Source organism: Callithrix jacchus, chromosome 6, assembly GCF_049354715.1.
Source record: "Callithrix jacchus isolate 240 chromosome 6, calJac240_pri, whole genome shotgun sequence".
NCBI classification, from domain to species: domain Eukaryota; kingdom Metazoa; phylum Chordata; class Mammalia; order Primates; family Cebidae; genus Callithrix; species Callithrix jacchus.
This window is the reverse complement of record NC_133507.1, coordinates 108,706,946-109,700,083: the sequence shown is the minus strand read 5'-3', so window position 1 is coordinate 109,700,083 and position 993,138 is coordinate 108,706,946. Positions and strand designations below refer to the sequence as shown.

Sequence of the window (993,138 nt, the reverse complement as noted above, 5' to 3'; positions counted from 1 at the left end):
ACATATTTTGTTATATTTACATCTAAGTATTTCACTTTTTTTTAACTTTGATGCTTTATTTGGGAGGTAAAATCTCAGCTGTGAGGGAGAAGGAAAATGGAAGCAAGGCAAGGGAAGATGGGCAGTTTTGTGAAGGGGCAGATTACCATGCTGACTACTGCTTCACAAGTAGTCAGAAAGAGACCCAGCAGTTCTCTTGGTCAGAGCATTCACTCCCTCAGTGTGAAGGACTTTTCTGAATGGGGGATATAGAAAACTATGTCTCAAAGTCCTCCACCGGCAGAAAGAAGATCAGGGGATTCATCTGCCCAGAGCTACTTGTTCTTGTTGGTTAAAATTTGTCTCACAGGAAATAATCCCATATATCCCAGTGTCAGCATCTAGTCCCTTTAATAGCAGTTCAGAGTGCCAAGTCCCATGCTCTGCAGTATAGAGTTCCAATCCATTCCAGAAGTATCAGGAGGAACCAGACACTCCTGGTATGTGGTTGGTTGGCTCAGCTCTGGGTGGTGGCCAAGAAGGAAGGCTTGGCACTCTCAGGGCAAATGACTCATCAGAGCCTCACAGTGACAGTTAAGGTCAGTGACATATTTGAGCCAAGGGAGTCTGAGGCACACAACACTTGGGTCTGATACATGTGACATTATTCTCAGCAAACTGACATAAGAACAGAAAATCAAACACCACATGTTCTCACTCATAGGTGGGTGTTGAACCATGAGAACACATGGACACAGGGAGGGGAGCGTCACACACTGGGGTTTGTGGGGGGGGAAATATGGGAGGGACAGTGGGGGATGGGGAGTTGGAGAGGGTTAACATGGGGAGAAATGCCACATATAGGTGATGGGGAGGAAGGCAGCAAACCACACTGCCATGTGTGCACCTATGCAACAGTCTTAAATGTTCTTCACATGTACCCCAAAACCTAAAATGCAATAAAATGTATATTAAAAATAATCACATTTACAAATCCTCTAATGCTAAATCTTCTTTGAATTCCTGGAGAAAACCCAACTTGGTCACTGTGGCAGCTATGAAAATGTGGGCTCACATCACCTGTTGCAGGGAGTGTGGGTGATAGCAGCCCCAGGTGCTGCTCTCTGGATCTGTCACCACCTTTGTGCCATGGCCATGAGTGATCTTAACTGATGCTGTACTGATTATTTCTTCTCTCTGTGATTGAGCACAGTGGCAATCCTCTAATGGGACTCCTCTAATGGATGACTTTGGTGTAAGAGTTCCGCAGTGATCTGACAAAGCTTTCTCAGAACTGCTGCAGCCTGTTCCTTTCACGCCATTGCCGCCCTTCCCTTCCCCTTTAACATCACGGTTGGAAAGTTCTCCTGACTTCTGTTATCCCCCTTTATCCTTCACAGGAATTTTCCTCACTAATATCCCTGGAACATCATGTCCCGTCTTGGTGTCTGCTTCTTGGAGGACATGATTAGCCCTGTCATAATACATTATCTGTTTTAACATTATTAGATTTGGTTTACATTTTGTCCAAGTTTTTATATCGTTTTTCTCAAGTAAAATAGATTATCTTCAGTCCTCATACAGTCTTTGCCTGGGTTTAAATAATATTGTCCTTGAAATTTGGTAGAATTTATCTGGAAAACCATCTGGGCCTGTTCGAGCTCTCCCTCTCTCTCCCTCTGTGTGTGTGTGAAGATTTTAAACAGCTATCCAATTTCTTCAGTAATTACAGGATTCTTAAAGATTTCACTTTTGAGGGTTCTAATACAAATGTTGTTATTTTTTACATTTCAAATTTCAATTGTTTATTGTTGTTCATATAAAATTTTCTTCCCTGAAATTCTGCTATAATCACTTACTAATTCCAAGAGTGTTATCGTCATGTTTTTTACACACTTACATCAACGTTCTCAATGAAAGTTTCTTAATGTCACATAACCTGCCCCTAATTAACTTTTTATATATATTTTTTTCTTGTACTTTAGGTTTTGGGGTGCATATGCAGATCATGCAGGATTGTTGCATAAATACATACAGGGCAATGTGGTTTGCTGTTATTTACATGGACAATAGTGCCACATACAAAGATAATATTATTTATTCCTTTACAGTCTATGTAATTTTTATTTCCATTCCTTATATTATCCCTTTAGCTAGAAATTCCAGTACAATGGTGAAAAAGAGTGAGAAGACAGGACACTACTACTTTTTTTCTGATCTTAGCAGGAAAATTTCTAGTTGCTTACTATTAAGTATTTTGTTAGCTGTAGGTTTTCTGCAGCTATTCTTTTTTACTTTAAAAATGTAATTAATATCTTGAATTTTATATATATATTCAAGGTGTACAGTGTGATGATTTGATAGATGTGTATATTGTATAATCATTATCACAGTCAAATTAATTCCTCTATCACTATTTTTGCTATACATTAGATTCCCAGAAATCATTATAATTGAATGTTCGTATTCTTCGACCAACAACTCCTTATTTTCTCCACATCCCCATCCCTGGAAACCACAATTCTATTCCCTTTCTATGAGTTCAACTTTTTTTAATTCCACATACAAATGAGATCATACAGTATTTGTCTTTCTGTGTCTGGCTTATTTTCTGTAGCGTACTGTTTTCCAAGTTAATTCATTGTAGATGTTCTTAATCACCTTGAGGAAGTTCGTCTCTATTCCTAGTTTGGTGAGAGTTTTTGTTGTTGTTGTTACTAGAAATAGGTGTTTAATATTGTCAAATACTGGTTCTGCTTGTATTGCTGTGATTTTTCTTCTTTGACCAATATAGATTACATTAATTAACTTTTCAATATAAATTGGCCTTACATACCTGTATTAAATCTCATTGAATATAGTGTATGATTCTTTTTGTATATTATCGGATTCAATGTGCTAATACTTTGTTGAGATTATTTTTCTTCTGTAGACCAACATGAAACATTGGTCTATAGGTTTCTTTTTCTTAAATTCTTTGGTCTGGCCTTTTGGGATGAGGGTAATTCTGGGCTCATAGACTTCCTTAAGCATCATATACATCTTGTCTATACTTTGGAAGAGTTTGATAAGTACAGTTCTAATTCTTTTTAAATGTTTAATAGAATTCAGTCGTGAAACAATCTGACTTGAGCTTTTCTCCTTAGGAAATTTTGATTGCTATTTCAAACTATTTATTTATTATAGGTCTGCTGAGATTCTCTACTTCATCTTGAAGAGTTTGGGCAATTTTTGTGTTATGAGCAATGTTTCCATTTCATCTAGATTACCTAATTTGGTGTGGTATAATTGTTTATAATATTATCTTATTATTTTTATTTCTGTAAGGTCAGTGATAACATCCTCACTTTCTTTTCTAATTCAGTTGTGTCATTTGTGTCTTCTCTCTGTTTCTCTGTGTCAGTCTACATAAAGGTTTTGCCAATTGTTATCTTTTCAAAGACTAAATTCTTGTTAATTTTATTTTTCTATTTTCTATGTTGTTTATGTCTGCTGTAAATCCTTATTATTTTCTTTCTTCTTCTACCATTTGGTTTAGTTTCCTCTTGTTTTTCTATTTTCTCAATGTGTAAAGTTGGGCTAATGATTTAAGATTCCTCTCTTTTTTAATGTGTTTACAGCTATACATTTCCCTTTTAGTTTTCCTCCATTGCATGCCATAATTTTGGAATATTTTCTTTTTGTCATCAGTTATATCTATATATCTTTAACGTCCCTTGTCACTTCTTCTCTGAATCTTCTGTTACCTGAGTATGTTTTACTGACTTTTAACATACTTATGAGTTTTCTTTTGGTTTTTCTTCTATGATGAATTTCTAGCTTCATTCTATTGTGGTTGGAAAAGATGGTTTGTGCAATTTCCGTCTTTTCAAAATTGGAAATTGGTTTTGTGGCCTAAGATAGTCTATCCTGGGGAGTGTTCCATGTTGCTTGAGAAGATTTTGTGTTCTGCCGTTATTGGGTGGAGTGTGCTGCAGGTGTCTCTTATGGCTAGGTGGTTTTGGTTTTTGAATATTTTTATAGTGTTGAAGTTTTTAATGTTCTTATTAATCATCTCCATAGATGGCATTGATGTAATAGTAATGAATTATTTTGAATATGAATGTGAAGTAATATTTACTTCTTTCTCTTTGATTTTGTCTTATTATAATAGGAGTGTTTAGGCTCTTGGATGCTAAAGTTCTCTTCCTTTTTAGTGTCTTTTTTTTTTTTCTTTGCCATCTGTTATGATTTTCTTTTCTTCCTTCTTACTCATATGAAGAAGATTTCATTTCTTCTTACTATGGCAGTTTTGTTCTGACTCTATTTACTCTGAGACATTCAGGGGGAATTCTTCTAGACTTTCTCACTCTCTCTCTTCTTATTTCAGGCTTGTCTGTTTTCCATTGAAAAACAGTTGAGGTCACATTCTGTTTGATGCACTGTTGCAACTGAAGAAAGAGAAGGCACATTCAGATGTAACCATGTTCAGAAGTTGTTGGAACAACCAGGCTTTGTCCTTCATGTATTTTACTGGTAAGAAGGGTGTCCTATTTCATTGAAAAGATACTCACAGGATACTATAATATTTTATAGTTAGTTTAGAACTCTAGCTTCTAAGAGAGAAGAAAAAATTGTTCCTAAGTCTCTATGGATCTATTTTTCCTCTTGAACCCATTCCCACTCCTGTCAAAGAGGGCAAACATCCCTTCTTCAACTCTCTCTGAGAACAGAAATTGAGTGAGAATTCTGGGAATTTTGAACTTGCCAGTATCTTTCCTATAGTTAACTGGGGCTGGGAAAAATCTTCTTCAGCCAAACTGTACCTTGAAGTTATGTCAGTTTTACCTTTTCACTCTCTCAGGACATAAGAAACTTGTGAATTAACACATACATCTAGTAAAACTCATGTTTCACGTAAAACATTTGACCAGACCCACAAACCCATTCCTTTGTCTCTTGGGCTATGTTTCCTGACCATAACATTTGCTTTCTCATATCTATGAATAAATGCTTCATTAACGTTTGGCTGCAGATGCATTCGAGCTCTGTCAGGTGTAGCATGTAATTCAGTATGGTTAGAAAACAGAGAATGTGGGAGGGTGTAGAAAGAAATTAGAAAATAAAGGACATGCTGATTAAAATACTCAGATTTTATTCTGAGGACAATGGGTAGACACTAAGGGAAGTGTTTACAACTAAGGAGTGACATAGCCATATTAGAGTCTCAGAATTCTCATTGGTGAAAATGTGGAAGCTGCATTTAATGCAAAAAAATTAGCTGGATGTGGTAACTCTATACTGAAATCCCAGAACTTAGGAAGCCAAAAAATATGTGTGTGTGTGTGTGTGTTTGTGAAAAATTGGAGACAAAGAAACTGGCTAGAAGATTATTATTGGCTCTACTCAAGAGATGATGTGGATTTTATTGTGCTCCAGCCACAAGAGCAGGAGAAGATACTGCAGGAAGTAGAAACGGGGTCTAGCATCAACAATCACAAAAAACCAGTATTCACATCGTAGAAAAAGCAGTAAGCTCAAGTCTATCCATCAGAACCTCAGGTCTGAGGGTTAAACAGTGCTCCTAACCTCTCAAGTATACTGAAGAAAAGTAGGAGACTTATCAGATTCTAATAGGATTTATTTGACATTATTTATGTTTCTGATCATGTTCATGATTCTGTAGCAACCTCCTTCTTTCCTACAGGCTTGTAGTGCCATGTGGAAAAAGGAAGTGACAATTATAATGTGTAAGGTGATTGGTGTTTTTATGAGATACAGAAATTAAAATGGAAGCAAATTAGGGGAGGAGGGAGAAAGGCAAAAGAAAAGAGAGCTCATATAAATGAGAAATCAAAACTAATAAAAGTGCCAAAATGGCAGCGTGCTTCTGGTTAGTGTACTAAATCTAACCAACTATCAGATAACCATGGCCTTGAAGCAGCTGAACACTTCAAACCATTCGTAGATTTTGAGAGATTTCAAAAACTAGAATGACACCAATTTGTATTTAAAGTTTATATTTTAATTCCACACCAATTTTTATTTAAAGTTTGCATTTTAATGGATATTTTAATTCACAAGGATTTGTAGTTAATCTCCACAATGTTGGCCCTTAAGTGGAATCTCAATGCCTTCCCTTCCCCTTCCTCTCCAGGAAGTGCCAGTTTTTAAATTGGACTCTCTTTCTTCTTACCTCAATATTTTCAAATAACATGCTATTACTATTACTTCTTGATTTTCACTTTTAAGCACTGGTTATGAACCTTCCACAATAAAAAGTCACCTGTCTTTAATCTTAATACAGATTTAGATTTACCCGCCTCCTCCCCATCTCCACACCCTTACACCCCTCACAACTTTCTCTCCCACCTCTCCTTACCTTTCCAGTAACATAGAATGATAATCTGGGTTAATTTAATCATCAGTTTTTACATATTTTGGCAATGAGTGCTATTTTGATATGAACCATGTAATAAACTGATTCATTTTAATTTCCACGACAACTTTTCATATTTTCTGAAATAAGTAATTATTATTTTATTGATTCTTAGTACTATTTGTTAGTTTCTTTATAGGCTTATTACTCATTTCACTCCAGACTCTCTTAGCACACTAACATATCAGGTCTTGTATCAATGGCAGCTTCTCAAAAAAATCTGTCCTGAAAACCGCTGGCTATTTTCAGAATACTGAATCCCTCGGATTCTGATACAAACCTGTCATGTGACTTCTTCCATCACCAGCACGATGGTGACTTTTTTGGGATCCCCTGATTACCAGACCCTTCTTCTCATTTCTATTAGAATATTCTCTCTTTTTGTTGGGTCACATACTCCCATAGTTTCTTGACAAAAACAGAGCATAGTAGGTACATTTTTGGAGATGCTATATCTTTTAAAGATCTTTCAAATACCTTGCCATTTGTTGTACAATTTAGCTTGCAACAGAATTTTAGATTAATATTGTGTTTTTTTTCTTAAAATATATAAATCTTGGTTGGTGGTGGTGGTGGTGTCAGCAAAGTCTCAAGCCATTCTGGTGGACTCCTAATATTTTTTAAATGCAGTTTCTGTATTTTCTGTTCGTCCTTCTATGCTTTTGTTTTATTTTGTTCTAGGCATTCAGATACTTTTTAATGATACATTTTGTCATTGGTCTCTTTTCACTCAATCAACCAAGTACCAGTACATTGAGCTCTTATGCTCCGGACACTAAGGCCCTGCATGGAAAGGGATATTTTTTCAATGTTTTTTTTTTTTTTGGCATTTTCTCTATTATTATGCCATATATCTTAGGCATGCATTATAATTATTGAACTATTTCTCTAGCTTTTGTGTCTTTATTGCTACCCATATCATTTTTGGAGCTTTATTTTCTGGAAGATTTCTGCATTTACTTGTCATCCAATTATAGTATTCTTTACATGCATAATTTTTGAATGTTCTATTGTCTTATGAATATTTATTTTCCTTCTAAATTCTTTTTCTTGCTTCATAATTGCAAAGTTTTTTCATATTCCTCTAAAGACATTTATTAATAATTATTTATTTGAAGTCTTGCTCTTCTTGATGAAGCAGTTGTTTGTTGGACCTGATCTCAGTCTCTCATGCTAGAGGATTTTTGCAGACACTAAATAATCTCAGGTTGTCAATTCATAATTACGTATAGGATACTGTAATATCTATCTGTAAACTCTGAGAGTGTGTACTGTATTCTTGCTTGGTGGAATGTGACTGATCTGTTTGGTAAGGCTGCTTAGAGTTTCCAGATAAATCCTTAGCTGTCAGCAGAGGAACGGCTGAAGGCCTGACTGCCAGGATTCTGGAGACTGAGTAGAGGGCAGGCTTCTCTGGATGCAGTAGGCACACAGTCATGCAGTGGCTGTGACATCGGTAGAGTACCACTGGCCTCTATATTTGGTCTTCCCTTATTTAGAGACTTTTTTCCCCTCCTTGAAGAATAACTTCATATACTCTCCTGAGATCAGGGAGGGATTTAGCCAAGGGATGCTGAATGGAGAGGGATCAGGACAGCCAATTCTTAATGACTTCTAACCACTCATCCTTGATTTTACTCACCGGCCCACCCTACTACGTCTATTTCAAGGAATACATTTTGCATCAGCCACTGAGACTCTTAGAGATGATGCTATGCAAATCATGTTATTTTCCATTTCACACCCCTTCCTCCCACCCTCTTGCCCATGGGCTTTTATTAAGTGAGTGAATCCTCACTTTCATTGTTTTCTATTTCCAAAATAATGTTGCTGTGTCTCTCCACTATGCTGCCACTCTTTTTATGTTTATAACCAACAAGTAAACAAAAAAGAGTCTTATATCAACTGTTTCATGGGATTTTAAGAGAAAGTAAAATGAAATGTGTGTGTTCAATCAGCCTTATATACCAATCAGCCCCACACTAGTTTTCATTTGATAAGATGTATACATGCACACACACACACACAGAGAGAGAGAATTATTTTAAGCCGTTGCAGAGACAGACAAGCTCAAAAGCGAAGGCTAGAAAGCAGCTGGAAACGAGGGAAAAGGCAGTGTGGCAGTTTAAGTCTCAAGGCCATCTACTGGCAGAATTTTCTCTTGTGGTGGGGACAGGTTAAGTCAGTCTTTGCTTTATTAAGTCCATCAACTAATTACATGAGGCCCACCCACATATGAAGAGTAATCTGTTTGGCTCAAAATCCACCAATTTCAATGTTAATCTGATCCAAAAAACACCCTTTCAGAAATGTGCATTTGTGTGAGCAAATATCTGGGTATTGTGGCCCAGCCAAGTTGACCCATAAAATTAATTCTCTTTCCATCCCTTTCTCTCAATCTCTCTCTCTCTCTGTCTCAATCTCTCTCTCTCCTTCTCTCTCTTTCACACACATGCAAACACATATACGCACACAATTATTTTTATTTTTAGAAATGGGTGTCTCCATGAAACATAATGGCTAAGGACTCAGGTCTTAAGGCTCAGGTAGGCCAAGATTTAGCTTGTATTTCACCTTGGAAGGTGAAACATTTTCTTTGTCCCCACTGCTTTTATATTCTTTATTTTCTTATAGTGAGAAGAATCACAATATCCTTCAGGCATAAGAATAGTAAGTGTCTTACATAGTGCGAAGAGTGAATTGATTGCACACATAAAACAGACTGCCTATGTGGATCACAGAAAAGGCTCAAAAAATATGTCAGATCACTTTGGTTACCCTTACAGTCTTTGCCTAGATGCACATTTATCAGAGAGGCGTTTCCTGCTCATTTTATCTAACATAGTACCCGCTCCACACATTCACCTCCTTCCCTGACTCATCTGCTTCCTATTGCCCTAGGACGGCAGAGCTTCTTTTGTTTTGTTCACCGTTGTATTCTTGCAAAGAACCTGAAAAACACATGGAACTAAACTGAGAAAAGAATAGAATAAATGGATTATCAATATAACAGAGAATAGATTTCTGCTGAAACCATTTTAACTCTTTATGTTCACCTCAGACTTGGTATCAACAGGGCTTAATGTCATTTTCAAAACTAAACACAATATGAACTCAGACCAGATAGGAGTAAATGAATAAATAAATAAGTACAATATAAGCATCTACTCATAATTAAAAAGCAGAATTGTGGAAAAAATAAAAATTGAACTTTGACAAAATAAAACATCCATTCATTAACAAGCCACAGGGAGTGAAAATATTATATTAAAATGTTATACACACACACACACACACACACACAGTGCTGGCAAAGGACTGGTATTCAGGATTTATGAAAAACCTACATTTCAATAATAAAAAGACAACCAATAGAGTAAAATATGAATAAAACATTTTCACAGATACCTCTTAAAAGAAGTTATAAAAATGGCCAATAGCATCACACACTGGATTTGTTGGGGAGAGATAGGGGAGGGACAGTGGGGGGTAGGGAGTTGGGGAGGGATAACGTGGGGAGAAATGCCAGATATAGGTGATGGGGATGGAGGCAGCAAACCACATTGCCATGTGTGTACCTATAAAACAATCCTGCATGTTCTTCACATGTACCCCAGAACCTAAAGTGCAGTAAAATATATTAAGAAATTAAAAAAAGAACCTGAAACGTAAGCATTATTAGACAACAGAGAAACATTCATGAGAACTACAGTGAGATACATTTACGCCCCACTACAATGGGCAGAATTACAGATTGATAACAAATGCTAGTAGGTGTGAGGAGCAGTAAATCTGTTACAGTGTTGGTAAGAATATAAGATGGTACCAAGCACACACCTCAGCAATTCTGAACTATGCAGGTACCCAAGAGAGATGAAGATATATATCCACAAAGAACTTACGTATACACTCGTAGAAGGTATGTGCATTTTAGCCAAAATATAGAGACACTCTGGTGTCCATCGATAGAACAATGCATAAATAATGATGTAATCGTTCAAAAAATATTATTCAGCAATAAAAAAGAAATAACTATATGTGTATATATATATATCAAGGATATATCTTTAAAAAGTTATTATGCCAAATAAAAGAAACCCAATAAAGGAAACCTAACATGAAAAATCCCACAGTACAGGATTCTATTCATATTAATTTTTTAAATACACAAATCTGGTCTGTGGTAGAAAAAAAAAATCAGTAGCAATTTCCCAAGATGGTGGTGGTAGCAAGAAACAAATTGGAGAGTCTGGGCACAGTGGCTCACTCCTGTAATCCAAGCACTTTGGAGGCCAAGGCAGGTGGATCACCTGAGGTCGGGAGTTCAAGACCAGCCTGACCAACATGGTGAAACCCCATCTTTAAAAATAAAAATAAATAAATAAACAAATGGGAGAGATCAAGAGAAAACTTCCTGAGGTGGGAGTAAAGTTTAGTTATTAACAGGGGTTTGGTTACTCAAGTGTGTGCATTTGTGAACACTTAGCACAATAAAATAAGATTTATGCAGCTCATCTTTTGTAAATGTTACCTCAAAGGGCATAAAACATTGTTAACAAATCTTGAACTGTTGTTAATGATATGCAAGCTGGAGTATTTATCATGCACATCTATTTAATCTACTGTGAAATGAGTCAAAAGGTAAGATGGATTCTTAGGTGGAGATTCTGATGAAAAGGAGGATGACATCTGATGAAGCAAGTAGAGTAACATTTTAATTGTAGACTCTAGAGAAAGCTCGTCCAACTTCTAGTCCATAGGCTGCATGCTATAGCCCAACATACATTCGTAAGATTTCTTTAAACATTATAAGATTTTTTTTTTAGCTCATCAGGTATTGTTAGTGTATTTTATGTGTGGCCCAAGACAGTTTTTCTTCTAATGTTGCCCAGGGAAGCCAAACATTGGACATCCCTGCTCCTAGAGGATGTTCGCTGTAAAATTAATCTAATTTTGCTGTGTGTTTGAAATTTTTCATAGTAGTGTTGAAACAAAATCAAAATTTAAACAAAAGTTTCAAAGATATTGCAGGTTTTCAGAAAGCTCATGTGTGCTTGTTGCTCTAGTAGTACTTCTAAACTTTGAGTTTTCAAGATGTCAAGGTAAAAGGACAAATGCACTGGGTTATATAGATAATTTCTGCTCCTGCAACAGTCTGAGCGTGATTCTACATAAGCCTACCTTATTCTCCAAAATCACTTTGTCTCAGAGATTATTTGACAAAAAAACAGACAAATTATTCATTCCATTGGCTTTAAAATATACAAAGAAGTATATTCTTCCAAGAAAGTTCCATTTAAATGTCAAAGATATAAAGGACATTCCAAAACCGTACAGCACACATTGATGGCCTCCAGTGGGGCTGGCCCAGTTCCTGCCTTGTGAAGTTTTACAGCAGCAATCATCCTCCTTGTTGTTAAACAAATATCTTAAAGTCAATATGTGAAGTTGTGGTGTTTTGTTACCACCAAGCATTTCTATGCATGCTGTTTCACAGAAAGTACTTCAAACACTTCTGGAGAGGACTTGGGAAGAAAATTACAGCTATAAATCACAAAAATACTCAATGATGTAAAGATTGTAAGGCAAAAAGTATGGATTCCATAGTGGCTATGTTTTACTTCTCAATATAGACAGCATTTTCCACCTTAAGTCTTCCTCATTTTGCAAAAGAGATGTAGATGTTTCAGGCCTATGTAGCATTTGCCCTTAGCACTTGTTTGCATTATAACATCTATCAACCCAGGTTAAAAGGACTTGCCTAGGAAAACTTTTACTGGACTCTGAGCTCTTGAAGCCAGCCCAATAAATGTTTCAGCTCTATCTTTCAGCTAGGTGCTAGATTTTTGTTTGCAAGGTAGAATTTAAATTATTTGATAATTAGTGATGAATGAAAGAATGAATATTGCTGGTTAATTTGATTGTGTACAGACTTTGACTGTGTATTTTCTGATGCCATATCCTAAGATCATCTATCACTTAGATATCTCATAGTTGCAAATAAACAACAACAAATCCGAATTGGTTGAAACAAACAGACTCACATAATGAAAATTCCAGTGATAAGATTAGTTTTAAATGTACATGTGCATGTTTGGACTAATGTGAATCAATTTTCTCTACATCTCTCAGCTATCGTCTACCTTGCTAATCTCCATATTTTTAATCACTGTCACCCGCCCCTGAGGTCTCAGTTGTGACTGCAACCCCATGTAAAACCCTTCCAGGTTCTGAACAAGTGGAGAAAAAAGTGAATCCTTTTCTCTGTATTCACATCAATAGTCCTGACAGTTACGGTGCTTTCTGTAACTTGGTTGTTTCCCTTATCTGAAAGTCAAAGTTTTTGCTTCATGTAAGCTATCAATTTTCACTTAATACACAATGAATAAATTCAAAATCCACAATCTACAAATAACCTCCCTCCCTTATTTGAATGACGTATATAATATTTTTCTGAAGTATTCCTTATATGCAATACTAGAGCAAGTATTTTTATTCCTTTTTCCTCCAAGTGATCTTTCAGCCAGATGACATGTTATATTGAAAATCACTTTCTAATGCTTTTCTCCATCTTGCCATCAAAGCTTAACTTGCTCATGTGGCCAGAGCCATTTCCTTCACTTCTTTATGGCTTATCTGAATCCCACCTAGTCATTGTTTCAAGGGTGAGTTCAAACACTGTCGTTCCACTAAATATTTTCTAACTACCTCAAAGTGAAGGCTGCGTTTCCCCATCTCTGAATTGAGATGCTATTTAGTGTTCTTGCCAATCATTGTGCATCACCTGTAACACACATGTTGTCACTGTATGTGGACCTTAGTTTGGTACAGCGGCTACAAGCAGTCTATAAAATTAATTTGTGATGACAAATTGCACCTTTTGCTTAGATCCAGAAAGAGTAGAAAATTTGCACATCATAAATATAGCCAGGAATAAAAAGCTATCATAAGCAATGTGTTTAGAACTGTTCGGCATACAATAATATTCCAGAAGTTGTAGCTGCAATTGTCATTGCTTTATTATTCTCATTGGTAATTTTTAAGTATAAATTGTGGCTTCATAAAATTGTAAACTCTTTGAAGACAAATACTTTATATCAAAGTTTTTTGTATCAAAGTTTTTTTGTATCCTTAGGATACACCACAACACCTTGAAGATAGAAGACAGTCAATAAATTTTGATCTAATATCCCCAGTTGCTATTATCTGCTATGAGAGATTTGTGCAGTGGAAATTTTCAAACATAAAATACTATATGCTAGTAGAGAGGTATCTTTTTAGTAAAATATGTATCACTTTTTTGATGGATTACTGGTCTTTTCTGAAATTGTTTTGTCCCCAATACATTTTTCAAGGGTCCTTGTTCCCAGAAGCCTATCCATGCAGTATGTATAACACTGAGATATTTCACTTCCTTTTTTTAATCTTATTGGGATAAAATTTGGACAGTAAAATGACATAGAAGAAAAAAACGCTCATAATAGTGATTATTTCAGGGTGGGCAGTTTCTCTTTCTTAAGAACATTCTTTGAAAAGGATTTTCAACAAAATTATTTGCCTTCACTGTACGTATATCTGGTGGAACTTCTGGGCTTAATTTTTTAGATATTTCCAAAATGATAGCTTAAGTAGACATATGGTTTGTTTTGACATGTGATTATAATTTGCTGTTATGGTCGTTTTCAAATATGTTTGCAAATTACCTGACACTTGACCATCAAAAGGCAAGGTCTACATTCCCTTCCCCTGGGACTTTGGCATTTCCTTGGCAAATAGAAAGTGACAAAAATGGCATGACTTCAATAGCTACTTTGAAAAGGCATGCATAGCTTTTGCTTATTTCTCAAGGGACACTGATTCCAGCAGTCATGATGTGATATGTAAGATGTCTCATTAGCTTGAGATGACTATATGGAAAGACCAAGTGGAGAGACCTTATAGAAACAGAGACGCCCAGGGAGCCCCAGTTCTACCAGCCCTACTGTTTGAATCTCCCAGCCCACGAGGCAGGCATGTGAGGAAAGGTGCCTTCCAGGTGGTGTCAACCTCAGCCACCATTTGAGGGCAATGGCATGACAGACCCCAAGTCAGAGCTGCCTAACTGAACCTAGTTATTGCTCGCATTGGTGAGCAAACTAAATTATTGCCAATGTTATAAGCTACTGCTTTGGGGTAGTTTATTATACAGAAAAAGATAACCAGAACAGTCCTACAGCCATTCACAAAGACAATATTCTTCACAATTGAAGTTCTAATACCAAGGTATTGAGAGCAACCAATCATGATATATTCCTTTTAACATCGATATCTGTGGTTTTGCTAGATATGAAAGAAACTGGTAAGGAAGGGAAGATTATTTCTCACTTGTTCTGAATAGAGGAAAACAAGTAGCAAATCTGATTACTCCCTCCCCCCAATTTTTCATTAATATGTTTCACCTTTTGTTAATATATTAGGCATGTAATATATTCTAAGAATTTATTGTATTAGTCTGTTATTGCGTTGCTATAAATAAATACTTGAGCCTGGGTAATTTATTTAAAAAGAGGTTTCATTGGCTCATGGTTTATAGACTGTACAGGATACCTGGTAGAATCAGCTGCCAGGAGGTTCTTAGGGAGTTTACACTCATGGTGGAAGGCAAAGGAGAGCAAGGTGTCTCACATGGCTGGAACAGGAGGAAGAGAGAGAGGAAAAAGGTGCTACACACTTTTAAAACATCAGATCTCATGATAATCCACTCACTATCACCAAGGCAATTGTGCTAAACTATTTATAAGAAATTGCCCCCATGAGCCAATCATCTCCCACCATGTCCCACCTCCAACATTGGGGATTACAACTGAACATGAAATTTGGGTGGAGACGCAGATCCAAACCATCACTGATAGGCTTGCTAATTCATTTATGTAATATGGATAGCTTATTGTCTCTATCTCTGGACTCTACCAGGTATCAGCTTGATAAGAGCAGCAGATGTCTTTCATGTTTTTTTTTTTTTTTTTGAGATGGAGTCGTGCTCTGTCACCAGGCTGGAGTGCAGTGGCACAATCTCGGCTCACTGCAACCTCTGCCGCCTGGGTTCAAGTGATTCTCCTGCCTCAACCTCCCAAGTAGCTGGGACCACAGGTGTGTGCCACTATGCCCGGCTAATTTTTGTATTTCTAGTAGAGATGGGGTTTCACCATGTTGGCCAGGATGTTCTCGATCTCTTGACCTCGTGATCCTCCCTCCTCAGCCTCCCAAAGTGCTGGGATTACAGGCATGAGCCACCACGCCGGCCATCAGATGTCTTTCTTTAATGTGTTCTCTGAAGTATCCCAGAAGCTGGGAACAGTGCCAAGCACAGAACCGGCACTCAAGGCAATTACTTAATAGTAATTAGGAAGAAAAGTAAATGGAAACACCAAGATTCTGTGCCATACTCATCAAGCTGTTGGTGTCTAAAAGACCAGAAATTCCAAGAGTTGGCAGAGATGCAGAGAAGTGGGCACTTAACAAGTATTGAAAATATGTGAATAAATTAATGTCATAATTTTGGAGATTTCCACTATTAGAGGAATAGATAAGATGTGAAATGTACAATAGAATGTTTATACCATAGCTTTCATTAATAAAATGTAAACAAATAATTAAAATTTGAAAACTTAATGGTGAGTATAAATAAACAAGCAGTAAAAGGATATCAGCATTATGATATCATTTGCTTTAATTTTAAAAACTTTAAAAGTTGACAATGTGTATAAATATTATTAGTCTAACATGTAGATGTTTATATAAATTAATGTGTAACTATATGTAATACGTTTTGATGGGCATAAAATTAATAGCAAATGTATAAAACATTGTTCAGAAGAATCCTGGTTACCTCTATCAATGGATGGAAGAAATAGTAATAAAAAGTGACCTTCAATGGCACGTATATAGCCTATGTCCTTAGCAATAACATTATTATTAAAATGTTAATACTAATTTAAACACCTGAGCCAAAAATGGCAAACGTCTCTAATTGTTAAATAGGATTCCTGGGTGCATTAGAATTGATTATTTTTCTGTACTTATATCTATATTCGAAATGTTTCCCATGAAAGAACCCAATTATATAGTCTCACTGTGTATTTAAACTATTTCATCAAAAAAAAAAAAAGCTAATCACTGTTGAGGAGTACGTGTGGGGCTGAGGTTGAGATGGAACAATATTCCAGAGCAGTGACAAGAAAGGTTGCGTAAAGGAGATAAAACTAGTGCTAGTCTGTAATGCCTTGTATTGCATACCTTAACCAAAGTTGTGCATTGAGAAAGGAGATCTCAGATACACATTGTAAGACCAGAGGAATGGAGGTGAGGGGAGTTGCCATTGGAAGACCATGAGTAGAAGAAGCTGCAGGTGGGAAGTTTGGCAGGATGGAGGGCAAGGCTGGTCCCCAAAGTGGACAGAAGGCAGGGTCCCCTCATGAGCTCCTCTGGTGTGGATGTCTCCAGTTCCGCATGCTAAGTCAGGGACCATGCTATAGTTTCCTCGAGGGCACAGCTAGCTTACTTTATTTACATCATAGCAAGTCATTTTTTAGAAAACAATGGTCATCTTTAGTAGGACATAATTATTTGCAATATTAATTTAATTAGATTAATAATACCAATGGCAAAAAGGGAAATATAGACAGTGAAATTTTTCTTTTAATTAACTCTGTCTATATAATTATGCCAATAAGTAATAAAAATAATAAATAAAACCTAAAATAAAGTAAGTCATACAGTGTTAAATAAGCAAAACAATCCCAGAAATAACTTCCTATTTTAAAGATGTGCATGTATGAATAACATTTCATGCATGAATTAATTTTTGTACTGAGGAAACAAAAATGCTATACCTCACAGTTTCCACTTTTAAAAATATTTAAATAAGAATTCCAATCAGTCACATTGAATACCAGATTCAAGTAACTGAAATTTTATTTCTTCTTTTTTTTTTTTTTTTTTCTTTTAAGATGGAGTTTTGCTCTTGTGGCTCAGGCTGGAGTGCAATGGTGCAATCTTGGCTCACTGCAACCTCTGCCTCCCGGGTTCAAGTGATTCTCCTGCTTCAGCCTACCAAGTAGCATTTCTGCTGTTTTCTTAACTGTGTGACAATGTTTTGTCCATAGGCATTTGTGGGGTACCAAGGGGACTGAATACAAAATTGCCTGAACAATTCCATCCCAGGACTGACTTACTCTTCAAATGAGTATGTGTGGTGAGTCCTGTAACACAGCTCACTCTCTTACCTCCTGCCTTCTCACAGTGAATCTTGAGCCAGGATCCTGTGAGTGCTTGGGAGCTGGAGGTATCTGGCCAAGGAAAAAAGCACCTCCCGCAACCCCTCACTGTAAGCCACCCTCTAGTGGCTCACAAAGTGCTGGGATTACAGGCGAGAGCCACTGCGTTCCGCACTTTGCCTTTTCTTATAAAGATATCAGTCCTAGATTGGGACCCTATTTTATGGCCTCATTTTACCTTAATTACCTTCCCGAAGGCCTTAGCTTCAAATATGATCACAATTTGAAGAGAGACAGGCTTTCAACATATATGTATTGGGGACAAAATTTAGTACGTAAAGTAACCTTGGTAGAGAAAAGACCAGCGGGGAAGCACTTATGTGAGCTGCATTTATTCAATAGCATATGACAGCTGTGTGTCAGCTGATGAGCAGAGAGGCAGTATAGTTAACAGGTCTTTGGGACCAGGAAGAGAAAAGGAGGAGGCCCTCTTCACTGTTGTCTGATCTTTATTTCTCATGAGGAGCATTTCCCCACACCTGCAGGAGAAATGTATGTTTAAAGAGAGCAGCCTGTCTGAGAGCATCTTAAAAAGATATTAACATGTGAATTTGAGCAAAACTGTTAGATTTGCTCAAACTCAATGTAATTTAGTTAATTTTGTCAGGGATGAAAGAAGGCAGAAAACAAAGAAGAAAAAAGAACAGGATGTTATAATAAAGAAGCATTAAGATAATAAAGTGAAACTATGATTGTATAAATTCAAAGTTCAAAATCGGAAATGATAAAGATTGGTGCAAAAGTATTCATGGTTTCAAACCATGAATTTAAAGTCATTACAACTAGGCTCAAACACGTCTGTATTAATCAAAATAAGAAACATCATAAGCAAGGCATTTTTGCCAATTAGAAATGTTTGTTTATTCCTGTAGCGTATAAGTCTGTGCTTCAGAATTCAACGAACTCTTGGAAAAACATTTTCTGCACCCTGATGGTGGTGGAAATGTTTACTCTGCACAAAGTTGTCGAGATGCTTGAAGAAGTGATTGTTGATTGGGGATTATGGTGGATGAGGCAAAACTTCGTAGCCTAGGTTGTTCAATTTTGAAGTGTTGTTTGTGCAACCTGCGGTTGAGTGTTGTGGAGAATTGGGTCCTTTCTGCTGATCAATAGTGGCTGCAGGCGTTGCAATTTTTGGTGCATTTCATCAATTTGCTGAGTTTATTTCTCAGACATAACAGTTTCAACAGGATTCAGAAAGTTGCAGTGGATCAGGCTGGCAGCAGACCACCAAACAGTGACCATGACCTTTATTTGGTGCAAGTTTGCTTTGGGAAAATGCTTTGGAGCTTCTCAGCCCCACCCCTGATCTGCTTATCGCCAGTTATATATAAAATCTACCTTTTGTTGCATGTCACAATCTGATCAAGAAATGGTGTATTGTTGTGTAGAATTAGAGAAGACAACATTTCAAAATGACGGTTTTTAAAAATTTTCTTTCAGCTTGTGAGGCACCCACTTATCTCCCCTTTCCACTTGTCCAATTTGCCTCACATGTCAAACGACTGTAGAATAGTAGACATTGAGTTCTTTAGCAACTCCCTGTGTAGTTGTAAGAGGATCAACTTTGATGATTGCTCTCAGTTGGTCATTGTCAACTTCCAATGGCCGGCCACTCTGCTCCTCATCTTTAAGGCTCTCTTCTCCTTTGCAGAACTTCTTGAATCACTACTGCTGCACTTTGTTAGCAGTTCCTGGGCCAAATGCATTGCTGATGTTGTGAGTTGTCTCTGCTGCTTTATGACCCATTTTGAAGTTGAATAGGAAAATTGCTCAAATTTGCTTTTTGTCTAACATTATTTCAATGGTCCAAAATAAATATAAAATTTATAGCAAGTAATGTTATTAGCAAAAAAAAAAAGAGCAAGAAATGTGCATTAAAATGTTGTACAACATAACCACATTTATTTAAGAATGTATTTCAATATCAAATTGAAATTTTCAATAATGCATACACCACAGTTATTTTTGCACCGACCCAATATTAAAGAGAATACTTAGGGAGTAAAATGATGGAAAAATAGACAGTGAGAGCAAAAGCAAGGAACAAAATTATAAAATCAGACTCAGATGTTCAAAATGATTTTCTTCCCAAAGACAGAGAACTCAGAAAGGAGGGATTTATCGCAGAAATGTTTGAGATTGTCCAGGCTGCATCTTGGAGCAGCTTGTTGTTTGCAGAGCACAGGAATGGAAAATCAGTCACACCAAGTGACAGCATCATGAAATTTCAGAACAAAATCCAAAGGAAGATCCTAAAAGGTGGGAGAAAGGGTAAATCAGCAGTCATCCTATTATGAATGAGGAGTTGATGTAAGGTTCCATAGTTGCTATCTTAGAAATGAAACTTCAATGGAAACAATGCTTCTGAAATTCTAAGGAAAACAATTTTCAAGCTAAAAATTTTATACCTTTCCCAGCTACTAATCAAGTATGAGAAAATCATTCAGACTTTTTAGATAAGCAATACCTAACATTTTTTGGTTTTGTCCTATATATTTTTTTCAAGATAAACTCTCCCAAAAGGAGGGAAAGAGGCAAGGAGTAGGAAATCCTGGTATTCAGGCAAAGGGAATGCGATGCCTAATAAAGCACAGTGTGATTCCTGGATGACAGGGGAAGGGAACACCCAGGAGAAAGCAGAGCCACAGACTTGGGAACAAGATCTTCACTGGAGCAGTGAAATCAAAGGCTTCAGCATGCAAGGATGAAATGAACCCGCACTTCTGATGTGTTTGGGCTCATTGAAAGGAGAATCCCATCTCTAGTAGTTTAAGGATACACTTGTGATAGACCAATAGCCCATTAAACACACGAAAACTTAGGAAAAATAGAGATTCATTAGAGAATCAATGTAATTATAATACAGTAATTAACTTAGGTCTACTACTATTATGTAGCCACAATGACATCAATACTGAACACTGATGGGATACCAAAATAGTACCTTAATTATTCTGGATGGGGGGTGAAGGGTGTGCAAGCAAGTGAAATCCTGATTCTCCACAGTAAGAAAACCACACTGATAGATGAAAACTGAAAAGTCAAAAGCCATTAGCATAAACATTTTATTTAGAAAAATAGAGGATGGTACCACAAGAAATACCTGAAATAGTTTACAGTACTTTTTAGGGATGAGTTAAAATCAGGGGGACAGATGGGTAGTACGTCTGATAAAGCATTTACATTTTTAAATAAGTATACTTTATATGTTGGTTAGGTAATTTAAAAAATTTAATTATTCAATTAAAATTTGAGTGTGTAATACCTACTGTGACCTAGGAATTGAAAACTGGCACTGTGGAAGATGGAAGATGTACAGGAGAAATTTCAGTATATGCTCTACAAAGAACCTGGAAAAGTTGAAATTCAAAGTCTTGTACATAAATAAACTACTCAAAGATTGATAATTAAATGGTAACTTTTCTAGTGTAGGTTGTAGTAACAGAGACCCAAAGAAGGCAGTCCCGTGTGGACTAAGCAGTCAAAGGCAGCTCCATCGAGGAGGTGAGACACAGCAACACTTGGAAGAAGATGTTTCTGTAAACTGATACTTGGCAACATTTCCTTAATGCTTCTTCTGTGCCAGGTGTTCTTATGAGTGATGTCTTCTCATTCCTTGATTTAATTCTTGATTAAACTCCATGTGGGTTCTATGGTGATGATCTCTCCTTTTCAGATGAAACCCTGCAGGAGCTACAGAAGCTGAATGTCTTGACTGCACACACAAGAATTTTAAATAGCAAGTTGGGGTTGAATGAGAAACTTACATAATGGTTCAATTTTCTCATCTGAAAAAAAAGCATATTAGGCTAAGTGAACTCCCAAATCTTTTCCATGGCCATTCTTTGGTCTTATAATCTCAAAACTGTGACTTCCCTTGGATTTTGGCTAGGGGTGAAGTGGTGGATGAGCCTATACCCAGTGTGTTCATGTCTTACATTTTTATAATTTAAATCTTAGTACGCCTTGCCTCCAGCTTAAAATAATAATAATAATAATAAAAGAAAAGGGGATAGTGGTTAGGATTCCAATATTAAAAAATTCAATAACACACCAGCTAGTTAGCTCTTGTGACTGTAGTTTCTCCTCATCACCATTGAAAGGTGACTAGAGCTCGGCTTCTAAGGTCAGTGAATTTAAGGTTTGGAAAACAGCCCAGTTTACAAGTTTAAGCATCTTTAACTTGCATTCTAATTTAGCTGGGTATTTTGTTGGGTTTCTTGACCCAGAGCAAAGCATTTGATCTCTTCATAAATTCCAGCCTCACGTATATACACCTCATACACACTAAGGAGGCTTGAATCCACATGGGTTCACTCAGCTTTAAGAGCTAAACCTGATAATACCAAGTTTCAATCCAGGCTTTCTTACTGCATTTTCCTACTGGCTGACACAGGGAAGTAGTACATAGTGGGTGAGATCACAAGATTGGGATTCAAGAGCTGTGCATAAGCCCTTGCTCTACTCTTGCTGTATGACCTTGATGCTACTTAAACACTCGAGACTCTACTTTCTTACGTGAAAAATAAAGAAAGAAAACAAAGTAGTGCCTAATAAACAAGGCTATTGTATTAAAGGAAATAATAAATATAAAACTTTTAGCATAATACTTAAAGTTTTATGTTTCAACAAATGTCAAGTGTGTTTTGTTGTTTTCTGGTTTGGCATTTATTTGCCTATCTATCTATCTATCTATCTATCTATCTATCTATCTATGTATCATCTATTTTAGTCCTTAGAACTGAAGGCGACTTGGAAGGACTTCACCTAGATATGGACCTTCTGCCATTCTCCTTTCTTCCTCTCCCCATTATCTACCAAGTGGATCACAGAAACTAGAATTTCTCTCCTGAAAAACAAGCCATAAATCTCAAGGTCTCTGACCTCCTCCCTTTCTCTTGAAGGTCCTCAGGTGACAAGCATTCTTTCCTATTCCCCAGGTGATAGAAAGAAGAAATTTCCATAGAAAACAAGCTGAGCAAATAGGCTTTGCTGGGTTCACCCCTCATTTTATTACCTAGATCATAAACTATTTGTCCAGCTGTGTTTTTCTAAAATCATTCTCTCATCAGACTTAGAAGTACACAATTTTCACTGGGTCATGTAAAACTGTAATTAAATAAAATGGTTAAGCCTCTCTCTTGTTATTCTGTCTTCTCTTTTCTTTCTTTCTTTCTTTCTTTTTTTTTTTTTGAGACAGAGTCTTGCTCTGTTGTCCAGGCTAGAGTGCAGTGGCTCAATCTCGGCTCACTGCAACCTCTGCCTCCTAAGTTTAAGCAATTCTCTTGCTTCAGACTCCCAAGTAGCTGGAACTACAGGCACCTGCCACCATGCCTGGCTAGTTTTTGTATTTTTAGTAGAGATGGGATTTTACTATGTTGGTCAGCTTGGTCTTGAACTCCTGATCTGCCTGCCTCAGCCTCCCAAAGTGCTGGGATTAGAGGTGTGAGCTACCACAACTGGCAGTAATTCTGTCTTATTGTAGTGTTAGTTGTGACCCCTGCAATGAATGAGGAGAAGGTAGTAATTTTTCTCTTCTTCATGGTAGTAGTTATGCTGAAAAATAAGATATTCAGAATCAAATTGCTCCATATCCTATGTGTTCCTCTTCCAACAATGACTAGCAGAGATGTAACTGAGATAGTTATATGATCTTCTGCAGACTAAACTCCCTCATCAGCAAATGGGAATGTTGACACATGCTTTGCCCTTACAAAGTAAGAATGTGATTGTAAGACTGGCATGGTGAGAATGAGAGATAATGCACACATACAGTGCAGAGAACAAAAGATCAATCAAATGTGTTGGCATCATTGTTATTACCTGCCCTGGCTAGAAAAAAAATAATCATTATTCTCAGTTCAGAATTCATTATGATAAACTCTAAAAATTTTTTATGTATTTTTATGGAAAAGCGAATAAACTTTTGTCTTTTCATTTTCCCTCAAAACTTTTGAACATGTTTCTTGAACTCTTAGTGGATTTTAATTTTTTCTCAGAATAGAATCATAAACTGATAAATTGAGGGGAGAGGACCCCAGTATACATCTTATCTACTCCCGTACTTTGAAGGGAAAGACATTGACGTTCCAAGTGGCAAAAATCTGCCTCAACCCTCCCGGCTCCTCAGGAGAAGAATTCTGCCCAGTTAGAGGAGTCTCACCTCTTTACAGAGGAGCATTCTGTGTCTGTTCTCTGCTAAGGATTCCTACATTCTTTGACAGCCTCTTCAGCACTTGAGATTATTAAAGCATTTCAAACGAACACTGACAATTAAATCACAACACTGTTGTCCAACTTGCCCCTCATTTCACTTCCAAACTTCAACACAGAATTTGGGCTCTCTTTTCTTCACAGTAATGTACCCTCATCTTTCAGCTACCATCTTTAAACTGTTTTAAAACATCAACAGTGGTGGTATCAGGCAGCTTGTTCGTTTCCACAGAGCTATTCAGAAAAGTGTTCCTTAAAACTGACAGTTTAGCTCTCATCAGATGGACAGTTTCATGTTCAAATTTATGAAACTAGGAGACAGCACTATATTTAATTATCCCTTCTTCCTTTTCATCTGAATAATACTGATTCTTCTAATCTCCTTTCAGATCTACTTTGCTGGTTGATTATTTCTTGTCTTCACTCTTTTCTCTTCTACAGAGTGAGGTTCCCCAGGTATGAGAGCCTTTGTATTTATTTTAATGGACTCAGTGGGGATATTCTCCCTGACAAAAAGACAGGAGCACAGGCTAGGTGTTTAGTGTACGTTTGTGAGGGTGGGAAGAGACAGATATTCAAGATGGGAGGCTAATGCCATGGCTCTGTGTCCCAGAGCCCTCCTGATGTTTGTACCCAAGACCACTTTTGCCTCAAGTTGTGCCCAAGAAGAAAGGTAGGGCTTGAAAGCTCAGTAACAGGCTTGAGTTCAGCTTCAGGTGTGGCTCTTGTATTTTCTCACCTCTTCTGACTTGCCTGGGGTCAAATTATAACCTTTTAACAGTGTGACCTTAGCTATTTGACTTCATCTTGCTAATCCTCTCTGCATGGTATAAAATGAAGATGAGAATGGTTTGCACTCATTCTGGAAGAATCTGAGCTGACAGTGCTGAAGTAAGTACCTGCCAAGCAGTTGCTCAACACACAGTAAAGAAGACACTGCTGTGCCGGGCGCGGTGGCTCACGCCTGTAATCCCAGCACTTTTGGAGGCTGAGGCGGGTGGATCACGAGGTCAAGAGATCGAGACCATCCTGTCAACATGGTGAAACCCCGTCTCTACTAAAAATACAAAAAATTAGCTGGGCACGGTGGCGTGTGCCTGTGATCCCAGCTACTCAGGAGGCTGAGGCAGGAGAATTGCCTGAACCCAGGAGGCGGAGGTTGCGGTGAGCCGAGATCGCACCATTGCACTCCAGCCTGGGTAACAAGAGCGAAACTCCGTTTCAAAAAAAAAAAAAAAAAAAAAAAGACACTGCTGCTGCTGCTGCTGAGGAGCCAGAGGACACAGACCAGCATTCGTCCCAAATATTAGGGAGAATGATATTTTCTTAACCCTTCAGGCTATTCATTTTAGTAAAACAAACAAAAATCATTTGCTTTGCCAAAGAACCGAAATCTATGGAATTAACTGCTTAGACAAGTTTTAAGAACCAAATAAAATTATGGGTTGGAGGATAGTCTGATCCACAGATAAAAGATTCCTAGTTATTAATAGTGATGGGGTAATACATGGGATTTGTAGGAGGTATTTTTACCTTGTGGATAATGTCATGGTAGTTATCTAAACTGTTTTGCACAAAGTATTTTTTTGGTGTCTTCTGCCAAAAGTTTAGCATCCTTCCTTGCAAGAACTAAGCAGGCCCAACACTGCTTAGCTTCTGAGATTGGACAAGATCAGCGTGGTATGGCCATACAGGAACAGGTACCATCCTGAGCTTGAAGGACCATTTTGGGCATGATTGTTAAATTCTTAACATTTTTTACCTGTGCTATTATCTTTTTAAAGAAGTGGTGATTTGATCAGTCTTGGTCCCATCGTACATGAGTGTTGTTATTTTGTGTTCTTTTGTTTGACCTAGCCTCATGGAAAGCGGTATTGAAGAAGTAACTTCTTGCCTAGTCCTTTCCTTGTATCATCAAGCTTGAGAGCTGTAAAGCCTCTGCAGCTCCCCTGAATCAGCTCTCACGTTGCACATTAGAAGAAATTGCATTGTGGAGAGTGGAAATGTCTAGTTCAAGGTCACACCATGTGTCAGGAATAGATTTGAGGCTAGGATCCAACCAGGCTTCTGAATATCAGACCACTGTAATGTCCACTTTCATAGAATAAAAATAAATTAATGGGGTCTGAGAGAAAATGTCACATGCTGAGAAATACTGGTATAAGTGATATAAAGTCAAATCTCTTTACTGCAGAGGTTCATTCAGTTGGTTCATATACATTAAAGTGTCAGATTTAGAAAATATACTTTATTTCTCAACCATTACTTACTCATGTGATGCTTTTTATTTGGACATTATTTTAGTTTTTCATAGGAAACCCATGTAGAGCTTTTAGGACTTTTTTGCATACCACAGTTTCAATTGTGCTGTGTTAACTACCCCAATATTAACTCAAACCAAATCACACATCAAATCACAGGACCAGCAGCAGCTATTTCTATATTTTGAGACCACTGGACACCTGGCCCATAGTGGGAGCTATGTTCTTTTTGTACTACCTATTTTTACAATTATAATAATAAAATTAGGCCAGTGAGGAGTTAGCTCAATAACTGAACCTAAAAGGAAATCATTTCCATTTAGCCCACCACGCCACTGTTGAGATGCATTTTGATAAATTGGCTAGAATGTTATTAGAAAGACTTTATTTCTAAAGGTCCTTCAGTTAGAAAATTAATAACCAGGCTTCTGAAAGACTTGCCTTAATGTAAGGTTAACATTTAAAGAATATATAGAAAACCCAACAAGGAATTCAATAAATATTCAACAATAAGAAATTTTAGTTATCGAGGATATACAAGTTATTTACTTTCCTTCAAGGTTTTCAGGAAGGTGTGCAACACTTTGTTTTTGTCTTTATCAAATTCAAAACATTCTATGGGATAGAATTTCAAATACTGTATTTTCTGACCTCTCATCACAATCCTTTCCTTTTCACACTTCTCATAGTCATCATGCTATGTCAGTCTGATACTTAAATATTGACCCATTCAACAACATGAACAGAGAGACCCCAAAAGCCTTCTTTGTGCTCAGCAGTGTATATGGAGAGGTGTGTACGGGCCACATCCCCAGGAAGCTCAGGAACTGACGGGTTATTGTAGAAGCAGATAATTGGCAAACAGTATCCTAGTAACAGAGGCGTAAATTGTAAGAGGAGGAAAGCCGAGGGGCATACGTCTGTATCACATGGAATGAGCACACAATGGGGAAAGTCCTTCCTTTGAACTTTATTCATACTAAAGTTGTGCTCTTATTTGACTCACTTAATTTTTTTCTTCACAAATCTTCCCTTTCTGAATTTAGATGTATTTACTCTCTTCCTTCAGGTTCATCAAATTTCATCATCCTTTTTTGAGTAGTAACCTTTGACCAGCATATCATACCATCTTAAAATATATTCATTTCTTTTACATGAACAGGTTTTCCTAGTGAGGTTTATCTGTGTATTTGATAAGAATATTATCAATCTTATAAGTGGAGTTACTGTAGATTTGCAATATAACATACTCTAGGACTAATTACTATGAAATAATAAGTATGGCCTTAGTTGAGATTGAGCTATAGAAAGTTACTCTAAATGTCAGTATTCTTCCACCAAAGTGTTATATTCAAGTATGCATTGTTCGTGATTATGGAGAAGAACATCTTTTGAGGTAGAAATTATCAAAGCCTTTCAAAAAAGAGATAGATGGTGGTTATTATTTCTATCTCATTTCTACATGCCTGTACATTTTCACTGAAACAAACTAAATTGGTATCGAAAGACTTGTTCTTTTTGAAGTCTTGTGTTCTAATGTCATAACATCTCATGGTTTTTAAAAACATGATTACCCCAGATGGGTTATATGATGGTTCCCTATACCTTTCTTGTTTTCTGACTGGCCTAAAACTTTTCAGAATGTCTCCTTTCCCCTCTTAAGGACAAGTATCTAGAATCCATGCCAGGGATTATGGCCAAACCCATTGAAAGCCTGGAAGGCATGGCATTCAACTCCTCTGATTTGGACTTGACACTGCTCCAGGGATTTTCTTTATCTTGCAGCATTTAGATTTGACCTTGTCACAAAGCTGACAGTTATTCAACTCAAAAATTCACATCCAGCTTTTTTAAAAGTGAGAAATGAGGAAGCCATACAAACTTTTAGGATTTTTATGGCTTTCTATAAAGGGCTCTTCTTCCCAGCAGAGCAAAACTTTTGGCCAATTATTGAATGTAAATTGACATCATTTATTTTCTCTTTTTTGCTTAGAAGTGCCTTCCAGATGAAGGCTTCTTTGTTTTGATCTTAAACAGACTTTTTTACTTCTTTATGCTTTTTGCTTGACTGCCTTGTTCATATTATTTATCCCAACTCAAAAATGCAGATATGAGGCTATGGAATTTGATCCACCATCCCTGACAGGCTCATTCTAATCAGACCATTTTCTCAGAACCTGGGGACAAGATCACCAGTTGGATTGTTCCAGAAACCCTAAACTCTACCATTCTTCACAAAGGCTTTAGGTGATCAATATCTCACAACACACCTCTTAGCCATGTAAAGCACACATTTGGAAGCTTAGAATTATTCTACAGACATTTCAATACAGTAGCATCATCTATGTTAGCAAACAAAACTGTGTCTCCACAATATTTTTTTTTTCTTTAAAGTGGCCCACTTAGCCTGATCAACCTGTTGTATAATTAAATGCATAATCCAGTCATGTTCCTGAGACTTCTGCAAAAGTTTTAAACTTCCTCTGCATTCCCCAAACCAGACAAGCAAGACTTCAACAAGTAAGAGAGTTTATTTTATCATAGGTCAAATGTATAAGTGTTTTATGACTAGGAAGTATTTTCATATTCACAACCTCTTCTTTTTTTAAAAAAAATTCCATGGAAACTCTGAAATAGGCAAGAAACTGAGATTATCTGGCTCATCTCTGTCAATGCTGTGACCCAACCACCCAACAGGCCCCTTTGCTTTAAATCCTTCCCTATTCAGCTCAAGAGTAGTCTTAAACTCCTTTGAATTCTACACCTTTAGAAAGCTAGCTCTCCGTATTTTCAGCCTCATTTTCTAAGTGCATGTACACATTTAAACGGCGTCCATTTCCAAAAGGTAAAGAGCAGTTATTTCATATCTCTACTTATCATACTAAGAAAGGCTAGATTTTTAATTTAATTAATATTTGTCTAATTCAGGAGTGAGGAAAAACACGACCTGCAAGTAAAAGCAGGCCAACCATCTGTTTTTGTACAGGCCATGAGCTGAAAAAAATTGATAAAAAGAATAGTTCATAACACACCAATACTATATGAAATTTACATTTCAGTTTTCCTACATAAAGTTCTATGGAAAACAGCCAAGCTCACTCATCTATGAAATGCCCATGACTGCTGTCACACTACCATGGCAGAGTGAGGTAGTTGCAAAGGAGACTGACGTTTGAAGCCTAAAGTATTTACTATCTGTTCATTTACAAAAAATATTTCTCAATCGCTACTGTAACTGATGGATATTTTCTCCTCCTCCTGGCTTGCAGATATAATACCAATAACTGATAACTAATATCTTCAGCTAATATTGCTCTGTATTATTTACAAATATAGTTCCACTTTGTTCATTTTATTAATTACTCATAATAACTCAGTAAGTGGAATATTTTTATATACATATTAAAAATTAGACACCCAAAGCTCAAGATAGTGATTCCTCTTTCACTAGGAAGAAGATGAAATGAAGTCTTCCAATACCAAATCTCATCTAATACTTGCTTGGCCATGATGTGCCCTAAATGTAATTCTGTTTCACTTTAACATGTACCTTATTTGTCCACTTTGTTTCCTCAGCCCATAAGTGGAAACTTTGATGTAAAAGGTCATTCTCACACCTCTGCCGTGACGTCTGTCATTTTCAAATAACAACTTTTTAACCTTATTCTAACCTATATGGAGCCATGTACAATTTCCTGAAATGTCTTCTTTCAATTGCTACTTCATTTCTCTTGAGTACTATTTTCCACCTAAATTCTAATCATCCTCTAGGCCTGTGAGACACAGCTGGAACAACAGCTCCCTCAGCCAGGTGTCCACTCATGTGCTAATCAGAACACTGGATTAGTCTCTACAGCACCTGCTACACAGGCTTATGGCTCACCTGCTGACCTTTGCAACATCACCACGGCCCCTTGCAAGCAGGAGCCGTACCTTTTTATGTGATTATTTCCATTATCTTACACAAAATCTACATCAAAAGGGCTGGCCCACATTTGTTTAAAGAGTCAATAAATTAGGGAGGAAATGAATAGTTTCTCAGAGAAAATAGACAATAAAAGTAGTATTACAAATTATCATGTTAACACAAAAAGTCATCTCACAGGCCAGGTGCAGTGGCTCATGCCTGTAATCCTAGCACTTTGGGAGGCAGAGAAGGCTGGATCACCTGAGCTCAGGGGTTCGAGACAAGCCTGACCAACACGGTGAAACCTCGTCTCTATTAAAAATAGAAAAATTAGCAAAATTTGCTGGGCATGGTGATACATGCCTGTAATCCCAACTACTCAGGAGGCTGAGGCAGGAGAATTGTTTGAGCCCAGGAGGTGGAGGTTGCAGTGAGCTTAGATTGCACCACTGCACTCCAGCCTGGGCAAAAGAATGAGACTCCATCTTAAAAAAAAAACAAAAAGTTATCTCACAAATCCTAAGGAATAATCAAATAAAAAGATGTTTCATGTCAAATAAAATCCTACAGAATGTATATGCAGACAAACACTAAGTTGATCTCTATTTGTCTTCTAGTAGTTTGATGTGTAAGTTTACCCACTTCTTAAAATTTATTTGTTTAATTATTTCTGTGTTTATTTTTTAGAGAGAGGTTCTCGCTATATTGCCCAGGCTGGAGGGCAGTGGCTATTTCACAGGTGCCATCACAGATCGTTTCAGCTTTGAACTCCTGGCTTCAGTGATTCTCCCATCTCAGCCTCCCTAGTAGCTGTGACGGCTGCTTCTTGGAATTAAATGGGATGTTTAGCATCTAACGCATTGCAGGCTCTCAATTAACATTGCATCACAGAGTTTGCTCAATAAGCTTACCAGCTCCTTCACAGACATCCAAAGGGAAGGCCCGCAGGATTGGAGTGAACTCTTACATGAATGTACTACCGAGATCCCAAGATGGGTGGCTTGTATGCTGAATAAGCTCTCTCTCTTTATTGTGGGGAGCATTCAATTTCTACTTGGTCATAAGTCTATGTGCTAACAGATGTTTCCTATCAGCCCTAGCTTCAGGTAAATATTATTTCTCCAAAGAATATTTCACCACCTTAGACATCCGCACAAAAATGCCCGCTGCACTCCTCACCCTCCAAGGATTGGTCCTGAGAATAGGCACATCAGGAAGCAATGCTGGTGGGCATGGAATGACTCCAGCAGTGCTGTGTCCCACTCTCTTGCTGCCTCTGTTTCAATGTTAGTTCTATGTAGCTGGCCTGAGAAAGCCTCATTCTCATATTAATGGGCTTTAACAACTCTCTTTAGCACCTGTTTCTCTTTTTGGAAGGCGATGTTTTTTGTTGTTGGTTTTTGTTTTTTTGTTCATTTGTTGCTTGTAGTTTTATTAAGCAGGAGAAGTCTGAGGCAGATCAGTTGCACTAGAGCCAAAATGCGTCACTTGAATTAGTTGTGGAGCAGCCTGACTGAGTGAAGTGTGTTAGATATTTCCTAGCTCCACTAACCAGCAGTATGATTCTGGAAAATAGAAATATTTTGTTTCCTGAAAATAGAAATATTCTAGTTTTCTAGGTAAGAAATTGCATAACAGGGTAAAAGTTTTGCCCAAAGCCACATTGATAATAATGAACAAAATGGATGTTGAATTCAAGTGTTTGTGACATCAGACTATGTCTTAATTTTAACAAGTTAATTTTCTTAGGCTAGATATTCTTATCTACAATATGACAAAAATATTACCCCTCATGATTTTATTATGACAGTAAGAGGTAACATATAAAAAGAACTGTACACACAATAGGTCCACAAAAATGCTAATATTCTATTATTTTATTTATTACTATTGTGCATTCATGAAGATATTTGACTTATTCTAATTATCTTCATAAGCCAGCATTTATTTTTCCCCATTTTTTAAAAATTGTGGTAAAGTACACATAATAAAAAGTACTATCTCTGCCATTTGTTTGTGTATAGTTCAGTTTCTTTTTTAAGAATTATTTTAATCCTTGCTAGCAGGAAGTCGAGTTCAGTGATATTATGTACATGTACGTTATTATGCAACCATTACCACCATCCATCTTCAGAATTATTTGCATCTTTCCAAATTGCTTGGAAAGATGAAATTGAACCTCTGTGCTCGTCAAATAGTAACTCTTCATTTCCCTTTTGTTACTCCCCTCTGCACCTCTCATCATCTCTGGCAATCATTATTCTACTTTCTGTCTCTATGAGGTTGACTATTCTAAGTATTTCATAGAAGTAAAGTCTATATTTCTTAAATAAGAGCTTCACACACAACAAAGAGTCCTGGGAGACAGGGACGAGATGTCACAGCCTCCAAACCAAAGTGTCAGGAAAGTGAGAGCTGCCACGTCTGCCGTTACACAGAGAGCATTCTTGTGTACTTTCAGCTGATGGCATTTCTCCTCCACACAGTTGAAAGATGGCTCTAAGACAAGTTTGAATTCTCTAAGGTCCTTTCCAACAGTTAGAGTGCCTCAGAGGACATGGCTGAACTGGATTTACCTTATCAGTCAGCGCTGTCATTAGAGCTCCTGTTTCCTCCCCATGGAAGGATTTCACATTCATAGACTTGGCTTTCAACAACCCCTGTGTGTTGGTGACAGACTGAACTCAGCCATAGCTCTCATGTACTCAAAATGCTTTTCAGCTTGGTCTCTGGCTCAAAGAAGCAGACACTGTGAGATTATTTACCCGATAAGAGTTAGACCCAGGAAAACTTTCTTTTTGAATCACCGTGAAAATTAAAATAAATTCATATTGACTTTGCAGTGGGATGAATGTTTGCATTCCCCACAAAATTTGTATGTTGAAAGCCCAACCTGTAAAGTGAGAGTATTAGAAGGTGAGGCCTTTGAGGATGGAGCCTTCATGAACGGATTAGTACTCTCGTAAAACAGACTGAACAGAGCTCCCTCTTCCTTGCTGGTACCCTGATCTTGCACTTCCAGCCTCCAGAAATGTGAACAATGAATTTCTCTTGTTTATAAACTACCCAGTTTATGGCATTTTGTTATAGCAGCTTGAATGGCCTAAGATATCATTCCCAAATTTGAGTATTTAAAAATAGCATTAGTTTTTTCCCCCACACACTGTAGGTGTGCTTGGACTAAGAGACATCTTTTTCTCCTCCTTTAATTCACTGGCCTAAATCAAACACAGGGATGAAAAACAGACCTCAAACTAACACTGTCCCCCATGAACTTTCTGTTTTACTCGGATTCTGCTATGCGACTAGAATCCAGCTCACAAAAAAAGAAGGGAGGGAAATTAGCATTTTCTGAGGACATGGATAGTGCTTAAACATCTTTTGACAACCTAAAAACACTCATATATGCATCAGACTGGTCTAAGCCCTTTACAAAATTAAATTAATTGTATCCCTATATAACAGCCTTATGAGGAAGGTGCTGTCATTCCTATGTGGTATCATGCACAGGTTGATCATGAGGCCACTAAGGAATATGACTGTATTAGTTTATGACCGCTGTATAACAAATTAACACAAATTTAGTGGCTTAAAACAAAATATAAAATCTTTTGAGTATGAGGATTTGAAGCACAGAGGTGAGATGAGAAGCCATTTATGCACTTGCTGTCCCTCAGCTACCAATTAAAAGAGTTAACATTTTGGCCAGGCATGGTGGTTCACGTCTCTAATCCCAGTGCTTTGAGAAGCCTACATGGGCAGATCACTTGAGGTCAGGAGTTCGAGACCTGCCTGGCCAACATGGTCAAACTCTGTCTGCACTAAAAATACAAAAATTAGCTGGACATGGTGGTGCGCTCCTGTAATCCCAGCTACTTGGGAGGCTGAGGCAGGAGAATTGCTTGAATCCGGCATGCAGAGGTTGCATTGAGCTGAGATCATGCCACTTCACTCCAGCCTGGAGGACAGAATTAGACTCTGTCTCAATAAAAACACCAACAACAAAATTTAAGTCATGACTGTCTATCCAAAAGCCCGAAAGTCCAATTTATTTGATATCACAAATTATCACAACATTTCTTTAAAGATAATTGATTCATGTCATTATTTAGATTCGTGACTTACCTTTTAAGGAAACATTTTAAAGGCTCTCTGCATATGATTTATTAAAGGTCACACACCTAATTTATGGCAGAGCCAGAACTAGACTTATTTCTAGCCCTATTTGCTTACAAATCACAACAAGCCCTCATGCTGAACTAAGCATGATTGCCTTTTCTATGCCTCACTTTATTTAATTCTGTGTGATATGTGTGTGCATTACTTACTGTAGATTAGGTTATGATAAAAAAATTTACTAAAACACAGCATTGCAAAGAGCCCCTGACCATGAACTCTTCTCCTAGGTTGGTGTGTGTGCATGATTTCATTCAGTCCTCAGGATCTGTGAAGTTGTTTTGCTTGTTTCATTTTGTTTCCCAGTCTTTATCTGGAAAACATAAGAGTTACATTGGTTAATTTATTTCAGATCACAAAATTAAGGAAAGGGGTTTTAAGTTATTTGAGACCCAGTCTGACTAACTCTGATGTTCACTTGTTTCTACTGCTCACATGCCCTGAGCCTGGTTCCATGCTGCCCCCATGCTTTGCCAACTTTTCAGCTGACTTTAATCATATGTTCTCCCCACTTCTTCATTACATGGCTCTAGAAAGGGTCATCGGTGCCTTAACCTTGCCGGGCCTGTGATTTTATTTATTCTCACCTGCCTTAGTTTCTCAGTAGTATCTAATAACTCTCTGCTTCCTCCTGATGAAGCACTTTATACTCAGGGCTCCAACTGACTCACCTGGTTTTCCTTATTCTTCAGTGCACATTTGCAGGTTTCCTTGTGTAGCTTATCCTCCCAGAACATCCACTGCTCCTAGATCTATTTCCTAGTTATCCTCCTGACCTAGACGATGCCAACCTGTGTGTGTGTGTGTGTGTGTGTGTGTGTGCGTGCACAGGCCTGTGTGTGGATATACCTATTCATACGTAGAAATGTACGCATATACACCTCTCAAGTATCTGCAGACCAGCCCTCACTGCTGAACTACAAACATGCACCCAGCCACTGAACTTCCGTTGATACTTGCTGCCCAGTTGAAACCTCAAACTTAACGAAATCCCAAATTACATTTGTCTACCCTTCTCATTTCACAGCCATGATTTTCCAAAACAAAATAAAACAAAAACTGTGCTCCAATCTACTCAGTTGCTTAAGCCCCAAATCCAAGCTTTCTTGATTGCTTGCTCCACCCACACTCTTCCCAATCCACCAAGCCCTGTCTTTGCTGTCTATACCCAGCTACAGCTAGAATCTTTGCTACTCCAGCACTGGTCCAAGCCACCACCACCCTCCCTCAGGCTTTTGAAATGGCCCCTAACTTCACTCTCCTCCTCCTCTTCTATCCTGCTATGGTTCCTTCTCCATTGAGAAGTTAGATAGGTTTTTCTTAAGGGTAAATCTGATAGTGTCTCTCTTCTGTTCAAAGCCCCGTCAGTTTTAAATTTCTGTGTGTGTGCTGACTACCTCATATATAGAAGTCTTAATAAACACCACATGAAGTGGGTTCCATTTCACAGCAGTCTTTGTTCTGTCTCTTAAACACATAGGGTTAAGGTCCTTTGTAAGAAAAAGATGTAGGCTAGGAGACAGAATAACTGCGGTTCCTGTGAGTGGGTGCTGATGAGGGTGGAAGAGAGTCTGAAGTTTCATGTGGGTAGCTGCAACCAGGGTGGTTCCAGAACACTGAGGTTGACATTGACTGAATCAATGAGCTTGCTCTTATATACATTTGAGCCAGGCATGTTGCCCAGGATAACTCAGCTCAGCGATGAGTGAGCCCAAGACAGTACTTTTAGCCATGCTGAAATCAATAAACCCAGCCAGTGGGAGTTTCGTGTTTCTCCAGCAACCCCACAGGTCATGTTGTCTGGGAGTTAATGGTCTAAGGAATGAGAATGGGAGCTATGGGATTAATTGTTTGACTCTTCATTAACTCAAGAAAACACAGCAAGGCACATCTGTCTTCCACACAAAATCATACAAAATGATCTCTTTATTAAATATACATTATTTACAGTTTGTCTTTCTTCTGTACAACAATAACCATAGAAAACAAAGAAGTCTAAGGCTAACTTTTATTTTTTCCCCATACAGTGTATTCAGACACGTTACATGGTCTACAAAGCTGACTTGGAATGAGGCAACATCACTTGGGATTTTGTTTTAAGAACAAAATCAGAAGATAAAAAGGAAAATGTAGACTCCAGCAGCCCCACAAATAGATGACCTGTTTTATGCTTTTACCATAAGAAAGAGTCTGACATATGTGTATTTTTGTGGGGAGGTTATTCTGCAATTTATTATTTATCTCCTTACTCTTTCTCATTCCCTGAATGTGAGGGCCCGAACATGCCATAGGAAGACTTACTTCCCATCCGAAACAGACACTGTAATGCTCTATCTTAGGAATCAGCAAACCACAACCTATGGACTATATCAGTTTTTGTAAAGAAAGTTATATTGGAACATGGCCATGGGTATTCATTTATACATGGCTGCCTTTCTGCCATAGGCTAGTGACTAAGGAAAACGTTAGCCCAAGGCAACATGGGATATCAGGAAGCCTGTCAACTGCCAGACTCTGTAAGAGAAATTTCTTAGTCTCGGTGCTCACTAAATGCAGTTTCTCTTATATAACGATGCTGGTTTAAAGTTTGGTATTGTTTTCAACAGTGTTTGAGGCAGGACAAGTTTACACAGGTTGATACTGCCTTTCAAACAGAATAGACTAGGTGAATATTTCATGTAAAACATTTGGGATAGAGGCCGACTTTAATGGGAATGTATGCCCAGGCTGATGCCCATTAATATTTTCCCTTCAAGTTTTCTTGAAAGAGAAAACCTTTCAAAGAATCTGTAGGGGAATGCATTATTCCTGGTGCATATCCAGCACGTTATTCATATTCTCTGAAGATATTTCTGGCACCCGAAGCGTGTAAGACTATGACACTAATGAAAATAAGACCAGGCTTTAATCATGAACGCAATTATCTTCACTTTTGGTCTTGGCTTGGGACTAATCTCCTAATTTTGTCCTATTTTATAAAGGGTTTCCCTGTGTCACCTGAAGGACTGAGAAAAACAGTGTTCCCAGATGGTCTTAGATCCTAGGTCCCTGGTGGTACTCATTGTCAGGGCTGCAGAGTAATCATTCCTTCTTACAGTTATGGTATATTTATTCATTTCAGGACCAATGGAAGGAAAAGAAAGACACTGGCTGTATTCCAGAATCTGAGGACTTCCACTCGCAGGGGCTCTGATTGAGGATAATAGATGTAGGGCAGTTTCCTGACAGTTTTGTTTCCTGAAAGTTGTATCTGGGTGCTTAGCCTGGGCAGGTTAGATAATTATAGTAATAGCTCTAAAGCACTCTGAGAAAATCCTGAAAATTTTTTTTAAGAATTGAAAAAAATTTGTGACTGAAGAAGTGTTGGAAGGTAAAAAAATATCATGCAAAGGTGAGTAAAGAATTATTCATGCAAAGCCCATGACATTGCCTCTTTCCCTAATGAGTAAGACAATGATTCAAATGCACTAAAGAGACTCCTGAGTTAGGAGCCAGGAAAGTGTAATGGCTGCCACCACTGATTCCTGGTGGAAACAGTGACCTTCCTCCCCTCAGACAGCCACCAATTCCTGCCACCGGCCCCTCTTCCTCCTTGAGAAGTTCCCAGCGGGTGGGGTTGAAACCAAAAGCAACTTTTGCATTAACCGCTGTTCATGTTTGCTCAGCCACTTCGTAGACTATGAACATTACAAAAGACAGACAACTAGCTTACAAAGTACAATATTTCACTAGAAAATGTGCTTTTCTGTTCTTCCTCGGAGTACCTTAGTGCAAAATAAAATAATCACTCAAAAATAGCAAACCGATTAATTATTAAAACCTTATATGAAGGATTCAAATAATTGTCAACATAAAAGAGGAATGCTTCTCTCCCTACCGAACAGATACGTATGTAGAATGTTCTAGAGAAAAGTTGAATAACAGCCCTATTTTTACAAAGTGTGCACATGTGTGTGCATGTGTGTGTGTTGCACTTTTTCCCCTTTAGGTGGTTCAACTATTTGGAATTTCTGAAGGCAGATCTGAGAATTAGAGACAACCAAAATCTGCAAATTAGATGGTTCCACAAACAAGAGTATGGAAGAGGGGATAAAAGAAGAGGCCAAGGAAGGCCCAAGAACAGTATAGAGAAGTAATTTAATTCCATTATATGCATTTTAAGAAAACATGTTCAAACTGCATGAGAGACACGAAATAGCACTCAGTTATCCTCCAAGATTACTGAAAGTTTTGAGTTTTCCTGCATCTTCTTCCGTTAATAACCTGTGCCATCTTCAGGAACAACAGTCTGTTTATTTATTTAGTCGATACATGACTTGTAGGACAATTGAGGACTAAGTATCTCCAAGCCTTTTGGTTAAGGAAGAATGAGTGGCAGAACCATACAAGTATCCCAAAGGCCTTTTGGCAGGCTGCTGCTGCAGTGAGGTTTTGATAGATGGTAGCTCAAAGGAAGCTAGGGCAGTTGGTGAACAATCTGTTAAGACCTTTCTTTTCCTGAGAAAGGATTCAACAGGCCTGATCCTCGTCTCCCTGGATATCTTGAACTGGATAAGTTGGCTGTGTTTGCACCCTCCCAGTGCAGCTTCTGTAACTGAATTAACTTCCTGCAGAGAGGGAGCAGCTATGACCTTAAGACAGCAAACATTCGCTCAGGCTGAAAAGTGAGACCTCACATAAATGGACAACATTTTTTAGTCGCTTATGGACTGAAGGGTAGACTTCAGTTAATTTCAGAAATTTGCCTATGTAGAGTCAAAATGGTTCATCAGGACAAAGGAGGATTTGAGAAACAGCTGGACTGCCGTAACACCACTTTCAGCAACATCTGGAAGAACAATGGCATGCAATAGGCCACAAACACATGGCAGTAAAAGAACTGAGAAAAGGGAAGGACAAGGGCCAAACTGGAGACACTTCGGTCCAACTCATGGGAAGGAAGCCTTATGGAATCACCTAACCTGACCTCAAACAAGAATGTAGAGAATTCGGCCTCCCCAAATGTATGGCAGACGCAGAGACCATTTATTGTTACTGTCCCTAAAAATCAATCTTCTCCTTTCAACAGAAATCTACATGCTTAATAGATATTTACTTTGAGGAGGAGAAACAAAACAGCTTATGGAAGGGGGAAGCAGTAATTAAAAAAAAAAAGACAAATATTTCTCAGAAATTTAGCTGTTTCTTTCTAGAAAATTCTTTACAAAAATAATTGTGCAGGACCGTGTGTTGCATTCTTGGGCACTTTATGCATACCCCTGTTGTAACAATACAGGCCTTGCCTGCTAGACTTTGAGCTCCCCAAAGACAAGGAAAAGTTGTGATTTATATATGTTCATCCAATGCCTAGCATAGCACTCATTGGCATTCAATAAATACTTCATGAATGAAGAAAGAAGAGAACAATCTCTTTATTTTGTTCTATCCTGCTCTTGCTACGTTTAGGTGTAGATGGGTCTGACAAGACGTAGAAGTCAAATTAGTACCATCTCTGTTATTGCTAAAGAGAAAAAAAATTGTTTTAAAATATTACCCCTAGGATCCTTAAATAAATCTTCTACAAACAGCTGAGGGTGAATAGAAGGGGCAAAGCTATCCATAAAAATGTATCTAGAGAAATGACAAATGTCTATTTCTCCAGACAAATTTTCACAAAGATGGCAGTTGAGCCTATATACACAATAAATGATGCAGTAGGTTAAATATATTTTAGGGTAAGCAAATACACTGTTGCTTACATAAATAGATTTGTTTGGTGGAAAAAAAATCAGTGAAACAGCCCCATGAAAATATGAAATTTCACAAGTACTTTTGGTTTTACTGTAAAGTGACACATATGCTATAAAATCTTTTTGTAAACAGCAGTTATCGAAGGCTGAAGGTTTAAGTGGAAGAGATCATTGTGGCACAGATGGCCAGAGCATATAGTTGGGAAACCTGAATGGGGTAGGTTAACAAAAAAAAAAAAAAACAAAAAAAGTGGTTAAGCAAGATTAAGATGCTTTCAAAGTCTCCTTCAAGTTAATAATTACTCAAGGATTGAAACATTCACACAATTGAACAATTACATAAAACTGCATGGATCTTGGTAAGACTGAGGAAAGACAGTCAGAGTTAGCACAATATCTAACTGTAAATTGAATTCTACTTTGGAGGGTACGGCTCACTTGTATTTCACATACATCTAGCGAAAGTTAGTGTTTTCTGGGGTTTTGAAATAATTCAACCCTGTAAAAATAATTCTGCTTAGGCCCTGAGACTACTTAGAAGAGTAGAGTGCAGACTGCACTGTCCTGGCATCTATATTTAGTCTGTGGTATGTAGTGTGCGTGGAGTCTACACACAGGAGGAAGATCCCAGTTGATTTTGTAGTGCAATTGTGGTCAGGATAGAGCTTCACAGATTCTTCATTCTGCAGGACAATCTACAAGCATATATACTTAGATGAGAAAATCAAATACTCTGAGTTAGCCTTTGCTAGTCTCCATTTCTTCTATTAGCACTATGACAGCAAAATATAGTCCTCACTGCTCAGAGATTGAATAATGAAGGGGTCCAGCTTTATTACTCACACCTTCCTTTCCCTTTCTATTTCATTATTGGAGCTGCTTCAGGCTAAACCCACTACACTTCATGGTGACTTATATTTCAGGGGACAAAGAAATATATAGCCAAGCAAAAGGCCAATTTATCCAGCATTTTTATGAAAATAGCAAATTCAAAAGTGAAAATTGAAGAAAGGGAGGAAAGAGCAGGGGAAAACAGTATTTAAAGATCCTTTGTCTTACTCAAGAATCATTCATCTTATTAAAACTAAAAGGAGGCTGGGCGTGGGGGCTCTTGCCTGCAATCCCAGCACTTTGGGAGGTCAAGGCGGGTGGATCATGAGGTCAGGAGTTCGAGACCAGCCTGGCTAATGTGGTGAAACCCTGTCACTACTAAAATACAAAAATTAGCTGGGCGTGGTGGTGGGCACGTGTAATCCCAGCTACTCGGGAGGCTGAGGCAGGAGAATCGCTTGAACCTGGGAGGTGGAGGTTGCAGTGAACCAAGATCATGCCACTGCACTTCAGCCTGGGCAACACGGTAAAAGCACATCTCAATTAGAAATGCAAAACTTAGGCCGGGTGCGGTGGCTCACGCCTGTAATCCCAGCACTTTGGGAGGCCGAGATGGGTGGATCACGAGGTCAAAGATCGAGACCATCCTGGTCAACATGGTGAAACCCCGTCTCTATTAAAAATACAAAAAAATAGCTGGGCATGATGGCACGTGCCTGTAATCCTAGCTACTAGGGAGGCTGAGGCAGGAGAATTGCCTGAACCCAGGAGGCGAAGGTAGCAGTGAGCTGAGATCACGCCATTGCACTCCAGTTTGGGTAGCAAGAGCAAAACTCCATCTCAAAAAAAAAAAAAAAAGAAATGCAAAAATTAGCTGGGTGTGGTGGTAGGTGCCTGTAATCTCAGCTACTCAGGAGGCTGAGGCAGGAGAACTGCTTGAACCCTGGAGGCAGAGGTTGCCATGAGCCGAGATCACGCCATTGCACTGCAGCCTGGGCAACAGAGTGAAACTCTGTCTAAAAAAACAAACAACAGATAAACAAAAACTAAAATGAGAGAAATGTTATCATTGTTAAAATCACGTTAAAATATATTTACTAGTCAAAAGATGTAATGTAGATGACAAAGTGATTAAGCTCAGATTCACAGACAATTTTAAGGAAAGAATATCTTAAAATAGAGAAACATAATTGCAAACTAAATCCTTATCTCATAAGCGCTGAAACTGAAAGAAAAGCTGTTCTCGAAATGGCATGAAGCAACTAAGTTCCTCATTGTGAGAGGCGAGAGACAGTGTACACTAAGCACAAGACGGAATGTCTGCTAACTGTCAAGGCTGGCGAACAGAGCTGTGGTCATTGTTTTCCAAACTGAATCTGCCTCCTAAAGAGAATCAGCAAGTGTTTTCCACATCTGAGAATCATTGTATGAGCATTTCCGGCATCTTGGAGCATTTATATTGTTTTCTCCTTACCTTTTTCTCCAAGATGGCCCGGGAAAAAGAATGATGTATATTGCCACAGAAAAATCATTAAGATCTTTGCCACAACCCTATGGATGAGCTCAAGGTGCTTCTTGCAGGAATGACTGTGTTTTCAATGCTTTGTTACCAAAAGGGGCCAAGACCCTGAAATTTGTCACCACCTCTACTGCGAGTTTAATTCAACAAAATGGTGTGTGGAAGGGTCTTTATGTATATAGGGCATAGCAGATTTGAAAATATGATAGCTAAGGAGGAGCCCTGTTAGTTAGCAACGTTAGCTAGAGGTGACCATGCCACTTATGTTAATGTTAATGCATCTTATGTTATGCATCTTATGCTAATGCATCCTAAACCTCTTGGAAAATAGCTTGATGTTCAAAAATGTGAAACTTGCAAATTTAAATTAATTGTCCTCACCAGGTCTTTAGTAAGTGAATGGAAGGGAAGAATTCTGTTTGGTATTTCTCTTCTTTCATGCAGTTTTTTTTTTTTTTTTTCATTTTTTTTTCCTGATTTCATTTTTGTTTTAAAGCTGAGTTAAGATGGTTTAGGCTCTTTCATTGAACCAGGTGCTATTTTAAACTTTTATTTCAATTTCTTTATGCTGCAGCAACGTATATGTGTGCATATATATTTTATCTCAGTATAATAATCCCAGGATACCTAGCTAGCATTCTTACAAAATTGGAGGAGGCATTTTTGAAGATACGGAATATCTACTTCCTAGAAGCTTCCTTGTTACGTCCTAGTTTCAAGCTACTATTTCCATGCATCCCCTAGCCTTATGCTATGGTGTACTGTCCCAAAGTGTTGGCCCCAGGAGAAAGTAGTGAGAAAGGAACAAAGTGATTTTGCTCACTACTATCAGCAATCATACATTTGAAAATACTCAGGGGCTAAGTAAGAGTCATAGTGAAAAACTTGATGAGTAAAGGCAAGGGATTGCCTATGGTAAAGAAAGTACATAATCACAAAACAAACCTCTCTTAGTCCTTTTACAATGCCACCAAGGCAAACCAGGCCTCTAGGTTCTTCTCTCCTTGCCCTGGGTTCCCTGGTAAGAAAGGACTTGAGATGGGAAGGATATCAGGAATGTCCGTCATGTGCCTAAGCCACAGAGCTTAGGTTCAAAGCAAGCCTGAACCACCAAATGGCTGCAAAACTGAACAGTGCATTTTAGAAACTTAAGTACAGAACCGAACATGCAGAAGTGCACACATGTGTCTCTTCCTTGTCTTGAATAGTGAAGTCAGTCTCTTGAGTAGTCGTTTTTACCCGATAGGTTCATCAGAGAGGAAGGCAGTGGGGCCTGGTCTCCTGGGCTGGGTCAAGAGAATTGATGCTGTGGTGGATGCAGTATGTCCCAAAAAAGAAATGGCAAGCAGAAAATAAAGAGAATGAACAAATTAAAAGACAGGAGAGAAGAGGGGGAGGAGATAATTGAGCAACAAGAAAAAAGAGTAGTTGGAACCCTGCAGTTTTTCAGATGAAATATTCCCGTTTACACTCGCTCACTGTGTTTTGCAAGTCAATCTCATTTCTGAAGGAACTGTCCAAATTTTCTGGATATTCCTTCTCCTTCATCTGGTTTGTACGATGTGACTGCTTGTGCTGGTAGAGGAACCGGGTCATGATGCCGATGATACAGAAGATGATGAATATCACCACTGCTATCACCCCTGGAGATAAAGGGGAAGGAAAGAGAGAAGGATATTGTCACGAATCATCTGATCAGGAGAGTAGATTCTGGCCAGATGATGGAAACACGTAGGAGAGAAAAGAAAACAAAACAAATCACACAAACACAAGTCTGCCACCTGCCCAGAAATAAAAACCTGCTGAAATGCCCTGTCTTCAATTACTATAAAATCTCCTTCTTTCAGACTGGCTGGGGAGAAAGACAGTTGAAATCATAAAAGGTTTTGTTTAAAGAACTTTGAATGTCATCTTATACATATGGAATTGGACTAGCAAGGGTTTCTAGGTAAATTTTTCAAATCTGGTATAAAGAATGTGTCAGATGTAATTAGCCCATTGTTTTGTAATCTCACAACTATTTCAGAGTTACTTTAGTGTCCTAGAAAATGGTATTTAAATATCTCACATCTCAACACATGTTCTCCTCATATAAATTTGTTTTATGTTATATGCTTGTTTTGCTAAAACATTTTCATTAATAATGAAATGATTACTATATTTTTAGAGGATTTTTACACTGTTCTGCACTCTGTGACACTAAGGTTTGTTCAGTGACAAGACACCTCTGTTCTCGAGAAATTCAGAGTCAACTGAGATGGCAAACTTCTGCCCAGGCCCATCAGATTCCCCCTTATTCTGACTGTGTGTGATTTAACTGGATTATGTTGCAAGCTGTCCTTGCTGACCCTAAGGTCTCACTTCTACCTTTGCCAGGAAAACTCTTGGAACATGAAAGGCAGTATCAGCCAAGGAATGGTTCAAATGAGGAAGTGACAGATGTGTCTCCACTTGAATGTAGATATTTCAGCATGAAAATATTTGAAAACGTGTATGATAAGCAAAGAATTTACTTGTAATAAATTGTATATTCTGCTGTTTCATTTTTCTAAGGTGAGGAGATATAGAGGAAAAATGTCTATTTTAGAAAGTTATTTTTTGATATCTTGCATTATGACTTTCAGAAGCATGGATATTTGAAAGTTTCATATGTCAATGGCATGTCTTCCGTCAGTTTTTTTGTAGAACTGGGGCCATTATTAACACTTATTTTTATACATATATATTCCTAAATCATTTTGTGGCATTTCCTCCAAATATTTTAGAACAAGTAAGAGTAAAATCACCTAAGTTAGCAAGTCTATAAATAAACTGGGTGAGGGTGAGTGACTTTCACTAGCGGGCCGCTGTAAGTTGCTCCTACGAGTGGGTTTCATTAAGAGATGAAATAAGGAACTGGTTTCTACACCTTCAATATGTAGGATAGTCAGAGTCAGCAGCTGTGTAAACCACCAGAAAATTTCCTACAGGGTCAGGTGACTTTCCTGCCCTTAAAGAGACTCACAGAGCCTATAAATTCCCAGAAGAGAGTCAGCAGTCACAAATGTCTTTTTTCCACTTGTCAAATGGGGAATTATTGAAAGAGAAATAGGCACAAAATTCTTTCCCACATTTCTGAATGCCAAACAAAAATTAAGGTAGACCAGCTTCTCTGAAGCAGAAATTCAGGTCAGAGATTTTAGAAACTTCCTTAAGGAAAGGCGTGGTTTTCCTTTCTTCATGTTATCAGGAGTGCACCTTTGTGCTCCCAGGTTACCTCTCCCGACAGAACAGTCTTCACTGGTTGTCTTGTCTGTTTACCCATCTCCTCCCTGTCTCCTTCATCCCCGTATTCCTCTACTTAGCACAGAGCCTGACCCATAGCAGGGCTCATTAAATATAAGTTAAATGGAAGGATACTGCAGGCTTCTAAAAGGAGAACTGCATCTGCCGAGGATCCGTTCATCTAGGCTTCCAGAAGGCAGGGATGGCGGCACCTGCTAAGGTTATGTTTGACAGAAACGAGTTTGGTCTTTCACAGGCATCTTACATTAAGCAAAGCTTGGGAATCATTCTGTGTTGAAAGACCCAGATGGAAAAATCAAGCCACAGTAGGCGGAAGCCAAGCTGAAGCAGAATAAAAAAGTGGGGAGGCCAAGAGGCAGTGAGAAAATGGAAAAGCAGGAGAGCTGAGCTCACAGCAGAGCAGACAAGGTCTGCATCTGTAACCATATGTGCAGTGAGAGTTGAAACTATAGTCCTGTGGGCTTCACCCTGCTCATTAGACCTAACGCAAATCACTTGGTGGGGAACACTCGACAGGACTGCAGTTTCACCCGTTGTCTTCCCCAACGTGGCTTCTTCCCCGTATTTAGTTTTATCGTTCTGCTTTGTTTGCATTTTAGGAAGAGTGACAACTATATGAAATGAATAGAATGTGAGCTGCTGTCTGTAAGTAAATGCTCCAGCTGTTGACTCAGTGCTCAGCTGCCTCATGAATCAGAGGCAGGATAAATCCACAGAGCTGCTGGTATCGGCAGAGGGTGCCTTTGATCATTCAGCACACATGTCTGCTCATGAAAAGCGGCTCACAGACTTGGAGATAATGTGGGGCTCTGCATATTGTATGACCTTAATTAAGGAAGGCTTCAGATAACTGTATCCAAAATACAGAATGATTTATATCTTTTTGCATTCAACAACAATGAACTCTTTACCTCCAATGACTGCCGAATCACTTCGAACTGCATTAGTGAGTGGTTCACGCTCATCTGTCTTCCCAAAGGGATCTGAAAGGAGTAAAAGACATGGGACTTCACTTCTCACTCAAGGCACTGGCAGGAAGTCTACAGTGTGGCACACCTGTAATGACACACCTGTGCATTGCACCAGGTGCCCTCATGTAGCCATGAGTTGACATGTTGCAAGGAACTCAAAAAACATGCACAAGCAGAAGGCATTGGAAGCGCACCATTCACACCCTAGAGTTCAATGGCCCTGTTCATTTATATGCAAGTTGTAAGATTAGAGGTTGAGACAGACGATGGTGGTATCCTGCCCACATGCCCTCACCCTGCCCCAGAGGTCCCTTGTTGCCTTGCTGGACAGTTTCTATGCATGGCATGCTGCTCTGCTTTAGAGTTTTTTCCAGATGCAAGAGAATTCTGAGTTCATTGTCAGTGAAGAACGAAAGTGCTAGAGAATTAACAGCCTTAGGAGCAGCCCTCACTGATGAGAGGAATTGTACCATATGTACATTACTGTATATGATATAAGAAAAAAAACATGAATTTTAAGGCACACAGACCTTAGTCTGAATCTTTGCTCTGTTGTTTGTTTGTTTGGTAATATTGAGCAAGACCTCTTTTTAAGTATCAATTTGCGTATGTATTAAAGGGGAGTAGTGACACTTCTATGTGTGCCTATAACGCATGTTAAATTTTCAGCACCACGTGGCTGCTACATACTTATGAACAGCCACTATTATTATCATTTTTCATTTAAACATTGGGAAGTGACTACAACATGAGTATTATTGTTCCCCTTTGGCAAAGAAGTAAACTAGATTGGAACAATCAAACTTTCACGTCCAAAGTCCTGCAGATCATTCACGGAAGAGGCATAATTCACACCAAAGCTATCCAATTTCCGCACTCAGGATCTTTCTATTACTCCTCTCTGCTGCTGGAAAAATACCAAGATTGGGGATGTGCAGGCAGCAGCAGAATTCCAGCCTCCATGTGATACATTAGTCCTGTCATGTGTCATTTAAACTTTCTTATCTGTCAGATGGTAAAAAGAATAGTCTTCACCTTAAAATATTTTGTAAGAATTACACAAGTTATTATAAATGTTTTTAGAATGGTGCCTGGGACAATGTGCTAAGTCTTCTTTCTTATTATACTTTTGCTTACTATTAATTACATACACATTAGCATGTGTATAAACATGTCCATCCTTGTCTCACTAGTGGAACATGAAGCCTCCTAATGAAAAAGCCAAGACACACACACTTCTTCATACTGCAGTCCTCACCACACGGCCATAGACACGCATGAAAGATGTTGAATAAGTACTTATTGTGTCTTTGAGTGAACAGAGTGTGGTAGTTTATGCTGTTTGTGGTGTACAGAGTTGGTCTTTTCCTAGGACTCTTGAAATTGGAACAGAAACTAACCAACATGAGAGAAAGGCTGATAGGATTAAATGGTAAAGGTATTGTAGTTAAAGAAGGGGTTGGCCATGGGGCAGGTATTCTGAACTGGTGGCATTGATAAGGTAGATCTGGTGGGAAAAACTTCGTTGGAACTTGATGTTATTATTAATAATCTCTGCACACCTGGACAGCCTTTATACATGCATTCATACAGGCAGAAAAACGTATATATATATATATATATATATACACACGTGTATGTATATATATATATATACATACACGTGTGTATATATATATATATATATATATATATATATACATAATGTCACCAATTGATAACGAGGTGATGATGATGATAGTGGGTGTTACAGACAGAGAGAGAGCAGGCAGGCAAAGAGAAGATGGAAAATGAGAAATCAAATGAGGCAATGAAAGGGAGAGAGGGGGAAGAGGTCTGGTGAAAGATAGAAGGCAGGAGGAAAGAAAGAAAAGAGAAAGGGAGGGAGAAAGGAAGAGAGAAAAATGAAAATATTTGGTTATTAGATCTTCTGTATCACACCATCCACTGTGCTCTTATTCTTGCATATCCCTGAGCTAGTCTACCTACCTAAAATGCCTCCTGCTTCTTTGTAAAGAGTCATGTGTGGCTTAATGATGGGAATCTATTCTGAGAAATGTGTCATTAGCCAATTTTGTCATTGTGTGGAAATCATAGAGAATGCTCACACAATCCTAGATGGTGCAGCCTATGACACAGTTAGGCTGTATATATGGTATAGACTGTTACGCCCAAGCTACAGACCTGTATAGAATGTTGCTGTATGAATACTGTAAGCAACTATAACACATGTGTAAGTATATGTGTACCTAAGCATATGTAAACATAGAAAGGACAGAGTAAAAATATGAGATTTAAAGAAAGGGTGCACCTGCATACGGCACTTACCATGAACGGAGCCTGCAGGACTGGAAGTTGCTCTGGACGAGTCAGTGGTGAAGATCTAGGACATTGCTCTACACTTCTACAGACTTTATAAACACACTATGCTTAAGCTACACTAAATTTATTAACATTTTTTTCTTTCTTCAATAATAAATTAACCTTAGCTTACTGTAACATTTTTGCTATATAAACTTTTTATTTTTTTAAAAATTTTTGATTTATTTGTAATAACAGTTAAAAGACAAATATCATACAACTATACAAAAACACTTTCTTTATATCCTTTCATTCCCAAATGCCCATCAGTGATAGACTGGATGAAGAAAACATGGCACCTATACACTATGGAATACTATGCAGTCATAAAAAAGGATATGGATGAATCTGGAAACCATCATTCTCAGCAAACTGATGCAAAAACAGAAACCAAACACTGCATGTTCTCACTCATAGGCGGGGTTTGAACAATGAGAACACATGGACACAGGGAGGGGAGCATCACACACTGGGGTCTGTTGGGGGTGGAGGCAGCAAACTACCAGGGCAAGTGTATACCTATGTAATAATCCTGCAAGATCTGCACATGTACCCAGGAAATTAAAGTATAATAAAATACTAATATCTATCTATATATAAAGATTATTTTCTATTTTTAAATTTATTTATTTACTTTTTAAACTTGTCTTTTTAAACAAAGACACAAACATACACACTAGGCTAGGCTTACATGGGTTCAGGATAGTAACATCGCTGTCTCCCACCTCCTCATGTGGTCCCACTGAAAGGTTTTCTTTCTTTCTTTCTTTTTTTTTTTGAGATGGAGTTTTGCTCTTGTTACCCAGGCTGGAGTGCAATGGTGCGATCTCAGCTCACTGCAACCTCTGCCTCTTGGGTTCAGACAATTCTCCTGCCTCAGCCTCCTGAGTGGCTGGGATTACAGGCATGTGCCACCATGCCCAGCTCATTTTTTGTGTTTTTAGTAGAGACGGGGTTTCACCATGTGACCAGGATGGTCTTGATCTCTTGACCTCGTGATCCACCCGCCTTGGCCTCCCAAAGTGCTGGGATTACAGGCGTGAGCCACCGCGCCCAGCCCAAGGTTTTCAAAGCCAACAGCATGCAAGAGCTACTATCTTCTATCTTAACAATGCCTGCTTCTGAATTACTTCCTGAAGAAAATACCCAAGGCTTTTATTGAGGAGTAAGCTTATACCAGAGTCACCACAAACATGTGCATAAGGTGTTGTACTAGGATCTTATGATTGCTACAATGATCTTATTTCTACCACCTTTCTCAGCTCTATTATAATTTTATAGGACACAGTCTATGGAGACTATGCAGACCATTATCTGCATACTGGTACATGACTGTGACTGTCTTCAAATGTGAGTCATCCATTGTGGTTTATTAGATCATCTAGATCATGGCCTTTTTTTTTTAGACTTAGTCTGGCTCTGTCACTTAGGCTGGAGTGCAGTGGCGCAATCTCAGCTCACTGCAATCTCCGCCTCCTGTGTCCCAGCAATTCTCTTGCCTCGGCCTCCTGAGTAGCTGGGATTACAGGCATGCACCACCATGCCCAGCTAATTTTTATAATTTTAGTAGAGATGGGGTTTCACCATGTTGGTCAGGCTGGTCTCAAGCTCCAGACCTCATGATCTGACCGCCTCAGCCTCTCAAAGTGCAGAGACTACAGGCGTGAGCCACCGCCTCTGGCTTCATGGCCTTTTTTCTTACTCCAACTTACAACGGTTCCTCCCTTACTGAATTTATGTACTACTTTTAATATTATTAACCAAAGTAATAACCTTGGTTATTACATATCATTGATTTTACATCAGATTTCCACATTTCTAGCAAACTTTGCTAATAATATATTAATACACATTAACCCAGCTAGCTACTTCTAACTCTCTAATATTTATTAAAGCTACAAACAAAATACTTCAAATCTAGTAAGATGACAGCTTCACTAGCAAGACTACAAAAATTAAAAATACCACCCCTATAACTGTGCTTAACGGCCACCTTCTACAAAGTAATCCTTGGGGTAGTTACTCATTTATTTCAACAGTACTTCTCTCTTCACAGTGTGTCTAAATTGTCTTTAACAATTTTAGAGATATCTTTTAGTTTTAATTCCCCTCTCAAAAAAGAATGACTCAGCTTAAATGCGTCTACCTATTTATATCATATATATATATACACACATCTCAATCTATATTTATAAGAATAGATTATAAGAATAGATTTATAAGAATAGATTATAAGAATAGATTTATATAGAATAGACATTTATGCCATATAAATATACATCTCAATCTATTCTTACAGCATAGAATTAATTATATATTATTCTATATAAATCTATTCTTATAGCATAAAATTTATTATATATTATAATTATATACATAGACATTGAGCAATTACCTATATCTATCTCTATGGAATATCTATCTATATAGAGAGATAGAGGGAGAGGGAGCTAACATTCCATAAGAACCTCCGTAAGAACTTCTACACTTATACCTAATGATTTCCCCATGAGGGGTTTTCACTGATTACTAGATATGCTACACTTTACCAGAAATTTGCACTTTAACGTAAGTATTTCCTTTTGTAATTGTCTTTTGTCTTCTGAACACTGCAAACCCTTCTCCCTAAACAATTGCCATGACCAGACTATTTATACATCGATTATTAGTTCATCTAAAAATATATTTGCTGCTTTTTCTAGATTCCACACCCCCCACAAACCCTGCTCCTATCTTTGCGCTAGCATTGCTCACACCGTATTATGACATAGTGCCAGGCAGCCAATGCCACACCCTCATTCCCTGAACCATCCCTTCTATCATCTTTACAGATTTCAAAAATTAGGAACTTTGAAAGTTTCTTATTTGTTGTTATCTCCGCTAACTATGGAAGTCAACACTGAGTAGCTGCTTAAAAGATGTGTGACGAATGAGGCAAGAAGAGAATCACAACAATCTCATCAAAGACAACTAAAATGGTATTTGAAAAATAAAATGGTGATACCTAAAGCAGTAAAGGAGTGGGCAATACATTGCTAGAAGAGTTGACAGAAATATTTAAATTCCTACTCACATTACAAATTTGTTAAAAAATTATTTCTCAAGTTTTGTTGTTGTTGTTGTTGTTTGAGACAGTGTCTCCCTCTGTTACCAGGTGCCAGGCTGGAGTGCAGTGGCGCAATCTCTGCTCACTGCAACCTCCACTTCCCAGGTTCAAGCAATTCTCCTGCCTCAGCCTCCCAAGTAGCTGGGACTCAGGCACACACCACCACACCCAGCCAATTTTTGTATTTTTAAGGAAGATGGGGTTTCACCATGTTGGCCAGGATGGTCTCGATCTCTTGACCTTTGTAATCTGCCCTCCTCAGCCTCCCAAAGTGCTGGGATTACAGGCGTGAGCCACCATGCCCGGCTCTCAAGTTTTACAAAATATTGGACTGAGCACTAAGGATCTCAGGCTAAAGGTCTTGGCTAAGAGTCTTGCCATATAAAACAGAATGTTTCTCAATGTATTACCCAAGATATTAAAAATCCCTTTGACTTGTTAAATGATATAAGATGTCCCAACTTTTATCTTCCTACGAAAACGTCCTGACCTATCACAGATCATTTCTGGAGGAATTGTGCCTGTAAGAGAAAATTATCATGGCCCAAAGTGTTTTATAACAATGGCCCTTCACCACCTACCACTATTGTTCTTAGTGTGAGCTGGGAGGCAAGGGAACGGTAAGACAATACCATGGTAAACTAGGAGCTTTACCAAACATCTCAGACCTAGCCTGTTCATCGCCACTACTTACAAAATTTGTATTTATTATCAATATTAGCAGTAAAATCTGAATCAAATAAATATCCTGTGGATTTAGAAAAAGCATCCTGGAAAAATCTGACAATACCCCCTCATCCATATACAAACTATTTTAAAGCATAATCAAAACGATGACACTATTATTACTGATTCTATCTATATTATATTGGCCTGTTGATATATGTTGATGTCTTGGTTTTATCCCAATGTATGAATCATTTTTTAAATCAGTGCTTATGATACTTTAACATCTTGAGGACCTTGCTGGCCAGGGAGACACTGCCCCTCTCAGGGCTAGCTAATTCCTAGAGATAGCAAACAACATGCCTACAACCATGCCTTTTATATACAAACCAATCAATCCAGAGCCCCAATTCCCCAGTAACTCACGTACTTAACTTACACTCACCAACCCAATATTTTTCTTGCCTTAAATCACTCAAAGCCAAGTATTAGACAACTAGAGATCACCCCTGTAGCACACAGATCCTGCCCAAGTTATTTAAACTATGCAATTTGAACTGGCTCAAGCTTGCCTACCTCCTTTCCCCTTTCTCTTTCTGCTTCCTGACCAAACCTGTCACTTCTCCATGTGGCTCTCAGTGGTATAATATATCTCCTTTTCTGGAGAACTATAAGAAAAAAACCTTTTCTTTTAAAGGCAGTCATCTCATGCCTGCCACCTTATCATACCTGATTAAAACAAAATCCCAGATACATTTTAAGACACCCAAAATCACAGTGACTAAGAAAACATAGAAACGGCACTTAGAGAGTGGTGAAGCAGAGGATGTATGGATGATGGTGCTATGGGGATTTCCTATTTTTAAGAAAGGCTGATTTAATTTATTTTGGTTAAATATTCAGAAATAGGATTCGAGTTTTAATATTTTGAGACACATCCCTACTCTTTTCCATAATGGCTGTACCAATTTGGATTCCCATCAGGAGTGTACAAGGGTTCCGTTTTCTGCACATTCTCTCCAACATTTGCTATTTTTGTCTTTTTGATACTAGCCATCCTATTATCAGCTGTGAGGTGACATCTCATTGTGGTTTTGATTTGCATTTCCCTGTGGATCAGTAATGTTAAACACCTTTTCATGTACCTGTTAGATGTTTGCATGTCTTTTGTAGAAAAAAAAAAGCCTATTCACATCCTTTGCCTATTTTTTAAGTGTTTTTCTTTTTTCTTTTCTTTTTTTGCTATTGAGATATATTAATCATTTTTATCCTTTGGATACTAACCCCTCATCAGATACATGGTTTAAAAACTTTTTTTTTCCATTCTGTAGGTTGACTTTTCATTTTGCGAATTGTGTCCTTTGCTGTACAGAATTTTTTAGTTTTATGCAGTCCCATTTGTTTATTTTTGCTCTTCTTGATCTTACTTTTGGTGTTGTGTAAAAATATATATATTTTCGAGACCAATGTTAAGGAGCTTTTTCCTTATGTTCCCTTCCTGGAGTTTACAAAATCTCAGGTCTTACATTTAAGGTTTTAATCCATTTCAAGTTAATTTTTATGTGGTGAAAGACAAAGGTCCAATTTTGTTCTTTTACATGTGGATATTCAATTTTCCCAGCACAATGTATTGAATAAGCAACATTTTCCCCATTATGTGTCTTTGGAAATTATGCCAAAAATTAATTGATTATATAAACCTGGGTCTATTTCTGGCCTCTGCATTCTGTTCCATTGGTCTATGTGTCTGTTTTATGCCAGTATTATGCTTTTCTGATTACCATGGCTTTACAATATAGTTTGAAATCAGGGAGTATGATACCTCCAGCTTTCTGCACTCGTGTGTTCATTGCAGTGTTATTCACAATAGCCAAGATAAGGAAACATCCTGCCTGTTAATGCTTGAATGAATTAATATATTGTTTCATATACACACACAATTAGAAATTATTCAGCACTTAAAAAGGTCATGCCATTTGCGACAATATGGAATAAGCTAGAGGACAGTACACCAAGTGAAATAAGCAAGACAGAAAGACAAATACTATATATGATATGACTTACATGTGGAATCTAAAAAAGTAAAACTCATAGAAACAGAATGGTGGTTTTGCAGGGGCTGGTGTGTGGAGGAAATGGGGAGTTGTTGGTTAAAGAGTACAAACTTTCAGTCAAAAGATGATAAATTTTGGTGATTTTTTTTTTTTTTTAGACAAGAGTCTTACTCTGTCCCCCAGGCTGGAGAGTAGTGGCATGATATCAGCTCACTGCAACCTCTGCCTCCCGGGTTCAAGCAATTCTCATGCCTCAGCCTCCAGAGTAACCGGAGTTACAGGTAAGGTACCTGCCACCATGCCCAGCTAATTTTTGTATTTTTAATAGACATGAGGTTTCACCATGTTGGCCAGACTGGTCTTGAACTCCTGACCTCAGGTGATCTACCCACCTTGGCCTCCCAAAATCTTGCAATTACAGGCATGAGCCACCACACCCGGCCCAAATTTTGGTGACCTAATGCACAGCATGATTACTATAATTATTCATACTGTATTATTTACTCGATATTTGCTAAAATTGTAAATTTTAAGTGTCCTCATCAGATATGCACACGTATACACACACACACAAAGGGTAACTATGTATGGTGATAAGTGTTTTGATTAATTTAATTGTGACAATAATTGCACAATGCACATATTTATCATATTATTACATCTTACACTTTGAAAATATATAATTTGTTTTTGCCAATTATTTCTTAATAAAGCTTAAAAATGTTTATTTAATCACATGAATTATATTAGTACAGGAACCAGCTCGCTGCCTCCCTGTTCTCTAAACACCTCAATTCTCAGAGTAGTATCCACTTCAACAATAGTGACTATGTACACACACATAAACACACACACACCACATTATATATGAGTATAATAAGCAAAGTACACAACCATGCATTTAGTTCTAATTACTCATTCTCTCAAAATAGTAAAAATTGAACTACATCAAATATATATGAAAATCACCCATGAAATATCATAATCATAATTTTCAACCACCTGTAATTATGCAAGGTAAAAATTGAGTCATATTAGCCAATGCTTTAATCTGGAAGCTTCTTGAAGACACCAAAAGTAGTGCTAGTGACAAAAACTCCCTTGTGCATTCTCTTGAGTGTACCTGATGAAGAATGCACCGTGGTCACCGCGTTCACATCTGAGTCCACCATGAAGCCACAGCTGGATTCTGTCAAGGTCCCATGGACAGTCACCGGCGCAACAGTGGCATGGCGCAGGGCAGCCTTCAGTGGTGCTATGTGGTTGTACTGGACGGAAGTCATGCATCCAACAAAACCCAGGGCATTTGCTTTAGCAACCTCAGTGTCCAAACCAAGATTCTCTGCAATGTAAAAGACAATCAGAAGCCCTTTATTTTTTTAATTCTTCACATGTTGCTGGGTCCTCTTCAAGTAATGTCTAAAATTATAGAAATTACCTCATTATTCTTTGAGTAAAGAAAACCCTCCCCTATCTCTTTGTATCTCCTTTCCCCAACTCCACTCCCAATGCAAGCATCAATATATCAACCACATTTCACTGAAAACTGTCAGGGCCATCTCTGCTTTGAGATAAAAATGTTCCAAACTTCAAAATTTTCATTCATGTATTTTATGAACTGTAACAAAGACAATAAATCTGTTCTATACTCTAGGAGTTTTATAGAATTTGTGTCATTATCCCCATCACCATTTATCTTTGCATGCTGGTGATTAGTGCAAGCACACTATGATGTTCATTATGAACTTCTCTCAAAAACGTAGCTAGAGGAAAAAAAAAATAAAGGGGTAGAGAGATTAGAAGTCAACACTGTCCTTCCAAAGATTTATCGTGTAAATTACTTTAAGCCACCTGTGTAGACTGACCTTCATTCAAGATTTCCACCTGCTTGCTTCTGTCCATGGAACTGATTGGTGTGCATGGGGTTTTATGGTAGCATTCAACTTCCTAAAGTATTTTTGAGACTTTATAAAAGATGAACATGCAATAATTTGGGATTCATAGCAAGATCAAATGTCTCATTTTCTTTAAGATTTGTGGTAAGATTACTCAGTTTTCCACTTATTTTTCTTAAAAGGGTCATTTGAACAAACTGCTATGATGCAATTATATAAAACTGCAATGCATAATGAGCCATTTTTTTTCCTAAGAAGTAATAGTCTTAATATACCAAGATGGTTTAAATGGTTATTTATTAAGATAATTTGTTTGTTTTCTGAAAGACGGTAGGAACTCTCTCATCCACCAAGTGTAGATTATGATTTTATTTTCTTTCATAAATGGTCAAACAGTCTCCATTGATCTGTAAGCATGCATGATGTTAGCAACATTAAGGAAGAAACGTGATGAGGATATGGAAGATGAGAGATTAACCTCCCTTAATACTGCCTTTTCTAAGTTTTGCTTTAATTTTACTCTCCTCCTTCAATATCCATGTCAATGTAACCAATTTATCATCTCTGTCTTCTTACATAAAAAAAATAAAATTGTGTATTCATGTTATGTGGCTGCTTTGACAAATTGCCCCAAACTTCAATGACTGAAGACAGCTTACAGCACAAGTGTGTTATCTTGCAGTTCTGTGGATTTGAAGTCTGCTATAGCTTTCACTGGGCTAAAAATCAAGGTGTCAGTAAGGCTGCATTTATTCTAGGGGCTCTGGGGGAATACTACATTTCCTTGCCTTCTCTAGCTTCTGGAAGCCACCCACATTTCATGACTTCTATAGACTCCTTCTCTATTTCAAGGAAAGCAATGTTACATTTCTCTGTGTCTTTCTTCCAAAGTTACTTCAGCCTATAATTCTCTTGTCTATCTCCTTCTTTTACTTTTAAAGACCCTTTAGATTATACTAGATTCATCCTGATAATACAGGATTATCTTCCTATTCCAAATACAGCTGATGAGCAACATTAATTATATTTGTGACCTTACTTCCTCTTTGACACATAGCTTAATATATTCTTTGGTTCTGAGGTTTAGGATGCAGACATAGTTGTGGGCCATAATTCTATCTACAACTTCAGGTCTGAGATTTTGTGAGAACTTTCCCAATAATGATAATGAAAATCCAATAATAATGTGAAGTGTCACTTCTTCAAATATAAACGAACACTGAGATGTATGAGGAAATGTCTGTCTTCCAAATATTCAAATAAATCTCATACAGAGTTGACATATATTTTTACTTATTTATGAAAGAATCACATATGTTTGTTTGTTATGAGCTTTAAAAGACTGTGTCCCACATGAAGCATCTCACAAAAAACTTTAATGGACTGGATGCTTTTTGGCACCAGAACTCAGTGTACCCAGATACAATTCACAATATGGATTAGGCACAGCTTGGTAGTTAGCAAGAGGTAGAGTTAAAGATCAGAAATATTTAAAGAAAGAGGCAGAAGACAAGAGAAGAGGAGCATAAACTGTCATGAAGTTTTTGCATTGCAGGATTTCAGAATTGTGGAAAGTGGTAAGTCACTGTACTTCCACCTGAAGGGTCTAAGTCAATATTGCCAGCTCGTATTCCCAAAACTCAGTGGGAAAGAAGCTTACATAGTGTCAAGGTCCTTGGGGGACATCACTATAGTGACTGTCATGGATACATACCCCAGGTATAAGAATATGTGCCCAGATAAGTTGGGGAAAATGCCAGCAAATGGACATTCTCGCCTTGAATGAAGAACTGTTTTAAATAAAGCCCTATCTCTAGGGAAGTGTGTTTCTTCTAGATGGATTATCAGGACAGAGACCTGGAGGTATTTCTGAAAATGAATGAAAAGAAAAAGAATCGCTGATAGGATAAAATGTTCTTGGCATGAAGCTCGAAATTATAATTTCTCAGATTCTTACACAGATGGAGAGGATAAAAACAAAAATAAAACAAAAGTTAGGAAGGTTCTAAATGGTTTTAGTTTCTCATAATAGTGTTCAAAAATAAATATAGTAATATTACTAATAGTAATAATACTATTATGTAGTAGTATGTTATAATAATTTTCCAAAATCAATGATTTTAAAGCTGCAAAATACTCAACATTCACCACTTACTGAATAGCTACGTACAGCTGTAATAATTGTTGTCAAAGAATTATTTCTGTTACCCCCAAAATTCTTCCAGGTGTGTGTTCTCAACCTTCCAAATTTACAGATGAGGTAACTGGGACTCAGAGAAGTTCAACGATGTACTGAAGATCAGATAGCGGGGTTGAGATTTAAACCCAAGTCTACATGATTTTAAATGCCCAATTCTAAGCATTGCAGCCTAAAAAAGTCCAAGATATTTCCTGTATGCTATATGGAGTAAAATAATTTTACATAAATTATCTAAAAATGGGTTGTGAAAAGTACAGAAAGCACAAGTTCTTTTGGTTAAAAGCCTCATAGAATTTACTATGTATTATATTAAAGACAAATGTATTTCCTAATTTGTTTTTCTGTTTTTAGGTTAAAATTACATTAGATTCATACACAGTTAGATGAAGGGACTGTTTTATATGCTCTGCTAGAGAATGGATGTTGAAGACAAACTTAATAGTGAATGTGGCTCTTCAAAAGCTGATAAAATGGGAATGCAAGCAAAGTCCACATCATTGAAAAATACCAGTATTCTCTTTGTTGTGTTTACCAAGATTTTACACTAACTTAATCTTATCCCAAAAGGAGAATTACAATGTTCAAAAGTCGTCCTATTATTGCCTTAAGAAACCAAAGGTATCTTGTAAAGGAAAAGCAACAGCATATCCAAATTTCTAATTTGAAATTGACTTAGATTCTCTCACTCAATACATTTCAAATATCATCAAATACAGTTCTTGATTCTCTTTTGATTTTAGTCCTATGCCCTCCAATGATGATGGAAAAACAGCATGGGCTTCTGACAGGTACAAGTTGGAAATTAGCCAGACTTAATTTGATGAATCATGAACTTGCACATGTGATGTCTGTTTCCACATTTCTTCAATTTTATCCACTATAAAATAGAAATAACAGTACCTGTCACATGAATTGTATCAGAAAGAAATAAAATAAAAGTCAAATTTATAGCTCAATAACCATTATTGCATCTTTGGTGTTTTTATGTATTTGTTTAGTTTTTGTATATATTTACGTTGTTCAACATGATGTTTTGTAATATGTATGCATTGTAGAATGGCTAAGTCAAGCTATTTAACATAACATGGGGAATTACCTCACATACAATTTTTGAGTGTTATAAAAAAACTTAAAATCTACTCTTGACAATTTTCAAATATATAATATATTTTATTAACTACAGTCACCATGATGTATGATAGTTTCCCTGAACTTATTCTCCAGAACTTATTATCCATTCTAACTGAATGTTCATCCTTTGACTAACATCTCACCGTAATAAATGCATATTGTTAGGAGGAGGAAGAGGAGTGGTAGTTAGGAGTAGAGGTAGAATCTTTGACTCCTCCTATTATTCATCAGTTCCAAACTCTGTTGACTGGCTTCAGTGGCCCTCAGCATTCCCAAGTATTATTGCATTTAGAACTAAGATGTAGATGCTAATATGCTTGCTGTGAAAATCTATAAAATTACCATTTACTACTGATTCAAAATTGAACAAATGTAGCACTCAAATTTTGAGTGACTTGGTTAATTTATTCTAAACTAACCTTTTTTGGGCATCTAAAATTTCACTTTCTACATTATTTCGTAAACACCTTTATTTCTTGTAAGTAAAGCGATGCTCCTCTACTAAATCTAGTAGATCTGTGATGCCAGAGAAAGTAGCATAGAGCCAGTTTTAGCCTCAGAATGCACAACACTTTACACAGTCACAATTGTTTGACAAGAAGAGAGTGATAGAAGAAATCCAGGCTAATTTTGTGCAAGCAGGTTTGTGTGTGCATATGTGTGGATTTTTACATGAAAGAAAGAAGAAAAGATCAGCAATTTGCTAAAAACAGACATTGCTCTCAGCTGTGACATGACATTTTCTATATGTGAAAAGTTACTTACGACACTTGAATCCTAAAGTATCACAATACAAAGCCATACAGACCCATTCAACAGGGGCTTATAAGAGTAAAATGTTGTATCGAGATAAAATCTAAATAAGCAGAATCAATGTTAATGAAAGGCATGAGCGGTGGACACAAATAAAAATTGTTCCCTCTGGAGTTCATTGTACCTTTTAGGTAAGGAACAAACAGTCCAAAAACTTAACTACAAAAAATGCCAAAAGTCCAGGAAAGAAAGAAATAAATCTTTCAATCCTGAAAGAGGATTGTCAAATTTGGTTAAACACACACACACACACACACACACACACACACACACACTTGGCATTTTCTTACTGCCGTTATACTTATCATGTTATGCTCATTTGTATGTCCTATATAAATATTTCATCCTTGTAAAGTGAGAAAGTGAGATAATTATACATAATTTCCAGTTAGGAAAGACAAGATACGTAAGGTCAAGTTATTGTTTAAAGCAAATTAGCCAGTCCATGGCCAAGTCAGGCCTGGAACCTAGCTTTCATGGCCATAACCTCTTTTTTTTTTCTGGTATGCTACACTTGACACGTTTCTGTAGGTATACGACATGGAACTATTGATAAGCTAAACAGGAGTGTATTTATTTAGCCTGACTTAACAGCCACTCACTGACTAACACCCAGTCTCCCACCTACACATCCAACCTCTCTGCTGTGCATGATCTGAGCTAATTTGCTCTTCCCTAAAGAGGCAAACATGATTTCCTCTGCCTGGAAGAATGTTCTGTTCCATTATAACCTGGATAACTTCTGTACCTGCTCTGCAAAACATACATTTAATTAATGGCCACCTAGATAGCCAAAGCTCCATGTTTGATAGTGGACTTACGATGGCTAGCAAACATATTTCTCCTATCTCTGTGAGCTTTAAATCATTTTGGAGGATTAATTTTGTAGACCAGCAACAATTTCAGGCAATACATCTTATAGTAGAGGGAGATCCTTATGTCTATGGGAATGTGAAAAAGATCCTTGACAAATCTAGGGTAGCAGTGATCAAATTCAGAATGCAAAATAACTTCCAGGAAAATGTGCATTTATGGATCTCTACTCATTCAGAGGGTGTGGTTGAGGATGGTTTGCAAGAATCCACATTTTTTTTTTTAAGACGAAGTTTTGCTCTTGTTACCCAGGCTGCAGTGCAATGGCACGATCTCGGCTCACTGCAACCTCCACCTCCTGGGTTCAAGCAATTCTCCTGCCTCAGCCTCCCGAGTAGCTGGGACTACAGGCATACACCACCATACCCAGCTAATTTTTGTATTTTTAGTAGAGACAGGGTTTCACCATGTTGACCAGGATGGTCTCGATCTCTTGACCTCATGATCCACCCGCCTCGGCCTACCAAAGTGCTGGGATTACAGGCGTCAGCCACCGCACCCAGCCCAAAAATCCACATATTAAAGAAAATATTCTCAGGTAATTATGATATAGATGGTTCATAGACCACTTTGCTTTGAGAAACATTGATTTTAAAAAGATTCCTTGGAATAAATAAATGTAAATAAAGGCTTAAATGATGAATAGAAAGTAATTACATGTTTCAGACACAAAACCTTCTCAAAGCAAAGAGGGAGTTAGTGTGTCACATTTCGTTGTTTAAGACAACGAAAAACGAAGTTAACTCTTTTTTAAAAGATGATGTTGAAGAGATAGGTAGGAGTTACAGTGAGTTAAGAACTTCCGTATTCCTGGCCAGGCACGGTGGCTCACATCTGCAATCCCATCACTCTGGGAGGCTGAGGCAGGCAGACCACCTGAAGTCAGGAGTTTGAGACCAGCCTGGGCAACATGGTGAAACCCTGTCTCTACTAAAACTACAAAAATCAGCCAGGCGTGGTGGCACACCCTGTAATCCAAGTTACTCAGGAGGCTGAGGGAAGAGACTCATTTGAACTTGGAGGCAGAGGTTACAGTGAACTGAGATCAGGCCACAGCACTCCAGCCTTGGCGACAAGAACAAAACTCTGGGGGAAAAGAAAGAACTCCTTATTCCTGAGGCATTTTGCTTAGTTCTATTAGGCTGCCTTCACATTGCCATTATGTCTGTCATCCTCTTCCTGCTTTAGGAAAGGCTGTCCTCTTCAGGACTTCATTCACATCAACCAGAACACAGTGCCTAATACACAGCGTCAAGCCAATATTAGTAAAAGAAATTAGTGAGTGAAAAAATAAATATCTCTTACCATCATCAATAATGGCAACTAATCAGTGATATGCGTGTGTATATATGTATGCATTTCAAACTTCTTCATTCTTGACCTTGATAAACAGTTTCTTTACTTTTACATTTACATCCATAGCATGTTATCTAGAACTCTCTTCGATGAAGCAAGCCAAGTTCTGATTAGAACTTCATTAATATTTCTTTCAACTCTGCCAGAAGTGCACAGGGGATATTTCTCTCCATTTCTCTCAGCATTTTAATACCTAAAACTGAAATAAACTGTTGATATGGAACGTGACTGGCAATACAAGCCTGGTTGCCACACATCACGATGTCTGTTCTGTTTATAGTGACCCCACAAGCCTTACAAGGCAGGGTCTGTGCACTGACTCTTCACACTGCCCACTGGCCTTCCTCCAAGCATTGCATGGCAGGGTCCCTTCCTTCAGGCGCCAGACTGAAAGACCTTTCCTCACAGAGGACTTCAGTGGACACCTTCCTAAGAAGCACTCCTCTCTTCTTCCACGGTCTGATTTGTTACCATTAAAACCAGTTGGTTTCCCTTCTGATTCTTTTTACTAACTTCATAATTGTATGTGGGTCCATGTGTGTGGTTATTGAGTCTTCCTTTATGTACCACTCTAGATCATAAATTTCATGAAGAAAGGGTGCCTGTTTTGCTTATAACTAACCACCTATTTCTCTATTTTGTTGGGACAGGGTCTTGCTGTCACCCAGGCTGGAGTGAAATGGCTAGATCATGGTTCACTGCAGCCTCAACCTCCCAGGTTCAAGCAATGCTCCCACCTCAGCCTCCCCAGTGGCAGGAACTACAGGCACATGCCACCATACCTGGCTACTTTTAAAATTTTTTTGTGGAAAAGGGGTCTCACTATGTTGCCCAAGTGGTCTCAAAATCCTGAGCTCAAGCAGTCCTCCCATCTGAGCCTTCTGAAGTGCTAAGATTACAGATGTGAGCTATCATACCTGGCCTTACTTCTTAGCAAAGTACCTTGGACACAGAAATTGGAAAATAAATGCTTTCGAATGATCAAATGGGTCCACATTGCCTAAGGCCTGGCACTTCACAGGTCTTCCATGAGCCTTCTTATATAAAAATGCATACATACTGATAGATGAAAGGATGAAGAAATAGATAGATAGATAGATGGATATTAGTAATACAAGAAGTCAAAAAAATAACAAAATGAATTTCGTAAACAAACCTTCTAACATTTGAAAATTCATTATTTCAACCGAACAACTATCTGGCTTAATTAATTTTTCATTTTTTAATTGGGTTGCTTGGTTACATACATTATATAAAGGCCCATGGATGGATATAAGACAGTGAGTGCTGAATCAGTAAAACCTTAGCTACATATCCAAATTAAAAACTTCTAGGTCTTATACTCCTAATGACAATTCTGCTTATTTTTATGTAAAAATCACTTTGTTGGCATAAAGATTGGGACTTGAAGGCCAGTTGCCGTGACTCACTTCTATAATCCGAGCACTGTAGGAAGCTAAGGCAGGACGATTGCTTAATCCCAGGAGTTCAAGACCAGCCCTGGCAAAATGGCAAGTCTCATCTCTGTAAAAAGTGTAAAAACTAGCACGGTGTGGTGCTGTGTTTCTGTAGTCCCAACTACTCCATTGGTTGAGGCAGGAGGATCACTTGAACCTCGGAGGTTGAGACTATAGCCATAGTCAGGCCACTGCATTCCCACCTGGGTGACCGAGCAAGATTCTGTCTCAAGAGAAAAAAAAAAGGAATTTGCAAGTTGATAAGAAATCCCATTTCTTTGGGCATGAAAGAAACAAAAATAACTCCTCCTAGGCTGTCATTATTTATTGATGTGGAGTCAAAACAAGTGACTCACCTGTACTGGTTTACACCTGTGCTATTTACTTTGTTAAAGAGCAAAGTGAGGGTACTGCATATTCCAAGAGAGATTTTTAAAAATATTTTTTATTGCACTTTAGGTTCTAGGGTACATGTGCAGAACATGTAGGATTGTTACATAGGTACACGGTACATACAGGACAATGTGGTTTGCTGCCTCTATGCCTGTCACCTACATCTGGCATTTCTCCCCATGTTATGCCTCCCCAACTCCCTGCTCTCTGTTGTCACTCCCCTAGACCCCCCCAACGAACCCCAGTGTGTGACATTCACCTCCTTGTGTTCATGTGTTCTCATTGTACCACACCCGTCTATGAGTGAGAACATGTGGTGTTTAATTTTCTGGTTTTGTGTCAGTTTGCTGAGAATGATGGTTTCCAGATTCATCTATGTCCCTGCAAAGGATTGGAACTCATCATTTGTTATGGCTGCATAGTATTCCATGGTGTATATGTGCCACATTTTCCTTGTCCAGTCTATCATCGATGGGCATTTGGGTTGTTTCCAAGTCTCTGCTATTGTAAACAGTGCTGCAATGAACATATATGGGCATGTGTCTTTATAACAGAATGATTTATAATCCTTTGAATATATACCCAGGAATGGGATTGATTGCTGGGTCAAATGGAATTTCTATTTCTAGATCCTTGAGGAATCGCCACACTATCTTCCACAATGGTTGAACTAATTTACACTCTCATCAACAGTGTAAAAGTGTTTCTATTTCTCTACATCCTCTCCAGCATCTGTTTTCTCCAGATTTTTAAATGATCACCATTCTAACTGGTGTGAGATGGTATCTAAATGTGGTTTTGATTTGCATTTCTCTAATGACCAGTGATGATGAGCATATTTTCATATGTTTGTCAGCCTCATATATCTCTTCTTTTGAAAAGTGTCTGTTCATATTCTTTGCCCTACTTTTTATTGGGTTTGTTTGTTTTTTTTCTTGTAAATCTGTTTTAGTTCTTTGTAGATTCTATATAGCAACCCTTTGTCAGACGGGTAGATTGCAAAATTTTTTCCCATTCTGTTGTTTGCCAGTGCTTTCTAATGATTGTTTCTTTTGCTGTCCAGAAGCTCTAGAGTTTAATTGGATCCCATTTGTCTATTTTAGCTTTTGTTGCCAACGCTTTTGGTGTTTTAGTCATGAAGTCCTTGCCTATGCCTATGTCCTGAATGGCTTTGCCTAGGTTTTCTTCTAGGGTTTTGATGGTGTTAGGTCTTATGTTTAAGTCTTTATTCCATCTGGAGTTAATTTTAATGTAAGGTGTCAGGAAGGGGACCAGTTTCTCCTTTCTGCACATGGCTAGCCAGTTTTTCCAACACCATTTATTAAACAGGGAATCCTTTCCCCATTGCTTGTTTTTATCAGGTTTGTCAAAGATCGGATGGTTGTAGATGTGTGGCATTGCCTCTGAGGCCTCAGTTCTGTTCCATTGGTCTATATGTCTGTTTTGGTACCAGTACCATGCTGTTTTGATTACTGTAGGCTTGTAGTGTAGTTTGAAGTCAGATAGCATGATGCCTCCAACTTTGCCCTTTTTGCTTAGAATTGACTTGGCTATGAGGGCTCTCTTTTGGTTCGATATGAAGTTTAAGGTGTTTTTTTTTTTTTTTTCATTTCTGTGAAGAGGGTCATCTGTACCTTGATGGGGATAAGGTTGAATCTATAAATGACTTTGGGCAGTATGCCATTTTTACAACATTGATTCTTCCTAATCATGAGCATGGAATATTTCTCCATCTGTTTGTGTCCTCTCTTATTTCTCTGACAGTGGTTTGTATTTCTCTTTGAAGAGGTACTTTACATCCTTTGTTGGTTGTATTCCTAGGTATTTTATTCTCTTTGTAGCAATTGTGAATGGTAGTTCGTTCTTGATTTGGCTCTCTTGAAGTCTCTTATTGGTGTAAAGGAATGCTTGTGATTTCTGCACATTGATTTTGTATCCTGAGACTTTGCTGATGTTGCTGATCAGTTTCAGGAGCTTTTGGGCTGAGATGATGGGGTCTTGTAAATATACAATTGTCATCTGCAGATAGAGACAATTTGACTTCCTCCTTTCCTAATTGAATACCCTTCATTCTTTTTCTTGCCTGATTGCTCTGGCTAGAACTTCCAATACTATATTGAATAGAAGTGGTGAGAGAGGGCATCCTTGTCTGATGGCAGTTTTTAAAAGGAATGCTTTTAAATTTTTCCCATTCAGTATGCTATTGGTTGTGGGTCTGTCATAAATAGCTTTTATTATTTTGAGATATGCTCTGTCAATATCTAGTTTTTTGAGAGTTTTTAGCATAAAGGGCTATTGAATTTTGTCGAAGGTCTTCTCTGCATCTATAGAGATAATAATGTGGTTTTTGTCTTTGGCTCTGTTTATATGGTGAATTACATTTATAGACTTGAATATGTTGAACTATCCTGGCATCCCCAGGATGAAGCCTACTTGATTGTGATGGGTAAGCTTTTTGATGTGCTTTTGCAATCGGTTTGCCAGTATTTTATTGAAGATTTTTGCATCTATGTTCATCATGGATATTGGCCTGAAGTTTTCTTTTCTTGTTGAGTCTCTGCCATGTTTTGGTATCAGGATGATGGTGGTCTCATAAAATGATTTGAGAAAGATTCCCTCTCTTTGTATTTTTTGGAATAGTTTCAGAAGGAGTAGTACCAGTTCCTCTTTGTATGTCTGGTAGAATTCAGCTGTGAACCCATCTGGACTGGGCTTTTTTTGGTTGGTAGCCTGTTAATTGCTGCCTCAACTTCAGCCCCTGTTATTGGTCTATTCAGGGTTTCAACTTCTTCCTAGTTTAGGCTTGGGAGGGTGCAAGTGTCCAGGATTTTAACCATTTCTTCCAGGTTTACTGGTTTATGTGCATGGAGTTCTTGGTAGTAATCTCCGATGGTAGTTTGTATTTCTGTGTAATTGGTGGTGATATCACCTTTATCTTTTTTTATTGAATCTATTTGATTCTTCTCTCTTTTTTCTTTTATTAATCTGGCTAGTGGTCTATTTTGTTGATTTTTTCAAAAAACCACGTCCTGGATTTATTGATTTTTTGAAGGGTTTTTTTCTGTCTATCTCCTTCATTTCTGCTCTGATCTTAGTTATTTCTTGTCTTCTGCTAGCTTTGGTTTTTTTTTGTTTTTTTTTTTTTAATCATGCTCCTCTAGCTCTTTCCATTTAAATTGATACGGTGCTGATTTTAGATCTTTCCTTGCTTCTCATGTGGTCATTTATTGGTATAAATTTTCCTCTAGACACTGCTTTAAATTGATCCCAGAGATTCTTGTACATCGTGCCTTCGTTCTTATTGGTTTTGAACAACATCTTTATTTCTGCCTTCATTTCATTGTTTATCCTGTCAACATTCAAGATCTAGTTCTTCAGTTTTTATGAATTTGTGAGGTTCTGAGTTAGTTTCTTAATTCTGAGTTCTAATTTGATTACACTGTGGTCTGACAGACTGTGTGTCATGATATCTGTTCTTTTGCATTTGCTAAGGAGTAATTTATTTCCAATTATGTGGTCAGTTTTAGAGTATGTGTGATGTGGTGCTGTGAAGAATGTATATTTTGTGGATTTTGGGTGGAAAGGTCTGTAAATGTCTATAAAAATATGTAACGCTTCACGAATTTGCATGTCATCCTTGCACAGGGGCCATGGTAATCTCTGTATCATTCCAATTTTAGTATGTGTACTGTCGAGTGAGCACCAAAGAGAGGTTGGTTTTTTTCTTTAGCCAAGCTTAAATTTAATTTATACCAACATATTCTACTCTTATGAGGAATTATAAGCTGTGAAGTTAAGAACACCAAAAAATGTAAAAGCCATACTTGGCATCTTCAGTGATTTAATATGATTTGTTTTTTTAATTACAGATGTAAGCATATTACAAATTTTATTTGTTGAATGGCTTTCTAAAATAAGTAACAGAAAATCCAACCTATAGGAATCTATCTAAATAATACTGGGGTCACTTATGTCACATAACAAGGTATCAAGAGGCAAGTAGAGCTCTGGGCACAGAACATCAGGTTTCCTCCTCTGTGTGGCTCTTTCGTTTCATTCTCAGGCTGGAATGTGGTGAGCTTGCAATTCCAGGCATTACATCCACATGTAACAATGCCCGGAAGCTAAAATAAACAAACAAAAAAGCCAAGTGTGTCTGCCTCATTCTGTGTCTCTATTTAAAATGGAATGTACATACTCAGAATCTGAAACACTCAGTCACTTTGCAGGATTTCTCTAATTGCCAAGATTGTGTCACATTTTATGACTTAACCAATCACTGGCAAAGGAAATGAACCAGAGTTATTTGCTCAGACCAGCAGTGTTCAAACTTTTTTGTTCTCAAGATTCCTTCCCACTTTAAAAATCCTGAAGAGATTGTGGATATCTGTATTTTATTATCTATCAGTGTCTGCTTTGTCTTGAATCAAAAATGAGAAAATATTAAAACAATAGTCCACAGCAAACATTCCATTAGCTATCCCAGGGATGTCATCATCAGGTATAGCGTAGCCTCTGAAAAACTCCTCTTTGTGAATGTAAGAGAATGAGAACAAAAACAGCAAATAATGTTTATTATAAAAATAAATACAATTTAAATCCAATGGATTCCTTAAGAGAATCTCAAAATCATGACCCCTGGACAAAACTTTGAGAATCACTAGATCACACTGTAAGAAGAAATACTCAGGGATTTCAGATAGAACAACCTTCTCAGTAGCATATAACTTCATGGAAGAGCATTAATACTTGCAGAAAATATTGGAATTCTGTTGGTAAAGGAAAGGGAAGTAAAATGGATGTTGGGTAGGTAACCAATAGTCAGTTACACACATGCAAGCCAATCTTTGAAAACCCAGTGACATTTTTAACATACAAATGATAAAACATATATGATAAATGTGTTTAATATGTGGCCATTTTATTAGTTATATCTAGCCCCTATACATATTCTAATGTCCAGTACATATGTGCAATTTTATCATATATATTTTAATGAAATATACTTTTTATAATTTTAAAGTCAGTTATTTCTGATGAGTCATATACTGGCTTTTATAAAGATTCAGAGAGTCTAAGTTGAATAACTTAATTTTGGCCATTGTCAATTTGTAAACATGGAACTATTCACTGGAGACTGGAGTCCAGCCCCCACAAAAAAATGGTCCCACAAGTGACCATTTTATACAGTATATAGTACTGCTTGCCTTTTTGTGTTTTATAGTGCCAAGTCTCCTGTATTCTGGTACTAACTATCTCATAGTACCAGACAATATTACATCCACTCAGAATGCCCTTTGTAGTTATTGCTCCATAATAATACTAGGAGACCCTAATTATGGGTCTTCTACCAGGTTAAGTGAACCATCTTGCAGAGAAATGGCACACAGTAGCTTTACGAGTTGGAAAAACAACACACCGCTTTGATCACAAATTTTAAAGGTCATGGAACTACCATAGTTTTATTAAGATTGCTCTACCAAGATGGCTGAATATGAACAACTCTGGAGTACAGTTCTCAGCTAAAACACAGAGGGTGAGTGATCATCACATTTTCAAACAAAGTTTTACTGCCCACAGATCAGGAGATTCCTGGGTGAAAAAGCACCATGAGTGTCCAGCATGGCTGATTCAGCCAGCACAGTGGGTCTCCGCACAAAAACTCACACAAATCCAGGCATTGTATCAATTGGTGACTGGAACACGTGGGTGATAGAGTCACTCGTTCAATTGATAAAAAGGGGCTGAAACAGGGAGCCAGGTGATTGGGTTCAGCCAGTCCGACCCCCACAAAGACCAGCAATCTGAAACTCTCTAGATTGAGAGTTTAACAACAAGCACAGCTGGACCCGGGATGGTCCAGCTCTATGGGGGGAAGGGTGTCCACCATTACTGAGACAATCCACCATTACCGAGGCAGTCCATCATTACTGAGGCAGTACACCATTACCAAGGCAGGCCGCCATTACCAAGGCAGTCTGCCATTACCAAGGCAGTCTGCCATTACTGAGAGAGTCCGCCATTACTGAGGCAGTTCTAACTATACCTCTATAAACAAAACTGCAAGGAAGTTCACACAGCAGCTGGGCAGAGCCCATGGAAGCTCAGCAACACCTCTGCTGGCAGACTGTACTAGACTACCTTCTCACTGAGTAGGGCATCTCTGAAAAAAGGCAGAAGCATTGCAGGAACTTATAAGTAAAGCCCCAACTTCCCAGGACAGAGCACCTGGGAAAAAAAGGTGGTTATGAGTTCTGCTGCAGCAGACATAAATGTATCTTCCCAGCAGCTCTGAACAGAACAATGGAGCTCACAGCTCAGCAATTGAGCTCCTATAAGGGACAGACTATCTCCTCAAGCAGCTCCCCGACCCCCATATACCCAGAGACACCTTATAAAGGAGAGCTCAGGCTGATATCTGGCAGGTATACTTCTGGAACAAAGATAACAGAAGAAGAAATCGGCAGCAACTCTTACTGTTCTGTAGCCACTACAGGTGATCCCCAAGCAAGCAGGTTCTGGAGTGGACCTCCAGCAGTCCTATAGCAGAGAGGCCTGACCATTAGAAGGAAAACTTAGAAACAAAGAAATAACTTGGTCAGCAACAAAAAGGATGTCCAGAGACCCCATCTGAAAGCCAACAACTACAAAGACCACAGGTAGGTAAATCCACAAACACGGGAAGTAACCAGCGCAAAGAGGATGAAAACACCCAAAACCAGAATGTCTATCATACTCCAAGAGATCACAACTCCTCATCAGCAAGGGAACAAGGGTGGATGAAGAACGATTCTGATGAATTGACAGAAACAGGCTTCAGAAGGTGGGTAATAACAAACTTCTCTGAGCTAAAAGAACATGTTCTAACACAATGCAAACAAACTAAGGACCTTGAAAAAATATTTGATGAAACGCTTACTAGAATAAACAGCTTAGAGAGAAATATAAATGAATTGATGGAGATGAAAAACACAACATGAGAACTTTGCAAAGCATACACAAGTTTCAATAGCCAAATTGACCAAGCAGATGAAAGGATATCAGAGATTGAAGATCAACTCAATGAAATAAAATAAGAAGGCAAGATTAGAGAAAAAAGAGTGAAAAGAAATGAACACAGCCTCCAAGAAATATGGGATTGTATGAAAGGACCTAATATACATCTAATATGTGTACCTGAATGTGACAGAGAGAATGATTCCAAGCTGGAAAACACTCTTCAGGACATTATTCAGGAGAACTTCACTAACCTAACAAGGCAGGTCAATATTAATGTCCAGGAAATACAGAGAACACCACAAACATATTCCTCAAGAAGAGCAAACCCAAGGCACATAATCATCAGATTCACCAGGGTTGAAATGAAGGAAAAAATGCTAAGTGCAGCCAGAGAGAAAGGTTAGGTTACCCACAAAGGGAGGCCCATCAGACTCACAGCAGATCTCTTGGCAGAACTCCTACAGGCCAGAAGAGAGTGAGGGAAAATATTCAACACCCTTAAAGAAAATAACTTTTAACCTAGAATTTCATATACAGCCAAACTAAGCTTCATAAGGGAAGGAGAAATAAAATCCTTTACAAATAAGGAATTGCTCACAGATTTCATCACCACCACATCTGCTTTACAAGAGCTCCTGAAAGAAGCACTAAACATAGAAAGTAGCAACCAGTATCAGCCACTCCAAAATGTACCAACTGGTAAAGAACACCAACACAATGAAGAAACTGCATTAACTAATGGGCAAAACTACCAGCTAGCATCAAAATGACAGGATCAAATTCAAACATAACAAAATTAACCTTAAATGTAAATGAGGTAAATGCCCCAGACAAATGACACAGACTGGCAAATTGGTTAAAAAGTTAAAACCCATCGGTGTGCTGTATTCAGGAAACCCATCTCACATGCAAGGATACACATAGGCTCAAAACAAAGGGATGGAGGAAGATTTACCACACAAATGGAGAGCAGAAAAAAATAAAAAAAAGCAGGAGTTGTAATCCTAGTCTCTGATAAAATAGATTTTAAACCAACAAAGATAAAAAGAGACAAAAAGAAGGCTATTACATAATGGCAAAAGGATCAATGCAACAAGAAGAGCTAATGTTCCTAAACATATACACAACCAATACAGGAGCACCCAGAAACATAAAGCTAGTTCTTAATGACCTACAAAGAGACTTAGACTCCCACTTAATAATAGTGGGAGACTTTAACACTCCACTGTCAATATTAGACAGATCAATGAGACAGAAAATTGATAAGCATATCCAGTACTTGAACTTAGACCTGGACCAAGCAAACCCAATAGACATTTACAGAACTCTCTACACCAAATCCATAGGAAATACATTCTTCTCAGCACCACATCACACCTACACTAAAATTGATCACATAATTGGAAGTAAATCACTCCTCAGTAAATGCAAAAGAACAGAAATCATAACAGTCTCTCAGACCACAGTGCAATCAACTTAGAACTCAGAATTCAGAAACTAACTCAGAACCTCACAACTACATGGAAACTGAACAACTGGCTCTGGAATGTTGACTTGATAAACAATGAAATGAAGGCAGACATAAAGATGTTCTTCAAAACCAATGAGAATAAAGATATAATGGGCCAGAATCTCAGGGACATATTTAAAGCAGTGTCTAAAGGAAAATATATAGCAATAAATGACCACATAAGAAGCAAAGAAAGATCTAAAATTGACACCCTATCAATTTAAATTGAAAGAGCTAGAGGAGCAAGATAAAAAATAAAAAATAAAAAAAAGCTAGCAGAAGACAAGAAATAACTAAGATCAGAGCAGAAATGAAGGAGATAAAGACAGAAAAAAAAACCTTCAAAAAACTTAATAAATCCAGGAGCTGTTTTTTTGAGAATATCAACAAAATAGACAGAACACTAGCCAGATTAATAAAAAAGAAAAAAGAGAAGAATCAAATAGATACAATTAAAAAAACGATAAAGGGGATATGACCACAGATTCCACAGAAATACAAAACACCATCAGAGATTACTACCAAGAACTCTATGCACATAAAGCAGTAAGCCTGGAAGAAATGGTTAAAATCCTGGACACTTGCACCCTCCCAAGCCTAAACTAGGAAGAAGTTGAAACCCTGAATAGACCAATAACAGGGGCTGAAGTTGAGGCAGCAAGTAATAGCCTACCAACCAAAAAAAGCCCAGATCCAGATGGGTTCACAGCTGAATTCTACCAGACATACAAAGAGGAACTGGTACTACTCCTTCTGAAACTATTCCAAAAAATACAAAGAGAGGGAATCTTTCTCAAATCATTTTATGAGACCAACATCATCCTGATACCAAAACCTGGCAGAGACTCAACAGGAAAAGAAAACTTCAGGCCAATATCCATGATGAACATAGATGCAGAAATCTTTAATAAAATACTGGCAAACTGATTGCAAAAGCACATCAAAAAGCTTACCCATCACAATCAAGTAGGCTTCATCCCGGGGATGCCAGGATAGTTCAACATATTCAAGTCTATAAATGTAATTCACCATATAAACAGAGCCAAAGACAAAAACCATATTATTATCTCTATAGATGCAGAGAAGACCTTCGACAAAATTCAATAGCCCTTTATGCTAAAAACTCTCAAAAAACTAGATATTGACAGAGCATATCTCAAAATAATAAAAGCTATTTATGACAGACCCACAACCAATAGCATACTGAATGGGAAAAATTTAAAAGCATTTCTTTTAAAAACTACCATCAGACAAGGATGCCCTCTCTCACCACTCCTATTCAATATAGTATTGGAAGTTCTAGCCAGAGCAATCAGGCAAGTAAAATAAATAAAGCGTATTCAATTAGGAAAGGAGGAAGTCAAATTGTCTTTATTTGTAGATGACATAATTGTATATTCAGAAGACCCCATCATCTCAGCCCAAAAGCTCCTGAAACTGATCAGCAACATCAGCAAAGTCTCAGGATATAAAATCAATGAACAAAAATCACAAGCATTTTTTTACACCAATAAGAGACTTCAAGAGAGCCAAATCAAGAACGAACTGCTATTCACAATTGCTACAAAGATAATAAAATACCTAGGAATACAACTAACAAAGGATGTAAAGTACCTCTTCAAGGAGAACTACAAACCACTTCTTAATCAAATAAGAGAGGACACAAACAGATGGAGAAACATTCCATGCTCATGGTTAGGAAGAATCAGTATCACGAAAATGGCCATACTGCCCAAAGTAATTTTTAGATTCAACCCTATCCCCATCAAGCTACCAATGACCTTCTTCACAGAGCTGGAAAAAGTCCCCTTATACTTCATATGGAACCAAAAGAGAGCCCTCATAGCCAATTCAATTCTCAGCAAAAAGAACAAAGCAGAAGGCATCACAATTCCTGACTTCAAACTATGCTACAAGGCTGCAATAATCAAAACAGCATGATACTCATACCAAAACAGAGATATAGACCAATGGAAAAGAACAGAGGCCTCGGAGGCAACACCACATATCTACAACCATCTGATCTTTGACAAACCTGACAAAAACAAGCAGTGGGGAAAGGATTCTCTGTTTAATAAATGGTGTTGGGAAAACTGGCTAACAGTGTGCAGAAAGCAGAAACTAGACCTCTTTCTGACACCTTACACTAAAATTAACTCCAGATGGATTGAGAACTTAAAGATGAGACCTAAACCCTAGAAGAAAACCTAGGCAAAACCATTCAGGACATAGGCATAGGTAAGGACTGCAAGACTAAAACACTAAAAGCATTGGCAGCAAAAGCCAAAATAGACAAATTGTATCTCATTAAACTCCAGAGCTTCTGTACAGCAAAAGAAATGATCATTAGAGTGACTTGGCAGCCAACAGAATGGGAAAAAAATTTTGTAATCTACCCATCTGACAAAGAGTTAATATACAGAATCTACAAAGAACTAAAGAAGATTTAAAAAAAAAAAAAACAATCGAAAGTGGGCAGAAGATATGAACAGATATTTTTCAAAAGAAGAGATATATGAGGACAACAAACATGAAAAAATGCTCATCATCAGTGATCATTAGAGAAAAGCAAATCAAAACCACATTGAGATACCATCTCATGCCAGTTAGAATAGCAATCAGCAAAAAATCTAGAGACAACAGATGCTGGAGAGGATGTGGAGAAATAGGAACATTTTTCCATTGTTGGTGGGAGTTTAAATCAGTTCAACCACTGTGGAAGACTGTGATGATTCCTCAAGGACCTAAAAATAGAAATTCCATTTGACCCAGCAATCCCATTACTGGGTATATATCCAAAGGATTATAAATGATTCTATTATAAAGACGTACACACATGTATGTTGATTGCAGCACTGTTTACAATAATAAAGACTTGGAACCAGCCCAAATGCCCATCACTGATAGACTTGACAGCGAAAATGTGGCACATATACACCATGGAATGCTATGCAGCCATAAAAAACAATAAGTTCAGGTCCTTTGTAGAGACATGGATGAACCTGGAAACCATTATCCTCAGCAAATTGACACAAGTGCAGAAAATCAAACACTGCATATTCTCACTCATAAGTATGTGTTGAACAATGAGAACATATGGACACAGAGAGGGGAGCATCACACACTGAGGTCTGTTGTAGGGGGGACTAGGAGAGGAACAATGGAGGGTAGGGCGTTGGGGAGAGATAACATGGGGAGTAATGCCATATATAGGTGATGGGGATGGAGGCAGCAAATCACATTGCCATATATGTACCTATGCAACAATTCTGTATGTTCTTCACATGTACCCTAGAACCTAAAGCACAATTATACACACACACACACACACACACACACACGTAAAAAAAAAGATTGCTCTACCCAGTTTCAGCTTGTGTGATCAGTTTTACCATCCTGCTATACTGAGTAAAATGAAGACTGCCTGCGTAATATTTCTCACAAATGGTTCACTTAATGTGCACTAAATTCTGCTTTAAGGGCTGGATGACACTGGACCATCTTCATGTCACTCTACCCATTTTAAAAACAAGGAAATGGAAACAAAAGAAGTTAAATAAGCTTCCCAAAGTAGCAGCCAGCAAGTGGCAGAGATGAGATTTATACCGAGCCCCTGTGAACCTAGTCCCAGCCTGTAGGATGGTACACTGGCTTCCTTTTGTAATTGTTGATGCTCCCGGTGAGTGAATCGTTCAATTCTACTCTCTATACTTTTCTCATAATTTAGTAATCATTTCCTCCTGAACTTATTAACCTTCTGTTAATAAGTTAATACAACTTTTGCTGTTAATAACCTTATTAACAGCAAAGTTTACCCATCCCAGAGAGTCAAACACCCTTCTTCCTAATGAAACAAGTTGTTAGCTGACTGGCAACCTAAAGAGGTAATAATGTGTGATGATTGCTTACTACGCTCTTCTTCAGGACAGCATATTTGTATTTTAAAAGTCTTCAATGCCTCCATGAAAAGAAAAAGCATTTTTCTAGGATTTCAGTATAAGAGACATTTTGGAACTAGTATATTTAGCAGCCTGCTTCAAATCACACCAAAAATTCAATTCAGTAAATACTAATTGAGGTCGAACTGAGCATAAAACATTGAGTATTTTGTCTGCATAAAGACTGCCTGCTTAACTCTTCAAGTAAGCATGCCGCAATTACAGTATAGCACTCATCAGTAGGGCTTGGCCCGGTTCAGAGCCTCCTCCTATAGGAGACTTCCCTCCAAGCTCAGTTTAAAGTGAACAATCCCTTCTCTGCATCCTACAGAATTCTTTATCTAGAGCTCTTGACTCAGAACTCACATTATGCTTTCTTGTTTTGTCTCTTGAATGTTTTTCTTTGCTACGTGATAAGGTGGCTGCCAGTATAATAAAGCTCAAACTGGTTTTCAGTGACCCAGATGTGAGCAAACACAAATCCACTGAGTTTTCTGTAGGGCAAGGAACCCCTAAGGGATTGTCCAGCCCACAGAGTCCTCAGTTCTTGGAAATTTATATAATTGTCCTTCTATTACAGCTGTTGATTTTGCTGTAATGGTAGCATTTCCTTCCCAGATTCGCCATCTGATTCCAGAATGTACAAAAACATAAATCATTCTCATAAGTTAAATTTACATTTCACTGTATATATCAAGAAAAAAAAAAAAACAGTGGCTCCAATCAAGTCAGAGTTCATTTTATTTGCGGTTAATGAGAAGTTTGATATTAGGCAGTCCAAGGTTGGTATCTTGCTTCTAGATCATCAGAGGCCTACAAGTCTTTCTAGACTTATACATCCCTCTCCATAGACTGTAGCCTTAGAAAGCTTCATAACTTTAGAAGTTCCAGGCAGAAGAATGCAGGGAGGGTGAAGGGCAGAAGGGCATATTTGCTAAGTTGGGCCATTTGAAAAACTCTAGTGATTTCTGCTTATAGCACATTGTCCAGGACAATGTCACATGGCCATTCTTAACTCAATGGAGGCTAGGAAATGTACTATTTCTAATTGGAAACATTAATCCTGCAAAAACAAAACAACAAATCACAAACACCACTGCATTTAATTAAGAAAAAGAGAGTGAATATTGAATGTTGGATAGGCTGTTAACAGTCCCTGGCTCAACTACCTTCTAACAAATAAACTTTCTTCTTTTCTACACCTGTCTTCAATTAAATATACACACAGTTTCCCCCTTAGAACAGGTTTTGATCACCAAAGAATCAGACTTCTGGGGTTTAACATTCATCTTGTGTCTTTGGACAGATCACATGGTATCTTTTGGGCTCAGTTTCCTTAGCTATCAAATGGGGATGAATACAGTGAATATAGTGCCTGCTTCTAGTAGATCAAAAAGGACAGTAATTGCCATCATGCCCTCCACCAAGAGATGGGATTTATTTCTGTTCTTGAGTCTGAGATGATTTGTGACTGCTTTCTCCACTAGAACACATTTAAAATGATTCCATGCCAGTTCTGTGACTACCTTTCAAGAGGGCTGGTATTTTCTGCCTACTAGAGAGACTGAGTGTAGAGGACCTAAGACTAAATGGAGAAAGAAAGGCCAGCTGAGCTCAGCCTTCCAGATATCCCCATTAAGGCACCCAGCATGTAAGCAAATTCATTTAGATACTCCAGATCATTCCAGCCACAAGCCAAATATCACCAAGTGACTATGACTCAGTCAATATCACAAGTAGCTGAAAAACTCCAGTGGGCTCTGCCCAACTTTCTAACTCACAATATTGTGAGATATTGTAAAATGGATACTGGTCTAATCTGCTAAATTATGAGGTGGTTTAATACACTGCAATAGGTACTCAGAATTCTACCACATGTTTTTTTGTGATCATTAAATGTAACAATGAAGGTAAAGGTCTTTTTTATTTCATTGTCTGGCACATGGTAAATATACAGCTCTGTTTAGTTTATATATTATCTTCTAAGATCTACCATGTCTGTCTGTGGAAAGAGACTCCCCACCCATGTAGGTCTCTATACACTTACCAGTTCATAAATAAGGCTGTTCTAATTAGTCTTTCCACTAACATTTTACTTTAATTCTGTTATTTTTATTACTCCTTCAACCTTCATGCACTAACATATTGTCTATCTAAGATTGAAAGCTCTATGAAATGGGGTTTATGCCTTATATGCCTTTTATTAAAGGCTACATTGCATAGTGGAATACGTATATTGTTGGCATCAAGCAAATCTGGCTTTGCATACCAGGTCAGCCAATTGACAAATGAATGGTGACTGTTAGAGTTTAAATTTGCTCCAAAGCAGATAACAAGTCAGGCATTAGAGGCAAGGAGTTTATTTGAGAAGTGAAGAAAGCACTAACAGGATGGTGGCAAAGATAAAGAGGGGAAGGAAACACTGGGAACGAGAGTTTAATCTCACTAGGAAAACTAGGAGGCAATGGAGAACACAATCAGACTGATGCCTACTGATGGTGACGGACCTAGGATATTAATGCATCCGCTCACATAATTGGCTGAAGATTATTCCCAGCAGGAAGCAAAACATGGGCATTTCTGCCTTGCCCTATAGATAGGGAAAACAAGATTCTGTGACCAAAGAAAGATTTTAGCAAAATTTCAGGTGTGGAGGTTGTAACTGAGCTGGCATTCAGGGGGTAAAGGCAGGGACTATGATAGAGCACCAAAAGCGTGTACTAGAGAAAGTTTGAACAAGGTACCAAACATTGATTTTCTCATCTCTTAAATCAGGATAAGAATAATAAATCTAAAGAGCTATTCTGCTGAAATCTATGTATATTATTTCTAATATTCCCCAAATCCTACCTTTAGAGAATTCACAGATATAAGTCAATAGAGTTGGAGAAATAGCTGGGGTGAAATAAATGCCAGTTGACTAAAACTCAGTAATTCTTCTAAAAAAAATGACAGTATATGACTATCTTTGAAATATTTATTTCCAGCATCCTAGCACATATAACAGTGGTGATAATACTGTCTTGGTTTAAATCATTCAAATGCTTTAATAAAAACAAAAAGTTACTTATCCAGAGGACAAACATTATGTGAAATAATAATAAAACCCAAAAGCGCTTGCTACTATTTTTAACATAGCAATTATTGGCATTAGCACTAACAGAAAAGAAGTATATTGGCATTCCAGTTTAATCAATAAACACCAGGTATATCATAAAGGAGCACTTGAGTGAATGCCTACAAAAATACTTCACACTAAAATCAAAAGCATAAAATTTAGAAAAGAGCTTGGAAAAGAGCTCTCTAGGAAAAGACGAGGAAAATGCTATATTTAAGAATCCTCTCTAACTCCATATTCAATATATAGCACTGGGATAGCTGGCTATCCATATGTAGAAGAATATACTGGACCCCTACCTTTCATGATCTACAAATATTAACTCAAGGTGGATTAAATATTAAAGGTAAGGCTGGGTGTGGTGGCTCACAGCTGTCATTACAGCACTTTGGGAGGTTGGGGCGTGTGGATCACTTGAGGTCAGGAGTTTGAGACCAACATGGTGAAACTCTCTCTACTACAAATATAAAAATTAGCCAGGCATGATGGTGCACACCTGTAGTCCCAGCTACTCAGGAGGTTGAGGCAGGAGAACTGTTTGAACCTGGGAGGCAGAGGTTGCAGTGAGCTGAGATTGTGCCACTGCACTCCAGCCTGGGTGAAAGAGTGAGATTTTATCACACAGATACATGCACAAAAATAATAATGTAAAACCTCAAACTATAAGAATCCCAGAAGGAAAGCTAGGAACACCATTTCATACATCAGACTTGAGAAATAATTTGTGACCGTGTCCTCAAAAGCAATTGTGGCAAAAAAAAAAAAAAAAAAATTGACAAATGACATCAACAGGATAAACAGACAACCTACACAATGGGAGAAAATATGTGCAAACTGTACGTCTGACAAAGGTCTAATATTTAGAATTTATACCAAACTTAAACAAATTGACAAGCTAAAAACAGCTAACCCTATTTAAAAAGGAAAAAGAATATGATCAGACAATTCTCAAAAGAAGACATACAAGTGACAAACATAAAAAAATGCTCAACATCATTAATTGTTAGAGAGATGCAAATCAAAACCAAAATGAGATACCATCTCATAGGAATCATAAAAGCTACTTTTAAAAAGTTAAAAAAACAACGGACGTTGATGAGGCTTGAAGAAAAGGGGAAGCGTATTCACTGTTGACAGAAATCCAAATTAGTTCAGCCTCTGTGGGAAGTAGTTTAGAGATTCCTCAAAGAAATTAAAACAGAACTACCATTCAACACAGCAATCCCATTACTAGGTATATCTACAAAAGAAAATAAATTGTTTTACCAAAAAGACACATGTACTCATATGTTCATTACAGCACTATTCACAATAGCAAAGATATGGAATCAACCTACATGCCCATCAGTGGTGGACTGGAAAAGGAAAATGTGGTACATATACACTATTGAATACTATGCAGTCATAAAAAAGAATTAAATCAAGTCCTATGAAGCAACATGGATACAGCTGGAAGTCATTATCTTAAATTGATTAACACGCAGAAAACTAAACACTGCATGTTCCCGTTTATAAGTGGAAGCTAAACATTAGGATGGACAAAAAGATGGAAACAATAGATACTGGGGAGTATCAAAAGGGGGAAGGAGTAGAAAAACTCACTGTTGAATACTATACTCAATACTAGATAATGGGATCCATCATATCCAAAACGTGAGCATCATATGAGATACCCAAGTAACAAATCTGCACATGTATCAACCAGAGTTGTTTTGGTGACTAAATAACTGTGTATGTATGTTCTATATGCTTTTACACACACTTCTTAGTGTACAGTGACTGATGAATATTTAGATGCCATATAGAGGCAATTATAGTTGGGGAATCCGAAAATGAAAGAACGAACTGCTGTGAAATTCAGTCCCAGAAAGAAAACTTGGCAGAATAGAAACTTCATGCCTCCTATTCTCTCTGTATTACCATGTCTTAATGCCCGGCATGGGGAGACCCTGGGTGCAGACTGGTCTTGCATAGCCAGGCCCTATAAAGGCAGACAGTGGAGGTGGAATGGGATAGACAGGTAAGTCCAAGACCTGAAAACCCAGGATTGTTTTTTGTTTTATTTTATCTAAAATGCACTGAGAAGGCATGAATGATTTGTTAAAACTAGAATGGGTTTCTTTTTCTTTTTAAATAATTTTAACTTTTATAGTATTTTAGATACAGATCCTCCAAAAAAAAAAAATCAGATGGGATGAAGACCTGAGCAATTTTCAGGCATAGCTCTTAGCAAAGAATACAAGGGGTAATGAGAAGTTCTGACTTGGGATCCTGAGTCCCATCCATTACACAACTCAGCTCTTTGGATTTCCCTCTTCTCTCTTTTAAAACCTTTGGCAAGGCCAACACTTTGAGTTCCCAGATTCCTTCAACCTGCCCCTCTTAAATTGGAAGTAAGAGCTTACATAGCTTCAGTCACCACAGTACTATAAATTAGGAATTGTTGTCAAAAAGGTTTCGTGATTCACATAACAATCATACTTCAGAGTATAGAACACAATGGAAGTTGGTGGCATAAGACTCTAAATTCCCTATTTCTTTCACTATTCCAAGAAAAAGAAAAAAGATGAGAAGTATCCAGGATGGCTGCACACAAAATAATGATATATTCAAATGAGAATGAGAGCTCATTAATAGCCAAAGTTACTGGGCATGTGTTAGCAGCCAGCAGTCAATGAAAGGAGCACTTCCATGGGAAGCCCAGTCAGTATATGTGTTCAGTGTGTACACAGGTGGTAAGGAACCATGCCACCCAGTTCAGTAAGCAGGGGGAATTTGGAATTCCACAGTATAAAAATATAAAATATCATAAAATACCCACACTTGTATTTACATGTGATTATTAAATGCAAGTCAATATTTTAACTGTAAATATCATCAAGTTCAACTTTTTTTTTAATCACCTACTAAAAAGTATGTTTGCTTGCAGCCCAAAAATACATTAATTTTGGTCAGCAAATTAGATTTCAATTATTTTACTCCCCTTTTAAAAAGTAGCATTAAATATGACTTTGGGGTCAGGTTTGGCATCAGAATTTTCAAAGCCATAGTGCATAACATTTTCACAAATCACAAAATCATATAATGTTCAAAGCTAGAATAAATTCCAAAGATCATCTGGCAGTCTCTGACATTTCAAATAGGATAGATTTGCAACCAAGAGATGGAAGGCAGCTGCTCACTGTCACAGGGCTCTAGCAGTGCAGAGACACTCCTGCCTCCAATCCTGCTACTTGCCCCAAGTCTAGTTGCTAACAAAATCCTTGCACCATCTATTAGAGAAGAACCTTGGGATGTTACTCCGTGATTGTCCTTATACTCATTATCTTATATCTGAGAATTGATAGGGCAAAGTGTGGCAGTATGGTTGTCTGCTCTGGGTTACACAAAGGTAGAAGAATTTAAAAAATAAATGCAACCAGAATCATCTTCAAATATCTCTTTGTATTGACAAGGAGAATGGAGAGAGTATGGGGAGCACACAAGCTGTAATATATAATTTCCTCAATTGATTCCACTGGGCTAGCCCTTGGGTATTAATGGTTTTCCAAAGGCAATAATCCCCTCCCAGAGATATGCCCAAGAGAATTAAAAACAGGTATTTAAATAAATACATATATACACATATTCCAAGTAGCCCTATTTACAATAGCCAAAATGTGGAAACAATTTAAGTGTTCATCAAAGAGCGAATAGGTTTTTTAAAAAATGCCCTGATATATGCATACAATATATTATTCAACCATACAAAGGAATGTAGCACTGTTACATGCTGCAATATTATAAATATAAAAACTATGCTAAGTGAAAGAAGTGAGATACAAAAGCTCACAAATTGTATGGTTCCATTTATAGGAAATACCTCAAATAGGTAAATCAATACAGACAGAAACAGCTTAGTGGTTTCCAGAAGCTAAGATGAGGGGTGGGGATGAGAAGTGACTGTTTAATAGGCATAGAGTTTTTTGTTTTGTTTTGTGGGTGATGAAAATGTTTTGGAGCTAGATAGAAATAATGGTTGAAAAATATTGTGGATATACTAAATGCCTCTGAATGGTGTATTTTAACTTGGTTAATTTTATGTTGTGTGCATTTCTCTTCAATAGCAGATAAAGAGAAGATAGTATAATGGTCTAAGGATGCGTCAAATTGAGTCGACTATAGTCCCTACTACTTATTCAATCAAATCCTCATCCAAGTACTGCTGTAGAGGTACTTTGTAAACATGAATGAAGTCCATAATCAGTTGACTTTAAGTAAGGAAAACAATCCTAGATAACCTGTGTGGATCTGATTCAATCAGTCACAAGGCCTTATGAGCAGAATGGCTTTTAAGACTTAAAGAAGAAGAATTCTACCTACGGGCAGCAACTTCCACTCATGCCTGAGAGTTCCAGCTGCACTTCCTGATGTCCTACCCAGTGGATTTCAGACATCATACCTGGCCTCCATAACCACATGAACCAATTCTGTGCAATAAATCTCAATATATTATCTCCTACTAGTCATGTTCCACTGGTTGAACCCTGACTGATAAAAGTGTGTTCTACATTTAGAAGACTTGGCATCTAAAAGCCTTTTGTTCTTCCTCAGTCAACTTTACAGCAATTCTCTTACAAGTAAAGCGATTTTAGAAAAAGATAAAATAGTTCCAAAAACTGCCCTTTATACTCCTAAGTACTGATACTGCTTGGAAAATGAATAAAGTGCTATGAGACTGGGAGGTTATGACAGGTGGGGGGGTGGTAATGTTGACAGCTGAGGCAAGGGTGCTCACCAAAAAATGAGACATAAAGGAACTTTTACCCAGTAGACACTGACATCCACCAGCTCTCATCTGACCACGACTTTCAGAACCTCTTTCTCTCTAAGCAAGAGATTGAAAAGTCTTTTATAGGAAATGTGCCTATCCCAAGATAAGTGGGCTACAGATAAATACATCTGAGTTATCTAACTAAAGGCCCAGCCCTATTCTTCAGAATACCTCCAAGGCAATGCATTCCAGACACTTCCTTATAAAACATGATCACAGTCCAGGATCATCAGAAGCATGAGTAAAGTCTCTAGCAAGAATGAGAGATCACATGACATAACAGAGAAAAAGCAAATTGGGAAAAAGATTATGTAGAAAATAAGCAAAACACATGGACATGCATGTACAGATATGAATACATACATACTCACACAAAGGAACATGCACATGCACATATAAACAAATGTGCACACATAGACATGCATGTATAGGTATTCCCATACACTCAAACACACACAGAGAAACATGAAAACGCACATACATATGCATGCAAAACACCAACGTATGCTTGCACATGGCCACACATGTGCATACACACAGACATACATGCACCGATGTTTAAACACACATAAACACACAGAGAAAATGCACATGCATGTACACACATGTGCAGACACAGACACACATGCATAGATATGTACATGCACTTATACACAAAGCAGAACATGCATGCACACATCCATACACAGGTGCACTGCATGGACATGCATGTACATGTACTCACAGACATGATACCGAAAGAAACATATAGGTGCATGTACATATGCATTTGAAAGCATGGACATACATTTACACAAACATACACGTGTGCATTTATACACAAATACACAGAAACATAGATACCAGATATACACATATACAATACAGTTACGACACAGTTGCCCACGCATGTTTACGCACATGGACATACATGCACCCACCTGGATACATGGACACATGCAAGCACGCACCCATACACATATACATGCATATGCAAACCCACACACATGAATATACATGTACATGAACCAATATGTGTGCACAAACAAATGCAAACATACCCACATGTGTACACATACATACCTGTACCGGGATGTACATCATCACACATGGACATACACATACATGTACACACAGAAAAACTATTGATATACCCAGGGTTATAAGAAAAGATAATTTAACCTAGAAACTATATATTAAACTCCAAAAGCTTAGCTTGGTGTCTCTGTGTATGAATGTTTCCCTCATGTTTTGGAAGCACTCTGCCCCCAAACATGACCAAAGCCACTGTCTACCACCTCCAGGCAAAGTAACCTCTGCAACTCCCAATATAAAGTAAGCTCTTGTTAGAATGTATGATACAGGCTGTGTGCAGCTGCTCATGCCTGTAATCCCAGCACTTTGGGAGGCTGAGACAGTTGGATTGCTTGAACCCATGAGTTTGACACCAGTCTGGGCAACATAGCAAAATCCCTTCCCTATACAAAACACAAGAATTAGCAGGGCATCGTGTTGTGCACCTGTAGTTTCAGCTACTTGAGAGGCTGAGGTGGAAGATTGCTTAATCCTGGGAGGCACAGGTTACAGTGAGCTGAAATCAAGCCACTGCATTCCAGTCTGGGCAACAGAGTGAGACTGTCTCAAAAAAAAAAAAAAAAAAGAAGAAGAAAAATAAAAAGAATGGTTGATATATATTGATATGGTTTGGCTGTGTCCCCACACAAATCTCATATTAAATTGTAGTTCCCATAGTTCCCGTGTGTTGTAGGAGGGACGATGTGGACAGAGTTGAATCATGGGGTTGGTTTATTTCATCCTGTTCTTGTGATAGTGATTTAGCTCACATGAGATCTGATAGTTTTATAAGGGGCTATTCCCCCTTTTGCACTGCATGCTTGCCTTCATGTAAGACATGCCTTTGTTCCTCCTTCACCTTTTGCCATGATTCTGAGGACTCCACAGCCATGTGGAACTGTGAGTCTCCTCAACCTTTATAAATCACCCAATCTAAGATATGTCATTATTAGCAATGTGAGAACAGACATACATATATGGAACTTCCTGTTCACAGACCTAAAGCAGCTGATGTGATCTGCATCTGAATCATGTGTATTGGCAGGATGTCTGTCGGATGAAGACACCATCTCTGCATAAGCTAGACGGAGTGTGCCACCCTTCATAGAGAAGGTTCTGGCCTTCCATCCAAAATCAGTGGGAAAATGGAATCTTGGTTACATATAATTTTACTTTTGATTTCTCCTTTCTCTAGTCTTTTAATAATGCCCTTAGAATATATGTTCCATGCTTTAAATATCAATTGTTCTGTAATTACTGCTTGCACACAATTTTGGGTTTCCACCCAGAGCACTGAATATTTAAGGGCATAAACAATCCCACACCCTTCCCAACCTCACCTATTCAAACCATAGCGTATCCTCAGGGATGTTGGCCCCTGAACTCAGCTGTGGTTGGGCAAAGCATGAAACTCAGTTGTTAATCTGGCATTCAAAGCCCTGAGTTCAGTTCCATTAAATTATTCAAAACTTCTGAACTGAGTGTGGCTTAGGTGATGAACTGTGCTGGCTTTCCTAAGACTGCTTTACTTTCAGGACCTATAATCCCACATCCTGGGGAATCCCTCAGTCTTGAGTAGACCAGAATGATTGGTCACACTAGTAGGGATGCTAAAATCAGTAATAGGAGTGCAAGTGTTTCCTCCCTTAACGGAAAACAGGTCTAACACCTGTGATGCATTACTAATCAGAAGTGTATTATAAAACACAGAAGCATAGACAGAGCACAAAGGCCCATGTTTCAAAGTGAGAGTGATAAGAATATGGACGACAAAATGTCCCTGCCTTCAAGGACCATGCTTTTTCCCAGGAAGCAGCTACATAGATAAGAAATAGGAGTCAGGGAATTGTAACAAATTCAAAGTGGGGAGAGATCTGTTCCATGCAGCTGTGGGCTACTGTGGACATCGCCACAGTGAAGGCCCCCAATTGGACTCTCCCCATAGCAATTTGATCCACTTTTCTTCCCCCTGTCCTTGATGACAGGAATTTCTCAAATCCAGAAGCAACTTAGTAGGACTGGAGAGCTGGCTCGAAGGAGGAAAGTAAGGTATCAGCTTTATAATCCATTGTAACTTGTACCCCAAGTTAGTAAACACAGGCTCAGGCCAGACCAGAAGTATTTTATTTCCCTCTGCAATGACTGGAAAAAGCTGCTCTAATTTCTTTTCCTCTTGTCCTCTCCATTCCTGCCCTGCGTACCCTGCCACCCACCCACCCAGTGAATTACCCAAGTATTCCAATTCTTACTTTACAAACTGCACCTGCACCTGTTCCCCAGTTCCAATGCTATTTGTTTTATATCTGAAGGAGAGGCATTAGCACAACCTCCATGCCAGCCTCCCCTTCCTCCAACCTACTTGTTACTAACAAGGGAGGCTGATAACAACAGCTCTGACCATGAGAGCCCCCTTCCATGCCCTCCTTTCTCTGCACAATAAAGTCTGAATGCCTTTGCAGAGCACTGGATATCCTCTGTAATATTCTCCCAATGGACCTTTCTTGGTTCCCTTGCCTCCCTCGGCTACACTTATGAAAACCTCCTCAGATGGTCTATTTACTGTTTCTAGCCCACTATCTTTGTCTTCCTACAGTCTTATCTGGTTCACACCATTCCTCCTTTCTGGAATGCTCTCCATCTATTGAAGTCAAACCTGTGCTTCCAGACTAAGGCCAAGGTGATTTTCCACACAACATTCTGGCTCATCTCAGCTAGAAATGGTCTCTCCTTCTTATGAATATTAAGCACACTCAATCTGTAAAGCACTTATCAAAACTATTCATAACAAAATTAAATAAATGTCTTATCCTTACAGATACAGGTTTTATCATTTTGAGAACAAAGATCCATAGGCTATACCATTTAAAATTTTTCATATTTTCTCTTATCACATCATCTTGTATATAATAGGCACTCAATAATGCATTCAATGAATTATCTACAAATAAAGCTAGGGAGCAATTTTCCTAATTCCAAATATTTATATAGGGTTTATCATTTATGGAAGGCATGCCCTATGCAAGGCTTATAGTCTACGGAATCATTTGGGAAAAAAAGTAAGAAAATTAATGAGAAAGATAAGCCACATATTCAAGTCTTACATATGATTGATTAGAGCAGGCAGCTGATTTTAAGGGCATTAGCTAAAACTAGAAATTTCTTAGGTGGAATGATTTACTTATTTCTCCCACTGGAAAGTAGGCTATGTGACTCTTATATCAAGCAAAAGGTAGAGAACTTTAGAATATTAGCCACAAGACCTTAGCTCTGACACTGATCACTGGCGATAATAACTGTGGAAGTGTAAAGAAAAAAAATCCACAGATTCAGGTCAAATCTCTCTTAGAAATGGATGAATGACATACATAATCATTCCTAAGTGACAATGAGGTTTAAGTTATATTAATTTGTTTTAAGACTCAATTTTTTACTATTAAGGACATCCCGCAAAAATAAAATCTTGGTAGACTAAATGAGTAACCAGTGGCCACACAACCCTCCATGAGCCTCAATTCCCTCTCCTCCTGCATGGGAAGGCATCTAGAATTCTAATCTGTGTTTGTTCCACTTGTTCCTTTCAGCTTCTAGCCAATACAGTGCTTCCAATCTCACCAAGCTTCGGAGAGGTCTCTACAAGGCTGCTGCAGGGAGTTCATTAGTCTTAGCTCGCATCCTTTTTACTTCATTACCTTGTCAACATTGACATTTATAAAACTGGCCCAGATTCCCCAGGCAAAGGGCAAACAAATCAATAGCAGTGCCATTGGCAAGGAAGAGGGATATCAGGCAAAGAAAATCAATAGGCAGCAGGGTTGTATGATCTTATTAAAAATAGCTGCTGTTTTCAAATACCACTAGGTGCCAGACACCTCACAGGCATTATCTCATAGCTTCAAAACAAATCAATAAAGCCAGTATTACTACTCCTACTTTACAGATGAGGAAACCAAGTCTCAGGGAGGTGATGTTAGTCATGACAGAGCTAGGAAGAGATCTTTCTATGGTTTGAGCTCAGCACTGTCTGACTCCCAACCCATTCATTTCCCATCTCACTGCCACACATCCTCGTGAGGAAAATCACTGTAAGAGGAAGCAGGAGACACTCACCCAAGCCTTGAAGGCAGCTAGCTACATGACATTGGGCCCAGTCATGTGTAGTATGATAACTTTTCAGGTAACCACAGCTCTAATATTTATACATTTACATACATGACTGTTGTGCATGTGCCTGTGTGTTTTCCTTCAACAAACATTGTGGAACATATAATATGTGCCTGCTATTACAGTAGCAGGAAAGATAAAACCATAAATGAGACTGGGGACCCGTCTTTGGAACCTCATGGCTATCGCATGCTGAGAAGGGCAGAGGGACAGAGGGGATATCCAGAGTCTTTGAGGATCAGACTAGGTTTCATGATTTTAAGCTTGACTGACTCACAAAGTATCACATGGTTATAACTCATTAGGCAGCTCCACCCCTGAGAAAGTAAATTTAAATAATTTCAGGTAGGCTTTGGCCTAGTTAACTCTTTTTAGATGATTTTATCAAAAGTTAATATTGTCAGCCAGGTGCGATGGCTCATGCCTGTAATCCCAGCACTTTGGGTGGCCTAGGTGGGTGGATCACTGGAGGTCAGGAGTTTGAGATTGCCTGGTCAATATGGTAAAAACCCATCTTAATTAAAAACACAAAAATTAGCCAGGCATGGTGGCATGAGCCTGTAGTCTCAGCTACTTGGGAGGCTGGGATAGGAGAATCACTTGAACTCAGGAGGCAGAAGTTGCAGTGAGCTGAGCTTGCACCTTGGCAACAGAGCAGGACTCCAACTCCAAAAAAAAAAATGTAAATAATGTCCATGTCACCACCTCCGCTGTTTACCAATCATCAATTAAAGTCAAGTTGACACCTTGCCTTATCCATTCATTCCCCTAGAATGGGAGAGAGGAATAAAATTTAAGCTTTGTTAGGTAAAGAATAGAATACCTTTAGCTGAAAGACAATTAGAGTCCAAATGGAAAAATGCTTGGTTGGATGAAGTGGCTTCTTATGTTATTATTATGACTGGTGTTACAAACCCTACTGAGCTTGTATTAAATGTCAGGCATCATGCTAGTCACATCATCTGCATTACCACCAGACTTCCCTTCTATAATTGTCGTAATAACATGTACATGTATTCTAACTGAGAAAACTGAAGTTTGGAGAATTTAGTAATTTGTTCAGGTCACATTAGTAAATAGTGAAGTCATGATTTGAACCCAGAGCCGATTCCAAAGCCTGACTTATAAGAAAAATGCTATTCTTTCTCCATGATTAAAGCCTTCCTCATTCTACTTCTGCTTTTAAGCCCACCAACTCTGAAAAGACAACTTTTTGACACAAAGCTTCTCATCAGAAAAAGGAACAATGCATTGTGTGAAATACTTTATGCTAGTCTTTAAAAACCAAAATGTGGCAGGATTTGTTGGAAGTCTGGAATCCAGACACTTACTGGTTACATGATATTGGGAAAGTCACTGAACCTCTGTGATTCAATTTTATCATCTATAAAAGTAGAAATAATAATGGCGCTTATCTCCCTGGGTAATGATCAGGAAAAAAATGAATTAATGTAAGGAAAGAGTCTGGACTTAGCATACAGAAAGATATTATCAAATAATAATAATAACAGGAATTACTAGTTTTTATGATTCTATTAGTTTTAGTATGCCATAAACATTATACAATTTTTAGTATTATTTGGTTACAGTGAAGAAAACCTACCATTTAGCATAGCCTACACCGGATATTGCAAAACCTTGGAAAACTTGAATACTACCAACAGATCCCACCCAAACAACTTTTCTTTGAAAGGATTTTTAAGGTATGCAGAATCTTTAGAACAAGGACAGTTTTTTGTTGTGGTGGGTTTTTGTGTTTTTTGTTTCACACATTGTGTGGCCATAGTAATGCTCAATATAGTTTTTTGCTTGAGAAGAACTAATTTGAAGTTTCTATCAATAAGAGTCATATCATGTGACTTCTGGGCCACCACACAAAACATCTTTTGCTATCACAGTCAGGCAAAGATATGGAAAGTGTGGCATTTCTTTGAAGGCCACCCCTTTTTGAAGGAGATTACTAACAGCTCCTCCCAGCCAAAGAGAGTCTGCATTTGAAAACCACTTATCATTGATATATATTTTTTGCTTCATTTATCTTTTAACACACTAGTATAGACAGAACAGGCAAGTGATGATACAAAATGAGTAACTCAAGGGCATTCTGTTTAAAGAGTGGTTTCATTCTTAGAAAAAATTAACAACTTTTACAGAACAGCACAGATCATGGAGCAGGCTGGCAGAGCTATCACGAAGTGATTCATTTAACACACAGAAATAAAATTGCATCTTAAATCAGTAGATAACACACATTCCTGCTGCATGAGGAGAAACTAAATCATCTATTAAATTTCTCCATGGGGAAAAAATATAGCTTGTTATTGCAAAAGGCAAAAATAACAAAAATCCCATATAACCCAGTTGCAATTCAATGCTGGTTATCTACAAAGTAGAAAATAGAAGACCTGCATGTTTGGGAAGTTGGGATGATTATTGAAACCTGATATTTCAAGATATTCTAAAACACACCATTTATTTCATGATGCAGCACGTCAGATTAGATTAATGAATCTAAAATACTTTGTTACCCAAAGAGACAGTATCATTAAAAGTTATCTAGACAGAACGTAAGACAATTACACACAATGTTAGAATTTGAGTCTGGAAGACGCTGTGGTTTGGAGATTTAGTATTTACTGAAGAATGACATAAGACCATAAACAAAATGAAAGAGAATTTGAGAAGCCTATGCATTTAAAATGAAATAATTTTTTAGAGGAGTCACTTTGGAAGCTATAAACTTGTTCTAAAGAAGATAACATGCATTTGTTTATTAAAAGAGCATACCTCAACTATTATTTTTCCTACTGCAACATATTTGTACTGCTTATACACACTGGCACAATCCTTTCCCTAAATCAGCCATAATTCCTAGCCCACGGCTATAACTACACCTTCTTCTCTCCTCTTAAAAGAGGGAGAGCAAAATGCAAAGGGCAAAAAGCGGTGGTATTACAAGATCATTGTTTATTTTTCTCTGTCTCTGGTAAGAACTGCTCAACTTGCTTCTGAGAAGTAGCCTTCACCTGTTCTCAACCTACGCGATTAACATTGAACTCACCCCTTCGTGCTCCTCACAGCCATAGCTGGGTGAATAATTTGGCCATGGCCATGTAGTAGATCCTAATCACCGGAACACTGTCATGGTCTGGGATTGGTCCTTGAAAACTCAATCCCAGGACTTAAGGAAAGTTTTCTGGAACTTTTAAAAATGGAAGGTTTTCGTTCCACGTGGGATGTTGAACTGCTACTACTTAACTCTGGAGTGGATGATGTCACCTTCATTACCACTGAAATCTTGGCTGCAAATGAAGCCCCTTCAAGAGGTATGCAGTCAAATATGGGGTAAGAAATAGATAGATTTGAAAAAACTGAATCATAGTATTTGAGATTCTGAAGCCAGATGTACCTGAACAGATCTTACACGTTAAAACTTCTATTTTCACCAACTATTATTTTCTTCTCTTGTCATTGTTTAAGCTGATACGAGTTTGATATACCATTGAACAGCACTAATGGTTAATGAGTCACACTGGATTCTGTAGGACTCACCGTGGTTCAGAGTTGCTTTTCTGGAGCACAGTTGAGCACCTTTTGGGAAGTCACACTTACAGTTACCTCGACAGACACATTAACAAAAAAGAAAAAAGAAAAAAAAAACCCTAACAGTTCTTTTTTATGTTTCTACAACCTTGAAAATAATAAAAAGCAATCATTGGAGTATATGCTACATACCAAATATTTTGCATATAATGTGTTGTGAAACCTTTACACAGCTTTGTAAATTAATTGAATGAATTAAGTATTACTACCCTCATTCTACCGATAAGGAACCACAAACAGGTTAGATAACTTCACCGAGGTTACACAACGGTTAACTACCTGAGAGTTGCAAACAGGGGTCAATTTGTCTCCAAAAAGCTGAGCATCTTCCACTCTAGAATTTTGCTTTCTAGTTTAGCATTGACTGCCAGATTTGAATAATAAGAAGGACCTGTGTCCAAAATCAAAAAGAAATTAGAGTACAGTCTTCCAAAGTGAGCATTTTGAAGTACACACCTTTCATTTATACGCATAAATTCTTCTGTGCTTTCTGTAAATGGCAGCCATAACTCACCCTCTGCAAGATGCTTGTAAAGTGATTTTATGTGAAATCATTCAGGGTATTCGTTCAATGATACTGTAATGCTGCAGAAGACACAGTAGGCTCAAAGTTTAAACCTGAGGGATTGGAGAGAATTAAAGAACCCTCTTCTATAGATGCAATCAGAACTCATTTTAACAGGTCAAAAGCATGTGTGAATGCTCATAGATAGCTCTGCAATTTACAGATTAGCTGTAAATTTCATGCACCTTGAGAACAAATTCTTTCAAGTTTTGTATTTTTTGTCAGAGGCAAGTAAATATTTAAAGCTAGATGGGCAAACAGCCATTGGAGCAGAAGAATAATGCTTCTGGCAGGTGTGAGCTTTGGCCTATCACACTGTCAAGCTGCATTTGCTATCAGCTAATCAGCATGCCATGAGTGCGAATTCCATTTTAATGTCTCTTCGGAATTTGGTAGCAACAGTTTAAAGGCAGTACTATAATTCTTTTCCACCTAAACTTTAACCTGTTTCCATATTTTTAAAAGTACCTACTTCTTAATTCTGCAGACTGGTAAGAAGTCTTCTCTCATTAAAATAATAATAATTCTTAATTTTAACAAACAACAGTAGTTTTTGCTTTGAATTCAAATTTTGATATATGTTGGAAGAGTAAAAAAGGAGACATCAGGACCAGGAAAAAGTAAGTTAAAAGCAAAAAAGGCAGAGTTTCCTTTAGAAGTTTCAAGGTTTTTCAATTCGTAAGTCTGTATGGCTGTCTATGATCTTGTGATATGGCCAAGTTAGGCAGAGACTTAGAAGTAACAGTGATAAAGTACATGGTGTTTGAATCTGAGGCATACACATCTATACTTTCAAATAAAATAAGTAATTTTCCAGAAACATTATTGCTTCCAAATGGGTTACTTCCCTCAATATGTGCTTTTTCCCTCTTTAACGTTATTTATCTTAAATTCACTGACGCAATAGGCCACAACCACGTAATCTCTCTTGAAAGTTAAGAAATGACAGTAAGCCGAAGAACTAACTTTGCAATATCCCATGACTTAACAGATTTGAGCATCAACATTACGATAGAAGCAACAGTGAAGTTTTAATGTAGATAATTATATCTGCTATTTTTCACGGGCCAGTATCTACATCATGCAAACCTTCAGGAAACAAACAAACAAACAAAAACTGCTTTCTTCATCACAGTATCTGTAGCACCATGGGTGGTATAGAGGGTACACTGAACCACTGTCCTCTTCAATAAGCAGTTTGTCCTTTTTTGCACAAAAGGAAAATGAGCAAACTTGCTTTTGCTTTGCAATGAAACGGTATTAGCGGTACTGAGGAAAACTGACACACTAGCTTTACTACATATTTTTTCTTTTCATATCTACCATGAAAAATGCTTCCTAGTCTTTGATTCACAGTTAAAATAGCCAAAGCATTTTTTTCTAAAATTGTAAAGTTCAGATGCATGTATCATTAATTCCATGTATCCATTTTATTTTATTTTATTTATTTATTCATTTATTTTTTGAGGCGGAGTTTCGCTCTTGTTACCCAGGCTGGAGTGCAATGGCGCAATCTCAGCTCACAGCAACCTCCGCCTCCTGGGTTCGAGCAATTATCCTGCCTCAGCCTCCTGAATAGCTGGGACTACAGGCGTGCGCCACCATGCCCAGCTAATTTTTGTATTTTTAGTAGAGACGGGGTTTCACCTTGTTGACCAGGATGGTTTCAGTCTCTTGACCTCGTGATCCACCCGCCTTGGCCTCCCAAAGTGCTGGGATTATAGGTGTGAGCCACTGCGCCCGGCCCCCATGCATCCATTTTAATACCATCTCTTCCTGTTTTCTCTATCCCTACTCTACTCTCTTTCTGATGAATGAGGTTTGTTTTCCTTGTTCCAAAGGTCCCCTAGGATTAGTGTCCTTTCTTAATAATAAGCCTGGATGTTCATATTGTCTCCCTTTACCTTCTGCTAGGACCTTTCATAGACCATAGGGTTGAAGTTCAGTGTTGGTCCAAATCCTCCCATCTGTTCAACAGCAGTTGAAATGGGAAGAAAGCCCAGTAGGCAGATGTCGCCCATCCTTAGAACAATGAAGATATTTTAGTGGCTCTTTGATATGGTTTGTATCTGTGTCCTTACTCAAATCGCATGTTTAATTGTCATCTTTAATGTCGTAGGTAGGACCTGGTGGTTGGTGATTGGCTCATGATGGAGGATTTCTCGTGAATGGTTTAGTACCATCCACTTGCTGATGTCTTTGCCATAATGAGTGAGTTGGTGCGATAAAATTGTTTAAAAGTGTGTGGCATCTTCCCCCTCTGTCTTCATCCTGCTCTGATCATGTGGCATGCCTGCTCCTCCTTCGCCTTCTACCATGACTGTAAGATTCCTGATACTTCCCAGAAGCTGAGCAGATGCCAGCATCAGGCTTCTTGTACTCTTTGTAGAACGGTAAGTGAATTGAACCTCTTTTCTTTATAAATTACCCAGTCTCAAGTATTTATGGCAATGCAAAAATGGACTGATACAGTATTATTCCTCGATCTTAATATAGTTCTTTTTTACCTGATAATTACAAAGCACCAGAAATAAAATATCAGGTTGTCTTAAGTACCTTGCTTTAACATTTTGATTCCCCATTATTATTGTTGGCTTAGATAAAAGAATGAAGGGTCATATGAATGCTACACACAGTGGTAAGATTTAACAAAGAATTTTTTTTTTTTTTTTAACAAGAGGATGTTATTGGAGCTTCCATTACACAAAGTAAGTGCCCTGAAAAAGGTCTTGGCTTTGTGGTCAGTAAGCCCAAATTTTCCCTCTTTCCAAGGGTGTTATAATTCGGTTAATGATTTAATAGTATCAACATTTCTGCTAAGACTCCAACCAGAAGACTGATCTCATTCAGGTATGGAGCTCAAATTTATATCTCTTCTCTGTTCAGTAAAAAGGTGAGAAATTAAAATTATCCTAAATTGGTAGTACCTCCTTGCACCTGGTGAAGTAAAAAAAAAAAAAAAAAAAAAAAAAAAAATATATATATATATATATATATATACACCTTATTTTGAGGAAAGTGTCTTGATTTTTAATTCTTAGAGTTGTCGCAAATGAATTACAATCAATATGAACACACACACATGCACACACACACACACAGCATAAGGAAACAAGCTACTGCAGGAAAAAGTTAGAAAACAGCAAGTTATAGACTGGGACCCTTACATTCTTCAGATGTTGGAATTATCATAAACTGTTTAATAACTATTAACGAAGTGCCTGAAGACAAAAAAAGATGGAAACAAACAAAAGAGCAGAGACAACATATTATCTTTAATAATAGGCATGCTTTAAAAATAACAAAATATTATTTTTCAAAATAAAATATAAAATCAATAAGAAACAATTCATTGCATATGATTAGACATAAAGAGAGAACTAGAGAATGTGATGATAAAGCCAAATGAACTGCCCAGAATGCAACATGTTATATCAAAGAATACAAATTATAAAAAGAGGATAAGAAATATGATGATGGAATTAGCAAGTCTAAGTTTATATAATTCAAATCTAACTGAATTGAGTAGATAGAATAGGAGGAAGTAAGATTTGATATGTTGAGAGTTTTTAAGAACTGATAACAGATACATATGAATAAGAAATATGAATTGGATACATACATACATATGAACTAATGAACAGGAAACATAAAAATATCAAGTAAGAGAATTTTTAAAGAAATCTACAAGCAGACACCTGATGACAAAACTGCAAAACACCAAAGAAAAAGAGATGACTTTAAACCAACTTGTAGGTGGCAGGCATGGGGGGTGGTCAGAGCACCTTTAAAACAAGACAGATGGACAGCAGACTTCTCAAGAGCCACCAGGGAAGCCAGAAAACAAGAGGACACTGATGTGCCAGTGAGTCTTTGAAACTGGCTCTTCAGGAGGAAGAGGTAGGAAACGTCTTGGCTTTTAGCATTTCTGATATCCACAGTGTAAACCCTCCTAATACAGCTGATTTCAAGCTGGCATCCTGCCTCCATGGAAGGTTGCAGAGTTGGGGAGAGACATATATACCTGGCCCTTATGGGCAGGTGCCATTGGCTCCATCACACCTCTGACCGATTTCTCAACATCTGATGGAAAATATTCTTCAACATTTAGTTGAAGATTTAGCAAAGTTATCTTCCAAGATTAAAGGTAAAATAAAAACCTTCTGTTCAGAAAAAAAATTATATATATATATATGAATTACAATCAATATAATGAAGATATATATATATACATATATATACGTATATACATTTTATATATATACGTATATATATAAAATGAAGGTACCCTTAAACAGAAATGAATTCAAAAGAATTTACTTCCAAAGAAGAAAATAAAATCTGGCAGAAAATAGAAAAGTCTGAGAAAAAGGAGGAAATGAGGAATATATAAACTGTGTCTGTGTTAATAAATAAAAAATAAACAGTATGTAAAAATATAACGATGATTATTATTAGGAGGCAGAATGGAATCAGAAATAAATAACTCAATCTAGGATCAGTGTTGATCAGTGTTCTTCCAACTGCCATTTGAGAAACTAAAATGGACATTACTTTGACCCTCCTGCAGCTAGGTTTCTGGATCCACACTACATCTGGAAATTATAAATCCTTTATGAAGCTGGAAGTCCGTAGCAGGAGTCATTTTTCTGCCTTTTCAGCTCTTTCTACTGACAAGCAAAAGCAGGAGACCATGATGCCTCTCTACAGCCACTTTTCAGAGACCTCCTTCTTCTCCTTATGAATTTGCATGCAGTAGGGGGCACAGGGAAGTCATTCCAAAAGATCCCAAGAAGAACCTACACTGTAAGTGCTATGACAATTTTGTAAGCAACTAACCTACTGTGTTAAATGTGTTTCTACTTAAAATGCCTAGAGTTATTCATGTTTTCTGCACTGTACTGTGATAGAGAGAGTTAGAAAGCAAATGGTAGAATCACAGGAAAAGTTGGATACCTAAAAAATAGGGGAGCAGAAACAAGTCCGAGTACAAGTAGCCCCACAATGTAAAAGGGCCTACATTTGCCTCTATGAAAAAACATGGATGGACAGATTGGGTATGTAAAATAAATTTAGCAGTATGTCCTTCACAAGATCATCTGTAAAGCTTAAAGAAAAAGAACATTGAAAGAAAAAAGAATGGGAAAAGAGGTCAGGCAAACACCCAGTTAAGTGAGGCTGTAATCGGCATATTAATAATAGGCAAAATAAATTTAAGCATAAAAAGACATTACTAAAGTTTAAAAAGATCACTAAGTGTGATAAAACGTTCACTTCCTCAAGTAGCTATAAAAATTTCAATCTTGCATGCATGTTTGAAAAAAAAAAGCCTTGGTTTCAGATCTCAGATATTACGGGATGAAAAGGCTACAGATAGGAATCCTTAAACACCCGAATGAAAATTATGTATTCATTTATTTTAATAAAGCCCACTGGAAAGGTATGAACTAGAACATACCTGTGACTTTGCCTAGGGTGAGTGACCTTATAACCTTGAACTCCACTTCTGGAGAGAAGTTATAACTGAGTCGAAGCTGCTGGTCCATCTGCAAGAAATCAGAAAACAAAGTCACATTAGCAGAGGACTGCAGATAAGAAGAATAAAATGATCCCATCTGGAAATAGCTTGAAAAAACTCACACAGACAGCAGACCACCCCCACCCCGCCCTGCCCTGCCCGAGGTTTTCTCTCAGGAGAGATGAGTCAGGTCTCCCTGATTCTCCCACAATGCACATAAAATACCCTTCTCTTTCTTTGTGAAATAAGGGCTTTCACACAAGTCTTCTCCCTGGGAAACTGTATACAGCTTCTTACAGGTATTTATCTCCCCATGGAGATTTTCTCACCAAATTCTTTGCTGCAAACCAGCAAATCAATGAAACCTGCTCAGGAACTTGCTGTGCAAAATTGACATTAATAGGAAGCAGGAACTCATTTTTTATTTTTCCCTCTTGCTTTCAGCTTATTGTTAGGGCCATCATTGCCCCTACTGTTTCATAATTCTGACCTGATCTCATTTAGCTGTGGGCAGAGAAATTATCCTGGGCAAGGCTTGCAATTTGACAAAACATGTGGTCCTGGGGAGGAGAGGGTAGTTGAACAGTTGCATCCAACATGGACGGTTGATAATCCCATCTTGCAGGGGTGAGCAAAAGCCACCGCTGGAAAACTTTAATAAGACCTTATTTCTATGTCCATGCTTTAATGATCTCCTTGCTTCACCCACTGCTAATTTCAGCTCCAACTGTTCTGTCCCCTCCAGATTCCTAGGCAGGCCTCTCCATCCATCCCCACTTACTCAAGCTAGACAAATCCTATTGGTTTCTTCCAGACTCTGCTCTGACTATGCATAGGATGCTATTCCTGGAAAGAATCTTCATTATTTTACCATTCACCTGTAAGAAGAGGAGACTAAGATCCCACTGGCCATTTGCCTGACTTTGCACAGCTTCAGTGCAACCCAGCAGGGACTCATACCTAACCTCCCATCTGCCCTGCCATGACTTTCCTTTGGCACCTCTGGTCTGCTCAGAATGACTGTCCACTGTTGCCTTACATTCTCACTGAATGTGAGAGGAGGGAGATAGGAAAACATTCCAGAGGAGGGAGATAGGAAAGAAAATGTGTTAAGTAAATACATTATGTTGGAAGTTAGGTGCTGAGAGGAAAAAAAAAAAAACAGGCAAGGAAAACGGGGAGTGTCGGGTTGAAGTCAAGGAAATAGATTGCTGTATTAAATAAGCTAATCAGAGATGGCCTCAATGAGAATGACTTTTTGAGTTATTTGAGTCCATAAGCAAGTACAAGAATTGGACATACATGTATATAAGGAATAGCATTCTAGGCAAAGTAGTGAGTCCAAGGGCTCTGCAAATAACAAGGAGACCAAAGCGGTACAACTAAGTTCAGAGGGCATGTGATAGATGAGGTTAGAGAAGCAACCAGGAAAGGAGCAGCGGTGTCAGATTATGGAGATCCTTATAAGCCACTGGAAGGCCTCTGACTTTTTCTCTGCACAAGAAAGGAAACCATTGAGAGGGTGTGGACAGAAGGATGCCAAGATCTGACTATTCCTTCACCAGGATGACTCTGACTGTTGAGGATAGGCACCTGGGGAACATAAAGAGGAACAAGGAGATGTCAATCAAAAGGTAACTGTAAACAGATAATCCAAGCAAAGGACAAGGATGGCTTAGGGAAAGGTAGATGCTACTGATCCATGGGTGCTGCACAGAAGAGAACGAAAAATAAAAAGAGAATACCACAATTTCCAGACTGAGTACTTGAAAAATGAAGCTGCCACTAACTTGGATGTGCTTATGGGGGACTAGGTCATTGTTTCAGGGGGGACTTCCTAATGGGTCACTTTTAACTATTTATTTAAGTGTTCCGACATCTGACAGACATTCATATAGATATGCCCTGTAGGTAGTTGGTATAAGGTCTGGAATCCAGGAACAAGATTAGTGTTAGATATGCATTAGGGATTGATTCATCAGCATAAACATGAAATTTAAAGCTGTGAGATGGAACAAGATGAGTATGGAGTGAGTGTAGATCAAAAGCAGAAGTGGGAGGAGTCCTGGAGTGTTCTAATGGGTAGAGTTTTGAAAGATGATGGGAAACCAGCAAAGACAAGAGTGAGCAACTCTAACACAAGCAGAAGGATCAAAGGCGAGAGTTGTATTCTGCAAGCAGTAAAGACTTAAGTTGCAAGAGCGGGAAGGAATCCCTATGTCAGTTGCCGATGAGAGGGCAAGAAAAGGTAACACTGAGATACGACCACTGGATTTTGCAAGGTAAGAACACTGATGCTTTGAGAAGTACGATTTTGCTGCAGCACAGAGACAAAACTCTTTCAGTAGAGGTATACGAAAAAGGTAGGAAAAATTTGAAGAACAGCTGTATAAACAACAGTTCCAAAAATTTGGTCAAGAAAATGACAAAGAGAATGGAACAGTATAAGAAGTCAGATAAGAGAAAGGTTTCCTCTCTTTACCCAGAGATAGGCTGGCTTGTTTGCTTGTTTCGCTGGTGTTATCATTGTATATTAGTTCTTAATGCATGTAATAATTATTTGTTTTATGCTTCGGGGAGCCATCCAGTAGAGCTGGAAAAAATGATGAAAGAGAGGGAGAAGGGAGCATGCCAGAGTGATTTTCTTCAGTAGGATATCAGATCTGGCCCACAGGTAGTAAAGTCAGGCCTTAGCTAGAACCATGAACTATCCAGGAGGGAAAGAGAGTGCAAACAAAGGTGTGGCAGGTAGGTAATGTGCTTTTAAAAATGTGAGGGTATTCTCTTCTGAAGGTTACATTTTTTACAAGAAATGTGAAAGCAAAGTCATCCTCTGAGAGTGAAGACAAACTGGCAATTGTTAGCAGGGTAAGTAAAGAGGAGAAAGTATAAAATGGTCCGCTAGGAGAACAGAAAAAATTAAAAAACATGGAGTGATTACTGGGCAGATGCAGGGGCTTGCTGGTGGTGATGGTTCTAAAGGGGATGATCTGGACTCTGCCTATTTTGATTGGGATCTGCCATCATCTGCTGCTGGCCCTTTATATGGAGCCCACTGTGATCTCATGCAGTGCCTCCCGCACAAATGCTTTCAGATAGCTTTAGCCTGCACTCACATGGACCCTCGTCTTCAGTGCTCTCCTCTTTCATGTGGCCAACTCCTATTCATCTTCAAGACTCAGCTTACTCCTAACCTCCTCCAGGAAGTAAGTACTGATGCCAGGGTGTGATCAATACCCTCTTCAGTATCATCTGTGGGTGATTCTGCCACAGCCCTTCCCACAGCCTATTGTGATTTCCTCTTTTCTTGTGTGTCTTCCTCACTTTAATGCAGCCCAGGGATTGGCAAACCGGAGCAGACATTAGTATCACCTGCTGCTTTCCCCTTTTCTATAGACTCTGATTTAGTAGATGTGGTGTGGAAACCACAAATCTCCATTTCTTTTCTTTTCTTCTTTTTTTGAGATGGAGTTGCTCTGTCTCCCAGGCTGGAGTACAGTGGTACTATCTCTGCAATTCTCTTACCTCAGCCTCCTGAGTAATTGGGATTACAGGCACACACCACCACACCCGGCTATGTTGTAGTTTTAATAGAGATGGGGTCTTGCCATGTTGGCCAGGCTGGTCTTCAACTCCTGATATCAGGTGATCTGCCCACCTCAGCCTTCCAAAGTGCTGGGATTTGAGGCATGAGCCACCACACCAGGCCAAGAATCTGCATTTCTATTTTTTTTTCTTGAGATGGAGTCTCACTCTGTCACCCAGGCTGGAGTACAATGGCATGATCTTGGCCCACTGCAACCCTCCTGCTTTCAAGCAATTCTTCTGCATCAGCCTCCTGAGTAGATGGGACTACAGGTGAGCACCACCATACCTGGCTAATTTTTGTATTTTTAGTAGAGACGGGCTTTCACTATGTTGGTCTGACTGGTCTTGAACTCCAGATCTCGTGATCCACTTGCCTCAGCCTCTCAAAGTGCTGGGATTACAGGTGTGAGCCACTGAGCGTGGACCAAGAATATGCATTTCTAATAGGGTCCCAAGTGATGCTGATGCTGGTGGGACATGGGAAGCACAGCTTGAGAACCATTATCTAGTTCTTCCAAGTCTGTGGACAACTGTGATTTGTAACTATCTTTCCAACACTAGGTACTACACTGGCACAGGGAGAAGCTTAGAAAAGTTTGATAGAGTAGCCAAGGCACATTGGCTGAGGGGGAGAAAGTAAGGATGGTACCTGAATGGTAAGCTCTCTTCCCTCTCGGTTAATCTTCAAGTGGTGCATCCTCCTGTTGGCAAAGTTCTCCGCATCAATGGTGAATATATGGGATTCTTCCTTGCTCAACTGATAGCGAACCTGTAAGCTTCCTTGAAAGAAAAATATTAGAAATTAGAATGTATAGCAGTACCTATAAAATGCAAAGATATAATCAGGTTGTCTTTTAATTGATTATGAGGCCTCCAAGTCTTAATCCTTCCATTAGTCAAATTTTAAAAATATATTACATATGTTTATCAGGGTCCATACAGATAATTCTGAAGACAGCTGCAAAATTAAAGAGAGAGAGAGAGAGAGAGAGAGAGAGAGAGAGAGAAAGAGAGTGTGTGTGTGTGTGTTTGTATGTGTTCGTGTGTGCGTGTGTGACAGAGAGACAGAGAGAGAGAGAGAGAGGGAATGAGAGAGAGAGAATATTAGTTCACAATGCAAAATGGCCACTTCGGAGAGATTTGTTAAAGAAAACAAAATTACAGCTAGATGGGAGGAATAAATTCTAGTGTTCGATAGCACTGTGATGTTTTGATTCAAATAGCTAGGAAGGAGAATACTGAATGTTCCTCAAACAAAGAAATGATAAATGTGTGAGATGATGGATGTGCTAATTATCCTCATCTGATCACCATACATGTATGTATTAAAATATCACTATGTATCTTATATATATATATATATATATATATATACATATATATATATATGACTATTATGTCAATTAAAAGTAAAAGTTTAAAAATGTTTGAAAGACACTCCATATTTAAAAATTGCCATAGAGGCAACAAGTGGTTAAGCGGCCACTTTATCTCAAACACTATGACAGGCACTTTTCCTCATCTGATCCTCTCCCCAGAGTCACTGGCTGTGAGAGTTGAGCCGAGTAGCCCAAGGGCACTCTGCTTGCCATCCTTTTCTGTCGGTAGAGTTCATCTGGTCTGAAGTCATTAGAGTCCAGCACGCAAAATGACAGGAGCTCTTCCCTTGGATGTGTGTGGGAACGGAAAATAATAGGAATTGATGAGTGATGTCATAAGCTGATGACAACAGGGGAGAAAGAAATATCTGCTCAAATTTGAGCTGAGAACAACTAAAGTAACTCTTTCTCATCCCCTCAAAGTTTCTTATATTCCCTCCCCGCACAAAAAACTCCCTAAACTTTCTCAGCCCTCCCATCTTTCCCAAGCTGCCAATCCCAGTAAGACCAGAGGCTTGCGAGTAACCACCATGTCCCTGACTGATGCTCTGTCCTCATCCAAGTATTTAAACACTTTTCTGGGGAAAGGGCAGGGACTATTTCAAATATAAGTTTCTACTCGTAGAATTTCAGAATACATGCATGTGGAATAAGATTGTGAAATAATGTAAGGAAGAATAAAAAAACATATTCTGTGGCTGTGAGGCCATTGCCTAACATGGTCAGCCAGAAGGAGAACCTCTCTATATCTGATCCTGGTTTTCCTGGTTCATTCTCTCTTTCTGGTTCTGACCATTGCAGATTTTCAGATATTATTACTTTTGTTATTTTACTACTTGAAAAGTAATGGCTGCTTCCAACAGCAGCATATTTTGTGCAGAAAGGAGCTGGTCGGGATGGGTCACTGGGCAGATTGCGGGCAAGGTGCCCCTCCCGCCCATGTCAGGGAAAGGCCTATCTCGTGCACTGGTGGGCTGCAGGGCATCATGCTCTTTCACACCCTTCTGATTCTAAGAATCGGTGTGTCTTAACATTTAATTCAACCTCATAGAGTCAACAAGTGTGTGGTAATTATGTGCCAGGCATAGTGATCCACCCCACTCTCCTTAAGGCTGTTGAACTCTCTTAAGATTTCACTGCTCTGGTAATTCATACTCACACACATATTCTTTACATACTTCTCCATTCTTGATGACACTCATTTTCTACATGTTTACTGGCATCCCTCTAGCATCGGTTCCTCTCAGGAACTGGTAATCTCAGCAGAGATCCTATCTGCTAAAGTATTCTGAAGCTTTATATCCCTAATATCTGTTTGTGATTTTAAAAAATCACAACTAGTTTTTCCAAAATTTTTCTCGCCTTCTTAGGTGTTCTGATGCAGTCAATGCCTCTTAAAGTATCCATCCACCTGTTAATGTGATGTGCGGAAACCTCTCACTGACTCATTTTCACATGACTCTTGGGGGAGCAAACTTACCCCATGACTTTTCAAAGTAACTTTGACACCATGAAAGGCTGACTTCCAGAAAAGCTGGATGTCAGAGCTGGGGGCTCATTAATCACCTCCCCTAGTATCTTCTTCAGTGACTTGGTTAGAGAACTAAGAGGCATTTCCACCCCTCCAGCTGTGCACTCCAGTGGTTCAGATCACCATCAGCTGCTTGCCTGGCAGTGATTGCCATGCCTGTTTGTCACTGCAGAAACCTGGGCCCAGGATTATTCCTGCTGTCCTCAGGCCTTCCTCTATCCCCTCTGCTTGATTCATCTGCAAGTTTCCATTTCCTCCATGGAGTTTTCTGTCCCAATTCCCTTTCATTAGGTTGACAGCAATGATAAACATGGCAGGTTTATAATTCCAGAGACAGTGAATAGAGAGAGGGACGGTGCTATCCCTAAGTCTAATAAAGCAAAGAGTGAACTGAATCTTCCAGCCGGGAGTGTGATGCAATTTCTCTGACATACTGTAATGCATTTACTTTCTACTTGGTATCATTTTTTTCTGTTTATATATTAACGGTGCTACACTGAAAAGGACACATATCATTTTTCATGTGTATAAACAGAAATAAGATGTTCACGATGTGGAATTTAAAAATAAAACAGATTTGAGCTTTGCTTAAAATAAGACTTAGTTTAAAAATAAAACTGGGCTGGGCACAGTGGTTCACACCTGTAATGCCAGCACTTTGGGAGGCTGAGACAGTGGATCACCTTAAGTCAGGAGTTCAAGATCAGCTTGGACAACATGGTGAAACCTTGTCTTTATGAAAAATACAAAAATTAGCTGGTATGGTGGTGCATGCCTATAATTCTAGCTACTAGGGAGACTGAGGTAGGAGAATCACTTGAAGCTGGGAGGCAGAGCTTGCAATGAGTGTAGAGTGTGTCACTGCACTCCAGCTTGGGTGACAGAGTGAGCTTCTGTCTCAAAAAATAATAAAAATAAAATAAAAAATAAAACATAATTTGAACCTTAGTTCCTTCTGTAATAAGCATATGTATAAGAGAATAAACTTTTGTCAGCAGCAACTATCCTATAAAACTTTTAAAGGGTCCTGTCAATGTTGAAGCATTCAAGTTATATCTAGCTGCTGCTGCTTCTTCTTCTCCTTCTCCTTCTTCTCCTCCTCCTCTTCTTCCTCTTCCTGCTCCTCCTCTTTGCTCTTCTTAGTCCTCATTTTCAGGCAAAATCAGCATTGTTATTTTTATACTTATTTATTTGTGTATGTATTTTTGAGATGGAGTCTCACTCTGTCATCCTGGCTGGAGTGCAGTGGCACAATCCTAACTCACTGCAACCTCCGTCTCCTGGGTTCAAGTGATTCTCCTGCATTAGTGACTCAAGTAGCTGGGAGTACAGGCTTGTGGCTCCATGCCTGGCTAATATTTTTAGATTTTTAGTAAAGAGAGGTTTCACCATCTTTGTCAGGCTGGTCTTGAACTCCTGACCTCAGCTGAGCCACCCACTCAGCTTCCCAAAGTCCTGGGATCACAGGAAAGCATAAGCCACTACACCTGGCCAGCATCATTATTTTTAGAATTAAACAACAGATATTATAAATGCTGTTTTTCTGAAAAATTAAAAAATCTATATTTAAAAAACGTAAACACAATGTACTTAAACACCATGATAAGGAATCCTCTTGCAAGAGCCGATAGTTTCTCACTTGTAACTTGCTAGACATAGTTACACTCCTTGGCTTAACACAGGTATTCTGTTGTGATTGAGCACCTGCTTAACACTCCACTTCCATCTAGAATGCTTTTTCTCCTTAATTTTCTTCATTTTACAGGTGAAAAAACAGAGCTGCTAAGAAGTAAATAACTTTCCCTTGTTCTCAGTAAATGATGAGGTCAGATTTAGAAACTAAATCCTGCTGGTTCCCAGAAACACAACAGCTCATGGTGATCACCCTTGCCCAGAATGCCCTTCTTTTTAGGTCAACTCTCCCATCTTTCAGAATTCAGTATAAGTTTCCCTCTCCTAAGAAGCCCTCCCTGACCGTTGTAAGCCGCCCATAACTGATCCAATTGGTCCTACCATCCACTTTATTCTAACATGTACTGTGTTGTGTTGTCTACTCACTTGCCTAAGTCACATAAATCAATAAACTCCTTGGGTTCCCAGTGCCTGCCCCATAGTAAGTACCCAGCAAGTTTTGAAAGAGCTCAAGGAAATAGGAGAGGACACAAACAGATGGAAAAATAGTCCATGCTCATAGTTAGAAAGAACCATTATTGTGAAAATGGCCATACCGTCCAAAGTAATTTATAGATTTAGTGCAATCCCCATCAAGCTACCATTGACCTTCTCCACAGAACTGGAAAAAAAGCACCTTAGACTTCATATAGAACTGAAAAAGAGCTCACATAGCCAAGACAATCCTAAGCCAAAAACAAAAACAAAAACAAAACAAAACAAAACAAAAAAAACAAAGCTGGAGGCATCATGCTACCTGACTTCAAACTATACTACAAGGCTACAGTAATCAAAACAGCATGGTTCTGGTACCAAAACAGAGATATAAACGAATGGAACAGAATAGAGGCCTCGGAAGTAATGCCACACATCTACAACCATCTGATCTTAGACAAACCTGACAAAAACAAGCAATGGGGAAAGGATTCCCTATTTACTAAATGGTGTTGGAAAAACTGGCTAGCCATGTACAGAAAGCTGAAACTGGACTCCTTCCTGACACCTTATACAAAAATTAACTCCACATGGATTAAATATTTAAGCATAAGACTGATCACCATAAAAACCCTAGAAGAAAACCTAGGCAAAACATTTCAGGACATAGACATGGGCAAGGACTTCATGACTAAAACACCAAAAGCAATAGCAACAAAAGCCAAAATAGACAAATGGGATCTAATTAAACTTCAGAGCTTCTGCACAGCAAAAGGAACTATCATTAGAGTGAACCAGCAACCACAGAATGCGAAAATTTTTTTGCGACCAACCCATCTGACTAATGGCTAATATCCAGAATCTACAAAGAACTTAAACAAATTTACAAGGAAAAAGAAAACATCAAAAAGTGAGTGAAGAATATGAACAGTCAATTCTCAAGACATTTATGCAGCTAACAAACATATGAAAAAAGCTCATTATCACTGGTCATTAGAAAAATGCAAATCAAAACCACATTGAGAAAGCATATCATGCTAGTTAGAATGATGATCATTAAAAAATCTGGACACAACAGATGCTGTAGAGGATGTGGAGAAATAGGAATGCTTTTACACTGTTGGTGGGAGTGTAAATAAGTTCAACCATTGTGGAAGACAGTGTGGCAATTCCTCAAGGACCTAGAAATAGAAATTCCATTTGACCCAGCAATCCCATTACTGGATATATACCCAAAGGATTATAAATTGTTCTATTATAAAGACACATGCACACATATGTTCATTGCAACACTGTTTACAATAGCAAAGACTTGGAACCAACCCAAATGCCCATCAATGATAGACTGGATAAAGAAAATATGTCCATCCTTCATAAATGAAGGATAAATAAAATCCTTTAAGAACAAGCAAGTACTCAGAGATTTCATCACCACCAGGCCTGCTTTACAAGAGTTCCTGAAAGAGGCACTAAACATAGAAAGGAACAACCAGTACCAGCCACTCCAAAAACATACAAATGGTAAAGAACATTGACACAATCAAGAAACTGCATCAACTAATGGGCAAAACAGCCAGCTAGCATCAAAATGACAGAATCAAATTTACACATAACAATATTAACCTTAAATGTAAATGGGCTAAATGCCCCAATCAAAAGACACAGACTGGCAAATTGCATAAAAAGCCAAAACCCATCGGTGTACTGTATCTAGGAAACCCATCTCACATGCAAGGATACACAAAGGCTCAAAATAAAGGCACAGAGACATATTTACCAAGCAAATGTCAAGCAAAAAAAAGCAGGAGTTTCAATTCTCATCTCTGATAAAATAGACTTTAAACCAACAAAGATCAAAAGAGACAAAGAAGGACATTACATAATGGTAAAAAGATCAATGCAACAAGAAGAGCTAACGATTCTAAATATATACACACCCAATACAGGAGCACCCAGATACATAAGGCAAGTTCTTAATGACCTACAAAGAGACTTAGACTCCCACACAATAATAGTGGAAGACTTTAAAACCCCATTGTCAATATTAGACAGATCAACGAGACAGAAAATTAACAAGGATATCCAAGACTTGAACTCAGACCTGGACCAAGAAAACCTAATAGACATTTACAGAACTCTCCACCCAAAATCCACAGAATATACATTCTTCACAGCACCACATCACACCTACACTAAAACTGACCATATAATTGGAAGTAAATCACTCCTCAGCAAATGTAAAGGAACCGAAATCATAACAAACAGTCTCTCAGACCACAGTGCAATCAAGTTAGAACTCAGAATTCAGAAACTAACTCAGAACCGCACAGCTTCATGGAAACTGAACAACTGGCTCTTGAATGTTGACTTAGATATATAATGAAATGAAGGCAGAAATAAAGATGTTCTTCGAAACCAACGAGAACAAAGACACAACATACCAGAATCTCTGGGACACATTGAAAGCAGTTTCTAGAGGAAAATATACAGTAATAAATGCCCACATGAGAAACAAGGAAAGATCTAAAATCGACACCCTATCATCAAAATTGAAAGAGCTAGAGGAACACAATCAAAAAAACTCAAAACCTAGCAGAAGACAAGAAATAACTAAGATCAGAGCAGAACTGAAGGAGACAGAGACACAAAAAACCCTTCAAAAAAATCAATAAATCCAGGAGCTGGTTTTTCGAAAAGATCAACAAAATAGATAGACCACTAGCCAGATTAATAAAAAACAAAAGAGAGAATAATCAAATAGAGGCAATAAAAAACAATAAAAGGGATTTCACCACAGATTCCACAGAAATGCAAACCACCATCAGAGATTACTACATAAACCAGTAAACCTGGAAGAAATGGATAAATTCCCAAACACTTGCATCCTCCCAAGACTAAACCAGGAAGAAGTTGAAACCCTGAATAGGCCAATAACAAGGGCTGAAGTTGAGGCAGCAATTAATTGCCTACCAACCAAAAAAAGCCCAGGTCCAGATGGGTTCACAGCCGAATTGTACCAGACATACAAAGAGGAACTGGTATCATTCCTTCTGAAACTATTCCAAACAATCCAAAATGAGGGAATCCTTCCCAAATCATTTTATGAGACCAACATCATCCTGATACCAAAATCCAGCAGAGACTCAACAAGAAAAGAAAACTTCAGGCCAATATCCCTGATGAACAAGCAATTCTCCTAACTCAGCCTCCTGAGTAGCTGGATCACAGGAGCTCACCACCATGCCTGGCTTTCTTTTTTTTTTTTTTTTTTTGTATTTCTAGTTAAGACAGGGTTTTATCATGTTGGTCAGGCTGGTCTTAGAATCCTGACCTCAGGTGATCCACTCGTCTTGGCCTCCCTAAGTGCTGGGATTATAGGGATGAGCCACTGTGCTTGGCCTGAGTTGGGTGTATATATATCTGGAGAATCCCCTGGGTGACATGCCAAAGGAACTTGTTAGAAGCTGGTGGTCCTGTTGAAGTTGTGCAGTCTCTGCACTGGTATAGCCTCCCTTCCCACCTGCATCTGAGGCTGTAACATCTCCGAAAATTTACTCAGGTTTGGACTCCCTCCAATTGCCTGGAACCTGCTGCCTGCTGCCTGTGTTTAGAGTTCCATCTCTTCTCCATGAGTCTGAGTCTGCCTTATGTGCTGAGTCCAGTACTTTTCAAATTTGTTTCTAATTGGAACACTTTATTGAAATGATACAGGCAGTAAAAGCTAGTGTAGAAAAGAGAAAAATGTAGAGCTGCACAAGTTGAAGTGGGAGGGGTGTTTAGGGAGAGCCTCACTGTCTCTCCCCCATCTCCCCTTCTCCACCCCACAACTTGATTTGGCCAACACAGTGCCTTGGTCTCCAAGGAGTACAGTGGAAACCACTTGCCCCTTCAGAGAGAACTCAGCCTACTGAGGTTTGGTCACAGATCCCAAGGACAGCTGTTTGTAACATTCCTGTGAGCCCTATCAGCCACAGCCCAGAGAGAACAGCCCCGCCGTGCTGGTCTGACCCCTAGAAGCTCATCCTCTAAGTATCCAGAGGCCAGATCTGACAAGCTTGCCATGGATATTTGGCCATGCTTTAAGCTGATTAAGATTAAATTCCATATATATCAACTAGACATAACTGACTTCAGGAAAGAACCTCACATGGAAAAGATACTACACTCCTCCTGAAGTAGAATATGTTGGACCTACCTCAAAGCAGCTCTAATACTCATCCAAGGATCACCCAGCACCTTGCTGCAAGACATTTTATTATTATTTATGTCCTATTTGAAATTCGGCTACATATGAGTGGGTAAATGATGGACCAAGAACTCAGGGTTTAAAAGTCCAAATAAAATGCTCAATATCAGTGATGATCAGGGAAATTCAAATCAAAACCACAGTGCCATACTACTTTACTGATGCAAGAATGCCCATCATCAAAAAATCAAAAAATAATAGACGTTGGTGTGGATGCAGTGAAAAAGGAAAACTTCGACACTGCTGCTGAGAATGTAAACTAGCACAACCACCGCAGAAAACGTGTGGAGATTCCTTAAAGAATTAAAAGTAGAACTACCATTTGATCCAGCAATTCCACTACTGGGTATCTACAGAGGAAAAAGTCATTACAGGGAAAAGGTACTTGCACATGCATGTTTATAGCAGTGCAATTTGCAATTGCAAAAATATGGAACCAGCCCAAATGCCCATCAGTAAACTAGTAGACAGAGAAACTGTGATGTGTGTATGTATGTGTGTGTATGTATGTATGTGTGTATATATGTGTGTGTATGTACATATATATTCTTTATAAACTAGTAAAGAAATTGTGGTGTATATATATATATACACACACACACACATATACATACACACCACAATTTCTTTATGATTTATACATATGTGTATATATATATACACACATACACACACACACACACACACACCATGGAATACTACTCAGCCATAAGATGGAACAAATTAGTGGCATTCACAGCAACCTGGAGGGAACTGGAGACTCTTATTCTAAGTGAAGTAACTAAAGAATGGAAAACCAAATACTGTATGTGCTCACTCATAAGTGGGAGCTAAGCTATGAGAATGCAAAGGCACAAGAAAAATACGGTGGACTTTGGGGATGCAAGGGTGAGTGTGGGAGTGGGGTGAGGGAGGAAAAACTACGTATTGGGTTTAGTGTATACTGCTTGGGTGATTGGTGCAACAAAATCTCAGAAATCACAGCTAAAGAACTTATTCACGTAACCAAATGTCACCTGTTCCCCAGAGCCTATGTAAATAAACAATTAGAAAAATAAAAAATAAAATTAATTAAATTAAAAAGTCCAAATACTATCTAGTTCAGTATCTTGAGCTGGGACTTAGGGAAAAGACTCTCATACCTTGGTTGTGTAAGAACATCATTTTTCTGTTCTACCTTTCCTCACCAGTCTACTTTTTACTCTAATCCTTTTTTCACTCTTTTATTAATATGAACATTATAACACACATTTGGCCATGTGGCTCTAGTGCCTAAAATATCCCAAGGATGCTGGGTGTGGTGGCTAACGCCTGTAATCCCAGCACTTTGGGAGGCCGAGGCGGGCCGATCACTTGAGGTCAGGAGTTCAAGACCAGCCTGACAAACATGGTGAAACCCCCGTCTCTACTGAAAATATAAAAATTATCCAAGCATGGTAGCACATGCCTGTAATCTCAGCTACTAAGGAGGCTGATACAGCAGAATTGATTGAACCTGGGAGGTGGAGGTTGCAGCAAGCCAAGATCATGTCATTGCACTCCAGCCTGAGTGACAAGAGCAAAATTCTGTCTTAAAAAAAGTCCCAAGGCGTCCTAATTTTATATAAGAAATTCTAACTTCTTAACATGACATTCAAGGTTCTTTGCTTACCTTTCTGACTTTATTTAATGTATGTATTGTTCATATCTTAGTCACACACCTGAACACTCAGCATCCTTCCAAATGCGTTTCCTTACCTCTTCACATTGTATTTTTGTTTTATTTTGTTTCTGTTTTGTCCTTAGCTGAAAATATCCACCTGCCTCCTAATATGCCTGGCAAGTTCCCCCTCATTACTTAAGACCCAGTCCATGTGACCCAGGTCCCTACTTGCCCCAAAGACTAATAAAATCTTTCTTTTCACTGTATTGACACTCTGGTCACGTTGAATACAAATCTCGATTTATCAGGACTCTTTGTCTTTCTCATCCTCTTGAATCTAAGCTCCCCTAGGAGGAATTGTTGCTTATTCATCTTTGTGTCCACAGAGAATAACATGAGATCTGCTTTCTTAAATCTCCAGAAGACATTTGTTGAATAAAATAGCCACTATGGAGAATGTTATCACCACTTCACCCAAATTATACACTAACATATATTCAATGCCTGCTGGTGTAAGACACTAGAGAAACAAATGGCTATAATGCTACAGTTCTATCTTCAAAAACCTTGTAATCTAGTTGAAGGAGACAAAAGCAACAATAATACTGGCTGATCTGATGTGCTTACACTGTATTAGGCACCTAGCTTGGGCAGAATATTTTTTTCATCAAATACTCAGATTAAAGAATGGAATTTTACAGAGGTGTAAAAACTTCACAAGTAAAACTGTAATAAGAACATTCATAGTGAAATGGGATTTAAACCCAGGAGTACAGATGTATATAAAGTGTGTGCTCTTTCCACTATGTCATGCTACCTCCAAGGAGATGTGTAGCAGCATGGAAGGATGAGTGGATGGATAGAGGAATGGATGGATAAGCAGAGGGTAAGGGAGAAGCTTTGATGGATGCTATAGCATACATATTTTGTGAACTCAAAATCAATAAGCAGTTTTAAAGGTTGAGGTTCATGCACAGAAAATTTTATTGCAGCACTATTCACAATAGCAAAGATGGAATCATCCTAAATGCCCATCAATGACAGTTTGGGTAAAGAAAATATGGTACGTAGACACCATGAAATAGTATGCAGCCATAAAAAGAATGAGATCATGTCTTTTGTGGGAACAGGATGAAGCTAGAAGCCACTATTCTTAGCAAACTAATTCAGGAACAGAAAACCAAATGTGTCATGTTCTCACTTATAAGTAGGAGCTAAAGGATGAGAACTCATGGACACAAAGAGGAGAACAGAAGACACCAGGGCCTCTATGAGAAGGGTAGGAGCAGGAGGAGTATTAACAAAACAACGATTGGATACTAGGCTTAGTACCTGGGTGACAAAATAATCTGTACAACAAACCTCTCTGACATGAGTTTATGTAACAAACCTGAACATGTACCCTTGAACTTAAAATAAAAGTTAAACAAAAAAAAGTGTCTATACTGGTTTCTGCCTTTTCTAGTGAAAACAAAATAAAAGAAATAAAAGAAAAGTGTGGGGGTAATAAGAATTTTTTTTTCCGAGAAGGTTTATAGAAGCAAGATAGAATTTAGTTGGAAAAACTGTGATACCCTATTAGCTATGATGTAAACAAAGTGAGGTAGCTGGATCTCACTGCACCTGAAGCTGTAGAACTGTAGGTGAGTGGAGCTAATGAGAACCTTAGCAGCCATTTGCACAATGAACCACCTCATTGTGAAAAGTAGGGAAACTGTAACTCCCCAAAAGGAATAGGAACTTGGAATGACGTGGTAAAGAAAGAGACCACACTGGCAAGGAATGCCAATGAAATTTTACTTGTTTCTGCAAAGAGGAATTCCATAAGCAGCTGCAAACACATGTGTGACACAAAGTGATATTTAAGAATGTTAGTCTGGGTGCCATAATGTACATGTGAGATCTAAAGGGAAAGACACAGAGCACTATGGCCCTCTCATCACCAAAGAGAGAATGATCCAGACTCTGGACCACCACTGAGGGACAAAAGTTAGCTCACATTCTCTACTAGCAATGCTTTTACCATTTCAAAGTGAAATGCTAGGGTCTTGCTTTACTATTTCACTTTGAAAGAGCAGGCTCTTCTCCATGTCAATTCCTTTCCATTCCACATCAGTTCATGCCAATCACAGACTTAGACAGCTCCTTATGCATCTTTCAGTTTTTACTAAGCAGATTATCCTCACCAAACAGCTTCTATTTTAGCTTTTACCACCTCATATAATGGCACCACTGTGTGCTGGCTGCTCAAGTTAAAATTCTAGAAGCCACCCTTGTTACTTTTGTTTCATTTTCCTAACCAGAATCCCTTATACACATGTCCCATGCCAAGTCATCAGCAGCCCTCTGGTCTCTACCAAACATAGCTTGCATCTTTGTACGTCTCTCCAGGTCTGCCACCACGCAGCAAGGTGGTCCATCACCATCTCTCACTTGGACGACTACAACACATCTGAACTTGTCTCCCAGATTCCAGTGTCACCTCCCCATTCTCCCACACCCATCCATGCCCTACACAGCAGTCAAAATAAGCATTTACACTATACACCAGATGCTGCTACTTAAAACGTTTAGTGGCTCTCCCGTGCACTTAGGGTAAAATCCAAATTCTTTGACATGGACTGAAAGAAGCTATATCATACTCCCCTGTAACTCTTTGATCTCATTTCATTCCTCACTTGCCCTCACCCACTAAGCTTTAACTACTACTGGCCTATTTTGTGTTCCCCTAATCTGTCCACTCACTCCTGCTTTGGAGACTTTATTCCTGCTGTCCTCTGCACCTGAAATATTCCTGTTACACATGTGTGCCAGAAGACCCCTCCTTATTCACATCTCAGGTCCATGTGATCCACAGAGTGATGTCTCTATACCCATGCACACCCATTCCATCTTCTCCATTTAACTGTTTGTCAAACTGTCAGTGCATCATGGAATCAGTATCAGGCTTCAGTATTTGTTAGTACTAATAATTGCAGCCCTTCCATGATTCCAACTATGTGAATTTCATTTTCTGACTACATCTCTTCCCTCTCTAATTCCCTTTCTCTAATGGCTGGACTCCTCCAACACTTAGTATAAGGGTTCATCTCACCACCTGCTCAGAGCTCTTACTCCTTTGTGTCCTCTGCTCTGTCCTTTCCCACCTCATATTGTCTGGTCTATCACCATCCGCTCATTAACAGTCTCAAGTCCCTCGGCCCATTCTTGTTTCTTGAATGTGCATATTTGCTTGGCAGAACTATGAATGCTTACTTTACTCTTAAATGGTTTGTCTGGTGGAAGAAAACACAAACCAAGCCACTTTAAATCCATGACTGCCAACTTCAAGCAGGCCTTTCCCCTGCCCTCTCAATCTCAGCTTCTTTCCCCTATCTATTCACCTATTAGCTAAGGCGACCATATGCCTTCTCTTCATTTCTGCCTTCTCCTTCCTCATTCTCAGCTAACAACCTTCTTCTCTAAGAAAACAGAAGCAATTATAAAAGAACCACAAAGTGCTGCCCCCAGATTTACTGACCTCTCAATAACAAAACCCTTATATCTTAACTTTCCTTTTATTAATTTAGATGAACTATCTTTTTTTTTTATCTGATGCCAACATATTCCTTCCTTCCCATCCTTTTCATCTTTTAAAGACATCACTTAGGCAACACCCCATTTTTTTACAAGTCTCTTTAAAATTTGATTCTGTGTACTATATCATTCTCATCAGCATTTTTGTATCTGACAGGAAACTTCTGCAACTTTCTTAACATTAGCTAATGTCACATTTCTCTGTTCCCTGCTGGTTTAAAGTAAAACTTTTAAGGCATTATCTACACTTTCTTTCTCTAATTCCTCTTTCTTATTTCTCTTAAAACTTACTCCAGTTAGATTTTACCCATAAGCTTCCATCAAAACTTTCATTTTATTATTACTCCACCAATGAACTATATGTTGATACATCTAATTTTCTTTTTATAATCACCATCTTACATGTATTAGTATTCAACATAGTCACTTTCTTTTCTTTCTAAAATGCTTCAATTTCAAAATATTTTTCTCTCCTAGTTTTCCTCCTACTTTACTGGTTATTCCTTCTCTCTCTCAATTGCTGATTTCTCTATTTCACCTTGCTTTCTTAATGTTAAAGTCCCCAGACTCAGTCTAGGAACTTCTCTATCAACATTCACTGTCTTCACAATCTCATCCAGTGATGTGGTTGCATTTACCATCTGTTTTGTTTCCTAGGCTACTATAGTAATACAGATTTGGAGGCTGGAAGTTTGAAATTGAAGGTCCACTCTTTCTCTAATGGTGCAAGGGGAGAATCCTTTCTTGTCTGTTTTTAGCTTCTGGTAGCTCCTGACAATCCTAAGTGTTCCTTGGTGTGCATCGCTCCAATCTCTGCCTCTATCATCATGTCACAGAATCCTCTTCCCTCTGTGTGTCCCTATTTGTCTCTTGTCTCTGTATCTATATCTCAATTTCCTTAAAAAGACACCAGTCATTGTATTCAGAACCCTTTTATCCAGTATGACTTCATTTTAACTTAATTTATTACATCTGTTAAGACATTATTTCCAAATAAGTAAAATTCTTACTTTCAAGTGGGCATAAATTTGGGGAAAACAAAATTAATCACCTATTTAATGATATTGTTATTACAAATCTCACCACCTGCTCAGAGCACTTACTCCTTTGTGTCCTCTGCTCTGTCCTTTCCCACCTCATATTGTCTGGTCTGTCACCATCCTCTCATTAACAGTCTCAAGTCCCTTGTTCCATTCTTTACAAATATCATTAAAATATCATTGGTTGCCCATTTTGTTCTAGGGACTGTCTCAAATGTGTTTCAGACATTTTATCCTTTAATCTCTGAAAAATATGGCATACACATAATTAACTTTATGCTAATTTTACATATGGGAAAAATTTAGATCTGTTTAATTGGGTTGGACAATTAAATATAAGCCATTTCACAGAGAAAGAAGGAACCCTTACTAAATCAGTCTATGAAGCCAGTAGCACCCTAATACCAAAACCAAGGAAGGACATAACAAAAAAAAAAACTACAGACTAATATTCCTGACGAACATAGATGCAAAAATCTTTAACAAAATACTAGCCATTCAAATTCAAGAACATACTCAAAAAGATAATCCAGCATGACAAATGGGTTTCATACCAGGAATGCAGGGATGGTTTAACATACATAAGTCCATGAATGTGGTACAAGACATAAACAGAATTAAAAAAAAAATCATATAATCATCTCAATAGATGCAGAAGAAGTATTTGAAAAAATACAGCATCCTTTTATGATTAAAACTCTCAGCAAAATTGGCATACAAGGGAAATACCTTAATGTAATAAAAGCCACCTAAGACAAAGCCACAGCAAGTATTATACTGAATAAGGAAAAATTGAAAGCATTCCTCCTGAGAACTAGAATAAGACAAGGATGCCCATTTTCACCACTTCTATTTAATATAGTAACATAAGTCCTAGCCAGAGCAATAGGACAAGAAAAAGAAATAAAGATCATCCAAATCGGTAAAAGGAAATCAAACTGTCACTCTTACTGTTTGCTGATGATATGGTCGTAACCTAGACAACTCTAAAGACTCATCCATAAAGCTCCTAGAGCTGGTAAATGAATTCAGCAAAGTTTCTGGGTACAAACTTAATGTACACAAATCAGTAGCTCTGCTGTGCTCCAGCTGTAGCTCGGCAGATTTTCAACAGAGATCAAGTTGAAAATCAAATAAAAAGCTCAATCCATTTCACAATAGAGGGAAAAAATTAGGGCTACATTTAACCAAGTTTGTAAAAAAAACCTCTATAAGGAAAGCTACAAAACACTACTGAAAGAAGTCATAGACAACATAAACGAATGGAAACACATCCCATGCTCATAGATGAGTAGAATCAATATTGCAAAAATAACCATATTGCCAAAAGCAATCTGCAAATTCAACACAATTCCCATGAAAATATTTCCATCATGGTCGGGCATGATGGCTCACACTTGTAATCCCAGCACTTTGGGAGGTTGAGTCAGGCAGATCACAAGGTCAAGAGATTGAGACCATCCTGGCCAACATGGGGAAACCCAATCTCTAGTAAAATACAAAAATTAGCTGGGTATGGTGGTGTGCAGCTGTAGTCCCAGCTACTGGGAAGTCTGAGGCAGGAGAATTATTTGAATCCAGAAGGCAGAGGTTGCAGTGAGCCAATGTTGTGCCGCTGCACTCCATCCTGATGACAGAGCGAGACTCCATCTCAAAAAAAGAAAAAAAAGCAAAGAAACCACCGTCATTCTTCACAGAATTAGAAAAACAATCCTAAAATTCATATGGAACAAAAAAAGAGCCTGCATAGCCAAAGCAAGACTAGCAAAAAGAACTAATCTGAAGGCATTGCATTACCTGACTTCAAACTATACTGTAAGACCAGTCATCAAAGCAGCTTGGTACTAGTATAAAAATGGGCACATAGAACAATGGAACTGAATAGAGAACCCAGAAATAAAGCCAAATATTTCAACTGATCTTCAACAAAGCAAACAATAACATAAAATGGAGAAAGGCCACCCTATTCAATAAATGGTGTTGGGATAATTGGCTAGATACATGTAAAAGAAGGAAACTGGATCCTCATATCTCATCTTATCCAAAATATCAACTCAAGATTGATCAAAGACTTAAATCAAAGACCTAAAATCATAAAGATTCTAGAAGATAACAAAAAAACTCTTCTAGACATTGGCTTAAGAAAAGACTTCATGACCAAGAATCCTGAAGCAAATGCAAAAAAAAAAAAAAAAAAAAAGATAAACAAGTTAATTAAACTAAAATGCTTCTGCACAGCAAAAGAAATAATCAACAGAGTTAACAGAAAACCCACAGAGTGGGAGAAAATCTTCACAACCTATACATCTGACAAAGGACTAATATCCAGAATCTAAAATGAACTCAAACAAATTGGCAAGGAAAAAACAATTGCATCGAAAAGTGGGCTAAGGACATGAATAGATAAAATAAAATATACAAATGGCCAAGAAGCATATGGAAAAATGGTCAACATAACTAATTATAAATGAAATGCAAATCAAAACCACAATGAGATACCACCTCCCTTCTACAAAAATAGCCATAATCAAAAAATCCAAAAATAATAGATGTTGGCATAGATGCAGTGAACAGAGAACACTTCTACACTTCTGGTGGGAATTTAAACTAGTACAACCACTATAGAAAACAGTGTGGAGATTTGTTAAAGAACTAAAAGTAGATCTACAGTTTGATTCAGCAATCCCAGTGCTAAGTATCTACCCAGAGGAAGAAAAGTCAGCATATGAAAAATAAACTTGCACGCAAATATTTACAGCAGCACAATTTGCAATTTCAAAAATGTGGAACCAGCCCAAATGTTCATCTATCAATGAGTGGATAAGAAAACACACACACACACACACACACACACACAGTATATAATACACACACACACACACACCCCACTGAATACTACTTAGCCATAAAAAAGGAACAAATTAATGGCATTTACAGCAACCTAAGTATCAGGAAGTAATTAGAGACTATTATTGTAAGTAAAGTAACTCAGGAATGGAAAACCAAACATTGTATGTTCTTAGTCATAAGTGGGAGCTAAGCTATGAGGATGCAAAGGTGTAAGAATGATACAACGGACTTTGGGAACTCAAGAAAGGATGGTGAGGAATAAAATGCTACATATTGGGTATTGTGTATGCTGCTTGTGTGATGTGTGCACAAAAATCTAGAAATCACCACTAAATAATTTATTCATGTAGCCAAACACCACCTGTTCCCCAAAAACCTATTGAAATAAAAAAAATAAAAAGAGAGACAACATTCTTAGCTATTTGAGAATTTCTCATGAGTCAGTAACTGCAGTGCACTGAGCATTTTCAGATCCACTCAACTACAATCATTTTCTAGAGCTCAATACATTTCTTATTCAAAAACAACCTTGAAAACTCTCAGAGGACGTAGTAAACAGGTACCAAATCTTCCAAACTATTTAGTGATGGGTTCTGGTTTACTTGATTCAGCTCTATTCTAAGCACTTTAATAAGCAACAATTATCTTCTTCTATTTCACTGGTTCTGTTTACGTTTGCACAAAGTATTCTACAACCTATCTTATCTTTAACTCAAAATGCATTTGCATAGGAAAAAAGTCCCATTACTTGGAATGACCGACTGCAACTCTTCCATGGGACTCTGTTCTGACACTTTCCCTATTGTATGCTTTGCTGAATGGCAGCCCTTTTTCATGGAAATAAAAATACATTGAATTATGAAATTAAGTGTTTCTTTAACTTATATTTTTCAGTTAACATGTATGTACAAGCAAAACAAAACAGGTTCCTTGGTTCAGGCCTGCCCTTTGAATTCAGTCTCTATAGAGTGTATAAAAGGTACACACCGCAAAACTCCATGGGAGAAACGGGCCGATGTTTTATGAGCTTAGAGATTTCACTGAGCTACTAAAGATCTGTTTTCCTTTCTTCTGAGACCCAATTAGAGTCACCTACATTTACATACTCTCTTTTCTTATTTATATATAATTTACAGGGTTTGAAGGCAATAGTCATTAGAACTCAACAGAGTAATTAGTCTTTAAAGTATTCTGGATGAGGCAGCTGTATAAATTTTATGTTCACTTTTTATGATCCAATTGCTTTTAAATATAGATACTTTGGAGTATGTCACTTAACAATTTTTAATATTCGGAACTAATGTTAGCCATTCTGTGTTTCTGAAGAGTTTTTTTCCAAGTTTTGGTGACCACAGATACTGATAGTATAAAGACCTGCCGTTTTACAGAAATATTGGGTCACAATTTGTGGTTTGTTACCTGGTTGGCTGAAATGCCACTGAGAGTGACCACTTCTCTCTAAAAAGGAGCTCATGCTCACATTTCTAACATCACTATGATCTCAGTGCAGGGCTCAGCTGGGAAGCAAACCTTCCAACCACATACAACAGGCAGACAGTCAACACCTGTCATGTACCAGGGGCAGTGGTGAGGACACTGGCTACAGAAGAAGACGCAGGCTTTCTCCCATGACCCTTAAATCTAATGAGCGATTCATAACAATAAGCAGACTATAATACCATGAAGAGGAAAGCTGCAAGGGAACACGCACAGGCAGGAGAGCTGGGGCATCAGAGAGGGCTTGGAGGAAGAGATAAACCCTGAACTCGGGTCTTCAAGACCACGTAAAAATTAGCCATGAGAACAAGAAGAAAACAGACAGTCTTACTAAAGGAAAGAGTATGACCAAAGCAGGCGGCTTCAAAAAAAGGATGGAGTGCATGTCTATGGTTGGGTGGAATGTGGGTGTGTACGCTTGGAAGAAGTAGAAGAAGGGACTTGCTGAGCAATTTGACAGGTGAAGCAAAACTGCTATCCTGAGGGAGGCATTACCTCTTTTGAGCTATGACATTTTTTAACCAACCCATCATTTGCTTTTTTCCAATGTTATTTTTGAAGGCAATTTCAACAGAAACACAACTGTGAATGGTGGCTTAGATACATTCTTCAATGATGTTATTCCAGAGAGTGGGGTGGGTGTGACTTGACCCACAGCACAGACGCATCACATAACAGGCAGCTGAGCCGCACTGCATTTAGTAACCAGCTCAACAACTCATCCTCAGCATCTCATCTTGTGTGCCCCACTTAATATGCACTCAAAAAATGTATGTTGAGTTCAGAATGATAATTTTTAAAGTTTGAAGTTGTCAACGGTGTAAGTTGGTCAGAATGGTCTGCACATTGTTTGATCCTCACGTTTTCCTGTCGTCTGTCAGCCCCATGTAGCCTGCCAAGTGCAGAGAAGACAGACTAGTTAGTGCTGGCTCCAGGCACTTTCATAAATGAAAGTATAAATGATGGTCAATTAGAGATGATTTCCTAAACCATTTTCTAAAATCATTAACAAATCGTGTAACTAGCTCATGAATAACTTCGGGCTGTTTTCACAACGTGAAGTCGTCAAGAAATAACTATAGGATCCTGTTTATTGGCATGAAGACAATCAGGTGAAAAGCTTTTCTGCGTTGGGAGGGGCAGGGCTCCATGTTCTGCCTCTGGAGTCCACCTGTTCTGTGATGTGATAAGGTTGTTAGCTGCAGCCAGCCAGCCTGTCTTACTCAATGCCTACCACCCACTTTTTGTTTGCTGGACCCTGAGAGTACAGAGCCAAGGCCTCTGCTCTCATGGAGCTCACGCGTGCAAACAAAACAAATGCCATGACCCAAAGAAAGTACTCCAGGCTCTGTGGGAATATGCAATGGGGAGAGACAGAGCTAGCTTTTTCGAGCGGCTCTCCCTTGTATTCTCTAATGCCTGAGACTTCCCACTGGCCATCCTTTCTCTACAATCCTCCCCTCTATCAGCAACACAGTTTTCTTCCGCCACCATCCTTGATAGTGTCACTTCACTATGAAGAAACGTCCTTATTTATCAATATAGTAAAGTCCAATACATGCCTGTACTCTCCACTAAATAAAGGCACAGAGTGATTCAGAAAACCTACGCATAGAAGGAAAACTATGTCACTTTTTCACTTTGTCACATGTATTTGTTCACTTATGGCAGGGTTGAAAAAGAGACAAGTGTGTTTTCATTGAAAGAAAAATAAAATGTTACTGAGTTTGAGTTCCCTAACGTTTAGCAAAGATCTCCAGAGCTCTCCAAGCAGCCCTTCACAATTGGCAATACATTCTAGTTCAGACTAAAAGGTTGATGTGGGAAGTTTTCTGATGGGAAGCTCAGTGTCCCACGTACAGCTGGGGTGGGTCAGATGCTAAAGGGCTTTTCACTCTGTCCCACTATTTTTGGGTTTATAAGGCAGAAGTTTCAGGAGTCAGTCAAGGTCCTTATGAACACCATATTCTAAAATATATTTTATAAAAATTAAAAGAAAAAAACCTCAGACCTCAATGAACGAATGTCCCAGGGTGAAGAGGGATTGGAGGAGGAAAATCATCTAAAAGGCTGTAGACAGGGTTCAGCCAAGATTGGATTAAAAAAGAGAAATCTAGCTCTGAGGCCATAGGAGAGTAAAGAGAGAGGGAGCAAGGGAGGGAGGAAGGGATATATGTGTGTGTGTGTGTGTGTGTGTGTGTGTGTGTGTGTGTGTGTGTATGGGGGGAGAGAGAGAGGATCATTTTTAACAGGATTTGGTAGCAGACTGTGTGCATTAAGGCAAAGAGAGGAGCTATGAACCGAGGGTTCCACGTCCAGAGGTAATCAGGACCCCACCTGCTCACCAGCCCCTCTCACATCACTTTCCTTTATACTCTGTATAAAATATACTCCCTTTATACTGTATATCATCCAGACCTTCCTCTAGTTCTTCCATACCCCATCTTCCCCCATAGAAGAACCTCTGCACAAACCACACCCTCTACTAGAACCAGCTCTACCCATCTCAGCCAACCCAGTCCACTCTCAGAGCTCAGCCCACCAGGGAAGCCTTCTTTGGTCCCCACTGTTCCTCATATTGATATGAGCTTCCACAGTAACCTAAATTTTGTCACGTGAAACAGTTCATGGTTATATTTCTGATAGTATTGATATTTTATTAACCGGTGACTCTTTTTTTTTTTTTTTGAGGCGGAGTTTCACTCTTGTTACCCAGGCTGCAGTGCAATGGCACGATCTCGGCTCACTGCAACCTCCGCCTCCTGGGTTCAGGCAATTCTCCTGCCTCAACCTCCTGAGTAGCTGGGATTACAGGCACACGCCACCATGCCCAGCTAATTTTTTGTATTTTTAGTAGAGACGGGGTTTCACCATGTTGACCAGGATGGTCTCGATCTCTTGACCTCGTGATCCACCCGCCTCTTCTAATCAAACGTGAGCTCTGGGAAGAGAAGAGATGCCATTTGATTCATCTCTGCATCTTCAGTACCTATCAAAGAAAGGTATATGGCAGATGGTAGTTAATAAATATTAATCTCATCAAGGAAATAAAGAATGTACCAAGTGTTTTAAGTAAGAATATAGGAAGAAAAATGCAAGTTTCAGAGCAGGGGAAGAATCAGTTTAACTACTAAATTTTTTGTGAAATGTTATTTGTTAAAGATGGCAAACCAACAGCAATGAATGTGGAATGAGCACTTTGAAGAGAAGTGAAGAGTGGAAAGGAAGATCTAAGAGTTGTGAATAGGCAGGTTGTGTAGACCGTGACTCTGCTTGATTCACAGTCAGCTGCATGAGGTAAGACATTGCTTTATAGTAAGTTAGGAATGTTGCCTTTAGATTAGTTTTTTTCCTGCTTACCAGCTGAAGGACTAGTCAAAATGCATAATAATAAAAATTAGGTTTTTTCATAATACACCCCATGCCCCTTTCAAAGACAAAATCCTGGTAGAGTTCCACGACATGGTGGCCCCATTCAAATCTTAAGCCTGTGTGATCAGCATGTTTTCTGATTTGGCTAGGGTCAAATCTCAAGGCCTCTAGACATCACCTTGAAAGCCTGGAAAAAATCTCGTAAACTTCTAGTGCTTCACATCCCTCATGTGCAAAATGTTTATAATCATAATATCTACTTCTACTTCATTCAAGTGGGAAGGTTGAAGCTGAATTAAGTACTTTAAGAGAATCTGGCATATGACGTTCATAAATGTTAACACTATTGAGATTATTATTTTGATTATTATTATGTAACCTCTCGGAAGCTACGTTTGCGGAAATTCCACAAAGAATCAGAATAAAGAATCATCATCATCATCACTAGTTAGCTCAGGTTTGACCCTCTGTGTCATTATTTCTGACATTGTTAAAAGGATTCTGAAAAGAGCTCTATGAATGCAGCACCACATTTAAGAGCTGCATTTGCACAACAGAGAATTAAAAGGAAGTAAGTGTGGTTTCGAACACTGAAAACAGTGGCCTGGAGTGCTAGTCTCATTACCAATTGATGTCAATTTAATGTGTACAATTTGCTATGTAGAGAGCAGCGTAAGTATTCTGAAAGGCCTAATCCTCATCTCAAGTTCAAATTTCTGCCTAGTCAAGGGGAAATTTTGAAACTGATGAATTCATAGAAGCATGTTTATATAGAAAGGAACAAGTGGTTCTTATTTATTTACTGTTTTGTAAACAACTGTGCCTAGAATGTCACTTTTGCTAGATGCTAATTTAATTGCTGTTGAGTACTGTGCTCAAGCAAAAAATAACCCCTTTTCCTGGATGAGGGAGGAACTAAAAACAGAGTGAATTGTGAAACAAATAGGGCCACCTGATCTACATACATTTCATTTACATAACTCTCTTTGGGAGGAAAACAAATATGTTATTTTAGCCAATGTTGGAATTTAGTCACTAAGGTGCTTCAAAGTCAATAATTAATAGAGAATTACAGTTGTAGTCCATGTTATGAACATTCCCTCCCCTGCATCTTTTTGGTGATTAATGAGGATTTCACATAGTCAAGGATTAGTACAAAGCCACATTTTTCCTTCTAAGGGGCACTTAATGTTACCTGCCTCACCTGCTCTGTATTGTTTTAACTTTGGAAATTTTCCTGAGCGTTCTGAGATAAGCAATGCTTTTTTTTTTTTTTTTTCTCTCTCTCTCTTTTTTTTTCTTAGGTGGTTTTATTTCATTTGCATTTAACCTTCTTTTTATAATGGTCATACCTAGAAAATCCTATCTTTTTTCTAGTGTCTGTTTTTTCTCCCTTCTACTTTCCCTGTCTTTCCACCTTCCTGTCCCTCACATAATTAATTCCACTCTGGTAAAATCAGGCCTGTGAAGAGTCCACAATCTCCTTACTGACTCTTGCCCTTGGGTTGTAAGGGCTATGCTCCTAGTAGAATGCTGAGAGAGGCATAAACTTAAGACCTTAGGGATAGGGGTCTTAGAAATCAAAGGCATTATTTATTATTTGCAATTCATATTTGCGAAGTGCTTCAAGCTCCCTGGGGGAAGCTGCAATACAAACACGAGGTATGTGTATAATTAATAACTCTTCAGTGGGGATTACGGCCTCTCTGGGTAAGAGCATATTTACATATTGACACTCACAGAAGATAGCTAAATAATCTTAAAGCAACCCAGGGCATATTACCTATGGAGGTAGTGAGAATTCATTTGTAGAACACTCAAGAACACAGATGGAACCTATTACAGATACAACACTTTGCAAGCCACTTGTACCCCTAGACCATGGTGCACGTTCACGTAGAGCTGGGAGATTACTATGCTTTCTTGAGGACAGACAGAAAGGAGCATGATAGCCCTTATTAGTAAGTGTCCCGGGAATCCTCTCCTAGATAATCATAAAGAAAAAAAGAAAACCAAATCACCATTCCCATTTCAGCCCTCTATAAACAGTCTACGAAGCTGACATGGGTATTTGGCAATGAAAGCCTATAACAGGACAAGCTGTCTGAGGCAGAAACAATTTTGTTTTAGAGACAACTTTTATTTTTAGATGGCATTATGATTTCAATATCTGTCCTGACATATTATCTTCTGACTAATACTACTAATAATATACAACTGTATTTGTGTGGAGTTTTACAAAGCATTTTGCTAACCTTTCATTCACTTCAGAATCTTTCATGAGCATTCCAAGGTGAATAACTTCCTAAGATCTGTGTTTCGCCATTTTTTTTCCTGTAATAATCCCCGGAAAATCCTATCTTTTCTCCAGTGTCTGGTCTTTCTCCCTTCTACATTCCTTGCCTTTTAAATCCTTCTGTCATTTACCATTGGCCACAGAATAAAGATGCAGTTTCTTACCATGGGCTATTAATAGCATTTCCAACTCCTTTTTTTCATCTCTCTTTGATATATATCAATAATCTAACTGAAAGCCTAGAACAGGCAATGTGGTTGCTGGGGTATTGCTGGCCTTCTTCTTGGTGACAGTATGTGTAATCTTGGGCAAGAGATATAGCTGCTCTGTGAATCTTTTCGTATTGTTTTTGGTAAGTCGGAAGAGAGAGAGTGAAGTGGTCATTCTTTAACTGCATGACTTTTGACAAGTCATCTAACATCTCTGCTCCCTGGCTGCAAAATAAGGATATTAATGCCCACAGATGTTTTGTTCCATTTCGAAAAAAAGAATGTCATTTTCCAGCCTTGCACACCCTATAACAGATATTCCACACATAGTAATTGTCTAGAAGTCTGACATCTAGCACCATGCCTGGGGACAGGGTAATGTCAAATGCCATTCCAGGGTTGGATTTTATGCTTCAGACGTCATTAATACCACATCAAACTCTCTGGCATAGACCTGGATGTCCCACCCTGGAGGGTGCTAACTTCCAAGTAAGTGTCTCTGCATACTTCGGTCTTGGCCAGAGGCTGTCACAAAGGACCTTTGCCAAGCTCTGCAGCAATCCTGGCAATTCAAAATGGATATCTAAGATCTTAAAAGGATTTTTTGCACATTTGGATCTAGTCATTCCAGGCCCAGGAATTTACCCAGGGCAATAATTGAGACCCTGAAGACTGAGCAGTAACCAATAATGGTAACATTTAGGGAAAAAGGAAGCTGCAGAATTTCAAATTAACCTAAGTATCCAACAATGAGAAAAATAAAACAAACTATATAATTTAATACAATTTGTTTGCCAATATGAAACAATGCAGAAATATCATTACAGGATATAATATTATATTGGGATTACAGGTGCACACCATCACGCCAGGTTAATTATTTTGTATATTTATTAGAGACAGGATTTCACCATGTTGACCAAACTGATCTCTAACTCTTGACCTCAAACAATCTACCCACCTTGGCCTCCCAAAGTGCTGGAATTACAGGTGTGAGCCATCGCGCCTGGCCTATTTCTTCTTTTTCATGCACTTGTTTTTAACCTTCTTTCAATAAGTGTGTATACATTGTGAGATATTTTAAAGGTATCTTTAAAGCAAGTACACTAGAAGAAGGTGTTGAGGATGCAGCTGCAGACAGGTAAGCAGCACCCTCAGTGCCACAGTGCACTTGACCCTAAAGCTCCCTTAGAATCATTTAAAGGAGCCCATGTCCTGTTACGTACAGTTCACACCACACCAGCTCCTGTTTCCATTGCTGTACAAGAAGAAATATTTTCTGGCAGCTTGCAGAGGCCTTCTGCTGCAATACCCCCCATCACAGCCTGGCTATTTAAACATGAACTACTTCTCTCTGTGTTGAACAGCTGGCTAGGAAACCTGTGCCTTAATTAGTTGTTTCTCTCAGGGGATTTGTGCTCAGTAAATTCACTTTTCAGAGAAAGTACAGCTGGTGAGATGAAATAACAGAATCAATTTTCTAAAGTTTCATTTTTAGGGAAAACATCGTTTGTGATATGTAAGGCGGGGGCAAAGAGAGTTTTTTATTATTAAAGATACTAGACATGAGCCACTCAAATTTAAAGTTTATGAATTAGTGGTCAAGAAAACAAATTTTAGAGCAGAGTAGCTGGTGCAAATCTTGGTTCTACCAATTTCCTAATTTCCAGCCATTTATCTAAAACTGCTCTTCCTCACTTTCATGATGTAGAATAATACTATCATAAAGGATTATATAGGGGTCCTGGAATGTAGTAGAGTGCTTACATTTGTTCCTTTATTATTATATTTTGTTTTTCATGTGAGACAAAGTAGCCAACATAAGAAGCAGGGTTCACTCATTTCTGCATGCCAGCGTAATTTCACAAAGCCCCTAGTTCTGTGCTGATGTGCAGCTCTTCAGAAAGATGCTTTGAAAATAAAACAGGATAGGGCACATGACCCCACCACATCTCTCACCTGAGTCACTATATTCCTTAAAATATGAATGACCCTAACTCTTGCCTTTTCCTACACATAAGATAATATCTGATGAGGTTAATAATTGTGCCTCTTTAATCTAAAACTAGATCTACACTTGCATTGAAACCTTAATGTGATTCTGCTTTGATGTAACTTCTGAGCAATTTTGATGTGCTTCTGCACGTACTGAAGTACTGAACCCTCATCACCTGTATGTAAGCAGTGGGTTGAAACACTGTGCCAGGGCTGTCTGATAACCTCTCTGAAGGACTGCTCCTGGGTGAGGTCCTCATTCTATCGTCTTCGGTCTTCAGTAAGACTTCCAAATAAGACTAACTTTAATTTTCTAAAAAGCTTAATTCTTTTTTATTTAGTTAAAAATCACGGTGTCCCAGAAGAAACTCATGGTATACAGACAAGGACCATTTGGAACAATGTGGGGACCCATTGCCTTGGTACCAGCATAACCCCTTAGAGCCCTTATATCTCCTCCACCTTTGCAGATGACTAGGTGGATCTCTCCTGAGTTTCAGATCGCATACTTGGTTGACAATGCTGAATTTTATTCAGCTAGTTATTTACGATTCTTGACAAAGGGATAAGTTCTTCCATGAAACTTTTTTGTTTCTTAGGAAGGGGAACTTTTGTCTGGGTTCAGTGGCTCGTGCCTGCAATCCCAACACTTTGGGAGGTCAAGGAGGGCAGAAATCTTGGGAGTTTGAGACCAGCCTGGGAAATATGGCAAAACTTTGTCTCTACAAAAAATTCAAAAATTAGCCAGGAGTAGTGACATGCACCTGTAGTCCTAGCTACTTGAGAGGCTGAGGTGGGAAGATGGTGTGATCCTGAGGTGGGAAGATGGTGTGATCCACCTGGAAGGTGGATATTGCAGTGAACTGAGATTGTGCTATCCTGCAGCCTGGGGGACAGAATCAGATCTTGCCTAAAAAAAAAAAAAAGAGGGTAATTCTCCTATTTGAAAGATACTAGAAAGAAATGGCTTCAGCCAGGCACAGTGGCTCATGCACTTTGGGAGGCTGAAGTGGGTGGCTCATGAGGTTAGGAGATCGAGACCATCCTGGCCAACATGGTGAAACCCCGTCTCTACTAAAAACACAAAAATTAGCTGGATATGGTGGCTCGAGCCTGTAATCCAAGCTATTCAGGAGGCTGATACAGAAGAATCACTTGAACCTGGGAATCAGAGATTGCGGTGAGCTGAGATTGTGCCACTGGACTCCAGCCTGGCCACAGAGTGAGACTGTCTCAAAAAAAAAAAAAAAAAGAAAGAAATGGTTTCATGTATAACACACATGTGGCTTATACTTGCAAGTGACTATACCTCCCTAGATGAAAGGGATTTACTAAAGGAAATTTAACTTGGCATGGCCAAAATTAGGATTCTCAAATATTAAGGTATATCAGGTTTATGGGACTTACGCTGACTACATATTATGGCTTATTTTTATATAAACTTTTAAACTGATGAGAAGATTATATCAAAGAAAACTCAGAACTCAAATGATCATGATCCAGAAAGCTCAGAACTATAAAGTTAACATGTGGAGAATTTATGAAAGGTAAGTATTATGTGATCAAATTGGCGATAATAGAAATAACATTATTGATTATGGTCTTTCTAAAGATTGAGCTTTGATATTAAAATATATTAGAAAAACTGAAAATTTGGTCACTTACATTTGAAAAATAAGGCTATCTAAAAATGCTGATTTGTTCTTAATGCAATTGCAAGAGGTTTTGATTTTTAAATCTGAAATCAGTTTCTTTTTGAAATTTCTCAGATTTATGTCTCAGAATTTTATCCTTTGCTATATTTTACTGCACATGATTTGTAAATTATGCATCATTGCCTTCAGTTACTTTTCCCCTTGAAAAGAGATTGCTTTTTGCTTAGCTGAGATGATAACGCTCTCTTTCAACTTTTTCACCAGTTCTTATAACTTCTTTTCTCCAATTCTAACACTGCTGTTGTAACCTGAGGCTTCAATGTTTATATTGAAGGTCCACAAAAGCAATTTTTTTTCTCCAGTGTAACCTGATTCTGTACCTTGGCTTTTCTTGATATGTCTGAATTGTTCCATGTAACCAGGAAACTTCCTATATTGTTATAAAGAACCGTATATCCCCCTGCTCAGGGTAGTAATTTTGTGTTTACACTCTTCTAACATATAGCATACATTCATGATTCTGGACCCATTCTTCTTATGTCTGATTAAATGCAAGGACTCTTTTCATCAGATTTGACCATTATCTAAATGGACTTCCCATAAGAAAAGGGAATCATACTATGGGAGGTTTTTCTTTATGTTTTTAGTAGCTTCCCTACACAATACAGATTTTACACTCTATTTAGATAATTTCTATGTTGTTTTTATTCAGTTTTTGATTAATTAGGGAAACTGAGCTTAAAGCATTAAGTATTTTACATCCATGTAACATTCAATATTGTTTTTAAGTACTTTTGATTATGATTCTAGCTAAATGAATAACTATTATTTTACAATGACCTGGGATTCTATTTTGATCAAGCATTTTAAACCTTCTAATATCTTTTGGAGATTTCCCAAGGATCAAAATTCTAAACTGAGTCTTTTGGATTAAAATATTAGACTTGTTAGGTAGATTGCATAGAAAATATTATCAAATGATAAATAATACTAGATCCTCTTTCCATTATATTTATTGATATGTTTTGCTACAAATGTCATAAAAATATATAAATTTATAAAAATCTAATATGCTATCAGTTATTTTTTACTACGTTAAATCTTTTCTAAAACTGTATTGGTATAAATACGTTATTTATATGAGTGTTCTAAAGACTATATAGACTTTATAAAAGTTTGATGGTTCTGACACGGCACTGTCAGTCATGATTCTGTTATCTCAGAATGCTGCATATAATAGAAATAACTAGATGCTCTCGTCAACTGGGATCGTTCATCATATTTTAATCATAGCTATTCAAAGTTTTCATCATCCACAGTATTATTTTGAATTATTCTCTAAAAACATTTATAATAAGCTCTAGTTCAAATTTTTTTATAAGTAATAATAAATATGGATACAAAAAAAGGAAAATCACAGTACAATTAATGAAAGAATATGGAAGTACATGTTCTAGTTTTGTTGCATCATTATCAATGGTTTTATTTTTAAAAGTTTCTAATTTGTAACTGATATTGATGCTATTATGTATATACCACTAGGTATAATCTGTAGTATCCTTGTATAGTCCTGTTGAAGTGTTATGTTAGGTGCAGGAAAATGTCAGGAAAGAAAAACAGATTTTGCTAGTTAAAAAATAGAAGCAATTCAAAATGCGCTTTCCACTGAATAGGACAGTATTCATGCTGCCCAATTCCTTATAACTACAACCGAAGAGCACTGACCGTGGTAAGGAAAGAGGCTTTTTAGCTATGGGAAACAATCAGTATTGGTTTTGTAAATGCAACCAGACAGTTGATTTATGATCAAAGGGGAATCTTGTGAGACAAAGTGGCAAAGAGAGGAAGCCCTGTTTGCTCTTTATCAGCTTGCCAGCATAATTTCACAAGCCCTTGACACTGGGATGATGTGCAGCTCTTCGGAAAGATACTCTGAAGACAAAACAGGATAGGTCACATAGCCTCCCACATTTCTTGCCTGAGTCACTACTATATTCCTTAAAATATGAATGACCCTAGCCCCCTTGCCTTTCCCTACACTTAAGATGACATCTGATGGGGTTAATGATTGCGCCTTTGTAATCTATGGCCAGATGTACTCTTAAACAAAAACCTTGGTGTGATTCTGCTTTGATGTAACTTGTGAGCAAATTTGATGTGATTTTGCATATACTGAACCCCCACCACCTGTATGTAAGCTGTGAGCTGAAACACTGTGCCAGTCTGACAACCTCTCTGAAGGAACGCTCTGGGGTTGTAGTCCTCATTCTATAGTCTTTTCAAAAGTAAGACTATAGTACTCATTCTATAGTCTGTTCAAAAGTAAGACTTTTGAACAAAATTTACTTTAATTACTTAAACGATTGACTTTTATTTTTTGGTCAACACTGTCATTGGTGTGCAAGGCACATAGTAGTTCCCTGATAAACATTTGTTAAGCAAATACATACATTTTACTTGTAGAGAAGCCATATCTCAGGCAAATTCAACTATTCAAACACAGCTTAGAAAAGACTAAGAAGAGAGGAGAATTCAAATATTTTGAATACTTACAATATGGCAAAGTATGGTTTTAGGTATTCTGTGCATTCATCCTTAATATCATAATTAAAAAAAAAATGAGAAGTAGATATTATCAAAATTTACAACCTTTTTTTTTTTTTTTGAGACAGAGTTCCGCTCTTGTTACACAGGCTGGAGTGCAATGGTGTAACCTCTGCTCATCGCAACCTCCACCTCCTGGGTTCAGGTAATTCTCCTGCCTCAGCCTCCTGAGTAGCTGGGATTACAGGCACTCACCACCGTGCCCAGCTAATTTTTTGTATTTTTAGTAGAGACGGGGTTTTACCATGTTGACCAGGATGGTCTCAATCTCTTGACCTCGTGATCCACCCGCCTCGGCCTCCCAAAGTGCTGGGATTACAGGCTTGAGCCACCGTGCCTGGCCCTACAACCTTCTAAAAACATTCGAGAGATTAAATAGTTCTTGCAAGGTTACAGCAATGGTGGATTCAGGAGTCAAACTACAACATTTTTCCTGTCACCCAAGGTGACATCCCTGTCCATGGCAAACCAGGTGCAACTGGGTGCAACTCAGAGAAAGAGCAGCTGGGGGATGATTTGGAAACTGTTTATCAGTTTACCCAGAAAAGGAAAAATCAGAGGCAGCAAGTTGAATAGTTTCCAGGACACTAAAAGCCTTGGGTCTCGGTCTAAGGCAATAGACAACAAGCAAAGTACGGGAAGAAAACACAGAAACTACAGAACACAGACAAGATAACTCACCGGCCTTAAGGATTACTCTATTACAGCATACAATAAACATTATTGTTTATGAGCATGACACTGAACTACTTATGAACAGCTACATCATGTTTAGTTGGTAATTACAATAAAAAGGAAAACGTATTATACAAAACAAACACTGAACTAGTGGTATTTTATAATAGTGGGTTATGGGCATCCTCACTTCCTTCCTCTAACCTCATATACTGTGACACCAGGGTTCAAGATGAAGATTCTGCTGTCTGTTATGTGGTTTAAGTCTCATCAGGGAACATGACAGAAGAAGGATGTCTCAGTTCACGTAGGTTATGCTGGAGGACAAAATGTCACATATCCAAAATCTCATGACTTTTCTTATCATCATATCTGCAGAGACACTGCAGTGCACTGACTTGGCTGCTTAGAGGACCAGCACAGGAACTTTAACTGTCCCAGGCCCACCTGGTCAGTGAGATTTGAGGGGAATACCTGATGAAAACCTCTGTAACTCATCAGCAAACAGTATGCACAGTATGTGGTGGGGAATTTTGCTTGGTAATGCCAAAGTTTTCTAGCCATAAGAATCTTTGTAGGCCAGATGTAGGCTCACACCTATAATCTCAGCACTTTGGAAGGCTGAGACAAGACAATCACTTGAGCCCAGGAGTTTGAAACCAGCCTGAGCAACACAGGGAGATTATATTTCTACGAAAGTAATAAAAAAAATAGTAAGTGGCGTTGGTGGTGCATGCCTGCAGCCCCAGCTACTCAAGAAGCTGAAGTGTAAGGCTTACTTGGGCATAGAAGGTCAGAGTTGCAGTGAGCTGTAAAATTGCAGTGAGCTGTCATTGCACTGCTGTTCTCCAGCCTGGGTCACAGAACAAGACCGGGAAGGAAGGAAGGAAGGAAAGAAGGAAGGAAGGAAGGAAGGAAGGAAGGAAGGAAGGAAGGAAGGAAGGAAGGAAGGAGAGAGAAAAAAGAGAGAAAGAGAAAAGAGGGAGGGAGGGAGGGGAAAGGGAAGGGAAGGGAAGGGAAGGGAAGGGAAGGGAAGGGAAGGGAAGGGAAGGGAAGGGCAGGGCAGGGCAGGGCAGGGCAGGGCAGGGAAGGGAAGGGAAGGGAAGGGAAGGGAAGAAAGAAATATTTGTAGATACTTATTGACAATCAACCTTTCTGGGGCTCAACACAGACCCAATGAATCAGGATCTTCAGGAAGAGGGCTGGGAAGGGCAAACTATCTCAGGGGTGTTTCAGAAATAGCCTCTGGCTATCACAGCAGATTTTCAAATAGGAGGATCACCTAGAGGGTTTGCTAAAATACTGAAAGGTGGATCCTATCCCAGAGCTTCCAATTTTGCATATGTGAGAGTGTAGGGGTTGGAGAGGACAATCGGAATTTGCATTTCTAAGAAGTCCACAAGTGAAGCTCTTTCTGTTGGTCCAGAGACCACACTTTGCAAACTCTGTCTAGCCCTCACAGCAAAAGACGGGGGAGAAGCGGAAAACATGGGCTTCAACACAGAATCATGTGGTCAGGGGCCAGGGAAGGTCTGGGAATTTGGACTGGAAGCTCCACACCCCATCTAATCTCCCATCTTCTCCCTTTACCTCCCAGAGTTTTGTTACCATCCCACTCTCCCAACACTAAGCCTACTCAATCAAAATTTGAACCTCTATGGGCCCAATATGACACTCAGAACTTCTGTGCAACTCACCCAAGACGTTTACCTTCACAAGAAACCCAGGAAATAAGAATTAAAACAGCAAGATAAATACTTGGAAAGGTTTCGAATATGGTTATAAAGTTTCTTAAACTAAGGTACTTATTCTGATATTTAATATTTAATGTACTCATAACTCTGAGTAATATCTCAAGATCCAAATGATTCAATTTTGTTTAAATATCACCTGAGGCTAATATAGTAACTTCGTTAATATACAAGTATTTTGGTTATATGAAAAAATAGAGTATAGTAAAATACAAGCATACCCAGAACAAACATTTAAGACCCTAAATTCACTTCGATTCAGTAAGCCAAAATGAGTTACAATAACTCCGGAACCTTCTTAATTTTCAACAGTTACAGGCACTTTCAAGTTTCTAATACAAGCTATGGGTCCTATCCATAGAAAATTCCAATAGACACAAAGCACAGGATGTAATTCAGGGATTCCTGGATGTCCTGGATGTCCTGGATGGGATCATAATCATTCCCCTATTCCAAGAGTGCCTGGCGTAGTACAGCAGGAGGTCTTGTACAAAAAGTAAAGAACATATTTTCTGCCTCCTCCCCAGATTCCAGAATAAAAAGCGACGTTTTGATCAGGAGCCCCTTCCAGGCCCTAAAGCATAACTCCCCTCAAGTGTTTCCCATTTCAAAAGCTGTTCTGATTAAGAATGGGTTCCTATCCAAGCAAGACAGAGCCATTAGGATGCATTCATTTCTCACCCTGAAGTTTCTGCTTCTGGCCTCGCCTCATGAGGACTTACTCTCACTCCACCCCACAGTGCAAGGGCTGTTCTACAGGCAAGGTCAACTGTCTATGGTGGCTGCTCATAGATTTGTCTTGTTATCTTAAGGGCTCTTCTTAAGGGAGAGTCAGTTTAAATGGGACTTTAAGATAAACAATTATGTAGAAATCTCCCCTGTGCTAACATACTAATCCCTGGATACAAGCAAGTATTCATTGGAGATGAGAAAAATCCGGAAAGTAAATACTACTGGAAACAGATAAACTACTGTTTTTCAATTATTGTAAGAAAGCAAATTTGTTATCCTCATTAAAGGTAAGATGCATATATATTCTATGCCTTGGGTACAAGAAAATAGAGTGTAGACAGTCCATAGCAGAGTGCAGTATATTTACCAAGCACTCTCAGTATATATAGTTAAAATAATAATCTTAATTTATCTAATATTTATCCGATTTTTCTATTGTCCTCTTCATTGGCCATTCTCTTATTTTTACAATAGTTAAGAATATGTAAGTAGCTGAAATATTTGTAATATGAATAGAAGTTCTTCGGAGGAATAAAAGGGTGGATTGGGAAGAACATGAATGTTAACTAATCTTTGTTTCATTTCTGAAAGCTTGTAAAAGTGTGCTAAATCCAGCAGAACAAGACTGATTGGAACATGTGTAAATTAATAAATAAGGCATAAAATCTTTGCTTGTGTGACAGTCCTGTAGGAATTAGTCCTGCAATTATTTCAGGGATTAAGACTGGTAGGACGTTAAGAGGAGCCTTCTGTTCCTTGTTCTACCGACTCCGGGCAGACACTACTGATCGTGCTCTGCTTCCAGCTGGGACCAAAGTGGCTTCAGTATTACTCCCAGAGCAGTCAAAACCAATCAATGGGTTTGTCATGAGCATCATCATGCTTGGATATGATATTACCTAAGTGATTGACAAACCATGGATTTTCCCACGCTAACCTTCACCAGATGCCATTACTGAATGAAGCCTCCCCTGATCTCTCAGCCTTGGGCATCCTTCAGTATGAGCTTCTGGCTAATGAACCCTTTCCACGGCATATGATGGATAAAACATCCTAGCAAACTGTTTCATCACAAATTTTTGTTTATGTCTCTTAGTCAAACAGCCAGAACCTGCCAGCAAGTATGTTACTTCCTGTTTGAAAGTACAGCAGGGAATAAGCAGCAAACTGGTTCTGGCAAGTTAGTATGAAAATTGAAAATAACATGCAAAGCTGGTGAAAAGAAATGATGACTCCTAGATGGCTTTGGGAAAGTCTGTGGTCACTTGTCTAAAAGAACATTAGGGCCAGATGCAGTGGCTTATGCCTGTAATCCCACACTTGGATGCTGAGTTGGGCAGATCACCTGAGGTCAGGAGTTTGAGACAAGAATGGCCAACATGGCAAAACCCCGTCTCTACTAAAAATACAAAATTAGCTGGGTGTGGTGGTATGTGTCTGTAATCCCAACTATTTGGGAGGCTGAGAAAGGAGAATTGCTTGAACAAGGAAGTGGAGGTTACAGTGAGCCAAGATTATGTCACTGCACTCCAGCCTCAGCAACGAGAAGGAAACTCCATCTCAAAAACAAAACCTAAATCATCAGAACTGTCACTCATGGCCAGCCTTGTGTTGCAGTTAGCAAATGCATCAGTAAGAATAATGACAGCAACTCATCACCATGTACTGGATACTTACTTGGCCGCAGATAATTGCTTGGCATTTCACATATACTGTACTCAGTCTATGCAATGCCCTCCATGGTTCTGTGGCTATTACAAATGGGCATCCTGTGGTTCACTGGTGTTCAGGGGCTTGTTTAAGGTCACCTAACTAGTTAAATGTCAGAGTAGTGACTCTTTCTTAGGTCTACCTATACAACTTTTTAGTCTGATAAGAACACCAAAGAACCATGTGAGCAAGGACACTGATGATATCCTTCTCCTGTCTGGAGAAGTTTACTGGTTAGCAGAATGTGTTATGGCTAGTCTGCAATAAAGTCAAAGTTAAACACAGATGCATGTCAACCTGGGTCTGTAACTCCTTCTGTATTTAACCAGTAAGGCATGCAGTTGGTATGGTGAAGGTCTTTGAAAAGGTGAAACGTGTAAATGGTAAGAAAAGGAGACTAAGCATTTGATAATGGCTTGGCTTTAGAAAGAGATCTCAACATCCAACACAAGAGTTTGTAAATATATAGTGAATGGCTCTAAAGATAACGGGATAATGAAGGATTTTAGCTCCATAAGCACTCGATCAGGTGTCTCAGGCAGCTTCCCCAGAATCATCCTCCAAGAAGAGGTTGGTTCTAAGCCTACTTCATTTCTGCACTTATCAACTGTAACTAGAGTGACCATATAAATGGTGTGCCAGGAACAGCTGCAAAGTATTCCCTGTTTTGTGGGTAAAAATAGTTAGCATCCCTGTGCCCTCAGAATTTCCCTGCTTTGGTGATAAATTATTGGTTGCACAAATCACAGCATTTATGATAAAATATTGCATTTCTTTCTCTGCGTTGTCTGTATTTTGGAAAACTATAAGCTCTTTGAGGACAAGAAATATGCTTTATGCACCTCTATATGGTCAAATTTCAATGACAAAGGGCAGACATCGTAGAGTTGGGGTTTGGGAAATATTCACAGGTTCCTAAAGGTCTTCTTCCTGGCATTTTCACCTCAAATGCCTCTATGTTAATTTCCCCTGAGGTCCAGATTTTATTTAAAATTTCTCTCAGCCAGCAAAACATGCACTGTCTAAAAAAGCATCCCATGAAAGTTTTTCATGCAAGCCAAGACCTTCAGGAAATGCTCTCAGTGAGTAAACCTAACATCTACATTTGCCGTAGAAACACCCCAGATTTGAAGTGAAATGACTCGGAGTTTGCCTAGAAATCATTTGAGATGTCAATCTGTTTCCCTCATTTCATTGTCTGCAGCCTTGTTTTTTTAACTTTATTTAAAGAAAAGACTAAATGACTTCTGAATGTAGAAATGCTTTTAAAAAATATCAGTAGTACATCTCGTTGGAAGGGGACTGGTAATTACATCATGTTTTCTCATGAACAACTCTTTCAAAGGCAATCAGCTCATTAGATGGTTTGTGTTTCATAAATACACTATGGTATGACTCTAATTATTTGTTTAATACACTGGTTAAAATTATCCATAAAGCTAGTCTCAAAGATTGAGAGGAAGAGTTAAGTAAGACAAGGTTGTAATGAAGGAAGGTGAAGGATCTTAATGGAAAAATACAAATCATGTGAAATAGAGGCTCTCACACCAACTCTGTCTAACCATCCCCACCCCCATCTCCTTTCTGAGAGGGCTGATAAGCTACACCTGGACTAAGGCTCTAATATTAGCCAGGGAAATGAGCAGGAAGATAAGTCCTGAGGCTACCGAGCACAGAACCAAGGATCATTCAGGGGGAAAATCATAATTGAAAGTCAAGCAGATAGTCAGTTGTTATAAATGGACCAAATGGCTGGGTGATGTGACAGAGACCAAGTGCTCTGCAAGAAGAAACCCCACGGGCCGGGCGCAGTGGCTCACGCCTGTAATCCCAGCACTTTGGGAGGCCGAGGTGGGTGGATCACGAGGTCAAGAGATTGAGACCATCCTGGTCAACATGGTTAAACCCCGTCTCTACTAAAAATACAAAAAATTAGCTAGGCACGGTGGTGCGTGCCTGTAATCCCAGCTACTCAGGAGGCTGAGGCAGGAGAATTGCCTGAACCCAGGAGGCAGAGGTTGCGGTGAGCCGAGATCACGCCATTGCACTCCAGCCTGGGTAACAAGAGCGAAACTCCGTCTCAAAAAAAAAAAAGAAGAAATCCCACAACATGAAGACCAGTCAGTAAATGTAGAGGAGTGGGACCTGAGAGCTTTCATTTCTAGCAAGCAGCAGGCACGCAGCAAACAAAGACCTCACCATGGTATTGCAGTCTAGCCACAGGGATGTCTGTAGGACCAAACCACAATTTCTCAAAATTGAGTGTACATAAGAATCATCTGGAAGACTGTGTAAAACCCAGAGGGCTTGGCTCCATCCCCAGAAATTGGGAGTCAGTGGTTCTGGAGCAGAGCCAATGATGTGCATTTCCAACAAGTTTCCAGCCAATGCTGGTACTGTGGGCCCAGGGACCACACTTGGAGAGCTACTACTATGTGGCCACCGTAGCGTCTCCTAAGATCCAGAGTGAAGCTGTTAAAGTTATAAACAAATTCATCTTCCTCACTGTTTACTTATTCTACAAAAAGCCTTTAAAAAAGGCTAATTCAGGGCCAGCGCGGTGGCTCAAGCCTGTAATCCCAGCACTTTGGGAGGCCGAGGCAGGTGGATAATGAGGTCAACAGATCGAGACCATCCTGGTCAACATGGTAAAACACTGTCTCTACTAAAAATACAAAAAATTAGCTGGGCACGGTGGCGCGTGCCTGTAATCCCAGCTACTCAGGAGGCTGAGGCAGGAGAACTGCTTGAACCCAGGAGGCAGAGGTTGCGGTGAGCCGAGATTGTGCCATTGCACTCCAGTCTGGGTAATAAGAGCAAAACTCTGTCCCCGCCCCCAACAAAAAGAAGGCTAATTCAAATAGTTGTACATTGCACTTTACTCTGGAGATGAATCTCAAAACAGTGGTTTTCTAAGTGTGGTTCCAGGATCAACAAACTCCACGTTAGCTGGGAACTCGTTTAAAAAGAAAACTTTTTTAAAAGCCCCATGCCAGACATAACAAATCAGTAATTCTGAAAGTGGGTCCAGTCATCTGCATTTTAAGGAGTCTTTTAGGTAATTGTGCTTCCTGCTGCAGTTTGAGCAGTGCTACCTTAGTGTAAAAGAAAATGCAGGTGGGGAGGAAGAGCAGGTGAATGGAAAGGCCAGACTGATGATCTGGATGTTAGACAACCTGAGATCTAGGTCAGGCTCTTTTTCTCCTTAGTTTTCTGTCCCTCTGTTTTCTTGTCCATATGTAGAGTGGGCCCACAAGCCTTATTAACTTACTCTGGTATTAAGGTAGCTTGTATTACTGTTCCCAAATGCATATTTGCTTTTTTGTAAAATGTAATTACACATCCTGGCTTATGGCCATGAGACCCGCCAGGACTTGTGGTAACTGCATGGTTCTCTGCCTGGCGATGTTGGGAATAATGTTCCAGCTTCCTTTATCAGAGGGCCTGTGAGCACAAACTGTGAGAACCACTGCATATTTCCACAGGTTTGTTCACCCTATTCTTCTATCTTGAGAATAAAAAGTCCTAAATAGAGTTATGGCTTCAGCCTAGGGCTTTGAATGAAACCCTGCATGGAACAAAATCACAGAAGCTAACCCACAGCCAGTGGGATATAATGTGAAGGTAAGTGCCATATCATGCTATTACAAGCTACTGAGATTTGGGATTTGTCAACTATGACAGCAAATCAAATTAATACAGGCATGGTATACAGATCCAAAGAGATAGTACACGTGACAACTTGTTGAATAAATATGAGGGACTCTCATATTTAAGAAAGGATTACAAAGATTTGAAACTAGGAGTCCATCAACTCAAGAACTCCACTGATAGGATTTTTTGGATTGTACCTATCTAATGTTTGCTTCTCTTTTGCATTCTTTCTCCCTCCCCTTTCCTCTGTGCCATTTCCTTCTTCTATTTCTCCTAAATTCACTGCATTTTTACTGTATTTTTTCTCCCCTTCCTTCCCACATCATCTGAGAAGTGGGATTAGAAAGTAACTGGAGAGAGAGAGAGCAGGTCCCTCCTTCTTGGCCACTGATCAAATTGTGGTTTAGATATCATTATGGAGTGGAAAACCATCATTCTCCCAATGTGTGATAAAATGGGCCAGGAGAACTGGGACATTTACTGTAAATGGATTCAATCCCCAATTATTATAACGATAAAACCTCTTAATATTCTGAGACTTTCAAAATGCCTCAAATGTTTGAAATCATATCTACCTTCTTGTGAAACAAATGGACTAAAGGCTTAATATAAGTTACAATCGATAACAGCTTGACTCTGGGTATGTAGTAAGACTAGAGTAAGGAAAGAAGGAACATGCACACTAATGGAAGTTCTATTTTCTGTCCAGATCTGGCCCGTTCTACAGGGGAGAGAATCTTCTCCCTTACAGGTTGTTCTGCAGATCAGATAGCTGTGTGGCTCTAGGCCTTTAAGTTGATATGCAATTGCACCAACCAGGCTAAAATGCCTAGACAGGAAGTAAGGCAGAGCCTATATGGGGAAAGCATGGGAACCAAGAGAAGAAACTTCAAGAAAGAGACACATGGTAACTCGGCAGCTGAGAGGAAAGACTGAGGGACATGTGGCATGAAGGCCTGGATACTGTCTCTGCTCTTATTCTTTTGTCTTAGGCTCTCGATTTCTCAATGTCTATTTTTATCTTAAAGTTTAGTTGTTCTGGCTTCATTGACCTTCTTTCCCTTCTGCTCTTGTTTCTTTCCTTTAACTTTGAAGGGTCTAATCTGGCTCTTAATTTCAGCCCTGAAGCTAGAGGATGAAATCATTCAAACACATCTCAGTGTTTGAGTGGTTTCAACACAGCCCAGCAGGCTACACTGACCAAATATTATTTGAGGATAATGTTAATTTCACAATGGCCTGAATGTTGCTTTCATGTAGGTGCTCCATTAACAGCATCACCAGTTATTTACTCATTTTTTAATAAGAAAACTTTGATAAAATTCTAGTGACAGATGGTAAAATTCCCAACAAACTTCAGGTCATGGGGTCAAACCAACCCATACTGCCATGTTATTTGTTGGAAAAATTTTACTAAACAGAAATAGGAGCCCTATGTGGTAGTGAATACTCAGTATGACTAATGTAAAAGCTAAATCAGACTTTCAGTCATTCGGTCAACTGAATGACTTAGTGAGTATCTACCCTGTGCTAAACTCCATCCTTGCTATAAGAACATCTGTGCCCTTCTAAGCTTACATTAAGGTTTGGATGACCGACAACAAACAAATAATTGAAGAATATAATTCCAGATAACAGGCTGATGAAGAAACACCAAGCAGAATAGAAGGCAGAGAGTGAAGTTTGGGGCTGACTGGGAGATGGCATGGTCTCTATAAGCCCCACCCTTTGGGTTCCTCACATGACATCCAGTGGTCAGCAAAAGACTCTCAGACAAGGTGACATTTACAAGGGCCTACATGTAACTGAGCAAAATTGGTTTGCAGATAAAGTTAGTGGCCAAAACAGTGGCCTGCTGGGCACATTCTAGAAATGATGAGAAGGTTGATGAGCCAGGTCTATGACAGCAAGTGCAAAAAATCTGGGATCAAGTTCAGGGGCCAGGTTGTCTACTGCCTACTAGATTCAGGAAGAAGCCTGAATTTCCTTCAATGCAGTTTTGAGAAGAGGAGAAATGCAGTTGGTCTCATGTTGTGTGAAAGGATAGCGCTGGGTGCTGCTCTATGGAGAAGAGACCATTGCAGTTCAGAGGAGAGGGCAGGAGACCTGAGAGTAGGCTTGTGGCTGCTGGAGGGGATGGAGTAGAAAGTGGAGGAGGAGATGGGAGATAGCAGGAGCGTGGAGCCTGCAGAGGTGAGGTGGTCAGCCAGTGCTTGAATTCAGAATTTGTCCTGAAGCTCTACGTGTGAAGGGATAAACAAGAGATACTAAATTGGAGAGGTATTTATTTTTTTCAGAGACAGGGTCTCATACTGTTGCCCAGAATGAAGTGCAGAGGTGCAATTATAGCTCACTACAGTCATACACTCAACTCTTGGGCTCAAGTGACCTTCTCACTTCAGCCTCCAAAGAGGCTGTAACTACCTACAGGCACATGCCACCATGCCAAGCTTATTTTATTTTTATCTTTGTAAAGGGGTCGGGGGGGTGGGTGTCTCTCTTTGTTGCCCAGGCTGGTCTTGAACACGTGGCCTCAAGCAAGCTTCTCTGGGAGCTAGATACCTAATACTTCCAGGGATCATGATTGCTCAGTGGGGTTTGGAGAAGGAACCTGAGGGACAAGTCAGGGTAAAATATAGTCTGTTTCTGAATATCCAGACCTTGCTTTGAAGAGGGTCTTGGTGTGAATGGCAGTGTTAGATGGGTGCGCACACATGCCTCAGCTTCTACGTCACATTTCCCAGCATAGAGTGTCACACCTTAGCTATTTCTGCAGCCAGTGCTTTATATGATTCCAAGCATGATTGCCAAGTGAATCCATGGGGCAGTGGTGAAACTGTCCACTGCAGTGTGTGAGAATGCCTTGGTGGCTAACATTGCCTAGAAATTTAGGTACATGGCGGTAACACAAGAAAGACCCATTTGAATTCTGTTTTACTATTGTTTTAAAATTATCCAGAATGTACTTCCTTTTTGCCTACCCCCAGGCCAGATTCCCCGTCCACTGCCTGCTCTTCACCCTGGCCATACCATAGGTGCCTTGTCTGAAGAAGTTGCCAAGTTAATGGTCTAGAGACATTTATTGAGCTGAATGAGACCTCAAGAAAACAAAAGTTCATGGGGTTTAGGTAACTTCCCCATCACACTATTTGTAGATGGAAGGGTGTGTACATGAATAATTTTCTCCTCCAGTAAGAACTCCACTTCTGTCAAGACTGATTCTGAGCTCTTCAGAATCATCCAATGAGTTTTAGAGACTCTCAAGACTTTATACAACTCTAGCTATAATGTTAGAATAGACTTAAACATCATCAAGGCCACCCTCATGGTATAGATTAGAAAACAGAGCAAGAGAAATTAAGCATCTAGTCTAAGTTCATTCAGGGCTTTTGTTTTGTGTTGTGTTGTATTGTTTTACTTTTTACTGAAGTATAAGGAGTCATTGTTCTTATGTCTGGAAAAGTGCACATAAATATAACCCTCCATGCTCCACACACTTTTACAAATGGAATGCATCTAGTTCAGGAGACAGAACATTCTAGCACCATATAAATCTCCTCACATTCCCTTATCATCCCTATACCCAGAGTTAACATTCTTCTAATAGCACAGATTAACTTAGCATGCTTTAAAAATTTATGTAAAATAAATTTATAGAGAATGCACCTTTCTTAGGTCTGTTTTTTTCAACATTAACTTTGTGATATTTATCAATTTTTTTTAGTGCAAATATAAGTCATTCATTCTTGCCACTTAGAGTGAATATATGAGTATCTAGTTTTCAATGACCAAGAAGGACTCTTTATGTGGGAGAAGGACCCTAGGGTGGCCCTCATGTTTACACCCTGCATAAAACCCCAACTTCTGAGTGTAGTTGAGACTTGTGACTTGCTTTAAACAAATAGAATATAGCAACAATGATGTGATGCGATTATGTTACATTACATTGCAAAGGTGATAGAATATCCTCCCTGTAATTTCATTAAACAATCCATCCATACATATGTATATTTGCTTTCTTTTGCTGGCTTAAAAAAGTAAGCTGCAGCCAGGTGCAGTGGCTCACGCCTGTAATTGTAGCAATTTGGGAGGCTGCCTCGGGTGGATTGCATGAAGTCAGGAGTTCGAGACCAGCCTTATCAACATGGTGAAACCTTTTCTCTACTAAAAATACAAAAAACAGCCAGGTGTGGTGGCAGGCTCCTGTAAGTCCAGCTACTTGGGAGCCTGAGGCAGGAGAATCTCTTAAATCCAGGAGCCAGAGGTTGCAGTGAGCCAAGATTGCCCCATTGCACTCCAGTCTGGGCAAGTTTCTGTCTCAAAAACATAGAAAAAGTAAGCTTCAAGGCTGAAAGGGAGTGTCGCAATGAACTTTGGTGGCCCCCAGGAGATGGGAGCAAGCCTGGATGACAGCCAGAAAGAAAATACAAGGAACTACCAAAACTACAAGGAACTGAGTCCTTCCAACAATCTAGCAGAGCTTGGAAGCAGAACATTTCCCAGGGAGCCTCCGATGAGACCAGATCCCAGCTGATACCTTGATTGTAGCCTGTGAGCCCCTGAACAGAGGACACAGACAAATGGTGCTTGGACTCCTGACCCAAGGAGACTGTGAGATAAAAAATGCTTGCTCTTCTAATCCAGTACATTTGTAGAAGTATTACCCAACAATAGAAAATTAATATAAGAACCCAGGTCCCTGCCTTCCTAGTATAGTGATTTTTATTCATTTATATTGCTAACAGTAAAAAAAACACCCCTATGGGCCAGGCGCGGTGGCTCATGCCTGTAATCCCAGCACTTTGGGAGGCCGAGGCGGGTGGATCACAAGGTCAAGAGATCGAGACCATCCTGGTCAACATGGTGAAACCCGGTCTCTACTAAAAATACAAAAAATTAGCTGGGCATGGTGGCACATGCCTGTAATCCCAGCGACTCAGGAGGCTGAGGCAGGAGAATTGCCTGAACCCAGGAGGCGGAGGTTGCGGTGAGACGAGATCGAGCCATTTCACTGCAGCCTGGGTAACAAGAGCGAAACTCCGTCTCAAAAACAAAAACAAAAACAAAAAAACACCCCTACAAACATTTACAAATTATTTCTCCATGATCCATTCTCATTAATGACCAACTTGGCAAACACAGATCTTGAAAAACATTAGTCCTGATTTCATCATTTTAAGTTGATAGTGGCCCCTTACCTGTAAAACGTCATTTATTAATTGGTCAGACATAAATAAGGAAATTAGTGGAAGAAGCTGAAGTTGAGTATGTCAGGACAATTTCCTGGAGAGAATGACCTTAGAGGAGGAAAAGAAAAGAAAACTGGAGTTGTATATTTTCATGACGCTATTTTCAGCATGTATTTCCCATAGATGCATCTTAAGCACTTTGGAGCAATGCCAACCAGGGTGCAATGTAGTTGTAAGTCAATATCATTACAACATAGGCACTTAACAGGAAGACATGACTGATGCAATACACCTGCTAGCATGAGAAGAAAGCTCGCCCGCTCTGGGGAAATGCTTCCGATAGCCCATTTCTATTCCTTTTCACTTTGTCCTTGATTTATTGCCTCTGTCGGGCTTCAGCATGACAAAGGCTTCAGCTTTCAGCACAAAATGATATTCCAGACTCCACTAAATATATTTGTAAGACAAGGGCAGCCAACAAAATTAAACTGCCGGCACAAAGACCAGCTGTTATTTAAAGCTGGAGAGAGATTACCGAGGATTATTACTTTATCAAAAAATATTTCAGCTACAAAACCAGTGCTTTTTCCTCCAGCACCTTTGGCTGTGTGCTAATTTATCTCCCACCTTGCACGGATTTAGTCTTTCATTGCCAGTTTATTGAAAAGCCTGACAAATGTCAATGGCCTGTGTTGCTGGACACCCAGGCTTACTTAGTTTCTGCTACGGAGAGCTGGAAATCAGGACCTTCAGAGGGGAATCACGTGTGTTGCTGCTTTGATTTTCATTGTTGTGCTTTCATTTCAACTATCAGGCACTTCATCTCTAGTCTCATTTGTCTTTTTAGAGGCCCCATCTAAGGCGGGCAATTCAAACACCTAAAAATCAACAGTATCAGCATTATGGGGCTGATGACTTGGTCACGTTTTTTTCCCTAACTTTTTTTTAAATCCAATATTTTACCTGTTTTAAATTGCCTCCCTTTTAAGATATTTTTTCCTCAGACCCATATTATACTTTGAGAAGAAAAATATCTACCAAAACTAGGAATAAGTGGAGGAGCATATCCATTTTTGTTATCTGCAACTTTGTGAAGTTTTATTCTCATTTTATTTCTGTGCTTTTAAGCAAGGTGGTTAGTGAATTTAATTTCCTCTTTTTCTTTCTTCAGTGTCCTTTAGTGCACAACAAAGATATGACAGTGAACACTTTTAAAGATGAATCCTTAGTATATGCTTGTAAAAAGAATCTTTTACTTGAAAAGAAATGCCCTCTTTTTAAAAGAAGCTGTTAAGCAATTTCTCTAAGAAAAGTTGCCCACAAAGATGGAATATTTATCACCTGTAGACCCAGGGTCCGATATTGTGCTAGTCCAGGAGTGCTGAGTCCTGGAATTCAGACCATAGCAGTGGATGCGCGTGAACAGTGATTTTGACAATTTCTGTAATAAACTGAGGCAGAAAGCTCATTTGAAGGGCACTTAATGCAGTATTTGGGAGGGGACCAGGAAAGCTTCCCAGAGAAAGTGACATTGAATCAAAACTTGGAGAAATTAGAACTTCCCAGCAAAGAGGGAATGAAGGCAGGAAAAAAAGAGGATTCAAGCAAAGGTAAGAAAATGTGCAAAGACCTACAGAAAGGACAGAACATGAGGAATTCAATCGTTTGAGCATATTTTAATATAGATACAGAGTATAGTTGGGTGTGAGAATCCAAAAGAAAGGAAACTTCAGAGGATAGCAAGAGCCTGGGATTGAGGAGAGTTTAGAGATGAGCCTGTAGGCAGTGGGAAGCTGTCGAAAAATAAGTGACATGAATATATTTGCATTTTTAAAAGATCACCCTGGTCAGAATGGAGAATGAATTAAAGGGTACAGGCCTAGAGGTGGGAAGAAGTATTTGAACTCTGTGGCCATAATCTAATTCCAAGATTAGGGTGGCCAGAACACCGATAGCCGAAATGGGAGTATAAAGAATTAAATATATTTAAAGAGACGGTGAAAGCAGCTATGCTATATGCAATGTAAGTATATTCAGTAAAGTGTGGTGATTCAAGGACTCCAGAGGGGTGAGAAAGAGGAAAAGAAGAGTGATACCTGTTTCTGACATGCAGGCTTCTCTGAAAATGGAAAACTTCAAGCAGAAGCAGGAGTTGAAGTGGTGGGGAGGTGTTGAGGTAGAGCTTGAGTTCATTTTGGGATGTGCTGAGTTTCAAAAGGCCTAAGAGACAGCCGTGCAAAATTGCACCTGTAGGTAACTGGCACAATTATTTTAAGGCCAAATAGATCTACCCAACCTAGGCATATAGATTTGGGTTTATCAGCATACAGTAACAGGATGAAGTCATGGGAATGGGACTAGATGACATAGCTCAGTAAGGTACACCTTTACTTCAAAATAAACAAACAACAACAACAACAAGAAAAAGAGCTAACACACAGAAAAAGTCAACATTTAAAGGGTAGGTTGAGGACAAGGTGTTCATATTCATCCAGAAGACGGAGAGGTGGCCAACAGCACTCCAACACTCTTGTTAGGGCATCTGTCAACGAAAAGTCAAACCCTGTAAAATACTTGAAGAGATTTATTCTGAGTGGAATATGAGTAACCATGCTCATGACACAGCCCTCAGGAGATCCTGAGAACGTGCGCCCATGGTGATTGGGGTGCAACTTGGTTTTATACATTATGAGACATCAATCCCATACATTTAAGGTAACCATTGATTTGGTCCAGAAAGGCAAGACACCTCGAAGCTGGGGCTTCCAAGCTATAGGTAGATCTAAGATTTTTCTGATTGGTTGAAAGAGTTAATATTAATAGAACGGAATGTCTGAATTATGATAAGAGGTTGTAGAAACCGAAGTTTTATCATGCAGATAAAGCCTCCAGGTAGATCGCTTCAGAGAGAATAGATTGTAATTATTTCTTATAAGATTTAAGATCGATGTCAAATGCTAGTTGGCTTTCTTGAATTCCAAAGTGGGGAGTGTATAATGAGGTATGTTCAACACCCCCCTTTCTTATCATGGACTAGACCAGTCTTTGAAGTTAACTTTGGAGTTCCCTGCCCTAGAGGAGGGATTCCATTCAGAGGGTTTATGTGATATAACTGGACTTCAAATTTTATTTTTGGTTTACATATGTGTGTTCTAGGTAGCTTGTGAAGATTAAGGCCTGAAGTAGATCTGGCAATGAGGGGTTTCTTATTAGACTTAGCATGAACTATTTAAATAAAATGTGCTTAACCATTAAAAGAAATGTAGAATCATTATATATATATATATATATATATATATATATATATATATTTTTTTTTTTTTTAATTTTTCCAGATGGAGTTTTGCACTTGTTGCCCAGGCTGGAGTGCAATGGCTTGGCTCACTGTACCCTCTGCCTCCTGGGTTCAAGCAATTCTCATGCCTCAGCCTCCTGAGTAGCTGGGATTACGGGCATCCACCACCATGCCAAGCTAATTTTTTTTGTATTTAGTATAGACAGGGTTTCACCACATTGGCCAGGTTGGTCTCAAACTCCTGACCTCAGGTGATCCACCCGCTCTGGCTTCCCAAAATGATGGGATTACAGGCGTGAGCCACTGCACCTGGCCTGTTTTCAATTAAATTATTTCATCATGCATTCTTCCATTCATTCCTTCATTCACTTGTTGAAGAACTACAGTAACCGAAAACATCAAAAGTGGGCGTGTGTCCACAATAGTCATCCCATGTGTCTTCGGCCAATATCCTTTAGTTATTTATGCATATTTATTGGAAGGGAAAAAAACTAATTTTCTTTTAATGAAAATGTAAACCACTTTCTTTATGCTCTAACAACAGATTTACTTCAAACACTTAATTATTTTTATAAAAGTAATACATTTAAAATTCAAATAGTACAGAAAAACTCAACATAAGAGAGCAACTATTGCCCCACCCTCTGGCCTTCCTCCTCACATGCAGTTACTTTTAATTCTATTACTCTTCTTGCTATTTTTCACTTGAGTTTACTAAATGTGTTGTTATTTCTTGATTTATCTATTTTAGATATAATCTTTTGCTTTCCTACATTGGTAAATGAGGAGCTGCCTTTCTGAGACCCAGTCACATGGGAGTCTCTCTCGTGCTTTCCGTATAGGTCTGTCACCATTTTGGTTAGGTTGGTTTTCAGAGTCTTTATTGTTTGTCTGATCTATGTATGCAGGTGATAAAGCTGGTATTTGTCACTTGCATACTTTTTCCAGGATCCTCCTTCCAAATGCTCTTTCTTCTTGAGTCTCATTCTAGACCTAAAGACTTAGTTTCCTCAACTTTAAAATTCTTGGGTTTTTTTTTTTTTTTTTTTTTGAGACATAGTCTCACACTGTCACCTGGGCTGGAATGCAATGGTGTGATCTTGGCTCACTGTAAACTCTGCCTCCCGGGTCCACAAGATTCTCCTGCCTCAGCCTCCCAAGTAGCTGGGATTACAGGTGCACACCACCACACTCAGCTAATTTTTTGTATTTTTAGTAGAGATGGGGTGTCACTATGTTGATCAGACTGGTCTCAAACTCCTGACCTTGTGATTTGCCTGCCTTGGCCTCCAAAAGTGCTGGGATTACAGCCTTGAGCCACCCCACCTGGCCAACTTTAGATTTCTGAACATTCTGGGCCAAATAGTTATTTGTCATGGGAGCTACCCTGGTTTTACAGATGTTTTGCAGCCTCCCTGGCTCCCACTCACTGCATACCCATAACAGTCTCATCTTGGCTATAAAAAATATCTCTGTATATTGCTAAATGTCCCCTGGGAGGGCAAAAATCATGCCCAGCTGAGAACCATTGACCTAGGCTGGCTGTTCTCTATGATTTCTGCATAGCTACCCCGAAATCCCTGGCCTGTTCTGTTGTGACTTCTCTGTTTCCTGGGCCTCGTATCTTTCTTTTTTATAAATTCTTTAATTGGGTGAAGCATGTTGTGACAGGCACCTTCACAATGGCATCCAATAACCCCTGTCTCCTGGTATTCACACCCTTGTGTATTACTCTCCCAGGATGGACTATGTGCCTTTTTCAAGTTTAGGTTCTAAAAGACTTTGATTCTGTTTTAACTGTCCTCTTGTGTCCCCCCTCTACACCCTTGCCCCCTGTCCTCTACTGTCTCTGGGGAAGCCAGAAGACATGCTGTTCAAGCAGCTCTATTGAAAAACCAGCATGTCAAGAACCCGAAATCTCCTGTCAACAGCCACATGAGGGAGCTTGGAAGCAGATTATCAAGCTCTTTGCCCAGGACAGCAGTTTGACCTGGAAGACATCAAGAGCTGGAATCATCATGCTGAGATTCCTGACCTCTCCCAGAACTATGTAAGGTCTAAATGTGTGTTGTGTTAAGGTGCTAAATTTGATGGTAGTTTTTATGCAATATCAGATAAGGAATGCATTCATATCAAGTAGAGTCCCAGGAAAGATATTTAGGAAGTCTTCAATAATAACATTGCACATGACTGATAATTTGACTAAACATAGAATTCTGGTTTGTCAGCCGTTTCCCCTTTAGAATTGTGATGTTTTCCTAATATCTGCACATGTCCAGTGTTTTTATTGAGCAGTTCTATGCTTATCTGACTCCTGATTCATCTATCTTTAGGAGACTTAGGATTTTGCCTTTGCCTTGGGTATGCCATTTTCTATGCACTGTGCTGGGTAAGAGAACAAGCTTTTACATCAGTTTTATTCTATAAAATATTTTCAATTGTATCTTTGCTAAAACCTCCTCCACATGTATTCTTTCTTTCTGTAAATACCATTGGGTATTGGATATTATATTCCGACCCTCTGATTTTCTTCTTTGTTTTTGATTGCCCACATTTTGCATTTTTATTCAACTTGCTGGGAGGTTTCTCAAGTTGTATTTTCCACCTTTCTAGATTTTTTTTTTAACAAATCTGTCACATTTCCAAGAGTTCTTTCTATTGTTTGCCTGTTTTATTTTAAAGATCATGTACCCAGCCAGGCACAGTTGCTTGCACATATTTCCCAAATACGCACAAGACTGAGGCAGGAGGATCCCTTGAGTCCCGGAGTTTGAGGCTGCAGTGAGCTATGATGGCACCATTGCACTATGGCCTGGGTGAGAGAGAGTTACTCCGTTTCTTAAAAAAATAAATAATGAAATAAACAAATAAATAAATAAATGAAGACCATATTCTTGTTTCACAGATTTATGTATTATCTTACCTAGCTGAAGATACTATGTTAATGATATCTAACATTAGATATTAATGTTAATCACATTAATGTTTCTTGTGTCTCTTGCATCACCCCCGTTTTCTCCATTGCCTTTGTTTATTTGTTTATTTTTTTTGTCATCCTTTGTCTTGGAGGACTGGTGAAAGTACTGAACAGTCTTGGTTATTCGTTCACACTTACGGCTGAGGTACTACAAATTGGACTGAAGGTCCCAAGTGCAGGAGCTACGCAGGTCAGTATTTGGTGTTTACTGTCTGATGATCCTATGGGTAAACCATTTTTTTTTTTTTTCAGTGAGGGACATTTCTACAATTCTAGTTATCACATATATTTTTCATGGGGCTGTTCAGTTCTTCCATGGTCAAGGACTCTTATCTCCTGAATAGAGAAAAAAGAAGCCTCACCATAAGAGCTCTGGGAACAGAGCAAAAAATAAGTCTGCGGACAATCAAAAACAATGAGTTTGTGTTCTTTGTGGGGACATGAATGAATCTGGAGAACGTCATTCTCAGCAAACTGACACAAGAACAGAAAATGAAATGCCACATATTCTCACTCATAGGTGGGTGATGAAAAATGAGAACACACGGACACAGGGAGAGGAGCATCACACACTAGGGTCTATTGGAGGCAATAGGGGAGGGACAGCGGAGCAGGGGAGCTGGGGAGGGAAAGCATGGGGAGAAATGCCAGATGTGGGTGAAGGGGAGGAAGGCAGCAAATCACACTGCCAGGTGTGTACTTATGCAACTATCTTGCATGTTCTGCACATGTACCCCAAAACCTAAAATGCAACAAAAAAAAATAATGTCTGCGGATCCCATAGCCCAGTGTGCAGACAGTCCTTCATTTCCATATTTAGCCCAGTATCTTCAGCTTGCCCTCAGCTTTGGACAGTCTTTGGCTCAACTTCTATATGCTAAAGAATAAGCCTGGGATGAAAGTGAAAAGGAACTTATTTGCCTGAACTAGAAAACTGTTCAGCAAACACCGGGACAGAGGCAGCCTTTCTCCTTCATCTGCTCTCCAATTTCCCACCCTGTACTCCTATTTTTCACCATACTAAACTCTCTTCTGTTTTCTTTGTCTTTCTAAATTCCTACCTTTAAAAATTATTTACTTTTTTTTTGCCTTTTTTTTTTTTTTTTGAGACCGAGTCTTACTCTGTCATCCAGGCTGGAGTGCAATGGTGCAGTCTTGGCTCACTGCAATCTCCACCTCCCAGATTCAAGCAATTCTCCTGCCTCAGCCTCCTGAGTAGCTGGAACAACAGGTGTGTGCCACCATGCCTAGCTAATTCTTGTATTTTTAGTAGAGACAGGGCTTCACCATGTTAGCCAGGCTGATCTCGAACTCCTGACCTCAGCCCCCCAAAATGCCGAGATTACAAGCATAAGCCACCATGCCCAGCCTGCTTTATGTAATTTTGAAGGAATTTAAGAAGGGAGAGATAATACATTTGCACAGTCATTCTTCATGTTTAAATGAGAACATACACTTATTACAGGTAATTTTTCTGACCAAAAATAAAAAAACCTGTGGAGCCCTATTAATATTTTAAAATCACCTGTTCTGAGAAAGTAGCACTCCCCCATGTGCTATTCCAATACAGCATTTCAGTTGACAGTGGCTGTGGAATTTGGCTGGTGAGTCTCAGAGCTGGGGGTTCTCGCTGCGTCCTGAAACATGCATTACAGAAATCAACACCAATAAACGCATCGTGTTTTTTCTTGACTTGTTAGTCCTGTGTGCTTCCTTGTGCATCGAAGTACAGTTTGCTAAATATCAGGAGATATCTGGCAAGTTTCTTCACTGGTTTTGTGTTTCTAAATCTCCCAGTGAGGTTTGGGCACTCCTGATATATTACCCCATTATTTCTGCCTTCTGCCTGGCCCCTCTCTTGAATGAAGATCTACAAGCAAGACATCGTGGTCGTGGGGTGCCAAGAAGTGAAGGTGGCATTCCCGGACAGAGAATACAACCTACATAGGTGCTCGAGCAAGCACCCAGAAACAAACGGCAGGCTCCTTGAGGGAAGTACACACAGTACCATGAAAAGTTAGAGAACAGAGCAGAAGAGTTTACAAGTGAAAAGTAAAAGTAATGGGCTCTGATTCCTTGCTGTGACTTCTTGGATAAGTCATTTAACCTTTCTCTGCCAAAATTTCTTTGTCTATAAAACACGGAAATACTAGTGCTAACTCCATAGTCACTGTGTGAGAATGAGATGGATTAATGTATACAACTACGAAAAGCACGTCTTGGTGCATACTCGGCATTTGATAGGTATTAGCTGCTAGGAACCGTTTTCTAGCTGGAAGATCAAAAAGACAGTGGCATGTGGCTGGTGGCAGGAATTTAACTGGATTCTTAGGCTGGAAACTACCGTCCCACCCATCTCTCCACTGCAGCTTTAGAACAGGGCATCCGACTGCCAGAGCCCTCATTTCTTAACATCGAGAGGTCAAGCTACTTATTAAAGTGGAGACATATCTTCAATAACTTTGAATTAGGAGAAATGATAATTCAAGGCCTCCTTGCTGGACAAAAGGTAATTAACTGCACAGAGAACTGAATAAACCCTGAGCTCGGGCCTTTCACTGAATTTGTTTCACATCTCAAGATGTAAGTATTTACAGGTCAAGTGCTCTAAGAAGAATAAAAACAAGTCTTTTCTCGGAGAAAAGCTTTCTTCACACTGACTCCAACTATTTTCTTAATCCTTAAACCTCTAATTAGAGTTCCAGTCTAAAAGCTAAACACTCAATCCCCCATTTTCTCTAACCCTGGTTTAAAAAAAATTCTGAAATAAAGGTAGTTCAGTAACCAGCGTGTTCTTTGGTCTTTTTGTAATAATCCTTCTTGTATTTACGCCACATCTTTCAAGTGAGTTTCTCCAAGCCCTTTACAGACAGGATCTCATTATCCCCCACCACACTGCTGCGAGACCCTTGACCACACAATTATCCCACATTTACAGATGAAGAACCGAGGCACCTTATGCACTCCTGTTTTCTTTCTACAAACAATGAAGCATCGTAAGGGCAAGAAATAATTATCCTGATTCTCACAGTACAGCTGTAAGAAACCAGCCTTGCTGAAAAACAGAGTTTCTCAATTCTTGGAAAATTTCTGAAGAGTTGTTTAAACTGGAAAAGTACAAAGTGAGACGACCCAGAGGCCCTGACAGCATAGAGCCACAGAATTCCAGCTCCACAGAGACCCACTCCCCAAACAACCCTGCCTCCCACACGCACCTTACAGATGTCAGGACAGAATCTCAAAAAGAATACGGTTAAGAACTCAATTAATGAAATGCATATTCCTGCCTTTATACTAGAAGACTTTTGAAATGTACCCAGAAGAGCTGCCCCCTCTCCCCAATATGACCCCAAAGTGATCCTACAACATCTTCCCATGGATTCTATAGGGCATTTCCCCTCTCACTGTATATGTAACTTCTCCTCCTACTAGATTCAAACTACATGAATTAAATCCAAGAATACTCAGAGGTGAACTATGTGTTGAAGTACTCTGCCTCACACTGACATTTCAAAGACAAATTGTGTATTAATCTTACCCCCAAGAATCTTTCTGAAGCCAACTACACCATATTCATTTTTCTACTATGAGTACATAGAACAGGATCTGGCACATGGTAGGTGTCATAAATATTGGTGTCGCCACAAGTTTCATATGTTGAAGACTAACTCCAGTGTGGCTGTATTTGAAAAGGAGGCCTCTAAGGAAGTGATTCAGGGCAAATGAGGTCATAAGGGTGGGGCTATGATCCTATAGGATTAATGTCCTTATAAGAAGAGATACCAGCAAAGCCCCTCCCTCTCTCTCTTTTCCTTTCTCCTCATGCACAAGGAAAGGCCATGTGAGAACACAGGAAAAGGTGGCCAACACAGGAAAAAAGGTGGCCAACACAGGGCAGGGTCCTGACCACAGGCCAACCCTGTCGGTACCTTGAACTTGGACTTCCAGTCTCCAGAACTATTAGAAAATAAATTTTTTATTTTTTATGTCAATCGGTCTGTGGTACTGTTTTGGCATCTCTGGCAAACTGAGACAGTAGGTATTAAACAGATGTTTGTAGAGTTGATTATATTTTGACATTTTTATTGGCTTTATTTCCATACTAGCTCTTGGCTGAGGGAGTTAAAGGACTGACTAGAAGCTGCTATTGTCTGTATTTTGATTTTCTTTGAGGTTGGTACATGCTGTCCAGCTAGCTCCACAGCCAGAGTGGTTGGAGTTAAGGTGGGGAGTTTCCTTGTGTTTGACTATGTTGCCCCAAATATCTTGTGCCAGGACTGGCCCCACAGTGAGCAGACGTCTTTGTTAGCTTGTCCTACACATAACTCTGTTCTCTAGTTATTATAGCTCTCTACATACACACACACACAGACACACAGACACACAGACACACAAACACACACACACACCCCTCTCTCTCTCTATTTTAGAAACATCAGAGATGTTCCCTGAAGGTCAGTGTCAGGAAGCATTTGAGAAAGTCATTCTTAAAAGGTTTAATTTTCATGCTTCTGCATGTTGAAATCTGTTTCCTGTGCCTAGATACAGCTGGTACCCTGTACCTTCTCCTTCTCCTTCTTCAGGTTAATGGCCCATCCACACCCAAGTGTTCTGCCTCTAGGCACTGCACATTTTAATTTCCTCTTTGTATTAAATGTTAACCCCAAATGCCCTAAATCCTAGCTTTCACATTCATGCTCTGATAACCACAGGATGCAGATCATTTGTGTTTTTACTTTTACCAATAATGAAATAAAATGTGTTTTACACTCTACAGTCTACACAGCATAGTTACCAAGCATCATCTCATTCAACCTTTGTCCGCTCAGTTGGCTGTAACAAAATGTCATAGACTGAGTGAGTGTCTCAGACAACATAATTTATTTTCTCAAAATTCTGGAGGCTGGGAAATACAAACATGAGTGCTGGCTGACTTGGCTCCTGTTGAGGCTCTTGTCCTGGCTTGTGGATGGCTGCCTTCTTGGTGTCCTTACATGGCATTCAAAGAGAGAGTGGGAGATGGGGTTCTCTAGCCTTTTCTGCTTTAAGGACGCTAATCCTGTTGGATTACGGCTCTGATCTTATGATTCCATTTAACCTAATCACCCTCTTATTCCAAATACAGCCACATTGAGGCTCAGAGCTTCAATACATGAATTTTGGGAAGGGAGGGCTTTATAACTCAGTTCATAGCAATCTTCTTGGGATTTAGGAGCATACCACAAAATAAAGTATAAACCACAACAAAGAGAAGAGAAACAAGAAAGATTACCCAGATCCAGTGCTGCTTGGCATGCCACTGTTTCTCCAGTCGGATCCACCGTTAGCACCCTCGTCTAACCCTGTGACAATGGAAGTGCCCTCAGTCCTGCCCTTATCATCCATTGCCCTACCACAGGAGAGAATAAGGCGGAGGACTCTTTGTCGCCCTCTGGAGGTCATAGGGTGTCATAACCACATTACTGTGAAATGGATGAGGAACATACAAGAGATTGTTGGAAAGCCCAGAAATGCAGACAATGAAACAACTAAAACAAAGTCTGGGAGATAGAAAAGGACTATTGGGAATTTTAAATTCAAAACCAGCAAAGTGTTGCTTGACACAAGCCCAGAGACTGAAGTTATCAGGGCTTAGTAAGGCTGTCAAAATAATCCTTCCAAGGCTTGCTTTTCTCCTTCTGTTTATCAGGAGTCTTACTGCTCTGAGGAACTCCAGCAGATGCTGGTGTCAGGGAGGGGCTGTGTGGAGGCAGCATTACACTTTGAAGGGATTCCGTAAGATAGCAGTAATGGCAGGGGTGTTCTAAGGTCAGCCCAGCTCTGGGTAGCCACTCCAGAGTTTTGTGCTTTGAAAATGCTCCCTCCCTGGCTTCCTTCTTCTTGCCTCCTTTGAGTTAGTGTGTTCAAAATATTAAGTCTCACAGTTCATCATTATTCCCTCCAAGGTGTGTGCAATCACAAATGCAGACAGTGCATCTTATGAATGCATATGAAGATTGATAAAAAGGAAATCCTAAAGCAAAGTCAGACAAACCATTTGGTGCTGGAGGGCAGCTGCACAGGCACCCCAGAAGGTGACCTGGGAACCGTATTTGGATTTTGTACCTAAAGGATTTCACCATAGATGGATGGCCCTAGAGTTAGCTCATATTCTAAATTAATTTGTCTTTATGTTTCTATCAACAAAGAAGATGATGGAAGAATAGAAACAAATTTGTCATGACACACATACACACATATACACACACACACACATTTCAACTGCAATGTGAATAAAGTGGAGAAAATGAGGAACGATCAAATAAATACCTTATTTTTATGAAAAAAATATAATGTCTTGTGGAAAACACTAACTTATCTTTGATGACCAACTCAAGCGTCACCCTCTCTAGGAAGCCATTTCTCACCTTGTCTCCCAGAGAGAACTGGTCATCTCTAACTCACTCTACCTAGAACAGACTTCTACCTAGCATCTATGACATTTGATTGTTTTTATTTATGTTTCTATCCTGTAACTAGATTTCTTAAAGATGCAGGGAAGGGTCCTTTCTGTCTATCTCTGTCTCTCCAGTACATGAGCTAGTTCCTGCCACATGGTACGTGCTCCATGAATATTTTCTAAGCTGCAACTTTGAAGGAGAACTCCCTGCTACTGTGGAGAAAGGCAAAGCTATCACTCAATAAAACGCTGTGAAGCTCCCGTGTGTCTTTAGAATGAGCTCATCTCCCTTCCTAGACCTCTTTCTTGCCTTAAAGACACCTTATTTTCCAACTGTCCAGACTCAGAGAAGTTGTCTGTGGCCAAAGTTCCAGACTGTGGAACTAAAACTGCCTTCTCTTTCCTAAGAACTCTCTGACCTCACAATGCCTCTCTTTCTACCTCTGTTCTTCCACTCCAAAAATTAAAATCATTTCTTTTTATTTAGTAAGAAGAACTTGTTTTCATTTGCAAAGATAGCAGCAGTTTAACCAGAGTAAGCCTCTAGTTGGAGAAATTTCAAGAATAATGATAAAGGGCAAAGAAGAATTCCAGCCCTGGAAAATCAAGCCCCTGCCAGGGAGAAACTTAAAAGCATGACTTTGAGTCACACACATTGAACTTCTTTCTTCTGGCCTGATCAACTATATTAAATAAATTCACAAGCTGAGCTTTGTATGCAGTGTTTGCAGAACTCATCCACCTTATTCTACCTGCTGACTTCTTAACCCAGAGTGCTGAAATTAGAGCCATTGTGTACAACCTGGATGTAGACACTTCCTCTTTTTGGAGAAAGCAAAATGGACTCCCTGTAAGAGTGCCCATCTCATCATAATTTCCACCAGATGCCCAGCAGTATCTTCATCAGAAAGGTAAAGACAACTGAACTAACAGAAGACTCTTAATCCTTCTCCATGAGATTTGAATCAATCTTACTATAAAAACTCTCACAAGGCCGGGCGCAGTGGCTCAAGCCTGTAATCCCTGCACTTTGGGAGGCCGAGGAGGGTGGATCATGAGGTCAAGAGATCGAGACCATCCTGGTCAACATGGTGAAACCCCGTCTCTACTAAAAAACACACACACAAAAAAAAATTAGCTGGGCATGATGGCGCGTGCCTGTAATCCCAGCTACTCAGGAGGCTGAGGCAGGAGAATTGCCTGAACCCAGGAGGCGGAGGTTGCGGTGAGCCGAGATCGCACCATTGCACTCCAGAGAGAAACTCCGTCTCAAAAAAAAAAAAAACTCTCACAGATAATAAATACCCTTTCCCTGTAAACCCTGTGCTTTTCTGATCTTTTTGCAATCTCTAATAATCCTTAACTTCCAATAGTATTTTCACACTATATATTTTTTCACAACAGTGTATCAAAGTGACATTAAAATATTCTCAGTTCTTTATAATGCAACGCCCACCTCCTAGGATTCTCTAGTAATTAGGTCAATGGCCTAATAGAACAAACATACTGGGAACAAGCTGTAAGAATATCGATTCTTTATTCCTCAAAGCAGCATTTCAAAGTCTGCAAATGAAGCCTTAAGAGAAAGAAATATAAATGTAAGACGACACAAGAAGGGAATAAAGAATCGCAAAATCTAAGATTTGGGAAGAAACTCAGAGGCTGTTATTTTTGTCCTTTCACTCATGGCTGGGAGAGTTAGTATGGCTTCTCCAACAAATAGTCATGCATTATTATTTGAGGGCCTCCACTGGTAAGGAATTCACTACCACTCAAGGTATTTTATTCCACTGTTATCCCTGAATTTTTAGAAGGTTCATCTTAAAATTTAGTCAAAATCTCCCTTGTAGTTAGATTGCTTTAGAAATCTGGGTAACACGACTTCTTCCTCTATCTAGATTGCCTTTCAAAAAGTTGAAGGCAGCTTTTTAGTCTCGCGTTCCTTATCATCTTTAGACAGCACTTAGTCCTGCTGCTCTTTGCTTATCTTCACAGTTCCTGGTACTGTGCAGTTTGACTAGTAATTACCCAGAGAGTTAATGAAGAAGTGAAAGACTGAGCACCTATCTTAGCTGTATCTCTGCAGTATAAGGAGATGGCAAGAGATGGCCAGGATTTTAAATCAGGGCATGGCATGTTTCCCACCACCTACTGCTTGTGGGTCCTCTGGAGCAAAGTGGGGTGGAGCATTCTGAGCTGGAGTGGGGGGGAGCTCTGTTACTAACAGTGGTCTGGACACCCATCTCCAATGAGTTAGTTTGAGATAACTAAAATATATAAAACCAAAAATATATAAAAGCAAGCTGTGCCCTGACCAGCTTGCACACATGTTTTCAGGACCTCCTGAGGGCTGTGCCACAGGCCATGGTCACTCAGATCTGGCTCAGGACTCATAAACTTTCACACATGCCCTCAGGCCTAAGCTTAAAACAATGTTGCAAGGCACGGGTATTTTCCTGATTCCTGCGTCCAGCCAGGATTTGAAAACAAGCAGGTGCCTGTGGAATCCGGCAGCTTTTAATAGAGCAAGACTTCAGGAAGTAAGAAGATACAGGCAGGGCAGAATTTAAGAATGCCTCCTCGATTGAATAGATTCACATTATTTAAGACATTGCACATTTTAAAAACACTCTTAGTTTAGCCCTTGTGGTTAAGGATACAGAATATGCCGCCAGACAGAAGAAGAGAGGGTGAATCCAATTCTGCTTCTTACTGGCTGTGAGATTTGGAAGTGCTTCAGTTTCTACAACAATAAAAATTACACCAATCAAACATGGTTGTAATGAGAAGTAAATGCTGTGTGGATTAATTAAAATCGTGCTCAGCATAGAGTTTTATGTGTGTGTGTATGTGTGTGTGCAATTTGATACCATAATATTCATTATGCACTGTCTGTCTTCATGGCAGCTGTATTTCCCAAGGCACAGCCTGACAGGTACAATTGTGCCTATGGAACTATACCCAAATGATGCTTTGGAAAAAATCTTGCATATTAGTGCTCTGTAACCGACCATATTACTATGGTCCAATGACATCCTCAGAGGATGATCTTGTTTAGAAAGAAGATTGCTGGGCTGACAATTGGAAAACCTGGATTCTGGTCCTCACTGTGCCGTAGATTGCCTCAGTGGCACATCCACCTGCTGAACTTCTCCATGCCTCAGTGTCCTCAATCAGCCTTATCACTCTCACAAAGCGCTGATGGGCAGAGTTTAAGACCTGCCATGTTTATAGAAGGGTCCTAGTCATAATCACATAAAAGGCTATTGGTAAACAGATCTAATGAGCCATAATGTTTTCCCCTTGCTCTTCTGGGTTCTTCAAGTCCAGCTGGGCTTGGTGTGAGCCACTGTCATCCTAGTCTCTATTTTTCTCTTTTCCCTTCCCTTCTATTTTTCTCTTATAACGAAGGACACCTGTTACATCATGCGGTCCATCATTTTTATTATAGCACTTCAGGCCTGATTCAGTATTTCATCATTTTAGTCCCATACATCATTCACGGCTTTTGATGTTGTAAATATCTGGAAAGCAAGATGAATCGAAGAGGAATAAACCAGCGAAGAAATAAAGCAAGATAATAATTTAGAGTTTCCTCATAAGGCCTGGAGAGGGCGCTGTGAATGGATGAATGGGGCACACTCCAGGATTCCTTTCTGCTAGGTCCCACCACTGTTCGTGCAGGAAAGAAAGGAAGGGATAACATTTTGGTTTATAAAATAACAATATTATAGTTTTGTCAAATAAAACACCCCAAATCGTTCTGTTTCAAAATAGCAAATGCCACAGTTTGTCATTATATTAAAACAAATCAGCCGGAAAAAAAAAAATCTGATTCTCAGAAGCAGGACACCTACCTATTCTATGGAGTTATGACTCAAATACTAACTATTTCTCTCTGAGACCTGGACAACCACCTTCTATTAATGCAGCCTGCATGCATGCTCATTGTTTTAACAGCCCTTCAGAAAGAAGGCTGCAGCAAAGATGACAAAATATATGTGGCAAGTGTCCTTCTGAAATTCAGATATGCTTATGATCTTCTCCTTTGCACTTAACAGATTCCAGCACAGAATAAATAATAAAGAATTACTGCTATCCAGGTGAGGCAAATTAAAGTCAATGTATTTGAGACTTCAGCGGTGAATTGACACTGGCCCTGAATACCAATTGCAACTCATAAAGGTAAAGTACAGTCAAGGGTTTGGCTGAAAGTCTGGGAATAAGCTGCCCAGGTGGGTCCAACTTGAGGTTGAAATTATACAGAGTTCTGGAGTGCATACACCCGTCCCTCCAGCCCAGGCTGAGACTCCGCTGGGCATGATGCCACCACACTCACCATTCTTGCAGAGCAGAACAGCCAGGAAGTCCTGAGAAGAAGAATTGACAAAGAGCAAAAGACTGGGTGCCTGGGCTGTCACAAAGCTAAATGTGATGCTTTCCTTGGATGGAGCTGAATCTGTGTAAATAGCTGAAGATGACAGGCTTACATTCTTGGTCACAGGGTAGGGTTCTTGAAACATGTAAGTAACTGACGTGCCAGCCTCAAAAACAGCAGAAACCTCTGAAAAATATAAGAGGGGAGAGCACACATTGAAACCTTTAGGTCCATTGCTTAAGTGAGCCATAACTGCTTGCTCTTGTTTCCTATGCACTGGGCAGTGTGAGGAGTATTACATGCATCACACAGTGTGTTTCCCACAATAATTTTGAAGTGGCAGAAGTCGTTATTCTCATTTATAAATGAGAAGCTTGAGGATCTCACAGGTTGCAAACCTTGAACGCAGCTGTATAGCCAGGAAAGAAGGCTCAAGTTTGCCTTCTGCAGTTTAGGTGCAGCTCTACATACATACATCTGCAAAATAACGACCATGTGCCAGGCAAATTTCCTGAGAAGCAAAGATAACATGTCCCTGCCTCCAGCATAGTGCATGGGGAAATGCACTGGCACCACCTTACTCCCCAAACTGAGAACCTGACAGTCCTGTTTTGTGTTCTTCTCCTGGTATCTCAGGGAGAGTGTGGATGGTATCTCAGGGTGAGCAGCAGTAATTCTCCATGATGTTGGATAAAACATGAAGAACAATGAAAACAGCAATGAAGAAATTTATGGAAAAGTAGAAAAGGCATAAGTATCCAGCTCTTAAACTCATTTTTTTAGATGCGTAGGCATTGATACTCAGTTCCAAAATATAGCCAAGACTTGGGTAAATAGTCTGTCCTATGGGAAACAATCCCTCTAACACAACACACTGAATAGAGATCTGCCACCACCAGGAAGAAATATGGCATCCAGAAACTGATAAAATTCAATTCGCAGGATCTGCAAGTCACTCGGCCTCCTGGGAGAACACTCTAGCACGCCTGCTGTTACCATGTTAGTGTAGTGGCACGAGCACTGCCCGAGTCAGCACTGAATCTGGATGTCCATTTGATTTCATGCTGGCCGTGTGGTCTCAGGCAAGATAAGGCACTCTACGGAGAATATTTTCTTATGAATGGGAATCATAACATCTACCTCATCAGCATTTCTCTGTGGGTAAGTGAGCTGGTGTATGTAAGGCACTTAAGAGAGCTGCCAGTACAGTTTGAACTTACAGAGTGTTAGAAGAGAATTTAACCTAAAGCCATCCCTATAGACTTTTATACAGTATATGCATTTATTAACTGCTCATCATCTTTCCCAATGCTGACATACTCTCCTTGGATCAAGGTTGCTCTTGAATTCACTTTAAATTTTTATCTCTGTACAGTAGCAGAGTGTGTGGGGGAGGCTCTTTCATAGGGCAGCACACCTTAGATCAGGCAGGAAACCTCTGCCATAAAAATTGCACAGTAAACATGAACCCATATTGGCATGATTAATTTCCCTTTGTCCTAAATGGCATATGGAATGTTCCAAACTCTCCCTGAAGGTCTCTGATTGAGTTGGTGGCACCTAGAATATAATAATACCTGGCTTTTGCTTCTTAATTCTATTGCAAATGTGTTCCACCTTGTGAAAATTCTGTAACACTCTGTAATAGTGCCAAAAAATTAAAGTTGCATATTTATGCATATTGCCTAGCAGATTGGGAACACTAGTTCATTTTTACTAAAGGTTCAGAGAAAGTGTTTTGCATTTATCATGCAGGTTACAACCTTGGTACTCCTGATTATAAAGATATGCAGCAGACATCTGTGGCAGTGAAAATTCTGGTTATCATCAGCTTGATTCAAGAATTTTCCTTGAGTAAATTTTCTCAGGGATATTTGGCCTGTATATTGAGCTACCACCTCCTAGTTAACAAAATAAAAGGCCTTTATCTCATGTTTGTGTGTGTGCTTAAACAGAAGTACAGTTCAGAGCATTCTGGTAGGAATATATATGCCCATATGCCCATAAATGGGCATATATAGGATATTGCTTTTTTCTTTATACTTAGGATAAGAAATTAAACATAAAGAGCATTTTGTAATTAGAAGTGTCAAACAGGGCCAGGAGTGGTGGCTCATGCTTGTAATCCCATCACTTTGGGAGGCCAAAGCAGGCGGATCACTTGAGGTTGGGGGTTCAAGACTAGCCTGACGAACATGGAAAAACCCTGTCTCTCCTAAACTACAAAACTAGCCAGACTTGGTGGTGCACTCCTGTAGTCCCAGCTACTCAAGTGGCTGAGAGGAGAATTGCTCGAACCAGAGAGGGGGAGGTTGCAGTCAGCCGAGATTTTACCATTGCATTCCAGCCTGGGCAACAAAAGGGAGACTCCATCTCAAAAAAAAAAAAAAAAAGTCAAACTAAATTTCTGTTGTCATTCTTCCTCCAGCTCCAGTCTAATTATTTTTAATATTAAAAATTGTCTATTTTATCATAAAGCTAAATTCAGCAATATACCTGGATTCTATTATTCTTTCAGTTTCTTATACTTTAAGAGTTTAACCTTTTGATCAGATGGATTGAGTTATCAGAATATCTGAAACCACTAGCTTTAAAGGATAAAGAAACTTAACTTGAAGGTGGTTTCTAATGACCATGTTGCTTCTCCAAGGCCACAGAGCCACCATCAGCAACACCCCTTGAGCACCCACTTGGTGGAAGAACCTATGCTAACTCTGTTCTGAGATGATGAGACACACATTTAAAAAAAATAAACCTAGTGGAAGTTAACCTTGGGCTTGACGTGTTAGTGACAGAGACAATGTTTTCCAGAGCTGGATGTCTCTGAGAGCAGAGCATCCTGAGGAGGCCTGCAAGAGGATCTGCACATCGACAGTGCAGTGATATGCGGCATGAACTAGGGGAAGGAGCTGACAATGGGATGGTACTGGAGGGTGCGCCTCTGAGCCTCCGTGGGGCCTGTAGACTTGCAGCTAGGACCTGGTTCTATCCATGTCTTTGGGTCACCAGATCCTACTCAGCCTCAGCTTACTCAAATATAAATCAGAATGAATTTAATCTTGGGATGGGTTTAAGGATTGGAGGAAAGTACATAAAAGCAAAGCACATAGTAGGAACTCGATAAACAGTAGCTGGTCTTCATAATAGTAATAGAACTAGATTTGGAATTAGAACAAACAGAAAGACCAGTCCTGAGTAATAAATAGTCTAGAAATTGCCCAGAAGTCATCCAAGCTGTAATTAATTTAGATAAAATCAAACAAACTAAATAAAAATAAAACAATTGGAAATTTGAACACTGATCAAGTATTCCAAAAATTATTATCCTTTTCTTATGATAATGATCCTGTGGATATATGTTTATAATGAGTGTTTATCTTTTAGCAATACATGATGTAATATTTATAGAGGAAATAGTATTATGTGTGGGATTTGCTTCAAAATAATAAAGAAGAACGTTAGGAGTTGAGTGTATCAATGAAGCGCAAATGATCATGAGTTTATAACTGTTGAAGTTAGATAACTGGTGCATGGGAGTTCTTAAGCTCTTGTCCTACAGCATATGGTTGCCATCCATTAACTGATCAATGAATGAGTGGATAAACACATTGTGGTGCTTTCACACTATGGAATACTCTTTGGCAATTAAGAAGGAATAAAGGAATGATGAATGTTATAACATGGATGGACTGTGATAATATTATGCTAAATAAAATAAATCAGACACCAAAATGTCACACACTATATGGTTCTATTTATATGAAAGGCCCAGGATGGACAAATCCACAGAGAAAGAAAGTAGATTAGTGGTTTCCAGGGATGGGGAAAGGGGTAACTGGGGAATGGGTGCTAATGGCATGGAATTTCTTTTTGGGATGATGAAAGTGTTTTGAAATTGATAGTGGTGATGGCTTTACAACTGTGTGAATGTCGTAAACATCAATGAATTATACACCTTAAAAGGATGGATTTTATGGTATATAAATTATATCTCAATAACAAAAAGAGAGAGAAAAAATACACAAAACAAAAGTTGCATTTTTGAAGAGATGGAATCCTATTACCATGTTTATGTGTAGAATGAAATTAGGGTCATAAAGACAAAAATGAACAAAAAATAAGCTAGAGGGACCTCCAGCTCTGACATTTAGCAAGTCAGTACACCTTTATGAACCACTAATATGTTAAATTTAGATATTAATATGTACTTTATTTGTTTGGATGAGGAATATATGTTGCAGTTAATTACTAGTTATTGATTTTTTATGATGATTATTTCTTTGTACCATATGAGAAAGAGAAAATCGGCCAATGGACCACAGTTTTGACCTAGGGATTGGTAATGCAAAAAAAAAAGTCCCTAATTCTACCCAAGATATATTCAGTGTTTACACACCATCTCCTTGAAATATACTATGCCGTAATAAGTAGCATGGAAGATTACCCCAATCGCCCAAGAGACCACCCTTTGTTCAGAACCATCTTGTAGCCTCTCGCTCCCCATTTCAGTTCCGGCCACATCGCCTAGAGGCAGTTGGCAGGGCTCAAAGATTCTACTAATAGAGGGAATTATTCTGTTAGCATTAACAGAAAGAATTAATAGTTAGGAAATAGTGAAGTGCAAAGCACACAAAAAGGCTAGGCACACATTGCCTATGTAACTTGTAGATCATTAAAAAAATTGGGAGGGAGCACAGAGATGTTGAAACATATGCAGGAAAAAGGTACAGGGCTGTGGGCAGAAGAAAATTAATAGGAGTGGCTTTGGAGAAAGGAGCCAAAAAAATAAAAATAAATTAGGCTACAGTTAGAACAATGTGATCTACGAGATCTTTGAATAATTTCCCTAGAGAAATGCAAAGAGGTCTCCTGTTCACTTTCTTTCAAACAAAATACTTGGGTAGAGATGCTGAGGAGAATTCTTGTGCACCTCAGTATGTGGGTCATGGTATTTATTCTGTTTGTGCTCCTACTAGCGTGTGGGACAGCTCTAAAGTAGCATTCACACTTCTCAGGGGACATTGTTGAGAGACCTCTCCCAGTGTGAATACCTGGCAGCACTTCGCTTGTTTAGCTCACAGTACAAGCCCTTGGAATGCAACCTGTTTTATTTTAAGCTCCCATGCACTTAGCCCTAAAATTTTTACCATTAATTTTCTCCCAAGAACCATAACATGCTCTTGGCAATAATAAGTAAGTAATTCAAACTAATTGAGGAGAAGGCACCTGTAAGAATGAATGGAGGGCTTAAATTATAGTATCCTTCTGAGAAAACATGGAGTGCTTTTTTCTCCTCTTTTGTCTCTAAGCTCCAACTGTATTAAGCTGGACTAAATAAACCATTGTTTTGTAAAGGTGCTTTCAAGATGTGTTTTAATGAATAGAGAATAATTACTTATAATTGCTATGATTATTTGTTTGTAAATGGTGTCTCAAAATGATTCAAACATTTTATTTTAATAATTCAAATGCTGCTCTTGAATTATTGTTTACATTATTTACTGAACAAACTTTTTTTCCAGCAATAAAATAAACTTAAAATACTGCAAAGATTGAGAGTGAACCAAATTTTTTTTCTTATGTTTGAAAAATACTACATATTTATACTTAATATTGAAATTTTCTAGTTTCTTGAAGTATCTTATATTTATCTAGAGAATTCACACAACGATCCTCATTCCTTGTCCAAGGTGTATATCCATAATTTTTCATTTGTATCAATGTAAAGAATTCATAAGATTGTGAAGGGGTGTAGAGAAAGCCCCAGGGCAGAAATTTAGACTTTCATGGGCATTTCAGTCCTAGCCCACCAATAAACTAAATATGAGCCTTCAGACAGGGCTTTGAAAGCCTCAGACCTTTGTTCACATCACCTGCAGAATAGAGAGATTTCACCAGATACATGGTACTGTGTTGACTAATTTACCATTACTCTCTTTGTTGTAAAAATAACCTAAGATGTCTTAGGTGCCTCTAAGGTGCCCCAGAGCAAGATTCCACAATTGTTTGATTACATTTGTAAACTGAGGGATTGGAAGTGGAAATAGCAAAGGGGTCACTAACAATCTAGCCAACAGTAGAAATGTGAGTTCACCTCTTTACCTTCTCAACTGGCTTTTTGGCCATGGGCAGGGTGTTTTCCTGTGATTGTCCATCCAGTTCAGTGGCATTGCCGGTGCACACACCCAGTACCAACAAGTGTATGCGATTATGATGAGAAATTATTCAGACTCTCTAAATAAAGGGAGAGTAGATGACAAAGACTGTCTGAGAGTGTGAGTATCACATGGCCTGACCATAGTGTGTAGGTGATGCAGCACTGCACTCAGGAGAAACGGGAGCACATACGGTACCTTTTTTGCAGAAGGGCCCTTCATAAGGTGAATTGGTGCAATCGCACAGGTAGCCACTGTGCTTCTCCACACACTTGCCCCCATTGTGGCAGATGCTGCCATAGCTGCTGCAGTGGCCTGGGCAGCCTGGCCTGACTCCAGATGTGACCTTTGCCCTCTCTTCCAGGTCCAGTTTCTGTCCATTCAAGTGTAAGGAGCGAATGCATCCTAGGAAACCTTTCTGCCTGGAAGACGTTCCCCCTAAGAGGTAAAATAAAGGAAACAAATGTAAGGTATTATAGGGCTCAGTACATTTAGGTTTAATGCTGGCATGGTAAGAGTTAAGTACTATCTATCGTCATGCGGGGCTCAATTAATTTTTTCATTCAATTTTCCAGTGAGAGTTGGAATTCTGAAGAGCCCCCGAAAAACAAAATGCATGTCCTAGAAACCATGGATAGAACTAGAGGGCATCGTCATTAGCAAACTAAGGCAGGAACAGAAAACCAAATACTCCATATTCTCATTTATAATTGGAAGGTAATGATGAGAACACTTGGACACAAAGAGGGAAGCAACAGACACGGGGCCTACTTGAGGGTGGAGGGTGAGAGGAGGGAGAAGAGCAGAAAACAATAACTGTTGGGTACTAAGCTTAGTACCTGGGTAACAAAATAATTGGTACAATAAATCCCTGTTATACAATTTACCAACATAACAAACCTGCACGTCTACTCCCGAACCTAAATTAAAAGTTAAGGAAAAAAATGCATGTCCTTCTAGGCTGGGAACCCCTCCCTCAGGCTCATGCCATATACACAAAAAAGTGAAAGATTGTAGTTCCTATATTTTACATGTTTAAGAGTACAAGTTCAGATAGTCATGTTTCTTTAGAAAAAAATGAATTCTTAACACAGTCTACAGCACACTTTCATCTGAAGTGGAAGGCACAGAGTGGGACTATCTTTCCTGGCAATGTTAGACAAAAGCTGTTAAGTACACCAACTTAGAAAACCTGAACAGGCTTCCCAATGCTTACATAGTGCAGTGCAGTGCAGGGGAGGGTGGGTGGACTAGAGCCACACAGACATGGAGTCAACCTCATGTCACTTGCTGATTAGTCATATCGACCATGGAATTACCGAAGACTCAGCTACTTGATGTATAAAATAAAAATCAATCTATTGTGTGTGTGTATGGTGAGGCTTGGTTAAGATCATAGAATACGGTGTGGGCAGTGGTACACGCCTGTAATACCAGCACTTTGGGAGGCCAAGGCCAGCAGATCACCTGAGATCAGGAGTTCAAGACCAGCCTGGCCAACATGGTGAAACCCCATCTTTACTAAAAATATCAAACTTAGCCAGGCATGGTGGTGGGTGTCTGTAGTCCAAGCTACTTGGGAGGCTGAGGCAGGAGAATTCCTTGAACCCTGGAGGCAGAAGCTGCAGTGAGCTGAGATCACACCACTGCTCTCTAGCCTGGATCACAGGGTAAGACTGTCTCAAAAAAAAAAAAAAAAAAGATAATAGAATATAATACTTGTTCAATCACTGCTGCTCCCTTGCCTTCTCTTGCACCTTCACAATGGCTAGAACCAGGTCCTTAATATATATGTGCTCATTAATCCTAAAGCTTATTCTTACGTTATTACTTAGAAGACAGATTTCTTTTTGCAGAATACACAATAGGCTTGTAACCCAAATTTCTGCTGAGAGTATATCTTGAAGGTTTCAGAGAGATTTGATGTGTACCTTGAAAATGATTCTAGAATCAGACAGATTTCAGTGTGTTTTGTTCCCATCAGAAATCCAGTCTTCTACCAGCCTACCCTCTGATATCAGGAAAATGTTTGTCGAGAGACAAGCCGGGAAGTTAAGCTAAGTCACATATGAAGGTATTTACTTGGTGCTGAAACTCCTGGGAGAACCAAGGAAAGGCAGAGGTACAGCCTGGCCTTAAAAAACACAAGTTTTGTTTCAAATCCTTGGGCTCAGTTCTACACATATGGATGAGTGGAAGCCATACACAGGTCTTCGAGGTCTACGAGATGACCTAATGAAGGGGAGGAGAAGGTAGAAGGGAAAGTACCAAAGTCAGGACCAGCTTGTCATTCATCTTCTGCACCCTTAGGGTCTCCCATCTGAGCCTCATTCTAGAAATTATTCTACAACTTTATTAAATCTTTGTCTGGCAAATGACCAGATACAGATGTGTTCCTGTCAACGTGGATCAGATGAGAAATTGTAATGCATTATCTTAGACAGGGAATAGAAATGTTAAATAAGAAACAAAGCTCTAAGTTAAAGGAATGAATAGACAATTTAAAGAATTCCTGCCATTAGTCAGACTGGCCCAGTGATGGGCTTTGAGGAAGGCAAGGAAATAATTGGAAATGGGTAGGATGTGAGTGGGACATGGGCAGGGGTGAGGCGGGAGAGAAGGACTATTTTTCCTAAATCCCACCAGGTCCGCAGACTCGTAAATATATGCATGACATTCATTTGCTACATCCAAAGACATTTATCCTAAGGGATAAATATAGTCTTGTATTCTGAAGTAATGATACCTGGAATACAACATGTGTTCAATCATTATGTTTTCAGTTCCCATAAGTGATACCCAAGCAGGCCAGGAGGCCAAACCCAAATTGCATTCTTCTGTGTGTCTCAATTTTGGTGAGTAAATCTCTTTAACCACAAGATAAATCAATTATAAACACGAGCAGATTATGGAAGCTTCATTATTTCTTTCCTAGAGAGAGAAGTGTATAGAATAAAGAGGAGAGGATTTATGTAGTCACATGTTTTGTTTGGTTTGGTTTTTCTCATTTTGCAGTCACTCCCCACGGTGGATTTGAATAACTCTTCATATATCTTGTTAGTGTCATTTTTCTTTTAGCAGAAGTGAAGAATGCAAGATCTACTGCACGTTTTCTTGTGTGTGACTTAGTCAACAAGTTTATAAATGGAGAAGATGACTGCGGTGGATGTTTCTGTGGCAAAAAATGCATTCCTTAAGATTTGAGACTTACAGAGCCTGGTGATGGTGTACAAAACAAGGTGATTATTTCAATTACAGATGCTGACAAAACACAATGACACAGTGAGCTATGAACTCAACTGCAGTGACCTGAATTTCCATTTTTCCTGGCTGTTTTAGTCTTTACAAAGGAGAAAACTATGAGTAAGTTTGCTTTTTCTTTATGAAGATAATAATTTTTAAAAGCTGCCCTTCCTCCAACACAGACACACACACACACACACACACACACACACACACAGAGAGAGAGAGAGAGAGAGAGAGAGAGAGAGAATAGTTGTTAGTTCTATGTATTCTCTTATGATGTTTCCTACTATATGTAGGGAGTTATTGGAGATGCGAATCTTCTGTAAAACCTTTTGTACAGAAAAGCAGCAGTGATCATTCCTCATCCTCCTCTCTATAGTCCTCCTCCCCTTCCCCAGTCCTGTAGCTTTCCCTCCCTCTTTCAGAAATCCATATTTTTTATTCCTTTTGCTTATCTCTTTCTCCCCTTCCTTCCTTCCTTCCTTCCTTCCTTCCTTCCTTCCTTCCTTCCTTCCTCCCTCCCTCCCTCCCTCCCTCCCTCCCTCCTTCCTTCCTTCCTTCCTTCCTTCCTTCCTTCCTTCCTTCCCTCCTTCTTTCCTTCTCTTCCTTGTTTCTATTTTCTTTCTTCCTTTTTTTTATTTTTGAGACAGGCTCCCATTCTATCATCCAGGCTGGAGTGCAGTGGTGTGATCATAGTTCACTGCAGCCTCCATTTCCCAGGCTCAAGCAGCCCTCCTGCCCCAGCCTGCCAAGTAGCTGGGGCCAAAAGCGCACACTACCATACCCAGCTAATTTTTTTAAACTTTATTATTGTTATTATTATTTTAGTAGACACCAAGTCTTACTATGTTGCTAAGACTAGTCTCAAAACCTTGAGCTCAAGCAATCCTCCTGCCTTGGCCTCTCAAAGTGCTGGAATTACAGGCGTGAGCCACCTTGCCCAGCTTATCTGCTTCTTTCTGTGCCTAGAGACGTGCTTTCAATATATTCTCTGTAACCTGCATCCCTGCAACAACATGCTTCTCTCAGCCCTTGCTCTTCCTTTCCATTCACCATTTTGTGGCCAGAATTAATGCAAATTCAAAAATGTGATTCTGCTATACATGTTTAATACCCTTCAGAAATTAGTCATTGTCCTAGGGATCAAGCTGAAATTCCTTATCACAGCTGACACAGCAAGGGAGACCTGGCCTGCCCTTACTTCACCAGTTTCATTCTCCCACACTTCCTGCACTGACTTCAGTGCACCAAGCTTTCTGAACCACTTGTGGCTCTCCAATGCCACAAGGCCTATCTAGACTTTGGACATCTCCATGTATGATGTATTTACTAGCAGGTTATCCATCACCGTGCACTCCACTGCTTATCCTACCCCACCCCTGCAGTCACAGATATGCTCACCTGAACTCATGCAAACTTATTATTTAGTCTTTTATCTTTCTGCTCACCTGCCATTTACTTATTTTAATTATTTGTCAATTTTTAAAACACAAAAAATACTTTAAAAAATTTTAGTTAGCTCCTCATCAAAAAATCAGAAGTTCTGTTAACAATGAACCTGCTTTCCCCCATGACGGTTCTCAGCTGCACTGGGGTCAGCTCCATTAAGAGAGACCATGCACTCTCCACTTGGCTACAGACCCCACTAGGATGACTTCATTCATTCATGTTGCCTTCCTGGCTCCTGCAGGTATTTAGCTTTTCCCCTTTTCCTCTAATATACTTTTAATTTCTCTTGTTTGTTTCTTGTATATAGTTAGTTCACTGTAATTTTAGAAGAACAAAAATCAGGTACCATTATACTTAGAGAAGCTTAAGGGTTTCTTCTTCTTTTTTTCCTTTTTATTCATTTATTTACTTATTTTTTGGCTCAGCCTTAATCTCTGAGCTCTTTGAGGACCAGAACAATGCCTCTGGTTCTAAAAACAATATTTAAACATACTAGTCATACTAGTTGAATGCTAGAAATTTGTACTAAATTAATTGATTGTCAGTGGGAAAGAGGTATTCTTCACATTCTTCACATTGCCTAATTAAGGAAACTTAACACCAGAGATTGCTTTGGCCAGAATCAGGAGTCAAACAGATTTTAGGTGGCAAAGCCTGGAGTCGCACTGGACCTGGTGACCTTTAAAGCCTGCGTGTAGCTCCTTGCCCTCAAATTCTAAGATGAATATTAGACGATTTGGCTCAATACCACAACTAAATGATTCTTCCACTTTCTTCCTCTTATCTCTTACATGTTTTCTTTCAGCAAATAATATACTGGCGTGCATTTATCCTCTCAGCTTCCCTATCAGTCTTTTTGACAAGTTAGACGATTAGTTGGATGGCCTAGCTAGAAGCAGTTTTGTATGATACTCTTCAGTTGGCCCTTGGTACAAGTGGGTTCTTTATGATGATGTTTCCTTAGACTGAGTATGAATCAAGTCTTAAAAACTTTGGTATCATAATTCTCATCCTGTCTTTGAAAACCTCCATGTGTCAGTTGGACAAATGCTCATTGCTTTCAGAGAAGCATCTCAATTCCTTGTGTTCTCTTTGAGCACAAACATGGAGCCTCTGTTTCTCTCATGTGTGTCTGCTCTTTCCTGCAAATGCTCCAGCAAAACTCATTTTCAGAGAAGCCCCTGGAAAAACACAGACTGCATCAGGTCAGGCTCTTATTTCACAAACATTAGTATACCACCACCTTTCCATCCTCCCTTCCTCCGTCCACCCTTTCCTCCTGCCTTACGCTTTTTTTCTGCTTTTGAACATGGAGCAGTTTGTTTCCTACTGAAGTTCAGTTGCATTTATCACCTAGATTTCAAAAAGGGGCCGACTGTTTGACTAAAGTGGCTGAAGGTTTAACATATACATGATGAATAAAAATAAGTACACTAACCATCAATTGTCTTCTTTTTTAAGCCCTGTTTTACAATTGGCAGAATCTCGGTACCAGGATGAAATCCTACTGGAGACTTTACTTTCAAAATGTGATTTCCTTAAGGATGAGACATGTATCTGGTTGAGTTTTGCCAGATAGAGTGATTTCTTGCTCAGGAATCACTAAACATCCACTATTTAATAATACTGGTAGTATTAACTAGATGCCCAAAATGTAAAAATAACAATAGTGATCAGAACTAAGGATGTATTTCATACCAAATACTTTCTTTTTTTTTTTTAGACAGAGTCTCACTCTGTTGCCAGGTCCCAGGCTGGAGTGCAGTGGCACAATCTCAGCTCACTGAAACCTCCACTTCCTGGGTTCAAGCAATTCTCCTGCCTCAGCCTTCTGAGTAGCTGGGACTGCAGGCACATGCCACTATGCCCAGCTAATTTTTGTATTTTTAGTAGACACGGGGTTTCACCATGTTGGCCAGGATGGTCTCGATCTCTTGACCTTGTGATCCACCCACCTCAGCTTCCCAAAGTGCTGGGATGACAGGTGTAAGTCACTGCACCTGGCCACATATCAGATACTTTCTACATGCTTCATTCATTTAATCCTCACTACAAATTGTGAAACCCCAAACCAAATGCCAAATCCCCTCATTAAAGCATTGTTGTTACTAGCTTTATTGCACTTTTTAAAGAAAATAGCTGAAAATGGAGCTCAGAGTAGGACTACAAGCAGAAATATTAATATTTAATTGACTTTCAAAATAGTTATTACAGACTAGGGGAGGAAATGTCTCACAAGAGAATGATAAATAATTCCATATGGGGAACTACTTATAAAACTGTTAAATCTTATGCTGATGAGACAACTCAACCTCAATGATGTAGGCTGTTTCAGTACTGATTTGGTATGTATGTATGCTCTAGAACAAATGCAAAAGTGCACATGAATATATGACTTGATAAATTTTCACAAACTGAACACACCCAGTAACTAGCAACCAGATCAAAAGACAGAATTTTACCAGCAAACCAGAAGCTTCCTTCCAGTCACCAACACCCCCTTCCAAGGATACCACTAACCTGTTTCTAAAATCAGAGGTTGAACATGGTTTAAATGGAACCATATTGCATGTACTATTTTGGGACTGGCTGCTTTCGCCTACTGTTGCATTGATGATATTAGTCCATATGAATAAAGAAAGCTGGACAGCATTCTGGCATGATAAACATTTCATAAATCATCTTCCTTTTTATTGTCAATGGGCATAGATAGTATAGGTTTTGGCTATTATGAATAGCGCTGCCATGAGTAATCTTCTTTATTTGTTTTGGTTTATATTTCCGTTGGTGTATACCTAGGAGTAGAACTGTTGGTCATAGGGTATGCATATGTTTGATTGTAGTAGATAATGTGAAACAGTCTTCTTTAACTATTCCAATTTATACTCCCACCAGCAGTAAATTAAAATTTTTTTTAAAAAACTTTAAAAAGTTCTTTGGTCAATATGCTAAATGCCCATGATTATTTTATAAACTACAGCTGAAAAAAATGTGAGCAATTGAACTAAAATTCTCTCAGCCCTGGGATATTTATTAGAAATCTGATTTACACTTTCCATTTCTAACTGTGGCTTGTGATTAGTCTGTAGTCTCCCCTATCCTGGGTTCAAACTAGATTTTTCCCACTGTGTAAGGTCTACATGACCTTCTAGCACAGAAAAAGGTGTCAATTTCACAATACATAATGTTGGGGACAAGTTAGAATAACAATAAATCAAGAATAAAATACTAACATATCTAGAGGCTTTTAGTCTTTTGTGAACACAAGGCAAGCAGGATACGTTATCATCCGTATTTTCCTGCTGAGCATGCAGGCACCATCAGAGGTTAAATGGCCTTCAGGAATAAATGAAAGGAAGCAAGATACCTTTGCAGAAGATAAAAGAGGAGAAAAAATGAGGGCGAATAGACAAAAGGATAAAACTGATGGAACCAGAGGAAACATGTAACACAATATGCTGTGACTGAAAGGGGAAAATTGAAGGCTTCAAAAACCCCAAGACAGTGGAGGTGTTGTAAAAGGGAAATGGAGCTCATCTACATATGCACATATATAACTGCTCCACTCTCCTCCCCTACTGCTTCCACAGCACACCTCTGGGCAGGGACTATTTCTTATTAGTGGGTGTGTGGCTGAGAACCTCGTGAGCCTGAATCTGCCCTTCAGGGCAACAACCTTATGCTGACAGTGATCCCCCACCCCCATGTTTTGGATGAATTAATTTATCTGTGAAGGGATGGGGTAAAAAAGGAAGGAAAGGAAGGATCCTTGAGGATAAGAGTTTGTGGGAAAATGGCAGAGTATGAGAAGCAAAAGTGCACCCAACTCTATCATTGATACAAGCACCATCTCACTATTTTAAGACAAAACAGTTCAAAGCAGTGCTTCAGTGCAGTGCACATGGCGGCAGGGAATGCATTGTCCACACTGAGTACCCCAAGGAGACAGCAGGGCCCAGAAGGACAGTTTATCTTAGGTCCTGAAACGTTTGGGCTTCAGGTGTGCTCCCAGATACCTAAATAAGTGAGCAACTGGCTTAGCAAAGTAAAAGATCTGCTTCCTATACACTGAGTGGGCACACAAGTCTCAAGCTGCCTTCCAAGGACCAATTTCCTTAGACACTCTACTAACTACAAATTAATCTTATTTCCCCAATATAAGAAAGAGAGAGGCAAGAAATAAATAATTACAGAACATAAGAAAAATAGAGTCTGAAACCTGCATCCACATGGAGTTGGGTGCTGCATTCAGTTTTCCTTGCTCATACCCCCTTGAATACATAGCACATACCACAGCATGAAGGGCCTGCTGGAAAACCCAACTGACCTCTCCCCTGAGCTGGTACCTCTCAACGAGCAAATGGATCTAATTTATCTCGATGACCCCACTGTCCAGCCCAGGGCTGATAAAGCATGCATTCAGAAAATATTTCCTCAGTAAATTATGAAGAAAATGAATATGAATGGGAGAAAAAAAAGGAAGGACAAAGAAAAGCAAGTGGACATGCAGAATCAGACCACGAACTGCTTCCTCCTATCCCATAAAATGCTCCAAACTCCACTGAAGTACCCACGGGTCTCTAAAGACTCTTTTGGGTGAGAGAATAGGAAAGGAGGAGGTTGATCCCTGGGAGAATGAAGTATGAATTCTGCTAAGGAAAGTCATTTCCATTTAAAACAATAATATAGTCTGGCTTTTTCTACACTTTATTCTCAGCCCAGACCAAGAGAAGGGCAGCAGCTGAGGAAAAATCCTGACTTCCCAGAAGGCATTGCAAATGTGTGAGGAGTGTGGTCAACTTTCAGTTTATTTCTGGTATCCTTGAATGACAAGTAAAGGTCCCATTTCTGGTCTAAGCACATCCTCTCACTACCAGATTAGACATAATTCTCTGATCTGCAAAAAGAGCCCAAAAAGGTCTGTCTTATTGAACAGATCAGGGGAATATAATAGCAGTGAGAATGCAGTTAAGCAATAACAATTCTGAAGCAGGCATATATGAACCATATACCCATATGAAAACGCGGTTTTGAAAATCCCTTTACCTTTAAAGTTGATGGCTAAGAAAATGGCAAGAAACTTTCCCCTTTATAAGAACCTGCCTTCAGCTTTCAAGGCACTTACACTCCAGTTACACTAGTGTGTGGAGACATTTCTGCTGATTTGTGAGAAGAGGTAAAATCCAGTGTTGGGAAGGATCCTTCCCCCTGGAGCCATTGCCCCAATTGAGTGTGTCCTTTAAATGTCAAATCCCCTCAGTTTCCAAAAGGAGTGTCTCATTGTTTCACTGGGGTTAGGGCACAAATCATTTCACCTTTGAAACAGTCCTTTGCCTACCATTCTTATTTAATAATCCTTAAAAGGAGATCCCAAGTGGGACAGGGACATCCATTGCCACATTCAGTGTCTGAGACTGATTTGCTAGGTATTGATTATTATTAAGCCAGTGGGCAGATGGAGAATAACTGAGGCTCAGAGTAAGTAAGTGGCTTGCCTAATATCATAAAGCCACTTGTAGAATGGACAGCACTGGGAAGTCTGCATTTATTGACTTTCATTAATTCATTAGATTTATATTAAACACTAAATGTATTAGAAAACCTGTACTGATCCTGGAGATGTGAAGATAAATTAGACACTATGTCATCCAACAAGGAAAATCCTAGAAGAGGGAGATGCAGCAATTAGGTCAGCATAATCAGGAGTGCTGCCTGTTCCCACAGAGATAGGGGGTTGAACCAGAACAGACTCCCCCATCTGACTCATCAAAGTCTGCATTATCAATGAAAAGGGGTCTGTCAGGTAGACTGGGGGTGGGGGCAGGCCCATTTTAGTTTGTGTACAAGGACCTTCAAAGGGTAATGAAGCAAAACCATACAAACTTGCTCTTAATAACCTATTAGCATTAAACAGTGTTTTGGAAAAGAAAGTGGGAGAGGAAGAGGCATTGTTTTATTGATAATTCTCAGGAGAAATGAAAAATATATTTCATTTAAGAAAATTAGTTTGATTTTAAGGAAGTTGTGTGTGTGTGTGTGTGTGTGCACGCGCACATGTGTAAGTTGCATGAAAAATGTATCTGATTCTGTCTCAGGTTGGGTTCACCAGAAAGCAAGCTCTGAGATGAAGCTAAGTGTGCAGGATATTTTTAGGGAAACCTTGGACACCATACTTATGATTGGACAGAAGAAAAGGAAAGTAGGAATGGGCAGAGGAGAAGTGAGCTGTGGTACAGGTCCAACATCAGCTCAGCACAGTCCCACCAGGAGCACTGGAGCCAGAATGAATAACAGAGATATTCCTTCTTGTGCCCAATGATTGTACCTTTGCATCCTGGCTCTGTGAGTCACTGGATGTGAATTTCCCTGGGAAGGACATGACCTTGGTCAAGGCTTTTCCACAGCTGGGGCAGTTTCTGAAGGCGCAGTGAGATGAAGACTGTCCACCCACCCCGCTCCCAGGTGCAGGGCAAGTGCTTCCTTGAAGGGAGACCAGGGCAGAACATCACAAGGTCTACTACAGATCCCTAAACCTCTTTACACATGGAAGATGAGCCTGAGACCTGGATGATAATGCTGGAAGCCGAATTGAAGTATGGCTCTTCCTACCTCCTCTTCTGTAAAATCACTGTACCTACTGAAGGAGCTTTGAATCCATATCCCTTTCTTCCAGGTTCATAAGAAAGCTTTTTTTTTTTAACTTGTCTCTATTTGTCACAATCTTTTTAAGCAGAATGTGACTCGGACACTACATTTCCATTCAGAATTCTCCCTCTGAATTATTTTTGAACAGCTTTACAACATGCTAGTTAGGCTTATAATTTTCCTCCTCTGAACAATACTTTTCTTTGGAAAACAAGCCCCCTTTGGAGAATTTCTTCCATTAAGTTGCTTCTTGGTTTATGAAACTGTGCTCCTGTCTTCTGGCTTGAGTGTGGGAGATCCTCAGACACATGCTAACAGGATTGGCAGGATGATCAAACTTGGTCTGGGTATTGATGAAGGTGATCCCACTGCTGATGATGCCAGAGCTGCTGCAGCTGAAGCAAGGCCACCCTCGAAGGAGATGATGACACGGAGATGTAGACAAAGCTTTGGCTGAAGCATGGTTTGTGCATGTGTTCAGAAGAAACTTGATAACAAGATGAGAAAAGTGTAACTCTGCCAGTAGCACATACTGGTTTTTGATACATCTTCCCATCCACTGCTCGGCCCAAGGTCTTTCTCTGCTCCTCCTCTGAGTCATCTGCTCTGTCTCCACAGACTCAGAGAAATGGAAACCAGATCACAGAGCTCTAGGCAGTGTTGCAGCCTCACCCACCTCTCTGGTTTGCTCTTTTCCAGCTGGGAGCTTCCTTGTGCCTACTCAGCATGTTGCCATCACATTAGCTCCAGGGCAGCCTGACCTGTCTCCTGTGATCGCCCCTAATTCAAGATTAGGTCCCTGAATGTTCAGAGAGAACTGTTTTATTGACCAGAAGGCTCTGCATGCCGTTTCTTTTTACAATTATGTTGCCAGTTTCACATAAATGATGCTCTTCTAATGATTGCTTTCTTTACTGAGTTATAAATGTTGACAAGTGGAAGTGCCAAGAGAATCAAATTACTGCTTCTAACTTTGAGTTTTTGAGAGATCTGAAGCTTGGGGGTCTTTCTGGGCTTCATGAGATAATGATACTATGCTGCATTCTCCTTTAAAAAAGTGTACACACATACACACACACACACACACACACATACCCCTCCATTCTGCTTCAATTGCCCATTTTAATCCAGCAGAGACCAAAAGATGATAAAATGACCTCAAAGAAAGCAGAAGAGGTTGTCGATAAACATTTCATAAATGTGTCTTAAATAATAGGGGGCAATTTGGGAGGCTGAGGTGGGCAGATTGCTTGAGCCCAGGAGTTAGAGACAACCCTGGCAACATGAAGAAACCCCGTCTCTATTAAAAATGCAAAAATTAGCTGAGTGTGGCAGCATATAACCCAAGCTACTCGGGAGGCTGAGGAGGGAGAGTTGCTTGAACCCAGGAGACAGAGGTTTCAGTGAACTGAGATCCTGAGATCGTGCCACTGCACTCCAGCCTGGGTGACAGAGAGAGACCCTGTTTCAAAAATACACACACACATACACACCCACACACATATAAATATATATACATATCATTTATATAGATAGATAGATAGTAGCAGGTGGAAAATACTAAAATGGGTGTTGGGGTGTGTTAAATGAATCCAATTCTCATATCTTCAAGAAGAGACAAAATTTTGCTTAAGGGTGACTTAATCGTTAACTTTTCCTAAATATAAAAACAGAACCAGTGTTTTTTTTTTTTTCAAATATTTTCAAGCTCTAAGAATCTGATTTTGTGGAGCACTGGTGTTAGGGACAAACCCTGGTGTTCTTCCTCCATTTTTTCCACTAAAGATGCATTTTTGAGTGGCCATTGAGTGCTTATGCAGCTACTGAGGCAGTCCCAGGACCTGACTTCTAGCGCTCAGAGATCTCTTAGCATCTTCTTAAACCAACCAGAACAATTTCCTTTATGTAATTATTAAGGGAACATCAGAAGTCATATATTAATTTTTCCCACAAAAATTGAAGTAAATTTAATATATTATTTAACTTTGAAAAAACACACTTTTACAGGGAATAACAGACATAAACAGAGATTTATATAATGTCAAAAAGACAACTATCGTTTCTTCACCTTTTGCTTCATCATTGACATAATGATAATTGTCCTCCATGCATAATAGCTTTATGTAAAAATATGTTACCGGCTAATTTTCCAATTATTTCTCAGTATGAAGAGAATATAGATCTCTTCCTATACTATGAGACACATGACATCAAACCAAATGGGAAGTTCCACAGGCCTGCGTCAGGACAGCTATCTTCATGAGACACTCTCAAGGGTCAAATATAAGTTACTATTCCAAGAGGAGACTGGGGCCTCTTCTTTATGTGTTGCATTATGCCACAAATCAAGAGTTTAGGAAGTGCCAGAGCACAAAATTAACATGTGCAAGCCAAGCCAGCCTGGCTTCACCCTTCACCTCACTGAGTTTGACATGCTTCACCTGAAAATAGGAATAATCATTCCCTACCAGCCTGGAAGCAAGAACAGCAATTTTGGGGGAAATCTCTCCAAATGTTATGATTTATCAAGTCAGTGTAGCATTTTCCCCAGGGGATTGTAAGATTGGAGTAACTTCAGTTTATTTTGACACAAATAGTGCAGTTGGGCCAAGAAAAAAAAAATAGGTCCATGGGGGAAAATAAAGTAGAAGAAACTAAAGTCATAAAATGAGACTCATAGGCCCACATCTTCACAAAATTTCCACTCTGTAATTGTAGCATATTTTGAAATATCTCGTGTTAGGTTTGGAGGGAATGAGATATTTTCTTTGCTGTTACCTACACACGGGCATGATGCTAGGTGTGACAGTCGTTCATAATTTATACATGCAGATAGCACATCTTCAAGTCTTATAAGATCAGTTACAGTCTCCTCATTTTCATTCTGCAGATAAAGACAATAGTATACTCATGCTGGTTATCTTTTCTACCCAGTGCCTACGGCTTGCTGGCATCTGACCTGGAATGCATACTCAGATCTCTCCATTTCACTTTCAGCAATGAGTGGTGGCTCTTGGATTTTTCTTTCCTCGTCCTCCTATTGATGCACACATTACTGGGGAATTACAAAGCAGAAGGGGTGGTACTATTGACAGTTCCAAAGGTGAGAATGCCACACGTTTGCAGCATACATTTCAGAAGCTGCATGTTGTGAAGAGTCTCCTGCTCTGTTAAAGAAATGTGACTGGTGAAATGGCATGGCTGCAAATGTCCCTACCCATCATGGTGATATAACAGCCTGAAGTTAAAATATTGATTCTGGAAATCCAGCATGCATTGACTCATGTATCAGCACTTCAACCTGTCACATTCCAATGACAGGGGCAGTGCTAAGAGAAACATTCTATTCTAAAAACGTAGCCTCTTTCTGGTACTTAGGAAACACTCATGACCACGGCAGCTGTGCCAGGGATTACAATGCTAAAGGATGCTCCGTTTTGATTGAAAGATCCTTCAGTGGCCAAAGATATCTAGACAGACATATCGAAATTAATATTTAAGTAATGCTACACTCAATCTATTCCAGGAAAGAAGCACATGCCAGTGATATCTCTAGCAAAAATAAATATCCAGTGCCTCTCAATTTCTGAACAATAGAGAATGCAATTGTTCATTCAGGTGACTACAACTAAGCAGGCCTTACTTATTTATCTATGTATTTATTAAACAATTGAATTGTGCAAGATGGAAATTTTGAGACTTCAGCTTTGTTGGCCACTTGATATTTCTAAATGGGCACATCACTGAACTCTAAATAGGAAGATTCAAACTGAAAGACTAAAATGCCTGACCTTCAACAACATTTTTTCTTCTTTAAGTACATTAAGACAAATTCAATAAAGCAGAGTAACATCTGAGATGAGACTTATTGGAGAGAAACATAACAGAAGCAGGTGCTCTTGCCACAGCTGACCTTGGCTCCAGCTCCAGCAAGATATCTCCTCCAGACCCACTGACATATTCTTACAGCTCATTGCATTTGTGATCAATTTAACTGAAACGTCTGCAGATAGCAATCTGCCATGAAACACAGCTGCCACCTTTCCCTTTTGCCTTGCACAAACTTTATCACATATCCAGTTCATATGATAATTTCATAGCTACATAAAATTTGCATGAAAGGGTAACAAAATTATTCCATCTTTATATATACCTTTCAGCCAGAAAGATTCATAAATACTGCCTGAAGATAAATTAAACTTTGGCATGGATTATAATTTATGAAAATTGTGAAACACTTAACTTGATTCCACCAAAAAATATGTTAGATTCTGATGACTAGTAACCTTCCTCAGAAGTCACACATCAAAATGTGATGTAGAATTAAAACAGCAATATAAATTTTAAAAATATTTTAATAGTAAATCATATCATGTATATGGGTTATTAATTAAGCAAATGACTTGCAATCATAAAACTGTTTTAATCATTTATATCTTAGCTTCTGCTGGACCTAGGGTATATGACAGATGCAGAAAGAAATATGGTTCCTGTTGAGAAAAGAGAATATGACATCCTCACATTCTGCTACTTATTTTCTTTTGCTCGTGTGACTTCAGCGACTGCTTTCCTTGGAGTTAAAAGTTGCAAAAACCTAAATTTAAAGGAAGCACGTAGGAAACTTTCATTGAGTGCTGATGGCATTTCATCACTAGCAGTGAAGGCATGTAGAGTGAGAGTTGTCGAAAAAATAAACAAAGTGAAATCTGGGTAGACTGACAAATTCTGTTACTTATTTACATCACTGTTCTAAGCATCTGAAGTCCAGGTTTTATACAAAAGCACACTCTTGGTTTTGGTAGTATTGACAATATTTCTTAACTTTTAGAGCTCAATTTTGTATTTTAAAGCTCTACCAACCTTAATTTTTTTTTGACTACAGCTATAAGGCTGGCCCTATATCAGACTCTCCCTCATATCTCTCTCTCTCTCTCTCACACACACACACACACACACACACACACACACACACTTTTTTATATTTAGCAAAATCTAAGGATTAGGACAAGGGAATTAAAAATGTCAACTTAAATGGAGTTAAGGCTCAAGCACTGAAGACAGACTTCCAAAACCCCATGCTCTCTTCTCTGTGACACACACACACACACACACACATACACACACACACACCCCAGAGGATGATGAGCTCCTTGAAGAACAGTAACTCTGCTCAATTCATCTTTCAATACTCCCTAACAAGTACCTGACCTGTCGTAGATGCTCAGTGACTACTAGCAGAATAAAAGAAGTGAGGAATGACTAAGAGAAGGATGCCTGGATGTTTCCAGGCTCCCACCACCAGCAGTTACCATTTCAGATGAACAACCTGCATCAGGCTGATCCCCAGTGCTATGATTTCAGGGAGTACCAAAGAGGCCACTGACTTAGAAAGGGGTTATTCCTCTCCCAACCGTGTCATTGATGACAGAAGTCCCTTTGAAATGGCTCAATTCCCTGATTACATGGATACCAACAATTATCAGGAGTGGGGCATCACTTGGAAGGGCAGCCTATGACAGAGTCTACACCCACTAAGTTGTAAAGAGGTGACATGTCCTGTCCCATAGAGCAGACTTATACTATAATGATGAAGAACAAAATGGGTCCCTGGAAAGAAAAGACAATATTACAAAAAGAAAATGTACAGAACCTGGACAACCTCGAAATTTGCTAAAGGTTAGTATCATCTTAACTTGCTATAGTTAATGAAGACAGAAATAAAGAATTTACAGAACAAAATTCACAATTAGAAATGATTTATGACATTTTGATCATATCCCAGATCTAAAATAAAAGAGAAATTTTTCTTGGATATGGTCACACAGTGATGTTGTAGGGGCTTAGCATGAAGGGAGCCTTAAGATGTCCCCTACCTACAAACAACTGGCTGTTCAGCTGCAGTCGGAAATGGCCCTCCTCTGATGTCTCCCTGGTGCTCCTTGGAAGGTTGTCCACCTGCAGGGAGGTCTCCTTGAGGTTCCTCTCAGCCCGGACATAATGCCATTGGTTGTCATTCAGAAGAGAAGGAGACTGGACTACAAGCTCTACAGGACCATTCCCGACATCAATGGCAAAGGTGATCTCTGAAGGAGCTGAAACCAGAAAGAAAAACAGTAAGAAGGATAGAGGGCATTGTCAGCACATTCAAGGCACAAGCTTGAGTGGGAAAAATGATTGCAAGTTAATATCAATGTAGAGAAGATTTCTTTTGAAATCCCTGAAGCATTGAAATCACCATTAGTAGTAACATCTACCAAATTAAATGTGTATACTTGTTCCAAGCTCTGTTTTCCTGCTACTTGTGCCAATTCAGGAAACAGGATAGGGACCTGGACCATTCATACTTATCTGATAAACCTGCATAAGTGCCAAGACCCTGGATTTTTTGGATCTGTTGCGGCTTCAGCTGTGTCCTCAAGGATATCTGCAGACATGGGGTTAGCTAGGCAGCTCCACTCCTGCAGGGAAGAGACTCATTCTCTGGGAAACCCAGTTCCTCCTCATGATTTTATTAATGCATGTGATACAAGCATTTGTGCTATTTCCATAACAAAAAAAGCTCAGAAAGTTGAATTGCCTTCTACAAGGAGACACTGCTGCAGGCTGCAGTGCATGCAATCAAACCCAAGCCTCCAGTCATCACACGAGACTCCTTCCATGATTCTTTCTGCCTCTCTATAACGATCTTTGTGTAATTGAAGCCAGATGGCAGCCAGTCAGAAGTAAGCATACTGATGATGGTGAAATGACAATGGTGATGGTAGAGGTGATGGTGGTGGTGATGGTGGTGGTGGTGGTGGTGGAAGTGATGGTGCTGCTGCTGATGGTGGTGGTAGTGCTGGTGGTATTGATGGTGGCAGTGGAGATAATGATGGCGATGGTGATGGCGGTGGTGATGGTGGTGGTGGAGGTGGTGGTGGTGGAGGTGATGGTACTGCTGATGGTAGTGGTAGCATTGATAGTGGTGGTGGAGATAATGATGGCAATGATGATGGTGGTAGGCATGGAGGTGATGATGATGGTGATGGTAGTACTGATGGAGGTGATGATGGTGATGGTGCTGATGGAGGTGATGATGATAATGATGGTGGTGGTGATGGAGGTGATGATGACGGTGATGGTGGTGGTGATGGTGATTGTGGCAGTGGTGGTGATAATGGTTGTGGTGATAGTTTGGGTGGTGATGGAGGTAATGGTGATAGTGACTGTGGCAGTGCTGTGGTGGTCATGGTGATGGTAGTGATAGTGTCTTTGGGTGGTGGTGATAGTGATCATGGTGGTAGTGATGGTGGTGATGGAGGTAATGGTGACAGTGATACTGGAGGTGCTAATGGTGATTGTAGTGATGTAGTGACTCTAGTGATGATGGTATTGATGGTGCTGGCAGTGGTGGTAATAGTGATGGTGGTAGTGGTGGTGGTGGTGATGGTGGTAGTGTTGATGGTAATGCTGATGGTGATGGTGATTATGGCAGTGCTGGTGGTGGTAATGGTGATGGTGGTAATGGTGGTGATGGAAGTTATGAAGGTCATGGTGATGGTGTAAGCAATGGTGGTGATGATGATAGTGGCGATGGTGGCATAACCATTAAGAGAGAGAAGTGGAAGCTGTAGCACAGGAGAAACAATGAACTCTATGCCAGGCACTATGCTGAGCCCTGACCTTGGATTATCTCATTATAATACTCAAAACTACCCTATAAGAAATGTATCATTATTCTCATTTTATGAGTGAGAAAACTAAAGTTCACAGAAATATAAATAATTTGCTGAAAGCTTTCTAGGTGGTAAGTAGAATCTGACTCTAAAGGCAGGGGTCTCACTATTTTGCTCTATTGAGTATATTGTCTTGTGTTTTCCATTATCACATAAGACTTTTCTTAATTTAAAGGAAGTGAAGAGGTTAGTTGTAAACTGAGGATGAGGAGAAGACTGGAACTTTCATATGTCAGACATTCCTTTTTTTCTAGGCACCTTTACAATTGCTCCCTCTCCTCTATCTCCTAAAACAGGAAATGGGTATTTATTTGACAAAGTCATCAACTGCCATATTTAAAATATCAGAAATACCAAAAGACAGACTCTACCCCAGACCACTCTCTTCCCAGCCTTTAAACCTTAACCAAAAGCAGCCTAAGTCAAAGTCCCCATTACACAGAATTTTGAGTATCTGAGAGCTTGAATTACTTTGCTTTCTGGTAAGCCCTGACCTTAAGGAGAGGGAGTAGGGTGGAAGCAATAAGAATGGGATTTGAGAGCTTGGACTCTGGAGCTATTGTGACCTAAGGCAAATTTTCAATGTCACCATGCCTCAATTTTCTTGTCTGAAAAATGGGGATACAAACAGTACTTAAATCATCAGATTGTTTAGAGATGAACCCTGATAAAGTTATTAGAACTGTGCCTGACACATACTGCATGTTCAACAAGTGACAGGTATTGTTACTATTACCATGTCCCGTGATTTTTTCAACCTTGGTAAATTGGCTACAAATTCATGCCTTAAAGGAAACAGAATTGAAGGGAACAGATTGAGTGATGAGCAGTTAGACTAAATAAAAGTGAAGCCGGCCCCTTGAGTCTTTCCCTGTTTCTTATTCAGATCACCAATGCCACCTGGCAGCCCCGCACATCTCAAAATTTAAAAACATTTAACTGAGAGATGACTGGACTCCACATTTACACTTTTCTCTAAAGCAAAGAATAAAATTAGTGAGAATTTGGGTGAGGAATGTTAAAGATTTTGCTAAAAGCTTTCCTGCAAGGCTAGCCTTGTGGATATTAAATTCCACTGAGACAGCGCATGTTTGTGGAGGGCTTGCTGCTCTGCTGTTTCTGGCCATGCACCCTGACCACCACCTCCATAATAGGTTTCCTGTCTGTGCTTACCTCTGCTCCAATATGCAGCCCCCTGCTGTATAATAATCTGCTTACTGTCTCCCTGAGTCTGCAAACTCTAGAAAAACACTTCATTTAATATATACTCAACATCTAGGACTGTGCCTTGTATACAGGAAGCTTTCATTTTCTTCATTGATATATCATTACACTGCACATACTAAATACAATTCTGAAATTTTCTTTATATTTTTAGTTTTATACCAAGGTATTAGGGTCCTTGGAAAGTCTTTAAATTATTACTATTTAACTTTATTAAAGCAACTATTAAAGACACACCATGTTTAAGCAATTCCTCCTAGAATCCGTAAAATTCAATAAAATTAGTCAATATTTATTGAGCAGGTACTGTGAGCCAAGTACCCTGCGACTCGTTTTTCATGAATTGACTCTCAAGCTTGGCTACAACCTTATGAACCAAGTAATCTTTTACAGATGCAGAAACTGAGGTACAGATGGCAAAGTAAGCTGACCCAGTGGGGGTGGGGCAGACTCAGGATTTGAATCTAGGTGATATTTCCCAGAGCTCCATTTGTAAATCTTATTCCTATGCTAAAACTTCCAAATCTGGAAACCTGTGCAGTTGCCCTGGGTAGTCAAAGCTAGAATAGATAATAAAGGTGCCTGATAACAATGTGAGTGAATGAATGATACATCCCACTTTGGCCGGTGCCTTTATGACAGGGCACTTAAGGCAAACTCAAGCTGGCTGTCACTTGCTGAAGAGATGAACATTGCCCACTGGCCCTGAATAGGACGGGAGGAGACCCGTGACAGCATTAGCCCTATCATGAACTTACCCTCTCAGCTTCCCTTCCCCCAACCTTCTTACGAATGCCTTCTCTCACCAGCTACTTCTTTATGGTTCAAGGCAAAGCTAAAGACTCTCCTCAGCCTTTCAGGGAGATTTTATTCAAGCCAGGCCCTATGCTAGGCACTGAGAATTCTAAGACAAATGAAATAAGATGAGATTGTGATTTCTTTAGAGAAGACTGATAAATAAAAGAAAGGGGCATGTTTAGGGCTATTACAGAGTTTCTACCAAGTGCTCCTAGACATGAGAAGAAGGCTGCTAAAAATGCTCCTGAAGGATGTTCTTCCAGGACTGACCACCAAGCCCATTGGAGAATATCCTTGGTATACACTGAGGAGTTCTCCCAGCACTCAGTCCTGAGCTTCATGAGTTCTCCCAGCACTCCATTTCTGTGCCCTCAATTCCCACCCCGGGTCGGCATGGGAGAGATGTCAGCATTCATGTATGGAATAAATAATGTGTAAGACCTTAGCATAGCAAGTTAATCTCTCTGACCTTCCATGTGTCCATGTGTTAAATGAGAAGTGTGAACTAAAAAAAATACCATTAAAAAGTTTTGGAGACATCATCTCTTTAAGGATCTGATGGCAGCCACAGTTTCTATCTTTAGACAAATAGTCCATGTGGTATTGCACAGAATTGCAGGGTCTTCCCATAGGTACTGTGCCTCAAATCCTGGAAGTAAATAATTGTATGTTCTCTTGAGTTCTAACACTGTCAATCCTGTAAACCCATGCAAAGCAGAGTTGGGGGTGCTGTAAGGAGCCAGACAGAGCTGGGTGGGTTCTGGATTCTAACTCTTCCCATCCATTCTATCCAGGACTTGCTACTTCTCCTCTCCAGGCTCATCCTTCCGACCTGCGCACTGTGTGATGATAAAATCACAGTACAACACAGTGATAGTCATCAATGGGAGTGCTTGGAAACAAAATGAAATCAGAAGAATTTCTGATTTCTAAAACTAAAGAATTTAGTATAGTGTCTAATCAGAATAATTGCTAAACAATTCAACAAAAATGTAATTATTGATAGTATTCCTTTGTACTATTTTCTGAGGTTCTAACTATAATGAGTTCAAGTTAACATCACATTTGGTAATAGTCTCAGTATGATATTTTGAAATCATAAAATTAAATCTTTCTCTCTCTTTTTGTGAATATATATATGTGCATATACAGTATACACATATATATATACACACACATAAACATATACATACATTCACACACACACACACACACACTACAGCAAATAGGTGTATAGTTTTTCCCTGATCAGCTCAGGAAATTTCTGGTTTTGTTTCCTTTCCAGGCATTTTTAAAAATAAATTACATATTTAAATTCTGACAACTGACTTAGAAGAATTCTCATTGATTGTCTCCCTGATGACTACCTTCTTTCTAACAATACTGTTTGCTTTGGGAAACTGTTCCCTCTTTCACTTTCCCATGAGCTTTAGGGGAAACTACCCACTCTCTGGTGCGGGGGTGGGCCCCGATATAAACCGATCTGCAATCTGTACTTTCCCAGCCACAGACATTGGTTCTTAGGGACCAAGTGAATGGTCTCTCAGGAGGATTATTATAAGGCAGGAAAGCAGGGATTTTTCACCAGCTGGGGATGCAGCTCCACCATGAGGCAGAACTAGCCTTAGACTGAGGTAGACATTCAACATTCAAAACAGAGAGAGAAAATCATCAGACCACTGATACCTTTGTTAAACTACTGAAAACAACCATAAATAAAGCCAGTCCTACTTCCTCTGGGCTCAGTCACATGCTCCATTCTTGTGGCTGCCAGTTCAGATTGAATTTTCTGTTATTTGCAGCCAAAGGCATTTGCATGGCATATGGATGCCACAAACCCCATGTTGCATAAACAAGCACAGGAAGGGAGAAGAACTTGCTCAAGGCAGCTCACAAACCCACTTGGAAGAACGAAAGTTTGGGTCCACATTGGGTTCTTGTCTAAGTTCTTTCCACTATGCCAGAATTGACTCTCAAAGGCTCTCCTCTGCTCTCCTCATCTACTCTAAAATAGCAATTTCTACCTGTACAGTGATTGTGAGATAAGTATCAAAATAGCCATTGTTTTCACAGGCTCACTAAAACACATTCACTAAGACTTGAGAACATAGCGGCATGTCTTCTTTTTCATAGAGTATGGGCTACAAAATTTAAATATCTTTAAAAGTAGGCTGGAAGGAAAAAGATTGAAAATTTCATGGAATCCTACTGTTCCCTGCTCAACAATTTGGATATATCAACCTTGGAAACTGCTGCTCAGATAGTTTTAGAGGAACACTCCTTGGGGATGGGAAGGAAATCTATTCTGAGCCACTGCATCTGTTAAAAGGCCATTTCCTTTCCAAGTGGCTGGTCTGTGGTGGTTTCTTGCTATGAACCCTTTAGGGTAAAAATTACATCTGCTTAAAATGTATAATATGAGTGTAAAGAATGCAAGATGCTCCCCCCCTCCCACCCCACAGTTTGGTCTTTTCCCCTTTTAAATATTAATAATAACAAATATTTTGAGAACTATACGATCTTGAACTTTTCAATTTTTTTTTTTTTTTTTTTTTTTTTTTTGAGATGGAGTTTTGCTCTTGTTACCCAGGCTGGAGTGCAATGGTGCAATCTTGGCTCACCGCAACCTCTGCCTCCTGGGTTCAGGCAATTCTACTGCCTCAGCCTCCCAAGTAGCTGGGATTACAGCCATGCGCCACCATGCCCAGCTAATTTTTTGTATTTTTAGTAGAGACGGGGTTTCACTATGTTGACCAGGATGGTCTCGATCTCTTGACCTCGTGATCCACCTGCCTTGGCCTCCCAAAGTGCTGGGATCACAGGCTTGAGCCACCGCGCCCGGCCTCAATGTTTCTATATAAAATATTGTCTTGGAAAGTATATGTTCTGCAATCTGGTGATATATTATACAGCAAAAAATTACTTCAATGGATGTTGATTTTTGTCAAATGTAATTCTAACCTGTGTTAAAAACAATATTGCACAAGCCAAAGGGAAAATGCAATACCACAAAGTACAAACAAATTGGACATTGATATGTAATTAACACTAAATCATCAGTCATGACCTTGTAGTAATGTACCATGGCATTTGCTGCCATTTTAATGAATCAAAAGGCCACGGGGCCTAATTTTTATTAAATTTACATCGAGGTTATCATATCCATATTATAAAATGGTTGGCATTCAAGTCAACATTTTTAGACACTGGCCAAGTTAGGTATGAGGGATCTTGTTTCACACCAAAGCCACAAGAGCTTCCTCCCATTAATAGTCTCAGTTGTTGGAGTAAAAGGAGGTTAAAACTACCAATTAAGAAGATCCTTTTCCTTGTATGTATTGTGCTGTAGCTGCAAAAGAAACACTTAGCTGCTTGGTCTTTTGCTGGGGACTTAGACACCTCTACCATCTCCTCCAGCTCCCCAGTCAGTTTTATTTTTTGGGCGGGGGAGTCTCCTTTTCTGGAGCTCTCAAATTTCCAATTTCTGTTGCTAAGACATTACTTAGACTTTCAATGGTATTTCATGCAGTCACATCATTATAATGATATGGTCAATTGCCTCAATCAAACTACAGAAAAACATTCATTTAGACACACACAGATAGGGCACCTAATGACAAGCCTGAGCCTTTATGGTCATGGAAATAACAAGGGCAAGCTGCTGGGTGCAGCCTACTCTATATATAAGCAATAAGGAGTGCACTGAGTGCAGAGAACCTAAAACAATAGCAAAAGTCACTAAAATATATCTTTTTAAAAATTATTACCATGAACAAATAATTCTAAACAATGTCAGTGATAAAATATTCCTTCACCAAACAAATTTTTTGTTGGTCTGTTGGAACAAAGATGCTGAACCTACTTTTATTATTTTTATTTTTTTCTGAGACAGAGTTTCACTCTTGTCACCCAGGCTGGAGTGTAGTGGTGCAATCTCAGCTCACTGCAACCTCCACTTCCTGGGTTCAGGCGATTCTCCTGCCTCAGCCTCCAGAGTAACTGGATTATAGGTTCCTGGCACCACGCCCAGATAATTTTTTTTATTTTTAGTAGGATAGAGTTGCACCATGTTGGTCAGGCTAGTCTTGAACTCCTGACTTTAAGTGATCCTCCTGCCTAGCCTAGGCCTCCCAATGTGCTGGGATTACAGGCATGAGCCTCTGCACTTGGATGCTACTGTTAATTTTTAACAATGTATATGTAAACTTCAAATTAGTATGTTTTATTATTTTCCACTTAATAAATATTATATTATGAGGGAAAGTTAATACAGAGAACTCCAGATTTCCCATTGTCTCCTAAACATACAGAATCAAATATATTTGTTTATTTTAAGATTAAGAACTCCAGTTCTCATTTTTCATCTGTCTAATTACTGTCCTAGCATTGTTTAACTCAAATATAATGTTGAATACATAAATGTCTGGAACCACAGAGGTTTGAGACAAAATTTGCACCTTACTAGAACTCAAGCAATTTCAAATTCTTAGGAATATGGTAACTTTTTACTTAATAGTATAGAAATTTATAATATTGTTTCGCTGAAAATATTTTAGTGATTTTTTTTGCTTGCAGAAATATTTGGAAGTTTCTAAAACCAATCCTCAAATAAAAACATTGACAGTATTGGAATTTCCATAATTTAATATAAAATCATTTTTTTATGAATTTTTAACAAGTATATTCTGAGGTTTAAAACCTTACCTATCTGTATAGCTCTTCTTTCATAAGAGAAAGCTAAAATTAACAGAAAGTATTATTTGCTCAATATAAGATAAATGAACATGAGTATACTCTTTTGAATATGAACATGGGAAGAAATTTAAATTTTATAAAGTCACTGTCAAATTTGCAGAGGTAGAGACTCAGGAACATAAATTTAAATGTATTACTATGATCACAACAGACAAGTATGTAGGTATGCTTTTTCCTTTTTATTAAAAATATGACTTCATGTAATTTTTAAATGGTCTTGTATTGGTATTGAAACATTATAATAATTGTATACAAAATGTTTAATTATAGGAAATTTCACCATCTGTATTTCTGTTATTTTTCATCACATGTCACAATTATTACTGAATATAGTTTATATGTTGGGTATGCAGTGCCAAGAGGTGATCCACTTCCTGGCATCAAGTGTATTAGATATGCCACTGTTGATGGGGAAGTGGTAGGGAAACCATGGAAATTCTGATTGGATGGTCACATGCCCCTAGGGTGTGAAACAAGTCAGGAAATTACGTTTGGAGCAAAGGTAAAATAAAAAAGGAGACCCCAACTATGAATAGAAAGCATATTAATCCTCTTTTCACCTTTGCACGGAAAGTGTCATAATAAAAGTCCTGTAGTATGGAAGATTAAAGTCACAAGTCAGAAATACCTTTGGAAACTAATAGGTGTCTATGAGGCTTTTTGGAATGTCCATAGTTTGATGAGAGACTGACTGATTAAATACTGACAGTTCATAATAAATCACAAAGCATCAGAAGGAACTAGACATTATCAACTGCTAATTTTACAGAAGTCCAGTGAGATTAATTTGCTGGTACAAATGATCACTAGTGATTGGTGGCAAAGACAAGACTAAAACTTGTTTGTTGGTCAGTTACATTAAATTCATAATTTAGGGCACTTACAGCTTATTTCGAGTCGAATGAAGTCTTTAATGCCAAGATTTTCTAGGAAAACTCCGGATAATGCTGTGGTTTTAAAAAAGAAGGAAATATCGGCACTGAATTCCGCATGGAAGGTAGGAAAGTGGAGGTAAGAGGCTTCTGTATAAAACGAGACGGCGTTCCAGAAGCGTCCTGCAAATGAGAAAATCCTTCAGCATGGTTTATCTTTTTCAATGGGATATGAGAAAGCACTGGGCATGTGGATAATTTTCAAGACTAGGGCACACTGCAGGGAAAAGGGATAAGGGAGTAAAAACATCTTGTGTTCATGTAAAGCTTCTTTCGATTTAGTACTCACGGTCACCATAGCAACGCAAGGGACCAATTCTCCAAGCGGCTTCTGAGTTTGATCTGTCGGTATCAGTGATAACTATCTGAGTGACAGGCAAGTGGTCTTTGAAGGAAAGAAAGCCAGTATCATTTGTCCTGCAAAACATAAATTTAAGAAAAAAAGAGGATAAAATGTGGATAATCTAGGGACTCTTTTCCATCGCCCCTGTTTTCAGAAGTGATTTGGGCAGTTGCAGTAGGGTAGGGGCAGACGGGGGGAAAACAGAAGGCCTTTCGTGGCCTCTGTGTGTGTGTGAAAGGAAGGAATGTTAATTACAAAATCCATGGTCGGCTTCCAAAAACAAGTGAATTTTACATCTTCCCCACGTGTGCTTGTAGAAATGGATAGTTGACAAAGATTGCTGCTGCGTTTGGTGGCTAAGAGCACCCTACCTGCTCAGTCTGTGCTAATGTGACATTAAACTTCACCTCCCATTCCCATAAAGAGATCTGCTATCTCAACAACTAACTTGAAACAGCCATCACAAATTCCACTCAGAAATCACCCCAAGGACTTGTTTTAGCCACTGCCAACAGGTTTTAATCTAGTTTAGATTTTTTTTTTAACCACCTTTTGACTCTAGGTGCTATATAGTTACTGGTTTGTTGCATTTCTTTTTGTTCTTAAAGATCTCAGTAGATAATGACTGACATTGTTTTCGTTAATCATGCAAATGAGATATTGACTAGTCACCTTAGGAAAAAGCTAAAAAAAGAATAGGATCATTGGATATTTTCTCTTTCTTTTAAGGTGGTGTTTTGGGACTCGTAGTAAAGGCCACATCATTTGGCTGAGAGGAAAAACTGGATGTAGGAAACTAGCATTGAATGTATAACTGTTTTGAGGCAGATGGGTATTTTTCCCCAAACAATTTCCCCCAAACAATAATCCTATGCAGTGGGTGTCATGCCCATTCACAAACGAGGAAACTGAGGCTCAGGGATATTAGATAGCTGGCCTAAGGTCACACCTCACACCACAGAAGAGGCAGAAATGTCACATTCTTGGTATCCCCAGTATGTATCCCATGTCTTAAGGACATCGTTTTAGAAGCATACAGCTGTGTTCTGGAATCCTAGTCCCCAGGTCTTAGCGGTGTTAGACTCAGCAAATAATTTCATGTCTGATATCCTCAGTGTGCTCAATTTTAAAATGGAGATAACATCTACATCACAGTGACTGATGGGTTTAAAAGAGATTATGTAGTCACTTAGCATTGTGCCTGATCTATGGTAAATGCTCAAAAATGGCAGCAGTGACACTTACTTTAGTTCTCATCTTTGTTCCTGAACTACTCTGTGGCCCCAGGCAAGTCAATTCATCTTTTTATGCATCCAGCTATGATTCTGTATTGAAGAGCTTATACTACACAGCACATGTAGAAAATTAAATTTTCAGATATATTGTCCAACTCATGAAATTTGGAGAAAAACATATTAATTCATCTCGGTTATAAATATGTCAAACATTCACCTGTACACATATTCCTACAGGTCTATCAAATGGAAAACGTAAAGAAATGTACTGCACAATATCTACAATTCAAATACCTCTACTTAGAGGCCATTCAAAGGATATAGAATAAGGCTTTTGTCTCAGTTTGAAAGTACATCTGTGAATGTTGCATAGACACAGGGAATGATTTTGAATCTCCACATTCCAATATCTTTTCAGGCAGAGATTTCAAAGTAAATTCCAAACAGTCAAAGTGGAATGAAGACCAAGCCAAAGTTCTCTCCTGAAGAAATTCTATACCGCTGTAGAATTGCATGTCTCTCCATTTCCATTTTCAAGGTGAAAATGGTAGAATCTAAAGTCTGCCCATCAATGTCAACTACTGCCTTTACTATACACTCTGGCATCTTGTCTACAACAATTTGATGTTTTTGTGTCAAAGTGTTGGGATCTACAAATAGCCCTCGAAGAATAAAAATCTCTTCCAAATAACAGAAGGAAAAAATCATATTTAATTTGATGATGCAAGGCACATTACTAAGAATACTTTTTACCTGAAAACTTAAAGTAAATTGCTCTCTAAAGCTGTTTCTTGCAACGGAAACAGATACAAATTTAAATGCCTACAGGGGCCAAGCAAGTCAAAAAGTATGTGAATCCACCTTTGTGTTAGTAATAAATGGAAATTGACACACAATCTCAGTGTCGGGGGAAAGAGAAATAAGCATAAAGTAGGTGTCTCAACTAAAGCAGGGCTGTAGTATCGATTAGCAACAGGAAATTATGCCATTCTTTAATACAAGACCAAAGAGCCAGACTAGCTTATTAATGAAAAAGCTTTCAGTTTTCCAATATTGGCAATGAATTAAATTTCTTTAAAAAATTATAGTGAGACCCTACACTGACTGGACCAATCAACCCCATATGAGGGCTGCATTGAGCCTATAGGCAATGGAGCCATCAAGGGAAATATGCATACTTATTCTTGCTTTTAAGGTCCATTAGGAATATGATTGGACTTGATTAAATTTGTGAGTGACAGGTATGATTCCAACATTTCAAAGCAATTGGTGGCGATGATCATGGTGGGTTTTAGTCACAATAAAATGATGCAAATGATGGTGGTACCTATTGATAAGCAAGGAGCTGACAGTTATAGATTTGCTTTCTTCATGCCAAGGGTAGGGACTTTGCAGACTTTCACTTCCTTTGGAACAAAATGCAAGGACTTTCCTAAGTACCGTTGAGAGATGACTGTGTTGTGTGTAGTAGGACAGCCTGTCACTGGGACCAGATGATACGAGTTGAATCCATGTACCTCAATGCCCTAGTAGTATAACTGCAGTGAGGTCACTCTGGGCCTCAGTTTTCTTATGTTTTAAATAGTTATAACAATAATAATGATAATTTGATATTGTATGAATCAAAGTGAGTTATGTATACAAAATAGTTAACACACTAACTTGTAGATAGTAGAGACTCAATACATAGTTATGAACATTCTCATTAAAGTTTGAAATAAAAACATGACACATAAAGAATATATAAAAGGAGAATAAGAAACAACACCCCACAGCTGGAATGCATGAGCAGAGCCACCAGACACTCCTGTTTATGGAGCCTACAAGAGCACGTGAGATAGGCATGTGATCCTTAAAAAACACGTAGGTATGACCTAAAAAGTAATAAAACACATGTGGCAAGAAGAAGCTTAAATATTCTCAAGAGGAAGGGTATGGCACAGAATTAGTTGATGTGGTCTTCTTTAAGTATCTGAATCTTAGTATTTCACCCAATTTAGAGTGGCAGAGTGGTGATGGGGTATCATTGCATCAAGGTTGATAAAATATCACAGACTGACATTCATTTTCATCAGTCAGTTTTGATTCACTGCTGCTTGGTAAGCTTCTGTCAGTACATAATTTGGGTGACTTAACTGTAAGAAATATAGTGAGGTTTTTTTCCCTCTTTTGTGTCCTTTCCTCTTTTAATCACTCAGAAGTAGCAAATAAAATGTTATATATGGTAGACAAACAGAAAATTATAGGAAGAATTCAAGACCTCAGCTCCCATTGAAGCCCATGTGTGAATCTGAGTGGATCAACTTCAAGAGACTCCACAACCCCTTCCCCTGAGTGGGGTACACATGATGTTCTTCATTTCTCGTGGCTGGAAAGGAGGAATGGCCGGTAAGATGCCTGCAAGCCACTCAAGTCTGCAGTGCTGCACTGCTGCTTGCTGATAATTCTATCTTACCTTTGTTTCAGGAACAATTATTTCCCTTTGACTTTCTTTCTCAACACTTCCATATTAAAAAAAAAAAGACCAAGGAGATTAGGTAACAAGAAGGTTTAAAGGAGCTTAAGGGTCATTTGGCTGCCAACCGTTGACTGGTTAAATATACAGTCTACCCCAGGATAATATCCATTCCCTTGTGCTCCACACAGACTGAACCACATCTGGAATCTTGTTTTTATTTCCTAGAATAAGAAACTAGGGGAGAAGGCAAATTAAGTATGCATTTAAAATGTCTGGAAACTATTTTTTTTAATAAATGCTCTAGAAACATGAAACCAAAGGACTTTTCACTAACAGATACTTTATTGTTAAGAAATGAAAATGACCCTCAAGACATTATAGTTGTAAAACTGATTTAAAAGATACTACTATAGATAAGGATTTTAGGAGGCATAATTTATAGAGCATGCCCTGAATATAAAGAAAGAAACAATTAGTGACGCCATTTTATGTGTGTGTGTATACACACACACACACACACACATATATGATTCCAGGTGTGTGCGTGTGTGTGTGTGTGTGTGTGTGTGTGTACCTTCTAGATTGCCGTCAGCCTTATTCAGGAAGCAATTAGATTAAAAGTCAAAAGTATTAGATGACACAACACACTTGTGTTCAACACCACTTAGATCTTGATGATTCTAAAACGTACATCTCTCTTTCTCTGGAACAAATCAACTGTTTGTCTTCTCCAACTCTCCAAATTTCTCAAGACTCAACTCGAGTTTCCTCTCAAAAATGTTGCCAAATATTCTATATTCTCTTTTCTTTCTCTATTCTAATTTCAATTATTGGTATGCAATATTTTGTGACCTTTATTTATATATTGGCCTATGTGTGTAATTCTTGTTTTCCCTTGTTGGAAAATGGGTAAATGTTTCATAGAGAATAAGCTCGGCATTAGTCAGCAATGGAGCAAGGGTATCTGCAAAGTCAGACCATCTGAACCCAGGTGATTTGCTTTCTCTTGGCTGGAGCAATCCTCCCCTTAGCCATGGATGGTATTTTATCCTGAATCTCATCTTCTGATTTCTCAGGGCACTTCCGTCTTCAGTTAAGCTCTCTCTTTATGTTGTATCTTCGACTTCTCCCTCTTTTTCTGCTTGCATGCTGTAGTCATCCTCAACCCTATCTCTCAATCTAGCTACTTCCCTTTCTTCTTTTCTCTTCAGAGTCAAATTTCTTCAAATAATTGCCTTCATTCTCTCATCTTATCTTCCTCTGCACCCTGTCCTCCTCAACCTATGACGATTGACCTTTCCCCTTTCAGTCCACTGAGACTTCTCTTATTAAATTGCTACTTTCCATGGAATGGGTCAGCCCCTAACATCCTTCAATTTGTTAAAGCATTTTACATTTTACCTTTGCATTCTACGTTGTTACACACACACACACACACATTCCTCCATGAATATATATTCATTTAACTGTCTACTGAATCCTTCCCTTGGATGTCATCAGGCACCAGAAACCAAGATGCTCAACCTCCTTCACTAGTCATTTTCACAGGGGTCAGCTTTCTCACCTGTCTGTGTTACTCACCTCTGTAAATGACTTGTCCTGTACACCTAGTTGCTGAGGTCATAAGCATATGAGTCTTCATTTCTCTCCTCTTTCTTACTTCCTCCCTTGCTCTTAATTAACAGCTTCCACCAGTTTCAGCATCTTCATGTCTCTCCATTCAACTGCCTTATCCTCATGCTCTTGGACTCAAGTTTTATTTTGAGATCTCACCTCTCTGCCTAGACGTTGAGGATGGTGACATAAACTTGATCCCTGCTTCTAATCTATCCACTCTCTTTATTCTTGTCATTCTTCTCATTACTCCAGTAAACATGTTTACATAATGTGTACCATAATTCATACTTCTTTCTTAAAATCTTTCAAGAGGTCTCTAGCTCTCACAGATAAGTCCAAGCACCAAAAATATTTATAAAGTGGACAATAGAGTGCAATTTTAAACCACTATTGCCTTTTACAGAGATAAACTCTTTTTAAAATATCCTAAATTAGAGGCACTGCTAGAGTTTGAGGTTGCTGCTTTAAACATACTAGTGGTTTGGGGACTCAGCTGAGAAATTCATATCCCTGAAGCCTTTCCCTGGTCATGGGAAGATTCAAGTAGAGTTTCACACATTACCTCATTTAATACTGAGACTAACACTCAGAAAATTCTGTAACAATTACCTGCATTGTATAGGAGCAGAAACGGAGATTCAGGAAGATGACAAAACTTCTCAAGGTGCATCATTTGCAAATGGAAAAGCCAGAATTTGGACATAGATTTAGATGCCAAAATATTTGCCTATAACCACCAATGTCTCCTGTGCTCCAACATGGGTCTCCCACCCTCCACCAGCAACTCTCTCAGGAGTGGAAGCTGGTGTTTCTCACATTAGTCTATGCCTCCTCTGGACTGTGCTGGAATCACAGTGCCAGGTCCTGAGTCCTCACACTGTCTTCAGTAGGTCTCGGGATGACTATCCCCATTCTGTGCACACAGTCTTTCTCCACACAAGACACAGTTCAATGGATTAGGTTTCAGTTAACTAATTTGCAATCATTTTCCTGCCCTGCATTCTCTGAGATTGCACATGGGTCACCTTGACAGGATTTCTGGGAGTCCATGAACTCTTCTGTTATACACTCACAAGCAATCTCTTGGCTTATTTATACTCATGGCAGATCCATCAATTACATGGTGAATTTTATGAATAAACTTTCAGAGAGCAGCCCTGTTTTGGGGAGAGGAATCTCAGTGCTATTTCCTTACTCCACTCGAAGTTTGGTGGTTGAATGAACTTTGTGCTGGCATCCTATTACTTCTGCTATGCTTCTGTTTGTTACATATATGCATATAAACTTTCCTTGTTTTCCCTTCAGTTTCTTTTTCTTTTTTTTTTTTTTATTTCCAACTTTTAATTTCAGGGGTACATGTGCAGGTTGTGCAAGTTTGTTACCTAGGCAAACATATGCCATGGTGATTTACTGCACAGATCACCCCATCACTTATTTATTAAGCCAAGCATTCATTAGCTATTCTTCCTGATGCTCTCCGTCCTCCAACGCCCCACCCTCTCACAGGCCCCAGGGTGTGTTGTTTCCCACCCCAATGTATCCATGTGTTCTCATCAGTCAGCTCCCACTTATGAGTGAGAAGCTGCAGTAGTTGTTCTTCTCCCCCTGTGTTAGTTTACTGAGAATATTGGCTTCCAACTCCATCCATGTCCCTGCAAAGCACATGATCTCATTCTTTTTTATGACTGCATAGTATTCTGTGGTATATATGTACCACATTTTCTTTATCCAGTCTATGATTGATGGGCATTTAGGTTGATTTCATGTCGTTGCTATTGAAAATAGCACTGCAATGAACAGACATGTGCATGTATCTTTTCACAGAATGATTTATATTCCTTTAGGTCTATATTCAGTAATGGGATTGCTGGGTCAAATTGTAGTTCTGCCTCCAAGTCTTTGAGGAATTGTGACACTGTCTTCAAAAATTATTGAACTAATTTACACTCCCACCAATGGTGTAAACATGTTCCTTTTTCTCCACAACCTTGCCAGCATCAGTTGTTTTATAGGCTTTTTAATAGTAGCCATTCTGACTGGTATAAGATGGTATCTCATTGTGGTTTTGATTTGCAATACATGCATACATACTTTTCTTAGACATCATTTTAACTTCTGTAGATCAGTGGTATCTTTTCTGGTTTATGCAAGATATGACAGAAATGGAAAAAATAATAATAAAAAGAAGGTTTATAAATCTTTGAGTTCTGACTCCATGCCGCATCTGCTAGATGCACAAACTATTGCTAACTCGGCCAATACTTCCCAGAAATAGATATTCTTGCACTGTTAAAAACTAAATTAGAAACCCGAAGCTCAAAGAGGTTAGTCTCTCTAGTTAATAAGTGACAAATCCAGAATTTGTTCTTTCCATTACATAATAAAATATTACTGAGAGATTCATTACATTTTTATATCCAGAATTGACAATAATACCAGCAAAAATAGCTACAATTGTGTGTATTCTAAGTGTATTACATGAATTAGCTCATGACATTTTCACAAAATACCTATAAGACAGATGTGCAAAGGAGGTAGAATTATTTCTTCTTCTGCTACATGATGAAGACACTACACTTAAAAAAATGCAGACATTGGGATTTATTTGTAGTTCACAGAGAGCATTACCATGGACCACAAAAGCTGCCCCAGGCAGAGTAGAAATGACAAAGACACAGAGAATGAAAGGAGCAGGGAAACATTGTCACCAACTTCCCATTCTGTCAGAGCTGTCCCCTTTGGACATACCTGGCTAAGAGTTCCAGCAAATTCTGATCAAGAAGAAGTTGTAAGGAATGTCTACCTATGTGTCTATGTTCTGGCTGGAGAGTTCTAAATATCCCTGTGGTAAAGCCGTCTCCTCAGGGAGAGGATCATTTCATATAAATGCAAAATGTAATCTCTATAATGATTCTGAGTTTTATTTCTGTTACAATTTTGCAACTGCTCAAATAATGAGACTTTACAATTTAGTGATAGTATATTTGTAAGGCTAGACAGGTAACTGATGTAATAACCTACATTTCATTTTCCACAAGATAAAAAGAAATGTATTTCATAGCTATGTTTTGTTTTCCAGAACCCATCAATGATAAATCATTCATATTAGATATTTTTCCCCAAAAAGTGATAATCGTGACATCATTAAATAAAAAGAAAGAAAAAGAAAAAAGAAAAACCCTCTTTAATGCTACCCTAGGCAAAATATCAACTATTTACCTCATTTAGAATTCTACAAAATAATGACATGATATTTTGGTTTTGAATTTTCAACCTTTCATTACAAGTTCTTTTTCTCTATTTTCATATTTTTTCCTTTATGTCTTAATTGGACAATGCCTTTTTATTCTTTACACTAAGATACACCATGAAACATTCCGTCTAAAAAAAATGTAGGCTGGGCAGAATTGTTTATGCCTGTAATCCCATAACTTTGAGAGTTCGAGGTGTGAGGATTGCTTGAGGTCAGGAGTTTGAGGCTGCACTGAGCTGAGATCACAACACTGCACTCCATCCCGGCTGACAGAGAGAAATCCATTCGCAAAAACATCAAAACTTTGAAACCCAGTTATGGGAACATTAGCATAAACAAACCAGTATCAAGTTACTTTAAAATGTATACTTTAAGAGAACATTTAATGACTAAAATAGCAAAAAATAACTTGCAAGTAGAGGGCATATTTGGCCAGGAAGAGCAGATGAGGTGAGAGAAAATGCCCCATCTCTTCATTCATGCATCCTCTCAGTCAGCAGTTAACCCATGGAGGATTCACCTTGTGCCAAGCACACTCCTCTCCTACACAAGAGGCTGGCCCTGTCAGGGACTGAGTGAGCAAAAACCCACGTAAACCCCTCCTAATTCCTGTCTGCCTAGAGAGCAGGCACTTTCAAAACTCAATAAGCAGTAGAGTAGCTCATAAACAGATTGGTGAATAATAAAATTCAACCAGTAGAGATTGCCCAATTTATTATTCTTCTGAAACTAAGGAACGGAACCTTAGTGTGCTCTGAAGTGAACTTTTTATTTCTCTCAGGATTCAGGATTGGGGTCCCTTCTCAGGATGCTAGCCGGTATGAGACACCCTAACTGCATGGAGCCTGGGAATCTCAGAGGTGAATGTTTTGAGAAAATAGAAAGAGTTCTGAAAGATCAAATAATGATGCAGGTGAGGAATCAGCAAAATTCTACACTACTCTGATGTATCCAGTGTCTTCTCATTATATGTCTCATGGGAAGGGATTGCAGGGTCCTTGGGAAGGGCAATGACCTGGGGCCTGGATTAGACTTGCATTCACAAAAACAAAAGCTTATTTTGAAGGCAAATGTATACAAAGATAACTTTTGGAACAAGATGTTCACTTGTAACTACTTTTCTAAAATATATATATATTATTGTACTTTGGGCTCTGGGGTACATGTGCACATCCTGCATCCTGCAGGATTCTTGCATAGATACATACATGCCATGGTGGTTTGGTGTCTCCATCCCCCATATCGCCTACATCAAGCATCTTCCTGGTGTTATCCATCCCAATCCTCTTTGCCCCTGCTGTCCCTCCCCTCTCCTCCCCTCCACTCCCTCACCTGCCCCAGTGAGTGTTGTTTCCTTCCCTGTGCCCAAGTATTCTCATTGTTCATCACCCGCCTAGGATTAAAAACATGCGGTGTTTGATTTTCTGTTCTTGTGTCATTTGCTGAGAATGATCGTTTCTAGATTCATCCATGTCTCTACAAAGGACACAAACTTGTCATTTTTATAGCTGCATAGTATTCCATAGTGTTTATTTGCCACATTTTCTTTGTCCAGTCTGTCATTGATGGGCATTTAGATTGGTTCCAGGCCTTTGTTATTGTAAACAGTGCAACAACGAACATACATGTGCATGTGTCTTTCTAATAGAACTATTTGTAATTCTTTGGGTATATACTCAGTAATGGGATTGCTGGTCAAATAGAATTTCTATTTCTAGATCCTTGAGGAACCCCCATACTGTCTTCCATAATGGTTGAACTAATTTACACTCCCACCAACAGTGTAAAAGTGTTCCTATTTCTCCACATCCCCTCCAGCATCAGTAATTATTTTTTTAATTGAACAACAAAAATTGTATATATTTATAGGGTATAAACATGATGTGTTGACATATGTATAAATCATGGAATGGCTAAATCAAGCTACCTATCTATCCTCTCACATGAAATTCAAGCTTGCCAAATTAAGAAAATCCTGTCCTCTTCGATAACCTCAATGAACCTTGAAGATATGATGTTAAGTGAAATAATCCAGGCATAGAAATATGAATAACAACTCTTGATAGCCAGAAGAAAATCAGTCTGTAGCAAAAGGCATTTAGATTAAAATTTGGTAAATATTTCTTCTGCGATTGTGAAACAGGAGTAGTAGCTAACAAGGAAGTGCATTTCAACTAATCCTATTGTGGCTATGGCCTGACCTATTTAAAAATACATTGATAAAAATCTGTCTAACAGAAGTCATTTACCCATCATTCATTCATGAATTTAGCAACATTTATTAACTAATTTCTCTGTGACAGAAAAGTAGAACCAAAGAGTAATAATAGCTTAAAGTTCCAGGATTCTACATGCTAAAAAAAAAAATCCCAGAAAAATATTCCATTATTTAAGGGAAAGAATAACAGATTCCCTGTTTAGGAATATCAGATGACCAGAATTTAAAGCTTACATCATTTTCTCTTACTATTTTTGCCATAACACTTTATGCAAGGGTACAATAAAGGTAAGAGGCAAAGAACAGAGTTACTATAAATCAAATAAAAACTTCTGCACTTTCTTCTAAAATAAATATAAGAATGGTCTACTTCTAAATAAAAGAGCTTCCTTTAGTGCAACCTGGTTGTTTGGATGAGAAGACTCTTCATTTGGGCCATGGGTGGTCAGAAGGGACATTGCACATTCTCCCTGCCTTCTCCAACATGCTGCTCCGCCAGCCTTTGACCCCTCTTGCTGGGTAACTGTTTTTCCAACTCCCACATAGCCCGACACTCTCCTGTGCTGTCTCCAAGGTCTACAACCCAGAGCTGTCACCAGTTTCCTTTCTTACTCTCAAGAATCCAGCACTCTAAAGTAGCTGGTTCAGAAGACATCTAAACTGTATGATTATGTTGAAGATAAGTTCCTCTGCAAATAGCAATTAATCAGTGAAATTATTATTCTTTACATGTTCCTTCATTTCTTTCTTTTTCATTATGATTTAGCGATCTGGCTGGGTTAGAAACCCCTAGGAAATTGGCTAATTCAGATGTGTAGTTAAAACTTTCTTTTACTCTAAGAAGGAAGTGTGCTTTAGAGGTTTACCAAATGACTTTTTCTTTTCTCCCCACCCACCTCCATCTTTTGAGCTGCCTCACTTTCACTCCCCACCTACAACATACACTCATTGTCCTTATTTACTTGGGTCTCATTGAAATACATGTTATTCAGTTACAGAGGCTTATTAAAATAGAACAAGACAGTCATGGTTGAATACACCTGTAGTCCCCATGCTTTGGGAGGCCGAGATGGGAAAATTGCCTGAATCCAGGAGTTCAAGACCAACCTGGGCAACAAAGTGAGACCCTTACTCAAAAAAATAAGAAAACAGAACAAAAAAATTATTAATCATCAGAGGCTTAAAAGATTCCCCAGTTTCCCTAAACACCCTGGTTAGCAAAAAGAAACGCATGCTGCAGTAATGTGATTTGAGAGATTCTAGGAGAGCTCCCTCTAGCATCCTCACTGGCTGGCCATTATTCAAAACCCTAATGTTAGCAGCTCCTTTGACATAATCCCAAGAGCATGTGCAGATTCAGCTAAAATTTCTACTCTGCGCCTTAGTCAAGTGACCTTAACAAAGCCATTTAACGTCTCTGAGCCTCAGTTTATTTTTCTGGGGAAAAGAAATAATAAAACTAACCTCAAGAGTTGTTAAGATGTTATTATAAGATGTATATAAAATACTAAGAACAATTCAGGATATGATAGGTTAAAATTTAAGTGACAATACTATCTATGAGTTGTAACATTAAACTGCTATCCACTGGGTGCTATACTAGGCCAAGTTTTCTGATTAATTTCACAAGAGCAAAAACTTGAGGGAATATTACAAAGCAAGAATATTCAAAGTTTCTAAGAGGCATGCAGACCAGCACTGATATGAAAAGGGGCATAGTGGTCTAAAATAAAAATTTGAAATGTATGGAAAGTCAGTTTGACCACATGTTGGTCAAGAAGGAAATTGCAAGTATTTTGAATGTGATTATTTCACAAATATGTTACCTTGTGTATTTTTTTCTTTCTGGAGTAAATACTAGAGTTTGATAGATAAATAATGAGTGCATTTTCACAAAGATATGCCTGGTCGCTTTTGTGAATACTTATTGTATGCCCATAATTCTACAGAGAGAGCTAGCTCACTGTTAGTTCCATACAAGGAGCTTTGTAACCTAGGTTTGACCTCCCTCCCTGCCTTCATTTTCTGTACATTTCTCATATGATGACTGTGCAACAACCACACCAATATATTTGTGGTTCAAGAGAGTGGTGATTTTTATATTATTTTACATCTCCCCTTGCACAGATGTTCCTCCTACCTCCACCCCCAAACTGTGGTACAACAGTTTATTTCTTTAACTTGCTTATTCTGCTCCCTCAAAACTTAACTGCTGCTTCTCTTCACAATCTAAATTTCCCAGTTCATTTCCACCCCTGGTCCAGGCACATATGTGCTTATTTCTGTCACCAAATTTTTCACACTGATCCATGTATTTCTATTAGGTTGGTGCACCCACCTAATGAATAATTAGCCCTTTCTTTTCCTCTGTTCTGAGGGTTCCTCAAGGGTGGGGACTATAATGCCCTTGACTTTCTCTGCACAGCAGACCGCCTGTCTGACACAGAGTAGGCACTCAGTAAGTAAGTGATAAATCAGTAGATGTCTGATGAAGTAAAACATACAGATGCTTCTGTAATGAATTATTTTTAAAATCCCTTTATCACAGGCTATGATTTGCATTAAGGCAAGGAATGATGAAACTCAGAAGTGTTGAATCAGAATCTAAGTCTCTGCTCCTTCTGGAGAATGAAAGAGAAACTTCCTGAACTGTTTGGACATAGACATTGTCCCAAGATAGTTAACATGTTACTCTGGGACATTCAGGAGTGAGGCAGGCATCTTACAAGGGGAAGTTCAGTCCTTTTCTCTTGACCTTTGATAGGCTGGTTGTTGAACAGGACCTTATCTAATAATAAATTCTGATGATCCGATAGAGGTCACTTGCCACAGAAAGTGGCACTGGATGAAAATTTTTCCCTGGCTCTAAAGGAAATGGAAAAGGGCATGATAAAGTGAAATCATCAGATGAGGGGTTCATAGGTTAGTGAAACAGTGAACAGGTCAAAGGAGGGAGACGCTGGAAGCTGAGTGGAAGAAATCAGTGGAAAGTTCCAGAAAAGGAGATGCACAGCACTTCAGCCCAATTAAGGGATATAAGGGCATGATCCTCCCTGCCTCTCAGTGTGCAGTAAATTAAACCCAGATCCGTTGTTCCCTAGGAAGAGAACACTGAGGCAGATGTCCTGGAAAGAAAGGGTTAAAGGAAAAGAAACAGTGAGCAAAGATCAAGAATGCAGCTGAGAAAAGAGTCAGAGTCGGCTGGGCGTGGTAGCTCATGCCTGTAATCTCAACACTTTGGGAGGCCAAGGCGGGGGTCACAAGGTCAGGAGTTCGAGACTAGCCTGACCAACATGGTGAAACCCCATCTCTACTAAAAATACAAAAATCAACCAGGTATGGAGGCAGGCACCTGTAATCCCAGCTACTCAGGAGGCTGAGGCAGGAAAATCACTTGAACATGGGAGGTGGAGGTTGCAGTGAGCCAAGATCACATCACTGCACTCTAGCTCAAAAAAAAAGAAAAAAGAAAAAAGGAGTCAGTCAAGGGTGACTAGGGGAAGCACTTCCTCCTATTCTAGCTCCTACATCTGCTTCTTTGATTATATATATAGTATCTAATATCATGCACTGTCAGAGTAAACTTATAAATCAAAGGAATGAGTCAATCCAAGCAACTGGGAGCAGAGGTTCTGAATATGCTTTATGGCAACACAACTATCTAACACTTCAACACATCTCCCAAGCTCATAGTTGCCATCTTGTGATAATTTTCTTCTTTAAAGATTGTCTAAATTAATCTGTTCAACTAATTACCACTGAATGTCTTCTGTAGATCTTGAGAGACATAATGTTTAAAGTGACATGGTCTCCACCCAGGATACAAATCATAGTTGATTTGCAGGCATCCATAATAATGACATAGAATTCACTGCAGGGCAAAGTGGGGGCTCAAAGAATGCAGAAATCCATTCTACCTGTGGTTAAGTATATCTGATTTTACCCACGTGCAGAGGCAAAATTCATTACCATATTTTTGGCCAGCTTAAGTTTAGGAGAAGGCACTCAGGTAACCTGCCATGGTGCCCAGGGAGCGCTAGGGTGTTGTGAAGTGATAATTCACATCTCCTGGGACCCAATGAAGGCAAATGGCTGGTCCTTTCCTTGCTGAACTGAGATTTTGACTTAACCTTATATTTTATGTGAGTCAGTCCTTGCTGTTAGCATTTTGAGAAGTGAAATAAAAATACTAAGGTGAAATTTGGGGATTGAGACCAGCTTAACATAAGAAGTTTTAATTAAAATTGAGCATCATTTGATGAAGCAAGCAAAATTACTAAGCCAAAACCAAAGAATGCCTTAAATTCGATCCAAACAAAAGTATATTTGGAAATATTCTGTACATATTTTCATAACTAATGCAGTAAAAAAAAAAACTAGCCATTACCCGGGAGCACAAAAGAAGAGTAAATGTAATGGGCATGGAAGCTTCACACTAAATTCATTTTACAGAAGTAAGTTGGTGTAGAAGACTAAGAGACTCTGGCTGCAGAAACAGCTGATTTCAGATTCTGCATCTTTCACTTGACAGACATGTTTGACACCAGGAAAATTATTAAACTTTTCTGTGATAGTCATTGCTCAACATTATGAAGCAAACGTAAAATAATTATATAAAATTTGATAGATGATCTATAAATATAAATTTCTTTTGCTATGTGTTTATTGCTAGCAAAAGGGGAGGCTGGTGACTGAAACATCAATGGGAGCACGAAGAAACAGCCTATATAACCACACATACCCATCTCTCTCACTCTCTCCCCCCAAAACCTGTAATCCACATATCAGAAATACCCTGACTCAATCAGAAAGCTCAATATTACATGCCATTCCTTGTTTGAAATGGAAGGCTCTGAATATAAGGAGCTAATGGTGTGACCACATGCTTCTATGTGCCAAAAATCAATTATAGTACTGAAAATACTAGAACTGGCCATTTTCAAAGTTAAAGGAAAGAAGTCACAATCAGTAGGGAGCTCTAGTTTGTATTGAATTTCTCATCCATGTTCTTCTGTCTTGGGGAACTTTTATGCATCAGTTAAATGTGCTTTCCCTATAATTGCAGAAAGATGGAGATTCTCATTACCATTCATCCTTGTCAGCGTCGCAATTACAAAAGTGCCGAATGTCCAGGCAGCTCTCGTCTAGGCCACATTCACACTGCTGGACTCCAGGAGGAGAACCTCCCCAGTAAGGGTGCCGTTCATTGGAACGCCCAATCCACCAGGTGAATGGTGTTCCATCTGGAAGACAAGATATTTCATCAGTCAGGATGGGGCAAGCCTGAAGTAACACAGGGGCTGGCTCAGAAACTGGGATGAAAGTGTCTTGGAGAATAGATGTATACAGATAATCTCCCTCCCTTCCTTTCTTCTTCCTTCCCTCAAATCCCCCCTTTCCTCTGCTTGCTTTCTTCATTTCTTTGTTTTGTCATCTTGTTCTTTTGTTCCTTCTTTTTCCATCTGTTTCTCTTTCTTACTTTTTCTATATAATTAAATTTGTATTTATACATCCTTATGCCTGCATATATGTACACATACAAACAACATTTTTATCAAAATATTTATAAAGTCAAATATTGATAAATGGCGAAATCGAGAGGCAGTGTCAGAAACTTAAATTCTTGCCAGACAAGGCATATATCACAATTGAGTAACTTAGGTAAGAATTTAGACCAAAATAGTTTAATATATGAATTTCAAAAATAATAATTTACTTTTCAAATTACCAAAGAGAAAAATGAGAACACCAGGACCAAGATTAGTCTGACCTCTGTCCTCAGTTCTGGGTCTATGATGAGGTGGTTAGAGACTGGGGTGAAGAAGAGGCTGGCTGTGTAAGAGTGCTGGTTCTGATGGCCTCCCATTGATTTCTGTCATTAATAGTAGCTCCACAGTTACTATATCTTCTGATTTTGCTTTTTAAAAAGAAGTCGTAAATTCAAAATTCAAAGATTTGGGAGAAAAACAAATAAAAGCACTGTAAAGGCTGATAATGTGTGGACTGACCAAATATTTGTGACTCACAGATATAACCCTTGTGAAGGTTATATTTACCCCACATAAAGCTGATATGCAACCTGTGATTTCCAGTCTTTACAGTTAACTGGAAACCATTTTTGAGTCTTGTCCTTGTCAATTGTTTTATATACAAAATGTAGTTTAGTGAAACCTGCTAGGTTCTTTATGATTGAGAATATTTCAGTAGCTTGAAATTATCATTCTGAAAGTGATACTGCAACCAACACAAGATAGGTAAAGATGGAAGTGTTATACATCATAAGGCCGAAGGATGAGAGGCCTGAGCTCCCTTTGGTAATTGTCTTATTTGTGTTTGATATACCACAGGTGCTTAACATGTGCTTATTTAAAACATAAAAGGAATATGTATTAGGGACCACTTTATATCATTTGCAATTTTACCGTAGAATAATAGCAATTGTCTGAGGAATGCACTAGGTTGAAATCTTGCCTCATCAGTACTGTAGCTTACATGCATATTATTATGTACAAACATAAAAATCACAATCTCTATATACAAATAGCAACAAGTTTTGCTTATTTGCCTCCAGGCTAACATTCCCATGAAACTCACTGAGGCAAGTAGGAAGAAACCAGGCAACCTAGAACTTTCAATAATCTGAAGGTCATGAGAAAAACGTATAGCAGATACTTTGAAAAGTAGCAGCACTTTAGGGGTACTGATCTATGAAGCAGAGGGCCTGAAGGACTACAGTCACCCCAACGTAGCACTCCACACTCTGCCTAAAGTAAGTTCACTTCCTATGTCATCTTTAAAGCTAGAGATTTAGTTAGAGATGTCTGTTAACCAGTGTGTTCTTCTAAAGACAAGTTATCAACAATAAGAATTCATTTTCTTTAGTTCCAAATAACTACAAACCACTGTAAAATACTTCACATAAATTGCTTTCTTCCTAAATCCCTTCTCAGATGAGCCAAGAATACATGGCCTAGGGGACTGGCAGGCTTATTTGGAGCATGGAGTACTTTCAGGGCTGGAGTAAGCTTAGGTGGATCATTGCAGCGTGAGTCCAGCCAGCACCAGGGTGAAATTTTGTATCTGAATACATTTGTCAGTGTTGGCCTTGGGCCCATGAATGGAAATTAATCTCGCGACCTCTCCCTCCTTCCAGCAGCCCAGGCCTGTCCTCTCAGAATCTAGAATCCAGACTACACAGTCTAGTCCCATGTCAGCCAGAGTTACTTTGCTTATGAAATACCAGAAAGGCTATAAGCACATCAATTGCATCATTACTAATAGTATAAGCTCTGAACAGCCAATTTGTGTGTAACTTCTGTGGATGTGCTGCTTCTAGTAGATTTACCTATTCTTATTTGGTGTTTTCACTCCCTGGAAGTTCCATTAGCAGCCCAACTCTTTCTTCTGTTTTGAATCCATCAACATCTTGCACCTCTTTGGCCTCTCAGCATTTCCCTCTTAATGTCTGGCATAAAGGTTGATAAGTTTAAAGGTTAAAAACAATGTTTTAACCAACTGACTCTCAACAAATAAGAAAAAAGAGAGAGAACAAAAACTTATATATGTATATATGAAAACAGGATTACTGCTAAATGTTCCCCTCGGACGTCCCATCTTTGTGTCTTGGTCCATGTGCAGTACCGGAGATATTATAGCAAATGAAGATACTGAGGATCAAACAGGGGCTTGGCACTCCTGAAGTCCTGACTCTAACCAAGTAGTCAGGAAGAAAAACTACATCCTAGGCTGCAAATTTTGGCCATTGAAGAAATGGAATTTTTCCTCTCCTGACAGGAGTTTCTTTCAACAGTGAAAAAACAAAGCATGATTATAAATATTTTCTTTAAAAATATACATTCATTCAACAAACATTTACTAAGGATTTATACTATTTCAAACATGGTTCTGGGCACTTGGAATAAATCACATGAGAAAACAAACCAAAATGAAGAAAAAAACAAAACCTGTCCTCCCTTGGGTTACATTGTAACTAGGAGGAAACAACAATAATAATATTTAAATAATTTAACATGTAGAAAGGGATAAGAGGTATGGTGTATTAGTCCATTTTCATGCTGCTGATAAAGACATACCTATGACTAGATAATTTATAAATAAAAAGTGGTTTAATGGACTCACAGTTCCATGTGGATGGGGAGGCCTCACAATCATGGTGGAAGGCAGAAGGCATGTCTTACTTGGTGGCAGACAAGAGAAAATTGAGTGCCAAGTGAAAGGGGAAACCCCTTACAAAAACTATCATATCTTGTAAGACTTATTTCCTACCATCAGATCTTGTAAGACTTATTTCCTGTCATGAGAACAGGATGGGGCAAACTGCCCCCATGATTCAATTATCTCCACCAGCTCTCTCCCACAACATATGGGAATTATGGGAGCTATAATTCAGGATGAGATTTGGGTGGGAACACAGCCAAACCATATCATACATGGAGAATATGAAACAGGCCAAGGGGAGTAAGTGTGCTATGAAGAAGTATTGCATGTTGCAATTTTAAACCATACGAATCAGGAAAGAGTTTGATGAAAAGATGTCCTGAACAAAACTCATAGGCCATGAATAAGCCACCTGTGGCCTTCTAGAAAAGCTCATTGCAGACAAAGGAAATGAACAACATAAAGACCCAATCAGGACATTTTTTTAGAATCTGTGGCCAGGTTTTTAAACTGCACTTTGCATAATGTTGCAAATACTCTAATAGGAAGGTTTAACAGGAAAAAGAAAATGGGTAGCAGAAAACAAATAAAATAGAATTTAATTGATCAGGTTCTTGATTAGAAGCTAAGAATTTACTCTGCCTGTTCCAAGCCAAAATGTATTTATTAGGAAGACGCTGCACTGTCACAGAATAATAAATATAAAACCCTGCCCAGCTGGCTGCCACTGAATGCCAAACGCCTACAGACCGACTCAGTTGACATGCTGTCTGCACCACCACCACCTCCCTCCAAGTGTCTCGTGCTGCAACCCCTATCTCCCCACGGACAAGTTTCTGCAGGCCCTATGGCTGCCAAGAAGAAGGCTCACATGGAGTCTGCTTCCTGGGGCTCTGTTCCCATCAAGGCATCTCACAGGTAGGGCTGATGGGTGGAGCAAAAGTTACATGCTTGAGTGCCAGCGGTAAGGGAGACTGCAGATTTGAATTCTGACATATTTGCTGTGGAGGCAAGACTCACAAAACAATTTTCCCTAGCACAGAAATGTTATTCAAAAGCTAAGCAGACACTTAGTATCTCTTAATGGATCGATATTTTAAATCTCTGAAATCTCAATTTCTTCTACCTCATGGGGTTGTTAATCCAAATATAAACCTATTCTGATGCCTGTGATAAACAAAGAACTTTATGAACTCTGGTGAGCAGGGGCTAGGGAGGTTCCACAATTTTGCTTTGATGACCAGGAAGGTACTTCACTTTGACAAGAAGAAAATGGGGAAAAGTTCTGTCCACCCCACAGCTGCCTGCATGTGACATAGATATCTCCACAGTAGAGGTCTGCATTATGCACTGTGCTTCTAGGGCCTGGGGCTATGGGGATTTGGGAGGCTAGCTGCTTGGCTAGGAAGCCAGTGTTTTCATATACAGCCCAGCAGCCGTGCACTGCAGGGACTTCCACAAAAGCGCTAAGACTAAGAAAGCTAGAGGACTGGGACCTGCTGGGAGACCCTTCCAGGGACTGAAAGAGTCCCTGGAAGGGTCTCCCAGCAGCAGCCTCAAAGCTCTTGGAAAGTTGGCAAGGTCCTCCGTAAGCAAAATATAAGAAAAGACAACTGAGGAATTGCATGAATATACATTACTTCTATGCAAATATTATTGTCATGTAACCTCATAACAATACTCAACTTACACGGTATGAGAAAACTCAGATTACGTGTGTGTAATATATTTAAAACGTGTGTGTGTGTGTGTGTGTGTGTGTGTGCGTGTGTGTATCCTCCTAAAACATTATTTGTTTTAGGGTATACATAGTAAGTGATCACAGAAGGTGATCTTACACACTCCCACACAATAATAATACCATAGCACAATGCAATGCCAGCATTGAGTGCTAGAACCTTTCCAGGATCTCCCTACCCCAAGTTTCAAGGAGATAACCATGACTATTTTGCTTCGTTGCAGACAACATGCAAACGGAAAGGCGCAGTTTAAGCCCTGTTGCTGTCTTCTTTTCAAATGTTCAGTGTCTTTCTGAGTTTCTACTCAAAATATTTTTTTGGACCTAAATTGCTTCCCAGTTTTACAGTAGCCATAGTATTCAACAAACAAAAGAGAAAAGTTTGCAAAACTGCTATATAGCCCACTTGGCAGAGCAGACTGCACAAGGGTATGCTGTTTTAGATCTGTCTATAAAACTCCTTGCCAGTGAACTTCCCTCAGTCATTTCAACACAGAGAGCCTTTTACCCTCTTAATCAGTGTAGATGTAAAGTCCAATATAGGCACTGTTTCTCTACTGCAGAAATTTCTAGGTGCATTTTACCTCCAATTTAGATTGCCAGCCACGGGTTTCTATTTTTCTAATTATCCTAAACAGGATAGTGCATCATAAACTTGGGAAATAATTATCTCAATTGAGCCACAAAAAGACAGAAATAAAAAATGAAATTGCATATTCTAGGATGTCTTATAAAGATAATCTGAATTTTGGGAGGGAGCATATGTATGCGAGAAAGACAAAAAAAAAGAATAAGGAGAAAGAGGAGGTAGAGGAGGCAGAGAAAGTAAAAGCAGGAAGCAATATTACATCATCATTTGTGAACTCAGAGATTTCAGCCCATATAGACTCCTTTATGAGCTGTTTCAGAAAAGTACATATTTGAATCTAAATCATTCCAGCAGATCAAGTCTAGGGATTTCACTAATGAGTGCATAACCACACTATCCTGATCCGAAGGTTTCCTCAGGTAGAATAGGTATATGCTATATGCAGATAAATGATTCAAAGAGAGAGAAAATATGTGTGTTTTATAGAAGACATAAACACAGATCTAATTTGTACATGCTTAGTTCGAATAATGACTTATAATGTAAGAAACTGAGGAGAATTTATACAGGTTAGTTGCACACTTGTATGGCTTAATCATTGGGAGATGTTGAACATAATTCAAATTGGAGATCTCTCTGTAATGTTGCAATTGTTTCAATTAAAGTCTTGACAACTGGAAAACAGTAAACACAACAGCTTCTTAGTGAGAGCTAAAGCTACAGCCAAGAGAATCTGGCCTCTTCCCACTGCTATGAACAGTCCAAGCAAAATTCCAGACAATATCAGAATGGAGCTAGAAAGTTCCTTAGATGTATACAGATGGTGCTATGTTGAGCTGTTGTTGTCATTGTTGCTACTGTTTTCCTTTACGTTTTTCTTAGATGTAATGTATTCTCACAGCCCTAGATTCTGGTAAACTCAGTATGCCAACAAGGAGCTCTTTAGCTCTCATTGTTTTGATTCATACAATGTTTGAAGTTGTAGGAGTAAAATAAAATTGCTGCACTGATGAGCAAAAATATACGTGACAGTGGGTTTATAGGTGCAGTAAACCCCCTGCCGCACTTGATGTGAGGATTGGTCTTGCAGCTTTTGTGGCTCCATGGAATGTATGCAGAAATGACAGTGGTTCAGTTTGAGTGTAGATCTCGAGAGGCATGCATGTTTCCACCTGCCCTTCTAGAGCTTCCTTGACATAATCCTGGGAACATGCTCCAGAAGGTCATGACCTCTCCTGCCATGGCCCCAGAATGTAACTCAGGAAGCAGAGTTACCCCGTGGTTGCACAGACCTGGGAGCATGAGAATAAGGAAGGCACGTTGTATGTCACTGAGCTTTGATAACTGATTATATAGCATTTTTGCAACAATAAGTGATAAAATACAAATTAGATATAAATCACAGGAAAATAAATTCTATAGTGGTTATAAAGTCTTACATAGAAAGAACAACAATGGCTCTAATTCCAAGATGTTTGCAATATGCTTATAAACATAAATAAAGAGACATATAGGTAAATTAAAAAAATAAAGGAAAGCATAAACTCTCTTTTGGCCCAGCTTTCCACTCAGAAATGTAAGCAGTGATAGCCGGCTCCTTAGCAGTCACTTCAGAAGTCACCCCTATGTCTCTCCCACTTGCCCTTCTTCCTTCTCACATATGATTTACATACATAAACCCAATCTGGATTCACTTGCAGCCTGTCCCAACCCAGTTTCAATGATTGACAGTGTGCCCTGAGTCCCATACCTTTGTCCCTTCAAACACAACGCTTGGCTGTACCAGCAACGTAGACAGCAGTTTTCTATAATGGTAACAGCCCTGCCTCATCTTTTTAAATCTCAGTGCCACTTACCTATGCATTCAGTTAAAAGCTTTTCATAGAACGTTGGAGGAACTATTCTCACAGCTGGTCACTTAACTGTGACCTGATGAAACCAGATCTCCTACAGCCTCTGCCCATAGAATGATGCAAGGTTGAGAGTTGAGTGTGTGGGCCGGGCATGGTGACTCACGCCTGTAATCCCAGCACTTTGGGAGGCCGAGGCGGGTGGATCACGAGGTCAAGAGATTGAGACCATCCTGGTCAACATGGTGAAACCCCGTCTCTACTAAAAATACAAAAAATTAGCTGGGCACGGTGGCCCGTGCCTGTAATCCCAGCTACTCAGGAGGCTGAGGCAGGAGAATTGCCTGAACCCAGGAGGCGGAGGTTGCGGTGAGCTGAGATTGCGCCATCGCACTCCAGCCTGGGTAACAAGAGCGAAACTCCGTCTCAAAAAAAAAAAAAAAAGAAAGTTGAGTGTGTGTGTGTGTGTGTGTGTATACACACATATGTTTAAATATATGTAAGTTAAATATTATATTTATTTTGTATAAAATTACAGATTTACATATTAATTATTCATAAAATAATATAAAATATAATTATGTGAATTGCATATATTATATTCAATGGTTTGTTAACTGTATACTGTGAAAGGTCGTGGTGTAATATGTCAGTAATAAAAACGTTAATGAACTTTTGCTACCCTTAAAGAGCTCATAACACTTAGGGGAAGGAGGCCCTGCACACAGCTAAAAGTACTGAAAGTCAGAGTGAGATCAGTGCCAAAGAGAGCAGTTAATAAAATTCAAGAAAAGCCCAGAGTAAGAAACTATGACTTCTCACCAGGGCTTGTGAGAACAGTTTTATGCAAATGGTGGCATTTGAGCAGAGGCTCAGAGGCTTGGTGTTGAGGAGGACTTTTACAAAGTGTGCCATGGAGAAAGAGTTTGTGCAGGTAAGAGTCACAAAGAAAAGGAGATTCGATTTTCACCACTGTCGTCTTTAGGAAGTGACTGTTTGGAATAATGAGATTTCTGCACATACTAAACATGCTTTATTTCATTGCTTGTAGTTAAGCACTGGGGGCTTAAAAAAATAAATCTAGAGAAAGACGCTGCCAAAGTTATAAGGCCAAGAGATTACCAGTGATTGCATCAAAATGTCTCCCTGTCTAAACAAAATACACACCAGTGAAATGCTGATTTAGAAAAGAATATCCTGCCAACACAAGAAAGTATTTTATATGCTCTTTCTTTCTAAAGAGAATATCATTTCTGAGAAAACATTTAGTCAGAGAGAAAAACAACTTCATCCATCTCGGAAAATAATGGCAGGCATTCATCAAAGTCAATCTTCGTCTTCCTGCTGGCTGGTCAGGATCATTAATTCAGAACATATGTCTAATAGTGTGATTAAGGGCTAGTTCGTGACATTAGGAATTAACATTTTTATAATGTTGTTCAATGTTCTCTTCTCCCTGCCTGTTGAATTGAAGTGAACCAAAAAGAGAGAGGGGGAAGCAGAAAAGATTAATGGTACTGCCTTTCAAAACAAATGATAAAAGTCACTTTGATGGGATTATTTCAAGTTGGACTAGACAAAGCTCTCTAGAATGTACCATGGGGATCCTTCATGGTTAGACAAAGAGATGGACAACGTGATTAACTTAAATAATTCTTTTGGCATTGTGTGAGTTTTATAGGCGAATATAAAAATACTTTTTATTTTATTGTATAATTTTTTCTCACGAGCCTCAGTGAAGAATCCCAGTAAGGTTAAATGACATCTAGAGTCACAAGGTGACTGAGCAAAATGTGCGCTGCAGGCTCCAGACATCTGAGACCCTGCACAGCTCCTATCCTGAACACCCACCTTCACAAAGACTCCCAGACCTTAATATTTTTTAATGTGCTGGAAACACCATGAAATAACATGAGCTTTACAGATAAAGATGAGCATTCTGAAATAGTCTTATAAATCTGTAGGAACTGATAACAATAAAGGAACAATTCAGCATTGGAGTAAGATCTTCAGTTTACTACACAATTTCTCTGATATTATGAAAGCATTATTTTCCAAATGTAGAGTGAAAAGAATAAGGAAGGACTCTCAAATCTTTATCAAACTGTGATGTAATAAAGAAACCTCTATTGTGTTGGGCCACAGCGATTTGGTTTGGGCCACATTCATGACTATGGCATAGCTTAACCCATACAGATTCACACACTAAAAAAATTAATGAATGAAAACCAGAGTTGGAAAAGTAAAATACCTGATATGTACACACAATCATAGAAACTCAGAACTGCAATAAATCTGGATACTAAAGCCAATGTGTATATTTATACTCAGGATACTAATAAAAACATCTAGAATTAATTGAGCATTTAAAATATTCCAGGCAAATTTATACATTTTTTTGTTTTAGTTTATTCAGTCTTCACAACAACCCTGAGGTAAATACCTTTATTTCCACTTTGCAGATGAGGAAACAAAGGCATAGATAGAGGAAAAATTATTTGCCAGTAACTCAGCTAGTCGACAACAGACCCTCCCCACAACCATAATGATCTCTTTCATGGGTAGTTACAATACACTCAAAAGTAAAATGCTTGCCTCTATTATTGGTCCATCCCCCAAAAGTTATTTTTGTAGCATCCAAAAGGGACTTTTAAAGTATAGGTCATGTGATTGACCTCTGATTGAAATTTTGCATACTATGTGAAACCCGGTCTTATTAAAGATGTAAATAAAAGAGTACTATATATCTTCAGAGCACTTGTTTTTGAATCAGTATTAAAATATTATAAATAAAAAAATAATTATATTGGTAAAACTACAGATCATTATTGAGTATGTATCCTCAACCCTCTTGGGGATATTCCCAACTGCATTGTCTCTCCAACTGTATTAAGTCTACCTGCTGTTTATTCTAAAAACAAATTAACATAAGAGCAAAAAAAAAAAAAAATCTTGTACAAATAATTGTCCTAACAAGTATCATTGTTTCTAAGAAGTCTAATTGGCCTGAACTTCTCTAATTTTTCTCAGTTGCTACCTAGGAGTGACAGGCTAATCATGTAACCAGGAATCAGTTGAAATTTTTCTCTAGAAATCTTGTATCAGTGTGTGTCAAAGTATAGCCTCTGGCCACTTGAATCAGAATGATCTGAGACGCTCTTAAGGACACGAGTTTTTGAAAACTTCCCATATACTTGAGGAGTACAGCCCAAGAATCTCCATTTATTTTACACTTATCAAGTGACACTAAAAGTTTACTCAAGTTTCACGCTTAAATTTCAGAATCACTAATTACAAGGTTTGAACTTTATTTAAAATTGTCAGGCCTCTATCCCCTTTCTTTTATGAGGAATTCTTGTTTGATGACACCATGGATGGATTGCTAAGCACTTATGAGCTATTTGGTTGTAGGTTTCACTCTTATCAAATCACATGTTACATTATATCGGATCCAGCTAAAGAAAGGTAGGATGATAAATGGGGACAAAAGAAATACAGAAAAAAAAAGGTTAACTTGGAACTGAGAGAAGGTCATTAAAGTTATGTTTTAACTAATTCTTATAACCAGGCATTTGCTCTGCTTTTGCCTTGGTCAAATATAAATCCTAGTGTGCATTTGATGATGCTACTTTTCTCACAAATTCCCTAGAAGAGTCCCAAAGGAACATCTCCCACAGTTACTCCTTCTTCACTAGCCCCAGTTGTTATTATCTTTCCTTCACCTCTGCAGCAAAGTCTGGTCCATTGTTGGAAAATATCAGGGAGGCTCAGTTAGACTTCTTGTAATTTTTGTTTACTCTGCTTTCCCTCTCTCTCTCTCTCTCTCTCTTTCACACACACACACACACACATACACACACAAAGTCACTAGGTCCCAAATCTTGCGTCAAATGCTCTCTCATGCTCATTTTTCATTTGTTTCCATGGGAAGATGATAACATTTTTCCTCTCTTCATTCTATCCCTCTCTCCATGTGTTCATTAGTGCCTCCATGTAGCAGGATTTACCAGTCTTCCTCTCACTCCACCACCCTTCAGTGTACCAGGACTTTGGAGATGCGGAGTGTTTTTCTATGTCCTTCATCATAGTTATTTTATCTATTGCTTATACACAAATCCCTAAAAAGTCTCAGTTGTCCAGCCCTGTATTCTTTTCTGAACTGTTTAATGGACAGCTCCATGAGTACCTCAAATGAGTATCACATTACTACGTGATGTTTCCTTCTCCACTCAGTCTTCTCACATGTTTTCCCATTTTTTGCAGCTTTCTAGGCTAAGAAGCTTAATGCCGTATTCAACAAATACTAGCCTCTTAACCATCCAGACAGCAAAGCCTGTGCATGTTCTTATTAACACTCTCCCCCATGGACACTGTCTTTCTGAATCTGCAGTGTGGGTTCACTGTGTCCTGCCTGCACATCACTGTAAGCTACACTGCACACGTGCACTCAATTAGTTGTCTTAAACTATTTGATTATGATGCTTTCTGCCAGCAAAACATTCAATAGTACCTCATTTGCAAATGAATTTAAAGAAACAAAAAACTAGCAATCTGCTAGACAAAGCCTCTACTCCCTGGCCCCCAAGCTACTATTCATATTTGTCTACTCTCCTAGACATATGTTCTTTCTCAATCAAATTGGGTTGTTACTCATTTTTTTATCTTGTTTTGTTTAGCTTGAATTTCTGCTAATATAATTCTTTCCTGCAGTAGTTGACTTCCACCCTTCCACATTTTGACATATGTAAATTCTACTTCCCATCTTTTTCAAAGCCCTTTTTAAATGCCTTTTCTTCTAAAAAGTCTTCTCTAACAATTTTATTTGAAAGTGTTTTTTTTTCTCAAATGTATAGCACTTTGAAAAAAATGAAAATTATTAACTGCATACCTTCTTATATTGGGCTATTGCTGTTAACTTCCTTAACAAGCTATAATTTCTTGACACAATGTCAAGGCTAATTATATATATATAATTATATATATATAATTAAATATATACATATAATTCCATTTTCCAGACGCTTCTTTATGTAGCTTGAAGAATATTTATTACCTACTATGCTGTGTGTGTGTGTGTGTACATAATATATACATGGAGGTATTAACATTTCCCCTAAAAGCTCCTAATCTTTCCTTAAAAGTAAAGTGTTCAATAAATCAATCATTTTGTGTTATATAGAGTGAACAGAGAGTAAATGTTGCATTGCTAATAAAAATGCCATTGTGATTAATCTTGTTAACAGACCAACCTCCAAGTCACTATTTCCATTTATCAAGACAACAACTAATCCGCTGTTGTTTATATTTGAGTCTTTTAACCAAAGCGTAAATTCCTCAGGGTGATGGCATAATTTAAGGACTTTTTGTGTTTGAAAACATGTCACAAAGGGTGAGAACGCTTACCTAAGGAACTCAATATTTTCTATAGCTTCTTCAACTGATTAATACACATTTGCTATAAATTGTAGAAAGTTTGAAATAAGCACTCTTTAGTTGAAAATACAAAATTCGGTGCATTTTTCTTATGAACAATAAATTTGGTATGTATTTTAGTCCTTTTGGTCAGCTGTAACAAAATTCCACAAACTGGATAGCTTATAAACAACAGAAATTTATGGCTTACAATTCTAGATTCTGGGAAATCCAAAATGAAGACAATTCCCACGTCTACTGAGAGCTCAAGTTCTGGATCAGGGATACTGCCTTCTTGATGTGTCCTTGTGAGGTAGAAAGGCTTAGTATCTTTCTTGGGCCTGTCTTATAAGGGCACTATTCTATTCATGAGGACTTTACCCTCATGGTTTGATCACTTCCCAAAGGCCCCACCTTCTTATGTCATTACATTGGTGATCAGATTTCAATGTATAAATTTTGGAGGAATAAAAATATTCATACCATAACAATGTGATAAAATTTTATTGATCCATTAATATTTTCTAAGAGAATTTAAGTAGCTGCTGAAAAGAAACAAGAAATATGGAATAAGTTGAGCAACCGAGACTCAATTATGCATTTTCTCTTCAATATTATCTAGTCTTTTTCAACATTTTACCTTGAGCTCACTCATTATAAAACAAAAAAGAATCACATATCCAGCCATGCACTCAAAAAAGCTATAATACTGATCCCTGACAAGCTGCTATTTTGCATTGTAATGCATTTTTAAAAGTTTCTTTGTCTAAGTGAAATATACTAAGATGAAAAACTAAACTTGCTCAGAGTAAAAGAATAAATTTTAATCCAAATGGGGAACAAAGAAATCTAAACGGAATGAGGATATGCTGTGTTTATATAATGAACTCTTGAATTGTCTTACCTAATTAAGAATTGCATTCCCTTCAACCCACAGGCGTGCACACCCACACACTCTCTCACACTCATACACGCCCTCATACATGCACATTCAGACACACACACACTCATACACACACCCAGAAACACAGAGTCATATACACATTGTACACACACACACACACACCCATACACACATTTCTACACACAAACACCTATGTAATTTTTCTTACCCAAGATTGCATAAGTGCCCTTTGCCCTTTCTTATTTCTTTTTTTCTTTCTCTCCTGGCACTCCTTTCTCTCTGTTTCTGTATCTGTCTCTCTCTCACTGCTTCCTTTCTTTCTTGCTTCCTTTCTGCTCCTCCCCAAATTATTTTTCTCTCTCTCATTCCCTCTTCTCTCTTCATATTCCTTCTTTTGATCCCCTCCCAGAAAGCAAGCCCTTTAAACACCTTACCATAATTGATTCAACAAGAATTTATCACAATCCTATATACAGTATTTTATTGTTGATGGTTAATAAGTATTATCTGCTTATGGTAAAAGAAAAAAAAATGTGAAAAAGGGAGAGAAAAGAGCCAGCAAGACCCTTTTAAATAAATACCTACATGAATCAGGTTTCACTACAAATTCATTGTAATAGGTGGGCAAATACATCAAAGATAGCAGGAAGGAGACAAAGTGAGTTTGCTTTTCACAGTGCTAATGAACAAACAAAAATTCTCTATTCATTTATGTCTGCACTTGAAACATGAGTGATGGCTGCAAGTCTAATATTCATTAGAGGTTTGAGCAGGGCATAAACAGAGAGTTGATGGAGCCCACCGATCACACCCATTAGGAAGTGCTGGAAACAGCACGAGGCAGCAACATATGAAGAATGGGCACAGAGCAGCTCTTCTAATGAATAAAATATGAAGAACTTTGCAATTACACAGACCAGAAACAAGTGGCCAGAGGATCATCAGCATAATGATAGTAATAAAAATAGGATTTCATGCCTGTATCTCCTATTTCACAGCCCCAAATCTGAATAATATTTATTAACCACTCTCCTGTTTATGATTATTTACAGGATATATAACAAAAAATAAAACAAGGCTATGGATTTCTTGCCTTTAAGGATTTTCTATTCCATGAAAGCCCACAAAGGGCATTTAATTATTCTGAAAGATATTCTACAATCATAAAATATATGAAATTGGCAATGTTGGTTTCTGAGCAAGAATGTACCATTTAAAAAAGTAGATATAGTCAAAATAGAAAAACTAGATAAAATAATTTTCTAAATAAAACACTGAAAACTTTGGCGAGTGTTTATGCAATACGTACAACTTACTAGTTGCTGTTTCCACATCATAAAAAGTAGAGAAAAATTGAACTTATGAGAGGTTGACTATAATCTACTTAAGGGCAAGGATGATTGGTAGTCATTATACATCAGCATATTTTAGACATTCAGTCATTCTTTAAATAATAATTGAATGACTAAACACATATGTGTTTGTGGATATATATGTCTGTACACATGTACACACACACACACCTGTATACAAGAAACACCATCCTTATTAAAAAGATGTAGTGATACAAACTCTGAATAATAATGGCAATGAAATTCCCCTAAAGTCACATTTTTTACTTAAGATTTAAGACAGGATTATTACTGAAGAACTTTTAGCTATATTGGTCACAGCCAAGTATACATTTCTGGGAATAAAATGGTGCAGGGCTTTATTTTTCAAGAAGTCATTTTGTTGCTATCACAAGAAAAAGCTAAGTGATTGGAAATAACATGATATACTACATTAGCACTCAAGTCCGATTCTGGCAAACCTATTTCTTGTCTCTCATCAGGATATACCATTAACAGAGCTGCCTTCTAGGATCGCAGTCAATAGGAAAAAGTCAATTAAAGGGCCTTTCAGTTGACAGAGATAGCTAATGCATTGCTGGCTGCTCTGAAAAGTCTAGAATCAAGTTAGAAAAATAAGCACATTACAAAAAAAATGAATGTTAACAGTTTTGTAGGATAGTGTAATTCAAGCAATATCTAAGATTTAGGACTCACTTCTGGTTGTAGAGAAAGTATCTCAAAATAGAGAATATGATTATTTTATCCTGAGTATCTGGTTATTCTGGAACAGTAACAACTAACATATTGCATCAAAGATGCTAAAATAGGTCATCATTGATAAGTCATATCATTATTTTTGTACCGCTAAGAAGGAAAAACTGCTGCCAGTTCAACAAAGATACCCCACTGATTCTAAGGTTCATTTCCATTTCAGAGATACCAAAAATGTAAAACAAATTAAGGTTTTACTGCACTTACACATATAATTCAGCTTCCTATAACTCATTCTGTCTGCAACTAATGCTCTTTTTTACCTATTGGAAAATTGCTCAGAATTGTTTATTGAACATATAACATGGATAAAGGATGATATCTACTAAAGAAAATAAAAACAAATCCATTATTATTCCATTAATATTTTCTTATGAACAATACTGCTTTGCCAAAATTAGACATTATTACAAATATTTCAAATGTTTGAAGATTAGAGTTCTCAAATAAGAAATGCATATACATGGAGTCATTTCAAAGGAGATTCTAAAATCATCTGATATTCCTCTCATTGGGAGATAAGGTTTGTATCTCCTCTTAAATATGAGTGGGCTGACTGCTGCCGTCAATTAATCAGGATGGATGTGACACGACATGACTTCTCAAGTGGGGTACTAAAAGTCCTGGTAAGGTCCAATAGTTCTTGGATTATAATTCCCTCAAAGGCCCTTGTTGATTACATCCTGAGAGCCTAAAATGCTCTTTTTCTGCATACCAGTCAACAAAGTGAGAAAGCCTTTATAGGACTTTAAACATATTTGGAAATTCACATCAGAAAATAGAAAATAGTCTGGTGTATATATTTGATTATAAATTAAAATTGAGTTTGGTTTACAAATTGGATTATGAAGACTCATACAAATCATATTTGTGGAGTTGCCAGATTTTAGAATAGTATGATTCAGAAAAAGGCAAAAAACCTCAGAATTTTGTTAAAGGTTTTAAGCCATTTTTTTCCATGCCTCATTTCATATTTATTACAAATATTACCTCTTCCATGAAGCTTTTTTGATCAAATCAGCTATGAATTACTATTATTTCAGACTTAAAAAAAAATAAAGTCTATGTATTAAAGCTTTATATTTAAAGACATTTACATTCATTGAAATAAAGAACATTATTTGTGTTTGTTCATTTCTTTGATTTTAGATGGTTTTCAATAAGAATGTGGTCAATAAATCTGTACAGATCAATAATGAGTAAGAATATTGCATCAGTAATCAAAAACCACCCAATAAAGAAAAGCCCAGGATCATGTGGCTTCACTGGGGAATCCTAAGCAACATTTACAGAACTAATGCCAATCCTTCTAAATTCTGAATTCCATAAATTGAAGAGCAAGTAACATTTCTTAACTCATTTTAAAAGGCCAGCATTGCCCTAATATCAAAGCCAGACAAGGGCAAAGAAAATTGCTGGCCAACATTTCTGATGAAAACAGATGTAAAACAAAATCCTCTGTATAAGACTAGCAAATGAAATTCAAAAGCATATCAAGAGATTCACACGCCATGATCAGGTGAGATATAAGAACTGTTTAACATACAGAAATCAATAAATGTGATACACCACATTAGTAGAATAAGAATGAAAATCTTTTGATCATCTAAATATATGCTGAAAAATTATTTGCAAGATTCAACATTGCTTCATGATAAAGACTCTCAACAAATTAGGGAAAGAAGGAATGTACCTCAGCACAATAAAGGCCATATATGACTAACCTACAGTTAACATCATACTCAACCTTTAAACATTCAATGTTTTTCTCTAAGATTAGGAACAAGGAAAGAATGCCCATTCTGGCCACTTCTATTCCACATAGTACTTAAAGTCCTGGCTAGAGACATTATATTAGAAAAAGAAGAAAGGAATGCATCCAAAATGGAAAAAAAGTAAAATTGTCTCTGCCAATAACATAATCTTATACATAGAAAATCCTAAAGATGATGCCAAAAACTGTTAAACTAGATGAATTCGTTAGTTTCAGAAAACTAAATCAACATTTACAATTTAGTAGTCCTTCTATACGCCAAGAGTGAATTGTGTGGAAGAGAAATAAAACAATCCCAGTTACAATAGCAACAGAAATGAATTTACTTAGGAATAAATGTAAGCATAGAAGTGCAAGATATGTACACTGAATACTACAAAACGTTAGTAAAAGAAATTGTGAAAGACACAAATAAATGGAGAAATAGCGCATTTCATTGATTGTGTGAATTAATATTGCTAAAATGACCATACTACCCAAAGTTCAATGTAATCATTATCACAATTTCAATGGCATTTTTCAAAAGAATAGAAAAAAATTTATAAAGAACCACAAAAGACCCCAAATAGTCAAGTCAATCTTCAACAAGAACAAAACTGGAGGCATCATACTTTCTTATTTCAAATATAAAGCTATAGTAGTCAAAATAATATGGTACTGTCATAAAAGCAGGCATATACACCAACAGGACAGAACAAAGAATCTCAAAATGAATCCAGGCAATTATAGTCAGCTACCTTTGGCAAGAGTAGAAATAAACAAAACATGGAGAAAAGTCAGTCTTTTCAATGAAGAGGTCTGAGAAAACTGTATATCCACATTCAGAAAAATAAAACTGAACTCTTATCTCATGCAACATATAAAAATTAACTAAAATTGATTAAAAATTTAAACAGAAGACCTGTACCTACAAAAATAACAGACAAAAACACTGGAAAAAAATCTTCATGACATTAGTCTGCACAACATTTTTTTAGCATGATCCCAAAGGCAGAGGCAATAAAAGCAAAAAGAAACTAGAAGGACTGAATTAAAGTAAAAATATGCTATCAATTAAAAAAAATCAACAATCAAGAGTGAAAAATAGCCTATGGAATACATGGAAGAAAATAATTACAAACTCTACATCTGATAAGGGATTAATCATTAATATCCATAAGAAACTGAAACAACTCAATGGAAATAAATAAATAAATAAATAAATAAATAAATAAATAAAATAACATTTTAAAAGAAATGAATGGACTTCCTTTGAAGAGAACATACAAATGGCTAACAAATATATGAAAAGATATTCAAAGTCACCAATTGTGTTAGTCTGTTTCCTCACTGTTATAAAGAACCTACTTGAGACTGGGTAATTTATAAAGAAAGAGGTTTAATTGACTCACAGTTCCTCATGGCTTGGGAAGCCTAAGAAACTTACAATCATGGGGGAATGCAGAGGGAAAGCAAGGCACATCTTACCTGTTGACAGGAAAGAGAAAGGGTGAGGGGGGGACTGCCAAACACTTTTAAACCATCAGGTATTATGAGAACTAACTCACTAGCTTGAGAATAGCATAGAGGAAATGCCCCCTATGATCCAATTACCTCCTACTAGGTCCTTCTCTTGACACATGGGGATTATAAGTTGAGAAGCAATTTGGTTGGGGACACATAGCCAAACCATATCACTAATCATCAGAGAAATGCAAACCATAACTACAATGAGCTATCACCTCAGACCTATCCGAATGGCTGTAATTAAAAGAGAAAATATAACAAGTGTTGGTGAACATGGAGAAAAGAGAACAATTGTACACTCTTGGTGGGAATGTAAACTGGTATTGTCATTACAGTAAACAGTATGGAGGTAGCACAAAAAATTTAAATGGAACTATCACATATGTGTGAAATATCTCACTAACATGTAGAACCTAAAAATTTGAATTCATAGAAGCAGAGAGTAGAATGGTAGTTTCCAAGGGCTTGGGAGTAGTAGAGAAATAGAGACATGTTATTCAAAGAGTACAAAGTTTCAGTTAGATAGAATAAGGTCTGAGACCTAATATATAGCATGGAAACTGTAGTTGATAATACTGTACTGCATACTTTAAATATGGCAAAACAGTAAATTTTAAGTGTTGTCACCACAAAACAAGAAAGAGAGAGTGACAGAAAGAGAAGGAAAAGGAACGGAAGGAAAGGAATGAAGGGGTAGGGGAGGCAACTATGTGAGGTAATGAATATGTTAATTAACTTGATTGTGGCAATCATTTCATAATATATACCTATATCAAAATATCATGTATACCATATACATATATATATACATATATATACATATATATATGTATATATATATATACATATATATATGTGTGTGTATATATATATATATATATATATATATATACAATTTTTGTCAATGACACTTCAATAAAGCTGGAAAGAATAACAATCCCTACATCTGTGACTAAGTATAGATGAAGACTGTCCTAGTAAAAACAGAAAATAAAATTATGGAAATAATTTTTTAAACTCAGTTTTGGCAATAAAAGAGAAAAAAAGAATATGATCACACATTTTTTACTCACACACAAAAATAGATTGCACAAATCGATGAGATGTAAATGATGTTTTAAACATTTAGGTTGAAAATTTTTTGTGTGAGATCCTGTACAGGAGAACATAAAAGCAGTTTACTGGAAAATGTCCAAGACAGTATACCCACCAAAAAGTTAGTACATTGATTTTACGTGGCTGAATTTCTTAGAAGAATTCTTATAGTGGAATCTCCTTTTTAGAAAAGCTAAGGGAATTTCCTTAGAAAAAAGCTAAGAGATTGGTGCACTATAGTAAAGGAGTCACCTTCAAATTGCTGGCTTGATCTAAAGACTAAAATTCAGAACACATGAGCAGCATTGTCTTCCCATGAACCTCCCTCCCACCAATACTACTTTTTTGAACTGAACTTGGGTGAGATCTTGATAGAGAGCACTTCAAGGGCCTGTGATATGAAATGGTGCTTGGAATAATGGTCAAATGCTTTACAGAAGAGATGAGATAAGAAAGCAGCTGTCCATTCAATGTATTCAAGCAGGCCAGGGAGAGAGGGAGAAAGCTGGACTCAACTGCGTCTTCAGACCTTTAGATCCCTACACACATTACTATTCTGGTAATTTGAGCAGAGGCTATCAGAAAATATTGGTTAATTAATTGATCACATGTATATTTATCTTTAACTTGCTATCTTCTTTGACCTGGCTTGTACCCCCTGCCACCACAATTCATATGTTGAAGTGCCAGTTTTCAAACACCTGAACACGTGGAGGTTCCTGGGGGGTGATGTGCCCAGGGAGGGCATGGAACCTCCACGTTTTTTCCCCCATACCTCACCCCACTCATCACTTAATCTGCATTCTTTGCAATATTCTTTATAATCAACCAGTAAAAGTTAAACAAAAACCCACCACCACCACCACAAAAACAGTGTGTTGGAGTGCCAACCTGTAGCACCTCAGAATGCCTCTGAATTAGAGATAAGATCTTTAGGCTGGGTGCGGCGGCCCAAGCCTGTAATCCCAGCACTTTCGGAGGCCGAGGCGGGTGGATCACGAGGTCAAGAGATCTAGACCACTCTGGTCAACATGGTGAAACTCCGTCTCTACTAAAAATACAAAAAAATAGCTGGGCATGGTGGTGTGCTCCTGTAGTCCCAGCTACTCAGGCGGCTGAGGCAGGAGAATTGCCCAGGAGGCAGAGGTTGCGGTGAGCCGAGATCCCGCCATTGCACTTCAGCCTGGGTAACAACAGTGAAACTTCCTCTCAAAAAAAAAAAAAAAAAAAGCTCTTTAAAAAGGTGATTAAGCTAAAATGGCGCTGTTTGCATGGGTCCAAATCCAATTAGAGTGGTGTTCTTATAAGAATGGAAGACAAACTGGATATGGGAATACACAGAAGCAGCACTCCTAGGGGACATAGCAAGAAGGTGGTCATCTGCAAGTCAAAACAGAGGCCTGAGAATGAAACCAACCCTGACATCTTGATCCTGGACCTCTAACTTCGAGAACTGTGAGAGAATCAACTGCTGATCAAGTCATCAGTCTATGGTACTTTCTTATGGCAATCCCAGCAAATAAAACCGGATTTCATACATGGAAGTGTGGTGCAGCTGTAACAAATACCTGAAAATGTGGAAGCAGCTTTAGAATTGGGTAACATACAAAGGCTAGACAAGTTTTGAGGTACATGTTAGAAAGATCTTACATTGCCTTGAAGAGACTTTTGATAGGAATACGATGAATGTTAAATGTGATTTTCGGGTCTCAGACAGAGTTGAGGAGCATGTTACTGGAAATTGAAGGAACATGATCTTTGTTATAAAAGTAAAAAAAATGGCTGAATTGTATTCTAGTGTTTTGTGGAAAGTAAATATTGTAAGTGATTAACTTGAGTATTTAGCAAAGAAAATTCTACACAAATTGTCAAAACTATGGCCAGGTTTTTGTTGTTTTTGTTTTTTGTTTTTTACTGTTTATAGCAAAATGGGATTGAAATAAATAAAGCAATTGTTAAGCCAAAAGAAACATGAACTTGATGATTTGTAAAATTATCAGCCTGTCTGTATTGCCAACAAGTAGAAAGTGGGTTGTGGAGAGAACACAGCATGTGTGGCTGAAAAATCATTTGGTAAAGAGATTATTGGTGTGGCTCCTGGATCTAATCAGCCACCTCCCAGGGAGTTATGAATAGAGAGAAACAGGGGAAACACTGTCAGCCTTGACTGAAGGTGACAGAAACAGGACAATAAGGAAAGCTGTCAGACTTCTGGGATGCAGCAGGGTGGAACAATAGAGCTATCTTGCTGCAAGCACATGTTTTCATTTAAGGAAAGGGAAGAAGGACTCCAAAGGCAACTCAAAGATTGCAAGGGCTGTCACTGCTGCCACGATCCTGGAGGACACAGGCTCAGGATCTGAGGTTTCCCCCTTAGTCTCAGCAGCACAGCTGCCATTACCCAGCTCCTAAGGATGGGGCTATCACCAAGGAAATCAGGGGGTAATGCTCCCACGTTAGTGGGCCCTGAATATAAGGCCACCATACCTACTGGCATGCCTGCAGGATGAGCATGAAGCCAAAAATAATTAGTCTGGAGCCTTTAAACCTAATCGCACTTGCCATACTAGGATTTGGTCTTGCTTGCGATTCATGACACCATCTTCTTCTCAATTTCTCCTTTTTGGCAGGAGAATGTTTGTCTGGTGATTGTCCCACCACCATATTTTGGAAGCAGATAACTTGTTCGCTCTCCCAGGTTTACAGCTGGAGAAAAATTCTGCAGCAGGATGAATCATATCTTGGATTTCACACTTAGTTTGAATGATATTTTAATGAGATTTGGGCCTTAGAGATGGTGCTGAAATGGGTTAAGACTTTTGAGATGTTGGGATAGAGTGATCGTATTTTGCATGTAAGAAGAGTAGCAATTTGGGGGTTCAGAGAGCAGAATGCTGTGACCTGAATTGTGTTCTTTCCAAGTTCTTATGTGGCTGTCAAACCCTGAAGACCTCAGAATGTGTCTTTATTAAGATATAAGGTCTTTTTAAAAATGAAGGTAAAATAGTACTGTTCATGTGTGGCCCTAATTCAATAAGACTGGTATCCTCTAAGGGCTCATGGTCAGAAGAGGATCTAGGGGTGTGCAAGCAGTGAAGAAAGGCTGTGCGAGGGCTCAGCAAGAAGGCAGACATCTGCACACTCAGGGGACAGGTGCAGGAAGAAAACAATCCTGCCAGCACCTTGCTCATGGACTGCTAGCCTGGAGACCTGTGAGCGAATATGATTTTGTTCTTTCAGCCACTCAAATCTATGGCATTTTGTTATGGCAACCCTAGCAAACTAAATCAGTACTGTTTAGGATTCTTCCTGATACGTCAGAATTTTAAATTTTAAAATTCCCAACACTTTGAAGAAAAACTCTAGTTTTCCTTAATTATTAAGGGGAATCATGGTATTTGTGAAAATAAACAGTGCAATGCATTTGCTGGTTTGCACTAGCAAATATAGTGAACTTAATGTCTCCAGTGATTTTTGTTTATGTGTCTGCTTCTGCCACCCTGTATTTAATTTTTTTTTTTTTTTTTTTTTGAGACAGAGTCTTGCTCTGTTGCCCAGGCTGGAATGCAGTGGTGCAATCTCAGCTCACAGCAACCTCTGCCTCCTGGGTTCAAGTGACTGATTTTCCTGCCTCAGCCTCCCAAGTAACTGGAATTACAGGCAAGGATGACCATGCCTGGCTAATTTTCATATTTTTGTAGAGACGTGGTTTCACCATGTTTGTCAGGCTGGCTACAAACTCCTGACCTCAAGCGATCCGCCTGCTTCGGTGTCCCAAAGTGTCAGGATTACAGGCATGAGCCACGGTGCTCCGCCACATTTAATTCTTATAAATAAACAAAGTGAAAATCTACTAGTCGGTTCTGAGTACTGTAAGATCTGCCTTGCATCCTGTGTAGAGACGGAGCTGGACAGAGGCAAAGTTGAGTGTTGGCTTACGCTCTCTTCCGCTGTCTGATTAATGGCATTTGCCCTTTCCACACTTCAGGAGGTATGGAAAAGATAGACACAGAAACAGAGAAATGTGCAAAAGATCAAGAAACAGCATTATTTAGGTGGATAGTAAAGAAAACACATTTTTACAATCTTAACGTATATTAAAGAAGAAAAAAGTTAAGGGATCATAAATTATATTCTCAGTGTGATCCAGTGAAATATAAACTATCAACCTTTAAAGAAATGTAACATTCCATTTAATAGCTAAAGGGTTATAGGTACACTTATAATACATTTGTCATTTTAAATTTAAAAAGCACAACTGTCTTTGCTATAGCAAATTGATTCAAAGTTGACATTTTTATTTCTGAATGTTGTGTTTTTTACTTCTAAAGATCTCAGCAAGGCTTATTCAGAGGAAATAAAATTCTTGGCTCTGCCTTTTCTCACTCCATGCCTGACTCTACTAAAATAGTTTTTAACACAGTAGAGTCACCTGAAAATATAAAATCAAATTTAAAAAAGTGATTTTCTGAGTCATTTAATTTTTTTTTCTTGGGAAGCAAAAAAGCTGTTTTTTGGAAATATGATCAGCTGCTAAGTTATTTCTGATTAAATCAATTGTACACTTTAAACTCAGCAGAGCAGAAAGGGAAGTGGGAGAGGCAACCAGATGTGTCTAGTTCAACTAGGGGAAAAGAGAATATGTGTTTTCAGAAAATAGTCAAAGGGGGAAAACACTAGATTTTTCAAGAGTTTTAGTGACAATATTTGGCAGCTGAAATACTTCAGTTACATACCAAAAACAACTAATAAAATCCGTCAACACCAAACATTCAGGCTGCACAAAACCCTTTCTTACAGATGAAGGAATCGAGGCCCAGTTGATGGAAATGGTCTCACAGTGTGGGGTCAGCATGAGAATTCACGTGCTGGGATGGTGGAGGGACTGAGGCAATATGAAGCTCACAGGTCATTCAAAACTGTCCTGGAGCTCAGAGTCTCGCTTCTATCTCATTCCTACTGGCTGGCTTGGCTGTCCATAATTCTTAATTCAAGTCTGAGAGAATCTCAGTAGCCAGAGTATTCACCCTTTTTTTCTTTCTCCATGGCTTTCCCCAGAGAAATAATCTGTTTTAGGCAAAGCAAATCATCTACTACCAAGACTAGGACCACTGGGCCCTTGTTTCAAAAAGACCAAACTCATTGCATCATATTAAAATCTTAGCCATGCAGTTTGCTAAACTCTTGGTACACAGGTTAAGATAAAATTTCTACAGAAGCATTTGGCCTTATTAAGTCTTAAAATTCCACTTCTAAAGATCTTTCTTAAGATTTCATAATAAAAAATATTCATCATAGTATCGTTGAGAGTTTTTAAAAAGAATGGGGATATGGTTGGCGTCAACAAAGGAAGTGTGAAATATATTGTCACAGGACCGTAAGAGAAACTGTTATGTGGCCTGGAAATCTCTGTGCAAGGAGGTTTTCAAATTTGTATGGTAAAGTTGCAAATCAGAAAGAGAATTAAAAGTAAGAATCATTTTTAAACACTTTTTTTATACACCAGACATCAGAACAAACAATATTCTCTCCATCCCCAATCCTGGGATAAACTTACTACTTGGTTCAGCAGGTCTTTCTTGGTGTGCCTTTTATTTCTTTTTAGATTATAAGCAGCCAGAGACAAGAATTTTAATTCCATTCATTTTCCAAATACTACTTTATGTCAGCACATAATTAAAAATCTTTGTATTCATACCACAAGAAACAATGAGGAATTAAACCTTTCTTTCTCCTTCCTTCCTTCCTTCCTTCCTTCCTTCCTTCCTTCCTTCCTTCCTTCCTTCCTTCCTTCCTTCCTTCTTTCTTTCTTCGATAGAGTCTTGCTCTGTCACCCAGTTTGCAGTGCAGTGGTGCAATCTCGGCTTACTGCAAACTCTGCCTCCCAAGTTCAAGTGATTCTCCTGCCTCAGCCTCTGGAGTAGCTGGGATTACAGGCTTGTGCCACCATGCTAGGCTAATTTTTGTATTTTTAGTAGAGATGGGATTTCACCATGTTGGTCAGGCTGGATCGAACTCCTGACCTCATGATCTTCCCTGCTCAGCCTCCCAAAGTACTAGGATTATAGGCGTGAGCCATTGCACCCAGCTGTGTAATTAAACATTTCTTAAATATGAATTATTCACTGGTCATTGTAGGAGGTGACATAGATATGCCTCTTTATTTAATATTTTCAATAGCCCACAGAGATAATGGGCATTTATTATGTCCATTATAGCTGGAGAGGGTGAAATCCAAGAAGGTTGCACGAGTAATTCCAAGTAGAAGGAAAATAACTTAAATTTAAACCTGGCCTTAACAGACTCTACCTATACTTTTATCCATGACAAGGCATTGTCTCTTCATTGAAGAGGCACTCAGTGATCTGTATTTAGTAAAGTCACTGGCTTGACCTTAAATGAATCTATAACATTCACTTAGTCACTAATCTTTATTTTCCATTCTTAATGTGGCCAGGGTCTACAAAATTTAAGTATCTGGTCACTAAGGAGAAAGGATTTTAAAACCCATCACACCCGAAAGAAACAGTTTCACATACATAATCACCCACACAGTTGCAGCAACAGTATTTAAGGCAATCATGGGTTTATTAGCTTATTGGCTTGCTTTCCAATAAATAGGCAATTTGGGCTCTTCCATTTTTTTCTTCCATGGTTTATATCCTGACACATCATGACACAATCAGAAAAATGCCATAGAAGAGAAATAGAGAAAAATAAGGGTCCAGGACATTCACTGGTGATAGGCTCTATTGAAAAATGGAATTTGTTGGATTGAGTTTTACACTATTTACAGGGTGAAAAAGTGGACTTAGGAAGCAGAATAGAAATCTTTACCTTTCCTTATTGCCCTCTACCCAAATAGAACAGCTTTCTTAAGCAAAAAGGAGGTAATCAATGAATAATAATACTTTATCTTTGTATTTTTATATTTTTATAATTCAAAGCTTTCATGTTTCACATCTCATGTAGACATAGAAAGATGGTGAGAATGTAGACATAGAAAGATGGACATGTAGGCAAAATCAATCAGTTATCCTCTTTGCATCTGTTAATCTTCTAATTTATCTTATATAAAGGAATGTAAGAACTGGTATAGGTAGATTATAATAGCATCTGTGATCAGTGTAACATAGACATGAATAATCTTTAAATAACACCTTAATACTGTTTTCAGGAGTGAGAAAGCAATTTAGAACTTCAGGCATCCTGGCCCATAATGAGTATCTAGTTTTTATTATGGAAAAGTTCATCTTTATTGACTCCTTTAAACATTGTAATAATATATTTGTATTTGTATCCATCAGTTAAACAAACATGAATTTAATGAGAAATAAATGGACTACCTCTATTGAAGGTAGAGCAATCCATAAAAATTCCATCCCCAATTCCCTTAACTTTCAAAAATCATTCAGGCCACCATAGCTTATGCCATTTATGTCAGATTTCCCAATATTCTGCAAAGTTGACATCCACATACCAGCTGCAACAGAATCATGTGTGATGCATTTTTTAATTATTTAAATTGCAGATTTCAGGCCCTTATGTCACATGGACTAAATTGGAGTTTCTAGAAATAAGGCTTAGAAATCGACATTTCAGCAAACTCTTCAAATGACTCATATGCATACCAAGGTATGGGGGAACACTGTGTCAAGTCAATGCTCTTAAAATTGTCTGTGTTTCAATCTATTTAAACCAATATTTATTGAATGCTTCTAGGCAGGCGCTACTATTGTATGCACTAAAGTGCAACATTCAATTCTCAAGTATTCCCTGAACCGTACACTGATACAAATTCCACAATTCCATTCTGAAATGAAAACTGTTCATAGGGTGGAAATGATGCCAATCTGGCAGTAAGCAGCCTCTGATCTTCATTATAGCCCAACACAGCATACACTCCCCTGCTCCTCCATAGCCTCTGAATCACCATCACCAAGCAGATCAAATTGCATTCTAACAATTTTAATTTTCCACCCTACTCTGGAAATGGCATCATTTGCTATCACGGATAAAGAAGATGGTGCTCCTGATTAAAATAATTATATAGTGGGAGCGTGGCCAAATGAAAACAAAGTGTGGGGGATGATCATCTAGAGGTTAAGAATGGCATTCAAGAGGATGAGCACCCGGGATATTTAGGCAGAGAGTGATTATGAGTAACGGGAAGAAATTAGGCAAAGAATCACTTGCACTGAATACCACAGAAGTTTTGCCAGACCAGCCCTATGTTAGAGCAGAATAATTTCCCAAGAGATGGGTATTTGTCCACAGGTTGTTGGAAACTGCAAAGAGAACAACAGCCTAATTTTATTTTCTCTCATCTTAAGAAGTTATCATGCCAGAAAACTCTATCACCTAATCAATTTCTATTGACTCTTCACCTAGCACTTGCCTATTCTATAAACATGTGTATGCCTTTTTATCTATTATCCTAGGCATCCCCGATATCAAGCATGGATCTTTACACATGGTAAGTGTTTGGTTGTTGTTAAGTATGGAAGAAATATACAGAAACATAAAGTTTTTCAATGCCCTTACATTTTACAGTGTAATGCAATTTTTTTTAAAACAAACATTGATAATATTAAATATTTCAAATCTTTATATAATTATATAAAATTATATACTTGTACTATTACTACTGCTATACTTGATTTATCGAGCTGTTTCACAGAACGAGATGTTCTATAAATGAATCTTCCAAATAATACATGTGAATTTTTCATCATCCATTTTAAGAAAAATAAGGATAATAATATATTTTGATAGCAATTTTTAAACATTCCTAAGCTTTCTTAAATAGATGATAGCTCAACACATTTAGGGTTATTATCATAAGAAAAATTATATGTGCCAGTGTTTATGTAAATATTCAGAGTTATTTCAATATTTTTTTTACTTTGTATGAATTATTTTTCATATTGATAGTGGCCTTGTATGAGGCTTGACAACAACACAAAAAGAACTTCAAGATAATTGTCAATTTAAAAAAAAAACTCAATTCAGGATTTAAAATGTTGAGAAATAAAAAAGCAACTAAATCCAGGTGCACTTGGGTTTGGAGCTGCACCTGTACACTGCCTTATGTAAGCATACACCTCAGTAGGATTAATTTTAGAGGCGTTATAGACTCTTTTTTTGATAGGTTCTGGTATATTTCAATGGGAAAGTCATCTTGGAAAGAATTAAGCTTATAAAATCTCTATTTTGGGAAGGAGACTTGAAAGTCATTTTATATGTCTGCTTATTTATTCAAGCATCCATCATCTATTAGATGTGGTGACAGACTAGTAGCTGTTCCCCTATATCTGATCTCCCTCTTTCTATAGCAATGGAATTTTCAGGAGAGTATTGTCACCTAGATGAAGATTGCATTTCCAAGGCTTCTTTGTAACAAGTTAAAGCCGTGTGACTAAGTTCCGGTCAATGGTATATAAACAGAAAGGATGTATGTGCCTTAAAGAAAAACACCACCTTCCTTTCTTCTTCTGTATTCCAGCCGCAATGGGAATATGGAGGTAAGACATCCACAGTCATAATAAGTTTAGCTTTGGAGGTGATGACAGAGTGCAATGAGTGAGAAGTCTGAACTAAAATAACTCAAAACCATCATGTAGGGCCAGGCACGGTGGCCAAGCCTGTAATCCCAGCACTTTGGAAGGCCAAGGAGGGTGGATCATGAGGTCAAGAGATCGAGACCATCCCGGTCAACATGGTGAAACCCCATCCCTACTAAAAATACAAAAAATTAGCTGGGCATGGAGGCGCGTGCCTGTAATCCCAGCTACTCAGGAGGCTGAGGCAGGAGAATTGCCTGAACCCAGGAAGCAGAGGTTGCAGCGAGCCGAGATCACACCATGGCACTCCAGCCTGGGTAACAAGAGCAAAACTCCGTCTCAAAAAAAAAAATAAAAAAAAATCATGTGAGAGGCATAAATATATGGTATTCAAGATGTTGCTATTTTGACTCGATTTAAGCTGCCAAATATGTTTTCTAAGTAACAAGATCTAAATGTCAGGAAAGCCATGTTTAATATCTTACTTGTTTCTATATTCTTAATGATTAGCCCAATACTTGACATATAGTAAGTGCTGAATAGTTGAGGCAAAGGGCTTGGTGCTCAGATGGCATGCTCCTCAGTGAAATGTCCACCAAGTTCAGTTGTCTGGTGTATCTGACCAACATTAAACATACTGCATTTCTGGGATCAAAGCAATAATATTATTTTTCCTCTTATTGCAATGTCGTGCTGTCTTTTTTTCTTGTTCATGGTAGTCCTGTCTTCCCTCATCCCTTACTTGAAATTGTATTTTCTAATTTGTCTCAGAGATAATTAACAAAATTGCTGGAGTTTTGCTTCAAACATCAATAAAGTATTTTCTACAAGTCAAAAACATGACTTTGCAAATCTGTCTGGATAGACCAGAGGTTTTTCTTTTTTCTTTCTTTTTTTTTTTTGAGACAGAGTTTCGCTCTTGTTACCCAGGCTGGAGTGCAATGGCGCAATCTCAGCTCACTGCATCCTCCGCCTCCTGGGTTCAGGCAATTCTCCTGCCTCAGCCTCCGGAGTAGCTGGGATTACAGGCATGCACCACCATGCCCAGCTAATTTTTTGTATTTTTAGTAGAGACAGGGTTTCACCATGTTGACCAGGATGGTCTCGATCTTTTGACCTTGTGATCCACCCACCTCAGCCTCCCAAAGTGCTGGGATTACAGGCTTGAGCCACCGTGCCCAGCCAACCAGAGGTTTTCTAGATTATCTCTGGATTCTAGATGCTTAGTTGTTTTTACTGAATAAAAAATATATATGTATGTGGCCCCAGTAAAATACAGATTATATATTTAATACATAGGTAGCTCCATATAATATATCCACATATATTAAGTATTAAATAATATGCAGCACAAAGTACAATATATAATTCATGTATTATGTATTATTACGAAATATAGTTATTGAACTCACTAGCAGTGTTACATTTAGAATTCCCTAACTGAGTAGCTACTCTGGGTTTACTCTGCAGAGACAGAGGCTTTCCATAGATATCAGGGAATGGTGAATACTGGTAACAACTTGAAGATAATGCCTTTGCCTTTGAAGTAACACTATATGACACATGGAACCTCACCTAAAAGCCACTATGACACTCAAAATTTAAGGGCTAGTTTTCATAACCAATAAATTCATCATAAATCAAGAGGTTGGGTTTAGCTGTGATGAGGGTCTCTCTTTGAGCCAGTTATCTATTATAGCCTTTCCTGAACTACAAATATCTAATTTCAAATGTTTGTTTTACACCACTAATTTCTGAGCTCCTTGAGGGTCATTCTGTGTATTTTTTTAGTGTTTATACCAAGATGCATTGAGCAGATGGAGGTAAATAAATCACAATGACTGTTCTCAAGCGGCTTACGTGGCCCTTACACTCAAGCGACTCTTGAGGAGGCAAACAAGTCCTAACGCATGGAATGCTATGGGAGCAAAAATGAAGCTCAGCAATCTCAGAATGATGTCAGTGAAGAAAACCTAGAGGAAATGTCATACTAACTATGCTTGGAAAAAAAAGAGCCTAAAGACATTCCTGCCCAAATAATAATATGTGCAAATTCAAGGGGGGAATTACAGAATATGGTATTATCTGGATTCTGGAATTCATTAGGCAACCTTAAAGTTCAGAGTGCAAGGAAAGATGTTTTTCCAAACTAGGCTGGAGAGATGGGGGGTTAGGTGTTGATGAACCTTATGCTCCTTGATAAAGAGATTGAGATTTCTCTTAAAAGTAATTGTGAGGCATTGGCAGATTACCACAAGAGAAGATCAGATTTGTGTTTTGGAATGGACCTTCTGGTAGCAGTATGGAAGCTGGTTTGAGAGGGAGGTGAGAAGAGAAGCAAGGCTGGAAGTAAGAAACACTTTACGGGCAGGTGTTCATGCCTGTAATCCTAGCACTTTGGAAGGCCATTGGGGGTGCATCACTTGAGGTCAGGAGTTCAAGACCAGCCTGGCCAACATGGTGAAACCCTGTCTCAATGAAAAATACAAAAATTAGACAGGCATGGTGGCATGCCTGTAATACCAGCTACTAGGGAGGCTGAGGCAAGAGAATCACTCGAACCTAGGAGGTGGAGGTTGCAGTGAGCCGAGGTTGCAATGAACCAAGATCTCACCACTGTACTCCAGCCTGGGTGACAGAGAAAGAAAGAAGGAAGGAAGGAAGGAAGGAAGGAAGGAAGGAAGGAAGGAAGGAAGGAAGGAAGGAAGGGAGGGAGGGAGGGAGGGAGGGAGGGAGGGAGGGAGGGAGGGAGGGAGAGGGAGGGAGGGAGGGAGGGAGGAAGGAAGGAAGGAAGGAAGGAAGGAAGGAAGGAAGGAAAAAAGAAAGAGAAAGAAAGAAAGAAAGAAAGAAAGAAAGAAAGAAAGAAAGAAAGAAAGAAAAGAGGGAGGGAGGGAAGGAAGAAGGGAGGGAAGGAGGAAGGAAGGAAGGAAAGAGTGAAAGAAAGGAAAGAAAGAAAAGAAGGAAGGAAAGAAGGAAAGGAAGGAAGGAAGGAAAGAAGGAAGGAAGAAAGAAAGGAGGGAAGGAAGGGAGGAAGGAAGGAAGGACATTAATTTAGAGTCCCATCATAGTAGAAATTCAGCAGACACTTGGTGGCCAAATGCTGTGGTACGAATGTGTATGACCCTTGCTTCCCCAAATTCTTAAGTTGAAATCCTTACCACCAAGATGATGGTATCAGGGGGTGGCCCTTTGGGAGGTAGTTAGATCCTGAGACCAGAGCCTTCATGAATGGAATCAGTCCCCTTTATAAAAGAGGCCTGAGGGACAGACTCAGTCGCTCGTATTTTGTCATAGCAGCCCGAACTGACTGACACACCAGCAGCTCCGTCTCCACATACTTCTCTCATGCTAATAAAACACATATTAGGTAGAACATCAATGGGTAAGAGCAGAACTCTAAAATCAGGCAGCTTGAGTATGAATCCTGGCAGCTGTGTTACCTTTGTCAAAATCCTGAACCATTCTAAACTTTAGTTTTCACTTCTGTAAAATTAAGGTTATTGTGCTCTTTACCGAATATGGTTGCTGTGAGGATTAAATGAGGCAATACAAGTAAATGCTTAGAATAGCATCTGGCCTGCTCAGATTTAGCTATTATTAGTAGTATGCTATTATTGTTACTATTACTGCCGCTAATTGATTCATGTATCCACACGACATGAGCCTCAGTGGGGGTCGGTCCCAAAGAAAAGTCAGTCATAACTGGTCCAAATTGATCAGTGTGCTTAAATTGCTCCTGCAGTGATTGTTTTAGACAGACATAGCACACACTCGTGGCCAATAAGATATAAAAGGATATCAGGCCAAAGACTTAAAGTGAGTTGTGAAGAAGGCGTCCTTCTCCTAATGGATATTATTCTTTCTAACATAATGAGTTGCTGGTTAATGAGGTGCTGGAACTTCTGTACATGTCTAGGGATTACGAGGGTCAGGCTTAAAGAAAATAGTGAAAAATAGAAATACCTTATCTGTGATGAGACGTTGAACTAAACAGTACTAAAACTGTCCAAATATAAATTATTTTTGTTAACATATTTCCATATTGCTTAAACCATGTTGCCTGTTTCTGTTACTTATGGTTAAAAGCATCCTGACTGTTACAATTAGTACAAAATAAGAGCCTGAATTAAAGCATATAGACACAAGAAGAAGGAAATCATTTGAAGACTCTTAAGGATTTAGTCTATAAAGCAGTCAGTGACTAGTTAGATGTTGGGGGCATGGAGAGATGGAACAGTGTGTGTGGGTGCTATTTCCTCTGATAAGTTTTATAGAAGAAAGATTGCACAGTGAAAGAAAGATAAATCTAAACAATCAAAAGGTGGAAAAGGAAGACTCTCCTATAACATGAACCTGCAGTAGTGGCAAGGAGAGAAGCAGTAGAACACTTCCCTGAACACCCAAAGAGAGGTTTTCAAAAACATCAGGACAGACTTCCCTGTCACAGAAAAGTCGGGCTGGCTAACAATCAAGAAATGTTTGCTGAATTAAACAATAAAGTGGCCTTAGATTGCTCTGAAAAGAGTAATTTCAGAAAAGTTTTGAAGGGAACAGTCAGTCTGCAGTGAATTAAGGAGTCAGCCTGGGATTAAAAGCTGTATACTGGGAAATTTGGCTGCAAAAGGTCCAGGAGAAATGGAATCAAATAGTCATATCTTCAGCACTGCACATGGTGTATCCTCTACACTCTGTCAGTTGGAATGATGGACAGAGCGGCGAATTCATTGACAATGGATGTTAGGTCCTCTTGTTGAACTGAGAAGACTTAAACATTCTAGGCTCTAGGATCCAAATTTATCTGGAGAAAATCTATTGGTTTTCTATTACAGGTTGAGTACAAAAGCATCTGATAAACTAGAATTTCCCTACCAAAGTTTGTTTTATTTAGCTTACGAAGAAAGTTGCAAGATGGAAACTCTCCAACCAGAGATAGGCTGTAATTGTTGCCCATACAGTGCTTTTAATCTTTTGAATTAATTTGTCAATAGTTAAAAATCAAGAGATTTATTATAAAGGATTTCTGGGGCTTTCTAGAAAGCCAGAATTCTTGGAAACAGTGGGTCCCACATTCCCACAAACCAGCTGCTCCTGTCAGAGCCTGCTTGGGCTTCCCCCTCCCTGTCTGCCATCATCAGAGTGACATTTCCTCTAGGTTTTCTTCACTGACGTCATTCTGAGGTTGCTGAGCTTCATTTTGCATAACACATCATTGTCAAACAACTCTAGCATTGATGACCATCTATTCATGCACTACGGATGGTGAAAAGTGAGACCTAGGACCACTTTTTTGTAATTTCGTAGGAAAATTATTTTAAGTAATTTTTTTGACATTTAAATCTACCAACATTGACAAACTGAAGAAAACCATAGAATATGGTATTCTAATAAAAATAGAAGACAATATATTATTTTCTTTAGAAAAGTTAGCTGAAAATTGGGAATAGGACAAAAGAATGACTGATATCTTTTCAATGTCATATGAAGCATTGCTGCACAGGCCCACCCAATATTTAATTTAATTTTCTCAAAGATTATTTAATTATCTGGTGGATTAATTATTCCTTTAGAGGATTTATCTTTGTTTGATGTGCACTTTACTATTGATTAGAACCATATATTAACTTGTAGATTTTGTCCAGTGGAGATAAAAATAATTTTAACTCTAAAAGTTATGGTTCATAGTCTTATAAGACATTAACTATTTCATCTCTGAGCAGAATAATAGCAGCCGCTTTCCTGACTACACAAATCTCTCTTCCTCAAGTATTCTTTGAACCAAATTTACTGCACTTGAACGAACTTTACTTATATAACTCAATGGTTCCTTCCTCAATTGGTTAAGTAAGTTTTCAACATGTGTTCATTTTATATTTATGTAAGACTCATTTTTTCTACTTTATAAAATTTATGATTTAACATCTATCAAGAAGGCAGAGTTTTTCCTTAATATTTATTGCTTAAACAGGATGGGTCTTTGTAGAAATAATGTCTTCATTTATGTGACTGCTTGGCCTTCATAGACATTTTTCATTCGTAAATCTATTTAAAAGAGCGCGCGCACGCACACACACACGCACAGATACAGACACACAAACACACACACACACACTCCCCCAGGAAACTTGAAGTGCCTCTTCAGCTGTTCTCTTACATTTCAGTGTGAATGAGAATTCTAATTGCAGCAGATATTGTCCAAAGAAACTTGCTATGTTCATGGGCCTGAAGCAGAAAAAAATTCAGAATACAAAAGGTGCTAGATACTGCCCATAGAGAGGCTCTGCTCCATATTCTGTGGAATGAACCAGAGTGCATGGTGAGTGAGTTTGCATTGTGATTTAGTGTTCACAGAAAGGTGCTGTAAGCTGGGCCCTCTGCCCAGGGTGCAGAGGAGAAAAAAACACATTTCTCAAGCTTCTCAGCAGTCAGGTAAGATTTCATCAAAGACAGCATGGACATAAACAATTGCTGATTCACCACAGTTGTCAACTGCTGAACAACTTTGGCTTAGAGAACTCATCCAATAGGGCTCACAATGAATAGTTACTAAGTGACAGTGTGGGAATCCATTGCCACCAAAAACTAAGTCAGATTCATTCTTGGGATAAAGGCAGTAACAAGAAAACTCTTTGTAGCATCCTTAACTCTGGAATTCCAGGACTGCAGCTGCAGCGAAGACACATAAATGCCAGTGTCTGTCACAACACTGGACAGCACTGTAATTTCCACCCCTCTGTGCTTGGTGTTTTCCTTGTGCCTCCAGTCCCGTGATAGATTTTCTGCCTTTGGCGTCTTTGTCCCTGCAGATTGCATCGCCAGGTTCCCGTGTATGCCGGCCAATAGAAGCACAGGCAGGGAGTGGAGAAGAGGCCAAGATCATGATATTTCCTTCTGATTCCTCTCTGCTTTCGAGAACGGCCCATGATTGAGCTTCTTCCTTGACTCTAGCTTCCACTGCCTATGTCTCTTCCTCCACTCCAGCTCTATTTTCTCCTCCACACCAAGCTTAGTGATGACTTCCCACTTTGGCTAGAATTTGGGTGCTTTCGTATCATGAGCCACCGTGCCCAGTCTCAGGATACATTGAGGGCCACAGAAATCATGACAATAAGCAATGAACCAATAAGCAATGTTTTGAGAGAATATATATATATATATATATATATATATATATATATATTATCAGCAATCCACAGCAATGTAAAATTATCCAAAATAAAATTTCCCTGAATTAGTAACTTGCATTATGCTTCAGTTGTAGCTGCAAGATACAAAAGAGCTGACACTGCAGAAATCTTTAAATTCTATCTTTTTTTTTCCCCCCCAAACCAATGGACGTTGACCCTAAGTCTTATAAAACTAATTATCTCTAACATTTGGAGAGGGAGCACTCATCTTTAGGGCAAGTAACCTGGAATCAGAGCTGCTAATTCATAATGCTCTAGTGTCAAGGCCAGACCTGCACAGATTCATTACTTTCTTCTGGGCCCAACAATAGCAACTCAGGTAGGAGAGATGAGACCTGGGTGGAACGAGTCGTTAAGTTTTCCCTTTGCCTGTGAAGATTAGAGGCCTAGAGTGAAGAAGACACAGTGACTGTCCATAGTATTTTCAAACTAAACCTCACACAAGGTGACCAGGTGGTAAAGCATGCACGAAGGGTTAACTTTAAATTTAAGAGTTTACTTTATTAATTTCAAAACCGTTCAGTGTCTAGGTGTTTGATCATCTTACAACTTTACTCAGATTTTTTTTTTTAACTTTTCCTGTGGTGCTAAAAAAACTTTGCTCAGATGTTTAGGCAACACATTCTTAGGCTATTCATACCCTCTTCACTGTTAAAAAATCATTTGTTTTATAGAATTATATCCATAATGCCAACCTCCATTAATTTAACATTTATTTAGAGTGCCTGTTATGTGCCTGATACTATTGTAAACATTGGATTTACTTATTTATTTTGAGATAGAGTCTCACTCTGTTGCCCAGGTTGGAGTGCAGTGGTGTGATCTTGGTTCGATGCAACCTCCACCTCCTGGGTTCAAGCGATTCTCCTGTCTCAGTCTCTCAAGTAGCTGGGATCACAGACACATGCCACCACACCTTGCTACTTTTTGTGTTTTCAGTAGAGATGGGGTCTCAGCAGATTGACCAGGCTGATCTAGAACTCCTGACCTTAGGTGATCTGCCTGCCTTGGTCTCCCAAAATGCTGGGATTATAGGCATAAGCCACCACACTGGCCCAGCATCGGATTTAAATACAACAAATGTAATCCGCCCTCATGAAATTGACATTCTGGAGAGTTAAACACACACACGTGCTTGTACAGACACTACACTCTATAAAAAAAAGTACGTGTGCGTGTAATACGTAACTATATATAACTACTGCTATAACTACACCTATGTTGTATAATATGATTATAAAGTACACAAATAAGTGGAAAGTACTAAGATAAAAAAAACAAAAATAGAAGGCACTGAGGGGGATTGGGTATCGGGAGAAGAATATGCAGAAACGGGTCTGCATATGAGGATCTCCATGAGCACAGGCCTGCTAGAAAATGTGGTATTGGAGTCAAACTTGAAGGAGGTATGGGAATGAACTAAGCAGCAGTGTGCAGGGAGAGGGTTTCAGGCAGTGGCACCAGCTGGCACAAAGATGCTGAAGTGAGAGCTGGGGAATGGAAAACACGTAGTTTAACTGGGGGGTATGGGGAGGTGGGGGTGGTAGAAGTTGGGGGTGGGGAGACTGGCAGCTCCCCTGGATGATGTAAGGGTTTACAGGCCCCCGCAAAGACCACTGTAACTAGAAAATAGCTGTAAACGTTCTGGCATTTTTTCCTCCTAAACTATTTTTTTTTTCGGTTTATACATAAGCAAACATTTTTAAAGAGTTGATATAATATTAAACATATAAGAAGTACTCTGTCCCATCAACTAACGATATTTTAAAATCACTTTCCCGTGGTATAACACATTTTGAATAAACATGTTTAAGGACTGCATACTGTCCTATTTTTCCTTCCAACGGACAGGCTTAAGTAAACAGATATAGCTCCTGGTTTGTTCCTGGAATAGTGATATAATGAGTTTCACACCTTATGTCCAAACCGTCTTTTATTATGTTTGTTTAATCTTTTTTTTTAAAAAATCATAAAAAAGAAAAAAAAACTTCATTTAGGTGTTAACGATTTTTTCCAGGCTAATCTACTGTCCAGGTGCCAAAGCCCCTCTGTGGGCCTACTGGGGAACACCTGTACTGCAACAATAGAGAAAGGTCTGAGCTGAGGCCACCAGTTCTATCTTTGTGGATCAAGTTACCCCCCTCCCAGTGCAATTTTTGGAGTACAGTTTTAAATTCGTTATGTTATCTTCATAAAGAATACAGAACTAAAGCAATTTAACAAGGGAATTCCTTGGTCTTCTGTTTTTTTGTGCCACAATAAGAAAAAAATAAAAAAGCCTAATAGGCAATGCTGTTCAAATGGTGTCAGCTACCAAGATTCATGGATGTTTGCCGAAAGGGATGTAGCCAGCCTCTTACATTTGTGGATGGAAATTTAAGAACTCATATCTAAATCTAGGGCACTTGCTTTAAAAACCATTTAGTCCTCTGCTCAGTGATAATCGTGTGTCATTGACTGACTATGATTATTGTGTTCTGGGCCCAGCACCTGCAACACAGGTGGAAGAGACGAGACCTGGACAGAATGATGTCTTAGACCTTCTTTTTGCCCGGGAAGATCAGAAGTTGGAGGGAAGAAGCCACATGGTTTGAATATACCATATGCCTATAGTATATTGATACTAAACATCACACAAGGTGACCAGGTAGTAAAGCATGATGCGCTGGGGGTTGACTTAATTAATTACAAAGCTAGGCAGCATCTAGGTATTTGAACATAAAAAACTTTGCCTAGATTTTTATGCTACTTATTTTGTGACACTCATACTTTCTCCACTGTTAAAGTATCACTATTGGGTCAGAGGATAAAAAGTAGCAGATATGCAGGATAAACAACTCTAGAGTAGGAATATGTGACATGAAGACTTTAGCCAATAAAATACATATAATATCCATGCTGTGATACATCCAGAAATGCAAATATCACTCCCAAAACCCTTGGTTCTTTCAAAAGAAGGCAGGAAGACAGGTAGGAGAGGAGAGGAGAGGAAAAGAAAGGGAGGGAAGAAGGAAGAAAGGGAGGGAGCTAGAGAGAGAGGGAGAGAGGAAGGGAGGGAGGAAAGAAAGCTGAATTCACATGGAGGTTTACGAGCAAAGAGGTTTAAAAGCTTTGTTTCACTTTTAAATAAAATGCATAGATGCTTATTCTGACATAAGAACAGCTGGCACATTTAACATTATAATGTAAACAGCTGTTCATGTTCATGTGTTGAAATAAGCATATCAGATGGTTATGTTCCAAAAATTCAGATTGGTCTTAAAATAGTGCTTTTTGATGGCCTCTGAAGTAAACGACAAAATGAGGAAAAGAGAATGAGGGCAAAGGGCAAATACATCCTTTAACTGTGTCCTCACCTCTCGTTAATGCAGTATCCCATTACATTGCCAATCATCTTAGATTCAGTTGTATATTCTTAACAGCTACTTTTATATAATGGGAAATTTGGTTTTAATTCTCCTTTCCTAGTGCTGTACAAAATTGATATAGGGCAGAGATTTTGGCATTCAATTCCCCGGCCTCTTCTGAAATTCTGCTGAACTTTCTCTTTAGAGCAAATAAAGCAGGTAAACTCAATGGCCATGGAATTGGCACTATTAAACTCAGGGACATAAAATAAGGTACTAGAGAAGATAACCTCTCACCCACTAAGTCTTCAGGGGAAATAAATGTCCACATCCCTGAAGGATTACTTTAGCTGTTGGAGGACACGCCAAGTTGAGGGTAGCATTAAAGGTCCTTGTCCTCCCTGGAGTTCTTCATTAGCAAAAGAAAAACAAGTGTACATAGGTTCACAGAAGAACATCATCATTCTTAATTTCAAATTATTTGCAGAACAGAAGTGCTCATGCATAATGTAAATCTTAGGACAACTAATTGGACCTCTCAAATACAAATATTCCATATAAATGTCCTCATTTTGGGCAGAAGAATTTGTTTTGTAGTGTTATTCTTTTTCCCTTAGTCCTGAATGGATCAAAGCCTTGGTCGGTGATGAGAAAAGAAGTATCGAAGTTTAAGGAGAAGGAGGTTGCACCAGAAATATTCTGAAAAGTTGAATAAAAAGTAAAAATAGATTTGTGATAAGGCATAAAGAGAAAACACTAGTTGTAGAATTGAGGTAATGAGTATATTGATGTTCACTACACTATTTTGAAATTTTATATATATTTGACAATTTTCCAGTAAAATGTTGGGAAAAAAGTAAGATAAAAATGCCCCTTAAATCAACTGTAAAAGAAAGTAAAAGAAAAACACATAACTCAATTAAAAAAGGGCAAAAAATGTAAATAGACATTTCTTCACCAAAGAAGACATAAAAAGGCCAAAAGGCATAGGAAAAGGTGTTCATCATCATTAATCATCAGGCAAACGCAAATCAAAACAACTATGAGTTACCACTTCATATTTAAGATTATTATTATTAATAAGTCAAAAAATAACAAATGTTGGCAATGGTGTGTGTAGAAGGCAACTCCAGCACCTTGTTGAGAGGAATTTAGATTGCCATAGAAAGTAGTATTGGGAATTATAAAGAAATAAAAAATAAAACTACCTTGCAACCCAGCCATCCCCATTCATCCCAGTGATCCCCATTCATATGGGGATCATAACAATGTCTGCACTCCCATGTTCACAGCAGCATTATTCACAATACCCAATATATGATAACAACTTAAGCATCCATCAATGAAGGCATGAATAAAGAAGGCTGGAGAGGTTGTGGAGAAATAGGAACACTTGTATACTGCTTGGGAGTGTAAATTAGTTCAACCATTGTGGAAGACAGTGTGGTGCTTCCTCAAGGATCTAGAACTAGAAATACCATTTGGCTCAGCAATCCCATTACTGGGTGTATACCAAAAGGATTATAAAGCATTCTACCATAAAGACACATGCACACATATGTTTATTGCAGCACTGTTCACAATAGCAAGAAAAAAAAAGCATTTGGAACCAACCCAAATGCCCATCAATGATAGACTAGTTGAAGAAAATGTGGTACATATGCATCATGGAATACTATGTAGCCATAAAAAAGGATTAGTTCATGTCCCTTGGACATGGATAAAGCTGGAAACCATCATTCTCAGCAAAAGAAGGAAAGAACCGAAAACCAAACACCATATGTTCTAACTCATAAGTGGGAGTTGAACAATGAGAACACATGGACACAGGGAGGGGAATGTCACATACCAGGGCCTGTCGGGGGGTGGAGGGCTAGGAGAGGGATAACATTAGGTGCAATATCTAATGTAGATAATAGGTTGATTGCTGCAGCAAACCACCGCGACATGTGTATTCCTATGTAACAAACCTGCCTATTCTGCACATGTACCCCAGAACTTACAGTGTTAAAATAAAAAGAAATGTAGGCACATATATATAATGGAATATTATTCAGCCCTAAAAAGTCAATGAGATCCTCCTATCTGTCACAACATAGATGAGCCTGGAGGATATGAGGCTAAGTGACATGAGCCAGACACAGGAAACAAACTATTGAATGATCTCACTTACAGGTAGATTCTAAAAAATAATAATTCAAAGATACAGAGATCGAGAACAACACATTGGTTACCAGGGTTGGCAGAAGAGGGTAGAAAATGCATAGGAAATGGGAATATATAGGTAAGAGGACACAGAGCAGCAGACATGCAGGATGATCAAGTTTAGAGATCTAATACACATCATGAGGACCATATGTGTAATGAGTATACTATGGGTGGGATTCATGCTAAGTGAGATTTAGCTGCTCTTACCACAAAGACAAACAAAAAAATGAGTAACTAGGTGAGATGATAGATACGTTAATGTGCTTCACTCTAATAACCTTTTCCCTATTAGGTTGGTACAAAAGTAATTGTGTTTTTTGCCATTAAAAGAAGAGGCAAAAACTGCAATTACTTTTGCACCAACCTAATATGTATAGGTATCTCATAACATCATGTTATATACCTTAAATATATATCATAAGATATATTGTAAAAATACAAAAAAAAATTCATAGAATTGAAGCATATGTTTTCAAATGATACATCAGACCAGAGCCTAGTATCCAGATTACACAAATCAATAATAAAAAGAAAAGTTACTGAATTTAAATAAAAGGACAGATCCTTTACCATGAAAGGATGTTCAATGCCATTGATCTGGAGGAAAATGAAAATCAAACAGCAATGATATACCATTTCACACTCACTAGGATGACTATAATAAAAAGACAATGACAAGTGTTGGCAAGGTTGTGGAATAGACTCTTCAAATACTGCTAATAAAAATGTAAAAAGGTGCAGCTTCTATGGAAAAAAGTTTGGTGATTCTTAAAAAGTTAAACATAAAGTTATATGATTCAGCCATTACACTCCTAGGTATGCACTCAAGAAAACTAAAAACATATTTACAAAAACTTGTAGTGATATTCATAGCAGTATTATTCATAAGAGTCAAAAATTATAAATAATTCAAATGTTTGTTAAGTGAGGAATTAGTAACAAAATTTGATATGTATACACAATAGAATATTACTCAGCCATAAAAGGAAATGATGTACAGAAATATACTACAGCATTAAAACATTATATTAAGTGGAAGAAGCCAGAAACAAATGACCATTTACTGATTGGTTTTATTTATATAAATGATCCACAATAGACAAATAGATGAAGACAGAAAGTAGATTAGTGTTAATGGTTGTCAAAGACTTAGAGGAGAATGGAAAAGAAAATTGCTAAACCCTGTACGTACAGGGTTTCATTTTGGGTTGATGAACATATCTGAGATCAGGTGATAGTTGTGCAACTTTGTGAATATTCTAATAACCACTGAAACAAACACTTTAAAGTGATGAATTTTATGATATATGAATTTTATCTCAGGAAAAAGAAGAAAGAAGACAGGAAGGAAGGAAGGAAGGAAGGAAGGAAGGAAGGAAGGAAGGAAGGAAGGAAGGAGGGAGGGAGGGAGGGAGGGAGGGAGGGAGGGAGGGAGGGAGGGAGGGAAAGAAAGAAGGAGAAGGAAAGAAAGAAAGAAGGAAAGAAAGAAGAAAGAAGAAAAGAAAGAAAGAAAGAAAGAAAGAAAGAAAGAAAGAAAGAAAGAAAGAAAGAAAGAAAGAAAGAGAAAATGAAAGAACGAAGAAATTTTTGGACTCTAAAATTAAGAATTGTGGGCTAGCCTGGCAGTGACTTCATAGGCATGACCAAATGCTTCTTTGTCTTGACCACCTCCACCAACTAGCCTTCTGGGTCTGCTAAGAGCAAGCGTGGTGAATGTGCTTTCTAAGTGTGAGTTATGGAAGCAGCGAGAGACAGCCAGGGGAGAAGTTGGTAAGTTTTTATGTGATCTATTATGAGATATCTCTATATTATGAGATGCATGTAGATATTAGGTTGGTGCAATTACTTTTTGCACCAACTTCCTTCCTGACACATCTACACAACCATGAGAATCTGAGAAATGCCATTTCCCAGCCTAGCCTGCTCACTTGACTCTGCTGAGTGAAGCAAGGGTACAGCTGACCTCGCTCAACATTGAATGTCCTCCTTGTGACTTCGGCCAGGCTTCCAGTGGGTGGATTGTGGGGTAGGAAAGGAAAGCAGGAAATGTCCTGGGGGAGCTTTCCCATATTCCTTCAATTACCAATCTGAGCCCCTCCCTGCAAACTACAAACAAGTAATGCATCCAAAGCATATAAGCATGGAAGTGAATATGTCTGTGTCAGAACGATTTATTGAGATAAATATTTCTGTATATTTCTCTCCCCATTCTAAGCAGGCAGCCAGGCCCCTGCGCACTTAGTCCTAGGGGTGATTTACATGGCAGGGCAGCAAGCACAAGCTGCTTAAATCAACCTCCTTCCTGGCTTCTCCCTCTCTCTCACCAGACAGTATTGTAGCTATCAGCCATAGAGGCTATATAACCTTCAATGTAAATTACATAAAATTAAATATTCAATCCCTCATTTGCACTAGCCATATTTCAAATGATGGCTAGCGGCAACAATACTGGAAAATGAAGAATAGAACATGTCCATCATCATACAAAATTCCATTCTTCACACTGGGCTGTGGCTCCTCAAAGGAATGGAGGCAGAAACACTAAGGAAAAGAGAGGAAACATCCCTCCATGGAAGGAGGACAGAGCGAGTCTCTTATGTAAGTTTTCTAATGGCCTAGGAATTGAGAAATCCTCATAGCGAAGGGCTCACAAGGGCCTAGGATGGCCAACCACACATCTTGGCACTTTGGACAGAGACAAGGGCTTTGGCCCATACATCTCGGGAGTCAGCAATGGAAAGGACCTGCCTGGACAATGGCAATGCCGGTGTTGACCATGATGAGCAGAAGCATAGGAGACCTCCCCCAGTACAGGGTACTATGTGAGCCTCCCAGAGTGTTCATGCTCAGGAAGAATGACCCAGTGATTCCATTTCTTGGCAAGATTCCATTTCTTGGCAGAGTGACTCAAATTCAGATTCAATTTGATATGAAGGAAATATAAAAATGTTCTATTTCTTGTGTACCAAAGTTTAAGAAAAAATATTAGTTTCTGCTGCCAATCAAATAATTTATGATATATGACTAAATATATACTATAAATAAGCATACCTGTGTGTGTGTATGTGTGTGTGTGTGTGTGTGTGTGTGTGTGTCCCTGACCTATTTGGGAGTATTAAAATCTGTGAGTTTTCCAGTTGCAACTCTGAGTATCTGCAGAGAAGGGGGCCTGCATGAAGCAAAATTTCAGAGACTAAGAAATATTCAAATTGTCTCAGTCTTCAGGCAGATCATCTCTTTCACCCATAAGATCTAACAGCCTCTCTCCTCCAGTCTAGCCCACCTCAAATGCATTTTGCAGGTTGCAGGAAAGGAATTCCCTTATAATAAGAATCTGAGCAGATCACACCCCTTTTAATAATCTTTCCGTATTATATCATACGTTGGGGAAAAATCTGTGACCTTAGCAAGGCCAAAAAGGGCTTCCAGGATGAGGCCCCATCATATACCACTCACTCCTCTTCATGCTAAAATGCCTTTTCTATGACTCCAATCTCTGTCTCCCATCTGGGTCTTGATGTACATTGCATCCTAATTGTGTACCTTGGTTTTGTTATACAAAATGAAGATAATAATAGAATCTATCTCATAAAAGTACTGAAATAATGTAATAATTAACTAATTATTAATTATTAGTTCATAGAACGGTGCCTAGTATATAGTAGGTAGATTTTTTTAAAATTATAAAGTAATGGTGGTAGGATATTAACAGATGACAGAGCACTTGTGTGTTACCTCTGCTTGGGTAAGGTCTGCACTCTAGAGGGCACTCCTGAATGAAGAAGTCTCTAGTTAAGGATGTGCTGGCCTTACGCGGGGCTTCTGGAAGGGTATGGCTTTTTTTTTTTTTTTCAAATTAAGGGATGTCTTTTCAGATCTATTCCTCAAATTACTCATTCACATTGCTCATTTAAGGTAAGATAAGGCCTTGTTGAAGTTCCTAGAGGAAAAAAAAAAACTTAAGTATTGAATATCAGAGAGAAAACACTGGACTAAAAATGAGGGCATCATTCTACAAAACATGCTACCAGTCCTCCTGAAAGCTGTCAAGGTTATCAACAAGGAGTTTCTAAGACACTGTCAGAGCCAAGAGGAGCCTAGGGAGGCATGACATGTAAATTTAACATGGCATTCTGGATAGAATCTCAGAAGAGAAAAAAGACGTTGAGTAGAAACTAAGGAAATTCAAGTAACTCTGGACTTCAGCTAATGATCATGTATCAATACGGGTCCATTAACTGCAACAAATGTACCTTACAAATATATGACATATATGACATGAATAATGAAGAAACTGGATACAGTGTATATGGGAACTCTATAGTACTGTCTCAGTATTTCTGTAAATTTAAAACAATTCTAAAACAAAGTTGTTTTTTTTAATGAAGACATCTGAGTTGTATAAGCAGACTTACCATTAAGCGGGTCCATGGTTGTATGACTCAAATGAAGTTAACCTTTTTGAGATGCTGTATTCTCACGCGATGAGAAGGCTGACAGAAACAAAGCTTACTTCCCACAAAGTTATAAAATTCCATGAATTGAAAAAGAGAAACAAAAGATCCAGTTCATAAGTGATATACTAGCTGTATCAGATCTGCTTTATGGAACCAAATCTTAATCTGGAAGTTACAAGAAAATTGTACCCATGGATATGTATGTGTGTGTGAATGTGTGTTTAATGGTAACGGTGTCAGGATTGGACATACGTTTGAGAATTGAAGAACGTCACGTAGTCCTTGACTCACTCACTTTAGATGCTTCAAAAGTCGATACGGCAAGTTGGCCTGAGCTCTGGGTTTTCTCAAGTTCATTTATTTATTTAATGAAGGCCATATTTTACAGGATTATTAAATGAACTGAACTTCCTTGTTCCTTTTCAGGGATATATGACTCAGTGACTTAGACAAGGACTAAGTAGCTCCAGGGAAAGAAGGCAGAACTGACGGTGGTCGTTAGGGAAGAATCAGCTTTTCATTGGTCGTCATTTAAAGATCACTTCTCACTCAGAGGCAGAAGAAAAAAAAAGATATGTAAAGTTAAGAAAATGGATGGTTAAGGAGATATTTCTCTAGGACAGAAAAGATGACAAGCCTTTTTATTTAATTTGCCACTGAAGTTCTGGGATAAAAGTGCAGAAGAAACAGGAGAAAACAGCAAATATCACTGCATTGTTTCCTGCTTCTTTAACTTACCAGCAAGGGAATTCTTGCTATCTGGGAAAAGCATATGCTCTGAAATATTCCAAACTTCACTCCAGTAACATTTCCTCACTTCTAATAGGAATCATTCCAGCCATGGTTCTCTGGATCCTGTGAACAGCCTCCAGCAGCGGCATGACATTTACCAACATCTGAGACGACTCTCAGCTCTATTTTTTTATTTATTTCAATCTTCAGGATACAAGAGTGAAAGCGCTGGGTTTCTTCTCCATGTTGACATTCTGACTCTACCTCTTAGCAGATAATTGACTTTGAGCAAATTACTTCACAAGTCTTCAACCTCAGTTTCATGGTTTTAAAACCAGAAAGAATGCTACTACTTAGGAAATTTGTTTTAACAATTACAAGCAAAAATATGCATAAGGAACTTGGGACAGTGCTGAGCACTTTTCACCCTGCAGTGATCACCCAGAAAACAACAGTGATGCTTCTATCCACATGCTTATGAGGACAGCTCGGGCAATGGAGACATTGGCATGAGCTATCAGTCCTACCTCCTTCCATCTGGACCCAGTGTGGACTGCTGCTTCCTCAGCTCACCAGATTTCTTTAACACAGACTTTCTTGAGATAGGCTAAAATACCCTTTGTATCCCACTTAAATTTGGCAGATACTTCCTCCATTCTGAATGATATGAAAATGTCTGAGAGTTAAGGCGCATATATGAAGTCTAACTCACAATAGTGATTGTATTTTCCCTGTACACATATTCCTCATGTACACCCAGTGGTGTTCTGCAGACAGCTTGTATGAGTTCAATCGAGGGAGCTGCTTGCTAAATATTCAGAAATGTTGTGAATTGGCTGTGAAACATAGTTGTTATTAAAGGATAAATTATAACAACTTACAATTGATGAATCAATAGCAAAAACAAAGAGAATATTCAACTCGTGAATTTTGTTATTGGACTGCATTTCACAACTGTCTATGATCTTGAGATTGTTTATATTTGTTGTAACTGTAAGTGCAGTGCTACTGCACTCCTCTGCCCAAGTCCACCTTCAGGAACCACATGGCAGTACAGCAAGATCAGCCATGGTGGGAATATTCACACCGCTGAAACTGTACACTGCTATTACACAAATCAGAGCCTCAAGTATTGTTTTACTGACTCTCTGGACTGGAGAAAGTGATGGATAAAATACTAGTAATATAGATTAAACTTAAAAGTATGTCATATTGCTTTCATTACATTGTAACACACACACACACACACACCACACAATTTAGGAAATATACTAGTATTGCAGAGCTATTATTTGATTCACCAAAGGAGTGGCTTCCATCCTTGATGAACAAGCAAAGCTTTAGTATATGCCCTCATTGTTTCACTTTTGTCTCAATCAACGATGTAAATGAAAATACCAACTGGCACTTGTTTTTATATTATTTCAACAACTGTGACCATAAGTTGTCTATGAATGCCAGGATTTGGAAATAATTCAATAAATACCTTCTGTGAGAATAAAATGTCTATATGGAATTTAAAATAAGAATAACATATTATTACTATTATTAATAAATTGTTTTGCATCCTCTATGTCATTAAATTTATAATAAACATATGTACACACATTCACTTTTTTTGGAAATTTCATTGTTAAACCTTACTGTTACATCACTAAAACTAAAAATCTGGGCCTGCAGGTGTACGTGTATTACACTCAGTGATTTTCATTTTTTATATCATTAAGAACTTTACCAATGTTCCTACCAAGCCACACAGCTATGAAGATCATTTCAGGCTATGTTTAAGCGCCTGACATTTCACTACAGAAAAGACCTTGCTGCTCAATATTTGACTCTATGCATAAGATGCCAGGAGTACAGATTTTAGGAACAGCCTAGCTTTGGGTTCAAATCTCAGCTTTGCCAATTACAAGCTGGTGTCAGCAAATTACTTCTTCATTCTTTGCCTCATCAAATAATTAAATGAAAATGACTAGAGTTTAAAAATAAAACAGAACCAAAAATTTTTAAATAATTAAAATGTCAATTTATTTACTACTTAGGTCTGAGAGCACTCACTTGCTAAGAAACTTACTGAGTAGGTCACTAAAGAGGGGGAAGCCCAGGTGTTTTAAAGTTAGAAGTGGGAGGTCATGGAGCTGTGGCAACTCAGCAATGAACACCACCACTCAGACAGAACAGAATGAGCCCATAAGTCTGTACACAGTTGCTTATATGAAATCCCGTTGTGCATGGATCAGGCTAGTGTCTTCAGCTAGGTCAGGGCTTTCAGAGTTCACCGCCCCTTGTCAGCTTCTGCTGGTTAGAGCCAGCTGCAAAGAAACTAACAGTCAAGCTGGTTGGTTTTGTTTTGTTTTGTTTTTTTGTGTTTTTTGTTTTGTTTAGTTTTGCTTTGCCGTATGACACCATTTATTATAATATATTAGGCTCAAATGTTTTCACATTTCCACTCTATTGAAAATAGACTGGCCCATGTCTGTGATGTAAGAAGTAGGGCAGAGGATCCCAGGAGGGAAAGTTCTTTATGGCACATTTGTGTCTCAGGCACGGCCTCCATAGGGGCATCAGGAACAGAGGAATTAATGCATGCAAAGTACTTAAAATTAGGCACATGGTAAGCACTTAATGGATGTCAATGGTTACCATTCTAATTTCAGAAAAATAAATAAAACTCAGCCTAACCCTCTATCCCAGTAGATCTGACAGTAACACCTCTGAATCTTTATACTAAAGAGGTTTCTCTGACTTATGATACTCAACTTTGTTGTTTCAGAACTTTGCACAATGTCTTGGGCACATTATGTTCTCAAACAAATGGTGATTACTGTTAAACTCTTCCGGCTAAGCAGTGATATTCCTGGGATTTTTATTTTGAACATTAAATGAGATCATCTCAGAGCACAAAGAATACATTTTGATTATAAAAATAACAAGAAAGCATTTATTCTGTGCCAACTATGTTTCCATTTTTGTCAACACTTTGTGGAAAGTGGTGCACAGAAAGGTTAACACACTTTGTCCAGGTCCAAATGGGAAAAAAAAAAAAAACCAGTAAAGTCAAGTTTTGAACCTGTATCCATGTGACTCTGAAACTCACATTCTTGCTACCAAGCCATGCTGCCACGTTTCTATAAACTAAAATGTGTGGGTTAAAAAAAATCAGAATTCTCTAGAAAAGATCCATGTGTCACGGGAAAAAAAAAAAAAAGGTTCTTTGATTTTTGAACAACAGATGGATGTGCCTTGGGGAATCGAAAGCTGAAAGGGAGTAAAATTAACTGAACACAGAAGAGACTGACTCATCAGCCAGGTTCTTCCCCTAGAGACCATTAGCACTCATTCTCCTGGCCTCTCAACTTCCTTCTGCAGTTTCCTTTGGTAATGAGGGAAGATAATACCTTCAGCAACTCTAATCCCATCACCTGCCCATAATTGGGGAATATGTTTTACTTAACTTCACTTAGTCTGTGTTAATATTTTCTTTCTCAACATTAATAAGAAACGGGAGAGAAGATCTGGAACTAAAAAGAGACTGATTTCTGTTGGTAGCAACCTTCATGTCCTGGACTCTCATCAGTGCTTGCACATTAAGGCCTCACCTCATATCACCTGTGACATCTTTCTTTCCCCCTTCACCCTCCATAGATAAACTGAAATCTGAGAGCAGTTGTTTCAGTGATCTTTTGCTCCTTAACAAACTAGATCAAGCTTAGTGCCTTAAAACAGAGTCCACAGATTTTTCTGTAAAAGGCCAGATTGTATATATTTGAAGCTTTGAAAGCCATACGGTCTCAGAAACAACTACTCAACTCCCCTCAGTAGTGCAAAAGCAGCTATAGTCAATATGTAAATGAATACACTTGGCTGTGTGACAATAAATCTTTATTTACAAAGATAAACAGTGGGCCACATGGGCTATTGTCTGCTGACCTTTGGCTGAAAATAGTTTATGATTTCTCAGAATTTCCTGGGCTGTTTTTTTCTAATGTGATACTGGCTGTGACCACATTCATGTGGTACTAGAACATTCCCAAAGGGTTTCACTCATGGCTGGGGCCTCAAGTAGGGTACTTGGAAGAACTGAGAACTTTTTTATCCTGTCTTTCCCCATGTGGTCTTTTATCATCCAATAATCTAATTCATGCTTCTTCACATGGCTGTTAGGTACCAACAGCACAAACGTAAAAGCTGATAGATCTCCTAATGCCAAGACAGAGGACTGGACCAGAGCTACAAGTTCAAAGCAAATCACAGTGACAAAGCAGTCTAGGCTCAAGGGGAGGGAAAATGATTTTGTCTCTTAATAGGAAGAGCAGTGTGCTCAGACAGAGATGGAAGGAACTGCTGGTGGACACCCTCACTGACAACCCCTCATGCATTTATCACATACATCACATTTTTTATCTGGTATAATAGTGTGGGCAGAAGTCTCAGCTCACAGAAGTTCATGGTCTAATTGAAGAAAATTGGGACCACTGAGCACATGGGAAGATTAATTCATCCCTGAAACATAGACCGAGTTTTCAATAGGTGCATGCACTGCACTGTAGTGTCAGGGTTACAAACACAGAAGCATCTTCCTCTTTGAGTTCACAGCACAATATGAAATAAATAAGCCTAAAAGAAAATAATTTTAACAATACTGGGGATCAGAAAATGACATCCTCAAATGAAGGCCTCAGAAAATAAACATTTTCCTCTGACTTTCTCCTGTCCTGCTGTCTCTGGCCTCTTATTCTCCCCTAAGGCTAGTCATAGAAACTAGAATTCCTCCTCCTAAAGGCAGATCAGTGAAATCAGAACCCCTTTTCTCCAAAGCCAGCCATGAATCCTAAAAACATTGCTCTAACTTTACTCACCATCTTTTTGTATAAAAACTGGCCATAAAGGAATTATTTGACCTACACTGTGTGATTATAGGTCATAAGACTCATACACTCAGAAGGAAAGAATGCTATACAGAGAAGCCAAGAAGAATCTAAACAGACAAGCTTTTCTGAGTTTTCCAACGCAGTCCATTTGCAGTAGATCGTAGCCTTTTCATCCAATCATCTTTCTGCATGGTTGCTCATGTTGTGTTGAAATTAATATAAAAATGGAGTATCCCCTGTACCTTTGGATATTCACACTCCAGGCTTCTGTATCATCTAAAAGTGTGATCAAGTACATTTGTATGCCTTTTCTCCTATTAATCTGCTTTTCATCAATGATTTTCTGCAAACCTTAAGAGGACAAAGTGGAAGTTTTCCCTTTGCCCGTACAGCAACATATTAAATTTTAGACTAAAACATGATAAATTTCTGAAAAAGCAAAGAACCATGGGAATACATTGAGGAGCATTCAGCTTGGAGACATTAAAGAAGGCTTCCAGGAGGAGACCATATTAGAATGGGGGGTGGGGAGCAAGGGGACTGTTGGGAGGGATAACATGGGGAGAAATGCCAGATATAGTATGCACCTAAAATAAAATAAATAAATAAATAATGAGATATTCACGACTAAGGAGGGGTTGAAGTGATGAACCAGATATGGGGGTATTCTAGGCCGAGAGAACAGTGTGAAAATGTGAAGAGATTAGAAAGAGTTTGGATGGTTAGGGGAACTGCAGAGGAATGGCAGGAGAGGGGCTGGAGAGCCTGGCATGGATCAGGGTCACACAGGGCCTTGAGTGACATGCGCAGATATCTAGCATTTACCTGGTAGGTAAATTCAGATGGGTAAGAATTTAAACAACATTGTACAACAGAGATTTGTGAAACAAAAAACTAGAAACAGGGACATCTGTTAGAAGACTATTAAGTACTGTAGACAAGAATTGGTGGTGATTTGGGGAAAAATACATTCAACATTGTATATTCATATTGCTCGGTGGGGGAGAACACTGCTTCTGCAGACTGGTTTAGAGGAAAATCAATGCAAGAGGAAGCGTCCTCAAATAAATAACAAATACAAAACCTGTTGACTTGCAGTAAGACCACTTGAATCAAAATGCACCTTGAATGAATCTGAATCTAATTAACTTGACCTTCAAGAACTGAATAGTTTTACATTTCTATCATAGACCTTGAGCTGACACCTAATATATTTTTAATACGTATAGATGATCTTATTGTTTTACTTTTCACTTCAGGCAAGAATTCATATTGGTGCTTAATATAAGGTTTTTAAAGCACCCCTTGTTTCTTCGCAAGCTGTAAAAGGAATAATATTCATTACAAAAAAAATTACCTTAGGTGAAGATGAAAGTTGTAAAACAAAGTGTGAGGGAGAACAGAACTTCCCCTTTTAGCATCTCTTACAATTTCCTTCTGAACACCCCTTTTCCTTTGTTCTACAAAAGTATGAAGATTCATTGTCCTATATTGGGCACATGTAGGCAAAATGGGAGAGAAAAAAAGTAACGCTAATTTTACTTCTTACAGAAGTGTCTAGTTGTGTTCACAGCAAAACTAGCTGAACTAACAATAAAAATATCATGAAGATTAGAGACCAAAGTGCTTTATGACCTATGCTCCAGAGATACTGACTCACCTCTGATTCCACTGCCCCACCCAAACACACACCATAAACACACATGCACATTCACACACCTGAATGTACATATGTGCACACATAAATGTACACATGCATATACACAGATGCACACACATATACATGTGTGTACACATGCAAACACATGTGTGCATGCATATGTATACATGTAGAAACACACATGTAAATACACAAATGCTATTTTGTATTATGGAGCCTTTGTCGATGACCCAACCTCACCCTCCAGCCACATGCCTCCTCTTAGCTCATCTTAGGTTGGTCAATTCCTACTCACCTTCCAAGAGCCAAGAATTGCTCAGTCCTAATCGCTCTCAAGAATCCATTCCCAGGACCAGGCCTCTACAAATATCTTCAGCCCAATGATGGTTATTTTGTTTAAAGTTATTTGTTTACTGATTTATCTCCTCCATCAGGCTGTGAGTTTTCAAGGGGCAGTGCTCTGGTCTTACCACTAAATCCCCAGGAATTGACATAAGTCCAGGGAGAATGGCAGGGGTTGATATATTCATTTAGGAAGACCAATCTGATGAGTAATTCTTTATATCCTGTGTGTGAACATTATCCTTGTGTAATTATCTGCCTGCTATTATCAAAATACATTACCACTGAATTCAATGTTTTCCTCACCTTTTATTTTTAACGTGTTTTACAGCTAACTTTTACGCGTGAATTATTCATAATACATTTTAATAGGCATAAGATAATTGACCTTGTCCGCATGAGGCACCCATAATCTCACCCTGTAATAATTAACTCTCAGATGTGGGCTATTATTCAAAGGTAATGACTTTTCATCAGTTTGGCAATACATTATTGCTTAAGAGGTCCATCTGATTAGATATTTCACAGCTCTGCTTTGTAATTCCTTTCCCACCCCAGACACTTGCTACCTAACTGCATGTCCCTGAGTGAACTCGGGCTCATGCTGTCTCCAATCGTACAAGGGATTTTTTCTCTTTGAATTAATTGCATTATCATTTATTTCCTTTGTGAACCCAACATTCTATGACTTATCCTAAAACTCTACATTATACTATCTGACTCACTTTTCTGCACTTTCCTTTTTCTAAAATAGTCATCAAGGTTTACTGTTTTCTCTGAATTTTGCCCCCTTCAGCAAATTTGTGGAAATAATACCTCAGGTGATAGCAATTCATGAAAAAATTCCAGCAAAGAATACCTTATAGATAGCAATGTTTCCTCCAATATCTTCAAGAAAAAAATAAGGTCTAGACTCCCCAAATGCCCTCAGGATTCTATTTGCTGTAAAAAATAAAATAAAAATAAAAATAAATAAAAAAATAAACCTCTATCATAGTTGTATTTCAACAAAACAAAGCCCAATTAGAGAATCTTGCTGTCTTTGTTATTGGCAACTGATATAGATTTAAACTATAGTGTGGAATTTTCAGTAGAGATTTATGGAAAACCCCCAGCAAAGAGTATCTTATAGCTACAATGCTTCCTTCAATATCTGCAAGGAAATACACTAAGGTCTAGAGAGCCTGTAACCCTAAGAGTCTTATCTGCTTTTGATGACTATGGGAGTTTCATAAATTTGAACCCTGTCAATTCAGAATTAGTGCTAGTAAAATGTACTTGAATAAATTCTTTGATTCTTGAATAAATTCTTCAATTCTTGAATACATCATTCCATAAGTAAATGTCTACCTCAGTATAAGAGAACAGGGCAAATTTAATTTATTAAAAAGACATAATATATCTCAACATTTTATTACCCTAATTGTATGTACATGGTAACTAATATTACAAATGATTATCCTATATTCATTAAAACCAGTGAATTTGCCCTAGGGAAAGTATGTTCTAAAGAAAAACAGCTATTTTTCATTACAGACTTTTTGTAGTTCAATCAGATATCTCTGCCTGCCACTTACAGGTTTCTTGATAGTTTCATGCACAGGAAGTACCATCTTTTCTGAATATAGAAATTGCTTCCTGTGATTACCAACCACCTTTCACATCAATATTCTCCAAGCACTCAAGAGAGGAACTTAAGAAAAATGTAATTCTGTGTGAAAAGGAAACCCATGAACCATAATGAAACTTGCAGAACCATGCACCTCAGATTAAAGAAAAAAAAGGTAATGTTTAAAGGGTCTTGAAGAATGTTAAACATGTCTAATAAAATGCTTAATAACTGTTCAGGAAAGTCTCAGTTTCCTGAACACCACCCAGAGCTATCTACATAAACTCAGTGGTTGTTAAATGAAGACCTAAATGTAGAGACTCCCCCTGCACTACCTAAGCCAGACTTCCTCTTATAATGCAGTGCTCAGGTGCTTCAAGCCGAAGAATTTGTGTGGGAGGTACCCCAATCTTACATACCATGATCTGAGAGACACTGACATTGAGAGATTTAGAAGCACGATGGCACTTCTCTCCGTTGCAACCCTAACCCCAGGTACCCAACTAATCACACGCCAAACATAGAAGGAACACAGCCACAAACTCTGGTAAGTTCTCTCTTCAACTCACCTTGTGGATTGTAAAAAGAGAATTCACAATAACTGCATTTCAAATGCTCTACACCCACAGGGCCAGTGGCTGCCGTATGAACAGTGTAGCTAAGAATATTTCTGCCATTTCAGGAAGTTCTATTGGACAGTGTGATTTACAGAATTTATTTGCAATTTTTAAAAATGTATTTAAAACTTGTATCTGAAAATCAATAAATTTCGTACTATTTCTCACAACTTCTGGTGCTTATATTTCTGACCTATTTGTTTAGATTATATCAAATTTTCAAAGCTCCGTATATCTATTGCTGCATAGCAAACCACTCCAAATATGTTGTGGCTTTAAAGAACTATTGTATTCTTTTTCACAATTCTGAAGGCTGACTACATTCTTTTTCTAGTCTTTCTTGGAGTTTCCCAAACTTCTGCAGTCAGATGGCAGTTGGGGTTGGAATGTCCAAGATGACTTCATCCCATGTCTATTGTGTGGGAAAGGACTGTTGACAAGGCTGGGCTTGTCTGGAGCACAGGGGAAGCTGCATCTCTTTCTCTCTCTAGTACCAGGTCTTCTTCCTCTACAGGTGAGAGCCATCTCTGGGAAGTATTTAGCACATCCATTAAATCACTCTCTACCTCAAAGTGTCCTCTTACCCCTTCAGTTTAGTTTTCTAAATCTCCACAAGCCTAATTTGCTTCCAGCCTTCTGCTGTTCAAATAAGTGTCATGTTGCCCTTTAAATATTTCTTGAGATCATGCCTCCTTCTCTACCCCACTCCTCCAAAATATATGATTTTTTTTTAAAGGAAATTAATTGGGTCTGAAATATCCTGTGTCTGTGTACCTCTCCCCAGTTGCCAGCACATAGCTGAGTGCTATGCACAAAGTAAGCCACTAATAAATAAAAGATTGAATTGAATTCTCCCACCCACCCCAGACACTAATGTCTCTATTCAAGAGTAGGCAAGTGTCCACCAATTTCTACAGAAGGTGGTACGTTTGACAAGAAACTCTGGAATTAGGTGGGCCACCTAACTCCTATGTCCCACATTCTATTACATCAACTGCTTCAAAACAATTGTGAGGTCTTCAAAATAAAATTGTGAAGATGACTTAAATTTATGAAAAGTTAATTATAGAATAAGAAGCTTAAAAAGTAAAAAGAAAAACGGCAAAAAAAAATGAGGACTCAAGATAATTATAACATGAAGCTTCTGAACCTTACATAACTTACGAGTTCAGCATTTTAGTTTATGTGCCATTCACTCCCTCGTTCTCACAGTAACACACACACACACACACACATACACACACACATACGCACACTTACTTTAGATACTGGGTGTCTACAGACTCTTTATAGGCATTAACCACATAGACAAACCTGCCACTGAAGACTGCCTGGATAATAAATTGCGTTCGTTTTAAAAACCTCAGTTGTAAGCAGTGCAATTTTCTCTACTGAAAATCCAGATTTTAGTGATTCAGGATTGAGCATCATAAAACTGCTTTTGTTGGCAGTAAAAATATTTTCACTACCTCGAGTCATCACAAACACCAAATGTAACTATTTTTCTTTCAATGAAGAGATGCTGGAATACTCAGACTCATAACCTACAAGTAAAAAATTTTACCAGCTGCCTTAGCCTTTGACACAAATATTTCTATAGGTGATTGAGATGATCTATGTGGGTATGAAGAAACAAAGTGTAGGCAGAAATGAGCCGTTTCACAGTATTTATTCTGCACAGCTTCCAAAATAGTGCAGAAGGAAAGATCTGAGACAGGAAAATGGAAATAATGTGTCTTCTTTAATTTGTACGAGAAGCAAAAGGGAAATGAACCCCCTGCACTTTGGCAGTCAGAATTACAAGAAGCATCCAAGGGGATTTTCATCCGGGGCACTTCGGCTCACAAGTAATTTACATTCTGAAGATCAACAGGCTTTATTAACCAATTTGAAGATTGTGTGCCTCCGCGGTTAGCTAGAAAAGTACTCAGGTGAGTTTTAATTCCTATGGCAGACAAAACGGGTGGAAGTGGTAATAAGGGACAAGGAAGGAACCCAGCATCTGTTGAGGGCTACCATCTGTAAGCTTAGGAAGGCCTCGTGATTAAAAGCCGAGATTTTGGGGCCTGATGTCATAGATCTCAAGTCCACTTTCACCATTCACTAGCTCAGTGACCTTGGGCAGCTTGTGCAACCTCTTAAACGTCAGTTTCCCCAAATGCAAGCCGTGAATCATAATAATTTTCACCTTAAAGTTCACTGTGAGAATTAAATGACATAATACATGTGGATCTCCTAGCACACTGCCTGGTACATACTAATAACTAAGTAAAAGTCCTATTTATGATGAGTATTCCATAGATTTTTCTCATTTAATCATCGCAAGACTACTCTGCAAGATGGGATCCTTCTCACTTTACAATGAAACAAGCCTCAAAACTTTCCAAGGTCACACAGCCTTCAAATTTCATTTGATTGAAAAGTCCATTGCTTAAGCCAAAATAGTCAATAACTTTTTGGCTAGCAAGGCAGCTGTTTCCAGTCCACATGAGAAAGTCAGCTCTCCAGGGGGAAAATGATGCCCATACCCAGAGTTTTGGCATAGGGTAAGGAGTATTAAAATTTCAGCACAGCAAGTGTTCAACAGAAACTTTTCAAGTAAATAAAGAAATGGTTAGTAGAAATAAGCTCTGACACTTTCCCTGCAGTATAATGCTTTTAACATGCACTCAGTAACTATGATTCCTAGCTCTGGTCTGATAGCCCATGCATTTGCCTCATGAGTATATATTCAGACTTTGACATGACCACTTGTTAAGAGCAGTCTGCTGGCTTTGTTTAAGCAGCCACAATCGTCTACCACAGACTGACAGCTGCTGTCATTTCAGGGGACTTCTGTTTACACATTTAGCTTTTGCTTTCTTTCCCCAACCCAGATTCTAAACTCTGACAGTGGGTCTAATGGACTGTTGCGCTTTGCTAATTTACCTATTAATTTTGCAAATGGTCTGTTTCATGGAAGATAAACCTTATCCTTTGGAAACATGACATTCCTTAGCACAATCTGGCTCGAAGCATCCCCAGGCCTTGTGCAGAGAAAGAAAATGAATTGTCCAAGGTGGTATTTCACAAATTACTACCTCCCAGTGCCATCGTGTAGATAAAATGATTACTCAGTCAATAAAGTAAAGTGATTAGTCAGGCAATAAACGTTAGTTGCCTAACATTTTGTGACTAGAAGACTTTTTTTTCTTTTTTGTCATGAAGAGGGTAGAAAAGTGAGTGCACCACATATATAACTTAGTGTGTCCAGAATTCAGTGAGAGACGAATGTTAACATGAGCAAAGCCACAAGTATTCCCTTGCTTCTAGTGATTAATAGAACAGAAAAATAAACATCAATCGAATTAGTAAGAAATGCCTCATAGATTTCCTTATTTAAAAAGCAAGCAATGATAAGGATGCAAAGTCATAAGAACAACACCCTGGGCTTTGGAGACTCAGGGGCAAGGGTGAGAGGCGGGTGAGAGGTAGAAGACTACACAATGGATATGGTGTACACTGCTTGGGTGATGGAGCACCAAGATCTCCGAAATCTAAGAGTTACTCAGGTAACCAAATACTACCTCTTCCCTCCAAAAAATTAAATTTCTTTTTAATTAAAAAAAAAAATTGCAGTTCGACTTTGCTTGCCTAACCACTTAAGTATAATTACCACTGGCTTATTTCCTATAATGCCAAATAAGTCATGAAATTATTTCAAAATAAAAAAATAAAAATGAAAAGCTAGCAATGGGCCAGGAAAGTGGTCTGAAAAGAATCTACACAGTGTCCAGAAGGGTGAGGCACACGGCTCCCAGAACAGCTGATATTCGTACATCAACCACACCCTGCATACTCCTCAGTAATTGAGATCAACAGGAGGAAACACCAAAATGATTGCTTTCAGCTTCTAAAAATAGTTGATTTCACCCCAAAAAGGTGTTCACAAGGACATACACACCCCATTACCATGGCCACCAACTGCAATAACAAAACCTAAAAAACCACTTTAGATAGATGAGAAAATGTATGATGATCACTGTAGTTGTTCACAGATAAGTAAATATTTGCAGAGTAATTAAAACATTTTTTTGGTTAAATTTCTAAATAGTTTGTATCCTACTTTTGTGCCACTAATTAGCCAACGGCCGTTTCCATAGCTGTAAGGTGGTACAATTCATTCAAAATCCTACCCTACTAATACACCCAAGTTCAAAATTATGAATCCACTGCCTCTTCCAGAATTGCAGAGTGAAGATACTGGTAAGTTCTCTGTCTAAAACAACACAAATACAGGCAAAATAACTAAAATCAACCATTTCAGAGTTCTATCAATTAACCTAAGCCATAGAAGACACTGAAAATTGCCTACCAGAGAGAAACTACTGAGCCTCGGGAAGACGTGGGGTATGTGCTGTTTCTACCTACTCTTTCTTCCCAGTTCAGTGGTAGCCAGAAGCCTGCACTTTTGCAGACAATTGAAATTTCTGAGAACTTCTGAAGTTCCATTAAAAGCCCCATTATTAGAGCACAGTCAACACTTTGTTTAAAGTTGTGTTTCCCTAACAAATCTCTGTTCTCACAGTGTGATGGTTATTTAATTTCAGTCAGCATTCAGCTGGGTTAGGGAGCAGTGGGGCTAACTCCAGTGCATGACGAAAACAGCAGCACACTGTTGATGGCATCTCAGCTGCGTAAGGCTGTGATTTTAGTTGCAGCAAAGAGCATGATGTGGAATTTAATGGGAAATTTTGGAGAAGATCAGAGAGACTCTGAAAATCTCCTACACACTCCTGGGAGTCTGAAAGGTTGAACTCATGTGCATGGATGTGCATGTACCAAAAAAGACCTCAGAAAGAAGAGAGTACCAGTCACTCACCTAAGACTGACCTTGAGGCCCTGCACAAGCAGGAAGTAAAAGCTAAGGCCGTCTTGTACAATGCTTGCAATTCAAGGTATCCACATAGTTCCCCTTGGCAAAGGGAGGAAGATATATAGCAAAGCATTTTTAAAAATCTGACCACTCATTGGGTGGCCACTAAATTACACTGACACAGATATAACCCCTGGGAATTGGGATTGAAAAATAAAAACAAGAACTAAAAAACAACAACAACAAGAGCAAGAAGAGAGCTTAGAGACTGAAACCTGCCGGGAAAACAGAATAGACAGAATTCGTTCAGGAAGATCACTATATGAACACGCGACAACAAGGAAAACAGCAACAAACCAGCAACAGCCATCAACACTGGGCTGTGGAGAAATCTGATAACACAGTTGTTATGATGTATTATTTGAATGACCCATTTGCAACCAATATTTATGACACATGCAGTGAAAGAAGAAAGTCTGCCGTATACCTAGGCCGGGGGAAAGGTAGCCAACAGAATATGCCCTGAGGAGATCCAGATTTTGGACTTGGTAAACAAGAAGCTGCTGGCCTAGAAAAACCAAAGTGAAGGCAACCCTTCTAGGACGCAGGTCTGAGAACTGAAATAATCAGAGCCTGTGATTTGGAAAATGCTGGCAGCCCACTCTGTGTCAGACTTTGGGCAAGCCCCAGGAACGCTGTTGTGGACAATCATTCTTCACTTTCCTTGACATGGTACTCTCATAGGTGACTTAGACCAGTGGAGGGACAGCATATGCACTGTTTTGAGAAGTGGTTGCAGAGGGTTATGCTAATGTCTCTGTAAAGAAAAGTACTGAATACCACGGAAACTTCAAAAGGAGAAAACGAACCTAGCCTGGGGACTCTAAGAAGACCTCCCCAGAGTATATGACATTTATGCTGAATCTTGAGGGATAAGGAGGAGTCTGGCTGACAAATTAAAATCTGACAAATGACTTTTCAGGAAATCTGATTAGAAGTGCTACATTTTTTCTCTGCACATCCATTTGACGGTCAGGTGATAATTTCTATTCCTTCAAATAAAATTGGAAAGCAGTGTATCCATATGATAAAAAGTAGATGAAAATACAGAGACAGCCTCAGAGTTGCAGGGGCAGGGGAATCTTGAACTTCCTGAGAAGACAAACAGCCATGTTCCCTAAGAAATTGGCAAAGAAATGCATTTTCTTTGAACTCAAGGAAACAGTAAGAAGATATGAGGCCAGTATAGTGTCATGCCCATAGTCTCAGCAGTTTTGGAGGCTGAGGTGGGCAGATAACTTGATCCCAGGAATCTGAGAACAGTCTGGGCAATGTGACGAGACCCTGTCTCTACAAAAAATACAAAAATTAGCCAGGCATGGCATTGCCTGCAGTCCCAGCTACTCAGGAGGCTGAGGTGGGAGGATCACTTGAGCTGGGGAGCTGGAGGCTGCAGTGAACTGTGATTGCACCAGTGCATTCCAACCTGGACGACAGAGTGAGTCCCTGGCTGAAAATAAGATATGGGAACATTAGCATTCTGGGTTCTGGGATCAACTCTGTCACTTATTATAATCAATGATTTGGAAAAAGCTCCTTAGCCTAAGTTTTTTCACCTCTAAAACAGACATTAAAGGGTGTCTGTCCTCTGCCTCTCCCAGGGCTGCTGTAAAGGTCAACATATGTGATTGTTTTATAAATGTCAAAGTGCTTCAGAATCAGAAGGGATGAGATGATAATGGTGTTAGTGATTATTTTCAATACAATAAAAATAAGGAGGCATAGCCAAATCTTCCTATTAATAAAGAACAAGACTCCTGGGTTTCAAATACCGCTTTCCTGATGTGTGCATAAGCAGCCAAAGCTAGCTCTTAGCTCAGCTCAGCTCCTTGAGCAGATCCATCACTTACAAGTTTTATTTATCCCTCCTACCACAGAGACACCTCCCAAACCAGAAGTTGCTCCATACCTCTGTGCCTTGTCAGTGCCTGCCTGTCTCCTGTGACTTTGCCTCTGGCTAGTCATCCCTCCAATAAAGAAGGTGTGGGTGGAGCTGACAGTTTGCTTTCTGCTTTCCTGCCTGACACAGGTTTGTTGCAGAGTTTACCATGCCCTGCCTATCCTGTGTTTGAGATTCTGAAATGAAAGGTGTTTGTGGTTGACTTTACTTCATAAACATTTACGGAGTTCCTAGAGCATTCCAAGCATTGTGCTGAGCTACAGGGAAGCAACTAGGCAATCAGACACTTGTCTTGCCCTTGAGATAATTCATTTTCTGGGGAAGAGACAGAAGGAACAGTTAAGTTACCATGCATTTGGAGCTGGAGTTAAGAGGAGCATGGAAGGAGCCTGGAGAAGCCAAATATCTAGCTCAAGGACAGTTGGAGAAGAGGCCACGACAAGAATGCTGCATTCCTTTCCTGGCCTCTACTTTTCTTAACAGGAAATTTCATTTGCTGTAGTTCCCACATTTCTACCCTCAGCTCAGGAGTCCTTTTTGGGCCAGTCAGCTCTCATCATAGGACATAACATTTAACAAAGCTGAGTATCAAATCCTACACTCGGCCCAAACCCTCAGATCCTGGAAGTCTTAGAGCAGGCGGACAGACAGTAGCAGGAAAGGAAGCCTCTAGGGGAGGAAGCTCTGAAAAATCTCGTGTCTCAGAGACCCCCTGAAACATGTAGTTAGGTATTAGTAGAGAGGAGGGGTGATACCTATGCAGAGAGGAATGCCTGAAATGCCACTTAAGACACCCAGTAATTGCTCATTCTGTGGTTAAATTGTCAGAATGTAGGTAGCTACATGCTGTTAAGAAGGGAGAAAGTAGAAAAGAGAAATTCCTGACATACACAGGCACAGTCAGTACAGATTTAACTCCTATGTAACCTTCCTGGGGAGCCAGTCATGACCTATACCATCATTAGGCCGGATTCCTATTAATCACTGGACCACAGGCACGTGCACCAAATGACAGTAAGGAATGATCCCACAAACCTGTGTAAGAACGAGATGGGAACAAAAATGGGGATGTAAGACAGAAGTGGGAAACTAGACAAATAAAAAGGGAGAGACTTAAGACAGGTGAGAACTTAGAGAAACAGCTCAACGTGATAAAAACTGCAACGCAAAGGTCTTGGGGCTATTCCCAGCCATGTCAGCCTGCTCCTCTCTAGCAGTGTACTTTTATTCCCTTAATAAACCTTTCTGCTTACTTTACTAATTGGTCTCTTGGCTGAATTATGTCTTCCACAAAGATAAGAACTGAGAAGCCCCACACTTCCGAGTAACAGAAGCATTTCCAGATGGTGGGGGGAGGGCCTCCAACAATTTACACCTTCATAAAAGCAGTAAGAGCACTATTCAAAATTATCAAAAATTAACTTTTTCAAACCTCTGGAAAATAACCAAAGGCTTGCAACCATCCCAGGAGTCTTTAATAAAAATAGCTGAATCTCAGTAATGATGGCAAGGCTTACGGTACTTTTAACTTTCCCTGTTCCCTTCTTCTTTTACTTAGTTCCATCGCAGCCTCGAAAACTGCTGGAAGGAAGGTTGTGGCATGACTGCTTCTCTAGCGCAGAAAGAAAGAGCATATGGAATGCCACGCCCCATGCTCAAGGAAGGAACACCTCTTGGAAGCACAAGAGCACGACCAGACTTGCTGGCTCCTATCTACGACCCCTCTAGCGTGTTTAATAATTAAATCTAGAATGGAATTTACTCTATATGCCTCAAAGGAAACACCAAACTGCCCGAGCTATAGATCACCTGCCTGACACACAATTCCCTTATCTGCCCCAACACCCCTACTACATTCTTGCATTATGTTGCACACCAATAAATGGTGTTGGTCTCCAGAGCTCAGAGCCTTCGCCACGTCCACACTCACGTTGGCCCTCTGGTCCCCACTTTACACACTCTTGTCTTTTCTCATTTCTTTGTCTTTGCCATCCCTTGTAACCCCCACGGTCTGTGTTAGGGTTGATCCCTGATGAAAACCAACAACTCTGCAAGTACAGTAGCCTAACAGCTACTCAAAATAGCAGAATGAGTTTGTTACCCCCCTAAAAAGCCCCACTCCAGAGAATGTTTACTATTCGACCTTTCTCAAAGCTCGAGAAAAAGCTCACAAAGGGGAGATCCTATGAAGCCATCAGAAGAGCGTGGCCAACTGCAAGCCAAGAAGAGAGGTCTTAGAATAAACCAGTCCTGCTCACACCCTGACCTTGTGTCTAGAATGTAAGGAGGAAAAACAAATCTCTGTGTTTAAGCTACCAGTTTGCGGAGCTTTGTGATGACGTCTTTAGCACATGAATACAAGTCTCACTGTGTATCTAAAATGGTGGTCTTTGGGCCTTCTTTAAAGGAGTCTTGGCTGGGTGTGGTGGTTCATGCCTGTAATTCCAACAACTTGGGAGGCCGAGGCAGGAGGATCACCTGAGGTCAGGAGTTCGAGACCAACCTGGCCAACATGGTGAAACCCTATCTCTACTAAAAATACAAAAAGTAGGCAGGCATGGTGGTGCATGCCTTTAATTCCAGCTACTTTGGAGGCTGAGGCAGGAGAATTGCTTGAATCCTGGAGGCTGAAGTTGCAGTGAGCTGATATTGTGCCATTGCACTCCAGTCTAGGCAACAGAGCGAGACTCCATCTCAGAAAAATAAATAAATAAAAGAGTCTCTAAGATTAAAGTTAGCATTCATAGCACATACCTAAAACAAAAGAGATAAGCAAAGAACCCAGAACATTCCATTTTTTTGTAAAATCTTGAAAGATCACTGAAATTAAATTAAAGCACCATGAGTATTACATCATTACACTTTTTTCCTCCCTCCTCTTTAAAAAAAAATTCTTTAATCCTCACAACAACCTCATTTTACAGCTGAGAAAACTGTGATTAGAAAAACCATGCCATTGACATAACGTCATTCAGCTCAGGAGCGATACTGTAGAATTGCTGTTTCCTATGCCTATGCTTTTTGAAAACAAAAATTGGATTACATTCTCTCTCTCTCTTTTTTTTTTTTTTTTTGAGACAGAGTTTTGCTCTTTTTGCCCAGGCTGGAGTGCAATGACACGATCTTGTCTCACCGCAACCTCTGCCTCCCGGGTTCAAGTGATTCTCCTGCCTCAGTCTCCCGAGTAGCTGGGATTACAGATGTGCACCACCACACTCAGCTATTTTTTTTTTTTTTTTTTTTTTGTACTTTTATTAGAGACAGGGTTTCTCCATGTTGGTCAAGCTGGTCTCCAACTCCCGACCTCAGGTGATCCGCCCACCTCAGCCTCCCAAAGTGTTGAGATTACAGGCGTGAGCCACCATGCCTGGCTGGGATTACATTCCCTAACAAACTGACTTTTAAATCAGGATTGTCTTGAAAAATCTCAGATATGTTCTTCTATGCTTAACACCATGACGAGGTGGAACCTTTCTAAATATTTATTGGTAGCGATGATTATGCTAATAATTATACCAACAATAAAGTAATAGTTGAGGTCAAGGATGGGTGAGGAAAGGCAGATAAAACTCCTTTTACACAGGAAGAATCAGGCCTGTGGTGACAGGCTGAACCCCTCTGCCAGTGGGGGTATTGAGCACCTCCTCTGTAGCAAGCTTTGGAGAATGCAATCACACATTAACAGGCACTAAACTCTGACTTAGGAAGCTTAACTAAAAACCTGCCTACATAAGTAAGTAAATTATATCATATGAAAATAAGTGCTGAGGAAAAATAAAGCAGAAAAAAGGGCCAGGGTTGCTGTGTCCAGCAAAGATTGCAACTTTAAATTTCTAGAGTGAATAGAAATAAAGCCTGCTAAGAAGTTCTGTTTATACAGAGTTTTGAAAGAGGTGAAGGAACAAGACATGTGGTAAATTGGAAAAGAAATTTGCAGTCAGGGGAACAAGTTCGAAAACTCCAAGGTGTATTTCAGTTTTGACATGAAAAGTATAAACAACAAAAGAAAAAAAATAATTTGGGCTTCATCAAAATTAGAAACTTTACATCAAAGGACAATAGCAATAAAGTGAAATGATAGAATGGGAAAAAAGATTTGCAATCAATCATATGCTTGATAAAAGTCTTGTACTCAAGATAAAGAACTCTTACAGCACAACAGCAAAAAGAAAAACAACTCAATTACACAAGGCCAAAGATCAGAAGACACACAGATGGCCAGCAAGTACATGAAAAGATACCTGACATCATTAATTATTAGAGAAGGAAAATAAAAACCACAATGAGATACGCTTCATATTCACCAACCTAACTGTTATTAAAATAAAAATGAAAAGAAAAAGAAAAAGAAAAAGAAAGCAAATGTCAGCAGAATGTAGAGAGATCCAGTGGGTCCAGAAAATGGAAGGCCTGAGCGGGCCCCTGGTCTTGTTCTGAGTAGTGAAATGAGGGTGGGCATGGGCTTGGATTACTGAAGTCAGGAGGAAACACACACACGTTGTGGGACGTTTGTCTTCCTATGTTAACAACAAACTGAAAGCTGTTTGGGAAGAAACAATGGTAGCAATCGAAATGACAGATGATGCATCTTGGAATTGAAATGACAGATGATGCATCTTGGGCCTGGTAATGGCCAGGGTAATGAACACAGTGCTTAGATTTTGCATCTATATCGAAGATATTCAGTTGGAATTGGGACATTATTATGATAAAGTATGGAAAAAGAGAGGAATCAAAGATAACTCCTAGGTTTTTCGGTCTGAGTGTCCAGAAGAGTGAGTTGCTATTTACAAAGTTTGGGAAAGATTGCTGGAGGAGAACATTTGGAGAAAGAAGATCAGGAAATTATTTTTGGACATCATAAGACCAGGAGGCAGGTGGATATATTCATCCTATATTCAGAAAAGGAATCTTGACTAGAGATCTAAATTTGAGATTCTCTAGCATGTGACTGAATGGCAATCCAAGAAGAAGGCATAGATGAGGAAGACAGCCCTGGGCTGAGCCCTAAGACCTCCTTCTTGTTTAATGTGGAAGGAGCCAAGATAGCAGAGTTATAGCCAGAGACAAGGCTACACTGGAGAGTATTGTATCCTAGAATTTAAGTACAGCAAGTATTTCAAAAGGCAGAACATGGTCAACTGTGTCAAATGCCACTAAATCAAGAAATGATCTCCTAGGATCGCCACAGGATTTGGCGGCTGTAGAGCTTGTTGAGGACTTTAATAAGAAAGGATCTGAATAACTGTGTTCAAAACTCATCAGTTAACACCTCCGAAATGCAGGTCTGGTCCCTGAGAATATAAAAATGAATATCATTTGCATAACGTCTCTAGGTGTGCAACTGACTGAAATAAAAGTGAGTGAATAATTCAATAAAAATGTCAACCATGTAAAAAGGGAGCAGAAAGAACACATACTGAATCATTCTCAATAAATCAGGGTGGCCTTCACAGAGGAGGCAGAGCTGGGAAAGCAAAGTGTGATGTTACCAGCAGCACTGAAAGAAGAAGGCACCTCTGGCAGTGGGAAGACGAGTGAGTAAGGCTTAAAGGTATAGCAGCACATTCTTAAAGGATGTGTCTGAGGAAGGAGAAGTGTTCTAGCACTTCCTGAGCTTTCCTCATCCCTTCCCTCATTCAAGAATCAGCTTCGAGTTCATTGCCATTTCTACCGGAATAACCAGTTACAACAAATCTCTTTAATTGATGCAGATTAGTAACTTCTTTTTGACGTACACTACTCTTTTAGTAACAAGAGATTTGAAATTATAAACTTTAAGTGCTAATGGTATATATATTTTTATAACACATTAAAATAGACAAAAATGACATTTTTAAAAAGTCCATCCATGTCCCACGTAAACGCTTCCTGTGTTGCATACCTTGAGAATTCCTGAGCTCAAGCACAGAGTAGCAGGGATGCCCTGTGGAGGGGATCAAGAGCAAAGATGAAATGGAGTTTGGCAAGTCCAGTAATTATGAAGGCGTCACTCCCTGATACTCAGTTTCCAGGGCAATTTCTTTCTTTCCAGTAATGGTTCAACATATGCTCAATTTGTTCCTCGCCCCTCAATGCCTCTGGAGTGCTTGTCATGCTAAATGGCTGGTCCCAAACCTTTGTGTCAGCTGCTTCAGCTCTCTCAGCTACTCTGCCACTTATGCCTCTCTTAGGGAAAGGGAATGGAACTCCGTAACTTAGTGGAACTTCTTGGCCTGCTCACTGTGGAAACCCCTGATGCCAAAGGATTTTCCTGGCTAAATGTATGACTACAGCATGCTTTAACGAATGGGTCTGAGGCCCTCATCTTTGTGTATAAATTGAAGCAGGCCAAGAGAGCCTGATACCAGACAGCCTTACAACACCAGGGAATTCCCTGATACATCACCATCAATCACTTACATGTAACCTTTATAACATTCACTCTCTCCTGTAAGGACCTTTCAATTCAAGGATGAAAGAAAAGTTCACATTTTATCATTTGATGAACTAGTTCCATCATATTCGTCTGCTGCAGAGCTTTCTTGACAATTCCTCATCCTCTGAGTCTTTTCTCCCAAGGACTGCCTTTGCTCAGTAAAGCAAACATGTCTCCAGGATGCCGCTCTTAACTTCCCTTACAGGAGAAATGAGAAAGAGACAAGCAGGAACAATGATAACTGTTTCTCTTTTGTCAACATAGGTGCCATTGCTACCATTAGATTTTCATTAAGTGGTGCAGGAAGAAAAAATAGGAGAGACAAGATAGACATGAAAATGGCTACAGCTTAAAAAATGAAGCCGTGGGGAGTGCTTTCCATGCACTATTAATGTTAATGTAGTGGAATTGTTCCATCCTCTTAATTATACTCATAATTCTTAACCTTTAGGTAAACTGTGTATTCAGGCTTGGTGGAGGATGAGATATGAAATTAGCATTGCCCTGAGGCACACCCACCAAAACCCAAGGGTACTGATGAATGACTGGAGGAGGCATTATACTTGCCTTGACCAAAATAGCAAGGAGCAGGTGCAATGATCAGGTTTACATACGTGAACACTGTTGCTCGGTGACAAAGGTATTCAGACCCTCATATTCAGACTGTGAAATGCATAGTATCAGGAAGACAGCACAGACCTGAACTGTCAAATCAAGGACATAGAATTATGTGGCATCTGGAGTACACACTTGTAGATTAAACAATCCTCTGAGATTGCACACAGCAGCTATCCTCCATTTAGCAGGAAGTAGAAATGCTTTTCTGGTGCTAATCAATCAGGACTATAGTGGTCTTAGCAGACCCTATAGAGATGCATTCAAATTGCCTGTAGTCATAAACTGCCCTGGGGCAATCTGTTCTTCTAGCTCTTTTCATTCATTCCTTGGTTAATCTTTCCCAGCTACTAAGATGTTTAAAGTTCTTCATAATATCAAAGGACTTCTACCCATTAACTGCCCAATCATTGCTAATGCTTCCCCCATCTTTCTCAGAAAGCACATCAAGCTATCATAAAATGCCTATTTAACATCCAGAGTTGTGATTAGTCTCCCTTTGGTTCTTTGCTGGAGTTCATGCACCATCCTGAACATCTCTGAAAGTCTGGAGGAATCCAAACAGCAATATCAAACACAAAATATCCAGCAGCAGAAGAGGTCAGGGTGTGAAAGAAAGGAAGTTGCTGGCGTGCACTCCATGCAGGATGGTTGGAAAGAACACTTGCCGCCATGGACACTTCCAATGTCAGGCGATGGCCCTCTCTGTCCAGCTGTCAGAGAGTAGGACAACCCTCAGGGCAGGAGGAAAAATATGTCAATAGTGCATAGGGGTGTACCATTTCATACTGTAAACAAAGATAAAACCCTCAGATCCCCTAAACTCTGAAGAGCCCCCTCACCCCTTGATCAAGAGGACTCTAGGGAAATCTGAAAAACTGAATTCCCAGCCATCACGGGAAGGTAGGTCAGACATGCCTTGTGACGACACCTGTCTTTTGGAGTTTAGGCACAAGTGACCAGCATTAGTATTACAAAGAAGAACAGAATGAACTCTGTGTGACAATAAGATACTAAACAATAAACAGAACCTAAGACCACGCCAGACAAGGGTTAAGTCATACACCCTACAAGTCATTCTCACCCAGTGTTGGTTAAACAGACCTTCTTTTCTTAAATATTTCTTTCTGCTAACCCCAAACTTTTAGACAAAGCTTTAGTCCTTTAACCCCTTGCAAATTAAAGAATCTCTTAATCCACCTATAACCTATAAGCTGCGGATTCAAGATGTCCCACCTTTTCAGGACAAACCGATGTATACTTTCCATGTGTTGAATTGTGTGTTTGCCTGTAACTTCTGTCTCCCTAAAATGTATAAAACCAAAGAATAACCCAGTTACTTCAGGACCACTTAGTTGGGGCTTCTTGGGTTTTGTTTTACCCAGGCCACAGTCATTCATATTAGCTCAGAACAGACTCCTTTATTTTACAGTTACTTTTTTTCCACTAAAAGTACATGTACACAAAAACACACATATAAACACTATTTCAGAGGCTACAGATTTATGAAAACAACATTAAATGGGATTTTGTATCAACAAAAATATTTTTTAGCTACACAGCAGCATGTATATGGAGACAGTTTCATCCACATGTATATAAGGGCTTTGCAACTAATGACAAAGTTAATTTTGAAAGTTTGCTTTGCTTTTGCAAAAAAGGGAAGAAAATAATACTTTCCAAATATTTGCTCATCAGTTGATGTTGACATTAGCATGAACTAACACTGAAACTATAATATTAACTAAATAGTAAAGCTGATTTAGACATTAAACAAATATTCGATGTTAGCTGAAACTAAAATTCAGGATATTCATATTCATGATTACATAAGGATCTATAAATAGAGTGACAAGTTTAAAAATAGTTCATGGATTTTTCTTTGGTGTGCCCATGCATTAAGGAATGATTCACTTTAGAGTAGATAAAAAAGGAAATACAATATTGCCAGTATACTGTTTGATTTCAATTCTTTCTTTGGATGTGATATTTTTCTTTTATTTTTTCCTGTTTCTGTTTTTTGTTTGTTGATTAGTTTGTTGCATTCTCAGTGGCTGATAGACACTGCGGCTTCTGTCTCTTCACCTTCCAAGCCCATGGTAGGATTAAACTTCCTGGCCGGGAGCGGTGGCTCATGCTTATAATCACAGCCCTTTGGGAGGTAGAGGCTGGAGGATCACCTGAGGTCAAGAGTTCAAGACCAGCCTGGCCAATGTGGTGAAAACCCATCTCTACTACAAATACAAAATTAGCCGATCATGGTGGTGGGTGCCTGTAATTCCAGCTACTTGGCAGGCTGAGGCAGGAGAATCATTTGAATCCTGGAAACTGGTTGCAGTGAGCCGAGATCATGCCACTGCACACCAGCCTGGGTGACAGGAGTGAAACTTTGTCTCAAAAAAAAAAAAAAAAAAAACAACCTTTCTGGTCCTCTGCGGATTGCATTCAGGGCAATGGGCTGTAAGCAGAAGCACCATGTATCACTCCCAGACTGCAGCGTGTACTCCAGAGCCATCTCTCCATCTGCCAAGGTGACAGCAACACTTGAGAGAGGTGCTACTCTGTCACTCCGGGTGCTGAAGGGAGAAGACAACACAGAGCCCCCAGCCAATTCATGGAAAATATCTGGCCCACTTGAGAAATGAAAGCATGTTGTTTTAAGGTGTTCTGTTCTGGGGTTTTGTTTGCTTTTACCTTGTTACTGCACCACACTTAAGCTTTTTCTTGTCTTTGCTTTTTTCTTTTTTTCTTCTTTTCTTTTTTTTTGAGACAGGGTCCCACTCTGTCACACAGGCTGGAGTGCAGTGGCACAATCATAGCTCCATAGCCTTGACTTCTTGGGCTCAAGCAGTCCTCCAACCTCAGCCTCCCAAAGTGCTAGGATTAAAGGTGTGAGCTACCACCACGCCCCATTACCTTTTTCTGTCTCATGTAAGAATTCCAGGCCGGGCGCGGTGGCTCAAGCCTGTAATCCCAGCACTTTGGGAGGCCGAGGCGGGTGGATCACGAGGTCAACAGATTGAGACCATCCTGGTCAACATGGTGAAACCCCGTCTCTACTAAAAATACAAAAAATTAGCTGGGCATGGTGGCGCGTGCCTGTAATCCCAGCTACTCAGGAGGCTGAGGCAGGAGAATTGCCTGAACCCAGGAGGCGGAGGTTGTCGTGAGCGGAGATCGCGCCATTGCACTCCAGCCTGGGTATCAAGAGAGAACTCCGTCTCAAAAAAAAAAAAAAAAAAAAATGAATTCCAATTATTGTCTTCAAAGTACTTTGTTAGACTGGATTCTCACGGGATTTTCATACCGAAGAAAATTGGCGGGCCGGGGGCGCGGGGCGGCGGGGGGGGGCACCTATTTTGTTCCAGTCACTAAAATGGCTCTAGAGGTATTCAGAAATAAGTATGACCCAGTTGCTGTTTTTGAAGAACTCACAGAGTTAGAAAAGTTCCACTTGAAAAAGAAATTTGTATTTCAGTTTTATCACCAAAGAATTCATCCCTGCTAGGCTTCTTAGCTGCCAAGAAATTGCCAACTCTGAGCTCCCATTGCCACCATATCCCTGCCGTCCTTTAAGAAGGGAGGAATATTTTAAACGGTTGTGAGTCAGTATCATGGACTCTTGTTTTTCAGCGTCATAATGTGTGGCTCTTGAGAAGATCACAAAGTGTTACATACCTAAGATAATGTCTCCATGTTGAGAATCTGTCTTCATTTACTCAGGATTAAAAATGAAGCAGCTTTCTGATTCAGAGGCAATTCCCCAAAGGATTTTCCCTGCTTTCCTCCCTCTCTTTCTCCCTATCTCCCAACCTCAACACTCTCAAGATGGATTCTGCAGCTGCTTCAATATCCTGATGTTTTATCCTTTCTAAATTCTAATCGAAAAGTTCTGCAGAATAGAGAGATAGATTGTTACCATGTCAGCAACTTTGTTTCTGATTTTCTTCTGATCTGATTCCTTTTCCTTGTCAGGGATGCATTCACAGAAAGATTTAGCTGTTTATTTTTGGGCGGGGGCATCTTATGGAATGATTACCCAGATAGCTTTTGAGTGGCTTCGGACTGTGTCTATATAATACTGGTTTACTAGCTAAAATCCAGTCTAGGCTTGGCTCAGTTCACGCGAATGTTGTCTAACTGGCGTCTGGGCAGCTGGCGACAGGCTGACTTAAGCAAGGATTGTTTTTGTCTGTCCATGCAGTGGGATTTAACCATAACAGGTTTGACTAGATTCGTGTGTAACTCTACCGATACAGATAGAGTCACATGGTTCTTACTTTACTTAACCTCTCTGAACTTGCATTTTTTTCCTTGGTAATAACCTATACTTCAATGGGATTCTAAGGATTAACCCTGATGGTTTTGTAATTCGTGTCTACTAGGACCTGCAAATACTTCCCACAAAACCTGTCCCATTGCAGCTGTTAGATTCAAAAGCTGGGCTAGTGTTAACAGCTTTCCTTTTTCTATTTCCATATTTAAGTATCTCCTACATAAAGAATATTTAGAAACCTGAAAAGAACATGTAAAGTGCATATATGTGTGTGTATATATATATATACACACACACACATTAACATATAGGTAAGAGTTTATTCTACATGTGTATACATAGGACATTTGTAATCAACTACACATAGTATATTCTATTCAGTGAAAATCTCTCTCTTCACTGGGCAGAACCATCACATAGAGCATAAGTATCTGGACTAAAGGTCTCCTGATCCTGCTTTTCCTTCATTCTCTCTTGACATGTATCTGTCACTTTAAAAGCATGGGCTTTGATGTTAGATCTACCTAGAATCCTAATCTTTGTGTAAGACCTTTGTGGAACACTATGCAGCCATAAAAAAGGATGATTTTATGTCCCTTGTAGAGATATGGATGGAGGTGGGAACTATTATTCTCAGCAAACTAACACAGGAATAGAAAACCAAACACTGCATGTTCTCACTCACAAGTGAGAGTTGAACAATGAAAACACATGGACACAGGGAGGGAAACATCACACACTGGGGCCTGTCAGCAGTAGGTATGGGGTTAAGGGAGGGATAGCATTAGGATACATGCCTAATGTAGATGGTGGTTTGATGGGTTCAGCCTAGCAATGTAGTAGTCTTCATCAAGTAATTGCGCAATGAATTACTCATGTGTACATACTAGTGTAAACAAACCTGCTTCATTGCCAGGTCTATGAAAGTATGGCATATTTAATTATGTACAGTTTATAATACTTTATAATAATAATAAAGGACTATGTTCCTGGTTTATGCATTTATTATACTATTTTTTATTGGTATTTTAGTGTGTACTGCTTCTACTTATTTAAAGTTATTTAAAACAAACGTTAAACAGCCTCAGGCAGGCCCTTCAGGGGGAATTCTGGAAGAAGGCATTGTTAGCATCAGAGTCAAAAGCTTCATGTGTGTTACTGCCTTTGAAGACCTTCCAGTGGGACAAGATGTGATGATGATAATCTTGATGCTGTTCAGGACTGGGCTAGTAGGTGTACTTGTCTTTATTTTATTGTTATTATTTTTTTGACACTGAGCCTTGCTCTGTTGCCCAGGCTGGACTGCAGTACGCGATCTCTGCTCACTGTAGCCTCCACCTCTCAGGTTCAAGCGACTCTCCTGCCTCAGCTTCCCAAGTAGCTGGGATTATCAGCACAGCCATCACACTCAGCTAATTTTTGTATTATTAGTAGGGATGGATTTTCACCCTGTTGGCCAGGCTGGTATCGAATTCCTGATCTAGTGATCTGCTGTCCTTAGCCTCCCAAAGTTCTGGGATTGCAGCTGTGAGCCACTGTGTCCAGCCATTTGTCTTTATTTTTAACAAAAAAAAAAAGGTTAAAAGTAAACTAAAATTAAAGAACAGAAAGAGCTTATAGAATGAAAGTGAAACAAAATATTTCTGTACAGTTGTGCAATGTGTTTGTGTTTTAAGTTGTGTTATTACAAAAGAGTAAAAAGGTTAAAAATGCAAATTTTTATAAAGTGAAAAAGTTACAGTAAATTAAATTAATTTATTATTGAAGAAAAGAATATTCTTCTAGATTTAGCGTGGCCTATGTGTGCAGTGTTTATGAAGTATACGGTAGCATTTTGTAATTTCCTAGAGCTTCACATTCACTCACCATTCACTCTCTGCCTCAGCTAGAACAACGTTTAGTCCTGAAAGCTCTGTTCATGGTAAGTGCCCTAAAGTATGTACAATTTTTATTGTTTTATTTTTTGAGACCAAGCCTCACTTTATTGCCCAGACTGGAGTACAGTGGTGTAATCTCAGATCAATGCAGCCTCTACTTCCCAGTTTCAGGTGATTCCCATGCCTCAGCCTCTCTATTAGCTGGGATTACAGGTATGACCCACTGTGCCCAGTCCAGGTTTTATCTTTTATCTTGTACTTTTACCTTTCCGATACAAAACTATTTACCATCATATCATAGTTGCTTACAGTATTCAGTTCAGCAACACGCTGTACACGTTTTTAGACTAGGAGCAATAGGCCACCATCTAGCCTAGGTGTGCAGTCGTCTGTACCATCTACGCCTGTGTAAGTACACTCTGATGTTCACACATGACAACATCACCTAACAACGCATTTCTCAGAATGTATTATTGTTGAGTGACACACAACTGCATATAAACATGTAATAAACATATATGTAAATAAGTATGTATCTGAAATAAATACACGTATCCAAAGGTAGACCTATATATGTATTATGTATCTTGTGCATCTATATCTAACGGTGGTGCTTGGCCTAGAGCCAGTGGTTAGCAGGTGATAGCTGTTGTCATCATTTTGGGGTTGCTATTGTTCTAACCATCAGTGGTGATGATAGGTCATGATTCTTTTGCTGGCTGGTCCTTCACTCTTGGCTTCAGGGGCTCTAGATCCTCTCTGTGCTTTACACACACCTTTCAGAGTGTGAGAGTCTCATATTCCCGATGATAAGCCATGCTTGGAGCTGCTGAGAGACCCTAGGCCACATTTGTGTGGCTGCTGCTCAGAACTTTTGCTCTCTGCCCTCACATTAAGCTGTGAGGTCCAGACACTCTCTGTACTCCACATGTTTCTTACCACCTCACCCTGCCCGCAATCTTCAGGACCTACAGCCTTTTTCTACCTATCACTTTGGCCCCCAGCCCCCAATATACCATTTTGGCAGGAAGAACCCGGCTTCCACTGATGCTGACTCCTCTGGTCTCTCATCACCCTGTGACCACTGACCTCTGACCTCAGGCTTTAATACAGCCAGTTGACTTCAGTGCCCCTCAATTTCTCAAAATCAACATGTATGTTACAAAATCTGGTACCTTCTTCCCTACTAGAATCAAGTCATCCTCCAGTTTCTTAATTCTGATCTTTCTGTTAATGGTTCTTGCATTTTCACTCTTATTCAGGATTGAAGACATTTTATACCTGTGGGTCTGGGTCTACGGTAGCCACTAGCTGCAAGTGACTATTCAACTCTTCAAATGCAATCAATGTGAATTAAAATGTGCTGTAAGTGCAAATATGCACCAAATTTTATTTTTACTAATGAGATGTTAAAATAATACTATTTTAGCTATCTTGGCATAAATATAACACATTGTTAAAACTAATTCCACCTATTTCTTTTTATATTTAACATGTGGCTATTAGAAAATTTTAAATTGCTCATGTGGTTTGTGCTATATTTCTATTGGACAGCACTGTTCTAGACTCTACTTGGTTCATTGAAACAAATAGCTCACCAGCCAGTGCCTGTGCTTTCAACTAAGTGTTAATGTCTTTATCTATCTTTCTATTCCTATGATCTATCACCTCCATGGTTCTTAATTCTTCCCTAGACCGCTAAGATATATGCCTATCTAGTCTCTCTCTGTGGTCTTCTCCAGACTCAGTGGGTTCTTTCTACCTCCATCCACATGGCTAATCTTCCACTTATATCACTCTCCAGTTCAAACACCTTCACTTAGTGAAAGGAGATGAGTTAATCTACAGATGCATGCTGGGAAATACCTGAAACACAGAAAGATCTTTATCTGTCTCCTTCCCTCACCCCCTCCTCCCTCCTCCTCCTTCCCTTCCTCCCTTCCCGTTTCCCTCCCTCCCTCTCCTTTCCTTCCTTCCTTCCCCCCCTCCCTCCCTCCCTCCCTCCCTCCCTCCCTCCCTCCTTCCTTCCTTCCTTCCTTCCTTCCTTCCTTCCTTCCTTCCTTCCTTCCTTCCTTCCTTCCTTCCATCCTCTGTGACTCCTTATCTGAAATTAGCAGCAAGAACTTTTAACTGTTTTATTCCTACAATGTCTCCCTCATTCTCTGAGGGTCAGTATTCCCTTTGTATCTTTCACCATCTCTTCCCTCAACTCAGAATGACTCCTACTCATGTTGCGTCTACAGAGAAAAAGTAGTTTTCCATAGAAAACCTCTGGAAAGATTTTCATCTAACTAGAATAGTTTCTCTTTTTCAGAGCACTGTGTACCTTGCTCACATGGGCATATAGTCTCTAGTTCTGCCTGCAGGGGGATAGGCTCCTTAAATAATAGTAGCCACTGTGTGCAGCCCCACTCTAGGTATGCATAATGTTAGGTCAACATATTAGCTATTCTGCAGAGAAGAAAACGAGATGCAGTTTCAGGTTACCTTCCCTGATGATGGCCTCTCCACAGATAAGTGACAGAATGAAGGAATTCTGTTGTGTTTATATTTTATTTTTTTGTTCAGAGGCTAAAACATGTCCACTGCCTCATTCCAAGATTATGATTTACCAGTCTTAGAAAGTTTCATATTTTCTCTGTGAAATCACTGCTACCACACAGAAAGCACGCTGCTTGGCATTTCTCATCTGATCTGAGACACACACATAAACAGACGGAAAAATGCCAGCATGTACCCACTCCCTCTTCTCAGCAAATAATAAGAGGGTGAAAATTATGTTCAGAAAGGTACCCTTGTCATTTCAAAACAACCTAGGGGCAAACTGAAAAGTTATAAAGAGTGCAATTTTCAAACACTTTTTATTATTCCAATGATGTGAGTATCATGCATGTTACTTTTCTCATCTTCATTTTTAGAGATGAGGAACCTGAGGCTTAGAGATTGTGAGTACCTCATTTAAGGTCACATGGCTGGTAGGAGTGGACCAAATTCTTGAACCAAAGCAAGTGATGCAACACGTATGTGAGCTCATCACCAAACTCTGCAGCCTTCCCTTTGGGAAGGTTCTGGTGAGGACTCAGGTGTGAAGAAAATCCAGTATCTGGCCACGGCTTCCCGAAAAGCAAGCTTGGAGATGCCGTTATAGTGCAATGTCTATGCAGACCCATTAACCTCACCTGTGTAGATGGTATCCACCCCATAACCCACCAAATATATTATAAAGAAAATACGTGTGTGCATATTCTACTGTAAAACACACATACATACACTACAGTAAGAAACTGTTTTCCTTGCAATTCTTGAGTTGTTATGTGTGACCCTAGGGAAGTTTCATACCTTCTCTGCACAATCTATGCCTTGGGAAGAAAGTACGTTCTGAGGAGGTTAGGGGTATGAAGGTGTCAAAAAGTATCACGTACTACCTTAATACACTAGCACATTTCATAGGCTTGAGGGGCACTTTTTTTTTGTTTTGTTTTGCTTACCAACCTCTCTAGTTCCTTACTGCAATGAAAAAGCAATAAACACTGACATGTGTTTAACTTACTTTGTGTTCTGAATATACAGACATGGAGTGCCCGAGCAGAAAGGACACTTGGAGAACATCAAAAATGAGCTTCTAGTATTAAAGAGGAGAAACTCATGGCCCATAAAACATCAGTGACATCTCAAGGTCACAGGGAATCAGTGGCCAAGCTGGGAGTCAGAGGGCAGCTCCCCTCAAGCCCAGCCCCTTGCTCTGTGAAGTTGCTCTCCTCCTGCCAGGGTCTGTGTGACAGGCTTGGCCATGTTTCGTCAGCCGTCCTTTGACATCACATGACTACTGGTGATACTTAAACTGAGAAGAGACCTTTTATTCTTTTAACAACTATTCACTCAATTTTTCCTGGGTGCCAGGTACTATTCTAAGTATTTTGGGAATAAAGAATGAGACAAAGGGCCAGGTGCGGTGGCTCATGACTGTAATCCCAGCACTTTGGGAGGCCAAGGTGGGTGGATCACAAGGTCAAGAGATCGAGACCATCCTGGTCAACATGGTGAAACCCATCTCTACTAAAAATACAAAAAAAAAAAAAAAAATTAGCTGGGCATGGTGGCACATGCCTGTAATCCCAGATACTCGGGAGGCTGAGGCAGGAGAATTGTTTGAACTCAGGAGGCAGAGGTTGCAGTGAGCTGAGATTGCACCATTGCACTTCAGCCTGGGTAACAAGAGTGAAACTCCGTCTCAAAAGAAAAAAGAATGAGACGAGGAAGTCCCCTCTACAAGAAGCTCACATTCTATTGACAGAGGCAGATAGTGAACAGATAGTAGTAACTTCAGTGTAGACTACTCAGGTAGGATAAAGTGGTAAACAGTAATGGAGTGAATACTTTAGCTGTATGTAAAATCTGAGAGAGCTCAGCATGGAGAGAGGAACAAGGCTTCCAAGTACAGAAAGCAGTCAAGGCATCAAGCCTGAGAGCTGGGACAAGCTGGGCAAGAAGCAGCGAAAAGCACAGCGGGGCCAAGTTCACTGTGTTAGTGGGAGAGCAGGGGCTGGCAGGGGCCTGTGCCTCTCAGAGCTCTGCAGACTACAGTTAGGAGTCTGGGTTTTGCTTTCAGGGCAGAGGTAAAGGTTTGGAGCCATGATTATATAATATAATTTTGAAAAGATGATCACGCTGGCTGCAGCCTGGGCTATCCGCTGTAGGGACATGGAGCATGGGGTGGTGGAAGAGAGGAAGCAGGTACTTGTACTTGTCTAGTATGGTGAGGCGATTATGTGAATGGAGGTGGCAGAGGTTGAATTAGAGAGAAGGGACTGGCAAATATAATGAATGGGGACTGGGGATGGTGAGGAGGAAGAAATCCTAGGTTTTGGTCTTAAAAATCTCAGTAGATGAGGGCAGCATTTACAGAAATGAGAGACAGACAGATGAGCGGATTTGGGTGTTTGGCAGAAATGGGGAGGAGAACATAGACCTAACTCTACACTCTCAGAAGTGCCATCAGGAGAAGGTAAATACCATCGCTACAAATAAGTAAACTGAAGTTTAGAAGGCAGGTATGCCCACGTGCTATGAAGAGGCAAGCCCCACAAATGAGCTCGTTGAATGGCCACACCTTGAGATTGGGAGACTCTCCGCTGGTAGCTGAGGGAGCTAATGTTCTCCTTGCCCCCTGGATAATGTGACAAAATACTGGCCAAAATAACAGCAGTGTCCAGACGGTCTACTCTGTGTCAGACATGGCAGCTGTCTCGTTACATGTCGCACATGAGAAAACTGAGGCTCGGAAGGCCCATGTAACTTACTCAAGGTCTCACAACTAATAAAGGAAGAGAAAATGCTGAAGACCCAATTTCATGATTCCAAAATCCATGTTCTTTTCATTCTGCTGCCACTGTACCTTATCTTAGGATCAGAATATTGTATTCTCCTTCCTATACATACATTCCTTTACCCTTGAGATAAAGGAAGTGGACATGGGCTTCCATAAAGTAATGAGAAAAATACATATTTTATTTTGTGTATGAGCTGAGTGTTGATTCTTGGCCAGTCAACTTTGATTATTTAAATAATTCGTGGTCTGAACAGTAATTCAACTGGGGCAGGTACATACCACCACTTGACTTTACATAGGATAGTTTTCATTTTTCCTCAGATTCACACCCACATCTTTAGCTTGATTACAGTATCCTCCTTGGAAAAACCCACCCACTTCTAATTTTGCCTTCATGTCCCTAGTGAAATACCAAGAGTAAATTACTAGGACATTAGGAAAGGTGGCTTTGGCTTTCATGCACTGTAAATTACACTGACTTGATTCATGCGATGATATCTTTATTTTTTGAGACCTGTGGCAAGCGCTTAAAAACACCTTCTAGCTGTATCACTTCAAGGATAACACAAGTCCCTCGAAGGAAAAAATGGAGGACCAAACCCATTTCCAACCTGAATTATAACTAATGTAGACACCAGAATTGAAGGGCCTGGACTTTTGAGTTAGAGAGACGTGGGTTTGACTCTCTACTCTGCCCTGTATTTACTGCATTTCTTGACTATTGATGTAAAATTTTGAAGATGACATTGTCATTTAAAACATGTCTGTATACCAGTTTCATTACAAGACAGAAGCAGATTTTCCTCACTTGGAATGCAGAATGTGGGTTAGTCGCAGTGACTGTCTTCTTTTTCTTTTGAGAGAGAGTCTCACTCTGTCACCCATGCTGGAGTGCAGTGGCTCTATCTTGGCTCATTGCATCCTCTGCCTCCTGGGTTCAAGCAATTCTTGTTTCTCAGGCTCCCAAGTAGCTAGGATTATAGGCATATGCCAAAACACCTGGCCAATTTTTGTATTTTTTATAGAAACGTGATTTCACCATCTTGGCCAGACTGGTCATAAACACCTAACCCTAAGTGATCCACCTGCCTCGACCTCCCAAAGTGCTGGTTTTATAGGCACGAGTCACGTTCCCAGCCTCAGCCTGTTTTCTAATAATTAGAAAGAAGCAGAAATAATGTTGTATGACTTTCAAAACTGGGTAATGAAATGCAATATAGTCCACCTGGCTCACTCCCTTGAGATGTTTGTCCCTGAAACTCAGCCACCATGATATGAGAAAGTCAAACAGCCACATAGGAAGGCCATGAGTCCAATCGAGGTTCCAGCCACCAGCCAGCCACTAGCCACTGGCTCAGGTAATCCCAGCACAGCCTTCAGAATGTCCGGTGATGTGCAGCGAAGTTGCCAAATGCTGCCTGAACTGCAAATTCATGAGCAAAATAAACGTGATTGTTTTAAATCAAAAAATTTAATGTCAGTTTGCTATATGACAGTTGATAATAGGAAGATAATGGAATTTTTCTTTGGAGACTTTAATGGTCCCTTTATTATTTTCATTCCCTCTAATATGCCTTCCTTCTTTTTCTATATATCATTTTGCGATGTAGATGGAGGTTAAAACCAGACAGACATTTATTTGAGACCAGTCTCTAGACCTTAGTAGCTGTGAAAACTTGGGCAAACCATCTAACTTCTCAGAGCTCCCCTTCCATTGAAAAACAGAATGATATACAAACTTCATAAGAACATTGAGAGGATTGAATGAAAGGATGTGTTTGAAGGGTTTGGCAGAGAGAAGGTGGTTGGTTGTTGATACCCAATATCATTAGCAGCCATAGTAATGCATTGAACAGGCACAATGGCTCATGCCTGTAATCCCAGCACTTCGAGAGGGAGAAACAGGTGGATCATGAGGTCAGGAGATTGAGACCATACTAAAAATACAAAAAATTAGCTGGACATAGTGGCATAGGCCTGTAGTCCCAGCTACTTGGGAGGCTGAGGCAGGAGAATAGCTTGAACTCGGGAGGCAGAGGTTGCAGTGAGCTGAGGTGACACCGCTGCACTCCAGCCTGGGCAACAGACAAAGACTCTGTCTCAAAAACAAAAAAAAAAAAAAAAAAGAAAAAAAAAAGAAAAAGAAAACAGTAGAAAGAGAAAGAGTATCCATTGTAGAAAGCATGAGGTATGGGCTTTCTTTCTTTTTTTTCTTTCTTTCTCCTCTTCCCTCCCTCCCTCCCTCCCTCCTTCCCTCCCTCTCTCCCTTCCTTCCTTCCTTTCTTCCCTCCTTCCTTTCCAGCTGAGGTTTCACCTGTTGCCCAGGCTAGAGTGCAGCAGCAGAATTAGAGCACATTGCTGCCTCAGACTCCTGGGCTCAGACAGTCCTCCCATTTTAGCATCTCAAGTAAATTGGACTACAAGTGTGCTCCACCAAACCTGGATAACTTTTTACATATTTTTTGTAGGGTCAAGGTCTCGCTTTGTTGCCCAAGCTAATGCCCAACTTCTTACCTCAAGCCATTTTCCCACCTCAGCTTCTCAAAGCTGTGGGATTTAAGGTGTGAGCCATGGCAACCAGCCCACCTGGGTTTAGATATTCTTGTTGTACATAAAGTAGAAATAGCATTTTGGTAAACACATGCACACACACACATTTGACGCAGAGATCCCATTACTAGGTATAAACCCCCAAAATTAGAAATCACTCTACTATAAAGACACATGCACTATTTACAATAGCAAATAGCATAGTTTTGTCAACCCCAGAGTACCTTGATGTGCTGCTTCTTTTCTATCTGTAATTTGACTTGCTTATTGCAGCATTATTTACAATAGCAAAAGGCTTAGAACCAACCCAGATGCCCATCAATGACAGACTGGGTAAAGAAAATGGGGCACATACACACCATGGAATACTGTGCAGCCACAAAAAAGAATGAGTTCATGTCCTTTCCAGGGATGTCAATGAAGCTGGAAACCATCGTTCTCAGCAAATTAACACAGAAACAGAAAGCCAAACACTGCATGTTCTCACTCCTAAGTGGGAGTTGAACAAGGAGAATATATTGACACAGGGTTGGGGCCTGTCGGGGGTTGGGGGGAAAGGGGAGAGAGAGCATTAGGAGAAATACCTAATGTATGCAGGGCTTAAAACCTAGATGACAGATCAATGGGTGCAGCAAACCACCATGGAACATGTGTGTCTCTGCAACAAACCTGCACATTCTGCACGTGTATCCAGAACTTACAGCATAATCCAAAAAAAGATAATAAGGAGTGTAATTTAAGAAATAAGTAAAAATAAAAGTCAAATACTACCCTGATATTTCATCTTCCAGATGTCGTGATGTAAGTTTGTGGTTTTAATTATGTTTCTTATGTAACAATTTCTAATTTTTTTAAATATTATGGTGGTCACCTGGTACAGAAGAACTGTAGATATTGGGGATTAGTTCCATCCATGTATTCGTGTGTGTATGTTTAGTGTGTGCCTGTGGAGGGAGGGGTGTGGTTAGGAAAGAAGAAAGGAACACAGAAAGGGATGAAGGAAAGCGAGAAGAAAGAAAGGAAAGAAATATGGGAGCAGGGGTGGTACCACAGAGTGGAAAGAGTGCAGCTCTCTGACACAGACCTCCAAGCTTTGTGAGCATGGTGGAAGTGGGCCAGCAGCAAGAACACAGTGGATGAAGTAGCCGAAGCAACCTCGGCCCTTGGGTGAGATTGTTTAATTGGGTGATATGCCCTCCTTCTTTTTCTATATATCACTCAGTTAGTTGGATGAGAAAGAACTCAAGCACCACCAAGGATCAGAGGAAATGCAAGGTGGTTGCTGAGTCTTCCACACACAGCCACGAATTAGAATGTGAGGTTACAGAGTGATATAAGACATGTTTCTCCATTCAGGGAGCTCATGGCTCTTTCCAGTTCATCAGGCATAGGGGTGACCTAAAATGTCTATGTGCTTAGCCAATTATTCATACCTGGTTTAGCTTGACTTACAGAAACTGATTACTATCCTTTCTCTTTCTATTTCAAATCAAATCCCCTGCTTAAAATCTTCTAGTGACTTCCTTTTACTGTTAGAATAATATCCACGGTCCCAAACCTTGCAAAATCTGGCTTCTGGATACCACTCACCATCATTTTACTCCTGCCTTCACCTCTCCACTGGCCACACTGGCCTTCTGGCTATTGCTCAGCCTCAAACCTTCTGCCCTAGGGAGGCACCTGCCTCATCCTGTTCCCTCACTCAGGGCCCTGATGGATAGCTCCTGCACACCAGGAGGACTTTCCCACTACCCCATGTGAAACACAGCTCCCCACATCCACTCACACACTAGCACCTTGTTCTTCTACACCTTTCAGCCTCACTTTCTTCATGCACTGATTCTCTCTCTCTCTCTCTCTCTCTCTCTCTCTCTCTCTCTCTCTCTCTCTGTGTGTGTGTGTGTGTGTGTGTGTGTGTGTGAGAGAGAGAGAGAGAGAGAGGGAGAGAGTGTTGGGAGGGCATGGGGGTGTGTTTCTCTCTTCCCTATTATAAATATGTAGGCAAGAACTCTGTTTCTTCAGTGTTTTATTTTCACTGCCCAGTGTCTGGCACTAAACAGATACTCAGAAATGCCTAGTGTATGAATGAAAATGTTAAATCTGAGCATTGATCTTGGGTGGTAGAAGTATTGAGAACAAAGCATTTTTAGTTTCGTCAAACCCAGAGTACCCTGACGTGCTGTTTCTTTTCTATCTGACTTTTCTACATCACAATTCCTTACTCATTTTCTAAACTAAATCATTAGTTTTCTCAACATGGGAAGTTGAATATTGCTAATGAACATGAGAATTAATATGCACAAGTGCATTTACAGATCTGTTTGGACACATAAAAAATATGTGATGAATATATAGACCATTTAGGATAAAATGTATATGATATATATATATATATATATATATATATATATATATATATATACTGTGTAGTATATATAATGTAAACACTATATGTATGCATATATAGTTTACCATAAATAATATTTCATATATTATGTATATTATAACACCACAATGACTGAATCCAGTAGGGAGCATTCTAGGCACCATGAAGACTATTGCAAGAGAAATGTGGGATAGGTAGGCCTTCCAATGTCCATCATATAGTATATTATATATATTCTATATGATATACTATATGTATATATTATGTAGTATATACCATATAGTATATACATCATATGTGTTATATATATTCATACTACAGCATGTATTATATAGTCTAGATTATTTATTGTGGTATATATAGCTAGTTAGCTGTATGCTCACTAAGTATCAGTAATTTTAAAAAATTGAGAATTTAAAATACTTTAAAAGAAATCGGATGCTGTCCTTTTAAATTCCATTAAACTATATAAAAATATAACTAGGAAAACTAATTGACTGCAGGTAGATACCACTCTCAGTGGCAAGAATGAACCAATAGGAATGGCTTTTAACCAGCTCATTCCTGGTAGGTAAACAGGATTCTGCGTGCTGTGAGGCTCTGGATTCTCAGGGTTCCTGAAGAACGCACATAATCCTCATGGCAATCTTGCTTGCATGTCTGCCTTGCTCCACAAATGCTTTCTGTTCAGAAAAACCACAGTAAACTCCAGCTCAGGCAGTCCTAGAGCCATTAGATTTCAAAGTAATGGAGTCTGAATTTCCAGTGCTTTCGCATGTTTCAATATTGACTTCTTACCTATGCCTTTGAGAGCTCACAGCTTTGCTGAAGAGGTTTTCCACAGACTTTCCTTACATGGAGTGGTGAGTGCAGAAGGATGCCTACACCCAGTGGGGAGCCTTCTCAGTGCCACGGAGACCATTGCAAGGGAACTGTGGAATAGGCAGCCCTTCCAATGCCCATTCCCAGCAGAGATCTGGGCACTCAGTTTCCCCATGTGGTCACTTGCCTATGCCTCTCTCCATTTTGACTTCCTTCCATGGGAAAGTTACAAGTTACGGGTTACAGATCTAACTGGCCATGTGGTTAAAGCATCCTCCAGACTATGGCTTTGATATTTATTTTTCTGTCCTCTGTGTAAGCGTTTCCTGTTTCATTTCATATGCTCATCACCTATCACGGTCAGGACTCTAGCCTCAGGCAAAATACCTATGCAGGTGCTGACAAGAGAGAAAAGGTCTGGGCTCAACCAAGGAAACCTTTCTCCTTGGGAACAAGCGGCCACCTCCTCCCCCATGACAAGGTGCTGTGAGAACTGGCAGGCTGTGGAGATTCTCCCATCCTGGGCTCTGTACTGGAAACTGCACTATAGAACGGGGCCTCTGGCCTTGCCAAAAGCTCAGAGTAGAAAGCAGCAAGCAGAGTGAAGGGAAAAATAAGATGCACGAGAATCACAAAGACACTTTCTCTAGGATACAGATGTCCTGGTGAGACACCGGAGAGAGTTTCTAGCATAAACCCTCAGTTAGAGAGATAGAGGACACATTCCATTGGCTGGAACTCATCACTAGTTCTGGGGGAAAAAAATCCAGGGAGACTGTCATAAAATGAGTGTCATGATCAGTCACAACTGAATGAAAAAGGCCCAGTGATGACCCATGTATGACCTATCCTGCCTGTCTCCTCCTTCTCCCTCTGCTGCTACTAAACAAATGGAACTAGGGCCCTCACCCGAGATGGGAGCAGGTAGAAGGAGGCTCTGGGGATGCTGTGTAGGAAGTCACAGGTCTTCCCATGAAGAGGTGTGTGAGCCATGGAAGCTGCTATGTCTAGGCCAGAACAACACAAACCCTGTGATGCTGCCCAAGAATGTGCCCAGTGCCGGCAACCCTGACAATACTGTGGCCTTCACAGAGACATACCTGGCTGCGCTTCTCTCTCCTCCCATTTTCCTACACAATAAGGAAATTTATTCAAAATCATGTTTTTTTTGACTCCTTCATTTCCTTGTAATTCTTGGCCCTTTGCAGCTTTTTGTGACGTATCAGAAATAGAATTTTTGCTCTGACTTCAGGAGATGTTGGTTGCAAGAGCTAGACCTGCCCCTTTCTAGCTGTGTGGCATTAAACATGCATCTTATTCTCTCTGAAGTTTTGTTTTCTGAGATACCAGATGGGGACAATGACTCTTTTTTTTTGAGACGGAGTTTCGCTCTTGTCACCCAGGCTGGAGTGCAATGGCTTGATCTCAGCTCACCACAACCTCTGCCTCCTGGGTTCAAGCAATTCTTCTGCTTCAGCCTCCTGAGTAGCTGGGATTACAGGTACGCACCACCATGCCCAGCTAATTTTTTGTATATTTAGTAGAGACGGGGTTTCACCATGTTGACCAGGATGGTCTCGATCTTTTGACCTTGTGATCCACCCGCCTCGGCCTCCCAAAGTGCTGGAATTACAGGCTTGAGCCTTATGGAACAGGTCTGCTGTCTGGGTTAGAGACAATTCCAGTAGCTCATCCCACACATATCCTCAAACATAAGAAATCTCCATCATTATTACCCATTTAAACATGCCTTTATTTTGCCTTCCTGTATTGTCTCCACTTATTATCTATTGTGCATAATATATAGGATAATCTATGGCCACAAGGCACCCCTACTTTCTCTTATTGATTTAAATGTACCTGCAGCCACAATTTAATTTTTCATATGTCTACTAACCCTGGCTACTAATTAGTAATAGCCAATAGGCTATGGAAATCAGGCTTCAAACTTTTAAAAATTCACAACAAAACTATTTATAATCATTTTTGACCCCCACCTTTGCACTTATCATTACCAATGTGAAGGAAGATAAGGGTATCTATGGCTGGGAACTGGGCACTCAGTCTCACAGTGATGTTGGGGGCATAACGAATGACCTTGATGCATTGCAGAATTCGATGTGGCAAGAGTTAAAAATATGCATTCTTGCTGCCCGGCAAATGGCACCTCAAGGAGTTTGTCCTGAGGATATAATCAGTTATGTTCACAAAGATCTACGTGCAAAACTGTTCTGTAGCATTGTATGTAATAGCGAAAAAATGGAAACAATCTACATGTCCGAATAGGAGATTTGCTAATTGGAGTTCATTTATATAACAAAACACTCTACAGTTAATGAAAATGATAATATGAAGTTATATTTATTGATATAGACAGCTATTTGTACATTTCTTGTGTGTGACAAACACAGGTTGTAAAACGGTATCACAGGGTCGAGAATCTCTTCCCAGCATAGACTACAGATTCAGCTGATAAGGAAAAAACTTGCACAATATTCTTCCAGAATCATAGGTAAAGAGGAGATGGCCTCTACCCTTTTTCCTCCTGTCCTTGGACTTCTGTGTGGGAAACGGAGGGTAGCTGCTTAGTAATAATAAGGATGAGGAAACATCCCTGTAGGTGTATGCCCTAGGTGCTGACTGTTGAATCCTTGTGGCTACATATTGTTTTTCCCATGTGAACTTCCAGAAGGTGAGTTCACGTGCATGGGGGCCCAGGTGGATTCTGTCCTGGCAGTGAAAATGTGAATTTAGGTCACACCCCTAGGGAATTGTCTAGATAAGTGAGTGTTCTGTTGCCCCACAAGCAGTGTCTTGTCTGGAGGTGGAAGCCAAGGGGACAAAATGGTCCATGCTACATTCTCCAAACCAGTTCACCAGAAGAAGGTAGACACTGAGCCTACATATCCATTATCCTCCTTTTTCACCCTCCTTTTGGTTCAGAACCCATGTGGAAAAGAGGATAAATGAAGACCCTCATGCACAAACATTTGGTGTGTCTGCCTTCTGCCTCTGAGAATATACACGTGGAAAAACGTCTGGAAGGGTTCACTCCTGACATTAACGTAGCCATCTTCAGGGGGTGAAATTGTCTACATGTAGGAGCTTTCTAATTGATTCTGTTACTATATAATTATTACAATTATTCTATTTACATTGTTAAAACAGAAATACAATTTCTCTTTGTGCTTGTTTCTCATTATGAAACACATTTTGGACCTTCTCTGCTGCAATGGAAACTTTGAATAAGGACAACAGTGTTTGTTGACTACCTATTATAACCAGGCATAGCACAAGCAGTTCAGACTAAATTTTTTCTTCCATTCTCAGATCAACTTAATGGGTTCAGGATTTTCATGCAAATTTTTTCAGGTGGTGTGTGGCTCACACCTGTAATTCCAGCACTTTGGGAGGATGAGGTGGGCAGATCACGAGGTCAGGAGACCATCTGGCAAACACGGTGAAACCCCGTTTCTACTAAAAATACAAAAAAATTAGCTAGGTGTGGTGGCCAGTGCCTGTAATCCCAGCTACTCAGGAGGCTGAGGCAGGAGAATCACTTGAACCAGAAAGTTGGAGGTTGCAGTGAGCCAAGAATGCACCACTGCCCTCCAGCCTGGATGACAGAACGAGACTCCATCTCAAAAAAAAAAAAAAAAAAAAAAATTTCAGATGGTGAAATTGAAACTGCAGAAATTGAGTAACTTGCACAAGATCACCTAACTAGTAAATGACAGGATCAAGCCCTTACTCCCAATATGACTTGCTGCCAAACCATTGCCCTCCCATTCAAATAAGATAAGGGACAGTGAGGCAGTTGAGTTAGGAAAAGAACACATTTGCAAAGGCAGTGATGTAGCCAAATTGGTATTACAGAATGCTTATGCTGAAGGAAGTCCACAGTCAGAATGAACGTTTGTTCTACAATTCTGCCAGAACCAAACCTTCTAAAACTAGAAACAACACAATGAAAAGAGGGAAGGGCATTTCTGGAGACAGTCACCCTCATAACAGTGCTGAGGTAGCACACGCAGGGTTGACAGCAATGGAGGGAGAAATACACATCAATATAAATGTTGACTCTGGCAGGGCAGCACCCTCTGAGGATGCTGGGTAAAGGGACATGAACCAGTACCCCTGATCTAATCAGCCCTGAAAGCCTGTTGAATCTAAGGAGAGCAGAGTAATTGATTTTTACAATGCTGATCCTGAGTCATGAAGAAAAGGTTACATTTTACGTTCAGAATTCTCTGTTTAACAAGGCATGGAAGCGTGTAATCCATTTGAGAAAGATTTTCATTTCAAATAGTTAAACATTCTTTAGAAAGATTTTTGGTACTTAAAAGGATAAGTGACAGTTATCTGGAAAAATCTCTTACGTGGAACAACGTCTTCCTTGAAGATCCTAGGTCAGGAAGGCACTCCGTTGAATTTAGTTAGGTTTCTATGAATTCCCCCTTTGTTGACATTGTATTCTCCATGTTTTCCCAGCCTTTCAAACTTCCTAAATTCTAAGTGCTGGAATGTAAGTTTCTTGAGGCTAGAGATTATAGATCCCTTTCTTAGATACTTCAGATATTTTGGCCTTTTTTCTCCCACAAAACAAATGATGAACTGACATCCACAAAAAAAATGACTGACTCCCAGGGAACATGTACATTTTGGCGAGCCTTTCTTAACGTTTTACGGAAACTCTAAAGTCTTGGTAAGCAGTTCTACAAGTTGTTTCTGATTTTGTTTTGTTTTGTTTCCTTTTCTAAGCATGTTAATAACTAAGTCAACAATCTACTATAAAACATAACCATAGGAAAATAAATAAATAAGCAATGTTAGTTTAAGTTTTTCTAGAAGCACACTTAACTTATAAAAAGAGTCATTTCCCCTAAGGCCCCCACTTCTCAGCCTCCGTTTACGTCATGAACCCACAGGCTTGCCCTGCCTGCCTGGCTGGCCTCCCTGCCTAACGCTGCTCTCTTAGGCACCCAGGCATCCTCCACCCGAGACATAACTCGTTATTCTTGGGTGGGTGTGCTGAGATCCTGGTGCCTTATCAAACCTTCTCTCTCCCCAAAATAGCATTTCCCACTGCCACACTTTCTGCGCCAATCTTGAATGCTCTCTTCGAGGGCAATTGCTCTTCAGGCGTCCTTCATTCTCACAACTGTTACAGGGTGGGTGTTCAAACTGTTTTATGATGAGGAGGAGAAAACCTTGAGAGGTGACAGAACTCACTCTAGGTCCCACCTAAATTTCGGAGCCAGGATTAGTACATAACCAGACCTCTCCTGGTGTGTTTCTCTCCAGTGCACAGTGACTAACTGTAAGTATAGCTGCCTTCTTGGCCAATATTCCTTTGCCTAATACTCCAGGTTTGGGGCGTCCCATCTGTCCCACTGTGGTCATGCATGCAGAGGCCTTACCTGGCGTGTTGAGCAGGCGGGACCTCCTGCAGTGGTAGGCCACCTCCTGCTCACAGTGCTCGGAGCCGTCGATCACGGCCTCCAGCTGCTCCATGCTGCCCCCATAGTCCAAGGCCATGGCATATGGATTCTCAGAGTTGGCGCCCCGCACTCGGGTGAGCTCTGGATTGTTGTGCTGCACTGACGTCCAGATCTTGTCCTCTGCCCAGACAACACAACACAAAGCAAGAGACATGAGGAGGAATGTCAAAAATGGGGCATACAATCAGTGTGATGGACCACTCAGCAGGCAACATTAGTCAACACCCAGGTACCGTATGCAGAGTAGGAAGAGACACTGTGTTCTCCATGGAGCTCCACCAAAGTGAGTATGAAGGACAGTCATCTTAAGAGCTCAATTTGTGGAGCCCTTTCCCATGGGCTCTATGCTAGGCATTTAATCCCATGATTTCAGTTAAGATAGGCAATGCTTAAATTGGAAGGTAGGCAATACTTTATGTCAAAAATAAGGAAACTGTGAATAAGAATTAGGCAGCTTACCCAATATCCCACCGTTAAATGACTAAGCGAGGACTTGAGCCAAGGATGTCTGACTCCAAAGCCTGCACTTCCGGCTCCTGACACGCATCCTCACAAGAGAAACACTAGCGCATATAATGTTTTCAGAGAACCATTTTCTCAGAGAGCAAGGTTGAGATTACGTGATCCACACTGTGCATGCAATCAAGTTAATTGCAGGGTTTTGTTTTGTTTAGTTTAGTATTTATTCCCCATATTACTTCTCTTTGCCAAAAATATTTGGAAAGGTTTACAATGAAAGAACAGAGATGAGGACCTTTAAATCATGGTGGAAGAACATATTTTGCCTAATAGGGGAAAGAAGGTAAGGCAGTGAGAGAGGGAGGTATTTGGGCATTAGAACTTGAGAGATCTGTATTTGAAACCCGTATCTGCCAACAAGAATCTTGGATAAATCACTTTCTTAAAAATATATATAGATGTGTGTGTGTGTGCACATGTGTGTGTGTATACATGTATGTATATATACTTTTTAAAGAGACAGGGTCCTCTGTTGCTCTGGCTGGAGTGCAGTAGTATGATCATAACTCATTGCAGCTTCAAACTCCTGGGCTCAAGCAATTCTCCTACCTTAGTCTCCCAAGTAGCTAGGACCACAGGCATGAGCCGACATGCCAAGCCCCCTTCTCTTTTCTAAAGCTTAGTTTCACAATCAGTTAAGAAAACAATAATTGCAACAAAAACAAGAGAGCAATACCCTGGTAGCCCTGGTAATATGGAAAAGCAACCACAAATACAAAGTTGCAAGGATGTATCAGACACTCTGTAGTAATTACCTAGACTAAAACATTTACTGCAATTGGACGTGCAATTTAATTCTGAACATCCTCTCAAATACAGCAAAAGAGGAAATGGGAAGACTTGAAAAGCTTTTGTCATCTGAGAATCTTGCCTGCATAATTGCATCATTACTCATCTTAAATTCTCAGAGTTGAAAAGGAACTTAGCTTAAAAATCGTGTGGTTTCTTCCCTCCCCATCCTCTTAGTGTTACAAATGGAAAAACTAAGGTCCAGAAAGTAGAGAAATGACCCCAGGCACATCCATGAGACAGCAGTGATGAGCACATACACTGAAAGTCACCACTGTTTATTAGCACAGCTATGCAGCAGGAGCACAGCAGTTGGCATGACTGAGCTGAAAAGAGAAAAGAACAGGCCACTTGGGCACCTTTGTTAATGGTTTCTCCCCCACTATCTCTGTACACAACTTGGGACATGTCATTTCATCTTTCTAAACCTCAGTTTCAACATATTAGAAGCAGGAGAAAAAGAGTATGATTTTAATAAACTGTAACGGATTTTCCAACTCTATAAAAGAAAATACATCTTGCAGCATTATATGGTTTGGGTATTTGTCCCTGCCAAATCTCATGTTGAACTGTAATCCCCAGTGTTGGAGATGGGACCCAGTGGGAGGTGTTTGGGTCATGGGAGGAGATCCCTCATGGCTTGGTGCTGTCTTTGAGATAATGAGAGTTCTCAAGACATCTGGTTGTTTAAAGTACATGGCACCTTCCATCCACTCTCTCTCTTGCTCCTGTTCTTGCCGTCTGAACTGCCTGCTCCCACTTCATCTTCCATCATGATTGTAAGCTCCCTGAGACCTCCCCAGAAGCTGAGCATGGATGCTGCCACCATACTTCCTGTACAGCCTGCAGAACCATAAGCCAATTAATTAAACCCCTTTTCTTTCCAAATCACCCAGTTTTAGGTATTCTCATATAGTAATGCAAGAATGGACTAATACACAGCATAAAATTAAATTATGCTCAAACATTCTGACTTATCTTAAGACTATTTCCTAAAAGCAACCCACTGATAACCCACATGTCCCCAGTGTTTCATTGAAGCAAGATTATATATTATTTTTTAGAGATGGGGTCTTGCTATGTTACCCAGGCTGGAGGGTAGTGGCACAATCATGGCTCACTGCAGCCTTGGCCATCTGGGCTCAAGTGATCCCCCTGCCTCAGCCTCTAAAGTAGCTGGAACCACAGGTGTGTACCATCACAACCAGATACTTGTTTAGAAATATTTTTTGTAGAGATAGGGTCTCACTATATATAGAGATAGGCTGATCTTGAACTCTTGGCCCCAAACAACCTGCCACCAAAGTGCTGGGATTGTAGATATGAGCCACTGCACCTAACCTAAGATCACATTCTCTATAAAGTCCAAAAAAATTAATATTATTTGCTTTCAACTTTAAAAATAAAAATAAGACATCATTCGTTATTGGTAAAGATAATAATATTATAAAAACAATTAACCCAAAACTTTAAAAATGTTATTCATACCAACATAGGGAAATGCTGATAAAATAACCAAAAAAGTTATCCATCACTAATGAAATAGTGTAAAGGGAGAAATAAAGATGGACAGTTTTGAAATGTCCATGATGCTTATACAAAGAAGACAAGAAAAGCCCTGTCCAATCTGTAATACTAAATGTGTGGTACTGCTTTATACTAGCACATTTAATGTACATTATCTCCAGTTCACACAATAATCCACCACACACAGTATGTGTGTGTGTGTGAGGGTGTGGGTGTGTGCATAAGATCATATGATATATATAACTGACATCACAAACTTTAGCTTCAAACACAGTATGAGGGATGGGAGAAATGGTTGCTTGAAACCTACAGCCTGAGTTGGCTTTTATTTTGAATCTTCCCATTGTCCCCTGATTATCTTTCTCCTGGGAGACAGTAGGATAAAGACTGAAAACAAGAAATAAATGGATGTTATTTTTCCCATTTATGTATCTATGCATCTATCTCTTAACTTGTCCCAGTCTCAATGCATCCAATCTGGTTCCAAAATTGGACTGTACATTTGCTAATTCATATAGATGTATGCTTCCTTCTAAGTATACACAGATTTTTATATCCTTATATTCATTTATCTGATTGTTCATCTATTTATTGATTGATTTATCACTTTACCAAATATATTTTTTGGGGGAAGAAAAGAAATAAAGTTGTATTAGTGAGTCAATCTTTCATCTTAAAACCGCTAATATTGCCATAATTTTTTCCTCTCTATCTATTCTTCCTCAGCCCATTGGCCGTGGTGTAGATTTAGCCTTGCATCTTGACTACCTATTGAAAGGTCCGGTGTTAACACCACTGAAAGAAGGTCGGCTTTGACGACAGATATTTCTGATGCCTGCTCTAGGCTAGGGAATTGTGGTTTGAGCTGGAAAGGTTTATGTGAAGATCATCTTTGAATGATTTTCAAACAAGGAAAATTCATTTTGACAGTCCTTTACATGGGTGAGGAGGTGGAGATTCTTATGGAGGAGTCCACTTGTAAGTGGACTTATACATGACTTCAATGAAAATTGGACCCATAAAACTAAATGTTCAAGATGGTCAAGTTAGTTGGACAGTGGGGATTAGTGAACGAACACAGTATGGGTTCTGGAGTGAGCAGAACTGGGCTTGTGTTCCAGCCAGCACAATGCTTACATGTGGGAGCAACCTTGATGAAATTATTACTTCTTCAAAGCCCAGTTTTCTCATTGATAATGTCTGAAAAGCAGCAATGGTTTCAATAATACCATGAAACAGGCTGGCTTTAGAAACAAGTCTATTCAGATTGGAATCTGTGTTCTGCTCCAGGTCAGCAGTAAAGCTTTTGGCAAATTTCATAACATTTCTGGTTTCCTCAAGGAAAAATGGTCATATTTAGACCAATTTTTGCATCCATTAAAGTATTATGATGATTTGATACACATAGGCTGTCTAGCACTCAAATGGGTAAAGATTCTAAAAAAGAGAAGTTTTCTACATTAGAGTGAGGGCTTGGACTTTATTCCTTAGATAACTGGGATGGGGAGTGCACTCTGCAAATGAGGTTAACAATTGTAATGGAGTGATTTCTTGTAATATAGCTGCTGCTGTCTACAATAAATTATTACCACCTTGTTAAGCTCTTTTTTCACTACAGGATAGTTCCATACATCTCTCTCTTTATGTGTGTCCTTTGCATGTCCTGAAATTCCTTAAAAATAATTTGTTCTTTAGTACTCAGGATTCAGAAACCTGGAAAAATATTGTCCTCTGATATGACCTTTTGCTACCGAGTTCATCATTCTCTTTCATTACTTCTACTGCACACCACTACTTAATCCCACAATTAGAAACATAGCCTCTTCTCTTTCACTGCTCAAAGGCATACATGTATTGACTTACTCAGATCAATTCTCTTTTCTTAAGAAAGGACTGCATTTGGAGATTTTTGAACAGGCAGGAACCTGTTCATCATTAGCTGAGGAGGGAAATAGGGCCACTTCACTAAGCATTCTAGTTCACTTAAAGTAATAGCTATCTATTTGAAATATTGGCATTTTAAAAGTTGCATTCCACACAGTGGGTTGGCATCAGTGTGAACAGTCTCATGACCCAGATCCAGAGCAGCTGCCACACCTTCTTTATGTACAAAGGAACTATGAGTTAGGGGCCATCAAACAGTGTGCACCATGAGCTTCCAAAGGCAGACCATGTATTCATATGTAAACCAGTAAAGCATTAGCCAAGGTACAATGTGATCTTTAGCTTTCAACTTCGTTTCTTCATAAAGCTATGAGATCTTTCAGGATGTGAAATGCCTAATTCATTCTTGCGTTTAAATACCTGCCCAGATAGTGCTGTGCTACCCACCAGAGTATGTACACAGGGGGAAAATACATTCTCTAACTTCTCCAAAAGCCTATCATCATCAGGGGATGAAGTTGTGCACACAAGAATGACAAATGTCTGAGGCTTTTATAAATACTCTGTAGACTACAAATGAAGCAAGAGGGGCCTTTCTGAGATCTGTCTGGGGCAGAGTTGGTGGGTAGAGGTGATTAGAGAGCCCATCTGGGTGAAGACTATGCACTCTCCCTTGAGAACTTCCAAGGTCAAGAGTGGTGTTTCATCCTCGGGCTATCAGAGCCTAAGATAGGCCTGAGTACCCAAGCTGGGACTTCTGGATGGCTTCGTTAAGCGAAGAAACTAATTAATCATTTATATACTGCTGGGTTCTTAGTTTCAGCATTTCTTGAGCTGCTCTTTTAAGCCTGTATTATATAATGGTCCAAATTGAAAAGAAGTCTCAAATTAAAAATCAAAACACACACATACACATACACTCACACTCAACAGTAACAAAAAGAGAAAAAAAAAGAGGTTATATAAAGAGCCAGCAGAGTAGTCATGGTGGAATATTCGGAAACATTTTGTACTAGCATCGCTGTGGTAAAATCTTCCCTGGTCATCACCCCCGAAGAGCCTGGAGCAGCTTTCGCTAGTGCGTCTCTATGTGAGCTACCTGGCTCCTCTGGCTCTCATTTTGGAAGCTGTAAATAGTTTACATACAGAGCCACAATTTAATTTTCTTTCATATTTTTTCTCTCATCTTATCTGATTATTCTTATTATGATGATCATTATTATTAATAATAGCAATTACAGATCCTGTAAGCAACTCTGTCTGTTACCATGGGATCACCACTCAGAAGAAATAACAAACAAAAGGAAAGTGAAAAAGGAGAGACAAGAAATAACTCTGATTAATAAGACCTCGTTCTACACATACATCTGTCTCTTTGCAGAGCCAGAAAAAACTGCAATTTTTCTATCACCATGATTGATGTAGGGAAGCCTACAGATTGTCAATACCCAGCTTAATTGAACTGAAATCACTGTGGGGAGATGCTTCTTATCCTTTGAACAGTGTGCCAATTCACTTATACTCCTATTGTAATAGAGCAAGACTATATTAAGGTCCCCGGAGTCACTTCTGTTGTAGTTATCTATGTTGACAAAGTGAGTTTTCTATGCCAAGGGTAAAGACAGTTTAAATAGCCCTCAAAGTACCATCTCTACTGCTCACTTCCTATCTACTCATGTACAGTCTTGTGATATCTGTTGTCATTTTGCATTGATAGTTACTTAATTTTTCATGTGTTTGTCTCTTATCTCGCCTTTTAAATCATAGGTAATGACTGCTGAGTAAATATAGGCTTAGAAAGGGCTTCATGGTGCATGGAGGCAGATGTGATGAGGGGAAGCTTGAGCTTTGTCATTATCAATGGCAGGCTTCCAATGCCAGCTGTGCCACCTGCTGGATTCCTGAACACGCAAGAGACCCGTCACTTCTCCCAGCCTCAGTCTCCTCCTCTGTAAACTGGGAATAACTCATTGTGCAGTGTTGTCATAAATCCTGAATAAAAAGCATAGGTTCAAACTGGTGCTGGCTCTCAGTAGGTGTTCCTTCTTTCTAACCCTTCACCTGCTACCTGACTGCAAGTCAAAACTGAACTGCTATGAGCTGTTCTGTTGAAGCGAATCCGGGAGGATGTGAAGAGATTATTTCATTATTAGAAACACTTCTGGGAACCTTTGTTGAGGGGGTAAATTCCACCTTCCTCCCACCCGACCTTTAAAGGGAAGGGAGGCAATTGGTGTAAAGTGATTTCCAATTCTTTTAAAAGGCTTTAGAAATCCCCCAGGAGCCGTTTTTCCTCCAATGTGTACCAGCCCAGCTGTCTGTGCGAGAATCCATCTGTGCCTCACTAAAACCACGGCAGGCATGGCTGCATTTAGTGTCTGGGCTTCTGCTGTTTGGGGGCATGTGCATTACCGGTTCAGGGTGGCTGGTAGAGCTACCATGCGCTTTGCATTAGTGCCATGCAGACACCGCAGCACAACGGGCTCCATCCATTACTACCTTCCACCTGCCTGCGTGGCCCACACTTTACGACTTCCAGACAACATGCCTGATTGATTTATCTTCACACTTCACTTTAGCCTTTACTTTTTGTGTACCTGTTAGCAGGGGATAATTTTTTTTCTTTTTTCTTGTTTTAAAATAGGCATGATCAAAGAGTCCTGGGAAATTTGTTTTATGATCTTGGAGGGTAATGGTTTGGAATGAATTCTGTATGCACTGTATCACATTTGATTATTTGTTGTTCACTAGTTTATTTTATTAATATTATTTTTTAATTTAGACATCTAGTGTATGCGGAACACTATGTTAGAGACTGGAAAGTGATCGGATGAGGGGCGCAAGGTTGGCTAACAGGCTGAACCCTGAGCTCAGGGGGCTCACAGCTGCTTCTAGGAAGGCAGAATGCCTTATGTTGCCTTCCTGTTGGGAAGACTCCCTGCAGCAGCAAATGGCAGGCTGCATGCGGAGGGGGTGAGGACAAGATACCATCCCCCATACTCAGTGTATTGGCATTTTGAGCATGGGAAAAGGATAAAAGAAGCCTTAAATCTAAGTCACCTGATGGGAAGAGGACTGTGAGGCTGTGGGTAGTGTTTTAATTGCAATTAGAGGACTTCATGAGGTCATTAGGAGTATCTTGGTAGCAGACACTATTGTGGTGCATGCTGAGGATAAGACTGGGGACTCACACAAGGGCATAATACGTGTATTGAGACATAAGTACATAATGAATTGTACTTTTGTTTGTTGTGCTGTAATAGTACAATAGCACTTGTTGTCTTTGTTTATAAGATCTGAAGTAGCCAGTATTGAACTCAGAAGACATCATGAGCTAATGAGCTGACTGCAAAGGGTTAGTCTTTGTTCTTTGAAGAGATATCCAAAGGCAGCATTTATACCTTCTTGAACCAGGTAAGAAAAAAACAGATGACTTCTCTAAGGGTGAGAGTGTCTACTTACTCTTCTTTCGTGGAGCTTATATTCTGATTCTGGAGGAGATTGACAAAAAGAAAACTCAGAGATGAGAGCAGAAGTACTCATCTTTCTTTCAGCTGACATCTCTACTCTGGAGTTCATCACAAGATGAATGAGATTGTGTGATGCTGGTGTCCTCTCCAATGGGTGGTCTTTTCCAGTTCTGCCAACATCCCTTGCTTGTCTCATTTATGAACTATTGCAATAACATGTTTTCTCAGCGTCCTCTGCTAAACTGTAAGTACTACACATGAAAACCTGTCTCGGAAATCTCTGTGCGCCTAACATCTGGCCTATAGTAGGTATTCACTTAACTACCAAACTAAATGCTTAACGGACTACCAGAATTTTTATCCTTTTCAGTGACAGCTCTTGAAATCAGCATGAAAATGACACATGATGAGAAAGAATATTTAGATACATACTTGAAATTCTGCTATGCAGCCAATGTTACATATAGCAAATAGCAGAATTTTGGGAAAAAATTAAATACACATCCATAGGAGTCTGATTGAATCAAGTATTTTTAACTGACACAATGAAGTACAATGCAGCCATAATAAATAATACATAAGATTTCTGTAAACTGATCTAGAATGATTTCCACTGTATATTGTGAAGTGACAAAATCAAGGTATTGATGCACAAAAGAATAGGATATATTTTGTGAAGGCATAAAAGAGAAAAATGAATACTCACAGAAAGGACAAACTGATATAAACAGTTACCTAAAAAAGATGGGTAATAACAAGATGAAGGCAGTAGGAGTGAGAGCTAAATGTCTCTGATCAGCCAGTGTGTGCGAATTTGTCTGTGTTTGACTTTTGTTAACAGGAACATGCTTTATATTGTCAAAAAAAAAACGAAAAGGATGAAGAAAAGGCAAGTCCTAAAACTGAATATTAATCAGAAACTAAAAAGCCTAGCAGTACATTAAATTGATAAAATAATCATAAAAAGGAAAAAAGCTAATTTAAGCAACTTTCAAACAGTATTCTGTCTCACTATACACTCTTGGCAGGATAAAGTCTAAGAATACAAATTAAAATCCAAGAAAATCTTTAACTTTACTTTGTTATTAAAATGATATTGCTAAAGTAATCCTGAAATGATTGTGCATATAGTGTAGAATGGAGCAAATGAGTAAATATACTGACATTGCTGAAAGAAGTTCTCACTGTGAGAGAGAAAATGTGTGTATATATATATATACGTATACATATATATATATATATATATATATATACACACACACACACACACACAGAGAGAGAGAGAGAGAGAGAGAAGAGAGAATGATGGAAACATCTAATGGAACTAGGTTTGTTTTGTAAATAACCTTATGAACTTATAAACACACACACACACACACACACACACACACACACACACACACAATTTTAGCTCTGTCCACTGAAAGGGCCCAGAAATAATGAGCAAACAAAACACCTAGATCTTGGTTTCCAAATACCATTTGCTACAAAAACAAAAAAAAAGAGGTAAGATTCTTCAGGATAGGCACTGAGTCTGGGTTTAGGGTAGCGAAAGTTCAAGTTGACATTGAGAACATCTTTCCAGGCAAGAACACAAGGAAATGCTCCAAGATTAATAGACACATGTAGAAAGGAAACAGAAGCAGAATAAAGGGACCATGAATTAGAGTCCATAATGACACAAGGAGAGATAGAGTCAGGGAAAGATTTTTTTAAGAAAGCTCTTCTGTAGGTAAGATTGCAGAACAGCAGCTATAAATGTGAAAGGAATTGGAAAATTAAAAAAGCAACATGTCACAAATTCAAATGTAATAACTCAAAAGAATCAGGATCCTTACCATATTGGGAGAAAATGTTGGGGAACAGGGTATTCACACAGTGTCCTCATGTAATACTACAGACAACTCACTCACTGGTTGTAAATCACCTTCACAATGAAGTGATCTGACAGAACTGTGTTAGCCAAATGATGACAAGGAGCATCCTCAGCATTGGGACAGATTGATATCATGTGTCTGCTCATGGACTGCACTGAGGAGGCAGGCATTGCTCATGAGATGTCCTTGCCGAAATGTTCTACAATAAGTAAATAATCAGAAATATTCAAAGTATAGGACATTTTATTTAACATTCGTCTTTTAATGTCCAGAAAAAGTCAATGTCATGAAAACCAACCAATCAGACAACAACAACAGCAAAAGAAGGTGCCAGAGGGTTGGGCCTTCTAGATTAAAGGAGGCTGAAGGGTCATGGCAATCACATCCAAACATTGACACTGCTTGAATTCTGATTAAAAATATAAAAATAGACACTGCTATGAAAGATACTGTAGGAAAAGCATGGACTATATGTTGGATAATTTAATTGAATCAATGCTTATTTTCTTATGTATTATTTCTTTTATATGTTTACGTAGAAGAAGAATATATTTGTTCTTAGAAGACAAAACCTAAAGTCTTTAGGTTTAAATTATCAGTGTGTCTATCACTTACTTTCAAATGGTTCCATAAAAAAATTTTAGAGAATTATCTGAGAAAATGAGGAGAGGAGAGAGAGAGAGAAAGAGATGAGGAAGGCACAAATTTGCAAATGTGGCAGAATGGTAAAGGCGAAGGGTATTTGAATACTCATTTTAATATTTTTGCAACTTTTCTGTAGGTTTGGACATTTAAGAATAAAACTTTGGTGAAAACAATATAGTTTTCCACAAAGTTTCACATGTAATAAGTGCTTAAAACTATTCTAAGCTTCAAAAAATTCACAAGCACGTTTTTATAATAGCACCAACGCACACATACACACATGCACGCGCACACATACACACATGCACGCACACACACACACACACACACAGTTAAGGACTAACTGGCAACATAATTATCAGAAAGCTATTATTAAACTTAAACTAAATTAAAACTATTATTAAATGTAACCATTTACTCTATGGTAGGTCATCCATATTCAAGAATAAGTACTTATTCACTCTGTTGAATTAATTTTCATGAGTGCTTTCAGTATTTCAGGTGTTATACATACAAAAAAATGTTATTAGTTACTATTTGCATCACTACATCCCCAGAAACACCAAGACACCAGAATCTATATTTCTACAGAGTAATGAAAATAATAACTAATAGTATCTACCAAATATTAGATATACAATGTCATGCCTTTTTTCTTACAGTTTACATCAATTATCTCATATAAGCTTCATAACAAAGTTATACATAGATTCTATGATTACTTACAGAGAAAGAAACTGAGAAATAGGAGGGGTGAGTAACTCACTTAAGTCAAATAATTTGTCAAAAGTAGAAAACATGAGTACAGTGATTCATAGCAAACCCACACTCTAAATAACTAACTTAGATTTGGTAGATGTTTGGTAGATGTTTTTCAATTACACAAATTAAATGAGCAAGTATAAAAATTGTGATTTTCAAAGGAGCTTTGATGAAAACAGAATGAAAGCATACCCTAAAGAAGGTGAGCAAAATTGTATATAAGGCATACGAGTTAGAATAGTCACAGGTAGCACTGGAAAACCGTGTAAAAATTGTCCCTGTGGAGAGTAATCAGTCAATGTCTCCTACTTGCTTCTCTTTGCAAATAAACATAAATATGAGAAATCAAACACGTGCAGACTGAGAATGCAGGTTTATTGGTGCTCCTGTGACATGAGCCCACGAAGGAAAAATAGTAGGAAAAGCCTCTCAGGCAAGGGGTGCTTGGCCTGCCTACTTCCCAAAAAGAAGACCATAGGCTATCTGTTCATCTTGGTCCTTTTTTCTTTGGAATGTCTAGACTTACTTTGATTCATTGTCTCTCCTTGGGAGCTGGGCTTCAGAGCAAAAATGAACAAGAACAAGCAGGCTTTCTGGGAGACACCTTTGACACCCACTTATTATTTTCCACTTCCAAACAGGAAAAGTATTCATTCAGCCAGAGTATCAGGGCATCATAACACCCAGGGAAGCCAGGAGGATCTTGGGGCAACTTCTCATTGTATCTCTGCATTTATGATCTTGCTGAGCTCAACAAGGCCTGTCTTTCTTCTAGTTTCTCTCCTTTACCTAGTCTTGTGATATGGTTTTGATCTGTATTCCTACCCAAATCTCATGTTCAATTGTCATCCCCAGTGTTAGAGATGGATCCTGGTGGGAGGTGACTGGATCATAGGGCAGTTTCTAATGGTTTAGCACTCATCTCCTGAATGCTGTTCTCATCATAGAATTCTCATGGGATCTGGTTATTTAAATGTGTAGCATTTCCCTACAACCTCTCTTCCTCCTGCTCCAGCCATGCAAGACATACCTGTTTGTCCTTCACTTTCTGTTATGATTGAAAGTTTCCTGAGGCCTCGCCAGAAGCCATCATGCTTCCTACACAGCCAGAACTGTTAGCTAATTAAATCTCTTTTTTTTTTATAAATTACCCCATCCCAAGTCTTTCTTTAGAGCAATGCAGGAATGGACTAATGTAGAAAATTTGTACCAAGATTGAGGAATTGCTCTAAAGATGCCTAGAAATGTGGAAGCAACTTTGAAATTGGGTAATCAGCAAATATTGGAACAGTTGGAAGGGCTCAGAAGAAGACAGGAAGATGCGGGGAAGTTTGAAACTTTCTAGAGACTTGTTAAATTGTTGTGATCAGAATGCTGATAGTGATATGGACAATAATGTCCAAGCTGATGATGTTTCAGGTAGAGATATGAAACTTATTAGGTGGGTTACAGTGGCTCATGCCTGTAATTCTAGCACTTTGGGAAGCTTAGGTGGATGAATCACTTAAGCTCAGGAGTTTGAGGCCAGCCTGGGAAACATAATGAAACCACATCTCTACAAAAAAAAAAATAATAATAATAAGCATAGTAGTGCATGCTTGTAGTCCAAGCTACTTGGGGGGCTGAGGCAGAAGGATTGCTTGAACCCAGAAGGTCAAGGCTGCTGTGAACCAAGATGGTGCCACTGCATTCCAGTCTAGGTGACAAAGTGAGACCCTGTCTCATTTACACACACACACACACACACACACGTGTGTGTGTGTGTGTATTTAAGCTTATACATGTGTGTATATAGATACACATACACATGTACATGTATCTGTGTGTGTGTATGTGCATCATATGTAGAAACTTATAGAGAACTGGAGTAAAGGTCACTTTTACTATGCTTTAGCAAAGAACCTGGCAGCATTGTGCTCCTGCTCTTGAGATCTGTGGGACTTTGAACTTGAGAGTGATGATTTCGAGTATTTGGTGAAACACATTTCTTAGCAGCAAAACTTTCAAGATGTGGCCTGCTTGCTTCTAACAGCATATCCTCATATGCACGAGCAAAGAAATGACCTGCAACTAGAACTTTTATTTAAAAGGAAAGCAGAGTGTAAAGATTTGAGAAATTTGCAGCCTGGCCATGTGGTAGAAGAGAAAAGCCCATTTCAGGGAAAGAAGTCAAGCTGCCTGCAGAAATTTGCATAAGTAAAGAGAAGCAGAATATTAATATCTATGACAATGGGGAGGCCTCAAAGGCATTTCAGAGACTTCCATGGCAGCCTCTGCCATCATAAGCCTGGAGGCCTAGGAGAACAGAATGGTTTCATGGGTCAGGACCAGGGCCCCACTTTCATCTGCAGCCTCGAGAGGCTGCTCCCTGTACGTTAGCCAATTCAGCTTCAGGGTGGCTTAAAGGGTCCCAGATATAGCTTGAGCTGCTGCTTCAAAGGGTATGAACCATAATCCTTGGTTTCCAGGTGGTGTTAAGTCTGAGGGTCTAAAGAGTGCAAGAACTGAGGCTTGGGAGACTCCAACTAGATTTCAAAAAATTTTTGGAAAAGCCTGCATGTCCAGGCAGAAACCTGCTATGGGGGTGGAGCTCTCATGGAGAAGCTCTACTAGGGCAATGTAGAGGGGAAATGTGGGGTTGGAGCTCCACACAAAGTCTTAACTAGAGCACTGACTAGTAGAACTGTGGGAAGAAGACCACCATCCTGGAGACCCCCAAGTAGTAGATCCACTGAAAGCTTGCAATGTGAGTCTGCAAAAACAGCCACAGGGGCTGTACCTAAGGGGCACAGCTTCCTAAGGCCTTGGGAGCTAGCCCTTTGCACCAATGTGTTTTGGATGTGAGACATGGAGTCAAAAGAGATCATTTTGAGCTTTAAGATGTAATGATTGCCCTGCTAAGTTTCATGGCACCTGTAACCCCTTTCTTTTGGCCAACTCACTTTTGGAATGGGAGTATTTACCCAATGCCAATAGCCCCATTGTATCTAGGGAGTAACTAATTTGTTTTTCGTTTTATAGGCTTAGAGGTGAAAGAAACTTGCCTTGTCTCAGATAAGACTTTGTACTGTGGACTTCTGAGTTAATGATACAATGAGTTAAGATTTTGGGGGACTGTTGGGTAGACATGATTGTATTTTGAAATGCGAGAAGGACATGAGATTGGGAGAAGCTACAGGCAGAATAATATGATTTGGAGCTGTGTCTCTGTCCAAATTTTATGTTCCCTTGTAATCCCCAATGTTGGAAGTGGGGCCTGGTGGGAAGTGATTGGATCATGTAGCGGATTTTTTAAATGTTTAGCACCATTCCTCTAGTGCTGCTCTCATGATAGAGTTCTCATGAGATCTGATTGTTTAAAAGTGTATAGCAACTCCCCACCTGACCCTTTTCCCCCTGCTTTTGACCACGTAAGACATATCTGCTTCTCCTTCCCTTTCTGCCATGACTGAAACTTTTTTGATGCCTCCCCAGAAGCATCATGCTCCCTGTACAGGCTGTGGAATTATGAACCAATTAAACCTCGTTTTTTTATAAATTATTTTTTAAATAATTTTTTTATAAATTAAAAAATGCTCAGGTATGTTTTTTAACAAATACTTTATTGTGTGTTTTTTTTTTAGTTCTGGCATATCTGATGTGTAGAATGGGTAGGTTTGTTACGTACATAAACATACGTTATGGTGGTTTGCTGCACCTATCAACCCATCCCCTAGGTATTAAGCCCAGCATAAATTAGCTCTTTTCCCTAATGCTCTCCCCAGCTCCATCCTCCCCTAACAGGCCCCAGTAAGTGTTGTTCCCCTCCCTGTGTCCATGTGTTCTTATTGTTCAACTTCCACTTATAATTGAGAATATGCAGTGTTTGGTTTTCTGTTCATGCATTAGTTTGCTGAGGATAATGGCTTCCAGCTTCAACCATGTCCCTACAAAAGACATGATCTCATTTCTTTTTGTTGCTGAATAGTATTCCATGGTGTATATGTAACACATTTTCTTTATCCAGTCTATTATTGATAGGCATTTGGGTTAATTCCAGTGTCTTTGCTATTGTGCATAGTACTGCAATGAACATATGCATACATGTATCTTTACAATAGAACAGTGTGTTTTCCATTGAATATATATGCAGTAATGAGATTGCTGGGTCAAATGGTATTTCCAGTTCTATGTCATTGAGGAATTGCCACACTATCTTCCACAATGATTGAACTAATTTTCATTCCCACCAACAGTGTAAAAGCATTCCTGTTTCTCTGCAACCTTACCAGCATCTGATTTTTTAATAATGGTCATTCTGATGGGTGTGAGATGGTACCTCATTGTGGTTTTGATTTACATTTCTTTAATAATCAGTGATGTTGAGCTTTTTTCATGTTTGTTGGCTTCATGTGTGCCTTTTTTTGAGAAGTGTCTGTTCATATCTTTTGCCCACTTTTTAATGGGCTCATTTGTTTTCTTTTTCTTGTAAATTTGCTTAAGTTCCTTGTAGATTCTGGATATTAGACCTTTGCCAGATGGATAGATTGCAAAAATGTCCTCCCATTTTGTAGGTTTTCTCTTTGTTCTGATGATAGTTTCATTTGCTGTGCAGAAACTCTTTCATTTAATTAGATCTCACTTGTCAATTTTTGCTCTTAGTGTAATTGCTTTTGGCAATTTCGTCAGGAAGTCTTTCTCCATCCTATGTCTTGTATTGTTGTCTAGATTTTCTTCTAGGGTTTTTACGGATTTGAGCTACATAGTTAAGTATTTAATCCATCTTGAGTTGATTTTTGTATAAGGTATAAGGAAAAGATCCAGTTCTGATTTTTGCATATTGCTAGCCAGTTCTTCCAGCACCATTTATTAAATAGGGAATCTTTTCTCCATTCTTTGTTTTCGTGAGGTTTCTAACAGATGAGATGGTTGAGGATGTACAGTTTTATTTTTGAGTTCTCTATTCTGTTCCATTGGTCTATGTGCCTGTTTTTGTGCTGGTACCATACTGTTTTCTTTACTATGGCCTTGTAGTATAATTTGAAGTTGGATAGCATGATGCCTCCAGCTTTGTTCTTTTTCTTGGGATTGTCTTGGTTATGTGAGCTCTTCCTTGGTTCCATATGAATTTAAAATAGTTTTTTTTTTTCTCATTTTGTGAAGAATGTCAAGGGTAGTTTAATGGAAGTATCATTGAATCTATAAATTGCTTGGGGCTATTTTTGTGATAATGATTCTTCTTATCCATGAGCATGTAATGTTTTTCCATCTGCTTGTGTCCTGTCTGATTTTCTTGAGAAGTGGTTTTTAGTTTCCTTGAAGAGGTCCTTTACCTCCCTTGTTAGCTGTATTCCTAAGTATTTTATTCTCTTTGTGGCAGTTGTGAATGGGAATTCATTCATGATTTGGCCCTCTGCTTGTCTGTTGCTGCTTGTGATTTCCACATATTGATTTTGTATCCCAAGACTTTGCTGAAGTTGCTTACCAGCTTAAGAAGCTTTTAGGCTGAGCTGAAAGGGTTTTCTAGATACAGGATCATGTCATCTAAAACAAAGACAGACATTGTCTTAATTTCATTATTTACCCAGGAGTCATTCAGGAGCAGGTTGTTCAATTTTCATGTAGTTGTGTGGTTTGAGTGAGCTTTTTAACCTTGAGTTCTAATTTAATCATGTTGTGATCTGAGAGATTGTTCGTTGTGATTTCAGTTCTTTTGCATTTGCTGACCAGTGTTTTACTTTCAGTTATGTGATCAATTTTAGAGTAAGTGCTCTGTGGTGCCTGAAAAAAATGTAAATTCTTTTATTTTGGGGTGGCAGGTTCTGTAGATATCTATCAGGTCCACTTGGTCTAGAGCTGAGTTCAAGCCCTAAATATCTTTGTTAATTTTTTGTCTTGTTGATCTGTCCAATACTGACAATAGGGCATTAAAGTCTCCCACTATCATTGTGTGAGAGTCTGAGTCTCTTTATAGGTCCCTAAGAACTTATTTTATGAATCTAGTTGTTCCTGTATAAGGTGCATATATATTTTAAATAGCTCTTCTTGTTTAATTGAACCCTTTAACATTATGCAAAGCCTTTCTTTGTCTTTTTTTACCTTTGTTGGTTTAAAGTCTATTTTGCCAGAAACTAGGATTGCTACTCCCACTTTTTTCTGCTTTCTACTTGCTTGGTAAATTTTCCTCCATCCCTTTATTTTGAGCCTATGTGCATCTTTGCACATGAGATGTATCTCTTGAATGTGGTGTACTGATGGGTCTTGTCTTTGTATCCAGCTTTCCATTCTGTCTTTTATTTGTGATATTTAGTCCATTTACATGTAAGGTTAATATTGTTATGTGTGAGTTTGACCCCGTTATCATCATGGTAACTGGTTAATTTTGCAGACTTGTTAATGTAGTTGTTTCATAGTGTTGTGGATCTGTGTACTTCAGTGTGTGTTTTGTAGTGGCTGAAAATGGTTTTTTCTATCCATATTTAGTGCTTTTTTTCAGAAGCACCTACAGGGCAGGCCTGCTGGTAAAAAAAAAATCCCCCTGCATTTGCTTGCCTGAAAAAGATTTTATTTTTTCTTTGCTTATAAAGCTTAGTTTGACCAGATATAAAATTCTGGATTGGAATTTCTTTTCTTTAAGAATGTTGAATATTGGTCCCCAGTCTCTTCTGACTTGAAGGATTTCTGCTGAGAGGTCTACCATAAGTCTGATGCACTTCCTTTTGCATGTGGTCTGGCCTTTCTCTCTGGATGCCCTTCATATATATATATACAGAGTATCTTACTAGGGCTCTCTGGATTTTCTGAATCTGAATATTGGCCTGTCTTGCTAGGTTTGGGAAGTCCTCCTGGATGATACCCTGAAGCGTGTTTTGCAACTTGGATCCATTCTCCTCATCTCTTTCAGGTACTCCAAACAGTAGTAGGTTCAGTCTTTTTACATAGTCCCACAGTTCTTGGAGGTTTTGTTTGTCCCTTCTCATTTTTTTTCCCTCTAATCTTGTCTGCCTGCCTTATTTTAGCAAGGTAGTCCTTAAGCTCTGACATTTCTCTTCCACTTGGTTGATTCAGCTATTGTACTGTGTTTGCATCATGAAGATCTTGTGCTGTTTTTCAGCTCTATCAGGTCATTTATGTTCCTCTCTAAACTGGATATTCTAGTTAACAGCTGCTGTAATCTTTTATCATGGTTCTTAGCTTCTTTGCACTGGGTTAGAACATAATCCTTTAGTTCAGTGAGATTCATTATTACCCACTTTCTGAAGTCTACTTTTGTTAGTTCATCCATCCCAGCTTCTACCTCATTCCATGCCCTTGTTGGAGACATGTTGTAATCATTTGTAGGAGAAAAGGCACTCTGTTTTGAGATTTTCAGTGTTTTTGCATTGATTTTTCCTCATCTCTCTGGATTTATCAGCTTTTGATGTTGGAGGGTGATGACTTTTGGATGGGGTTTTGTGGGGTATTGTTTGATGTTGCTGTTGCTTTCTGTTTGTTTTTCTTCTAACAGGCCATCTTCCGCAGGTCTGTTGTGGTTTGCTGGGCATCCACTCCAGACCCTTTTTGCCTGGGTATCACCAGTAGAGGCTGCAGAATAGCAAAGATTGCTGCCTGTTCCTTCCTCTGGAAGCTTCATCCTAGAAGGACACTGACTTGATGTGAGCTGGGACTTTCCTGTATGAGGTTTCTAGTGACCCCTGTTGGGAGGTCTCACCCAGTCAGGAGGCACAGGGTCAGGGACCTGCCTGAGAAGACAGTCTGCCCCTTAGCAGAGCTGGTGGGCTGTGCTAGGGGAAATCTCCCTCATTGAGATCAGCTGATCCTTTTAGATCTGGCAAGCACAAAAGATTAAATCCGCTGAACCTGAGATGGTGGCTTCCCCTCCCTGCAGGCACTCTGTCCCAGGGAGGTGAGAGTTCTCTCTGTAAGTCCCTGATGGGAGCTGCTGAATTTTCTATAGGGAGGCCCTGCCCAGTGAGGAGGGATCTAAAGAAGCCATCTAACTAGATCTTCCACAGCTGCTTTCCTGCACTGTGGTGAATTCTGCTCATTCCAAACCTCCCAGTCTCCTTAGCACTGTCAGGGAAAATTAAAGCCACAGTAATGATGGTCACTTCTCCCCCCAGGAACTTGGTGGTTGCAGGCCAACTCCAGACTGCTGTGTTGGCAGTCGGAATTTCAAGCCAGTGGTTCTTAGCTTGCTAGGCCCATGGAATTGGGACCTGCTGAGTGAGACCACGTAGCTGGCTGACTACAGACCCCTTCCCAGGGTGGGTGGACATTTCTCCTGTCTCAGTGGAGTTCAAGGCACCCCTGGAGTATGTAAAAACTCTTGCAGCGCAGTACCTGCCTCAACAGCCACCCAGTTTTGTGCTTGAGACTGAGAGCCCTGGTAGTGTAGGCTCACGAGGGACTCTCCTGACCCACCAATTCCAAAATTCCATGGGGCAAGCATAGTACCCCTGGCAGGTTGTACAGTCCCTCACCATTTCCCTTGGCTGGGAAAGGGAGGTACCCACACTCAGTGCCACTCCCGGGTGAAATGATGACCTACCCTGCTTCTGCTCATTCTCTGTAGGTCGAGCCCACTGCCTCGTCAGTCCCAAAGAGATGAACTGGGTACCTCAGTTGGAAATGCAGAAACCACCCATGTTCTACATTCATCTTACTGGGAGCTGCAGGTTAGAGCTATTTCTATTCTGCCATCTCAGCACCATTCCCACCAGGTATATTTTTTTATAGCATTGTGAGAGTGGACTAACACACCGCAGGACACCTGTCTTCCAAGGTCAAACCCAAGCCTAGTGTTTCCCATAAAACTTTCTTAACCACTCCTATCTCTGAATCCATTTAGCATCTAGATCATTCTATGATGTTGGCCCTGGAGAGTGATTACTTTTATTTTAGGAGGTCTCAGGGAATGCCAGCTATTGTACCAGGTGTATTAGGTACATTTGCTTATTAAATTCTACATAATTTATACAACTCATTGAAGTAAGAATACATGATCATTCCTATTACACAGATGAGGAAATCAAGCCTCATAAAAGTTAAGTAACTTGACTAGGATTCCATTATTGTCAAGTTGCTATAGGATAGTTGTATGACTTAAATAAAATGGCCCAGGTAAAACTGCTGTAAGAACTGGATGGCTTTATTTTCTTGTTACAGTATGAGGTCCTTTGCTTGGGGACCAGCAGCTTACAGTATCCAAGCAGTGCCTCAATAAATATTTACTAACTGGATTTCTCCCAATCCCCTGACACCCAAAGAAGAGACTCACCAGTTACCTGCAGTAAAAGATGGAAAGATCCATCAGGAAGGAATCAGGATAAGCCCTGTGTTCAGTGCTTAGAAGAGCAGCTCTTCTAGGCCCTGGCCAGAACACCACTTATAAGTGGGGAGATAAGTAAGGATGGGGAGTTATTAAGTACTGAACACGGTGCTAATCAGCTTATATAGACATGTCCCAAGGTTCAGTATCTTCAGCTGCTTGCCAAAACATGCTATTTTTGCTCGCTGTTCTATACCCACTGAATAAACATTGCTGGGAATAGGCCTAGAAAATGGCATCTAAACATTCATCCCAGCTCATGCTTTAGAAAACTAAGCTTTGTGAACCTCTGCTTTATATAATTTTCATCTGATACTCAGGATAACCTGGAAAGGTGGGTATGATTTTCCCCACATTACAGATGAGGAAGGTGATGGGCAGGGAGGTGAAGTGGGTATAGTGAGGCCCTCATACTTCAAGGTCACTTCCTGGAGGACCTTTCTACAATGGCATTGAGTTAACAAACTGTGAACAAGAGACAGGGAAACGCAGTCCAGAGTGGAATTCTGTTTGGACACAGGAGGCTTTCCTTGTTTCAGAGACTGTGACACCGGCCTTATAAACCCAGCCTCAGGACTTCACCAGTAGCTTCCACTCCTGGCTTGACCATTTACTACTTGTGAGACCTTAAGCTAGTTGCTTAGTCTCTCCAAATGGTGCCTATCTCTGTAACATGGATTGCTGGGGAAAATCAAATAACATCTTGAATGTAAGATACCTAGCATGGTGCCTAATACTAGCAGCTGCTGGATAAATGTTAGCTGCTTCTCCTACAAAATTCAGCTCAGAGGGCAGCTCTGCAAGGACATCTTCTCTGCCCACCACCCCCAGCCTCCTTGTACACCTTCTTTCAACCACCATTTCCTTTGTACTATTTCTGTACCATCTATCAGCTTCTATTTTCCACACTATACTAAATATCTGTTTACAATGTCTGTCTTCTCCTTCAAAGTGTGAGTTCCTTGAAGACGAGATTTATTTATTTTGTAACCTTGATGTCAAATTTAGTCAATAAAGTTTATTTGAATTAATTAATTTCTGAATTACCAGCTGAATAATTGACAGTGAGTCAATTAATGAATAATGTGTAAGTAGTTGAACACCTGAAAAATAAATGAGAAAGTAAATAGATGAGAGAATTACCAAATGAATACATAAATGTAAAGGATAGTAAAGGAATTCAAGAAAGCATCAAATGAGTTAGTAAAGGGAGGGATGGATGAATGAATGACCAAGTAAATGAATTAAAATCACATTGCAATCAACTGAGCTTCCTGTTCCCAGCCACGTGGGCTGGAGTCAACTGTCTATGCTAAACGGGTATGTTAAAGAAATTTCTCTAAGTGCCTGTTAAAATTCTTGGCAATTGGAAGGTGACAATGCTTTAATTTCAGGGTAATACCACAGCTTTATGATTTAGTAGTTTTGTTTAATGGCTCAATTTAGCAGGAGATTATGCCTTCTGCCACTAGCCCAGAGAGACCACTTTAAAGCTCAGCCCTTCAGCACACACAGAGCAGCTCCAGAGCTTCGCCTAAGAGACCAGCTTTTGGAAGCCCTGTGTGGTCACCACACTTTGGTTGATGTCATAATCCCATTACAGAGAGTCACTTAAGTAAAAGTTCCCTCCTCTAAACTGTTAAATTACTATTCTTCAGCCTAAAATAGTCCTCTGGAAAAGCTTCATTTACACAAAGCAGTGTCCCTCTGAAATATAAGCAACAATACAAGTATTATTCCAACCGATTAAACTTCCAGTGAGCCAAAGCACATATGTCACCCATGAATGGGTCTCAACCAGGAAATGATGCGTGTGCCACCAGGGGACTCAGCTTGTGAGCTCCTCCCTAGGATGAACTAAACTTGCTGTCCATAAAGACAGTGGATGTGTTTCCAAGGGAAGGCAAAAGAAGATAAGGAGGCTTTCTTTCCCACCTTCTCTGTGACTGTAACTTTCTGACATTGTTTACATATTCAAGCTGTCATCATCACCCTCCATTTATAGACAGAGAAACCAAGTATAAAGATGGAGGGTTTTACTCATGCCCCCACAAAGTAATTAGACAATAATATAGTAATTCAGAAGGAGCAATGATTATGGTCACTGTTCTAAAAGTTTTAATTGATGCATATAAACTTACAAATATTCACAACCACACCCTTCAAAATTTGTAAGCCATGGGTAGGAGATGGGAATTTATTCAGGGAGAGATGGAAGGGATGGGGAGACATGGCCATCCCTCTATTTTTAGAAGATCAGCCTAGCTGCTGTGTGAATTATGAATCACAATAGGGAAAGCTGAATACTTGGGCATCTTTTTTCCCACAAAGACATGAGATTATAAACTCTGTGAACTTGCAGGATGGTATCTTTATCATTTCCATATTCTCAGTGGCTTGTCAGTGCCTGGCCAGAACGGATACAGAACCAATGCATATAGATTCAAAGTAATAGAGGAAATGTTGCCTCCCATCTCTTACTACTCTTTGACAAAAAGCACAACATGCAGGGCAGAAGCTTCAGCTCTAGACCACTGTAATTGGTATCCTGTTTCTACCACTTACTAGCCTCATTCCTGTACTTGTAAAATGAAGATTATTCCACAATAAGCTACTTCACAATAATGCATGTTGTACTAGCTTGGTACCCTGCAGATAATCTGCACACTTTTTTACAGTCTGTAATCAAATGACAACTTTATGCTAACAATGTTTTGCAATGATGATTACCCAACTTGTGATGAAAAAAACAATCTTCAGAACTTGAACTCGGCTTGCTTTTGTACAACTCTGAAGTAGGGCAATGGAAGTTGATACTCCTGTGTATGCACATGTGAATGTGTGTGTGAGTGTGTGTGTGTTTTGAAAGTAGACTGTTTTCCAATGAGATATCATCACACACATTCAGGATGGCTGAAATTAAAAAGTAACAAAGAAAAAAAGGAGAAAAAGGAATGCATTTACGCTGTTGATGGGAGTGTAATTTAGTTCAACCATTGTGGGGAGACAGTATGGTGATTCCCCAAAGACCTAGAGGCAGAAATACCATGTGACCCAGCAATCCCATTACTGGGTATATGCCCCCCAAAATATGAATCATCCTATTATAAATATACAGGCATATGAATGTTCACTGCAGAACTATTCACATTACCAAAGACATGGAATCAACCTAAATGCCCATCAATGATAGACCAGATAAAGGAAATGTGGTTCATATACACCATGGAATACTATGCAGCAATAAGAAACATGAGATTATATCTTTGCAGGGGCATGGATGGAGTTGGAAGCCATTATCCTCAGCAAACTAACACAGGAACAGAAAAACCAAACACCACATGTTCTCACTTATAAGTGAGAACTGAATGATGAGAACACATGGACACATAGGGGGTGGGAAACAACTCACACCTGAGCTTATTAAAGTTGGGGGTTTGGGGGTAGGAGAGCATCAGGAAGAATAGCTAATAAATGCTGGGCTTAATGTCTAGGTGATGGGTCGATCTGTGCAGCAAACCACCATGGCACATGATTACCTATGTAAAAACCCTGCACATCCTGCACATGTACCCTGAACTTAAAACAACAGTTGAAGGAAAAAAAAGAAAGGAGAGTGTATTTAAATAGAAATCTGAAAGGAGATACCAGCACCAAATTATATTATAGATACAAATCATGTAATGAACTAAATTCTACCTGCTTGCTACATAATACAGCTGCCAAAATTAACAACATCCTAAGAAGGCTGGGGAGAAATAAATGTTTCATAACTAGTGGTCTCAATTTATATCATGGATGACTCTCATTTCCCCTACACTGGCAGACCCGGGTGCAGCCCACAGGTCAATTCACTGACATCGCTCTAACTTCAGGAAGCAAGGCTAACATTTTAGGCCAAACCACATGGATACATTTCTTTCTTTATGTCAATACCTGGGATGATAATCTATTACTGCAGTCACACCGCACAATTATGTGCAGAAATATTGGAGAGACCTCAATTGCAGCTTTCTACCTACTCAATTATGCATGCTCTGATGAGTTTTAATGAAAACAGAGGCTCCTGCCAAAGGAGTGAGAAACAGCATCATAGTAGCCAGAGTGACAAGATACGGAGACTTGTAAGTTGGTTTAAAAATGGATTATGAGCTGTTTGAGAATGAAAAATAAGTTTTTGTTTTAGAGATTTGAGTAAATGTTCCTTGCAAATTCCTTGTAACTCCTCATGATTGCCTTACAGATCTACATGCATGAAATTGGCATTGTATCCATCAAGATAAGAAATAAATGTGGTTTTGCTAGTGATTCTAGACAGACAGTGTTGTGTATCCATGTGCAATTATACTGTACAAAGGAAAACAGTATACAGCTAGGAAATACCTTTTAACATGTTGATAGCATGTCCTGTTAACATTAAAAAAGGCACAATACAAACTGGATAGAATGAGTTTAATGTCAAGTTTCAAGGAAAATCTTGTCAAGAGTACCTCACCCTGATAATTCTGTTTTATCATTATTGGAGAAGTCCCTTCAGAAATGCTCTCTCTAGGCTCCAGGAGCCTCTGAAATCTCACGGTGCCTACACAGGTAAAGATCCTATTGCTAGTAAAGGTGATAGCTGTCTTTCATGGCTGGAATGACTATATCATACATCCATACTATGTAAACTGTAAGAGTGGCTGAAGATACAAGTAATAATCAGCCTATTGCATGATCACCTACTTTTTGAGGCTAGAAATTCTGCATATATATATATATGCTAATACTCACAATTTTGCAAGTCACCAATTTTTTATCATATCCACTTTACTGACAAGAAAATCAAGATCTAGAAATGTTAGATGATTTATCCAAGGCCATACAGCTAGAATGTGCTAGAATTTAAACTCCAGTGTGACTCCAAATCGTATTTCTGCCATTAGTCATTTCTGTATTTGAAGAAAACAGCAACTTGGAGAGGTTGGGCAACAACAAACAGTCGTGAAGGCAGTGAGGAACAGATGGGCACTGTGTACTCTTGGACTTAGGGAAGACATTGCAAAGAGTAGGAATGAGTAAAGCCCAGGCAAGATTAAACACTGACGCTGTTTCCACAGTCCCAGACTCTTATTGATTTAACAGAACACGGGTTGAGTCAAAGGTAAATTATAGGAACAGAAAAGAAAAAAGGGGGGAAAGGTAGGAATTAGTCTTCCATTTGGCAGTGATTTCTCAAAGTTCAATTTACACTAGACTCATTCAAGTGTGTATAAAAGTAGATCCAAAGATTCATCACACCCTGTTTCTTATTTTCCAACAAGGAGCTCTCACAGCCCTGCGGGGACACTCAGGTAAGCACTACATTATAATGCAATGTGATCAATGTCATGAGCAGAGCGCAGAGTATGGGCATTCAACCTATCCTGAGAGCACTCAAATGAATGAATGAGTCAGGGTTGTCCAGAAACAGATCTGACTGGATAAACGGTGAGTGTGTGTGTGTGTGTGTGTGTGTGTGTGTGTGCGTGCCATATATATGGTATTTCTCATATATATGAGAAAGAGAGAGAGGGAGATAGATTTCAAGAAGTTAGGTTATGAAGCCTTAGTATGTCCAAAATCTGCAGGGGAAACTGGCAAACAAGAGACCCAGGAAATAGCTGCAGTTCCAGACCAGAGACATCTGTTTTCAGAATTCCTCCTCATTTGGGAGAGGTTAGTGTTTGTTCTATTAAGGCCTTCAGCTGATTGGATGAGGTCCATCCCCATTATGGAGGGCAATCTGCTTTGCTCTAAGTCCACTGATTTAAATGTGATTCTCATCCAAAAACACTTTTACTGGAAACATGCAGAATGGTGTTTGACCAAATATTAGGTATCATGTCCCAGCCAAATTGATACATAAAATTAACCATCACCCCAAAGGCAGATAGATAGTGACACCTTAGAAGCCAATTCTTTTGTTTTATCAATCCAAGTTTCCTATACAGCCACCTCAGGTGTTCATGAATTTCAATTAGTTACTGAGACCTGCTCTTTCACCTTTTATTTTATATGGGACTCAGTGCCAAGAATTTCTTTGCTCTCTGCTGACATCTCACCCATTCTGCATGGTCATCTTATGCACATTTTCACCCAGCAACCCAATTATTAGTCCCAGTAAACTCCTGGTTGTCTCAAATGCATCTTTCCCCACCTGCCCAATTACGTAAGTGCAGCAAAGGATGATCACCACCTCCTGCTGAAATGCTCTGCATCCATTCCAGACTTTTATCATCAGATGGAGATATGAAGCCCAGACCTATCTTTAGACAAAACATTACATTTTGGTATGCCACAGTTTCCCTTAGTTGTTTAATTGTTTCTAAATTCTTTATAAGTGAGTGCCTGTATTAAATCTTGGGGTAGGTCATTTCCTGAATCTCTTATTCAGTGTGTATTTTTTACATTAATTCTAACCTTAGTGCCATTTAACCTATAAAAAGCGGTCTTTTCTTGTACAGGTTGAAACTGATTCAACAAGTCTATGCTTCCTTTATTTTCATGGTTCATGAATTCCACTTACAGCCTCTTCCCTCGTCACCATCCTTAATTCTTATGAATTTTAATCATTTTCCCAGACCTTTTTGGACAGTCCTTTAAGCGTGTCAATATGGATATCTCCCACTTGCCCCACCAGTTCCACCTTCCACACATCCCCAGCCTTCTCTGTGCCCAGGAAGGCTGACTAAAAGCATTTTATCAATACGCACTCTTGCATTCTTGATTCTAGTTGGTTTTCATCAATGGGGAACATAAGAAAGGAATCTAGAAGGAGCAACCAGAGACTGAGGTCAAAGTGGTTATTGGATTGAGCTGGCTGCTTGCCACACAGGAGGCCACATATCTCCCGAGGCACAGCTTCTGAACATGAGCCATGTTCCCCTCTCAGTTAGTGTCCCTGCACTACAGTCACTGCAGTATTAATTCCTTTTATATACTCACACCTTTATGAATAGTCCCTAATTAGAGCAAGCCATCTGAGAGATCCACTGTCCTCAGGATATGGGGTCAGCACTAAGGTTCATGCATGCTGTGAGGAAGAGATCTTGTTGCTGGCTCTTAGACTGTTGCTCCTCTTTTTTTTTCAGGGCCAGCTAAACAGTCTCACATGCTCAAGAACCATCCATAATAAATTCATTCCTCCTTTTCCGTTCTGTTGTAATGGAGACAGAAGATGTTTGTGCTGGGAGCTCTAGTTCAGGTTACAGAGCTTCAGCATCCTTTGCTTGCTGCTGCTCAAGTCAGTTTGATCCTTTCCCTTCTATTCAATCACAGCTTTATGAGATTTTCTGGGTTCTAACCTAATGAGTCAGGTTAGTGGGTTGGTAGCATCTACAAATACACAGGTTCTAGGGATGCTCGGCCTTTGTTCCTGCCCTTCATTATCTCTTCTTGGAAATGCGTTCCTGCAGCTCTTCTGTTGACCAGTTCCTACTCCCATCCAAGTTTCAGAGGCCTTATCTGCTGCCCATCCACCCTCCACTGCACACCACGCTAGGTTAGGATCCCTCCTCTGAGCTCCCAACATGCACTATACACACCTTGTTGTTGTCCTTATATTTTGCTGCTGTGTCGTCTTCTTGATTAGTCTGTGAAGAAGACTGAAATAACACTAGGCTGGGCATGGTAGCTCACTCCTGTAATCCCAGCACTTTGGGAGGCTGAGGCAGGTGGATCACGAGGTCAAGAGACCAAGACCATCCTGGCCAACATGGTGAAACCCCATCTCTACTAAAAATACAAAAAAATTAGCTGGGTGTGGTGGCATGCACCTGTAGTCCCAGCTACTCAGGAGGCTAAGGCAGAATTGCTTGAACCCAGGAGGTGGAGGTTGCAGAGAGCCAAGATTGCACCACTGCATTCCAGCATGGCACCTGATGACAGAGTGAGACTCTGTCTCAAAATAAATAAATAAATAGATAGATAGATAGATAGATAGATAGATAGATAGATAGATAAATAAATAATAATAATAAAATACTATTAAGGGTTGCATTTTGTCACCAGAAAGATATGTTAAAATCAAAACCCTCAGTACCTATGAATGTAACCTATCTGGAAAGAGGTTTTTTTTACAGACACAAACAAGTTGGCTATTTCTTTTCTTTCTTTTTTTTTTTTTACTTTACTTTAGGTGCATACTATATCTGGCATTTCTCCCCATGTTATCCCACCCCACCCTCCCCTCCCTCCCCACCCCCCATTGTCTCTCCCCTAAGCCCCTCAACTGTCCCCTGTGTGTGATGCTTCTCTCCCTGAGTCCATGTGTTCTCATTGTTCAACACCCACCTATGGGTGAGAACATATGGTGCTTGGCTTTCTGTTCCTGGGTCAGGTTGCTGAGAATGATGGTTTCCAGACTCATTCAAGTCCCTACAAAGGACACACACTCATTGTTTTATATGGCTGCGTAGTATTCCATGGTTTATATGTACCACATTTTCTTTGTCCAGTCTATCATTAATGGGCATTTGTGTTGGTTCCAGGTCTTTGCTATTGTACACAGGGCTGCAATGAACATATGTGTGCATGTGTCTTTATAGTAGAACAATTTATAGTTCTTTGGGTAAAATACCCAATAATGGGATTGCTGGGTCAAATGAAATTTCTATTTCTAGATCCTTGAGAAATTGCCACATTGTCTTCCACAATGGTTGAACTAATTTACACTCCCATCAACTGTATAAGAGTGTTCCTATTTCTCTACATCCTCTCCAGCATCTATTTCCCGATTTTTTAATGATCGCCATTCTAACTGGCATAAGATGATATCTCAGTGTAGTTTTGATTTGCATTTCTCTAATGACCAGTGATGATGAATATTTTTTTATATTTTTTTGGCCTCATATATGTCCTCTTTTGAAAAGTGACAGACATAAACAAGTTAAGAAGAAGTCATACTCCATTATGGTAGGCTTAATCCAGTACAAAGGACATCCTTGTAATAAGAGAAGAAACAGACACACAGGCACGTAGGAGGAGAAGGCCATGTGGCAGCATCACATGAAGGCAGGGTAGCAATCTCCAGAAGGCAGAGAGTACAGTGCTGAGGCTGCAAGGCAAACTAAGGAGTGCTAAGGGTTGAGAAAACCATCAAAAACTAGGAGGTGGCAAGGAGAGATTCACCCTACAGGTTTAACATGAAGTGTGGGGCTGCAGGTACTTTGATTCTGGACTTCTGGGCTGTAGAATGGTGAGCTAATATACCTCTGTTTTATAAGTCACTTAATCTCTGGTTCAAGCATACCTTGTTTTATTGAACTTTACTGTACTTCACAGATATTTCATTTTTTTTTTTTAAATGAAGGTATGTGGCAGCCCTATGTTAGGCAAGTCTATTGGTAGCATTTTTCCAACAGCATATGCTCACTTCATGTCTCTGTGTTACATTTTGGTAATATATGTTTATTGCTGTTATTATCATATCCCTAGAACCTGCACATTTGCAAGAGCCACCATACCACCATTGAAATATTTCAAACTTGTTTATTATTATTACATCCGCCATGGTGGTCCGTGATCGGTGGTCACTAATGTTACTATTGTAATTGTTTTGGGGCATCACGAACTGCAACCATATAAGGCAATGAATTTAATTTATCAATATCGTGTGTTCTGTCTGCTCTACTGGCCGCTGATTTCTGTCTCCTTCCTTCTTCTTAGGCCTCCCTATTCCCAGAGATGGAACAATATTAAAATTAGGCCAAATAGTAACCCTACAATGACTTGTAAGAGTTCAAGTGAAAGGAAGAGAGGCACGTCTCTCATTTTAAATAAAAAACTAGAAATAATTAAGCTTAATGAGGAAGGCGTGTTGAAAGTGGAGATAGGCCAAAAGCTAGGCCTCTTGTGCCAGTTAGCCAAGTTGTGAATACAAAGGAAAAGTTCTTGAAGAAAATTAAAAGTGCTACTTCAGTGAATATCTGAATGATTAAAAAAAAAAAAAAAAAAAAAAAAAGACAAAACAGCTCACTTGGTGATGTGGAGAAAACTTTAGCTGCCTGAATAGATCAAGCCAGCCACAACATTCCCTTAAACCAAGCCTCACCCAGAGCAAGGCCCTAACTTTCTTCAATTCTGTGAATCCAGAGAGAGTTGCGGAAACCACAGAAGAAATGTTTGAAACTAGCAGAGGCTGGTTCATAAGGTTTAATTAAAGAAGCCATCTTCATAACATCAAAGTTTAAGGTAAAGCAGCAAGTTCTGATGTAGAAGCTGCAATAAGTTACCCAGAAGGTATAACAAAGATCACTGATGAAAGTGGCTACACTAAGCAATAGATGCCATCTAAGACTTTCATAGCTGGAGAAGAGAAGTCAATGCCTATCTTAAAGCTTCCAAGGATAGGCTGTATCTCTTGGTAGGATCTAACACAGGTGCTAGTGCTTATTTGCTTCTAAAAATCCTAGATCCATAAGAATTAGGTTAAATCTACTCTGCCTGTGCTCTATAAATGGGATAACAAAGCCTGGATGGAACCACATTTGTTGATAGCATGGTTTACAGAATATTTTAAGGCCACTGTTGAGAACTCCTGTTCAAAAAGAAAAAATAATAAAGATTTCTTTTAAAATATTGCTGCTTAATCACAATGAACCGGGTTACTCAAGAGCACAAAAGCTGTCTCTGAGGAGATATACAAAGAGATTAATGTTGTATTCATGCCTGTTATCACAACATTTACTCTCCAGCCCATGGATCAAAGAGGAATTTGGACTTGTTAGTCTCATTACTTAAGAAATACAGTTCACAAGTCTACAATGCCATAGATAGTGATTCTTCTGATGTGTCTGGACAAAGTAAACTGAAGACCTTCTGGAAAGCATTTGCTATTCTAGATCTCATTAAGACCATTCATGATTTATGGGAGAGGCCAAAATATCAAACAGGAGTTTGGGAAAAGTTGATTCCAATGCACATGGATGATTTTGAGGAGTCTGTTACTTCAGTGGAGGAAGTAACTGAACACTTGGTGGAAAAGGCAAGAAAACTAGAATTAGAAGTGGGATCTGAAGATGTAACTGAATTGCTATATTCTCACGATAAAAATTTAACGGATGAAGAGTTGCTTCTTATGGATGAACAAATAAAGTAGCTTCTTGTAATGGAATCTACTCTTGGTGAAGAGGCTATAAACATTGTTAAAATGACAACAAAGGATTTAGAATATTCCACAAGATTAGTTGCTAAAGCAGTAGAAGAATTTGGAATGATTGACTTCAATTTTGAAAGAAGTTCTACTGTGGGTGAAGTGCTATCAAACAAAATTATACACTATGGAGGAATCCTTTATAAAAGAAATAGTCAATTATGTGGCACTCTTTATTGTCTTATTTTAAGAAATTGCCACAGCCACCCCAACCTTCAGCAACCACCATCCTGGTCAGTCAGCAGCCGCTACCATCTTTTTGCTCTACCAGCAAAGATGATTGGGTCTCTTAAGATTCACTGGAGATTCAGAAGGTTTTTAGCATTTTTTTTAGCAGTGAAGTAGTTTTTTAATTAAGACATAGACTTTGTGGATTTTTTATTATATAATGCTACTGTACATTGAATAGCTTACAATTTAGTATAAACATAACTTTTATATGGATTGGGTCAGAGACATTTAAACCAGAGTGACTGTCTTGAATAGGGAGTGGGTAAAAGAAGGCTGAGACCTACTGGGTTGCATTCTCAGGAGGTTAAGGCCTTCATAGTCACAGGATGAGATAGGAGGTTGGCACAAGATATGGGTCACAAAGACCTTGCTGATAAAACAGCCTGGAGTAAAGAAGCTGGCCAAATACCATCAAACGCAAGATGCCTCGAAACTGACCTCTCGTCATCCTCATTGTTCATTATACACTAATAATAATGCATTAGCATGCTAAGAGACACTCCCTCGAGATCGATGACAGTTTAAAAACGTCATGGCAACATCAGGAAGTTACCATATATGGTCTAAAAAGGGGAGAAACCCTCAGTTCCAGGAATTGCCCACCCCTTTCTTGTAAAATTCACAATTAATCACACTTTGTTTAGCATATAATCAAGGAATAACCATAAAAATGGCCAACCAGTAACCCTTGGGACTGCTCTGCCTATGGAGTCGCTATTCTTCATTCCTTTATTTCCTTACTTTAATGTTACTGCATTGACTCTCCCCAGATTCTTTCTTGTGTGGGTCTAAGAACTTTCTCTTGGGGTCTGGATCAGGACCCCTTGGTGGTAACCCTTGGAAGCCAGAAAATTCATGTGACTTGCTTTATTGTGATACTCATTTTATTGCAGTGGTGTGAAATAAAACCAGCGTTATCACCCGGTTATGCCTGTAGTTTGTTATAGAGCCCTAGGTAACTACTACAGATACACTATTAAAACTATAGCACTTTTACAGTGCCCACAATGCACAAATTTATATTGAGTAAAATTATGTTGAGCTGAACCTCAACATAATTGTGTATCACTTGAAAAGACTGTTAAAAGTCTGGCAAGTGTGCATTCCTGTGGAAACTTACTCTTTAACATTCTTATCCATTACTTTACTCAATTCTCCATCCAAAAATTGTGCTCTCCCCATCTCCCATTCGTTAACCCTGTGGTGAAGCCACTTAGAACATAGTTCCAAGAATGGTACTCTGTCAAAAGTGTGTGGAGATCCAGCTTCAGCCCACTTTATCAATAAGCTCAATCGTCTCCCTTAAGTTAATTTTGCTTCTCAGATATTATGCCTCTTTACATGAAATGGGGTGGCTGCTGCATGAGCATTTGGGGAGTGCCCCTCCTGAAAACAGCCTTGTGTGCAAGGGACATGCACAGACTTACATCTCCCAGGACAGGTTAGGCATACCTTGCTTATAGGAAGGCGGAGCTAATGTTCCCCAGGGTGCACTGTAAGAGGAGGCAGCTGGGATTGAATGCACTATTGCTTTCTACCATGGAAACCTGCCCATTTTCAGTCACATGACATCCATTTGCAAGTACCTGCAGACTTCTTAGAAGAAAAATCTCTTTGTTCAGGAACCTCAAAGAATAGCTCAGAGAATTCTAAATGAGGAAAGGCTGTGGAAGCCAGAGGACCCAGATTTTAATTTTAGATACGTGGGCCTGGGCCCCAGGCACTTAGCTGAGCTGGCAGGCACAGGGTAGAGAAGGAGAGCTTGGGTTTCCTGCCTTCTGGTGCTCTGGACACTCCTGGGATTATCCCAGTGCTAAAGACAGCACAACTTTCCTCTTCTGTTTCTTCTCTTCTTTCTTCCTGACTCTCTTCCCAGGACCACTGTGTCACACTTTTCATAGTGTTATATATCACTCCTATTTAACAGCATTTGACTTTTAAATTTTTCAAATAGAAAGAAGCATATTTGATCATCATTACATGTATGTATCAGAACATTGTTTGCCATTTAAATATGAGAGTAGTGTAGTTCAACCTACACAGAGCTTTGCTTTTATTTTTATTTATTTATTTGAGACAGAGTCTCACTCTGTTGTCCAGGCTGGAGTGCAGTGGCACGATCTCTGCTCACTGCAACCTCTGCCTCCTGGAATCAAGCAAGTCTCCTGCCTCAGCCTCCCAAGTAGCTGGGACTACAGGCATGTGCCATCATGCTTGGCTAATTTTTGTATTTTTAGTAGAGATGGGGTTTCACCATGTTGGCCAGGCTGGTCTCAAACTCCTGCTCAAGTGATCCTCCTGCCTTGACCTTCCAAAGTATTGAGATCACAGGTGTGAACCACCATGCCCAGCCTGCTTTTATTTTTGTTAGTATTTTAGAAAACAAAAATAAAAACTTATCCATTTTGTAGCTGTATGTAACCCAAAAAAAATCATATTCAAAAGAAATGTCCCACCATAGACATCAAGTTGATCAACTCAGGGCACAATTCAGAGGCTCTGATTTCTTCAGGATCACATCAGCAAAACAGTAACCTTTAGTACAAATACACATTCACCTTCAGCCATTCTTGGACAAATGATCAAACATAAACCCTGAGAGAAGGCTGTTGGATGGTGAGGCAGAGAGTTTCATGTAAATGAAACCTATGTATCCATCAGACTTTCTATGTCCTGGTCCTTACATTATTTTGTAGATTTTAACATTTAGCTATATTTAATGAATATATGTTCTGTGATTGTTAGTCACAGAATTTATTACCTTGAGCCAATCATGAAATGCTCATATTCTCTTCCCTTCTATGTTAGATGGAGATAAAAAAAGTCTGCCTCTGATTTTTGTTGTGAGGATGAAAAGAGATGGTATCTGTAAACTCCCAGCTCAATTCCCAGAGAGGGTCAAAGCACAGTAATTGCTGTCCCTTACACCACTCCTATTATTACAAGTCACACCTGGCCACTCAGCAGTGGGCATTTATCTCTTTTGCCTTATTTTGCAGCCAAATTACTTTCTCTGTTTTTTGGAAAAGTGGACTAGGGACAATTTGCATGAGAATCACTTGAAAACTCAGTAAAAGTGCACTTGCTGAACTGGAATTTCTGGGGCTGGGAAGTCTGCCTTTTTAGCAGGAGTCTGTATGTTAATTACATTTTGAAAATAACCAAGATCCACTGAGAAGCCTAGTCCTTGACCAGGTTGTTGAACACTACAGATTACCACAACCATGAAAAAACAACAGGAACTTTTAAATTATGTTATAGGACTTTTGAAAAGCAGCTATCATACAACCATTTTGGAAAGATGAAGTATGATGGAAATGCAAGGATGTGGCACCCAATTCCAGGTCACTAACATTTTCATTACAAAGAACATGGGACTTTGCATCCAGATGGGCAAACTGGGCTTCCTCACCATTCCTTTCAAGAGTTTTCTTGCATTTCTGTTGGAGATACCTCATGGTAGTGCACCTGACTTAGTGCCTCGTGAACAATAGCCACTGTGTCTTACTTCTCATATCCTCTTTGTTGAAAACAGTATCTGGCTACAGAAAGCACTCCATAAATGTGGTTGCTTCATTGTAGAAAAGCCTGAGGCCCAAGGACTCAATGAGGCTAAAGAGGCTCCTGCGCTCCTGCTTCATTACATGATGCAGCTGGCGTCTCTGAAGACCAGTGCTTGAAACAAACAAACAAACAAAAATGTGTATGTGCCAATTAACCACTCTCACAATGGTAAGAGTGCTTGCAAAAGCTGAAGTATTTTTTTTTTTTTTCTTCCGAGATGGAGTCTCTCTCTGTCACCAGGCAGGAATGCAGTGGCGTGATCTCAGCTCACTGCAACCTCTGCCTCCTGGATTCAAGCAATTCTCGTGACTCAGCCTCCAGAATAGCTGGGATTACAGGCTCGAACCACCACACTCAGCTAATTTTTGTATTTTTAGTAGAGGCAGGGTTTCAAAATGTGGGCCAGGATAGTTTCGATCTCCTGACTTCATGATCCGCCCACCTCAGCCTCCCAAAGTGCTGCAATTACAGGCATGAGCCACTCCACCCAGCCACATAGCTGGATTTTAGAATAATGATTACCTCAAGATTTGGTTTTGTGGAAATATATTTCATGGTAAATTAAAAATCATATGCCGTTTCTAAACCCATGTAATGATTGCCTCTTACCATGGCCTTCTGCATTTGAGAAAAAAAGCTGTAAGCTGTCAAGAGATTTCCGGAGCAAAATGAAAAAGCTCACCTTGTTTTCTTTTTTTGTTGTTGTTGTTGTTTGTTTTTTTCTTTTTTGGTTAGGCATTTAAGAATAACCAGCCTGGCTAGCTGCTCCAATAGACGATTGCACTGAATCCTCACTGCCCTAGGAGTAGGTGCTATTATTCCCATTTCACTGATGAAGCTCAGAGAGACTACAGTATTCACCTAGGGGTCACATGTTTCTCTGGCCAGACTAGAATCAAACTTTTTAACTTCCTGAATCGGGGCTTCCCATTGAGTTTGAATTTTGTTTGTTTGTTTGATTGTTTACCCTTTCTTTCTGTTTTTGAGTTTTAAGAGAGAAAATGCCCCTGGCAGTCCCGAAAGAAAACCTTTGATCATCAATTCTTGCTTCAATGAAACATTATCAAGATCATTAACAAGTTTTCTTTTTTCTCTCTCCTGAAAATTAACCTAGCTGCAAATTTGCACTACTCTCCAGAATACCATTTCCTACCCAAAGGAGACCAGTTGGTCTTTTAAGTTTTTATTCACATAGGTATCCCCCTCCAGTGAATTTCTTTTTGCTTCACACCATGAAGTGGGACGGTTAAGTGTGAGTGGGGATACTGCACCCTTACCAGTGATATTGCAGTACACATGCAGAGGTCCCAGTGGCCCGCTGCCGTCCGAGTCAATGTAGAAGAAGCCAGCTGTGTTCCCCTGGTGCCTGTACACCTCACAGGATTGCTCGTAGATGGCTGGAAAAACAAAGGCAGCAGAGAGGAAAGTTTGTTTGGCTCTGCATACCCCTTTGCAGGAATCAGTAACTCCTCCTTAGATTGACTTCATGTGTATTCATTTTTCTTGTTCTATATCCTTGACTTATTCCTCAAGCCTTAACGCACTAGTGCCCTGATCCTGATGTTTGACACTCAGATTTTTCATTCATATCTCTCTCCTGCTCTGTCTCTCCCCCCCCCTTTCTCTTTTGTGACTTCAGTGGCACCATCACAGCTCATGACACATTGCACAGCCTCAAACCCTTAGGCTCAAGTGATCTCCCACCTCAGCCTCTGGAAAAGCTGGGAATACAGTGTGAGCCAGCACCCTGGTTAATTTTTTAATTTTATTTTTTGTAAAGACAGGGTCTTTCTCACTCTGTTGTCCAGGCTGGTCTCAAACTCCCGGCCTCAAGTGCTCCTCCTGCCTCAGTCTCCCAGGCTGCTGGGATTACAGGCGTGATCCACCAGGCCCAGTCTTATTTTCCATGTTTTTTACTTCATTCACTCTTTTAAAATCAGTGCAGAGGTAACGCGTCTCAAAATGTGGCCCCTCACCTCTTACATGACCCTCCAAGTTGCATAGAGATGACCTTTCTCCTTGCTCTCACTGTATACTGAGCTTGGATCTTCCATATACTATTCTGGATGATCCTTGCTTTCACTGTATACTGAGGTTGGATCATCCATATACTAATCTCTTTCAATGAGTTACAGAACCTGTAAGAGTAGTGGTCATGTGATTTGATGTTGTGCCCCAGCATCTAGCAGAATGTGACAATCACAGCAGGGGCTGAGCAAATGTTTGACTCAAGAATTTAAAAAAAAAAAAAAAAAAAAAAGAACTGCTTAAGTACAATGTGGCTTATTACTAACAATGTTAAAAGGGACTGCCTTATTTTTAGGTACCCAGGACTCAGTATAATACATAACATGTAGTAAGTGCACAGTGAAGTTCAGTTTATTTTAACTTAACAAGCATTTACTGAGTTCCTAGTACATGTCAACAGATGTGGTTGCCACCAGAGGTTGAAACCATGGAGGAGGCAATCAATCTCTACCCCAGAAAGCTCACAACTTGGTTGGCAGCCACAAATGTCTGCATGCTCAGATACAGGCAGGTTCAGGTGTCCTGAGATAGGGAGCTTTGACGAATCTGCAGGTTTGGGAAATACACAAATTTTATTAAGCTAACATGAATAAATGTGTTGGGGTACAAAGGAGACATCTGCTGTCTCATACATGAGAATACAGAATGTCTGATGCTTCAGACAAAATGCTGTAGCTCAGAGCAGCAGGAACATCTCCAGTCATGTCACCCTGTGATGCTTTAAACATTTCAGTGGCTCCCAACAGCTTTCAATATATAGTACAAACTCCTCACCTGAGCCAACTCCTGCCCCTTGTGACTAATGCCCCATCCCAGGAAGAGGAAGCTGCAGTTTGTCATGATCAAATGTGAGGGGTGCCTCAAATAATTCATTACCAGGAAAGTTATGAAGCCTGAGAGGGTTTGACTTGTTATAAATTGGAGTGAACTCAAGGTTATCCTTGTCCTCATGGCATCCTCTCTTGCATTCCTGCACACTTTCCGCAGCAGGAGGTATGTGGGAGTGCCACAGCCTGTGTCCCACATTGTGAGCATAATTCATGGATTATTTTTGTTTGCCTGAACCTGATAACGCCCTTGGGTGTTTGTCACAAAGGTGAAAATCAGTTCTTGTCTGTGTTGGCCTCCCAACCATTCCCACCTTCCCAGGATGACAGCCATGTGGAAAGAGCTGCTGTTGTCCCACAAAAGCAAAACACCACCCCTCAGCATGTGAGCGGTTCCATAGTGGTTAAGGACATAAACCTGGGATCAGAATGGCTGGTTTTGCCTGGCGGGGCTACCACTTACTCCCTGTGGAAACGTGGACAAGCTACTCCCCCTGTGTCAGGCAGCCTCTAAGGTGATTCCCGTGATGGACAGATACTTCCTGGGATTCATGTTCTGCTGATAAATTCATGTCCTCCCTCCAAGTAGGCTGGATTACTGGCTTGCTCTATCAGATAGAATATGATAGTGTGGTGGATATCATTTCCAAGATTAGGTTATAAAAAGCAGTGAGATCTGTCTTGGGTACTGTTAGATCACTCACTGTGGTAGGAGCCAACTCCCATGTCACAAGGCAGCCCCTGCAAGAGGCCCACTGGAGTGAGCCTGGAAGTTTCTGCAGCATGCCCTATGAATGAACACCAAAGCAGATCCTCACATCAAGCCTTACAATGAAAGCATCCCTGTGGACATCTTCATTGAGGCTGCATGAGAGATTGAGCCAGAGCCACCCAGCTAAGCTGCTTACAGACCCAGAGAAACTATGAGATATCAATGCCTGTTGTTTCCAGGTGTGTTTTTTTTTTTTTTTTTTTTGAGACAGAGTCTTGCTCTGTCACCAGGCGCCAGGCTGGAGTGCAGTGGTGCAATCTCGGCTCACTGCAACCTCTGCCTCCCAGGTTCAAGCAATTCTCCTGCCTCAGCCTCCTGAGTAGCTAGGACTACAGGCGTGCACCACCATGCCCAGCTAATTTTTGTATTTTTTTAGTAGAGACGGGGTTTCACTATGTTGGCCAGGATGGACTCTATCTCTTGACCTCATGATCCGCCTGCCTTGGCTTCCCAAAGTGCTGGGATTACAGGCCTGAGCCACCGCACCCAGCCCAGGTGCTGTTTTTAAATGATTCATTACAATAGGTAGCTAATCAACTCTCAAAGCATAAATTGTCTTATCAGAGTATAGGAACTCTGAAAAGAGCCTTCCTCATACTGTTCTAGTAGGGATTCAGAGACGTAATCCATATACCCCTCGTAGAAAGTGCATGATTAATGAGCCTTTCTTAGTATTAGTAGTAGTATTTCATGACTTGTTGGCTCTCCTTTTTTTTTTTTTTAATGAGTTTTTGATATAGTTTGGCTGTGTCCCCACTCAAATTTCATCTTGAATTGTAACTCCCACAATTCCCATGTGTTGTGGGAGGAACCTGGTGGGAGGTGATTGAATTATGGGGCTGGGGCTTTCCTGAACTGTTCTCATGATAGTGAATGAGTCTCATGAGATCCGATGGCTTTAAAAAGGGAGAATTCCTCTGCACAAGTTCTCTTTTCCTTGCCTGCTGCCCTCCACTTAAGATGTGACTTGCTCCTCCTTGCTTTCTGCTGTGATTGTGAGACCTCCCAGCCATATAGAACTGTAAGTCCAATTAAACCTCTTGCTTTGGTAAGCTGCCCAGTCTCAGGTGTGTCTCTATTAGCAGCAGGAAACAGGACTGACACACTCTTTGTATACCTGAACTTTGTTTTCGATTCTCATCATAAACCACAAGCCTTGTTATAAAAAAACAGTAGCTCCAACTTCCTATCTGCACAGAAATAACTTTTCATTCTTAGTTCATTTTTTTTTAGTATTGACTAGCATATCTCTAAATAGCATGTCTATACTGTGACTTTTGATTTTTTTTTTTTTACTTTTACAAGTTATCTATTTATTTGCCACTTGGAAATTGGAACTTAGCCCTTTTTATCCTCACCATTCCCCAAATGGAAACAATTTTCCATTCCTTCATCCATCCAGTATAGTAGTATAATAATTTTAGTTAGATTAGTGATTACTGTTTTTGGTGATATGTCATTGTAAATGCTATTCATTGATTAACTACATATAACGTGACCACTTTTTCTTTTCTGAACAAAATTTAGTTTTTCTTGAAATTTAAAATTGTCATATTTTCTAATTTGCCTAGTTTTCTACATATAAATTGCTAATTTAACTACAAGTTCACTAACAACTCTCTAAAATATCTACCAAAATATTCAGTTAATAATTAAGATAAGAGGATAACTGTGGAGAGAGAGGACAAATGTGAGAGAGAACAGACATGAGAGTGTGACACTTTTGAATATCTTATATTTTTAATTTTGAAACCATAAACTATTTTAAATAATTTTTCAAAGTTAAATATAATAGAATGGCAATTCTTAAACATTGAAAGAAAATAAAAACAAATAAATTTAACTAGGAATTCTTCAAAGCTATATTGAAATTTAATATTTTCTTTCTAACTTTGTTATTACAGAAACTTTCAAATACATACAAAGAGCAGAGAGAGTAATAAAATGAACTTGCTAGCATCACAACCAGCTTCAGCAAATCCCAGTATTTTGCTAATCTTCCATCATCTTTATTCTCAGTGCATCATTTCTTTTTCTATTAAAAAAAAAAGAGAAAACACACACAAAACCCCAAATTTGACTTAAAATCATGACTATGCCAGGATTCTTCAGGACAGCCATTTAGTCCAGGATTAGCTGGGCAGTTCATGCACCTGCAGTCAGCTGCTGGGTCAGGCTGGCTGGCTGGTGGTAAGCTGTAGTGCTTTGCTTCAGTTCTCATGGCCTCTCCCACTCTAGGAGGAAATAATACACTGTACAGGCTCCCAGAGCAGCAAGAAACCAAGTACTTTTCAGGCCTCTGCTTGCATGATGTTTTCTGATGCCCCATTTCCCAAAGCAAATCACGGAGCCATCCAAAATTCTCAGAAAAAAAAAAAAAAAAAATCCTGAGAATCTAAATGAAATGAAGCTATAGGATAGACACGGCTTTTATCACTGTTTGACTTCATTGAACAGGTCACACTATACGGGGATGTGAACATAAAATGAATGTTTATTTTGCTAAGTCATTGAGATCTTGGGGTCATTTACCACCTTAGTTAACCTACTGTTCTCGACACTCTCGTTCCTTAAATGCTGGCTCAGTAACTGGGAGATCTCTGAAGGCAAAGCCTGGTAACAGCTTTGCCATTTATGGACACTATAAATGAGTTCATAAAATATAAGTACTTTGCCCAAAGACAAAACAGCTCGTAGGTGGTTAATCTAATGCTATCATCCCTTCCTGATTTCTTAATGGGAATGCTTTACAAAACCGAAACATCCCTCATCAATTATTTGATTTCCCTAAACTACAAGATTATTTCCCTAGTGTACCCCAAAATAACCAATGAAAATATTTTAGTGCTATTTTGAGCTTATTGGTTTCAACATATTTGATATTGAAACAGTAGTTTGATTGGTAGGATGCATCCTACCAAAAAAAGTAAAAGTATGAAAATGCATTTATTAACCTCATTTTAAACAATATTTCTATTATATAATGAAACTATTAAACATAGCAAGAAAAAGCTAGTACTTATCAATAGAAACAATTATTTACCAATATAGATAAAACATAAAATGTAAAAATTATATAAAATTCTGCAATCTATCTCAGAGTTGGTAATGAGTTTAAGCTCATAATTTAATGCTTTTTTAAAAAGTTTAAACCACCAAAAGTGCAAGAATTAACCTAATACACAGATAGTGGTCTCTAATTAAATTTCTCACCTAAAAAGAACGAATATTTTACTGAGTCCATATCCGGACCATGAAAAGTACAGAATGAAATTGGAATGTCTTGTTTTGCCTAAAACCAAGAATTTTGTTAAAGACTGAAATCATCTCAAAATGGTCCAGGAGTTGATTTGATGGGACATTTTGGGCATAAAATAGAATAGTCAGTTTGATTGTTAAATATATACAATTTATTAGTTTCTATCAATCAGTCAATCAATTTATGTGCCCCTCTCTCTCTCTCTCTCTCTCTCTCTCTCTCTCTCTCTCTCTCTCTCTCTCTGTCTATTTATCATGTATCTTGTCTCTCTACTTACATCATTGGTCCCTTCTGAAGGTTAATAGAGAATGAAGTCATGTTCTAAATATTAGAAAGAATAGAGATCGTATCCTGCCTTTCTTGTATAAATGCATTTAAATACAACTTAATGGTCCATACAAAAAAACTTTAGGGAATAAACAAAGCCAGAATCTGCAAAAGAATAATAGAATTTGAAAATCTCCTTTAGTAATGCCTAGTGAGATAAAGGATTAGACGATAATTGTTAAGGGCTGCTAAACCACTAGGTGAAACATTAATGAGATATTTTAGTAGATGGATTCAATTAACAACACCTGAGTTCATGGGTCAATCTTAATGTCACTAAAAGTGGTAATGCGGATGCCTCTAATGTGGCACAATGAGACATACATAGCACCATCTAAAACATATTCCTGCCAAAAACTTGAAGCTGAATGTATTCAAGCCCCAAGATTTTAACATCAGTTTACAGAGAGAGGCCAATATGCCCAGTCATACTATGAGAATGCAATTAGTTGAATTCAGAATGTGAGAATGTTTGACTAAGCTTCTTCAACAAAAATGGCAAAAACGGAGTTGGGTGCAAAAGATACATCAGTCAGTCAAACACAATGCCTAGGTCTTGTTTAAACCCTACTTCAAACACATTAAAGAAAGGAAGCTAAGAAGGCAGGAAGGCAGGAAGGCAGGAAGGCAGGAAGGCAGGAAGGAAGGAAGGGAGGGAGGGAGGGAGGGAGGGAGGGAGGGGGGGAGATGTTTTAAGACAACCACAAAAATTATAGATCAGATTTTATAACATTATACTGAGTATTTTTAATTTTGATTGGTATATAATGGCAATGTGATTATATTTTAAGACAACTCATCCTGTGTTAGAGAGTTGTTCACTGTAAATACTGTACTTGCAATAAGATGATATGTCCACAATTTGTGTTTAAAATGCTCCATCAGCTGTGCATAGTGACTCACACCTGTTATTCCAATATTTTGGGAGGCTAAGGTGGGACAATCACTTGAGGCTGAGAGCTCAAGAGCAGCCTGAGCAACTTAGTTAGATCCCTGTTTCTACAAAAAAAAAAAAAAAAAAAAAAAGTAAAAATTAGCTGGGTGTGGTGGCTTGTGCCCGTAGTCTCAGCTACTCAGGAGGCTGAAGCAGAAGAATTGCTTGAGCCCAAGAGTTTGAGGCTGCAGTGAGCTATGATTATGCCACTGCACTCCTCCTGGGTGACAGAGCAAGATCTTGTCTCAACTTAATCAATCAATCAACAAAATGTTGCGTCAAAAAATGAGGAGGGGATACTAGAAATAAAAATGGGAGAATACTGATAACTGTTTAGCCTGAGTGAGGATACATGTGGGATAATTTGTCATTTTCATACGTTTGAAAATGTCTTTGAAAATAAAAAGTATCTCTGGATTCTTCTGACTTGCTACAATATGGGGAACTGAACTATGCATCCAATTACAGTTGTCTCCCCAAAGGATCTCCTCACTCTCATGCTGGACATCCCTTTTAAAACTGGCCTTTTTCACTAAACATAATTCCCTTGTGATCCATTCAAGCTTTTTGATGTATCAGTTGTCAATTCTAATTTTATTGCTGAGTAGTATTTCATAACATAGACATACTACAGTTTAATGATTACTCCATTGAAGAACATTTGGGTTGTTTCTGTTTTAAGCTATTTCAGTTGTATCATTTTAAAATTCTACAAGGTTTGTTTTTCTTCCTTTAAATATTATTTTTAATAACACATGATGTTTGATTCATTGATGCAATATTTTATTAATGTCTCTGAGAATATTTGTTATATTATAGTGTCTTTGATTCTTCCTTTACTCCATATAGTCTGTTCCCTTAAAGCTGTGCTTGTTTGGTTAGTTGCATTACTTGTGTGTTTTGGTTTTTTCTCTATCTTATATTTCATGTGATACTGCTTTCTAGAATGTCTGTCATACTTGACAGTGGTCCTTGAAATACCATTTGGTATTTCTAAACAAACGTCTGTGGTTTGCCTCCCAAGGACTTTAACATAGGCTTATCTGGCTGAAGAATTTTTGTGAGAAATGCTTGCATTAATGTCTTTTGTCTTTCTCTTGGTCTTGTTAGTGTCTATGATTTAGAGGATCTGTGCTTGGCTGCTGAATATCTGGGAGCTGAAGAGAAGGTCAGGTCTTAGCATTCTCTCTATATCCATGTTTTTATATGGTACCCCAGCTTCAATATGGCACAACCTCCTTCAACAATACATGTTTTCTCACAGTTTTAGGAATTCTATTTTCTCCAAAAAAAAAAACCTTCCAGTCTTCTCTCTCAGCCGTGAAAGAGCAATCACCAAGTGCCCACTGCTGGAAAGAGGAATGATAATCTAGGTACTTCTTACACAGATACAGATTTACTCTTCCTGTATTGTTAATCTCACCTTCACCTTCACTTGCAAAGGTAGCTGATGACTCCTATTTCTGTGCCTTTGGGGGATTTCATAATGTGAATTTGTTTGTTTCTTAGATTTCACTACATCTAATTAAAATTCAGCATTTTAATTTTGTTAATCTGTTACCTGTTACTATTCATCTACTCACTTTCTGGTTTCAACATTTTCTTGCTCTTTTCACCTATTTTTTTGCTTGTCCCCCTGCTCCTCCCCGCTTTTTCTCTCTCTCTGTCTCTCTTTCTCTTCTCTCCTCTCCTCCTCTCTCCCTCTCTCTTTCTCTCTCACTTGCTATATCTCTCCTCCTCTCTCCTTCTTTCTCCTTTCTCTCTCACTTGCTATATCTCTCCTCCTCTCTCCTTCTTTCTCCTTTCTCTCTCACTTGCTATCATCTATCTGTCTATCTATCATCTATCTATCTATCTATCTATCTATCTATCATCTATCTCTCAATGTGTGTGTGTGTGTGTGTGTGTGTGTGTGTGTGTGTGTTGTTGTCATTGTTTTTTGAGGCGGTATTTGTGTGTGTCCCTGTATTTGTCTTCTTTTGTCATGCAATTGTGGTGAATTCATTCAAGTTGTGTCAATTTAAGCCAAACTGGAACTACATTTACCAAAATTCCTTTCCTTGCATAGTTTCTGGTCAGCATGTCCCACAACAGATATTTTACATGAGATGTGGCAGGTGCAAGAGCATAGCACAGGCACTGATTCCACACATGTTAGGTCAGTGATGGGCATGAGGTGCTGCCGTACATCACACACATCACTGCTCATCTTCTGATACATGTTACTAGTGTGTGGAAGCCACAACAGCTGCTACTCCACATGAGCTACTTACTCCTTCAGCTTCCCTAATTTCTAGCCAGGTGAATTTTTAGTCTCCTACGAGTATCCCATCACTGAAGTTGCTGTTTTGGAAATGGTAAAAGGCAAAGTGTTCCTCTGATTAGTCGCTGTCTCACAGAGCCATTAAAAAAATTATTTACTGTTCTACATGAGGAGTGTAAGGGAGCAAAGCTAAACACACATGTGCAATTCCCCAACTGTTTCAGAAGGTACAAACGTACACTTTTGTTTATTAAATTATTTGTCTACACTGCTTGCCTGATGCATTATGGAACAAATACTCCACACACATTTATTGAGAATGCTCTTGTTGTTCACTAACTCACTTTAAGGTTAGCTCTGAGAAAACTACATGAAGAAAAAATACGGTTCTAAATCTCAAGTAATTCAGGGTCTTGGTCTTAAACTTACCAAAATTTACCAAAATCTAGACATAAAATTTAAATTGACCTGTTCCTATGGAAAAAAAAAAAAAAGAAAAAAAGAAAACAAAAAATTTAAGGAGCTTCCCCTACCCATGAGTTTGAGGCTGTAATGAGCCTCATTCTTACCACCGCATTCCAGCCTTGGTCACAGAGTGAGACTCCACCTCCAAAACGTACAAAAATTAAAAAAAAAAATTCCCTCAGACAATACAGTGGAATTAAATCGTTTCTCAAATGAACCTTTTAAAGAACAAATCATCTCACCGGTACTTCTACTGTTCCAAATAACAGAAAAAGAAATATATCTTTATATCTTTCACATTCATTATATAATATAAATGCAAAGCTGACCCTTAACATGACAATCATCATAAAGAAAGAAAAACAAAATAATGGAATCACTCTTGGATGCCAATCACAAAATTTTAAATAGAGTATCAACAAACAGAATCAAACAACATATTTAAAAGTTACATAATGGCCAAGTGAATGTTTAATTTAAAAATTCAAGAGCAGGTTAAATATTTAATAATTTCTTTAAGTATTTAAATAAATAATTCACAACTATAGATAGTTGTTGATAAAGCAACTCAGATCAGTAAGAAAACAGAAAAAGAAAACCCATGTGGTATTGAGATAATATGGAAACTATATGGAAAAAGATGAAATTAAATATTAAATCCACTGCTCATACCACAGACCAGGATCAGATTCTAATTGAATCAGAGATTTAAATATTAAGAAGTAGAATACATACATGTATGAGAGAAAAACAAGACTGAATTTCTATGTAAATTAGAAACAGCAAAAATAGTATTAACAATGATTTAAAATCCAGAAAAAATAGATGAAAATACAGATAGATTTCCTAATATTCAAAATAAATTTTAGAAATGTATAAACATTTTTGAATGGCAAAAGATATAATAAACAAAAAAAGGGCAAATGGATAACAAACTAGAAAAAATCACAATTTACATCACAAAGCACTAACATTTCTAATGTATTTTTACAAGTTAAATATAAAGAAAAAATAGATAACAACATGTGGGGATATATGCTGATGATATGAGTGGATATTCATAGAAAAATAAGTGCAAATAAGTATAAAACACATTAAAGATGTCTGAGCTTACTGATAGAAAAATAAGTGCTAATGAAAATGAGAATATTAGTTATATTATAGGGGAAAGGCCTTTACCCTATCAGGCTTAGCAATATTTTGGATCATTACTAATTTGATATACATCAATTAAAAAAATTTCATCTCAATGTCATTTTCATTAGCATTTATTTTTTATGAGCAAGGTTGGATATCTTTGTATGTGTTTTAGATTTATTTGCATTTATTTTTATTTTTATTATTATTTTTTTCTTGAGATGGAGTTTTGCCCTTCTTGCCCAGGCTGAAGTGCAATGGTGCAATCTTGGCTCACTGCAACCTCTGTCTCCCAATTCAAGCAATTCTCCTGCCTCAGCCCCATGAGTAGCTGGGATTACAGCCATCCACCACCACAGCCAGCTAATTTTTGTATCTTTAGTGGAGATAGGGTTTCACCATGTTGATCAGGATGGTCTCGAGCTCCTGATTTCATGATCCACCTGCCTCAGCCTCCCAGAGTGCTGGGATTACAGGCATGAGCCACCGTGCCTAGCCACATTTATTGTTCTGTGAGTATACTATTTGCTCACACAGTATAGTTCAGTTTTCAAAAGGAATAAGCATCCCCACATGTAATACTACAAGCTGAGCTTCAAAATATATGGTTGTGAGAGAAAAGCAAAGTAGAGACAAAGTATGTAGAATATGCTAATGCTTATCTAATAAATAGGGTATGAACTTATTCACACTGGCTAATTTTTTTAAAGAAAACAGCATTTTTATAAAGGTTATGTACAGAGAATGGAAAGGAAGAGGAAGAAGGAATAAGAGTAAAAGCAAGACTTAGTGAAAGAAGCTTTATTTTGTAGGTTTTAGTTTAGAACTATGTAAAACCAACATAAACAAGAATTTTTTGGAACTTGCAGTGGTCGCGGATCCAAGATGTCCAAATAGGAACAGCTCTGGAGTGCAGTTCCAAACAAGAACAATGCAGAGGCTGCTGCAGGTGATCCCCGGGCAAGAAGGCCCTGGAGTGGACTCCAGCAGTCCTACAGTAGAGGGGCCTAACTGTTAGAAGGAAAACTAAAGAGCAGAAAGAAATAACTTCATCACCAACAAAAAGGACGTCCATTCAGAGACCCCATCGGAAAGTCACTAACTACAAAGACCACAGGTACAAAGATGGAAAGAAACCAGCAGAAAAAGGGTGAAAACACCCAGAACCAGAATGCCTCTCCTCTTCCAAAGGATCACAACTGCTCACCAGCAAGAAAACAAAGCTGGATGGAGAATGTATCTGAACTCACAGAAACGGTCTTCAGAAAATGGGTAATAACAAACTTCTCTGAGCTAAAATAACATGTTCTAATTCAATGCAAAGAAACTAAGAACCTTGAAAAAAGATTTGACAAAATGCTAACAAGAACAAAGGGCTCAGAGAAGAATATAAATGACTTGATGGAGCTGAAAAACACAACATGAGAATTGTGTGAAGCATACACAAGTTTCAGTAGCCATATCAACCAAGCAGAAGAAAGGATACCAGAGATTGAAGATCAGCTCAATAAAATAAAATGAGAAGGCAAGATAGGAGAAAACAGAGTGAAAAGAAATGAACAAAGCCTCCAAGAAATATGGGATTATATGAAAAGACTTAATCTATGTTTAATAGGTTTATCTGAATGTGACAGAGAGAATGAATCCAAGCTGGAAACACTCTTCAGGGTATTTTCCAGGAGAACCACCCCAACCTAGCAAGGCAGGCCAACATTCAAGTCCAGGAAACACAGAGAAAACCACAAAGATATTTCTCAAGAAGATCAACCCCAAGGCATATAATCTTCAGATTCACCAGGGTTGAAATGAAGAAAAAAATGCTAAGGTCAATCAGAGAGAAATGCTGGGTTACCCACAAGGGGAAGCCCATCAGACATAGTGGATCTCTGGGCAGAAACCCTACAAGCCGGAAGAAAGTGGGGGCCAATATTCGACATCCTTAAAGAAAAGAACTTTCAACCTAGAATTTCGTATCCAGCCAAACTAAGTTTCATAAGTGAAAGAGAAATAAAATCCTTCATGAAAAAGCAATTGCTGAGAGATTTCATCACCACCAGGCCTGCCTTACAAGAGCTCCTGAAAGAAGTGCCAAACACAGAAAGGAACAACTAGTACCAGCCACTCCAAAAACATACCAAATGGTAAAAAGCATCGAAACAATGAAGAAACTGTGTCAACTAATGAGCAAAACAGCCAGTTATCATCAAAATGGCAGGATCAAATTCACACATAACAATATTAACCTTAAATGTAAATGGGCTAAATGCCCCAATCAAAAGACACAAACTGGGAAATTGGATAAGTCAAAACCCATCGGTGTGCTGTATCCAGGAAGCCCATCTCACATGCAAGGATACACATAGGCTCAAAATAAAGGGATGGAGGAAGATTTACTAAGCAAATGGAGAGCAAAAAAGAAAAGCAGGAATTGCAATTCTAGTCTCTGATAAAATAGACTTTAAGCCAATAAAGATCAAAAGAGTCAAAGAAGGGCATTACATAATGGTAAAAGGATCAATGCAACAAGAAGAGTTAACGATCCTAAATATATTCGCACCCAGTACAGGAGCACCAAGATACATAAAGCAAGTTCTTAATGACCTATAAAGAGACTTAGACTCCGACACAATAATAGTGGGAGACTTTAACACTCCACTGTCAATATTAGGGAGATCAGTGAGACAGAAAATTGACAAGGATATCCAGGATTTGAACTCAGATCTGGACCACACAAACCTAATAGATGTATGAAGAGCTCTCTAACCAAAATCCACAGAATATACATTCTTCTCAGCACCACATCACACCTATTCTATAATTGACCACATAATCGGAAGTAAACCACTCCTCAGCAAATGCAAAAGAGTGGAAATCATAGCAAACAGTCTCTCAGACCACAGTGCTATCAAATTAGAACTTGGGATTAAGAAATTAACTCAGAACCACACAACTTTATGGAAACTGAACAACTGACTCTTGAATGTTGACTAGACAAAAAATGAAATGAAGGCAGAAATAAAGATGTTCTTTAAAACCAAATTGAATGAAGACACAACATAGCAGAATCTCTGGGACACATTTAAAGCAGTGTGGAGGAAAATTTATAGCAATAAATGCCCACATGAGAAGCAAGGGAAGACCTAAAATCAACACCCTATATCAAAATGGAAAGAGCTAGAGAAGCAAGATAAAAAAAATCTCAAAAGCTAGCAGAAAAGAAACAACTAAGTCAGAGCAGACTGGAGGAGATAGAAACACAACAAAAAACTCTTCAAAAAATCAATAAATCCAGGAGCTGTTTTATTGAAAAGACAAACAAAATAAACAGACCACTAGCCAGATTAATAAAAAAGAGAAGAGAGAAGAATCAAATAGATGCAATAAAAAATGATAAAGGGAATATCACCACCAATGCCACGGAATTACAAACTACCATCAGACATTACTACAAACAACTCTATGCACATAAACCAGTAAACCTGGAAGAAATGGATAAATTCCTGAACACTTGCATCCTCCCAAGGCTAAACCAGGAAGAAGTCAAAACCCTGAATAGACCAATAACAAGGGCTGAAGTTGAGGCAGCAATTAATAGCCTACCAACCAAAGAAAGCCCAGGTCCAGATGGATTCACACCTGAATTCTACCAGACGTTGGCTGGTATCACACCTTCTGAAACTATCTCAAACAATCCAAAAAGAAGGAATCATTCCCAAGTCATTTTATGAGACCAACATCATTCTGATACTAAAACCCAGCAGAGACTCAACCAAAAAGAAAACTTCAGGCCAATATCCATGATAAATATAGATGCAAAAATCTTCAATAAAATAGTGGCAAACTGATTACAACAGCATATCAAAAAGCTTATCCATCACGATTAAGTGGGCTTCATCCAGGGGATGCAAGGCTGGTTCAATGTATGCAAGTCTATAACTGTAAACCACCACATAAATACAACCAAAGATGAAAACCACAGGATTATCTCAATAGTTGCAGAGAAAGCCTTTGACAAAATTCAACAGCCCTTTATGCTAAAAATTCTCAATAAACTAGGTATCGATGGAACATATCTCAAAATAATAATAGCTATTTCTGACAAACCCATAGCCAATATCATACTAGATGGGCAAAAACTGGAAACATTCCCTTTGAAATCTGGCACAGACAAGGATGCCCTCCTTCACCACTTCTGTTCAATATAGTATTAGAAGTTCTAGCCAGAGCAATCAGGCAAGAAAAAGAAATAAAGAGTATTCAATTAGGAAAAGTGGAAGTAAAATTGTCTCTATTTGCAGATGACATGATTGTATATTTAGAAGACCCCACTGTCTCAGCCCAAAATCTTCTTAAACTGATGAGCCACTTCAGTGAAGTCTCCAGATACAAAATCAATGTGCAGAAATCACAAGCATTTCTATACACCAATAACAAATTTAAACAGAGCTAAATCAAGAACCAACTACATTCACAATTGCTACAAAGGGAATAAAATACCTAGGAATACAACTAACAAAGAATGTGAAGGACTTCTTCAAGGAGAACTACAAACCACTGCTCAAGAAAATAAGAGAAGAAACAAACAGATGGAAAAACATTCCATGCTCATGGTTAGGAAGAACCAATATTGTGAAAATGGCCATACTGCCCAAAGCAATTTATAGATTCAAGGCTATCCCCATCAAGCTACCTATGACCCTCTTCACAGAACTGGAAGAAAACACTTCAGACTTAATGGAACCAAAAGACAGCCTGCATAGCCAAGACAATCCTAAGCAAAAATAACAAAACTGAAGGCATCATGCTACCTGACTTCAAACTATACTACAAAACTACAGTAATCAAAACAGCATGGTATTGGTATCAAAATAGAGATATAGACCAGTGGAACAGAACAGTGGCCTCGGAGGCAAGTCCACATATCTACAACCATCTGCTCTTTGACAAACTTGACAAAAGCAAGCAATGGGGAAAGAATTCCCTGTTTAATAAATGATGTTGGGAAAACTGGCTTGCCATGTGCAGAATGGAGAAACTGGACCCCTTCCTGACACCTTAGACTAAAATCAACTCCAGATAGATTAAAGACTTAAACATAAGATCTAACACCATAAAAACCCTAGAAGAAAACCTAGATAAAACCATTCAGGACATAGGCATAGGCAAGGATTTCATGACTAAGACCCCAAAACTATTGGCTACAAAAGACAAAATTGGCAAATGGGATCTAATTAAACTCCAGAGCTTCTGTACAGCAAAAGAAACAATCATTAGAGTGAACTGACAACCAACAGAAATGGAAAAAAAATTTTGCAATCTACCCATCTGACAAAGGACTAATACCCAGAATCTACAAAGAACTAAAACAGATTTACAAGAAACAAACCCATTCAAAAGTGGGCAAAGGACATGAACAGACACTTTTCAAAAGAAGACATGTATGATGCCAACAAACATGAAAAAATGCTCATCATCACTGGTTCTTAGAGAAATACACCTCAAAACCACATTGAGACACCATCTCATGCCAGTTAGAATGGCAATCATTAAAAAATCTGAAGACAATAGATGCTGGAGAGGATGTGGAGAAATAGGAACACTTCTACACTGTTAGTGGGAGTGAAAATTAGTACAACCATTGTGGAAGACAGGTGGCGATTCCTCAAGAACCTAGAAATAGAAATTCCACTTGACCCAGCAATCCCATTACTGGGTATATATCCAAAGGATTATAAATTGTTCTATTATAAAGACACATGCACACGTATGTTCATTGCGGCACTGTTTATAATAGTAAAGACCTGGAACCAACCCAAATGCTCATAGATGATAGACTGAACAAGAAAAATATGGTACATATACACCATGGAATGCTATACAGCCATAAAAAATGATGAGTTTGTGTCCTTTGTAGGGACATGGATGAATCTGAAAACCATAATTCTCAGCAAACTGACACAAGAACAGAATATGAAACACTGTATGTTCTCACTGATAGGCAGGTGTTGAACAATGAGAACACATGGATACATGGAGGGGAGCATCACACACTGGGGTCTATTTGGGGGAACTAGGGGAGAGGCAGCTGGGGGTAGGGAGTTGGGGAGGGATAACATGGGGAGAAATGCCAGATAGAGATGATGGGGGATGGAGGCAGCAAACCACATTGCCATGTATGTACCTATGCAACAATCCTACATGTTCTGCACATGTACCCCTGAACCTAAAGTGCAATTATATATATATATTATATATATATATACGTATATATATATATATATGTGTGTGTATATATATATAAATTTTTAAAAAAGAAAATAGAGAATTAAAAAAAATCAACTTAACAAAGGTAGATTAATTGAAGAAAAGGCTTACACATTTATTTAACGTGCATACACAGGAGCCTTCAGAATAGAGAACCAAAGATACAGAAGATATTGTTCATTTTTTGCTTAGATTAAACAAACTATGGATGATTGTGTAGAAATATGATTGGACAAGAAGGGTATGATCTAATGCTAATAGACTGAGTGAGGAATCCCAGCAAAGCCTGTCTGTCTGGATTTTTCTTGGCCCCTCTGCACGTATGTGTAGGCCTATATTCTGGGTGTGAGGCAGGATCCTCTCTGGAATAGAGATCTTATGACCTACAATCAAACATAGTATATCAGATAATTTATGGCCAGTTTTTACATAGAAAGATGCAGGGAGAAAGTTAAAGTAATGTTTTTAGATTTTTTGGCTGGCTTTGGGGAAAAGGGGTTCTGGCTTCTGTGACCTGCCTTGTAGAAAAGAAATTCTAGTTTTTATGATAGTCCTCCAGGGAGAATGGGACTATGAAACAGGAGGGCAGGGAAAGGCCAGAGAAAAACTTTTCCTTCTAAGGCCTCATTTGGGGGTACTGTTTTCTGAGGTCCCAACACCCTTCAATCCATTGGTAGAACAGAGTTTCCATTTACTTCTGCAGTTTACAGTAAGCAGTTATGAGGCTAGCGGGCAGATGAGGGTGAAGTATTGTATATGGGAGTGAAAAGGGAATATACATCACCCAGTCACTTATCACAACCTGCTGGACCTGCAGATGACCAGTTTAGTCACCTGTGTACAATCAGTGATAAATGTGACAAAAATATTTGTGACTCCAAAACACGCGGGAAAATAAAGAGAAAAATAAATAGTATAAAACAATAAAAAACAAGCATTTTTTGAATGGCTTGTAATTACAAAGTTATCATCTTTTCTGCAGAGGTAGAGAAGACACCATAAATGTTCCTCCCATTAAGGTAAACTTTAAAATATGAGTAGGTGTTCACTATACGACTGTAGGATGGCTGCTTCTCAGCATAGATCAGCAACAGTGGAACAAAGGTACAACATGCTGACATATGTGTAATTTGTATGTTTCTCAACACTAAGTGCCAGGCTTCCTTCCTCCAGAAAGCCTTTCCATATCATCAGTCTGAGTTAGGTAGCCTTCCTCTCTCTTTCCACATTGCTATGTATGGAAATCCTTGGATTGACATTTTGATCTCTCTTGTTAGACCATATATTTCCAGACTGCAGAGAATTTTTTGTAAATCTAAAAGACATACACTTAATTAATATTAGTTGAACGTTCCCATTGTTGGTAAAGGTTGAATTGAGCTAAACTTAAAGATTCCATGGCAATATCCTTATTCTTTGCAATGCCAGCAGAGCTCAAGACAAAGAGATTACCAACCACTGTATATGAAATGCTTGCTATGTCTCACACAAGTTCCAAGTTAGCATTGAAGGTCATCTTTGGAGAAATCATCACATTTTCTGTTGCAAACAAGATGGGAGTGTGAAGGAAAAGCAAAATAAACATTATCAGTAACATGATTTGTCTCCATTAGAAAAAAAAAGTAACTGGTAAACCTATTGTTGCATTTGAAGGTCTAATATTAAGGGTACGCACAAAGATATGTGCTCTTCAATGAAAAGGACAATGATAGACATATTAAGCCTCTTCAGAATAGATTTTTATATTAATGTGAACAGAAGTATAATGTAGCTGGACAGAGCAGATGGATCAGTGTTTTCATTTTTGAGGAAAATAGTCTGAACATAGTTCTGGCAGCTAATTTATTGCCTAAGGTACAATTTGAAATGTCCTTGTGATGCCCACTCTCATTAAAGATAATGATAGTATTCAGCTAGCAAAATAGTTTTATTTAGACCTCACCTTTTCAAGTACCAAGGTCAGAGCTGTAGTGTTTCTGCACCACCATTTACATTCCTATTGTAAAACTACAGAAATAGACAAGAAACTTAGTATATATTTTTAAGGTTTTAAAAATGTATCAGTCCTCTTTCTTCCTTTGCTACATATTATGTCCCCAGCAATACAGTACTTACCACATGACTGCATATTTAGTTACAGATCTCCTTGCACAGCCTACAGACATCAGTAGGATCAAATTAATTCCAGTAATTAAGTAAATGCTTGTGAAGCATTTTGCATTTAGCAGCCATTTATTTAATTAAATTTATCAAACCCCTTGTGCAGTAGGTTTGTGGGACTTCGCCTTGGCCTTATTTCAGTGAAGAAAAGAAAAATAAATATGTTAAAACTAATGGGAGCACTGAAATTAGTTCAAACAATATGTCAGGGGATTAAATTAGAAAATAGATCTTTTGATGTTTCACTCTGCACGTAGCTGGTACAGGCTGAAAATAGACATAGGTGCTGTAATGTTTCATTACCTAAAAGGAGGTTAGTAAAGATGAAACTAGATGAGTGTTTGCTATGGGTTAGGAATGTAGATGAGAGACGGTGGGTGTGGCTATGACAGGATTGTGTTAGTTTGCTGTCTGCTATAATAGGGTACGCGAGACCTAGTAATTTATAAAAAACAGAGATTTATTTTTTATGGTTTTAGAGGCTTGCAAGTGCATGGTCCAGGGGACTGCATCTAAAGAGGACCTTCTTACTGTATCATCCCATGGCAGAAGGTGGAATGGCAGAGAGAGAGAGGAATGCAGGGAGGGAGGGGGAGAGAGAGAGAGAGGAGGGGGGAAAACTCATCTTTTGATCAGGAACCCATTCCCATAATAACAGCATCAACCCATTCATGAAGTCAGAGCACTCATGGCCTAATCACCTCTTAAAAGTTCCACCTCCCAACACGGTTGCATTAGGAATTAAGTTTTCAACATGTGAAATTTGGGGGACACATTCAAACCACAGCAGGGATAGCAAGAGGAATTCTTGTGATAAAACTATTCTGCATCTTGATTATGATGGTGATTACATAAATCTACATGTGGTAAAATTACATAGATCTAAACACATGCACAACAGAGTGCATGTAACAATGGTACAATCTGAGTAAGCTCCACATATTGTACCAACGTCAATTTCCTTTTAAGTATTGTACCATAGATATGTAAGATATTAGCATAGGGGAAACTGGGGTACATAGGACCTCACAGAGATTTTCTGTTCAAAGTTTACTGTAAATTTTGTCAAAGTACAAAGTTGAGAAAGGAGGAAGGGGTATAACTCAGCAATCTCACTTGCAGGTCTATGTTTAAAAGAAATGAAAACATGTGCCCAAATAAAAATTTACATATGAATGTCTATTATTCATGATAGTCCAAAAGTGGAAACAACCCAAAAGTCCACCAACCAACGAATGAACGAATAAATGTGGTGTTTTTATGCCATGAAATATAATCAGGCATTGAAAAGGAATGAGGCGTGCTAAAACACAGGTAAATCGTGAAAACATGCTAATTAAAAGAAGTCAGTCTTAGAAGAGAATATATTATATGATTCCATTTATGTTAAATGTTCAAATTAGGCAAGAAAGCACATTAGTGACTGCAGGGGCCAGGGGTAGGGGAGGGGGATGAGGAATGAATTACTGTTTATGGGATTACTTTTTGGGCATCAAAATGCTCTACAATTAAGATAGTGGATGGCCGGGCGCGGTGGCTCACACCTGTAATCCCAGCACTTTGGAAGGTCGAGGGGGTGGATCACGAAGTCGAGATATCGAGACCATCCTGGTCAATATGGTAGAACCCCGTCTCTACTAAAAATACAAAAAAATTAGCCGGGCACAGTGGCGCGTGCCTGTAGTTCCAGCTACTCAGGAAGCTGAGATAGGAGAATTGCCTGGACCCAGGAGGTGGAGGTTGAGGTGAGCCTCAAAAAAAAAAAAAAAGATAGTGGAGATGACTAGCACAGCCACATGAGTATGCTAAAAAACCACTGACCTGTATACTTTAAATAGGTGAAATGTATGGCCCATAAAACATGCCTCAGTAACCTGTAAAAAAAGTTAAAGAATGGGATGTTAGGTTTTAGGGCAGGTCCCAGAAGATGGTTCAGGGTCCAGGACACACTGTACCAGAGCCTGGTGTCTGCTTGATTTGGCCTGTGGTGTCTGATTAGGGAACACACCAGCCGGATGACCTCTGGCTCTGGGAGAAAGACAAAGAAAGCGCTGTGCCTGCCTCCAGGTTCACCACCACCCAAGCCTGCCTCTGTACTTCATTTTCTTCTTAAAATCCACCACACATTTCATTAGAGATAAAATGTAGCAACAGTTGCTAAACATAAGTAGAGAACATTGTTGTGATAATATTCCTGTTACATTGACATCATCTTGACCCTCCATGATCTGATACGTTAATCTATAAGATTTACAGTAATTATCCTTGATAAGGTATCTATTTAAAGTATAAAGCACATAGGCAAGCTCCATACAAACTTTCCCAATAATTCACAGCTGAATTGAATCTAACACATTGGCATCACTCTGAACTTTCGAGATAAGCATGCAAATTCTTGGCCCTTGTCCTGACCTACTAAATCAGAATCTCTAGGGGATAGGGCTCTGGAAACTGTTTTATAATATTGTCAGGTCATTCTTTTGCAAGTTAAAATTTCATAAGCATTAAAGAAAGAAAAGGAAAGAAAGAGAAAGAAAGAAGAAAGGAAGAAAGAAGGAAGAAAGAAAGAAAGAAAAGAAAGAAAAAGAAAGATGGAAGGAAGGAAGGAAAGAAAGAGAGAAAGAAAGAAGAAAGAGGGAAATACAAAAGGAAATAAATAGAAAGAGAAAGGAAAGAATGGAAAGGAAAGGAAAGGAAAGGAAAAGAAAGAAAAAACTTTACAAATTAACCCTTATTAAATGGTGACAGGTCTGAGATTTTTGCAATTTTAAACCAGTTGTTGAAAACTCAAGTTTCCAATATGTTTCTACCTACCCCTAGTCAAAATAATGTTCACCTTCTCCCAGAACCCTATGTTTCTAGATATTTCTTCTCCCCTCTTTTGTTTCCTAGTAATCTAATTTTTAAGGGGGAATAGTCATCATGTAACTATGTAAGTTAATGTTTCCCAACTCATTTCTTTAGTAAGTCTAATCTGGCTAATGATGTCGTCATCTCATCACCTGATGTCTTTCTCAGAATTATCTTTGGAGGCTGATAGCTCTGAGTTCAAGCATTACTGATGATTTATAAAGATGCGGCCTTCTAAGAGATCTTTCTGGAAGCCAGAGTGGAACTAGTTATACAGAGGCCCAGAAGATAAAGACACTATTGAAATAATCCCCTTGAGGAAGAATAAAGATCTGAGCCAGAGAGATGCAATAAGAGATCTTTTAAAACAGAGACATAGTTTGGCACAGGGACATATTTATGCACACCAGAATTTGAAGACAACTGTTCTATACCTTATCTAGAACTCCACATACCTGTGTATAACATATGGAAACAATCAAATATCAAAGAAAAATAGAAATATTTCTTTCTTTTCGGGTAAAAATTGTTTACAAGTTGATTCAATATTATGGTAAGACTTAAGCCTTAAATGCACGTGTCATTGTAATTCAAATACTCATTTTAAATTATCCAAAGAATCAGAATAAATTGAGGATGCTACACAGTACAGTATACAAATGAGGGGGAGAAATGTCTCCAGCATAGGGAGATGGTGATGGAACAGATAATTATAACACATGGGACTAAAGACAAAATCATAGTAGCTACCATGTATACAATAGTTACCATTTGATACTACAGTTATGACTTGAGTTAATGGTTACTATTTAATCCCACAGTGCCTACTTAATGCCTGGCATAGCCTCAAGACACATCACATACAGAGTCAGAAATCTCATGCAACAACGTTAAGCCTCATTTTTACAGGGAAGTAAAAGGAGGCTCAGAACAGGACCCCCACTTGTCCAAGTCCACTCACCAGTATGCAGGAAGCTGGTATCTGAACTCAGGCCTGGCTATGCTCTGCCTATTTTCGCCTTCACAGAGGGAGGAGCTCATACATCTTACCCAGATACTTCTAACATAAAAAATCATATATGATATTCAGAGACTTATTTCAGTAGCGGAGTCTCCAGCAAACCTTTATAAACTTTCAAGTGTTCCCTGTAGTTAGCTTTTCAAACACAGTTGGAGGTTGCCCTGGAAAAATCTGTCCACCCAAATGCATCTTTCTTTTTTTTTTTGGAGGTTTCAGGAGAATCACAAGGAATCAGGTGTTCAGAGGAATGTATTGAGTAGAGGTAAGGAACTAGGATGTTGAAAAGTAAAAAAAGGAGAGAAGGAGAGGAAGAAAGAGGAAGAAAAAGAGGGAGAGAGAACAGGAATATTGCTTCATTCTAAAAATGGGTATTAATAATGGCCGATCAATATTTTGTGTATTTAAAATGGAGAACTCTATAAATATTTATTGAGTTTATTTGTTCTGGATCTGAGTTGAAGTCCTGGATATCCTTATTAATTTTCTGTCTCGTTGAGTCTAAATCTCGTTATGGGTCTTATGTATCTGGGTATTAAGATCTTTTATTGTTGCACTGATCCTTTTACCACTGTTTCTTTGTTGCTTTGAAATCTATTTTATCAAATGTGAGAATTGCAACTCCTGCTTTTGTTTATTTATTTATTTTTGCTCTCCATTTGATTGGTAAATTTTTCTCCAACCCTTTGTTTTGAGCCTTTGTGTATCTTTGGATATACTGTTAGGTTTTGGCTTTATCTTTTGATTGGGGGATTTAGTCAATTTAAATTTAGGTTACTGCCATTTGATGTTAACTGGCTATTTTATCCATTTGTTGATGTAAATTCTTCTTTATGTTTATGCTCTTTACTTTTGGTATATTTTTAGAAAGGCTCATATTGGTTGTTCCTTTCTATGTATAATGCTTCTTTCAGAAGTTCTTGTAAAGCAGGCCTAGTGGTAATAAAATCTCTGAGTACTTGCTTGTTCATAAAAGATTTTATTTTTCCTTCAATTGTGAAGCTTAGTTTGGCAGGAGATGAGATTCTAGGCTGAAAGTTCTGTTCTTTAAGTATATTGAATATTGTCCCCCACTCTATTCTGGCTTGTAGGGTTTCCACTGAGAGATCTGCTGTAAGTCTAATAGGCTTCCCTTTATGGGTAGCCTGGCCTTTCTCTGTGGCTGCCCTTAGTATTTTCTCCTTCATTTCGATCCTGGTGAATCTAACGATTATGTGCCTTGGGGTTGCTCTTCTTGAGGAATATCTTTGTGGTGTTCTCTGTATTACCTGGGGTTGAATAGTGTCCTGCTTTGCTAGATTGGGAAAATTTTCCTGGATAATATCCTGAAAAGTATTTTCCAGCTTGGATTCATTCTCTCCATCACATTCAGGTACACCAATCAAACGTAGATTGGGTGTTTTCACATAGTCCCATATTTCTTGGAGACTTTGCTCATTCCTTTTCATCCTTTTTTCTCTATTCTTGTCTTGTCATTTTATTTCATTAAGTTGGTCTTCGACCTCTGATATCCTTTCTTCTGCTTGATCCATTCTGCTATTTAAACTTGTGCATATTTCACTAAGTTCTCCTGTTGTATTTTTCAGCTCCGTTAGTTCATTTATATTCCTCTCTATATTGTCTATTCAAATGCAACTTTCTCGCTTGATGCATAGCAAAGAAAGCCTTTAGATTGTCATGATACTTAACCCTTGACATGCCCTCCCCATAGAAAATGTTATTTGTTTTTGTATTTCATTGAGGCCTCTGACTTGATCACATCACCTTACCTATCTCTAAGCTGAAAAGGTAAAGAGGTAAAAGTTTAGGTAAAAAATGACCTTTGCCAGGTGCTGTGGCTCATGCCTGTAATCCCAGAACTTTGGGAGGCAGAGGCAGGTGGATCACAAGGTCAAGAGATCGAGACCATCCTAGCCAATATGGTGAAACCCCATCTCTACTAAAAAAACACAAAAATCAGCTGGGCATGGTGGTGTGTGCCTGTAGTCCCAGTTACTCGGGAGGCTGAGGCAGGAGAATTGCTTGAACATGGGAGGCGGAGGTTGCAGTGAGCCAAGATTGTACTACCGCACTCCAATCTGGTGCCTGGGGACAGAGTAAGACTCTGTCTCAAAAAAAAAAAAAAAATAGAAATGACTTTTAAGAAGACTTGAAGATGAGGATATTATTTTATTCTTTATGTTATACATAAAAAAGCAAAAACAAAAACAGAAAAGCAATCAAACCTGAAGCTCAGAGAGGTGAAAACATGGGTCCTGTGGGCCCGCTCCTGGCTCTGCCGGATGGTGGCTAAGCTGTCCTCACACTTACAGGGGCTCAGCAACCCTATGCCATTGTTGTCATATTACATGGAACAAAACCTCAGTAACTCAGAAGACTTGTAGGCTTGAACAGATCAAATAATCCGTATAAATGGCCAGTTGAGTCATACAACTAGAAAATAATCTCTGAAAATAAGATAGCACAGCTCATTTATTGATCCCTAGCTTTGGTATTGAAATCTCCATCTGGTGAGCAAGGAGTCTACGTGAAGAAGCCCCATCTCTTTCTTCCAGGCATGAAATACTCTGTATGAGAGGCTCTGCCATGGGAAGTTGCCTGAGGCTTATTTCAGACCCACCTGCTGCAGTCCTCTTTCTTTACAGCTCCTGGTCAGGGCCATATATTCAGAAGCAGACTCACATGCTGTTTGAGGAGGTTCACACCTTGTGTAATAGATGTAAGCCCTGACCTCACAGCCAAGTGATACTATTCTTGAGAGTGGAGTTCATGGTGTATAATAAGAAAGAGAAAAGTTTTTTAGCCAGGGAGTTTTTAATTAAAATCCTGGCTTTGTTATTTGTGAGTTTTATAAACCTGGCCTCATTCCTGTTCCAAGGTTCAGTTTTCTTAAAAGGGTGTTGAAAGATCTGTTTCAAAAGATTTGTAGGATTGGGGCTCAGAAACAAATACCCCGAGTACTGATCTTCCACATGCTGAACACACACACACACACACAAAAAAAAGCTACAAGCTCTCTCTGACCTATGGTCCCTAAGCCAGAATGGAACTGTTCTCTGAAGTTCCTTTCTCTGCCTAATGTCTGGATCCATAAAAAAGAACAATTGTTCAACTGTGCTTAGCTTTCACACTGGAGCACACTCAGGGTGAGAATAGACAACTTAGAGAGGAATATAAGTGAATTGATGGAACTGAAGAATACAATATAGGAACTCCGAGAAGTATGCACAGGTTTAAACACTCGAATTGTTCAAGCAGAAGAAAGGATATCAGAGTCCAACTTAATGAAATAAAACAAGAAGACAAGATTAGAGAAAAAAGGATAAAAAGGAATGAGCAAAGTCTCCAAGAAATGTGGGACTATGTGAAAAGACCAAATTTACATTTGATAGGTGTACCTGAATGCGACGGAGGGAATGAATCCAAGCTGGAAAATAACCTTCAGGATATTATTCAGGAAAATTTTCCTAAACTAGCAAAGCATGTCAATATTCAACACCAGGTAATGCAGAGAACACCACAAAGATATTCCTCAAGAAGAGCCACCCCAAGGCACATAATCGTTAGATTCACCAGGGTTGAAACAAAGGAGAAAATACTAAGGGCAGCCACAGAGAAAGGTCAGGTTACCCACAAAGGCAAGCCTATCAGACTTACAGCAGATCTCTCAGCAGAAACTCTACAAGCCAGAAGAGAGTGGGGGCCAATATTTAACATCCTCAAAGAACAGAATCTTCAGCCCAGAATTTCATATCCAGCCAAACTAAGCTTCACAACTAAAGGAAAAATAAAATCTTTTATGAACAAGCAAGTACTCAGAGATTTTATTACCACCAGGCCTGCTTTACAAGAGCTTCTGAAAGAAGCATTACACACAGAAAGAAACAACCAGTATTAGCCCTTCTAAAAATATACCAAAAAGTAAAGTGCACCAACATAAAAAAGAATTTACATCAACAAATGGACAAAACAGCCAGTTAACATTAAATGTCAGTAACTCTAAATTTAAATCGACTAAATCCCCCAATCAAAAGACACAGCCAAAACCCCATGGCATGTTACATCCAGACCTGTTTCACATGCAAGGATACACAAAGACTCAAAACAAAGTGATGGAGAAAGATTTACTAACCAAATGGAGACCAAAAATAAATAAATAAAAAGCAGGAGTTGCAATTCTTGCAGTTTATAAAATAGTTTTTAAAGCAACAAAGATATAGTGGTAAAAGGATCAATACAATAACAAGAGCTAACGATCCTAACACCCAGATACATAGAGACTCAGATTCAATGAGACAGAAAATTAATAAAGATATCAAGGACTCAAACTCAGACCCAGAACAAGTAAACTTAATAAATATTTATAGAGCTCCCCACTTCAAATACACAAAATATACATTCTTGTCAATACCACATCACACCTACTCATAGGTTTAAATGAAACATTGATTGGCCATTGTTAATACCCATTTTTTTCAGAATAAAGCAATATTTCTGTTCACCCTCTCTCTTTCTCTTCCTCTTTCTTCTTCTCCTTTACTCATTTTTTTTTTCTTTCCTTCTCTCAAAAAAAAAAAAAAAAAGAAAAAAAAAAATCAACTTGTAAACCTCTAGATCCAGGTCGGCAATGTCTCTCTCATTGCTTGAATTCCTTCCTTCCCTCCCTCCCTCCCTCCCTCCCCCACTTCCTCCCTTCCTTCCTTCCTTCCTTCATCCTTTTCTTCCTCCCTCCCTTCCTCCTTCCCTCCCTTCCTGCCTTCCTCCCTTCCTCCCCCCCCCAAAAAAAAAGGACAATTGTTTTTTCTTCCCCTCCCTGTAAGACCAAGAATGTAACCACACCTGAACATATCCTGGCTCCTAGTCTCATTCAAATCCCAAAGCGAACTATTTAAATGTTGATTTCTGTACCTGCATCCATCCATTCACTCTGGTAGACCTTGAAGCACCTCAACAGAATTCCTCTCTCCACTCCTATCCCTGTTTTGCCAGGACAGTATGCAAGCTTCTAAGCTAAGGGTAGTTTAGTGTTGCTTAAGTAAAAATTGGGTGAGACATGTGCCCCGCTTAGAAACGTCCCATGTGACTCTCATTTTCTTCTCTCTCTATCAGCTGAAAAGAGCTTCCCAAGGAGCTGGAAAGAAATGGAGTGATAAGACAGAAGCAGATCGAGCCCCTGTACAGCTTCATGTACCAGTCATCCTGCAGTATGAGTGAGAAAAAAAGAAACTTCTCCTTTTCATGAGGCTCTTTTTCATGTATGGCCTCAGGTGCTCCCTAGAGGGGGCCTCACCCCCTCACCTGTGGGCTGCCCCCTTGGGGACCCCTTGCCCCCCAGTGCCTCTGCTGTGGGTGCCTGGACATGGCCTTGAAGCGAACCTTCTTTGGAGGAGAAACAGCAGCAGCAACCTTGGCCAATGTGTCCAACTCCCAAGGCTGCTGTGGAGGGCAGGGTGGTGCTGCAGGCTCCTCATCCCATCCTCCTGGGGCAGGGGCCTGGATGTGGCCCTGAGTGCCTCCCCTCCCTCCCTCTTTGGGGGAGTCTCCCACCTGATGAAGATGGAGCAGGTCCCCCACTTTGCCCTGGAGCCTCTTCTGTGCCTGGCTCAAGCTGCCTGCCTCTGTCTTAGGGAATCTGGCCTAGGCCTCCTCAGCCCCTGTGCCAGTTCTGGGAGAAGTTTCTACTGGTGTATATTTTTTACTGGAAATGAGCCTTTTAGGAATGAATGTAGACTGGCTTGTATTAAAATGTGTCAATTGCTTAAGGAAAAAAAAAAAAGTGCTCTAGGGAGCACCTGAGGCCATACACCTGAGATGTTAGGGTTATTTAGCACCTGAGCCAATATGCTTGCTCTCTAAACTTTAGCCCAGTTTCTGGAGCTTTCTTGGGAAAGAACCTGCTAACAGGTATTCCTATTTCTGGATAATGCAAATGAACTCATACAACGTGAGAGCTCTCCCAAAGGCACTCCCACACCACTGATAGGGGCTCTATCAGTAAGTCTGGTATTGGTTCTTGACGCTACACTCCATGCTTTCACCTCTAAATGCCGAAAACAGCAAACTCATAAAATGGTTATATTGTGGTCATAAGTTTTCAAAACTGGTTTCAACTAGACAGAGTAATAACGGCTATCCTACTGAAAGTTCTTTGACGGCATCCTTAGAAATAATTATACAGTATTTATTTGTCTATATTTCACTGTCATTGTTTTAAGGAGTTCAGATTTCTTTGTGCAGAGGCCATGGTGATAATATAATAAATATCTTTGCATTTGCATACCATTAAAAATGGTCTTTCTGTGTGAATTGGTGAATGTTTGTTTGTTTATTTATTTATTTATTTATTTATTTATTTATTTATTTTGAGACAGAGTTTCACTCTTGTTACCCAGGCTGAAGTGCAATGGCGCGATCTCGGCTCACAGCAACCTCCGCCTCCTGGGAACAGGCAATTCTCCTGCCTCAGCCTCCTGAGTAGCTGGGATTACAGGCACTCGCCACCATGCCCAGCTAATTTTTTGTATTTTTAGTAGAGACGGGGTTTCACCATGTTGACCAGGATGGTCTCAATGTCTTGACCCTGTGATCCACCCTCCTCGGCCTCCCGAAGTGCTGGGATTACAGGCTTGAGAATGTTTATTTTTTAAGCTGTGAGAAAGATGTTTTACAATGAAAAATGTGTGTCTTTTAGTGTGTGCAGTTCACATGAGGTTTGAGAAAAAGATGAGCGAAAGTGCCGTGAGGTACTCTTGGGGGATATTTATTTTGTTACCCAGGACATTTTATGTTAACGCAACATGCGATAACCATTTCCATATTAAATACAAAACACGTTGTAATTCTTCCTACTAGACCATGTTTACAGTTAAGTTCCTTCTCATTATGAGAAGAATGATGGGAGAATACTAACTATCATGAAACAGCATGACCACAAAACCGAGACAGAAAGCTCTGGGCTAGAGATGGATTTATTTTAAAGTTCCAGAAGCTGCAGCTTCAAGATCTTCTTGCAAAACCCTAGCAAAGTGTTTACATCATGCATTTTGTGAACTGTGTGTGTCAACAAGGGCAGGTGTGTGTAGGCTGTCAGAGAGTAGGCTTTTGGAGATATACCTGTATTTGTTATATGGATTTGACCTGACGTTGTAAAGCTGTCTCATCAGATGCTGGAGCTTGAAGACCACAGTGGAGAGGAGAAGGTGGATGTGAGGTGGGGGAGCTGGGGTAAACTGGAACCCATGAGGACATGCTGGAGCCAGGAAGACAGACTGCAACCCATGAAATTTCCTGTTGTCATTGACCTTGGTGATGTGAGTATTTGGCAAAAGCTGGGGCGCTTTGTCAAAGAGCTAAGCACACACATCTGACCCAGGAGTTAGAGATGCTGAAGCAGGATCCAGAGGAGGGTGGAGCAGTTCCAGTCCTACCCTACATCAGTGACATGAGTCAAAAAGCCAGCAACAGTGTGTGGGAACAACATTAGGACTGCAGCCTCCCTTCCCACTTCCAAACCTCCTGCAACTATCTATCCTGTGGCTTTCCCCTAAGTCGAAATATACAGGAAAGGAAATTCTAGAGAATTTAGTTCAGCCAAATTGTGTTGACACTTTATAAAGCTATTAAACTTCACAAAAGTTATTTTAATGGCAGTTAAAATAAAATATTGAAATGCAATGGAACAGTGTTACTGTCGTCTCTTTCCCTGCCCTTCCCACTGTCACACTTCTTATGCCAGGTGGCATTGGAGAGGCCACAGAAACTTTTAACATCCAATTGGGGAAAATTACGCCATAGATACATATTTAGTTTAGATCGGTAGCATATCACCATGTGGTTCCCAGCTATGTACATGGATTGTTAGGCATTGCATTTTAGGAGTTGCTCCCTGAGCATTCCTGCTCCTTTCTATGCAAAATCATCCAGCATCAGAGAAGAATGGTGCAGGGCCAGAGGTCACATCTCCATAGAGATGTCTCCTGTAGCACCAGCATTGAAAGAGTATAGGTCGTGCAGGAAAGCAAGGTGTGAAATGTACAGAAGCAAAAGCTGGTCTGCAGAAATTCTAATAAATCTTATTATCTAATCTATGGAACTTCACAGGGACAACCCCAATTTCAATCACAGTCATAAAAGTTTATGTGGCATCACCAATAATGAGGTGTAAAACTGGGGGAAAAAAGAAACCTTTTTAAAACTATGAATATAATTTTTTTAAGAAATTATTTTCTCAACCATACTAGAGGAAAAAAATGAATTATTTATTTTCCACAATTTTTTAAACAAAATTACCATCTAAGGAAGCAATCAAACACTAGGCAAAAGATATAAGGAAATAAAATTATTATAAAATTGTGACAAGAAGTTAATAAAAATATTATGTTTTTCTAAAATCTGCAAATATCTGTGCTACTTGTCTTTTTCCTAAAACATTAGCAATTTATAGAGACTTACTTTCTCATTCTGAAAATATTTAGGGAAAAAACTTCCCCAGATTACATAAATGTTGAGCCCTTTGAAACTTGGTCTCCCCTAGCTCAGTGCACAGATCCTAAGCAGGGCCTCAGAACTGGATCACTTGCAAGGTCATCCAGACAAAGTGGCAGTTCCCTTTTGCAGGGAGGTGTCCCAGCTACCAGCCCAGGTAGGCAGGAGCCCTGGATTCTTGAATAAGAGTTTGCTTGGTGTCCAAGAATCTTTATCCTGCCTTTTAAATTCTAGGCTCTGAGTTTGCTTAATTTTTCTTTTGTCCTTATAAGAAATCTGGAGTTACATCTCCTTTTGGGAAACTATTATAAACAGACAACTGACAGGGGAAATCATCTGCTTCTTTGAGTCAAATGCTGGTTTCTTGAATGACTCAAGCCAGGTAAGCAACAATCACTCCCACTTGAATACTGTCCAATGAGGCTGCTTTCTGCCTGCCTGAGCCATCCATTTCCCAACCACACACCTGCAACATGACAGACAAGAGACACAGCATCCAAGGCCTTCTGATCCAAAGAAATCAAGCTCCTGCTAAATGGCACATTATCCCTTTACACTGAAAAGTTCACCATATTTACACGGCAACTTCAATTTGTAGTCTTTCCAGATCATTTGGATTTCAGTCTTTCAAGAGTCATTTTAATGCGGATTAAAAGCAGAGAGAAATTTCACCATCTGTTTTAATAAGTAATTTAAAATCTTACTCCAAGCCCCTGCCTCCCAGTTTGTAAAACAACTCCAGCTTAAGAATGTTTCTCTGTCTTTGACTTGAGAATAGGTTCCCTGTAGTACCATTGACACTTCAATATGACTGCCACCTTTGGAGAATGGTGTAATGCACTAGTCTTTCTCTTCCTGGGGATGCATCACGTGCATGTAAAACAGTATCTTTCTTTCCTCAGCAGGTGGGGATCTCAACGGGTCCCACCTCACATGTCTTCCTTTTAAGTTTGCATGTCAGGACATTGGTTCATCTCTGTGCTGGCTAGGTCTTCGGATTTAAGGGAGTGTCTCTTGACTGATCATTACCTGTGTGCTTTCTCTTTTTGTTCCATTTCAGCTTCCTGAAAACTTAAATCCAAAGTTATCCAATTTTTGCTCAAACTCTCAAACACTTTTTCTCAGTCCGTGCCGCCTGAACTCTGTCTAACCTTTACCAATATTCAACAAAGTCCTTAATGAGATTGTTTTATGTTGTCATGCTAGAAAATTGAAAATGAAAGAGCTTTGATTTCTTAGTAGAAGAATCACATAAGGGAATCTACGCACTCACTTTCATTCTTTATCTTCTAATTAGAGGATTGGACTTTTTAAAGCAGGAAAAATGAGGAGACTAGAGACTATTACAAAGGCATTATTTCAACTTTTACTTTTTTCCCTGTTTCACTTTCATTCCCACCTTGGCATGATTTTAATTTAAAATTAAGAAACCTGAAATGATCCTTGCTAATAGAGAAATAAGAAGATTCATGTTCAGAGAAGAATTTTGAAGAATTTGAAAGCACAGAACAGGATATTCCCTCTCCAAAGGGTTAGTGATTACCAGCCTGGTTGCCTACTGCCTCCCTGGCAGATACTTCACTGTGGCCCACCTGTCCCCCTGGTCTCCTCATTGGCCCCAAGCCCACGATTTGTGCTCCTTTCTATCATATACATCACATTCCATAATCCTTCAGTGAGAGCCCTTGGGGAGCCAGGCATTCCCTCTGCTTCCAACGACTCCCTTTTCCCCTGTGCTCCACATATTATGCAAATATCCACATCCAGTAATGCCTCATTTCTCCTCACTCCCTGTATAAAGATGCCCTGACCTTAGGAGGTTTCATAGTGTTCTGAACTCCTTATTTATATCTATTCCATCATTCAGGAAAGAATCAAGTACTGTCTTGCAAATCACTTCATATGCATAGGTTTTGTCTTCTCACCTTGTTAAGGTGAATGTATATACACATGGGTAGGTCTGTATAAACCGATATTGAGAGATGGAGATAGATAGCTGAGAGACGGAGAGTGAGACTGCACCGTTTGAAGCATCACGGACAAACATAACTGTTGGGCATTGTGGAGGCTGTAAGGAGGTGAGGGACCAAACACTTGTTAAAAGAACTGTAGCCGAAGAACATTTAAGAGTTTAATTGAGCAAAGAATGATTCATGAATCATGCAGCCTCCTCAGCCGGAGTTGTCTCAGAGATACCAGCACAGCCACGTGGTAGAGAAGAAGATTTGCAAATAGAGAGTAGAGGTGAGGTATAGAAACAACAAATTGCTTACAGCTTGGCCTCTGCCTTCTTTGAACATGGTTTGAAAAGTTGGCCACCTTTGGCCAAAACTCGGTGATTGGCTACAGTCTGTTTAGAGCTCAGCTTATAGTTCACGAAATACAGGGAACTTGAAATATGTAAGGAGGCAGCTTTAGGCTAAACTTGATTAAACACATCTCCGCTTTTGTGATCGTCTCAATTTTGAGAGATTGACCAGAACCTCTGCCATTGATGTCACTCTCATCATTGTAAATGTACTTATTTCGTCTTGAAACACACTGGAAATAGCAGAATAATAGCAGAATAGTGAGTTGTGCAAGGTGGGAACAAGGATTTCAGGTTATTTTTTGTAAGGGTTAGAGTAGAGAGTGCCTCATTAGGCTGGAATGTCCTGTTTACAGGAAGGAAAAAAAACAAAAACAAAAATAAAAAACAACGAATAAAACACCTAGCCTGTTCTAGGGTCTGTATATTTCCTTAAAGCCTTAGTTTGATTATGTCACATTTAGGACAAGTGACTACACTTTGGTTTGGTCTGGTCTGTTGGGGCCCAGTGCCTGAACTCAGTTTAAAACTATGGCCTCCCATTATTTTGTTTGCAATAAAGGAATCTATTATTTGTTTGGTCAGTGTCTCACTTAGGTGAGAGTGTGACCAAAACTTAGGGCCTTAGCACCACTCTCAGTTACTATCATTTTAAGTTTCTGGTCTCAGCATTGTTCATAGGTTACGGGGCCCTCATGAGCACACATTTCTTTCAGCTCTTGTCATTTCAGTTGAAGACAGACCATTTCACATTCTAGAGAAGTCTGCATGCACACATTTAAAACTTCTGAGAAAGTACAGTGCACCAGGGAGACTACTACTCCTATGACTCTCAGGAGGATAATACCAAGAGTTTAGAGCATGCTCCTTGGCCAGGGTCTCCATAAACCAAACCAACTAAAATAAAATAGATCTAAGAATGAGCTAGACTGGGAGTCTACTCGTTTTAACTAAGCAGTCTGTGTTAATCCCCCACAACTGAATCTCTTAATACCCCATGTGATGTATTTCTCCATGGACAACAAGAAATTCCAGCAGCTGCACACATATTTTCTGATCAGCCAGTAAGTAAGTATCCTAGAGCAATTCTATCATTTAGCATAACTTTTCTGGAGAAGGTATTTTGTGTAACCATAGCCTGTGCCATAGAATCTGCTATAAAGCCTGCCATGAGGGATGGATTTCCAATCATTGCCTCATTTACTCCAAATCATGGTAAAAAGGACCTAACAAACGATGCCCTTCTGGAAGAGTGAAGACTTCCTGGCAGCGTTATTTTTAATCCATTATGTATGTTAAGAGGAGTGAACCAATGTCTGTTTCTGACTGATTATGAGGCAACATATGAACCATTAAATTTCCCACCTACATTGGCCCTTCATCTTCCGTCTCTCAAGGTATAAGATTATGTACATCTAAAGCTAGCTGACAAATCCTTCACAAATAAAAGTATACACCATGAGTGCCAACAACAGACCCCCTTGTCGCTTCTATTTTTCCTAGAGGCATAAGCAAAGAAAAAAAATGTGAAAAATAGGAGTGTCGTAATAGTAGAAAAGTCTGGATCTGTGGTTCTGGGAAAAAGCTGTCCACATCAAGGACGCAGTTGCCTTCTTTATTTTATGTATTTATTTATTTATTTATTTTTGAGACAGGGTCTCACTCTGCTACACAGGCTGGAGTGCGGTGGTGTGATCTTGGTTCACTGCAGCCTCAACATCCTGGGATCAAGTGATCCTCCCACCTCAGCCCCCACAAGTAGCTGGGAATACAGGTGCACACCACCGTGCTTGGTTAATTTTTTAAATTTTTGGTAGAGATAAGGTTTCTCTGTATTGCCTAAGCTGATCTCGAACTCCTGAGCTCAAGTGATCCACTCACCTCTGCCTTCTGAAGTAGGAGACCATCTCCTTCTGAGGATAAAATTCCCTGGTGAGCTTTACCCTATGGTTTCCAGGGGGTGTACAGTTCTAAGACTGTGGAGGGATCCTTTTGAGTTGTAAGATTATGAACTCCAAAGTTTTGTTGTGGTGTAGAAGGCAAGGGCAGTTTTGTTCCCATGTTCATCGTGTTAGTCAATTCAAGATAATAATATGACCAGTGTTGTTATATATTTTCCCACCAGTTCTGTTCTGTTTTAACTCTGATAATACCAGTTTTGTCTGTCATCATTTCTCTCCATTAATAAGAACAACGAAACTATTCAAGTCCATATCCCACTGAACCCAACTCCAACGAAGTTAACGTCAGTCTTGATTCTGGACTCTCCATCATGCTCTCTGGCTGCAGATCCCATTCATGCCACAGGGTTTGGCTTAAGTCCAGCATTATCCAGCATCCCTTCCCTTTGTGGCTCATCTCCTTCTCCTTGTTTGATGCCTATAATTTGATTATTTCCTATACTCAATTTAGCTTCTGACCATGTATGATCTTGCATTATTTTCTTAGTGTATAACACATCTCCTCCCTGACCACATCTGTGCTAATTTTAAAGTCCTTGAGAATGGGAATCAGACTTTCAATTGCCCAAGTGTCACCCTCTATATTTGGTTGACTATTGAACCCTGAATAGATACTTATTTACACATACCTGATATAAATGCGTGTTGCATGAATGAGTAACCCCAAAATAGGAGAGATGTGCAATAATTCATGTTGAATAAAAATAAATATCTCAACAAAATTCTGTCATAACAGCAGCCAAAATGAACTGTGACATCAGCTACTTTCACTGATTTAAGGATGTGTTATACTCTAGAGATAAGTATAATACATGCTAATTAAAATAAGCAAAGGCAATTTCTCAATCTGGTTCTTCCTAAGTATGCTCTGCATCCGGTGATTTCAGGAACTGTGGAGCCCACCATTATCCTTCATTTCAGGTGACTTAACTGTAATGATAGTGGTGTGAAAAAAATGGTGAGTCCATAAGAGGATCATTGAGAGCTGAAATAAAACTAAGTAGGGAAAGTTAGAAGGTAGATTTTACTTCCTAAAAGATATAAATTTCATAGCTATCAGAGAGCTACAGTGATAGTGGGAGGGATTCATCAGTCAGTTTCTAGAGCATGGGCTTGAAGAAGTATGCAAGAAAACACACCTGTGCCAAAAGTCCCTTCCAAACACAGAAATCAGAATTTGTTACTAGTCCAAAAGCTATCCACAAATGGCCAGGAAGTGTAGAGGTGTAGAGGACTGACAAAGTAAAACGAGTAAACTTAATCAGACTTTATTAAGTCTGATATAGTCACTACATCCACCATTCTAATTATCAAAAATTCTAAGATGTAGATGTCACTATCCTTGCATTTGGAGATGAGAGAACTAAGGTTCTGAGAAGGTGAATAATTTCCCACATCACTCAGTCAGTGATTGTTAGAGCCTGGAATTTAATCCAAGGCAGCCTAAACTTCAAAAACAATTTCTTTTCAATACTATATTGCCATTAAATACAAAACCACAATACAGAAGAGGTTTCTTTTCTTTACCTTTTTACTATTCCCCCAGTGACATCACGAGCTGGAAGACTTCTGTTAAAGTGGAAGCCAGAGAGCACAGGTCCTCCACTGATGGTCTACGAATTACAGGCATCCTTAATCTGCCTATGCTATATAAGAGTTATTCCATTGAATGACCATTTAGACAACATGCAGTAATGAAATAAAGTGCTAGCTGACAGAAATACTCGCTTCCTCTTCCAGCCATCATGACAGCAAACTCAGGGAGACAGGAACAAGGGAATGATTGCCAGGGTCTTCATCATCACATTAGCTGCCAGCAGGAAATCTGTGCCACTGAAAACTGACTTTGACAACTCCTCTGTTAACAGACTAATAAACCCAGTTGCATATCCTGCTATGACAGTGGACAATTCTATTTCCTTTTTTTGTTGTTTTGGCATATATATATATATATCCAAAGTCCTATTTATGCTAATATCTTAAAATTGGGAACTAGAGCTATGCCACCTGAAGGATCATTTACAAGCTAGTTTGAAGGAAAATGAGGATGTAGTGTGGGGATCTTCAAGAAATACTTTTAAAATAAAAAGCAGGATCCTCAATTATTCCATCAAATTAAAAATGGGAAGTTTTTCTACATGATGGCTAAAGGGAAAGCCTAACAGAGGTTGAGGCATGTCATCTGCTTTGCTGTTTTTTATCAACAAGGTAATATTAGCATATTTCAAGGTAGTGCCAACAATTTGAAAATTAAAACTGCATTCTCTTAATACTTACTTTGCATGAGCAATATTCCAGACCTGGTATCGCAAATGGGAATATATACAAGAAAAGCCAAGGTGCATGACCTCAAGGAGCACAACCTGATACTAGAGGAAGATCAAAAGCCAATTATTGCAACCACCTGTACATGTGGGGGTGATACTGGAGCGGAACATTGAGTAGAATAGAGAATAGACAATTATCTGGAAGACAAGTCAGGAAGACCATTCCAGGAGAAATAACTTCAAGGCCAAAATATTGGAAAGGTAAGAAAAACTGAACATGCTCAGTGAATGAATAGTGGATCACAACTGGTATAATGTGGACACATACAGGGCTATGGCTGAAAATGGTTTGTGACTCAAGAAGGTTCCAAGTAATGAATGACCTCACTTACTGAGACCAAAGAGTAAAGAGTTTCCTTCAGTAGGAATACAGAGAACCACTAAAGAATTTGAAGCTGGACAGTGATATAATCAAAGTCACTTTTAGGAAACAGCATAAACTAAATTTTAAAATAACCCTGGAATTTCCCTAACAACTGACCTTGTCTAGAGATGATATAGCTGAAACATCTTGGAAAGAGTCACAACATTTAGGCTTTTGTCCTGCTGGGCTCTTGTACCTGATTGTCCTTGGTCTGTCTATATCAAGCTGCTCTAAGACTCATGACTTTCCTCTGTACATTTAAGGTACTTGCCTCGTCCCTCATCAAGGTTGCAGTGGGAACAAAATGATGTAAATACACAAGAAGAAATCTATAAGAAAAGGTTATGATCATACTTGTCAGAGACATTTCACGCCCATTGATTCATGAATTCATCCCAATAGCACCAAGGGACAGATTCTATTATTTTCCCTTGAGAATGGCACAAATGAGGCTCACATTGTTGAAATAACTTGCTGTACATAGGTCACAGTGTTATTGTGTTACAGTTTTAGTGAATGAAGAAATATGTTCTGAATTTTGTCTCTGAATTACATAGCCAAAATATATTTGCAAGAATCAGAATGAACAAACTAGAAATTCCTCATTTCATGACAATTTAGACAGTCAATTCAGTCATAGTTTTTTTTAAAAAAAAACCTGATAAATTATATTGAGCAATCACATTATGGCTTCGTTTCATTATTGCTTATTACTCTTATTACTCTTTGAGTTGACTCTTTCCATAGACCAGATGTGGTCTATCTGGTTTATGTAATTGTTAATTTGGGCTAGAATATTATAAAATGGTTAAGATAAGACATAGAAACTATAGAGTGAAATTATGGCACATTCTCATTCTGATTCATGCTGCTAGAGCAAGTCAAAACAATTCTCCTTAGTGGCCATGTGTAATCCATGTATAATTCACATTGTATTCATGAGGAATCATGGGTCACAGAAAGTGACTTGCCTAAGGTCATTTGTGGCAGAGAGGATCTGACTCACATAGGAGCCCCCTCCCAGGGTTCTATCGGTGACACTTTGCCTCTCGGTTTTTCTGCTGATGGCAACACCTATGCCAAAACCTAACCTCTGCTTTGTAGTCTATAGTAGAAAAAGTGTATAGTAGAAATATACAGTAGAAAACAACCTATGACTTAGTATCACAGAAAGGATGTCTCTTGGTCTGGCACGGTGGCTCATGCCTGTAATATCAGTACTTTGGGAGGCCGAGGAGGGTAGATCACCAGAGGTCAGGAGTTCGAGATCAGCCTGACCAACATGGAGAAACCCATCTCTTCTAAAAATACAAAATTAGTCAGGCATGGTGGTACATGCCTGTAATCCTAGCTACTCAGGAGGCTGAGGCAAGAGAATTGCTTGAACCAGAGAGGCAGAGGTTGTAGTGAGCCAAGATCACACCATTGTACTCCAGCCTGGGCAAAAAGAGAGAAACGCCCAAACAAAGGATGTCTTTTATATAAAAAATATTTCTAAACTTTTAAGAAAATAACTCTCTCTCTCTCTCTCTCTCTCTCTCTCTCTCTCTCTCTCTCTAGATACACACACACACACACACACACACACACACACACTAGATACCATTTAACCTGGAAATGCCAAATTTCAAATATTGTGCTAGATGTTGTCTGTTTCTTGCCTCTAATCTACATAACAATTGTAAAAGAGTTACTGTTATTTTAGAGGACAAAAACAAGGAAGGCTGAAAGAAGTTAAATGATCCCTCTGATACCAGAGAGCTATCAATAACCTCAATCTGTCTGGATTCAAAGAGGAGGCACAGATGAAAACCATGTCTTCGTGTATTGAATTTTTTATGTATGTATATTTCAGATCACTTCTTACTCATGGGACACACTAGAGCTTTGTATTTCTCTGGCTATTAATCTTCTGTTGATTGAAATACATTATAAATAAGTGCTCATTTTTCTTGCTCAGTATTCAAAGTAAATATCAATGATTCTCCAAAGGAAGCAACATCAACAATTACATTGTATTCAATAAGCTATCTTCTCTTATGTTTTGGAATCTTTTGTTGCTTCTAGGTGTTTGGAACCAAGCCAATACTTGAGATTACATTTCTTGCTCTTTGTCAACCCAGGGTGAGTATTTGAAGTTGGCTTTACTGTAGCCTCAGTTGACAAGGGGATGGGGGAAGATGGAGAGAAAGATGTAGAGAAAGAGGAAGGAAAGAACAAATAGAACCAATTAACATGTAGGAGACGGCTGTGGGAAACTCTCAAATCACTGAGATGTATTCAAAAGGAAGAAAATCAATCCAAGGTGAACATACACCCTCCATTCCTTCCCTTCTCTGATAAGAAGTCTTTCCATTAGCTTTTCTCTTAAATCCTGCTGTGTTCCATAAAATATTTAAGAGTGCTCTTCCTTACATTTAAGATGTTGTAATGTTAAGAGAAAGGGTTTTCAAGCCATCTACAACTAAGTTCCAACTCCACTTCCACCGGTTCTGTGGTTTTAAGCATTTTGTCCATAAAAGAGTGTTTACATTCAGTGATTGTCTACTATGTGTAACTAGGTGCCAAATATTCAAGGACAAATGCACAAAAAAAACTGGCAGCTTGGAAGGAAAAAGAAGCAGACAATTTTTATGTGGTGGATAAGTGCTACGTGAGAGGATGCTAGAGGAACAAAGAAAAGCAATAGCTACAAAAGGCCGGCACAGGCTTCCTACAGGAGTTGACAGGTTCCTCAGGAGAAGATAATGGTAAGAAGTCTTTGTGGTCAAGAGATTTGTCAAACTGAAGATGTAGCTCTTTGAAGATCGGCCAGAGTCTAAAGGGTTAGAGCTAAGAATGTGAGATGACATGTGCTTAGCACCGACATGTACATACGACTCATCAAATTGTCCATTCCTTTCCCCTTAGGCGACAGCATTGGGTGAACCCCAAACATCCGCTGTGCTCATCCTTATTTTTGGTCCTTCTTTTGATGCCCACCCTTGAAAAACACCTTCCTGACACTTCTCTTACTCCCCAAGTCCAGCCTTTATGCACAGGTCCAATCTATTCTTTAAGAAGACTTTCTTTCTTTCTTTTTTTAAATTTTATTTTAGGTTTGGAGATACACGTGCAGGTTTGCTTCACAGGTAAACATGTGTTATGGGGGTTTCTTGTATAGATTCTTTCATCACTCAGGTATTAAGCCCAGTAACCAATCATTACCTTTTCTGCTTCTCTCCCTCGTCCCACCCTCTACCCTCAAGTAGACCCCAGTGTCTGTTATTTCCTTTTAAGAAGACTTTCACACCCAGTTCAGCCTACTCAGATCTCTCCCTCCAGAAGTCAGTCCTTACACTGACATCTCTCCCCCTTACAGTCAGTCCTTACACTGACATCTCTCCCCCTTACAGTCAGTCCTTACACTGACATCTCTCCCCCTTACAGTCAGTCCTTACACTGACATCTCTCCCCCTTACAGTCAGTCCTTACACTGACATCTCTCCCCCTTACAGTCAGTCCTTACACTGACATCTCTCCCCCTTACAGTCAGTCCTTACACTGACATCTCTCCCCCTTACAGTCAGTCCTTACACTGACATCTCTCCCCCTTACAGTCAGTCCTTACACTGACATCTCTCCCCCTTACAGTCAGTCCTGTGCACTCAGTTGCACAGTGCATTACCTGTTCATTAACGGATTCAGGATGTTGGAGTTGTTTCTCCTGAAGGAGAATGAAATCCTCTCAATGGCAGCAAATGCCTTTGAATCACCTAGATCCTGACAAACCTGGGATGGTCATCGATGAACAAATTTTCTTGGATTAGCAAATTCCAGTGCATTCCAATACTGCCACAGTGTTAGGCTGCCTACAGAAAATTACTGGTTTCTTTTTTTTTTTTTAATTATTATTAGTTTCCTCAGTTTGAATTTTATTGCTTTCCTTAGTTCATTTTTCCCCTTATTGTGCTTTTTTCCCCATCTTCTCCCTAAACATCTATCCAGTAATTTATCAATTACCAACCAGTAAGATGAAAGAGTACTCAGCCTGTAATCTTAACACTTTGAGAGACCGAGGAAGGCAAATCATCCGAGGTCAGGAGTTCGAGACCAGCCTGGTCAACATGGCGAAACCTCATCTCTATTAAAAATACAAAAATTAGCAGGTGTGGTGGTGCATGCCTGTAATCCCAGCTACTCAGGAGGCTGAGGCAGGAGAATCGCTGGAACCTCAGAGGCAGAAGTTGCAGTGAACCAAGATTTCATCACTGCACTCCAGCCTGAGGGCGAAAGAGCGAGACTCTGTCTCAAAAGAAAAATTTTAAAATAATAAGAAATAAAAATAAACTACTCAGTGGGACATTATGTACCTAGACATCTCTGTGTGAATAGTCTATTCCTGAAACACCCCTCTTCTTACTCCTAGGTTACACTTTTCTTGGCACTTTCTTTACCTGTTTTGGTCACTGTTCCTCCTTGATTGTATCTTTTCCTGAGTCTTATAAAATATTTTACTTTCAAGGTCCCACCCTTGGCCTACCACACCTGAATGGCCTCATCTACTCAAAAGGCTTCAGCCACTATATACCCACTGATTCTGATATTCCCCTTGGACCTCCCTTCAGAGTGTTCTAGCTAATTCTGCACAGTGGTAAACTTTCCAGGCAAAAACTGTGCCCTAAACTAGACTGAAGTACAACCACTAATCTTTCTACACATCCTCTGTCTATTCAAACTGTAGGTACCATGGAACAGGAAATTTGTATTTGTCAGGCACCATGCTAAATACTTTAAGAATATTGTTTTACTTAATCCTTATAATATTTCTTTAAAGTGATAGCTATTATTAGCCCCATATGACAGATGAGGAAGTTGAAGCTCAAGGAGCTCCCCTCGCTTCTTGCCCTAGGTCATACATCTTCTAAATTTTAGGGTCTGCATTTGACACTAGGCTGTCACACCGAGACAGACCTCAGGACTTAGTCACCATATTCTTCATCCATGAGGTCTTCCAGGCTAAAAAGATAAATGTCATTTTTCTCTGTACTGTGTTCAATTTTTCTTTAAGTCTACTTAATCCAATTTTAGATATGCCTTTCATATCAGGATCCTGCTTTCTAGCTTGTGCTGGTTCTCATTATTTGCTGACCATGAAATTGCAAAGAGCATCCAGGATCTGTCCCTAGCACCCACACCTTCCATCTCCAGTATATGCTCTGCAACACCATCACAATTACATTTTTTTTAAAAGGAACTGATAAATAAAGCAAACAACAAACAAATATTGGCAAAGCCAATTCTCAACACTAAAACGAAACCAACAAACGGTGGCTGGCTTAGCTGGCCAGCAGAGAAGCAAGTTCCTTTCAATTTATCACCTGTCTTTTGTACTTGGACTGCGTATCCTACATCTCCTTTCCCCCTTCCATCTTCAGTTCTAGCTATGCCAGGTGTCTCATAGCCCCTACTTTGTTGCTTGATGCTTCATGTCACTTTGCCTGTTTTCATGGAGCTCACTCTTCCTGCAAGGCCATAGTCTGTGCTCTTCTTCTTTCTCATCCTTCAAATCTCTGCTCAAAGGTCAATTATTTTCAGAACTTTCTCTCCTTCTCAAGAAAGTAACAGTGTTCTTGCTTCAGTAATTTAACACTGTTGTATGCACATGCCTCATAAATTTATTTATTTGTTTTTGTATACATCAAAGAGTGGACATGTACTATGTGTCAAGGATTAAATAAGAGTCTGGAGACCCAGGGAAGATTCAGTGGTCATCCTGTTCTTATGGAATTTCCACTAAGAGCACACTGAATTATCTTTTTCTGCTTAATCTTCTGTCTCAACATTTCCATAATAGCCTATATGGCACCAAAGCCTTGAATGTGACGAATACAAATATAAGTAAGACACAGTTTCTCACCTAAATGGGTTTATAGTCTCCGTAGGTAGTTAACATAAATAAAATTAATGATGATAAAAGCATTGCTTTATGTTATAAAGCGAAGCAGAGTGTAAATTCAACAATTTCCTCTGTTCTTCTTCTTCTCCCCCTCCTTCTCCCCCTCCTCCTCCTCTCCCTCCTCCTCTTCCTCCCCCCCTCTTACTCCTCCTTCTCCTTATTTATTCTTATTCTTATTCTTTTTCCTTTTTTTCTAGATGCAGTTGAGAACAATTTGCTGATGGCATTTGGGGTTAATGATGGAGATACATTTTTATATCTTTAGAGGAAATCCATTACATAATATAATGATAAGCAATTAATCTTCTATCTCACCATTTCTGACCTGAGCTATAGACATGAACAATACTCTTAAATAAGTCCCCTTATTACCTACCCTATCCAACTTTCATTCAAACCACCCAAATGCCATGTAATCAAAGGACCATTTACCTCCTGTCAAACTAAGTGTTATCCCTCTGTAATGATTACTATAGAGCCTGATAGCCAGATGACTAGTTATGCTTCAAATCAATACATGGCTATTGACTGCCCCATAGAAGAAGCACTACATCAGGTTTGGAAGAGGAAGAAAGCTGACATCCTTCTGCAAAGTTGAAAAATAAGCTAAAGGTCATTGTCTAGGATGTGAGGGAGGCTACATTGTGAAAAGGGATTAGAAAAGGCTGAGAAATGGTGAAGAGACCCTGAACAGGGCAGGTGTGAGTGTCATCAGATACAAATATTGAGAAGATCAAGGACAAGTGCTTGTATCACTTACTGGCTCTGTTCAATGTGACAGCAACCATTAAATTCATAGTTTCATGAATCAGATACACTTTCAAAAAGTACTTTTTGAATGAAAAAAGAAAATTCTGTGGAAACAATCTTATTATTTCTCTAATACAACTCATCTGAAGAAAAATCTATTTTCTCCATCTGGAACTCACAATGAGGGGCAATGATAATTTATATTTTAATATGCAACGGTGTTAATAAAAACACATGTAAGATAGTTTTGTATGTTGTAGTAAATAATAATGGCAGAGAAGGTAAAACAAGATCTCAGAAAATAGTGATCAGGGTGTAAACTGTAAGAAGAGTTTAGGAAAACAATTGGAAATATGAATCAAGATTCTTAAAACTACTCAGAAATTTTGACTCAATAAAGCAGTTTCTAAGGTTTTTTCAAGTAAGCCACAGAACTTGTGGTGTTAGAAAATATTTAAATACAAAGATGCTCAACATTGTGTTAGTTACAATAACAAACATTTGGAAACAACACTGGTCCTTTGCTTCTCCCACCAAAATAGGAAAGACAAAGAAAAATATTAAGATGGTTGAAAATAAAAACAAAAATGTGTTGGGCTATTTATTTTGTAGTTATTAAAGTAATATTTATAGATGTTGTAGTAGCATGCGAAAAGCTCCGGTCGTAATGGTGAAAGTGCTTCAGTATTCTCTAGGGGAAAGTGCTTTATAGGAATCCCATTTGGCCTTCAGGAATGAATGACTAGTGCAATTCATGTTTTCTTTTTTTGAGCCACACAAGCTCTGCATTGTTCCAGAACACAGCATATATACATCTACTATCATGCCTTAGCCCTTGACAGTCTGTTTTTAATAGATCTCCCTTTTCCTTTCATCTATTTCAATTTTAGATGTCCTCCAAGTCAGTCATTCTACTTCCTTCTATAACGTTTTCATGGTTATTCTAGAACACAAAACTTTCTCATCTCTCAGACTTCTAGAACTGTATTTTCAATTACAATCTCATACCATTCGACTGAGTCTCAAGCAGTAAAATGTCATGAATGTCCCATCACTAAGTTTATAATATAGAAGTTTGCAGTTGCCTTACTTGTTTAAAGGAAGAAATAAAATGCAAGATTTAAGCATCTGGCATCAACAGCCAGATTCCCTTGGCTTAAAGCCCAACCTCTACCATGAGACCTTGTGGAATTTACATGAGGTTTCTCAGCCTCAATGTTCTCATCTGCAAAATGGAGATAATAACACTACCCATATCCCTTTCTTATGTTGTAATGATATCTATCTATCATCTATCTATCTATCTACCTATCTATCTATCTATGCCCTAATCTCCCACAATCAAAAACCTGATCCTTTTTATCTTAATTTGGATTCTTAATAAAGCCGATGTGATATACCCGAGTGCTTAGAATCTTGGCTTTGATTATACAGCCTTCCGAACTTGCACCCTGTATTCAACTAATAACGATGCTCATTGTATCCAGGAGTCTGAAGGTGCTGAACATTGGTTGGGTTGCCAGGGGTTGATCTGGACTGCAAACACTGTTTTCCTTCAGTTACTCCACTGGAGAACAGGATACCACTTCAGGAGAAATTTTTCAACCATAACAACTTACAAACATTATGTAAGAGTCTCCAGTGGTACTTTATGGGGTAGGTTTCATGTCCATATGGGACAGCTGCCACAGGTTGGACAGAAATTGCTCATACATTCATTGTCTTTTTCTTAAAAAGTTGGTTTGGAAGGATGTATGTTTGAAAAGTGACCAAAGTTGCATAACCAACTCCCTTATGTATCATCAGGTAAGGATAAAAACAAATTGAGATAAACTAAAGATCTCTACTTTTGATAGCATCTTGCTGTGTCTTCACATTTTGGAAATTTCTATTTTATTATTCCTTTGAGAGTCCACTGTGCCCTCCCCAGCCAGGCCCTCTCTTATCCACAAAGGTTGAACAAAAAGGAGTTAATCCTATCCATCCCAAATCAGTCCTCTGGCTTCATACTTACTAGAAAGCACCAATAATGAGGGAAGGGAAGACTATTTCTGAAGAGCTTGACAAAACTAAGGGAATACTCAAGAAATTATTATAAATAATGTATTAATCCAAATAACTTGTATTTCTTATTTTGACTGTGGTCAATTCCTTCAATAAAATATACTTCGACACAGCAAAATTCTATCATTTCCACAAGTGAAGAATTTCAGACTTATTTGTTCTTGTTTTTACCAGAGGGTACCCTGGGTGCCATCTTCTACTCTGCAGAAGCTCTTACCTGGCCTGTGAGTGGGACGCATGCTTGCTGAGAGTCAGATGCATGCTTGCTGATAAAATCACTAGCTTTGTAAAATGACTAAAAGCAATGGTCCTTACCCAACTGGGGGAGAGGGAAGTTAGTTACAGGGGGGACAAATATTTGAATTGCACAGGGAACCAAGGTGTGCTTGCCAAATGTCACAAATATTCAAGGAATTTTGATTTGTCCTGGCTGGATGCCCAGAAACGAAGATAGAGTTTCACATAGTTGTAGCCCACAGTGTAGGCACTGAGCAATTTCACAGAAAAGAAAATAGGAAGGTGTTAAAAAAATGGTATTTAAGGTTTTGCGTGTTGAGTCTCCTGCTCATCAGATTTGACAGTGTTCCTTTAAAAATCAGCATCTCACCTCCGTTGATTTTCAACTTCACACTTTTTTTTAAAGGTAGACATCTTCTATTTTTAGCCTGATGGATGAATTAAATTAAAGAAGAACAGTATCCATAGAGATGAACACCTCAAAAAATTGTGAAATTACTTTTGGAGAAAGTGAGTGGAATGAGCTTAAATGGTCACAGGAATGCTGTAATGCGATTTAGCTGAAATTTGGGTTGCTTTGACTTAAATCTTCATGTTTCCCTTGTCTTGCTATTAAACTGATGGCTATTTCAGTTGCCTCTGAACTTCTTACATGAGCTCTGACATTACAATCTGGACAACCTTATGTGTGTTCTGCAATCTTTCTCTATAGGTTTATATTGTTCTTTGCTATTGGGAACCAGACTTAAACTTAGAGATTGGTGTTTGCTGGGATTCTTAGATAAAGACATGTAATTTCAGCTTTAGATGGACCTACAAGAATTCACTAGTTTTTATTAATAAGATCTGCAAAAAATTAAAAGGATCCCTGAAGTGATAAAATCATATAGGTATTCACATACAAGTACTAGGCAAAATTTAAATTCGGCCTCTGTCATTCCAGAGTTCTTTTCACTGTCTTTTTAATTTAATTTTTATTTTTAATTTTTGTGGGTGCATAGTAGGTGTATATGTTTATGAGGTACATGAGCTATTTTGGCACAGTGCATAACAATCACTTTATGGAAAATTGAGTATTCATCCCCTCAAGCATTTATTGTTTGTGTTGTGAACAATCCAATGATACTCCTGTAGTCATTGGAATACTCAAGTTTTCAGTAGAAAAGTTTTAATAAGATACATTTTTATGAAGCCAAACATTTCTTGTTGTTTCTGCAGGCAAATAGCAGCAATAGCCGCATCATCCCGTATGACCAGTGGACCAGGGGACTAGTTCTTCTCCAGTTTGATCAGACCTCCCTATGAACATCATCAGCGAATCCTGCATTTGAAGGAATCAAACAGGCCAAGAAATGGCTGAGAGGTCTTTAAGGATGAGAATATCAACGTTGCTTATCTTTGCTCAGTCTGGCTCCAGCCCTGTTGGCATCTACCGTGTTCTTTCTGCATCCCCAAGTGCCAGCCCAACAACAGCAGGCACTGAAGTAAAACTAGCGAGATCTGTCCCTGAGTGATAGTTCTCGCTGGAGTCCTCAGAATAGCTCCAGGCCTTGGCGCTACTCTTATGTCTAGAAGATTTTTATCTTACTCTTCTAGCTTCTAAGCCAATTTCAAATTTCTAATTTTTCATAAAATGTTCTGCAGTTCCAGACAGCGCTGTCAGATGTATCTTTCTCAATCACACTTACAGTCCATTTCACCCAGTTGGGCATACTTTTCTCTGAGTAGCAAACTTTCTGTGCTTTTTCATGCTTTTCCCCCTACCCTGTGTTCTCAATAAGACTACAGTTATAAAAATCAAGGCTCGGCTGGACACCATGACTCATGCCTGTAATCCCAGCACTTTGGGAGGCAGAGGTGGGTGGATCACAAGGTCAGTAGTTTGAGACCAGTCTGGCCAACATGGTGAAAGCTCGTCTCTACCAAAAATACAAAAATTACCTGGCATGGTGACAGGTGCCTGCAATCCCAGCTACTCAGGAGGCTGAGGATGAGAATCTCTTGACCCAGGAAGGTGGAGGTTGCAGTAGGCTGACATTGTGCCACTGCACTCCAGCCTGGGCAACAAGAGTGAAACTGTCTCAAAAAAAAAAAAATCAGGGCTCATATTCTTTGTTTTCTATCCCTCACTCCTTGTATACCCTAGCCTACTTCTATCTCCCCTCTTACCACTCCTTCTCACCTTCAGCACCCTCCAGCCATCTGGAACTATTTGCAAATTCCGATTTTTCACAGAGGACCCCTGTGCTTTATGTCTCTATTTGTTTCTTTGCTTTGGAGTATCCTTTTTCTTTTTCTTTCTCTCTTTTTTGTTTCCTCCCATATTTCTACAACAAAATCAGCTCAGGCCTTCTGTTTGATGTCTCCCTAACACTAGGATTGACAGGCAGTCATCAGCACTTATCACCAATATTCAGGTTCTCTTCTCCCCCATTCCATGGTAACAATGCACTTCAGCCCCTACTGAAGTTGGGTGTGCCCACATGGCCTTATTTGGCCAAGAGAATGTGAGTGGAATTAATGTTTGCTACTTCCAGGTAGAAGCTTTGAAAAGCTAGCACATGCTTCCCCCACTGTGTTTTCTCTCACTACAATAACCTTCCAGATAATGGAACCTCATTACCATCTAAGAACGAGGACAAAGTGGAAGAAGGGCCTGTCATGTGTGATGGGAATGAAACACAGGCACGGCATGGCCGTTGTTACTTAGACCACAGAGATGTTAGTTTGTTTATTACAGCAGCATAGCAACTCATCAAGACAATGCAATTGACTTAATAGCTCCCTCTTGTGTGCCTACAGCACCTTGCCTTGCTTCCACCTTAAACTTACTCAACTGCATTGTCGTTATTTCACTTCCTGTCTGTCTTGCCAGGAGACCATAAACTCCACAAGAATATGGCTTGTATTGATACATCCTCTGTACCCAACACAGTATTTGGCACATGATAACCGCTTAAAACACACATGTTTAATGGGTGAATAAAAAGTGCCTGCCCCATGCTAAATACATCCTGAAGTTAACAATGGTATTCTTGGAGTTTTGCCCATCCCACATGGGCAAATGATTAATCTACTCACAGTTGTGACAGGTGGCACCAGCGTAACTTGTGTCACTGCAGTTACAATAAAAAGTAGTCCAGGACTGGGAGCAGCTTCCTCCATGTTCACAGTAGTTTGGCAAACACCTAATGAAAGAAAACATAAAAGAAAAAAATAAATTAAATAAACCAAATCAGTTGACAGAAAGGGGAAAGCAAAAATGTCTTAAATCCAACTGCTGCAATGATTACTAGATACTGATTTGCTGTTCTCCCATACCTAAGTCAGACTTGAATGACGACAAAATAGTATGAGCATTATGGTTTTCACAAAAGGTAGAGTCACTTTGCATTACTGGGCAATGAAAGTCTCAGAGCTGATGTAGGTGTTTAAGTTAAGGATTTTAATATTGAGGCAAATTCATGTTGACTTAAAGTTAATTTGAAATGGTCAGAATTTGTAAGGCTTTTCACTTACCAAAAACCAAAATGTATAAAGATAACCATTTTATGTTTTTTAATAGTTTTGCATTTTTAAAGGAGAGGCAGATAATTGAGGTCATTGTCCTCATGCTTCTCTTTTGGGGAATGACCAGGTATCTATTTTAAACTGCACAAAGACAATGTGAAATTAGAAAAGATGATACATGTTCATCTAAAATGCGAGGACATTTTATCATTTATAAAACTGAAAATGCCATCCTTAAAACAAAGGCTTCTCTACTTAGGGTCAAATTAATATCGCTATTCTGCAAAGTATTTTTATCACACACGTTAAAAACTCTATAAAATATTTATATAATTTGAATCAGCAATCACATTAAGATGACCCTATCTTAAGGCTATTGTTCAAAATGTGAAAAAATATATATGCTAATTCTTGTTATTCGCAATGATGCCATTCATTATGTGAATCAACGTAAGTGTCCAATATTAGAAAATTACTTAGGAAATCTGTGGTACATAAAATTAATGGACTATCATAAAACTACCACAAACGATGTGGACAAAAATGGCTGTAACAGACCAGGACTACATTAGGTAAAAATTTAAGATACAAAGCATGAGCACAACAAAATAAAACACAGGCTTTATAAATTTCAAAAACAGTGGAAAGAAAAAAATCTTTAGAATTAGGCTAATGGGAGTGGAGGTAACGTTTATTAATTCTGGACGGAAATCATAGACTTTAAGGAAAGAAATCATAGATTTAATCAAATCGCATACATTGCATGGGAACTTTTGAGTTATAGTCTGTACCTCGTATGCTGTGTTATTAAGAAAGAATCTGGCTGGTGCTCAGCAAATGTAGTGAATTGAGAGTAAAAACAAAGACACATGCTGTAATTTTTTTAAAACAATCTTTATAGCGTCTTAGAGAGCAAAGGAAAATAAATTCCGTGAATTTAAAAAGAGAGAGGGTAAAAGCAGTGAAGTTACGGAAGTGGTGTAATACAATAAATGGGTTCGTTGTGAAACCAGTAAGAATCTGATGCAAGCAAAAGTGAGATGATTTACTCTAACTGCCCTACATAGGTAGGAAAGCCTCCAGCAATGATTGTTCCAAAGCCCAGAAACTAATATTCCTGCATATGTTTCGACATATTATTAGAAATTTTCTGCTCAGCACAGCAAACTTACTATTGTGCTGATGGGGCTTAGGTTTGAGAAAAGCTTGTTGATAACTTTATGGAATTCAATGATGGCCTAAAGTACAGAAAATATTTTCAAAAAGGGACCCATAGTTCTGCTATGAAATGTGTTCACGCAAAACAACTAAAGAAATGAACAAATAAAAAAGTGGTCCCTCTCCTCTTTATTCCCACCCACTCTCCTGGTCTTGGTGGAGAGAGAAGGCCACAGGCTTGTCCCTTGGGTAACTTGGAGATCCTATCCTGCTCTATGCTGGCAGGGAAATTTCAAAAACTTGGAGCCTCGATGTTCTCGTTCAAGTAAGGATCTTTTTCTCCAGGCATGTTCTGAGGAGACCTTGTGGGGCTAGCACTGTTTTGAATGGCTCCCTGTCCCCACAGCCCTTTTTCGTTCATATCCCAGAATCCTCCTGCTTCTGAAATAATGCTTCTCCTGCAGTTTACCTTTTGCCGTGATTTTCTTTTCTGAAGCTGCCCAGTGTTCCCATGACCTTTCCATAGCTCCCTTTGCCTCATCCCATCCCCCTCCCACAGCACACACTTAAACACTCGCAGAGATTTCCATAATGAGCAAATGATAGTATTACTGCTGCCATCCCCCAACAAGTAAGACATTGCTTTAATAAAGAAAAACTGAGCAAAGCACACTCAATAGCTGCTTATTCTGTAGTTCTTTGGTCTTGGGCATCAAGAAAGTTCAGGGTTGCTTCTTTTTGGTGGCTGAAGCGATAAAATAAAAAACCCAGACATTCTCAGTGATCGTATTTTCAGACATAAGAAGAAAGTTTGTCTGCAGTGAAAGAGAGAGAGAATAAATAAAAAATTATATGCTGACATGCAGAATGCAGCAGAAAAGGGGGATGGCAGCACCCTGCCGATACTGTGTGGTTGGTCTCTGCTGCTCTTGGGACTTCATTGCACGCATGAACTTCCTGAGGGCTGGCTGTTTTCATCTATCTTGGATTTTGTGAATAGCCCAACCCTTTTCCAGGAAAATTCTCATTGCAATGAGGCTAGCTGGAGCTGGGATTCCCTTAATTTCTACTAACAGAATTTTAACATTGGGTAAGAAAGAAGAATCCTGTAATTACAAGAATAAAAATAAGCATTTTTTTCACACAGACACACACACACACACACAAATATATATTTTAAACGGAGTCTTGCTCTGTCATCCAGGCTGGAGTGCAGTGGCACCATCTGAGCTCACTGCAACCTCCACTTCCCAGATTCAAGCGATTCTTCTACCATAGCCTACCGAGTAGCTGGGATTACAGACCCCTGCCACCATGCCCAGATAATTTTTGTATTTTTAGTAGAGATGGGGTTTGCCATGTTGGTCAGGCTGGTCTTGAACTCCTGACCTCAGTTAATCTGCCCACCTTGGCCTCCCAAAGTGCTGGGATTACAGACATGAGCCACCGAACCCAGACCACTTTAAATATTTAATTGACTTTGGCATATAGATTAAATCTACTTTGGCATGTAAGGAGAAGGGTTTAGGGGAAAGCTCTAAGAAATATCTGGGCACTTAGAGCATATTTTAATATGCCTCACACAGACCTTGTTTTGTAGTGTTAGACCCAATTTACCAATAAAATTGTAGGTATTAACTTCCTAGAAACTTATTTGTCTGCGGTCACTCAGAAAAACCAATGATGCTTTCCTGGAAGGGTAAAAGAGTACTTGGGTAAGGAAAAATCTAGTTTTCCTAGAATGAGAAAAAAAGAATGAATGAACATTAGTAGAGCTGTCTTCAAGCTTGGTTCATTTTGGTTCAATGCTCATTGTGATTAGAAAAACTATCTGTAAAGTAGATGCTTGAGAAAAACGATACATAAGACCAATTTTCTTATTTAAAAAGGGCAGTTTTATAAGTATAATTTCCATACTCTTTAATTAGTTCGTTTTAACTGCTATTTTGTTTCTTTCTCTCCTTCTTGACATAAACTGAGCATTGAAGACATTAACCCAGAAAAAGACTCCTTGTAGAACTGGGATGTGAAAAGAGTGAATTAAGTGTGAGGGTGCTCACTCTTTTAGGTGTAAGGCTCTTAATTCAAATTCCTAGGAGCTAAACACGTTGAACATCTATCTTCTAAATCCTAATGATATTGCGTCTATAACTGCATCTGGATGGATGCATCTTCCTTTGGTGCATAATGTTTAACAAAGAAAGCTTTTAGCGTGGACACAATAACTTTCCTCTTACTCCCCAAAGCCCAGATTAGCTAGCATGGTAATGTGTCCCAGGGAAAACTCAGACAGTGTGACAGACACATCGGAAGCTGTTAGCCTCTGTCTAAAAGTAGAATGTGCTTGTCTTATGGGAAATGAGAGAAAGGGTTAAAGAAAGTCAGAGAAGAGATAGGAATGAAATGAGAAAAAAATCAGAGGATTAAAAGTCTTTATAATTTTTATACAGATAAAAACTTCTTCCAAATGAGAAGGATCATTGCTAGGTGGGGCTATTGACAATCTAGGTAATAGGTAAAGTGAGAAGGTTTATCTAGACTAGTCTGTGGAGCCAAGGTCACGGTCCATCCTCTAGAGGTACATGATTTGGGCCTCATAGTGGTTGTTTTGTGTTGTATTTGGCTGCTCATGGGAGATATGAAGAAATAGAATATTTCTTGTTAAAGGCAAATGCACAGCAATGGAGACAGCCAAAGAAACTGCTTCAGAGCAGGAAGAAGATTTTGTAGGATGTTGCGAGATTGAGCCACTACGTAGACTAGAGACAGACATTTCTGAGGATTTAAAACGAAGTCCAATTTCAAGCATCCCAGCAAGCACACTTTCAGCAGAGCATGCTGTCTCTAGATCAGCCTTAGGAAGAACAAAAGGACCCCCGCAGCTTTCCTTCAGGAAGATCAGAGTGGTTATTTTTCTGTAACTTAGCTTTAACTGGGGCCAGGCTGAAGTTTCCAGCTGGAGTGGATGAGGTCTGGAAAAAGTGTGATGAAAGCAATGGGAATCAAGACAGTTCAGGGAAATGCAGTCTGTCAGTTTGTTTTTAATTTGGAAAGTTTCACAGCAGAAATATGAATTTTTGGCTTCTCTTAAAGCAAAAATCAGATTACTGAGCAAAGTCAAAGCAAAACTCATGGCTACACACCAGTGATGTCAACATTTAGATTTTAGTTCAGTCTTCACTCGTGAATTCCAGACCCCTCTGCCCAGCTGTCTGCTGGACAGCTCCAGGCAAGTGTTTAATAAATATTCCAAACTTTGTGTACCCAAACTGGACTTTCCAATCTCCTCCCTCACCCTGCCCCCACCGTTTGCTTCACTGTGTTCTTCACTATCACAGTTGATGCCAATATCCTCCTTACCAGTATCCAGGTTCCTAAACTTGAAGATCCTCTCCTTCTCTCATAGCCCATATCCAAGATGTGACTAATTCCTGCTAGCTGGGCCTTCAGAAGCTGTCCTGAATCTCACCACTTATCACCCATCTCGATGCTGGTCTGAACTGATCCGAAAGCATCTCCCACCAAAATAACTATGATTTTCAGCCTACGGGTCTCTCAGCTTCCATTCCTGAACCCTTCAGTTAATTCCCAACACAAGAGCAAGGGAGAGCCTGTAAAATCCTAAGGCCGATCCTATTAAACACCTCTCCTCTGGCTCCCTATTTTATTTAGGTTAAAAGCAACATCCCTTGGGCCCTAGAAACTTCATTGCTTGGGTATTTAGAAAGATAATTGTCCTCTAACTGGATCAGAAGCAGAATCCTTATGCATGATTCAACTTAGAGGTTTTTTGGGGGGATGGCAGGTGTGTGGGATATCTAGCATTCCTGATAAAATTGTGTACGTCCTTAAAATGATCTTCCAGTTCTTACTAATCTGCGTCCCTTAACACTCTCCACTCACCCCTACTCTTTTTCCTTTTCTACACCTGCTACAACCATGTTGACTTTACTGTCCCTGAAGCACACCAGGAATGCTCCCTTGTTAGAGTTCTTGCACTGGAATTCCCTCTACCCAGAGCGTTCTTCCCCAGATGTCCACATGGCTCATGCCTCAGCTCATGTTCCTGCTCAAGTGTCACCCTCTCAAAGAGGCCTGCCATCATCGTGTTATTCAGTATCCCAACCCTGCCTCACTCTTACCTGGAATCTCTTTTCCTGCATTTTATTTGCTTTTAGATGTATTATCTTCTAACACATTAAATACTCTGCTTATGCATCAGTTTATGATTGAGTGTCTGTCTCTCTGCCAATGAATGTCAGCTCCATAAGAGAACTGCTTGCTGTCTGTTTGGCTCATTGACATACCCAACGTAGTAAGCAAGGTAGACACTCTATAAATGGTTGCAGACTGAGTGAATGAATGGACAGACATTTCAGGGGTGCAGTCCTCTGTTAGTTAAGCCTCTTTAGTTTGTCACAGCCTCGCTGGCCTTCACCTGTTTACTATTACCTGTATGCCTCTGAGCAGCACAATAAGAACTCTGTAGGAAAGAGGGCAGGAAAAGGAGCCTCACATTTTTTTTTTTTTAAGTAGTGAGAAAACAGTAACCTAAGGAGGAAGAGCCTTCTTCTGTGCAGCTACAGGCAATGAGCAATGAGAGACAGAAGACAAACTCAGGTTTCTCTGAGTGGAGAAGTAAGATACAGACCATGGATTAGATGTTCTTCAGTGGCCATTTAGGGATGCAAGTCAGTAATGCAATTCCTTTGGATTACTTATGTCCACTGAGCTGTATTTTTGGGTCCTAACAACTTGATTGCTTAAGTACTTAGAAAGATAATTGTCCTCTAATTGGATCAGAAGCAGAATTCTTATGCATGATGCAACTTAGAGCTTTTATTTTTTTGAGGGGGAGGGGAAAAATATGTAGCATTCCTGATAAAATCTGTACAATTTTGATAGATTTTCATGAGATAAAAAGTCTGCTGAAAAATTTAGTTTGCCCATCCAGCTCACCTTGATTCTTGTTACCTTTAACCAAATCTGACTTTCTGATCTCCTCCCTCCCCCTCCCCCCACCATCTGCTTCACCTGCGTTCTTTGCCATCACAATTGATAGCAATACCCTTCTTACCAGTATCTAGGTCCCCAAACTTAAAGATCCTCTCTTTCTCTCATGGCCCATATCCAAGCCATGAGCAATTCCTGCTGGCTGGCCCTTCAGAAGTTGTCCTGCATCTCACCACTTATCAGCCTTCACCTGATGCTCCCCTGTCTAAGCCACAAGCATCTCTCACCAGAATAACTACATTTTTAGCTAACTGGTCTCTCGGCTTGCATTCTTGAACCCTTCAGTTAATTCCCAACACCAGAGCAAGGAAAACCTATAAAAACCTAAGGCAGATCGTATTCAAAAATACAATAACTGTAAACTAGCTTTATGACTGTCTTAATAATTTTTAACCAAACTTTGTTTCCCCCTCCCTAGTCTCCTACAAAATATCTCCACCAAGAGGAAATTTTGATCTTGGCTTTCTTTAAGTCTTTTCCCTTGCCATCAAGCTTGAAAAAACTTTGACATGTGCCCACAATCACATCTGGATGTTGCTTTAACAATATTACTTCCCCTGTTTTATAGATTTAAAAACTGAGACTAGATGAGGGTGAATAATTCGTCTAAGTGTGAAGTGTCAGAGTCTGGAAGGTGAAGCATGCTCCCTGTCACTGAAGCCTGTGCACTGGAGCACTGCACATCCTCCTTCAAACAAATGCCAGGTCACCTTCCTAAAAGTGATAGCTAAACATACATCTTAGGCATCACTTCTGCCAAAGTCAGGGTCAGGGGGCTTTGCATATTTTGCCCACTGATTCCAAACACTGTTATGCAATGTGGAACTGTCAGTTTATGTTCTTTTAAAAGATATTTTTTGGTAGGAAAAGGGATCTTAACAATACGACAAATGGATTAATCGGAAATAAATTTACACTAAAAAAAGTATGTTTGCACAATTAACATAATGATATAGGATTTATTCTATAAATTCTCAATGTGAAAGGAAGATTTCAATTCTATTTTCAATCCCTCTTTGCTACAAATTTGTGAAATCTTTAAAATGAGTAACTCAGAAGATAGCCCTTGACCTTCTCTAGTATTTTATACTTTCTGCAGATGACAGACACTTTTTCTCTGTCCTGACCCTATGTGAGTTAACGTGGTTGCTTCCAACTACTGCTTCCTACTAATAAGTAGTTCTTACTACTAATATCAGAAAATTTTGGACTCTGCCTGCTTTTAGTAGGAAGACCTTATTAGTCATCATTGCAAGCCAAATAAAGTCATTTAAAGTACCCAACATTTTATTGCATGCCACTTAAACTTAAGTTGTATAATCCCACAAGTACAGAAAAACGTAAGAGTTCATCAGTGTGTATTAAGCAGATAGAAGATGCATTCAGGATCCATCATTGGTCTTTGAATCCAGTGATATGGGTTTCATGGTCAGCCTACTGTGGGTGTTAAGGAACACTCCTATGTGCGGAAGCCCTTGTTTGAGCTTCTGAACATAGGAGCCAGAGTGCTCTCCAGCAGTCACCAACAAGGACTCATATCTTTATCACTTAGCACGTTACATGTCTTCCTTAGGCATGCAATTTTTTTTTTGAAATGGAGTCTCGCTCTGTCACCCAGGCTGGAATGCAGTGGCACAATCTCGGCTCCAAACATGTAATTTTTAAGTCCTATATTTAAAAAGTTTTCAAATTTAGCATCAAAAGTTTAAAATAATCAAAACCACGGTATGAATGTTTTTGGGTAAAGAAGTATGGTACTGAAAGAGAAAAAAGGTCAAAAAGCGGGTCCTGGACAAAAACTTCCGTGTGTTGTAGTTTTCATCCTTCTCAGAAAAAATTAGCATTCCCAAGTTAAAAAAGACACTTGAGCATATTTATGATGGATATTATAGGGTTAAGATTCAGTATCAGTTGACTGCCAGTCTTAGCAAGAACCTTACCCTTAGAATCTTAATTTCTTCCATTAAGTCTTGAAGTCTAATAATCATTAATTGAATTTTTAATATTTAAAATTTTCTAAAAACATTAAGTCTAACAAGGAATATTTCATTTTCCTTTTTTCTCATAAAGGTCCTCTGCCAAGAGTGAATCTTTGAATTGACTGGCTCTAGTTCTTATCTCTTCTAGGAAGATTATAATAAAACTTTGAATTTATTTTTAATAATCCTTTCGTATCTGTAGTTTTCAAGAGAATTTGGCCTATTTAAGTTTGCTTCTTGTAAATTTCCATTTAAAACATGTAAGGCCACACTCAGTGGCTCACACTTGTGCTCTCAGCACTTTGAGAGGCCATGGCAGGAAAATTGTTTGAGGTCAGGTGTTCAAGACAAGCCCGGACAACATAGAGAAACGCTGTCTCTATGAAAAATTCAAATATTAGTTGAGCAGGAAGTGCATGCCTATAGTCCTAGCTACGTTAGAAGCTGAGGTGGGAGGATAGCTTGAGCCCGAGAATTCATTGCTGAAGTGAGCTATGACCTGGGTGACAACATATGACCCTGTCTCAAAAAATAAAATAGAATAAAAATTAGAAAATGTATGAGACAACTGACTTAGATTCTTAACTAAAATTTTCTTTAGTAAAAAACCTAAGAAAGAAGTTCATTTAAGTTAAATGTTCATTTTCTGAATGTTTACATTTGACAAGTATTTGTCACATTCTTTTTGGGAATTTACAAATCAATGCTTTTGGAAAGGTAATAACATATATCACATATGTAGTTTAAAGTATTTGAGGGTACTTAAATAACTAAATCCAGGATTAAATATTTCCAAAGATTCCTTACACCTGATAGCTGAAACCTGCTAGACTCAAATAGAATAAAAAATATTGCAAGTTGAATTTTAAAAAAAGAAAAAAAAAAGCTTCAAGAACAAGGATTTTAAAATTTAAGGAAATTTGTCATCACTTTTTTAAAACCCAAAATAAACCTTGCTAAAGTCTGTTCTACATACAAAAATCACCCTTTGCGGCACCAGAACACTGGCATCAGTACGTGCCTTGGCTCATGATTCTGTTCTTAAGTCCCACCTTTTTTCTTCATATCCCTGGGGAGGACCTCAGTTCCTCCATCAGGCTCTGTGCAATGCCCCGGAGCTGACCTTGGGAGCCACTTCCATTTGTTCAGTTGGGAGCACTGAATTCTGCCTCTAGTGTCCCTTCCTCTGTCTGTCTCTTGGTCTCCACAATGATTACTTTTTGGTGAAAATGACAAGTCTTATATTTAATCTGTTTGCCAAATTGTTCTCCCAAATGCTAAACTCCTTAAGCAATATTTTGATAAGTCCATTTATTCAAAATTGGAAAACTCTGGATTTAATTTTTCTTAATTTGCAAATATTATAGAAAAACATTTTGCATCATTTTATTTGCATTCTTTTTTTTTGATATTGCATACTGAATCTATTGCATACTGAATCCTTTTATTTTCCTTATACATTCTGGTGATTTTCTTTCTTTCTTTTTTATTTTTATTTTTTGAGATGGGGTCTTGCTCTGTTACCCAGGCTGGAATACAGTGGTGTGATCTCAGGTCACCACAAACTCTGCCTCCCAGGTTCATGAGATTCTCCTGCCTCAGCATCCTGAGTAGTTGGGATTGCAGGCACTCGCCACTGTGCCCAGCTACTATTTGTATTTTTATTAGAGACGGGGTTTCACCATGCTGGCTAGGCTGGTCTGGAACTGGTTAGACTCCCGAGTCTAACCACTTCTTGGATGACACAGTCTTTGCCAGTGTTTGGTGTCACACTGCTTTCTGCTCATGTAGCATATGAGGAATGTTGCCACAACACCACTGACACAGTGGCATTTTAAAAACTTAACTTATGTATCCGCTTTGACCTAGAATTCTGTTTTTTTTCAATAATGTCCCAGAAATACTTTTTTACATATACAAATGCAATGTAAAATTATTATCATTGATAACAGTTAAAACCATAATTAATGAATAATCTACCATTTGGAGGAAATCTGTTAACAATGGTAAACTATGGGAATATAAGTACCATTTCACTTTTTATATATTTCTGCTTATGGCTTTTATGTGTCTGGAAGGAAATACAGATACTTTAATTTTACTTTGTATATGTGCATGTGTGTATGCATAAATACACATACACATATATACACACAAATATATGTGTATGTGTGCGTATATATATACATATATATGTATATGTATGTGTGGGTATATATACCCACACATATGTATATATGTGCGTGTGTGTGTATGCTTGCTATCAGACAATGCAAAGGAACATTATGCAGCTAAGGAAGGAAATGGTCTCCAAAAAGAGAGAGTCAAGCTGTCCTAAGGCACATTCTAAGCCCAAGAATGAGACCAGCTGGACAAAAGAAGATGTTCAGGTATCTGAGGATGGGCAGTCCACCTGGAAAGGTGGGCACTGGGAGCGAATGTGTTCCCTGGCCCCATGAGGTGCCAGGCCTGTCCTGGTATCATTGTCTGGACGTAGCTGTCATAGTACCAGAGAGGTAGATAGTTGGCTCACCTTTTTATATGAAGCTCCTGAGGCTCAGCGAGTTCCAGATTACCAGTAAGGGCAGAGTGACCATTTAATCCCAGATCTAACCAACTGCCCTCTACATTCCTCATCAAACTCTAGAAATAAAATTAAATGGAGAGGGCTTTTGCTCCTTCGGAAGAAGCTCACCTGATAAGACAGTCCTCATGATTACCATTCATTATTGCTCCCTATTGAGTCATGTGCATTCCAAGTCTCTTGTAAAAATTAACAGAAAAGGGTCCTTTGTCTAAGAAAATAAGCACAGTAGTTAACTGTGTGTGCCCGAGTGTCCACTTTTTATTGTAGTTATTTAGACATATGTATTTTTTAGACACATGCTCACCTCCCTAAAAAATCTTCAACCTGAACACATCTTGAAAAAATCATCACTTAAAAGATAACACCATAAAAAATATACTGAGTGTACTTAAATAAAAACATATGGAAATAAATTTTCTTCACTGTTAAATTTCCCTCTTCTCCATTTCCCATAATGGAATGAAATGCATAGGACACCAAATGACAAGCCTTTGAAATTCCCGAATGTTCAGATAAATGGTTCTTTATACATGAATCTGAATGTATTTATGCTTCATGGAATAACCTCTCTTTTTAAGAATTCTCATTCCTTCTTTATACAGTTGAAGGTCAGTTTCAATTTCTATATGCTTTCCTTGGAGACGAAAGAACAAAACATTTCAATAGCCCTCAAAATGCAAGCTGACTAATGTAAGCTGTGTTACGAAGCTCATACATTAAAAATCAGCCAGGTTGCATTCCTTTGTCTGTTTGCTTTAATTAGCAGCCAACTGCATTGATCTTGTTTTGGTCAGATTGCTTTTCTGAAAGCTTTTGAAACCTATTTCTATGCCTTTCCATTCTAACAATTATCATAATCCCATTTTACCCCCACAGTTGGAGCTTCATTATAATTGAAATTTGTTGTAATTACAGCAGATGCAGACATTAAGGAATTAAGGGAATAAAAAGAAAAGTGTCAAAAGTCAGTTTTCCAAATTTTCCAGGGTCTAGTTCACAATGGGAGTCAATTGCAGATTGTTGCAAGAGTCCCCAGATAATGGACAAGCAAAGATGATCGAATGAGTTTGCAGTGCACAACAGTGATACCAGAAACAATGCTGAGGCTCAAGAAAAAGCCAGGTACAAAGGGCATGAATGTCTCTACCTGCATGGGCCAGTGACGGCCACTCCAAAGAAAAGAGAGAGGTCCTCTCTCTGCTCTGCCACACACCTAAAATTTATGACCCTGAAGTGTTCAGTTCTTCAAAGACCATTCTTCAAGCAGAGGACATTCAGAATCAGGAATGTGCCAGCATCATCTAAACTAATATTGTTAATATGACAAACAGCCTGAGGCTATGAAAGTAATAGCAAGTCATTGCTACCTGGGAACTTTAGAAACAAGTCTGCTACCACCAAATTACAAAATAATATGTTTCAAAAAATTCACAAAGGAAGAGAACTCCCTATTAGACTAGTGGGCATTATTTTCACAAAATAGAATAGAATTGAATTTCTCTAACCAATCCATTTATCTCAGTGACCTAGAGGTGATCCATCAGAATGGAAATCCACCAGGTAGTTGACAGAGGAACTCTAGATTTCATGGGAGACAAATCTGGTTGGGTTAGTCTACCTCACATCCATTAGGAAGAGGGTTTTGTGTTCCCTGCAGTAGCAGGTTTTTGCTCAGTATCATGATTATGATACCTTGGTTGGAATATTAGAGCTAGTCAGGAAATGCAGAGTGTAGAGGTCTCCAGATAACTGTAAGGGTCTTCTTCTTAATTTTAGAATACCGCTCAGAGTCCACTATGAATCGAAATAATTCCATTACTTGGCTAAGTGCTTCTCAAACTTTGGTTAAAATGAAGACCCTAATACAGAGGCTCTGCCTTTATAATAAGCTTATGGGGAATGAGAAAACTGCTGGCTCCCAGACCTCGCTGAATACCAAAGGTCTGCACTTCAGTTGAGTCAATCTGTAAGATGGTTCAGAAGGGTTACAAATTGTGGTTTTTTTTTTTTTTTTTTTTTTTTTTCTTTGAGACGGGGTTTTGCTCTTGTTACCTAGGCTGGAGTGCAATGGCACCATCTTGGCTCACTGCAACCTCTGCCTCCTGGGTTCAAGCAATTCTCCTGCCTCAGCCTCCCGAGTAGCTGGGAGTACAGGTGCACGCCACCATGCCCAGCTAATTTTTGTATTTTTAATTAGACAGGGGTTTCACCATGTTGACCAGGATGGTCTCGATCTCTTGACCTCGTGATCCACCCACCTCGGCCTCCCAAAGTGCTGGGATTACAGGCGTGAACCACCGTGCCTGGCCCAATTGTGGGGTTTTATTTTTCCCTTCCCTCTCCTCTCCTCTCCTCTCCTCTCCTCTCCTCTCCTCTCCTCTCCTCTCCTCTCCTCTCCTCTCCTCTCCTCTCCTCTCCTCTCCTCTCCTCTCCTCTCCTCTCCTTTCCTTTCCTTCCCCTTCCTTTCCTTGTTTTGGGCTCTTTTATCAAGTATTTCTAATTATTTTGTAAGTTTTAGGTTAAAATGGTATCATTTGCGAACATGTCATGTATCAGGTTTTAACACAAGGCACTAGCAATGTAAGTCTTTAGCTCTAGGCTAACTCTGGAGACTCATGGAAATCTTTCCCCGCCATCCCCAGAATTTCTGTGAACTTTAATGCGGAAGGATGTTACACTGCACAGCCATGTATAATCAGGTCTGCTCAGGCCCACGCCGGTAGAGTGGATACAGGGAAGGCTACTGCACAGCCTCATCCACTTAAACCAGTCAAATTCAGGGACATCTGCATGTCACAAGCTCTTTCCACTGCATAATAATAAAGCAAGAACAAGTGAATGGATGAACGTGACATTGAAATAATAACATCATAGCAAGTATTAGCACTGACTATACATTTATCTGACTTTTACATTTCTAAGTAATGCACACGATTCTCAAATCTGAAGTATAAAAAAGCAACTATACCTGTTTTTGAATGCTTCTAGATCAGTCTTACTGAAAAACATCGGCTGTTGCAAAGCAAGGTATCTAGCGCTTCTATCAGTGGGCAACTTATTTGTGTGAATCAAGCTTTTCTCAATATTTAGCAACCAAAGTAGAATAGCCAAATGAAATGAATGCTGAGGCTAATGTGTGACTGCAATTTTTGACACTCCTCCCCCTGGATCAAAGCATTATTTTCATAGACTAAGTCTAGGAATATTTAATTTAATCTTCAAATGTTGTCTTTATTTGTTATGGATAGAACTAAAATTTTATTTGATGGAATAAAAATATTTCACCACATTAAAGTGAAAATAAAAACTATTCATATAGTACAAGCCAAAAAGGACACAGGTGGTGGTAATTGGGTCTACCAATCTCCCTCTGGATTTTATTATCCCAGCTCCTCTAGGTTTCATTTTCCAGGAGACTATTGCTGTCCAGACTTGACCTTTGCTGCTGTAGACACTGCCTTGGTCTCTAGAACCCATGGACGAAGTGAGTAGATACCAGCAGGGCCTGGATTACCCAGGATACTGATCCATTTTAACATGTTGCAAGGTTCTCTAATTTTTGCTTTAAAGGTCATATAATAAAATTAAAATTGAGCTGGTGTTTGAGAATCAGACGATTAGGGACTGTGCCCAGAGGCTACTATGTCTGAACAAGGAAGCTGTTGAGATAGAGTAAGGGCTGCTCTGGGACCTTCCCCTTGTGCCCCAGCTGACACATCACATGACCTCAGCTGACAAGATTCAGTCAAATAGCCCAGGCATCAGATTAGAGACCCAAGTTTTAATCCCAATTTCTCCAGTTTGTAGCTCAGTGACATTTGAAATTATTCATGCCTTCCAGAGATTTAGTTTCCCTGTTTGCAAAACCAAGACAAAGCGTAATGTCTGAGTCATTGGTGGAGTTAAATAAGGTCTTGTAGAATGTGAATAACTGTGAACTCTGATGATTTCTGTCACTTATACTTGCAGATGGTTTTGTGATACAGTCATAGACTGTGGTTTTTTTTTTCTTTTTTCCACTCTTTCCCTTTTTTAACTGTTTTGTTTTTTTTCCGGTTTATGGAGAGAAAGATTTGGTTTGCACATTGCAAAGCTCAGTTTACTGCTCAGCCTGCCTATGCAGATCTGGACTTTCCTTTCTCTGTTACTAACCACAGGAGCTGAAAAGAAAGGCTACACTTCATCTTTGTTCATTGAAATTTCATCAGTGTCCTGTCCTTGTGAACAGCAAATCTGGTTTCATGGAGTGAACTGGGCAGCTGGCTCTCCGTTTCAGTTCCAATCTGCATCTGGGGCTTGAGTGGTGGAGGCAGAGAGATCCGAAGCCACACTCAGTGGCAGAACACAGCCTCGCCATAAAACTGCTGGTGGCCACAGGTTGCTGCTAATGATTCAAACTGCAGCCCGCCAACAACTTAATTGGCCCCTGACATGTGTCTGTTCTAGAAATAGATTCTGAATTCAATTTGAGCTAAAATGTCACAACCCTTACACATGGAGATTATAAAGAACGAGAACACAGACAAAAAGGAAAACATTAAATTCTTCCTTCCATGATTCATTGTTTTTCCCTTTCAACTCTTTTAGATTCTTCGGCATCCAACTTAAAAGCATAAAAGATGTGGTCTAAAAAGTCTAATATTAATGAAAACCTTAGTTGGAAATGAAAACCCAGTTTAAGTCATTTTAGGAAATGAAAGAAACATGGGCTCAAAGATGTAAATAAGTGCTGAATTTCTCTAAACAGCAGAAGGAGACGCAGTAGAGCTTCAGGAAATGCTGAACCTCAGAACCTGAATACAAGCAGGGGGCTGGCTCCTCTCTGGCCATCTCTTTACTCTGTGGGTTGATAATCTCTCACCCTCCCACATCCCCACTTCCTCCCTGCGGCAGGAATTGTGGCTGCCAATTGCTGAATTCTGCAGCCTAAGGTTTCTGCTATGAGAAAAGAACCTTCCTCTCTAATCTTAAATTTGAGATCCCCTGCAAGGGGCTCTGTTTGGACTGGCTGGATCAGCCACCCTGGCCAAGGCAAGGACTTATGCAAGAATACAGAAATCCTGGAGGGCTATACCATGGGAGATGAAGAGGAGCAGCCATCCTCCATACAGACACAACAGGAGCCCCTGGATCAAATCATAGGTGGGTTATAAAGGGCCTCACAGAGGAATACCCATGTCCCCTGCCTTTTTGGCTCTCACCTTTGCATAAAAATCCCCTTTGTCATTTTATACTCAAACTAAATTCTATCCCAGGCAAGAATTCCCAGAGTGAATAACCCACACCACAAATTTCAGTCTTTAATGGTCCATCAATTGTATTTTTGTTCAGTTAGAATTAAATGCCATACAGACAGTCAGTTCTTAGATGGCTGAGGACATTTCTCATTTTGTTTTTCATTTTTAGTTAAGGAGTTTTTTTAAAAAGTTGGAACTCCTCCCATCTTACTGTCTCCTCCTACTTCTGTGTCAGATGTCACCACACTCATCTGTCATTCAGTGCACTGTTTCTCTATTGAGCCCAAACCCTGCCAGGGAATCTGCAAACTAGCTGATGCCACCATTGCTAGTACTGAGGCTGGTACAAAACTTGTAGTTTACTTGCTATCTCTAGGGGCTTTGGTCAGGGGCCGGGGAAGGGAGTGGAGTTTGGCAAAGGAAAGACAGAAAGATTCTGCTCCCTTCCTTTTCTAGCTTAATTGTCTCTAAATATTTACACATGTAAAACAAAGTTAACTTCTCTACCAGGTTGTGAATTTTGGACTCAGTGTGCTAGACTTAGTGCTAGCTTACCACAATAATTACTTCAACAAATCAATAAAACAAGCTTGTAAGACAAGGATTACTATCTCCAGGAAAGGGAAGCTCACAAGTCAAGTTCAGATCACAGACACTAAAAATGCAGGCTGCAAACGTGTTTGCACCAATCAAAAGCACAAGTCCCCATACTAAAAGGAAAAAGAGGTAGAAGAAGTTACCTTTAATGTTGTTTGTTTTGCAGAGAAAAGGGGACAGTGAAGGCTAATGTCTGCTTATGACTCCCCAGTTCTCTTTAATGCTAGCTTTGAAGCCATGCTGTCTACACTACCAAGTGCCTCCCAGAGTTGCTGCCCCACTGCCCACAATGAACAACCCAAGGGGTTGCTGGTGTTTACTGTGATTTATTCAATCTAGGGCAGCATTTCCAAAGGCTATGAATGAGTAGTTTTGTGGAAAGAGGGGCTTCATAGTCATATATGTTTGTAAACTTGCACAGCTTTCAGTGAATTCCCCCCTTGCACAGTTTATAAGCATGAGGATGCACACCTGCACACACACACACACACACACACACACACTGAGAAATCCTGCAGTAAAGAAGCATACTTAACTTTTCTTACTTCACCATTTCTCCAACTTATTTGATCAAAGAAAAGATTTTCCAAAGACTACCATTAATATTAGACAGAACTGGAAGTATAGCTCTCCACTGTGCAGGAAAAATTTAGATGAGCCTATATTATGGTGAACTCAATAAAGAAATGTCTTTATTTAATTTGCTGATACAATACTTCTAAAGGACTGATCCACAGGTATCCTGGACTGTTGGATAAAATGCAGATTCCAATCTCCATTCCAGATAGACTTTATCAGAATCTCTGGGATTGTAGGGTCTAATCAACTACACTAAAAGAGGTTTTTAAGGGATTTTTATGAATCCCAAAGTTTGAAGCTATCTGCTGGTAGGGTCGAGGTCTAATTTTTAATGTTTCGTTTATTTATTTTTAAGAGATAAAATCTTGCTATGTATCCCAGCCTAATCTTGAACTCCTAAACTCAAGAGATCCTCCAACCTCATTCTGCCCAGTGGTAAGGACTAGAGGGCTCTACTACCGTGCCTGGCTTGAGGTCAAATTTTAAGATTACTTGTGACCCATCCTTAGCATTAAAGAGTGTCCTGGGTTAACATCTGCAGTCTGGCATACGTCTTTATGTGACGCCTTTTGTGCTAGTACAGAGACTCAGATGAACTCAAAGCCAAGTGGGCTTTCCACATGATAAGGTCTGAAATTCACTCTTGACCAATTCCCAGGACCACAGTTACCAGGATAATGACTCATGCAAGCAAACCGACAAAAGACTAGTATGTAATACTAGAATCCCAATTAATGGATATACACTAAATGTTATGGTTTTCAAAAGCATCAATATTTCCACCAGGCTGTCAGTATATTTTCTTCCTTTAGGTTAGCTTCTTGAGGTTGCCAAATATTTGAGGGCTGTGAATTAAACTTGCAATCAGGACAAGGATAGTCACAGGATTTGGGGGTTTCGTGCCTCTACTTTGTAATAGGCATTGATCTAAACCCACCCTAGAAAGTGAACTCAGATGTTCTGTTGACCAAGTAGAGTACCTCTTACTTTGAATTACTCAGAATTGAACAGGTGTTTTGGGAGTTCTATCAATAACTCAAACATGCAGTATGCTATTGGGGGATTTAAAAGTGAAGACTTGCTTATTTTAGAAAAAAAAATAGAAACCAAAACCTTACTAATGGACTATATTTATATTACAATGTGTGTTTGTTTAACATGTATTCTAATTTAGAAAGTAACTTTGAACTGGATAACAGAAATTGCAAAAGAATACTTGACATAGTAAACTTGTCTTCCTAAGTAATATAAAGTTTTTGACATTTTGATCTAGTAATAGTTAAATAACTTCTTTGCAAGAATGTTAGGAAAAATTAAGCCAAACGTGATAATCCCTCCTGTTTTGTTGTAACTATCTTTGGGGGAGGGAGCTCCATGGCAGATAATGACCATGACCAGAGCCAGCTGGGCTACTAAGGTTGACATTAAATCTACTACACCAGATTTGAATTTGAAGGCCCAAACCCAATCTTTATTCTTATCTCTGGTGCATTCCCAGTTGCCAAACTTACAAATGGGAAAAATGTGAAATCCCCAAGGACTGGCCCTAGCAAAGCGTCTAACCCCACCCTATCCAATATGGTAGTCGCTAGCCACATGTGATCACTTACATCTAAATGTATCATACATTTTGAGTTCTCTATTACCACTAGCAACAAGATGTTGGACAGCATAAACACCATCATTTCTCTCATTACACAATGATCCATTGCACAGTGCTGGTGTATGCAAGTAATATTTGATTCACTGAAGCAAAAATTATATTACATATAAGGGGGATTATTCTGACTCACTTTGAGAAGAGGAGTAAGGGACTGTGGGAGTGTACAGTTGAAGTCATTTCTATAATTCCCCATTGATGTTGCAACAACGAATGTGCTGCTTTTGCTACAAGTCTGATGTTAAGGAAGTCTTAATTTAGTTCTTCAGCTAAAATTAGCTTTATATATTTGATTTTCCTTATTTATAATTAATCTTCTTACCAACCTACTTTTATTTAACACATTTTTTTTTCTCTTTAGAATCATTAGCCTTAGTCCAAGGACTGTCTAGACTTGCATGGATACTCTCTTGTATCTGCAAGATGATCCCTTAAGACCTATTAGAGATGGTTAGCTTAACTGTCAAAGGGCAACTTTCTTTAAACTTCCAAGTTGTTTGGGTGTGGGAGATACTTGCTAACTATGTAATGCTGGGAAAGTAATTTCATACCTGTGAACTCAGTGGCCTTCTTTGTAAAAATGAGCATAGTTCATTTTAAAACATTTTATTATCGTTCTCTATAGATTTGAACAAGATAATTAGTTGAGAAAAAAGAAATCTAGCATAGCACCTAGTGCATTGTTGAATTTTAGTAAACCTAGGTTAGAATCCAGTGTAGAAACAAGTACAGAAAAACATCAAAGGAGAAAAACAAATACATCTATATCCCTTTTTATTGAATAAAGATGCTTTAGGTGACATTTGGCAAAAGTTGGAAGCAGCTCTCTACATTAGAAGATGCTAGAGAGTTTGACAAAGCCAAATGAATAGCGATGTTTAAGTTTCACCAGGCACTTTAGAAAAAAGGAAGAAAGGAAAAATAAGTTAAAAAAACAGTCACAGTGTATGGACTTTATCTGCTTCGAGTGTTGCTCTCTGGGCTGATGTGAACGCTTTCTTCTTCAATAACTTCACTTTCAGATAAACAGCCGACATGGTTACAGACACATTGGCATCCTTTCCTGACATCGCTTTTTTTGTTCCATTCTTTTTAGGCGAACACAGTCAACTTCACAATCATTCCCAACTCAGCCTGTAGGAGCTGCTTAGGGGCGCACTGAATCCAGGGGATACACTCAGCAGATCTAACTACCAGGAGGCTGCTGCCATCCTTTAACAATCACCAAAGACATTTTGTCTATTTCTCTGGAGCTGCCTTCTATTACAGAGCTACCCTATTTTTTTTTTTTGAAAAAAGCACAAGATTGTAATATGGATAACGTGCTCGTATGCTTCCTTCCACCATATTATTTATAGACTAACATTGCTCAAATACATTGCTATGGTTTGCTTGTCTAATTTTATGATGGCCTTGCTAAACAAAAATACTCTTGCTAGCTAGTGCTTACAGAAGGAGCACTTAACACCACGTGTGTGATGACAGCTGGCTCTGGCGTTGCTTTTATTAGGCACTCTTGCTATTCAAATAGAGCAGTATTTGGCGTGAACCACACTGGAAAGTTTTCAAAATGAGAAAAGAAGTGAAGGGCTTTAACTCCTAAGTCTCGAATAGCAGCCTCCAGAGTTCGGGGTATACAAAGACATTAAAGACTGTCAAATTTAATCCATGTCTTGAGGCAATACTTGCCCAAAACTAAGAGTCATGTTGATTGTTGTTAGCTCCATATGCAGTTTATCCCCAGCTACTGAGAGAAGATTCTGTGAAAGCTCAAAAGGTTCAAACTTTAAACAAGTAATCACAAAGCACGTGCTCTCAGCTGAATGCATCAGTAGACATCATGAAGTTTGGACAGGCAAAATACAGATAGAAAACCAATCATGATTATGGTTGGGAGCCAAATGAAATATAGGAAGGAAGTGCCAGAGACACCCAAGTAAGCAAAGGAGAGCGTAAGCAGTCAAGAAGGCTTCATAGAGTAGGTAGGATTTGAACTAGACTTTGTCAGAAGGGCTGGATTTGGGCAAAAGAAACTGGGAAGGGAGCTCCAGACAAGCAAAATAGCAGCAAGTGCCTGGAGGTGGGAATGCAGCTGGCTGCTTTGCAGCAGGCAGTGGTGCACTTCTGGAATCCCATCATGCTCCTATTTTCCTTATTTCTCTCCTGTCAAAATGCAGCTGGGATGTAACTTCATGCCCCTCAGTGCCATGAACTTCCCTTTGTAAGATGTCTACTTTCAGGTTTCTTATTTAGCTCTCTTGCTCTTGAGCTTCTTAAAAACAGAAACTGTGTATACATGTTCTGGAACATAGTATAGATGCTTAGTAAATGCACACAGATGGAAATGAATTATTCATCATACAGTAGAAGGCGACAATAAACAGGGAGGAAAAGGTGAGACAAGAAGACTGCAAAAGTCAAGCAAGAGGACTTAGATTCTTGTATTCAATGCCTCAAGCTCCATCATGTGCTGGAGGTTATGTGAAATGCACTTTACAGGATCTGATCGTCAGAATAGCTGCAGTTGCAATAATTTATGCATTTGGGGAAGTGGGAGAGACATACAAGGCAAACTGTGTGTAAAGGAATAATTCTTGGCTATTTTGTTTTCCCATTTCAAAAGCAGGAAAGGTGTATCTACATTTAGGATAATTCTATTGAGAAAAAATGAGTTGTGAATCCACTACGATGTGGAGAATGCAGTGGCTGCAAATGGACATTTTAATGCAGGTACGAGTTGACCTTGAGACCTTTTCTGTGGATCCTCATATAAGTGTGCAAAATGTAGATCAGAAGTAAACCCATCATGGAATCCTAGGCTCTTAGAGTTGTGAGGATTTGCCCAGCTATTTATCCATAGTTGGCTTTCTTCTTCTTCTCAGATCCTCCAAGGTTAAAGAATTATTTTATATCACAGAATACAACAGTGATTTGTATTACTCTCCTTACTATTTGCTCAAATCTCTGCTAACCACATGTCCTCATTTCTACCCCCCATGGGCTTGGGTCTTCTCACATAAACTCCAGAGTTTCAGCTCAACATGAGTAAGTACAGTAATTGGAATGACCTTTAAAATGCATATTCCTGTTGTCACTTTCAGATACTTGAGAATTACCAAATTGCCAGCTGAAATATCATTCCCACCTTTATTTTCAGTAGGCTGACTTTTTTTTTTCATATTTTTCTAAGTGTAGGTATAGTCTATATAACCATTGGAACTGAATTACCGGAAGACTAACCATTTACCCATGGCAGCCAGGGAAGGGATGGCGGATGAAGGGAGGAGAGTAAGAAAATGGTATTAATGGCAGACAGGAATTCCCAGCACACACACATTTTGGGAAAATGTGGGGAATTTGTTTTCAGCTAAAACACCAGTGAAAATATTTCTTCTTGCCAAAGAAAAGGAAAAAAAAGCAGAATTTTGGACTTCTTCTCCTGTAAGTCTAAGTCCCTGCAGCAAACAGGGATTTCAGCAGAGGACATACACAGAATGTTGAGATCAGAGTCATCAGCCAGAGGTTCCTAGAAAGCTGTGGAGAGGACAAAGCTCTGAGAAAGTCACTGAGAAAGTCTTGCAGCGACCTCTGTACCGATGCTTCTGTAGAGCCCAAAGATAACAATATCCACATCCCCTTTCCTGATGTGCTGTCCCCTCCGCAGTATAAAGTAGCCTTCCTGTCAGGTTCTCCCCGGTGCTTTAATTATGTGCATGGGGACACTCACTGTATTTGGGAGCATATATGTTTATTTCCATGATTATTTGTTTCAAATGTGTGTCCTTCCACGGAGCTTTCTGAAGTTAGAGATTGTCTCTTGTGGTTGGTATTGAAGTATATCCTCAGCTTCTACCCAGCACCTGGCACAGCAGAAATGTTCCGAACACAAGAGATGAATGAATGAATGAATGAATGAATCATAATACTAAAAAGAGCAGATTCCTGATTCAAAGACACAAAGAAGATCAGAGCAGTGGAAATCAATGACATGCCTCTACAATCAAACACTCTCTGTCTTGATCACTTTTTGATCTCCAGGGAAAGAAATGTGCCTGGTGCAGAGTAGGCACACAAGGAAGATTTGATAAATGAATGACTGGGTCGCAGAGGAAGAATAACAAGGCACAGGCAGTCTCTCAGCTAGTAGCACCTAGACGTGTGCATCAGGATTAACAGGATAGGATCATATTGCATGTGAATACATACACACCTATGTGCATACACAAATGCTCTTTTTTAAATTATGTATTTATTTATTTATTTTTTTTGAGACAGAGTCTCACTCTGTTGCCAGGCATGAGGCTGCAGTGCAGTGGTGGGATCTCAGCTCACTGCAACCTCCACCTCCTGGGTTCAAGCAGTTCTCCTGCCTCAGCCTCCTGAGTAGCTGGGACTACAGGCACATGCCACTACATCCAGCTAACTTTTGTATTTTTAGTAGAGACAGAATTTTACCATGTTGGCCAGGATGGTCTCAATCTCTTGACCTCATGATCCGCCTGCCTCAGTCTCCCAAAGTCTTAGGATTACAGGCGTGAGCCACCATGCCTGGCCACAAATGCTAACGTTGATACAAATGACTCTCCTTTCAGAGTGTGGGCTTTTACAATTTTCAGTACCACTATTTGATCAAACCTATAAACCTAGAGTTACTTAGGAACCACATCTGAGATGATTTCCATATCCAAAGCAGGGATAGCTCCTTACCTAATTATTACAGTCACAATTATATTTTTCAGCATGGGTAAAAGCAGGTAGTGAGGTGATTCTAACATTTTGTCATAGTAGAGTAAATGGTGTTCTGGATGTACTAGACATCACACGGATTTAGAGAATGTAAATTTGGCATGACATAAAATCTAACTTAATCTACATTCTCTCAAATAACTCTCTGTTTTAGCTTTGTGTGTTCCCTTTGTATTTCTCAGGCCTTGAGATATCTACTGCTTGGTCTACAGTATTCTTAGCATTAGGAGAGAAGAGCCGGGAGGCTGGCCTAGTAAATCATGTCCAAGAGGTGTTTTTAAGATGAAGCTAAAGCTAGAGGGAAGATTTCACATCTGTAACTTGAATCAAGGGAAAACATTAATCATTTGTCTAAAAAATAAAATAGGTTATGTATGTGGGTAAATTATTCAGAGAAGTGTCATCATTTTCTGCCTGTGTATGGGCTTTCTAAAATCTGGCCTGCTGATATACACAGAACTCCATCCATTTCTGTCTCTCTTGCTTTTAACATTAAGAACTTTTCTTTCTGATCTCAGTCAGTCCTTGCCAAAATTCCAAGAGGCAGGCAGGAATAATACCACCTTGCTTTTCTTTAACACCTTGAAGTTACAAAATGTTATCTACATTTGAAAACTAAGGCAGCTAAGATACCAAGATGTTATGTGATTCATTGTGTCCAAGATTGGTCTAAAATGGAAACAGCACAGGCTTTCCCACCTTAAAATCCTGAATCTGATTCCATATTGAGACAAGTTAGTAAATTTATGTTAATATGAGTTTTTCTCAGGTGACAACCGGGGAGACTGATGCTTTGGGCATTGTAAGTGTTAAAGTGGGTGGCATATGTGATGCTCCCCATGCCTGGGATACAGATGCAGGAGTATAAGTTTAGCCTTCATAAGTCCATTTCACAATCAAAGCCACAAGTTCTGATTGGAATTCCTGATTGGAACTTCCTATGAAATATCTTAGTTCAAAATGTAAGTAGCATGGAGTTAATTTTGAATGTTTTGCTGCAGACACATGTGAAAACCTTTTAGTACAGGTCAGATCTACCTTTTCCCCAACTGAAAACTTATTTCTTTTCTCTTCCAACTGCGTCTATAAATAGTGCTTATAATGAGCCATCAATGAATGCTTTTGGACCAGGGAAAAAGCATTCAAAGGCTTCAGGTGCTTTGCCTCAAGGGCCCCTTGAGTGGACATCAATGCAAATGAGGAAAAACTGAATGTGACATTGGCTGTGTAGAAGAGAGTGCTCTTTGGAGAACATGAGAAACAGATGGAAGGCTCTTATAGGGATGTTGGGTGAACACTTATTGAGATATTGATCATGTAAAGGAATCAATACCAGGAATCTCTTCTTTTCATTAATTTAGAAATGTTTTCTGCCTCACATCAGTGACTTGAGAATCTTAACCTTTTTCTTACATTTCTAATCTAGATAAAAACTCTCCTTCACTACCTTGTCATCTAAAACATCTAAATTTATTTTATTTTCTCTCTCTCTCTCTCTCTCCCTCCCTCCCTCCCTCTCTCTCCTCTCCTCTTCTCTCTCTCTCTCTCTCTCTCTCTCTCTCTCTCTCTCTCTCTCTCTCTCTCTCTCTCTCTCTCTTCCTCACTCTGTCACCAAGGTTGGAGTTCAGTGGTATGATCTTGGCTCACTGCAACCTTCACATCCTGGGTTCAAGTGAGTCTGGTGCCTCAGCCTCCCGAGCAGCTGGGATTACAGGCATGCACTATCACACCTGGCTAAGTTTTGTGCTTTTAGTAGAGAGGGGGTTTTGCTGTGTCATTCAGGCTGGTCTCAAACTCCTGGCCACAAACGATGAACCAAACTGGACCGCTCAAAGTGCTGGGATTACTGGTGTGAGACACCAGGCCTGACCTAAAACATGTGAATTTCTAAGCCAGTGTATCTCAGGATAGGAATAATCCAGAGCCCTAGGGACTTTGTAGACATTTTCCTCTTGATACATTGGCATACAAGTCCACTTCAACCACATAATGAGCTCCTCATCTTTGGAAGTGCTTGTGATCATTCACCTTGCTCATTGTTCTGGCTTCATTTTCAGCATCAATATGTCAGACTACTAGTCAGTGGGGAAGGACTCTCACCACCATCTGACCGGCCAGAATGCAGTGCCACCCTGGCTTGCTCAGCCCTCTGTGTCTTCCATGAATAAAGGTTCTTTGGTGCCCTTCCATATGCACAGGTAGAGAAGGACCATTTCATCAAGATAATGGTCCACTTTTCTTGTAAAAACAAATGATGATAGAGATGAGGGCTGTAACAGGACACAGATGCACTCATTCAAGGTCATTTATTCTAATCAAACCCAGGTTTCCCATTTCTCCAACACCCTCTTCTTTTCTGACATTCAAACAGGTGTGAGACAAATGGAGGAAGGAAGCCCTCATTAAAGAAGTAGAGGAATAAATCAGTCATTTTTCTGGGCAGTCCCAGATGGAACGCCTTTACAAAATCAGCTTGAAGCTTAGCTCCTCAAGACAAGTCATTCCAGGCTAGTCCCCAGGTTCTTCTATTCCCCAATCAGCTCAAAAAACTAGATCAAGCCCAGTGTCTCATGGGAGCCCTGAGCTCATTCTGTGTCTATCTCAGCATGTTCTGGTGGAGACAGTGAGCTGGGAGAATAGGGATGATAACTCGTGAGACGCCAAGGTGCTCCACAGCCCATCTCTTCCTGCTTTGATACAACCCCCTGTGTGATTTTAATGCAAGACAAAAGCACATCATTTTCCACTTCACAATCCTGCTGAAGAAGGTAGGATGTTTCCCCACAGCAGGGTTAGAAGTAGCGCAGTGCCAGGACAGGCCTAATCTCTCCAAACAGACTCCATGAATTGCAGCCAGGCTGTACCACATACAGGCTGTGTGACCTTGGGCAAGTAACTTAGTGCCTCTAAATCTCCAATTTATTATCGGTAAAATGGAGTTAATATTAACAACGTCACAGAATTGTGAAAATTAAAGTCTCTCTCTCTCACACACACACACACACACACACACACATTTTCACACTGTCCTGGCCCAAGTAAGCTTTATTTAAAGATTAACTATTAATGTGGCTGTTCGCTCAGGTTTTAAACTTTTTTGGGTGCTGGCAAGTTTACCTAGGTTCTGCTTCAGTTCTCTTGCAGCCACTTCTGCCAAAACAGCCCTTTCACTATAGGCAAACAGACGTCCAGCACTTCACCCCATCTCAATCCCAGCTTTACACTCCCGACACGAGAGCCCCTGGAGTACCTGTCCTTGACCTTCCTAAGTCCAGCCCACTCTTCAAGTTCCTCAGGAAGTCCCACTCCCTCTGTAGCCCCTCCCTGACCCGCTCTGCCTATCCAAACCCATGTGTCCTCTTTCTCTGGTCTTTTGGTAACAGACTTTCCATATGTATACATACTGAAGAATCAGAAAACCAGAATTAGAATCCTGTTTTTCCAAATACTAAGACCTGACCTCGGCAGTCACTGAACCTCTCTAAGAATTAGTCGTCTTATGTAGAAAACGGCGGTAAAGGAACCACGCAGTGGTTCTTAAATTTCAGTGTGCATCCGGGTCACCTGGAGGATGATTAAAACACAGATGCCCCCCTGCCACCCCACATATCTGATCTGGTAGAATTGAGTTGCTGTTTGAGAATTGCATTTTTTTTTTTTTTTTTTTTTTTTGAGATGAAGTTTCACTCTTGGTGCCCAGGCTGGAGTGCAATGGCGCGATCTCGGCTCACCGCAACCTCCGCCTCCTGGGTTCAGGCAATTCTCCTGCCTCAGCCTCCTGAGTAGCTGGACATGCGCCACCACGCCCAGCTAATTTTTTGTATTTTTAGTAGAGACGGGTTTCACCATGTTGACCAGGATGGTCTCAATCTGTTGACTTCGTGATCCACCGGCCTCGGCCTCCCAAAGTGCTGGGATTACAGGCTTGAGCCACTGCGCCCAGCGAGAATTGCATTTCTAATAAGTTGCCAGGTGATACTGATGATGCAGTCCTGGGCACCATACTTTGAGAAACTATTTGGTAGGATTTACAGAATATGGAGAGAATGAAATGAAATAGAACATTCAGAGAATGTTTCCTCAGTAAGTGTTACATAAAATAACTTTCTCCTCTGTGCAATAGAACACAAATGATAAATAGTAAAGCAGAAGTGATCTTGTTTTGATTTGGCCCCATCCCATGAGTTAAGGGAGAACAGCATATTGTAATATTTCTCACTTCAGAGTTAGAAGCTCAGATTGTGTGGGCATTGCCCTTACGATGGCTTTTCTGGCGCCCAATGTAAAGGCTTTCAATTTTAGAGAAGGACTAAAACATATGTATTACCACGCAATGTCATCTTTTTATACTACCCACTGTTTTTAACAAGCTCCCACACACAGGGTGGGTTTTAGCAGGAGTCTGTTTATGGGAGGAGATCCAACATAATGCTTGCCAGTTCTCAGTGTTACTTACTGTACTCCGAACCTTGAACCAACAAGAATCTTGACCAGAGAGTTCAGCAGTTTATTTTTTATTTATTTTTATGATTTTTATTTTTTAGACAGTTTCTTACTTTGTGGCCAGGCTGGAGAGCAGTGGCACAATCTCGGCTCACTGCAACCTCCGCCTTCTGGGTTCAAGCAATTCTCATGCCTCAGCCTCCCAAGTAGCTGGGATTACAGGCACACACCAGCTCACCCAGCCTTTTTTTTTCCTGGTATTTTTAGTAGATAGGGGTTTCACCATGTTGGCCAGGATAGTCTCAATCTACTGACCTTGTGATCCACCCACCCCAGCCTCCCAAAGTGCTGGGATTATAGGCATAAGCCACTCTGCCAGGCTTTCTTAAAGGAATACGTGTGGGAGAAAATACAGTGGTGATGAAGGAAGAAGCTACATTTCATAACTTATTTGCTGCAAGAAATGTAATGCAGTGCTCCACATGTGATCTACTCTTTGGAAAAAATAAATGGTTTAATTTTAGAAAGGATTACAGCAAAAAGTCTCCACAGGATGCAAAAGCAAAGCCCATGGGAGCAGCACACCCGCTGTGTGACTTTCATTTCCTCCTGTGCACAACCAGAGCTGGAGGATCTCCTTGGATCTTCCCCAGTAGCATCACTGTATGAGGAAATGATGAAGGAACAGACCATGTGACCTCTGAAGCCCTGTGGTGGGCACCAGAAGGCCATGTGAAATCAGTGTCCATCTAAACATTTTTTACATGTATAGATTATGAGGTACAGTGTGATTTTGTTACATGCATAGATTTCTTAGGGTTCAGGTTAGGTCTTTTAGGGTATCCAATACCAGTGCAGTGAACCTGTCAGAGGCTTTTGAACCAGAGTGACTCTGTCTTAGATAGGGGCTGGGTAAAATAAGGCAGAGACATATTAAGCTGCATTCTGAAGAGATGTGGCATTCTTAGACACAGGATGAGAAAGCAGGTCGACAGGACTGGTATGACAAGATACAGGTCATAAAGACCCTGCTGATAAAACAAGATCCTGTAAGAAGCCAGCCAAAACTCACCAAGTCCAAGATGAAAGTGATCTCTGCTCATCCTCATTGCTCATTACATGCTAGTTACAATGCATTAACATGTTGAAAAACAGTCCCATCAGTGCCATGGCAGTTTACAATGTCATGGCAATGCCTGGAAGTTACCTCATATAGTCTGAAAAGGGCAGAGACCCTCAGTTCTTGGAATCGTCTGTCCCTTTCCTGGAAAACTCAGGAATGATCTACCTCTCGTTTAGCATATAATCAAGAGAAAACCATAAGCATACTCAGATAAGCACCCCATGCCACTGCTCTGCCTGTGGAGTAGCCATGTACTTTATACACACACACACACACACACACACACACACACAAAATAAATTATATATATATATACACACACACACACACACATATATACTTTATTGCACTTTAGGTTCTGGGATACATGTGCAGAACATGCAGGATTGCTGCATAGGTACACACATGGCAATATGGTTTGCTGCCTCCATCCCCCCACCACCTATATCTGGCATTTCTCCACATGTTATCCCTCCTCAACCTCCCTACCCACTGCTGTCCCTTCCCTAGTTCCCCCCAACAGACCCCAGTGTGTGATGCTTCCCTCCCTGTGTCTATTCCTTTACTTTCTTAATAAACTTGCTTTCACTTTTTGGAGTAACTTCAAATTTTTTATCGTGGGAGATCCCAAAACCCTCTTGGGGGGTTTGAATTGGAACCCCTTTCTGATAATAAACCCATTAAGTAATTTCTCATTATCCACCCCATTCCAGCTCCCTCTTTCTTCCATTGCCTATCATTCCACACTCTCTAAGACCACGTGTTCACATTATTTAGCTCCCACGTATTGTGAAAACATGCAATATTTGTCTTCCTGTGTCTGACTTGTTTCACTTAAGTACCATCCATGTTACTGCAAAAGAGTGTCCATCAATCATTACAAGGTTTTGTAGACAATACTGGGGAGAGAAGGAGTCACTCCTATTATGTAGGCACCACTACCACCCACAGGCTGTGAAGTGACAGATCAAGCTATGATATTCAGGGGTACCTCACAATGAAGAGTTATGCTTGTCAGCAGCTGTCACTGCTCTAGAACCACACTTCTCTCCAGCCAAAATACCCCTCCTGCAGGCACACCACAGGATCTGATTATTTTCATTGTTATTCATGAAGCTTTGTTTGTAGAAAACAAGGGAGGAGCTGAGAGAGGAAGATCAGGAAAGCTCAGAGGTAGAAGAAACTCAGTGGCCACCTGCAATATCCCTTAGGGCGACTTCAACATCTCATTGGAGAAAGGGACATTGGGACATTGAGGGAGCTGCAAAAACTTTTCAGAGAAACTCTGGCCATGAGAGCAGCTGCTTGAGGCCCTAGGTGGGGCAGGAACCATCCCTCTCCTGCACACCCATATAGGCTTTGTGAATTCCACACAATTCCATGTCCTCCAGGAGCAAAAGCTTTACAGCATGGTTCTCAAAGGATGGACACCAGGCCAGCCCATAGCCAGAGCATCACCCAGGAATTTCTTAGAAATGCAAATTTCCAGGTTCCACTCCCAGTAATTTGCTTTTACAAGCACTTCCGGTGATTTTGAGGTAAAAATGCTCCAATTTGCCTACAAGATTTAAAGAGGCCCTCACACTCAGGTTTCTGCAAATGCAGGATCCACACATGTGTGAACCTAGAAGTAAGGGTCTCCTTAAATTTTACTCTCTAGACTCACTCTAGTCCTGATCCTGAGACTAAGTTTTAAAAAAATTTGAAGACCACAACTGTGGCACACATATTGATGAATGCTTTCCTAATGGGCCACGGCTGATGGCCCTGAGAGGCAGGTCTTCTCAACAAGTGGGACCAAAGCCCAAGGGGAGTCACAAAGTGGATGAATTTGGGGGGGTCCGGTGAAATATTTACATGGAAATCACTCCAGAAACTCCTAAGGATCACTTGCAAAGGTGAGAGTTTGGGGAAGGGTGGAGGGGCACTTAAGCCTCTCTTATCCCCATGGAAATTAGAGAGCTGACAAACCTTTGGTCAGAGGAATTAACATGGTGAACATTTTCTGAGCATCTATGGCCTGCCAGTTATACAACTCAATACCTGACTTCTCGCACTCTCTCATTTATCTCTCAGCCCACAGTTAGGTTTTGTAATCCTGGTTTTTTTTTTTTTTTTTTTTTTTTTTTGAGACCGAGTCTCCCTCTTGTTGCCCAGGCTGAGTGCAATGGCACGATCTTGGCTCACCGCAACCTCTGCCTCCTGGGTTCAGGCAGTTCTCCTGCCTCAGCCTCCTGAGTAGCTGGGATTACAGGCACGTGCCACCATGCCCAGCTAATTTTTTGTATTTTTTAGTAGAGACAGAGTTTCACCATGTTGACCAGGATGGTCTGGATCTCTTGACTTTGTGATCCACACGCCTCAGCCTCTCAAAGTGCTGGGATTATAGGCGTGAGCCACTGCACCCTGCCCTGTGATCCTGGTTTTGCAAAAGAAAAAACATGAACAAAAGGTTAAATAATGTGTGTCACATCTGAAGCTATGGGAGGGGTGAATTTAAATGTGCATCTGCTGCCTCACAAAGCTGCTGCTTTGGGAGTCTGGGCTGGGAGTCTGGACTTTCCCCAGGTATGGCGTCTGCCTCTCCCCACCTCAGATGCCTTCCTCATCAGCATCCCTGATTTTCCCTCCTTGTTTGGCTTCACACCTTGGAGACCATCCTGCTGATACTCGGACATCATTTGCTAATCTGTCTCTCCTGTCCTGGATCTTGAACCTTGCAGGACTAGACATGGCTCCTGGAATTGACTGAGACTCTTGCACATGGATGTGTGGTAGAGACTCTTTGAACAGGGCTCACCTTACTCCACTCAGACCCTGCTAAATATTGCATGCCACTCTGAATGCCCCCTTGTACATGGAATTGCATTAGGCGTGTAAGTGTTATAAAGAATTTGACATATTGCACATCTTCTTGAAAATTCAACCTGATCGAGCATGAGAAAAAAATAACTTTTATCTGAGGAATGCTAGTCCTTTTACTTATCAGGCCCATAAAACATTAAAATGACACTCCAGTCATGCTCTCTGCCCCGCTTTGAGTTGCATACTCATCTCTTGGAGCTGCTTGTTATTAACCTAGTAATGCTGCACTATATTAGTATAGCCAATCACTAATCAAATCTGTAATCTTCAAACTACTGAGAATTAATGGCAGAACTTTATATCAGTTCACTCTTTGTCTGCATATTTGCCTTTAGAAACCCAGTTGCAATGGCTGCTAATCAGAGTGTCTATTCAGGGCAACTTGAATCTGTTTTCCTGAATTGTATCAAGCAAGCTTGGCCCAAATGAACTCTCTACTTACATTAATTTTGTACCAGCTTTTTCCTTTTAAGTCGACAAACAAGATGGGGTTACACATTTAGAGCCACAGATACACAGTGGCTGCCATTTCCAGATGGGTGCCTCTTTGCTAAATAGTACCAAGGAGAGAATACTCACAATGCTCAACTCTTGATCATAACTTCAGCCCTGTGGGAATTTGAGAACACTGACATACATCTCTAGGTCTTAGTTTTTCCTTTTTAGAAAGTGGGGATATTGGTGGCTCTGTACTCCCAGGGCTTCTAGAGCTTTTACAGCAGCATATCGTACTCAGGGATAGATGTGAGTCAGTCTCACTCTCTCGCCCAATGTCTACCTATGAGGCAGAACTACAGAGGGTGTGTCAACAGCTGTTCACTGAATGAAGCCTTATTGAAAGTGACTTTTCTCTGTGATAGCTCAGACCAGGGATCCTCAAGCCCTGGGCCACAAACCAGTACCAGTACTGGTTCATGACTTCTTAGGAACTGGGATGAACAGCAGGAGGTGAGGGGCGGATGAGCAAGCAAAGCTTCATCTGTACTTCCAGCCGCTCCTCATCGCTCACATTACCACCTAAGCCCCACCTCTTGCCAGATCAACTTCAGCATTAGATTCTTACAGGCGTACAAACCCTATTGTCAACTGGGAATGTGAAGGATCTAAGTTGCACACTGATTATGAGAATCTAATGCCTGATGATCTGTTACTGTCTTTGATCACTCCCAGATGACACCATCTAGATGCAGGAAAACAAACTCAGGGCTCTCACTGATTCTGCATTACAGTGAGTTGTATAATTATTATATATTATGATGTAATAATAATAGAAATCAAGTGCCCAATAAATGTGTGCTTGAATTATCCTGAAACCATCCCCCACAAATCCCCAATCCCTGATGTCAAAAGGGTGGGACCACTGGCTTAGACTATTGTGTCTTGACTACTTCAAGTCAAAGAGGCTGGAAATATGGTTATTATGAAGGACAGAGGCTTGGGGTGTAGAGAACATGAGGCTGGTGGTCTGGCCTGTGGAAGAGGGGAAGCAGCTGCAAACTGTGTCCTAGAGGTTTAGAAGAACCGTGAACAGGGCACAGCGTGTGCCAGGAATGCCTTATTCTAATTCCTGCTGCTTCCTTCTCCCATGCACTGCCAGGCACTGGAGCTGCCCAGGACCAACACATCCCTGCTTCCAGAGCTGTGCACAAGGCCAGTTCTTCTAAATTATTTCTTTCCAGAAGCCAGGAGATTTAGCAATTTGCTCATCCCTGAGATGCAAATTGGTTAAAGCTTCCTAGTTCCTGAGAAGAAACCCTTTCAGCTCTTGCTCAGGATGAAGTGTCAAAGGTGGTTTGCAAATAGTGCAAACCGGGCAGCAGATGCCGGAGTCAGGCATCATCTCAAAAGGAATTTGTTTAAAGGACCTCCGCTGGAGGGAGCTCTCGAGATTTTGGAACATTTGTGCCTCAGGTAAGAATTATACTTTATTGTTTTATTTTATTTTATTTATTTATTTATGAATGGGACAGATTCTCACTCTGTCACCTAGGCTGAGTGTAGTGGCACCACTTCAGCTCACTGCCACCTCTACCTCCTAGGTTTAAGTGATTCTCCTGCCTCAGCCTCCCAAATAGCTGAGATTACAGGCACATATTACTAGGCCTGGCTGATTTTTGTATTTTTAGTAGAGATCGGGTTTCACCATGTTGACCAGGCTAGTCTTAAACTCCTGACCTCAGGTAATCTGCTTGCCTTGGTCTCCCACTAGGATTACACACATGAGCCACCGCAACTGACCAGAATGCTACTTTAGATGTCTTATATCTGATTTTCCCTCGTGACCAGTACTAAGACCCTTTAAGTATGTAAGAAGCCTGCTTGTGGCCAGCAAAAAAGGAAAGCTGGCAGGGCAGGATTCCACTTCATTTTGAGAGAGAAAAAGAAGGGGTAGGACAACCATCAGGAGGCAGATGGAGGCCTGCATCTCTACGGCCAGTAAGGAGGGACTGGGAAGGGGTCTGGGAGTAAGAAGAACTCTCAGGCTGTCCTCTGTGGGCTTTCCAGACAGCAGCCCAGGTAAGGGACACCACTGCCAGCCTGTTCCCCTCCTGCCTTCCACCAAGCTGCAAGCTCCTTGAAAGCAAAGACTTTGTACTTAACCTGAAATCCAGTTCACATTGATTAACACATTAAAAATGAAACACCAGATTCAGAAACCACCTGCCCTTCTAACTCCTGCCCTTCTTCTAATAACATTAAAAGGAGTTTAAGAAATAGTGACTCAAGCACAGGCCTTTGCCACAGCTTTCCCTTCTGTTAGACACAGCATCTGGTAGATCAAGAAAAACTTACCATTTACCCTCAAAACTAAACACAATCCCTTATGCAATTAACAAAAGCACAATTGTATGTAACACAATTATACCAGACTACAATTACACAAAAGTAATGATGCAGTGTAGATGGCAATGACTCTCATGCATTAGAATATAATGAGGGCTTGCTGGATTAAAAATTAAGGCAGCATGAGAGACTCCTATTGATAAATGTTCCCCTTATTGATTCACGCTTTGCAAAAGGCTGCACTGGCAGATGAAGTAGGATGCTTCCCCGTCACCATTACTAAAGACTATCGGTGTGGCAACCATTCCCTATGATAACTTTTATTCTCAGGTCTCTAAACTAGCACATTTTAATGAAGCACATATTTTATTATCACTTTTTCAGCAGTCCAAATAGAAAAAAAAAGAATCGGAAGAGCCGGAAAATCTGTGTGATTTGCTGATGATTCCACTCATAGTGGTATTGATGGAGAAATGTGTGTGAAGTTTCACCAAGTTGCACAGCTCAATCCAGCATTAGGAGAGACTATGTACTGCGTGGCCAATTTCTGTGTTCCTCAGGAGAGGCACCTGCCACTACTCACTATTTGTCACCCGTCTAGTTGTGGACTGGCTTTCTTCCAATCCATTTTTCTCACTTTTTGAGCACTCTTTCTGCTAGGAAAGACTGGCCGCTTTCATCCATGGTTCTCACCAAGAGCATGAAACCAAATCTCACTGGTACACAGAGCTCAACATGACTGGTCCCGCCCCACATCTCTGACTATATTCACACCAGGCACAGCAACCTACCATCCCTACTGAACTATATTTTATTGAAAGTAAGACACCATTAATTATAATATATACAACGATTTTATATGCCATTATGGAAAATAGATATTGCCAATTCAACTATTAGAAATTTCCAATGCCAAAAAAGTATTTTGAACCGATGAAATACTTGCTATCCATGCCTTCTGTTTCTACGCCAACCTCTCTTCCCCTCCCGACCTCGGCCTAGCCTGCCAGTGTCTCCTCCTTTAAGATTTAACTCCGCAACACCTTCCGAAACATTCTTGGCCTCATTCTCTGGGATCAGACTAAGTTGCTGCTGCCATGTGTCTGACAAATCAGGGCGCATTTCTTGGTCATTTATCTCACTTTATTGTAACGGCTAATTTATTCCCTGATAAAACATAAGCAGAGACCCTGTAACATTAACACATAGAAAAGCACTGAACAGACATTATTCTCCCATTTTGTAAATGATATTTTGACTAGGGTGGGCAGAACTGGAAGAAAGAAGGAGGTAGGCTCTGGAGAGGAAAGAAGGGAACATGGTAAACCTCAATGCAAATTCAGAATCCATCCTCTTTGGTTTTCTGCAGTGTGTCTTTGCCTTTAGAAACTTCTAATGTAAGAAGAGCCATATCCCAGGAGAAAGGGAGAGAGGAAATGAGTTTTTCTGGTCTCCTCTGGGCCAGAAAAGCAGAGGTAGGGGCAATAAGAGCAAAACTCAACCACACCCAGGAGTGGTTGTGTGTTATTGGGCATTCGGGCACCTCTGTTGCAGATTTCCCAGATGGTCCGAAGCTCATCTGCCTGTGCTAGAAAGGACACCCACAGTAGTGAAAAATAACATGGTTTAGGAGAGAAGTAATTCCTTCCTCCTTTTTGCTTTACTTCAAAGTAATCAAATGTTGTTTATGCATAAAATTTTAATCCTTTCACAAATTTGTATTTTGATTTAATTTGCATATTCCATTTACTGCAAGTCAACATGAAGAGAGACTCAACTAATTTAAACCATTTTTCTCTGGGCCTGAAATCCTTTCAGAAATATTTTCCATTAGGCAACTCAATTATGTCTAATGTGGCTAATGTCGGTGGATTAGAATTTTGCTTAAAGAAACTCATATTAAGAACAGTGAGAATGGGAAGGGGGTGGGAGAACAGAGGAGAAGAGACAATAATTACCTGTCTTTGATGCTACACAGATCAATGTGTAAATCACTAAAATTCCCCAGGGAACCTTGCTGAACTGAAATGAGGTCCTTGGGCTGGTTATCAATAAAGATGAGCCTCATGCAGCCTTGGAAAGCCTTAATGGGATTTAAACATTGGGAATCGGTGAGATTGTCAGGGCACCCTGTGGGACAGAGAAAAAAGATGAAGAAGAATGCTGAAATGATCTGTCATTGCTTTGGTGACCTATTGATGGAAGACCTTGAGGTCTAATTATATTGGTGCTTTCTCATTCACAGCAGTGCATACTCTTTCATTGTAAATCCTAGCATTCTCAGGGAGGGGACAGAATTGGTACAAAATAGGGCATACTCAATCACCACAGAGAAAATAAAAAGTGTGGCAAAGGGGATACCGATACTGTAACATCTGTCTCCTTCTGACTTTTTTCTGCCCATTGGTAAGCTAGTTGCTATTCTTCTGCATGGCATCCTTCACTCATCCCGAGGAAGAAACATGTTATAGCTATTTCAGAATTTTGATTCTGTTTGAAACACATATCTAAATCCATGATTCAATTCTGAATTACACGTTCAAAGCAAATTATGCTTTGGGTAAGGATGACAGTGGAGTAATTGTCTGGTTAATTGTTAGCATTAACAGGCTTAGTTCCTGAGAAAGGTACACACAAGAGCGTAACTGGAATTTTGACGTGATGTGAAAAGCAAATCCAGACATTTCGCTGGTTTTGGAAGGAAATACGTGTTTAAATGCATGCAGTTTTAGGGCTGAAATAGCATATGGGAAAGGTTAACACTATACCTTTTTAAAGGTGTTCTTTAAAAACAAATTACACTGATTTAGTGTAGCTTGCAACCAGGGCATAGCTACTTCTGATTAAGATGGGTATTGAGCCTGCAGGTATATGAGTGCTTGTTCTCCTTACGAACTCCATCCCAATGGCTTTAATAGGTTCAGAGCATATGGGAATGCAAGCTTGAAACCATGGCAATAACCCATAAATAATTGGGAATTATTTCAGCCATCTCTAATAGGCAGTCACTGCTTGGCTGTCCCCCGGCAGCTGGTTAACAGCTCACAGGCACACTATAAAATGAAGAGAGATACTACAACTTCTAATTGAAGCTGTAGAGAGAATTTATGTAAGTTGACTATTATTACTGAAACTCATTTTTCACCTTCCTTAAGTTTACAGCCTACGTGTCGGGCGTTTGCTTAAACACTGCTCAAATCACCAATAAATCTTCACCTTCTAAACTCAGGGTCTCTTAAAATTTGTCTCTAAGAAGGCTTCTTCAACTGAGGAGGTGGGAGCTATTTTGTCTCTGAAGCATGTCAGATGTTTATTGTATCATGATTATTAAAAAACATTTTCCTCAAGAATAAATTCAAGGTTGTATTTTTCCATCTGTTGCTGAAATATTGCATAAGATGCAAAATTATGCAGTCTGTGAGGGTATCTTTGGGGACACCAACATCCTTGTTCTACAATCCTTATGATATATTTGTTCTAATCTCTGTTATTGCTGGTGGACTGTGGGAACACAAATCTGGATTTGAATCCTTGATTTGAATCCATGAGCTCTATGGCCTTGCACAAATTATTTCATCTCATCAAACGCCAGTCTTATAATCTATTAAGTGGGGATATTACCTACTGCACAAAGTTTCTGCATGAATTAAATGAGATAAGCCATAAAACTTTTGCAGAGACTGGATGTGCATTCCCTTCCTAAAGAAAGTTGCTGTCCATGCACAGGTGAAGGAGATTTGAGGTAAAAGTCCCAGGCCCTTCCTCATTCTAAAACCAAGCCACAAAGACAATGCTTCCCTCCTAGGAGACCCTGATATGTACACTGAAGCTGTGCAAAGTCCCTTTTGCATTTTAAAGTTTTGACTACATTCAATTGGTATGAGAGATGTGTTCTGTAAATTCTACTTAAGAGACTATGCATAATTTTATACTTCTCTTTAATTTACTAATAGAAAAAAAAGGAAAGTGTAGATCAGACCCTGACTTCTATCTATAGGAGATGGAGTCAGTTTGCCCACCCCCTGCCATGTGGCACACTCTGTGCTATATGTTTAAACCTTGGTCTTACTTAACTTTCTAGAAATTCTGAAGGTGAGCATATTTCCCCATGTTTCAGATTAGGAAGTTTAGGGACTATAAGTATCTTTCTCAAGGTCAGGCAGCCATTGAGGTAAAATCCTTTTCAGAGATTATTTCTATAATACAAACAACTGACTATGAAATTAGATATTAATTTTTAATGGAAGAAATACTTTTGAAAGACTATATATATATATATATATATATACACACACACACACACATATACTTTTATAAAAAATCAGTAGATGCCTAATGATATGTTTTCTTCATCATCAGCTTGCCCTTGTGTTTTTGTCATTGAAAAGGTTCCCAGGATTCACTTAACATCAGAGTAGGCAGAATATGAACAATCTGAACTGGCTTCTACATGTGGAGCTACAGGTTCATGGGCGTCCTAGTTCTTCCTCATTCCTGGCTCTCTGTGAGCATGGCCTCTAGGGATGTGGGGAGGGAGAGGACAGGGGACTAAGATAGCAAAGTGGCAGAGAAGTAGTCTAGGTGCTGAGCATGCTGGTTGTGCCTTTCCACCTGAATTTTGCCTCTTTCAGGTACTGCTGACTCTTGGTACACTTTCTCCAAGTTTTCAGCTGAGTTTCTCCTTTCCAATGTGATCACAGGGCTTGGAATGGCTACAGAAAATCTCCATTGGATGTGTTATATAACACCAGCTCTTGTAGCTAAAGTTCTTTTCTTCCTCAGCACTGACCTAGATAATGTATATTTGCACACAGCTGTGAGAGATTTTGTTTCTCATTATTTTGAGATTGAGGGTGTGTGTGTGTGTGTGTGTGTGTGTGTGTGTGTGTTGGGAGAACCGTCTAATTGACCAAGCCAGAACCATCATAGTGAAATAATTGCCCACTTATTTTTCCTTCCCTTTTTATTTTCCCTCTTAAATGCTGCAGAAGTTACCTCCAAAGTAGTAGCTATTTCCAGAATAAATCTGCACCCAAGTGCTGTCTGGAGCCGGGGGTGCTGCTTCATTATCCAGAGTGAGTGTGATGCGGTTCCTTCTGGCGTTGATGCTAACAGAGTGCCACAAGCCATCATTCAAGTTACTGCCTGCAAGAGAAACAAGAGAGCAAGCATAGAGATGGTGGGTCCAGACTGCTTGGAGAGAGGGGACTCATTTCCCTGCCTGCTGCCATCCTTGTCATTCTCAGTGCAAACCCCATTCCTCACTTGGCTGGATACAAGGCTTTGGAAGGTTCATAAAAAGCATCATTCTTCCTCTTTTTATAACTTGATTCTATTCTCCTCTTTTTTCTTAAGTGGCTTAACTACTTCTGATATGTTTTGTTTGAAAGTTTAAAAACAAAAGGGAAAAATATAAAATGTTGTACATACCACAACCAAAGCCATGTCACATATTCTGATCTATTGTTATATAAATGCAGAGGAAAAAAAGAAAACAGAAAAATGAAATAACTCAAAATGCTTCCAGCAATTTTTTCTTTGAGTGGTAGAGGTATAGGCAATTTTGGTTTTCTCATACTTTTCTACAAACAATTTTAGAAAAAAGTAAACTATTTTTACAGTAGATAGGGAAAGCTGGATTCCAATGATGTACCAGGCAGAGGCAGCCTCCTCTTAGAGAGATAACACACTAATCCAATTGCAGCCTTTTACATACTAATTAAGTGACACTGCCTAAGTTACTCACCTTTACTAAGCTCTGATTTTATTGTTTGTAGATACTGTAATTCCTACTCCTTATCATTGTTAAAGAGGTCAAATGAGAAGGGGCAGGACAGTCTCTAGGGGCACTGGGAGAGAGGTAGTGCTTGTGTAAAGTTCTTTTCTCTCCTGTTCCAATGTTTCCGCTGTCTTTGGTGTACCCTGTGCTGCTGACCTACCTCACTGAGAAAACTGTATTGGGAACTAGTCATGAAGTTTCAACTATTTCTTCTAAAGAGTTTATCATCTACTAAGAAAGACTCTGTCCTGTTGGTGCAAAGTGCTTGCTGGAGAAAAGAAAGTCATATTAACTGATATGATCACAAAGAGTTGTCTGTGACAAGAGCATACAGCCACACAATCCTAAATTCTAAACAGTCATTTATTATGTCCTGTTACACGCTGAGCTGTCTTTCGTCTCAAGGTGTCAGTTTCCTCACTTGCAAAGAGGACAATGATTGCACTTACAGGCCATTGTGAGGATTATATCAGTTAGTCCAGCAGTGTATGCAGAATAGCTCATGTCAGCCATACGTGGGCAGTCACGTTAGCTTAAAAAATGAACGGAGCTGCAAATACAAAATGGTCTTTGGCATTCGAGAGTATGGATATTAACATCACATCATACCCACACTGGGGTAGTCCATTGTTAAAAGGCAGAGACATATATAAGGAGGATTAAAATGTCTTTTGAGTTCAGGCTAGTGGGGTAGACAGAGAAGTAAGCAAATACCACCACCACTTGCAATTCTGGGTAGAACAGCAATATGTGAGCAGAGAAGACAGAAAGCCTAACTAACTCCATGTGAGGATCCAGGAATATTTCACAGAAGTGAGTGACAGTTAAGGGAGGTTTTGGAAAATGAACAAGATTTGTAATTTAGGAAGAACACACTAATTGGATTAGTGTGTTCCAGGAGACAGACAGAAAAAAAGAAACAACAGTCTGGACTGAGAAGCAGGAGATGACAATATGAAGGCAGCTGGAAAGAGAATTGAATCACCCAGGGTCTCACATGCCAGGCTCAGGAGGACTTTAAACAATACGATTTGACAAATAATTCTGGAAGGCACCTTCCCCAAACCAATTCCATCAGAATCTCTGGGGATGGGCCCTAGGCATCTGCATTTTTTAAAAAGCTCCCTGGGTGGTTCTAATATGCAACCAAAGATGAAAATCACCGTTTTAAACGTGGGAGTCCACGAGGGCTATTTAGAATGGTAAAGTCTGGGTCAGGGGTGTTTATTCAAACAATCAGCTAGCAAAAGAGCCAGTGATAGGAGCTGGGAGGAGTCAAGGGTGGAGGCAGAACTCTCAGGGCCTATTGCTTGCAGAGTTCCCATGAGGCAGAATGAGAGGATATCACCTAAAGTAGCAGCAGTGAAAATGCAAAGCAAGTGATGTAGATTCAGAGCCATTTCTCCAGGTAAAGTAGACCTGCCTTGGTAGAGCCTTCTGGAGCAGACCCAAAGCAGCAAGCTAGGAAGAAAACACTTGACAATCACCGCAGAGGCATGCCAGACCCTCACAGTGGCAAGCAAAGTGCTGGTGCCCTGAACTGAGTTCAGATGGCTGGAGAGGCTGCCTTGGGGGAAGCACAGCACCCGGCTTGGAGCTGTGTTTGCACCTGGGCAGCTGTGACCTGTCTGCTCAGAGCATCCCAGATGTAGGACACCTGAAGTATTTTCAGTCATATCCCTCAAAGTCAGTCTCCACTGCAACTCTGAACATCTGTTTGGGTGGAGAAGAGAATCCAGAGGCTTCTCAGCCTGGTGGTCCCAGTTTCTCTCAAAGGCAGTTGTCCTCAGACAAGAACAAGGTTTGGTTCCTTGTCACAGGGATTCTGCTAATGAGACAGAAAATCTGTCAGGTGTTTCTTGGTGACAAATAGTTGACTTCTTTCAGAGGTATTTGGGGAGCACAGACAACTGTAAGTCCTTTTTAAAAACTTTCATTTGCATACTCCTTTGAATATAGCTGCATAACACATGGGACTGCATTTGCTGGTAAACTCTAGACTGGAAAGGAGTTAGTAACTAGTTCAGAATAAAAGGTCTAAATACTCCCTAAGGGCCAAGCGCCCTGCTAGGCATCTGGGATACAGTAGAGAAGAATGTATTTATAGAGGCCACACTAAGTGTCTACTCGATTAGGTATCTATCATCTATTCAGGTTACAGGTAGCACTGGCCTGAGGAGAAGTCTGCTCAGTGCAAGTCTGTAAATCATCTGTTCTGATTGTGGCTACTGTCCTCTGCCCACATCGACATCTATGTCTCACACAGTGAGGGTTTGCTTGGTTGACTGTTGTCTTCTTTTCTTTTTGGTCTGCTTTTTCTTCAGTTTGACCTTTTCCTACATGGTCCCCACTCCCAGCCTGGGTGTAAAGTTTAGCTCTGTGGAGGAGAATTATTAAAACAATAGTTATTGATGCAGGTATTACCTGGGGAACTTTTGAAAATACAGAACCTGGGATGTACTCCAGGTTAATTAAATCAGATTTCTTGGGATTGTCCCAGGACGAGGAAGATTCAAAGGTCCCTTGGGATTCTGTTGTGCAGCCAGGGTCAGAAGCCACTCCATTGGAGGTGTCAGAAGAGAAAGAAAAGAAGCTGGAAAGTTGGGAATTGCCCTAGAGAGTTGCCCAGGTATGAGTTCCAAGGCAAGTGAAGTGGTACATCCCCAGCTAAAAATCTCCACTTTTACCCAGTGTGTATTGTCACTTCCTTCTGTTAATGAATCCAAAATAACATCCCTAGAGACTCAAATACTCTCTTGAAGGTGCTAGCAGAAGTGCTATTAATTATACACAAATTAGGGAGAATACATCCTATCAGATTGCTTTTCCACCAAACCTCCTTGAGATAAATAGCTTTGAAAGAATAGACTTGTCCAATGAGGAGAATAGGAAAGCAACACCTTTGAGGACAAGAATGTCTTGATGGGGGAAAAAAATTCTCCTAGGGGAGAAGAGCAGGTTATTTAGGGCCCATATGGGGCACTTAGCACCCCCATGATTTAGGGACCAAGTCTTAAAAGATGGGATTTTGGATCTAGAAATAGATGAGGACAGACATAAAATTTCTGAACCTTAAAGAGATGTAAGGTATTATTTGCCATCTCCCAGAATGTTAAAGAATGAAAACTGATTATACTCAATCTTAACAAATATTGAAGGAAACAGTCAATTTTTTGTTTCTTTTATTGCACTTTAGGTTCTGGGGTACATGTGCAGATCATGCAGGATTGCTGCATAGGTACACATATGGCAATGTGGTTTACTGCCTCCATCCTCCCGTCACCTACATCTGGCATTTCTCCCCATGTTAACCCTCCCTGACCTCCACATCCCCCCCTGCTGTCCCTCTTGTCCCCTGCAACAGATCCCAGTATGTGATGCTCCCCTCCCTGTGTCCACGAGTTCTCATTGTTCATCACCCGCCTATGAGTGAGAACATGAACTGTTTGATTTTCCATTCTGGTGTAAATTTGCTGAGAATGATGGTTTCCAGATTCATCCTTATCCCTACAAAGGACATGAACTCATCCTTTTTTATGGCTGCATAGTGTTCCATGGTGTATATGTGCCACATTTTCCTTGCCTAGTCTATCGTCGATGGGCATTTGGGTTGGTTTCAAGTCTTTGCTATTGTAAATAGTGCCACTATGAAAATGCCTGTGCATGTGGCTTTATAATACAATGATTTATAATCATTTAGATATATACCCAATAATGGGATTATTGGGTCAAATGAAATTTTTATTTCTAGTTCCTTAAGGAAGCACCACATTGTCTTCCACAATGGTTGAACTAGTTACACTCCCACCAACAGTATAAAAGTGATCCTATTTCTCCACATCCTCTCCAGCATCTGTTGTCTCCAGATGATTGCTGTTCTAACTGGTGTGAGATGGTATCTCAATATGGTTTGATTTGCATTTCTCTAATGACCAGTGATGATGAGCATTTTTTCATTTGTTTGTTGGCCTCATATATATTTTCTTTGAAAAGTGTCTGTTCGTATCCTTTGCCCATTTTTGGATGGGTCTGTTTGTTTTTTTCTTGTAAATCTATTTTAGTTCTTTATAGATTCTGGTTATTAGCCCTTTGTCAGGTGGGAAGATTGCAAATTTTTTTTCCCATTGTGTCGGTTGCCAGTTCACTCTAATGATTGTATCTTTTGCTGTACAGAAGCTCTGGAGTTTAATTAGGTGCCATTTGTCTATTTTGACTTTTGTTGCCAATGTTTTTGGTGTTTTGGTCATGAAGTCCTTGCCTATGCCAATGTTCTGAATGGTTTTGCATAGGTTTTCTTCTAGGATATTTATGATGTTAGGTCTTATGTTTAAGTCTTTAATCCATCTGGAGTTAATTTTAGTATAAGGTGTCAGGAATGGGTCCAGTTTCTGCTTTCTGCACACTGCTAGCCAGTTTTTCCAATACAATTTATTAAACAGGGACTCCTTTCCCCATTGCTTGTTTTTGTCAGGTTTGTCAAAGATCAGATGGTTGTAGATATGTGGCGTTGCCTCCAGGGCCTCGGTTCTGTTCCGTTGGTCTATATCTCTGGAAACAGTCAATTTTATACGTTGTTTGTGGCAGCCTAAATTTGTACATTCTTTCTGGAAGGCAATATAGCAATAAGTATCAAAAATCCCAAGAATGCCATACCTCATTTCCTATGAATTTTATTCTGAAGAATTATTTCTAAAATAGTAACAGAACTGTAGCCAAGATTTATAGTGAAGATAGTTCATGACATTATTTACAATAGCAAAACTTCTCTTCACCCATATTTCCAGTAGCAGCAGGCTAGCTAAAGCAAATGTGGTTTATTCCTAATATGGTATATAATGTAGTCAGTAAAAATAATAATGTCCAAGAATGCTACTGATACCATGATAAGAGGAAAGCTCTAAATAAATAGTACATGCTGCATGATTCCCATCTTGTTAAAAGCTACCACCAAGAAAATCACTGCAATAATGTAGAATGAAAGAATCACAGGTTATTTTTGTTTTTTCTTGTTTCTTTTATGTTATACTGGAATTTTCAATGATTTTTAATATTCATTTTTTAACATCTTAAAAAAACTGACAAACTGTTTAAGCTGAAATAAAAGACAGAAAACTTTTTTATTCTTTTCACTTTTGTTCTCATGGCTTCTCTCAGGTGCTGGAATTCAGCCTAAGGCATCAGTATAAAAGGTTCCTTATAAAGAGAGAGAGTTAAATAGACTGTCCTGTGCTTCCCTAGGAATCAAATAAAGACTTGGAAGATTTTTTCCATGGAGAAAAAAAGAATGACGGTTTTCATCTTTGCAACTGAACTTGCAAATGAACCTTTGAAACAGCCCAATTGTAAAAATAGCTAATAATACATCATACTACAAGTAACAAATGCCTACAGTGGTGCCAAGCACTTTAAATAATAAAATTCCTAATTCTTACAATAGTCCTGGAGGTCAAGTTGATTGTCCCCATGTAACAGATGTAACAGAGAAAAGTGGAGAGGCTGCCCAGGGCCCCATGGCTGCACAGAGGCAGAGCCAGCGTTCAAAGGGAAGTGTGGATACTGGGGCTGAACTCCTTTTGCTCATCACACTGGCAACTCCAGCCAGCCCTGACCTGCTCCTGCCATCGCTTTGATGACCAAAAAGCTCTGCAAAGTCTTATGTTCTGCTACTGAATTCCACTTTGCTTTTATTTTTATTATTTTTTTGGTAACAGATTTATCGAGATAAAATTCACGTATCATACATGTATCTAAAGTGTGAAACCCAATAGTATTTGATAGATTCAGAGTTATACAATCACTACATTCAATTTTTAAAACACTTCACCATCCCCCAAATGTACTCTGCAACCTTGATATACTGTTCCCTAATCCCCTTATCCCTGCACCTCCAGCCCTGGTCAACTACTAACCTACTTTTCTGCCTCTATGGATTTACCTATTCTGGGCATTTGATATAAATAAAATTATACATTATGCTCTATTTTCCGACTGGCATTTTTCACTTAGCATAATGTTTTCAAGATTCATCCATATGGCACGAATTAGTACTTGTTTTTTTTCTTTCTTTTTTTATTTTTATTTTGAGATGAATTCTCACTCTGCTGCCCAGGCTGGAGTGCAGTGGAGTGCAATGGAGTGTGATCTTAATTCATGCAACCTCTACCTCCTGGGTTCAAGTGATTCTCCTGGCTCAGCCTCCCAAGTAGCTGGGAATACAGGTGTCTACCAGCATGCCTGGCTAATTTTTTTGTATTTTATTGGAGATAGGTTTTCATCATGTTGGCCAAGCTCGTGGTCTTGAACTCCTGACCTCAAGGGATTCACCCGCTTCAGCCTCCCAAAGTGTTAGGATTACAGGCGTGAGCCACCTTGCTTGGTTAAATCAGTACATTTTTATGGTTGATGGATACGTGGATTGTTTCCACTTCGGGCATCATTATGAATAATGCTACTGTGAACATTTGCATACACATTTCTGTATGAACATGTTTTCAATACTCTTAGGTGTGCATATAGAAGTGCAATTGCTGAGTCACAGGGTAATTCCATATTAACCCCTGAGGAACTTCCTGACCTTTTCCAAAGTGGCTGCACTAGTTTACATTCCCACCAATATCTTTGCTTTTAACAGTATCAACTTCAAGCTTTGGTTCCATCCTTTTGTGAATCACCTAGCTTCTGAAAAGAATAAAATTAAAATTAAACTTTTGTTTCTCAGGATGTCTACTTATGTCAGAAATTAGAATTCTAGTCACTTGTTATTACTTTGATATTATCTTTCTAGATAAAATTTAAAAATAGTCATGGAGCATGTAATATATCTTTTCAAATACTTTTGGTAATGAGATCTACACAGCCCTTTACAGCTCACACTTGATGAAACCGAGACTCAGAGAGGTTAAGAGATATTCTGAGTTCCCAAATTTTTGTTTTACAAGGGTAGGGTTTACAGTTAAAGTGGGCTTTGTCACCACTAGCCCTGGGTATTCTGGACTGGCTGATTATTTATTGGAGGTAATTGTCTTATGGTATACCTCCTATGTCAGATGTGCAGCAGCACCCCTGCTCACTAGATGCTAATAACAATACCCCACCACCACCATAACCATCCATCACCACACCACAAACTTTCATTACCAACTACACCACCCTCCATTACCAACACCACAACCCTTCTTCAGAAATAACACAACCCTCCATCACTAATACTATAGCTTTCCATCACCAACACCACAATGAACTATCATCAAAACCACAACCCTCCATTACAAACACCACAATGCCCCATGAGCAACAATACAAACTTCCATGACCAATACCACAGCCCCCATTACTACCAGCACAACCCTCCATCACCAATACTACAACCCTCCATCACTAATGCCACAACCCTCTGTCACCAACACCACAACCCCTCTTCACCAACACCACAACCCTCCATCACCAATACCACCTTTCATCACCAACACCACAACCCTCCATCACCAATACCACCTTTCATCACCAACACCACCCTCCATCACCAACACAACCCTCCATCACCAACACAACCCTCCATCACCAACACCACCCTCCATCACCAACACCACCCTCCATCACTAACACCACAACCCTCCATCACCAAAACCACAACCCTCCATCACCAACACTACAATCATCTATCAATAACACCACAATGAACCATCATCAAAACAGTAGCACTCCATTAGCCACAACACAACCTTCAATCAACAATGCCACAACCCCATCACCAACACCACAATCCTTCATCAACAACACCAAAACCCTCATCACCAACACCACAATTTCTATCAATGACACCACAACCCCCATCACCCAACACTATGACAAACCATCATCAAAACCAAAACCCCATCACTAACACTATAACCCCATGAGCAACAGCACAACTTTCCATCACCAACACTGCAAGCCCCCATCAACAACACCAAACCCTCCTTTACTAACACCACAAACTCTTATCACCAGCATCACAACCCTCCATCATCAAAACTACAACCCTCTATCACCAACATTGCAAGCCTGCATTACCAACACTGCAAGCTCCCAGCACCAACATCACAAACCTCCATCACCAACATCACAATTCCCCCTTAACCGACAACACAATCCCCATCAACAACACAACCCTCATCACCAACACCACAACTCTCCATCAACACTGCAACCCTCTATCACCAACACCACAACCCTCATCACCACCACAATCCCCCATCACCAATATCACAACCTCCATCACCAAGACCACAACCCTCCATCGCCAACACTACATTCCTTCATCACCAATACCACAACCTTACATCATCACCACCACAACCTTCCATCACCAACATTACAAACCCATCACCAACAGTACATTTTTTCACAACATGGAAGATGGTTGAGGGAAAAGGTAAGTTTGGAGGGAATGAAAATTCTTCCTTGGCTCAGAGCCCTTGAATTAAATAATTTTGAGGTTGCAGGGCCTTGATACACTCTTGTACTCTGGCTCTCTTTTTCTCTAACCCCACCAACTCCTCCGTAAAATTTCTAACACATCTTTGCACTTCAAATGTCACCACATTTTAACATCTTATTTTTATGTTTTGAAGACAATATGAAAAGCAAGATCATAATGTTTCAAGTCACTTTGCAACCAAGTGACTGTTCAGGACCCTTAAGCATCAGCCATGACATTACAGCTAACAAAAAGACAGCCCAGGCCAGAGCAGAGTCCCCAAAGGCTCTGTTTCTAACACTGAAGATAACTTGTTAATGATTTCCTTGATGGTTTTATTCATCTCCTTGCTAAAATCCCTACCACCTACAATTTCCAGAAATTTATACAGATTTCTAAATTCTCTAAACCTATTTCACCATCTGTAAATTAGAAACAAAACTGATTGGCTTGACTTGAAAGTTTCTAGGCTTTATCTTCCCCCAGAAAACTCAATTCAGCCATCTTTCTATGTCCTCTCATATGTGATCTTATTTAACAATTCAAAGGTAGCTGTCAACTTTTGTTGATTATTCTCACAGTCAACTTTTGTGAGAATAAAGTGGGCACTATATGAATAATTGAATAAGACAGTCTGAAAATGTCAGTCACATAGAAGAGTACATTACCATAACCGGTACCATTATGCTACAGTTTAGAGCCTCAGTTATGTTTCCCTTGTACACTGTTTTTCCATCAATTATCAATTTCAATTAACTTTTCTCTACATATAGTAGATTGAATACACATATGCCTTCACATTCCCTCTCTTACTTTTGTTCTATTCCTTATCCCTGAAGCTGGACATTTCTGTGATGGTCCCCCACTTTTCCCAACCTCCTTTCTCTTTCTGATAGAGGACACCTTGCTAGATTCAACTACCTAAAGACCAAGTTATCATGGACCTCATGACAAATACCCCTCCATTGGGTCATGGAGCTCAGAGAATGAAAATCACACTGCTTAGCTGTATAATCTACTCTTTCTGTAACCAAGTCTCCTTCTGTCATTTCAGGCCATAGTCCAAAATCCTTATAAGATTTCCCTACTCCCCCAAGACTAGTGTGTTTATTATGCTTCAAATAAACACACTTAGTGAATTAGGGCTTCCACACCCAGCCTCTGCCCCATCTATATGCTACCCTCACCATTCCCTGCTATAGAAATTCATAACCCAATCTTCCAAGGCCAAGTTTTCATGTCAGCAAATCCTCTCCTAAACTGTACAGACAGAGAACATATGTTTTATTACTTCCTATCACAGCCACCTAGCACAGAGCAGGGCATATAAAACGTGCTGAATGATTGATTGATTGAATAAATGAATAAGTTAATAAATCAGAAAATGAATGAAGCAGGTTTTCCTTGACTAGACTAGTGCATGGTGATTTCTCTTTCTAAATTCCTGTAGCATCTGCTGTCTGATCGTTTATTTAGTTCATAATATTTACTGCCTTGTGGTATTAATTAACAATCCATGCATGTAAGTCTCCTCTTCCCAGTGGGATGACAGGTACCTGGGAGTCAGAGTCTGAATCATGTTTTGGGAACCCCCAGCATCAGCAGGGCAGCATCCTGCCCTCTCCAAATGCTCATTGATGGATTGAGCATCAGACCGCTGAAGCTCCACTGCCAAGTGTCAGCAGCAGGCCCTCTTGTGAGCACTGGCCATAAATCACAGGTTAAACCTTTCCTAGTTATTAATGCCTGGCTCATATTTCAAGGTAACCTGGATCCTGAAAACCCTTGATCAAAGAATAAAGGGAATTATCTGACTTTGCCATCTGCTAGAGTCTGATAGGAAGTCACAATACATTTGTGGTTGATGGTGAAGGTGTGGTTTCCTTAGTATAAACTTGAATGCTGAGATCAAACATCCATAGGCTAAATGTTAAGATAAACTCCAGAGAATTATTTTACTATTCTCCCAAAATATAGCACAAACTCTGGGGTCCCTGACCAAACTGTTCCTTCATCCTTTGTCCTCTGGGCCCCAGGCCCAGTAGTCTTACACCTCTGTTTTTTGTTCTATTTCTCTTCTCTTATTAGAACATTCTTTCCTTCTCTCTTTATTTGACCAAATTCTATTTATTCTTCAGAACCAAGCTGTGATATCCCCACCTCTAGAAAGTCTTTTCTTTCTCACCTGTCCTGTTGCCTCTTCCCCATGCTTCCCTAGTGACCCAGGCACACGTACTACTATTCATAAATGCCTTTTACTATCTCTTCTAACCATGCCTATTAGCTCCTGGAGGGCAGTACCTCACTCCCAGGTTCAACCACAGTACCCAGTGCAGAGTATATGTCCAGAAGGTTCCTAAAGCCAATGGAAGCAAAGCAAATTATATGAGAGAATGTCAAAGTAAAAGATATAAAAGCAAAAGGGAGGTGATAGCAGGTTTACAATAGGATAAATCTGCTATGATTTTTTTTAAAAATCTAGCTTCTGTAGTGCCTCATTTGAGTGAGAGATAAAGAAAAAGAGTGAGTTAAGAAATAGAATGTTTTGATTGTCATTATCCAAAACTTAAAAAGCTGAAGATGCTCAAGAAATTACTACTTTGGTAAACAATTCCAACCTTTGCTTGGTATCTTAAAGTTCACACAGTTGCACTTCTCAGTTTTGTATAACATAAAATGCTTCATCATGTTGTTATCTTCTGAAACTCAAATTCTGTGCTCAACCAGACAGCGTGTTGTGACAATCACAGCCCTGTGGCTATCCACTTATTTGCCCTTGCTAATGAGATTTTCTCATCAACATTATCTTAGCTCAAATACCGAGGCATTAATGACAACTTAATTGAAGCAGAGGATGAAGCTTATGGCCTCATCATGTTTACTTGATGTGCAGGTGGTGGCTAGCTACAAATGGCTTCTACAAAAAAGGGCAATATTTGGGAAGCAGCTCTGTTAATTGCAGGCCTGCAGCCTATAAGCATCTGGTTGCCAGCATTCCACAGGGTGGGCACTTCCATCCTGCACAGTGCAGCTCTCCAGGTCATCTCACTACCTCTGAGGCCTCCTCTGACCTTTATCTAAATAGTACTTCCCCTGAGTATAACTCATTCCTAGGTGTAACTCATCCCTAAATTTGACACATTATGCAGCATATAATTGTTGTAACAGAAATGTTTGTTAAAAATTTCTAACTCTTCTTTCTCTGTTAAAATTATATCATTCAGAAATGCTGTAAAGGCCAACTCCACTAGTTTATTCATGCATGTGGCAAATAGCTATGGAAGACATGTGGTAAGCATGGTGTTGGACCAAGTCTTGGGAAAATAATATTCTTGTTTCCATGGATGTTTACATTTTTAGTAATGAAAAGGCCATTGAACAACAATTATATAGACATATTAATATACATTGCATGAGCTGAATCGTGTCCCTGCAAAATGCATAGGTTGAAGTTCTAACACCTAGTACCTAATAACACAATTGCATTTGCAGACAGGATCTTTAAAAAGGTAATTGTGGTAAAATAAGTTTCCATATGTTTCATGTCCTTACGATCAGAAGCTATTTGTCCTTATGAGCAGAAGCTATCTGAACGGAGACATGCAGAGAGAAAAGACCATGTGAAGACAGAAAAAAGACGACCATCTGCAAGCAAAGAGAGAGGCCCACAGAAGAAATCAATCCTGCCAACATCTGGATCCTGAATTTGTGGCCTCCAAAACTGTGAGGAAATACATTTCTTTTGTTGAAGACACTTAGTCTGTGATATTTTCTTATAGCAGCCTGAGCAGATGAATACATACATATACACACTTAGGGCAAACGTTACAAAGGAGAAAACGAAAAGAACAAGGTACCTGGACTGCCTTGAAAACGTTTCTTGAGAAAACATCAATTGAGATTAAATTCTAAAAGCTAAGGGGGGGTCATGTCAAGCATAGCTACAGGATTATGTATTTTATTTAACGCAAATGCAGTCAATGATCAATAATCATCAAATACACATTCATTATGGCTGTTGATCCAAGAATCTTATCATATTTTAAGCGAGAGAACAAGCCAGTCACAGAAGTCTACCAGCTATAAAAAATTAACAGATAGAAAGAATGGCTTACTTTTTTTTTTTTTTTGGAACACCTTCTCTCTAATTAATACTATTCAAGGAATTATAAAAAGAGTGAAACATTATAAGGTGGTTAAGGAAATACGATAAACACTATTGCTTGCTCCTAGGAATAAATGGGATGAGCTGAGATGGCATCACCAATAAGCCATTTGCGTTGAGTGTAGACACTTTTTCATGGTCTTTTCTTGATTTCTGGTTCTTGGCTGGCCATGTTGCCTTTTGTCCAAAGATTCTGTCTGTCCCAGGTGATCAGCTTTCACCTTTTGCCTTTTCAGCTAATAATTAGCAAGTGGTATCAGCTGCCAGGGTCAGATCTCTCAGTTTGGATTCTTTCCCCTCACATTCTGGATTTCATTCTATTGTGCCAAGACCATGTCTTTAAAAGGTAGATTCACCCCTTAATGCCAAAAATCCCAGTCTGAGTTTGACGCCTCTGGTGAATTTAAGGGAGTACACTGTACAACTAGGAAGCTCTGGGGAGAAGATGCTTTAATGGAATCCAAAATGGGTTCTCTGCCTGCCTCACTGCTGCTTGCTTTGCCTCCTGAAGAGATGTTCACATATACCAACCGTCAGCTATAAGAAAGCTGGTCCCAGAGCCAAAGACCCTTGCTGTGTCTCTGCCTGGTTTTCTCTCTGCATGAAATAGCTTCAATACCTACAACTAATATTGTTCCTCTATTAACATAGTTTGAAGACCTAGTATATTTTGTCAACCCTCCTGCCAATATAGGCAAACACACACACACACACACACACACGCACACACACATAGTTTACTGTCATCTAAGGAAGGTTCCAAAAACAAATCCTATTTGCATTTGGATATGTGTCTCTTAATTCTCTGTAGGTTGTGAAGAGCCATAGCATGACCTGCTTTTAAGATCATGCAAAATAACTAATCCACAAAAACTGTGGTATCAAAGAGGCCAAATTTACTTTTCTGACTCCACAAAGTGCACCAGAGTTTTGGGAGCTGAGATGCTTGACCTCTGGCAAGAGGCCTGGCTCTGGGTACTCCCAATCAATTAGGACCACTTACGCCAGTTTCAGAAGAAAAGCCTTGGGCTGATGATTTCTTTGAAGATAATAAGGTGTGAGGTTGGCCTACTGTTTTTATTTCAAGCAATCATGGATAGTGCTGGAGGGAGCATCCTTGATTCTAGACTGATCCTCTCCTTCAGCAAATGAGGACAGTGAGGCTAAGGCAACAAGATGTACTCATGTCCTGCATCCGATTAGAGCACAGCTAGGCTGGGGCATGACCACTGAAGCCTGAGTTCAAGCTCTTTGCCCAGACTATCTGACATTTTAAGAAGCACTGCAAAAAAACAAAAACAATAAACAATACTTAAGCTAAAACTCCGTACCTCCTTCTTTCGATTCTCCTTACCTTGTATTTTCCCATCAGAAAAATAAAAATAACATTGAAATGTCAGATCACTTTCAAATAATTAGAGTGGTGCCAGTTTTCTCTTAAGATTGCTTACCATTTCACATGACATTCAAAACATTCTGCCCTATTCCTTCTAAGAAAACAAACCAGGTGGTCTCTTTTACCTTTATAAAATGTCCTGTTTTCTTAGTAATTCAGGTTGTTTTGAAAATACTAAACTCCATTCTAAGCATCTCCATAAAAACTTTTAAAATGACAACCACATCTTTCGTTAAAAAATAGAACATAATATCTATTGCTCAATGAAAGGGTGTAGAGTTGGAGAGATCCTCATGACCACATGACCATGTGAGATGACCCCATGGCACCTGGTATCTTATGAAAAGTAAGAAAGAACTGGAAGCCTAAAATGTATAAATTAGGTTATCCAGGTAATTGCTCATTCACTGAAGAATTGCCTAAGTGGATTTTCTGATAAGGTTCACAGTTCAATATGACTCGTAGAAGGTGTTCTCTGCTTCAGTGAAACTCATGCGTTTCCACATGGGGCAAGGATCAGATCTCTCAATTTGAATTCTGAGAGAGCTAACCTTGATTCATGGGGCACAGGGGAAATTAGAATGGGAAAGACTGCACAAAGTAGGGCAACGTACTTAGAAGTACGCAGATAGGCCCTTACTGAGGTAGACCTTAATTGGTAGCCTCCATCCTTAGATGATAATCCTATTAAGGAATCAGTACTGAGCACCAAAAGAAGTCTGAAGAAAGTATGACCTATTTTCTCAATGACTGTATGTGTGTGTGTGTGTTGATATATAAATGTGTGTGTGTATGTGTGTGTGTGTGTGTGTGTGTATACACACACACACACACACACATATATATAATTTACCTTTTTTTAAGTGGAGTCTCACTCTGTCACCTAGACTGGAGTGCAGTGGCACAATCTTTGCTCACTGCAATTTCCACCTCCCATGTTCAAGCAATTCTCCTGCCTCAGACTCCTGAATAGCTGGGACAGGCATGCACCACCATGCTCAGCTAACTTTTGTATTTTTAATAGAGATGGGGTATCACCATGTTGGTCAGGCTGGTCTTGAACTCCTGACCTCAAGGAATCCATCTGCTTCGGCCTCCCATATTATTTACTTTATAATAGTATACAGTTAATTTTAGCTAAAGTACACAGAAGTCTATAAAAACAACAGACTTCCAATCTAGTGTGAATTCCAAGTAACACAAGAATAAGACCGTCAAGTAAATTGTTTTTGAAAGACACAGTTTTAGACATAAATAGCCACTTTCCTTAAGAGAATTTTGCAGATTTGTCTATAGATGTAAAACAGTTTCTTTACATTTAAGTTATTTAAGCAACGGACGGTCTAAACAATGGATATGAGAGCAGCAAGACACTGTGTAAAGACCATGAACTTGGGAATTCTAAGGAAAAATCTGAGATTGAACATCACTTTGGCTACTTTAATGTAAATTCGGATTCTCAATTTCTTTCTATGAGTGCTGGTATACTAACCACCTTAGAAGGTTTTGTGAGTTTTTCTACAGTTTTGTACGACAAGGCCCTAGCACAATGCCTAACTGGCAGAAGATCAACAACGGCTGCTAGTTCGACTTTCACATCACTTACAGTGAAATGAGGTCTTCTACCTTACCTCATACCCATATACATAAGGCTTGCAAAAATAGATTATAAAGATGACAAAAATAGATAACAAAGAAATATACAAGAAAGGTATACCACTGTTGTCCTTCGTCTTCCTGAAACTTCATCCCTAGAATAACTAAATTCGGATGTCTTCTATTTTGAGATGCATTTAGTTTGCACATCTCTCCTTGATCTTCAATGCAAAGAACACTAAATAGGAACTACTTCCTTCCTGAAAAGCCATGGACAGTGCACAAAGCTCTGGGAACAGGGCTGAAGGCGCGAGGCATCATTGTGCTGCCCTTACCAAAGGAATTACCTTCTCTTTGAGATCCAGGATGTCATAACTAGTCTCAAATAAACCTTTTATTATCTGTGTTCTCTGCTCCGTTTGTGACACACCAAGTGTCAAGGATAGCCCCATTGGCCCTTAAAAAGTATAAGAACCATTGTCATCATTTTTTCATTGTTCATATGAGATGGTGATCTTTTATAAAGCCAATATAAGCTCAAGTACTTTGAAAACAAATTTCCTCAGAAATGTAATGGAAGAGAAAACTGTTTTGTTTTATTATTTCTTTGTTCTTCCTCCTCCAAGATAGGAAAATACCAGAATACACAAAACCATGATCCATTTTCCCCCCAAAAAAGTTCACATTTTCCAAAACGTAGAAATTCTCCCTAGGAGAGAATTATACAAGAGTTATGAGAACACTGGCTACACATTTTAAAACTTCTTTTTGCTGGTTTCATTTTCTGAGAGGTGAGTCTGAAATAACTGATGATTTGTTCCCTTTCTGCAGCTGAGTTAAGTGGTAGCTCCTACCAGACTCTCTTTCAGTCATAAATGCATTTTAATGGACTGACAGGTGCTTAATAATACAGGCAGCACCTGGATTTTTAAGAGCAACGTCCTGCCAGGGCCTTCCTTGTATTAAAACCACATTTTTGACCTGAGGCCTACAAGTCTCTGTATTCAAAAACATCTCACTGATTAGAGAGAAACAGCTCGGTTCCAGCTCACATTTTTCTTTTCCAAATAAGGAGGATTGAGGTTTAACTTTTATAATTTCGAACATGAAAAATATTATAATTCTAAGTGATTAACTCACCTCCATTACTGGAAATCTAATAAATTTTATAAAAGTCCTCTGACTGCACAAATTCATTCTCAACTTTTATGACTTTGTAGAATGAGGCCCCTTCTAGCTATACGTCTTGAGTCAGCACGGAAGAAAGAAAAATGTGTTAAATAGCTACTCAACACTTTGTGCAGTATTTGAGATATACTACCTCATTTAATTGCCCGTACCAACTTATAAAGCAATTTTTTTTTCATCTCCTGTGATAGGAAGTCTCTAAAATGATCCTAGATAATCTGCGCCTGCTAATACTCATGCCTTGGTGTTATCCCCTCCATTTGAACATGAGCTGGACATGTTTACTTGCTTCTAAGGAACAGAATATGTCAGAAGTGATGAGATGCCATTTTCAATATTAGATTATAAAAAGACTGAGGCTTCTATCTTGGGTGTTTTTTCTCACTCTCCCTTGGCAACCTTCTGAGAGGCTCATGAAGAAAAGCTTATGAAAGAAACCAAAATATTTCACCCCAAAATACATTTCTTTGACACATTTTGGGAGGGCTGTTCAGAAAGCAGTAGACCTGTAAAGCTGTCTCTCGTGGGGTACTTGCATCTGTAGAGAAAACCTGCATCGATACCAAGGCTTTCTGTGAGGCTCTTCTTTGCTCAGATCTATGACTGAGAGTCTAACACATTTAAGAATCTGAAAGAGACATTTATCATTTATTCTCTTTAAGGGCTGCTACCTGTATGACTTTATCTACATCTTAAGTCCACCTTGGCAAACAGAACCTCCTCTTCTCCCCCTCAATTACCTGGCTTGCCACACAACCTGATTTACTACCATACCAGTATTTTTTGTTGTTGTTGTTTTGTTTTGTTGAGACGGGAATCTCATCTTGTCATCTAAGCAGGAGTGCAGTGTTGTGATCACGCCTCACTGCAGCCTTGACCTCCCTGGGTTCAGCCCCTCCTCCTACCTCAGCCTGCCAAGTAGCTGGTAATACAGGCATGCACCCACATGCCCAGATGATTTTCAGTTTTTTGTTGAGATGGGGTCTTCCATGTTACTCAGGCTGATTTTGAACTTCTAGGCTCAAGAAATCTCCCCAACTTGGCCTCTCAAAGTGGTAGGATTACAGGTGTGAGCCACCGTGCCTGGCCCATAACATGTTTTAGCTATACTCCAAACCCCTGTTCTTTCTGTAATCTCAAGATGGCATAAAAGCATCAATCAACTGCCATTTCTTTGGGCTTTAATATGTTCTATGACTTTGTGACTCTTGTGCATACATATGCATGTAATAATACGTGTATTCATTTTTCCTGTTAATTTGTCTATTATGAATTTCTTTTATAGACTCAAGTTATTGTAAATAACTTGAGAGGAAAAATTAGAACTTCCCTACATGTTGAAGTGGATTTTCTTAGGCCTGCCTACAGTCACATGAGGAAGTGTGGAAGATCTTCCACCATTTAACCTTGCCATGGATGCAGCCCCCATTGGCAATTTGATTGAGAGCTTATGGGAGACTCCAAGCCAGTCACTAGCCAGCTGGCTCCTGGATTTCTGATCCACAGAAACTGGAACATAACAAATAATGTGTTCAACCATTAAATATTGCTGTCACTTGATATGCAGCTATAGATGAATAATACACCTGAGTTTACGTATGAGACAATGTTTATCCAGGGCTAGAGGAAAGGAAGGAAAAGTGTTATTAATGTTTTTAAACTTGACCACCTGAATTCCCGACCCAGGCCCTTCTGCTATGCTCAGGGGTTCCGTGGCCCATTTTGTTCACTTACAGACATTTGAATGTCTCCCATGATTTGACAAGACCAAAACTATGAGAAAAGAAAAACAGCCCTGAGCAGTCTGAACTATGTGAGTTAAGCAAAATGTATCAAGCCCAGAGAGATGTCAGTATGAAACTTTAGTCACACACCCTTCCCCTGAGCTCATGGCATCCATACTCTGGGCAATTGTTCAGCCATTTTTATCCTGACTAGTTGCCTTATTCATTATCTTCTTTCTCCTGGAATCTGTGATGCAAAGAACAGTGCACAGGCAATTTTTAGCTGTTATAATTTTATTGTAAATTTCTGATAAACAATATGTAAACTGTTGCTTTTTCTTTTCCTTAAAAATCTGCTTCTAAATGCAAGTAATCAGAGCAGAGTGTATATTCAGAGCAACTTAAATCTATATTCCCAGGTTGCAATCCTCAAGCTTGGCTCAAGTAAACTATCTACTTATATGAATATTGCTTTAGCTTTTTCCATTTAGGTCAACACCTATTAAGTCATATCCTTTACACTTTAACTCAATTTTTGCTAATCTATTGGATAAAAACCCACACAGTCCAGTTGAGAGAAAAACATCTAAATCAAATTATAGTATAATCCATGATGGATGTTGACCTATGGTGAAAAGCAGAGGGAGATTTTTATTCAGGTTGTTTATTTCTGTAGACTTCTGAAATAATTCCATCTATCAGCATGCTGCAGCCCAATGTCTGCCCAATCCTTGGCATGTGAGATTTGACCTCAATGAGTATTCATCAACTTACTAAATACACTGCTGCTTGGAGCACACCAGATATTGGTAATATAACAGATGGAAAAGGAAAGAGAGGATTTCACTGTTCCATGTTGAAGCAGCAGCAGCTGGAGGAGCCAGGGTGTTGAAAAACAGGACTTGTTCATAGACCTTTACGTATTGCTAGACAGTAAGACCTGTGGTACATGGCAATGAAACAGGGCTTCCCAAACTTTGGCCATTTGAGGACCAGTTAAAAGTTTTGCCATTCCCTCATGCCATATGTACTAGCATTTACTTAATACATTTAAAGTATATGTGTATACATATATAGTTTTTAAGTGACTTTAAAAATCTACTGATTTTTACTTGAAATAGAATTTGGGGGCTATATAAAGACCCATGGCAATGTGGTTTAAGAGGAGAACATAGAATTGGAAGTCAGACAAATTCAGGATAAAATCCCAGCTCCATCACTTAGAAACATGGGATTTTGAAGTGATTGCCATGATTCCTGAATTCCTCATCTATTAGGTAAAAAATAGTAACTTCCTTCAGTGAGCATGGTGAAGGTTCCATATGATATATGCCATGTTTGTAGAGAACCTAGCAGAGAGCTCTATAAATTGTCTAGATTATGCTAAATATTCCCAGGCAAGGATTCTTATTCCATCTTTCCATTGAGACTGCTAAGAGACAAAGAAATTTAGGCATTTACCAAAGTTGGCATAGCTAATTCTAAATCCACTGTTTTGTTTTGTTTACTACTAAGAAAAAAAAATGCTGCCTCTTCAGACTTGGAGTAAATTTGTGAATACTGGTCTAACCTACATCCTTGAAATTTAAATTCTGTATGTTTCTGTGAAGACCTCAAACTTTGTTGGCTTGGCTAAACAAGAAACTGACCCAGTGTCAGCAGACAGTACCTGTGAGGATTTCAGCTACACGTTCAGTCATTTTCTGAATCACGAGTCTCAGGATTCCACCCTCCAGGCTCAGCAGCAGGGTCCCCGAGCCCTCAGACAGCTCTGTGGACAGAAGCAGACCATCCTTGTTCCACGTTCGAAACTGGAAACTCACTGAGAGCCCATCAATTTGGGGGGTTCCGGGCAGCAGCAAATAGCTGCCGCTGGAGTTGACAAATGTGATGGGCACAATCTGTGGTTCGGAGCAGGAAAAAGTGACATTGCCCTGGAAAACAATAAAAGTCAAACATATAAAAGCCATTTTTTATTCTGCAATCTGACAGCTGATATAAACAATCACCTGGAGCTGACCTTAACTTCAGGATCATTCTACAATCAGCGGTGAGATCTTAAAGGAGAAAAAAAAAGTCGGCTTTGTTCAGACACACTCACAAGGATGCTTTCTATTATTGTGTTAAGAATCACAAGGCTATCTGCAAAGAGGGCCAACTGAGGCGCCCAGAAGGAAGGCTGATGGAAGCATCCACACTTTCTAAGGGGCATAAGAATAATTACATTTATTCTATATAAATACCTATGGCAAGTCAACTATGTGCCAAGCTCACAATGTGGAACGTGCTAAAAAAGGGATAGATACCTGCTTCTGCGGGAGCCTGGCAGGAGAATTAACTGGACAAGCAAAGGTTATACAAGCGAAAATAAAACCAAGGAGGGCGCTAGGGAAGGGTGGAGGGAGGGTATTTTGACTAGCATTTTCAGCAAAGGGCACAGTTTCTGCAAAGCCTTGAAGAAATTAGCAAAAAAGCATCCCTACAGAATTTCAGGGAACCTGACATTTCTAAGTAGTTAGTGGGACAGGAAGGGCCAGGTAGCATAAAGAAGGTAAGTCTGGAAAGGTGAGTAGAGGCAGAGCTTGAAAGCCCTCTGATGTTTCCTGAATAGGTTTCATTAAAACCTACAGTGAAGTGACATGGGCCATAGATTTAACTTAGTAAAAGTATTTTAAGTAACATAAATGAGGAGTGAATGAGAGGATTGCTCTTGTGGAATATTAAGTACGTATCAAACCCAAAAGAAGAGTAAGAAATTATTTTTTGCATAAGTGTGAAGAAAATGTATCCAAGTTTATTTGAGAATCAGTAGAATAAGGAAGTTAAGAAATGTGGGAAATTAGGAAATGTGCCCAACTGAGCCCTGTACTGGGGTCACTTCTAATGGATGAGTAAAAAGAAAGCCTGAAATACTTCATAAATTGTGAATAGGTGTTCTACTAGGAAAGCCATTTAGAATTTCTACTGTAAGCTCTATAGCCAACCACCTCCTATTTTCCATCACTACCATTTTCATCCTTCAAGCTCTAAACACTGATCTCCATAACTATGCAGTGATGTCCTTCAGGTAACTTCATCCACATAGCTATGGATTGAATGAGAGGATTGCTCTTGTGGAATATTGCTCTTGTGGATGGTAAGTCTATGGACTTACCATCTTTCCTGTAAACGTTTCCCTTCAAGTCCACGGCATAGCTGCCTTTACACGAAGCTGTGGCTCAGCCTTTCTGAGCTTGCTCCAGCAGCCAACATCCCTTATGCAAAAAAGGTAAGAATCCCACAAGCGGAACACCCTAATCTGAATAGCTACCTGAATTCAACTTTCCACCAAGGTAGTCAGGCGGCAGAGTTAGATATGTAGTATTGTCCTCAGTCCCAGAGCAGGGTAATGGTTCAATTCCAAAAACCTCTTACCCACAAAAACATCCCTAGGTCCCAACCATGTTTGTTTATGATAGACCTGTACTCTTGAAAATGTGTAACAGTCCCCAAACAAACTTCTACAAGTAGCACATTTCTAATGATTCATTCATCAATCACACCGCTGTGAGCATATTATTGCATGAATCATTTGTTGTAGTTGTTCAGATGGTTTTTTTCCCTTTAGGCTAGATCCTCAGAAGTTAATTAATGTGTCAAAGGGTAAGGCACTTGATATTCATCAAGCAATCACCCACAGTTTATACCACCCCACTGTGCCAGACAATAGGATAGGCACTTACATGCATATCTTGTGAATTCTGCACAACAGTGCCATAATGTATTATTTTCTCCATTTAATGGATGCACAAACTGGACTTAAAGAGAATGAATAACTTAGCAAAAGCCATGCGCCTAGTTAGCAGGGAACATGGAAGACAAACCCATGTTTGTCTAATTTGGAGTCTTCTGCTTTTAGTCACCAACTCTGATACCTCCATCCTCTGCACTGCGTGCCACCATTAAGAAAAAAAAATGTCTACCAACTTGTTTTGGTTTCTCATAGTTGTTTTAGTTTGCATTTTTGGATCTCTGGTAAATTGCCTTTCAAGAATAAAAACATCACCAATGATGGCCAATTCATTGTGGCAGGGCTGTCTTTTAGAAGAAACCATATCACAAACGCTCTGCAGAGAAGGTAGGAAGTAGCAATAACTTTAATTTATCTTTTCCTTTCCTGAGGTAAGTAGTACCATTTTCTATAAAAACAAATCTACTGAAGCACAGTTTCATTCAAAGTCTGAGATTATAGAGCGGGAAAGCTCACAAAGGTGAAGAACGCAAAGGCATAGGAGGTTGTGCAAGTACCCTCTTCCCTAAGTTATCTAAAACCCAGTTTAGCTTCACCCAAGCCCTCTTCTGAGATCCTTCTGGATCATAGCCATGATAGCCCCTTCAGAACAGTGGGGGACCTGAGATTCCTTCCTTATGTGATCAGTCTGCTCACATCTGACCAGACGTCTGGCTCTCTTTCCTCAATCTCCCTTCCTTTCATTGTTTAATGGGCCCAACTACTTGAGCATAATACTGGGTTGCTCAGAATCTAAGGAGTTCCCGTATTGGTTTCCCAGGGCAAGGCCTTTAATTAAGTGCCTTCAGAGATTCTCACTATAAGATAAGGTTGTGTGTGGGCGTGAACAACTAGGTCAACAGAGAGCAGGAAATCTTTGAAATGCACTAGGATATGCTTTCTATCTTCGGACGGTTTCCTCCCTCACCTTAGGCCAGCTTCTGTCTCCCTTCCCCCTATTCCCATCACGCTTTCCTCTTTTATGCTTGCCCCTATGTAGCCACTCCTGAGACTAAAACTTCTTTGGTTTTAGAGCACGGCTCTACTCTATACTCCAAGGGCAAAGCCAAGGGCAAGTAGGAGAGAAAAGAAGTGGATGATGGGAAATTCCTTCTACACTAAATCTGATCCAGCTCTCTGGTTGCACGTGAGTGTCTGCCGTTCAGCTTCCTGTCACACAGCTGCTGTGTGCCACTTTGCTAACAGTCCTGTCTCAGCCGTGCTTACCACTGGCAGAAATGAGGTACAGAGTTGAGGGCCATTGGTACCACCTCCATTCACCAAAACGAGGAGAAAAAACGAAAATGAGCTGCATGTAGAAGTGCTACTGTTAAATCAACAAAAACTGACAGTTTTCGATAGTGCCATTTTTGTCGTCAGAATCTGTCTCAAGGCGGCATTTGAGGGAGTTCCCACTGGCCATTTAGAAATGTCATACAAGAAGACAATTTACTTTAGAGTCATGTCAAAGGAGACATAGAAATGGTCAGTGGCCTATATTCGACCCTATATACCTCTTAATCTCTTTCTTCAAATATCATTCCTTCTAATCCCAAGAAGTGAGCTTCATTCCCCCTAAAGCCCCTTTGTCCCACTGTATGTTTAATTTCATTCAAGATTTTTCAAGCTAAGCACAGGGATAAGTAAGTTGTACACATAAATGTTACCTGAACCTTTGCAGGCTGTAGTAATTAAATTTACTCTATGTACTTACTCTAATTTACTGTCATCGGTACAAAGTATGTCTGGTAAGGAAGAGTGCATTGATCAAACCTTCAAGGTAAAACCACTGGCCCTGACCTCATAAGTGAGATTGAAAGGAGGTCAATGAGCTGCCCTTGGTCCACTTTTTTCTCTTCGTATCTTATAGGAACTACAGGATCTTTTGTTGTCTGAAAATAAAGTCACTCTTCAAGGAAGAAACTCAATCCCTGGTGTCTGAGTGCTTTTCCTTACTCTACCCCCCAAGAACCAGTTGAACCATCGACTCCTCTGTCTGACTGTGGCGACTCAGAAGTGAGTCACTTCTAGAGGCTTAAGTTTCTTTTTTGTAACCTGAGGCTGTTGAACTGAAAGGCCCTACTATTCCTACTTGTTCCCCTAACCTTGGGTATCTGAGACTGAACACCCACATCTTTACCATCTGTCTTGTCTTTGCAGAGGACTTAGGGATTATCTGAATCATTCTATTTTTGCTATAAAAAGTGTAACCAAGTATTTACACTTTAGAAGACTTTTTCTTTGAATGATTCAGGCTATAAAGAGGAAACTTAGGCCTCTTCCCTAATAATTCCTCTCTTGATGCAGGAAAGAGAGCAAGAATTACCATACATGATAACTATATTTAAAAAAAAGTGAGTAAAAGATGATATAGTTTTACAGGTTAGGGAAATAAGAAGGCTAAGCATGATAGCTCACATCTCTAATCCCAGCACTTTGAATGGCTGAGATGGGAGGATCACTTCAACTTAGGAGTTTGAATCCAGCCTGGGCAACATGATAAGATCTCATACCTATTTTAAAAATAAATAAAAAGCCCAATATTTTAAAACATACTTACCAGAGTATAATAACCAATTGACTGATTATTCTTTCCCCTTCCCCCACTCCCTAGAAACTGTAGCCTAAAGTATTTTACAGAGAGAAGCTAGATTAATGCTGAGCTGTATGAGGAACTACAGTGGTTGCAACTTTCTTGCAGATGACAAAATGGGAGAAATTACACGCAGCCAATTAGATGGGCGCCAGTTCAGGGGCTATGAAATGAAAACCAGAAGAAAACCACGAGAGGGAATGAAGTTCCTGATTAGCGCCTTCCTTGCAGACGTATTCAGGCCATTCAAAAGTGTGCCGAATGCTGATGAAAATCCAATAAAACTCATCCACCTAAAAGCTTTCCTCTGTGGCAGAGAAACTCATTCAAAAGGAGCTATTGAGGTAATAATATAATTACCATGATCCCCTCATGACGGATGGATGGGAGTGTCATGGCAGAAGCGTTCCTTCCTCAAGACTGTTGACACAGAGAACACGGTAGTATTCAAGTCTTTGTCATGTGAATACAGAACCAATCGAATAAATTGACACTTGTCTCTTATACAGAGGAACAAATTCAGAAGATGCCGCTCTGCTGATAGACACAGGGATGGAACCATCATAGTGGTCTGAATGTGATTGTATAATAGATGGGATAGACTAAGATGTATGGCACAGGGAGCTAATGATCCTCAGTGTTAGCCAAACATTCCTCAATCTGGACTCTCATATGTTCATTGGTCATGGGGTATTCTAGCCAGATGTCAGAACATAACATGAAAGCTGTAGTTTACTAAGCTAGAAGAAGTACCTATCAGAACTGAGAAGAGAGACATTCTTAACAAATGGCTTCATTTGTACCCATGTCCCAGCTTTATGATTAAACATAATCTTCTGGTTATTTTACTTGAATCACTGATGTACATGAAAAACTTTAGACCTTAGCATCAAAAGATAGCTCTGCTTGAATTCTCCATTTGGATGTTGGCTTTGCCTTATATCACTGCTAGGAGTCCATCCTCTTACAAGACTTTTACTTACCAGCCAACTCTATGTTGGCTGCATAAACAATAGGTTATGCTAAAGTGAGCCATCACTGATAAATGGCTCAGACGTATTTTTATTAGTGGGTATTATTCCTCCAGCCAAACATTGGCCAGTTATTTTGGATGTTCAAGTACATACTCTTTAGACTCATCTAACTACCCAAAGACATAGATTACTATTGACTTAGTGACTCAAGCATTTAGCTATTTTGTGGAAGACTCCAGAAAGTTGTTGGCTGCTGTGCTTTAAATGAAAACTAAAATAAAGAAGCTATAGATAAAAAGCATGTGAAGGGCATGCAAAGTTAATGGTCTCTAGCTGATTCTCAACCAGGCTGTCACCACTGCTCCCTGACTCTCTTCCCCTAAGGCTGCATTTCACCCTTCAAACACTGTTTATCAGCTCAACAGTAAAACTCTGGTCTGAGCTGGAGTCACCTGGGAAGAATAAAACAAGAATACGGGTAGCTAGGAATAGGCTATGACTAAAAGTAGAATGCACCGAATCCAGTCTGGCAACTAAGGCAGAAGTCAGAGAAAGGGGATGCATTGGTGGCCCAGGAAGATGGAAGGTAGACAGACAGCAGTCTACTCCCATTGAGACTCCTCCAGTGTAGGCAGAGTGAAGTGCTAGTACGTCCTTCATTATTTCCTGGGAGGAAATAATAAGTCAAATGGGGCTGTGCCTCTACTCCAGAAAACAAATCTTTAAAGACCTGAAAAGAACAGAGCAGGCCCTGCTTGAAGTTCTTCTTACCTTGACTGGTTTTCGAGTTTCTTATGTGTGCTACTTCCAAGGGTTACATTACTGTGCTGAGCTGTTATTTACAAAACTCTGAGCTGTTATTTACAAAACTTTTTCATTGTGGATGTTCGTTTTGTTTATAACCACCATCCAGACACCACAACACCCTGGTGAGTAAAAAATAAATCCAGCAGTGCAAGGCTGAGCTTCAATCATGAGGCATCAAACAAAACCAATCAAGCATTTATAAGCTGGAGAAAATGATCTTGATTCAATCTAATTTGCAGAGGAAGATTTCAAAGCCAGTTCTTGATTTTCCAAATGAGTACAACCATTTCTAATTTGATTTGTCTCAGAACTACCAGCACTGATGAGCATACTATCAGCAAATGTAGAGGAAAGACTGCCCTATGAGCTCAAGCTATCTTCTTATTCACAAACTCAGGGAGAGAAGGGAATAAAATTAAGGCTCCTTTTCATTCTGGGGGAAGAGAGGCTGCTTCCTTTTTTTATTTCCTTCTTTAGCAGATCTCTATTAAGCAGTTCTTGGGCCACCTTGGTCCTCATGGCTAAGAATCCAGTGAAGGAGAGAGACAGAATGAGACCCGCCCACCTGGAGCTTAGATGGTAGTGGGCTAATAATGGTCATGGAACATGTCATCATCGCTATGACCAAGTGCCATGATGGAGAGGAGATGTGTATTCTGCTGGGAGAGCATGTAACAAAGCTTTGTAACAAGGCTTCATCAACAGCCTTTTGATTTGAGCTTTGTAGGACAAGTAAGGAGTGAAGCTAGGAATAGGTCTTGGGTGGAGGAAGAGAAAACAGAGAAGGACAAGTACTGAAAAGAAGGCCATCATGCATTTTAGGAATTTAAGTGAGACTAAACATCTGGCATTACTATGGGCAGGAAACATTCCAATTCTGTCAAAGGAGGCCTTCAAGGATAAAGATCATGTATATTTGGGTTTCATTTGAGAGACATCCAAGAGAGACACATTTTTAGAATTGGAAGGAGGGCCTTGCTAATGGCCATGGTGTATGGACGGGCTGGAAGATGGTTCCCCACATGGTCTCTCCCCTGGCCTCTCAACAGCTGCCTATGCACAGGCACCAGTAGACAAGGACCTGCTGGAGCTGCATGCTGCCTTTGAACTCAGAGATTTTCTCTTGTTTTGGCTTCTTTTTTTGTTCACCCACATCTAGTAACTCCCAGGATCAGTTCCTTGGCTTTGGAGTCATCTTTGGCTCCCTGATTGTTGGTGTCTCTGTTTCTGGCCCTGCATTTTGTATTTATTCCCTGTGCACTGAAGATGAACGCCCCCACCCAAGATTTTGGTTTTTGCAAACAGTGGTGCCTTTTACTCAAGAGGCAAAACCCAAAGGAGGACCTTGGGTGTTGGAGGGTGGGAGAGAAAGAAACTCGACCCATAATTAAACTAAAAACCTCTTGGTTTTAAACTTAAAATTAAAACTGTAGTTCCACCCTCAACATTTTAAAATATCTGTTAGCAAATATTGCACAAAGCTATTTGGAAATATGAATCAAGAAGCCAAAAATATTAATATTACTTTTTGACACCCTACTTTCACTTCTAGAAGTCCTGAGGAAGTAATTTAAAATTGGGCTAAGATTCACACTAAGAGGCATTATTTATAGGAATACAAAATTGGGTCTGAAATTACAGAAATGTTTAAGCAAATTACGGTATATGTATTTGAAAAACTATTTTGCCACCACTAGTACTGATGTTTATGGCAAGAAAAAAAATTGCTTACAACATTAAATTGAACAAATAACATAAATATTTACACATATGAATCAGGTGAAATATACCTATATAAATATCTAGGAGCAGAACCATGACTAATATGCTAAATAGTGGCTCTTTCTGGGTGGTGGAATTATGGCGATTTTTATTTCCACGGTTAAAATGTTTTGTATTTCCGATGTATTTAAAATAAAGAGGTATGCCTTTTTTACTAGGAGTTTCAGGTAAATAGTTTTCTGTATGTGAATTCACTTGAAGGCTTTCATGACAAAAATATTCAGAATCAGTAATTGCTCTTAGGAAATTAGATTACTGAAAGAAATAATAGCAGTTAATCCAGGTAGGAATAGAAGCAGCTAGGTTTGAAACCCAATAACTACTACTTTTCAAATGATTTCTGCTCTTGGATAATTTCAAAATAGCTTGTCTCCTCTACTGCAATCTTTAGTCATGTATCTAGTGTACTTACATATGGCAAAGTTACCATTCATTATAATAGTAAGGTGTAATAGTTAAATGTAGGTGTCAACTTCACTAAATTAAGGAATACCTAAAACCTATTCAAGCATTCTTTGTGGGTGGTCTGTGAAGGTGTTTCCAGAGGATACATGTGAGTCTGAGTGGACTAGGAGGGAAAGTCTGCCCTTAGGGTTGGCAGTCACCATCCAATCAGCTAGAGGCCTAGAGAGAACAAAAACAGAGAAAAAATGAACATGTTCATCTATCTGCAGGAGCTGGTATATACTCTTCCTCTCCTGTCCTTGAACAACAACTCCAGGCTTCCCAGCCTTTGGACTGTAGGTCTTACACCAGTGCACCCCACCCACTTGGGTTCTTAGGCCTTTGGCCTCAGCTTGAGAGTTACACTATCGGCTTCCCTGGTTTTCGAGCCTTCAAACTTGGAGTTAGTCATGCTACAAACATCCCAGCATCTCCAGCTTGCAAATGGCCTGTTGTGAGTCCTCTCAGCCTTAACAGCCATGCGAATCAATTCCCCTAGCACACACACACACACACACACACACACACTCCGTACTCTCCTATTAATTCTCTCTGGGGAACCCTTACTAACTCACAAGGCTAAAGGTAGTGGAGTGTGTGTGTGTGTGTGTGTGTGTGTGTGTGTGTGTGTGTTTATGCTTTCCTTTTGTCTCCAAATGACTATTTTTGGGTCAAAACAAAAAAAACTTTCTACTTCACATACAAGTATATGTTGCTTTTCTAGACAAAATTCACTTTAATGAGAAGTAAATATTCTTAGCTCCGAAAATACTAAAAACTACCTTTATTCGTGAATAAAGACAGAAAATGTAGCAGGTGTGTGAAGGGCAAATACCATCAACTGGCCTGGAAAGTTAAACACATTTTCAGCCCAATAATGAGTGTGTTATAGAAGTCAACTGCTCAATTTGATCAATACTATTTATAACATAGGAAGGAACATGTGTAATTATCTTTAATGAAGTACCTTTAAGTTAAAAAATTCATTAAGTATTTTAAATTAAAAATTAAATAAAGAGAGGCTGCAATGCAAGCATAGCTCAACATATGCAAATCAATTAAAGGAATAAAGGATTAAAGTCTTATGATTATCTTGATAGATGCAGAAAATAATATTTGACAAAATTCAACATCCCATCATAAAAAATATCTGAACAAATCAGGTATAGAAGGAATGTGCCTCAACATAGAAAAGGCCATATGAGACAAACGTATAGCTAACTTCATACCTAACAGTAAACGGTTGAGCTTTTCATCTATCATTAGAAACATGACAAGGGTGCTCACTTCTGCCATTTCTATTCAGCGGAGTGCTGGAAGTCCTAGCCCAAGGTAGGGAAGGAAAAGTAAAATTAAAAAAATATGCAAATCAGAAAGGGAGAAGTAAATTATCTATGTTTGTAGAAGACATGATACTATATATTCAAAAATCATAAGAGCTTCACCAAAAAATTGCTAGAACTAATAAATTCAGAAAAGGTGCAAGATACAAAATCATACAAATATAAGTTGAATTTCTACACACTAACAACAAACTGTTCGAAAATTAAATAAGCAATCCCATTTACAACAGCATCGAAAATGGAAAGATATCCCATGTTCACAGGTCATAAGAATAAATATTGTTAAAATGTTCATCTGACCTAAATTCATCTGTGTATTTGATGTAAGCCCTATCAAATGTCCAATGTCATTCTTCATAGAAGTAGAAACAAAAAATCCCAAAGTTTTTATGAAATGAAAAAAAACTTCAAATAGCCAAAGCAATATTGAGAAAAAGTAAAGCTGAAAGCACCACATTTTCTAATTTCAAGGTATACTCTAAAGCCATAGGAAGAAAAACAGTCTGATACTGGCATAGAAACAGACACATAGACCAATAGAACAGAATTGGGAGCTAAGAAATAAACTTATGCACAGTGGTAAAAAGAGTCTCTTCAACCAATGGTGTTGAGAATAGTGGACATCCACCCACAAAAGAATGTGATTAGGCCCTTGTCTTAAAACACTCATAAAAACTAACTTGAAGTATATTACAGACTTAAATGTAATACCTGAAACCATAACGCTCTGAGAAGAAAATATAGATGAATATTTCTTTGACATTGGTCTAGGAAATTACTCTTTGAATACGACACTAAAAATAAAAACAACAAAAGCAAACACAGACATGTGGGATTACATCAAACTAACAAATTTCTGCACAGCAAAGGAAGCAACAAAATGAAAAGGCAACCTACGGAACGGGAGAAAATATTTGCAAACTATCTATCTGATATGAGAGTAATATACAAAACATATAAGGAACTCATCAAACTCAGTAGCAAAAACAAAACTAACAACAGCAACAACAACAACAACAACAACAAACACAAAAAATTTGATTAAAAAAGAGCAAAGGCCCTCATTAGAGATTTTTCCAGAGAAGACATTCAACTGGCCAACTGGTGTTCATATTGCTGATTGTTTAGGGAAATGCAAATCCAAACCACAGTGCAAGTTTAAACCACAATAGGTATCATCTCATACCTGTTAGGATGGCTCCTATCCAAAAGAAGAGAAAAAAGATATAACAAGTATTGGTGAGAATGGAGAGAAAGGGAATGCTTGTACATAGTTGGTAGGAATGTAAGCTGGTACAGACATTTTGCAAAACAGCATGGAGGTTCCCCAGAAACCTGAAAGTAGACCTACCATATTAGCACTTCCATTTCTGGGCATATGTTTGAAAGAAATGGAATCAGTATCTCAAAGAGATATGCGAACTCTCATGTTCATTGCAAAATTATCCACAATAGCCGACACATGAGAACTAAGTGTTCCTCAACAGATAAAGAAATTGTGACATCTCCCTCTCTCTCCATATATGTGTGTGTGTGTGTGTGTGTGTGTGTATATATATATGTATATATGTATACACACACATACATAATAATATGTATATATATATATATATATATATATATATATACACACACACACTCACATACATGTATAAGAAAGAGGAAAATCATACTATTTGTGGCAGCATGAATAAATCATGAGGTCATTATGCTAAGTTAAATAAACCAGACATAGAAAGGCAAATATGTGGCATCTCAAGAAATCAAGCTCACAGGAGCAGAGAATAGAACAGTAATTGTCAGGGTTAGAGGGTAAGAGAAATGCAGAGATGTTAATCAAAGGGTACAAACTTTCAATTATAAGATGTTCAAGCAAGTTCCTGGGATCTAATTTACAGCATGGACGATAATGGTTGTGTTAATTAACTGGATTGTGGTCATTATTACACAATGTATACATATGTCAAGTCATCACAGTGTACACCTTGGATATAAATACTATCTTTGTTTTTCAGTTAAATGTTTTAAAATTTGAAAAAAAGTAAAAGGAAACCTGCTACTGAAATACTGATATTTGGGAGGGTGATATCTCAGATCAATGCTGTCTAATAGAAATATAATGCATGCACATAAGTAACTTAAAATTTTCTGGTAGCAGTGTTTTAAAAGGTTAAAAAAAGATTAATTTAATTTAAATTTTAATACAGGGTTATTTAACTCAGTAGATACAAATACTTAAATATGAAATCAGTATTAAAATTATTGCATAATAATAACTATATAAAATTATTTTACTTTTTTTTTAGACAGTCTCGTTCCATCACCCAGGCTGGAGTGCAGTGGCATGATCTCGGCTTACTGCAACCTCTGCCTCCCGGGTTCAAGCGATTTTCATGCCTCAGCCTCCTGAGCATCTAGGACTACAGGCACATGCCACCACGTCCAACTGTATTTTTAGTAGAGATGGAACCATTTCACCTTTTTGGCCAGGTTGGTCTTGAGTTCCTGAACTTAAGTGATCTGCCTACCTCGGCCTCTCAAAGTGCTGAGATTACAGGCATGACCCACCACCCCCGGTCAATTATTTTACTTTTGTCTGAAGACTTAAAAATCTGGAATGCCTTAAAACACATCACAATTTGCACCAGACATACTTACTTAAAATGGTCAATAGTTAAACAAGACTAGTGGCTACCATATTGAACAGCACAAATCTAGTGCATCATTATAACAGCAAAAATAGTTTTGCCAATTTTGACACTGAGATAGAAATCGTTTTACTTCCTACATAAGAACTCTCATATACCTACATTATTGTTCAAAGAGATTGTGGAGAGATCCCTAGTTATATACCAAAAATTTATTGTTCCTGTATTTCTTTTTTTTTTTTTTTTTTCTGAGATGGAATCTTGCTCTGTTGCCCAGGCTGGAGTGCAGCGGTGTGATCTTGGATCACTGCAAACTTTTCTGCCTCGGTTCAAGCAATTGTCTTGCCTCAGCCTCCCAAGTAGCTGAGACTACAGGTGTGCACCACCACACCTGGCTAATGTTTATATTTTTAGTAAAGATGGGGTTTTACCAGGTTGGCCAGCCTTGTCTTGAAATCCAGACCTCAGGTGATCCACCTGCCTGGGCCTCCTAAAGTGCTGGGATTATAGATGTGAGTCACTGTACCGTCCTGTTCCTGCATTTCTTGGTAGTGAAATACTGATTTGTTTGAGACAAGAATGTGCTCAACTGGATGACTACATCTACCCACTTCCCTTGAAGACACGTGTTGTCAGGTGACTAAGTTGGGCCCATGAAGCATAGCATGGAAGGAGCATTGGATGGGGACTTTCAGGAAGGCTTCTTAAGGGGAGCTGACTCGGCTGGGAGAAATATCCCCTTTGCCTTCACGTCTTCCTTTCTTCTGCAACCTGGCATGCAGATAGAATATCTCAAGCTCCAGCAGCCTATTGGGACCCTCAGAATGGAAGAAATAAAGTTGGAATGGCCAAGCAGAAGGATAGAAGGATCTGGATACCTGACTACTTCATGGCACTGAAAATTCTATGTTTTAGTTTTGTTTTAGGAAGTGGAGTTGGAGACTACTCACACAAGCCCTTTAGGTAGTTTTCAGAACCTAATTGTTATGGGCTGAATTGTGTCTCCTCTAAATTCATAGGCTGAAGGCCCGCACCCAGTACCTCAGAATGTGACTGTACTGGGAAACACGACACTTCATGAAGTGAATAAGTTAAAATGAGGCTGTTAGGATAGACTCTAATCTAACATGCCTGGTGTCCTTATAAGAAAAGGATATTAGGACACAGACATGCCCGATGGGGGGACCATGGGAAGACAGGAGAAAACAGCCATCTACAAAGCGAGGGAGACGCCCTCAGAAGAAACCCTGCTGACGTTTTCATGTTGGACTTCCAGCTTCCAGAACTGTGGGAAAATAATTTCTGTTGTGTAAGTCAAACAGTCTGCGGTATTTTGTTTTGGCAGTGAGAGCAGACTAATACAGTGATAGAAGGAGTTTTAAGAGCCTTTTCTTAATGAAACCTCTGAGTTGAAAAGTATTTTAGAGGTTAACTGGAGGACATACTTCTCAACCATAGAAAGCACCAGAAAGAACAAGTTTATTGTGAACTTTACACAATTAATTTCACTAGCTAGTTGTAGTGACCCAACTGACTGGAGAAGTCACATTTTCTGACAAACACAGTGCTCTTTCTAATTAGGTCATGGCACCTCTGCTGAATCAGGGAAGGAGAAAACACTTAGTGGAGGGAGGCATCTGAACATTGTCTTCTAGCACTCTGTCTCCAGGCAGTTAAGAATCAGACTGTCCTACGGCTCTCTTAATTATATATGACGATCTTTAGGTATGGAGAGGATCAGCCTCCTATGAGAAGATGCTCCATGAGGCAGACATTCTTCTTCACATCTCATCAGATCCTTCAATCAAGTTCATCTTGGTATACTCATCAAGCTTCAGCAAGTATTTACTATGCATCTCCAATTTGTACTGTGCTCACTTCTATACTGTAAATTCAAATTACTCCTTTCTCTTATTAAAAATGCATTCATTTATTCAACTTTTTAAAATTGATCATCATTTTTACAATTTAATGCTATTTTAGTTAAAATTTAGTTAACTCTGGGATTAGAGCAAAATATAAAATTTGTGTTAAGCATATCATAACAGCTAAGCACAGATTTGGCATTAGAAGATCTAAAGGTGATTTACTAAAAGACTAACAGCATTTACCTCTGGAGGGATAATTTTTCTTTGCTTGCTTACCTATATTTTGTAAATTTTACACAGTGAACGACGATTGTATGATTTTAAAATACAGATATGCACGATTGTATAATGTAAATATGCTCAGCTGCAATCTATTTGTTTTAAGAACAAGCACACACACACACACCACCCCCGTCACACGCACATAGTCATGGAATGCAGGTTCTATCATCTGCTACTTCTGTGTCTTGGGCAAGTTACTTTAATGTTACCGAACCTCCCTTTTCTCAACAGCAAACTGAAACCACAAATAGCTATTTACTTTATAAGGTTATTCTGAGGATTAAAATAAATATAAAAATCAGTTGACAGAACATTTGGCATGCAATAAATCTTCAACATGTTATTTTCATTGCAGAGTATTGACAACAAGAAAAGGAATTACTCAAAATTACACAAATTAGTCCTTTTAAAATGAAGACTAAAAAATCTACATTTGTATAGTATTTATGATTGCTTTGATAAAATTGCACTTGACTCACTTTCTCTCTGCTTTTCTGTGTTTACACATTTTCCTATTAAAAAACATTTTTTTCATGAATAATGGTAATACAATGTGATTTACAAGATACTTATTGGCTTATATTTTGGTTGTTGAGTTACATTGTTGAGAAGGCTGTGATTCTTGTACTATTCCAGAGCAGTCTCAGCCCTAATGATCCCTGGACTCTTATGAAACATGGAGACTGACTGCTTCCTTTAGTGTGTATGAGGGCTGAAAGATCCTTAGGTCACAAGGCAGAAGACCTTGTGACCAAATGCCATGGACTGTCAAATCCTAGTATGGACATTCAATTTTGTGAAAAAAAAAAAAAAAAAAAAAAACATCGGAAAAAAAAAGGGTCTAGACGTTCTTGGTCTTTAGCAGTCTTCACAAGGAATTAAAAGTTTGATAAAATGCACTCTAGTTTACTAGAAGCCTACAGAGAAAGCATTTGTTGTTGTTGCAACATGGAGGATTGTATGTGCCCGTACACATGGAATGAGCTTCTAGGTAAGCTCATTTAAATGAGCACATATAATCCTCCACATACACATGGAATGAGCTTGCCTAGAAGCTCATTCCATGTGTATGGGCACATACAATCTTCCACTGAAGTCATCAGGGGCTGCTGGATCTTCCATTTACCTTGGGAAGCTAGTATTGAAGTTTCTGTAACAAGGGTCAGATTTTCACTTATGGGCATCCACCATGTGACCCATACAAGTGCAGTAAATGGTGGGTTTTAGAGCATACCTTCACCCTAAAATTTGTTTGGAGATGAAATTTCTGTCAGACACATCAAATGTGGCTTATGAAGGCTATGTATGTTTATTTAGCCCTGTTCTGCATCTAAAGTCACATTCTTAAAGACCTAGTCAATCTGTTATATCTCATATTTAAATTATTATTAATATTTTTAAAGATAAGGTATTTATTTAGCTACTAGATTTCTCTGATGCAATAGGGACAAATACCAGCATCCTTCAGAGGGCTTGCTTCCTAGGCTGATGCAGGGTGTATCTCAGACCTTGTTAGAGCATCAGGGGAAATACTGAAGTAATCACTGGCCACCATGGGGGAGACTGGATAACCCCATGGGTGAATGCACTGCTAGAGTGATGAGCTAAACTAAGTTATTACATAAACAGAGAAAGAAATGGCAAGGAAATAAATCAATTTCAATGGAAGAGAATAAACTAAGTAAAACAATTTTTAGGTTAAATTTGAAGTTTTTGTGAGAATTATAATAAATCTTCATCCAGAGAGGTAAATTACTTGAGTATGTCTAACTCATGTCCACCTATAGAGTGTTCTAAACTTTTAGAGTATGAGAAATGCTTTTTAATGTAATAAATTACATGGTCCCAAAATAAGAGTAGTAGTTTCACTATTTTTATGAAGCATATACATAAGGACTAAGTTAAATAAATTGACATTTTACTAATTACAGGAACTTAGATCTATGTTTGTGGTTTTTGACTTTATACATTTGTGAGACATGCTGGTGTTGCATAAAACTGTGATTAGGTGACATATAAAACCATGAATATATGTATGTCTCCTTTTGTCTTCCCAATTTCTTTTTCCAGATGTCCAAGGCTTCTAGTTTTTAACCCGAAGTTTTAAAAGAAGAAAAGAGATTGGCAGTTGTGCCAGTTATTTATTCTGAAGTTCAGTTCCAAAGACACCCTTCTTTGCCCTGTTTTTTTTTTTTCACATTTAAAAAATTGTTATTTCAATAATTTTGGGGAATAGGTGGTATTTTGTTACATCGATAAGCTCTTTGGTGGTGATTTCCAAGATACTGATGGATCCGTCACCCAAGCAGTGTACATTGCACCCAGTGTGTAGTCTTATATCCCTCACCTTCTGCCCATCCTCCCTCCAAGTCCCCAAGTCAATTATATTATTATTATGCCTTTGCATCCTAATAGTTTAGCTTCCACTTATAGGTGAGAACATACAATGTTTTATCTTCCATTACTGAGTTACTTAATTTAGAATAATAGTCCCCAATTCCATTCAAATTTCTGCAAATGCCATTAGTAAGCCTTTTTAAGATTGAGTAGTATTCCATGGTTCATATGTACCACATTTTCCTTAACCACTTTGTTGATGGGCATGTAAGCTGGTTCTATATTTTTACAGTTATACATTGTGCTGCTATAAACATGTACGTGCAAGTGTCTGTTTCATATAAGGACTTATTTTCCTCTGGGTAGACACCTAGCAGTGGATTGCTGGATCAAATGGTTGTGGAGTTGGACACTGCAATCGTTTCTCTTTCGTCAACTGGCTGAATGTTATGTTTTGTCCATAGGGGGCAGTAGAGAGCCACTGCAGGGTGATAAGAGGCTGGAAGCTGCTTCTAGGTGACTGTCCTCCATTACTACATTACTGTTATTTAGGGAGGCCCAGGGACTTTGCACAGTTCAGCACCAGCTTCAGTCTCCCCACAGCAATCAGCTTCTCCAGGAAGCTGCGACCTAAGTGGCAAGCTTTTTTGGTATCTGTATGCTGTGTGTTCCCTGGTAACTGCACCTTCTTGAAGAGGCCTAAATCTCAGGCTGGGAGGTGGCAGAGAGAGCATTTCTAGTCCTTATTCCTTCACTGGCCACCCTCTCTCAAGCTAGAGGACGCACATGATTTTTTGCACATGATGTTTCTGGACAACTTGGAATTCTACTTACCTGTTTTAGTAGTTATCCACTTTCTACTAAAAAGCCATTTATATAGATTTTTTTTTTTTTTTTTTTTTTTTTGCAATTTCTAACAACCCAGGCCTTGACACATACATATGTCTTGTAAATCTTGTGACAAAAGGTGAAGTTTTTCAAAGAAGCCAGCCCCACTGGCTCACATGGAACAAATCCAATGTTAGGGTCCCAACTTATTGTGCGTCTTGGTGATTCAACAAGGAACACTTACAGAAGATTTTTAGAAATTTATAAAAACACAGCCTCATTTTACATGTAAATTTTTCCTTGTCTAAAATTTAACCTGGAGTTGTTGGGCTGCTGTCCATGGATGTACTTCACAGGCATCAATGAAGCCTCAAAAACGTTAACGTGAAATAAAATGTGTTCATAGTCTTCATTATATTCTTAAAGTGGTATGTGACCTATAAAATAATAATAATCACTGATCTATAACCTTTACTGTTGTACTTGTAAAAGGCCATTTGTAGAGTAGGCTAGAGATTACTCACAGGACTTGGTCTTCATAAGGAATGTGAGAGAAGAAATGATGAGTGAGTGAGGCAATAAAAATAACGATCATACTATTATCAGCGCTTAGTGATTCAATGCCTGTAATATCCTAGGACTCACTCTATATATGTAAAGTAGGCATTATTAGCTCTATCATGTAGATGAAGGACAATGAAGCAGAGAGAGCTTAAACAAATTTATCTAAATGTTGTACCCATTATGTGGTAAGGCTAGGACTTAATCTGACTTCCTTCAAAGATTATCCTCTTTCTTATCACCTAGTGCCTTCATCCATATACATTTTCTGACCACATGTCACATATTTAACACCATAAGTAACATAGAGGCATGTTTCATTTATATACTTAGGGTGGCAGGAATAACTTTTGCCAAGAAATAGACTAGAATAAAGCTTGCTGTTTCCCCACGGTCCCACCTTGAGTTTTTGTATCTACCATGCCCAGGCCAAGTTCCTGAATGTTCATAACGTCTTTCCTGAACCTACTACCCCTGTGGTTTCTCCTTTCTAACTCTTGTAAACTATGTTTGAGTCTTGCCATTGGGTGCAGTGGCTGTGGCTGTGGCAGTTGGAAGCAGTGCCAGGGTCCACAGGCTGGAGTTGTGGTAAAAGAAGGAAGTTGAAAGACCAAATGGGAAACCAGAATTGTGATGCATGATCAAGATGGAGAAACAAAAAGTAAGGGTCAAACCATAAGGACAAGTGAGATAAAAAGGGGAAAGGTGGGGCTGGGCGCGGTGGCTCACGCCAGTAATCACAGCACTTTGGGAGGTCGGGGGGCTCACAAGGTCAAGAGATCGAGACCAACCTGGTCAACATGGTGAAACCCCGTCTCTACTAAAATACAAAAATTAGCTGGGCATGGTGGTGCATGCCTGTAGTCCCAGCTACTTGGGAGGCTGAGGCAGGAGAATTACTTGAACCCAGGAGGTGGAGGTTGCAGTGAGCCCAGATTGTGCCACTGCACTCCAGCCTGGTGCCTGGCAACAGAGCAAGACTCTGTCTCAAAATAAAAGGGGGCGGTGGGGAAGGTGGCTGTTAAATGGTGGCCAGGAGAGTGGAAAGGTCTGAGGGGATGTGCAAGGCCAGGCTATCCGGTACGAACTCTGAGTCCTGCAAAGGTGAACCCGTGCCTATTGTGTAATTGCTGAGAGCGGAGATGATGCCTTTCTTTGACAAGAAGAATCATTTGCTGTAAACACAGTAGATGTTCAATAACTACATTTAAATGACAATGATGACTCAAGTGCTAAGTTATGCCATGTGGTATATGTATGAAATTCATAGCAAGAAAGGTGTTATGAAACTGAGAGTCTGAAAGGGACTCTGAGGAGAAGGTGGGACAAGGGGTGCACCTGGACATGGTGGGCAGACAGCACATTCAACACTCCCCTCGCCCTACCCCATTGTAGACACTGCTCAGTGATTACAGCAGCCTTCTCTACCCAGTTTGACTACAGCCCTTCAGTTTTTCTCAGCTCTGTGCTCCAGAAAGATACTGACAATGCCTGGAGTTGACAGGCATGGAGGGTACACAGCAGGTTCCTATGAGCCTTCCCTAACGGTGGTTCCATTTTAAACAATTTCAGCCTTCCACATTACTTGCTATGTAGCTACTGGTCCCAAGCTCCTAGTGGCTCCCTGAAACCTGTGCTTGCCTGCCTGTCTTCCAGTGCCCCCTAGGCCTTCCTACAATGTAGTAACTCCAGGTTTCTGGGTTAGCACAGCGTGGGGGTTCCAGGACCCTGCTTTACCTCTGAGAATGACATAAATAGTTTTGAGCATTTCCATGGTTCAGAACGTGAATCCTACTACTGAAGCTGGAGAAGGATGGTTAGTTTGGGGCTGGGTCAGGGAAGAGGTAAAGGAAAAAAAAGACAGCTTGGCTGGCATAGGAGAAACAAAGCATGCAAAGGCTGAGAGGAGGATGTGCATGGAGTGAATTCCAGAAACAGAGAGTAATCCGGGCCCGATTAGAAAAGAGGCCACACCAGTGAGAAACTGGGAAGCAAAAACTTTTACATGTAGGACGAACTGATTATAACAGTTTTGAAACACTCACATAAAAGGGTCTATTCACCTTGAAGGATACAAGAGCCACTGGAAACAGAGGGCTGAGTTTCTGGGGAAGTGCTTTGTCCCTTTGCAGCACTCACCGCCATCTCCTTCAACCCAGACGGAGAGCCTGGCAGCCAGATGCAGACACAGGAGCTGCCGGGAGCCAGGAGCGGTGGATTCCACACTGCCCTTTGCTGCTCTCCTTCCTTTCTCACACCAAAGGCAAGAATTCTGCCCTTAACCTCTTATATCGCAAAAGACACCCAGGAGAGATTTCTTTGGCAAAGAGCAAAGTACACAGGGGCCATTTCCGAAACACCTCACTGGTCTTCAATACTCGGAGATCAGTGCTGTTCACCGATCTGCACAGCTTTGTATTATTTTTTTCTTCACTTTACATGAAAGTCATTCAGGACCCTAAAAAAAAAATAAATGCCACATAAAAATGAATAAAACCTGATGGTGGAGTGCTTTCCAGGAGAGGAAGAAGACTGTGAAAGGCACAGCCACTAATATATATCATTGACTTTCCCTAATCCTGAGTATAAAGTATTTTGTGGTATAAAAAGTAGATAATAATATGTGCCTCCTGCCTGCTACACACAGAATTTTCAGGGACAGAGGATCACGAATAGAACCACAGCTCATCAGTCAGCCCTCCACCGACCGCCGTGATCTGTGGCCTTGTCTGTAAGTGCTGTGAAACAAGGTGTCTTCAAATGGAGGAGTGATCATTGCGGTTATTATTGTGAGTGAAAGAGCATAAAAATAATATGCTCAGTTCATTAGTTGGACGTTTTGCATAGAGGAAGCGCATCTGAGGTCATTCCAACTTTTACGTGGCCCATTCTTTTAAAAAACACTTGAAGATTCAAATGACTCGGAAAGTATCAGGTGAAACTAACAGAATAAGCCAGCTCCTGTGTACACTGCCAGTGAGCACGGAACGTGATGTGGGCTTTAAGCAATGTGGGTTGAGTCAAAAATTCATAATCTTTGACCCAATAATCTTCATTTCTAGTTATCTGTTTTAAATTTCAAAAAATTATTTTTGCACCATGGTTGAAATCACAATATTATTTTTGGCAGAAAAAATTTAAACAACTCAAATTTTAACACAGTAGACTCTTAAATGAACTATGGTAATTATAGTTAGTGCCGAAATAATGTTTGTAAATGGAGAAAAAACAACTTTCAATCAAAGTTCTAAAAACATTGAAAATACTTTTAAAGGGTGAAGTATAAAATTGTCAATAAACTGTCATCTATGATATATAAATATACATTTAAAGTGTGAAAATAAAATACCTGTAATAGATGAGAACAGCATTTTCCTCTCTGGCTGGTTGGATACTTTGTTCTGTATTTTCCAAATATTCATTTTTATATAGAGATATTTTTAAAACATTCTAAATAAGTTTTCTTTAATAACTTTACATAATAATTTGATCAGATAAGCAAAAGAAACTGGTTACATTTTCTCCTCTGATAGAAAGGAAGAGTTGTAACACTAATTTCAGGTTAAACAACTTTCAGAAAAGACTGCTGTAGTTTTACTGTTTTTATTCTCCTCTTACCGGAATTCATGTTGAAATTCAATCCCCAATATGTTGGTATTAGGAGCTGTGTCCTTCCAGGAGGTGATTAGGTCATGAGATCATGGGATTAATGTCTTTGGAAAATAGCCTTAAGGGACTTTGTTTTGCACCACGGGAGGAAGGAGGAAGACACGGGGTGAGAAGTGTGAGGTCTACAACACGGAAGAGAGCCCTTGCCTGAATCTGACCACCCGGGCACTCTGATCTCAGACTTTCCAGCCTTCAGAACTGTCAGAAATAAATTTCCATTATTCATAAGCTAACCAGTTGTTGGTATTTTGTTACAGCTGCCATGATGGGCTAAGATATTAACTATTACACTGTTAGTTTTTTCTTTTCCCTTTAAGGCACGTTATTCTTTGTATGACCTTGAAACTATTTAATTCCAGTTTTCCTGAAAAAAGCAAGCAAGCAAGTGTTCAGGGAGTGAATAACTTGGAAATGATTTTTCCTGGGTATGAGGAGCATACAGCATAGATGCAGGTGGTGTGGATGTGAGACTGGTCAAATGGAAGTAGAAGACAGCAGGAAGGAGAAGAGATAAGACACGACATGTTAGTTGCTTTTTCAAATGATTCCTTCCATCAAGAGAAAGTATCATTTATCACAGAGCATACTCACAGTGATGAAACATGATCCCGGAGACAAGCTAAAGAGATTATAGGCTTTACTGGACAGTAGGGAGTTTTCTCTGAGCAATTTTCCTAAGCTTTTGGGTCACAGGGAGGTAAAATAAAGGTTCCTGTCACTATGTGTGTGTGTATGTGTGTGCACCTGTGGATGTGTGTATGTGTGTGCTCTCATGTCCACACTTATTTTTTACAGATAACTCTGAGAGTGACTGTTTTCTTGGCTTCAGAGCCATAAGAAATAATCAGCCATGCTCCAGTAAGTTACATGACAGCAGAGATGCAAACGAAAGACAGCAAACTTCAAGAAAGGCCACTGTTGCTACTCATCAATTGTTATACTCAAACCTGTCAGTATAAAAGGTTTTTAAGTTCCTTATTTCAAAGGAGTCAACGTTCCATCAAATCTGAAGTAACAATTTTCATCAAATTTTCTCAAATAAATGAGATGATTATGTTTGTCATATGTTTACTGCAAACCTACTTTATGACTTATAGTTTGGAATAAAGAGAAATTCAGATTCAGGAGAGAACAGGAGCTGCTTCCAATCAAATTTTATTATTTGGAACTGTATGTGACTGCATTAATTATCTATCTAAAATGGTAAATAAATATTGGCTTATACTTCAACCTCAGTTGAATGGATTTTTATGTTTTTATTAATAGTTCCAATCTACTGGGTGCTTACTGTGTACCATGCACTGCACTAAGAATACTACAGATTTAATCTTCATATAACACTTTGAAGTAGGTACAAAATGAATGCCTTCATTTCACCTATGAGGACACTGAAGTTTGGTAACTTTCTCAAGATCCCATAGCTGAATGAGCCGTGGAGTGGGGATTAGCAACCTAGGAAGTCAATGTTTCAATCGTGATTTTATCATGCATGCTTCCAGGAACACTGAAGTGAGATCTTTAGGTTTCCCTCTAGGACAAATGAAAAGATGTGTTGTGATTATTTAGCAATTTCAACCATGGGATTGAGAGTATTATTATTATTATTATTATTATTATTATTATGTGGACTTAGTGCTGGTCATCACCCATCCAATTCCCTGATTCCAGTTATTTGCAGAAAAAGACACAGAAATGAGTTGACATAGTTAGCGCCAAAGCCAACTCTGTACCCGAGTCTTCCTATTAGCTATTTGCATTTTCTTCTCTTCTGTTGAGGACAAAGTTAAGTAACACATGCATTTCCACTATGATCTTCTTTTCAATAAAAAACAAAATATTTTGAGACCTACAATGAGGTGAGTGAAACTTCAGCCAGCTCCCAGGGAATCATGTTACTCTCCTTGCCTCTGGGAGAGGGGATGTGACACTCAGAAAGAACAGCTCAAAAAAAGCATCATTTTTGATGGAGTGCAAGGTATGAAATTAATCATTTTCAGGAAACTATCAGAGCAATATATTTCTTATATTATATATATAATAATCCACATTACAGGTACCGTACACACACTTTAATGGGCCATTTGCTTTCTGATTGTTTATTATATAGTGCTGTATTAGCACATGATAGAGGATTTGAGGAAAAATAGTGAGGTATTTTTATGTCTACTTTAAGCTGTTAGTTTTACTGCATTTCGGGATGTGGAGAATTGTCTTGTAGTCAAATTGAGCTATAAAGACTAAATTGAATTATCCCTATGGAATAGATGTTAAGTCTCCAGGGAGTAGGAAGGTCCCACAAGAAGTGATGACAGATTGCAGTGAGGACGCCTGCTGAATGCAGCCAGCTAAAGAGGCATACGCTAGATTAGGCAAGGGCTGGGGCTTCCGTGAGCCTTTAATCACGTTTTATAATTTATGGGTAGTATCATACTCTCGCTGCCTGATTTGTTGATCCCCTGAATCTGAACTTCCCAAGATTTAATAACTGTAAGGGCGTCTGTGAACACTAGAAAAGGACAAAAACACCATTCCTTCCAAAAGCCCTTACTTAGCACCACAGTGACTTAGTGACTGGGAGCAAAGCTGATTTTGTAGCAGATATGGTGTCTTTGGGGAAAACGTTAAGCTTGACTACAGAAAGAGTTTGTACTTATTTAACAGTGTAAACCATTCCTTCCCATAAGGAATTCCCAGAGGAGACAGACTAGGTTTATAAATGTGTGTGTGTGTGTGTGTGTGTGTACATGGCAAGTGAATAGTGATATGGATTCTCACTTAAGCAGGGTTTTGGAAGCAATTTGGAAGAAAAATAATGTAAGTTTTTTCTTCTGAATTGCGAAGGTTAAAACTAAGGTGGCCTACCTGCACAGTAAAACAATTTTCTTGGGATTTTTTTTCCAAAGGCATTAGTGCTAAATGGATTCTTTATGCCTCATGTTAACGATACTGCCAATTAAGCCCTGCGGAGTAATGTGTACTAGCAAAGTTTTAGGCAATTTGGTAAGTGCTATAGTAGTTTAAAAATCACCACTTATTAAATACTTGTTAAAGTTTTTAAAGTTTATTAAAGTTTTAGATAACAATTTTCTAAGAAAAGGAAATGATAGAAGTTACCGATATTCAAAAACTGAAGTTTTCTTTTCTTGTTCCTTCTTATCTTCCATTTTTTCTTTGCTTATTCAGTAACTCTAATATACTTTATCATCACACATATTTTTAACACATAATATGTATAAAGACTTTCTTTTTTAATATTACTATATGGATCTTAGTTACTTATACCTAAGGTTCAGGCTTTTATACTTTCAAGCCCCAGTTTATGATCAATGAGTGAGCAATGTTCTTAATAAACTTACTGTATTTCAACTTGCTCTGCCATGTCTTAGCAAATTGGCAGATAGTGATGCCCCTTGATGTTTATGACATTAGGCTAAGTTGAACTTCTGCGAGTGCATGATCTCAATGTAAGTGCCTCTGTGCCAGCAGATTGGACTCAAGGAAGCTGATATGCTGTGAAATATTAATTGAAACAATATTGGGAAAGGGGTAGGAATGAGTGTGCTTTCCATGGACCAAGACTCCAAATATAGAATAAAAAAATGTCATAAGCAAGCCAGGGATTATGTTAATTAGCAGATAGTTGACCTATGTTCACTTGGGCAAGTTGCAGAATTGTCAGAAGCCTTGGGCATGAGCCAGAGATAGACAAGTAATGTCACTGGCTCTTCTGGAGTCAGTGAGGTAACTAATCCCTCCCTAGCATCATTCTATTTTTTTCCATACTGAAGGAGTCAGGGACCTGACATAAATGTTTTAAAATGTGGACAACCTTTAAGGATGTTGAATATTGGCCCCCACTCTCTTCTGGCTTGTAGAGTTTCTGCCGAGAGATCTGCTGTGATTCTGATGGGTTTGCCTTTGTGGGTGATCCGACCTTTATCTCTGGCTGCCCTTAGTATTTTCTCCTTCATTTCAACCCTGGTGAATCTGACTATTAAGTGCCTTGGGGTTGCTCTTGCAGAATATCTTTGTGCTGTTCTCTGTATTTCCTGGACTTAAATATTGGCCTGCCTTGCTACGTTAGGGAAATTTTCCTGGATAATACCCTGAAGAGTATTTTCCAGCTTGGATTCATTCTCGTTGTCACATTCTGGTACACCTATCAAACGTAGGTTAGGCCTCTTCACATAGTCCCACATTTCTTGGAGACTTTGTTCATTACTTTTTGCCCTTTTTTTCTCTAATCTTGGTTTCTCATTTTATTTCATTGAGTTGAGCTTCGACTTCTGATATTCTTTCTTCTGCTTGGTCAATTCGGCTGTTGAAACTTGTGCATGCTTCGCGAAGTTCTCGTGTTGTGTTTTTCAGCTCCTTCAATTCACTCATATTCCTCTCTAAGTTGTCCATTCTTGTTATCATTTTCTCGAATCTTTTTTCAAGGTTCTTAGTTTATTTGCATTGATTTAGAACATGTTCTTTTAGCTCACGGAAGTTTCTCATTATCCACCTTCTGAAGTCTGATTCTGTCATTTCATCACACTCATTCTCCATTCAGCTTTGTTCCCTTGCTGGTGAGGAGCTTTGGTCCTTTGTAGGAGGCAAGGTGTTTTGGTTTCGGGTGTTTTCCTCCTTTTTGTGCTGGTTTCTTCCCATCTTCGTGGGTTTATCCACCTGTCGTCTGAGTAGTTGCTGACTTTTCGATTGGGTCTCTGAGTGGATGCCAGATTGTTGATGATGAAGTATTTCTGTTACTTAGTTTTCCTTCTAACAGTCTAGCCCCTCTGCTATATGGCTGCTGAAATCCATTCCAGGCTCTGCTTGTCTGAGGTACACTTGTAGCAGCTGCGGAACAGTGAGGGATGCTACCAGTTTCTTTTTCTGCTATCTTTGTCCCAGAATGATGCCCGCCAAATGTCAGTCTGATCAGTCCTTTTTTGAGGTGACTCTTTGGATATACAGGAGTCAGGGAGCTGCTTGAGGAGGTGGTCTGTACTTTATAGGAGCTTAAGTGCTGTGAGCTCCGTTGATTACTTAGGGCTGTTAGGCTGGTACATTTAAGTCTGCTGCAGCAGAACTCATAAAACCCCTTTTTTTCCTCAGATGCTCTGTCTCAGGGAGTTAGGGCTTGCTTTATAAGTATCCATTGCACTGTCCTGCCCAGCTAGGAGGCAGTCTAGTCACTATTTGCCTGCTGAGGCTCCGCCCTGCTGCTGTGGGCTCTGCCCTGATGTCGTGGGCTCCACCCTGTTGCTGTGGGCTCCACCCTGCTGTCATGGGCTCCACCCTCTTGGCGGAGTCTCTCTGTTATGGCGGGTCGCCTCGGCAAGGGCAGGCTGTGTCAGCAATGGGAGTTTACCTCAGTAGGGGTGGAATGCCTCAGTAATGGCAGACGCTCTTCCCCCACCGAGCTGCACCATCTTGGGTGCAGCTGTGCCCACAGTCAAATTCTCATCCCCGAGCATTTTGAATCGCCGTTTTGTTTGTCCCTGTGGGGGTGGGACCCGCTGAGCCTGATCACCTTGCTCCTTGCCTCAGAGCCCTTTTTTTCCCTTTTCAAGTTGAATGGTTGACTCTCTCCCAGGTGTTTCAGTCACCTACTGATAAGGCACTGGGATCTGTGTGATTTCCCATGCAGCGACCCACTGCACCAGCTCAAAGGTCGCTTCCTGGGAATCTCCTGGTCTGGCTCACTGTCCAAGTCCTGTTTAATCAGATGGATATGCTAATCTGCAACTATCTTGCATGTTCTGCACATGTACCCCAAAACCTAAAATGCAATAAAAAAAAATGTGGACAATCTTTAATCCAAGTGTGATTCCCCATGAGCATCCTCTGTCTCACACCCTGGAATCCAATGGCAATTTCCAAGAAAATGTATTAACATGATACTCTAAATCATAAAAAAAATTAATTATATGTATCAAAGAAGAAAACAAACACAAGGTCATTTAAATGCCATAGTTTTTTCAGGTAATTCCATAATAAGATTGCAAAAAGAATCAGATTTTCACTGTCAATGACAGGGTGACCTACTCTTGCCATGGATTAAAGAAAAAATGTCAGTTGAAGAGATTTCTGATTGCAGAAATATGAAGTAACATAGTTTTCCCTATTTGTCCTGCTCAGTACAACTAAAAGACTGTAGAAATTCTGTATAAAATTTACCTAAATAGACTATGAACAGTGAAGAAAAGAAATAAAGGATATATAAAAACCTCAGAACCAACCAAGAGAAAAACACAGTGGATTTTCTTTTAACCCAATCTGTCTTAAGTATGTTTCTACATGACAAACAACCCAGAGAGACCAACTAGTACAGACAAAATTTTGTTTAAAATTGCCATTAGAAGACTCTAGCCAAAGGATTAGGAAAGGGGTATCATAAAAACAGAGATGTTTTTAAACAACAAGTTTTCTCCCTAAGCCAAATGCCATAGAAAAGACTATGACCCCACTTCCATTGAGCCATGCTGTAGTGAGGTGCCCAAGTCTCCAGCCAGGCTGGTATATGGGAAGATCAATCTGGGAATCTCTGGCTTACAAGGCCAATTCTGGAAATCTGGGGATTCAATTATTGTCAGATAGAACCAAAGCTCTCCCTGTGGTATCAACTGAGATCACAAAGCAAGCCTAGACTTCCACCCCTACTGAGCTATTATGAGGAACCCCCTTTACCTTCTGCAGCAGCAGTCTCAGAGATGGCTTAATGGAGAGTCAGACTTGCATCATAGTCCAGTGATATGAAGGACATCCCTCTCCCACCCACCCACAAAGAGTAGGTCAGCAGTAATGAAGCTTTAGTAGTAATACCAGCCAAAGATACCCTTCGTGGTTTCAAGATACTTTCTTTATCTTTGCCAATACTGATAAAAAGTATGAGGAAATGCAACAAACTCTCCTCCTCTTGAATTCTCTCAATAATGATTGACATTGTAGCAAAAATTATACTACTTGAAATAGTTCTAAATATATAGAAATGGTTCTTAAAACATAATTGTCGTAATTTAAAAATTAAGACAATTATAAAATAAATAAGGGAAGGTATAGTATGTAAATAGAAATTAGGTTTCTACATATCAGTTAAATTGGTGAAATTATTAAACTAGTAAACTACAATAAGTAATGTATATATAATATAATGTCTACAGAAACTACTAACAAAGGCTATACACAGATATACTGTAACACTATATAAAGCGAAATAGAATTTTTAAAACTCTCCAAGAAACACAGGAAGGTAGACAAAATTAGTTAAAACCCAGAAAACAAAAATAAACAGGCATTTAAGCCTAACACATTTATTACATTAAATGCAAATTTGCTAAATAGACCAATTAAAAGGCAGAAATTGAAAGCATGAATTAAAAAATGTGACCCAACTAAATGTTGTACACAAGAAACTCACTTTAAAAATAATTGCATAAGCAAGTTAAAAGCAAAAGGATAGGAAAAGTTATGTAGAAAAAAAGCATGATTTGCTATGTTAATATCAGATAGACTTCAGAGCAAAGAAAGTTATCAGAGACAGAGAATAATATTACATAATGATAGAAGAGTGAATCCAACAGAGCACATAGCATACTAAATATGTATGTACCAAATACCAGAGCTACAAAATATATAAAGCAAAAACAGATGGAACTGGAGGGAGAAACTGTCAAATCCAAAATTATTGTTGAAAACATCGACACCTTTATTGAGCACCTTCCATGTGTAAGGCACTCTGCCTGGCATTGTGAATGCAGTATTAAAAAGAAAACACAGCTCTGACGGTCATGAAACTCATGGTATATTAGGGAAGACAAATGTTACTTGATTATAAAATCATTTAATTTGTCAGTATGATAAATGAGAATCTCAAAAACACTAAAAGTTTAATCTCTCTCCTTTAAAACGACCTTTTTAAATATTAACAATAAGTAGATAAATATGTAACTCCCAAGCTGTATAATTTAATAGAATCTATTTTCTTGTTTTGTTGTCGAGAGATAATAAAAAAATTCATCTTGTCCCAATGTAGACTGGAAATACTACCCACAGATGAAATACACCCCACAGGTTAAAAAAAAAGTGAGTACTCTGGATGGTTCTAATTTCTTTGCTTCTTCTACTAATGCAATTCACACTGATTAGATACCTGCCATTCTCTTTCTCTACAGGGTCACCTCAGAGGCTGATAAGAACTCAGAGCATAAGATAAACATATTACAAATGGGTGAAGGAATGGCTTGGTGAAAGTAAGACTTACCCCAAAGTGGTAGAAACCATCAAGACAAAACAGATGCGCTGACTTACCACAGTATAGATCTGATGCTTTCGTCTCTTAGCCAGGTCAATTATGTTTACTCCATTGTAGTAAAGGTTTTCGATGCATCCATGGAAATTTTTCTTTAAAAAGGTCCCAGGTTTTCCTGGTACTGGAATTCCTCCAAAACTAAGCTTTTGGGGTGAAAATAAAAACAAACTCTTAGTTATAAGGTCTGAAAGATTATGAAAGGAAAGTAAACACGTGCGTTTTTGGTTCAATTTGATTCAATTGTACACATGAGCCAAGTAGCTCAAATAATTATAGATGCCACTTGATTACACATTTAAAAGGATACTGATTAGCCCATGTAAAAATAACTGTAATTGCTTGCTTCTTAAGGGCCTATTTTACAAAACCATTTTCATTTCCTTTCTGAACTTTTTAATACTAAATAAAACAATAATTTCCAGAAAGAGAGAAAAAGAAAAAGAAAATCAGCATCTTTATAGTTATCTCTTTGCAAACATCTTAGAAGATATGGCCATACTGAAGCCAAGAGACAAGCAAAACATACCTCTATTCAGCTACAGAAGAACTTAGTTTAAAAGCCTACATTGTATGCAAAAAGCCTTACACATAAGATTATCCACAATTGTCATCTACAACGATAAAAACAGAAAATATTTCAAATGTTCTACACAGTTTTGTAAAGCAAGTCATTAAAAATCAGTACGATGAAAGTTCACTTGTCAGTAATAATGCTTATTAAACACTTGTAATATAATGGGAAGTGAATATAATGTTGATTTAAAAATGCAAGAGTAATAATTGGGTATTAAGTCTGATGTAAGCAATAAGAAGTTGAGCATACAGCATAGGTTTGGAGGAAATGCACTGAAATGTTATTATTAGGTTGGTGCACTAAAAGTAATGGCAAAAACCACAATTACTTTTGCACCAACCTAATATAATAGTGGTTCACTTTGGAAAGGATATGAGATACTAGTTTTTTTTTTTTTAACCACTTTTTTTGGCACAAATTACCAATATTGACACAAATTACCTTTTTAATAGATATATTATTTTAAAAGTAAAGTGGCCTGTTATGAGTATTTTTTCTATTATGAAAAAGAATCAAGATAATTTCTATTATTTGGTTTACTCCAATATCATTTAATGAGAAACCCAGTTTTATTCACTGCTTTAAATATCACTGTCAGCATGTACTGCAACTATATCTATATTTGGATACTTCTCTGTCTTTCTCTATTTCACTGTCTCTTTTTTAGATGTCTCTCCCTTAATATTTCAGGAGGATGTGGTCTCCCAATCAGAATGTTTTCTTATATGAATAGCTACTAATATGCTAAAGGCTATTTCTAGATTTTTTTACAAGCTTCACACTAGTAAAAAAAAAAAAAAAGGTTTTTAATGCAGTGTAATAGCTGAAGAGGATTATTTATCTTGTTGCCCACTTTTACTTACAACTAGTTTAATATTTAAAGAGAATTATTTGATATTTTATCTATTTCATTTTAAAGTTTAATTATAGGATAATTTTATTTCACTAGCTTGTTGGAATTTTTATTGATAATTTATTATTTACATTAAAACATTCAGTTGGAGAAGAATGGATTTTTTAAAAATATTTTTGTTTCCAAGAATAATTCTAATAAAATCCTTCCACTAAAGTTATTATTTTCTTTCTCTAATTTACATAGTCATAATTATATTAATTTTTATAAATTTTATTATTTAAAAAATTCCATTGCATATAACTTGTTTTAATTCATTAAACATTTATGTAAATGCTATGCCAATCTTTTTGCTTTTGGTATATTTTCTATATCCAGATACCTGTATATATTTTTATATAAAATAATATACTTTTTAGATTTTTTTTTTAATTTGTGAAGAAGATACAGGCAATACCTTGTTTTATTGTACTTTGCTTTGCTGTACTTCACAGATTTTGTGGTTTTCATAAATGGAAGGTTTGTGCCAGACCTGTGGCAAGCAACGCTATTGGTGCTATTTTTCCAACAGTGTGCACTCATTTTGTGTCTTTGTGTTAGTTGTTTTTTTAGCAATAAGATATTTTTAAATTGAAGTGTATATATATTAAATATGATGCTATTTTAGCACACTTAATAGACTATAATATAGTGTAAACAATAGCTTTTGTATGTACTATGGCACCAAAAACTTTGAACAACTTGATTATTGCAATATTTGCTTTATTGCATTGGTCTGGAACCAAATCCACAATATCTTCAAGGTATGATAGTAAGCATGTGATATGTATATATATTGCATATATAACTATATCATATTGATTTATTTATATCAATTTATTAAATAAGGTGACATATATGTATATATATTCACATACGATATATAAGGTGACATAGATATGTCACCTTATTCAATAAATTGATATCAAATCAATTTCTTATACATTTATTTCCTATTTCACTGTCTCAGTTAAAACTTTCTAATTTATAATGAACTTCTATTCATAATTGCCACAAAAAGAACAAAATACCTAGAAATACAGCTAACAAGGAAAGTGAAGGACATCTTCAAGAAGAACTACAAACCACTGTTCAAGGAAATCAGAGAGGGCACAAATGGAAAAACATTCCATGCTCATACATAGGAAGAATCAATACTGTGAAAATGGCCATACTGCCCAAAGCAATTTATAGATTAAATAATATTCCTACTAAACTACCACTGACATTCTTAATGGAATTAGAAGAAGCTCTTTTAAAATTCATGTGAAACCAAAAAAGAGCTTGAGTAACCAAGACAATCCGAAGTAAAAAGAACGAAGCTGGAGGCATCATACTAGGCTACTTCAAACTATACTACATGGCTAAAGTAACCCAAACAGCATGGTACTGGTATAAGAACAAACACATAGAGTAATGAACTATAGTATAGGGAGCCCAGAAATAAGACCACACACCCACAATCATATGGTCTTTGACAAACCTGACAAAACTAAGCAATAGGAAAAGGATTCCCTATTTAATAAATGGTGCTGGGATAACTGGCAAGCCATTTGCAGAATATTGAAATTAGACCTGTTCCTTACACCATATACAAAAATCAACTCAAGATGGATTAAAGACTTAAATGTAAAACTCCAAACTATAAAAACTGCAGAAGAAAGCCTAGGCAATACCATTTAGGACATAGGCACAGGTAAAGACTTCATGATAAAGATGCCAAAGGCAATTACAACTAAAGCAAAAATTGGCAAATGGGATCTAATTAAACTAAAGGGTGTCTGCGTGACAAAAGAAACTATTATCAGAGTGAACAGACAACCAATAGATTGGGAGAAAATTTTGCAATCTATCCCTTTGACAAAGGCCTAATACCTAACATCTACAAGGAACTTACATAAATTTACAAGAAAAAATCATAAAAAAGGGGCGGGGGGGACAAAGGACATGAACAGGAAGTTCTCAAAAGAAGACATACATGCAGCTAACATGTGAAAAAAAATCTCAGCGTCACTGATCATTAGAGAAATCCAAATCAAAACCACAATGAGATACCATCTCACACTAGCCAGAATGGCTATTACTACAAAATCAACAACAGATACTGACACAGTTATGGAGAAAAAGAAATGCTTTCACACTGTTTATGGGAGTCTCAATTAGTTCAACCATTATGAAAGACAATGTGGCAATTCCTCAAAGACCTAGAGGCAGAAATACCATTTGAAACAGCAATTTAATTACTGGGTATGTACCCAAATGAATATAAATCATTCTCTCTCTCTCTCTCTCTCTCTTTTTTTTTTTTTGAGACAGAATTTTGCTCTTGTGGCCCAGGCTGGAGTGCAATGGCACTCTCATGGCTCACTGCAATCTCCCCCTGCTGTGTTCAAGAGATTCTCCTGCCTCAGCCTCCTGAGTAGCTGGGATTACAGGTGCTTGCCAACACACCCAGCTAATTTTTGTATTTTTCATAGAGATGGGGTTTCACCATCTTGGCCAGGCTGGTCTCTAACTCTTGACTTCATGATCCACCCACCTCGGCCTCCCAAATTGCTGGGATTACAGGCGTGAGCCACGGTGTCCAGCCACTAAATCATTCTCTTATAAAGATGCATTCATACATACGTTCTTTGCAGCACTATTCACAATAGCAAACACATGAAATTAACCTAAATGCCCATCAATGATAGACTAAATAAAGAAAATGTGGTACATATACTGCATGGAATACTATGCAGCCATAAAAAGGAATGAGATCATGTCCTTTGCAGAAGCATGGATGGAGTGGGAGCCCATTATCCTCAACTAATGCAGGAACTGAAAACCAAACACTGCATGTTATCACTTATAAGTGGGAGCTGAATGATGAGAACACATGGACACAGAGAGGTGAACAACTCACAATGCGGCCTGTGGGGGCTTGGGAGGAGGGAGACCATGAGGAAGAATAGCTAATGGATACTGGGCTTAATACCTAGGAAATGGGATGTTCTGTGCAGCTAATCACTATGGCACACATTTACTATGTGAAAAACCTGCATGTCCTGCACATGTACCCCTGACCTTAGAATAAAAGTTAAAAAAGAAATCCATTTTGGATTTGCAAATTTTTTACATGCATCAAATTTATAATGTAAAAATGCAAGTTTAATTGGATATTTATTACTTTTACTCATTTATTTTTATTATTTTAAATATTTAATAATGATGTTATTTTTGTGTTGGCTACTTTCCTTAATTTCAAAACATTAATGCTCTACTTCACTCAGTTATGGTTTAAGAAAATATTGTTTGCAGGAAAATATTAGTTTAAAATAAAGGAAAAAAGCTGCCGTTTTTAAAATAGCAAAACATAGTGCTTAAAAGTTTCAGGGTAGAGAGTTTTTTCAGTCAGGTGGTATAACGGGTACTATATATATTTGAAAATTGTAGTTTCCTATTACACTGAGAGCAGCAGTCTCTCCTCTACTCTGGGTAGAAGATTTTCAGAGGAATTTGGTTGAGACAAGAGTACAGTTACGCAGTAGCATGAGGCCTGCTCTCTAGGTCTCCCTGAGCGATTGAAACCAGATGAGAGTTGGGTGGATATGGACAGTGGTCACAAGGCAGATCTTGGAAAGCACAGAAAGCTACTTCCTCCTAGAAGAACCCATGGCTGTGATGGTTGCAAACCTGTTAGAGCTGTCTCAAGTTCAGCATGACCCCAGAGCAAATTAGCTGGGGAGGAGAAGACAGATTAGCAAAGGCTGAGGAAGAGGCAATGCAGAAAGGTTTGAGGGGTTCCACAGTGACCTGATCACTCCAGCACAGTGTGAGGCAGGCTGCTGAGGGTCCCCTCCCAACCCATTTGTACCCGAATAGGTTGAAACTCTCAGTAAATGTGTTAATGGCCTGTAGGTAGATTTGGAGGTCTGGGAGAGTCCAAGTGACTACCCCTCACACTCTTAAGCCAAGTTCGATGATTAATATTAAGTGCCATCTTATAGAAGGATGCAAAGTATTGTGTCTGGGTGTATCTGGATGTTTCTGGATATTGCCAGAAGAGATTAGTATTTGAGTCAGTGGACTGGGGGAAGTCTCACCCCCCAAAAGATCCACCCCCATTGTGGTTACATATCATCTAATCAACCACCAGAGCTGCTAGGAAAAGCAGACAGAAGAAGGTGGAAGAATCTGACTTGCTGAGTCTTCCAGCCTTCATCTTTCTCTGTGCTGGATGTGTCATGCACTTGAACATCACACTCTGAGTTATTTGCCTTTTAGACTTATGGATTTAGACCAGTGGTTTGCCAGGGGCTCTTGTGTATGCTGCCACAGACCAAAGACTGCACTGTTGGCTTTCCTATTTTGAGGTTTTTAGACTTGGATTGAGTCACTACTAGCTTCCTTGCTCTTCAGCTTGCAGACAACCTATCATGGGGCTTCGCCGTGTGATCATGTGAGTCAATTCTCCTTAATAAACTCCCTTTAACACATGCATATATCCTATTGGTTCTGTCCCTCTAGAGAACCCTGACTAATACACCAAGGCAGGTCCTGCAGGCGACAGCAACAAAAGCTGACATGCAAGTCTTGTGCCTCTAGACAGGTGGGACTCGTGAATGGCATGACTCCCTTGATGCAGCACAATACGTGGACCACCCTGTTAGTGATCTGCCTAGGGCAGAAGAAAAAAGTACAGAGAACATCACAATATAACCCAATGTATACCCAATAATGCACTGCATTAACATGAATTATTATTCATCATCAAGTTTAAATTTTTCTGCCATTAGAAGCAAGAGAGGCTGATGAGCATATTTAATCCACTTAGGGATAAAACCAAAACCATTTTTATGTGCTTTTCAATATGAGTGTGAATTTTAAACCTAATTTAGATTTTTAGATTTTTTAAGTAATTGAGAATTGGAGGTTATAATTCTACTATCGAATTATAGATTTAGTCCATTATCAGATAAATTTAATGGGAGCAATTTGCTTCATATAATGATGTTTTTGTTAAGTATTGATTATTCTGAATATTTTGTAAATAATTATAGGCTACATACCTCTTAATTCTATATTAATAATCATATCCTTCAGATCATTTGTTTTTATATTCTTGTCTGATTTACCCAAACATTGAAAATAAAAATTAAAATCTTACTCTAAACTGTTTCTTTCCATCAAGTCATCCTTATTAGAATTACCACTAAGGAAGAATTGGGCTGGCTGAATTATTGTAACTATTCTTTGCAAAAATTGAATACTGATCATCTTTAAGCTATCCTCCTGCTTAGTTCTGCTGGCATCTGATCGGCTCCCTCCAATGTTCCCAACCCTGGCTTTTCCTCTTGAACTCTGCCCATTAGTTCATTCATCTGGCAGCATAACTGGTTAACCAACAACCCTCTTCCTCATCCTGACTCTAGAGCCCCTGCACGTTGGAACTGCAACACAGATACTCACATCAGGGCACTATTAACCAATTTCTACATAGTAACAATCAAAAGTCTTTTCTTTTCGCATTTACTGAAATTTTATGTGCTATACACATAGGGTTACTATAAGTGTTTTTAATTAGAGACCATAATGACTATTTTCCAACGGCCTCTTTTGATCTTAATGTTTACTTTCAAATGTACTAGCTTCTCCACTTCTACTTTCTTTCTGTATACATTTAATTAGTGTCTCTTTGTTCCCGTTTCCAACCTATTTTTAATCATTTTTAATTTTCTTTCACTGATTTCATTTCTAAGGATGCTGAAGATCTGATTATGCCTTTCTATTCAGACGCTAGAATATTTCATTATTTGGCAGATGTGGGTGATACCGAGTGGAGATTATATTTCCGAGTACATTGTCTGTATGAAATGGCCCAGAACCTTTGGTACATAAAAGACTGGGCTGGAAACCCAGCTTCCATTAGATAATGTGCTCATCTGTTGACTGGCAGCTTAGTTGTTGTAGGCTTTCCAAACAAAATCTGTTTTATCTGACCAGTAATTTTCAGTTAATACTGAACAAAAACTTTTATTCTTTTAATTCTGTTACCAATTCTTAGAAACACTTGCAAAAGTTAATTATAGTTTTTTTAATAAAAATTTGGTTCACTTAGTAGTTGTTGAACCCTTACTTTTTGTGAAGCCTGATTCAAGGCCTTGTGGTGGAATTAAGGATAACCCACTGCCCTATCTAAAAATGTAGATTGATGGAAAGCAAAGTATGATAGGAACAATGCAAGCATACTAGGGACAAAAAACTACAGGAAACCATCAAATTTTAAGTCATAAATAAGATAAGCAAGATAAGTTGGTGCCATGGGATAGGATATTTAAATGCTAGGCTGAAAAGAATAGAGAGTTACTGAAGGGTTTTCAGCAGAAAAATAATAATCATCTTTAAAGGAAATTATTTTCTTGAAATAAACATGGAAAAATAAATAAATGGAGAGGGTAAATGTTAGATCAAAGAGGCTTATTTTGGCCTCATGTGAGAGATGATGGAAGCCAGAAAAACAGAGCCTAGTTATTATAGGTAAAAGAGATCAATACCCTGAGAAAGCACACTCAGACAGCTTCCTGGAAAGCTGATTTTTTTTTTTTCTCTTCTCAGATGGCAGCATCTTGATGATGCCTACCCTGACTGACATATCTAAAATTGTCATCTCGTTTCCATCCAAGAACTCCTAAAGCCATTATTACCTTGATCTATTTTTGTTCTTCTTGTAGCATCTATTGTCTTCTCACTTACTCTATAATTCACTTAATTGTTGTGTTTATGCAGGCACTATGAGGGTAGGTCTCTATCTTTTTCATTGACGTATTTCACCTACTTAAAGGAGTACCTGATACAAAGTAGATGCTGAAATAAACACTTGCTGAATGTTTTGGAAAACCTCCCTAGATTTTTTTCGAAAGCATAGATAATATCTGATTCATTTTTAAATATGTAATTCCAAGAGGTATGATTAAACAATTAATAGATTCAACAGATAGTTGTTAAATTGGATTTTAAAAAGAGCACTGGTAATTTTCTTCCAAATCTGCTTTTGCCTTACAGTCTTTTTTGTCAATTCGGTCTCTTTCTTTTCTTACTTTACCTGCTTGCTTGGTCTTGGCATATTGAATGGTGTGCCTTTCACTGATCTTAGTGGTCAACAAAGCCAGGTATTAGATTGCAAAGTTTCACTCACAGTCTCAGTGTCATGGACAATATGGTCCCTCTCGTAACTTGCTGGATTTGTTATTGTCACAGGTGGGCTCAAACGGGATGAATCTCAGGAGAAAGTCTGCTTTGATTTAAATGCATGAGGTCCCAGAATCTGCCACTTTCTTTTTCTTTGATCTTACTTTTTTTTTTATTATTTTTTTGGTCTGGTATTTGCTTGTCTCTTTTCCAATCTTTGATGTTGCTTTCATGGCAATGAATCCATTCCTCCCTTGTTGGCTTTCTCTCTGGCCCTGTTTAAATTTGGAGTCTTCCTGTTCTAAAGATCTCACTTTGTATCTGACTTGAATATCTGATATTTTTGAAGTTTCTCATTTGTAAATGTTTGTCTCACTTTTGCTCTGACAGTCCACTTCTTAAAGAAAGAGGTATAAAAAAGGATTCAAACTGCCATCTTCTTTTTCAGCTTTTAAGACTTACACTGGCTGGGTGTTTGCCAAGTCATGTGAAAAGCTCATGGCCCTTCATAAGGAAAAGCCCATCATCAGCCTTTGGGGTACTAGTAAAGGGTTGATGAATTTCTGCCATTGCTAATGAGAACAGAAATTCCAATTTCCTGGTGAAATTTCTTATTGTTAAAAATTAGCCTTAATTCTAGGTGTTAAAACAAGAAAGAAAAACAGCATACAGGCATATTTGGACAATGGCTTTCCAAATCTTGCCCAGGTACATTATTTTGTAACTTCTGTTTTACTGTTTGATTGGATGAATGACTCAGTCTGTCCCATCTTTGAAACTTTTGAATCTGTCATGTTAATATGCTCATAGTTCACATGATGTCTTATTTTTGCCCCTACTTTGGAGCCAAATAATGACGGGAGGCAAATGCTTACATTTTTACCAACAATTACCTCTCCTTTATTGCTTTTATAATCTATTATTTCACAAGTTTCCGCTGTCCCTTTTATTTTTGCATAAAACTTATCATATTTCTGAGAGAGAGAGCCAAGATGGCTGATCGCTAACAGCTCGGGATTGAAGCTCCCAGTGAAAAAGCAGAGAAGGAGAGGACACCACACTTTTCAGATGAATTTTTGTTGCTCACGGACCAGAAGATTCCCAGTGGAGGAGCCCTACAGGTCGCCAGTGTGACTCTTGTGGCCGGCACAGCGGTTTTGCTGGCACCTCGGAGTGGCAACTCTTGGTGCAGAGTAAACGGGACTGGTTCCCCTTCTGACCAACGCTTGGAGCTCCGGGAAGGCAGAGTCACCTATCACAGACTCAAGAAGGAAGCAAGACCGGACATTCCCAGGCAGAAGAGCACAATCAATCTTAACGCTGCTGTTTTGGCCAGCACAGTGGGTTGCTCAGATTCCAGTGCTGGGAATCAATAAATTGAACGTCCACGCAGAAACCTAATTAGAAAGGCGGTAATTGTAAAGATGACAGATGGATACATTTATAACAAAGGGAAGAAACCAGCCTAAAAAGGCAGAGAATACCCAAAATCAGAACTCCTCTCCCTCTACAGGGCATTACAGTTCCTCATCAGCAAAAGAGCAAGGCCTGATGAAGAAGGACTATGTTCCATTAACAGAAGTAGGCTTCAGAAGGTGGATGATAAGAAACTTCTGGGAGTTAAAAAAACTTGTTCTAACCCAGTGTAAAGAAATTAAGAACTTTCAAAAAAGGTTTGACAAAATGCTAACAAGAATAGACAATACAGAGAGGAATATAAATGAATTAAGAGAGTTGAAAAACACAACATGAGAACTTAGCAAAATATGCACAAGTTTGAAAAGCCGAATTGATCAAGCAGAAGAAAGGATATCAGAGGTCGAAGACCAACTTAAGGAAATAAAATGAGAAGATAAGAATAGAGAAAAAAGGATGAAAAGGAATGAGCAAAGTCTCCAAAAAAATATTGGACTATGTGAAAAGACCTAATTTATGTTTGATAGGTGTATCTGAATGTCATGAAGAGAATGAATCCAAGCTGGAAAATACACTTTAGGATATTATTCAGGAAAACTTTCCCAACTTAGCAAAGCAGGACAATATTTAACCCCAGGTAACACAGAGAACACCACAAAGATATTCCTCAAGAAGAGCAACCCCAAGGCACATAATCGTTAGATTCACCGGGGTTTAAAGGAAGGAAAAAATACTAAGGGCAGCCAGAGAGAAAGGTCAGGTTACCCACACAGGGAAGCCTATCAGACTTAGAGCAGATCTCTCAGCAGAAACCCTACAAGCCAGAATAGAGTGGGGGCCAATATTCAACATCCTTAAAGAACAGAACTTTCAGCCCAGAATTTCATACCCAGCCAAACTAAGCTTCACAATTGAAGGAAAAATAAAATATTTTATGAACAAGCAAGTACTCAGAGATTTTATTACCACCAGGCCTGCTTTACAAGAGCCTCTGAAAGCAGCATTACACATAGAAAGGAACAGACAGTAGTAGCCTTTCTAAAAACATACCAGAAAGTAAAGAGCATCAACATAAAGAAGAGTTTACATCAATGAATGAACAAAACAGTCAGTTAACATCAAATGACAGTAATCCTAAATTTAAATCAACTAAATCCCCCAATCAAAAGATGCAGCCAAAACCCAACAGTATGCTACATCCAGACCCATTTCACATTCAAGTATACACAAAGTCTTAAAACAAAGGGATAGAGAAACATTTACCAACCAAATGGAGAGCAAAAATGAATAAATAAATAAATAAAAAGCAGAAGTTGCAATTCTTGCATCTGATAAAATAGATTTTAAAGCAACAAAGACATAGTGGTAAGAGGATCAATGCAACAGTAAGAGTTAACAATCCTAACACCCAGATACATAAGACCTATAAAGAGACTTAGATTGCCTAGACTCCCACACAATAATAGTGGGAGACTTCAACATCAATATTAGATAGATCAACAAGACAGAAAATTAATAAGGATATCCAGGACTTGAACTCAGTTCCAGAACAAGTAAACTTAATAAACATTTATACAGCTCTCCACTTTAAATACACAAAATATACATTCTTGTCAGTACCACATCACACCTACTCATAGGTTTAAATGAAATATTGATCGGCCATTATTAAGCACAATTATTGGCAGAAAAGAGGTTTTCAATACCCATTTTTAGAATAAAGCAACATTCCCTTTCTCTCTCCCTCTTTTTCTTCCTCTTTTTTCCTCTTTTTCACTCCTTTTTTTTCTTTCTTTCCTCCTCCCCTTCCTTACAAAACAAAAACAAAAGCAAACAAACAAACAAAAAAACTTACTTTTTTTTTTTTGCCAGAGTTAAGAGAGTGGGTGATTTCTTACCCAGACGAGGCCCAGCATTGAATAACAGAAAGCACTATCCTTGATAGTTCTCCTTGTTTGGAGAGTGCCTATGAGCCCTCACTTCATTCATGCCCTGACATCCCATCCTGTGCTCCAGGCTGACGACCCTCCTGCTAGATTCCGGCTATAGCTTCTGACCCAAGCCCAATAACTGGCCTTCCATTTCACCTGAATTTCATCTCTCTTGTTCAACCCTCGGCACTCTCTTGAAGTATTGTTTTAGTAATAAAATAGTAAAACTTATTTATCATTTTTACATATCAGACACCATGGTTAGAGCTGATTTGTACTGTTTTTTCCTCTAACATTCAAGTTGGGTACTCTGATTTGCTCCATTTTACAACTGGAATAAAGGATGGCATACAGAGGTTTAGCAGCTTGACTGAGACCTCACAGCCATAATGTAGAGGATCTGGAATTCCACATCCTTCAATCTAGAGCCCCAAATATAAGTGCCACACCTAGTGTCTCCCCCAGCTTCTTCTACTTCTGGTTCCACTGGGTGGCCCTCTCAATGAATCAAGTCCCAGGCTAAGACAACCAACTTGTCCTGGTTTGCCTGAAACATTGCCATTGTTATAACTACATGTTCCACATCCTCACGGCCCTCTTCATTCTGAGCAACCTGGCGCAATTTGCCCCCTTGTCTCAGGCAAAGTGAGCAAACTGGCCCACGTTATTTGGTGAGCCTTCTGCAGCCCTGGCTGAGATGAAAAGCATAGGTGGGGCGCAGCGACAGCAGCAGACGCTCTTCATGTTTTCTTGACAGCAGAAATCAGCTCCTCATATTTTCTGTCTGCAAGGGCAGCCCTATCTTCTCAAACTACTACCAGGTTTTTCACCAGGGTTATATTCAGAACATTTTTCTTATTGTTTTGGTTGTACTTACTGCTCCCGGGTTAAATCTGATAAATTGCCAGACCTACAGTTTCTTTCCCTAAATAGGTATTTTTCACACACTGATAGATATCAGCTGCTGACACAGCCCAATAGGCCTAAAACATATTTCATAATTTTTTGTCTGAATGTATTTACTATATTTTTACATTAGATTGGTCAATGAGGTAAATTATATACATTTTAGTACTCAAGCAGAGTTCGGTGGAAATCTCCCCTTCACATACCCCTTACACCCATACCAGCAGGGCTCCCTGCCCTGAACTGGCATCCTAGAGGGTCCCACCATGGCCCTCTTCAGTCATATCCTGTGTCACTGGGCAGGCACTTATAAGCCAAGGGAAGATACCTATAGGAAGTTGGCACCACCTTCCAGACCATGATCTCCCTACACAACACCCAGTTTCCTGCCTCAACAGCTCTGAAAGTCCCTAGAGGGCCTTCATTGTTCTCTTCCCTCATGTGCCTTCCTGAGAGGTGGCCAAGGGGCAGCTCTCTGCAGTGTGGGCAGACCTTTAACCTGAAGGGTATGGGCGTGAAGGGACGTCTATCTGTCAAGGGAGGGGAGTAGTGCATATTTATTCACTAGTTTCTTAGCCTGATTTGTAACTCTTTAAAAATTTAGATTCATGGTATGTGGTTCTTATTTGTACTTTTGCCTCTGGCTTACGAACACCCTAGTGGGCCTTTGCTAATTTTATATGATTTTATTGAGGATTACAGTAATTTAGCCCAAATTTAACCCGTCTCCACGTGTCTTATTAGCTACTTCCACTAGAAGTAGCAGGCTGATTAAAACCTACCATCATCCCCCTAATAGCAGCTAATAGAAAACAAGATATGTTACCATTTGCTCCTTTAGTTCATGTTAATAAAAACAATGCATTTTTGTATAATACTGGTATTAAACTGTTCCCTTCCTCATACGTAAAACAATTAATTTACTTTTAACACACTTAAGAGAAGACTTTATGTCTTATTTCACTCACATAAAACTTGAAGAAATATAAAATTATTAAGCCCACAAATCACAATAATCTTAAATTTAAAACTAGAAGGAAAATGGCATCAGGTAATTGATTTCATGTCTTGTACACAGGCAGACCCCCAGGCCAAGCCCCAGAGACTGTGCTAGAATCTCCAGACATCAATTCTCTCTTCTCAGAGGGAATGCCTGCTCCCCAGATAAACCTCTGGTCAAATGGCCACACAGACCTGGGCTCAAATCCTGTTTCTTTTCCTTGGTGGCTACTGGGGACTTCTTCAACCTCTCTGTGTTTCTGGTTTTATATTTGTGATATAGGAGATAATAGCCTTTCTCACAGGGCTGTTTTGGGAGGTTAAACAAAATTTTTAAATGCCATACATAATAGTAACTTTTTATTTTATTTTTCTCTTTCTTATTTTCCCTTTGCATCTCCTTGTCGCTTTTTTCTTTATTTTATTTTTCAGTTTATTTTCCTCGATGTAGGCATTCAACTTTAACCCTGCAACTGAATTTCCAAAGAAAACAAAGTATCTGTAATTATGCTATCATAAGATCACCAAATAAATAGTTTTATTATGTCTGGGTAGTTTTCAAATCAGGTCTGAGTTATTAGAGAGGTGTCTATTAGGGAATGCCATGTAAAATTAAGGAAGGCAGCAAGGGGTAGCCTCTGAGCACAGGGAACCTACTAGGAACTTCTTAAGAGAGAAAATGTAGGATGCAGATTAATATCATTTATAATTTACAGAAATAAAATTCATTCAATTACTCAACAACTTTTTACTGAGTGCATTTTATGTGTCAGGCATGATGCTACAGATATAAATGAAAGTAAAAAAGAAAATCGGACCTTGATGATGAGCTTATATTCTATGACTGGACTGGAAATAATAAGATAGACAATTTAAAAAATAAGTGGATTTAATAATGTAACTTAATAAAGTAATAAGTGTTTTTCAAAAAAAACTATGAATAAAAATAAATCAGTGCATGCAACTTCAAAGCAAATATAAGAACTGTCTTAAATTATATAGTCTTTCTACTGCCTCAGTTTTTCCTTAAAGTACTTTTCTGGATGGATTACAACATTCAGAAAGTTTAAAGAGGGTATGCAATTAAAAGTAAGGCTTTCTTTTTTTCCCTGCTCTCTGAGATTCTATCTTATCACCTGCTTTAGTATCCTTTCAGAAATTTCTATTCCTATATGTGCTTTCATGTTATATGTTCTCTTCTATTTTTTAAACACAAAAACTGTTTACACTGCATTCCACATTGATTTTTATTTTCCTCTAAAAATTTACATGGCAATGATTCTGTATCAGAACATATAGGATTGCCTCATTCTTTTTAATGCGTGCATTATACTTTCATAGGGATTTGTCAGATACTCGTGCACAAGGTGAGCCCAAGACCAAACCCTTACCAATAGAATGGTATAGATAAAAGAATCACTTACATTCAGACAGTTTTTTATTTGCACAAACAGCTAAGCAAAGAATAGCTATGCACTGTAGCTGTGCCTACCAAGAAGGATGACATCTAAACAAAATGGGATAGATGATCACAACATGGGCTGTGGGAATTCCCATTGCTAAGAACTCAATTCTTTTTATACTTTTTAAAGAGTAGCTTTGCTCTTGTTGCCCAGCCTGGAGTGCAGTGGTGCGATCTCGGCTCACTGAAACCTCCAGCTACCAGGTTCAAGCCATTCACCTGCCCCAGCCCTCAGCTTCCCTGTAGCTGCGATTACATGCATGCACCACCATGCCCAGATACTTTTTATATTTTTAGTAGAGATGGGGTTTCACCTGTTGACCAGGCTGGTCCCAAATTCCTGACCTCAGGTGATCCACCTGCCTCAGCATCCTTAAGCGCTGTGATTATAGGTATAAACCACCACACCCAAGAACACAATTCTTGACTGGCTTAAACCATTTTGTATGATGCAGCTCTATTCTGAGATGAGAGGACAAAAAACCTTACCCATCAAATTCTGAGAGGTCATGAGAAATATCCCTTTCACAGAGATAGGAATGCAAGTGGAGAGCGATCCAAGATGGCTGATCACTAACAGCTCAGGATTGTAGCTCCCAGTGAAAGCTCAGAGAACGAGAGGACGCCACACTCTCAGACGAATTTTCGTCACTCACGGACCAGCAGATTTCTAGTGCAGGAGCCCCACGGGTCGCCAGCGTGCCGGCGCAGCGGTTTTGCCAGTGCCTTGGCGCGGCAGCTCTTCATGCAGAGGAAACGGGACTGGTTCCCTTACTGACTGGTGTTTGGAGCTCCAGGAAGGCAGAGCTGCTTGTTGTGGACTCAAGAACGAAGCCAGACCAGAGATTCCCGGGCAGAAGTGCACCATCAGCCTTATCGCTGCTGTTTTGGCCGGCGCAGTGGGTTGCTTGAATCCCAGCACTGGGAATCAATAAATTGGACATCGACTCAGAAACCTAATTAGAAAGGCAGTGATTGTAAAGACGACAGATGGATAAATTTATAATAAAGGGAAAAAACCAGCCTAAGAAGGCTGAGCATACCCAAAATCTGAACCCCTCTCCCTCTACAGGGGATTGCAGTTCCTCATCAGCAACGGAACAAGCCCTGGTGGAAAAGGACTGTGTTCCATTATCTGAAGTAGGCTTCAGAAGGTGGATGATAAGAAACTTCTGGGAATTAAAAGAACTTGTTCTAACCCAATGTAAAGAAACTAAGAACTTTGAAAAAAGGTTTGACAAAATGCTGAAAAGAATAGACAATATAGAGAGGAATATAAATGAACTAATGGAGTTGAAAAATACAACACGAGAACTTAGTGAAATATGCACAAGTTTAAATAGCAGAATGGATCAAGCAGAAGAAAGGATATCAGAGGTCGAAGACCAACTTAATGAAATAAAACGACAAGACAAGAATAGAGAAAAAAGGATGAAAAGGAATGAGCAAAGTCTCCAAGAAATATGGGACTATGTGAAAACACCCAATCTACGTTTGATTGGTGTACCTGAATGTGATGGAGAGAATGAATCCAAGCTGGGAAATACTTTTCAGGTTATTATCCAGGAAAATTTTCCCAATCTAGCAAAGCAGGACACTGTTCAACCCCAGGTAATACAGAGAACACCACAAAGATATTCCTCAAGAAGAGCAACCCCAAGGCACATAATCGTTAGATTCACCAGGATCGAAACAAAGGAGAAAATACTAAGGGCAGCCAGAAAGAAAAGCCAGGTTACCCACACAGGGAAGCCTATTAGACTTATAGCAGATCTCTCAGCGGAAACCCTACAAGCCAGAATAGAGTGGGGGCCAATATTCAACATACTTAAAGAACAGTACTTTCAGCCTAGAATCTCATATCCTGCCAAACTAAGCTTCACAATTGAAGGAAAAATAAAATCTTTTATGAACAAGCAAGTACTCAGAGATTTTATTACCACCAGGCCTGCTTTACAAGAACTTCTGAAAGAAGCATTATACATAGAAAGAAACAACCAGTATGAGCCTTTCTAAAAATATACCAAAAAGTAAAGAGCATCAACATAAAAAAGAATTTACATCAACGAATGGATAAAATAGCAGTTAACATCAAATGGCAGTAACCCTAAATTTAAATTGACTAAATCCCCCAATCAAAAGATAAAGCCAAAACCTAATAGTGTATCCAAAGATACACAAAGACTTAAAACAAAGGGTTGGAGAAAAATTTACCAATCAAATGGAGAGCAAAAATAAATAAATAAACAAAAAGCAGGAGTTGCAATTCTCACATTTGATAAAATAGATTTCAAAGCAACAAAGATACAGTGATAAAAGGATCAATGTAACAATAACAGATCTTAATACCCAGATACATAAGACCCATAACGAGATTTAGACTCAACGAGACAGAAAATTAATAAGGATATCCAGGACTTCAACTCAGATCTGGAACAAGTAAACTCAATAAATATTTATAGAGTTCTCCATTTTAAATACACAAAATATTGATCGGCCATTACTAATACCCATTTTTAGAATAAAGCAATATTCCTGTTCTCTTTCCCTCTTTTTCTTCCTCTTTCTTCCTCTCCTTCTCTCCTTTTTTTACTTTTCAACATCCTAGTTCCTCACCTCTACTCAATACATTTCTCTGAACACCTGATTCCTTGTGATTCTCCCGTCCCACTAAACAAACAAACAAAAACAAATATGTATTGAGAAGAGCTGGGATATACAGCAAAGATCAAGCCAGATGAGGATGCTGCTCTGGTGAAGCTTATTTTTCAGTGGGAAACAGACAAACAATAAACAAGAAACAAAAAAAAAAAAAAAAAAAAAAAAAGGAATGCAAGTGAAATAAGTTATCGGAGCAGCTGTTCACTGGCCGTCACCTTCTCACATTCTGAGGTGTCCTGCCAAGACTCAGTTCAACTGCAATGCAAGCGTGTGGCTGAGTGAACTCTGGATGCCTGCAAGGCCACTGGAGCACTGTGGCAAAGCTGTTCCTATACAGGGCTGACCAAGATTTTTAATCAAACCCCTTTTTATAAATTTGTGGATAATTTCAAATCTTTTATTATTCCCAGCATATATTCCATTGCACAAATTTGCTAATAATTGTAGGACTAACTGCTGGAAGCAGAATTATTGGGTTAAAGAGCATGTGTTTCCAGTTTTGAATAACAGCATCCTTTCTTTGATATACTATTAATTACAGTGCCATCAACAGTGTAGAAAAAGAGGTTTGTTTCCTTCCATGTCAACATGGTATTTTATAAGTGTTCATCTTTACAATATAAGTTAAAAATATTTTAGTGTAGATTAGCATTCTTTTTTTATTAGTGAGGCTGAGCATCTTTTCATACATATGAACATATTTTTCATATGTTCCCATTCCTTACCTACTTTTTCATTGTTACCTATTTTTTAAAAAAAAGAAGAAACTTTTAACTTTTTAATAAAAATATGATTTTTAAAGTTTTATTTATTTATTTATTTTTATTTCCATAGGTTATTGTGGAACAGGTGGTGTTTAGTTACGTTACATGAGTAAATTCTTTGGTGGTGATTTGTGAGATTTTGGTGCACGCATCACCTCAGCAGCATACACTGTACCGAAATTGTGGTCTTTTATCTCTTACTCCCTTCCCACCCTTTCCCCCAGAGCCCCAAAAGTCCACTGTGTCTTTTCCATACCTTTGCATCCTCACAGCTTAGCAACCACATACAAGTGAGATCATATGATGTTTGGTTTTCCATTCCTGAGTTACTTCACTTAGAATAATAGTTTCTAATCTCATTTAGGTCACTGTGAATGACTAATTCATTCCTTTTTATGGCTGAGTAATATTCCATCAAATATATATATATATATATATATATATATATACACACAGACACACATATATACATACACACATATATACATATATGTTTGTGTGTATATGTATATGATGTAATAGCTATAAAAAGGAATGAATTAATGTACACACACATATATATGTGTGTATATGTATATATATGTATATGATGTAATACTACTCAGCTATAAAAAGGAATGAATTAATGTACACACACACACATATATATGTGTGTGTATATTTATATGTATATGTATATGATGTAATACTACTCAGCTATAAAAAGGAATGAATTAATGTACACACACACACACATACACACATATATATATGTGCCATAGTTTTCTTATCCACTCATTGATTGATGGGCATTTGCGTTGGTTCCCTGTTTTTGCAATTTCAAATTGTTCTGCTATAAACATGTGTGTAGCTTTTTTTCATCTGAGTAGATACACAGTAGTGAGATTGCTGGATCAAACAGTAGTTCTAATTTTAGTTATTTAAGGAATCTCCACACTGTTGTCCATAGTGATTGTACTAGTTTACATTCCCACCATCAGTGTAGAAGTGTTCTCTGTTCACCACATCCATGCCAACATCTACTTTTTAAAATATTTTGATTATGGTCATTCTTATAGGAGTAAGTTGGTATTGCATTGTGGTTTTGATTTCCACTTCCCTGATGATTAGTGATGTTGAGCATTTTTTCATATGTTTGTTGTCCATTTGTATATCTTCTTTTGAGAATTGTCTATTTATGTCCTTAGCACACTTGATATATTTTTTTCCTTGCAAATTTGTTTGAGATTTCCTTGCAAATTTGTTGAGATTCCAGATATTAGTCTTTTGTTAAATGTATAGATTGTGAAGATTTTCTCCCACTCTGTGGGTTGGTTGTCTGTTTGCCCTCCTGACCGTTCTTTTGCTGTGCAAAAGCTCTTTATTTTAATTAAATCCCAGCTATTTATCTTTGTTTTAATTATATTTCTTTTAGGTTATTGGTCATGAAATCTTTGCTCAAGCCAATGTCTAGAAGAGTTTTCCAATGTTATCTTCTAGAATTTTTGTTGTTGTCAGATGTGACAAAGATTCTATAGATTGTGAAAATTTCTGCTGACTGTTCCTTTTGCTCTGCAAAAGTTCTTTAGTTTAATTAAATCTCAGATATTTATCTTTGTTTTATTCACATTTACTTTTTGGTTATTGGTAATGAAATCTTTGCTTAAGCCAATGTCTAGAAGGGTTTTTCTAATGCTATCTTCTAGGATTTTCATAGCTTCAGGTCTTAGATTTAGGTCTTTGATTCATCTTGAGTTGGTTTTTGTATATGGTAAGAGATGAAGATCCAGTTTCATTTTCTTACAGGAGGCTTGCCAGTTAATCCAGCACCATTTGTTAAATAGGGTGACCTTTCTCCACTTCATGTTTTTGTTTGCTTTGTCAAATATCTGCTGGCTGTAAGTATTAGGGTTTACTTCCATTGGTCTATGTGCCTACTTTTCTGCTGGTACTATGCTGTTTTGGTGACTATGGCCTTATAGTATAGTTTGAAATCAGGTAATGTGATGCTTCCAGATTTGCTCTTTTTGCTTAGTCTTGCTTTGGCTATGTTGGCTCTTTTTAGTATTTTAGATTTGGTTTTTCTAATTCTGTGAAGATTGATGGTGGTATTTTGATGAGAATTGTGTTGAATTTGTGGTTCACGTTTGGCAGTGTGGTCATTTTCACAATATTGATTCTACCCACTCATGAGCATGGGGTGTGTTTCCATTTGTTTGTGTCACCTATGATTTCTTTCAGAAGTGTTTTGTAGTTTTTTTCTTGTAGAGGTGTTTCATTTCCTCGATTAGTGTGTTCCTACGTATTTTATTTATTTATTACAGCTATTGTAAAGGGGGTTGAGTTCTTGATTTCATTCTCAGCTTGGTCACTGTTGGTCTATAGAAGAGCTACATTGATTTTTGTATCTGGAAACTGCTGAATTCTTTTGTCAGTTCTAGGAGCTTCTGGAGGCGTCTTTGGGATTTTCTAGGTAAACAATCATATCATCAGAAAACAGCTATAGTTCAACTTCCCTTTTACTGATTTGGTTGTCCTTTCTTTCTTTCTCTTGTCTTTTGCTCTGACTAGGACTTCCAACAGTATGTTGAAGAGGAGTGCTGAGAGCATGCATCCTTGTCTTGTATAAATTCTCAGAGGGAATGCTTTCAACATTTCCCCATTCAGTATTATTTTGCCTGTGGGCTTGTCATAGACGGCTTTTATCACATTGAAGTATGTCCCATACATGCCAATTTTGCTGAAAGTTTTAATCATAAATGGACTTTGTATTTTGCCAAATGCTCTTCTGCACCTTTTGAGAAGATCATGTGATTTCGGTTTTTGATTCTGTTTATGTGGTGTATAGCATTTATTGACTTGAGTATGTTAAACCATCCCTGCACCCCTCGTATAAAACCCATTTGCTCCTAGGCAGTTATCTTTCTGATATGTCTTTAGATTTGGTTAACTAGTGTTTAGTTAAGGAGTTTTGCATCTCTATTCATCAGGTATATTGGTCCGTAGTTTTCTTTTTGGTTATCTCCTTTCCTGGTTTTGGTATTAGGGTGATACTGGCTTGATAGAATGACTTAGGGAGGGTTTTCTCTTTCTCTATCTTGTGGACTACTATAAATAGAATTGGTACCAATTCTTTGAATGTCTGGTAGAATTCTGCTGTGAATCTTTCTGGTTCTGGACACTTTTTGTTGGTAATTTTTTTTATTACTATTTCAATCTCACTGCTTATTATTGGTCTGCTCAGAGTATTTAATTCTTTCTGAAATAAGCTAGGAAAATTTTATCTTTCCAGGAATTTATTCGTCTCCTCTAGGTTTTTTAGCTTATACACATAAAGATGTTCATAGTAGTCTTTAATAATCTTTTGTATTTCTGTGGTGTCAGTTGTAATATCTCTCGTTATGTTTCTACTTGAGCTTATTTGAATTTTCTCTATTCTTTTTCGGGTTAATCTTGCTAATGGTCTATACATTTTATTTATCTTTTAAAGAACAGGTTTTTTTTGTTTGTTTCATTTATCGTTTGTATTTTTTTTTGTTTATTTCTATTTCATTTAGTTCTGCTCTGCTGGATTTGAGTTGAGTTTGTTCTTGTTTCTGTAGTTCCTTGAGATGTGACTTTAGATTGTCTGCTTGTGCTCTTTCAGACTTTTTGATGTAGGTGTTTAGAGCTATGAACTTTCCTTTTAGCAACACTTTTGCTGTATCCCAGAGGTTTTGATAGATTGTGTCACTACTGTCATTCAGTTCAAAAAATTTTTTTAATTTCCATATTGATTTCATTTTTGACCAAATGATCATTCAGGAGCAGGTTATTAAATTTCCATGTATTTGCATGGTTTTGAAGGCCTCTTTTGGAGTTGATTTCCAGATGTATTCCACTGTGTTCTGAGCAAGTGTTTGATACAATTTTAATTTTCTTGAATTTATTGAGGTTTATTTTGTGGCCTATCATATTGTCTACCTTGGAGAAAGTTGTATGCTCTGTCAAATAGAATGTCTGTGGTTGTTGGGTAGAATGTTCTGTAAATCTCTGTTAAGTTCATTTGTTCCAGCATGTAGTTTAAATCCATTGTTTCTTTGTTAACTTTCTGTCTTGATGACCTGTCTAGTGCTGTCAGTGGTCTATTAAAGTCCCCCACTATTATTTAGTTGCTGTCTATTTCTTAGGTCTAGTAGTAATTATTTTACAAATTTGAGAGCTCCAGAGCTAGGTGCATATATATGTAGGACTGTGATAATTTCCTGTTGGCAAAGCCTTTTATTACTGTGTGATGACCTCTTTGTCTGCTGTTGTTTTAAAGTCTGTTTTGTCTGGTATAAGGACAGCTACTCCTGCTTGTTTTTGATGTTCATTTTCATGGAAATTTTTTTCCATCCTTTTGTCTTAAGTTTATGTGAGTCCTTATGTGTTGTTAGGTGTGTCTCGTGAAGTCAGCTGATGGTTGGTGAACTCTTATCCATTCTTTAATTCTGTACCTTTTAAGCATAGCATTCAGGTCATTTCTATTCAATGTTAGAATTGAGATATGCAGTACTATTCAACTCATTGTGCTATTTGTTGCCTGTATACCTTGTTTTTTGTTTTTGTTTTTCTAATTGTATTTTTTGTTTTTAGGTCCTATGAGATTTATGCTATACAAAGGTTCTGTTTTGATGTGTTTCCTAGGTTTCTCTCAGGATTTAGAGCTCCTTTTAGCAGTTCTTGTAGTGCTGGCTTGGTAGTGGAAAATTCTCACAGCATTTGTTTGTCTGAAAAAGACTGTATCTTTCATTTATTTATGAAGCTTAGTTTTGCTGGATACAAAATTCTTGGCTCATAATTGTTTTGTTTTTGGAGGCTGAAGATAGGGCCCCAATCTCTTCTAGCTTGTAGGGTTTCTGCTGAGAAATCTGCTGTTAACCTGTTAGGTTTTCCTTTGTAGGTTACCTGGTGTTCTTGCCTCATAGTTCTTAAGATTCTTTCCTTTGTCTTAACTTTAGATAACCTGAAGACAATGTGCTCAGACAAAGATCTTTTGGCCATGAATTCCCCAGATGTTCTTTGAGCTTCTCGTATTTGGATGTCTAGTTCTCTACCAAGGCCAAGGAAGTTTTTCTTAATTATTCCACCAAATATATTGTCCAAACATTTATGTCTCTTCTTCCTCAGAAATGATGCTTATTCTTAGGTTTGGTTGTTTAACATAATCTCAGACTTCTTTGGAGGTTATATGTTATATAAAAGAATAAGAAAATTATCATATTTTCTTATTATTTTTTCTTTGCTTTTGTTGGATTGAGTTTATTCAAAAACCTTGTCTCTGAGCTCTGAAGTTCTTTCTTCTGCTTGTTTGATTCTATTGCTCAGAATTTTGAGAGCATTTTGCATTTCTGTAAGTGTATCTATTGATTCCTAAAGTTTTGAATGCTTTTTATTTGTGCTACTTGTTTCACTGAATGTTTCTTCTTTCACTTCTTGTATGATTTTTTTTTTTATTTCCTTAGGCTTCACCTTTCTCTGATGCCTCCATGATTAGCTTAATAACTAAGCTTCTGAAGTCTTTTGCAGGTGTATCAGGGATTTCTTCTTGGTTTGGATCCATTGCTGGAAAGCTAGTGTAATTTATTTGAGGGGTGTTAAGGAACCTTATTTTGTCATATTACCAGAGTTGGTTTTCTGTTTCCTTCTCATTTGGGTAGCCTATGTCAGAGGGAAGGTCTAGGACTCAAGGCTGTTGTACAGTTTCTTATATCTCATGGGATATTTCCTTGATGTAGCACTCTCCCTCTTTTCCTAAGTATGTGGCTTCCTGAGAGCAGAGGTCTAGTGATTGCTATCTCTCTTCTGGATCTGGGCACTCTGCAAGTCTACCAGGCTCCAGGCTGGTACTGAAGGTTGTCTCCACAGAACTGTTTGTGAGTCTCTCAGCCATGGATATTGGCACCTGCTCCAGCACAGGTGGCAGGGGACTGAAATGAACTCTGTGAGGGTCTGTAGCTTTGGTTGACTAATGTACTATTTTTGTTCTGGTTGGCCTCCTCTCAGGAGGTGGCATTTTCAAGACAGCATCAACCATGGTAGTATGGGGAGGGACAGGTGGTGGACAGGGCCCCAGACATCTCAAGAGTATATGCTCTTTGTCTTCATTTTCTGGGGTGGGTAGAGAAGGACCATTAGGTTGGGAAATGGGTGGGTATGTCTGAACTCAGACTCTACTTTGGCAGTTCTTGCTGCAACTGCTGTGGGGATGAGGGTGAGATTCCCAGGTCAATGGAGTTATGTTCTTAGGAGGATTATGGCTGTCTTTGCTGTGTCATGCAGGTTGTTAGGGAAGTGGGCAAAAGCTGGCAGTCACATGCCTCACCCAGCTCCCATACAACTCAAAGGGATGGTCTCACTGTCACTGTGCCCCAGTCCCAACAGCACAGAGTTTGTTTCCAGACAGTGGACAGCAAGGCTTTGAAGTTGTCCCAGTTACACACCTGCCAGCTGCAAAATTAGATAGGGCTTTCCTTCTTCCCCCAACTGTGGATTCCGGACACGAAATTTATGCCCTCCCTTGAGTTCTAGCCAGGAGACTTCTCCACTGGTTCAAGTTGTTACAAAGTTCAGCTAGCAAGTTCCTTCTCTCTGTGTGAACCTTGAGGGCCCTCCTCAAGGATCCCTGTGAAGCAAGGCAGAAATTGGCTTGCTAGGTGACCCAGCAAGCCCACAGGGATTTTCCTGCTGCTTCCTCTACCCCTGTATTTTGCTAAGCTTTCTAAATTGACTCAGCTCCAGGTAAGGTCAGAATCTTCTTCTGTAATCCATTCATTCAGGTTCCCCAGTGAGGGTATGTGTTCAGGGGCACATGATCTCCCTTTTTTGGGAGGATTTCCCTTTCCCTCCACAGTTTGAGCACTCGCAGTATTTAGGGTGTCTCCTGGGTCCTACAGGAGCAATTAACTTCCTTTGGAGGGACTGTGGGTTCTCTGGACTTTCCTAATATATTCTTGCAGCCATTCTGGAGCAAAAGTTCATGATGCAAGCATCCACACGCTGTTCTGCCTGTCCAAGTGGGAGCTGCAAACTAGTCCTGCCTCAAAAGTGTAATATTTTGAAGTACTTTTAAAAGGTGTTAGGAAGATGACATAATTATATAGGTATTTTTTGTGGCTGGTCACTTTGTTTTTAAACATTTTATAAAGAGAAAATTTTTTATATGTTTTAATTCCAGATCTCTAGAATTTATGCCATGCCTAGAAGAATCTCTAACACTTTATGTTTAAGAAAATGATCTCTATTTAAAACTTCCATGAGACTTATTTTTAGAGATAAACACTTATGTATTTTTAAATGTTTAGTTCAATCTAATTTTTTTTAGTTTTTTTTGGCTAAGAATTTTCTTCTAAAATAGATTTTGTACTTTGTAAAATGCCTTTTCAGTATCTCTGATGTGATAATATGTAAATCAAATATGTATGTGTGTGTGTGTATATATATATGTGTGTGTGTAAATATATACATCATATACATGTGTGTATGTATATATGTACTTTAAAGAGACAGGGCCTTATTCTGCTACCCAGCCTGGAGTGCCATGGTGCCATCATAGCTCACTGCAGTCTTAAACTGGGCTCAAGCCATCCTCCCTCCTCAGCCTCCCAAGTAGCTGGAACTATGGAGGTACCACCACGCCTGCCTCCTAAATCATATATAAATTTTTAAATATGTTTTCAACAGTTTTAGAGCTTACAAAATAGCTATGTAAAACAAGATTACTGAGTACTCTTGATAAGAAAAGACTTCTTGGATTATAAGGATGTTAGAAAAAAGCTATTTTTTCTAAAGGTCCTAAAAATATCTTTTATTCTAAAGCCCTTCTGCTCCAGGCTGGAAGTAAAGTGAGCTGCTATAGTCTTTCTCACAGCATTTGGAGAAGTCACACAGGCTAAGTGATGTAAACTGAGAAGACATTCTAATGAGAAGTAAAGGATCTACATTCTGCCTCTTTTTCTTTTTTTTCGACAGCAGATTCTGTGAGCCCTTATCTGTTTCCCTTCTGGGCAGGAAGGGAGACAGACAACTGCAGACATATTAGTGCAGCAAAGTTCATGCCAGTTGCTTTATAGATAGTCATTGTGTCATTTGATATATGTCCCTAAGGTAGTCTAAGAAGAGGAAGGAAAGCTACTACCTTTTCTTACCATTATTACCACATCATGGTAAAGAGTAAAAAGAAACATAGGTTTGCATAATTCTATTTGCCTTGAAATAAAATTAGATAGGGTACAGAAGTATATATCAGAGCAGTACATGCTCCAAAATTATGTCATTGGCACACAAAGACATGACTGTCATCCTCTAGCTGGTGATATCCAGGCCTCATTTGTGCACATATGGGCACATGGCAGAAAGCAAATCATCCCAGCTTCCAATTGATGTGAAATACTGTGATTAAATAGACCTTAGATTTAGATATCCTGTTTAGCTCCATTCCTTCCAACAGGAGTGCAAATTTTGCTTCTGGATTACTGAATTTTGAAATTTTTATTTCCCAGGTTTACACAGCCAGTTAGTGGTCTATTCTGAGTAGAACACAGGGTTTCCGCACCAGTGCTCTTTCATCTCCACACAGCCTTTGGGGTGAATCTTCAAAGGATGGAAGCTTCTCTTGACGCATAACTCTTGTCTTCTAGTACAGCTAATGTCAAACGCCACTATTACAGCCAATCTGTCTTCTTTTATAATCATTGGAGCAAGCTGGCTGAACAATCTGGAGAAGACTTGAATTCCCTAAAGCAGAGGTTGCTTCAGAGGAATGTTTCAAGGTGTCTCTTTCCTAGGGAGCTCATTTTATAAGGCACCAACACATTCATGCATGCCCTGAAGAAATCAATTTCAACTTCATTGGATTTCATTTCCCTAGATAGCTGACTTTCACTATAATGTCTCTTAGCTGTGATTTCATACAGATTCCATACACAGGAGCCCAAAGATAAGCAGACATGGACTTCTAAGTAAATGTTAAATCTGGCAACACAGTGAATTTTAGAAGCACCTTCTGGGACATTAAAGGGAAAATATGTGGGGGAAATGATGAGAATTTTAGATGATTTTATAGGGTTTTTTTTGGTTGTCTTCAAGTTTATAAAACATATCTCTTAACTTTGAGGTAGTTCCAATATTGAGTGTACTCTTTCTTTTGTCAATTGATTAAACAAGCTGACAAAGGAGAGTGACTGATATTCACAGATTTCCAGTTTTCAGCAACTCAAAAATATCCACCTGTTATCTTGTATTCTGAGTCAAGGAGCGACAGATTCTCTTTTGAAGTTAATGAATGGCATATTTTATCCGTAGTATACTAAACGAAGGTTAAGATCAAAAGATCTCTCTTGTTCTCATGATAGTGATTGAGAAAATAGGTCCTGATTTATCAATTATTCATCTCCACCTCCACTGTTGTATTATCTATCCCACTAGTGATTGAGATTGTCTCCCAGTAGGCTGTCCAGGAGAGACACAGGAACATATCCACACACAGGTATGTAAGTGTCTGTGTGCCATGATTGTGTATCCAAACATAAGATTATTTTACTGACATAAACAATGTGTATCACACTATTTATGAATAATGATATAATATGCAATAATCTATTATTGTAAGTTCTGTATAACCAGTTGAATTTTATAGGATGATTTTGTTGACTTTTGCTGAATGATTTTATCTGCAGTACATAAAGTCTCTGTCATATATTTCTTTTTGAAAATTTCTTTACAACCTTTTAAAAATGTAAAAATTAGTCTTAACTTACAAGTCATTAAAAAATAAAAAATAAAACAGGCCTCAAACCAGACAAGCCAGGTAGTTTTCTGATTCCTGGTCTACACAATCCACAAAACAACAAATATAGATTCCATTACACAAGATCCCAAAGATAAGCAGACATGGACTTCTAAGTAAATGTTAAATCTGGCAACACAGTGAATTTGTAATGTTAGTCAATCTCTGTGGTGTAGGTATTTCCACTATGGTAGACTTCAAGCTGTCAAAGGGATTTCACTGAACATTGAATTGGGAAGAGCTGTGAGGTAGCAGCCCAACATACACTATTCCTACGACACAGATAGAATAGTCATACAATTCCTCCAGAGCATCTTTAGTTAAAAGATAGGCATATAGATATAATTTATGAATTAATTAGAAATCAATGAATTTATTAGCTTTAAAACTATTTAATTTCAAGGTCATATAATTTTTTAAATATAATTTTTTTTTTAGATGAGTCTCACTCTATCTCCCAGGCAGGAGTGCAGTGGCATGATCTTGGCTCACCACAACCTTCACCTCCTGAGTTCAAGTGATCTGCCTGCCTAAGCCTCCTGAGTAGCTGGGACTACAGGCATGTGTCACCATACCCGGCTAAATTTTTGTGATTTAGTGGAGACAGAGTTTCACCCTGTTAGACAGGATAGTCTCAATATCCTGACCTTGTGATCTGCCTTCCTTGTCCTCCCAAAGTGCTGGGATTGCAGGCGTGAGCCACCGTGTCCAGCCAACTTAATTTTTAATAATGGCTGGGTTAACCAAGAGCTCACAAAGTTTCTGAAAATTTATCATTTGTAACTCATGAACTGGTAACAAGCTGACTTAAACACACCACCGATGGCCTATTCTTTCAAATTCCGTAAATACTGGATGGTTTGACATTTTGTGAACTGTGCTCTGGCATGCCTCCCTGATCTTCTAACCCAATTATTTCATGACTTAGCAGCATTGCCTGCTAGAAAACTTTTACCATTTTTCAAAGTTGATTTAAGTCCTATATAAACACATAATACATAAATATACAATTTCTATATTCTAAGCCCTCAGTAACAGGGCTTCATCCACTGTAGCCTTTACCTCCTTGTTCTGTGAGGTCTTATCTCAGTTTCTCCAACTCAGCAACTGAATGTTTATGGCCCAACAGAGCCTTGAGTACATCAGGGGCACAACATGCATTCTTTGAACTGAACTACTAGCAAAGATGGCGAACTTTGCAGAGTTTTGTGCAACCTTCTGTGTATTGTAGAATTGGCACATTTCACTGTACTTCTTCTACCAAAGAGAAGGGAAGAAACAGCTTGCCACAGTATTAGTAAAATGTTTGCATAAGAAGAGTGAAAGTCAGAGTATTGCTTCAACTGCAGGTTTTAGATTCCATTGGTTTTGTTTATAATTTAAATATCTTTCATCACCACAGATAGTTGAAGTCCTTTTTTAAAGGAGGTACATAACCAAGAGACTAGGCAGTGGTACAGAAATGCTACAAGCAGTTTAAAAAAAAAAGTAAGGAGGAGACCTGTTGATTTTAAAATGTACACAGCTGCTACCTTGTGGATTAGCCCATTACTTCCTCATTGCTCAGATTCTCTGGCTGCATTCCTTTACTTGTAGACTATCTGGCATGGATGGAGGAAGGAAAGTCTCAGGGTAAGACTCCTCAGTGCCCCACTGCTTCTTTCAGTTGCTCTGCTTACTTATTTTCTTGCTGCCTTCATCAAAGCAAGAGTCCTGGGAGGTGCGAAGAAGATCAACTCACCTCATAGTCAATGTCTAAGGCGTCCGTCTCGCCCTTGGTGCGGAAGTGCTGGGTGTGCTTGTCCACGGTGAAGTTCACCTGCTTGCCCACCCGCTCGATGAGAACTGAGTGCCAGTGCTGGTCATCTAGGAGGCTGCCCAGGGTGGCAGAGGGCAAGCTGTTGCTGAGCCGTGCTTTGCTGTCATCTGTAAAGACAGGAGAGGGGCAGGATCATGTCTGTGTCTCAGGGCAGCTTTGCACACCAGAAAGCTCCATAAGCAAGACCAGCTATCTCTGTTCTAAAGGCAAAAAAATGATGTTTCCCTACAGGCCTGGAACTGTGCTGGACTGGAAAGGAATAACAGGCTTTGCCCACATATTCCAGAACCAAGTTCAATTGATAGGCATAGCTCCTTCCAGAAAAAATCGGGCATGTTTTCAAAACTTAAAAATTAAATAATAAAAGGAACAATGTCCTTATGGCTACAGGAATAAGATTGAAAATGGGTATTTTGTTTTTAGAAAGAATGCATATTCTTTGAATTTGAATGATTTTTGAGTGGAGAAAGTCAATCCTGAGCTGTGCCTGGGAGGAGGAGTAAAGCTGAGATACATAAAGGGAGGACAGCTAGTGTCTGTGGGCAAAAGCAGCAGTGAGGAAGTAATCATCCCAGCTGCCATTGCTGATCATATACTGTATGCACAGCATTTCAGAAGAAATAACCTTCATCTTTGATCCTCTAAGGGAAAACTATTATCTCCATTTTACATATAGGCTCAGGGAGGTGAGGCATGCGTGCCTCAGGTACAATCAGGACTTGAATCTGGGTCTGCCTCATCCTTATTCCCTTTACCATCGCTATGGGTCATGGCTTGGGTCATTATGTTGAGAATTTAGCCTCCGTTAAGTGTGGAAGGCCCCCTTGAGAAGACATGAAAGATACAGGAGAAAAAGCATGCTTTGCAATCCAACTTGCCTGGTTTCCCCTGCCCCTCCTTCTCTCTCAATTTTCTGGAAGTCTCTGGCTATACCCTTCTACCAAAAAGATCACCATTTTCATCTTCCCCTGCAAAACTTGCTCCAACCTTAGCAAAATGAACAATTAAATAGAACTAATAATTGTGTGCGTGTGTGTGTGTGTATATATATATATATATGTTTTTCAACTTTTGCAACATTTTATATATTAAGTTTCTTCATAACTGAAAGCTAAATGTCTCTCTCCTCCCTCCTGGGAAGTGTTTTCTCTAGTACAACTGCAGCAGACTCTTCAGCAGTGTGACATTCAGCAGGCAGGAACTGCCACTTTACCGTAGCTGCTGACTCCCACCTCCACTAGGGCCCAAGGCGCTATTCCCTTCACTGAGTAACTTGGGTGCTTCATATAGGGTTGAGGACAGCAAACTCATTATAATTAGAAAAGGAGAGCTGGCGAATGAATAGCTGACTTGGTTTCATTGGTTTATTCACTGTTTGTTCCACAGCATCTGAGTTTTCATTGTTTGATAGATTATGCTAATGAATTAATAGATTTATTTTTTCCTCCCTCCCTTTCTTTCTTTCTCCTATAGAAAAGTATTGTGATCTACCTGAGCTGGTCACAGTGACGGAGTTTAGAGGTATACTGTCCTTTCTGAAGATCTTAGTGAAGAGAAGCTCCTCAAATAAATCTATAAAAGGCAGGCAAGTTCCCAGCACTTAGTGCACAGAGCCTAGGAAATGCAGAGTGCAGTGCTATGAAACCCTCCTTATGCAGCAGCACAGGCTGAAAACCTGAGGGAAGGAAGAGCATGGTTGCAAGGCCAGGAGAAGCAGCAGCCAGGCTCAGGGATATAGGGGAGCATGGCCTGGGGCTTCCAGCGGCTGAGTACCACAGCTCATGGGCCTGGATCCCATTATCCAGTACATTGTGTACTAGGTCACACAGTTTACATCTTATCTTTAGGAAATGGAACATTGAGTAGGAAGAGGTTACTAATACAGATTACTGAAGGATTTTTTTTTTCTTTTTTTGAGATGCAGTCTCCCTTTGTTGTCCATGCTATAGTGCAGTGGCATGACCTCAGCTCACTGAAACCTCTGCTTCCCAGGTTCAAGCGATTCTCCTGCCTCAGCCTCCTGAGTAGCTGGGATTACAGGCATGGGCAACCACATCCGGCTAATTTTTTATATTTTTGGTAGAGATGGGTTTTCAGCATGTTGGCCAGGCTGGTCTTGAACTCCTGACCTGAAGTGATCCTCCCATCTTAGCCTCCCAAAGTGCTGCAATTACAGGTGTGAGCCACTGTGGACAGCCAGCAGATTACTTTGAGAAAGATTATTTTGACAACTGCATGGGAATTGGATTAGAAGGTAAAACTGGTAGTAAGGTTGGCCATAATCAGGATAGATGGGGCATAAAGGGGCTCAGGCAAGCATAGTGCAGGAAGAATGGGATCCAAGTAATGACAAGGCATTGACAGGAGGTGGCCCCCAGCTGACAGAGACAGAACAAAGAACACCATTGCCACCCCACAGTTTTTATTCATAAAATAAAATGACTCAGGAGCAAACATTGGCTGAAGGAAACTCTGCTTTATAAACTGTCTGTTCTAGATGTAACAAGGCAGATAGATTTAATATCACAGTTTTCACTTTGAAATTGAGCTGCATCTCACTTTTATTTTAAAATAAGAGAGGCATTTAACAATAATTTATTAAGTCCAAATGCTAGGCATTTGAAAAGTTAAAGCTATCACATGTCACAGAAAGACAAAGAAAACAGGGCAGGGAATTATCCCCTTTCCCCCAACTTATTTCTCCTATGTGCTGTTTTTGTGGCCTCTAATAATCTACTGAATTGTTTAATAGAGCCAATAATAATGATGTTTAAAAGAAAATATTTTAATATTTGTCACACTGTCCTGCTTCAAAAGATAAATTTTTTGAATCAGTTAAATTTATTTTATTTTAATGTAACATTTTTGGATATAGTAACAAATCCCCCTCCCCTCCCTCCCTTCCTCCATCTGCTTATCTGCCATAACCCCAAAAGTAATCACTGCTGTTAATGTCTTGCTTGTGCTTCCAGAAAAACGTTAGCTGTACACAAGCAGCAAAGATAGGTTTTCTTTATTTCTACTCATTAAAGTTTTTATACTCATGATAAAATAGAATGTACGTTTATCTCCAACTTTCCATTTTCATTTAATCTATCCTGAAAATCTTTATCAAAATACAAAGAGCTTTTCCATCCTTTTTATAGCTGCATAGTATTCCGTGATCATATATAATAGATATGATATATAATTATATATATAAATGATATATACTCATATATGTGATATATAGAACTTATTGTATTTCATTTAATGAGCTTCCTAGTGATAGTTTAAAGTCTTATATTTACTTTAGATCTATAAAACTATTGAAATGCTTTATTATGTGGCTATTATTTTGCTTGGGCACAAACATATTTGTAGCATTCGTTCCTAGGTGATGAATTGGAAGACAAAAGCTTTCATGCTTGCACTTTGGACAAACACTGCCAAATTGCCCTATATAAAAACCATGCCTATTTAAACGCCTAGGAGTACCTTTGCCACAGGCTTGCCGACAACATGTAGTCTAGCTTTAGCATTTTGCCTGTCTGGTAGGTTAAAAATATGTATTTATGGCCCGGCTCATTGACTCACACCTGTAATCCCAGCACTTTGGGGGGTGGAGGCAGGTGGATCACAAGGTGAAGAGATCGAGACCATCCTGGCTAATATGGTGAAACCCCGTCTCTACTAAAAATACATAAATGAGCTGGGCATGGTGGCGCATGCATGTAGTCCCAGCTACTTGGAAGGCTGAGGCAGTAGAATTGCTTGAACCTGGGAGGCGGAGGTTGCAGTGAGCCGAGATCGCACCATTGCACTCCAGCCTGGCTCCTGGCGATGGAGCGAGACTCTATCTCTTAAAAGGAAAAAAAAAAAAAAAAAAAGTGTTTCTGAGTAATTTTAATATGCATTTCTTTTAATAAGAATGAGATTGAAAATCTTTTTATTTTTATTTCTTTTTCTTTGAACTGTCGCCTCCTATAGCTTGCCTATGATACGAATTTTGAAAATATCTTTTTGCCTTTCTTTATTTGTTTTTGGATGTTGCTTTTCTGTTGTTGCTTGTTTGATTTATTATTTTTAATTCACTCAGGTATTTGTATATTGGGAACAAATCTATCATTTTCCTTTTATAGCTTCTAAATTTTTATAATAGTTTAAAAGATTCTCCTTATTCTGAGAATTATAGTTTTCTCTACTTCATTCCAACTGAAACTTATTCTGATGTATGGTATAAGGCACAGTTTTACCCTTACTTCATGTTTTGAGATGGTTACTAAATTGTCTCAATTCCACTATTCAAAAATCCTTGAGTGGTCTTATTTAGTGAAATAGTTTGTATGATTTTAAAGTAGAAGGAGAACACTACTAAATTGAATAGGGTGGTTTGTTATGCTGACTGGATCAAGGTTCTGTAAGTACATGAGTGGGATCTTCAAATTTTAAAGCTTCCAGTAGCAGGTCATGTTGGTTGTTGCTCACTGTACCCTTCTTGCACCCACTGCCACAATCATCACCACCATCTCAATAGACGGGAGCATTCCTACTGTGGGAAGCAGAGCCAGCATCAGTAGCCTTATCTTCACCCTCCTCAAGGTCTAATGTCAGCTCTTTCTCTCCTGGGTCTTAACTTTGGCTCAGAAAGTCTACTACTCTCATTGTTTCCAGTAACACTGCTCCCTATAATTTTAACATTTTAGGGGAATAACAGTACTTCTTCTTACATAGTGACTACCTTTTACTTATTGCATCTAATGAAACCATAAACTTAATTAACACACATCATTTTATGCAAAATCACTCATGAAATTTTTATGAGTGCTTAAAGCAATTTGTTGACTTTTTCTCAAAAATGGATTTACTTAGCGCATATATGTATGTATGTATATATATATATATATATACATGCCCAAAGATAATGCAAAATTGAGTTCCACCAATTTTATGGAGAAACACGTCAGTAAGTATCGAGGGAGTTAAATTAATGTTCACAACTTTTTACCTAATAATCCGGTTTCTGTAAATCTAATATAAAAGAGCAAAGTAAAATGTTGTAGACGAAGTTGTAAGTGGTAAGTGATTCAAAAATTGGATATAATGTTCAATAATTTGGAAACAGAAAAAAAATTTGACTACATTTAGGTAGACTCACCAGATGAAGTATTATATTAAATAGCAATCAAAATGATATTTATAAAATACTTATATCATTTCAAAAGTATACTCAGTAGTGACTGCCCTTTTGGATAAAATTAAAAGTGACATTTAATAAATAGGACACTCAACAATTAGACTATAATGATTTAAAACATAAATGAGCAGAAGACGAAAGTATAAAATACAGTCTAAATACAACTCTGGAAATGGCACAAATAAGCACTATGTGGATAAAACTGAAAAACGCATTTATCAAGACTGTTTTTTTTTCTGTATTTTAGAGTGAGCATAACTATTTTAGTTAATGAGAAAAATAAACTTCATTAAAAACACAACCCTCACCTTGCATAGTATGTTTGTTGAAGACTATATATCAGTGATGTGTAATTATTGAGCCTCTTTGGAATTACAAGTTACTTTTTAATTAATCAAAAAGGAGCACACATGGGTAAATTTTATCACTCCCTCTCCATTACTTATTCTATACCAACACTCAGATATCTTATACAAGTTTAGTGCAACTTGGTTTGATTAAACAATTGGGAAAAAAATTCTGCTATTCATCAAAAAGGATGTTTAGAATTGTATTTATGAGAAAAGGAGGATGGTAGTCCTCAGAATCATTTTATTTTCTTTTCTAGAAATTTTCATTATTAGAAATCGTAAAACACTTACTTCTCAAGAACCTCTCAAACTCTTGATCTCGGAATATCTATTTTAAGTTTACCTCAATGACATTTGAGCTTCAATTACCAGTTTTAGCTAGTTTCTAATTTCTTGAGACAAAATAAAAATTTTCATGGGCAATTGTGAAGGACAAAAACAATAAAACCAGACAGAAACTAACTTTTGGGCCAAATATATATAAGAGAAATAATTATTTCTATTTAAGTAAAAGCCTGCTTTCATGTGGTTTAAAATATAGTTAAAATGAAATCATACAGATGCCACCCAAGGCCCTAAGGAATACAACAATTTTTGTAGGAAGGTCGAAATGTTTGCAAAATGTATTTAACTTTACCTTTTTATGCTCCACCCTCCACCCCAACATTATGTGAATAAGCCTTCCGATTCTTTCGCCTTTACTTAGAACTCACATTTTCTGGTAAAGGGCATGTTGCAGTGTTTTCACTCAAATGCCTTATTTGATCAAATCTTCTTGCTCTGTCTTAGCTAAACTGTTCAAACATGGATGCCACTTTAACTTTCATAACCTGTGAATTTCAGATAGCCTGAGAAAAGGGGGATAGGAATTCTCGTGATTAAGATGTATTTGAGAAAAAAAAAAAAAAGTCATTCTTGAAAAGGGCTTGATTTACTCTTGCTAAATCAGGTGGCCACTCAGTGAATTCCCTCATGACTGCTTCCATCTGATCATCAGAATCAACTTTCCCATCCATCTCTAATTTTTCAGATTATCCACACTGATATTTACTTGTATTTCATAAGCTTCTCACACAAGTTAAACACTTCACATATGTTGTTCAAATTATTTCTGACCATAATAACCATGCAAAAAGGTTAGTCTCCAAGAAGTCACAAGATTTACCTAAGGACTCAAAGAATTAGAAACACAACTCAACTCTGTTTGCCTCCAAAGCTAAAACTCTCTCCATGACTCTTAGTGGAAAAATGGATACTCTCATTCTCCCTCATTTCTTGTGCTCTTACTATCTGTATCTCCCATATATGCATGTAAGTTATGTAGTTAGTAAGAATGGAGGATATTCTTTTGCAAAGTAATTTAATGGATCGGAAAACAGAAAGATGTAGACAAGTAAAATGGGGTAACACTAAGAAGGGATGACATGATACAGAATAAGAAGACAAATTTCACCTCCCTGTCCCAGCCAGCATCACAAATGTACCCGCTGTTAGCTTTGTTTGGCAAAATGCAAAGCTAGTGAATGGACTTCTAAGTATCCAAGTGAGAGCTCTGAAGAAAATAAATAATGGACAGGAAACAATGTGATTTCAGTGGACTTGACCTTCAATCCAGAGCAAGTCTCTATGCTTCTCTGTCCTTAGTTGTTAATAAAATTTCTAAATTATATTGACTAAAAACACTCTCCAAATTTAGGAGTTGTTGCTCTTCTCTGATCTTTAATTTGAGTCCATCTTCTGTGACTTTGCTATCTCCAAAAATATTATTGTAATACATTTGTTACACAGTTATGATGAGGCATAGTTATTTTATTTCCAATTAATATAACCAAGCTAAAAAGTAAATAGAAATAACTATTTTACTAGGCTGAGAGCCTCTTAAAAATAGAGAGTGATAAATCCAAATTTTAATCCCCAGTGCAAAATTCAGTGCCTGATTTACTGTACTTGTTCAATCTATTCTTATGGCATAATGATAGAATTTATGAAAAATGTGGTGCATTCTATGCCATTAATTCTTTGTCTGAAATACCTGCTTTCCTCCCTCTCCATAATAAAATCTCCTGATTACTCAGGGTTGATCCTGGGACCCTCTGTTCCTTCCTATTCTCTCTGTTCTCACAACTTAACACATACATATTGTCTGCCTGATGTTTAACATTTCTTATTAATTGTTTTATATTTTTATTATTTATTTTATAAAAATTTATAACATGTTAGTGACTAATGTCAGGGCACTGGGGTAGGATTGGATAAAGCTCTAATTCTATATCTACAGCTATGCAGCTATGTGACCTTGAGCCACTGACTGGGAATCACTGACCAGCAGTTCATCATCTGTAAATGGGTTTGGATATAACTTGTAGGATTGCCATGTGATTTAAATAGAATATATATTTTAAATGCTTAATGCAGTGCCTAAATGTAGGCACTCAAAAAATGCCAACTTAAAAAGAAAAACTTTTATAGTATTTAGTACAATTCTAGAAACATGATAAACATTCCATAAATATGTGTGAGTTGGCTTACTAAAATGCCTGAGTTTCAAAAGAGCTAAATTAAATGTTCATTTGACTTTTTAGAGAATGGGAAGAACTTTCTCTGGCATCTCAGTGGTTGATTATGCAATCATATGCTTTGGCGCCTGAACCCTGTACTCCGCCCCCGGATTCTCTGTAGACATTTGTTCTATCCTTGGAGTCTCTCTTTACTACAGCTGTATGCATTGGGGTTTACATAAACATCCGGCCTTAGTTAAAAGCACTGGGCTCTTGTAAGGATGAGTGACCTGCATGTACTATTGATATCTTCTTTAATTCTAACAACAGTTTTCTTGTAGCATAATATCTCCGCTCTTTGATTCCCTACCTGCCTGAATGGGTTCAGACTATTGTAATTCTACAGATGGCAGATTGCCATGGACAATGTGAATGAGATGTGCAAAAAGTGAGAAAGGAAACATATCTAATCCCCTTATGGATTAAAAGAAGAAATCTCTTTCCCATGTAGTAGTTCTGGGAAAATATCAATGTTCTACTCTAAGAAAATAGACAAAGAGGAATCACACAGTTTCTCCATAGAACTGTCTCTGCCCAAGCTAGACACAGTAAGGGTTAGGGTAACTATGTAATGTAAACAGGAAATTTATACAAGAGTGTAACTAGAAAAAGAGCAACAGCACACTATGTCTACAATGACATCGTTGGCAACTGGCCTTGGTGCTGAACTTCTTCACTCTTAGCCTGAATTTCTGAATTGCAAAGTAACTGATCAGAAAATGAATAAACATTGCAGATGAAGAATTGTCACTAAAGGAGACACTGCTGGAATGTCCATAAAAACTGGGGAGGGAAAAGCCAAAATTCTCTCTTTTATTGGACCAGCACTATTCTTTAGCCCATTAACTTGAATCCTGCCTCTCTTTCTCTCTCTCTCTCCTCTCCTGTCTTTCTCTTGCTTTTCTGATTTATTTATTTAAAAGAACAAACCTGATCCTGGATTTTGTAAACGCTTTTTCCTTTCAGGCTATGTGACAACAGAAAAATAACATTACTTTAAAATAATATTTAAAGATTTCATATAAATAACTAAGATAAACATTTAAAAGATACTAAAGTATAAATAAAAGAAAGAACCAGGTTGTAGGATTGGATATTTTCCTTTTCTTTTTTACATTATATTCAAATTTTCTAAAACTGATATGTATTTTATAATCTAAAGTAATAGTAAAACATTAACAGATATTAATAGCAGCTACACTGATCACTATCTGTGTAAATGGGACAAGCAATTTATCCTATTCAAGCCTAGTATTTCATATCTGTAAACTGAGGCTAATGTATACTTATGACATAGGTCTTCTTTGAGAATTGGACTGGAGACTATCACATTGTGGATATTCTGTAAATATAACCCATTGTCGAAGGAAGTGGTGGATCATGGGGGAGTCAGGAATGCAGGGTTGCAGGTGAACAAGCCCAACAGGAATAATAAAATATGAGATGAAAATCCCTTTTCTAATGTACTCAATTTGCTTCAAGCATCTACTTTAGGAAGGGGCTCTCCTAGATGCTAGAGATACAGAAATGAAGAAGGTGTTATTCTAATGCTTATGAAACTTACATTACAGATTTTCCATTATGGGCAAAGCAAAACTATTATCACTCCCCTTTGCTTAGTGCTTCCAGAGATCTTCTAGATGTAATGAGGTAGGTGGGGCTGAAGTACTAATCTGTGGCAGTGTTTCTCTAGAAGAGGAATTTGGAAACTTAATGCTAGTTAAGAAACATCCTAGATGACTGCTTAAAACAGGAAAGTACAGAAAACACTCAACTGTGGTAAACTTATAGAAAGGAAAGAGATGCAGAAACAGGTAAAAATATGAAGAAATCTAAAACTATGCAGAATATAGATAAAATATATTTTCACTACTTAATCATTCACAAACTAAAGTTTTACTTAATCACCGCCAATCATGGTTAGAAATATAGAGAAGATGGAAACAGGGAAGAAAAACTCATCCTGCCATCTATGTATCATAGCAAGGAATAGGAGCTATTTATTTTAATATATCATTTATTTTCAGAAAAGTCAGCACAGTTCAGGGTGAAACATTCATATATTGTTTGAATAAGTGAGCAATATTGAGCTTTGATTTTTGGCATTTGATTATTTTTACTTACTGCTATAGAAAATGTATTTATAATGTTCTTGGTTTTCATGTCCATACTCTGCAAGTCAAGTCATTAGCCTGAGATTAGAAATAAGAAAACTGAGCCACAGAAGACATTCACCACCATAAATCACATAATAAATAAACAAATCATAACATAATTTGATCGCACACCTGTAGCCAAAACAAAAAGTGTTACATGACCACACCTATGCTGTTTCTACCATTCATACCAGAAGTGGATTGGTTGACAACATAAGATTGTGTATGTGGGAGCAGAGTTGTGGGTCAGAAATGCCATATCTGGATTGGGAATCTAAATGTGGCAACTGAAAGATTTCACAATGTTACCAGTAGAAGGCAACCTGTTTAACTATTGATAAATCATAGTAACTTTACCCACAACTCACAATGCTGTGTAAGCCACTTGTAACTGGGAGGTTCAAATTCATTCATCTGATCTCCTTTCCTGAAAACCAAAAGCCAGTTAATGAACTAATGCATGTTTGTGTAGTATTTGGATACCCAACATTCAGAAAGTTCTGATGCATTGCTTCTTTAGGTATGGTAATTACAACTAATGAGGTTACCAGTAATTTTTGTTTTTACCACTATTTTCTAGGTGAAATGCTACTTTTAAAGGTATTTTGATGTATACTTAATCTAATACATTAGGTGTCAATTTTGAGTTAAACTTTGAAATCTATAGTCACCATGGGGCCCCAAGAAGATCCTCAGAAATGCCTCAAAATAAAGACCCTATATTGTTTGGTTTTAGGGCACTAATATTCATTCTTACGGCTCTCCAGCTAATTGCTAAAATTTATTTGACTGTGTTCTTATTGTCAATCTTCCATGCAACTTGGGGTTACAAATTACAATTTCTTTTCTTCTTTACTATTTTATAGTAAAGACCAGTATCACTTAGATTGAGATCCACTTCTCCTACCTGTATGATGGGGCTTATAGAAACCTACCTTCAAAGTCATTGTAAAAATTGCACAAGCTCAACCTGAAAATACAAAGGCATTCAATAACATTTTATCCCCATATTTTCTTATTTACAGAAAGAAATCATTTTTACTATTTTATAGTAAAGACTAAAATATAACTATTTTCCTCTCAGTTTAATATTAGTAAATATCAGATGGGAGTCAGGGAGTCATTCTTATGAAAAATAGCCACTTACTTTTTTTTCAGCTTGTCCCTTTTTTTCCCTCTCTTTCTTTTTTCTATAGAAGAGCGTTTTTTTGTTTGTATCCTTGGGAACTGTGCTCCTGCCTTCTGCACTGGGTTTACCCTTCCTTCAGAAGTGCCTTTGATCATGTACAGGAGGCTGGGCCTCTCTCTTGTTTCCCTGGGATAGGAAGTTGGTCACAATGAATGCAGACCTGCCTTTAGTGCAACAGATCCTGATGGATGCCAGTCCACAGTGGGAGGCTGTGTGCTAACTGTGTGGAGCCAGGAGGGCATTCTGTATTAAGTTTAATGGAATCTTGTGAGTCTGGGGCTTACCCTGGCACAGCGAGGGCACCTAAAGAAAGGAGTTTCCCTTAAAAAGACATGAGAATGCCTAGAAACTTAGATTTTTCACCTCACATATATGATTCTTTCTCCCCCCCCCAAAATAACCCAGAACAACCAAAACATTTCTGCTTCATTTTCCCTCTGAAACTTAACTTTCTTAAATGTACCGAACAGAATAGATTATGAGCAAGCTTCCTTATAATATGTGTGTATACTTAAACTTGTGAAAGCTTTTTTAGAGTTTGAGTTACTAAGAGAATTAAATGGTTAAATATGTAGTTAGATTAATAAATATGAGTTTGCAATTCTCCCTACATATCAATATTATACTGTGTCAAAGAATGCTATACATGCCTTAAACATTTCTATCCCCACCAATATCACTTAGTTGGTGCTCTAGTGACTTCCACCAGATACACTACAAGTGTCAGACACTGTGACCTGTGGAGTAAAGGAGCTCTCCATCCCTTGGCATTGGAAGGGAAAGTGGGAAGTCCAAACCTACCCAAGCTGAGGTGCAGGGCAAGCCTCCCCTTCTGGAGTTCCAAGGTGATGTGGTCTCCACGCTGACCTTCTCCATGGAACAGGACCCCATCTCCTTGCATGCTCTTGAACTTCAGGGAGATCACATCTTTAAGAGTACTCATCAGCTTCTGATTGAACCTGTACAGAAGTGAGCTTCGGCCATCAAAGTCAGCAACGTCTGATTCTGGGAACAAAGGAGGAGTGGGAGAGAAAAATCAGTGCATATCCATATGACTGCTGTTCTTGTTTCCCATCTTAGTTCCTGTCCAGTTCACAGAAATTTTCTTAAGATCTGCCAGGTCTGGTCTCAACAGCAAATATGTAGACTAGAACCAACCTAATTAGACTCAAGGGAATTATTCATTTACAAGCAATCACCACACACTGAGTCAAAGTGAACCGATCATCAATTTAGAAGCAAAAACTCTCATTGGTGATGTGTCAGCTTTTGCTAGAGGGGGCAGGGTGAGAATACTGCAAGTATCTATGACTGGCTTACTGTGTCAGATGGCTTAGAATAATCTCTCATGATTTGTCTCCCTGACAGTCAGAACCATTTGATCTCATCATCTCAGATACAATGTTAGAGATGAAAAATAGATATGTTATTATGCTAACCCCACATAGTACTCTCTCCCTAGAAGACTGTGTTGAGAAGGATTCTGAGGCTTCTATTGGGTTCAGTGGGGAAAAAAACAGTAAAAGAAGATTTGTTATTTGAACAAAGAGGACAAGTATATTGAATTCTTTCCATAACTACCTTATCTGTGCTGGTGATATTTATCATTTTAGTGTTTTTATACAAAACATACAATTCATTATTGTCAAAGAGAAATAAATAAAGGTCAAGTAACCATGATTTACATAAACTTATATAACAGGTGTGTAGAAACATACCTGACAAATTTGTGTCTAAAAGTAAATAGAGATTCAATTTGGAATAAGTTGTTCTAGGTTATTTTCATTACAAAAACTTTTATAATGAGCTTTTATTATATACAAAAAATGTAAGACTATTCAATTATAAATTGAAACTGATTAATTATATACCGTGTTGTGTGGGTGGGATTGTGGTGATTATGTGGAGGGGATGGGATTTTCTATTTAAAATTGAGAACCCAAGAAAACTCAATTTTCTAAATTATTTGCCATGCAATTAAAATCCTCAGCGTGAGCATACACAATGGTAAATTATTTTTTAACCAAAGATCTAGAAACAGTCTTTGTAAATCTCAAGTTCTGAAAAAAAGTGAATGAAATCATCCTTTTTTGTAGTTAGTTTGAAAACCCAATTTCACCATTTATTTATATGTAATAGAGTGGTCCTAACCAAAAGGTTGCTGATGGAAACCTAGACTGTAAAAAGAATCTGTCCATATACAAAGAGACTTTCACAAATGTCCACCTTTCTCATCACCTCCCCTCCTCACCTCATCAATGCACCAATGCCTGTTACCTCAACTGGGATTCCACCCAGACCAAAGTGGGGCCACAGGCCACCAGCTGCCACCAATCATGGAATAGTGAGGACTGTGGTATATGGTATAGATAAGATGACAGATTCTAAACTGTGATGGCCATAGCTTGTTAGCGGTGTCACCTTGGTCTAAGGTGATTTTATTATGTATAAGATGAAGATGATTATATCCACTAGAAAAAAATGCTTTGAGAAGTAAACGTACTAGGACTCACAAAGTGATGACACATCAGTGTGATCTCACTGTGCATGATACATTATTTGTGCTAAATCAGTAATGGATAGGAGTGGTATCAGTATGTAACTGAGGTAACAGAGGTCCTTTAGTTCCTGTCTAGGCAACTCTGTTGGCTGGCACCCTACCCTCTTACCCCAAATGATGCTTTTTCAATTTTGATTCAGAGGTGTCCAGAGATGCTGAAGTAGCCCCAAGTTTCTTGTCCTGTCATGTGTCAGCTTCTCACACTTTAGCTGAAATTAGTGTGTGCAGGGTGTGTACATTGTGTATTAATATTCTCTTCTAATTGATCTCACTTTGCCACCTCACCAGATTGTGGAGTAGGATTTGGGTCCTAGGTAACCCCGTTAGTGTCCAGCAGTGAGCAGAAGGACCACACAGTGTCCCTCAGAGCTTCTAAAAGCAAATGCAGAGAGTAATGCTCACAGTAATGCTTACTGAACTGACTCAGTTCAAAGGGGGCAGATTCAGACAGGGTTTCTTAGAGGAAGTGAGTAATATACTGGTGTTTAACCAGTGTCTCCAGGAGGGTAACAGAGGCATGAAACGGTTTGGTGCATCTCGGTATGGCAGGAGGCCAGCATAGTGAAGCAGGGGCAGAAAGATCTCTAATTCCCAGTGTGGCATTTCTTGCAGGCTGAGACACACAGCACGTGGTGTGTCTTTGAAGAAGTAATTCAATTCCGTCGTTATTCATGAATGCATTTGTCCCACCCCCATAGACAGATATCACATCTGAACTTTGGGTTTTCCTAGCACTGGGCACACCCTCTGTTTTTGCTATCACGTGCTATATGAGAGCCACAGCCCACAAATTGTATGCATCATGTCCACTCACTCACACCACCACCATACTCCTCATCTCCCAGGCAGCGCCAGCACTAAACCCAGAGTCTGAACCTGGCAGGTAGGGCACCAGGCGTGGTGAAGTTAAACCACATGGAAGAAATGTGCCGTTGGTTCCCTGATAAAGACATTAAACTAAGGAGAGGAACCCTCTACAGAGTAGCTCTACTACTCACCAAATGTCTGACTGGGGATAAGTTTATGTCAAAACTATGGGCTTCACTTTGCATCCTTGTAAAATGATGCATAACAATGTATTTATTTACACTTACAACTGACTATAAGAATGCAATGAGAGAACTTGGATTAATATTTATGTAAATAAATATATTTTTTATGTAATATATATTACATAATACATATTTATTATATTATTTATTATGTATATATATATGTATGTATTATATATTACATAATAAATGTATGTTTATTTATTTATATAAACAATATATTATAATTATATATTTATATATTATTGATATAACTATTTTATATATATATATATATTTATACCTTTGACACTTTTTTGTCTAAGCAACGGTTATGGAGAAATTTATGTGAATATAAATATTCATTATGTTACTGCAATTTTTCCTATAACCCTTCATTTTATGATTTCATATTGCAGTGTCCTTGGCCACCAGGGCCTCTAATGCAGGCCTGAGTTCTTGGGTCAAGTGCTGAATTCCAAGTCTTTCCTTTCTCCAGTCCACTCATTCACTCGCCTCCCTCCCCATTCATCATCGTTACTACGATCTGACTTCCATTCCCTCCAGTCTCTGACTGGTGACAACTGAGGATACAAATGTTGATGGAAAAGGGACACAGGTTATCGCTAAGAAAACACATCTCCATGTTGTCATGAGACTTTGAGAAAACCAAGCCAATTAGTAGAACCAGTCTAACAGAGCTGGGTTTCAATTTTGGTTTCGTTCCTTACTAACTGGGACGTGGGTGGGGGTGCTTTGAGGCAACTTTCTTGATTTCTCTGAGCTCCAGTTCTCTTATCATATGATGGAGATAAGTCATTGTGAAAATTGCACAAGCTCTGACCTGAAAATATAAAGGTATTCAATAGCATTTTATCCCCATGCTTTTTAATTATAGAAAGAAATTACTCAGTAGTGAAGATTGAAAGCATGGCATAAAGATGCTATCAAGAACTTGGTGTGAAAAGTCTTTGGATTTGGGATTTGGTAGCCTCTACGTCACACTGGGCAGGCGTGCATTCATGCCCTCATCATCATCATCTGCTTTCTGTTTTATTCTAATAGCTACAGAACTGCCTCCTGGATTCCACTTTTGCCACCTTCACCTGAAACATTTTCTCATCTTTAAAAACTCAAGGAACATCACACCTCACTATTGCTAAACTACTTCAATGAATCTCCTTTGCCCTGAGAATTAATTTCAGTCTCCAGGACCCCACGTGATCCTGCTCTGTTCACCTCTCCCAGCTCATCCTCATTTCTTTCTTCTACCTTCACACTGCTCCAGGCATGCTGTGGTGTTAGTGTGTGTGATATGCATGTATGTGTGGCGCTAGGGTAATGTGTGTGGAGCCCACATCAGAAGCCCTGTCATTCTGTTTTTTTTTTTTTTTGTGCATGAACTCATTTAATCACATCAATTAACCTTTGAGGAAAATACTATTATTATTCCCACTTTTCAAATAAGAAAAACATGGCACACAGAGATGAAGAGGTGTATGTAGTGAGCAAGTGCCAGGGCCAGGATTCAAACATACTCTGTAAAACACCCATGCCGAGTACACTGAGCTCTTTCCCAAGTGCTGTCCACTTGGACCATGATGCTCAGCTCATCAGTCAGTTCCCATCTGGCCCTTTTTCTAAGAGGTCCTCCATCCCTGTTAATCTCCCTCTAAGCACCTTGCCATTCTCTTCATAATGCACCTCACAAGTAGATTCGATATTCATCTGTTTTCTCAGTTTATAATTCAGTTCTTTAACACATCAGTGCATTCCATGAGGACAAGGGCCAGATGAACATTGGTTTCCACATTAATTCAGAGCCTTGCACTGGACCTGGAAGGGTATGCCATTCAGAACCACTTGTGAAATGAGCTGTGACCCATCGAGGTGGCTATGCCTGGTGTTATGCTGCCTGACTGTCCCCTGAGTTCCTGCCACATCATCTATTCCACCATTCAGAGTCAGCTGACCATCCACACTGGGAGAGCTAGTTTCTTCTGCAGGCCATGCTCAGCCACTGGGGCTGCGATCCCTGTGTGACTCACACAAGCTCATTGGTACAGAGAGGCTGTCCGGCCTTCAGTGAGCACAAAACTAGCCTAGTAAGGGGGTGGAAGCTTTCCCCTGACCAACGCCAGTACCTGATAAGAGACACACTTTACTGTTCTCAGACATTTCAGCCAAATTCTCTGAACCTCTGTAATATTAATCGCACTACACATAACAGGCTCCAGCCTCAGGTAGACAAACAGGTTTTTAAAAATTTCAAAGAAGGATTAAAGTTTTCCCCTACTGAATACTTAATACTCCTTCCCAAACACTAGGAATACTCAGCACTCCCAACTTCACTTAGGAAAAGCAGATTTAAAATGATAATAATAAAGACCCACATGGGTGTAAGGTTGGTGTTAACAAAATATAAATTATTATAGCTGCTTTTTTTCTCATAAGCTGGTATAACCACTTTTTCTGGACATCTCTTTTTGCTGTATGGGATCTGGTTGTGGAAATCAAAATCTTTATTCTTGTTGTACAAGCATTTTGGCAGATTCTCTTTTAACATTTAAGGAAAAGAGCACTTTTTATTTAACATAATCCTTTCTTTAAATCAGCTTTTTTTTCCTTTTGTCTTCAGTGTCAAAAGACTCATTTCCTTGTATGTGCCAATGGGTGAGGCACATGTTTCTGAGCTTTGGTTTTCCCACTTTACAGATGGGGAAACATATGGACCTTTCAGGGCTATTAAGAACATTAAATTAGGTAATGTCTGCTAATTATTTCCTTTTTCCCTGGGGCATGGATTATTTAATTCAGAGAAAGAAATCTCTGCAAGTGTGTTAGAGAAGTTGTGATAGAAGATATGGGAGACACATTCAGTTTTTGGTTTGTTTTTGTTTTTTGCCTTTAAAACTACATCTGAGGTGATCACATATTTCCTTTCTTCCAGTAAGAGCCCATTCTATCCTTTTCACTTCCTTCTACACTTTTTGTTTCCATGGGGTTCCTGAACTTCTGTACTTGCTCCTTCACTTGCTCCCTTCCTGGGAGGGCAGGGAACCCACATGCACACCTGGGAGGCTTCATTATGGTAGAGCATAAATGCCCTCTCCATCCCCACTATCTTCCAGAAGTTAAACACTCTATCCTTTTTTATTTGTGTTGTACTCCTTCCCTCATGCATTCTTGCATTCAAGCTCTACAGAGGTCCCTGCTCTCAAGGACTAAGCTGGTATGAGCAGGCACATAATTCTATATCCATCGAAAGGAGATGAGCCCTGTATTCTGAGGGAGTGCTGAACTCTATTCTCTCTAGGGAGGGGCGGGGGGTCAGGAGGGTGTCCAGGGAGAGTCAATGCTTCTCCAGAGTCCTGAGACATAAGGGGCAGTCAGGCTGGTGAGGTAGGGTGGGGTGGGAATAGGAGAATAGAAAGTGGAAGTGGGAGTGGGAAGGGCAGTCCTGCCATAGGGAAGGAGTTGCAAGTTCAAGGCAAGAGGGAGAGAGAGAAAGTGCAGGGTCCCATCTAGAATCTATCAGGAGTCAGACTTGCTGAAGGGAAGCATGCCCTGTGGACCAGCAGCATTGAGGTCACTAAGGAGCTTGTTGGAAGTACAGAATGTAGGACCTCACTGCAGACCTAAGGAATAAATATCTCTGGGTGTGGGACCCAGCAAGTGGTGTGTTCAGGAGCCCCCTCAGTGGCTGCTATTCTTGATGATGTTTGAGGTTCCCTGTGCTCAAGTGTAGGATGCCAAGGGCAGTGGGGAGTCAACAGGTTGTAACTAGAGTCAGGAGTCTCATGATAGAGGGTCCCATTAAAAATCAAATAATATGGGTTTCAATGTAACCATGATATCATTGGAGAAATAAATACTAAAGCATTTAAAGCACAGAAAATGCATGGTTGGCTTGGGTTTTTAGAAAGAGCTCTTTGTGTTTTAGAAAATGGATCACATTACTCTCATGGTCAGCTTGCATTCTAATCCTGGCTACCCACCCCCATTACCCAATTTTGTTGTGCCTTGCCAAGGTAGTAAAACCCTACTGTGGTCGTTTGGGGATTTTTTCCCTCACATTAATACCTGATACTCGTCCCTCAAAGTTCTCTATTTTATCTACCATGCCAGTGACCCAGAGCACAGCTGTTAGATATTTACTTCCTGGAGTGGACAATTTCTCTCTCTTTTTCAGAATCCCATTATTACAAACTCAATTCAATTCAATTTGTGGTTTGTTAAGATGATGATACATTGGCAGGTTTCTCTAGAATATGAAGGATAGCCAATCATGGCCCAGAGTCCCTAGAATGAAGGCAGGCCCTGCAGGACACAACCTTTCCTTTTGGGTCGAGATAGAGCCAGCGTGCACTCCCCTATCCTGGAGTATTGAGAAGGTCAGTACTGGCCGACTTCCTACCAGGCTCGTAATTGCTGACCTGGCTGTCACAGCTTGCTTTATGAGAAAGACAGAGTTCCGGAGGCATATGCTGGCAGATTTGATGGTCTTTGGTAGCTTGTCAACAAACCAGCTAAAAAAAGGGCTTCACTGAATAAAATATTCCAAGCTTGAATCCCCAAGTGGACCAGCTGGGCTCCTGTGTGGGCCAGGGACAAGCAGTCAGCTTCCTCGCCGGCCAGAAAGCCAAAGCTCAATATTGACAGGAGAAGCTATCAATTCACCCTGAGACAATCAATCCCTCTTGGACTCCTCAGCTGTTCAACAGTATACATGATTTTCAATACAATTACATTTTTCAGCTTACGTCTTGATACATTATATAAGAAAAATGATTATTATTCAGACCATACTCTTGCACTGAAGACTCAAGGGCTTTAGCTAGCAATCTACAAACCAACAAAGTTTCCACAGTCAGCTCAGATTTGCACAGATTTCCCCACCAATTCTGTGACTTTGCCAGGCCTTTATCAGTAACTCTGATTACCTTAGATGAGCTATGAAAATGATGCAAATTTCCAAAGCTAACTATGACAACTCCTAAGATAGCTTTTCTTTCAAAATTTCTGACATTCCTATGTGTGATAGCACATGAAAAAGACAGGATGAGTTTCAGGGAAAAAAAAAAAAAAAACCATGAAAACAGAGTACAAAAAAGAAAAAACCTTAAAACTGAATTCCAGTCCTAACCTCAGCAGAAAAATACATTTTAGCTCTGACAGTCAGACTTGCCTTCATATAATGCCTAGTTTTTGTTTCTTTGTGTATTGGTTTTTGTTTTTTGTTTTTTTAAGGTGTCAGATGTGTAGACATCTTTCTGGGTGCACTTATCATTTGTAGTTCAACTGGATTGTTGAGTAATGATAAACATTACACAAAAACGTTGTATTTATTTTAGGGAACTCTCATATATCATTTTATTCATTACTCGTAAATTCATTGGCATGTATTAAGCATATTCTGTTCTCCTTCTGGTCACTGTACTGAGCTCTGAGATGCAAAAATAACAAAGACATGAGCCATATCAGCCAGGGACTCAAACTACCTAATAGCGACATAGCAAATGCATCACTGAACCACTGGAAGATGGGGCACAAGGAATCATTATTGTGGTCCCTACAACTTATTTCCCCAAGGGGGACTTGTGGGAGTGAAACAGGAAGCTATAAATAATGAAATGGGGTGACAAGCATGGACTAGAACTCTAAGGAGCAAGCTGGGACATGGTCATGGTCACCTAAGTAAGGGGTGCCTGGTAGGCAGTGAGAAGAGAGTGATCACTCCATTAAGGTGTGGACAGGTTAGCAAAATCTTTCACTGCAGGCATGAGGTTTCAGAAATCTTAGTCACAAGCTCACAGAAGGAAGACTAATCAACCCAGCCTGTGGCAGCAGCATCATGCAATGACAAGCTGCTTCCTGGCTTCTAGGATCATCAGTGGTCTTCAGTCACAGCATTGACACAATTGCCCCCTAAAATGATGTTCACACAATGAGAGGGCCAATTAAATAGCAATGTCAAAATTAGAGATGATAGTTATTATTTTTCTCCCCTATAGTAGTTGGCATGTTGTTCTATAAAAAGGTTTAGTATGGTTTTATGTTCAAGGGAAGGTGAACAGTCTTTGTTAATGATTCTACCTGGACACAGACTAAGCCACTTAATAGTGGGAGGCAGAGGGGAGTCATGGTCAATCACTCCAGTGACCACTTCAACAGGGAGTAATGCAAAACAAATTGTAGGAGGCAAGGCTCTGACATTTTTTTTCTGGAAGCCTACTGCTGCATAAAGTGGTTGATCTAACTACTAGGTCATTTTTCCCTTTTAAGTTTTCCTTTAAAATCACCACCATTAGCATATGGGTCATGGGAATCACAGCAATATCGTCTGTCAAATCACACACTGGGCAGGAGGGCATTAATTCATCAGGAAACAGTGTTAGCTGTGTATTTTTTTCTCTCCTTTGCAAGCCTTGCCAAAGACTTGGTTTCCTAAACCTCCATATTTATGAGCATTTGTTTATCTGCCTTTTGTAGCTTCTGAAAATCTGTGAGTTTCTAAAGGGCAAGAATTGTCTTATTTATTTTTGTACCTCTGAAGTCTAGCAGAGGGAGCCTACTGGGTAATGTTTGTTGACTGTTGAAGGAGGTTTCAGATCCTCAACCAGTCAGAAAAGTTATAAAGTCACGGATTTAAGATGGAAGATCATAGTGTCTTTTATTTAATGTGTTATTATTCCATGTATGTGTGTACATTTGTCCCTTCATAGAATAAATGTTTCAGTCATTCCTCTAGGAAATAAGAGAAAGAAGGGTAGGGAATTTCATTTATTCTCAAACTAACGAGGAAACTACAATGAATCTGGCATCTTGGAGATTTTTCTAATTCTTAGAAATGCTACGATTTTCAAAGTGGGAATCAAAGTTCACATTGGACTGCCAGTGCCCCAGGTCTGGCTTCTGCCATCCTGTCCCTCACCACTTCCAGGGCTGACAGAGCTGTAAACTGGGCCATCTAAAGTTCCCTGTGATTGGGCTATATGGGCTTTAGTATGCCAGAGGTGAGATTTACAACTGTCGGCCTCTACTATGTATGAGAAATGACCCCAAATGATGAGAACAGCAACAAAGAGGCATCTGAGGCTGAAATGGCAAGCATATTTATCTGGGGAAGGACAATTTGACTTCAGCTCTGAGGGTGGTGAATTTTAGATGATACCATTTGGCAGTAATTAACCAAATAGGAGCAAGGTCTTGTGTGGAACATAGGCCACCTGAAGTATAAAATGATGTTTGTAATTCCTAATGAGATTGGGAAGCTTGGCAGATCATTATGCTTTATCAGAATTTATAATGCTTTTTACAGTTAATTAGCTTTCCATATTTACAGAAATTCAAATAAAAGCCCCCAGAAGAACTTCAAGTAGCCTATTCTCCAGGTGGCCTGATTAAGGTGCTGAAACCCTTTGGGACCTGGTGTGTAAAAAGCTGACCTTCCTTGGAGGTACAGATGAGATGTGGTCCTGAATAAGAACAAGAAAAAAAAATACAGGAAAGTTTGGTGAGAAACCTAAATATCTGATGAAGGCAACAATGCTCATAACTAACACTTTTTGAGTGTTTACATTATGCAAAACATGATTTCATACAATTACATGCATGAAGCAACACCATTATTACCTTCCTTTTCATAGAAAAGGAAACTGGTATCCACAGAGGAGTCAAGATTGCCAAAGATTATCCAAGTAGTAGGTGGTGAAGTCAAGTTTTTATTTCTGGTGGTTTGAATTCAGAGCCCATATATTTAATATTATACTGTCTTCTCAAGTTTTCAGATTTCACTTGAAAGTCTTAGGATTAGCAATCACAGGCATGGAAATGACAGTACAGACTAAGAATGAAGTGATGTTTGAGATCATAGCTTTAAATTCTGGCTCCTCATCACACTTGCTTAGAACCAACAACAACAAAATGCTTACCCAAGTGCTGGAGAACCTACCCAGAGATTAAGATGTAATTGAGGTGCAGCCAGATTAGGTATGTTAAAAAAAGATTATGTCCCAAGGTGATTCTCATGTAGAACTAGGTCTGAGAACATAGGTAAGCGATAGAGAATTGGAAGCATGCTCCCAGGTGTTCTTGGCCCAGTCAACAGCTAAACTTTGTACCTGGAGCTACATATGCTCAGGAATCGTACGTTGCTAACTTTGATTTTGTGAATAAAAACATTATCTGGGTATTAGAATATTAATTAAGCTGTATTCTGTCCAGTAGAATTTCAGGTTCCAATATTTGGCAATGCTGATGATCCAGGCCATCGTGGAAAGCTATCTTGTCAAGTCAGGGAAGCAGATGTCAAACAATCACATAGTTAACTGATGACATGTAATCACTAGAAAAGTGCTTCAAAGTATGAGTACGAGACTGATAAAGTCCAAGAAAAGGTCTTGTTTTTTTCTGAAGTTCCTAGAGCATTCCAAGATGCCTGGTATCTTAAGGGCTGAATAAATGGTATCTACTGAATGAATAAATTAGGGAATGAAGAAATATGCTAATTTTTCCAAAATGGTAAAGGGTTAAGTCTGAAGAAATTATAGAACTGTAATAATTCTACCCATCTCTAGCAACATACTCAACTAAACCTCTGATTATTAAGCCCATAGAAACAAAATTAGCTTCTTAGAAATGACAACAGGTTTATTAAAACCAAGTAATTCCAGATGAACCTGGTTGCCTGAGCTGAGAGAGTGAGGTTGGACTGATAATATCTATGTGTCCTTGCCTTTTGTACCAATTAATTTCTGACTGTTAGCAGACAAAGTGCATGATCTCATGGTACTTATATTCCTGTGCAGGTACTAGAGTAGGCAAACAAGAAACTAGTAAGCAAAACCCAACCAATGAGATTCTGGTTTATGGCAGAGACCACAAAGTAAATAACAGCACATCATGGAACGATGAGCATATAATCATGGGCCAATGGTGGGTGCACAAGAAGGCAGGTGACTTTAGAGGAAGAGTCGGGGGGACTTCTCTGAAAACGTGACATTATAAGTAAGAATCACATTGTCAGAAGGAGTCATCCCTGTAAGTTCTGGGAGCAATTGTTCAACAAAGACTTTTATTTTCTGGTAAGAAATCTCAATTTTATTTTACATGAGTCAGGTAGGGGAGTGCTATGCTTTTATTCTTCTTTATAAAGAATATTTTGGTGACTATGTAAAAAATGATTTTGGGGAGATTGTGGTGTGGAAGCAGGAACTCCAGATAGGAGGCTGCTTAACAACTCCAGGTGTGAACTGACAGAGGCTTCTACTCACAAAGGTGGGAGAAGTACATAGATTTAGGATACATTTTAGGAGGATTAAGAGGAAGGAAGTGACAGAGTTACCATGAGCTGTGGGTAAGTTGCACAGGACTTGAAGTTATAGAGAGGGAAGAACCAAGGCTGTTTCTCAGAGTTTTGCATAGACAAGTGAATGGAGACTGATGCCAGTTACTGAGATGGGGAGAAGTGACACCGAAGAGAAAGTTGCTGAGGGAGCCACTAATCAGGAGTTCCATTTTGCTATATTCTGTTTGATAGATCTACCATACTTTAAGTGGAAATATCAAGTAGGCAACTGCATATATCATCTCAGAGGTCAGGCCATGAGATACAGATGTGAGGTGACCATTATGTAGATGTGTTTAAATGTACAAAACTCTATAAATTCAGCAAAGCATGGAGTGTAGATGGAAAACTAGTAGAAGAATTGAGATAGCCAGTTAACAAGTGAGATAGGAGAAAAAGCCAGGTTTTAAAAATATGGGCATAGCTTTTTGACCCAAATTCTGCTGAGAGCTCGAGTGAATTAAGAAACATTAAGTGTCCACTGAATTGGGCTTCTTGGTCGTCACTGGTGATCTTGAGTAAAGTAGTTTCTGTAGAGCACTCTGCACTAGTCAGTTTCCCTGGAGAAACAGAACCAGTAGGATGCTTATATATATTAAGAGATTAACTGCAAGGAATTGGCTTATACAATTGTGGGTGTGGTTAAACACACCTGAAGTACATAGGGTGGGCTGGAAACTCTCAGGCAAGATCTGAAGCTACAGTCCACAGGTGAAATTTCTTCTCTCTCAGGGAAATTTCAGTTCTGCTCTTGAAGCATTACAACTGACTGAATTAGGTCCATTCAGATTTCCTAGGATAATCTCCTTTACCTAAAGTCAAATGATTGTAGACACCAAGCATTTCACAGCAGTAACTACATTAGTGTTTGGTTGGATAACAGGGGACCATATCTGGGCCAAGTTGACATGTTAAACTGCCCATTACATTTCACAGTATTGATTGGAATCAGCTGCAATGTGAAGGGAGCTTATCATATAACATCTGAAGGGACGTTAGCAGGTGGTGAGAACAACTAAAAAGAAGTTTTAGAGAGAAGCCATTCTGTGAAGAGGAGAGAGGAAGAAAAGGAGAGGCAGTTGCTGAATAGGACCATGGGTTTTTGTTGTTTTGTTTGGTAGTGCTTACAGCAAGATTTTATGTTTCTAGAAACAGTCTAGTCAAAATTAAGGAAGGTGACTCACGTCTGTAATTCCAGCACTTTGAGAGGCCACGGTGGGTGGATCACAAAGTCAGGGGTTCAAGACCAGCCTGGCCAACATGGTAAAACCCCTTCTCTATTAAAAATACGAAAACTAGGTAGTGCACTCCTGTAATCCAAGCTATTTGGGAGACAGAGGCAGGAGAATTGCTTGAACCCAGGAGATGGAGGTTGCAATGAGCTGAAATCACACCACTGCACTCCCACCTGGGCAACAGAGTGAGACTCCATCTCAGAAAAAAAAAAAAAAAAAAAAAAAACAGAAAGAAAAGAAACAATCCAGTCAAATAAGAAATATGATAATACTGAAAGGGAGAAGCGGGTTCAGAAGGTATACTAACACATTGATTTTAGATGGAAACAGAAAGATACATTCCTTTTTGGAAATTTTGTTACCCTGAAGGAAAAAAAGTACCAAAGCATCAGCACTAGTGATTGAAGATTATAGGGTGCCTACTTGAGGCACATCAGAGGGAAAGACATTCTGTATCCAACAACTCTCCAAGGTTGTTAACTTTCCACCGCTGGTGAGGTTTCCCTAAAGGTAGTTTATCCCACTGTAGGATGCACTTGACCCGGAGCCTACACAGAGAGAGGTAGACTGTTATCACAAAGGCAGGAGTTTTCCCTCAGCCTAGAACTGGACTTTAGCAGACCTTTGAACCTTCTCATACTGTAGAAAAGGTATATGTTATCATGATCATTTTTTCTGAGTAAAGTGTTCCTTATCAGACTCTCAAAGGGGTCCATCACCAGAAGATGCTAACCATGCTGCTCAAAGACATCTTTCAATGTCTTAACTCAATTCTGTGACTTTCTGTTCAGAGAGACAGTGTGAGTTAATAATGGACATGAAAAATAAGTACAACCGAACAGAATGAGAAAAAGCAAAAGGATAAGGACACGTTAAAGAGTAATAAGATTCTTAGATCAAAATAGATGGCTGGTATAATAATAATAACAAACTCTTAATTGTAGCATAAAAGCTTTATACTATATTTAAAAATAATCTTCTAGCAGTGACAAATTGTTATCAAAAAGGATGTAACAGGAGAATTTTAATGCCCCAGAGATCCCAGGATAAAACATACACCGCTGTAGGTGTTCTATGCTTTATCATACAAAGTTTAGAGTGGAAGATGTTCCCTCCTGGGCCTAATGGTTTGTTGATGCGTCTGTTCTAAACTACATTCTTTCTAAAAGTGCTTGTTCAAGATAAATACAGTCATTTTACCAGTAAATTCGCAATGCGCAGGGCTTTATTTTCAGCAGACACTCTGTGCCCATAGTTTACTTGGAGAATTTGTAAACATTCAGCTTTTTGGGTCTCGATTTTCAGAAATTAGAATCCAGTATGTATGAGATGGGATGAGGGAAATGCATTTTCTGGGCGACACTTCTATTGATTCTGATACAGGCATTCAGCTGATCTCACTATGGAAATCAAGAGAAGCATGTCACTCATTAGGTGCTCCTGCAGCTCAAAACAGAAATCTACTGAACCTGTCTGGATGAAAGTGTTAGTGATCAAATGTGTTTACACATTAGGGTCATTGGGTTTTAGCATATAAGCAGAATATGTCACTGCTTAAGGCGGAAAACCAATTTATTATCATGCAGTTTTAGGTTTCAGTATAAAGCCTGCAAGAAAGAATTATAGGGATGGAAACCTTCCTGGAATAATTTAAACCTTACTCTAGAGTGATCACTAGTTCTACCTGTGTTTATAATCTTCTTTGTGGGCAAGATAGAGCTCTAATTTCAAATTTAGTACAAACAGATGAACGGATGAAGGACATCATTTCACGGAGAAAGCATTTTGTGAATTACATTTAGTTGTTCTTTCTCCTCATCTTCTAGAACCAGTCTAGAGGTGAATGCTTTTCTCTCACAGCTCTGGGAAAGTAGGTCAGCAAAGACTTTATAATACCTTACGCCGCATCCGGGGAAGAAGTAAACCTATTTTTTTTTTTTTTCACTGCAAAGGACAAATGGTTGCTGAATTCCCTGAGTGATTAATTTTGAATGTTTTTTTGAGCCTTTATCACACTATCAGAGCTGAGTTTATTTAGCCCTAAGTAGAACGTTTTTTCTACTTTGGGGTTGAATTGAACATTTTTAAATATGCATATGAAAATCTAGAAATAACTTTAAAATAAAAAGAATTGTCAATCTCAGTGTAGATAAACTGATGTCATGTAGACAGTACCACTCACACTCAGTAATCATAAAGGTTACATGTGGGTACTTACTATAGGAACATCCGTAGACCTCGACCCTCATGCCAATCTTCCCACTGGGATTCCATTCCAGGGGCACAAAGCGAACAAATCGGGCTCTCACTGAGTGCAGTAGCTTGTGGTGCACCACGCTGTCAGCATTCATGTTTCCTGCAAAGGTCTGCAGAGAAGAAAGAGAGCCAGTGAGGTCTGTGATATGTCATTTCAGTGGAAACCCATATTTGTTACTCCACAAACTCTTACTAAGAACATACTCAATTTCTCACATATTTCAAATAAAATCCGACTTGGGGGAAAATCCTGCATTGTGTGTTATTTTTTTTTTTTTCAGAAATGTTTTACATTATTCTTTAAGAAATTCCTTTTAAATTTTTTATGAATAAAGCAATCCTAGCAAGTCCTGAGACATCACACCTAAAAGCTTTACAAAGTTCAAAATACAATGAAATTCCCATGTTTCAATCGGTGAGGAATGGAAGATAACTGACTATCTGCTTTTAGAAGGAAAAGATTTTATTGAAGTAATTGTTACCATCGATTGAGACCAGTCACTATGCTAAGCACTTTCCATTATTGTTATTATAACCATTTTGCAGATTTAAAAAAAAAAAAAGAAGCCTAGAAAGAGAAAAGGGAAAGGAAAAAAATCTCCAAATCACCCAATTGGCTAGTAATTAGAGATTTCTACAGCCTCCTACTCTTCAAAAATTTCATTGTTGTTACAGAAGGGAAATAACACAACTCAGATTTCATCTTATTCATTTTCACATTTCCGCGTGAACGTTAATCAAAAGAACACACAGCATAACAACTATTTGCTCTACTAACATTGTATTTCATAGCCTTTATTTGTATGAACAATTTTATTGGGGGGCTTTTTTTTTTTGGCTGCAAATGAAATCCAAAGACTTGCATCTAGTATTTCTAGTATTTTTTTAATTTGCGTAAATATACATAACAAAAAATCACCATTATAACCAATTTAAAGTAAATAATTTAGGGCATGAAACATATTCACGTTGTTGTACAACCATCACCACCATCCTTTCCCAGAACTTCTTCCTCATCCCAATCATACCTTATCTTTCAGACGGGATGTCAGCTAGCTAGCCGATTTGTGTGCTTCATTATGAATCATCAGCTGTCTTCTTTTCAGCTTCTAATATTCATAGACAAAACCTACTTGCTGATGTGCAATCAACATCAACCAATAAAAATAAGATCCATTGCCTTTGCAAATGGCCAAAGTGAAAATCAAGTAAGATAATTTTGTCTATTTAATAAAATTCATTTTCAAAGAGCTTAACCTTAACCTTGATTGTATTTTCATAGCACCTGTGGTTCCAGGTTATCTTGCGTAATCTCTGACACTTCTACTACACACAAAACACCCACTAGCTAATAGCTCTGCAATTAGGCAATTGCTGTAATTACCATTATGTATCACAAAATGGCTTATAAAGAAGTAAGAAGCTCACTTTCTATTTTGCAGCTACTCCTGGAGCAAAACTCGCATAAAAGAATGACTTAGTGGGGAGGAATTTCTTGAGATTCAAATTCAACATTTCAGCTCCCAGGTTTGTCAAACCTTTTTGCATTTTCTCCTCCTCCAAATGGAGAATGACTTTATTTGACAGAATTGCTCTTCCACATGCCCTGCCCCCAGACCTAGCATCTGGCACAGATATGAAGCTGTCCTCCATCCCTGCTCACCTGGAAAGGACTCCTCCCTGTGGAGTTTAGTTCTTTTAAAATGTCCTTGTATCCATACCACTTTGTTATGTATAGGGGAAGGGAGATGGTTCTGGTGGTTTCTTACTGATTTGGATAGAGTGAAAGTATGTCGTATTTTTCTACAGCCTAACTGTGGAAACTTCCATTCAGCACTCTCAATTCCCTACTGATTGCATGTGCGCCATATCCCACCTCCCCAGGCATGTAAATACATGGGGCTTATAGCATTCTTTATCTAAGACAAATGTGCAATAGAAACTTATTCACCTTCAAATGACTGTGTGCCCCTTCTGAGTTCTGCATAATTTGTAAATGGAATATCACACACACACACATACACACACTGCTTAACAATGTTTCAAATTTGATCGCATACCGTAGATAGAAAGATTTGTTTTATGACCTGGCAATGCTTTATAGGAGTTAATCCCTTAACAAATGTAGGGTGTGCTCCAATTAGAAGGAAACTTGGACTCATTCTGAGAAGAGTCAGCCTTATTATTGTAGTCTCACAGTCTCAAAGTCCTTCAATCCCAGAGCTACATTATTTGTAGTTTCATAGTCTTAGAGGGTCATAGTCAAGCAGATCCAAGGTCTCACATTTCTGAGAGCCCGAAGTTCATAGTGAATGTCCCAGGAAGTTCCTGGTGCTAGTAGCTTAAAGTCACTAGAAAACATTTAATGGTAAAGGCAGATTGAATCTTAACAAAGCTACAACCAGCCCCTCCCCAAGTTCACCTGTAGATCAAAGGCAATTACTTATCAATCCCGGAAGTTATGTGCTGGATGAATAGCAAGAAAAGATTTTCCTGTTTGATGTATTAAAACCACCACCGTATCCAAAGCCATCTACCTTGTTGAACTTAACATGTGAACAACAAAAATGACAATGAGCTACTCATCAGAGAAAAAATAAATGAAAATCCAAAAATGCTGAAAGTAAAACATTAGCATTCTATGTCCAGTGCTGGAGCTCAGAAAATGATATCCTGAAACATGCCACTTTGACATACAACTAAAGACGTAGCCTCAATTGTCTCTGACCTTCCCCTCCTCACTCCATCTCTTAATATGTTGAAAGCACAGGTTAAGGCTATTCTCTTAAGTTCTTTTATCTACCTGGAAACTGAACCCACCAAAGAGAAACACAATTGTCTTCAATCCTCTCCCTCAAATTTAATCAATTAGGGAAGATTACAATTCATATTACAGAGAAAAAGAAAAAAAAACCTAAAAATTAAATACCACACCAAGAACCTAGATGATCTTTATCTCTAATCCTACTCAATGCCTAAAAAGAATTATTTATTAAAAATAGTCTGAGCGTTGGGTCCATCCACTTTCCCTGAAAATCATATACTGCCCTTCAAAATGACTACATTTGGAATGATCCAAGATGGCCAATAGATAACAGCTCGGGATTGCAGCTCTCAGGCAAAGTGCAGAGAACTAGAGGACGCCACACTTTCAGACAAATTCTGGTCACACATGGAGCAGAAGATCCCCATTGAAGGAACCACACGGGTCCCCAGTGTGACTCTTGTGGCTGGCGCAGCAGTTTCGCCGGCACCTCGGCGCAGCAGCTCTCAGAGCAGAGCAAACAGGGCGGGCTCCCCTTCTGACCGAGGTTTGGAGGACCCACACGGGTCCCCAGCACGACTCTTGAGACCGGCACAGCAGCTGTGACGGCACCTCAGTGCGGCAGCTCTCAGCGCAGAGAAAACGAGACTGGTTCTCCTCCTGACCGAGGTTTGGAGCCCGGGGAAGTCAGAGTTGCTCATTATGGACACAAGAAGGAAGCCAGACAGGAGAATCCTGGGCAGAAAAGCACCATCAGTCTTAATGCCGCCATTCTGGCCCTGGGAACTAACAACTTGGACGTCCAATCAAGAGACCTAATCTGAAAGTTGGTAATTTCAAAGACGATGGAGGATAAATTTACAATGATGGGAAGAAACCAGCATAAAACGGCTGAGAATACTCAAAATCAGAACGCCTCTCCCCCTCTAAAGATGATCATAGTTCCACATCAACAATGGAACAAGACTTGACAGAGAATGAGCGCATCCCAATGACAGAATCACTCTTCAAGGAATGGATAATAAGAAACTTCTGTGAGTTAAAAGAACATGTTGTAGCCAAACGTAAAGAAACTAGGAACTTTGAAAAAAGGTTTGACGAAATCCTATTGAGAATAGACAACTTAGAGAGGAATATACGTGAATTAATGGAACTGAAGAATACAATACAGGAACTCCGAGAAGTATGCACAGGTTTAAACACTCGAATTGTTCAAGCAGAAGAAAGGATATCAGAGGTCAAAGTTCAACTTAATGAAAGAAAACAAGAAGACAAGTTAGAGATAAAAGAATAAAAAGGAATGAGCAAAGTCTCCAAGAAATGTGGGACTATGTGAAAAGACCAAATTTAAGTTTGATAGGTGTACCTGAATGCGACGGAGAGAATGAATCCAAGCTGGAAAATAACCTTCAGGATATTATTCAGGAAAATTTTCCTGAACTAGCAAAGCAGGTCAATATTCAACCCCAGGTAATACAGAGAACACCACAAAGATATTCCTCAAGAAGAGCAACCCCAAGGCACATAATTGTTAGATTCACCAGGGTTGGAATGAAGGAGAAAATACTAAGGGCAGCCAGAGAGAAAGGTCAGGTTACCCACAAAGGCAAGCCTATCAGAATTACAGCAGATCTCTCAGCAGAAACTCTACAAGCCAGAAGAGAGTGGGGGCCAATATTCAACATCCTCAAAGAACAGACCCTTCAGCCCAGAATTTCATATCCAGCCAAACTAAGCTTCACAACTGAAGGAAAAATAAAATCTTTTATGAACAAGCAAGTACTCAGAGATTTTATTACCACCAGGCCTGCTTTACAAGAGCTTCTGAAAGAGGCATTACACACAGAAAGAAACAACCAGTATTAGCCTTACTAAAAATATACCAAAAAGTAAAGAGCATCAACATAAAGAAGAATTTATATCAACAAATGGATAAAACAGCCAGTTAACATCAAATGGCAGTAACCCTAAATTTAAATCGACTAAATCCCCCAAAATCAAAAGACACAGCCAAAACCCAACGGCATGTTACATCCAGACCTGTTTCACATGCAAGGATACACAAAGACTCAAAACAAAGGAATGGAGAAAGATTTACCAACTTATGGAGAGCAAAAATATATAAATAAATAAATAAAAAGCAGGAGTTGCAATTCTCATAGCGGATAAAATAGATTTTAAAGTAACAAAGATATAGTGGTAAAAGGATCAATACAACAACAGGAGCTAACGATCCTAACACCCAGATACATAAAGACTTAGATTCAATGAGACAGAAAATTAATAAGGATATCAAGGATTCGAACTCATATCCGAAACAAGTAAACTTAATAAATATTTATAGAGCTCTTCACTTCAAATACATAAAATATACATTCTTGTCAATACCACATGACACCTACTCATAGGTTTAAATGAAACATTGATTGACCATTATTAATAGCCATTTTTTTTTCAGAATAAAGCAATATTTCCGTTCATTCTCCCTCTCTCTCTTCCTCTTTCTTTCTCTCCTTTACTCATTTTTTTTCTTTCCTTCTCTCAAAAATAGAAATCAACTTGTAAACTTCTAGATCTAGGTCGGCAATGTCTCTCTCATTGCTTGAATTCCTTCCTTCCCTTCCCTCCCTCCCTCCCTCCCTCCCCCTTCCTTCCTTCATCCCTTCCTTCCTCCCTCCCTTCCTCCTTCCCTCCCTTCCTGCCTTTTTCCCTTCCTCCTTCCCTCCCTAAAAAAAAAAAAAAGACTACATTTCTCCCATTGCCCTTTCCCCTATGCAGAAGGCTATAGAAGCATGTGGACCTCATTGGGTTATTGAGTCATCATTCTCTAGCAATTCCCCTGTGCTCATGCATGTTAAATAAATGTGTATGCCTTTTCTTTCTAGTATCTTGCCTATTGTTAATGTGTTACATTAGTTTGTTACTTTGTTAATGTCCAGTGAACCTTTAGAAAGAAGAGGGGAAGCTTTCTACTGGCCTCTACACCTCCCAAACTAGCTTTCAAATATGAAGGAAAAATAAAACAGTTCCATGAAAAAATAAATAATTTATTAGCTATAAAACTGCTAAGAAATCCTAATAAGAAAGTTTAAGAAATTGATGCCAGGTGACTCACAGCTATAATCCCAACACTGGGAGACCAAGGCAGGTGGATCACAAAGTCAGGAGTTTGAAACCAACCTGACCAAATAGTAAAACCCTATACCTACTAAGAACACAAAAATTAGCTAAGCGTAGTGGTGCATACCTGTAATCCCAGCTACTCTAGGGGCTGAGGCAGGAGAATCGCTTAAATCAGACAGGCGGAGGCTGCAGTGAGCCAAAATCATACCACTGCACTCCAGCCTGGGCAACAATGAGACTCCATCTCCAAAGATAAAAAAAGAAGGAAAGAAAGAAAAGAAATAACCAAGGCATAGACACTTCAGGCATTACACTAAGTCAGAGTGCTGAGTTTAAAAAGTAATTCCAAACTAACATTGATAGATAGATAATTTGTATATAACCTTAAAAGTAGTAGGATATTTTTTGGAAGGTTATAATTATATTCATAGCATATTATTTTTCCTTGACAAAAAGTAGAGATTTTTCTAAAAGCTAATGATGTAATTCACCTCTGAAATTACTCCATGCTATTTCTTCATATTGTATTCACATGTGAAAGCATGTGATCAGTTGTCACTGCATCAAGATATAAGATATTCTTTTTATTAGGTGAGCATTTTTTATGACTTTTTCTATAGAAAAGTAAGGACATTAAAATGTAATATGCATGATGAAAATCTAAGTGGAGACGCTCTTTGTGGTTAACTTATAATATTGAATGATGCATGAGGTAGTTGTTCAGAGTAATATTCTTTTGCATTATTGTAATAAAGAAAACAACTGTTAAATTAGTAGTATATTATTTTACTAAATACACTTTTATTTAATAAAATACAGTACATTTTAAAATTTTCAGATTACATGTGAACTTAATTTTTTAATTAATCATTTTTTTAATATCTTAAAAAAATTGATGCCTGGTGAAATTTTTGGTGTACAGGAAGGAAGGATGAGCTCTCAATCCCACTAGTGAAAATGTATCAAAAGGAAAGGAGATCCATAAATGGAAAAGATACCTGAACCCCATATTTATTGCAGTACTACTCACAATAACAAGGATAAAGAATCAATGTACGTTCATCAGTAGATGAATGAATAGAGGAAGTGTAATATAGGTATGATTCAGCCATAAGAAAAGAATAAAATTCTGTCATTTCAGCATCATGGATGGATCTGGAGGTTATTATGTTAAGTAAAATGAGACAGCTGCAGAAAAACAAATTTCACATGTTTTCACTCATAGATGAGAGCTAAAACCAAGTCGATCCCATGAAGGTAGAGTAAAATGATAGTTACTAGAGGCCAAGAAGGGTATATATGAGGGAGAAATGAAACAAAATTGATTAATAGGTACAAACATGTAGTTAGATAGAATAAATATGTTCTAAGGCCGGGCGCGGTGGCTCACGCCTGTAATCCCAGCACTTTGGGAGGCCGAGGTGGGTGGATCACGAGGTCAAGAGATTGAGACCATCCTGGTCAACAAGGTGAAACCACGTCTCTACTGAAAATACAAAAATTAGCTGGGCATGGTAGCGTGCCTGTAGTCCCAACTTGAACCCAGAAGGCAGAGGTTGCGGTGAGCTGAGATCATGCCATTGCACTCCAGTCTGGGTAACAACAGTGAAACTCCATCTCCAAAAAAAAAAAAAAAAAAAAAGAATAAATATGTTCTAATGTGTAATGGCACAGTAGAATGACTATAGTTAACAACAACAATGTATTGTATATTTCCAAATAACTAGAAAAGGTGATTTGAATTATTCCCAATACAAATCAATGACAAATGCTTGAGCTGACGGATATCACAAATACCTGGACATAATCATTGCACATTCTGTGTATGTATCAAGATATCACATGCATACCATAACTATGTACAAGTACTACATATAAATTTAAAAATCAAATTAAAAATGCATGATTAAATGGAAGAGACTATTTTTCTTTCTTAAATTTTTTAAAAGTCAGTTCATACTTTAAAGAAAAAATGATATCTTGTAATGTTTGCAAGGCATGTAGAAGAAAAATATATGTGAAAAAAATCAGAAAGAATGGAAAGTACAGAAAATGGAATTATACAAATGGGTAAAAAATCAGAAAGAAAATAAAAGACTCCAATAACATTATCAGTAAAATTGACCTAATTTACATTCAAAGACTACTCCATTCAACAACTGCAGATTATACAGTATTTTAAAGTCCACACAGCACATTAACTGAGATGATATCCTCCACAATAAAGTAGGTCATAGTTATAACCATACAGTTTGTTTTTTAACCACAATTAAATTAAATTAGGAACCAATAATAAATCATGTAGAAAAACCTCAAATATTTGGAAGTTAATCAACACATTTCTAAGTAACTCATAGGTCAAAAAAGAAATAATGGCATGATGATAAAAACACTGTATCAAAGCTTATCAGACACAGTTAAAGCAGACTTTAGAGAAAAAATTGTGGCTTTAGTGTATTGTACGTAAGAAAAATAACAAAATTAAAAGCCTACATTTCCACTTCCAGAGGCTACCAAAATAATCAATTTAATTCAGAAAGTTAATAGATTGGAATATTACTCAACAATAAAGTGCTGGTCCCTGCAACAACACATAAGTTGAGCAAAATAAGTCAGACATAAGGAATGCAAACAGCATGATTCCATCCATATAAAATTCTAAACCAGGCAGATCTGAGCTCGGATGATGGAAACCAAATCAGCACTGTTCTCGACAGGGTGAGGCCAAGAATGATTGAAAAGAACATTCATTAGTTGATTTGATCATAGCATTCTTGTGAAGTAGGTAGGCTGTTTTATCTTTAAAGATGAGAAAACAATTTTGGAGAGGTGCACTGATCTGAAGTATTCAAAAAGATGATCAGAAATTGGGAGTAGATTTATAGAGATTCTGATAGGTGTCTAGTGACCCTTTTACTTCAGTCTCATAATCACCTCCATATGTAAGTGGAGTCAGTTTTCTGCAACCAAATATTTGCCGTGGCTGCATTATAGCTATCGTTTTCAATGGTCTCCTCCGTGCCAGGCACTTGCTAGGCTCTTTATGTGTATTAGTTCCCTTTGTTCCCCTTATCATCAAGGAAGGTTTCAGCCCACTTCCTCACTAAAAGAGAAACACTGTTCCCACCCCTTCACATGTATTTAATCCTTCTGAATTTCCAGTACACCTTACCAGTGTGTGACCCATTAATATAGTGTCTCTGCCTTGCTAGGAAAATCCTGGGTCTCGGAGAGATCAATGGCAAGAACACAGTGCAAAATCAGGGCAGATTCTTTCCATTTACAATTCTGAGTGATATTATATGCACTAATACTCAGATATTTGTTTTCTCTCTTTTCCCCAACCCCTCACCCCACAACCTTAAGTAATAATATACTGAATTTATCCACAGGCCTTTCACAGTTATAATGAGATAAATGTTATATTTTTGTTACTCTCAAATATCACTCATATGATTCTTCACAAAGCTGTTCCCTGATCTTATCCCAACACAGGAACACCGAGCAGGATTTTGTCTTTCCTTCCTTGGAGTTTAAGAACTTGAGGCTCAGAGAAGTGAAGTTTAATGGTCAGAGATAGTGTGCAATTTCCTCTTAAAAGAGAATCTCAATCTCCCATCTTCTCATTCTGAGAACTCTCTGCCACATTTGGCTTGAATATTAGAAAAGAATATAAGCACATAGAAAGGAGATCACGGGAAGAGCTTACTTGGGATTGACACACAGAAGAATATGCAAGAAGTGAATGAAGACTATCAGTCAGCATTCAGCCCCTTCCCTTTCACCACTCAGTCATTCCTAAGTGTTTAACACTGTTAGGTTAATGAATGGAATAACTTTTGGTCACACAAAAGTGTGAATGCTCTTCTTTGACTTTGTTAGGTAGATCATGGGGTAGGCAGGCACTGTGAGGCTAAGGCAGGGTTGGTGCTGGGACTGATCAGTGGAGAGTGGACGGGTCTGAGCTGGCTGCCACCAGAGCCACTCATTTGGATTTAGTGAATTTATTGCAGCCAGCAGACCTACCCTGATGACTTTGACTGGCAGTGAGATTACAAGTATCCAGGTGCCACTAGGCAGATATGATTAATTTGCCTAACTACAGTTTGTGCAAGAAATGACAGCTACAACAACCAAATTCTGCAACAGTGACCTTGACAGGGGATGTCGGGAATTCTCAGGGAGACTCTGTTGCAAGTCTGGTGCTCTACCAAACATACCATGCTGCCTAAGGATCCATGTGAATGGAAGCCATGGGAGAGAAAATAGATGAGCTTTGGGTGCTAATCCTAACATCTTTGCTGATATGGTTTGGCTGTGTGCCCACCCAACTCTCATCTTGAGTTGTATCTCCCATAATCCCCACGTTAAGTGGGAGGTGACTGTATCTCATCTTGGGTTGTATCTCCTGTAATCCCCACGTTAAGTGGGACAGGTTTTTCCCGTGCTGTTCTCGTGATCCTGAATAAGTCTCACAAGATCGGATGGTTTTATAAAGGGCAGTTCCCATGCACATGTTTTCTTACCTGCTATCATGTAAGATGTGCCTTTGGTCCTTCTTCACCTTCTGCCATAATTGTAAAGCCTTCGCAGCCATGTGGAACCGTGAGTCAAACCTCTTTCTTTTATAAATTACCAAGTCTTGGGTATGTCTTTATTAGCAGTGGGAGAATGGACTAATATGACTTGCCCTGTCATTCCAGCAAGGTACCTGCACTGTAATTCCTCTAGGAATATAGATTGTATCTCATTTTAAACTATATTGCCCAGAAAAGTGCATGGAGCACAGTATTTCTTAAAGGCATATTGAAATGGATTTCAGTAACCCAAGCCGAATATGTACAGTTGTTTCAAAATCAGTCAGGTTGCAAACATGTTAATGCTGCTCACACTGTCATGAAAGACTTGCTGAATAACTGGGTAAGTGAATGAACAAAGAAACACAAAATAATTTTTTTAAGTCTCTATTTATCATCAAGAAAATGGTGAAAATGAAATCTCCAGAGAAGTTGTGAGTCTTAAGTTAAATACATGTGCATATGATATTTAATTTTGTAGGTTCTTACCAATACAAGTAATACTCAGAGAGAAAGAGAGACACGCAGAGAAAAAAGAGAGGCAGTTTCCAATAGGAAATACTTGTAAAAAATTGTTTTGTATGACAATGTATGCTGAAGCAATGACCTGTTGATACCCTGGAGCTGCGTGCAAGGAATGTGTCAATGACACATTTTCCAAATGCTTTCAAAGAGTTGTCCCCCCCAAAAGGGTGCAAACTAAGATTAAGGAGAAAGTAGCAGCCCAGAGGTAATTAGGTTTTTTTTTTTAATTTAAGAAGATACATTTAATAAGGTAAAGGGTAATTAACATGGAAACCACAAACTTAAATCTAAAATTGACAAACGCATTCAAGCTTAAAAGTTCCAAACTGCTGTTCAGAGCAGTGCAGAAATTGATTTCAGACAGGCATTTATAGAAAAGAAAATGAGAGATAGGTGTTAAACACTGGCTACTACTGGTAGCTGAGAGGAATTCTGAAATGATAGATTTGAGGAGATTAAAATGAGAGCTCAACTGCTGAACTCTACTTTTCCCCCACCCTTCCTTGTCTGGAGCATGTCCATTATATCATAAGCGCATATGTGTGTATCTACTTGCTGTTTCATAGGGATAGTTATTTGATTAGCTTAAAAGATCATTCAGAATTTAATTGCTATCTTAGAATCCTGTTGTATCTTAAAAGTTGGCAAGAGGAGAATGACTGATTGGCACCACGTACCACCCTGCTTGCTTTGCCTGGTTATGACCTCCAGATAAGAGAGACAAAACAAAGATTTCAGCCAACACTACAGAAAAGCTGACATTCCAGTCTGACCTCCCCACCAGTTGTGTGGGTACAGGCTCTCAGAGCTGTGCTAGTGACAATCACGTGCTCATGCTCTCTCCCTTCCCTCAAAAGTCACTACCAACTCTGTCCTCTTACTCTGCTGGAGTCATGTTCCTAAGACACTGAAGATGTATTTGTTTTTGCCTCTGTCTCTGGCAGTCGAAATTCCCTGTAGTGGGTATTAGTGCTTCCTGATTTCTAGGCCAGTCCTGGCACATCTTTTGTGACACATGTCCTCCTGTGCCATCAGTGGTCAACTTGACATTTTGCTCCTAGTCTCCCTGTCCTGACCTTCACTGTCAGTCATTCTCCTGAAACTTGACATAGCCATTTCAGAAAATGAAATCTGAAGGAATCCTAACAGGGACCACTTTGTTATTCATTTACCCATATGAAAGTGACTTCTGATGCAAATCTTATCAAATGTAGAGTCCTCTAATACACTCCTGAAACCCCATCCTAAACCATCGGTTATTCTTTTTTAATCCTGGTGATGGAATGTAACAGAACTTGTCAGCAGACAAGTCATCTGTAAAGGTTACAGTGGGTAATGCCTTCCATTAAGTGACTCTACCACTGGAGACTCTAATGTTGTCAGGTTGACCAGCACCGGGCCCCTGGAGAAAAGCCCAGCTTCCCTTAGGGGCAGCACCCCATGGAGCACCTGCATCACTACCTTCACTGCCCCATGCAAGTTACTACTTCTACATTCCATTTTCTAATCCTTCTACTTTGAATAACCAGTGTCCTTTCCTGTGAACTATTTGCATTAAATCTCCCCCATCAATAATTTACATACAAATATAATTTATTGAATATCAAGTGTTACAAGCATGAAGAAAGGGCATTGATAAAATTATTTTAAAGCAGGCATAGAAGAACCCTAAAATCACCATTGGGTCTCTTCCTCTTTATGACTTTAACAACTAAACATTGATTTGGGATGAAGTTTCTGAATGAAGTTCTCAAAGTTCTTCCGAGAACAATCATAACTTTTCTATGTAGTCTATCAGCATGCCTATTATAATGATAAGCGTCTGAATCACTTCTTACTAGAAGAAAAAATATTACAACTGATATCATGTACATCAACCCAGAAACAAATAGATATGTGCCTTTATTGCCCACTGTTTTATATGATCCAGAAGAGTGATTCTTCTTGAAGGCATTATGCATGTGAAGATAAATGTTTTTTAAGTAATTGAGGGCATGCATATGTCAGCAGACTCCTCTGGTGCTACTGCTGTGCTTGTTCTGAAGTTCCAGATTTTGCGTGACTTCTGCTGTCTTAAGTATAATGGGTAGTTGGCTGGATATGGTGGCTCATGCCTCTAATCCCAACACTTTGAGAGGCCGAGGCAGGGGGTTCACCTGAGATCAGGAGTTTGAGACCACCCTGGCCAGCATGGCAGACCCTGTCTCTACTAAAAATACAAAAATTATCTGGGCATGGTGGCACGGGCCTGTAGTCCGAGCTACTTGGGAGGCTGAGGCAGAAGAATCGCTTGAACTCGGGAGGCAGAGTTTGCGATGAGCCGAAATTGTACCACTTCACTCCAGCCTGGGCAATAGAGAGAGAGACACCATCTTAAAGAAATTTAAAAAAGTATAATGGGTAATAAAGCGACTGTTGACAACAGTGTCATATATTTATGTTTCTATCTCTGCACTGAGAGGGATAACACCAACATGTATGGCAGCTCCACCATATGGTGCACGCCTGGAAAAGACTGAAATACCCTCTTAGCAAAATCAGAATTTTCACACTCCACTAAAAAAAAAATACCTTTACCCTTCAAAAAATAAATAGAAATCTTTTCAGCTTTCTTGCTAATGAAGTAGGGAACTAAAGCATGGGAGTCGGCAGGAGAGCCTGACCTACTAGTGCACCTGGAATTAAGGAGTGATATTGCAGCAAGGGCCAGGCCCAGAGCTAGGAAGAGGCAAACCCATGTGTACAGGGTAAAGCCTTGGGGCAAAGAGAAAAATAGAAACAAACATGAAAAGGCTGCCAGTCTTCGTAGTGCCTTTATGTGCTTGTGAGCATTGCAGTGTCTTTAGTAGGTGATTTGCCAAATCGTTGTCTCCTTCCCAGCCCAATGTTTCTTTCTCTCATCTTGCATTATTTTTTTCCCACACTTATCACCACCTGACAAACTAAATATATGTGTATATATGCATTTATTTCTTTATCTCCCTGTCTTGACACTCTAAGCTTCATGAGAGCAGAGTCTTCTCCTAAAATTGCAAGCAGAGAAGGTGGCCTGTAAATCCTGGTTAAATGAAGAAGTGATATGTAGCATTGGTTTCCCTATTTTTTTTCATTATAAATGCTGTTATTTTTCATGGTGTATCTTGAGGGAAGAATGCTCTACAAAAATGTGAATAAAACGTCTTAATGGGAGATCTTCCTGGTCATGGTTTTTAATGGAAAACAAAGGATAGTAATTTTGAGACATTTTCTCAATGAAATGTTACTAGTTTAAGAGGAAACTGGTATCACCTTACAGTTTAGAGCTCCTTCTACTACCACAGTTGATTTAGGGATCTTAAGTGTCAGGCTAAAGTGCTTCAGAGAGTCAAATAATAAAATCTCAATGTTCAAGGTTCAACAAGCCCTGTGCTACCCAGACTCTCCAAAATTATTTGAGGTGGAAGTATCAAAAGGAGTGACTCAGAGGCATATGAAGTCCATGTTTTATCTTTGATGCAGTTCCACACTTCTGAGAGTCAGCTTGTTAACCCCACAGGCTACCTACAGACGGTGGGGTCTAGTGTCTGCCATCCTTTATGTTTAATTGACCAGAGAATAGGCTAATGGTGGTGCTGGTTTCATGAGAAACAAATTAGGGCTAAATACATTTGGGATGCTCACTCCTCCTTATTTCCTCCCCAAAGCTTTCCAGGCTCACTTGCAGGGATTAATGTCTATACCAGCAGAAAAGCTCCAACTTGCCTGTCCTGTAGTCAATTTTCTCCAAAGTTAATTTCACTTCCCTGAATGGGAACCTTTGAGGAGATGGCAGATTCCTGCTGGAAAGAAGAACATGAAAGCAGACATCATGTGTCTTTTTTAATCATTCATTTTGCTGAGATTTGGATCTTAAACTAGCACTCTACGGAGATGTAAGATCACTGTCAGTCTTTGGCAGAACCACATAGTAGCCCAAGTTTATCATGATCTCCTCTTCTCTTCTTCAGTGCTTTGTTCCCTTTATTTTCTTAGTCTTAAGCGACTTTCAACTTTTTCTGTTGAATTGTAAGTAGTTCAAGCAATGAATATTTCCCTTCCTAGGGAAAATGAACAGTTGAGTTTTTCAAAGGGACACTTGAAAAATAGTGGAAGAAAGAGAGGAAGGAAAAAAAAATCTTTACACACTAAAGGAATTAATTTCTCTTGCCAGTTTGGCTGGTAAATTGGGACAAAATTACTGAATATTTACTGTAAGTTCTGAGGTACAAATCCAAGTAAACACCTGGTATATGGCCCCCCTCCCTCCATCGCCACCATCATCTTCCTTATGCCCTGGATCACTGCAGCAGCCTCCAGACAATTGTTCTGCTTCCAGTGCTACTTCCATCTAATCAATCTGACAGGTGAATTCATTACCTTTAAGGTAAAGTAAAAATTTCTCAGTATGCCCTATAAAGCCCTCTGCTTTCCAAATTATCTCCTATTTCTTCTCTCCTCCCCATGTTCTCCTTCCACTGTATCAAATGGTAGGATATTCCCTCAAACACAACAGGGAACTCATTCCTTAAGCACCTTCTCAACTGTGCTCTTCCCAACCTCTGTGTTTAAGCTGCAGATACTCTCCTTGTTCATCCTTATGGTATTTGCTGTCATGGAAGCAAGTCAGCAAAGGAGCTGGAATGTCTGTATTTAGATTGGTCTCCTCTTCTAGGCAGCAAGCACTTTGAAGGCCACTGCCCTGGTTCGTTTTGCATCCCTGGCACTTGCACAAGCTACAGTACACAGAAGGTAGAGAATATACGATTGTTCCCACAAACCCAATGGAATTTTGGATAGATGACAGTGCAAAGAAAGGAGAGAACATCACTAAAGGAAATTCCTTCTTGTCCATAATAAAGCACAAAAAGTATAAACATTTTGTCTAACACAGGTATCTGCTATCATGAGATTATTTCCTTCGAGCTAAAGATAATTGTCAAGTCTGATGACAATGTTTTGCTGATGCTTCTACAAAGATGCGATTTTTTATTCTTCATTTCACTTGCTATCCCTAGATCCCCCTTGAGAAGTGTCACTGGATCACTGGCTTCACATGCAAGATGAAACCACTGGGCTTTGAAGGGAGGTACCCTTGAAAGTCACCTCCAACTATTATTTCATGAATCACCTTAGGCCATTCATATCATCTTTCAGAGTCTTAGTTTCTTCATCTATTACATGGAGATAACAATACCATGGTGAAAAGAATCACATGTATTAAACACTCACACATTTATTTATTTTTGGAATGACATTACATCATTGAAGTGACCTTCAAAGTTGACTTTGCAGAAGATGATATAGATTGAATGTTCTGCAAATTCATACATTGAAATCCTAATGGCCACAGTCTCTTATTAGGAGGTGGGGATTCTGAGAGGTAATTAGTTCATGAGAATGAATCCTCTATGATGGAATTAGTGTTTTTGTAAGAATAGAAAAAGAACTAGCCCTTCCTTTCTTGACTTTCCCTCACATGAGGAGGCAGTGAGAAATTAGCCACCTGCACACCAGGAAAAGTGCTCTTACCAGACACTGGATCTTCCAGCACCTTAATCTTGGACTTCCCAGCCTCCAGAACCGTGGGAAGTAAATTTCTGTTGTTTAAGTCTATTGTACATTTGTTACAGCAGCTAGAACTGACTAAGACAGAAAGGCTCTAGATTTGTCAACCTGCACCAAATAATCACAGAATCTAAATAGAAAAAAACTTGCTCACTATGCAAATTCAGTGTTAAAGAAATTCTCTGTCCTCTCCTATTCACAGGAGTGTCACCTAATTTTTTATTCTATACAAAAATGCCTGAAAGTTTTCATCATTGCTTCATAGTGATGGCCTAAGACAGGAGACTAAGACTCAAGAAGATGCAGTGATGCCCAATGTTAACTCCTGGTCAGTATGAGCCCAAGCAGGGCTCATTATTCTCTGCATCTGTCTCTAAGACTGGCCTTTTTCTGCACAGATTGATATAGTTGAAGACAAAAAGGCCTAGAGCAAAACTGGGGGGCCTGTATTCTAACCCCAAATATATGTCACACAGTTTTTATCATTATTGCTGTTAGTATCATTGTTGTTAACGGCGTGGCAGAGGTATTGAATTCATATGTAGAAAGATCTATCTCAAGCCTCAGTTCACATTGCCAGTGAATTTACTCAACTAAGAAGTTCAGTGAATTTTTGTTTATTTTCATGGCTTTCTGGAGCTTCTAGATCCAACTATTCATTTGAAAAAGTATAAAATTGCAAACAATACTCTGACACTGGTTTAAAGTAGCAAGCTATTTTTGAATTGATAAATTGTTTAAAAAGGAAAAAAAGGGGGGAAATCATGCTTGTTGTAGCCTGCATTTCATTCCATTTCTTTACAATATATTTATTAAAGCATTTCATATCCAGAAAAAAAAAAGACCCCCTAGAACTGTGAATTGATTAGCCTTCTCCAATAGTTTGCAACAATGCTTCCACTGCTGATATTAATCATGCTTCCGGCAGCTCCTCTGCACCAATACCAGGGAAATCTGTATGCCCTATATCAAATGCAAGGAATTAATGCTGGATAAATGTGTTTTTACCTTACTGTGTTAAGGAACACTCAGGCCCTGTTTATGCTTTGCTTCATTCCCACATTTAAATAATGATTTTCAGACCATCCAGCCTGGTAATTCTATGCTTGGTCTGATTTCATTGTTGACAATGTTTGAATCAAGCCAGGCAGGCATAGTGAGTTTCTTAGCTTGACTTGCAAGGTCTTATAAGCTGGCCCTGTTCTACTTTGAGTCTTATTTCTCACAATCCCTGAATGTACTGTAAACTCCAAACAATTAGATTATTCACTGTCTTGCTGTGTGGCACCAAGACCCTAAACATGGCACTGTAGCGTGGTGTTGATAGACTCTGGGGCACGGGGCGTAGGTTCAGTCATTGCTCTCCCACTTACTGGATGTGAAAATTCGGGCATACACTTAGCTTTTCTGTTCTAGCATTTGCTCAACTTTAAAATGGGGACAGGAGTGAATTTCTCAAGAGGATGGTGAGAGGAGTGCTTGTGTGTGCACCCATGTGTGTGTGTGAGTAGAAATATAAATATATGTGTGTATACTAGCTAACATGTATGCTAATAATTTACGCCAGAATTCTTCTAAGTAATATGACATATATATTGACATAGTGTTCAGATATTGCTTAGAACAGTTCTAGCAAGAAGTATGAAGTTTTGGCACAGTATGTGACCTATGTAAGTGCTAACTACTGTTATTGCTAGTTCCACATGTTTAGTTAAATTGTAGTTATTCTTCAGGCTCATGTCAAATACTGACACTTTTATTAAACAATCATAATTCTCCAAGCAGGAGAGCAGAGATAATATTTATCAGATGTAGAAAATGATCCAGGTACATGTTTTTACATCAGTTTTTGTCATATTCTGTGCTGTTTCTGGGCATTTTGGAAATGAGGAAATTGAGAAGTAAAAGTCCAGTAAGTTGCCCACAGTGGACTTGAGATGTGAGCCCAGGTCTGTCCCCCTGTGCAAACTGACTTCCTTTCTGCTCAACACTGCTGCTTCTTGGGAGGCATCTTCTCTCTTTCCTCTAAACTGCCATTGCGTATTATTTCTCAGTCTCTCATGGCACTTGATTTTTTTTCTATTTTGTATTACAACTATGTGTGTACATATTTGATCTTCATTAGAAAAGAATGTGTTTTCAGAGCAAAAGTCTCATATATTTATATATACATTCCCTTCCCCAATTACATCTTTGTTCATTCCTTTGCTGTATCAAGGGCATGTTTGCTTCCTCTATAAGATTCTCTGTTTTTTGGGTGAATTTAATTATTGGAAGACTATTTTCCCCCAGCATTTATCACAGGGTAAGATTCTGTTATGTATTTTACTGAGTTATAAATATATATATCATGTATAAGACTGTCACTACATGAAGCTCTGATATGTTAGTGGGATATTGAGCTTGAACTGAAGCTTCACAAGTTTCCTTTGGTGGGTAGCAGAATGTCTGTGTCTCAGCAGAGGCAATGCAGTAAGAAGAAAGGGTGAAGAACAAGCAGATGGGCTGCAATCTTGTCTTCACTGCAATGGGACCTGGGCAAGCTACTCTACCTCGTTAAGCCTTAGTTTCCTCTTCTGTGAAATGGGAATGGCAACACTGGGTATATCAGGGAGCTGTTACAAGACTGAAAGGCAAAGAGTATGTCAATTTCTTGAAAGTTCCTGAATATGGCAAATCCTCATTTAATGTTCAACATATATCTCCTTCCTGTTAATATGCCATTCCGGGTCAAATTGTCCATGGAAGTCTAAGTCATTCTCTGTCAGAAATTGTTTGTAGTGCTTGTTCAGGGATGTCTCATTCCTGTCTCTCCTCTTGCCATGCTCTTTATTCACCATTTATTTATTTATTTACTTACTTATTTGAGACAGAATCTCACTCTGTCACCCAGGCTTGAGTGCAGTGGTGCGAACTCAGCTCACTGCGAACTCAGCTCACTGCAACGTCTGCCTCTAGAGTTCAAGCAATTCTTGTGCCTCAGCATCCTGAACAGCTGGGATTACAGGCACTAGCCATGATGCCCAGCAAGTTTTTTGTATTTTTAGTAGAGATGGGGTTTCACCATCTTGGCCAGGCTGGTCTTGAAATCCTGACCTCAGGTCATTCCCCTGCCTCGGCCTCCCAAACTGCTTGGATTACAGGCGTGAGCCACTGAGCCCAGCCTACTCATCTTTTATTAATGGCAACAGAAGGCATATAATAGCTATAACAATTAAGTCTTATAAATATGTTAACTATGACTATTTTATATATAATGTAACTGAGTTCTCTAACTTACCCAAAACATTTTAAAATCTTGGTGACTAGAAGCCAGGATAAATGGCTGGCTTAAAGCTGACAGTGTTTTGTTCATACATATACAGAGAAGAATTGCAAATTTACTTTGCAGAAAATAAATCACAAAACTTAAATGTGCCCCTTGGTTTTACAAAAATAAAGCCCTATCCCTGTTCAGGTGAGGTGCAGCCTGACACAATGGGATGTCCCAGGGAGAGCCTGAGCCTCCCTGCCCCTCTTGGCCCCTACCATAAGTTTGCATGTACCCATGGTTTTGGGGTGCAGGATATCTGGTCCAAGGCACTCTGTAGGGGCAGCTGAGTTAATCCATACAAAAGAGTGTCATACTATGGGTGAAGCAGAGAAGTCCAGCAGGGTTGCCTGGCATGAGAGGCTGAACTCCATGCATAGGTCTAGCATCTTTAATGTATAATAATCAGTACAAAATTTTATTTACTTATCTGCATACCTTCTCCTTGTTTTCCAAGCCTTTCAGTTAAGTCTTACCTAGCCTTTGGAGAATTATGAAAGCAGACTGGAGAAGCCTATTCTGATACTGCAAAAAGGGCAGAAGTCCCAGCTGAGATGAAGAGCAACAGCCAAAATGAACTTGAAGAGCACATTAGCAATTATTGGGGTCTCTCAAAAATATGTAAGAGTCAGAGAAGTCATAGGAAATGGTGGGTTGACTAATTGTCATTTGGAAATTAAACAGAAGTATGACATCTGAGGATGTCTCAGGCCACATCACACATAACCTCCACACATGACTCTACAATCTACAACAGGAAACCTGCAGGGATACAAATCTAACAAAACTATCTTTGCAAAAAGAGACAGGAAACTAACAGAAAAGTTTTGGGATTACAAAAGCAAATAAATAAATAAATAAAATAAGAATTAAAAATTGTTTACATAGTAACCTAAAAAGCTAAACAACTTTGAGAATTGTTCTGGGATTGGTGCACATAGGACTTAATTGTCTGTATATGCCTGAGTATATACAAGGAAGAGTTTTGTTGAGTATCAAAACAAAGGTGCTTCTTTATAATTCCTTAATTAACCTGAGACTCCCACTGCCAAAGCAAACCAAACAAAGCTTGATTTTGGTTTTGTTCTCCTCTTTTTTTCCATTCTTTTCCCTTCCTTCCTTTCTTTTTTTCTTCTCTCCTTCTTTTGCTTTTTTGGCAAAGAACAACAAAATGTAAATCAAAAGCCAGATTTATTCAAATACCATACTTAAGAAGCATATCTGAACAAATTATTCAGAGCAGGAGCTAGGGATTCTGAGAGAGATGACAGGGTTGTATGAATAAATTTAAATATGGCTTTACTTCTTTATGATGTAATCTCAGTCTTAATTCCCAATGAAGCTGCCAAAATGCATTAGAGCTCTGTCTCCATTAAAGAGATTTTGATTTTGTCAACTTACTTTCTAAGTATTTAGAGATTTCATTTAACTGACCTATTCCTAGAGATTCATAAAGACAACTGGTTTAAAAGATTAGTAATCTTTTAACTGTTTTCCTTTCAAAAGCAATCAAAGCTATTTCTTTCCATCATTGGGGCTGTTGTTGAGCATATACCAGGGTAATCCTGTTTCGGTTATTTGACCTTTTCCTCATCAGTTTTTATAGTTCCTCATTCTTGCTAACATTTCTTCATCGTAAGCAATCTTGGTGTATAGTAAATGCTAATTGGTCCTTTAAAATGTTCCCATGATAAATACCTTTATACCTCAATTTAACTTTTCTGGGCACAGAACAAAGATAGGAGAAGTCACTTTGTGCTACATCCTTCATCCAGATTCACGCTTCTCTCTAACCTCCCTGACTCTAAAACTTTTGATCACTTAGTCCTTGCCTTATTTTCCTGTCATTCTCAGTGCCTGCCTTTTCCTTCCTTCCACCCCCCGCCCCCAGTAAGAACAGTAGGTGCTCTGGATTCACAAGACATCACTGGTCCTTTTTTTTTTTTTTTCCGTAAGAGTTAAAACAAAAGACTCAGAGGCTGCAAAGAAAAGCAATGAGGTGAATTGACAAATAGCCATTTGCCCAATGCAAGTGGCAGTTTAGAGAAGATGATGAGGGGTGGCAGTTGCTTTCTTCTGTTTTTATTGCCTGAGTTATATCAGGTAAAAAGTGATGTGAACAGGTCAAGAAGTCACAATGATGACTTTATCGTGTCCACGCATTTTTATGATCACATTGCGTCTTCTTTCCATTTTAAATTTTCTACATTTTATATCCTAATTAGCATATCTAAATATATTAATATTAAAATCTAAAATTTCTCAAAGATCTAAAATATCTTACTGTTTATACATTCTTCCTAACAAACGGTATATCTGTTATGTAAAAGAGATTTTTAAAATGCACACTAGAAACATATTACTTTAGTTAATTTCCTAGACAGTCTTTCTCTGTGAGGTATATTTTATTATACCCATCTCATAGATGAAGATACAGATCCATGGAGTTCAAATAATTTGCCCAAGGCCACATCTTGGTTAATATGTAGAAGCAGATTTCAACCTCTGCTGGTTTAGCTTCAGAATTTAACTTTTCTAACTAGATCATGCAGAGTAATACTGGAACCAGCAGTTTCCCTGAACCCGTGTCTAACTCAAATACATTTTATCTCCCTTACAGAAATACTTTCATAGGAGTGTCTCAATTAGTTTAAGTTCTTTGTAGATTCTGGATATTAGCCCTTTGTCAGATGGATAGATTGCAAAATTTTTCTTCCACTCTGTAGGTTGCCTGCTCACTCTGATGATAGAATTAAATGAATTTACAAGAAAAAAACAAACAACTCCATCAAAAAAATGGGCAAAGGATATGAACAGACACTTCTCAAAAGAAGACATTTATGCAGTCAAAAAACATGAAAAAAAGCTTATTGTCACTGGTCATTAGAGAAATAGAAATCAAAACCACATTGAGATACTATCACATGCCAGTTAGAATGGTGATCATTGAAAAGCCAGGAAACAACAGATATTGGAGAGGATGTGGAAAGATAGAAACACTTTTACACTGTTGGTGGGAGTGTAAATTAGTTTAACCATCGTGGAAGACGGTGTGGTGATTCCTCAATGATCTAGAACTAGAAATACCACTTGACCCAGCAATTCCATTACCATTACTGTGTATATACTCAAAGGATTATAAATCATTCTACTATAAAGACACTTGCTCATTATGCTTATTGTGGCACTGTTCACAATAGCAAAGACTTGGAACCAACCCAAATGCCCATCAAAGACAGACTGGATAAAGAAAATGTGGCACATATACACCATAGAATATTATGCAGCCATAAAAAAGGATGAACTCATGTCCTTTGCAGGGATATGGATGAAGCTAGAAACATCCTTCTCAGCAAAGTAACACAGGAACAGAAAACCAAACATCTCATGTCCTCACTCATAAGTAGGAGTTGAACAACAAGAACACATGGACACAGGGAGGGAAGCATCATACACCAGGGCCTGTTGGGGAAAGATACTAGGGGAGGAACAGCATTAGGGGAAATCCCTAATGTAGATGACAGGTTGATGGGGTACAGCCCACCACCGTGGCAAGTGTATACCTATGTAACAAACCTGCATGTTCTGCACATGTACACCAGAAATTAAAGTATAATAAAAAAAGAGAAATGTCTCAATTCTAGTCCTCTGCCTTTATAGAAGGTGTATATGTCTTTCTGAATGTTGTGCAAAAGTATTATTGAACCTCGTTTTTATATATGTGTCACACAGTATATTCATCACCTATAAAACTACTGTTTAAAACATTGTACATTATCACACCCAGTGTTTTTGCATAAGCGTTTGGCCAAATAATTTTTTCTTGAGTTTAATTATAGAAAAAAAAATAATTTACTACACAGCTAAATGGGTATTTTCTGTTAGTGTAACCTGACACATTGCTCTTTTTGCCTCATCTACCAGAAAAAGAAGTATTTCCCAGGTGTTGTAGTCTACATGATTAACTGCCCTCTACTACACTCTGCTTTGTGTACTCTATGCACACTTTCAGTATGTTGCTGTTTACTTCTGTCCTTGTGGTGTTATTTCTCATGATAATATGTATCTGATTGGGGCTAGCTAATGACGTCCCACTGAAAGAGGCAGGGACAGGTGGGCTGTCATGTTTCTTTAGTAGAGAATTCTGTGCTGGAAGATAATGCTTTCTGTATTATGGGAGCAGATATAACTAACTTTGGAGTCAGAAGTCACACATCAGGATTAGCTACTAAGTAATTGGGTTGACAGGTGAGAAGTTAATCAGAGGGTGCAGATTATAAGTCAAAATCACAAAGAAAAATTAAAAGAGGAAGGCAGAAAAAGATCTAGGAGTTGACTATGTCAGTAGTTGGATTATCTAGAGCCAGGGAGTGGGTCTAGCCCTTCCGTTGTCAATGGAAGGATCAATTCACACTCATCTCCCTTTTTTTATCATTGATTATACTTTGAGGACACTCATACTTCTGATTTTTTGACTGAAAGAGACTCTGGACTGACACACAGCCCAAGTGTTTTGTTGTTGTTGTTGTTTAAATTACTATTTTTTTTTGTTACTACTATTATTACTATTATTTTGGGGATGTGGTCTCCTTCTGTCATCCAGGCTGGAGTGCAGTGGTGTGATCATGGCTCACTGCAGCCTTGACCTCTCAAACTCAAGAGATCCTCCAGCCTCAGTCTCCTAAGTAGCTGGGACAACAGGCAGGTACAACCGCACCCAGCTGATTTTCATATTCTTCTGTAGTGACAGGGTCTTGCTATGTTGCCCAGGCTGTGTCAATCTCCTGGCCTCAAGTGATCCTCCCACTTCAGCCTCCCTAAGTGCTGGGATTACAGGCATGACCCACTGAACTCAGCCTAAACTATTATTTTTTTTTTTAAAAAAAAAAAAAGGTGTTCAGGTTTTTCTTTTATTTATTTGCATCTCTAGTACTTATGGAGGCAGAGATGTTTATTGTGTCAAATCAACTGAGACCAGAATCTCCACTATATGACTACTTAACTCATTTGTTAAATACACATGATTTATTTTTGTCTGACAAAAATGAAACTGGTCTAACTGTGAAAAACAAAAGGGAAAAACACATTTTAGAAGGCAAGAGGCAAAACCTAGGGACTAACCAGCTATACCAGGAACTACATGAAAAGTGTCAAATGAATGTCACAGACACTAAGCATTAAATTCTTATTACTGATAATCCATCATTTAAAAAAACAAAATATTTTATTTTGAGTGGAATTTGAGTGAATGATATTAATATTCTCAGGAAACAGTCTTTTCCCCAAGTTGCAGCAACACTTTTTTAAGAGAACACTTTATTAGCTTTTCAAACTCCCTATTTGCACTTCTTATCTGCACCTAAACATTACATGACAGAAAGGTTTTCTGTTTGTTTGTTTGTGTCAGCTCCTTTCCCTTTAATTCACCTTATTGAGTTTTGCTCCACTGAAATAAGATTTTGAAAAAAGAGAAGAAAATATGTAGAAGAAAATCTGGCATCCCTCTGGCCTCTCTGGTCCTGTTGACATAGTTCGGCCACTTTGGTTTAGGAATAAATGAACCTTGAAATCTTTCTGTGTGTCCAGGATTCTGTGAGGCTGTAGAAATAATGGTAAGCACAAAAATGGGCCCCGTGCAGCCTGTTCAACATGGTGAAATCCTGTCTCTACTGAAAATACAAAAATTAGCCAGGCTTTTCATTGGGCACCCATAATGTCAGCTACTTGGGAGACTGAGGCAGGAGAATTGCTAGAATCCACAAGCCAGAGGTTGCAGTGAGCTGAGGTCGTGCCACTGCACTCTAGCCTGAGTGACAGAGCAAGACTCTGTCTCCAAAAAAAAAAAAAAAGAAAAAAAAGGAAGGACAGTAGCAAATATTAACAAAAATGAAGCATGATTATGAAAGGTGAGGAGTGGGAACATATAAATGCTTTGAGAGTGTATAATCCTGGCGATGGACCTAGAATGAAGGTTCAGAAAAAGCCTTTCCAGGGAATTGATGCATAAGCTAAGGCTGGCTACCTAAGCGTCTTAAAAGCCAAAGCTTTTGCTAAACATGGGAAGGCTAGAGCCCCCAGGAGATGAGATGGGTTGCACTCAGAGGTCCCTGCAGAACCACAGCCTTGCCTTCCTGGAGTGGCATCAGCAGTGCTTTGCAACCCAGAGTTCTGGTGGTAGCTTCAATGATTCCTGCCACTGAGACAAGGAGTCCCTCTGAAGCCACTGCTCCCCCAGTCCTCAGCTGGCCTAGCCACCATCTGACTGCACGTTGGCTCCTGCCCAAGCAACTCATCACTCAAGTTCTGCCTCTGAGGCATGATGCCTTTAGGAGGCAGTCTGTGCTCACAAATGTTCATCTGAAAGCATGGGGAGTTAACATATCAGTGACGGAGTTGAAGGACAAATTCTTTTCTTTTCATCCGCTAGACATACTGTTATAAAGTGTGATCTTCTCCTAAGGCCCCTCTGAAGCTCATGAGGAGAGGAAGCTAGCTTGAAATGTTACCCCTTCTCTGTTTTCCTAATTCCATCGCACTTTCCCTCACTCCTGATTCTCTAGGATTGCATTCCCCAGAAAATCTTTGGCCTCAGACTTTATTTTTCAGGACACTGTGGCTAAGATAGAAGGGCTGCGAAAGGAACTTGAAATTTGTCCCCAGTCTACTTTCTTTCATCTCAGAGTATAAGCTCAAAGACAAAAAACAGAAATAGAAACATATATAAATAATAGATTTGAAGAAAATTATTGGTGGGGCATCATAGCCAAAATAACCTAAGCATGGCTGTGCTATCCCCAGCAGAAGAGATGGTGTTTTAGTCCTTATCAGGCCACAACTGGGGTTTAGTGGGTGACAGGTCTTATCTCTGATTGCTATAACCAAATACCATAAATTAGGTTGTTTAAACATCACAACACACATTTATTTCCCATAGTTTTGGTCACTGGCAGTCTGAGATCAGGGTGCTGACATCGTTGGGTTCTTGGTGAGGGTCCTCTTCCCCACTTACAGATAACCATCTCCTTGCTTTAACCTCATATGGTAGGAAAAAAGCAAGTTATTCCTCTGGCCTCTGAATATAAGGGCATTAATCCCATTATTAGGGCTCCACTCTCACCACTTCACGACCTTCCTTCAAAGGTTCCACCTCTAAATATCATCACATTGGGATTAGGGTTTTAACAAATAAATTTAGGGGAGCATTAACACCCACTTCATTATGGGGGAGTGACACATTTTTGGAAGCACCTACAGAGCATGTCAGAAAAGTGAACAAAATTGGGAAAACATTTGAAATAATCACAAGAGGAACACTGAAGTCACTGAGGCATGCTATATGGAAATAGATTCTCAAAGTGAGTAGGGGGAGAAGGTGAGAGGGAAGGTCAGAATAACCGTCAGATAGATATTGAAGAAGGCTGCAACTTCTTTTGCATAGTTGTAAACTGCAGAATTAGAGCAAATTGGATGAAGTTATTTATTGTAAGAAAGATTTTGCTCAGAACGATTAAAACATGTCTTAGCAGAAATGCTGTTCAGCTACAGAAAAGATTGCTTGATGAGGTAGCATCATCACTGTCTCTGCATGTTTTCAAGCCTCTGCAGGTATGTTACCAGACAGGGGATTCCGGCCAAGAGTTAGAACTTGGTTGGACTATTGCCAAAGTTACTTATAATGCAGTCTGCGATTCTGAGTTTCAAACAAGGTTAGTATCTCATTTATAGGAAACCTGTATTGCAATCCTCGTAAGGGCATGAATGGTATCCCTTTACTGGCCAATGACCTTCACACAATGGAAAAGAAATTTAAACAACATTGTTTCTTTAACCTTAGGTAATTCTGAGCAGCTATCAGACAGAGGCAGGCATTTGGTTTCAGTAGACCATGTGAAAGAGAAGGACAGTGCAGTACACTCCATCACGCCACAGGAAATGCAGCTCAGTGAACAAGGTCAATTGACTGTACATCTCCTGGTGCATTCAGCCTGGCCAGTTCACTTATTCACTCACTCAATCGTTCATTCAACAAACATCGATGCTGTCTAGGTGTTCAACATTATGGAGATACAAACTGAATAATGTACTCTGAAGGAATTCATAGCCAAAAGGGAGAAAACAAACAAACAAGAATGAATGTATTATCTTAGAACATGATAAAAAAGAAAGTGGAAATTGGTAGGATAATATGACCCCTCCAGGGATAGAGTCCTCAGAAGGCACTTCTTGGGGATCGGACACTTTCCTTGCCTCTAGGAATACGTATAATTATTCTTGCTCAAGAAGGAAGTGCACATTTATTTACTGTAGCACTTGGGATGTCCACGTCTGGAATTAGATACTAATTCTGCCACTTACTTACTACTTAAACATCTGTAAAGGCAGATTCATTTATTAAAAAATATGTTTCTGTGCCTACTCGTGAGGCAAGCATTGTGCAAGGCACTGAAAATAGAGTCATAAAAAGGAAGACATGGATCCTGCACCCAAAGAATATAGTCTGATGGGGAAGGTAGTTATTTATTTATTTATTTATTTTTTGAGACCGAGTCTTCCTCTGTCCAGGCGCCAAGCTGGAGTGCGTTGGGGCAATCTTGGCTCACTGCAACCTCCGCCTCCCGGGTTCAAGCAATTCTCCTGCCTCAGCCTCCCGAGTAGCTGGGACTACAGGCGTGTACCACCACACCCAGCTAATTTTTTTTTGTATTTTTAGTAGCGACGGGGTTTCACCATGTTGGCCAGGATGGTCTCCATCTCTTGACCTCGTGATCCTCCCGCCTTGGCCTCCCAAAGTGCTGGGATTACAGGCGTGAGCCACCGCGCCCGGCCGGAAGGTAGGTATTAGTTGCAGATTAAACTAATTAAATTCTTATATTGCACAATTGTGATAAGTGGGAGGAACGGGGGGGACTTAGTTTGGTCATGAGTGCCAGAGATAATAGGCATGTGTAGCTCATAAGATTAGAGTGTTGAAAAGAGAAATGATGTATGCAAAATTCTTAGTAGGGTGGATGGCACAATTAATAATGCATATTCACTATTAGATTATGTTCATAATAATGATAAGTTTTATCTCCCATTAGTGCCTGTTGTGAAAACAAACACGAACATCATCCTCATCCACCAATGCAGATGTTTTTGCCCAATTTTCATGCTAAACTTCCCTCATCCACATACAAACCAAATTCATACCTTTAATTCATGTTCAAATGAAATGTCTTTTATGACCAAAACTGAGGTATGGTAGAGGACCTCTTGCTCAATGGTTGGGTGCCTGCCATTTGCAAAGTGACCTCTAATCACTTGCTAAGTGCTGGCTGCTGCTATGGGAATACACAAGCCAGTGAGGCGCCTGTCTCACCTTTGAGTCCATATGGCATCTCTGTCTTCTGGATTGTTCAGCCTGTCTGCACTCTCACTTGTCAGGAGTGGTACTGTGGATGGGAAAGGCAGGCACAGCGTGGTGATCACAAAAAAAAGGGCTTGGCACCTGCCTCAGAGATCATCCCTGGCCCTTTTCACTTTGTGGGTTAGAAGACTGGAGAAATCCAGTAGCAGAGGAAGAACAAAGCTGAGGGACAAGAAATTCGCAGTTTATTTAACATATGCCTACTTAGTTATTTTTCCACTTCTTCAGAGGAAGAATACAGATTTTAGACTCCGATGAACTTGGATTGAAATTTTAGTGTTCTAATTAGATTTATGCCTTCAGAAATTTTACTTACTTTTTCTAAGTCTCGGTTTCCTTATGTTTAAAATGCAGATAATGCGCCTCTTCCAAATGGGAATTAAGATGCAACATATCTAAAGAACCATGTATACAAGTTACTTGATCAGCATCTTCTCCCTTCTTTATGTCAAAAATATACCTCCTTTCTCTATGCTGTATCTTACATAGGACCTTCAAAAATACCTCTCTAAAATAACTCAGGTGACATTCCAAATTTCCTACTACAATAACATAGAAATGTATACATACATTTCCATATGAGAAAGAGGGGAAAGGCAAAGTGAAAAATTTTATACCTAGGAAAAATCATGTGCAATGTGACCATGTGAATTGGATGTAGCCAAGGATACTCACACTTCTGCAGCACACTTGGAGTATTTATAAAAATCTAACCTGCATTATATCACAAGAGAGACGTCTGTAAGTTACAAAGAGGCAACCACATAGAGACATATAGGTTTGACTACAGTCAAATCTAATTAAAATATAAAATATAATAATACACATTTTAAATTATACATCTGGAAACTCAATAACACACAAATATCAAACCATGGATTAATGGGGTGATAATAAGAAAAATAAGAGGAATGACAATACATTTAAAGCTGAATGAAATATAAAAAACTCCACCTCAAAGCTAAAGAATTATTTAGGTAAAAATGTGTAACTTGGCTACATTGATTAAAAAATGCATGAAGAGAAGCCAAACCTAAGAATTGCATTCCTATAATCGGATATCGGTGGTATTGTGCACGACTTTATCATTAAAAAGTGAAAAGCATATTCATGTGAAACAATTAGTAAATGAACATACTTTTATTATAACCCATGAGTTATGATTCACTGAGTGCCAATCATGGTAGAACTCTGCTAGTAAGGCAGTTTGCATAAATCAGTATTCTCCTCATAAAAGCCTTGCAAATTGTTCTAGTAAGGAAACAGAGAGATTTTAAATAACAGCTAGCATATGTGGAGTTTACTTGTAGCTCAAGTTTCGTTCTGATGTGTCTTCTTTCGAAGTTACAGTAGCACATTACTTCCCACTGGACTGCAGTATCAGAGTGTATGGGGCTGTCTGTCAGCACAATGATGTAAGTAGCTTGGGAGCAGAATCAATTATTACTGCAGTTAACAGGAAAGATTTCGTGGTGCAGAGAGGCTGCAACGGGCCTCAAAAGACTGCTAGAAGCTGGGAAGTTAGGAAGAAGGACATAAAAAGCAAATGATATAGCTGGGCCTGTAAACTTTGAAGACCTCAGTTTTCCTGTCTGCAAGTCTAATACTAATGTTTGTTCCAAAATCATTATGGGAGACTAAGTCAGGTAATACGTTTGCAGATTGTAAGCTCCCGGGAAAGCTGGAGCTTTGCAAACCAGAAAAACTATTCTTACTCCAGCGATAACGTTTGCCAGGCGCGTTAAACTCCTTGCACGAAAGGTGACATGGAAGTGCACCGGCCATTGTGATCCTTGGCACAGGAATGTGGGGCTGGAGCTAGGACACCTGGAGCCAAACAGAAGGTGTGTGTGCAGAAGGTAGCAAAGGAAAGGGAGCAACTTCGCAGCGGGTTTGTAGGAGTCTATTTGAAAACTTGACATTTCACAGCACATACCTAATTTTATTTCAAGAAAATGCCAGAATCTGAGGAATGTTAGGAACACTTTAAAAGAGAAAAAAAGTCTTTTTCTGTGTTAAACATCTTGTTTTTCTTTAAGAGAAACACAAGCTCAATCTCTAAACTTCAGATATAGGAATTAAACTAGAAGGGATTCTAAAAATCAATCAAGCACTAAATAGTTTGGGCTAGGATTTGTGGATAAGAATATCAGCAGGAAAATATTTTAAGTGCCTTGCTTTTTACAGTTTGCAAAGCCTTTTCATATAGATATTTTGTTCTTCCAAATAATCTCTCTTCTGGTAGGTATAACTCTCCCAATTTTACAGAATAAATTGGAGAGTGTATATGAAGGTACCCAACATCCCAAAGATGTTATGCAAAAACCCACAACTATTATACTCATGGGAAAGCAAGTTTAAAGTATATAAGCTGCTTTTCCCAACATCATGAAGCTGGAAAGAGGAATACGTTGAGACTCAAATCTATTGTTCAGATTTTTAAAACCACCCAGTGATGCTTCCCTAGGAAAATTCACTCTCCCACTATCCAGGATCATTTCATGCAATCTTCTCTTTCCACATCTCCAATATTTCTTTCTCACCCCCACACTTAGCTGATGACTTCCTCATATTTTTAGAACATAACAGAAACAGACTAGACCTACCTCATCTACCCATCCACAAAGCCACCTCCCTCTCTGCCTGCATCTGAGAGCACAGGATACCTTCTCTCCAGTGCAGAGAACCAAGCCAACTGTGCACTCCAGCAGGAAAGGCCAGCCTAGCCACACTGATGGCTTATCTTAACCCTCCTGCCCACTCTTCTTTTCCTGAGTTACCCCTTCTGTCATAAGTTTTCTTTTCCTACTAGGTTGTTTATTTGGGAATGCAAGTGTGCCTTAATACATCTCACAGATCAAATAACAAACAGAAAGCAAACAAGAAAAATGACCCAGATTTCACTTCCCCTTGTTGCTCCCACTTCCCTTCATTGCTTCCCTAACACAACACTCTTGTCATTTTCTTCCTTCTTCACTGTCTCTCTGTTTGCTTCCTGGTTCTGCCCTTCTTGCTTCCAGTTGCTAGAGGCTCCAGGGCTCTGTCGCGTGTCCCATCCTCTTCATCAAACAGAGGACGACATTTCCCTAGATAGCCTCATTAAAGCCATGGCTGTAACTACCACTGATAGGCTCAGTGCCTCCCGCATTTGTAGTCTAACCATCGAGCAATATACCTGCAGATCCCACTCAACCTCTCCCAGGCTCATAGGTGACTCAAACATCACAGCACTCAAGAAAAGCCTTTCATCTCCCCACCCCACCCCTGACCCTGAAGAGCCAGCTCTTGCTCAGCACTTACACATCTCAGCTAATGGCATCACTCTATGAGGCTCTTCCCACAATGTGCAATCTTGAGGGGCAGGGCGGGGGCGGGGGGTGGCTATCCTATTACCATTTCCCTTCACACCTCAAAAATAACCCATCAGTCTTTTCCACTGTCTCTTTCCCAATATGATTACTTTTCGTTTCTTCACTGTTGCAAGCTTGTCCAAGCCATATCACTTCTTTCTTGAGCCACAGCAATGATTTCTTAACCGGGGTCACTTCTGCACATGTTCTGCCTACTGTCCATCCTCCCAGAGCTGGTGTGCTGGTTCGAACAAGTAGAATGAAACAGATCACACCACTCCCCCCGTGTGAAATATCGTGTTTGTATCCTGTTCCGATTTGAATGAAGTTCAAACTCAGGTCCATGTGAATTGTGACTACCTTACTCCACTATTCTCTTTGCCATATGCGCTTGCCCCCAGCCACCCAGCTATATCAGATTCTCATCTGTGCTTAAGCACACCCAACTAGTTCCCATGTCAAGTTTCCTGCACTTCATGTTTCTTCTGAGCAGAGCTTACTTCTTCCGGGTCCCCCCACCTGGCATACTGTTCTGAATAGTCAAGTCTCAGCTCCCATGCCACCTACTCAGAGATTCCAGCCCTCTCTTCCCAGGGAAATATCAGTTCCCGCATATTCAAATTTGTTTTCTATTATATATATATATTTTTACCACCCCTTTTCTAGAAAGTTCTAAATACCTGCCCCTTAATTTGCATGTAATGAATAGCGGCTCTCTGCGGCTCTGGGCACACTGCCTGTGGGGTCCTGCTTACAGGAAGAGCGCCTCTGCTGTTCACTGATGCTTCTGTAAAGCTGCTTTCTTTTTTTTTAGTAGTAGATAAGAAAATGCTTTTAAGACCATGTGTTGGAAAATCCAAATATGTTTGGATCAGTCCTCTCTATTACTTATTCATCAGTGGTCATTCACAGTCTACATGGCTAAATCATGTGACTAGAAACTCACAACTTTATGAAAATATTCCTTTTATCACTATTCACAAATCTCTTTGAAGAATAGAGGCAGTCTTTTCCTTGAAATCTGACTTCTGTTTTCTGTTATATAAACAAGTAGTTTACTTTTCTGTATGACAGTATCTTTTTTTTATTTATATTTTACTCTAATTCTTTATGTACTTTAAGTTCTGGGATGCATGTGCAGAATGTGCAGGTTTGTTACATAGATATACATGTGCTGTGTTGGTTTGCTGCACCCATCAACCCATCATCTACTTTAGGTATTTCTCCTAATGCAGTGTCTACCCTATCTCCCAACCCCCTCCTATCCCTCCCCAAGCCCGCTACCCTCTGACCGGCCCTGGTGTGTGATGTTCCCCTCCCTATGTCCATGTGTTCTCAAGGTTAGACACCTATTAATGAGCTTATATGGTATTTGGTTTTCTGTTCTTGTTTTAGTTTGCTGAGAATGATGGTTTCAAGATTCATCCACATCCATAAAAAGGACATGAACGCATCCATTTTTATGGCTGCATAGTATTCCATGGTGTCATGTACCACGTTTTTTTAAATTGTACTTTAAGTTCTCAGGTACATGTGCAGATCTTGCAGAATTGTTGTGTAGTACACATGGCATGGTGGTATGTTGTCTACATCTCCCCATCACCTGCATCCGGTATTTCTTCCAGTATTATCCCTCCCCAACCTCCCCACACCCTGCTTCCCTCTCCTAGCCCCCCACCCCCCAACAGACCCCAGAGTATGACATTCCCCTCCCTGTGCCCATGTGTTCTCATTGTTCAACACCCACCTATGAGTGAGAACATTCCTGTTTAGTGTTCTGTTCTTGTGTCAGTTTGCTGAGAATTATGGTTTCCAGATTCATCTATATCCATACAAAGAATATGAACTCATCCTTTTTTATGGCTGCATAATATTCCATGGTGTATATGTGCCACATTTTCTTTGTCCAATCTATCATCAATGGGCATTTGAGTTGGTTCCAGGTCTTTGTTATTGTAAACAGTGCCACAAGAAACTTATGTGTGCGTGTGTGTTTATAATAGAATGATTTATAATCCTTTGGGTATATATCCAGTAATGGGATTGCTGGGTCAACTATTTCTATTTCTAGATTCATGAGGAATCACCACACTGTCTTCCACAATGGTTGAACTAAGTTGCATTCCCACCAACAGTGTAAAATTGTTTCTATTTCTCCATATCCTCTCCAGCATCTGATTTTTTAAAAAAATCAGTCTTCTGATTTTTTTAATGATCACCATTCCAACTGGCATGTGATGACATCTCCATGTGGTTTTGATTTGCATTTCTCTAATGATGATGAGCATATTTCCTAGTTTTTTGACCTCATAAATGTCTTCTTTTGAAAATTGTCTGTTCATATCTTTCACCCACTTTTGAATGGGTTTATTTATTTATTTATTTATTTATTTATTTATTTATTTTTTCTTGTAAATCTGCTTTAGTTCTGTGCAGATTCTGAATACTAGCCCTTTGTCAGATGGGTAGATTGCAAAAATTTTTTTCATTTCTGTTGGTTGCCAGTTCACTCCGATGATTGTTTCCAGAAACTCTTAAGTTTAATTTGATCCGATTTGTCTATTTTGGCTTTTGTTGCCAATGCTTTTGGTGTTTTAATCATGAAGTTCTTGCCTATGTCTGTATCCCAAATGGTGATGCCTAGGTTTTCTTCTAGGATTTTTATGGTGTTAGGTATTATGTTTAAGTGTTTAATCTATCTGGAGTTAATTTTAGTGTAAGGTGTCATCAGCATGGGATCCAGTTTCTGCTTTTTGCACATGGCTAGCCAGTTTTCCCAACACCATTTATTAAACAGGGAATCCTTTCCCCATTGCTTGGTTTTGTCAGGTTTGTCAAAGATCAAATGGTTGTATATGTGTGGCATTACTTCCGAGGCCTCTGTTTTGTTCCATTGGTCTATATCTCTGTTTTGGTACAAGTACCATGCTGTTTTGATTACTGTAGCTTTGTAGTATAGTTTGAAATAACGTAGTGTGATGCCTCTCGTTTTGTTCTTTTGCTTAGGATTGTCTTCCCTATGTGAGCTCTCTTTTGGTTCCATATGAAGTTTAAGGTTTTTCTAGTTCTGTGAAGAAGGTCATTGGTAGCTTGATGGGGATAGCATTGAATATATAAATTACTTTGGACACTGTGGCCATTTTCACAATATTGATTCCTCCTAACCATGAACATGGAATGTTTTTCCTTCTGTTTGTGTCCTCTCTTATTTCCTTGAGCAGTGGTTTGTAGTTCTCCTTGAAGAGGTCCTTCACATCCTTTGTTTGTTGTATTCCTAGGTACTTTATTCTCTTTGTAGCAATTGTGAATGGGAATTCATTCATGATTTGGCTCTCTATTTGTCTGTTATTTGTGTATAGGAATGCTTGTGATTTCTGCACATTGATTTTGTATCCTGAGACTGCTGAAGTTGCTTATCAATTTCAGGAGATTTTGGGCTGAGACAATGGGATCTTCTAAATATACAGACATGTTGTCTGCAAATAGAGACAATTTGACTTCCTCCTTTCCTAATTGAATACCCTTTATTTATTTTTCTTGTCTGATTGCTCTGGCTAGAACTTCCAATTCAATATTGAATAGGAGTGGTGAGAGGGGGCATCCTTGTCTCATGCCAGTTTTCAAAGGAAATGCTTCCAGTTTTTGTCCATTCCATGTGATAATGGCTGTGGGTTTGTAATAAAATAGCTTTTATTATTTTGAGATACATTCCACTGATACCTAGTTTATTGAGAGTTTTTAGAATAAAGGGCTATTGAATGTTGTTCAAGGCCTTCTCTGTATCTATTGAGATAATTGTGTGTTTTTTGTCTTTGGTTCTGTTTATGTGGTGGATTACATGTATAGATTTGCATATGTTGAACCAGCCTTGCATCCCTGGGATGAATCCCACTTGATCGTAGTGGATAAGCTTTTTGATGTGTGGTTGCATTCAGTTTGCCAGTGTTTTACCGAATATTTTTACATCAATGTTCATCATGGATATTGCCCTGAAGTTTTCTTTTTTAGTTGTGTCTCTGCTGGATTTTGGTATCAGGATAATGTTGGTCTTATAAAATAAGTTAGAGAGAATTCCATCTTTTTGTATTGTTTGGAATAGTTTCAGAAGGCATGGTACCAGCTCCTCTTTGTATGTCTGGTAGGATTCGCCTGTCAACCCACCTGGACATGGATTTTTTTGGTTGGTACGCTATTAATTGTTGCCTCAACTTCAGGCCTTGTTATTAGTCTATTCAGGGATTCAACTTCTTCCTAGTTTAGTCTTGGGAGGGTGTAAGTGTCCAGGAATTTATCCATTTCTTGCAGGTTTACTGGTTTATGTGCACAGAGTTGTTTGTTGTAATTTCTGGTGATAGTTTCTGTTTCTGTGGAATTGGTGGTGATACCCTCTTTATCATTTTTTTATTGCATCTATTCAATTATTCTTTCTTTTCTTTTTTATTAGTCTTGCTAGCTGTCTATCTTACTGATCTTTTCAAAAACCCAGTTCCTGGATGTATTGATTTTTTGAAGGGTTTTATTGTGTCTCTTGCTCCTTCAGTTCTGCTCCGATCTTAGTTTTTTCTAGTCTTCTGCTAGCTTTGGAATATTTTTGATCTTGCTCCTCTAGTTCTTTCAATTTTGATGATAGGGCATAGATTTTAGATCTTTTTTTGTTTCTCATGTGGAAGTTTAGTGCTATAAATTTTTCTTGAGACACTGCTTTAATTGTGTCTCAGAGATTCTGGGATGTTGTGTCTTCATTCTCATTGGTTTCAAAGAACATCCTTATTTCTGCCTTCATTTAATTGTTTATCCAGTTTTGATTGAGGAGCAAGTTGTTCAGTTTCCATGTAGATGTGTGGTTTTGGGTGAGTTTCTTAATCCTGAGTTCTAATTTGATTGCACTGTGGTCTGAAAGACTGTTATGATTTGCATTCTTTTTCATTTGCTGAGGAGTGATTTACTTCCAATTATGTGGTCAATTTTAGAATAATTGTGATGTGGTACTGAGAAGAATGTATATTCTGTAGATTTGGGGTGGAAAGTTGTGTAGATGTCTATTAGGTCCACTTGATCTAGATCTCTACTGAAGTTCTGGATATTCTTGTTGGTTTTCTGTCTAATATTGACAGTGAAGTGTTAAAATCTTTCACTATTATTGTGTGGGAGTCTAAATTCTTTGTAGGTCATTAAGAATTTGCTTTATGTATCTGGGTGCTCCTGTATTGAGTACGTATATATTTAGGATAGTTAGCTCTTCTTGTTGCAATGATCCTTTTACCATTATGTAAATGCCCTCCTTGTCTCTTTTGATCTTTGTTGGTTTAAAGTTCATTTTATCAGACTAGAATTGCAACCCTTGTTGTTTTTTTTTCCTCTCTCCATTTGCATGGTAAGTCTTTTTCCATCCCTTCATTTTGAGTCTACATGTGTCTTTGTATGTGAGATTGGTCTCCTGAATACAGCACATTTATGGGTCTTGAATTTTTACGCAGTTTGCCAGTTGTCTCTTTTGATTGGGGCCTTTAGGCTGTTTGCATTTAACATTAATATTGTTATGTGTGAGTTTGATCCTGCCATTTTGTTATTGGCTGGTTGCTTTGCCCATTAGTTGACACAGTTTCTTCATTGAGTCATTGGTCTTTACCATTGGGTGCATTTTTGCAGTGGCTGGTACTGGTTGTTCCTTTCCATGTTTAGTGTTTCCTTCAGAAGCTTTTGTAAGGCAGGTTTGGTGGTGACAAAATGTCTCAGCAGTTGTTTACCTATAAAGATTTTTATTTCTCCTTCATTTATGAAACTTATTTTGGCTGGATATGAAATTCTGGGTTGAAAATTCTTTTCTTTAAGGATGTTAAATATTAGTCCCCACTCTCTTCTGGCTTGTGGGGTTTCTGCCAAGATATCCACTGCGAGTCTGATGGGCTTTTCTTTTTTGGGTGACCCAACCTTTCTCTCTGGCTGCCCTTAGCATTTTTTTCCTTCATTTTAACCCTTGTGAATCTGATGATTATGTGCCTTGGGGTTGCTCTTCTTGAGGAATATCTTTGTAGTGTTCTCTGTATTTCCTGGATTTGAATGTTGGCCTGCCTTGCTAGGTTGGGGAAGTTTTCCTGAATCATATCCCAAAGAGTGTTTTTTAGCTTGGATTCATTCTCCCTGTCACATTCAGGTACACCAGTCAAGCATAGATTAGGTCTTTTCACATAATCCCATATTTCTTGGAGGCTGTGTTTATTTCTTTCCACTCTTTTTTCTCTAATCTTACTTTCTTATTTTATTTCATTGAGTTGATTTTCAATCTGATATCCTTTCTTCTGGTTGATCGATTTGGCTATTGAAACTTATGTATGCTTTGCAAAGTTCTCATGCTGTGTTTTCAGCTCCAACAAGTCATTTATGTTCTCCTCTAAGCTAGTTCTTCTAGTTAGCATTTCATCTAACCTTTTTTCAAGGTTTTTAGTTTATTTCATTGGGTTAGAACATGTTCCTTTAGCTCAAAGAAGTTTGTTATTACCGACCTTCTGAAGCCTGCCTCTGCCAATTTCCCAAATTCATTCTCCATCCTGTTTTGTTTGCTTGCTGGTGAAGAATTGTGATCCCCTGGACGAAGAGAGGTGTTCTTGTCTTTGATGATTTCATTCTTTTTGCTCTGGTGTCTTCCCATCTTCATGGATTTATCTACCTTTGATTTTTGAAGTTGGTGATTTCGGATGGAGTTTCTGAGTGGATGTCCTTTCTGTTGCTGTTGAAGCTATTTCTTTTGTTTTTTAGTTTTCCTTCTAAAGGTCCCTCTGCTGTAGGACTGCTGGTGATCCACTCCAGACTTTGCTTGCCTGGGAATCACTTGTGGGGTTTGCAGAACAGCAAGGATTGCTACCTGATCTTTTCTCTGGTAGTTTTACCCCAGAAGGGTACCTGCCAGGTGTCAGCCAGAGCTCTCCTCTATGAAGTGTCTTTTTGTTTATACAGAGGTCAGAGAGCCACTTGAAGAGGCAGTCTGTCCCTTGTCTGCCTGCAGAGGTGCTGCTGGGCTGTCACGGACTCAGTCCAGCTGCTGTGTAAGCTTCCTCTGGCTTTTGTTTATACAGGTAGGTTTAGACCTGCCTTAGCAATGGTGGACACCCTTCCCACACTGAGCTCGATCATCCCAGGTCGACCTTGAACTGATGTGCTAGCTGCCAAACTCTCAAATGAGAGGGCTTCTGTTTGCTTGTCTTTGTGGGTGTGGGACCTGCCCAGCTGTATTACCTGTCTCTCTGCTTTCAGCTCCCCTTCTTTCTGGGGAGCAGGTAGCTCTGCCCTGCCGGTGCTCTTGGTGCTAGTCAAAACATTTGCCCAAATCTGTGCCAAAAACCCACAGTGCCAGCCAGAGCTGCTGCTCAGTTCTGTGTTGGTAACTCACGGCATTTTTCAGCCAAGCAGGGATCTCCTGGTTTGTGGGTTGCATAGGTCATGGGAGAAGTACAGTAACTGAACTGGAGTGCTAACGGGGCCTGGAGGAGAAGTCCTCAATCATCTGGTCAGTTGTACTTCTCAGGTGAGTCAAGTGCCCTGCCCTGCCTTGGTTTGCCCTCCTTGGGCTACACCCACCGTCCAACGAGTCCCATTGAAATGAACCTGGTACCTCGGTTAGAAATGTGAAGATCACTTGCCTTCTGGGTCTATCTTCCTGGGAACTGTGCTCCAGAGCTGTTCCTATTTGGCCATCCTGGTGGAATACCCTCTGACACATATCATTATCTAAAATTGTTTATTTGGAGCATGCTAGTTTCCATTTTTTCTTTCCAGTGGAATGTAAATTTTCTGAAGGCAAAGGCTGTTTTGATTGCCGCTCTATCCCCAGAGTCTAAAACAGTGCCTTGCACTTAGCACACACGCAGAGAATATTCACTGACTGGCTGTCATCTTAAAACTGCTTCAAAAGGGAGTGGGGGTGGTGGGGGAGATTTATTGGATACGAACTTTATTATAAATTTGGAAAGATATGATATAAACCCATGGAAAGGAAAAACAGGGAGCAGTACAAGAGTCTGTAATTTAGTGCTAAAATACATGATGTGTGTGGAAAGTGCTGTAAGGAATATGCTTATTTGATTGAGACAGAATGGACTTAGGCTAGGCTCCTATGATTTCCAGAGAATTACAGCAATTATCTGTCTCTCTCTCTCCACCATAGTACAAATGCATTATGCGCCACAATATCCCCAAGGACGAATTCAATAAAAATTGGTCAGTATCATGAAAAAGTGCGAGCATTGCAGGAAGAGAAACCTGCCTCTGAACCTTAGCCCAGCCATGTACCTGCTCTGGCAAATTTCCTTATTTCTCAGACAGATTCTCAGTTTTTTTATTCCATAAGACAGCCTTTAAAAATAAACGAGGTGATGTACAAAATGTGTCCTTGCCACGTGGTTAATCTTTATACATTATTAAGCTATTAATAAGCTTAATAAACTATTAATGGCTATTGCTATCTGAAATAATGTCTTCAACTATTAAAATTTATATAAAATTTGATTAATTCTAAGAGTACATTAATAACTAGGAAAATAGTTACAGATATGCAAATAAACTATGTTCAGAATGACAGAGAATCATTTTTAAGAAAAATAATAAAACATTAGACAAACAAGCATGGTAACCCAGATCTGAATTCTAATTCTGATTTCTGTAAGGGAAGGAGTTTCTACAACCAAGATATTAGACACAATGTGCCTAAATTGTAACTCTCTTCACCATCTCCTCTTTCTGAACAGCCTTACAGTATTTCAAAGGATGTGTTATGCTATCACATACACTTCTGCCCAGCAATTTCATCATGGACTTCACTTAGGAAGCTGCAGTTACCACTGACAGGAGAAAAATCCCAGGGTTGGTTGCAAAACACTCTTGAGAGTTCTCAGGGCAGCCAGCACCAGGGTGCTGCCAGACCTCACAAGGAAGGCCATGCCCAAGTTAATAAAATGTTAGCAGCAACCCAAGGGATGGAAAACCCCTGTTCACAAAAAAGCTTGCACACAGATATTTATAGAAGCTTTACCCCTAATTGACCAAACTTGGAAACAACCAAGATGTCCTTCAGTAGGTAAACAGATAAACGGTGGTATGTCAGACAATGGAATATCATTCAGTAGTTAAAAAGAATAAGCTATCAGGCCATGAAAAGACATGGAGGAAACATAAATGCATATTGGCAAGTGAAAGGAGCCGGGGCAAAATGGGCTACGTATCGTGCCTGCTGGAGGCTGGGGGAGGAAGAGATGAAGAGCCGGGTCACAGAGGCTGTTTAGGGTAGTGCAGCTACACTGTGTGATACTATCATGGTGGGCACATGCCATTATACATGTGTCAAAACAATTAGAAGGTTCGGCACCAAGAGGAAACCCTTACGTAAGCTGTGAACTCTGGGTGATAGTGATGTGTCATGCAAGATCATCAATTGTACAATTGTAATTTAGTGCCTCAGTTAAAAAAAAGTTCCTCACTCTGGTGGGGAATGTTGATAACAAAGGAGGTTATGCATGTGTGGGGCCAAAGGTATTTGGAAAACTTTTATACCTTCTGCTTGATTTTGTTGTGAATTTAAAACTCCTCTAAAAAATAAAGACTACTAGAAAAAATAACAGTAGCCATTTTTCCTAGGGCATTGGAGAAAGCAATTCTTACATGTAAGGGAATTCATATGCAAAGTGGGCTTGTTCCATGTTATTTTCACATGGAAAGTTGTTCCCCTTTATTCAAGATGTAAACAGAGAGTAACAAGTATCCACATATGTCACTAATAACTGAAGTGAGCAATACCTCGATGCGAGCATCATTCAATAAGGATAGATATATAAGTATACATACTCAACAGTTTCATACCCAGGAATATGTCCCATAGATATTTTCATAAAAGAATGTCAAGATAAGTTTACAAGAACCGTATCTGCACTATTTTTAAGACACTAAAGCCTAATTGACAGCAACATGTTTGTACAAAAGTCAAGGACTTTCGTTGAAGAAGTATGGGTAAGACAATACAATGGAATTTTAAGCAGCTATTGAAAAAATCAGACACATGTACAAGTGATGATAGGAAAGTTTTTAAAAAAGTATTCTTTTACATTGATAGTATGCTTTTTTATTTAAAGAAAAACCTGAACAAATACATACAAAAATACTAAAAATGGTCACCTTCATAGTCTTACCAATGACAGTTCGAGAGGAAGCAGGGTAGGTGGAAGGAGAAATAGAGAACTTTACTTTTATTCTTCCATTTTTCTCTAATGTCTGCTTTTTAAAAAGCATGTTCTATTTTTTTAATTGTGTAAATTACATATGGTTGATTCCATGGAGTAAATTCAGATTTTCTCAGTTTTTTTGTTGTCCTCATTAAGTACTTAATTTAAAGGATGAAAGGTTTAGTGATGGATATATATACCTGGACCCATGCAATCCACTCAGATAATCTAATAAAGGTTTTAAGTAAGCCTGAGTCCCAATTAACAAAATCCTGTGAGTATGTAGTGTGCAATGGTGCCAAAATGAGTACGCAATAAGTAGAAGTTCTTAAACAACATTCCCAGAAATTAGCATTGGCTCCAGAATCACAAGTGGCTAAGAGTTTGAATATGAAAGTAGACTGTCTATAGACTCCACCGAAAGGCTCCCTTGAATCAAAATTGTTCTTAAGCTACGCACAGGGTGGATAGGAAAGTTTACCTTTCATCTTTCACATATGCAGCTCAAAAGCTGTTGTATTTTCTAGAATTTTTTTGAAGCTTAATGTGTAGCTACTACATTTCCAGTAACCATAACATTTCCTAAAATATATTTTCTTTTTTCCCCAGGGATATGCATTCTTATCCCTAAGATGCTTTATGCCCATATTTGATTGCAGAAATTACTGATAACTCCTAGTAAAATTTTTCTCTACAATTTCTTTTGTTTTGTTTCTACACCTTTTACACTCCTTATTCTTTCTCTTAAGCAAAGAGTGACCCATTAGCTAACCTTTAAATACATAGGAAGAGACCTTTTCTGAAGAATAAATCCTTCCACCAAAGCAAAAAATAATTTATTTAGTGGAAGACAGTGTTCCTAATGTAAATAACCACCATTTTGGTTAACTCCTCGGTAAGCTTGAATTTTGTATACTGAATTCTCATTCAAAACTTCGTGGTAACTGCCTAACATGCAGCTTTAAGGCTATTAGCAAAGATTTTTCCAAGTTTTTTCTCCTTGGAGACTTTTATTTTATGGCTCACACTTATTTTAATACCCCAAAATCTAAACCTTAGTTTGATTCAAACACAAGATGCAGACTCACATCCCCAAAACCTCAAAGAAGCGTATCCATAGGTATCAATATTTCCATTTAAGCACAGGAAATGAGTGGAAGGAAATAAATCAATAGTGCATTCCCCAGCACTTCTCTGGAGGTGTGAAGCCTAACTCATCGAAGAACTCTAATTCATTTCTCCTTACTTTCTCAAGCTTAAGAGAAACAAGGTAGGGCCATCTGAACCCCCTGTGGATCCTCACATGAGAGTAAATATTGTTTGAAAAATAAAAGAATTTGGATATTAGCAGTGAATGGCATGCTCACACAAAGACACTTACGCAACCACAAATTGCCACCCCCCAAATGTTAAACTTTATAATAATAAAATAGCTAGCACATTCAACTCAGTTTTACACACACGTGCACACACACACAGTGTATACACTAATGTCAAGCATCCTGGTATTTTAGTTTAGAGGGACTCACAAAGGTCATGAAAAACTTTTATCCTAGCTCAGCAAATCTAAGCTCCATGATCTCAGAGACCTTCTATTCTTCCTGAATACCTTCACTTAGCTGAATAAAACTCGGGGCTTCATAAATAACCATTGCAAGGGTTTTCTTGTTCTGAATCAGCACTTGCTTCAGAGTGATGTGTATTCTTGTTCCTGCTTCTCCTTTTGGGGATAATATAAAAGTTCCATTTTCCTCATTACGGATTTTCAATAAAGAGAGTTTAATTATGTTAAATAAATGGCATCTGTCACACATGTTTTATTTCACCTGAATTCATGATAAGCAGCATCTCTGAATTTCTATATTGGTGTAGATGGTTGTTTTGAAACAAAAGGCAATTATTTTTCATTTTACTTAGAATATTTTTTTCTTTCTTCCAGTTAATGTGGGTACTAGGTGCTTTCATGTACTTCTTATGCCATCTTCCCAGTTTCAACTCCTATGAAAATACACTCATCGAAACCTGACTCCAATGCAGAATAGCAGGCTAAAGGCTGGAATGACTTTTGGTTCCTTTTTGAGGGTGCTTCTCAGAGTGAGGTACCCATCGAAGCATGTGGAATATTCTGTAGTAAGTAGTTCTGAGTTTATCAGTGTTACTACTTAGTACGTTTCTTCATTTTGTCTACCTGAATATCCATGGACATATTAATCTGGAATTCTCTGTTTTCTTAAGATACTTTTTTACACACAAAAATATTACAAACACTGTACAGAGAACCTGTATGCCACTCAGTCAGTTTCCCCTAATGTGAAAAACTTACATAATGGTAGCACTGTCCCCCAAACCAGGAAATTACGTTGATGTCCTACTATTAACTTGACTATAATATTTATTTGCACTTTATCAGTTTCTCCATTGCTGTTCCTTTTCTGTTTTAGCTTCCAATCCAGAATCCCATGTTGCATTAATTATCTTGCGGCCTACAATCTGTGACAGGCTGTCAATCTTTCCTTGCCGTTCAGGTTGTTTTTTAGAATGCTCCTCAATTTGAATCTGTTTTTATTTTTATTTTTACTAATTAGATTGAGTTTATACATCTTTGGCAAGAAGGCCACAGAAGTGACATTTTGTCTTTGAGCATCATTTAAGGGGATCATGATGCTAGTATGTGTTTTCATTAGTTATGTTAATCTTATCAGTTATGCTGGAGTCAGCAAGTTTCTTTAATCGTATAAAATAAATTTACTATTTTTCCCTTTTTAATTAATAAATATTTTTGGAGAGATGATTTCAGATGAGGCAAACATCTTATATCTCCTCAAATTTTTACTCCCTAATTTTACCATGCATTCATGTTTCATGTCTTCCAACCGTTATTACTGTGGTGTTCTCATGGTGATTTTCTAACTTGCTCATTCTACTTCTGTTAGAATTCCTCTGTAAGAAAGAGTTGCTCCCTCTCCCTTTATTTATTCAACTATTTATTTATATCAAGTTAGATTCATCAAATTTTGGTACAGTTTATGAGTTATAATTTGATATGGCCATGATTTATTTCCTCTCTTGAATTGTTTTAAGTTCGGGAGCTCTTATTAGCTTGACTTCTGGTATCCTTGGGATAGCCCCTCCACCTTTCTTCAGGATTGCTTTACTTTTGTGAGTCATAGAATGTTCCAGGCCTGTGTTATATTCTTCCCGCTTCAGCTCTGCTATCAATCACTTCTCCAAGAATCCCTGGTTGTGTACATGAAACCAAGATCTTAGAAACCAAGTTCTTCATTCCTAATAGAGTAGGTCTGATGTCTGTGACATATTCTTTTACTAACTTGTAGTGATGAGCATGTGGCTTGCTAGGCACTCACACATCATTGATTAAGTCATCTTATACTTTTGCCTAAAATAAATATTTTATTTACTAGCATATACTTTATGGATTCTGTTTTCTTTACTTTCCTAAAAATGATAACTATTTCAAACTATTTTCAGTATTTCAGAGCGTCTGTTCTCAAATTTTGAACAGAATATGATTGACTTCTTCTCTTAGTATACTCAGAACTCACAGATGTAACAGACTACAGATTAGAACCAGGAAATGTGAATAACATTTAGAGCAAATAGAATCTTTTATGTTTTTCCTACTATTTGCAGTTCATTTTCCTATTGATCACATTGGTTCAACCCTTCCAACCTGAAGAAAATTATATTTGATAGAAAACTACAGAACGTTGATGGTCTATCTGGTTGTTGTCAGAACACATTCTTTCTATTTATGTAACCCTTTATTATGATTAGTGAATGAAATAATTAACTCTAATATAATCAACATTTTTCCAATATAATTGTTTTTAATATATCTAATTTAACTTCATTTGCACTTAAAATTTAAGGACTTATTTTTATTTAGATATAGTACCAGTCTCTTCATTACAAAGCAATAGAGAGTCCCTGTAGAATTAAATATTTCATATCACCAACATAAATAAATATTATCTCTACTGTACACACATGCACACACATATACATGTACACAAAAAAGTTATATCACACAGCAAATATATTGATACGTCCTGCAATCTTCACATAACATAAAATTAATGTTACATGTAAAATTATTCATAAATATAATTTTAGTAATAGCATAGTACATCATTCTATATGTTCATTATAATTTTTAACCAAATATTTGCTATCAGGTCTTTCCTTCAAATATTATATCACTTTAAGTAAGACTGTAATAAATAACTTCATACTGAAATGTTTGTCTGCACTTTTAATCACCACCCAGCCCTTCTAATCACTCATAATATAACTGAAAATACATTTAATATAATTGAAGGTGGTTTTTTTGTTTTATTTTTATTTTTACTTTCTTAAAAACCTCAATTTTGAACTTTAGCCTTCTAGATAGTATTTTTATAATTATATGCTATCCATTTGTATTGATCTATTGTTACATGTCTATTTTCATGAAACTGGAAAATATGTTGTTAAAAATCTGAATTTATCAGTGAACTCCCAGTGGCACCACTTTAGTTTCTTTTTATGCATTTATCTTGGTCATTGCTGGTCATTTATTAAATCACAATTTCCTGTGGGCTATCTCTCCATTTTCTTGATATATTTCTTTTATAATTCTCCTTTAGGGGAATTCTGATTGTGGTCACTTTTGAATGAGTATGTCAGAATCTTTTCAATGGATGAGATTCAATGCTTTCATGAGTCTTTCACTGTTTCCAATTTATAAAGCAACACCTACTTCTCGATAAGAAATAATAGCTCTAGTCATCATTTCTTATGTCTTCCAAGAGTTTGAAGTTGCCTGTAAGGCAAATCAAAAATTTATTGAATGTTCCTCTCTCCGCTGAGACTCCAAGCCAATGTCAAGAAACGTGCTGCTCCTCTATTGCAGTGGTATTTTTCATCTGTGGCTGTTCTTTTATCTATCTTTGGACTGCCACATTCTAGTCTTCAGTTTGAATGGTAGTCTATTCCCTCGAGGATATAATTTTTGTTGTCTTTGTTTTTTATATGTATATCAAGTTGCTTAATTGTGCATCAACCATCAGGTTTAAGAAATTATGAGGCTGGGTGCGGTGGCTCACGCCTATAATCCCAACACTTTGGGAGTCCGAGGTGGGTGGATCACGAGGTCAAGAGATCAAGACCATCCTGGTCAATATGGTGAAACCCTGTCTCTACTAAAAATACAAAAAATTAGCTGGGCATGGTGGTGCGTGCCTGTAATCCCAGCTACTCAGGAGGTTGAGGCAGGAGAATTGCCTGAACCCAGGAGGCAGAGGTTGCCGTGAGCCAAGATCGCACCATTGCACTCCAGTCTGGGTAACAAGAGCAAAACTCCGTCTCAAAAAAAAAAAAGAAAAAAAGAAAAAGAAAAGAAAGAAAAAGAAATTATGAGTTGTAGCATATCTTACTCACATGCATATTTGACACTATCTTTTTTTTAAGTATTCTCATTTATTTACACATAATTACTACTTCATTCTGTGTTAGTGGATGTCATATTATTAATTCTTGGTAGATGTATGAGTTAGCAAAATTTTGTCCATACTAACAGAAAGCCTGAGTCAATTTGGCTTAAACATAAAGGAATTAAATACTTCACACACATTAGCAAGTCTAGAAGTAGGCAAAGTTTAAGGGCTGATTGAGTAATTTCATGATAGGTTTAAGAACTTAACTTCTGGCTAGGCGCGATGGCTCAAGCCTGTAATCCCAGAACTTTGGGAGGCCGAGGTGGGTGGATCACGAGGTCAAGAGATCGAGACCATTGTGGTCAACAAGGTGAAACCCCGTCTCTACTAAAAATACAAAAAATTAGCTGGGCATGATGGTGTGTGCCTGCAATCCCAGCTACTCAGGAGGCTGAGTCAGGGAATTGCCTGAACCCAGGAGGCGGAGGTTGCAGTGAGCCGAGATCGCACCGTTGCACTTCAGCTTGGGTAACAAAAGCAAAACTCTGTCTCAAAAAAAAAAAAAAAAAAAAAAAGAACTTCTTTGCCACTCTGTTTGCTATAATCCATAGGTCCAGCTTCACCCTAAAGTTGATTCATTTCATTGTCAGAAGTTGGCTGCAAATGGTTGGCAACTTGGTTCCTAGTTCTTATGAATTAGGAAAAAATTATATACCTTCAATAGTAAGATATAAATCCTTCCATATTATCCAAGATGACTGATCCAAGATGGCTGATCACTAACAGCTCAGGATTGTAGCTCCCAGTGAAAGCTCAGAGAACGAGAGGACGCCACACTTTCAGACGAATTTTCGTTGTTCACGGACCAGCAGATTTCTAGTGGAGGAGCCCCACGGGTCGCTAGTGCAGCTCTTGTTGCCGGCGCAGCGGTTTTGCTGGCGCCGTGGCTCGGCAGCTCTTCATGCAGAGTAAACGAGACTGGTTCCCTTACTGACCGGTGTTTGGAGTTCCGGGAAGGCAGAGCTGCTTGTTGCGGACTCAAGAAGGAAGCCAGACCAGAGATTCCCGGGCAGAAGAGCACCATCAGTCTTATCGGTGCTATTTTGGCCGGCGCAGTGGGTTGCTTGAATCCCAGCACTGGGAATCAATAAATTGGACGTCAACTCAGAAACCTAATTAGAAAGGCAGTAATTGTAAAGACGACAGATGGATAAATTTATAATAAAGGGAAAAAACCAGCCTAAGAAGGCTGAGCATACCCAAAATCAGAACCCCTCTCCCTCTACAGGGGATTGCAGTTCCTCATCAGCAACGGAACAAGCCCTGGTGGAAAAGGACTGTGTTCCATTATTTGAAGTAGGCTTCAGAAGGTGGATGATAAGAAACTTCTGGGAATTAAAAGAACTTGTTCTAACCCAATGTAAAGAAACTAAGAACTTTGAAAAAAGGTTTGACGAAATGCTGAAAAGAATAGACAATATAGAGAGGAATATAAATGAACTAACGGAGTTGAAAAATACAACACGAGAACTTAGTGAAATATGCACAAGTTTAAATAGCAGAATGGATCAAGCAGAAGAAAGGATATCAGAGGTCGAAGACCAACTTAATGAAATAAAACAACAAGACAAGAATAGAGAAAAAAGGATGAAAAAGAATGAGCAAAGTCTCCAAGAAATATGGGACTATGTGAAAAGACCCAATCTCCGTTTGATTGGTGTACATGAATGTGATGGGGAGAATGAATCCAAGCTGGGAAATACTTTTCAGGATATTATCCAGGAAAATTTCCCAATCTAGCAAAACAGGACACTATTCAACCCCAGGTAATACAGAGAACACCACAAAGATATTCCTCAAGAAGAGCAACCCCAAGGCACATAATTGTTAGATTCACCAGGATCGAAACGTAGGAGAAAATGATCATGGTTCTCTAGAGATACAGAAGCAATGGAATATATGTATATGTAAAAAGGAGTTTATTAGAGGGAATTGGCTCACATAAGTACAAAAACAAAGTCCCACCATAGGCAGTCTGCAAGTTGGAGAATAATAAATGCTGGTCCAATAAATGCTCTGTCCAAGTCCAAATGTTTAAAAACCAGGGGAGTGAACAGTGCAGTCTTCAGTATGAGTCTGAAGGCCTGAGAGTCCCCAATAGGCTGCTGGGATAAGTTGCAGAGTCCAAAGGCCAAAGAACCTGGAGTCTGATGTCCAAGGGCAGGAAATGAAAATGCATCTTGCTGAGGAAGGAAGATAGAGAGGAAGCTCTGCAAAACTGAATACCCTCTTTCTTCTACTTGCTTTGTGTTAGCCAGACTGACAGCCAACTGGTCGATGCCCATTTAGGGTGAGTCCTCCTCTCCCAGTCCACTGACACACATGTCAGTCTCCTCTGGTAACACCCTCACAGCACACCAGATATAATGCTTCACCAGCTGTCTAGCCATCCCCCAGTCTAGTCAATATGGCATCTAATATTAATCATCGCATTTTCTTTGCAGTTGATTTGAAAATTTAGGATACTAGTTCTACCCAGAGCAGCAGAGTCTCTGTATTATCGGATCCATCAATGAAAGCATCAGTGAAAGTGGAAGTGGTATAGACACATTCTCTTCTTACCCATTGGCTAAGCATTTATGTGTCGTATGTTAAGATTATGTATATGATTCCCTGCATCTTTCCATAACTCCCTCCACATTTACTGTTACCCAGTTTTATTCTTACCAGCTACTACAACATTTCTCTGAGAGTGCTTCAGTTGTAAGAGTCTCACAGATTTATGAAGTGCCATACATTAGATCTGTTAGGAGAGGATTCATATACATATTAGCATGCTAAACTCTATGAGAAGTCCTGCATTTGGAAATGTTTTTTTTGACATATTTAACTCCTCACTTTCCAAAGCTAATGGATTATGAAACTCTCATGTTGCATGTTATCTTTTTGAATCTTATGGTAGTAAGGTTTTCAAGGAGAACACTTAGAGAAAATCTACTGTATTGCATACAATAATTATTTCAATAAGAATTCCCATCCTTCATTACATACTAGGTAGACTAAGAACCTATGATGAGATGGCAGATGTCAGAGCAAGTGTATTCTTCCTATACCTGATGAGGTTTGGGAAACATTACCCCAGGATATTTTAAGCTAAAGGAATTTTGAGAAAACAGCAAAAGCAAAAGGGTTACTCTTACTTTCCCTCACCTTTCTTCTCTGAAGCAGTTCCTAAAATCTCCAATAGATTTTCTGACCTTCCCCTGAAGCAAGTCATAAATACTTATGTGAGAGGGACCCTACCTATATCTGGAGGAGAGGAGCATCCTTATCTCTGAAGATGTAGGAACACAGGGAAGAATCTGCATAAACAAGCCCTGCTGTTTTCCAGTTCATTACAATCAGATCATAGTTTTTTGGCTTTGTAATATCTGCATGACTGTAAACTCTTCAAGCTTACTCTGAAACAAAACAAAACTCAGGTTTAAATGCTACTTCAGATCTTCATTTCATTATGAAAACTCGTGTGACATATAAATGTTATATGAAATAGATGTGCATATTTTTTGCTTGTTAATCTATCTTTCATTATAAAGGCTTCAACTGCAAACCTAAGATTGGAAGAAGAAAAGATATTTTCCTCCCTTATGTCCCCCACACAGCACAACTCAGTATCCAGCCAATAGCCAGCACTATGGACGTCTGGACAGTGGATGTGGTAAATTAAAGTGCGATATCAAATCTCAGATCAATAACCAGCAGTTTCACTTCATATTCCACTTTATTTCCTGAATTTCCCCTCCTTTGATCTGGAGTGGAAGGTAGCAGATTAAAATATCTTGCATCTCCATGAATTCATCTCCAATAATTCAATTTGGAGTGGAAGGTAGGAGATTAAAACATCTTGCATCTCCAAGAAATCATGGTCTCCAGAGTTGCTGTCCAGAGTTGTTTCTTCTGTTAGTATTCTTTGTCTTCAGCTTGACTCTGAGAAGAGGCTGGTAGTCACTTCATATGAGAAGTCCTAAAAGCAGGTTTCCATTAGAGAGACCTGGAATACTCAAGTAGATGGCTGGCTCTTTACACAGAGTATCACACAACCCACCTGGACACCCTCATCTTCCCTCCAGCCATTCCAGCCCTTTCTCTTATTCCTGCTGCTTTGCCTTCATTTTCCATAAAATACAACCTTTACTGCTGAGGGTCTAGACATGGACTCTGAAAAACACAGCATTTTTTCACTTGATAAATGTTTGATTCTCTTTTGATCTCAATTCTTGAGATGCTGTTTTCTCGTCAGAGAATTTGTTCTGCATCTCGAGAATAATCTACATATTTGTTATACATTGTCTTGGATTATAGTGGATACAGTAGTGATTATTTTAAAATATTGTATGGTAAGTGCATTTTTAACTCATATTTTAACTCATGTTTTTTCCAACAACTTTACCAAGTAAGTATTGTTATGATTAATTTGTACCAGAGGAATCACAGTGAATGAAACTACCCCGTGTCCATGCAGCGGGAAGGTAGTGAAACTGACCCCAGATTGCTCTGATTATAAATTTCTATGCTCTTTCTTATAAGCCTAAGGGAACTACCTCTCCTGTGTTTTGATGTGCACAATAGATATAATCAAGACCTCCTTGGATTGTCCCATGGAGATATTTTGAACACACATGTGACATATGCATGCATACATTTTTTGAGTAATTTTTATGTGGCAAGCATCATAGCAAGTCCTTAAAAATGTTATCTTCATTTTAAGAATACTTTATAATGTTAAATTTTGTCATTTGATGCTTTTACACCATAGTTTGACAGGTTATACACTAAAATAAAACCAAAATAAGAAAGAAAAGGTTTTTAACCCTATCTCTGATTTAGAAACACTGCAGGAACTTTTAAAACATTCCAATGCCTATATCTCTTCTTCACAGGTTCTGTTTTAATTGGTCGGAGTAAGATCCCCACCTTCAAAACTGCCTTTGACTGTAGTTTTTTAATGTTTCTTTATTAAATCTAATGTGTAGCCAGAATTAAGAACCAAGATTAGATGATTCCACTAAAACTACATAATTGATTGTTTGAAATTAGATCTAGAGTCTCCCATGGTCCTGGTGGCTACCCAAATTCTCTTTCCATTAGGCTCAGTGGCCTCCAAGGTTTCTTTCTATGCAAATAAACAAAGGCATTCAAAGACTCTGCCCCTGGCTCTACTAAAACAAATAGATGGATAGAGATAGCTCTCTAGTTCCCTTGTCCCAAGAATCATGTCTGATCACACTACCCAGAGCTATAAGGCAGCCAGGAGCCCACCGAGATTTCCACAACCCTATTTCTCTTTCCTCTCTTATCTCCTTTTCTAATTAAATCAGCTTGTCTTGAAACTCTCAGCTGTTCAACTATTTTTAAAAAATATTTATTTTAAACAAGCAATAATTTTATATGGGTAAACACTGTGAAACATTAAGTGGGTATTCATGAGGTTTCCTTTCCAACCTTGAACTCCCAGCCACTCAGCTTCTCTCCCCAGAGCTGCCTAAGTTCAGTGTCTTCTGTGTCTTTTCAGAAACATCTTACGTCTATATAAATAAATATGTACTTGTTGTTACTTTATACAAAAATAATATAGTATATGCAGTAGAGATGGAAACCAGGCCCCCTGCCCCCAGCACAAAGGTTACCACTCTCTGTGTTCACCAGTTCAAATCTGTTTTACATCTTGTTTTTTCACTGATTAATAAATTTTAAATAGCTTTCCATACCAGTATATAAGGTGTCTCCTCATTCTTTCTTATGTCTTCATTCAGTTATATTCCACCCTTCTACTGATAGACATTTGGTTTGTTCTTAATCTTTTATTATTATAGACAAGCCTCTAAACTAATGTATTTCATGAATTTGTCCAAACGAAGTGTATTTCTAAGACAAATTTCTAGAAATAAAATTCCAGGGTCAAAGTGTGCATATTTGTAACTTTGATAGATACTGCCAAAATGGTTTCTTTAGCAAGTGTACTGATTTTTATTCTGAGCGGCACATCTGAGTAGCTGACTCTCCCCATAGCCTCAAAAACACTGTATATTACAAACGTTTTGAACTGTATGTCAGTCAGATGAATGGAAATGACATTCCAGCACAGCTTTATTTTTGTATATCTCCTTACAGAATTAAGTTTTACAAACTAATTTTTAAAACCATCTTTTCCTTTGTTTCTCTTATATTACATTTTATTACCTTACGTCAGAATTGCACTAATCAAACTTGCTTTTTATTATTGCAATTGTTTGTTTCAACCTAAGCTTCAAGGGCTAATGCATGGGCTAGTCTTGGAATCTAGCCAGTATTTGCAACCTTATTTATATGGGAAAAAAACACCTATAGTTCCATGTAACTGAATTATAAACACATTTGAAAGGCATGTGGTGTCCAGCATGACACTCTTGTGCTCTACATCATGCGTGTGCAACATATTTAATGGGAAATAAATATCTGTTCAGATTCACAGCATAGTACTGAACAGCAAGAACATTCAGAAATTACCTGCTAGTCCTCTTCCAAAAATTGATTTCTTTCCCTAAGTAATTGTACTTTGAATGAAGGCATTAAATAGTCATAACAAAAGAGTTGGCATTTTAGGAGGTTTTGTGGATTTTGTAATTTTCCTTCATGTCAGGGAGCCAGGTCCTTTCTATGGTTCAGATGGAGTCCCCTTGAAACCTCAAGGCCCTCGAAGATGAATTTACAGCAACAGACTGCATTCAGATGTGAAATGGAGGCCAGAGGGGCTAGTAACTGGACTCCATGTCACACTGAGGGCAACCCAATAGGAATAAAAACCAGGTGATATGGTTTGGCTGTGTCCCCACCTGAATAGCATCCTGAATTATAGTTCCTATAATCCCCATGTGTCGGGGAGGGACCCAGCGACAGGTAATTGAATCATGGGGGTGGTTATCTCCATGTTGTTCTCTCTCATGAGATCTGATGGTTTGTACATCTCACTCTGTGCTTCTCCTTGCTTCATGTTTTCTTCTTAAGGCGAAGAAGCACATATTTTCTTCACCTTACACCATCATTGTAAGTTTCCTGAGGCTTCCCCAGCTCTGCGGAACTTTAAGTCAAATAAACTTACTTCCTTTATCAGTTACCCCGTCTCAGTATTTCTTCACAGCAGCATAAGAATGGACTAACACAACAGGCCTCCTGCTCCCATCCCAATGCTTACTATCCCTCTGTGTTTACTAGTTTAAATGCATGTCTCTGTTCATTGAGCAACAACCCCAAACTGAAACTAATAGTTATCCTTTGGCATTGCATTCAAGCTAAAGGTCACTCTGAACTTACAATTATCCTTTTTCTTTTCTCTTGACTTTGCATCAAACATGCACATAGACATGACATAGACCCAGTTACAGCATCCACTGAGGTGGTGCCATATTGTGTGGCCCAGATCCCTCTCCAGGCTGAGGCTCCCATATGCTCAGCTGAGGGGCATCTTGTCAGCTGGCAGCCTTCTGCTGAGCTCCTCTCTGGACTTTGCTCTCTCAGCAGAAGAGAATCTCCCTGGCAAATGTTATGCCTTCTTCCTGGGGCCGACCTAAGACTGGCTCATGTGTAGGAGCAAGGCTAGGATAAGACTCAGACCTCTTTTCTCAATTTGGACAAATGTGAAGCGTTCTCCAAGCCCCAAAGCTTCTCATAAGATGACTGAGGTCTTAGTTATGACTCCAATTACAAGTGAACAGGAGGAAGAAATGGTGGGAAATACGTCGCTGCGGTTTGTCATTAAAATAACACCTGGAGAGGTAGAATTGGGCAAAAGTCACGTTACTGCTTCTTCTCCTTAAAGAAAGTTCCCTTCGGGCCGGGCGCGGTGGCTCAAGCCTGTAATCCCAGCACTTTGGGAGGCCGAGGCGGTTGGATCATGAGGTCAAGAGCTCGAGACCATCTTGGTCAACATGGTGAGACCCCGTCTCTACTAAAAATACAAAAAATTAGCTGGGCATGGTGGCCCATGCCTGTAATCCCAGCTACCTGGGAGGCTGAGAAGGGAGAATTGCTTGAACCCAGGAGGTGGAGGCTGCAGTGAGCCAAGATTGCACCATTGCACTCCAGTCTGGGTCACAAGAGTGAAACACTGTTTCAGAAAAAAAAAAAAAAAAAAGAAAACAAAAGTTCCCTTCAGACCCAGGGCTTCAGCCTAAGATTGATTTTCTTTTCCCGAGGACACAGACTTGAAAGCTTAAAGGACACTGCCCCTGGAATGCCATTCCTTTCCCTATGGAAGCCCCTTGGTGGTCACTGCTGGTGTTAGCCTAGGAATTTAATGTTAATTGAAAGTGGGTATAATCATTTTTCATTGTATTTTTTAATGTGTTTTACTTTGACTACAGAAAATAAAGATTTAAAAACAAGATGGAGGGCCAGAAGGACTATCGATATAAGTAAAAAAAAAAGTTTGTATTCTGATTGTGTGTTTGATCGGTGCTGGGCACCCTGGTATGTACTTTATATGCACTGGTTCATTAGAGCCTTGCAGTAACCTCTGGAATGAGCACTATGATTCTAGTTTTACATTAAGAGACTGAGATGGCACATGCCAAGTAATGGGACTGAAATCAAGGATCTGGTAAGGGGAAGAAACAGGATTTGAGTGTGTGTATGGTCTGACCCCACCTGTGTTAGTCCCCTCTGTGTAGACTTCTTCTCCAAAGAAAAGGCAGTGTTAAATATACCTTAATGTAACTGGTGTTGTAGGATAAACAACCAGTTAGATTTAAAAAAAGTTATATAACCTTAAAAATGCATCCCAGGCACCATTTGTAAAATAAAAATACAGGAAATACATTGACTATTCAATGCAAGAACTCCTGGTAAAGATGAAAGATCTAAGATTTAACAATGGGATTTTCAGATTCAGCAATGAATCTGAAGGTCTGAATGTCTGGTTATGAAACGGATGTCTTTTGGATCTTTCATGTGCATTGACCTATATAATCCTCACAACCTTTTGGTGAAGAAATTAATTGTCAATCTCCTATTAGGAATGCATAAGGTGAGTTTCAGAAAGTAGGAAGAACTTTCCCAGCAAACTTTTGTAATAGGTGGTAAATCGGTAAATCTGGATCTCAAATTCAGGTCTAAGGAATTAAAGTTAAGCTTTTGTTCTGCTTTCCAATGGTGTTACTGTTGGAAAGGGACATGCAGACCCAACTGCTTCAGTGTTTCCAACGCTGTGTTCTCTGTAGCACTAATAGTTTGCAAAGCATTTGAAAATTCTAAGCTGAACTTTATTAAACTTGTTTGCTTATTGCAAGAAAGAAATATCTTTCCAAATCCTAACATGTTAATGTGAATCATGCATTTTTGAGAAACAGCAAAGTATATGCAAATATTTCCCAAAGTTGTCTTCCCCATTGACACCCCTCCTGTTTTTTGTTTTGTTTTGTTTTTGAGACAGAGCCTCGCCTTGTTGCCCAGGCTGAGGCACAGTGGCATAATCATGGCTCACTGCAGCCTTAACTTGCTAGGCTCAAGGGATCCTCCCATCTCAGTCTCACAAGTAGCTGTGACCACAGGTGCATGCCACCAAGCTCACCTAATTTATTTCATTTTATTTTTGTAGAGATGAGGTCTTATTCTCCTTTCCAGGTTGGTCTCAAATGCCCCATCCATTCTTCTTTTTTTTATAAGCTATTAGTATTTCTAATATTTCTTGGAAAAATTTATTCAGGAACCATGAAGAAGAGTTCTATCAACTCTATAGCCAATAGTTTTTCAGTGATTAACTTACGTTTCTCAGAATTTCAGCTTAGTTCAGCACACATTCATTGTATGCCGGCTATGTGGCATGTGCCAAGCAAAAAGTTAGGCCATAATGAGGAGTGTCCTAGGAAGACAAACACAGTGCTCTGCTCTGCCTCACAACTCCTGGAAGTAAAGCTCTATTGTATTATCCTCCATTAGTTTCCTTCGGATTTTTCTCCCCTGGTGCATTTTCTTTTCTTTTTTTCTTTCCATTATTGTACTTACTGCAGTCAATTTCTGAATCCAATGTGTTGTAAGGAATTCTATCTCAGGAATTAACTGGTATTATGATATCTCTTTCTTGCTTTAGAAATAAAAGATACCTAAGTGTGTTCATTCATTCATCTATTTATATATTTACTGAGGGTTTCTTGAGTATACATCTTTGAGTATTCATCTATTTATATATTTAATGAGGGTTCCTTGAGTATATCATATATGCTGCAGGAGGGTATACGTTTTTCCAATGTATGCATTGTGAAAACATATACCCTCCTGCAGCTTATATGTGTGTGTATATACATATGTATATATATACATTGCATATAGTTTATACATTGTATATACAGTATATATTTGTATACCCTCCTGCAGTTTATAAGTGTGTGTGTATATATATGTATGTATATACATTGTGTATACAATGTATACTCTCCCGCAGCTTATATGTGTGTGTGTATATATATGTATGTATATACATTGTATATATAATGTATACACTGAAAAATGTATAACCTCCAATAGCCTATATGTGTGTGTGTAAATATACGTATGTATATACATTGTATGTACAATGTATTCATTGCAAAATGTATACCCTCCTGAAGCTTATATGACTAGCAGAAGTTTAGACAGAGAAAAAGTCGGTAAGATAATGGTATTGTATGATAGAAGGGTTTAGGGTGATGTGGACAAAATAAAAAGGTGAGCAGGGTTAGGAAAGCTCAGGTGCTAAGGTGACAGAGTTGGGGCAGGTTGCAACGTTAAAGAGGTTCATTGCAAAAACATTTGTGGAGGGTGAGATCGGAAAGAAAGAGTTCAAGGAGTAAAGAGTGGGCCGTGTGGTTATCACAGAAACCATCCTGAAATAGGAAGCAGCTAAAGCAAAGACCATAGTGTGTTAGAGAAAACACAAGTCAGCCAATGTGGCTGGAGAGAGTGAAAGAACAGTAAGACAGGAGAAGTGGGAGGTCTCAGGAAGTTTCACGCATCGTGTACAATTTTGTAGCCACAGTAAGGATTTTGTCTCTTACTACTCTGAGTTTAAATGGGAGCTACTTCTCAAGACTGAGTAGAGGAGAGCCATCATATGATTTCAACTTTAAAAGCATGCCTCTGGCTTTGGAAATGACAATAGTCTCCAAGGAGATAAGTGGTAGAAGCAGGGACATTGTCACGGGAAAGGTGACACTGGATTGGAGGTGGGGGCACAGTGGCAAAAATTAGGGGGAGTCTGTAGATGCATATATCTTTAAGATATAATTGCTATACACAGAACTACACATATTTAATGTTTACAATTTGATGAGTTTGGACATATGTAAACATCTGGAAAGTATCACCACAGTCAAGGTTATAGACATATCCACCTACTTCCAAAAGTTTTGTTCTTGTCCCTTTTGTGGGATTGTGGTAAGAATATTTAACATGAAATCTATCCTCTTAACAAAAGTTTAAGTGCACAATACAGTATTGTCAGCTATAGGCACTACACTGTACAACAGATCTATATAACTCCCCCATTTTGCATAAATAATTCTATATACAGTTTTTGGAGGTAGAGTTGACAAATTATTGTGAGATATGATAAAAAGAGAAAGAAAAATAATATTTTTAAGATTTGGGAACTATTAGAAGAATTGAGGTGCCATCCACTGGGATTTCAAAGGCAAGGTTGGAGAAAAAGCAATGTTATTTTGATTATGTTGAGTTTGAGACAGGGAGATGTTGAGAAGGAGGGTGAATCTGCGGGTGTAGAGTTCAGGAAGGGAGTCTGTTTGGACACTCACATTTAGGAACGTGAGAATAGATAAAATCAAGTCAGGGAGAAGAAACTTGTCCTACCAACAAATTTGACAGGGGACTACCTCTGAGAAAACCCAAACAGTGAAGTGTCCCAAAAGTAACTGAAGAAGTGATCGCATATGAATTTCAGTGGAATTTGGGTTGGATATGGGTTGATTAACAGCCAGCAACAGGGCAATTAGTATGAGGCATTTCAAACAATCACAGTGTCTTCCTATCACTCACCACAACTGTCACACGGAAACCTGCTCATGTGTTGCTTGTTTAATATGTCTTCTCCACCTTATTATAAGTGACATCTTTTGATGTGTTTTTGCTGTGTCTTGAGTTGCCAAAGGAGACTGACTCATAGTAGGTGTGGTCATAAATATTTATAGAATAGTGACTGAATATTTATTGAGCAGCGATTGAACACTGAACAAAAAATAGAATGTAGTCAATTACTCATTGGGAGTGTGGCGTGTGCTACCGGGGTGTAAAATCCATTATTAACCAGTGGGGTGTACCCCGAGGTAAGGGAACTGAACTCTTCAGAGGTACAGATGGCAATCTCAAGAAGGTCAAATCTGAGGCTAAGCCTTGCAAGCTGAGAATAAAATTGACAGAAAGGTACAGGTAGAGTTATCCAGGCAGTACTACTATGATTATTTATTCACAGCCACATAAATAATTGTTCTTTTTCTAACTTTATGTATTGTTATTCATTATAGAGAAGCTAAAAGACATGCTCGACGTTACTGAGGCTAACAGTGATAAAAAATTAATGTGGGAGTCTAAATTTTAAAATAATAATAACATAAAAATAAGTAGAACTATTTGTCTCATGTATGATAAGATGCTAGACAGTGAGATAGGATTCTGGAAGTGAACAATTCTTAGTAGATATACCCTCTTTATCACTTTCAGAACTATCTTGTTAATGATATTTAAGGTGTTGAGATTCTATTCATCCCTATCTGTCAAAGCATATTTATAAGTGTTAAAATCATTATGTCTAAATTTCAGTAAAAACAGTATATTATCTTTAATTTTTATATCTTCTAAAGTAGGTGTTATGATTTTATCATATTTTTATAAGGGTTGTATTGAAGATGGTTTTCAAATCATAGGACAATCTTGATTCTGTCATTTGGTTATAATATATGACTACCAAGGTTTAGAAAGAGAAAAATGTTTTTAACTATATTTTATATATAAGCATTGTTTATTCTTACCTACTCTTAACATTTACTGAATTATAAAATATCTCAGAATAGTAGAATCTCATTCATTTTATTTGCAGATGTATTACATCTTGGCATTGCCTCTGTCCTTTTGTCAGTGAATATTCCAAAGGCTAAACTGAATTCACAGGGTCAGTCTTTCTTACTGTCGAAATAGCCTCCTTCCTCTTCAATATCCATGACCTTTTATCATTTCAAGTAAATGCAAATTACAAATGTCCAACTTTCATTTCTATGTTTAGGTCCCTTAACTCAGAAAAAATGAAAATGGACCCTAGCTGTAAAACCCACACATTTTTTCAGGCTTTTTGCCTTTGACCTTGAGCTCACTACCAAAAGTAGAAGCAGGAGAGTCTTCCCAAAAGGGTGATGAAAGTTGAACCTCTCTCTGGGCTCACCTGTGAACTGAACTAATGGAAAGTCATTTGACTTTCCCAGGATTTCCACCAAAGACAAATCATGCAGGACACAGGGCTGACATGGAAAAGTTGTTTCAGTGGGATGACAGGTAGGGTGCCTGCTGCTTGAGAGGCTGTTTGCTAACACACTGAGCAGCTGTGCTCCATTCCACAACACCATCCCCCACACCCTGATCTAACCCTAGTGAAAGTTCAGGGTAAGAAAAGAGAATCTAAATGCTAGTTTTATTGTATTTCTGAAAAATTAAAATGAGGTTTCTACCTACGGCAAACATTATTTCTGTTCCTTAAAGAAATATGAAAAAAAGAAAAAAGCAGATTTTTAAATCCACCTCCTTGGCCCATTTTGCAGAGAAATAAACTTTGTAAACACTTTGACAGATTTATCTTCTACTCATTTCTTGTACACGTCTACTTAGATGTCTATATTTAATTTTTGAAAGTATTCATTTCTTATACAAAGTATATATTATTAGAAATATTAAAAAATATGTAAAGTATTGGCAAATTTTTTAAATGCCAAGGAAAAATCGTATCTATACTGGACATGGAGAAGGTGGACCTGATTTAAGAATAGCTATTTCTACAGAAGAACAAGCTCATGGTTCAAGACTTGTCTCGGGGACTCAATGGAAGTGACCTCCTGAAGACTGATTTGATGGTGCTTATCAAAAACCAGGCTATATTCTTGCAAAATTATTGACAAAAACTCTACATGTTAAAAAAAAACCTGGTTATCTTTTTTAATTAGAATAGTAAAAGTGTCATAAAAACTAGATTACCTGTTGAGAGCTGAAACTAACATCATGTTTTGTTCCTGTGTTAAACAATACTCAAAATAAGCAAGCACAACTTAGACCTTGCCCCAGGAAACACATGTTTCATGAGATAAAACTGAGAACCGGCTCAAATAGCTTTTGATCAAGACTGACAGCTTGCTCATGAGAGATTCATTTCAAGATTCTTGATTCTTCATGTCCATCAATCCAAAGGTCTTAGGTCAAAAGCTCTGTTCAGTCCCAGCCAATTTCCCGTCTGGCAAGATGAGATTTAAAATAAGCCAGCTTGGGCCCTAACTACTAAAAATATCTTCCCCTGCCTTCTAGACAGTACTACGACTCTGAAAAAGTAACGTTCTCTATCATTACAGTAGGGCTGAAACGTTTAGTTTTTCTTTAGCAAAGTGTGTTTTTCATTGTTTTTAAAGAGTTGGTAGTAGATATTACTAAAGATCCCAAATCACTGTCTCTCTAGATCTCTTGTGGTCTGGTCTAAATTCTCAAAGATTTTTTTGTTTGTTTGTTTCAGTTTACCTTTTTAAAAATATCTACAGTGTTATTTGTGTCTTTTACTGCCTCAAGCAAAACAGACAATAATTTTTACCTGGTCATTTTTAATGTCTTTTCATTGATTTGGCATTTAATCCATTTTTTTTTTTAATCTCAACATAGTGTCTCTTTCCTCCTATTTTCTTTTCATATACTTGTATCTGGTTTCATTGTGGTCACGTCTTCTGGAATCCTGTTAAGTTTTTACGGTTCATTATTTTTTGCTGAAGAAGTAGATAATTTTCATCTTCCTGACAGGTGGCATATTGTCACATGTAACCCTTGAACAAACTTCTAGGCTACAACACTTTTATCAAACGCATCAACTCCGTTCAGCTGAAATGTGGTCTGTCCTGTCCTCACTACCTCTCTTTGTGACACAATAAAAATGGAGCCCATGAAAACTACAATGCCCAGAATCCCTGTTATGCGCCTTCTTGCCTCCAGCCCTGCCTACACTTTTAACTGTTGTTGACTGTTAGTCCCTGATGGAATGTTCCACTTCTGAATCCTTTCTCTTGCTTTACGCCTGTACAGATGTCACTGATTCTGTTCTACAATGCTATAGGAATAAGAAAATTTATGTAAGAATTTAAGGCACTGTCTTATGGAGATGCAGGGAGAGAGGATGATACAAATTCTGACTCTGACTTCCTGAGAGCTGACCTGCAATGGGACAGACTTATAGGTTTCTGTGTAAAATATGAATGTCTGTCTGACCCAAGAGAATGCTACCTGCAGGCAGAGACAACCTTGCTGTTTGCAGAGCACATATGATTCTAGAATTCCACTTCATGCTTTAGCTCCTCCAGCCTACTAATTAAAAAATAATAATAATAATTATCTCCATTTTTGGACCATTAGATTAAATGTCACACTCTCTTCTTACAGTGCTGTAATGGTCTTCATCTTTTTTTGTCTGTTTTTGTTGTTTGAGTGAGAAATTTGAAAAGAGGGAGTCAAAGACTGAAGTTGGATTCTCATAAGCCCCTGAGAGTAAGGGGCTCTCATTCAAAAACGTTGTGTTGATCCATAGAAAAAATAGTTTACCTTGAAAATGCTCTTCCTCTGTCTAATGTCTACTGTAATCTTTGTGTCATTCGGCAAGATGTCAGCTGGGGCTCTCCTTTGCCTAGAAACTTAGCTCAGTGTGACTCACCCGGCTCTGTGGCCACACTAAGGGTCCAGCACTAATTGTTTGCTCTTTGAGATCTCAGCCTATGAGTCCTGCTCTAGTTCTGCCTCACCCTTGCAGAGGCCCAAAGCCTCACCACTTCTTTGGTTCTTCCTTCTTGTGAAAACAAAACATCTTTATCCAAGTATTTTATGAGTTCAGTAACTTTACTAAAGACGTGTGGGATTTTAAGAAGGGCAATTCATGGATTTTCAGCCTCCAGTAGTCTTGCTGTTTCTATGCACACTCTGAAGCAACACCAAATTATTTTTAGTTGTCTCATGAGCAAAACACTTTTGCCTATGTTCAGGCCCTGGAAGCTGAACTTCCATTTGAAATTATGCCTATCAAACCACAGGTTGTACTACAGATGCAAAAAAAAAAAAAAAAAAAAAGAAAAGAAAAAAGAGGCAAAACGTTCTGTGGTCCTCAGTATTTACAACTTTTGGGCTGATGTTCTTTCTTTCCAAAGCAGATTTCAGAAGCTGAGAAATGTCATGTAACTTGCAGAAACTTGCACAGCTTGTAAGTGGCAGATGTTCAGACACTAAGGACTCAGAGAACTCTTCATCTAGATTGGGCATTTCTCTCTGTTCAGGCACTGCTTTGTCTTTCACAAGATGATCCAACACTCGCCTTCTTTATGTGCCTTCCATAAGCTACTTAACTCACTTGAGGCTCTGTTCCTTGTGTGTGAAGCAGTTGTAATATTAATCTATAAAACAGTAGTGTGATTGAGACTTCTGACAGGCAAGGTGGAACTAGACATGTAATAAACACTTCATATTAATTTTCTTCTTCTTCCCTTGATAATTCCTTGGTCAACATGAGGACCAGTATACAACTTAATGTGTTGTAGGAAAATGAATGTTCCAAATAATGTTTATTTCAGATGGGTTTGGTAAAATGGGGTAAGGTCACTGTAGAAGATAATTATCTTTTGGGCCTCTCCTGTTTGTATACCCAAAAGCAAAAGTGCACTGGTCACTGGTGTTCCCTAGACATTTTCTCTAAAGTAATCGTTTCATTTCACTATTATAGCTCAGCTGTCACCTGTTCTTGGAATCCTTCCCCTGCTCCCAATTAAGTTCAGGTCCTTCCTCTGTGTTTCTTTCAGCTCTATAATTTGTGTTACTATGTTAAATTGTTTACCTTTTTACTCCTGTACGTAAACACCAGCTCTTAGTGTTGTGTATTTAGCATTTTTGCTTCAGTAATATAATTACAGAAATTAAGTTATAAGTAATATGGCAGACATTTGATTAACGTGTGAATGAGTGGCTGTTGGTCTCCTTTTATTCTAAAGTAAAATATTCTTCGACACTATTAATTGTTATACAATGGCCCAGGTCCTTTAAATAAACTTGGCCGGAAAACTCAATAGATGTAAGGAAACATTTCTTTCTTATTCTCCATGATTGGCCTTCTGCTTCTCTTTGCAGTCTTTCTGCTTCCTCGTTCTCTTTGTGCTATTATCTCCCTGCAATTCTTATTCCACAACTTCTCGTTTTGAAAACTATTCAGTTAAGCTTTTTCAAAATACCAGCTGGAACCCACTCTTTCCCGCTTCCATTAGCTCTCCAGCCATGGCTGAGGTTACAGAAGAACCCATGACAGTTTTGTCAGGCCAACAAGAAAACTGCCAGGCTGGCTGGTCCACCTGCCAGAGAAGGTGAACTGGAAAAATGATACACAGCTAGTGGAGCCAGGATGTATAGTCACAGAATGAAAAGCATTGCTCAAAGACTTTCCTTCTCTCTTGGACTTTAACTCTGGTATTGGCATGAAAGAAAGAGACTACCCTGAAAGAAATCAACCCTGAAATCAGGACACTCTCAGGGGTCTGCAAAGTCTTAAAGAATGCAAAGAATATCTTTGGTTTCAGAAAGCCTCTTTCCTACATCCCATCTCCCAGGCCCCAAAAGAATGAGTTTCTTGGTTTGATGTTCAAAACTTGTACTCTTCTCTAGAGAAATGTAACTATCAAAGACATTATCTGTCGTACACAGATAAGGTGATATCAGAGGACGATATAGAAGAGCGTAAGCCAGTGTAAATCGAAGTCTTTGGAAAAATAGAAAGTTTAAAGGGAAGCATTTCTAATGATGTGCAGGGCAGTAGCCTCTGAGGAAACACACAAAAGCCTGGCTTGTCTGTATTTTTTAAATATGAGGCAACATGCTGAAAGAGAAGGCTTTAAAGAGAGTGCCATAAGATAACTGGTCCTAGTTACTATCTCAGAATGCACAAAGACTTCATGATGTGCAAATTCTGGGCCCAATAACTTTAGTATTAATTATTTACATTTGGTTAGAAAATACATAACCTTACATATACTATATCTCGAATGAATTTTTGTTATTTTGATTTCAAAATTACAGATAAAGTAACCTAGTAAAAATATTTTGTATCTTCGATTCTTGAAAAAAAAAATTCTAAATTCATTATCTTCTCATAAACTTCAGATATTGAAGTTTTTTTTTGGGGGTAACTTTTTAAAATTTTTTTGAAGTTATTTATTTTTGAGGAAAGACTTTGTCGTATAAATGTGAAGGTATATATGTCGTATAAATGTGAACTGACCATGAAAAATTAAGGATTAAAAAAACAAGCAATGAACAATCTGCATTTACACAAATTACTCTAAATCATATGTATTTAAATGCATCAGAAAATAAATGAGTATTTTAGCATTCTGAGCAGTCATACTTGGAAGGTGATCAAAATTTCCTCATAAAACTAAGCATCATTAGAAGAGTTTCTCTTTCTTTTTCTAACAAATTTACTTTGGAACAAAGGTCTCATATTTTTGAGACAATTACTGGCAGCAAATTTTCATCTTTCAAGAAGAATTTGAGACTCATAGAAACTAAGTCTAGGGAATTTCAATACTAAATCTAGGGAATAGGTGAGTAAGCAAGATGACTACACTGCATTAGGTTCCCAATGATTAAAAGAGGCCTGAGCTGATCCTATGGTTGGAGTGAGAGCTCTAAAGACTATTTCAGAGTAAAAATATCTCATAGTGTTTTAATAAGTGGGACCATCATTGAAGTAAGTGTAACTTCCCACTGTGAAGAAAATGCCATTTTGTGGCATTTCCTATTTTTGAAGGAAATGTCACTTAATTAGAACTGTCATTTTATTATGTTGACAAGAATCAGTCTTCTTACAGGTATGTTAGGCAAAGAGTTACTGCTTTTCCTATATGCTGGACTCAAGAAATGTAAAAGAAAGCACTAGAAAACTGACAAATATGAGTGACATGAACATCAATTCACAAAGGAAGAAAAATAACTTACACAAATGGGAAAAGTCGAAGCACCAACTAATACAGTCATGCACTACCTAATGACGTTTTGTTCCAAGACAGAGGCTATACATGATGGGGGTCTCATAAAATTATAATACAACATTTTTATTCTACCATTCATAGGTTTACATATTCAAACACCATTACGTTGCAATCGTCTATAGAGTTCCGCACAGTATCATGCTGTACAGGTTTATAGTCTAGGAGCAATAGGCCAGATCATACAGCCTAGGCGTGTAGTAGGCTGTACCATCTAGGTTTGTGAAAGTACACTCTTTGATGTTCACACAACAATGAAATCGCCTAATGACACATTTCTCAGAAACTGCTTCTATTTTGAGTGACATAACTGTATTTTAATCAAGACATATTCAATCAAAGCAATAATTCTACACAATCTCTACGAGTTAAAGTTCACAAATATTTTTTAAAGGTACCAAAAGTTGGCAAAAAAAAGGAAAACACACACTTCTGGAAAGGGTATAGATTTAAAATGAATTCTTAAAAATAAATTTTAATGTTATGTATGCATTTACATACATAGGCATATATAGAGAGTTACATACAGATAGATAAGTGATAGATAAGAAACAGCTTGACACACACATGCACTCATGTACACCCAATATTTGTATCCTGTCATTCTATAACACTATTTCTAGAAATTTGGGGAGAAATAATGTATAATATTGGAAAAATTACAGATATAAATATGTTAAATACAATGGTATATCCAAACTGAAAACTAGTAAATAAACTTTGAAATCTGCTATCTTCCTTCTGGTATGTACCAAATTGTATGTTACTGATGGTTTTATTTTGGTAGTCTATTTATGGCTGATTAAAAATACTCTTCTATCTATATGTCTGCATTTTCTAAATTTATTATAATGATTATACAGTTTTAGTAATTAACAAACTAAAGTTTATTATTAGAAATTTTCTTTAAAATTTTCTCAACTTCCTCAAGTTCATAAACAACATCTACAAAATGCCCATAGCTAAGAACATACTTAATAGTGAGAGAAAGAAAATTTTCTAAGTTTAGAAACAAAACGAGGATGCCCTCTCTTGTTACCTTTATTCAACATTATACTGGAGGTTAAGCCAGAGTAATTAGGCAAGAAATGATATAAAATGCATCTAAATTAAAAGCAATAAGTAAAACTCTCTCTGTTGGCAAATTCTTTTTAAATATATATTAGCAATGGCCAATCTAAAAAAATTAAGAAAATAATTTATAATATTTCAGAAGTAATTAAAGCTACTAAAATGCACATTAACAAAAGAAATATAAGACTTGTACACTGAAAAAATTGTGGAAATAGTATGAGCACTATTGTGGGTAAAAATTTTCAGGGAGACAGACTGCATGTGTGTATGTCTACATTTGTGGGGGTATATTTGTAAACACGTCCACACGTACATGTTCACCTTTTTAATCATCTAAGTTGAGGGCCACAAAGGGCTATATCTGCAATGCTTGTTATGAATTAGCTGCTAAAGTGTCCTATTAAATAGAAATATCAGTCAGGTAGGAAACCATGAGTTCAATAAATGTGTGTGAATAGACAGGGATCACAGGAGCCCACTCTGGAAAGCAATACAAATGCTGGGCACTACAGTCCAACCTTCTGGTCATCCCTGCTTACCTCAAAACTACACACATAATTAACTTTGGGAATAAAACCTCAGGGGAATCACCCCATGTGGAGCAGTTTCAGAGCTTTCTTCTGCTCCATCTTTCCGTTTAGTGCTCTTAGACCTGTCCTTCTGCCCTGGAGTAGCTGGGGTAGGGGATGTGGGGTGTGTGGAGGGGAAGAGGCTTCCTGGTAAGTTTGTAGTCTGCACTGAGCTGTTAAGCATTCCCCTCAGTCTTCCAGACTCTGTCGTGCTCTCCAGTGCGGAATATGTAGGAAAGAAGAGAAACAGGCAACACTACTGGGGGACGCCTTAGCTAGTCTTTCTCTAGATGCCCCATAATGAGCAGGAGGCTGCCTCAGGACCGTGCAGTTGAGAAACTATTCAAGTTTTGGTGTCTCTATTAGTTTTCTATTGCCACTGTACTGAATCAGTATAAACGTAGTGACTGAGAAATACAAATTTATTATCGTACAGTACTGGATTTTATTTTATTTATTATTTATTTATTTATGTGTTTTATTTTTTTGAGATGGAGTCTCCCTCTGTCACCCAGGCTGGAGTGCAGTGGCACAATCTTGGCTCACTGCAACCTCCATTTCCTGTGTTCAAGCAATTCTCCTGCCTCAGCCTCCCCAAGTAGCTAGGACTAAGGCATGTGCCACCATGCCCAGTTAATTTTTTTTTTTTTTTTGTATTTTTAGTAGAGATGAGGTTTCACCATGTTGGCCAGGCTGGCTCAAACTCTTGATCTCATTGATCTGCCCACCGTGGTCTCCTATTGCACCCAGCCAGTACTGGATTTTAATAATGCTGTATGCAAAGTTATTTATAAGAATCTGAGTAGAGAGGCTAGGTGTGGTGTCTCATGCCTGTAATCCCAGCACTTTGGGAGGACAAGATCACAAGGTCAGGAGTTTGAGACCAGCCTGTTCAATATGGTGAAATCCCATTTCTACTAAAAAATACAAAAATTAGCCAGGCATGGTGGTGCACACCTGTGTCACAGCTACTCAGGAAACTGAGGCAGGAGAATCACTTGAACCTGGGAGGCAGAGGTTGCAGTGAGCCAAGATTACATCACTATACTCCAGCCTGGGCAACAGAGTGAGACTTTGTCTCAAAAAAAAAAAAAAAGTGAGTAGTAAAATCAGTAATCAAACAACTTCACAATTTGTCCTTTAATAAATATATTTTCAGCTACTAAAAACAGGTCTTGATCTTTTTCCCCAGCTCTCCATTTACCTAATGTTAATTAGGAGAGCAAGTAGTTGCCATTGAAAAACAAGCACTGGTAGTTTATGTTTTAAATTTCAATCAGTAGAATTGATTTAGTCTAACATGATATTGATTAGCACTATTAAAATTGTCGTCTGCATCACCCTCTTGCATTTCATTTAGAACTTCTAAGTGCTGAGGTTCTGCTAACTGGTGTGTTCATAGTGTTCTTGCTGATTTGCAAAGAGATGCAGTATTTTACTTTATGTATCTTGGTTTCCTTCAGACTAAATCTCTACCTATAGTTCAAATAAAAAATAAACCAGATTAAGCCATAACAATCAGAACTGAATCTTGCTAATGACCTTAAACTAATGTTGTCTTATTTCCTCACTGACAGTTGCCTCTCCAGTGCTGCAGTTATGCAGTTACCCTTTTGCTCACTCTCAAATCATGCTGCTTTTCTGCTCTCCAGAAAACATCTTGGAATTTAAGTAAGCAAATGAGTGTGGTATTGTAGGAATACCATTGGCATAATCTTAAATACACCTTAGTTTATTTTTGAAAAGCAAATTACTCACAAACTTTAACACTTTATTATGATAGCAAAATAGCTGCAGCACATTTGAGAACCTCACCACACTGGTCTTATAAACTGTTGATTAAAGAACATTAGATTTTCGTGTTTGTAACTTGTCTGACGAGAACTGCAAGGTCAAACAACTTGGTATTTTTGTTATTTCTCAGGTTTTTTTTTGTTTTTTTTTTATTGGATTTTAGGTTTTGGGGTACCTAAGCAGAGCATGCAAGACAGTTGCGTAGGAACACACATGGCAGTGTGCTTTTCTTTCCTTCTCCCCTTCACCCACTTTTGGCATTTCTCCCCAGGCTATCCCTCCCCACCTCCCCCTCCCACTGGCCCTCCCCTTTTCCCCCATATAGACCCCAGTGTTTAGTACTCCCCTTTCTGTGTCCATGAATGTTCATTGCAGCATTGTTTACAATAGCAAAGACCTGGAATCAACCAAAATGCCCATTGATAATAGACTGGATTGGAAAAATGTGGCACATATACACCATGGAATATTATGCAGCAATCAGAAATGATGAGTTTGTGTCGTTTGTAGGGACATGGATGAATCTGGAGAACGTCATCCTCAGCAAACTGACACAAGAACAGAAAATGAAACACCGCATATTCTCACTCATAGGTGGGTGATGAAAAATATTTCTCAGTTTTAGTAAGTAGTTCAAGCTCATTGGTGCTTTGGGTAAATGTAAGCAAGTGGGAGGGAAAAATGGGTGGAAATAAGAGAGGAATGAATAATTTTGCTGAATATAGGAAGAAAATGAGACCATGAGAGATTTAGCAGCATGGTGGCAATGTCACTTCAACTCTCTTTCCTTATTTTTCTCTTCTTCTGCATTCCAATTAGTTGTGATGAGCAAATTTGGCAGCCAATATGAAAACTTTTCTGAAAAATAACAGTTACTATGAAAATATAAAGACAGACGTATAAAATAATTATATCTACATCTTTAACACACCCACAACACTATTTTATTTATGAAAGCTGAGATCTTCATAAGCACTTCTTTCCATTTCTATTTAATTCTAAACTGCTTCTCCAAGTTGCTGTGTAATTCCTCTCTGGTAAAGTCACAATTTTAGCATCTCTCCTCCCCCATGCTAATGACAGCAGGTCTCCACCTCCACACAACTGATAATGAGCTTGCTATGATGTTGGCCTGGTTTCCACTGAGTTTTTATGTGGGTCACAGTAATAGAGGGAAATATGAGTGAGAGGAAACTGGGCCTCAGAAGATCTAGGAAACACTGCGGAGCCCATCACAGAGGTGATGAAAATGCATATTCTGACATTGTTAGAATAGATTAGAGGAAAAGTGCATTCCCACACTACTCCATGGAATGTTATACAAAATGTTCTACAGCTTAAAGTCTGAGGACTGGATTGCTCTCATACACAAGGACTCTGCAACTCTGAAATGTTTTTCACAATCAATGTCTACTTTCTTCTTCCACGTGTATTCAGCTATTTCCTGTTGTTGGGACTCAGAAAATAATACCCCAAAGCATGGCACTTTGACATTGCTGAGCGCTTATGTAAAGAAACTCAAAAGGCCTTACAAGCAGTCACAGAACTGATAACTTTCTAACCTTTTCCTGCTTCTTCCCACTGTCAAGTGCAGAGACTGGTAGTCATGCAGGTTGCACACAGAAGAGCCGTGAGTACAGGGATTACCAAGGGCTTGGGAGCCCATAACTCAAGCCAGTTTGCCCACCATGTGAGACATGAAATCAAAGGAGATTATTCTTGGGCTTTACCATTTATGTCTGCTCTGCTGGATTTTAGACATGTTTGTTTGTTTATTTTGAGGCAATGTCTCACTCTGTCACCTGTGCTGCAATGCAGGGGTGCTACCGTGACTCACTGTAACCTCCAACTTCTGGACCAAGAGATCCTTCTGCCTCAGCCTCCTAAAAAGCTGGAACTACAGGTGCACATCCAGCTAATTTTTAAATAATATTTAATTCTTTGGGACTGAACTGATGAGGAACTATGATTTCTTTTACAACTTCTTGCTTCAATTTGGTAACGTGTAGTTTTGTGAATGAAATTGAAACATTTACTTTTTTCCTCCCTGATTAATCCCTCCAAAATTTGGAAACTATTCCTAAAGATTTTTATTTTATGGCAATATAGTTACCAAGTTCAATAAGAACTTATCCTTCTTGTAATAAGACACAATCGGAAACACTGTTATATTACCAAAGCTTTGGTTTAATAGTCAGACTTTCAGATATAATCTGATCATTTTAAGGAAATGAGTTTGACTTTATGAAGCCAATAAAAAGCCCCCTGGAAATTGGTCTAATACTTTGAATAAACAGTTTACATGCCTGCCATCCTGATAAGTAAAGAATGTCACTCCCTGACAAACAAACCCAAGAACTTGGAGATGGTTTGAGAACAGTATTGAAACAAGCGGTATTAATCCAAGTCTACAGGTATTATGCGCACAATTTGAGGATGTCGCTGGCTCGGGTGCACAGCTGTAAGAGGTCTTTTAAAAGTCTAATTTGATATTCTTCATAAAAATTTCAGCAAAGCAAACTTAAAAAGAACCTAGATGCTCCAACTCATTTTCGCAAACAACTTGGACTTTCTGTGATTATCTTTGGTAAAAATTAGAATGACTGAAGAGAAAAAACATATGTTTCAAAAGAAAAGTATACTATACCCGCTTTTAGGTTCCCACCTTGCTCATTGTGTTTGAGATTTATCCTTCTCCTATAATATGAACTGGATCTGAATTTCTTCTGGTTTCCTCCAGTATTTGATTATGAGTCTCCAAACAATTATGGCATTTCCAATTTTCTGACTCAAAATAACTAGCATTAAAACTATTGATTTTCTGAAGCCCTACAAGCCAAAACTGGTTGGCTTGATATAACCTTCAGGGAAATCACCACAAGAGCTTATTTATAGACATTCTTTTGTGGTATGCAAACTGTAATCTAGAAAAATCTGTCAGGTTGCTACTGGCTGCTTCCAACTGAAGAGGCTTCAAACTCAAACCTAGAAATTTTCTCCACTGACTGCCCTCCAGAATTCAGAGAAACGAGTGTATAGATTACCACCGACTTCAACCTTTGTTTTTCTTCTGATTTAGAAATGTCACATATTAAAGACTCATTCACCTTAACTGTGATGGAAGCTCTGTAAACACCACCTCCTGAAATAAAACACAGCTCTTTAATTGTGCCACCCTAGTCCCAGAAATGGAAGGCTTGTTTAATGAGATTCTTTGCCACTCAGTTACTAACATTTTTCTCTCCATAGCCACCAGCTCTGCTTTTAATGTGTAAAACTTCTAAGGAAATTTCAGACAGGCAAATGTTGGGGCTCAGAAAATGACACCCCAAAGTATGGTGCTTTTGCATTCCGATTTCTTTGAACTAAAGAAAATGAAAGAGCCTTAGAAATAGCCTCAGAACCAATGACTTTCTAACCATGTCTTATTTCTCAATACCCCATCCAGCTCAGGGAGGGGTTGTCTCTGTAAGTTCCCCTTTCTGACTGGTGAATCTTCTTTTAAAAGAAATACAGGTGTTTTAAAATTCCTCCATAGAAGTTTTATTTAAATAACTTAGAAGATTAACCACACCCAGACAGACTTCTTGTCTATTCTTTGTGTGTGTGTGTGAGATAGGGTCTCACTGTGTCACTTAAACCAGAGTGCAGTGGCACAGTCATAGCTCTGTCCTGGAACTGCGTGGACTGAAGCAGTCATCCCACCTTAGCCTCCTGAGAAGGTGGGACTACAGGCACACATCACTCTTGCTGCCTAATCTATATATTAAATATGTGTAATTGTAGTAAGACACAATTGGAAACACTGCTATATTACCAAATATAACAGAGTGTGTGTGCGTGTGTGTGTGTGTGTGTGCGTGCGCATGTGCATGTTTTGGTAGAGACAGATTATCACTATGTTACCCTGGATGATTTCAAACTCTTGGTTTCAAGGGATTGTCCCACCTCAGCCACCCAAATAGCTTGGGATTATACGTGTGAGCCTGGACTTCGCCTGTTCTTCTCAGGGCAATTCCAAGAGACTACCAGGGAGACTGTATATGCATAATCATTTAATCTTTATTCGCAGTGAAATTCCACCTTTAACCTTCCCACAACTTGTTGCCACGACTCCAGAGCTCAGAAGTGCTTTGTTTCAGACGATGGTATATCATTTGAGCACATTCAATTTTCCTGAAAATCACTGACTGCTCCTCAAAACTGCCAACATATCCTATTTTTCTCCCCAACCACCTCCCCTCCCATAAAGAGAGTATTTGAGTCTCAACTCTCTGACCCTTTCTTTTGAGTCATGCTTTGTATGTTTCCAGTGCACATTAAACAATCTTCACAAAATCATGATGGTGAGAGAAACCTCATAGAATTGACTCCATCTTGCTTCTGACTTCTAAGCTGTCCTTAGTCATTCTTGGCATTCTTGTCCATAAAAACCTAACCTTCCAAGCCTCTGGGGAGACTGCTTTGAGAGATAATACCAGTTGTCCCTGGTGGGCTGCCCTCACATAAATTAAACTGTACTACAGTGCCATGATCTCAGTGAACTGGTTTTGTCTGTGTCATGAGCATGAAAAACCCATTAGGCAATTACACATATTTGCATATCAAAAAATTTGTATTTCTTTTCTCCAGTTAATCTACTGTTTGTTTACTCCTGCAAACTCAAAACTTCAGAGGAAGGAAACAATTCCCTTTGCCCCCTATTCTGTGATATTATACCCCACACTTGTCTCCTGTCTCTTTTTCTTTTTTCCATCCTAGTCAGCAAACCTGTAACACATTTATCCTCTTCATTCTCTTTATCTACAATTTTAATAATATTACACTCTTGATTATGCCAAGTGCCCTGGAGACATACAAAATATGAGCCTTTCATTTGGCTCTCTAACAAGATACCTACCTTGATTCATTATTGAGTAAGTTCAAGAACATGTGTTTACTCTTCAGGTTGGAATGGGAGTGAGAGAGTTCTAGCAGTTTCTAGCTAAGCAATGCTTGGCAGAGTTTTCAAAACTCCAAGAACCTTCTTTATGTTAAGGTGGGTATAAAAATTGCCTCTCAAAGTTATAGTGTGATTGAATGAAACTGAGCAAACATAAGGCACTCAGCAAGAAGAATAGTCCTCTTCCTTTTCTTTCTAGCCCCATCTAACTTTTTTCTCCAAAAGTACCCCAATTCTCAGATAGATGATGTTATGGCTCTTCTGTGAGTATGACTCCTAAGCCTATCTGCTCTTCTTTTGAGCTTTTCCATGACATTTCACCTCCTTACTCATCAGACCCGAATGACCAAGTCATGTTTACCATCAAATGAGCAACCATGACCTTTGATTTTGTTGGACCTCAGTGAAAAATACGCCAAAGTATGGCACTGTGGTATGCTGAGCACTTTGAAATAAAGGCAACTGGAAGGCCTTAGAACCTGCCTCAGAACCGAGGACTTTTAATTTTTTCTTGTTTTTCCCCCAATCCCTAATGGCAGAGAAGGGCTGTCTCTGAAGTTCCCTTATCTGACTTAGGAAACTTTTTCTAAAGAAAAATGAAATTGTATTAAAACCTTCTCCCTAGGAATCTCAATAATCAGCAGAGATGAACCACCAGAGAGGAGAAAAGACTGTAAATTGTTACCACACCTATTCAGATGTTTATCTATTTTCTGAGGCCAGCTCCTGGCATTAGACTTCCTCAACACTGACCAGCAACTGAGGTTAAAACAACAAAAGGCCCTTATGGGTGAAACTTCTTATTAAGAAAACCTCCACCTTGTACATTTGGACAAAGAGAGGGCTGCTGAATAGCAGTTGTGTCCTGGGTTTCCAGTCTTTTCAGACTGGCCACTTGACACGACCCAAAAGTTGGTTCCCTTTAGGGAAGGGAGACTTTTGTATAATGTGGCAATCTTTGTTTATAGTGAAGTTCTGCACCTCATTTTTTTTAGTCCCAAGCTATTATCTGCATTATGGTCTCATTTAATTTGCAAAAAATACCATTTAAAAACTGTTATCTGCTCTTTACCCATTCATTACTCCTAAAAAAAATTTTTACTACACTTCAGAATTGCCTAGATTTTTTTTTAAATCTCCCTCACTGCTATAAGAACGTTGTTATTTAAGCTTCAGCATCTACTCATTCATTAAATGTCATATTTTATATGACTCCCATGCTTGTCCACGTATAAATTTGTATGTCCATTCTCCTATTAATCATTCTGTTATTCGTTCATTTCAGAAAACTTCCAAGGGTGGAGTAGAAGGGGTTTTTGTCTTTTTTTCACCCCTGCAGATCTGGCATAGTTGGCAGAATACAACAAACACACTGGTCCACCTGAAACTACAGTTGACAGAACCTAGCACTGACAAGCTGGCAAAAGGGTAAGAAATCTTTAGCAGCCAGCCCCCTTAATCTCTGTCTATGAAATCCAGTTGAGTGAATGGTGAGCATCACTTTCTGTCTTTCCTTCCTTTTAAAATTTAGTTTAATAGGAAATGATCATTCCTATGGACTGGTCTTTAGAACTCTAGTGTATTTCTGGTATGAATACTCATTTCGTCTCATCTCTTTCCTCCTAGAATTTGAGAGGAATTCATTTTGCTCTGTCTCTCTCTTTGTGTAATTTGTATAAAAAGAACTTTGGGGTATAAAGTTCTCTTTTCATCTTGTATCCTGACAGACTGGCTTTGTGACTAAGTGAGACTCTTCCTCCTTTGGACTCTCCTAGTCAGGGGCCCAATTTTTGGGTCCTGCCAACTGGCCAGTCTGAGAAGACTGGAAACCCAAGACACAAATGGTATTCAGCAGCACTTCCTTTTGTCCAAAAAGGACGAGGCTCTCAGAGGAGTTTCTCTTAATAAGATGTCTCATCTCTAATGGCCTTTTGTTATTTGAGGCTCTGTTGCCTGGTTAGTGTTCAGAAAGTCTAATGCCTGAAGTGCTTACCCAATGTCATAAATTGACAGGTCTGTGACTAAGCAGCACTCCATATTTTGGGTGGAAAGTAGAGACACCATTTGTAAGCACCATCTTTAACCACCTGTGGTAACAGGTATCTTTTTGCCATCTTAGTCTATTTCTGTCGATGAATATTTGGGGGTAATGGCAACTGCATCTTCTGCACTCTTTTTGGAAACCTCTTGCTTAAAGAGTTTATTCTGAACCTGGAGATTTAGCTTCCAGTCGTTCCATAAAGAGATTCATTGGATTGAGTCACTATTGAAATAAATGTACCATTGTAGTTCCTAATTGTCAAGAACCAGACAGTAGATTCCTTAAGTTGAAAAAAAAAATAGAAAACTCTCATACTAAGCAGTTACAAAATTGGCATTTATGGGAAGGTTGAATTGAAAGAAAGATACATAACAGTGTCAAATCAAGCCTTAGAAATTCTCCTAATACAATTAAGGGGAAAAAATCTGACCTAAAACAAAAGTAAAATCCTTTCCACCAGAAGAACGTTTGGATGTCTGGGTCCTTGATTTAGACTTTTCCTTCCCCAGTTCAGTTCAATTTAAAGTAAAAAAGCCTGGTTTATTCAAAACAGCCACATTTTTTAGGTTGTTCTAATCTCTCTATAGGATCCATTGTGTCCCATGGAAATGTCACAGTAGACTGAAACTTCCACTTTCTGAATCCTTGTTAACCATATGCACAGTTTCCTCTGTCTGCTTTCTTTCTGGTGGACATGATTTTTGCCAGGGATTGTGAAAAATGTAAAACTCCATAGGCCTTTCTGAAAAACTCCCAAACAGACTCCTCTATGACTTGCTGTTTCATTTACTGCTACCTCTATCTTACTTTGATGGCCTCAAACTTCCACCTGGTCCCCTTGATATATTCCTCTTAAAGTTTTTACTTCTCCCATTTGATGGTTAGTAGATAAAAAATTTTCAACAGAAAAGATCAGACTTCTGGCTGTCACATAAAAGCATCAGAAATAGGCCTTTAGCAATGCAGATACCCCTTGAGAAACACAGAAAAGATACCACATAACCCCTTTTTGGGGTCCTCAGTCTTCCTCACAGGGCCCAGAGAGTCTTGGACTACTTCCACTGAAGTCTGAGGCTCTGCACTGTCTTATAGTCAGCGCTGTGATCTCTGAGTTTTAGAAGTACCAAGGGCTACTTTATACTGTGAGAGGACACCTTGACCTTTGGGCGTTTAGTAACTGATGAGTCACTAGCAAGACCAGCAATTTTAAAGGTAATTAGCAGTAATTGCAGTAGTGATTATTACTGCAGGGGCAAATTCAGATTTGTTTTGTTTTGTTTTGCATGCTTAGGTCCTTAATTTTTAAAGATCTTAGTCTTTTGCCCTCCAGCTACACCTGTCTTTTACATGTGTAAGTATTAGACCTCAGAAGCCACAAATTCCTTGTTGGCCCTATTTGTTACTGGGCTCTGCTTTGAAATAAAAATCTAGTTAAGATACAAAAAACAAAAAGCCATCTATCTAACAAAATTGGTCTTTGAACTACAACCTTCTTATATTGAACCAGTTATTTAAAACAGGCTTCGTCATTTTTCTTACAGGCTCTCATTTGTATAATTTATTATAAAATCCTGTAATGGATTGCGGTTATTTTATATTACATTAGCATATGTTTTAAATCTTCGTTTTTGTCCTTCCTCTCTGACGCACCCAAATACCTTCTTGGAAAAACTCGTGTCCTTTCCCTGTGCTGATGATATGTAAATTTCCTACCTTGTCTTTTCTAAAACTCAATAGGGGCTTTGTCCATGTGAAACAGGCCATCTTTAACTTGCTCCATTTACAAAGACAGTTTGTATCCAACTGTCCTTTTATTTATTTGTTTTTGTTTGTTCATATGTGTGTTTTCATTTTTTTGTTTGTTTTTCAAGATAGGGTCTTGCTTTGTTGCCCTGGTTGGAGTGCTGTGGTGTGATCATGGTTCACTGAAGCCTCAACTTTGCAAGACTCAAGTGATTCTCCCACCTCATCCTCCCAAAGTGTTGGGATTACAGGTGTGAGCCAAAGCACCAGGCCCACACTGTTCTTTTAAGCTAGTGAGTTTTATTTGCCCCATGATGAAAATTATAAAATCAGAGCTATAAATTCTTTATTTGGGTTTGTCTGTATTCTTATGTATGCTGTGTATATCTCTATGTTTGTATATTGTCTACACCATACTAAATTGACTTAGAGATAAATGAGTATTTACAGTTAAAAAAATAAGCTCAAATGCTTCTAAAGTTTATGTGGCTTTATAATCATTGGTAAATAGAAATAACATCACTTTATTTAAAACTGGTATGTCTGTCAACATTAAATCTAATACAGACACACAATTTTTATCTCTATGAGATGTTTAAAATCATAATAGTATGAATTTGACCTAAATGAAAGTTAATTAAATACATGTAACTGGAATAAAAGTTTAGAAATGAACTGTTTAAAACAATAATTATGTTTTAATATTTTTACTTAAGGTTTTTCTAAATCTCTTTGGTAACCACATCATTAGAGTTTTACCAAATTAAATGAGTATCATTGAATATCTAGGTCATTTTCAAGTAAGATGGAATATTAAAACATTACTTGTTAAACATATGTTTATTTGTTTTTGGTTTCTTAAGTTTATAAAAAGACAAAATATATTTGGGCTAGTTAGTAAATATGTCCTATTACACATTGAAATATCATTCTATAAGGTAAAACATATTTCTAGAAATTATAAAATGGTGTTAGCCTACAGAATGCTGATTTACAATTGCTAATATTTGCAACTTTAATTAATATGTCATTAAACTTACTATAATTAATGGAAACAATTACATGTGCAAGATGTGCAAGAGAAGTAAGATGTGTATTTTGGTGAGAAAAATTATTTTTAAAAGACATGAAAATTTGTTTCTGTTGAAGAAGAAGTAATTTTTGTCTAATTCAGAAGATTTTAAAAGGTTATTTAAAAAATGGATTTAATATAGATATAAACAAAGCAGAAAGAAATCAGTAAGTAGGACAGAGATTTATAGAAAGTTACATAAATTCAAAAATGTATATCTGTTTTAAAAAGTTGTAAAATATCTTAAAAATATATAAAAATTTTAGAAAGGATGAATCATAAAAATCATATATATATAATCAATTGACAAAGATTAAAAGGAAATTATGAGCTTTTCTTAAAATGAACTTTAATATCAAAAGTACACTAATAAAAAAGTAAACATTAGTGTTCTCTTGGAATTAAGATTTTCATGTAATATTGATACAAATTAAAATTAAAATAAAAAATTGTTAATCTTTTGGGTGATTTACAAAAAGAGGAGGAGGAGAGAGAGAAACACATTCTGTGAGACTTGTGCTCTATTTGTTAGGTCTTCTGAGTAGCTGGAAAAATGGAGTCTACTCTCTATGAAAGAGTAAAGGGTTTTTTTTTTTTTAACAGTGGGTTAACATCTTGTATTTGCTTTTGAGTTTTTAATTCTAACTCAGGTTAGATGAATAAATAATATTTTATAATGATCTGTGCACCGATTTTTGATTAAGTGTATTAAACCTTTATTTTTCATAAAAATTCATAATATCAATGAAGCCTTTTTAAACTCAAATCGAGTTTTGGAAATACCAGAATAGAACCTGAAAGTACAAAATAGAAATAATAAACCAATTAAGGTTATTTGATATGTTTGATATATGGAAAGCATTGCCAAATAAAAAATTAGATTCAACTTATTTTGAGTTACATTTGCGTAGATATACTCCTAATATGTGTTCCAAATTTTATGAGTTTTCTAAATGTCTGATGTGTCATTTTATATGTTATCACTCATAATTATGGCTATGAAATAATTGTAGGCTGCAGCTATATGCAAACTTCCCTGTAAATTGTGACATGATTATAACTTCCATCAGATATTTAACCACGGTCATTTTAATATTTATTGCTCAAAACTAATTCCTTTACTCTGATGTTTTATCTTAAGTTTTTTACAGGCAATTATAATTATAAAGTGTTGTCATTAAGGATATATGGGAAAATTTAATTATAAAGTGTTGTCTTTAAGAATATCTGGGAATAAAAAGAACTCTGACAAGTACAAGTTTCTGGTAATTTTTGATATGATTGGATCTGGTAAGAATTTTCAAAACTAATGCAAAAACCGGACTCAGGAAATTGCTAACTCAACATCAAGGAAAACAAAATTAATTACAAGGAACTACACTAATGAGAGGTTAAAATTTTTATGAATTTTTGTTTGAAACATTGCTAATTCTTTTTATGTTTTGTTTTCCAGGTGCGAAAAGACATTTTTTAAGCATTCTATGGCTTACAGCAATTTGGTAATATATACATTTCTCTAGATATAATTGAAGCATTTTTTTGTATGATTTCTCTAAAATTTGGAAATTATTTGTATTGGTCTGTTCTCATGCTGCTATAATGAAATACCTGAGTCTGGGTAATTTATAAAGTAGAGAGGTTTAATTAACTCAGTTTTGCATTGCTCAGAAGGCCTCAGGAAACTTACAATAGTGATGGAAGGCGAATAGAAAGCAAGTCACCTTTTTTACAAGATAGCAGGAAGGAGAAGTGCTAAGTGAAGCAGGAATAGTCATTTATAAAATCATCAGATCCTGTGAGAACTCAGGCAGTATCACAGGAACAACACAGGGGAGATCACCCGCATGATTCAATTACCTCTTACCATTCCCTTCCAGGACATGTGGGGATTATGGGGATTACAATTTGTGAGCATTTTTTTTTTTTTTTTTTTTTGGCGTAGGGTGAATGGAGTCTCATTCTGTCCCCAGGCTAGAGTCCAGTGGCACAATCTTGGCTCACTGCAATTTCTGCTTCCCAGGTTCATGCAATTCTCCTGCCTCAGCCTCCCAAGTAGCTGGGATTACAGGCGTCCTCCAGTACTCTCAGCTAAGAGTATTATTATATTATGGGAATATAGTCATTTGCATAAGTTGAATAAGAATCTGTTCTTTTTGTACCAGGACAATTGGAAACACTAAGGCTTTGACTGGAATATTCTATCTTCAGACATGATCAGATAGCGTTAACGAACTGAGGTTGATACTATGAAGCTATAGAAGCCCCTGGAAACCTGGCCTCATACTTTGAATAGAGGTTTTCCTCTATTCAAACCTCTTTGAATAGAGGTTTCTAGTCTTGTAAGTAAAATAAGTCACTTCCTGACAGGTCCCAGAGCCTCATGCTATTTTGAGAGCCTCCAGAAGAGAAGAATCCACCCAGATCTTACAGGTATTACAAGGTACAATCTGGGAGCAAGTCCACAGAGACAGCTGATATAAACTACAATCCAGAAAAATCTGTTAGATTGCCACTGCCTGGTTCAGCTCCAAGTGAAGATATTTCAAACCCAAATCTAGGAATCTTCTCAACTGACGGCCTTCTAAACTCTAAATGAGCAAACGAAAACTGGTTTATAGACAACACCATGTTTAATGGCTAAAACATTGACCATTGTTTTTCCTCTGTTCCCATAAAAATGCCTCTTGTTAAAGACCTATTTGCTTGAACCATATATAGAATTAGCTTTGATGGGAAGCCTCCAAACCCCACCTTCTGAAATAAGACCCAACTGTTTATTTGGACTGACATATACCCCCAGATGGGAGAGTGGTTTCATGGGATCCTTTGCCACTCAGCTACTAATGTATGTTTTTTCTCTCCACAGCCACCAACTTAGCTTTTGATGTCTGAAACTTAGAAAAATTGAGCAGGAAAATGTTAGGACTCAGAGCACAATACACCAAAGCATGGAGCTTTGGCATGCTGAGCACCTTTGAATTAAAGGCAGTTGGAAGACCTTAGAAGCAGTCTCAGAACCAAGGACTTTCTAACCTTCTCTTATTTCTCAACCCCCACCTTCACACATTACTCTGAGGGGCTATCTCTGGAAGCTCACCTAGCTGACTGAGGACCCATCCTTCAAAAGAAATGCAATAGTCTTAAAATCTCTCCATAGGAGTCTTGTCAAATAACCTAGAAAGTAACCACCTGAGAAGAAAAAGGCCTAAAAGTTGTCACCACACCACACACTTTTTTATCTCCAACAATTTCCTGGGAGATTTTATCTACAGAATAAAATAATCTTTGTTCACAATGAAGTTTCACTTCTCACTTCCTCCAGTGCTCAGAGGAACTTTATCCCAAGCTATTGTCATTTCTTTGGTTCCATTCAATTTTCAGAGAACCAGTTACAAAATATTGCTGCTTGGGCCGATTTATTTCCCCTAGAAATCATTTATTACCCTTCAAAATTGCCTACATTCCCTGTCTCCTTCTTGCCTGTGAAGTCCTATTTAAGCTTCGGCCACCTGGCCCTTTTTTTAGTCTCCTATTTCATATGGCTCCCATGCTTAAGCATGTTAATAAGCATGGATGCCTTTTCTCCTGTTAACCTATCTATTGCCAGTTTATTTAAGTGAAACTTCCAGTAGCAGAGAGGAAGCTTACCCTTTACCCCAGCAGTTTCTACAACTACCTACTTTCTAAACATTTTAATTTTCACCCGATCAGGATAAAAACTGCCCCATTTATTTCTTTTGTATCTCTGTTATAGAACTACTTGTCTCACTCCATCCTATTAGAACTGTCAGAAAAAAAAAAAAAAAAACTTATTCTCTTAGAGACATTGCATTCTTCACTCTTCTCTTTATCCTCTGCAGGAACAAACAGGTGCCTTTATCATATGCATTTCTTTGAGGAGAGGCCTTGCTAAGAGATGATGCTTATCAGCACTTAAAGGGAGCCATAAAAAGAAGGAAACTTTAATCACTCTCTTGGGCTGTGAGAAGGAAGAAGGAACTAATTTAGGGGACAAAAAACAGAGATATTGGATTGAGCTCTGGGATGAGTTCAAGAATTGAATGAGTTCAAAGATTTCTGAGTAAGAAGCAAGATACTTTAAATCATACCTATAATGTGACCAAGGTGAGCTATGAACCCACAGCTTCATGCATGGAGACCAAGGATAAAAACAAAACTACTGGTTTAAAGAACAGAGAACATCAATGTAAAATCTGCAATTTAGAAACCATCTTTTCCCTGTGGAATTTTTACCCTAAAGTAGGAACTTGCTAGAACTCATTTATCTTACATATGATATATGAAAAATGGGAATAATACATTGTCCTTCAAAAAACATGTGTTATAGGACCTGAATTAAACATAACTTTAAAAAAAACAATAAATCCTTTTCTTCTTTCTGTAGTTCTGCTTTTTTATTTTTCTTTAAACTTTCTTTTCATAAGAGCCTTCGATTTTGAGCACATCCTATGTGGCAGTTCCTGCTTGATTTCTTTTTTAACATAAAAATACTCTAATTTTCACAACAATCTTATGACATAAACATGTAAACCCAAAAGTATCTGAGACAATTCTCTACCAATTTAGAACATTTATTTTGCTATGGTTAAGGATATGCCCATAAAGAAAGCCTGAAGGCATGTACCAAAGTGGCTGGGGTACAGCTTGCTTTTGTACGTCTTAGGGAGATATAAGACGTCAGCTTACTTTGGTTTGGTCTAGAAGAGCAGGACAACTCAGAGGGGAAGGGGCCTTCCAGGTTTCAGGTTTAAAAATTTTCTAATTGGCAATTGGTTGAAAGAGTTATCAATAGAAAGGAATGTCTGGGTTACAATAAGGAGTTGTGGAGACCAAGGTTTTATTATGCAGATGAAACCTCCAACTAGCAGGCTTCAGAGAGAATAGATTGTAAATGCTTCTTTTTAAATTTAAGGTCTGTGTGGATGTTATTGCTGGTTGGCTTTTCCTAAATTACAAAACTGAGGAGGGTATAATGTTGAAGCCCCACTCCCATCATGGCCTGAACTAGTATTTCAGGCTGACCTTGGAATGTGCTCTGCTGAGAAGAGGGGTCCATTCGGGCTATGCAGGGAGAGGGTTAGAATTTTGTTTGCAATTATTTGTATAGTGCTTTTCTTTTAGTTTTATTTTGTTGTTGTTGTTTTTGTTTTGAGACAGAATCTCACTTCCTCACCCAGGCTGTAGGGCAGTGGTGCAATCTCAATCTTGGCTGGCTGTAGCCTCTACCTCCCCGGATCACTTGATCCCCTCACCTCGGCCTCCCAAGCAGCTGGGACTATTGGTGTGCCTCATCATGTCTAGCTAATATTTGTATGTATGTATGTACAATGTATGTATTTATATCTATATTTATATCTATATTTATATAGTTGTATATTTATTTATTTTGTGGACGTGAGGTTTCACCAAGCAGCCCAGGGTGGCCTTCTCTACCTGGGCTCAAGTGATCAGGCTGCCTTGGCCTCCCAAAGTGCTGAGATTATAGGCATGAGCCATCATGCCTAGCCTATAATGCTCATTTTAACGATGAAGAAACTGAAGTAAGCCTTAGGCCACACATCTACTAATAAATTTGACAGCAGAGATTTCTGCTCTGAAGGAATCCACCTCCAGAGCCCATGTTCTTAGTTGCTTTAATAAACTTGCTTTCAAATAGAATATTATTCAGTTTTTTCTCTGTCAAGCACAGGCTTCATCATCGTAGTTGGGGTTACATATGAAAAAAGCTTTATGATTTACTTTTGGAGTTTCTGCCCACGACTATCACATGTCTGCACAGGCACACACACAAACGCGTATCACAAGCTTTTGGCTGAAAAACAAGTTTAGTGCTTTAAAAATCATACTGAAATCCTCATAATTATAGCACAACTTTGTGGAGGAAGCTTATTTTGTGCAGGCCATGCACATTGCTTATCGGGAATGGTAAGCCCCTCGCACAGGCTCCCTGGAGATACATCCTTGATGATAAGCCTTCCACAAAGAAACATCATCCTCACCTTCCCTCTTCTGTCTCCACTTACTGTACTTTGGCTCTCTCCCATGGCTGCACTCCACTCTGGTACATTTTGCAAACATTTAATCCTATTTATTACTTATTTGTTATCTTCTTTTACATTTATCTTCCTTATACTCATTTCATGTCTTCATTTCTGCAGCCAGCATAGCTGAGCTGAGATCTCAAGCCTTTAGCTGGTGTGGTTTATGTTCATACTCCCTGTACAAAGCCCCGAGTCCTCTTACTCACTTGAGAGGGCTGTGAGTAGAATGGAGCCCAGCAAGCATGGCTCGTCCTCCTAGTGGAGGTCTATAGTCACAGTTTCTTCAATTTCTTGAAATGAATATGAATTAAGGCAAACAGATTCATATTTATGAATCCTCACTCACATCTGCAGCATGTCAACAGCTAGAATGTTCAGTATTCTCCTGGGAAGGAAGTTTAAAAATGGTCTCACCTCCCTTTTGTATTTGAGAGGTAAAGAAATAGAGGTCCATGCAGCAGAAGTGACTTGATCAATGTCTTTAATTGTGTTAATGAATGCCAGAGCTGAAGCTCGTAGCCAAAGTTTCTTACTCCAAGATGAATGCTTTTCTACTAGTTTATCTTATGCTAAAAAATAGATCCCTTCATGGAGACACTCTGTATTAGAGAAACATCGTTAATGAGATAAAGCTTTTACAGAATTTCATTATGTGATTGTGAATTGTCTTCTCCCTTTCACATTAGTAGTAATGATATCAGTTCAGTTTCTCACTATCTCATCATGAAAATGTTGTGTCTTAGTCTGTTCAAGTTTATATAATAAAATGTTGTAAATTAGTTGGATTGTAAACAAAACACATTTATTTCTCGCAGTTTTGGAGTCTGGAAAATCCAAGAGTAAGGCACCAGTAAGATTTGGTATCTAGTTAGAACTGTCTTCCTGGTTCGTGGTTGGTGCCTTCTGGCTGTGTTGTTTCATGGGTGAAAAAGTTAGGCAGCTCTCTGAGATTTCTTTCATAAAGACACTAATCCCATTCATGAAGGCATCACCCTCACCTTCCACAGGCCCTACCTCTTAAAACCATCACATTCTGGGTTAGAATTTCAATATATAAATGCTGTGGCAACACGAACATTCAAGCCATAGCATCCTGTTACTGAATGAATAACTCTGGCTCTTCTATTTTCATTAATTGTCAAAGCCTTCTACTTAGAGCTAGAATAAAAGAGTATTTAACAAACTGTGTGCTTATGTCTTTCCCACTCAAAATACTTCAATCAAGATCCCTTAAGTTGCCTTGAAAGTCAAAGAACTACAAAAACCTTAGATTAATGCAAGCTTGTTTTCAAAAATGCCCCTTTCCATTTGGAAAAGCTAACTTCCTATTTCTCTTTCCTGAGTTCTCCATGAAGTCTTCCTGCTTGCCTCCTCTGATCAGGAATACAGCATGTAGGTTCTCTCCTCCTCCTGGCACTAACCACATTGCTTCAGTGTTGTCAGTTTACAAGGCTATCGAAGTCCTTAAGAAGAGAAACCCAGGGCCGGGCGCAGTGGCTCACACCTGTAGTCCCAGCACTTTGGGAGGCCGAGGCGGGTGGATCACGAGGTCAAGAGATTGAGACCAGCCTGGTCAACATGGTAAAACCCCGTCTCTACTAAAAATACAAAAAATTAGCTGGGCACAGTGGCGTGTGCCTGTAATCCCAGCTACTCAGGAGGCTGAGGCAGGAGAATTGCCTGAACCCAAGAAGCGGAGGTTGCGGTGAGCCAAGATCGTGCCATTGCACTCAAGCCTGGGTAACAAAAGCAAAACTCCCTCTCAAAAAAAAAAAAAAAAAAAAAAAAGAAGAGAAACCCATTCATCTTTGAACTTCCTTTGGTTGGCACATCTAAGTTGGCTCCCCACTTTCTACCCATCTCCCCAAACTCCAGGGACCCAATTAGCTACATGTTAGGCTCAAGCATTCTAGGCATTCTCCTTGAGTCCCACATTCCATTTACTACAAATCTCACTCCCTTTCATTATCTTTCTCTGAGTTAGACTTTCTTTGATGTCTCTCAGACCTATTTAAATCTGACATATACATCTATGGGCCTAGACATTTAATTATGAGAGCTCTGTGCCCAACAGTCAATGTCAGTATAGCCTCATATTCACTCTGGCTCTGGCAACTCCCTATGTGTCTGTATCCTGGACTCTCAGTTCACCTAGAAAGTTGGTTCAGATATTCAGGATGAAATGGAACTGCTACCAGAATTCCAAGAATACAGGAACTTGTTACCAATTCAATGGTTCCCTAGGAACTAAATGTACATGGAATTAGGTTATTTTCGTTTGGTTCACCCTACATCCTCACTGTCTCCCATAGTGCTTAACCCGTAGTAGATAATCAACTCTTTAAAAAGACAAGCAAGCAAATTAATGAATATTAATGAATGTATTTTGGGTTCTTTTTTTTCTCATGCTCTCCACTGTTCCCAAATTTCACTTAGATCCTAATGCAAATACTTTCTCCTACTTTTCTCTCTGCCTCTAAAATCTGAAATCTCTATTGTTCTCTCTTTTCTCTATTTCTCCGTTCACACACAAACACACACACACACACACACACTCACACACACACACAGAGGCCATACTTTATTTTTATTTTAACTTTCAGTTGGAGTAATTGAAGGTGGAATATCAAATGAGCCAGTGCAAAGATGAGGTAATGCTTTCTTTCCTTAGCTGTTTAGTTAGCTGCCAACATGATCTAGTTAATTCTGAAAGCCTCCTCAGGAGGCAGGGGTTGGCAGGCCTGAATTAGCAGGCTAAATGGAAAACACACCTGTCCTTTGCATGTGATATGAGGGTGCTGTGGAAGTTTGCTAGAGCTATAGATAGATGAGGCTTGAATCTCCACCTTGGGCTAAGTGCTTCTGCCTCCCAGAGTCTGGTCCACAAGTGTCCTCCTCTCCTGTAGATGGAACCTCTGCCCCTGACTTATTTCCTACACTCGATTCCTTTGGACAGCTTCAGCGATGCAAGAGACACATTGCTGAATGGTATGACTCACAGGACACACAAGATTCTCTCACTTGTACCAAGCTTTATTTACATTTGTTTATAAGAGTAGGTCTTGATTTGAGCCCATGAAATTCTATTTCGGTGCTCCCCTATTGTAGCCTTAGGATCAAGTCAGGCAACTGGAGATGCTATGAGTTTAGGATCTGAGATCTCTGTTTTTTAAGTTTCTGACTTTCACGAGAACTTCCATCACCAGATAAAATGCCTCCTCTGGGAAAGTGTTCCTGACCCACTTGGGCACATATGGGTCTCCTTTATGCCTTGCATATTAATTTCTATAATGTCATAAACTTACCAAATTGCTTTTAAGATTATGAGATCCTGAACAGAAGAAGCATAGTCTAATCCTTTTTGATATTTATATATTACAGAACAGAGTACATTGCTAGTTACATGTTAGATGCTCAGTTAATGTTATCAAAAAAGTAATTTGAATTCCTTGAATTTTAGAGAGGCAGGATGAGGATTGCAAGTAGACTGTAGTTCTGCCTGGTGAGGTTGTGGGATCCAGAAGAAAGTGATGCTTACATCACCCGAGGACTTTCTCCACGGACAAGTATTCCTCAGAAAACTCTATGGTAGTCAATTTTCAGCTGAGACTAGCCAGACAAGGAGAGAACAGCTCTACTAAATAATTACTTTACACACATATTGATGACCCTGACTTATTATCATTCTTTTCATTATTAATTTTGCTGCAAAAAAAAATCTTCAAAGCCCATTTTTTACCCTTTTACTCATTTATCCTTTTGTTCCTTTATATTACCTGCCTGTCCTACCTGGTATGTGGCTGTAGGAAAATTTCTTAGGTTAACTTGACAATCTACAGATGATAAGTTCTTTCAAACCTATAACAAACTAACACTTGCCGTTAAATGACTTGCCTGATTTCTGACAGAGATGGAATGAATATGACCTCTGACCTGTGCCATAGTTGCCAGGCCCTGACAAATTTCGTTTGTCATCTGTCAAATGAGAACAGGCACGTTTTCTTTACAGATTTGTTTTGAAAACTAAGTCTATAGTAAAATGCTTGAAAAAGCAATACAAACATTTTATTTTATTTTATCTTTATTTATTTATTTTTGAGGTGGAGTCTCATTCTTTCACCCAGGCTGGAGTGCAGTGGCACAATCTTGTCTCACTGCAGCCTCTACCTCCCAGATTGAAGCAATTCTCCTGCCTCAGCCTCCTGCATATTGGGGATTAAAGGTGGGTGCTGCCATGCCCAGCTAATTTTTCCCGTTTTAGTAGAGATGGGGTTTCACCATGTTGGTCAGGCTGAACTCCTGACCTCACGTGATCCACTCGCTTCGGCCTCCCAAAGTTTTGGGATTATATGAGTGAGCCACCATGCCTGGCCAAAATAAGCTTTTTAGATTTAAATTTAGAGCCTCAAAATTAGAATAGTCTTAACAGAACCTGTCCTAACTTCCTAATATTTTATATTTTAAAAGATACAGAGTACATACAAATTCATAATGGAAGCTGGGACCATCAACCCAGTACTGCAACCTTGGAGATATTCTATTAACTTCTAACCACATTTTCTTTAAAAATACGTTTTCCAGAGCACCACTGTAAGTTGTCTATTAAAAATTATTTTTCTATCAAATTTTCTCTATGAGCAGGTACTTACTCTTTTATGCTGAAATTTTTTTCCAAAAAAATCAAAGTGAAATATTTATTTTCCCCCTTTTTTAGATAATAAAAATACAAGACAAAAGAAATTCTAATCATTTTCTTTATTATAACACTGAATTTCTCTGTATCCCTACAACAGAGTAAGCTTATTTCCCATTCTCTGTGGAGCCATGTTGCAGCTAAAGCTATTCTGCTTTAAAGACTTTCCAAGAGCTCCAAAATAACTGCTTTTCAGGGTCCTGGAATACAGCGACTCCATTCTCCCTCACAGAGTATTCCATCTTCCCTTAAACTAAACCCAGCAGCTATTCATCTCACAATTGATCTCTTTTCCCATTGTGACACATGCCTAAAAAAGGAGAATACTTAATTTGACATCAGAAATACACAGTACACCAGCGAACATGTCTCAGGTTTTCTGTTTGAAGGGGACACACTCACATCCACTCAACACACAAATACGCACACATATAAAATGTGAGAAGTACTTAACAATTTAATTATGAGGCAAGTATTGTAACTTTTTTCCCATGAATGCTGGCTGGATAAGGTTCTCAAATCTGTATGCTTTTTTTCTTTTTTTGTACACAGAAAGCTTGTTTCATAAAGGGTCTAAAGTTTTATAGCATAGGGCATAATTTTAGAGCACATGAGGTCAGATGAGTCTGAGCTTGCACGGAAGTGGCTGTGGCAGCTGCTTCAGAAATAAGTGGGCACTAGAGAGGTAACTTGAGGCCTTGCAGATATCTGATGTCACATTATTTCAGTTAGACGCTCTATTGAATAAGTTCTTCAATATTACTATTAGTCAAGGAAATGCAAATTATAGTGACAATGGGATATCACTCCAGATCTATTAAGAAGTAGAGCCTTGACAATGAGTGCTGGTGGGCAGGTGCTCTCCTACATTGCTGGAGAAAATCTCTATTGTGACAGTCTTTGAGGAAAGCACTCTATTAACATCTGTTTCCATTAAATATCCACATACTTAACAGTGAAGAAATCTCACTGCAGGGAAGGTAGGCCATAGAAATAAATGAGGCAGCATGAATGAATATAACTGTAAAGGTGCTTGTTGTGAAATTGTACGTTTGAATCTGAATAGAATCAGAGTGGATGGTCACACAGGGAGGGTTGGCTAAGAAAACTGTAACATGCCTGTACTGTGGAAGATTGTGTGGACATTAAAATAGAGCCGGTTGGCATCATATCTATCAACTTGGAGGAAGCAGAGAAGGGATACAATCTTGACTTATAAACAAAGATTAACTAAAAGTTCTATGCATGCCTTTTAATGTATAGTTATAAAGTGCTGGAATGAGTTACAAAAACATAGCCATCACGTGGCACTGGCCACCTAGAGCAGTGGTTTTCACTTGAGGCAATTTTGCCACCTTCCCAACCCCTTCCTCCCTGGACATTTTTGGCTGTCACATATGGGGGAAAAGTGCTACTGGCATCTAGTGAGTAGAGGCCAGTGATGCCATTAAATGTCCTACAATACATCAGTTTGTCCCCCCATGAAGACTTACCTGGCTCAAAATGTCAATCATGCTGAGGCTAGGAAACGCTGACCTCGAGAATGGAGATGAGTAACGTGACAAATAAAAAGGATTATATAATTTTTAAAAGGAATTTATGCCACACAAATACATACCAAACAAACACATTAGAAAAATCAATAACGTTAGTCCAGACAATTGATACCCCAGTCTATACTGAAATACGAAACCAGGTACCGATTTTCAACTGTTCCAGTTTGAAGTTTAGCTTTTCTTCATGTGACCAAAAGGCAGAATCCTGATACAAACTAGTCTTTGGTACATTTAACAGAGAATGAGAGACTTTTCATTTTTTTTTATATTATGGAAAATGAGTTGTTTACATACATGTTTTGCCATTTATCATCAGTGTGTTGAAAATCCCCAAAGTGAAGAACTACCATCTGCTTTGGACTTATGTATTAATGAGCACGTTAATCAATGGGAAAAGCCACTTACAGAAATGAAAGAATAAATAATTGTGCAAGAGAACCTTTATAGGTAGTTTGTCATTCACTCAACAAGTGAATGTGTTGGCAGCATGCCAATTGCAGAGAGAAAAAGAGAGTGTGCACCATCTTGCCCCTCAACACCTAGACTGGGAGGGGAGACAGATACCCAGCGGAAAAGGATAAAACCTGACCAAGGAGGTTCGAGTATTGCCCAAAAGAGGGGAGTTATCAGGTCCACCAACACAGAGGAGAGGACGTGGGAACACTGCCCCGAGAGTTGAGGTTTGATGACAACCCAAGCACTCAGTAGGTGCTTTAGTAATGGTGTAAGCAGGGGGACTGAGCAGAAATAAAGAAAGGCATATTTAGGAAACAGAAAAGGAAGATTGATGGAAGTTGGAGGAGGGGGAGGAGGGTGGAGGAGACTTTGGGGTTTCTGGCTTAGGGAACAGAGTGGCTGGTAGCCAGGATTAACACTGAATTAAGCTAAAATATTGCAAAATATTCTGCCTCAGGATTTTATAAAGTTCCTTTTTCTATTCTCACACATGATCTGAAACTAAAGCGAAACTCTAAGTGCTATTTTTCAAACTCTTCCCTTAGTTTATTAATAGCTTCAACAATTACACTTAATAGAATTTTAGACATTCCTTAAAAACGATAAAGCCTGACTCTGGAGCATAAAGTAATATAATTATCTCATTATTTCTTGATCACAAGTCTATGCACTCTACCTGGAATGTGAGACAGATTCATCCATACTTTGAAGAATTACTGATTATTCAAACCATAATTTAACATTTGGCCTTATAAAAATGAGTGGTTAAAATATATATTCTGTTTGAATTGAAGGTGTATTTTAACAGTGGTTTCTAGCTTAACATTATTTAAGATTTAGATGTCTATTCATCAGCTCTTCCAAACAGCAAAAGAGGCCTACGTGTGACTTGCCCCAGGTTTGCTTCACCCTGTGATCTCATCCCTGTCACCTGCTCTGCCTGTAGTTTTGGAGCCAAGCGATACTGAACTGCGACCCACCGTTGTGTGCTGTGGGGGCTGACCACGGCTCATTGCCCTGGTCCTGCTGTGCTTTTGCATCTTTTGGTAACCACTTACTGGAGAGGTTTTCCTTTTCATTTCTCCTGTGAAGCCTCACAAACACGTCAATCCCAGACCTTATTATACATAATGCATTTTTATTTTGAGAAGGAGTTTCACTCTTGTTGCTCAGGCTTGAGTGCAGTGGTGTGAATTTGGCTCACTGCAGCCTCTGTCTCCAGGGTTCAAGCGATTCTCCTGCCTCAGCCTCCCGAGGAGCTGGATTACAAGCATGTGCTACCACTCCTGGCTAACTTTGTATTTTTAGTAGAAAAGGGGTTTCTCCACATTGGTTGGGCTGGTCTCGAACTCCTTCCCTCAGGTAATCTGCCCACCTCAGCCTCCCAAAGTGCTGGTCTTACAGACATGAGCCATGGCACCAGGGCACATACTGCAATTTTTAAAAAAAACAAAAAAGATGGTGTGCTGTCTTTGCTTTCTGTATCTAGCATACTGCTGGCTTCACATCTCCAGCGCAAGTTCAGACACATAACAATGCATATCACATACATACATACATGCTCCATTACTTAAAGGATGTATCTACATGTGTGTGTTGTGTTTCTGTGAATTTGAATGTATGTGTGTGTGTATTTTAATCAGTGATCTCAATGATCTCCAAATGGGCAACTCTATTTGGATATCTCAACTGGCCCCTAGATTTAATAATTGCCTATTAGTAACTTCTTTTTAGACCAAGTGACATGTTATACAGAATTATGAAAGCAGAAAAAGTAGAAAAGTGTATTTGTTTTTGCTCCAGAAAAAAAAAAAAATGCTGTGATTTAGAAGACATGGTTTGATGTTCTAAATGCCCTTTTAGAAAGATAATGTAGATAGCTACATGAACTGTTGTGTTGGACAGGGCCTAGATGGGCAGCCTTTGCGAGCACTGGCTAGCAAAGTGGTTAAGAGCCTGAACTTTTGAGACGGTCAGTCTGAGTTCAGCCTTAGCTTCCCTACTTAAAAGCTGAGTGACCTGCGAAAATTTGCTTAAACTTTGCATCCTTTAGTCTTTTTTATCTGTAACACTGGATAAAACAGTGCAGTTTATAGTTCCAATTTTAAAAATGGTTTGAAACTACCTGGTGTAAATAGCCACATATTCTTTAGCAGAAATATTCATGTGTGAATAGCAACATGCTGGCCAGATCTGGCAGATGTTGATGTGTGCACCCAGCGCATGCTCAACGTAACCTTTCTAAAACCCGGAACACTGGGGAATCTAAAATACATCTGAGCTTAGATACGAAATTGAGTAGCTGTACCTACCTCATACAGTTTTTTTGTGTGTGTGTGAGCATGAAAGTGAAGTTTTTAGTGTAGACTTTGGCATACGGGAAGACTCACTATGTGAGAGCCATTCTTAATGCACTGCAGATATCATAAATATGAGAAAGCCTCCTTACATTTTGTACAGTACATAACATGCTTAGTGCTAACCTTTCGGCAAGTCTGTGACTTATGTATTATAGATATTTATCACCAATTCACTCGTACTAATTGAGATAAAGAGGTGTTAGGCAACCTTACAGGAATAAAAACTGTCTGATTTCACTTGGAATCATATTCAGGTCCTCTGATCCTAGCCTAGCTCTCTTTTGTAACACCCAGCAGGTTACTAACCCACTCCAGGACTACTAACCCTTTCCAGGAAAGTGTGGTCTGCAGGCATGGCGAAGGTCACATTTTACATTCTTTAGTGGATGTACAGCAGAACCCCCAACTCCAGCTGGCCCAAATAATTATGGCAATCAAACCAACCCAGTAGAGAGTTGAAGGTGCAGTCAAGGGCAGTGAGTAGTTGAGGTTTTGTTGGGGTCTGTGTCCATGTTTCTGTAGTTCTGTTAGCTCTGACTCCCTCTGTGTCTGGATCATCCTCAGGCTGGTATCGAGAGTTGCAGTAGTTATACAAAGTCTCACATCAGCAGGTAGGAAGAAGAGCCATCTTTTCTGTTCAAGATGAGAATGAAGAACTTTCATTCCCAGAAGCTCCTAGACAAATTTTTTTCTGATGCTGCATGTGCATTTGACCCAAAAGTGACTATCTACCTAAATTCCTAACATGGTAATTGCTGCCATGAGGGGTAGATTTTTCTCAGGGTATGCAGGATCCCCTTACAGCTTGGGGTTTGTATTTGCATGCTGATCCAAGAGTCCCTGCGGGAGACAAAGTAGCTTCTCAGAGCCACCTGTCAGGCTTGCGGTAGGAGAGACGACCACCTTGATAAAAAATTTGAACAAGATCAGCAGCTTTCAAATATGTTTTAAAAAGCAGCAAAAACCTTTATACTAAACATTAAATTAAATTACTTTAAAAATACATCATCTTATGAAACCTGACACTATTTATAAGACAGAGAAGTGGAGCAGCTCCCATGATAGCCGAGCAGAAACCTGCTTGCTTCTGCTTGCTTCTACCTTGACCCAAAGCAAACCCTGAGGCACCTCCCTGGAACCCTTGAGATTTGAAAACCACAGGGTCAGATGGTCTCTAAGCTCCCTTTTGGCCTTCAAATTTTACATATTATATAATCAAGTTTTCCGCTGATGGAGGAAGGATAGCATAGGCTAAGTAGTATCCAAAATTAACCACAGAAAGGCATATTTGGGAATGAGTGTGGTGACTTATGCCCTGTAATCCCAGCACTTTGGAAGGCCTTGATGGGAGGATCACTTGAGGCTAGGAGTTCAGGACCAGCCTGAGTAACACAGAAAGACTGTCTCTACAACAATTAATAAAATTAACCGGCATGGTGGCATGTGTCTGGAGTCCCAGCTACTAGGGAGGCTGAGGTGGGAGGGTCACTTAAGCCCAGGAGTTCAAGGCTGCAGTGAGCTATGACTGTACACTGCACCCTAGCCTGAGCAACAGAGCAACACTCTGTCAAGGAAAAAAAGGCTTAGTTGTTTGGTGTATGCATTCTATATATATATATGCATATGTTATATACATATTCAGGTAAATTTTTTTAATATTAAAATGAATTTTGAAACAAAAATTGCAACAGACACTAAAAACATGTATTTAATGATATTTTATTAGATAAGAACATGTTCATAATGTAAAATAAGCTGTCAAATTCATTCCTAAAGCAGGATATGCAGAAGTGGATAAATACATATGTCGGTGGCTTTTGAAATGCCTGGGTAAAAATGATGAGATTGTTTGAGATTTTTATTTTCTTTTTCATATATTTTGTATTGTACAAAATGAGCTTGCATTACATTTCTAAATGAAAACAAACACACTCGTAAATGTTATTAATTTAAAAAAAATCAAGATGGGAATCCTGAGCCTAGACTGAAAAAAGTCAGACATGATCAAGTGGAGGCCCTACATCCATTATCCACATGAAAATAATTTAGTCAATTGGTGCCTCAATGTGTCCCTTCAGCTAAAATCATAAATCAACTCTGCATTGCGCCTGCTCCCAAAGACGAAATATGGGTCTCTCAGGGCCCACTACGGAGATTCAAACGAGTCACTGCAAATCAAGGAGAAATGGCTTTTCTTACTGGCTTTGGCAGGGCACTTTTGTATTTGAGCTATGTTTCCTTTACCCCTGAAGACTAGGAAACTGCTGGTTGTGAAACACAGAAATCAGTAATAGAATGCAGACAGAAGCCCCCATCTCAGTAATTCAGATGAAGTAGTACGAGATTACATTCCAGGCCGGCACATCTGAAAGCTTGAGAAAACAAGGCATCATTAGCACATTATTCCTTGTGAATCCGGTACTTGGAAAATATACAGCATCTCAGCTTTTCCTACAAATCATCCTTGCACAGTATTTCTGAAAAGATCCATTGGGCCAACACATGAAAAGCCACTTTGAAGGGCAAGGAATATCATGCAGTATATTTTCAGTTATTGAGGAAAGCAAATGAAGTCTGAGATTTAGCTGTAAGTCTGAAGATGCTGTTAGGAAGTTCATCTCCCAGTGCAGTGTTGGGGTCCTAGGCAAACCACCCACCATTGAATGGAAACCAGGGATGATCTACATTAAAGGTTTCTGATATCCCTTGTACCATCACCCCCTCTGCCTGCCCTGCAGTTTCACTGGATTCCATATTACTCTCCCTGGGCTGGTCTGCCTGGGTTGTATGCTGCATCCTCAATTAGCCACAAAGACACGATGATATGATCCAGACAACAGCACAATCCAAATTCTAGACAGTTACCAAGGGTGGAAGGGGTGTGAGGACACAGCCAGAGGTTTTTTTTTTTTTTTTTTTTTCCTGTCTTGTTTTTAGGTCAAGAGACAAATAGAAATGTATGTTAAGACAGAAAAAGAAAGAGGTATGTGAAAGCAGAAGCTGAATTTTGAGTTTCTAGGCAATTCTCTGAACAAAAATAGTGCCTGCAGCTTGATTTTCTGTTGGCTGCTGTTCACATATTTCTTGGGTGGATGTGATGGACCAGTTCAGTGTCAAATGATCCTACAATGTAGGGACTATGCCTTGAACAAGTTCCTATTGTGGTAATGGAGATTCTAGCAGTTTTTTTCTCTTCTGTTACAAATACATTTAATGATTGGATGCCTAAATGTAACAACAACAACAACAAAACAAATCTAACCACTCTTGACTGGTGATTAATCGTATAATAATTAAAAGTAGTTACCTGATAGGGTATTTTTGGTAGGAATTGAATGTACAAGCCTGAGTGACTGTTACATATCGATGATGGCACAGGGTTAATTGAGAAACAATGATGAATGTTCTCGATACGTTGTTAAAATGCACACACAGTAATTTCTAGTCTATTCAGAACTCTTGGAGTTTTCTTTTCATTCAATAGCCCCCGATGAAAGAACTGATCACCAGGAATTATCATTCTAAAGTCTTACTCACTTGCAAAACTCACTTTTGACTCAATTCCATATATCTTTAACCCAATTTTTATTTCAAACACTTTATTGTTAAAATACACTTGATGCCTTGAAGGACAAAGAACTTGCTCTCCAGCAAGCTATAAGTTCTCCTACTAACCAGCCCTCATATGAAATGCTGGTTTTGTGGCTCACTGGGTCACCTAATTCCATTCAGCTTCTAGAGCCTTCAAATTGTCTGGAGTTTGTTTATTAACTTTGCTTCACCAGACTATTTCTTGCCTTCTATTTTGTTTCTACATCACATTCTACCATTATTTCAAGATTCCACTGAATCTTCATTTCCAGTCATAATCCCTTTCTTTGTACCCCACAGTACCATGAGCTAATTTGTATGATCATATCTGTAATATGTAATTGACCTTATTACCTTTCTGCCTCTCCCAGTTAGATTCCAGAAGGGCGAAGATTATGTTTTACTAATTTGGGCAAACCAGAGCCTAGTATTGGCAAAGTTTCATTGAGTGAACACACATGACCATCAGGTTACTTGTACAAATGATTTACTTCTTCCTATGGGAGCATTAGAAAATTAGAGAACTTAAGGACTGGGTTAGGCAGTGCTTTGGACTGAATTGTGTCTCTCCAAAATTCACAGGAAATTTGGACTTCAGATTGAATGGAAACCTTAACCCCCAATGTGAACGTATTTGGAGAAAGGACTTTTAGAACATAATTAAGGGTGGAGACCTAGCAGGATTTGGTGTCCTCGTAAAAAGAGAAATTTCTTTCCTTCTTTCTCCCCCTCTCACTACACTCCTCTCTGCCTCTCTTTCCCCCTTTTCTTTTCTTCCCTTCCTCTGTCCAACGACATGCACCAAGGAAAGGCCATGTGGGGACTCCATGAGAAGGCAGCCATCTGCAAGTCAGAAAGAGAGACCTTACTTAGAACCAAATCAGCCAGCACCTTGATCTTAGACATTCCAGCTTCCAGAATTGTGAGAACATAAATTTCTGTTGCTTAAGTCACTTAGTCTATGGTATTCTGTTATGGCAATCCTAGTGAATTAATACAGTCAGGAAAAAAAGATTATTACAAATAGTCTGGAAAGAAAAAAGGCACAATCTAAGGAAGAAAATGAAGAAAAGGAGCTCATCTGAAGGGATTCTTAGGAAGAAGTGAGAAGACTTGAAGCTGTCTTGCAGTATCAGAGTAAGGAACCCAATAGCTGTAGAGTGCTTTTCTCACTACCAGGAATATATACAGAGTTTTATTTACAGAGATTGTCTCATCTTAATCTAAATTTAAGGAACATCAGAGAGAAAAGTGTTAAGGAGTGGCATTATCCTCAGCATGCTTAGGCAGTTGCACAAGGGCCCAGGGCTGCTGAGCCCTGGACTCAAACCCATGGTTAGTCTCCCTCTGCCACCTGCCAACCTCAAGCTCCCACTGCAAATGTGGTTTATGATATAATGAAGCTTCCTCTACTTATCCATAACTTAAAAAATAGCCATTTCTATGACATTTAACACTGTCCTTCAAATTATTCCACATTTTTCTTAATCAAAGTTTCCATAAATCTCATGGGGTCTTTGAAAACCTTCTAATAAAGACATTGTTTGGAGATATCTAAAAATACAAAGTTAAAAAAAAAAAAAAGGCTTTTCAAAAGGGTCATTAGGGAAATTGATGAGGCCTGTTTTCTTTTCTGACTCTCTCCAAGGACTTGTTAGGGGAGGGCTTGAGTACAGTAAAGATGGCATTGGAGGAAGGAAGGAAATCGGACTATACTGGGAAGTTATGTTTCTAGCCAGTCTTGACCTTTCCTTCAGAAGGGAGGTAGAGATAAATGTTATTATTGATAGAGGGGAAAGAGATTACCAACACACTAAGTAAGAAGTTCCATGCATTCTGATCTTTTCCTTCTCACTCAACGCCTTCCTCCTCCCTCCTTTCCACTCACGAAAACACTGACACACAGCCCACACTTCCACCTAGAATCGTCATCAGGAAAGGCAATGTATTCCTCCAACGTACCACCACTAATGTCAACACAGAGTCTCCAGAACCACCTCAACCAGCGGACCTAGTTTCTGATGCTGGGAATAGAAATCTGCAGTTACAATAAACACCTGGGGAGATTCTAACGCATACTAACGTTTGAGAACCACTCCATCTATCTGAACTCAATGTTCATAAAAAAGGTAGGAGATTCAGACCCCTTGAAGATGAACATTGCCTAGAGCAGGCAGAGTGTGTAAGCTAGCCACCTTCCATTGCTATATGAAAGCACATGCTTACGGATTAACCCAACAAATATTCCCAATGCCCGCTACATGCAAGACACTGTTCCTGTTATGCCCTTACAATAAATGTATATTTCAGGTAAATCCATGGAATAGAAAAGATTGCCTGCCTTGCAGAGATGGTATTTTGTTGATTCTATCCAGAGCCCTTTCTCTTTCTTATCTAAACTATCTTGATGGGAAACATGATCATCAGCAGAGGCAGTGGGACACCGCTGTAAGGATATCACATGCATAGTAGCAGATCCGCAGAGGAGGCACCAATCTGGCTAACCGCCCCAGGCTTCTGTCATTGCTGGGATTCAGCCCTAGCTCTGCCTCAGAATGGCTGGGGGCATTACATCATCGTTGAACTTCATTGCTGTTTGTATTCACTCCACATTGATTAAGTTGGGAAATTATCTACCTATTCTAATCCAACCGCTGGCCTTGAAGATCAAATATGAAAATAGAGCAGTGACTTTTTTTTTTTAATTTAAGTGGATTTCACAAATAAATGTTCCCTGGTACCAGATAAGCTCACCTCCCTCCTATCGGGGCTCCCCTATCAACTTTGCTCCCAGTATTGCTTATTCTTCTTCACTGAATGTCTGTAGTATATGTCAGGCTCTATAACTCGATACTCACATTTAATCTGGACAATGCTCCTTTCTACTTGCTGTCAGTCACCCCTCCCCATCCACAGTTTTCCTTTCCTGGTTTCAGTTTGCCCCCAGTAAACTGTCATCCAAAAATAGGTGAGCACAGTACAGCAAGACATTTTAAGAGAGAAAGACCACATCGCATAACTTTTATTACAGTATACTGTCATATGACATACTCTATACTGTCATATAGAGTAGGTTTAATTTAACCTACTCTATAAATTAAACATTATTGTAGGTCTATATGTATAGGAAAAAAAACAACACAATAGGGTTTGGTCTGCTCAGTTTTCATGCATCCTCGGGGTCTTGGCATATATCTCCCTTGGATAAGGTGGGGCACTGGACTGTCTCCATTCAGACAAAAGGAGCTAACTCAGGGTTGAGCAGCTCCACTGGTGAGTCCTAACATGCACAGGGTCTGTGGAAATCTGAAGCCAGTGCAGTCTGGTTCACAGGCACAGGTTCTTTTACTGCTGCCCAAAGCCTCTGTTTTCAATTTTACAAATCAACCAGATAAATTTTCAGTGTAACATGCAAAAAGTTGTCCCATTCAGTGCTTTTATATTTATTTATATATTTGCTCACTTTAAATTCCAAAAACATTAAAACACCTGATACTTCATTTTGAAGATAAATCTACAGGTCGAGAGGCAAATTTTCTCTCCTTGACTCGGCTTAACTTCTTACTTTATCACTCAAACAAACGAATCATGTTCTTTTCCTTTGATAACCATTGAAGCCTGTGTAAATAGTTTCTGGCTTAAATCTTCTATGCTTTAATTTTTGATTAATTTGGTTTGAGCCTTCTGGTAATTCAGCTTGATATATAAAACAGTCAATAAAATTCTTAGCACATCTGGTTTGATTTTAGTTTGCAACATTGGGATTGACTCTCTGTGCCAAAGGAAAAGAAAATGGAATAAATTTAGTCTGCTAGCTGAGCAGGTAATAAAGAATCACGTTAGAAACCAGGGAAGGGGATGTTGAAAGCGTTTGCAAGCAGAGTTGGGGTGTGAATAAATGGCCAAGGCTGCCACCTTGGGTATGAGAGGTCACAACTAAACTTGGTCTATATGAAAGAAAATATAAGTTTCTTATTTAAAAGGAAGTCTTCCAAGATTAGCAATGAAGGAGGACTTTCCTTACAGAGAAGAGACAGTCAGGTAAGCCCAACATTTCTTCCTTGAAATTCACTTTGCTGGTGGGAGAAGCTTGCTAAATAATTACGCTCCATTAACATTATAGCCAAGAATAAGATCTCAAATCTCTCCCCATAACCTGAAGCACAGAGTACTTGACACTGAGATTTTCAGAGTGGTGTTTCTCTAACTGTAAAGTTGTTGTGCATAACCTGCCAGCTTTGTCATATATTGTAGGTTCTTTTCCAGCAGGCCTGGGTGGCATTAGAAAATTGGCACTTCTAATTAGATGCCAGTCAGGTTTAGAAAAGACTCTGCTAAAGCTATGGAGGGCCAGTGGGGAAATAAAGCAGTGAGTATCAACAACCACATATCCTGGTTGCTCAATCATCACTTGCTTCCCCACCTGTATCGCTTCATTTTTGCTTGTGACGTAAGAAATGCCAACTGAGCATTCATTGTCCTAAAGCAGATACATAGTCACCTTTGGTTTGCTTTTCTGCCCCCAAATCAAGAACTTGTCCTCCTAATTTCTGAATCTGAAATTTCTGGTACACGAAGTTGTTATTTCCAGAATGATCCCAATGAGCAATTGTCACTCTTTCTCCGGATGACCAGGTTTTATCAGAATACAATTACATTATATCGGAATACAACAAATAGAAAAATAATGACTGAGGCCAAAGCCAAAAACCCTTGAGCTCACAGATTTCAGGTCCAGGATACAATGCTCCATTTGGCAACTAAAATCAAAGGTGGAAGTAATGCTCAGCAAGATGAGTTCTATGAGAAGCACATGTGGGTGATTTTAAAGAGTAGAGCTTTGCTGTGGATAGTAAGTTGGTGTCCTTCCCAAATTCATATGTTGAAGCTCTAATACCCAGTGTAATGATGTTTGGAGATGGGACCTTTGGGAACTAATTAGGGTGGGAATAAGTCATGAAAATGGGGCATCATGACAGGATTAGTATCCTTATGAAAGAGGAAGAGACAAAAGATCTCCTTCTCTCTTTCTCTCTCTGTGTCACAAAGGAAAGGCCATGTGACAATATAGCTAGTAAGAGGGCAGTAACCAAACATCCAATCATTCTGTCACCCTGATTTTGAACTTTCAGGATCCAGATTCATAAAAGACAAATGTTTGTTGTTTAAGCCACCCAGGCTAATAGCATCCTGGACTAACTAAGAGAATCTTCTTCATCCCTGCCTCCATTGGAGGGAGAGAATTAGATGAGAAACCAGGCCAGGCGCAGTGGCTCATGCCTGTAATCTCTGCACTTTGGGACGTCAAGGCAGGAAGATCATCTGAGGTCAGGAGCTCGAAAACAGCCTAGCTGACCTGGTGAAACCCTGTCTCTACTAAAGATACAAAAATTAACTAGATGTGGAGGCGGGCACCTGTAATCCCAGTTACTCAGGAGGTTGAGTCAGGAGAATCACTTGAACGCAGGAGGCAGAGGTTGCAGTGAGCCGAGATCATGCCTTGCACTCCAGCCTTGGTGACAAGAGTGAAACTTAGTCTTAAAAATAAAAAAAATAAAAAAAAAAGAGAGAGAGAGAAACCAAGTTTGCAAATATATGGCCATGACAGTGTGCAGATGTGCTCTGGAGGAAGGTAGCAGACACTGTCCTATAGCATTCTCATTCTGATGATGGCATCTTAACACTCTCTAGAGAACCTGTGCAGTGCACACTGTTAGCCCATACCATCTGTGTGGAGCAGGTGTCACGCTCCTTCTCTGTCAGGAGTGTGTGTGGCTGATGTCTGAGCAACTAACATAGGTCATATTTCTGGCCAGAGTCATCAACTCTCTGACCATGTGGAACTCAGTTCTGAATTTCCATAGAGTTGCTGAGGGAAAAAGACTGCTTACTTACTTGTTTGGGACACACTGTTAGGTGTCATCCTGGGACCTCCTGTGTCTACCTCACTTCCAGGTGGCAAGATCTGCTTGGGAGTTAAGCAGAAGTGAGAGCCAGAAAGAGTGACTGAGACTGAAAGGGTGGGAGAAATTGAGTGCACTTTGAGGAGGAAGAGAAGGACAATGTAGCTGGGACGTTATTTGATTTCTGTATCCAGAGGTGCCTTGAACTGGTGTAGTCCTCAGTTACCAGCTAGATAAATTAACCATCTTCCTGTTTTTACTAAGCCATTTGATTTGTGGTTCTGTCAAATACTATCTCATTATCTCTGACTAATAAAAGATACTAAGGAGACAGATGTATACACAAGAAGCAGGAAGAGTACAAAGAAGTGGAAATGAGTTTAAGTAGGAAAGGTGAGACCTGATTAAAAACAATATTTGAGAACTAAGCAGAGAAATGTATAGGAAATTAATAAAATGTGCCCTGAAAGACACGGGAAAAACAGCATGATCTTCATCCATTATTAACAGAATACAAAATATCAGGTAATTTATTTTTAAAAAGAAATTTATATCTCACAGTTCTGGAGGCTGAGAAGTTCAATATCAAGGTGCTGGTACATGATGAGGGCCTTCATGCTGTGTCATCTCATAGTGTAAAGCAGAAGAGCAAAAGAGAATGAAATACCACAAGGGCAACAATGGGCCAAACTCACTTTTATAACAAGGTCACTCTTGCAATAACACTAATGGGCAATGCCCTAATGACCTAATCACCTCTTACTAGGAATTCTCTTTTCAACATTGTTGCAATGGGATTAAGTTTCCAACACTTGAACTTTGGGGACATAATCAAACCAGAGCAGATATGATAACTATTTTTCTCTAAAAATAGCATAATTAAGCAAAATAGTTTTTAGGATCTTGCTTTCAATTTTCCTAAATCCCGAACTAACACCTTATAGGTAACAGTCATTACTCATGAGAAGTACTTGGTTAAATTTTATTCTTCCTTTACTTCTGTGCATTACTTCTGTGAAACACTTCCTGACTCCCCAACTTAGGTGATCCTTGCAGCATCACTTTTTAATGTTTGTTTGGTGTGTGTGTGTGTGTGTGTGTGTGTGTGTGTGTGTGTGTGTATGTTTAGACTGTCACCCAGGCTAGGGTGCAGTGGTCCAATCTCAGCTTACAGGCTCAACCTTGAGGCTCAAGTAATCCTCCCACCTCAGCCTCCTGAGTAGCTGAAACTGTAAGTGTGTGCCACCACACCCAGCTTTTTTTTTTTATTTTTTTTTTATTTTTTGTACAGATGGGGTTTCACCATGTTGCCCAGGCTGGTCTTAAACTCCTGAGCTCAAGCAATTCATCTGCCTTAGCTTCCCACAGTGCTGAGATTATAGGTGTGTGCCACCACACCTGGCCTGTAGTGTGACTGTTGCTGTTTTGCTTACTCCAGGGATAATCCCCATTCTACCATAACTCAATTGCCTGTCCCTAGAGATCTCCTTGGGGGTTAGGGCTGTGCATTCTGTCCCTGAACCCCAGTGCCTCACATAGAGTCAGTACACAAACAATGGAGGTTTAATGAGTAAGTCAGTGACAGAGGATATCTTCAAAGAAAAACCTAGAGCCAGAGAATACTTTTAAAAATTAGGAGACAAATTAGGAAGTCTCTGACCATTCTTGTATGGCATGAACTGAGAGATGACACTGTCCCTTGTTGATGGCTTCTAGTTTCCTTCTTCATTTTCTCATCACTGCTCTTGTCTCTTTCCAATTCACTCTCAACATTGGAGCCAGAATGTTATTTTTTAATAGAGGTTCTGTTCATATTACTCCCCACTTAAGAACCCTTTACAGCTGTCTAGGGCTTTCAGAACTCTAAATCACTCATTACTTATCATTGCCGTCAGAAACCTGAAGGATCTGGCCCCTTCCTATCTGGCTCCTATGACCTACTGCTATTCTAATGAACACTTCTTGGTCCAATGTTTTTATGTCATCTGTTTTCTTGCAGGGTTTGCTTTTCCATTTCTCCCTGTGGTTATCCCTTCTTATATTTCATATCTCAGCACAAAAAAAAGTTACTGCTTCACAGAAGTCTTTCTTGGTCCCCAACCCAGGTCAAGGGCTCAATTTATAAATTCTATTTTTTGCAAAGTACTTCCCCTTAGCATAAAAATTATAATTCCTTATGTTTCTAATTATTTGCCTAGTTATTTAATTAGCCTTGTTGCTAAAGTGTACAATTTATAAAGTTGTAAAGTATGCAATTTATAAACTCAGAGCCTTTTTCTGTCTTGTTCTTCATACTCCTCAGCATCTAGCATAGTTCTTGGCATGAATAAAATGTATGACTTTTTTAATTTGATTTTTATCTTTTTGAGACAGGGTCTTCCTCTGTTGCCCAGGCTGCAGTGCAGTGTCACAAACATAGCTGCTGTAGACTTGGACTCCTGGGCTCAAGTGATCCTCTCCAGCAGCCTTCTGAGCATCTGGGACTGCTGGCGTCACCATCACGCCGGGCTCATTCTTTAGAGACAGGGTCTTACTATGTTTCTTAGGCTGGTCTTGAACTCCTGGCCTCAAGCAATGCTCCTCTGTGGCCTCCCAAAATGCAGAGATTACAGACATGAGCCATGGCGACCAGTCTGTTATTATTGTTACTATTACTTTTATTATTATTGTAAGGCCAGTTGTCTCGCCAGGAGGCCGGACACACATACCTCTGCACTCAGCACCAGGTTCTGAACTCGGCACCTAGCTCTGCCACATGGCTCCCCTGGGAGGCTCCAGCTAATGCAACCCTGGCTGGCTCTCACACCAGAAAACCTGCCCAACAACCTGCCAACCAATGGTGGCCTCACCCATACCAATCCCGCTCCCCTGGAGCCAATTAGAGCACCCACAAAAACAACCCCCACCCCAAGAAGTCAGCGTGACTTCTCTGGCCCCCATTCCCCGGACCAGAAAACCTCACCTGGGAGCTGAATAAATTGGCATTTAATTTTCTTATACTGGCCTCAGTTTCCTCATTTTAAACTCGGCAATGACTCTTAGAATTATTATGATTCAGATGGTGAGCTGGGTCATGCCTCATCATTTGGAAATAACTGATCCCAAAGAATTTGCCCTTTTAAACTTTTTTACTCTTTTAAGATAGTCTATATATTTAGTGCCATCAATAGCTGAAAACTACAATACACTTTAATGTGTTGATGTATTAAAGAAACAGAGAAGTAGCAATTTTGACAACTGTTTGATTTTAACTTGAACACCTGTCTTGGATGCTGTGCCTTGTATCAACAGCTGTTTCTAGCCTCAGAGGAAAGGTCAGACATTTCTATGGCTGTTGCAACAGATAGACTGCTGCTTCTCGGTCTGATGGACCCATTTGCACAAGTTTGCAAGGTAGAATCATCTATTTTTGAAAATCACCATTTAGAAGTGTGTATCATGACTGAATACATAGTTTACATGAATTTCTTCCATAACACTCTGGCTATGTGTCCAAACAGACACTGTCCTGTTTGAGTAGATTCAGCGGAGTGATACTTGGTTTCTGCCTCCCTCTTCCCCATATGCTGGTAATGATTCAGCAGGGCTTAGACAAAATGAAAAAAATAGATCTCGCAAATGTTCATGAGAAGGAGTGAGGGTGTTTCCACAACACAGTGGAAGCTGGTGGGAAACACAATTTATGGGGAATTACAGTCAAATACAAAAAGATAGATCAGCTAAGAAAGGAACAACAGGAAGGTGGGTTGTCCCTTTACGTAGGCAAAGAGAAATTCTATGTAATCAGAATACAGACAACAAAGAGCAACAAAGGATTTGGTTCCCAGGAAGAAGCTCTGAGCAGTAAATACATAAGATTCAGGCCAGAATCTGGAGACAAGGTACGTTTCACAAAGGGCAAAAAAAGGAATTTCACATTGGATTAACTACTTTCTAAACTAAGTACTTTCTACAGCATACTCAGCTTACTCAAGCCTGGAAGTCTTTGGTGGGGTGCGGGGGAAGAGCTAAATCAACAGGTAACAAAAATGGGTACCAATATGGCTTGAATGTGTCTCCCAAAATTCACATTTGGAAGCCTAATTCTCAGTGCAAGAGTGTTGGGAGGTGGGGACTGATAAGAGGTGATTACGGCCAGCAAGGGCCCTGCACTCATGAGTGGATCAATGTTGTTATTTTGCCGAGTGAGGTAGTTATTTCAGGAGTGGGTTCCTGATAAAAGGATAGGTTTGGTCCTCTTCCTCTCTTGCTCCCACCCTCTCTGCCCCTTCACATTCTGCCATGGGATGATGTATTACAAAGACTCTCACCAGATGCCAGGGCCATGCTCTTGGATTTCCCAGTCTCGAGACCCATGAGCCAAACACATTTCTATTCATTTAAAATTACCCAGTTTGTGTTATTCTGTTATAGCAGAATGAAATAATCTAAGATGGGCACATAAATGGGAAACAGAGCAAAGGGATAGGGATAGCGTGCTTTTATTATTTATTTATTCTTAACAGTAAACAGTCTGTGCATCCGCTGGCTAGAATTTCTACAACAAAATAGAGACCGGATGGCTTAAACAATAGAAGTTTGTTTTCTCGTACTTCTGGAGACTGGAAATCTCAGATCAGAGTTCTAGCTGATTCAGTGTCTGTTGCAGCCTCACTATGTTGTTTGCAGACAGTTGCCTTCTCACTGCATCCTCAGAAGGCCTTGGCTCTGTGTGTGCAATCTCAGTGTCTTTTCTTCTTCTTACAAAGACGTCAATCCTATTGGATTAGAGCTTCACTTTATGACCTCATTTAATCTTAATTATATCTTTAAAGGTCCTATCTTAAATATAATGACTTTGCAAGTTAGGAATTCAACCTATGAGTTTAGGAATAATAAAATTTAGTCCATAACAGTACTTCAGTGATATTTTCCCTTAAGGAGTCACCTAAATTGTGAGTATCCTCTAACAATAATCTGAAGTGGAGCTTTTAAGGTGGATCCATAAATTGGTCACCTGAAAGATCAGAGGCAAAATGTCCAGACCAAAGCATCAGGAGTATCATCATAGGCCTGTTACAGTCCCAAGATCTGGGAGAGGATGAAGCATGGTTTGAATAGAAGCTTTTGGAATAAGGTTTTAGGATGTCCACAGTAACTAAGATATGAGATGAGTGTGCCCTGCTTTCTTTCATGGGGTATAATGTATACTCGAATGTCACATAGCATTAGAGGTAATAAGCCAATTGGAGTAGCATAATCTCATGTTATTATAAAGTAATTTTCCAAAACAATATAAATAAAATTTAACTATATGAGTACAGCCAAGAATACCAGATTATGCATAAATCCTTCACTAGTAATTTCCTTCCTATGTCCCTGCTTGGGAAGCAGAAATGAAGGCCAGAGTCAAGTGTGATGGATAAGAGAAAAATGAATAGTTCAATGTTAGTTTACAAATTGTAAAAGGCACGATAGTTTAAGAGGTTGATCGATACTACACTTTATTTAGCAAGTCCAACTGTCCAGTTTTTGGAGACAACATGTTACCCTTGAAAAGAAAATAAAGATTCAGCGACTATCAATTGCAAGTGTTATATAGCCCATCATCAAAGCAAAAAAGTTAGTACTATCAAGTACAGATCAACATCCTTGAAAAACATGCGATGCCTATAACTGCTAAATCATGAGTTCAAGAAGAAACAAGTGTGAGCTTAGATGCTGCAACTTCTTCAGGCAGTTCGTTTTGTTTAAAAACATACAATGTCTTTAAACTTTTTCCTGGTATTTTGTACAGAAGTATTTGAGGATATATTTGTCTCCAAAGCAGAAATACATTACGGCTCAATTGCTTGGGTTTTATATTTCCCGTAACTGGATCTGATGGGCAAGTATATTTCTCCTCAGTGTTTCAAGGTGAAAGCTGCTACAGAGTCTTGCCCTTTGGCCGTCTGGTTACCTTTGTTTAATAATTGGAGAAACTGTTTGCTGAAAAGCTGCTGTTGGCCATCAGGCCAAACCTGTTCTAAGTCCCTGCAGGCTATAGGGCAACAGAGGAAGGCAAGGGAATGAAAAAGTTCCTGGTCCTACTTTGCTTAACTCCTCTGTCTTCAGCAAAATCTAACCCCTTTCATGTGGCCTGCCAGTGCTTCTATCCCTGCTGCTCACCTGTGGTCCAGACCCACTGCTGTCCCCTCTGCAGGACCATTGCAGACCTGATGACCTTCCTCCGTTGTACCAAGGATTCTTATCCTCTTCCTCCTCCCAGCCTGCTCTACTCTGTGCTCCACGCCTGGAACCACACTCCCCTTCTATCTTCACATGACACATTCCTGTCCATCCCCAGTGCATCAGCTTAAACCTCCCTTCCCCCAGCAGATCCTTCCTATAGACTCAGTGAGGTGACTCTGCACTTGTTATAGTTTATCAGACTTGTCTGCCTTCCTTGTGATTATGGGTCTTTGTGATTACAGGGATGTTTGTGCTCAGTGATAGTGTTTGGAGAATAAGAAAACAGATTTCTGTGTGCAGTAAACCTAAGATAAGAGGAAATGCTACGGAAGCAAGACAGGTGTACACTCATAGATTTTCTCATCTACGGAGCTGGAATGAGTCATGACTTTGCTCTCTCACCTCTACGAGAAAGTTGAAATTAATATTGAATCATGGATGTGAAAGTAGTTTTACAAAGGAAAACTGATTCATAATAGTGTGAGAAAAAGATTTAATCTTACCAAATATTGCATGTGTTCCCCTAAACTTCCTAGCCACACTTGAATTGAGATTGGAGCCATCAAGCTAGTTCCAGCAAGTAGACACAAGCAAGAGTGGTGTGTGTTAACTATGGGACAAGACGGTTAAAAGATAGGGTCTCACATCCATTAGTCCTTCCCTTCACCGTGGCCTTCTTGACCTCAGACACCAGGCACTCCAGATGGCTAAGCTTTAGATGAAGGAAGGCTGCCTTATCCACATCCAATTATAATGTGAGAAATACATTGCTGCATTCAACATTGAGAATTTGGAAGTTTATCTTCCATGAACAGTTAGTATTAATTATTTAGACAAGTGTAGAAAGTGGGACCTTGAGTGCTTCTGCATAAAGACAGATGCACACGCCTGTTGACTACAGCACCGTTCACAATAGCAAAGATGTGGAATCAACCTAAATGCTCATCAATGATAGGCTTAATAAAGACAATGTGGTACATGTATACCATGGAATACAACAGCCATTAGGAAAGACTGAGATCATATCCTTTGCAGGGACGTGGATGGTGCTGGAGGCCAATATCTTTAGCAAACTAATGCAGAAACAGAAAACCAAATACCGCCTGTTCTCATTTATAGGAAAGAGCTGGCCGGGCACGGTGGCTCAAGCCTGTAATCCCAGCACTTTGGGAGGCCAAGGCGGGTGGATCCCGAGGTCAAGAGATCAAGACCATCCTGGTCAGCATGGTGAAACCTCGTCTCTACTAAAAATACAAAAAATTAGCTGGGCACGGTGGTGCGTGCCTGTAATCCCAGCTACTCAGGAGGCTGAGGCAGGAGAATTGCCTGAACCCAGGAGGCGGAGGTTGCGGTGAGCCGAGATTGCGCCATTGCACTCCAGCCTGGGTAACAAGAGTGAAACTCTGTCTCAAAAAAAAAAAAAAAAAAAAAGAGGGAGCTAAACGATGAGAACACATGGATACACAGAAGGGAAACATGCACTGAGGCCTTTTAGAAGGTGGAGGGTGAGAGGAGGGAGAGGATCAGGAAAAATACCTAATGGGTACTGTTGAGACAGCCAGGTAAGGAGGAGTCCGCAGAGAAACTCCAACCAGCCTGCGCACTGGGAGGAGTGCACACCACTGGGTGACTGGGGAGTCACAGATGTTTATGCCAATTGCAGTGGGGAGGCGCCTGACCCCTCCTCTTCGTACGTGGAACCTGGGATTCCATCTGTGATGTGGGAAGCATATGCTAGCAGGATTCTCTCTCTGGCTTGGTAGTGAGTCCCTGTTTCCCTTTTCTTTCCTTTTCGTCTAATAAATTCCATTTTTCTCCCTCTTTAATTTGCCTTCGGGACTAATTTTTCATGGTTGTGTGACAAGGAGCCCCATCTTTAGCAGAATTAAGGAGATAGTCCTGTGACACTGCGGCAGGCCAGGTCTCCCTAACGGCTGAACAGTGAGCAGTCAGGCCTCTAGAACAACTGTCTCAGCACTAAGTGGTTAAGTTAAATATTAAAAACTGCTGGAGCCAGTACCCTTACACAAAGGCTGGAAGGTGACAAAAGCCCACCAAGAGTTTTGCCTAGGCCTTCCCTGGGCCTTGAAGCATGACAAGATAATGAAGGCATTTTTAACAGGATCTTTTTAGGATTAAACAAGTTTTATTGGGGGATCTGAAGAAAGTGCCGAGGCCTCTACGAACAACTTTATTGGGGGTCTGAAGGAACTCCCCAAACCTCCATGATTTAGCAGGAGACAAGATAAAGGTAATCACCCCAGCACTTGGATCCATTTAGATTAAGCAGATTTACTGAGGCTCCAGAGGAAGGTCTTCAGGACTCAGATCTTAGTTACAGTTCAGAGGAAGTTAGTCACTTATGGCTTTAGTTGAATGCGCACTTACAAGTAGATATACAGCTTAGAAAGCAGGTAAGCTCTGGAGAACTTTGTAATTTTGAGTTGGTCTGGTGATATTTTCCAGGCCTTCTCCCTGTACTCAGTTACAGACATATACTCCTTTCTTTCCCAGCGCATCTGTATCTCATTGTTAGGCCATAAAAATAAACAGCCTGACTTGGTTCGGTCCGGGAACAGTGTTAGGCTCAATAACTGGGTGATGAAATAATCTGTCCAACAAATCCCCATGACACAAGTTTACCTATGTAACAAACCTGCACTTATGCCCCTCAACCTAAAAATAAAAGTTTAAGCAAAGAAACAAGAAAAAAGAAGAAGGGAGTGTAAGTAAATAACTGGATGTGTGGTAGGCTGAGGCAGGCAAATCACAGGGTCAGGAGTTCGAGACCAGCCTAACCAACATGGCGAAACCCCATCTCTACTAAAAATGAGAAAATTAATTGGGTGTGCTGGTGGGCACCTGTAATCCCAGCTACTCAGGAGGCTGAGGAAGGAGAATTGCTTGAGCCTGGGAGGCAGAGATTGCAGTGAGTCAAGATCTCAGCACTGCACTCCAGCCTGAGTGACAGAGCCAGACTCCGACTCAATAATAATAATAATAATAATAGTTGTATGTGGATGGCCTGGCTTAGTGGTTCTGGCAAAGAGTCTGATACTGGAAGTTGGAAAGATGGAGAACTACGTTTGGTGGTGGTGAAACCTTTATTGAAATCATGACCTTGGAAGGCAGACCATATGCACAGAGGCCTTATGTCTTAAGGGAAGAAGCTGCAAATCAGAAGAGTATATTGGCTGTGTGTGGTAAGGTTTAGAAAAAATAAAATAAAATAAAAGATTGTATATAAGAGACATTAGAAGACTGCAGAAATGTAGGAGCTTTTTGATTGGAAAAAACAGTTCCTCTAGATAACCAAAAGAAATTATGGGATTTTAGAAAGACTTTCAGTAACAAAGACCCAGTACGACCTCTCAGTTGGATAAAGCAACTCAGTGCAAAAATCCAAGGGGTGTATCATTCCTATGCATTTTCCCAGAAATTTGAAATTAAGTTGAGAGAGACAGGCTTAGGGAGGGGGTGCTGAGACAGAAGACAAAACTTCAAAATAACTGTGGGTGTGGTTACTGGCATGGAGAACCAAGCATATTGATAGAGAGTTTTCTTAGTTTCTGAGGCAAGTATTTTACCAAATATACCATGAGTTTGAACCAAAAAGACTTTTAATATTTGGTGCTTAAAATATTCCTGGTATCTCTGACTTTCCTTGGGTAGGAAGTGAGAGGAGAAAGGATAGCCACAAAAGGCATATCCCCTCATTTCCATTTTTGCTGATGCCAGAGAAAGTAAAAGGAGAGGAATAACCTTCCAGAGAGGAATCTAACAGCCTGGATAATGATAGACAAAGGAGCTGTCCCAGAGAGCAAATCAAGCTTCCATCTTCCAAGGTAGGAGGATGATGCAGCATTTGCTGAACAGGATTGCTGAACGGCTGCAGGCTGGGGAATGTTGAGTGGCAGAGTGCCCTTCTCAAGTCTCTCCCTCTGAATGAATAGCAGTGTCTACCGCAGCTATCTTGTTCCAATTCTACCTTTGCACATTGGATCTATATGTGTATATGTTTATGGGGTGAGGGGGTATTTAGAAGAAGAGATGATATTCATTTATTTTTATTTTAATTAGTTTTCTAAAGTCAAGATCTCTGTACTAAGACAGACCACATGCCAACTTCATGGAAACACTACCACGCACATGGTCTTGGAAGTAGACAGGGTAATCGGATGGCACTTTGGAATGTCTTTAAAAGCACAAATGACAAAACTGTGGTGTATTGTGACCACCGGTGAGTGGAGGGACAGGAAAAGGTGGGAGCATATATGTGTAAGAGGGTAGCAGATACTTGATGACAGAAAGGCTGGTGGTGACAAAGACAGTGTTCACCCCCCATTTCATGTCCTCCATTACACTTAGCTATGAAACCAGATCTGCCCAGTAGGTACACTGTGAGGATGTGTGCTGTGGGCCATTTCCGGGCAGTTAAGAGCCTCTGTGCATCTTCCACTTTGTTTTACTTGCCTTTGCAACTTTGCAGGGTGCTTGTTCTAAGCAGTATGCTACAAGATGGTGAATGGCCACCCAATCACAGACCTGAGAAATAAATCTTTGTGACATTAAACCACTGAAATTTCAAGGGTGATTTTCTGTTGTGAGCTGCTAATATTAATTACCTTGACACACTGCATGAAAAAAATGTGCACTATCATTATAATCAAGTGAATAGCAGCCTGTAAGATATGAACGAATCTACTAAGATATACGTATAAGAAAGAATAGATCAAAATATGAATAGAAAGGAAAGGAACCATATAAATGTATATAATAGGTTTTAAGACTTTCTTCATTGAATATATAAAAGTAAAATACTGCTCAGGGGAGGATTACCCACAAATTTTAGTTATTTTTAATTTCTTTCAGAGTGCTTTTAATCACTTATTTCTTGCAGATGATTAACCTCCTGGAAAAATGTTGAGTTAAAATCAATCAAAATCAAAATGGTGTTAACTTCCATGGCAAGGTCTGGAAATTACCTTATATTGTCAAAAATGGAGAGGAATCCTCAGTTCCGGAATTACCCAGCTCTTTCCTGGGAAACTCATGAATAATTCATCTCTTGTTTAACATATAATCAAGTAGTAAGCATAAAAACGGGCAACCGGCAGGTCTCAGGGCTTCTTTGCCTATGGAGTAGCCATTCTTTTATTCCCTTGCTTTCCTGACAAAATATTTATTGTAAGCACTTATTATTTTTGAGTCAATTAATGAAAGCTCTTTTATATCACACATACACTCACGACATCTATAAACACACAGACAGAAGAAGATCCCGTACTCTATTTTGTCTCTCAGGTCTGTTCAATGGTCATCAGGTGATTTTTCATTCTCCTCAGTAACCACTGCTATAAGGATAATCAGAGGGAAAATTAACTAGTTTCTGAAATAATAATGTACTTAAAGAAAAGTCAGAAAGTCTTCACTATATATTAGAACATACAATGCTGAAACTCAGGTGTCTACCTGGTAGACCTCTGTACAACACATAATCCATTCCACATAAAAGTCTCATCCCCCTCTGCCAAAAACATGAGCCCTGATGATCCAGACTAAGACAGTAGCAATCCAAATTCATCTTCACAGCCACAAGAAAGAAAGAAAGAAGAAAGAAAGAAAGAAAGAAAGAAAGAAAGAAAGAAAGAAAGAAAGAGAAAGAAAAGAAGAAGGAAGGAAGGAAAGAAAAGAAAAAGAAAGAAAGAAATTGAGAACCATGCGCAAGCTCTCCTCTCTAGTTTTATGCAAAGCTATATTTTCAAATATTACATATAGCCATGGATGCATTATACTGGGTAAATACATGTGGCATGTACTTCCTTCCATATTAAAGTAAAAGCGTGAATTTTTTGTTGCCAGAAAATATGATCATGTTACTTTAGTCTAAAAACTTTCATTAGCTGTGCATAGCATTTAGCATCAAATTCAAGCTCCTCACAAAGATCTAGAAGCCTCTAAATATCTCTACGTACTCTTCTTATACCCATTTCATCCGTATTCTGTTCTGGAACTTCAGGTACTGGCTCTCTTCCAGTTCTTCAAGCTGCCAGGCTTGATCCTGCCCCAGGGCTTTTGCACTTGTCGTTCTGTGGTTTCCACTGCCTTGATTATTTCTCTTCTGGTACTAAAGATGGCTGGACTCTTCTTAGCATTATGCTATAGTGCCTATATCATCTTTTAAGAGAGATCCCTGACATCTTAATTCAGAATATATTTACATTGAACTTCAGCCTGAGGATTAAAAAAAATTCCTGTTTCATTTATTTTATAATACTTCTCACTATTTAAAATTACCTCTCATGTATTGCTGTTGCATTTATCCATTGTTCCCAAGGCTCTTTTTCTGGGATCAGAAGAGTGTCTCGTACACAGAAAACAAGATATCACTAAATATTTCTTGAATGAATATGTTATGTACGATAGTAGCATAAATGCTAGCCTCAAGACAAAAGTGCAATTTCAGGAGCATCCATTTCAGAACAAATAAAACACACCCTAATTTAATACAGGAGACTCCATTCTTCTTCCACCATATCTTTTCTTCCAGCCCCATGCATCCTGAGATCAATTTCACAGTGGCCTGTCTGTTCTTCATATACACCACACTTTTCCTTATTTGAGGACTACACCCATGTTGTCCCTCTATATTTATATTCTTTCTCATCTCTGCTGTCAAGCTACTCAGCTTCCCAGACTCAGTTCTACTCTCACGCTTCCTTTGAAATCTGCCCCAAGCATGCCTGGTCTCAGCCCTACTCTCCAGCAGGTGGGGTTGGTCAGTCTCTGTGTTTTCAGTCCTTGGGTGTTTTACTAGGACAACTGTGGAGATTTATGGTGATTAGCTTGGTGTATGCGTTTCAGTCACCACCAGAAGAATCTCTTAAGAACAAGATCTTTTCTTTCATTACATAGACAGAGAAGTATGCAAAATGTTCTCACTCATAGGTGAGGGTGGAACAATGAGAACACATGGACACAGGGAGGGGAGCACTACACACTGGGGTCTGTTGCGGGGAATAGGGGAGGGACAGCAGGGGGTGGAGAGTTGGGGAGAGATCGCATGGGGAGAAATGCCAGATATAGGTAAAGGGGAGGAAGGCAGCAAATCACACTGCCACATGTGTACCTATGCAACTATCTTGCATGTTCTTCACATGTACCCCAAAACCTAAAATGCAATTAAAAAAAAGAAAAGAAAAAACATTTTATTTCAATTATGAATTGGATTGTTATTAACTGCACTGGATTATGCATAGGATTAAATTATGCATTGGAATTTTAACATTTTTATCGATATTCATAGAGTAACATTCAATGAAATTCAGTGTTGAAATTTTTATAAGATTTAGAAATTCCACTACTTGGAATCTATCCTAACAAAATGATCAGAATTGCAAATGGAAAGACACCCATTTACTACTGAGTACAGTAAGTAGAACTATCCTAAATGATCTACAGTAAGGATACAGTCAAATATCTTGTTAAATACCACATGGTAGATGATTTTCAAGCATAAAAGAATTTTAAAATATGCTTTTAAATATTTATTTGCTGAATCACAAACTGACTTTATTGTATTGGTGGGTTTTTTAATTTAAGAAATAAAACAATTTTCACCAATAAAATTATTTTTAAAAACTAAAATAATAAATGTTCTTGTTACTTATTCGTATACTTTATGCCTTAACCCTGTCTCTACTACCTCATTATTGCATTTTTCTGAAAAATTTATTCTTTCAATATGGTAACTTTTTTTTCTTTGAGATGGAGTTTCGCTGTTGTTACCCAGACTGGAGTGCAATGGCGCGATCTCGGCTCACAGCAACTTCCGCCTCCTGGGTTCAGGCAATTCTCCCGCCTCAGCCTCCCAGGTAGCTGGGATTACAGGCACGCGCCACCATGCCCAGCTAATTTTTTGTATTTTTAGTAGAGACAGGGTTTCACCATGTTGACCAGGATGGTCTCGATTTCTTGACCTCGTGATCCACCCGCCTAGGCCTCCCAAAGTGGGTAATTTTTATATAAAACTGCTTGCAGTTTTCTTCAGAACTATAGTTTATATGTTGAAAATTGTTTATATAACTACTTGCTGCTTCTCTGTAGAACATATTATTTATTCTGTCTTCAGATTCTGAGAGTTTTGGAAAATTAAAAAAAATTGGTAAGTCGAGGATATTCTTAATTCTAATAATTTTGTGTAGGGATTTTAGAATATGTTAGTCTAATATTTTATATATGAAATGTTTTGCCCTTCTTTTATAATATCTTTCTCTAATAAATATATTACACAATAAAACTTGTCAAATAAAGTGACTCTATACTTCTCTTTAATCCATTATCAGATTGAGGTTTATGTGAAATCATCTATTTCTTTCTGATATACGATATGATTTCATCTAATTAAAAACAGGAGCTCTATCAAAATATTCTCAGAAGTCAAGAGATTCCAACATGCAATTATGCATTTTAAAAGTTAAATTTTGTACATATTTGAGTGTCCATCATTAATTTGCTCAGTTCCATTCTTGCTTTTGTAGGAATAATTTTCAACATATTTCTGTTTGTAAGGTTTGTTTTCAATAATGGTAATTGTCTAAAAGCCTCAAAAGCTGAGAGTTTTTGGGACTACATTAAGTGAATACTTTGAAAGAGTTTGTTTGTTTTTTTTTTTTGAAGAGTCTTAAAGATATTGGGAAATGTTCCCAAGTTGATATTGAATGGGAATTTAAAAAAAGAGAGGTAAACTAAATAAAGCACCACAAAGGAAAAGTTATGTAACTTTTCAACCTGTTCTAGCTGTGTATAGTTTTTGCACTGCAGTGTGCCTAAAATTTGAGTGCATCTTCCTGTCAATGGGGCACTGCTGATCCTTGTATGATTATACTTGGCCACATGAAAACTGTGTAGACTTGGGCAAAGCTGGGCACCGCTTCATTGTTTTATCGGTCATACACATTTCTGGTAATGCAAATTTTAAGTTTAACTGCTATTTAAAATGGCTTATATTATGCTGTGTTTCAACATTAAAAAAACATGTTTACTTGGAGAAACAGCAGCACGGAAGATGATACCATGTTGGACACAGATGTGAATGTGCCAAAGAGTAGTCAACAGAGACACATCGTGATTGTTCATTTGTCCCAGGAATATGTTACCCAATTAATTTTGCATCTATTTCTAATGTGTGCCCGAGACTGATACTATGATAAAAACCTCTGCCTGTATAATTTTAAGGCCATTTCAAGGCATGCAAAATAGAAGTTCTAAGAGATACAAAGCCTTGTGTCGGTGTTTATTTGGCAGCATTTTTTTTCCTTAGGAAATAATTGTAGTTCTGACAATCACTGGCACCTTAGATTAAATCATAGGTCTATGCATATAAAAGAAGACCAGAAGAAAATATCTTAAAATGTTAATGGTGGCTCTCTCTGGCTTACAGAATTACAAATACTGATGTTATTCTTAATTTACTAGTATAGTTTCTAAGTAGATAAAAATAATTACATAATTACATACAAAATGAAATATTAATTAATAGTTGTCAGTATTTTAATAGTAATGTTAAGTATTTCTCTTTCATTATATAATGAAGAAGGTATCATAAAACATGTATAAGTATATATAATTATATCAGTGAAAATATTTATTGCATTAATAAAAATGAAAGAGAAAAGCACCAAAATGTTAACAGTAGTTTAAAGTGGTTGTAGGTAGCAGTGGTAGAATCTATCTATGGAGATATCTCCACCTTCATTTTCTCTGCCAATTTTTCCATAATGAATATATATGTAAACCAAACTATATCAGTCAACATAAAAAACAATAACAACAAAATAAATGCATGATTATCACATTCAAAATGATTGGCATTTATATCTCTACTTAGTTGCATCTACTGCCCATGAGGAACTCACTCTGTGACTGTCACTGTGCAACGTTTCACAGATAACATTTCATTTTCTATTCACAGCAATTCTATAAGAAACATATATAATTATCCCTACTTAAAAAAAAAAAAAGGGGGAAGCTGAGGTTTGGCATGGTTCAGGGCCTCTGCAGTGCCTATGATGAGTAAGAGTTGAATCCAGAAGGAGGGCCCAATCTGTATCTTCGATAACATTCAGGACTGTGTAACCCTCATGGGTTTCTCGTAGGACCTCAATGACAAACATCATCATAAAATGCCTACTGAGTGAACTGCAGATGGAACAGTTCCCAATTTATACGAAAACAAACTGGAGTGGAGAGAGATCAAGTAACCTGCAGGTGACAGCAGAACTATTCAGTTCAGTGAGAACATTAGTCTAGGACCTGCCTAAACAAAGGTGAAGACCTGTGACCTGTGAATAATGGAAATTGAAATAGAGGTCCCCAAATCATGTTTCAAATAGCCCTACAGCCAGCCTGGCAGTTGAAGATGGCTTTTCTAAAATTTATGTTGCATCACTGGGTTCAATTTCCAAGATCCATGTTCAGAGTAGGTACAGGATCTTTTACAACAGCTTTGCAGTCAAGATGTGGACTGAATTGATTTTCCTTTCTTTGGCAGATGAAGATGGAAAATAATTGTAGTAATAATTTATATAATGATTTCCAAACTCAAAGCACTGGAGAAAACACATTAAATAGCTCAATGCCTTTTGAATATGGCATTCTATTAGCTATTGAGTTTCAGGAACTGCTACAAGACTGGAAAGCACATTGAATATGACTTACTGAGTAGTTCATCTTCAGATATGCCATGCTGAGTCAGACCAGCGATCCACCCAGTCTACCTGCTTGCTTCTCACAGCAGTTCCAAGGGAAAGTTGAGGGAGGCACGGACTGTAGTACCCTTTGCAGTGTCTCCAAAGATTTACAAACACCCTCCTTAATACCCAATGAGTATTTTTAAATGCACATTTTAAAATGTAACATATTTCTTGATTGAATTTGGAACAAAAAAGTTAAATTAGAAAGTTTTATAAACAGCACTCATAATCCCACCAGTAGAGCTTCTCAAAAGCCATGCTACTGGGTAAAGTACATAGACCTAAGCATCTTTAATGATCACTTTACACTGTGTGTAATTTCAGCCAAAACCACAAGAGGCAGTGTTGTAGAGTGCAAAGAACATGGCACAGGAAGCATACCTGGTTCAATCCCAGATTTCGCTTTGACTTCATTGTTTAATCTCTCCAGGTTTCAGTTTCTTCGGCTGTAAATGATGGTGATATATCTATTTCACAGGATTATAGTAACATTTAAAAATACATACATTGAAGGCCTGGCCCTCTGTCTGGCTATGCAATGAAATGTTCATAAGCAGTGATTGGTTATAAATGTATAGATTTCATTTTATTCTATTCTTCTAATGCCAAAATAATGCTCTTATGCTTCAAGAAGTTTTGTTTTAATATTACAGGAGCTGGTGACAAATTTGTATTCACAACCTTATACGTTTTCATATCCCTTAAACATACCTATGTATTTGTCTATACTTTTAAGCCATGTGAAACAAATTTTGTGTCTATATCACTCAACTCTTTCTTTAGACAGCTGAAAATTCTCCATACATTTATTACTCTAAATTGTTAACAATAGTTTAGTCACCTGTTTCATTAAAAACAAACTCTATTAGAGCGATACAGTGAACACCTTTAAAGACTGAAACAAAGCACAGTACAATAGACAAAATGTCAATACTGAGTGCTATTCTGATGACCAGTGTCTTTGGATCACTGGCCACATAACCATGCTGATTATATATTGGCATGCTCAAGTAGTGGTTATTATTGTTACTTAGAAAACTGAATTGTAAATTCCTGAAGTCTTACAGGTTGACAGGACATAAAAAGCCATATTTGTTCAATCTAGGGATAGAATTCTCTTCTACTGCATGTATGGCCAATATTCATTTATTCACACATTCATCCAAGGGAAGTTTGTTGAGTTTCTTCCACTTTCCAGTCACTGTTGTTGGCTTTGATGACATACCACCAAACCAGGACGAAACCTCTAGCACCATAGAACTTAAATAGTCATTGTAGGAAAAACAGGCAGGGTATATAAAGGAATAAGTAAATGACTTCAGAGAGTAATAAAATGCCTATGAGGAAATTAACCTATAGAAGGGAGTGGAAAATAACTTGGGAAATGGGGTTTCAGGAGTTTAATTTAATTAAAATAATAAGAATCATGGGTTCTGTTTGTTATTACTACCTGAAGCATGCTGAAGGAAGTTAACTCAAAGTAAAAGCATTTCTCAAAATTTATAGATCTTCCATGACATCAGGAGAAAATAAGTTCTAGAGGAAGCAAACAATCAATTAATTAATTTTTAAAATTCAATTTACAAGAAAGGGCCACATCTCCTTGTGAGGCGGCCTTATATTGGACTCTTTCAATTCCTGGGTCTTAATACAGTGCCCATGTATAGCATTTTCAATAAAAATCTATTGATTATTTGATTAACTTGATTTAGAATGAAAGTATAAGTGATGAGCAGAGAAGGCTAATGGTGAATACTTCCAAAAGCTTTGCTATCTGTTACTTAGTTTTTAGCAGTTTGTCTTTAGTACTAAGTTATGCAATCCTGGCCAGGTGCAGTGGCCCATGCCTGTAATCTCAGTGCTCTGGGAGGCCAAGGCTGGAGGATCACTTGAGCTCAGGAGTGCAAGACCAGCCTAGGCAACATGATGAGACCCTGTCTGTAAAAAATGAATAAATTAGCCAGGCATGGTGACAGAGACCTGTAGTTCCAGCTACTTGGGAGGCTCAGGTGGCAGCATCACTTTAGCCAGAGAGGTCAAGGCTGCAGTGAGTCAAGGTCGTTATTGCACTCCAGCCTGGGCAACACAGCAAGCAAGACCCTGTCTCAAGTAAACAAACTAACAAAGAAAAATCAAAATTAGACAATCCTTAGGCTTTGTTATTCAGTATTCATTATAAATATCAAAAATTTGTATTTCTAAACACTAAATCAAAAAAGATGTAGCTTCCCCTTGAAATTTTTACTTGAAACATTAACATTTCTTTAACCTACAGAAATATTGCAGGCTGATGTAGTAGTCAGGTACATCAGAATCAAACAAAGTTGACGGGGAAGGCTCTCGGCTCTTAGACAAGAAATATGACCTTGTACACTGATGACAAATCAAAAGAGGGGTAGATCAGAAGGACCAGACCCATATTTTGGTAGTTAAGTCTGTGGGTACGATTGCTGCTCAGATTGGATGGAGCTAAAATGCTCCTATTATTATGTGGTTCTTTAATTTTTATTTTTAAACATAGGGATGGTTTAATTTGTGCTTCTCTAAAAATGCAATAAATAAGCCAGTCATCATCACAATAAATCGAGAGAGGGGACAATACAGAGATTAAAGAATCTTGAAAGGGACATGGTAGAAAACATGTTTTGAAGTTTTCAACCCAAAGGTCTGCAAATCCTTTATCACCCCTAACTTACATTGATTAGCACCTTGCATAATGGCCTAAGTCCTGGCATTTTGGGTTACTTACAGGTTGTATGCTGTCAGAAGATGGAAAACATGAACCCCATCTCCTCATTTATCCAATGGAGATAATGAGACCACCTACCTCACAGAATGCTGTGAAGATTCGAAAATGTTTAGCACAGTGCCTGGCACAGGTAAGCACCCAATGATAGCTAACATTGCTGTGTCTTTATTTTCTATCAAGATATGCTACTGACCTTTTAGTGAGGGGGAGTCAGACTGTAGATGCTTTTCTGCTGAGTACTGCATGTGTGATTGACATGAAGCATTCATCTCTTAGGGTCAATCCAACACGTTGGTGCCATGGCTGGCTTGGAAACTTGGAGACTGGGGCTCGGAGTGCAGAAAAGCTAACTGGTCTCTGTGGGTATTAAACTTGGGTACTGATCTTGTGACCTCAACTTCTTTACATGCCACCCCCTATTCTAATCAGCTTACAGAGAGTTTTAGTTGAGACAGAACTTTCTCATAACTAACAGGGGCTGCTGAAAGAGAACAGCTACACTGAAAGCACAGTGCAAACCCTGGACTGGAGAATTTCTCCCAGACAAAAGGAGATGGCAGGCTGTGCAGAGACAAGGGGGAGATCCTGGGACTTTGCCAGCAATGTGTTGGTCTGGGGGCCAACAGAATAGCATCACTGGAACATTTTGGAAATTCAGAATCTCAGATCGAACCTCACTTTTGCTGAATCAGGATTTTCTGTAACAAATCTCCAGGAGGCTTGTGTGCACATTACACTAGAGGGCCACTGCTCTACAGCAATTGTGGTAACTTTGCTGCACATTAAAATTGCCAGGAAACTTTCATAAATCCGGATATTCAGGCCCACTCCAGACCAATGAAATTAGGATATCTAGAAGTGGGACCTAGAGCCCCCCAGGTAATTCTGAGGTGCCACCAAATTTGAACATTGCTGCTCTGGAATGTAACTGTAAAGATGTTATGCCTGATCCAAGGTGCAGTGTATGCTGGGCAGAAGTAGGCCGTCCCCAAGAAGGCATGAGTCAGCAGAGAATGAGAGAGGTGGCACTCCCAAGGGAAAGGCCTTTGTGAGCTGGAGCCAGGCAGATATGAATTGAGTCCCAGAACCACCAATTAGTAGCTGTATGGCCTGAGGGAGATCGTTTTACCTGTCCGGCTTTTAGTTTCTTCATAGTTAAAAATCAGGATTCAAATACCTTGTTTAGAGTTCTGTTATCAAAATCAAATGTGATTTATTTAAAGCACATGCTATATAATGAGAGATCAATAAATACTATTGACTAAATGAAAATATTATTAATAACAATATATTTTATTACCTGAATAAAGAGGTACCCAAATGAGAATCATAATAGGGACTAAACTCAGAGCGTTCAAGGATGTCCTTGAAAAGAATGAATGTTTCAGACAGTTTCAACAAGATTACAAACCAAGGGTTTTCTCTTTTCTTTTTTTTTTTCTATTCTGAGACAAGGTCTCATTCAGTAACCCACACTAGAGTGCAGTGGTGCAATCCTAGCTCACTGAAGCCTCTACCACCTAGGCTCAAGTGATCCCCCCACATCAGCCTCTTGAGTAGCTGGGACTACAGGTACACGCCACTATACCCGACTAATTTATTTTTATATTTTTTTGCAGAGGATGAGGTTTTGCCATGTTTCCCAGGCTGGTCTTGAAGCCTTGGGCTCACGCTATTCAACCTCTTAGGCTTCCCAAATTGTTGGGATTACAGGCCACACTCAGGGTTTTCTTTCTGAGCATGTGAAAAGATGGAAAGTCTAAAACTGTAGATGAAATGAGAGCCAATGCATAAAATTGACTAGCAACTTAAATGACTCTATATAATCTAGTGTCCTCCTATTTAATGTATGCATTACATAGTGCATAATCTTGCTTCTTAAGATAACTATGAAAAGAGAGCTCAACGTATGTCCCAGATATTCCCAGGAGTGGAAAGGGAGGAAAAGCTGCCAAAGTGGTCTTAGTTCATGAAAGTTATTCTCCTGGGAATTCGTGCAAACCTGCACTAACTCAGATATTACAAAGATGTTCAGATAATAGCGATCAGCAAAGAGAAGTCTACCTGGCATCTTACAAATTAAAGCTACTCATGTTCCCCAGTAGAAAAGAGAAACATATCCAAACTACTGAAGGTATATTCACACTCCAGGAACTAACCTGTTTTAAATTAGCAAACTGTACTGAGAAGGCTGAGGTGGGAGGACTGCGTGAGCCCAGGAGGTCAAGGCTGCAGTGAGCGATGATCATGCCACTGCACTCCGGCCCAGGTGACAAACCAAGATCCTGTCTCAGAATACCCTGGGTGAACTCTGGCTCACAAAGGCCTTTCCCTTGGGAATGCCATTTCTCTCATTCCCCACTGACTCATGCCTTCTCGGGATAGCCTACTGCTTCTTTCCAGCACACAATCCACCTTAGAAGCAGGCATAACAATTTTATGGGTGTGTAAAGCTTGATAACACTGTCTCCAACATTCATTCTTTTCTAGTACATCATTGAATGCTGTAGTCTCTATTAAGACCTGCCTAGGCCTTTTAGTTTCTTGAGAACACAAGATGCTCTTTTCTCTTTTTTAAAAATTTGATCTAATTTTAAGTTCCAGGATACATGCGCTGGACATGTAGGCTTGTTATATAGGTGAATGTGTAGCATGGTGGTTTGCTGTCTTATCAACCCATCACCTAGGAATTAAGCCCCGTGTGCATTAGCTATTTATCCTGATATTCTCCCTTCCCCCACCTTTCTGACAGGCCCCAGTGTGCGTTGCTCCCTTCCTGGTGTCCATATGTTCTCATTGTTCAGCTCCCACTTTTAAGTGAGAACCTGCAGTGTTTGGTTTTCTGTTGCTGGAGCACAGGATGTTCTAAATGTCATGCTGAGGGTAAGGCCTGCAAGAGTGAGCCAAGCAGAGCTCTTGCCCTCCAGAAATTTACAGTTAGCAGATGAACTAAATAAATCAAAACAATTTTAATAGTTTTGTTAGTAGTTCCAAAAGGGGAAATGGTAGTATTTCAGATATTTAATAAGTCTTTGCCTATGTGAGTACTGTCATCATATAATAGCATGGGAACTCATTTATAGATGGGTCATGGAGGCCGCCAGATGTACCTTTTAGATGCCCAATCATGAGAAGACTTAGGGTTTCCTATGGAGGGGCTAGCGTGGCCAAAAGGTTATGGAAGCTATTTGGATAGCTTGAGTGTTTTATATTTTACCAATTAATGAGGAAATATTTTGGCATGCAGGTTCAGCAGTCTCATGCGGTGCACCCCAGATCTAAATAAAGGTAAAGTACAAGTACTGGGCTAAGAGAAGTCCCTGTGATGGTCTAAATATTGTGTCTTCCCTACCCCATTATTATTGGCATGTTGAAACATAATCAACAATGCAATACTACCAGGAGGTGCAGACTTTGGAAAGTGAGTAGTTCATGAGGGTGAGGCTCTCATAAATGAGATTAGTGCCATTATGAAAAACACCCCAGAGAACCTGTGAAGACACAGCTAGAAGGTGTCATCCATGAAACAAAAAGCCCTCACTAGACTTCAACTCTGCCAGCACCTTGATCTTAGACTTCCTAGATCTATGAGAAGATTTCTAGGTACTAGAACTGTGAAATGTAAATAAATATATTGCTTATAAGTCACATCGTATACAGTATTTTATTACAGTAGCCCAAACAGACTGAGAGTCCCTCTTTTATTCTCCATGGTCAAGGCAAATCTTCCCAGCAAAAATTAATATTGTCAGAACAGAATCAGTTTCCATGGTCTCGTGAATTTATTCCTACGTGCTGGACTGAAGCCAGCATCTCTGCAACCAGAGCTGACTTACAAGAGACCACAACTCACAAAGCCCACACCTGGGTCCCAAAGGCACATGTGCTAGGACATCTCCAGCTGCAGCACTCTTGGCAGCATGCAGCAGATGCGAGGGTCAGGTAGCTCCACTCTCTGCTCCAGAGCTGGAGAGACTTGCGACCTCTTTTACTTAACCTCTTAACTGCATCACACTGTGACATTCCATTGCGTTGTGTCCTGAGGAGCAAATTCACATAACAGAAAGGCCTGACCACCTGCCAGAAATGTTGAGGGAAAATGCTCTCCAGCAGAACTAGAAAAAGCAAGCAGGTGGTAGCTGACGGGTACCTCCTCAACCAAGGCCAATCAAGATTCTGGCAGGACTACGGACTCCACAAATGCATAAAGGGAAGAAAAGAATTGCTCCTGCCTAGGCAAGGAAATCCTGGATAGCCAGGCAAGAGCAAAGTTAAGGTTCGGTTCTAGGAATATTCTGAGAGTGGTTTTCATGGTGACCTGAAAGTAGCTCAAAGGGAAAGCGCAATGGACATATAATTGGGGGCCTGGGTTTGAGTGCCAGCTCTGGAAGCATCTGGCTGTGTTTAACATTCTCCAGGCTTCTGTTTATTCACTGATTAAAAAATGACAGTAATGAGATATTATCTATTTAATAGATAATAGACACTATACTGAATCACTTCTTTGTCCGAATCTCAGACTCTCTGTGTATTAACTAGGCTACTTTAGAAAAACTGTTCTTTTAGAGACCCTACCCCCGAGAAAAGGTCCTTGATCTGAAGAAGTTTAGAGTCTTTTAGAAAACACATGTGAAACCTCATACATAAATAAATAGAAACTTTCAGCTGTCATCAATTTCAGAGAGGTGGTTGGTGCTGTGAGTATATTCTGGGGAGCTCTGCATCGGAACCAACTGTTTGTGAACACCCTCTGGCATGTAGGACATAAATTATCTGTTACAATCAATTCTAAAGATGAGTAAAGAAAAAATATCTCCAGGTAAGCCTATAATTTTCATTTCAAATGCATGACAATTGCTTATTGAACACCTAGTATTTTATACCGATCAGTTCTAAGCGTCAGAACTCACTATTATTCCCATTTTAGAAATAAGTATATTGAGGTTTGTTGTAGGTAAACATTAGACACAAGGTGTACAGTTAGTTTACTAATAAGCTGGCATTCAAACACGAGTGTGTCAGATTTCAAAGCCCTTTGTTTTACCATCAGTAATGTTTTGCCCTCTTTGGGTGCCTATGCTTATTGGAATCTCTACATATGTTTAAACTTTCAAGCAGCTCTAGTCTTGAGACCCTGAAAACATCATTTCCTTGGATCTTTGCGTGTGACATGGGGGACTGCCGATCCATCCCTGGGAAAGAGGAAAGGACTGGGAAAGTGGTTTCCGAAAGGGAGTGAAGGTGTAACCCGCCTGCAGACAAATGCCACCAGGGCTCCTGGGGAAATTACGTGTTCCTGGGAGAAATTACATGAGGGAATACCTTGAGTTAGTTACAGAAAGAGACTGCTTCTTGGCCTGAGCCTGAGGAAGTGAATGCTAAAAGATGCCTCTCACTTTCTGGTTTAAAAGGTCCCATCCGGCTTCCGTATTTGGTCAGCAACAATCCTGCAGCCAGTTTGTGAGACCATTGCTGAAAAAAGCAAGCAAAAGCCCATTTCTCCTGTTCTTACCTAATTGGTCCCAGGAGAACCATATGTGCCAAAGTTTCCTCCATTTGCTGGCTGCTTCTTGGGGCTGATCTACAGGATGACGCTTGCTTTACAAAGATGGTAATCCTTAAATATCTTCATGTGTAAAAACAAAACAAAACAATATATTTTTTGAGAAAAAATTACTCACCTGAAACTTTCCATGGTAAAATGTTTTTCATAAGTCTGTTTTCTACTTTGACAGTGCTCAATGATGTATTTTTCTGAACAGCAATTTAGAATACTCTTTTTGCAACATCTCTGAGTGCCATCACCCTCTCAAGGGATGGGGGTTTGAGAAATAAATAAGCACTGAATTAATTTCAGTTAATTTACTTAAAGTTTAAAGACTGTGTTTCTTTTCATAGATTCCTTTTAATCTTCATACCAGTTTTCTCTAATGAGGTAGGAGGAGGTGTAGAAGAAAAACCAAGCCTTTTTTACCCCTTTTTCCTTTGTATATTTTCTTCAAAAATTTTCTCTCTTAAACTGACTTGACAATTCCTTAAGGATTCATATTCTACGCTCCTTTATAGCCCCATAATCTTCCCCTCATTGCTAGAGTAGTACAGGAGTTCAATAAATACATTTTTAGTGCTTAGTTAAATATATTTTATTAATATCATTAGAATACAATTTTTAGTTTAAAAGCTAATTTCAGTATTTCTTTGTCCTAGTGTGGCAGTAGAAGAAATACCTTGGTCTCCTATCTAGGGAAACAGCTTAATGAATGTTTCGGTTATGGGAAGGTCTAAACCAAGGTAGATAAAGCACGGTACAGCAACAGGAATGGTGGCTTCTTCTCTCAGGTTAAGTGGTTATTCTGCTGCGTGGGGATGTTTTATCTTTAGAATTGTTTAATAACTAGACAAAATAAATTTATTCATTTTAGGTAACTGGGGTCATGTAACAAGATGGGATAAAAGAAGTATCTTGAGTTGGAGACATAATAGTTGCAAGGGACTGGGGCCTCAAAGCTAGAGGCCAGTTAATTATCTAGAGCTAAAGAACAGCTGATGGACACAGATAGAAAACACCCAATGTTCAATGTTTTGTTGTCTCCTTTTGGTGCTGAAATCACGCACCATTGTCACCAAAATGCCAGCAAAACTCACGCTATACAATAAACAGCTTTGTGTCACTGGTGGTGTAGAAACGTGTGGCAAAAAAATAATCACAGAGAAGGTGGCTGAGATATTTAAAAAGAAGCAAGAGGTTGGGTGGGGATGACCACCAGGTCTTGAAACCCATGCAGTAGGAATTTTCTGAAATAGTTCAGCGAACAATACATTTCCTAGAAGCAAATGCTGGATGGGTGTTTAGCTTACATGTTTAGGTATAAAGCAAAAAAAAAAAAAGGAGGATGAAAGGCATGGAGCAAAGGTTAAATATACATTTTTTTGTGTGATAAAGATATAATGTGTATGTGTAGGGACTGGGGAGGTTGAAGGTAAGGAGACTGGAGTGTGGGTGGTAAGGGATGAATCCCTGAATTCAACAGTTTCTATCAGAAACTGGGAAACCTACAAGTTCATCAAATGCAATGGTTGTGACTCCTCTTACATCCTTTCTCTCTACCCTATCTACAGCCAGTTGAGAAGAGATTCTGTGTAACTGGTAGCACTTCTTAGATGCAGTGAATCAGTATGCATTATTCCTTAGTTAGGTTCCAGTGAGGTTATGGTTGGATCTCCTGATAAGTAAAACTAATTTTACTTATGAGAACTTCAGTGTCTTCAGTAAGAAAATAGAAATAAATCTCCCTCCCTAGTGTAGGGATATTGGTGAGAGTTGAATGAAATTTGAAGGCCTTTAGCACAGAATCTGGTACGTAGTATAGAGTCAATGAATGTTATCTGTCATCACCTCTATTATATGAGCTCATACTACACAGAGAAATCTGGGTGTATCCTCTGTTTTCTGGTAGGTGTCAGAGCTGCAACCATAGGCAAATTATGCCACTCCCTTGTCAATCATGTGATTTGAGGTTTCTTAGCCTAGGTGAAACTACACACATGGGAAGACAGGCTGGCAAGTTCACCAATTTAAAACACACACACACACACACACACACACACACACACACACACAAACACACACACTACCTGTAGTCTTAACTAGGAATATAGATAAATCATAGACTTTATCCTCCAAACTAGAACACTTGAAGATGAAAAAAATCAGTATAAATAGTCATGCTCACACAGCAGGTATCAATCAGAACCATCCCAGGAAATACTTGGCTATGAGGTCACCCTAGTGTTAGCTCTGTTTGGGTTATGTGGCAGCCCATGGTACTCTAGAACCTGTCTTGTTCAGGTCTCTTATTGACACTTGGCAAGTGTTCAGTAAATATTTAAGATAAAATTAAATGAATGAATAGAAACAGATTCTACATACAACATAAACTGAGGCATAAACAAGATCAATACTAAATTACGCTAGAAACATCCTTTAAAGAGGTACGTGTTTACTCATACTGAACTTAGGACACAATTAAATGAGAAAACATGAGAAAAGAATGACAGGATTGGGAAAGGAGGATAGAAGATGAGATTAATTTAAAACACTGATAAAACCAAACACTAGTAAGCCAATGTAACTCAGTATGTCTGCATCCATTTCGTTGGAGCTATTTGCTAAAGTTCCCCTGCTTTTCAGTCAGAAATCACAGCTTGGAATGAGCAGACTGGATTTGATAAATCATTCCACATCATCTTAAACTGTAGATCACTCAGAAGAAGTACACATGAGGCTTGTTTGCTCAAAATAACTACTAATTTGCAGAAAATGTTGAAGTCACTGACTGTCTAGGGCTTTGTTTTGATTGCGGAAAGTGAGTCCATGATGGGCCATCTGGGATATTAAGATTTGGTCATTTCCATATTAAGTTGAATATAATGAATAATTAGGCAAAGGTAAATGGTTTCAAAAATCTGTTTATATTATTTCTCTATAGGAGTAAATGCCTTACTTTTTCATTGAATTATCACTTTTTTCCTGTTATTTTTCCTCTTGAAATTAATTTGAGATTCTTTTGGTGGGAATTAATTAAATGAGTAGAATCTGCTTATATCTTATTATGAACTTATTTTCAATGTCTCTGCTTAAATATAGCATTGGGTCCATTAAGCCTGATGATCTTGAGTTTTTTTTTTTTGGCAACTCCAGTGAGCCTATTGTCCCATCTAACTTCAGAATGGGTTTTATCTGTATTTGTGAAATCTGCCATCTCAGTCTTAAAATTTGTTTAAGCTTTTTTAACAGTCATCTTCCCCAGTGAAGATGCTACTGCTACCCACAAGGGCAGGAACTGGCACTGACAGCTTAACACAGTACATTGCTCTTTCATCTGCAGGCAGCACAGGGGCACTTGGTATGAAGGTTACAAGGGCAGTTATGGAATGAGCTGTTTCCTGAGGCTGGCCCCTCTGTATATCAGCATGCTGGTGATTGTTAATGCATCTGGCTGCTGATGAATCTAGATTCAAATCATAGCTCGTGCACTTACTAGTTTCTTGATGTTTGCCCCATCAGCCTTGAATTGCCTAGATTTCTGATGCCAAAAGACAAATCCATGCCCCCGCTCCATTAGAGATTTTCTTGCTAGAAGATCAATCTATTCACAAATGATGTACCGAGGTAATTGACAAATGATTGAAATGATATTTTTAAAAATAATGAAAAAGAATTATTGGCCCAATATTTGTTTTAGTGTCACATAGTGGTATTTAGCAAACCCTTTGGAGGTGAAAGTTAATAAAGACTGATTTTACTCCATCACTTACATAAGAAATAAGTGTTGGGATTTAATGGAGACAGAAATAAACATACAGGACGTTTAGCTTTCTGCATCGCTATTGTGTATCATATCCATTTTGAAAATATGGCAAATGCAATACCAGGACTTGCAGTTTATAGGACTCCTATGGTTTCTCTCCTTTGGCTGCAGATTACTCATGACAAGTGCAATCAAAAAGCTTTCTTGCCCAAGGCCAAAAAGGGCCTGAGCTTTCTACCCTTCAGGTATAAGGAAAATGAGACAGGAGAATATGCTGAGGCCAAGCCCATCTTGCATGGTGATGTGCATTGTGGGTTATTAATAGAAAAACAAACCCCAGGTCAAAGTATAAAGTCCTCACTAGCAGACATTCTCTTTTTTCTCTTATTTGAAAGCAGCCTGTTTTTCAGTTGGTTTCAGGAAGCACATTTATATTTTACATGTGGTATGAGAAAGGAATGTATTGTGGTAGAATCTCAGGGCTGGAGAGATCTGTCAAGGTCATTAAATTAACCTCCCCCCATCTGATGTCTGCACCACTTCAGGTAGGAGCTGGTCCTACCACTGATGTTTCCTGAGTCCCTCTTTTTCTGTGGCTTCTTGTTTTTGTCATGGAATCCACATCTCATCTCTTAACTCTGCCAAAATAACAGCTTTCAGACTGAGCATCTGTAATGTTTTCCACCCTTTTACATGTTACTGGGTTTTAGTATGTTTACTCTGCTGGTGTTTGTTCCCTGGGTGCATACTCACTTATCTATAGAGTTATTTAAATGTGCAATACTTAAAAATTTCATAATCACCTTCTTTGAGAAGAAAAAAACAAAGAAAAAAAATGATGCCTAAATTAAGATTTTCTCTGACCAGCCCAGAGAAGGATAGTATTAAAGGATGTATAGATGAATTGTGGATGAAAGGCTGTGTCACATGCTTAGCTAATATCCACTTTAGACTTGGGAATTAGTTTTCACCTAGACTCTGAACTTGGGGTGTTGAAAGGTTGGGCCCAAATGTGTCCTCTCCTTGGACTGGGCTCATGATCCAGGCATGTACAGATTTTTGTGGATTAATAATTTGAAATCTACTAAGTATAGGTATCATTTAAATAAATCAAGGGACATATTTGTACAAATACCAACTAAGAGAGGCTGTTCCACTCAGATTTTTTCTTGATTCAGTCTTCAGTTAGATAGCTCCATATTTCCTTTAAGTTAAAAGCAGAGATATAATCTTGCATATTAAGGTCTTTTGTTTTTACATCATTTCATATTTGGAGCATCCCTGACATGCCCTTAGGCATGAGACATTAGTTTTATTTCCTAGTTCCTTTGAACTTGTTAACTTTAGACTTGCATTCTATCTCACGTGGTAAATCTAAGCTCATGAGGAAAATCTCATTTAAGAAGCTTTTCCATATACTTTTGGCTTTTGTAGATCTTAAAATATTTCCCAGGAGTACAGAGTGTTTCATTGTGAAGTTTGCCAAATAGGAATGCTAGGTTTATTTCTGAGAAATCTCATAGTACTTGAAATTAAGAGAAGAAATGACCAAGTACAAGCCTGTTGTTCCCAGTGGGTCACTGGGGAGGCATCTGATGAAATTCAGATCATGCAGGGTGTGGAAATCTGAAATTCAGTAAGCATGCAGTAAATGCCAAGAATACTGGAGATTGTAGACAAGACTGAAAAGTCATCCTACTCAAGCAAATCTGATGCCTATGAGAAAAACCACAGTGAAGAAGTGCTTTTTACAAAATTTAAGAAAAACTGTGGGTCAAGAAGCAAGGCAGCCATAGGAAGAGGGATTAGTGATTATAAAATGACCAGGACAAAACAGTGGGTCTGAAATTGAAATAGACACAGAGATGTCAATATGGGGCATTTCCAGCCAGAAGATGGTGGAACCACATAGACAGTGAGATAATGTGGCAGGATCTGGGCCCATGCAGTAGGCTTTTCTTGCTGGATTTGAAAATATAGATTTAGGTGATGGTGTGATCATCCTGGGATCTGTGGTTCGTAAGTAGGCATGTGACTGCAACTGACTGAACTGAGTGGTTTAGGCTTAGGGTAATGGAAGCAGAATGAATGGTCTGATACTGAGCTTTAGAAACTCAACGTCAGTACCAGGACAGCCCTGATGAAACAACTGGACACGCTCATTTTCTTACTGTTTTCCTTTAGTTCCTGATATGGTTTGTTCCTGTCTCCCCCAAATCTCATCTTGAAATGTAACTCCCACAATTCAAAGGCATGGGAGGGACCCAGTGTGAAGTAATTGAATCATGGGGGGAGGGGGGTCTTTCTCATGCTGTTCTCATGATAGCGACTAAGTCTCATGAGATCTACTGGTTTTATAAAGAGGAATTTCCCTGCACAGGTTCTCTCTGTGCCTGATGCGATCCATGTAAGACGTGACTCGCTCCTTAACGCCTTCTACCATGATTGTGAGGCTTCCACAGCCATGTGGAATTGTAAGTCCATTAAACCTCTTTTTCTTCCCAGTCTCAGGTATGTCTTTATCAGTAGTGTGAAAATGGACTAATACAGTCCCTTTATTTATGGGCACAGCTGCTTAAAGAAGCCAGATGGCCTGGGATGGTGCCATAGCTTGTTGACCTCTGACCAGACACCGGAGGGAGATAAGATCCCCAAACTGGCACACACTGGAACAGACAACCCCTAGTGGCCTTTAGATCATTATCATATTATAATAATGCTAAAATTCCCTCCCTAAAAGAAAACTTCTGCCACTTTGTTTACATGGGTTGTATGAATATATATTTATGAATTAAGCCTGCACACCTGGAGTCCCAACCTGTACATGGAAACATTCCTCTCTGGCCCTGCATCCAGTCCTTAAAAACCCTACACCTTCCAGTGTTTTGGGAGAGTGTGCATTTAAAGTGAGAGAGTGCCTTCTCCATTCCCTGGTCCACAAAAACAAAAACAAAAGCAAAACTGGTTGTCTTTTCCAGCTGGGGGTTCTTTCTCTGCAATCCATACAAAATGGGAAAAGATCTCAGTTTACCAGAGGCAATATTGAGGGAGGGGAAATCTGAAAATAAACATAGAGAGGACATTTTGTTCTTTTATTGTTGGTCACTTTCAAGCCTCCAAAAGTGTTAGAAAATTAAAGTGCACCTTATAACTTAGATGCTCTCTGTGAAAGGTGTTAAAAGGGGGAGGTGGCTAGTGAGGTGGCTGTCCAATATGTGGCTATTTAGCATCTGACCTATGGCTGGTGCAAATTAAGATACACTCTTGGTATAACATACACACTGAGTTTTAAAGATCTTAATACAAAAAGAAAGCAAAGCAGAAAACAGCAAACTAACAGATAAATAATTTTAAATTATTATATATTGAAAAATATTTTGGGTACCTTGGCTGAAATATATTGCTAAGTTGATGTCAACTGTTTCTCTGTGCTTTTAAATGAGTCAATTAAAACATTTAAAGCTGCATATATAACTTACTATATATTTCTCCAGGCCAATACCAGCCTACACATGTGGACTCACAGAAATTTGTACCTCTTCTCCAGCAATTTTGCTGACTGGACATATGTAGTTGGTCAAGTTACTTAAACATTTTGAGCTTCAGGGTTAACATTTATAAATAATGTTATAAATAATGTTATATAGAGAAGAGAGTTACTGAAGAGAGAAGTCACTCACAAAGAACACACATTTTTGTTTTGAAGGAGATTTTAGAAGTGGTCCTCCCACGTGGCTCCTTCTGGACTACGTTGGGGACACCACAGTATAACTCTCCAGTCACATTCAGGTGAACCAGGGTTTACAGCTTAGCAGGTCATGGTTAAGGGGGCCACTCCCTTTGCTCCTTTCCAGGGTCTATAGTCCAACATGGCCTCCATCCTGAAAGAACATATTATACCTGTTCTTTCTTTGGGAAACAGGAACTACAGGTCAGAAATTCTAATTGCAAGAGGAAGATGGAGAAGGAAACAATGATAGCAGCTGAGAAAAACTCATTAAGTTTCAGGCCCAGACACCAACAAATTAAATGAGGACAAGAACGCATATCAATAAGAGTGAATCTGGAAGTCCAACTTTCTCTTCAAGCTATCAGGATTCCCATTTTCATCTATTGTTCTATATCAGAACACTGATCTTGGAAAATTGCTTTTAATTTTAGCTTGCATAACTAAAATGGCTTTGACTATATCATCCACTATATCTTTTGAACTCAAAATAACCTGAGAAATAGGCAAGTCTGGTAGGATTCTGACATTACAGATGAGGTGCTAAGAATACAGGACCAATGCTTACTGAGCATTTAATATGTGAGAGGCATTATACTGAGTATGCTGCACACTTCGTCTTATTTAATACTCACAGATATCTTAGCCAGAAAATCTGAATGGCTTTCTCAAGACTGCACAGCTAGTGAGTATCAGAATCAAGATTGTCACCATGCTTTCTATATTTTAGCACTTCCCTTTGGAGAAGAAGGTCAAGAACTAAGCAGAATTCACGAGGAAATGACCTACAGGATTGTGCATTTGTTCATCCAATACTTAGAGATAGTTTTTAGAAGATTCATGCGTTGAATTCTTTACTTCACCAAACAGAAGCTAATAATCTTTTCTACTGTTTTAAATTATTTTTCATAAAAGAGATATTAATGAAATAATATTGTATAGATATAATTTATTGAATGTTTACATCATTACCGGTGTTGCGCATTTAATCATTTTAACAGTGCTGTCAAGCAGATACTATTATCTAATTTTATAGGAAACAGGCTAGAGTACTGAAGCAATCTGATCAGCACACAGCTAATGAATGGTGAGGAAGCTGTATTCAAATTTATTTAATTCACCCACTCCCTTTTCCTCTTCTGTGCAATGACAAAGCCAGAATTATATTATCTTGACTCTAAAATTCTAGGGTTTAACATGTTGTCTCTCTGTTTCTTTTCTGCCCTCCTCTGAAGAGGTGGGGGAGAGAGCAGATGGTTTCTGCAAAGTTCTCAGGCTTTAGATTCCCTTTCTGTAAGCACATTCTGTATAAAAATGTCTGGTATATATATGCTACAGCTAGTTTCTATTAAAGAGCATTCCAATCCACTTTCATAACATATTTAAAAGTAAAGTTTATTGCCAGAAAAAGTAACTACTTCATAAGCCAAAGCAATCCATCTTATCGGAACTTAAGAAAATAAATGAAGACTGAAAGTCCAGATCAGAAATTGGGAAAACTAAAAATATCTCAGAAATAAGCTTCTTTCCTGCTTAATTTTTGATGACAGCGATCTATGGCAAAGTCTCAAATGTGGAGGACAAGAAGAAAACGTTTCTGTTCCAAGCACACACAATTAGAGCCTAAAAACTGCACCAAGAGGAATTTCTCTAGCAGAAAACTGTATTTATTTGTTTTAGAAATATATAAAGTCGATTTAAAATGGAGGAAATTAGGCCAGGCACAGTGGCTCACACCTGTAATCCCAGAACTTTGGGACGCTGAAGCAGGAGGATCACTTGAAATCAGGTGTTGGAGACCAGCCTGACCAACATAGTGAAACCCTATCTGTACTAAAAACACAAAAATTAGCCGGGCATGGTGGCAGGCACCTGTAATTCCAGCTACTTGGGAGGTTGAGGCAGAAGAATTGCTTGAACTTGGGAGACGGCGTTTGCAGTGAGCCAAGATCATGCCACTGCACTTAAGCCTGGGCCATAGAGCAAGACTCTATGAAGATAAAATAGAAATAAAATGAAGGAAATTAAAGCTGTATCTTTTCCAAGCCAATTTTTCTGATGAAAACTAAAGAAGTATAAATTCAGAGAGGCCCTAATCAGATTTTATTGACTCCATTACTCTTTCCTTCCCTCAGTCCTGCATGCAGTTAATGGTGCATTTTCCCAAACCACACATTCATCCTGTTATGTCCTGACCCAGAGACCACCTTTTTCTTTTGCCTTCTAGCCAACCCCCATCCCCAGGCCTCTCTGGCCACAAAACGGGTCTCAGTTGTAGTCTCCTGGCCCCGACCTGCCCTTCCAGAATGTCAGCCACACTACTGTTACCTTCACACCTGCTAATCCTGCACTCCTAATTTTGTCTTTTTCTGTTCTCCTCTTGTGGAATGTATTTTTTTTTCTCTTTAAATTCTGTGCTTCTCTCAAGACTATGCATGGAAAACCTCCCTGTTCATAACATTTTCTCTGACTTATTCAACCCATTTCATCTTCCCTTTTCTGGAGTTGCCTGGCAGTATTTTTCAGTCTTTTTCACATTGGAACACTCATTGATCATAGTGGTACAGTACAGTAGGAGATTGCTTATGACCACAGGGACAGGGTTCTACACAGGCCCAGAGCAGCAACTCCAAGGGCTGAAAGAATCAACAGCTCTCTATAAAAACAACCCATTCCTTGCTGCAATCTAGTAGTCAGGAAACTCTGCTTGATGGAATTGAAGCCCATAACTTTGGAACCCAGCATGGGACACATACTGTGATGAGCATACATATTCTAACAGTGGGGGGATTGAGGTGGAAGAGAAAGAGGTTTGACGTTTTGACTCTGTCATTTTTATATGGCCATTTACATTATTTTGGAATGTGAATATTTGACATGATGTTTTTTGATAAGGAATTTTGATGTGGTACCATTTTGTCTTGGTCTAAAACACACACACACACACACACACACACACACACATGCACATGCAGCATTTACTTTAGAAATTAAAATGACCAAATTACATACTCAGTAGTCATTTTCACCCCCTCCTTAAAAAACTTACGGAACTCAAATGTTCTGCTTCTCAAACAGATATGACCCTGGCTTGTCTCCAAGCATGTAGGGAATAAAGTTGGAGTATCCTACACATTCACCTTCTATCAATCCCTGATCTGGGAGCTTTACTTTTGTCATGTCATCCTCACTGCAATCTCTGAAATGGGGTATGTGGCTGGGACCTGGGCCTACGGCCTTTATACAGAATCACTACTAAGCTCCCTTGACAGCTGATTATTTAAAAATTATTTCATGATGGCTTATGTATTTATTTATTTATTTTTGAGATGGAGTCTCATTCAGCTGCTCAGGCTGGAGTGCAGTGGCGTCATCTCAGTCCACTGCAACCACCATCTCCCGGGTTCAAGTGATTCTCCAGTCTCAGTCTCCCAAGTGGCTGGGATGACAGGCACCCACCATCATGCCCGGCTAAGTTTTGTATTTTAGTAGAGACAGAGTTTCATCATGTTGGCCAGGCTGGTCTTGAACTCATGACTTCAGGTGATCTGCCCACGTTGGCATCCCAAAGTTCTAGGATTACAGACATGAGCCCCCATGCCCAGCCCCAATGATAGCTTATTTATAATTGCACATTTTTAAAAAACATAAGAACTGTTATGCTTCTGCTGCTCAAGCACTGGTTTGTCCTCATTAATACCTGTAGACATGATTTGAGTAAGTGGGATATCAATCTGACCAAACAATGCCCAGTTTTCCAATTGACATAAATTTTTACATTGCTTTCTTTCAGTTTAACTGGATGTTTTGACCTATTTTAGTGTAGAAAATCTTGAGACTTTTTTTAATTACATACATTTTTTACTTCCTTGCTCCATCACATGCTGTAGGATAAGGTCATGACTTGAATGGATGGAGATCCTGCAGCCAGCTACCAATTGTGCAGCTGCCTTATCTTCTTATAGTCAGGGCTGCCTTTTGTTCCGCCTGCATTTGCTTTTGGGGTCAGTCTGCGGAAGCCTTCCTCTCTTATCACTCTCGGTGTTCAGACTACAGGCAAAAAAAAAATCCCTCTCCCTGGGCTTATCATGGCTGCTTTTTCCCAGCGATTGCAGGCACATAGTGTCCCAAAATGCCTGTCGCTCACTGGAAGCACAGCTGGAAAATCGACAGAGCTCTGAATATCTTATCACAGGTACTACTAGCAGATAAGCAGTCCTGGGGTGCTCCAAAGGCCCAATTCAAGAAAACCCCAAAGAAAGAAACCTAGCTTAGCTTAATGGGGGCACTGATTTGGGACCTGTGGCCACTTCTCAAGGGCACAAAGTTCTCAAAGTTTCTGCGATGGGATGTGACTCTTCAAATATTTTATATTGTTACTATGAAAAGGATTGAAATAGGTGACCAGATTCACATTTTCATTTGTTTTTCCTTAGGTTTTTATTTAAAATACTAGGAAGTCAGCAAAGTAAAGTGGATAAAATACCAGCTTTGAGTCCCATGATCTTGATTTGAATTTAATTCCTTTCAATCACAATCCCCAGGTGTTAACATTTCCCTTAGACTGGTGGTGGGGAGCAGGAAGGACTCTCCTGGGCTTTTTGCTTTAAAGGGTCCCTGCTTTGGTCCTCCTTTGGCTGTTGCTGTTGTTTTCCCATACCATGAGCACTCAGGGATCCTGGCAGGTGGTGAGCCCACTTGGAAGCCTGCTCTCCCCTGCCTTTTCACCCCACCCTCTCATTCTAGTCTAGACCATGTTCCATGTATCCAAACCTCAGAATGTCCTAATCAAATGTCTCTGAGCTCACTTTTGAAGGAGTCTCCCAGTGAAGATAGGCCAGGCCACAGACCAGCCGGACACCTATGGGACCAAGGCTTGGACACTGGGGCACTGTGAGCAACTGGGAAATATAAGCTTGGTCCCAGTGACGTGAAGGAAGGAGTCAGATGTTGAATGACCAGGGTGATGTGTATCACGTGTTGTTCTGATTTCACCCTAGACTTCCACATTGCTGTGAAAGTACACTTGTTAACGAAGGAGGAGAGAACACAGATTATTTAAGTTTGGTAGCACTATTTATAACAGTTACATATGTACGCATTTGGTAGGGGGGCTGCTATTTACAGTTTGGCCTCAGGCCCCATCTTGGTCAGAAGAGCACTACCTCATTGTAGGGCTTGGAGTAGATTGCTTACTCTATGAACCATGGCCCTTCCATCTGTAAAAAGGGGTTATTCGTACCTATCTTTTGCTTGAATTTAAATTTATAATGTTTGTACACACAGAGCATATGCAAACTCATCAGTGCATCAGTTTACAAGTCTGATACGCGAAGGGAAGGAGAAACGCAATGAAACAACACAACGCTCTCCCTTGGATTTTATTAATGTCCAATTACAATCGCTCAAGCATCTCTTGTTATTCTTTTAAATGGCTGTTCTCTTCTTTGACTGTTTCAAAGCAAAATCAGAGTGGGCAGTCACAAACCATTACTCATTCCTTGGCTTTGCCAGTATCTACTGGTCCAAAGATAGCCCTGAGTTCACACAGTAAAGGCCAATCCCCTTGTAAATGTGCTTTGCTTGTACGGAAGGCATTGCTTTGAAATATTGAGCTGGATCCTGACATTACCATAAGTGTTCTCACTCCATGTGCACCCCTCCCTCTGCATACTCAGTCTCTTCTGGCAGAGGTCTCACTTGGATTGTGAGTCAGCCTCAGAAGCTGCGTATTTTAAAGTTCGAGAAACTAGAAGTTGCATTATGTTTTCCCTCTGCTCCTGGTATTCAACTTTCCCTTCTTAAAAACAGTTTGCTTGCCAGGAGCATTTTCCCCAAATTCTCCCAAGCTGTGAACATAATCTTGTATACAGAACATTTTATATTATCCAAAGCTGCATATTAGAAAAATATATATTTCTCCCCAGATGCTTATGCTGTATAAACAATGCAAGTCATTCTCCTAGAAAGCTACATAAATGTTATATATTTTTGTATCAAAATGCTCTCCCCTAATTTAATCAAAATTGATAAATGAGTACAGAAACAGGAGCTGAAGCCCTAAAGACTAATATATTTAGTCTTCCTGATGTGCCATATGCATATTTACACTTCACAATTAAATGACATACAGGGAGACGTGCAATATCCCAAAGAAACCCTGACAGCTTTATTAATTCTGCCAACAGCTCACGGGGTTGTTGGTCACAGGGGAATATTTACTGGATTTCTTGCCTGTAAGAGGAGTTACATTTGGAATAGAAATTAATCACCATGACCCCAAAGGTGAAGATTTGAATTTTTACTTTAAATGTTCACACTACATAAACTTAGCAGTCATTTCTTCACAAATAATCTTCTAAACAGTATCCACTGTGTTAGGACTCAATTTTCACATCCTGTGAGAAAATGTTTTCTCAACTTTTCAAGTATGCTTTTGGGAAGGCAGTCGGATGCCCCATCAGGTATCACTCCTCCCTGTGCAGCCTACATACTCTATGCAAGGGCAGGCAGTCTTTAAAAACTGTGAATTTTAGGGTTTGACCATAAAAAAACTGGAGAGATAGATCAGATAATGCCTGCTTCCTAATGATAATGAGGACAGTAAATAATTTTAAAGCCTTCACAGCATGGTTAAAAAAAAATCTCTCATCCATCTTTCCCACATAATAAATCTATATTATGCTTAAGCCAGGAAAAGCGTATGTAATTTCTATTCTATGGGGGTATATTTTTGGAAAGGCAAACAAGATGCTGTCTTTTCACCATTCCTGGGCTAGCACACAAAAGACAAAGTGTCGCTTGTCAGATGAATCCTAATTGGCTGACGGGGCTGAGTTTTATGGCTTCACTCCATCCGCACATGAAGACCAGAGCATTAACATGCAGGAAAGTAAAACATGATATAAAGTTCATAGTAAGAACACCAACACGTCAGTCAAATATGATCATCCAAAGACCTATCAAGAGAAAGCAGCAGGAAAAATACGCCTTCTGCATGGGAGGCTGAGACGGTTACAACAAAGTCCTGCACAAGACACACATGGGGAAATCTTTGACAAATGCACTAAAGAAAATGAGATTTTATGCATCAGAGACCTATTCATAAATCATTATGAGGGCTGCCCAACTTTTTTTGGAAGGTGAAATTTAGCTCTCTTCCAGAGACAAATGGAGTGAAATCAGTTTCTAAAGTCTGTAAAGAAATTGATATTGTATCTATAAATGCCTCTTGGTTGATTTCATCCACTCAGTTTAATAATATGCTGATTTAGTTCTTAAAAATGGTCATGTCTAGTCCTGCATACTGGAAAACTCTGACTGGTTAGCAGGCATGGTGATGCTGGGATATCACAGTGCAAGGAGTCTCAAACTTCCATCCAATTCTTAGATCAAAGTAATATCTTTGTCTAGTCTATCATTGATGGGCATTTGGGTTGGTTCCAGGTCTTTGCTATTGTACACAGGGCTGCATCTGGAAACCATCATTCTCAGCAAACTGTCACAAGAACAGAAAGCCAGACATCGCATGTTCTCACTCATAGGTGGGTGTCGAACAATGAGAACATGTGGACTCAGGGAGAGGAGCACCACATTGGGGGCAGTTGGTGGGGGGTAGGGGAGAGACAGTGAAGGTGGGGAGGGAGGGGAGTGTGGGAAGGGATAACATGGGGAGAAATGCCACATACAGTATGCACCTAAAGTAAAATAAATAAATAAATAAATAAATATATATATATCAATGACCATTGGTTGGGCCCTTATCATATATAAGGTTCAGAAATAAGGCTTCATATATCAGTCTTATGGGGTCAATAATTTTATTTTTATTTTTATAGATGAAGAGACTAAGCTTTAGCAAGATTAAGCAACCTGCTGAAAGCCACAGAGCTAATAAGGATTGGAGCCGAACATGGAGGCAGACGTGATAAGCTTTAGCCATGTTGTGGGAGCCAAGAGAAAGCTGTCAACACTGGACGCATTTGGGACTTTGCAGTTTGTCTCCTTGTGGCTACTGAATTATCCGCTTGGAGGTTTGACTTTGCACCGACCCCTATCCTGACTAACTGACTCCATTCTTTTTACCAGTCTCATGCTGCAAATGGAAACGTGAAGGCCCATTAATTTTGTGTAGTCCAGCCAGAGCTGCTGGAGCAGAAGACAGGTCCCTAGCTCCCAGGCCGGCCCTCTGTCACCTAGATAAGCCAGAGTGTACACACACTGTACCAGCTCCATTTCACATCAGGACCCTTTACCCATGAATTTGTTTCACTCTCTGCATCTCAAAACCTTGCCAGAGGGTCTTCTCTCTTCCCTAACTTACTATAGTCTCTGTCAGGCATGTTGCCCTCAGTCCCTCCATGCTTACCTCTCTGAATGCTTCCTGGAAGCACAGGCACAGAGCCTCCTTTTTGGGAGAATTTTTTGGCTTCTAAGAATGGCTGGTGTGAAGGATAGTGATCGATTAGGACAGAGATGATGATGTTAAAGTGGTGATTTGCACCCCATGGTCATGAGGGGCGATAATGACCCCATTAGTTCAGTCAGCGAGCCGTTATTAGCATAATCAGAACATGCAGAGGTGCCCTGCCGCCCATTTGGACCTTAATGGAGGCAGAAGGTGAAATTGACACCAAGGAATGAGGCAAATGAACATGGATGAGCTGTGCTGGAAAAGACACGGTTCTCACTCAAGGGATTCCAGATGGCAAAGCAGTGCACAGTGGGAGCTTTATTCACAGCCCTTGTGCACCTAGGTGGGGAAGGGACAGGGTGAGAGAGGCTAGACAGTATTTTACCAGTCCCTGTCTAAAACTTATATTTCAAAAACAGTGAATTTACATGCTTCTAACCAAAGCACCTTAAGCTAGAAGTCTCCCCATGTCCTCTAGCAACACTATTTATGGGTGAGAACTGTCACTCTGTCATCTCTCAGGAGGTCTGTGTTACTGACACTCCATGTGACTTTCAGCACAAAGCACTCTAACTCGGGAAAAGGAATTGCCACATGCCCAAAGACACACCCTGTTACCCAGACACAGACTCAGACACACATGCCCATGCACACACCTTACAGACACAGGTAGACACCCATAGTAGCGGAGCATTTCAGTGTAGTGAAGAGTGCAAATAAAATGTCAGGAATGACCAGAGCTGCCATCAGCTCTCTGACTGTCTGCTCTACCTCTGGCATGTGAGCAAGGCCACAAAACCACTGCCGATGTTTGGAGGGAATCAGCCAGGACCTTCCTACCAGAGTTGGTCTCATTCTTCCACGCCCCACACCAGCCTGAGCTCTCCACTGACAACCTAATTTCAGTCTTGCTCCTGGGCTTTTGCCCTGTGTTAGTGCATCTCTCAGATGTCATTCTGGAGTTTCCCCACAGAACCCTGACTGGGCTGACTCTCTGGCTGACCATATTTATGTTGCCTCACAAGGATCAACTGTTTAAGTTCTCGTGCCTTAGAACCTAACCCTGATATTAGCCATGGCGATTGGTGTGTGTTTGTGCATGCGTGTGTGTGTGTGTATGTGCCTGTGTGTTTGTGTGAGTATAGATTTGGGCATTGCATTGTTTACTCGAATACTCTCAACCAGAGGATGATTTCTGTGTTGTTTAATAGGAAGTGACCATTTGTTCTTGTTATAAAAATAGGCTCAAACATCTACAAGGTTAAAATGAACTCACTTTGTGAATTAACTCAGAAGTTTCTTATGCACACCCATGGTTTGAACATTCACATAGTTTTTAAGGGGAGTCTGGTTTCCATTTCTCTGACATGTAGAAATTGAAAACATTATCTTCCTACATGTAACAAAAAAGCTAATAGTAAATGATTTGATAATCGCCTATCATGTGACAGACACCTTAAATACTTTACCTGCAATCCCCTTATAATCCAACATAAGATAATGTATGTAACATACATTACATAGAAAAGAAAATTGATCAGAAAAACATAAGACAATCATGCTATGGGCACAGGAAACTCAGTCATGGTGGAGCTGAGATTCCAGCTGGGGCTTTGTGGATATATACCCCATGCTCTTTCTGGCGTGACTATGCCCCTTCAGTGAGACTTTGGGTATGCTTTTTATACACCAAAGAGTGTCCCTGGAGAGCAAGGAGCTCTCCTGGGCTCAAGTCAAGTTCAGTCTCTGAAAAATTGGTCATGATTACCAAGAGAGGTTGCTGGTGAAACTGCTTACTCTTTTGATAAGGAAAAAAGAGTGGTCCTAGGATTTTACCCTAGGGCTCTGAAGCACATATCCACTAGTACTTAATGATATCAATGTATATGATTCATGTGCCACATATTTTTTAAAACAAGTGGCTTTATTCCGGTGGGCTCTCTTGAAGGAGGGCTTTATCTGACATGGCCCATTGCTCCACAAGTACATCCTCCATCTCTTTTCTCCTTCTTTTCTGAGCATCCTCGCCCACTCTCGACTGGTGAAGAGTCAGCTCTCCATCGGTTGCTGCTTCTCAGAATGCTGTCAGAAAAATCCTTTTCTATCCTCCACCCCAAAACCCTAGTGTCTCTTCAATGACCTGCAAAGTATCTAGGCAGTTTTGTAATTTGACTAGCACTTAGAAGTAAAGGATGACCAGGGGATAAATTGCTAATATTTCTCTCTTAATTTCTTTAGTTTGTAGAGTGATGCTTGTATTTCTTATGCAATAGCAATGTTAGCAAAGATCATACTTGTCATAGAAAAATCTACTTTGTATTTAATCTAATTTGCTGTATTAGCCTCACACTAGATTTATTGTGTGTACAATTATTTCTTCTTTTCCACTATTCACTAATTGATTCATTTCATACTTTTCTATTATATACCTTTCATTGTACTCTGCTTAGAATGGGGTAGGCTAATTATCTATTATTTTTTGAGACAGGGTCTCACTCTGTGGCCCAGGTTTGAAGTGGTATGATCTTGACTCATCGCAAGAGCCCTGGGCTCAAGTCATCCTCCCACCTCAGCCTCCACAGTAGCTGAGACTACAGACATGTGCCACTATGCCTGGCTAATTAGAAAAGAAATTGTAGAGACAAGGTCTCACTGTGTTGCCCAGGCTGGTCTCCAACTCTTGGACTTAAGTGATCCTCCCGCCTCAGCTTCTCGAAATGCTGGGATTACAGGCATGAGCCACCACGCCAGCTGTGGTGGGTTCTAAATAAATAATAAGTAGCAACAATCATCATGTCATTATAATAAGACTAAAAATTGTGCTTATTCAATCTGCACATATTTCCTTGACCCCTTCAATTAGAAAATCCTGCTAACATTAAACCAGTATCCCTTTCACTATAAATACAGCACTTTTTTCTTGTTCAAGAGCAGGAAGACTGGTACCTGAACAACCTCTATTTTTGACAGCCAAGAAATAAGGAAATTTCACTGCAGGAATAGCAACTTGCCTGTAGCTCCTGAGTACAGAGTGGCCTGGTTACAAGGCAAACACTGAGGCAGGCAGCAGGCAGGTGGAACATCTAAAGAGGAAGGCTCCCACCACCAACCACCTGGATGCTGGGAGTTAGGATATAATGAAGCAGATTTGTTCTTAGGGCAGGGGTAGGGAAATGGGGAAATGCCATTGACACTACTGCTGCTGCTATGTCTTATCATCATCAATCATTATTGATATTTTTATGTCAGTTACAGTTCCTGCCTTCTCCCAAATCTCACTCTCTTTTGGGGAGCCAGACAAATAAAAAGCTTACAAAATAGAGTGTGATGTGTCCTCTTCACAGGACAGTTGTGGGAAAATACTGAGACAATAAATTCTGCTGAGAGGGAAGATTGTTGGGAGTTTGAGCAGGAAGGCCCTTTGTTAAAGAGTTTTATGTAGGGAGGATATTTGTATTTTTAGGGATCTCTATGCTTGAATGAGTCCCAACACAAAATAGCCACTACCTCTTTAGTTACATGAGTCACTGAATTAGCAGGTAAACATGGCCTTCATTTATGTGGGCTATCATTGATATTGAGATGTCTCACTTTTCAGAATGACAATTTTATTTCTTAAATTTCCAAAAGGAATTTCTGATACATAGAACTGCTTAACATTTCTAATTTTATTATAAAATTAGAGGCATATTTCCACTATGTATATATTTATATCTATCTATATATAGATATTTATCTCTTAAGATGCTTTTAAAATGACATATTTAAAGGTAATAATTTTTTGATAAATATAGTCATTTTTCAAAATTATTTAAGATGTGACAGTTGCACTCCATTTGTATGTGTATGTCTATACGTATGACATGCATTCTATCTAACTAGAATCAGATCTGTAGGGAAGAGATTTCACGTATTTTGCGTTGGATGGTATTTACATTTCAGTGTATAGCTCTTAATCTGTGAATGAATGAACATTCCCTTTTAAAGTTAAAATTGTACCTCTCTCATCCAAAACATTTTATTTTATGAAGCTCTTTGAAAATATTACTAGATATTGATATGTCCATTTAAAATTATTCAAGATTGTCTAATATCAAATGTCCACTGATGCATACATGCCCTATTGTAGGAAGGCATGTGAATCATAGACGGCAATCATTATAAAATCTTCTTTGCCAAAATGTTGTTTTTTGTCCGGTGGATTCCTTTTAAGTGAGGCACAGGATAGCACAGTCACAACTGCCTATCTCCCTTAGAGGACTGCAAATCCTCTAGAGAACCAGTTTATTTCTTTACCGTAGTGTACACCTGGCCACAACTTGAACTTGTACATTTTAAAACATGCAGTATTGTTCCCAGTCTTCAGATAATGAAGGGTGAAAGAACGTACTGTATGTCTGAGACATCCAATGGGGCACTATAATGTCATTGTGCATTTGTCTAGCTCTTTTACCTGAATGCACTCTCATAACCCATCTATACAACATATTCACAATCTTCCAAATTGGGTATAATGAGTCCTCTTTCCTCAGCAGTGTCATCAGTCCAACAATTGCTGTTTCGAAATGCCTGTCAGCTCATCTTTGGTCATGTACAAAGAGCATATTCTAGGGGCATTAATATGTGGCTAATCTTTGAAAACAGTTTCCTGGAAAAAAATTAATGAGGTACTGCACCCTCTTCTTTCCCTTGATGACTCTGGGCTGCCTTCTCCAAGTCAGCTCATCCATCGCCCATACCCCAGAATTGTAGCCACCCAGCAGAGTCCTCACACAATCTGCATTGCTGTGGGTGTTTGTGTCACACCAAGGCATTTGCATGGGTCACTTTCTCACCTGGGTGCTAATGTTTAGCTGTTCCTATAAATATTGGTGCCACATGAGGACAGATTTAATGAGAAATGAGCAAAAGATAATCCCCAGCAAATGCATTAGTTGCATGGCTTTCAAGTCACATTTATAATGATGTAAAAGTAATTTTAGAGAACATTTCAGTTTTATCACTGTGGAATGAATCAGCCAGGGCAAATAGTCAACAAATTACTGTTGAACGTTTACTCCATACAAGACCAAGTAAAGAGATGAAGATGAAAATCAGACCAGACTTTGTTTTCCAAAATCACTCTGTTCAGTTTCATGGGCAAGAGTAACTCACATGGAGCAACATGTGAGGGGATTATAACTAAATCTAGATAAGACGTGTTCCCAGTCCGAAGAGATGACCCAGGAAGATAGAAAGGGAACGCAGATGTGCAAAGGATCACTTCCACTTGAAGTAATTGAATGATGAGGAGTGTTGGAGACCTGGGATGGGAGCTGAACTGGATCTTGAAAGATGAGAAAGAATTTACAGAAGGTGGAGATGTGTGTGTGTCAAGAGAGTATGAGGGATTGAAGAAGAATTCCAGGTGAAGATGGTACTATGAACAAAGACGTAATGACTCAGAAGCTTGGCAGTACATAGCCAGTCATGGATGTATTGAACCAGCAGTGACATTGTGCTAGGTGCCCTGGAGAAATACAAATTACTGTGTGCAGGCTGCTGTGTTTAGTGCATGGTGACCACACCCCAGCATAGGAGCTCAGAGTTAGGTGTGGATTAATAGCTGAGGTGACAAAATAATGAATATGTAAGGAGTACTAGTTTCCTAGGGTTGCCATAAGAAATTACCACAAACTGGGGGATTTGCAAAAGAAAATGACTGTTTCATAGTTGTGGAGGCCAGTAGTCCAGAAGCAAATTCCAACATGTGATTTCTGGGAGCCCCAGGGGAGAATCCTTCCTTTTCTTCTCCTAGCTTCTAGAGGTTCCTGGTAGTCTTTGAGACTCCATGGTTTGTAGATGCATTACTCTAGTCTCTGTCTTTTTCTTTAAGTAACCTGTATTATGTGTCCCATCTGTTTTTGATAAAGATATTAGTCATCATATTTACCCTGCCCTAATTTCAGGATGATTTTGCCTTGAGATCCTTAAGTACTTAATCAGCATAGATCTTATTTCCAAATAAGATCACATCCTGGGGTTCCAGGTGCAGAGGAATTTTGTGGGAGCACTCTTTAGCCTACTACATTAAGTCTGTTTTTACACAAGTGTAAAATCAACCCCAAGTGTGTTTAATCTTGTAGACCTTATAGACACCTCTGTAGAATAGAAGAGTGACTTTATTCCTCTGAAACTTAGGAAAATGAAGTACATCCTTCACTAATTTGCTAATCTGTATTCCATTGGGCATCTTTTCACCAAATAAACAAATTTTGCTTTTAATAAAAATCGATAGAGGCAGTTAAGCCCCTTCCTTGATTATCTTCAGGAGCCACCTGCAGGAACTCCTTAGCAGTTAGGGTTTCGACATGAATGCCTTATTGTACATCCTAATTTCATGTACGTCCCTAAAGATGGTGAACTTATAAAACCAATGGAGAGGGGCAACTAAAGTTTTATCTATTGATAGGCCTTTCTTCATGCTTAAACTTTAAACTTAAAAAACAGTGCTAGCCAGGCTGGGCAGTGACTCCTGCCTGTAATCCCAGCACTTTGGGAAGCCAAGATGGGCAAATCGCAAGGTCAGGAGTTCAAGACTAGCCTGGCCAATCTGGTGAAACCCTGATTCTACCAAAAATATAAAAATTAGCCTGACATAGTGGTGTGCACCTGTAATCCCAGCTACTCAAGAGGCTGAGACAAGAGAATTGCTTAAACCTGGAAGGCGGAGGTTGCAGTTAGCCAAGATCCTGCCATTGCACTCCAGCCTCGGTGACAGGGTGAGAGTCCATCTCAAAAAACAAACAAACAAACAAACAAACAATGCTGGCTATCTCCTGAATTTACATTGGTATAAGGATCATGTAATAGCAACTAATATTATGATCCAGCTTCTTGTCACACATACTTCACGGGTAAGGCATTTCCTTAGTTTGCTTTATTTCTGAGTTAACTATATGTTGCTCACTCTTAATTGATGGCAACTAGAAAGACATTGACCATATAACATATTATCCAAATGAAGTCATCTTTGATATTGAAAGGTGGCTCAATTAATAATTACACTGGAATGACAGATGTAAGCAAGGTACTACATTTTCCTGAGAAAACCCTGCGGTACATCAGCCAGTATATGTATTAAGCCTTAGCTCCAGGGCTACTTGCACAAGTCCTGTGTTTCAGCCAAATGGATGACATTTCTGTTATTTTCTAGGCAGTTAAAGGGTGCTATCAACATTTTATTTTCAAATAATCTTGTGACTTTTTACAATACCTACTTAGCTAATGTTTGCTGAAAGTGACATTGCATTTAATTATTTAAAGCCAGCATTTATTGAGTACCTACTGTGTGCCTGGGTTGGGTACATGCATTTGAATAAGATACAGCCTTGGAGCTTCAGAGAGATTAAATAACTATGAAAATGCACACAATAATAAGGGCCAGGGCCAGGAATGGGATATGTAATTCCTTACTTTAAATCCTGTGTTAATTGTACTTGGCACCTCTCTTAAAAGATTTTTTAAGTCTCGCCAAATGGGGATTATTCTAAATTTGGTGACTTAAAGATCTCCAACATCTTTCTTGATCCCTTATTTCCAGTTTTTATTTACATTTTTTTAAAATTTATTTTTTTAATTGAAATGGGGTCTCATTATGTTGCACATGTTGGTTATAAACTCTTAGGCTCAAGCGATCCTCCTGCCTCAGCCTTCGGTGTAGCTGGGATCACAGGTACATGCCACCACACCCGGATACTTACTCCTATTCTCTTCTAGTGACAAAGTCTGTTACTTTCCTGACCTCTCTTTGCTACCCTGCATTATTTCTTTGGGACTTTCTCCCACAGGTGTGTACAAACTCTGCTGCTATTTGAGCTTTTGGGTAACAATATATTTGCTTATATGGGAATTCTTGTTAGATAATATCTTATCTAGTAGAAGAAGGTTAAGGAATCTATGTCTTCAGTAAGACAAGTTGCAAAACAATTGTCTTGAAATCAGTCAAAAGGCAGTCTCCTGACTGACTCATATTGAATGGTTAGGCAGCCCATTCTGAAATGAATGCACGGTGGCTCTGCTATCATCTAGTATTCCAAGAAGAGATGGTGATAAATGGTTCCTGAGATTCTGGGCCTCTAGCAAGTTACTCCACATAGCATCCCATCATCAACCAAGTCCCCAGCTTTTATTTTAAAGCTGTGCTCAAATGATTTTCCTAAGAAGTGATTTAAACAAAATGCCAGTGGCTTAAAATCTGGTCAATGTTAAATTTCTGGCTCTCCCGGTGGTTTACCTTGTTTCCAGATCCACTTACATTTTCTGCCATGTTACTCAGTAACCTGTGTCCACCCACAAGCATGGCAGATGCTTCATCCATCCTGCGAGCGCGTTTAGCTGCAAACCCAATAGGATAAAGGCTGGACTGTGCAGAAGCCACAGAGGGGAGACTACCTGCCTTACCGGCAGACACCTGCATGACATGGCCTCTGGAATTTGTAAATGCCTCTGGCCTAGCAAAATACATCCTGGAGCAGAAGCAGGGATATTTTGAAGATATATTTACATTTGAGGGAATATTTTGTTACATTTGAGGGAAGAAATGTGTCTTTTAGGATTCTGATAAAGCCTTGGTCAGCATTCAAGTTTTCTTTAGATAAGGATTTAAATATTGCTAACTTGAGTACTTTTTATATGTCAGGGACATTGGGAGTCTATGTAGATTGCCTCAATGAATTCTTATACCACTCTAATGTAGGTTTTATAAAAATTTTACAGATGTGAACTCTAAGGCTTAGGATATAAAATGCTGCCCAGGGTGATACCATTAGTAAGTAGCAGGGATTGAAACTCAGATTTGCTTAAATCCAAAGTTCATGCTCCAAATCCATTCAAAAAGAAGAATTTTATTAAATACACTTGAATTAAAAGAGGCTCAAATGAAACAATATAATCCTGATCCAGTTTAAATTAAAAATCCTCCTTCTCTATCATCTTCTTATCTAAATCCATGGAGTACAGTTACAGGTTGCTTCCAGCACTCTATCTACTGTTGCATAAACAAAGGTATTTGTAACTGGAAAAAAAATAATTCAGAGTCTGCTATTCTGATTAGTATCCAGTCCACCAACCACTCTGATAAGTAGTGCCCAATTATTTCTAAAATACATTATTTTATTTGGCTCTTTATTCTTGTTTAAATAAGGAAATCACACAAGTCATTGAACCACAGAACAATACTCTCAACAAATCCTTAAAATTGCACTTATCTGAGGTCCTGCTGATTAGGGAAAGGAAAGAATTATAATTGTCTCAAAGAATTGCAATTGTTACTTTTTAAAGTAAGGCAGCTGGCATATCTGCCAAGGAGGTAGTGGAACAAATATCTTCTAAATCCTCTATTTACTACCAGAAAGGTTAAAAAGTTTGAATAATCAAAATTTATAGGTTAGAAGAAATTTAGATGAAACTAGCTGAGAATTAAAGATGTATGTTTATAGGTACATATATGTTATACCATACATATATTTATTTAAACTTATTTAAATATATATACTTGTATATATATTTAAATATATATGGAATATATGGTAATTCTTTAGCATCTTTTACAAGTTCTTGGAAACTGAGACTTTAAATAACACAATGTACAATGAGTCCTCAAATAGCATTGCTTTCTTCAATATTCTTTCATTATAATATTAATGAGAAAAAATTTGACTTCGTTACCCATCATTTTGCTTAAAGTCACATTTTCCAAGAACCACAGATGAAGTTAAGTGAGAACTTACTGTATTCAAATCTACAAATACAGATACATACAAGCCTATAAATACATATATTTTTTAAGTACTAATATATATCTATATATGTACACATACAGATGTATATGTTTAAAGTATCAACTTTAGCTTAAATAATAAAATTGCATTCTACCACCATCAGTCTTTATTCACATCTTTACATTTACATTTAAATAAGTCCATCTGTATGGTTTCAAAATTTCCAAGCATAAATAGGTTTATGAGATATTCTTATTGATTTAGCAAACTTTAATACGTTAATTTTTTTGTAATTATGCAGTTACTTTTGAAACCTTTCAACAATGTTATAAAAAGAAAGATTTTGCACTTCCTACATGATAATTTGACTTTCCATTACACAAAATTGACAAAGCCATTTATTGAGTTGTCATTTAATTGCTTCAGAAATTATTCAATAGATGACAAATGCATTTCTAGAAGAGAACTCAAACACATTATGTGGAATGACAGGGGAGTGTACGAAGGCATCATTAGCAACAAAGTCCCCACCAAAGAAAAAAAACAAGACCCAAAGGCTTTTTGAGCTTCCATCTCTCCCCAGAGATGTTTCAGAAAAAAGATGGCCTGGACTCTGCTGGGCAGGGTGGTCGGTCATCACCCATGAATCAGGGACGTGAACTCCCCTATGCACAACTGTACCAGCAGGGCACCTTTGGTATTTCTGGGTATGAGAGGTTCAGGAGCAGCAAGCTTGATTCAAGGGGACCCAGGAACAAACCTCTAAGCAGAGCTTGCCTGGTAAGCACAGGCTTTTCCCTCAAATTATCTGTTTATTAAGGCCCTTTAGGATGCCCCTCTCAAGCTGTGTTTTGATTCTTCTATATACACATATCCATTCTTAAATTTTCACATATTTATAGCACTCACATATAAACAGTATCTGAAACACAAGGTAAGCCTTTGAAAAAATATGCACAAGATAGGAAAAAGCTGGAGGTTGCCCAGGCATGGAAACCCAAGGCAGAAAGCATTCACTCTTCAGAGAAACATGGCTGTGGTCACAGTTATTTGCACCTGCACTGCATTTTTCTTTCTCTCATCTACATGCAGAATGCCTCATATAAAAGGGAAGTGCTGAACTCAGTCAGGTGACCTGTTTACACGTAGTGGGTTAGCTTTTTCATGCCTCCCTGCTGTGTCTTCTGTTCATCAGTTCTTTCTACTCTGTTTTACAGTCCATTTGTGGAACGTCAGCTCTCAATTTTTGTGGTGTTTCATAGAGACAGGTAAGACAAAAATGAGGCTGAATCATTGCAATATCAAAATCGTTTCTGGGAGAAAAAAAATTACAGCACTTCTTCTAGTGACAAGTCAGAAACTTCATGCTCTCATCTATGTGCCCATCTGTGCATATGCCTTCATTATGTACCTGTCCATGCATTCTTCTTACCTCTGACAGGAAATTTCCACATTCTACTCTTGAAGGCTCCTTAATTTAGTGCCTAAATTAAATCTGCAGAATGTGCCTAACAGATGCTTGCTACTCTAAATTACAATCAGATAAGACAGGGTGTTAGGGGTCTATGATTCTTTGGAGAGATTTTTGCAAGTACATCTCCCTTCCCACAAACGAATAATAAAAAAAAAAGCACCCACATCATTCAAGTTGAAATAACTCCAGCCCAATTTTTATTACTCCTTCTCCGTACTTCTAATACTTTTCCTATGAGCTCCTGAATTAACTTTTGAAAAATTCTTGAGTTACTCAATTAGATAATTATTTTCAAGGCATGTCTAGGGTGTCAGACAAACATAGGTGCATCATTCAGCTTCTCTCTCTAATTCCAAGGACAATTGCAGCAGCAGAAGTGCCCTTCGGTTACAAGGCAGTAGGAAATATGCCTCTCATATGAACAGTTGCAATTGGTCAGAGACGTGAAACACAAGAGCAACTCCTACTCACATTTATTTTGTTTACACTCTACTTTTATTAGCATCACAGGATCAGCGACTAAAACTAGTTACCTTTATTTGCAATTAACATTAAGGGCCACAAACTGGAAACCGTACTTAATAGTAACAGAAACTTCTGGAGACTATATTATGTTTTTCTTCTTAATGTCAGTTGTTATTGCAATAATAAATTCAATGAATCCTGTTTTTCTTTCAAATTAAAAAAAATACTTAAGAGATTCTTGGCTTTGTAGATGTCCCTGCCATGCCTGGAATGTTTCCATTTGGCTGGAGCCAGGTAGACACCTGGGGCTCCAAAATCTGACCTAGAGTCCTCTTCTTTAGGCATCAGCAACTAGCCCAGGCTCCTCCTCCGGCTCCTCTCTATGCAGCCTGGACCCCGTGGGAATTTTCCTTAATGAGCCTGCTTGGATAAACTGTCTTCACCTGTAACCACAAGATCTTACTTTTTCCACTGAATATTTAGTTCCTTAAGTGAGAGAAAGACGGACTTACTGTTTGCTTTCCCTTTTGTATACAAAGCTCGAAAGAAAGCAACCCTGAGAGCCAGTGTCCTCTGAGTCTCTCCCCCAGGTGCACGACATACACCTCCCTTTCATGGCAATCACATCCCTTACTGTTGATAGTGCCATGTCAAGCTCCTTGTATGCTTCAGTCCATTTAACATTTCACACTCTTGCTCAAAGTGAGGTCCCCAACCAGAAGCAACAGCAGCACCTGAGATTTTATTATAAAAGCAAATTCTCAGGCCCACCCTAGGCCTACTGAATACTTTCTGCAGGCAGAGCCCAGCAGGCCTTGCCTTGACAGGTCGTGTGGGACATTTTGATGCATGCTCATTTTTGAGATTCTCTCCTTTACAGATCACATGAGGCAGCTACCCTCATGACATCCACTTTACAGAGGAAAAAACTAAGTGCTCTAGGGTTTTAGTCATTTATTATAGTCACAGAATCCATGCCAGACTTCAAAGCTCAGATAATCTGTGTAAGAAAACAACAACAGAGAAACATTAAAAACCAAAGAATTTGCCCATTAGCTAAAACTTAAATAAAAAAGGAGTAAATAAATCTCTTCCACTTAGTCATTATAGCTAGTATAATGATACCTAGTATACCTAGTTTATCTATTATACCTAGTATAATGATGGTATACCATTATACCCTCATTGACTATATTTATATTTTAAAAATCCCAATACTTTGTTAGATGTTGAAGTTGAGATATTAACTCTTGTCAATGAGAAGGGTCAAACTCTGTAAAATATTTTAAGAGATTCATTCTGAGCCAAATTTGAGTGACAATGGGCCACTCAACCCTCAGGGAGTGCTAAGAACATGTGCCCAAGGTGGTTGGGGTACAGCTTGGTTTTATATATTTTAAGAAGGCATGAGACATCAATCAAATACATTTAAGAAATACATTGGTTTGGTTCATAAAGGTGGGACAACTCAAAGTGGGGGAGGGTCCAGGCTACAGGTGAATTTAAATGTTTTCTGATTGACAAATGGTTGAGTTTATCTGAAGTCCTGGGATTAATGAAAGGGATGTTCAGGTTTAGGTAAAGGATTGTGGAGACCAAGTTGTGCAGAGGAAGCACTCAGATAGCAGACTTCTGTAAAACGTTTCTATCAGACTTAAAAGGGTGCCTGACTCATTGTTAATTATCTCCTGGATCTGGGAAGGAAGGGAGGAAAAAAAAGAGAAAAGGAGAATCCTATAGAATGTGGACTTTTCCCACAAGAGACTGTAGGACAATTTCCAGGTATGTCAAGGAAATATATTTTGGGGTAAAACATTTTGATATTCTTCCTTGTTATGCCAGAGTCAGATTGGAAAGTAAATCATGCGGGGTCAAATAAAACCCATCTGATAAGAATTGATGATTTGTAGGGCATGACTCCCCAGATCCCTTAGATAGGAATTTGGGCAAGATTAAAAAAAAAATCCGACCTTAGTTCTCACTCTGATTCATTCCTCTTAATCTAAAGTGAGTGTCTCCAAAACCTAACAGGTTTATACATACTGAAAATACAATTAGAAGTTGAGATTGCTGGGACTCATTAAGTACCTTAACAATAAGATTAATTTAATAGCAGTGGATTTACAAGAATTAATTGTAAGCAGATCATCCTTCTTACTTTGATATAAGCTGTTGGATTCTATCCCACTACACATGCAACCAGTTTGTAGGGGACTGCAAACATCTGGTCTCCCTTAGAAAGTGTCCGTATGAATATTAATCCTGAAGACTACACATGGACTCCCTGTCTGTGTGATGTGTTTAAATGCCACATGTGTAAATGTGTGAGTGCACTTACTCCTTAAAAAGGTTAGACCCCATGTTGGGAAATTCTCTAAAACATTTCAGCAAATTCCAGTATTAAGAAGGGAAAACAGATGGGCATCAGCGAGGAACTTTCAAGGGCTAAATGTGGAGCCAGAGGGCTGGAGGGAGCCTGCTGAAGCTGGGGTAAAGACCAGCTGTTGCTTTCACAATGCTGATTGGCCAATTGTTCCCTGTTTCCTCTTCTGCAGAGCTCCATCAAGTGATAAGATCATCTAAAATTGGAAAAAGAGCTTAGGACAGAACCCCTGGGATGATCAAGGGGAATACTGAGCTTTGATATCATTTAGTTGACTATTCTAAGCTGACTTCATGGTGAAGCCAAGGCTTTATCTCCATGTATTTCCCATTGCAATCCACAGGGTAGGCCAAGAACCAGTGTCTGAGCAAGGAAATGTAGAGGAATGGATGCAATGGGCCTGGAAGATTCTAGATATATCCCTGCCCTGGGGAGGGAGAAAGACCTGCTACAGAGATGTTAAAGGACATTTTCAAGGTCACGCAAGCAACCAGTGGTGCAACTAAAATCATACTGTAATCAAAAGCCTCTGTATTTCCCTCTGTCCTTTGTTTCTGTTAGTCTGTGACATTGCAACAACTAGCTTTTGCATTGGTGCTCTCCATTAACTCAGCAGCAAGATTCTGAGCATGCTAAGTTCTTAATTGAGCTTTTAATAATTGCTAAAACTAAAATTAATATCTATATTAAAAGCTTATTAGTGTATGTGTGTGACAGAACAAAAGAGAGAATCATTTAAAAAATCCTGACAAATATATTCAAGAACATGTTCCTATATGTAGCCTTTATTATTAAAAAAAATTAAAACAGAAAAGTGTTAACAAACTTTGTTACAATGGCTAACAAATGATAATGTATTAGCTTAAAAAGATATGAAGGTGCTCTTAGCCTACAATCTCTACCCAGTTTCTCTCTTCAAGTTTATTTTCTATCACTAACCAGGGATATCTTGTATCTAATTTATTAATACTTTGTGTCTTTAATATAGCTTCCTTTAAGATTTTGCTTATAGCATTTCTCCTGCTGTGAATGCACCTCACTTTTACCATTTTCTCTTCCCATTTTTTTGTACATTCATTGAATTTTTATTAGACCTACAGTACTCTGTAGTTGCTGACAAGCCAACATTATAAACATGGTCCCTTCTGGTTCACCTGGTCTAAGCCTCTCACACTCATATATTGCCAGGAATACCCCTCTAATAAGCTTCGTGCATGTGAATTGCTGCCATGTTAGCCATATATACATATACTGTGTTCCATGTCATTGATTTGTCTCCCTAATGGTTCTGCACACCCAGAGTAGGGAAAAACCATAGCTTTAGCCCCTTTGTAAGCCTAGCACCTTGCACAGTGCTTGGCGTATAATGAGAGCTTAAAAGATATATGTTGATGGTAATGAGATTTTCACTCTCAAATTGTTTTCTGAAATTGGCAGGTTTAAAATACTATATCAAACAGTGATCAATACTCAGTATATTCTAGGCCAAATTGGCAGAATAAATGTGTATAAATCATGAAGATCAGAAAGCATCTCCTAGAGAATTTGGAAGTTACTCAAGGGTGAAATAGGGGAATTGATGACCAAAATGTATAATCCATTGCTTGAATTGACCTCTGTGCGAGAAAACTCCTGGGTAACAAATACAAGTTCTTCATGTTAAGGCAGATTCCAGAAAGCTACAGGAAATCACAGACCATCAGGAGTGCACAGGCCAAAAGCAGCTATAATAAAAGACTATATGTTTTGTCTGTTTGGGGAGAGGTGACATAATTTTAATAAGAGAAAACTACAAGTTGAATATTAATAAAATAAAGAATATTCACAGATGATAGGCTAGAGAGGGGGGCTTGCCGTCAGCCATGTGATGAGCAGCTGAGGATGTGGGGACATTGAATTAGTGCAGAAAAACCTCACTGACAGTGTGGGAATTGTGCTCATGAAGGAAACGGCTCAACACTTGTGGTTATTCATGGATATAACAGGGACAGTACATATTTCTTCTGGCATATCTTTCAAAATGACTGTTAATGGGACCTGGTCTGAGAGGACATAATTAAGAGGTTCCTTTGTTCCAAACAAATTTACCCACTTTACCAAGCATTGGCTCACATTGCTGCCCAGAGTTGGAGTTTTAATATTTGTGTTGATTTGGCATGTCTGCACACCAATCAGGAAGAGAGGCTTTGGAGCTGCTAGGATTCTGAACACTGTTGGTGGGTTTGTCCCTGATACATCTTCATGCCTGATTATTTAGTGAAGCGAGGGACTCTGGCTTGTGCATTAATCATGATGCATCACTACATGGCTGCCTAGTGGCCTCATTCATGAGCGTTCCATTCAGTGTCAGATCAGAAACTCTCCAAATTGGATTTTTAGGGCATGCTACCAATCATTGGGAAGGTATCCCTTTCGAATTCTTTTTCTGAAGTAAACCTTGTAAAATACAAAAAATCTCTTCAGTATTGGTGAATGGATTGTCCCATCCACAGCATGTGCTATATATTATTTGGTAAATCAATTTTAAAGAGCACTACAAACTACATATTATCTAAAATTTGAGAATCCAAAAAAGACCAGGTGAAAGTAAGTATTCAAGAGACGCTCTGCATCACTGGACAGGTGTGGTGGCTCAAGCCTGTAATCCTGAGGTCATGATGGGAGGATCATTTGGGCCTATGAATTGAAGACCAGCCTGGGCAACATAATGAGACCTCATCTCTGCAAATTTTTTTTCCTTAATTTAAAAAGAATTAGCCAGACATGGTGGTGAATGCTTGTAGTCCCAGCTCCTTTAAAGGCTGGAGTGGTAGGATCACCTGAGCCCAGGAGTTCAAAACTGCAGTCACCTATAATTGCATCACTGCACTCCAGGCTGGGTAACAGATTGAGATCCTATCTTCAAATATATATATATATATATATATATATATATATATATATATATATAATACACATCCATATATATATATATATATATATAATACACATCCATCCATATATATATATATATATATATATATATATATACTGCCCATTTTCTTTATACACCACCTTTAAGCCAATACTTGATGTTTTAGGTATTAACTTTTTCTGAAAAGTTAAACCAAACAATTTAGACAGTTTCACAAAGAACTTTTGTTTGACTATTGCTCTTTTCTTTGTTCTCAGGCTTAGTTTTGGTGAATCTAGAGTCTTCTAATTTAAAATTAAAGATAAAAAGTAAAAAGAAAAGCTCTCAAGATAATCTCTTTCATCCAACAGGGTAATCTGATGAAAGTACCAATAAATATTAGCCACAAGGCAAATTTCACAAATTTCTGTGAAGTGTTTGTAAAACACCCTGAAAGCCGAGATGGTTTCAGAGTTTCAGCACTATTTACAACATATTCAAATACAAATGGGTATTATTGGTACCTTCACACTTTTATATTTAGCAACATGTGAATTAAATAATAAGGCTTAATATTATTCTTAAAGAGTTGGCTTTACTAAATTAACATTTGAGGTGAGGAAAGTAAATCTATTTTGTGAAAAAAAAATCAGCGTACTAAAAGAGCAATAGAAGCTTCAATTTTGCAACCAAATATATTTAGGAATAAATCTTAGTTGCGAAACATGTGGCCACGAGTTTCTGGTTGTGTGAACTTGGATTGGGCTCAAAGACTGAATTCTTAGGATTCAGTCTGCCATAACTCACAAGAGCCTCATGCCTCTTGTTCACAGAGATGTTAACATTGAATCACCTGTTTATAGAATGACAGTTTTTAATATACATAGAGAATTACATTTGCTTACATATGGTGTGTAATGGGTGCTTAGCAACTGTTAGTTTTCCTAGTATTAAGTAAGGGGACACCTATTTTTCCAGGGAAGAGCCTAGTTGTTGCACATGACCTATCACGGTATTTTTGCCTAATGCCATGTATTTTACTCCTTAAGTTGGAAGTTATTGTAATGGTCCCTCCTCAAATCCCTTCTCCCTGCATTTGGTTAATCAAAGGCTGCTCCTGAAGGTGCCTCTCTTCGAAGTGTCCTGCAGCCACTGCAGCCATCTCTAGGGAAGTTGTTGCTGGAATTTCCTTCCTCACTGTTCATGGAGGGCCCAGCCATTCCTCCTCTGTCCATCCAGCATCTTGTACCTGCCCTACCATGTCAAGGTTGTTTGGGATGCAAGATAGGGGATGGGGAAGGTCTCCTGCCACCACCCTTCAATTCAGGGATCCCCTAGTAATTCTGCAGTTCTGTTAATAACCACCCCAAAATTAGTTCCTGCCATGTGTTTAGTGATATTGGGCACAGGGGCTAAATGGACATGTAAAGAAATCCCTGCCTTTAAGGGGCTTGGAATCATTTGAAAACAGATAAACTGACAAGGGCAAGGAAGTGAAAGAGACCTTGTGTACACTGCTCATGAGCTCAGAGAAACTGTCATCCTTTGAAATACATCCCAACCTGGGGACTAAGCTGCAAGCAGGTTATTTGGTTCTAAAGAGAGTAAAACCCATGATTAAAATAAATTAGGCACAATAACTCAAAGCTGCAATTCAATCTAAAAACAACCAGTCCCGATGAAAACTACAAGAGAAAACAAAAAATCTCACATCGATATGTTTCTCTAAAGTCAACATAAAAACCTTAAAATTGTTCCTCAAAATGGAAGGTGCACTTATTTTTTATCTCAAACTAAAAGTCAAACAAAATGAAAACCTGTAATAATTTATAGGGATGTCAAAATTGAGAAAAAGTAAAATAGTCCCCAGAAGACATTTATTTTCTTTTTCTGCTTTTATTTTAGTCTCAAGGGGTACATGGGCAGGCTTGTTACACGGGTAAATTTCATGTCCCTGGGGTTTAGTGTACAAATGATTTCATCACCCAGGTTTTGAACATAGTACCAAATAGGTAGATTTTGGGCTCTCACCCTCCTCTCAGTCTCTCCCTTCAAGTAGGCATTGGGGTCTGTCCATTTCCCCCTCTTTGTTTCCATGTATACTCAATGCTCAGACTATTTTTTAAAAATGAAGAAAACTTATGCCCTTTATAAATATTAGAACCTAATATTATAAGTGACCCAGAATAAAGATGACAGTAATAATATTCTTAGGATTCAGTCTGCCATAACTAATCTTAATCCTCAGTTTATGACTATTTTCAATTACAAACGCATGTGATAGGTAGGAATTAACAAATGACAGTGAATATATAAAATAGAAGTTGTTCCATTTTTGGCAGTGAGATGGGGCCAGCATGGGAATGTGAATGTGCAGACAACACTAACTGGCATTGATTTAAGCAGAGAGAGGCTGAGAAGGAAAGAATATGCTATTAATTTCCAAATGTTCATATTTTACGCACGTTTGGATTAAAAAATGGTGACTTATTTTCTGAACTAAAAGTAATATAAACTTACAACTTATTTTATTCAGTGCCTGAGGTTCTGAAGCTACTTCCAGGTGACTTTTGCTATCTGCTTTGCCTCCACCTTTTCCTCCATTAATAATTTGCTGACAGCCTTTCATCCACACAGTGAGGTCAAGAGTCTGGGGCTGGGATTGGGGAGGAAAGTTCGGTTTTGTAACTTGGACCAAACTGTCCTTCACTCTGAAGCTGAAGATTGTTTCCAATGGCAGAATAATTCTAAATTTTCTATTTGTTTTGTAGTTTCAGTTTTTAATTATGTGCGAACCTAGGATAGAGACTGTTTAGAGGTTTTAAAGTCAGAGCAGACTTTAAAGATTCCCAAGTCATGATTCACACATAGGGCAACATTAATCAAGTGATGCTATTGAGCTGGTTGTGTTGTTGCAAAATAGGTGAAGGCCTGGGATAGAGAAACTATTAAATAAGTCAAACAGGAAATCAGTATAATCACATTCATAATCACACTTTGTTGGTACATTTATCTGTTTTTAAAATAATTTTATAGATGAAGAAAGTGAGGCTCAGTCACTGAATTATCCAGTTTATGACAAAAACGGGACCATACTAAAGTATTTGCAGCAGGCATCCTAATTTTCCTAGGAACTGGAGCCATGCTGGGCATGAGCCTTACAATTGTCTAATTATTTCTAATGGGCACGCAACAGTTATTAAACTACCAACAGTCTGGATATTGGAAAATGATGGAAACATACTCTAGTTACCATTAGCACATCTCAGTTTTATTCATTGGAAGGGAAAAGATGTCCTACCCAGATGCTGTCTTCTTGTTTGTACTGTTTCCAGTTGCGTCCTGTGTCACTGAACATCAGGCTGTAACTCGTCACCCAGTCAGAGCTTCCGTATCTTCCCTGCGTGGCCACTGCTGTAATCTCTACTCTGTTTCCCAGGTCCATCTGGAGCCACTGTTGAGCATTGGAATCTGCTGGGGACCAACCGCCAGTTCCTGGAACAGGATCAGAGAGAGAGAAAGAGAGAGAAAGAGAGAGAGAGAGTTGTAGCAATGTCTCTCATAGCTACAATTTTCAACTATCAAAGAGAAATGAAACAGTGTTCAACTAAGATGAGTGTACCCCCAAATGGGCCCTACTCTTCCCTGCCTCTGTACTTAACCCCCTGGTACTTTCCATTCTCCTCCTCCATCAAAATCTCTATCATAGATTAAAGACTTATTTCAAAAGCTGTATCATCCATGCTTCTGTGTCTGTTTCCTTAGTCATTATGACTTCTATTTTACAAACACCTAGTGAAATTTGTTTTATTTATTTCTCTTCTTACAACTTCAGCTTTGATTGCAGATATGTGGGAACTAGCCTTACGTGCGCTCTCTCTGATTATTATATTCTTCCTTTCTTCTCTTCCTTGTTTTAGTGTTCTTTCATTGCCTTCTCTCTCCTCTACTCTGAATATTTATTATGAACCTACCATGGACAAGATATTGTACTACAGATACAAAGATGAAAGGACACTGACTATGCCTTTGAAGAATATCAGTCATTTATTCAGTAGATGTTTGTTGAGCACCAGGAGCATGCTGGGTGCTGAAGAGAGATAGAGATACTGACAAAAACATTTAATGTGATATGAAAGAAACCCTCACAAGAGGTAAACAGCAGGTGCACAGAGCACAGAATGCCTCAGGAGCTGATCAGAGAGGTCTTCTAGAGACAGCAATAGTAGAGCTGAAACCTGAGGTAAGTGCGGCCATATCCCAGGAAAAAAATGGGGAATGTTGGATGGAGATCAGTCAGGGAAGAGGGCATGACATACACCAAATCTCAGAGGCAGGACAGAGTCTCTAACATTCCTGGATCCTCGTGGGGTTCAGTATACCTGACACGCAGGGACATTCTGACACACATACAAAAACTGTTTTTGGCCCTAGAGTTTTGTATTGGTCACATCTGAAGTTTCCAGAAGATCAGTATTAGTTCTCTCTTAGTTGGAAGACTTGTAGCCTAAATTTTCTGTTTTCATTTTACATAGGAATAAAAAAGACAATATTCACTTCTACTGATCTCAGATCTCACAAATCTTCTGCAGCCCGAGTGGGAGCTATTCCAGACTGTCTTATGCCATGGGTAGGGATAGCATGGAAGCAACTCAGGACGTCAGGTAGGGAGAGGTAATTGAATTTTTAGTTTAGGAGACTTAATCAATAACCTTTTTCTTTCAACCTATGTCATTGAAAACCATTTTAGCGATGTCTCAGTACACTTTCTCACCACCTTGGAAGGAGTCATTTGGACATCTCCTTGGTAACTGAGAGCTTTCCCGAGCCCCTGCTCCCCATGCAGAGTGTCTCATAACGCAGGACTGCAATGCAGAGTGATAGAGGGCATAGATACAATTCTATTCTATCTTTAAGGACAGTATAACAGAAGACTTTAAGGTACATCTTAAAAATTGTGGTTGATTTTCTTCAGTAAACAGCCAGTCCTTAGCAGCTTTTGTTTGAGAAAATTTTTTTTTTGTTTTTTTTCCTCACCCTTTCTGAGAAGACTCAAATGCAGGAAAGAAGGGGAAGAGAATGTGCTCAGCATTTACTGTGGAATGTGTTTTATTAAGAGTTTTGTATGCATACAGTGGCAGATGTAACAGATATTAACCAATACCCATTCTCTCTTCCTTCTGTGGTAATAGAATTGCAGAGGGTGCATGGCTTCATGGCAGTTTTCAGCTTTCCATAATTTTATATTTATGGCCACATATAAACTTCTCTCCAATAAGAATGTGAATGGGAATAAGATGTGCTACTTCCAGGCTAGCATCCCCCTTCTCCACTTGCTTTCTTCTTCCACCACTGATGGATGCAGCTGACAACAAGATCTAGATGATGGCAGAATCACAGCATGGAAAGATCCTGGATCCCTGCATCATCACATGGAGGAAAGCAATTGCCTACTTGAACACATTCACCTAATAGATCAATGAGAGCTAACTACCTATTGTGCTTAAGTCATTGATCATTGAACTCTATCTGACACTGCAATTTTGCCTATTTGAATAAATATACAATATCCTTTTAAGTAAATAGCATTATCTCCATCATAAAGTTGAGGAAACTGAAATCCAGCAATTTAGAAAATTTGGCATCCAGGATTAAAACATAGGGTAAATCCAGCTATTTGCAATCATTCCTCAACAGAAAAAAAGTTTATTAAACTTTAGAAAATTAGTAAGGAGGAAAATCACTGGAAGTGGGTATCTGAGCAGAGATTCTGAGGTGCCAGATCCAGGAGTACCATTTATCATTCAACTCTGTCTTCCTCAACATGTTCACAATTCCGAATGCCCTCTGCCTTTCTCTAGCTTCTCAAAACTGACAGAGAGGCTTATAGAGAGGAAGATTTTACATTTCCAAAAATCCAAAATTATTCTAAACCTATTTTTCAATTTCTAGTGAATGTCTTCTGCTGCCCAGTTCATGAGGCTGCATTCTTTCTAGGTAAAAAAATAAAAATAAAGAAGTTGTTGAAATGATATTCTCTCAAAAATATTAAAACATGTTAGAAAATTAATTTACATGGTAATTTTGTCTCAGTGGTTAATGTATAGTGATTTTATACTTTTCTGATTTTTACATATGACATAACTTACGTTATCAACATGTTCTATTATAAGCTGAGAATCTTATTGCTCATATGTGATTTATTGCATAAAGAATGTGTACAGCAATTTGGGAGCTGATGGTGTAATATAGAACTTTTGATGTTTCTGTGACCATCACTAATTTTAAAATGAAAAATTTTAGACCTCAACTATTTACCTTTTACCCTCAATACAACTAGACCTCCTCATCATGCTTTAAAGTCTTTTCTTCATCTACTATAATTAGCATATGATAAGAACTTACATGATGAATGAAAGCAAGGAACTAAAATGTTTTGCAAATTACAGAATAACAAAAGACTCATCGAAACTAAGCCAAACCAAAACAAACCAAAACAAAATAAATAGAGAATAATTTAGCATTGAAATGATTTCTGCAAATTTGTCTAAAGAAAATCACATCCCCCTTTTGCCCACAGTAAAAAAACTTAGCTTATGAATCTCCCCCAAATTAACCAAAATGGAATAGTTGTTGCTAGCATTCATTAACACATCACGTTAAAATTTTTCTGAGTCCAAGAGCTTCAGCCAAAGCTCTTAAAATGGAGGGATGCTATCTGGGTGATAATTGCTGAGGACTCTTTCCTGCTGTTGAAGATGCTCCCCGCATTACAGCTAATAGGGAAGACACCCAGGGTTGCAATGGTTGCTATGGCAAACATTTTGTTCTTTCCACCAACAATAAATGTGTTTTCACAAATGATGAGAGTAGCCTGAAGAAACTATTTGTAGTTGCTGTAAAGACATATAGCACTCACCCTAGCTTTCTGTTTCGGAATTATTCTGTAAATTGGGGGTACAACGTATACACAAATAAGTGCATTTGGCAAGTTGAAGGCGTTAACTAAGGCAGTGCTGTCTGTAATTTTGGCTGATGTATCAAAGGCTATTAACTACAAAAAGATCCTATAAACTCTGCTGTTTAAATTTAAAGGGTATTTAACGGAAGTTTACATTTAAAGGGAAAACTTGCATTTAAAGAAAAAATAATCTCACATTAGAGAGCATCTGGAATTGTTGAAGTGTTTGACAAACACAGGATCCAAAATAATTTGGAGGTGATGTCTTAGCTATTTCTAGCATACACCAACCCTCATACTCCACAGACTGTATTACTTGACTTTGGAGAAAAAGATGGAACAAACAGATGCTGGACCAAAATTCAGGAGATCTTGTTCAAGACCCAGTTTTCCTCCTCATGTGAGACTAGATGAGAGGTTCTCAAATGAGCTCCATCATGCAAACAGACTAGCTGGCAGCATTCCCAAGACCATAAACTAGGAAAGAGTAATGCAGGAGCTCTAGACCCAGGAAACCTGGATCCAGCACCCAAGGTCTTCCGTGGGCTACAAGTGACCCTCAAGTGCACCAACAAATCCCTCCAGTCCTTGTCCTCCTGCTTCTTCACAAGAGCAATTCTCACTAGAAACATAATTCACCTTGACATTGTTTCCAGTATATCAGTTGATTCTCATGGAAATTAGCAATAGTATTTATTTATTGTTTTTCATTTTTTCAAACCCTCAATGGGCCAAGCAGCTAACCCAAGTGTATGGCTAAAGACTGCAATCCAACCCAGTTTTAATTTCAATAGTAACCAACACCTTAAGCAAGCAAGAATAGTCTTGTATGGAGAATTCTAAGCAACGTTTTAAGAAAGAAAAAAACAGATCTCCTGCCTCTCGGTCACTCCGTGCTCAGTTCTGTATACCAGGGCACATTGCTAATGCTGAGGTCGAGACTGCACACACTGGGGTAGGCTGTAAGCCTGAAGCAGAATAACCAGCAGAAAATGCAGAGATTCCTCACTTTCTACACTTATATCCACTTCTAACTCCAAAAGGGGAATAATAATTGATTGATGTCATACATTGGAAATTGGCACATAACAGATTATATACAGGTCTCTGCAAAAGGATAGTTCACAACTGTCTTTCAAAAAAAGAGAATACATTTAGTCCAGGATCAATTGGAGCTAAAAGTGCCATACAAACACATCGCATTTTCACACCTAATCTTTTGTTGTTGTTTTTTAACATGGAGTCTTGCTCTTGTGGCCTGGCCTGGAGTTCAGTGATGCGATTTTGACTCACTGCAACCTCCACCTCCTGGGTTTAAGGGATTCATCTGCCTCAGCCTCCTGAGTAGCCAGGATTGTGGGCACCCGCCACCACGCCCAGCTAATTTTTATATTTTAAATAGAGACAGGGTTTCACCATGTTGGCTAAGCTGGTCTCGAACTACTGACCTCAGGTGATCCACCTGCCTCAGCCTTTCAAAGTGCTGGGATTACAGGAGTGAATCACTGTACCCGGCCACACCTAATTTGTTTTAAACACACAGTCTGGACATTTTCTTTAAAGCCTAAAATAAACTCTATAGGAAATAAGTTTCCCAGGCAGGTACTTCTGTCTTCCAGAATGTCCTATAAAACTAAAGTCATATTCCCACAATTTACTGTGAGGCTAGCTTGAATCACTAGCCGCATCTTTCATTATTAAACAGTTGGAGCCTCTGTAAGCAAAAGTTCTAGATTTTTTTAGGGACACAGCTATCTGCTAATGATAATGAATAACAGAAAGAGGCTCTGCCATAAATATTGAACATTATGCAGTATGTGTAACAGCAATAACAGCATTCACAGACATGCTTGTAGGGCTCAGAAGGGCTTCCTGCTCCTCCCTGTAAAACAGGATCTCCCATGTGTAATAAGACTTGTGGCTAGGCAAGGATCTTTGAAGAGGGAAGCTGTTGGCAAGAATTGTGGCACAATCTTTCTGCCCTGGGCAGGTTCAGGAGGGCCTAGCTGTTGCAGCCTGGTCCAGGCCAGGCCTCCTGAACTTCCATTTCCACATTAATTTAGGGACTAAGCAATTAACCAGGTAAAAATAAAGTGGGAACTCACGTCTGCAATCCCAGTACTTTGGGAGGCCAATGTTGGCAGATCACCTGAAGTCAGGAGTTCAAAACCAGCGTGGCCAAGATGGTGAAATCCCATCTCTACTAAAAATGCAAAAATTAGGAAGACCTGGTGGAGCATGCCTGTAATCCTAGCTACTCAGGAGGCTGAGGCAGGAGAATCGCTTCAACCTGGGAAGCAGAGATTTCAGCCGGGCAAACAGAGTGAGACTTCATCACAAAATAAATAAAGTTGAAACTTGCCAAAACACCATGTGGAATGCAGAAAAGATAAAAACCTGTAAAAAAAAAAAAAAACCTGGAGTGACCCTGATTGAGACCAGTCTGCAGAAAACAACGAAGGAGGTTTTAAGATGAGGTTCATGTAGCAGAGGGGTGAGTTTGAATAAGAATCACACGTGGTTATCATAGTTGATGGATGCCTAAAGATTAATGTCTAGGGAGAGTGGTTCTGTGTATGACTTAGTTTGGGTTTCCCAGAAGACAGTTATGAAACAAGGATTTGAATGCAAGTAGTTCATTTGGGAAGTGATCTTAGGAATATGAGAGCACAAAGGAAAGCCAACTGATGGGGCATCATCAGGCTACCGTGCCTGTAAGTGAGCTTCATCCCATTGGGATAAGAAGCATCTTAGGGTTTTCTCATTTGAGTGGGAGGGAGTTGGGGTTTTTCTGTGCCAACATGGTCAAGTATCAATTGAGTGCTTCTGGAGAGCAGGATGGCATCTAAAGCACAGAGAGAAACACTGAGAGGAGAAGATGTGTTATTAGGATTGAAAAGGGTCCTGTTGAGGATGTTTTTACGTCTCTATCCAGATCCTCTCTAGCAGGTGAACTCATCCCCTAGCTGTGAGTGCTGGACCACAACTACACCTATCCCCTTTTCCAGAGATTTGTCCTTGGCCAAAGAGAAGGCTTCTTGCCTAGGAGCTGTCACTTCCCCTGTCTCCAACTCAGCCAGTATCAGACTGATAGAAAGTTCAAAAGATCGGTCCCAGTGTTTCAAGGCATGACAGAATTTTTAGCATAGTCTGAGGTTTAGAACTTCTTTGTGGCATCTGAAGGAACTGTGAATTCAGCGGAGACTAGACCCTTGCTAGCTTTCCCCTCTGCCTTATCCTACTTCCCTCATGCCCTATCTCCAGAGAGCATTGCCCCAATAATCACTTCAACAAGAAGTCCCCTCTCTTTCAGCTTCCAAGATGCTGGCTTTTGGCTGAAATGGTAAAGTCTGGGGGATATAGGTACCAACAGCCTCTGAGACAGTGTGTGCACCTGGCTTCATGCTGGTGTCTCTGCCAGTGTCTGTAGTGAGAAAGCTGTGTTCTTGTTTTGAAAGATGCTCATAACTCAGACAGTTTTGCTGATATCCTCCAATAAATATCTTCCCTTTGGAAAAATGGAACAATCCATTTCCTGGTGGAGTCAGAAAGGAGGTCTGTCTGCCTGTTTCATAGTTCTGAAGTTATAAAAGAAGTGAGAGGGCTCGGCCAGAGGTCAGTCTGGGCTGGGAAGATTTGGAGTTCAGTCCCAATATGGATATTCCAGATTCATGACCATACAGACCAAGGGCTGATTCACATGCGCATAAAAACACCCAGGCGTTTTAAAAAACTTAGATGGGAGGGTCATGTATATAAAACTTAATGGTTTTAAAACTAATCGTTCAATATGGCAGTGATACTTAGATTTAAATTTAATTAAAAAAAAATATTGCCTTAGTCACAGTAGCCACATTTAAATGCTCAGTAGCCATGTGTTGCTAGTGGTTACTTTGCATAGCACAGTTTTACACATTTCCATCCTAGAAGAATTTTCTATTGGCTACTGCTGCTGTAAAATTTATAAAATGAGTAGAAGTTCAGTTCCATGTTAACTTGGCAAATCAATACACTCTAACTCTACCCATCTGCTGCTCAGGCCTAAGAGATTGTTAGTGGATTCCAGTGGATTATGTGTTCCTGATTTCATATATATATATATATATATATATATATATATATATATAATTCTAGATATGAGTAAAACAGTGTAAAAAATTTAGCAGCAAGGTAAAACAGTGTTGCTGTTTTTAGGCATGTAGAGAAAAGTTACCTTCCCAAGATAATCAGAGGAAAAAGGGAGAACTGGAATTGAAAGTCATTGGAAACTGCAGATCTCGTATTGCTGACATTACCACTTATTATACTATTATTGCTATTTTTGTCATGAGCAACATACTATGCACAGTTGAGCATATGACATTTAACTTAAATTCTTGGAGGAATTTTCTTTTGAAAGAGAGCATCTGGTTGAATTCTGGTGTTTTGAGTTTAAAAGGTCACTTTCTACCTTGTGACTGACTTTAGACAAGTAATTTCTCTACTTCTATACAAAAGGTATGGTCAGTGTCACCATACAAAGGATAAGATAAAAAAAATGTCCACTCACAGGCATCACAACTATGGACACAAAATGATTAAATATGAGTGAGTTGAATTGTATTACTCTGAAAGAGAAGGAGAAAAAGAAAAAAGAAAGAAAGGAGAGAGAAGAGAGAGAAGGAGAGAGAGAAAGGGATAGAATAAGTATTTACAGACATGGTTGATTATTCTCTTACTTCATATCGGATGATTAATCTAAATTCAGTGATGGTAAATCCATTCTCTTTAACTATGATTGTTTCAGGACTGGACAGATGACCAAATTATAGCTGCTGATGAAATAGGAAAGGGTGATCCTGGGTCTTGGGTCCTTGAAGAGTTTCAGTGCTGTAAGAAGTGGTTCCCAAACTTTTGTGAGCCTCAGACTAACTTAAGAAACTTGGGAAAACATAGATTTCTACTGCCAGAGTTTCTAATTTAGTAGGTTGGTGTGAGTCTAGATAATCTACATTTCTATCAAGTTCCTAAGAGATGTTCATTATGCTACTGTTCCAGGGCTCACACTCTGATAGCTTAAAAAACAAGCCACAGGAGGTCGTGGTCTCATTGATTCCCAGAATGTTGTGAGTCTGGCTGAGATATTGGGGAAGCGTATGCTGCCACTGAGGATGGCACTGTTGAATTAAATCTGCGAGTCCTGGAGACTGCCCTTTTTGAGATTTTTTTCTTTTGTTTTAATAATTAATTTTTAGCTTTAATCCTATTGTAACATAAAAAAAACACACATACAGAAAGTCTCACAAAATTAATATTTAGCTTAATAATCTATTACAGGGTACAGATCCTTATAACCACCCTGTTCCAGAAATAGAAATATGAATGCCTTTGAATCTTTATGTGACTAATCTGAATAACTGAATATTTTTCAACCAGTGTGAATTGGATTTTCTGTTATTTACACACAGAAGTACACTAATAAAGATACCCCAGAATGCTTTCTGAATGCTGTGGATATCTTTGTAGAAAAGATTCACTAGAAGCCAGTCCTTAGCAAAACAAATGATAAACATTCTTTGATAAAATCAGAATTTTTAACGAAACATATTTGTTGGTTAGAGAATTAGTCCAGGCCGAGCTCCATGACTCACTCCTATAATCCCAGCCCTTTGGGAGGCTAATGTGGGCGGATCACAAGGTCAACAGATAGAGGCCATGTGGCTAACATGGTGAAACCTTATCTCTACTAAAAATACATAGATAAGCTGATCGTTGTGGCATGCACCTGTAGTCCCAGCTACTCAGGAGGCTGAGGTAGGAGAATCACTTGAACCCAGGAGGCACAGGTTGCAGTGAGCTCAGATCGAGCCACTGCACTCCAGCCTCGTGACAGAGGGAGACTCCGTATCAAAAAAAAAAAAAAAAAAAAAAGAACAAAAGAGAGAAAATTAAAGTCTAGACATGATCAACCAATTGCATCAATGAATATGACTGAAATAAGCAGAGTGAGATACTCAGGAGAAATGAGGAGGAGATCACCGTAAAATGATTCTGCAAGTTGCAAATCTGGAGAAAGATGAACTAAAAGATTATATCAACTCCAATTTTCTGGTTCATTGGTATTTGTTATGTTACCATTTTCACTTCACATGGAGAGTCCAGTAAGCCTGAACTCATCTTTTTAAGGACATTTCCATGATGTTTAAGTGAAAGACTTCTAGAGAGGTAAACATATCCAGGAAACTCCTTCTAACTATTCCTGGTTAGACAAAGGAAAAACACGTACCATACAATATTCTGTTTGAACGCATCTTATTTCCTCCTAAATGTGACACACACTGAAAACATTGTAAATTGCCATTGTAAACTGCCAATTACTGGGCAAATATAAGTCACTAATAACCATGCTCTTAACTCTATTATTATATTTTTGTTCCAATGTTTTAAGTTAAATTCAATGAACTAATGAATTAAAGAAGCTGTTGTCTCTTTGAGAAGTGTTAAGAAACACCGAAGTGGGAGTTCACTGCATTTCATGGAGTGCTACTTAGAAGTCATCTTAACCTGGCCCTTCAAAGGAAGTGACTCGCAATCAGAAAATAATAATAATAATAGTAAATGAAGGATGAAGTACACAGATTTCTCTTCTTTCTTGGCACTCTTTTTGTGCCAAATGGTGATGTTTAAATCTTTCAAGTATCAGCAAGTAAAAAGTTTTCTACAATCCCTTTTCTTCTCCTCCTTGTCATTTGGTTCTGCAATTAGCCAGCTGAATAGAAGGCTATCACATTGGATTTGTCTCCATCTGAGACAGGGTCCCAAGGCTCCTATTAAATAGCAGAAGGTTTCTGTTCTGTATCTTTCAATGATCTATAGCTGTCCTAGTAAAAGAAGAGGTCTGGGGCACTGTTTAACTATCCAGGTCAAGGTTAGTTTTTCCCTCAGGCATATTAGGCCACAGTTTGATTTTAGGGGCAAGAGGCAAGATATACAGATTTCTCTTTCTTCCTTTATGTCTAAAAAAAAAATCTATTCTATGTAGTTAAAATGCTGAGAACCCTAAGGGAATGCCAAAATTACCTGAAAGCTAATTATGTCAAGAGCACCTTTATTCGTACTAAGATCTCACATCAACATGAATTAATGGGTGTAGACAAACCTAGATTCAAATTCAAGCATGACCAAAATTAGCTGTGTAGTTTTGGGCCACTGACTTAACCTCTCTGACTCTGTTTCCCCATCTTAAAAAATGAGAAGAATACCAGAGTACTAAAGTGATGACAGGAATGAAGAACCAAAGCTTTTGACCCAGTTCCTTCTTTATAATAACTCAGCCAATTTTGATTTCTTTCTACTCTCTCTTACCCCTAAGATGCAGAAATAAATCATAGAGGTGAGAACTGAAAGAACAAAGGTTTAGTGATACTCTAGATTACTACATCTCAAATTTCAATTTGCAGATGCTTGAGCTGTAAAAGAATGGGTTCTGATCCGGGAGTTCTGGGTGGAAGTCAAGATTCTGCATTTGTAACAAGCTTCTGGTGGATGTCCCAGGTTCTACCCACCATACACAATTCAAGTGGGGAGTGAGAGTGTGATGCACCAGAGGAAAGCATAGACCTGGATGCCTACCATGCCTGGGGCAGCTGGAACAGCACACAGGACAGGAAAGGTGCTGAAAAGAGAAAAGGGTGTTTCACAGGGAGAGGGGGTATCCAGTGATGAATTTCTGCATAGCTTACTGTCTTTTAAAACAGATTAGAGGCCGGGCACAGTGGCTCTTATTTGTAATCCCAGCACTTTGGGAGGCCAGAGCTGGTGGTTCACCTAAGGTCAAGAGTTCTAGACCAGCCGGACCAATACGGTGAAACGTTGTCTCTACTAAAAATTTAAAAATTAGCCAGGCGTGGTGGCATGCCCCTGTAGTCCCAGCTATTCAGGAGTCTGAGACAGGAGAATTGATTGAACCCAGGAGGTGGAGGTTGCAGTGAGCCTAGATCATGCCATTTCACCCCACCTGGGTGACAGAGCAAGACGCTGTCTCAGATAAATATAAATATACACACACACAGACAGACAGACAGACACACACACATACACACACACTATATATATATATAGTAAAACAGATTAGATTAGATCTATATGCTGTGGGGCTTAACAAATCCGGATAGAAGACTAGTGCTGTCTCCAGAGAGCGGACGTTGTAGTGTTGCTTGTGAAATTCTATTCCCAGGATTTTCACCTTGAAATCTGGAACAAGTCCCTAGACAGCTGATATGCTAATTGTACTAATGAACCCTGATTTCTGCTTGCTTCCAACCCTCATCTCCTCATGGATGGCCTGATAACATCACGATGAAAACCAACTTCAGAAGACCTTTAGGGTCCTTAGCATTTTGTAACCAGTGCTGCCCAAGGGGGTGGTGTGGGGGGTGGTAAGTGTGCATGGAATCTGTTCCAAAGGGAGAGGTAAGGATTTAAAATCTTTTTATCCATCCATGAGCCCAGGAAGCTGAAAATGTCTTGACAGAAGAAATCATATTCTCCATGGCAACAAAATTGTTATGCTAGAAACACACAATCTCAACTTACACAGGCAAGCATCTCAAAAAATATATTGAATGAGGAAGATGGATTAAAATTTCAAGGAACAAATGATAAACATAATTGTTTGCAAACTCTATTTGGAAAACAACCACCATGAGATAGAAAAATACAAACCTCTCCTCTCATGGGGCCAAAGACGTCTATTTCTATTTTCCTTTTAATCATCTAAAGTAACTTAAATCCTTCCCCTCATTTTCAAGAAGGCCTAACCCACAACTCCGTGGCTTCGTGCTATACCACCAGTCCTTGTACTTCCTGCTGACAGTAAGTGCTTCTCCGAAGCCCAGCTGACTCTAATGCCCAGATCAAAAGCTTTCCTGCCACAAAACAAATCACATTTGACAAAGACTGATCCGTCCTAAGCCACAATTATATAGATTGACTTGGCAACCTAAGTTAATGGTGATCTGACCTCCAGCTTAATGTATTTTGTGGTGGTTTTTTTTCTAAAAGTTATTAGTTCCCTTTCTTGCTTTTCATTTGTTTTGTGTGTGATGAGATGAAGGCTGTAGCGTGTGTAGAAGTGAGAGAACAAAAATTCTATTTGGCAAATCCCTTCTATCGATGAAATCGCAGAATGGAGACTATTACGGTTGGGTTTTAACTATTAATCCCCTCCTCCAGTGTTGAATTGCCCAGACCTTTACTGGCACAGCAATACCTACAGGCCAACGGCTGTTTCCAAAGGTGTGCTTTCTCTCAGAAAAATTAGTTTTTCATTGATGGAACTCATTAAACTTGGTTTACTTAGGATTGAGGGAGTTCATCGGATAACATTTACCCAGCACATTTTTTCTTTAGTCTTTCTTTCAATGTTTGAGTTGATCTCTTCTCCTGCCATGGGAAACTGATCAGCTGTGCACACTTCCTTACAGAGTATAGGGCAGACATGTGTCTACCTCAGATCTGAGCACACGTGAGAGTAAAGTTTCCCTAGTCATTTATGTTTAATGTTTGCCAAAGTTTCATATAATTATCAAGGGACTCAGCAATTTTCAGTGGTGCCCAAAACCTTGCAGGGGAGTTCATCAGTGTGAAATAATTCAGCAGTGATGAGGTACGAGGATATTATTGAGTATACGCTGTCTTTTTGAGGGGGATTTTATACTGTGAAAGTCATGGGTTTTATAATTTAAATTTCATCTTGAGTGGGATACCCAGTCGGACACCAGGATGTTCCTTGACAAGAGTGTTGGAAGGCTGAACAGTGTTGGGCAGAAGAAATTCACTAATCACTGTGATAAATGAACCAGTGAATAAATGAATGTTAAGAAAAAACTATCTAAAACTTGGAAATCATAAGAAAATATAGTATGACCTTTCAACATCGTCCTGGAGCAATTTTAAACAAATCCATTTAATGATTATTTAATTCTCTAGAAAAATGAACCTGCCATTTTGTTGGCTAGTTCCTGGTTGGTTAGAGCTTAGATACCGTGAAGTTGTCACAAGCTAACTCATAAATGTGTGTCCAATAAAGAAGATATAATCCCCAAGTTTTATAACCCTGTAAGACATTGCGATGGTTAGTATTAGGTGTCAAGTTGACTAGGTTAAGGAATATCCAGACAGCTGATACAGTGTTATATTTGGATATATCTGTGAAGGTGTTTGTGCACAACACTGACATTTGAATCAGTGGAAAGATTCACCTTCAACAATGTGAGCAGGCACCATCCAATCCGTTGAGGGATCAGAGAGAACAAAAAGGCAGAGGAAAGGTGAATTATCTTTCTCTTTCCTGGGGCTGGAATATTCATCTTCTTTTGCTCCTGGACATCCAGGTTCTCGGGTCCTTAAGCTCTGGGACTGATTTCAGTGGTCCCTAATTTCTCAGGCCTTGGGCCTCGGAGTGAGGGTCACACCACCCCATTTCTCAGATCTTTGGACTCAGACTGAATTGCATCACCAGATTCCCTCTTCTCCCACTTACAAACAGCATGTCATAAGACTTCTGGGCCTCCATAATAATCATGCAAGCCCATTTTCATAATAAATATTTTTATATACATATATGTCTCCCATTGGTTCTTTTCCTCTAGAGAATCTTGACTAATACATACATTAACTAGTTTTGTATCTACGTAGCAATTTTACTCCAATATTATTTTCTTCCACCTTCCCCCACCCTCACCAAGTGTCTCTGAATACACAGTTCCCAAAAATATTCTTTGAATTAGCTTTACCATGTTACTGGTTCCAGCCTTAATGAGTTAGACACACACACACACACACACACACACACACACACACACACACAATGTACTGACTTTATATTTGTATGAGAGCTATGAGTTTATATTTGTATGGGAACTGTGAGTTTATATTAGTATGAGGGCTATGTTTTTAACTTGTTGAAGATTATACTTTGACAAGTATTTATTGCTCACCTATTTTAAACTATTCCCTGAGGATTAAAATAGTGCATATATGTCCCAGTACCTACTCTTTGAGAGTTTAAATGCAATTCTGAATACATGTTTGTATTTGTGAGTGTATGAGGGAGGCAGTGTGTATGTAAAAATCTGGCATTTGAATATTGAGAAGGGGCAGGGATTTCGTGTTGAGTAGTAGAGCTGAAGGAGGCAGATTCACTGTACTCTTTTGGAAGAGAGAATAGATGAGGCTAAAGAAAGTAGGCTGCTGTGACTTTATCTATTAGCCAACCTGTTAGGGAAAAGAACATGCTGGCAGTTGAAGCGTTGAGGCAGAATACGACAATACACGGCCCAATGTATCAAACAAGGAAGAGTGGAGAAATACCTAGCACACTTAGTGATTGATCATTGCTTTCTAAAGTAAGTAATTCTTTTTTGGATCTGACGCTGCTATAGCTTGAAGGTTTGTCCCCTTTGAAACTCATGTTGAAACTTAAACCCCAATGTGGCAGTATTGAGAGGTGGGGCTCTTAAGAGTTGATTGATTAGCTCATGAGTATTTGGACCTCATAAAAAGATTAATCTATTCACCAATTAATGGATCAATGATTTAATGGATTAATAGGTTGTCATGGGAGTAAGGCTGATGGCTTTGTAAGATGAAGAAGAGGGACCTGAGCTAGCATGTTAGAGCACTCAGCCACCTTGTTATGTGATACCCTGGGCTGTCTCGTGACTCTGCAGAGTCCCCATAAGGAAGAGGACACTGACTAAATGTGGCCCCCTTGACCTTGGACTTCTCAGCCTCTATCACTATAAGAAACAAATTTCTTTTCTTCATAAATTACCCAGTTTTAGATACTCTTACATAAGAAACTGAAATGAGCTAAGATATCTAAAGCACAGACAACAAAGACAAAAATGAGCAAGTGGGACTATATCAAACTAAAAACCTTCTGTACAAAAAAGAAAAAGGATTAAAAAAAATTAAAAGGCAATCTATAAAATTGAAGAAAATATTCACAAACCAAATATCTTACAAGGGTTTAGTATCCAAGCATTTAAAGAACACATACAACTCAGTAGCAAAAACCCCCAAATAACCCAATGTAAAAACGGGCAAAAGACTGAAATGACATTTTTCCAAAGAAGACACACAAATGGCCATCAGGCACACAGAAAGATGCTCAACACGGCTAATCATCAGGAAAGTAGAAATCAAAAGCACAATGAGATGTCACCTCACATCCGTCAAGATGGATATTACGGAGAAGAAGGAGATAAGTTTTGGTGAGGAGGTGGAGAAAACAGAACACTTTTACATTGTTGCTGGGAATGTAAATTAATATAGTTATTACCAAAAACAGTTTGGAGGTTTCTAAAAAAGTAAAATGAAACTACCTAAAATTCAGCAATACCACTACTTAGTATATAACTGAAGGAAAGAAAATCAGTATCTGAAAGAGATGTCTGCAATCCAGTGTTCATTGCAGCGTTAGTCACAGCAGCCAAAATATGAAAGTGACCTAGGTGTTTCTTGATTAATAAAGGGATAAAAATTATGGCATATATACAGTAGAATATTATTCAGCCATAAAAAAAGAAATCCTGCCACTTCCAACATCACAGATATAAGCCTAGTGGGCATTGTACTAAGTGAAGTGATCCAGGCACAGAAAGACAAATGCTGCATTATCTCACTTCTGTGAGGAATCTGAAAAACAAACTCAGAGAAGCAGGGAGTAGAACAGTGGTTGACAGGCACTGAGGTGTGAGGAAAATGAGGAGATGTTGGCCAACGTACAAACTTGCACTTGTAAAATAAGTACATTCTCTGAGAATAATTGTACAGTGTGGTGACAGTAGCTAATAATACTCAATTGTATGCTTCACTCTTGTTAAGAGTAGATCTTGTGTTCTCAAAGGATAACTACATGAGGTGGGTGATGTGTTAACTAACCTGATTGTGTTAATCATTTTGAAATGCATACATATATCAAATCACCACTTTGAACACAGTAAATGTGTACAGTTTCTTTGCCAATTATGCCTCAGTCACATAGGAGGGATGGAAGTTAGTGAACTAATAAAAATGACACACAGCTTTCCCTGTCTAAAACACTGAAGTTATTCTGGCTTTCTGGGCAGGACGGTGTTGTTGTGCTGTGGCCAAGAGCATGGCCACGGGATTCAGATCTCTTGCGTGAAAGCCTGGCATGGCCATTGCTTTCCTCTCCATATCACCTATGAATCAGAGATCACAATGATATCTACGCAAGGGTAGTTGTAAGTATCGTATTGGTGTACCTTACGGGCTAGGAACAGCGAGGGCTCATGGGAAGTGCTCAATATAGTGGTGTTATAATTTTTAGTTGTGTGTTGCCAGGCTCAGCTTATAATGGGGAGGGGGGTGTTATTCTTAGGCACACAATCTCACCATCCAGAGAGAGGCTCCTTTATATCTGCACCTATATCTGACAGCATCCAAGATTTCAAACCATGTGGTAGAATTTACTCTTTTGGATATTTTCATGTAGTGCAATTTGCTCTTTTGGATATATTTTCTGTCTTTGTAAAACAACAGAGAAGCTTTAAAGGAAGACACATTAAAAAGGAGTGTTCGTTGAGACAGTGTTATAATTGCTTCTAAGCCATGTCCATGGACAGACAGGACATACGTTTGATCTTAAAAGGAAGAAAATAAATCAGTACTTTATACTGATATTTCCAACATAAATAAAAGTTATAAGTTTTCGTCTTACCTTTCTATATTTTATGTTTATCTATCCACTCATGAAACAAAATCTGTTTTTAATAAATGACTTTCAAGTTTTACCTTAATATGTTTGTATACCACATACACATACATTTGTATATCACAGCATATGCATGTATGTTACTATATCCACCTATATACACAAATATATTAATCCTGTTACATATGAATATATTTATATAACCAACCCTGTATATATCCACCTCTTTGTATATGAGAGACTCTGACTATATATATTCAACTATGTATTTGTGTATTACACATTTTAATCTATATATTGTATACACATATATATCACATAATGTGTTTATTATAGTATACACATATATCTAGACATAGTTAACAGAATAATTATATTGCTATTATTCTTATTAATGACAAATGTTAGCTGTTGATCAGTATCACAGTTTGTAATTGTATGGTAATGGTATTTTCCATGTCAACTCTTCATGAATACTGTTTGCACCTATTGCTGCCAACTATGTGTTAAGGATCTAAATCAATGCCTCACTTACACTAGATACTCAATAGTTATTAATTGAATGATTTTTTTACTCATGAATTCCTCCAATGTAGAACTTTGCAACTCTTTTTTCATTTTAGAATCACCTGGAAAGCTTTTGTTTATTTACTTTATCAATACCTTCTCTTGGGTCCCATCCAAGACAATTAAATCAGAATATAGGAAAAATGGGCTCAGGCAGTGCTCCCTGTAAAGCTCTCCAGGTGATTCAAAGGCACAGCCCTGGGATGAGAACCATTGATCTCATACCTCCGTGAGCCAGCGTTTAACTCCTGCTGAGGGCAGTGGTTGGGCCTCTGTGAGTAAAGGAGAGGCTGTCCCCTTGGGCATCTTGGATTATGCACTAGAGGATGAGTTCTAGGCCAGTGCATCCCAACTGTAACACTGTATCTTCTGCTTGGCCTTCCTGATTTAGACTTTTGTTGAGAAATGGAAAAGTGTACCTCTCTGTACATTCGTGCTAGCCTTGGGTTCAGGCCCTCAGATTCCCCATTGAGCAGAACCATTATAATAAGTTGGAGCAGAGACACTTGTACTCAGTATCAATATCTGTCTGTCAGAAAGAGAGCTTGACTGTGATCAGATCCACAACTTCTCCCAGAAACTGTCCAGGAGCTATTAGACAGTAATGGCTTTCTGCTGCCACACAATCTGGGTGGGATTGAGACAAATCCTTTCTCTGGAAGCCCTGTTGGAAACTGTGTTAAATTCTGCCGACTTGTGTTTCTTCCTGAAATGGAAAGTGGGCTTCCTGATCCAGTTTAGTTCTCTACCCTGCTGTGAGAAAGATATTTTGGATATGCAAGTCTGGTCTTCATCTGCACATAATGTTACAAGGCAGACATTCCTGGGCCATTTTGCAGATAAAAATCTGAAGTCAGAAGACATAAGTGACTTTCATACAGTCAGAGGGTTCTGCAGTGGAATAGCCAGCATTTGAACTGTGGTTGATTGATTAGTTTTTCAGTTTCTTTTCTTTGCCACTACTTCCCTTTTCAGTCTGTACTAGTGAAGTGATTTGTTAACGGGATAAATATAAACATGGACTTTGAATTCAGACAACTTAGGCTTGAATTCAAGCATTTCCCCTTTCTAACTTTGCTGTCTCGGGAAACTGATGCAACTTCTCTGAGCCTCAGGAACCTGACCTGAAGGTGAAAGATAAATAATGCTCATAATAGCTTTATTAGGACTAAATGTCATAATAAAACTAAAATGCTTAATCACATTTTTGGTACAGAATATTCAGAAAAGGCCATTCGTACAAAAGTTTAATTGAAATTTTTCCGTTGAATCTTTGATTGTTCATTTTTATGCTTTAGATTATTATTATTATTATTATTATTATTATTATTATTTTGAGACGGAGTTTCGCTCTTATTGCCCAGGCTGGAGTGCAATGGCGCAATCTTGGCTCACTGCAACATCCGCCTCCTGGGTTCAGGCAATTCTCCTGCCTCAGCCTCCTGAGTAGCTGGGATTACAGGCACGCACCACCATGCCCAGTATTTTTTTTTTTTTTTTTTTTTTTTTTGTATTTTTAGTAGAGACGGAGTTTCACCATGTTGACCAGGATGGTCTCGATCTCTTGACCTCGTGATCCACTGGCCTCGGCCTCCCAAAGTGCTGGGATTACAGGCGTGAGCCACCGGGCCCAGCCCAGAATATTATTCTTAAGTAGCTTTCTCAACAAAATAGTGGCACTTGCTAAATTTTAAATTACGAATCCCAATTTAATAGAAAACTGGTGAAATGAGGTCCAATACAACCAACCAACAAACATACAAACAAAAACTATAGATCAATCTCACTAACAATGGAGATTAAAATTATAAATTAAAGTGCTAACAAATTAAATTTTTTAGGGTGTGAAAAAAAACTCACAACAACTAATTAGACTTATTCCAGAATGCAAAGATGATTCAATGTTGCAAAAACTTACTAATGTAACCTACTTAAGGTATCAATAGAAAATATAGTCAAAAGTAAATAATATAAACTCTAACAAATCAGTAGATTTCTTTCAACTGCACATGTATTTTTATTGATCTAGAAAGTTTATAATATTTAGTAGATATTAAAATATTATCAGATATCTAAAAAGTTCTTATAAATTAAAATAATTCAAATCTTTTTCAGTATTTATCTACCTATGTATCTATGCATTATAAAAGTCAACATCCAAATCTGATTAAAACGTATCTGTCTAGATATCCAACACCATATTTGTTAACAGCATTTCATGTGAGAGATTAGTTAAGGGTGTGCTCCTACTTAACACAGATTTTAAAGATACACACTATACACTTATTCACAGTTATTTCTAGCTAGTAGAATAACAGTTCATTTATATTTTCATACTTTTAATTAAATTTTTTTGTATTTTAAAAATCAGACATATTAATTTTCAAGTGAAATTTGTTATTGAAAGAATAATTTCATAAACATAAATATTTTATTATAAAATATGTTTTGATATCTATTTATGTTAGATATGGAAATATCTTGCTCTGAACAAGGTATATAAAATATTAAATATAGAAAATGCTTCTTATAAAGTAATTTTTATAAAGGCCTCTTGTCATTATCAAAAAAAGATACTGTGGTTTGAGTGAACACAGTCAGCATACTTTGAATGAGTAATTATGCTGTGGAGGTAGGCTTACATTAGATTTTCATCTCTGTCCTCCTAAACCTTTTCCTGAAGACTGCTATTGGACATGATTTCAGTATTTGTGAGTACTCACTTTCTTCCATCTACCTATCGTGTAGTTATTTAGTGCGTGGCCTTAGGATTTCAGTCATCCTACTTACCAACTCTCCAGTTGAGTTGAGCTGGGCTGTGAATGCCAGTGAGGTCTGAGGAACTGGAAAAAGCCATTGGAGAGAGCAGGGATGCTAGTGGGTCATCACAGTTGTCTAAAAGATACGAGGAGAGAGGGAGAGAAACCAGATTCTATTAGTAAGAAATATTCCATGAGAAGAAAGGTTGAGAAATTAACTACCATCATTTATTAACCACCTGCTCTGAACAAGGTCAGGTACTTCCTGTTTCCATGTGTTATTGCATCTGCTCCTCACAGCAGCCCTGAAAGACAGGTCCAGCTTTCTTTCACAGATGGAGAAAATTAAGGTCAAAGATGTCAAGTAGATTGTCCAAGGTCTCAATGTTAGAAAATAGTGCAGCCAGAATTCTCACCCAAATTTCTCTGACTCAAAAACCCAACTATCTGCATTTTTTCAGTAAACCACTTGATCGAAGTCTCAGATTATTGCTATTGAGATTATTCTATAAGAAGGGAGATGACTAAACGGGAAAAAATGGTTTGACTACTCTCCCATCTTCAGTGGCTCCCATAATAATTGTGTCTCGAGGAGTAGGATAATTTAAAATGTCTTACTCCCAGTTGTGTGAAAGTCTTTAGAAAACAATTTACTTATTTTAAGAACTTGTATTTATTCCCTGAAGCAATAGTTAGTAGTCATAGATCTTGTATATCATGAATCTGATATTCACTTCAACAGCTATCCTTCCTACTTTTCCTAAATATGGCAAGTATTCTTTCTAAGGCTTTTTCCATGATGTCTAAATGTGGGACAGGGTGGGGCCATGAGCAAAGATGCTTGTATTGACCAGGTAGATATACCCCATCCAGGTTGACACTGATGTCCTGACCATCCAATCTCATGGAGAGGAACTGCTCTTCACTCGTACTATATTGTTGCCATGATTGAAATTTTTGTCATTCCTAAAATTCATGATAAGATTTAATGTCATGGTAACAATATTAAGAGGTGAGGCGTTTCAGAGATGATTAGCCCATGAGCGTTCCACAATCATTGGATTAGATTTGCTGCCTTAACAAAAGAGCTTTCAGGATTGGGTTCTCTCTCTCATTCTCTTGCCTTCTGCCATGTGATGATGCAACAAGAGAGCTCTCAATAATGCCAGAACATCGATATTCAGTTTCCTAGCCTTTAGAACTGTGAGCCAATAAATTTGTGTCCCTTATAAATTGCTCAGTCTCAGGCATTCTGTAATAGCAACACAAAATGGTCTAAGACAATTGATCATCTAAGTTTTTTCTAATAATTTACTTATCTATTATATTTTCCATTTGGTGGCACACACTTTATGGGGCCCTAGCAATGAATTTGATACATAACAAGCCTTTGATAAAGGTTTGTTGAAAGAATGGGATGGTGAGCTAATGGAATAAAAAAGGAAAGAATGGAAGGCAGGATGGATCAATCAATCAACCAATTAATCAACGTAATATTGCCAACATTATTTTCCTATATTTTGTCTTGTACACATTTAATTTTATAGGACAAATGTCCTATAATTTCATGACTTCATGAAATCTAGACATATGTCATTTAAAACAAATTTAAAATGTGTCTTTTTCTTTGAAGGTAAACTTCATGGTAGTAAAGTCTCTCAGAAAAAAATTGGTTTGAATTCTTTGTTTTTAAAGTGCACTTACAGAGAATTATGCTTGTTTATTTAACAAATTCTTACAGAGCAGTATTTCAGCTAATTGCAAAAAAATTAATTAGAAACATAAGGATTATTCTTCATTAAGTGTGTTAAAAAATCAACTGGCAAAGTGTATTTTGAGTTTTTCTCAAACACAAATGTTGAAAAATATTTTGAGGTATTTGACAAATGCAAAACAGAGCCAGATCCTCACTGAAGAAGAGTAACATAAAAATCACAGATATGGTGTCTTGGCAGTTATTGGTCATTTGGTGAATAGATCAGTACCATTCTACCTCTGGAAGAACATGCAGGTGACAGAAAGTGCATACGCACCTCAAAGCATTTGTTTAAAGACACACATTTGTTGCATTATTTATGTATTAGAAGACAATATATAATAATCACTTATTAAATTTTAAACAACATAAGGCAGATCTTGCATGTGCATATGCCTGTTTTGTCATCAAGAAACATCAGACAAATGCAGAAAAAAAGCGAGCCGCATAGGAACATACAAAGCACACACACACAAACACACACATATATAGCATCAACATGGTGTCTACATTCACAGGTGCATGCTAAGCCTCACCCATCCAGATGTGTAGGTATAACCATCCTCTTATTTCAGGTAACACTCTCTCCACCACTTAACAAGAATTCACAGCCTTTCTGACACTCATTTGCATGGCAAATGGTAGCTCTTTTTAAGGTAAAGTATTATAGCTATTCTATATAGTACTTATGTATTTATTAGACACTTAGCATGTATACAACTCTGCTCCTAGTTTTATTAGATTTTTATAGTCTTTTATGTGTGACTGATGAAATTTTTTAGTATTATACTCCTAACCCTAACTCTCCCCTAAATCTTTTCTTATAAAGTTTTTATTGTACAATTAGCAATCCATTTTTACAAATGCATATATTGTGTTGTAGCAGAATTGACTGTACTTCTGTATATGTTTCAAGGTTTCAAGTTAATTCAATCATACATTGCTTAAGAAACAACTCTGGAATTTATTCTCTTCTTTTTCTTTTTTTCTTTTTTTTTAGTAATCTTCATGTAAAAATGTAAATTGTTAAAATGATCATGGAATAGTAGAAGTAACCTAATCATTTCAAATTATTTCAGTCCAACAGACCACAAATGGTGGCTCACGCCTGCAATCCCAGCACTTTGGGAGGCCGAGGCAGGTGGATCACAAGGTCAGCAGTTTGAGACATGCCTGGCCAACATAGTGAAACCCCATCTTTACTAAAAATACAAATATTAGCCGGGTGTGGTGGTGGGCACCTGTACTCCCAGTTACTTGGGAGGCTGGGCAGGAGAATTGCTTGAATCTACAGGCAGAGGTTGCAGTGAGCTGAGACTGTGTCACTGCACTCCAGTCTGTGTGACAGAGAAAGACTCTGTCTTAAAAAAGAAAAAAAAGACTCTGTCCAAACAATATTATACAGTCTCGTTTTGTGCATATTCTCAAAGAGGCAATCAGGATAGGTTTGGGTAAAATGGAATCTAGACCTCAAGGAGCGCAGAGGCCATTGAGAATATAGATATGTAAACAAATAAATAAACTGATAAGGAAATTTAGGAGACTTTCACTATGATCACACCAAGCTAGCAAAATTAGAATCGATCAGTACAGACTCTCAGAAAAGTGGATTTTTGGTTCTTCCAGACCTGTACAGTCCTCTCCATTACAAGGTGCTGACCTCCAGGAGAACTAAAGTTTCCAGAGCCCATTAGCCTGTGGCAATAATGCCATTCCCCACTCTTCGTTTTCTCCTTTGAAAGATGTCTACCTTGTGTCTCGGTTTCTAGGAACAGTGGCTACATTTCGGAAATTAGTAAATCTATAAAAAACAATCTATGCTAATGGAAAGATCCAAGGAATATTTTTCAATGCTTCTTTCCTCATATACCTTATACATTTGAACAGTGGCTTTTGGGAAACGTATCTTAACTTAGGATTTCGTGCCCCTAAAAGTAATAAGAATAGGAAAATCTCAAATCTAAAAGGAAAAAAGCCCACACCCTCATCTCCCAGAGCAGATAAATCTTTCCCTCTGTCACCTCTGTGTCACATGAACCAATTTGGCAACCTTGCATACATTGATACAGAGCAAGTCCCTGTGAAATTATCCTAGTAAATGGGAATCAAAGCCCATTTATGCCCAGTGTTCCATTATTGGAACACTAAGCATGCAAGAGTTATCTATACTGCTCAAGGTCATCTCCAAGGTCTGATTGCAAAAATTCAAAAAATTGCAACCTCAGGCACAAATGGATTAAGTGTTTGATGATAGAACCATTCTAAATTCAAATGTCTGTATTATTTTAAGTATGTATCAGATTCTTAAAGCGGAGGAAGAATGATCTAGCATAAATGAGAACCATAAAACTTGTCTGTTTTGTTTTGTGATTCGGGATAGGCAGCAATAGCGGAAAGTATACTGAGTGTTAGATCTGGGAGATTCCCTATTCCTAGGTTTGTTTCTTCTCTTGATTGGCTGACTCCAGATAATACATTCAGGTACAATAAACTTTATTTTCACTGTCTGCAAAATAAAGAGTCATTTTCACCACATTCAGTCATAGAGTCATTCTAAAGATGGAATAAGAATAGATGGGAAAATGTCCCCTTTTAAGTATAATGCCCAGAATGAGGATGACAAGCAGTATATGAATTGCATAGTAGTATCTGCTGACATTGAGAGCAATTATTTTAATGATTTTATTTCTGGGGTCTTTTTTCTCTGCCACAAAACTTGCCCAGGAATTGGTGTCATAGATAGCTCTTCCAAACTGAAGGTTTACAACTGACCAGATGAACAGGAGAATGTGAAGTGGATGGGGCATAAAAAGGATGAGGACACGTGCGTGCATAAAGATGACGAAACACAACCATTCTCTCTCTGTGGGTCTGCAGCCTTGCAGAGACTGGGTCAGTATTACCCCAAACACATGGCTGGGGAGCAAGGGAAAAAAATGTGTGCCCCAATGCTCCTGCAGCCTTCAATAAGCAAAGCTATGGTATCCTTCTATTTCAGTCTCTACATGCATCTCAGACTTCTAATGGTGCATCCTCACAATGCTAAATCCATCACTCTGTTCCCCAAAAGTATATCCGAATATTCATCAATGTTTAATGTAGAAAAGAAGAAGGGGTGAAGAAACTGGTATATGAAGAAAGGTGTTTGAAATTTAAGAAAAAAAAATTGAGACTGAAAGACTTCTCTCATGCCCACTTCCAATGGGACACACAACTTGTGGCAGATTTTATTGATTTCCCAGGAATCAGTTTCCAAGAATAAACCAAATTTCACAGATGCATTTATCTAGTAGAATATTCTCAAAATGAGATTTTTAAAAGCCTTTCGTGAGTCTTTTCTCTAAAAGGGTTATAGGAAAACTTGATACAATAAAAGGCTATTTTTAAAATGCAACCCCCATTCATATATAGTTTCTGATTCTCCATTTTTCTTCAACAAATAACTTAGCTGTCATCTGTATTTTTTTCTTTATAACGCAAAGGCCACTACTGGCTCCCCTGATCCCCTAAGTGAAAATCTACTTCTGTGGGTATAACCAAAAACACCTTAGCTCTTTCCATCCAGTAGCTGTTTAAATACTCCCAGTCCTGTTTGCATATGACTTAGCTTTGCATTCATAGACTAAGAGGATTTCTGAACCAGGAGGAACCTCTGAAATTATATGAGGGTATGAGGGGAGCTTAGGGAGATGACAGGGCTGCCTAAGACTATTCAGTTAATTATTTGACCAGCCAGGAGCAAAATTCAGGTTTCCTTACTGTTTGTAGATGACCACCAGGCCAGTTCTCTGCCTTTGCAGAAGGCGGGTAACCATTAGTAGTAGTAGTATTTATAACAACCATTATAATCGATGACCTCTTTTCTGCAACATGAAATACATTATTTTATTTCCTGGACAACAGTAAAACATTGATAAGGAGTAGTTTGTGACTTTCATGATAATTTGAATTTCTCTTTTTTTTTTTTTTGCCTTTCTTCTTTCCATCTGCAATACTCTCCCTAGCTAAACCCTATCCACTCAGGGGAAAGTCAGACAAACAGAAAATGGGAAAAAGAAAAAAGATAAGAAGGGAAAAATTAAAGAAACATTTATTTCCTTGTTAATAATTGCATGGACAAGCATTTTATTTGATATTTCCAATTCAAAGAAGTGAAGATAATATGCCCTTCAATAAATGTATACAGTTAAATACTGAAGATCTTCTCTCATATTAATTACAAGGTAAAGGCACAACAGAGAATCTAAATAAATATGGTATTTACACAACTTTTGAGAAATTATCATTGACTCGTTAAAATGATTCCACCTCCAGTAACTTTTTGTTGCCAACATGTATTTTTATCCATTATTATTAAAATACCAATAGAATTACAGATGGTACTGTGGTTAAATTGTGTGCATCGTCTTGATTACCACCGTAAATTGTCTGTATGTGGGGATTTGGAGCTTAAAAGATTCACTTGTACTTATAGGTGAGATAAAATTCCTCTTAGCATTGCACACTTAATGGCCTACTTTATTTAAAAGATATAAAGCACGCATCTTGTGGAGTGCCTACAACAGTGCTTAGATGTGACAACTGATGCCTTTTGCTTCAATTATTTTTCCCCTTGTTACCTATAATTTCACTTAGCAAATTAAAAAAATACTATAATATTATTCTTGAATCTGACATGGCCCCCTTCTTCACGATGAAATCCTAAATAATAAATTACTTCAGAATGAGTAGACCAAACAATGCAGTTTTCTAAAATCAGTCATGAAAGGAAGATCAAGCCTTTTCTATCCTGACATTCGTTTCCAAATTAATGCCGAACGTGCTTTTTGAGCATCTACTAAGTACTCATGGTTGTGCTCCTTGCTGTGAGAAGACACAATAAAATCAAATATGTAGACCCTGTGCTCAAGAAGACATTTACTTTGGACTGAAGGATAATCCATACAGTTTTTTAAATAAGCTCCTTATATTTATGAGCAGTTACATGCAAAAGACCATTGGTTTGGGATCCAGGAGTCCTGAGCCTTCTGCCTGCACTGGTAATGTGCTCTCCTTTTTACTTTCCTGTATTTCAGATTCCTCAACTTTACAATGGCAGGGGTTATTGTTCATTTGTTTCATCACTACAATTTAATTGAGCACATATTAGGTGTCAAAATTTCTGTCAGGCTTTGCAGATAGTAAAAGCAGTTATTGCAAATTCACCAAACGTGGCAGAGATAAACACAACACCTCTCCCTGCGCTGCATTAGTGACTGGTGATGGGGCCAGAGCAGAACATCCAGAAGAGGATGAAGGTTAGTCCTGTCCAGGGATTAACAAGAGGGCTCTGGATTTCTTTCCAGGTTTTTAAAGCAACTCTATGTAAGATTGTAGGAAATATTTGATTTGGAGTTATTAACTTCCTGCTTGTAAGAGGCTTGCTGGGAGGATACCATCATAAACCCCATAAGCGTAACAAGGTAGCAGCAACAGGCCTGATTCCTTGGGAGCCTCCTGGTGCCGCTGTCTGAGTTGGTCACAGTCACTGAAGCAGCTACAATGGGGAAACCATCACCTTATTAAAAGAATGAAGACTCTAAAGTTTTTTTGCCCATTTAGTCTCTGCAGTATCTAAACTGGGCTTTGAACTAAGGTCGAAGTTACTCTGCACAAAACCTGAGTCAAAACCTGCTTCTAAACTCTAAAATGATGGCAAACCTGTCTCTATTTGACTATTTTGAGTGAATATAGTTCTTTCTTTTTTGAATTTTTAAGAGCATCTGTACATGGATGCCCCACAATTAGCCCAAACTCAACAGCTCTGAAATACCCTTCTCTAAATTGTTTCCAATCAGATTACAGCTGAGAGGAAAGTAACACTTCCGTTATTTCTGATGTTTTTATTTTTTATGTTGCCACTGATTTATTTTTGTTATGTTTTGTTTTGATTCTCAGGTTATAAGTATTTTTTTAAATAGACTGTTTTGCTTTATTCTTTTCCCTTTTATACTCTAATTAACAGTAACTTAATTTAATGCAACAAATGTTTCATGAGCTCCTCATATTTGACAAACATAATGAGTTAATGATATGCAAAGGATAAAGGGTCAGGTTGGACTGATTTCCTTTTTTTTTTCTTTGCCCTGGTATTTAGTATTTGAGACAACATAATATATAAGTATAGTCAATACATCTTTGTTGAGTGAAAGGATGAAAGATACAAGTTCTATACCGTTGAGTTGTTGTTGTTTTTTTTTCTCTTGAAATGGTCTCTCAGTTTTCCACTTATTTATTTTCTCTTTCCTGTGATTTGATTCTAGTTCTGGCTATCTAAATATTATGTTATAATTTTTGCAATGATCATTTCCATTAGTTTACTCACTGAGAGAGCCAAGTAGTACCCAGCTGTACTCCCATTAATCCATCTTTTAAAAAAACCCTATATTCAATGTGTTTCCTTCAGAAAGACTTGCTACGTATGCCAGCCTTAAGCTTTGCTTTCAGAAGTGGCATCATGAGGATGAAAAAGAAGAATTATTTACACATGGTAGGTCCCAGTTAAGCCTCAGTTAAGGAAGTCATTGGTGGTACTGAAAGTTGGTCAAAGAGTCAAAAAGTAGGACCAAGTTCAGGAGTAAGTGACCTGTTGTTAGGATCGGCTTTATCAGAAGTTGCAGACCATGCCTCCAAAAGCATCACTCTGACTGTGTTTAAAATCAAATATGATAGCTGGGCATGGTGGCGTGTGCCTGTAATCCCAGCTATTCAGGAGGCTGAGGCAGGAGAATTGCCTGAACCCAGGAGGCGGAGGTTGCGGTGAGCCGAGACCACGCCATTGCACCCAGATTGGGTAACGAGAGCAAAACTCTGTCTCAAAAAAAAAAAAAAAAAATCAAATATGGTAAAGCTATTAAATCTTTTAAGGTCAGGAATTGTGTGTCATAGCTTAATTGGAAAGCTATTCAAGCTGTTAGAAGTTTCTGGAATATGAGAAGCTAAGAGCTGTGGCTGGATTACTTTGTATTGTTTTATAGGAGACTAGTAAAAAACACAATTGTTTGAAAAAATGTTTTCTACTTTAAAAGTTTCCACAAATTTAACTCTGCTTCTATACACCCCATCTCCCTCCTCCCCATCAATTAACACTTCTCACAACACACTGACGTGCATGCACACACACACACATCATTACAAAGTAGTGCTACATTATGTTCAGAATCTATTGATTTTTAAGCAAAGCTACATAAATGAATGAATTGGATGGTGCTGAATGATAAGATTGGGAGAAAGAAAAATTGGAAAAGAAAGATTGGGAAGGTAGAAATTTTTAAAAATTAAAAATAGAGATGATGTCTTTATACTTTAAAAAGTTCATTGTCCAGATGATTATGCATTGACTATTAAAATAAGGAAGAGAAAGCCACGAAGGAATTTGTAAAGACAGTATTTCTGTCCATTCAGTAGTTATCAGAGTTGAGAGCTTCTTTTCCAGAACTGTCTTTCTCAGTAGATATCTATTCTTTTTTGAATACAATAGCACTAAACTTCCAATAGCTAATCATGATCCTGCATTGAGTGGTTCTAAATTACACTGAAAATTCTCATTGCTCAGGAAACCATGATCTTAAAGTGTGCTCAATCAATCCGTATACATTCATAAACCTTTTTCATCTTGCATGGGTCTAGGCATAGCATTTCTAAAATAAAAACTAACATCTCTGTATGTCACATTCTGCTCATTGGAACTTAGGAAAATGCCTGATTAAAAAAATAGGTTTGAGTTGAGGACTGGCCAGCTGGCTGATAGTATAACCAATGGGGTCAATGCCAAACATTTAGAAGTGGATGGGATAAACATATGCTGATAATTTGAACAAACATTGACCTTTATTGGTGTTTGTAGATGAGAAAATAATGGCAGCCCAGAGACAGAAGGAGTGGTGCTTCAAGATCATGATGTGGCTGCTTACGTGTGTGTGCGCGCGCGTTGGAAACTGTAGTATATTTGGAAAGAGACCAGGCATTGGAATCCAGCCCAGTCTGAATTCAGATCCTGACTCTGCAATTAACTAATTATGTGTCCTTTGGGAAGTTAATTAATCTCAGTTTTCTCTACATGTAATGGGAATGATAACTATACACAGGCTTGTTGTGAGAACAAAAAGAGACAGTAACTGTAAAGTTTCCAAATCGATCATGGGCACATAACTGGATACACTTAAGTTGCCTTCATCTTCTATCTTTTTCCAAGCTCATCATCTCCAGTTCCAACGGCTGTCCTTGAAAAATGATATTCCCAGGACCTTCTACTATATCTTTAAAATATTTTCCATCCAGATGGATTTTAGCACTTTCTTTACCATCTTTTCAGAATTTGTAGGATAATTCTGTACCCAGAGCTATGTTGTTTACACATTACTTATGCTCCAAGACCAAACATAATATATTTTTTTAGGTTTTATCACATTTTTCTTGCATTCAACAAATATTTCTTAAGCACAGTGTCCCAGGCATCATGCATCATGCTATCTGATATATAACCTGGTGACTCTTAAAGAGAACAGGAAGCACGGACCTCATATAACTTTTCAAGCAAGAGGCAGGGTGGGACAACTGACCGAAGAAAATGTTTGGATTTCATTCTAGTTCATACATATAATTTATTTTTAAAATGTAAATATATTAAAATAGGGCCTCCCAAGCTCATGTTTTGAAGATCATAAGCTTAAAAAGAAGGAAATTCTGCACTTATACAGGCAGTAGGAACCAAAATAGCTTAAAAACAAGAATGAAATTAAAACAGGGAAATACTGTTTTGGGCAAGAGAGTCATACCAATTAGTATTTTAGAAAGTTTGTTCTGATTTCAGTATGTAAAAATGTCTTGAGTGGAAATGAGGATAAGCCATTGAGGGTGAGAAATTTTTGTATGAAGATCCAATCAGGGGATTTAAAATATTTTAAAAAATAATAATAATAATGGCAGCCTGAACTAAAACAATGACAGTTGGAATAGAGAGAATTACATAATTTTAGTCATACTATATTGGAATCATCATGACCTGGTGAACTAAAAGGAAGGTAAGAATAAAGAATTAGTTCAATATTTCTAGGTCTATTGACAATTAATTTTGTTATCCTGGAGACCTGTAAAGCTACAAATCAGTTTCTAAAATTAACACATCTTTATATCAAGCAGAAAAGAGGTAATAAATGATCTCACGTTTAGATAACTTCCAAATCATAGTTAAAGCTTCGTATCTTTCTTTCAGATAAATATAATAATGTCACAAGACTAAAAACCATATATCTATACTCAGATGACAAGTCATAATATGTTATAAGGTGATGGTTTTTAATTACTGAAAGACAGGTGAGCAGTGACTTCTATCTTCGGGAAATAATAAAGATGACATTGACTTGAGTTCAGTAGTCTTCCATGCCTTCAGAATAAAATTTTAGTTCCTTGCTTCTACATATTCCTTCATAATAAACTCTTGGTTATTTAATCTTCTGGCACCCATTATTTCTCAGACTGTGCTTGGATTTGCCAATTTTTTGCTGTGTTTATATCTGACTCTGTCTTGGTTGTCCCCACATCACCTTCCTCTTGCTCACTCATCAGCATGCACTTACTGCATAGGATGTGAATTAGGCAAATAGGCAAGATATTTCTTTTCTCCTTTATGGGGTCTTTTGTGTCTGGTAGTCCACCTCCACTAGGAGGACTAACTCAGTGACAGATGTTTATTTTGAAGATGATGTCACACACAGGTCCTTAAGCTCTTTAAGGCCCTGTCTTATTCACCTTCCTACTTTCACTGCATTTCACAGCGATGACCACAGAGAATTGCTCAATTGTTCATTGGTTAAGCAGAAGTTTAGATAAGGGGAGGACAATCTTAAATGAAGACTGAAGCGTCTGAGTAGAAACTGGATAGGTCTCTAAACTGGAAAGTGCTTGCGCAACGGTAAAGTGACTAATGTTCCCAAGTCACACATAGAAGTGCATTCAAAATTAGATAGAATTCCTACCTTGGACGTCTCCCTCTAATTCCTGTGAGCACTTGAAGAGAATATCGATGAGACTGTCATTACCATTTTTCCTATGTGTGTGATTTATAAATGCTTTATTTGAGCTTTGCAAAAATCATCTCAGCCAGGAAGGACAGCCATGATGGTGACCATTTGACAGATGGGAGGCACATGTATGACGGTCACAAGAGTATTAACTGGGTAGGCAAAGAATCTTCCTTCTGATTTACTTGTTCCAGCCTCCAACACCATCTCATTTTGCAAGTAAGGTAATCAAAACTCTGGACTGGTTGGGGTTATATCTAGTAATATGGAGGACATCCTGGTTGTGTAGGGCCTTGAAGTCTGATGAGTGTACAAGCTATGGTAGAACTGTATATGTAAGATAGAATGTAAACATCATAGCTATGGATCCTGGTACCCTGCTTGTGTATCCAGTTGTTCACTGACTGACTTGGTAAATTGTGGACAATCTATTTCTTTCTCTGTAATATAGTATTCCTCCATGGAAAAATGAAAATAATAATGCCTGTTTCCCATGGGGTTGTCACAAACCACCGATAAGGACAACAGTACTTGTCACAAAGAAAATGCTTAATTAATGATAACTACAGGTTTGCAATTATAATTATCCTATGAACCTCTGTAAAGGTTTTCTAGTAAGGAAATGATGTTTAGAACTTGAATAAATTGGGATCTTAGAGTTGTATCATGAGAACGTTTTTAGCTTTCAATAACTACCACTCCCTCCAGATTTTATCACCAGGCCTCTCGGTCTGGATTTTTGTATTTTGTGGATGAAGGAGGTATTTATTGGTCAGGAGTGGACAATAAACTGGCATGGGTTGTCCCCAGTCACCATCTAGTTCCTTTAATCCATGGTGGATGTCTCTGTTTTCCATATTTATTCTCTTCTAGAAAGATCTTTTCTCACTGGAAGGGAGGGACATAGGCAGAGCTTAGGGCTGAGTCTCAAGTCCAGCCCTTTGGTTTTTGACGTTCTTTCATATGTTATTAGTCTCACAAAGTGTATCCTTGCTAAGGCACAGGAAAGAAGACCTGAGAGTATTCCATGGAGGTAAATATTAACTATTGAGAGTTCCTTGGGCTATCAGATATCAATTTTGGAAATGCCACCTTTCATAACAACTCAGTAAGAGTCCTGGGTATAATATACTGGACCAAACTGTGGTGTGCGGTTTGTAAAAACTGTACACTGGAGAAAGTTTGCATGTCAGAAGTCAGAGGAAGGGAGTAGGTCCTGATGGACAATCATTCCTTCAATTGCTCTGTGGTGCAGAGAACATACCGACCTGACAGAAAATAGGAACTTTCAGGACTCTATGAAATGACCTACCAGGTACTCAAATATAATGATTTTTTGAGACATTTCAGGCCTCTAGATAATGATTTTTGGGGGGATAGGCTAAAAATAAAAGCTTCTTCCAGGCAAAATGCTTCAGCATGCTCTATTTTTTCTTGTAAAATGCTCTTCTTGCTCATCTGAATTACAATTGTGATTCTTAAGCAAATGTTGGCTGTAGCTATGAAGACATAAAATGCTATAAATGTTATATGGACATGTCCAGGTATTCGGTGCTGTAATTTAAAAGCATCAATAAAGTTTAAGTTGTATTTAGAGTTTGCAAATCTGTCACGGTCAGATGAGTTCAATTTCCATTTTTCCCTCACCAAATCCTTCAAATTATGCATGAACAGATTAAAAATAGCAGGAAAATACATTGTATTGTGCTCACTAAATATCTCCCATTTTGAAGAAAATCTTTAGCAATCAAACAACATGAGAAAAGACACACTAGAAAGCAATTATAACCCCGGGAAAATTTCATTTCATTGCTGAAGACAGAAAGTGGTGTATTTCCAAACTGTGAGCAAAGATTAATAGTGATGAAGGGAGTGGTAAGTGCCCGTGAACCAAGACATTTAACTTTAATGTCATTGCGAAACATGAGCAGTCATCATTTCAAGTCTCAATAATCTCAAGCATCAATGCATTCCTTGCTATTTTTTTTCCTTTTTTATCCCCCCAACATTGTACTTTGCAAATTGAATGGTCTGACAAGGAGTTGGTTTGAAAGTTAAGGGTTCCTTTCCTGAACAAGGTTAAGTTTAGCTTTGATGACAGCACAGCTTGGAAATCTCCTGCCAAGCATTTCCTCCGGGCAAGAAGGCAGAGGATTTTCACTTTCTCTGTCAGCTTTAACTCCATCTCAAGGGGTTAGGAGTCAAGCCTTGGAAGAGAAAAGACAGAAGGAAGAAAATAAAATCTTTAATGCGTAGCATTCGTCTGAGAATTCCAGACAGAATGTTTCAAGTGCATTTTGATGAACTGGGTCACAGAGTCGAGTTCCTTAAAATATGTAAAATGTGTTAGGAAGGGATTCTCATTTTTTTAAATGGAATTTTAACTTGAGAGTAAATTTAGCATACTAAGAAAATGTGAATGGATACCATTTGATACTAAGCATCATATTTGCCAAAGAGTTGAACTGAATGTATGTGAAAAGTTAAAAAACAAATAATTGTTTGCTTATGTTTTGTATCTATTACTATTTAAGTGGTATAGTCCTTTATTTTTCTGCCTGTAACCTGTGCTTTCAAAACAAGTAGACCCTGATGGAATGCCTACCTTTGTCATTTTCCTCTAATTCCTGCATGTATCAGGCTTCTGTCACCTATTCCTTACCCAGGCACCTGCTTTTGATTTTCTAAGGTACTCCCTGGGACAGGGCTTCTTGAAATTTATTGTGAGGATGAATTACATTTATAAAAATGCAGGTTCTGATTTAGGGTCAAGTTTCCAGGTGCCTCTGATGCTGTTGGTCCATGAGCCACATGTAGATCAAGAAGAACCTGGAACACTGGTAGTCTCTCTTCTCTAGCTTTCCCTCATCTTACTACTTCACGCAGCTGCCCCCACTGGCCTACTCAGACCTCCAAAATCAACCTAACCCTTTTGCGAGCAGGAGAAATGCCAGACACTTATAAAACCATCAGCTCTCATGAGAATTCACTTACTGTCGTGAAAACAGCATGAGGAAAACTGCCCTCATGAACTAACCACTTTCTGCTGGGTCCCTCTCATGACATGTGGATATTAAGGAAATTACAATTCAAAATGAGACTTGGGTGGGACATGGTCAAACCATATCAATCTCCAGCTTAGGATTGGGTCTATTTTACTGCCACTACTTCTAGGGCTACAACTAATTGCTTTTACTTTCTTAAAAATTAAAATCTTGTTTCCTGGACTAGACATATCACTAGGCCCCTACATTTTAGTGAACCTCCTTGCCTCAGTAGCAGTTTATTTTGGCTTTCAAGGAATATCCTAGAAAATGGAGCTATGGACCTTCAGATTCTACTGTCTTCTTGCCTCAGTAGATGCTTGATATGGTTTGGCCGTGTCCCCAAATCTCATCTTGACTTGTAGCTCCCCATAATTCCCATATGTCACGGGAAGGACCTTGTGGGAGGCAACTGAATCATGGGGGCAAGTTTTTCCTGTGTTCTTCTTATGATAGTGCATAAGTCTCTCGAGATCTGATGATTTTACAAAGGCAGTTCCCCTGCACATGCTCTCTTACCTGCCACCATGTAAGATGAACCTTTACTTCTCCTTTGCCTTCTGCCATGATTGTGAGGCCTTCCCAGCCATGTGTAACTATGACTCCATTAAACCTATTTTTCTTTCTACATTACCCAGTCTTGAGTATTTTTTCATTGCAGCATGAAAAATGGATTAATACAGTAAATTGGTACTGGTTCGTGGGACTCTGCTGTAAAGATACCCCAAAATGTGAAAGCGACATTGAAACTGAGCAACTGGCGCAGGTTGGAACAGTTTGGAGGGCTCAGAAGAATATAGAAAAATGTGGGAAAGTTTGGAACTTCCTAGAGACTCACTGAATGGCTTTGACCAAAATGCTGATGGTGATATGGAAAATAAAGCCCAGGCTGAGGTGGTCTCAAATGGAGATAAGGAATTTGTTGGGAACTGGAGCAAAGGTGACTTTAGTTATGCTTTAGCAAAGAGACCAGATGCCCCTGTCCTAGAGATCTGTGGAACTTTGAGCTTGAGATAAATGATTTGGGGTATCTGGCAGGATAAATTTCTAAGCAGCAAAGCATTCAAGGCATTACTTGGGTTCTCTTAAAAATATTCGGTTTTATTGGAAAAATGTGGCACATACACACCATGGAATATTATGCAGCAATCAGAAATGATGAGTTCGTGTCGTTTGTAGGGACATGGATGAATCTGGAGAACATCATCCGCAGCAAACTGACACAAGAACAGAAAATGAAACACCGCATATTCTCACTCATAGGTGGGTGACGAAAAATGAGAACACATGGACACAGAAAGGGGAGTACTAAACACTGGGGTCTATTGGGGGGAAAAGGGGAGGGCCAGTGGGAGGGGGAGGTGGGGAGGGATAGCCTGGGGAGAAATGCCAAATGTGGGTGAAGGGGAGAAGAAAAGCAAAGCACACTGCCATGTGTGTACCTACGCAACTGTCTTGCATGCTCTGCTCATGTACCCCAAAACCTAAAATCCAATAAAAAATTAAAAAAAAAAATATTCGGTTTTATTCCTTTACAAAGACATGATTTAGAATTGGAACTTAAGTTTAAAAGACAAGGAGAGCATAAAGCTTGGAAAATGTCCAGCTTGACAATGCAATAGAAGACAAAAAAAAACAAACATTTTTTGGAGAGAAATTTAAGCCAGCTGCAGAAATTTGCATAAGTAACAAGGAGCTAAAAGTTACTGGCCAAGACAATGGGGAGCATGTCAGAGATCTTCACAGCAGCCCATTCCATCACAGGCCCAGAGGCCTGGGGAGATATAATAGCTTAGTGGTCTGCACCCAGGATCTTGCTGCTGTGTAGTCTCAGGACTTGGTGCTCTGCATTCGAGTCATGACTAAAAAGGGCCAACATACAGCTCAGGTCATTGCTTCAGAGGGTGCAGCCACCAAGTCTTGGCAGCTTTCATCTGGTGTTGGACTTGTGGGTGCACAGAAGTTAAGAATTGAGGTTTGGGAACCTCTGCCTAGATTTCAGAGGATGTTTGAAAATGCCTGGATATCCAGGCAGAGGTGTGCTGCAGGGGCAGAACCCTCATAGATAACCTCTGCTAGGGAAGTGAGGGAGGAAAATGTGGGGTTGAAGCCCCCACACAGAGTGCCCACTGGGGCACTGTCTAGTGGAGCTGTGAGAAGGTTACCATCCTCCAAACCCCAGAATGGTAGATCCACCAATAGCTTGCACCGTGAGCCTGGAAAAGCCACAAACACTCAATGCCAGCCCATGAAAGCAGCCACTAGGGGGGCTGTACCCTGTAAAGCCACAGAGGCAGAGCTGTCAAAGACTAAGGGAATCCACCTCTTGCATCAGTGTGACCTGGATGTGAGACATGGGGTCAAAGGAGATCATTGTAAAGTTTTAAGATGATTGTCCTGCTGGATTTTGGACTTGCGTGGGGCCTGTAGCGCCATCATTTTGGCCAATGTCTCTTATTTGCAACAGATGTATTTACACTGTGCCTGTCCTCATCTTGTATCTAGGAAGTAAAAAACTTGTTTTGATTTTATAGACTCATAGGAAAAAGGGACTTGCTTTGTCTCAGATGAGACTCTTGATTATGGACTTTTGAGATAATGCTGGAATGAGTTAAGACTTTGGGAGATTGTTGGGAAGGTATGATTGAGTTTAAAATGTGAGGACATGAGATTTGGGAAGCGGCCAGGGTGGAATGACATGGTCTGGCTGTGTCCGCACTCAAATTTCATCTTGAATTGTAGCTCCCATAATTCCCATGTGTCACAGGAGATACCCAGTGGGAAGTAATTGAATCATAGGGGTGGGTTTTTTCCATGCTTTTCTTGTGCTGGTGAATTAGTCTCACAAAATCTAATGATTTTATAAAGGGCAGTTCCCCTATACATTCCCTCTTGCCTGCTGCCATGTAAGACATAACTTTACCCCTCCTTTGCCTTCTGCCATGATTGTGAGGCCTTCCCAGCCATGTGTGACTGTGAGTCTATTCTTCATAGCAGTGTTGAAACGGACTAATACAACGCTCATGCGCAGACTTTGCTCCTGAAGTTGGCCTCATCCTGCTCTCCAACCTAACCTCACTGGTTGATTACCACTCACAAAACCACAGACATCCCAAGATAAAGTTAACATTTTAAAAAGCAAAGTTTTCCTCTGAAAGATCTCAGAATAGCCACTGAATCACATTTATTGGGGCTGCTCTGACCCTCCCACAATTCATTTTGATTTTGGTTTTAACAGAAATTTTAAATGATTGCTGAAGTAATAATATTGAGAATAGAAAATTGGGGGAAACTTACTGCAGGGGCCATAACAAAATGATAGACTACATTCTTTCACCTTGATTTTCGAAATCGTTTTAAATGATTATACTAATCTTTTTCATGTTTGCTTTCCAGAACTTAGAGTATACAATAAATATCCTGATATTTAAATTAACATCAGACTGATTTACATTGTAACAATAATCTTGAAACATGCTTTATGAAGTATATGCATAAAATATACATATAATATGTATATGAATCAGATTTCAATTATGAAAACACTGTCTTGGGGGCCTAGGACAAAGCAAAAGTAAAACAATATTAATGATGAGGCTAATGCACAGAGTCAATAACTTTCACCAATGTTGATACTAAGATGAACCAATACTATGCAATGTAAAATATGTATTGAAGTATTGCTGCTCTAAGCTTATGTCATAGACTTTTGAGGAAAAAATTTATATATGTAAAATCCTCATATTCTGAATCAATTTCAAAAACTACTTTCCTTCTTTAATCATGCCTGAGCTCCCTGATTGCATCTCTTTTCCCAGATACAGAACCAGGAAACCGGGGAACCTGTCACTTACTGCTTAACATGATAGTTACTGTCTGTCTCTCCATCTAAATTGTGATTCTCCCAGTGTGGTTTATACATTACTCTGCCCACCAGAATAATGAGCCCCACGGGAGACGCTTAGTGTAAAGAAGCAGGGTTTTAGATGTATGCCCTTGAATACTATATTTACCTTTTCTGAACTTTGTTTTCTTTGATATAAGATGACAGAATTACACTGTCGTAGCATGATTGTGTTGAGGAGGATTAAATGTGATCATACATAACAGATGTGGCTTATTGTAACGATTCTGTAACTGCTGCTTCTCCTTCTTTTTCAAATGTCGGTGATGATCAAATGTCTTCTGACTCACTGATTGATTGATACAATTTCCATAATCGCTAAACATTGTTTCACCTCAATTTTATTCTCTCCCTTCTTGGCCAGCTTTAAAAGTAGTGTATGTACCTAAGAGTGGTCCAGGCAGAGAGAGAAGTTCTTCTAAGTTTGTGTTCGGTGACCTGCAGGTCAAGCAGTGCTTCAGGGCCCCACGCGCAGTACCAGCTGTTTGAGTGAATCATAGAAGTGAGTGCAAGGCCTGCTCTTCAACTCTTAGCGCTTGTGTTGGGTGGCCCAGAAAACAGAGAAAATGAAATATAGCATGATGCTGCCTCTTTCTTAGGGTGAAACAGATCCCCACAGAAACACTGACATCACTTGGGCTGACCCCAGAAGAAATATGAGTCTTCGAGGTGATTTGGCTGAAGATGTCCCTGCTGCAGAGGACAGACAAAGGGGCTTTATAAGAGGGGATGGGAAGCTGCAGGAAACCCAGGTTCTAGTCAGTATTTGGGTATCAGATGAGCAACCAGAGAAATAGCTGTAGTGTGGGCAATTTGTGCCTCTGGACTGGAATTTTGGGATACAGGTAAGGAGTAAGAAATACACAGCAGGACATAAGTGCCTGCAGCTTCAAAACAAGGTTACAGACTGAGAATTAGGAGTTATCTTTTAACAAGTATAAAAGTTTTCAGTGAAGCAAGATGAATAAGTTTTAGAGATATGTTGTACAACATTGTGACTTTAGTTAATACAGTATTGTGCTTTTTTTTTTTTGAAATGGAGTTTCCCTCTTGATATCCAGGCTGGAGTGAAATGGTGCAATCTCGGCTCACCACAACCTCCGCCTCCTGGGTTCAGGCAATTCTTCTGCCTCAGCCTCCTGAGTAGCTGAGATTACAGGCACGCACCACCATGCCCAGCTAATTTTTTGTATTTTTTTTTTTTTTTTAGTAGAGACGGGGTTTCACCTTGCTGACCAGGATGGTCTCAATCTCTTGACCTCGTGATCCACCCGCCTCGGCCTCCCAAAGTGCTGGGATTACAGGCTTGAGCCACTGCGCCCAGCCAGTATTGTGCAATTACGAATTTGTTAAAAGGGTAAAGCTCATGTTTAGTGTTTTTCTAACCACAATTCAAAACAAAATAATATTATAAGAAATAAAATGGGATGTGACTTAAGATAAAGAGAAACTTAAAAGCCATTGAGGTTACTCTAAACATGATTATGTAAATACATTTGAAAACTGAGATAAAAGGGGAATGTTTTGAGAAAACCATAACCCATCAATAGTGTCTCAAAAAGAAATATATATGACTAAGAGACCTCAGTAATTTAAATTCTAAAGAGAATGCAACAATATTCAGTATGACAAGCATGGCTTTGGATTAGCAAAATATTTATTATTATTTACCAAATTGAAAGCTAAAAGGACATAACTAATATGATTATATCAATAGATTGAAAAAATTGATATCCAATAAAAATATCTTAATATCTGTTCTTAACAAACTTAGCAAATTACGATTGGAAGTATGTCTGTGCCAAACCTAGAGCAAACATTACCTTTACTGATGAAATGCTGACAAGATTGTTTTAGAATCATGAAAAACAGATATGCCCACCATGAATATTACTCACTTGGCACTGCAAATGAGGGCCTACCCAGCAAAGTATTCAAGAAAAAGAAAATTTCTGTTGATTGGAAAGCACAAAGCATAATTCTCATTATTCATGGATGATATGATTGTATTTTCAGAAAACCCTAAACAATCTACATAGAGATTATTAGAATGAAGAAAAGTGTTCATCAAGTTCCTATGCGTCAAATCAATGTACAAAAATCAATTGTGTTTATACACACCAGCTATGAATAATTGAAAATGTGATTTTTAAAATGGGAAATTCATAGTTGTTCTAAGAACTTTGTAATACCGGCCAGGCACGGTGGCTCACTCCTGTAATATCAGCACTTTGGGAGACCAAGGCAGGCAGCTCATCTTGGTTCGGGAGTGTGAGACCAGCCTGACCACCATGGTAAAATCCTGTCTCTACTAAAAATACAAAATTAGCAGAGCATGGTGACACATGCCTGTAATCTCAGCTACTCGGGGTGGAGGTTGTGGTGAGCCAAGATTGCACCATTGCACTCCAGCCTGGACAACAAGAGTGAAACTCTGTCACAAAAGAGAAAAAAACAAAACAAAAACAAACAAAAAACCCTAAGAACTTTGGAATAAATCTAACATGAAAAGATTATAAAATACTCTGAAAAGACCTTTTAGAATATCTGAATAAATAGGTTTTTTTAATTCCTAGAAAGACTTGATACCATAAAATTTGCAATTGTGATGTTCCCTAAATAGATCTATGAATTCATTAAAATTCAATCCACACACTATTTTGCAGTTCCTTTTCTTCACTCCTTTCATTTTCCCTTTCCAGCTCGGGAAAATGACAAGCTAATACTAAAGTTTATTTAGAAGAGTGAAACCCAAGAATACTCAAGACATTCCTGAAGAAGAAGAAAATGATGAGAAGAAATATCTTGGTACATACAAGGAATTATAGAAATCCATAGTAATTGCATTGTGAGTATTGGCATGGGATAGAATATTACCACTGTAAAAAACAAAATAAGGCAACCAGACACAGCCCCAGAATACATGGCAACTTGGTTTAGGATAGAGTTGGTTCTGTGAGGTCTTTTCCAGGAAGAAAAAATAGACCTCACAGTTAATTTAAAAAAAAAATCATGTGTCAAGAAATCTGGCATACTTCTCATCCAGACACAAAATAATACTCCAGATAGATTAAAGGTTTAGTTGTAAAAGACAAACCTGAAAATAAAAAAAACTAAAAATGTTATAAGACAATATCTTTTTGACTTTAAGCTAAAAAAACGTTTCTTAAGCAAAATACAGAGAATTTAAAATATCAGAAAATAATGAACTAATTCCTCTATGTAAAAATTAACAACTTCTGGGTAAATGTGGACATAAAGATGAGAACACTAGATGCTGAAGCATTCGAGAGTGAGGAGGGCAGGGCTGAAAAACTACCTATTGGGTATTTTGTTCACTTCCAGGATGACAGGATGACTGATGCCATAAACCTCATCATCATGCAGTATACTCATGTAAAACACCTGCACATGTACCCCTTGATTCTAAAATAAAAGTTGAAAAAGAAAAAAAACTGAGAGTTTCTGCATATTAAAATACATATGTACATGTATATACATAAGAAGGGAGTAAAAATCTAGGCCACAGATTGAAAGATAATTTGGCAACCATATAACTGACAAAATATTAGAATCTAGAATATATAAATAATTTCTACAAATCTATTTGAAAGAAGGCAGATGGCCCAGTAGAAGAATATTCAAAATATCTGAAGACAAACTTAAAAAAAAGAAACTCAAATGGCTCACAATCTTTAAAAAGCCTCATTAGTACTTAGACAAAAACTAAATTGGAAATGAAATACCATTTCATACCTTCTATATTGACAATAACCAAGAATTCTTTCAATATGAAGTTTTGATGAGAGTCAATACAACTAGAACACCTACGTATTGTTTGTAAAATATGAATTGGTACAAGTATTTGGACAATGAGTTGATAATCTTAACAAAGTTAAAGATATACACATCTCATGACCTAGAAATCCCATTGCTAGGCATATACTCTAAACAAGTGCCCTCCCCACGTGTGCTAGGGTATGTGTGAAAGTATTCATGATGACTCTGCTTGTTAAAGCAGAAAACTGGAAGCAACACAAATATCCACTAACAGTAGAATAAATAAGGCTTGTATGTCATTCCAAAGAAAAATCATTCAGCACTGAAAATACACGATACCTACATGTAACAGTATCAACGGATCTCAAGAAAATATTGCCGAAAAAGTCAAGTCCTAGAAGAAGATACGGTGACTCGATTAATTTATACGTAGTTTAAAATCACACAAACCTGTAGGATTGTATTTGGAATTGACATTCTCTGTTGTAATTTTGTTCCTGTTTATTTTTAAATTTTCTTTTTGTTTCACTGGAAAGGAGAGATGATGTTCAGTTTTAAATGTTAAAAGGGTACAAGTTGCTTTGTTACAATAAAACTAAATGTGTACACACACAAAAACACACACACACAAAACTAAAGATAGAAGTGTAGGTGGTAAAACTTTCATAAAGAAAATCAAGGGATTAATAGATACAAAGGAGGAGGACCACAGACAGATTTCCACACACTGGCAGTTATTTTTCCTAAATTGAGGTCACCAGTGTATAGATATGTATTTCTGATTATTTGTATCTGACACACAATTTATACATATTTTATATTCCTGCAATTTAATTAAACAATATTAAAAGGAAGAAATAAAATATGTAACATGTGAAAGAAAGTACATGAATGACTTAGAAATGACATAGGAACCTTAGGAACCTGAGCACTAGGTACATGCTACTATATTTGTCAAGATCACCTACCGTTTCATTTAGAGGTTTTACAGAAGGTGTGTACTCACTGCATGCCTTGCAGGCAGACGACAAGGAAATGGGCTGAGCAGCATCTTTATGTAATGCCGACATTGTCCCCAGGGTTTGGGGACAATGTAGATGAGAGGCCGTTACATGACTTTTGAAGCAGGGATCCTGTGTGACTATATGTGACCTTTGACTATCATGGTGAGTTTCTTTGGTATTTTACTAATTTGCTGATAAACTAATTTACCAAAAATGCATCTTTTAAAAATCAACCTCATTTAAAGCATTTTGTGAGTGTTTACCGTGGGAACTGCGATGCTTCTGGGGTTCAAGACAATACATAGTGGCATTCCATAAGCTATATTATACTTTTGTGGCAACAGACGTCTCTCTGTTAATGAGTATGGGATAATGAGTGTACTGTCTTTGCATGGAAATATGGAAAGCAAGAGTAATTAGGAATTGCTAATCATACAAACTATACCATGTTATTCATGAGTAGCTCAGGTTATCACTGTGTAAACATCTTATGTTTTAAATTGGGCATTTAATCCTCAAAACAATTCTTCCCTGTAAATATCATTCTTACTGTAACATAAGATAACTAATATTGACAAAGTGTACACCATGCAGCTATGGCGTGAAGATCCAGGGTGTAAATTCAAAATTTACTCCAGTCCCTTGCTTTTAACAACTGTAGTGTGCTTATCTCTTAGTCCTTCTCGGCTAGGGACAGGATTTCTTTGAGACAGCTCCATTTCTTCTTTATCAGAGGCAGTATCTTGAACAATTTAAGTCATTGTGCATGTAGCTTGACAAGTTCTTCTTCCCTTGGGCATTTATTTAAATCATTACCTCACGATGAGGAAAAAAAACAAACCACTGCTATTTTTTTACCTGGTATCATTTATTTTACAAAAAAAAAGAAAAAAGAAAGAAAGAAAGAAAAAAGGCACTCAAAATGACTGTGCAAAGTACTGTGATTCCCAGCCACAATTAGGTGCATCATCAAATCAAATCAGAGACCTGCTCTTCCTACTAACTCACTGTGGGCAATTTGGCTGCATTCTGCACAGAATCTCAGTTCTTAAAAAACTGGGAGCCAATTACAGATCTTCATCCAAAACCATAGCTTGTGTGCCTTTGTTTAGAAAAAAGTAAAACTGGACGGACTGAGGTACAGAATCTTGAGTTAGGACAGTCCTTATTTCTAGATTCATTTCATCACTCCCCATCACACCATTGCTTATTCTCTGTTCAATCACTCCTTATCTCTGCATCCTCCACGAGCAATCGTTCATCTATGATTGTGTGTATTTTATGTTTAATCTTGCTAATTTTTTGAACTGTGTTTGTGTGTGTGTATTTAATATGTGTAAAAGGAATTGAGATATACAGGTATGGACAAACTACAAACTACAGTCTGGGCCAAACCCAGCTTACAGCCTAATTTTGTAAATTACATCTTGTTAGATCACAGGCATATTCACTCATTCGCATCATTTGTATGGAGATTCTGTCAGTGCTGTCCGACGGGACTGGGTATTGCAAGAGAGCCTCTGGCTTGCAGCCCTTAGACCCTTATTGGAAGAAGTTTGTAGCCCCCTCCACAAGGGTGTTCACTGCATTTCTCAACGCCTCTAAAAGCAAAAAAAATGAGTATTCTCAGTAGAGTTCCCCAGGAATCTGTGTGAGAATTTCTCTAGGATGTACACTCAGTGCAGGAACTGTGGGGTCACATCTGCTCTCCCTGCCAGCTGACTCTCCAGCTAGGCCACGTCCAGCCACACCACCCGTAGTGGTGCCCAGCTGCTTGCCTTTGCTGGAGAAATAGATGTTCAGTGACTTGAACATCAATTCAATTCAAATTGTTCAAATTTGCATTCTTGATTTTTAATACGATTGAGCTTCTCTCTAGATGTTTTTTATGCACTCTGAGTTTTTTTATTCTGAAAGTGCTTGTGCTCTATTTGGCCAAGTTTCTATTGGTGTCATTTTCCTTTTAGTTAAGATTTTTGGTTTGCAGGATCCCTTATATATTATCACAGCAGTTACTCACTGAATTGCGACACCACAAATAACTTCTAGTTTCCTCTTGTCAATGTATTAGGCTTTCCCATAGTGTCCATTATTGAAAAGAAATGCTTTCTTTAGCAGATAAATGCCCAATTAGTGGATCTATTGTTATTGTATTCATATGTTACCTATAGTTGTATTGTATGTTGTTACTACATTGTGTGTAACGTTACATATAACATATGTTACATATAATATATTATGTAATATGATTATAATTACTTTATTATTATTTCATTGTTATAATGTTGCCATCTAAGATAAGAAAATTATTCTAAGCAATTTTTTTATGGATGCAGTTTTTTCAAATAATAAAGATTAGTAACTGGTTTGATTGGAAGTGAACTATTTTTAAATATTTAAAATAATTTTCTGACCTCTAAAGGAAGCACATACAGAACCAGTGGATGCATCCTTGCCAGTTGCCCACATGTTCTAAAAAAGAGAAAACAGACCTCATTGCATTAACTGAACAGGCAGCACACCTGTTTATATATATGTGGAACCTAGTTTATACCTGTGCTATGTGCAATTTGGGTTTTGTTAATAACAATGGTGGGTGGTTGCTCTCACTTGCAGTCCTTCATAGCTGGCATTTCTGAATATAAAATACAGCCAAGTCTTCTGGGGAGGGTATGAGGAGGGTGTTGGTATATCCAGTGTTGGAAAGGTTTAGTAGCGCAGAGAAAATAAATGGGGGAGGTGTTGTGAAGTGATTTGGAATGAAGGGATACTGCAACAGCTGTGTCTTGGATCCCATAAAGGGTGCTAGATGTGCCCACCAAGGCCTAGAATGAGTGAGAATCAGGGCCATGTGCAGCGAACAGGCACAAAGCTGTTCCAAGAGAGATGCAAACTAAGGTTGGTTAGGTCACTTATGACCCGGAGCTGGTGGACAGCAATAAAGCCAGCTACACACCCCGTCCTGCTGGGTCTCACTTCTGTTTGTTTGCTGAAGTCTGTTCAGGGCTGAGGTTTGGCAGCCCCTCTTGTACCTCCTCTCTCTGTCTCCTCCCTCCCAACCCTCTCTTTCTCCCCAAGGTACATATCTACCATCTGCTAAAGAGTCAAGCCTCAGGTCTGAAATATAGAAGATTTAACAGGAGTTAGCTTAAAAATAAATGCTTCACATTTTATAAACTAATTGTAGAATCAAGAAAAGAAATACTAGAGTAAAATTTCGATCCCCCCATGTCCAGCGAGGTATTATTTTCCAAGTGAAATGTCAGTGGTTTGGTGTCTTTTAAAATCACAGCAAAGTATTTGCTTTTCAAAACCAATAATGTCAACCTAGAGATTCAGGGACAGTTTTTTTTTCCCTATGCTGAGTAAAGTTCCATTTTACACTAATCCTAAAATAGCTTGTTAATCAGACTTTCCCTCCATTTTACAAATACCTATTGAGCAACCACTGTTTTCCCACATAGCGCTGGATGCTTGGGATACATCAATGAACAAAAGATACAAAGATCTCTGCCCTGAATAATTCTTAGCTAGTGGAGATAGGCAATAAACAGTGGACACCAATAAATAAGTCAACTGTATGTTATGGGTTGAATTATGTCCCCCTTAAAAAATAAAAAGAGGCACTGAAGTCTAAAGTTCTAACTCCAAGTATCTATACATATGACCTTGTTTGAAAATAGGGTCTTTGCAGATTTAATCACACTAAGGTAAGGCCATTAAGGAAGGAGGGCCTTTATCCAATATGGCCAGTGCCCTATAAAGGAAAAGAGGAATTTGGACACATAGATGCAGACGCACAGGGAGAATGTTACGTGATGACCCAGAGAAACACAGACACACAAAGACAGAACCATAAACTAGATTAGCTTCCAAGCTGTGGAAGACCTGAAGCTGCCAGGAAATGAAAGAGACAAGGAAGGATCCTCCCTTAGAGGCTTCAGAGGAAGTAGAAACACCTTGATTTTGAAATTCTAGCATCCAGAATTGAGATACACTTCTGTGGCTTTAAGCCATACAATTTTGATGGCAGTCCTATTGTAAATGATAAATACATACCAAGAAACAAAGAAAAAAATACAGCAAGACCGGGAGAAGAAGGCGTTTTTGAGGAAGCAAAAGATGAAGTTTAATATTCAATAGGATGCTTAGAGTAGGACTCGTGGTGTCTATGACATTTTACCAAGAGTTGAGGAGAGTAGCACAGGATAAAGGGAAGTGAGAGAAGGATCTGAGATTTTCAGCTAGACAGCTGCCGGGATGGAGAGGCCACTGCTGAGAGGATGCAGAAGCTGACAGGTGGAGAGTGTGTGGAGTTCAGTTTTGACACGCTGATTCTGAAATGCCTATTCGGTGTGAATATCAGTTGTGAATATCAGCATTAAGCAATTGGCACCTTCAAACACATGTTTTCATGGGAATAGAGTTAAGGGACTGTCCTCAGGGTATGGAAGGGTGGAAAGAAACCCTCACAGGACAGTGTAACACCTTGGGCAGCCACAGTGGGCAGCACTTGATTGGGGCAGGGAGGTACCAGAGCTGCAGGGGGCAGCTGGTGTGAAGACCAGGAAAAGCAGGAGCCACAGCATTCTCCAGGGAGAAGAGGCCAACTGTGGCAGCAGGGAGCAAAAACGCAATGTTCAACCAACTTTCTGACCCATTCTTCCCCAGCCCTTGCATGCCCTTCTCATGCATCCCATGGATGGAGGCCCACAGAAGACAGAGAAAAAGAAAACCAGCTGAGGAAGTCTAGGCTCCCAGGGCCAGAGCAGAGGAAAGATGGAGCATGTGGATATGCAAGTTAGACAGAAAGCGTCCTGCTCAACACTTAAGCAATGGAGCTATTTTTCATGGGTATAAAAGAACGCAGGTTCCCCACCACCAGGTACTCTGTAGGATCCCAGACCCTGCTGAGGAAGAGGGTTTTGTATTTTTCTTTTCTTTTTTTCCTTTTTTTGAGATGGGAATCTCACTCTGTTGCCCAGGTTGGAGTGCAGTGGTGCAATCTCCCCCTCCCGGGTTCAAGCAATTCTCTGCCTCAGCTTCTTGAGTAGCTGGGATTACAGGGCTGCACCACCCCACCCAGCTAAATTTTGTATTTTTAGTATAGATGGGGCTTCACCATGTTGGTCAGGCTGGTCTCAAACTCCTAACCTCAGGTGATCTACCGGCTCCGGCCTCCCAAAGTGCGGGAATTACAGGCCTGAGCCACCACACCCAGCCAGGCCAGTCTGTTGTAGGTGTTCTTGCACTGTACTCTCCTAACACTGAATGATTGCCTCTGTCTTCTAACCTAGGTACACTGCCATATTTGGCAACTGACTTGTCTCTCTCTCCATCTTGAGTATATATTCAGGTAGGCGGGATCCATATCTTTTGCCACTTGTTCCCCATGACAGAGTTTCGGCATCCTGGGCATTTCCATCGCCTCTTTGTTGAATGAAGGAATATTGAAGTCATATTCTTTTGCTCTGAATCTACTTTATTTTTTTAGTTCCTGTCATGGAACATAACCCATTATCTCCCATATTCTGTTGTTTAAAGTACCACAAAGATGAACTCAACCTTCTCTCTTCCCAGTAACATCATCTAAAGTGATTTCAAAAAATGCTTTCTCAAATATCAGGACTCCCAAAGAAACTATGAAATGCTGGCAAAGTTTTTTTTCTTCCTTTTTATTTTCTTCTTTGATTCCTCATATAAATATTAGAGTTTGACTCCAATTGGGAGGTTTCACTGCTTGAACGTAAAAATGTCACATTTTCTCTGCCTATTTCAAAACATTTTATTTCAATTGTAAATGACTCACTCACTCCTGTTCCAATAAAGTAAAGCAAGTAAGATACGTGCATTCATAACTAGATAAAAGCCTTTTATTTTTTTCAGTTAAGCATCAACAATGGTTTAAATGTGGAATGCCACTTGGGAAATTGTATTATAGGTGGTTAAAATTATTTTTGGGGGCATCTTGATGTTAGAGGATGAAGAAATAGAGCAAGTTATATATCTGATTTTGATGATACAATTTAGAGATGTTTGTTACAAGATGAAATAAAATACCAACACACAATCTTTTTTTTCTTGTAAATCTGATCAATGCCCTTTAAATGAGCAATGTAATCTATGTTTCTTACCACTTTTAATTTCAAAATAACATCTAAGTACAATTACTTTTTACAGTAGCAGTTAATATTAAGAATACGTTATCAAATTACCTAGATTTCAGTAAAGCCAGAAATTCTACTTTCTCCATAATGACTGACCTCTAGAATGTAATATCATAGAGGCACTTCATGCCAAAGGTATAGCATCTGTTTTAAAGACTGAATAAGATTATCATTTACATTAACTATTATACTTGCCCATTATTAACTTGTTAAGCCAGATTTCCTCGAAGACATTTATTTTAGTCAACATCAAAGTTTGTCAGCAAATATGGTTTTCATAAAGACTGCAGTCATAAAACTTTCCTTTGGAGCATTTTGTCTTTTTTTTTAAAAAAAAAAAGACAGAAAAACAAAATATTTAGTAACATATTTGAGAAAAAAAGTGAAAGACCAAATTGGTGTCAGGGTACTAAGCCCAGAAAGAGGAGCTCTGAATTTTAATCCTTCTTTTGCCTGCAAGCCCTGTGACTTCAGCCAAGGTATCCCTTCTTACTACATTTCTCTATTAGTAAAGAACATTTGAGCTAAGTGTTAGTAAGATTCTTTCTCATGAGTTTGTGGTTTTTATGTTTTGCAATTGGATGAGAAACTAAATGCAAAAGATAGATGTTTTCTGAGCTCAGTTATTCCAAATGAAAGAACAGTCACATAATAGTTGGATTTATTGAATTTTGTTAAGACTGTAAATCATGGTAGAGTAGGCTAAAGCTAAGATCATGCAGTTTTTGACATGGGCTTGGATTATGGGAGTGGATGTGAACGATAGAAAATAAAAAATTATTCCTTGAGACTGCTATCATGAGATGCAAATGTTTTAATCATTTTTAACATGTTGGTTGATGCTAATGTCGTGGTGCTATAATTGATCATAATTTAGAAGTTTTTCAAGACTTTCAAGGAATGGAAGCCTTTTCTTGCAATAAATATTTTATCAAAGTCTGTTTGGCAAAAGTACCAAACAAGTAAAATCTCTTAAAGAAGAACATGTGGGCAAGTGAAAGTTCAAAAACTCAAAGCAGTGAGCAGACCCTGAAATACACAACTAAGCAGTTCATAGGATCGCCATCCTTTGAGATCTTCCCCAAACATCCCACACCAAAAAGTTTATCAACAACCAGATCTGAGTCATACGGATTTGTTGGCCTGAGGAGAAGGGTAAATAAAATGTTCACTCAATTTCTTTTTCAGACCTTAATCAGAAAACACAGATACATATTGGCGTTTGCATTTGAGCATGCAAATTCCTTAAAGACAGCAATAAAAACAAAACACAATCCATAAAATGTATAAGTATATATTTACAGATTTAGTTCCAATGAAATATCTCACAAAAAAGGCAGGCTTCTACCATTATCATTCAATGGAAGAGAAGGCTATACCTTTGCTAGATAAACAATAGACGCATGGAGTGGTATCCTCCCGGAGAATGAGAAGATAAAGACTCATGCCAGGGGAAATCACATATAGTCAATAGTTTATATAAACAAGGAAATCTGAGAAAATACTTAGAAGAAACTACCCACGGACATGGAATTTACATTTACTGGAATATGTATACACAACATATGTGCATATACATGTATGTATATTTATGTATTATGTTAGTAACTGTATTATTTAATAGATGTATGATCTTATTAATGACATAGACAACCTCTTATAACACCCTTATTTCTGTTTCAATAAAAAAGAGGCAGCTTCAGAAAATTGGATAGCATGAGAGATATTTCCATTTTCGTGTCTTTTTTCTAGGAGTGTAGTAATTTAATTGAACTTTTGTTTTTCTTTCTCTACAAATATTTTAAATTAATACCAGGAAGTGGTTGTTTGCAAGGCTCGGATATCTCTGACTTTTAGGTTAGGAGACTTGGTCCAATAAGTAGCCTACAGGGTGAGTGTGGTAAAATCTGCCAGTTGAGTCCTCAGCTCACACATGGAAAAGGTGTGTAAGTGGAAATTCACGCACTCATCTCTCTTCCTCCCTAATGGAGCCTTTGGCATTGAGTACCATCCATTACTGTCTTTAACTCAAAAAGCACATACTGTTAGACTTCTTCTCTAACTAACTTTGAAGTTTGCTCAAAAAGATCATTGCTACCAATTGTCAGCCTAATAGTGGGTCTTATATACCAATTCAGACCATCGAACAATGCATTTTTGAATAACATACACATTATGGAATAAACAGAGATGAAGCTCACCCTTAAGAATATTTGGGAAAAATGGTCTAGCAAAACATATGAAGGCTGTAATTTTTAATTCAAGCATGAAGTTGTTTTATCTTCTTTTCTCTTCGGAGAGAAGCCTCGATTCTCTAGTGCTGCAAATAGGAAAGTTGGTTGGTAATTGTTTCCAATTTTCCAGATGCAAACATGCTCAGTGAAATTAAACGACTTGATTAAAGCCCACTTGGGAGGCAGAGAAAAGGCCAGGCATATGAAGGAGCCGTCTCTGCTCCATGGTACCGTCTTTCCGAGGGGGTGATGTGCTGAGAGCAGCTTAGTCTCCTATACCTACATCCCCTATGACCTTTAGATACACCCATTTTTACCTTTTATTTAGAATAGCAATCTGGAAGCCCTGTAAGGCATGGAATCTATAGCAACAGATTCCAACAAAAGTCTTGCCAATTCTTAAGGTATCGAACTCTGTCCAGTGTATTAAACAAAACAAAGTTAAAAATCTCCATAAATGAAAGCAATTTTTCTCCTTGTTTAATTTGAATTAAAGACATTAATAAAATTATGTTAATGAAGATTATGCATTGCTCTCCTGATCAAGAGTTATAGTCACACTCTTTCACACATATTATCTTCTATAAAATGCTCAACAACTTTCAGAGTCAATGTCAGAATCACAATTCTAAGTTGCAGTAACTGAGGCTCAGACTAGCCCATGAACTCTCCAGGGTCAAGAGATGAATGAAACGCATAATAGGTGTGTGAGGACCAAGCCAAACCACAGGGCCTCCACACCTACACACCTCAGAGGGTTTGTATTGACTCTGGAAGTCCTTCTGACCAACAAGGCTTAGAAGGAGACTTTATGAGGGTTTTCAATAATATTGAGTATTCAGAATATTATGTATTTTACTGATTTACTTTGTTTATCTCCCTTTATTAGAAAATAAGCTCAGAAATAAGATCATAAATTATTGTTTTGTTTACTGCTTTATCTCCAACACCTAAAAAATGCCTGACACAGTTGCTTAACAAATATTTCTCCTGAAAAATAAATAACTAAAATTAAAAATAATAATTTCTAATTATGTAGAGGCCACTCATGATTAGAAGATGTGTTCCCTAAATATTTTGATTTATTTCAGTCTGTTTGGCAGAGGGAAACTTTGAGGAACTCATGAAAAACTTAATCATCAAAATACTGAAATCCCATTATATGTGGTCTTGGGTTCACCAATTTAGGCCAGGCTTAAGAAACCCAGATGTGAAACCCTTTAGGTTATGATTAATCCAATTTTTTTGTGATGGCAGAATGTCTGAAGCATGACAATGTCAGATGCCACTGCTGAATTCTGGCTGCTGTTGACATAACCCTCCATCTTAAAGTCTTTCTCTCTCTCTCTCTCTCTCTCTCTCTGTCACTCTTCCCTTCTTTCTCATTGTTTTTTCTTTTATAAATAGATATATCAGTTAACTCATATAATTTTAAGAATCATTGTGGGATTCTTATTTCCAAATAAGAAGATTTTACTTCCAAACTTCTTAAAGGATCATCATAAACAGGTACATTTGAGGAAACAGAAGTTTAGTTGATTCATAAACCTTTTTACTACTGTTTTTTCTACCTTCAAGATCTTTTGTTTTCTATGCTGAATCATTGATACCTTTTCTTCTTATGCAAAAAAAAAAAAAAAAAAAAAAAAATCGAAGCACAATGAGCCAGGGTCTCCTGGCTCCCAAAGCCATATCTTGCCTTTCCTCTATTGTAGTTCTGTTCAGAAGACCATACGTCAAGAAACTAATGAGATAAGCACAGTTCATGTGATACCACCTGATTCTCTCATTTCTGTGCTCATCCCTACTCTCTGGTCAGATTTTCAGTGACCTTCACCTATCCAATAAACCATAATATTAGAAGATGATCTGCCATTGATCATTTATACTCTCAGGTGCTGGGTCAATATGTTTTTCTCTTTTTCTGCATTATTTGCATTTAACCCTGTTTTGGATTTGAAATAAAATCTTATCCTCTGGTAAAATTGTTTTAGTCATCAGAGGACTGGGAAGGGAAGCTGAAATTGAAGCAGGAGCAGTTCTAAAAAGCCAATTAATTCATTGAAAATTTGCTGTGAACTTACCCCAGGTCAAGCATTCTGCTAAAAACCCCAGATGTAAAAGTATGCGTACCTCACACTTTATACCAATAAGGTTCCTATTTGGGCAGCTTGCAATCTTGTTTTTGAGAAATGCTAATGCAGACAGCTCACCGTATAAGAATTCCCTCTTTCAGATTCCAAAAGTATTTTCCTCATTCAAAACTCAAGCCCACTAGATCCTCTCATACTACCTCTCTTGTCTCCATTGCAACATGTATATTTTAATAAATTACCATGGAGTTTTATTTATTATTTAATCCTTCCTTGCAGCCCATTTTAGAAAACCACTGATTTAATGGTTTTCTGGATATAACCATTGAAATCAGGCTTAGCTCAAATTCTGGTTCTTCCACCATTAGTTGAGAGTTCTTTTTTTTTTTTTTTTTTTTTTTTTGAGACGGAGTTTCACTCTTGTTACCTAGGCTGGAGCACAATGGCACGATCTCAGCTCACCGCAACCTGCGCCTCCCAGGTTCAGGCAATTCTCCTGCCTCAGCCTGCGGAGTAGCAGCGATTACAGGCATGTGCCACCACGCCCAGCTAATTTTTTTGTATTTTTAGTAGAGATGAGATTTCACCATGTTGACCACTATGGTCTCGATCTCTTGACCTCATGATCCACCCACCTCAGCCTCCCAAAATGCTGGGATTACAGGTGTGAGCCACCATGCCCAGCCTAGTTGAGAGTTCTTAAGTAGGTGACTCAAAGATTCTGGACCTCAATCAGTACAGCTATGGAATATTTATTGCAATGTCGTGTCATGAGACATAACCAGAGCTTAATCATGTCTTGGAAATACAGTGACTAGTAATGCGTATCCACTCTTCCAGCTATCTTTTCTTTTTTTCTTTCAGGTTACAGTTTTTTCTCTTCTATTGTGTTTGAAGAACTGTGGAGTAGGGAAGAAAGAAGCTGTTGTTATTGTACTGAGTGTCACAGGAGATTAGGTCAACCTGGTGCTTTCATTTCTTTTGTTTCTACCTTTGCCCTCCTAAGTGTCAGGCCTCAAACTCATGGCTCGCATTTCCTCCTCCTCCAAAGACAAAGTTTGCCTTTGTACAAAGCAGATCCTTCTAGCCTAGGAAGGATATAAGACCCAGGAGCACTCAACACACTGAGTTTGCACTGAAGTTTTGTTCATTTAGTTAGTTAAATGCCAGAAGAATTGTACTGTCTCTTAGGGAGAAAGGCAAAAACGTAGAATGATTGAAATTTGACTTTATAGGAAGACCCTGCTGGTTCTGAAAGACCATGAAGCTTATTTAATTTGGCACTTCCATATGTGAAATATAGCAAATATGTAAGAGGCTCCAGGGAAATTGAAAAGATTATCCTTCTAATAAAGCTTAACAGGGCCAGCTTGGAGACATCTCCGTCCTCAGGTTGGAACACTTAACCACTGCTTTTGGTGATTAGTTTAACTAAAATATGATATTTGATGTTATACTGAATAAGGTCTTTGTTATAAAAGGGAAAGATACATTGATACTATACACATGTACATACACAGTATATCACCTAGAAATATACTTATAACTATATTTCTCTATACAAACATGCATATAAGTGTTTGCATACATACAATTGGATATTTAGGCTCATAACCTTTCATAAGCATTTATTTATAGCTTTTTAAATAAGTATTTTATTTGTATATTTTTATATATGTATGAGTAACTATATAAGTAAACATATTTACACTAATTTTTGTCTAAACATAACACACCTATGGAATAGATGTTCTTATATTAAACCAGTATTTGTACAACACATACACAGACAAATATAAGACTGTATTTTCTACATCAATGGATCTCAAAGTGTGGTTCTGGATAAACACAATCAGGATCACCTGGGGACCTTGTTAAAATTACAAATTCTCATGCCTACTCAGGACCAAGTGAATCAGAAACCCTAAGGCCCAGCAAGCTGTGTTTTAGAAAATCCTCCAGGGGTCCTGATATACTTGTTGGCATGGTTACCATGAGCATAGCTGCTCTGTACAATACATAGTAAATGTGCTTTGCAATTATCTTATTTATAGGAGTATACGCATATGTCCTATGCTAACAAATATTTGAATATATCCATTAATGTAAAGCAACTGCTCATTAGTTAGGAGCATGTTATATATAACCAGTTAATGGATTAAATTCTGACTTGCAGAGGGACTTGCTCCCAATCCCCCTCCCTGGGCAGCACAGAATCTGTGCAATGGCTGGGGAAGACTGAACTCACACCCTGAGGGTGCATAAAAGAGGAGCCAAGGATGGAGCAGGCCTCCTGGGAAGATGTGTGTGTATGTCAGCTGTCAGCTACCTCAGCTCCATCACACTGGTAGACCCTATCCCGGTGGTACAGTTTAAACAGATATTCTCTCTTTAGTGTGGTTTGTGCTTGTTTCTGCACCGAGTTTTGGGGATGAATAAAACATCCTCTGAATAATGTTGGGCCTACAGTGTTGTGTTTGATCTCCTTGAAATCACAGCTTTGCATGGTTTGACAAGGGATGAAAATTTTTTAAAAGGTACGAAGATAACCCAAAAGAGCAAAAGGCTGCATATTGAGATACTAGACTTTTAATTTATTTCTGGCTCTTCCACTGCCAATCTGATAAGCAAACACTTTATTAAGACTCTTTTATATGCCCAATATTCACTAAGATACTGCAGAAGTGTCCTTGAAAATGCTAAAAGTTGGCCTTGCCTTTTGGCAGCTTACAGTCCAGTGGGTGGCAATATGAGTTAACAAGCCAAAACCAAATAAGGTCTCAGATAGCAACCTTGTGCTGGGCTGAACAATGCTGATATAGTAAGTGGCAGGTAGAAGAAACTATGGGCTGAACGTTTTGGTAGAACACGTGGCATTTCAGCTTGAATTTGATATGCAAAAGGCATTTTAGTAGGGTAGCTGAGGAAGACTATGTGTATATGTGCAGATATCCTTATCTGTCAATTGGATTAATTATAACTGTTTCCTGACTGCAAAGCCATTGTGATGTAGATAGAAGATACTGAGTATGGGAGGAAATTGAAAAGTTCAAATCATTATACAAATACCAATATGGTGCCTGTTTGTGTACTTCTCCGTGAGACCCAGGATAAATACACTGGGTGTTTGTTTCCCACATTTTATTGCAACAGTATCGATTTTACCCCACTGTCTTCAGAGGAAATATGCACACATGTCATCTTCTTCCCAGTTTAAAGTAGGGTTCCATCATAGGCCTAGTGTTCCAGTAAATCCTGGAACACTAAACTCTCCTATTTGTTTCAGAATATTCATTGTCTTTTTCTCCAAGCTGTGCCTATCTGGGTCTCAGCCATGGTAACAAAGTTGTCCATATCCTGCACTCTAGCACAATGTAATAGCAATGCCTTTATGACTCAAAGGGTGAATGCAGATTTTAATAGGTTGTCCCTTGAATCGGTCTTTCTGCCTTGTCCTTTCTTCTCTAATTCATTTTCCACACTGCTATCAGGCTAAGATTGTCAGATTTAACACATAAAAATACAGGATGTTCAGTGAAAGTTTAATTTCAATTTGGCAACAAATAATATTTTAGTCTAAATATGTCCTGTGCAAGATTTGGGACATTTTGAAACTGAAAGAAAAGATTCATTCTTTATCCGAAATGTGACTATATTTTATCTGACAACCATACACCAGAGTGCTGCTTCACCATGCTGATATAATCATACTGTTCCCCTATACAAAGCTGTGCCCACCCCAAAGCTTGGGAGAGCATGTATGGTCCCTTTTGAAGTAATTCTTACTTGTATTTCCAGCTTTGTCTCCTTCCATTCTTTCAGATATGCGAATCCAATGTTCCTATAATATAATTCAGCCAATAAGTTTTCAGTCCCTTAGACAAGTCTCTGCGCAACTAGTGCATATGTTTTGGTACATGCTGTTCTCCTACCCTCAAAAAAATCCTCAAACTTCCTCCACTTTCCAATACTCTAACAACTTGTTGCCACTTAGCTAATGTAGATCTCCATCTTGAATCCACTATTTCTTTACCGAGTGATTTTCCTTTCTCTTCTTTGTCATAAAATTCAGGACATTTATTTGCTGGGACCTAATCACATAATCTGCTATTAGGTTGGTGCAAAAGTAATCGCGGTTTTTGTCATAAAACCATTACTTTCGTGGCAAGAACCTCCATTACTTTTGCACCAACCTAATATAATTATCTATTTATCTTCCTCCCCATCTTGATTGTGAAAACTTTGAGTGGGTGAATGTTATCTTTCATCTCTCTTCTCCCAGCCTTTAAAAGTTTCCTGGCACATTACACTAAAAAATGGGTTTTGAATTAATGTATGAATAAATTAAGTCAACTTTATTATAATCTTTTCTAAAGTAAACATTAGAAAGAGAACACTCGAGGGTTGCAAAAAAATGTATTAACTCTGTTTTATCTGTTTGCCAAATAAGAAAGAACAGACTGTGGTTTATTGTTTGATTGGATTGATTCATGCCAGGGATGACAGTTTCTTAAAGGAAACTATTCAACCTTGTGCAATTAGCACAAGCACAATAAGGCAAGTTCAGTATCAACCTAGTGCAATACAGCACAAGTGCAATAATGTAAGTTCAATTCCACTGGATTACAACGCATTGAATGTACATTTCATTCTCAACTTTCCACAAGATTTGAATGTATTTCAAAGAAAACTAGACATTTTTACTATTTATCGAAAATAGTTAAGATGGAAAACTATTAAAGGTTTTCAAGGTTGCCTTAAAATAATTAATAGAGAATGTTCCCTTTTGGAGCTAACACTATAACATGAATCAGAGAAACAGAATTTTTTAAGCAACCCCATTTTTAGACACACATTTCATTCATCCATTAAATTGCTCCCTTATTCTACCACTTATGGAATGTTTATTAAATGCCAATCACTATGCACAGTGGCAGGAATATAGCAATTAATGTGTATAGAGAAGAATCTAGATCATACCAATGTACCCTGTAGATTTTCTGATAAAAGTGATATTGTCACCAAATATGAAGGGTTGGTACAAATTACAAAAACAAATAAGGAAAATGTGGAGGGTCTTCCATGTGAAAGGATTTATTTGCTGCTTAGTTGCTACTTGTGAGAATGAAGAAAATCTCCTATGTCATAAGCAGAGGCTCCATGGTAAGGAAGGCAAAATGTAAGCATGAAAGATTCAGAAATGTAATAGTGAAATAACCTGACTGATATGGAATGAAATGGAAGAAAGCTTCTGATTAAAAGGAGAGAAACAGCAGAGCCAAGGTGGCTTTATTGGTACTAAAGACACAGCCAGAAGATGAATGGCTAGAAAACCTAATGCCTTGGAAACAAAGAATGGCATAAATACAAGAATGTGAATGAAATACTATATGGCTGATGCTTAGTACTTGTAAAACATTGGAGAATTTTAGTGGGCATACTTAAGTAGCTGCAAAATACTTAAATAGAAACATATGGCCTCTTAAGAAGATTAGGAACAGAAGGGATGAGACTAAAAGATTAATTTTCACTGGATTTGTCAGTGATGAGGTAGCCTTCAAAGCTTCCTGTGTGTAGGTCAACATGCTTGTCTTGATTGACACAAGGTTTCAGTATTTTCGACATACTGTGTGAGCTTTGGCAAATGACCTTGCTTCCTGAGTCTCAGTTTTGTCATCTGTAAAATTGGGGCAATCAATCCCCTGTTAGAAATATTTTGAGAATTCATTGAGATACTGTTTGCAATTTCACCTACCGTTACATTTAAGAAGTAGTAAACAACTGTGTGTAAACTAATCATTTTTTCATACTTCATTTGAAGAGGATGTGAGAGTGAGATTTCCAGTGCTGATAAATAATATTCCTATAAAGGATAAATAAGAAACAGATCTATATCTAGCTTTCTATCACAGTGAAAAATTAATGTAATGGCTAAACATGAGCTCCCAATTCTGATTATTTTGAGAAGAAATTATATTTGTAAATAATTAATATTAAATCTACTTTTCTTAAATTACAGATAATTAAACATGTATGAATCAAAACCAAATTCTACATATTATAGCTGTTTGGATGACTTTATATCTAATACATTTTGGAATCATGACATTCCCTCTTTCCCAGTGCCAGCTTTGAATCTCTAAATATCTTAGAGCCAGAAATAAATCAGGATTGAAAGGATAAAATAGAGAATTATGCTCCATATATTAAGGATTAGTCTGTTGCATAATTAATACCATCATTATCATTTAGTAAATGATACCATTATATAAATATATAGCATTTGATACATCTCAGATTGTATTTATAATCTTATTTGATCTTTGCCTTAACCAGTGATGCAGGTAGGAGATGAATGATTTCTCTTTGTTAGATAAAGAAGAAATAGCACTCATAAAAGGAAGTGACTTGCTCAAGTACATACATACAGCGAAGATCAGAGTCAAGGCTGGAAGTAAGCCTTTCTCACTTAGCACAAAACAATTTTCACATAATTCAATAGGAAACTTTATCCACTTGACCTGTTAGCTACATCAATTAATTTAATCAGATATAGAATAAAGACATATTGGGAGATAGGCAGCTAACTAGAAAGAAAGAAATAATTTAAGAAATTAGAAAAACAAAAGGAAAACCTGAATACATGGTTATTTGCATATAGGTAACATATATTCTGAGAATATCTCCATGATGCTTGCTACAGCTTGATTTTGTACAGGAAACTTCTACTCAGCATAATTTTGATGCAGAAATATAATGAAATCACTCTTATGAACATAGAAATTCTCACATACTTTACCTTAATTCCACAATTATTTATTGAGCCTTCAAGGCACAGTAGTATCCTAATTACTATGATTATTCAAAGAAATATCAAACATTTTATACAATATACAATATAAAATATAACTATAAAATTAATATTTAAATAAAATTAAATACAAAATTACATTGAAAATGTGAAAAAACAAAAAACTTTGTTCCTTTCCTTGTTAATGTATTGGTCTAAATGAGTTGACTGGCTGGATTTTTTTTTTTTTTTTTTAATTCTGGCTTTTCTCAAACTCGCTTTCTCATTCTCTTACGGAAGGGAAATTCATGGTGCCCTTGGGTATCTCTGACCCAGCTCTTTTCCTGTGGAAACCCTTGGCTTTTACCAGGCTTAATGCGTCTGTCGGGAGAGGCATGAAAATGTACCTGAGGGGCCCACTCAAAGTGAACGATAAGAGGAAATGAGCTGGCAGGGAGGGCATTTCCTGTAACTCACAAAGCAGAGCTTGAATTATTTGGGGGGAGATAGGGGTAATTTTCATTTCCTGAAATCCAGACTGAGGAAATGGAAAGATTTCTTAACTCTGTTTCCACATAACATATTACCAAACAGTATCACAATTCTTTAAACAATTTCTATCAACTTTTGAAATTAGTTATAATGAGTCATAATAAAACTCATCTTTAATTTATATGAGAAGTTTAGAAATATTTAGATTTAACGTAATCTAAATATTTCTAAACTTCTCATTTTATTTTCAATTTATGCAGATCTAGGCTTTGGTTACTGAATCTTTATTTTCTTCATTTCTCCCTAGCATTTATATGTATATTCAGATTGCAAACAGAAAGCACCCAATACATATATATTTTTAACTGTATTGAATCTACCATTGGAACAAAATGGGGTCTAAAAGTATTAATAAAATATTAACTTTGATATTTCAGATGATGATAAAAAAAGAAGAGAAATTAATTGATGGGATAAAATATATATTTCAAATTTCCACCAAGAGCTTCCAGAAAACAAGCAGAAAATAGATTCTCAAGAATCATATCTGATGTTGGCCTAAAATCTTTGCTTTTTCACTATTTACAGGAAATTGATTTTCTGTGATGGAAGTCATCACAGCCCTGCAGGCTCTTTGACGTCCTGTCAAAGGCCATTGTGCATTTTCATGCATTGTTTGTAAGCCACCAGAAAACGCTTTTATGAAATTAATTGTTGGAGAAGAGAGCAGAAGCCAAACTTCTTTTCATATTTACATTCTTAATGTGTCTTAAATCACATCTTTTCATCTCTTTCGTTCACTGTGGAATTACCCAAATCATAGGTAGAAAAAAAAAAAAAAAAAGGAAAAAGACCATGGATTTATTTTTTAAAGAAGCTCTCCCTGATTTTGATGGCAATATAAAATGTGTCTTCTGAAATAGCCTTGTCCTCGAGGAGCAGAAACAAGCATATGAGCAGCATCAAGCTTCGGCATAGGGGCCAAGAATTGAAATTTATAAGTCAAACCTATCAGGAATGCATCGAAATCCTATTAATTTTATTAAAGCTACAGAGTTAGAATTTTAATAGAAGTTGTAAGCACATTTGTCTTTTGGTGATTTGAAATAACTCACCCCCTTACACTCCATGTAATGCACACACTGACATTTAATATTATTAAAGGAAGCATCTTTGTCTTGAAGGATGATTGTTCCTGGTTTTGTAGAATGCAGCATCAGACAATAATGTAATCACTCTAAGAAAAGCTTTAACTTTATTCTTTAAAAAAAATTTTTTTTAAATAAAGGAAAATAAAAAGAAAGAAGCCTTCATACCTTTCCCTAAGTAAAACTGATGTGTTCAGTACCAATAACTGAAGTTAGGCTGGGCATGGTGCCTCATGCCTGTAATTCCAGCACTTTTGAGAGACCAAGGATGGTGGATCACCTGAAGTCAAGAATTCAAGACCAGTCTGGCCAACATGGTGAAACCCTGTCTCTACAAAAAATACAAAAATTAGCTGGGCGACACAAGTAACTAAGATGGCTGAATAGGAACAGCTCTGGAGTGCAGTTCCCAGGGAGAACACAGTGGGTGAGTGATCACCGCATTTCCAAATGAGTTTTTACTGCCCACAGACCAGAAGATTCCTCGGGCAGAAAAGCACCACAAGTCTCCAGAATGGCTGTTTCAGCTGGTGCAGAGGGTCTCTGCACAAAAACTCACACAAATCTGGGCAGTCGTTTCAACTGGTGACTGTAAAGCCTGGGGGAAAGAGTCACCCATTCAACTGAAAAAAAGGAGCCTGAAACAGGGAGCCAGTTGATCTGGCTCAGCAGGTCCCAACCCCACAAAGACCAGGAATCTGAAATGCTCTGGATTGAGAGTTTCACAGCAAGCACAGCAGGACCTGGGACAGTCCAACTCTGTGGGGAGAAGGGAGCCCCCTGTTACCAAGGCAGTCCACCATTACATAGACGATCTGTCATTACCGAGGCAGACCACTATTACCAAGGCAGTAAACAGCAAGGAAGTTCACACAAAAGCTGGGCAGAGCCCACAGCAGCTCAAAAACACCTCTGCTGGATGACTGTGACTAGGCTACCTCCATGCTGCTCATGGCATCTCTGAAGAAAAGCAGCAGCACTTCAGGAACTTATAAATAAAGCCCCACCTTCCCAGGACCTGGAGAAAAAAGGTGGTTATTAGTTCCACTGCAGCAGACTTAAAAATACCTGCCCAGCAGTTCTAAATGGAACAATGGAGCACACGTCTCAGCATTTGAGCTCTTATAATGGACAAACTGTTCTCCTCAAGCAGCTCCCCAACTCCCTTATATCCAAAGAGACACTTTATAAAGGAGAACTCAGGCTGACATCTGGAGGGTATCCTTCTGGGACAAAGATAACAGAAGAAGAAACCGGCAGCAACCCTTACTATTCTGCAGCTGCCACAGGTGATCCCCAGGCAAGCAGGGTCTGGAGTGGACCTCCAGCAGTCCTACAGCAGGGGTGTCTGACTGTTAGAAGGAAAACTAAAAAAAAAAAAAAAAAAAAAAAAAAAAAACAGAAAAAAATAACTTCATCATCAACAAAAAGGACGTCCACTCAGAGACCCCATCCAAAAGTCACCAACTACAAAGACCACAGGTGGATAAATCCACAAAGATGGGAAGAAACAAGTGTAAAAAGGATGAAAACACCCAAAACAAGAACACCTCTCCTCCTCCAAGGGATTACAACTCCTCATCAGCAAGGGAACAAGGCTGGATGGAGAATGAGTCTGAAGAATTGACAGAAAAAGGCTTCAGAAAGTGGGTAATAACAAACTTTTCTGAGCTAAAAGGACATGTTTTAACCCAATGCAAAGAAACTAAGAAAACTGAGAAAAAAAAAAGGTTTGATGAAATGCTAATGAGAATAAACAGCTTAGAGAAGAATATAAATGACTTGATGGAGCAACACAATAACTTCGTGAAGCATACACAAGTTTCAGTAGCCAAATCGACCAAGCAGAAGAAAGGATATCAGAAATTGAAAATCAATGCAATAAAATAGAATGAGAAGGCAAGTTTAGAGAAAAAGGAGTAAAAAGAAATGAACACAGCCTTCAAGAAATACGGGATTATGTGAAAAGACCTCAAATATGCTTGATAGGTGTACTTGAATGTGACAGAGAGAATGAATGTAAGCTGGAAAACACTCTTCAGGATATTTTCCAGGAGAACTTTCCCAACCTAGCAAGGCAGGCCAATATTCAAGTTCAGGAAATACAGAGAACACCACAAAGACATTCCTTAAGAATGGCAACCCCAAGGCACATAATTTTCCAATTCACCAGGGTGGAAAGGAAGGAAAAAATGCTAAGGGCAGCCAGAGAGGAAGGTAGGGTTACCCACAAAGTGAAGGCCATCAGACTCACAGCAGATATCTTGGCAGAAACTCTACAAACCAGAAGAGAGTTCAACATCCTTAAAGAAAAGAACTTTTAACCCAGAATTTAATATTCAGCCAAACTAAGCTTCATAAGTGAAGGAGAAATATAATCCTTTATGAACAAGCAATTTCTCAGAGATTTCATCACCACCAGGTCTGCCTTACAAGAGCTCCTGAAAGAAGCACTAAACATAGAAAGGAACAACCAGCCACTCCAAAAACGTGCCAAATGGTAAAGAGCATCAAAACAATAAAGAAACTGCATCAACTAACGGGCAAAACAACCAGCTAGCATCAAAATGGCAGGATCAAATTCACACAAAACAATATTAACCTTAAATGTATATGGGCTAAATGCCCCAATCAAAAGACACAGATTAGCAAATTTTATAAAAAGTCAAAACTCATTGGTGTGTTGTATCCAGGTAACCCATCTCACGTGCAAGGATACAAATAAGCTCAAAATAAAGCGATGGAGGAAGATTTACCAAGCAAATGGAGAGCAATACAAAGCAGGAGATGTAATCCTAGCCTCTGATAAAATAGGCTTTAAACCAACAAAGATCGAAAGAGACAAAGAAGGACATTACATAATGATAAAAGGATCAACACAACAAGAAGAGATAATAATCCTAAACATATATGCACCATATATAGGAGCACCCAGATACATAAAGCAAGTACTTAATGACCTACAAAGAGACTTTGACTCCCACACAATAATAGTGGGAGACTTTGTCACTCCACTATCAATATTAGACACATTAACAAGACAGAAAATAAACAAGGACATCCAGGACTTGAACTCACATCTGAACCAAGCAAACCTAATAGACATTTACAGAATGCTCCACCCCAAATCCACAGAATATACATTCTTTTCAGCACCACATCACACCTACTCTAAAACCAACCACACAATTGGAAGTAAATCACTCCTCAGCAAATGCAAAAGAATGGAAATCATAACAAACAGTCTCTCAGACCACAGTGCAATCAAATTAGACTTCAGGATTAAGAAACTAACTCAGAACCACACAACTTCATGGAAACTGAAAAACTGGCTCTTGAATGTTGACTGGATAAACAATGAAATGAAGGCAGAATGCCCTGTCTCACCACTCCTATTCAATATATTGTTGGAAGTTGTAGCTAGAACAATCAGACAAGAAAAAGGTTGTCTCTATTTGAAGATGACATGATTGTATATTTAGAAGACTCCATTGTCTCAGCCCCAAATCTCCTAAAACAGGTAAGCAACTTCAGGAAAGTGTCAGGATACAAAATGTGCAGAAATCACAAGCATTCTTATACATCAATAACAGACTTAAAGAGAGCCAAATCAAGAACAAACTGCTATTCATGATTGCTACAAAGAGAATAAAATACCTAGGAATACTACTAACAAAGAATGTGAAGGACCTCTTCAAGAACTACAAACCACTGCTCAACGAAATAAGAGAGGACACAAACAGATGGAAAAACATTCCATGTTCATGGTTAGGAAGAATCAATATTGTGAAAATGGCTATATTGCACAAAGTAACTTACAGATTCAATGCTATCTCCATCAAGCTATGGATGACGCTCTTCACAGAACTGGAAAAAAACACCTTAAACTTCATATGGCACCAAAAGTGAGCCTGCATAGCCAAGTCAATTCTAAACAAAAAGAACAAAGGTGGAGGCATGATGCTACCTGCTTCAAACTATTCTACAAGCCTACAGTAATCAAAACAGCATGGTACTGGTACCAAAATGGACATATGGACTAATGGAACAGAACAGAGGCCTTGGAGGCAAAACCACACTTCTAGAACCATCTGATCTTTGACAAAGCTGATAAAAACAAGCAATGGGGAAAGGATTCCCCATTTAATAAATGGTGGTGGGAAAACTGGCTAGCCATGTGCAGAAAGCAGAAACTGGACCCATTCCTGACACCTCACACTAAAATTAACTCCAGATGGATTAAAGATGTAAACATAAGACCTAATAACACAAAAACCTTAGAAGAAAACCTAGGCAACATCGTTCAGGACATAGGCATAGGCAAGGACTTCATGACTGAAACACCAAAAGCATTGGCAACAAAAGCCAAAATAGACAAACGGGATCTAATTAAACTCCAAAGCTTCTGCACAGCAAAAAAAACAATCATTAGAGTTTACTGGCAACCAACAGAATGGGAAAATATTTTTGCAATCTACCCATCTGACAAAGGGCTGATATCCAGAATCTACAAAGAACTAAAACAGATTTACAAGAAAAATACAAAGAAACCCATTAAAAAGTGGGCAAAGCATATGAACAGACACTTTTCAAAAGAATACATATATGAGGCCAACAAACATATGAAAAAATGCTCATCATCACTGGTTATTAGAGAAATGCAAATGAAAACCACATTGACATATCATCTCACTCCAGTTAGAATCGTCATTCATTAAAAAAATCTGAGGACAAGAGATGCTGAAGAGGATATAGAGAAATAGGAATACTTTTACACTGTTAGTGGGAGTGTAAATTAGTTCAACCACAGTGGAAGACAGTGTGGCAATTCCTCAAGGACATAGAAATAGAAATTCCATTTGACCCAGCAATCCCATTACTGGGTATATATTCAAAGGATTACAAATAATTCTATTATAAAGACACATGCATATGTATGTTCCTTGAGGCACTGTTTACAATAGCAAAGACTGGGAACCAATCCAAATGCCCATCAGTAATAAACTGGACAAGGAAAATGTGGCACATATACACCATGGAATACTATGCAGCCATAATAAACTATGAGTTGATGTCCTTTGTAGGGACATAGATGAATCTGGAAACCATCATTCTCAGCAAACTGACACAGAACAGAAAATCAAACACCTCATGTTCTCACTCATATGTGGGAGTTGAACAATGAGAACACATGGACACAGGGAGAGGAGCATCACACAGTAGGGTCTGTTGTGGGGTACTAGGGGAGGAACAGTGGGGGTAAGGAGTTGGGGAGGGAAAACATGGGGAGAAATGTCAGATACAGGTGACAGAGATGGAGGCAGGAAACCACATTGCCATGTGTGTATCTATGCAACAATCTTGCATGTTCTGCACATGTACCCAAGAACCTAAAGTGCAATAAAATACATGAACATAAATAAATAAATGAATAAAAATTTAAAAAAAATTATCTGGGTGTGTTGGTGCATGCCTATAAGCCCAGCTACTCAGGAGGCTGAGGCAGGAGAATTATTTGAACCTGGGAGGCAAAGGTTGAAGAGAGCTGAGATCATGTCACTGATGCGCTCCAGCCCGGGCGGCAGAGCAAGACTCCATCTCAAAATCAAAAAAAGAAGAAGAAGAAGATGCTTAAGTTAGCGAATGGGTACAGGTGCATGAGAATGCAAAGCCAGGGTCAGGAGCTTGGTTGGGTAGGGAATGGGAGTGAGTGGGTGAAACATTAATATTAATACAGCCTTTCTTGAAAGAGCTCTAAAATTCAGAGAACTTTTCACAAGTATTGTTTACTTATTCGAACTATTGCGGTTGGTGTCTATTTACAGGCTGTATGAGTCTATGATCAAGAGTTCAAGCAGCATAAATGTGAAAATCTTAAAAGGTGAACTTAGTTCAGAATTTTTTTTTTAAGTCCAAAACCAAAAAGTAAACTGCCAACACCATCATCACAACGAAAACACTTCACATCCAAGATAGAGAATGAGTTCTACCTCTGAGGGACTGAGATCCAGTTGACTTTGTAGTCTTAATGGAACACAAGCTAAATAGTAGTTTCCAAAAGCATACTGAACCATTAAACAAAACATTAAATAAAGCATTAAACAAAACATTAAAATTACTATTAGAGATCTCAGCATGTAGAAACTGCCAATTAGTTCCCAAATTTTGATCAGGTTCGTTAGAATATAATTAGAGTGCTCAGTCTAGTTTGTAGTACTAGAAACTGAATGATAATATTAAGAACTTGGATAAGGTCTAGCGGAAAGCAACACTTCTTTTTAATAGATAAAGAAATTAGACAGCAAGGAATAATAAAGGAATTGATTTTATAGCCTAGTGGATGCCTGAGTTGAATGAGGGTGTTAATCTCTACACATACAATGAGTTCAACTGAAAGAAATACATCACTGAGGAGCTCAGAAAAATGATATCTCAAAGTGAAGGCCTCAGAAGCAAAAGTTTTCTCTGACCTTCTCCAACCCTCCTGTCTCTGACCCCTCAGTTTCCCTGGAGCTAGCCACAGAAACTAAAACCCCTTTTACCCAAAGCCAACCATAAAACCTAGAAATATTACTCCACCTCCTCCTGCCTTTCTGTGTAAAAACTGGCCATAAAGACATCCTGGCCTGGGGTGGTGGTTCACTCCTATAATTCAAGCCTGCCAAGGCAGGCAGATCACCTAAGGTCAGGTGTTTGAGACCAGACTGGCTAAAATGGTGAAACCCCCTCTCTACTAGAAATACAAAAACAAAACAAAACAAAACAAAAAACACATGCCTGTAGTTCCAGCTACTCAGGAGGCTGAGGCAAGAGAATTGCTTAAGCCCAGGAGGTGGAGGTTGCAGCGAGCTGAGATCGTGCCATTGCACTCCAGCCTGGACAACAAGAGCAAAACTCCATCTCCAAAAAAGACATTATCTGATATACTTTGTTTGATTGTAGATCATTATAAGACCCCCACTTCCAGAGAGGGTCCTGCCTTATGCCCAGAAGGAAGGAGTGCTGCTCAGAGGCAAAGAAGAATGTAGACAAACAGGCCTTATTAGTTTTCACCTCCCAGTCTGTGAGCATTAGATTGTACCTACCCTATTTGTCCAGTCAAAGTTTAGACAACTGTCCAAGCTTTGCTGAACCCAAGTACAAAAATGGAGTTTCTCTTGCATTTTTCGTTCTTCACTCTGAAGGCTCTGATGTCACGTACAACTCTAATCAGGTAAATTTGTATGTCTTTCCTCCTATTAATCTGCCTTCTGTCAGTGATTGTCAGCTTCCTTTCAGAGGGCAATGGGGAAATTTTCTCTTGACCCCTATACTATCCAATTGAGTGCTTCCTGATGTAGAGATGACAAGACCCTTAGGAAGAAGCCTGCTTCAGAGTTCTGAGTTTCCTACTTTGAGAATCTTTCATCAAGTTCAATAATGGTTTTCTTTTCCTTTATTTCATCCATATGCATTAATTCATGTCCCCCAAAATTGAGATGTGAAATAAGGCATATTGTCTTCTCTTATTTAATGGCCATCTGCCATGTTTTTTGGGAACTGAAGTTGAGGGAGCATGTGCAACACATGCAGTCACTTCTTTAGACCAGGGATGTGGAGAACAAGGAAGACATTAGAAAGGAGGAGAAAGGTCCTGGAAATGGGGAAGCAAAGAACATGGTAAACTCTGGAAGTGTCCTGTGGACTCAGTACTTTCAGTCACGAGGACTACCAAACTAGTGTGTTCATTTTCACATTTTAATTTATAAGAGTGAAAACTCACACATAACCTAGCAATCCCACTACCATGTATAGACCCAAATGAGAACAAATCGCTTGACCAAAAAGACACAGGCACTAGTATTGTAGCACTGTTCACAATAGCAAAGACATTAAATCAACCTAGGTGCCTATCAGTTGGGGAATGCATAAAGAAAATATGGTACATACACACCATGGGATGTTTTGCAGCCATAAAAATGAATATAGCCATGTCCTTTGCAGCAACATGGGTGTAGCTGGGAGCCATCATCTTAAGCAAATTAACATGGGAACAAAATAGCAAACACTGCGTGTCCTCACTTATAAGTGGGGGCTAAACATTGATTATAGTGGCCATAATGATATGAACAATAGAGACTGGGGACTACTTGTGTTGGGGACAAGGGCTGAAAACTACTATGCTCACTACCTGGGTGACAGAACCATTTGTATCCCGAACCTTAGCCTCACACAATATACTCATGTAACAAACTTGTAGGTGTACCCCATCAATCTAAAATAAAAGTTGAAATTATAAAAAAGATCACAGGAGACTATATGGATATTATTTGGTAACAAATTTTATAGGGAATATAAGAGTCTAAAAGTTATTAAAAATAATCAAACTAATTAAATCAAATTTTTGTGGAGCATTTAATGTAAATTGATGTTGAACAAAAGCAGGCTACTAAATTATATATATCTAAGCTTCTGTATGTATGTGTGTATGTGTAGATCCCACTTATGTGATGTGTATGTGCATATACAGACATAATTTGGAAATATTGCAAATCTTGTTAGAGACCACTTAAATTAGGCAAATATTGCAATAAAAATCATCACACAGATCTTTTGGTTTCCCAGTGCATATAAAAGTTGTGTTTGACTATAGTTTATTAATTGTGCATAACATTATGTCTAAAAAACAATGTAATCGCCTTAATTAAACATGTTTTATTATTAAAAAATACTAATGATCACCTGACCAAGTTATAATCTTTTGCCGGTGGAGGGTCTTGTCTCAATGTTGTTGGCTACTGACTGAACAGGGTATTGGTTGATGAAGATCAGGGTGACTGTGGCAATTTCTTAAAAGAGAGCAAAAATGCAGTTTGCCACATTGATTGCCTCTTCCCTTCATGAAAGATATTTCTGTAGCATATCATGCTCTTTGATGGCTTTTTACTCACAGTAGAATTTTTTTTCCCAAAATTTGAGTCAATCCTCTCAAATTCATATTCTAAATTCTTTGCTGTCATTTCAACAATGTTCACAGCCTCTTTACCAGGAGTGGATGCCATCTCTAGAAATCACTTTTTTTTTTGCTCATCCATAAGTAGCAACGTCTCACACATTTAGATTCTATCATGAAGTTGCAGCAAATCAGTCACATCTTCAGGTTCCACTTTTAGTTCTATTTCTTCAGCCCTTTCCACCACATCTATAGTTACTTTCTCTGCTGAAGTCTTTGAATCTCTCAAATTCATACATCAGGGTTGGAAACAACTTCTTCTAAACTCTTGTTAATGTTGATATTTTTACCTCCTTTTTGAATCACAGATGTGATTAATTGTATCTAGGATGGTGAATTCTTTTCAAAATGTTTTCAATTTACTCTGCCCAGATCCATCAGAAGAACCACTAAGTGGCAACTCTAGCCTTACAACATGTATTTCTTAAATAATAAGACTTAGAAGTCTTGGGCTGCAGAATGAATGTTGTATTAGCAGACATGAAAACAACATTACCCTTCTACAACATTTTAATCAGAGATCTTGGGTAACTAAGTGCATTGTCCATGAACAGTAATATTTTGAAATAAATCTTTTCTTTTTTTTTTTCCTGAGCAGTAAGTCTCAACAATGGGCTTAACATATTCAGGAAATCATGCTGTAGACAGATGTGCTGCCATCCAGGTTTTGTTGCTCCATTTATGAGGAACAAGCAGAATACATTCAGCATACTCCTTAAGGACCCTAGAATTTTCAGACTGGTAAACGAGCATTGGTTACAATGTGAAGTCAGCAGAGGCATGAAGCCCTAAAATAGGAGTCAGCCTGTTCTATGAAACTTGAAAATGAGCAGTGACTTCTCCTCTCCAGCTATGAACATCCTAGATGGCATTCTCTCTAGAAACAAAAAGGCTGTTTTGTATACATCAATAATCTGTTTAGTGTAGCCACCTTCATCAATTATGTCAGCTAGATATTTTGGATAATTCACTGCAGAGTCTACGTTAACACTTACTGCTTCACCTTGTACTTTTATGTTATGGAGATGGCTTCTTTTCTCAAACCTCACGAGAAGAGCTGTGCTAGTTTCAGGCATTTCTGCTGAAGCTTTCTCTCCTCTTCCAGCCTTTACAGAATGGAAAACAGTTCAGTCCTTGCTCTAGATTGGGCTGTTGACTAAGAAATGCTATAGTTGGTTTTTCTGTCCAGACTACTAAAATTTTTAAGGCTGTTTTCAATTCTTATCATTTGTGTGCTCACCGAGGAAGCACTTTTAATTTCCTTTAAGAACTTTTTCTTTGCACTTACAACTTAGCTAACTGGTACAAAAGGCCTAGCTTTCATCCTATCTTGGCTTTTGTCATGCCTCCCTTACTAAGCTTAACCATTTCTAGCTTTGACTTAAAGTGAGAGATGTGCAAAACTTGTTTTCATTTGAGTGTTCAGGGGCTATTGCATGGTTATTAATTGTTCTATTTTCATTATTTATTATTGTGTACCAGGTAATAAGAGGTCCAAGGAGAGGAAGAGAAAGGGGAATGGCTGGTCAGTGGAGTAGTCATAACACATAACATTTATCACTTATGTTTGCTGTCTTATACAGGTACACTCTTGGTTCCCCCAAAAAATTATGAGGATAACTAACGCTGAAGATCACTGACCATAGGTCACTGTAACAGATATAATAACAACGTAAAAGTCTGAAATGTGTGAGAATTACCAAAATGTAACAAAAACATGAAATAACCAACACATGGTATTGGAAAAATGGTGCCAATAGATTGCTCACAGCAGGGTTTCCAAAAATATTTAATTTTTTAAAAGCATAATATCTGCAAATGAAATAAAGCAAAGTGCAAAAATATGAGGTACCCTGTATATATTTCTGTGCAAACAATCTATACACACACACATGCACATGTACACACACACAGAGTGAAAGAGGGAGAGAGCAAGCATTTATAAACATAGCAAAGTAAAATCTATGATACCTCCAGGTGCTGTGGCTGACACCTGTAATCTTAGCACATTGGGAGGTCAAGGTGAACAGATTGCTGGAGCTCAGAAGTTCGAGATCAGCTTGAGCAACATGGTGAGACCCCATCTCTAATAAAAATACAAAAAAGTTTCTGGGCATGGTGATGCCTGCCTGTAAACCCAGCTACTGGGAAGGCTGAGGAGGAAGGATTTCTTGATCCCTGGGGGCGGACGTTGCAGTGAGCCCAGACTCGGCCATGACACTCTAGCCTGGGTGACAGAGTGAGTGAGAACTTGTCACAAAAAAAAAGAAAAAGAAAAAGACCATGATATCAAAAATATTGTCATTATTACTGATTTAATATTAAGTATTTCATGTTTTCTCATTTTTTATAATTTATGAATTTCTAAACTGAGCTTGTCTCACTTGTATAATCAGACAAATATATAAATATTTTAGTAGTTATTTAATAATGACTTTTACCAAGTTAATTATCACATCCATCTTCACGTGGATATATTTATCGGTACTTTCAAGAATTCTTACAAATTTCACTGCTATTTCAAGAGAAAAAAATGCAACCTTTCTTTACATAATTTATTTTAAATATCGGCTTAAGGGATATGGAGACCAGGAAAGTCTAAAGAAACAGAAGTGGCATTTCATTAAATACCAACAGAAAAAAAAGTAAATAGAAATGTTAAAACATTAATTCCTAAATCATTCAGCATTTTTGTGTCATTAACAAGTAGGTCCTCTTGCTGGCCTTTGAGAACATAAGGACAAACGAACATAGCCTCTGAGATAATAAGTTGGCTATGTTACCAGAAGAGACTGGTTACATCTAAGTGAGGAAGGGAGTCACGGTGTTGTTATTTGCTGATAAAGAACACAAAATAGAATCAACTTTGGCTGACAGAAATCCTTTCTGGAACATTTTCTTCAGAGAGCTGTATGTCAGTATTTACTCTGAGTACCAAAAAAAAAAAAAAAAAAAAAAAAGGTTGACCTTTACCGAATGCCCAGAATCGCTAGGACACATTGCCCTTTGCTCTAGTAGGCAGGCCTTGACTCTGGGGAAATAATCAATTCCCAACACCAGAGATAGGAGAAAGCCAAGATTCTGAGTTAAAGACAGAAACCATTCACATAATGTGGCCGCCAAGGACTTCAGCAGGCAGGATGACCCCAAGGACTCTCGTGACGGCTGCTCACATAGCCAATCTGACCATTCCTTTGCCTTCTTAGGACCCTTGATGCCCATCCAGGAGCTGCTGTCATAGCCAGAGAAAAGCTCAAATTAGCTACGTGCTGAGGGTTTGTGGCAATATTGTTGTGCTAGCACCCCAGTGATAAAAAACAATGCAAAGACACTTTGTGGCTGGCCAAGTCGGGTACCGTAATTTGTGTGTTCAAAACCTAGCAGAAAATACATTTCAGCTCCTTTTTCTGACCTTGTTCAGGGAGATGAAGTAGCTTCTGGCCAGTGAGCAGGGAAAGAGCATTTGCAGAGGACAGGAGAGCCAACAGGACATCTGAAATTACTCAGTGAAAGCCAACATTTTATATCCGTGCTGTAACTCTATCCTGTGTTGAAAAAGCAATAACCTTCTTTCTATCTGAGTGACAGCCATATGGGGTTGTTACTATAGTTCTTAACAACTTAGAAATGAAAAAAAATCAACCTACATGGTGGTGTAGAGAAGATGGAAATGGAAGTAAGGGGCTTCTCAAATGGCTAATGGATCAGAACACAGCCACAAGAGCCTGTTGGGTTGCCTATGTAAGAGATATGGAAGCCAGGATGACAGCTGCAAGGTCACACAGCTGGAAGGGACAGGCCATGGGGTCTGTGAACACTGTCTTTCCACTCCATCTGTCTATTCATTCTTCTCCATTTATCTGTCTCTCTGGGCATTTCCTGCACTTTTCCTGCTCCTGCCCTCTTCTCACCAATTGTTTGCCTACTTCTACCCACAGTTACCTTTTGCCATAGAGGCAGCCAGGCAGTTGTATGCAGTGGAGAAAGCTGACACACATGGCCCATGGCCACCACCTTAGCTGTTTCTATCACATTCACCCAAATGCACATCACTTCACATGACCATGGTAGCTTACCCAGGGCACTCTTTGAAAGGCTGTATAGTTTATCTGGAGGGGACGGGTGGAGGCATCAGGAAGCTGTGGCACACTTGACTGCCTTTTATAGAATGACAGAGGACACTGGCTGTGTGATTTAATAGCACCATCTTCGCTGATGTCCCAGAGCACCACTCATTTGAGAAGCGTCTGCATGCAATGATAATATTGGCAAGATTTTTGAAAAGCTAACTCAGGTACTAAATCATGCCAAATGAACAAGTCAAATCCTTATTGGGCTACTCCCAAGGTAACTCTCAGAAAGAAAAGCAAAGGTTATGTCGGTGACTGAAGCAGAAGGCAACCCAATGCCCTTTCAGAGAGAGAGAAAAAAAAAAAAAAAAATATATATATATATATATTTAAGACATAATGTCTGAAGTGGATTTCTTCATAACTATCACCATATTCTGCTTGCTTCTCTTTATTCTTCCAGTCCTTGTCCACAGATCCCATGTCATCCTAGAGTGCATTTGTTACAGATTACTACCCTGTCTTTCTAAGTCATGATGCCTCTTCTCTCTCCTGCAGGTGAATATATAGCCCATTTCCCGAAATATACAGCTGTGTCAGTTAGGTTTTAGCTGTAGATGCACTCTACACTGAGGCTACTCCTGTTTACCCATTTTCTTTTCTCACATGAAGAGGGTAAGACAGATCCATGTGGAGTGGTGGAAGACTATCCTCACTTGCATTATGCATGTGGAAGAGTAAGGCTCTGAAGGATAAGATCAAGCGATGGACCTTAGCTCTATTCGAACAATGCTGACTCCTAGAACGAGGGGCCACTGCCTTCACGCTGCTCCCTTCATGTTAGGGAAGTCATAAGCCAAGCCTGAGCCTGAGCATAAGAGCCTCAACTATGCCCTCACTTTGTTCTGTACCTAAAAAAAAAGAATTAATAATTGAGCATTATATTTTTATTTTTGAAGCATTATAAATCCAACAGGCTAGGGTTCTTCAATCCTAGAAATGGAGTTTTCCGGTGGGTTTTGCTGGAAATGCACCATTGCATTACCAGTTATTATTTTTCTAAAAATAAATCACATTTGTCCAGTGTTCCTTGAAAGTTCACAATAAATGTCAAGTCTTTGTGGTTTCTATTTATAACTCAAGAGTCTTTGCAGGAACTTTGCCCATATTAAAGTTTTCCTTCAGAAGAAACCTTTTTTCTTTTTTTTCTTTATTGTGTTTTTTCATCATCTTCAATTAATTTTTTTAATGGATGAATTGGATTCTGCTTTTGTCCATTTGTTTTTGAGTGAGTGGATCACTGTACAATGCATCACCAAAGCCTTCATATCCAACAGCCCCGAGCCAGTCTCAAACCCAGGACAATAAGAACCACAAGGCCACCACAAGGCGTTTGAGAAGAAAGAGCAGCCCCAGGTTCTCCTCAGTTTTGCCCCATGCTATTCTCTGGGTATGCGTGTGGAAGAGTAGAGCTGTGAAAGATAAGATCAATGACGTCCAGTCCAATGGGAAAGAAGACAGATTTGGAATCGAACAGAATTTTAAAAAAGAAGAAGCAAGAAACAAGCCAAGAAGGCAGTGCTGAGAATACAAATAGCTAGCCTACTGATTCTAGGTGGGCATCATGATTCAAGGAAGAGGTAGCATCTTTGGATTCCATCTAAGGAGTATGATGGTTGTCAGGTGTGCTATGTGAGAGATAGGGACGGTCAGAGGGAGTGATTTTTTAAAGTTTACATCAACTCCAAAGTGCTATGCAGCTAGTTCAAATCCTCAATTGGCAGTTTGTATTAATACATAAATGCTTAGCTTTGTTTCAGTGAGAAATAAGTTTCAATAAATAGTAATGATATGGTAATTTAATAGCCATTGGTGATTTTATTTGTTTTCTTTTACTCTATCTCTTTATACAGAGGATCCAAGATCACTGATGATATGTGTCAATGTCTTACACTATAAATGGTGTTAAACAATTCCATTTGCTTTCCTGTTTTGTTCTTCTTTCTACTGAGACCAGGTCTAATCCCCACATGAGATTCTTGCAGATATTTGAAAGTATCAAAGGGATATTTTGTAAGATACCTTTTTCTCCCTCCAACCACATCAGAGCAGGTTTGCTCCAACTTCTCTCTCAACATTCATCTGAATGTTTATAGGGTGACGAACTTTTTGTCCAATAAATGGAGTCATTTGGGTGAAGGGACTTTGAGCTTATGCTTGCCAATATCACTGCCAAACAAACAAAATCCATGCTAAGAAAATACTGAAGAGTAAAAAATATGCATTAGCGCTGTAGAGCTTCCCCTTCTGCTAAGAGTCCTAGGCCTGGGCAGATTCTTTATCTTGCTTACTCATGTTCCTAAGATAATTCATTAGGAAACGATCAGAGACAGCCATCTATGCTATAGTGTGGGCTTAAAAACACAAAGCACCAGTTTTCTGTTCCTGATAGGATTAATAATTTACAGTGGGAAAGTATAATCATGAGATGGGAAGGAAATCATTTATCGCATGCTAACTAATACATAGATGTGTTCCTATAGCAAGACCTTGTGTAATCCTCACAGCAGTTTTATGAGTCTAGTGTTCTTCTTCCCCTTTAACAGGAAGGAACTGACTTATCCTGGGTCATACATCCAGGAAAATTCAGAAAGCATTAGAATAAGAATGTGCCTCCTTCCTCCCTCTCTTTCTTGTCTTCCTCTCTACATTTCCCTCTGTCTCCTCGGTTACACCCTCTCTTCTTCCTTTTGCTTTGACTTCCTTCTTCCGCCTTGCACCACTTGGGATGCTGCTTGTCTTTCTTCAACAGATTTCAGACATCAAGAATCAGCAAAAGAAGGGAAGCCAGTTCTTTGTATTTGTGACCTTTCCTGGGCTCTTGAAAGCACACTGGGCTGGCCCTCATGCATTGCAGACTGGCTGTGACCCTGCAGGAAACAGTTCAGCTGTCCTTGAGATTGCTGTCTAGACAGGTTCCTGCCTAATGAGAGATGCCAAGAGACAATCTGTCCTCCATTGTCCCACAGTTATTTTCGGAATACTAGGAAGAGTACATGGTAGAGAAATCAGTTTTCCCCATTAAACATGCTACCTTGCTCTTATGCTTTTTTAAAAAAAGTGAGAAAAGTATTTTTTTCAAGAATTTTTATGCAGTGTTGAGGAAAGTAAGAACCCTTTTATAAAATTGTTTTATTTTATTTGACAACTCCTGCTGGTAAGTGGAGTTAATACTGCTAAGTAAAAAATGGACCCTGGAGTGTAAAAGAAACCTTATTACTAATCTCATGTGGTTTTAAGTCTACAGTCACGTGTGAAAATACATTAATAGAGACCAGCCCTAAAACTTGTGTTGAGGAGCAGTAGCAACATGTTTTATTAAATTATGTGTGGTTTTCCTAAACAAGAGATTGTCACTTAAAAGTTAGTCTTCAGATGGGAAGAATTACCAACAAGTAAAGTGTCCCTGAGTATTGACTATTAGTCTTTTCTTTGAAAAAGAGAGCTATCTGAGGCATAGTTTACAAAAGAGTATGTTAAGTTGTAGAAGTTAGAGAAGATAATGGGAAAATAATATACAAAAATGAGAAGAATGAAGAGGGTTTTATGTTTACATATTCAACAGTTAAGGTGATTATAAAAACAAAAAAAGTGGGGTGGGGGGTGCATTGGCATCCACTCTGTGGAGCAGAGGTCTTAGATCCGATCCTGTGGCTTCGTCTTTGGGGAAGGCTTGGAGATGGATTTGAGGAAGTTTTATCAAAGGACAAAGAGAATAGATTAAGTCTGTGGCTTGGGGACTTCTGAATTCTGCAGACATGCAATCTCTACCAATGACATGGTAGTCTTTGTTAACATAAACGTTCTAATCATAAAGCCTAATTGTCTGACTTGTTCCCTCTGGTAGCCGTCACTGCATCGAAGGAAATCTAAGGAAATGGAAACAGTAGAGCTCTTTCTTTTGGTGGTTTCTGTTAATCAGCTTGATTTATTGGCACAATAATAGAGCTGCCACCACCATTAGAATAAGTAAAAGTGGAAGTCAATAAGGGAACGAGGTACAACAGAAAATTGACAATAAGTAGGTGAATGATCTACCAGAAAAGGCTTTAGTATCAACTAGTCTAAGCTGATCTGACAGTTAGAGACCTAATCAGGGCTGGAGAGAAGCAATACACACTTCCTCATCCTTGGAATCCTTGTACTTAAATCTCAGCGTACTTAAGTGTCACTCGTTCCAAGCTTTAGATTATTAAATGTGACTCAGATTCCTGCTGGCTCTAATGGGAACTACAGATAATTATTATTATAAAATCTCCCACATGATGCTTTAATCAGGATTATGGCCATTCGTTTTAAACAAAACAACAGTCCGTGTCATTCAGCCCATGTTCTGTTTACAAACTCACAGATGTGAGGCCGCAGGAACGATGGCTAATGAAGCAGAGCAGGCAAATCACAGGCCCAACACTTGGCTGTTTCGAGAATTTTGTCTGGGTTATTAGTATTTATGTTTCTACCAGAAAACATGAATTCTGGGATCTGGAAATCTGGAGAGTCTCCAGGTCTAGATCATATTCTTTCTCAGAGTCAGCCACGATTTCACACTCTCAATCCTCTGCATACTCATTAAGCAACACGGATGAATGAGCGGGCTGGGTGTGAAAGCAATAGGGAGTTTTGGGGGTTGTGTCTGAATGAAAGGCACATGCCTTGTGGAGAGAGCCGTCACTGCACCACTCCACATACTTGTAAAATATTCAGATTTTTGCCAAAGCAAAGTCAGCCGTCTGGTTTTTTTACCTAAAAAATGTCTGATTTTTAATCGCAGAGGCAGGGACAGCTTCTGTCTAATGTATTTTGCCCTAGAAGATGCTACCCCTCCAGGTTTGGTGGATTAAAAGCAGAGATAGAGGATTGCAGGCATTCTCCAGGCTGAGCACCTCAAACCATTCAGAAGCTTGGTCTTTGATGTGAAAATGTGTTTCCTGTGCATGGAGCAGGGGAGGTAAGAGAAAGGTGCTGCTGGTGATGATAATGATATCACCTTAAGTGGTTTTCAACATAGAGTGGATGCCAGGCATTCTGGTAAACACTACACGTAGGATTTCTTATTTGATCTTCACAAACATTTCAGAGTTTTCCATTTTACAGAAGGAGAAACCATGGCAAAGATTAAAGAATCCAGTCCAAAACCTTATGGCAGCTACTAAATTGCATCCATTGTGTCTTAGGTGCTTCTGCATATGTTTTAATTCTCCCAAAAATCACGTAAAATGGATATCATTCTACAAATTCTACAGAAGAGGAGAAAGGACCTCTGAGGATTCACCTACTGCACAAACTCCTCTACCAAGCAGAGTAACTGATTAAGCTGGGATTCAAATCCTGGTCTGACTCAAAAGACTGTGGCTTTGACTGTGAACACATTAGCTGCCCCGTTAGACGCTCTTTTTATATCATTACATGATGACTTCTGACACTCCTGCAGGGTAGGGAACAGTGTCCACATTTCACAGTGGAGATCAAGCTCCTTATCCACATGTACACAGACAGTAAGTCAGCCCGAGTAAAGACTACAATCTAAGGATCAAGCCCCACTCTGTCTGACTCCAGGGCTTGTGTTCTACCTGCTCCACCACACTGTGTCATGAAGTCTGCAGGTGCCCCATCTCCCTGCACAAACATGCTACCCAGTCCTGCCATCCACCCTTCCAGTAGCTTAGGATAAAACCTAACTTTTTCTTCCCCAGTTGAGGTCTACGCGCTACAGAGTCACCTAGGTGAGGTGAAGAATATTGAAACTGCATCATTTAAACTCCTGCCCAAAAGCCTCCAGTAGTTTATGGTTATGCTTAGAAAGAAATCCACATTTCCTCATGTGATTTACATGGCCCTGTGTAGTCCGTCCTTGGCCTATCTCTTCTCCCTTGCTGCTTTTCTCTTCTGTACTTCCAATCACTTTAGCGTTCTAGCAGAGCCTCCAATAAATCAAAGGTGTTTTAGTGTCATGGACTTCCCCTCCACTTAGAATTTTCTTCTCCCAAACCTTACTTTTTCACCTTATTTAGGTGTCTGTTCAAATGTCCCTTCCTCCGAGACATTATTTAAGGAGAAAGCATATAGACATATAAAACAGAGTCCCTGTGCTTACCTACGTTTATTTCTCTCTTTGTCACTTACAGCTGTCTAAAATTACGTTATAATTTTGTTTTTCCTTATTGACTGCATCCCACACTGGCATGTAAGTTTCAGGAAGGCAGGAGTATTGCATGCTTATGGCAGTGTTGCTTAGAACAGTGTCTAAGTCTGCACTGAACACACCTCTTTGCATGAATGGCTGAACAACTTGAAATGTGCACGTACATTCTCTAACATTTGGCTGGCATTTTAGTGTTTTCAGAGCCAGAAACACAAGGAGAACAATTGTGTTTTGAAAACCACTAAGAACAAATACTGGGGATAAACACAGATGTAAGAAAAGAAATGAATTAGATAGACTCCAGCTAAGTAATGGAAGTGAAGAACAGAGTCATAAACCTTGGAACAAAGAATGAAAATGATTAAGCTGTGAATGTTACGAAAGGTGTCATTCTCTTTTATAAAAAGGCATGCAGAAGCAATAATTGAAGTTAAAAGGAAGGGAAGATTTGTTTTTCATGGAAGAAGAGTAAATGTTATTTTATTTCTTCTTCTCTTAACTGGAAAGAAATGAGATGAAAGAGGAGAGATATCAAGGTGAGAATGGGGAGGCATATAATCTTAAGGGCTGTCAAAAAAAGGTAGTCACTTTTTTGTAGTGCAGATTTAAGGGAGGAAACCACATTGCTTTCCAAATGGAAACTTCAAGTAAAACCAGAGTTATTTTTATTGACCTTTAGGGGAGGAAGGTAGTTAGCATTTGTTGTTGAATTTCTTGTAGAATTAGAAGCCCTCAGAGCTAGCATTTCTGTCCTGAAGAATCTTCATGTAGATCTGATTCAGAACCCCGTGCCTGACTCCTCAAAGCACTCTAATCCTATCTTGACATTTGCAGTAAATGAAAGCAGGTAGGTAAGACACTTTCCTTCTAATGGTCTCCTATGATGATAATTTGATATCAACAAATTAATTATTTCTATATCCCTATTCTCCAGGGCTGGAGGCAGCATGTCACCTTCCTGATTGCAATGTTTGTGGGGGTAGGGGGGCAGTGTGCTGTGGGCCAAATATCAAACACTGCTGGGCAGAATATACTAGCTTTGATCTGATTCTGCCAGTTCCTCGTGATCTCATTTCTAGGCTTCAGTTTCCACTGTTGGGAAATGAAAGGATGTATGAGACTAAACATGCCCTATAGTCTCTTCCCAAATTTAAGACTCCATGATTCTAAATCGTTAATGGTGATAGGAGAAGGGTTTCAAGAATGTATCAGTTACATAATATTTTGAAGTCCACTGTCATTAGCGACTTGAGGTCCCCTTTTTTCAACTTCAAGGGATGACTTTAGAGAAAATTTGTTTCAAAGACTCTTATCTTTGGAAATTACATCTGGTTAATGATGTTTGGGATATGAGGAGATGAAGAAAGGAGCAGAAATCATGGTGGCATGTATACAAAACATGCTTTGAAATACATTCTGTGAGGTACTTGCTACTACTATGATTATTGTAGTGATTAATTCACGCAGACATAGAGTAACTAAATAATTCCTAGCTTACTTTTTGAAAAGAGGAAAATTAGTGTTTTTCTCTTAATTTTAGATAAAATCCTATTTTAAAAATTTTAACCTTACCCGTATCTTAATTTCTACTTTTCAGTCTTCATTTCACACTATGGATGGGCATAGAACAGAAATAAAGAGGAAGAATCAGATTTCTTTTATTTTTATACCCAAGCCATCTTTCCCAAATCAATGATAAGGGTTTTATCTCCATACTGTGGAAGACTTAAGAAAAACTAACCAGGTGGCAAGACAGCTACAGTGGATGTCGTGCAGATGTAAAGCCCAGCTTTGCAACCTTTGCTAGTGTGGCATCAGATGAGTAAATGAATCTCTTTGTGTCTTGATTTGCTGTCTGTAATGATAATAAGATCTAACTCATAATTTTGTTACCAAGTTTAAATGAACTAATATCTATAAATAATAATTACAATGTCAGTCATAAACTAAATATAAAATAATGTTCTAACTCCAGTGTCCTATACTTCATTCAATAATTATTAACAAAAAATACCCAACATTTGTTGAGTACTTATTATGTGCCAGGCTTGGTACCATGAATTTAAAGTATACTAAATTATTTATCCTTTTCTTTCTGGCATATTTACAGAGAGAATTATGCATAAGAGATGAGTAAATAGCTTGCCCATGGCTTTCAGGGTGTGAGTGGCACAGGATTCAAGTTGAATGAGCTTTGCCATAATTGTATCCACACATACAGTGTGCATCTGCTACCCTTTTTTACTTTTATTAATTTCCTGTGTTCTTTTTTCTCAACTCTTGAAATCTTGATATGATTAAAGATATGTCTCAAATATCATTGAACCTTTAAATCATTTTCCAGTCATTTATATTCATCTATTGAATTCATAGATGAATTCTGAAAAGCTTTCTAAATTTTAATCAAGATCTGTTTAATCATGTTCATATTTTAATTTTCAGGGTCTGTGGTAGCTCATTAAACCATTAGCCTCTCTTGATCTAGGGCAGATACCATTTGTTTTTATACTTTTCTTTTTTTTTAATCTGCATTTGCAATGAGCACAGAGATTATAGTCTTTCAAAATCATTTTCTTTAAAATACAGATGACTCTTTACAGCAAGGAAGAGGTCCACATTCAAATGCGTAAGTAATGTATCAGCGTATTGACAAAAACATACTTAATACATTTTGAAACATCTCTTCCCATCAATAAATCATTACGTAAATGCTGGGTGCTTGCTGAGTGTAAATAGCCTCTAGGAGCTGTCATACAGTTTCTGTTAGCGCATGTGTTTGCATGGGCCATGGAAGGATACCAACTTCTGTCCTCTCTGTGTCCCTCATAATTCTAGGTGCTAGGAAGTCAAAGTGTATTTTCCCCAAATCCAAGCCCCATCATCTTCCTCACTTCACCTCACTCCAAGTCTCTTTATATCCAGTAGAGTGCACTATGAGATCAGAGTCATGCAGACCAAGTTTTCATCTCAGCTCCACTCACTCATTTACTGGCTGAATGAATCTAGTCAACATATTTTTTATCTACCTCATGCTATCTATAAAATATGAATGGAAATGTCTACTTTTCAGGGTTGTTAAAATAATTAGAAATAAATTGATGTGTTAGGCACTCAGTTCACAGATGTTATCATCATCTAGCCAATGCTACAAGAAGCATATTTAACTGCTAGCCTCTTTTATTATCTATACTGCTTTTATTGCTGATATTTCTACTGATCTTGCTGTTTTGTTCATGATTGTATGTGTATTTCTTTTCCTATTGTATTATATATGGTTTAGTCAGATGAACCCCCAAAGTTTGTGAAAATGGTAAGATGTAGTACAAAAAAACAGTATAAGAAAACAAATAAAACTAAATAAATAAGCATAACTCTTTGGCCATGAATCTCCAAAGCCTTGTTACACTGCTCAGTTACAAAATCTGTCAACAACGATGATTATTTATAAATCCCAAAGGACTAACAAAGTGAGAAATGTAAAATTTAACACAGGGTTTGCTTGTGCAGAAGCAATACTGATTGCAGCCATTTATGTCAACAGCTTACCATTTTATACCTAATTACCACACCTCAAAACTGCATTATGTCTATCATTAGGTGTCTGTCAAATTAACTCTGTTGTAAGTTTTATTTAATTATGCCACTATTCTCTACACTTACATGCTCAGTTTGTATAGTTTGTTGCTTCATGGCCATGGTCAATTGCTCTTAACTTAAAAAAAGGCAGAAACAGCAACCGCTGGGGAGGAGAGTATTAAAGTACGTGTCTTTAGCACTGAAGAGTTCATTGCTGGGGAGGAGGAGGGGCTCCGTCTGTTAATCTGATGACCTTAATGTTATTCCATTTCTTCCCACCACTCTAGATTCGAATTTCTTTATTTCCGTGATGGTAATATTAGTCTTATTCTCTATTAGCCCAAGAAAGTCTTATTCAATCCATTGAAAGCCTAAATAGAACAGACCCTTTAAAAAGAGTGAAATCATATTCTTTTTCTTTGCCTGACATTGGTCTTCTCCTGCTTTCAGACCTGACCTCTGACTGAAACTTTAACTGTCATGATTCCTGGTTCGCACATCTTTAGACTCAGACTAGAATTATACCATCCACTCTCCTGAGTCTCCAGCTTAGTAACTACAGATACTGGGACTTCCACAATCGTGTGAATCAATTTCTTATGTATGTATAATGTATGTATTATCGGAGAAAGAGTCTGTTCCTCTGGTGTACCCAGACAATACACTATGTCATGGGCTATGTGTAAAGATAAACAGTGTATGTAAAAAAATAGGAATATTGCTTAGTGTTTGGAAGACTCTTAATAAGTAGTATTAGTCCTACTTATTCTCCTCCTTCAAATGCATTTATCCCTTGAGTCCTTTAAAACGTGGATAAACAGTTTTTCTTATGAATTTCCTAGAATCCTTGATTTTTTAATACAGTTGGACATGCTGTTAGTTGATACTTGACAGTGAGCTCAGAATTGCGTGTATTCCAAACAAGACCGTAATGTTCTTACTTGTCTTTACATTTTTTAGCTGTACCCTTGAAGAGTCATAATGGAATCACAGAATTTCACATATTAGCTGTAGAGCGAAACCTAGGGGTTACTTTGTCCAATGCTTTCATTTTCCAGATTAAGAAAACCAAGACCTAGTGAGATTAAATAACTCAACACGGTCACACAGTTGGTTAGTGACAACTGGGACAAAGTGTTCTAACTGATCTTTTCACTAATTAAAAACAAGAACTGGCAAGCTATGACCCACAGGCTAAATCTGGCCTGCCACCTATTTTTGTAAATAAAATTTTATTGGAACACAGCCACACTCTCATTCATTTACATATTGTCTGTGACTTTCCTGATATTATAGCAGAGTTGAGTAGTTGTGACAGAGACCATATGGCTTGCAAAGCCAAAAACATTTACTATCTAGCCTTGGACAGAAAAAGTTTGCAGATTCCCAATTAAGAAAAAGAACACTTCCAAAGCTTCAGCTCACAAAGTGAGATATCACCTAAACCTTTTTAAAAAAATCTGAATGAAAACAACCAACCCACAAACTATGTTAGATGTTTTTACATTAGGTGAGTTTTATATCCCAGGACATACACAATGTCATATATGCAATGTCAACAATTAAGGCAATTGTTCTGTTCAGGGGCAGGACTATGCACGTTGAAACCCATGAAGTATAAATGTCTCTTAAAGCCACCTCACATTACCTCTCTCCCCAAGGTTTGAAATGACCATTAAGAAGTTCTTATTCAAATAAGATAGATTAGAAGTTGAACTGTAAGATTCTTGTGGGTATCGAGGGCAGCTTATTATTTCATCTATCTATGGAAAAGCACTCTACTGGCCACAACCCTTATACCGTTAGCACTCCTGCCCCATGCCTGCCAGGATCTATTCAGGTTTAATGGAAAGATACCAAATGTTTACCCTAGTGAGACACCTTGGTAAGAGGAAGCACCAATCTGATGGCTAGAAAAGTAACAATCTGTTTTGAGGACAAGCACATAACTACTAGGTAACCCAGAAACAAGTGAAATATCCTCTCACAGCAGGAAAATACAGCTATCATAAACGTATCAACATTTGTTTGACATGTTAACCTGTTTGTCACAAAAAAACAAATAGAGTCAGCCCTCCATATTCATGGGTTCTATATCCATGGATTCAACCAACTGCAAATGGAAAATATTTGGGAAAAAAATTTCACAAAGTTCCAGAAGGCAAAATTTGAATTGGCCACACACCAAGTATTAAGTTGAATCTATGCAACTGAAATGACATAGACAATGTATTAGGTATTATAAGTCACTCAGATAGGATTTAAAGAAAAGGAGAAATGTGCATAGGTTATATGAAAATACTATGCCACTTTATATAAAGGATTTGAGCACCTACAGATTTTGGTATCTTTATGGATACAGAGGGATACTCTACTAGGTATTGTACATTATCCCATCAACTGCTTAGATCACTCTAGGTTATGGATAATGCTTTTCAAGGGAGAGTTTTGGGTTGTCAGTAATAGAAAAGCCAAAATTGACTGGCTTAACCAAAAAAGAAAATTCACCATCTCAGTAAACAAGAAAAAGTTCAGTGGCTCCAGGATTGTTTAATTCAGTGACTCAACAATGTTAACAAGACCCTACATTCTTTCCATATTTCCACTTCACTGTATGCAGCATGTCATCTCCATTTTCAAAGCTGCAAAATGAACAGTTATGACTGTCCAATAGAATAAAATGAGCTGTTTATTCCCAAGCACCTCCTTTTAGCGTAAGAACATTCTTCACTTTGCTAGAATTTTGTCGTATACCCTTGCCAGAGGCGGTTCTTGGCAGAGAGCTAGACATCCATGATTGACCCAGACTTTGGTGTTGAAGTTGGGTTGGGGACACTCTCCTCATGAGCACACAGTTGGGTGGAAGAAGGGAAATTCTTGAAGAAAATTATGGTTTGGGCAGGAAGGAAGACAGAAAGGAATTTTGCATGTATCGCTAATGGCACCTCCTAGATCCCCTTTAGATTACGAATGATGATGCACAGAGAAGTCACATAACTTACTCCAAATTATATAATAGAAGTGGAATTTATTTTCTGTCTTTTGGTACGGACCCCCTCTTTCTTCTGAAAAGAATTAATATATTCAAATTTTAACTACAGAAAAACAAGATAGAATGTAAGTGGGGAAACCTCAGTAAAGGGATCATAAAGATGGAATACTGAAAAATAAATGTAAGGTAGGAAAACTGGGACACAGAAACGTCAACGTTGACCTAACACAGCTTCATCTCCCTAGAGCACTAGAGAAGCCAAGCACCAATGCCACAGGAACAGGTGTTAACTGAATTTTTATGTGAATTACTCCATTCATTTGTTCAAAACTTTATCAAACACTGAGTCTTTATTTTCCAGCCAGGCACTGGAAAATACTCATGCTCTCTCTACCCATGGGAAGAGGATAGCTGTGAGGGAGACAGACATGTGAACAGACTCACAGTGCAACCTGCAAATTCTGCGATACCAAGGATAGGAGTCAGAATCTTCAAAGACTTTAAACACGCTCTTCATTGTACGCTGGAATATACAGAGCCCCAAAGGTTTTAGAACTAGTGGGACACAGTTAAGGGAGAAGCCTTTATGACTAGTTAGCTCTCTTTGCATACTATATTATCAGTCTCTGCTCCATTTGCTTTCGATAAGTATCAGGTAATTTGATTTTAATAACTCTACAAGGTGAGTATTCTTATGGTTCCCATTTTACAGAAGAGGAAACTGAGGCACAGAGGTAATAAGTGACTTCACCAGGTCATGTTACTCCGTGCATGGTGGAACTAAAGTTTGACCCTGACCTACTAGCTCTGTGAACTCTTAAAAATTCCATTCAGGCCTGACATGGAAATTCATTCATGCTACTCCTGCAGCAGTTCTGTGGTTGAAAACTGACATCATGATGACTGTCTTCATTGCTCAAATGCATAAGCCAAGGCTTTGAAAGGGAAGCTTACTCACCACAGATCAGCATGATGATCAGCAGTGGAGCTAGAGGCACATTGCTGGCCTGTGATTCACGTCTTTCCTCTTGTCCCCAAGCCATCTTCACTGTCCCTCCTGGTGCTCTGCACTGGTCTTGCTGGAATTCCAAACTGTCTCTTTAAGATTCTTTCAGAGTTGACCATGAGATTCTTGAAGTCTTAACCCGTTTTTGAGATCAAGATTACCTACCAACTCTATTTGTCTGTATTTTCTGCAATATGCTACATTAATTGGCACAACCCTACCCTCATCCTGAACCTGTTTTTAGATATATTTTGCAAGGTCAACAGGGCTTCTGTTTTATGAGGGTGGCTGGCCATGCTCATTATCTCCAGAGAAGCAAAGGGTTGCTCTATCCTACTTGTCAAGAAGAGGCTCAACTGCTTGCCCCCAAAATTTGCAATAGGCTTGGTCATTAAGATAAGAATTGCTTTCCCTGAAGTTTCACAGATGCAGTACTCCTTTTCTTTCACATTTATTGATTTTTATTTTGTTTTGTTTTTCAGCCCATGAATTCCATGACTCAGCACTCCTAAAAAATGGATGGATGAGAAAACCTCAAATATAAACCTTTTCTACCCCCTCTCCTCTCCAAGTTGTGCATGTTAAATATATATCTGCATTTCCCTGAAAAGCGAAACAAGAGTTGAGGTGTTCAAACAAATGAACCAAGAGAGAAAAATGCAGTTTAAGGAAACAAATCCTGGGAGATGGAACAGAAAAAGTGAAATCCTATTTTTTCTAGTAACCCAATTAAAGCAGATTTACTTTAAGTTGGCCCATCGCTCACAAGACTTTACACACACACACACACACACACACACACACACACACACACACAATTCGTTTAACATTTGCTGCCCTGTATATTTCCAACTGCAGACACAGACCTTGGATTCAGCCGAGAGTTTCACAGGAGAAAAATGGTATTGGCAAATGAAAATGATTACAGGAGGTTGAAGAGCAGTTGCTGAAGGAACTGAAAGCCTTTAGAGCATAAAAACGAAGGTCAAGCTAGGGTGTTATTGACGCCTTTGAATATCTAAAGAGCAGTCATGTAGAAAATGGAATAGACTCATTTTGCATTGTTCCAAACTGCAGAGCTTGAATGACTGATGGAAGGTACAGAAGCAGGTTTTGGCTCACAGTAAGGAAAAAAAATCTGGAACAATTAGTGCTATCAAAAAAAAAAGGGAAGAAATGGTTTGCTTTTGAGAATAGCAAAGTCCCTCTCCATGAAGAGTTCCAAAAGAGGCTTGTATGGCCATCTGTCAAGGATTTTGTAGAAAAGATTCATGTGTTAGTTGAACAAGAATTTTCAGTCCTGGCTGCATAGTGGAATCATTTGATGAGCTTTTAAAAGTTCGGATGCTTGGACCCCACACCAGAGAATCTGACTTAACTGGTCTGCAGTGGAGCCTAGTCTTAGGCTATTTGTAATTCTCCATCTGATTATAATGAAAAGCCCACATGAAGAACTCTTGGGCTTGAGGCTGCATTCATCTCATTGGTCATGATTTGATGGATATTTATGAACCAAATACTGGAGGGCTGATCTGTTCTGAGTTAGTTAGAGAATGGTGTCCATTCTAGTACTTCAGCACACTGGACTTTTCAAGGCAGCACTGACCTTTCTTCATTGGGAAAGTTTCTCTTTCCAGTGGAGATCTCTTTGTCCATCATGTGGCAGGACAGAGTGAAGGTTAATTTTTGCTCCTTGGCTGCATCCCTTTACCCAAGAATAATGTGAACTTCTGCACCTTGGGGGTTGGGAGGTGTAATTTTGAGGTGTGCAAGGTGTTGTACACCAGCTTTTTGAATTTCCCTTAAATTAGTTCCCATTCCACTTCTCCTCACCCCCATCAGCTGATAACACCCATTTTGCCATGCCCTTTTTTCATTTCTTGTCTCTGGCACCTGCTACTGTTCTCCTTATCTCCCAACCAAACTCTTCACATGTGAATTCTTGTCTTAGGGTCTGCTCTGGGGGAATACAAATTCAACAAACAGAGGATAGCCACACTCATTCTGGTTCAAAGGAGCCCACTTCACAAGGAAATCCCACAAGAACAGAACTCCTAACTAAGGAGAATTATATTCTACCTATTCAGAAGAGAGTATTGGAGGTTAGAGAGTTCATGTGTCTACTTGCTATAGACTGAATGTTTGTGGCCTCCCAAATTCGTATGTTGAAAGCTAATTGCCACTGGGATGGTATATGGAGATGGAGCCTTTAGGAAGTGATTAGGTCATGAGGGCAGATTTCTCAGAAATGAGATTAATGTCCATATAAAAAAAGCTCCAGAGCCAGGTGCAGTGGCTCATGCCTCTAATCCCAGAACTTCGGGAGGCCAAGGCAGGCAGATTACCTGAGGTCAGGAGTTCTAGACTAGCCTGGCCAACATATAGTGAAACCTTGTCTCTACTGAAAAATACAAAAATTTGTGGGGTGTGGTGGCGCACACCTGTAATCCCAGTTACTCGGGCAGCTGAGGCAGGAGAATCACTTGAACCCGGGAGGCAGAGGTTGCAGTGAGTCAAGATTAAACCACTGCACTCCAGCCTGGATGACAGAGCAAGACTCTATTAAAAAAAAAAAGTACTCTATGTTTGGGTCCCATTTCACGAACACTCCCATTGTGGAAGCTGTTTTTCTCTCTTCTGGATTTCCTCTCTGGAGTCCCCTTCCACACTCTCTCGTGGAAGCTGTCTTCCCCTCCTAAACTCCATCTCTCTCTATTCTCTTCCATTCAGTGCGGAAGCTGCTTTCCTCTCCTCGATTCTATCTTTCTGGATTCTCACATTCAGTGTGAGATTTAGCTGTTTCTTTCTCTCTCCTTCTCCTGTTTCTCCTCTCTTTAAATAAATCACTTTCTACAAACAAAACAAAAAATAAGAAAGAAAAAAACCCAGAGAGCTTCCTTGCCTCATCTTTATGTAAAGATGTAGAGAGATGATGACTGTCTATGAACTGAGAAGCAGGCCCTCGCCAGACACAGAGTCTGCCAGTGTCTTGATCATGGACTTCTAACCTCCGTAACTGTGAGACATAAATGTCTGCTGTTGAAGCCACCCAGCCTCTGATATTTTTCATAGCAGCCTGAGCCGACTAAGACAGTGCCCCACTGTATTCAGTTCTCCTGCAGCCTCGTCAGCATCTGAACCTAGCATGGATGCCAGAGGCCACATTCTAGACCCACATTCTATGTCTCCTCTTGAAACTGGAGACTGTCATTTTAAATATTTATTAAGCATCATTTGCTATGTGTGCCCACTCCATGTTTTCTTTCTAATTCTTTTCCCAATTTTCGATTTGTTTCTATTTTTTTAATGAATATCAGTATTCTTTCTCCTGTCTTCAGAAAATCAATGAGTGATTTGAATTATTAAAATCACATCATTATGGGATGAAGGGTTAAGTTTTTATAAATCAACTTTAGTAATCCTGACCTCAAATTTTAGCCTTAGCCTGAAGGTAGTTTTAGGGTGGTTAATCACTCATGGAATATTCAAAGCAGAACTAACCCTAGGGATGGTCTAGATGACCTTGATTCCAGGATACTGTATGGAGCCTCACCAGTAGTTTCTATAGCAACCAACATTGATGAATGAGGATGATTTTCATTTGCCTGTCTCCAAGTTACAACTTTCTTTTAATAGGAAACTGGAGAAGAATTATGATTGCCAAGCAGAGAAGTGTATGCTATAATAAGATAGGATCACTGGCTATTTCCTCAAAACTGAAATTTACATGCTTGCGTGTCTGTTCAGTCCATGGGCTTTCCAATCCGTCATGTTTCTCTCCAACACCCTGGCTGTGGGATTGCCTCGCTTGGAATGCCCTCCTCATTTTTCTCTACCTTTCGGAATTCTCTCCAGCTCTCAGCCCAAGTCCCTCCACATGCTCTCTCCCTCCACAAAACCTCCTCCTGTCCTCATTAACTGATCTCCACCCTGAAAAAATATCCATTTTAATTTCATAGAGCATAAATATTGATTCCATTGTGGTGCATAAGAGGAATACTTAGGAACAAAGGAACTAGCCAAAGGGAGATCTGTCACTCCAGCTCTGCCACTCATTTGTTCACAGGCCTTGGGCTATCTGCTTAACTGGCTTGAATCTCAGTTTTCTCATTTGCAAAATCCAGATAATAGTAGAATCTGCCATATAAGAAATTCAATGGGATATGGATATAATGTACTTAGAACAGTGTGCAGCATGTAATATGCATTTAGTCAATAACAGTTTAATCATATCCGTTTTTATATTGCATCATTTCATCGGGGAATCCTCAGGTAAGGTACTTAGATGGGAAAGTCAGGCAAGCCCTGTTTTATCCCTCTTCTGTATGTGCGCTGGCTTACCTGAGGTAGAGCACAGTCAGCAAGTTGCTTTACCTCTCCCAGACTCCACTTTATTTTCTAAAAAATGCATTTGCCACCATCCACTTCCTGTAGTTTCAGTCAAGTTTAATTTAATGAGTCACCATATGGCAAGTGCGTGTTAACGTACTTTCAGTGTGTGTCCTATAAACTGATTTTCCTAGTCGCACTTATCCTCTCAGCCACCTCTTAAGAAGTTGTAAGTTCCTTAAGTAACAGTGCCTGGTAGTCACCAGATAATTAGTTCTTGGTTATATGCCTGAGGACACATGTACCTTTGGTATAATCACATGCAGTGTATGTCCAGTCTAAACAGCAGTTGGTATTGATTCCTGCGTCTCAGATCTTTGTTCACCTTGGAAGAAGGATAAGTAGGGATTATCTAGTCAGGGAGAGGCCTGCATTGTCTTTACATGAGACAACTCCGTAGAGCTAGGTCCTGTATTATCTGTCAGGCATAGTACATACATATTCTTAAGGGCCTTAGGCCAGTGAGTTAAGATATTTAATTGAAATTCATATGTCAGTGACAAGAGAGAAGAACATTTTTTAAGTGTTGAATCATAGACATTAGTAGCCCGTTAGGAGGTACAATTAAGGAGGAACATCTCAGCAAAACAATGTCTAAAGTCACACAAATAGTAAGTGGCAGAGATGACTTTTAAACCTGGTTCATCTGACTTCCAAGTCCTCTGGACACAGCAGCACTTAACAAGTCCTGAAAGCAAGATCATGAGGATGCTTAGAAAAGGGGGAGTCACTCTGAAGATCTGGCAATGCAAGATGAACCTAGAGGAGATGAGGAGGCCAATGCATTCCACTCTCCCCTCTGTTTAGAAACATTTCGGGCCTTGGCATTGCTCTGAGGATTCAGCCTAAATTCCTGACACTAGCCGTGAGGCTCCCACTGGGATTTCTAGCCCAATTCTCCCTTGTACTCACTGGAGACGTGCACCTCCTTTCTCTGCTCCACTCTGGAGTCTTAGCTGGGAGGTCACAGCCTAGACCATGGTAGGCCTTTGGCTTAGAACTTCCTGTGCACCCCCAGCAGACACTTACAGCATCCTGTGTCCCTATTACTCACATATGTATCTCCAGCACTGAGCTTGGCCCCTAGGTATGTGGTAGGTGTTAAGTAGGCATTTGAAAAAAAATGGCTGCATATACTTGGATATGTCAAAACACAGGCTACTCTTCAGAAGGGACAGGAGGCTGAGTAACAATCTCTAATATCCATACTATGGACTAAACGTTTGTCTCCCACAAATGCACATACTGAAACCTTAATTCCCAATGCGATGGTATTTAAAGACAGGACCTTTAGAAGGTGATTAGGTCACCCGGACAGACCTCTCATGAAGAGATTAGTATCCTTATAAGAAGAGACAGGAGATAGCTTGTTCTTTTTTTCTTTCTTTCTCTTTCTTTCTCTCTCCCCACCCTGTGAGAATACAAGGAGAAGACAGCCACCTGCAAACCAGGAAACAAGTCCTCACTAGACACTGAATCCACTGCTACCCTCATCCTGGACTTCCAGCCTCCGGAATTGTAAGAAATTAATGTCTGTTGTTTAGGCCACACAAGTCTATGATACTTTTGTTATAGCAGCTGAAACTGACTAAGAATTCATTATCCAATATCTCTAGATTATTTGTTCCCATAATCCATATCTATAGCCAGTTTGTAAGTTACCAGCCTAGACTTTGGTTTGTAACTACATCCTCCATGGGGTGAGTCAGTTAATGCACAAAATCAATAAACGGAGGCCACGATACACCTTGCACATGTTTGGAACTGTGTGTGGCTGCATTTCAATTCTCAGTTACTTAACACACTAATAGAGAGGAGGCAAACAAATTTAAATGTCTTGATATAACAGCAAATGGATACTTTCTGATGCTGTTCTTTTTGTAATCAGAAATAAATCCATACTCTCTTGTAGGAGAAAAAAAGATATTCTGATTAGGAGTTCATCCCTTTACTTTCCACAGTATTTTTTAAAGAGTACAGAATTAAGAACTTTCTCACCTCATCATTTTCCCAGATTTTATTGAGTAATACACAGACGGTACAAGAGACAGAGATTTAGGTTCTAACCACCAGGATGGAGGTTATCAAAAAGCAGCAGTGTTAGCCAGAAGGTGAAAAACTAGGATCTTTTCACCTCCATGAGGAATGGTCTGGGAGTGTCAAGAAGCTGCTCCTTCACTGTTCACGGAAGCCAAGGGGATTGCTATGGAAGCAACAAAAGACACGCAGGTGACCCGAACAGCTGTGAACTGTTCAGTGTTTGCTGGCTCTGTAAAAGTGCGGGGAGTTTTATTTTTATAGTCAGGGCCGTAGGAGAGGGAGAAGCATCCGCAGCCTGACTGTTGCTATTCTCGCTTGGATTCGCGCTGCTCACTCCAGTACTGCTCTCAGACCTGGTGATGGCCTTCACAACAGAGTGTAGTCTCTCTTTTTCATTTCCCTTCTGTTTGAAGAAAATTTCTAAGCTAAAGAGAAGTAATGCGGAAAATTGTGTGATTTGCCCTGGTCGCATATCTCAGAGAACTCTGAATACAGATAATGCAACTGTAAAGCCAGTGCATTTGTGATATTTGCCTCCATTTCAACTGACCTCAGAATAAAGTTGAGTTTTTTCTGAGATTTTTTTTTTTTTTTTTGCAATCAGCACTATCTTGGAACAAATGCGTATTTTGTGGTATATTTACTATCATGGTAGCAAATGCATATTTCTTCCTCTTTCTTCATCTAGTAATCCTTTTTTTGTAATAACAAACATCAAGACTTAATATCTGAACATGCCACTTTCTCTCTTTACTCATTTATGAGAATTAAATATAAGACAAAGGGACCCAAAATGTAATGACTGGAAGGATAATGGGAGTAAAGTGAGGGCTATGAACAGACTAACCAGAGGAGATCCAGATGATTGGACGTAAGGAAGTACTAATGAAACACCCATTACTTTGAAGCATTGGAAGGAAACATGTAACATATGTGATTAACCTGGAATACAACTGAAAAATCATATCTGCTTATCAATTTATAGGAATTCAGGACATTCAACAAAAACCATTGATAACGCTAATTCTTCATATATGTATCCACATACATGTGTTTATATTTGTGTGTCCATATGTATCTGCATATATACACATATATATTTGTGTGTGTTTCTATATATATATATATATATATATATATATCTGTACATGTATATATATGCTTAATGCCTGCTTTGTTATAGGCACACTTTAGAAACATGAGGATACAGCAGAGAACAAAACCACCACTAGTTCCTGCCTCATGACAATCTGCATTTCCGTGGTAAAATATTTTCTGAATTAGCTTTTGGGATATGGATACCAAAACTAAATGAGAATATTTTCAATCATATCATGTCCTGTAAATTTTAGAAATTGCGATCACCAGAGTAATTTAGTTAAAAAATAAATAAAAATATAATAAAGTAGCTTATAACCCTTGACACCCTGTGACAGTTATGCTGTGAAACCTTGGTGTGGGGTAAGGCATGGGTAGTGTGAGTGAAAGTGCCTGCAGCCAGCGCTGCCACCATCCAAACATTCCTGCTGCACAGATTTATGAAACCCCACATGAATCAGCACCGTGTTCACAAAGGCTAACTGCCAGCTTTATTCAGCATCTTAGACACATTTCTGCCTCACTACTCTCATTTTGGAAAAGTCGCTGTTGAAGATATCCACCAAGACATTACTGACATACATGGATGCATTTAAGGACATGCATTATCTTAGAACAGAGGAACACTGAAGGGTGCCTTAGCCCAAGTCTCTATGCCCTGCAGGAGTTCCCTCTGATAGAAGCCTGGGTCACTTGCCCCTCAGTAACAGGAGGTCCCCCACACAGCTAGTTAGAACCGATCCATCCACCTACTGGAGCTGTTTCAAACACTCTCCAGAGGCTGTAGCATTGTCAGAAGGACATCTGGGGCAAAACATGTAAACGCTAATGGCAATAAATATAAAACATTATTTCTGATTGCATCGCTTCACTCAACCTCTGTGTATCTTACAGTTTCACAACTCTTCATCACTCTTTCCGAAATCCAAAAAGATATTTAATCAAATATGTTTTTCCCAAAATTCATTTGGTGGAGAACCCTAGCCAGAACTTATGTGGGCTAATACTCTCTTTATTCCACTTTATGTGAATATTCATGTTTCCCTGCAGAAATATTAATGTGTTTGCTTAAGGGAGCTGTCTCAGATCCCACCAGGGTGTTACCTAATATATAGCACATGCATTGAATTACTTCTCCAAGTTTTGAAAAAATCTGAAAACAAATCTAGCGCAAGGTTTTAAATAAGGGGTTGTGTTCTGGCGGAGGCTCTCATCTCCTTCAGAATCTTATTCAAATACTACACTCCTAATAAGCCCAACTTTCAACACCTCCTTCAAAATGGCAACTCTCCATTTTTCTCCAAGCTCCGTATCCTGAACATTTGTTTTCTCCTTTCGATGTCATCTTTGGATTACTTAGAGAAAGCATCACAGAGTGCCTGTTAAATAAATGCTATGTCATTTACTTGGTATGTTTATTGCTTATTTTCTGTTTTGTCTCCCCCCGACCCCAGCCACCCCAACATCCACACTCAAACGTTAGCTCTCCAAAGGCACAGACTGGCATATTCAGTCCCTAAGAACAGTGTCTGGCCATAGGACAAGCTCAGGAAGCCACAATGAATGAGATAATACATTAATTTAGAATATCACTTTTACAAATAACACTTAAAATGTTTTCCTTTCTGTTATTCAAGTAATGTTTATTCTCAAACTTTTAAACTAAAAACAACAAAGAGGTAAAATAAATAATAGTAAACATGACTACTATTAGTCATTTGATATAACTTTAAGTTCTTATCTATTCTTTATTTACTTCAGGTTAAATCACAGGATATTTTCTACTTTGTTAAATATTCTTTGTAAGCAGAATTTTTAACAGCTTCATAAGATCCCAGCATATAATATAAATAATTTAAGTATTCTGATGTTGAAGAACTGGTTCATTTTCAAATGTTTGCTTCACAATTCTGAGATGAGCATCTTTATGTTAAAAAAAAAAAAAAAAAAAACAACCTGTGAACATTTCTTTCTTCATCTAGGATAGGGTCCCAGAAATGAGAATCTGAGGTGAAAGGTCTGGAGTGTTAAGGTCCTTAGAATTGAGGGAAATTTAGTAGAATTTGAAAAATTTCTAATACACCTGAGTCTTACTCCCTCTCGGAAAACACTGGGAAGGGAGGGTTTTGTGTTAATGTGTATTTTGTTTTTATTTTTGTTTTGGGAACTAAGTTTAACAGCATGAGTGATTTTGGCACAGTTAGGCATCTGGGCATTTAGCAGCCTGGGTGTGAGCTGCCCAGTGTCAGGATGGCAGCTGCCAGCTCCTGGCCTCAAACACCTGCCTGCTTCCCTCAGTGCCTCCATATCCCTTTCTCTTTGTTAGCAGGTATGGTGGCCTTTGTCCTATCTGCTTTCAATAGGCTCTTCAGAGAATAAGACAAAAGTCCTTTTAAAGTAAAAATAAAGGCTATACAAATGCAAAGTGTTATTAATTCAACACCCCAGCAGTGGAAATTCTTGTCAGCTATGTATTATTTATTGTCACTATCAACAGGTATCACATTTAATCCTTCCCATGAAATTCAAAGCTCCAAATCCCTTTAAATATACTTTAAAACATCAAATCTTCCCTATAATTGATAACAATGATTGGGCACAGAATTCTCAGACAGGCTTATCTCTATTCAGCAACCATGCACACTAATGAGAGACCAAAGGAAGGGGATAATTACAGAACAGAGTCTCCTTCTCTGCTCTCTGGAGACCACTTCACAGGAGAAGTAGGCACCTGCCTCATGGGGCAAGTATCCTATTTCTGAGAGTCCTCTTTTCTGAGACTCTTCTCTTCCTCCTCTGAAATAAACTACCAGGTGAAGGGGAGCTGGGAGAAGTCTACACCGAGGGAGGGCAGGTCACGGTGAAAACTGCTCCCCTGCTTTCTCAGGGACTGGACTGGCTTTAGGGAGCATCACTGAACTTTTCTTTAGTGTTTTTCAAATGGGAACAATTCTATATTCAATGACATAAAAGTGATCAGATGGCATTTGAGGGCTTTTTTTGTCTCTCTTGAAACAGCATCGCGTGTGTGTGTGTGTGTGTGTGTGTGTTGGGGTAGAAATAAAAGGATTTTATATAGAATACTTCATTTTACACAATTTATTTTGTTAGGAATATATTTAGATTTCCTGATTTAAGATTAGAAAGCTTGACCTTTGCTTTTGAGTGGCTCACAGTCTTATGGAAAAAATCCTCCAACAAAATAAAACAAGGAAACAGATAATTCCACAGGTTCATTTCCAGGATGGAAGGAAGTCTGAACAGCTGCAGGGATGTGGTGGAAGGGAATCTATTGCAGGCTTGGAAAGCAATATATAGCACCCTAGTGGAGTCCTAAAGGGCTAATAATAGTTAGTCCAAGTGTGTTCTAGAGAGGAAACATTTCTTAAGCAAAGACTGCTGCTGATGGGCAGAGCATGGCTTCTTCTAAAATTATAAGTAAATCTAGAGAGCTGACATATAGTGGTGTGTGTGTGCATGTGTGTGTGTGTGTGTGTGTGTGTGTATGTATGTGTAGAGGAGGGAACTGGAAATCCTGGAATTCAGATCATGTGGGTCCTTACATGCCATAATTTGGAGACTAGAGACAAATAATAGAGCCATTTATTTTTCTGTCAATAATCAAATTAAACAGGTTTTCTCTCAAACTCATGGACTAATTCCCCAATTTGGCTTTGCATGCAGAATACAGCTTTTCTCCAGTTCCAGGAGCTCTGGCAATTCTAGAACAGTTGAAGCCCAATGTATGGTGATTTAAGGATACAATCATGAATCATAGAGAAATCCTCAGGTGGAAAAAAGAAAACCTTTAAGGTCTTTGTGAAAAGTCATACGTACATATTATTTGAAGTCCATTTCTTAATATTTGTAATGAGGAATGAAATCTAACTTCTTTGAATGCTACTCCCCATTAAGAATACAGGCCAGGCACAGTGGTTCATGACTGTAATTCCAGCCTTTTGGAAGGCCAAGATGGGTGGATCATGAGGTCAGGAGATTAAGACCATCCTGGCCAAAATTGTGAAACTCTGTCTCTACTGAAAATACAAAAATTAGCTAGGCGTGGTGATGCAGGCCTGTAATTCCAGCTACTTGGGAGGCCAAGGGAAGAAAACCGCTTGAACCTGAGAGTCAGAAGTGCAGTGAGCCTAGATTGTGCCACAATACTCCAGCCTGGCAACAGACCAAGACTCTGTCTCAAAAAAAAAAAAAAAAAAAAAATCCAAACAACAACAACAACAACAAGGCTGTCTCAGACAGTATTGCGGAAATCCTGAATGAAAACAGGGTATTGATAACTGTTCCTTCGGGAATCGTGGGAGGAATGTGTTTAAGAGCAGGTGGACTTCGGCTTATGCCTGCCCTCTTTTCTCATTTGCTGGTTCTTGCTGTATAGGAGAGAGCATGTGACAAGCAACAGAGAGGTCATGTAAACTTAATGTCTCATCAGTGTTGAGGCCTCGCCTGAGTCTAATCATACACAGAGGAGGGAGAGAGCGTCAGCCTCAACTGCCAGGCTTTTGCCCACACTTCCTCATCTGTAAAGGATCATCTCTAACTTTCTCTTTGAGGTAACATTTTACAGTTCCTCATTTTTCACTGAGGAAATCTAATTTTGGTAAGAAATATGCTCCCTGCTGAAATCAATGAAATCCCACAAAATTGAGTTGCTCCCAAATATGGATCACACTGGGTAGCGAAGGCATGGACATGGCATCTCCTTGGCTTTTCTTCTGAATTTAGAACCTGGCACCTCCTCTGGTGGTGTTTACTTCAGCCAAACTCTGTTAGTCTCTAGGATCAAGGCCCTCTGCATGCTACTGTCTCTCCACAATGACCACTGACTCCTCCACATGTTTACATATTGGCATCTCTTCAATGGCAAGTGCAAGTCCACCCTTTTCTCTCCAGATTCCTGACACAGTTTCTGCACCCCACCACAGCACTGATATATCCATATGTCACATACTCCCTGCCAGAATGTAAGACCCTTAATGTCAGACTGGTATTAATTTCATTTTTTATTTCCCTGAAGCACCCAACGTAGCAATTTTGCAGGTGTGTTCAATACGTGTGTATTTGTGAGTGGAAAAACATCTTTAAAATTGAACCTCTATGCTCTGCATTGGTTCTAAGCTATTAAATCTGGGTAAAAGGACTCATAGTTTACTTTAGAAAACCATTCAAAGTCAAATACTTCACTGAAGTTTTCTCTAAATTAAGTCCTATGTGGTTCCAGAAAAAATTGAGGATTTTTTTCTTGTTTTTCCTCCTTTTTTATTATATACAAATAAAGCTTAAATTAACATGGAGAACAAATTTGAAAAAAAATCTACAAATGAAAAGAGACATTATGAAAGTATCAAACAAAGGCAGCTTTTTTTTTTGTCATTTGTTTATTCATTCATTCACAAATTCACACTCTCACACACTGACAGCAGGCCAGTAGCCAGTCAGATCATGTTCTAGGCAGTGCCAGATGGTGATAGAAAGGGCCATGTAGCCTCGAGGATCTCATGCGCTAGAGGAGAAGACAGGCATGTGCACAGAAACCAACACAATAGAAACCATGCTGAAGGAAAGAGTGCGAGACAGAACTCAGAGGAGGAATGTCTCCTCCAGCCTAGGTTAGAGAGGTTGCACTTTTTAGAGGCTGTTCTGCTAAAACTCCAAAGAAATTGTGACAGGACATCCCAAAAAGACAAGACTGCATATAAATGGCAAAAGAATATTTTCAAGGAAGAGCATGTTGCTTTCACTCACCAGAGCTTTTCTGATGAAAGGCCACTTCCAAGAGGACGTAGCAATCTAAGCAATGTGCAGAAAAGATGTACATTGCTTTTAGCCATCCAGCTTCAGTAGAAACTTTGATTTTGCTTACACATTCCCTAGTCTTGTTAACACTACAGACAGTCCGTGACTTACGATGGTTCTACTTGTGATGTTTGACTTTCACGGTGACGCTAAGGTGAAACACATTCAGTAGAAACTGCACTTCCAGTACCTGTACAAACATTTTGTTTTTCACTCTCTGTACTGTATTCGCTAAATTACATGACATGCTCAATATTTGATTTTAAAACACACTTTGTGCTAGATTATTTTGTCCAACTGTAGGGTAATGTATAATAAGTGTCAGACTGATCCCATTTAAGGTAGGCTAGGCTAAGCTATAATGTTGAGAAGGTAAGGTATATAAGTGTGTTTCAACCTATGATATTTTTGACTTACGATGGGTCAAAAGTCTACAAGTTCTGTAGCTGTTTCACATTTCCCCTCTATTGTCAGTTCTTCCTATTTACCCTATAGCTGCAGCAATGAGAAAGCTCAAAGAATGAAGGCATAAAGCCATTTATCAGGCCTTCACTTACAGCTCTGAAGATTTATATATTGGAAAAGACATAGACTCTATCCTTGAGAGGGTCAGATGATTACAAGACAAGATTACATTTTTAGGGAAAAAATAGGTATCTGTATTTGATTGGAAATTGGACATCACAGCCTTTAAGTATGAAAACCACATGCCATAGATTAGCTGTGTGGCACAACTTCAACATTCCTCATCTGCTGTGAGACAGTTCACCTAGATTTAAGGTTCAATGCCACCACAAGAGTCCATTGTGCAGGAGTTCAGATAATGGTATCATGAAAGAACAGGCCATCAATAAGTCTTCGTGAAGGAGATTGTGATTGTCCTAGCTTGGAGGATAGAAAGGAATAAACAGAGTTTATATAGCAACACCATGAATTAAAAGCCATTGGAAAGTATCACAGTTTGTGTAAACACACACACACACACACACACACACACACACACACGCACACCACAAAGACCCTAACGAACAAACGAAGCATAGGTCTCCACACCTAGATTTTTGGTGGAGAGGAAGATTTGACATGGATGTGTAGACATCAGTGTATAGTTGCTATGGAAAAGGAATAGGAGTGGAAATAGCTAGAGGATGAGACAAGCCTAAAGACTCCACAAGGGGAGACAGCGTATTTGCAGCATCAGAGGGAAACAGACGCTCATTTAATTAATGGAAGTTCTTCTTATGAGTGCTTGAGTTACCTGTTATTTGAAAAAATATTTTCCTAGCCTTTCTTGAAGCCCATTCTTACTAATCTAGTGCAGACATGTATAAGAGAAACACAGAGGAAATGAAGAAAACAAGCTTACATCTGCTTTATAGAGGTGGAATGACAGAGGCCCAAGGAAGTATGAGCCAGCCTAGGGTCCCTTTGCTTCCCTGTGTCTTTCTGTGATGGAAAACTGATTGCAATGCCATGTTGCTTTCTAGAAACATGCCTGGCCCTCAACAAGAGCTGGCTGGGGAAATGCCCTGTTCTCCAGCAGATCTGAATTATCAGAAATGTTGCAAATGTAACACTTCATAAAAGGTGAAAAACTTGGCCATTCATTAGCTTATGCAGAGAAAAATTATACTGTGTTTGAATTTTTCAGCCTTTCTTACTTCTTGCTCTTCTTGCCATTCTATTAAGAACCTCACTGCTTCTAAAGGAAATAAATGAGAATTAATATGGAGCTCTGCTAGCCACATGGGCATACCTTGTCCCTTTCATTTTCATGTAATTCTCCCAACACACTGTATAGTAGATATTTTTATACAGTTACACAAATGAAGAGACCGAAACACTGGCAATGACTCAGGTAACACAGCCAGGAAGAGGTAAAAATCACAATTTGAAGCTTAGTTTATCCAAATATAAAGCTCAGCAATCTTTCTACAATACAACTTTTCTTCTGGGAGTGCAAGATCCTCAATCTAGCCTTGAGGATCTCATGGGCTGGAGGAGAAGATAGAGTCTTGGGGAGTGATCAGATCAGAGGAATATTGGGAAATTGTGGCTGCTAAGACAGGAAATGCAGGTATATGTAAAAAGTCAGGTGGGAGAGATCATCAGGACTATTGACTGCAGCCAATTATTTATATTTGTCTGTCTTTCATTTCAATTATCTGCATGATTTCTGGGCCTCAGGACCATGCACAATTGGGTTTTATTAGATAGAGTGTTTTATTGACTAGAAGCAGACAATATGGATTTTTTAAAGATAGAAATAGCATTGCGCCAGAACCCTGACTGAGGTGAATTTACTAATAGCAAGCTTTCTGAAGAAAAAATTGCCTTATAATAGAATGTAGTTTCCCAGCTAATTCTAATTAATAGACTTCATGGCTTCTGTCTGGAACCCAGGCGTGTTAATATAAATGGCTTGCCTTGGCTTTACTGTTTTGCTTTGTTTTGCTTTTCCAAGGGATAACTGGTGTGGAGGAGTATTTCTTAATTGTGTCAAGCCTTTTTCCCTTTAATATACACAGTTTCATCGTTCTTGTAATTTTCTTTCCTTTTACTCCAGGAGGAAAATGAAGGTAGGATTAGGCAACTAATGGTCCTGCGGAATGAACCCCTGAGAAGCTCACTGACGCACGGAGGTTAGACGTTGACAATGCCTCAGCTTTGGCCTTTACAAATGGGTGACACCAGAGTTGGTCCCCACACGCATTTACGAAATGTGCTTGGGTGACACGTAGGACGAATTAGCACATTACACTGGTAATGTTGCAGGAAAGAACAGCAATTAAGGACTCACAGAGAAAGAGGAGGCGACTTTAGCCACTTCGACTTCCATCAGACCACAGCTGCTTCACAGCAGTGATAGACACACTGCCCTTTAACAGATGCAGCTGCTGTTTTGTTAAAGTCATTCAGTCATTTAAAAATTTGCCGAAGGAAAAGTTAAAATATATACCGTGGAGTTGTTGTTTGCCGTTTACAGTGCTGGGCCTTGGACACACATATATGACCAAGGCATGGTCTCAGCTGTCAGGGATTTCATAGTCTGTAGTTAGAACACATCTCTGACCATGTCAGGAGTTGGACAGCTGATCCCTGACATATTCACAGATCTGTTACAGCTGCAGAGGTTAAAAAAAAAAAAAAAAAGGCATTACTGGTGCTCCACAGAAAGTTTGTGCTGGATACAGAAGAGACACAAAGAGAGCAATGCTCTGTGGAGAGGTAGGTGTTGGCAAAGGCTTCACAGAAGAGAAGACACGTGGGTGGAATCTTCTAAGACTCCAGCGACATAAGCAGAGGGAGACGATTCCCATAGAAAGAGTGACACATGTCCTTGCCCCAGCTGTGTGATCAGGTCCTTGAAAGAGAAATAGAATTAGAGATAATCACTGTAGACCTCCTTCAGACTGTACGGAAGCTTAGATAATCCGAGGAGGCAAGTAGCTTTGCAAACAAAAGGTGTTGATATAAGAAGCTGTGAAGAAGTCATAGGGACTCTCATAGACTTTTTTTTTAAGGACAAAAGGCGCTTGGAAGGGACAGGGACACTCATTTTAAACAGAAGGAGCTATGGAGTGGAATGAAACCATCTGAGTATAATTTTCACTTTGTCACCAGGGTGAGTTAGAATCGTCTTTCTGAATCTCAACTATCTTTTTTGTATTTTCAAATAAAAAATGAAAATTATGATAACTGGCTTATTTTCTTCGCAGAGATATTTTGCTGATCAATTATGTCCCATGCTTTGTAAACCAGGTAGGCTTCTACAATGGGAGACATGCACTGTAATTATCATTCCTATTATTATTGTAGTTATTAGTATTGCTATTAAGGAATTAAAGAGAGAAATGTGAATAGAGGTGCATGAAAAAAGCAGTTCTTTGGAAACTAGTGCTTGAAAATACCACTTAAAAACCTTTAAAATAATTCTATTTATTATTCAAGTGTTTGTGCAAATTGAAATAAAATATGCATTTCAAAAAAAAAAAAAAGGAAAAAAAAAGGAGTTCTACAGAGGTGCCAGGAGTAGGTCATTCAGTGAGCTAGAGAGAAGAATTCATTAGTACAGCTAGTAGGCTGAGAATGAACACTTACGATTGAATAGTATGGAACATGCCAAGGTACTCCCATGCACATTACTGCATCTCATCTTTACACAACCCCATGCTGTGGAAAGAACAGTAATTATATCTCCAATTTACAGGTGAGAAAATTAAATGATCCTTAGCTCATTTACACATAGTGAGTTCTCATGAAATATTAGCTATTGATAATGTTGTCATATTAGCATTAGTAATATTATATCCCAATTATTGGATATTTATATAGCTTGAATATTTGGATAGCTTCAGGAGCAATAATTACCAATTATTAACTAAATTACTGATCTGTAAAATGGGATGAAGTTGATTCTCTTTATCTCACAGAATTATTATAATGATAAAATCAGATGGCCCATTTGGAAGCACATTATGTAATACAGCCAGATTAATGTAAATAACCATAAGACTATATTTTATAGGAAGGAAATATTTATTTATCTCTGCAAGAAAATCTTAACTCTAATAGTTCAGCACAGTTCACCTCACTTAAATACTAACTACAATAATACAGACCATTAACTCTGCACTTTATGAAGCCAACCAAAGAATTCAGTGAGAATGACCGTTCACCGGTGAGCACTAGGAGCAACCTTGTATATTCTTATACTCAGCAAAGCGTCAAGAAGAAGCAATAGGTTCTGCTCAGATGTGGTCTGAAAATGGGCCCTCATGAAAGCCAATGGCACTGCCAGGGCAGGGTCTTTAAATAATCTCCGTTTGTCCTGCCGAAGTAGAGAAGGACCTGTCCGTGAAACTCTTTTTCTCGGCAGAGTGTGAGATATTCAATGGACTCTCTCTGAGGATTATTATTAATACAGTTCTCCTTGGGCCTCTTTGAGGGTTTTTCCTGGAGAGGACCAAGCCCTTGGTTTTCATCCACTCTTCACACACACCCATTGTATGATCATGCCTGAAACACCGTGCCAAGACACACAGCAAAATGAAACATTGTCCTTGTCCCCAGTAATCTTAAAAGAGCTGCTCATAAGAGAAGGAGCTTATTTCTTTCTAAAGCTTGTGTAGTGGGACGAAAAAACGTAAACAGAAGAATGCTTACAACATACCTGCAGAGCTTTTTTTTTTTGCCCCATAAAATCTTTTATTTAGCTCTTATATAGAAACCACCCACTCTCCTTAATGGAGAAATAATATAAATGTCTTGCAGCTACACTACACAAACACATTTGGGTTGAATCTGCATGGAGCCACCAGAACTAAATGAATCCTGAGATTAATTCCCAATCTATTACCTCCTGATCGCTCACCTGACAGCACATCATTGAATTTGCTGAAACAATGACACAATCCAATTCCTGACCGCAGAGTCAGATAAACTTGAGATTGAATCCCAGCTCTGGCAGTTACTAATTTGGTCAATTTACTTAACCCTTCTTCATTTGCTCATCTGCAAATGCAGCTAGTAATACTTATGATATAAGATTGTTGGCAGGACTGAATGGTCCTGCGGGAAGCATCTCATGGCATTTCCTCACAAGATAAACAAAGAAGTGACTTGCGTATGGAATGTATGATCTTAACAAGGGCGTCGTTTCAAATGCATCACTACAGTATGGCTGTAAGGCAGAGATAATCCTTACTAAAATTTATAAATTAGAAGAGTAGGGATCTATCAACTTCAAATAATGCACTTAAGATTGCATAGCTAGTCCATCAGGGTCACCACAATAACCCAAGTCTTAGGTGAAGGATACCTCCACTAAAACACAGCTATTCACATTAATTAAAACCAGCTAAGTAGAGTGCTCTGATTTTTAAGTTTTTCAAAAAATTAAACTCCACAAATGACTGCTGCTGCACTACTTACGTGAATATTCTTCTTGGAGTCTTTATACTTCTGGGGACTGCTACTATTATTACAATATCACTTTCTTCCTTTCTTAATATTCAAAGACAGGAAAAGCATAGAAATAATTTTAATTCATGTATATTCAGTGTTTGAATGTCTGCTCTGACCATGGCACATCACTGGACAGTAAAGGAGAAGATTCTCTATGAGAGGTTAGGCTTAGGATTCGGGTTGGCAACCTAGTATGGCATACATTCAAAGTATAATAAAATCATTATATAAACCCTGGAAGATTTAAATAAGAATGAATTTGGGGCTCACAGTTAATGTTGGAAGAGCTAAGAGGATGCTGCACCCACCAATGAAGGATCCTTGAACGGCACCGGTAAAGAAGATGGAGGATCCTAGGACGGCACAAGTAAAGAAGATAGGTTTGTATAGGTAGGGTGACCAGATGTCTTGTGTGGCCCAGCCAATCATTTGTTTTGAAACCTTTTCAGGAATGATTGTGTTTTTTTCACTCTCAAAAGTCATTTGGTCATTCCATGAGTAAGCTAAAGGGCAGTCATTCCACCTGCAAGATTTAGCTTGGATGGGGGAGGGAAAGGTTTATCGGTGAAAGATTGAACAAGGACTGTGAGAACTGAGCCTGAGTCAACAGGCCCAGAGATTTGGCAGCAGGGCACTGTGCTTGGGAAGGATCCTGGCCACCAAGACATAGGAGTCTGTTATTCCTCCTCATTCCTTCCCTGTTCACTCATATCAGAGTTAGTACTGTGAAGCCACCTAAATTTAACACTAAAACAAAGGAAATTTCTTGGAGCTTAGGAGTGAAAGGAAAGATGACCAGTTGCAGACCCTGACAATATATTTGTAATTTGTAATTTCAGTAGCAAATCCTTGTCAGTGGAAAAAAGGAAATCAGAGATAGATTTTTAAAGTCTAATTACAATAGCTTGTGGCATTGAATTTGGCAAATTGACAATCCATAAAGAATGAAGATGAGATCCCAGACAGGAAATTAATGCCAAAAGATCCTTCTTTCCTTCTGTGCATGTAATTTACCATGATGCCTTCAGTGCTCTCAGGATTAGGGACAGTATCTGTTTACTCATTTGCAATCCTAACAGAAAGCCTTTTAGAATGCAACATAGGTCAGCTGGAGGCACCCTTCCCCCCAACATCCGTCAGGAAAATAACAAACCAAGATAAAGAGATTTTAAAGTAATCATTTTGGAGATTCAATTAAGGCTTTCTTACTTAATACTATTTAACATGATTTTCAGGACTTTCATCTTAAACTGCAATTTTATTGTGCTCAATCTAATACATTGTGTTGCAGCAAGATGTGCTTATTATGTTTGCCAAAATCCATACACTATGAAATATTTAATACCATCTTTAACAGAGAATAAGCAAACCCCTGTATGAAGGCAATTCTGGAAATGTCAGAGAGTCCTACCATCACCCCTCTTCCTTGCCCTTTTTCTTCTTGTAGGTGTTCTAAAATTATTCCCACTTAATTTTCTTAAATACTAACAAAATGGGTGTCATTGCCCCATGTTAGAGAAGATGATGAGGATGCCTGGGGAAGACAAGTTACGTGCCCTTGGCCACACTGTTCTTAGTCCAGCCTGGCTTTGGGACAAAGATGTGCTTAACCTCAAAGCCCACACAGTTCTTTTCATCCCACTGGCTTTAGAGATCTGTCTTTAAAAGAACTTAACTCACAGGTGTGACTACCTCTGGAGAAGAATTACATCTTCATCTGCTTTTTAATGTGAGAGATAGATTATTTCTTAGCCTTTCTTATCACCAGACTTTGAGAGGGCACTGACGTGGGTATCAAAGAGCCCTCAGTTCCAAAAGCAATCTGCTCCCTGTTGGCCGGGAAAGAGTGTGTGCATGTGTGTGTCTGTGTGTGTGTGTGCGTGTGTGTGTCTTTTAACATCTCTGCGTTTTGGTTTTGAATCTGCAAAATGGGGACAGGAAGATTAGCAACTCAAAGATCTAAGGGACCTGGTACACAATAAGCACCCAGTAAACTGAAGCTCTGTGACTTGTACCTTTTCCTTCTATCTCACCTCATCACATGCTTGTGCTTCTGGAAGTTGCAAAGTGTGGAATTTGCTAATTCCGAAGTTGAGTGAAACTCATTTTGGTGAACCTCATAAAAGGGTTACAGAGAAGGAGAGAATGTGAGATGAAGGAGAAATTGCTCTCTTGGGTCTGGATTTATCTTAGATTGACTGTTATGCTTGCAGATACCATGGAGATAGCACTTTATACTTGGTCTGATAAATAGAAACAATTTTACCAGAATCATTCAATATGCAAACACTTTAAAAATAAGCAAGAGCTGTTACGACTTTAAATATATCTGTGCCTGACAGCCTGCCTAATGTTTCACGATTTAATTAGTAATATCATTTCCCTGGACTTAAGGTTATCAATCATGTTATAGTTATTTCATTTCTGGCTGTCTAAATATAGCTGGATAGAGTTCAGGCATTGTTCCCTTTGCAAAGATGACAGGAAATTTTCAAGGAGAAAATGGTAGCAGGAAGAAATAAGACCACTGTGCATAACCAACCACGAATCTGGCCCACCCAGTAATCCCATCTTTAATAAATCCACAGCTATTTAGCATCTCCCCAACATGAATTAGCTGATATGAAACCTCCAGTAGAAAGCTCACAAAAGAGCCGAGGAGGAAAAATGAACATACAAAAGCCAATTAATCTAATTAATGGTGGTAATAGTATCATGCATCTGTCTTGCACAGTTCACAGCAGGCATTTCTGCAGAAGTGATTTTATTTAACCTCATTTAATTAGCGTTAAGTGCTAAATTGTTTGATACACACTATAAAACTCAGCTGATGTTCATATACGGGAAAGATCAGTGTGGGCTACAGTGGTAGGGAAAGCTGCAGGTCTTAATATGGGCTGTAAAAATTGGGCGCATGGGATAGTTTAGGAACGATTGGGGACAGGGCAATGAGGATCCTATGGTACATCTCATGTCTCAAAATACCTCATAATTTTCCCCTTTTAGCCTCTTAAAGCCTCATTTAGCATTTGACCACAGCGACATTTGCTATTACGTGTGAATCTCTCCTCGATGATGATAAAAGTCCTGGAAGTCAGACATAAGCGATAATTGTGTTGACTGTGCAGACACACCAATCATGCACAGCATTCTCTCCTGCAGCGCGACTGCCTTGGGTGTGCTGATGTAGGTGAAACCAAAATATAGAAAAAGGAGAAAGCCTCCAAAATATTAGGAACAAAAGTATGCTAAGTAGGAAAGGAAAATGCACATGTGTGTGTCACAGACCAGCTGGGGAGTTACGCTTGTATTTTTTGGTCAGTGTCTGCATTGATAAAGTGTGATTTAAAGAGTCAATCACTACCTAATCAGATGAAGTTAAGAGACTTAGAGGAGGTATTAAGGGTGTTAACTTATTTAATTCAGAGCAAAGGCCACCAATTGTATTCAACGGTGTATGTGGGTGTGCATGTGTGTATGTGTGTGTGCACATGGCAATAAGACAAAAAGCTTCCATGCTTTTCAGATACAAAAATCCTGTCAGAGGTGTCCAAGACACAGAACACACTGAACCTCCTGTGTAATTCAAATCTGTTACACAGATGAATAGTTATTATGGCACAATTGCTAACACCAGCACGTTTCTTATGCCAAATCATATTCTCAAACAACATCAAAAACAGTAGATCCAACAGAGACCCCTCACATCCCTTCCTCAACTTAAAAAGAAAAGCATCTTTGGAAGCATGACTCAGGTATGGGCAATTGCATGCCCAAGGATTTCTTTGAGGTCATATAATAAGAAAAATGACATTTAGTTGTCATTTACTTAATGTCTATTTTCCCTTCTGGTTAGATAGGTATTGTGACTCAAGCACACTACACTCTTTGTGCCTCCATTCATGGCTTTCCCCCAGAACTGCACTGTAGTGCATGAAAACTTGCCTGTAAATTGCCAAGCGTACATTGCAGTTGAGGTTCTGTCCTTACCTAGTTTGCTTGGTTGTTTGGGACAGGTTGAATAACTAACTGTTCTGCACCATAGTTACCTCACCTATAACATTAGCTGCTTAGACCAGATAGTTTCGAAACATTTTATAACCCTTGTTTTCTCCAAGATAATTTTCCTTTTCTCTGAGCCTGTTCATATTTTATTCATCTGTTAAGACAGAGCTTACGTCCTGAGTCAAAGATTACTTGTCCAGTCCTGGCTTTTTTCTTCCCCTTACTTGCAACTTCATGCATCAAAGATGTCAAAGTTCTCTGTGGCTCACCTTTGCTCCCTGCCATTTGATGTCTTCTTTCTTCTGCCCTCAATGTCCTTTCTGCCTTTTTGTCTCTCTGTCCTTTGCAGCTCAGCCTAAGTTCTGGGAGGTAGTGGGAGGAGCCTGGTTGAGGAGCATCTCTATTGTGCTTCCATAGTAACCTACGGTGGTGGTTATCATGAGACATAACTTCTAGCCCTATACCATAATTACTGAATCTGTCATTTGCATCAGAGGTTGACAACCTCATGGCTGGTGCTCTATCCCCAGAACAGTGGTCCTCAAACCTGTCTGCACAGTAGAGTGTGATCTTGGGAGACTTTATCCCAAAGCCCAGGTCACTCCACAGAACAATTAAATAAGATGCCATGAGGTGGAATTCAGTCATAAGAGCACTTTTTAGGTCCTCAAGGTGGTTCCAGGTTTGAGAACCACTACCTTACGTTGTCCAATACTAAATTATTCAGTACTTGTTTGTTTATAGATTGCATTATTCCCTGATGTAAAGAGCCTGCAGTGGGTTCTTCCCTTTCTTTCTGTTCATTGCAGTTTTTGACTATCACTCTGAAATTTTGATTTCATTAAATAAAATGCTATATCATAGTCAATCTTACATCTTGTTTTTAAGAGGTAGTGTTTTGCTGTGTTGCTTGGGCTAGTCTCTAACTCCCGGCCTCAAGTTATCAGCCCTCCTTGGTCTCTCAAAGTGATAGAACTGCAGTCATGAGCCACTATGCCTGGCCCCTTCCATCTCAAATTATTGTTGTATATAACATGGCATCACCCATGTGGAATTCGGTGTACTGATTTTCCATAAAAATTACGATCAGTCAGTCCCACAATACTATAGACAAAATTCTTAAAAATTGAAAGTGTTTTGTTTTTACTGGTGAGAACAAGATTTATCCACTCTATTAAAATATCCAGTACATACTGAGTGCCTAGTAATTACCATGAATTGCTCTAAGGATCAAGTGTACAATAGGCATAAAAAAAGAAAGCTTTCTGCTCTTAAGAAATGTTCATTCCAAAAAGAGAAAAAAAAAGAGAAATGTTCATTCTAATTTTAAAAAGTGGAACAATAGCTAAGTGATCAAAGGCATAAATAATGCACAGAAATTTCAGTTTATAAGTGCCAAGAGGACAATAAAGCAATGAGGTGATGAGAGTGAGTGGGGATGTTCCTTCTTTCTAGGTGGTGAAGAAACTCGGGATAGAAGTTATTAGAGCTGACACAAAGATGGCAGGAAAAGTCAGCCTCACAAAGACTTGGTAGCAAGAGTGCTCCTGGCAAAGAGAACACGAAGTGCACAGGCCCTAAGGACCCTGACCTCCTCTGCCAACAGAAAGAAGGCCAGTGTGAATCCACTATATCCACTGGTAATATGGAAGTAATTCTGATACTCTGCCTCCTCCCAGGTCCTAGGCAGCATTGTATATGTGAAATAGTATTTGAAGCCAGATAGACCTGGGTCCCATTTACTACATATATGATTCTGGACAAATTATGTAGTACAGGAAACTGAAAGTAAAACTGAATTGTCTAAAATACAGATGGACTTTTTTTTAGCATGTGGGTTATTATAAAGACTAAATGACATATGCATGTTAATTCCCAGGCCATCAGGGGCCTTTGCAAGGGTTAGTTGTCCTCCTCTCCCTTATGTGTCTCTGTTGGTCATGTAGCAGCTCTCCACAAGTCCTGTAGCACTATTAAGAAGTGGGAGCTGCTATCAAAGAACCATTTCCCCTTGACCTTCCGCTACCTCTATTTCCTTCCAAAACACTCTTCTTTATTCTCTCAAGAGCTCAGAATTCCCACAAGCGGATTGGGTCATGATGGTTTACACAGTGAACTGGCTTACTGTCATGTCACTTTTTTACAGGTAAACAAGGCTCACTGTTTTTGAATCCTCTTTACTATCCCTTTAGAATCTGCCCAGTGACAGAGATGTCCCCTGGAAGGGACAAGTCTGAGAATGACATCTCAATTGTTCTAAGTTGAATACAAGACATATAGTTTGCACAAATGACCATCCAAGACAGATGCTGTGGCTTCTCAGGTTCTTCAGTTATCAAAATATTTAAGGATCTACATTTGCCTTTCTAGGCTTTGTGTATGTGTGTATGCATAACGCATGTGTGTGTATTTTAAACACAAATATATAGAGATATATACATGTATTCAAAATTATTTGTTGCATAATCATGAGCAAACCTTATTTCAGAAGGACTGAAAGAAAAATGATTTTAAAAGAATAGTCTCATTTTAAAAAATACCTAGACTAATGGTTTGCAAACTTTACTGCATATCAGAATTCCCTGAATACTTTCTTAAAATGTATGCTTCTGTGTCACATTCCCAGAGTTTCCGACTAACTATAGTTTCAAGTAGCTGGGACAACAGGTGCATGCCACCATACCTGGCAAAATTTTCTGTAGTTTTTGTAGAGACCGGATTTTGCCATGTTACCCAGGCTGGTCTTGAACTACTGGGCTCAAGCAATCTGCCCACTTGATTTCTGCCTAAATCAGAAACTGAGAGTGAGACATAGAAATGTTAAGTTTTAACAAATTCTGGGGTTGGAGCTTCATAATTTGTATTCGAGAACTACTGTTCTATGTGATTGAGGGCGAAATAGGAGAGTAGGTCAGTGCTGGTTTTTGAAGTCAGTGCTATGAAAAGTAATTCACTTCTGCTGAATAAGACTTTTTATTATTATGAGTACTATTTGATTAGAAAATACAGTGTTAAGTACTCATTAATATATTTCTTTACAGGTTGTTTAAATATTCTTTTGCCTCATTTCCCAACCTAACTTTTTACCCCAAACCAAGCTGTATAATTTATGATTCAGTGCTTTTTTTTTCAATAAATTGAGGTAATAAATTATCTCTACAAAAATGTATGGAGCACATGCTATGTATCTTGTACTGTTCTAGGCATTAAGGACATGTAATAAAATCTCTGCCTCCAGAGAGTTTATATTCTGCTAAGTGAGACAAGCAAGAGCGAAGTCAATCAAATAAAATATATGTCAGACAGTGACAGAATAATATCAAGTGGAAAAGTGGGATAAGGAAATGTGAGGAGAGGTGAAATTTAAATAAAGTGGCCAGAGTAGACCTCAGGTTTCCGCCCTAGGAAGTGCAAATTCGTGGCTTGGTTTGTATTTTCTGAAAGCAAAACCAGAAAATCAAATGAAAATAAGGGAAACTTAAGCTGAGGTAACACTTTGAGAATAATGCTGACAATATTAGTGTGTGCCACTCTGTTGAGAGAAGTGGATATGAGAGAGTATCTCAGTGCCATCTCACATTTCAAGGGCAAAGTCATGAAAATATTGGCAAAACATGCTAAGGACCCACTCAAATATTTGTGCTTAAAATTGTCAACACATTTCATTTTTTTTTTAAAGTCCTGGCTCACATTATTTCACCCTGGATTCCAGTTCACTGGCAGTAAGCTGTACTGGAATTAAGGGTAAAGTTAGTGCATGCCAGTCTGAAACATGGCCTATGAAAGATGATGTAGGAAGAACGTCGCAGAGGACCTTCCTCATGAAGGATGTTCACTTCTTCAGTGTGATCTTAACAGAAGTTATGGTGTATGGAAGTTACTAATAGACAAATATAAAATTCTCAATAAAAACATGGCCCCACATTTCTGGGAGATCTGTGCTACACATTTAAATTTATATAAAAATGGAAGAGTTTATCTTCTTGGAAAAGACCAGTGGCTATGACCCACCTCAATGTACATGCAGTGCTTCATGCATGAGTGGAGAGCCTGCATTGAGTCACCAATGTAAAAGGAAACAACGGAGCTCACCTCAGGGGACTTAGTGCATGGACGCAGTGAAATAAAACTATGGATGTCCAGCTCTTAACTCTGTTCCTGCCATCTCTTCCCTTCTCTTTTATCCCTTTGTGTGAATAATTGCACAGAAGAGAATTTCACCCTATACCCTTCTTCACTTTCTACAGAGAGTAACAGGTCATGTGCTCATGCTGTGGGGACTGTGATAGCAGGACTCACACCCTTGCAGATATTTCTCCTAACTCAGCCTTTATAGTCTGAATACCTGGTGCTCACTTTATCTCTATATGAAGTGAGAGGGAGGGACCACAACCTCAGCTACTATCCAGTCTGGATTTTCTTGCTGCCATAAGTGCTGTTACATTTTCCCTCTTATTAGTTCTTTGATTATACCTAAAGAACAAATAAAACAAAAACTGGCCCCATAGAGCATTTAATGTTTGCTTTTTCATTGTAGTAAGTTTGCGTTAACTGAGGACAGATGTAGAGAGAAAGAAATTAACATTGACTGAGCATTGACTGCATGCCAAGCATTGTGCTTTACCAGCCAGCACAGTTTAGTCTCAAGACTCTTGAAATAAACATGGTGGCTGATGCCTGTAATCCCAGCACTTTGAGAGGCTGAGACAGAAGAATCGCTTGAGCCCAGAAGTTTGAGATAAGCCTGCACAAATGTAAAACTCATCTCTACACACACATGAGCGTGTGCGTGCTCGCGCGCGCGCACACACACACACACACACACAAAATATCCAGGTGTGGTGCCACCTGCCCGTGGTCCCAGCTACTCAGGAGGCTGAGGCATCAAGGCTGCAGCAAGCCTTGATCATACCACCTCCTGTCAGCCTGGGAGACAGAGGAAGATATAGTCTCAAAAACAAAACAAAAGACTCTTGTAAAAAGGCAATAATTCAATAATTTCTTGGTTTTGCAGATGAGAAATTCTAGTTTCATCATGTTACACCCAGGTCTGTCTGACTTCAGAATCCTTGATCTTTTGCTACCTTAAGGCTTTGCCTGTAGGTCTGCCAGCAGCCCACTCTATCTTGTTTTCAAAACATAATATACTTTTCAATTTTTTTCAGAAACTGAGGGCCTGGCTAGCCCTTACTTGGTCAGAATGTCAATAATCTTTATGCCCCAAATCTTTATTTCCAATCCCCTGGGTTTCAGTCCCAAATTACTAAGCCTGGTGATTAACAAAAAATAAAAATATTAACTCTTAATGTGTTCATGTGTCTGTGGTTTATGAGATTGCTATGATCTAATGAAATCTGAAGCAAAGTGTTAGCTGACTTAGTTACAAAAGGATGTCAATTTTATGTTGATCTTCGAGTTGTACATTTATGATTTTTGCACATCTTTATATATGTGTCATGCTTTAAAAAATAAAATATAGTCAAATGATTCTAGTAATATGTAAAAAAGATATGTAGAATGCTTTATTTTATATATCATGGCATAATAACATTATGCTAATCATAGTCATATGCTATTATCATAATATCATTATAGTATCTACATATATTTAGATGTCTAGATATATAGCGCTAAATACAATAATTGATTTGGATTTATTTTTGAAATGCGAGATTTGTTTGAGATTTAAAAATTAATCAGTGTAATTAATTATATTAATGGCATAAAAATAAAATCCTAGATGCAGAGAAAGCCTTTGAAAATATCTATCTTCAATATATTAAATATATGTACATATAATATATATCTCCACATATTTGGTATATCGTATATATTAAAGGAAATTATTTAAGTTAGTAAGCTGCATATACATACATGTTCAATCAGATATTATATTATTGATGAAATTTTGAAATATTTTATACTAAGATAATGATAAAAAAGGCTTGTCTATAGTTCTTACTTCTACTGAGCATTGTACTGAAGGTCCTTTTTAATGCAGTATAACAAGATAATGATTTAAATATTAGGACCAGAAAGGAATATATATAAATGCCATTAATCATGGATGGTTTGATTATATACACAAAAAAGTGATAAAATTCATAAATAAATTATCAGGATTAATGAAGTTAGCAAGGCTGGTGAATCAAGATCAATGTACTAAAATAAATTTACTTCTGTATACCAGTAATAAATAATTAGAAGATCCTATTTTTAAATAAGATACAATTTATAATGTGTCATAAAATATTAATAGCTAAGAATAAATATAACTAGAGAAATACAGTCTTATATTTAGAAAATTCCAAAATATCATTGAGTGAAATATACTAGAAGACTTAAATAAATGAAGAAAGTTGGACCAGTTTCATTGATTCATGACTTAATGTTGTAACAATGTGAATTATTCCTCAACTGAACCTAATCTGATTCAATGCAATGCCAATTGATATTGCAATACATTTTGTTTAGAAGCTTGACAAGCTTATTCTAAGAGTTGTATAAAAAATTAAAAAGAAGAAGAATAGCTAATGATGCTCTTGAAGAAGGCAAGGGACTTACTTTTTTTTTTGTATCTACCAAGAATCATTATAACTACGGTAATTAGGACCATGTGATATTCACACAAAGTTAGGCAAATAGATCAATGGGACAGAATCGGAAACTTAGTAATTAGCTCATACACACACACACACACACACTTGATTTATAGCAAAGGTGATGCTGTAGAGCAGTGAAAAAATGATCCTTTCAATGGTGTAGACAATTGGAAAAAATAAAATAAAGTGTGACCTTACTCCACATAATCCACAAAAATAAATTTCAGAAGAATTATAGATACAGACGTGAAAAGTAAAACAATAAGGCTTCCAAATCATAGAAAATATTATAAATTTTTAAAACAAGATCCAAAATGTTATAAGGAAAAACATTGCTGAATTAGATTAGTAAAATTAAGAACTTCTCTTTTCATTTATTTAAGAGAATGAACAAGCACAAAGTTGGATGAGACTTTGTAACACAAGATAGAATTAGGGCACCAATCCAGGATATTAAAAAATTACTACAAATAATATATATCAGTTGAATAGAAACATACAATGTAGATATTCAAATAGAAAAAATGGCAAAAGACTTGAATAGAACTAGTATTTCATTTACCCAGCATGGAGATACTGAGTATTTCTATTTAAATTTGTAACATAAAGAATTTTTTAACCTTTCTTTTTGTGAGTGAGAATTATAACACTTATAAAGAAAAGTGTACAGAAAACTTTTAAAAGATTTATCTTATATCGTAATTCATTGTATGATTATGAAATAATTTATCCTTTTACTTTTGACATTTGTTTGGAGTGTTTCCAGCTTCTAGCTACTATGAATCATGCTGTTAGAATCATGTGCATGTGAGTCAGAGGGTTACATATGCAGAATTGGAATTGCTGAGCCATAGCACATGGGTATACACATTTAAATTTTAGTAGATACTAGCAAACTGTTTTCCAAATTACCCGAATATACTTACATTCCCAAGCAGTCTATCAGCTCTCTGCTAACTCTTGAAATTATCTGCTTTAAATTTCTTTTTAACCTTAGTCGTTCTATTCATATGAAATGTTATTTTAGTTTAGTGTGGATTTTCCTAATTAGTAATTAAAATAATGAACTATCTGTATAGTATGTTCTTTTAAGGCTGCTACAAACAACAACTTGAAAGAAACTTAAAAGAACATACTATTATACAAAAGAAATGAAATGCAAAATGATACATTCTGTTTATCGAGTTAAAAAATATGGGATGTTTAGGGATGCTTGCTTCAGAGGTAATAAATACTATAAAGAAAAATAAGGATGGTTACTGCAATAGTACAAATGGTGTCTACTTTTTGGGAAGAGGGAGGTTATACTGGGGACTTCTGAATACTAATGATGTTTTCATTCTAAACATGATTGGAACCCACACAAGCAATCATTTTTTAACAAAACATGGTGCTAAACACTTTTGTTTTAAATGAAAATGTTTGCAACAAACATTTCTTGTTTCAAACAAAATACCAAACTCAACAAAAGAGCTCAGTTGATACATACAGGGAAGTCTATGTCGAACTGTGTGGGAAACATGTAAGAGAAACAGAGGAATAGCAGCTAACAGTCATCCTCTCTAAGAGGAGTGTGACAAGTTGGCTTAGCAAGCATGAACCTTCCAAGCAAGGCAGGCGGTCAGTACACCTCTTAGATGAAAATATGATGCTTCCAATCAGAGCTAGAGCCATATTTTAGGTCTGAAACAGAGTGCTAGACATTCGTGTTCAAATAGTCAACTCAGGGGGAAGCTGAGGGAAGTATTAGCAGCAGAAGTGGGAAATCAATGTCTTTGGAAACTAAAGAAAATGATACCAAGGAAGGATAAGCCAAAATTAATAGTCAGGAAAGTAATTCCTGTGAATACTTAAAAAGCCAGCCAGATTAATATGCAAGCCTGAATGGAACAGAAATCTCTAGGTTTGCCTTCAAGGAGCTCCAAATTTGCTAGAGAGAATACATGAAACTCTAGTATTATATTCAGAGCAGCACGAGATTTCAGCAAACTTGCATAGATGGGATATTCCTATGGCTAGCTAGGGAGAAGTCATTCTGTGTTCTTGCCCATCAGATATGTCTTCCAGGACATGAGAAAAACTGGACCAGTACTGTAGCAGTGTGCATGCTAAATTATGAAATGATTTCTTTAAAAACAAAACTGAATAGATACAGTGTAGTGACACAAAGTTTTTGATTTGGAGACATTGTAAGAATAAAAGTTATTACTCGGAAGAAAGACCTACTGTATGACTAATGCAAAGAAGGACCAGAAAGAAGACAACAGGATGTCATAGAAATTTTTATGCCAAGTCCCAAGAAATCATCTGCATTGGGCCTTGGGTTTTGAAAGTTTGGTATTTCCTTTTGTGACCACCCTTCTGGCTTTGTTTCAATTGTGCTGTGGCTTCTTCATGAGAGCTGCTTTTAGTCATCCACATATGTGATGCAGCCTGTGGTGAGGGTATGATGATTTGGATTTTGAGTAGAGATCAATAATTTTGTATTCCATGAATTTTCAAATACTGATACAGGCTCATATGCATCATGTACAAATGACATTAAGATCATTAACAATGTCAGAATCAGTCATGCCTGGCTGCAAATGCGTGAAACAACTTACCCACCATATCACAGCCACAGAGGAGCCTCCAGTTTAACTGTAATCACAGTGACTATATGTAATTTCTCTCCAATGTATGCAGCTATGCTTTAGCATGTTTTCATAATGGACTTCCAGCAGTCTTGGGAATCCAAATGCACTCTAAACTCTCAAGATTTCCTCTTCTCTTTCTGTGTTCTTCCTTTGCTCTCTGTGGCCTTTCCCAAGTGTGTATGGAATTTGCCAAATTTCATTTCATTTTTTGATTGTCTGCCAGCCAGATAATAACAGGCATCTGATCAAGGGTTTAGTTAAGTGTTCCATCCAGCAGTATTTATGCTACATAAATTATTCATACAATACCACCCTGGACAAATCACACTTTGATTATACAGTCATTTTTCAGTCCATTCATTTACCAGACAAGTAGAGATCACGGGAGATCAGAGGAGCCTCACTTGTGAAACGATAATGAACTTGGGCTCTTCACCTGCCCTGTGTCCTCAGCTCCCCTTTCTGGTGGTGAGCTCTCTATCAAGGGCCTTTCTGAAGATCAAATGAGGTAATAGATGTGAAAGTCCTTTGAATGGCAAATGTGCTGAATAAATAGGGATGAGACAGTTATCCTTGGAAGGAACACTTTACAGTAGAATACTTTGGAGTCACATAGACCTGCCTTTAAATGCCAACAGATTGTGTAGCCCTAGGAAACTACCTAAGCTACCTAAGCCTCAGTTTCATTGTCTAGAAAATGACCAATAGACCTCTCTCAGGAGGAGTGTAAGGAAGAAATCTCATATATAAAATCCTGGCACACTGCCTCACCTATGGTAAGTAGTCAACAAAAAGTCTTCTTTTTCCTATGACTCTTTGAAGAAACTGTTCATCTGACAGCCATAATAATAATTATTATTAATTTTCATTGTTTACTTCTCTTCAACATGAGTATGGGTTTTGCTGCCAATTTTATTCTAAGCTCCTGAAAGACTGGCCTTTTTAAAATTGGTTTAACTTCCCTCCTTTCCAGAGCCAAACAGTCCAAATATATGTATGTGAATTCATCGATTATATGAGTCCAGGTAGGCTTGAATATGGAATCTCCAGTCCGTGTTTTGCTTATTTTTGTATATACTTCCCATTCACAAATATGAATCCCAGTGCTCAGTACAAAGGGAGCAGTCCGTACATATAGATGGATGATTTAAAGGGAAGATGCCCCAGACGGGTTTACAGAGGACTCCACTGAGCTCACAGCAAAAGAATCATAACCTGGAGAAGTATTCTGCAAATCTGCAAATGATTAGATCTCCTGAAGCAAGTAAATACCAAAAAAAGTTGATTGATACACCCTAAATCCCTAAGTAGGACTGAACACGTTTGGCCTACTTAGAATAGCTTACGATAGTAATTTTGAGCCCTTGATATAATTTTGTGAAGTTATGTCCTAATAGCTAGAGCTGTTAGTAAGACTATGTTGGACTTAAGTTACTTCTAAGACTAACTACATTATTTGAGGAACTCAATGTAAAAGAAGAAAATGGATCATTTGTTCAAAAACTAGAATAAAGTACCATTAAAGGTGGTAAATTTCATATGCATATGCTTTATTTTCTTCCCATTATCTCTGTTGACTTGTCGTGGTGTTATTTATCTGCTATTTGATGTCATACACTATGAGGCAAGGGGCTACCAAGGCGATTGGGGGCCAGCCCTGGGATGTAGGCAGCCACACGTGTGGCTCACTAGCAGTCCATTTATCCCTCCTGTCAGCTGCCTGACAGATGCCCTGTCCCCAGGCAGGGAAATCGGTCTCCAATTTCCAGAGGCCAGCTTCCCAATCCAAGAAGGATGAACAAGCCCTGAAGGACCACAAACTTTGTTCCACAATATACTTGTTATCTGAACCAAGAATGGGCAAGAGGCTTGCCTCCACCGACTCACCTGCCTCATGTGTCCTGGTATTTCCAGCCTGGGAAGGGACAGCTCTGTCATGTCCCACACCAAGATGCCATGGGGATGTGTGACCATCCCCAACTCTACCTGTGTGTGCACCTGGGCCTCTGCCTCAAGTACAGGGTGGTAGCTGTCACTATGTGAAGTGGGGGCTGAGTAGGGTTTGGGGCATCCAGAGGTGGAGAAGCTGGCAGCCCAAAATCTACCTGTGAGGCAAAACTCTGAGGTCTCAGTATGTGCCCCTTTGTCCATTGGGTCATCAGTTACAATTTAAATGCAAAATTAATTATTTCAAGGATTTTCAAGCAGGGACCCTCTGGAGCAAGGGGCTTTGTGTGACTACACTGGCTGCTGGCTTGGGAAGCTGCCCCTGACTGCTGACCTCACATTTCTGTGCTTATTAGGATTCCTTTGCTTGCTCCCAGGATGTATGCTACTACTTAATTTATCTCTGGGAAATTCTTAGGGTGTGGTTTCAATGTGATAGTGTCTCGGTAATAACCTGGTTTATTAGAATTGTGGGAATATGATAAGGATAGAAGCATGAATGACAGCCTAAGAATATCCCCTGTAAGGAGCACACATGAGGCTTATAAACTCAATTTGGATTAAAAAAATGATCTCTTTCTGGTTTCTGAAATGTCTTAAGGAAGTTGCTGTTATATCTGAAAAGACAAGTGGTTCTCCAGCAAATGATTTCCACAAACTGATGGGTGACTAAAATTATCATGCTGTGTGGCAAATAAATATTAGAAAATAATATTATCTAAGTGACTAAATTTGGAAATCATTAACTTCGAACATATTGAAAACTTCCCATATACTTCTAATGTGCACATGAGAGCAGAAGGTAGGCATTTTATCTTTCTTTTCTGAGACATGGTACAGAGCACAGGAGCAACAGTATCATACATGGACTCTCTGTTACAAATACTAACAATACAGCGAAATGGGCTGAGAGGGCAAAGGGGTGAGAAGTGGGAGGAAGTGTCTTTCATGCTGCTCATCTTCTAATGATGGTCCCTAAGCTCTAACATTTGAAGTAGCAGAAGAGTAAGCCTATTTAATGTTATGAAGGTAAACATCGAGCAAGAGAATATAATGAAATAAGATCAGGTGACAGGTGCAAGTGAGAGGAAAGCTATTAATTTAATCATTGGTTAGAACCAGAAGTCAACAGATAATGTTTAAAGAGAGAGAGGATTAAAAATATTATATGAAATTATAGCTCTAAAGCTAAAATTCCTTGTGGGCCAGATTTTTACCGTAAAATTGTTTTGTGCAATTTCACCCTGGCAATGTAAACCAACAGCTTATCTTCACAGATGCAAGACAGAAAGTCATTGCTCTGTTCACCTGAGACAAATGCATATCTGACTGCTTCTTTTGCCTTACTGTTTATGTAAAAATGCAGATTCACTACGCTCAACCAAATTGTGTACTCAGTGAAAGGTTGATCACGCACTCAAAAGAATACAACCTTTTGTCTCATACTACCTAAGCACCCTCCCATTATGAGTTGTCCCAGCTACCAGGCAGAACCAGTGCACAGCTTACACATACCAATCAATCCCTAAAATGTATAAAAGCAAGCTGTACACGGAACACCTTGGACACAGGCAGTCAGGACTTCCTGAGGCTGTGTCACCAGTGCACATCTTTAACCTTGGCAAAATAAACTTTCTAAATTGGTAAAGACCTGTCTCAGATATTTTGGTTTCACATACGTTGCTAGAACAAAGCCAAGAACATACAGTCTACTTGAATTATTTTGATACTATGAAAAGAGAAAATTTTGTAACAGAAAAAATTGAATATCTAAAAGCATACATTTCTACCACACAATTAAATCTATATAACTGAACTCACCTGTTAAAATTTTTAAAAAAATCCAAGATCAGACAAAGGCCAATCTAAACCCTATACTGTATGTAGGAGACACATCTATAATAAATGATTCAGAAAGTTTAGTATATAATAATGAGCAAAGGTGAATTCTGTTGTACTAAGTCAACTTTGTTAAGCTAGGAAATGCATTTTCCGGATTTCCCTTTTCTATATGGTTCTGGGAGACACCAAGGTCACTTGAAGAAGATTGAAAATGTAGTCTGGATGCCTCTGGAAGGTCTTCGTGGTCAGGGACAATGATAGATGCAGTGGTTTCTAACAGCCCTCATTGTTCTCAATTCCAAGTCCAGCTTTTCTTTCTCACAGCTGACCCTGATAACACGGTGGTCCCAAGGTCATCCTGAGAGGCTAGTTTCTGACCAATAAAGGTAATCACTACACAACAACACCAGCTCCCTTTCTTCCTGAGCTCTCATTTCACAGTCCTGCTTGGTGGCTGGATGTGCTGTCTTCTCAAACGTGCCTGAAAGCTCCCACTTGTCCACCACACTGGTGCCTCAGGAGCACTGAACTGTTTTATTCACAGTGCTTCTGACACCAAATGTCTGTTTTTTCTTTTTTCCCCCACACGCCAACCATTTTTCAAGTCTCTAGGCACCAATGTGTGTTGTACAATTCAACTCAATTCTGACACTATCTACCTGGAGTCATTGTCAGATCCCACAGGGTAAGGACTCAGTCCCATAAGATGGTCCCTGATTCAGATATCAGTCCCAAACCTCAGGTTGTCATTAGTGCTTCTGACTGATCAGCTATAAATTTGGGGGTTTCCACAAACCACTTCTTAGTTTCTATAATTTGCCAGAATAGCTTGCAGAACTCAAGCAAGCACTTTACTTAATGTAACTGTTTTTTTTTAAAGGACATAGCTTAGGAACATCCAAATGGAGGACCTGTATTGGGAAAAGAGCAGGTGAAGGGGTAAAGAGTCTCCATGGCTTTTGGGGATATGCCACCTCTCAGCACCTCAATTCGCTCATAGACCCACACATGCTTTCCAAACCCCTCTACAGGCTTTAATGGAAAACTAATTTCATAGGCATCCTTGATTAGTTCATGGGTCATTAATGATTAACTGAATCTCCACCCCCTTCCCTCTCCCCAGAGGTTGGCAGGTGAGGCTTAAAGTGTTAGAATTCCAACCATGCGTAGGACTTGCTGGTGCCCGGCCTCCAACTTGCATCTATCCAGGGGACTCCAGCCAGCAGTAACCTCTTAGTACACCAAAGACACAGAACTCTGGAGATTTTAAGGACTTTTGGAGCTGCACGCCAGAAACTGAAGACAAAGTCTATATATTTATTTTTATTATCACAGGTAGATAGTGAGGACACTTTCTGGAATCCTTGATCCACTTCTAGACCTTCACTTCCCTCTCCTTCCACTTTTGTGTAGGCCTAATTCCTACAATAATAACTTGTATAAAGAAATAAAAAAAAGGTATACGAAGAAATACACTGAAACAAAATTATAATAGATTTGAATTCTTCTTTGTCATTTCATGAAAGATTGAATGAATAAAAAAATACAAATGCCTGAACCCAGGAGGTGGAGGTTACAGTGAGCCGAGATCGCGCCATTGCACTCCAGCCTGGGCAACAAGAGCGAAACTCCGTCTCAAAAAAAAAAAAAAACAAAGCAAAACAAAACAAAACAAAAAAAATGCTTTAAGTAATATTGTTTAAAAATAAGATGTAATAGATAGTTACCCTCCGTAGACTAATAACTGAGATTAACACTTTTCAGATGATTCATTGAACATTTTCCCCCAAAAAATCCCTAGGAAAGCATCAATATGTTCTCAAACATAAAGATAAGGCAGACAAAATTATCTGATCACAGTGGGGGTAAAACTGAATCAATATAAAAGCTAGAAAATCCATTTATTCTGCCACCTGGAAATTAAATAACAAAAAAAAAAAAAAACCTACAACAATATGTTAAAACAACTCCTAGGTTAAAGTATAAATAATAAATACCAAAAATATGCAGAGTATCTACAAAAATGACAACAATGAACAAAAAAAGGTAAATTTAAAAAAATCTAAATAAAGCCAGTCTGATACATAATGCTAAATAATTAGTTCAAGGTATTTGTTTTCATTAATTGGACTTGAGTAGGTCAGAAAAATTAATAAACAGTATTTTCATGAAAGTATTAAAAAAAAAAGTCACTCTTTTCACTGATTGGAGCGTACACAGGCTCAAAATCTCTGTTGGATAATTTGGCCCTATCTTTCTAAAGATAACAAGTTTTCATATGTTTTGATTCAGCAATAACACTTCTAGAAATTTCTTATACATGTATTCAAATATTTGCAAAATGTCAGGTATGCAGAGTTATTTACTGCAACATTGTTTTTAATGGCAGTGATTAGTCACAGTCTAAATGTCTATTAGTGGAAGATTGGCTGAAAAAATTATGATACTCCCACACAATTTAATACTGTGCATCTTCAAAAGGAATGAAGTGTTTTATGCACTGATCTGAAGAGATCACCAAGATTTATTGCTAAGTGAAAAAGCAAGGTGCAGAACAGTGCATTTGTATGCTAATAGCTGTGTATTAAAAAGGAGGGAGGATGTCTTTATATGCTTATATATGGGTAGGGCAGCTCTGAAGGACACACAGCCATCTGAAAAGTGGTTAGTCCCAGGGAAGGAACTTGGTTTTCTAAGGGACAAGATGTCAGGAAACTTTAACATATATGATTGTGCACATTTCTAACTGTGTATAATGTAAATGTATTAATTACTCAAAAACAAGTAAAAACAAGAACAATAGCAACCCGACTGCCAGCTACCGAAGCTGTCAGCATTATATACTCCTATGCTGTTTTGAATGAGAAAGTGATGGAGTGGAACTCGTGCTGGGCCAGGGGAATTGTGTGTAACTTCTAAAGCTTCTCTCATTTATATCAACTATCAGAGTCCACCCATGGTAATGCATTCTGCATGTGTTCAGAGTGGGGGTAGAAGGAGAATATAAAATCATAGAAAAGTGCTGTATTTTGCCTTAGATGTGACTCTATACAATATGCAATATAGAACTACAAAAAATGCTCATTGGATTTGACAATGGGGAAATCATTAGCAAGCTTAACAACAACAACAAAAGCCTTTTCATGAATGGAGAAAATGAGGCAGAATATGGTGCATTAAGCGAGGGCATTCAATATTACTCAGATATCACCACTCTGTTCTATCTCTTTGGTGTCTAGAATAGACATGCGTCTACATGTTCGAGATGGAGTGGAAATTCACAATATAGAGGTGAAAAAATCTCTCCATCATGCTTACTGATATTCATGGACAAATAATATGTCAAAAATTTGCCTCAAAATAATATAGAAAACAGAAAGTTGTTGAGATATGGAGATGATGATGGATATGTGTGACACATACATAGAGTTTATGATGCTTTTATGTTTTCCTTCAAAAATGTAAGAAAAATCAAGGTTGTAAACGTTGAAAATTTGGTCAAAAGTTTTGGTTATATAGGAAAGTTGAGAAACGAAGTTGTTAGTAGCTAGAGGAGGATACAAGTCAGAAGAAGTTAAGAAAGAAATATATATATGTAATCTATATATAATATACACATAATGTAAATGTATAATATATATTATTTAAATAATAAATGTTAATCTATATATTTATACAAAGTATATATATTATGATTAACTATATTTTAATAACATATATAATTATATCCAATATATAATCTATAATGTAGATTTATATGTAATATATAAATATATATTTATAATATATGAACATCATTTATATATAGTATATCTATTACTATAATTCACTATATTTTAATAACATATAATGGTTAAGTCATATATAATATAGAGTCATAGATATATTCTAAGAAATGTGTCATTAAGTGATTTTATCATTGTTTGAACATCAGTGTGTTCTTACACACATCTGGATAGTATATCCTATGGCAGACCTAGGCCTTATGGTACAGCTTTTTGCTCTTAGGCTACAAACTTATACACCATGTTGGTGTACTAACCACTGAAGGCAATTGTAACACAATGGTATTTGTGCATTTTAATATAGCCGAACATGGAAAAGCTATAGGAAAAATAGAGCCTAAAAAAAAATGGTCCACTTGTATTGGGCATTTAGCATAATGGAGCTTTCAGGGTGAGAAGTTGCTCTGGGTGACTCAGTGAGTGAGTGGTGAGTGAATGTGAAGGCCTAGGACATCACCGTACACTGCTGTAGGCTTTCACAACTCTATACAGTTAGCCTACACTACATTTATTTAAAAAATAATTTTTTAACAACAAATTAACTGTAGCTTACTGTAACATGTTTGCTTTTTACAATTTTTAATTTTTTTTATTTTTTGACTCGTATGACACTGAGTTTAAAACTATACGAAAGTATTTTATAATTCATATTTTATAAGCTTTTTTTCTATTTTTAACAGTTAATAATTTTTGTTTTTTACTTTTAAAACATTCTTGTTATAAGTTAAGATACAGACACATACACATTAGCCTACGCCTACACCGGTTTAGGATCATCAAGAAGTAATTAGGCAGTAGGAATTTTTCAGCTCCATTATAATCCTGTAGAACCACCATTGTATATGTGGTCTGTTGGCTGAAACGTTGTGGTGTGATACATGCCTAAATTATGTTTAGATTATATTTAGGTATTTCAGATCATAGACACTTGAAAATTTCTTATATGTGGATAAATAAGAGCCACGCATAAAAAAAGCTAACATGTATTGTGTACTTTTCATGTACCAAGCCCTTTCTTAAGTGTTTTACCTGATTTAGCTCATTAATCTCGCAACATCCCTGTGAGGCAGGCAATATTTTTAATCCCACTTCTCAGATATAGACCAAAGCTCAGGCCAGATGCCCCCACAGGAATGGGAGGTGGGCTTACGAGCACAGATGGAGAGACCAGCTTTCTGGGGAGGAGGAGACTCCTTTCTTGGAACTGGAGCATGGGGCTTATTTGAATTTATGTAATGAGGTTAGGAAGAAAAGCAGAAAATAGTTAGCTTTCTCATTGCTTCCAGGTCCGCCTCTGTGACTTCTGTTGGTGTTATCATTTCTCTACAGCAGCAGCGTAAACTGAGCTCCAAGGAGATTGAGTGACTTGCCTGAAGTGAGGCTACAAAGCCAATGAATGGGCAGAGTGGGATGAAGAGCCTGGTCACTGAACTTCTGGCGCTGTGTTCCTTTCATCTGCAAAATCTGCCAGGGTCGAGGAGATAATTATCCCCTGAGGATGATGTACAGGTCTTTGTTTTATTATTCAGCAATTTTAGCTGGTAGTTTCTTCATTTATTTCATTTAGAGGTTTACTTACTATTACTTTTTTCTTTCTTTGAAAAGTGGCCTGAGGGACTTGGATTAGTTTCTGTGTCAGTGGCATTGCTTTTAATATTTGCAAAAGAGAACGTAAAGGTCACTTTAAGAAATACAATGTATTTTACTTCCTTAATATTTAATTCTGGTTCAGGGGGTGGTGGAAGGAATTTGGAAGCCTCAGCATTTAGGAGTTCAGTTTACGGGGAGGTCACAGAGCCACATCTGCAGTGGATCCTAGAAGATGTGCGGGCAAGCGTCTCTGGAGCTGGTTGGGGACAGTTAGTGATACGCTGTCAGAAACCCCACCAGCCTATGAGAGAGGCAACTCAGGCACCAGGAAGCTATGGCTGGTGTCAGACAGAACTACAGATTCACATTAAGAAGAGTGAATGTCTGATAAAATCAACCTTTTCTGTTTGGAGAAAGGCCTGGCATCAGTGATCAGTGTGAAACGGCCATTTAGGCACCCCAGGCTGTTAACATTGAATTGCAGTTTCTGTCTTCCTCCCAGTGTTAAGTGCATATTGGAGCAGTCTCCAGACATTCTGATGCGTGAGCTGATTAGGGCTGAAGTGAGTGAATAGCTGAAATAAATAACTTTACAACTTAACTTGGGGATCTTTTCTTATAAGCAGAGAAAAAGCCTTACCTGGACTTCCTTTTTAGTGCCTACCTCTGGGCCAAGTCATATGTTAAAAGGAGGCCTCCATGGATGTGTGGGATTCGTGGTGTAAATTCCTAAACCACCTTCAGATATGCCTGCCTTGTCTGGTTGCACCATCCCTTCCCTACTCTTTCCTAGGATTCTTTGCCCCTTTCCAGCTTTGGTCTTCCTGGTTAACCTAGGTCAGACCCAGGTCAGCACCTCATTAGAGGTCAACAGTAGCCAGACAAGGAAGGATTCTTATTAATGAGTTTGGGATCTGAAATCAGACTGGATTTGAGTTGTGAAGTCTTCTACTTAGTGAGTAGAAGACAAGTTTGCACAAAATTATTTAACTTTTCTTAGTTTTGTTATAATGAAAATACAATATTATACAGTAAAGGACTTAAGCCATCTACATCTTACATAAGTGATTAAAAATGTCACCTATAATTATTTTCATGGTCCTGAGCAACATGATTATTGTGACTCTTCCCAGCATTCCCGTATCTCCTTAATACCTGTGGTGATCAAGGGTTGGCCAAGTTCTATGGGTCCTTTCACTTTCTAGCTAAACCACGGGTGATTAGAAGGGAGTGTTTAAGACATTTCCAAAGCTGATCCTTTATTCTCTTTTTCAGCTGCATCTATTCAAGGATCGTAAATCAAGAATTGATAATCATAATTGTTGATTTTTCTGCTCCATTTCCCAAATATCAACTTTATTTTTAATTTTTATTTATTTGTTTAATATTTTTGAGACAGTCTCACTTTGTCATCCTGGCTGGAGTGCAGTGGTATAATCTTGGTTCACTGCAACCTCCACCTCCTGGGTTCAAATGATTCTAGTGCCTCAGCCTTCCTAGTAGCTGGGATTATAGGCCTATGCCACCATGCCTAATTTTTGTATTTTCAGTAGAGACCAGGCTTTGCTTTGTTGGCCAAGCTGGTCTCAAACTCCTGGTCTCAAGTGATCTGCCTGCCTCAACCTCCCAAAATGCTGGGATTACAGGCATGAGCCACTGTGCTCAGCCAAATTTATTTTATTCTCAAGGAGAAAGTTAGTGTGATACAGCATACAGACCTAAAGAAAAAAATTCCAGTCTGAACAATGATAGATTTGAATCCTGAATTGAATACTTACTTATTATACTTGTTAGTTATTGTATGCAATTTCTAATATAATACTTTATTTTTCTGAGCTTATATTTTTCCACAAGCAAAGCAGTTTTGTGATATAGTTTGGAGACTGGCCTTCCAAATCCCACGCTGAATGGTAATCCTCAATGTTGGAGGTGGGGCCTAGTGGGAGGTGTTTGAGTCACAGGGGTGGACTCTCGTGAACAGTTTAGCACCATCCTCTTGGTGCCATCCCTGAGATAGTGACTTATCATGGAGTCTGGTTCTTTAAAAGTGTGTGTCTTCTCCACCCCTCTTACCCCTGCTCTTGCCATGTGAAGTGCCTGTTCCTGCTTTTCCTTCCACTATGATTGAAGTGTCCCGAGGCCTGCCCAAAAGCAGAAGCTGCTATGCTTCCTATACAGGCTTTTGAACTGGGCAAATTAAACTTCATTTCTTATAAATTATCCAGCCCCAGTTATTGCTTTATTCCATTGCAAAAACAACCTAATACAGTGATATAGGTTGGATCTGTGTCCCCATCTAATCTCATGTCAAAATGTTACCCCCAGTGTTGGAAGTGGAGCCCTGTGGGACGTGATTGAATCAGGTGAATGGAGCTCTCATGAGTGAGTTAGCACCATCCCTTTGGTGCTGTTCTTGTGATAGAATTCTTACGAGATCCGGTTGTTTAAAAGCGTGTGGTACCTGCCCTTTTGTTCTCTTAGTCCTGTTCTTGCAACATAAGCTGCCTGCCCCTCTTCTGCCTTCCTCCATGAGCAAAAGCTGCCTTAGGTCTCCCTGGAAGCAGATGCTGCTATTCTTCCTGTACAGCCTGCAGAACTGTGAGCCAATCAAACCCCTTTTCTTCATCAATTACCCAGTTTCGGATACTTCTTTTTAGCAATGCAAGAATAAACTAGTACATATGGCTCAATAATCTCAAACTCATAAGTCATACTGAGATTAGAACTGGATTCAAAGTACCATACCGAGGGTCTGATACATAATTCCATCTGTCACTTTTTGACAGAGCTGTGCTGGACACTAGGGTACAGGTGAATATGACAGATTTTGCTCTAAGGAATTTCACTACTTGGTGAATTATAGATGCACAAACGAGGTAGTTATTGTCGTCAGTAAGTATGAAGACAGATGTAAGCCCCTCCCGCTCTAGAGACCCAGAGGAGCGGTATCTGACTTAAGCTGTGTGCTGTGCAGAGTCATCCGGGATTTGGGAATAGTTGAATCAAAGCTGAAAGAGTTGTGTAGGTGTAGAGAGCATAAAGGACATTCCAGATGGGAGAAGAGAGTAAGTGAAGCCCTGAAATTGAAGGGTGCAGACGAACAATGAAACCATCAATATCATTGGAGCTTACAGAGTAAGGATGGATGTGTGGGGCATGAGTCTGAAGAGACCGGCAGATCTTGAGTTATGAAGGTCCTTGAGCACTGCACAAAGGAGCTTGGGCTTAATTTATAACAATAAGGAGATATTGACAGTCACAGGAATTAGTAAATGGCAGATGTTATTTTATTATTATTATTGCTGTTAATCAGGCAGTTGGTGCAGTGTCTTCAGGCTGGTAACTGATGCTGCATACACAGGATCAATTTCCTCATGTATATGGTATCACTGCAGTGGAGCTCCTGACACTTTACCCCCCTTTTTGATGTTTCCCAAAGAAATAAAGTCAGACTGTCTGAAGCTCTAAGCCATTTCTCAATCTGGCATCGTACCAGTTTGTTTGTTTTTTCTTAACATCAGGTATAAAGAATATGGCTCAGGCTCAGGTGGGGTTGCCAGGAGACAAAACCTAAATCTAACACTAGTTATTCCCCTGGAAATTTTTTTTTAACCTGTGTCTTAGTGTCCTCATCTGTAAAATGGAGATATTAATAACATACCACTTTTTACGGTTGCTCTGAGGATTATGATTTATTTACTTCATGTAATATCATCGGAACCATCTCTAGCCCACAGTATGCATTCATTAAAGCAACTAGCTATTAATATCTTAAGTTGTGCTGATCCTTCCACCCCCACTGTGAGTACAGTGCACCCTTGAACAACAGAGGCGGAACTGCATGGATCTACTAATACGCAAATTTTCTTCCACTTTTGCCCCCCCTCCATATCAAGACCAGTTCCCCCCTCTTCCTCCTCAGACTACTCAGCATGGAAAAAATGAGGATGAGGACCTTTGTCAGGATCTAATTCCAGTATAAAAAAATTGGTAAATATGTTTGATTTTTCTTTTGATATTCTTAGTACCATTTTCTTTACTGTAACCCACTTTATTATAAGAACACATTAAATAACACATATAACGCACAGATGTGTTAACCAACTGTTTATGTGATCACTGAGGCTTCTGGTCAATAATAAGCTATTATTAATAGCAGTTAAGCTTTTTGGGAGTCAAAAGTTATGTGTAAATTTTTGACTGGGGTGGGGTGGCCTCCCAAACCCTGCCATGTTCAAGAGTCAACTGTACGTGCTTCAGAGGCCATCTTGACTGCTCTTCAAGTTAGAGTATAGAGAAATAATCGCAAAGGGCCAGCTCATTCCTGCAAGGTGGTTCATGCTAAGGACCATACAGGCTCTGGGGTGCCAGAATGTCCTTATAGTGAGGTTTGGTTCCAAGGTGAGAGTGGTGAGGGGATGAGAGAGGAGAGTATTTGTTTTAGTCTGTGATTTCAGAACATGCCGACTGTTTTACTTTGTGCATTTATTTGGTTGTTAATATGATGAAAATGTCTTGATGTCATCAAAGTGTATAGAGGTTGAGATGATGAAAGCAACATCTTCGTGGTGGAGATGGAATTGGGGTAGGATACTGTGACAGAGCTTTAGAATGCGCACTTTAGAATCAGATTGTCTGTGTCAAGATCCCACCCAAAGCCTTCGTTAGTTTGGCAGTTCCTGGGCACATCAGGTAACTTCTACATGGCTCATCTGAAAAATAAGAATGCCTAAAACCTTTTTCTCATAGGGATATGGTGAGAATCTGAGGAGATAATATCTGTGAACATGCTTTCCAAGCTCTTAAAGAACACCAAAATTCTAATTATTATTAGGAATGGGTCATGTTTGGATGGCAGTTGAGTAGAAGAATAGTCCAGTCCAACAAATAAAGTAGTACATTAAAAGATCTGGGGTAGGGCGCAATGGCTCATGCCTGTAATCCCAGCACTTTGGGAGGCCAAGGTGGGTGGATTGCCGGAGCTCAGGTGTTTGAGCCTGGACAACACGGTGAAACCCCATCTCTACTAAAATACAAAAAATCAGTCTGGTGTGGTGGCACGCCCCTCTAGTCCCAGCTATTCGGGAGGCTGAGGCAGGGGAATTGCTAGAACCCGGGAAGCGGAGGTTGCAGTGAGCCGAGATCACTCCAGAGAGATCACTTTCAGAGTGAGACTCTGTCTCTGAAAAAAAAAAAAAAAAAAAAAAAAGATTTGGCTTATTTGGGGTACAGAGAGGAAAACAATTTTCCCAGAACTAGTGAATACAGTTCCCCAAATAATTTGTTGGAATGAATATGATATGCCTCCTATATTTGAAGAGAGTACAGGCTATTTTTGGAGACAAACATGTGAAGGCCATGTGAGAGAGTTTATGATAGGGAGTATAAAGGAAGTGCATTTAGAAATGAATGTCTAGTCCCCCAAAGAATGGATGTAAAGTTGCCAGAAATTGAGTTGATTAAACTGGCAAGAAGGAGCTATTAAAAATTTTTGCATGAGAGTGATGAAATAAAACTGTATTTTTTCATGCACACCTCTTGCCCTAAGAGATTTCCCTATAATCCTTTCAGCAGGGCTCCCATATGTTTCTATAAATGAGTTTTGATAAATAGAAATAAAATAAGAAGAAAATTAACACTAGTAGAGCAGAATATTCATCTAAGCACAAATGGGATTTAAAGACTAGTGAATGTTAAATTACTTACAGGGCAAGAATCCTGGAATTGTTTGGAGCTACACGATGCAATAGTGGGGTGTAATTACTTCATGTTTGTGTATGTCGAGGAAAATAAGAACATATTAGAATATCTTTTGAGGGTAGCATGGGAAAGAATGGTCAGGGACCCACTGAGAAAAATCTTTAAGAGCCGTTTGGAGACAGGGGGGCTTAGCTTTGAATTCCTATTCTGCAATCTGTTCACTATGTTGAGTGATTGACTACTTTTATATCTAAGCCTCAACTTATTCGTCTAAAATGTGGGGCTAATTATGTTTGTCTCATAAGGTTGTTAAACATTAACTGAAGATTTAAAAAAGAATTAAAATGATTGTCACACATTGTGCGTTTAATAAATGTTGGCTGGCACAAACCAAAAATTCAGAATAGAAGAAAAAAATGCATACAAAAATGAAAAAAAAATCAAGGCAATTTAAAAGAACCGAGTCCTAAAATATGACACTGACCTCATTGGGAAGCAACAGAAGAGATATTCATTCATCACTTTTTTAGAAACAATGTACCAAGTGTCAAACAGCCTACAGGCACTTTCCTGTGGAAGCAGTGATGGTAGGGTTAGCTTCCAGCCTTCTCAGGAGCTCCCGGGAAAGGGAAAGAACCAGATAAGGAAATTGGCAATTGCATTTTTTTTATTTTAATTTTAAGTTCTGGGATACATGTGCAGAACATGCAGATTTGTTACATAGGTGTACACATGCCATGGTGGTTTGCTGCACCTGCCAACCCATCTTTTAGGTCATCTAGGTTTTAAGCCCCACACATATTAGGTATATGTCCTCATGCTCTCCCTTCCCTAGCCCTCCATCCCGATAGGCCCCAGTGTGTGATGTTCCCCTTCCTGTGTCCGTGTCTTCTTATTGTTCAACTCCCACTTATTAGTGAGAACATGTAGTGTTTGGTTTTCTGCTCCTGTGTTAGTCTGCTGAGAATGATGGTTTGCGGCTTCATCCATGTCCCTGCAAAGGACATGAACTAATTCGTTCTTATGGCTGCCTAGTATTCCATGGTGTATATATGCCACATTTTCTTTATCCAGTCTATCCTTGATGAGTATTTGGGTTGGTTCTAAGTCTTTGCTATTGTACTAGTGCTGCAATACACATACCCAAAGGTTTATAAATCATTCCTCTATAAAGATACATCCAGGGCAACTTTTAAAAGGTAAAATCCTACAGAAGCACTGAGGGCAGCAGTGCCCATCCTGGCGGATTCTTCCTGTGGCTCTCAGTGTGTTGATTTTCCTTGTTCTGTTCCATAGTCTCACACTGACCCCTAGCAAAGCAGTCATCTCTTATCAGCCAGCAACACTAACCTGGAGAGGGTTGCCTTCAGAGATGGTGCCCATCTCACCCTAAAACTGCATGCCTCCAACAAGAAAATCTTTAGCCTCCACACCAGTTCCTATAGTGCCATTAGAAATTAAGAAAAAAAAAGTGCCCCTTTCTAAACAGATTTTGCCTTTATATAAAAGTGATTTTATTATGTATGTATTGATTAAAACAAACAAAATACTCAAGCAAACATGAAACTTTGAGTTTATCAATAAAGAACATGGTTGCTATGAATGTATTAGACCAATCTATGACATTTGCAATGGGGGTGATGGCCTCTTCGCCCAGGAACCCTTATGCAGTTCACCTGACAACAGCATATTAATAGCCCTGACAAATTCTACTAACCTTGTTTTCAGATGAAGAAAACAGAGTTTAGGTAGATCAGCAGAATTGCTCCAAATCATGATTTTTGAAAAGGAGCAGAAGTTAAATGCACATGGGACAGATTTCAAAGTTCCTCCTATTGCTGCACTCTGAAATGCTGATTATTGCAGGTTAGAAAGTGTTATTTACTTCTGGTGATCATTTCTGCCCTTTGCTGAAAAGAAGAAACAATTTGAGTTTGCACGTTTAGACCATCCCCTTTATACACACATCAGCCTTCTTTGATTTATTGTGCTAAAACACTTTCAATTCATTAGGCATTCCCCCTCTTTAGTCTGTGTTTCAAAACTCATTATTCAACATTTATCTACACCAACTGTAGTTGCCATCCATTTGCTCTCTATTAGCCTGAGGTGCCCAAATGAGCAAATTTCTCCTCTATCAGAATGCATTGTGCCTCATTACTTGTTGTTTTCTCATAATTTAGTAGCATCCGCAAATTTTCAAACTTGGCTTTAAACACTGAGGCTGTGATATCCTTTATACAAATCATGCAAGATAATACTGAGTTGAAATAAGCGTCATCTTTACTTTCACCTCTATCAAGCTGACATGCAAATGCAATGCAATTACCATTGTAGTCCATATTCCATGAGTATTTTCTCTATCTTATACCCAAGTATGGAGATTAGAGAGAGTAAAAAAATAAATTAGAGCTAGAGATTTGCAAGATGAAATATCAGCTGTGGCTTCCTTGGGCTTTACCATACTTAACAACATCAAGTATGCTTTATTTATTCATATGACTTTGGGTGCCCATTCCTCCTAAAAACAAAAAAGACCTCATTATCTCATACATGAACTTGAAAACATCTAGTGTCTAGTCATTCATATTCAGGCATTTACCAAGAATCATTAAGAATTCATCTAATACAAAATCCGTTCTGAGTTGTCTGTGCTTTAATAATCATCACTCCTTCAAAATGCAAGTCAAGCAATCACAATAGGAACTGTCCATTGAATTGATCGTGTGCCAGCCTCTTCTAGAGGCTTTATATATATTTACTATTCATCACCACAAGCTCTCAAGTAGCTATTATTAGTTCCCATTTCACAGATGAGGTCATGGAGGGTAAGAAAGGCTAACGGACTTGCCAATTTCACATTGCAAGAATGTACCAGTTGTTTGTCAGCTTCATAGGCCTTGGTCTAGCCAATAAACAGTGCAGGCTGTTATATTATCATTATGAGATATAAAACATAAACATGGCTTTATACAGTGCTCTGTTCACATGCAGCCTCTGGAGAAATGGCTACTGGTTCTTAAAATCACAAAATATGTGCTCCAACAAGCAACTGATTCATTTTAAATGTGTAAACACTGACTTTTGTGGCCAACCATGAACTTCTCTTTGCTTTAGGCATCAGGAAGCCAGATGCAAAGTTCAATACTTACTGCTCATATTACTGTTAGCATTATTATTTTCCTGTTTTTTTTTTTGCATCATGATTTTTATCGTGTTTATTATTGTGAACTATTTGTTCTTTGTTATTCCACCTCAAACAATCTTTGGACTTAGGCAGTGAAAATTATATTAAAAAGCAAGGGACAAGCATAGATACAGAGGCAAGGGGACAAATCTTGGTACCTCAGTCTCCATGGCCTTCAAATTCCAAATATTGGAAATTAAATAGGAAAGTAACTACTTCCTACCATTGGCAAACATCTGAGTTATTGAATTATGGCAAGGAGAAAAATGCTGTTGAGGAAACCTGAGATCCAGCCCAGCTCTACTTCTCTCTAGTCTCAGCGACTCCTGGATACCTCTCACTAAATTCACCTTTTTGTCATCTCATTTATACAGAAAGGATTGAACTTCATCCTTCAGGGTTGGCAAACTTTAGTCCAAATGTGACTCGTGGGCTATATTTGTGCAGCCTGCAACCTAAGAATGTTTGTTTACTCTTTCAAGGGTGCAGGAGGAAGAGCAGCAGCAACAACAGTAATGGGGATGATACATGGCCTGCGAAGCCTAAAGTATTTACTATCCAATCCTTTACAAAGTTTGCCAACCCCCGGACTAATGATGGCTATGGTCTCCTTCTTTTTTTTTTCAATTGCATTTTAGGTTTTGGGGTACATGTGAAGAACATGCAAGATAGTTGCATAGGTACACACATGGCAGTGTGATTTGCTGCCTTCCTCCCCATCACCTATATCTGGCATTTCTCCCCATGCTCCCTCTCCCCAACTCCCCACTCCCGGCTGTCCCTCCCCTAATTTCCCCCAACAGACCATTGTGTGTGTGTGATGCTCCCCTCCCTGTGTTCATGTGTTCTCATTGTTCAACACTCACCTATGAGTGAGAACATGAGGTGTTTGATTTTCTGTTCTTGTGTCAGTTTGCTGAGAATGATGGTTTCCAAATTCATCCACGTCCCTACAAAGGACACAAACTGATCATTTTTTATGGCTGCATAGTATTTCATGGTGTATATGTGCCACATTTTTCCTCTCCAGTCTATCTTTGATGAGCATTCGGGTTGGTTCCAGGTCTTTGCTATTGTAGACAGTGCTGCAATGAACATTCGTGTGCATGTGTCTTTTTAGTAGAACAAATTATAATCCTTTGGATATATACACAGTAATGCGATTGCTGGGTCAAATGCAATTTCTATTTCTAGGTCCTTGAAGAATTGCCACACTGTGGACTGCATTCTCCCCACAGAGCCATAACTCCGGGTATACTCTAATAGGCTATCTCTAAATAAATCTCGTCACCTTTCTGTATCTTTGTTTATCCCATTGTATAATGGGTATATTGTAAGAATGTCTTGGAAAGGACAGTTATAAAGCCCAGAAAAAGATTCTAGAGTTAAAGGAAAAAGGAGGGGTGCTCAGAAAGTATAATATGATAGAAAGATAGGGGCCATCAGAAGTGATGTGGGGAATTACCATCATCTGAGTTCAAAAGGGCACCAGCCTGGATCCACTCAAATATGGTACATAAGCCAAGGATATGCCATATGCAAAGCAGAAGGATACACATTCCCCAGAAATTTCAGGTACTGTGTATTTGACCTACTTTTTGTTTTTAATTCAGCCAGCTGGCTCAGCAGAAGCCATCTGCACTATCACAGGCACCAGCAGCTCCTAGCTGTTTTTACCAAAGAATCTCAGAGCACAGAGTTTGTTATCTGACTTTATAGATTGAGGACCACTGACCTATTTCAGGGTCCAGATCAAATGTATTTCTATAAATATGTGTGGGGTCTCTCCAGGAACATGTTAGAACTCTCAAGGTAAACTCAATCCTTCCAGTCACCTGTGCTTTCTTTTCCCTTTGAAAAACACTGCCATTCATCCGGGGATATAAACTCACAGTTATTGGAAACCTACTGTGGACTAGAGTCTTTGCATATTCTATTCATTGAATTTGCTGGCAACCCCATTTTCATGACAGTAAAACTGAGGTTCAGAGTGGCAAAAACTAAGAAGTGATGAGGTCACGACTGCAAGTGTCTGTGCCATGTGGCTTGCCAGGTTCTAGCAATTACCACAGTATGAATTTTGCATGTCATTTGTCTCTCCTTCTCTCATAGCTGTCCCTAACCCAAATCTGAGAAGCAATCCCTCAGGGCACCAAGTAAATCTTTCTCACTGTAGTTAACTAAATTGAGGCCTGGATGAACTCCCTCCATCCTAAATTTCTCTTTTTTACTGAAACCACACTTGTATACTGATCTATTACTTTTCCATTCAGGGGAAACATATACTCCCTCCTCATTATTTCCCCCTACCAGGCAAGGCCTCATTTATTTCAACTTCTCAAAGTCTCATATTTCTAATAGGTAAAAATTACAGCTGATAATACTGGGTTTAAAAAATTTTTCTTAAAGATAACAGAAAAGTTTCTCATATGATGGTGAACACAAGGGTAGACAATCAATACCTACTTCCTTCTTCTCTTTTTAAAGCTATCATTTGTAATTATATATCTCATGCAAGCCAGTGCTCCAATTCCATCATCTTATATTATTTCTTCCACAAAAACCACATGTCCAAATACAAGGTAAGTAACATAAAAGAAGAAAGCATATGTTTTGTTTCTTCTTCAGTTATCTTAGCCTTTTGGATCTTACAAAACATACAAGAACTAATCAATAAATACTTGATATTGATTAGAGTCTCATAGATAATGAGAAAATTCAATGGTCTTATCTTCAACCCTAGCTAAAGTAATCAATATAATCCCATAAAAATATTTGCTCTCAGGAAGTGCTTTGCAAGTTTTATTTATTCATAGTTTTATTGAAGGAAAGCAATATCCTTATCCAAAGTAATTGGTTCTTTCTTATTTTGAGAAAGGTCAGAAAAATTAGAACATGCCAAAACTGATTAATTTGCATAATTTTATAATCATCCTAAATTGTTTTTCAAAGTAGGTCACATGCCTCTGATAAATAAAGGATTATTTATTCAGAAAATGCTTTCTCACATGTAGGGTATTTTTGCTGATTTTACTTTATTTTCCTCATCCATACATTCACTCAATATTATTTCTTGAGGTCCTATGACATAATGGTTAATTCTGGTGCCAGGAATATAAAGATGGAAAGATTCAGTGCTTTCTTTCATTGATCCCACTCCCTGGGTGAAAGACAGACTAGCAGAGATGCCATCGCAATATTAGGTGATGTTCATAGTGACATATGTGCACTCTTAGCTCTAAAGTGTTTCACATCCCAAAGGCTGAGATTCAATCGATGTGCATGAAAAGGCTAGGATAACTAGGATAATAGTGAGGTCCAGGAATTCCAGGCATCCATTGCCCTTGTAAACATTCTGTTCTCATTTTAGAGCTATAATCAACTAAGGTTTTCAATTCAATGATAAACCAGTGAACTCACAGTCTTTTCTTAGTAGCAGAAAATGCAGAATAGAGCAAGATCTGTACTGGGAGGCTTATATTCTGAGTCCAAATCATTACCTTTTTGTGTAAATCAAATAACCTTTTTTAAATTTTAAATTCCATAATTTTAATAAATAATTTTTCCTTTAACCTTGTACAAGTATTCTAATGTTGGAGAATTATTTTCTCCAATGTTAGAATGCTTTGCAAAGCTTTTGCTACCTTGAAAGTATTAGAGAAATTAATGAATGGAGGGTTAAAAGCATAATGGAGCTGGTAAGCGAGCCACAGGTGGGCTTAAAATTTCAGCTCTCTCCTCCTCCATCTGTGAGCTGAGGCAAGTTTCCAAACCTTCCTGTGACCTGGGTACCTCATTTGTAAACCTGGAAAAAACACCATGAGAGTAGTAAAAAGTTGAAATGAGATGATCTAAGTCAAATGCCTAATGCAGAATAGTCCAACAAAATGTTTTTCTCCTTTTGTACTTCAAAAAAATCCGGGAGGTTTTTTTAGGTTCTGAGAAGATGTAGAAAATATGCTTTTCCCTCTTTTGCCCATTAATTACAATGGAGAATCTTGAACATTCTAATAAAAATAAACATGTGAAGACTGAAAACTGTAGAGAACACAGCTGATTGTCTAGGGAATTTGAGGCAGAACCCAGTGGTGCATGCCCTGAGTTTTGTTTTTCCCTCATTTATCTCTGAGTTGATGAAGCTGGAATCCAGAATTACTAACGAGGTAGATGAAAAGTTTCCCCAAACAAGCCTGTTTTCTCTGGGAGGTTGGCCAGGAAAATAGCAACCTAACAAGTCAGAAAACTTAAAAATAACTACTGTGACTGGTTAAACACCTAGAAAACATTGTGGCCCTATCTTTACCCATGCAAAGGCTGAGTGGGGAACCTGCACTTCCACGCCCATAAGAGTATCATGGTGCATCTGAGTGGTGTCAAAGCCAAGCAGGGAGTCAGGACTTTGAACGCACTGGCAGTAATATCCTCCCTACCAGCAATTCCAGGGCAGACTACATAGAAAGCCAGAATTCTCACTCCTGCTTAGCAGTAATCTGGACCCCACCAGTCAGGTTCCAATGGAGACTGAATAGAATGCATGGATTATTATAAACACTGGGCAGTTATGAAGTTACTTCCCACTTTGCTAGCACAGTGTAAAAAGAGCAAGTTAAAACAGAAGGTTTAAGTAAATGTCATGATCTCATAATATAAAAACATCCAAATTGGAATTCAAAATCAGTCATCATATTAAGAACCTAAGATCTTAAATAGTATGAAAAAACAATAAATGAATACATCAAAAGTGAAGGTAGAATGAGCCGACACAAAACTTGAAAAACAAGCATGCTAAAATGCTTCAATAATCAATTATGAACACACTTGAAAAAAATGAAAAACTAGAAAGCCTCACCAAAGAAATAGTATCAGCAAATAAGAAGAAGATTAAAAAAAAAAGAATCTGATGAAAATATTAAAACTAAAATAATAGAATTGTGATAAAATCCTCAGGGGATAGGCTTGATACTCTTAGCAGAAAAGGAGGTAGTGGAAAGAACACTGAAATTGGAAGATTAAACATTAAAACTTATCCAATCTGAAAGACAGAAAGTAGACTGAAGAAAAATTAATAGAACTTCAGTGACCAGGGGTCAATAAAAAAGGTTTTAAAATATGTGTCATCAGAGTTACAGAAGAAAGAGGGTGGGGCTGAAATAACTTGAATAATGGCTGAAGACAGAAACCTGCAGATTCAAGAAGCTGAGGAAACCAAAGATAGGATCAACCTAAATGAATCCATACCAAGACGCACCATACTTAAACTTCTGAAAACAAAGAAAAAATCTTGAAAGCCACCTGAGCAAAATAACACTCCATAATGGAAACAGAAGAAAACAAAACAATTCAAGGGACAATAGGTGTTCCATCAAAAACCATGGAGTCCAGAAAAAAAAAGACCACAATTACTTCAGTGTGGTTAAGAAAATAACAGTCAACCACAATCCTTTACCCAACAAAAATATTCTTTGAAAGTAAAGAGTAAACTCTAAAACCCTCAGATGAAGAAATCTAAGAAAACTTGTCACCAGTAGACCTATCCTAAAATAATGACTATACTCTGTTATCTAAATAGAAAGAAAGAAAAAATAAAGCAAGGAACTTTGTAGCATCAAGATGGTAGAAAGAACACAGCAAGTAAAAATGTGGGTAGATTCAGTAAGCTTCTGTTTTTCTCTTGAGTTTTCTAAATTACATTTGGGACATTTGAAATAAAAATTTCAATGCAGCATAATGTTTCAAGTGTATGCAGAGGAAATAATTAAAACAATTATATTACCAAAGGTGGAGGATAAAGGGGCACAAAAAGAAGTAAGGCTTCTGTATTTTATTCAGGCTGATAAAATGATAACACAAGGTAACCTGTGACAAATTGCTTGTGTATCATGGAGTGTAATAGCTAGGAGTTACTAATAAAGCTATATAAAGAGATATATTCAAAAGCACTCTAGATAAAGCAAAATGAAATTTTAAATAAATGTTTAAGTAATCCATGGGAAGTTGAGAAAAAGAAAGCAGAGAAGTGACAACCAGAAAACACTCAAAAACCAAATATCAAATGTTAAATTCTAATATAGTAAAACAAAATAAAATATAAATGGCCTAAGCTCACCATTTAAAAGACAGGGATTATCAGATAGGATTACAAACCATGACCCAACTATGCTCTTTACAAAATACTTACTAGAAATAAAACAAAATAGACAGGTTGAAATTAAGAAGGTGGAAAAAGATATCTCATGGAAGCATTAATCAAAGGAAACTAAGAGTGGCTATATTAATATCAGATAACATATCCAATCTTCAGAGCAAAGAAGTTTACCAGAATGACAGAGATGTATTATATTATGGGAGAAGGGTCAGTACTCCAAGAAGTGGTAGAAATTATAAAACTGTATACACCAAAAACAAAGCTGCAAACTATGTAGAAGAACTGAGAGAACTGATGAAACAGTTCTATCGACAGAACTGAAAGGAGAAATAGACAAATTCACAGTTGTAGTTTGAGACATCCACATCATTCTCTAAATAATAGATACAACAAGGAGACAGAAAATTAGTAAGTTTACAGAAGAACTCAACAACACTATTAACCAGCAGTCTTCAACTGCAACCCAATGTACATTATTTTCAAGTTTTCATTGAGTACGTGTCAAGACAGACCATATTGCGAGTGAACCTCAACAAATTTAAAATAATTGAAATTAAGTAGCATGTACTATTTGACAGCAATAGAATATCACAAAGGAAAACAAGAAAGGAAAGAAGGAAGAAAGAATAAAAAGAGAAATTAGCCCACTTAGTTTTAAAACTTATGTATTCAGTAATCAAGACTGTGATATTGGTAGAAAGAGGAACACATCAATCAATGAAAAAGAAAGACAAGATGGAAATAAACCCATACATATATGGAAGATTGATTTTTGACGACTCAAAAGCAATTCTGTAGAGAAAGGATATTTTTTAAAACTACAAAAGTTTTAGAAAAAATGGTTGACAATATTTGATATCTATAGTACTAGAAAAAGAGTACATAATCTGTGAAGCTGAATTCAACTTTACCCAAATTAAAACTTTAATTCTACAAAAGATTCTGTTCATGGGATTGGAAAACAAGTTACACATTGAAAGAAAATATTTTCAAGCAACATATCTAACAAAGGTTTAGTATCTAGTATATATTTAAAAAAAAACTCTGGAAACAACAGTAAGAATATCCAGTTACAACTGGGCAAATGACATAAAGAGAAATTTCATCAAACAGGATATTCAGATGGCAAATAAACACATTAAAGATGTCCAACACCATAATCCAGTAGATGAATTCAAATTAAAACCACAGTGAGATGTCAACAACAGCATCAGAATGTCTAAAATAAAATATAGTGACAACACCAAATGCTCGCTGGGATGTGGATCATTCATACATTGCTGGTAGAAATATAAAATGGTAGAGATACTTGGAATACAGTTTGACAGATTCTTTAAAAAGTATACATGCCCCTGCCATATGGCCCAACAACTGTACTCCTTGACATTTATTTCAGAGAAATAAAAAATTATGATTATACAAAACTTTGTACACAAATTTCACAGTCTTATTTATAATAGCTCAAAACTGGAACCAATGCAGTTTTCTTTTGACAGTGAATGGTTAAAGAAACTGTGGTACATCCATACCACAGAAAACTACGCAGCAATGAAAAGAAATGAGTAAAGGGAAAGCAAAGAAAAATAAAGAGGTGATACATGCAACTCTATGAATCGCTATGGAATTAATTTAATGATAAATGCCAATCTCAAAGGTTGCATTCTGTATGAGTCCATTTATATAACATTCATAATTGGACAAAAAATAGGGGATGGAGAACAGGTTAGTGATTGCCAGGTGTTGAGGCTGAGAAGAAATTGAGTATAAAAGGGCAATATAGGGGATTTGGTATTAATAGACATTTTCCCTCTTTTGGCACATTAATGTTATCATGGTTGTGATATTGTACTACAGGACAGTGCAAGATGTTGACACTGGGAGAAATGTAATGGGAACACAGGATTTCTTATTATTTCTTACAACTGCTTGTGAATCTACAATTAGCTCAAAATGAACAGGTCAATTAACATAAGGAGTGAGTGAGTCCTTACACTAGTCCTTCTTGTAAAAAACTTTGATCTTTTGCTCAATATCTTTATATAAAGGCACTCTCTTGCTATCACATCCCCTATCAAAGAAACACAAAGAGAATGCTCAAGAGCCATAAGAAAGTCTGCATCCTACAGCTGATTCATTCACATTTTCCGGAAGCAAGTTCCTCAGGCCTATGACTCAGAAAAGGAAGCTATAGTGGAAGGCTTACATTTTCCGGAGACAAGAAATTAACACCTTAGAGAAGCTTCCACAATTTAAAAGCTACTTAGACAAACCAGAGGAGCATCTAAAAGAAGGTTGCTAGGATGGAGAGCAGTCAGGAAATTGTTTCACATAAGAAGCAGTTAAGGAAGTTATAGATATTTTGCCTGGGGAAGAAAAATGTTGGCAGATCTATGCATTTGAAGGGCTGTTAGGTAAGACAAATAGGAGGCTTATTTCCTCTTACCCATAAAGAGTGTTTCCCAAAGGGTGGTTTTAACAGATGATTTTAGGTGGTGTAAGAGCTAACATATTTCATGTTAATTGTTATTTTCTCATTTAAATGTGTATTAGAAAAAATAAAACCAGTACATCTAGTAACACAATATTTTTACTTATAGTAGGGTGTATACATTCTCCATTAAAATATATCTAATTTTTGTAAGATAGTTTTTTTAAAAAGAATATAAGCAAATTAGAGTCCAGGTGATTTATGGCTACAATAATTTTGAAGCCTGCTTATGAATGCAGCTGTAAATCAGTATTGGAGACAAATGACTACTTATCACTAGAATCCTTCAATCACATATAACAAAACATGTCAAGGATGCTGCGGAAAGGGTTCTTATTATAGTTGGGGCCCTGGAAAAAGCATTCTCTTGATCTTCTCCTGATATTTTAGAATCTCAGGTTTCATGGATTTTTAAGGTTGTTCTTGAAGAAGCAGGGAAAATCAACTTATTGTATAATTGCTGCAGATAATACTAAAAATAATTATAATGGCATTATTTCAAGCCAAGAATAAGTAGTCAGCAAATTTCAGTCAAGGTATTTCCAAAATTGCTTATCTTTTGGACCACTGTCACTTTCTAGGAGCATTTTTTTTAGAATGGATTTAGGGATACTCTCAGTGTTTTCTATGCAATTGGTCCAGTGCAACTGGAAATGATTTTCAGTGTTCTTTCAGATGATTTTTGTGTGCAATCAATTCAGAAACGATGACTCTAGATTACATAAACAGAACACACCCACACTCACGCAGCGGTTCAGTCACTGGTGCTTTCACAAAGCCTGAGTTACAGTGTTCTTTCTGAGCCAGAAGGTATAATAATCCTGTCTTAGTTTATGGCAATTTGAAAGTCATTTGTTTAGACTGCAAGACTATTTATGGAACAAGACCATATTATACAGTTCATTTATCCTCCTGAATAATAGACAAATGCATATTTTTGAATGAAATTTAGCTTACTAAATATTTTACATTAACTTTCCTAAGACCGTCATTGTGTAATATAATAAATACTGGGTTTATAGGACTAGAACACTGGGTAGTGAGGGGCAGTTGGGAGAGAATATAAAATAAATTTAAGAAAAATATTATTTTAACTTAATCTCCATAGTATGTCTTTCCAAATAACTGAAAATACTTGGTGAGTTTCTTTTCCCTTGATCCATATTGAACAAAAATTACATGCAAACTTTGTACTTCATGTATTGATTGTACTTTTACAATGATAAGTAACAATTGCTGAGTGATCCTAATGTGCTAGACTCTCTTCTCAACTTTCTACAGGTAGAAGTTCACTTATTCTTCAACAGCCCTTGAGGTTAGCCATGTTTTATGGATAGGAAGACTGAAATATATCTGGCTAGTACGTGGCAGAGATGGGATTTGAACCCATGCATTTTGAGCATTAGGGAACTTGCATTTCAAACCTATGAGTCAGTGGCTTTCAAAGTTTCTTATCCATGTCCATCACATGAAATAAATTCCTCGTAGACAGCACACACACACACACACACACACGTATATATACACACATGCTCATACACACTCACATACACATGAATAAATATTTTTCCCTTGATAAAATGACAGAAACCACATGCTTCTGATATTTTCATCTATTTTATTTTTTAAAATGCTAGTCAATTCTCCCTAAACTGATTTCACAACTCATCAATTTATTGCAATGCCCTGTTTGAAAAGATTTGTACAAGTGCACTGTTTCAGTGAAGCAAAAAATCAGGAGTTCAGATAGATAAAAAGGATGCAGCCCTTATGTCTGAACACACAGATTGTAGGGGATTTAGAGGCTGAATGTGTGATATACATCAGGGCACACCACTGTGCTATGCCCAAAAGCCATGGACCAGAGCAGAGTGCCTGGAGCTTCGACACAAGCACAAAGTGTTGGGCTTTCTTGGAGGCCGGGTGATATGATGGGAAGAACATGGATGTTGGAGCCAGAAAACCAGAGTTTGAAGTCTGTTTCTGCCAATTACTGGCTGAGTGTTTTCAAGTAAATTAATGAATCCCTCTGAGATCAAATTTTCTGCCTATTACACCAGACTAATGTAACAGGTGTTTTTGCTGCCCCAAATCATCTACCTTTGCATGACTTATAACTTCAGCCACAGTTCCAGTGAACCTTTCACCTAAGCCCAGACTCACTCTGACAGTCCTGTTTATGAATCTAGTCCTGTGTCTTTTTTGAAGCACGAGGAGTTGCTAGATCCAACCACATGCATTTTGAGGAATTCTTACCCAGGGAGGTGATTTTCGGTTAGATATAACCACCGCTGTTTCCACTGCTGTTATATCAGTTAGATATAACACTGCTGTGTTCCACACAGATTTGTACGTGTGGAACAGGATAAATCTGGAGATTCCTCTCTACCTTTCACAGAGGTCCCACACAACTGGATTCCTATTGCCTTCAGAATCTGCTGGGCCATTCCCCGTATGTTGACCCTTCCTCCTTCCCTGCATCACTCTCAAGACACTCTTCCTCCTACTTCCTGGGATCACTTCACAAATAAAATAACTGTACCCAATTCCTTGTCTCAATGTATGCTATCAGAATAGCATGAATTAAAAGAGACAAAGCTGACATAACAGTTGTTTTGAGGATTAAGTGGGATTAAAGTATATTCTATCTTTAGTGGGTCATACTGCATAAGAGATGGCAAAAATTGTAAATTGTTTAAAATTGAAGATTCCATCACAGTCTGAAGATGATCTTTTGAAGAGTAAAGCCAATGTAATTAGGCCAAATCATAATTTGAAATTAAGAGTTAATATCATACTGCTACTATGTGGGAGAATTGGAATTGAAACCCAGGTCAGTCCATAGGTACATGCAACTAGGAATATGTTTATGGACTTTAACCCAGAATTATTCTTTCTAAGACTTTATTTAAAGAGTATAATTCAGGATGTGCACAAAAGAAATCATCATGCCTATATACAATAAGCTATTACAAACACATAACAAAATACATTTGCAGATGTAGAAAGACGTTCAGAACATATTGTTAAATAAAAATAACAGACTGCCATTCAATATGTAGATCACAATTCTAGTTTTAAACATATTATCTACATGGAAAAATGTATGTATAATCTTAATAAAACAAAATTTGATGGTTGTATGCTATAATTTGTAGAATTATTGTCCTTTCAAGGATTGAATCTGAGGTTTTAAGTGACATTTACTCCTTATTTTGTCTCTATATTTTGCAATATTTTATTTTCTGACTCAACATATATTGCTTAAGTTAACTTAACAAATAACACGTTTGACTTCACTGTCATTGTTCCTGCAACACCACAAGAAACTGCAGTGGATTTTGTGAGGAAGTGGTAAACCATGTCCAAATGCCCTCATTGTGTTCACTGGACCTTCCAACAAAGGAGCCCAAAGGAATAGTTTTCAGTTTGAATCTCTTTAGAGTACAGTCAAACTCCTAACTCACAAAAACCAATTCAAGTCAAGTTATATTACAAACTAGAGAGACTCTTGTCTGATTCTACCTACTTTCTGTAAAACTGGTATTAGAGACCATCTTATTTACCCGTATGTTTAATTGAGGACAAAGAATCAGGAGGACCAGCCTAAACACAGACATGATGGCACTGAAAGAACTCAAACAGTAAGGGAAAGGACTTTGAGATCTGACCCTGTGTGACAAATGGTTAGGGTTTCTGTAGTGAACCATCCTGGAGCAAGAGATGACCTATGTCAGCATATACTTTTCTATGTGCTTTGTTCATCAGACACTGCTATAGGGCCACAGGTAGACAGATTGTTTTTAAGAGAGGACAAAAAAATTGTAACAACACAAATGTCAGAGAAGTAGAGCTGGAGTTTGAATTTGGGACTTATCTCTAGTTTACCACACAGCTTAGCCTAGGAGAACAACCTATGGCCAAGTATCTCTTCCCAAATAAGGCTTATAATTCTGATTACAATTATCTGGTTATACCCATAAAATTAAAAGGGATACACCGAGACTTATTTAGAGGTATGTTGTCCAGGGTTTAGTTAATAAAGTGTCCTTCACAACAATGATTAGAGAACAGATTTTGGGAGACACTACAAAAGACTTCTGGATGTTATCAATCAATCAATCAATCAATAGCCTTTGTGGATAATTGTATATGCCACTGTGCCTCACTCTTTCAAGCCCTAATAATAAAATCTAATTTTTGCTTGACTTTTACATATATCAACCACTTTACAGTAACAATATTTTAATCTTCACTGATGTTGGTAATGAGAGTTCAAGCTTCTCTTTATATTATAAAGGAGGACACTAAGTTTCTGAAATGATCCTTGATCTAAGTCTCAGATATGGCAGATAATGGAGCTGTTTTTTTATAGGCAGACTATAGGTCTCAGACCTGGGCTGGTTTCTTTTATATTGTGCTGGCTCCAACTCCAGCACCATAATTCTGGAGCCATCACAAGCTAGCATCTCAGCTTTGCATGTACCAATTTGACCTGTCTTCTCCACTTTCATTGCCAGTTTTCAGAGGGAATAACAAACTGAAATCACATAAATTAGAAAGAAATTCTTGCCTTCCAAAACATGGCTGGTGTACTCTCCTGAAAATATGCAAATTCAAATGTGCTACCTGGGAAGAAAGTTGGGGTGCTATATAGTCCTCCTTTGCTGGCAGATTTTAGTGAGAAAAACTTCTAAGACACCAAGAGAGTGTTTCTGGTAAAAGCTCAGGAAAGTAGGACAGTTAAGAAAAAAGGAAAGCTTCAAAGTGTCAACCAAATTGCCATAATCAGGAAGTTGAAAAATACAAGAAAAAGCTTCAAACTGTGAACCTGTAGTACACTGTAGTATGATAATTGTTTTGGACTATAGTCTTTGAAAACAGTCTTATGTAAACTGAGTCTCGATAAACAGTTTCAAGAAATTTGAGTACTTGGAGACTGGTGTTAGCAGGAGGTACGGTTCTTGATGAACTAGAGCTTCTGTAAAACTAACTGTATTTTCCAGGAAGTATAATTGACTGAGATCACAGTCACAATTTGAGTGGAGACAAAAAATGTGAAGTCAGGGTTTGAAACCCAATCTGAGTCAAACAATGTGAAGTTAAGCTATCATACCTGTAGTGGGGCTGCCTGAGTTTTAAATTCTAAATCAGCCTTTACCACTTAATGCATATAATCATTGAGTTAATCATATAATCTTTCTCTGCCTCAATTTTCTTTTCCATACCATGGGCAAACTCACAGTTCCTGCTTCCTAGTATAGGCAATAGTCACTTTGGACACATTTCTGAGTTGCACAAACTTTACTTAATCACAGTTTAATTAAGTGACAAAGTCCTTCAAAAACATTCTTCCAATTTTAATTACTATCATATATTAATTTTGGGTAATGTCATTAAGTACAAACTTTGCACTAGCTCTTTAGTTCACAAATCACCACATATGTATCAGATGCACAGCATGACCAGTGGCCAGTCATATCACTTCTTTCAAAGTCTTTCAGTGATTGCTGACTGTGCATCTGCTAATCAGTCTACACACAGACAGCAAAATGTGTAGTTGTGTTGGTTCCTTCCTTCACAGTGGTAAATCTATGTGACATTTCACAAAAATTGATAATTGTAAAGGGGAACTGGGAAACAGAGACGAAAATGCAGCAAAGACATGAAAAATAACACTGGGAGTAAAATTCAAATGAAAGCCAAATGGAGACCAAACAGCCGACCTTGAAAACCTTGACATTTTGCCATTCAAGGGACTCTGACATGCAGGCTAAGAATTTAGCAAAGATGAACTTATCAACATAAATGAGAAAAGTAATTGTGACGGAAAGGTTGAAAATGTCCCAGAGTTACTGACAATGGCAAAAACTTCATATGAAAGAGATTCTCAGAGATATTTTGTGACATTGAAAGTGCAAGGGATAAACTGTTAGAAACTGATGACAACTTAGAAAGGAATAAGACAGGTCACCAAGGCTTAGAAAAGATGCCTGCTTTGTATAGTAAGTCATATGATGAAAAGAAGGCAAGCTAATCTAGCTATTTTAGGTAAATTTTTAAAACAAAGAAATAAAACACTTCAACTGTCAGTGTTTCTAATATGTTTAAGTTAGTGTGTACTGAATGCATATTAGTTATATTTTTCATATCCCTATACATTTATCCCCAACTGTAAAGAAAGTACATTTTTAATGTTTCACATCAATTTTTTTAAAAGCCAGAAAAATTTGCACTTTTTCATCTTGACTTTTGTGTTTGCTTTATACAGTTTCAGCTTTCACAGACAGAAGGAACATTGCCTGCATTGCCCGATGATTAAATCAGACAAACTATCCAAATGGGATAGCACTATGCTTTGCTCACAGTAAGTGATATTTAGGAATAATAATGATAGGAGTAATATTAGAAACTGCACAAACTAATAATAATGACAATAGATGATGATAATGATGATGGTGATGACAATGACTAATAAATCTGATGTCAAAGATTTTGCTGGAGATGCTAGACACAAGATGATTGAATTTATACAACCTGCTTTATCCATACCCTCCATTCCACATTTTCCACTCAGAAATATAGATCACAGGCTGGTAAGTGCTGTTTAGGAGTAAATATCCACGACCATGCTAAATGCCAAAGGGACAGGACAAGGATTCCTCTGGTCGCATCTGGTGTTTCTGCACTGTTTTCCATAGGCAGCTGCCTCACCTTGACTTTCCCTGCTCTCACATTGTCCCTTTAAAAAATTATTCTTAATTTTTGTGGGTACATAGTAGGTATATGTATTTGTGGGGTATATGAGGTACTTTGATATAAGCATGCCATCTGTAATAATCACATCATGGTAAATGGGGTATCCATCCCCTCAAGCATCTATTCTGTTACAAATAATCCAACTATAACGTTTTTGTTGTTTGGAAATATACCATCAAATCAAAGTCACCATGTTATATTACCAAAGACTACGTCTTATTCATTCTTTCTAGCTATGTTTTGTACCCATTAACCAGCACCCACTTCCACTACCCCCACTACCCTTCTTAGGAAAGATGATTTGATAATCATCTTTCTACTCTCTATATTCATGAGTTCAATTGCTTTAATTTTTTTGTTTTTTAGACGGAGTTTCGCTCCTGTTACCCAGGCTGGAGTGCAATGGCATGATCTCAGCTCACCACAACCTCTGCCTCCTCGGTTCAGGCAATTCTCCTGCCTCAGCCTCCCGAGTAGCTGGGATTACAGGCACGCGCCACTGTGTCCAGCTAATTTTTTGTATTTTTAGTAGAGATGGGGTTTCACCATGTTGACCAGGATGGTCTCGATCTCTTGACCTCGTGATCCACCTGCCTCGGCCTCCCAAAGTGCTAGGATTATGGGCATGAGCCACTGTGCCCGGCCCCAATTGCTTTAATTTTTAGCTCCCACAGATAAGTGAAAACATGCAAAGTTTGTCTTTCTGTGCCTTGCTTATTTCACTTAACATAATGACTTCCAGTTCCATCCGTGTTGTTGCAGATGACAGGGTCTCATTCTTTTTTATGTCTAAATAGTACTGCATTGCGTATATGTACCCGATTTTCTTCATCTATTCGTGTGTTGATAGACATTTGGGTTACTTCCAAATCTTAGCTGTTGTGAATATTGCTTTAATAAACATGGAAATTCAGGTATCTCTTCAATATATTAATTTCCTTCCTTTTGTGTATATACCCAGCGGTGGAATTGCTGAATCATATAATTGCTCTATTTTTAATTTTTTTAAAGAAGCTTCAAACTGTTCTCCATAGTGGTTGTACTTTTATACCATTCTCACAAATGGTATAAAAGGGTTCCCTTTTCTCCACATCCTTGCCAGCATTGGTTATTGCCTAACTTTTAGACAAAAGTCATTTTAACTGGGGTGAGATAATACCACATTTTATTTTTGCTTTTCATTTATCTAATGATAAATGATGTTGAGCACCTTTTCATATTCCTGTTTGTTATTTGTGTGTCTTCTTTGAGAAATGTCTATTCAGATATTTTGCTTATTTTTTTGACCAGATTATTAGCTTTTATCCTATAGGATTGTTTGCACTCTATGTGTTCTGATCATTAATCCCTTGTCAAATGGGTGGTTTGCAAATATGTTGTCACATTTTTTGGGTTGTCTCTTCACTTTGTTGATTGTTTCATTTGCTATGTAGAAGCTTTTATGATGTGATACCATTTGTCCATTTTTCCTCCATTTGCCTGTGTTTGTAAACTATTACTATAGAAAACCTTGCCAAGACCAATATCCTGGAGAGTTTCCCCAGTGTTTTCTTATAGTAGTTTCATAGTATAAGGTCTTTATTTAAGTCTTTAATTCATTTTGATTGGAATTGTTGTGTATGGTGAGGGATAGGGGTCTAGTTTCATTTTTCTGCATATGAATGTCCAGTTTTCCCAGCCCCATTTATTAAGGAGACTTACTTTTCTTCAATGTGCGTCCTTGAAACCTTGAGTTTACTTTAGATATATGAGTTTTTTTCTGGGTTCTCTATTCTGTTCCATTGGTCTATGTGTATGCTTTTATTCTAATACCATGCTGTTTGGGTTAGTATAGCTCTATAGTATTATTTGAAGTCCTGTAATGTGATTCCTCACATTTTTGCTCAGGATAGCTTTGGCTATTCTGGATCTTTTGTAATTACATGTAAATTTTAGGATTTTTTTTTCTATTTCTGTGAATAATGTCATTGGTATTTTGATAGGGATTGCACTGAATCTATAGATTGTTTTGGGTAATAGGGACATTTTAATAATATTAATTTATCTGATTCATGAATATAAACCACCTTTCCATTTTTTGGTGTCCTCTTTAATTTTCTTCACTAATATTTTATAGTATTCATTGTAGAGATCTTTCATGGTTTGGTTAATTTCTAGATATTCAATTTTATTTGTTGCTACTATAAATGGGATTACTTTTTTTTCAGTTTTTTCAGTGCTGGCATATAGAAATGTTACTAATTTTTATATGTTGACTTCGTACTGCAATTTTACTGAATTTGTTTATCAGTTCTAATAATCTTCTTGGTGAAATCCTTAAGTTTTTCTGCATATAAGATCATATTGCCTGCAAGCAAAGATACTTTGATTTCTTTATTTCCAATTTGAATGCTCTTTATTTCTTTCTCTTGATTGTTCTAGCTAGGACTTCCTAGCATATTGAACATATAGACTATGTTCAATGACAGTGGTAAAGGGGGTATCTTTGATTTTTTTTTTTCACATCTTAGAGGTAAGGCTTCCAGGTTTTATTTTTTTATTCAGTGTAATACTACCTATGGGTTTGTCATATATGGCATTTATTATATTGATGTATGTTCCTTCTGTTCCCAGTTTTTGAGGAATTTTATCGTGAATTTATGTTGAATTTTATCTAATGCTTTTTCAGCATCAATTAAAATGATAATATGTCCTTCATTCTGTTAATAGGTTGTATCATATTGATTGATTTACATATGTTGAACTATTCTTGCATCACAGAAATTCTACTTATTCATAACAAATGATTTTTTGTATTGTGTTGTGAAACTTGGTTTGCCAGTGTTTTGTTGAGGATTTTTGCATCAATATTCATCTTGCTTATTGGCCTGTGGTTTTCTCTTTTAATGTATCTTTTTCTGGCTTTGGTATCAGGGTAAGAGAAGCCTCATGGATTGGCCCCTAGAATTAATTTGGAAATACTCTCCTTCGCTCTATTTGTTGAAATAGTTTGAGTAAGATTGGTATTAATTCTTCTTTAAATGTTTAGTAGAATTCAGCAGTGAGGCTCTTGGGTCTTGGGATTTTCTTTATTGGAAGACTTTTTATTATGGCTTCTATCATATTACTTATTATTCATCTGTTCGGATTTTGAAGTCCTTCATGGTTCAATCTTGGTAGGTTGTATACATCTAGGAATTTATCCATTTCTTTTAGATTTTCTTATTTATTGACAATAGTTGCTCATTGTAGCCCTAATATTTTTTTGAGTTTCTGTGGTATCAGTTGGATTTTCTTATTTGTCACCTTTTGGATCTTCCCTATTTTGTCTTAGTCTGGCTAAAGGTTTTTCAATTTTGTTTATCTTCTCATAAAACATACTTTACATTTTGTTAATCTTTTGAATTGTTTTCTTCATTTTAATTTTATTTATTTGTGACCCAATATTTACTATTTATTTTACTAATTTTGGGTTTGGTTTGTTTCTGCTTTTCTAATTCTCTAACATGCATTGTTAGGTTATTTATTTGAAGTTTTCCTTATTTTTTGATTTAGGCACTTACAGCTATAAAACTCCCTCTTCAGTACGAAGAAACGGTATGCTTTCACTGTGTTCCACAGGTTTTGACATGTTATGCTTCCATTACCATTTGTTTCAAGAAAGTTTTCAATTGCCTTCTTAATTTCTTCATTGACACTCTGGTAATTCGGGAGCATATTGTTTAACTTCCATGTGTTTATATGGTTTTCAAAATTCCTCTTGTTATCAATTTGCAGCTTCAGTCCATCAGAAAAAAATGCTCTATATTACTTCCATTTGTTGAATATCTTAAGACTTGTATTGAGACCTACCATATGGTCTATTCTTCATCCAACATTGGATGAAGTGTTCTTTAAATATTTATTAGATCCATTTGGTGTATAGTGCTGATTAAATCTGATGTTTCTTTCTTGATTTTTCAACTGGAATATCTGTCTAATTTTGAAAGTGAGGTATTGAAGTCCCCATCTATTATTGTATTGAAGTCTATCTTTCTCTTTAGTGCTAATAATATTTGCTTTATATATGTGAATGCTCTAGTGTTGGGTGGGTGTATATATATTTAAAACCATCATTCTTTTGCTGTGTTGACTTTGTTATCATTATATAATGACTTTCTTTGTGTCTGTTTACAGTTTCTGTATTGAAATCTCTTTTGTCTGGTGTCAGTATAGCTACTGCTGCTCTTTTTTTGGGAGGGAGTTCCATTGGAATAGAATATCTATTTCATCTCTTTATTTTCAGTCGATCTTTCTATGTGAGGTGTGTTTCTTGCAGGCAACAGATCATTGGAACTTGCTTTTTGTTGCTTCTAATCATTCAGCTACTCTATATCTCTTTATTGGAGAATTTAGTCCATTTACATTCGATGTTATTATTAATAAGTGATACAATTTTGTTATTTGTTTTCTGGTGGTTTTGTGGTCTTTCATTTTTCTTTCTATTTTATCTTGCTTTAAATGAAGGTGATATTTTTCTGATGATGAAATTTAGCTTCTTGCTTTTTGTATTTTGTGTATTTGTTGTATGTTTTTGATTTGAGATTATCATGAGACTTACAAATACTATCTTCTAACCAATGATTTTAAAGTGTTGACAATTTAACATGGATTGCATAAACACGCAAAAACAAAAACTAATAAAAACTTATCACTTTAACTTTATCCCCATACGTTTTAACTTTTTGTTGTTTCTCTTTATATCTTATGGCACTATCTATGTTTTAAAGTGCTGTTGCAATTATTATTTTTGATTGGTTTATTGTTTAGTCACCTTAAGAATAGTTTATTTATGACAATTAGAGTGTTATAATATTCTACGTTTCTCTGTGTGTTTACTATATCCAGTTAGTTTTATACCTTCAGATAATTTCGTATTGCTCGTTAATATCCCTTTCTTTCAAACTGATGAACTCCCTTTAGTATTTCTTGTAGAACAGGTTTGTTGTTGAAGAAATCCCTCAGCTTGGTGATCTTGGATAAGATCTGAAAATTTCTCTGGATTATCAGGCACAGGATATTGTTCTCTTCTTTACTTTCTCCTAAACAAATAGCATGCCCCTCTATGCTGAGCTGCCTAGAACTAGGGGTAGGGTGATGTATGCACTTCTGTGGCCACCACCACTGGAATTGCCCTGGTTCACACCTGAAGCCACCACAGAACTGAGTCTCACTCAAATTCTCCTGTCATCACTACCTAGCTACCACCTACGTTCATTCAAGTCCCTAGGGCTCTACAATCAGCTGGTAGTGAAGCCAGCCAGGTTTGTACCATTCCATTCAGGGTAGCAAGTTCCCCCCAGCCCTTGAGCATGTCCAGAGATGCTGACTGGAAGCCATGTATTCAAGTTGAAATCCTTAGAAATACGCGTGATATTCTATTCTATTGCAGTTAAGCTGGCACACAAACCACAAGACAAAGTCCTTCCTGATCTTCCTTCCCCCTTCCACAGGCAGTGGAGTCTCTTCATGGCCACCATAATCACCAGCCCACAAGGAGTTCTGCTAGGCCACTGCTAATGTTCACCTAGGGGCCAAGGGCTCTTCACTGAAGGCCCTTGTGAATGCTGACAGGACTGGGACTCAGCCTTTATGACAATGGGCTCCCCTCTGGCTCAAGACAGGTCCAGCAATGTTATCTAAGAGCCTAGGTCTGGATTTGGGAACCCCAAGATTACATTTTGTGCTCTACTACACTGTGGCCAAGCAGATACCTGAAATGATTATATCTCAAAGTCTCTTCTAAGGCCCACAATATACTACCTGGGCATGACTGCTGATCATTCAGGGCCCAAGAGCTCTTTAGTCAGTAGGTGATGAATTCCTCCAGGACTTGGTCCTTCCTTTCTGGTTTAGGATGTATCTAGAAATGATGTCTGAGATCTAGGGCCTGAGATAGGGCCCTCGGAACTCTGCCTGGTGTTGTATCCTACTGTGGCTGAGCTGGTATTCAAAATGTAAGACAAAGTCCTCTTGACTTTTCTCTCTCTTCTCCTCAAGAAGCAAAAAGGAGTCACTTTCACTGCTGTCATCTGTGCTACCTGGTATTAAAGGAAGAGTGGCACAAGCATGCTCTTAGCAGTCCTGTCTAGTGTCTCACTAGGTCATGCACCACCCCAGTCCATTGGTTCTAAGCCCAGTACAGTATCAGGACTTGCCTAAGAATTGCCATTCTTGTGTCCTAGTCTGCATTTCAGGTTCACCTAGGACCACAGAGCACTTTAGCCCACAAAGGTGAGGCTTCTGAGAAACTCAGCTTCCAGCCTCAGGGCTGAGTGATTTTCCTTGGGCTGGGACTGGTCCAAATGCTCCTTCTGTGGGCCCTGGGTGGGTGCTGGCTGAGCCCAAGATGGCTTTGCTCTTTGCTATGACAAGGCAGCACTGAGTTCTATGCAAAGTCCCCCAGTTGCTGAGCTCTCCCTCCCTGACATATACAGATTCTTGGTGCCACGCAGCCACTGCCAGGGGATGGAAAGGGGTAGTGCCAATGATTTAAGACTGACTCTCATAGTCTCTTTAGTGTCTCTTTCAACCATATAAAGAAAAATCCAGGTAGTATGATTCTTTCCTGATGTTTGACTTTTGTAAATGTGCTTTTTTAATGTGCAGATAGCTAAAAGCATTCTTGCAGAAGGTTGGGAGGGCAGGAGGACAATTGGTGCAGCTTTCTATTCTGCCTCCTTGCTCCACCGGTCTATTCCCTTTTTCTGTGGTTTTATTCTTTATTTCTCTTTTTCCAATATGATTGTATTTATCTAGGTTATACCCACTAAATTTATTTATCATTAAAAGTAAATGTAACATTGTAATTTCAAAAAATCAAATTGAGTAATATCAAGTCACTTTGGCTTTTAAGTGATAAGTATAGTCTAACTGTGGAAAATACAAGTTCTCATTTCAGCAAACACCAAAGCTTTCCCCAGAAAAAGGTACTTGAACAGTGTGTTCTCCATTCCCACTCTTCTCATTCTTAATACTTTTTCTGAAAACACAGCAATGGTTAAAAACTATAATTGAAATTATGTACTGTCAGTTATTGGCTAAAAATGCCATGTCCTCCAATCCTCAAAAGAAGTTACTCATGCTCTAATTTCCTGAACCTGTAAATTTATCCTCTGTGGCAAAACGGACCTTTGCATATGTGATTAAAGATATTGAGATGGAAAGATTATCCAGAGTTATCTGTGGGGATCTAAAGGCAATCACATTTATCTTATAGGATGGAGGCAGAAGGAGATTTTAAACAGAAGAGGAGGTGGCAATGTAGCCATAGAGGCAGGGATTGGAGTGGTGCAGCCACAGATCAAGGAATGCTGGCAGCTTCCAGAAACAAGAAGGGACAAGAAACAGAATCTCCTCTAGAGCCTCCAGTGGAAGCAGCTTCATGCCGACAGCCTGATTCTGACCCATCAATCAGGACTGATTCCAGACTCCTGAGCCTCCAGAACTATTAGAGAATAAATTTCTGCTGCTTTGAGCCATGAAGTTGGTGGCAATATGTTACTGAAGCCATGGGAAATGAATAGGCTACACTTCTGGATTTTGTGTGTTAGCCCAAGTATCTTTTTTTTTGTGTGTGTATGTGTGGGATTAATCCAAATCCACATTCATTGAATATGTATCAACTACAAAGCATCTAGAACACAGTTTGAATGGAACAAGGGTTCCTGTCTTCAAGATGCTTGTAGTCTGAACAAACAAGTAAATAGAAGAGTTACAATGTAGTATAATTCTTCTAATTCCTGCACTTGGTGTAATTACAAAGAGCCTTGGATTTGTGTAGTAGGATACCATTTGGCCATTCAAAACAAGCTTGTAAACAAACATATTGACATAGAGATATGGTCACATATATAGATCTACTAAAAAGACATTACCATTAAATAATTTTTACAGTGCATGAAAATGATCAGAAAGCATATGATAAGGGGTATTATTCATAGTTTTCCATAGGTAGTGGGTTTATGATGTTTATTTAATCTCCCTTTTGCTAAGTGTTTTCCAGTGTCCTGATTTGTTTAATAATACACAGATAAACTTTTTTTTTTGTTAAAAATTGTTTTGATTCAGTGCCAGTTAGAAGGACTTTCAGGATGTAAAAGTAACACAGAGGAGAAATTAAGAGTCTGACCAGATGGTGTCTTCACATCGAAGGTCCCAAGCACAATAATATATATCTTCTCTTTCTGGTGGGAAACTTTGCCACATAGAAGAATGTATGCCATATTTATTCAATGCTCAGCTGCCATTGATTCAGTGGGATATTACCAATTTAAAAATAGTTTTTAGGGGAAAAAACTCATCACTAGATTAAATATGCATACCCTAATCTCCAAATTTACGATGTGAAATGAAGTCTATGTTAGATTTGAGAAAATGTGATCTTTTCCGAAAGGAAACTGGCTTTTGTTCTGATCAAGGCTAAGTAAAATTATTTGTATTAAACAGAAGCATTCCAGAGTTTTAGTGTGAGTATCCATAGTGCTCTTCAAGATTTGAGGAAAGGAAAAAACTGCGGTCTCTCTCAGGCTGCACCCCACCCATTAACCCTGCCTCCTTGCCCCACATACGGTTAAGAGACATCCCCAAACCAATAGGCAGTGTCAGGTAAGTGGAGATTTCCTGAACGTAAGCACTCAGGCAGGCTGTAGAGGGAAGTTCCTCTGATTGTTGTGCTGGCTGCTCTGATACTCTACCTCGAGAGCATATCCACTTACTGTTAATAGCTTCAGAACATATTTTTCAATTTGAAACCAAAACTAGACTGTGAATACATCATCCTTTTTTAGCTTTATAAAGCAGATGGACTTTAAGCTGATAAACCTCCAGACGGAGACTAACATTAGTATCAATACTGTGAACTAAATTGGATTTTTTACTTTTGATTATGAGTCATCCAGTTTGTGGATTGTAGCTCAACCGTGTTAAACTGAGAACACCAACCATGAGAGGAGGTGGCTATTGCTCAGCACTTGAATTCCTATTTCTGTTGGTTGGTACAGCCATTCTTCCAGGCTTCTAAATTTGGATCCTTTGTGTTATTATAATGACAAGTTTCAGTTTGGGGACATTATAGCTGCTGCTCTGCATACAGAGTCTGGATTTGTACAACTGTTTAAAGAATTAATAACAGTTTCACTTTAAGATGTAGAAATAGAGGCTCAGGGGGATTTAGAAGCTTGACAAAGGTAACTGAGCTTGAACTTGGTAGATCTGGCATCTGACCACATGTGCCTCCTTCATGTCTCTAATGAAATTCTACTCATCTTCTGTGGTGGGAAGATCTGCTGGGCAATTTTCCATACCCACATAACACATTAAATAAATTACCTTTGCATCATATGGGAAACTGGCCTGACCAATTAGAACTGGTCAGGACAAACTGAACAGCTCAAGGTCTGAATCAGGTATGGTACCAGTGTTGTGTGTTTATACTTTTTAATGCTTGTCTTGCTTATCAGCTTCCTAACCATCTACTTCAATCTCTGGTCATTTATTTGCTCAACTCTAAGACAGAACATTCAATAATCAATTGCTATTTTTCTTCCTGAATTCTAACCACTTTTATTTATCATCAGTGTCTGTACTTTCCCTACCCTTGCTGCTGTGTTAAAGGTAGTCTGAATAATTACCCAGGGATTCATACCATTCAACTCTTCAATAAGTATGGAGTACCAAGGTACTGGGGGATTACAACAGTGAACAAAGCAAACAAGGACCTACAAAAATGAAAATAAGTAATCAAACAACTAGTTACACTAGAATGAGATAATGTAAGCACAGAGGGGTCATGGGAGCCTTTAGAAGAAAGGAGCAATCTACACTAGGGTCAAAACCCACTTTGCACATAAAGTGATATTATATATGAAAGCTGAAGGATGGTAGGAATCAGACTGACTTGAAAAAATGGCATTCCTGGCAGTGGGGAAATCACATACTTTACACCATGGGAGGACACACATGCATTAGCAAGATTTCAAGGAGATTCAGTATGGCTGAGCTCACAGTAGTCGCAGGAGGGTGGTGGAACACTGAATATAAGAGAGATAGACATAAAATTAGTTATTTCTGAAGTTTTGACTTTATCACAAAGCAATGAGATACCATTGAAGATGCTCTGTAAGTCGAGAAATTATAAGATTTGCATGATAGAGAGTAAAATAGACAAGTGAAAATTGATGGATTCAGGAGAACAGTTAGAAATCCAGAGCAGTGAGCCAGGTATGCAAAGGTGCTGGTTTGCGCTGTGTTGGTGTTAATCGAAATGGAGAAAAGCACGTAAGATGCATAAAGATCATGGAATTCACAGGATTAGGGATTGATTAGACATGGCTAATGAGGGGGGGAAAAAGACAATGGATCCTTGTCTGAACCTTTCTCACCATGCCAGAAAAACAAACTATGGGAACCCTATAGTGAGTGACTTCCACCAGACAGTGCTCTTTATTGTAAGCCTTTAAAGGATGTGTGAGTTCTATTTCCAGTATCAGTCATATTCTTTCTGCTCTAAGTAGAAGTCCTGATTCAGATGCACCAAACAATACAGGGTGATTTTTATCTAAGATATCAGGAACTTAAAGGAAGGATAGGCCTCCGAGGTAGCTAATTTAGCTACTGCATTGTATCATCAGAGATTAAGTTTCTCTCCATACTTCTCTCTCTACAAGCACCAGCTTCATCCTAAGTCTGCCTGTGTGTGTGTTCATAAGAGAGCTGTCAGCAGCAGTGGGAGCGATATGTTTTCTTAGGATTTTCTGCAATAGAAAGTGCCTGACTTCTCTTTCTCAGAAAGTATAGCAGATTTTGCTTTGTATTTCATTGGTTAAACGGGCATAAGGCTACTTATTTCTCACAAATATTTAGCACAAAGTGTGGAAATATTGTGCTTGTCTTAAGCTAATCATCTAATGTGGAATGTCCTGTGCCCATGCTTATTACACGCTTTCATGATGTCATTTCTCTCTGGTGGATCTTACTCCATCTCCACCTTCATTATCAGGCCTGGAAATGCTTTGCCCTACTAGATCTTTGGCAGAGGCTTTGGCCTGTTTTCTTTGCATTCCAGACACTTATTGCAGTGCCAGACGTATAGAAGAATTGAGAAATATTTGCTGAATGTAAGAAATATGTGTTGATTGCTGGATATTAAAGGGTTTAAATGCTTCCATAATTGTCATTTAAGGCTTCTTATACCTTAAACTTCTCTTTCTAAATTATAACTTAGTAAGTACAAGAACCAGGCCTTCTTATTTTATGGCTGGCGTTGCTAAGCATGAAAAGGTTTCGTAAATAATTTTGAAATGATTTAAGTCAGAATTGTAGAATGAAGTCATAGAATAAAAGGATACCTACATCAACATTCCTTTTTTATGAAAGAGGAAAGTGGCACATAGAGCTATGGACAAATTAACTTAAGATGCTGTAACTAGATGAATGGAGCTGGAAGTTACAACTTGATCTTCTAACTTCAAGTTTAGTGTTGAATGGCTTTTTGTTAGGTGTCATGATTGCTACCTGTTCATAAATTAGCATTTGTGAGATAATTATTTGGCTGTATCAGTTTTTCAGGCTCAGAATCTGCCAGATCCCTGCCCACTGGATAGGAGGATGGTGAAGAGGGAGGGCAAAGGATGACTTCGAGTTGCTGCATTCTCTCTATCCAGGATACTAGTGCTAATTATAAAGATAAAACTCAGGAGAAGAAATAGGTTGAGAAGAGGAGGTACTGACTTAAATTTGGACATACTGGGGAGGCCGAATTCAGGGATTAAGTGCTAAACCCAATTCTGTTATTATTTAGTTGAGTAGCCTTGAAATAATTTTTTAACTATGCTATTTTTTCTTATTTGTCAAATAGTATGTGTATGTCTTAGACATACAACCTAATTACAGGCTCTTACAGTCATGAAATGTCTTTCACTTTTTTTTTTTTTTGGTATCATTAGCTAGAAAAGGAAAGCACAGACTAGAATGTCCTCCCCAGGGTCTTCTTTTAGGAAAGTGGCCAGCAACATTACTCATAGATACAGGGACTAACAAGCTTTTCCGAAGTCCATGTCTTTCACATGTTCCTTTTCTCATAGATTTAAGATCAGAATAGATGGTACCACAAAAAGTGAAATAATAAATACCACTAGTCAGACATGCAACATATATTGAAAGGATTACTGAAATTTTGGTCAAACGCAAAATCAAATTTTGAATGATTTGGGTAGAAAACGGTAGATCAAGTGATAGATTAAAGACAATAGTTAAGCTTCAGTGCCTTAGAGAACGCTCTTCCACATTGAAAGCTGAAATGCAGTAACAAGGCAAATACTAAGGCTTTGTTTAGTTTGCACAGAGAGGATCTCAGGATGAGTTATGGCTGATGTGGCTTCACTCCAGGCTTCCCTGGCCTTCAAGAACATGCATTCCTAATGGAGACAACTTGATTTTCAGAAAATAAAATCTAAAAGGGAGTGTACTCAGATCAGATCATCGTGGCAGCAGTAAATGGAACGTCCAGCCCCAGATCTTTCACAGGGTCTACTCAGAAAGACAAATTAAAATGACATTGGCTGAGTCCATTGACTGCTGGGTCCGCTCAATCTGCTTGCATTTTCTGTCATGAAATTTCAAGTCAAAAGAACACCATGAAGTGTTTGACCTCGTTATTAACCTAGTTTGAATCAGATAAAAGTCTTTAGTTGAGAAATCACAGCTCTGAGAGACTGATAGACATCCTCGGAGAATTAAGAGTGTTTGACTGAAAAGCTCCATTTTATTTTTTCATTAATTATTATTATACTTTAAGTTTTGGGATATATGTGCAGAATGTGAAGGTTTGTTACACAGGTATATACATGCCATGGTGGTTTGCTGCACCCATCAATCCGTCATCTACATTAGGTATTTCTCCTAATGCTATCCCTCCCTTAGCTCCATCCCCCCAAGAGGCTCTGGTGTGTGATGTTTCCCTCCCTGCATCCATGTGTTTCCATTGTGCACCTTCCACTTACAGATGAGAACATGCAGTGTTTGGCTTTCTGTTCCTGTGTTAGTTTGCTGAGAATGATGGTTTCCAGCTACATCCATGTTCCTGCAAAGAACATGAACTCGTACTTTTTATGGCTGCATAGTATTCCATGGTGTATATGTGCACATTTTCTTTATCCAGTCTATCATTGATGGGCATTTGGGTTGGTTCCAAGTCTTTACTATTGTAAACAGTGCTGCAATAAACATATGCGTGCATATGTCTTTATAGTAGACTGATTTATAATCCTTTGGTTATATATCCAGTAATGGGATTGATAGGTCAAATGGTATTTTTGATTCAAGATCCTTGAGGAATTGCCACACTGTCTTCCACAATAGTTGAAGTAATTTACACTCCCACCAACAGTGTAAAAGCATTCCTGTTTCTCCACATCCTCTCCAACATCTATTGTTCCCTGACTTTTATTGATTGCTATTCTAACTGGCATGAGATGGTAGCTCTTTGTGGTTTTCATTTGTATTTCTCTAATGACCAGTGATGATGAGTTATTTTTTCATATGCTTGTTGGCCACATAAATGTATTATTTTCAGAAGTGTCTGTTCATACCCTTTGCCTACTTTTTGATGGGGTTGTTTGTTTTTTTCTTGTAAATTTGTTTATGTTCCTTTTAAATTCCGAATATTAGCCCTGTGTCAGATGGACAGATAGCAAAAATTTTCTCTCATTCTGTAGGTTGCCTGTTCACTCTGATGACCATTTCTTCTGCACAGCAAAAGCCCCATTTTATCTTAAGTATATTTCTGAATCTCCAGCTATGGTTTTTTTCTTCTGTAAGAAATGATTGTTCTGCTAATAATGCAAAGAAACACCGAAGTATTCACATGTAGTCCAAACTAAAGTCTGCCCAATGTCAGATTTCTTGCTCTTTGTATACCCATTAACAAGCCCTTCTCCACCTAAAGAGGCCCATAAAGGTCCATATAGCTGTACCTACAAATAAACTACTTGCAGTTCAAACTGTTGACTTCCCGAGTTTGCAATTTCTGTTGGGACTTCTCCATAATGCTGCTCATCATATGTAACTGTAGGCTTTCCTCTGAATCATAGGAGAAGCTGTCCATGAGCAGCTGAATATTTTATAGGTGCCCCAATCTGTTTTTACCTGGTAAGTTGCCACCTCTATATGTTTTCCAAACCAATATGATCAGTGCAAGCCTATGAAGTAAAACAAACTCACCCCATGCTTTCTTTGCTGAGAACTGCCTAGCCTGATTAATCATGACAGATATCTTCATAATGGATAGATTTCTGATACAAGTGGGTATAGGCATCTCTCAGCTTTTAATTCCACTTTATGCTCTGTGGAGTCATCAATTTGAAAGCAGCAAGCTTTGGAAAGGTTAAGGGGCCACCTTGAACACACCAAAATGAAATTCCTTAAACTACTCATAAGTGTTAAGCCTTAGACGTTATGGACATCAGCCAACTACAGAAAATGTCTTACAAATTATAGACTATTGGAATTAGAAAATATTTGAAGTATTTTCATTTCTTACCTCATCATTTTAAGGAAACCATATTTGTGAGGAGAATAATCATTCTTTCTAGCATACTATTGCTTTCATTACAAATACTATGCCAGCAATTCTAAAAATAGAATCCATGAGACATTTTTATGTACTGAGCATACACTCTGTGCTGGAATTCACAGGCTCTTGACCTTGAGAAACTTGCCATCTTGTTCAGAAGGCCAGAGCCACACAAATACTGAAGAACTCTATAGTGATGTCAGACAGAAGATAATCAAGGCCAACAGCAACTTGCCAGAGAAATGACAGGAGTGTTCCAACTCCTTCTTAATGTCCCCGTGAAAAACAAGTATACTTCCCACTATGGTAGAAAATAGATTTAAAACAAAGGACATGCAGCTATTGAGTGCCTAATATGTGCCATGTATGGCAAAAGTGCTACAGGTTACTTTGACAGGAAAATCCGAGGGTCAGGCATGACACCCCGTGCATAACAACCACATAGGTAGTAGATTACAGAAGAGGACACAAACTGACTCGCTCAGTTTGACTTGGAATGCTGAGCACATTCTGGTGGAGCACATAGATTTCCTTTGGGCAGAAAAGGCAGAAACACAGATTTTTAAAGACATTCATGTGATTAGAGGGAGGCCTGATTTACTTTATTTATGGTTTACATTGATGTGATTTATATATGCCAATTCAATAAATGGTGAATTCATTTTATAGTTATGACTTTAAAATACAAACAAATCTATTGAGTCCATTTGTTTTTGGAAATTTTAATCATACTGTTAAGGATAACTGTTATTACTTAAGGAAAGAGAAAATAAATAAAACAAATTTTAAAATGCGCTAGTGTTACTGAAAATACATTTTATTTCTAGGACTTAAAATATAAAGAAGTAAAAATAAAAAACTGTGGAAAAAAATCCAATAACATTGTTAATCATATTGTTGATAATGTTTACTTCTGTAATTCAGAAAAATACCCCACAAGATAAAAAATAATTCCATCACCAGAGTTGGTGATACAATAACTTACTTTACAGAGTACCAGGGGAATAGGCACATGGCCAATTAAATATCACCAGCAGATTGCATCAGCAGGAAGCAACTTGAAAAAGCCCTTGCTTATAAGTGGCAGGACTGAACATGAGGATAAAAACCTCTCATGCAAGGTTACTACTTGATTTTTAGAATGTCAATGATGGACAAGATTTGGTTTATAGGAGTGGTAGAAGACAGCTGGTAGACATCATGATTTAAAGAGAGAAGTTCCTCCATTGACAAATAAAATTTGAGCCCCTAATTTGTGCCATGAATTTTTTTAAGTGCCAGGAAGCTTTTAGGCTGATGACAAAGACAGACAAATTACCAAACATTTAAAGGCAGTGAGATATATACAGGGGCATGCCAGACTTGGAGATAGTACAGGGAGGCAAGGGACTGATACACCTGAATCTTTGAAAGCATGGAAAATGGACTTATCTCAGATCGGAGGGGTACAAATTAGGAATCTCAGCTAAGCCTTACTAAAAGTGAGATGATTGATGTGAGCTATTTTTAGAAGGATGAATAAGTGTGACGGTGAATCGGGAGTGGAAGGCCTTCAATACTATGCAAAGGCACGATGACATGATGGCCCAGACCCTGTGAAAGGCGTGGGAATCATACAACAGGATTGTTGGCAAGGGGACTGGAGAGACAGTCAAAAGTTGGATTATGCAAAGCCTTATATGACATTCTATCAAATGTTATCTTTATTCTATTGTTAGATGTTCCCAAATTTCAGTGTGCATAAGCATTATGCAACCAGGAAATTCTTACTTAGGGGATCTGTGTTGATGTCTAGGAATCAGCATTTTTAGCAATCCCTGTAGGTTATTTACTACCATGTACTCCCAGGGTCACAATCCCAAAAGACACTGCTAAAATAATTTCAACTGGAGAGGTAGCCATGCTTACTAATTTAATTTTTAATTAAAACAATGATTTCTAATTTTTGTGGGTACCTAGTAGGTGTATATATTTATGGATTATATGAGATACTTTGATGTAAGCATACAGTGCACAATAATCACATCAGGGTCAGTGGGGAATCCATCCCCTCAAGCATTTATTCTTTGTATTACAAACAATTCAATTATATTCTTTAGTTATTTTTAAATGTGTGATTAAATTATTATTGACTATTGAGGGTGCACAGGAAAATGAGAGGGCTTAATTGGGCAAAGAGCTGAGCTCAGAATGGACCTTCTATGTTTGGGTCCTTCACAAATGTGATGTCAGTTGTTTTAAAGGGTTCATGAGATGAATATTGGATGTAGCAATTGAATAATTATCAATCAATTAATGCTAGCTAATGTCACAGCCTAAATAAATAAAGAACATTAAAAAATAAAGGAAACAAAGACAACAACCCTATTTTGGAGAACTAGCTTTTGATAGAAAATTGAAACTTGGGGAAAATGCTGAGAATGGGTAACCAGAAATACAGGAAGAAAACTAGTATAGAGACGCATCACTGAAGGCAAAGGCAAAAGTGAATTCCAAGAAAAGTGGACTGGTCCATAGGATAGAAATGGTGCTGAGATGACAGGTTGACAGATTCACAATGACTCAAAGTGTTCAGTGATCTCTATATTCTGCTCCATGTATGTTTTCATTTTGCATTCTGATCAGGACCACATGGTAGGAGTAGTCACTCCAGTTTTATAGAAGATGCTGAGACAGAAAATGGATTTTTGTAATTGCCCAAGTTCACATGGCTAGTGAAAAGAGATGGTCAATATCAGGCCAACTTCTTTAATTTGGAAGCCTTCCTACAAACTTGAGTGAATGAAATAATCAGTGAACTTTTATCCAATGAGTGGAAGAGTATGTAAGAGAGGTAGAATAACAGCACGGCACGTAAATGATTTTTGCTGAAACCTTGTCTCTGAAAGCAAAAGAAATGTAACATGAGATGAAGAGATGTGAAATTGAGAAGGGAAAAAAGTATGCCTTAATTCAAATGGGAAAGAGCCAGCAAAGAGGGAGATGAAGGTGTAGGGGAAACAGGCATAGGTGTTTTACTTCTAAAGCCACAGAGGGAGTCTAAATCAGAGCCATGGCAGTGGCCCTGGATGGTGCATGAGAAGAAATTGAGGTTAGAAATAAGTATATTTTTAAATGGGGAGAAGATGAGATTATGAATGGCCAGGCAAATGGCTTTTGTCTTGCTGATGACTTAGGAAAAATGTGGAGTCTGAAAATGATGGCGTCTGGTGCTAAAAAAAAGGGGGGTGGGAATTAAATACAAGGAAATGAAAGTTGGAGTAATCCCCTCAGAGGATATTGGATTGTAAGTGGTCAAGGTCATAGAAATCTGACTGGGCAACTTATGTGGTCCAGGCCAGGATAGGGACAAAGGACGTGGGATTATCTCAGTTTCCATGGCCAGGTAACTCAGCAAATGATGGCCACCATTGACAAACTCAGTGATCCTGTCCCATTTGTTAGAAATCACTGGAATAGAAAACATTCTGGGGAGGATTCATGAAAGATGTGAGGCTTGGGGTGAATTGTGAAAGTTGAACAGGATATAGGCTGGCAGAGAAAAGGAAGAAAGCTAGCCAAGAAGAAAGAGTCACCAGAAAACATAGAAAAGCATTCACTAAATGCTGGAACTTAGCAGCGGAAGGGGTTGCAGGAGATGAGGAGGAGGAAAAGGAGGAGAGGGATCCTTCCAGGGAATGTTGGAAAGTGGAGTTAAATGAGTCTTAGTCTCTGGAAAGAACTCCACTCTAGATGAAGAAGTTGGGGCCAAGCACGGTGGCTCACATCTGTAATCCCAGCACTTTGGGAGGCCAAGATGGGCGGATCACCTGAGGTTCGGGAGTTCGAGACCAGCCTGACCAATATGGAGAAACCCAGTCTCTACTACTAAAAATACAGAATTAGCCAGGCGTGGTGGCAAATGCGTGTAATCCCAGCTACTTGGGAGGCTGAGGCAGAAGAATCACTTGAATCCAGGAGGCAGAACTTGCAGTGAGCCAAGACACACCATTGCACTCCAGCCTGGGCAACTATGTCTCAAAAAAAAAAGAAGTTGGGCTTTATCCCTTAAAAACATTTTTAAAAATAAAAAGTCAACACTGACTTCACAAGTGCTCTTTCTTAGGCTGACAAATGTTCACTTCCAGCTGTATATCATGATGTCAGGAAAGAGGAAACATTTGCTTGGCTTCTTGTTTGTATTGGAGATATATTTACATACAGTATGTCTGATCTTCACACACTCTGCAAGGTGGATATTATGCCCATTTTGGCTAAGGAAACTCAGGTAGGCGGTAGAGGGGTTAGAGCACACATTCCCACCCATTTGGCTCCAGTTTAAAATTCTTTTAGGGACACAATTAATAGAAGTGCATCAATAGGGAATTCTCAACAAGAGCTTCTCTGTGAACAGTAGAGAGCGCTACTCTTTTTGTCCTGACAACAGGAATAATTTTTGAAAAATCAAACAAGTTCTAGGACTGTTGTAGGAAGAAAAATAGAAAATGCAAGTATTTCTTTCACCCAGAGCAGATGAGGGTAGGCAGTTTTACCAAGGAACAGCAGGAAAGGGCTTGAATGCTGTGAATTATATTGTTCCCATAGCTCTCAGAATTATCAAAAGAGTAGTCATGGATTACCAAGATACCTGAGGCTGGGATCTGCTATGGTAAGCCTGGGATTTGAGCAGCAATAAAATCCCACAGAACTTAATTTCTTTTTCACTTCCTCCTCTCCTCGTACTTTTTGGCTTCTTTTTTTTGCAGGTCTTGCCTCGGGCAACTTTCATCCAGGCTGCTGGAAGTGGAGTGGTGACACGGATAGCTGCTCTCAGTAGACAGGTCCCTGTGGCTCGTGCTCATTTTGAAGCATGACCTAGGTCCATCTTTGTCGGTTGTGGGGGTATAGGACCCCAGGATCCTAGGGATCCGAGTGCATTAGCTCTAATTTTTTAAATATATTTTTTAACACTTCTGTTTTTTCCATCAGATTCCTCTAAAAGCCATAAGCCTTTTCTTGCTGCCCAAATGCCCACATCTTCCCTTGCCTAAATATACAGTTTAAAAAGACAACCAATCTAAACATCCAGACAAAAAGCCAAAAGCACATAGTTTCTCAGAGCAGAGCAAGGAATGCATGTCTTCTTTATGCTTGAACTGAGGAATTTCTTGGTCTCTGTTTGTTTCTTAGCGTTCCTCTCAGCTAGTCAAAGTGTTTCAGGATCTGTAACTGTGATAAGTCGATCCTTGTCTAATCTACATGCTCTCAAACGCCAATAAGATGCCACTTTGCTCCAGTAAATCATGTTGACATCTTGCCTTGCCTTTATTTTGTTTCATTCCAATTCCTCAGCATGGGTTCCAAGGACTGCCACAACTTGGAAGTACAAGGATTTTTCAGCATCATTATAAGGCGCAGGCTAAGAAACATTTTCTAAGATCAGATGCTTGTTATAATTTCTAGGGCTGGTTTTAAGTTGAGTAGAGATATGCTTTGATGGGCTTTCTGGATTATATTGCCCTAAATCTCCTAGTAATGCAACATTAAGGTGTGAGAAATTGCATGACAGAGTAACATTGAGCAGTCTCTCAAATAGAACATAAATAGCTGCCTCTGATCATAATAGCTACCATTTATTGTACCTGACACTGTACTAGGTATATATGTAAACCATGCCATTTAACCCTCAAAGTAATCCTGTGACATACGTTATTGCCATGCTTTTTCAGTAGAGGAAATAAAGACTCAGAAAGGTCAATAGTTGAGCTTATCCATAGCAAGGCCAAAACTCCCATCTAAGCCAGGTGTTCTGCCCACTATTCCAGACAGAGCTGTATGTCTGTCATGTTCTCTGCCTGTCCCAAAGCAGAGACCATTGTCCACATGGCCGGTGCTCTCTGGGCTGATGCTCAAATGGCTGCAATTACAATTTATGTACAAGCATTTGGTTTGTATCAAAAAAAGGAAGCAGAACAAATAAATAGAAAGAGGTGAACACAGATATTACCTTGTTTATGAACTTCTTGTTTTTCTAGTGGCTGAATCTGATGATTTTTTGGTTCTGCTTCACCTCAGCCAAATTTGCACAATAAATTTAGTTTTTTGCTTGTCCTTAACAGTCTTGTTCTTGAGTGCCTCTCAGCTCAGCCTGGACAGCTACCTCAGTTATAGTCAGTTCTCAAACATTTATTGGGCATTTGCTGATGAATAATAAATGAGGACAAACAGATGGTTTCCGAATAATGTGGCTGGTTCAGTGATCAAGGTACGCAGAGGAAGGTATGAGCCCACAGAGCAGGGGCAGAGGGAGGGAGGGCCAGGGAAGACTTTCTGGAGGACTTTCTGAACCAAGTATTGAAGGATAACTAGAAGTCAGCCAGGCAAGGAGGGGTCGATGCTGGGTTAAGCAGAGAAAATGGCATGAGCAAAGGAGGGCACAAAGATATGAAAATGTGACGTGTGGGCAGGGAACTGCCAAGAGTTCAGAATAATTGGAACACTAAATGCAGACCTAATTTCAGAGCTACAAAGGAGGGCTGAGTTCAGAGAGGTCAGCCAAAACCAGGCTACCTAGGTTCTCATTTGCTGCGCAAGGGGAGTGACGCACACAGGTGTGCATTTTACATAGATCATTCTGAACTCGGGGAAGATGCAGTGAGAGGCAGGAGCCAAAAGCTCAGAATGCAAGTTCAATTATCTCTACCCCCTCAAGAAAGCAAAAGCGTTAGTAATAATTATTGAATGGAAACTTTGGAATGGAAATCTGTCAGATACTAAAAGTTCTGCACTGCAAATGCTTGCATTTATTTGCTCTTTCTGCTGTAAATCGTTGGACTTTTGGTTGAGAGGGAATAAGATAAATGTCCAGGCTGCCTCTCATTCCTCAGCTCTGGTGCCGTGTCCTCTTAACTCACATTTGAGTTTTTCTCTGCTGGTGTCCATGATGTCTATAGGTGTGACTACTTCACTGGGTCAGATTTTTACTATCATTTCCAGATGATGGTTGGTCTTTCCATCAATACTGGCTTGAAGTAGAGACTTTCAATAAAGTAACTCTTAGTTTATTGAAGTGATTTCTACTCTTAATAGATTAAATTTAAGAATCATATCACTGTCTTCCAGTTCATGCTACTCCAAGTGTGATCTGCAGACCAGGGTGGGATCAGGGACCTTTGCCAACACTCTAGGATAAGATAGGTATAGAATGTGAGGATGGCACTTAGAAACCTGTCACAATCCAGATGCATCATTTTATCTATATGGAATCTAATAGTCAAAAGTTGGCTTGTATTTTCTTTGACATTGTTATTTTCTTTATTCTATTTTTCTAGTTGTTCATCTTTTTGTGTTTTACAAAAATGTTACTCTGTGTTGGCTGGGACCAGAAAGAGGGGTTTGGGAAGGGTTGGTCCTTTATCACAGTTTGAGACACCTTGTTCTATTTCATGTGGCAAAATAAATGATGTAGCAGAAGGAAATCAAACAAAATCACCCTAGCAGTTCTGAGTGTCTACTGTGTGTCAAGCAGGTAAACTGGATGTCTCATCTGATGTTTACCAAAGCCGTGTGAGGTGGACACCGCATAGCCATTTTGCAAATGAACAAACTGGGGCTAGGAGAATGTGTGCAGATTATCTGGGTTGGAAACAACTTCAAACCTATGTAACTGCACCCCTCACCATCAACGCTCTTTTTAATGCTCCCTGCTCCCTTGTTACAAAGCATATAATTTAGTGCTAAACTTAGGCTTGGCAACACAAAGAGATGGACATAGTATTAAGATCAGGGTTCATACCATATGCCATTTTTAATGTCCAAAATTCCTAACACAGCGCTAGACACAACATTGATTTCCAGTATGTGGTGGATGATTGGTACCACCCTGGAGTGCCCTTGTTATTAACACGCTGTCTTAGAGGTAAACAGCAGCACCAAGTATTCTGGGAAAAACAAGATCAGTCTTCTCATAAGCAGGCCATGCTGTCACTTAGGGTGGAGCCTGCATCAGATCATTATCTAAAAACAAGCAAACCTTAGATCACCTGTTTGATCTGATGAGACATTTTCTTTTTATCTCTGAGAACTGTTTGTGTGTATTTTTTTAAGGGGAAGGGGGAAGAGATGGAAAGAAAACTAAGTTTATTTATTTTTAAGGCCTCAAACTATTGCAGATGTTCAAATAGGCTGGAGGATCACCAAGAAGCACTCTGTCACATGTCATTATCTCTGATCCTATCCCCCCTCAGCCATCTGTAATGTTAGATTAACTGAATGATTGAATGCACTTTCTGTTTCAGGTTTTAACTGTGAGCATTTCACATGCTACGGTCCAGGAAAATTCTCCACACATCCAAGATTAAGCACTCTAGATGTTATCCTGGTGCCTATTTCATTCAGGACTAACACACTTTGAAGAGAGCATGTCTCTGGGCTGGTCCCCACTATAAATTATGTTTCAGGACTTGCCAGTGCCCCAAGCAGAGCATGCAAAGTGCAATCCCAGCTGCAGACAGTGTGTGAGATTGATATTTCAGATAAATTGAAATACAGTCAGAAATATTCTTCATCAAAGTACAAAGCTTTATTCTGGAATCCTAGAGGAACCAGGTACCCAAACTGCTCAACTTTCCTGGCAGTGTGTCAAAGGCACCATGTAAGGAGAGACTGCAGCACACAGAGGCAGGAGCAGAGTCAATAGGATGGCAGGCATGAGGGAATTTTTGAAATCTGGAGCACCTCAGAAAGTGAAGAAGTGAAATGGATATGCCCCTTATCCCCACCTTCCTAAGATCTTGCTAACAAAATGTAGTTATTTCTTTATTTTTTTTTTTTAACAATTTTTTGAGACTAGGCCTAGCTCCATATCCCAGGCTGGAGTACACTGGCAAAATCTTAGCTCACTGTAACCTCCACCTCCTAGGCTCAAGCAAGCCTCTCACCTCAGCCTCCTGAGTAGCTGAGACTACAGGCACATACCACCACACCCAGCTGATGTTTTGTATTTTTGTAGAGACAGAGTTTTGCCATGTTTCCTGGGCTGACCTTGAACTCCAAGCCTCAAGCCATCCACTCAGCTTGGCCTCCCAAATTTCTGGGATTACAGGCATAAGCCAACATGCACAGCCTATTTCTTTATTCTTAATAACGGCAATTGTATTAAGAATATTTATCATTGAATAAATAGCAACTAGGTGTGAGTAGCAACTAGATATTAAGCATTATGCTTAAAATATTGCTATGGCCTGATTATTTGTGTCTCCCAAAATTCATATTAAAATACTCTTCCTTCACCCACTTTTGAATGGGCTTCTTTTTTTTTTTTCTTGTAAATCTGTTTTGGTTCTTTGTAGATCTGGATATTAGCCCTTTGTCAGATGGGTAGATTGCAAATATTTTTTCCATTCTGTTGGTTGCCGGTTTGCTCTAATGATTATTTCTTTTGCTGTACAGAAGCGCTGAAGTTTAATTAGATCCCATTTGTCTATATATGTACCTGTGCAACAATCCTGCATGATCTGCACATGTACCCCAGAACCTAAAGTAGAATAAAAAATAAAATAAAAAATAAAAACCTTAAAAACATCCTTTTCCCCATGGTGACACTATTAGGAGGTAGAAATTATGGGAGGTGATTAGGTAATTAGGGCAGAGCCCTCATGAATGGAATTAGTGTTCTTTATTTATTTATTTATTTATTTATTTATTTATTTATTTATTTTTGAGATGGAGTTTAGCTTTTGTTGCCCAGGCTGGAGTGCAATGGTGCGATCTTGGCTCACCACAACCTACACCTCCCAGGTTCAAGCAATTCTCCTGCCTTAGCCTCCCGAGTAGCTGGGCCTACAGGTGTGCACCACCATGCCCAGCTAATTTTTGTATTTTTAGTAGAGAGGGGGTTTCACCATGTTGACCAGGATGGTCTCGATCTCCTGACCTCGTGATCTGCTGACCTCGGGCTCCCAAAGTGCTGGGATTACAGGCATGAGCCACCACACCTGGCCTAGTGTTCTTATAAAAGAGACCCCAGAGAGCTTTCCCACCCCCTGTACCATTTGAGGTTACAGTAAGATGTTTCTGTCTATAAATCAAGAAGTAAGCAGGCCCTCAACAGATACTGAATCTGCCTGATTCAGAGTTTCATTAGGATTCTTCAGGCTTTACAACTGTAATAAATATACTTCTGTTGCCTATAAATCATCCAGGCTATGATATTTTATTATAGAAGCCAAAACATATTAATATAAATATAATGCAAAAGTTAGCTTCTTTAGCCCTCTCCTTAATCATCAGGGGTAGGTACCATTACCTTCATGTTACAGATAAACAAACTGAAACTCAGAAGGTAACAAAGCTAGATAGAGTCTGTGTTTAAACTCAGATTAATTGATGCCTAAATAATAACTTTTACTATTCTGTTTTCCTCTATTGGGAAGCAAAGTAGGCCTGAAAATTTTATTCCAGTTTGAAAAATATAGTCCTGTATACTGAAAAGTCTAAGTTATACATTAAAGTTTTGACTATTCAGGTTGAAAATCAACACCAGAGTCATTCTTAGCAAGAACACAATCTTTAACACTTAGCCAGGAACTACTGCCACCTTGGCGTGTCTCTCGGGATGTGAGTAAGCAGTATGCTTTTCTGAGGCATTCGTATTGCAGCCTCCAGAGACATAGAGCAACATGAAGGCTTCCTGATGGCAATGAATAATCTCCTACATCATTTCCTTGCTGCCGCAGACATTCAAAAGAAATAAAAGGACAAAAACCCAGAGTCTTGTGGTGGTACCAAATAAAGGAGATCATAGGGACGCTAACAGTGATAAGGCAAAAACCCCTGAAATCAGTTTCTCAAAGTGACCTCTGCAGAGCAGCAAGCCTGGGTTGCGAGGTGTTCAGCTAAGCAAACGGAGGAAACACTGAACTATCCCAGTTTTAGACATTCTCTCCTGCACATTAATATATCAAAAGCATTGGAGAAAACTGCCATTACAGAAAGAAAAACAAATTCGCATGTGATGTAACCTAACATATTGCATGACACTCATAAAAATAAATGTGTGTAAATATTTGCCTAGTGATGTCTTTAAGGACACTGTGCCCAATTTCTGCTGTAGAGTTATGAGGACATCCAAAATGATTAGCATTCTTGGGGCCTCAAATAACCTTGGATAATCCCGTTTATCACTAGCTCCCTATCTGAGCAGGCATTCTGTCAATGCTTCTATCTAGGTGAATCAGGCTAAGGGGGGAAATAAAGATTGGGTAAAGGAAAACATATTTACCAACAAAAAGATAAAGACTCATTAATCTTTTCATTTTTGAATTTTTACTCATTTGAAAGTATGATTAATACAATGATACACACAAACAATTTAAGAAACTGTATAGACAGGCTCCAAATGTCCATGGACCACCCCATCCAAGTTAACAAATCTCTAAATAGAAATTAGACACAATGAAAGTATTATCACGTAATATCTTGGGAGAAACCAATAAAACTCTTTCATGGACACTTACTGAAAGCAGAGGCAAAGGAAAGAACGACCATTAAATGGCATATGAGTATTTATCTGTCAAGAATGTGCTCAAAATATACAAGGAAGAAAATTCACATTTTACTGACAGGAAAAAAGGATAGTTAAGCCATTCCCCAAGGTTACATTCCTAGAATAGAGCTGGTTGACTCCAGTTCTGTTTGACTCTGGGAAGCATTCCCTTACTACACCACGCTGGCAGTTTAACCCAAGCAGAATATGATAGAGACACAGAGAAACAGGGCTGAATAAAATTAAATGAATGATTGTTTCAGTGTAGGCTTGGAAATGTTTATGACGGAGGTAAGCAAAGTGTGTGTGTGTGTGTGTGTGTGTGTGCCTTTGAGTGGGTGTGTGCACATGCACATTCTTGTGCTAGAGGAGCAGCATAAAGACACTTGAGAGCACCAGAAACAGTGCTGTGGGCCTCCCTGAACCTGGGTCTAAGTGGCATGAAGGCAGGTACTAGCTCTTTACTTATATTAAGCACTGTCTACACACAATAGACACTCAATAAATTCCATGGAGTGAATGCAAAGATACAGCTGAAAAGAGAAAGTCTGAGTAAGGAGTCTGTACCTTAATCCTTTTACAGCTGAGTTACTGACTGCACGTTCATGCACCAGGGACCCAGAGAAAACCTAGATGACATGACGGCCATGGTAGGAGGCAAGGAGTGCTTCCAGAATTAATAAGGTTCATCTGGGCTGCAGCCTTACAACTTCATCAGGTTTAGGCACCAGTGTTAGAAACCAGTATCTCTCGTAAGGATGAATTCCAATATGATGATATACAAGATGCAGGTGGTGTGAAGTTATGTTGAATGGGGAAAGGTATGTGCAGTCAGACAGAACATGGCTTTGGCCAGGTCCATCCAAACTCTGTCTGAACCAGTAATAAGTCTTGAGTAAGATATTTTGCCTGTCCCAGTTTCACTTTCTCCTCTGTAAAATGAGGGTCTTAACACTGATCTTCTGACTTGAAGACTGTGAGCCCTGGAGGCAGAATCCCTGAGTGGACATTTCACTTTCTAGCTATGTGACTACCCTTCTGTTCCTCTGTCTCCTTATCTGTGAACATTCAGCATATTTTACCGTGTGTGGTTATTATGAAGACTGATGTGCTGGTAGATGTAAATAGCTTAGTATTGTTTCTAGTCTGCAGTAAGTGTTGCATAAATGTTAGACCTTCCTCATCATTTTTCTTGGTCTTAATTTTACTATTACCTAGTAAGCATTCATTCTTAGGCTGTGATTGATACTAAAGATGAATCATTTGAACAAGCTGCTCTCTCAAAGCTGTTTTAGGAATTTCTCAGGTTTCTGTATCAAAGAAATGTCTTACAATTGGAGACTTCAAAGGCCATTCAAGGACATTTTTAACCCAAGAAAAAAATTGTGTGCCCAAGGCTACATCTCCCTCCCCAATCCAACTGCAGTCTTCTTCCTTTACTTCCACTGTACAAGGCATGGTATCACTCAGGGGATGTTGAGGCACATCAGTGGAGTTTTGTCATTATGAAACCCTTTTTTAATCTCTACGTCTAAAATGTCCCCTTAGCAGTAAAAACCCAATTGTCTTCTTTTCTTGTACGGAAAGTTTCTTATCTTGTAACTTGGCCTGGTAGGAACGTGATTAGTTAATTGTTGGGGGCACCTGACATTTCAAGGAAAAAATGAATACCTCAGCCATCTTCCTTCTGATGCAAAGGAAAATGATTAAGTTTCAGTGGTTTCTCAGTAGGAGGTGGCTGTTTTCAGGTGATTATTCAGAGCCTTGCAATTTCTAGATATTAACCTGTTATTCTCTATTTTTTTTTTCTCTTTTGTGAGGAGATATCAGGTGAGGTGGAGGAAAGGACAAAGGGAAAGACTGAGTAATTTCTTCAAAATCTCTACTCTTCATAATAAAAATGTTCATTCCTATTAATTCCAGATTGTTTGCAATGTACATACTCTGCCACTGACAAATTGTGACATCTCTGAAGTTTTCCTTTCCTACCATTGTCTTTCATTTTCTAAAATACTCTCCCTTTGGGGGGCTCTTTCTCACTCTTGTCAGCACCCCAGAGCTTACACTCACTGCATCCAGTGCTGGAAAAGGGCACACCGCTCAGGCACATTTAGGTTAAATTTCCAGCATCTAGAATAAGGCTACCCCCTCCTCCCCTCCCTGAGGACGTTCAGGGTAATGAGGCTCTCAGAGTCTTTCTTCGTCTTTTCTGGGTCATGGATGCATTTTGGAAATTGGGTGAAATATAAATACCTTTATCCAAGAAAAATGCAAAGATGCAGATATATGCTCAATGAGGAGTGAACAATTTCAGGGGATTCACAACACCTCTTAAACACACAATGGGAATGTTTAAGGGTCCTAATGTAGCACCCATATCAAGACTCTCTGTGAGAGGCCTGCCAAGGAGGAGGTGGAGGAAAGGGCTTTCTGTGAATACTACTTATTGATAAAAATATTACTTATTCAGCAATATTACTTATTTTACCTTCCTCCCCAACACATAAAGCCAATAATAGAGATTGTCTAAAAACTGGCATTAGCATAGAAAGAAAGAAGGTTATTAATATTATTATTGTCTACACAATGCACTTTTAATATCAGAGGGTATTAAGAGATAAGACTTTATATACAACTATAACATTATTCTGTGTTGTGACACTATCTAGTAACTCTGCCTTAAAGGGAACCAAACCTGGCACAGTGGCTCACACCTGTAATCCCAGCACTTTGGGAGGCTGAGGTGGATGGATCATTTGAGGTCAGGAGTTTGAGACCAGCCTGGCCCACATGGTGAGATACCATCTGTACTAAAAACACAAAAATTATCCGGGCATGGTGGTGCGTGCCTGTAATCCCGGATACCTGGGAGGGTGAGGCAGGAAAATCACTTGAACCGGGTAGGCGGAGGTTTCAGTGAGCCATGATCCCACCATTGCATTCCAGCCTGGGCGACAGAATGAGACTCTGTCTCAAAAGAAAAAGAAACCAAAGTTTGAAGAAGAAAGACATTTTCAACTGGAGGTCAATAAGAAAGACTTCCCTATACCCACAGAAATTGAATCAGGGTGTTGGTTTCTAAGTTTGCTTTTTCCCCGAGGCATCTCAAAGTGGGAAAACAGTGAATTCATTGATATCTAGTTTCTAGGAACACATTTTGGACCAAGAGACATACTTGAAATCTCATGTTTCATTTGAAAATTTCATGAAATTTTGTATTTTACTCCAGAACACATTTGTATTTTTTAAGATATACACATAATGTGTATTTCTTACTCTCTGGATTAAATTGATATTCTAGGAAAATGGGCCTCACTTATTCGTGTGTGTGTGTGTGTGTGTGTGTGTGTGTGTGTTTCCTCAGTACCTTTGCTTCCCTCTGAGGTGGAGGAGGGATTAGAGCTACAATTAAGAAACTTAGTTTCTGAAGTAAGGTCACCCTGAAGGATATATGTCCTCAAACGTGCCGAGATCATTTCACAGCATCCACCATCAAGACAGTTGAGGACATACGAGCAACCATATGGCTTTATGAAACATTTAAGCAAGAGAAAAAGCACACTGGGGAACTGCCAGAAAGGAGCCAATATAAATCATCACCTCCATAAGGATGGCCATGGGAAGGTGGAATCCAAGGCCTGTGGGACTCTGCATTCCACAATTTAAAATCTAAGATCAGTTCCTGATTTAGAACAGGTGCTCTAAAAATATTTATAAAATGAATAAAATTTCCTCCAATTAATTAGAATAATGTATTGATAACCTGCTGGAGGCTCACATTCTACCTGGGTTGTAAAATCTTTTCTCCATGGAAAAGATACAATACTTTGGGTTTAGAGACCAGGGTTGGATTCCAGGTAAACCATTTAATAATTGTATGAAGGGCCAGGCGTGGTAGCTCACACCCATAATCCCTGCACTTTGGGAGGCCGAGGTGGGTGGATTATAAGGTCAAGAGATGGAGACCATCCTTGTTAACATGGTGAAATCCCATCTCTACTAAAAATACAAAAAATTAGTTGGGTGTGGTGGTGTGTGCCTATAGTCCCAACTACTCGGGAGGCTGAGGCAGGAGAATTGCTTGAACCCAGGAGTCAGAGGTTGCAGTGACGTGGGAATTTTTTGCTGTACAAATTTGTTAAAAAAAAAAAAAGGAACTTATTGAAGTAAAAAAAAAAGTGAGTAGAGATCGGGCCACTGCACTCTAGCCTGGCACCTGGCGACAGAGCAAGACTCTGTGTCAAAAAAAAAAAAAAAAAAAAAAATTGTATGAAGTTAAGAAAATTACTTTGACACTGTAAACATAAATTTCTTCATCTAAAAAATAAGAATAATGGTATTAACCATATTGGATTGTGAGGCAGATTAGCAATAATGTGTATCAATGATAAAATCTGGCACATAGTAAGCAGCCATACTTAGTAAATAGCACATCCTATTGCTATGGATGGTGGCCATTCTAAATGTAAATATTCTCATCTGATTGCAGTTCAACATACTCTAAATGAAAATAGAAATAAAATACAGCATATAACTCAGGGATTACAGATGTAAAATGTATTGTATAAGCATTAAGGATATAGAGAAAAATAATACTACTTAAGACTAGAGATGACAGCACAATAATTGGCCTATGGGGAAGATCTGGGCAGATAAAGGTAAGGTGAGAGTTTAAAGTTCATTCAATTTAGGAGAAACCCTAATTGTACCAGTTATCCCTGAACAAAGTAAACACACTAATTTAAGTCAGTTGAGGGCCAAGTAAGTAAAAGGTGAGATAAAGTAGAGACAACGTCCTTTCCACAATATAGTTTTTTGGTACTTTCATTTTAGGTTTTAAGGTTTACGTTGTTGCAAACCTCACTGAATCTTCTCTCCAACCCAGGATTCTTTATGACCATCACATTGTAGCCCATGCAGGTTGGCAAGAACAAATCAGAATTGCATTCTATTCCGGACATCATATTTTAAAGAAAACGTTGACAAATTGGAATAAACTATAAATAAGAGAACATGATGGTGGGGAGTCCAAGGGAAAGGAATCACGTCATAGAAAAAATTAAGAAAAGAAGAGATAAAAGGATTGAGAGAAGAATGGTGGCTCCTTAGGTATTTGTGGAAGAATTATAATGAAGTAGAAGGAGGCTTGGTTTGAGATGCCCAGTGAGCAGAGCTAAGAAGGGTGGTTTGGTGGTACCTACAGCAGACTTGTGTACAGTGGAAGAATGTCCTATTAACTATAATTTTTGCTGAGGAACTCAGCTATTCTGTGAGGTCACGTCTTTTTATTTAGGAGGTTAAGTAAAATGGAATAGTCAACCACCTACAATGTTTTAGAAAATGAGGAGACCTATATATATATTACGCAGATTAGGCTGGACTACAACACTTCAAAGGTCCTTTTCCCAATTCTACAGCCTCTTCCAAGTTTATCACCTTCCTTTATCAAAAGGCAGATATCCAGTAGAGGCCAAGGCCATCCATCTTATTTCCATTGAAAAGACAAGTTAAAGACTGTTTCTAATTAATTGATGTTAAAAATTAAAGATTGGAAGGGAGAAGGTAAGTGATCAAAGCCGGGATTATTATCTCACTGATCTTTACACTGCTAACTAAGGTAGAAAGTGTCATCTAAATAGATTGGCTTATGGCCTTTCCTGAGACATGCAGTTAAGTCACCTCTGAAGAATAGGCAACTTTGGCACCTTTAGTTTTTATCCCGTTTTTCAAATATAGATAGATGAATGAATAGATAGATAGACAGATAGATAGATAGAGAGTTATGCTTATGCAAGAGAGAGCCTACAAAAAGAAAAACATTGACAGAAAGTGCTTTACTATAAACAGATATCAGTGATTGCATGGTAGCACATGGCAACCTGCCAAAAGGTGTCCTGCCTGACCAGATAACTTTTAAAAAGAGGTAGACATTTGAATCAATCACAAGGTCCTTTTGAAAACTGAAAACTGATATAAAATTTACCTTTGCAGTTCCCAGTCCTCATCACACTGTGCCCATATCCTCTATGTTATCCTTGTCTATCGAAAGCCTATGAGGACAGTACAGCCAGGCCATTACCCCTCCAAATAATGAAAATTATTAATATTATAATCACAATAAATTTATTAAAAATATTTATTAAAATATTTATTTATTAAAATCATAATAAATATGATTTCAACAAAATCATGGTTACAGCTTCTAAAAAATATTTTTATCTTATGTTATTCACAATACAAAATATTTGGGAAAGATGTCACCACCTTTATTTGGGAAAAAATGTGAAATAATGAGAATGAATTTATACAGCCATTTAGCAGAACCAGGATGAAAATGTGTGTCATCACATTGCTCTTCTATTGTATTGTTCTTTCTATAAGTCTAAATTTTGGAAGAAAACCTCTTTTTAAGATGTTTAATTGGTTGGGCATGGTGGCTCATGCCTGTAATCCCAGAATTTTGGGAGGCAAGCAGGTGGATCACCTAAGGTGAGGAATGCAACACCAGCCTGTCTGACATGGCAAAAATTCTTCTTTACTGAAAATACAGAGTTGGGCATTGTGGCTCACACCTATAATCACAGTTACTCATAAGGTTGAGGCAGGAGAATTGCTCAATCCCAGGAGGTGGAGGTTGCAGTGGGCTGAGATGACTTCACTGCACTCCAGCCTAGGCAACAGAGGGAGACTCTGTCTTAAAAATGTACATATTTATAATTGACACATGATGATGCATAAGTAACTAATAGATCCAAACTAGACTCTCAACCCTTGATTATCTTCACATTTTGAGGTACATTAATTGTCTGTTGTGGGAGAAGTCCATTGTAGAATGTTGCTTTCCAATATCTCTTATCTCTACTCATTAGATGCCAGTAGCAAACTCCCAGCTGTGACAACCAAAAGTGCCTCCAGACTCTACCATATGTTCCCTGGGGCAAAGTTACTTCTGATTGAAAACCACTAATCTGACTCCACATTAATTCCTTTTAAAAAAGAAACACAAACCAAAGTAATTGACAGTGAGTGTGTACGTGTGCTGTGTGTAGGCATGTCTGTCCGTACACATGCAAATAATGGATGAAGGAATCTCCCAACGTCTTCTTCTAGGACTCAAACCTTCCCAGCATAAAAGTACAGTGGCGCCATCTTGGCATTAGTGCTTAACCGGGGCTGAGGATAGGATGCTGTATAAAATGAGACTTTCATTGGTCATCAAGTGAGGTATTTTTATTTCCTCATACACAAAATGACATAGTTTCTCAATGAACCACAAAACACTTGGCTATAGGAACCCAATAAGTCAAATTGAATTTGCCAACAAAATTGATATTTATATAGAAGACATAGAAATCTTTACTCTAAACAATGTATCAACAAGGGTGAGAACATCAATAGCCTTATACATTCTCCCCTTGAATTGATTTTGTTTCAGTTGCTCAGATGTTTTTTGGATTAACTTTACTAATGAATTTTCACAGTGGTTTATTCCCTTGACTACTAAGCCACAGTCTGTGCTTAATTATGATATGCTTGCCTAAGTCCAGGTCTTTTATCAGACTATTAATGGCTAGAAAAGATTTGCTGGGATGACAAACTAATACTCCTTGTTTGTAAAGGACAAAACCAAGAATGCAATGCCTGTAAATATTTGTATAGAAAAGCATATATGCATTCCACTCATGTATAACAGAATACAGCCACTGTCACCATTATACTTTTATTTAAATGCTGCAGTTCGTTTTAAGCTTGAACATTTCTCACTATGTATATTGTGACCCAGTACCCAAAATTAATACAACAGTTATAATAAGAACAACAAGAAATATTTCTATTGTAGTCTCACAATTTTAGAATTTCTGGTTTGATATATTAAAGCTGTCTACCAAAGATGTCTCTCAAAAACATGTGATACTACCTTCTGCAGCAAAGAAGTAGGCACTGTTACACACACACACACACACACACACACACACACACACACAGGCAAACGGAGGTACACAGACTCATACATATTATATTTCCAAGACACATGACATACTATACGGTTATCCCTAAACAGTGAATTAATACCTCAAAACCGAAGGAACTACTCTCAGGTCTGTAATCTCAGGTCTCTTCCTGTATTCTTTATATAATTAGATAATTGTGGAAGGAGCTTTGTATTTTTGAGGTAACAGTATGTTGGCCTAAATAAACTCCAAGGCCAACGTGCTTATTAATCCAATGTATACTTATTATCCATATGCTCAAATATCACAGTCTCCTGATTGTGGTATGGAAATATCAGGCTGAATATATTTGAAATTCACATTCTATCTTTTATGCAAAACAACCATGTGAAAGAGGTATAAAAATAACCACGGTAAATCAGAACGCAAAGAATGCTCATGGAATGCCACCCTGGAACAAGCAGCCACAGTGGAGCATGTCTGCACACCTCTGGACAGCATTTGATTTCAGAAAATAAGTAGATATTAATTTCCACCCAAATGCCCATTTCAATTCATTATCTAGAGAGGTAAATATTCACAAAGGTGACACCCAAGTCAATATTGACTTTGGGGGATAATAAATCTTGACAGTTACCAGAACAAGTGGTTTACATAGCGAATATGCACACTTACAATTCCACCAGGTGTACTAACCATGAAAAAAAGCTGAAAGTATTATTATAATCTGTGTATGAATATATATGTGTGCATATTATTTAATTAAATTATCTTAAATAATCCATTAAATATATCATCCTGTATTTAATTATTTGTTGTATTACATTTTATTACAAATACAAAGCAGGGTAATTTAGGGTTCCCTGGACAAGGGGGAGGGAAGCACAGTATAGACCTAAATAAAAGGAGTTTTTGATGAATGGACTCTAAGTAAAACACTTAAGGATGTGATTAAAAGTAATATTCTGACCAGAATCAGAAACCAAGACTGAATCTAGGTGTGTGAAGATTTTATTTAACTTGTACACTTTCATCACTTCTACTCCCATTAATTAACATTAGGAAACACTGAGATGGCCTCATTGATGGAGGCCAAAGTTCCTTTTATGTCACGAATGTTGGGAGACAGAGGCTTGATATGGTGGAGGGAGCACTGCACTGCAAGCCAGCACTCAGGGTTTGCCCAGTACAATACCTCATACAGGCTTGCTGCCTGTGCTTGGGTTTCAGCCAACCTGTCCTGCTTCTATTCAATGTATTAAGTAGTTATTTTGCCATTTACTGTGTCATATATGGGCAGTTTCATCACAACTAACACGAGATTCCCTCTTTTGAGGAGGTCCCAAGGGAATGCCTAGAATACAGGTAGATAATTCAAGGGCTTTCATACAATAATTATTTAAAATACAAATAGCTATTAGCTATAAACTAAGGATATCAAGATAAGGACACAATTTTTTGAAAAGCTACCATCTTTTTTCTTTCTTTCTTTCTTTTTTTTTTTTTTGAGACCGAGTTTCGCTCTTGTTACCCAGGCTGGAGTGCAATGGTGCAATCTCGGCTCACCACAACCTCTGCCTCCTGGGTTCAGGCAATTCTTCTGCCTCAGCCTCCTAAGTAGCTGGGATTACAGGCATGTGCCACCATGCCCAGCTAACTTTTCTTTGTATTTTTAGTAGAGACAGGGTTTCACCATGTTGAACAGGATGGTCTCGATCTCCTGACCTGGTGATCCACCAGCCTCGGCCTCCCAAAGTGCTGGGATTACAGTCATGAGCCACTGGCTACCATATTTTTAAATCAGTAAATTCCAATAAGATTGTCTTGCCCAGACACTCATATAAAATAGTAGCAAGATATATCAGATTGACAATGGTTTGAAATAAAGCATCTGTTTATTTAGTATAACTTAGGTGAGAGATCGTATTTGAAGTATTGACCAACCTGGACATCAGCTCTTGACCAATGCAAGCAGAGTCAGGTGGGGCACACCCAGTGTGACTCTGCTGCTGTGCACCTGCCAGGCGTTGACCTTGACTCAGGAGGAATGCCATCCCAAGTCTTCTTCAAAATGCTCTTATACCTAGTTGCTTTTGCATGAAATTGTAGGCTTAGAAATTCCTGCAATTAAGAATAAGGCAGGAGTCTTCACATGGTACCTACACGAAGTATCAGAAAAAAGGCAGGCTGAATGGTGGGACTCTAGGACTCCCTCTCTCTTTTCTTCAAAACCACTCTTGTAATTTATTTTACATATTAAAATTATATGTAAGATTTTGTTTAGTAAACCAAAAGATTCTGCTTTCAAAATAAAATTTAAATATTTAAGGCTTTATTCCTTGAAACATTAATTCTTTTTGAGAGCTAGAACAATGCATTGATTAATTGCCTTAGTGTGAACAACCTCAGAATACTCTGTGTCTTTTTTCGATAGCTCCCATTGTTCATGCAGAAGGGAGTCAAGACTGTAAGTCACTGGAGAGTGAACAAATTATTTTGCACCTCTAAACCCAACCAAGAAGGTCCCCTGAGTCAAGACAATAGCTGAAACAGAAGATACAGGAGAAGAAAGATAGGCCTTGCAAACAAGCCAACCAGCAGGCCTGAGGGACAGACTCATGAGAACTTGAGAATAAAACAAAGCATTCACGACTGTGGTTTTCCATGAAGCCAGCAATGAAAACAGGTATGTACAAGCACTGGTCCTTCCCTTCCAAGGGGATGTTCTGAGGCCAGTCAGGGAGGGCCCCATCACTGGGCACTACTTAGTGACAGTCGGTGGTGAAAAATAATGGAATTGGGTATCAGCTTGTCAAACCTAACCTTCTATCTATCCCTATTGGGTAAAAAAAACTTACAATCTGGATTTGGGGATAAATCTTGCAGTGTGAAGACAAAGAACAGATCTGAATGCATCCAATAATTATCTTGTTTGAAACTATTATCTAAGTATCAGGAATAAGGTTTTTCCAAGTAGCACAAAATTTTATTGTTTATTTATTTAATTGGTCCATATAAATTGTATGTGTTTGTGAAGTACAACATAACATTTTGATGTATGTATACAGTGTGAGATGATTGAAAGCTAGTTAACATATTCTTCACCACACCAGCTCATCATATTCTTATGGTAAAAATATTTAAATCTTACTCTCTTAGCAATTCTCAAGTATACAATACATTACGGTTAAAAACAGTCACCTTGTTGTACAATAGATCTCTAGTACTTATATCTGCTTTCTAAGTTAAACTGTGGACTTCTTGACCAACATCTCCCTTTCCTTCCTACACCTACAGCCCCTGACAACAACCATTCTACCTTCTGCTTCTACGAATTTGAGTTTTTTAGATTCCACATATAAGTGAGTTTGTGTAGAATTTGTCTTTCTGTGGATGGGGTGCTTCACTTGACATAATGTCTTCCAGGTTAATCTATGTTGTCAGAAATGACAGAATTTCCTTCTTTTTCAAGGTTGACTAGTATTCTCTTGTGTTTATATACTACGCACTTTTTATCCAATAATCTGCTAATGAACACTTAGGATAGTTTCAAGACTTGGCTATTGTAGACAATGCTACAATGAACTTGGGAGAGCAGAATTGAAAAATAACACCCATGTAACAAAGTATAGGTGTGAAGTATTCTTTAGGGCTGAGCTATGATGTACTGATAAAAACACTGCATTTAGGAATGGGAGGACTCTCAGGAACAGTCACTAACAGTGGATGCTTACCATGGAATCCACAAGGCTATTAGTGAAGGCATGAATCCTGGCCACAAAAAGTTGAAGAAAAGCTTTAGTGAGTAACACAAGAAACTTTTATAAATGGCTAACCTACAGGAACTGGTTGCCATGGTGACTTCTAGATATAGGAAAGAAGCCATCTGCAAGACTGGAATCAGATGGCCTGAACATTGAGGCAGAATCTGTGGGTCTAGACACATGAGGCCTTTTCTCACCCTGGATTCTAAGGAAAGACTGTCTCTGCTAGGACAGATTATCTACTGGAGTTTAAGAATAGCCAAGCCTTTGTGCTGAGTTCAATGAAACAGCAGATAACATTTTTAAAGTATATGTTTTGGAGTCAGGGAAAAGTGGATTAAAATCCCAGTGTGACCACCTATATCTATTTAATCTTAGGCAAATTACCACACCATTGAAGCCAGTATATCCTGTCTCATAGGACTGTGGTAATAAACAGAATAAAATCTTACCAAGTACCAACTTTGGCACAGAGTGAAACCCTACCGAGAAAGAAACACATTACTTAACTATATCTCTAATCTCCGATGTTCCAGCATTCCAATCTGCTTGGTTTCATTTCTCTGGATTGTGTCAAAGGGTTTCCGATTGTTGTAGAATGAGAGGCATTAATCTTTTAATATCCTGGTGGTTTCAGCCTATCTCCAATCAGAAAGCATCTGCCCTGGTTGACCCCATTACTGTAAACTGACAGAGCTCATTCACTCAAAGGTAAAACTTATGGATGTGGCAGCACAGTCCCAGGTGACCGTAATGGGGGTGAGCAGTATCTGCAGACTTGGGGTGGGGCTGGGGTTTCTTCTTATAGCCCCTCTAAAGGGCTCTATTTTTGTTCACTAAGCCAGCTTGTGACTTTTCTTTCTCTTGCAAATTAATAAGTCCTTTTTACTCTCCACTATTGATTAATAATAATATGTAGTTCACAGAGTAACAGTTGATAATGGGAATTGAAGCAGCCTGTTGTTTTGAAGTGAGGAGAGAGACCACAAAGTAGTACTCTGATACAGGAATACTGGAAAACATAAATAGGGAGAAAGAGCCAAAAACAGTACACCTGTGCCCGTGGGATTATGCAGCCCTCTGCATGGGTTAAGTTAATAAACGTGGGTCATCAATTTTAATTGGAGATTTTGGGGAAATACTTTTATAATAATATAAACACAGATATAATATGGAGCTGAATGAAAATTTGCCTGAGTGTTGAAGATAAAATTCAAGAAATTACATGCTTCAGTGGCTATTTGAAGCTGAGCTCTCAGAATTCCCTGGGTTCCCATGCACTCTTTTTCCGATTAGCAGCACTTCAGTGGAAAAGTTTGAATAGCATTAACTTAGGCCATAAAATGTAAAACAATTCATTTAGTAAAAGTTAATTGAAACAGGAAGAGTGAAGGAAGAGAGGTAGAAAGGATAGATGGAGAGGAATAAGAGAGAGAGAAAGAAAAAGAGTAGAAGAGCATGGGGAAGAGAAAGGATAGGAAAGAGAAGGAAAGAAAGAGGATTAGAAAGAAGACAGATCAGAATGATGGGAAGGATGTCGAAGATAAGGAAGCAGGGAGAAAAGACTTTAAGAGATGCTTCATACATGGAGCAAGAGTAGAGGAATGATGGAAGGATGTGTCACAGTGCTATGACTTTGCTTTGAGATGATACGGTGACCTTTTGTTGTGGTTTTCTCTAGAGTTATGTATATGGCAATTCTAATCTTTCTTCTGATCAACTGTTTTTGTCATGAACAAAAAGATTTCATAAGTGGACAGAGAAATGGATGAGCTCTAGGCATTTTATAAGTATCTGAGGAAGGGAAGGGGAAGGGAGGGGAGGGGAGGGGAGGGAAGAGAATTGCAGATAACATGTCTTAATAACTCATCAATTACGATGCAGGACCTGGTTTTTAACCCCAAATCAAAAAGAAAATAGGAACACTTATGCCATGTATTCACCAGAGACAGATTTCAGTAGTACACAGGAGGGCAACATGTCTCTCTAAACTTTCCAATTGTAGGTCCATCTCCCTGAATCTCCTGCAAATGCAGTCTTAGGGAGCTGAGAATATTGTCACACACACTCCTTTCCAGTATGTGTTATGCCATACTGGAAATATGCTGCCATAATGCTGACATGTTCTCCATGGGCCTGTTTAGTTTTGAGGAGGGTCTGTGCTCCTTACTTCTCTGGATGAAGCCTGTTTTTCTCACTCTTATGAGCTTCTTTTGTGAGTTTCTCAGCAAGCAGTTTCACCAGCAAGGCCTAGAAGCAGTGATCATGCTATGACACAGCTCAGGAACCAAGTGAGGGATCCAGAATTGTGATGTTTCTCTGTCAGGTAGAGGTAGGCTCTACTTACAGTCTATTTAATATGGGAGATACAATTAGAACAAATTTCTATTTGTCTTAGCAGTTGCTCACCTATCTGATTACCCAGATGAAGGGGAAGTTGGCCATTCTTTCTTTGCTTAAAAATTAAAATGTAGCTGTCCTTCCCCTACTTTGTATTAAAAGTTATTATGAGAAAATCCACGTTGATTTTCATTAATAGTGAAAATAACAGGCATAATGATTGGATGTCCACACTCTATGTATTGTATGCTGAGTAACTCCTGCTTACAGACTTTGCAAGGTCCATGTTAGTATCCATAGAACATAATCACTGAATGAGAATTAAGCCAGTCCCGAACTGTGTGACATATGCCCTTCTCACTGTCCTCTTTTATCTCCCCATTGGCCATCTGCTGCACCTTTGGCCTTTTAATATGAGGGAGGGATTAAGCCTGGGTAAAAATAGTAAAGTGGTAACAGTTGTTCTGGATACCTAGACCATCTCTGTTCTTTCTCCTTCCCCAATTCTAAACATTATCCTCCCTTTTCCAGATACCCAGTACTATCTCTTTTATAAACTTTCTTTCTGGAAAGGGTCTGTTTCTCTGTCAAGTACAGTATAGATTTTAGTATAGATTTGCTTTCCTATACTGTCTCTCTCAGTGGGGCTCCATGTCTTAAAGCTTATCTATAGGAATTGGAAGGCTCCCTCCCCTGCACACCTCCATCTATATTTACAGATTCGGGAGATTAATGGAGTTGGCAGAAGAGTTGCTTAGGGACAGAGTTGGGTGGGGTATTACAAGCAAGGGGCCTTCCCAGGCTCCCTGTGGGCAGCAGACCCATTTCTGGCCTGCATCCGTAACAGACCTTGCCTAGAAGTTTCACTTTTGGTGACTATGCCCATGTTGTTTAGCAAGGCAGCACTGGAGTCTAAAAGACTTCTTACTCTTTTTATCTTACATCCTGAAGAGAACCATCATCTCAGGGAAAAGTCAATGGCAACATACAACCCACATGGCCACAAGACAGAAGAAAAGGAGTGGGAAAGGGAAGAAGAGAGTGTGAGAAGAAGGGAGAAAGGGAAAAACAGATACAACTGAACCCACATATTCAGTAAACAGTGACCTAGACTAACACCTACATAACATCTGTCTGTTAGGCACATTTCTGTAGATAAATTTATTTGCTTTGAATAGCCTTTAGCAGAAGATATTTCTGCTTCTAAAGGTGGATAGTTATAAATAATATATATCACAGGCAATGCTTTGGCATTTTTCTTCACTTTCTTTCTTTTTTCAACATTACTGTTGTCATTCTTTAAAGCTCAATCAATTCATTTGATCCAGTGAACAGATGGCATTAATCAACCCCCAAGAATATGCACAAAAGCAATTAGAAATGTAGCGACATGGAATTTACGCCAGCAAATCAATTACCAATGATAGCACATCAGCGTAGCACACCCAACTTCCCCTTGTTCTTCTTTCCACTGAGCAGCCCCTGATAGCAGTAATGATCCCTGGTTTACCCCTGCTGTCAGAGGGGGAATAAGAACTGGAATGTTGAGGTTTAATTACACATTCCTTAATGACTAGTTCTTACTCTGCTGACAAAAACCAGCATAATTTACAGACTAGAAGATGCATCAGAATGATGGATACAGACAGAATGTGCTATACAATGTCATGCAAATATGAAATATACTGCACTGAGAATATGGTAGTTTGGAATTCCCAGAGAAGAACTTCATTTCAGAGAACTGAGTACCTTTTCTAGCATCGATCACTCTCATTTGTCAAAAACAATGGAAACAGCTATAGAATACATTTTACCCACAAATCTGTACCTTCTGTGAGTTTACTAGCTGATACATACCTAGGTCTTAAATTTACTTGGCCATTATTTTTTTTCCAATACTGTGTAACTTTTGCAGATTCTGATATATCTATCCTTCTTTATTTAAGACCTTACTAATTATCACTTGAGATATTGTAATCATCTCTTAACTGGTTTTCTTACCACCAGTCTTGCTCTATTCCAGTCTATTCTTCACAGAGTAATTTTTTAAAGCAAGAATATGACTATAATAGTTACATGTATAAAACTTTCAATGAATCTCTATATCTCTAAAAATAAGAGTCTTATGCTTGCCTACAACTCTAATTTTTTCTTCTATTCCTATACCAACTAATAACTGTCCCTTCTTCATTTCTCCAGCTAGCAAGGTCTGACTTGGTTGAAATCTTAGCTGAAATTCTATTCTCCTTAAAGAGCATAATGTTGCCCCAGCCACTATGAGATGCTCATTTCATGCCTTAAAGTGCATGCTGTGCTTACCTTTGTCATAGCATTTATCTCTCTGACATGACAAAAGGTTTATTTTTCTAACTACCAAGTGTTATAAGTTTCTTGGCGTTATGATCTATATTTTCTTATTCACTATCATTTCTCCAGATTCATAAACAAACTTGCATTTAGGGAAGAGAAGCTGCAGTTCTAAAATAAATTTTCCAAATGCATAACACACACAAAAACCAACAACATTTAAATCTACTCTTGACTACAGCTTAAAAAGATGATATGTGGTTCATGGAATCATAGTATCCTAGTAATGTTGTAAGTCTGCAATTAAAAAAAGATAGATCTTTCCAATAATTTATTAATAAAGCCCCATTGAATATAAACCAAATGTTTGCCTTTTACACTGAACCTTGGGCTATAAAAATAGCTTTTATAGCAATGTGATTGTGTATTTCTTTTTAGATTCTATAAGCAACACTCATTAATATTGCATAAAGCAAGTTAATAAAATTGGCTCCAACTTGATACTGAGGTCAATGGATGAAGAGGCTTTCTCTGTTAGGAACAAATGGTCATGTGATACATAAATAAGACCATCATAGCAATAAAGTCATAAAAATATAAAAGCTTGTGTAGGTGCAGGGTCTCATTTTTCAGCTCCCACATCCAATCAGGTGATCTGAACCTCTGTCCTGTCATTTAACAGCTAACAGCTTCTTGGCATTTCCAAAATAGTAATGAGTTACACTTGTTTCAAAAATAAACATAAAACAAATTTTAAAGGTAATACTCGAGCTATAGGGCCAAAAGAGAATTTTAGTTTAGAAATAAACATTCTTAGCAGGAAACTGTTCATTTAGTCTCTCATCCTTTCATTTGCCCAATGTTTTAGGCATTGGATATAGACTTTCAAATGAAATATGACCATAAGAGAATTTTGCATCCTAGCTGAGGAGACAAGGATTGTAGGTGATATGGAAATATATATAGGGGCACTTGATATGCCTGAGAAAAGTATTTCTGTGTGTGTGTGTGTGTGTGTGTGTGTGTGTGTGTGTGTAGAGGGAGAAAGTGAGAGAAGATAACAAATGAAAAAGCATATTCTAGAACAAGCAGGCAGTCTATGGAAATAAATACAAGATTTGAGAAAGCATAGCTTGTTTGCGGAATGTGGCTAAGTTTCATAAATTTGTGTTGGAAGAGTGGTGAAGATGAGATTTAGTCAAGACTGGCAAATCAGAGCCAGTCCTGTGCTAGGACAAGGAATTGATAACTGCTATTTAATTAATATTCATTGGTCTGACATCTAAGGTCTTATAAGCCATAATGTCAACATGTGCCTTTTATGGTACTGTGTGTTTGCGTATGTCTAGGAATGGGATTCACAAGTCCCCATCAAGGCTGTGTCCCTTCCCTATAAAGTTTTTAAATCAAAGCTCATAAAAAAAATAAAGCATCAGGTGCTCATCCAGATGAGGCCTCTTATCTTTGGTTACTGTGATGTTTAGCATTTCCATCAACTCCAGATTTCCATTTTTTTTCTTTTAGATGTGACTCAGGAGTTATCTGTGGTGCAAACTGCTACTCTCATGCTCTTTGGCATGTGTAGTGCTACAGAAACTAACCATAGAGAACTCATGTCAAGTTTTCACGGAGATGTATACAAAATGAATGCTTTGAAATAAGTTTCGGAACTTGCAAATAATTTGGTGTTTGAAAATAGATAAATATAGGTCCAGATAGCGACTTTTTATTGCTTACGTTTGTGATCTTGAGGAAATGATTAACTTCTACTAACCTTAAATACACTCATTTGTAAACTGGATCTATAAGTCTACCTAGTTATGCTGCCTTGCTAATTTATGTGGACACAATCAGAGATAAGAGATAAGTGTATAGAAGTTGTTAGGAATTAAAACCGTACTATATTATTATTCTAATTATAATTGCCTTACAATGTTAGAATATAATTATCCCAGAAATATCCAAATGAAATGGCCAATAGACAATATCAACATTTAAAGACAAAATGCATTAAAAGTAAATAGGATGTTAATAATAATTATCTAATCCACTTTCTTCATTTGCTACACCAAGATCGTTGGGTTAACTAAGTAACCTTTACAAGGTCACCATCCAGAAAGTGGCAGAGTTTTGATGATTGAAGGAAGCTTCCCTTATGAATTAAAAATGTCATTATTGGCTCCAAACGTGTACAAGGCAACCTCTCAGTAAAGTCCTATTGAGTGAATTGCTATTGTCCTCTGTCCTTTTAGGTAACCAGATCTTTTCTCTACCTTCCCTTCTAAGGAGGATAATTATCACTGTATACACAGACCATATTTTAGTGAAGTTCTGGCTTATCAACTCGAAGACAATCACCAACTGAAGGTTTTAGAAACATTTCAAATGGTATCATGTTACTTTGTTTTGTAACAAATGGTCATTAAGAAATAAAGCAATTCAGTAAAGGGAAACTGGGATCCAGTAAAGAAAGCAAATGAAATTTGGCAGAAGAACAGAGGAAAAAAAAAAAAAAGAAGAAGAAAACTGCAATTTATAGGACAGTTGTTTATTAGAACAGAAGTAAAGCAAGGAGAGAGTAAGGTTTTCATATAAAAACTAATTTTCTCATAATATTGAACTCTTATGTGGAAACTGCTAGTCTAGTGTTTGGTATATATTTCTCAGTTGTGGAAATATCAATTTAGTTTTGAGATGGGGGACTACATGAAGAGAAAGAAAAAAGAGCTCATATATACTGTCAAAGATAAGCCAATTCAACAAAAGAAAAATCTTTAGGACTCTTCCAAATGAGCATTTCAGTGCTTCCTTTAATTCTGCCCATTGCAAACGGCACAAAAAGTTGCTGCTGAAGAAACGAGCCCGATTCTTTGTTTATTTATAATATTACCTATTGACTGAGTTTGTGCATAAGCTTCATATAACTCAAAGCATAGTGCATCTCCTTACTTAAAGAGCCATATGAATCTGATTGACATCCTCGTATATCTTAGATGAAATTCTACATGTTATAAATGAGCTAGAAGGAAGAGTTTTGGATCTCTCTCTCAAGGCTGTATTTGTGTGACCTTAATATGTAGCAACAAACTTAGATACTGTGTTTGGAAATCAGAGTGGTTTATTGCTAAAAATTAAAGCTCTTTATAATCACACAACATGATTATTGTTAAAAATAGTAAATAGTGACCCCATTTGTGTTCCATGCACTCCTGCTATCTTCTGAATGCACATGCTATCATTGTAATCATCTTTTAACAAGCTTAATATTTAAAGAATTTTCTCAGTAAAATATTTAGCTGCTGTTCTGTTTAGGAGTTAACACATACCTCAATTGCTCTTTTATGCTCAAGCCTGTGAGCACTAGAAGGTTAAATAACATAACAGGCATTTGAACCCTTAGATGTGGCATAACTAGAGCTAGAACTCCTCAGCTCCTCTAACTCCCAGTTTCACTTTAACCAACTGTCAAGTCATATCATTTCTTCTTGTGTGAAAGGAGTTAATGTTATGTGTAAAATGATTTTTTATTAAACATTGGCCTATTATATCTACATTTGAAGTTAACTAATTCCCTGAGGGTAAACCCAAAGGAAGAATTGTAGCTATTTAATATCTTGAAAATCTGAAATGAGGGAATTTCTGCAGTTTTTATTACTGGTAGGTAATTATGTTCCCTGCACAGTTTCATAACATCTGTGGTGAAGCTGGCCCTTCTAACCTGACTTTATTTTAATTTTGTTTAATTAGGAACTTATACAATCTATTATTGGGCAAGCATTCACATTTCCTTTGAGGTTAAAAGCCCAAGTTTTGGTCAGATTATGAGAAATGTAAATGCACGCACACACACACACACAAACACAAATACACACCACACAACACTAACAACCACCACCAACATATTATTATAAAAGTAATAAGAACAATTAGAAGTTATGTATAACCGAACGAAGTCCACAAGTGTAACAATATACCATGAAAAATATTGGGTTAATAATCCATTTTCAAGGCTACTGTCACAAATGTCATGATATAGTACCTCAAAACATTGGAAGAATAATCTTGCAAAAAAATCTTCAAATAAACTTTTAAAAAGTGACTATTTGAAAAGAATTTGCTAATGTTCAATATATGTATACAAATATTAATTGATTATAGATAAAAAATAAATCCAACTCCTATATTTAACCAATAAAGAGTGTGGTCAGTAGAAATCTAAAGGAATTGTGGAATTTTAATGCATTTTTCTTAGAGCTTCTGCTTCATCAGTTCTGAAGACCCCAAAATATACCAAGTTCAGAGCTAAGTTTTTTCTGCTATTCTATTATTCACTCAATTAATACATTTTAGACAGCATAATGAACATTAACGATCATGCCTTAAGAACATTGACCCCAAAATATTTAGCAAGCAGCAAGCATTCAATTGAAATGTTGATTAGAAATGGGGAAATTAAACTGTCACTGATAAAACACTAAAGCTTATTATCACAAAATTCCATTCTAAATGTTCAGAATTAGCTTTATTACTGCATCGGTAATGATAAGCATGAGCCTTAAATCCATGTCATTTAGGTTTTATGAGCATTATTAAAACACATTAACCATAATTCAATTAATTTGCCAAAAAATGCTATTCTACAATATTTGTTTTACTGCCTCTTAAGAAAAGGTGTTGCATTAGGAAGTCCAAGCCATATGCCTATGGAATATATTCTCTCTATTTTACCCTTATTTCTCACCCCCACCTCCGTGGTTTTTCAAAGTATTCGCTCTCTTCAGACAGGTAAATGTGCTGAAGGGAAAACAGCTAGCTTGCTGCCACGCCTTTGTATCATTAGGACAATACTGACCTCTAGTGTTCGAGAAGGTGGAGAAACTAGCCCAGTACTGTTCCTAACTTCCTCTTCCTAACCACTTAGATCTTTTTCTAAAGCACCATGGGAACAATTTCACAGAAGAAAAAGAATGCGGTGGAAGAGAAGGAGACGAAGAAGTCAAAGAAAAAAAGTCAGATTCCAAGGGCTCTGAAATAATTTATATTTCTCTGAAATTATTCTCTGAAATAATTTATAAAGCAGGGCCCTTTGGATCCTCCGTTAGAGAGGATGAGCCCTTTAGCCTTCCTTTAGAATACAAACTTTAATGCAATCTGTATAAGCCATTACCACTAACTATAGAAACTGGTCCTCCAAAACTTCCAACCACAGATAGAAATACTGGCTCAGTTTTTAACTGTTTTCAATACACTACATTTGTCTAATTGTCTTCCCTTGAGACATAACTCTGGGGATACATGCATAGGGTTCTCTAGGACCTAAGTGGGTGGAGAGTGAGGTAGAAAGCCACTTATGTGGTAAGTAATCTTCCCACCTTTCTCTAATCATGATAGTGCAAATAGCAAAAATAAAAAATAAAACTGTTCCAATATGGGTAATATTTCTGAGCGTCATGACAGGGATAAGGGATATGGGAGCAAGCCCAGAAACTTGAGAGACCTTGATAAACCATCTTTGGAAACAACACAGATGGCTTAATTGCATTGTTTCTCATTTAGGAGGTCCCAGAGCTGGAAAAACTTCCCTTCCTCTGCCTAGAGAGGCAGCTGAGCAATTGAGCTTGAACCTCTCATAGCTCCAGAGATTTATTCAAGTTTGACGGACTGGGTTCTTTAAATTTATAGTGCAGGTGGTGGATCCCCGGGAGTCCAGCCTTCCTGACTATTAAATTAAATGTCCTGCACTTGCCGAGGTTAGAGCTTGGACGACAGACTGTACACTTAGTGCATACTCATTACTGTTCATAGGCACAAAGATTTTTGGGGTGGGGTGCGCACCAAAGCTCTTCCTCCTGTAATAGGGGCAGCCATTGATCTTGTGGTTGACTACATTGGTCCATGACTCTTAGGCCAGAACTCCCAATCCTGTTAAACCGGTGCCCATTGATTGCAAGATACCCCAACAGGAGCCTTCTGCCTAGGGCAGAACACAGAGCCACGTATAGTGGGGGACTCGGTATACTGCAAATCCGAGGTACTGCATACAGAGATGAACCACTGTCACCAAGCACGGTGGCTGGGAGCATCTCCATCCCTGGAAGCTCAGCTCCCAGTGCATGCTGTATGAACCCGGGGCCCTTCTCCGGAAAAAAGCCCTGGCTGTGATCAGGCAGGCATGGAACGCGGAGCTAGCAGGAGGTTAAGGGAAGAGAAACCTTTCCTTATCCTTTCAACTTTGCGATAACGGAAGAAGGGGGGAAATCCAGCAGGGCTGGCTCATTTGAGCTCTGATAACTTTTGGGATGGTTGGAGTGATGGAAACACACTGATCAGCATTTTTTTTCCTGTTTCCTTTGCCCAAAGCAGACACAGTCGAGTACCCTTGGACAGTTGATTGTCTTTCTGAATGCGATCGTTTTCCACCTCACCTACCCGCCCCCAGCTCCTCGTACTCACAATTTGTCGCCGTTAATCCTAAATGCCACAGGCCGGAGAACAGTAAAGTCAAAACGCTGGTCAGCCTTGGTACAGAATCCATTTCCCCCGAGTGAGCGGTCCCTCCCAATCGAATTCCAAATTCGCAGGCGCCAGCCGCGGCTTCTTCTCGCTCGCTCTGTCTCCTCCGCACCGCCTGGCCCCCTCCCACCCCCCCTTGGAGAGGCACTTGCTCTTTCACTCCATCCCGTGCCCAGGCGCTCCACCGAAACAGTGGCGGGGGATTCTCCGGAGCTGCGGCTGGGGCTACGGTCCCCGCGAAGCCGCTAGCTGGACTCGCCTTCCTCGCCCGCCTCTTCCTCCTCTTCCCCCTTCTTTAACGGTGCAAATCCAAACCTGATTAGAACGACAGGCGCGGGGGCTCGGTGGACAGCCAAATCCACCTCGCCGGGCTCGAGAGCCGGAATCAGCACCCGGGTGGCGGACAGCTCCTTATAGGCGCGCGTGGCCGCGCGGCACCGCCCCCAGCCAGGCCCGCCCCGCGCTCGCCTTTAAGAGCAGCCGGGGCGGGTCTTTGCCCCGCTCGTGCGCTCTTCCTCCCGGCTGCCGAGCCGCTGCGGTGCGCTTCGGATACTTGGCAGGGAAGGGGGAAGGAAATTCTCTCTCTCTACCCCACGGCTTTCCCTTCCCTTCCCCCCATGTGGGAAACGAGTAGAGGTATTGAAATTTATAGGAGATTTTCAAAGACCGATGCTGAAGGATGCTAATAGGAGTTGGAAGACAGACGCATTAGCAATAGGGGATTTCCCACGGAAAGCTTTGTGATGAGCTGACGAGATGCGTTCCACCACCCCACCTTCGGAGGGGAGGGGAAAACAGAGCTCGAATTACGCATTTAATTTCCCCTGCTCTTGTTCCCTAATGGGAAGAGCTGTTGGGTCTTTATAGGGTTGGGATTTCTGGTTTCGCGGTTTAACGTTGTGCGCGCTCCCCTGCTTGCAGACCCCGCAGCTACTCCCACCGCTCGTCCTCTCGCCAGTCTTCGCGTCTGCGCCTCCCTCCCGCTGTTGGCGCCTTGCTTCGGGCAAGTACTGCAAGGTGCTCAGGGGCTCTGGATTCGGAGCCCAGGTGGTTCACTGACGTCTCTGGGAGACGGAGAGAGGAGAGACACAGGGGTGTGGTAGCGGTGAGAGTCAGAGTGGAAGCCCGGGTTGGCTCATGGGAATTCAAAATCTGAGGGCTCTGCTGGTGGGATTTGAAGTGATTTTGGTTTCTCCCTTAGACGCCCGCTCATACAAATTTCGGTTCTGTTTTTGGCTTCTAGTATGTATCTGGAAACGCTCCTGCTTTATCATAAATCAACTTATTTTGTTTTTATTGGGAGCTGTCAGAAAGCTGTCAAACCTTAGCAAAACGAGCGACCATAGTGATTTCTGCTATGTATGAAGCTTGCAATGAAGTTAAGGATCATGAACTCTACCCACTTCAGAGGAATTTAATGTCTCCCTCTCTCCCTCCCCACCCTCCTCTTGCCCTCAACAGTAGCAATTATACAGCCTTATTTTACACTCTAGTCTCCTGACGATCCTGGCTGCACAACTATAGATTGGACTAGGTTTCAAGCAGGTTCTGCATGAATCCTGAGGCTAACGTTGGGTTTTTTGGTTAGAGATATACTCGCATCAACTGGATTAGTGACACCATTATTTTGTTGGCGAAGAAAGAATTCTGAGAGTCCTATCACTTATCCATAAATGATCCTCTTTTCTCTAAGATTCTAACTAAAGATAATTATGTAAGTCACTAGATTCCTGGGCAAACTGAAAGACTTCCCCAGCCGGAGATTTACTTCGGCTGCATGGTAGGGTTCAGGGGAAGACAACACCCAGAAGACGGTGAATGTCAACATACTGCACCTGAGGTGACCTAAGGAGCTTCTCCATCGGCAGCTGAAAGGGATTTGAAGAGAGGAGAGGGCTGGAGTTCAAAGTCGAGCTGCTTGGGGTTCTTTTTTGCTTCTACCTAGGGTCCTCAGGAGCTGCCACTGAACCTCCAGCCTTTGAGAATCCCGTGCTGAAAAACATCTATCTGGCTATTAATCATACTAGGAAGTCTAGAGGAATATACTGAGCCATTACAGCTTAGTATGTGGTAATTGTATGTAAGAATTTAGACATTTTTAAAAGAAATAGAATATTACAGATATAACTTAAGCTCCTTTGCCATTCTTCTCTGATCTCATTCATCTGCCATCATACCTAGAAGTAAACAGTTTATTGATCTGGTGTATATCATTCCTATGCATAATGTTTTTGAACTTTTACCATACATATTTATCTCCCTGAACAATACGTAGGAGTGCTTTTTCTTTAGCCATTTTATAAATGGTGTCATGTTCTTTCATTTTGCATCTTGCAGTTTACTTAATATGATAATTTTGAAGTGTATGTATCTGGCTACGTAAAGTCTTAGTTATTTTATTATAACTACTGTATTGTATTTCATTTTATAAGTATGCCAAAATACATCAATTCTTTGATGTATGATTGATTTTTACCCTAAAAAAAACGCAATCTTGTATGTGTCTCTTGATTTTTCTTGCTCATATACTGAAGAGTAGAATTTCCAGACCATAAGAAATGTTTGTCTCCAGCTTTACTGGGTATTTCCAGTTTTCTTAAAATGATAGTACTAATTCATAAGTCTCCTCCCCCTGTGAGCAGTGTCTGAGATTTCCCCTAGTCCCACAACCCTAACGACACTTCATGACCTTTTTCTTTAGAATAGGAATATTATAGTCAGACAACACAGGTCTTTTGTCACTGAGCTTAATGTTTTACTACATAATTTCACCTTCTACACCTCACCTCCCAAAAATGTTTAGTTTAATATAATATTTCAAAAATTATAGAACATGTTGGTGTTGTCTTCTGGCAGAATGGCTTAAAATTAATTATCTGTGCCAGTAAAATGTGCCTAGGATAGATATTAACAGGCAATTAGGATTTTTTTTTTTTGTCACGAAGTCCCCGAACTGCAGATGGTATTCAAGTTATTAGTAAATATTGGAACTCTGCATTTAGATTTCCATATGCAGATCCAGTGTACAGTATATAAATTTCACCTAAAGTCCTATTTAGAGTTGTAGCTTTTTTTTTCTCTCCCTGAAACACACCTGTTTTCAGAGCAAGTTGAACTTTAAATGGCAGACGTTTGTCTAATATTTGTTAACATTTTAGTAAGAATACTGCAGCTCTGAATGTAGTGAGGGGTAAACAGCTGTTCCTCTCAGTCAATAGTGTAAACAATGCCATCTTCTGGGGGCATTTTGCCAGCAAGTATTTATTAGCAGTAGAATATTAATCACTATAAAAACTGTTTTCAGCCAGATTGATATTTACCTATTGAAATTATTTTGTAAAGCTTTTAGTCTGATAAATCCTCTTTCCAAATGGTGAGGTTGAAGTTGAGTAAACTCCCTTTTCTCCCTATGTTGCTCCATAAAGAAAAATAACTCATCTTTGCAGAGCACTCGGCTTTGAAGAGGCTTAAAAGTTCTGCATAGATGGAACAGGTTGAATACTAACAGAAAATGGGGAAATTTGATAATTTTGAAATGTCTATATTTTCAAGATGATAAATCCGATCATCCTCTCAAGACAAACTTATATTTGAAATCTTAAAAAAAGAAATGAAATGGATAGGATGGCATTTCATTGTCTCTGATTTTCCCTTGAGCATTTCCACTTAGTTTTCCTTATGGGACAGAAGGGAAAGAGTCATTCATCAAATGGAATCTTAGCCTTGGAATATTCAACAAGTGGTTCACCATATTGATTTTATAATTCTCCTGTGAGGCATATAATAGGCATGCTTGGTCATCTCCATTTTATTGATGGGATACTAAGAGGAGACAGATATTGACATGGTAAATGTCACACAGAATTAATGGTTCCAACCCTCAGGAGAACAAAAAATGAAAATCTCACCCCTCCCCCATTCTATTTCTTTTCTTTTTAGAAAGCTTACTAGGAAAAGTCACTATGACATATAGACACCTGGGATGTATTGAAGAAAAATCCACATATAATAACTGTAGGCTACTTTATTTTGAATATCAGCACTTTGGGATTATTTTGACTTCCACATTATAGTTTGTGGTAAGAATTAAAGGATAACTTCTGTTGCCACCCAAATCTTCAAAATACAGTTTTTCAAAATATTCATGTGGCAAAAAGTTAATATTTTTTCAGTCTTTCTTTTTTCATATTTATTTTCTTTATTTTTGGTTCCTTCTTTATAACATGTGGCCAGTAATATGATGCAGAATGTAAGAAATAGAAAAATAATTCTCTGCTTCCACAGAGTCAGGTGTGATTTAGAAAACTAAGATGTAAACACATTAAAAAGTTAACAATACAAATTATTGTGTGACTATGTGTCAAACCTCTGAGATTCTAAGTGCTATGAGAGTTTTGAAGTTGATAAAGATTGCTTCCTCTGAGGAAGTTAAGTTGCCCTTGGCATAATGAATCAGTTCTTTGTCTCTTTGAGGACAAGAGTATTAGAGTCATCCTGGACAATGAAGCTTGCTATTCAGATGAGATCAAGTCAGGTGTATTTGCTTAACAGGAAAGTCAAGTCTTACTTAGCATCATGAAGGCAGAATTCTACTTTTGCCGAAGAGTGTATGTTCAGATTAAGACTCGTGAACTTTATCCATATGTGGAGAAAAATCTACTTCAGCTTCTCCCCACTACTTCCCTCCCTGTCTCTTCTAGTTCTCACTTAAGCCCTATCTTGTCACAAAACTCATCCTTGACATAAAAAATAGTTCTCTCCATCATCTGCCTTCTGCCAGTACAACAGCCTTTGCTGTTAGATGCCTTTGCCGGATGAGCATGCTTCTCAGCTGGTAAGATGCTGTGCTGTTTGCATATACTGCTCTTTCCTCTTTCTATGGACTTTTTGTTCCCACTGGCAAATGTTCAAGTCCAAACTCTGCTACAATTTTCTGTTTCCCTAGTGCAGTAATTTCTCAAGAGTAGTTTCCTGAAGAGTATTTCACTTTGAGTTTTCAGCACACATAGCAGGTTTTCAAGGAATGGTTGATGTTTGATAATGTTAGCTATAAAAAGGCCTTGTCAGCTCTTTCGGGGTTATGCCGATTCCCCAATCCACTCCTTGCACCAGAATGCAGAGGCTTCTTTAAAGGCATTTATCTTTATTTACCTTAAAATCAAGATGTCAACTATATAAAAAAATCACTGAAAATTCAGCTTAGGATTAATATACTGATAGTTTGTTTTCCTAGTCACATATTTCTCATATATTTAGATGTATTTCTCAGGAGAAATTTACCCTCTAAAGAATCTATATAATTGCATTGAAACAAATCAAGCCATGCCACATCCAGAAACACGTGTCAAAAATAATTCTTTTTTCATTTATTTCTGTCTCTCTCTAAAGAAACTCCTGCCTATAGTCACCAAAAAGTCATTTTGACATATATAACATTTCAGGAGAAACTTAATTGTTTGGCATAATTAAATGAAAATAATTCTGAGCTTAAAATAGAAAATTCTAAATATTAGTCTTGGCTTTGCAGCTTCTATTATGAGGTCGGGAGTATATAACTTGGTCTCTTTGAGATTCCATTTCCATACCTGTAAATTGTGAATTATGATAATCACTGGCTTTGGTATTTGTGCATATTGAAATAAATAATACATTTAAAAATACTTTTGTTACAGGGACACAAGTTGTAAATGCTATGTTCTAGCCTGAAGAAGACAATTTATTCATTTTATAATCACAGGATTTCTAATGCATTTTATTTGCCAATTCATCTCAGGAATAAAAATAAGTGCAAACACCTAAAAACATTACTCATTCTAGTGGAAACCTGCATGATCTATTACTCAAAATAATCACAATAATTTAATCAACCAACATTTACTTATTAAGCAACACTAATGTGTTTAGCCTTGTATACTTTGTTTTTAGTTAAATATATGTCATCAATGACCTGGTCCTATCTTACATTTTTTATATTTTCCACAATTTCTAGCTTGGAAATTGACATGTACAAACAGAAGTAATGAGTGTTTATAAGAGAGGAACAATGTAATTCTATGTTTTTCAAGTCCATCCAAATAACAGACATTTATATTCTGGTCAACAGCCAATTCCAACTTTTTCCTTAATTCCAAAACAGGCTGGTAAAGAAATCACAATTGGAGTAAGCCTACCATAGCGATTGCATGCCCCTTTGAGGGTGATTACCTAGTGCTTGTCATGTGACTCAGTTCTGACCAAAAGGACTCAAGAGGAAAAAGAGATCTTAGGGAAAAGGAGAAGAGTGAGAATAAAAGGGCCATTGTCCCTGAAGTTTCCTCCATAGCATGGACAATATCTTGTGAGGGGATGAGGTTTGTAATGACAGTAGCCAATTCAGGACCCTAAAGAGATGGCCAGGACTACAAGATGACAAAAAATAAAGATGGACATTTCCTGAATCTTTATCACAACGTTAGATTATTTCTACTCAGGAACTATAAATATCTATACACTTGAGGCTACTACTTGTTAAATTCTCTAGAAGAAAATAGAACAGTGTTCATTAAATATCAACCTGCAGTAGGCATTTTGACTTTGCTTTCTCTTTTTGAATTCATGGCAAAATTGTGAAGTCACTATCATTAGCTACATTTGGCATCTAAAGATATTTTTAAAACCCCTGAAATTTAAGTAACTTTGTCTAAAACACAGAGCTATTATTTAGAAGTGCAAGGATCTGAACCTGTGCTTTCTGATTCCAGATCTGAACTTGTGCTTCCTGATACCAGATTTTTGGTTTATCACGTCATTGCTCAGTGCCACAAATGTTCACAAATGAAATAAACCTACTAAATCTTCTCTGTGCTTGTAGTGCATGTGTGCATGTGTGTGTGTGTGTGTGTGTGTGTAATTAATGCAGTCATTTAAGCCCACACATGATTGACAATTTTGACGTCTATAAAAAATTGTTTTTAGCATTACGAAAGCCCTGTTTCTATCTCTCAGGGAATAGATTACTTCACAGCCATTGTGCTGTTACTCAGTTTGCTAAAGGCAATTAATGAAGAACAGCAGGTATCTGTTCTGCCCTTGGTGCACATCTGATTTTTGAGCAAGTCAGGCTGACATCTAAACATATGATCTGCGATAGCCACTATTATTCCAATTCTTTTACAAAATTTTCCAATGATATATTTTTCAGGAAATAAATTGTTTGGAAGAAGAAAGAGCTGATTTCAAAATATTATTTTATTACATAAACTAATGCCTAGTATTTATGTCCTTTTATCCCTTTTGCATTTAAATCAGCATACAAAGCACAGTAAAAAACATTTGTAATTTGCTTTTTTATTGGCATTTTTAATAAGGTGGAAAGAATGTTAGCCTAGAGCCAGCAGGGGGTGTGCTGACTAGTAGGAAGAAAATAACATAGAGCAGATTTGAAGCAGCAGTATGAGAAACTTTGTAGGTTGCTGAATTCTTGTTTATTTGTGGGAAAGTAGAGAGAGGATGAAGGAGAAGGCACTAAGGCACAAAAACAAACCAAAAACAGAATCACAAATCTGCTGACGATGTTCTGAAAATTGTTGTTTATATTATATTATATCTACTAAGAAATCACAGAAGACCTAGAATAATAATTGTTTATAATCCAAAATATTGAATACACATTGTTATATTATTTTTACTGTTATTTTGAAAATATGCCACCTCCCTTTTTCAATAGAAAACTTCTCAACTTTAGCCCTGTTAGAAGCATTGCAAATACTAGTTTAATTAGACTTAGGTTGTGCATATTAGTACATCATGACGCAGCACTGCAAACAAAAGGCCTTCAAGCAGCAGAGAAACTTGCTGTGTGGTAAATATACTTTTATTTTTTTCTTTTCCATGAAAGAAAATTTATTTTAAAGGATAAGTAATATATAAACATGAGCTAATACATCTTTAATTAAAAATTGTTAAAATATGGAGGTTTGCAAAAAGTCAGTTATATGATATCATCTAAGCAGAGCATATCTTGATTCAATTTGTACAAGATTTTTTGTAAATCTGGCAATGTATAACTAGATGCTAAGAGTACACAGTATCTGTGCTCAAGCTTCATGCAATTTAAGAAAGAGAATTGGCATACAAGGAAAAAAGAAAAACATTACATACTCAAGAAGTCAGCAAACCCTGTCCTACAGGACCAAATTGGCCTGCTGCTTGCGTTTGTAAGTTCATAAACTTGAATGGTTACCACATTTTTTAATAATTGAAAAGAATCAAGAAAATAATAATATCTGTGACACATGCAAATTACATAAAATTCAAATTTTACCGTTCACCATGGATTGTTTTTTTTTTACACTACCGTGCTAATTTGTTGGTGTTATTTAATCTACAGCTGCTTCTGCACCACAATTGTGAAGTTCAGAAATTACCACAGAAACTTTATGATCTAAAAAGAATAATTGAACCTGGAAAGCAGAGGTTTCAATGAGCCCAGATTGCACCACCTGCACTCCGGCCTGGGCGATAGAGTGAGACTCCGTTTCAGAAAAAAAAAAAAAAATTAAAAAAACTATATATATGTGTATATATATGTACGTACATATATATATGTATATGTGACCCTCAAAGCCTAAATTATTTAGTATATGACTCTACAGAAAAAGATTGTTGACTTCTGATAGAATCTAGCAAGTCTAGTACTAGAATAGGCTACAAGTTATAGAAGAACTGTACAATAGGGGCATTATGGTTTATTCATCCACTCTGAATTCTTTTTGTTCATTTTTATCAAGACTTTGTGATGTGTCAGATACTGTGGGGTAAGATTAACAACATTATCTCTGAAGTCTTAGAAAATACACGCTGTATATGTAGATTTAGTGATACTAATTAAAGTGGGTTGAAACCATTTCTATTCACTAAGTTGCATTTGAGACTTCAAATTATTACCCATCTCACTTCCCTTAAAATATAGAATAAATATCATGTAGTGCTTATCATTTCTCTGATATTTAAGGATTACTGATTGTTAATCAGTCTTTATTACCTTCCAAAAAAACTCTCAGTTGCATTTTTTGTGCATCCTTATATTATAGTATTAATTGTGACATACTTTCAAACTTACAGAAAAGTTGTAAAAATAGTATAAAGAACTCCTGTGGTCATTTTACTTTTAGCATTTTAAAAAACATTTTGTCCTGTTTGCTTAATATTTATCAATCTCTCACCCTCTTTCTCTCTCTCTCTCTCATGACCAAAAATCTCTACAGTTTATCTAGGTCTCCGACTCACCCAATACCTGGATCAACACAAGGAAAGCCCAGAAAGTAGACAAACAGAAGGAGAACAACTATGAAGTCTAGTGAAAACTCACGATTTAGTAAGTTTTGTCCCCATCAGACAACTAATTACAATTGCATTACTTGATAAGGAGAACAACTCCAATGTGCTAGGAATATGATCACACCTCAAAGAGGACTCAGCCTTATCCTGGGGTCAGGAAAGATTCCTAGGATAAATGACTTACGTGGTGGGGTGAGTGCAGTAGAAGGATGGTGCACTTACGTGTTTAGTCAACTTCGGGATGGAAACAGAATGACTAGAAAGAAGACAACCAGAGTTACTGTGGCCACCAAGTGGATAGGTGATTTAGCTGAGAGCCAGACTAGGTAAGTGTGAAGGGTTTGATATTTGTATTTAATGTTGAAGAAAGAAACAGGTATTGGACAGTTTGTTTGTTTTAAGGATGGGAGTGGCTAGTGGTTTACATTTTATAGTTCTTTGGCTCCAAACGTCCTCAGGTCATTTTCTAATTAGATAAATGGATTCTCACAGATGCGTTAGTAATTGCAGTGAGATAATGTGTTGCTTCTCCATTCAACGTATGTTTTTACTTTAGGTGTTTCTAACACTTTACTCAAAGAATTAACAGCTGATGGGTTTGAAATTTGCTATTCAAAGTATTGGGCACATACTTTTCACCTCACTTGATGTATATGATATAGAAGACAAATTATATAATTTATTTTGACCTGTAAAATGGGATGGCAACAAATCACAAAGTGTTGTGAAAATCAGAGGTACGGTAAATGAAATGCAATGCCGAGTGCCTGCAGCACTCATTAAATAGTTACCATAATTGATAACTAGGTGGCATCAAATATGGCACCTTAACTCCCAGCAACTCTTGGTTGGGATTATTTTATTGCCTCTCATAGCAAAGCTTTGTAAGTGTGGCAAGATCATAGTCATTGTCTCTAGTGAAGATAATTATGGGCATGGCATGGTGGCTCATGCCTGTAATCAGAACACTTTGAGAAGCAGAGGTGGGGGCATTACTTGAAGCCGGGAATTTAAGACCAGCCTGGGCAATATAGCAAGACCTTGTCTATACAAAATAATAATAATAATAATAATAATAATAATTAGCCAGGTGAAGTGGCACACATTTGTAGTCCCAGCTACTTTGGAGGCTGAAGTGGGAGGATCACTTGAACTCAGAAGCTCTAGGGTGAAGTTAGCTGTGATTGTACCACTGCCTTTCAGCCTGGAGAAAGAGGGAGATCCTGTCTCTATAAAACATAGAAAACAAACAAACAAAAAACCACATTCCCTTGGGGAAATAAGACATTTAGAATGTGGCCAGTGCACATTTTCTACATGTTTCACATGTGTCTGGCAACCTGTTTCTAGTGGACAATGATGATGTATTTTCTGAAAATTAATAGTAAGTTTCAGAAACTAAATTAGAAGATCTCACAGTAAAGACAACTTTTGTCAATACAACCAAAATAAATAGACACAATAAAGCCATTACAATTTATAACGGAAAAAATATGGAAAACTTATTTATTTAAAGAGGACTTTTTTTAAAAAAAGCAATATGTTGTAGCTCTGATTTTTGTCAAGTGATTTGAGATGGAGGAAGATCAGAATTGTAGGTGCTGAATTTAAAAGTTTGCTGCTACATTTACTAGATAAATATTTATCAAAGAAATTATATATTTATAACTTGCTGGTTCTATCCCCACTTCCGATAAATATCATTCTTTCTCTGGTATGATGTTACTTCTAGTTTAGGAAAGCATTGTTTCATGTGTATAACTCCAGGAAGCATTTGATTATGGCAGTAATGAGGATGGAGAACCTTCAGCTGGTTTCTTAGAAATCTACATGTGAGATGATTCCTCCCTAAACTAGAAGTAATATCATACCAGAGAAAGAACGATGTTCATAGGAAGTGGGGATAGAACCAGCAAGTTATAAATATATAATTTCTTTCTTGGGATTACATACCAAATGTTATTTTCATCTTTTCCTTGTTTGTCAGAACATCTAATTAATAGATTTGAAAATCCATATCCTCATTGTCTGGCAGTTTTTCATTGGGTAAAAATAAGAACAAAATTCAATATGAGTCTAGGAATTACCAGTGTGCAATTTCAGATTTATGGGATTGAATGGGATTCAATTCGATTTTGGGGAAATAGTATATATAAATAAAGTATGTATCCAATTTAATTTTAATCAAACTTTTCATATGGGGGATTTTAATGATTTTAGCTCACCATTTTTGAACCCTTTGCATAACTCTGTACTGACATTTCTATTAAACAGAAAATAAAGCAAGCCCAGATCAAATGGGTTAGAGGCAAACATGTGACTATGATAACATCACTTAATAATGTGTTATAACAAAAAGGAAATCAGAGACTTTGGTAACTTCAGTTTAATTCACAGAAGATCACATTTCTCCATGTGGACTGATTAAAGAATGAAGGTTAGTTGACTACTATTAGCGAGACTTTCAATTATGGAATGCAGGCACATCCTCTTCTTTTCACTTGGTTTATTTCTGCATACCAGTAGATCATGAGGACATGAATAAAGGCATTGCACTTATTTTCTCCTTGAACAGTTTCCACTGATGTCTCTGTTGCTCTCAGTGAATTAAAGAATCTGGAGGATTCTGTATTGGTGTGATTCTAAACATTTTGCTGTGGGGTTTAGCCTGTGGATAGAAAGAGTCAAACAAGAACAAGTTATACAGTTTCTCTGGCTAGATGATGAGCAATACATCCTTCCTGACCTTATGATGTTTCCACTTGTGGATGGTGAAACTGATACTAAGATGACTAAGCTAGAGCAACAAGATTTGATGAATCCAGAGCTGATAAATAACAGTTCACTTGGCGTGGAAGCAAAGAAGGAAATTTCAGGGGAGGCAAAGGCCCAAATTTGCGAACTTGTGTGCCATGTGCTAGGGAAAATTGGAAACTTCCAATAAACTAGAATGAATGTTGTGTGTGGGGGAAACCTATAGACTCAATGAGAAGAATAATTAGTGAATATGTCCATGTTTTCTACTATTCTAGGTGGGTCAGAAGGAAGGATTGAGTGCAGAAGACACAATGTTAATCTGAAGTGGGGCCATTTTCATATTTAGGTTTAAACAAGGCTATAGGCAACACCATTAAAGTGTAGAAATACAAACTATGATGACATTTTTAATTGTCATAATTTCTAATTATTTGCAATCATATTTTTGTTTTACTCCCTTTCAAATACACTTAAGCGTAATTTTAGCCTGGAAGAGAGAAAGAGCCAATATTTGATTAGTTCAGGGAGAGACTTACAAGCAAAGCAGTTCCAACCATGATTTTCCCAATTTCTTAAATTTCTAAAGCAACATAAGTAGAGATACTGGCAAAATATGACTGAATTTGCAAACAATCAAGTCACTTCTTTGAAGAGATGTTAAACTCCAAAGATCAACATACAGACTTTTCCACTTTGCTTATGACTAGATAAAACATTCTTTTGACCTGAAATAGCTTAGGACAAATTATTTAACAAAATAACTGATTAAACACTATTGTCATTAAAACCTCACAATAGATAATGCACTTAAAGTGTTCTAAATAGGCTGAGCATAGACATGTTAGAGGTTTATACTGAGTGTCACCATATACACAGAAAAGTCTCCTTCAAAACCTACTACAGGGCATAATGGACTATACATGCAGTTCTGAACAAATTGGCAAGATTCAAGGTTTTCTCTGGATTCTAGTATCTTTAAAAAGAGAATTTCTATTGTTTTATAAGGCATTTATTTGCATATTTATCATTCATCCCCCAGTCCCATTGTGCTCAGAACACAACAAGTTAAAGCAATCTATGGATTGGGGTGGCTTTCTCTTCTGAGTCACTCCCAGACTAGGGAAGGTTCACAGTCACTGAGTGGGGAAACAGAGAACCAGAACGCCTCTATAGCTCTGACCTAACTTAAAGATCCAGATTGGTCTGACCTTTTCTCACTTTGTGATTTAGACCTGAAAAAATGAGGCTGAAGTTGTTTCATCTTCCTGCCTTAAAAAGGTTCTAAGGAGATGAACCAAATATGGTCCTCTCTCCCCCAAACCATACACCAGCACAGGAACATGTGTTTCATTAGTACATCAATAAATTATGTTTCTTTAGTATGCTAGAAAGCTCATACCTTTAAATCTACAAAATGCATTAACTACAATCTAGAATTTCAGATATCTGTATAATAATAGTTGGATATATTTATGGGGTATGATATAATGTTTTTCAGCAAAGTCTCACATTGTACTATACAAATATATACAATTATTGTTTGAAAATTAAATTAATTCATTTAAAAAATCTGTAGTAATATCAGTCTCTTCTGTGGAGGAAATTATTACATAAATATCAAGAACTGCAAAATGTTAATACTGTGTTACCGTGTCATTTTTGTGATTATAGGGATATTTTTCAAAATATAAAGTGTATCATTAGGAAGTTTTCTTAACTATAGAATCTTGAAAGTATACAAGGGTATTCATTGCAATTTTGTTTTTAAAGGTAAAAAAAATATTGGCTAGAGACAAGTGCTCATAACTGTAATCGCAGAACTTTGGGAGGCTGAGGCAGACAAATCACTTGAGGCCAGTAGCTGGTGACCATCCTGGCCAACATGGCAAAACGCTGTCTCTACTAAGAGTACAAAAATTAGCTGGGAATGGTGGTGGGTGCCTGTAATCCAAGGTATGTGGGAGGCTGAGGCACAAGGATAGCTTGAACCAAGGAGGCAAAGGTTGCAGTGAGTCGAGATTGTGCCACTGCAGTCCAGCCTGGGTGACACAGCAAGACTCCATCTAGAGAAAGAAGAAAGAAATAGAGAGACAGAGAGAAGGAAAGAAGGAAGGAAGGAAGGAGGGGAGGAAGGGAGGGAGGTGGAGAGGGAGGAAGGAAGGAAGGAAGGAAGGAAGGAGAAGGTAGGGTAAGAAGGAAGGAGAAGGAAGGGAGAGAAGGAAGGAAAGAAAGAGAGAAGAAGAAAGAAAAAGAGAAAGAAAGAAAAAAGAAAGAGAAAGAAGGAAAGGTAAAACAGATATATAAATAGCCTCTATTCAATATCACAGATTGGCTGATAAATTTTGTGTGTATGTGCAATAAAATCTTACATAAAAATACTATCTTTTCTAATTGGGAATAAAATTTGAACTTAAAAATTGTATGACACTCTAAGGGAAACAACATACAATCTGAATTCAAAATGTAATAAAAATATGCATATTTTATGAGTACATGGAAAAATAATAAAATGGAATAAACAAATACCTAAATAAATATGTTAGTATAGAAGCATTATGGGATTATTCTTTAAATTTTTTATTAGTGCCATTATATTTATCTTTAAAAAGGTAAAAATGTAGCAATGAAGGCCATAGAACAAAAGAAAGCCACTGATGATGACTAAATGAATTACAATGTTGACATTCTCGTTACCACGAGTTGATGATATGAAATCAATTTACAAATTAGATAACCTCTTGTGAGAACTGAGAGGTAGAATGTTTCTGGTGAAGAATCTCACAATAACTATGTGTGGCCAAAAAAGACAGAATATAAGAGAGGAAAAACTAGAAAACCAATACGATTTCTGTCCTGTGCCAGGCACTCAAGTGGGTTTGGCTTTGCCTCCTCCGTGTGCACTCTAGATCTGCTAACAGTGGTAGACATTTGGTGCTTTCCTTGCTGATCAAGTCTGTTGCATATCACTTCAATTTCCTTCTTCTATAACATGAGGGAGTTAGCTCCATAATTTAAAGGACTATCTCAGCCCACAGCTGTATGGGTATTAAGATGGCCCTGGACATAATGCTAGAAGGATTTCGTGGGTTTCATCACAATAAATGCCTTTAACAGAAAAACATGGTAGCTAACTGGAGGCCATGGTTCTATCTTAGTGCTATAGAGGAAGATGAATCAGTCTGCATAGAGGATAGAGGGGTTCCTCACATACTCAGGGTCAGATGGAACTGAGGGAAAATAACCAGCCTGAAGGTTTCAGAAATGTGATCTAAAGTCTCAGCAATGCCGCTGAGTGTCCTTCGGTAATTTACTTGCCTGTTATTGACCTCAAATGCCCTATCTGTAAGAAGGTACTAATATAGCTTAGTCACCATTTTTTTGCAGGGCTTCCTGAATAAAATAACATTCCTGTAAGTCCTTTAAAAAATACCAGCAGTTAATGAAGTGCTAAATACACAACAGGTTTATTTGCTCTCAATTTCAGCTTTTGCTGTAGTGAGAATACTTCTAGTCATTCACTGTTGAAAATTTCAAATGGTATGATCATTTTAAAAAGCAATACCATAATGTATATTTGGAGTCCTGAAAACATCACTTAACTTTGACCCAGCAATACCAATTTCAAGGATCAATGCCAATGAAAATACACTAGAAACATACCCGTGTCAGTTATTTTTACACTAAAATAATTTTAAAGACAGACAAATGCTCAAAAATAGCAGCTTGATTAAGTAAATTAAGACATGATAGAATGGAATATGACAGTCAATAATATTTATAAAGATATTACATATATTCTATATTAAGAAAATCAAAATATAAAAACATAACTTGTCTATGCAGTATATGTGCACAGCTGTGCAAAAGATGCATACACATAAAATATTAAAAATATTTGTCCTTAAGTGATGGGATTTTTCTAGTATGAATTTTCTACAACTGAAAAATTCTCAGGACAAGCGGCGAACATTAAGATCTAAAATATATTATTTCAGTTTTAAGCACTTTTTTTCTGAAACTGTGAAGGAACTGGAAAAGAAAGAGTGTGAATTGAGCGTTCTAAACAACAGCATTGCCTGTTAAAAAAAATCTAAAAGTATCACAGCATGAATTAAGAAATAAGAGGAGTGAGACAAAATTGCTGCATTAAAAACAAAACAAACAGCCTCCATCTGTCTTGTCCTTCACCCCTCAAACCTCCCAACAAACGGTGTTATTTTAATTTCTTCCTTCAATTAGTCTTTTGATAATGAGGCCACCAAATTGTAGTTTGTGGTGTTCTCGTCAGTTTTGTACTTGGAGTTTTCCCTAAATTCACCCACACTTATCCTTCGCAGATTTCTGTTAAGGAGGAAAAACGAAAAACAGTAACCGTGACCCCCTTCCCCACAAAGGCCTGCAATTTGACATTTTAAACATATCTAGAGGATGTGTTTAATTGCAGTGACTTCTTAAGGACATCAAGGTTCCTGGGGCTCAGCCATTTTACTTCAGACAAACCTTATATGCAGAGTATAAAATCTGAACATTCACAGGACTGAAGCTGGTTTAATTGCTTTGAGTTTACAGATTGCATCCATAGTTTTAACTCCTTCACAGGTAAGAATAGAAAGAATGAGATGTAATGATTTGGCATCAAGGCAGCCCATATACAAAGGCTAGCTCTGCTAGTTATTGCTGTCTAACTTGGGAAGAGCTACCTCCTTGTGTGTCTAATATCCTTGTGAGTTAAGGGGTGATTATGGACTGCACTGCTGGGAAGATTACATAAGTTAACATGTACGATCATGTCTGGCAGATAATGGATGCTCAAAATGTAAATGTTCTTATTATATATAAAAATAATTTTAAGTAAAATAAAAAAATTAAATACCATGGGGCATAGTGGCTCACGCCTGCAATCCCAGCACTTTGGGAGGCCGAGGTGGGCAGATCACGAGGTCAAGAGATCAAGACCATCCTGGCCAACATGGTGAAATCCCGTCTCTACTAAAAATACAAAAATTAGCTGGATGTGGTGGCACACACCTGTAATCCCAGCTTCTTGGGAGGCTGATGCAGGAGAATCGCTTGAACCCAGGAGGTGGAGGTTGCAGTGAGCAGAGATCATGCCATTGCACTCCAGCCTGGGTGACAGAGTGAGACTCTGTCTCAAATGCATACATACATACATACATACATATATACATACATACCTACATGGGATCAGACCTGTGCTTTCAATATCTTAACCTGGAAGGAAAATGAAAGCTACATTACCACAGGAGGAAGTCGTTGCTAGGAGACATATTAAATGATCCAAATGTGAGCTAATAAATACCAGAGGGGAGCTAATATTTACAGGGTGCGTTTGAAAGGGTATTACAATACATACGCTTAGGAAGGAAGTAGTCAACTGTCAAGCAGAATTGAAAAAGTGTAGAGTGATTTGAAAGATCCCGCCTTACAATATTGGAAAAACAGATATTCCTGAAATTCTAAAGTCTAGTAAATAAAACTGATAGAACTTTGAGATACAGCAGCTAATTTTAACATTGCCTATTGACAAAGCTCGGATAGGTATGACATTCACACCTGTTGCTAAAAGAAGGATCAAGATGCTGCAGAACAAAAATGAAGTTAAATTTTCCCATTGGGTTCCCTGACATAGGCAAAGATAATTAAGACTATAGCTTTTCAATAAATTATCTTTAGTCTCAAGAAAACCTCTTCAAATGGAAAGGGAATAAGAAGGAATGGAGAATAATAAACAAATATAACATCAGATGATACTAGCTTTTCAAGAACTGTGAGAATATCTGAAAAGAATAGATAGTCTCAAAATGGCATTGGTATTAAATTAATTGGCCTTAAATTGACAAGAAGCTGCTCATTTTTGGAAGAATTGTAAAGAAACCTGGAACTTGAGTTAAACAATAAACACTCTGAGACTAAAAACATCTCTTAGATTTTTCAACTTTCTTTAAGAGCTGTATAGCACCTATGAAGAAGGAGATAGTTCTCAATACTGACTTCAAATATGTACAAAGAGGATAATAGGAAGGCAAGCACACTACATAGGGTGGAACCCACGATCCTTGGAGAAAAATACACTGCATAGTCATAATCAAGTTTAGGCAGAAAAATCTTCTCTGACCCAGGACAAGAGGCCCTCCCATTACACTCAGTAAAGATGCAGGTGTTTGTGGACCTGTGTTGCTTGCTTCATCCTTCTTCTTTCTGAATGAGACACAGGTGCTTATGGTAGTTATCCTGTCTGCCCCACATTATAATTTGAGTAGAGACGGCATAGATGATTTGTCTTTTTGGATTATAGATGTCTTTTCTAAGACAAAACTCTTTGAAACTAAAGAAGAAACTATAGAACATCACCCTGAGACGTCTGATTTTGAGCTTTATGCCCTGGATGGATGGAATCTGTGGGATGTTCCCACTTGTTAAAGAATGAGCATGTTAACGTGTGAAAAGAAGGGAGTACAGAAATGTTCAGTGAGCAGAAGAGTAGACTGTGGCATAGATAGTGTGCTCACTCAGCACCCCGCATGTTACTCCATACTCCTCAGCCCTTCTGTAGTCATCCAGGGAACTGGGAGAGGAAACAGGAAGTTTGCCTTCTGGACTGAAGTGTCCAAAAGCTGGTATGTAACTGTTCAGCTTTCTCTCTCTGCCACTCTATAGGAAGTTTGTCAGTCTAGATGGTACAGCACCAAGACAGTAAATGATCCATCAGCCTGGAAACACCCACCTGCTTCCCTTGTCTTCCTGAAATAAACACATAACAAAAGCAAGAAATAAACTGCAGGTTATTTGTTTTGTAGCTTGCACTTAACCCGTCTTGATTATTACACAGGTTATCTATTGTCAGGGCTAAAACAGAAGGGAAGGCTACTAGGTTGGTACTTCTAGGAACTTCCTCTTTCTACCGTTTTCTAGAAGAAATATTCAAATCTTTATCAAGTGAGACAACTCAGAGTATATATTAGCCAGGACATCAAACTCAGGTATCAGGGCCATGTGCAGTTGTTTCTACTTCGGTTATAGACATAGATGTTTCAGAAATCAGTGAAACAAAGTGACAATTTATATGAGCCACACTTACTCAAAACAGTGGAGGTAGGGATCAGAAAGCTGCAGAGAAGAATCTAAAAACTTTTGCAATGATTTTTCTGTATCCTTATCTTCTCCTGTCCAGGTGAAACACAAAGGATTTGAAGATGTATTTTTCCCAAATTTAAAAATAACGCTTCCACTTATTTTCTGGTTCATTTCACTTTCTCAGGAACTCTGACCTATGGATGAACCTCTTTTTTCCTCTTTATACTAGATGCCCTCTTTCAGACTTTAAATCAGATTTAGTAAAAAAAAAAAATTTATCTGACCCAGGACAAGAGTCCTTCCCAATCTGCTCAGTAAGGGGACAGGTTTCTGTAGGCCTGTGCTGCCGCCTGCTCCATTCTTCTCCATTCTGAACGAGACACGGGTGCTTACTGTAGTTACCCCACGTCTATTTCACATTACAATGGCCAAACATTAGAGTCTAAAACACATATTACCTTGTCTTCAAGTCCCCATCCAACTATGACACTCTTTCTCCTGTCCTTCATAGAACCTAAGAATCTCCCCATATTTTGACTCTAGATGTCTTTACTTCCCATCCTCTTGGCAACTCTTGGCAAGCCATCAAAAAAAGTGGCTCTGACTATGAAGCCACTAATGCCTCCATGACAGTAATATCATTGAACACATCTAATCCTCTGCATCCTTGGCTCTCTCTTTTATTTTTTTCTTTATCCTTGGCTCTCATAAGGATTTGACATGCTCTCATTTTTTTTATGCATTCTTTCTTCTTGGATTCCATGGACTATTCATTTAATCCTGAATTACTGACAGCTTCTTTTTATCATTTATTTTCTGCTGCTCAGACTTTAATGTTTGGGGTTTTTCAAGGCTCAATTTTAAGTTATTTTATTTTTTTGCTGTATAGTCTTTCTCTCAGTGAATTATCATTCTCCCACGATTTGAATGATAAAAATTATATCCAAAACCAAGACCTCTCCTTCTAGGTCCAGACATACTTATTCAGCTTCCTTTTCAATGTCTCCACTTAGATGCTGCAGGGAAACTCAGTGTGTCACAAGTATCTTACTTTGGTGGTGTTGCCTACTGTGGGAAAAAAAAAAGCCCTACTGAATTTTCCAATCCAGAATTTCCTCCACTCCCTCTTTCCCAAATACATTCTCTGAATTCTAAGTCTTATGTATTTCCAAAAACCATTGGCTATTTTTTTTGTCTCCTCTTATACTCTTTAGCCTGTCCCACCATAATCATTTACATGTAGATCTCCTTGCTGGGTATGTCTCCATATTGCATCCAGAGTGATCTATGAAAACACAATTCTGAACTTTTAATTCCCCTAGTAAAACCTGTCAATGATGTTTTATTACTGTCCTGAAAAATATGAATCTTTAACATGACCTCCCAGTCCTCAAATGAACTGACCCTGCTTCTCTCTCTGATATTTTTTTTGTTTCATCCCTAATTCCTTTTATGCATCGTAATTTTGATTTTGATATCTTCCTTTATATGGACTTTTTGTATATTATTCATAACAGAATGACTAAATTTGTCAGATGACAACGTATCTTTCACATGTCCCATTTATATTCTATTCCCAACATCCTTGACTATATTAGAACCCATATACTTTTTTGGTAACACTCACCAGAGTTGTAATTATTTAATCATTGGTATATTTTTGAGGCATACATATTTCCTCTCTTGACTGTGAGTGCCATGTGACTGAGAACCCCATTTGACCCTCAGCAGCATATCTTTAGACCCTAGGATGGAGCTTGCCACACAATTAGCTCTCAATAAATAGCTGTTGACTTATCAAGGGACACATTAGTTCATTCACTTTAAAATCCATACGGAAAAAATAAAAGTGGACATATGGAAAACAAAGTGTCACAGTCAAACCACCATTGAATATGTCAGTTCATCCTTTTGATTGACAGAAACTGTGGCAAATGAGAAAAAGAGTTTCTTGCTCTTCTTTCAGGACTTCTCTCACTTGCTGATGGCCGGTGAGGGAAGACCAGGAAGGATCCTGCCAACCTGAACTCAGGCTGAAAGAAAGGGAATCCTGCAGGTGGCACAGAACAAGACGACTCTGGCCGGGTCTAAACCCTGGGGGTGAAAAGGATTCTTGAGACTTCCTTTAGGATCTGGCTTGTGATAAGAATCCTCATCAGGATTTGGACCAAAATGATAAACAGAGATTAAGAGCTTGCACTGGCACAATATTGTCCCCAGTTAATTTATCCTCTAGGTAAGAAGCATGTTGGGTCAAAATAAAAGCACTTGGGACTAACAGTAACTGATAACTGGGTAACAGTTCTAAGCTGTTGCATGCATGACCTCATTTATTCTTTACAGAAATCCTATTGAGTAGGTGGTATTTTTATACTATGTTTATACATAGTATAAAATGGAAAGGGCATGGAAAATTAACTTGCCCGGTAACTCCCAGTTTAAAGGTGGAAGGACATTTAACCCAGGAAGTCCGCAGGCAGAACCTGCACACTGAACCTCTGCACATTTCATTAGAGAACCGAAGAGCAGTGTTTGGCTGTTCTACTCGGGATTTTTAAATTTCTGTCAGGGTCTTGCTCTGTCACCAGGCTGTAGTGCAGTGATGGGATCACAATTCACTGTAGCCTCGAATTTCTGGGCTCAAGTGATCCCCCTACCTCAACCTTTGGACTAGCTGGGGCTACAGGCATGTGCTACCATGTCTGGTTAATATTTTTATTTTTATTTTTATTTTTGTAAATAGGGGGCCTTCTGTTGTTGCCCAGGCTGATCTCAAACTCCTGGCTTCAAATGATTCTCTTGCCTCAGCCTCCCAAAGTGTTGAGATTACACTCATGAGCTACTGCACCCAGCTCTATTCAGGTTTTAACGTAAAATTAGTGAGCTAAATCCTGGTAAAATATTTTCTTGTAAATTTTGCCTCATTCATGATCCTTCAATTGTTTCTTATTCTGCATATAAGAAAATCTTTGCGCATTTGGTTCGATACAAAAAATATTATTTTCAAAAATCAAGTGTGTTCATTCTGCTTTGTTTAAAAAGTACACTACGTTATTTTCAAATGCAGTGACTTGTGGTGTGGCTTTGGCACATCACATTTCTTTTCTAAACTTTTCAAAGATGCACATATTTGATAAGCCTCTAATTTATTCTTAGGTTTGCAGTGGGAGAAATCAGGCTCCATTGTCAGTAAAAGCTAAATAGAAATGCTTCTAACTGGGAGAAAAGAATAACTTGGTAAGTAATATTGGAAATAGCTAAATGGATTTTCAAATAAATTTTTAAAATTTTTATGTGAATGAAGCAGAAAGATTTTACAGCTTGGAGGTAAATCTTCTAGCACATCAAAGTTTTAAAAAATAAAGCCCCATTAATGTTCTTTTTTTCCAATGATGGTATGATGTGATTTAGCGTGCCAGAAGTCACACATTGGCCCCAAATATATCCACATTAGACTGCACATGGTGTTCAAAATTCTGACGTTTTAAACATCATTCTTTCAAATTTTGGTGATATCCCTAGTTAAAATTCAAATAATCTGCCTAAAGAAATTAGTTTATATCAAAACTACTCATTAGCACATTAATATAACTGTTTCTCAGATAGTGTCTAGAAAGACAGAGTTGAGAATAGTATTATAAGGGACAGAAGAGGACCAATTGATGAGGTTCTAGTGCTTTGAGAAGATGTAATGGGCTGTCTAGATAAAACAGAGGCCAGCATTGGACTGAAGAATACCTTCAGAATGAAGGAGGGCAACAGAGAACGAGCAAGGACATGCAAAGAGAAGTCTGGCCAAGACACAAAATTAGCTTGTTTGTTTTCTTGGTGTCATCTAGTGTTCACTATGACCTGGCTAAGTACCCTGTTGTATTATGGTATCTCCGAAGAGTTTTGAAAAAAAATTAGAACCATGTATAAGACCGTTTTGGGATCACTATCAGAGGTGGACAGAACGTCAGAGCTGGACAAGCCCATAGGGTCCACTTACATAGAGTATGCTGAACTTGCGAGCATCAACAATATCTAGGGTGACCTCGTCCTCTTTGAAGATTCAGATTAATATGGGTCCTGGAAATCTGTATTTTTGACAAATATCTCATGTGATTCTCATAATCAGTTAAGTTCAGAAAACCCCAGTCATTCAACAGATCAAAAAACAGCCCTGGAGAGGAGAAGGAACTGGCCCAAAATAACATCATGATGAGATTCTTGCTGAGTTAAAAATCTAAAAAATCGCAACTCAAAATGCATGTTCTATTCACTTCCCTAAGCCCTTCCCAGCTGTGCTTTGATTTATCCAGTTATAAAACTGGCCTGATGCTTCTTTCCCTTTTTTCCCCCTCTGTGATTTCTAATGTAAGCTACAGCCCTGGATAAATCAGATGAGAAGGGTGGGGAGGGAAGATTAGATTGCTCTGGTGTTAACCTTTTAATTAAATCAATTGCTTGTACCTCTAATAAAGGGAGTGTTAAAATGGAAAATGGAAGATAACTACTATAATATATTAAATGCCCTCATTTATGGGGAGCACAGATAGTGGAAGTGTCGGGAAGCTGAAATTCTTCCATTTGAATGGAGGAGTCGTCCGAAGCCTTGTAGGGCCCTGGATTGTTGGAAACAACACACAAGCCTATAGATGCTTCTGCAGTGGCTCCACTTATCCCCAGAGAGAACCTATTAGCAGGTTGGAGCAGTCCCAGGAAAGCAGGCTGCCTTGTTATTAATGGCAAATGAACTGTGGATGATGCTGTCAGAGCCTCTCTCCATCTGACCCACATGTTCTCCACTCCACATCATTCTGTTTATGGTGTTGTTTTGGGAATTATACTCAGGCTGGGTCAGAATTCTGCTTCCATGGTTCTAGAAATGGCTGGTAGCCAAAGTGCTTTTGTATTGAGAACTAATTGGGGGTTAGGCGAGGTGATGTGGTCAGCTTTTGGAGCTAGAGCAGAGGAAAATGTCTAGAGAAACTATTTTTAACTGCCTTGGCACCTAAATTGGTCACTGAAAGGGGGAGCTGCTCAGAGTGGTCAATAAGTAAGTAGATCCCTAATGTATGACACCTGAGACCAAATTGGTGCCAGCTATTATGGACTGTATTATAAAAGGAGCATATTTTTTCACCATCATACAGTTCAGTTCCCTTTACCTTCCCAACACTTCCTGTTTTTGAAAGGCAACATGGCACAGTATAAAAAATGAACAACTTCAGTTGAGATAGTCTTGGGTTTCAATACCAGATCTGTTCCATTTTACATATATGATTTATTACTTAAATTCCCTGGGATTTATTGTTCTCATCTATCAATTGAGGATAATATTTTTTCCTCTTAAGTTTCTTTAATAGAAATTTATTTAAATTAATATGTCATTTTCTAGCAGATAAAATTGTTAGATTATTCATTCTCTGAGCATACATTTTTGTCCTTAAGAGCCTCTCTTATTCATTACTATAACCAGAATTCCTATTAGACTTGGTATAGGAAAGAAACTTAATATATGTGTTTAAGTGAATGGATGAATTAATAATTAAAAAATGACCCTGGGTACATTTAAATTCTTCACAAATACTTAACAGCCTTACTTATTGTTGCAGTTAACTCTAACATTTATTCAACTTTGGCTTTTTTTTTTTTTTTTGAGACGGAGTTTCACTCTTGTTACCCAGGCTGGAGTGCAATGGCGAGATCTCAGCTCACCACAACCTCCGCCTCCTTGGTTCAGGCAATTCTCCTGCCTCAGCCTCCTGAGTAGTTGGGGTTACAGGCACGCGCCACCATGCCCAGCTAATTTTTGTATTTTTTAGTAGAGACGGGGTTTCACCATGTTGACCAGGATGGTCTCGATCTCTTGACCTCGTGATCCACCTGCCTCGGCCTCCCAAAGTGCTGGGATTACAGGCTTGAGCCACCGCCCGGCCTGGCTGTTTTTTTTAATTTACACTTCTTGAGCACACTCTATATGCCAAATCCTGTATGATTTGCTGAAAGAAATGTCAGATGAATGAACCACAACCCATGCCCTCAAAAATCAAAAGCCTATATAGAGTTATACTAAAATAAATAATAATTTAAATATAAAGTATTGTTTTTGATTGAGAAGAAAATAGAATTCTAGGAAAATATTACAGTATGGCATTTATCCACACTGGACTCAGGTTGGTTTCTAGAAATAAATCTAATATTGCTATAATTTACCACATACAGGATTTTCAAGTATGCATCTGTGTGTGTGTGTGTGTGCGCGTGCGCGCCCATGTCCTGAGTATTAGAGTTTTAGAAATACCTATCTCAATATTTTCATGCAAACTCACTACATTCTGGGAGAGAGAATTTATGTTGTTTGGATTGATGACTTCCTCAGCTGTCTTACTTGTTTCTTTGTAAGGGTTTGAATATGAGATCTACCCCTTTCTACATACATGAGTTATCACTTAAACTCCCTGAGCTTTATTTTTTTCACCTGTCTATTGAGGATAACATTCTTTTTTCTTACTATACTAACAGAGGAACGTCTCAGAAGTTACTAAGTTCATCAGTAAATCCTAGAAATGCTTTTTTTAAAAGACAGTGATAGCCAAAATCCCGTTGAAGTTGCGATACATTGCTGAGAGTAGACAACTGTTTTAATTAATATAAATTGATGATGAGAAAAGATGTTCCTGCTATTCTAGAATGATGAGTGCAGTAGGCAGTCTCAAGAAGGTGAACACCAGAAATTATGCTTAGAATTGCCCTTTTTCAGTTGTGTTGGGAAAATGGAGGCAGCTTGGAAGAAATGTTATTTGACTCAACTGCATCCCCATCATGCCTCCCTAGCAACTGCACATAATGCAGACCAAAAATAATTTTTGATTAACTTGTATTTGATTTCGAGGTGGAACAGGGTATTATGCGCACTGAGCTCAAGCTCAGGCCAAAACGAACTCCATCAGCAGATTTCTTAACAAAAAACAAGGTCCCTGCAGGAATTCTAGGCTTCAGCCTTATATCTGGCAGCTGTAATTCAACTTCTGAGACACTCTCTTCCAGCCAGCCGATGTCAGAGTTTCTTGCAACGTCGTCTCTATCTCCTGGGTAAAGCTATATTCCTGTGCTGAGGTGGGACATACTCTTTCTGAGCATAAATCAGGTAAGAATTGAAAGGTATTTTAGAAAAGCCTGGTATAATCTTTAACTGCTAACTCTCCTCCCAGTAAGGATACTGTTAAAGCAAAATAAATATGACCTGAGGAGGACTCCATATTTCTATATTTGAGTCCTTCTGGATGAACGGTAACCTAACTTAATAGATAGAAAACATTAAAAACCTAACTTAGGAGTATGTGTCTGTAACAATAATGAGTCTTGGCTAATCCCAGCTGCCATACTTCAAGCATTCATACACCGTTGAGTGTTCAGACTGTTCAAACAATGCAACCGCCAACTGTAACCAGTCCAGCTGTTTCTGTACCACAGTTCTGATTTCCGTACATCACTTTCCTTTTTTTTTTTTGTCTATAAATTTGTTCTGACCATGAGGCACTCCTGGAGTCTCTCTGAATCTGCTGTGATTCTGGGGGTTGCCAGATTTGTGAATTGTTCATTTTTCAATTAAATTCCTTTCAATTTAATTCAGCTGAAGTTTTTTTTTTTTTTTTTTTTTTTTAAGCAATATGGATGAAAGACAAAGCAGCTCTGAGCCTAGTACACAGAAAACACCCAGTAAATGTGTAACATGCTCAACCTCCTATGCGTATATTTTAGGCAGACCTTTTTTATTATGTTTTATTTTTTTGAGATGGAGTCTCACTCTGTCACCCAGGCTGGAGTGCAATGGCATGGTCTCGGCACACTGCAACCTCTGCCTTCCAGGTTCAAGAGATTCTCCTGCCTCAGCCTCCCAAGTAGCTGTTATTACAAGTGACTGCTACCAGGCCCAGGTAATTTTTGTATTTTTAGTAGAGACTGGGTTTCAGCATGTTGGCCAGGCTGGTCTCAAACTCCTGACATGATCCACTTGCCTTGGGCTCCAAAACTGCTGCGATTACAGGCATGAGCCACCATGCATGCTGGTAGACATTTTAGTTGGCAAAATAGTTTCCAAAATCCAAATAATATGGTTATGTTCCTGTTACCTAACCCAAGACACATCCCAACCCTTATGCTTTCTCTAAAATCCATCCATAATCCGTGTTACCTGGGAGGCTTGGGAATTATCTGATCATCACTTTAGACGTAGGAATGGCATGTGAAAAGTTACAGTGGTCACACATGTGGAACCCATTTAGGGAATTGATGTGGCACTTACTGTTGGCACGAAGTTGAACAAAATATCTCATAGATAGATTGCTGCCAGACCATGGACAGCTTTAGCATAGGATGGAAGGAATACATATGACAACACTGATAGAGTTTCTATCTTTAGAACAGCATATGACACACACCATGCATGTGTCGTGGCCCTCGCTGTCCCGACATGATTTGTTGTGTCCCCCATTTTTCTGCTAGGAAAGATGAAACTCAGAGACTATAAATAACTTTCTCTCCATCACAGAGTAAAGAAATGGCAAACTCTGGATGTGAATTTAGATCTATCTGAATCAGTGTCTGTATTTTTAACTATACGTTCATTTTAGGTGGTTGAGCAAAGGGTAGATCTAGTACTAGGCACAGGTGAGATGTGAGAAATGCTTGTTTTTACCACTCTCCTGTTTCTTCTGTCTTTTGCTAATCCTGTTCTTATCATATTAAAATCTTTCTCCCCCAGGTTGTTCTGTTCCCAAAGGAAATTACTCTCCTCTGGCTGTCACTGTTCATAAGCCCATGTGCCAATAATGACTAATGTATCAAAGAGCACCAAAAGAGGTTGTAATTTTAATTGGTGAGGCGAAAATGCCTCAAAGATACATTGTGAAATGGAGTCTCAAATGTGTGTTCTCAATGAATAGTATAGGTAGAATCAGATAGAGCTTCAGATAGGGGCAGGGAGGAAGTATTTTCTTCTCAGTGGCCCTCAAATCACATTCTACTGGAGATCTTTTAGTGACTGATACTTGATTAAGGTTTATTTTTAAAAACATACTCATTCATTCAATATATGGTCATTAGCAAAACTCTATGCCAGGAATGACAACAGCCCTGGGGACACAGCGAAGAAAGGTGTAGTCACTTTCCTCAAAGAGGACACCATCAAATGAGAGAGGCTGTCAAGCACACAGGAGATGAGGTCACAGAGTAATGGGTCAAGTGATAACACACAAAGATCTGAGGGCATGGAAGGAAACTTTTAAGTCAGACTGTGAGGCCACCTTTCAAAAAGGAAAATTTGAACAGAGTGGAAATATTCATAGAAAATAGCCTGAAATAAAACTAAGGGATTTTAAAATGAAAAATATATTGTCCTAACTCTGGGGGCCCTCTCAGTCTACCAAGATGCCCAGTAAATGCTTAACCCAGATCGTGTAATTCTTAAAACACTGAAACCAATATTACTAATTTCTATATGACAGTGTAATCATCTCTCCATAGGTAATAACTTGTGTCAAGGTGAGTTTGTTCAGGATCCCATCACACTGTGCTGTTCAATATAGCAGCCTTCTGCCACGTGTTTGTCGAGCATTTGAAATGTGGCTGATGTGACTGAGAAACTGAACTTGGAATTGAATTGTAATGTGCCATAGCCATAAAATAAATACTAGTCTGAAAAAGCAAATTTGAACTATCTCATTTTTTGATTTGTTGTGTCTGTTGATTACATGGGGAAGGGCATATTGGGTTAAATGCAATGTAACATTTTAAAAAGTTGGGGAAAGAGCATCCCATGAGAAAGGACCAGCACATGCAAAGAAAAGGAAGCGTGGGAGAGCAGGGAGCATACAGGAAATTTCTTAGCTTAGCTGCCATAACAACATACCAGAGAAACTGAGAGGCTTAAACAGCAGAAATTTGTCCCTCACGGTTCTAAAGGCTTAGAAGTCCAAGATTCAAGGTGATGGCTGTTTTGGTTTCTGGTGAGTTTCCAATTCACGGCTTGTAAACAGACACCTTCACATGGAGAAGAGAGGGGAAGAGAGAGAAGTACGCTCTCTGGTGTCTCTTCTAAGAGTGTTCATTCCATCATAAGGGCTCACTCTCAGGACCTAATTACCTCCTAAAAGCCCCACCTCTAAATACCATCACGCTGAGGATTAGGGCTTCAAAATAGGAATATGGTGACACAGTATTCAGTCCATATCAGGTAATTACAAATCATCCAGCATAGCTAGAGTGATAATACACATACAGGAGTACTAGAAAGATGAAAACGGAGACACTGAGGGGAGCTCAGTCAAAAGGGGGCTGTTAGTGTCTGTTTAAGGGAACTGAAAGACAGGCAAATGACAGAGATACAGTGGGTTTTGTTTCAGAGAATCACAATAAAGCAAGTTACATGAATGTTTTGTTTTCCTGATGCAAATTTAAGTAACGTTTACACTATACTAGAGTCCATTAAGTGTGGAGCACCATTATGTCTAAAAAACAGTGTGTATATCTTAATTAAAAAATATTACTAAAAATGCTGTTGAAAATTGTGCTGCTATAAACATGCATGTATCAAAAATCTTTCAATCAGCGAGTGGATAAAGAAAATATGGTATACAATATACCATGTAATACTACTCAGCCATAAAAAGGAGTGAAATAATGGCACTCACAGCAACCTGAATAGAATTGGAGACTTGTTCTAAGTGAAGTAACTGAGGAATGAAAAACCAAACATCAAGTGTTCTCACTCATAAGTGGGAGTTAAGGTAGGAGGATGCAAAGGCGTAAGAATGATATGTTGGATGTTCAGGACTCAAGAAAAGGGTGGGAGGGGTTGAGGGATTAAAAACTACACATTGGGTACAGTGTACACTACTTGGGTGACGACTGCACCAAAATTTCAGAAATCATCACCAAAGGACTTATTCATGTAACCAAACACCACCTGCTCCCTAAAATCTATTGAAATAAAAAGTAAAGTTAAAAAAAGAAAACAAATAAGTAAATAAAATAATAACATCTCAATATCATCAAATATTTGGTCAAAGTTTACTTTTCCCCATGAAGATTATAATGATTTGAAATCTTCACTTGAAGAGCTGATAAATGTTTTTGGTGACAGATATTCCAATTATCCTGATTTGATCCTTACACATCTTATGCATGTATCAAAATATCACCTGCACTGCATAAAAATGTACAATCATTATGTATCAATAAAAAGAAACGAAAAGGAAATGCTCTAGCAACTGGAGATACAGAGATGAGTAATGCTCGGCCCTTGCCCTAAAGGAGTTAATAATCTAGTAAATGAAACAATCACATATCAGAAAATTACACTTTGGTAAGTGCAACAGTGCATTATGGAGTGCAGAGGAGCTGATGTCTGAGATAAGTTTTAAAGATGGTTAGGCACTGAGAGAAAGTGAGACTGAAGAAGGGCACGGTGAGCAGAGGGAATGGCATGAAGAAAGGTACAGAGGCAAGAGGTATACGAAAAATAAGTAAATAAAGTATTACTAAAAGTATTCATCAGTATCTGAGTCTTGAAGGAGCTCCAAACCTTTTGCTGGCAGAATCTTAACTCAATGTTGATGGCTGCTGACTGATAAGGACTGTAGCTGCCAAAGGCTGGTTGTAGCTGTGGCAGTTTCTTCTTCCTTCCTTCCTTCTTCTTTCATTTCTCTTCTTTCTTTTTCTTTCTTCCTTCATTCCTTTCTCCTTTCATTTCCCTCCCTCCCTCCCTTCCTTCCACCTTTCCTTTCCCTTTCTCCTTCCTTCCTTTCTTTCTTTTCTTTATCTTTCCTTCTTTCTCTCTTTCTTTCTCTCTTTCTCTCTCTCTTTCTCTCTTTCTCTCTCTCTTTCTCTCTCTCTTTCTTTCTTTCTTTCTTTCTTTCTTTCTTTCTTTCTTTCTTTCTTTCTTTCTTTCTTTCTCTTTCTTTCTTTCTGATGGAGCTTTACTCTTGTCACCCAGGCTGGAGTGCAATGGCATTATTTCAGCTCACTGTAGCCTCCACCTCACAGGTTCAAGAAATTGTCCTACTTCAGCCTCCCCAGTAGCTGCGATTACAGGTGTCCACCACCACACCCAGCTAATTTCTGTATTTTTAGTAGAGATGGGGTTTCACCATATTGATGAGGCTGGTCTTAAGGGCACTAGAATTTTGGAATGGCAAATGATTATTTGCTTCATCAGCTGCATTAACCCCAAACAAGAGAGTCAACTTGTCCTTTGAAGCTTTGAATACAGGAATTTACTTGTGCTTTCTAGCTATGAAAGTCTTAGATGGCATCTTCTTCCAATAAAAGGCTGTTTTAGCTACATGGAAAATCTGTTGTTAAGTTCAGCCACCTTTGTTAATTATCTTAGCTAATCATATGGTAACTTACCGCAGATTTTCCATCAGCATTTTCTGCTTCACCTGGCACTTTTATATTATGAAGACAATTTATTACCTTATATCTTATGAACCAACCTCTGCCAGTTTAAAGTTTTCTTCTGCAGCTTCCTCACCTCTCTAAATGTTCAAAGAATTGAAGAGAACTAGGGTCTTGCTCTTGATTAGGCTTTGACTTGAGAAAATGTAGCTAGTTTGATCTTCTATCCCGATCATTAAATCTATCTCTGTCGCAGTCTTAAGGCTATTTAGCTTTCTTATCATTTGTACGTTGATGTGAGTGGCACTTTTAATTTTCGTTCAATAACATTTTCTTTGGTTCACTATTTAGCTGTTTTGCACAAGTCAAACTTTCAGTTAATCTCAGCTTTTGACATGTCTTCCTCACTAGAGTTAATCATTTCTAGCTTTTGACTTAAAGTGAGAGATGTGCCACTCTTCCTTTCACTTGAACACTTAGAGGCCATTGTAGGGTCATTAATTGGCCTAATTACCATATTGTTGTGTGTCAGGTTATAGGGGGCCCTGAGATAGGGAGAGATGAGACGACAGCTGGTTAGTAGAACAATTAGGACACAAGCAACATTCATCAATTAAGTTCACCATCTATTAGCATGGGATTCATGGCATCCCAAAACAATTGCAATAATAATATAAAAAATTACTGATTATAGATCACCATAACAGACATAATAATAATGAAAATGTTTGAAGTATTGCAAGAATTATCAAAATATGACAGATGCCAAATGAGTACACGCTGTTGGAAAATACAAAATGCCACCAACAGAATTGCTAACCTTCTGTTAACATGGCACCAACAGAATCACAAACCTTCACTTTGTAAAGAAAGAAAAAAGGCAGTATCTTTGAGGTCTAATAAAGTGAAGTGCGATAAAAGAATTCACACCTATATCAAGATCCTGAAGGCCATGACTTCACTGGAGAATCTGAAACAGTTTCTGAAATAAAAACTCACAGGCAATTTTCATTTTAAGTCGTGACAAATGCAGGTTTTAGTGATAGTGACATATTGGGTAGTACTCCTAAATACCTAATACTCTTTGAGAACACCTCACACGTTGTAACTGCGAGGTAAGTAACTGGTAACTGATTATACATTTTTATTCCAAAGAAAGGACACTGTGCACTTATAGCTGTCAGTCTCTCCTTCTATCCTTAGAACTCTACTCACAGGCAGAAACAATCAAAGAGCTAAAGTTATTGGTTAGAGTTGCTATTGAAAGGGGACCTTTGGGCCAGGCGTGGTGGCTCATGCCTATAATCCCAGCACTTTGGGAGGCCGAGGCAGGTGGATCACGAGGTCAAGAGATCGAGACCATCCTGGTCAACAAGGTGAAACCCTGTCTCTACTAAAAATACAAAAATTAGTTGGGCATGGTGGCGCATGACTGTAGTCCCAGCTACTCGGGAGGCTGAGGCAGAAGAATTGCTTGAACCCAGGAGGCAGAGGTTGCGGTAAGCCAAGATCGATCCATTGCACTCCAGCCTGGGTAACAAGAGCTAAACTCCGTCTCAAAAAAAAAAAAAAAAAAAAGAAGAAAGAAAAGAAAAAGAAAGGAGTCACTTTGAAGTGACTTGTAATTACCACGAATGTCCACCAGGTGGCAAACAGCAGTGGTCCAACTGGGTGGGTTCCCTATTCAAGCTACTGTCTCTTCAGTGAAAAGGTCTTAGAAATTCTGGCACGTTGTTTCATTGTTCTCATTAGTTTCAAACAACTTCTTGGTTTCTGCCTTAATTTCATTATTTACCCAGGAGTCCTTGAGAAGTAGGTTGTTCAATTTCCATGAAGTTGTGTGGTTTTCAGTGAGTTTTTTAATCCTGAGTTTTCATTTGATTGCTCTGTGGTCTGAGAGAGGTTGGCTGTGATTTCAGTTCTTTTGCATTTGCTGAGGAGTACTTTACTTCCAATTATGTGGTAGGTTTTAGAATAAGTGTCATGTGGAGCTGAGAAGAATGTCTATTTTGTTGTTTTGGGGTAAAGAGTTCTGCAGACGTCTACTAAGTCAGTTGATCCAGAGACGAGCTCAAGTCCTGAATATCCTTGTTAATTTTCTGTCTCCCAGGTCTGTCTAATACTGACAGGTGTTAAACTCTCCCACTATTACTGTGTGGGAGTCTAAGTCTCTTTGGAAGTCTCTAAGAACTTGTTTTATGAATCTGGGTGCTCCTGTATTGGGTGCATGTATACTTAGTCAGCTCTTCTGGTTGAATCCCTTTACCATTACGTAATGCTCTTCTTTGTCTTTTTTGATCTTTGTTGGTTTAATGTCTGTTTTCTCAGACACTAGGATTGCAGCTCTGCTTTGTTTTTTTTCTTTCCATTTGCCTGGTAAATTTTCCTCCCTCCCTTTATTTTGAGCCCGTGTGTGTCTTTGCACATAAGATGGGTCTCCTGAACACAGCACACTGATGGGTCTTGACTCCTTATCCAATTTGCCAGTCTGTGTTTTTTAATTGAGGCATTTAGCCCATTTACATTTTAGGTTAGTATTGTTATGGATGAATTTGATCCTGTCATTATCTTATGTGGTTATTTGCACATTAGTTGATGCAGTTTCTTCAAAGTGTCATTGATCTTTACATTTTGGCATGTTTTTGCAGTGGCTGGTACCGGTTTTTCCTTTCTATATTTAGTGCTTCTTTCAGGAGCTTTTGCAAGACAGGCCTGGTGGTAACAAATCCCTCAGCATTCGCTTGTTTATAGCAGCACAATTTTCAACTGCATTTTTCATAATACTTTTAAATTAAGGTGTATAAACTATTTTTTCAACATAATGCTGCTCCACGCTAAATGAATTACAGTATGGTGTAAGCATTACTTAAATTCACATTGAGAAAACCAAAAATGTATGTAACTTTACTGTGGTGCTCTGAAACAAAACCCATAATATCTATATCATTTGCTTGTCTTTTATTTTCCTTGAACAGACACTAGTAGCCACTTTTTGACCTTTCAATGTCTCCATTGCTTCAAGTCACCTGCAACTCCTCATGTAGTTAACTGTTTCTTAATATCTTTATTTTATTTTATTCTTTAGGAAGCATTGAGGAGATGGTGGTTTAGGCTAGAAGGCTATGGATTCTAAGTTTCTTCTCATAAAAATTGTTGTTCTGGACTCTCCTTGGAAGTTCACATCTCCCTTTTCCAATCTCTTTTATTGTGTCATAAACTATTCAAAGTATCATTTTAAAATCTCAAATAAAAATCAACTCCAAGTGTAGTTGTTTGAGATTATCCATAAATGCATTTGTGTGGTGGACAGAAACTCAGACACTAGAGTTGGCCGAGCCTGGATTAAAACCCTGCCTCCAATACCTGTGGTCCCTGAGAATATGACATTTGGCCGCACTGAGAGTGCGCTGTTTCCTCCCAACCAGTATGAGAGTAAACCTGAGGGAATAGTATGCTCTCATTTCATATTTGACTTACATGACTTTAGAGCAAAATATTTAAAGGGGAAGAAAATAGCAGAGCTTTATTTTTGCAAGTATGAAGAAGGTATGATGTCACACCTCCTAAGAATTTTCTTTTTCTTTTTTAGAAGACAAAAATATAAATGGGATACATGTGCAGAATTTGCAGAATTTTCATGTTTGTTACATAGGTATACGTGTGTCATGGTGGTTTGCTGCACCTATTGACCCATCCTCTAAGCTCCCTCCAGTCACGCTTCACCCCTCAACAGACCCTGGTGTGTGTTGTCCCCCTCTCTGTGTCCATGTGTGGAAGCAAAATGGTATGAACTGTAGTCCTACATATGTTAGAAATTGGCTGTTGGACTTGGTCTAGCCACTTGTTTTCCCTGGGCCTCAGTTTTCTTATCTGAAGTGAAGTTATTGGAGAACCACTAATTTAAATTCTTCTTCAATGAGCACTAATTAAAAGCCAGATTCTGTGCTAAATAATTTGTGCCAATATCTCTCTTCTCACAACCACCTGATGAGACAGGCAGTTGTTTACTCCCATATTGGCTGGGAGGAAACAGCACACTCTAAGTGAGGCCAGATGTCAGGTCTCAGGGACGTCAGGCGTTAAAGGCAGGATTTGAATCTAAGCTTGGCCAACTCCAGAGTCTGAATTTCAGTCCACCACGCAAATGCATGTACAAATGATCTCAAAACAGCTATTTTCTGTAACAAAGTTTATAGAAAATTTGAAAGACTTATTTGAAAGTGGTAGAATTGCAGTTCTGTAAGTTGAAAGAAGCTAAAAATAATTTACTTGCTTTAAATCATTATATAAGTTTCTTATTGGTACTGCAACAAATTACCACAGACTTAGTGACTTAAAACAACATGAATTTACTCTTCTTAAATAATTATTATTAAAATTTACAATATTTGAATAAAAATAAATGTTTTTCTGATATTCAGAAGTGTGAAATGGTCTTCACTGGGCTAAAATCAAGGTATCAACAGGGTTCTCAGGGAGATTCCACTTCCTGCTTTTTTAGCTTTTAGATGACTCCTGCATCCCTTTGTTTATGGCCCCTTCCATCATCTTCAAAGTCAAAAGCAAAGAAGCTTCCAGATTCTCTCTGGTTCTGACACCGATTCTCTTGCCTCCTTCTTTTGCTTATATGGAGGACCCCTTGTCATTCTATGGGGGCATCCAGATAATCCAGGATAGTGTCAAAATCCCTAACATCTGTAAACTCCTTTTGTGATGTACAGTGGCAAAGTCATAGGTGCTGGGGATTAGGATGTGACAGGCTATTATTCAGCTTACCACAGTAGCTAACATGCATTACACTCTTACTGTGTTTCAGGCACTGTTCTAACCACTTTACATTAAATGTTCTCTTCCAACAGTTCAACAGTGAAGCTGTTATTATCAGCTTCTTAACAATGAAGACCCTGAGGCTCAGGGATTTTACATAATAGTTCAAGATCATCAGCTAGTAAGGAGGATAGTCATTTCTCCAGAGCCTTTGCTATATTCAATAGGGTCTCTGCAATAAGAATTATGGGTGCTTTTACAGGTGTGTTCAGTGTGCCAATGTCTTTATGGTTAGCACTGCCATTTTCATTTTACCTTAGGCCTTCAGGCCCTTTTACAATCAGCTAAAACTATGTTATAGCACTAGAAAATTGCAGATTTGGCAATCTCCAGATACCTTGATACAGTGCTCTACAGAGACTCAAATTTCCACACGAGATGATATGATCCTTAACCTAAAATGAATTTTTCACTATTGGATATAATTTTGCCTCTTTGCCTACTATAACTCATTATTGTGGGGCTTTAACCTTTCCATTATAAAGTTTTAAGTAAATATACAGTAAAATTGACGTGTTGGGTATTTTTGCTGTGTTAAACTTCCTCGAGTTTTAACAAATATATAGATTTGTGTAACCACCTCCACAATTGTGGCGGTTCTATCTCCCCTGGAACTCCTTGTGGTCCCCTTTGTTGCCGTCTTCCCCTGAGTCCTAATACTGGCAGCTACTCATCTCATCCACAGTTTTCCCTTTCTAAGATTACCATATAAATGCACTCACACAGTATTTACTCTTTTAAAACTTGTTTTCTTTCATTCAACACAATTTCACTGAAATCCATATTTTGCACTAATCAATCGTTTGTTTTTATTTCAGAATAGTATGTCACCGTGCGTTCCACAGCATGTTTACCCACTGAACTGTTGGTGCAAATTTGTTTGGTTTGTAGCCTTTAGAGCTTATGAGGGAAGCTGCTGTAAATAGCCGCATGTACTTTCTTGGGTAAACAAAAGGTTTTATTTTAATAAAAAAATTCCTAAGAAGAATCTTGTTGTTATATAGTAAATACATGTTTAACTTTATTTTTAAAATTGCCAAACTGTTTTCCAGAGAGGCTGTATCATTTTGCATTCCAGCCAGCAACATATGAGAGTTCTACAGCCTCAGAGCCAGTACTTATTTTATGATCAGCTTTTTGTTTTTCTTTTTAGTCATTTTAATAAATATAAAATGACATATCATATATTTATCTTGCATAACTCCTAATTTTTCAGTTTTCTAGTGGCTGGTGATGTTGAATTTCTTTTTATGTGCTTATTTACCATCAGTATATAAGCTTTGATAAAATGCCCAGTCTTCTGCACAATTTTAATTCTTTTTTTTTCTTACTGTTGAGTATGGAGAGTTTCTTTTTTAAAAATATATATTCTAGATATTGGTTCTTTCTCAGATGTAAGATTTAGAAAGAATATTTTCAAATCTGTATCTTGTATTTTTACCCCCTTAATAGTGTCTTTCACAGATCAATTTTAAAACATTTTTGACAAAATCCAATATATCAATTTTTGTCTTTTATTGGTCATGCTTTTGGTATTACATCTAAGGATTATTTGCCTACCCAAGGTCACAGAGGTTTTTCGTGTCTACCTTATATACTTTATTCTAAAAATTGTATATCTCTACATTTTACGTAGAGATCTTTATTGAGTTGTTTTTGAATAAGTTATAGGTTTAGGGCATGGTTCAATTTTGTATTCAAATAACCAATTGTTTCAACACATTTGTTGAAAAGACTGTGCTCTCTGCATGAAATTTCTTTAACGCCTTTATCAAAATCAGTTGGGCCTATTGTATGGATCTACTTCCGGGTTCTGTCTTCTCTCCCATTGATATATGTGCCTCTGTATACACCAATGCCATGCTGTGTGCATTATCCTGGATGCACATACGTCTTAAAAAACAGGAAATGGAACTCCTCCAGATTTATTTATTTATATTTCCCAGAATTGGTTTGGCTATTTAGTACTTTCAGTTTTCAAATACATTTTAGAATCAGCTCATCGGTAACGACAAAAACATTCTGCTGAAATTCTGATTGTATTTGTATTACAATTATAGATCCATTTGGAAGTAATTGACATCTTAAGTATATTCTTTCTTCTAATCTATGAATACAGTATAGACATTTGATTTCTCTCATCAGCATTTTGTAGTTTTAGCACAGAGGTTTTTCATATTTTGTTGGATTTATAACAAAGTTTTTTAATTTTAAGCTATTCTAAATATTATTTTAAAATTTTTATATCTCCAAGGTTTATTGCTAATGTGTAGAAATAAAACTTGTTTTTTCTGTTTATCTTATATATTGAGGCCTTGTTAACTGATTCGTTAGTTCCAGCAGCTCTTTCTGTAGACTCCTTACAACTTCTACTTAGACAGTCACATTGTTTGTGAATAGGGACAGTTGTGCTTCTTCTTTTCCATTATTTGTTCCTTTTTGCCTGTTACCACTTACTGTTTTGTATTACGTTTAATAGAAAAAGTATGAGTTAAAATTCTATCATTTTCCTCTATCTTAGGAGCAAACATTCCATCTTCTATCACTCAGTAGGATGTTTCAGATTTTTGTTGGCAAGGTTTTCCAGATGGAGATAGGTTATTGATATTCCTAGTCTAATAAGAAGATTTTTTAAAATTTTATTTTGCTTGTTTTAAATCACAACTATGGATTAAATACTACCAAATACATTTTCTGAATGAATTAATATAATTATACAGTTTTTCTTTTTCTTTTCTTTTTTTTTTTTTTTTTTTTTTTTTGAGACGGATTTTCGCTCTTGTTACCCAGGCTGGCGTGCAATGGCGTGATCTCGGCTCAGCACAACCTCTGCCTCCTGGGTTCAGGCAGTTCTCCTGCCTCAGCCTCCTGAGTAACTGGAATTACAGGCACGTGCCACCATACCCAGCTAATTTTTTGTATTTTTAGTAGAGACGGGGTTTCACCATGTTGACCAGGATGGTCTCGATCGCTTGACCTCGTGATCCACCCGCCTCGGCCTCCCAAAGTACTGGGATTACAGGCTTGAACAACCACGCCCAGCCAGTTTTTCTTATTTGTCTATTATAACATGATCTTTTATACTGAGTTGTTTTGAATAATGAACTAACTTTGCAATCCTTGGATAAACCTTATTTAGGCACCGTGTATTGTATATATTGTGCATTCAATTTTTCAAGATTTAGTTGTGAATTTGTGTATCTGTGCTCTATCATTTTCTTAGAGTGTCTTGTCTGGTTTTGGTATCAAGGAATCTGTGACCTTTTAATACGATTTAGAGAATGTTACTTTATCCGACTTTCTGGGAAAGATTGTGGAGGACTGTTATTATGTATTATTTCAGTATTGGTAGAATTTTTCAGTGAAACCATCTAGACCTAGAATATCTTTACATGAAAAATTTTAACTAGATGTTTAATTTATTTAATACACATAGGATTATTTAGTTTTTCTATTTTTATTTCTTAATTCATGGTTGGTTGACTGTTTCAAGAAATTGGTTCATTTCATGAAATTTTCCTATTCAAAGCAGAGTGGAATGTCATTTTAAGGTCACTTAATTTTTCCCTTTTTTCTTCCCAAAATTGTAATTTGTGTCTTTCCATTTTTTGTTTTATTTGTATTTTTTAATTTTAATTATTATTTTTTTTCCATTTCTACTATTTTATTTATTTCCTACTTCTGTATACCTTGGGTTCATTTTGCTCTTCTGTCTCTAATTTTCTAACTTAAAAAGTCATATTACCTATTAATTTTAGATATAATAATATTATAAATGTCCCTCTAAGAACTGTTTTATTATCATCCTAGAAATGTTATTTAAAAAATCTGAATTCTGCAATGCTCCAAATTCCAAAACATTTTGAGCATTAAGAAACTGCACGTTGGAACAATATCAATTTCAGATTTTTAGACTGAAGATTATCAATTGGAATATATAATGCAAACATTTCAAATAAACAAACAAACACTAAAATCCAAAACATTTTTGGTTCCAAGAATTTTAGGTAAGAAATACCCAATCTGTAAGTTATATTTTCATTTTTGTTCAATTCAAAATATTTTCTAATCTCCTTCCAGACTTCCTCTTTGGCTGATGTACTGTTTTATTTTCAAATATTTGGAGATTTACCATTGTTCTTTCTATTATTAATTTCTAGCTTTTTTTCTATAATTAGGCAATACACTTGAACTATTATTTCAAATATTTTAAATTTATTAAGGATAGTTTTATAGCCAGGGATAAAGTTTATGGTTTTTGAAGGTTTTATGTACAGTTAGAAATAATTTGTGTTTTTCTATAATTATATAAAGTGTTTTATGAATGTCAATTACATTTTATTTGTTTAATAGTGTTTTCCACTTCTTGTAAATTCTTTTTTGTATCCTGTGTATTTGGTCTATTAGTGAAAGAAGAAGATTGATGATATAATTTTTGGATTTGTCCATTTTTCTTTTAGTTTTCACCTTATGCATTTTGAGGCTTTCTTATTAGGTATATATCCATTTTGGGTGAGCATGTCTGTTTGTTGAATTTGTATTATTATGTAATATGTCTTTTTATCCCTATACTTTTTCTTACTCTGAAGTATAATTTGCTTAACACTAATATAGCAACTTCATGTCCTCTGTGTCTGAGATTTTGTTCTGCATACAAGCTAATAGCTGGCCTTTCAGGGTTCCATGGATATTGACAGAGCACACTACACTTTTGGGTCTGAGGCAAAGGACACTTTATGTCTCACAGAAATAGCAGAGTCTGTATACTCAGCATTTTTTGTATCAGCTTCCCAAGCCCCAATTCCTATGGGGAAATGTGAATCAGACAAGATGACTTAGATAGAAGAAGTGGTTATTTATACTTGAGAAAATCTGAGCTTAGGGTACCCACATCTTTTATAATGGGCGGCAATATGCCTGCCCTTTAGTTCAAAAGATGTCAAAATATAATATTATTTACTTTCTCTTTGTTTCCTCTGTTTTTTGTTCTTATTTTCATCTGTGTTTTATTTTGTATTATTATAATATTATTTAACAGTTCTTTTTGATTAACCTTTTTTTATGTCTTTGTGTACTTAAGTACACAAATCTTAAAATTATGATTTACATATTTAGTACTTTATAATCTACTTGGAGTTAATATTTTATCACTTCAAGTGAAATGTAGATGAATGGAGAAACATTACCATGACAGGGATCCTTCTACTCTTCTCTCTTTATGTTGTCTTTGCCATTTGTATTGTCTACATACATTGAAAACTCCATCAGACAATAGTATAATTTTTGCTTTCATATTGTTTTTTAAAAACCCAAGAAAAAAAAACTAGTCTATTTATATTTAAATATTTACTTCACATTTTAGTCACTCTTTGCTCTAGTCCAGAAGTTCCAAGTTTCCTTTGCATATCATTTCCCTTCAGTTTGAACTGCTTCCTTTAGCATTTCTCATAGAGAAGCTCTGCTGCTGAAAAATTTCATCAGTTTTCCTTTACCCAAGAATGTATTTATTATACCTTCATTTCTTCAGGATAATTTGGTAGATTCTCAGTTGACAGTTCTTTACTTTCAGCACTTTATAAATTATATTTCCTGTTCTCTGCCCTCCCTGACTTTTGTGGAGAAATCCATAACAATTCGAATTACTGTTCCCCTATAAGTGATGTTTGTTTTTCTAGAACTGTTTGCAATACACTTATCCTCTTTTTAAATTATGTCTTCAGTAGTTTGATTATGATGAGTCAGAGTATGGATATTTAAAAATTTTTCCTGTTTAGAGTTCACTGGGTTTCTTTAATAATTTAATTTATGTATTTCTCCAATGGCTTTTCATCAATTATTCTTTTATTTTTTCTGTGTCTGACCTTTCTCCATTCATTCTGGTGATCTATAATATGAATGTTAAATCTTTGGTTTTGTTTCACAGGTCTTGAAGGCTTTTTCAGTTTTTTCATTCTTTCTTTTTTTGTTTTCATTTTCCAGATTAGATAAATCCTGTTGAGGTATCTTCATGCTTATTAAGTTTTTTCTCTGTTATCTTCAAGAATTTTGGTATCATGGTTTTTATTTATAATTTTTTTAAATTTTAAAAACATTTTCTATATTTTTTTCTAAGGTCTATATTTTTTTTTGTATCAAAAATCTTTTTCTTTGGTTCTTGGATCATGTTAATAATGGTTGCTTTAAAAATCTATGTCTGATAATACTAACATCTCTGTTATCTCAGGATTGACATCAATTTATTTTCTGTCTGCTTAGAGACTGTCATGATTTCATGCTCCTTCATATGTTGAGAAACTTTAGATTGTATCTGGACATGTTGGACACTATATTATGAATCTCAGAGTCTTGTTAAGAAGGTTGAGCTTTATGCTTTAGGATTCAAGTGGCCACAGTGTGTTTACCAGCCAAGTTTTACACACCACACCTGAAGGCCAGGGATCCAATGCCAACCCGTTTTTTGTTGTTGTTGTTACTGTTTTAAAGACGGGGTTTCACCATGTTTGTCAGGCTGGTCTTAAACTCCTGACCTCAGGTGATCTGCCCGCCTTGGCCTCCAAAGTGCTTGGATTACAGGTGTGAGCCACCATGCCCGGCTGTCAATCAGTTTTTAAAGGCTTTGCAGTTCTTTAAGATCTTTCCTGGATTCACCACTCAATGGCCAGCATGAGATGTGGGTGAAGGCCTGTGCTTTAGTTTGGTTCTTGAAGTATTTGATATGCAGTTTAAATCCATGTGTGCACAGATTTGGGATGAGCTCAGAAGTTTATGTGTGTTCTATGGGATTATTTTTTAAATTCAAAGAGATCCCTTCTCTCTGTAATTGCCTGACATTTTCTTGAACCCAGGAAATTCTCTTAAGTTACCTTTTTTATTTTTATTATTATTATTTTTTTTGAGATGGCATCTTGGTCTGTCACCCAGGCAGACAGTGGTGCCATCATAGCTCACTGCAGCCTCCACTCCCTGGTCTCAAGCAATCCTCTCATCTTGGTTTCTCAAAACACTGGGATTACAGGCATGAATCACTGTGCCCAGCTTCTTTCTGGTCTGGGTTTTATTTCTGTGTTCTAACATGAACTTCCTGTATGGCAAGAAGGTAGGAAGAAAGGAGAACATGAGTATTTCCTCACATTTTTGAGAAAGACCACAGATACTTATTTCCTGAAATTTTAGGTGTCTTTCCTATTGATTCTGCTTCTGTGCCACTGTGTCATTGCTAGGTGGCAGGATTAGTAGAATAATGATAACAACAACAGATTTAAGAATCTTTCCTCTATTGTCTCTGCCCCGTAGTGCCCCCTTTCCTATAACTTCTGTGCGAAACAAAGGGATCCCTTTGAAGTTCTTCCTGTCAAAACCAGGTGCTCTCTTCTGAATCAGGAGCTATTTTATGAGTCCAGGCTAAGAACAACCAAATGAAAATAAAAATGGGAGGTGGGGGGAAGTACGGCCAATTTAGTAATAGTTCAATTCTGGTTTTCTTTCCCAATATTCTTGCTGTCATTTGCTTGTTAAAGTCATTAGGTCCCTTGTCCATGCGGCTTTTTCGGGTTTTTAGTTGCATTTAGTGGGAGAGACATATTGGCATATGCTTACTTAATCTTTACCAGAGCTGGAAACTTTTAATTTGCTATTAATAATCTTATAGCTGAAATGAGGTTCAAAAAAATATCCAATCTATTACATGGATCATTTTTCTTTTTGCTATTAACAATCTTATAGCTGAAATGAGCTTCAAAAAAATATCCAATCTATTACATGGATCATTTTGCTTTTTTTTTTTCCTCCAGCTACCAGTTATGATATCTAAAAATGACAAAAATTAAAAATCAAATTTGGTCTGACAATTGTGGCAAGCTTTGTTATTCTTGTAGTACAAAAGTAATGATTCAAAACATCGGTATCCAAATAACCCCAGATAAATTTCCATTGAAACCCACCCATAACATTTAATCCCACTGAAGATTGAATTTTATCCATTAAGCCACAGGAGGCAGCAAAAATAGTAAAATACCACAGGACTTTCAGAAAAGAACACACCAACTACTTAATATGTTACTTAATATGCCTTAGGTAAGTTATTTAACTCAAGTAGGACTTCATAACTGAATCTTTAAAATGGGTTGTAAAAAATTTTCACCTAGATTTGTCCTTGATGCACTGAGACAAGACATAGTTCCCAGTAAATATATGTACTCAAAAGTGCCATTTAGTGACATATGATATAAAGTGCACATGTTTTGTTTTTTTTAAAAAAGGAACCAGATTAAGTACAGGAATGTAGAAGATTAAATGACATCAGAAAAAAAAGATGCTTTATTTAAGTTTAAGCATAGTTATATCTATCTTGAGGGAAAGAACATTAAAAATAACATAAACACATACTCAAAATAATAATAATAATGTTTAATACAAGCATTGTGTTTATTATGTTTCAAGCACAAATTCTCAGTATTTTACATGTTACCTGAGTCAGTCCACATCCTCTGAAATAGGTATATTATACTTCCCACTTGACAGCTGAGAACACTACGACAAAACAAAGTCATATAGCCAGAAAGTGGCAGAGTTGCCACTTTCTAACCAAGCAGTTTTGATCCAGATCCCATTATATTATCCACTATACTGTGCTACTATCTCAATAAAATTGTGGTTTATATTAATGTTGTTAGTATTGTATAACTTTTTAAAAAAATTTTTACCTAAAAAAATTTAAAATAGACATTGTAACAGATATTGCATAATTTTTATTATCATATGAACCCTGTCCTTTCTAACCAACATCTCCCTTTGGACTCATAGCAATTCTTCTTCCATGTTCTTTAAATTACATCCCAGCCTGAGTAGCTTACTCACTCCTTGTGGGACACATAACTTTCTCAATGCTCTTTAGCTGCCCATGATTCTGTGTAAGAACAATATTCCATCACCTTTCAGATAGTCAGTAAGAACAAGAGAGTTGGCAGAAATCACATCTTTGAGAGAAACATACTTGGTTTCTCATGAAATAGAACTGATAGCAAATTTTTTGAGGACCATATGCTAAAGCCAAATCATCAAATAATAATGTATTTGTGGAGCTATTGAGCGATTATAAAAAAGTGAAACTCTGTTGATACCATCATATAAATCCATGCAGAGAATAAAAAATACTTCACCATCAAGAGATCAAGACCATCCTGGTCAACATGGTGAAACCCCGTCTCTACTAAAATTACAAAAAATTAGCTGGGCATGGTGGTGCCTGCCTGTAATCCCAGCTACTCAGGAGGCTGAGGAAGGAGAATTGCCTGAACAGAGGAGGCAGAGGTTGCGGTGAGCCAAGATCGCACCATTGCACTCCAGGCTGGGTAACAAGAGTGAAACTCCGTCTCAAAAAAAAAATACTTCGCCAAACATATGCAAAAGTATTTACAGCAGTGCTAATCATAACAGAGAGAGAAAGGGGTGCAGAGAGACAGAGCAACTCAAATATCTGTCAACAGTAACCTAAATTAAGAAATTGTATTTTTATATAACAGAGCAATTTATTGTAATGATAATAAATATATCACAACTACATTTACAAAACACCTAAATATGATTGTATTAGTTTGTTTTCATGCTGCTAATAAAGACATACCCAAGACTGAGTAATTTATACATGAAAATGCTTTAATGGACTTATAGTTCATGGGGAATGTTCACAGTCCTGGTGGAAGGCAAGGAGGAGCAAGTCACAACTTAAATGGATGGCAACAGGCAAAAAAGAGCTTGTGCAGGGAGCCTCTCCTTATAAAACTTTCAGATCTCCTGAGACTTATTCACTATCTTGTGAACAACACAGAAACTACCCCCATGATTCAATTACATCCCATGAGGTCCCTCCCACAACATGTAGAAATTCAGGATGAGATTTGGGTGGGGACATAGCCAAATCATATCATTCTACTCCTGGTCCCTCCCAAATCTCATGTCCTCACATTTCAAAACCAATCATGCCTTCCCAACAGTCCCCAAAGTCTTAACTCATTTCAGCATTAACTCACAAGCATCTTAATTGGAATAAGCTCTCCTATCCTTGTTACTCTATAACACAGCAGTCAAAATTATTCTTTTAAAATGGAAACCAGAGGTGTCACTCTTTTGTGCAAAATGCTGAAAGATCGTCATGTCACTCACAGTAAAACACAATTTCTTATGATGGCCTACACATTCCTATATAGCTGGCGCCCTGAAATATCTCCAAAAATGTCTCCTGTTATCTTTCTCTATGGCTCATCCCATTCCAGTCACATTCACCTCCCTGCTGTTCCTGGGCAGGTGAGCCAAATATTTCAGTGCCTCAGGGTCTTTGCACCTGTGCTTTCCTCTGCCTAGAATGTTCTTTCCCCAGATATTTACAAAACTACTTTTTTTCTTGACTTTCAAATCTTTGCTCAAATATCACCTTCTTAAAGATACTTTCCTGGGCCATCTTATAGAAATTTTCAAAGGATTTCATCTCCAGCACACCTTCTCTTTTCACACTTTTGCTATTTCTCACCTTAGCGCTTGTGTCTTCTAACATGCTGTAAAATTTACTCGCTTACTTTGTTTATTCTCTCCTCAGTCAGCTACAGCCTCCTTCAGAAAGATCAATCCTTAGGGAAAAACCCGCTCAAGTGAAAATAAGCGATTAGTTAACTAAGAAATTGATTGCAAAGTTTGCTTTTGCAACTAGGAAATAGCAAGAAAAATTGCAACCTGTTTTGAAAGAGTTCGATTTGAAGAAAATTTGAAAGAACAACCACCTAAAGTTCTTAGATGACTTTAACTTAAACTTTTATCAAAGTTTTAAGAACTTTTAAAGTTCCCTTAAAAGAACAGTGTTTTAATCAAGTGACTACAACAGACAATGAAAGAAGATGACTTCAAGGATTGAACTATTCAATATGCAAATGTAAAGTGGGGGAGGGAGAGAGAATATGTTGAAATATAATAAAAACATACTGTGACTCAAGAGGATAATGTGATCAAAATCTGTTTACCAAACCCTTCAAAATATTATCTTTCCTCACCACAACCTACACATTACCCACTTGAACATTAAAACTCAAATAAATAGTCGCTATAATGAAAAAGCAGGACAGGGCAGAACAGGTGTCATAGGTAAAATATGTACAGCATTTCAAAAGGGGTTTGGAAATATGTTTCATATGACCCAGTTATTAAAAACAAAACATAAAATACATAAGTATGGAGCTAAAAAGCTATACCCTGAAATATCTACACGTTCTTTCTTTACTTGTACAATACATGCCCCCCCCCATCATTTTTTCTCATCCACATTTCCAAATTCTTCTATAAAAGTATAGTTTACATTAATGGATTAAGAAAGCAGTAGGAATGTTTCAAAATGAGACAGAGTTAAAGATGGTGAGAGAAATTAAAGGCCAGAATTTTATTGTTAACAAGCTACACAGGAAAACCAGAGATGTGGAAAGAGCTCCTAACTCTGCCCCCTTAAGTTGATTTCAGATACAGCTTCTTGCTTTGACGCTGCCCATGAGTTTAAAAATTTTATTATAACAATGATGCTTATCACACAATATGATGGTTAATATTGAGTGTCAACTTGATTGATTGGATTGAAGGATGCAAAGTATTGTTCCTAGGTGTGTCTGACAGGGTGTTGCCAAAGGAGATTAACATTTGAGTCACTGGATTGGAAGCGGCAGACCCACCCTCAATTTGGGTGGGCACCATCTAATCAGCTTCTAGGATGGCTAGAATAAAGCAGGCAGAAGAAGGTGGAAAGAGCAGACTTGCTGAGTCTTCCAGCCTTCATCTTTGTCCCATGCTGGATGCTTCCTGCCCTTAAACATCAGACTCCAAATTCTTCAGCTTTTGGACTCTTGGACTTGGAAAACCACCAGTGGTTTTTCCAGGAGCTCTCAGGCCTTTGACCACAGACTGAAGACTGCACTGTCCGCTCTCCTGCTTTTGGTGTTTGGGATTCAGACTGGCTTTCTTGCTCCCCAGCTTGCAGATGGCCTACTGTGGGACTTCACCTTATGATTGTGAGAGTCGATTCTCCTTAATAAACTCCCCTTCATATATACAGCCATCCTATTATTTCTGTCCCTCTGGAGAAGCCTGAATAATACACACAATTTTAGGTATTCAGAAGTTATCCCAGGAAATACAAAAGGGATATTGCTGAAGATATTTTTAACAAAAGAAAAAAAAATAGCTTAAGAAGTTTTGTCATGTGAGAGAAAAATAAAAATAAAGAGGGTAGACCTCCCTTTGTTTCTGTGGGGCCAAAATTCACAGTTGGGAATTTTAGGGAGACAGATAGTATGTAATAAGGATATTCTTTCTAATACTTGGCGCTATCTAATAATGCTCTGGTCTGCCTCCAAGCATAAAGCACTTTGACTCTAAATTCTTCAGGCTAAGAAAACGTGGCCTGGTCAGATGCCGTGGAAACAATCTCTGCTGCCTCTAGCGGGGAGTTATCTAAATGCTTCCTAATGTCTTAGCCAATTCTGAAAAACAACAATTTGGAAATAAAGGTCAGAAGGTTGTAGTCTAAATGATTCATTTCAGTTGTTTGAAAAGAGGTATCCTAACTACATTATTCTGCAAATTTATTTTATTCGATTATGGTGAAGTGTTGTGTTTGAAGGTTTCTGGTGGCCCTGGTTAATCAACCTCCCTAGGGGTAACTTCTCCCCTTCAGTCCAGTTAGCAACAAAGATGTGTCTTAGACACCAATGATGCTCCAGCAATTTATTTTGGTAGTGTTCTTACAAGCTGGAGAGCAGAAGCCAGCAATCGGCACAGGCCTGGTACAGACAGGGATCAGATGATCAACTGACCAGGAGGACCTCTGTCCAGAAACTTCCTTGAGTTTGGAGAATATCCCTCTGTTTCTTATACCTCTATTCTTTCATTCCATGTTAGTTACCAGCTATTTCTTTTATAAAGGAAATTTAATCTATTCTTCTAAGGGTAAGAATTGTTTTAAGGTTTATAAAGGTTGTGCCTGCTGAGGTGGCCTTGTCTCTTGCAAATCCACAGGCCAGGAATGGAAATCCCCAGGCCAGGCTGCATCATATGGCTAAGTAATGCATGGTGCATGCCCTTCCAGACCTTGGGTTGACCTTATGGTTATTATGAATCGTATAGACACTGTATGTCTCCTGTACTATATACTACATAATGTTATATATTGTTAGTTTACTTACATTCATACCTATGTATGTGTACACAAACACACAAATAAACAAATGTGCTCAGCATTTATGCTAGAAAAGTGAATAGAAGTTTCCCAACTTTGACTCTCGAACAAAAATATGTCCTAGTAATTTGGATGTTTTTAGAAATCTGTATTTTTTATAATGAATACATGATGGTAGCCTAAAAATGACTTTAATTTGACTGTTTAATATTAAAACAGTGTTTTGTCTGTAGTATTATCTTTCTGCTTCTTCCTTCTTTCATTTGTTCCTTCTTTGCTTCTTTTCTTTCTTCCATTCTTTTTCCTTCTAACAAAATATGGCATTTAAAGTCCCACACTAGTACAATAGGACATAATATATTCAGAAACGAAAATGGCCTATGGTAAAGTTTATCCAAGTCTGCCACAAGGATATAAGGTAGATGTAATTAAAAATAACTTGAATAAGAGATATTTTCCAACTTCCTAGTTCCCCCCCCAGAAAGAAAAAAATCAAGTTGCTTTTCTTTGTCAGAGTAGTTAGCTTGTGTTGGCAAAAAAAATCTTAGCCACCTTGGATATCTGGAGAACCTCCCAGACACCAATCCTATTAAGCTACTGAATAAGACTAAGCCTCATCTATTTTTTTTTTTTCCAAGACCAGTTACCCAAGTTGTGCTTTTAGGTTTTCATTTTTTAAAATTTATTTTTAGATTATCTTGATATATGATTAGTGAATAGTAAATGGTGTCTAGAGACAAAGGTACTTAGATCCAAATTTATTTCTGTCTTCTAACAGCTGTGCCATTATGCCAATTGCTTCAAAATACTGAGCCCTAGAGTGCTCAGCCATAAGCTAGAAACTGGGATGTACTGTTTAAGATTTAAATAAGATAAGGTGTGTAAAGGGACTAGCCTAGTGCCAGGAAGATAGTAAGTAAACTATAAATTCAAGCTAGCTGTTATGGAGAAGTAACATAATTTGAGCCTTATTTATGCACTGATATTCTGTTTTAAGGCTTATTTTAAGCTAAAAAATTATGATCAGAGCGAACACACAGGAATAAAAATTACATGTGTATAATTAAAAATATTCTCCAATAATCAGCATATTTGTAGAGAACAGCTGAGTTAACACTTCCATTTACAACAGAGTTTTACTGGTTTCACCAAGGTTCAGCATTTCACATAAACATCAAAGTGCAGTACTACAGTGTGTCCCTCCCAAGCCCTGAAAACCCTTTTTGTGAATAAAATATCTTTAGTACCTTTAGGCAAATAGGATAATTACATGTAAAGAAACATAAAAACCACCTTTAATAATAATACCTTTTTAGAGGCAGAGATCAGTGATTTGAGATCTACATAAGATGAGCTGGACCAATCTCAAGTCCTGAAGAAGTCTAAACTCTTCTCTAGGATTTCTTAGAATCCCAGTTGGCATCCTCATGTGATCTCCTGAGCCTCAAGCTCCCTACTTTCTGGGGATTAAATTTCTTTGTATCTTACTCTCTTGTATATGCTGTTTACTTCCTGTGCTACCTCACTCCAGGCAGGCAAATGTTTCTTTTCATATTTTATACAAGATAAAACAAATGCAACGACAAGCCCTCAATGTAGCTTATGAGGGTGCGGTGCAGCAGATCCCACTGGAAGCAACATGAGGTAGAGTGGAGGAGCGGCAGGAATCACATCACAGCCAGCACAAAACCCCTCCAAACTGAATACGAAACATCCTCTGGCTTAAAATGTTCCCTGGTCAGCCTTTCACTAGGTCTTTTCTTGCTTACTTCTCATGGACAACCCCAACTTCAAATTTCCATCCCTCCCTGCAACTTACAGATGCTTCTTGCTCGGCCTTATCTCTCAGGCTCCTCTGCCTTGGTACAGGGCAGAGCCAAGACTGCAATGGTTACTCAGCAGAGCCCTCAGGCGTTCTCTATTCTTACGTGGTTCCTGTCAACATTCACACTTTCAGGTTTCTCCCTTTCTTCTTATGCGGCTTGCGAAGATGTTTCCTAAACAAAATCTTTTTTTTTTTATTGTTTTTCTTTTGAGACAGGGTTTCACTCTGTCGTCCAGGTTGGAATGCAGTGGTTTGACCATGGCTCACTGCAGCCTTGACTTCCAAGCCTCATGTGATCTTACCACTTCAGCCTCTGAGTAGCTGGGACTACAGCTACGCACCACCACACCTGGCACATTTTTTTTTGCATTTTTTTGTAGAAGTGGGGTTTTGCAATGTTACCCAGTCTAAACCTTTCTTTTTTAAAAGGTAAATAATATTTCCTGCAGATGAGATAATTTTTTTTTAATTCCTTCACCATGTATTTATACTCTGCTACCTCTGTCACAGCTATGGGTCTCTCTCTAGCTTCCATGTTGATTTATTGTTTTAAAAAGTCCAGCTTTTGCATATGATCTGTGGCATTGGCGGCTACCAGAGCTATGTGTGAACCATTTTTTCCAATGAGATCCAGTGGCATTTTGTTCTCAACCTAAAAGCTAGTCATGATACTATCAGGTGGTATTGAGAGAGGAAGTCCCACAGTATCTTTAGGTTTCCATACTGTCAGAACTCAAAATGGCAGAACTTTGTCTTCCCTTCTCCCCAAAATGGAATGTCACAGAGCTGGCTTTCTCATAGATGTCATTCTAGGTTCAAAGCTCTGGGATCCCAGATAATTATAGACAACTGTGTTTATAGGTGAATTCAACGTCCAAGACATTCCGAGATATGGGCTTCCAATTTTCTGACCAAAACCCTCACAACCCTTCCCCTCTCAGTAAAGGCTCTGTAAAATTTAAGTTAATTGGAACAATGTGGAACTCAAAGAGATTTAAATCTAAGGTGGGGGGCAAAGATAAATAGCAGTAGTTTTTAGCTGGCATTATGTTTCCATTGCGGTTAATTACTGAGAGCTACTAGAGCATGGTAGGAACATGTGGCAGGCCATAGTTCCACCGTCCAGGTTCAGATTCCAGCTCTACTGCTCGCCAGGCTGTGTTACCTTGGGCAAGTCACCTAACCTATTCCTGCCTAACTTTTTTCATGGTCGTTTGGCTCTAAATTACCATGTAGTAAGTATCCAGGAAGTTTTACCTATTACTAACAATATTAGTGGAAGAATTCAAAAGTTCACTTGTAAATATTTATTAAATACCTAACAGCAGAAGCACTGTACTGTGTCCAGGAAGGAAAATAAGAAATGTTTTCTATTCTCATACAGCTTTCCTTCTACTAGGGAAGTCAGAAATCACCTTACTAGGTTATAATAATCTTTGTCAACTGCTTTAAAAAAGAAGGAAGTAAAACAAGGGGCTGCAGTGTTGACATTTACTCTGAATACTTAACCTAGGCTAAAGATAGGGAGGCACTCTCTACAGAAGTGACATTGAATCTGAGGTGTGGTGAAGTCATGAGGCTGATTGGGCAGGGGGTGCAGCAAGGAGTGTGCTAAGCAGAGAAAGATACATGTTCAAAGATCCAGGGCACGGAAGAAGGTGGACTTGGTTGCCACAGGGAGGCTGAGGTCAGCATGGTGGGGATGTTCTTGAAACCAGCCCAGTTCACTCATAGAACTTTGGTTTATGACGTTTTGAACAAATATAGAAATTTACCCTCCCTGTCTTAAAACTTAAAACTTTGTCTTACTTGAGCTTCTCCTTCAGAAAACCAACCCTCAGGCAAAGAACTAAAACTTACCAAAACTTACCAGGTCACCACATCCAGATAGTGAGACATCAACCCTTATTCCTCATGATTGCTTCCTTACCCCTCCCTAAGTCCTGTTTTCCTGTGTAGCCTCATTCCTTCCCTATTATATAAACCCTCGATTTTAGTCAGATTTGAGACTTGGCTCCCATCTCTTTGGCTGCTGTCACAAGAATAAACAGACTTCTTTCTTGACAATACTTTTTGTTTCAGTGATTGGCTTTCTGTGCAGTGAGCAACAGGACCTAGAGTGAGCTTCTGACATTTTGGTAACATCTTGAACTAGATGCAGGGGAGACAGTGTAACAGAGGAGGGTCTGGATGTGGGGGCAAGAACTGGATCCTGTGGGACTTTTTGGGTCATATTACAACTTTAAACTTGTTTCTAAGAGTAACTGGCAATTCATTGAAGAGTTTTCATTTTTCTTCTTTTTGTTAATGAAATATTTTGACTTTTTTTCCAAATACAGTACCGAGATATTAGATGAACCTGAAAGTATGTATACCAGGAATATATCTTTTAAATGAGTTTGTGTCATCCAAAAAATACTCAAAGCATGCTTTAAATGTTTGTCATCCTGCTCTGTGTATGAGGGCTGGAACACTGTATAAAGCCAACTGACATCCACAGACCTGCCCTCCACCTGCCTCCCTCCCCTGCATCTGTTCTTTTTTGCAGAATGTATCCTGGCGTGTTCAAATATTTACTCCTCCTAATGAGCAGTCATGAGATTTAAGTCCCTGGAGACATGGCAGCAGGAGTAGAACGTGAAAGGCTCTGGTTGCTTGCACAGCTCGTGGTGCTCTGCCTCAGGGATTTAATTAGGAGAACCTAGTCAGTGACACCAATGAGAAGCTGGCTGGAGACTCTGGGAGTAGAAACCATTGACCTTTCTGTGAGATTTGAAACAATTCTCTTTCCTTTTTTTTTTTTCAAGATAACTCAATTTAAGATTTTTTCCTTTCCTTTCTTCCTCTTTTCCTTCCTCTCTCCTTTCATCTTTTCCTTTTTCCTTTTCTTTCTTTCTTTTCCTTTTTCCTTTCCTTTCCTTTCCATTCATTTTCCCTTTCCTTCCCTTCCTTCTTGCTTTCCTGTTTCCCTTCCTTTCTCCTTTCCTCTCTTCCTTCCTTTGTTCCTTCTTTTCTTTCTTCCTTCTGTCTATTGGTGACAATAGAATTCCTTACTATTAGTTCCCACATGTATAACTAGGACAAATGAGAAGCAAGAGGGAGACCAAAGTGGGTCTGTATCAAATAGAGAGAGAGCACTCACGTGAGCAAGAACACTTCAAGCCTCCGTACATCAAATTCCTCATGGTTCTCTGAGTACTTGTTCAAATTCTCCCTTCAAGGCTTTGTTTTAGACTCTGTCTTCTGGAATCCTTCAGCTTTCTTAGCTGGGCTGAGAGCCTTGCCAAACATAGATCCCAGAGTGACTGTCCTATCACCTTTGTGTCTCCATCACCCAGCTGAACTGCTGACTCACTGTTTTCAATGTCAGAAAATGGTTAGAAAATTCAACCAATTGTCTCAAGGTAGCTACTCTTTTTAGTAACACTGGGGTATTCAAACATAAGTTATACCAGTGCTCTTTGTTTTTATTGTCAATCTAAGATAAGCAGAGAAAGTTAAGAGAAGCATTTAGAAAATATATGAAAGTTGACATTAACACAATATCTAGCTTTTTTTTTATTTTATTCAAGTATCAGGTCATAAGAGATTGATTTTTTAAACACTGTGGGTTGTTCATTACCCATAGTGTAATACTTATTTGGGGATAACGTGGAAGAATAAATTCAAATATCAGGAGGAGCCATGTGAGATGGCCTATTTCTCTTATTTTACTGTGAAGAGAAAAAAATGGAAACAGAAAAGGATATTTTTGACATTAGAACTATTATGGAATATATACTATTTGCTTCATATCCTCTCACTTATGCCATCTGCTACCCCATTTTTGCCAACTGGTACTCATGTTGTCTCAAGTCCACTGGTACACAGTGGCCTCCATTTATTGTGACTTCAGTACCATCCTATCTCTCAGTCAAGGAATGTCCAATCTAAGAGAGGGAGCCACTAAAAGTGGCTCTTCGTATTCCAGGGACAGTGCAATGGGAGACATCTGTATGAAGCTGGAGTCCTTCCTCCATCAGTGTGGGAGTCAGGCACTGGAAGCAGCTCATAGTGTGGGCAAGACATGGAAGCTATTTCTATTTTTCTATTTATTATTTTCCTTCTAGACATTTCTACCCTTTTCTCCTTCTGTCTGACTTCTTCTGACCAATTTTAGATTTTTTGCCACAACTTTTCCATTTGACTTTGAAGAATTTAAAATAAAATATCTTTTGTTTAATATTCCAGTGACTGAAGTAGTTGTGTCTGTGTGTGTGCACGTACTTGACTCAAGATTGGTATAGTTGTAATGGAGAGAAAGAAAAAAATGCTCAGTGTACTTGACATAGCATTACACTTGCCAAATTAAGTAAATCACGTAGTTCTTTCCCTTTTTATTAACATCTGCATGGCTCTAATGAGTTACAATATCACCACGGTACAAGGATCACTGTTCTAATGACAGTGTTAAGTTTTATGAAAATGCTTTAAATCAGCAGTTGTACAAAACATCTGCAAAGCCAACTGTTTGACTGAGTGTGCATTCCCATTTCAATGAGAATCCAGTCACCTCCCAGGCAAGCATAAGCAATTCTGAGTAAAAGGTGAAAGCTTTTTAATTCTCTGTGAACTGCTTTCCTGAGAACTCCTACAGACTCATGAATACATTGTTCATACTCTGGAGAAGACATTCTTTTTTAAAAAGTTATTAATAGTTATTAGATAAGCTTTAAATTTGAACAAATGAAGGTTAGAATTCTGTGTTCAGTACGAAATAGCTTTAAGGTTTCAGAGAATTTACTGAGCCTCCTACAGCCAGCATTTGCTAAACTGCAGAGCATAACTCATTAGTAGTATAAAATCAATTTAAGGTTCACAGAAATATATGAAAACTGAAATACAATAAAATATACTAGAGTTCATTATGTATTACAAGAGTTAAATTTGGTTTTGTTTCCATAGCATATGATATATTCCTTTATGTTTCAAAGTTTCTCAAAAATTTTTGAAAACATTGCTCTAAGTCTTAGTTTTATTATCTTCAATCACCATTCAACAATTTAGAACCCATATAAAGTCAAATGACTGTATCCCCTTCTATCTACCAAGTAAACACTAATTCCTTTGCGAGGTATTTGGGTTCTTGTTTAGGAAAATGCCCTGAGAGCCCATGTAATGAATGGAAGTCAGGGTTGCTTAGCACATGGTGTAAGTGGAGACACTGAAAACGAGATGGGTTTCACAGACAGGGTTTGGGAAGGGACAGGAATGAGTTAAAGGTAATAGCTAGATGAAGAGGAAAAAAGGAAGAAGCAATCCCATGACATCAGGTGTCAATTAGTGCTGTGCATGCAGAGATGGCTAGTGCACAGGAACTTTTAGAAATTAGAATGGCCAAAAAGTTCTCAAGAACACTGATGTCCATGATTTAGGTATGCACACTGTTTCCTGCTAGAGCTCTGCTCTCCTGTGCCAAAAGTAAAAATTGATAAACAAAAAATAATCCAACACATACAAAATAATGTCGTTTTCTGATGTGCCCCAGATTATCCTGACTCCTCATTTTTAACAGAAATTTTCAGTAAAAATCTAGCACACTCCTGACTACTGAAGAACAGATTTTGTGATTGATTATGGAAAAAGAGTCAGTAACTATCTTAGGGTTTACAGGCCTCTCATGCATAAAATATAGCAAAAGAAAGAAAGAGAAATCTGAAGTAGAACTTTGGAAAAAGAAGTTTCCTGGAGCAATGTAAGAATTTATCTTTTTCTTACAAATCATGTAAAATATTCAGTGGTGTACTGGATTTTTCACAGAACCTAATGTGAGACACTCTAAAAATGTTAAAGGGGCTGGGAGCAGTGGCTCACACCTGTAACCCCAGTACTTTGGGAATCCGAGGCTGGTGGTGGATCACCTGAGATCAGGAGTTCAATACCAACCTGAGCAACATGATGAAACCCCGTCCCTACTAAAAATACAAAAATTAACCCTGGTGGTGTGCACCTGTAATTCCAGCTACTCAGGATGCTGAGGCATGAGAATCTCTTAAACCCTGGATGCAGAGGTTACAGCACGCTGAGACCGCACCACTGAATGGCAGCCTGAGTGACAGAGCGACACTCCGTCTCAAAAAATAAATTGTTAAAGAACAGACTGAAACTTTGGAGTCATCAAGCAATTGACACCTGGTTTACAGAAAGGTGATATATCATGGACTTTACAAGTAATTATGTTGCTTTCTAAGTAACCTAGAAGAAAATCAATCTAGCCATTCTGTTTGGATGAAAATTGAACAAATGTATCTATAGATCAAATGGAAAAATACATTTATCATGCTCCTTAGTAGGATTTTGCTGACAGGCCACAGTCTATTTGACTATCAAAATTTGATGTTAGAGTTACTCTACATCATACTATTGGGATTTTACCTGCTATGTGTCCAAATTGATATTTAGTGAAGAAAAGTCATGTTGTATTAGTAATTTATCATATAGTCCTTAGAGTCATTAGCACAAAATTGATTCTCAGTAAAGATCAATTGGTTGATAAAGAAGGAAGAAAGAGAAGAAGGGAGGAAGGGAGGGATGAAGGGAGGGAAGGAGGGAGGGAGGGAGGGAAAGAAATATCATTGGCTGACATTTTTCAGCTTGCTTCTCTGTGCTGCCACAATATACACACAGTTTTGGAATGAGTTTGTTTGTGCACTTATGAATGCATGCAAATATTTTTATATATGTCTATGTGTGTCTGTTAAGCCTAGTGTTGAAGTCAGTAAGGTTCTTCACCATTATTCTCAATATCATTCAGACACAGTGAATTATATTTGCCACTGCCTGGAAGGCAAGCATGACCATGTGACTTGCTTGGGCTACTGAAATGTGAGCTGACATAGTATTTGATACATATGAGTAGCCTTAAAGCCAATATTTGATTTCCCACATCCCTTTCTCATTTAGTTAAAGATGGCAGAGGCCTTGTGAGAGGCCGTTATGGAGCAGGCCCCTGCATGCCCTGAAACTGATGTATAATATTAGCAAGAAATATGTTTTGCTTTAATCTACTGAGATTTTGAGCCTAAGTGTTGTTGGAGCATAACTTACTCATCCTGATAGCCACAATGGCAAGGTAGGTAGGAGGATACACTGTGGAGTATGACGTCTGAGTTGTGATCCTGGCTCTGCAGGGGAGGGATAGTGGGGGTGGGGAGCTGGGGAGAGATAGCATGGGGAGAAATGCCAGATACAGGTGAAGGCCAGGAAGGCAGCAAATGACACTGCCACGTGTATACCTATGCAACTATCTTGCATGTTTTCCACATGTACCCAAAAACCTAAAATGCAATAAAATTTTTTTTTCTTCTGCACTTTATATTAAGCAAGTTACTTAATGAGAAACAAATATTCTCTATAGTCAAAATTAGCATTTCAACCCAAAACATGAGCACTTTATTTCATTGCGTGAACACACCATGTTTTAAAAATCTATTTATTAGCTTTCTCATGATCTACCACTTCTCACAATCTATAATAGTCATATGACATTTTATACATTAAGTATAAGGCCTTTTTCACATTTTCTCAAGAATTGATACTAATGGTAGCTGGCATTTGATGAAATTTTTTAGATGTGCCAGAAATTGTGCTAAATGATTTACCTTCATTTTCCATTTAATTCACACAACTACGTTATTCAGAGGGACCTACTTGTCCTTCCATACTGCAGACGTAGCACTTGGATGCAGAAAAGCCAGACAGCTTCTCAACTTCATCAGCAAGGAAATAGTGGAGCCAGAGCTTCACTCAACCCGTGTCTAACTCCAGAGTGAGCATTCTTTACCATTAAATAGCAACACCTGCCAAGCCAGAGTCACAGAGACTTGGAAGTCCAGCGCTTAAAGGGGATAATTTTGATTACCCTTCCTATATTAGAACTGAAAAAATAGACTGTGAAGTTTGGATTTATAGTCACAATTTTTAACTCTAAAATTTTGAATTTAAGATTAGAGTTGATGCTTATGAATTACTTCATCAATTTCACATTTATACTAATTTATCTGGTGGAAAAGAAACCCAAAAACAACCATGTCTCAGTTTACCCCCACATGTTATTTTCCTAGTTAGGATATATCTGAGACAAAACAACATGTTCTTAAATTATAAAAGCAACTTTGGACAAAAAAAAATAAGTGAGCATTCTTATTCATTGATGGATTGATTTTTAAATGTCCATAGCTATAAAATCCAAGATTCCACCACAGGATAAGAAATTAATGTTAAGACATAACACAAAGTAGAATGTCTCATAGATCGATTCCTGCAGCTAAATGTAAGTCCAGTGTGTTAGAAAAAGTAGGCAGTGAAGAGTTTGGCATGGAAATTGTGTGGTAATTACCTCCAAGGGTCCCACAATCATTTACCTTTAAAGAAATCAGCTGTGATGTGGAACTCCAGCATTCTGCTAACACTTGCTCTGCTTGCCTCTGAGCAACCTCCTTCCTTTCCTTGTCAAGTATTAGATACTATCTCAGTTCTGTTGGTGACCATATTCATGATTCATTGAGAGCCTGGCAGAAGCCAGTGATTCTCCTGAGCACTTCAGAGGCCATCACTAAAACAAGTCCCTGTCCTTCAGCCTATTGGCCCCCACTCCTAGACTGGTTTATGTCTCAGAGATTGGTTAAAGGATCTCAGAGTGCATTTTATGCACCAATTAGGTGTCCAGAATGGAACTGCTGCCAAAATATTCCTAGGCCATAGGAAAATTTAAGCCTGGAGAAAAGTAGTTGATGTCTTATAAGTCAGAGTTAATGGAAATGTCCAGGGCAGTGGAGACACAAATAGGAAAGGGAAGCAAAGTAGACAGTCTTGCTTATCTAATGCTTGGGGAGAAATAAGTCTTGGCTCACAGGATCTCACAACTACTGCAAATACTGCAGTCTATTAAAATATGATGGGAGTTAACTACAGAAAAAGTTCAGCTGGTGTGAGGGCGAAGGTACTGTCAGTTTTCTCAGTATAAGGAAAAGATGGCAACATCAACCAGTGTTCCCGCCAGCAGGTCACAAAGCCTCTGGCCAGGCCTTAGCCAAGACTGCCTGAGCCTGCAGATGTCTGCAGCCAAGTTACATGGATGAGAGTCCCTTATTTTATGCATCAGAACCCAAGAAGCCCATGTAATTAGCTATTTGATGTGTTGCAAGTTAAAAAAGAGGCACTCCTGTGCCCAACCTCTATCTCTATCAGTCACCATTCAGATCAAATACCACTTTAGTGGATCCAATTGACACCTCCTAGATACTCTAAACCCCTTCCTTCTTTGATTCTTGTCAACTATAAAAGTCATCTGAATTCAAAGAATATACTAGTTACATTTCTAATCAAACACACAGTGATTTAAGATAACTCCATTTGCTCAGATCCCTATCTAGATCCCCACACAGCTCTTTTCCAAACAGCTTTATAGCAATGTATTTCACATGCCATACAATCCACCCATTTAAAGTATATTAATCCAACGATTTTTCAGTATAATTACAGAGATGTGCAACCATCACCACAGTCAAATTTAAAACATTTTTATCAAGTCAATATATATTATTTTGCTACACCCCCCATTACCCCGCCCCATATTATCACTCAACAACCACCAATGTACTTTCCTTAGCTCTAAAGTTGTCTATTCTGGACATTTCACATAAATGGAATGATACAATAGGTGATTTTTGTGTGTGTCTGGCTTCTTTCATGTAGTATAACATTTTCAATGTTCATCCAACTGTCCCATAGATCAGTACTGCATCATTTTTATAGCCAGATAATATTCCATTGCATGGATGTACCATGTTTTTAAAATCTATTCATTAGTGGACATTTGGATTGTTTCCAACTTGTGACAATTACTCCTAATGCATTACAATTTGGGTAAAAGTTTTTGTGTAGACATTCTTTTTCCTTTACTTGGGAGGAGAGTTCTATAGGAATGGAATTGCTAGCTGATATAAAAAAAGTGCTCACTTTTCTGAGGCACTGCCAACAACTTGCAAAAGTGGCTGCACCATTTCATGTTTCCACCAGCAATAAGAGTTTCACTTTGTCCACATCCTTGCCAATAGTTGTAATTATCCGACCTTTTGATTCCAGCCCCAATAGTGAGTGTAAAGTGGTATTTCTTTGTGGTTTTTATTTGTGCCTGAATTTTATTTGTGTCTGGTTTTTACTTTATTTTATTTTGACATCATTAGTCCCTGATGACTAGTAATGTCACACATCTTTTCCTATATTTCTTTGCCATTTGTTTATCTTCTTGGGAGAAATATTTATTCAGATCTTTTGCATGTTTTTAAGTTGAACTATCTTTTGATCAACGAGTTATATGAGTTTTTCACATATTTGAGATATAAGTCTTTGTATCAATTGTGTGATTTTGTAATTTTTAAAAATTCTATATGTTTTGATTTCTCTTCCTTGATAATATCTTTTACAACACAAAATTTGTAATTCAATGATGTTCAATTTTTTTCTTCTATTTTTGTATTCATATCTAAGAATTCATTGCTCAAGTAAAGGTCATGTTGATAAACCCTCATAATTTTTTCAAATAGTTGTATAATTTTAGTTCTAAAATTTTGTTAATTAATTTGAGTTAATTTTTATATGATGTAAAGTAAAAGTTCAATTTCACTCATTTGTATATGGTTACTCCATTGTTTCAGGATCATTTGCTGAGAAAAATATTAGTTTCTTCATTGACTCTTCCTGGAACTTTTGTAAAAATTCGTTGTAAAAGTTTATTTTTAGGCTCTCATTTTTATCCATTGCTCTATATGACTATGTTTTTGCCAGCATCACACTGTTTCGATTAACATAGCACATTTTTTTATCCATTTATTGGTTGATAAGCATTAAGTTTGTTTCACATCTTACCAGTTGTGAATAGTTCTGTGATAAATATACATGTACAGTTGTCTTTTGATAGAATGATTTCTTTTCCTCTGGGTGAGTACCCCTATTGAGATTACTAGATCAAATAGTAGAGATACTTTTGGTTGAGAAATCTTCATACCATTTTCCATAAAGACTATACTAATTTACCTTCCAAAATCAGTGTATAAGCATTCCCTTTTGACCTCATCCATGCTGCAGCTACTGTTTTTGACTTTTTAATAATGGCCATTCTGGCTGGAGTAAGATGATATCTCATAGTGGCTTTAATTTGCATTTCCAGGATGATTAGTGATGTTGAACATCTTTCTTTGCTTGCTGACCATTTGGATATCTTCTTTGGAGTGCTTTCTTTTCGTGCAATTTGTCCACTTTCTAATAGGATTATTTGTTTCTCATTTTTCTGCTGATTTGTTTGTGTTCCTTGCAGATTCTTGCAGTTCCTTGCAGATATTAGTTTTTTGTCAGATGCGTAGTTTGCAAACATCTTTTTCCCATTCTGTGAGCTGTCAGTTTACTCTGATGATTATTTATTTTGCTGTGCAAAAGTTTTTCCATTAAACAGGTCCTATTTATTTAATTATTTGGTTGGTTTTTTGTTTTTGTTTTGTTTGTTGGTTTTGAGACAGGGTTTCACTCTTGTTGCCCAGGTTGGAGTGTAATAGTGTGATCTCAGCTCACCACAACCTCCACTTCCCTGGTTCAAGCAATTCTCATACTTCAGCCTCCAAAGTAGCTGGGATTACAGGCATGTGCCACCACACCCAGTTAATTTTGTATTTTTTAGTAGAGATGGGGTTTCTCCATGTTGGTCAGGCTGGTCTCAAACTCCTGACTTCATATGATCTGGCCACCTTGGCCTCCCAAAGTTCTAGGATTACAGGCATGAGCCACTGAGCCCAAATAGTAGGTCCCATTAATTATTTTTTTTTTATTTCATTTGCTTTTGGGGTCTAAGTCATAAATTCTTTGTCTAGGTCAATGTCCAAATAGTTTTTCCTAAGTTTTCTTCCAGAATTTTTAAGGTTTCTAGTCTTAGTTTTAAGTCTTTGATCCATCTTGAGTTCTATATAGCAAGAGATAGGAATCCAATTTCAGTCTTTTACATGTGACTGTCCGGTTTTCCTAGCATCATTTATTGAATATGGTGTCCTTTCCTCAATTTATGTTTTTATATGTTCTTTTGAAGATCAGGTGGTTTTAAATATTTGGCTTTATTTCTGGGTTCTTTATTCTCTTCCATTGGTCTATGTATCTACTTTTATACAAGTGCAATGCTGTTTTGATTATGATACTCTTGTATTATACTTTGAAGTTGGGTAATGTCATGACTCTAGATTTGTTTTCTTAACTGTTGCTTTATTGAGGCTCTTTTTGGTTCTATATGAATTGTAGAATTTTGTTTCTAATTCTTTGAAAAATGGCATTATTTTGATAAGAATTACATTGAATATACAGATTGCTTTGGGCAATATGGTCATTTTCATGATACTGATTCTTCCAACCTGTAAGCATGGAATGTATTTTCATTTGTTTGTGTCATCTCTGATTCTTTTCAGCAGTGTTTTGTACTTCTCTTTATAGAGTTTCTTTACCCTTGGTTAAGTATATTCTTAGTTATTTTCTTTTCTTTTTTCTTTTTTGTTGCAGCTGTTGTGAAAGAAATTAAGTTTTGATTTTATTCTCACCTTGTTCATTGTCAGTGTATAGCAGTGCTGCTAATTTTTGTACATTTATTTTGTAACCTAAGAGTTTACTGAATTTGTGTATCAAATCTAGGAGTCTTTTGGAGGAGTCTTTATTGTTTACTAGGTATATAATCATGTCATTAAAGAACAGATAGTTTGACTTCCTCTTTCCCAATTTAGCTGTCCTTTATGTCTTCTCTTACCTGACTGATCTTGCTAGAACTTTCAGTAGTATGTTGAATAGAAGCAGTGACAGTGGGCATCATTGTCTTGTTCTAGTTCTTAGAAGGAATATTTTTAACTTCTCCCCATTCATTATGATGTTGGCAGTGGATTTGTCATATATGCCCTTTATTATTGTGAGGTTAGTTGTAAGACAATGAGGTTTTCCAGTGTCTTAAGTTGGAATGTCAGATGATTGATTTGAGATCTTTCATCTTTTTTACTATAGGCATTTTAAACTATAAATTTCCACCTGAAGGTTGATTTAGCTGCATCTCATAAGTTTAGAGGGGCTGTGTCATCATTTTTATTTACCTCGAAAAGTTTTATTTTTTATTTTGATTTTTTTTAATCCATTAGTTATTTGGGAGTCTGTTTTACAATTTTCACATATTTGTGAGTTTTCAAATTTTTTCTTGTCTTGGTTCAAATGGCACAGACTCTTTCTGTTCGTATAGAATTTAGTAGATTCTCTTAAATAGGCATTTGTTTCATTTTCTGTTTACTCTCACGGCCATTCCAGAGACTGTAAGTTGCTATTTGTTGATGGTTTGTACCAGTTTGGCTGAAAAACAGATCAGAGGAAATTTTTGTGCTGTCATTATTCTAGCAGTCAATTGCCACAACTATTTTTATGTCAAATTTTGCTCAAGGAAACATAATGTAGTTAAATGTAATATTCTTACATTCATAGAATTACAGAGATTAAGAAGAACTTTAAAATAACCAGCTCAATTGCCTGTTTTTGAGAGGAGGAATTTGAAGACAGCTCACATGTAATGTCCCCATAGACAGAAAAGCTACATTGTTTACAAGAGAGCCAGGCCTGGAGTGGCTGACTCCAGACTCCAGTCTGGATTTTTTTCTATTAACCAGGTCTCACAAAAAATAGGCTTTGGGTCAAGCCTGACCACTCCACTTGTTTGCATAGCGGCTATTTCTTTTCTCATGAGTAGTTAATAGTAATTAGGACAGTAATTTTATGGCATGCTTTCTACAGAAATAGTTGGCCTAGCTCAAGGTTAAACAAATTCCCAAATCTCATATTACCAATTTCTCTGTTATCTATTACCTATTACCAATTTCTCTGTCAAGCAAGGTCTAGGCAGGGTATACTCTGACTAAAAAAAGTAAAGAAGCTGGTATTATTCAAGTTTAGAAGTCTGGAATAAAGGTCCTACACCACTGAAGCTCAGCTTTCTAAAATGAGCTAGGTTGGGACTAATGTCTTCAAAAGGTCGCATGGACATATGACCTCTGATGAGGTGCAGAGATCTCTAACAAGGTACAATTACATTAGTTCTACAAATGTTGGAAAAACTGCAAATTGAATTGATCCACTGTTTATGTTATGGAAGACAGGCACCAAAGTGAAGAGGCAAGAATGGTGTGATCCTCCCAGAAATAGGAAGCAGGCTGTCTCCACCTCATTTATTAGCAGAGCCAAACAGGAAGCCACTGACAAAACAGAAATGTAGTCTTGAGTAAAAATACAACCTACAGATGGAGGAAAAAGCTTTACATGTCATGCATATGATGAAGAATTAATGTCCAAAATATATAAAGAACTAATACAACTCTACAGAGAGAAAATAATTTGATTAAGAAGGAAGGGACTTGAATAGACATTTCTCAAAGGAAGACATAAAAGTGGCTAAGAGATGTATTTTTAAAATGCTAAACATGACTAATAATAAGAAAAATGTGAAATAAAATCACAGTTAAATAACTTTACACCTTCTAAAATTGCTAATATCAAAAAGACAAATGATAACAGGTGTTGGAGAGTATGTGGAGAAAAGGGATCCCATGTACCCTGTTGGTGCTAATAGAAATGAGTACAGCCATTTTGGAAGACAGTAGGATGGGTCCTCTAAAAACTAAAAAGAGAACTAACATGTCATACATCAATCCCATTTCTGGGTTTGTACCTGAAGAATTTGTGTTTCAAATTCCATATCAATAGGTGGTTGCATAGATTTTTTTTTAATTAATGAGAATATCATAAGAATACCACAAGATTTATAACCAATCAGAACAAAGACATAATTGATCATCATTCTCTATATTTGTATACAGTAAGAATTACATGATATCAGGTACTGTTTTAAAGTACAAGACAATAGTGTCAACTCTACCCAGGATTACCCTCACAGTTAGTCCATGAGTGATATTGCAGAGCAGCTATAAAGCATCCCTGCCGACATGCCACTCATTCTGGGGATATTTATATAGCACTATGAGTTGCAGAGGGTAAAAAGGTATAGAGCAATTTCCACACAATGCAGTAAGGACATACTGTTTCAACAAGATTATCATTATTTTTGCCACTGGCAATATTAGCAAAACCTTATGTTTATATTGAAATCTGTGCCCTTTAAAGCAATTTCACTTCCATTGCTTCCTTTATTCTTTGGCTTAATTGTATATGCTGAGCAAGGAAGACCATTTATCTAGTTACAAAACATTTTTCAGCACTTTCTTTGTCCCAGGGCAAAAGATGTAGACATAATTCAAATATTATCTGTCCTTATAAAGCTTACAGTTTGATGGCAAACTCAGATGATCATTGTCCAGTGAGTCAAGAGCTTCGATAAAAGTATGGAGGATTCTGTGACTCAGAGACCATCAAGGAGAATTTGTAGAAACAAGCTTGTTAAGGGTGTTTGAAGGCCAAATGATGGTGTTAGGCAGCTAATAAAGGAGAAAGAAGAGGAAGAGTCTGAATAAGAGAAGGTAAGTCTCAGACAACATGGCAATTTCACAATTTCTCCCAAGTCTGGAGCAGGGACATAGCAAGGGTTGAACTGTGGACAAGAAGGAAGGGGCCATTCAGGTGACCTTTTGCTACTCTTGAGCAACTACATGTTTGAGAAAGAGGACACTGAATGCTTTTATCCATGGATTTACATACTAAGACTAGCATTTTAGGAAGATAAAAATGAAAATATCAAGAAAAATATATATTAGAGAAAGAAAAATGCAGATGAACATGAGGCAAAAGTGACCACCTCTGTAAGTTTTATAACCTAACAATTGAAAATATAGATTGTGGCAACTTGTACACAGAGTACAACTTTTAAACATACATGAAATTGATGCATGCTAACTTCAGAAGCAAGTTATCTATGGAAAAGATGAGAGTTTGTGAGAGGACTTCAACTGCATATGTATTTAAAATAAAAATCTGAAATATGATAAAATAAAAATCTGTATTATAGATGCCTGATACCATTTCTAGTAATCATATGTTTGAAATCATCTGCCATTATTATTATTATTATTATTATTATTATTTGGTTTGTCTTACAGAAGTCACAGAAAGCAGATTGAGCTTACAGCTAGAACAGTGAAGCATAAAGTAGAACAATCAAGAAGTCAGTATAGGAATTATTCCTTTTTGACAGAAAGAAAAAAATGAAGACAATGTGAAGTGAGAGAGATGATTCCCACAGTTACTGTTGCAGTAACTCCTGTCTTCGAATCCTAATAGATTGCTCTATTATTTATTGACTCAAACCTGGACAGTCAAATTTTCTAAGCAAATGTCCTTCTTTCCCATTAATCCTCAATTTGTGTTTCTATCAGAACAACTCATAGATTTTATGCCTGGTCTAGGCCCAGTGCACAGGAATTGTTTATTAATAATATAGTGACATAGTAGCAATAATAATATTGATATTCATTCATCCTATTGCCAGGAATGTTTGAAGGATGGCAATTTTGATTGCAAAAGGAAAAGCAAAGAATCATCTACTCAACTACTTGTCTACCTCCAGAGACTCCTAAATGATATTGTTGATTTGGTTCATTAATTGTACACTGAAGAGACCAATTCCCTCAGCCCAGTCAAATAACTGTGCTACTCTGCCTTGTATACTTGAATAGTAGAGAGAACAGTTACAACTCTGACAAGCTATTAGTCAGCGTGCCTCATACCTGAAGAATGTTGGAGGGATGGTGTAAGGCATGCACTGTGGTTATCAGGAGGCTCAGTAGAAAAAGAAAATGTGAGCCCTCCATGAAAGGATGAGTGTGCTGTGCAAATTCCACTTGGGTGCTCATATGTGGTGCTTGGTTTCATAGTGTCATGGCATCATGGGTGTTTTCCCTTGCCTCTACCTAGCTCCTCATAGATCTTCGGAAAATATTGGTAACTCACTTCTGCAAAACTTAACTTGAAAAAAAAAAAACACTTTAATTGAGGGAGAATAATATCTAATAAGTATCAGGGCAGCCATGCCACATGGAATCAAAATTATTTGAGGCCAACAATTGTCCTGTTTTCATGGCCAACGTATATCCATGGCTAAAGAAGAAAGGCTTCAAGTGTGGGTACGATCACAGATTCTTTTAGAACCTACTGTTAACAACATCATCCATGGCAAAAGAAACACTTCCTTGCCATCCATAGCCTGTTTTGGGCTTACATACCTCTACACAGGATTCAGTATAACTCTAGAGCTCATTCCAATTGTAAATTTCCTTACACAGAGGAAAACGATGTCCTCATTCATTCAAATACACATACATATATGTATATGTGCTGTGCTTTATTTTAGGTACTGGCAATATTGCCAGTGACTTTCAAGCACATGCTATACTTTATGCTAGGTACTGCTGATAAATCATGAGCACACTCATTATATTCCTTTCTCAGGGAGTTTGTTCAAATCAGATTCCAGTTGGGAAAAGCTTAGCTTGGAATCACCTGTTTTCTATCATGTTCATTCCACCCAGGAAGAAAGGCACCCCAGGAATAGCAAGTATATTGCTCCACTGTGGGTCTGTTCTTCACACCTAATCAAGTGATATCAAGGCCAAGAAAAAGCTTGGCCTCAGGTGTCCAAAGCCTTCAAGAGCAGCACGAGTAGTCTCTGGCAGCCGACACTTCTGGGAAATATACAGCACTGTTATAGATGTTTATATCACTCAACTGCCCAGATGTGCTTCAGCAGACATAGATAAACCCTGGAGCACTGGATAGCTCAGATTTGAAGATAATATTATGGCTGCTGTATGTATTAGTGAGGATTATTTAGATAAATAGAACAATAGCATGTATATTATAAATGCTGACACACACATATGTCTTTTTATAGATACATATATATGTTTTTATAAATCTAGCAACGGTATATAATACATAAAACATATTTATTGTAAGAAACTGACTGTCATGATTATGGAAAATCAGAAGTCCCAACATCTAAAGAATGAGTTGGCAAACAAGGCCCAGGAGATAAGTGATGTAGTTCCAGGCCAAAGGCCAACAGGCAGAAAGAATTATTTTTCATTCAGTGGAGTGTAAGTCGTTTTGTTCTATTCTGGCATTCAACTGATTTGATAAGCTCTTCCCACATAAGGAAGAGCAGTCTGCTCTATTCAGACTCGTATAAATTTACCAATGTATATGTTTATCTCATCTACAAACACCCTTATAGACACTAAGAATGATATTTGACCAAATAACTGATCAGCCATGGCTGATGTTCACCAGTCAAGGTGAGCATCAATATACAAATAACCATTACAACTCCTTAAATTTTACTAATATTTTTTTAAACTATTCTGTCACTTGGCACAATAGATTCTTATTTGGTGTTTAAATTCATTCTTTCCAGTTATATCTCAATTGAAAAGAATTAATTTATTCTTGGCCCTGTTCTATTGCTACCTTGCAATACCTTCAAGTAACAGCAATGTTCTGAGTTTCAGTTATTTTCTTAAGACAATGACGATGATAATAGTGGTTCTATTCTTTATAATTTTAAGATAATTATAGATTCGCATTGAGTCACAACAAGTGATATGGGAAATAAGTCATTAAAATGCATGTACCCTTTCCCAGTGTTATGGGCAGAATTATGCCTCCCCAAAATTCTCATGTTGAAGTACTGACCTCCACACTTCAGAATGTGAACGTATTTGGAGAAAGAGCGTTTAAATAGGTAATTATAGAGTTGACAACAATCCAGTCTGACTCCTGTCATTATAGGGGAGATTAGAACACAGATACAGAGGAAAGACAAAGATAGAAAAGAATGTCATCATCTGAAAGACAAGGAGAGAGACATCAGATGAAACCAAACTTGCTGACACCTTGATCTTGGCATTGTAGTCCACAGAACTATGAAAAAATAAATATCAGTTGTTTAGTCACCCAGTTTGGTATTTTGTTATGGGAGCCCTAGAAAACTAATACACTCAGTTTCTCCCAATGATAACAACTTGCAAAACAACAGTAAAATAGGCCAGATGTGGTGGCTCAGCAATTTGGGAGGCCAAGGCAGGAGGATCACAAGATAAGGAGACTGAGACCATTCTGGCCAACACTGAGCCCCATCTCTACTAAAATACAATAAGTAAGTAAGTAAGTAAGTAAGTAAGTAAGTAAGTAAGTAAGTAAGTAAATAAATAAATAAATAAATAAATAAAAGCCAGGCATGGTGGCAGGCACCTGTAATCCTAGCTGCTGGGGAGGCTGAGGCAGGGGAATTGCTTGAACCTGGGAGGCGGAGATTGCTGTGAGCCAAGATGGCGCCACTGCACTCCAGCCTGGTGACAAAGTAAGACTCTGTTGAAAAAACAAACAAACAAACAAAACTACAGTAAAATAACACAACCAGGATATTGGCACTAATATCATCAAGACAAGGAACAGTTTCATTACTCCCAGGATGAGTTCCTGTTATCTTTTTATCACAACACACTACTACAACATTAGCATATATATAACATTTTGTCTTAATTTTATTTAGAGTGGTTCTAAATGATATTTTAATCTTGGTCTTCACATGTTCACTGTATTTCTATATACTGACAATGAACAGGAATACTAATGGTACAAACAAACAATGAATGAATAAGGTCATAGCAATTGATCTTGCTAAACTCACTTATTAGCTCTAGGGTTTTATGTTTTTGCTGTCAAAATCCTTTAGATTTTTGAATGAACAATCACATTATTTGTACATAGAGGCAGTTTTACTTATTTCTTGTTGTATTCTTTTTATATCTATCTTGCTTTATTGCAATGGCTAAAATTTCCATACTTTGTGGGTGTTCACATATTGCAATCATGTTCTCATGTTTCTGAGAGTACATCCTTGCCTAAGAAATATCTATCTATCTATCTATCTATCTATCTATCTATCTATCTATCTATCTATTCCTTGCCTAAGGAACATATGCATATATATATATATATATATATATATATATATATATATATACACACACACACACACACCCCCCCATATATATGTGCATACATATATATATATATACACACACAGAGAGACATATATATGTGTGTGTGTGTATATATATATATAAGCTTTAAATTTCTTTCTTGTTTAAAATTTTAGTTTAGGCTAAAACTTACAAATTTTGTTGGAAAAGGGTGACAAAAGTATATTCAAGCTTTCACCATTAAGTATAATGTTAACTGTAGGGTTTTTTTGGTAAATGCTCTTTATCAAGTTGAAGTTCTCTTTTATATCTAGTTTGCTGAGAGTTTTCAGTTGACTGAGTGTTGGATTTTGTAAAGTTCTGCATTAATTAATATCATAATCTGATTTCTCTTCTTTAGCCTGTTCATGTAGTGAGAGGCATTGGTTGGTGCTTGAATGTTAACCCAGTCTAGCATAACTAGAATAAATCCCAATTATTCATGACATATACATATTTTTACACTCTGCTGAATCAGATTTGCTAATATATTGTTGAGAATTTTTGCATCTGTGAAGAATATTGACTTGTAATGATTGTTTGCTTGTTGTTTCCATTTTTTCCTTGGGGGATGGCACTGTCTTTGTCTGATACTGGTATCAAAAGTCTTATGAAATGTGTTGAGGAGTGACTTCATCTTCCATTTCTGAGAGAGATTGTATAAAATTGGTATTAATTCTCCTTTAAATGTGTAGTAAAAGTCTTCTGGGAAAACATGCTGGCCAAAAGATTTTTTTCAGGAACTTTAAATTTATTTATTTTTTAACTTTTATTTTAGGTTTGGGGGTACATGTAAATAGATAATTTACAAAATGGAAGAAAATATTTGCAAACTATACATCTCACAAAGGTCTAATATCCAGCGTCTATAGGGAACTTAAACAAATTTGCAAGAGAAAAACAAACAAAAAAAACCCTATTAAAAAGTATGCAAAGAAAATAAACAGACCTTTCTGAAAAGAAGGCATACATCCAGCCGACAAACATATGAAACAAAGCTCAACATCACTAATCGTTAGAGAAATGCAGACCGAAATCACAATGAGATACCATCTCTTCCCAGACTGGCTATTATTAAAAAGGAGCTTTAAATTTAAAATCTTTTTTTAGGTGGCTTGAAGCCTATTCAGGTTTTTTACTGCATCTCAGTTTGAGTTTTAGTAATTTTTGTTTTTTGAGGAATTCGTTCATTCATTCTAGGTTGTTATATTTAAGCATATTTACAATATTCTGTTGTTATCCTTCTCTTGGTTGGGTGTAGGAGCTAAAATGTACTGTCTTATTCTAAAATTACTAATTTGTATTTTTTTAGGTCAGTTTTTCTTAAAGTTTCTATTTTATTATTTCTTTAACAATAACATTTTTCTTAACATCAATTTTCCACATTATCTTTTTTAAAAATTTTATTGATTTTTTTTCTTCTATATTATCTTCTGCCTTATTATTGCTTTGAGTTTATTTTCCTTTTTTTTTCTACTATCTCAAGGTGGGAATGTAGATTATGTGATAATTTTTAACATTTTTTTTACTTTTTAATTTTTTGAGCTATGTCATAGGTATATGTATTTATGAAGTACAAGAGATGTTTTAATACAAGCGTGCTATATAAAATAAGCACTTTCTGGAGAATGAGGCATCCAAAGAATATAAAGCATATATTCTTTGGGTTTCAAACAATTCAATTACACTCTTTAATTATTTGAAACAGTGCAATTAACTTATTACTGGCTGTAGTCACCCTATCCCATTGTACTATCAAACAATAGTTCCTATTCATTCTTTCCAACTACTTTTTTGTATTGGTTAACCATCTCATATCCCTGTCAGCCTTCCACGACCCTCCTCAGACTCTGGTAACCATTCTTCTACTCTCTATGTCCATGAATTCCATTGTTTTGATTTTTATATCCCACAAATAAATGAAAACACAAAATGCTTGCCTTTCTGCGCCTGGCTTATTTCATTTAACATACTGATCTTCATTCCATCCATGTTGTTGAAAAATGACTACATCTCACTTTTATGACTGGATAGTGCTCCATTTTTTGTGTATATGTACTCCACTTTTCTTTATTCATTCATCTGTTGATGGACTCTTACGTTACTTCCAAATCTTAGCTATTGTCAACAGTGCTGTAGCAAACACAGTGGTGCAGATATCTCTTCCATAAACTGATTTTCTTTCTTTTGGGTATAGGGTTTGCTAGATCATATGTTAGCTCCATTTTTAGTTTTTTGAGAAACCTCCAAACTGTTCTCCATGCTGGTTTTATTACTTTACATTTCCAGCTTAAAGTGTACAAACATTTTCTTTTTTTCACGTTCTTAACAGCATTTGTTATTGCGTGCCTTTTGGATAAGTTATTTTAACCATGGTAAGCTGACATCTCATTGCAGTTTTGATTTTCATCTTTCTGATCAGTGATGTTGAACACCTTTTTATATGCCTATTTGCCATTTGTATGTCTTCTTTTGAGAAATGTCTATTCAAATATTTTGCCCATTTTTAATCACATTATTAGATTTTTTTCCTGTAGTGTTGTTTGAGCTCCTCATAGAATTTAGTTATTAATCCTTTGTAAAATAGGTAGCTTGCAAATATTTTCTACTATTTTATGAGTTGTATCTTCACCTTGTTGATTGTTCCCTTTGCTATGCAGAGGCTTTTGAACTTGATATAATTCCATTTGTCCATTTTTGCTATGGTAGGCTGAACTTGTGGGGAATTACTCAAGCAATTTTTGCCCAGACCAATGTCCTTGGGATTTTCCGTTTTCTTGTTGTAGTTTCATAGTTTGAGATCTTAGATTTAAGACTTTAATTCATTTTTATTTTATTTTTGTGTATGGTGAGAGATAAGGGTCTAGTGTCATTTTTCTTCATATGGATATTCAGTATTCCCAGCATTATTTACTGAAGAGAATGACTTTTCCCCAGTGTATGTTCTTAGAACCTCTGTCAGACATAAGTGCACTGTAGGTGTGAAGATTTGCTTCTGGTTCTCAAATATGTTCCATTGGTCTATCTGTCTGTTTTTGTGCCAGTACCATTCTGTTGTGGTTACTACAGTCCTGTGGTATAATTTAAAATTAGGGAATATAATTTCTCCAGTTTTGTTCCTTTTACTTAAGATAGCTTTGACTATTCTGAGTCTATTGTGGCTCCATATAAATTTTAGGATAGTTTTTTTTATTTCTGTTAAGGATGTCATTGGTATTTTGATATGGATTGCATTAAATTTGTGGATTGCTTTGGGCATTAAGGCTAT

At 38.5% G+C, this 993,138-nt stretch overlaps 1 protein-coding gene, 2 long non-coding RNA genes and 1 other non-coding gene across 4 annotated transcripts; 2 read left to right on the top strand and 2 right to left on the bottom strand.

The window, feature by feature from the left end:
- Positions 1-42,885: 42,885 nt before the first annotated feature.
- CNTNAP5 (contactin associated protein family member 5) lies at positions 42,886-918,772 on the bottom strand. Its single transcript, XM_008999044.5, has 24 exons — positions 918,326-918,772; positions 734,122-734,226; positions 713,382-713,575; positions 546,432-546,579; positions 530,840-531,043; positions 518,532-518,716; positions 488,228-488,371; positions 457,697-457,961; positions 436,717-436,866; positions 433,680-433,851; positions 396,522-396,628; positions 345,981-346,100; positions 308,872-309,072; positions 215,706-215,862; positions 199,785-199,912; positions 199,448-199,618; positions 189,945-190,163; positions 172,930-173,169; positions 166,538-166,762; positions 104,428-104,558; positions 100,131-100,218; positions 55,918-56,136; positions 46,548-46,619; positions 42,886-43,994 (listed from the first exon to the last, which is right to left on the bottom strand). Exons 1-24 carry the CDS (start codon positions 918,405-918,407, stop codon positions 43,798-43,800), a joined length of 3,924 nt encoding a protein of 1,307 aa, XP_008997292.1. The 5' UTR covers positions 918,408-918,772; the 3' UTR covers positions 42,886-43,797.
- LOC118154905 (U6 spliceosomal RNA) lies at positions 68,513-68,615 on the bottom strand. Its single transcript, XR_004745158.1, has one exon. It is a non-coding gene; the product is annotated as a U6 spliceosomal RNA (small nuclear RNA).
- On the top strand, positions 154,695-155,544 carry LOC118154628 (uncharacterized). The gene is made up of 3 exons (XR_004744747.3): positions 154,695-154,832; positions 155,116-155,171; positions 155,465-155,544. It is a non-coding gene; the product is annotated as an uncharacterized LOC118154628 (long non-coding RNA).
- A 113-nt stretch (positions 918,773-918,885) lies between the features above and the next one.
- Positions 918,886-932,525, top strand: LOC144576680 (uncharacterized). Its single transcript, XR_013519002.1, has 3 exons — positions 918,886-919,388; positions 927,631-927,740; positions 930,101-932,525. It is a non-coding gene; the product is annotated as an uncharacterized LOC144576680 (long non-coding RNA).
- Positions 932,526-993,138: the final 60,613 nt, after the last annotated feature.

Excerpts from the sequence above, each read along its gene's own strand:
- CNTNAP5 (XM_008999044.5), bottom strand. The coding sequence starts at position 918,407 with ATGGATTCTGTACCAAGGCTGACCAGCGTTTTGACTTTACTGTTCTCC. Across the intron at positions 215,863-308,871 it reads CCGCCTGCTCAACACGCCAG|ATGGAACACCATTCACCTGG; the intron begins GTAAGGCCTCTG and ends CTTGTCTTCCAG. Across the intron at positions 190,164-199,447 it reads CATTCGACTCGAAATAAGCT|CTCCTTCAGAGATCACCTTT; the intron begins GTAAGTGCCCTA and ends TTCTGGTTTCAG.